At 47.8% G+C, this 1,117,448-nt stretch overlaps 15 protein-coding genes, 6 long non-coding RNA genes and 2 pseudogenes across 60 annotated transcripts; 8 read left to right on the top strand and 15 right to left on the bottom strand.

The window, feature by feature from the left end:
* The first annotated feature begins 120,272 nt into the window (after nucleotides 1–120,272).
* On the top strand, nucleotides 120,273–154,425 carry LOC113250192 (dual oxidase 1-like). The gene is given in 40 exon segments (XM_057313041.1): nucleotides 120,273–120,294; nucleotides 126,159–126,206; nucleotides 126,209–126,241; nucleotides 126,431–126,595; nucleotides 127,868–127,942; nucleotides 127,945–128,054; nucleotides 128,192–128,312; nucleotides 128,315–128,386; nucleotides 128,512–128,684; nucleotides 129,114–129,174; nucleotides 129,316–129,384; nucleotides 129,387–129,411; nucleotides 130,729–130,843; nucleotides 132,608–132,783; nucleotides 132,994–133,112; nucleotides 133,731–133,860; nucleotides 134,543–134,676; nucleotides 135,411–135,482; nucleotides 135,485–135,609; nucleotides 136,235–136,420; nucleotides 138,494–138,719; nucleotides 138,990–139,083; nucleotides 139,326–139,501; nucleotides 141,428–141,497; nucleotides 141,914–142,039; nucleotides 142,583–142,764; nucleotides 142,936–143,004; nucleotides 143,007–143,065; nucleotides 143,067–143,166; nucleotides 143,718–143,817; nucleotides 144,114–144,163; nucleotides 145,561–145,688; nucleotides 149,518–149,594; nucleotides 149,596–149,669; nucleotides 150,098–150,330; nucleotides 150,575–150,733; nucleotides 151,786–151,941; nucleotides 152,186–152,237; nucleotides 152,240–152,301; nucleotides 152,941–154,425. Coding segments are annotated over 40 exon segments (4,347 nt in total). The 3' UTR covers nucleotides 153,064–154,425.
* Nucleotides 154,426–155,070: 645 nt separating this feature from the next.
* On the bottom strand, nucleotides 155,071–179,185 carry LOC125281960 (SH2 domain-containing adapter protein F-like; annotated as a pseudogene).
* A 1,078-nt stretch (nucleotides 179,186–180,263) lies between these two features.
* Nucleotides 180,264–200,483, bottom strand: LOC130543844 (ral guanine nucleotide dissociation stimulator-like). Of its 2 annotated transcripts, XM_057312847.1 has the most exons (8): nucleotides 199,556–200,483; nucleotides 199,060–199,181; nucleotides 186,496–186,600; nucleotides 184,971–185,155; nucleotides 183,449–183,654; nucleotides 182,933–183,300; nucleotides 181,939–182,154; nucleotides 180,264–181,570 (listed from the first exon to the last, which is right to left on the bottom strand). In XM_057312847.1, the coding sequence occupies exons 4-8, from the start codon at nucleotides 185,120–185,122 to the stop codon at nucleotides 181,463–181,465; spliced, it is 1,050 nt and encodes a 349-aa protein (XP_057168830.1). In that variant the 5' UTR covers nucleotides 185,123–185,155; nucleotides 186,496–186,600; nucleotides 199,060–199,181; nucleotides 199,556–200,483; the 3' UTR covers nucleotides 180,264–181,462. The 2 variants fall into 2 exon arrangements, 1 of the variants encoding a protein (XP_057168830.1); XR_008959505.1 differs by lacking the exons at nucleotides 180,264–181,570; nucleotides 181,939–182,154; nucleotides 182,933–183,300; ... (1 more) ...; nucleotides 199,060–199,181; nucleotides 199,556–200,483 and having other exon boundaries at nucleotides 184,891–185,339; nucleotides 186,496–188,249.
* A 4,624-nt stretch (nucleotides 200,484–205,107) lies between these two features.
* Nucleotides 205,108–549,975, bottom strand: LOC125281957 (focal adhesion kinase 1-like). 2 transcript variants are annotated; one of them, XM_057312859.1, is made up of 6 exons: nucleotides 549,826–549,975; nucleotides 242,141–242,367; nucleotides 211,303–211,470; nucleotides 209,904–210,041; nucleotides 207,187–207,335; nucleotides 205,108–205,321 (listed from the first exon to the last, which is right to left on the bottom strand). In XM_057312859.1, coding segments are annotated over exons 1-6 (714 nt in total). In that variant the 5' UTR covers nucleotides 549,857–549,975; the 3' UTR covers nucleotides 205,108–205,320. The 2 variants fall into 2 exon arrangements, with proteins under 2 accessions (XP_057168842.1, XP_048071834.1); XM_048215877.2 differs by lacking the exons at nucleotides 205,108–205,321; nucleotides 207,187–207,335; nucleotides 209,904–210,041; nucleotides 211,303–211,470 and adding an exon at nucleotides 228,081–232,106.
* Nucleotides 276,874–301,444, bottom strand: LOC125281972 (uncharacterized). The gene is made up of 3 exons (XR_008959534.1): nucleotides 285,878–301,444; nucleotides 280,092–280,208; nucleotides 276,874–276,972 (listed from the first exon to the last, which is right to left on the bottom strand). It is a non-coding gene; the product is annotated as an uncharacterized LOC125281972 (long non-coding RNA).
* Nucleotides 385,127–792,435, top strand: LOC130543845 (uncharacterized). Of its 25 annotated transcripts, XR_008959509.1 has the most exons (13): nucleotides 385,137–385,273; nucleotides 389,904–390,001; nucleotides 436,554–436,698; nucleotides 451,585–451,857; nucleotides 458,332–458,406; nucleotides 460,077–460,444; nucleotides 461,218–461,433; nucleotides 461,811–461,914; nucleotides 463,090–463,164; nucleotides 464,697–464,810; nucleotides 465,010–465,837; nucleotides 467,415–467,485; nucleotides 469,653–490,081. XR_008959509.1 is itself a non-coding variant. In XM_057312848.1 (10 exons), exons 4-10 carry the CDS (start codon nucleotides 451,707–451,709, stop codon nucleotides 711,474–711,476), a joined length of 855 nt encoding a protein of 284 aa, XP_057168831.1. In that variant the 5' UTR covers nucleotides 385,131–385,273; nucleotides 389,904–390,001; nucleotides 436,554–436,698; nucleotides 451,585–451,706; the 3' UTR covers nucleotides 711,477–711,500. The 25 variants fall into 25 exon arrangements, 9 of the variants coding, with proteins under 9 accessions (XP_057168831.1, XP_057168832.1, XP_057168835.1 ...); XR_008959520.1 differs by adding an exon at nucleotides 386,891–387,006 and having other exon boundaries at nucleotides 385,133–385,273; nucleotides 451,585–458,406; nucleotides 465,010–467,485; XR_008959511.1 differs by lacking the exon at nucleotides 465,010–465,837.
* Nucleotides 495,695–521,778, bottom strand: LOC125281963 (ral guanine nucleotide dissociation stimulator-like). 2 transcript variants are annotated; one of them, XM_057312844.1, is made up of 18 exons: nucleotides 521,541–521,778; nucleotides 518,972–519,134; nucleotides 518,118–518,333; nucleotides 517,645–517,749; nucleotides 517,068–517,137; nucleotides 516,377–516,739; nucleotides 516,012–516,044; nucleotides 515,512–515,633; nucleotides 503,164–503,268; nucleotides 501,638–501,822; nucleotides 500,116–500,321; nucleotides 499,600–499,967; nucleotides 498,606–498,821; nucleotides 498,134–498,237; nucleotides 497,557–497,626; nucleotides 496,877–496,948; nucleotides 496,336–496,410; nucleotides 495,695–496,221 (listed from the first exon to the last, which is right to left on the bottom strand). In XM_057312844.1, exons 10-18 carry the CDS (start codon nucleotides 501,787–501,789, stop codon nucleotides 496,087–496,089), a joined length of 1,398 nt encoding a protein of 465 aa, XP_057168827.1. In that variant the 5' UTR covers nucleotides 501,790–501,822; nucleotides 503,164–503,268; nucleotides 515,512–515,633; nucleotides 516,012–516,044; nucleotides 516,377–516,739; nucleotides 517,068–517,137; nucleotides 517,645–517,749; nucleotides 518,118–518,333; nucleotides 518,972–519,134; nucleotides 521,541–521,778; the 3' UTR covers nucleotides 495,695–496,086. The 2 variants fall into 2 exon arrangements, 1 of the variants encoding a protein (XP_057168827.1); XR_007189029.2 differs by lacking the exons at nucleotides 495,695–496,221; nucleotides 496,336–496,410; nucleotides 496,877–496,948; ... (5 more) ...; nucleotides 501,638–501,822; nucleotides 503,164–503,268 and adding an exon at nucleotides 515,050–515,319.
* On the top strand, nucleotides 505,859–513,365 carry LOC130543858 (uncharacterized). Its single transcript, XR_008959541.1, has 2 exons — nucleotides 505,859–507,383; nucleotides 507,916–513,365. It is a non-coding gene; the product is annotated as an uncharacterized LOC130543858 (long non-coding RNA).
* Nucleotides 560,233–619,883, bottom strand: LOC125281973 (uncharacterized). The gene is made up of 4 exons (XR_007189058.2): nucleotides 619,737–619,883; nucleotides 603,566–603,695; nucleotides 594,550–594,647; nucleotides 560,233–560,249 (listed from the first exon to the last, which is right to left on the bottom strand). It is a non-coding gene; the product is annotated as an uncharacterized LOC125281973 (long non-coding RNA).
* LOC125281938 (DENN domain-containing protein 3-like) lies at nucleotides 690,476–692,259 on the top strand (annotated as a pseudogene).
* LOC130543854 (uncharacterized) lies at nucleotides 692,278–703,981 on the bottom strand. Its single transcript, XR_008959537.1, has 2 exons — nucleotides 703,474–703,981; nucleotides 692,278–695,820 (listed from the first exon to the last, which is right to left on the bottom strand). It is a non-coding gene; the product is annotated as an uncharacterized LOC130543854 (long non-coding RNA).
* LOC130543847 (DENN domain-containing protein 3-like) lies at nucleotides 700,998–703,105 on the top strand. Its single transcript, XM_057312863.1, has 2 exons — nucleotides 700,998–701,652; nucleotides 702,008–703,105. Exons 1-2 carry the CDS (start codon nucleotides 701,542–701,544, stop codon nucleotides 702,497–702,499), a joined length of 603 nt encoding a protein of 200 aa, XP_057168846.1. The 5' UTR covers nucleotides 700,998–701,541; the 3' UTR covers nucleotides 702,500–703,105.
* Nucleotides 712,637–715,800, bottom strand: LOC130543850 (ral guanine nucleotide dissociation stimulator-like). The gene is made up of 5 exons (XM_057312870.1): nucleotides 715,546–715,800; nucleotides 715,074–715,177; nucleotides 714,497–714,566; nucleotides 713,816–713,887; nucleotides 712,637–713,352 (listed from the first exon to the last, which is right to left on the bottom strand). The coding sequence occupies exons 1-5, from the start codon at nucleotides 715,597–715,599 to the stop codon at nucleotides 713,206–713,208; spliced, it is 447 nt and encodes a 148-aa protein (XP_057168853.1). The 5' UTR covers nucleotides 715,600–715,800; the 3' UTR covers nucleotides 712,637–713,205.
* On the bottom strand, nucleotides 716,685–720,269 carry LOC130543846 (uncharacterized). The gene is made up of 3 exons (XM_057312861.1): nucleotides 720,104–720,269; nucleotides 718,579–718,763; nucleotides 716,685–717,262 (listed from the first exon to the last, which is right to left on the bottom strand). The coding sequence occupies exons 2-3, from the start codon at nucleotides 718,728–718,730 to the stop codon at nucleotides 716,731–716,733; spliced, it is 684 nt and encodes a 227-aa protein (XP_057168844.1). The 5' UTR covers nucleotides 718,731–718,763; nucleotides 720,104–720,269; the 3' UTR covers nucleotides 716,685–716,730.
* LOC125281970 (uncharacterized) lies at nucleotides 727,261–748,992 on the top strand. The gene is made up of 3 exons (XR_008959535.1): nucleotides 727,261–740,757; nucleotides 742,865–742,998; nucleotides 748,880–748,992. It is a non-coding gene; the product is annotated as an uncharacterized LOC125281970 (long non-coding RNA).
* Nucleotides 792,436–795,466: 3,031 nt separating the features above from the next.
* Nucleotides 795,467–968,317, top strand: LOC125281937 (dual oxidase 1-like). The gene is given in 44 exon segments (XM_048215829.2): nucleotides 795,467–795,555; nucleotides 795,903–795,977; nucleotides 796,092–796,257; nucleotides 796,590–796,622; nucleotides 797,000–797,121; nucleotides 797,314–799,297; nucleotides 941,103–941,183; nucleotides 941,373–941,537; nucleotides 942,809–942,996; nucleotides 943,134–943,254; nucleotides 943,257–943,328; nucleotides 943,454–943,626; nucleotides 944,056–944,116; nucleotides 944,259–944,327; nucleotides 944,330–944,354; nucleotides 945,674–945,788; nucleotides 947,553–947,728; nucleotides 947,939–948,057; nucleotides 948,657–948,794; nucleotides 949,478–949,591; nucleotides 950,326–950,397; nucleotides 950,400–950,524; nucleotides 951,150–951,335; nucleotides 953,410–953,635; nucleotides 953,906–953,999; nucleotides 954,242–954,417; nucleotides 956,351–956,420; nucleotides 956,837–956,962; nucleotides 957,506–957,660; nucleotides 957,663–957,683; nucleotides 957,859–957,927; nucleotides 957,930–957,988; nucleotides 957,990–958,050; nucleotides 958,601–958,700; nucleotides 958,997–959,022; nucleotides 959,025–959,045; nucleotides 960,440–960,567; nucleotides 964,371–964,447; nucleotides 964,449–964,522; nucleotides 964,951–965,183; nucleotides 965,428–965,586; nucleotides 966,639–966,794; nucleotides 967,039–967,167; nucleotides 967,807–968,317. Coding segments are annotated over 39 exon segments (4,320 nt in total). The 5' UTR covers nucleotides 795,467–795,555; nucleotides 795,903–795,977; nucleotides 796,092–796,257; nucleotides 796,590–796,622; nucleotides 797,000–797,121; nucleotides 797,314–799,260; the 3' UTR covers nucleotides 967,930–968,317.
* Nucleotides 825,604–828,826, bottom strand: LOC130543848 (ral guanine nucleotide dissociation stimulator-like). Its single transcript, XM_057312868.1, has 5 exons — nucleotides 828,509–828,826; nucleotides 828,037–828,140; nucleotides 827,460–827,529; nucleotides 826,779–826,850; nucleotides 825,604–826,319 (listed from the first exon to the last, which is right to left on the bottom strand). The coding sequence occupies exons 1-5, from the start codon at nucleotides 828,560–828,562 to the stop codon at nucleotides 826,173–826,175; spliced, it is 447 nt and encodes a 148-aa protein (XP_057168851.1). The 5' UTR covers nucleotides 828,563–828,826; the 3' UTR covers nucleotides 825,604–826,172.
* On the bottom strand, nucleotides 832,096–846,453 carry LOC130543851 (ral guanine nucleotide dissociation stimulator-like 1). The gene is made up of 4 exons (XM_057312873.1): nucleotides 846,287–846,453; nucleotides 845,922–845,954; nucleotides 845,426–845,547; nucleotides 832,096–833,171 (listed from the first exon to the last, which is right to left on the bottom strand). The coding sequence occupies exons 1-4, from the start codon at nucleotides 846,404–846,406 to the stop codon at nucleotides 833,114–833,116; spliced, it is 333 nt and encodes a 110-aa protein (XP_057168856.1). The 5' UTR covers nucleotides 846,407–846,453; the 3' UTR covers nucleotides 832,096–833,113.
* On the top strand, nucleotides 835,800–843,241 carry LOC130543857 (uncharacterized). Its single transcript, XR_008959540.1, has 2 exons — nucleotides 835,800–837,285; nucleotides 837,808–843,241. It is a non-coding gene; the product is annotated as an uncharacterized LOC130543857 (long non-coding RNA).
* On the bottom strand, nucleotides 845,926–921,326 carry LOC125281969 (ral guanine nucleotide dissociation stimulator-like). 13 transcript variants are annotated; one of them, XM_057312865.1, is made up of 12 exons: nucleotides 921,013–921,310; nucleotides 915,746–915,824; nucleotides 902,518–902,566; nucleotides 867,991–868,217; nucleotides 856,412–857,978; nucleotides 853,337–853,485; nucleotides 851,454–851,701; nucleotides 848,881–849,043; nucleotides 848,027–848,242; nucleotides 847,555–847,658; nucleotides 846,978–847,047; nucleotides 845,926–846,649 (listed from the first exon to the last, which is right to left on the bottom strand). In XM_057312865.1, exons 8-12 carry the CDS (start codon nucleotides 848,971–848,973, stop codon nucleotides 846,560–846,562), a joined length of 573 nt encoding a protein of 190 aa, XP_057168848.1. In that variant the 5' UTR covers nucleotides 848,974–849,043; nucleotides 851,454–851,701; nucleotides 853,337–853,485; nucleotides 856,412–857,978; nucleotides 867,991–868,217; nucleotides 902,518–902,566; nucleotides 915,746–915,824; nucleotides 921,013–921,310; the 3' UTR covers nucleotides 845,926–846,559. The 13 variants fall into 13 exon arrangements, 3 of the variants coding, with proteins under 3 accessions (XP_057168848.1, XP_057168847.1, XP_057168849.1); XM_057312864.1 differs by lacking the exon at nucleotides 915,746–915,824; XR_008959525.1 differs by lacking the exons at nucleotides 845,926–846,649; nucleotides 846,978–847,047; nucleotides 847,555–847,658; nucleotides 848,027–848,242; nucleotides 848,881–849,043 and adding exons at nucleotides 871,634–871,761; nucleotides 871,911–874,211; nucleotides 879,434–880,513; nucleotides 892,415–895,088 and having other exon boundaries at nucleotides 851,477–851,701.
* Nucleotides 968,318–972,132: 3,815 nt separating the features above from the next.
* Nucleotides 972,133–994,994, bottom strand: LOC125281961 (SH2 domain-containing adapter protein F-like). The gene is given in 8 exon segments (XM_057312862.1): nucleotides 972,133–973,056; nucleotides 974,293–974,412; nucleotides 974,556–974,727; nucleotides 975,919–976,059; nucleotides 977,634–977,840; nucleotides 980,000–980,141; nucleotides 993,383–993,504; nucleotides 993,883–994,994. Coding segments are annotated over 6 exon segments (678 nt in total). The 5' UTR covers nucleotides 980,034–980,141; nucleotides 993,383–993,504; nucleotides 993,883–994,994; the 3' UTR covers nucleotides 972,133–973,052.
* Nucleotides 994,995–995,933: 939 nt separating this feature from the next.
* On the bottom strand, nucleotides 995,934–1,020,180 carry LOC125281981 (ral guanine nucleotide dissociation stimulator-like). Its single transcript, XM_057312846.1, has 13 exons — nucleotides 1,019,945–1,020,180; nucleotides 1,017,373–1,017,535; nucleotides 1,016,519–1,016,734; nucleotides 1,016,048–1,016,151; nucleotides 1,014,780–1,015,539; nucleotides 1,014,416–1,014,448; nucleotides 1,013,920–1,014,041; nucleotides 1,001,351–1,001,455; nucleotides 999,826–1,000,010; nucleotides 998,304–998,509; nucleotides 997,788–998,155; nucleotides 996,794–997,009; nucleotides 995,934–996,425 (listed from the first exon to the last, which is right to left on the bottom strand). Exons 9-13 carry the CDS (start codon nucleotides 999,975–999,977, stop codon nucleotides 996,318–996,320), a joined length of 1,050 nt encoding a protein of 349 aa, XP_057168829.1. The 5' UTR covers nucleotides 999,978–1,000,010; nucleotides 1,001,351–1,001,455; nucleotides 1,013,920–1,014,041; nucleotides 1,014,416–1,014,448; nucleotides 1,014,780–1,015,539; nucleotides 1,016,048–1,016,151; nucleotides 1,016,519–1,016,734; nucleotides 1,017,373–1,017,535; nucleotides 1,019,945–1,020,180; the 3' UTR covers nucleotides 995,934–996,317.
* A 15,470-nt stretch (nucleotides 1,020,181–1,035,650) lies between these two features.
* LOC125281947 (focal adhesion kinase 1-like) lies at nucleotides 1,035,651–1,115,979 on the bottom strand. The gene is made up of 6 exons (XM_057312871.1): nucleotides 1,114,986–1,115,979; nucleotides 1,100,832–1,100,963; nucleotides 1,095,041–1,095,157; nucleotides 1,091,825–1,091,922; nucleotides 1,057,061–1,057,287; nucleotides 1,035,651–1,047,026 (listed from the first exon to the last, which is right to left on the bottom strand). The coding sequence occupies exons 5-6, from the start codon at nucleotides 1,057,253–1,057,255 to the stop codon at nucleotides 1,046,856–1,046,858; spliced, it is 366 nt and encodes a 121-aa protein (XP_057168854.1). The 5' UTR covers nucleotides 1,057,256–1,057,287; nucleotides 1,091,825–1,091,922; nucleotides 1,095,041–1,095,157; nucleotides 1,100,832–1,100,963; nucleotides 1,114,986–1,115,979; the 3' UTR covers nucleotides 1,035,651–1,046,855.
* Between the last annotated feature and the right edge of the window lie 1,469 nt (nucleotides 1,115,980–1,117,448).

Here is a 1,117,448-nt window from a genome sequence, read left to right as displayed (position 1 = left end):
TGTCCCCCAAGTCACTGGATGGCATCTGCCCACTCCCACCACCACCCACCGCCACCCCCACCCCCGGAGAGGTCCAGTGCTCCCAAAGCTTCACTCCTTGGTCCGTACTTCCCACCGAGTTTCCTCTAGTGCCGCGTGAAGCAGAAGAACATCTCAGTAAGAAAATTTCAAGGCTTTTAAAATGAAAACTATTTTTCCTTTTGACTTCTAGATTCACACCAAGGAGGGAAGTCCCTTTGACCACGCTAAAACCAGAGGTCCAATTTCACACTAAAATAAATGGGTTTGGCTTCAGGAAGGGCAGGTTTGTGGGGTCCAACTTCACTTGGGGTATTCGAGTCCCTTGCTCAGAGGGCTCTTTAGGATCTTGTGTCTTGCTTTGCAGGAAGTGCACGTTCTCTGTGTTGTGCAAGGCCGCATAGCAATCCAGTAGCTAGAACCAGAACCTGAGGGACCTGACTCTCAGACTGGTATCCTTTTTAAAGCTAGGTGCCTGTAACCTGGAGCAAAGCTTTGAGATGGAAAATGGCCTGGAGATTCCTTACAAGAGATCTGTAGGATTATTTACTGGCATCTGGATCCTTTGATGCTCCAAATTTTGAGGGCATTAGAGCAAGTACTTAAGCTGGCTGTTTAAAATCATTTGCTTTCCATCCAATTGGGACAACACTTTCTCTCATTCCGGGGAACCTGTAACTTAGGGGGAAAGCCAGAGATTTACATAGCTTTTTATTCTCATAACTAGCATAATATATGGCCTCTAGAAGCACTCACTTAAAGTTTGTTAAATAAAATGGAGTAAAAGCTAAAATAGTCATATTTATCTCATCCAGGCAAGCAAAAACATATCTTCTAGTTGTTAGAGCCTCTCTATTTTTAGAGTTATCAAAATAGCATTGATAGAACTGGGATGTATTCATGCAAAGGAATATTATTCAGCTATTAAAAGGAATGGACTACTAATAAACCCAATAACATGGATGAATCTCAGATACAGATATGGAAGCCCCATACTCCAGATGATGCCAGCCTGGGTCCCCAGATGACATCTCAAAAAGGGCCACAAACCCTCCAAGACTGTTGCAAGAGAGAACTAGCCTTTTCTTTTAAGGCATTTTGAGTGCCTTTGTCACAGTACTTAGCCTGTACCTGGTTTCACATAGTACGTCACAGTATTCACTGCCCCATCCCCTTAGAAGGTACCTTTGATTGAAAAAAATAGGATGCACTTGCCTTAGGAATTCAAATTGTCTATCATACAGCAACCTGTTACTGTCATCGAACATTTATTGAGGACCTGCTATGTGCAAGGCATGAATCTAAAACTTGGAGATAAAAAGTTGTATAAGATGCAGTCTCCTGTCCTCCAAGGCTTTCAATCTAGTTGAGGGGCAGAACAACTAAATAAATGAAGAGATAAAGGAGAACATACAGTAAATATGTGACACTGTCAAAACTTGGTAGTATTAGAAACAGGTATCCGTGCATTAAAGTAATCTCATCCATTACACCTAGCTTTTACTTACAGATGAAAATGTAGAACTCCGGGGTGCCTGGGTGGCTCAGTCAGTTAAATGTCTGACTTTGGTTCAGGTCATGATCCCGGGGTCCTTGCTCAGCAGAGAGCCTGCTTCTCCCTCTGCCTCTGCCTTCCCCCTGCTTGTGCTCTCTCTCTCTCTATCAAATCAATCAATCAATCAATCAATCTTTTTTTAAAAATGTAGAAATCCAGGACGTCTCCAAAAAAACAAGAAACATAAATTATTACTTTGGTGCTTTTTCACCCATGTGTAATATTCCACATGAAACAAAAATAAATAAAAATACTTGTCATTTTTTGTTACTCTCAAAAATCATTCCTATTGGACTGTGAACTCCTTGAGGACATTATCATCTTTGTAATTAATGCTTTCCCCGTGGAGGTTCAGAGTGCCAAGCATCTTGCAGACACTTACATGCTTTTGAATAAATGTCCCACTTGCATCAATAAATAAAGATAATGAAATCAAGAGTTAAAAACTTGTGATGCAAATTAAAAAGTACCCCGAATTACCATTTGGATTAGTAAAATAAAGCAAAGCAAAACAAAACAAACCCCAGAGAGTCTGACGACACACTCTGGTAGCAAAGCTGTAGAAAACCATAGCTGGTGGAAGTGTAAAATAGCACAACTCCTATGGGAGAGAATTTGGCTAAAGGACATATTGTTTGCCCTTTGACACAGAAATCCTACTTCTAAGAATCAACTCTGAAGACATGCCCCCCACGAATATAAAACCACATGTTGAAGGTTATCCCTTCCACCACTCTTTATAATAGCCAATATATTGGGTTGAGTAGATATATCCATATCCTATTCCAAAGAACATGTGATTGTGACTATGTTTTAGAAAAAGGATATTTGCAGATATAATTAAGGATCTCAAGGTAAATCATCTTAGATTATCTGGGTGGCGCCTAAATCTAATGAGTGTCTTTATAAGACACAGAAGAGTAGAAGACACAGAGAAGACCATGTAAAAATGGAGGCAGAGATTGGAGTCATGTAGGCATAAGCCAAGTGATCCCTGGAGCCACCAGAAGCTAGAAGAAACAAGGAAGGATTCTCTCTGGAGGTTTTCCAGAGGGAGCCTGACCCTATCAACACCTTGATTTTGGACTTCTGAACTGAAGAACTGAGAAAATAAATTTCTGTTATTTTAAGCCACCTAGTGTGTGGTAATTTGTTGCACCAGCCCTAGAAAATGAATACCAACGGATGCTGGAGACAACCCGGTGTGATCGTCTAGCAAGATCAGAAGGACTGATATTGATTATAACACTTTGAATAAATAAAAATTCAGGAATCCATAATGATATTCAAAAGAATGCTTTCGATGTCCTAAGTGAGGGTTTCAAGTAGAAAACATAGCTTTCTTTGGCTATTTGATGATTTATCTTTTTTAAGAGTTTATTTATTTATTTGAAAGAGAGAGAGAGAACAGAGTGAGGGAGGAGGTAGAAGGGGAGGGTAAAGGGAGAGGGGGAGGGGGTGGGACAAAGGGAGAAGGAGAAGCAGACTCCCTGCTGAGCAGGGAGCCCCTTTGGGTCTCCATGGGGGGCTCCATCCAAGGACCCTGGGATCAGGACCTGAGCTGAAGGCAGACACTTACCAACTGAGCTACTCAGGTGCCCCTGGGTGGACTTTTTTAAAAAAGAAAAGAATGTAAGAGCCCTCAAGTGGCTCAGACCCTTTCTCAGTAACAAATGGGGAACCTGATCTGAACTGGTTATGTGTTTCAAGATTCTAACCAGGGAAGAGTACAGGACTTTAGAGCTTTATAATTTCCTCCATACATCACTTACGAGAAAAGCATCATGTTTTCTTGATGACAGCAAATTGAATTCAGGTGTTGAGGAAGACAGAGCCCAAGAAACCACGACAGAGTGAGGGAAATGAGAGACCAAGAGGTCCCAAAGAATAAAGAGAGACACTTATCAATTCCTGGTGTTGTCTGTAGTAGAATTTTAGAATGTTTTTTGTTTTTGTACATTATTTACATAAATTCAAACCAACACATATTTATTGAACAATTGATACAGCTAAATTGTGATGACCATAGTATTGTATTTCCCATTCTTTTCTATTTTACTGAAAATTAGTCTTTCAAGGGCCATGTGAGAACTGCAACTCCTACCATCATTGATGTTAAATACTTATCAAACAGTTCTACGATTCATCGTTGTTGGGCTTATGACCAGCACAGGGCTGGGGTCAGAATTCACATTATTTGTTGAATAAACAAACTCATTCATTTCATTTCTTCATTAATATCTCGGTCAGCATTACTAGGAAATGTAGTTTCGTACAATGTTTTCAATTTAACTAATGTGTTACGCATCCAAATTTTAAAATTCTACCCCTTCTTTCCTCAGAAATCTTCCTAAAATATAGACAGACATCTCTGTCTTCTTAAACAGCTTATTCATTGTTTATGAAACCATAATTTATCCCCCCAAAAAACACTGTAATCCCCTTCATCGCCTCCTCAATTGGCATTGCTACTAGACACAAAGGAGAAATGCCTGGTAGATCTTCTCCATCTAATTTTGACCACCTTTTGCTCCTAAATTCAGTCACTGCTATCAGAGACAATGTGTTTGCCTTTTTAACTTCCATATTAGAATCTTTCTATATGTTTAGACCTGCCAGCTCTTAGTTTCCAGATAACCTAAATGTTAATGTATTTTACTTTCAAACGGTGACTGGGCAGGATAAGGATTGAGACACAAAGAACAATGCTCAACTTAATCTAAAAACATTCAACTGTTCATGAGATAAGGGATAAGTAGGTTCTGCTACAATAAAAATCAGAATACTTTTTTTAAGTTTAAATTTGAGAGAGAGAGAGTGCAGGTGGGGGCACGGGCAGAGAGATAGAGAGACATCTCCAGCAGACTCCCTGCTGAGTGTGGAGCCCAACACACAGCTCCATCCCAGGACCCTGAGATCATGACCTGAGCCAAAATGAAGAGTCGGCCACTTAACTGACTAAGCCACCCAGGTGCCCCCAAATCAGCATACTTTTGAACATATGAAGGATTATTAAGGATAGCTGAACTTGTTTGGTCAAAGAAATAGCCCAAATACTTGTCAATTCTTTGAGCCAAAAACTAATGCTCTGCTGGGGATCTCCTCTTCTCACTGTAAGGATTAAGGTATTGCTCCTGATGGCCCTAAACGGCTGGAAAATTAAAACCAGTATCTGTGGTTCCTCAGCACTTAAGGACGTCTCAGATCAAAGGAAAATGGAGATTTATGTGATATCAAGGCCCTCGTGTAACCTGGAAAAATCAACTACAGTACACAGAGACCCACATTCCTGGGTTTCTGCAGCAGGAGAATTCCATTGATGGAATTAGGGTCACGTACAGCATAGGAGAGATTGGACAAAGTAGGAGGTGGTTTGTGAAAGTTATGAGTTTGCTATCGGTCAGGATGGCCTACGACAGGCTTCTGAAAACCAGGTAGGCAAGCCACCTATTCCATTGAGTCTGCTTTCACATTTATAGAAGTAGAAAATGGTGGTGTTCGTCCTGCTTACCTCAGCGGGTATTATAAAGCTCCACTGGGATAGTGTATGGTAAACCAAGTTGGAAACAAAGTGTGAAGAAGTATAAAATACAATATTTCAGGTAGGATTCCAACATGGGGAGGCATAAACGAGAAGAGAAACATTGAGCCAGCATGCAAATCAAATGTTTGGATGAGTAAATAAATGTGTGGTTGATATGATAAGCATATAGTAATGTGAGTCATTAAAATTTACGGATGATTTCAGAGGAAACTCGATATGTGAACGATGTCTTCTGAAAAACTGTAAAGGCTTCATTGACGAACTGGAATTTGGAGACCTACGGGAAGCAAAGAAGGCAGGATGAACGGATGAAAGGAATCAAGTTAGCTGCAATGGGGAAGACATTCCAAGGACTGTGTACAAAGCTAAGGATGATACGGTGGGAAGAATGAAAGGACAGGCTGAGGAAGAAAAGGCAACAAGATGTGCCAACTGTGAGGGACCAGATGCTTTTTATACTTTGTCTCATTTAAGCCTCACAAACCACGCTGTGCTGTAAACATCAGCTTCTCCAGTTGATGGAGGACAAAGCTGAGGCTCAGAGAGCTTTATTTGGCTCAAGGCTACTCAGTAGTATATGGAACTGAGATAAAACTTAATATTCTTTCTCCTGTGCCTTGGGTCCATATTTATAAAGTACGGGGAGGCCCCAAAGTCCCAGTGGAGGTGGGGGAGGAATCATGGGGTGAAATCGAGCAATAGATTGACAAAATTCTTCCTTCTCAATCATGGAACATTGCATCAAAAACTAAGGATATACTGTATAGTGACTAACATAACAATAAAAAAATTATAAAAAAGAAAAAAAGAAAAAAGAAAAAGCAATTCTTCCTTCTCTACAACCTTATTTTGGTTTTGAACGACCTAATTTTATTCAGATTACTTTAATATGCTCATGTCCTAAATCATAGAATTTATCTCTTTCCCTCTCTCTCTCTCTCTCTCTCTCTCCTTCTCCCTCCCTCTCCCAAAGAGAAGATAATTACCTTCAGGCTAAGCTGCCCTTTTTAAACGCATCAGAAATAACCTCTCAGCTATCCTCTTCTTCCCCACCCAAACCACCTCCTCTGGAGAGAAACGCATGACCAGTGCCAGAACTATCGCTCAACCGGAATTACAGGACAACCAACAATAGGAAATAATCTTGCAAGTACAATAGAGCGCAAAACACACATGAGAGCCTTGTCACACTCCTCTGTCAAAACTTCCGCTTACGAACATCTTCTTGTAACTGTGGTGTGATGCCATCGGCCAGTGTCTCATCAGGGCTTGAAATAGAGAACCCCCTGGTTCTCATTATAATTAATTGGCTGTGATAGAAACTTGAAACAAGTGGGCTCATGATATAATTCCAACACAGGCTGCGTTTGACGAAATCTTCCATGGGCTGCAGGAAATACCTCCGTGGGGAAGGATACACGTACCAGTCACACGAGGTAGACTGAAACTACCAGTGTTAGTTTCTACACCCATGGGTCAACTCTGGTTGCTGCACCCCTCTTCTAAAGAGAACTCAATTAAGAACTGGTTTCCAATCAAAATAACCATGAATCTTTAAAAAAGCACACAGCATAATTCACTTAGGACTTAAAACCAAGGTTTCAGGACACGATGGATCTCTCCGTGAGGTTTCTCCAGATCTGGTGTTTGGAGCCCTTGGTGAATATCATCGCTGACTGTTTCCATAGACCCTCAACTCCCTTGCCCTCTCCCTTACAGGGTTTCTCTTGGCAACACCATAACTCCAGTTAGGTCCAGTGTTCCATCTGCTTTGTGCTTGCACCCAGGTCACTGATTGTGGCTGGACAATGGCATAACCACACTAATTGGTCTACCTTTAAAGTCACAATTATGAACCTCCAGGGAGCGGCTCATGCCACTCAGAAGGCCAGCCTCTTGCCTCAGGCCGCTTACTCTCCCACTAAGAAAATGGAAGCAAGCAAGCAAACAAGAAGTACGCGTCTTCCCACCACTGTGTCTACCTGCTTACCTGCATCTGTGCCCGTAGACTCTGCCTTCCCTTCCATTACTATGAGTAAACCGTCCATGCCCCAGCTAAAGCCATTCCTTCCACCTATGTCACAGAGTCACAGACCCCAGGCCCTCTCACCTCTCGGGGAAGTGGCTCCAGCAATTTTCTCTTTTCTCTTCTATGTCATCCATTTCCCCCTCTTTACTGGATCATTCCCATCAACACACATACTGTTGCATCTCCCAGAGCCTGTCTCCTGACACTGCTTTCCTCTCCAGCTAGAGCCTCATGACTGAAACACACTTTTTCCAGAACTCCTTGAAAGAGTTATTGTGACTGGCTCACGTTACAATTCGATTCCCGTTCTTTCTTTAACCCACTTCATTTCAGCTCTGCCCTTGCCCCTTTTCAGTGTTTCCAGTGCCTTTTACATTGTTTTCCAGTGGTCCGTTTCGGGCCATCATCTTATTTTACCTACAGCAGCTTTTGACCCAAGTAGGAACTCGCTTCTCTTTGAAACTCTGCCCTCCCTCCGCGTTCCCGTTACTAGGACAGAGTAACAAATTATCTCAAACTTTAATCACTTACAACAATGAACACATTATTTTGCTCATAAATCTGCAAACTGGACAGGGCTTGGAGGGGACAGCTCATTTCTATCTCGCTCCGTGTCAGCTGGGGAGACTCAAGGGCCAGGGGCTGGAAGCCTCTGAGGTTCATTTACTCACAGGCCTGATGCCTGTGCTAAGAAGACTCACACACCTAGATGCTGGAAAACTTGGACTCCTCTGGCACTGGTCTCTGTCTCTGTCTCTGTCTGTGGTCTCCCTAGCATGGCAGCATCCACATCAGAGTAGCCACGTGTCTTAAATCCTCAGGTCTCACAAGGTACGCATTGCCAAAGAGCGAGAAGGCCAGGCAAAAGCTGTACTGCCTTTCCTTTCACCATCTAACCTTTCACTTTGGCCATAGTCACAGACCCCACCTGTCGTGGTGCCGTGTTAAGATCACATTGTAAAGGAAATAGTGCTGGGCCCATCTTGGCCAGACTTGGCTTCCAGGTACTACATCCTTCTGGGCTTTTCTCCTGTCTCAGTAGTAGCTGCCTCTTACTCTGCTTTACTGATTTCTCTTCACCTTCTCCACTCCTTGAACCTGGAGTCCCCAGAGCTTTGTCCTTGGACTTTTCTTTTATTCTCTTTTTTAGTGGTATCAGAGAGTCTCGTGGATGTACTTATCACCTATATTTAACGACTCAAATGTATATGTCTAGACTGGACCTCTTCCATGAACTGCCTACCCTATTTCTCTGCTCAGATGCCTAATAGGCATCTCAAAGTTAACACATCAAACCCGTGCTCCACTCATACATTTCCCCATGGAGTTGATGGCAACTCCATCCTGTTGGTTGGTCATGTTCAAACCCGATCTTCTGTCACACCCTTCACCAATTCATGAGCAAACTTTGGCTTTGCCTTCCAAAACACATCCAGGATCTGGCCACTTTTCTCATCTTACTTCTGTTGGCCTCATCCAAGCCACCTATGCTACTTCTTACAATCACTAACAGTCTTTGACATGATGCTAAAACTCTGTTTGTTGCTACTGTGCATTCTGCCGCAATTTCAACAGTCAAGTTGAGAACAGCTTGGAAAACATGACTGCGTGGTATATACATTTCAGAACTGTTCCAGTTGCCTTGAATTCCTTCTCCCATCCAGTCCCTAAGCCACCTCTGATGGCTTGTAGTGGGTGAACAACTGCATCTCTTATCTCATGTCTTGAGGCTGGCATGGCAAGACGCTAGACCAGGGTGCCCCAATCTTAGTCAAATGCTGTATACCATGTGAGCAAAACTGGGACATTCCATTGCAGGGACTTTTAACCCAATTCTGATCATGGACCCATTTAAGAATCTGGTAGAAGCCACAAACATCCTCCCCAAAAATGTATGCATGACATAGGAAAAGAACCTGAGGAGATCCATGGTGGAATTCTGCCATCCATTCCTGAACTGTTATGTCCAAAGCCCTTGGCTATGTTTCCACAAAGCCCATAAAGCAGGGGCCACTTATTGGGTCAATCATTTTCATTCTTTGACATCACTGTTACCCTATCTTCATGGCTAGGGTTGGGGATCAGGGGATAAGAACTGCCCCTAAATTAACAAGATCTCACTCTTCAGAAAAATAGTTTGTAACAGTGATTAGTAAACTAGCTCACTAGTTCTGTTTTAAGTTTTGAGTTATGAGGGGAAAAGCATCATGCTACGAAGAATGGCCCTGTTTTTGTGTCCTATTTTTAGGTATGCTACATCTGTTGTAATCTCAGGGACTGAGCAATTACTTGATTGGTCGATTATTTTTAAATATATGACAAAAGTAGAAGTTGAATTGTCTACACTAACACTTATCCAGTCATTCCTCTCTATTATTCCAGAGGATTCAAAAAGTGACCGTAGGAGTTAAGATGGCGGAGGAGTAGGGGTCCCCTTTTTCAGCCGGTCCCCTGAGTCAAGCTGCATAGGTACCATACCATCCTGAACACCCATGGAATCAGCTTGAGACACAGGAAGATACATCTGGATCTCTACAAATGAACATCTCCAGCGCTGAGTATTGAGGTACGAAGGTATGAGGTATGAAACCCGCACAGATATCGGAAGATAAATGGAAGGGGGAGGGAGCCACTGCATTCGGGCACCGGGAAGCAGTAGCCACCTGCACGGGGGAGCGGGCGGACTCGCGGACCGGCACCCGCGAGAGAGCAGACTGAGACCCCGAGCCAGGAACGCGCGCCACCAGACTGAAACGGAACTCCGGTGCGCTCACTGGAACCAGGCTGAGACCGGGAGCTCTGGGAGCGCGCGCGGGGCGGCTGGCAGCTGGCGGCGTTAGAAACACAAAGGACAGAGACGCGCCGGCCCTGGAAGTGAGGGGTGGGACACCGGGTGTGGGGCACACATCCCGGGACGCTGCAGGGTTGAGCAGCACCAACAGAAACAGAGTTAAAGTGGCCAGAACATCAGTGGAGAACGGTCCGCGATCCCTCTGTTCTGAGACAGAGGCTGAGATTCGGCCACTGCTGCTCTGACTCTCAGAAGAGGCACAGCAAACTGCCAGGGAAAGCCGCCAGGGAACAAAAGCCTGGAAATACCGGCTCAGAGAGTGCCCATCCCCATCCCCCCTCGCAGGGGACACGGAGACTCTACCCAAACAGGGTTGCCTGAGTATCGGCGCGGCAGGCCCCTCCCCCAGAAGGCAGGCTGAAAAATCAAGAAGCCCACATCCCTAAGGTCCCTAAAAAACAAGGGCGAACGGCCTGGGTCCCGGTCAGTAATTTGGGCTCTGTACATCCCCACAACCTCTCCTCATCAGAATGACGAGAAGGAGAAATCCCCCCAGCAAAGAAAAGACAATGAGTCTGTGGCCTCTGCCACAGAACTAATGGATATGGATATAACCAAATTATCAGAACTGGAATTCAGAGTAACAATGGTCAAGATGATGTGTAGACTTGAAAAAAGTATTAACGAAAATATTAATGAGAATATAGAATCTCTAAGGGCGGAAATGAGCGAATCTGGCAGAAATTAAACACACTATGAATCAAATGCAGACAAAACTAGATGCTCTGACGGCCATGGTGAATGAGGCAGAAGAACGAATCTGCGAATTGGAGGATGGGTTAGTAGAAGAGAAAGCTAAGACAAAAACTTGGATCAAAAAAATCCAATCTCAAGAATGTAGGTTACTGGAGATTACTGACTCAATGAAACGTTCCAATGTCAGAATCATCGGCATCCCTGAGGGGGTGGAGAAAAACAGAGGTCTAGAAGAGATATTTGAACAAATTGTAGCTGAAAACTTCCCTAATCTAGCGAGGGAAACAAACATTCGTGTCCAAGAGGCAGAGAGGACCCCTCCCAAGATCAACCACGACAAACCTACATCACGTCACGTCATAGTGCAATTCGCAAATATTAGTCCAAGGATACAGTATTGAAAGCGGCCAGGGCAAAGAAATTTCTCACGTACCAAGGCAAAGGCATCAGAATTACGTCAGACCTGTCTACACAGACCTGGAATGAGAGAAAGGGTTGGGGGGGCATTTTTAAAGCTCTTTCAGAGAAAAACATGCAGCCAAGGATCCTTATCCAGCAAGGCTGTCATTCAGAATTGATGGAGAGATAAAGACCTTCCAGAATCACCAGTCACTGACCAATTTCGTAACCACGAAACCAGCCCTACAGGAGATATTAAGGGGGGTTCTATAAAAGTAAAAAGGCCCCAAGAGTGATACAGAACAGAAAGTCACAATCTATAGAAACAAAGACTTTACTGGCAACATGGCATCATTAAAATCATATCTCTCAATAATCACTCTCAATGTGAATGGCCTAAATGCTCCCATAAAAAGACACAGGGTTGCAGATTGGATAAAAAGACATGACCCATCCATTTGCTGTCTACAAGAGACTCATTTTGAACCTAAAGATACATCCAGACTGAACGTAAAGGGATGGAATACCATCTTTCATGCCAATGGACCTCAAAAGAAAGCTGGGGTAGCAATTCTCATATCAGACAGATTGGTTTTTAAACTAAAGCTATAGTTAGAGATACAGAAGGGCACTATATTATTCTTAAGGGATGTATCCAACAAGTGGATATGACGATTATAAATATATATGCCCCCAACAGGGGAGCAGCAAGATACACAAGCCAACTCTTAACCAGAATAAAGAGACATATAGATAAAAATACTTTAATAGTAGGGGACCTCAACACTCCACTATCAGCAATAGACAGATCACCTAAGCAAAAAAGCAACAAAGAAACAAGAGCTTTGAATGCCATACTAGACGAGTTGGACCTCATAGATATATATAGAACACTATACCCCAGAACAAAAGAATACTCATTTTATTCGAATGCCGGTGGAACATTCTCCAGAATAGATCATGTGCTGGGTCACAAAACAGGTCTCAACCGATACCAAAAGACGGAAATTATTCCCGGCATATTCTCAGACCACAATGCTTTGAAATTGGAACTCAACCACAAGGAAAAATTTGGAAGAAACTCAAACACTTGGAGACTAAGAACCATCCTGCGCAAGAATGATTCAATAAACCAGGAAATCAAAAATCAATTTAAACAATTTATGGAGACCAACGAGAATGAAAACACAATGGTCCAAAACCTATGGGACACTGCAAAGGCAGTCCTAAGGGGAAAATACATAGCCATCCAAGCCTCACTCAAAAGAATAGAAAAATCTAAAATACAGTTTTATATTCTCACCTCAAGGAGCTGGAACATCAACAGAGGAACAGGCCTAACCCACGCACGAGAAAGCAGTGGATCAAGATTAGAGCAGAGATCAATGAATTAGAAACCAGGAGCACAGTAAAGCAGATCAACAGAACTAGAAGCTGGTTCTTTGAGAGAATCAATAAAATTGACAAACCATTGGCAAGACTTATCCAAAAGAATAGAGAAAGGACACAAATTAATAAAATTATGAATGAAAAGGGAGAGGTCACAACCAACACCAATGAGATAGGAAGGATTATTAGAAACTTTTATCAACAGTTTTATGCCAATAAATTAAGCAATCTGGAAGAGATGGAGGCCTTCCTGGAAACCTATAAACTACCAAGACTAAACAGGAAGAAATTGATTTTTTAAACAGGCTAATTAATTATGAAGAGATTGAAACAGTGATTAAAAACCTTACAAAAAACAGGGGCGCCTGGGTGGCACAGCGGTTAAGCGTCTGCCTTCTGCTCAGGGCGTGATCCCGGCATTATGGGATCGAGCCCCACATTGGGCTCCTCTGCTATGAGCCTGCTTCTTCCTCTCCCACTCCCCCTGCTTGTGTTCCCTCTCTCGCTGGCTGTCTCTATCTCTATTAAATAAATAAATAAAATCTTAAAAAAAAAAAAAACCTTACAAAAAACAAAACGCCAGGGCCTGATGGATTCCCTGGCGAATTCTACCAAACATTCAAAGAAGAAATAATACCTATTCTCCTAAAGCTATTTCAAAAAATAGAAACAGAAGGAAAGCTACCAAACTCATTCTATGAGGCCAGTATTACTTTGATCCCCAAAAAAGGCAAAGACCCCATCAAAAAGGAGAACTACAGACCAATTTCCCTGATGAATATGGACACCAAAATTCTCAACAAGATCCTTGCTAAAGGAATCCAACTGTACATTAAAAGGATTATCCATCATGACCAAGTGGGATTCATCTCTGGGATGCAAGGGTGGTTCAACATTCGCAAATCTATCAGTGTGATAGATTATATCAACAAGAAAAAAGCCAAGAAACATATGATCCTCTCAATAGTGCAGAAAATCATTTGACAAAATACAGCATCCTTTCCTGATTAAAACCCTTCAGAGTGTAGGGATAGAGGGTACATTCCTCAATCTCATAAAAACCATCTATGAAAAGCCTACAGCAAATATCATTCTCAATGGGGAAAAGCTGGAAGCCTTTCCCTTAAGATCAGGAACACGACAAGGATGCCCACTCTCACCACTATTATTCAACATAGTACTAGAAGTCCTTGCAACAGCAATCAGACAACAAAAAGGGATCAAAGGTATCCAAATCAGCAAAGAAGAAGTCAAAATGTCTCTCTTCACAGATGACATGATACTCTATATGGAAAACCCAAAAGAATCCACCTCCAAACTACTCGAAGTTATAGAACAATTCAGTAATGTGGCGGGATACAAAATCAATGCTCAGAAATCAGTTGCATTTCTATATACGAACAATGAGACTGAAGAAAGAGACATTAGGGAATCCATCCCATTTACGATAGCACCAAAAATCATATGTTACCTTGGAATTAACTTAACCAGAGACGTAAGGGATCTATATTCTAGAAACTACAAATCACTCTTGAAAGACATTGAAAAAGACACAAAAAGATGGAAAAATATTCCATGCTCATGGATGGGAAGAATTAACATAGTTATAATGTCCACGCTACCCAGAGCAATCTACACTTTCAATGCTATCCCGATCAAAATACCGATGACATTTTTCAAAGAACTGGAAGAAACAGCCCTTAAATTTGTGTGGAACCAGAAAAGGCCCCGAATTGCCAAGGAATTGTTGAAAAGGAAAAACAAAGCTGGGGGCATCACAATGCCGGATTTCAAGCTGTACTACAAAGCTATGATCACAAAGACAGCATGGTACCAGCACAAAAACAGACACATAGACCAATGGAACAGAATAGAGAGCCCAGAAATGGACCCTCACTCTTTGGGTAACTAACTTCTGACAAAGCAGGAAAGAACATCCAGTGGAAAAAAGACAGTCTCTTCAATAAATGGTGCTGGGAAAATTGGACAGCTACATGCAAAAGAATGAAACTTGACCACTCTCTCACACCATACACAAAGATAAACTCCAAATGGATGAAAGACCTCGATGTGAGACAGGAATCCATCAGAATCCTAGAGGAGAGCATAGGCAGCAACCTCTAGGACAGCAACCTTTTTCATGACACATCTCCAAAGGCAAGGGAAACAAAAGAAAAAATGAACTTGTGGGACTTCATCAAGATAAAAAGCTTCTGCACAGCCAAGGAAACAGTCAAAAAAACTAAGAGGCAGCCCACGGAATGGGAGAAGATATCTGCAAATGATACTACAGATAAAAGACTGGTATCCGAGATCTATAAAGAACTTCTCAAACTCAATATACGAGAAACAAATAAACAAATCATAAAATGGGCAGAAGATATGAACAGACGCTTTTCCAATGAAGACATACAAATGGCTAACAGACACATGGAAAAATGTTCAAAATCATTAGCCATCAAGGAAATTCAAATGAAAACCACACTAAGATACCATCTTACGCCAGTTAGAATGGCAAAAATTGACAAGGCAAGAAACAACAATTGCTGGAGAGGATGTGGAGAAAGGGGATTCCTCCTACATGGTTGGTGGGAATGCAAGTTGGTACAGGCACTTTGGAAAACAGTGTGGAGGTCCCCTAAAAAGTTAAAAATTGAGCTACCCTATGATCCAGCCATTGCACTACTGGGTGTTTACCCCAAAGATACAGACGTAATGAAGAGAAGGGCTATATTTACCCCAATGTTCATAGCAGCTTTGTCCACAATAGCTAAATCGTGGAAGGAGCTGAGATGCCCTTCAACAGATGACTGGATTAAGAAGTTGTGGTCCATATATACAATGGAATATTACTCAGCTATCAGAAAGAACGAGTTCTCAACATTTGCTGCAACATGGACGGCACTGGAGGAGATAATGCTAAGTGAAATAAGTCAAGCAGAGAAGGCAAATTATCATATGGTTTCTCTCATCTATAGAACATAGGAACTAGGAAGATCGGTAGGGGAAGAAAGGGATAAAGAAAGGGGAGTAATCAGAAGGGGGAAGGAAGCATGAGAGACTATGGACTCTGAGAAACAAACTGAGGGCTTCAGAGGGGAGGGGGGTGGGGGAATGGGATAGGCTGGTGATGGGTAGTAAGGAGGGCACGTATTGCATGGTGCACTGGGTGTTAATTGCAACTAATGAATCATCAAACTTTACATCAAAAACCAGGGATGCACTGTATGGTGACTAACATAATATAATAAAAAAACATTAAAAAAAATAAAGGGATGTGATGAAAACAGCAAAAAAAAAAAAAAAAAAAAAAAAGGAAAACTACCAAGCTCATTCTGTGAGGCCAATATTACCTTGATCCCCAAACCAGGCAAAGACCCCATCAAAAAGGAGAACTACAGACCGATTTCCCTGATGAACATGGACGCCAAAATTCTCAACAAGATCCTAGCTAATAGGATCCAACAGAACGTTAAAAGGATTATCCATCACGACCAAGTGGGATTCATCCTTGGGATGCAAGGGTGGTTCAACATTCACAAATCTATCAGTGTGATAGATCATATCAACAAGAAAAGAGTCAAGAACCATATGATCCTCTCAATAGATGCAGAAAAAGCATTTGACAAAATACAGCATCCAGGCACTTTGGAAAACAGTGTGGGATTGATGACAAGCCTGGGGTCATGGCTTTGTATGCCTGGCTCTCACCTCTCAGCTAGGCATGAAATGCGCCTCATCAGAAAGGGAGGAGGGTTTGCACAAGGACTGAGCCAGAGGGCTTTCCCAAAATGTTGTTGTGCGGGGGCGAGGCCCTGGTGAACCCATGCCTGCTGTAGCTGTGGGACTGCTGAGCGGGTGTGGTGGAACCAGCGGCTCCACGAGCCCGCTCTCAGGGCAGGCTGGAAACGGCCCTCGCCGCTCCTCGGAGCATCTACCTGGCACCCACGGCTCTGGGCACCTCTGCTGAATGTCCTGCAATCCCTCAGCTCCGCCTAGATCAAATGGAGCCTACCTGCCTGCCTCCAAACTCAGGTTCTACTCTGACTTCATGGATATTACCAGAAGCACCAACATGCTTGGAGGTTCAACAGCTGGACCACGTCTTTGGACTCTCCCTTTCCCCTGTCCCGTAACTCACCACATCCTGCTGATGGCTCCTATGTAACATGTCCCCACCTTTTCATTCCCACCGCCGCATGCCCAGGCCGGGCCCAATCCACACATCCCGCGATTCTAGCAGCTCCGTAGCTGGCCCTTCAAAGCCTGCCATGATCTAGCCCCAACCGGCGTCGTGAGCAACGGCCCACTCTCCCACTGTTCCCTCCCACGAGCCGCGCCCTCCTGACGGAATGGTCGGCTTTAAGCCAGCCTCATTCCTTTGCTCATGCCATTTCTGCCGCCTAGATTTCCATTTTCCCGTGCATTCAGCTCCCACCCAAACAATGAGTGCCTACTATGGGCCAAGGACCCTTCTAGGTGCTGGGAATCCAGTGATGATCAAAACAGAGTCCCTCTGCTCTGGGAGCTTACATTCTGTGGGGAATATGGAAAATAAAGCTTGGTAAAGGGACAAAGGATGGTGCAGGGTTGGTCAGGAAAGGCTCCTCTGGGGAAGTGACTTTGGATCTGAGACATGAATGAAATGAAAGTTAATTACATGAAAATTGGGGCACGAGCTTCAAAGTCTTCTTCCTCAGAGAGCAACATAAGCTCTTGAGAAACCAACCCCACCCCAATTCCAGGTCTTACTACCTGACATATTCACGCATCCCTGAGCATAGCCTGCCTCGAGTTGCTTTCTCCCTTTTTGTGCCTACTCAGATGCCGGGTTCTATGAGGGCGGGGGCTGGATACCCCTTCATAGAAGTCACAGGGTAGTGAGGGTCACCACAGGCAAGATCACCCAGCTGTGACAAAATAAAGGGGAAATCCTTTCATTCTGCCTCTAAAAGCTGCCTGCGGGGGGAAAAATCTCTTCCCTGTGACTTGAGGAACTGTTTTGTTGGTGTCATTCATTCATGGAGGAGCTTTTCCTAGCTGGAGGTGAGCAAGGCAGCGAGGGCCACTCTGATCTGAATCCATGAGCAAGCGATAAACTCCTCATGACCGAAGCAGAAAATGCCACCAACCGCTCTAAGATGGAAGGGCGTCTGTTGTCAAACTATCTGGAAACCACTGAGCTGAAGTCACAGAGAAATTGTTGTCCTGAGGATGCTTCTGACTTTAGGATCATGATTCCAAGATAAGTCAGTAAGAAACATTTTTCTGGTGAGGAGCAGTTAAAGATCCATGAAAAGGATACGGGAATGGGGGGCGCCTGGGTGGCTCAGTCATTAGCGTCTGCCTTCGGCCCAGGGTGTGATCCCAGGGTCCTGGGATCAAGCCCTGCATTGGGCTCCCTGCTCCGCTGGGAGCCTGCTTCTTCCTCTCCCACTCCCCCTGCTTGTGTTCCCTCTCTCACTAGCTGTCTCTCTCTCTGTCAAATAAATAAATAAAATATTAAAAAAAAAAAAGGATACTGGAATGTGTCTAGAGTTTATTGAATTGCGTCTTGCTTTGTAAATGTTTTTCAAGTGTATAGTGTTAATATTTAAAAGTGTGTATTCTTTTACTTCAGCGCATTTAGCTATTTTAATAAAACCATACTTTCATCACCTGTATTTTTGCTAAGACCTATTAGATGAGTGCATCCAATCACTGTGGATACACTGTGAGGAAGGTACAGTAGTGAGAGAACAGATACAGCCCCAGTCCCCAAGGCACTTGCCGTCTAGTGGAGAAGACAGATGTTGCGTAAATTAGAATCAATAATTCAATGATTACAAGGGAGCAAAACACTAGGATAAGCACAGGCTACTGGAGTGTATGAGGTGGTCAGAGCAAATTCCCTGAGGAAGGGACATTTCATCCGAGACAAAAGTTGGCTCGTGTCGTTGGTGAAGGAAGGTAGCCCAGAAGAATGTTCCAGGCAGAGGAAACCACGCGTCCCCCAGTTTGGTGGTGGGGAGGAGCACGGTGCGTGAAATCCAGGGGGCTGAGCTGCCAGAGAGGCAGGGACTGGCTGGGAGGGCAGCAGGAAGCAAAACCAAAGGAGGGCTTCGCAGGATTCTGGCTTTACCCTGCACCCCGTGGAAGGCCATTTCATTCAGACGTTGAGGAAGTGTACGAATCTCTACAAAAAATCGTGTAAGTCCCCTCGTCCAGAAAGAAAAATCTGAGATGAGAAATGAATCACCTTTTAAGAAGGAATCAGCTCTAATTAAAGGGAAACTGATGAAGATCACTTGGACCTAGCAGTCCTTTTATTTATCCAGGCATTATGCTGGAAATTGCTTTCCTTGGTGTGTAAGAGAAGCTGGAGGATAAAGATTATTTACAACCTAGGTAAAGAATCCATTTGCTTACAAATCAGATTGAGACAAGGTTCCCAGTAAACTGAACTAGATTATGCCCCACTTAAGTGACCAATTTCTCAGCTGCCGTCCTATAAAAAGAGATAAGGACTATCTTTCTGTCAGATTGTTTTGGCATGCCTGTTTTTGCCCATCACAACAGCTAACCTTTAATGTTTACATATAAACATCAAGAATTGTGAAACTTGTTTTTTTATTTTTTAAAGCGTTTATTTGGTAGAGAGCACAGGCAAGGGGAGTGGCAGGCAGAGGGAGAGGGAGAAGCACACTCTCTGCTGAGCAGGGAGCCCGATGCGGAGCTTGATCGCAGGATTCTGGGATCGTGACATGAGCTGAAGGCAGATGCCTAACCGGCTGAGCCACCCAGGTGGCCCTAAAACTTGTTTTAGATAATCATGGAAAGTCATAAACATGACTGGAGGTTGGAAATTTGTGGTTATTATTAGTTACTCCAGATGTACTTAAACATAAAATAAATTAAATTTTTTTTGTTCTACTTTTCTTTGCCTAAACCCCATTGTTGACGAACAACAGAAACCCTCCAGTTTGCAGTTCCTGGAGTTTGCAACAGTAGCTGTAAGTCCTTTTCTTCTTCTCTCTCTCTCTCTTTTTTTATTTTGTTAAAATAAAAATGGGAGCTTTGCGCATACTTCACTGTCCCCAGTCAACCCTATCCATGGCTGTCCCCAAACTCCAGCTTCCACATCACCCCTGCCTGGAATTCCCTTGTCACGTGCAGCTCCTGAACCTGGTATTTCATACCAAATGACTCAGGAGACTCTGCTACTTACTGGTAAGGAACCCATATAGCAAATTTAGGTCTTGCAATGATCAATAAACTTCTTGAAAGATTGTAACTGTAAATCCAGTTTGCCACCATTTGCTGATTTTTCTCCTTTATGTGGGGAACAATATCTACGGAAGGAACATGCTTGACTGAGAAGGTACAGTCAAATGATGTGCTCCATAAATCCAAGTGGCGCCTACCGAGCACTCTTAATAGAACCCGTGTTCTGTGCTGCCCCCTAATGGTTGAGGTGAGAGGGCCAATGAGCTACTCTCCTCTTGGCCAGCCCCTCAAAGATCAAAGGCACACACTGCCAGCGGCCCCCGTTATAGACATATTTGCGGCTAACACGAGGCTGCCTGGCTCACATGTGAATCGAACCTATTCACCTTGGCCCCCGCTCATGCCAAGCCAAATGGCGACAGACAATTTGGGATTGGGACAGTCCTGGTCAATCGGGTAGTATGATTAACACCGATGCCCAGATTTTCTAAGATAGGATCAGAAGGCAGAGGTCAGGTGGAGAAGAATACTTTTCATACTGCTGGGGAGAGGATGAAGCCAAAGTGAGTAACCTCTGGGTTACTTCTGAGTATAGTCCTTCTGGGCATTGTATCCAACGCTGTACCCATAAACCACCCACCAAAATGGAAAGCTTCTGGTGTTTGATCTGGGTGGACCATCCCATCGAATCATCGAAGCCAAGAACTTCCACGTTGAAAGAGTCTTCATGGATTCTGATAGTTCAGAATTTGCCCCACAGAGGAAGCCCCCAGGACTCCTACAACTAGCTGTGGCTGCCTTTGCCATTCTAAGCCGCCACCGTGCAGGGCAGCCGCTCCTCTCCAGACTGCCCTAATTAGCAGCGGGGCACTGGTTAGCAGCTGCTGCATGGTGAAACGCCCTCCCCCGCGTGGTGAGGGCCTATAAACCCTCCCCAAATACATCGTCCTGCAAAAGCAGTGCTCGCATGGCAGCAGATGTTGCTGACAACAGGCCTGACGATTTGCTCTGCTAGGATCTAAGACTCCGATCTCCCTCTGAGCCAGCCAGGGTGGCGCAATGCCCCCGGAGGCAACACCATCATCGCACAGGCTCATGGCGCCTCGCTGAGTACCTGGCACATAATAGGCACTCGATGCATGCTGGCTACCAGCAGAACGGATGTTCTGATAACAGTTACCAAGGCAGCACGGTAGTTGTCAAACCGTGGGAACACAGCCACAGCGGATGGTAAATAGCTGCTTCCCCAAGCCCCTGGCCACCCAGTATCCCCACCACCACCATCACCATCACCATCACATGGTGGCATGCTGGGCTTCCCTCAGGGCCCTTAGAACTCCCCAGCACCCAATCTGATTGGCCAGTGCCATAGATACCCGTCATTAACTTCATCATCGTGCCTAGCTGTTGTCCTCACTGCCCTCATTATTGTTTATGGACACGTATTCTCATTATCCAAACATTATACCCAGAAGTTCAGCCCTGCTTCCCCCTACCTCTCAGATTTCTCCTTCTCATTCTCTATAGCAGGTTCCTACCCTGTGCCTATCCCTAGAATGCTATTTTCTGGTTTGACACAATCCCCGAGTCATCACATCTGTGGCCATGATGTCCCTTGCATGGCGTGAGGGTTTGTCCATCCCCACCCTAGGGGATTTGTCAATTTAGCGAGGCTGAACATCTGTCCCCTGTACTTCCCTTCCCTGCATTGTTCTGGGGTAGCATAGGCCACAAAAGACACTTGATGCGAGAACTTGGAAGATGGAAGCAAAGCAGGGCACTGCTTTGTTTTACTCTCAGAAAGCCGCTGGCGGGCAGCAGGTGCTGGTGCCGCCTAGCCACTTGCCGTCCTCGCCCGTGTGAACAAAAGCCAAGCAGGCAGCTCCTCCAGCTCCCTCGGCTCCTGCTGGAAGCCCCCTCAGCGCTCCCTGCCAGCCCGGGTGCAGATGAGCTCTGCGATGAAGGGAAGCAGCGTTCCCGGCAGTGCAAACGTAAAGGCGGTGACAGCGATACGGGTTCTAGCCAGTCCCACAGGCTCCAGCTCATGCTTGCAGATCCCCTTTTGTCTTATATTCCCAGGTCCTGTCTGTCTGCCTTCCCTGACTGCCTGCCCTATGGACGCCAAAGAAACCGTTGACCCTGCTCCCACCTTGCATGTCAAATCCCTATGGCAAATCTATACCTGTACAGATCTGTAGGTAGGGAGATGATAAATCGTTGGAGAGAATGCAATCTCCTCGTGGTTCTGCTTTTCTGATTGAACTCTGATACAAACATCCTCTGGTCACCTGAGCCGCAAATCCAGTATCCCCCTGATTCCTGTCTCTCTGTCAGTCCCACATCTAAGCCTCCACCCATCGAACCCTTCTGCCTCCCAACATGTTTTGTTCTCCAAGTACTTGGATCTTTCTGTGGTTGTCGTTCTGTTCTGTGTTGGAATTTGACAACGGAGCTATGTTTTATAAACAGCAACTGGAATAGCATGGTAGAAAAAGCGGAAGGGAATTCATGAGTGACTACTGCCAAAAGGCTCAAGAAAGAGCTGTGAATAGCCTCAGTGCCGGTCAGCTTGCCTTTCCAGCCCCTCGTGGCTGTGCAAACATTAGACAACCACACAGGATCCCTGTGGGCACAGCCGCCGAAAGGGTGCCCACGTTTGTAGGTCAGAGCATTTCACTGCAGAGCATTTGTGGTAACCAGCGACAAGCAGTGCACTCGCTGGGGCCTTGGTAGCAGCTTAATTATTAAGAATGCCTGTTACAGAAAAGTGTCTGTATTTATTTATCATAAAGGTGACAGGAGTTGCTAAGCAAATTCATAATGCAAACAGCAGAAACATCAGCCGAGTGAAGAGCAAGGAGCTTAAGTACTAGCCTTTATGCTCAGATAATAAATATGCTCATTACACATCTTCCTACCTCTTTCATAATGTCCTGGCGTGGGTCCCTAACACGTCCTCCCTCGTCCCTTTCAGCATTTGTTCTGTGGGTGCTTGATGATAATGGAACTACATTTCTTTACAAATGTTCTGTTTCTCCAGACTATCATTCATCATCCATTAATTCACAAAACATTTATTAAGTGCCTGTTGTTTGCCTGGTGCTAGGAATATGACAGCTTATTAGTATAGGATTTGTATTCGTGGAGTTTCCATTCTAATGGAAGGAGATCATCTATCAAGAAGTAATGAAATAAATAATACCATTTCCTTCAGTGATAAGTGCCACCATACACACATGAAGTTGGGTAAGGGAGAACGAGTGTGCATGGGTGGTCAGAGGTCTCTTGGAGGAGGTAACAACATAAGCAGAGATGAGAACAATGGGGAGGAACCAGGCTTGTGACCCTGTGAGCAAGAGCTTCCCAGGAGGAGGGAATAGCAGCTTAAAGACCCCAAGACGGGAAGGGTTCTGGTGTGCATTCATGCTGTGGCGGATAATAATATAATAATAATAACAATAACAATAAGGAGGAGGGGGAAGAAGGAGTACTAAACTTTTCTTCCTTCAGATTCTGGAACACTCCAAGTTCTTTTCTGCCTCTGTACGTTCTGTTCTCTTATTGGATCACTCTTGTCCCTGCTCTTATCTGGGTGACTCCTCATTTTTCAGGCCTTGGTCCAAACATCCCTTCCTCGGAGAAGTGTTCCCCACCTGTCCAACCTAAGGCAGGTCTTCCTCTGTTTTTCTCTAAAAACACTGGCTTTTGCCTTTTCAGAGTGTAACTGTTTACATGTTGTATTAGGTCCTCCAGAGACACAGAGCCGATACGGTGTGTATACATATATCCATATCCATATCCACGGAGGGAGAGGGGGAGATTGATTCGTTATAGAAAGTGGTTCACAGGATTATGGAGGTTGAGAAGTCCCATGCTCTGTTCTCTGCAAACTAGAGAACCAGGAAAGCTGGTGGTATAATTCAGTCCAAGTCCAAAGCCCCAAGAATTGGGAGGAGAAGGGAAGATGGTTTAAGTGCCCATCCAGGTCCGAAGGCCTGAGAACCAGGAACACTGATGTCCAAGGTCAGCAGATTGATGTCCCAGCTCAAGTGAAGAGCAAATTCGCCCTTTCTCTGCCTTTTATTCTTTTCAGGCCCTTAGCAGATTGGACGATGCCCAGCCTCATTGGTGCGGACAATCTTCTTTACCCATTCTGTTGATTCAAATGCTAACCTCTTCTAGAAATGCCCGCACAGACACACTCAGAAATAATGTTTTACCAGCTGTCTGGACAACCTTTGGCCTGGTCAAGTTATAAAATTACCCATCACATATGTGTACTTATTTAACAAAGAGAAAGCATTCAGGGTAACTGCTGAGTGAATGAACCATGAATGGATCATGAAACAAGTTTTCTACAGAGCACCCAAACTGGGCAGGTTGAGAATTGGGAAAAGGGTGGGGTCATAATACAAAGGAAAGAAAGTTGGGGCACCTAGGTGGCTCAGTCGGTTAAGTGTCTGCCTTTGGCTCAGGACATGATCTGGGGATCGAGCCCCATATCCAACTTCCCACTCGGCAGGGAGTCTGCTTCTCTCTCTGCCCCTCCCCCTACTTGTGAGCACTCTCTCTCAAATAAATAAATAAAATCTTCAAAAAAAAAAAAGAAGAAAAGAAGAGAGAAACTTAGACCAAGAAGGATTTAAGGAGGAAAGGAGGAAGGTGGAAGGGAAGTCCGCTAAGAGAAGGCAAGCAGACGGGCTAGGTTAGGGAGGAAGTGGCCAAATCCAGGCCAGAACAGGACTGAAGAATGTCTGGGACCAAAACCATGGCTGCCCTGCAGGCCACGTGCCAGCAAAGCTTCAGCGCTCCTCAGAGGGACAGTGTCCTGCAGCCTGAGGGGCAGAGCCTGAGGGGCCCACCCGGGTTACCTGCTACCTACGTAGAATGGCCCTGCGCCTAACCATGTTCAGCAATGGGCAGGGTGCTCGCTTCCAGACTCAGTACCGCACGGACCCGCACACGAGTCCTCCCTACTCAAAGCACCCAGAGTCCCTCAATCATGCTTCGTGGGACAGTGGCCACACCAGCCACCCTCTCTGGTCACCTACCCCCACAACAGGTTCCAGTGTGTCAGCACTCCCTTTGCAAGGGTCTTGCCCACAATAGCACCGACTGTACCAGATGTGGCCGAAGCCCGAGGCGCTCGGACAACCGTGACATTTGGAATTGTGATGGCATGACCTTCGCAAGGCCTTTGAAGCTGACAACCCCGCCAGCTGGGAGAAGGCCTGGGATGGCTTTGAGCCCGCCTGCTTTGACAGACGAGGTGACAGCAGATGCTCTTGTATTTCACTGTGTGGCAAATGAATGCTAGGTGGGAGGAGAGGAAGATAGAACGTGGGAAAGGGCGCCAGCCTTCCTGGGCAGCCCCCGCAGATGGGGCCATACATAACGAGATAACGCAGCTCCAATTTCGGGGCCAGCTGCTCAGGCGTGACTTCTTTCTTAATAGAAAAAGAAGAAATTCTCCTTGAAATGAGAAATACAAATCAGACAAATGTGCCCAAGGAGAGCTTGAGGATTGAATGCCCCCACAGGGCTCTTCGGGGAGCCAGCAAGTTCGATTGAAAATGCCACTGCAGGTGGACAGATTCCAGATTCCTTGTTACCTGCTTAGATTGGATGCAAACCAGACCCTGAGCCTTCCGTGTGCCCCTTCCGTAGGCACGGGGTGCCTGCGTCTCTGATTGATGTCACTTCGGACAGCTTTCTCCTCGGAGCTATTATCTCCCCAATTTTCTTTTGCCAGAAAAATAACTAACGGGCTCTGGTACTCTCTGTCCCTAAGACATCTTTCTTTTAATGTATCCATAAAAGTATATCTTAAAAAGGAGTCCCTCAGTTTTCAGCATGTGGATAATTGCTTTGTTACAACTCACAACAGAGCACTTGTCATTTTGAAACAACCAGGACTCACGTGCTGCTTCCTCCCAAGATGAGCGTGGAGGCACTTGACTTATTGCTGCCATTAAATTGAAGTGTTCGCCTGATTATTTGGTGTTTCAGAATTCCTTATAAATCACCGCCTTATTTGGGTGATTACAACTTTAAAAGGCGCTTTATTTATAGGCGACAGCAGGGAGGAGGAGGGAGGAAGAGGGAGGGGCCAGGAGGTACAGGTGGCAAGAGGCTTGATGAAGATACAATTGGAAACATCTGTTTGATACATTGCCCCCTTCTCCTCACACTGCAGCCCAGGAATATGCCTATGCCTGGGAGATTTTCATTACCAGGAGCTTTGGCAAAGAAAGGGGGGAGGTGGAGGACAGGAAGCGGCGGGGGGGGGGGGGGGCGGTTTCCAGGGCTCTTTGCAGATTGGGATGTGCAATTTCATGTAGGATTCTGGTTTCCCCCTAGTTGGAGAGTAGAAGAGAGTGAAGTTGCAAAGTGAAGTCCATCCTATTGTGATGTATTGTGAGGCATGAGCAAGACATAGGGTCTAGGTCCATGTTCACGGAGGGAATGCGTGAGCTGGAGAGCTGGCTCCAGCTGGGCACAGCTGGATTCTGCAATGCAACAGAGTGGAAAATGACTTATTCGACCCCAGCCAGTCCATCAGTCAACTGCATTTATTGGCAGCAAAGGGAGGCGGACAAATGCAGCAGACACTTAGGAGGAATCCAGGAATGGTTAGACATGAAACCCGCCCTGGATAAACTTATAGTCTAACAAGGAGGACCAGAGTGACATGTAGATTGTCCCCATCAGGTTAAAAAGTCATATAAAATGTGTCACAGGGTGGTTATGCATACATGGCACTTGGTTCATAATACCTCTCCCAGCTAGAAGTCGGTGTCTAAAATTTCTTTCCCAGGGAACAAAGACCTCTACTCCGGCAGTGAGAGGTCAGGCTTGAGTTTCAAATGCCCCAGCAGAAGGACCCCGCCTGGTGACACATGTTCAGTGCTATATGTTTTTAAAGATTTTTCTTTATTTATTTGACAGAGAAAGAGAACACAAACAGGGGGAGTGGCAGGCAGAGGGAGAGGGAGAAGCAGGCAGATTGCAGTTCAATGTAATTTAGCAATAGCCCTTGGTGGGTCTAGAGAAATAGTAGATGGTGAGCTCCCTGCCATGGGAGGTATTAAAGGACAGTCCAGAGGCCACTGTTCAGAGGATTCTACCTCCGAGGGGAAGCGAAGCTAGATACAATTTAAGGCTCTTTGTCACTGTAAGATTATAGGACTCTGTGACTTGAATTCATATTGAAGTGTGAATGGTTAATAGGTTCTTTCCAGAAAGTATATTGTATTATATATTAATGGAACCATGTGTGCCCTAACATGAGAAATGGGTAATGACTACGGGCATCCATGTAACACTGACCCTGGTGTCCTAAACTGGAGAGGCAACCACATAGGAGGATCAAGAACAAATACATTGGCATCAGCCGGTGGTTGTAGGCTCTGGTTCTAGCACTTGCTAGCTGTATGGCCTTGGAAAATTACTTCAACTTTCTAGCCTTCATTTTTCTTATCGGCCCAGCGAGGATCCTAACAGTGTCACTTGGGTAGGGGTACTGTGCAGATTCGAGGACGTAACTTACGCAAAGTATTTAGCACAGTGCCCATCGCTTGCCAAGCACTCAGTCACTGTAAGGTATTAAGAGTAGCATTGCGTTTTCTTAATTTAAGATGCACAATTTTCTGTATCTTAATGTTCTGGAATCAGAACATGTCTTAGAATAGATATTCACATTGAATGTATTATTTCTCCCTCTCTCTCTCTCTCTACACACACACACACACACACACACACACACACACGCACACACAGCTATTTCTAAACACAAGGTGCACCTCACAAATGACAGCATCTCAGAATCAAGGTCTGCATCCTCCTTCATGCATTCTTTCCTGGCTCCCAGCCCGAACTCCTGCCAGGAGAATAACAGGAAGATCTGCTAAGCCAAGCACCCTGCTATACTTGTTTCTTCTAACATGTGTGCAGGGAGCCCATTCAGAATTTAGCAAACAATCCAGGCCGCCATGTACCCTGCTCTTTCTTCGGGCCTGGGTGCGCTTCCGTACTAGATGGTCACACGTACATCGTCTCATGTCATCCTCATGCCAACTGAGCGAAGGCCGCGTGATGATCCCCGTCCGGACGCTGAGGCATGGGGTGTCTAACATCTAGCTCCCAAACCACTCGGAAGTGGAGCGTCTGGCTTTTGAACCAACGCTATTTGACTGCGTTGCCGGGCTGTTGCCCAGAATGTTCTAAGAAAGGTGGGAGTTATATCTCGTCTTAACTTCCAGGGTTTTAATTCCCAGGCTAATACCTATATGTGGCTTTTACAAATAGTGATTCCCTGGGGACTGAGGAGAGGCTCGGGGCGAAAGGGAGTAATGCGGGCTCCCACGTCCCATCCCACACTGACCCTTCACATACCTCCTGAAGGCGTGTGTGGGTGTGTGCACGCTCCCCCTCGCACGCACACACACGTACTGACAGCCATCTGAGGGGAAGGCCTGGGTGCGGGGCGGGGGGGGGGTCCTCACTGGAGCAAGCATGGCTCCATCATTTACCACTTTAGCAAATGTGTCAGTCCAGGGACAGGTCCTCAGACTCAGGGGCCTAGAAATCAATTGTCAGTCCCCAGAGAAAGAGGACTCAGAAGGCCTGACTCAGACCAACACTCAGAGCAGCCTGACGTCTAACGCGGTGGTCAGTGTGTTAATGTGTGGTGAGCGGACTGTGTGGGGGCCAGTCTGGGCTCTGTGTCCCTGGAGACAGCCAGGTTGCCAGTGGGTGGCCCCGTGGGCAGAGAGTCAGGGTAGGCCAGATGCCTCCTCCAAGAGAGACGGCCTGCCAGAGGCTCAGACCCAGGTGCAGGCCCGGCTCCCTTTGCCCCCGTGGCTGCTTTTGGGGGTCTCCGGAGGCTGCCAGCTCCCCTCCTCCTGAGAGTCCACCTCTTCCCAGAGGTCACAGCTTCCCTGTCTGGCTGCCTGTCTGAAGTGTTGCTGCTGAGCTCTAGCTGACCCCTCCGCAGCCCCACACATCCCGGGCGCACCGCGCCTCCCCCCACAGGTGTGTGGAAGAGCGGATGGGGGACCCCTCCCCAGACCCACACATCCCCGGCGCACCGCTCCTACCCCCACAGGTGTGTGGAAGAGCGGATGGGGGACCCCTCCCGAGCCCCACACATCCCCGGGGCACCGCGCCTCCCCCCACAGGTGTGTGGAAGAGCGGATGGGGGACACCTTCCCAGCCCCACACATCCCGGGCGCACCGCGCCTCCCCCCACAGGTGTGTGGAAGAGCGGATGGGGGACCCCTCCCCAGCCCCACACATCCCCGGGGCACCGCGCCTCCCCCCACAGGTGTGTGGAAGAGCGGACGGGGGACCCCTCCCCAGCCCCACACATCCCGGGCGCACCGCGCCTCCCCCCACAGGTGTGTGGAAGAGCGGATGGGGGACCCCTCCCCAGCCCCACACATCCCCGGGGCACCGCGCCTCCCCCCACAGGTGTGTGGAAGAGCTGATGGGGGACCCTGCAGGGCTGAGCCTGTTCTGGGCTCCTGCTCCTTGGCTGGGTGAGGCCGGATGGCAAGCCCCGCCCCATCCCGTCCTCCAGAGCGACTCTCAGTAAGGCGCTGTGCTGTCCTCAGCCTGGAAGGAAGCTCTCTTGCCCCAGCCCAGAGGTGTATCCAGCAGATGAGCCCTGAGGAAGGAGCTCTCCAAGCTCAGGTCACAGCCCTCGGCAGCCCTTGTTCCAGAGGCTCCTTTCTCAACCCTCACCCTGTAGTCCACCCTGTTCCCGCCAGGTTTCCCAAACTTCCTTCAGGCCGGAGCCCACCCCGAGCCTGGACACCTACCAAGTTCCTGCAGCCACTCACCCTCAGGAGCGATTCTGGTCCCTGGGGCTCCCCGGGGCCCCGGTACTACCGCCTGTGCTCTCTCTGAGAATGGGATGTTCATCTGGGTGCTAATAGAGAAACACTAATAATACGAATAACAGCATCTATTATCACGTATGTAGATTACCATGTGCCAGGCACCCTGCTAAATGCTTTACATGCGTTAGAGTCTCATTCAGCCCTCCGGTGAACCCTGAGAGATTGCTGTGGGCCACAGTCAGTGGATGAGAAAACCGAGAAGCCCAGAGGAGATCTTCAGGGTCACACTAATATGCCACAGTTAGTATGTGGCATGGTCAGGACGTGAACCCAGATGTGTCTGACTCTGGAGCCGGTGGTTGCAAGCACCACTCCACCTTGCTGCCCTCCTGGTGTGCCACGTCTCGTGGCCCTGCCAAATATGCCGTCATGGAAGGAGCAGGGGGAGGCTTATCTCTTGCATAATTTAGCCGAAGGGTTAAGAAAAGAATAAACATAGCTCATGGGATAGGAGTAAGAGAGGGTGCTATTTAGATGGGGGATCAGAGTTTAACTCCATTAGTGCCATTAACTTCCACAGTGGAGTTTAACTCCATTAACCCCCACAGGTGTGTGGAAGAGCGGATGGGGGACCCCTCCCCAGCCCCACGCATCCTGGGCGCACCGGGACCAGAAAGCTCTTCTTAGTTCTGCATATATTGCTATGCAAAAGCAGTGTAAATTCTGTTTCAGCCAAATTACCACCCCCTAAAGATTCCAGTAGGAAAATTCTGGAACCCCCTACTCTGGTTCCTCCATCATTGTTGAGGGCTAAGACCATACCCAGATCAACCTGCCCACTCAGGCGGCCTCCTGGTCCAACGTCTGGCCTCCTTAGATCCGGCCTCCCAAGCCAGGACAGCTTTCCCCTGGCTGGGCCTTGTGCCCTGGCTAGCAGACTGCGCCAGGCACCCCTGCTCCCCAGCCCACGGTTCTGGGAGCGTCCGCACCCCAGGCTGCCCCGTGTACAGCCGTCCTCCTTACGCATGCGGAAGCGCTTCCTTCCCGTGGGTCATGGGCATGGCATCCAGAAAGAGGAGAATTGAAGTGAGAAAAAATAAGGCTATGATTTTAAGATTTGCTGGCATAATTCAAAGGAAGATTATGCTAAGTAGAAGGAAAAAAATATTTTCATCAAAGGAGCATCAGTAGAATTTTCCGCATCATTTAAACCTCTGTGATGATTTAAACCAGTGGATTTATTTTTAAAAATTAATAATAATAATAATAATAATAATAATATGACAACCATTCTAAAAGCGCACAGAACATGTTGAAGACAAGCCTGGGACGCTGCTAAAGATGTCTTCTGATGGGTGCTTCTCTTCCAACACTGACAGGGACCGATAATCATGGTTTCCTGAATAACCAGCATGGAAAGGGAAGAAGCTAGAAAATATTGTCCAAGGACTGTGGCCTGCACTCAAGGGAAATGGGGGGAGAGGTCATAGATGACAAGAGGGGGCACTTGGGTGGCTGTCGGTTAAGCGTCCACCTTTGGCTCAGATCATGTTCCCAGGGTCCTGGGATCGAGTCCCAGGTCGGCCTCCCTACTCAGTGGGGAGTCTGCTTCTCCCTCTGCCTCTCCCCCTGCTTGTGCTCTCTCTCACTCTCTCTCTCTCAAATAAATAAATAAAATCTTAAAAAGAAGAAGAGGACAAGAGGATGGCAGGTCTGTTCAACAAGATATATCTTAAGCACCCACTGTATGCCTATGCCAGGCCCTGCGCTAGACATTTATGATAAGACAACAGAAGACCTGGTCCCTGGCATCAGGCAGTTCCTGGTCTAGTGGAGGTCACGGGACCGTATGCCAGCTGCTACGGCCTGATGCACACCCAGGGCACCTGTGACACAGGCAGCAACTCTGGAGTTCAGTTTCCAGCCCCAACTCAGCTGGGAGAGTCGCTGAACCTCTTTGTGCCTCCTTTCCTCATACAGAAAATGAGGATAGACTAATGAGCTCAGGAGTGGAAGGGGCCCCGAAGAGTGCCAGCTGCATGCTGTATGTGCTGGCTGTTATCACTGTTGTGCTCCTAGGCAGGCCAGCCAGTCTGGCCCCCCGCCCTCACCCATGACCACCAGAGGCAAGGCTTGGGGAAGGTTTGGTGAGCTGTGCTATCAAGAATGGAGGAGTTGGCCAAGTGGAGGAGGTGGGAAGAAGAGAGAATAGAATGGGCAAAGCAGAGGCATTGAAGGGTATGTGGTGTGTGAGGCACTCTCGCACGGGGATGACGGGCAGTGAGATTTGGGGTGGGAAGGAGCAGCAACACAGCGGGGAGCTACAAAAGGGTCCGCTCCAGGGGGACCTTCTTGGTCATGCTAAGGAGCTTCAGTGTTTCCGTTTGTGTGTTGGAAACTGAAAAGCAGCATTGCTTGGGGAAAGGCTAGGAGTAGTAGGGGCAGCTGGTAGATATTTGATGGCTCTTCCTCGTAAGAAATGATGACACAAAGCAGGGTGGATCAGGAAAGGAAATCAACAAAGACAGGATTTCCAGTTTCAGCTGCTGGATTGGATACGTGCATTTTTATCTCTGTTCCCTTCTGAAACCCCATGAAAACAACAGTAAATTATTTTTTAAGTATAAATCCCCAAGACAAAGAGACTAGATAAAGAGTCAATAGCAAGAAGCTTTTGGAAGTCTGAAAGCAAACAGCTAGTTGGTGATTGATGAGCAAATCCAGTGAAACTGGATTCTGCCCAAGCAAGGAGCAAAATCAAAAAACACCCAATCTGCACCACGGGAGTCCCAGAGGCAGCGGCGCAAGTAGCACTGGGACCTCTGCGAGAGGCTCAGAGGGCACGACTGACTGCATGTCCATTTGCAGAGCAGTGAGACCCAGCCCCACGCTGAATGACCGCCCCTCCCCCGGAGCATCATCCCTAGCCCCTAGCCCTGCCCTGTCCGTATAAACACAGCGTGAGCCACATATATATAATTTTACATTTTCTAGCATCCTCATGTTAAAAAAGAGGAAAAAGAGGGGCACCTGAGTGGGTCCATCAGTTAAGTGTCTGACTGTTGATTTCAGCTCAGGTCAGTGATCTCAGGGTCTTGGGATCCAGCCCCACACTAGGCTCCACACTCAGGAGTCGGCTTGAGGTTCTCTCTCTCCCTCTGCCTTGGCCCCCACCTTGCTCGTTCTCTTTCAATAAACAAATAAACAAACAAAATCTTTTAAAAAGGGAAAAAGAAGCAGTTCAAATTAACCTTAATAATGTACTTTATTTAGGGGCGCCTACGTGGCTCAGGCAGTTAAGCGTCCGATGTGGTTTCAGCTCAGGTCATGATCTCAGGGCCCCGGGATCCAGCCCTGAGTCCGGCTCCACACTCAACAGAGAGTCTGCTTGAGATTCTCTTTCTCCTTTCCTTCTCCCTTTGCCCCTCCCCCAACTCATGCACACTCTCTCTCAAATAAATAAATAAATCTTTAAAAAAATAATGTACTTTATTTAACCCAATATATCCCAAATATTATCATTATTAAAAAATTATTGATGAGATCTTTTACATTTTTAATTTTCAAAATGTGGTGTGTATTTGACAAAACACACATCAATGTTTGTTTATTAATTTTAATTCCACTGTAGCTAACATACAGTGTTATATTAATGTCAGGTGTACAATATAGTGATTCAACACTTCCATATATTACTCTGTCCTCATCAGTCTTAATCCCCATCACCCATTTCACCCATCCCCCCTTCACCCCCACTGGTAACTCTATAGTTAAGGGTCTGTCTTTTGGTTTGTCTCTTTTTTCTTCCCTTTTATTTATTTTGTTTCTTAAATTCTACATGTGAATGAAATCATATGGTATTTGTCTTTCTCTGGCTTCTTTCTCTTAACATTATACTCTCGAGATCCATCCACATTGATGCAAATAGCAAGATTTCATTCTTTTCTGTGGCTGAATTATATATATAATATCTCACATGTATATCACATCTTTATCCAATACCTGGGCTGCTTCTGTAATTTGGCTATTGTAAATAATGCTGCAATAAACGTAAGGGTGCATATATCCCTTTGAATTCGTGTTTTCATATTCTTAGGGTGAACACTCACTAGTACAATTACTGGATCATAGGGTAATCCTATTTTTAATTATTTGGGGAAACTTCACACTGTTTTCCACAGTGGCTGCCCCAGTTTGCATTCCCACCAACAGTGCACAAGGGTTCCTTGGTCTCCACATCCTCACCAACACCTGTTTCTTGTGTTTTTTATTTTAGCCATTCTGACAGGTGTGAGGAGATAGCTCATTGTGGTTTGGATTTGTATTTCCCTGATGGGTGACATTGAGCATTTTTTCGTGTGTCTGTTGGCCATCTGTATATCTTGCTCGGAGAAATGTCTGTGCATGTCTTCTGCCCATTTTTAAATTGGATTATTTGTTTTTTGGGTGTTGAGTTTTATAAGTTCTTTATATTTTTTAACTATAACCCTGTATTGGATATATCACCTCTCCCATTCAGTAAGTTGTCTTTAAGTTTTGTTGATTGTTTCCTTTGCTGTGCAGAAGCTTTTTATTTTGATGTAGTTTCAACAGTTTATTTTTGCTTTTGTTTCCCTTGCCTCAGGAGACATATCTAGAAAAATATTCCTACGGCCGATGTTAGAGACATTACTGCCTGTGCTCCCTTCTAGGATTTTTATGGTTCTAGGTCCCAAATTTAGGTCCTTAATCCATGTTGGGTTTATGCTTGTGTGTGGTATAAGAAAGGGGTCCGGTTTCATTCTTCTGCATGTTGCTGCACAGTTTTTCCAACACCATTTGTTGAAGAGACTTCTTCCCTTTGCATATTCTTGCCTCCTTTGTTAAAGATTAACTGACCATATAATTGCAGGTTTATTTCCGGATTTTCTATTCTGTTCCGTTGATCTGTGTGTCGTTTTTGTGCCAGTACCACACTGTTTTGATCACTACAGCTTTGTAATAAAACTTGAAAGCTGGAATCGTGATACCTCCAGTTTCATTTTTGTTTTTCCAGATTGCTTTGGCTATTCAAGGTCTTTTGTAGTTCCATACAAATTTTAGGATCATTCGTTTTAGTTCTGTGAAAAATGCTATTGATATTTTGATAGGGATTGCATTCAATCTGTAGGTTGTTTTAGGTAGTAGAGATATTTTGACAATATTTGTTCTTCCAATACATGACCATGGAATGTCTTTTCATTTCTTTGTGTTGTCTTCAATTGCTTTCATCACTGTTTTCAGGGTACAGGTCTCTCACCTCTTTGGTTAAGTTTATTTGTAGGTATTTTATTATTTTCGTTGTAATTGTAAATGGGATTATTTTCTTAATTTCTCTTTCTGCTGCTTCATTATTAGTGTATAGAAATGCAATGGATTTCTGTACATGGATTTTGTATCCTGTGACCTTACTAAATTTATTTATCAGTTCTAGTAGTTTTTTTTTTTTTTGGTGGAATCTTTAGGGTTTTCTATGTATAGTATCATGTCATCTGCAAATAGTGAAAGTTTTACTTCTTCCTTATTGATTTGGATGCCTTTTATTTATTTTTGTTATCTGATTGCTGTGACTAGGACTTCAGTACTATGTTAAATAAAGGTGGTGAAATTGGGGGTGCCTGGGTGGCTCAGTCAGTTAAGTGTCTGCCTTCAGCTCAGGTTGTGATCCCAGAGTCCTGGGATCAAGCCTGCTTCTCCCTCTCCCTCTGCCCCTTCCCCCAGCTGTTGCTTGCTTCCTCGCTAGCTCTCTTTCTCAAATAAATAAATAAACTCTGTAAAAAAAAAAAAAAGTGGTGAGAGTGGACAGCCTTGTCTTGTTCCTGATTTTAGGGGGAAAATTCTCAGTTTTTCCCCATTGAGTATGATGTTTGCTGTGGGTTTTTCAAATAAGGCTTTTATTACATTGTGGTATGTTCCCTCTAAACCTACTTTGTTGAAGGTTTTTTTTTTTTTTTTATCATGAATGGATATTGTACTTTGTCAAATAACTTTTTCTGCTTCTATTGAAATGATCATATGGTTTTTACCCCTTCTCTTATTGATGTGATATATCACATTGATTTATTGGCGAATATTGAACTACCTTTGCCTACTGGGAATAAATCCCACTTGATCATGGTGAATGATTTTTTTAATATATGATTGGATTTGGTTTGCTAATATTTTGTTGAAGATTTTTGCATCTATTTCATTGAGATATTGGCCTGTAGTTCTCTTTTTTTTTGTGGTGTCTTTTTCTGGTTTTGGTATGAGGTTAATGCCAAATAAAAGACAGAGTCTTTTATTTTAGAGAGAGACAGAGGCGAACTTGAGCATGGAAGGGGCAGAGGAAGAGGGAGACAGAAAATCTCAAGCAGACTCCCTGCTAAGCATGGAGCTCAACATGGGGCTTGATCTCAGGACCCTGAGATCATTACCTGACCCAAAAATAAGAGACAGATGCTTAACCAACTGAGCCACCCAGGTGCCCTGGTATTAACTCTTCTTTAAGTGTTTGGTAGAATTTACTTATGAAGCCATCTGGTCCTGGACATTTATTTGTTGGGAAAGTTTTATTTACTAATTCAATTTCATTGCTGGTAATCACTCTGTTCAAATTTTCTATTTCTTCCTGCTTCTGATTTGGTAGATTATATGTTTCTAGGAATTCATCCATTTCTTCCAGGTTGTCCAATTTGTTGGCATATAATTTTTCATTAAATTCTCTTTGCATTTCTGTGGTATCGGTTGTTATTTCTCCTCTTTCATTTGTGATTTTGTTTATTTGTGTCCCCTCTCTCTCTCATTTTTTGAGTCTGGCTAAAAGTTTGTCAATTTTGTAGATCTTTTCGAAGGGAACAACTCCTGGTTTCATTGATCCTTTTTATTGTTTTCTTAGATTCTACGTCACTTATATCTGCCCTAATCTTTATGATTTCCTTCTTTTTGCTGGGTTTGGGTTTTGTTGTTCTTTTTCTAGCTCCTTTAGGTAAGGTTAGGTTGTTTATTTGAGATTTTTCTTGTTTCTGGAGGTAGCTGTATTGCTGTGAACTTCCCTCTTAGAGCCACTTTTGCTGCATCCCAAAGATTTGGGACCATTGTGTTTTCATTTTCATTTGTCTGAATGTAATTTTTTAATTTCTTTTTTGACTTTTTGGTTAGTCCATTCATTGTTTAGTACCATATTATTTAATCTCCATGTATTTGTGTTTTTTTCTAGATTTTTCTTATGGTTCATTTCTAGTTTCATAGAGTTGTGGTCAGAAAAGATGCATGGTATGACTTCAATCTTTTTGAATTTGTTGAGGCTTTGTTTTGTGGCCTAATATGTGATCCATTCTGGAGAACGTTCCATGTGCACTGGAAAAGAATGGGTATTCTGCTGTTTTAGGATGGAATGTTCTGAATGTATGTGTTAGATACAGCTGGCCCCGTGTATCATTCAAAACCACTGTTTCCTTGTTGATTTTCTCTTTGGATGATCAGTCCATTGATGTAATTGGGGTGTTAAAATCCACAATATTATTGTATTACCATCGATTAGTTCCTTTATGTTTCTTATTAACTATTTTATGTATTTGGGTGCTTCCATGTTGGGTGCATAAATATTTACAATTGTTGTATCTTCTTGTTGGATTGTCCCTTTTATTATTATATAGTGTCCTTCTAGATCTCTTGTGACAGTCTTTGTTTTAAAGTCCTTTTTGTCTGATATAAGCTTTGTTACCTCAGCTTTCTTTTGAAAGTTTGCATGACGTTTCTCTATCCTCTCACTTTCAATCTACATGTGTCTTTAGGTTTAAAACGAGTCTTTTATAGACAGCATATCGATGTGTCTTGTTTTTTTAATCCATTCTAATACCCTATGTCTTTTGATTAGAGTGTTTAGTCCATTTACATTCAAAATAATTATTGATAGATATGTATTTATTGACATTTTGATACTTGTTTGGTGGTGGTTTTGTAGTTCTTCTCTGTTTGTTTTCTTCTCTTCTCTCATGGCTTGTTAGCGTTCTTTCGTGATTTATTTGGATTCCTTTCTGTTTATTTTTTGCATACGGATTACTGGTTTTTGATTTTCGGTTGCCATTAGGTTTGTATATAACATCTTCTGCACACAGCAGTCCACATTAAGTTGATGGTCACTTAAGTTTGAACCCATTCTTTACTCTTCTCCCCCAACCCCACGTTTTAGGTATATAGTGTCATACTTTACATGCTTTTCTTTTGTGAGTACCTAGACTATTTTTACAGATGTACTTATTTTTACTGCTTTTGTCCTTCCTATTTTTCTTACTCTTACTTATAGTCCTTCTTTTCCACTCAAAGTGTCCCCTTTAACATTTCTTGTAGTGCTGGTTTAGTGGTCATGAAGTCCTTTAGCTTTTGTTTGTCTGGGAAATTCTTCTTCTCCTTCTATTCCAAATGATAGCCTGGATGGATAGAATATTCTCAGCTGCAGATTTTTCCTTTTCAGCATTTTGAATATATCATGCTATTGCCTTCTGGCCTGCAGAGTTTCTGCTGAGAAATCTGCTGATAGCCTTATGGGGGTTTCCCCCTGCATGTAACTATCTTCTTCTCTCTTGCTGCTTTTAAAATTCTCTCTTTTTCATTACGTTTTACTATTTTAATTACTGTGTGTCTTGGTGTGGACCTCCTTGGGTTGATTTTATTGGGGCATCTCTGTGCTTCCTGAATCTGGATATCTATTTCCTTCCCCATATTCAGGACCTTTTCAACTATTATTTCTTCAAATAAATTTTCTGCCTCCTTTTCTCTCTTCTTCTGGGACTCCCATAATACAAATGTTATTACACTTGATGGAGTCACTGAGTTCCCTAAGTCTATTCTCATTTTGTACAATTTCTTTTTCTTTCATCTGCTCAGCTTGATTACTTTCCGTTACTCTGTCCTCCAAGCTTTTACTAAATTATTCTTCTGCTTTCTCTAGCCTACTATTTATTCCATCTAGTGTATTTTTAATTTCATTTCTGTTCATCTCTGATTTTTTTTAATCTGTTTGTTAAGGACCTCCCTGATGTCCTCTGCTCTTTGCTCAAATCCAATGAGTATCTTTATTGTCATTACTTTAAATTCTCTATCAGGCATATTGCTTATATCTATTTCACTTAGGTCTCTCACTGTGATTTAGTCCTGTTTTTCATTTGGAACCTATACCTCTGTCTCCTCATTTTGTCTCTCTGTGTTTCTATGTGTTAGGAAGGTCAGCTACATCTCCTGCTCTTGAAAGTAATGGCTTTGTGAAGAAGAGGTCCTGTAGCACCTTGCAGTGCAGTGTCCCCTGTTGACTAGAACCTGATACTTCACGGGTATCTCCTATGTATGTTGCATGTGTCCTGCTGTTGTGTCTTGGCCATTTTTTCCTTCAGTCTAGTGGTCTGCAAAGGCTCTTTGCCTGTTGTGGGTAGTGTTGGATCCCTGTTCTGTTTGTGGACCAATTTCAACAAGGTATGTGCCAGTCTTCCATGGAAGGTGACCCGCCAGTGCCCTCAGACTGAGGCCCTGCAGAGCATGCAGATGGGAAGATGTGGTGTTGGCAAGGTTTGTGGGTGGTTTTCTCGGGGAGGGGACCTGCAGCACTGGGACTGAGGCAAGCATGACTGGGAAGAATGGGTCCACCATTCCAGATCTTGGTGTGAGCAAGTTAGGTAATGAGTGTCAGTGCAGCACAGGTTCCAACAGGTGTTTATGCTGGGGGTGGGGGAGGGAAATGCCACCTGCCTGTCTACCTGTAGAACCCTGCCCCTCTGGGACACACTCTGAGATGCCCTGGTTTTTCAAACTGCTGCTTCTACACTGTATCTCAGTGGGCTGTTTGTCATGCTTTGTCTTTAAGGGTGGGGGCTTGGCTTCCTCTCACCCTCCAGCTCTCCCAGAGCCAAACCTGCTGATTTTTAAAGTTCCAGGCTTTAAGTCCAGCTCGTTAAAATTCGGTGCCTCTGGTTTTCAAAGCCAAATGCTATGGGGATTCATCTTCCCTGTGTAGGCTCCTGGTGTGAGGGTCCGTTTCTCTCCCCTCTCCACACCCACAGCTCCTTCGCAAGGATGACTCTGGCCCATTTAGCTCCTCACCACATCTCCACCCTCCCTACCCTCTTCGATGTGGCTCTTTCTCTACCTTTAGTTGTGGAGTTTGTTCTGCCAATCTTTAGGTCATTTTCTGGGTTTCTGACACTGATGGGAGTGTTATCTAGTTGTATCCACAGGATGAGGTGAGCTTAGGGTACTCCTACTCCACCACCTTCCCCAGCACTCCAGCATACATTAGTTTGAACTAAATTTTCATTGAAAATACTTGATCTATGTTGAGATTGCATAAAATCTACAATTTAAAAAGCAGATCCACATACTTAAGTTGTTCCACAATATGTGAAAGTTTCCCAATACCAAATAGAGTATGCAGTTTGAAGAATAAATTAAAATTAAAAATTTCGTTCCTCAGTCACACTAGCCACATTTTAAGTGCTGATAGACCCATGTGGCTAGAAGCTACTGTATGGGACAGCACAGATCTAGGATCTCTGGGTTAAGAGACACCAAGTCCAATTGACACCAGGGGCACCATACTAAAAACAGACAAACTAGGAAAGTACTTATCTACATACTTCATGTTGAGACTTCCAGCCTTTCCTTCCAAATGGACTCTGTGATTGCTATTAATCTAGGCTCATATCCTCCAGGCAGGAAACTGGAAGATTCTTCTCCAGAAAATCTGACCATCCAAAAGGAAGACTCAAACCTATGCTGTAAACAGATCCAACTAAAGAGTGTAGCAAAATGACCCTAGATTGAGGCCACGGTTGGTGAGTCCCAGCCATGAACAGACAAAAGACAGACAGACCAGAATCCCCAAACATGTGAGGAACGTCCCCACCCTGGAGACAGACTAAAACAAATGGGAAAAAGTAATGTGAAAGACAGAGACTACACAGGAAAAGAAAATATCCAGATGCCTATTGATAATAACCCTAGAGAGGTATGTGAAGCTTTTAAATACACTAAATTAGAACAGGATACTATATAAAGCAGTATTCAGAAAACAAACAACAAATAAAGTTATTGGAAATTAACAGAAACCTGTGAGCAGAAATGAAGATTTAATACAAGAGCTAGAAGATAACAATTGAGTAAACCACCCAGAAAGTAGAACAAAACGATAAGGAGATGGAAAATGAGAGAAGAAGGTTAGAAAATCAGCAGATCATCTCAGAAGATCCAGTGTATGACAAATAGGAACTCTAGATCTAAAGAAGAGAAAATAGTGGGGAGGCAAACATTTAAACAATTTTTCCCCAATATCCTAGAACTAAAGGACTTGAGTTTCCATAATGAAAGGTCCCATTGAGACTCCAGCAACAAGGGATAGAAATAGTCACTTTAAAGCATAGAAGGGAAATTTCAGAACCCTGAGGCCAAACAAAATACCCTAAAAGCTTGCAGAGAGAGGGGAGAAAAGATTACAGATACTGGATCAAAATATGATTGACATGAGACTTCCAATCAGCAACTATGAAATCTAGAAGAAATGAAGCAATGCCATCAAAATACTGAGGGAAAATAATATTCAACTCAGAATTCTATACCTATTTAAAATATCAAATAAATGTGAAAGGAGAATACAAACATTTAGAGACTTACCAAGTTAAAAAAGAAAAATACTGAGCTGCCTGGGTGGCTCAGTTGGTAAAGCATCCGACTTTTGGTTTGGGCTCAGGTGGTGATCTCAGGGTCATGAAATTGAGCCCTATGTCAGGCTCTGCACTCAGCAGGGAGTCTGCTTGAGATTCTCTTCCTCTCCTTCTACGCCTCCCCCTACTCATGTGCGCTCTCTCTCTCTCTCTCTAAAATAAATAAATAAATAGAAAACACCTCCCATGAGCCCTTTCTCAGGAAGTTATAAAGGATGTGCTGCACCAGAATGAGGAAGCAGATGAGGACAGAACATGATGGGTCAGGAAACAGGGGACCTGACACAGTGAGGAACAAGGGGCTCCTAGGCTGCTGGTGAAGAATGATGGGCTGTGGTCTCTCTGCAGCAGGCATAGTGGTCAGCAGCCCAGCTCAGAGTTGATCAGAAGCTTCCCAAGCAACTCCTTCAAGATGTTGATAAACTCTATGTTGAATATACTGAGAGGAGATATAGACATCTGGGAGAGGGCTTAGGGGTTGAATTACTGATGAGTACAAAGAAAACTATGGAAAAATTGTAATGGAAGATAATTATAAATTCCATGGAGAACAAAGAGTTGTACAAGAAAAGACAAGTAATAACAGATGCAAATAAAATGTCTATAGTCATAATCACATAGATGCAGAATCTTGATCAAACTGCAGTGATTATATGAACATAAAGGGAGGCTGGGGGAGTTGCAGAAGTGTGTGGTGTGTATACACGAGGAGATAAGGGTGAAAAAACTAAACTCTCTGCCACCACAGAGGAGTCAACAGATGAGACTAACACCGAACCCCTGGACGTAGCAGTGTGAACATACAGTTTAGAGCTGGAGGTAGACACTAACGTAACCACCAAAGGAGAGGGGACTGGATGAGCTGGAGAAGGCTGGGGTGGGGAGTGCAGTATTTTTGTAAAGGACTTGTGGAAATACCTGACTCTTTAAACTACGGTCGCATTTTAACTTTATAAAAATGAAAACAAGAGAACTATTTAGACACTGTGATTGACAGCATTTTCTAGTTGTGGAGACACAAAGAGGCAAGAGCTCGGGCTGCCATAACAAAATACCATAGGCTAGGTGGCTTAAGCAATAGGAGTTTATTTTCCCAGTTCTGGAAACTGGGAGGCCAAGGTGAAGGCCCAGCAGGGTCAGTTCCTGATGATGGCTTTCTTCCTTCCTTGCAGATGGCCACCTTCTCGCTGTGTCCTCACATGTCCCCTTCCCATAAAGCCACAGTCCTATCGGATTAGCAGGCCCCCCATGAGCTCATTCAATCTTAATTACCATTCTGTCTCCAGACACAGTGGCATTGGGGGTTAAGGGCTTCAACATTTGAATTTTGCGGGGGGGAGGGGAATGAGGAGCCAAACCTAGATTCTATATGGTACAAATTCTATTTTCACCATAGCACACTGCCTTTTTCCCCTCTAAACTATAGAAATTTTTTTGAGCAATAGGGTAGAAGTAGAGGGTGGGTGGTAGTCATTCTTTAAGCTGGTTCCAGGCAGAAGGAACTCCTTCTAATGGCATTTCCATAATTAGAATGCATTTTTTCTGATAGTTATAATTTAGGCAATTGCAGTGACATTCAGCTGAAACCTGGCATGCAAAATGTTCATTTCTCTTAAAAGTTCACTTTTAATTGGCCTCAGTTCTTTCCAAGTCTGGAAGAAGTGCAGAATGTGTACTTATGACGTTTCCAATGTTAAAGTTGGTTTGACACAAGTACTCAGTCCCTGGAGTTTATTCTGAGTTCCCTGGTCAGAGACAGAGGACTGGGTAGAAGAGACAGACAAAGAGGAAAGGAGCGAGGGAGGAGAGGAGGGGCCTTGTCGGATAAAGGGAAGACAAATATTCGATAAACAAGATGGAGTAGGAGAATACCCTGCAAAGAGATTGCACTCCCTCACTCTACACAGATCTCCAGGGACACATGGCTGCAACCATGCTACCTCACTCTATCAGTTTGGACAGTTCTTCCTGGGTCTCTTACCATAATGAAAGTGGGTACCCTCAGAAGAAACTGGACTGTGTTTGAATAAGTGAGAAGAGAATTAAAATAAGACTTCTCTAGAATTCTCCATGCATTTCTGGGCTTAAGGAATTACCCAAATCCTGCAAAGTTCTAGAATTTGCATTAAACGAAGAGAAAAAACCCAGAGTAATGTGCCAGAATAATGTGGTGGGGAGAACAAAGGATGAAGTATAGCCAGAAGTTGTAGATTTAGGTCCCCACCCTACTCTGCTGCTTGATGTCTAAGTAAACTCCTTAAGCCTCCTGGCCAAAAAAAAAAAAAAAAAAAAAAAAGTTAAGTTACTAGTCCCAACAGTATTGTGAGGACTAAATGTAGCATTATTTCTTGCTTAGTTCAAACTACTGTTTCTTACTATAGCAGGCTAGATAGAGATTCTTACAAACCCTTACACTATGATAAAGTATGGTGATAAATAAGTTAGGAAGAAAGTAAAAAATCCTCAGAGGCCAAAAAGAGGCAAAGGTGGAAGCCTAAAAGAATGCTGAAACCAATGTTCGTTCAAGGGCATTTGGCAACCCCAGGTGATCTTGAGCTTCAATATTCATGGTCTTACAGCTCATAGGAAACAAGAGACAAGGGCTATGGCCCATCCGAAGTGGGGGGTCTAGCAGAAGAAACACCACCCCCTGCATAAAGCAAGGAACCTAAAGAGCTGTGTCCTCACAGGGTGAAGTAGAAATAAGAGCCCAGCCCTCACGAGCAGGGACAGTGAAGAAACGGACTCCCTCAGACCTTGGCTTTTAAGTGGAGAAGACAAAATTTTCTGAAAATTGCAGCTACAAATCAGGTCCTAATCCAGATCTGAAGCTCAAATTTTTACTACTTGGGATGTCCACAAAACCTCAAGCTGAGAACGAACCTTAAAGAGGTCCTTGCTTAATCGTGCCCCCAGGAGCTCATCAGAAACAAATCCTTTCTGAAGAAAATCATCTCCAACCCTGCCCTCAAATAATTCCCGTGGATAGAGTTCCAAGGAATATGCAGTTTTACTCAAAAACGAAACAAAACAAAACACACAGGGAAACATGACACCATGAGTAAACACCAGCAGAAACAATATCAGCCTCATCGCACTTAAACAAACTTCAGATATCAGAATTAACAGATGCAAAATATAAAATATGTTTGATATACTTATAAATAAAAAGGCTAAAATAACAGTGGGGAGAGCTATAAATACGAGCAAACAGATCTGAAAAAGAATCAAATATACCACCTATAAATAAAAAGTATAAATTGAAAAAGAAATCAATGAATGGGTATAACATTACTAGATACACCTATGGAGTTTTTGTCAACTTTCAGGCAAATCCCAAATGCAGCTTCGAAGTAAGATATACATAATAGATAGAGGTTACATATATAATATGCAGAGGTTAAACATATACATTAGTTAGAGAGACAGATAATATATGAAAGAGAGGTTAAGACACAAGGAGGCTAATGTGAGAAGGTGTAATTTCTAACCAGAGTTTCTGGAGGAGAGGAAAGAGTGAGGGGAGAAGCATTATTTGAAGGACTGATGGCTGGGACTTTTTCAAAACTGAAAGACATTAATCTTCAGATTCATCAAATTCCAAGCAGAATAATTAAAACAAAATCCACTCCTAGGCATATCTGCAAAACGCCACAGGCAAAGAAAGAACCTTTAAAATAATCAGAAAAAAAAAAAAGACAAACAAAAAACAATCAAGCCAACAGGTGACTCCTCAGTGAAAACCAAAAGACAGTAGAATGATATCGTCAGGCGCTGAGAAAAAAATAAATTGTACACCCAGCAAAAATGACTGTTAAGAATGGGGGTGAAGTTTTCAGACAAAAATTGAGACAGGTGTCATCAGAAGACCTTCACTGTGTCAGTTTTCAATTTATTGTCTCTCAGCTTTAGATTTGCCCTCTGCTCTGCAAAAGTGGGGATGAGCTGTTTAAATATTTTTCCTTTGCCAGCTGGCTTCACATTAGGCTTTGTCAGTGGAGGACACTGGAGGGATGTTGCAGGAGTTTTCCTTCTCGGTTCCAATTCCCCACCCCTCGGCCCAGCTTCTCCAGCTCCTGGTTCCTCCACAGCCTGGCACCTGGCAGCACCAGTGGCTTCCCCCAGAAATTCCCTCAGGTGGGGTATCGTAGTGGAGTGACTCTGGCAAGACAACACCTGATGAACAGCTTTCCTTGGCAACCTAGAGGACAGATTTCCAGCAAGTTCCATCAGTGCAGTCCCCCAGCAACTTAAACGGGCTGCCGCCCGTATCTGCTATTCCTGTATTCTTTAAAGTGCTCTTTGCTACTTATTAGCTAATCCTTTATTATTCCAGTCCCCATTATTGTTAATAATTCTTTACATTAAACTTTCCCTGCTCAAATTTGTGTGGTTTCTCTCTCCTGATGGGACACTGACATACTCACTAAAGGACATCCTTATTCGGAAGAACAGTGATCACAGAATGAAGGTCTGAGATACAATAAGGAATGATAACCAAAGAAAGTGGTAAATATGGGTAGATCTAAAAAACATACATTTATTTCCTCCTTTCATCTTCCTAAGCCTGGTACTTGTAAAGCAAATCTCCAAAAAATTCTCCCTTTGGTCCTCCCTTGCCAGCAGAGCCTGCATGGTGGTCTGATGCAAGCATGAGCTTTGGAGTCAGACCGACCTGGGTGTAAGTCACAGCTCGGCCACTTGCCAGCTTTGTGACCTCAGAGAAATTTCCTAATCTCATTAATCCATTTTCCCCATCTGAAAACTGTGATGACAATGACTAACTGTCTATTTGCCCTGAGACTTAGCTGAGATCACCTATATCCTATATGAAAATACCTGGAATATAGTAGTTCATCTGTTTCTTTTGAAGAAACCATTGTGAAAAGACACTTTCTTCCACAGACCCTTGAATCCCTCTCCTGGTCATACAGCTTTCTTTCCTCCAGAGGACCTCCATGCTCTTGAAAGGAATTTCCCCATGTTCTTTTCCTAATGGGTTTATTTCATTAGCTGATGTCTGTGCATAGCTCAGGAGAAGAAAAATGCTGAGCCAGCCCTTTCTACCACCTGGTTCTCTTCCCTACCTAATGGACTTCTAAATCTTTAAATCTGAAAATCTGAGCCCTGGGTATCTGGCCCTTATGCTGTAATTGATCCAGGAGAGACCAACTGTCCTAAGCCAAGGATGAAGTGGCAAGGCGAGGTAAATGCTTACACTCTCTAAGGATATTTGCTGTGCTGTGAGTTTTAAGTCAGCCCATCTTTGCTGGCACTGGCTGAGCCAAAACATTATGTAGTACACAGGACTGGTGGGGATGGACTGAGTCTGACATCGAGACTCTTCCCCCAACTCCACAGCACAATCTGAGTATCAGCCAACTCTGCTCACCCACCCACCATATGTTTGAGTCTGGCTGGTTTGAATACGTGCCCGCTAGACCCTGTACTACTCAGCCACTCAGCCACTCAGTCATTATGCCATTAGTGACACAAACTGCCTTCTGTGGGCAAAGCCCAGCCTGAGGACCTGGGCCAAACAAATGAAAAATTACACATGGCCTCTGTCCCTGGGAGCTCATCCAAATAAAAGCTAGTGAACTCACAGTGTCACAATCTTATGATGGCCTCAGAAGTTGTCTAGTGCCTCCTCCTTGCCAACCCAGGACTTTCAGCCTCTGATGGGATGTTTCCAGGGGGGGAAGTGTACATTCTTTAGGTAGGTCTCCTAGGAGAGAAGAGCTGAGCATGAAAAAATCGCTCTGAGCTTGCCCCTGAAAATCTCCTCCCATGTGTAAAAGAGTATATGATGCTAAACCCCAAAGTAAATACAGAAACCAGTATCTGAGCAACAGATATGAGGGGTGATTACAGTGGCCCATGACTGGCGACCGGAGGACAGTCTTCAGTGAGTTCTTCAGGACAGAAGTGACCATATACCTACCCATTTGAGTTGGGACCTTCCACTGATGTTTTATGAATCAAAAACTCTCTCCATAAAGAAAAGAATTTCCACTTCTGGGAAGATGGAACAAACACACTTTCCCCTATTCCTCCTGCTAAATACAAGTAAAGCCCTTGATATGATATTCAAAAGCAAACATAAGAAGCATCTGAAAGATGGACAGAGTAGGCAAATCAGCTAGAGACCATGGAAACAAGGAATGAGATGGTCATGAGCCTGGGTTTTATTTTTGCCTCATCTATCCTAGACGCATGGAGCTAAAGAAGCCAGTAAACTGAAAATGCCAAAGAGATACATGGGGGAAAAAAACAAAACTTGCTCTCTCTAGCCAAAGAATCAGAAAAGGAGCAGCCCAGGAAGACGGAGAACTTTTAGCCAATGACCTCTCTACTTCAGTCAGACATCACGTTAAAAAATCTGTGGCCCCATCCCCATCCATGCCAGCGAAGGTCAGGTGGGGAGTCTAGACATCCACTCTTGTGAGGTTGTAATAAGGCACCCTAACAGCCCAGTGAGAATGGTGTCAAAGAAGGACAAGCAGAGAGCTGAGACTCACCTCCCCACCAGACAGTAATGAGTCCGACCACCACCCTTCCTACAGCTGTAGAGACCACATGGGGATTCTGGACTTTGATCCGCACCTGACAGTAATGAGGCATCCTTCCACTCCTCCCTGAAATGGTGTCAGAGGAGGTCTAGTGGAAAGTCAGGACTTCCACCCCCTCCCAGCAATAGCAAGGCCACCCCCCCCAGGGTGTCCACAGAGACTGAGTGAGGAATCTACACTTCTGCTGCAACCTGGCAGTAAAGAGGCAGCAACCCTCCTCCCCATCAGAGCCATGTCAGAGAAAGCCAGGGCCTCATAATATAATGCAAAAATGTCCAGGTTTCAAGCAAACATCTCTTACCATATCAAGAACCAGAAAAATCTCAAACTGGATGAAAAAATACAATCAAAGATGCCAACCCCACATGGAAAGAAATGTTAGGATTATCTGACAAAGATCTTAAAGTAGCCATGCTTAAAAAAAAAAAAAAAGCTTCAGTGCACAATTACAAATATGCTTAAAACAAATGAAATGATTGAAAAGCCACAGCAAAGATATAGAAGATGGGGGAATCAAATGGAAATGTTAGAACTGAAAAATGCAATAAGCAAAATAAATAGTGCAGCAAATAGGCTCAACAGCAGAATGGAGAACACGGAGGGAAAGAAATCAGGGAACTGGGGGGGCGCCTGGGTGGCACAGCGGTTAAGCGTCTGCCTTCGGCTCAGGGCATGATCCCGGCGTTCTGGGATCGAGCCCCACATCAGGCTCTTCTGCTATGAGCCTGCTTCTTCCTCTCCCACTCCCCCTGCTTGTGTTCCCTCTCTCGCTGGCTGTCTCTATCTCTGTTGAATAAATAAATAAATAAATCTTAAAAAAAAAAAAGAAAGAAAGAAATCAGGGAACTGGAAGATAGAATATTAGAAATTACTCAGTCTGAAAAAGAGAAAGAAAATAGATTGGGGTGGGGGGAAAGCACAAAGTCTCAGAGACTTGTGAGACCATGACAAAACATCTAATATTCATATCCTTGGAGTCCCAGAGGGAGAAGAACAAGAGGACAGGTATAAAAAGAATTCAAAAAAATAATAGCTGAGAACTTCCTAAATTTGGCAAAAGACATAAGCCTGCCAATTCAAGAAGCTTGAAAGCCAAACAAGATAAACCCAAAGAAATTCCAAGCATATCATATCAAAATTCTAAAAACTAAAGACAAAAAAATTTTTTTTGAAAGTAAAAAAAGAGAAGTACCTTACTGGTATGAAAAAACAACAACAATTTTAAATGACAGCAAATTTCTCATTCTAACTGTGAGTGACCACGGAGAATTCTCCTACAGATTTAAAGAATAACATCAATTCTACACAATCTCTTCCAAGAAATAAAAGAGAAAGAATACTTCCCAATTCCTTTTGTGAAACTAAGATTACCCTCATACCAAAACCAGACAAAAACAGTACAAAAAAGAAAACTTCAGACCAATATCCCTCATTAATACAGACACAAAAATCCCTAACAAAATATTAGTAAATAGAATTCGGCAGTATATAAAAAGAACCATACACTGTGACCAAGTTTATTCTAGGGTTTGGAAGACTTGCTCAATATTCAAATATCAAGCACTATAATCTACCATATTAACAGGCAAAAGTTGAAAAGTCATATGATCATATCAATCGATATAGATAAAGCATTAAACAAAATTCAGTACCCATTCATGATTTTTAAAAAACAATTAAAAAAAAAACTTCCGGGAAAACAGAAACAGAGGGGAACTTCCTCAACTTGATAAACAGCATCCACAACAAACCTACAACTAACGTTACAATAGTGAAAGGCTGAACGTTTGCCCCCTAAGATTGGAAACAAGTCAAGGATGCCTATTCTCATTGCTCTTACTTAACAGAGGAACATGAAAGGCAGGGCTGGAAGTTCTAGTCAGCGCAATAAGGCAAGAGAGGAGAGGGGAGGGGAGGGGAGGGCAGGGGGAGGGAGGGGAGAGAAGGCCTACAGATCAGAAAGAAAGAAAACTGTCCCCATTTGCAGATCACACAATTGTCTACATAGAAAATCCCAAGGCATCGATGAAATAGCTCCTAGAACTAACAAGTAAGTTCAGCAAGATCATAGGATACGAGATGAACGTAAAAAGCTCATTGTGTTTCTATGTACTAGCAGTGAACACAGGAACACAGGAATTTAAAATCACTTGAAAAATGAAATATTTAGGTGTAAATCTAACAGAACAAAAGAGATACAGGACTTATATGCTGCAAACTACATGATGCTGATGAGAGAAACCAAAGAGGAATTAAATACATGGATTTTGTGGATTCAGAGACTCAACATAGCAACGATGTCAGTTCTCTCTGAATTGATACACAGGTCTAATGCAATTCTTCCCAAAATCCCAGAGAGATTTTTTTGTAGGTATAGACAAGATTATTCTGAAATTTACATGGGTAGGTAAAAGAACTAGGATAGTTAAAACAATTTTGAAAAAGAAGAATAAAGTGAAAGAAATCAGTGTATCCAATATCAAGACTTATTATCTACCTACACTAATCAAGACCCTGTGGTATTAGCAGAAGGATAGGCCCAGTGGGCAATGGAACAGAATAAAGAATCCAGAAATAGACCCACACAAAGATGCCCAGTTGATTTTTTACAAAGGTGCAAAATCAATTCAATGGAGGAAAGATTACTTTCTCAACAATTGCTCTCTGGAGCAACTAGAAACCGACAGATCCCCCCTCCCCCCGAAAAAAACAAAAGAACCTTGACTGAAATCTCATGTTCTACAAAAATGAACTCAAAATGGGTCATGCACATGAATGTAAAACAAAACTATCAAACTTCGGGGGGGAAAAACATAGGGGAAAATCTTGAGAACCCAGGGATAGATAATGAGTTCCTAAACTCAATGCCAAGTGCACAGTACACAAAAGGAAAGCCTGGTAAATTGGACTTCATCGAAATTAAAAACTTTTGCTCTGTGAAAATTCCTGATGGAAACACAAGCTACAGCCTGGGAGAAAATATTTTCCAAGCACTTATTCAACAAAGGACTAAATTCAGAATATATAAAGAACCCTCAAACCTCAACAGTAGAAAAACAAACAACCCAATTAGAAAACGGGCAAAGGAAATGAAGAGACATGTTACCAAAGAGAATATACAGATAGTAGATAAGCACATGAAAACATGTTCAATCAACGTCATTGCTCACTAGGGAAACGCGAATTAAAACTATAATAAGATATCACTGTACACCTATCAGAGCGGCTAAAATAAACAATAGTGACAATACCAAAAGCTGACAAGGGTGCAGAGGAACTAAACTGCTCACACTTTGCTGGTGGGGATGGAAAATGGTACAGCCGCTCCGGAAAACAGTTTGGTAGTTTCTTTATAAAGGGGCCCCTGGGTGGCTCAGTTGTTAAGCGTTATCATGACCTTCGGCTCAGGCCATGATCCCAGGGTCCTGGGATCAAGCCCCGCATCAGTCTCCCTGCTCAGTGGGGAGTCTGCTTCTCCCTCTCCCTCTGCCTGCCGCTCCCCCTGCTGTGCTCTCTCTCTCTCTCTCTGTCAAATAAATAAATAAATAAAATATTTTTAAAAAATTAAAAGTCACCGTTCAGCTACCATACAATCGAGCAGTTGCGGTCTTCTGCACTTAGCCTAGATGAATGAAGACTTTTATTCACTCAAAAACCTGGGCATGAGTACTTATAGCAGCTTTATTTCCAACACCCAAAAACTGAACACGATTTGGTTGTCCCTCAACGTGTGAAAGATTAAAAAATCTGCGGTACATCCATACCATGGACTACTGCTCAAGAAGAGAAAGGAATAAAACATTGATGCAACAACTGGAAGGTTTTCATAGAATGATGCTGAGTGAAAAAAACATCCCAAAAGGTTACATACTGATGATTCCATTTACATAACATCCTTGAGATGATGAGATTATAGAAATGGAGAACAGAGCAGTGTTTGGCATGGTTCCAGAGAGGATGGGGAAGGAGGGAAGCACTTGCGACTGTACTTTTCACAAATTCATGACCTGAGGGATCCTTGTGGTGGCAGAGGCCAATGTTCTGTATCTTGACCGTCCAGGTCACGATCTTGGTTTTGACATTGCCCTCAAGTGTTGAAGATGTTACCATTGGAGGGCAATGGGTAGAGGATCTCTGTATTATTTCTCGGCATATGAATCTATAGTTATCTCACAAAGTTTGCATTTTTTTAAAATACTCTCCCCACTTCCAGTACCGCCTTAATTTAGTCAATGCGCAGTTTTTTACACCAAGCTCAAAGCCAGACTGCTGGAAGCCAGAGCCAGACCTGCCCTCTCAGCATTTCCTCTCTGCTAACTGTGAAGTCAAGGGCAGCCTAATAGCACCAGGTCTATCAGGAAAGACTGACTCTTAAAAGACAGGATTCAGGGAAAGAAGCAAGCAAGACTGGGGTGGAGTTTGGAGCAGCAAGGTCCCCGTGTCCATCATCTTCCAGTGCCCACCAGAAGGTTACCAGGTCCTCAGTGGCATAAGACAATGCACCTCCCAGTCACGTGGTCTTGTCCCAGAAGTGAAGTATAAAGGGAGGCCTTGGTTCCTTGGGCCAGTTGTGTTTAGGATGTGCAGAGGGACAGAACGCCTGTGGATTATGCATTTCTTTGGTATCTAGCCAAGGCTGCGTGCCTGGCAATGTCCCTCCCCAAGGAGTAAATATTGTGGAGGTGATCTGGTTATACACAGCTATGGTCTAGTTCTCTTTCTCAATCCCTGAAGTTTTCTGACACTCTTTCATCACCAGGTTTTCTGAAGCACCTAACACCCCCCAGCCGTGCTTCCTGCCGGTATATTTCATCAGAAGTGAGCCTGAACCGGATCTTAACCTAAAGGTCAACAGGGTCAGGCTCTGCAGCTCATAAATGCGGGACATGACTCCTCAGAGAAAGTCTATCGGCCTTTGGCGCTATCTGGACCCAAGTCAGACCACCCCTGGATTGTTGTGGGAACTTTGCGGTATGATACCTTGAGTGGAAGGCTGACAGGCAGCTGTGTGTCCAGAAAGGGTGGAAACCAGAGAAATCTGAAAGAGTTGCAGCTACCTGAGCTGGAGAGAAGACTTGTTGTCATGGCTGCTGTCTTCAGAAATCCGATGGCTGTCGTGGAGAAAGGGAGATACGTTCTCTGTTACTCTCTGAGAGATGGCTGAAGAGAGAGAGACGTGCTGTTTTCTAGAGCTTCGCCAAGGGGGAATGACTTGCCCGGGGCCATAGCAAGCTCTTGGAGCCAATGGAGATTTAGGGGTGATGGTACTTTGAAAGGAATGTTGTGGGGCAAGAGCCTTAGTTTACTTAAAGACTGTCAGGAGAGGGGTTGACAGAATAAAGAACTGTGGATCCTCGCAGCACTAGTTCTGATGGCAAGAAGCCCGTTTGCAGAACAGACCTGTTAGGAGGTCAGGATCCATGTGGCATGTGGTGGTCTTTGCCCAGGGACCACGACAACCCCAAGTGGCCAGTCCTGGAGAACTGCTGAGGTCAGATCCCTGTGTTCTTCAGACCCAAGGACCATGTTGAAAACTCCTGGAAGAGGAGGAAATCTCACCTGAAGAGAGCCCAGGTTGCTCCCCCACAAGGACATAGCTACTGGATAGCAGTAAAGTGTCTCAGCCAAAAGACTTCTGTCATCCAAGTGCCATAGGGCAAGGCTTTCTGGAGCTCCACTCAGCATCAACAGAGCAGCTAAAGCCAGCTTGGCTAAGTCCAGCCTGAACCACACTGGCTTGAGCAGAAGCCACCTTGTAAACATACCTGCAGGACACATGGGCTGACCAGCCTGTCCAGCCTCCTACTGTCCAGCTGATCTTTATTTTAAAGCTGAAGTCAGAAAACTTGTTCTGGAATGGGCCTGATAGTAATTCTTTTAGACTTTGTGGGCCACATAGTCTCTGTTGTTGTAAATATTCAACTCTGACATGGTGGCATGAAAGCAGCCAGAGACAGCATGCAAATGAGTGAATGTGACTGTGATCCAATAAGACTTTATGTGTAAAAGCAGGTGATGGGCCAGATTTGGCTCATGGGTCATGGTTTGTCAACCCATGGCCATGTAAACTCATGACCCGACAGGCCGGAATCTCCCTGATTCTGAGTTACAGCCATCAAAAAAGCCCTTCTTCCCTATGCCTGGCCAGTCTCCCAACCTCTCCTAGGACTTTTGGGTCCCGCCTCCCCCAGGGCTGGCCAAGTCCAGAGAGCCTATCCTTGGCTATCTCATGTATCCTCATCCTTACCATGCCACTCGCTGCTTCTTGCTGTATTCTCCAGGACACCAAATGTCTGAAGCTCTCCTTTACTCATGCTAATGCCCCCCCCCCCCCGCCGGCCCACCACCACCCACTCCTCTTTACCAGCTGCTTCTTTAACCTCTCAGAAGCATCTGATCTTCTAGAATGCTTTCTCTGCACCACCTTCCATCACTCTGCACTCTGGACTGAGCCAGAGGCCCCTCCTTTCTACTCCCGCAATACTCCATAATTTCCACATTGTTTAAAAATTGTCTGTTGGTCTGACTCTCTAATTAGGTTGTGGATTCCTGGAGGGCAAGAATAGAGTTTTACTCATTTATATGTCCCTGGGACCCAGCCCTGACTCCGAGTAGGTACCCATTTACGGCTGAGAGAACAATCAGCTGGACGAATGAATCACCATGCACAGTGCTTTGCGGAGAGTCACCATGCTCTGCATACACATTTCCTCTCCTCGCATATTGCCCTGGAGCTTTGTGCAGTCGTTTCCCCACGTCTGACTCCCATTTCCATCCCCACCCCGTCTGCATGTCTAATGTTTTCACACTCGGTTCTCTCCTTGGAGGATAAAGTCTGCATGCTTCTTGCCTCTTCTTCTCTGAACTTCAGGAGACCCCCACCCCTCTGCCACCTCAGCCCCTTCTTGGAAGTGAGCATGTCTCTAGCAGAGATGAGTAGGGGCTTGACGCATTTGATTCCTGGCAATAAATAAGAACTTTCCAAGTCTAAGAGCATCCTTGCCATCAGAAGATACTCTGTTGGCTGGTAACTGGAGGAGCCTGTGGGTGTCAAGAGGTTGGCAGTGTAGAAAGAAGGAAAATGCAAGCCTAGATCCCAGCCAGAGAAGCACAGTGCTTGGGGTGAGGAAGATGCAAATGGGGAGTTATGGCCAGCAGGAAAGCTGAAGACCTTGCCTTCTCCAGCTCCTCCTCCCTGTCAGCCCTCAAGCCAAATTTCCTATACATTTGACCCTGGCCAGTCCTTAAGGTTTCCCTGAACCAGGATGGGGAGAAGGTTGGGAGTCTCCACTCCATTAGGGTGGGGGCCCAAAAGAACTCTGGACCTCCATATTCTCATAGACTCATTGACTTCCCCAAGCTCCTATCATGTTGACCTGAGCCCTGGCCTCCAGGATTATAGTATAGCTCCTGACTTGCATTTTCTCTGGGGCCCAAGACCCTCCTCCCACGCTCTCCCATTACCACCTGCCTGACACTAGATACTATGCCAGCACACAGCTGGGGCTCATTATATGTCCATTCTGACCCTCTCTGAGTCCCACCGCTTCTGCACATGCTACTGCCCCTCCTACTAGGTCCCTGCATGGTGATGCTGGCCCGTGCCAGGCTTAAGAACCCTACACCCCATGGACACTTCATTTGGGTACCTGGAAGCCAGCACAGGACCAGCCCAACAGCCCTGCCAAGCTCGAGGCCTAATCAGCCCTGAAAGCTCTCCTGCCCATAGTTCTGGTCCTGCTGTGGCCCCAGAGTCATCCCACTAAGCCATCACTCGTGCCAGCCAGGTACTCTGTGAGAGAAGAGGCAGGGAGGGAACATCCCACTTAAAGCATTTTTAGGGACCAGAACTGGCTCCTCTGGGGAAAGTGTCAGATCTTTGACTCTGAGACTACACCCCAGCAGCCCATCCCACCTGGTTCCAGGGCCTGAGGCCTCTCCTGATCAAGCCAGTAGAGAGGCTTGACCATTCTTGGCTCTACGAAGCCCTGAGGGCAGGTAGAAATCTAGGTCTGCAGGGCACCAGCCTGGATGGCTTGGGGACTCTAGCACTGGAAGGTTGTACACACGGAGCTGCATCCATCTCCCTGGGGCTGGGAGTAGTGTGGGCAGGTATCAGGGGAAAGAGAGTGAACAGAAAGCAAGACCCAGGGTGGACCTGGGTAGGAAGCTGCCCTTCCTACCTCCCTCAGACCCAGTCCCTCCTCTCAGCATAGGGCACTTAGGTTCCAAGCAATAATTCCCCGGGAAGGGGAAGGGGCGACCAGGGCCCAAGAGTTCAGGAACAGGGCAACCTTCCCTGAGTGTCAGGTTAGAAAGGAACACCAGCTAAGGATGGGGCCAAGGAGGAGTCACCAGATTCGAATGGCCCCCCTCACCGAGCAGGTTCCCAGGGCCTGGCCTTGGGCTGAGAGCCTTCTGGACCTGACCCTCACCCACCCCCACAACTCTTCATGGTGGGTACATTGTCCTTATTGTGCGGTTGAGGGGAGGGAGGTTCAGAGAGGGCAAATGGCCCAAAGTAACCCAAAAAGTAGCGGGGTCTGGATTCAACAGTGCTCTGCCTTCTCTCCGCAGTGTGACATGACCTCCCTGGGAGACACCTCCAAGAGGAAGACAGGGAAGACAGGAGGCAGGGCTAGTGGGAATGAGATAAGCTAATATCTGAGCAGTGTGGTGCTGGCAGGCTTCCCACAGAAACAGATGCCCAGGGTGTCCCGTGGGAGACCGGAGATAGAGAAATGCCAAGTCTCCAAGATAGCTTAGGCACCAGGGGCCAGTAAGTAGCCAGTCTGTGCACCAGGCACCCAATGAGCACTGTCACCCAACAGTAGTACTGGAGGCCAGATGATAGGGACCCCCACATGCCTGGAGGCATTCCATCCCTCTCCCATGAACCTTCTCCTCTAGAACGATGTTCTCCCTCCTCCCAGTGCTCTGTTTCCTGGAACATAATCCAGACACTGCACCAGCCTCCTTTTGGCAGGGTTTCATCAATTAATCTTTCATCCACATTGATCCCCTGAAAAATGACTTCCTCATTATCCATCTTGCAGAGTTTCCACTTGGCAGTCGGAATGGCAAAGCATCTGTCGAACTCCGATGTTCTCTGGTAGGGTGGGAGCCAGGGCTCTGGAGTCAAACAGACCGGAGTGGAGGCCCAGCTCTGCCACCCTCCAGCTACATGACCTTGGGTGAGTCATTTGGTCTCTCTGAACCTCAGTTTCCCCATTTGTAAAACAGGTTAAATGAATCCCCTTCGTGGGGTTATTGAGAAGACAAAATGACACAGTTCATCTGAGATTTTTATAAACTGCTGTACAAGTGTAAAGCCCATTTTCATTATGATTGTTTTTCACTGATTAACAAGCAGACTGAGGCTGACCTCCAACCTCCAAGCCTCAGAGAGGCAAACTTGAGTGCATAGATAGGCTTAAGGGGTGTCCCTCAACACTCCCCATCACTCCGCTGGCTAAAGAAGTCACAGCGTACCCTGTGAGGCCAAGGCCCAAATGTAGCGGAGGCTCGGAGTGAAAGCCAAGAAATGAGGACCCGTTTCAGCTGTAGAAATAAAGACATAGGGTGGTGCGTTCGGAAGCATATCTGTTGCCCCTCCTCAGACCAGCCTGGAGCCTGGGAAGGGTGCCATCTTAGAATTTTCCACCTGTGGTTTCCCACAAGGGGGGGGGCGCACAGAAACCACATGGAGCACTGGCTTCCTTTGCCCTCTGTCCACACACAAAGGAAAAGGGGTTGAAACTCCACAGCACATATGTCATTGTGAGCGCATGCCCTCTTTTCTGCTCCTTCTCCCCTCACGCCATAGTGACCAGGATGGACACAGGCTATGATGTCAGACACAGTGTCAAGTCTTGTCTCCAGCCCCTGCTCATCTCTCAGGACTTCAGACGCTTTTTGTAAAATGGGGATGATGATACCCATCTCGTCAGGCTTCTGTGAAGACTGTATGGAGACAGAAGTGCTAAACATTTCTTGCATCTCTTCCTCTTTCATGACCACCCCCCACAGTCAGGCCCAGGGTCCCCCTGCTCTCTAACCTCCTCCACCCCCCTTTCAAGGCAGGAGGGGATCAAATCAGATGCACTGAGACTGAAAATCCACCGCAACAATGTGTTTCCCTCCCAGAGGAATGTGCATCCAGTTTTCTCTATGCAGAGGGAAGAGACACAGTCCTTCTGTTATAGGATTTCAGGCAAAATGAGCAGATGGAAGGATTATTTTGGGGGTTATGAGTTCCTTGCCTCTGAGTCCTACCAGGACCATGGCTGGCTTTTGGGGAAAGTTGTTGCAAGGTACCTGGCAGTTGAATCGGAAAATATAACAAGATGTAGGCAGGCTCTTCTGTGGTCCTTCCCCTCCTTTATCCTCCTCGGGGGCCAGGTTCCCCCAGCTGAGAGATCAGAACTCATTCTCCCTGTGCAACTCCCCATGTGTAAGGCTACCTGTTGCTTTCTGACTGATCTACACATCTCGACCACTGATGGGGAGGTGGAAGACAGCTCATCCACAGGACTAGAAACAGCCCGATCAGAGAGAGTTAAAAAAGTGTTAGTGTCCATCTGAATGACTCTTTACTACAAATTTGCCACTGGGGCAAGAAGCAGTCTCAGTTAAAAACCCGGATTGTCCAGCTTCAGATCCTTAGCTCAACTGATCAGCTTAAGCTTGTTCTTCTGGAGGCCCCAGGTATCTCATCGCAAAAATAGAAGCAAGAATAATATATTATTAAAAGGATTCAATTAATAGAACCGAAGCCCTCAGAATAGTGCCTGGTGCGAAGTCTGTGCCATATGTGTTGGTAGCAGGGGTCCGTTGTTACTGTTGCTGTTGTGCTGTTGTGGTTGTGTCCTTGCTGTCAAGGTGGCCGACTGAAACAAATTGAACCTAAAGTTGCCCCGGGCCCCCAGCATCTGTTGTAACAAGCCCGCCCGGGGCTTCTGAGGCACATGAAAGTTTGAAACCACTGGGCTAGAGGGCTGAGCAGTAGTTCCCAGAAAAAGAAATATGGCACTAGAAACTGAATGAAAAAAAGTGCAACCTCACTCATTATGAGAGAAATACACATGAAAATTATATCGAGATATTATTTTTCCCCCAGGGCTGGCCAAGCGCAGAGAACCTATCCTTGGCTATCTCATGTATTCTCATACGTCACTGGTGGGAATGCAGGTTACATTTGGCAATATCTACAAAAGGATGCATTGATCCATCTTTTAAGCCAGAATCCCGTATCTCAGAGTCTATTCTAAAGGAACACCAGTAAAATATGAAGGGGAAAAAAATGAATGAATGAGGCTATTCACTGCAGCAGTATCTATAAGAGCAAAAGATTAGAACCCACTCAAACATCCAGAAGGGACTGGTTGAATAAACTAGGGTACATCTGTATGAGGGAGTACTAGGCACCTATGAAAAGGAATGAAAATCTCTACTTACTACTGTGGAGTGATCCAGAAGATAGCAGCTTAAGTGAAGAAAGCAAGGAGGAATAGTGTGTATATTAATATTTTGCTACTTATCTAAGGGACAAGAGAGAGAGAGTGTGTGCGTGGGTGTATACAGACATTTGCTTCTTATTTTAAAAACGAAACGCTATGCAAAGATATGTTAGCCTCTTTACACCCCGCCTTGTCTTTATAGCTCATGTTTCAGCTCCACGCGCCCTAGCTGCAGACACCGCCGTGCACAGCTGTAGACAACCACAGCCCTTGCCCCAGCTCTCCTGCACATCTCCAGCAGCGTCCTCGGAGATGTGTTGGCCACTGCTGACACTTTGGTTCATAAGCACATGTGGGAGCTCCAGGGAGTTAACACCCCCTGGGACACTCCTTGACCAAGAGAACAGGAGCGTGGATCTTCCCATCTTCTGTGTCTCAAGAAGAGAATTCTGAGGCACATTCTATGTGCTTCCTCAGAAGGTCCTCTGTGGCTTGAGCCCCTATTGCCCGTTGTAGTTCTCAGCTCAGTAACACAGTCTTAGATGGACTTGCTTCTCTGTTTTCCTCCTCATCTCTCATTACTGCCCCCTAGGGTCACCTCCAAAAATTAATTTCCTGCACATACTCATTGCCTCAGAGCTGCTTTGATGGAAGAGCAGGGGAGCGAGGGAACTAAGGCAAATAATAAACCATAAAATTTTTTGAAAATTATTACTTATAGGAACAGAAGAGAAGAAGTGGTCGAGAATAGTAGAACTAGATTTTATGAATACACCTTACAGTTTGGACTTGACTTTTGATATATTTAAATATATTCCCTAATTATAAAACAAAACTAAGCTCCAAAAAGTCATCCTTAAGGGGCACCTGGGTGGCTCCGTCGGTTAAGTGTCTGCCTTTGGCTCAGGTCATAATCGTGGGGTCCTGGGATCGAGCCCCACAGCAGGCTTCCTGCTCAGGGGGAGTCTGCTTCTCCCTCTCCTTCTGCCTCTGCCCCTCACTCCTGCTCTGTCTCGCTCATTCTCTCTCTCAAATAAACAAATAAAATCTTTTTAAAAAAGTCATCCTTAAAACTGAAAGTAAAACAAAACAAACAAATGTAAACGTGCATAACGTTGGAGGCATAAGCACACAGAGAACTATTCCAAGTGAGTTTAAGGCACATACACACATAATGTAACTGCACTTGCCTCATATAATCAACCCTAAACACAAAAGGAGTAGGAAAGTTATCTTCAACGGATTGTTGTTAACAATCTTAAATTGTTAGTGGCACGGTGGCTACTGCTCTTCTGAGACAGTTGCATGTATGGGATGGGACACAGCAGTAGGAATCATATTGTGTCATCGAGAGCCTGTATTTTTGACACGAATGAAAGGAGATACAGATATAAGATTGATGAGATTTTTTTAAGCCATAATGTTTCATTTCAGTTAGAAGTATCCATTAAAACACACCCCCACACACACCCACGCACCCCTCATTGTATATTTAATGTTTAAAACATATTTTCCAGCTCCATCCCACTATAAGGCCTAGAAACAATAATTAGAAACAGTGTTAATGAAAACCATAGGACTCAAATTGTGGCCAATTAAAACCATTTCCCACTTTGGGTGGAAAAAAAAAAAGGAAAGCTTCTTGGAGAAATGGCTGATTCCAGATTGGGACAAGATATGTACAAGCTGAGCCTGGAACATTTTGTCCCACCAGGAAAGAAAGAAGGTATCAATGACTGCTGGGCTTGTAGCAAAAGGTCTTGAGAGGCCCCCTGAATACGCTCCTCCCAGTCAGCCAAGGATGGGACGAGCTGAATACTAAGGAGGGCAAGCACCGCGGGGGAGGGAATAGAGCAAATATGTTTGCAAATTGGTAAAGGGCAAGAACCTAGTACTTTCCTGCCTCTTCCATATGACTGTACATCAGGAAAATTAAATAGTTTCTGAGGAGAAAATTCTCTCTGTGGAAGTATTCTAATTTTTTTAAGATTTTATTTTTAAGCGCTCTCTATACCCAATATGGGGCTCAAACCCACAACCCTGAGATCAAGAGTCTCATGCTCCCCCGACTGGCCAGCCAGGTGCCCTGAAAGTATTCTAATTTAATAAAGAAGAAATAATAGGGGCGCCTGGGTGGCTCAGTCAGTTAAGTGTCCACCTTCAGCTTAGGTCATGATCTCAGGGTCCTGGGATCAAGCCCCACATCCAGCTCCCTGCTTTGTGGGGAGCCCGCTTCTCCCTCTCCCCCTGCCTGCCACTCCCCGTGCTGTACTCTCTCTCTCTCTGTCAAATAAATTAAATATTAAAAAAAGAAGAAATAATTGAAGTAGAACATCACCATTTTGCAGCCATTACCGAATGAATGGAGCCAGTCAATGATTTTCCATAGTTGTAACATCACAGAGTAAGAGACGACCGGCTGACTTCGCTCCTGATGGTCTGCCTGAGAACAGCCCTGCCAAATTCAAACCTGCATCTAACCAGATCTCTAGACCAGCTACCAAGTTAGAGTAAAGACAAGACACAGAAGCGTGTGTTAAATGACACCAAGGGAAACAAGCAGCAAAATTCATACTGTGAGAAACTCTACAGGACAAAATGCTCAGCTTCTTCAATAAGTAAACCATAAGGAAAACAAAAGTAAGGGATCTGATAGATTCAAAGAGACTTAGAGACGTACCAGGCAATTGCAATGCATGGACTTTACGTGGATCCTGTTAGGGTTGGCGTACGTGTGAAAGATGGGTCTCTGCCGTGCTCCGTGCTCCAACGGAGATGAGACTCTCCCGTCACGGCGGATCAATGGAGACTTTTTGGAGGGACTTCCTGAAATGAGGGCCATGGCCGGTCTTCATGTTCCCTGCGCTTTACTGCACCATCCCTTCCCCCCCCCCCCCCCCCGCACCCTCCAGCCATCTCCCACTGTTCTTGGCATCCATGCTGAACGGTGTGTCCTACTGCCTCAGCTTGATTCCATCTTGTTCCTCATTCCCCTGCTTACAAACCTCGTGGCTCGTCCTCCTGTTTCCGACCTCATCTGTCTCTCCAGAGGCAACCCTTAATGCTACTCGCCTTCGAAGGCACCTGGAATCCCCGCCCCACCACCCCCATCCAGCTCTTCCCTCCAGCCATGCTGCCACACATGGCCTTGAGTAAATGGCATTCCGCTGGCCCCTCGGTCCCCAAATTTCATATAGCATTGCTCAGCTCACTGGGCCCAACAGTGCCACCTAAACAGTCCACACACCCTCCTGACTGTCCCCACCCACTTAAGCACAGCCGTCCTTCAGGGACTCGGAGGATGTCCAAGTGCGAGCTGTCCTGCTTTTGCCGATGGGTGTCGGTCATGGGCCTCCAAGTAAAGACCAGTCATAGATTCCGAGGAGTCTAACATAAAGGCTGCACGCCCTGCCCATCGGGGTGGACTCGCAGAGCCCTTGCCCTTTAGAAGCTGGGAAAGGGATGGACAATGGGTTGCCACTCACACATTTTCAGAGGGCTTGACAGCTCCAATAACTCCCGAGTTATCTTTCAATCCAGGTTAACTCTCTTGGTGGAGGTCAGAGCAACAGTACTGACCCTCTGACCCCTTGCAAGACTCAGGACGGAGGCTTTGAGGATGGGGAGGCAGAGTCCACTTCGGGGCACTAAGATCCAGCCCCAGAATGGGAAGCCCGTTTTAAGACTTGACAGGGCCTCTTTAGAGCTAAGCCAAAGGACAACCAGCCCTTGAAAATAAGCCGTTGTTAGGACTCTGTGCCTTGTACGTGTGTGTTCTCTTTCTCACTTCTGAGGAGTGAAAGGTGAAAAGGAGCTGAATAATTTATATGAGGAAATGTGAGCAGGCCACAAGGAAAATGAATAAAAATGAAAGCGTCCTTCTGGGAGAAAAACATACACATAAACAAAGGAACCGAAAAAGCAAGTCAGCTCTCAAAACCAGCTGTGGTTGTTAGAAAGTTTGCCCTTGCCCTGGGTTCACACTCTTCCTCTGCAGTTATACTCCTTTGCAAGACGTCTGTCTTCCCAGTGGGATATAGTCCTGACAATGCTGAAGACGGATTTCCGGCCCCCTTTTACTGATCAAGTCCTGAATCTCAAGGAGGCCCCCTGGCTTGCCTCTTGCCCCGCAGCTTCGAGGGAAAAAGCATGTGAACCCAAGTCTGTCTGGCTCCAAAGCTCTTGCTCTTTTTCACTCTTCGCTGCCTCCAGTCCAAGTGAGCGCACTTCATTTTCTCTTCCCATGAGAGCCCTTCGCATTTTCAAAAACAGCTTTGGCTCCCCTCCCTCTTTCTTCCTTGCTCCAGACCAGTGCTCTGCAGCCTGACAGCCCCAGTCTCTTCACACACCACGACAGGGGTTCAAATCTTCGCATCTTTCTTCCCTGAATTATGTTCCAGTTTGCCCCAATCCCCTTAAACACGTGAGGCCCGGACGTGGACGCCCGATTTTCAGATCTGGACTGACGGGCTGAGCACAGCAAAGCCTGCAGGATTTCTCTCTCGCTTTGGTGTGGAGTCTGGTAACGCAGCTTCCAACGGTCGGCAGCCCTGCCGACAGCCGGGCACAGAGCTGGCTTGTAATGATGCTGGGCTCCGTCCCCGGCCTCTGCGCAGCCAGCTCTGCTCCCCACACTCGAGCAGTGTGTTGTTCGGAACCTCCACTCGGGACTTTCCCCTTATAGGCTGCAGTTCCATTCAGCGGACGCCCACCGAGCTGGGCACGAGCGCCGGTTGCGGGGGGCCGCGTTAACAAGGGGCCGTTGATCCCCGCACTGTGTTTCCTGGCCCCGGCCTGGCCCCCCGCTCCTCTGGGCTCTCCCCCGCCCCCGTCGCCCCTCAGGACAGCCCGAAACCCGCCGCAGTCTTCTCCTGTCGGCCTTCCTCAAAAGCAGAGCCCCACCTCGCAGACTGCGGGCCTCTCGAGTGGTTTTCGAGTTGACCGTAGTTATGCCAAGCAGGGTATTCCTGGTAGTGAGCGAACGGCTGCCAAGAGCATTTCAAGAGATGATTTACTCCCTCTCTGAGGGCTGTTTACACCAGCGCTGTCTGTTCCCGTCAGAGCCTGTGCCTCCCATGAGAAACCTGTCACGATGTGGGATCTGAGGGGAGCCTGTTTGCCTGAAGGGAAAAAGCTGCATATATTGTTTCCACGCATGAATTAAATGCCACGTTTTCTCGCTTGTGCAGGATGCATGCCCCGGCCTCGAAATGGACAGGGACGAATAGGGGGCGTGAGCTGAGCCCGGCCTCGACCCAGCTCCAGTCAGAGGTTATCTCCACAGTTTGAGGGGCTGTTTCATGTTCCCCAGGCCCTCTGGCAAGCTGAGTGCCTGAGCTGAGTCACGATAGAGTGAACCCCATATGGCCAGGAGTGTAATTCTAGTCTGTTCCAATTTGTCAACACAAAGCTTGAGTGTTAGCTGACACGACTTCAGATTTGGTTTGGTATAAATGGTGACCACAAGGTACTGGGACGGCAGCTCTAAACTGGGAGCCAGAAAGCCGGAATCTGGGTTCAAACTCTGCCACTAACCCACTCTGTGACCTTAGGCAAGTTGTTTACGCTCTCTGGGCCTCAGTTTTGTCACCTGCCACAGGAAGAGGGTTAGCATACAGGCTCTCCAGTGGCACTTCAGATTGTGATGTTATATAGTATTATGGATTATACGCACGGCCATGGAGCCAGAGTGCCCGGTTCATACCCCAGCCCTGCCGTTCACTAGCCGTATGACCTTAGGTAAGTTACTTGAGTTCTTTAAACCTCGGTTTCCTCCTCTGTAAAATGGGAATAATACTAGTACATACCTCATAGGATTCTTATGAAGCTTAAATGAGCACATAATGTGCTTAGAACAGTGCCAGGCACACAGTAAATTCCCAGTAGTTGGTGGTGTTGTTCTTGTCGTTTTTATTGCTAATGACCAACCTGGGCCTAGTCTTCATGATCAATATTAAAATGAACTGCTTTTGAGACAGTCGATGGTACAGAGGCTTTGTGGCTCTGAAGGTTCCTCTGATGGAGGTTATCTGCAGTTTGAGGTCCCTCAGAGCAAGAATGGGGGAGCATCCATGGTCTCCAAGAAGCCCCAAAAGGGACAGGGGACCTCAATTCAGAGTGGGGCTTTTTGGTCCCAGGAGTTTGCTTGGTTACCCAAGACTGTTCTGCGGGCAGGGCCCAGGAGAGCTCTCTCTCTGGTGATTGTCCACCCCCAGGCTCCCCTGGGTGATCCAGCAGGGGTGAGGAAAGAGGCCAGGAGGCTCTGAGGTTTTACAGGGGTGCCTTCTGGGGTCCCCAATCTGTGCCAGAGGGACAGCGTCCGGGGGCACGGCCCATCCTGGCTTCCTGCCCCATCAGGCTCTCTGCAGGAAGGTGAGCCATCTCTTCGAAAAGGCCCTGGAAAAGGCCCACTGAGTCCCTGGTGGCAGCTGGTGAAGAGCCGTCAGGCTTCCCGCCAACTGAATTTTTAATACCAAGGAAAGAAACTAGAATTCCTGATGGCCTTTTCTGAGGCTTAGCCCTGTCCATCAGGGTGGTTCCAGGAGAAGGCTCAGATGGCGGAGGGCACAGTTCCTTGCTGTTGCTAATATACCTTGCACCTTAAATAGCCTGAGGCCAGCCATAACTGGCAGTGCTGTTCCCCGCCTCCCCCACGCTGAGATCTTGACTTGCTGAGTGCCGAGATCCATGCCGGAGCCTTATTGCGGGAGAGGCTGGTACTGGAGTGTGTGGCTTAGGGAGACCACAATGCCTTCCTTATTCTGAGGCTCAAATTGAATGGACCGGCTGCCCCAGTCACAGCCACAGACCCTTCACATGGAGGCCTGCCCCGGAAAATGCACTGCCTCGTTCACCCCATTTCCCTGTCCCATGCACCTGCCCATTTCCCTGTCCCCAACGCACCAGCCAAGGAAGAAGCCAGGAGGGTTGGACTAACTTGTCCTCCACGTGGAAGGAAATGTCAAGAGTGGGGAGTAAGTGTTCCCCTCAAGACCCACCTGCCTACTCTGCCAGTTCTTCCGAAGCCCTCCACACTCGGCTGCTGGGCCTTCCTTCGCGACTGTGGTCCGTGGTAGTGGCTTGTGCTCTGCTGAAGTGTGAGGTCTGCAAGGGCTGGAAGTGTCTCCTTCATCTGCGGGGGCTCAGGGCGTAGGCTGTGGGGCTCTGCCGTCTGCTAGCCGTGCAGCTTTGTACAAGTCCCTTAACCTCTGTCTACAGACCGCAAGTACCTTCTCTGTAAATGGTACAATAATAGTCACGTCTCACAACCTGCTCCCTGCTGAGAAGCCCTGGGTCCCATGTGGGGTGAGATTAAAACCAACCTTCTCACTGAGCTCGAGGGATGGGGCACTGGGGAGCTTCCTGTAGGAACGGCTGGACTGGCCTGCTTTCCTGACGTGTTTTCTTGACAGAGTCTGTGAAGTGGATTTCCATAACAGGAAAGCCAATAACACAGCACCAGAGTTCGAGCCCAGCCCGTCAAGCCGGCCCTGGACTAGCCCAGGCCTGAGGTCTTCTCAACTAGACCCAGCACCAACCCCCCTCAGCCCAAGCTCAGGCAGACTCCTGGTCTGAGGAGTGGGTTTGTACGTCTGGGCCCCACAAGCCAGAATCACTAAGTGATTAAACTCACCTTTTATTGTGGCCCTGAGGGTTATAAACAAGCAGGCCTGACATATGGGTCATTCCTGAGACTCCTGCTTCATTGCTTTTAAGGGCCCCTTGGTGGTAAAGAATTTCAAAGCTGCTAACTCCATAATATATTAAAGTGGAATAAATTCCTCTGAATGGTCCTCAGGTGAGAAGTGGTACTTAGCAAATGCCTCTTGGTTTTCTCTTGAAGGACCCAAGCTGACCTCTGGTGGTCTCCAGGACCAGCTAACGGCCAGCCTTGCCAGTACTCACTCTCCAGAGTCTTCCCTGGCTGAATCTGGCTCCCTCTCTCTCTCCGTGTGTCTCTATCTCTGTCTGTCTCTGTCTCTCTCTCCCCCTCCCTCCTTCCATCCTTCTCTCTCTCTCTCCCTGACCCCCACCTCAGTTTTGGTCTTTCTCCCTTTCTGTGTATCTCTGTGTATATGTGTCTTCCTCTCTGTCTCCCTCTCTTCTTCCCCATGAAACTCCCAATCCCTTAGAAATATGGGGGTAATAGGCTATTAGAATGAGACTCTTCTTCCCTTATTTTCAACTAAGGTACCACTATGTGAGAGAGCAAATAGGGAGATACCAAAATGCATGTAAAATAAGCCTCCCCAAATATGCCAATTTACTTAGAATAGAATCCCCAGAACTTATTCCATAACCTTGAGAACATGTTAGTTGGGTTCAGAATGAGGCTGTCCTCACTAACCTGTCCAGTTCCATTTCCATCACTCGCCTGTACTCCCTACGTTGTATTGACGCTGAGCGCTCACCTCTGTTCCCCAGCAGACGGGAGGCTTTCCAGCCTCTGTACCTTGGTTTACCCTGCCCTTTGTTCGTAGAACACCTTTTCCTATCTTGCTTTTCCTGTTTTCCCTTCAAAGCCAGCCGTAAATGGCTCTCCTTCCTAAAGCCATCTCTGGCCCCCAGAGATGAATGGTACCCTCCTCTGGGCTCCCACCTGGGCTTTTATCATGACTCTTGGCCCTTCCCACCTGGTGTCAGAGAATCGCGTGCAGGCCTGTCCCCACTGCAGCCTCCGCGCTCCCTAGGGCGTGGGCTCTCCGTCCCGTCTGCCAGGGCATGCCCACGTTGGTCAATGTTTGGTGAACGAGCTAGTGAGTGGATCCTATCGGCAGTGGTGCCTAGGAGCGTTTTCTTCGAGCATCAGTGAAGAAACAGAAAGAAGTGATTTTCTGAGTCCCTTAAGGGTAGGAGTGGAGTTAGAAGGAAAACTCCAAGCCAGTGCTCAGAGGAGCGTGACTCAGAGCCCCCTTCCTGCCTTGCAGACATCAAAGTCCCTCCCCGGCCCAAGACTGGGTAGCTGCCATGGGGCTGATGCCTGCCCGAAGGCCAGGACTGAGGGTTTGTCACAGGCTGCGCCTACATAACTCAGGCCTGCAGGACCACTGTCTACACTACAGCCTGCCTCTAAATAATCCAGACTGCATACTATGCTTTTGTGACTCCTGGCAGTAAACTCCATGTGTCTACAATCCAATTTCTGTGCCATCCCGTCTTCTCAACTTTTGTCTCTACCATGGGTCTGTACGTCCCATGTCTGCCCGCCTTCCCCGTCCGTGATGCGACCCCGAGCAGCTGACGTCTGCACAGCGGGCTGTGCTGTCACAAGGAGTTTCTCTGCACACACCACGTCTGGCTAAAGGATGGGTAACCAAACAGGAGAAGTTTTGTCTGTGACCCATTGTAAAAGGAACATCTTCCTACTCAGATTCAGATGCCAAGATGGTGATTGCAAAAGCCAGCTGAATTGTGCCCTCCAGAAATGATTCCTTTATCTCAAGACTTTATAAATATGCAAAGAAGGAAGGGAGGGAGGGAGCTGTATGAAACCTTACTGAGAAATAGCCTAAAAAAGAGATTCTCTATTTTCAAGGTAATCAGAGTCACTATATTTTACTTGTAAAATAAATCTTAAAATAAGGCATATTTATAGCTATGTTTCTTTTACTAAATAATCTATACTGTCCTTTTTACTCATTAATTAGCACTATATCAATGAAATTATAGTTAATATTGCACAAAGGTTGATGTTAGGTAAAGTGAATAAGATCAATCTTCTATGGCAAATATAGTTTACACCTGTAAGCAAGAAAACGAAACCAGAAACACAGTTTTCTACAAAAAAAAAAAACCATAACAAATATTCTTTAGTAGAATAAGCACATTCTAATAAGTGTGTGTTTCCTGTAACAAAATTTCAGACTCCCAAGCTTAAAAATCTTGGAAGTTAACAATAAAAATGTTTAATATTGAGGGAAAGCTCTTTGTCCATTTTAATAAACAGGTTTAGTGATTCAACTTTCTGATGACAAGATACAGAGTAAGAATAGATTTAATTTCAATTTTAGAGTACAAAGTATGTAAATAGTTGCTAAGCCAGGATTTCTCATCAGGGTTCCATTGCATTTGAGGTAAGAACATTGTCATTGTAGAGGATGTCCCATGCAGGTTGGCATTCGTGGGCCTGTCCGTTAAATGTCAAGGATACCCCACAGTCAGTGTGACACCAAAAACACTCCCACACATTTTCAAAGACACCCCAAACAAGTGGTACTGACTCCAATTGAGAATCACTGGTCTAAACCAATGATTCCAAACCTTTTTTCTCATTATCCCCCTAAGGAGTCCTTTTAGATCTCTTGTTCCCTAATAGCCCCAACTTCATGAAATTTTAATACCATAGGTAAACCGTATACGTATATATGTATATACACATGTTTATACACGTTACATACCATATCCTTTGGAGAGCCGCCATGTTGTATCTCGAGTTTTTGTCACCCACCCCCCAACCAACTGTCACCCCCTTGGAAGTGGTATCACTTCCGTTGAGAATCACTGGTGTAAACAAAGCCTAAGTGATTACCCAGGACCCTTTCTTCTCAACGCAGGAGAACTGATGGCTCCTTAAAGTTTCTCTCAAGGTTTTTGCTAAAAACCTATCTCTTCGGCTTTAACTTCACTTTTTTCATTGACCTTTTTACTGAGGTAATTGTAGAATCGCGTATAACTATAGAAATACGCTTTATACACTTCGCCCAGCTTTCTTCAGGGATGACAGAACTTTTTGGTCTGTTTTACAAAACTACAGCCTAATATTGCGACCAGTGTACTGACGTTGATACAATCCACCCATTTACCCTGATTTCACCAGTTTTGCTTGTACTCATTTGTGCACGTGTGTGCAAGTGTATGAAGCTGTGCACAGTTTTATCACCAGCTCATGTCCACCACCACAGGCAAGACATCGAACCGTTCCAGCAACACAAGGATCCCCCGTAGCTTTCTTATAACCACACCATCTGCCCCCCACATCTCCACCCTTCCCCCACTCTTTAACCTCTGGACACCACTACTCTGTGCCCCCCCCAAGTTCTAAAGTGTCCTCATTTCAGGAATGTTGTATAAACGAAACCATATAATATACAACCTTTGGGGTTGGCTTTTTTTGCTCAGCAAAATTCCTTGCAGATTCATTCAACTGGCTGCATGTATCAGTAGTCTGTTCTTTTTACTGCCGACTAGTATCCGTGTATGTACAAACCACAGTTTGTTTAACCGTTCATCTGTTGAAGGACATCTGGGCTGATTCCAGTTTGGGGCTGTGACAAATAAAGCTGCTGTAAATATCTGTGCACTGACTTTTGTGCGAACATAAGTCTCCATTTTCCAAGAATGCAATGGCTGAGTTGTTTGGTAGTTGCATTTTATTTTTTAAAAATTGTCAAACTGTTTCCAAGAGTGGCTGCACCATTATTTCAGCATTACATATCTTCCGCCTATTTTCTTTTTTTTAATTTAAATTCAATTAGTCAACATATAATACATCATTCGTTTTTGCTGTGATGTTCCATGAGTCATGAGCTGTGTGTAACACCCAGCGCTCATCACATCACGTGCCCTCCTTAATGCCCATCTTCTGCCTATTTTCTAATTGGATTGTTTGGGCTTTTTTACTGTTGAGTTGTGAGAGTTCTTTATTTACCATAGATAGTACTCCTTGGTCAGATATGTGGTTTGCGATTTTTCCCCCAGTCTATCATTTGTTTTTTCATCCTCCTCACATGGGATCTCACAGAGAAAAGGTTTCTAATTTCGGTAAGGTCTCATTTGTCCATTTTTGAATTGTGCTTTCGTTGTCAAGTCAACTCTACCTAGCCTTAGATCCCAAAGATTTTTCTCATGTTTTTTTCCATAAGTTTAAAGTGTTAGGTTTTACATGTAAGTCTATGACCCACCTTGAGGTAATTTTTGTATGAAGTGCAAGACTCAGGTCAATGTTCATTTTGGTTTTGCCTCCGGACATCCAGTTGCTCCGATACCGTTTGCTGACAGTGCGGCGGCGGCACAGGTGTGCGAGAGCGCCGGCTCCAGGGGCCCCGAGTGGAGCAGGTGCAGCCACTCACTGCCGAGGAAATCCAAAGGCAGAGAAACAAGTGGTGGTGAAACAAGAAAAGAATTTATTCCGTGAGGCCAACACCGGGAAGACATTGGACCAGCGTCTCAAAGACTGTCTCCAAAGTGCCGAAAATACTTCCAGGTTTAAATAAGGAAAATGTGGGACAAAGGTCAGTGGGTATAGGCAGGGGGGCAGTAAAGGTCAGGTGGATCATCGTCTTGGAGTCGGTCACGGAAGGGGTCTTGCCGGCTCAGGGCAGTCCCTACTGCTTGAAGGGGTAGTTTTGGTTCCCATGAGGGGATGCTTTGCCTGCAGCGTCTTTTGCCTGAGGTCAGAGGTAAGCTGGGAAGAACTTAATCAATTAGAAAGTACAGACTGAGGTCAAAATGGAGGTAGTTGAAGTCCTCCTTCAAAAACGCTATTTAACTTTAATTTTAATCTAGACTGAGTCAAGGATATTTAAGGTCTTATAATCATTTCGTACATATACACAAGGGTAAACAACGCAGACTTTGTTAACAGTCAAACAGGCATACATATTTAGTTAGTTTCTGACCATCTGAAATAGTGGTATTAAATCTTTTTTCAAAACAAAAAATATTTGCAACGTATGTCATAGTTGGAGGTCTGATATCCATAGTATTATAAGGAACTCTTAAAAACCGAGGAAACAGGGCCAAACACCTGATAGAAAAATGAGCAAAATTCAGGAACAATTTACCCAAAAAAGACATAAAATTTTCCTTAAACTTATGAGAAGTTGTTCAACTCATAAAAAGAGAAATGTAAATTAAAAATACACTGAAACACGATTTATCACCTAGCAAATTAGCAAAAATTTAAAAACTTGGCACCCCACTGTGTTGGCAAGGCTGGGGAGAAATAGGCACTCATACATTGCTGGTAGGAATGCAAAATGGTACAGCCTTATGGAGCAGGATTTGGCAGTATTCAACAAAACTACACACGCACTTACCTTTTGTTCCAGAAAGCCACTTCTAGGAATTTGCTCTGAAAATACACCTGCAACAACACAAAGTGACATATGCACATTTATTCATTGCAGCATTATTTGTAATTGCAAAATATTGAAAAGAACCTAAATGTTCATACATAAGAAGATGTTTAAGTAAATGCAATGATATCCACACAGTGTGGTATTTACTGTGCAGTGGTCAGAAAGAATAGGATGGTCTCCAATGAAGTGATATGGAATAACTTCCAGGACATGTTTCGTGTGTGAAAAAGCAGACTGCAAACGGGTATATACAGTATTCTACCTTTTGTGTGGGAAGAGGAAATAAGAAAATTACATGCATTTGCTTTCTTAATTGCAAAAGGAAATCAAGAAAAAATAAACCAGAAGCTAATGAGAATGTTACCCACAGGGGTGGGTGGGAACCAGGTGGATAAGGGAGTCACACTTCAGGGAGAGTAACTGTTGGGAGTTTGGGGTCATATTGATGTTTTAAATACTTTTTAAAAATTATGTCAAATGAATATGGATGTCAGTTTTAAAACGCTGAAATGGAATATAAACAGAAAAAAATGAACTTAACTATAATTTAAAAGAATAACATAATCATAATGAAGGGGAAAAAACAAGAGAACAAACCCAAGTGACTTCGGAGCACAGTGCTTAGACTATGCAGCTTCACTCTAAAGACAGAACTGTAAGTCATTCTACTTGTAGCCTTGGTTCTTGCAGTGGTGTGGGTTAGCAATTCTGAAACTACTTTCTGTGAAAACTAGGATTGAGCAAATGGATAAATAGATTGAAATGGTGGGAGCCAAGGTTCTCACTGTGAGAGACATCTGCTACAAATAGGAAATGCGAGAAGCTAGGGATGAACTTGGTGGTACAGGATTGGAATTAGGGTTATAGGGTGGATAGATAGGTGTGTTTGTGTGTGTGTGTGTGTGTGTGTGTGTGTGTGTTTTCTAGATCCGTAAGCTGAAGAGGCCTAGAAGCAATTATGCCAGTAGCAATGAACAACACAACTACCACCCGGATCTTCTTAATATTATTCCTTATAATAGTGTAAGGAATTGGGGTTCCTTGGAGAAATGGTGGATTCCAAGGCTGAAGCAAGAAGACCTAGAATGTCTTGTCACTGAAAGTAAAGAAGTGCTTAAAAAATTATAGGAACATATCAGAAAACAGCAAAGCCATCTCGAGGGGCTCCCACTGGCCAACTATGGGTCAACGTAGCATCAACACGAGCAGTGACAGCAGTGACTTACAGCCCATGAATAAGAGAGGGTCTACGAGTGGGTCTGACATAACTAAATACATGGATAAATAAATGAGAGTAAAGAAAAAAGCTTTCGTGTAGAATGATGCCGACTCACTAATGTAGAAGGAATGAGGACGTTAGGAAAATCACCACTTGGCACTCGTCATGCTAATAATAGACTGAAGAAAGAACTATCAACGGATGCTAAAGCGAGCGGGTGGCAGTTTGATAAGGAACAAGAGGTTTACCTAGTCTTACAGTATCTTTCTGCAGATTACTTAATTACAAAGGGGAAAATGAGAACTTACAGCAGAGAGACCTGGAGGATGCTGCCATCCTCTTGACCAAGGGATCGAGGGCACCATCACCAACAGTGGGGCAAAGCTACATCACACCCCTTCTAATACAGTGTTCTGAAAAGAATACAGCACCACTTCTGTGGTGTTTAAGCTAAGAATGCATGATCTGAATCCAACTTTGAGAAGTACTGGACCCCAACTGAGAGGCAATTCACCAAATAACAGAACTGTCCTCCAAAAGTGTCAAGGCCATGAAAGACAAAAGCTGACGAAAGATTCCAAATTAAAGGAGACTGGAGAGACATGACAACCAAATGCTATGTGTGAACCTGGATCAGATCCTGGACCAGGAACAAATCGCTATAAAGACATTTGGCAAAATTTGAATTTGGACTGTGGATTGGATGACAGAATTTTGTTGATGTTAAATTTCCCAGTTTTGATAATCATACTGTAGAACAAGTTACAAATTACAAAATGTGCTTGTCCTTATAAACACTGACATATTTAGGGATAAAGGGATATAATGCCTACTTACTTTCAAATGGTTCACATATGTTTATATTTAGAAGGTGAGAACAATGGGTGCCTGGGTGGCTCAGTCAGTTAGGCATCCGCCTTTGGCTCAGGTCATGATCTCAGGGTCCTGGGATTGAGCCCGAAGTCAGGCTCCTTCCTCTCCCTCTCTCTCTCTCTGCTCTCTCTCTGTTTCTCGTTCTCACTGTCTCTCAAATAAACAAATAAGATCTTTAAAAGAGACATCATGCAAATGGGGCTAAATGCTGAGTCTTAGTGAATCTGGTTGAAGGGTATAAGGGAGTCCGTTGTATTATTGCAATTTTCTGTACATTTAAGATTACATCAAAATTAAAAGTTACCAAAAAATCTTTTTCCACCAGCGGAATATTTTCTTAAATGAAATCCCACCTGGAAGCTCAATGTGTCCAACATATAAACTCAGAGTTACTCTGAATGAAATGGGGGTGGTGGGTCAGAGAGCCACACGCTCGGACACCCTTCCAGCCTCTGCAGCGACACGGGAAGGGTGTGACCAGAGAGGCTTGGCTGCTCACTGCCAGTCCCTGCCTCCGGAGCTGTCCTGCGGCAAAGGTGAGACCTCTGGCCTCTTCCTTGTCCACATCCTCTTCCTTGATCACCTCTGCTCTACACCTTCCCCTGACCTATGCTGTCCATGCTTCCTAGCCGTTTCCTAATATTTATGCAAATATGCCAATTGCCGAGAACTCTCGGTCTCTCTGTGTCCTATTGCCTCCTGTCCATGATTCTCAGAAATGTTCTTCCCCAAACTCACAGAGCTTCATAACTGTTATTCCCACTATTACATCCCGCTGCAGCTGCCCATAGCTATACCAAGGAGGAACTAACTCCCTGAGGGCATGAAAGTGCTGTGCTGGTCCCCTCTGGATCTCCTTGCCCCTGTAAGTTACCTCTGGCTGCTGGAGTGGAAGTCTCTGGCATTAGGCAAGGAAAAGATACCTGTATTAGTTTCATCTGGCTGTTGTCAAACCTGGTGGCTTTGAAAAAAAAAAAAAAACCCACAGATTTCTTCTTTTACAGTTCCGGCAGTGAGAGGTCCGCAATCAGTTTCACTTGACTAAAGTCAAGGTGTTGGCCATGCTGGTTCCTTTTGGAGGCTCTGAGAAGAGAATCCATTTCTTGTCTTTTTCAGGGGCTAGTGCCTGCCTGAATTCCTTGGCTTGTGGCTCCTTTCTCCATTTTCAAGGGGATCGCTCCAGTCTGTGTTTCCATCATCACTTCCCCTTCTCCTCTTCTATCTCATCTCTCTCTGCCTCTCTCCTATAAGGACATTTAGGGCTCACCCAAAGAATCCAGGATACTTTCCCCATCCCAGGAACCTTAACGTAACCACATCTGCAACGTCATTTTTGCCACGCACGGTAACTTTCACAGGTTCTAAGGATTAGGATGTGGACATCTTTGGGGTCCATTAGTCAGCCTACTACAGGTACCCAGATGGATTATTGTCCAGCAGCTTTCCCCTATTACCCAAATACCCCCATATTCATTGCTTTACTCCACTTAATCGTTCCCCCAAAGTGCCCTGATCAAGTTCAAAGCAGCTTTTTTGAAACAGACACTGCCTTACTTTGGCCGTTGTGCTCTGTTACGCCCCTGCCGACAGGTGAAGTTGCAGATCCTGTGTCTGAACGGCCTGCTGACACAAGCTTTTTATCAGCTGAGCTGATGCATTGTGCTGGTCTTGTGTACCCCTACTCCAGGATGGAAGCCTCTAAAAGCAACAGGAAGGGGTGGAGCAAGAAGAGCCTCGGCTAACTTTCCAAGGCTAGGCAGGGGTGGGCTGAGGTCTCTCCAGGAGCTCTCATCAGCAACAACCACACAAATAAATCAAAAAGCAACTGAGTCACAGTGCTCCTAGAGAATGAAAGGGGGAAAGAACATCGGTTCGTGTTTGGGCTGATTCTAAAATATGTGGGAATGAAAGCCTTTGGGGTGATGAATTTCCCTTTAATGCTGTCACATCTGTAGTCCTGGGGGTTTAACCTCTGATTTTTGGCTGTAAAACCAACATTATTTCTGCAAACTTGATGCTGCCAGGGAGATAGAGCTGAAGTGATAAAAATCTATTTAACAGATTTAGTGAAGCAAATACAAACTAATTAACAATTTTGCAATTGGGATTAAACACTAATTCTTTTAAGCCATAAAAACTGAGATGAACAAAAGGGAAAAATGTTTTCTCTCTGAATAACTCAAAGGAGCCATCTGTTTGTCATTGAGAAAATGGCCCAACTGATAGATTTTGAACAAATTTCGACATATTTTTATCTGGATTTGAATGCATTATGGACAGAAGAAAGAAGGCACATTACTTGCTGGCTAACATGTCAATCTGGGCTTCCCTGAAGCACCAGAAAACAAGCTATTTGTGTACTGACTCAAGCCATTTGTGTCCTCAGGGTCACCTCCCAGTGCAGGCAGAGGGAGACTTTGCAAATTAAGCAAAGCCTCAGGTATGAAATTGTGAAAATTGGGCTTGCCATCCTCCCATCTCTCCCCCGGACACTCTCAGCCTCAATGTGCAACCTAATTCTGGAACAGGGCTCTAGAACTAATCCTACCCTAATGAGGACTGGGTGATGGGGGTGAATTCTGTTTATTCTGGCCCCAAATTCAGTTGCTTTGGCATTGAATCAGTTTGACTGTTGATCCTACTCTGAGTGGCTCCTGAGAAGACCTCAGATCCGTTAGAAGCTACTTGAGGATGGAGAATTTGGTAGTCCTGGTGCCTCAGCCAAAGTCATGCATACATATCTATGAGCAATAACAATAGCAATAATAATAATAAATGACTATTGAGTGCCTATTGGAAGTCAGACACTGCTACCTCATTTAGTCCTCGCAACATTATGAAATAAATATTATTTTGATCCCTATTTTATAAAGAAGGAAACTAAGTCCTAGAAAGAGCAATTTGTCTAAGTAGTACAGCTCTCGAGCAGCAAGGCTGTTAAAACTCAGGCCTGTCTGATTCCAGAACCATCTCTAACCACCACATACACCCTGCTGTATGTGTGTCCATTCACATCCCACTTCATTCTAAAATATATTTGAGATGACTTCACAAATACAGAAGCAATACAACTGAATTCAGACCATTGAGTTTTAGGGAAAATAGGGTGGAAAGGTCAAATTGAAAGGTACACTGTCAGTTCAGATGAGGTTGGTAGAAGCACTTGGGGGGAACTTGAACCACTCCTCGATGTTTGGTGCTTAGACTCCTGGGGCAGCCAGGGCTGTGGATAGCTGGCTCCACAGAAAGAAGCAAGAGAAAGTCTGTCCTGGGCTTTGAAGGCTACGGATAGACTGACCAAAGACCATGGAGGGCAAGTTGCGGGTGAACCAAGCCTGTCCGTAAGACCTTGGGGACAGGCCCCATGGATCAAGCATTACACTGCCTCAGTTTCCCCCAAGTGGATTAGTATTTGGAGGCTGAAAACATGTTTCAGTAACAACTCAGAATGCTTTATTGGGTTTGGGGGTTAAGCACTGCCAGTCCCAGAGTAACCCATATTCTTTTTGTCCATCTTGAAAAAGGCAACCGAGCTCGTGGGCTCCTGGTCATTGTTTGACCGTTTCCTCCATCAGATTCTTCCTTACTCAGAACGGTCCTTTACAGCTGGAATCGATGCGATTCCCTTGGGCCCTCCGATGGCTGTTCTCTAAAATTCTCTAAAATAGCATGGAAATTTTTTCCAACGAGGGCTTCCAATCTGTGTTTCTGGACAACCAGATTCTGCTACATAAACCCCCGGTTCCTTGCCCAGCGCTAGGCAGGACGGCAAGCCCTCACCATCAGAGAGGTAGGTATGGCAACACAAAGCCAGAGGCAGAATGATAGGTGAGCACCAGGACTCAAATGAGTAGCTGAGCTGCCTCAGTCTCCCCGGGAAATCTGAGAACAGACCAGGGTTTTTTTTTTTTTTTTAAGATTTTATATATTTATTTGACAGACAGAGAGAGAGAGAGCACAAGCAGGGTGAGCAGCAGAGGGAGAGGGAGAAGCAGGTTTCCCACTGAGCAGGGAGCCTGACGTGGGACTCCATCCCAGGACCCTGAGATCATGACCTGAGCCAAAGGCAGACGCTTAACCTGCTGAGCTAACCAGGCACCCTGAGAATAGACCAGTTTTGAGGAGATGTAGACTAAAGCAGATAGAAGCTGATTTGGGCGCCCTGACAGCTTAAGCCCTGCTCCTTGCCTCCATTTCCTGTCCCACAGCACCGAGGCAGCCTGGCCAGCAGGCTTTTCACACCGATGTTTCTCGAACTAGTACCTTTGGATTGTTTTCTCTGGGTTCATAACGTTTGATATTGTTTTTTAGTTTCATGGCTTTGTTTTAATGAAAATCAATATAAAAATTATATTATAAAAATATAATATAAAGATATATACTATTATAATAATATAATATAAATAATATTATAACATATAATATAAATATTATAAAAATATAATCAATGTAAGTATCATATGGGTCAACTGGCTGACCAGCTCAAGTCACAGAATTTCTGTGTCCATGTGTAGTTTGAGTTTATGACAGCACAGGGGCCACATAGAACTGCTTTAACTGTCCCAGGCTGATGAAGAATGAACGGGAGGAACTTCAACACAAGTGATATGATCCTTGTCAGGTGAAGAACAGCGTCACTTGGAGAAACAAAGGTGGCATGATATTTAGAACAAAGGATATTTAGAATAGAGGCATTTTATTGGCTTTGAGGACCTGTGTCTATTTTATAAATTTATAAAAGTCTGTCTGAATGTGAATGTCTGCACAGCATGGTTTATATTTAAATTTATACATTTGTTTTGGTTTTAAGGAGCTTGTACTTCAGTGAATAGCTGCACATTTTAAGTTAGGATAATAAAATAACTTGTCAGCTTGTTCTCCCTTAAAAGGGGTCTATACGTCTTAAAGCTTGAAGCACGGTTACTTTCTGAACAGCACCTAATCAGTTTCTCTAATACAGTGGGGTTTATCCGGTACGAGCCAGGGCGTGTGGCTAATACTTTGAATTGATCGGACTAACTTCTTGACTTTCTTTACAGCTTCCTTTTTCATAATCCTTTTCCCCTGAAAAGTGCTGAAAGGGCCATCAGCTCTAGTGGGGCCGCTCCATCTGACCACGCTAACTGTTCTAAACAGGAACAGGAAGTTCTGGAAGGTCCTCAAGGACTAGCGTTTGGTCAGACAGACATTGCAGAAGCCCCACACCAGATCTGAGTAAGAGCCAGATTTAGCCAGGCAGCAGGACAGCCTTAGTGCTCACCCCCGTGGTTCCTTCATCTGCTCCCACCGCCATGACTGGAGACAGGACGAGCTCCAGAGACTGGAGGAAGGAGGACCGGAGGGCAGAGCCTGAAGCTGAAAATCCATTCACCGCAGCTGTGAACTGGTGAGGGCTGGGAAGCAGGAGCCAGACGAGTGAATTTACAGATCGATTGCGGACCACAGAGAAAACAAATGACTTTAGATATAATTGCAGACAATGAAGCACTAAAGCTGTTCCAACAGAGCATTGTATTACTTCTGCTTTGAGTTACACTGAAGAAGAGAAGGATCCATAAGAAGAAAGTGTTGAAATGGGGAGGATTTGCCCTTAAGTCCCATCCAGGGCCCTTTAAATGCGGCCAGCTTGTTCGAAGTCAGTGCCCGGCTCTGGGGAGGAGACAGCAGTACAGAGAGGGTGGCCGTCAAGGTCAACAACACATGCTCCGGGACACTGCCCAGGGCTGTCCCTGCTCATGCTGAAGCAAGTACTCACAAGTCCAAGCAAATAATGTGCCCGAGGGAGACAGACAAGGTCTAAGGCACAGACACATTTGGTTTGTATATTAAATGCACGTGAGTATTTTTTAATCCCGCAAAGAAATACACTTTCCAGCATTTTTCATTTTTGGTCTGCATTTCATTAGTGTTACTGAATACATGAGTACAGAGACATGCTTCTCTAGCGTAAAGAGAACCAAGTCGTAAAAGTGATGTAAAAGATAAACGGACACACAGTGTAAAGTCAGGAGACGATGGGGCATGGTGGGGACCGTGCCGACCCGGAGAGCACTCACTCTGCCTGAGGACGGCAGCCCTGCTCAGGCCCGCTGCAGCTACTCTGTGCTTCACTGCACCAGCGGTGGGAGTCTGCAAGGGGAACAGAGGATGATGGCTAAAGGGCCATCCGTCCTTCAGAGGTGGGCCAAGCACTGGCCAATTTAACCAGTTTGCTGCTGGGCCTTTTTTCTGTAACGCATTTATCAATTAACAACCTGTAACAGGTAATAGAGGTAGAGTCCGGGTACAGAACACCGTTACGTGTCCGGCCGTACATAATGAGGCCATTGCCACGTCCTGGCCAACAGCCCACGCTAACACAACTCTGCTGTTGTGGGTATAACAAATTCGATTAAATGAAAAGCCCAACATAATGGCAGCTATTAATACCTTCTAATAGTAATAGGTAGCATTAATCTTATGTAATAGAATCTGTCCGCTTAGCAGGCACTTCATCTGATAGCTCTTCCCCAGATCCTTGAAGAGTCCCCGCACCACACTGACCACGTGTGCAAACCCTCCAGTTTGTCAAGCTACTAAGGCGGGGACTGTAGGGCCAACAGTGCATGTGACAGCCCAGAAAAAGTTGCCCCAATCATTCTATAGGGCTCTCCTCATACCTAGAATCTCATCCTTCAGATCTCAGCTTAGATGCCACTTCCGTTAGGAAGCCTTCCCTGCTTTTCTCCTCCATCTCAATAACGAGAACTGAATGAAATGCCTTCCCCAGAATGGTTGGTTTGCTGATTATCTATCATCACCCTCTGTCGGCTCCTTTCAAGCAGGGTCCAAACATAGAAAGCATTCAAACAAATGAACAAACTATTAAGTGGATTATTACATGAATGGTGGGTAGATGTATGGGAGAGTGGATGGATGGATGGGTGGATGGATGGATGGATGGATGGATGGATGGATGGATGCCGTCTGCCTTTTTAGAGGCTGTGTGTAGGGGAAGGAGTGCTCTGCAACATGAAGTTTTAATAGAGATCTCGCCACAAGATGGCGCTCATAATTTTCTTAATTTATGGTTTCTATAGAAAATCTTCAAATTTCAAGCTGTCTTAAACATCACTACGTGTGTTTCACAGTTAATTCAGCTTATTTGCCATGCCATCCATGTTTCGTGTTCCATCACATTTCACACAATTAGAAACATGTTCTTTCCCACGGGACGTCAAGACACAACCCTACAGCGTTTTGTTTTGACATTGGGTGGGCAATTTTGGGGCTTGTCTCGATTGCCGCAGAGTGTGAGGAGCAATGTCCGTCCCCAGACAGTACTGGAGGCAAAGGCGTTCTTCCACCACTCCAACCGCAACAACAAGAGGCAACGGAAAAATGAAACCTTGGCTTGAAAGAGCCATTAACCTTTGGCTCCATGAGTTCTGACTTAATAAAATAATAACCCTTCCAGTGCACAGCACTTGACGCAGTACAAAGCAATTTCACATCGCAGTAACCGTTTTTGAGCGCCTGCAAACTATGGCAGCCACTTCAGATTTATTATCCCCTTTTAACCCTCATACCAACCCTGTGAGTTAGGTCTTCACACCTCCCATCTTACAGATAATGAAATGGAAGTTCGGAGCAGGGATGTCATTTGCCAGAATCACAGATGGTAAATGGCCAGAGCGAGAGTTGGGACCCAGGTTTGTCTTCAATTATTAATTTGCCTCCAATTATTCCCTAGGACATAAGCTATTTTGGTGTTGGGAAGAGGGTATGAGGTGGTAAGGAGGCAAGGAAAGTACCAGATACAAGTTCACGTGCCGTGCCTGTGCACGCACACCTCAGAGCCGCTCTACACGGAAGGCAGTAATTACTAGTCCCAAGTACCCAGAAGCAGGCCGGGCACCATGCCAACTGCTTTCTCACACATCATTTCATTTCATCTCCATCTCCTTCTGTGAGGAAGATATTATCCCCCTTTTACAGATAATGAAATTATAGTTCAGAGAGGCTAAATGGTTTATCCTATGTCGCAGAGGACCCAAGTGCCAGGGCTGAGATTCAAACCAGGTTCCACCTGACTTTACAGGTCTGGGGTACCATATGAGGTTGCCAAAGGCCACCTAAGTGGGGGTAACTTGGGAATTCTGGGCAGGATTCCCAGAGCTGCCGCTTTATCTGCCCTTACAGAACGGTCCATGTTCCCCCAAACATCCTCTGAGACTTTGCACATTCTGTTCCTCTGCCAGAAATGCTCTTCCCTACACAGTCTGCCAGGAAAACTCCTCCTCACGTTTGAGACCCAGCTCAAATGTCATTTTTTCTATGGTAACGCTTCTGATGGCCTCCTCATTAAATATACACACGTGTGTTCCTTCCATATCTATTGCCCTTCCTCTGAGTGCCACCACGCCCACACCAACCCCCCCCACAGGCACACACACATTCACCTTGGCTCCCTATAGAGTAACACATATCCCACTGCGTGGTGTCAAGAACTGATGGGTCTGAGATCTCGCCTACCTGCAAGCTAGCAGGTTGGCCTGACCCAGTTCCCCAGATGCCAGAGGAAGACACAGATTCATTCCATCTTCACTGTCTACCTCCAGCACCTTTTTTTAAAAAAGATTTTATTTATTTATTCGACAGTGATAGAGACAGCCAGTGAGAGAGGGAACACAAGTAGGGGGAGTGGGAGAGGAAGAAGCAGGCTCATAGCGGAGGAGCGTGATGTGGGGCTCGATCCCAGAACGCCAGGATCACGCCCTGAGCTGAAGGCAGACGCTTAACCGCTGTGCCACCCAGGCGCCCCTACCTCCAGCACCTTTAACAGGGACCTGCTCATCAATGATTGCTGAGGAACGGAAAGAATGAGTTCACAGGAAGATTCAAGACCCACATCTTTGATGGCAGGTTGCTGTGGAGACACAGATTATCAGTGTCTCTGTGTGGACATGAAGAAGGATGGGACAGGGACGGGAAGGACAGGAGCAGCACCAGTAGGTGGAGTCAGTGGAGGCGGGGAGCTTCATATCCATGGACCGGTTAGTGGGTCACGTGTCTATCTGTAAATTTGTAAGCATACAATACCCTGTTATTAGCTATGGGCTCTATTGCCGGATGGTAGATCTCTAATACTTATCCATCTTACAACACTGAAACTTACATCAATGAAACTTACATTACATTACCCTCGGCCTAACACCGCCCTGATTCCCCTACCCCCAGCCCCTGGCAGCCACCATTCTACTCTGCTTCTGAGGTTGACTATTTTAGAATCCCCGTATAAGTGGTATCCTGCAGTATTTATCCTTCTGTGTCTGCCTTAATTCTCTTAGCATAATGTCCTCAAGGTTCATCCATGTTGTCACATATGGCAGGATTTCCTTCTTTTTTAAGGCAGACTAACTTTCATGTCTTAGCTATTGAGGATAATGATGCAATGAACATGGGGTCTCTTCAAGATCCTGATTTCAAACCCTTTAGATATATACCCAGAGGTGAGATTGCTGGATCATAGGGTAGTTCTATTTTTATTTTTTTTGAGGAACCTCCATGTTTTCCGTGGTAGCTACACCAGTTTCCACCAAAAGTGTGCTAGGGTTTTCTTTTTTCCACAGCCTTGCCAATGCTTATTCTTTTTTTTTTTTGTAATAGTCTAACTAGTGTGAGGTGATATATTATCATGATTTTCATTTTCATGTTCCTGATGATGAGTGATATTGAGCACCTTTTCATGCTGGCCATTCGTATGTCTTCTTTGGAGAAATATCTATTCAGTTCCTTTGCCCATTCTTTAATTGGGTTATTTGGTTTTTGTGCTACTGAATTGTAAGAATTCCCTGTATATTTTGGATATTAACATTTTATGAGGTATGTAGTTTGCTAATATTTTCTCCCATTCCATAGGTTACCTTTTATTTTGTTGATTGTCTCCTTTGCTGTGCGTAAACTTTTTCATTTCATGTAGTCTCACTTACCTGTTTGGGCTTTTGTTGCCTGTGCTTTTGGAGTCATATCCAAAAAATCCTTGCCAAGCCCAATATAAAGAAGCTCTTCTCCTATGTATTTTTCTAGGAGTTTTATAGTTAAAGTACTTATATTTAAGTCTTTAATCATCTTGAATTAATTTTTGTGTATGGTGTAGGATAAGGCACCAATTTCATTCTTTTGCATATGGATATCCAGTTTTTCTAATACCTTTCCCCATTGTGTATCTTCGCAATTTTATCAAAGATCAGCTGACCATATATACATTGGTTTACTTCTTGGCTCTCTATTCTGTTCCTTTAATCTATATATGTGTTTTTATGGCAGTACTATACTGTTTTGATTACTGTAGTTTTGTAATGTATTTTGAAATCAGGAAGTATGATGTCTCCACTTTGTTCTTCTTGCTCACAATTGCTTTGGCTATTCAGGGTGGTTCAATGTGAAGTTTAGGGTTGTTTTTTCTATTTCTGTAAAAAATATCATTGGGATTTTGATAGAGATTGCATTGAATCTATAGATCACTTTGGGTATTATGGGCATTGTAACAATATTGTTTCCAATCCATGAACATGGGATGTCTTTCCATTTAGTTTTCTCCAATTTCCTTGATCAGTGTTTTACACAAGTCTTTCAATTCCTTGCTTAAATTTATTCAAAGTGTTTTATTCTTTTTGATGCTATTGTAACTGGGATTGTTTTCTTAATTCCCTTTTCAGATAATTCCTGTTGATGTATAGAAATGCAAATGATTTTGTGTGTTAATCTTATATCCTGCAACCTTATTGAATTCATTTATAGTTCTAACAGGTGTGTGTGTATCTGTGTGCACATACACACGTAGTCTTTAGAGTTTTCTACATATGGGGGGCATGTCATCTGCAGAGAAAATTTTACTTCTTTCTTTCTGAATTTAATGCCTTTTATTTCTTTTTCTTGTCTAATTTCTCTGGTTAGGACTTCCGGTACTATGTTAAATAGAAGTGATGAGAGGAAACATTCTTGCCTTGTTCCAGATCTTATTAGAAGAAATGCTTTTAGTTTTCCACCATCGGGTATGATATTAGCTGTGGGCTTTTTATATATGTCTACAGGCTGCTGAGGTCTGTGGGTGGGCTTATTCTCTCTTTCTCCCATAGGAAAACCCATGACTCAGGGAATCTCTTTCAAAACTGCACGGTGCCAAGTTAGGGGATTAAAGTGAAACTTTTCTTCTTACCCTTTTCAGTGTGTCTTTTCTCATTTCCATGCTCCACTGGGGTGCTGTAATGTCCCACCTGGATTCTGAAGCTCTCATAAAGGTATTTTCATCAATGGATGGTTGCTATATCAGTGTTTCTGTGGGAGGACAAGGGCTGAGACCACCTATTCCACCTGCTGATTCTGCTGATGTCACTCCTGATTGTTATTGTCTTTAAGCCACTGTTTGGCGTGGTTTTCCATGCTGCAAGAGATAACTGAAACAGGTTTGGGTTCCCAGTGAGATAGGTGCCATAATGAACTCAAGTACATGTCCCTAACAACTGCACAAGCTGCCTCTCCATTTAATCCCATGAAATGAAACTAATAAAACCAGACTGGTGATATGCCAGATTTCCAAGCCACAACAGCCTACCAAGGATGCCTGCGTGTTTCAGAATGTCTGCTCATGCTTCATCATTTCATTCATTCTGCTTTAGCTTGAGGGAGAGGTAGCTCGAGGTGGCAGCGCTTTCGGCTTTTTCAAAGTATACATACAAACGGGCTCAAGCGAAGCCTGGAAAGACCTCTAATGTCCACAGCCAAACCAAGATGAAGACAGATGAGGATGCGTTCTTCAGCCACTATACTTTGTGTGTGTTTTTTTAAAGATTTTATTTATTTATTTGACATAGAGAGAGACAGCCAGTGAGAGAGGGAACACAGGCAGGGAGAGTGGGAGAGGAAGAAGCAGGCTCCCATCAGAGGAGCCTGATGCAGGGCTTGATCCCAGAACGCCAGGATCGCGCCCTGAGCCGAAGGCAGACACTTAACGACTGCGCCACCCAGGTGCCCCCTCAGCCACTATACTTTGATTGGTGGTGAGGAGAGTCTGAAAAACAGAAGTGCTGTCAGTCAGGCCGTAGTGTTGCAGATTGGTGAGAAAGCTGCACCACGGAGGCCTTCTCTAAAGCCGTGCTTGGGAACAGAAGCATGCCCGAACATAGATTCTCTAGATCAGGGGTCAGCGAACTGGAGCATGTGAATCAAATCCCACTGGCCACCTGTTTCTATAAAGAAAGCTTTATTAGAACCCAGCCAACCCAGTCATTTGTGTATTGCTTGTGGCTGCTTTCAAGCTAAAACTGCAGGATGGAGGAGCTATGAGAGACTGTACTGACTGTAAAGCCAAAAATAACTACTTATCTTGCCCTTCACAGAAAATGTTTGCCTAATTCTGCTCTCAATAAGTGACATTGAGCTCTTTTTTATTTATTTTTTTTAAAGATTTTATGCATTTATTTGAGAGAAAGAGAGAGCATGAGCGGGGTGGAGGGGCAGAGGGAAGGGAAGAAGGCGGCTCCTCGCCTAGCAGAGAGCCCGACCTGGGGCTCAATCCCAGGACTTGGAGATCATGACCTGAGCCGAAGGCAGACGCTTAAGTGACTGAACCACCCGGGCGCCCCCCAGTTAGCTCTTTTTTATGTTCTAAATGTCTCTCTTATCATTCACACTTCCTATTGTTTTTAAAGCTTTGATCATGAGATATTTCAAACACACATAAAACCAGACTAAATAGTGAATAACTCACGTGCCTACCGCTGAGATTAAGCATATGGCAACATTTTGCCAGATTTGCTTCATCTTGACTTAAAAAATGGAAAAAAAATACAAATACAGCTGAAGTACCCTTCCTTTTCCCTTCCCCCAGCCCCAGAGGCTGTCAGCATCTTGAAGTCGGCCTGCTTCCTTCCTGTTCATATTTTTGTAGTTACTACAAACTTCTACAATCGGCTACAGGCTTGAATAATTTTTACATAAGTGCTATCATCATATTGTATGTATCTTTTGGTAACATTTTTCTGCTCAGCCTTATCTTTCTGGGATTAATAGATACGGATACATGTTTATCTAGTTCATCCATTTTAATTGTATTACGGCATTTCATTTTATGACTAAACCACAGTTTATATAACCCCCTTGTGTAACAATCTAATGAGGGACAATTTGGCTGTTTCCACCTTTTGTTACTTTCAACGGCGCTGTAATAAACAACTTTGTAGACATCTTCTTGCACACGAGCCTATGACTTTCTCTAGGGCATGTTCCTAGGAGTCGAATAGCCGCTCAGAGGGCATGAGTGTGATTAGTTATCTTCTGTTCACCCTTCCAGATACCACTCTTCACCCTTTCCATTCCTGCTCTGAATGCCAGCGAGCTGAATTATGTGGACTGATCAGCAGGCTCCTTGCCCTCTGCTTCCCACTGTGTTTGGCCAATGAAGGGAACCAACAGGAAATTGGAGAGGGGGAGGAAAGTGGGATCAGAGTATTTATTCCCCCAGATCGCTCTCTGCGGGATTGCAGCAGGCTGGCTGGGTCCCTCTAGTAAAGGTCACAGGTGCCTTCTCACAGCCCTCTGTCCCAGGTTCCAGTGACCCATGTTCCAGTGACTGTTCCCTCAGCTTTCCCCTACCGGCCTGAGGGTGGTAATGTCCACTAACCCAAGTTCCTGGGGCTTCACTGTTCCTTGTGCCTTTCCTGTACCTTGTCCATAAGTTTCTAAATAGTCCCATTATTTAATGCACCTCAAATTATCAAATCTGAGCGTGTCACCTGTCTCCGGCCAGCACACTGGCTGGTACAATATCTATGCTTATTGGGGTTTGGGGGATTTCTTCATATGTCAGTTGCCCGCTCCTGTTCTTTTCCTGATTTTCTGCCTTTTTCTTTTTCTCACTGATTGAAATGAGTCCTTTATATATACGGAATGCTATATCTCGTTGGACTGAAAAAAAATCTTCTCCCAGTCTAGGTTTTGTCATTGCATTTGACTTATGGTGTGGTTTTCAGTTTTCAGGTGATCAGAATTGTCAATCTCTTTCTGGCTTTGCTTTTTACAACTTACTTAAATTCTTTCCTAACCCACTGCCATAAACATATTCTCTTATATTTTCTTCTAAAAGTCTTCTAGTTTTGCTTTTTCTGTTTAGATCTTTAGCCTGTTTGGGATATATTTTTGCATTTGGTGAAAGGTGGGAATATAATTTTACTTTTCCATATAAATAACTAATTAGTTTATTATTAGTTTAAAAACTATTAGTTTTTTGTGAAATAGCTCAAAAGTGACAGCTTTCTCTCATTTTGTATTATCTGACTTAGTTTTAAAAGAATTCTCTAAATTTTGAAGATTTCCTAGAACCCTCCTGTAAAAAACCTATGCCTGGTAGCTTTTGAATGACATTATCAATTATTGTTCTGGTTCATTTAATAGTTACAGGTCTAGTCAAGTTTCCTGAATCTTGCGGAGTCATTTTTAGTACATTTTTCTAAGCAGCTGTCTGTTTCATCCAAGTTTGCAAACACGTGACATGGAGCAGCTCCGCCATGACAGCAGGATGACCTTGCACCTTTCCACACAGGCCACAGCGGCGAGGCTTCTCCACGGTCTGACTGTATCTTCACAGGACACCCTGTCATCTTCCCGAGGACACAGGGAGATAGGCGGTCATGTGGGGGAGCTGTCACAAGCCTATTTACCGTGCACCTCTCCACCTCACAGAACACTCCCTATTTCATGACAGGTTGCCATGAGACGACAAAGTTTTGCTAAGTGAGTGAAACTCAGACCTTCAGTCTCCAAATCCAGCTAGCTTCCCTCAGTCCCACACTTCCTCCTTGTCATCACGGAAAGGGCTAGAGCCCACCTTGACCGGCCCCACACCCAAGTGCTCCTGAATCCACGGCCCTCCCCCCAGGTCAGGGTCTAGTGAGGCTTTTGCCCTGGGCAGTAGGGACTATGGCCATATCCGCTGCTGTGCCCCTCTCTAGGCATGGTGTCCTCCCCGGGGCCGGGCTGCTCTCAGGTGTTCACAAAGCCGGAGTGATTGAAAGGGATTGGCTTTTTTTTTTTTTAAAGATTTTATCCATTCATTTGACAGAGAGAGAGACAGCCAGCGAGAGAGGGAACACAAGCAGGGGGAGTGGGAGAGGAAGAAGCAGGCTCACAGCGGAGGAGCCTGATGTGGGACTCGATCCCGGAACGCCGGGATCACGCCCTGAGCCGAAGGCAGGCGCCCAACCGCTGTGCCACCCAGGCGCCCCCAGGGATTGGCTTTTTGATTTGAGACGCCTCTGACACGGAACAGTGCTGACCGGGGAATCACAGCTCCCACAATGGTTCATACATCAGGACCTCTTTAATGGGGAATTATGGAAATGTGCGGCCTGGAGCTGTCTTAATTAAGATTGCAGTCTCTGAGTGGACTCGTCCCCTATCCTCCCCTCTTCCTTTCTCCTTGACACCTAGAGGCGGAATCCGGCTGCCTTTGACAAGGCTTTCCTTCTCCCAACATTGCTGCTGACAGGCTCGTTTGGGGAACAGTTGAGCTAGCTGGGAATGGTGGCCTTTCCGCCAGCATGAGCTCCCTCATGGGAAACCCAAATCGGTAAATAAGAAAGATCTCGGTGCCCTGTGCTGCTCTGGCTCTCAGGAAAGCCTGGGGCTGACACTGGAAATAGGTAGAAGATCGATAATCAGGTTGGATGTTCTTCCCAACACCCGCTCTCCCCACCCCCGTCCCAAAGCCAGTCTGTCCTGGAGATTATATTCCAACCAGAGAATAGAGGTGGACTCCCGCTACTCCCACCACCTGTTGGCTCCAGTCGCCAACCAGAGGGCAGGCAGGGCCCGAGCCTCCAAGGGGAGAAAGGACCAGCCATTCTCTCCCTGTGCACAAGGAGAGAGAGATCTCTCACAAAGAGAACTGGGCTCCAGGAAGGTCTGGCTTCCCAAGTCAAGATTCCAAACCCAGGCCAGAGCCACCAGCTCCCTTAGACTGGCCCTGGATTCTCCGTCACCATGCTCAGTCCGCTGGTCACGTCTTCACTCAGCACGTGTTCACTAATGTGTGTGAGGTCTTGACACTTAGTTCCAGGTCCTTCTTTCCCCCTCCCCCTCTCCACACACACACACACACACATACACGGACTTTTAAAGTTTACATAAGAGAATTTTCAAAGCAGCTTTTTCACGAGGTATGACTCATCTTTTAGTTTGTGGCTGTAGGTTTCTCTGGTCCCCAGCTTCTCCAGGGAATAATTTAAAAAGTGTAAACTAATATTTAAATCATTTGGGAGCTCACTGCATAAAAGCTCTAGGGGTGAGCTGCTTGTAATGATGTGGCCACTCCTTAAATCATCTGTGAGTAAAACCTCCTTAAACAGGACTCTGGGTAGAAATCTTACTTGAGTGAATAGAGCCATGAAACCGCACCAGGCAGGACAAGAGGGGGAATATTGTGTATCCACTTGTCCTTGACAGGTGCAGCTGCACTCACTGGTTCACAGGGGATTTCGGAAACCCTAATCCCAGAAAACAGATCCTTCGCACCTGAGGCCCTGGCCCTGCTTCTCCAACCTAGCCCTTTCCAACGGCTTCCTGTTTTCCAGATCAGTAATTCTTTGAGTGTGGTTCCTGGGCCAGCAGTATCAGCATCATTTGGAATACACAAGAAAGGCAAATTTGCAGCCTTACCCTAGGCCGGCTGAATCAGAAACCCTAAGGTAGGGCCCAGCAATCTCTGTTCTAACAAGCCCTCCCGGTGATTCTGATGCACACGGTTTGAGAACCAGTGCCCTAGATGGGGGTACCCTCTTAGTGAGATCTGCAGGGCGCTCCATGGAGACACCCCTGGCCCCGAGGAGCCGTTGTGTAAATTGGAAGTATAGCCTCCCCTGGGAGGACGTAGCTACAAGCAAGCACTTGCCAAGTGGAGCCAGGGCTGTATTTCAGCCCCTCGCCCTCTCAGTAGGGCGCGCTTATAAAGCCAGCAGCCTGCACAGCCATACCGGGCAGCCCTGCCCGCAGGACCAGACCCTCCAGCCTCCTCACCCCTACGCTCCAGCCGTTCTGAATATTTTACGATTCTCTGAACACATCACCATACTTGGTGCTTCCTTCACACCCGGGCCCAAGCCCTTCCCTCCAGCTGGAATGCCTTTCCCTGTCTTCCACCTAGAAAACTCTTACAACCTTTAAGAGCTGGCTTGGCCATCTGCTCTTCCAAGAACTGTTTGCTGACTGTGGGAGAGTGAGATCACACTCCTCCCGGCTCCCTTGTCACATTGTGCTCGCCTCTCACATTGTCCTTGCCTCACTGCGTTCTCACTGTTGCTCTCATTGTCTGTCCCCCGCACGGGCAGGAGGGATGTCTGACCCATCTCTGTGTCACAGCGTCAGGACAGTACCTGGCACATCCATGCAATGACAGAATACTAAGTGTCAGTTCTCTGCCAGGCTCTTGGCACTGGAGGAGCAGTGAAGGTCATGTCAGACAGACCAGCCTCATGCAGCTAATTCATAATTAAGTGAACGCTACAAAAGGAGGGAAGGAGGGGAGGGAGAAGCAAGGCCTTTGCCAAAATGGGGGGAGACAAATGCTTTTCTGAATGATTTAGAAGCTGCCTTAAAAGCAGGGTGACTTCTTCTAGCTCTGGGAGGAGGCATTCCTGTCCTCTCCAGACTCATTTGTGAAGTCAAAAAAACCAAGACCAGTCCCAAGCAGGGGAAAAAAAAAAATATCCCATGGTGGGGGGGAATCTGTCCTCCCACGGCGCATCGTTCAGCCCTAGCCATTGAAGAGCCATCTTGCCTTCCAGAACGTTCAGTGCCTCCCCATGGCAGCTGCAGCCAGGAGTATGAACAGGGAGAAGCCCAGATGAGGAGTCTTGATGCCTCTCCTCCTTAAATTAAGGCTCTAATCACTGCATCAGGACTCAAATCAGGTTGGCATGGCCCTCCTCAATTAGCCGCTTATCTAATTATAAGGCATGAATTGCAAGTTTCCGCTCTGCAATAATGGGGTTCCTTGTGGAAGCCGTTTGACTTCTGAACTGATTTCTACACCCAGTGAACAATGAAGGAATAAAATAGGAGCTCAGTTTACATGCAGAAAACATGAGTTTTCTCAAGGGAAAAGAATAGGTTTGAAGGAAGAAAGGGAGTGATGGGAAGAGGCACTTGCCGTCATCCAGAGGGAAAACGGTCTGGGGCAAGGCAGGGGGGATGGGGAAGTCACCCAGACAGACATATAGAGATGTTTGGAATATAGACCTTGCTGTGGGAAGAGAGAGCAAGAGGGGTCAGGAGGGAGATGAAGGGGTCTAGTCTGGATCTGAAGGCACTACAAGAAAAGCTAGAACAGACTTTCTGATAGACTCAATTAGCACACTCCGCAGCCTGAGCCCAGGTTGGTGCACACACGTACACACACCCCCCCACACACACACGTATCTGTGCATGTACGTGCACACACACACACACACACTGACAAGGACCCCTGCTCCACTTCCCTTTCTGGCATAATTGTGCTGTAAGAGACCGCCTTCTGGAAGGCTCAACAGAGCTAGGTCAAAGCCCCGTTCTGTAGCCCCAGCTTCTTCCATTTCTCCCTGTAATAACAAATTGTGACCCTTTGCTCCCTAATGCCAAAAAGCCTCTCCTGGGGCAAGAAAGCAGATAGTGTGGCCAACGGAAAGGAGGGAAAAGAAGCTCAGCCATGCTCCTGATCCAGTGTGCTAAGAAAAGCCACTGCCCACGTCCTTACTAGAATTCGGAGTGGACTCACATGGGAGTCGATGGGACAAACATGAATCAAAATTCACAAATATATGTAATATACACAGAGACACTCCAACCCACAAGACACACACACATACACAAGCACGGAGGCTTTCTTGCTCACAGAATCACACGCAAATACAGAGAAAACATCAACGTGCGCACGCAAGCATCATACAACAAACAGGCACGCTCTGAAATATGTTCATTCACTTACAACAGAGTTTTGAAATAATTACTCAGAAAATTAAAGCAAAAAATAATTTCATGTTAATTATCTGGATTTTTTAAAATAAAAGTGCATCATTCCATTGAATGTGCTGAACACTCTCCAGCTAGAAAATATCTTGTACAGGCATGGCACGTTTCACTCAGCAAAGGAAATTCACAAATGTTGTCTCCTTGACACCTCACAGGGCTTTTCTGTCGGCATGTTTCTCTGTCATTTGCAAATGCCTTTTGTGCTGGATGCTGGCTGTTAGTGCTCAGCACTATCCCAGAAAGACTACATTTCCCAGATCCCCATGCCAACAGAGTTCTGGTTTTGAGTCCACCAACAGGAGACATTCCCATGAGATTTGGAAGGTGGAAGAGAAGCAGAAGCCATTTCCGCTCCTTAGACATTGAGCAGCCAGGCGAGTGTTGGCAGGTGAAGGCGGGAGGTTTGGCTGGGGCTTCTGTACATCCATCTGCCTGTGAGTTACGCACGTCAGGGCTTCAGGTGGCAGAGATCATTGGTGGTGGGAGTTCTTGCAATTTCTATAACTGCCTGATTTTCTGAGACTATCAGCAGTTTTCTCAACCTTTGCTCTTCCAACCCTTTCAAATATTTTTTAAGCATCAAGTTCCGTGTATCAGCCCCTTCCTGCACGGAATACCTTAAGTAGTCTTCCGGATGACTACAAATGTGCATCTCCCACACACGTAGACATCATCTTTCCCCTGTCAGGTTCAACATGTCCTCGTGAACAATGAATTAAAAGGAATGCTTTTTTTGTAGTGCCATCAGATTTGTGTATTTGCGGATGCTCTCTGTATCCATTTCCTAGGGCTGCCCTAACAAAATACTGCAAACTAGGGGGCTTAGAACAACAGAAATATATTCTCCCACAGTTTTGGAGGCTAGAAGTCCAAATCAAGGTGTGCCCAGGACCATGCATCTTCTGAAATCGGTAAGGAAGAATCCTTTCTTGTCTCTTCCTAGTATCTGGTGGTTTGCTGGCAATCTTTGGTGCTCCTTGGCTTATAGAAAGCATCACTCCATTCCTCTGTCTTCACGTGGCATTCTCTCTGTGCCTCTTCACACCGTCTACCCTCTGTGGATGTCTGTCCATGTATCTAACTTTCTCTTTTTTATGAGAATGTTGATCAGATTGGATCAGGGTCCACCTTAATGACCTCATCTTAACTTTTTCATTGGAAGTTTAGGATCCACTTGTCCATTTCAGCAAAAAAAGAAAAAAAAACACAAAACAAAATGAAAAACAAACAAACTAGGATTTTTATAGGGACAGCAGTAAATTTGTAGATCAATCTTGAAGAGTATTGCCGTCTTAACAATATTTAGACTGCGAGTTCACATGCATGGGATGCCTTTCCATTTACTTATGTCTTCTTTAATTTCTTTCAAGTATGTTTTATGGTTTTCAGTGTACAATGAGCTTGTTTATTAGCTCTAGAGGGTGTGTGTGTGTGTGTGTGTGTGTGTGTGTGTGTGTGTTCCTTAGGATTTTCGATAGTGAAGATCATGTCGCTACACACAGAAATAGCCTTACTCTTTTCCTTTCTGATATGAAATACCATTTATTCCCTTTTTCTTGTGTAATCGAGCTGGCTAGAATCTCTAGTACAATGTTGAGTAGAAGTGGCAAGAGAAAATATCTTTGTCTTTTTTCTGACCTTAGGGGGAAAGATTCCAGCCTTTCATCAGTAAATAGGAGGCTAAATGTTGTTTTTTTATTAAACTGAGGAAGTTCCCAGAATGGATTTTTAATTTGTTTACAAAATGTATAAAATTCACACATCATTTTGTGTCTGGAAACTTTCTACATATGGGAAATCAGACATTGGCTGAAGAGCCCATGCACTCTAATCTTCTATCATTGAATTCTTTGGGAAACCCCAGGATTATAATGAGCCTACGGCCAAACAGCTCCCATTTCAAGGAAAGGGAATTTTCTCCAAGGTTGCCTGGCAGATTTGAAGGAAAAGGGCCTGGAGACTCTGACTCTCTGAGGAATTCTTCCCAGCTTCAGAATTCAATAGGCAAGTCCATGTTCCAGTGGCAAGTTCTGAAAAGACTGTCTTTTTTTCCAGAGGAACCCACAGTTATAAAAGGGCATCATTTATGAGTTTATCATGAAAGCATTTTGTGCTAAGTATGGAATCATGTTTCTTTAGGAGCCACAAGGAATAGGAATTTTGCCTAACATGGAGATAGATTTACATAAGACTGGAATTAAATGAGAAGTATAGTACCCATATCTTAGAGCTCAGGAAATCCCAGCTAAGAGGAAGCATGTGCTGAGTTTGGGTTCACTCATTTTGCCATCACATAGAATGCCAGTTGCAACAAGCCATCCTTGAATAGCCATATAAAAGAATTCAAGATGTCAAGAAGATATTATTTATGGACAGCACATGTGAAAGTGTGGTGTTCATACTACTGGTGGTAGGCAAAATAATTCTAGATGTCACAATACAAGAGTAAAACTCACCAAGAACAGCTGTTCAATGCTGGCTTGCTCAGCTGAGCAATTAGTCAGAAACTTCTTTGAGATGGCAGGTTGCTTCTCAGTCATCACTTACCCCATATTGACACTTGGCCATTGGTAATGTCAAATACTCTTGCCTTTGAGTGGCTAAATATTTGTTACTATTTCAATTCTTTTTAGGGTGTCTTCATCCGGCACCCAGGAGTAGGAGAAAACCTTGAGTTTAGTCACAATAGATGTGACTAACTTATTTATTTAAGGAAACATGAAGCAAAAACTGCATATTGATTCCCATTACAACATACTGTCCCACCCATAGCTTGAGCTGGTAAGCCCAGTAATTTACTGCACAGTGACAAAACCGCCAAAAACATTGGTTTATCTGCACTTCTGACAGTCAGAAATATGCTTAGTTCCAGGACCGCAGACTCTACCTGTCATCCTGCAAAAGTCTACAACTACTAAGTAAGAGAAGAGAGGGAATATATCTGTGGATTGTGTCAGTATTTCTGAAAATATGGTACTAACACTACTGATGGTGGGCCAGATAATTCTAGGGGGTCAGAAAGATCAACTTAAAACATTTTAATAGTTATATATTTATGCTAATGTGTATTTAACACATAAGTAGCACATAGAGTCTATGTTTCATGATTATTATAGCTTATGATAGAGCTAAAATAGGAAATTGGGTTTTTAAAGTAAGCCCATTAAAAAAAGTGTCAATGGGGCAAAAAAATCAAGAAAATTGTTAGTGAATGTCTCTGTCAGATGTCAACACAGTAGTAACTACAAAACAAAAAAAATTCACTGGCATACAACAATAAATAAGCACTCTCATGCTCTCGTGTGGTCAGATGGGGCAGTCCTCGACCATGTTTCTCACTGTATGGTGGGTCTACCTGGGGCACATTTTTCTCATTTCAAATATTAGAAGGTCCCAGAGGGATGAAAATGCATATATGTGAAAACACATGATGCCTTTTAAGGCCTAGCCCTGGAACTGGTACACTGTCACTTCTGCCCAGTTTCCACTGACCCAAGCAAGTCATGTGGCCATGACCAACATCAGTGGGATGGGGAAGAATGCTGTTCTCATGGAGGGTGGAGATGGAGGAGTGAACATTTGCTAAGCAATAATCTAACCTAACTTAACCACCGGAGTCAATGATTGAGGTGTTAGGGTATCTGAGTTAGTGAAATTCATCACCTTAATGAAGAAGGCATATATCAAATCCATACCCTCGTTAGTGTTGTTTTATTCTAGAAAGGTTACATGTTCTAAAAATTGTAAAATAATATTTTATCATAGAAAAAATTCAAAAAGAACAAAAATAGAAACAAGTAAATTGTACATCTCTCTTGATTCCAATTTTCTAATCCTATTCCCAGGAAGTAAATCCCTGTTAGTTGTTAGTGTTTTCTTCCAGACTCTTTTTAATGCTTATTGGTTTGTTGTTTCTCCAACAGATGTGAAGTCACACCATACATATAATTTCTAAGTTTTCTTTTTTTTCCTTAACAATACATTATGGATATTTTTCCATGGATGTACACAATATCAACGTCATTATTTTTAATGGCTGCACAGTATGCCATAGTATGAACAAAGCATGATATGTTAAACCACTTCTATGCTCACATTTAGGTTGTGTCCAATTTTTTGCTATCACAAACAATATCAAAGGAATGTATCTGTATGAAAATCTTTGTGTGCTTAGGAATTTCTGTATTAGTATTCTCAAGAAAGAGTTGCCATGTCAATGGGCATTTAAAACTTTGGTGGATAGCTTTGAGTTACACTTCCAAGTGGTTGTAACAATTGCCATTCCTTCCACCACATTATGATGATTCATAAAACATACTTGAGCTCTAACTGTAATTACATTTGGGAGTCTTCCAATATTAAGTGTATAATTGATTGTCTGAAACCAGAAATCTTTTCTACATACTTAATTCTGTAAGAAACAAAATTTGCCTGATGTTGAGAACATCTTTACAGTGACGATGCCTTCCCAGCTTATAACTGTTGTTTTTCTCAAAAGAATTTCTGACCCACTGGGATGTCAATAATGAAAAAGATGCGGAAAACCAATGCTGGCAAGGAGGAGGACCAAGGGAACTCTTGCAGACAAATGGTAGAAGCGAACATTGCTACAGCCATTTTAGAAAATTATTGGGTAGAATCTACTAAAATTGAACATCTGAGCCAACGATTCAGCTTCTAGATATATACTCAGCAGAATTTGGAACATATAGTCATGTAAAGACAACTACTAAAATGCTCACAGCAGCACTATTCATATTAACCCCCAACTTGGAACAGTACAAATGACAAGCACAAGTACAGAAATAAATAATTTGTGGTACAGTCATAGGATGGAGCATTATACAATAATGGGAGTAAACATCTATAAGTAAAAATACAGATAAATCTTGCAAACAGAATTTTGCATGACATAAGCCAGTTGCAAAGGAATCTGTCTTGTATGATTCCATTTATATGAGTGTCAAGGAGAAGTAAAACTATTATTATTTTTAAAGATTCAAAAAGAAAGATTTTATTTATTCATTTGGGAGGGAGAGAGAGAGTGGGCACAAGCAGTGGGGGAGAGGCAGAGAGAGGGAGAAGCAGGCTCCCTACTAAGCAGGATCCGATTGTGGGGCTCAATCTCAGGACCCTGAGATCATGACCTGAGCTGAAGGCAGACACTTCACCTACCGATCCACCCAGGTGCTCCAGAAGTAAAGTCATTTATTGCTGTTACAAGTCTGGGTAGTGGTTATCTTGGGTGTGGTGTGTGGCTGCAGTGACTGCAAGTCCCATGAGGAGGCTTCTAACTGTTCTGTTTCTTGACCTGGATGCTCACCTAGCGGTATGCCATTTGGGACATTTCACTGAGCTGTCCCAGGATAACTGGCGCACTTTTCCCTGTATATGCTGTATCTCAATACAAAGTTTATTAAAAAGGAGTATTTGGTGAGAAATCCCTGTCTCTGTTTTAAATACTTTTCTTAAAACTTCGATTGTATCTTTGGACTCTACTATTGTTGAATTAGCGGGGATGTAATGGCTCCGTCTACTCCTGCCCACCTGGCACACAATGGAACCAGCAAGAGTGAAGCAAGGCGCTAGGTGTGTGCTGGGCATGCCCCTTCTTGGTGCTGCAAGATTCCTTCAGGTTTGCCACAATCAGCACTGCCTGGTTGAATCCTTGCACTGACAGGCGGCTATCAGAGCCTGCACACCGAAGTGTGACCCGAGCTGCACTTGTATCAGAAGGTTGAGAAAACTTGGTTCCTGAGTGATGAACAAAAGTAGGGCTCAGACCAGAGGGTGTTTTCTTACGCACCCTGAATCGGGGGTTTGCAGACACTATGAAAACAGTAATCATAGTAATCAGTCTAGACTTCCTCATTCATGATTGCTCAACACCTCTATCTGACCCTGCTTGCTCACTCATTTCCCCGTGCACCCTGTCCTTGATTATTGACTTCATTGTTCGCCAGGCCAAGCAGAGTCAAGCAATCACTTTCATGTCCTAAAGGGGAGTTTCTGCAGAGCTATCTCTAAAGCTTGGCCGAAGCCTTCAGGCTTCTTTGTCACCCTCCAAGGTGACAAAGATCTGGAAACTCACTTCTTAAAATGGCTTTAAAAAAAACCCATTTTGCTTGGAATTGGGGGGGCTTTAATTTAATACAATAATAGCATCCATATCATAAGGGTTGGGATTTCATGAGTTTTGGAAAGATAAATACATTTATGAAATCAGGGCAACAATCAAAACATTTTCTTTATCCGCAAGGTGTCCTCAAACCACATTGCAGTTCACCCCTCCCTCCCCCCACCTCCACCTCATTGTCACTATAGACTCATTTGCATTTTCTAGAATAAACTTGCTTTTGAAGAAGTGGCTGTGGCAATGGGCCAAATCTAAAAATCTTTCACATGTTTGTGTACATACACACGTGCACACACCAACACATGACAAGCATACATGTGTGCACATGCACACACACACACACACATGCACACATACACCCCTTTCTAAGGAGAGTCTTTCTATAGGCTCACAGCAAGGTAAACAGCCTTATGTAGCTTGGGAGCATATCCTGTGACTTCTTGGCCACAGAATTGGAAGAAGGCAGGAAACCTGACCTTGTAGCCTGAAAGGAGGGTTGTTGGAGGGCTCTGCCCAACAGGAAGGGGCAGCAGCTACAGATAGGCAGAGGCTTTGGGTCAGCACAAGCCATGGTCTGCAGGTAGCGGGTAGGATGGTGGGTAGTGGCAGCAACTTCTAGCAAGCACCTAGCTCTGGAGGCTGGAAGTCCAAGACCAAGGCGTCCGCAGGGTTATCTCTTCTGAGGCCTCTTTCCTTGGCTTACATGTAGATGTTCTCTCTCTGTCTTTACATGAGCTTCCCTTTGGATGGGTCTAGGTCCTAATCTCCTCTACTAACAAGGACACCAGTCATATTGGATTAGGGCCCACCCTAATGACCTCCTTTTAACTTGATTACCTTTTTAAAAGCCCTATCTCCAAATTAGGTCACATTCTGAGGTACTAAGACTTCAACATATGAATTTGGGGGTAGGGGAAACAATTGAGTCCTTAACACGCCATAAAGGCCAGGGATGGGCCAACCCATCCTGTGGGCTGGGGCAGGGGTGGGGGAGGGGGTCAAGGGCCTTGTCGATGGAACTGAATCCTGGGATCAGACACTGGAGGAGATAATGCTAAGTGAAATAAGCCAAGCAGAGAAAGACAATTATCATATGGTTTCTCTCATCTATGGAACATAAGAACTAGGAAGATCGGTAGGAGAAGAAAGGGATAAAGAAAGGGGGGTAATCAGAAGGGGGAATGAAGCATGAGAGACTATGGACTCTGAGAAACAAACTGAGGGCTTCAGAGGGGAGGGGGGTGGGGGAATGGGATAGACCGGTGATGGGTAGTAAGGAGGGCAGGTATTGCCTGGTGCACTGGGTGTTATACGCAACTAATGAACCATCGAACTTTACATCAGAAACCAGGGATGTACTGTACAGTGACTAACATAATATAATAAAAAAATATTATTATTAAAAAGAAAAAAAAAGGAACCCCTTTTGGTTCCAAACACAAACCTTGAATTTCAGTGAGTTCTTCACTCCGCACGACAGTCTGTGAGTTCCCAAAAGATTCCTCTTACCCTTGCTCTTCATCTTTCCTTGGAGTGAACTGTCACTACTTGAGGCTAGCCCAACTAGGTAGCTTTTCCTGAAGCTAAAAGCACAGAGCACTGTGAGTGATCTCAAGTGTTGTCTGCTTCCAAATAGGTAGATCCAAGGAGAAGGGGTTAAGAAATGAACTCTCGGCTTAGCTGGGAGGGGAGAGAAGGAGCTAAACTCTCCCTTTTACTTCTCATAATGGCCTTTCTTTCTTTTTAATGTTCTGGCATCTAAGGTAACAATAAAATCAGGCAATTCCAGTTGTTATTACAAAGAGGGATTTATTATGCTCTTTTAAATCTGTGCTTATAAACTTCTCTTGGGCATACAAGCCAGAAGTACCCAATTATGTGTTTAATAAAAAGTCCTCTGGAGGGCAAGCAGAAACAGCAGGACGCAGGCTCTGGCTCCTGTGGGGTCACGGGTTGCAGTGCAGCTGATAGGGGAATTTGCCTGGCTCTACACTTTTCTAAATATAATCTTCTGCCAGGTTTTCTCAGCAGCATAGACTTGTTGCCCAAAGCTATGAGATAAAGGCAAGTTCTTAAAGGAAAAGGATTCATAAGCCATAGAATTTAGCAGTGAACTAGGGAAGTGTTCCTACCTACTTTGTCTGGGAGGGAAAAGTTCACTTGTCAGAGAGCATTTGGGGGCACCTAGCTGGCTCAGTCAGTAGAGCAGGTGACTCTTGATCTTGGGGTTGTGAGTTCAAGCCCCATGTTGGGTGTAGAGCTTGCAAAAAAATGAAAAGCATTTTTATTTAGACTTCATAAGTCAAACTGAACACACACAAAGATTTGGGGAAGTGGTATCGCCAAATGGTGACACTTTTGTGAGGAAAGAATGAAGGTCAAGGGTTAATTTTCCCTTAATTTGTTTATGCAGAGGCTGTAAACTTGTGGTCCCAGGGCCATGGCTCACCCACAGACAGGTTTTGTTTGCCTGTCCTGCTAAAATTAAAAATATGTGTATTGGAATAAGCTACCAAAATTTTTAAATTGAGAGATTTTATGCCAATATCTGCATTTCTAGCTTTCCTTCAGCAATTAGAAGACTTGGCAATGTCAGGTCCTAAGTGGTAATAACCATTTGAGCCAAGTGGTGGGCATAACCTGGAGACTGACCAAGATCCAGTCCTTGACCAAGTCCTAACCAGGCTCCTCTGAGCCTTCCTCTCTACTGGGCCTCAACCTTGGCCTATAAAGATTTGAAAAAACATGAATAGTTTCTAAAAGCTCAAGGCCACATCCCTAGGATGACAAAGCCCCCCTTAAAGTGCTTGCCTGAGAAAGCTCAAGGCTGCCAAAATAATTTCTTATTTGTTCCAACCAATACCTGAAGGGAGGGTCCCTGGATTCCAATCTCTGTGGGAGGGCAGGAGACTAACTTCCCTGTGTCCCTAACTTCCCTAAGTTTGCTAACTGAGCTGCATTTCTCATGGAACACCTTCCCTTGCCACTTTTTGTAATTTTTCACTTCCCTGACTCTACTGAGACCCCACTCACTGCCCCCCATTCCTTCATTCTCCCTTTAAAAGGCCCAGTCACCTCTGTACAAACCAAAGTTGTGTTCAGTTGACACTGCACGCTTTTCCCTACTGTCATAGTTAATACTGATTCAAATCCGTCCTTACCACTTTGACAGCTGTCTGGCTTTGTTTGTCTTTGACAAGATGTAATGCACCGTCCCCAGTTTACCCTGGTCCCCACCCTCCTCACTCCCTTCCTTGTGTAGAGGCTGAGTATAAGTTGGCAATTATCAACTCGCATGCTCTGCTATTTCATACAATAAAGTGGAAAGGAAAATAATTTTTATGCCCACACGTCTCTTCCAAAGAGGGAAAATGAGAGATACAGAAAGCCATGTGTCTCAAGAAGAATGGGAGAATGCACGATTCTTTTAGAAACAAAGGCCACGTCTACTTAATATTGAATACGTTGCTCTGGCTACTTTACTCCTAGACACTACCTGCCTGCTTCCTGAAGTCACCTGCCTTTGTATCCCAGAATCTAAAGTACCCACATCAAGCCATTGTTGAAGGCCTAAGTGGCTAGGCCATCTGGACACAGTAATGAAATTATAGGCTTAAAAGCTACCTGAGGTACCTCCCCAAGGCCTTCAGCTTCCACTTTAGATGATCCTCAGCTCTTGGGTTTCCATGTGAGACCAACCATCCTCAGCGTTCATAGCCTTATTTCTTATCCCCTCAAAGCTGAACCGCCAAGTGTGTTAAGAAGAAGCATTTTAGAGAACCTTGGTGTTGGGCAAGTGGGTGGTCCTGCAGAAAGGATTGGTTCATTTTCCCCCATGTGGCTGTATCCATGGGGTCGGCAGGTAGTGGAGGATTGATATTCTGGGACATAATGTCAAAGGTACTGAAGAGAACGAAGCATTAAGACTGTCAACATTAGTTACAAGGCAGCGTCAGCTTCTGGCTTCATGCAGCATGAGCTGTGCTGTACTTGCCTGCTTATTCTTATTAAAACTGCAATTCCAAGTAATATTTATTGTCTTGGGCTAAGGACCTGATGACTGCCTGAGCAGCTAAAAGGAGTTGGTTGTATTGGTGTCCAAGACTTTCTTGACAAAAGATACAAAACTATTAACATTTTTCGAACATGAAGTGGTCCAGGCATTTAAGCATAAGATAATAATTTACAAAGGAATGCTTTTATCCCTGGAGAGCAGTGTGCTGAGTTATGAGTGGGCTAATTTTTCCCCCTTTTTTTCCTGTTTGCAAGAATGTGTCTAAGAGTCTGTTGCCCTCCATCATTAAAAGAGAATGTTGTACAGTCATAAGAATTCCTGACAGGACCTTGACTGGCAGGAGTTGGTGGGTAAGGGCAGGGACCACCTGAAGCGACACCAGAGAGGAGGGAGATGAACCAGGTTTATAATTCCCTTAGGGCCCAGACTCTGTTTCCACATACTTCTGGACTCCTTGGGTACCAGACCAATGAAAGAGAGATATATAAATGACGAACACCAAGCCCCTCCTCAGTCGTGATTAGGTGTGGACTGGACCATGAATGTGGGGTGTTCTGGAAACAGTCAGAATCAAGCAGGTTCATTCCATCCGTCTTTCCAGGGAAGATGGGTGTATTTATTTAACTTTCTATTGTGAAGAATTTGAAACATACACAATAGTCAACAGAAGTATATAGAAGCCCATGTGCTGACCACCAGCCCTAACTTCCATGAACCCAAGGCTGCTTCTGTCTATCCATGCCCCATCCTATATTATTTTTGGTGCAAAATTTAAACATTGTGTGACTTCATTCATAAATATTTAAGTATATAACATAACCTCAATAATACCAATTTCAGATAAAAAAATTGACAGTAATTTCTTAATGTTACTATTTAAATTTCTGATTATCTCAAAAATGACATAATTTTTATCAGTTTGTTTGAATCAGAATTCAAATAAGATTCACACTATGGTTAGGTTGCAATTCTGTGTCTCTTAAATCTCTTCTGATCTGTAAGATTCCCCTCCATCTCTTTTTTAATTTATTTAATTTGTTGTATTGTATTGTGTCATATTGTATTGTATTTTAATTCCAGTATAGCTAATATATGGGGTTACATTAGCTTCAGGTGTACAATACAGTGATTCAACAATCCCATATGTTCCTCGGTGCTCATCAAGATAAGTGTACTCTTAATCCCCTTCATTGTTTCCCGCATCCCCACTTCCACCTCCCCTCTGGTAACCATCAGTTTGTTCTCTACAATTAAGAGTCTATTTTGTGGTTTGTCTCTCTCTTTTTCCCCCTTTGTTCATTTGTTTTCTTTCTTAAATTCCACATATGAGTAAAATCATATGGTATTTCTTTCTCTGACTGCCTTATTTCTGTAAGGATTATACACTCTAGATCTATCTATGTTATTGCAAATGGCAAGATTTCATTCTTTTAATGGCTAAATAGTAGTCCATATATATATCGAAAAAATATAACTTTACTACGTCTTCTTTATCCATTCATCTATTGATAGACATTTGGGCTGCTTCCAGAATTTGGCTATTGTAAATAACGCTGCAATAAACATAGAGGTGTGTATCCCTTCAAATTAGTATATTTGTATTCTTTCTTGTATTTGTATTAGTATATTTGTATTCTTGTAGTGTGATTACTGGATCATATGGTGGTTCTATTTTTAATTTTTTAAGGAATCTCCATACTACCTTCAACACTGCTGCACCAGTTTGCATTCCCACCAACATCATCTCCTTTGTTCTTGTTCCATATCTGTTGGAGAAACTGGAATTTATTTTTTAAGTTGCATTTTGAAGTAAAAGCAGAACACATAGATGAATAAGTCTTACCCCAGATCTCCCAGCCACTATAGCACTTTGCCTTGTCCTCTATTGTGTCCCCTACTGGGTCACATTAGAATAGTTTGTCATGCTATTTTTTCCACCACTCAGGTGCCCTGGGGCCAGCAACAGTCTCTTACCCATTTCTGGATCCCCAGAACTAGCACGTTGTCCAATAAGTGTTTTATTAAATACAGTAGAAAATTCCCATACGAATAGAAAGCCATGACCCACATGGAATCAGAATGGGTCTGGGAGGAAGATTTGTTTGTGTAGAGCCTGTGAGGAAGCGGTTCCCACCCAGCAATGTGGGGTGACCAGAGTGCGTCAGGGTCCCTGTGGCAGGGGGAGGACATGTGCGGGGAATTAGAAAACATTTCCACAGTGGCTCTGATACCTACCCCATGACAGATTGTGAGAATGGCCTCAATTCTTCACTCCTCCCTGTATCCAGGCCCTCTACCATGTGCCTTTTCTGTTGTCTCACTTCTAAGAGGTGAGCCTCTGTTCTCATCCTTTGATTTGGCTTTGGCCAAAGAACGTCAGCAGATATGATGCGTGCAGGGGTGTGAGACAACATTTTTCCATTTGCTCTTCCTGTCCTGCTCTTCTGCCTTCACCAATGAAAACACGCTGGAACTAGCCTGCTGGAGGATGAGGAGGGTGAAGCGAATCCAAATGCCCTAGTCACTCCAGCCAAATCCATGTCCATTCTGATCAGCCAACACCACTGCCTCCCAGACTTAGGAGTGGGTCTCACTAAGTCAGAATTGTCCAGCCTAGTCAAGTCTAAATCACTAAATGCTTCTTGTTGAAGGCACTAATTTTGTGATCACTTGTTCTGCAGCATTATCGTGGTGACAGGAAACTGGTACAGCTCCTCTCTCTCTTTCTCTCTCTCTCACACACACTTAAACATACATACAAACATATGCATGCATACATTCTCCAAACTGAGATCTCTGATTTCAATCTACAGAGAAAAGACTAAAAATGTTAATGATAAGCCATAAGGACATCAGGGTGATTAAATGGTGGTAGCATGGGTTATAATTCTTGTGAAAAAATTGTTCTGTAGTCCCCTTCTTGATACAAATGGGGGATTCTAAGGTTATAATGAATAAATTCTGAGGTTGGAGAGGGATAAGATTGCATGTATGTGAAATATTGTTAAATGATTCCTCTTGGGTGACTCTTCACTTTGTAGCCATAAAGAATGTATCACATAATCAGGTATTGGGCCTATCGTTTGTCTTCTTCAAAATTCTAGAAGTAACTAGGGGTGCCTGGGTGGCTCAGTGGGTTGGTTGTCTGACTCTTGATTTCGGCTCAGGTTATGATCTCAAGGTCATGAGATCGAGCCCCCATCAGGCTCTGATTTCAGCGGGGAGTGTGCTTCTCTCTCTCCCTCTTCCTCTGCCCCTCCCCCTGCTCTCTCTCTCTCTCTAATCAATCAATAAATAAATATTTTAAAAACATTCTAGAGGTAACTAGAATTAACTAGGAGAAGGCTGAGAGATAAGATTTTGCCTTCTTATGAAAATCGTTTTGCCTTATAATGATTGCGACAAATATCTTACCTCTCTTCTTAATCATCAGCGCAAGAGCAGCTAATAGATACAGAGTGCTTTCCTTGTGCCAGGCCCTGTGCTTGGCACGTCATGTGCGTCATTTCATGTAATACTCAACACAAACTTCTCAGGGAGGAACTAATGTTAACCCATTTTACAAATGAGGAAAGAGTCTCAGAAAGGTCAAGCAACATGTCCTAAGTTCATGTAGGTGGAAATGGCATACCTAAACTTGACATGTGTGACTCCATAGCCAGTGCTCTATATTATGTCACGTCCTGTCACATCATGTCATAAAACACTCCATTCCAATATATTACATGTAATTCCCTGAGAGAAGGGACCATGTCTCTACTCTCTGTGGTATGTATTTCATGTCTATCTCCCATGCACTATGCATTCTCCATGCTTGGTAAATAATCATTGAACTGAAAATGAAAAAACCTTAATTTGTGCTCCACCCCACCCTTGGCACCCTGTTCTTTCTCAGTCTAGCCAACTTTTTGGGTGCCTCCGACTACCTCTGATGTTCTCGTAGCTGCAGTGCATACCAAGAGCTTCCTGCCTCTGCCACCACAGCACCTTTTCCTTTTCTGCCCCAAGGCTTTCTCTAACGCTAATGGAAGCCCATATAATCTATAGCAAGTGCTGGAAGGGCAGGGAATATGGGGAAGTTCATTCTTCTAAGGGTACCCCTCCACCAAAGGGAGTAGGGGCTGGTAGGTAAACATCCCAACCCCTTATTCTTTGGTGGAACAACTCTGAAGCATGTCCTCAGGGGGACTGAGTCCAGTGGCCCATAGTAATGACTCATCTGAATGGGTCATCCCAATAACAGCCCAATGACACATCCTTTGTCACTATCCCTCGCTCCAGTTTTCTGGGACCACCTTCCAAATAGACTTTGGGAAGGCTCTGCTTTCAGGATTATCCAAACCAAGGCCCCCAGTCTTCTCCCCACAGTAAATGACACCACTCTTCTGGCACCTGGTTGTTCAAGACAAATACTACGTATGATCCTTGACTTTTTTCTTTCCACCTCATATCCAATCATACCCATTGGCAACTAACCTTCTCCCTCTCTCCATGCTTGACCCCATGCTGCCCCCACCCCTCGCTTGGATTTCTAACAATAGCCTCTTCACTTCCTGACTTCAGTTTCCAGAATGATCTTTTAAGATGTTATTCATGCCACAGTGCTCTCCCACTGAAAGCTTGTTGGTGGTAATAATAATCAGGGCATTTGTAAAGCATTTTCTAGGAGCTAGAATCTGTTCTGAGGCTGTCAAGTGTATTAAACTCATTTAAACCTTACAAAACCCCTGAGAGGTAGGGACCACTTTTATCATTTTGTGATTTAGAGGAAAATTGAATATATAGTTACATAGGAGTTAAACAATTTGTCACTCTCCTTAACACGTGGCCTGCTTTACACCTTCTAAGTATTCAGAGTTGATGGCAACTTTTTTATGTCGCTGCATTACCAGTGAAAATGATTTTGCTCTTTATGGTTTCTGTTTGATGCACTCTGAAGGGGAGAGAAAAACCACTTCAAATTTACCAATCTGAAGCAAATTAGGCAGCATCCCAGGGGGAAGATGCAAACTACGATAAGAGAATCTAACTGTATTGCAAATATGAAATAACTTCACTGAAGAGAGTCAGGGAGGGGGATCGAGGGGAAGGTGTTGCCCCAAGTAACTTTGGAAATGCACGGAGTCTATACTCCTAAAGGCAAAAGGAACCGCACCAAACCTTGTGCTCTATTTGATCAACTTATTTCTCATAGGGGAAGAGTTAACGAGTTTGATACTGTTATACCTGTATATGGAACAGAACAATTACGCTAATGGATGACGGTGATGGGAGCCAGTTTCTCATTGTTGGAGTGGGAATTTGCATGTGAGCAAGGGGAGGAAGCTGGAATGAGCCACGTGGTAATGGGATGGAGTTAGAGATATCAGTAAGAACTCATGTTTACCTCAAAGTAAGTACACATGGTAACAGATAGATATGTGTGTTTATACATGTATTTCTTTGCTCTGTCAGCTTGAGACAGCCTAGAAGCAATGACACCCTCATGGCAATGAACACGCCTAGTGCCCAGATCTTGGTTTTGAATACCACCGTCCAATGAAAGGAATCAGGGCTCCTTGGAGAAATCGCTTATTTTACAACTGGGGTGGGAAATAGACCAGATGAGCCTGGAGACTTATAGTGCTATAAAATAAAAAAGCACTAAAAAATGTAACACACACACTGATGGGGGTATGTCAAAAGACCACAGTAGCCAGCTGAAAGAGATCTCAATGGCCAAAGCTAGAACAATGTGAGCAAGAAAATAAATAAAATGGTATTAAATAAAGCAGGAGTAAAATAAAAAATAAATATCTATGAGCCCATACTGAGTATGAGCCCATACAAGTAAATGATGAATAATTAATGGGGCAGAAGAGACAAAAGTCCCAGGCAGAATTTCAAGTAGGTTATGTGGGTATTCCAGGCTCAACATGGTGGAGCACAACTCCCTACTCCTTAAGGATGGGCTGCACACAGTGACCTCCTTCCAAAGAGCACTGTGTGGAAAGGGGAAATAAAAGAGGAGCTTTACAGTGGAGAAACGTGACCAACACTACCTTAGCCGGGTGCTCAAAGGCAAAAGCAGCAGTCATATTCATGTCGATAGTGTGTGCCCTTGCTCTGAAGTGAGGAAGATGGCTCCGTGAGCTTCCTCCCGAAAACCCATCATCCCATTTTAATGGTGAGAAAAACAGCAGACAAATCTTCATAGAGGGACATCCTGCAATATACCTGGCCAGTAACTTCTCAAAACAGAAGACACGAATAGACACTTTTCCAAAGAAGACGTCCAGATGGCTAAGAGACACATGAAAAGATGCTCAACATCACTCAGCATCAGGGAAACACAAATCAAAACCGTGACGAGATACCACCTCCCACTGTCAGAATGGCTAAAATTAACAACACAGGAGACAACAGGTGTTGGCGAAGATGCAAAGAAAGGGGAACACTCTTGCCCCGTTAGTGGGAATGCGAACTGGTGCAGCAACTCTGGAGAACACTTTGGATGTTCCTCAAAAAGTTAAATATAGAACTACCCTATGATCCAGCAATTGCACTACTAGGTATTAACACAAAGGATACAAAAATACAGATTCAAAGGGGTACATGCTCCCCGATATTTATAGCTGCATTATTAACAATAGCCAAAACATGGAGAGAGCCCAAATGTCCATCGACTGGTGAACGGATAAAGAAGAGGTGCTGTATATATACACAATGGAATACTACTCAGCCATCAGAAAAATGAAATCTTGCCACTCACAATGGCATGGCTAGAGCTAGAGTATATTACGCTAAGTGAAATAAGTCAGTCAGAGAAAAACAAATACCATATGATCTCCGTGGAATTTAAGAAAGAAAACAGATGAACATATGGGAAGGGGCTAAAGGAAAAAAGGAGAGAGGGAAACAAGCCATAAGTGACTCTTAATGATGAGATCAAACTGACAGTTGATGGAGGGGGGTGGGGGGTGGATGGGCTAGACGGGTGATGGGTATTAAAGAGGGCATTTGTCATGATAAGCACTGGGTGTTGTATGTAAGTGAAAAATCACTGAAATCTACTCCAGAAACCAATATTGCACTGTAGGGTAACTAACAACATTAAATTAAAAAATAACTACCGAAGTCATCAAAAACGAAGGAAGTCTGAAAAACCGTCACAGTCAAGAGGAGCCCAAGAAGACATAATGATCAATGTAATGTGGTCTCCTGGATGGGATCTTGGGACAGAAAAGGGATATTAGGTTAAAAATCAAGGAAATCTGAATAAACTGTTTAATAAGAATGTCAACATTAGTTCATTAATTGTAGTAAATGTTCAATTCTAGTGGAAGACGTTGATAATAGGGGAATCTGTGGTCAGGGGGCTATATTTTTACTACCTTTGCAATTTTTCTGTATATCTAAAACTGTTCTAAAAACACAAAAAGCAAATAAACAAATACAAAAACAAGGAAAAATAAAAGAGAAAGTAAATCGAGTTATACCACAGGTGCTTACATAGTACTTCGTGGAGATTTGACAATTTCTGGCTAAGCTCACATAAACCACCCGGACAGATAACTTGGATTTCAGGGGGGACAGTATTTGGATCAGAGTTATCTGGTCCCACTATCAGCAATGATCAAATTCATCGTGGAAAAGCCAAATCTGAGCCGCGATTTGCAATGGGGAGACATCTTTGATCCATTTCCCACCCCTACAAGAAGCAAAGAAACAAGAGTTCTAAAATTTCTTTCTGGAAGCTTCTCTCTAGCGATGCAAGGAAAAAAATATTGAGAGGAAGAAAATAAGTCTGTAAGCAAGCTTCTGCAGTATGACTTAGGGGAAAAGCATTTTGAGGATAACCTCTGATTCACCTTAACTAAACCCTTCAGTGCTTGAGGAAGTCACTGATGGACTTTCTTTTTCACAACCCGAAGGCCTTATTGAGGCAAAGTTCATTACTGTAGATCTGGGAAATACATTGAATTTGCCTGCTGAAGCAAGTGGCTTCCACCCCTTTGGCTTATTTGCTCTCTATAGATATGACGCTGCTGGGAAGACTCTGATCCTTCTTTGTGTCTGCAAGACCCCTCTACTATCCCAGGCAGGGTTGCTGAAGCCTCAGTGTGGCAGACAGGGGAGCTCGGGAGAAGCTGAAGCATTAATACTACCCTGATTGTTTTCACTTTCACTTAAGTATAATTAACAAAGAAATTTCTAAGATACTTAAAATGTGCCTCGTGGTGATTTGATAGATGCATACATCCTACAAGGGTTGCCACCATCTAATTACATCCATCAATTCCCATATTTATCTTTTTGGGGGGGGGGGAGTTTAGAACATTTATGTTCTGCTCAATTAGCAAATTTCAATTAAATAATACAACGTGATCCACTGTAGTCACCATATGTTACATTGGCTCCTCAGACCTTGTTTATCTTATAGCTGAAAGTTCGTACCCTTTTACCAACCTTTCCCTACCTGCCCCACCCCCCACGCCTGGATGTTTTTGAGAAAAAAATGTCAGAGTTGCTTTTAAATAAACAGTTATATAAACTTGAAAGATAATTGGTTCTACTTTCGATTTGCCTTCTCCGCCTCAATCGTTGTCGATCTGGGTTTCAGTCTGGATCCGGTGTTGTCAGAGCTCCACCCACGCGTCCTCGGGCCCTTTGCATTTTCTGGCGCACCTGCTCTTGGGCTGGCTTCACCTTCCACAGCCGCCTCCTGAGCCTCTTCGGCAGGGCTGTTCCCAAACTGTGGGAACTCACTTTGCCTGCAGACAGAAAACACAAACGCCTGGGGATTTACTGCCCCTGGGGGCAGCCCTGACCTGTGACTCACTGGGGTTGGGGTGGGGTGGTCCAGGGGTGGAGACGGGGGCTGACCACCCTGACTGGTCAACTCCAAGTGTGCCCTTCACCAGGGCTGAGCCAAAGTGGCCCTCGGTGGGATTTTCTTGACATTTTACTGGTTTAGTCTTGCTCCCTTCTCTGGTCTACTACCCCAGTTGCAGTTTTGGCCCAAATATCCTGTGCTAACGAAGCCCTGTGTTCTATCACATAGAGCAGAGCTGCTCAGCTTTGGCACTGCCGACATGCTCATGGAGCATGCTCATTCGAGCCAGGTCGTTCTTTGTTGTGTGGGGCCGTCCTGTGCATTGTGGGATGTTCAGCAGTATCCCTTGCCTCCACCTGCCGGATGCCCTAGTATCGCCCCTCCCTCTCTCACTGTGATCCAAATGTTTCCAGACATCCACAAATATCCCCTGCTGGCAAAATCATCCCCCTGTGAGAGCCACTGGCATAGAGGTTGCTTTAGCCTGAATGTGTCGTCCCCCCCTCCACACCCATATGTTGAAACCTAACCCTCAGTTAGGAGGTGGGGCTTTGGGAGGTGATTAGGGCAGAGTCCTCATGAATGGGTTTACAGTTCTTACAAAAGAGGCCTGAGTGAGTTCCCTAGCCCTTTCCACCACCTGAGGGTACAACAGAAGTCAGAGACCCTGAAGATGCCCGCCCCCAACCATGCCAGACCCTGATCTCAGACTCCCAGCCTCCAGAGAAACAATCTCAGTCCAGCAGAGGTGCCAGAGGTGACGAGAGGTGAGGGTATAAAATAGAGGAGGGAGAATCAGCTCCAGCCTCCAGACCAGCAGCAGTTATGGGGATTATAGCTGATCTCACTGCCCTTCCCCTTCTGTTTTCCCAGGGGATGCCCAAAGCAGAATCCTGGACAAGCTTGTTCCCAGATGGCATGAATGTCTATTTCAGCAACTGGACTTGAGTCTCTTTCCCTGCTGCCAGAGGTCTTGATTGCTGATGGCTAACGGCTCAATCCCTCTCCAGGCGTTGCCTTGGCTGAAGGGAGCCACTTTACTCAAGGTTACACCCACCCCCTCCCTGAAGGCAGCCCATGTCCAGTGACTGGTCAGTAAAGGGGTACAAAGGTCTAGTCCTTTTGAAGATTTGGATCTTTAACCCTGGAACATTTTCATATTTTATCTATCTATGTATCTATCTATTTGTTTGTTTTCAGTATGTTCTTTTTATTTAAAAAATTGAATATAAAACCATAAGAGACTAGGGACTCCGGGAAACAAACTGTGGGTTACAGAAGGGAGGGGGTGGGGGGGATGGGGCAACCGGGTGGTGGGTATTAAGGAGGGCATGGGTTGTGATGAGCCCCGGGTGTTGTACATAACTAATGAATCATTGAACACTACATCAAAAACTAAGGATGTCACATGTGGTGGCTAACTGAACATATTTTAAAAATTTGAGTATAGGTGACACACAATGTCACATTAGTTTCAGGTGTGCACTGTAGTGATTCAACAAGTTTATACATGGTGCTAAGTTCACCACAGTGTGGCTGCCATCTGTCACCATACATCACTCTGACAGTATCATTGACGATATCTGTATGCTGTGTCTTTTTTTCCTGTGACTTGGTCATGCCATCACTGTAGCCTCTATGTCCTTCACCCATTTTGCCCAACCTCCCAAAGCCTTCCCCTCTGGCAATTATCAGTTTGTTCTCTGTGTTTGTAGGTCTGGTTTTGTTTTTTGTTTGTTTATTCATTTGTTGTTTCAGAGTCCCCGTATGAGTGAGATCATACGGCATTTGTCATACTCAGTCTGACTTACTCACTTAGCGTAAGACCCTCTAGGTCCAGCCATGTTGTCTCAAACTGTACAACCTCATCCTTTTTATGGTCGTGTAGTATTTGTGTGTGTGTGTGTGTGTGTGTGTGTGTGTGTGTGTGTGTGTGTGAGACATCTTCCTTACCCGTTCATCTATTGACGGACACAGGCTGCTTCCGAATCTTGGCTATTGTAAATAATGTTGCAGTAAACACAGGGTGTATATGTCTTTTCAAGTTAGTATTTCTGTGTTCTCTGGGTAAATACCTACTAGTGGAATTACTGGATCCTTTGGGAATTCTATTTTTAATTTTTTGAGGAAACTCCATACTGTTTTCTGCAGTGGCTGCACCGATGTACATTCCCACCAACGGTGCACGAGGATTCGATTTTCTCCATATCTTTACCAGCACTTTTTATTTCTTGTCTTTTTTATTTCAGACATTCTGACGGGTGTAACACGATGTCTCACTGTGATTTTCATTTGTGTTTCTCTGCTGATCAGTGATGTTGAGCATCCTCTCGTGTGTCTGCTGGGCATCTGGGTGTATGTCTTCTTTGGAAAAACATCGATTCAGGGCGTCTGCCTGTTTTTTTCCATTGGATTAGTGGTTTGTTTGTTTGTTTGTTTTTGGTGTTGAGTTGTAGAAGTTCTTCATATATTTTGGCCAGATTAGCCTATTAGCAGATATATCACTTGAAAATATCTTCTCTCATTCAGTAGGTTCTTTGTTTTGTTGGTGGTTCCCTCATTGTGCAAAAGCTTTTTATTTTGCTGTAGTCCCAACAGTTTATTTTTTATTTTTTTAATAATATTTTTTATTATATTATGTTAGTCACCATACAGTACATCCCTAGTTTTTGATGTAAAGTTCCATGACTCATTACTTGCATATAACACCCAGTGCACCATGCAATACGTGCCCTCCTTACTACCCATCACCAGCCTATCCCATTCCCCCACCCCCCTCCCCTCTGTAGCCCTCAGTTTCTTTCCCAGAGTCCACAGACTGTCATGGTTCATTCCCCCTTCTGTTTATCCCCCCCTTTTTTGCTTTTGTTTCTATTCCCATAGGAGATGTATCTAGAAAAAATGTTGCTATGGCTGATATGTTCTTCAATTTTTTTTTTCTCTCTTCCTGGGTTACTATTTTGGATGAAACTTCTGTGACTCTTATCTATGGACTCATATTTTCTAAGGCTTTGCCCTAGGATCTGGAAAACTTTTCTCCATTTATCTTCTACTTCATCTATTGAAATTTTTACTTCCATAATCATTTTTTAATTTCTAAAAACTCTTTCGTGTTTATCTGATTGTTCCTTTTACTCATAACACCCTATTCCTATTACATAGATGTATAATAAGTTTGTTCTCAAGTTCCTGTCTTTGTTTCTTTCAGAATCAGTTTTTTCTTTGTTTTGGTTTCTCTCTCTCTCTCACACACACACACACGCGCACACACACGTGCGCGCGCGCACACACACACACACACACACACAGCTGATTTGCTGTCTGTTTGCTGTCGAGACAGCTGGTCAGTATTACGTCCAGACGCTCTCCTGGGTGGAAAGTGCACCTGAGTGCTGTGACTGCTCATAGACAGACGTTGCTCCAGGATATTGTGAGGAACACTTTCCATTTGCCCTTCCTGCCACCCTGTCCCGATCCCTCCTGATCTCTGCCCTCCCAGTTGTGTTTGGCCAACGAGGCACGCTGGTAAGAGACGAGACCGAGAGAACAGAGTGTGGTCAGTGCGTTTACTTTCCTGTCTTCCTCCCCGCATGTTGTTTCGGGTTGTCTGTGCTCATCAGCAGAAGGTCTCAGATCTTTTCAAAATGACTCACCCTCCAGCTTTTGCTGACTGCTCCCTGCCCTCGTCTCTTCAACTGGGGGTTATGACAGCCCTGCTGCTTCTGGCCTTGGATCTAGCACCATCCCCTGTCTTCCCAGTACCCCCCCCCACTGACTTTCCTTATTAGGACTCACCTTACCTTGACCTCCCTAGAAGGCAGAGCCAGAGGCAACATGCTATTTTTATCAGAGAGTTCAATCCCAGAGCAGAGGAATAAGGAAATGGGGTTAAGGAGGGGGAGCTGGTACTAGGAGACAGGATGATGCCGGCTGCCACTGAGTACGCTGGTTGCTCAGTCCTAACAACAGGACTATGTTCTCAGATGGGGTGGAAGTAAGACAGGCTGTCCGGGGGAAGACGGGGGCAAAGGTTTGTCCACCAGCTCCCATCTCCCGTTTGCCAAAGAGCAGTAACTCCACAAGGTGCTCATGTACCAGCACTTTCAGGTGGCACGTGGCGGGCTCCAAGCATGGTCTCCTAGTGTCCCAACTCAGTCCGCTCATTAAGCCCCAGGGCGGAAGTAAAAGGTGTGCTGGGCAGGTGTGAGGCATGTGCTGGCTGATGGCACCAGTGTGGTGGTCCTAAATGTTTGACGACTGGCTCTCCATTTCCATGGTGTGAATTCTCACCACGGCTGATTTCAATATAGATGCGGAAAAACGGTGTCTTGTATGGTATGTTCACCATAACGGGTACAATAGGCATCATACAGATACAATAGAATATACTCCAGAGTATAAATAATAGTAAAATGTAGCAAAATAGGTAAAAAGTAATGAGTTTTGAGTATTCACTGCCTTTGTTTCTTATATAATTTATTTAGTTGTAAGTTTATATAACTTAATTTTTAAATAACGGCTGTTTTAATCCTCCCAAGCCAGTAAGGACTGGCTCCACAGACATTACTGAATTGCATCTGCAAAAAGGCAGTTGGAGCCTGTCAAGTGGCCACTGAAGCAGTGGCTGGACCAAGAAACAGTTGAGGCCCAGAGGACCTGAAGCAGTGTTAGAGGAGTCTGGTGCAGTCCCTTACAGCGAAGTCCACTGTGCATTATTCTAATTGGGGTGTCAGGACCTAATGACACAACTGAGTAGGTTTAGGCCAACTGGCAAGTTGCACACTCTGCAGAGGCCAGAATCGGAGGTTGTATTTGAAAAGCACCGACAACCACTCATGAGAACACACCCCTCCCAGTACCTGCAGATTTTTCAGAGAAGGGTCCCCAGATTTCGAGGGGGATTCTGCACATGGGAGATAGGGACTCTCAGGAGCAGTTGTGTAAACATTCCTCACTTCCACTGTGTCTGGCTCCATTCCTTACTCCCCACCTCCACCAGACCCGCCGGTTCACAGACCGAAGCCTCTGGAATCCCGACAACCAGTCCAGCCCCCATGTCCCAGCAGCAATCTCTTAGGGTAAAGTGGGCAGGGCTTCTTTCTCTCTGTGGGTCCACACATTTCCTGTGTTTGCTATTTCCAAGAAATGTGTTGAAATCTCTCAACCACCCGTCGCTAACTTTCTAGGTCTCTTTAATTTTATGGGTAAATTTATTTAATTTTTTTGCACTATGAACCTGTTACCTCATTTGGGTGTTAGGAAGCAGACGAGACAAACATAGACGGTAGATCGTTTGCTTTTAATGGAGAAAGGGCTTCCATGTGATTAAGTAAAGCACGTGAGTGCTTGATTTTCACGAGTGTGACTACGTATTTATATCGTTACTTATGAGGGAGAGAAAAGCAAGCAGACAAATTAGTAAACACCTTTGAATTCACAAATGGCCACCTGTTCTCAGAGGATCCACGATAAAAATCTCGGCTCAATGAAAACAGTCAGTGCACTTGAAATCTCCAACACGGACTTGATTTCTGACCTACGGCGGCTCAGCAAAGCTGACGTTCAAGCTTCCCGCCTGTTAAATAGGCTAATGGTGCTTCTGAACGTGGCACGAACTTCAATGACCGAGATTGTTCCCAAAGATTTATAAACTTACACCTAAGGCCCTAAATTAGGACCTAACAGATTAAAAAGAGGGATAAAAACAAAGAGAAAGAGAGGTAGAGAGAGACTGAATCCTGTTGTGAATAAAGAGGTTTTGTCAATCGGCCGGTAGAGATTATGAAGAATAAGAGCAAAATGACAAATCGGCCACAACTTCAAGCGACATCACTAAAAGTTTGCCTCATGTTTTCATCCGATTTTAAAATCTAACTTCATCATTGTATTAGTGAGGCACTTTAAGAAAAAAAAATTCAGGATGCCTGGGTGGCTCCATTGGTTAAGCGTCTGCCTTTGGCTCAGGGCTTGATCCCGGAGTCCTGGGATCGAGTCTCGCACCGGGCTCCTCGCTCAGAGGGGAGCCTGCTTCTCCCTCTGCATGCCACTCCCCCTGCTTGTGCTCGCGCGCTCTCTCTCTGACAAATAAATAAATGAAATCTTAAAAAATAATTCTTATTCAAGCGTAGTTACCATGTAGTGTCATATTAGTTTCAGGGGTACAATATCAACAGTTTACATTATTCAGCGCTCATCACAAGCGACCTCTTAATCTCCTTCACCTATGAATTATCCAACTGAATTCCTGCTTTTCCTTCATTTTTCGTAGGAAATAGAGGCTGTAGCCATTCACCTAGAGTGCTGATTCACCCATAGACTCATTTTCCTTTAAAGCAGCTTTTGTCTCTTTGAGAAGGGGTTTCCTTAGCAGGTGGGAGCTCAGACAGACTACGGTTAGCAGCTACAGCCTGACTTCTTGACCAGGGGCTCTGGGAGGAGTCGCTCCAATCATCACATTGTTTGTGAAAGAGCTTTCTCTTCCTGGTGACCGAGATAATATCTTCAAAGTATCACATCTTTAAAATAAAGGTCCACGTGCCCGGAAGGAAGCTGACAAGCCCACGCAGCTAAGCGCTCCATCACCGTGTCCAGGAATGGAGCAAGGGCGTGACCCGCCAGGTGCCCAGAGGCAGCTGAGGCCAGACCCCACCTCCCAGCCCTGAACAGGGCCTGTCCACCTGTCCTGATTCCTGGTGCATATACTCTGAAGATCATTAGAAAGCTTTTTAAAATCCACCAAATGAAAAACGTATCACTGCCCCCTTGTTTATCTGTTCTCGTATTAGAGCAAATGGAGAAAACAAGCCTGGGGACTTAAAAGTGCAATAAGCCGGATCCTGGCAACATACACAGAGGTGGGCGTGACTATTTCAGCACAGGCCGGAGTGAATAAACTATCCATGTTAACAGGAAAATTACAGGCTAACTTCCATGAAAACATTCGAGTTTAGGTTCTCTTACCAGTTCCTGGGTGGTTTTTAAGGCATTCATAACCACGTATGCTGTTGGGCTGAAACAAACATTTTTGAACCTTAAAAAGTGCCCTTTGTTTCTCCTATCGTTTCCAAATCTTAATAAACCATCAGTCTCCACTTTGTGGAAAGGGAACTCAAGCAGAGAAATGGAGTAGGTCTCCTAAAATTTTTTTCAAGCATAGTTCCAGGGCCTCATGGAAATGGGTTTATCAACCCTTGTCTGGGTTTCTGAGTTCAGACCACTGTCTACTCTCCTAATTAGTATGATTTCTTTCCTTGTAATGAGTCTGACACTTCCATTGCCCCATAAGTTGCTCAAGAAGACCTCAAGGATAATAGTAAGAGGTAGAACCAGAGAGTCTGCTGTCAGAGATCCTGCCCTAAATCGTGTTAAAAGGCTGGGTGGAAGGAGCAATCAGGCTTGATCGTAGACCATCTGGGAGGAAGTAGAAAGTCACCGGAAGTGGCAAGCTGGCAAATCTGGGCAGGAGTCCAAGATAATTGTCTGTTTGGTATTATCTTGAGGCAGGACTGAGAAATAAGTGACACAAAAGCTGGAAGGGAAGATGGGAGCCAAGTATGGAGACCCTTCAATGCCAACCGTATCCATTAGCAATTGGGTCAGCCACTGTGACAGAGATCCAAATTCTGTAGCTTCAGTATATTAGGTGGTAACTCTCTCATGGATAAGAAGTCAGGAGGTCGGCTCTCTAGAACTGGTATGACAGCTTCGGGAACTCAGGCTCCATCTACCTTTCTGATTCTCCACCCTTGAGGCTATCTGTTGGCAGTAGGCACCCCCACCATCTTGTCCATGTTGTAGGTCTGATCCTGAGAAGGAGAAGCAAAAGGATGATAGGCCATGCCTCTTCAGGTGAGTTAGCTCCCCTACGAGAGTTTTCTTAAGGAAGCCCCAGGGATTCCACATACAGCTCTGAGACCACCCCTGGCTGCAAGGGAGGCTGGTCAGTGCTCTTTTCTAACGGGGCATTTCTTCCTGGAATAAAATCAGTGTCCGAAGACATGAAGGAAGAATGGATGTTGGGTAGCAGTTTCGAGCTCACCAGCCTAAGGAGCGCAAACCATTTTCTTCGGCAATGGGAAGTTGTTGGAGGATTCTGAGGAGAGAGGAGAGGGGATTGGGTCAAGGAGATGAAATGGCAGGGGGTGTGGGGAGCAAGTGGAGAGGGGAGAGCAGAGGCGATGCTGTGTGGATGTGCACAGAGCGGAACGTGGACAAATACACTCCAACCACTCATTGTCACCTGGGAAACTGAGGCAGCTGGATGGCACTGCTTTAAGAAATGCCATCCCTGCAGCTCTTGAGGTAACAGGGCTGACTGTTCACTGAATGTCTTTAGCTAGAATATGAAGAGCCAAGTCAACTGCCATGAGATTGGCAGTTTTATCTATCAAGTTCGGTGTCATTTCTTCTTTAACACAAATGTATTCCTTCCATAAAGCTACCCTAGAACACTTTCTCTTCTGTCCTTTGCACTCATTTTGACAGTAATATAATGCCTTATAATTAAATCATATTGAAACCTTCTTCAATTTAAACTATGTACAAACAGACTCGGAAATTCTGTCATGCTTAGCACATCGGCACCAACTCATATGCAATTCGTAGTCACAATTGAACAGGTATTTAGATCAGTGAGATGTTGATGAGCTTTATGACTCAAAAAACAAAGCCCAGATACATGAAGTAAACACAGCAGTAATAAATAAAGAGGACAGGCTAACGCACACATGATTTACAATAAATCATAGACTCCATTGTTGGTCTGATGTGACATTTGAATACAGTTATTCTAATGTTTACAGGCTTATTTTAAGGTTTACTATCTGGATTTGGAATGTTGGGATTTCTGAGATGTTTCAGTGATTTATGGAGACAAAGGGATGGAGTATTTGAAGTCGGAATTGTTCTATACATGGCATGGTTTCCTGCCTTGGTTACCCACTCTGAGGATATCTGAAATTGTAAGGTTTATGTTTGAGCTACGATAATTTTCTTTCAAAAAGGGACACGTAACTGGTATGATGTAGTTCGTAGTCATCAACACTGAAATTCAAAGACTGGCGCAATATTAGAAACGGCCAGTTTTCATGGGGAGCCTGGGTGGCACAGCGGTTGGGCGTCTGCCTTCGGCTCAGGGCGTGATCCCGGCGTTATGGGATCAAGCCCCACATCAGGCTCCTCCGCTATGAGCCTGCTTCTTCCTCTCCCACTCCCCCTGCTTGTGTTCTCTCTCTCGCTGGCTGTGTCTGTCAAACAAATAAATTTTTTAAAAATCTTAAAAAAAAAAAAGAAACGGCCAGATTTCAGGTCACAAAACACTCTTGAGGACTTTCGGGGACTGATCTGTGTGAAAAAAGGCATCTCTGTGTTGGCTGTTTAGAGGTTAGCAAAAAATAAATCAACCCACAGGACACCTCATATCTGCCACTGACTCAGCCCCTCACCATAGGAAGACTTACATGTTTCCAATCCCACAAAGACATAACATCTTTTGTGTTTTAAAACCTAGGTTTCTTGTGAAAGGACATGATTCCACTTCCAAGTGCACATATAGAAGTAGAAAAGAATTCTTTTTTTTTTGTAAGATAGAACACAGATTAAATATTTATTGAATAATAACTTCTCAGCAAAAAGTTTTCATTTTCAGTAAACAACAAAATCACATGTTAATCCATACTTTTCCATACCATATTCTTTTTTCAGAATCACAAGCAACATTTAAATATAAACCGTCACATCTAAATTAAAGGCTCTTCTGAATCATTTTGGCCATAACAGCTCTGTACAGATTACATACTGCTCTCCTTAGAACCTACGTTCTTCATCTTTACTTTTCTTTTTTTTTAATTAATAATATTTTTTTCAAGATAAAAAGCTTCTGCACAGCCAAGGAAACAGTCAAAAACAAAAATAAAAAAAAAAAAAAACTAAGAGGCAGCTCACACAATGGGAGAAGGTATTTGCAAATGACACTCCAGATCAAAGACTAGTATCCAAGATCTACAAAGAACTTCTCAAACTCAATACACGGGAAACGAATAATCAAATCAAAAAATGGGCAGAAGATATGAACAGACACTTTTCCAATGAGGACATACAAATGGCTAACAGACACATGAAAAAATGTTCAACATCATTAGCCATCAGGGAAATTCAAATCAAAACCACATTGAGATACCACCTTACGCAGGTCAGAATGGCAAAAACTGACAAGGCAGGAAGCAAGAAATGTTGGAGAGGATGTGGAGAAAGGGGATCCCTCTTACACTGTTGGTGGCAATGCAAGTTGATACAGGCACTTTGGAAAACAGTGTGGAGGTCTCTTAAAAAGTTACAAATTGAGCTACCCTTTGATCCAGCAATTGCACTACTGCGTATTTACCCCAAAGATACAGACGGAGTGAAGAGAAGGGCCATATGGACCCCAATGTTCATAGCAGCATTGTCCACGATAGCTAAATTGTGGAAGGAGCCGAGATGCCCTACAACAGGTGACTGGATTAAGAAGAGGTGGTCCATATATACAATGGAATATTATTCAGCCATCAGAAAAAACGATTTCCTAACATTTGCAGCAACATGGACGGCGCTGGAGGAGATAATGCTAAGCGAAATAAGTCAAGCAGAGAAAGACAACTATCATATGGTTTCACTCATTTATGGAACGTAAGAAGTAGGAAGATCAGTAGGAGAAGAAGGGAAGAAGAAGGGGGGGGTAAACAGAAGGGGAAATGAACCACGAGAGACTATGGACTCTGGGAAGCAAACTGAGGGCTTCAGAGGGGAAGGGGGTGGGGGAATGGGATGGGCTGGTGATGGGTATTAAGGAGGGCACATATTGCATGGTGCACTGGTGTTATATGCAAGTGATGAATCGTGGAACTTTACATCAAAAACGAGGTATGTACCGTACGGTGACTAACAGAATAAAAAAATATTATTAATAGAAAAGAATTCTGTTCACTACTTCACCCAGTCGCATCCATCCTATGAGGAAGAGTCTTGGTTTAAGATGGGCACTCTGGCCTCTTTTTTAGTTGCTAATTACCAATTTTAGATGTTCCTCTTTGACAATGAATTTCTGGCACAATGTCTGTTTTCATTCAGAGAAACTCTGAGATTTACAAATTCCGCAATCTCTGCTGATCAGTTAATGATGTGGTAAACAGGGTTTCACAGCTAGACAGATGGAGACGGCTCTCCAGTGCCAGAAGCTGAGGAGGTCAGGATCTGGATGGCAGGGACTGCTCCAGGGGATTTATCGAAAACTATAAGACTCAAAACAGAAGATACTCATCCAAGCTCAAGAGTGATGGTTGTTCTTTCTGACAGAGATATAACCCAGTTTGCCTACAAAAACACTCACATTATTAAAAACAAAACTAGCAGAGGTCAGATGAATTTTTGGTGGCTAAACATCCAGGTCTCCTTCTCTGGCTTTGCTCTGCCCCTCACCCGTCACATTCACCCAATTCTATCATAGTGTATCTTGTTCATAAGGAATAGGGGGGCAAGTGATGGTGTCCTTTAGCTTCCTGTAATCTACTGACCCCTCCATTAAGCCACCCCAAATTAACAAACCACCCACGTGATATTGAGGTTCTTGCCATATTAAGGTAGCTCTATATAAGTCCCCTGATCCCCCTTTGAACCAGGTGGCCGCCCCTAAACCCTGCCTGTATGGAAATTTTTGCTCAGTCGCTGCTTAGAGGATTAAGTTTATCCTAAGCTGACAGAAGAGCCTTCTTTCTACATCACTACAAAGCTGGTGAATGAACCTACCTGAGGACCAGGCACCAGCCAGACATCTGGGCAGCAGTGAGTCTGCTCATCTTTGGAAACCCAGAGAGAGCCAACCAGCTCTAAGACTTGTATGATGGCCAGCATGAGAGCTGTTGTGTGGTGTGTAAGTGAGGATCCCTCCTTACCCTACCAAGGCACATAAAGTAAAGGGTTGCTTCCTGCCAGGAGTTTGCAGGAAGCAGAGCAATGACTCGGTTCAGCCACAGAGGCCTCCTGCCTCAGCATCCAGAGGGAGGGTTAAAAGTGGTTAATGTGGGGACATGGAATGGACTCCTTGCCAGCCCTGGCCTCCATCAGTGGCAGCAGGGAAACTGCCATCTTACGGGCAGGGCACTCTTTGGAGAACAGTTGGAGTAAAGAATCCATGGAGAAGCTGAAACAAATATGGCGGTATCTGTTCATTTGGTAAATCCTAACTGGACACTGATTTGACGCACACATCATGCTAGGTATGGAGGATACAGCTATGAGTGGAAACAGTTCCTGACCCTAGGTGGCAAGAGAAGAGAGGAAGCTGGACACTGTTGCCAACCAAGAACAGCAAATGTTGGGTGGGAACTCTTAGTGGGGCCCCTGAAGAAGATATCATGTGCCACATCCTCTCAGCCCACCTTGTGCTCACCCGCAGCTGGTGGGCAGTTTCTACGTACCCTGACAGTTTCCTACCTCCAGTACCTGCTTGCCTCTCCTTCCTTCTCCACCTGAGGGCTGGAAGACACTTACTGCCCCTAGTGCAACATTCAGCCAGTTGGTGGATAGATTCCCTGGCTTCCTCCCTGCTCAATAGGCAGTTCTGAGGTGTGCCCATACAGTCTTCGAGAGGCCACCAACAGGAGTGAGCCCCAGTTGCCCTCAGCAGTAACTCACTCCGTGACAAGTCCCATATTGATGTCCCTGCCTTACTTCCCCACTTCCTCCAGCTCGTCCTGGGCCACCTCCCAGTTAGCCACCTGGCTCAAATCCTTCCCTTAGGCTCTGCCTTTAGGGGTTAACCTGCCTCGGGCTAAGGATCTGAAATAGCACGTGGCACAGGGCACTTTTGAGTAAGTTGGAAGATGGAATCTGACTGGTCACCTGATCTGCTGACCAGAAGGACCTCCATTCCATCTCTGATTCTGAACCTTTCCCTCTTCCCTCACTGCCTGAGTTCTTCCCTCAACAACTGAGTGCTCCCTCCCAGATCCTAGTTTTTGGAAAGTATAATAGGGTCAATAAGAGGAATTACATGAGGAACATGATTCCTCAAAGGAGGAGGAGGCAAGGTTCTCCCTTGACCAGGAAGTCCCTGATCCCACCCCCAGAAACTGGAAAAGAGACCAGAATAGCAACAGGCGGCAGAGCCACAGCCCCAGGGCCCACACACTTGCCCTGGGGGGGGGGGCGGCTCTGCTCAGCAGGAGAGGGCCAAGCCCCTCTCCACACTGCCCGTACCCAGGGAGTGGTCACAGAATGACCTCTCCTTTCCTGAGTGGAAGAGTGGTTGGCTTTGGGGCAGTGGCTGGCTCTTGCTCCATATATCTTAGGGCTGGGACTGGTTTCTGTCCTGCCTTGTCCCTAGGGAGCTGAGGGGTGAGGGCACTAGAAGGCTCCTGCATGCCCTTCCACATCGCCACTGTTCTCCAGCTTTGTCTTGTTCTCTGAGGTTATTTGTCAGCACACACTGCCCCTGTCTCCACTGCTTCAGGGCTCCCTGCCATGTTTCCCCCACTGAGCAGCTAGAAGAATGAGCTCGAGTTTGGATATCACTTTGTCCTTGGTTCTCTCCCCCTGCCGCCTACCTTCCACACTGTGCTGGGTTTCCACCTTCTGCTGCTCCCCTTGCCAGGCTACCAAGACGCATATCCTGCAGGCTTGCCTGTCCTCTCATGCCTGGACTTGCCCAGCTGCCCCTTCCCTCTGTTCTCACACAGGAACTCAGAACCCCATTTCCCGGGAGGTGCAGCGATTTGATGGGTGGCACAAAACCTCATGGAGCACAGATGGGGCAGCAAAGGTAGGTGAGGGCCAAGTGGAAACAGGCCTAGGGGCAGGGTTACCCGAAGGGGCAAGGGCTGGCAGGTACCAGCGGAGGCTCATGCATTCTTAAGGTTTTAGGATCTGTGGTATGGATGGAAGCCTGGGAGAGGGGAGGTAAGGGAGCCCCACTGAGGATTTATCTTTGTTCCTACCCCTCCTACCCCAGGCTCTCGGCTCCAGCGCCTGGTTCCAGCCAGCTATGCAGATGGTGTGTACCAGCCCTTGGGAGAACCCCAGCTGCCCAACCCCAGAGACCTTAGCAACACTGCCATGAGGGGCCCTGCAGGGCAGGCCTCCCTGAGAAAGCGAACAGTGCTGGGAGTCTTCTTTGGTGAGGGCCTCAACCTCTGGGGGAGGGAGGCCAGTAGGGTCAGCTGGACACCTCTATGTCTGAGGGGGGAGTCAGGAAGTGAGGGAGAGAAGTGATGGTGGGTCTTAGAGATGGGGGTGAGAGATGAAGGGGCAGGCAAGGGGATGGGGTATTCTTACCCAAAACTGGATTTGCCTCTTGGTGGGTATTTAGCCAAAAGACACAAGAAAGCCAAGATTAGAGAGTTTTACTTGGAACAAGTAAGGGAAAACATGGAGGATATTTCCCAAAGCAGTCTGTTCCCGAATAACAAAACTGGGGAAGTTTTAAGCTAAGGGTCTGTATGGATTCACGAAGGCACTTGTGCAATGGAGAATTCAGCCTAGAATTTAGGCTAAAGGCATCATAGAATGACAGAGTCCAGGTCTTAATTGATGGAAGTCACAAGGGCCAGCAAGGGTTGGCATCAATTGTCTGCCTTTAATCGATCTGATATCTGAATATTCAAAGAAGTTTAGATCCTGCAAATATAACTCAAGAATGTGCTTTGAGCAAGTAGTCATAAATCACAAGATGTCTGGGGCCTAAAAGGATTTTTCTTAAGTCAAGAAAGCTATGTCTTGTATTTCTTTTTCTGGAGAAGGAAAAGTAGAGGGAGAAAGTCTGAGTGGGGGAGGCATAAATTTGCCCCACACTGAGCTGCCGATGGAACTACAGGTAGAGGCTGGAGCCTGACAATAATCTGGCAGGGGCTCTTGGTGGACCCTGTTTTCACTCATGGTCCCTGTGACTCCTGGGACAGTCTCAGGCCAGGGTTCTGATTTTGACAAGAGCGCTGGAGGCCGGGGTGTCAAAACGGGGGTGCTAGGGTGGGTGGTCTGACCCCAGTGACTGTGGGTTGTTGGCTCCCAACAGGAATGTTGGGCTCCTGCTGGCCACCCAAGGTGCCTACATTTGATTCCCAGTGTCCGGTGTTGCAGTGAGACTGGCAGTTTCTCTGGGCAGGCTGCTCCCAGCTGCATGTTGGAGCAGGTGTTCCCAGCCTGACTGCCCAGGCACACTCACCCGGCACCTCCCAGTTACCAAGGAGAGGACCAAACCGGCAACGAAAGCAGTTTGGACCAGGGTGTAACAAAGCACTGGGAAAGGTGGAGGAGGTCAAGACTTGGACTTGCCAAAAGTGGCTGAGTCATCTTTTGAAGCTTCAAAGGGAGTGGGGGAGTCCAGATACCTGATGCTGAAGGGAGAGTGGTCCTTAGCTGGTCCTTGCACGCCCTCCCCCGTTGTGGACAGGCTACCACGTGCTCTCGGACCTGGTGAGCGTGGAGACCCCGGGCTGCCCAGCCGAGTTTCTCAACATCTACATCCCGCCCGGGACCCGGTGTTCGACCCTGACCGGCGCGGGAACGTGGTCCTCCCCTTCCAGAGGAGCCGCTGGGACCCCGAGACCGGACAGAGCCCCAGTAATCCCCGGGACCTGGTGAGACGAGACGGGCGGGGTCCCGGGTTCTGGGCCCGGCCGGGCGGGGAGAGACTCCCACCCCCTCGCCCACCGACACCCGCCTCCGCTACCCGACCCCGGGCTCACCCCGGCTCACCCTCCTGGTGCCCCCGCAGACCAACGAGGTGACGGGCCGGCTGGACGGCAGCGCCATCTATGGCTCCTCGCCCTCGTGCAGCGACGCGCTGCGGAGCTTCTCCCGCGGGCAGCTGGCGTCGGGGCCCGACCCCGCCTTCCCCGCGACGCACAAAGCCCCCCGCTCGTGGGGACGGCGGCCGACCCCGCCACCGAACAGCGCGGCCCCGGGGGCTGAACGGCGGGGCGGCGGCGCGGGGCGGGCTGCGGCGGCCGGGGCGCGGGGCGGGCTGCGGACGGCAAAGTTGCGCTGCCCGCGGTCGCGCCGCCGCCCAGCTCCTCCCCTGCGGCCCCGCGTCGCGTCCAGCCTTCGCGGCGGAGCGAGGGAACCGCGACCCCTTCCTGCAGGCGCCGGGCCTGCTGTGGGGCCGCTACCACAACCTGTGCGCGCAGCGGCTGGCCCGCGAGCACCCGCAATGGGGGGACGAGGAGCTGTTCCAGCAGGCGCGCGAGAGGGTCACCGCCACCTACCAGGTCCGTCACTCGGCCTCTCTCCGTCCTCCCTCCCCTCCTTCCTCCCCCCTCCCCCAGGCTGCTGCGCGGGAGACTCCGCTGCCCCGCAGAGCCCTCCATCGTCGCACAAGCAGCCCCCGGAAACGCCCTTTTCCAGGAGGACACTGCTCCCCAGAACTGGAGCTAGCGGCTAGGAATGGACCCCGAAGATGAGGAGCAGGCGAAGGGCTATTATACACGAGACTGGGCTGTGGTTATTAGTCATTAGCCCACTCCCATCCCATGTTCCTAGTGGGGCACAGGCCTCCGCACCTGTCCTGTTGCAGTTGCCCCCCTCGTGACTGCCCCTGCCTGGCCCTCATCTCCCACCTAAGCCTTCCTTGGGCTCAGACCCCTCCCAGCGTGGCTGCTCCAGCCCTTGCCGCCCTTTTGCCCTCTCTTGACCCTCAGAACATCGTTCTGTATGAGTGGCTGCCCAGCTTCCTGCAGAAAACACCCCCCAAGTATGCAGGTGAGGGGATGGGGAAGGAGAATGGGAGAGCTAGCAGGAGTTTTTTGGGGCAGGGAGAAGGGCTGTGTGTGGGGGGGGGGAGGAGGCTGGGTGGTTTAAGGGCTAAGTGTTACTATCCTCCCTCTTCTCCCCTTCCCCCAGGACACAGCCCTTTCCTGGACCCCAGCATCTCCCCAGAGTTCCTGGCCGCTTCTGAGCAATTCTTCTCTACCAGGTGCCTCCTGGCGGCTACATGAGGTGAGGGCAAAGTGCAAAGGTTTGTGTATTGGCAGGAGTGGGGATGTCATTTGAGAAAAATCTGTCCTCAGGAGCCCTCAGGAAAGGATTTTCAGTCTGAAGTGTGCTAATTTCCCCAGGGAACAGTGAATTTGGAGGGGGAAGAACAATTGTTAAAAAAGACATCATTGTGATTTTTAAGCACTTTATGTCCACTTTCCCACAGCTGGTGTATATATTAACTCCCCAATTAAACACAGGCTAATCGAGGCTGAGGATGAGTCACGAAGCCCGCTGGTCTGAACCTTAGGTCTTGACACTGCACTGGGGGCATTTTTAGCTGTAAGCAGAGGAGCCAGGTCTTGCGGGGAATTATAATAAAAGAAGTGTGAGAGCTGAAGAAACATTTTGACTCCAAAATAATGAAAAGGGAATTTTAAACTAAAAAAAAATTTAATTAAATGTATATGGAACAAAACATGTCAGTTTATTTTTTACAATTGCATTATAATTTAAAAACAATTCATAGGTTAGGGGCACCTGGGTGGCTCAGGCAGGTAAGCAGCTGCCTTGGGCTCAGGTCATGATCCCAAGGTTCTAGGATTGAGCCCGCATCAGGCTCTCTGCTTAGCAGGGAGTCTGCTTCTCCCTGTCCCTCTCCCTCTGCCCCGTCCCCCTGCTCATACTCACACTCTCTCTGTCAAATAAATAAATAAAATATTTACGAAAAAATAATTCATAGGTTAGATTTTCTTACTCTGAAACAATTTTTGGATATGCCTAATAATAGCCAAGAAATCATAGCAATGGACTTATCCACAGATAAGTAATTTCGAAAGAACAATGAAAAATCCTTTAAAAATGTTTTAACTTACATATATATGTTATATATATATGTGTGTGTGTATATGTATATATATGTGTGTGTGTATATATATGTGTGTGTGTGTGTATATATATATATATACACATCTCTCTTCAGAGAGGTCCTGTGAGTTGCCCATGGTCACACAGCTGTTCACTAACAGAGCAAGGACCCAGACCTAGATGTTCTGGTGCCTTTGTCAATCATGCTGTCAAGTCTCCTAAAATAGAAGTAAAGTTTTAGATCCCTTGTGTGTTGTGGAGACCTGCTCTCAGCAGCAGGAGCTTCGGATGGGGACATCATTCACCCCGAGTGGGGAATCAACCTATGGAGGAGGAATGGCCTGCTGGTTTCAGAGGGAACATCAGCACTGGGTGGTTCCAGGGCATGGACTGTGGTGTGGGGAGAGCCTGTCTGCTCAACCTCCAACCCCGTCCTCTCTCCCCATTCCCAAAGCATCCAAATCTACGAAGAGCTGAAGATGTGGACGCGCTGCTGCTGGGCATGGCCTCCCAGATCGCTGAGCGAGAGGACCATGTCGTGGTGGAGGATGTGCTAGGTGACGCTGAGGCTGTCCCTGCAGGCTGGGTACTGCTGTCACCTGGGTGGGGATTCTGCTGGAGCTCCAGTGTCAGGCCAGGAGGAGTGAGCGGGGCTGGGAGCCTGCACTCTCTCACTGCTCAGACACCTGTTGACCATGGTTCCCTCTGTGTGATTCTGGCCCCCCTGGGGCTGGTTGGGGACTGGGTCCTGGGCTAGTGGAGCTGTGGTGGCCCGGTGCTCCTTCAGATTCTCTGCTATTTCATCCCCAGATTTCTGGCCAGGACCCCTGAAGTTTTCCCGTACAGACCACCCGGCTGGCTGCGTGCAGAGGGGCTGGGATCTGGGCCTGCCCTCTTATACCAAGGCCAGGGAAGCACTGGGTCTGCCTCCGATTACCAGATGGCAGGACATCAACCCTGCACTCTCCCAGAGCAACCACACCATAAGGAGGGGTTGGGACGCAGAGGGCAGGGTGGGAGGGCCAAGGCACATTGGCCCAAGACATGGAAGGAAGGCAGTGAGGCACAAACACTAGAGACAAGTCCCTGGTGAGAGGGATGGGACTCGCCCACATGGTTTTTCCCAATATCATCTACGAGGATGGAAGTTACCAGACCAGCAGGATTTGGCAGTAGACCTTGTGACTCTGCAGATCCAGCAAATGTTTGTTGAGCATGTCTTGCACGCCAGGCACTTAATAAGCATTATCTCGTTTACTCTTCCCAACAGCCATCTGAGCAGGTGTGGAAGGTCCTCAACCCAGGAACAAGCTGTACTTTTTTATACACTGACACTCGGGCTGCCTTTGGGGAGTCAACTGTTACTCCCTGAGCTGTCGCCTGGGCCACGTGGCATTGCCTGCCAGCCAACAGAGCAGTTCTGGTGGCCTTACCATCTTGGCATAGTGGCGTTTCTACGATTGCACGCTGGTTTTACTGCTTTCGTCCGTACTGTTTAGAAGATTGTTGGAAAGTGGAGAAGTGAAAGGCCGATGAAGAAGCAATATGCACGTGGGGCGTATAAACTTTATACAGTCAATAGAAAGGTAGGAATCACCAGGCGCACCAAAAGTAGCAAGTCTTTAGCTCCCCTGGGCCTCGCTGGAATTTAAGCTGAGCAAATGTTTGTTTACATTGCAGAGAAAAGAACTAAAGTCAAGGTCAGGTAGAAAATGCTGCTCATAGAAGGTTGAAGTCTGTCTCCAAAAGGCAGTGTCTATGCAGGGATTTGATTTATACAAACTTTTTTAGCTCTCAAGAATAGAAACCTTTTCGGGGCGCCTGGGTGGCTCAGTCGGTGAGTGTCTGCCTTCCGCTCAGGGCGTGATCCCAGAGTTCTGGGATCGAGCCCCACATCGGGCTCCTCCGCTGGGAGCCTGCTTCTTCCTCTCCCACTCCCCCTGCTTGTGTTCCCTCTCTCGCTGGCTGTCTCTCTCTCTGTCAAATGAATAAATAAAATCTTTAAAAAAAAAAAAAAGAACAGAAACCTTTTCTACACATCATTCTACCTTTCCAATTTTTGTAGTGATTTTGACCTTCAACTTTCATATCTTTTTGAGAACAAGCCACATAGGGAACTGGCTGCCTGTTTTATTCCAACTTTCTACAAGAGGCAGCTGAATCTGTGAGCGAGTTCCCATAAATGAGTTAACTTGTGTAAAGCACTCAGAGCGGTGCCAGGGGCATAATAAGTGAGGGATCGTCACTGTCATTTATTATTATCCTCCCTGGGGCTGATCCCTGCGAACTACCCTTGCCCCAGGGCGGGTGCCGGGTCCTTGCACTCACTCTTGTCCCTTCTTGGCCCCAGGTGCTGGAGTCCACAGCTGCCCTGTACAACCGGGACCTGTCCCGGCTGGAGCTGCTCCCTGGGGGGCTCCTGGAGAGCCATGTGGACCCCGGGCCCCTCTTTAGCGCTATTGTCCTCAACCAGTTTATGAGGCTGCGGGACGGCGACTGCTACTGGTTTGAGAACACCAGCAATGGGTAAGGCCTGCCTGGGTCCCTTCCTCAGACTTACCTTGGCCTGGGCCCCAGGCCCTCTGCGTGTAATGTCAGCAGCCCCACGGGCCCTTGAGTCCCAGCTGGCCTCCCCACTTCCTCAGCCCCTCTGGGTCTCTTTCCTCATCTGGGTCCTCGGGCCAGAACAGGCATCTCTCTCCCAATGCAGCAGCTCCCCGCCTCTCCCTCCTGCAGGCTGTTCTCTGAGGAAGAAATCGCAGAGATCAGAAACACTTCCCTACGGGATGTCCTAGTGGCTGTCACCAACTTGAACCCCAGTGCCCTGCAGCCCAGTGTCTTCTTCTGGCATACGGGTGAGTGGCCAGGGGGTGCTTGGAGGGGCCTGGAGTCGGGTGTCTCATCCCGCCTCAGCCATGGGCCTGGTTCAGGGGCGGCTCGGCAGTAGACTCCAAAGAGTCAGTGAGCCATGGTTCTGCCCTTGGGAACTTTGGTTCCGGGCACCACGGTGGCCGCATGTGGCTGTGTAGGTCCCCTTCCGCACAACCCCAGGAGGTACCCAAGTGGGGTCAAGACTAAGACTCAGAGAGACCTAGGGAGGAAGGCTCCCATCGGCTGGGCTGAGCCTGGGGTGGGTGGGATATCGGGAAGGCCCAGTGCAGTGAGGATATCCTCATTCCACAGCAGTGACGAGGGAAGGGCTGTGTGTGTGTGTGTGTGTGTGTGTGTGTGTGCGTGTGTGTGTGTGTGCGTGTACATATGTGCATGTGAGGGAGAGAGAGGTGAGGTTCGTTTCTGACCCCACTTGTTACCCCACTAGGCAAACACCACATTCCTGGTATTATGACAGGGGTAAGCAGCTCTCACCCATCTGCTACCCAGAGCCCCCCCACCCTACCCTTTCTGCCACCCTAACCTCCTCAGTGATTCTGGCCCAGCACCCCCCAGGACTCTAGCTTCCTCTACTTCCCCAGGAGACCCCTGCCTGCAGCCCAGACAGCTCAGCACCAAGGGCCTGCCAGCCTGTGCTCCCTCCATCATGCGGGACTATTTCGAAGGCAGTGGATTTGGCTCTGGGGTCACCATCGGGACTCTCTGCTGCTTCCCCCTTGGTAAAAGTGATACGCAGGGTGGTGTTGGGTGAAATGCGTAATCTAAGGGGTGGCAGTGGGGTGGTTTCATCTATGACAACTGACCATGTACAGTACTGTTTCTTTGGGCACATGACGGAACACATCAAAGCAGGAGGGGACATGAGCAGTGTCTGACCTGCAGATAAATCAGCTGCAAGGACATTTGCCTTCCTGTTCTCCTGGGGTCCCTCCAGGGCCCAGGTTGGTCAAGAGCCACAAGGAATCTATTTCACAGTTATTTGCAGGAGCCTGGGCCTGGGAAACCGTCCAAGGCAAACCCTGCTTGAGAACCAGTTGAGAACTAGCTGGGCAAAGGCTTGAGACTTCGCCTCTGGCATGGCTGTGTGTGAGCCCACCAGCTGCATGGCAGAGCGGGTCCGGTCTCTGGCACAAGCACTCTGGTCTAAGTCTCTGGCTGGGAAGGGACCCGAGTGGTGGAAGCAGCAGAGGCAGTGCTGGCATCTTAGATGATACCCTAAGCTCCCTCCCCACCCCCACCCGACCCCCACCCCAGCCCCCACCAGGGAGCTTCAAAATTTGAGCCAATTGAATGAGCCGACCTAGGAGGTGGGGAAAGGAGGGAGTTCTGCCAAGGAAAGGGGTCACTGATCTCACCAAACCCCCACCTTCCTCTGGCCATCCTCCTGCCTCTGCCCTCTCGTGAGCCTGCTGAGTGGCTGGATTGTTGCCCAGCTCCGAAGGAGAAATTTCAAGAGGCTCCAGGGCCGGGACCGCCAGAGTGTCACGTCTGAGAAGCTCGGGGCGGGGGGGGGGGGGCGCATGGAAGGTAGGCCTGGAGTTGGCCAGGGTGGTGCGGGGGAAGACATGACTCAGGGCTGCAGACCACCCCCACCTCAGCAGCCTAAGGAAAAGGCCCCCCTTTTCTAGGCCTCCAAGCAGGTCAGGGCAGGTGGAAAGAGCCATGGAGGCATCAGGTGGAAGTTGGACCTGGAGTTCTCCACCCTCCGTAGGTCTCCCCGTGGTCCCACATACAGGGCCTGTGATAGACTCACGGGGAGGAGTCACAGGGCCCTGACTACGTTTCACAGGCTTACTGTAACTCTCTAGAATCCCCAGCAACGGATGCTTTGTGGCATCTTACACTGGAATTTCAGGCAACAGAGAAGGAATTAATGAAGGTTCAGAGTCACACTGAAGGAGGATTGGAATCTTGATTCCACCACTTGGGCTTTTGGGCTTTAGGCAGATTTTTTAATCCCTCTAAACCTATTTTTTCTTATCTGTGAAACAGGAATAATAATAGCACTTACCTCATGAAGGTTTATGAAGATTAAATTAACTAGTTCCCGCCAAGTACTTGGTACAGTATTGGGCACACAGTAAACACTCAGGAAATGTTGGTTATTCTTCACGTGGGCTAAAGGCACAGCAGGACTGTTGGGGAAGGGACGACTCTCAGTACCCAAGAAGGGGCCAGGAGCTACGGAGGCCTTGACCTAACTCCAGCTCTAAGCCGGCCTCCTGCATCCTGGCCCCGGCTGACCAGCCCTGTCTCTCCAGCATTGGAATGGCAGGGCCACAAGGAGCCCTCTCGGCCTGTGCTCGTGCACCTGCAGCCCGGGCAGACGTGCGTGGTGACGGCAGGCTCTCTGTGCTCCGTGCCATCCAGCTGCGACCCCCGCAGCAGGTCAGCGTCATCCTGTCCGGCAACCGCGGACGCCGCGCCCTGCTGCTCAAGATCCCCAAGGAGTAGGACCTGGTGTGGCCCAGCGGGTCCCGTTCCTGGTCCACAGCCAGGGAGGCAGCCAGGTGGAGGGGAAGGAGCGCTGAATCAGGCAGGGTTTGTGGCTTCTAGTCCCTGGCTGTGGTAACTGAGAGAGGAACGTGAACACACTCATCCCGTTCTGGGCCTGTGGGGTGACGTGATCTGCACAGGGCCTTCTTCCTGCGTAGTCTTCCCCGCCCCTTTCTAGGGATGCCCCAGTGGGCCCTAGCTGGGAGTCCTTGGAAGAAGCCAGGCCCTCTTCTCTGCCCCCTGATTTTAGGATCTAGTGAATTGTTCGAGAGTGTGGAGGGGAACTGAATCAGAGGCTGATTTTCAGCTCTGACTGTCTGGCTTCCGGGCCCCTCCGTCGTCTGTCCTCCCTGCCTTCCTGACTCTTTTCTCCCATGTGAACAGAGAGGGAGGAATGGCTTTAGACGTGTGTCTCTGAATGCAGTTTCTGTGCCTATAAATGAGCCCGGAACTCCACCGAGCCCAGGACATAACAGTAAATCCCTTTTACGAGGGCGTTCTTTCCAGTGGCCCCTGACAAAACTCACGCAAAGCTCCTGGCCCCAGGAGTCCTCGACAAATGGTTGCCCTCCCTGTCGCCACTCCATAGGTGCTGCTGTTTAACCTGGAGGAAGAGCGGCAGGTGCTGGTGGAAGACCTTCGGGGGGCCCTGAAGGAGAGCGGGCTGAGGTTCCAGGAGTGGGAGCCGCGGGAGCAGGAGCTGATGAGGGCAGCCGTGGCCCGAGAGCAGAGGAGCCACCTCTTGGAGACCTTTTTCAGGCACCTTTTCTCCCAGGTGTGTAGGTAGGCTCAGGTCTGTCCCTGCATGTCTGCCTATGGCGGTGCCCTTACCTGCACACAGCCATGGGGTGACTCCAGGGACAGTCAGGAGCCCTGACACTAATAATCAGGTCTACTGCATTTTTGGCCCAATCCCCTGGCCTCTCTGTAAGGAGATGCTCTGACACCTACCTGAGCCACTCCAGGGAGGCCGCGTCAGGAGCTTATCTGTATGTGTCGCTCAGCTCTCTCCTCAGGGCTGTCCAGCCTCTCTGCCCTCACTTAACTCATCCTAGCCAAAAGGCCGCAGAAACTCAGGGTCAGTATGGGGCCAGCGAGAGCCCTTGGTGCCCCCTCCTTGGTGCAGTGCCGCTGCCAGAGGCCTCCTTGGGACATGAGCCCACCTTGCAGACTTCCAAGAACTACCGAGGAGATGTGGGGAAACAAGCCAGGAAGAGAAATGCGAGGACTTGCATGCACGTCTGGCACAGAAATAGAGCAGCCTGGGTCCAGAAGGGTGGAGAGGAGAAGCTTGGTAGAGATAAGATCCCTCCAGCCCAGGCCCCGCTCAAGGAGTTTGTCACCCCTCTGGGAAGAAGGCACAGACACAGAAAGGAAGGTAACCAGCACAGAATGATGAGTGTAAGACAGCCATGAGCTAAGCAATGTAGGAGTTCAGAAAAGGTGCTGAGTCTTCAGGCCGCTGGACGGTCGTGGTTCGGGTCAGATTTGACGGAGACTTAAAAAGAGGTGAAAAATTGTTGGCTCAGAGGAAAGGAGCAGGAGGGACTGCACAGAGGTGTCTAGTAGAAGGGCAAAAAAATTAATGTTTGAGGAGAAGAAACAGGGTTGGCTGACTGGGGAGAGGATTCATGAGGGAAGTGACCATTTAATGGTCATTTACGACGTGCCGGGCACATGGCTTTTGTCATCTACTCCCCAAGCCAGTTGAACTTGAGTATGCACTGGAATGGAGGGACCTCCTCCCCAGGTGGGGAGACTCATTGCCAGGGCCGAGGCGGGGCCGGGGCACCTCTACTCGGCTATGGGGACCCTTGTGCTGGGGGCGCAAGGGGGTGCTACCATGTCTTAGGGGTAGCTGCAGCCCTCTCCATCTGCACAGTGCTTCCAGGTTTCAAGACATTTTCCATACAGCGTCTCTTGTTGATTCTCACAATAGCCCTGTGAGATAAGTAGGGCACGTAAGAAAAATGAATGACAGACAACTGGTGCGACTCGCCTGAGGTCACACAGCGAGGGGGTGGCAGAGCTGGGACAGGAGCCCGATCTTCTGCCTCCAGCCCCAGGCTCTTTCCACTAAAGCTCCCTGTTTGGAGCAACGAGGTTTGCATCGTGAAACCGCAGCCAGGCTTGGACTGGGGCCCCCGGTTGACAGGCAGGCAGAACAGGTGCTGTGCCTGAGGCCTGTCTGCTTCCCTCACCCCCTGTTCTGATGCTGGGGCAGCCCCTGGGTGGGCTAAAGATAGCCCACCATGAGAATTCCCCCTTCCCAACCCCACTTTTTCTCAGCTCAGCTGAGGCTTTTTCTCAGTCAAAACTCCTTTGGGTCTAAGAGCAAGCTCGCACTGATAAAAGGTCAGTTGACTCTGAGGCTGTGCTGATGTCTCAGCAATTCCGAAGGGAGGACTGTGACCTGGCCTGGAAGGGGCTAGGAAAGGGACAGTTGCCAGCAAACAAAGCCACTTCTCTCTCTTAGCCTGCCTCGTTTTCTCCGTGTGTTTACTTCCCTCTGTCTGGGTCTCTGAGCACTTGGAAGAACGTGGCAGGCCACGCCTTCTGAGTTTTGTTGTGCTCAGGTCAAGACAGACCTGGGACCTCTTAGTCCCAATTCCAGATCATCTGCTTGGGTCAAGTGTGCATCCCTGGTGCAATCAGCTAACACAGAGGACTGGGGCTCTGTAGAACAAAAGGCCCCAGGGACCACCTGCAGGGCACGGGTAGGTGCTCAGGAGACAGGGTGCTGGGCAGACACCTGGAAAAGGTGGCTCCTACAAGCCTCAGCTGGACTTCAAATCAAGGAAACCCTGTCTCCTTCTCTCTCCCTCCCTCTGTTGCTGCCCGGGTGCAGGTGCTGGACATCGACCAGGCGGACACAGGGACCCTGCCCCTGGACTCATCGCAGAAGGTACGGGAGGCCCTGACTTGCGAGCTGAGCAGAGCTGAGTTTGCCGAGTCCCTGGGCCTCAAGCCCCAGGCCATGTTTGTGGAGTCCGTGTTCTCCCTGGCAGACAAAGATGGCAAGGTCTACCTGTCCTTCCGGGAGTTTCTGGACATCCTGGTGGTCTTCATGAAAGGTAGGGGAAAAGGAAGTGATCGTCCAGGTAGGAGAAGATGGAAGGGGCTAGAGATGAGGCTGGAGGATAGCTGACCTGTTGGAGAAGGGGAAGTGCCGGGGCCTGGTCTCCAGCCACGGCAGACATCTGGGAGCACCCAGGTAGAGATCAGGAAGCAGAGTGACCCCTTGTTGTGATCAGCAGTGGGTCAGACTCATGTGAGGCCCCTTCTGGTCAGCCTGGGGTTTAGGCAGGTAGGTTGGGGCTCTCACGGGGTCCTCCTCCTCCCAGGCTCTCCTGAGGAGAGGTCTCGCCTTATGTTCCGCATGTATGGCTTTGATGGGAATGGTCTCATTTCCGAGGACGAGTTCATCAGGATGCTGAGGTTGGTCCTGTGGGATGGCCGGAAGAGTGGGCCAGGACAGGGCCTGCTGGGGGAAAGAAGTGGGGGCATGAAGGTGGGAGCAGGAGGGTAAAGAGCAGGGGCCATATAGCCGAAGACTATTATAACTAGGAGGGGGCCCTTCCTTGTGGGCTCCGAAGGCCTGGTGGGATGGCCAGTAGGCCCTCCTGTCCAGGCCTCAAGCTTCTTTTCAGGGCCCGATGGTTTCCCTCCCCCAACCCCAGGTCCTTCATCGAGATCTCCAACAACTGCCTGTCCAAGGCGCAGCTGACGGAGGTGGTGGAGTCCACGTTCCGGGAGTCCGGCTTCCAGGATAGGGAGGAGCTGACGTGGGAGGACTTCCACTTCACGCTGCGGGACCAAGACAGCGAGCTGCGATTCACACAGCTCTGCGTCAAAGGTGGGGGGCCTGGCCTTGGGGCCGACTGACGTAGCCATTAGACAGCAGGCACAGTGCATCGGGCCCACCTCCTTTTAGGAGCCCACAGAAATGCTTTAATTTCTTTTAAAGTCAGAAGGATGAGTATAATAATAATAAATAGGTGATGATATATCCAGCCTGGATTATATCCTTCTATGTACCAACGTGATTATAAAAAATATTTATCTTTTATAAAGACACGTATATACTTTTTTTTTTTTAAGGGCGGAAGTGGTTTAGGAAGGTGACAGTGCCTAGGGCCCACAAAAGTCCTAATGCAGCTTTGCTCCCAGGGTGGGCAGGGTCAGGATGGGGTGGGGGACAGCAGACAGAACGCTGCTTCTTCCAGCTCTCTGTCGAAGATCCCTGTGCCACGTGCCCAGGACGGGGGTGGGATGGGGGGACAGTGTCTCCTTGTTACAGCCCTCTCCAGGCCATATTCACCTGAGCTAGGGTGTCTGCTGGCAGGGGGGCTCTGGTCTTGTTTGCCTTTATATCCCTTGGCTGAGCGCTTGGTTAATGTTGCTTGAGTGCACGGAGACCCACTTCTCTTGTCCTTCCCCCTACTTCCTGTCCCACCTGTGTCTCGGTGGGCGGAGGCTAGAGCCAGGGTGGGGAGGGGGCAGGTAGCAGGACTCTCTGTGGTCTACTCTGAGCTGTTACGGTGCCTTCACGGTTTCTCGCTGGGGCATGTGGAGACCAAACCCAGCCCCTCCCAGGATGACGAGAACTTGGGGGAGCTGAGCAGCCCAGATGTGGGAGAGGGGCGAGTTGGGCAGGACACCACTGCGGCTCTGGTGAGGGCTTCCATGTCCCAGGGCTGGAGGAGAACTACTGGAGTGCAGACCAGCACTCCTGGTTCTTCAGCCTCTCACTTTTCCCAGGCAGCCAGGGCAGTAGGCACCTGGGCCCGAGGGCTGAGCAGGGGCAGGTGTCCGGAGGTGAGCCCGGGCCAGAGTCCTGGGACCACTCAGCCCCTGGGGTGGAGGACCAGGCTGGGGGAGTGAGGATTATGCGGAAGGGTAGCTTTGAGTCCTGTTTTGTTTTGCTTTTAATTGTTGTTGTGCCTTGTTGTTTCCTTCAGATTTTACTATGAGACATTTCGAATGTTCCTACAGAAAAGGAACAAGAATAGCGCAGGAAGCAGCCCTTTCCCCGGTCACCTAGATCTCCCCGTTCACCTGCCTTTGGTTACCATGTTGCCACATTTGCTGCTGGTTGAAATCTGACGGATAAATATCCATACTTTGTTGTAAACATTCTGATTTCATGAAATTCACCTTAATCACTTGTGCCCCCTGGGCTGGAGACCAGGGTAGTCGTCAAGATTAGTTTAGCACTCGGAAGTGACCTGGACATTCCCGGGCTTCCTGTGAGAACATGGCTTTGCAGCTCAGTCCCGCCCTCCCCTGCAACGCTCGGGCCAGACAGAGAGGAACGGGTGGCTCAAGGGAGAGTACTTCCCCCAACATACTATTATGAACATTTTTAAACACAGGAAGGTGGAAAGAATTTCATGGTGATCCCATAAATGCGCCACCCAGAACTACATTTAATTCCCAGGAGGCTTTAAGCTGGAGGCTTTAGCAGGGTTTTTGTGGCAGAATGGTCTCAGCAGGCAGGTGGCACAGTTTCTGAACTCTACCCCACAAGCCTGATACCAGTCCCAGGAGTGGGCTGAAGGTGGACACACATCCAGGGACACTGTCTGGCCAACAAATTCAGGCCTTCTCCCTGCCCCCTCATGGCTGGGTCTAGCTCCCACTGGGGGAGCAGGCTGGGGCTGGGGCACCCAAAGGCAAGGGTGCTGGCCGAGGACCCTCTACAGTATGGACATGGGGTGAGTGCCAGGTCTTCCTGGGCTCTGGGCCCTGAGCTGTTCCCGACATCAGCTCTGTGTTACAGGGGTAGAGGTGCCTGAAGTCCTCAAGGACCTGTGCCGGCGAGCCTCCTACATCAGCCGGGAAAAGATCTGGTGAGCCCTGATCTGGGAATGTTGGAGGGAGGGCTGGGGTTGGGGGGGTTGCCTTTTCTCTCCCCAGGATGCCTGGGATCAGGGCCCTACCAGCCTATGTAGTGTCTTTATGCAAATTAGAAAAAAGGGCTCCTTGCTGTAGGCAGACACAGCCCTGTACCAGCAAGAGCAGAGAGCCTGCTAGACTTCGGCACCCACCTGCTGCCAGGGTCAGATGCCCTTGTGAAGGACACAGCTTGTATGTGTGTCCCCAGGATCTAACTCATTCTCTCTCCAGGTCTCTGTGGGAAGTCTGCTGGCCCCTGGCTGAGAGCTCTGACCCCTCCTCAGCAGAGTCGGTCTGAAGAGAGACCAGGGGCAGCGAGGATCCAGTGGCTCAGGTGGCCAGAATCCTCTCTCTTTCATTCCTGTCCTAGTCCCTCCCCCAGAGTGAGCGCTCGCTGTCCCCACAGCAACGCTGACGTGGAGCGGACAGCACAGAGACTGCAGTGCCCCACGGACACAGACCCCCCCCCGGAGATTCGACGGAGGTTTGGCAAGAAGTACGCCTGCTCCTCTCCTTGAGCTCATGCATCCCGTTAGTGTGCAGGGCTGCAGGCAGGATGAGCAGTTCACGCCCGAGCAGACCACAGTCTGACAAGGTGGCTGCTACACTGATAATCACCATGTCCCACCGATGAATGTTGTGACAGTGGTCAGAGCAAGGAGCTTCAGAGCTCAAAGAAGTGCTCACCTCTGCCTGGTAAGTCAAGGCAGGCTTCCTGGAGGGGGTGACTTCTGCACTTCCAGTAAAGGGTGAGAACAGAGTAGGGTGAGAATGGGGAGCTGCAGACTGGGAGGGGAGAGGGCTGTCTGAGTGTGAGTGGGACCTGGGCTAGAGGGAGTGCGTTCCCTGGGACGAACTGACCCAGTGAGCACTGCAAGGCTGTCCCTACTCTGGCGGCCTTGTCAGAGGAGTGTGGTAGGGCTTTTGGGGTCTGAACCCTGCTTGGCTTGAGCAACTTGGTGCCCTTTCTCTGCTCCTGGGAGGCGGGTTGCACTGGGAGGGGGGGTTCGTAGCCAGAGCCGAGACTTCCTGTCCCCAGGGTAGCATCATTCCAGCCCCTGCTGTTCACGGAGGCCCACGGGGAGAAGTTTCAGCGCAGTCGGCACCACCACACCTTGCAGCAGTTCCAGCGCTTCATCGAGAACTACCGCCGCCACGTCGGCTGCGTGGCTGTGTTCTGCGCCATCAGCGGGGGCCTTTCCTGGAGCAGGCCTGCTGTGAGTGTGGGCAGCCCCGGGGTCGGGGCTCCCGTGGGTGCATGGGGCCTGCTTGAACGGAGGCTGCAGAGGGGGCCTGCGTGAAGGGGTGGTGGCCAGGGCGGGCCCTTGACCCGCCTCAGCGGCGCTCTCTCTCTGCACTGCTCCCCTCTTACCCGCCTGGGCTCCCCGACAGACTATGCTTCTGGGGCTCACCGCATGGGCATCACGGACACCACCCGTGTGGGCATCATCCTGTCCCGGGGCCGGCCGCCAGCATCTCCTTCATGTTCTCCTGCGTCCTGCTCACCACGTGCCGCAGCCTGCATCACCTTCCTGCGAGAGACCTTCCTTAACCACCACGCGCCCTTCGACGCCGCCGTGGACTTCCATCGGCTCATTGCCTCTGCGGCCATCGTCCTCACAGGCAGGGCCCGGGAGTCCCAGGGCTTCTGTTCGTGTCCTCCTGCCCCTGCTGCCTGCCCCTCCTCTCTTTTGTGCTTGAGTGTGAGTCCTAGATGTCCTTCTCAGAAGGATGCAGCTGGCCCGCAGTGGTGTGAAGTGAGCCCAGGAGCCCCCCCACCCCGCCCCTGCCTGGTGCCTCTTCCCATGCTTTCAGGGCCACCTCCTCAGCCTCCAGCTGACAAGTTAGCAACAGCCCAGAACATGGGCACATCATGTGTGATCTCTCCCAGTTTTTATGTTGGAAAACATACTCTGTGAGAGAAACCCAAAGAATGAACTTCTAATGGTATAATTTCAGACTCCTGTGGCTGGGCTCGTGGATGGTATATATGGGGCTCAGCAGGGGTAGGGAGGGACAGGAGGATGGCTAGAGACCAGAAGTGCAGACCCCGAGGGTCCTTCTTCAGGCCCCCAAGTCTGGGTGGCTGGAGTCCCCAACCTTGGGCTGGATGGGTTGAGCACCCCCACCAGGCTGCCCCCTGGCTCACTCCCACCCTGTCTGGCCTTCCTTAGTCTTGCACAGTGCGGGCCATGCGGTAAATGGGTACCTGTTCTCCGTCAGCCCGCTCAGCGTCCTTTCCTGCCTCTTCCCTGGACTCTTCCGTGACGACGAGTGAGTGAGTGGGCTACTGTGTGCATGTGTGTGTGTGTGTGTGTGTGTGTGTGTGTGTGTGTGTGTGAGTCAATGTGGGGGGATCCTTTATGGATGGAAAGAAGCAAATTCTCTTGGCTCAGAGGAGAGTGTCACCTTCCAGGCAATGGGACAGACAATGACCAGCCGGAGCCCTGACCCCGAGTGGGCAGAAAGGGAGACTGGTGCCTGGGTTGAGGTGTTTCCTCTGGAGGATTCTTTCTGGAAGTCCCAGGCATCTCCTCTCAGCATCCTTGCTTGCTTTCCCTTCTCCACAGGTCTGAGTGTCCCCAGAAGTATTACTGGTGGTTCTTCCAGACTGTGCCAGGTGAGAGCCCTCCCTGCTCTGAATTTCTGGGTCTGGCTCTGAGCTCTGAGCTCCGGGTTCTATCTGCCATGAGGCTGCCCAGTAGCGCTCACTCAGGTCTCACGGTGGGCCAGGCTCTGCCCTCTGGTCCTGACAACTCTGCTGGGAAGTAGGAGCCTCTGCTCTCTAGTCCTTCTCTTGGGAGCTTGGCTGGGGTCCTGCCCCAACTCGGAACATCCTTCTTCCGTGGAATGAGAATGGACCCCCCTCTCCCCCTGCCCCAACCTACACACCTACCGTGACAGTGGCTTGGAGGAATGCCGTGTCCCAGCAGCACGGTGGAGGGATCAGGCTCGTCAAACTAGGCAGAGACCCCCACCCCTTGTAGTCCGTCTTGACCGGGGCTGTTGAGGGACGTATTCCTTACTCCCCATAATCACCCATTTTAGAGCTATTAGCTGTGAATCTGTTCAAAAGCTTTTTGAACCTATTTATATTTTCAGTCTGTTTCCTCCTTAGCATAGTACATTTTCTACGCTCCTCTCCGTGAAACACGGCATTTTTTTTAATCCTAAAACAACCTGCTCTGAACTTCAGAGTGCTTGCTAATTCTTGCGCACTGGGATTTAGTGGATAAGGCTGTGTTGAGGCCCTCCTCTCTGTTCAGGCCTTTACAGGCTTTGGTTAGAGCCCTTCTTAACCTCTGCTTTTCCAGACTACAGGGCTCTAATCTTCTTAATTTCTGCCTCCCTCCTCCTCGATCACTTGAGGGGCCGTTCTCTGGCCCCACACTCCCGTCCTGAACCTAGTACTGCTCTCTCGTGTACCCCAGGCCTGGGATCTCCTGTGAGAGGAGGGTCCTCCCGCCAACCCTGGGCTGAACCCAGGGGGCTCGGGTGGTCGCACTTCCTCACTAATGGCGCCACTGCTCATGCTGTGGGAGCCAAGTCGGGGGCTAGGGGGACGTAGACCGAGTCTTGACTCCGTGGGGGCAGGGCCTGCAATGTCCAAAGTCCGACCCAGGGGGCCCAGAGCAGGTGCCCCGCACGTTCAGTCCGTCAGCACCGGTGTAGACGAGGCCCACAGGGGGCGAGCCCTACAGAAGGCGCTAGGATCCCGTGCTGAACCAGCAGCCTGGTCCCTGTTCTTGTGGGCCTGACAGTCAGGGAAGTGACAGACAAAAAACGAATGACACCGGTCCTTGAAAAAGAACAATCGGGACAAGGTGTTGGAGGGATGAGCAGAGTCTGTTGAAATAAAAGGCACTTGTGATCAGTGGTGTGGGGAGAGAAGAACAGAGGAGAAGCCTGGGCTTCCATGGCCCCCACCCAGAGCAGTGAAGTGGAATGGGACCCTGACCCACGGCAGCCCCAGCACAGCCCCTCTCCTCCGCCCTTCACCCCGCGTTCATTTTGCAGGCCTCACGGGGGTGCTGCTGCTCCTGGTCCTGGCCATCGTGTATGTCTTCGCCTCCCACCACTTCCGGCGCCGCAGCTTCCGGGGCTTCTGGCTGACCCACCACCTCTACGTCCTGCTCTCCGGGCTGGTGAGGGCTGTCGGGGTCTTGGCAGGATGATCCCAGGGAGGCCATGAGGGCTGAGACATCCGTTCTCCGTCCCCTCAGTCATTTCAGGAATCCCCTCCACTTCTCACATCACAGCTGGAGAGGATAGTGTAGGCCTGTCAAGCAGATGGACCCCGGGCTGCAGCGCTTGGAAGATGGGTGCCCGGCATGGGGCTGGCAGTAGCAGCCCTATCAGGCTGGTCGCTTCCTTGCAGACACCCCCGCATCATTTCTGCCCAGCCGGTCATTCCCCAGTTCCGGTGGCTGGTGTGAGCTCCAGGGTTGACCGCCCACTTTCAAGGGAGCAGCACACTTTTTTTTTTTTTTAGAGAAGTCTATCTTAATTCTGTTCTGCCACTTTTGTTCTGATCCTGTTTCCTGGGGTGTCTGCACCCCACTCAGCAAAGTGCCACTTGTAGAGTCAACGAGCTTGCTCAAAACGTCCTCACTTGGACTGTTGATGAGATGGATTTTTAAGAGTCTACCTGTTCCCTTTCCTTCTCCTTAAGCTCCTGCCTCCCTTCCTTCACATTCCCTCCCTTCCCTCGTCCTCCTGTTCCCTTTACCTTCCCTGGGTTTGCCGTCAGGTGCGCCAGCTAGTTAGTTCCAGAGGGACTCTGATCTGTGCTTGGCCTGCCTTCCTCATGGATACAGGCGGTTCCCTAAAGAGCACCCGAGGGTCCTGCTGAGAAGCTAAACTAAGTCCCAAGGCCCCAGCGTCCCCACCAACGATACTTGCCCGTCAGCATTCAGAAGCGCAGAGCCCAGATGGTTGCCATCTGTCACCTGGCTCCAGGCAGAATTGCACACAGTCCTGAAACAGAGGGCGAGTCCATCATGGCCTGGGTCAAGCTGGCACCTGTGGGATGCCCTGCGTCCTCCAGGTGCAGTTCTGTCCTCAGTGATCAGACGGTCTGTTTCCATGTTGCTGAGGCTCAGCACTTCACGGTTCTGAAGAGGACTACCCGACCTCGGCTTAGGTCATTTCCTAGAACTGATGTTTGTTTCCAGAGAAATCTCTGTCTTCTTTGGAAGCTGAGGCTGATTTATCCCTCCCTACCCACCCCTGCTAGGGGGGAGCCCTAGCTCCCCGGTTACTGTTTCTGTTAGGGGTGGAGATGATGTTCTTGTTCCTGGTGAAAAAGCAGCTGAGCTCAATGGGAGACCCGGAAGAGTGGCCACACTGGCTCCCTGAGACCAAGACCCCTTCCTGACTTATCCCTGGGTTTGGGGGATCCCTGGGGTTCAGAGCCTCCCTTCCTGCCAGCAGGGAAGTCAGCAGCTCAGAAAGGTGCAGGACCCTCTGCTGGGCAACCCAGCCCTGGCCGCTAGGGACAGTCTCACCTGGGGGATATCAGGGCCAAAACACCCGCCTCCTCCCCATTTACCCTTGGTGTGTCCGCTTGACTTGGGGCAGAAAGAGAAGCGACAAGTAAAGGACCCAGTGTGGAGCCGGCCCTGCAGAAGGCTGTCCGGGCTCCCGACCCAGGCAGAAGCGGGCAGGGCGGGCACAGCGGAAGCTGAGCTGGCGGCAGCCCCCCAGCTCCTCAGCCAACCGTGGGTCTGCAGCAGTTCTGTGGTTTAAAAGTAGAGCCAACACCAAATGGGACGTATAAACAGAGCAGTATGAGGCCACCCAGACGTCGTTCTCAGCCTGGTTAGATGCTCAGAAAGCCTTGGGGTGGGGGTGGGCTCCATAATGAAAGAGGAACCTGGGGGGACCGGAGCCAGTTCAGAGAAGAGCCCAGAGAGGTTTAAGTTAGTCCTGTGGGCAAAGGAACATGAAGCTGGGGAAAGGCAGAGCGGACTGAGGAGCCAGAGTTCAGTGTAACAGTTATCTGTGGAAGGGTCTAGTACACAGTTGTTCGGTGCTACGTACTAGTTTGGGGGAGGAGGGGGAGACTCGAAGCTCTGCCCTGGAGAACTTAGGATTTGGGGTAGAGATAAGTGCCGTGCACTTGCCGTGATCAGAATGAGCAGACAATACAGGATTCATGCTGAGCTGAGGGCTGCAAACAGTGATTTCTAGCAGCTCGCTGAAGGGAGTTTCATTCGGGCCAAACTGGTTAGGGAAGACTTTGGGGAGAAGATGGGACTGGAGCCAAGACTTAAGGAGAGGTAAGCTAAGATCCGACAGGGCAGAGTGCAATCCGAAGAGCATTCCAGGTAGAAGAAAGGGCACGAGCACGGGTGCAGAGGTGGAAATGAGGATAGTGTATTCAGGGCGCAAAGGCCTGGCTGTGGATGGCCCCAGGGTATTAGGTGGTGGCAGGACCCGTGCGGCTGCGGGGGCGGCCGAGGGGCCATGCCACACGGGACAGCATAGACTGAGGAGCGCAGAGAGTGAGAAAATCAGGTTTGGGCAACATGCAGGATCAGGGCTGGGAGAAGGAACAGAGAGCCAGTGGAGGAGATGGAAAGCGAGTGGCCCCAGAGACGCAGCAGACGAGGCAAGGAGCAGGCGGTTGCTAGTGCCACAGACGGCCAGCCCTGGGAGCAAATGAAAGGAGACCTTCATGGGATGGGTGAGCCCCCAGTGAGCAGGTCCTGAGAAGAGGTGGAGGCAGGAGCCAGACTGACCAGACTTAGGAACAAGCAAATGGGAAGTATGGGGGCAAATCATGTCTGACCATGTTAGACCAGCTTGTTGGGGAAAGGACCAGAGCTAAACAAGTATTCAGTTATTTCATGGAAATACAATTCCATGGAAAACAATTACGTCAGTTATTTAATGGAAAAGGGGGCCTGGTTGTGTGTTTTTAGTCTCCAAAGGGAGAGGGTAAATTGGAGGAACTCCTTTTACTAACTCAGCAGTTATTGAGTGCCTGCTGTGTGCCAGGCGGCAACGGCTAAGAGCTGAGAGTACGGTGGCAAAAACAAAAGACACATACACACTCCGGTGGGGAGCATGTCAATGAATGAAGAAGCAACGTGAGTGTGGGGGATGACAAGTGCTGACGGGAAGTAACTGGGAGATATGCCAGAGGACCCAGGGAAGGCCTGAGGAGGGGGTGTTTCTGCTGAGCCCTGACAAATGAGATAGAGGGGGGCGCCTGGGGGGCTCAGTTGGCTAAGCCTCTGCCTTCGGCTCAGGTCATGGTCCACCCCTGGGTCCTGGGATCGAGCCCCACATCAGGCTCTCCGCTCAGCGGGGAGTCTGCTCTTCCCTCTCCCTCTGTTCCTCCCCATTGCTCACGCTCACGCTCTTGGTCTCTTTCAAATAAATTTTTAAAAAATGAGACAGAGGTAGCCAGGGCAAGAAGCAGGGAGGGGGCATTCCTGGGAGAGGGAGCAGTGGGTGCCCAGGGCCTGAAGCAGAAAGGACTTGCCGTGTTTGAAGAACAGGGAGGCGGAAACGCTGGCAGGCAGAGGCCAGAGCATCTCGAGGCCTTGTGGTATAATGGGAAGTCCACTAAGGCCGGTTACACTGCGACGGCGTGATAAAATGAACTTCAGAAAGTCGCAGTGGCTGCCTTGAAGACAATGGGTCACGGTGGGGCAACCCCCTAGAAGACGAGCTGGGAGGCTACTGCAGGAGACCAGGCGAGAGTCAAGGTGGCTGGTTCAGGATGGTGCCAGGAAGGCGCAAATAGTCTCACTCATCGTGGACGATCTGCAGGATGGGCTTGGGGTTGGGAGTGGTTAGATTTGGGGACCTGGAGGGAGCGTGGTACACGGAGAGGTGGGGACGGAGGGTGCCCGTGGGGGTGGGCTGGGGTGGGTGGAGGGTGCAAGGGGCTAAGGCCCGAGTCGGCCACAGACACTGTTGTGGGTGTGACTTGGTCTGAGCCGAATCCTTCACTCTATCCAGCTCATTGTCCACGGCAGCTTCGGCCTGCCCCAGCTGCCCCGTTTCCACATCTTCTTCCCGGTCCCGGCACTCATCTATGGGGGACAAGCTGGTGAGCCTGAGCCTGAAGAAGGTGGAGATCAGCGTGGAGAAGGCCGAGCTGCTGCCTTCAGGCACCAGGCCTGCAGGCTGTCAGGGACCAGCTGGGTAGTGCTGAGAAAGCCCACAGGGCAGGGGCAGAGCCTGGACCTTGCAATCCGCTGGTCTGGTCCAGTGGAGTTGGCAGGGGCCTTGAGGCGGCAGCGATGAGGGAGCTAGCAAGCAAAGCTCTTGGCCGGGGGACCCGAGCCTCTCTCACAACAGAGGGAGGAGGAGCCCGGGCCAGGTTGCTCCTTTCCCTGCTGACCACCAGCACCAGCGCTGCATTGCCCCTCCGCAGGGTGGACATGGCCAGAGGGGAGTAATGCCTTCTGATGGGGAGAGGCCTTGGCATATTCCAGAAGGAGAGCTGAGGCTGCGGGGGCGGGGGGGGGGATCTTTCTGGAGGCCACAGGGTTGCTGGGTCCTGGATAGCAGCCTCCTGCCCACTTCCTTTCCTCAGGAGTGACCCACCTGCAGCTCCAGCGGCCCCAAGGCTTTGAGTACAAGTCGGGACAGTGGGTGCGGATCGCCTGCTTGGCTCTGGGGACCACTGAGTACCACCCCTTCACGCTGACTTCTGCACCCGATGAGGACACGCTCAGCCTGCACATCCGGGCAGCAGGGCCCTGGACCACTCGGCTCAGGGAGATCTACTCACCTCCAACGGGAGGTGGCTGTGCCAGATACCCGAAGGTGACCAGACATAGACCGGATGAGCTACCCGCCCCCACATCCCCTTAGCAGGCCTTGGCCCCGCAGCCCCGGGCTGCCCACTGTGTTCCTCCCCTCCCATCCAGAGACTGGCCATTCCAGGTAATGCTGCGGCACCCCCTCTCTCCTCACTCCATAAACATACCTGCCTTCCCTGCCTCCCATTTCTAGCTTCAGAGCTATTGTGGTGGCGGAGCTTAACTCAGACCCACTCCTTCTCCTGCAGCTGTACCTTGATGGACCATTTGGAGAGGGCCACCAGGAATGGCATAAGTTTGAGGTCTCAGTGCTGGTGGGAGGGGGCGTTGGAGTCACCCCCTTTGCCTCCATCCTCAAAGACCTGGTCTTCAAATCATCAGTCAGCTGCCAAGTGTTCTGTAAGAAGGTGAGTGCCCTCTCCTCCTTCTGACCCCTGGCCCCTGCTCCCTATCACTGTGTCCGTCTCTGCCTGTCTCTCCTGCCTCTGTTCTTGGCCTGACCCCAGAGGGGTCTGATATCCTCGGACCCTAAAGAACAGAGTTGGAGAGGGGTAAAGAAACCCAGTCTGTCGTACAGAGGAGGCCAGCCCCTGCAGGGAGCCTTGTCAGGTTGGGAGAAGGAAGGGAACACTTGGGGTGGGGCAGTGAAACCGGCTCTGCTTTCAAGAGGAAGAAGAGGGGAGGTGCCGAGGCAGGGCTGGTGGGCTGGGTTAGTTGCAGGAACACAGCCCAGGCCCTCAGGCCCCCTCTATCCCGGGTCCCTTCACCCCAGCCCGGACCTGGTAGCAGGCCCCTGCTTGTCTCTCTGGGCCTGGCAGGTGAGTCGGGGGCACAGGAACGCAGCAGGCAGAGGCCAAGCCCACGTACTGTCGGCATTCAGAGGGTGACAGGCAGCTCCCCCGCTCCTCTGTCCATGCCGGCTCTGCCTCTGCTTCTTAACCCACACGGCCCCACTTCAGCCTCTTCAGAAGCGGGAGGTCGGTCCCTCTATGGCAGCTTCTATCCTCCGGCTCTCTCTTTGAGCCCATTCCCATCTGCCCCGGGCAGCCAGCTGGGTCTTCCCTCAGGCTGTTCTGTGACATGCCCCTTAGTGGAACCCTATCCCTCTGGGCTGGGGTTGGTTGGGAGCCCAGCAGCCTGTGGAGGGCCCGTTGCAGGGAGTGGAACGGCAGGCTCTGTGTGAAAAAGCCGCTTCCCACCCCATCGGACCTTCAGCTCACTTGACAAGTGTCCTTTTTCATCACCCCAGGTTATCACTCCCTTCTCTCTCTCCATGCCTGGGGTAACTCCATCTCCCGCCCAGAGCCTGGCCCTGGGGCCCCCCACAACACTCCATTCCCCAGAGTGTCTGGGGAGAGGCACAAGCTGACGGAGACCGGCAGAGTTCTATTGCTGTGGGGATCCCTGGGATATAGGGAGCCTGAGCTTAGCCAGGTCCTGAACTCCCCTGTGTCCCCAGATCTACTTCATCTGGGTGACGAGAACCCAGCGGCAGTTTGAGCGGATGGCTGACATCATCCGAGAGGTGGAGGAGAATGACCGTCAGGACCTGGTGTCCGTGCACACCTACGTCACCCAGCTGGCTGAGAAGTTTGACCTCAGGACCACCATGCTGGTGGGTCAGGGACGGCCAGGCGGGGCGACTAGGTGGGTCGATGGGTTGGCTGGGTGAGGCTCAGATGGCCAGGGCAGGTGGGCGGACAGCCAGGTTCAGACGGCAGGAGGCACAGAGATGGTAGTCCCGATTTTCAGCCTCCAGCTCCCTCCCCACCCCATTCTCTGTCTCCTGGGCTGCAGGCTGGCTTGGGCTAGGCACGGACCCTGACTGTCCTTGGCCTGACCTGCCACTGTGCCCCCAGTACCTCTGTGAGCGGCACTTCCAGAAGGTGCTGAACCGGAGTCTGTTCACATCATGCACTTTGGCCGCCCCCCCTTCGAGCCCTTCTTCAAGTCCCTGCAGGAGGTCCACCCGCAGGTCAGTCCACCCCATATCAAGGTTCTCCTGGCCTTTATCACCTGAGGTCTAAGCAAACCTCCCAACCCAGCTCCAGGAGGGAAGGAACTGCTGATAAGAACTCATCACCCAAGAGATAAGTGGGGAGAATGGAATGGAAAAACAGTAGCGGTCACTCTGAGGGGCTCAGGGGGGAAGCAGCAACAGGGACTCGCCACTTCTAAAGCCATGGTGCCTGTCCAGAAGGAACAGCTCAGTTCATCCTTATGATAAACTCAAAGCTATTCTTACCATGAATACTGAGCCGGCCTCACCCGAGACGCTGATCTTTACCAGGAACACTGGGCTAGCCACTGCTCTGGTAAATAATGGCCTAGCCCTCAATGACACAGTAAGCTAGCCTTTAACCTGAACGCTGATTAACCCAGCCCCTGTCAGAAACACTGATCCTTTACCCCAAATGCCTTGGAGAGGGGGGAGGGCGGACCCACACAAAGCAAGTCTACCAAAGCTGAGCTAGACGCACACACCGAGCCAGCCCTCACCACACAGGGTGTGAAGCGAACCTTTATCAGAAACATGGAAGGAGTCCCCACCAAGGACTCTTGCCTGTCTTTCCATGAACACTGAGCTAGGCTTCACGTTTCCTTCCCCTAACAGGTCCGGAAGATTGGGGTGTTTAGCTGTGGCCCCCCTGGCATGACCAAGAATGTGGAAAAGGGCTGTCAGCTCATCAACGAGCAGGACCGGACTCACTCCTCCGACCATTATGAGAACTTCTAGGCCTCCTGGCCAGGCCAGGAGCTCTTCCCATTGCCCAGCTGAGCAGAGGTTTGGGCCCACACCTCGCTCTATATTTCCTATTTCTGACTCTCTGCCTCCTTCCCATTCCTACCTCTCATCCCTGGTCCAGGTGGCCATGGTCAGTCACCCCATACGGGTTCAGAGACCCCCAAGTGCAGACTGTCTCAGCTTGGAGAAGCGGGGGGCACTGTCTAGGAAACGGAGCCTGGGAGGTAGGAGAGCTCTTGTTACTTTGGGGCAAAGTGACACCTCTTCTTCCAAACTAAGAAAAAGCCTCAAAAGACTGGAGCTGAAAAGCCGTGTGTATGTGCACTAGGGGGCTGTGGGCCTAAGGACGGAGTGGGAGCACAGATGCTGGCATCTTGGAACTCCTCCCCCAAAGCCTCCCCCTCCTCTAGGCTCCCCACTGTCAAAAGGGCTGGCAAATGCCTTGGGGTGGGCTAGAGGCTGGGCCCACAGAGAGAAATCTACAGGAACCCCCTCAGCATCCTAGCCTAACAGCACAACTGATTTCTCCCCAGTTTTTAAACATGTGCTGTAGTCAGAATCTGGCCCAATATCTATGTCGTGCTCCTCAGGCCTTGTCTCTTCTTCCCACTGCAATAGTCTCCTTTACAAACAAACCACTTTTCTGCCCTCTGGTTTTCTTTATTCTGCCCCAGGATGGGGGTGGGCGCTGGCAAAGGAAGCTACTAACCAGCCAACTCACCCAGGCTGCTGCAGACAGTGTTCTGAACCTGCCAGCATCTACCGAATAAAGGAACCAGCCCAAGGCCGAGGGCTTTAGCTGGAGACCCCTTTCCCAGCTCAGGGGCACCCTTCCTGACCCAGGCCTCTCAGGGTGGCTCGTGTGGGGCTTCTCAAGCCTGACCAGGAAGGGCAGAGAGAGAAGGGATGGGAGTTCTGGAGAAGGTGGGCAGGGCACAAAGTGCGGGTGTGCGTGGCAGGACAGAGCAGGAGCCAGAGTTGGCCTGGCTGGCTCCAGGACCTCTGAGCAACAGCAGTGGACCACCCGTGCCTCCATGGGTCTTCCAGGTAAAGAGATGAAAGCACAAGGAGACGGATGAGCACATCACCTGAACACTCAGCCTGTTTTCTCATCTGGAAAGTGACTCATACCCTCCAAGGTATAGGGCAACCCTCTGAGGGAATTTCTAAAGCAGGGCCCAATTTCAAGTGAGCCTCTCGATTGTCCTCACCGAATTCTTACATTTGTCAGGTCACATATCCTCGATTTCGATGAAATAGCCGGGGATTAGAAAATCCGAACTCCCATGATTGACACTGCTCAGGTTCTGTAAAGAGGCCCTGGGACTGCGCTCCCAGAGCAGCGGATGTTTGTTCAGCCCGGCGGGGAGCCCCGTGGGGGCAGGAGGGCGGGCCTGGAGTGGGTCGACGGCAGTTGGGACCTGCGGCGCAGGGGGTATGCCCAGGGGGCCGGGCGCACAGGCCTCGGCCGGTCCAGCCCTGGGTGCGGTGGGGCGTCTCCAGGGCCGGTCCGGTGTGGCCGGGCGCCCGCGACCCGCGGTTAGAGGCACGACCAGCAGGGGGCAGGCGCGGAGCGCCCCGCCAGGCTCGGCCGCGAGCCCGAAGCCCCGGCCGACGGGAAATCCCGGCCCAGACCTGCGGGCTGCACGTCTCCAGGGGGCGGACTCACGGTCGGGGGATGGGGGAGGCGCGGCAGGCCCCGCTTCCCCTGGGAAGAAAACGCGGTCGGTGCGCCAGCTTTCCCGCGTGTGCGGATGCGCGGCTTCCGCGTGGCAGGGCCGCCCGCCCCCCTCGCCTGGCGCGCTGCCTCTTCGTCTCTCGGCGGCTCCCCTCCTCCCAGACGCACGGCTGTTGGCAGGAAATTGGACGCGCTCGGGGGAGCGGCCGTCGTCGGCGCGGCGGGGAGGGGGCGCCGCGCGGCCGGTCGGCTCCGGGTGCCCCCAGCCCGGCGGGAGCGGAGGGGGATGTTTTGACATCTCGTCTAGGGAAGCAAAGTGCTTTTCACTGCTGGCTTGGGTCGCTCCAGAGCTGATTTATGAACAGAATCTGCGCTCGCTTCGCCGCTCCCTCCCCCGGCAGCCCGGGGGGGGGGGGGGCGGCGCTGGGGGCGCGGACGCGGCTGGGCCTGGCAGGACTGGGTTTATTTCTTGCATCTGGCCGGGAGCTGGGGCAGCCCGGGGACTGCGCAAGTTCCCTCCGGCCCGAGCCCTTCCCCTCCTCTCTCCACCCCCGAGGCCATCTCCGTCCTGGGGGGGGGGGGGGTGTCTGCCTTCCCCAATCCCCGCACCAGACTCTGAACAGAGCCCGCCGGTGGTTTAGGGGTGGAGGCGGAGAGATGGCCAGGGCGCCCCGCACTGACCCAGGGGGAAGGCTGCCGTGGGGAAGGGGATCCCTGCCTGTGCCCTGGGGGCGGAAGCGGCGGGGAGCTGCGGATCTTAAACTCCTCCAGAGACCAGCGGCTCTGAAGCCCCCTTCCTCCAGGGGCTATCCTCTCTCCCCAGGGATTCCTCTGTCCTCGCTCCAGACAACCTTTTACTCCGAGGCCCCAGAAGGCCTTCCCGTTTAGAATAAATTAAGGAATCTGCAGGTCCCACTCGATCTCTGGGAGAGGGGAAGAAAGACTTGACAGAACATGTCCCTGGGAAGGGCCAGCGCCCTCAGCCAGGGGATGGGCGCAGGCCTGGGTCCAGCTTTGTCACAGTGCCCGGGCCTCACATCTACAGAGTCCGAATGGCCACAGGATAGAGCAGGGACATGTGCTCGGCCCCCTTAATGGGCAGCTTGCGGCTGGTGTAGTGGTGCACGATTTCAGGGACGCTGCTGAAGGGTGGGCTGTTCTGGCCCAGCACGTACTTGTGTTCCTTGGTCCGGGACAGCTTCATGTGCATGAAGCCCTGACTGCTCCTGGGAAGAGGAGAGGAGACCCTGGTGAGTAGGGGCCCTCTCCAGTCCCCCTGCCCTCCCCCACGCCCGCAGCAAATGTGGCTGTTCTGAGCCAGCTGTGTGGGGAGGTGACTAGGGAAGGTGGAGGTCAGTCCAGAAAACAGAGAGGAGGCAGAGGGGATTTTGTGAGTAGGTAACCCTAGGCGTTGGCTTTGTGGTGAGGGCCCTGGGTGTGCCAAGAATGTGTGTGTAGTGAGTGTACAGGGCGTGTGCAGGTGGAAACTGGAGCGACCACCCTCCCTGCCCCAGACCCTGGGACCCGAGCACCGGTGCCCTCCAACCTGTGTGGCCAAAGCTGGTCTACCCTCTCCATCTCTGAGCTGTGGGGGATGACACCGGTGGGGGCTCCTAGTGACGCATGTGGAGACACAAACATCCTTGGCAGGACCGTGTGTGGACAGATGTGACAACCGAGCGAATCTTGGTTGAGGCTCTCTCTTGCAGAAACCAGGGGAGGGGGTGAGCTAGCTGCTCTGGAAGCCCACCCCAAATCCGGGGAGGCTCAACCGCCTTGTCCTGGGGATATCCCTTTACCCTCCTGCTAACTGGGCCTTGGGCCAAGCCCCCAGCTCCTCTGTCCCTGCAGCCTGGGATGCCATCACCGGTGAGGCTGTAACTCCATTCCCTCCCTCAGAGAGAAAGGCTCCACTGCCTCTCCCAGCTCCCTGACTCGATCCAGGAAATCCACATCAGTGCCTGGCCCTGCCCGCAAGACAAGGACCCTGCTGCTCAGAGCTCTGGCCGGCTCCCAGCTGTCCGGGCACCCTGTCTTAGAGAGAAAGCATGGGGGTGGGGCCCGAGCAAGAACAGTGTCTGCCCAAGCTACCAGGCCTGGTCCACAGCAAGGAGGAAGCAGTGTTTGGGGGAGCCCTGAAGCCTGAATACTTGTCTCTCGGGGCCAGAGCCTACCTGGGGACAAGTGCAGGGCTCAGAAACTAGTATGGGAGGTAGGACCGGTGAGGGGGGCCCTCATATGAGGTGAGGCTGACAAACCTCATTTCCCTCCCCTGCCTGCGTACAAAGAGGCTTCTGACGGGACCCATTTCACTGGGCCCACAAGTGAAGATGGAGAGTGGATGACTGAAGAGAGGAAAGGGATGACAGGAAAAAAACAGTCCTTTATCACCCACCCTTCCAATTCCTTCTCCCTGCCCCAGGATACTGTGCCCTAAAGCCTGCTGGGGGCCCCAGGCTGGGTGTATGTGTGTATGGGCGGGGGTGGGGGGATGGGGGGGCATCCTTCTTCTGTAGGCCCGAGATAATGGCTGAGGCTGACAGTGACCACGCAGGCCCTGGGGAAGGGAGCTAAGGGCCTGAGGAAAATGTGCAGTCCCTGGGGGTGGTAGAGAGGGGAGGCAGTGAGTAGTCCCCCTCCCCTGTCTGCCCTATGCCATGGCCCAGGCCCAAAGCTGTGGGCAGCAGCTTGGGCCTTGCTTTCCCTCTCCCTCTCACAGTTTGGAGAAAACCCCCTAACCACAATCCACTTGGGATAATCACCTCTCCCCAAAACTACATTATATCTTCTCCTTGAGGGACAGATCTGGCCAAAAAGGGCAATAAAGTGGCAACAAGCCTCCATCTGGATAACTGACCTCCTGGGATAAAGTCCCAAGCAGAGTCATTGCCCAACCCTCAGGAGTCTGGGTGGGACTAGCTGGGCGGTAGGGCCAGAGCTGACATGGCTTCTGGAGGAAGCTGTTTAATCACCAGTGAAAGCCCTTCCATTACAGAGAGCAGAGAAACCTTAATTGTATTTCAGAGAAGCCATTTATATGCAAGCGAGGCTCTGGTGGACAGCTGCTGGTGGGGCTGGATCAGCCTGGGCCGAAGCAGCACCCAGGCCTGCCTCCCCTTTTACTCCCCAGGATAAGGCTGAGCCCCGCCCTGCTCCTTTCACAGAGCCAGACCCTTGCCGTCTCAGCCTTGGACTGTTCCAGACTTGAGGACTGGTGGAGCGATGCAATGGAATAGTGCGGTTCTTGTAGTCCGACTGAACTGAACTGGGTCCAAATCCTGCTTTTGGCACTTTGTTACCTGGTGGCCTTGAGCAAGTCACATACCTCTTTGTATTTCTTTCTGTCTATAAGAAAGAGATTCATCTTCCAGGTCGGCAGTTGGTTTGGAGACGGTGTATACACGGCTCAGCACACAGTAGGTGCTCTGTGACTCTTAACTGTTAAAGCAACACACATTCCTAGGGTTATATCAGATTTTTGACAGATGAACTTTTCCTAAATGCTCCTTTGATTTTATGACAATTGCAGAGTATGAGAGCTGCAAGAAACCTAAGAGGTACCCATCAATGCATTTTGCAAAGGGAGAAACCAAGGCCCAGAGAGGTTCCATGATTTGCCTGGGGTCACAAAGCTAGTTTTATGAAACCCAAGAATAAAATTCAGGTTGTTTGACTCTAGACTGGCATTTTCCCATTATCTTTTAGTTGAAGTTCAATAATTATCCTCAAATGTCTGTTTAATAGTCCCACATTGCTGTATATTGCATTTGTTTGAAGTGGGGGTATACCTGTATTCTAATGCCCCTGAGAAATGTGGTAGGAGGTGGTACAGATGTCCCAGGAGTGATGGGGGCGATGCGAATGAACCCACCATCTGACAGGCTGCCATGTGGGGGGCAGGCTCTATCGGGCAGGACTCCTGGATACCGAGGGGAGGGCTGGCCATTCTGGTAGGAGGCCAGTACCTCTCTGTGTCTATCTACTCCCTAGGAGGAAGGCTGATGGGAAGGGAGCGCCCTGCCTCCCCCATCTTCCTGGATCCTTTAAAACTCAGTTATCAGCCACTAGCGCCCGGTCCTCCTGCCCACTTCTTCAGAGTGAACGATAGCTTTGTGTCCACTGCTCCACCCTCCTCCCAGGATCCAGCCTCCGCCTCCCCCTGCAGAGCCCCTCAGGCAAAGTTCCTATCTCCTTGCCGGTGCTTCAAGAACATCTGGACTGCCATTAGTAAAGATGAAGGTGATAATTTACTTAGCACTTAGCACCATGTTAAGTGCCTCCCATATATTATTTCATTGGATCCTTCCCTATAAGGTAGATATTATTATTCCCCTACTTTATAAGTAAGAAAACTGAGGCCCAGAGAGGTTCAGGGGGCCCCAGGGCACACAGCTGGTAAGTGACATAAACTTTGGAGCTGGACACTGTAGCTTGACTGTTTCCTCTAACGGACTCTGAGCTCCTTGAGGTCAGGGGAGGAGCCTCAGACTGCTCCAGGTCCCTAGGGCCCAGAGTCAGCAAAAGTTCCTGGGGATGGACTTCTCCCCAGCTTGGCTGGGCATGGGGGGAAGGTTGGAGTCTTCTCCTGTCCTGCTGGTTGTCTTCCCATGGATCCTCCTTGGTGCCATCCTCACAAGCCCATCCTGCCTACCGCAGGCCCACCCCGACTCACTTGAGGGACAGGGAGAAATCGTTCTTGCTGGTCTCGCTGTCGCACACCAGGTAGCTGGCCTCTTTGCACGTCCGGAGCACGTTCTCGGCATCTGTTCCACTGATGGCCCCGTGGTACCAGCTGAGGACAAGAGAGAGGAAGGGGGCATCTCTGCTGGGTCCCTCGCCGTCCTGGCCCACCCATTCTGGGTGTCCCCTGCAGGCAAGCCAGTGGCAGGAGGGGAAGGGAGGGGAGAGAGTCCCCAGCTGGACACAGACACTCACACCTGGTTTTCCAGAGGCAATGTTGGGTCTGTCCACTCCCCAAGGGGGCTGCTGGGCTCCACGTTTAGGGGCTTGGCTGACTTGGGGTTCCCTGCAGAGAGTCGGGGAGGTAGCCGCCCCTTCTCCTCCCGGCCAGGTGACAGGCAGCTCTTCTCAGATCCTTCAAACTGGGCTGTGGGGAATATACCAGTCATAGACTCTGAGGACCCTAGAGATAGAGCCCTATAGAATAACCAGGGCTCCACCATTTTCTGCCAAAAGGGGTCAAAGGAATGTTCTGGAAGGGTGGGACATGCTCCTGGGCTTGACTGGCTGTGGGGGTGGGGCGCAGCCCTCCTAGGCCACACCGCGCCTACCAGTCCCTACGCTGTGGGAGGAGAGGGGAGAGAAGCAACATGAGAAACCACTTAAACTTCTCCCTCTGGAGCAGCTGCCTGCCTTCCCCTGTTCCATTCCCCCTCCGGGAGGCTTCAGCGCCGATAATATCATTTCTTTCGCCTCCTCAGAGTTCATGACCGTTCTCCATATCACCCTGCCAAGCCATTCTGTCGAAGTGACTTATGCATTTGAGAACAATTATCCGATTCCCCTTGGTGCCATCCTGACAGGTTCATCCTGCCCCAAGCCGCCGCCGGCCCGCCCCTCCCCCGCCCCCAGGGTTGCTGCCCACAGGCTCCCCGCCCCCACCGGAGACACCCAGCTGAGGCGGCTCTGCCCTCCCAGACCAGGGCAGGCCCACCACTGAGCCAGCACGAGGGAGGAAGCCAGTGGGTCACATGAGCACAGGCACCCACGGACAGGCGATGGAGACCCTCCTTCATCCTGCATTTACAAAGTAGCCCTCACACTCAGGCACAAATGTACAAACAGGCATTCACAAGCACTTGGCTGCCCGTTCTGTACCAAACTGACAGAGATGAAGTGTTCGGTGCTTCCTTTCTCCTCATTTGGGCTTTTTCTCTCCTTGTAGCACTTTCAGGACCTTCCTGTCTCTCAGTCACCAGATGCAAGGACCAGACCCGTCCCTTGCCCGAAGGGGTCAGACACTTCCTATGCTAGCATCACCCCCACCTCAAGAGTTACTTGCATTGCCAAAGGATTGGGTCAGGCAAAATACTCACAAAGAAGTGAATGTAAAATAGTGGATTTCTGTGGCATGGTGGGCAAGATATTTAGAAAGAGACTCCTTTAGAAGACACCTTCCCCACACCTTTGGGAGGAAGGAGGAATGTGTATTTTGTCCCTTCTTTCTTCCTCCAGGTTCTCCAAACCCTACCCCACTTCAGCTCTGCCAACCCAAGCCCACAGGGCCTGAGGTGTGAGAGGACATGTCACCCTGGCCAGAAGCTCCCACAGGACCCACCGCTGCCGTCCTCCAGGCTGGGCTCAGGGAGGGGTGAGGCTGGACCGGAGATGTCCCTGTCCCCGTCAGGCAGGGAGCAGCTTCTGTCCAGCTGTCCCACCGGCAGAGGCCAAGGTAGGTCTTTGATGACCTTAATGTCAACTGGAGCCAGTAGCAGGAGGGAGAAGAGACACAAACAGGGACAGAGAGAGAGACAGAGAGAGGCAGAGGTTGAGACACCAAAACCCAGAGCCAGGACACAGAATAGCCTAGAAAGGAGGAGGGTCAGAGCAGAGGCAGGGACGGGTTCTGAGGGGGGAGCAGGACTCTCGGAGGGTTGGATGGAGCCACAGTGACCACACCAGGCTGCGTAGTCGAAGGGGGGAGGCACAGGTAGCAAATAGCCGGAGGCAGAGTCTTGCCCTGCCAGCCGTGTGGGTCCCCTTCACTTGAACCCTCATAAGCCTCCAGGGCCCAAAAGGACCAGGAAAGGAGGAAACGAGGGACAACGAGCTGCCCTCGCCTCCCAGCACCACACCCAGGTTCCCACAGCCTCCTGGCACCCTCAGACTTGCCGCCCTTCCTCCTTTTCCCCACGGCCTGGGAAGCCATGGGCAGTGAGACGGACAGCCCAGCTCCAGGCTGTCATGAATACTCCGATGTGGGGGCAGATGTTTTATTGAAATTTACCCCCCACGCCCTCAATCCCGAGCCCTGACAATTAAGAGAGGGATGCCACTGGCGGCTGCAGGGCTGCTAACGAGGTTTCCTAATGACGAGCATAGATTTCCCCATTAAGCAATCCAAACAGTATTGATTCTCCAAGGAGACTTCTGGAGATAACGGTCCCACTTAATGGTGCATGCTTTACCGGAAACAAATCAGAAGCCTGTGGTTTCCTAGTCTGGCTGCCAGGGAGGGGAGGACAGGGCAGAGAGCTGAGTCCGGCTCCAGGATGAGCCCCGTGCCCAAGGAGGGGTGGGGGGCCCTGGGAGTGGGGGTGAAGTCGAATGGTATTTACATCCTTTATGTTCTCACCGAATCAAGAACCCAGGAGCTAAAGCACTCTCCAGGCTCTCCAGGCTGCAGCAGCACCCACTCAGACCACCAACACACACCTTCCCAGGTGGGACTCCAGGCCTGGGATAGGCGCTGGGGTGCTTGGTACAGGAGAAACCTAACCCTCATTCAACAAAGGGCATTTCTCACAGCCTCCCTCTCCCCACCAGTTCCTGCTCCTCCGAATTCCCCCCCCGGGGCACAGGCGTCCCTGGTCTGGCACAGTCTGCTACTGGGAGACACAGCTCTGTGATTCAGGGCTGGGTTCTCGAAAGGTTATACACACAGCCGTTTTCCTTGTCTGGGGTGTTCAATGCCTTCTTTTGTTAAATGTAAGTATTTAACATATGTCACAAGTTTTATCATTTTGTTTGGAATTTCTTTATTTTAAAATAGGCCCTGTCTCCCAAAAGACGGAAGTGGCCTAAGCCTCTTGGCCTCTGAGAGGTGGTGATGCAGGGAGACCCTTCATCCTCCTGTGCCTGTTCCCTGACCCTGCACACAGTGCCGCGCCCACACTGCCCAATTCACCAATCTCTGTGATGCGCTCAACCGTGCTTCCCTGGAGCCCAGCTGCTGGGCCTCCCCCAACCCCTGGGGTCCACTCCTTCCCTTCCCCTGGGCCTGGAGAGCTGTTTAGAGGCCCCAGCAGGCCCACCCTCCCCAGCCAGGGGCTTACCTGTAAAGGCTTTGGAAATCTGTTCCTTCTTCCACTCCCAGGGCTGGTCATACTCCTCAGGGGGCCTCTCGCCATCCTCTGGCAGCCGGGACTCCCGGGGCTAGGGGGCCCCCTCACCCTCTGGGGTGGTCCCCTCCTCCTCTGGCTCATAGGGCGTGTCATATAGAGGCAGGGGCTGAGCTGCCGTCTCCTTGGAGCTCCGGATCTCTGCCAGGGCAAGGTGGCGGGGAGGTATGAGAGCATCCCTGGCTGCCCTCCTCAGCTCCTCTGGCAGCGCCCTCAGCAACACACCAAGCCTCCTTCAGAAGAGATGCCACTGGCTTTGGGGACCCAATGGCCGGACATCTGGGGTCCCTTGCCCTTAAAACACCTCTGGGGTTCCAAAAGCATGGGATCCAATGGAGGCCGGGGCAGAGAAGCACCAGAGTGAAAGACAGAAAGAGATCCTTAGGTGGCCAGCAAGGGCTTAGGAAATGAGGCTTACACGTTTTGGAAACGGAGGCAGGGTCCTCTCCTAATCCACCTCCTTTTGGCTACACAGCTCCAGTTCTTCCTTTGCATCCCAAGCAGTATCACTTGACAATCCGAAAATCCTTCTTCGTTGCCCAGATACTCCTGATCACTCCCTCCTTGAAACTGTCCCCTCTGACAAGTCATTTTCGTGGTTGTCCTCTCCCATCACCCTTGGACTCTTCCCCTGGCCCCTCTCGGTCTCTGTTCCCCAGAACCAGGTCTTAATTCGCCCACATCCTTGCCCAGTCTCATGGCACCCTATACACTTCCGGTTACCATCAAGATCTTTCACTTTAATGTTTCAAACTTGCCACTTTCCCCAGAAGTTCTTCTAGTCAGTTCTGTGATTCCCTTTTTGGGATCGTTGATCCCAGTGAAAATCGAATAAAAGCTATGGGGCTACTCCCCAGAAAAATGTGCAAATTTCCATATACAGTTCCAGGGCATTCATGGGCCTCCAAGGGGTACACACCCCTCTGATCTAAATAGGGCAGTCTCCCTCCCACTTTCTCCTTCTCCGTCCACTACACTGCTCTCGTCGGTCCTGGCCCCCGTTCAGCGTCTAAATTCCACCTGTTCACCACCAGTACCCGATGACTCTTACCCTCGTCACTCCACGTCTAGATTACTACTAGGGTGAACCTCCACTCTCCCAGCTCATGTTTCCACGAGCTCCGTGGAAGAACACTCCTGACCGCTCTCTGGCCCCCACCCCTCTCCCAAGGAGGGAGAGCAGCTTATCTGATCACCCGTAGATGCTCGCTCTCTTTCTCAGCTCTGCCTTCTGGCTCTTTCTTCTCCTGGCCCCCGTGAGAGGGCTTACAGCTGTGCCTCATGGCCCAAGCCCGAGTGGGCAAGTTTAACTCTGTGAAGTATTAAGCAGCCCATTGTGGGAGACATAGCTAAGTCATGTTCTCCAATCTATTTTATCAGTAATAAAACTGACATTCTTGTCTTCATCAGTCTGTTACCTTGATTTGACTTCTCAATGATCTCCAAGCTCAGGAGGGGAAGAAAGCCATGTTAATTATTGCTCCCTTAAAGCCTCAGCAATTTCCACAACTGCTAACTCATCTTTCTGATGCCCAGTTCTTCTGGTCTGTTCTGTACACCGCAGCCTCAATAATCCCCTTAAAATGCCATATTTATCCTGTTTCTGTCTTGTTTGAGAATTCATATTAGTTTCCCTCCTCTTCTGGAGCAAGTCCAAATGCCTCGTTCCAGCCTTTGAGGCCCTTCACTGCCCCTGTGGCCCCTCTCATCTTGGCTCCTCAGTATGCCCAACACTAAAACTACCCCTGAGCAAACCTTCCTTTCATCCTGCCTTGGACTGACTCACCCCTGTCCTCCTCTCGGATCACCCCCATTCACTCTTTCCCTGGATCCTCTCTTGACCTCTGCTCTGCTCCCCAAGACCAGGTCTTATTCGTTGCTGTCTGCCCCCGCTCCTTGACAGGCTTGCCCTTCTCAAGCCATGTGGTTCCAATTGCCATAAAGATGTTTCACTCTGACATCACATCATCTCAAGTTCACCACCTTCCCTAAAGTTAGTGATTCTCTTTTTGGGTTCCATGACTCCCGGTCCAACCACTGTCCTGCCCTTCCTGACTGTCCTCACTCTATCTGCCTGATCTTTGGTGGCCTTCTCTACCACCTCACATCTCAGGCACCACAGGCCATCGCTCCTTCTCCAAGACGACTCTCTTGAAGGCAGTGGCCAAGGACCCAAGGGGGTCCACGGTGGACCCATGGTCTCCAAGGACCCAGTAAAGGGATCATGGAACCACTCTTAGTCTTGTGGGTCCCAGAGCCTGTTGTGCAAATACCCAGGCTTCAGAGAGCAATCCCCTAGCCTGACTCCATCACGCACCAGCCATCATCTTTTGGGCCTCATAGGGCTCCATGTAGCCATCATTTTCAGGGACCTTCTCTGGGGCTCCTGAAGCTCCTGCTGGGCCTTCGCCAGTCTCCTGAACATCAAATGGGTCCGCGTAGTCTTCGAGGATTGCCAACTGTGGGAAGACAGTGAGGAGAGCAGGCTTCAGACATCTGAGAGACAGCTCTGCTTCTCCCCAGGTGCTTTGTCCATGGGAGTGAGTCCTGGAGAGAATGTCTTAGACCCAGAGCCCGAGGTATCCAAGGGCAGGCTCTGAGCTTGGATGGGGACAAGCTCTGGGTCTTCCTCTGCAGAGTCCCCTACTAGGCTGCCAGCAGAGTGGCAGATCTACCTTTTCTGTCACTTTTGTGCCTCTGGGCCATCCCGTAGGTTAAATGGCCAGGATGAAGCTCCGAGCATTAAGGCCTGCCTCAGTCCGGGTCTAGGCAGGGCAATAGAGGTGTTTAACACCAGATGGTTCAACAGAAGGAATTAATTCAGAGAGCCAGTTACAAAGGTGTTGGAGGAATTCAAAGAACAAGTAGGGAATAGCAGGCAGCTCAGAGATTAACTCGGTCCATGCCCACAAGTTCAATCCCAGATGCTGAACAAAGAAAAATTTGCGGACCAGCGAGAAAAGAAAAGCCAACTACTCACTTTATGGCACAGTTCTGCTGGTTTATCCTGAGAACATTCATCAGCATGTCATATGTGTATTATTATATTCATTTTAAGGAAACGGAGGCTCAGGGCAGGTAGGGAACAACGTGCCCAAGACCGTTCCACGGAAGTGGAGGAACCCAATTGGAACTTGTGTCCTTTGTGCAATATTATGCTGCCAACCTGCCCCCAGTGGGGATCTTGGCCGTTCTGGGAGAGAGACCACCTTAGGACAGCCCTGAAGAAAGCCAGGGTTTGGGCTCTGCTGAAATCCCCTGGTTCCTGGAGGACAAGAACAGGAAAGGCGTAGCCTTGACCCTCCACATCCCACACTGCCCCTTTCTCCCTCACAAGTGGTTCATGACCAACCCTCCGTCCCTGCTCCAGTCAAGGCAGAGCGAACTCTAAGCCACACGCCCTGAGGAAGAGCTCAAGGTGCTCAGGGCGGGGTGCAGCTGAGGACAATAGAGCTTTTCTCCAAGCTGGGCACAGGCTTCTCGAAGGGGGGAGGCTGAGGTGGAGACAGAGCCCAGCCCACCCAGGGCTGCCAGCACCTCGGGGGAAGCACCGCACACTGAGTTGACAGGCATTGACAGGAGGTGGCTCCAGGGCCTGTGGCATGAGGAGGGGTCACTCCTGCCTCTTCTCCATCCTTGGTGGAGGCTTTGGGTCTGGGCCAGATCAGGATTGTGGGAGCCAATTGAGCAGGGAGGCTATGGGGACTGATTGCCTGCCCACCACAGAGACTCCTCCTGCATGTTTTTTTTTTTTTTAAAGATTTTATTTATTTATTCGATAGAGATAGAGACAGCCAGCGAGAGAGGGAACACAAGCAGGGGGAGTGGGAGAGGAAGAAGCAGGCTCATAGCGGAGGAGCCTGACGTGGGGCTCGATCCCATAACGCCGGGATCACGCCCTGAGCCGAAGGCAGACGCTTAACCGCTATGCCACCCAGGAGCCCCTCCTGCATGTTTTTGGAGCCCCCCGCCGCCTGTGCTGGGCCTGGGAGGGGTCACAGGGATGGGGGGCACTGAGTCCCGGGAAGCTGCTCAGTGAGAAGTGCCTGGCCCAAGCCCCAGTCCCCCCAACTCTACAGAGCCCCCCCTCCCCCAGCCCTTCCCTGACCAAGCCAGTGCCCTTCCCACTGGAGTCCTGGGCTGGACTTGAGCTGTGACCCCTCCCAGGCCCAGCACGGGCCTCCCTGGGGCTAGCCCACGGTGCCTGTAGGCAACCAGGCAGCAGCTCTGTGGGCAGCTCAATGGCTCCTCTGTTCCATCCCTGACTCCACACCCTGCTCCAGGAAACCCTAGCCCCCCGCCCTAGGCGGGTCACCCAGAGGAGCCACCCACGGGGCCGGGAGTCCGGAGCAGAAGCAGAAACACCTGCTGGAAGGTTGGCAAGAAGGGCACCCACCCTGGGCACATAGGATCCCTGTCAGAGGCCAGGGCTGCCTTCCCAGTGGTTTCCAGGTCACGTGAGGAGGTGAAACTGCTCTGTGGGGGAAAGCTGCTTCTGCAGGCTTCTGACACCTTTGCTCTACCCTGACTTATTTTGTTGATGGGACCTTTACCTGACCGCTGTACTCACTGTGGTATACCACATCCGTCACAGGGCCTGGCACAGGGTAGGCGCTCAGTGCACATTTACTCGATGCTCCAAAGGTCTCCCTCTCCTCAGACTCTATCTTCTGGAGTGACACAGACTCTCAGATCCCCATTCGCCCCCACTCTGACCACTCTGACAGACCAGGAGCTGCTGTGGGAGCAGGCTGTCAGGAGAACCAACATTTGAATGGGGAGCAAAGCCTCTGGTTCAAGAGCAAAAAGGAAGAACTGGCAGGAAAGGCCCCTAAAACCAGAGCTAATATTTAGGCAAACCCTCTGGTAGACAGAATGCTACTGAAAGGCTGAAATACTTCCAAACTAGTAGGCAAGTAGCTGCTGCTCAGAGGTCCCCTTGTCCCCACACCTCCTGCCAACCAGATCCCCTCCCTCCTGCCGTCTAGCAGGCTCCAGACCAGGCTCTTGTGCCTGTTCCAATTGGGCAGTGCCCCTCCCAGAGCCGCTGTCCTGCTTGGCTCTCCTTCCTGCCTCAGCCTCTCCTGAGATAGCTGGCAGGCCCACCATCTGGCGTGACCTTCCGCTCTGCAGCTGGACCCTGCTAGGAGTTCCTGACCCCACCCATGGGGCTTGCCAGTCCAAGGGGAGCTAGGAGGGGGCACATGCCACAGGATTTGGGCTCTGCAAGGTCCCCAAAGTCTACCCCTCCCCCTTTCCTCCATGTCTTCAGTTGACATCTGGAAGCCTCTGGTTTTTCTCCTGTAGAATATCTCATAGGATTGGGAAGAGGACAGTGAGTGTAAAAGTCCTTAGTTTGGAGGCTAGAATGGAGTCAGTGCTCGATAGATGTTAGCCCTGCTGCTGATCTCTTCTATTCAGACACTAAAGCCCAGAGTTTAGGTGCTCGACAGGGTACACAGACGGCATCAGTAGAGACAAGACTGCGACCCAGGTCTCCTGACTCTCAGTGCCTTGCTGCAGATTTTCCAGACAACTTGGGAAATGTAGCATCTTCTCTCCTCTACTCGTAGATTTAAAATACACTTCAGCATGTTAAAGGCTCTGAGCAATCGTGTAGCAAAGAGAGCTGTCTAATTTTGTTTAACTCGGCATTTCTCCAAAGTATTTAACCGTGAAATCCTTTCTCTGCTGAAAGTCTGTCAGTTTTGGAAATGGTATACTATTTACCTTCCCCAAGATCAAGCTTTTTGCACCCTCTGTTCCCACTTCCTGCAACGCCCTTCCCAATTTTATCTGCCATGGAAACTCCTTCACATGAAACAAATTTGTTATCATCTTTTTCTAAGTACGAAGAAATGTCATGCTTGTAAGACATTTGAACATCACAGACACACAATGGACGTCAACAACCCTTTTAAGGTGTGTCTGGGGCCACCTCAGGCCTGGGTGGCTAGTGCTGGCCTTCAGGTTCAGGAAATGGTGAACTCAGCACGGGATGCACTCTTCATTCCTTCTCTGAGTCTCCTTCCCGTGCTCGGTGAACACTTCCCATCTCCTGTCTGCAGGGCTCCCCGAAGGTGCCACGGTCCCATGGCATGGTGTCGGCAGCCAGTCTGCCATCAGGCTACCTGGCTGTGAACCTCAGCTCTCCTACTGGCTAGCTGTGAAACCATGTGATCCAACACTCCTGTGCTTCAGTCTCCCTATATCACCTGGGGATAATAACAGAATCTTCCTCATAGGGTTGTCAGAAGCTACTGGGCTAAAACATATCGGCTGCTTCAAAATGGTACCAGGCACACGGTAGGTATTAGGTAATTGTCTGCCATTATATCATTAAAGATGAAAAGACCAAATTTCTGGGTCCTCCAGGAGCTCACAGTGACAGCCACAAAGCAAACTCCAAAAGAGTGAGGTACCTTGAGGTGCTGTGAAGCCCCGGGGCTGCGCCCCAGACTCTGGAGGAAACGCAGGCTCACTGCATGCAGGGACTGGGCTCCCCCTCTGCTCTCGCATGACTAGCGTCCCGCTGGTTCTGCGGGGAGGGCAAGCTGGAGGGGGCAACAGCTACCCTTCCAAGCCCCAGGCCCCAGCCAGCTGCTCCCACCCATGTTCCCCAGCGCCCTAGCCGTTCCCAGCTTCCAACAGGTGGAGTTCCAGGGCTGACTGAGGTGTCACTGAGTCACTGACCAAGCCAACAAGCTGCAAATGCCTTCCCGAAAGAGTGCCACAGCATGAGGAGGCAGCAGTGGGAGGAGTGGACGGGCCTGCCATAAAATCCCCTGGTAGCGCAGGCCTCAGCAGTAGCCCCCCAACCCCAGCAAAGCACCAATGGCAGCAAAGATGGCCAGCCCAGGCCCCAAAGGGTTAAGAGATCTAACCAGTCCGCAAAGGTCCGGGACCCTTCTCTTTTCCTCCCTCTGCCTCCCTCGGAGGACATGTGCAAAATAAACAGATCAGAACTCCAGACTCAGTGGAAGTTATAAGAAGAAAAAGCAAGAACAACAAACTCAAAAAAGGCAAGGACCAGGTCTTCTAGGTGGTGGGTCCCTTTGAGCACCCAGGCCAGTGTCACTTAATGCTATAGAAATCCTGGCACGATCCTGCAGCAGCAGCCCCTACTCGCCCTCCTGACCCTGAGGCAGAGATGTCTTGTTTGACTTCAGACACCCTCAACGTTTCCTTCCCTTTCCTCTTTCTACCTGTCTTTCACTTGTTTCCAAATTTGGGCCTGGAGGATCCAAGTCCACGTGGACGCCATGTATGAGGTGTATCTATTTTTTAAAATTCTTGATATTTTGGGCCCTGTGAACCCCTGTGAGAATCTGGGAGCTCTGAGTCTTTTCCCAGAAAAATGCTCATGCACCCAAATATTTGCACACAATTTCTGGAGCTTCATGAACCCCAGAAGCCTCTCCATGAGCTAAGAACAAGAGCCCTAGTTTCAGTGCATCCAGGGTGCCTGTCTTATTGTTCACATCATCTCTTTCTCTGCCTCTCTGTCACACACACACACACACACACACACACACACACACACACACATGCGCGCACACACATCTTGGCAGGATAGAGGCAAAGGACACACTGTGCAGATGGTCACAGGCAGCTCAAAGCTTCATCCAATTAGGGCCCCTTCCCCGTCCCTCTTTCCTAATTAGATCAGGTGTTTCCTGTTGAAGATCTGAGAAAAGGGAGCAAAGAAAGGAAGGCTCCGTTCTCTCACCCCTCTGCCCAAAGTGTGGCCTGGAGGCCAGACAGGGCCCAGCACCGTGAAGGAGTTCTTCCTATGGCCAGATGGCGAGGCCCTGCCTGCCTGGTTCAGGGTGTGGCTCCTGCTGCTCCCACACCTGCCCTGCCAGTCCTGCCCAGATGGCCACCCTTGCCCCCTTGCCAAATGCAGCAGTGGGTCTCAGGGAGGGCCAGTAGCCAGAGCCCTGCATGGGGAGGTCCTCTCAGGGCCCTGTCTAAATCCCCATTCTTTCCTGCCCGCCACATTCACTTTCCACAGGGCTCATTTCTCCTCAATCTTCTCATCACAGAAGTATTTCCACCCATTTCATCAAACCTCACGACCCAGGCCCTCTCACAGGGTTCTGACCCACCCACCAGCTACTGGGCTCCAGAAGAAGAAGAAGGAAAGTGGGCCAGCCTAAGGCACATCCTGGTCTACAGTCCCTATCTCACCTCAGGAAGTGACCCCACAGCAAAAAGCCAAGAAGACCCGCATGGCTGAGAGGAGAGGAACAGAGAATCAGGACAAAACACTGCACAGAAGAGAAACTCCAGCTCAGTGGGCCAGCTCACCACTCAGGCACAGCAACTTGGGTTTAGGATAAGGGGCTAAGGTACCTAGCCTGGACTCTTCCTAAGGGAAGACTCTGGGATCCCCCAAACTCTGCTCCTAAACGAGAGGAGCTGCTCTCAATGGTGGGAGGCTCCAGGTCAGGGCCCGCAGAGACCATGTCCCTGCCCCTGAGCCAGTCTGATGGCGTCCTGGATGCTTCTCATCACACCCACTGAAGAAACCACAGATTGTGTAGCTCCTGGGAGATCCTGCTGGATTTCATTCCTGTCCCTGCAGCTGACAAAGGAGTCAGACACCTCTTGGCCCCTAAGGTCTGAACAGCCCACAGATCACAGAGCTGACCCAGGCTGAGGCGTGGATGCCCTCGGTGAGAAGAGGCTGTGGATCACCCACGGCCGTGTGGGTGCAGCCCCTTCCTTGGGAGTCTCTGTGGGGAAATGTACAAAAGGGAGCTGTGGTTTAAGGGAGTCTCTGACCTTCCGGTCACCCTAGCAATGGACAGTCACCATTCAACGGACGTAGTTCACTCACCCCTTTCTGTGCTAAGCATGTCAGGCACTTGGGAAATACAGACATGAGGAGGACAATGGTCCTTGTCCTAGAGGAGCCCATGGCTTGGGGGGCAGCCTGTTAGGCCATTCCAAGACTGCAGAGAGGAAGGCCAGGGATAGCTCAGGCCCATGTGCCAATGGGCAGTGGTCAGGGAGAGGACACTAACTGGTCAATAGTAAGCACAAGGCCTAATAATGCTCCCTCTGCCTCACTGTCGCCACCGCCATCACATCACCCAACAGTGCTGAGTGGGCGGCCGGCGCCAGAGCGCCCACGTGGCCAGTGAAGGGGGGCCCAGCTTGGATGTTATCCCGCCCCCTCCCTTGGTAAAGCAACTTCGCGCAGGTCACAGTCTGACTAGTTTTACGCAGCAGCCCCACTGGGATGGTAGTAGAGACTTATAAACTGGAGACACGGAGAGTTTACACATCTCAAGTGCTTAAGGCATCCTAGCTTTTTCCTGCTGCCCATGGGATGGGTGCCTGTCAAGTCATGCCTCTGGGGTTCCCTTGGGGTCACCCACCCCAACATCGAGGCCTCAGAAAACACATCCCCTCACTTCCCTGAGACGTGAAGCACAGAAGCAGTCTTTTAGGCACTCTGTAGGGCCAAAAGTGTTTCAGAATTTAAATAGTTCAGACGTTGGAAGTGTAAAACTGTACATCTACCAAAAGTGACATATATATCACCCCTGGCAGGGTCTGAGGCCATAGCCCCTAAGCTGACAGTTTAAAATTCCTTCACCTCCATCTTGAACACAAGTTTGCCCCAACACTACAAAAACTTTGGTTCTCAGACCATATCAGATTTCAAATTGCAGGCACAGGATTATGGAGCTCTTCGAAGTCCCACCCACCCAAATCCTATCACCTCACGGCCCACTGCCTGCCCTTCCTCTGACTTCGGAAGGACTAATGGCGCTCAGTCTATAACAGAAAGTATAGCACCTGATAATACTCTGTCTTGCGTTGTTCTCATTGTTTTTCGTGCCTTCATTTCATTTTTTTATAATAATATTTTTTATTATGTTAGTCACCATACAGTACATCCCTGGTTTTTGATGCAAAGTTCGATGATTCATTAGTTGCGCATAACACCCAGTGCACCATGCAATACGTGCCCTTCTTACTACCCATCACCAGTCTATCCCATTCCCCCACCCCCCTCCCCTCTGTAGCCCTCAGTTTGTTTCTCAGAGTCCATAGTCTCTTATGCTTCATTCCCCCTTCTGATTACCCCCCTTTCTTTATCCCTTTCTTCTCCTACCGATCTTCCTAGTTCTTATGTTCCATAGATGAGTGATACCATGTGACAATTGTCTTTCTCTGCTTGACTTATTTCACTTAGCATTATCTCCTCCAGTGCCGTCCATGTTGCAGCAAATGTTGAGAAATCGTTCTTTCTGATAGCTGAGTAATATTCCATTGTATATATGGACCACCTCTTCTTAATGCAGTCATCTGTTGAAGGACATCTCGGCTCCTTCCACGATTTAGCTATCATGGACAATGCTGCTATGAACATTGGGGTCCATATGGCCCTTCTCCTCACTACGTCTGTATCTTTGGGGTAGATAACCAGTAGTGCAATGGCTGGATCATAGGGTAGCTCAATTTTTATGCCTTCATTTCAATTGTAAATTACTGTGAAAGCAGAAATCCTGTTTTGTGCAGCATGCTGCATTTGTTAGGACTCTCTTGGTTTTAGGAAAATGGATTCATTTCAACTTTTTGAAAATGGAAGTAGAGTTGATATACACTTTATGTTAGTTTCAGGTGTATAACATAGTGATTGGACGAGTCTATACATTATGCTATGCTCACAAGTGTAGCTACCATCTGTCACCATACGATGCTATCACAATACCATTGACTATATTCCCTATGCTGTACTTTTAATCCCTGTGACTTGTTCATCCCATAACTGGAAGCCTATACTCTCCTTCACTCGTTTTGCCCATCCCCCAACCCCCTCCCCTCTGGCAGCCACTGGTTTCTATTTATGGTTCTGTTTCTGCACTTTTGCTTGTTTGTTTTACTTGTTAGATTCCACATATAGGTGAAATTGTATTTGGCTTTTAAAAACTGAAGTTTTGGTCTCATAACTGAATAAGTGTAGGAATAGCCTCTGATTCAGGTCCAGCTGGATCCAGGGGCTCTATTATTCCATCAGGATTCCATCTTACTGTCCTTTCTGTGTCTCTCGGCACTACTTCTTTGTATCATTCTTGACCAGGCTTTCTCTATGTGGTCGCCCCTAGACACTGGAGGTTTACAACACCTAGCTGAGCCATCCCCAGGGAGAGACAGCTTCTGTGTCCTGATGCTTTCACAAAAAACTCCCATTGATCACTCCCATTGGCCAGCTTGGTCCTAAAGCAATCTCCATAGCCAAGAGTGATGGTGTTCTCCTTGACCAAACATGGATCCCTGTTTCCCCATGGAACAAGGGCTTTCAGGCATTGTTGGTAGAACGCAAAGTGGTACAGTCTCCAGGAAGGGGCAATTACATATGCATTTTCCCTTTTACCCAGAAATCCCACCTCTGGGAAGCTGAACCATCGATGCAGTGGCAAACAAATGAATATGTGTGCCCAAGGCTGTTCATCGCAGAGTTACTCACAATAACAAAAGATTAAAAATAATCAACTGTCCATGAACAGAGACTGATTTAATAAACTAAGGCACATCCATAATTGGAGCTGCTGAAAGAAACGAAGAATAATATGATGGTTAATTTGATGTGTCAACCTGATTAGGTTATGGGGCGCCCTGATATTTTGGTCAAACATTGCTCTGGCTGTGTCTGTGGAGGGTGTCTCTGAATGAGATTAACATTTAAATTGGCAGACAGTGAAGCAGATTGCCCTCTCCCGTGTGGGTGGGCCACATGCAATCAACTGAAGGCCAGAATAGAACAAAGAGGCCTTCCCTTTCCTGACTTAGAGAGAATCCCTCCGGCCTCATGGCCTTTAAACTGGAACATTGTTCCCCCCCCACCTTCAAACTGGAATGTTTGACATCAAGAGAGTGTAAGTAAATATTGGGGCTTTGTGTTTGCTGAGCGCCCTAATGTTGGTCACACAGATACTTTCAACACTACTTCCTGAAACAAATGAATGTGTTAATCAATTAACCCGGGTGTGAACGTTGATACTGGTGGGGCTAATTCAGCCTGGAAAGCAAGAAGATACTCATAGTGGTATCCATCTCTACAACAGATTGAAAGCGTGGCTGGTGATAGGCAGGGGAGGGGACAAGAGCCAAAATGGTGGTCCAACACAGTCTTGTGAGAGGGTGAAAATCTGAAAGGCAGAAAAATACACAGGCCTAGAAACATTTAGTCTGAGCCTGGGAGAGAATCAGTGGATCTGAAGCAGGGACTTGTCACAACCCTTGTTCATTTTTTGAGCACAGCAAGCTCAGAAGCCACCTTGTGCAAGTTTTAACACAATATCTTCTGATAAATTAGGCCATTTTGTGCTCTTCTACTGTTAAGCTTGCTTACATCCAACTGCTTAAATTCCTTCATAGACTTTCAAATCATGAGGCCGCAGGGATTACGTGAATGTTCTGCGGTATTCCATCATCCCGTGTAACAAAACGTTTCCTGATAAATCACTAAAAATATCTGCTGCTTCATTAAAAGCAGATTTCTATTTGGTGATGCATGCACGAGAGGATGGAGTGCTGGCTTCTGATGGGCATTCCATCCTGCTGCCCACAGGAAAGCGCTAACAGGTGCAGCCAATGCACTACTGGCACACCAGCAGCCTTAAATCCAGAAATCCAGCCCCCTTGGTCCCTGAAGGGGGTGGGAGGGGCTTTAGCTGATTATGCCACGAAGGAAAACAGGTCAGACTTCCTTCTGGTATCCTTTGAGTCCATTTGCATTTTGTGATTACCCACCAGGTAAATATCACCTACTTATAGTGGACTTAAAATAGTTAAATGGGAACCTAGCTGACAAGACTAGACCCAGCCTCCACGGCCAGCAACTCCTTTGCAGTAAAGCCTTGAGGGAGAAGCCTCAGAGTCAAAACCCTGATTAAGGAGGAAAGAGGCTCACGTTAACTCTCACCAGATGATTCTCAACCTCAACAAAGGTTCCATTCTTTGTCCCTTAGATGGGACAATCTGGAAGCACATCCCCAGTGGGACTGTGCCCCAGTTTCTCAGTGGTAGCCTCTTCATTAACACAGACACTGTATTGGCTGCCCCTCTACCTTCCTTTCCTTCTCCACTTCTCAACTTCCTGAAATGAGCTACTTATACTTAAGTGTTTTTCTCAGGGTCTGCTTCTCAGAGAACCAAATCAAAACAATCCTAGAGGTCTACAAGCCGTCTCTGGGCCCAGCAGCACATGAGAGGGATTCCAGAGGCTGCTGGAAGCCGTGTTAGTACAGCAATGCGGTTAGATGAACTGGAACCACAGAGACAGAAACAGCAGGCTAATGGTAATATGGGGGCTGGATTCTGTTGAACCACTTACAGAGAGACTGAGATTCCATATGACTGCAGGTGTGCAAGCGAGCCCGCCTGAGATCAGCTGAGCTTGCCTTCTATCAGCAGAACTGTAGACTTCCGAGCAATAACAAAGGGTGGTTATTTGGACGATAAGATTTGGGGTCATTTGTTATGCAGCAATAGTAACGCTACATGATGCTCGATTTTTTAAATTGAGCTATAACTGACAAAAGTGCATGTTTTTAAGGCATATAATGTGATAATCTGATATACAAGGAAAAAATTGCTCCTATGTGTTACCAAACAAGGAAGAAAAGTATGGAGGTGAGCACCATCGCTTCCAGTGAGGTGGAGGGTGGGCAGTGGAGGCCAGAGCTGACCTGCAGTTTTTAGGTGGAGGTGACATGATGTTTCCATGTCACTGTGGTGAGAGAGAATTGGAGGAAGGTCTGGCAGCAGAAGCAGCTACGAAAGTATCAGAGACTCTAGAATGAAACACACCAGCCTGGGAGTACTATCTACCCCCCAGGCCGTAACTTCTTGATTCTCAAAAATCCTCCATGATGCATAAAATGGGAGAAGATATTTGCAAAACATATATCTGAAGAAGACTTGCATCTAGAATATATAAACAATTCTTCTAACTCAATATTAAGAAAACCCAAGTTGGTTTTTTTTTAAGGGCAAAAGACCTGAACAGCCACTTTCCCAAAAAAGGTTTTAAAATGGCAACTATATGCATGAAAAGATGTGTAACATCATTAGTCATTAAGAAAATGAAAATGAGGGGCGCCTGGGTGGCTCAGTCATTAAGCATCTGCCTTCAGCTCAGGGTGTGGTCCCGGAGTCCTGGGATCGAGTCCCACATCAGGCTCCTCCGCTGCAGGCCTGCTTCTCCCTCTCACACTCCCCTTGCTTGTGTTCAATCTCTTACTATTGCTCTTTGTCAAATAAATTTAAAAAAACTTCAAAAAAAAAGGATATGACCCATTATCCTGGCAAGAGAGAACCCATCCCTGATCCACCAGATGCCAGCCAGGGAACAGTGGCTACCATGGATCGGACGCAGAGCCTGGGGCCTGGAGGGAACTGCTGCTTCAGAAGAACCACATAAGGAGATGCACGAAGGCTGGAAATCCTGGCTCCTAGGTCAGCATAGATACTCATGGAACCAGGCTCAGGTGTGTCCTTTAAGGTACCCCTCCCATCTTTTCCCATCACACATAGCAAGCAGGAAAGGGAATCCAGAGATCATTGACAAGAATCCCAGAAAGATTCCAAACTTGGTAAACGGCCAACGGGGAGACTGAGGCTGGAAAGTCCTGAATGCCCTGAGTCCATCTGCAAATTATCTTCCTCTGGCTTTGTCCCCTTCACACGCAGGATTTGATCTCCTTCCGTGTTTTTCCCCACTAGGTGCTGATGCAGTTCCAGAGATTGAACTACAATATGACAAGTTCCAAATACGGGGGCAATACAAAACCAAACACAAAACCAAAAAAGCATCTCAACGGAAGGAGCAGGACACAGTCTTCCTGGCCTTAGAGCGGAGAAAGGCAACCCTAGTCCTGGGGCAGGAAGGCGCTCTGGGGCGTACAAGTCTTAAAGACTCCCACTTTCAGTGGTTGTTGCTATTCCTGGGAAAGTCCCTGCAACCTCTAAATCTCAGGAGTTCTGAGGGGCTGTCTCTGCTGTTTGCCCAAATTCATTGACTGAAATGGACCCGTGCTCTGAGTAAGGGGGATTTGGGGGTGCCCTCCAGTGGCTAGGGAGAAGGGCTGGCACTTCTCCTTCCTCCCACATACAGTAGCTGATGACTCTGGAAGATTTCCTAGGTCAGGAACGAATATGAGAGTCTGTGCAAGTTTTCCATTACTGTAGGAAGTAAAAGACCCAAACCACACACCGGGCTCTAAAACAAAACAAGGGCTTTAATCTCCTAACATGCAAATCTATCACGGTACTATTTAAAATAACTAAATGGTGCCCCCTACATAAGGAAATAGATGGGGGGAAGGGGTGTGGAGTAAATGGGCGAAAGGATGCAGCTGCTGAGGAATCCCTGCAGGGCCACTGGACACTTGCTCAGCCCTGAGGTTGACTGCGGCCAGTTCTTCTTCTTGAGTGCTGCTGACCAGCTAGGACCGGGGCTCCAGCTGGCAGGACAGGGTGTAGCTAAGGACAGAGGGACACCTGTGAGTTGCCCAGGAGCTTCCATTCAAGAGTCCCTGCCAGTGTTTGCCCACAGCTGGAGTCTGGCGCCCCGGCAACAAGGCCTGAGGCTGCCCAGGGAAGGAGGATCCCAGGAGTGGCCAGCAGAAAGAGTCCACCCCGAACCTCACCGACCCAGCTCCTGATGGGCCTCACCTCTCAGCCTCGCTGAGCGGCTCCATAGCCTGGAACCAGGCCCAAAAAGGATCCTCGGGCTCTAGGGTGTAATTCTCGGCAGCCACCTGGAGCAGCATGATGTCTGTCATGACTTGATATTCCTGAGCAGAGAGAGAAGCACAGGATGTATAGGGAGCCTGGGAGGGGGGGCGGGGAGCTGCAGGGTCTGGTGAGGGTAGAGCATCGGGACCGGGCACCCATCCCAGGTCCTGGCACACATTGCCATCCTCCTCCCTGCAGATTCATCCGGTCTCCACCTGTTCTCAGAGGTGAGTATCAGTAGCCCCTCCTCCGGGAAGTCCTCCTGGATGCCATGCTCTGTCCCCATCTCCTAACGGGATGGGACTTGCACTGCTTTCTTCTCAAGGGATCCCAGGAAATGTGAGGTGGAGGGCATGGAGCCAAGCAATGTTCTTCCCAGGGACATCTCTGAGGCCCACTCCCTACCCTTCCCTGCGGGAAGCGCCACATATGCTCACCTTATTTCTTTTCTGGTGGTTGATCTCATTCCCCTGGAATGCAGACAAAGTCCATCAGAATGAGGCCCCTGGTTCTTAGGAGCACTTGATTCCCATCCCTTCTCATGCTGCACCATGGCCAGGACCCGTGAGGGGGCCGTGCATACACAGATAGTGGGCCTGGGATCTAGGCCAGGCTCTGGGGTCCAGAGAAAGGAGGACATGGGGCAGATGGACTGGCTACAGGTCGGGACCCTGCAGCACCACCCTCTCGGAAGACAGTAGGGGAGGCCGAAGCCTCAGGCAGGAAGGGGCTGCTGCGGCTACTGAGGTGCTTGCTGACGTGGAGGGTCCTGACTTCATTCTCCCCCCACGGGCAAACTCACCGGGGGAGGCTGAGGTCCACTCAGACAGACCTCATGCAGCTTTGCCTTCAGGAAGCTCTGCTGCTTCACCAGTCTTCGGCACCGGGAGCCGTGGCCTAACTGCAGCCTCACCTCGCTCATCCCTGAGATGGGCAACAGCCCCCAGGCTCACAGGGTAGCCGTGAGGCTGTCATGAGGAGAGGTTTGCCGAGTCCTGAGAGCTCAGGGCTCAGTACAGGGGCGTTCTGCTCCCAAACCTCCGGATTCTGGTCCCTCCCCCACAATCCTCAGGCTCACCCACCTCCAGATAGTCCTCCATGGCGGTATCTAACATCACCAGCTCGGTGAGAAAAGTGCCAAGGAAAGGCACGACACCCTGTGTCATGAGGGGGAGGGTTGGGATGAGTCCCTGCTCGCTGGTGTCCACAGGGACCCTCCACTGAAAATGCTCCAGCCTCCTAGCCCACCGCAGGGGCTCACGTGGAGCAGCCTAGGACCCTTAGCAGCCTCCCCCCCACGGGTTCCCTTTCCCCTCCCCCTCCCAGAACATCAGACTCCTCCTCATCACCTTCAGGGCCTGCTTTTCAAAAATGCCAGGGAATGGAGCACTAGGTCGGTCCCTCCCCACCCGCAAAACCCATTCTCTATGGACCACTCTGGGCCCTCCTCCTGGTCCTTTTGAAATAAGAATTGTAGAAGCTGTGGCCCCAGGAGCCGCAGCTGGAGTGGGAAGGACCCCCCCTTCCTGATCTTTCCTTTTTGGGAGGCTTCCAGCCCTCAGGGAGGAGCCCTCCTCCTCCTCTGACTTTGGAGGCCCTGGGCCTCAGGCACACTCACCTTCTTCTGCATCCTCTTCTGGGCTCCCCGGAGGGCCATCACCAGGGTGGCAAATCTATTGGATGGTCGCTCCTGCAGGGCCAAGGACAAGTTCCTTGAGACCATCATACCCTCAGGCCACTTGCCCCCACCATCTTGGACGTCAGAACCTAGACATCTGACCTAACTCATACTGATCCTGAGGCCCCATTATCCAGAAGCAGGCCGTGAGTGATTCCAGAACAATCTCATTCCAACATTCACTCCATGTGTGACCTTGAGCTTGCAGCCTGGCCTCCCCAAGCCTGTTTTCTCATCGGGAAACATGACAACTCCACCTATCTCCCATGGTCTCCTGAGGACTCAGGGTCCTATTACTCTCATCATTGTTGTGGCCCTCAACCCAGCCCAACCCCATCACTGAGCACAGGTCTGTCCTCTGGGCTCTCCAGGTTTGTAGAGGCCCCCACCTGGACCAGCTGTCAACACAGAGAGAGAGGGTGTGTAGGCTAGGGAGTCTGCTTGGACACCACCTGCTTGCCCCCTCGCCGCCAACGGCATCCGCACCTAGGCTGTCGCCACATTCATGCCAAAGGCTTCCCCTCCCCAAGGAATGCTTCAGACCATTCCCGACTTCATCCACTCAGGATCCTATTCCCTCCCACCCCTCGTCTCTTTCCAGACCTGCACCTTCCAGGCTACCTTGATGAGCAGGTTCCTGCCCTGTGCGCTGTCCTTGCTGCACAGCTTTTGAAAGATCCTCAATGGCTTCCTGAAGAGAGGCAAGGGAGGCACGATCAATCGACAAATAATGTGGCAGGGTTGAGTGCGAGTGCCTTTTCTTTGAGAACCCCAGAGTGTCAACCTGCCTGGTTGAGGGTTTCTTCTGGGATCCTCTGAGCACTAAGGTCTTTGTAGGACATGGGAGGGAGCTCTCATGTGGCTCGTCCTGGGCCTCCCTTCCCATATTCATTGAGAAACGCTGTTTGGGTCAATTTGGGGTTCAAATGGGCAGAGAGCTTAGTGGCTGTCAAGGAAACACGTGAAGAGATTTAATGCAGTTCAGCCCCGTGTGGGACATTTGGCAAAACTGATTTCTAAAGCGGGAGGCATGGTGGCCTCCTCACCAGGAAGGCTGAGAGACCTACCCACCAGCCCAGGTCCTGTGGTCGGGGTTTGCTGCCTCCCAGAAGGTCCAAGCTGCCTGAGGGGGAAGAGGACAAGCCTCTGGGAGCTCCCTCGTCCATCCTGGTCCCTCCATGGAGAGAGGCCTACTCACCTGGAAACCTTCCCCCACGTGTTCTCGAGGCGGTGAATGGAGACACTCTGTAGAGCCGAGAGGATGGCATGTAAGGACGAGTAGTTCCTCAGGGTTTGACAGGCCTGGGGAGGGAAGAGAATGGGATGTCACTTGGGGAGCCGGCACCTTATTGGCTCTCAAGCTTCAGTCCCCCTCAGGGGAAAGTGCTCCTGCTGGAGGAAGCCGCTGTCCAGGGACCTGCCGAAGGGCACACGTGAGGCCCAGAGGAGGAGGAAGATTTTACCTCACTCCAAGGAAGGAGCCAGGCAGAAACGGAGCATCCCAGCATGGGGCCATGCAAGGCAAGGTCAGCATGCCCCTGGACGGAAGAGCCTAGGGACTGCACAGTCCCTAGGGCAAAGACCAGGGCCTTCCACCCTGAGACCTGATCAAGGGAAGAGCAGTGCCCGAGACTCAGGAGAGCACCTCGGCTGGGCTTCCCGTTGCATACCTTGGCCACCTTGATCCAGTGCTCCACCACCATGGCCCTGTCCCGGGCTGTCATGCTCGGGTTGCCAAGGCAGGTGGTGATGACACACTTGGCCACACCATTGAACTGGGCGACAGTGGCCCGGACTGTGGGTGCCAGGTGCTCATTGCCAGGCTTGTTGCGCTTGGACCAGACGGAGCCCAGGCACTGATGGGGCAGCAGCTTCTTGAACAGCTCCTAGAGAACAGGCGGACCTTGGTTCACCCAGCCATTTCCCATGCAAGACTCATGTCCTACGTAGGGGTCACAGGTCAGAGCTGGACCTCAGGGAGCTGAGAATCTGGCCTGAGCCTGGTTCGAGACTGTGGATTTCATTCCATTGTTTTTCCCTGAGGGAACCCAGTACACAATGACCCAGGAGCAAACAGAGCAAGGGAAGGAAGGAGGGCATTGGCACCCTGATCATGCTCAGGAACTCCCAGCTCCAGGTGGCACTGCAAGGTGGTCCAACCCAAGGGGGCTTCTTCCCCTCCCCTCCAACTGGTCATCCCCCTGGTCCTTCCCCCCTTTCAGATGCACATTCTCACACGGGAGCTGCAACCACACGTTTTTCCGTCTGCCCTGTCCTCATGGACACATCAGATGCCTAATCAATGCTGAGGGTACTCATCCTCCAAGTCACATGAGTGGGTGACCCATGGACTTGACTGAACACAGGGAGCTGCCCTCCTCCACCCACGGGACCAGGGCCTGCCCATTGGTCTCTCCATTCTGGCTCATTTCTTCTCCCTAGTACCTCCGTATCAGTGCTTATCAGGGTCTCTCGCTACAGTCCGCAGCTGGACAGTGAAAGCTTGGGGCTAAGCGCCTTGATGGGTTGACAGGGTTGGGAAGTGGTGGAGCTGAGATTTGGTCCCAGACCATAGGAGTCCACATCAGGGAAAGGCAGGTGTGGGGCAGGTGAGAGCAGAAGGAAGGCGTGCCCCTGGCCCACCCTGAGAGCCCAGCTGCTCACCGCATCCATATACGTGAGCTGCTCTGCCACCAGCCTGGGAGGGAAGTCCAGGAGGTCGGGCTTCTCCTCACCCAGCTGGTTCTTTGGGGTGACCCAGCGGTGGCAGGAAGCCTCTGGGGCCGCGGTGGGCTCTGTGGCTGTTGCTTGAGTGAAACTTTCCAGCAAAAAGGGTGGTCCAGCTGACTGCTGCTCAGCACCCGGCACACATGCAGAAGATGGGAGCACGGGTTGCAGTTCTGGAACAGCTGACAGAGGGGAGGCTGGCTCTGACACCGCAGGTGACAGTTGACACAGAGCCGGGGTCGCCTCTAGCTCTATAGGAGGCCCTGTTCCTGGCTCTGCCGCTGGAAGGAGCCCTGGAGCTGGCACTGGGGCAGGAGACAGAGAAAGGTTCATCCACATCACTGACTTTCCGTATGCCTTTGCAAAACCAGGACAGACCCCATGGCCTTGAAAGGAATACCCAGCCCATGAACCACATCCCAGTTAGCCTTCCCAGCTTGCCATCCCCCTTACCCTCCACCTCTGCCTCAGTGAGCGCCAGAAGTTCCCGCTGCATCAGGAGAAGGGGGACATGGTTTGTCAGGTCCCAGGCATGCCACTTCAGAACCATGGCCCCATGCACATAGGCCACCTTGATCTCGACACGGTCACGGCCCAGGGACTGATAGATAGCCTGCAAATTCTGGTCAGGCCAGGTACCCAAGAAGGGAGACAGGGTGCTGGGGAGAGTCATATGTGGAGCAGAGTCAGAGGCCTGGCCTTGCATTGCACATGCTACTCCCACAGCACCGTTCTTTCTGTATGGGTCCCAGAGGATGGCCCCAGCCCCCTTCCAACCCCTCTCTAGCTGCCCTCGTAGTGGGAGGCCTGGTCCTCCAGAAAACCTGAATGAGTCTGGTTTTTCCACTTCTCCTCTCCTCTACCTGGCCATGGGCCTGATCTACTCTATCCTCCATGCACACCAGTATCAAGGCTCAGGTTGGAGGCAGATTTGTGAGTGGTCGGCTCAGCACACCCTCGGTTCTTGGCCCCTGTTGGGGTGGTCAGCGGGGAGGGGCAGGCAGAGCAAGTTGGGACCGTCAAAGGGATGGGTGTTTCAGGCACCCACTGAGCCCAGACTGTGCTCTGCCGACCAGAGGGCCCGGGACCCCGTCCACAGCCTTCTTTGACTCATTTGCTTCTTCACATGAAGCCCCCCAGATGAAGCCCACCCACTGGAAATCAAGAGATCGGTGAGATCCCTGGTTTGGCAAATCCCTCCCCAGCCACCACCCCTGTAGTCCCCCACCCTGCTCTGTGGAGGCAGCCAGCCCTGCTTCTGGACCCAAACCCCTGTCCCAGTTTTACTTGATCATTTCATCTGTCCTATGATCCAGCTCTCGGTGGATCCTTTCAAAGCTAGAGGAGGCTACGAAGATGTCACATCTAACAACCATTGGAGATGCGTGCTTAGGGTGTGCAGAGTGCCTATCTGACCCTCTGACTAGAACTGAGACCCAGACACTGTATCTCCTCTCTCCATTCACATTCCTAGGTGCTTAATATACATTCTTGAACGACTACTTCCCAGCCCGCACTTTCCAAATCCTGAGTGGCCCGTGGGCTGCTCTGCCTGCTCCCAGTGTGCCCCTGAGCTGCTCACACAAAGGACAACTACCAGAACCATCTAGATGGAATCTCAGAAGTCCTTTGCACATAGAGAAACTGCCTGCTTTGCATTTCCTTTCGTCAACCCAGAAGGGCCACCGGCCTGTGAGGGTTGCACTTGAGAGCTTCTTGACCGGAGAGAGAGAACTATTAAGCAAGAAGATGCCCAGCACGTCCAGGAGCCCTTTCTACAGAGCCAAGCACCAGAGTAGCCCGTGCCATGTTTCCTCCCATGATTTCCTACAGTAACTGTATGAGGTTCATCCTCTTAACCACCCCACTTTTCAGAAGAGGAAAGGGAAGGTCAGAGAGGGGTAGTGCCATTCCCGAGATGTACACCCAGTAGATGGGAGGCTCACCCTGTGCTGTGCATGGGGTGGGCACTCACCTATTGAACTGCTGGCCCAGGACCTGTGTGGCTGAAGTGAACATCTCGTACATGCAGAAGATCGTTGAGGTGGTTGAGATGCTCCCATCTGGGAAGGATGGCACCAGGGACTGTACGAAACGCTCCATTGTGCCTTCTCGGAGCCTCAGCATCGTCTGGGCCTCATCCAGGGACAGGGATGATTCCTTTTCCCACCAGGTAGAGAAGGGGGGTGTGGGGGGCAATGGAGTCAGCTTCAACACCACGAACCACCAGGATGATCAGGGTCTGGGGCTCAGACCAGAGAGTCCCATCCCTTCGGGAACTTGTGCAAGAAAAGGGACTTGAGGGCCCACCTAGAAAAGGCTCTAGGCTTGAAAGTACAATTGCCTTTAGGGGTGAAATGAGAAAGCATTGGTCACTTCAACACATCTTGTTAGCTGAGCCACCACAGCCTTTCTCTCTCTGAATAGGCTTTATTAAGAACTGTATGCCTTTGAGTCATCAGTCAACATCCCTACTGCAGACAGGAGAAAGCAGAGGCTTAGCATCTCCAACGCTGCTCAAGATCATAGACGTTGGGCCTGAGAACTGTCCAGAGCATGGAATGCATGGCATTTCCCTATGCTGCTGCGGCCTGGTCTGTTCCTAAGGTGGGGAGAAAGGTTCAGGGGAAATCCACCTTCCTCGGCAGGCCCCAGGGGAGCTGGTTGTTTCTAGTGTGGGTTCTGGCCTTGCCGTGATCATCTGTGGGTCCTGAGATTGGACATCAATCTGGACCTGTTCTCACCCCAGACCAGCATTGGATGTTGTTGTGGGCTGAGGCACCTGCTGCTTGTCAAGGGAGATGGAGTAGCTGAGCCTTTGGAGCAAGCAGCTCCTCAAAGATGGCCTGGATTGAACTCTGAAAAGACAGAGTCCACTACCTGGGCCAGGAGGCATCAGAGGCCTTGCACCCAATCCGTGCTTGAAAGGCTGATTCACGGTGGCAGACAACCTCCCATATGGAGGTCCAAAAAGACATATGAGGACACAGCTTGTGACCCGGGGGACATACAATGAGTCGATGTGCTCTGAGAGGTGATACGTTACAGAGGAACATATAGAATGGCTTCTTCCCACCGTTCCTTTTATGTTCAATCACCCTGTGTGGGGTGAGGATTCATAAGGCCTTGGACACGTTCTCCAAGGACAGTGGAGCTGGGTTCTACACAGGATGGCTAGGGTGAGTCAAGAAAATACTCAAAACAGTAGCAAAATGCAAAGACACTCATGGCTGCGGGAAAAGTCACACAAAACAGAATGAAACAGAATAACCCACGCCCCAAACTGCAAAAAACACGAACACTATTCTCTACCATTCCCACCTATGGGAAGAGTGTCTTCCTACTTTCTCCCACAGCTGGTGGTGGAGGTGTGGATACTGGGATGACTTTGTGGTTGGGCCTGTGGGGCACTCATGTGGAAACACCATGGGAGGGCCCCAGGTTTGTCCCCATATTTGTGTGGGGGCCCTGGGTGTGTGGAACCCTCCTCCCATTCTCACCTCAGAGCGGCACTGATCCTGGGTGGCCTGGTGCACCTGCCACTTGTCTAGGGCGTTGTAGTTGAAGTCCCAGACCAGCTCTTCGATGACCTCCTGGGTGCAGCTCTGAAAATGCAGTGCCCCATAGACATGGGGTCAAGAGACATTAGTGTCCTCCCAGGACATTGCCACAAGGGGCCACCCGCATTAGAAATCCTGTTCTCCAGTTGAGGCAAAGAGGGGCAGCTGAAAAGACATCGAGCAAGGAGGTAGCCGGATGAAACTCTAGAGCTCATGATTAACATCGAGGTAGTTGAGCTTGGTCCCCAGTGCTCAGCTTCTCATCCTGCCTGCTATAACCTGGGGTGTGAACATGAAAGATGGGCCAGGCTTCCAACACCTGGCAGCTTCCTTCTGCCCAGGAAGGGTGTGTCCCACATCCTCTGTCCCCTTCTCTACACATAGACAACCAGCCCCCCACCCCAACACACACACAGGGACACACATAATGAGGGGCAAGAGGTGTGGGCCTGCTGAGGTGGCATCACAGTTGTTGCCTGCTCTCCAGTGGGCTGCCCTGAGCTGCCTCGTGTTACCTGTTGGTGTCTCCTGCCACATGTCCAGAGGGCTCGGAAAAGCGGGCTGAGCCGACGTCTACAATTATTTGCAAGTCTCTCTCTCTGGGCTTGCCTGGGCCCAGAGACCCTGAAGGGAGGAAGGCAGCAAGAGAACATCCTGTTCTCTCGAACGTCTCCACCAAAGTGAGCTGGAGAGCAGGTTGTCTTTTGAATCTGGGTGCCCGGTTACCAGAGTTCTAAGTTCAGTTGGGGCCTATCACAGAGGAAGTGAGGTCACTCTTTCAAGATTCTAATCCCTGGGACCATGTGTTCAGTCAGACCTATCCAGAGCCCCTTCTTGGCAGTTGACTCCTTAGCTTTCTCCCCCATGTCATCTCCTTAACTGGACACAATGAGCCAAAAAGGCCATAGCCACCACTCTCTGGAAATGGAACTAGGGTCTGAAGCTTCAGGAGGCAGAGCTGAATTCAGACCTTACGTTCTGTGTTTCTTTGCGCACTTGTGTGTCCTATGTCATTGTGTCTCTCACGTAGTCCCCACTTTCCCAGCCTGCAGTGTGGGGATCAGGCTAGAATCTACTTCCTTGGCACATCCTCTGGTGTCTGTGGATAAGAGTATTTATTACATGTGTGGGGTGGTCCCCTGTGTATCTGAGGCACAATTTTCAAGATGGAAGAATTACAAGAAGGGGTGGGACTTGGCATGGAGTGCTGCTCAGAAGAGGCCTGGGTTCCAGCCCTGTAATACTGCAACTGTCACTTTCCCTCTTGGCCTCATTTTAAGGTGGGCACCATGATGGTCTGGAAAAGCAAGAAGATGCAGGCATTGTCATCCTCTGTAGTAAAACCATGCAATTGTTTCTCGTTATATGAAGAACGAGACCCCGTTACCTCGTTTGGGTCTATGAGGGGAGCGGCTTTCACCATGGCTCCTAGGGATCCTGACCTGTGGTATAGGCATCAGACTGTAACCGCTAAGTGGTCAGTGACTGGCTTTTGACCCACAGGACATATTCAACGTGATGAAGTACCATGCCTAGAGCTTCTCTACATGTCATGCAAAGAGTTTCTCACTCCCTAGTTACTTTCCATCATGTTCCACTACTCACTCCTTCCCTTTCCCTTCTTCTTCTCTCTCTGAAGCAGAACCAAGCACCGATGTTTTGAGCTGCCATCTACAGAGGCTCACAGGACAGAGAACGGAGGCAGTGCCAAGGCCAAAAGACACACAGGAACTCAGGTTCTGAGTCCAGATGGCATCCCGAGTCACGTGAGCCAACTTATGACAAAATCCTCTTCCAGTATGGCCCTGGTCACAGCCGCAGCCACTGACACACCTTGAGCCTGGGGAACCATGCTAATTTGGGCCCGCATTCTTCACCCACAAATACTGTTAGAAATTAAAGCGATGCACCTGCACATGCAGGGTATCAGGGCAATGCAGTCCCGGGGCAACTCTAGATAAGTAACAGTCTCCCAGGCCTCAGCATCTGTCCCTGCCTTCCTCCCTCCCCTCTGCTCTCCTCCTAGTGTCCCTGCAGCCACCCTGGCTGCCTTTTTCACTCCTCTGGCCAAACTGGCTTCTGTTATTGAGTGTCTGCAGCACAAGTCACTTCTTCCTGAAACGCTGCTCCCTGACGTGTGCAGGCCTAGCTCCCTTTGGTCAATCTGTTCTCAGCAACCTCAGCCTCAGTGAGGCCTTTCATATCTTTCCATGCAGTGACTCCCCAGCCTTCCTCCGTAGCACACTTCATTCCTAGTACAGAGCGCTTGCTCTTTTCTTTTACGTGCGTTCACTTTGGAGCTTTGGTCCATGTGTAGACTGGGAGCTCCTAAAGCAAAGGAGCCCTAGGTAATTTCAGCTCCGCGCACGGGCCCAGCAAGATACCTGGCATAGGGCAGTGCTCAGTGTGTAGTTACTCAATGAATAATTGAGAAGATCTTGGAGCCCACCTCCCCTCTTAAGCACCTAGACTGCAGAATGCTACTAAAACTTTCAAGCTGTTTCTGGGCAGGGGCGACAACCACAATGGCCTCTGCCTGACTCTTCCTGCTCCAGTTCCTCCAGCAGAACTCACCAGGTACCATGGACAAGGAAGCGCCCTGCACCCAGTTCTCCAGCTCTGGTGGCACAGCTCCACGCAGGCACACCAGCAAAAAAAGCCATGCCTTTTCTCGGGGGTCCTCAACGCAGTGCCTTTGCAGAGTCACAGAGCAAAGGAGCAGGATCTCTATTTTTCCCTTCTCTGTGGAATCTGAGACAAAGAAGAGAAAAGGAGGAAGACTAACTCAGAACAAGAAATCAGATAGAAGTAACCAGAAGCAGAGGGCGGAGGGGGTGCGGGAACTGAGTGAATGGTGAAAAGGTACAAATTCCAGTTTCAGATCAATAAGGAATAGGGATTTACAGTACACCCCAGGACTACAGTTCATTACTGCTCTATGGTGTATTTGAGAGGTGTGAAAAGAGCAAGTTCTGAGAGTTCTCATCACAAAGAAAAACCTCTCTTTCTTTTCTTTTTACTTCATTTTTGTATCTCTAGAGATGATGATGGCGGCGGACTAAATTTATTCTGGCGATCGTTTCACAGTATACGAAAGGAACATCATTACGCCAGGTATCTTAAACATACACAGTTCTGTATGTCAAATGTATCAAAACAACTGGAGCAAAAAAATATTTTAATATTCATAGAGAGCATCAGGAAATTGGACATGGTAAAAAGAACGTCACGTAAACAAAACTGAAAACAGCAGAACCGAAAGCCAGTAGGTTATCCTAGGGGTTAAAAACTTCAAGCCATTGGCATAGAAAGTTGATTCTGAAATTAAAAATCAGTGAATTAAAATTAAAGCAGATGAAATAGAATTTTAAAATGTTGTTCCATTTAACAATTTGTCAAAGAATAGAAAGTCTTAATAAGTGACCTCAGATAGTAACTTTTGAAAAAACTGTTCATGTTTTGGAAAATTCTGATTGTAAGCTTCCAAGTGGGCACAGAATGAGAACATTTTGTTTGATCAAAGTCGCCTCATGGAAAATGGCTGAAGCAAAATGTCTGAGATAGGACCTAAACAAAAGGATATAAATGGCTAGACGAAATTGTCCTGAGTTCGTTTCTCCGTATTTGCAGTTTACATTTATTTTCATGTCGTTAAGTCCATTAAGTTCATGGAGTACATTCTAAGGGTATTCCATGCATTAATATGTTTGAACAACCTCCCTGTAACCCAGCTTCACATCTCATTGTATCTTGTAAAACTCAAACTCTATACCATGAATCAGAAACTTCCGATGACCGCCTACTTCCAGCCCTTGGCAACACCATTCTACTGTCTTTGGCAATTTACTCTAGGTAGGTCCTAAGAGTGAAGTCAAAGTGTGTATTTTCATGAATACTCATCTACTTAGCATAATATCCTCAAGGTTCACCCATGTTGTGGCATATGTCAATGTCTTCTTCCACTTTGAAGAATCAATGCTATTCCAATATGTGTACATACAACATCTGTTCCTCCCTCGACAGATACTTGGATTGCTTTCATGGTTAAGCTATTATGAATAATGATGCCATGAAAATGTGTGTTCAGATATGTCTTCAAGACCATGCTGTCAATTAATTTGGGTATACACCCCAGAAGTGGAGTTACTGGAACACATAGTAAGTCTAATTTTAATTTTTTTTGAAACTACCATACTGATTTCACAACTATGCTGTTAAACATCCCTACCACACACATTGAATAAGGCTTCCATCTTCTCCACATCTTGGCCAACACTTGCTCTTTTTTTCCCTTCTGATTGCTTTTTTTTTTTTTTGGAAGAGTCATCTTAAAGGATGTAAAATGGTATCTCATTGCTTTTTATAATTTGCATTTCCCTTAACATTAGTGATGTATCTTTTCAAATTTCTTTTCACGTGCACATCTTTGAGGATATGCCTATTCCCAATTTGCACATTCACGCATTGCATTCATTTTGTTGTCTGTTGTTGAGTTCATGTGATCTCTATTCATTCTGGATATTGAGCCCCTGCCAGATAGACAGTTTGCAAATATGGTCTCTCATCTTGTGGATTGTGTTTTTACTTCATTGCTAATGTCTTTAACGTCACAAAGATTGTAAGTATTCTGAATGTCCTGTACGTGAATTTATTTTTCTTTTCTATCCTGTGCCTTGCAGGTCATATCCATTAAAGCATGGCCAAATCCTATTTTGTGAAGCTATGAAAATGAATATTATTGGGCTGCACTTCCGAGATGAAAAAGGTTCATTAGTGGAGTAAGAGAGCAGCATGAACTGGAGAAGCACTGGCATGATGATGGGGTCATGACGCTATGTGATCGCAAGAGGATAGGAATATGTATGATGGGCCAGCATGAGCTGTGTACTGGAAATGGGACCTTGTCCATTTTGTGCAGCACCTACGTGGATGATGGGAGCAGTGAGACATATGACTGGACGGATCCCCGAGCTCAGCCCTTCTTCCAAGTTAGACTTTCATTGCACTCTGATCCATTAACGTTTGAAGAGTTTCTTAATCAGATGAGGGACATAGTCTTACATGCTAGACGGTGATGAACATGGTGTGTGGGCGTGTCTGCAAGGAACTCCGTATCCCTCCCGTCTTGGTGAGCCACTGTCTGGAGTCAATGGCAAAGAAGGTTAGAGTACTAAATTACACTGGGGTCAAACCAAAGGGGAACAGTATGTCCCTCCTATGCTGAGCTGAAGTCAGGCAAGACCTTTATATGTTTGCTCTGTGTTCCCAGTTCATGGTCCCTAAGTTTTTTGTTTTTTTTTTAAGATTTTTATTTATTTATTTATTTGACAGAGACAGCCAGTGAGAGAGGGAACACAAGCAGGGGGAGTGGGAGAGGAAGAAGCAGGCTCCCAGCAGAGAAGCCTGATGTGGGGCTCGATCCCAGAACGCTGGGATCACGCCCTGAGCTGAAGGCAGACGTTTAACGACTGCGCCACCCAGGCGCCCCATGGTCCCTAAGTTCTGCATGTTCCTCTCTGGGAGAGAGGAGATGGACATGTTTGAGGGGGAGCTGGAGAGCTGTATCACCACCAGGAATGAGACCGAGAGCCGACTCCCAGTCATCGTGCAAGTGAAAAAATGGGATCAATGTCATCAAAGAGAAAACCATCAGCCAGCAGTATTCATGCCGCCTGTGAGGAAATCTTGTCGAGAGGCACTTGTAAGTGATGGAGGGTGCACACCTGTAGTAACTCTGTGGCAAGTACAGATGTTACCTGCTTGAGGTGACCCACCTTGAAGAAACAAAGTTTTTGCCACCCTGTCAAGGGTGCTCAGAATGGACTCGAAGGGCAAGAGGCCTGGAACTGAAAGCATGTTTGAAAGTCTCTTTAGGGCTGAAATGAAAAAGGCAGCATGCCCTGAAAACTGCCTCACCTTGAATAGGCTAGCTCCCTTCATTGCTTGTGGGAAGAAAAGAAATCATCCGGTATTTTTCGTATTGAAAACAAGAAAACACAGAACCTTGGATTTCCGTTATTTTTTTATTGAAATTCGATTAGCCGACATACAGTCCATCCTTATTTCAGATGTAGTGTTGAATAACTCATCAGTTGCATATACCACTCAGTGCTCATCACATCACGTGCCCTCCTTTATGCTCCTCACCCAGTTGCCCCATCCCCCCACCCAACTCCCCTCCAGCCACCCTCAGTTGTTCTCTGTGCTTAAGAGCCCCTCATGGTTTTGCTCCGTCTCTGATGGCTTCCCGGTCAGTTTTCCCTCCTTTCCCCTATGATTATCATCAGTTTTCACTCATATGTGGAACGTAAGAAACAGTGTAGAGGATCATAGTGGATTTTCTTTAAAAGGATGTTATTTTCTGTCTTTCCATGTTTGACCGCATTTCACTTTTCTTTAAAAATGACACGTTCAAATGATATGTCCATTGACCCTGGAGGGTTGGGCGTTCTTCACACTTCCTCAATGAGTTAGGACCCTGAACCAGGTGTCAGGAGAACCTCCTCTGTGTTATTGTTCCCCGGGTGCCCTTGTTGGGCTTCAGCTTCCTTATCTGTAACACGATGAGAGATACGAATGCTAAATATTTTCCGAAAGTTGTTCCCGCTCCAAACGTTCGATGGCTACCAAGAGTCGAATATTGCTTCATCCACGAGACAAAGGTTAGGAATCGTTATTTCAATTACTTCGTAAAGACACACAACCAAGTAGAATGAGAACACCAGAAGAGCATCGCTCCAATAGGACTCGAGTGAAACTCTGCTCCAACTGCCAGTAGCATAGGACGTTACCTTTTATGTGAACACAGAGGTGGGCCCTGGCCTTTCCATATAAACAGACTGTACTTTTGTCTTTGGACATTTTCATTTACCTTTCGTGTGGATTGACGTTCAGCCCGATGAGACCTCATGAGGAAACTCTGCGTATTCTAAGCTTAGATCTCATAGGACCGATTTTTCTTAAGTTTTGAAACTACACTATAATTGACAGACAGTGTTATATTCCTTTCAGGTGAACAGCAGGGACTCAATAGTTCTGTACATTACACAGTGCTCAGCACCATAAGTGTACTCTTAATCCCCATGACCTATTTCACCCATCCCCCCACCTGGCCATCCCCAGTCTGTGCTCTACATTTGAGACTGGTTTTTTGTTTGTTTTCTCTTTGTTCTTTCTTTTTGTCTCTTAAGTGCCACACAGGAGTCAAACCCATGTTAACATAACACACATCGACTTTAAAGCTTACCTCCATTTCATGGTCTGGATGAAATGTGCTGACTATACCACCACGTTGACTCCACAGTAGCTCCCAGGGATCCCCACCCGTGCTATATACCTCCCTGTCTATCCACTGCCTGGTTGTTAATAGGTTTCTGACCAAGAGAATATGACAAAACATTGTCACTTTCCTGTTACTCTCTTCTGTTCCCTTCCTTTCTTTCCTGTATCCCTGCACTGGGGAAGCAAGCACTGGTGTTTAGAACTGCCCTACATAGAGGCCCACAGAGGAAGGAACCTAGGGAGTGCCCAGGCTAATAGGCAGAAAAGAACTCAAATTCAGGATTTCGCTTAAACCCACTTTGTTGAGTCTGAGCTAAATCCTGACATTAGTCACATCAGTGACTTGGGAGCAAATCTTACCACAGTTAGGCCTCGGGTGAGGCGCAGACTGCATCACACAGAGACCTGGGGGCAGAAACACCCAGTCTCAACTGTGTGGAGATTCCAGGCCCCCCCGAATTGGGAGCTAGGAAATATCACGCTTCAGAAGTGCTAAGCTTTCTAGTAGTGTTCTCAGAGACAAACAGATAGCTAACTCAGGTAACCTGGCCCTCCCATCCACTGCCATCTCTTGTTCTCACCTCCCAGCCTCCACCAGCCACTCTGGCCACTTTCCGAATCTTCTCTGGTCAAACTAGTTTCTGTCTGAAAGATTTGGCCCCAGTGGTGCCCTCTCCCTGACACACTGTTCCCAGAGGTGTGCAGCTCTTGCTCCCTCTTGTCAATCTGCTACCAGCAGATGTCACCATGTGGAGCCTTCCAGACCCTCCTCTCCTGTGACTCCCTAGCCCTCCCTACTACACTGTGCTGGTAACTGGAGTATAATATCTGCTCTGTTCTTTCACACATCTTGCTTTCAAGGTGTTCTCCATCAGAACAGCAGAAACAACTTGGCCATTTGCAGACTGCACTGGGGCCCACCAACTCACCTGGCACAGGCTGAGTGCTCAGAGCATAGTTGCTGAAAGAAGAAATGGGAAGGTCTTGGGGCCCTGCCTTCCATCCATGTCACCATGTCCATTCCTGAGCCCGTTATGCTAGCACTGGGATGGGCAATGTGAGAGGCTAGAATGGATATCAAGTGGCCAGGATGTACTCGGCTGCTTAGTGCCTTTTCCAGGTTGAATGCACTTGGGTGGATGTCAATGTGTGATGCAAAGATCATCATACCTGGTGCCCACTCCCATGGGTCCACCTACATGTCTGTTCCCCACGACTAATTGTCATAAATCTTCTTCCTCCCAGTCCCTGACCAACGAGCCAAATCATCTACCACTGCCACGAGCCAATGTATATTCTTTCCTCAGGCTGCTTTTCTTTCCATACCACCTGAAAGAATTGAAAGAATTTTGAAATGCTCGAAAGAATTTCCCGTCGCTGCATTCTATCAAGACTACCCTGAACGGGGCTGTAGTATATCTGCAGCCACTTTCCATCCTGCAGCCACATCCAAGCCCATTCAGCCATGAACCAACCTCAGTCTTTTCCCTCCTCTGTCGCCTGGAGCAATATTGGGTCTTCTGCCCGTCCTCTCTGAAGCTCCTCTGGCCCGTTCATGGGGACTTGCGAGGGAGCCCGTGCACCACACACAGAGTGGCCCCTAGCACCTGCCTCTGCCCACGTGCCAGGGCTGACTCAGGAGCTCAGGCTCCCACCTTACCCCCTTTCAGCCTCGGCCATCCCTCTTGGAAGGACTTTGTGCTCTGCACACATCACAGAGATACAGGAGGGCACAGGAAAGAAAACCCACTGACCTAAAGAAGCTCCTAAACTATTGACCTCCTTCCATCCTGCCTCCATATGCCCTGGAAGAGAAGAAGAGGAGAGGCCTGCAGGTGTGGACAAAGCCCTGCCCTGGCTGTTTATCTTCCCGGCAATAAAAAGACCTCCTCGTTGCGGCCAAACTGTTGCTGAAAATTCTGTTTTCAGTGGTGAAACAGATAATTTTGGTCAAATGGCCTGCTGGCGCTGTTTGTCAGGGTGGTCCGTGGACAAGTGGCCTCAGCATCCGCAGAGGGCGTGTTGGAAATGCAGAGTCTCAGGTCGCTCCCAGTGTTACTGAATCAGAATCTGTATTTTCACGAGATCCCCAGGGGATCCGGGCCTAAGACGATGTCAAAAAAACCACTGTTGAATGTTCCCCAAAGAGAAAGCTAATCGGCACCTTGATATACCAAATGGGGAAGGCATGGTTGTTTCCTGGGCCTTTTTGGCAGTTTCTAGCATTCTAGAATTCCATAAAGGGTTGATTCCCCGGTGGACATGGTGGGAGTTGTTGTGCAGGAAAGGAAAGAACACCATACCTGCTGGGAAATTGAGCAAGGACGGAAGCTATGCATGGGCCCAACAGCAAGAGCTCCAACGCGCCAAGGCTGATCCCCTGCTCTAGAGCTCTCTGCTGTTCTTATGCTAGATCCCTTTGTGTCAGGTGATGGGATGGGAGATTGTTCTTGCTTTTGGAGCTGGCCTGTATTGCTGTAACTGGTCCTCTAAGATTCAATTTTGTTGTATCCCAAAGTTTTGGGACGCTTGTCTTGTCATTGTTCTTGGATTCCATGTAATTTTTTTTCCTATTTTGAATTCCTGGTTGACCCACTCATTTCTCGGGAGCGTGTTCTTTCACCTCCTTGTGTTCATGGTCTTTCCAGGTTTTTCTCTTGTGGTTGATTTCTAGTCCATACCATTGTGGTCAGAAAAGATGTATGCCATGACTTCCATCTTTTTGAATTAGTAGAGACTTGTTCGGTAGCCTAATATGTGATCTGCTCTGGAGGACGTTCCATGTGCAATCGAAAGGAATGAGTATGTGCTGTTGGAGGATGGAATGTTCTGCATGCGTCTGTTAAAACCAGTGCATCACCCAAAGCCACTGTTTCCTTGTTGATTTTCAGTTTGGATCATGTGTCCATTAATAGAAGGGGGGTGTTAGATCCCCTACTGTATTGTATTACAGTCAATTAGTTGCCTGCTTTTTGTTATTAACTGTTTTATGTATTTGGGTCCTCCTATGCTGGGTGTCTAAAAATTTAAAATTGTTCTATCTTCTTGTTGCATTGTCTCCATGATTGGGACACAGTGTCCTTCTTTGTGACCCACTACTCTTTTATTTTTTATATTCTGTTTTGTCTGATAGAAGTATTCGTACCCCTGCTTTGTTTTGGCAACCAGTTGCATGCGAGATGCTTCTCATCTGCTCACTTTCAATGTGCAGGGGACCCAGTAGGTCTGGGGGCTCAGGCTGAGTACCTAATTTCGGACAAGTCAGTGTAAGTGTGCAAACTGAGACTGAGTGTGTAAACTGTTGAATATTAGTGACAATGGAATATTACTCAGCCATCAAAAAGAACGATTTCTCAACATTTGCTGCAACATAGACGGGACTGGAGGAGATAATGCTAAGTCAAGTCAAACAGAGAAGGAAAATTATCATATGGTTTCACTCATTTATGGAACATACGAAGTAGGAAGATCAGTAGGAGAAGAAAGGGAAGAAGAAAGGGGGAGGTAAACAGAAGGGGTAATGAACCACAAGAGACTATGGACACTGGGAAACAAACTGAGGGCTTCAGAGAGGAGGGGAGTGGGGGATTGGGATAGGCTGGTGTTGGGTATTAAGGAGGGCACCTATTGCATGGTGCACTGGGTGTTAGACGCAAGTAATGAGTCATGGAACTTTACATCAAAAACTAGGGAAGTACTGTATGCTGACTAACATAATAAAGAAAAATTATTATAAAAGAAATAGAGATGATGGACTTCAGAAAACATGGACCTAAAAGTCATGACGGACAGCAAGGAGAGTGTGGGGTTTCTCTGGTCAAGGATATGGCCCCTTATCCTGGCAAGAAAGAGCCCGTCCCTGATCCATCAGATGCCAGCCAGGGAACAGTAGCTATTGTGCATCTGACCCAGAGCCTGGGGCCTGGAGGGAACTGCTGCTTCAGAAGAACCGCATAAGGAGATGCACGAAGGCTGGAAATCCTGGCTCCTAGGTCAGCATAGATACTCATGGAACCAGGCTCAGGTGTGCCCTTTAAGGTACCCCTCCCATCTTTTCCCAACACACAAAACAAGCAGGAAAGGGTATCCAGAGATCACTGACAAGAATCCCAGAAAGATTCCAACTTGGTAAACGGCCAACGGGGAGACTGAGGCTGGAAAGCCCTGCCTGCCCTGAGTCCATCTGCAAATTATCTTCCTCTGGCTTTGTCCCCTTCACACGCAGGATTTGATCTCCTTCCGTGTTTTTCCCCACTAGGTGCTGATGCAGTTCCAGAGATTGAACTACAATACAACAAGTTCCAAATACGGGGGCAATACAAAACCAAACACTAAACCAAAAAAGCATCTCAACGGAAGAAGCAGGACACAGTCTTCCTGGCCTTAGAGCGGAGAAAGGCAACCCCAGTCCTGGGGCAGGAAGGAGTTCTGGGGCGTACAAGTCTTAAAGACTCCCACTTTCAGTGGTTGTTGCTATTCCTGGGAAAGTCCCTGCAACCTCTAAATCTCAGGAGTTCTGAGGAGCTGTCTCTGCTGTTTACCCAAATTCACTGACTGAAATGGACGCGTGCTCTGAGTAAGGGGGATTTGGGGGTGCCCTCCAGTGGCTAGGGAGAAAGGCTGGCACTTCTCCTTCCTCCCACATACAGTAGCTGATGACTCTGGGAGATTTCCTAGGTCAGGAACGAATATGAGAGTCTGTGCAAGTTTTCCATTACTGCAGGAAGTAAAAGACCCAAACCACACACCTGTGCTCTAAAACAAAACAAGGGCTTTACTCTCCTAACATGCAAATCTATCACGGGACTGTTTAAAACAACTAAATGGTGCCCCCTACATAAGGAAATAGATGGGGGGAAGGGGTGTGGAGTAAATAGGGCGCAAGGACTGCCCATATGCAGCTGCTGAGGAATCCCTGCAGGGCCACTGGACACTTGCTCAGCCCTGAGGTTGACTGCGGCCAGTTCTTCTCCTTCTTGAGTGCTGCTGACCAGCTAGGACTGGGGCTCCAGCTGGCAGGACAGGGTGTAGCTAAGGACAGAGGGACACCTGTGAGTTGCCCAGGAGCTTCCATTCAAGAGTCCCTGCCAGTGTTTGCCCACAGCTGGAGTCTGGCGCCCCGGCAACAAGGCCTGAGGCTGCCCAGGGAAGGAGGATCCCAGGAGTGGCCAGCAGAAAGAGTCCACCCCGAACCTCACCGACCCAGCTCCTGATGGGCCTCACCTCTCAGCCTCGCTGAGCGGCTCCATAGCCTGGAACCAGGCCCAAAAAGGATCCTCGGGCTCTAGGGTGTAATTCTCGGCAGCCACCTGGAGCAGCATGATGTCCGTCATGACTTGATATTCCTGAGCAGAGAGAGAAGCACAGGATGTATAGGGAGCCTGGGGGGGCAGGGAGCTGCAGGGTCTGGTGAGGGTTGAGCAGCGGGACCGGGGACCCGTCCCCCGTCCTGGCACACATGGCCATCCTCCTCCCTGCAGATTCATCCGGTCTCCACCTGTTCTCAGAGGTGAGTATCAGTAGCCCCTCCTCCGGGAAGTCCTCCTGGATGCCATGCTCTGTCCCCATCTCCTAACGGGATGGGACTTGCACTGCTTTCTTCTCAAGGGATCCCAGGAAATGTGAGGTGGAGGGCATGGAGCCAAGCAATGTTCTTCCCAGGGACATCTCTGAGGCCCACTCCCTACCCTTCCCTGCGGGAAGCGCCACATATGCTCACCTTATTTCTTTTCTGGTGGTTGATCTCATTCCCCTGGAATGCAGACAAAGTCCATCAGAATGAGGCCCCTGGTTCTTAGGAGCACTTGATTCCCATCCCTTCTCATGCTGCACCATGGCCAGGACCCGTGAGGGGCTGTGCATACACAGATAGCGGGCCTGGGATCTAGGCCAGGCTCTGGGGTCCAGAGAAAGGAGGACATGGGGCAGATGGACTGGCTACAGGTCGGGACCCTGCAGCACCACCCTCTCAGAAGACAGTAGGGGAGGCCGAAGCCTCAGGCAGGAAGGGGCTGCTGCGGCTACGGAGGTGCTTGCTGACGTGGAGGGTCCTGACTTCATTCTCCCCCCACGAGCAAACTCACCGGGGGAGGCTGAGGTCCACTCAGACAGACCTCATGCAGCTTTGCCTTCAGGAAGCTCTGCTGCTTCACCAGTCTTCGGCACCGGGAGCCATGTCCTTACTGCAGTCTCGCCTCACTCATTGCTGAGATGGGCAAGAGACCCCGGCCTCACAGGCGCAGCTCTGAGGCTGTCATCAGGGTAGGTTTGCCGAGTCCTGAGAGCTCAGGGCTCATTACAGGGGTGCTCTATTCCCAAAGGTCCAGATTCTGGTCCATCCCCCACAATCTTCAGGCTCACCCACCTCCAGATAGACCTCCACTGCGGTATCCAACATCAGCAACTTGGTGAGGAAAGTGCCAAGGAAGGGCACGACACCCTGTGTCCTAAGGGGGAGAGTGGGATGAGTCACTGTTCTCTGTTGCCCACAAGGACCCTCCCCTGAAAAAGCTCCAGCCTCCTGGCCCACCCCAGGTGACCATGTGGAGCAGCTGTCGACACTAAGAGAGACGGTGTCAAGGCTAGGGAGTCTGCTTGGACACCACCTGCTTGCCCCCTCACCGCCAACAGCATCCTCACCTAGGCTGTCACCAAATTCATGCCAAAGGCTTCCCCTCCCCAAGGAATGCTTCAGACCATTCCCGACTTCATCCTCGCAGGACCCTGTTCCCTCCCACCCCTCCTCTCTTTCCAGACCTCCACCTTCCAGGCTACCTTGATGAGCAGGTTCCTGCCCTGTGCGGTGTCCTTGCTGCACAGCTTTTGAAAGATCCTCAATGGCTTCTTGAACAGAGGCAAGGGAGGCAGTATCAATGGACGAATAATGTGGCAGGGTTGAGTGAGAGTGCCTTTTCTTTGAGAACCCCAAAGTGTCAACCTGCCTGGTTGAGGGTTTCTTCTGGGATCCTCTGAGCACTAAGGTCTTTGTAGGACATGGGAGGGAGCTCTCATGTGGCTCGTCCTGGGCCTCCCTTCCCATATTCATTGAGAAACACTGTTTGGGTCAATTTGGGGTTCAAATGGGCAGAGAGCTTAGTGGCTGTCAAGGAAACACGTGAAGAGATTTAATGCAGCTCAGCCCCGTGTGGGACATTTGGCAAAACTGATTTCTAAAGCGGGAGGCATGGTGGCCTCTTCACCAGGAAGGCTGAGAGACGCACCCACCAGCCCAGGTCTTGTGGTCGGGGTTTGCCGCCTCCCAGAAGGTCCAAGCTGCCTGAGGGGGAAGAGGACAAGCCTCTGGGAGCTCCCTCATCCATCCTGGTCCCTCCATGGAGAGAGGCCTACTCACCTGGAAACCTTCCCCCACGTGTTCTCGAGGCGGTGAATGGAGACACTCTGTAGAGCCGAGAGGATGGCATGTAAGGACGAGTAGTTCCTCAGGGCTTGACAGGCCTGGGGAGGGAAGAGAATGGGCTGTCATGTGGGGAGCCAGCACCTGATTGGCTCTCAAGCTTCAGTCCCCCTCAGGGGAAGGCGCTCCTGCTGGAGGAAGCCGCTGTCCAGGGACCTGCCGAAGGGCACACGTGAGGCCCAGAGGAGGAGGAGGATTTTACCTCACTCCAAGGAAGGAGCCAGGCAGAAACGGAGCATCCAGGCATAGGGCCACGCAAGGGGAGGTCAGCATGCCCCTGGACCAAAGAGCCTAGGGACTGCACAGTCCTAGGGCAAAGACCAGGGCCTTCCACCCTGAGACCTGATCAAGGGAAGAGCAGTGCCCGAGACTCAGGAGAGCACCTCGGCTGGGCTTCCCATTGCATACCTTGGCCACCTTGATCCAGTGCTCCACCACCATGGCCCTATCCCGGGCTGTCATGCTTGGGTTGCCAAGGCAGGTGGTGATGACATACTTGGCCACACCGTTGAACTGGGCGACAGTGGCCCGGACTGTGGGTGCCAGGTGCTCACTGCCAGGCTTGTTGCGCTTGGACCAGATGGAGCCCAGGCACTAATGGGGCAGCAGCTTCTTGAACAGCTCCTAGAGAACAGGCGGACCTTGGTTCACCCAGCCATTTCCCATGCAAGACTTATGTCCTACGTAGGGGTCACAGGTCAGAGCTGGACCTCAGGGAGCTGAGAATCTGGCCTGAGCCTGGGTGGAGACCGTGGATTTCATTCCATTGTTTTTCACTGAGGGAACAGGGTAGAAGGACAACAGCCCCAGGCATGTAAAGCTCCACTTCCCAACAGAAGCAAGGCACTTCAATATCCCCCTCCAGTCCTGCAAACTATGTGCATTATTCTCTTTTTCTGTGTTGGAACAGCGCCACACTAAGATTCACGCTGCTCAACAACATGATGCAGCTGTGCGATTACTGAGAATCTATTTGTTTTAGGCTTCTAACAAAATATCTATTTTCTCTCTTTTGAACATATATCTCACTCAGTAGTGACAGCTCAAGTTCTTTTTCACAATGAATGATTCAGAAATAAGTATCAAAAACAGATTTGAAGAGAACAGAAGAGACAATTAAAAGATACGGAAACATCCTACTTAATAAAAGGCCATGTATTTATGTTCTGAGTCGAATTTTAAAGCTTTTAAAACATTTTATTCCTATAAATCCATCTTAGATAGCAACTGGACCTCACAGAAGCACTTAAATAAACGTTTACCAGTTGTATCCTGGCGAACAATATTTCTTGCTTTCTCAGCTCCTGGTGCCCCAGATGTGGTGGCGCTCCTCGATAGCACTGGCTCGGCCACATCCGGGTGGCTCCGCCAGCTGAGAGAACAGGATCTCCCCACGGTGGCTCCTTTCGGAGAATAGAACACAGCCTGATAAAGGATAAGAAAAGAAAAATAATCTAAAGGCTGACTTCCTTATCATTCATTGCATAGCCTGTGTTACTCAGCAGATTTCATAAATCCAACTGTATATAATCGGCAGCTTCTCTTGTTGCAAAATTAGGTATCACTTCTCTGCTTTCCTCTCCTAGAGCTCTGGTCAAGTATTTCAAATGAGTGGTCAAGGATCCAAGAGAAATACAGGAGATAAGAGACCAAGACAGAGATTTCTGCACAGGTAATGTGCTGGTGGCTGCCACCTATGGGTGGTTTTCACACCCAGGTTCCTGAGAGTATATTTTGTTTCCACAAATCCAGTGCTTAGAAGGCAAGTATTTTTATAATGAACATTTGAATTTATTTTTATTTTTAATTTAAAAAATTTTTTAAAAAAATATATTATGTTAGTCACCATACAGCACATCCCTGGTGTTTGATGCAAAGTTCGATGATTCATTAGTTGCGCATAACACCCAGTGCACCATGCAATACGTGCCCTCCTTACTACCCATCACCAGCCCATCCCATTCCCCCACTCCCCTCCCCTCTGTAGCCCTCAGTTTGTTTCTCAGAGTCCATAGTCTCTCATGCTTCATTCCCCCTTCTGATCACCCCCCTTTCTTTATCCCTTTCTTCCCCTACTGATCATCCTAGTTCTTATGTTCCATAGATGAGAGAAATCATATGATAATTGTCTTTCTCTGCTTGACTTATTTCACTTAGCATTATCTCCTCATAAGCAAGATGATAGATCAATCAGAAATATTTGCCAAAGGCATTAATTACATAATTGAATTCATTCTGTATCATTCCATAAACTGTTTTTCAGATTGTTTACCTTCCTATAAATAAATACAGCCACTCACAGACTGCAGCGAAGATATTATAAGAATCAGTCCCATTAATGACATGTTTATATGGTTAAGTAATCACCATAATTGGTTCACACCTCCCCACATCCACATCCTCTGTGGGCCTCTCCCACAATGACCCTGGGCTTCATCACATGACTTGCTTTGCTAGCAAAATGAGCAAGCAGAGATATGAAATGCGTTGGAAAATCTGGGCTTGCCCTGTTGCTGCTCCTGGAAACCTAAAACCTCACCAAAAAAGCCTGAGCTGGCCTGCTGGGCAATAAAAGGTATGTGGCCAAGTCCCCCCATCACTGCCCCAGCTGACAGCTGGCCAACCCTAGAGCTGCCTGGCTGATTATTTGACAGCCTAGCTGACTACAAACACAGAAGGGAATCCAGCAGAACTCCCAACTGTGTCCAACCCAAACTGCCAACTCATAAAATCATGATTTAAACAACTGGCTGTTCCTTTAAGTCACTATGTTTTGGGGTGATCTGTCACACAGGAAAAGCTGATACAGTCTATAATAAGGCTATTGTTGAGGCTATAGTCTACCCAAAGCAAGCAATGTATACTTTATGCATCTTGGGAGAAGAAACTCCTCCCAAGTTTTAGGACCAAGAAAAGCTATGTATCACCTAAGCTGTCGATGTTCCCCATTTGTAATCTGTGATCCTCTGCTGTAACCCTGTGAAGATCAGAGTCACATCTAAGCTTGCTCCCCTTCTCCCTCCCTAGCAAGAATAGGGGGCTCTCTGGCATGCATTCTGGCATCTTAACCACTCCGGCAACTCCGCTCCCTTTAAATTTGCCCCAGTGTCCTTACCCATTTTATCTATTGTATTATAGGTACTTCTATGAACTGCCTCAAAATCTTTACACAATAAATTGGAGTACAAGGGAATTAATCCCAAGACTGTGTCACAGCCTTAAAACAGTAATGAAGACAAATTGTTGTCCCCAGTAGAAACCACCATGGATGTTTTCCACCTTGATCTGACTCGAGGTCTCAAAACAACTTTTATCTAGAAACAAAAAAAGCCAAAATGACTCCCATCTGAAACACTCAGAATTTTTCTACCTTGCCTAAGCAGGCACTGGAATACGTCTTTCTAGTGTGGTGCCCGGAGCTGGACTTTCCCAGCTTCAATTTCTGGCTTTCCCACTTCTCAGCTAGGTACCTTGAGTGAGCCCATCACCATGGACTCTCTGTACTTCAGTTTCTGTCTGTGATACCTGGATAGTAACTCAGAAGTTACCAAGAGGGCGAAGAGAGAGAATACATACAAGCACGAGCCATTATTATTATTCCTGTTGCTACTACTGCTACTCCCCTTCATCTTCTTTCTTCCTCCACAGCCCCTTCATAAATTCATCATCCTTACTACGAGGACAGAGTGCTATGAAACACCATCCGACACCACCATTAAAAAGACACGGCCTGTATGGTTTATTCCAAAATTCCATGCATTAATTGCCTATATGTATAGACACACTCCGCCTCCATCTCAGACATCTGGTATTTCTCTGTAAGAGTAGAAGTACCTTTGTCTCGCTGCTTCTTTTCCTTTTGTTCACTTAGTTTGTCTAGAGGTAGGTTTGTCATCTCAACTCCGTAACAGTTCTCGCCAGCACTGCTGTCTAGGAGTCCATGACGTTGGCCCACTCGTTTATGAGTTCTTCCCATTCCGTGAGGGAGGACAGCACACCAAGGAAGTCATCCCAGAGCTCTTGAGAAATGTACACACACAGGTTTGCTCGGATCCACGCCACCATGAGTGTCTAAAACCAACAAGCCAACAAGAGAACTGAATCACCCTCATTTGGAAGAAGAATGAGTTTTAACAAAATATTTTAAATTACTAGGAATAAAATGAACTTTAAAATAAAAAGCACTTGATCTTGATTTTCTTTTAGCGTCTCAAAATTTATTTGATCAACTGTAATCAGGATCTGAGCTACGGAGAAATCAGCTATTATCATGAACAAAACTACTGGTTCAAAATCCCCTGGTGTCTGCAGCTAGTCCTGGCTGTAACTTGGGAGAAGACAAAACTCTCGGTATAACAACTATTCTACTTCTTTTTTTTTTTTTTTTTAAAGATTTTATTTATTTATTTGACAGAGAGACAGCCAGCGAGAGAGGGAACACAAGCAGGGGCAGTGGAAGAGGAAGAAGCAGGCTCCCATCAGAGGAGCCTGATGCGGGGCTTGATCCCTGAACACCGGGATCACGCCCTCAGCCGAAGGCAGATGCCCAACGACTGATCCGCCCAGGCGCCCCTGGAATTTACATCCTAAAATAATCATTTTGATTCCTGTGGTTTCTGTACCAGTGAACTTGCTACCTGATGGGATTCCTTTGGGCCCACCCTCCCTTCATGGGAGAAAGGAAAAGGCTGGACTCCACAGCCCTAGGGGCCCCTGCCAGGTCAGTCCTGCCTCATTTCTATGCTTTCCACCAGGTGCACACAGAGCTTTCCCTTTAGTGCTGACTCAAGGACATCCAGAAAAAGCATCCAGGGGACACCTGGGTGGCACAGCGGTTAGGCGTCTGCCTTCAGCTCAGGGCGTGATCCCAGCATTATGGGATCGAGCCCCGCATCGGGCTCCTCCATTGTGAGCCTGGCTTCTTCCTCTCCCACTCCCCCTGCTTGTGTTCCCTCTCTCGCTGGCTGTCTCTATCTGTGTTAAATAAATATATAAAACTAAAACTAAAAAAAAAAAAAAGAAAAGAAAAAGCATCCAGAACACAGGTGTGGTAACGGGGCCCCACTGAGGACTTCCAGGAGGGAAGTGGCCACCAGAGCTGGTTTGCAGCAGCCCTGAGCACTGAGCACAGAGGCCAAAGCCCACTGACAGCAGGGCTGACCCAGCCAGGCCGCCCCAGGGCAGCGATGGGTGGGAGGAACACGTAAAGGACGGGCTGGAGAGGCATTTTACAACTAGAACTGAGGGGCATGAAGAAAGAGGGTTACAGAGTGGCTCTGAGGTCTCTGTTGCTGACAACGTCTGAAAGCACCTCCTAAGCTGGAGTGATGCGCTCATCATGGGACGGGGGCGTGGGAAAAACCCACAGCACTGTGTACTTTCGGGGTATTATAAATACAGAGACACCAAACAAAAACAAAGGAGAAAAACGAAAACATTTCGCATAAGCACATTTTCATGACGCCACTATATGTTTGACGGTACTATTATTCGGTCATTCTGACAGTCTGTCATTTCAGATAATTGGTTTACCAAAGTGAATTCAAAGCTTCAAATTGGAAGCAATAAAAATCAGTTAACAGCATTTCAGAGCAATTAACAACCGCTCCTGGGCTTATGAAGAAGGATAGAAAACACCAGTTGCATTGCTTTTCCACAAAGCAGTCTGATGACAATTTAAAATGGAAAAATCTACTATTAAGTAATATGACTACTTTTCATTCAGTAACATTTTTAAAGCCAATAATAAAAATAAACTATCAAAGTGCTGGATACTTACCTTCTTCATAATTCACAGAAACTGTTACAGAAGATTGATTATCATCTTACTGTTCACTTTGTAAAGCCATCAGTAAGTGGAGGCTTTGACGTTCTAATTATTATGTTGAAAAACAGAAACATGTTTTACAGAATTAATGAATTTGAAATAAACTTACCATGTCTTTTTATTCATTGTAAGCTCCATTATCATGCGCCTACGAATAATCAAAACAGCTTTACAGGCATCAGCTTGTTCTCTTAAGAGCATGGGAACTTCAGGACATGGTTCCAACAAAAAGACGTTTGCTGCATTGGTCAAAAATACCTTGAAATCAACAAATTTTACAGTAAACATATAAATGTAACTAAACACATAAATCTGAACAAATTTTTCTTAAAGATAATGATATTAATTTCCCTCTACTAAACAATCACCTTGGAGTCATTTCAACTAAGGCAAGTGGTACCAACACATACTCAAGATTCTTTAAAATGCTCTTAGAATCACCTGACACACTTGAAAGACCTTTCCTAGAAAAAAATTATTAATACAAATTAATAGTGCAACTATAGAAAATTTATGAATCAGAAAACTTTCTGAAGACTTCTTTTTACATTACCTCAAAAGAAAAGGGGAAAACAGTAAGATAGGATCACTGCTTCTGGGTGAGAAATTTTGGGGTCGGGGACGGGGAGAGGAAGAGGAGCAGTGGTCAGACAGTGGCTGGAAAAAACCATCTGATTGCTGTGGAATCTCCCAGCACATGAACTTTGCAGGTAGGAAGCACGGCCAGCACCACCCAACACGGGCGCAGATCTCTAGTAGCTGTAGGGAGGCAGGAAACCGGCACGGCCACATGGTCAACAGTACAGAGCTTCCAGGTGCATATACCTTGACTAGGAGAACGATATTAGGCAGTAGGATATAAAACCTATGTGAATTCTTGAGATAAAAACAGATTTAAAAAAACTTAGATGACCAGCCAACAGCTCTACACTCTACCTCAGACCTTTGGGGTACAAGTTCACTGTCCATTCCTGTCAGGGATGTTTCAGTAGAAAATGGTGAGATGCACAGATGTGGCCTGTTACGTAGTCGTTAGTGACTGCTTAGGGGCACTACAGTAAAGTTACCACTGTGTTACTACTGACACAGACGACACCAGTGACCCTTCAGTTTAGGAGACTGAGTTGTCAGTCTGGTGATGAAGGTGGATGGGTACCATCTACCTAGATCCTATGCCTTCTTAAGTCTCCCTTGTGTTCAGCAGTACAAATTCAAAGGATCTGGGAACAAACAGAATTCTCTGGCTCACCTGGGAATGAAATCTATCAACACAACATCTTAAAATAGATGCACAAACGGACTGAAGAAATTAAAATAAACATGCTCAAAAGTCAAGTGGGTGAATTTAAATATTGACAGCCTCTAAGATTATCTTGTGCAAGATTAAAAAGGTGTCAGGGCCTACTTTTCTAGAAAGAATTACTAAATAAGCACTGTAATAATTGGTAACAGATGATAACAGCAATTGTGAAGACTTTCCTAGCTTTCAAGTGGGAAAAAGGAAAACAAAGAACTTTTTGACTAACCAACTCTAGCAGTGGTAGTATAATTTTAGTGGCCATTTTATTTTTTTACTACCCTGACTGAGATCAAGACCTGAGCTGAGAGATCAAGAGTCGGAGGCTTAACCGACTGAGCCACCCAGCTGCCCCTCGCGGCCATGTTTTTGGAAGACGTATGGCATAGACGATCTGCTGCAAGACAGATCTTTCACTCAAGGTATTTGGTTTCTTGATGTGAATTGGAAACTTTGCATACTCCCAAGTAAAAGTGAGGAGTCTTCATATATTATATTCTCCGCTCATTTTCTTTTTTAAAAAAGATCAAAATGCCAACTCCATGAATCTTTCTTACTACCATGTCAGTACTGGTTAAGGTAAAAATTAAAAAAAAATTAATACGTCCAAATTGTACCTCTCAACAGCAACTGGAGAAGAGTACTAGCTTATTCAACCTGTACTTGGCCACTTTTTCCTAATGAACCAAGGAAAGGACCAAAGATACTGGATACAAAGAGAACAAACACAGCTATTAGAATCCAAACTAAACATTTTTGAACACTGTTGTGCTACAATCAAGTGGAAAGTATTTTTTCTTGGTTTGGCCAAGTCGATGTAACTCATCCTTTCAGAAAGCAAATTAATACTCTCCTGAACCTAGGGAGATACTGGCAGTGGGATGGCTGAGGACGGCATATGGCAATCCACTTGGAGGACAAGGAATACCAAGGGACACAGGCTAGGGACTCCGGCATGCACTTCTCTGGTGAGGGCACAGATTTTCCTAACAACTGGCACCAGAGTTCTCTGAAGCTACTCAAGTAAAATCATCTTCATTTTGTTTCAAGTTGATTTCCAATTATTTGCTGATTTTCACTGAAAAATGAGAAGATTCAATAGTTACAGAGTATTAAACTGCTAATGAACCTGAAAGCAAAAAGGATACCATGACAAGGAATCCTACTGAGAGATGGATGACAAAAGCATGTCATTGAAAATTGGGCAACAGGCAAGCTATGCCTATGCTACCTCAGGTGGATATGGGGTAGAGGGTGGGCGCCAGGGAGCAGGGGAAAAAGAGGCATTCTGTGTTTTCACTTAGAGACCTAACAACCTTCCACGTAGATGGGGGCCAAGAGGTAATCAATCTCCCAATCTTTACAAACTGAAGATGAGCGGTCAGGAAGAAAACTCAGAATGAGAACTTAAGGGCTGTTTACTGACAGGTAGATACAAATATCCCCGTACTTTAATGATGCTATCACAATAAACAAAATGTTCAATGGACTCCAAGCGGAGGTCTTTATGTTTCCGGGCAGCCACGTACCTGCAGCATAGCCTGGGCCCCGGCTTTCCCGTTCTTATTTTCTTCTTGCGTCACACATCCTCTGCTCACTGCACTCGTGAAGGAGTATGTTCGTCCCCAACTGGAAGATCGCTTATGACGAGAACCGTCAGATGAGGTCTTTAGAAGATAAAAACCAGTTCACGGAGGGGGAAGAAGTACATGTTCACATATTTAATTCCTTACACTTACTAAAATTCATGAGAATAGAGGTTTTAGAAGGGCGAGTCTTTTTTCCATTTTGTTCACCACCTCCAGCACCTCAAACAGTGCCTAGTGTTTAGTATGTGCTGAAGAAATAAACACAGGTCCAGTGACTGAATGAGTCTCTAAAACAGATCTTTAAAATGTGTGATAAATTCCATTTGCTTATCTATTCGTTTTGACCTCATGACCAGTTATTAAAATGATTTCACCAATATTAAAAAATCAAAAATTATGGAATTAATACAGATATTTAAAAGTGATATGCCTTTGATTACAAATAGTCTTAAATGTTTGTTGTTAATTGCTACAACACCCACTTTTAGAAATAATTTCTCAGGGGCGCCTGGGTAGCACAGTGCTTAAGCGTCTGCCTTCGGCTCAGGGCGTGATCCCGGTGTTCCGGGATCGAGTCCCACATCGGGCTCCTTCGCTGGGAGCCTGCTTCTTCCTCTCCCACTCCCCTGCTATGTTCCCTCTCTCGCTGGCTGTCTCTCTGTCACATAAATAAATAAAAATCTTAAAAAAAATAATTTCTCAGACTAGTTTCAAAACAGCATGCCAGAAATAGAAATATGACAGATATTTTGTTTCAGGAAGAGATCCCACTGTGTCGTTTTAGGTTTATCCAGCCTCTAGCTTTACCTAACCAGGACGAAAAGTTCCATTCCAGCAGCACTCACTCTAAGGACAGCACCCAGCCCTGAAGTGAGGCTTCTTAAGAGAGGAGATAGCACTCATTATTGGGTTAGTCCTTTCGGCTGCTCTGGGCAGGCCACTGCACAAGACAAGACTGCCAAAACATTCTAAATTTAGTTTCTCAAATGCTATTTGTTTAAACATGTCAATACCAATACGGCAGTGACATTTTTAGTCTCATACGCAGACGTGTGAACATACGATGGTTCATAAAACAACTCTGCCGCCACAGTGAATGACGAAGCTGCCATGCACAGCCGGACCTAGCCTGAGGGGAAGGAGGTGACCAATGATCCTGAAGACAGCCCAGAAGCAGCCTCACTGAAGCAGGTCCTCACGGAACCCAGCAACTGGATAGCAGCAACTACGATAAAAGAGCCCCGCTGGCCTGTGCCCCACTGACTGGCACCCTCGCCCGATCGGGTAGACTTTGCTAAAATACGGGTACTCCCAACTGAAACAAGCGACAACGTATTACCTCTTTGCTGTCAGTCTCTGAAAATCCTAATTTTTCAGCATCTTGTAGGGCAGCTTCTTTTTTATCTGGTTCTTCCATGAACACAGGTTTGTCCTGGAGGATCCACTTTCTGTACACTGGAACTACCTTCCTTGTTACAGCGATGTCACAGGAAGGCAACAAAAACGCCTAAAATAAAAAGAGAAGACTCTCTTTAACTCCACACCTGCTCAGATCACTGTAACAGACACATAACAGACATTTCTAATCACCACCACCAAGTTCAGACTTTCCTCTGAAACATACGGAGCCAGATATTTTTGTGCACACCAAACTTGCTGAAGAAAAAAGGCATTTTCAATTGGGCCAGAAAATGTCATGCAATTTACAAATAACTTCTGTATTCTGAATATTTTTTTCACAAAAATAGCCAACATGCATGCCTACACAGATACTTTAAGTGGCTACATAAACCATAACAGTTATACAACCCAATGAATTAGAAATTGAGTATAAGACAACAGACAGACTACTGCAGCCAGCTGCAGCCAACTGTCACATCTCCGCTAACTCCATGTGCAGGGATGTCATGCTGATGACGGAAGGATTATTTACACCACAGAAGTTGGCTAATAACTGGAGCCGTTCTTTTTTCTTCCCCTTTGTCTTTCTCTTCCTTCCTTCTTTTTCGCCCCTCCCTTTCACCTTACCATCCCTTTCTGGGAGCCCACATTCACCAGCATACCAATGAGTCAAGACTGTACTCAGGTGTCTGTACTCACTGGTATGCTAGTGAATGCCGCTCGCAGAAAACACATGAAAGAGAGCCTCTGGCCAGCTGTAGCACTGTGCACATTGATGTGAACTTTCTTTTTTCCGATTTCTCACATTTATTTGAGAGAGAGAGAGAGAGAGAGCATGTGCCCAGCAGGGGAAGGGCAGAGGATGAGGGAGAGAGCAAGCAGACTCCAGCACTGAGCACAGAGCCTGACACGGGGCTCAATACCATGATGCTGAGATCACTGCCTGAGCCAAAACCAAGAGTCAGACTTTAGCCGACTGAGCCACACAGCACCCCATGAACTTTTGAACATTACAGACTCTCTTTACACATATGCATGTAAGACTTCTGATTTAATGTAAGATTCCAAACATATAAACAAAACGGTAAAGGAGAAATGTATTTGCCTTTTGAGTATTAGCTCTAAGGAATATTTCTGACTGAGGGGTAAACACAAAGGAGAGGAACTCAATACTACAGAAGTGTTTTCATTCCATAGATGAAAAATTAAGCTGAGGCTCAGAACACATGAGATATTTTCCCAAGGTTACAAAGTAAGTTAGCGATGATTCTAGGTCTTGAAATCTCAAGATTCAGAGATTTCATACTGTCCTTAATGTTTATGCTACAGGATCCAATGACAGGCAGACTTTAGTGTAACAAGGATTCATGCAATATATACATTTCCATCGATGTCACATCAAATTGCAGAATAGAGGAGTCTGTGTTATAACAAGAAGGTAACATATCAATGTAACAAATATTCTGACATGTATCTCAAGAAAGATCAATAAAGACAAAGAAGAGTATGACAAACTACAATGGTGTCCCACTCTAATGTTGTTCCAAATTGTATTACAAATATTTTCACACATATAATAAAGTAGAAATACTTTAAAGTGAATACCATGTACTGCCGCCTAGATTCTACCATTAGCATTTGCTAGATTTGCTTACCACATACCTATCAACCCACCCCTATTTATCCTTCTTTCAACCCATTTTATTTTTGATGCATTGCAAAGAAATCTGCAAACATCAGTACATTTCACCCCTAAACATTTCAACATGCATATCACTTCCTTAGAGTTCAAAATTTCTTTATGGTACTTTACATAAAATTTATAAATCAGGAAATGCACAAATGTTAAGTGGACCATGTGATGAGTTTGGACAAATGTAGACAATGAGGTAATCCAAATCCAAAATCAAAGGTATATCATGTTATCCTCCTCCTAAGAAGCAAAGAGAAATGTTCTCTGTAGGAAAATAAGGTCACAGTAAAACCCAAATGATTTGTACAAACTGTCTGGTTAATATGATATGTAGCATATTCATTAAAAATCAGAAATATGAGAAAAGAAGTCAACATTAACAACACCACAATAAAAACCAGACAATACTTTAAAGACATAGGAGATCAGGATAAAGAAAGTTTCAAAAAGAAATGGAAATGGAATTGAAAAATAAAATAACCAAAATGAAAAACTCAGTGGGTATGGATTGACAACAGAATGGACATGGCTGAAAACAGGATGAAAAAACCAAAGGAAACACCCAGAGTGAAGCACGGTGAGACGAAAGGACGGCCTACTCAGAAAGGAAGGCAAGAGAGAGAACACAATGAAGAGCTGCTCCTATACTTGGCTGCAGAGGCACAAGGAAAGAAGATTAGCAAAAGAGGGCAGAAATGATATTTGAGGAGAGAATGCCCGAGAATTTTGCCAAAATTGGTAAAAGATGTCAATCCACACACTCAAGAATCACAAACAAGCAGGGTAAATACAGAGTACCTTACAGTAAAAGTGCTGAAAACCAAGAACAATCAGAAAATCTTACAAGCTTCCAGAGGAAAAAAGAGACATTTCCTCCAAAGGAGCAACCACGTGACCTCACATGACTTCTCAAAGACAATGCAACAAATATTCAATGCGCAAAGAGAGAACAGATGCCTGGGTAGAATTCAATATCCAGAAAAACTGCACTTCCAAACCAAAAGCAAAATAGAGAAATTTTCAGATACAGAAATGAGAAAAACTTTTACCAGGAGATCTGACCTAAGGGAAATACTAAAAGTTATTCTTTAGGCAGAAGGAAAATAATTCTGGATCAGAGATTTAGGAAGAGATAAAAGTGCAATAAACAGGTAATTATTTGGATAACTCTAATTGGATAAAATATATATATGAATATATATATATATATAAGAATAAAACTGGGTAAAATAATAAATATGAAAGAGATAATATATGTGTACACATATAAATAATATATTCATAATATGGAATTCAAATACAGATGGTCCTCAACTTAGGACAGTTCAACTCAGAAGTTTTCAACGTTATGACAGTGCGAAAGTCACGCATAGTCAGTAGAAACTGTACTTTGAATTTTGATCTTTTCCTGGGCTAGGGATATGTAGTATGACACTCTCTTGTGGCGCTGGGCGGTGGCAGTGGCTACAGCTCTCAGTCAGCCCTGGGATCGCAAGTATAAACACCTGATACACTTACTACCGTTTTGTACCCATATAACCATTCTCTTTTTCACTTCTAGTATGGTATCCAATAAATTACATGAGATATTTAACACTTTATTATAAGTAAGGCTTTGTGTTAGATGAGTTAGTTTACGTCCATCAGCTCCTCTGTAAGCCTTCCTGTCTGTCTGCCAGGCTGCTCTCTGTTTATATCCTGCCTTACCCATCTCCTCTCTGCCAGGCTCTTATTTGCTTCTCTAGCTAGCCAGGCCAGCAGTCAAATAGACACACGTAGGAATACCTGGAATGATACTCTACAAACATCAACAGTGGTTGCTTAATGGCAGTATTTTGAGTGATTGGCTTGGGACTCTATTTGTCTAATGAACATTCACTTTTTAAAACATAAAGTTATTTTTTAAAACAAAACCAACACCAACAAAACAACACAATCGACAAATAACCTTTAGAGCAGTGCTTTGAACTTTTCAGACCCATAACCTAAGTAAGACATTTTACGGAAACATATATGCATTTGGATAATAAATGTTGTTTTAGAAGGTTTACAAAGAAATACTAATCCTTAGAATATGCAGTGTACTCTGAAATGTTTCAGTCCATCCTATTCTATTCTATTCCATTATTTTAAAACAATACTGGCCTTTTTTTTAAAGATTGTATTTATTCATCTGGGAGAGAGAGACAGAGCACAAGCAGGGGGAGAGAGAGAGGGAGAAGCAGACTCCTCGCTGAGCTGGGAGCCCAGTGTGGGGCTTGATCCCAGGACCTGGAGATCATGACCTGAGCCGAAGGCAGACGCTTAACCATCTGAGCCACCCAAGCGCCCCAAAAGACTGGCTTTTGATACGTTGACTTCATGACCTACAAATGGTCACAACAGGTAAGAAAAACACTGGTAAGAAGACAAGTTTCCAGCGGAGTGACCCCGAGACCAGAACTGCCCCACCTGAAGCTTCTACCACTCACTGCTAGCCTGCCTGCTGGGGGCAGCAGTAAACTGAGGCTGCCCTGAGCACCACTGAACCTCGTCTCCCCTCACTTACCATCTGTTTCCACTGTCTGCAACCTACCGAACCATCCAGGCCAAGGACACTTGCACAGTTAGCCCCTGCCACGAGCCTCTCTGCGCTCGGGGCCCCTTGTCAGCATTTATTTCGACACCACACCCATGGACATCTGACCTTCTTCCATCATGCACTGTTCTCTGGTGCATACACACACATCTTACCTCCCTCACTGAGAACATGAGCTTGCTGAATGCACATTTTAAACCTTAATGGCCTTTAGGCCTAAATATTAAATAGTCTCTGAACACTTTAAAATTGAAAACGAAATCACTAGGAAACAAGTCACATTTTGCCATCCTGAAAAGAACAATACAGAGAAAGACAATTATCATATGGTTTCACTCATTTATGGAACATAAGAAGCAGGAAGATCGGTAGGAGAAGAAAGGGAAGAAGAAAGGGGGGGTAAACAGAAGGCGATATGAACCACAAGAGACTATGGACTCTGGGAAACAAACGGAGGGCTTCAGAGGGGAGGGGGGTGGGGGAATGGGATAGACTGGTGATGGGTATTAAGGAGGGCACGTATTGCATGGTGCACTGGGTGTTATACGCAAGTAATGAGTCATGGAACTTTACATCAAAAACTAGGGATGTACTGTATGGTGACTAACATAATAGAATAAAAAAATATTATTAATTAAAAAAAAAAGAACAGACAAAAAAATCCCGCCCCCCCCCCAAAAAAGAACAATACATCATTGACCACAAGAGGGCAATAGAATGCAAATGTTAAAACCCATGCCCCTTCAAGAATCTCTACTTCGTATTTTCACATGCACAACCCTTACAGTTTAAATTTCACATATATGCTTTCAAATTAGATTTGATGAAGAATAATGAGAAGGTGTAAATAAAATGTTTTTTGCCTTCACGGCACAAAGATGTCTCAGAAGTTCGGTCATGAATACAAATGGCTAACAGACACATGAAAAAATGTTCAAAATCATTAGCCATCAGGGAAATTCAAATCAAAACCACACTGAGATACCACCTTACGCCAGTTGGAACGGCAAAAATAGACAAGGCAAGAGACAACAATTGTTGGAGAGGATGTGGAGAAAGGGGATCCCTCCTACATTGTTGGTGGGAATGCAAGTTGGTACAGCCACTCTGGAAAACAGTGTGGAGGTCCCTTAAAAAGTTAAAAATTGAGCTACCCTATGATCCAGCCATTGCACTACTGGGTATTTACCCCAAAGATACAGACGTAGTGAAGAGAAGGGCCATATGCACCCCAATGTTCATAGCAGCAATGTCCACAATAGCTAAATCGTGGAAGGAGCCGAGATGCCCTTCAACAGATGACTGGATTAAGAAGTTGTGGTCCATATATACAATGGAATATTACTCAGCTATCAGAAAGAACGAGTTCTCAACATTTGCTACAACATGGACAGCACTGGAGGAGATAATGCTAAGTGAAATAAGTCCAGCAGAGAAAGACAACTATCATATGATTTCTCTCATCTATGGAACATAAGAACTAGGATGATCGGTAGGGGAAGAAAGGGATAAAGAAAGGGGGGGTAATCAGAAGGGGGAATGAAACATGAGAGACTATGGACTATGAGAAACAAACTGAGGACTTCAGAGGGGAGGGGGGTGGGGGAATGGGATAGACCGGTGATGGGTAGTAAGGAGGGCACGTATTGCATGGTGCACTGGGTGTTATACACAACTAATGAATCATCGAGCCTTACATCGGAAACCGGGGATGTACTGTATGGTGACTAACATAATATAATAAAAAATCATTAAAAAAAAAAAAAAAAGAAGTTCGGTCATGAGAAGTCTGCAGTTACCTACTTGGCCCAAGCTACTTCAGAACTGAATTTAGATTGGAGTGAGGACTAAATGGAATGCAGAATTTAGAGCACCCTCTTGCCAGCGGTGCAATGTCAATAATGGATGCAGACAAAACTTTCCATATAATAAATTAACAGTTTACCCAATAAAGGTAAAACCACATCAGTTTAGCATTATCTCACGTGCAAAATTTACAAGCTTTGTCAATCATATCTAGTCTTACAGTAAGCACTGGCGTCCAAGAGCTTAAAACATTGCTACAGATCAGGGCCTGCAAAGTATGGCCTGTCATCCAAATCCAGCCTGCCAAGTGACTTTCCTAAATAAAGTTCCCCGGGAACGCAGCCACGCTTCTTCGTTATGTGCTGTCCATGTCTCCTTTCTCACTACAAAGACAGAGCTAAATAGCTGTAACAGAGTCCGTGTGATCAACAAAGCCTGAAATACTATGATCTAGTCCTTTACTCTATAAAGAATATGACCTCTATCCTCAATTATATGACCGTAATCACTTGAACTCAAATTAAATGGTTAGAAGTACCTTCCGTGGGTACAACAGGAACGCAACAGGGCAACGTTAATGGACAGACTCGGGTAGATTTTTAAGTCCTGGACTATTATGATAAAACAATGTTTTGGCAGCATGACATATACAGTATAGGCTAGAAAGGGATGACACAGCAGGTGCGGGGCTCCAGGGAGCATGCTGCTAACCACGGCCAAAGGAAAAGGAGGGAGCAGGAGTGCGAAAGCCCCCTGCATGGCTTGTCCAGGGATGGCTCACTGGAGGAGCTGGAGACGAGAAGCACGGGAGGGCTGAAATTAATACGCACACAAGGACACGAGCCCCGTTAAACAAGTGGTCAAGTCATGAGGAGAAGCTGATGTTAGGGAAGAAAATAAGCTCAGCTCTGGCCTCGTCATCATCAAGACACCACTAGAAAGTCAGACAAGGTCACCAGGGGGCATTTTAAAAGGCAAGTGTGCAAACAAGAAGCAAGGTCCAGACAAAAAGCTTGAGTGAGAGTCTCACGCCACATGGCTGCTGGCTCCGAGCCTGAAGGAAGCAAGTGTGGACTTACAACGAAGAGGCTCAAGCCCAGAACTTGGTCAATTCTTGGAATCTGGGGTCAAAGAAAACAGAGGCCAGGAAATGAGACAGAGAAGACACAGTCAGGGAGTGAGAATATTACACTAATATTTTCTTAAGTCCAACCTTTTTATTCACTAAAATACAAAATACGTGAACACCTCCAGATTGCTGTGGATTACACTGGGACTTTCATTGTTGGTTGATTTTTCCTTAATGACAGTCTCAGAAGTGAAAGGGTTCATCGCTATCTAGAAGTCTTGCCCCTCCTCGGAAAGCTCTTCATACTGCGCATGCACCGGTCACGTGTGTGCACAGGGCTCCTCCCCTTCTCCCCACGGACCACAGGTCTCTGCCATTCAGGGGCCTCACCTTCTGTGCGTGTGCCCAGACTCAACAGCTAGTCCCCATCACATGCACACACCCACAAAAGAGCCAGGCTCTGTCTCCCAGGGCACCGGTACCAAGATGCAGGTGGCCAGTGGCTCCAGCCCACACCACAGGTCGGCTGTCTTCTCCGCTGCACCGCGGGTTCTGTTTCCTCTGTCAGAGCTTCTCCACAGCAGCACAACTAACATTTGAGGCCTGATGTTCCCTGTCGTGGGCGAGTGCAGGCCCTGTCCTATGCCTGTAGGATAATCACTGGCTACTACCCACTAGAGGCCAGCAGCATTGCCCTCTCTCCAGTTGTGACGACCAAAAATGTCTCCGGACAATGCCCCTGGGGGGGCAGAGCCAGCCCCGGTTGTAGCTCAGGGCTGCTAATCGTTGCCCGGCCTCTGGTCTCTCTCTGCCATCTTCTTCCGCACTTGCACCTGCTTTCTTGTTTGTACTTCCCCTCCCTTTTCACTCACCACAGTGGCCACCACCAGGGTGCTGTACCAGCGTCATCCCTTGCTTTCCCCTTATTCCCCTCCCCAGCCAACTTTTTCCTCTTACGTCATAAAAACCTCAATCACACGTTCATGCCATGCGTGTTTGCAGGGAAAGTACAACCATCTGCAGAGCCTCCACAGAGCTCCCTCTGGCCCTTGGGACAACACCAGCCTGGGGCTCCTCTTTGCCATGTTCATTGGTTGATGAGTATTCAGCAAGAGCTTTCTTCCCACCTACCTCTGGGTTTCAAGTTTCTTACCGACACGTGAGGATATTTTTGGAATGATTTGCTCAGATATAGAATTTCCCCTCCACATGTAGGAATTTTACAAAAACAAAATCTTAAAGAATCATACACAAAATCACAACACTCCGCATGAGAAATTAAAAGCAGGATTAGAGGGATCATTATTCAGTCCAGTAATGTAGCCCAACTCATCAGTAGTATTTCTTGCAGGACTATGCGCAAAAGAACAAGAACAAGTCTCTTCAATTTCATGAACTTATCACACACACACACACACACACACACACACACACACACACCTGCGTTAGCAGACGTCAACTATCCGGGAGCTGAAGAAGCCACACCAATTCAAAGTCCCATCAGCCTGGGGTGTTCTGGATCCTCTCCACCCCCACCTCCACCTGGCATTTCTCTTTCACCGTGGTCACTGATATTTACGGCAGTAAGTGTAGAGAGGACTGGGAACACCCTCATTTGATGACTGGCCATTTTGGAAATCTCCTTTTGTGAAACACCTGTTTTTTCTAAAGAGTTGTCATTCCCCCTCCCCAACCCCCATCTGACCTGTAGGCATGCCTTACATATTCAGGGCACGAGGCCATTGTTAGACTCCTATCTTCTGCCACTCCAAGACCTGTCTTTCACTCTCTTGGTGGTATCTTGCAAAACTTATTTTAAAAATCTTTTTATTTTAATGTTCTCTTTTGAGGAAGAAAGTTCATAATTTTTATGCAGCCCTATTTATTCGTTTCCTTTTTAGGAAATTCTTTTAATGTTTTGTTTATAAAATATCTGCCTACCCAAACGTTATAAGAAGGTCTATTTTTTCTAAAGTTTTATTACTGACGTTTAAAAAAATGTAATAGGGGCGCCTGGGTGGCACAGCGGTTAAGCGTCTGCCTTCGGCTCAGGGCGTGATCCCAGTGTTATGGGATCGAGCCCCACATCAGGCTCCTCCACTATGAGCCTGCTTCTTCCTCTCCCACTCCCCCTGCTTGTGTTCCCTCTCTCGCTGGCTGTCTCTATCTCTGTTGAATAAATAAATAAAAAAATCTTAAAAAAAAAAAAAATGTAATAGTCTCACAAGGAAAACATGCAAACAAAGTAGTAAATACAATTCTTTTGGTTCAGTTAAGGGTGGAAAAAATGCAAGGTACACACAAGTTCTGCTAAGAGTCTTAAGTGTCCATCTTCATTAAAATACACAACTGCCGAACAATGAGTTTCCCTTCTACATCTACTCAGAGCGAGGTCAACAATTTACTGCAGATATTCTGCATGGGGCGGTCATTTGTGGAAGCACACCAGAGTTCATTTTGAACCGAGGACTTACCAGGCACTTCACATGCACTCTCTCCTAAGCCACGCAGCTGTCAGAGAACAGAGTGCAGTGAGCCACGCTTGGCAGGCCAGGAATCGGTGCTCTGCAAGCAGCAGCGGTCGGTCCCGAGCCACGCCTGGCAGGCCAGGAGACGGTGCTCTGCAAGCAGCAGCGGTCGGTCCCGAGCCACGCCTGGCAGGCCAGGAGACGGTGCTCTGCAAGCAGCAGCGGTCGGTCCCGAGCCACGCTTGGCAGGCCAGGAGACGGTGCTCTGCAAGCAGTAGCGGTCGGTCCTGAGGCTGCACGCTCAGGGTCAGACAGGACACAGGAGGCTTTCACTAGGAATGTCATCTCATTTAATGATAAGGAAACAGACTCTGGATCAAACACTGGGCAGCCTGGCTGCACACCCCTGCTGTGACCAGCCAGCACCCTGACGATGCTGACGATGGCCTCAACGGACACATCATGACTACTCAGGGCCTGACAGTGATGGTTATGAGGACGTGACCCACAGCCTCCTTGTAGTCAGCCATGGCCCTGACAGAAGCAGGAAGGACGTGGGCTCTGCACCGGGACCGCCTGGGCTGGGACTCTGGCTCCGTGGCCCATCCATGGTCTGCCATCACCTCTCTGCACCTTGGTGTCTTCGCAAGGTTGTCGGGAGCGCAGAACACCGAGCACACGCATCGGCACACAATAATCGCGGGCTCCACGGATTACTTATCACCCTAGTAGTCACTCCACAAATACTGACTCCAGCACCAACCCCATCCTAGGTACAGCTCCCGGGGTTGGGAAGACACCAGTAAACAGAGCAGGCAAAGTGCCGGCTCTCTAAAAGTTTATATACAATTTGTGGTGAAAGTCAGACAGCAAATACACAAACATCCGTGGGGTGGCAGTAAGCGTGACAAAGACAAATAAGCGAGTTAAGGGTGAATAACAAGTGATGAAGCATTATTCCACACAGGGTAGCTGGCAGAGGACACTCTGATTCAGTGACATCTGAATGAAGATCTGAGGGGAGGAAAGGAGTCGTTCAGTCATGTGCAGGGACAAGAGTTCTGACCTGTTGGAAGAGAATGGGTGACAGCCCTGAGGCTAGAGGATGTGTGGGAAGGCAAAGGCAGCTCGAGCCCAGAGCGCAAGCACTGACTAGGAGGGCTGCAGGGAGAGGTAGGATCAGGAAGTGGCAGATCACAGAGGGCCCTGCACGTCCTGACTACGGAGCTCGGAGCACTGGGAGCACAGCAGGGTCGTCACACGATGTACGTTTCTCAGACCAGGCAGGTGACAGTGTGTAGGACAGACAACAGGGCCCAGAGGAAGAAGCAGGAGGCCCGGAGGCGAGCACAGTACCCTGGCTGAGAAGTAATGAACCAGGTTAGTATCTCACCCTGTTTTCACTGATGGGAAAAACGCTTCAGGGCTTTAGGTAAGTGGCCCAAGGTCCCACAGGTAGGAAGAGGCAGACAGGGATTCCTCTGCAGCAAGTACATGCACAAATGCCGCGGAGCAGAATGAAACTAAGAGAAGGCCCCTGTGGCTCAAAAACAGAGGAAGAGAACTGACCTTACTCTTGTGCTGGCAGGCTAGCTCTTCAGATCGTGGGAAGGATTCTGGTCCCTGCTTCAATCGGTACAGTCTGGCTTGTCTGTCCCCCCACAGCCCTGCTGAACTGCCCAAGGTTGCCTGATCTAATCGCATTCCATCACCCTGGTTCAGTCCTTAAACCACAGCACCCAACCCCCACAGCCTACTCGCCCACGAGTGCTGACATCCCCACTCCCCTCTCGTCCATGAAACTTACCATTCTCCTTACCCTTCCGTTACCATTCTAAGAGCCTGGCTGCATCCTGAGACACATTTCCACTATTCTGCTGTCTGCCATTCCATGGATTTCTGCATAGCAGCTAAATATAACAGGCCCCAAATAAATCATCCTTTTGCTTCTTCTAAGAAATAACTTCCTATTAAGACCACTGACACTAACCTCCTCAATCTTACCACCAACAATGAGCACCAAGATATCCATAAGCTAATCAACTAATGGCGAGGTGGAGTAGGAAGTGTTTGGACAAAGAATCTGTTAACCTTGATACTGAGAAGGGTCAGCTAGCCAGTCTGTGTGTAGGAAATAAACAAACCACAATCTCCAGAAACAACACAGATATTGTTGTTTCTTGATGGGTCCTGCAAATAACGTGGTACTGGACAACTCTTTCTTACAACAGACTTCCATTTAAAAATCCTCAAAGAAGGATGGAGATAGAAATTCATCGTTAGGAAAAATTGCAGCAGTAATAGCTGTAAGAAAGAATCATCAATAGTACTGAGATTAATGGGTGAAAATCAATGAGAAACAGAATACCTGCATAGTCTCAATATATCCCCCAGCACGTACTTCTAATTACAAAAGAGAAAACAGTAACTTCACAGTGGAGAAACCTGGCCAGCACCTTAAACCAAATGATCCAAGTGCAAATCACCTGTAAAAAGGAGTCGCCTCATCATCACAGACTTCCCGATAAGCTGTGCTGTGACGGCTTCAACAGCCTGGCTGTCGTACTCTTGCCAACAACACACAACGTCAATATAACCATGAAAAAAACCCCAGACCAACCCCAATTGGCAGACACGGTACAAATAACCAGCCACTATTCTTCAGAAGTGTCAAGTTCATGAAGGACATAGACAGACTGAGGAACTGTCCCAGATTAGAGAAGACGTAAGGAGACCGTGAACAGCCACATAGTATCCTAGACCAGGAAAGGGATGGTAAGTGGGACACCTGTGGAAATCTGAGTAACATCTGTAGATCAGTTAATAGCACTGTATCCATGTTAAGTTCCTGGTTTCAATTACATACTATGTTTATGAAAGTTTCAACATTTTAGGGGAGCGAGGTGAAGAGTATGCAAGGCTTCTGTCAACTATTCTTCCAACTTTTGATACATATTGAGAATCAAAAGAAATTCGCAGACTGATTGTTCCATAACCGTGGTAACAACACCCGTAACACCCACCAGAACCGCTCTCCAGCCAGCCTCTCTGGAGCCAATCTGTGGCCGCAGACCCACCGGAAACGGACGGACACTGACCTATCTCCCTGCTGCTCGTATCTGGTGCAGAAGCATCCAGTACATGTTTAACACCAGCAAACTGAAAGTCCGTCCTCATTTTAAAGGCATCACTTCCAAACCTGTCAGAGCGCTCCTCTCTTTGTTGTCTTTCTGCTTTAAATCTCAGCAATGCAGGATTACAATGAAAGACTTACTTTTAAATGAAGGCATGAGCAGAGGCAGTGTCATTTCAAGGTAACACAGGAAACCATGAAGCATAAATGAAAGCTTCCTAAACTATCATTATTCATTTTCACTTGTCATCTTTGAAAAATGGCACCTTTCCTCTCTATAAAAGACTTTTTCTCCTGCCAAGGTCTGAAACCAGTGGTGTCCTTGCAGAGCGAGGGGCTGCTACACGGCAGGGACAGAGCAGTGCTAAGTAGGACCGTGTCTTGGTAACAATGAGGAGGGTACTCTGCACTTGCTCGGCAAAGCCCCACAACACTTTCTCAAAGGCCACACGAGCCATGTCTCAGACCTGGCCCTCGAAGCCCTGGATTCGACAATCAAAAGGACTGGACCATTTCCCCCAAAGCTCAGACAGTCTATTTATACCTGACTAAGCCAAACAGACCACTCTACACAGGTGACTCCAGATACCCAAATTTAATTACCAAAATTTGGTTCATTAGAAAGATCTAAGTGCTAAACTTCGAAGTTGAAATCTGTCTGGTGGAAATCTCTCAGAACTGCAGGACACTGTTTGCTGCAGTATCGATTAGGACGGTATTGTGACGTCCTGGGGTGTCTCCCTTATGGAGACTGGGGGGCAAGCTGCTCCTCCCAGAGAGGCTCTGGATGACTTCCCTCTGGTCCTTTACTTACATGAGCCACATTGTCTTACTTAACTGATGTGTTCCCAACAATATTCTTTTAGGTTTTTTTTTCTTCACTTTACAAAAGCTTATCATGCTGTATGTCATCTTCTGGGACTTACTTTTTTTTTTAATTAAGGTAAAATTCACATAACAAAACATTAGCCTTTTTATAAAGTGTACAGTTCAGTGGTACTTAGTGTACTCACAACACTTTCCTGGAAGACTCAATTCTGCCACGAAGTTACGTAGCTAAGATTCGTCCATACTGCTGCACATCCCTACTGTTCGTTCATTTTTACTTGCATGACGTTCTTGCAACTCTAGCCCGGAACAGACACCTAAGAGTCTCTCAAGGACAAAATCTGCAGTGGAAGTGCATAGAGTGGGCAACGCCCGATTTTCAAGCTGTTCACCAGATGGCTGTACCCATTTACCTTCTCACCAGCAGTGCAGGCAAGAGCCTGCTGGAGCCACCGCCTCTCCACTGTCAACAACTTACTTTTGGCCACGCGGAGAGTGGCAGACGGATCGTGCGGCCCAGATTCCCATCTCCCTAATGGGCGAATGAAGCCGACAGTGGCTGCCTATGACTACTGGCCAGACTTGTGTTCTCTTTATGACGATACCGTCGTGTTTCTGGCCCATTTAGTGAATTGTCTGCAATTTTCATATCAACCGGAAGAACTCTTGACACCGTCTTTTGTTCATTACATATGTGGCAAATATCACCTCTCACTTGCAACTTGCTTTTTGCACTTTTAAAAATATACCTTTTGATATACAGAAGTTCTTTATCTTAATAAAGTCAAATCTGCTTTCTTTCCTTTTATAGTGAACACTTTGGGGGTATTAAATCTTCCTACTGCAGGACCAGAGACACAGTCAACTCTATTTTCCATGAAACTTTGTCTCACTTGATCCATCTCAAGTGGGTGTCTGTGTATTACTTGAGGTAGGATCTAACTTTGTTGTTCTTCCCACAAGGAGAGCCATTTATCAAATCAGCCCTTTCATTTCCCCAGTGGTGAGTCATGATGCCTCTGTGAGGTCACACTGCCTGCTTCAGTTACAACCCACTGTGTGCTGCAAGCTAGCTCACAGAGGTGTTTGAAGAGCTGAGGACTCAGGAGAGCACGCTTCTATCTCAGGATTACTGGACCATATCAACAGAGCCTATAGCAGAGAGTCCAAAAAGAAAAAAAATCTATGTTCAAAAACCTCCCGAGAATGGAGATTGACATCCAATTATTCTGGTGAGTCCTTTGACTAAGACCTTACTTCTCAAAACTAAAGCCAGGCGTGCGGCTGCCCTCACAAAGCCACCCATGAACTGAGAAGATGCCTGCTAGCGAGGAGAAAACACTATCAATCGTTCATTTCTTGTCCGACCTGTCTTACACAGGAGTAGACAAGAAATAGGTGAGTACATGGACTCCACTCTCTACCCTCCACCAGTGGAAGCTGTAGGATGTCAAGGAAGCTGTTAATAAACCTCTCAGAACAGCAGGTTTCTCACAAGTAAAGTGGAAAAAGGTGAGTACCCACCCACTTGATAAAACTATCATAGTAAGAATTAATTTTGGTAAAGTAAGCCAAGTGCTTCGCACAACGCCCTCCACATAGTAAGCAACATGTGTTAGTGTGAAAACACTGCAACGGACACACACTAGTAATGAATACACGTTACTATTCCACCATACTGTGTTTCCTCTTACTTGACACTCTCACCACCACTAATTCACTTCTCACTTAAAAAGTTTTTACTGGGGGGCGCCTGGGTGGCACAGCGGTTAAAGTGTCTGCCTTCGGCTCAGGGCGTGATCCCGGCATTACGGGATCAAGCCCCACATCAGGCTCTTCCGCTATGAGCCTGCTTCTTCCTCTCCCACTCCCCCTGCTTGTGTTCCCTCTCTCGCTGGCTGTCTCTATCTCTGTCAAATAAATAAATAAAATCTTTAAAAAAAAAAAAAAGTTTTTACTGGGTGCCTACTACTTACCAGGCACAACTAGCTAGAAACGAGGCACAGATCAGACAGTAAGACCAAGGCCCTGTGGGAGAAAAGTCATCCAGTGGATCGGCAGTGGGCCCTACAGACAGAACGGTTGGAGAAGACCACAGGAAGAGGGGAGAGCAGAGCACTCGCCCTAAATGATGGGAGGTCTAAGCCATGCTGGAAACGGCAGGGGAGCACATTCACCAGAGTCCCAGCAGGTACAAAGACTCCAAGGAGCAATACACACTTGGCTTGTTCAAGAACCAGGAAGAGAGCCATGTGGCTAGGGTGGAGCAGGTGGAAAGTTCTCCAAGATAAAAGTCTGTCCCATTCACCAGGCAAGAAAGCTGGCGGCAGAGAAGATCCTGACCCAGTACTTTTGAAAAGGGAACACTGAAATGTCAGAGTGCAAGCCGCCGGAGTGCAGGAAGGGGAGTGAGAGCAAAAGGAGATGGGGCTGAGAGATGATCAGGACTCTCGAGTTGGCTCCACGGATGATGAGGAACTACTGGAAGCCTCTGCAGAAATGATTTACATATTTCCCTGGATGTGTATACTTTTAAAGACTTTTCAGCAAGTCCTATGAGCTCTACCTTAAAAAATCCTTGTATAACTGCTTTTCACTCCTTCTATTACTGCTCCCCCAAGCTACCAGCTTTTAGGATTTTTGTCTGGTTAGGCAAAAATTGGTTTATTGGTTTCCTGTAGGTCTATTGAATGAAAGTGTGATTTCGATGCCAAAGGCTGGTCTATAGAGACAAGAACGAGGAAAAAAGTTCACTGGAGCAGCCCCCAAATTTAAATGCTAAGCAGAAGACAGTGAATCGTCAGTAAAGTAGGAGGGTTGGGCACGCAAGAGGTGAAGCACAGAACATTGTTAGGTAAGAAATGACTGACAGCATCAGCTCCTAAAGGAAGGTGGACTGCAGTGCGAAGGGGAAGAGCCCATGGGAGGTATAGAAAAAGGCAGCAAGCCAGATCCTCAGCAAACTGGGAGTTTTACTTGGAACTATGAACTATTTAGGAATGTGTTTTCAAACTGATTAACACATTGCCATGTGCAGGCCTCTGTATTTCCATGTTAAAAAGGATACTGAAAATCATAATTTAAAAATTGTTTACTATTGTTTGTTTTCTTTTTAATTATTAGGAGAGCTAAGTTTTAATCTTTTATTACTATTTTTGCTTTATGTATTTTGAGAAATGTTTTTAGAAACTTACAAGTTTAATTGTTCCATCTATTTCTACTCTTCATAAATTCTTGTGAAATGAGCCTTTTATTACTATGTGGTTGTTCTCCATATCCCTAAGAATGTTTTTCTGTCTTGAAACTTTTAAAACAGGGTTTTAATAAAGCAATACCAATCCCCTCATCCCCCTGGTGAGTAGGTAGGAAAATTCTTCTGTCTATTCATCCATCCATCCCTCTCCTATCTATCCATCCACCCATCTCTCCAGCCAGCCAGCCATCTATCCTTCTATCCATCCATCCATCCATCCATCCATCCATCCATCCATCCCTGTATCTATCCATCCATCCATCTTTCTACCCATCCATCCACCATCCATCATCTCTATCCATCCATCCATCTTTCTATCCATCTATCTATCCATCCATCTCTTTGTATCTATCCATCCACCCATCTTTCTATCCATCTATCCACCCATCCACCCAACTTTCTATCCATCCATCTACCCAACACCCATCCATCCATCTCTCCAAACACCCATCCATCCATCTTTCTATCCATCCATCCTTCTATCCATCCATCCCCTTCTCTAACCACCCATCCACCCACCACCCATCCATCTTTCTATCCATCTACCCATCCACCCACCATCCACCCACCCATCCATCCATCTTTCCATCCATCTATCCATCTTTCTATCCATCCACCCACCCACCCATCCATTCATCCACCTGCGCACCATCCATCTATCTAAATAAAATTAAACAGAATAGAATGCCTCTGGATGAAAACCTTAGAATTCAGTGTTCTAGTGAGGCTGGGTATGGTTTTGTGAAGTACATATGTAGACCTATATGTACATAGTTCTGAGACACGTACATGTATATGTGTACCGCATCTTAAGGTAAAATATTTCTTCCTGTAAGTCACATAAAAATGTCTTCATCATCACTGTTTTAGATACCTGTCATAAAGAGCAGATAGCTGGACTCTATTTTTTAATCACACACTAACAATCTCTGACCAGTTACTGTTAGTCTGCTTGAGCTTATTTCCAAAGTCTAGTCTGTGACTCCTCTTTGTCCTGCTTTCCAGTCCCTTCCTTCTCTCCTTGCTGTGTGTCCCTAAAACTTACTCACCCACATATTACTTAGCTTATAAAATCTACTTCTAATGTTTCATGGCTGTCTTAATATACAATTTTTTTATTTTTTATTTTTTAATACATAATTTTAAAACGTGGTTGATAGCTTCAATTCTGACAGCCTCTCTTCTGACATGCATCCAGTATTTGGGTTCTACTTTTTTAATATAAAAAAATCAGTTCTTATCATTATTTGTTTTTAGAGCCAATGCTTACTTTGAACCACCCAATTTTTTCCCTAGTACTCCTTCTTGTATCTGAAAACCTCCTTCGGAAATCACTTTTCTTTCTCCTGAAATATGTTTGTAGGGTGGCAAACTCTCTGAGGAAAGTACCTCTGTCACCCTGCTCTTGAATGGCAACTGAATCTGACGAACAAATACAGGTCGCCAGTTACTTTTTCTCACCACTTGGAGAGAAATGTGGAGAATTGTGAATTTTTCCCTGGTTGCTTTTAGCATCATCTCTTTTTCTTTTGTACACTATTTGACTATAATCCACCAAAGTGTAGATTTATTTCATTAACCCTGTTTGGGATCTTACGTTAGTCCTATACCTGAGGACTTCTGGTATTTGCCACTTCTAGAAAATTCTCAGCTATTGCCATTATCTCTTTGGAGTATTTCTTTTTCCTCATTCTTTCTATTCTCTTTGAGAGCCCTGCCCAGAAATGGGTTGACCTTCTCATTCTTCATGCTACATAACGTGTTTTCATACCTACCACATGTTTATCTCTGTGGGCTATCTTTTGGGAAAATTTTCTCAGATCCACACTTCTGTTTACTAATTTTTCAGCTATATCTAATTTGCTGTTTTATCCATCCAGTGGTTTCTAGAACTTGTGTTTGGCCTTTTTTCAAATCTACTTGGTTCTTTTTAGAATACTCTCCTGTTTCTTACTGACACTTTACGTTCCGCCTCCTTTGGCATGCATGGACAGGCAGTATAAAGCCTAACCCTCCCAGAAGCACCTACAGGGCCCACCTGTGCCTCCAGCCTCTTGTCCACACACCTTCACTGGTGCAGACAGTGCACTGTCAGACCACTTCTTGGAGCTAAAACCGCAGCAGTCCTCCTGAGATGGGCACGTTCATTGAAAAAGCCTGCACTGTGAAGTCAGCTACATTCAAGTCAAAGCTGTGTCCCGAGCTCTGTCCGTAATTGGAACTTAAATCAAGTTTGTTGCTTGTTTCCTCCGTCTTCACCTTATAAGACTGGGGAGAGCTATGTGACATACATATTTTACAGGCTGCAAATGTACAAAGAGTGCACAGCTGGCCTGGCGCCTGGCTCCAGCCACGCCTCGGTGACGATACAGCAGTGGCGGTATCTTCACCACCTCCGTCAGCGTCAGGTTCAGCACTGCGTGTGGCAAAGTTCTACCTCGCCCAGTCTATGCTTGCCTTACTTTTGAGGGTTCAGGCTCCATGAAAAAGAGTAGTGCCCACTCACCTTTACTTGATATCAAGCAAAATAAGTTGGCTTAAAAGAACAGAAACAGAGCTTGTATATGCAGCGGTCTACACTCCGCATCTTACTGAGCACTAGGGCTACTGTCATAATGCACTGTGCCTCTGACTTGTCCATATAAATTAAGAAGGTAATAGAATTGTATGGAATAAAAATACCTGCAGGTATTTTTAACTAACTTCTAGGTATTCCTGGCTTTTAAACACTTATTTGATTGACTGGCAAAAGAGCTGGAGGTCAAATCTCTGCTAGCCATTGATGTAACCCAACCAAACTATATTATCACGGAATATCCTGTTAGCTTGTCAGTTCCAGCTGTTTGATAAAGCTGAAAATACAAGCATATTTCTCTGGTAAACTGTAACTAGGACAAGATCGCATTTGACTAGAGATTTATTAACCTTCACATGTTTGTTTTTCTTTTCGAATGTGTCTTCTAATCGATTTGGGTGCTGAACTGAAAGTGACCAACACTGAGTACCGTCCCCAATCCACAACCACCTTTGTCTCTGTGACTGTGTCTACAAAAACAAGGGTGCCTGCGCACGGGGCTCACCTCCTCTCACACTCTAGTGTTTTACACATATGGTTTCCGGCTAACGTGTTGCTCTGCTTAACAGTGGAAAAAATTATTATTTTTTGGAGAGAACCAGAGAAAGGACAATTGTAGAGAATCCTTTTAATTCACTTTCAGTCACAGCAGTCTCACTAAGGTCAGGACGAGTCACTACCTCATTTAATTGTAGCACGTGAATGTCAAGTACACACCCAGTCCTCTCAGGCGAGCCGGAGCGTACCGGGCTCGGCTCGCGAGCCATGCTGCCCGTTCATGAGATAATTAGATGTGGTCTCCTCAGGGCTCAGGAAGTCCTGCTGCACAAAAGAATGCTAACAGGCCAGATAGGAAAAGAATGAGGAATTGAGCTCTTCGAGCCGAGGCTGAAACAAAGGAGTCCTGACAAGAGAAGTGTGACTAGCCAAAGGCCATCACCACAGAACCCCTGAGAAGCTCAGGCAGTCCAGAGTCGGTGGTGCCACAAAGACAGACGGAACAGAAGTCTAGAAGAGATCACTGGTTAATCATTACCAGCCAATTGTATTTACACAGGAATCGTAATTACAATCAGTAAGAAAATTAAGCAAAGACGTTCATCCTCTTGTGTGTGATTTAATATGCAAACAAATCAAGTGTGAGTCACGCCAAAGTAGGTATGTAATCTTACTTCCACTCCTCTGGTGGGTGTGCAAGTTCATACTTCTCCCTCACATTGGAGACACCTATATCCAAATGGAGCCAGTGAACCTCCTCTGACCGCAGGTGACTGAGGCGAAATCCATAGCAGGCCACGTGCTTTACTTTGTGACTGTCCACTATCTTCTGAATGATGCCCTAAAACATACCCCCCACAAAAATGACTGTTATAAACAAACAGAAAAAAAACAACTGTATGCTAAAAATTAATGCAATGTGCATTTCTTTTAGTTAGTTAGCAGAAATCTTTGGTAAAAAGAGTATCAAGTTAAATAAATTACTTCATTTTTCTCAGGAATCTTTTTTCTCAAATAGTATTTTTATGAACAAGGAAGAGTTCTGAATAAAACACAAGAGGCTCTTCCCTTTTCATTAGTGATAACCGAGGCACGGAAACGTAACATGCATTTCTGCAGCTCTACCTCTGCGGCACCCCCAAAACCTGACCAAGCATTCCGGCCGCCCCCTGGAGGTCACGTGCTGAGAACTAGACCTAAGGAGGGGGTCCCACTTTCTGAACCCAGGACAGCATACTGGTTTAGACCAGGCTACAACTTCATGTCATTTCTTAAGAAACACAGTTAGAAACATACAATGAAGGCCACGCTTCTGATAGTATCGATGATGTAGGAGAAGTTACTGGAAGCTGGGCCTACCCAATCTACTATGAGCTCTCTGTCGCTTACAATGCAGCAATCTAAAATAGTCCCCAAACCTAATGCTCCTGACACACGTGCCCATGAGTTCAGAGTTGAAGGCGGCAGGGAAGGCTGCCTCGCAAAGATGAAGCTTATCCTGGGACGAGGGCAAGGAAGCCGTAACCCCGAGTCTTGACCTGTGCTCTCACGGTTGTGGAGGTCTCGTGCGTACAGGGATGTAAATGGGCAGCACATATGGAAGACTCACATGGGAATACAGCAGAGACCATCCGCTCCCTTACGTGAAGGTGTGCTCATGATAACCACTGCACTCTTCTCAACACTTCAGGCCATTCATAATTTTTAATGAGGCTGCTATTAACATGCAAATGACTGCTAAAGAAAATCACTGTTTTTTTAAATTAGCAATTAACTGAAAGCATCATATTACTTGTAATATAAGGCACATCTTAAAAAGTTCCTACGTATACTAAATATGTCTATATTAGGGCATGATGCTGTTGATAATAAGAATGTTCCTATCCCTACTCATGAGAAAAGATAAGTAACGTGTCCTATATATGCAAAACCTGTCAAGGACCCAGTGTGTCCACACTAAAGGCATCATCACCTGCCCGTGGTCAGCCTCCCCTTCAGACTACTGGATCCCAGGAGAAGGTTGTGTATCAAGCACGGGAGAGTGACATCATCGGGGAGAAAGCACGGACAAAGGACAGGCTGGAGGAGTCAAAGGCAGATGAGCTCTCTGTGGGACAGGAAGGATGTGTGCAGCCTACAGATGTCTGGGTGAAACTGAAGTAAGCATAAATGTCCTTCCTGGCTTTTGATTCAAGGCCCAGAATTTCTGTCAGGCCACCACGAAAGACGCTGCAGGTTGTGTCTACCCAAGGGCACCCAGCCACGGGGCAGCGGGAGCCGAAACCCAGCCCGCCCCCTAGTCTTCACCTCTTGTGCTCTGGGGCAGGGGATCTGCCTAGGGGGAAGAGACAGCCATTTCGAGTAATTCTTTCAGCGGCAACTTCTGCAGCTTCTCCTTGCCAACAACACAAATCCCTGAGCTGCACAGGACAGGCACTGGCACCGCTTTCGAATTCCCACGAAAGCGCTTTGTCTTCCTGTCCCAGCTCTACCAATTCACTACCGAGAGCACACCGACACCGGTGGCCCTCACTAAAGCTCGGGTTTTAGCACATCTCTTTACTCCACAGCAGCTCCCTGCTAGCACAGACTCCAGAGCTGCCTCTCTGCTGTTAGGGCCGAAGTTGATGTTCACATCTGTCCCCAACCCTCTGTCTCAGCAGGTCTATCCTTCGGGGACAAACGGTTTCTTACTGTTGATGTACCATCCACAGTCTGAGGGAAATCCCACCCTTTCTGGATGCCCTCCCTGATGACCCCTAGCAAAGGTTATCTTCATGACCTCTCAAGGAATGGGCACACAGATGCCTACCTGCAGAGAGGCAAGTGTACGGACGCTTAGTCCAGAGCTGCGGAGCCCAGGGGAAAGACAGGCTCCCAACCTGGAGTTTTATGGGATAGATACAGTTTTAGTCCATTCACTTGATCACGCGACCTGAAGACACCCAGTGTGACCTCAGGTTGGGTTCTGTTGAACAAAGAGTTCCCATCCTGCAGGACCTCCTCATTAAACAAGGTAGCAACTTTCACTTTCCACTAAAAAATTAAAAGCAATAAACACACAGACATTTCCCTTTATTTCACGTTTTGCTTTTTCTTTATGCTTCCATACTGTGTTCTGTCCTGTTTCTCTAGAACTCCTGAATATCTCACTGCTGACTCAGTTTGAATGGTGGCCAAGATTATGAATACACAAGGACTTCTATATTTGAAGCTCAGTACATACACTCAGTAACTTAAATAATTTTGAGAACCAAATAGTTGGTTCTGCATAACTGAAAAATAACTTTGAGGACTAGGTATTTAGTAAGGAATGCACACTCAAAAAAAAAAACCAAAAAACAAAAAACCCCAAACCCAACATTACTACCATATGGAAAAGTATGCATGTATTATTTCTGGAAGACGTACATTCAGAAAAAGATCTCTAGGGAGATAACAGGACAAGGCTTTATAATTTGCCACTAATGGCAGCTGAATTACATTTAAATTTCTCATCCTGGTTTGATGTCCCAGGACAATCCTACCCTACAGTATATAAACCTACACTTTGCTACTCTGAACTATCCCTTTACTCATCTGTATCATATCCCAGAATTTGGAAATATATAATTTTCCTGATTAATTTTCACATGAGATATTCGCAGGAAAAGAATTCTTCTTGAGGATGAAAAGACACTAGCCAGTGCGTACACGAGGCTTCCATCTTATCAGGAACAGAGCACGTGGCCTCAGAGCCATTCTACTACGGGGGGACAGTTATTGTCTTGTCAGCTTCCTTGCTCCGGGGGAGAAAGGGAAGTGGAGGTGCACGCAATTCTGCTATGAACGAGCTTCTAGCTGGCATCGTACACATGCAGCAGCACTGCTTAGAAACACGCACTGGGTCAAAAGCTACTTTAAAATGTGACGTTTTGGAAGTATGGCCACCAGGGAAACTATACCAATTATACTTGGCACACAATGTTAGAGACTGTCCTTCACCTCATGCCAATGCTGGGTAAAATTAATCTTAAAGTGTTTATCGATGTGACGGACCATAGAAGGGGGGGCATTTCATTATTATAATTTACATTTCCCTCATTATATACTAGTGAGATGACACTGTACTTTCATTTCTAAAAGTTCTTTTTATGATTCTGCTTGGTTCCACTTGGTCACTTATCTTTCAGACTATGCTCTAGAAAGAAATAATGACCTTTCCACGGGTAGAAAGAAATCCTGCAAACCATTCCTTCATGTTCATCCACTCTTGAATGTTCACTCACTCTTTTGGTCATTTGCATCTAGCCTACATCTGGTGGTAAGACAGCACCCTTAGCCTCCAAAGCCTTAATCTAGAAGGAGAGAGGTGAGCATGAACAGTCTGTGGGGAAGGTGGCAACAAGATAACAAGAGATACTTGCTGTGTCTAGCTGTCTTCTCACAGTGATTTGCAAGATGTCTTTATTCTGAGAGAGATCTAAAACCACACACTGTGTTGTGAACAGTGCTCGTGTCTCTACTTCCCCCCAGGAGTTACAAGTGCACTCATCACTACTGATCTGTTTGTTACAACATCCAGCCGTTATTTTTCTGCGTCTCTCTTTCAGATGCTCCTCACAGTAAGGAAACTGACAGCTGTTACTGTCCTCGGCTCCTCCTGTGCAGGTCTTTCTGTACCACAAAGAAGGCGTGGAGATCCACACCCTGCTCTCCAACATGAGTGCAGCCCTTCTGTCGGCTCAGCACTCACGCAGAAGTCGGCCCCAACTCGGCCAAGACAAAGCACGCCTGTGTCTATCTGCTCCCTACTGCTGCTGTAACCAATAACCACACACGGAGGGGCTTAAAAGAACACAAACGTATACTTCTCCGTTCTGGAAGATCCCAAATCTGAAATGGGTCTCACTGGGCTAAAATCCAGGTGTTGGAAGGGATGTGCTGCTTTCTGGAAGATCTCGGCTGGCTTTCTCCAGCTGCTAGAGGCCCCTCTGTGCGTCTGCACTGCAGCCAACCCTTCATCCGCAGTCCCCTCCCTCGGACCACAGCCAGAAAAGGTCTGCGGCTCCTCATCTCCCCCATCTCAAGGTCCTCTTCATCTCGGTAACATCTTCAAAGTCCCTTCTGCCATGGAAGGTCACATATACACAGGTTCTAGATTAGGATGTGGACGTCTTTAAGGGCCATTCTTCTCCCTACCACAATCGCCACCTCTAAGCATCTAGTGATAAGAGAATTCTTTCTCATGCTCTTACTGTCCCATATTCTTCTTAACACTGCTTTTGAGTCTGTTTTTTTCCTTAAGGATTTTCTTTCTAGTTTCTTCCTGGACGATACTCTCCCTCCATTAAAGGAATAATTTAACTAAAATCTCTGTAGTCCTTTCCTGCACCAAAGTTATCTGAAAAACCATAATCAGTGTTCGAGCTTTTAAATGCGCATTCACCCGATCCTCTATCAGACAGAAGAAGTTTACGTCTGAGACACACATAAGGCATCTGTGACACCACCTAGCAGTGAACACTGGAGACCACGGGACTACCACACACGGAGTTCCCCAGGCAGCCCTCTGGGCTGAACTCAGGGAAAACTGCCCGCTGGCTGCCTTCCCCTACAGCCACTAGCCATTCTTAGCACAGCACTGTTCACAGAGCTCCTAACTCCCACAAACTCAGAGAATCCCACATTGTTCACGTGTCTGCCCACTCTGGTCAGCAAGCCGATTTTAAATTGGTCAGAATGCTTCTCTCTACTGTTATTCTTCCTACTACCAGCTTGGTTACAATAGTTAGTCCTAATCCAACCAACTCCATTCACCTTTTAGCAAACTACAGGACTGAATTTCTTGTGTTCACTTCCTCTTGCAGGTTCAGGTAATTACATCACCTTCCTCTAGAGGCTCACGACGAGCACTGAAACCTCGCAGTGTACTACGTAGTCAGGAAAGGGCACTGGGCCTGTTAATAAACTTGAAGATAACTTTGAAGGTGACAAGAATATTGTCCAACAACTCAACTGCAACTTAATCTTTAGCAGCATTATATGGTATTTGCCCAGATTTGGTGTCTGGGTAGAAAATGGATTATTCTAGACCCTGTGATTTAAGGAAAATAGTAACAAGGTAGGAATGAAGGTCTAACAGAAGTTATCAGTAAGGACAGGTATGGTTTTCAATAGGTGTAATCTCTGATTATCAATTCAATTTCTTTTACGGTCATCAGTCTACTACTTTCTACTTCTGCAACCAATGTTCCTAATTTACATTTCTGTCAGAAGTACTCCATTTCATCTAGGATTCGTGTAGTTACTCCAATGGGGTTCTGTCAAGCACCAGTCTGTGTGCCTGCTAGGCCCTGCTGAAGATGCCGGGGACAATACCAGGAGGCAGAAAGGCCCCTGCTGTCACAGAGCTTACGGTCTAGGGAAGAAAGCAGAGAATAAAAGAGCAAACCAATCAAGAAACAAGACAATCTCAGCAAGGACCAATCATCATCCAAATGGGGTGACGGGCAATAGAAAAGGTGGCAGAGAGGGAGCTCTCCGGGGCTGGGAGGCCGAGGGAACGAGGGCAGTCACTGGAAATAAGAACAGGCCACAAAGAGCCAGATCCTGTAGGTCCTCGTAGGCTGCTGAAGGAATCTGGCTTTCCTCTGAGAGAAATGGGGAGTTGCTGGAGGTTTTGAGCAAATGACTGATTACAAGACTGGCATGTTAGAGAAACAGCGCAGGAAGCTGAAAGTCAAAGGGAGCGAGCTGGAGGAGAGAAGGTCATGGGGCGTGACAGGGAGAGGAGAGTCAGGGGCTTCTGAAGGACCTGAACGTTCACCCTACATGAGACAGGAAGCCACAGGAAGGTTCTGAGTTGAGGAGTGACACGCTCTGGCTTTCGTTTTCATAGGGTCACCTGGCTGCTGGGCTGTGAACAGACTCAGGGGTTCCAGGGGGACAGCGGGATGTCAGGAGACCATGTGGCTCGAAGAAGGTGTCGCAGTAGGGGTCAGATGAAGTGGGAGGATTCTAGGTGCATCTGGTGACCGTGTGGCAGGACCGTCTAACGTACTGGGTGTAGGACGTAAGCAAAGGAGGAGGAACAGATGATTCTAAGTGTCTGAAAGAAGGGAAGCCCTCAGACTGACACACAGTCCTTTCAGAGTCAGAAGCGTAGAGACGGAGGAGAGGGGCAGATGCAGCTGGGCGGCACACAGGTCCCAAGTTCAGAGGGAGACCAGTCAGAATGAGGGCAGGTGTGGAAAAGGCAGAGCTGGATTAAATGGTGGTCACAGCTTGAAGAGACCAAGAAGATGGAGGAGAGGTGCACGGGGGCTGCACGGAGACCACCGCACGGTGGTGACCTGTGGCCGCCTGCATCCCTACAGCACTTCTTTCTGGGTTCACGGATCTGTTCTGTCTCCTGTTTTCTTAAAGACAGCCTGTGGGATTAACGTTCTACACCCTTATTTCTCTAAAGACACCTTCATTCCCAGTCTTCATGATTGGTAGTCTGTCTGGAAGACTTCTGCGGTACAACTCACTTTCCTGAGCCCTGAGAAGATGCTGTTCCAGTGTTGTCCTGCATCCAGCATTGCTGATGAAAAGTTTGATGTAAATGTCATTCTGTTTCCCAAGTAGGGGATTCCTCTGGTAGAATCTGGAATTTTCTATACACCCTTATTATTCTGAAGTACCACTACAATGTTTCTAGATGACCATTCTTATTCAATATAGTCCGGCATGAGTTAACCCCAATCTGAGCTCTGGAGCTGCCTGGGCCTTGCTACTGACCCGGGGCCAACGCTATGGCTGAGGTAGGTGATGTCTGCCTCCGTGGGCTGCTGCTTATTTAGGGGCAGGATGCGCCAGTCTGCCAGCACTTGGCAGGAATCATGACCGGTGTTATGACTCGCACCTGATTTTGGTCCCATCTGGGCAGCCACACCAGCCAGGTTGAGGCAGATGACGTAGACAGAACGTGCTTACGTGCCCATCTCACAGAACCCCCCCCCCCCCCCCGAAGAAGGTGCTGGGCCTCCTCCTACACAGGTGGCCACGTGGGCCAGGGATGGCCTCCGAGTGTCCGAGGCCATGAGGCCTGCACCTGAGACACTGCTTTGTACGCTTTGCCTATAAATGGTGGAGTCCTAGGAATCCTTTCAACAACCATTTATTAAAATAAAGTAGCACATATCTGTAAAAGGAGTAAAATTACTAACTGCAGCATGAGAAATAAAACCTCTATAATGAATTACAACAAGAATCCAGATATTTTCTCAAGGCCTCCAAAGGTGCTGCTTCTTGAGTCAAGCAAATTACTTTCTACTGAGCACAACTGTCTAGCAGAAATGAAAATGCAAGCTGTACATGTTCCTTTAAAATTTCTAAAAATAAATAAATAAATAGAAATGGGTGAATTCCATTTTAATAACATTTTATTTCACCTACTATATGTCAAGAACATGATCTTTTCAACAGGCAATCAAAACAGGTTATTAATGAGATATTTTACCTTCTTTTTTCACACTAAGTCTTCAAAACCTTGTATTTTTACACTTACAAGACATCGGCTGAGACTGGCTACGCCCGAGTGTCCACCTGCTGCACACGGCGACCGGAGCAGGCAGTGCAGCAGGGTGGGGTCTGAATCGAATTATTCAGCTCCTTTGGGTTGTTTTCTAATATTCGGTTACTTTGGATAACAGTAAGCGATCTCTTTTCAGAAACTGGGCGGCCTGGCTTCCTCTTTGCTACCATTATTAAATGGTCTGTTGCTTTCTACCAAGTGCCTATGCTTCCACTCTGAACTCAGCCCCCCACCCCATTTCTGCCAGAGGTCACTGGGCCTCAAATGCTGCCACGTTCCTTCCACTGTACCCCTAACGATATATGCCGGTTCCTTTATCTGTAGTGTTCCTTGTGTGGTGCTTCTTGGGGAGAAAGACTGCATGGACATGTGCTTCAGTACTCTTCTGTTCAGTTGTGCAAATCCATTACTTTAGAATTAAACTACTGCATTTTCAAATGTTATAGCATTAAATGAATGTGAGTGATGAATAACGCCCACCTTCCATCACAGGAAAAGCTGTGGTGAACCAATGCCAACTCAGAGTTCTTTGCCTCAAGGTGAAAATCATCAACTGATGGGACTTATTTAATTTCAAACATTTATCAATTACTATGAAGTAAAACCACCTGGTTCTCAGGCACATGGATTTGCTCATACTGATCTTCATAAAAGTCCGACAAATATGTTCTCATAACTTAGGAATGTGAATCTGGTTTAAGTTCTTCTTCACAATATAAATGTTTTCATCTGGTAAGTTTGTAACATTGGCTAAAGGCTTGACATGTGCCCAGGGATCATTGGTTTTCTCCTTGATATGGATCCTCTTGTGTATAGTAAATTTGATACCAAAACACCTTTGTCGCGGAGCCTTTCCACGGTGCATTTTCAGTTATAATCAATCTTGAATGTTTGCTAAATGTCTTGTCAAATTCACATCTCTGAAAGGGCTCCCCTCCTGTACAAATACTCGGAAGTTTATTAAGGCTAATGCAGTGCTTTAAGAGACTTCCTCATTCACTGTAACTGAAATTCACAAAGACTAGAACATATACTAAGAGCCTTCCCGTAAGCTCTACATTTGCAAGGTTTCTCTCCAATATGAATCTTCCAGTTAACATTAAGGTAGAACACTGGCTGCTGGCCTTTCTACCAAGTGACTCTGTTTATAAAATTAAATATAAAATAAAACTATGGGAAAGCTAGAAAAAGCCATCAAGCTTCATAAAAAGTTGAAGCTTTTTAAAACAAGAGACTACTATATTTCAATTATACCGCAAGTAGATGTTAGTACATATTTAAACCCTGAATGAATTATTCACCTTTGAATAATCCATCTGAACAGTGAGTACTGCAATATTATAGAGGTAATGGAAATTACATAGAACTTCAATGTAATACTGTGCCCTTCAATCTAAATTCTGTCAATCCCTTTAATTTGCTTAAAAGTACTTAAGGCATATAAGTTTAAGAGCAGCAGATTAAATAGCTTCATTAGTATAAAAAGAAAGGGGGGAAAAAAGATGTATCTGTTCATCCTGGCATTGGACACTGTCCTCCTTAGAGATGAACACGGAGTAGGCAGAGGGAAGGAAGGAGCAGTTTCTCTGTAACACCTGGCCAAAGTAAACACCTGCTGAAAACTGGCGTCCTGAACTCAGTTGTCTGAAACCACACCGCTACCCTCTCATCCCCCACTCTCAGCAATCTTGGCCCACGAAGCGCCTCTCACCTCTCTTGGCCACGATGCTCACTGGCCGCCCACAGGCTACCACCTACACTCAACGTTACTCACACAGGCAACCTCGCCACCAGGATTGCCTTGGGAAGCACACTCTGCACTGCAACTAAGGCCATGGGTGTCTCCTCCCCACCACAGTAGACAGTAAGCTGTATGAGCAGGGACCCTTTATATCCCCAGAACCTTGACAAATGTCTGGTGTGTGGAACCAATCAGTTTTTGAAGAACCTATCCTATCTGGAGTCATGCAGATACCTTCAAAATTCACTTTATAGAAAATAATTTATTTCCTAAGTATTAGAGGTTGTTTTAATTGCTTTGTTCTCTTATGTCCTAAGAAGTTTAAAAAAAAAAAAAGGAGAGAAAAACATCAATAGCATTATATGAATAACATGATTCAGTTATTATTTTCCTAAGATATTTTACAATTAAAATTCTGTCAGTCACATATTAAGTGAATAAATAATATAAAGAAAAAGTTAACATCACTGTAATATGGCAATAAAAATTTTTATCTTTTTTGGTGTGTGCCATTAACCTAGGCCCATGTAACTTTAATGTCCATGAAGGGTCTCTCCCAGGAAAATGCACTTACCCTGACATCGGTAGCATCTCCATGCCTGATCATACTGGCCCAAGTGGCTGGCTCACTGCTGTTTTCAAAATAATGAAAGACCTTCAACACTCGCTCCATTGCCCCAGGGGAACGTTCCACTCCGGTACCCAGGTGAGTTTTGGTACTCGAATTTGGTGTGTGATTCAAGTTTGGGTCAAGGTAAGCAGCTGCCATTATTTTGCTAGATGCTATGTATCTGTCATACTCTAGAAGGGGGGAAAAAAGCTGTCAGTGTACCATATTTGAAATCTATTAAAATGTGGTTAAAATCTATTAAAACATGATATACTGATCCTTATATTAACAACACTGCTCTATGTTCTTCCCCTGTGGTCATGTCATATGCAGAAGGTGAGCATCGGGAGAGCAGAGACCTGACTGACCAAGATAATCGCTGTACTCTCCTGCACCCAGAGCACTACCGAATTCACAATAGCATAACAAATATTTGTTAAATTTTCTTAACAAATTAAAAGACCAGGAGTCCTATTTTAGCTCTGTCAAACATTCACCATGTTATCTATGAACAATGTCACCTCACCGTCCACCCTTTTAAAATCACAGCCTTTAAATCTGTGGGAAAACCTCCCAGGAAAGCCAAATATGTTAATTTTGCTGACTACTTCTGAAAACCTATACATGAGATGCAAGTTCTTTCTTCATACAATAAAAATGCAATGAGTGGTCATGACACATACTAGGCACTGGTGACAAAAACCCCAGAGTTAAAACCAAGTCCTCCCACTTATCCAGTCCCTCAGCAGGAGGAGAGTCAGACAAGTCACAACTGAAAATAAAACGAAACCAGAAAGCACAAACCAACCACTGTCTGGTCTGTCGGTGTGATAGGAAGACTTCCATTTGAATGTGGGGCAATAGCTTGGCGAACATGAACACTCCCACTGAGAAAAGTCAGGTTAAAAACCAGACCAACGGGGCGCCTGGGTGGCACAGCAGCTAAGCGTCTGCCTTCGGCTCAGGGCGTGATCCCGGCGTTGTGGGATGGAGCCTGACATCAGGCCCTTCTGCTATGAGCCTGCTTCTTCCTCTCCCACTCCCCCTGCTTGTGTTCCCTCTCTCGCTGGCTGTCTCTATCTCTGTCGAATAAATAAAAATCTTTAAAAAAAAAAACCAAAAAAACCAGACCAACGTTTGGAGTCCAAGATGTTGTGAGGCAACCAGGACAGCAGGGGACATAGGTGGAGACATGAAGAGACACTGAACAACAGCTGCCTCTTCCCAAAGGGCATTTGCCAATTCTGGGCCTTCAAGAGCCTGAAGATCCAAGAAAAAGCCACCAATGAGAGAGAAACCGGCTGAGCTTTTGGCAGTGAGAGACCAAGTTATGAGCATGGGGACCCTAGGACTCTGGTGAGCAGGACAGGGTGGAGAACTGAGCCACACACTCCGCTAGTTGTCCCTTTAAGATAGTTACCAATCCTGAAACCAAGCCCAAAGGGAGCCATTAGAAACTCAGTGAAGCTGAAGACAGGCAGAAGAGACTAGGAGTCCACCTGGGCCCAGCAGACAAAACGGGAACAGCATGACAGACAAACTCAATCTAACCAACAGAAAGCACTACACCCAAGCGCAATTCACCTCCGCAAGAGAAGTACCCACTAACTACGCACAGGAGGCAGTCACTAAAATTGACCACGTGGCGGGTGAAAGAGCAAGATTCAATAAATATCAAAGGACTAAAATTATTAAAAGTATATTCTGTCTCTAGCATTAAAGCTGGACAACAACAAAATAATTAAAAAATCACCAACTGTCTGGAAAAAAATCACCGTTTGGAAATTAAGCAACATATTTCAAGTAACCCATTAGCCAAAAAGAAACTCAAAGTATTCTCAATTCAACAATACAATTAAAAAGAAAGATCAATACTACATGCAGACAGAGCTGTGATTAGAATAAAATCTACGCTTTTATTATTTTTTTTAAAGACTTCATTTTTAAGTCATCTCTACACCCAGCCTGGGGCTTGAACTTACAACCCTGAGATCAAGTGTTGCACGTTCCACCTACTGAGTCAGCCTGGCGTCCCTAAGATCAATACTCTTAAATGCATGTATTAGAAATGAAGATTGGAAATTAATCATCTAAATATCCATATTTCGCAGTACAATTTGGAAGCTGAACAAAATCAAGGTTTGGTTTTTTTTTTTAACAAGAATAATGCAACTGATAGACCTCTAGCAAGACTAATCAAGGAAAAAAAAGATAAGGCGAAAACTAATGACAGCAAGAATGAAGCAGAACAGATAACAGAATGTTAATAATAGGAAGTAATGATAGAATATCAGATATTATTAAGAGAATATCATGACTATGTCAATGAACATAAAAGTTGAGATGCATACACAATTCTTTTTTAAAAGATTTTATTTATTTATTTAACAGAGAAAGAGAGAGCACAAAAGCTGGCAGAGGGGCAGAGGGAGAGGGAGAAGGAGGAGGAGGCTCCCCAGTGAGCAGGAAGCCTAGCTTGGGGCTTGATCTCAGGACCCTGGGATCAGGACCAAAGCCGAAGGCGGACACCTAACCGACGGAGCCACCCAGGTACCCTGAGATGGGGCATACACAATTCTTTGCAAAGTACAACTTAAGCCCAAGCCATTAGAAACTGCTGCTGTACGAAACCAAAACCATAAATATAAAGCCTATTTAAATAGACCTATTCCGTTAAAAATGGTCAATCTGCAATTAAAATTCTTCCCACAAAGGAATATCTGAATTCTTCCAATAATTTCAGGAAGAATAATATTAATCTTACAGAAATTCTTCCACTGAACAAATAGGGAACATTTCCCAACTTATCTTATGAAACCAGCAAAACACTGATACAAAACCAGTCAAGGACAATATGAGAAAGGGTACGAATCAATCTTTCTTATAAACACAGGTGCAAAAATCTTAAAAAAAAAAAAAAAAGATCAGCAAATGTCATCACGCAATATTTCATAATGTATCATGACCAAGAGGGACCCGTCAGAGGAAGGCAAGGGTGGTTAAACACTCAGACAGAGGTCTCTGTTTGCGGCAGTCTTCGTCACACTGTCAGAGCACGGGAGCCACCAAGACACCCTACAGCAGGTGAAAGGATAAAAAACACTGTGGTCTATCCAGGCAATGGAATATTTAGTGCTAAAAAGCAATGAGCTACCAAACCATGAAAAGACTTGGAGGAACCTTCAATGCGTATTACTAAGTGAGAGAAGCCGATCACACTATATGATTCCAAATACATGACATTCTAGGAATGGCAAACCCACAGAGACAGTAAAAATTTCAGTGGATGCAGAGTTTGGGGGGGGCAAGGATGAAAAAGTGGAGCAAAAAGGACTTTTCGGGCAGCAAAAAGATTATGTAGGACAGTATAATGAGGATACATGTCATTATATATCTGTGCAAACCCGCAGAACGTACACCACAAGAGTGACCCTACAGTAAACCGTGGACTTCGGCGATAACTGATGTGTCCATGTAGGTTCACCAGTTATAACAGATGTACCACTCTGCTGGGGGATGCTGATAATGGGGAAGTGTAGCAAAAAGCCTCGCTTGGGACTTCTCATTCCATAGTTGAGACCTGCTCAGGCATCAGAGCTCTGACACTCAGCACACTGCCCCAGGCAGCACTGCGGGGAGGGTGGGGGAGGGGGGTGCAGGGCAGGGCTTCCTAAAACGGAATGCTAATCTCGCTGCTGACTATCAGAGCCTCCGCTCTCCCTTGAACACAGGAGATAGACACCTTTTCTGCTCTTGAAAGAAGTAGGGCAGTCCCAAGTCAGGGTGTGAGGAAACAAGGTGCTGACAAACCTTGGAGTTCAAGCTGGGCCTCACCCCACAGTCTGATATAAATACTCCATAAAATAGCACAGATGCAAGAGAGGAAGCAAAATACTCCCAGAGTTCCCTAGATGATACTCACTATAACACACCAAGATCCCACCAAGACAGCAAACTGATTCTCCTTGAAATATGCCAGCCCTTTAATAAAACTTGAGATGTCTGCCAGAACATGAGAGAAGGAGCAAAGAATGCAAACTGATACAGCTCAATTTTAAAAACTTCAGACATAAACAAGTTTGGAGAGTTTTTAAGAAGTTGGTGATGACCCTAGTTACAGTAAATCCTTAAACTAGACTGCTGTAAAAACTTTCCTCTCCCAAATGTTGTTCTTTCATACAAGATTTGGGTTTCTCTTCTCATCAAGAGTCTAATCTGAATACACTAAATTTCCTATATTGATTTTACTTAACAAAGAGCTAACGTTACTTAAATATTTAATGTTATATCAATACGTGACGGCCTGTATTTTCCAAAAGTCGCTGTGAAAGTGCCTCCTGCTCCAGTGTGACTCTGCCTCTCTCTTCCACAGGTGGAGGCCACGTTCCTTCCCCTCACATCTGGGGGGGCTCCTGACTCACCTAAGAAACATCCCGCGCCAGGTATTAAGAGGCAAACTAGGTTCCCTTGGTTCTCTTGGGCTGCTCGCTCATGAAACCCAACCACATGCTACCCAGAAGCGCAAGAAGCCCGAGAACTGAGCTCCAAGAACCAAAGCCTGAGCTGAGCTGCCCGCTGACAGGCAGCATCGAGTTCCGAGGCCCGTGGCAGAGCCAGCCTCCGAGTGGGCCCTCTGGCTGCCCGCTGTGCCTCCTGAGCTCCCGCCACATGGAAACAGCTGTCCCTCTGGAGCCCTGTCCAGACAACAGATTGGAACAAAATAATTCTTGTCATTTTAAGCCACTAAGTGTTGGGATGACTTGTTATCAGCAAAGATAACTAATATCGCATGGATCCCAACTAAAGGAAGCACGGGTGGTTCTCGCTTTGCACAGGAGCGTGGGGCCTACGATGACTTGACAAAAGTGGTTTGAACAGCACTTGCCTTCTTCTTCCCCTCGCTCTATGACTAAAGACACAGAGTAAGTATCTTTCCAATGCCTTGGCAAACTGTCATGCTCCTTTCTAAGTTTTGGGTCAGCCTCCATCATCGTAGCCTCGTACATTGTCAAAAGCCACCTCCGAAACCGCCTCTGCTACGAACTTTCTTGCCACGTCTCCTCCTCCGGAACATCCTCTTTTTTGTCACAACTCTCTTCCTCACTTGTCAATAAGTTCACCTTTATTTGCAAAGCTCCTCTGACCACACAACTAGAAAGTCTGGCTCCACAGCAAAGTCAACATTCCTACAGTCAGCTATGTGCTTCTGTGACCGTCTCAGTCAGAACGCTGCACGGTGACCCGCACGGCGCAGGAAGCTTCTGCCGCACCGCACACCACACACTTACACTCTCCGTTACTTCCCGCCGCACTGCTGGGATTTCTGCGTCCGCATCACCTCCAGCTGTAGCACGCAGAGCCTGCCCAAACTCCACACACCGGCTTTAAGAGCTGAAATAACTGCTGGGTCCACTGGCCAGAGTAACGCAACTAAGTCCGCTGGTTCCTGGGGCGGCTTCATGCAAGCCGAGGGCTCGGCTGCTCCCGCTCCACGGTCACCAGCTTCACAGGACCTCGGCCCGTTCGATTTCACTTCCAGTGTTACCATTTCCTGCTTCAACGCTGCAACTCATCTTTGTTGTCCAATTCCCTCCTATGATGATCCATTTTTGTAAAATGTCACAAGGGTTTATCCCTGGCAAACAAGAAGGCACCACGACTACACATTTGCTGTCTGTGTATAAACTGAGTAACAGACACAGGGTGGCCAGTCAGCAGCAGACTGGGAAAGAGCTACCGTGACCGGCCGCTGGTCACACTTCACATCTGTTGTTTCTATAGTGATCTGCAGACCAAGTCTGTACTTGATGCAATTGCCCACAGGTGATACCTGTGTTAACTAAAACGGAACCATTCTGTTGAGGACGGGCATTATTTAAGCCACAGAAACTGATATTCGTACATACTGGAACCATGCAAAGCATGGACTGCCGGCATAACAATTCAACTAATATCTTCATTACACAGACTGTTTTTTGGATTTCGGATAATATGGCAAACTATGTAAATCATTTACTTTACTTGAGATATCACTATAAAAATTTTAATGCTATATATCTGATGAAAATATTCAACATTAGACTTTAATATCAACTATAAATTAATTTCTAAGACTGCTAACACCGAGACCTTGAAAGTAATTGGTGAATAATTTTTGGAGACTTAAAAAAATTCCTAAGGAAATGAGGAATGGCAAAATATAAAGAATACAACTGTGCTGAGTTACATACAGTCTTACTTAATTCAGCCAATTTAAACATATGTTATTTGTAAAACCCACATTAACAAAGTGTTGTTAAGATGAACATGTTTTAAATCTAAAGTTAATGTGACAAGTGTAGTTAAGTCATAGCAGTTAAGTCATCATAACCTACTTGTGTTTGTTTATGTATTTATGTTTTAAAGATTTTATTTATTTACGAATGTAGGTTATGGGAGATTACTGACTCAATGAAATGATCCAATGTCAGAATCATCGGCATCCCCGAGGGGGTGGAGAAAAACAGAGGTCTAGAAGAGATATTTGAACAAATTGTAGCTGAAAACTCCCCTAATCTAGCAAGGGAAACAAACATTCGTGTCCAAGAGACAGAGAGGACCCCTCTCAAGCTCAACCACGACAAACCTACGCCACGTCACGTCATAGTGCAAATCGCAAATATTAGATCCAAGGATACAGTATTGAAAGCGGCCAGAGCAAAGAAATTTCTCACGTACCAAGGCAAAGGCATCAGAATTACGTAAGACCTGTCTACACAGACCTGGAATGAGAGAAAGGGTTGGGGGGGGGGGCATTTTAAAAGCTCTTTCAGAGAAAAACATGCAGCCAAGAATCCTTTATCCAGCAAGGCTGTCATTCAGAATTGATGGAGAAATAAAGACATTTCAGAATCGCCAGTCATTAACCAATTTCGTAACCACGAAACCAGCCCTACAGGAGATATGAAGGGGGGTTCTATAAAGGTAAAAAGGCCCCAAGAGTGATACAGAACAGAAAGTCACAACCAATACAAACAAAGACTTTACTGGCAACATGGCATCATTAAAATTCTATCTCTCAGTTCTTAGTGCCAATGTAAATGGTTTAAATACTCCCATAAGACGCCACAGGGTTGCAGACTGGATAAAAAGAAATGACCCATCCATTTGCTGTCTACAAGAGACTCATTTCGAACCCAAAGATGCATTCAGACTGAGAGTAAGGGGATGGAGTTCACGCAAATGGACCTCAAAAGAAAGCTGGGGTAGCAATTCTCATATCAGATAGATTGGATTTTAAACTAGAGACTATAGTTAGAGATGCAGAAGGGCACTATATTGGGGCGCCTGGGTGGCACAGTGGTTAAGAGTCTGCCTTCGGTTCAGGGCGTGATCCCGGCGTTGTGGGATCGGAGCCCACATCAGGCTCCTCTGCTGTGAGCCTGCTTCTTCCTCTCCCACTCCCCCTGCTTGTGTTCCCTCTCTCACTGGCTGTCTCTATCTCTGTCAAATAAATAAATAAATAAACCTTAAAAAAAAAAAAAAAGAAGGGCACTATATTATTCTTAAAGGAAGTATTCAACAAATGGATATGACAATTATAAATATATATGCCCCCAACAGGGGAGCAGCAAGATACACAAGCCAACTCTTAACCAGAATAAAGAGACATATAGATAAAAATACATTAATAGTAGGGGACCTCAACACTCCACTATCAGAAATAGACAGAACACCCTGGCAAAAACTAAGCAAAGAATCAAAGGCTTTCAATGCCATACTCGACGAGTTGGACCTCATAGATATATATAGAACACTACACCCCAGAACCAAAGAATACTCATTCTATTCTAATGCCCATGGAACATTCTCAAGAATACACCATGTTCTGGGACACAAAACAGGTCTCAACCGATACCAAAAGATTGAAATTATCCCCTGCATATTCTCAGACCACAACGCTCTGAAATTGGAACTCAACCAGAGGAAAAATTTGGAAGAAACTCAAACACTTGGAGACTAAGAACCGTCCTGCTCAGGAATGACTCGATAAACTAGGAAATCAAAAATCAACTTAAACAATTTATGGAGACGAACGAGAATGAAAACACAACGGTCCAAAACCTATGGGATACTGCAAAGGCAGTCCTAAGGGGCAAATACACAGCCATCCAAGCCTCACTCAAAAGAATAGAAAAATCTAAAATGCAGCTTTTATATTCTCACCTCAAGAAGCTGGAACAGCAACAGAGGGACAGGCCTAATCCACTCACGAGGAAGCAGTTGACCAAAATTAGAGCAGAAATCAATCAATCAGAAACCAGAAGTACAGGAGAGCAGATCAACAGGACTAGAAGCTGGTTCTTTGAGAGAATCAATAAAATTGACAGACCACTGGCAAGACTTATCCAAAAGAAAAGAGAAAGAACCCAAATTATTAAAATTATGAATGAAAAAAGGAGAGGTCACGACCAACACCATTGAAATTGGAAGGATTATTAGAAATTTTTATCAACAGCTATATGCCAATAAACTAAGTAATCTGGAAGAGATGGAATCCTTCCTGGAAACCTATTAACTACCAAGATTGAAACAGGAAGAAATTGATTTCTTAAACAGGCCAATTAATTATGAAGAAATTGAGTCAGTGATAAACAACCTTCCAAATAACAAAACTCCAGGCCCGGATGGTTTTCCTGGGGAATTCTACCAACCATTCAAAGAAGAAATAATACCTATTCTCCTAAAGCTATTTCAAAAAATAGAAACAGAAGGAAAGCTACCAAACTCATTCTATGAGGCCAATATTACCTTGATCCCCAAACCAGGCAAAGACCCCCTCAAAACGGAGAATGACAGACCGATTTCCCTAATGAATATGGACGCCAAAATCCTCAACAAGATACTTACTAATAGAATCCAACAGTACATTAAAAGGATTCTCCATCATGATCAAGTGGGATTCATACCTGGGATGCAAGCGTGGTTCAATATTCGCAAATCAATCAGCGTGATACATCATATCAACAAGAAAAGACTCAGGAACCATATAATCCTCTCAATTGATGCCGAAAAAGCATTTGACAAAATACAGCATCCTTTCCTGATTAAAACCCTTCAGAGTGTAGGAATAGAGGGTACACTTCTCAATCTCATAAAAGCCATCTATGAAAAGCCTACAGCAAATATCATTCTCAATGGGGAAAAGCTGGAAGCCTTTCCCTTAAGATCAGGAACACGACAAAGATGCCCACTCTCGCCACTATTATTCAACATAGTACTAGAAGTCCTTGCAACAGCAATCAGACGACAAAAAGGGATCAAAGGTATCCAAATCGGCAAAGAAGAAGTCAAAATGTCTCTCTTCGCAGATGACATGATACTCTATATGGAAAACCCAAAAGAAGCCACTCCCAAACTATTAGAAGTTATAGAGCAATTCAGTAATGTGGCGGGATACAAAATCAATGCTCAGAAATCAGTTGCATTTCTATACACGAATAACGAGACCGAAGAAAGAGAAATGAGGGAATCCATCCCATTTACAATAGCACCAAAAACCATACGTTACCTTCAAATTAACTTAACCAGAGACGTAAAGGGCCTATATTCTAGAAACTATAAATTACTCTTGAAAGACATTGAGGAAGACAGAAAAAGATGGAAAAATATTCCATGCTCATGGATCGGAAGAATTAACATAGTTAAAATGTCCATGCTACCCAGAACAATCTACACTTTCACTGCTATCCCGATCAAAATACCGAGGACATTTTTCAAAGAACTGGAACAAATAGTCCTTAAATTTGTATAGAAACAGAAAAGGCCCCAAATCTCCAAGGAACTGTTGAAAAGGAAAAACAAAGCTGGGGGCATCACAATGCCGGATTTCGAGCTGTACTACAAAGCTGTGATCACAAAGACAGCATGGTACTGGCACAAAAACAGACACATAGACCAATGGAACAGAACAGAGAACCCAGAAATGGACCCTCGGCTCTTTGGGCAACTAATCTTTGATAAAGCAAGAAAAAACATCCGGTGGGAAAAAGACAGTCTCTTCAATAAATGGTGCTGGGAAAATTGGACAGCTACATGCAAAAGAATGAAACTTGACCACTCTCTCACACCATACACAAAAATAAACTCCAAATGGATGAAAGACCTCGATGTGAGACAGGAATCCATCAAAATTCTAGAGGGGAGCACAGGCAGCAACCTCTACGACATCGGCCAAAGCAACCTTTTTCATGACACATCCCCAAAGGCAAGAGAAACAAAAGATAAAATGAACTTATGGGACTTCATCAAGATAAAAAGCTTCTGCACAGCCAAGGAAACAGTCAAAAAAACTAAGAGGCAGCCCACAGAATGGGAGAATATATTTACAAGTGACACTACAGATAAAGGACTGGTATCCAAGATCTACAAAGAACTTCTCAAACTCAATACACGAGAAACAAATAAACAAATCAAAAAATGGGCAGAAGATATGAACAGACACTTTTCCAATGAAGACATACAAATGGCTAACAGACACATGAAAAAATGTTCAAAATCATTAGCCATCAGGGAAATTCAAATCAAAACCACACTGAGATACCACCTTACGCCAGTTAGAATGGCAAAAATTGACAAGGCAAGAGACAACAATTGTTGGAGAGGATGTGGAGAAAGGGGATCCCTCCTACATTGTTGGTGGGAATGCAAGTTGGTACAGCCACTCTGGAAAACAGTGTGGAGGTCCCTTAAAAAGTTAAAAATTGAGCTACCCTATGATCCAGCCATTGCACTACTGGGTGTTTACACCAAAGATACAGACGTAGTGAAGAGAAGGGCCATATGCACCCCAATGTTCATAGCAGCAATGTCCACAATAGCTAAATCGTGGAAGGAGCCGAGATGCCCTTCAACCGATGACTGGATTAAGAAGTTGTGGTCCATATATACAATGGAATATTACTCAGCTATCAGAAAGAACGAATTCTCAACATTTGCTGCAACATGGACGGCACTGGAGGAGATAATGCTAAGTGAAATAAGTCAAGCAGAGAAAGACAACTATCATATGATTTCTCTCATCTATGGAACATAAGAACTAGGATGATCAGTAGGGGAAGAAAGGGATAAAGGAAGGGGGGGGTAATCAGAAGGGGGAATGAAACATGAGAGACTATGGATATGAGAAACAAACTGAGGGCCTCAGAGGGGAGGGGGGTGGGGGAATGGGATAGACCGGTGATGGGTAGTAAGGAGGGCACGTATTGCATGGTGCACTGGGTGTTATACGCAACTAATGAATCATCGAGCCTTACATCGGAAACCAGGGATGTACTGTATGGTGACTAACATAATAAAATAAACAAATCATTAAAAAAAATAAAAATTTTATTTATTTGACAGAAAGAGAGAGAGAGCACAGCAGGGGGAGGAGGAGGGGGTAGGGGCACAGGGGACAGACAGAAGCAGACCCTGATGTGAGGCTCTATCCCAAAACCCGGAGACCATGACCTGAGCCGAAGGCAGACCAACTGAGCCACCCAGGTGCCCCCACTTGTATATATTTAAACTCAGAAACAGAGAGGTGGCCACTGGCCAACACTGTCATCTATAAAAGGAGGAAAACCTAGAAACAATCAGAAATAATCTTTTCCATGGATCCAATTAGCACACCTAAAACAAATATGAAAGAGATTCTATCTTGGGATCCAGATGGAAAACTGATCTTTTCCTTTCTGAATATTATAGTAACTTTCTACATTGGACATTTCTAACATTGCTAAACCCTTCTCATTTTTTGTACTTGACAAAAACCAAAACTATACAACTGCTTTGTCAATTTAGAATATTAAAAATAATTAAGGCATACCCTGTGCTGGATTTCCTAAATTTTTTTAAAGATGTATTTATTTATTTGAGAGAGGGAGGGAAGGGGAGGGAGGGAAACATGTGAGCAGGGTGGGGAGAGGGCAGAGGGAGAGAGAGGATCTCACACAGACTCCCTGCTGAGTGCAGAGCCCAACAAGAGGAGGGATGCAGGACTCATTGCCGGGCTCAATCCCATGACCCATGAGACCATGAACTTAGCGGAAACCAAGGGCTGGACATTCAACCATCTGAGCCACCCAGGTGCCCCTGGATTTCTAAACTTCTGATTGCTATGTTACGGAAGCCACCTCTGTGAGCTCGGGTGGCTGCACTGATGGCTCTAACAGGCATATGTCCTCCCATTTAAAGCCTGAAGCCTGTACTAACACCTGTGAAGGTAAAAGGAGAATCCCGGAGGCCCTACACACAACAAGCAGGTCTTATGTTTCTACTATTTCCGGTATCATGAAACAGTTGTCCAGTTCGATTTAATGAAGCCAGAAGGACTTCAATCAGATAACCCAACTGACCCTACCAAAACTCACAGATACTAGACATCTTTATCTTATGTTGGCTCAGTCTACTAACCAGTTCAGTGACCGTTCCAGTCCTCTCTGCCCTCCTACTATCTTTCCCTTTCCCTGTCTTTCCAAAACAAGCACATTAGCGGACAATCTGTCCAACTGTCTATTTGATTCTCTACCCCTACAACTTTCTAACAAGGACCTTAGAACTGAAGCTAGGAACACAAATGGTACTGTACTTCACCCCAAATCTAAGAATCACATTTCCTTTCACCTCCGATACCAGAATATTATTAACCCCAAGACACCTAAACTAGGCTCCAGGCGCCACTAACTAACCAACAATACTGGTATTTCCCTGAGCCCCAACGGAGCTCAGGGACTCTGAGGAATCAGGAGAACACGTGACCCCGAGGATCAACAGTCTGGGCCAGCAGCCTTCCTCAGAGAACTACACCGACACTAGTATGGCTCTATTTAAATTCTCTCAGGGTATCTGTATGCCCCACCGAGACCAATTTAATTACAGACTGACTGTTAAAAGCCAGGTATCACATGCAATAGATGTATATCCTCTCAAAACATAACCACCCAACTATTCTTTGTGGAATCAGGTGATCGCCCCCAGCATACCTGATCAAATGAACTCTGCAGTTCCTTGTATTTAGTAACGGTCGGAGGGTCTGAAAACCTGTAGTTCCCCGGTCTGTAGGAGGGTCTCTATGCTGGCTAGGAGCTCCCAGCCGAGAGCACGGGACCATGTTACCGGTAGCTACGGCCCACGGAACACGACACCAGCCCAAGCTCTAAGGGCTCACCTCACCAGCAAAAGTTCATCGGCTCACAGGCTTAGATGTTATAGTCATTCTCGACCATTCACTGGATAGCCAAGGCGGAACTGTACAACAGGTATACTGGGTCAATAATTTAGAAAAGGGGAAATAACTGACGGATACGAGGGGGAAAAAAAGTCCACTTTGTTATCCAAGACGGACCAACCTGATCCAAGAGACTTTTTCTCTCAGGCCTTAAGCGAACTAGAAAACCAGCCATAATGAAGGTTCCCCCAGTTTCTCGTGACTGTTGTGTTAGCATCTTCTTCTGTGTTAGGTAGCTAGATATTTAAATATTGTAACAAAGCCACTGTGCTGAGCTAAGATCCAATTAACGCTACAGTAACAAAAGGAACCGAAATGGATAAAAAGGTGGTCTGGAGAAACCATGATGAGGAAAATGGCCCAGAAGTGGCCTAACTAAAGAAGAAGGGCCTCCAAGAGGCCACTAGCCGAAGTCACCCAATAGAGGAACATGTCACGCACACTGCACTGTTTCTAGGAGCACCCGCAGGGAACTGAGGCTGCCTCCCAGATGCCATCCATGTGCTCCAAGCAAACTTCGATAAACTGCAGCCAATCAGCCAGAGGTCAGATCAAGACACAAATGTAAAGGTGCTGCTTAATAATTTCCATCTTCTCTATTCTAACAGAACAATAACATTTAGTGATATGAATGCTGAAACAAACTGGCCTATCCATACAACAGAGCAGAAGAGCATTCAGCCATAACAAGGACAAAGTCCTGGTACCACTACACCATGGATAAACCTTGACGTCATTGGGATAAGTCAAAGAAGCCAGACAAAAGGCCGTATGTTGTAGGATCCATTTATATGACAATCCCAGAAGAGGCAAATCCAAGGGGACAGAAAGCAGGTACGTGCTTGCCAGAGGCTGGAGGGAGGGAGATGAGGAGTGCCTGGCTATGGGTATTGGGTCTCTTTTTGGGGTGACGGAGCCGGACAGCGGCGATGGTCGCACAACCCCGTGTGTATACTTAAAACCACATGGAGAATTTCACGTCACATGTGAAATTCTGTTATGTGAAATTTATCTCCATTTTTAAAATTTATTTTTTTTAAGTATAGTTTTTCTATGGCTCCAAAATCTTAAACACCAACAATGCTAATAAGCGTGGCAAAGATGTGGAGCAAATAGAGCTTTTCTATGCTGGTAGCTGGGCTATAATCTGATACAGGCATGTCGGAAACGATCTCTGCTACAGCTGGAGAGCACTGGGACACACACTACAAGCAGCCACTTCACTCTTAGGTACATGCCGAAGAGACACCCAGGCGCAGGGCCACCAGAAGACGCATGCAGGGGGCGCCTGGGTAGCGCAGCGGTTAAGCATCTGCCTTCGGCTCAGGGCATGATCCCAGCGTTCTGCGTTCGAGCCCCACATCGGGCTCCTTCGCTAAGAGCCTGCTTCTTCCTCTCCCACTCCCCCTGCTTGTGTTCCCTCTCTCGCTGTCTCTGTCAAAAATAAATAAAATCTTTAAAAAAAAAAAAAAAAGACGACGACGACGCATGCAGTATTCATAGCTGCGCCATTCACATAGCTCAAAACTGGAAACAACCCAACCATCCATCAATAATAAAACAAACTGTGGTATATTCTTAAATGGAATACTATATAGCAATGAAAAATGAGGAAGTGCTACATGCAACAACTTGGATGAATTTCACGGACATTATGATAAATAGGCAAAACAGAGTCATGGTGACAGAAATCAAAATGTTGGTCACCTTCCCAGGGATATTGATTGAAAGGAACCATGAGGGAGGCTGCTGGGGCTGGTGACGTTGTAAACACTGATATGGAAGGTAGTAGTTAAACCTATACCAGGATACACAAGATGTATGCATTTTACAGTACACACACACACACACACACATTTATTTACAAAATGAGAACAAAAATTTTTCCCAGAAGACAAATGACCAAAAGCAACATGCCATGCCAAATGCACTGGCTAAAATCAACTGCCTGAGCCACAATTATCAACCTAACAAAGAAACGATTCACGTGGGCACATTTCATAAACGGCAACTGTTCTTGATTTTTACGTTTCTGCCTAGGCCTCTCTTCTAATTGTACATGAACATGTTATTGTGCAAAACAGGTAAAATGAATGATGCTTGCAAATACCAAATTACCATTCATTTACCATCTTCTATGAAAGGAGTTCTTTACACACGTACTGACATACATATGACAGAGATCTTTGAGAATCTGTTGAAAAATATGAACATTTTCAAGAGAAAATGCATATACATTAAAACACACAAAATTTTGTATATGATTGAAAAGTTCATGGATCCCCTAAAACTCAAACTTGGACCCCAGCTCTAAGACCAACAGTCCAATCAACGGAGGCAAATGTCTGCCACTGCCAACACTCATTACAAACAAAATTACTACTTCCTGGGTGACTCTACATGCAAGGAGGACATAGGTCATCTCGTTTAATTTCATTTCCACCTCAACTGCTAGAGGTGGGTGGTGCTTGCCTGGTTACAGCGACATAAAAGTCTAAGATGAAAGACGCTGCATGTTCCAAGGACATAAGTCTCCTCCATGGCCAGGTGGTGACAGTGTGACACTGGGGCTCTGAAGTCCTTTCAGTTAAGGTACACCATACATCTAAACACTAGGGAGCCCTTTCACCCCCACCTAACAATGTTCTCTGCCCCTGAAACCCTCGACCTGGGGGAAGCAGCCCACTTTCATCAGTATGCACACATGCGTGTGCACACACACAACTACTGTAGTCCCCACACTAGGAGTAAAAGAGTGTACCCTGATGGGTGCGGCACATCTTGTCACACCTATGGCAGGAAAGGCCAGAGAAATCTGGCACATCCTGGAACGGGGCTTCCTACTGCAGCTTCCCCGCGACTGACTGGCAATGGGAAGAAGAAGGCAGGAAGACATCTTTTTCCTTATCACTCAATCAATGGTAGCTAACGTGATGAAAAGAAATAGAGGAAGTATGGCCAGATGGAATGGGTGGACGGCCGGTGGGAGCCTGGATTGGTGTGTCTGTGTCACACGACAGGACCCCCAGGTTTCCTGGAAATCACAGCAGTAAGGGCTGTCCCCTTAAAGCCAGGCTGAGGAGGTCCATGCCTGGTTCCTAATTACTTCTACTGAGCACATCAATCAATGATACACATTCTCGAGCACATCTTTGTTACTAATTGCAAATCTCCCAGAGAAAAGAAACACAGCTAAAGTATTTTTCTATAATATTACTTTATAATTGAATTATATGTTTAAAAATGTAAAATAAAACAGAGTTAATGCAGGCGTTCAAAATCCATGCAGAAAACGTACATTAACTAATTCCTCCAGCACTGCAACATTTCTGAGCTTGTATCTATCATTGTGCATACTGCATCCAAACACTTTCCTTACAAAGAAACTATCTCAATACGAGGCCTTCGAAGAGCAGAAAAATCACGCTTGTAGCCGGGGGCAGGGTGCTCCTCCGGAACCTCTTCTCTACAGGCGTGAGCACTTGGCCTACACCGGCTTCAAGCACCCACGTTCTCCTCGCCATGTTCCACAGCCGTACTCCAGAGCAGTCTTCCCTAACAGGGCTCTCATGCTTCCCCCATTTCCTTGCTACCTCCTGTTCTTAGTAATGCTTCAAGCTTGGCTCCTGGATCCCCTGTGATGAGCCCTGCTAGGCAATGCGCCCTGTACTGGATCCCTGAGCCCTGGGAGGGTTACAGATGCTGAAGCGTCATGTCTGTTCCCCTGAAAGCACTTTCCAACTTGAAAGAGGTGTGACAACAGCGCCTAGCCCTCTGTGATGTCTAGAGACAGACAGGGAAAGCTCCTTGTTACCAGAGGAAACGAAGAAGCTGCAGCCAGTGGGCTAGGAGGTAAACCGAGAGGCTGAGAGACCAAGTCAAGGAAGGAGGTGCCAAACGCACGACCTGGTCAAAGGAAGAACCTCTCTCTGCACCCCAGTGCAGTGATGGGGGGAGGAAATGCCTGCTGAGAGGGAGTTCCACAGAGCTTATAAAGAAAGGAGGTGCAGGCAGGACACGCAAGGAACTCATGGCATTTTGCTGAAAAGGGAGAATGCAGACATGGGGACCCACCTGCAGAGAAGGCAGGGACTTCTGCTGGCCCTGTGCATGCCACATGAAAGCCACACAACAGATATACCAACTGGAAACAGGTCAGGTCAGGTTTTGCAGATGTTCACTGAATACATGACTAAAATCTCACCGTACTCGAACACAGTATATACTCAGCCTCTACTAAATAAGAAAAAACCTGGGGCGCCTGGCTGGCTCAATCTGTAGAGCATGAGACTCGAACTCAGGGTTGTGAGTTCAAGGCCCACATCGGGGGTAGTGTTTACTTAAAAAAAAAAAAAAAGGCAAAATTGAGTCTAGTATTACAAGATAAAAAACAAAAAGCCTTTTACTTAATATTGCCAATGTGCTAGCCACCTAAGCAGTTTTTTATATACATTACTCACTTAATGTAATCCCGATACAAATCCTAACAAGTACACATTAACCCTCCCAACACAGGAGAGAAAAACGAAGACATAAAAATGAGGGAGGAGCAGGGTCTGGATGGACCACCCTCCTCAATAAGCAGCTAGAAAACTGCACAGAACATGGGAAGCAGCTGCTTTTACCCCGACACACGCAGCACCTCACCATGACCTCTGAAGGAGGGGACAGATGGAGTGAGACCTGGCTCTCTGCCAGGGGGCAGTTTCTGGACAGCAGCACAGGGACGGTAACCCAAACAGAGCCTGATGAGCTCAAGAAGAACAGAGAGGCAGGACAACTAGAATTTGCCAGAAGTCGTGCAGACAAAAAGTTCCAAATTCTCCATGGAACTCCCCTTGAACATTTGGGTATTTGAATTCATTCGTTCATTAAAATAGTCCTGTCCAGTGGTTCACAAAGAAAAAATTAATGTTTTTAATGGGCTTGGATCATCATCTTAACATTTCAGTCTCTTAAAACTAACTCCAGAACTTAGTGTGAAAAATTAAGTTAGGAGGGGCTACGGTATCACGGTGCTGAGACAGAGGTCTGGGCTGGCTTCAAATCCAGCTCCACGGACATGCGGTTAACATGCCAACAGGACATTTAACCTAGTTGTGAACACCAGTGTGCTGACAGCAGGACAGCAGTGACTTCACAGGACTATCACACGGATTGAATATAAAAACATATACAAAGACAATGTGATCTAGAATGTGCTACATACACAACGAGGAAGCCAATGCCAATGATTCATTTGGTCATGAACACTTGTCCACCAGGCAGCAGGAACTGATGTGCTCGGTCTGAGGGTCTGATCTGCAACCCCACCCCACACGGCAGCTCCCAGGAGTAGCCTCATCTGGGGGCGCAGACAGTGAGCGGCTGCACGACTTGCCCCAGACCCTGCGACTCCCTGTGCTGGCTCACAGTCTGTCTTTCCCTTCCGCACTAGACACCCGCCAATCCGAGGACGGTCCACGGACTAGCAGCACAGGCATCCTATCATCAAGAGGCTGTAAGAGCCCTACCACAAACCTACTTAAGAAGAGTCTGTGCTTTAGAGACGCCTCGGGGGGGGCTCAGTTGGTGAAACATCTGCCTTTGGCTCAGGTCATGGTCCCGGGGTCCTGGGATCGAGCCTGGAGTCAGGTGCCCTGCTCGGCGGGCTGCTTCTGCCTCTCCCCTCTACTTGTGCTCTCGCTTGTGCGCTTACTCTCTCCAATAAATAAAATCTTAAAAAAAAAAAAAAAAAAGAATCTGTACTTCAACAAAACTACCATGAGATCCCTATGCAAGTTTTGTCTGGGAGCCACAACATTAGGTACCTGTATCAAAACAAAGAAACGTTCTAATTTTCTTTACTGTATTTATTTACTTCCCACCTACTCATTCATCCCCTCGCCCCAACCAAAACGTATTATAGTAGACTATAAGGTGCTTTCCTGGGCATCAGGGTATCAGGACAGACTGATACTAGGAAAGAGACAGACTGGTCATCAGGACAGAGCAGGACACAGGAAATAGCCCCTGCCCCTATGGCCCTTATAAGAAAGACCAGCACAGACAAGTACATGAAGAACATGGTGTTAGGGGTGATGCCGGGAAAACAGGTACCGCCCAGACATGGGGCATGGTCGAGTTCCTAGAATATGAGTTCCAAGCCGGGATCTTGAGAATGGGTACGTCTAAAGTTACACCCAACAAAAGACATGGCTGCAGGTGTATGTTAGTGATCCAGGGAGTCAATGCAAAGGTCAACACGGCTTTAATTCAAACAGCAGAGAAGCTAGACAAGGCCCAGCTCCAGAGGCAGGTGGGGAGCCTGAACGGTCTTAGGATTTGCACCTGGGCAGCAATTAAGCCCATACAGACCAATCTGAAAGCTTCTGTTATAATCCTGACAGCACTAACTATGGCCCAAGAAGTGGAAAGATTTGAGAGCTATAAAAAAATCAAGAGGACAGGGAGTGACTAGATTGCCCACATACAATTAAAGGAAAGTCAGCAACCATTTTTCTTGCTCAGGTAACTGAGTGGAAAAGTGATACCATTCCATGGAGATATAGAACACAAGAGGGGCAGAAACTGTCAGAGGAATGAGGATGAGCAAGAAACAGAAGAGTTACTTCGGTTTGGTATTTGTTACTGGGAACAATACAGCCCCACATGCCTGAACTCATGCGAATAGAGATGCTTCCTGCTTGGAGTCAAGGAGTGGGGAGCAGGGAGCTGGACTTCTGGAAGCTAACTCTGGGAAACGGAATAAGGCTTGGTGGACCCCATCTGCTCTCAGGCTGGGGGGTGAAGGGGGAGGCATCTGATATTCTGACTGGGGCACTTTGAAGTCTTTCAAAAAAACCCTATAATTTCACAGCTATAACAGAGTCTTTGTACTCCTAAGAAAGAGACGTAAATTTACCTTTGGGAAAATATTTCCATAGGTTCTTTCTTTGGCGAGCATTTTGCAAAAGCAAAACAGCATAATGACAAAGACTCCCAATGTGGAGTTAAACTGCTGTGCCTAATAAAAGAGCAATTTCCCTACTATACAAACACTGACCTGGACCTCATCATGGTAAAAGCTGCTCCTGAGACAGGAAGGTTTGCATCTAGACTCAGGGCTTCCAGAGGTTTCTGTAGGTAATTGTTGATGCAACATTACCATGCCAGGACTGTTCTAAAAACTTAAAAATGAAATAATTTAATCCTCATAATAACCTTATTTTGGGGGGCGCCTGGGTGGCTCAGTAAGTTAAGTGTCTGCCTTCGGCTCAGGTCATGATCCAGGGTTCTGGGATCAAGTCCCACATCGGCAAGGAGCCTGCTTCTCCCTCTGCCTGTCCCTCCCCCTGCTTGGGTTCTCTCTCTCTCTGACAAAATAAATAAAATCTTAAAAACAAAACAAAGCAAAAGACCTTCTTTTTCCCCACCTTCCACATGTGGGAACAGAGAGAAGTGACCCGCCCAAGGCCACATGCCTCCTACATGAGCCTCACAGCCAGGCAGTCTACCTCAAGACTGGGCTCTTGCTTGCCAAGCCCTGCTGCTGCTGGATTCCCATCCTCTCTTGAAAACACTGTCACTGGCGGGTCTCACTCCTGCGTGGCAACACACAGTGGAGTGGCAACAGGTATTCGCCCATCATGTTGTTACCACACACCCCTGTCCTGGGCCAAGGGTCAGCTGGATATGCTATTGCTACTGCCCGCTTTTCCATGGCCACAATGCTTCATGTAGTCATCCAGCCATGCCTGTCCCCCAGGGGCAAATGAATGTGCCACACCACCCTTAGATTAGTTAAGTTGAAAATACTTACTTTACCAAGTACTAGGCTAGGCACTGGAACAGATGTGTGGATATATATATATGACCCTACCCTGCAGAGCTCTCAGCCTAGTCAAGGGAGATACACACATGTGACTAATTACAACTGTAATAAATATTACTAAAAAATGGCAAGAGTAGGAAGAGTTGTAAAGGAAGAGACCTCACCCCTTCCACAGTTAGAACGTCACAGCTGCACAGGTGCCGCAAGGCCGCAAGGAGGCTGTCTTGCCACGGGAAGGGCGGAGGAGGAGAGGCCCAAGGGGTAGCCACGGGGCTTCAGTATCCAGGAACCTGCAATCTGGAAACCCTTACCCTTTGCTTCCAGAAAATGTCCTTGTATCAGATCTTTGATGATTTAATCCTTTTGTCTCTTTCTACAACTCTTATTATTTGGATGTTGGACCTTCTCAACTCATCCTACTTGCTTTCTTTTCTCCCTCATTTTTCTTTCCTACACATGTTCTGAGAGATATCTTCCACATTATTTCCCACTGCTCTTACTGAGTTTATGTCTACTTTGGTGCTTTCAATTTTCCTCTTCTTTGAATGCACTTTTTGAAAGAATTCTAGGGGTGCCTGGGTGACGCAGCTGGTTAAAGCATCTGACTCTTGGTTTTGGCTCAGGTCGTGATCTCAGGGCTGTCGGAGCGAGCCCTGCGTCAGGCTCTGCGCCCAGCAGCAGAGTCTGCTTGGGACTCTCTCCACCTCTCCCTTTGCCAACCCCCCAAAAATAAATAAATAAATCCTAAAAAGAAAAAAAAAAAGGATTCTGTTGGTCTTTCATGGATGCAGTTCTACTGACATTTAAATTTTTTATCTTCTTTTAGCTTCTTTCTGCTTGTGGTTTCCTCTTTGTTACTCAAAACTGTTTTCTCTCTCTGTTTTGGCTTCACATTTTGAAAGCAAAGGCTGTCTTTATTTTTTTTATCGAAATATAATTGGCATACAACAAATTAGTATTAGGTGTACATGTAATGATTTGACATTTGTATACAATATGAAATGATCACCATAACAAGTCTAGTTACCACTTGTCACCATAAAAAGTCACCCAAAAAAAGAACTTTTTTCTTGTGATGAGAGTTTTTAAGATTTACTCTCTCGGCATCTTTCAGGTATACACTACAATATTATCAACTACAGGGAGCATGCTGTACGTTATAGCCCCACAACTTATTGATAACTGGAATTCTGTACCTCTTGACCCCCTCACCCATTTCGCCCACCCCTCCAAGCCCCCCTTGAGCAACCACCGTTCTTTTCTCTGTATCTAGTTTTATTTGTTCGTTTGTTTTGGTTTTTTTGGTTCCACTCGTTACTGAGATCACAAGGTATTTGTCTTTCTCTGAAAGATTAGTCTTATTTCATGTAGCATAATGTCCTCACAATCCATCCCATGTTCTTGCAAATGGCAAGATTTCATTTTAATGGTGGAATAATACTCCACGGTATGTATTTATATGTGTGTGTACGAACGCACACACAATCTTCTCCACCTATTCACTCATTAATGGACACTTGGGTTGCTTCCATGTCTTGGCTATTGGAAATAATCCTGTAGTACACATATATCTGTTCAAATTAGTATTTTCACTTTCTTTGGATAAATACCTCATAGTGAAACAGCTGGATCATATGGTTAATTCTACTTTTAATTTCTTGAGGAACTTCCATACTGTCTCCACAGTGGCTGCACCAGTTTGTATTCCCACCAGCAGTGCATGAGGGCTCCTTTCTCTCCACATCCTCAGCAACACTTGTTATTCTCGTCTTCGTGATCACAGCCATTCTGACAGGTGTGAGGTGATACCTCACGGTCATTTTGATTCGCATTTCCCTGACGATGAATGATGCTGGGCATATTTTCACGTATCTGTTGGCCATCCGGATGTCCTCTTTGGAGAAATGTCTACTCAGATCCTCTGCCCATTTTTTTCAACACTTTTTTTTTTGGTATCGAGTTGTATGAGTTGCTTATATATTTTAAATATTAGTCCTTTATTAGATATATGATTTACAAATATTTTCTCCCATTCTTCAGGCTGCCCTTTTCTTGCCCTTTGGTTGATGGTTTCCTTTGCTGCACGGAAATTTTTAGTTTGGTGTTGTCCCACTTGTTTCTTCTTGCTGTGCTGCAGACGCTGTCTTTAAACACCTGGTTGTCGAGGAGCCCTGTACATGCGGGCGACCTGATGATCTCTGCGCTGAGCAGAGAATCAGCTGCTTGGCTAGAGACCCCAGAACGTTAGTCTGCCTTTTCTCTTGGACCAGTCCCCTTATAAAAGAACGTTTCCATCTCCTGCTAAGATCAGGTAAAAGACTCCTCACAGGATTCTGGGAGCCAAAGAGAAAGAAAGTGTGGCTAACTTCACTTAATCCCCAATTTTGAGTGCAAGAATGCAATTTCCAGGGGCGCCTGCGTGGCACAGCGTTAAGCGTCTGCCTTCGGCTCAGGGCGTGATCCCGGCGTTATGGGATCGAGCCCCACATCAGGCTCCTCTGCTATGAGCCTGCTTCTTCCTCTCCCGCTCCCCCTGCTTGTGTTCCCTCTCTCGCTGGCTGTCTCTATCTCTGTCAAATAAATAAATAAAATCTTAAAAAAAAAAAAGAATGCAATTTCCATAGTAACGCTGTTAACAACCTACGATGGGGAAAATAATGTACTACAATAGCATTTCAACTATTATGGCTTTGACGACTTTCAGTGGTTAGGCAGGCACATCCCTTGGATTATCAAGACTATTAAAGCATCTCTGCCTTGAGCCATCCATTTACTTTCTATGGGCAAGACACCCTAGAGATTATAGGACACCTAAAACTTCACCTAAATCACACAAATAAACCTTTAAAAGAATGAGCCCAATCTAGTCCCTGAGCCTATAACTGAAGAAGGCTGTGAATTCTACCGAAGAGACAAGTCTCAGTGACGGTTCCAGAGGCCGTGACTTCTGAGCAAGATCCCGACTGAGAAGCAGTGCGTGTTACTAATGTTAAAGACTATACCTGCCTCCCCCGCTCCCAACAAGTGACTCTTAAATTATTAGAGGCTCCTTGTCTGCAGAGCACAAGCAGTAACACCCACCATCCTAGAGGAGATAATGAAGGTAGAGTGCTTATTACCAAGATATATTAGAGACGATGTCAGCATCCAATCCGCGGCAGCAGTGCTTAGGAGGGATAACCTGAATTCTCTAGGCCGATGAAAGGGAAATGCTAAGATTGTTTTCAAAATGGAAAGCCTAAAAGGCCCCCCCCATTTAATTAATACTTCAAAAGTCCCATCATAGCCCTAAAAAGCATCTTTCCTGCCACACTTCAAAGCTTTATGAATCCTTGTCAAAAAAAGAAAACAACAGACTATCATTCCCACTATAATACTATCTGGTATGTTTGAAATCTGTAATTAAACCCAATGACCAAATGAAGCACAAGTGTTCCAAGAATTTTCCGCTAAACCTTGCCCTATAAAAAGACAATATGCATTTTTCTAAACTGAAAATATACCAGCAGTACACCATTCCATCATGATCTTACATAAAAGTTAAAACAAACAGAATACCTGACAGTCTGATATTATCTTCTCAATGATTCTGTCAACTTTACAATAGGTAAGATTTTCACAGTAGAAAAGTAAAGTTAGTATATGATATTCTGGAAGTATTTTGTTTCTCTTAAAAAAATTTGAAATGGTTAACAAAACAGACCTTGGGGGAAATACAACATACGGCCTCATCCTGCTTAACAAGGTCCTAAGTTTTTTCCTTGGTTTTTGTTTGTTTGCTTTTAATATAAGACAGACTACGTATATCTTTCAATACAACATTTTTCTGGCCAACATAAATATAAGGAAAGTTTATATTCACGTCCCCTAAACTCATTACATAACATTAAACAAGACTGTGTGAAAAAGTCTCAAGCTGCAATCCAAATAAAATCTGCAGGTCACTGAAACCACCTACAGTCTGAAAAGCAAGGTGTCCGAAAATCAGGGGAACCCTCCCTGTGGAAGTGACTGCTGCAGAGCTCTTTCTTCCGTCAACATCCTGACACCTCTCACAGCACCACACAGAGACATTACAGTATAAGCGATGGGGGTGTAAACACAGCTCTGGTCTGAAATGTTTCCACCTGCAGCATCAGCCACTGACGGAAGCTCATCAGATGTTCCCAGCAGCAGAGCCACACAGAAGGAAGCACTGGGCCTCTCTGGCACCCGCTCCAGTCCGACTCTGCAGGAGCCGCCCTTCATCCCCTGAATCCCTGCCCAGCGGCTCTCGGCCCCCTTCCTCAACATTCAAGCCTCAATTCTTCTCCTTGCTCCCTGGTTCTAGGAAATGGTTTCCTTTTCTGTTATAAGTTTTTGTCTGCATTTTTTTCTAACAAATTCCTTTAACGCTGTACCACTTTATTACACGTGTAATATTAGGGTATTTTTAAGCATTTAAAATCTCGTATCTCAGATTTTATATATACTCTTTTCCCTGGGCTTTAGGAACCTGGCTTAAGATACCGTGTTGATGCGTCTGATCTTCCCTTTCCAAACTGAGCACAATGCCAGACCTCCAGAGCTGCATCGCTGCGTGGGGGCTGCACACACGGTCCAATTCTGCTAGTCTGGACTGGAGCCTAACGTGTGAGATGCACAAATCCCGAGCGCAGAGCTCCACGGCTTTCTACATGAGCACACACATACATGCGTGTGTGCATCCCTATCCCTGGAATACAACTACACAAGACAACACATTCCTGTTGCTGCTTTACAGCCCTTTGTGACTAGTACCTCGCCACCAAATGGGACTAAGACTCCCAGTACTGCCACGAGAGATTAGTGTCCCTAACTTTACATACACTGGTCATGCAAACGGAAACGTAAGGGGACACCTCCCAGCTTGTTCTATGAGAATGGCGGTACTTGAAATGAGAGCACCACAAAAAGGTCACAAGAAAAAAAATGACAGATTGATACCCCCACGCAAATAGATACAGATTTCCTAAACAAAATATTGCCTATCGATCTAACAATATATAAAACGATAATACAACATGATCAAGTGGGATTTACCTCAGAAATGCAAGGCTGATTCAACAATCGAAACGTAATTCACCCATTATTTTATAAAACAGAAAATTTCTACAAGCAATTCAATACACACCGAAAAAGCACTTGACAAAATGCAACACCCTCTCACGATTTAAAAACAAAAACAAAAACACAACACCTCTCAGAAAACCAGGAGTTAAAAGGAAAATTTTTACATTCAGCGGAGGACCTCTACCAAAACAAAGACAAAACGAGGACTAAACCCTACTCGACACTGAGAACTTGCTCCCTGAGGCCAGCACATGACAAGAACACTGTAATGAAGGTGCCGGTCAAGGCGAGAGGGCAAGACAGAGAAATAAAAGACATAAAGATTGGACAGAAAAGGTTATTTTCAGATTACACGAGCATAGATTTCTTTGGATTTTCTACTTGCTCCAGTAAACCACCAGAACCAATAAGTGAATTTATATTAAGGCCACGAGATAAACGAACAAGATGAACCACTGCCACACATAAGCCAAGCGCTGCCCCTTACAACGGCGTTGGAACAGCACGAAGCCCTCCAAACTGAGACGTACCGCACACAACTGAGGGAGCTCACAGACCTCGCTACCTGGACAGGTTGACCAGAAGTCACACTATTGTTCACAGGCCAGTTCGCCCAAATCGATGCACAGATGTGACAGGGCCCCAGGTGAAACAGAAGGGAACCCGAAGTCTGTCAGCTCCGGAAGCTGCTGTCACTGGCAAAGCACCGCCCCCTGACCAAAGACTCCGCCGCAGACTGTGCGCAGAGGGCGACACGGACACACACTCCGGAGCGTCAGAGCACAGGAAAGAAGCCAACGGCACGCTGGTCTTCACGCTCAAAGGAAAAACTTACCACCACTGCTTGGTTTTCAACATCAAACTCCTATACAACATTTAGAATAGGACTCATTTTCTACAACTTTTCAGGAGAAAGGTATAGAAATGCCGACGTGTATCATCTGAAGAAGGTAAAAAAGATAATGTAGACGGGCATATAAACCTCCGCTCTGGGAGCTACAGTCAATCACACTACCATTTATACAAATATTACTCAAAGGCAAAACAAAACCACTCAGTGATAATTGTTTCAAAATGGATTTTTCTCTTTAACTGAAAACAGATAAAGTTATGAAATACAGAAAACTGTTAAATTTACAATAAATTCCTAATAGTTTGAACAATTACAGATGAATTTGAAAGGAAAGATTTGTGAAATCTGCTTTAAAAACTCAGTGTCACTAACCATTCAGGCACTACAAAGAAGTTTTTTTAATTTTCACAAAAACCTCCATGACCCTTCTCATCTGCCTCTAGTGATGTGAACCTCTGTCTCTGCAAGCAGACAAGGTGACTAAATCCATCAATCTACTCATCGGCTCACTACAGGAGTCTAGTAGTGTGAGGCCCTGGGGGTGCAGCATTAATCTGGAATGAGCAGTTCCTTGCCTGGTGGGGGGCGGTGCATTTCACTGCAGGACAGCAAACAGCGCAAACAAGTAGACCCCAGAGTGTGCCGGCTGGTGAGAAGGGCGAGCAGGAGCGGGCGCCGGGACAGATGGGGACAGTGGTGCCGGGAGGAGGGTGATCGGGGGGACGACACACTCTACGGGTTCATATAATTACTGCTCAACCAGGAGACTGGGGGCGGGGGCCATGACAGACGGACGGAAGCCTGCGATAAAGCATCAGCTGGTGCACACATTTCCTGGCGCGCGCTACGTGAAACGAAAGGTCCTACGTGAAACGAAAAGCTCTAAAACTGCACATGAAAAGAACACGGGGAAACCAGCGGCTTCTTCTCCAAACACAATGAGGAAAGTGAAACAATCTGAGAGACAAATTATAATACCCACCATATTATTTCTGTGCATGAGGAAGTTGATGTTAATAATATCCAAACTAGGGCTGAAAGGGGGCTCACTGTACTCTCTCGGTTAAGACCTCAGAAGCAAAGGTGAGCCCTTCACGGAGAACACGCTGGCCAGGCTGTGCTCCCGTCTCTGTCCAAGCACTGCCCTACTGCGGTGCTCCACCCTGCACCATGTGTTCAGTCCCCTAGCCCAGCCCGCCTCTTTGCAGCACCAGAAAGGCCTACTTAACACGAACTCCCCTCTTCTGCACACCTACCACATGCTGGGGGCGCAAGCACATTCCACTGACGCTTACCAACAATTCGGATTGACAAGGAAAGGAGCACACACTAGGAATCTAAGCTAGAATGGCTTGGTGGTTTCCAGGGTGTCCCCAGGTACAGGGGAAAGGCACTGGTGACCAGGCAGCGGGGGACAGAGGTAGACAAGGTGTGCAAAGCCAAATGGTGGGTGAGCCTCCCAGGAAAAGAGAGAACAGTGTCAAGTGGGTGGACAGGGATAAGACAAAAAGGCTGGAACCACACCTGGGGAGCACAGATCTTTAGGGGCAGGGTAAAGGCTTACAAGAGCCCCGCCCTCACCCCTTAGAGACAGTGGGCGGAGGAGCAAGCCTTCCCTACTCACCTCTCTCCACGAACCTTAACGCAGCCTCCAACTATAATCAGCAGGAAAGCCCATGTTTGCCTAAACACTCCACACACAAGTTCATTTCCCAGTGCCTTTGCCCCCAGAATTCCTACAGTATGGAAGACTCTCCCCACCGTCTCCACCGGCATGAAACAGCACCTCCTTTAGAAAAATGCCCCAGATTTCAACAATTCGGGATTATTTTCACTCAACAATCACTGAGTGCTGATAACATGTCAGATCACATGGATTCAAAAAGCAGTAACGTTAGAACCTGGCCCACGAGAACTGACAACCAAGGAAGTGAGACAAGCAAATAAAGAAAGTTGAATGAGTTACCAGCTAAGCCTGTGTGTGCAGAGCTGATGCACAAAGATGCCAAAGCCCAGCCCTGTGGTCCAAATGAGAGAGAGGGAGACAGGCAGACACACACACACACACACAGCCATGCCCTAGGGCAGAACCCTCAAAGTTTCCCCTTTAAAAAGAATGAATGTTCCAAGCAGAAAAGGAGAAACAAAAGCATAACGGGGGGGGGGGTGGCATGAAGAGGCACCAGCCGGCAGTGCTGAGGCTGGAGCCCTTCAGAGCCGAGCTGAGGGCGAGGCCCGTGCAGAGGAGGCAGTGTCTCACAACATCGCTGGCATCAGGGCAAGCGGGGGACAGACTGGAGCTCAGCATTCATTCTCACTGAGGGGCTACTGTGTGCCAGGCACCACGAGCTGTTCCCTCATGCTGGGCACTCATAAAACTTCATCACTCTTCTGGAAAGCATTTAACACCTTTTACTGTAAACGTATAGATGTCCAGATTATTTACATAAATACAATTATAAAATAAATTCACACGCTCACATATAAATGTATTTTTAATCTGTCTTCCCCACAAGTCAATTAGCAACTTAAGCTGTCAGACCGGATGGCCACGATCCCAGAGGAGTGGCAGAGGCCCACGGAGATTAATTCCCAGGGAAGCGATCAGGCCCTGGGAGCCCAACCGAGGCCCATCTGTTGAGAGAGCTAGAATGCGGTGTGTGCTGCTATAGGAAGAGACTCAACCACCAATCTACAACTCGCACCACTGCACGATGACTGGCTAGGCCGCCTCAGTGACGGGATATCCATAAAGATTTTTCCATGAACAAATACATGGAATCAACAGTTTAAGATGATCTCTTGGATTTAAGTGTCATGATATATTCTATGCTCAGGTTTTAAGAAAATATTAAAATTTATGACGGGGGACCCTGGCTGGCTCAGTCAGTAGAGTGTACGACTCTTGACCTCGGGGTTGTAAGTTTGAGCCCCACATTGGGTGTACAGATTACTTAAAAAATAAAATCTTTCAAAAAATAAAAAATTTATGACAGATGTTTAACGATCTGAATTTCACATTTTCCATGGAAATCTATTTAAAGGTCTTAAAGGAAGAGTCAGTAACTAAGTTAACATGTACCACCTAGCGAGGCGCCACAATACAGGCTTTGTAGGTTAACAAAAAGTAACCGATCTCGTCCCGCTCTGCTTTTTCTCACCTTCTCCACCTGGAATGCCTTTCCCCAACTACCGCGAGCCCCACTCACCATGCCCGGACCTGCTCTCTCAGGAGGACACCGTCCCCCTCCCTCTGAGCTCCCCATCACTGTCTTCCCCATCAGGATTCTCTACCTGGTCTCGCCTGCTCCTGCAGGATCTGCCCTACGCACCTCAACCCTGCTACCATGGGAGAGTAACCTGTCCAGCATGCAAGAAAACAGATGTCCCTGGGGGTGAAGACAGAAGGAATACACATGAGCAGATGGCAAATTTTATTAAGAGGCCTTACTGTCAGGGAGAGTGAGAACTCTTAAGAATATCAAGCAAACAGAAAAAAAAAAAAGTGGCAACTGTTAAGCTCAAGAAAACAGGAAAACAAAAAGTGGAACTAAAAGGGAATATAATCATGCTACATTCACCAGCTCAATAGTGAGCAACATTAACAAAGTCAAAACAATTCGCCAAATTATGGTTCTAAACAAAAATTGTGCTACAACTATGTGGGGAAAGATGGGAGTTCAAAATGTAACTTTTTCTAAAAGTGACGCATCGATGGCCCTGCCTCTACATAGATATTGCTGGGAACCGTGGACAGAAATGCTACAAGAAACAGATAAGCAGGATTCCAGGCAGCTCTGGGAGGCGGATGGTGGAGGCAGGACAGGAGCCCGCTGGGTTCTGCATGAACCATTCAACACTGTTTTACTTTTGAACACATGCACGTACCACCCTCTGATAGAAGTGAAATTTCTAAGTAAGAAAAAGAAACAGAATCTCTAACAGAAGCACTTCCAGCAGGACATAAGTGTTTTCCTACAATTTTACAACCACGCTACCCCCTTTCCCCTTCAACAGTGTCTCTCCACCCTCAGGACGCAGGGCAGCTGAGGACAGCGTGCATGGCCTGAGACCTGGCGTCAGCCTGCCGGCTCCGTACTCTTGAGAAAGCTACTGTAAGCTCTGAACCTGACCTTTCCCCGCCCGTGACATGAAGACACCACCACGGACCTCAGGGACCCGGCTGCGTTGCTCAGCACCCAGATGGTGAGTAAGTGTGAGGATGACCGTACACCCTGGACCTAAGTCACCCAGATGCAATCTGTCTCACTACCCTCTCCCCCTTCACACCACCGTCCAGGCGGGCTTTCATTCTGACCACGCCCCCACACTGCGCCGAGCACTTGCCAGAGTGTCCTCCAAGTCGCCAAACCCGAAGGCCAAACCTCAGTCCTCATCATGACCTTTCCTGACACTTCAGAGAGTTGATCACATCCTCCTCCTGGACACTTCTTCCCTTCTTCCCATGGTGCCAGTGCTTGTGGTCTTCTTCACACCTGCTCTGTGCCAAACACTGCTCATGTTCGTCCTTGAGCACTCGATGGCAGAGTGATCCGAGGCTCAGGCTTGCTTGTCTTCTCTGTGCTCACTCCCTCGGTGACCACAGACCGTCACTGCGTTTTCATGGCCACTTCCAGCTCAGACTTCTCTTCCAACCACCAAATGCCTATTTACAACTGCCTACATGACATCTCTACTTGGATCCCTAACAGAATCACAAACTTAAAACGCCTACAGTGAGCTCCCCATCTGCCCCTCTAAACCAAGTTCCACCCACAGCCTTCCCCCCATCTAGTTGCCCAGGCCAAGAGCCTTCTAGTCAACTCAACTCCTCCCCTTTGTCCTCACATGCCTTATCCAATCTGTCAGCAAATCCTACTGGTTCTACCTTTGAAATACATCCAAGGCCCAACTGCTTCTCACCACCTCCAGTTTTCCTGCTCCAATCCCAGCCTCCGCTGCCGCTCACCTGGTTCCCTGAACAGCGTGCCGACAATCTCCTGGTTGTCCTCTACTCTCCCCCACCCTCCAACCCCCACCACCAGTGTCTATTCCCAACACACTAGCCTTTCAAACCTCAGCCGAATCTCAGGGCTCAACACTGAGGGAGGGACAGCTGGCCTCCGGAGCCGACAGCCAGCACCGCCTTACCCTAGCGACTCTTTGTTTGGACAAACAGCCCCAGAACCTCACAGTTCAATCTATGTCGATTGTTCTCAGCTGCCCTGACGCTAAATAACCTATCTTCATTCACCAAATGGGGGGTTTCAGATGGGTCTCCGGGCAACCTTCTTTTCTGTCTACTGCCTCCCCACACCCCATTAACCCTGAAAATAATCTCCATACATATTTCAGCAATTCAACTCCTCCAAAACTTTGCTTTGCTTTCCTAGAATTCTGATTGTAAAACACCTCCATCCCAAGTTCTGCCTTAAGAATGCAACACCCCAAAACAAATCAAGAACCAAGAACCTGATCCATCCTGCAGGGGCTCAAGTGGACCAGGGCACTCAGGTACATCAAGGGCCCCGGATCTCAGAGGAACACCATTAAGTCGATGCTGTACAAAGCCAGGCTTACTCGTGTGGCCTCACCAGTTGTCCAGAATTGGGGGAAACAATTATAGAAACACTGGTTATAAGGTATTTTTCCTGGGTTTACATATTTTCAAACGGGGGGGAGGGGAGGGGAGGGCCAAACTAGAAGCAGCAGATTATATCTCGGTGTTCAAAGTTCCAGTGAGCCAAGAACGGGCTCTCAGTTCCCTGTCAGGCCTTCGTTCCACTGCACATCCCATTAAGAAGAAAAATTTTGTGTAACTTCTGCTAAATATGAAACTGTCTTGGGCTCTACCATGACGAACGATTTTTAATAGCTAATGCTGATGAAAAGTTATACTTGATATTCTCCCTCTTGTTTGGATCCACTAAGAAAAGAGAACTGATTTTGTGGCAAGCATTAAACACTACTTCATCCAGCATTTAGTGAAAACTACCCATGGGTCAAGCAGAAAACATGCAGAAACGAAATAACAAAATCTTTGCTCTTAAAGATGCAGAAACAGACTTGTACCCAATAAATATAGCCCACTGTTACAGGAAGAAACATTGAAATGTGCAGGGAGGGTGGGGAGGAGACAAGGGATGTAAACAGCTGGGCATGGCCTTCTCCAAAAGACAGCAGAGTCACACCTGGCACAGCACACAGAACAGGTGCCTCTCATAGCCAAGAAAGGGTAGAAGGAATCAGAAAAAAGGAGCAAGACTTCCAGGCCTTACTTGGAAACTGAAACTTCGTGACACAATTTCCCTTCCCTTCCCTAATACCTAATCCTGGCAGAAACAAAAGTGGGTTTGGGGGAGAAAGGAGAACAAAGGAGGAAAGTGAACTGACCCCCAGAAGGAAATGGAAAAACAATCCAGGGTCCTGCCCCTTGGACATCTAAGACAAACACACTTGCCAAAGTCAAATTCAACGTAATTATAATGATTCTGAATTCTGAATCCATGAAGTCTAAGTTTATGGGGCTTTTACACCAAAGCAATGTATTGCTAAAATCTTACCAATGCTAATACCACAAGACAGATTGATGAATCTTCTATCAACGATCTGTCCTCGATTTACCACTAGGCCTACCAGAAAGAGCAGTCTTTGGAAATAAGACAAACTGGAATAGAATCTCAATTCTATAACCTCCCAACTGTGGAGTGCAGCACAAGTGCCAAGGTTACAAATTAACAAATCACAAATAACCCAATCTCTGGAGCTTAGTTTTCCTCTCATTAAAGTGGGGGAACTGCCACCGAATAGCAATTGCTAACATTTGTGAATGCTGAGCACATTTCACATTTCTTATGGCATCTTCACCACAACCCTGGGAGAGCGGTCCCATCACCAGCACCCTTTGTCAGAGGAAAGAGCTAGGTTTAAGTAGTCAGTGAAGAGGGGCGCCTGGGTGGCACAGCGGTTAAGCGTCTGCCTTCGGCTCAGGGCGTGATCCCGGCGTTATGGGATCGAGCCCCACGTCAGGCTCCTCCGCTATGAGCCTGCTTCTTCCTCTCCCAGTCCCCCTGCTTGTGTTCCCTCTCTCCCTGGCTGTCTCTATCTCTGTCAAATAAATAAATAAGATCTTAAAAAAAAAAAAAAAGTAGTCAATGAAGAGTTCGCATGGAGAGAAAGCTAGGTTTCGGTAGTTAGAGAAGAGTTAGTAAGTAAGCAGCCAAGCCAACATCTGAATCCAGAGCCCATAAGAATAAAACACGAGTAAAAAGCACAGGCTCCAAAGCCAGACTGAGTCTGAATCCCAGCTTTGCTTTTTACTAACTTAGTAACCTTTAACCTCTGTTTCAGTTATGCAAATGTGAAACGGGCAAAGTGTAGCCTCATTCAGGGGATTACTGCCAGAGACTCACCTAGGAGCTGGATGGCCCAGTGCTGACCCTGTTGGGCCACTCTTCTAGGGCACATGCTGCTACTGTCACAACTATCAGGGACAGGACTGTCATCCTGCCTGCCTCTCTCCACACATAAAAGGCACTAAACAACTGATACTTCTTCCTTCACCTACTCTGCAAAATCAACTAGCTTTTATTTGTTTCTAGTATATGTCAAAGAAACCTTAAGACAGATGAAAGAAAAATCAAAACAAAAGGAAAAACCAAAACACAAATGTAGCAAGAGAATTATACTCACAGTTCTGAAGGCCACGATACCTCTGTGAAGAAATCAAACGTGGGTTTAAAGGAAATGCTCCCGGTTTCTCTTTCCTCTTTCCATAGTCCTCAGAGAACCTGACAAGGAGAGACAACATGCGCATTAAAACCCCCTTCCTTTCACTTCTTGAAGCTCTACTGAACTCACCCCTCAGCCAGTTCCATCACCTCCCACACAAGCCTACTGGGCAACGCCTGGGATGAGGGGTGAGAAGAGGGCACCATGTCCCTGTCTTCAAACCTATTTCTACTTAAGAAACACACAGGAAGGAGTGCCTGGGTGGCTCAGTCGTTAAGCGTGTGCCTTCGGCTCAGGGCGTGATCCCAGAGTCCTGGGATCGAGCCCCACATCAGGCTCCTACGCTGGGAGCCTGCTTCTTCCTCTCCCACTCCCCCTGCCTGTGTCTCCTCTCTCACTGGTATCTCTCTCTGTCAAATAAATAAATAAAATCTTAAAAAAAAAAAAAAAAGAAAAGAAATACATGTCAAGCAACTGGAAACTATTCAAACATATCAAAAATCATAAATTAACAGGGTGTGGTTGGCTAATAAGTGCATGATACAATGACAGAGTATAGACATCTGTTCCACTGCCTTCCATCAAAACTATACTAAAGAGATATTTTTTAAAAATGTTCTAAACAGGGGCGCCTGGGTGGCTCAGTCTGTTAAGCATCTGCCTTCAGCTCAGGTCATGATCCCAGGGTCCAGGGATGGAGCCCCAGGTCAGGCTCCCTGCTCAACAGGGAGTCTGCTACTCCCTCTCCCTCTGCCCCTCCCCGTTTGTGCTCTCTGCTCTCTCTCCTGTGCAAACACTCACTCCCTCAAATAAGTAAATAAATAAAATCTTTTTAAAAAATGTTTGAAACAGCACAGGGAGAACTGAAAGGACAAAAAAGCCAAGATTTTTGAAGTACTGAGGAAATCTTCTAACATGGAAGATTGAGACCCAAACAAAAAAGTAAAAAGAAGAAACCTGGAGGAGACAGAAACTATAACAGACTGAAGTAGAGTAAAGGAGGCAGCAGGCCCAAGAAAGCCAGGTCCTAATTCAGCAGTGGAACACACGGGAACCACTTCCACTTGCACAGCAGTGTCCTAGAAGACCAGAAGTGGCAGCAGCAGTGTAGACAGAACGGGGGTAAAAAAGGCATAGCCCCAAATACAGAGGAGCCGGGGAAGGCCATGGAAGCTGAAACCAGAACCTCAACCTCAAGCCAGGCACAACGTGATGCCCCCTCACTCTGAAAGAAGATGGGAGGGGGCATTCCCCGGAAAAGTAGAGGCGTCTATGGACTGAAGTCACCCTGCCCAGCTGCACTGAACAGAGCTGGACTTAATGACCGTATATACAGTGAACAGTGAATTCTCCAGCTCTCCTACAACAGACCACACACGCACACCGCTGGCTTCCAGATTCTGAAGTCAGAATTGTGCCGGAAAGAGACTGGAGAATATTTCTGGGGAATCTGATCAGCTCCAAAAGACAGATCTAAAGATACTAACCCTGGGGACCCCCAACACATGGCCCACCCAGAATACCCTGATGTAAAAGTCAAAGGGCCCCACCACGTCAGACAGGAGAAGGAAGGAAACAACCTAAAAGAAACAGAGACTATACAAACTATCAATAATATAGAGGTAAGACAACACTGCAATCAAGAAAGAAAAACAGGATGTTCTTCTAGAAAAATAGAAAAAGAGCCCTTGGAAATCTAAAGAACCTTTCTGAAATCAGAAATAATAAACTAAAGAAAAGGTTAAGTCAAACTGAAGTCATCTCCCTGAATAGAGAATAAAAAGACCCCCCCCCAAAAAAAAGGCAGAAAAGGAGGAGCAAAGGAAGGAAGAAGAAGAAGAAGAAAAAGGTATTAAGATAATTACAACCTTTGCCCAAGACAGCCAAGTTCTGGATAATAAGACTTCCAGAAAAACAAAATAAGGAAAAGCAAGGGAGAAAACCTCAGCACAGTAATGCCAAAGAGTATTCCCAGAACTGAAAACTCCCAGGTACCAGAATGAAGGGACCCGCTGAATATGCAGCACAGTGGATGAAAACCGACCACACAAGGTACACCATCACGATATTTCAAAAGACTTGGACAAATTGTAAAACTCCTACAAGCTTCTAAAGATGGGAGGGGGGAAAAGTTACATACGAAGGAAAATGAGAATAGCTTCTGAATTCTAAAACAGTAACATGAAAACAAGAAGGCAATGGAGCAATCTTTGAATTTATGAACAAAAATGAATTCCAATACAGAACTCTGTACCCAGCGAAACCATCAATCAAGTTTCAATCATGCATGGTCCCAAAAGGTTTGCCTCCTAAGCATCCTATGTCAGAAAGCCCCTGGAGAAAGTCTTCCACCAAAACACGAGCATCAACAAAAAATGAGCAAGGCGTGAGCTTCCATTAGAAGGGATAAGGGAATCCCCAGGACGACGATGAAGGGAGATTCCAGAATGGTGGCTGTGCACCAGGAGAGAGGGAAACAAGTCCAAGCCGGAGCAGTGTTGCTCAAGAGGAGGGAATGCTGAAGGCTGTCTTCAACTTGTCCAAAAACACTGTACTATCTTTTTAAAGTAATTAACGCCACCAAAAGGAAGAAGTCAGTGAAGAAAGACAAAGACAAGAGTTGCCACAAACATAAAATCCAACTCTGGACAAAAGCCAAACGATGAGAACAAAGGAACATCCAGGGACAACACAATAAAAGACCGAAGGAGCAAGCAGCTCGGAAAAGAACAGAACAGAGATCTCCAGGAAACTGTCTCCCAGAAATCAAATGTGAAGAAGAGATGAGTCTGTATGACCATGAAGAAAAATTACTAAGAGGCTACTGGATGGTATGGGGAAAATAGGTCTGGGGTAGGGGGTAAATTACAATAGGTATAAAAAGGGTTAAGAATGTGGGGGACTGATGGGGCACCTGGGTGGCACAGTGGTTAAGTGTCTGCCTTCAGCTCAGGGCGTGATCCCGGCGTTATGGGATCGAGCCCCACATCAGGCTCCTCCGCTGGGAGCCTGCTTCTTCCTCTCCCACTCCCCCTGCTTGTGTTCCCTCTCTCGCTGGCTGTCTCTATCTCTGTCGAATAAATAAATAAAATCTTTTAAAAAGAAAAAAAAGTGGGGGACTGAAGAAAGATAAGTACCCATCATAATGCCCTGGGCGCACCTCTATCACAGGACTTACCCACTGTACCATCATCACTGACTGACTTCTCTGTCTCCCTCCCTCGGCTGCAAAGACCTTTTGGAGAGGATCATTTCTCATCCAGTTATCACCCTGCAGAGTCCAGTACAACGCCTGCTACAAGAGTATACACAAAAGTAAAGGGTTTTTGTATTTTTTTGCATTTATTAGGGTACTATCTACTACATATACCTGCTATCCTCCGGAGAACTAGAATTCAAAGACATATGGACCTTGCTTGCCTTTAAATTTAAAGAGTTTCAACTTTTTTTCACACCTGAGAAAACAAATATTTCTCCTATATCCTCACTCTCCCCAAAAGATGAAAAGTTCACCAGGGGCTTACAGAACTTTAATAGTCCGGCTATCACTAATGGATATGGAACCCAAGACCTGATGACACTTGGTTGACATTGTACGCATTGTGTAATATGAAAAGAGTGCCGGCTTGGGTATCAGGACACCTGGTTTCTAGTACTTTAGAATTACTCCTTTTGAAGAAGAGGAAATCCCAACTCCTTGATATGACCTGTCGGTCCCTGAATGATCAAGCGCAGTCTGACTGTCATGCTATCTCCCGTGAATCCTACAAAGCAGCAACATTAAGCCATTTTCGGTGTACAGAACAACCTGTGCCCTCCTCGACACCTCCTCCACCTGGACCTTCTTCCCCGGGATGACCTGGACACATGTGCGGTGGGAGCCGTGCCCTTCCCCCAGGTGAGACACCTCTCTCCTGTCCCCCTCAGCACGCCTTCACATGACACCAGTATCTGTGGAGTCGCTGACAAATGCCATGCACGGCCCCAGGACACAAGGCAATAGACGAGAGAGACGCAGGACTCTCCGGTGGTGGAGCTTCCCGTGCAACAAACTAGAGCGGATGTTAAATCTGGCCTGTCAGTGTCTTCCTCCACCCAAGCAGCAAGATTCTGGGGACAACGACAGCCTAAGTTCCGCAGCCTCAGCACCGCCATCCCAGACAAATATTTAAAGCACTATTAAATAAAACCAAAGTGAAGGTCAAAAAGCCCCAGTGCCTGCAGCAGGTGAGTACCATTTGCTCTTTAAAAGCCCTCTTTTTCTACTGTCGTTGTTTGTTTGTTTGTTTATTGCCTCTTGTCTGTTAGGAGTATAAACCTGAAAATGTCATTCAGGGAAATCTTGCGAGTCCGCTGGAACTGGCTTTATTCTCCTTACTAACCGCAAACACAAGACAGCCCAGTTACTCCCCACGTCTGGTTTCTGTTCGCCACTCTATAACCAACAGCGCGCACTGGACCGAACACCTAAAACACACGATCAGAACACATGCACTTGATGCGTGAATGAACTAATGATGAATAAATGAGCGTATACACTGGCTTTGAGGGCCTTATAATTGCTCCTCACTTTAGTTTCTATTTTAAGGAGAATTCAAGCAGATAGCAACACCGCATTTATCAACACTGGACCTGCTGGATGTCTGCCATTGGAACTGCGGGCAGCTTAGGGCCACGTCCAGCATGGAACTACTAAAATACAAGCATAACAATTTGAACTAGTTCAACTAGGGCAGAAAACTAGGTATTTCCCCAATCCTATAATTAAAATGCTTAAATTCTTTTGCTCCAAAGAAAAATTAAACTTGGCTCATTATACAATGAAATAAATTGCCAGCTCCTTGAAGGTATTTGTAAGATGGACAATCTCTACGTTTCTGGCGTAAGTGGGGACATTTATACGTACACGGGGTCCTCAGGCTACTCTGAACTCTCTTCCCCCTAACATGCAAATGAGAATTTCCCACCAGTCACAACACACTCTGAATCTATGCTTCCTGAACAGGTAACATACTCCACACGATCACTTTGCTTCTAATGGTCTCGTTTCAGTGCACAGTCCAACCTGGACAGTCCCTGACACCCACCTCTCACTCACCCGGACAACAGTGACAACCTGCCATCTGCGGAGGGTGTGGTGTCATAGCAATCTCTCCCAAGTGCTTTACAAGCACCAGCTCTGGAATCCTCACAGCCCTAACTGATTACTACTCTTGTTCCATTTTGCATGTGAGAAAACAAAGTCCAAAAAAACTTAAGACATTTTCCAAGGTCACACAGCAGACAAGGGAGAGAGAGATCAGGCATTCAAACACCAGCTTACCTTAGAATCACGATGCTATTCTGGCTTCCCAAGTTACCCAGATATTATTACTGTTAAAACAATGGACATGATTTGGGCTTTCCAAAGCAAACATGACAGAAAGATTCTTTCTGAAGCTGAGTAACAGTCAACACGACACACTGCCATATTAGAAGATCTCTGGCTTGAATTAACCATGCAGGCTGAGCCCCTGGCAGGAAATGGTCCGCTTGATGCTAACTGCCAAATAAAGCCCCAAACCACTGTTTCTCAATGCACAACATTCTAACCATTTAAATTATCTGTGAAGGTCTCTAATGTCCAAAATATATAACCACTTCACACAGGTGTCCCTTCCTCTAAGCTCAGTGTACCAAAGGTTTCTGCACTCAGGCAAGCCGTAGTAACCTGTACTCTGAAGAACACAGGTCAGAAGAAACTTTCTGAAAAACCAAAAATGTATAAAGAATGCAAACATGATTATTAAAGTTATCTGGGCAAACAAAAGCTTCTTTACGCTTCAAAATAATTTTCTAGTCAAACACATTCTAATACTAGACAGTGGAGCAGCTCATAGGTCATAGGTCACTGCATCCCATTCATCTGTGTGCCAGCGCATGGTACAGGGTCTGCGGTCCAACCGGTAGTAAGCTACTGATGATGTGAATACATTAGGGAAATGAAGAGGCAATATTACTAATTGCTGAAAAACCGGTATTAGGAACAACAACAACAACAATAAATCGCCCGTTCTACATGCAGAGTACACGGTGAATACCAACTGCTTGCACTTCTTAGATACGCTGGTCAAACTCATCAGGGAATAAGATTAGCTTTTAAATCCCCACAACAGAAATAACTACATCACTGGGAACTGTATTTGCTGAACCTCAGGCTGATTCTTCTCTAACTAGCCATGTACTAAGAACTATGTTCTGTCACATTTGTCAAAGAGTTATGATAATCTCCACTTAACAGATAAGAAAACAGATTTAGAGCTTAAGGAACCTGGTCAACATGCAGGGAATAAGAATCGAATCTGAGGTTCAAAGCAAGACCTATCCAACACCCATCCTCTTAACCACCATTCTGTTCTACACTGTAAATAATATCCATAGAAAATTCCACTGCGCAAAGGCTCATTAAAAATACGAAAGAAACACTATTCTACTCAAATTAATTAATAGGCACAGTTAACATATTCAAGACAAGACAACGCTTCAATTGTACACAAATGAACGAATGGGCTACTAAGGTATACCTAAGGGTCATTCTGTCTACCTGAGAGAGGCACCAAAGGAAGGACCCATGAACCAAATGCGTGCAGTACTTAGCAGGAAATCTCCTGCAAGGCCTGGGAGTGGTAAGTGATCAAGAGACACAGTCGTGCGGGCATCACTGGCCTCGGTGGAACTGGAGATCACTACCTGGACAAATGGAAGCAGTTTGCAAAGCGAAGGGTCCCAGATCTAGGTAAGGAAGACGAAGCACATTCCCTCCTGCCTCTCCTAGAAAGAGCAACTAGGAAGGCTGGAAAGAGTAACTGCAGAAGCTCTCTGACCACTCTGAAAAGTAAACTGGAGCAGGGGGATTAGGAAGCAAGACTGGATTTAAACCACGACCAAAATCAGCAGATTTCAATACAATGGAAAGTCTCCTTGCATGATATCCTAAATGGGGAGGGCACACCCCAAACTTATTCAGCATAGGAAGAACCAGAAAAGCGTCAATTCCCGTGGGAGGAGAAAATCAACACAAGCCAATATCAAGAAGGGAACAAATATGACAATCAGCCCAGAGGGACTTTAAAACAACTACTGTACAAATAATTCCACAAACAAGCATACACACAACATACTCGATATCGCAAATTCTTCTTTTCCTTTTCTCTCTTAAACCCACTGGCTCTGGCCCCCACCACTCCACGAACTTCTCCCTCTAAGACTACCAACGACCTCTGCACTGCTCAATCCAATCATTAGAGCCCAGGGCTCGTCCTTTCGACAACTGACAAGAGCTGATCTCCCACTCATGTTCTCGTGATTTTCTTCTTACCCCACCGATGGCTCCCTCCTTCCAGAGTCGCCCAGGGCTCTGTCCTTTCTCCTCTCAGCTATGCTTACCTCCCAGGCAAGCTCATTCAAATGCTGCTTCTATGCTAACAAAGCTAAAACTTGTCCCTCCGGCTCAGCCCGACTGCCTGGCCTTGCGCTGGACTGACCGCTGTTCACTCTGCACCGCAGCCCCACCGCGGCCTGCTCCTGCGCATCACCGAGACGGCAGAGCTACTTCTCCCAAAACCCCTTCCTGCTACAGCTCAGGGCGGCGGGCAGTGAACGCTAATAAGAGGCAACGTGGGCAAAATGAAGAGAAACCTCATTCTCTTCAACTCTGCCAGCCCTCCCAGAGGTAGGGATGGATTCTAATTCCCCGTACGACTAATTGTCGAGAATGGCCCGGGTTTTCCTGACCAAACCCTGGCAGGTGTACTCTCTGCCGGGCCTGCTTGTAGGCTCCTTGGGGAAGTGGAGCATCACCGAAGAGAACTCAGTGAAACGTCCGACACCTCCAAGCCCAGGTGCTGACTGGCCCGCCCCCTCCACAAACCTTCCTACACACAGCCTTCTCCGTTCACGACAACGTCCGCCTTCCAGCTGCTGAGGCGAGAAACAACGGACGTCATCCCTGCCGCCTGTCTTCCTCCCACATTCCCCATCCAGTCTTGTCAGCAAGTAATGTTGGTTCTTCCCACAAAAGAGGCCCAGACGCTGTCCCCTCGCCATCATGCTCACCAACACCATCGTGACCGGAGCCACCATCCCTCACCGAAATGACTACAGCACTCCGGAACAGGCCTCCCCGCTCCCAGCCCTGCCACCCTAGCATACACGCTCACCACGGCAGACCGATTCCAAGCCTAGATCAGACGGCATCGCTTCTCTGCTCCAAACCCTAAATGGTCCCTCATCTTACATGGATGACAACAGAGAGTCAGTGAAGGAACGAGGCGAAGGACTGAGCCAACAGGTGTTCCCCACACTGCTAGGCTGTTTGTTCAAGGGGTCAATGGGACTGAAGAAGGGGCCTCTGAGGGCAGTCAGTGTGGAACTGCTGGTGAGAACACTTTTAAAGATATTAAGAAAACCCTGATTTAATACAACCTGGAGTAGAATCTGCTAAGACACATTATAACTGATGACAGTAAAAATATCTGCAGAGCAGAAAAAGGGTTAGCTGGAAAATTTACAATGATGAAAATATAAGTTGCTTAAAGCATTTAAACTATGGTTATTCAGTCTATCATTCATGAGCAGGAGCTTTCTGGAAAGTATTCGAACCCATCATGTGTTACTGAGCCAGTAGTACCAACGGCAACCTCATGAAATAGCCTGACTTGTCCTACCACACTGCAGTTCAATGGTTTGTGCAAGGCTCTGTTGTGACTTTTCAACCGCAGAGCCAAGACTGAAATCTACTTGAAAAAGACCCCCCCCTTTACTCATCACTATTACCAAACACTCAATTGCTTCGGAAATTAGCTTTTGCTCCTACATGTTAACATTTCTTCATGAGCTCAGCCTAAATTGACAAGGCACAGCAGCGCTCATATGAGGGACTTCGGGCAGTGAAGGCATTTCAGTGGCTGCAAGCATCTTACTCACAAGCAACGTCCGACGCGGCCACACGGCTCCCCCGCCGCCACAAGTTAGAGCAGCGCCTGCTGACTCACTCGGAGGAGCGTGCAACTCCTGACCTCAGGGTGGAGTTCACGCCCCACGCTGGGCATAGCGGCTAATTAAAAATGAAAAAAATTAAAAGTTAAAGAGAGAAGTGGATTTATGTCCCCACACAAACGTGTAGCAGATGTGTTTTGAGCTCAAACTACAGTTCCAGCGGCATTTCTCAAACCTCAATGCAAGTACAATGAAAATTCACGTATCTCAAACCCACTTCACCGAGCAACTGAGGCACTTCCATCAGACCATCCATCGGAGAGAGGAATCTGCGCTGTAATGACGTGCGGAAAGGCAAACATCAAAAAGAATCTAGTGGAATTCTATCGATGTCTGCCAAACGATGAATACACTAAACTGAAATGATATGCTCCCGAACTGGTATCAGTGTGCAAGAGCACCTACGAGTATGCAGACACTGTCAGAGATGACATCTGTAACCTTCCGTGACGATCAGCCCCGAGACTGAACATTTGTCATTGGTTGTGATGATATGGAACACTACCTGTGAGCTCCAATTACAAAACATGTTATCCAACCCTCCCCCGAAAAAAAATTCCATTCTTATTAGACCTGTATTAAAATATATATACATACTCAACTATTATTTGAAATTCTGTCAATAAAAATTTTATAGATATTAGTGTTCTCTCCTGTTATGTAAGTACTTACATAATATCCTTCATTTTGCCTCTTAGTCTGCAAAACCTAAAATATCTACCATCTGCCCCTTCACAAAGAAGCCTGCCGATCCGTTTCAGTCATCTTCCCCAGATCTTCTGACCACAGGTACAGCTAAGGCACATACCACATATCTTTAACTTCTCAGCTGTTTTTTTCTTTTTAACTTAAGTCTGTCATTTTACCTTTATTCCTTATAAATTTTACCTTGTTGATTTTAGCACTTCATTACAACCTGTCGAAGTATTTTCAAATCCTGATTCTAAAAATGAACGGTCTCCCAGCATTAACTCCTGTTCTTTACTCAAATTCTTGATGAAAACATTACGACAGGTGTCAAGTATGACACACTTCTGGAGACATCTTCACTTGGGTGCAGAAATTCTGGTATTTTAGTTTTGTGGCAAATTACACTACATGTGGTTGCAATGTATCTTCTACCTACAAGCAGTAATTTCTTTTCTTTTTTTTTGGAAGATTTTATTTATTTATGTGACAGAGAGAACACAGCAGGCGAGTGGGAGAGGAAGAAGCAGGCTCCCAGCGGAGGAGCCCGATGTGGGACTCGATCCCGGAACGCCGGGATCACACCCTGAGCCGGAGGCAGACGCTTAAGGACTGCGCTACCCAGGCGCCCCAAAAGCAGTAATTTCTTGAACTCCCTAGTAATGACAGGAATAACAATTTACTTTCTAGGCTGTATGCAGGAAAGGATTAAGCTTGCCCCAGGGAAGATTTGGCCATTGCCCAGCTCCTGGGAAGTCACCTCTGAGCCTTTGGAATCCCCTGCCTGATAAGGCGGTCTTTGTTTAGCTGGGGGCCTTCGGCCACACCAGACAGTCCATGCTAACAATTTGATTTCTGGTGGAGCCTTGCGCCACACACGACACCAGTTTGATCTCCAGAGGGACTGGAGACTAAACTCAGCCATGTAGGCAGTGCCTATGGGACAACCCCCAATACATATCCTGGACACCAAGGCTCAGGTGAGCTTCCCTGGTTGGCAGCATCGGTGCTGGGAGAAGTCAGCACACCTGCACTGCGAGAGGACAACTAGAAGCTCATGCTTGGTCTTCCCTGGACTTCGCCCGGTGTGCCTTTCCTTCACTGACTTCTGTCCGCATCCTTGCCCTGTAATAAACCATAACCATGAGGATAATGGCTTCTCGCAGTTCTCTAAGTCCTTCTAGTGAACCACGGAACCTGCAGGTAGTCTTGGGGGCCTCCCAAACTCTAGGTCCTGATGATTTACAACGTCCTTACAGCAACACTACAGCAGTGTTCTTTCAGCACGAGGAGATGCTAGTTTAAAATGCAGGTGACAGGGGCGCCTGGGTGGCACAGCGGTTAAGCGTCTGCCTTCTGCTCAGGGCGTGATCCCAGCATTATGGGATCAAGCCCCACATCAGGCTCCTCTGCTGGGAGTCTGCTACTTCCTCTCCCACTCCCCCTGCTTGTGTTCCCTCTCTCGCTGGCTGTCTCTGTCTCTGTCGAATAAATAAATAAAATCTTTAAAAAACAAATAAACTAAACTAAAATAAAAAATAAATAAAATGCAGGTGACAGGCGTCCACATCAGCAATGATCATCCAACATCTCTGTGGGATAACACCAGGCATTTGCATTAAAAAAAATTTTTTTTTTGAGAAAGAAAAAGCCAGATCACGAGGCGGTGGGGCAGGAAAGGAGACTCCACACTGAGCACAGAGCCTGACACAGGGCTGGATCTTATGACCCTGAGATCATGACCTAAGCCCAAAACAAGAGTAGGACGCTTAACTGACTAAGGCACCAGGCCCCCCTGCCTGCATCTCTCATATACTCTCCTTGGTGATTCTTACATACACTACTTTCAGGACCACTGACGTACCCAAAAGCTTCCTGAGGCAGTGACCGTCTTTTTTTTTTTTTTAATTTACTTACTTACTTACTCACTTATATAATCTCTACACACAACGTGGGGCTCAAACTCACAACCCCAAGATTAAGAACCACATGCTCCACCCACTGGGCCAGCTAGGCACCCCAGGACTGTCTTCTTTTTAATGAATCCCCATCAGGACAAGATGCTCAAGAGTCAAGAGTGACTCAGGACAATGCTCTAAATCTGGTAGAGAAGTGAGAACAACTGGCATTATTAGTCTTCTAAAACTTAGACTATATACACGTGTGAGATTTGTTTTGTCATTCCTCAAATATCCAAGACAATGTAGAAATAAATGACTGAATGCAAACCACAAGTTACTTGGATACAGTGTGAACAACGGATTCAACGGTGTCCATTTCTCACCCATTTTTCAATTACATCCATTTTTTTCAATCTCCTGACAGTTAATAGGAAACCTGAGTTTTAGAAGCTGTCTTCATACCCTTCTCATCTACTAAAAAGATCACCCGTGAGCTAAAGGTCAAGACAGCTGAGAGAATCTTGAGAGTTCTCCTCTGTCAGTATCAAGGAGCCATTTACCCAAGGAGCCTTACCCTGTTATTTCTTCCTCTCTACAGTGGGAGCCCCGGACCAGCTGATCCCTAAATTTAGATCAACCTCTAAAACCCTAGACTACCTAAAACAATAAAAATAAAGGAGGCAAACACCCAGTGGAAAAGTTTAGAATTTCCAATGAAATAGTTGAAAGGGCAGACTCAAAGACGAAAATCAAACATCAACTCTTCACCAACCAAATCATCAACCGTCACCCGACAAAAATTAATTCATATGTAGACAACTTGCATTTAAACTAAGTTACTCCTGCTACCTCTTTTATCAAGTCAATTCCTTAGGACACAACTAATGTATTTTTCCCAAAGCAGAAAGCAAAGCTTTTTTTTGCCATGACACAGCCAAGGAGACGCCAAACTTTTTACCTACACTGGAATCACAATTATCCCCAGCCTGAAATCTTAAGGGTGATATTTTAAACAGCCTAGGGGTTTTCACTTCTAACGTCTACACCATCACTGAATTCCATCATTTCTTAGATCTTTGCCATTCATGACACTTGGCCCTTAATGGAGGTCACAGTCCTGTCAACAGGAAAAGGGAAACTTTCTCAGACATAAACCCATTTCCAAACGCTCCCCTCTAAGCCTCAACTTCTATAGGGCAGCCATATATCACCAAAAACAGCAAATCTCTGCACGGACTGCTATAATCTAGAGTCTGTAATTCCTAAATTACATATAACGCTAATGTCAAACACGAACCAATCCAGTTTAGACTCCAGGACACCACATTCATCTGCCTGGTGCGAACATAAACCACCAGCTGCCCAGTTCCTCCTGCATCTGTTCACGGAAGAGCTAACTGTAACAGGACGAGTTAGGTACTGTCTTACAACTATTAACTATCAACGCACTTCTGAGCGGACAGAAAAACTACACTCCTTTTTGGAACTAACACAGCCAACTAAAAGTGACACTGGTCCATCTCTCAGAGCCATGGGACTGTTAAGATATTCCTAATAGTTTATAAACTTTAGCTTCATCTCATGTACAACAGCATGTTGAAACATCCATGCCAACGAGAGTCCCAAACTCTCCTGGCTGGCCTTCTATGTACAAAAACCGGGCCTTGTTTTGTCTCTCGGAGGCCAGGGGAGACATCTGCACTGCTGGCTGGTAGACCTCGGTTGGTACAGTTGGGCTCAGGTGACAGCTTCATGGGCCTGTGTTTTATGTAGCGGTCTGGGATGTATGACACTTAAAGTAACAGTCCTGTGATTTGGATGCTTAGCTTTCCCTTACAGCCTCACACCCGGGCAGAGTGTCAGACATCCACAGTCCAATAACAAGGAGTGCCCCCGCCTTGGGCTGGGCTCACTTTTGATAATGGGATGAAAGCCCAAGCATCCTACCCCAGGAAAACAGCTCATGTGCATACACACAATTCTGCGTACCGCTTCTGGGGTTCATGGACCTAGGAGACAGCATTTCCTCCTTAAGCAACAAACAGTCTGATCAGTAAGCACTTAAAAACAAAAAGATCTTCATGGACTTTTCACCAAGGGAGAAATCTGGGAGCCATCCTGGAATTGCTCTGGACACCCCCTCTCTCAGCCCTGGCTCTTCATTTCCCAGGTCAGAGCCTGGAGACTGGCTGAGAAACAGGCTTCAAATCACCCTCTCTCCAGTTCCTCAGTCACGCCCTTAATTAAGGCCTTCTTCACTTGTGTGTACAACGTAACTGTAGAATTAAAAGGACACAGGCTGTTAGATTGGACCATCTGAACTTTGCCCATCACTTTACTAGCTGGGCGACAGACACCGGGCAGCCATTCCCTTAATGACAAAGGCTTGGCTCCTCTCCCTTCTGAAGCGCATGACTGCAACAGCTCCTTGACCGACCCTTGTACTAGGTAACCACCCGCTTGTCATAGGAATCTGCTCCCGTCAGAATCAACCACACGCTGCTCTGATCTTGTCAATAGTATCAACCCTACCTCCTTCTCGACCCAACCCTTTCTGTACTCCTAAACACTAGTAAAAACATCCAGTCTCACAGACCCCAGCCTCTCCCGCCTCTGCACCGTTAGAGCGGGCATGTCCTCCACGAGGCCCTGCCTGCTTCCCACCTTCCACTCTCTTTCTACAGATCCCTGCAGACAGCCAGACCTGAAGAGGTCACGGCATCTGGTCCACAGCCAGTTTCTGTATGGTTTTGGGCTAATCAAGGTTTTTACCCTTTTAAAGGTTGTTTAAAAAAAAAAAAAGGCAGCTATGTGACAGGCCCTATGTGGCCTACAAAGCCTGAAATGTTTACTATCTGACCTTTAACAGAGAAAGTTTGCTGACCTCTGAGCGTGACCGTGACGGGGACATGCCCTCCAGGTCCTCAGAGCACTCTGCTCTGGCACTATCACTGTAGGCATCACACTGCACGCTGACTGCCTCACTCCCCTCCTGTCTGTGCCCCCGGGGGCTGACACTACACCAGGCACAAGACAGGGATTTAATACTGTTGACGCCTCAACAACTGGGTCCACGTATACACAGATTTTTTTTGATACATGCCGCATAGTAAATGTAGTTTCTCATAATTTTCTCAACATCCTCTTTTCTCTAACTTACCTTTTTATAATACAGTATATGATACACATACAAAATATGTGCTAACTGCCGATTCTCAACTATGGGGAAGGGTCCGGCGGCCCGCACTGTTCAGGGGTCAACTGTCCTGGCACTTTACATGTGTACACCATCCCACATAGTAACTGCACGCAGAGCTTCAAAGATCACAGATACTAGAGTTTATATAGACAGTATCAGAAGTCACGTGACTAAAGGCAACGCACCAGTATTTGTACCTCAACCTCCTGTTTCCTAGTTAAGATGCTCTTTCTACTAAAAAGACCTGCGTCTCTACACAAACTATGATACCTAGACATCTTTGATTACTAATACCTGAGACTTTAGCTAAGGGTAAAATTTAATTTTTGACTCGCTATTTAATTTTGATAATTTTTAAATTACTGCTACTTTTTGTAAATTAAAGAAGAAAGAAAGAAACAGACACCCTAAGGAAGCACTAGGCAGGTATTTGTAAATTAAATATCAGTACTTAGTGGTTTTCTACTCAGTGCACCACAGCCTCCCATGATCCCACCTATACCGGTCTGAGAACCCACACCACCTTAGAGACAGGCTCCATGATACGCCTGTCAAAGAGGCTCAATCCTCTGTCTAGCTGTTCCTGCTCTAGGCGGACTTTGGAAAAAGTCAAGAGTCCGGCCAGCACTGTGTAAGAGAACGCTCCATGACGATGAAAATGTCCCATCTCTGCACTGTCCGAGGTGGTAGCCACTAGCCACACCTGCATACTGAGCACCCAAACTGGGGCTAGTGTGACTGTCAAACAGAACTTTTCATTTTATTTAATTTTAATTTAAAGAGCCACACACAGCTAGCAACGACTACAGGAGACACAGATCCAAGTCTAGACTCCAAACACTGCAGTGAAATAAAACACACTTTTCCCTGTATCCTTAACTACAGGCTATGTTATCTGGCCCAATCATTCCCCTGAAAAAGACTAAAAAAGATGGACAGAATACTTTAAAATCTTAAAATCAACCAGAAACTGACAAGACAATAAGGAAAGAACAGGCCAAAATTAAAGTGAAATCAGGAACCCAAAGAGATGAACAAGCACAGAAACCACCTCTGCCCTGCAGTCATTTGCCAATTCTGAAAATTTTCAACTTTCATTTTTACAACCATTCAGGGAAAGAGGAGTAAGAATCAAAAGCTGGGTCCCTTAGGGTGTTTAACCAAAAACACTACCTCCAGAAGCAGGGCCCTAAAGGCTACAGAGCTCAAGATAAAAGAAACCAGAGGTGAGTCACCTCTCCAGTAAAATCACAGCACTGGGCGGTCCAAAATACCTCAAGCCTTAAACCTGCTTTAAACTGGTTGAAGCAAAAAAGAAAAAAAAAAAAAAAAAAAAGCTCTCAGAAGGAGCTATATCTTCATTCTATGCCTCAATAGACTCCTACAAATAATCAGAACTAAGTTAAGAATCCTACAAATAATATCCTACACCATAAATAAAAATGAATCACAGACCTAAATGTAAACCTGAAACTTTTCTAGAGGGGGATGGAGGGAAATAAAGGAGAAAACCTTTGTGACCTAGGATTAGGCAACAACTTCTTAACTACGACACTGAAAAAGCACAGTCCAGGGGTACCTGGGAGACTCAGTCAGTTAAGTGTCTGCCTTGGGCTCAGGTCATGATCTCAGGGTGCTGGGATTGAGTCCCAAAGGCAGCAGGCTCCCTGCTCAGCGGGGAGTCCGCTGCTCCCTCTCCCTCGGCCCCTCCCCCATCCCGCTCTCTCTCCCTACCTCGAATAAATAAATAAAATCTTTAAAAGAGAGAGAGAGAATGCAAAAACAAACCATAGCATGAGAGAAAAGCACAGCACACATCTGACAAAGACTTGTATCCAGAATATATAAAGAACCCACCAATAAGAAAAAAAATTTAATAGGCAAAAGATTTGAACACCAAAAGATACACAGGTGGCAAAACCACAAAGAAAAACCATTACACACCTATCGGAATGGCTGAAAAGCTAAAAGACTAACCATACCAAATGTTGCCCCAACGATCCAGCGTGACTGGAACTCTCACACAAAGCTGGGAGGAATGTGAAATGGTTCAGCCATTCCAGGACAGAGTTTGACACTTTCTCAAAAAGCCAACATAGGCCTACCACAGGATCCAGCCATTACAGTGCTAGACCCAGCCATTTCCAGGAAAAACAAAAGCCGATGGTCACATGAAGACTTGAGCAAAATTATTCAAAGGCTTTATTTGTAATAACTCAAACCAAGAAACGACTCTCCACACACTGATCACGTTCGACGTCATTCCAAGCAACAGCAGGAAGAAATTCCTTGCAAGTCAGCAAGGGATTCTAAAACAGATACAGATCTGCAAAGGGTCAAGGAGGGCCAAGGTATGCTTAAAAAGGAACCAAGTGGGAAGAGTTCCACAATAAGACCTGTTATAAAACTAAAATAATTGAAGCAACTTAAACTGGGCAGTACCAGTGGAATTCAAGAAAGTCCAAAACAGATGCACATACACACGGACCTTTCATTTCCAAGAAAAGGGGCACTGCAGAGCGCTGGGGGAAAGATGCTCTTTTCAATGAACGGTGTTCGGACAACTAGCCTGTCCACAGGTTAATGAAGCTGGATTCCTTCTTCAGATTATGCACCAAAACCAATTCTGAGAGAATTACAAAGTTAAAGGTTAAAAGCACAAGTATAAAAGCATTTAGAGAATAAATGAGGAACTAGTTCATGACCTCAGGGCAGGGAAAGACACAAAAAGCTTACAAAGGAAAAGACTGACAAATGGCACTAATTAAACTTAAGAACTTCTATTCATAAAAAAAAAAAAACACACAAAAACCACTGAGTCAGTGAAACTGCATATGACAAAGTGGGAAGAGACAGCAGCAAAATACATAACCAACAAAGAATGTGTGTTCTGAATATATATAGTCTACAAATCAATTTAAAAATAACCTAATAGAAAAATATGGGCACTTCGAAAAACAGTGCATCCGAATGGCCAGTAAATGTATAAAAAGATGTGCAACCTCACTGTAACCAGGAAAAGGCTATTTAAAACCACAAGGCAGCAACACAGCAGAAACCACCAGAAGGGGCGGGGCGGGGTGACTGACACAAGACCAGAGCAGGGCTGAAGCAGTCATTAGAGAGAAGACTGGGGGGCGGCTGGAGCCTCCCAGCACAGCGGGGAGCAACAGGAGACTCCCTCACTGAGAGGTGCTCCAGGCCAAGCGCTCTGATGTACATTTAGTGGGGTCACAGTCTATAACTGACTATAAACTAGAACTTTAACTTCACTTGACCAATGTAAGGAGAAAGAAACTGTTTCAGATCACTTTTTCCCACCAGCTCATTCCTTTTATTTTCTCCATCACAGGGCTACACCACTGACTCAGTCTGATGGGGGCCAGAAGAGGTACGTGGAAACATCCTTTGTACTTCGCGTCCACATTATGGTAACCTAAGTCCACCCGTCTGTCCCTAATTCTCTTCTCTACCTTAGTAACAACTTCATGTACTTCAAGATCACAAGGCCCCCTCAGCAGGAGCACAGAGTCTTCTTCAATCATTAAACCAATGACTGAGGGCCAACCCACTATAGGAGGAGGAGGAAGCTGTGAAGGACCCACAGATCCGTACAGGATAATACAGAGTCCCTGTCCCTGAGCTCACAATATTCTATTTGCCTTCAGGTGCGTCCAACTCTGCATAAGACATAGTAGAAAGTAAGCATATCACCAATTCCATCTTTGAACACTAACTTTTATCTAGCTCTGATCTTAGGGAAAAAATAAAGGACAAAGGCAAAACAATACATATTAAATTTAGATATGACTTTAATGCTAGGCATAGAATCAATTCACACAATACTGTTTTAGTAGTCACCCCAAGACTTGGAAATCATCCTGACTGTAATATAAGCAAGCCAATCTTTCAACACCAAAACAAAACCACCAGGGAACACGTGCCTTGAGCACCCACATATACACACTTTCCTGCTATCTGCCAAAAACCACAAGTCCAGGGGCCATACAAATTGCTATTTCAATGCAAAATCATTTATTTAAAATCCAAACCAAGATTCAAAAGAATTTAATGACCTCAGCATAAAACATTCAAAATCCCTAAACAAAATTAGTTGTGAGGTCTTCCCAAGACTCTAGAAAACCTGAAAAACATACTGAAAAAGAGTCCTGAAGTGAAGGCAATCTCACTAGCAAATCTAAGTGGTCAGAAGCCAAACACATGCCTCTGCCATTTACGACTGATTTTTTGCCTGCTACGACTTGCATTTCTCTTAAAACACTCTCAAGTAGTGGTTGACAGACATTAGCATGCAACAGAAGCTCCTGGACAGCATGTTCAAACAGACTGCGGGCCCCACCCCCCGAGTCTGATTCAGGAGGTCAGAGGTGGGGCACGAGCACAGGCATTTCTAACCCGGCCAAGTGATGGTGATGCAGTTGTACTTTGAGAACCACTGCAAACAACCAGTTTACTGGTTTACTGTGGTGTGCGCACGCATGTGTTTCCCTTCGCAATAAGCAAGACCAAGGGGAACTTGCTGAGGAAGAACAAACTCTTTTTTTTACCCAAATACTGACTTTTCTTGCCTGAGTGAAGGTAAGTGACCTGTTGCTCAAAACGTTTACTCTGAACAACAACGTAAAAGACTCTCTAAGCAGATCATCGGAAGGCCGGTGTGTCATGGAACTGGCATTACAGTGTTAGGAAGATGGATTTTTTTTTAAGATTTTATTTATTTATTTGACAGAGAGAGACAGCCAGCGAGAGAGGTAACACAAGCAGGGGAAGTGGGAGAGGAAGAAGCAGGCTGCCAGCGGAGCAGGGAGCCCGATGTGGGGCTCGATCCCAGGACCTTGGGATCATGCCCTGAGCCGAAGGCAGATGCTTCACAACTGAGCCACCCAGGCGCCCCTGGGAAGATGCATTTTTAAAAATGGTTTCAGGGCATAATGTAAAACCCTTGTAAAGTACATGATGAATCCAACTGATTAGTAAAAGATACATTAGAGCTTCTAGACCAGTCATCAAGGATCTTTTATAAATCCCAACTTCCTAGGTCTTCAGAATATAGAATGAGTCCTAACGAACACATGACCAATTCCTACAAAATTAATTTCTAGAAAAAAACATTTGAAAACCATAAAGGGACAGAGAAATGCCTTTTTCCCGCAGCTCAAGTTTCATGATATTTATAATCTAAAATAAAGCAGACAAAGATAGAAACAGATAATCCAAGTTCTCCCTGGTATCAAGTCCTACCTGGTTTGTAAGTAAGGTTCTTTACCAAGGCAAACAAAAAACAGTGGACTGCTGACTGATGCAGGAACAGTTCTCCAACAACGAATGAGCCTGGGTTCTTTCATTCAATAAATATTGTGTCAGACACTGGGGATGCCATAGTGTGTAAAACAAAGTTTCTGCCCTCGTGTTGCTTAAATTCTATAAAAAGACACACAATGCACTACAAATATGAAATGTATAAAACCACGTCAGCTCTTTCTTCAGTCCATCAAAGACAAACACATGGTGCTTTGGTCACAAGTAGACCCAACAAGCACCTACCATTCACAGCACAATCCAAAGCACCAGATGGCAGGACTTTTAAGATAGAAAATGGATGCAGAAAGGAGATCCTAGGCACAGACAGCCCATAGATACAACTTTTTAGGTTCTTCTGAGCCTTGGTTTTGGTCCACTGGCCCTAAATAAAGGAGGACAGAGTACGTCAAGTCTTAAAAGCACTATGGAAAATTCTAAATCGGCGAGAACGAGCACATTCACTTCAGAAACATTTATAGAGCAGCAATGTGTTAGAGATTATAAATTCTAGGATTTACTACAAGGGGATGAAACCTGCATGAGAAATTTACAATTTACTTTTCCCTCACATTACACCTTGCTTCCCACAAAACTATATTCATAAACACTGACACCCCCCCCAAAAAAAGTCACCAATGAAAAAACTCTGTAACAATGTAGAGGTTACTAAAGCACAACCTTGAACAAATAAGCGTCAATCACTGCACTATGCATTATATATTTGTATTTAACTGATTTTAAATTAACTTAAAACAAACAATTTTGGTATGTTCATTAAAATGTTTACCTACACCATGTTGGCCAGATCACAGCTTCATGATATGAAAGCGTCAGATTCAAACAGAAAATATAATTATTTCAACTCTCCCAGACACGGTACTTACACCTGCATGCTACTCACTCCCCCTTCGGAAGGCTGGGTTCAGATCTGTGAGACTACTGCTGCTCTAGTCCTGTCTGGTCCTAGAAGCTGCGCAGAGAGTTCAGCAGGCCCAGCCAACAAGGACCTACCCCTTGTGAGCCAAGAGGCCCACGGCAAGCTCCTCGAACTCCAAACTTCCAGTGTCTCCTCTGCAAAAATGAGGATAGCAATAGCACATTCAATGGTTCTCAGGAGGAATAAAGGAGAAAAAGCATGAAAGCAATCACCTCAGGTCTGGCACGTGTCATCTCCCAGATTTAATTCATCAGTAAAAAGGTAGTGACACCTACCAACAACACACAATACCCCACACGTAGCAGTAACATTACATCTCCTCCCCTATCAGTGGATAACATTCACATGTATGACTTTGGTCATTTTTCTTGTTCTGAAAAATGAGTTTACAGTAAATGCCAATGTATATCAATAAGATCTAGGCAGAATTTGTTTCGTTCAATACAAAGCTTGCAAGGAAAGACCTTCATGTCCTGACAAATAAGTAAACTCTGTGACGATGCTACTTGTTCCCTTCTCGGAGGCTTTCAACTGCTAAAAAGTGGCAATAGTGCCACCCAGCCAAAAACATCTATTTCATACTTTCCTCTAAAAACCACTTCATTAGTGTTTATGCAAATCAGACCATAATTAACGGCATTTGCTAAAAATCTCACCTATCCTGAAAGTTGAATTACATATGCCTATCTGAATTTTATTTCCATGATAGAGCCTAGCAAAAAAAAACAATACAACTGTTACAGACAGGAAGAGAGGGGGTTCTTCTGGTACTTTATAATCAGAAACACATTTATGTAGTTCTGAATGGTAAGATTTGGCACCATTCCTAGAAATTAATGCCACAAAGTGGTAGACAGCAATTTCATTTCTCCTACACTAGGTTGCCTTTTGGTAGTCATGAAATGGAAGAGAGAAAAAAAAAAAACCTTGCACAAATATTAGCAGAGAGAAAAAGCCATCAACGGTTTAAATAATCCACTACGAAACATGGTTTTCAGAAGAGACATAAAAAAACAACTACTTAAGGCAGGTGGCTGAGGCACTGAAACACAGGTACACCCAAACAGGAGCTGGAACCGCGCTCATCCTCTTCCACCGAGGATCCGTCTAAGGACAGAGATGCGACTTCAGATTTGAATGCTTACTGCACTCACAAACTTCCTGGAATTTACTACTATTCACTCAAATAAGGTCATTTACTTTGCCCAAGTTTTTAGAATTTGCATTTTAAATAATTTCTATAGGCATCAGTAAAAATTCCCAAAGACCCCCACAGCAATATTTTGCTAATTATTTAAGGGATTTTAGTAAGGACATACAGTAACAAAATAAGTTCTTAAGCTCGAGCTTTAAGACAAAATAAACTACTACAGAAACTAAACTTTACTGGTTTACAAGCCAAAAAAAACCCCTCATTTCACAAACGATAGAATTTTTAATTATATTGAAATTTAAAACAAGATTTTAGCCGAAAACTGTCTAAACTGAAAATGTTTACTTTCAAAAGTTAAAGACTTACATATTAAGACTTTGACTCTCATCTTTCCTGTGTTACCCTTGAGACAAGTATTTTCTCAAAATTAAGACACTTAAAAATACAGGAAAAAAGGTTTCCATAAAATCTTTAGAGATAGAGAAGTAGCAACTCAAAACTAACATCCAAAAAAGAAGAGTCATGTTCAAAATGACTCTTTACTACACGATAGAACATATACAGTACACAGAAGACACTATAATTTTTCCTGCGGGAACTAATCAGCATTTTTTTAAGGGGATAGCTTTAACAATACAATTGTTATTTAGACAATTTCTCAAACTTCCCAGCGAGAAAAGTTATGTGACTTGCTGAAGAACCCAATTTTAAGAATTGGGATGTCAAGTTCTCTAATTTCCAACAATGGGCATGGAGTGCTAGAGAAACGATGTTAGTGAGAAATGTTCTAATGATCTGCACTGTGGCTCCTAACTTCTGGTTTCACCGGACACTTCCACCCCATCGCACTCATGGAGCTTCACTCCTAATCACGACTCACCTTCAGCGGACCGCCGGCCTGAAAAGAGGCTGAAGTCCTCTCTCCTGTAGGGCTCTGCCCCAGGACTCTTGGCCCCAAACCTTAAACACTAAGTTCTGGATTCAATGTCTTTATTTATCCAAGGACTTGCTTCTTGATGCATCATAACCTCTGAACAATGCGTAGGTCCTTTTATTCAGTGTATATACTCAAGTCTTAGGTTGATTGTGGGATCCTTTAAAAGACAGCAATGGGTTTTAAACAATCTTTCCCCAGTTTTCATTATTAAATCAGAGTATATGATAATCACCGGAAAGATATTACTTAAAGAATGTGTAACATGGGATCTTGCTGCTTCGACAACATTTAGCACACAAATGTATTCAAGACACGAGTGGTAGGCTCATTCAGTGTTTCACCTCCAAGGACAGCCACAAAGAGAAAACAATGTACTCATAAAGACACCGGAACGCAAACTTTCTTCAGAAGTTTCATGTGTTTAAATATTGCAGGATGTTAAAAATTATCTCCAAAGCACAATGGCATGAAAAAATCACCTACATTGGATCTCAACAAAAATAAGGTGAATGCTAATTTGCAATGTATCTTTCCATCACTTCATCCACCTTTCAGGTTTTCAAGAGATGAGACAACTGACCAGAGTTCACACATTTCCAAGAGAAGACTGCTTCCATTATGAGTTTTACAAATAAAATATTAAGAGTGAGGCTCTGGTATTTCATTTCAAATAGTAATGGCCTATTTTTCCAACCACGAAAATGTTGACATTCTACCTAAGAATCCCAGCGTTGGTCGTCTTATGTACAGATCCCCAAATCCTTACACCGCCTTCAGCTTGAATGTATTTCAACCAGTTCCCATAATTACTACATTACTATTATCTTAGTCTCACTGCCAAAAACCCAGCTGCAGGCTAACCATGCAAGAATGAGACACTGTTGAAATGACTAAAAAAATTTTTTTACCCTTACTGCATTAAGCTAAATCCTGCAATTAAATAAAACCAAGTAACACACACACCCCTCCTCCTCCTCCTGAGAAAAGAAAGGAAAGGAGAGAGAAAGAAACAACAAGTCCTTCTTCCACCTAAGCCAGAAGCAGAGCTGGGGGCTGGGTTGGGAAGAGGTAAACTTGGAGGCACAATGAATCAACGAGGTCTCCAGGGCTTTCGCCCCAAAAACCACAGGGCCACAGCAAGTTGAGCGCCAGCTGCGGGGAAAGAGCTGGCCCGGATCCGGGTTCGAGGCTCGCCCTTCCCTGCCGCAGGGCCAGTGAGTCCCCATATCGGGTCAGGGCTCTTCTCCCCCCTCCAGGTCCCCAAGGATTTCCCTCTTCCTCCTCCTTTCTCTCTCCCCCCTTTTGTCTTTGAGGCAATTGGCCAGCTCCCAAGGAGGCCGGCTGGCCTCCCCAAGCCCCCGGCCTCCCTGTGCGCTCCGGCCTCGAGCCCCTCCGTCTCTCCGAGACCCCCGAATCCACCAACTTCCCCATCTTTCACGAACCCCCCCAGGCCTTCTCATGTCCCCCAAACCTCCCCGTTTACCCGAGCCCCGGCCTCCCCTCGTCCCCTGGCCTGCCGGAGCACGCCGACCTCCCCACAAGTCCGTCCTCCACCCATAGCCGTTCTCCCAGAACACGCCCCCTCGTCCCCCTTCCCTGGCCTCTCCTGTCCCCCCGGCGGCCTCCCCACATCCCCGTCCTCCCGGAAACCCCCAGTCCGTCCCACATCTCCCGACCCGCCCGCGCCCCGATCCTCCCCAGAGTGCCGCCCTCCCCGGGCCCCTCCCTCGTCCTCCCCACTTCTCCGGCCTCCCCACATCCTCGGCCTCCCAAGCGGCGCGCGGGAGGGGTCCGTCTCCGCCTCATCCGCGGCGCGGACCGGCTGGTTAGCCCCGCTCGGCCCTCCGCCCGCGGGCCGCGGCCCTGCCAACCCCCAGCACCAGGAGCCGGCCCACCCGCCCGCTTCCCGGCCCCCGCCCCCTCCCCGCACTCACATGTACCGCGCGGGGCGCCGGGAGGCGAGGGCAGACCACTGCGAGGCGGCGCCGCGAACCGACGGGCGGCGCTCCCTCCAACGCCTCACGCCGCGGGCGCACAGCGCTCCCGGCGGCGGCGGCGGCGGCGGTCCCGGCGGCGGCGGCGGCGGCGGCGGCGGCGGCGGCGGCGGCGGCGGCGGCGGCGGCGGCGGCGGCGGCGGCGGCGGCGGCGGCAGTAGCAGCAGCAGCAGCGGCGGGCTTGCGCCCTCTGGCCGTGCTGCGTAGGCGAGGGCCGCGCATGCGCGGCGACCGGCTGAGGAGCGCTTCACCGCCCCGGCGCGCGCCCGGCCGCGTCCCCGCGCCGAGCTTCCGCCCCCCCCACCCCACCCCCTCCGGAGGACCGGGCATGCGCCCGGTGGCCCGCGCATGCCCTGCACAACACGGGGCTCCGGTCCCGAGACCGCGCCGGACAGTCGCGCGGGGCATTCAGGACGGCAATGGACTGAGCGAGCCTGTGGTGGCCGGGTCTGGGGAAGCCTCGGCGGAGGCCGGGAGGCGCGGCCCGCCGAGCTGAGGTCCCGGAGGTCCCACTGGCGGCACTCTGGGCCGGCGGGGCTGGACCGACCTCGGGGAAGCCCTCCCACCCGCTGCCCTGCCCCCCACAGCCCGGACGCGGCCCCTTTGCAGGGCCTCCCTAGCCCGCCGCCCTGCAGCCCAGCCCCAGGGCCGGAACCCGCAGGGTCGCGCCCCCCAGTGGGCCGGGGCCTGGCCTGAGTCCTCGCGCGTGTCTTCGCCAGGCTTCCTGCCCACCCCGAGGAGTTAGGTGTCCCGGGACCCTCTGCACACAGGAGAATGAGGCTCACATCAGGGATGTGTTCCGTGGCATCACAGCTAATGCTGGGCTGTACTTAGATTGAATCCTGAAAGACGGCCTGAAAGAGGCTGTGGGAGGTGGCTGGAGGTAGACAGATGTGGGGCCTGCGTGCTGGTCCCTGGGCTGCAGAAAGAAGAGGAGGACCCCCGGGATCTGGGAGTCACCAGGCCTAGGGCAGCTGAGCAGACCCAGGACACCAAGTGGAAGGGGCAAAAATGCACTCGTCCAGGGGCTTCTTCAGGCATCCTTAGGAGCCTGGCGTTTGTTCTTTAGGCCGCAGGCAGCCTGGGGAGGGTTTCAAGCAGGAAGTAATATCTGATTTGTGTTCTTAAAAAAAAAAAAAATGGATAGGAAGGGGCAGGGCTACTTTCATCTTTATGGCGTCACTTTGATCCTCACCACAAGCCAGGAGGGTCCTGGGATGGATCCATGCATTGGTCTCCCTACTCAGAGGGGAGTCTGCTTCTCCCTCTCCCTCTGCCCCTCCCCCTGCTCTCTCTCTCAAATGAATAAATAAAATCTTTAAAAGAACAAAGGTAATAAATATCCCAAACTCATCATTTCCTGATGGCTTTACTACATACTGCCATCATCTACGCTCTCGTCTGTTGTATCTTTACAGCAGAAATCCACGGAAATGACGTGACGAGCCGCTGACATCTCTTCCTGACTGTTCAGTAAGGGCAGGCTGGGAGCTTGAAATCAGCCACGGTGGGAATATGCACCCCATGGAGACTGGCACACACCACAAATCAGCACCCCCCCCCCCCGCGGGAGCCTGTTATATTTACCAGCATTGCACGGTCTATGTGCTGCATGGTGAGATGACATACAGTCTGGAAACAATGAGACAGGGACATTTAAAACAAAGCTTCATTTTAGTCCAACGAAATGAAATGCGTTCTGAGCACCTGCGAATTCCGTGCCCACCTCTCGCTTCCTCCGCCGTTGACTCTCCGTGATGACAGCTGTGATTTGTGAGCACCTGGTAGATGCCAGGCGTATGAAGTTGTATTCTCTTATTATCACTTTCCGGTTCAGTGTGAATATTGTCCCATTTCATGAATGAGAAAACGGAGGCACAGAAGGGTTAAGACACTGCCCAGGATCAAACCTTTTGCACCCTGCCTCAGGGCCTCTTGTCTGGCTCCGTGTGTACCGTCCCCCTTTCTTGCCCGAAGCAATCCAGAATCTGCGACTATGTCATTGGACATGTCGTCACTTTAAGTTCCAATTGATCTTCATATCCACTTGTTCTGCGTTTTCTGAAATGTCATTTATTCTTTGGCTTGAGCGATTTTCCTTTCCATCTTCTCCACTCTCTGCGATTGCATTTAATGGCAACGTTGATAAAGCCCTTTTCTTTAGGGTGATCTTGCCAAAGCGAGGGGTACTTTATAACCTTCAGCAGATAATTAATGCGTGTGACAACCCACAGACATTGCACACACTTCAGCAGGAGGATTGGGAGGAGTTCACAAGCACCTGAGCTGGAAATAAATTACAGGGGAAAGGCCTGCACCCCCTCCCCCGGGAACCCACACTCCGAGGCTGGCACCTCCTCCTTCCCGCAGCATCCTTGTTAACAGTGTCGGCAGCCAGCGTGGTCACCGTAAGGGGGAAACCGAGGCAAGGAAGTGCCTCACCCAGGGCATCAGCAAATCAGCACCAGAGGTGTGTGGGACACAGGAGTTCTGGGCAGAACCCAGCCAAGAACGGGGATTACCTCATGCTAAATCCAGTGTTTGTTGAACGACTGAATGAAGGTCCCTATGTACTCCTTTCTCCCCATGAATATGTACAGCGTGTTACCTTTGACCCTCTGACTGTGGTTAAAGTGAAGAGAAAGAAAAGAAAAGAAAAGAGAAGAGAAGAGAAGAGAAGAGAAAAGAAAAGAAAGAGAGGTTTTTCTTTGTGATGAGAACTCTCAGAACTTGCTCTTCTCACACCTCTCAAATACACCATAGAGCAGTAATGAACTGTAGTCCTGGGGTGTACTGTAAATCCCTATTCCTTATTGATCTGAAACTGGAATTTGTACCTTTTCACCATTCACTCAATTCCCGCACCCCCTCCGCCCTCTGCTTCTGGTTACTTCAATCTGATCTCTTTTTCTGAGTTAGTCTTCCCCCTTTTCTCTTCTTTGTCTCAGATTCCACAGAGAAGGGAAAAATAGCTCTCTGTCTCTCTCTCTAGACAGGATCAATCTCTCTCTCTCTCTATGCTTCTCTACAGAAAGTCTTTGCCCTGTCTCCCTTATTTCACTTGGCATCATGCTTTCAAAGTCCGGTACTGTTAGCACACTTAGCGGGATATCCTTTTCTTCTGGCTGATTCCTATGCTATTCTCTAGGTACCACTTCTTTCCCTACTCAGCACTAAAGGGCACTGATGTTTTCCGTGTCCTGGCTATTGAAAATAATGCTTCTTGAACATGGAGGTGCAGGTAGTTCTCTTTTTAATTTTTGGAGGGACGTCCACAGTGTTCTGCATAGTGACAGTACCAATGTGCATTACCACCATGGTGCCCAAGGATTCCCTTTGCTCCACATCCTCACCAGCATTTGTTATCTCTCGACTTTTGGAGGGTCGCTCTTCCCGCCAATGTGATGTGATGTCTCATGATGCTCTTGGTTGCATTTTTCTGTGGGTTAGTCATGTTGAGGAGCGTTCACTGTGTCTGGGGCCCAGGGACACGTCTAGTCTGCATTAGACCTTTAGTTCCTCGTTTAGACACACAGGGGTGGGTGCAGAAGCACTCTTCTGGCTGAGGTGCGGGTGCTGGAATCGTAAAGAGGACACCATGGGAGTGGACAGAAAAGGAGGAAAGGGAGGGTTCTGAGGTCCTTTACTCTGCCCAGGGAGCCAAGAGATCCTGCTCCTTTGCTCTGTGACTCTGCAAAGGCACTGCGTTGAGGACCCCCGAGAAAAGGCATGGCTTTTTTTGCTGGTGTGCCTGCGTGGGGCTGTGCCACCAGAGCTGGAGAGCTGGATGCAGGGCGCTTCCTTGTCCATGGTACCTGGTGAGTTCTGCTGGAGGAACTGGAGCAGGAAGAGTCAGGCAGAGGCCATTGTGGTTGTCGCCCCTGCCCAGAAACAGCTTGAAAGTTTTAGTAGCATTCTGCAGTCTAGGTGCTTAAGAGGGGAGGTGGGCTCCAAGATCTTCTCAATTATTCATTGAGTAACTACACACTGAGCACTGCCCTATGCCAGGTATCTTGCTGGGCCCGTGCGCGGAGCTGAAATTACCTAGGGCTCCTTTGCTTTAGGAGCTCCCAGTCTACACATGGACCAAAGCTCCAAAGAGAACGCACGTGAAAGAAAAGAGCAAGCGCTCTGTACTAGGAATGAAGTGTGCTACGGAGGAAGGCTGGGGAGTCACTGCATGGAAAGATATGAAAGGCCTCACTGAGGCTGAGGTTGCTGAGAACAGATTGACCAAAGGGAGCTAGACCTGCACACGTCAGGGAGCAGCGTTTCAGGAAGAAGTGACTTGTGCTGCAGACACTCAATAACAGAAGCCAGTTTGGCCAGAGGAGTGAAAAAGGCAGCCAGGGTGGCTGCAGGGACACTAGGAGGAGAGCAGAGGGGAGGGAGGAAGGCAGGGACAGATGCTGAGGCCTGGGAGACTGTTACTTATCTAGAGTTGCCCCGGGACTGCATTGCCCTGATACCCTGCACGTGCAGGTGCATCGCTTTAATTTCTAACAGTATTTGTGGGTGAAGAATGCGGGCCCAAATTAGCATGGTTCCCCAGGCTCAAGGTGTGTCAGTGGCTGCGGCTGTGACCAGGGCCATACTGGAAGAGGATTTTGTCATAACTTGGCTCACGTGACTCGGGATGCCATCTGGACTCAGAACCTGAGTTCCTGTGTGTCTTTTGGCCTTGGCACTGCCTCCGTTCTCTGTCCTGTGAGCCTCTGTAGATGGCAGCTCAAAACATCGGTGCTTGGTTCTGCTTCAGAGAGAGAAGAAGAAGGGAAAGGGAAGGAGTGAGTAGTGGAACATGATGGAAAGTAACTAGGGAGTGAGAAACTCTTTGCATGACATGTAGAGAAGCTCTAGGCATGGTACTTCATCACGTTGAATATGTCCTGTGGGTCAAAAGCCAGTCACTGACCACTTAGCAGTTACAGTCTGATGCCTATACCACAGGTCAGGATCCCTGCGAGCCATGGTGAAAGCCGCTCCCCTCATAGACCCAAACGAGGTAACGGGGTCTCGTTCTTCATATAACGGGAAACAATTGCATGGTTTTACTATAGAGGATGACAATGCCTGCATCTTCTTGCTTTTCCAGGCCATCATGGTGCCCACCTTAAAATGAGGCCAAGAGGGAAAGTGACAGTTGCAGTATTACAGGGCTGGAACCCAGGCCTCTTCTGAGCAGCCCTCCATGCCAAGTCCCACCCCTTCTTGTAATTCTTCCATCTTGAAAATTGTGCCTCAGATACACAGGGGACCACCCCACACATGTAATAAATACTCTTATCCACAGACACCAGAGGATGTCCCAAGGAAGTAGATTCTAGCCTGATCCCCACACTGCAGGCTGGGAAAGTGGGGACTACGTGAGAGACGCAATGACATAGGACACACAAGTGCGCAAAGAAACATAGAACGTAAGGTCTGAATTCAGCTCTGCCTCCTGGAGCTTCGGACCCTAGTTCCATTTCCAGAGAGTGGTGGCTATGGCCTTTTTGGCTCATTGTGTCCAGTTAAGGAGATGACATGGGGGAGAAAGCTAAGGAGTCAACTGCCAAGAAGGGGCTCTGGATAGGTCTGACTGAACACATGGTCCCAGGGATTAGAATCTTGAAAGAGTGACCTCACTTCCTCTGTGATAGGCCCCAACTGAACTTAGAACTCTGGTAACCGGGCACCCAGATTCAAAAGACAACCTGCTCTCCAGCTCACTTGGGTGGAGACATTCGAGAGAGCAAGATGTTCTCTTGCTGCCTTCCTCCCTTCAGGGTCTCTGGGCCCAGGCAAGCCCAGAGAGAGAGACTTGCAAATAATTGTAGACGTCGGCTCAGCCCGCTTTTCCGAGCCCTCTGGACATGTGGCAGGAGACACCAACAGGTAACACGAGGCAGCTCAGGGCAGCCCACTGGAGAGCAGGCAACAACTGTGATGTCACCTCAGCAGGCCCACACCTCTTGCCCCTCATTATGTGTGTCCCTGTGTGTGTGTTGGGGTGGGGGGCTGGTTGTCTATGTGTAGAGAAGGGGACAGAGGATGTGGGACACACCCTTCCTGGGCAGAAGGAAGCTGCCAGGTGTTGGAAGCCTGGCCCATCTTTCATGTTCACGCCCCAGGTCATAGCAGGCAGGATGAGAAGCTGAGCACTGGGGACCAAGCTCAACTACCTTGATGTTAATCACGAGCTCTAGAGTTTCATCCGGCTACCTCCTTGCTCGATGTCTTTTCAGCTGCCCCTCTTTGCCTCAACTGGAGAACAGGATTTCTAATGCGGGTGGCCCCTTGTGGCAATGTCCCGGGAGGACACTAATGTCTCTTGACCCCATGTCTATGGGGCACTGCATTTTCAGAGCTGCACTCAGGAGGTCATCGAAGAGCTGGTCTGGGACTTCAACTACAACGCCCTAGACAAGTGGCAAGTGCACCAGGCCACCCAGGATCAGTGCCGCTCTGAGGTGAGAATGGGAAGAGGGTTCCACACGCCCAGGGCCCCCACACAAATGTGGGGACAAACCTGGGGCCCTCCCATGGTGTTTCCACATGAGTGCCCCGCAGGCCCAACCACAAAGTCATCCCAGTATCCACACCTCCACCACCAGCTGTGGGAGAAGGTAGGAAGACACTCTTCCCATAGGTGGGAATGGTAGAGAATAGTGTTCGTGTTTTTTGCAGTTTGGGGCGCGGGTTATTCTGTTTCATTCTGTTTTGTGTGACTTTTCCCGCAGCCATGAGTGTCTTTGCATTTTGCTACTGTTTTGAGTATTTTCTTGACTCACCCCAGCCATCCTGTGTAGAACCCAGCTCCACTGTCCTTGGAGAACGTGTCCAAGGCCTTATGAATCCTCACCCCACACAGGGTGATTGAACATAAAAGGAACGGTGGGATGAAGCCATTCTATATGTTCCTCTGTAACGTATCACCTCTCAGAACACATCGACTCATTGTATGTCCCCCGGGTCACAAGCTGTGTCCTCATATGTCTTTTTGGACCTCCGTATGGGAGGTTGTCTGCCGCCGTGAATCAGCCTTTCAAGCACGGATTGGGTGCAAGGCCTCTGATGCCTCCTGGCCCAGGTAGTGGACTCTGTCTTTTCAGAGTTCAATCCAGGCCATCTTTGAGGAGCTGCTTGCTCCAAAGGCTCAGCTACTCCATCTCCCTTGACAAGCAGCAGGTGCCTCGGCCCACAACAACATCCAATGCTGGTCTGGGGTGAGAACAGGTCCAGATTGATGTCCAATCTCAGGACCCACAGATGATCACGGCAAGGCCAGAACCCACACTAGAAACAACCAGCTCCCCTGGGGCCTGCCGAGGAAGGTGGATTTCCCCTGAACCTTTCTCCCCACCTGAGGAACAGACCAGGCCGCAGCAGCCTAGGGAAATGCCATGCATTCCATGCTCTGGACAGTTCTCAGGCCCAACGTCTATGATCTCGAGCAGCGTTGGAGATGCTAAGCCTCTGCTTTCTCCTGTCTGCAGTAGGGATGTTGACTGATGACTCAAAGGCATACAGTTCTTAATAAAGCCTATTCAGAGAGAGAAAGGCTGTGGTGGCTCAGCTAACAAGATGTGTTGAAGTGACCAATGCTTTCTCATTTCACCCCTAAAGGCAATTGTACTTTCAAGCCTAGAGCCTTTTTCTGGGTGGGCCCTCAAGTCCCTTTTCTTGCACAACTTCCTGAAGGGATGGGACTCTCTGGTCTGAGCACCAGACCCTGATCATCCTGGTGGTTCGTGGTGTTGAAGCTGACTCCATTGCCCCCCACACCCCCCTTCTCTACCTGGTGGGAAAAGGAATCATCCCTGTCCCTGGATGAGGCCCAGACGATGCTGAGGCTCCGAGAAGGCACAATGGAGCATTTCGTACAGTCCCTGGTGCCATCCTTCCCAGATGGGAGCATCTCAACCACCTCAACGATCTTCTGCATGTACGAGATGTTCACTTCAGCCACACAGGTCCTGGGCCAGCAGTTCAATAGGTGAGTGCCCACCCCATGCACAGCACAGGGTGAGCCTCCCATCTACTGGGTGTACATCTCGGGAATGGCACTACCCCTCTCTGACCTTCCCTTTCCTCTTCTGAAAACTGGGGTGGTTAAGAGGATGAACCTCATACAGGTACTGTAGGAAATCATGGGAGGAAACATGGCACGGTCTACTCTGGTGCTTGGCTCTGTAGAAAGGGCTCCTGGACGTGCTGGGCATCTTCTTGCTTAATAGTTCTCTCTCTCCGGTCAAGAAGCTCTCAAGTGCAACCCTCACAGGCCGGTGGCCCTTCTGGGTTGACGAAAGGAAATGCAAAGCAGGCAGTTTCTCTATGTGCAAAGGACTTCTGAGATTCCATCTAGATGGTTCTGGTAGTTGTCCTTTGTGTGAGCAGCTCAGGGGCACACTGGGAGCAGGCAGACCAGCCCACGGGCCACTCAGGATTTGGAAAGTGCGGGCTGGGAAGTAGTCGTTCAAGAATGTATATTAAGCACTAGGAATGTGAATGGAGAGAGGAGATACAGTGTCTGGGTCTCAGTTCTATTCAGAGGGTCAGATAGGCACTCTGCACACCCTAAGCATGCATGTCCAATGGTTGTTAGATGTGACATCTTCGTAGCCTCCTCTAGCTTTGAAAGGATCCACCTAGAGCTGGATCATAGGACAGATGAAATGATCAAGTAAAACTGGGACAGGGGTTTGGGTCCAGAAGCAGGGCTGGCTGCCTCCACAGAGCAGGGTGGGGGACTACAGGGGTGGTGGCTGGGGAGGGATTTGCCAAACCAGGGATCTCACCGATCTCTTGATTTCCAGTGGGTGGGCTTCATCTGGGGGGCTTCATGTGAAGAAGCAAATGAGTCAAAGAAGGCTGTGGAGGGGGTCCCGGGCCCTCTGGGCGGCAGAGCACAGTCTGGGCTCAGTGGGTGCCTGAAACACCCATCCCTTTGACGGTCCCAACTTGCTCTGCCTGCCCCTCCCTGCTGACCACCCCAACCGGGGCCAAGAACCGAGGGTGTGCTGAGCCGACCACTCACAAATCTGCCTCCAACCTGAGCCTTGATACTGGTGTGCATGGAGGATAGAGTAGACCAGGCCCATGGCCAGGTAGAGGAGAGGAGAAGTGGAAAAACCAGACTCATTCAGGTTTTCTGGAGGACCAGGCCTCCCACTACGAGGGCAGCTAGAGAGGGGTTGGAAGTGGGCTGGGGCCATCCTCTGGGACCCATACAGAAAGAACGGTGCTGTGGGAGTAGCATGTGCAATGCAAGGCCAGGCCTCTGACTCTGTTCCACATATGACTCTCCCCAGCACCCTGTCTCCCTTCTTGGGTACCTGGCCTGACCAGAATTTGCAGGCTATCTATCAGTCCCTGGGCCGTGACCGTGTCGAGATCAAGGTGGCCTATGTGCATGGGGCCATGGTTCTGAAGTGGCATGCCTGGGACCTGACAAACCATGTCCCCCTTCTCCTGATGCAGCGGGAACTTCTGGCGCTCACTGAGGCAGAGGTGGAGGGTAAGGGGGATGGCAAGCTGGGAAGGCTAACTGGGATGCGGTTCATGGGCTGGGTATTCCTTTCAAGGCCATGGGGTCTGTCCTGGTTTTGCAAAGGCATCCGGAAAGTCAGTGATGTGGATGAACCTTTCTCTGTCTCCTGCCCCAGTGCCAGCTCCAGGGCTCCTTCCAGCGGCAGAGCCAGGAACAGGGCCTCGTATAGAGCTAGAGGCGACCCCGGCTCTGTGTCAACTGTCACCTGCGGTGTCAGAGCCAGCCTCCCCTCCGTCAGCTGTTCCAGAACTGCAACCCGTGCTCCCATCTTCTGCATGTGTGCCGGGTGCTGAGCAGCAGTCAGCTGGACCACCCTTTTTGCTGGAAAGTTTCACTCAGGCAACAGCCACAGAGCCCACCGCGGCCCCAGAGGCTTCCTGCCACCGCTGTGTCACCCCAAAGAACCAGCTGGGTGAGGAGAAGCCCGACCTCCTGGACTTCCCTCCCAGGCTGGTGGCAGAGCAGCTCACGTATATGGATGCGGTGAGCAGCTGGGCTCTCAGGGTGGGCCAGGGGCAGGCCTTCCTTCTGCTCTCACCTGCCCCACACCTGCCTTTCCCTGATGTGGACTCCTATGGTCTGGGACCAAATCTCAGCTCCACCACTTCCCAACCCTGTCAACCCATCAAGGCTCTTAGCCCCAAGCTTTCCCTATCCAGCTGCGGACTGTAGCGAGAGACCATGATAAGCACTGATACGGAGGTACTAGGGAGAAGAAATGAGCCAGAATGGAGAGACCAATGGGCAGGCCCTGGTCCCGTGGGTGGAGGAGGGCAGCTCCCTGTGTTCAGTCAAGTCCATGGGTCACCCACTCATGTGCCTTGGAGGATGAGTACCCTCAGCATTGATTAGGCATCTGATGTGTCCATGAGGACAGGGCAGACGGAAGAATGTGTGGTTGCAGCTCCCATGTGAGAATGTGCATCTGAAAGGGGGGGAAGGACCAGGGGGATGACCAGTTGGAGGGGAGGGGAAGAAGCCCCCTTGGGTTGGACCACCTTGCAGTGCCACCTGGAGCTGGGAGTTCCTGAGCATGATCAGGGTGCCAATGCCCTCCTTCCTTCCCTTGCTCTGTTTGCTCCTGGGTCATTGTGTACTGGGTTCCCTCAGGGAAAACAATGGAATGAAATCCACGGTCTCGAACCAGGCTCAGGCCAGATTCTCAGCTCCCTGAGGTCCAGCTCTGACCTGTGACCCCCACGTAGGACATGAGTCTTGCATGGGAAATGGCTGGGTGAACCAAGGTCCGCCTGTTCTCTAGGAGCTGTTCAAGAAGCTGCTGCCCCATCAGTGCCTGGGCTCCGTCTGGTCCAAGCGCAACAAGCCTGGCAATGAGCACCTGGCACCCACAGTCCGGGCCACTGTCGCCCAGTTCAACGGTGTGGCCAAGTGTGTCATCACCACCTGCCTTGGCAACCCAAGCATGACAGCCCGGGACAGGGCCATGGTGGTGGAGCACTGGATCAAGGTGGCCAAGGTATGCAACGGGAAGCCCAGCCGAGGTGCTCTCCTGAGTCTCGGGCACTGCTCTTCCCTTGATCAGGTCTCAGGGTGGAAGGCCCTGGTCTTTGCCCTAGGGACTGTGCAGTCCCTAGGCTCTTCCGTCCAGGGGCATGCTGACCTCGCCTTGCATGGCCCCATGCTGGGATGCTCCGTTTCTGCCTGGCTCCTTCCTTGGAGTGAGGTAAAATCTTCCTCCTCCTCTGGGCCTCACGTGTGCCCTTCGGCAGGTCCCTGGACAGCGGCTTCCTCCAGCAGGAGCACTTTCCCCTGAGGGGGACTGAAGCTTGAGAGCCAATAAGGTGCTGGCTCCCCAAGTGACAGCCCATTCTCTTCCCTCCCCAGGCCTGTCAAACCCTGAGGAACTACTCGTCCTTACATGCCATCCTCTCGGCTCTGCAGAGTGTCTCCATTCACCGCCTCGAGAACACGTGGGGGAAGGTTTCCAGGTGAGTAGGCCTCTCTCCATGGAGGGACCAGGATGGACGAGGGAGCTCCCAGAGGCTTGTCCTCTTCACCGTCAGGCAGCTTGGACCTTCTGGGAGGCGGCAAACCCCGACCACAGGACCTGGGCTGGTGGGTGGGTCTCTCAGCCTCCCTGGTGAGGAGGCCACCATGCCTCCCACTTTAGAAATCAGTTTTGCCAAATGTCCCACACGTGGCTGAGCTGCATTAAATCTCTTCACGTGTTTCCTTGACAGCCACTAAGCTCTCTGCCCATTTGAACCCCAAATTGACCCAAACAGCGTTTCTCAATGAATATGGGAAGGGAGGCCCAGGACGAGCCACATGAGAGCTCCCTCCCATGTCCTACAAAGACCTTAGTGCTCAGAGGATCCCAGAAGAAACCCTCAACCAGGCAGGTTGACACTCTGGGGTTCTCAAAGAAAAGGCACTCGCACTCAACCCTGCCACATTATTCGTCCATTGATCCTGCCTCCCTTGCCTCTCTTCAGGAAGCCATTGAGGATCTTTCAAAAGCTGTGCAGCAAGGACACCGCACAGGGCAGGAACCTGCTCATCAAGGTAGCCTGGAAGGTGCAGGTCTGGAAAGAGAGGAGGGGTGGGAGGGAACAGGGTCCTGAGTGGATGTAGTCGGGAATGGTCTGAAGCATTCCTTGGGGAGGGGAAGCCTTTGTCATGAATGTGGCGACAGCCTAGGTGAGGATGCCGTTGGTGGCGAGGGGGCAAGCAGGTGGTGTCCAAGCAGACTCCCTAGCCTACACACCCTCTCACTCTCTGTCGACAGCTGGTCCAGGTGGGGGCCTCTACAAACCTGGAGAGCCCAGAGGACAGACCTGTGCTCAGTGATGGGGTTGGGCTGGGTTGAGGGCCACAACAATGATGAGAGTAATAGGACCCTGAGTCCTCAGGAGACCATGGGAGATAGGTGGAGTTGTCACGTTTCCCGATGAGAAAACAGGCTCGGGGAGGCCAGGCTGCAATGTCAAGTTCACACATGGAGTGAATGTTGGAATGAGATTGTTCTGGAATCACTCACGGCCTGCTTCTGGATAATGGGGCCTCAGGATCAGTATGAGTTAGGTCAGATGTCTAGGTTCTGACGTCCAAGATGGTGGGGGCAAGTGGCCTGAGGGTATGATGGTCTCAAGGAACTTGTCCTTGGTCCTGCAGGAACGACCGTCCAATAGATTTGCCACCCTGGTGATGGCCCTCCGGGGAGCCCAGAAGAGGATGCAGAAGAAGGTGAATGTGCCTGAGGCCCAGGGCCTCCAAAGTCAGAGGAGGAGGAGGGCTCCTCCCTGAGGGCTGGAAGCCTCCCAAAAAGGAAAGATCAGGAAGGGGGGGGCATCCTTCCCACTCCAGCTGCGGCTCCTGGGGCCACAGCTTCTACAATTCTTATTTCAAAAGAACCAGGAGGAGGGTCCAGAAAGGTCCATAGAGAATGGGTTTTGCGGGTGGAGAGGGACCGGCCTAGTGCTCCATTCCCTGGCATTTTTGAAAAGCAGGCCCTGAAGGTGATGAGGAGTCTGATGTTCTGGGGGGGAAGGGAAAGGGAACCCGTGGGGGGAGGCTGCTAAGGGTCCTAGGCTGCTCCACGTGAGCCCATGGGGTGGGCTAGGAGGCTGGAGCGTTTTCAGTGGAGGGTCCCTGTGGACACCAGCGAGCAGGGACTCATCCCAACCCTCCCCCTCATGACACAGGGTGTCGTGCCTTTCCTTGGCACTTTCCTCACCGAGCTGGTGATGTTAGATACCGCCATGGAGGACTATCTGGAGGTGGGTGAGCCTGAGGATTGTGGGGGAGGGACCAGAATCCGGAGGTTTGGGAGCAGAACGCCCCTGTACTGAGCCCTGAGCTCTCAGGACTCGGCAAACCTCCCCTCATGACAGCCTCACGGCTACCCTGTGAGCCTGGGGGCTGTTGCCCATCTCAGGGATGAGCGAGGTGAGGCTGCAGTTAGGCCACGGCTCCCGGTGCCGAAGACTGGTGAAGCAGCAGAGCTTCCTGAAGGCAAAGCTGCATGAGGTCTGTCTGAGTGGACCTCAGCCTCCCCCGGTGAGTTTGCCCGTGGGGGGAGAATGAAGTCAGGACCCTCCACGTCAGCAAGCACCTCAGTAGCCGCAGCAGCCCCTTCCTGCCTGAGGCTTCGGCCTCCCCTACTGTCTTCCGAGAGGGTGGTGCTGCAGGGTCCCGACCTGTAGCCAGTCCATCTGCCCCATGTCCTCCTTTCTCTGGACCCCAGAGCCTGGCCTAGATCCCAGGCCCACTATCTGTGTATGCACGGCCCCCTCATGGGTCCTGGCCATGGTGCAGCATGAGAAGGGATGGGAATCAAGTGCTCCTAAGAACCAGGGGCCTCATTCTGATGGACTTTGTCTGCTTTCCAGGGGAATGAGATCAACCACCAGAAAAGAAATAAGGTGAGCATATGTGGCGCTTCCCGCAGGGAAGGGTAGGGAGTGGGCCTCAGAGATGTCCCTGGGAAGAACATTGCTTGGCTCCATGCCCTCCACCTCACATTTCCTGGGATCCCTTGAGAAGAAAGCAGTGCAAGTCCCATCCCGTTAGGAGATGGGGACAGAGCATGGCATCCAGGAGAACTTCCCGGAGGAGGGGCTACTGATATTCACCTCTGAGAACAGGTGGAGACCAGATGAATCTCTAGGCAGGAGGGTGGCCATGTGTGCCAGGACCTGGGATAGGTCCCCGGTCCCGCTCCTCAACCGTCACCAGGTCCTGCAGCTCCCCCCCCACCCCAGGCTCCCTATGAATCCTGTGCTTCTCTGTCTGCTCAGGAATACCAAGTCATGACGGACATCATGCTGCTCCAGGTGGCTGCCGAGAATTACACCCTAGAGCCCGAGGATCCTTTTTGGGCCTGGTTCCAGGCTATGGAGCCGCTCAGCGAGGCTGAGAGGTGAGGCCCATCAGGAGCTGGGTCGGTGAGGTTCGGGGTGGACTCTTTCTGCTGGCCACTCCTGGGATCCTCCTTCCCTGGGCAGCCTCAGGCCTTGTTGCCGGGGCGCCGGACTCCAGCTGTGGGCAAACACTGGCAGGGACTCTTGAATGGAAGCTCCTGGGCAACTCACAGGTGTCCCTCTGTCCTTAGCTACACCCTGTCCTGCCAGCTGGAGCCCCGGTCCTAGCTGGTCAGCAGCACTCAAGAAGGAGAAGAACTGGCCGCAGTCAACCTCAGGGCTGTGCAAGTGTCCAGTGGCCCTGCAGGGATTCCTCAGCAGCTGCATCCTTGCGCCCATTTTCTCCACACCCCTTCCGCCCATCTATTTCCTTATGTAGGGGGCACCATTTAGTTGTTTTAAATAGTACCGTGATAGATTTGCATGTTAGGAGATTAAAGCCCTTGTTTTGTTTTAGAGCCCATGTGTGTGGTTTGGGTCTTTTACTTCCTGCAGTAATGGAAAACTTGCACAGACTCTCGTATTCGTTCCTGACCTAGGAAATCTTCCAGAGTCATCAGCTACTGTATGTGGGAGGAAGGAGAAGTGGCAACCCTTCTCCCTAGCCACTGGAGGGCACCCCAAAATCCCCCTTACTCAGAGCACGGGTCCATTTCAGTCAATGAATTTGGGCAAACAGCAGAGACAGCCCCTCAGAACTCCTGAGATTTAGAGGTTGCAGGGACTTTCCCAGGAATAGCAACAACCACTGAAAGTGGGAGTCTTTAAGACTTGTACGCCCCAGAACTCCTTCCTGCCCCAGGACTGGGGTTGCCTTTCTCCACTCTAAGGCCAGGAAGACTGTGTCCTGCTTCTTCCATTGAGATGCTTTTTTAGTTTTGTGTTTGGTTTTGGAACTTGTCGTATTGTAGTTCAATCTCTGGAACTGCATCAGCACCTAGTGGGGAAAAACACGGAAGGAGATCAAATCCTGCATGTGAAGGGGACAAAGGCAGAGGAAGATAATTTGCAGATGGACTCAGGGCAGGCAGGACTTTCCAGCCTCAGTCTCCCCGTTGGCCGTTTACCAAGTTTGGAATCTTTCTGGGATTCTTGTCAATGATCTCTGGATTCCCTTTCCTGCTTGTTTTGTGTGTTGGGAGAAGATGGGAGGGGTACCTTAAAGGGCACACCTGAGCCTGGTTCCATGAGCATCTATGCTGACCTAGGAGCCAGGATTTCCAGTCTTCGTGCATCTCCTTATGCAGTTCTTCTGAAGCAGCAGTTCCCTCCAGGCCCCAGGCTCTGCGTCCGATCCATGGTAGCCACTGTTCCCTGGCTGGCATCTGCTGGATCAGGGATGGGTTCTCTCTTGCCAGGATAATGGGAATTTTTTTTTAAATTTTTTTATTATGTTTTGTTATTCCCCATACAGTACATCATTAGTTTTTGATGTAGTGTTCCATGATTCATTGTTTGCGTATAACACCCAGTGCTCCATGCAATACGTGCCCTCCTTAATGCCCAGCACCCGGTTACCCCATCCCCCACCACCTCCCCTCCAGCAACCCTCAGATTGTTTCCTATGATTAAGAGCCTCTTATGGCCTGTCTCCCTCTCTCTCATCTTGTTGTATTTTTCCTCTCTTCCCCCATGATCCTCTGTTTTGTTTCTTTAATTCCACGTATGCATGAGATCATATAATTGTCTTTCTCTGATTAATTTATTTTGCTTAGCGTAATCCCTCCAGTTCCATCTACATCATTGCAAATGGCAAGATTTTATTGTTTTGATGGCTGAGTAGTATGCCATTATTCATATCACGTATATATATTCCATTCCATATATACCACATCTTTATCCATTCATCTGTCAATGGACATCTGGGCTCTTTCCATAGTTTGCTGGTGTGGACATTGCTGCTATAAACATTGGGATGCAGGTGCCCCTTCGGGTCACTATATTTGTATCTTTGGGATAAATACCTAGTAGTGCAATTGCTGGGTCATAGGGAAGTTCTGTTTTTAACTTTTTGAGGAACCTCCAAATTCTTCTCCAGAATTAGGTACCAGTTTCCATTCCCGCCAACAGGGCAAGAGGGTTCCCCTTTCTCCTCATCCTTGCCAACATCTGTCATTTCCTGACTTGTTAATGAGGTGGTATCTCATTATGATTTTGATTTGTATTTCCCAAGTGATATGGAACATTTTTTCATGTGTCTGTTGTCCATTTGTATGTTTTCTTTGGAGAATGTCTATCCGCGTCTTCTGCCCGTTTCTTGCTTGGATTATTTATTCTTTGGGTGTTGAATTTGATAAGTTCTTTATAGATTTTGGATATTAGCCCTTTATCTGATTAAGACATTTGCAAATCTCTTCTCCCACTCCGTCGGTTGTCTCTTGGTTTTGTCGACTGTTTCCTTTGCTGTGCAAAAGCTTTTCATCTTGATGAAGTCCCAATAGTTCATTTTTGCCCTTGTTTCCCTTGCTTTCTGTCACTTTAGGTTAATGTTGCATCCCCTGGAATTTTATATACACGGAAACAGGATGGACAGTATGTCCAGTATGGTTTGTTTTACTCACCCTAATACTTTTCAGATTCACCTTTGTTGTGTGCACCAATAGTTTGTTACTTTCCATTGTTGAGGAATATTCCATTATATGGATATACTAAAATTTGTTTATCCATTCACCGGTTGATGAAAATTTCAGTTTTGTCCAGTTTGCTTTTCTACATTAAGCTGCTATGAGCATTCATGTTCACATCTTTGTATGGACATACGCTTTCATTTCTCTGGGAATGGAATACCTAGATCGAATGGGAAACACATAACTTTTTAAAAAACTGCCAAATTATTTTCCCAAGTGGTTTTACACTTCTATCAGCAGACAGGGCACGGGATGGGGCCACTTTGCCATCACAAGCGGGAAACTGTGAGACTGGACCCTAGAGCTTCAGGTGGGGAAGCAGCCTCGAGAGATGGGCCTTAGCCAGCCTGACCCGAAGTTCGATGAGTGAGTGAGTCTAGTCCTTTTTTTTTTTTTAAGCTTTTATTTGTTTATTTGAGAGAGAAAGAGATAGAATGGGGAGAGGAAAGTGGAAGCTGGGAGAGAAAAAACAAAGCTGAGAAGATGGGAGAAGTGGGAAATCTCCAAGGGCAGTCTGCTCACCTTGCAGACACCGGAAAGTGGGCAGCCTTCTGTGCTGAGCACGACACAAAATCTGCAGAGAGAACACTGCTTTCGTGGGGATTTAATACTGATAATGACTTTTGTCCAGCCCACGATAGAAACAGGTCCAGGGGAGCCCCTGCAACTGCATTGTCTTTGCTAAACCAGGATGCACTGCCTGTTCACCCTGGAGAGAAGGTGAGGGAGCCTCCTCTGGACTCAGAACTGGTCCTCCCCTCCCCCGCCCTGCCTTGGGAGGCTGAGGAGCTCAGTAACTGAGAGCACAACTTTGGAACCACACGAGCTGGGTATGAATCCTTTCTCTGCCATTTACTTGCTGGGTAGACTTGAGCTGGGTAGTCATCACCTTCTGGCCTCAGTTTACCCATCTGGAAAATGCATTTAATAGCACTTATCTGATGAGTTGTGACAATGAAATGAGAGAACCAATGGTTTGGGGCAGAATTTCCCAGAAAATGTACATCTTTTCTTCTCTAGAGGCTGGTGCAGGTATGTGGGTGCTCTGGATGGAGGCTAACTTGAGCCCTAGCTGCAAGTTTTCCAGGCCAAACGGGCATTTCCGGTTAGGAAGATGGGAGTTTGTCCCCGTCCGGGACCTGCTGAGTGCTGTACAGGGAAAGGGTTTCCCCTCTGTGTGTTGGGGGGGGGGGCGGGTTGTGAGTAATGGGAAGTGGGTGTGTGGCCCAGACCTGAGAGCAGTATCCCTGGAGAGCCCCACGGGTGAGGTCCTGGGGTCACTGCTATAGGCGGCTTAGCCCCTAGGGCTGAGCCTCTGGACAGGGCCTGGAAGAGGTCCAGCTAGTGTGCCCTGTATCCCAGACACCTGGAACGCCATGGCGGGGCAAGGAGTGGGGAGATCTGTGTGAGCAGGTGAGCAGGAGTGGCTGGGGCACCCCTAGCTCCAGCTGAGGATGAAACCACACCTGGGGCAAATCGTTCACATGTCCCCTCAAAAGAGCTGCATCCACTGCAGGCACTACTGGGGGGCATGACCCTTCCCCCCACCCAGAGGAGTTAATAGTCCCACATTCCAACATCCCTACATTAAATTCCTGTGGGAAGTGAAATTTCAAACATATTGTAAAACGTCCATCAGCAGCCTAGTTCTGAAAGTCCAGAATGTTCCCTCCTGGGCAAGGAGCACATGGTGGTTGTGGCCCATCTTGCTTTTACGCTGGCCAGAGTTGAAGGAGGGAATCTGGCTTCTGGTCCCTCAAATTGTCCCTCCTTTGTTATGCTTCCCCTTTGAGCATCTTCCCTAGGGGTGCCCCCTGGCCCCTTCCCTTCTGCTCTTGCAGCCTCCCCCCTCCCCATTTCACTGATGAGGAAGTTTAGACTCAGAGAGGTAGAGCAGTCCCCTTAGGGCCACTGGGCTGTCACATGGGGGAGCTGGGGTTTGAACCAGATTGGTCGGACTCCTCTCTCTGTTCTTCTGCAGGGTGTCCCTCTTCCCTGACAGTCTCCTGGTTCTGACCACCTGAGGGTCAGCATCCCCGGAGGGCAGGTGGCACACCCATACCTCCCAGTGGCCCATCTTACTGGATCTTCGAGTGCCCCGGGCACCAGTTTCCTGGATCCCACTTTTTCTCATTCCAGTGTCTCTGTGTGGATCTGCAGGCTGGTCAGCGCCTTGATGTGGGCAATAATGTGGGCTTCGGTGTGTCCTTGGTGACACCAGCTTCTTACCGCCCACCCTCTTTACTGTGCACCCACCCCCAGTCTTAAAGTGTGCTTCTGTTTCCACTATGAGCAAGTCCCTCCTAGGGACAAGCCCTCATCAGACTAGGGAGGTGGGAGGGTGCTTTTCAAGGAGGAAGTGCTCCCAGGATGCAGCTGCTTTGCCAATACACAGGAAGCCCTTCCTGAATGCTTCCCACAAAAGGTCAGCGCTCAGCCTGTGTGGCGCAGTGCAGGAAGGGGAGAAGCCGCATGGTCTTGTGTGTTTTGTTTTTTTATGTGGGGTCTGAGCATAGCAGAGGCTGCACAGGGAGAGGGAGGAGTGCATGCTTTGCAGTGGGACAGACTGCAGCTTTGAGCTCCAGCCCTGCCACCTGTTCCATCGCTTGCATTTTTCCTTTGTCACGGTTTTCACAACAATAGAATGAAGATGATGTTAACATGCCCGTGCTGCAGGGCTGCTATGAGGTTTGGAGACTGTGGACACAGCATCTGACCCACAGAGCTGAGGAAAATCAGCTTTTATTAACACTGCACTCTGGGCAGTCCTTTGAATGATCGCCCCTCCATGATCAAGATGAACAGTAACCTGTACAGGAATGCTATTGCTACCCCATGATACTTATGGAGGGTATATTGTGCCAAGCACTCTGCCGAGTGTTTGACAGGAACAGTTCATTTTCTCCCCACAACAACCTAAGGTTATGGAGCTTCTCTGTAACCTCTATTAACAGATGAGCAAGGACGTTATGCCACCTGCTTAGTGTCTGACCCTGGGGAACAGTTGAACTTGAGCCTGGGTCAGCTTCACTGTCCATGGACTCCTGAACCTGAGCTCTTGGGCACCACAAAGTATGCTCAGGGGATGAGGAGGGTCTCGGCTGCACAACCTGCTGCTCATCTCCTCCGTCTACCTTTCGTCCTCTTTGTATCTGTTTGCATCACTTTTTGTCTTGCCCTTTCCTGATTTTCTGCTTTTATTAGGCAGAGGAATAATCAAAGCCGGCCTCCAGAACATCAGTTTTGAATGCATCATGATAAGGTTGAGGTCATCAAATGTGTCAGTTATCCATGGCTGTGTCACCACGCTAACATCTAGGGCTTAAAACCACAAGTATTTGATTTGCTCGTGATTCTCTGGTTGGCTGGTTGGGGCTGAGTGCATCTCCACAGTTGTGCTGGTCTGCCTGGGTCTCTGGTGGCCGCAGCTGGCTGACTACTTGGCTAGGGCTGGGTGGTCAAGCACAGCCTCACCCACGTGTCTGGCAGGTGGCAGCTTGTCAGCCAGGGAGGATCTGCACTCTTCTACGCGGCCTCCTCACCAGACCTGCTTGGACTTGTTTAGAATCAGGTGACAAGAAAGCCAGACCATCTCCTGCAGCTTCGGCTCAAAAGTCACACCACATCCCCTGTGACACATTTTCCTGGTCAAAGCAAGTTACAAGAGCCATCCGCATTCAAGGGGTGAATGACTGGATTCAATCTCCTGTGGGGAGCAGCGTCAACAAGTTGGTGGCCATTTTTAGTCTACCAAAGCGCCCCCACCGCCCTGCAAAGATCCCCTCACTATAATCCCCTTTGTCCCTCCACTCCCTTCCCTGACTCCCACTCCCTTCTTACACTTTAAATAACAGTTTCTTACTTCCCATCACCCAAAGCTGTACTCAGTTACTCCACAATATCTCATTATGTGCCAGGGACCCAGAAGTGAACAAAGTCCCTGCTTGAATGAATCTAACGTTCTGGGAGAGGGACACACAACCAAGAAATAAACAAGCACACAGTGTAGGGCTGTGGAGGACAACAGCTGCTTTGCAGAACAACAGAGCAGAGTCAGGGGGTGGGGGGTGGGGGTTCCTATTATACACAGAGTGGTCAGTTGGCATCTGATGAGGTGACACATAAGCCTCAAAGACATGAGGGAGTGACACGCTCCAGAGGGAGGAGAGTTCCAGGTGGAGCAAACTCTGGGGACCAAGGCCCTGGGGCTCACATTCAGAGACACACTTCCTTGCAAACTTGGATGGAGTTAAAAAAATTCTACAAATAACCATAACACATTTCATTAAAGAACAACAAAAACATATATAGTAAAACTCTTGCTACGCAAAATTGTTTTATTTTACCTGCTTCTGTTACAACTAGAGTCAAATGATACCTTCTGAGGACAGAACGGTGGGTTACCTTTTTGGGCTTCAGGAGTTCACCTTTGAAAAGGAGTGTGGCCCTAACCTGCCTCCTGGCTTGTGGTGAGGATCAAAGTGACACCATAAAGATGAAAGTTGCCCTGCCTCTGGTTTCATTTCCTACCGCAAGGTTGTCATTTTTTTTTTTTTTAAAGAACACAAATCAGATATTCCTTCCTGCTTGAAACCCTCCCCAGGCTCCCTGCGGCCTAAAGAACAAAGGCCAGGCTCCTAAGGATGCCTGAAGAAGCCCCTGGACGAGTGCATTTTTGCCCCTTCCACTCGGCGTCCTGGGTCTGCTCAGCTGCCCTAGGCCTGGTGACTCCCAGATCCCCGGGGTCCTCCTCTTCTGTCTCCAGCCCTGAGACCAGCACGCAGGCCCCACATCTGTCTACCTCCAGCCACCTCCCACAGCCTCTTTCAGGCCGTCTTCCAGGGTTCAATCTAAGTACAGCCCAGCATTAGCTGTGATGCCACGGAACACACCCCTGAGCCTCACTCTCGTGTGTGCAGAGGGGCCCGGGACACCTAACTCCTCGGGGTGGGCAGGAAGCCTGGCGAAGACACGCGCGAGGACTCGGGCCAGGCCCCGGCCCACTGCGGGGCGCGACTGCGCGGGTTCCGGCCCTGGGGCTGGGCTGCAGGGCGGCGGGCTAGGGAGGCCCTGCAAAGGGGCCGCGTCCGGGCTGTGGGGGGCAGGGCAGCGGGTGGGAGGGCTTCCCCGAGGTCGGTCCAGCCCCGCCGGCCCAGAGTGCCGCCAGTGGGAGCCCCGGGACCTCAGCTCGGCGGGCCGCCCCTCCCGGCCTCCGCCGAGGCTTCCCCAGACCCGGCCACCACATGCGCGCTCAGTCCCTTGCCGTCCTGAATTCCCGGCGCGACTGTCTGGCGCGGTCTCCGAAGCGGAGCCCCGTGGCGTGCAGGGCATGCGCGGGCCGCGGGGCGCATGCCCGGTCCTCCCAGCGGGGGGGCAAAGATCGGTGCAGGGACTCGGCCCGGCGCGCGCCTTGGCGGTGAAGCCCGGCTCAGCCGGTCGCCGCGCACGCGCGGCCCGCGCCGACGGACGCAGCACGGCCCCGAGGGTGCAAGCCCGCTGCCACCGCTGCCGCCGCCGGGCCGGGACGGCTGTGCGCCCGCGGCGTGAGGCGTGGGAGGGAGCACCGCCCGTCGGTTCGCGGCGCCGCCTCGCAGTGGTCTGCCCTCGCCTCCCGGCGCCCCGCGCGGTCCGAGTGAGTGTGGGGCTGGGGAGGGGGCCGGGACGCGGGCGGGCGGGCCGGCTCCTGGAGCTGGGGGTTGGCGGGGCCTAGCGGGGCCAACCAGCCGGTCCGCAGGGCGGATGTGGCGGAGACGGGCCCCTCCCGCGCGGGGCTCGGGAGGCCGAGGATGTGGGGAGGCCGGAGAAGTGGGGAGGACGAGGGAGGGGCCCGGGGAGGACGGCGCTGTGGGGAGGACCGGGGCGCGGGCCGGTCGGGAGATGTGGGGCGGACTGGCGGTCTCCGGGAGGACGGCGATGTGGGGAGGCCGGCGTGGGGACACGAGAGGCCAGGGAAGGGGGACGAGGGGGCGGGTTCTGGGAGAACGGGGATGGGTGGAGGACGGACTTGTGGGGAGGTCGGCGGCTCCGGCAGGCCAGGGGACGAGGGGAGGCTGAGGGCTCGGGTAAACGGGGAGGTTTGGGGGACATGAGAAGGCCTGGGGGGGTTCGTGAAAGATGGGGAGGTTGGTGGATTCGGGGGTCTCGGAGAGACGGAGGGGCTGGAGGCCGGAGCGTACAGGGAGGTTGGGAGCTTGGGGAGGCCAGCTGGCTTTCTTGGGAGCCAGCGGATTGCCTCAAAAACAAAAGCGGGGAGAGAGGAAGGAGGAGGAGGAGGGAAATCCATAGACGGGGCGTCTTCCAGTAGGATGGTCCACAGCATTACTGAACAACAGAAGCTTAACCAGAGAAACACAAGATCTGGACCGGGACACTGGCTGCTGGGGTCTGCCAAGCCCTTCCCCTGTGCTGGCGGGTGCGGGGTGGTCCCCACACAGAGCCCGGCCCAGGAGGACATGCCCACTTTAGAGCCAAGGAGGCTGAGGCTCAGTAAGGGCTGGCACCTCACTCAAGGCCACAAAACTAGAAAGCAGCCACGGCCAGGCCGGTTAGCAGGCTCCATCAGTGCGGACACCCACACTCTCCTCGCTGGAGCCCCGGGAATTTAAGGGGACTGGCACGTGACACGGGGTCCCGGCGCCCAGAACCCCCCAGCCTCGAAAACACCCGGAGGACTGCAGCAGGATGGTGCAGACGCGCAACAGCACCCCGCGTGCGTGGAGCCCAGAGCACGAGCCCCAGGGACAGGAGTGCCCACCCTCTCCCTGTGGCCAGGGCACGTGGCCCTCCCTGCAGGGCCCTTTGGAAGCCCCTCTCCGCCAGTCCCCACAGGGGTCACAAGGATCTGACATTCTACAGCAAATGGCCAAGGCCTAACCTTGCTGACTTCTTCAAAGTAGTCGAGGTGGCAGCCCATGAGGAAGGACGTCGGTGCCATGATGAAGTCTAGCATCTGGCGCGACAAGACGGGCACGAACGTGTGCTGCCACTGCAGGGGGTACAGGTAGGCCAGGAAGCACTCAGCGACCAGCGGTAGCAGCGCCCAGCTGGAGGAGAAGAACACCATCCGCTGCTCCATGAGGAGGCACGTTAGGATCTGGGGGAGATCAACGACACCGTGTACACACCACTGACCACGCGCCATGCACTGAACATGCGTGTGAATGCGCCACCAAAACCACGTGGAGCCTAGGTCTCACCCAGTTTCCCTGCTGTTTGCCAAAACGAAAGCCCCTTTAACCCCCAAAAGCACTGCTTGTAAATGGTGTGCACAGTCCTGAATGTCTGCTTGAAGCCAAAAAGCAACTATTCCCAGTGTGTTGTGGAACATTCGGAACATTCTGGAATGTTCTGGAACACACGTGCCCTGGAATCACCCTCCAGACGATGACAGCTTAGATGCCCCACCAAGCCAACCAGCACGGACGCCCCAGGTCCGGAGGGACGCTTACCTGCCGCACTTTCTCGGGCCTGAAGCACAGCAAGGGCAGGTGAAGGTCCAAGTCGATGACCGGGCTCTCAGGGTCCACGCGGGAGGGAAACACGATCTGTAGTGGCTTCATGTTAAATATCTGTGACGACCAAGTTCCGTAATTAGTTCAGAGAGCCGCTCCCAGCAGAGGCCGAAATGCACTGAGACTCTCCGTTCTGGCACCGAGGGTGTCTGACCTAGGATACGTGTTTGAAGACTCACGCTATCCCCGTATATGTCACAGAACCAAACAGTCCAGAGACACACAGAATTGCTGAGCAAGGCTCAGACGTGAATCAAGTACTGAATGTCTTTTTCGGCCAAACTTCCCTAAACTCTTTACTTCATTAGCAGACTGCCCATCGGCAAAGATAAACTGACACCTGGACATCTGTCCCGATCAGCACAGGTTCTAAGTCAAACACGATCGGGTTACTCTCAGAACACTTACTGCATATTACAAATTCTCTTAGTATTTTCAACGTAATTGTCAAAGCTCTTTAAAGACGTGCACTTTAAGAAATCGCTGAGAAAGACTTTATTTTTCTCAATGATGGTATCTCAAAATTACACTTTGATTCAAATTCAGTATCTGCAGAATGCCCCTTCTGTGTAAAAGGACGCGGTAGACGGAGGGGGACGGTAGGGGCCCCTCCACCGAGAAGCCTTCCAGCTCATTGGCAAGTTCGTTCCTGACCGTGGGTGTCAGCCTTTTGGGGGGCACCCAGGAGCGTCCCTGGAGCCCTGGGGACCAGCAGAACGGAGTGACCCAAGTGTGAGGAGCACCGGGCCACAAGCACAGAGAAGATTCGAATCTGAGCACAGAGAAGCTCCCGCCAGGAAAAGTGTGGAAGGGGACACACGGAGAGATGCGGAGCACTGGCTGGAGAACAAATGTTCGCCTTCCACACGTGCTCACACCTGCATCACCACGGCTCTGCGTGAACGCTTGTGCAAAGAACCTGAGGGCAGGAGAAGCCTTCTTTCTGCAAGGGCTCCCCGACGGCACCGTCTTGTCACCCACTGGCCCACAGAAGCAAGACACATCAGAATCAAGGCGGACGCGCTGTGTGGACAGTAACATCCTTTTTATTTAAAACAAAACACGGTAGAGCAGAGTTACATGCTCCCAGCGGTGATGAACTATGAATCATTGTAAAGTTTATATGAAAAATTCCCCTCAATATTTCAAAAAATAAACGTATCGACCAGCTCCCCAACTACAGGTAGAAACTAATACAAACACCAGTCATTCTACCAGGGACGCTGTTGGGCCCCCGGGATGCCAGCGACCTCACGTGCGTGAGACCCACACCCTCTGAGCTGGGCTCTGCTGTCCACCCCACCTCTCAGGTGAAGAGACTGAGGAGGGAGAGAGATTTCGGGGAAACACTTTCCAAAGTTCAGCTTTGACTGTAGCCCCACGCAGACAATAGGATCCACGCACAAAGCAACACAGGAAGTGAGTCCGGTAGAGTGAGACGGAAAAGGCGCATTTCGCATGCACACCCAGCGACTTGGCCGTGCTCTGAAAGCACGTAAAATCAGACCCGCTGGTGGGCGGAGAAGCGGCAGAGCGGGCCCAGGGACGCGGGTGTCTGCTGCTCTCGGGCCGGTGGTCCAGGCGCCGTCCGCGAAAGGGCACCGAGCCAGGCCTGGTGGAGGCTGGGCGCCACCGCCCCTGACGCAGACAGGAGATGCCCCACCCGGCGCCCACACGCTTGATTCACAGGAACCACAGCTCCTGACCACTAGCTACACAGCATCTCCATCAATGTTTGCTTGTAGTGGGTTCTGGAATTCCATGCTGAATCGGCTCCGGGGTTAGAGAAGAACCTTGGCCTTGCGTTTTTCCAAAACAAGGAACAGCCACAGTGGTTCAACACTCCCAAAGATGGGTCAGGGCCACGTATCAATGAGGACCCCAGAGCTGGTGAGGCCGCACGAGGGGGATCACAGCGGCTAGTCTGAGCCAGACTCGGCTCATTCGGACAAATGCGCAAGAACCAAGACGCAGGCCCTGCTCTGTGAACAGGACAGGCTAACGCCGAAACACGACCCATCCGTTCATTCATTCACTCGACAGCTGTGGGAGCAGCAGGCATGGTAACAGCGTCGCAAACACAGCTCTGAACGGGGCCTTTTCCTCATGCAGCTTAGAGGCCGATGGAGAAGATGGACATTGAACAAAACACACACATGTGCGGGCCCTAACTGCAGACCATGCTGGGCTCTGCAGGAAGGGAGCAGGGCACAGAGAGACGGGTGGGAGGTCACACAGAGGCCATCCCGAAGAACCTGACTTCCAGGAACAGCATATGCAAGGGCCTAGGGGCAGCACCTGCGAGGGACTGAGGGAAATCCAGTGTGGCTGGACAACAGTCACCAAGGGAGTGAGGACATGAGACAGAGCAGGACACTGATACAGGGGCTAGGGATGCAGGACTGCGGCAGCTACGCAGCGAGAAGCCATTGTGGGGTTTTACGCACAAGAGGAGAGTCCAATGGATAGATGTTAACAGTCCCTGCAGCCACTATGCAAAGGATGAACTGAATGAAGGGTCAAGAATGGACGTGGCCAGACCAATGGCTCCCCAAGTCACGCAGGTGGGACCCAGTGGCCCTGCGTGGGGTGGTGGCCGTGGCCAACTAGAGGCAAACGCCGGGAGCTGGCCGGTCAGGGATGAGCCATGGATGGAATGCAGGGGTGAAGAGAAGAGGCATCAAGAACGACCCCCAGGAAACTTTCTCACGGGGGTGGTAAAAGTCGGAGAACCAAATGTGAGCTCATCCAAGACTCCGAGGTACAGAAGATGGGTATGGGTGCGGTTCGTGCATTACTCATGCTCAAAGGCGGAACATAGTACATACGGTTATTAACCCTCAAACTGCCCTGAACTCGGCTTTGTTCACTGCTTAGCCGGTCCTCAGGGAACACTTGTTGAGTGATTAGAGCAAGAACAGAAACTTTGATGACTTCACTGAACCATAAAAAAATACCAATTATCCACATAATAAAGATGAGAGCCTTGCACAAAACAAGAACCCAATAAACGTCCCTACAAAGGTTTCTGGGAGCGGAACCAAGGTCCTGGGGCAACTTGCTCTGTCTCTGGGCCTGGAATGCATCTGGCAGGGTTCCCTCCCCCATCCCACACACTGTAGTGTGATATTAAAAATATACATTTTAAGTTCATGATCACATGTCTCCTGCGAAATAAAATTAATTTTTCAACTGTGAATAATAATCAATACGTAGAGAACTGAGATCTCTATGTCTAAGCTTCCAGAAAGGACTGAGTGAAGCAGAGTCGACATCTATGACCTTCTTCCAGACACTAATCTGGCAGGTGCTTGTTTGAGAACGAGGAAATGCCCGGTGGTTGCGTCAGTCTGGAAGATGCCAGGCCAGACAGGTGTCATCACAGCTCAGCCGTCTTGGCCCATTACTCGGCAAAGGGGGAACGTGGGCTGCCTTTCTGCAACTGTCCTTAGCCCGAAACCCTCACGTGGTGAAAGAGCCAACAACATCTCAGGACGAGCGTGCCAGGGAACCCAGACCCACGGAAACGCTTGGCCACTTATTCAACAACACGGTGGCACTGGGAAAAACCAAAAAATAGGAAGCCAGGTACTTTTCATTAATCACCCCGGACAGGAGAAAACATGAATCAGTTTAATACAATACCCAATATTCCAGACAAATAAACCAAATGAGCCGGTGTGTTAAGCACTAAGGGGGCCCATCACCAGCTCCACACCACGTATCACGGGCCGCCCGGCAAACGCATCTCTAGAAACAGCGTAATTAGATGATTCTGTAAGGAACCTGAGAAGCGTAATTTAAACACCCTGGAACGTAAGAAACAGTTTAAAACATTAAAACCATCGTCGACATAGGACTTTTACTATTCATAAAGAAAAGACAAAATTCCAGATTTAATGACCAAATGAAGCGGTCCAGGCGGCAGGCTAGGTGTCAAAGACAGTTTTGCAGCAAAATCTTTTATGTGATTGTCAACTTCAAAATCTTTACAGAGCTTCAGATGAGTCAATAAACTAAAATAAAAAAAAATCAAATCACAAAATAAGTATGAGTATCCAATTGTCATCTTAGCATTTCTTTTTTTATAATAATTTTTTATTATGTTAGTCACCATACAGTATATCCTTAGTTTTTGATGTAAAGTTCCATGATTCATTACTTGCGTGTAACACCCAGTGCTCCATGCAATACGTGCCCTCCTTACTACCCGTCACAATGGAATATTACTCAGCCATCAGAAAGAACGATTACACAACATTGCAGTGACATGAAGGGGACTGGAGGACATCTTAGCATTTCTAATCAGCGCTGACCTGTCTGCCAGTGCCGGCAGCCCCAGGGCCTTCCAGGCTGGGGGTGGGGGAGGTGGCGGGAGGACACTGACGACAACCCTAGGCCTCAGACAGCAAGGTGAGGCTGCCCAGGGTCAGGACCTGCCTGCACTGGGGCACAGGAGAGGTGGGGCGTGGGGGGATGGGGGCTGGTCATGTTCTGTTTCTTGCTGTGAGTGCTGGTTACACAGCTGGAATTCATGCAATTTTCTGTCTGGGTCATACTTCAGCAGCGAGTAAACATCTCAAAGGAAAGTGCTTGGCCACGTTTGTTTCCCAAATGCATTCTGACTTTTGAAGTACGGTTGGCCCTTGAACAATGTGAGGGGTTAAAGGTGCTCTCCCCCACGCAGTTGAAAACCTGCATAGAACTTCTCAACCCCCCAAAAAACTTAATTGCTGATAGCCCGCTGCTGACCTAAAGCCTTACCGACGACACGAACGATCGATTAACAGGTATTCTGCATGTAATATGCATTATATCCTGTATTCTTAGAATAAAGTAAGCTAGAAAAGAGGAAATGTTTTTAAGAAAATCCTGAGGAAGAGAAAATACATATACAGGACTGTACTGTATTTGTTGAAAAAAATCCAGGTGTATGTGGACGCGCACAGTTCAAACCGCGTTGTTCAAGGCACAGCGGCAAGTGACTGAAACGCGTGACGGACCAGCAGGTGCCTGGGGGCAGGCGGCTGGGAAGCGACCACAGGGTGTAAGGGAACTTTGGGGCGTGGTGAAAATGTTCTCTGTCTTAATGGCAGTGGTGGTGACATGGTGTCTACATTAGGCAAAATTCAGCCAACTGCCCTGGAAACCCCACCTCTGTGCCCTGGGGCGGTCCCCGGCCTCACTCGCCACAGCAGGGCCACAGCAGGGCCCACGCGTGTCCCGCAAGCCAAGCGCTTACGCTGTTACTTTAAGTAACAAATCATAAGTCCGCCTGGGGTCAGTCAGGGCGCCTAGGTGGCGCAGTCGGTTAAGCATCTGACTCTTGATTGGAGCTCAGGTCGCGATCTTAGGGTCATGAGATCAAGCCCGTGTCAGGCTCTGCACTCAGCATGGATCCTGCTTGGGATTCTCTCTCTCTCTCCCTCTGTCCCTCCTCCCTGCTCTCTCTCTCTCTAAAAATAATAAATGAATAAATCTTTAAAAATAATAATAGCTCTTCCTGAAGTTAGTGTCAGGAAATGGAGATAATTCAATATTCTTCCATATTTTAATTATTGTCAAAGAATAGTATCAAGTTAAAAAAAAAAAAAAACCAGACTCTCCATAATCTAATTCCCCAAATACAACTAAGCATTCTCTCCCAATTTCTGTCCACACAGAGGCCTAGTTTACACGCCACCATTATAGCAGAAAAACAGATTTTAAAAATCTATAAATCTGTATTTATAAACTGCCTTTTGCATTTCTGTCATCTGTTTTTCTGTTTTCTAGTTCGGGTCATTTAGCAACGACCATCAGGAGACAGAAAACTCGAGGAGCAGGGAAACTGAACACGTTTTTCGAGTTAAATGTTCCTTTGCATTAACGTCTAGCAGGATGGTATTTGTTGCCAGTCACACGTGAATGATCACGCGTACAAAGGCCGAGAAAGTGAAGCAGGTGCTGTCCTCCCCGCAGGCCCGAACCCGTTCCGTTCGAGAAAGGGTGGCATCACCACCCCCAATTCACAGAAGAGGAAACGAGATGGGTGCACAAGCCACCTACCCTCAGGTGCTGAAGATTACCAGTTAATTAATGAAAAGGAACCCTGTCCTAATTTATCATCCTATCACTGCCCACGCCCGGGCAGACATGCCCTACTGAGCACGCAGTCCCGGAGGGAGACCCGGCGAGCGCTCTGTTCTGTGTCGGGGGCAATAAAACGCGGGCTAGACCCAAACTATGGGCAAACACCAGCCACATTTTGAAAACTAAAACATTAAGGCGCTGGAACTTGAGCTCCGAAGGTGGTGAGTTTGGTCAGGAAGGATTCCTGCTCATCCCTCTGACCACAGTGTGAGAACCAAAATGATGGTCTTTCCAGAAGTCTGCGACTTGCCAGGGGTGGAGGGTGGCTATTACGACATTAAGGCAAACCTCCGTTGGCCGCCTCTGTCGTTAACCAAACCACTGAGAATTCCAAGACTAGAACTTGGTGAGAACGAAAACCAGGCGGCCAGGGCGCGTGTGGCCGGGGGACGGACCGTGTCCACACGCCACAATCATCCCCCGACGACAGGCGGCAAGTGCGCCCGACGCGATTCTCTCTAGAGTTTTCAAAACTTCTCTACGTCCTCAGGCTTTCTACTCAATATCATCAGCATTAAGGCACTTCAAGATTCCACCCCAAGAAAAGATAATTCGTTAACTGTCATGAACTTAACAGGACTGACAGCAGCGGCAGCCTGATTTTCTCAGATAACAGGAGAAGAGCTATTTCTGATGGACGTCTTTTTTAAAAAACCAAACAACATAAAATCCTCCATACTAATTTTACTTCCCACAGTTTGGTTTCATCTTCCCTTGTCTGGCAGACCTTCCCCACAGGCTACCGCCTCGGGAAGCCTCTGGGCCTTCACGGGAGCTCCTGTCACCAAACCAGAGCCCGCCCACCACCGCCAGCGCCAGGCGTGGCCTCGCAGACACGCGGGCACCGCACGGGCTCACCAGGACAGGCAGTCCTTGAGGGCGTTGTAGTAGGGGAGCTTGGAGACCACGCACACCGCGAACGGTCCGAAGCAGCCAGCCACGCCCGCGGTCGGCCAGGATGGCTCCCAGTGCGCCTTGCCGTTGTAGAAACACGACTCGTCCTGGAGAGAAAGCAACAGGCCCGTGTCACCCTCCGATCCAGCTGGTCCCAGCTTCTATCCTCAGCAGTGTGGGCCTCTGCAGACAGAAGCGAGAGGGCAGGGGCCCAGACAGCATCCTGCTCCCCCGCCACCCGGCTGGCGCCCCCTCCGGTGTCACCGCAAGTCCCAGTCAGCGTGGATGCCCCCCCTGTGTCACTGGGAGTCCCAGTCCTCGCAGATGCCCCCCTCCCCCAGTGTGTGATGTGCTGAGGTGGCAGAGACAATGACACGTCCCGACCCCAGATGGGAACACAGTGAGAACACAGTAAGACACAGAAGGGGCCATGGGCTCTGCTTACACAGGAAAAAAGCTCCAGCACTGGGCCATATGTGTGTGTGTCGGCGGGGGAGGGGGTGTTCTCAGCTGGAGAAAAGTACCGGCACCGAGATTCCAGAAGGCACAGACCACTGCAGAGCTTACGAGTGGCGCCTCACTGAGGGCCACAGTCTGGCCCCCGTGGAAGTTGTTTGGGGTTTTTCAGTAGGGATGGCGGACCGTGATAACAGCTCCACCTGGGGATGGTGTGAACGCGAGGGTCTTGCAAGACAGGGGGAGAGCCCGGCAAGCAGTGGGCACGCCATTCGTCTACCCACCAACATTGAACCAAGGCCCTCAAGTCAGTGTGCTGGGCCCCCAGGCAAGTCCCCTCACCTCCCTGTGCGACTGCCTGCTCCCTCAGCGGTAAAACGGGGATGATGCTGAGAGTTCCCAGCCCCGTTCGCTGTGGATTAAATGAACGACTGTGCAGGAGGGTCGTCGGCACCGGGCTGAGCACACGGGCAGCTGGCATATGAGGACCACAGTGCCGTCTGCACTCCGGGCGGGGCTGCGCGTGCAGTCCACGGAAAGACAGGAGAGCAGGACAGGGCGTGGCTGGTCACTGGGCACGAGGGGAGGTGGGGAGGCCAGCATGTAGGGCCCAGAGTCACCCTGAAACCACGCAGGCACTGAGAGGATGGGCGAGGGGTCACGCACACCCCAGCAGCCAGGTGTAGTGGGGGAGTCACAGGCAAAGCAGAGGCTGTGACCTTTTTAAAATGTATTTAAGGATAAGAGAAATAACATGTACTTCTCATGCGATCACTTCACAGACAGGCTCCCAAGCACCTTCCTGAATAATCCAGCCTCCCATCCTGTCTCTGCCGGAAGCGCTGGCCAGGGAGGGGCAGGAACTCGGCCCCCGGCTCGTCTCCCACCCCTACCTAACCCAGGCAAGCAGGCAGGCTGCCAACGCCGCAGGCCCAGCAGCCCGCACACACGGCCATGAGGGGTGGCCTCCCCGCGCTGCCCACTGCCCACCCTAGTCCAGGGGTCCAGGGGACGCCTAGTCCAGACACGGAGGTCGCGCACTCAGACATCAGCAGAATGCTGGACTCCCACAGGTTTCCGAGGCACATCCACAGGCGTGAAGGGACAGAGCCCATCGAGTTGAGCCTTATGCCGTGACACTTAGGGATAATTCTCCCAGCACACCTGGCCCAGCCTCTGACGGCAGAGTGGGGAGGAACAACCGGGCAGCCACCGCCCCCTCGGTGTGGGATTCCTGGACTTCCCCGGGGTAAAGCACTGCTGCTTCTGGAAACCCTCTGGACACAGGCCGTGGGTCACCCCGCCTCTTCAGGTGCACGGCGGCCCCTGCGACCTCCAGGGGCCGGCTGGCTCGCACTCGTGGCCCTGCCGGGCGGGGGAGGGCCAAGTCATGCTCTGGAGGCCCAAAGCCGTCACCCCGCATACAAGAACACAAATGTCCCTCCACGGACATGTGGGAAACAAGCTGTGGCTCACATACACTGGGCGGTAGGACTCGGCCGTAAGACAGAGGCGCTGCTGCCCCAACGTGGATGAACTCTGACCCCATCCACTGAGTGCACGAAGCCAGACACAGAAGCCACATGCAGCCTGAGTCCACTGACACCAGGTGTCCGAAGCAGGCAAACCCATGTGGGCAGAACGGGGGCCGGGGGCCGGGGGCGGGACTTCCGGGGTGATGAACGTCTTTTGCAACCAGACGCGGCAGGGGCTGCCCGCCAGCGGGAGTGTACTTAGTGCCGCTGACCCACACACGCTAACATGATTACAATCGTGGTGATTGCGGGAAGCGTGTTTCAGCAAAAATAAACACCAGCAGATTTCAGAGGGAATTCACGGCAGTCACGTACGTGCAGGGGTCGGGAGTACTGGGCAACCACGGCATACTTCTGTTCCCACAGACATCGGTCAGCACCAGGAAGTGCACACAGTCCTCCTTCGGTTCGGAGGCCACGTACACGCCCCCTGCGGGTAGAGAAAGAAGAGGAAATCTCGGCACGGCCCCGTGGCATCCACCTCCGAGGCTGGGCTCTCCGTGAGCCCACTTTGCGGCCTATAGAACCTGTCCTCGCCCTGCCAGCTGTGGCACTTGGGGGGTCGGGCCGCCAGCCAGCCGTGGCCCCCTCCGTCCCTCCGTGGGTGCCCATTTCTCAGCCACCCTCTGTGCTCTGCAGAATTTAGCGAAGGAACATAAGAACAACCGCAGACAAACCCTCTGGGGTGTGCCTGGGGGAGGCGACCGTTTCTGAGCATGGCAGGTGCAGGGGTTGTCCCAGCTGTCCCCGGGTTGTAATCCCTGAGACCGGGAGACAGCAGCCATTCCCGATGGAACCTCCCAGACAGGGAATGACGGACGGGAAGTCCCTAGTCTGAGTCTTCTACACCAGCCACTCAGCATTTCTCAAAGACCAGTGAAAAACATGAGGGCCACCCACTGCCGGGAACAGGCCAGGTGGGGAAAGCATGTGAGCCCGGGCTGCAGGCCCCGGGGTCCCCGGAAAACAGGGGCCAGGGAGCCCGGCGGAAGTGCACTCTGGGGGGAGATGCTGCAGGCTAACTGGACTCATCCTGACCCACCGGCCGGACCTCTGGAAGACGGGCCTGTCAATCAGAAGTGAAAATCCTTGGAAAGCACCTCTACCAACCGTGCTGGCGATCCCGACAGCCCTTCATCTGGGATTCGCTCTCCAAAACATGGGGGCTGCACTATTGGGCTGCACGTCCTTCAGCTCCCAAACCCCCAAGATTAAGAGAACTGAGACCTGCAGTTTGGCCTCGGGGCTGCCAGGGGTAACCAGCCCCCCGTCTGTCACCCTTTCTTGACTTGGTTTCTAGAAAGCACCGTGGGGGAGTTGGGAAAGCAGGGCGGGGGATACCTGGGAAGCAGAGCTGAGGCAGGCCAAGCAGGTCCACACCGTTGGGGACACTAATGTCTTCAGGAGGGAGGCCCTTCCAGGGCTCCGTTTTGGGCTTGTCCCTCTTCTTTCTGAAGGAGCGCCTTCTGGTCTTGCTCAGAGTCGCGGAGGGGGCGCCAGCCATCTGACTGTCATCCTTACTGACGAAAGGAGGCACAAAAACCGACAGGACCTCCAGATCGAGAGAAGAGGGGCTGCTGACCCCCTGCTTCAGGGACACCTAAAGGGAGTAATACGAGTAAGCCAACAGCGCTCACCCTTGCTCCGCTGTGCGCCTTCTGTCCAAGCACCCACTGTTGCTCTGTTCCCCTACGACCCGCCAGAGTGCCGGTTCCGCACCCACGTGTGTGTGTGGCCTCACCCACCAGTGGCCCAGGACAGGAAGGACGGCAAAGAAGCTGCTTTTAGGGACCCATCAGGCCATGCGTTCAGGCAAGTCACCCACAGCACAGGGTCTGGCTCTCCGGCTGCCCCTGGGCACACAGCCCGGCAGTTGCCAGCCCAGGACTGACAGGCAGACCTCAGTTCACATCCAGCTCTGCTTGGACTGCAGCAGCGAACGCCGCATCCCTGAGCTTCCCTCTCAAGGGGGCAAGGTCGCAGGTCAAAGGCTCAACCCCAGCCCCCACACCAGAGGCCCCAGTGCCCTCCCAGGTTGGGGGGGGCCGCATACTGTCCAGCCCAGTACAGATGGGGTGCCGGCGTCATGCCCCATGCCAGTGGTCCTGTTGCCACTGACCTGGGGACACGGACCGAGGGGTGAGAAGAAGGACTGCCAGCCTCAGAGAGAAGAGACACACCCTTCCTCCAGCAACCAAACGGTCACCCCAGGTCTACACAACAGGGTCATTCAGCCTGAACACTTTCGAACTTTAACTTGGTACCCGATTTTTACAAAACCTTTTGTCTTTTCAGTCTTCCCCCAGATAATATGAAGAGCACGGGCTCTGCCTCTGACCTCCGTTCTGTCTAGCTACGATGCCTGAGACGGGCCACTCCGCAGAGGCAGTTGCCGGGCTGCTCCCCGAGCTCCCAGAAGAGGTCAACAGGCCGTGACAGAGAAACGGGCAGGTCAGCTCCAAGCTAGTGGAGAAACAGAAGTCAAGGGCAGGATTCGCTGGGTGGCAAGCATGTGGGAAGGTGGGAGGATGCCGGGGTGGGGTGGGCTGCGCGGAATCAAAGATCTCTGAGGGACTCAGAGAGGGCATGAGGAAGGACATCGTTGTCACCAGGAGAAATGGAATTGTCACCGGCAGGGAAGGGACAGCCAGCATCACCGTTTCAGTAAGAATCGTGGAGCCAAAGGGGAACTCTTACCCTTGAGAGGATTCATACAAGGAACTCCCATCAGTAAATACACTCTCTAAACTCAAAAAGCTTATTTTTATTCTGTATAATTTAAATTCAGGCAATAATTTCTTTATATTTGGAAAAAAGTTTAGTACCAGTGGGAACAAAGACCAAACATGGGAAATCCATAGTACTGGATAATGTTTACATCTTTGTGTATCAGGCATGAAAGGAAACCACGTCTTGAGTTCTACAAAACCTTTCTAAAACTTTCCTTATCACCATCCAGCAGTTCGGACCTACTTAACTATGAAAGTATGCACGTCCGCTCCTTCCTCACGTCACACATCACATCGGTGAGCACTGGGCACAGGTGGTCACAGCGTGGAGCCGGCCCCTTGCCTGCAAACCCCCCTCTGCTCTTCCCCTCTGCCCTGACGCTCCTGGGTAGGGCCCCGGCAGACCCCTCCTTCCAGGCTGTGACCCCCCCAGGGCTGACTCCTTGCCCCTCCTCAAGTGCCCCGCCTGGCTGGCAGTCTCCACACTCACATGGTGTCCTCACCTAGGGACGGCTCCCAGAGTCCCACTGCCAGCTCAGACCTCTTGCCAGTCCCAGACCGCACCCAGCTGCCTCCAGACATACCTGGCGGGTCCCTTAAACTCACAGCTTCAAAAATTAAGCTCCTGCTGATTTCCCTAAAACCCAAGCTTCCGCCCATATGCTTGCCTGTGATAAAGACAGTGACCCTCGGGTCTTCGGAGCCACCAACCGCAGAAAGGTCTCTGAAAGCAGCCCCAGTGCCAGCCCAGCTGCGCACCTGCAGACCAAGCAGCCACCCACCCCGGGACTTAGAGCAGCTACAGACTCCACAAACTAATCCTTCAAGGGTTCTGCCATGAGAATGGCATCGCCTCCTCCCGCCCGGCCCAGGGCGCCCGACCCGCACTGTCCACTCTCACAAAGGGGGGGCACCTGGGTGGCTCAGTCGATGAAGTGTCTGCCTTCGGCTCAGGTCATGATCTCAGGGTCCTGGGATGGAGCCCCAGGTCCGGCTCCCTGCTCAGCGGGGAGCCTGCTTCTCCCTCTCCCTCTGTGCCTCTCCCCTCCCCGCTGTGTTCACTCTCTCTCAAATAAATAAATAAATAAATAAATAAATAAATAAATAAATAAAAATCTTAAAAAACAGAACACATGTGACCTCATCACCTGCCCCAACGGGCGGTGGCTCCTGCCACTGGCACCAGCTTTTTACCCCTGCAGACCCTTCGATGGGTCCAAACCAGCCTCACACACCATCTCTGTCCCTCCACCAGAATGAAAATGGAATCTGTTTCCATACATTACCGTTATTACCACGTATTCCATGTATGTGGCACACGTGTGCTACGTCACAGGGCAGGACGACGACCTGCATAGTACGCCTGAGCAGCAGGCCAGCCTGCTTCCAAAGCCAGGGTGCCCCCAAAGCCGTGCCCCGCTGAACCTCTCGGTCTCCAGACACAAGCGCCCATGGTCCAACGCTGTGCTTTTTCCCTGCTCTCCACTCCGCCGGACTCGTGCTCACCCCCTCCCCGCTCCTCCTCTTCACCAGGGATGCCCCCTCCACCCCCACTGGAGGGAGACTTTCCTCACCTGAGCCAGGACAAGGCGCCTCTTCTAGACCATCAAGCCCCTGGCTCCTCACCTTCTTCCACCACCTCCACCTCCCCTCCTCACCTCCTTCAGCACCTCCATCCATCACCTCCACCTCCCCTCCTCACCTCCTACAGGACCTCCTTCCATCACCTTCACCTCCCGTCCTCACCTCCTACAGCACCTCCTTCCATCACCTCCACCTCCCCTCCTCACCTCCTACAGCACCTCCTTCCACCTCCCCTGCACCTCCTCCCTCCTCACCTCCTAGAGCACCTCCTTCCGCCTCCCCCTGCCCTGGCTCAGCACCTAGAGCACTGATGCCCTCCACGTTGTACTCTATCACCTTCAGAGCTGTTGGTGGGCTGGGCCGGGAACTGTGTGGTCTCTCTGTGTCCCCACATTCAGCCAGCCGACGGCTCTCAGCGGAGGTTGCTCATCCATTCACATCCTCGCGCTCCGCGACCTCTTAGAGCGCAGCAGTCCGGATGCCGTAGGGAATGCGGTCACCATGCTAACGGCAGGAGACTACCTCTCGCCCCGCCATTTATCTAGTCCCTTAAAGTAAGATGGCCTAAATTCAGCCAACTTGGCATTTGGCCATACATCTCACATCTGTTTTTCCACCGAACGTATGTCCTTGCGTCTTTTCTGGTTGGATAAGCAATACAGTCTCATGTTAAAAGCTAACGACAATACAGGAAGAATAAAATACATAAGAATAGAAAGGAAAGGCCTTCCCCCTAATTCCACGAAAGGGTGGGTAATACTATGCACAGCGGAGATTACAGCCTTCACGTTTCTTATGTGCGTATATATCAATATGATTTGTCCCCCTACATACAATCATCTCCTTTTACTGGTTCCACTAGCTTTTTTCTCCACTTCAGCATATGGGGTGGCTGATTCCCTGTCACAGCTGTATGGTGCCACACGGGGACGACGCAGTAACAGCCCTACCGAGGGACAGCTGGCGTGCTCTCTTCTTCGTCACACGCACAACCTGAGCAAAGGCAGCGGTGAACAGTGTCTGCCATACATATGTGCACGTGTCCGACTGGGTCATCAGAGTAAGTTCCTGAACGCACAGTCCTGGATCCCAGAGCATTGCAACGGCCCCTCCCCTACGGGCGAGACAAGGTCTGTTCTCACAGCCTGGGGACAGTCACTCCTGCTCTTCTCTCGCCCACACTGATTTACTAACCCCTCCCCGGGAACAACCATTTCAGTCCAAAAAACCAGAGCTAATTAAAAAAAATGAGACACACACACCCTAATTGATAGCATCACAGATTGATTTCTTATTCCTTTTTTTTTTAAATTTTATTTATTCATTTGAAAGAGAGAGAGACAGCCCGCGAGAGAGGGAACACAGGCAGGGGGAGTGGGAGAGGAAGAAGCAGGCTCCCAGCGGAGGAGCCTGATGTGGGGCTCGATCCCAGAACGCCGGGATCACGCCCTGAGCCGAAGGCACACGCTTAATGACTGAGCCACCCAGGCACCCCCACAGATTTATTTCTGTTAGATTATAGAACGGCACTGATCTTCACACAGGATGGGCCATAATCTGTGAAATAAAGCAGAAAACAGATTTGTTTAGCACTCTAGAACTTGCTGTCCACCACCGTTAATAGCCACGTGGCTATTGAAATTGAAATTAAAATTCAATGAAGTGTAAAATCCAGTTCCTCAGTGGCACTAGCCATGCCTCAAGCACCTGGTAGCCATGTGTGGCTAGTGGCCGACACACGGATGGCACAGATGAGGAACACTGGCGTCATCACTCAGAAAGTTCTGGTGGACAGCGCTGCTCTAGAAACCGAAAGCTGGGACGCTCTCCACCAAGAACCGCTACAATGTTGCCTTCACACCAAGAATTACGCCAGTGAGCTACTCGAGGCACGGAGCTCTCGGCCCACTCGGAGGGTTAGTGGTGGATCCTTCCACACCCCACGCCTCGTCTCCACGGCAACCACGGAGTAGAGAGAGATGTAACCAAGCCAGAACCTCCCATGGGGTGGACGTATTCTCCAAGTCTTTGTCACTACCCTCACAAAACACCACCCATCTAAGAAATGAAATGGAAAGTTAGGACTCCTTACTACCCTACCAGGAAGTGGAATGTTTCTCATACCTCCAGGCTTGTTTTCATCTGTCACCCAGCAGGAATGCCTCAACGACAGAGAAATGGTGATTTTCAAAGTTATAAAAAAAGCCTCAGACGTTAGAAATAGAACTGCTATAACAGCAGAGTGGCCAAGTGAAGTCACATGTTTAGGTAACTGTAACGTCAACATCGGCCTTAAAGGAGGCTCAGCCCAGGAAGTTGGATCCGTCCCGAAAGGCTGCCTTTTTCCTACTCCAAATATTTGCGCTCCACCTCTTGCTGAACCCCTAACAGAATCAGCGTGTAGGATAAAAAGGGTAATAGCTAAAATGCAGAGTAGCAAACTGCCACTTGCCTGGGAAAGCCGTGGCCTGTTTGGGGCAGGAAAGCACCACCGTGCCATTCACCCTGCTCTCGAGACACGTCTCACCCTGGGGCAACCAACATGCATGCCGAAATCACCCAAGAAGCAACTGAAACCAGGTCATTTCCTATCAGAAGAAAAAGGAGGCAATGCCATTGGCAAATTAGAGGCAGGGAGATAACTCAGTCAATGAGGGTCAGAGGAGACAGAGGTCAAAAGGGGATGCAGACATCACCGGGATTTGGGGAGTAAGAAAGGAGGAGGGAAATGCAGAAACCATCGAAGTTGGCTCTGTATTAAGGGAGACAGGTCGCCTGGGTGGCTCAGTCAGTTAAGCATCTGCCTTCTGCTCAGGTCATGATCCCGGGGTTGTGGGTCCCTGCTCAGCGGGGAGTCTGCTTCTCCTTCTCCCTCTGCCCCTAGCCCCTCTCCTGCTCTATCTCTCTCTCCCTCACTCAAATGAATAAAATCTTAAAAAAAAAAAAAAGCTAAGGAGACTCCCAAGACATTAAGAGACATTTATCCAGTTAATTTGAGCAACATCTAGCTTCTCCTGATGACCTCGACCCTTTCCGCTGCACCCCTAAATACCCGGGTGCCTTCCTGTGCCTCTCACTGCTGTTGTCCAGAATGAGATGAGGACTTGCCCAGGTAACTGGGCGGTAGAGCCGGAATCTCGGAGTACTCTGGGCATCACCACTAACCAGAGAAAAATGCCACAGATAGGGTCATATGGACATCCTGGACCAAGAGAAAAAGAGGGCCACAAACCGATTCAAAAGAAAGCCTGGGTTACACAACCAAGAAAAAGCAGGGGCACAGTAAAGAAACACAGAGAATGAGAGTGTCCAAAACTGCTGCTTTCCGGGAAAAGGGTTTGTCACTCTGGCTGCTAGCACACAGAGAAAGAGAAAAGGGCCCCGCGGCGGGGGGGGGGGGGGGGGGGGGGGAGTAGGCAGCCTTTTCTGCAAGCGAGAAAAACAGGAAGGTTTCATCGCAAAATGACTAAATGCAGAACATTTGAAAGTGCCCCTTACATCTAAAACCCCAAACCTCACGATGCTGTGCCTGGCACAGCACCCACCACCGAGGAGACAGTAAGTCCGGGATAACGAATGAAATCCTTTCTTCCGCCACGTAACCCCAGGCGCCCCGGCGCACCCCCGCCTCCCCCCATCAGCCGCCTTCACCCTGCCCAGGTGTGCTTCCCGAAGACCGAGCGGCCGAAGGCGGAGCACCCGGAGGGGCGTCCTCCGAGCCCGCGCTCCTCTCCGGCGAGGGCTCCCCAGTCCGCAGACCCCCGCGACTCCTCCGCGGCCAGGACAGCCAAGGTCCCCGCACCGGGCGGGCTGCGGTGGAGGGGGGGGTCTGGCCGGAGCCCCGAGCACCGCCCCCACCCCGCAGACGCCCGGGATGCCGGGGCCAGACCAGCGCTCCGATCGTAGCCGCCGCCCGGCCGCGCCCCGCCTCCGTTTCCCCACCGGCCCCTACCTGCTCGGGGCCGCGGGGGCTGTCCCGGGAAGGCCCCAGCAGCGCGCCCGACTCCAGCAGCCCTGAGGGCAGCGTCAGGTGCTGCGGTGCGGCCTCCGCCATGGCTGCTTGGCGGCTGCGCCCCGCTGGGCGCACCCCACTCGGGCGCCTGGGGCCGCCGACCCCGACCCCAGCCTGGCGCCCCGCGCAGCGCCGCCTGCACAGCACCCAGGCGGCCCACAGCCAGCCGCCGGGTTCGCGCAATGAGCAGTCTGTGGAGCGGTACCTCCCCCGGGGAGGGGCGTCCTGGGGGCGGGGCCTCCATGGTGGCGTGGCCGGCTGCGGCGCGCGGGGTCCGGTGGGGGCGGGGCCTCTGTGGGGGCGGGGCCGGCGGAGCCCTAACTGGGCCTGGCGGGGCGGGGCCTCCCCGCGGCGGCGCCCCCAGAGGGGCGGGGTCTGGCAGGCGCGGCCGCGGGGCCCCGCGCCAGGTCGTCATTTCCTTACCGGCTCGCGGATCCTGGCGCGTGCGCCGTGTCTGTGCTCGCGCATTCCCTCCCATTGGCCCCGCCTCACCGGCAGCCCCCTTCCCGGGGAACGGAGGAAAGTGGGCGGAGTCCCCAGGTGGCAGGCGAGGGCGCCCAGCCCCCGGGGCGGAGGACATGAAAGTCACCTGCTCTGGCGAGCCCTGGGTCGGCTCTACAGGGCGAGGAGAGACCTAGGCCGGGCGTGATCCCGGCTCTCGCTGCCTCCTGGAAGCCCTCCTGTGCCCTGGACTGCGGAGTTGGTCGGGCGTGGACGCAGAAAAGGCTGACGGGGAAGGGGTAGAAAGATCCATTCCTGGTTAACCCGGTTAACCTTGCTGGCTCTGTCTAGTGAGAGGTTGAGCAACATTCGGCAGGAAACCCCGCGGGGTGGGCACCGCTGGAATGGATGGAGCCTGGGAGCACAGAGATGAGGAGGGTCTGAGAGGAGACAGGGCCCCTATCTGGCCAGCTCCAGACTGGCCTGTTCCGGGGGGGGGGGGGAGGGACCGTGGGCCTCCCCCAGCCACAGACTGGGGCCAGGAGGCTGGCTTTCGTGGCTGGTCCCAGTCCCAGCTCTGCCTGCCCGCCAACCTTGGCACATCCCTATCCCTCTCTGCAGGCCAGCATAAGCATCTATAAAACCGAGCGGGTAGGGCACTTCGGTGGCTCAGTGGGTTAAGTGTGTGCCTTGGGCTCAGGTCATGATCCTGGGGTCCTGGGATTGAGCCCCACATTGAGAGCTCTGCTCATAGGTGAGCCTGCTTCTCCCTCTACTGCTCCCCCTGCTTGTGCTCTCTCACTCTAGCTCTCTCAAATACATAAATAAATAAAATCTTTAAAAAAGAAAAAGCGGGAAATGATATGAAAGGAACTTTTCTAGTTCTAATAATCCATGATTCATTTTTTAAAAACCACAAATGTTTAATGATAATGTCAAACATCTGTCATCAGCCTAAGATGAAAAGGAACAAAGCAATGTCAGAATCACAAGGGGGATGGGTGGGCCTGGACCTGGGAGTGCAGTATTCCTCCAACCTTCCCAGCCTGGTGAGGCCCTCACTGCCCGCAGCCTGACTCATGGGTTCTGAGTTTCACTCACTAAGTCACCTATTTATTGGCTGTGGGTCACTGCTGGTTCTCACTTAGGTCTGGCATCCGCGATCTCATTGGTAGTTACCAATGAGCCAAGTAGTTACACTCACTGACTTCCAAAGCAGGACAGATTTTGCTCATACTTGTCTGGCTCTCTCCGTGGTGTTTTCGTTGTTGGTGGCCTCAGCACAGGGCAGAGTGGAGATACCCATGAACCCCCAGTGCCCAGGAAAGGCTCACTGATGCGGCTTGGAGGCATGAGCCACTCCAGGAAGGCAGCAAAGCCCTGGGCTCTAGGGACCTGGGCTGGAGCCTGGCTCTTGTGCGAGCTGTGGGACAGCCAAGCTCTTCACTGGCCCTAAGCCTCGGCGGCTTCCTGTTTGTTCAAATGCTGCTGGGTGTGGTCAGGACTCGGGGAGGTAAACACTTGGCGGCTGTCAAGAAGACCTAAGTGAGGCTCGGGCGAGAGCAGTGTCCCTTTTCCTCCAAGAGGTGCAAGGGTGGGTTTGAGGAAGGGAGCTCCGGGTAGCAACGGGTCCGGGCCTGGCTCCCGCCGTGCACGGGGCCTGCGAGGTTCTGCTTCTCTGGGCTTCACCCTTAACACCCGAGAAGGCCACAGGTCCTCCACAGGGCTCCTTCTTTACCCTGTGCTTTTCGGTGAGTCCCCAGTGCTCGTGCTGCAGACGCCTGCCCTGTCCTTGAGTGCTGATGGGATTGGACACAGAAGTGCAGATAACCAGCCACCAAAGGCACAGGTGGAAAAGCCACATAACGGCCATCTAGAGGCAGAAGATGCAGGCAAGGGAGAAGCGGGAGCACGCAGAGCCTGGCTAACGGGGCCACCTGCAAGGGCGTAACACCGCCCCACGCTGGAGCCAGGGAAGGGACAGGTCGGACTGGCTGCAGAGCTCGCTGTTACAGGGGCTCTTGCTGCGGGCACCCCCATCCCGAGGAGCAGCCTTGCTGCTCTGTCTCACTCTCAGGATTACTGTGAAGAGCAAAGGAGAAAATAGATATGAAAATTGTTTGTAAACCGTAAAGGACAGAGGCAAAATAGGGGGATGGGCACACCGTTGTGAGTAATGCTGAACAACACCAAACTGTCGACTTCGAAAAGGTTACTTTTACGCTATGGAGTTTCATCTCAATAAATTTTTTTTAATGGAGTTTATTTTTTTTAAAGGTTTATTACTTAGCGCGTGCAGTGTGGGGGAGGGGCAAAAAGAAGGAGAGAATCTCCAGCAGATTTCCGGTAGGGCTGGATCCCACAACCCCAAGACCCCCACCTGAGCCAAAACCAAGAGTCTGACGCCGACCGACTGCACCACCCAGGCATCCCTCTAACGGAGTTTAGGAGGACCCGGTCTCAAACTGTGGTATATAGCAGCACGCCTTGTGCGTTTTAGCAGTGGTTTAGGTGTTAAAATTCTTTTAAATATAGGGAATAGAGGGAAGCTTCATGACGTTGGATTTGGCAATGATTTCTTGCATATGACAGAAAAAACACAGCCAATGAAAGAGAGAGAAACTGACTTCATCAAAATTAAAACCTTTTTGTGCATCAAAGGATTCTATTAAGAGCATGAAAAGGCAATCCACCAAAGGGGACAAATATTTGCCTGTTCCCTTATCTGTAAAACAGGGATGACCCCCACCTCACCGGCTGTTGGAAAAATTGAACCTACCGGTGACTGTGGAAGAGCCTCGTGTAGAGAGCGGGGACATTTGAATATTTACAAGTCCGACCCAGGAGGCATATGGGCCTTTCGAAGTCTGGGCCCCCATGTTGCCAGCCCCACCCCTCCCTGAGCCTGTCCTGCACTACCCAGACTTGGTCAGGGCCCCCCCACCAAATGCATGGTGCTTTCCGCCTCCCTGCAGGGCTGCCCAGAACACACCTCGGCTGAGGGCTGCACCTGTGTTCTCCTACCTCCTCCCCCAGTGGGAGGGGCTATTTCCCTCCAAGCTACAACCCTGAACTCAGGGTTCCGGCCTCCTCATTCTCATACCCCTGCTGCAAATCCTGATTCCAATATGTGCTGTCTTTGACCTTGGGCAAGTGACTTTCTCTCTCTGGGCCTCGATTTCTTGTCTGTAAGATGGAATAGTACTACCTACTTTGCAGGGTTGTTCTGAGGGTCCAGCGTCACATACACCACAGTCGATGGTCAGGTGCGATCGGCATGACCTTCTGCTCTCATGGTTTATAGGAATCATCTACAGGGCCAGTCCTCTGACTTAATGGTAAGTGGACACTGGGTCATGTTGACATGTATAACCGTAAGCGTCCACACACGACAGAGCCGAAATGCCCACTGCAGCGTTCGGGTGCTCGTCACCATGTTCCAGCCGGTGTTTATTGTCCTCAAATCATTGCCCTTTTTACACCTCTGGCCGAGAGCTCCAGAGGTAATGTGAGTTTCTTCCATCAAGAGTTGAGGTGCCCCATTGCCCTTAAACCTGGTTGCAAATTATTTGACTCTTAACCTATGAAACTTTAATCCTTTGTGTATGTGTGACACGTGTTCATGAGAAAATACATTTAAGCAAAAAGAAAAAGCTCACACCACCCAGGATAAGCAGTTAAGTTTTTGATGTACGTCCATACACACACATGCTCCGCCCACACAGTTTGGGACTTAGTCCTACATTTGTGAGCTGATACTAAACAGACTGCTGTGTAATCTGTTGTGTTTTGCTTTACAGTCTAGAATGAATATACTTTCGCGCAGATGTGTGAAATCTTCCAGTTGAAAAACAGACCTGGAGAACAGGTCAAAATACAAAATCCAGTGCGATGCTGGTAACAAGGAAAGGACCTAACACGAAATTCCACCAGATGATTAAAAGTAAAACAAAGGTCAGGGGTACCCCAGAAACGCTAACAGAAAGAAATCAGGGGCCAGATTTTCACATGAGGCAAAGCAGGAACTCAAGGCCTAGAGCACACACGGTGAGGACAGCTGAAGGAGTGTCTTGGCCTACGAGGCACCAACACAAACTTGTTTCTGACTCTTCTTCTCTCTTCCCTAAGCCTTTCGGGCTCAGCTACTCCTCTGGTCCTTTCTCCAGGGTCCAAATGCCCCAGGGGCGTGTCCTCTTTCCACCCCTGGCCAGGCTGGGTCCGCCCTCCCCGGAGGTTTTCTGTGTGACCTCCTTCTGCTCCCAGGGCATAGCTTCCGGAGGACAGGCTGTCTTGGCCTTTGGCACTTCATCCGATGTTTGCCTATCGAGCATTCTTCTATTTCTTTGGAATAAATTAATCCTGCAGGGATCCAGAGCATTTTCCTCCCCCAGGGCCCAGGAGAACAAGTGTTCTGGAAGGATCGGGGCACTTCTTTCCTTCTCCAGCAACACGGAACTGCACTACAGCTAAAACAGTTAAATTATTTATTCCTCACAAAAGTCCTGAGCTGAGGGCTAGCTGGTTTTCCACGTGAAAATATAAGCCAGGCTTTGACTTTTCTTGGTAAAGTTTACATATCCATAAACAAAGAAAAACATGAGTCTGAATAAAGAGTTTTCTCCGGGGAACGAGAGGACCAGCACATCAGGAGAAAATGTTCGCTATGAAGAAGTCAGACGTGACCGCTCCCAGACCCAAGCTGTCCGAAGGCGCTCGCTGGGAAGCCGCTTCCCCTCCTGAGCCTTCGCGTGCTCAGTTCTATTGGGATGTTTACTGAGCACCTACTATACGTCTGGTCCTGTGATAATAGCTGGGCCCGCAAAGAATAAAATACAAGCCCTCCCCGGCCCTCCCCCCGGAGCTCCCTGGGCAGCAAGTGCATACCAGGGAAGAGAGGGGGGCAGAGGCGCTAAGGAATCAGAGCAGGGCTCCGGCGGGGGGCTCGGGCAAGAGGAGAAAGCCCTGAGACCAGCCAGGAAGGTGAAGAGGCATTTTCCAGGGAGAAAAGGCCTGGAGAGCACGGCAGGCAAGGCAGTGGGGACGGTGTGGCGTGTGCAGAGCCCCACAAGCAAGTCCTTGGGTCCCGCAGCTGAGGAGCTGGTGGGCAGGTCTGTCCTGCCGTTGGCTCTGCCCTGGCCCCGGAACAGGGTCCAGTGCATGGGCTCCAGCGCACATTGGGGAGGGATGAAGACAGCGGGAGAGGGGGCGGGGGCCAGGTTGGGAAGGCTCAGGCGCCATGCTTGGGAGGCTGGCATCTGTCCTGGGGATGGTGGCAAGAGGCTGAGGACTTGGCCCAGGAAGACATGGAGCCAGTGAGGTATTTGAGGAGACTGACCCAGGCTGCAGGGCAGAGGCCGGAAGTGGGATCTGAGCTCTACAGTCATCAGGCTGGTGAGCGAGGGGTCCGAGTGAGCAGTGGGTGCAGAGTGGGGAGGGCCCAGAGTGAGGAACCCTTGGGAGGCAGGATGGCAGGACAGGGACGGGGCTGGGGGGGAGGTGTGAGTCCAGGCTTCTCCTCTGTGGCCCCACAGATGACGGGCCCCCGTGCCACCTCCCCAGCGTGGACAACACCGTCCTCTAGAGGCCTGATGTTCTGCCCTCGTGCTGGTCCGTCCGCTCCCAGGGCAGGGACTGTGGCTGAGATGCCCGCTCCCTTGGAGCCCAGCACAGTGATCGCACAGGAAGATCTCTCTTGTCGGGACCAGGCGGGTGAGCGGGGCAGAGGAGCCTCAGAGGGACTGATGACCTTGACGGACTTGTGAGCATCTAAATGGGGCATCCTGGGGGCTGGGTGTGTGTGTGCATGTGTGTGCACGCGTGGTGAGCAACTCGTGTACTCCTGTGCCTCGGGCTGGGCCTCTTTCGTCCGCTCCCACGGTGCAGAAGGACAGGGATTGCGAGAGAGCCAGGGCGCAGCTCCAGCAGAGGGGACGCGGAACGGCTGCACAGCCGATGAAGCCCGAGCGCCCTCCGGAGAGATGGGGTCGCAGCAAAGCCACGGGGCCGCCACGCCTCAGGGGGGCCGCCTTGCCAAATGCCTCCGACCTGCCCAGACAGCCCACCCTAAGCAGCTAGAGCCCCGCTGTCGAAAGTAGTTTTCTCTTTCAAATATTCGTAAATGAGAGGAAGCCATGTGTTGGTAAATGCTTACCGCCTGTTCACTCGGAGACTGCGTAATCTCTGAGCTCAGCATCTCACAGGGTTTGCACGGGTCCAAAGGGCGGCCCTTCACCCTGGCGTCAGGTCCAACAAGCCCTCCGCCAGGCACCCCCGCGAGCGGTGGAGGGCCATGTGTCGGGCCGGGCCCTGTCGTCCTGCAGGGATCGAGGCCATGCCTGGGTCCAGCCAGGCCTCACGAGCACAGGGTCAATGCTCTATGTCGTCAGTGGTGAAATGAAGTGAGAGTACTTCCCTCCCCTAAAGAGCAACATTCGGTCTGCACAACAAACATTTATTGAGTGTCTAGTGTGTACGGGCCGCCGTTGTGCCTGGCTGTTCTGGGGCGTAGTGGGGTTGAAATCGGACCTGTCCCGACATGGACCCAGCCCGGCTCCAGCAGGCTAGGGGCCCCCAGGCAGGCTCTCTGTGCTCCGGGCACGTTACTTCCCGGGTCCCGGCTCTGCGTCGGGCACAGAGTAATAGGGGTTCAAGGAGTATTTGATGAAAAGAAGATCAAAGTCCCCCTGTCCACTGGTTAGGGTCCAGCTGGGCTGCAGGGTGCCTGCCCTTCAGCAGGGATTTTCCCCGGCCTAATACTGAGTAAAAGGATAAAGTCACAGGAGAACCCCCGCTATGGCATCATTTAACAAAGTCCAAGCGTGGACAGGACACACCTTGGTAAGAGTATGAGGCAGAGCGGGGTGCTGACGCTGAGTGCGGGCCGGGCGCAGTGGCCGTCTGAGGGTTCAGCGGGTGGGCCAGCGGTGCCCGTGTTACAATTAGACATATTCTTTTTTTTTTTAATGATTTTTTATTATATTATGTTAGTCACCATACAGTACATCCCCGGTTTCCGATGTAAGGCTCGATGATTCATTAGTTGCGTATAACACCCAGTGCACCATGCAATACGTGCCCTCCTTACTACCCATCACCAGCCCATCCCATTCCCCCACCCCCCTCCCCTCTGAAGCCCTCAGTTTGTTTCTCATAGTCCATAGTCTCTCATATTTCATTCCCCCTTCTGATTACCCCCCTTTCTTTATCCCTTTCTTCCCCTACCGATCATCCTAGTTCTTATGTTCCATAGATGAGAGAAATCATATGATAGTTGTCTTTCGCTGCTTGACTTATTTCACTTAGCATTATCTCCTCCAGTGCCGTCCATGTTGCAGCAAATGTTGAGAATTCGTTCTTTCTGATAGCTGAGTAATATTCCATTGTATATATGGACCACAACTTCTTAATCCAATCCTCTGTTGAAGGGCATCTCGGCTCCTTCCACGATTTAGCTATTGTGGACAATGCTGCTATGAACATTGGGGTGCATATGGCCCTTCTCTTCACTACGTCTGTATCTTTGGGGTAAACACCCAGTAGTGCAATGGCTGGATCATAGGGTAGCTCAATTTTTAACTTTTTAAGGGACCTCCACACTGTTTTCCAGAGTGGCTGTACCAACTTGCATTCCCACCAATAATGTAGGAGGGATCCCCTTTCTCCACATCCTCTCCAACAATTGTTGTCTCTTACCTTGTCAATTTTTGCCATTCTAACTGGCGTAAGGTGGTATCTCAGTGTGGTTTTGATTTGAATTTCTTTGATGGCTAATGATTTTGAACATTTTTTCATGTGTCTGTTAGCCATTTGTATGTTTTCATTGGAAAAGTGACAATTAGACATATTCTTTGTAAATAAAAAATACTTTGTATATATGAAGAAAGAGAAAGCCAACGGTCTCGTCTATTTCTGGAGCACCATTGTGTTTGAAACGATGCAGTTGCATGGAGGGTACTTCCCCACTTCAGACACCGTGCACCTGTCCCAGACGCCCCGAGACAGCGGGCAGGCTGAGAGAATGGGGACAAAAGGTGACTTCCACAGGAAACAGGGAAGCCAGCCCTGCCCAACGGGTCGTTGGCTGCCACTGTGGTCGGCTGCTGCCGGGTGCTCAGGCGGGAGGAGAGGACAGATGCGAGAACTATCTTAACCCATCCAGACCAGGAATTAAGACAAGTAAAAATAGACAGCTAACAGTAAATGGGGAGAAAAGAGGAAGTCAGGCGCTAACCTGCACTTGAGAGAGGCCCAAGGTGACTCAAGGTAATTTTCCTCTGCACCTGCTGTTCCTGTTGCCCTAGAACGCTCTTTCCCCTTCCCTCCCTGATAACTCTGACCTACCTTTCATTCGTTCAGATACCACCTCCTCCAGGAAGCCCCCTGAACCTGCCTCCCTGATTCCCAAGTTAGGGTGACCCTCTGCACCCCAACACACCCCTCAGTCCCTCGTCACGTCCCTCTGACCATGAGGCTCATGTCCTCTGTGCCTGTCCCTGGGCTTCCGACCTACTGGCCAGCCTCCCCCTCACTGGCTCCTGGCTCCGGAGCCTCGGTTCAGCCCCTCTCACACGGCACTTTTCAGAAGACAGGGTGCTGCCCTACATCCCGTCCGGTGCAAAGAGCATGGGCATTAGAGGCAGAATGACCCCTACAAGCCCACCCTCAACCCTTCACCAGCTGCAAGGGGGGAGAGCCAGGCAGACCCCACGAGGCTGGCATGAGTGATAGGTGGACCCTCAGGAAAAGTCAGACGCTCCTGCTCCACCCTGCCCTGGACTCACCCCTCCTTGGGACCGTCTGCAGTGCTACCCAGCCTGTCCGGGTTCGACGGAGGTGAGGGGCAGGCTGTGGTAATGACGGCAAAGTCTGCGGACTGCTCGCCCAATCGCTGCTCAGTGCCTGATGCATACACAGGCCTTCTCTTATCGATTGTCCCTGCAACGCGACGACAATGTGCCACCCCATCTGGTAGATCAGGACCGAGGCTCATCTTGTCAGCTGTTGACCCAGGAGCGAACGGTGGGCAGTGTGAGGATACGCACCTGGGTCAGTCTGCCCCCAAAGCCCAGGCCCCTGCCCGAGGCCGACCTGCTTCTCTGTGCGTGGTTGGAGCCTTCCCCGGCTGGACAGGCTCACCCCGTGGGCCCTTCGGCTCCTCTTCAGGGGGTTCTAGCATTCGCTTGGCAGTTAACAATAGCTCCCTCACTGGAATACTGTATTAGTAGGGATTTTCAGACCATTTGGCCAAAGTCGATCAAATCTATAGCTCCAGGACCGTGAGAGTTCAAGGCCATCACCTCACAGTGCTCTGTAAATCCACTGGGACCTGTCTCCGCACACACAGTGCATGTTGGCATAGACACTGGGGTGGCCTGGTGGCTTCCCTGTCTCCCCACGACCCAGGGCAGTGTTTTCAGCTGGGTCCTGAACGAAGCTCAGAGAGGACAGAACAGGGCCTCAGGAACCCAGAGCAGGGCCTCCAAGGCCAGACTGGAAATACCACCTTCCCAAAAGAGAGGGGATTCATTCTCTCAGGGCTCTTGAGGGAGCCTGTGGAGGCCAGTCCATGCAGGTCACACTCTCTCTCACCAGCCCAGGAGGGTGGTCCTTCTCCTACCCACAGAGAAGGCTCGGAAGTGCTGGGCTTGCCTGGGCCCCGGCCAGGAGCTGGGTCCCTTGGGCCAGCTCAGGTCAGAGTGGCAGTGGGGCTCTCTTGTCCCATCTCTGTCCCTCTTCACCTCCAAAGCCAAAGCCAGGCTGACCCCAGGGTCAGGGAGGGGCAGAGGCCTGGAGGCCCCCCTGCTGCCTAGCCCCAACCCTCCTTTCCAGGTGTGCACTTACACCTGTGTGTTTGCCTCTGCACGTGCACACCTGGGAGGAGGGAGACCGAGAGCTAGCTGGTGGACAGCTATCCCTGGGACCCGGGTCACCCCCTCCTCCGTTCACCCCGACCCAGAGACGTCCTTAGTCCTTATCAAGCACTGGAGCCCTTCCAAGGCCTACGCTCAGCTCAGCTCGGGGCTTTACAGAAGGAAGGTGCCCCTTCCACTTCCCCCCACGCATCTAGGAACATTCCTGCTAAGAGGGTGGAGGCCGCAGGCACTGAGCAGGGGCTCCATGGGAGAGACACCCCACCCTGCATGGGAGGACTGGGGACGCTGACATCAAATGGTCTGGAAGGGCCTGGCCGGGAGAGTCAGCCAAGGTGCATTTTGTTAAAAGCAACACAGGCTTTGGGTCCCAGGCATTTTCATTACCTGAAACACAGCCCTTGACCTGCGAGTGGGTTTAAGAGCTCGTTCCCGCTCCTACTGGGGATCAGACCCTGGAGAAGGAGACAGCTCCTCCCCCGCCAGACAGGGGGCTGCAGGCAGGATGGTGTCCACCTGCTCCCCTTTCAATCAGGGACTGGAAACCCAGGAGAGGGGGCACAGGAACCTAGGGGCATCTTGCACCTCGTCCCCCCACCCAGAACTTGCCCGCAGCCTTCACCTGCAGCATCCCACACTGACCCCCACCCCTCCTCTACTCCTCTCTAGCCGCATCCCCTCCTGGACTGGCCATTCTTGGTTCTGACCTGGGCCTCAATGCCCAGCCTCAGGTCAGCACCATGACCTGGGTTCCCTGGACAACGGAACCAGGTCTGCCCTCCGAGGCAGCCCCTGCATGTGGGGGCGTGGCACACCCTCAGGGCCCCTCCGTGTCCCTCACCCTAGCAACCAGATTGGGGACTGAGGAGGTCAGGGGCCAGGCCAGCCTCCTGCAATGACCTCTGGGCCCCAGGACTTGTCCTTGAGCATTCTCAGTACCACCCGGTGTCTCTCCTTCCTCCAAACCTGCCCCCACAGAGCCCCCCCCCCCGACGCCTGTCCAGCTGGCAGCCAGTCTTGGGCCTGTGGGAGCCACTCTGGATGCCACTCACCCGCCCCACCCCTGGACAAGCCCCAGCCTCTCACCCCACAGCTCTGTGCGTCAGCCCTGTGCCCCTGAGAAGCAGACCTCACATGGGACTGTATCAGGGGACAACTGTGAGATAATACAGGGAAGAAGCAGGAGCGCCCATCAGACCCTCGGCCGGAGGGAAAAGGGTCCCTCGGAATCCACATCCCCTGAGCCTCGGAACGTGACCTTACTCGGAAATAGCATCTTTGCAGATGTGAAGCCACGGTCGGACGAGGTCATCCTGGATTAGGGCAGGCCCTAAACCCGACCTGAGGACAGCTGCCCTTCTGTTTTTCGTGCACAGTGTTGGCCCGTATTTAATGAGTCTCTGAAAGGGGATCTAGAGACAGATTCCCCAATGCACCTACAATGGTGTTCACTGAGCGTCCACTGTGTGTGTCAGGGATGCAGAGACAAGTCAGCAGGTGCCCGCACCCCCAGACCTCCCCACAGTGCCAGGGCCCTGCTCCAGGCCACGCTCCAAGGCGGTGGGGAGGCAGGCCTCAGGCCCGGGTCTAGGGCCCCTGCTCTGCATGCTTGCCCCCAGGGGTGCTAGGAGGCTTGCTAAGCCTGGTGTCAGTCCTTCCTTCTCAGAGACAGCCATTCAGCCCGTGCCAGGCACAGAGAAGCACAGAGCTTGGAAGCAGCAGGGCGTGGCCCCCCCTGCACTGCTCCCCAGCTGAGTGACCGAGTGACCGTCTCGTGCCACTGCAGGGATCTAAGTCAAACGGGGCGACCCTCCCCAACGCCATGGCACCCTGCCCCAAACAGAAAGAGGACTCTGGATTCGTGGGTACTGTGGGGGTTTTCCTACAACCATTTGGAACCGGTTCTAATGAAATGCTTTTTAAAGAATCATAAATGGAAGTGCCGAGTCGACCCGTAATTCTGCTCTTTCCCTTACTGTGAAACCTTTCTTTAGTCAAAAGTGCATCGATGTAAAATAACCTCTCCTCCAACAGACCAAGTGCTGCCCTGATCTCTGCATCCGTCTTCCCAACCCCCAGACGGGTCAGGAGGCCGCCTCACCACTTCCCCGTGCTGGCGGCAGCCGGCTCCGGGGTCCAGTCTTCCCGAAAGCAGTTTGTTCTCACCCTGAGTTTTGCCAGCGTAGCACGAAGGCTAAGCACCTGCCCTCACCGCATCGGCGCCCTGGCTTAACTTCCTGGTTTATCTGTGTTTGACGTGTTGGACGAATGCTCAGCTGATGATTCTGTGGGAAAAAATCCACCCAGAGAAACACATGAAAGACACGTGCGGCGACGCTCTCAGATCCTTTACGCTTGCAAACCTTAGCAGAGCTCTTCCTAAAATCTCAGCATTTGCAGAGAGACCCGCAGGGTGACGATAGTGCCATCTGTCAAATCGTAGCGTTATCTACGGACTTTATTATCGGATCTTCACCACATTTCTTGAGATAAGAACGAGTATCCCATTTCACACCACAGAACGTTGGGGGCTAGAGCTGCCCAGCGTCTTGCAGCTGGTGATTATTGGAGCCGAGGGTTCCTGGATGCCTGCTCTCTTCGAGGGTCTCTGGTCAAGCCTCTCCCACTGACCCCCACCCCACAGCACGCTCTGGGCCAGGACTCCCGTTGGACCTACTTCAGAAAAGTCAGGCGTGGAGGCGTCCCGAGGCAGCTCTGGAGATGGGAGCCAGGGCCACGTGTCTGTCCATCCCCAGAGGCCCGGTGAGCCCTCGGGGCACAGCGGAGTGGAGCATCGATCCTTTGCCACCAAATCTGATCCCCATCACGCACCAGCACCTTAACTCAGGACATCTTTGTTATCCTGGACTTCCGGCACGTCCCCCACCTGCGTCCTAGCCAGGGCTACTGGTGGCCACAGGGCTGCCCTCCTTGTCCAGCCTGGCACTCAGGTCCCCAGCCTGGCCTGGTGGAGCCCCCTTTGCCCCCAGCTGGGGCCTTGGCTTGACCTTGACTGCCCTCCTCAGCGGACGCTATGGCCATAGGGAGCCCGCCAGGCCCCCTAATAGCAGTTGCCCTGCTGGACAGCTGCTTGCTGGCAGAGGGGTCCAGTCCTCACTGCTGCCTGCCATGGGACGTGGCCCTTGGTGCAGGCCGAGCTGAGCAGAAGGCTGGGGGGTGGCACCCAGAGTCTGGCAAGGCTGTCCAGCTGCTCTGCCCACGATCGGATTGTCCTATACCTCCCCGCCTAGGGTGCTCCATGGCTCCCTGGTGCCCTCAAGATGACCTGCAGCCCTCGGCGTGGCCCATGCAAGGCTGGCCTGTGCGGTCTCAACTCCTGCTCCCCACACACCCAACTGCCTCCCAACTAGAAGAGGCTCGGCAGCGTCTAATTCTCCAGGCCCTTCCAGACCCGTCCATGCCATTTTGCCTTCCCCACGTCCCCAGGCAGCAAGCCTCCTCCTTGGAAGTACCCTGGCTTACCCAGCAGGTGCACCCCGGCCCGTGTCCTATCTCACTTTGTAATTAGAAGGAGTGACTCTGAGAACAGGGTGCTAAGTCGGGGTCTAGGGATGGCAGGCACTCAGACACGGACGGAGCCAGATCACGGAGGCACCAAGGGGAGACAACTGCTGGCCCAGCAAACGGACGCAGAAGCAGTTCACCCAAAACAAGATGCTAAGTGAGGTCGCCAGCGTGTTGCCAGGCAGGGAGGGGCCCCCTGGAGTGGGCGGGGTGGGGGGGGCATATGAGCAGAAGCTGGGCTGCCTGCCGCCTGGCTTACCCAGGACTGTTCCTGCACTGAGAGCCCCACTCCCCAGGATCCCCTCCATCCAAAAGGTCCTCGTGGAGGCCCCTTCGTGGCTCAGAGGCAGGACCATCAGGCGAACAGGCTGGGGACCTTACCATGGGCCCTTGTTATTGACCAGGTCACTGAAAACTCCCAGTGAGCTCAGAGCTGGGTGCTCCCCACACAATTCTACACACCCTCCCAGACCCTGTACACGTGGGCCCCATCGGACAGTGAGAGCCCCACTGGGTGGGCTTCGGTGTGAGTCACGTGAGACAGCAGGTTTGGGCCTGGGTGGTGGTCTTACATGAACGAGTGAGTATGTGGCCTCCCCTTCTCTTTAAAGCTGCTTTGCAAATCAAGGACTGAGCCCAGGTCGCTCCTGCCTCGCCCCCGCCCCTCCCCTGACAGAAGCAGCCCTTAATCGGACCCTGTCCTTGCCCTGCCTCCCCTCTCGGGACAGCAGCCAGAGCCGCTCTGGGAAGCCTAAGGCAGCGCTCTGGCCCAGAACTCCCAGTGTTCCCAACATTGGTGTCATCGAAACCGCATCCAGCTGGTTAATTCTACACGTATCTATTTTTCACCATGAAGAAGAAAGGCCCTACCGGAAGTGTGGCGGGTGGCCTGGGATAAATTGTGGCAAAGCCAGGGTGGCTGATGCAGGGGAGCGAGGGGCGAGCAGCCAGGGGCGAGCAGCCAGGGCGGAGGTCACGGAGGACATGGGATGAGAGCCGTTCTGGGCTCAGAATCTCCAAAGCGTCATAGCCTGGAGCCAGCTGACCACAGGGAGCTGGCCTTGGCCACACGATGCCACGGAGCACCTTCCCAGCCCGGGCACCCAGAAAGGACATGGGGTACTCTTCTCTCTTCATGGCCCACTCCGTGGCCTGGGAGTAGGGCTCTAGCTCGCTGCTCCTGGGGGCTCCCTCTCAGGGCATCTGGGCTGCCGAAGGTGGTGACATGCAGCCCCTCCTCTCCCCCATGTCCCCTCTGCACTGCCTTCTGGCCTCCTCCATGTTCGCTTTGGCTTAGGGTCCAGTGTGAGCAGGGGCTTGCTTGCTTGCTTTCTTTCTTTCTTTCTCTCTCTCTCTCTCTCTTTCTTTCTTTCTTTCATTTTTTTTTAAAGATTTTATTTATTATTTGAGAGAGAGAATGAGAGAGAGAGAGCATGAATGGGGGCAGGGTCAGAGGGAGAAGCAGACTCCCTGCTGAGCAAGCCTGATGTAGGACTTGATCCCGGGACTCCAGGATCATGACCTGAGCTGAAGGCAGTCACTGAACCAACTGAGCCACCCAGGGGCCCCAGGGCCTTCCTTCTTTGCTTTTGGTGCCATCCTTGTGAAAAGAGGGTCATTTTAAAAAAATCTATTTTAGTTCTTTTTTTTCTGACATTCAGTTCCTTATATTTGGTTAACGATTACAGTTAATAGAGCTCCTTAACCATGAGGTTGAGGAGGGTGTGTAGGAGACTGTTGGTCTCCCAATATCCATTATCCCCTTCTCCCTTTCTAACAGAACTTTTATATTGCTGGAGATGGCAATGTGCCCAACTGAAAAATGACATTTCCCATCCTTTCTTCAAAATAGGAGTGAGGAGCCATTATGTGAGGCTTCTAGGAACGTTTAAATGCATGACCCTCTTCCTCATTCCTCCTTCCTGTTCCCCAGAGGTAGGATGTGATGGCTGGATCTCTAGCAGCCATTTTGTACCACAAGATGATAGGATGGCAGTGCAGAAAGATCGGAGGCACCTGGGTCTCTGGTGACTGTAGTTCCAGATTTTTCTAACATGAGAAAAAACAAACTTCTATCTTGCATAAACTGCCACTATTAGAGGTTTTCTGTCACTTGTTGCCTAGTCTTAATGGCTACAGAAGGTATAATCCTGATCTCCGTTGTACAGAAAGCAGCATCATGCACCCACTCTGGGCTGGTCCCCAAGCTGAGATCTGCACACACTCTGCCTCAGTAGTCCTCACTGTGGCTCTGTGAGGCAGCTGCCAGGGCCCCTGATATCGGGGAGGAGACTGAGACCAGAGAGAACAGAGGACTTGCCACGGCAGAACTGAAGTCCCCCTAATCGGGGTGTCCCTCCTGCTCCAGCCGAGACACCCCAGGGAGTAAACACGTGATGCCGGAGATGTGGGCTTCTGGACACACAGCGAGAAAGCGACTTGGGTAAGTCGAGTATCCTGAGCCCCAAACCACAGGATTGAGGCCTTGTCTGTTCATGGCGGCAACAAGTCATCTGTGCAGTGGTGGCTTGAACCCTTGGGGACTGAGTCTCCCCACCCTTGAAGGGGGCGGGATGGGTGGGGCTGCTGTCAGCCATGGAAACCCCTCCCGGCTCTGGGATTCTGGTGCTGTGCGCTCGAAGACTTCTGCCTGCTTTGTCTGTTTCTAACCCTCCCTGTCCCACAAAGGGGGCAGCCCCAGAGAAGCTCACTGAGCCCCTGCCCAGGCTGGGAGGGAAACTTTTCTGTGGTTCGAGAACCTTCTGAATCAGGCAGGAGCCCTGTGGAAGCGAAAGAGGAAGTGTCCTTGTGTCTACCTCCCTCTGGTGACATCATGCTTCCTTGCTTTGTGCAGAACCTACAGGTCTGCGGCCCGCCCGTCCCCTGGGAGCACCTCACGCAGTTGCTGTTCCGGAAGGGCACATACACAGCCCTGGGCCGGCTCTCCTGGAAACAGGAAATGCTGGTGTGGGGCTGGAGATCCGTTCAGAGGGTTTTCTGGTCTCCTTAGGGGAGGACGGCTCCTTGAGGTCAGTCAGGTCCTGTTCACCAGCACATCCCACGGGGGTGGCCCTCAGTGCAGGGGAGGAGGCCAGCTGGAGGGTCCTGCAGGTGAGTCTGGCAGGCCTCGGAGGGCCCAGGAACCACAGACGGGACAGGTTCCAGCCCCAGCTTTGCATGTAGGAGCCAGGTGACCCCGGGCAAGTTGCTTGCATCTAGTAACAGCGCTTCTCCCCAGGAAGGTGGAAACCGGATGACCCCAAGGGCCCCGTGTGGATCCCGGCACCGCCGGCCAGCTACGCAGCCCTGGGCAGGTCAAGACCTTGATCTCTTCATCTGTCAAATGCAGCTCGAAGCAGTTCAGGCCAGAAAGAAAACTGGGCAGCACGGACTTGAAAGGCCCCCCACAACGGAGCAGGCTCTCGCTGAGCCCACCATGATCACATACGCCTCCACTCTGTGCACGCAGCAGGCACCAGTGAATGAGCGTGCCGGACAACTGTGTGCGATTACACAGTGGTGGAGAAGCAGGCGCCGGGTCAGACACGCACACACTCACCGACCACCCCCCTCTGTGTCCGCTGAGTGCCTACTATGTGCCAGGCCGTGGCAGGGGCTGAAGGTGCCACCACCCACGAGAAGGGCATAGTGTCCTCTCTTGGATCTTACACTCCAGCAGGCGGGGGACATAAAACAAATACAACAATGAAAGCCTTTCAGTCTGTATCAGAAGCCAGGATGCGGGAGAAGAGACCGAGGGAGCTGGAATCTAATGATGAGAGAGGCAGACTGGGGCAGAGCCCCCAACGGGCCCACATGTCATGTCCGGTGTGGCTGGAGAGTGTGCTGAGCGGGAAGAATGGGACAGGAGAGGAGGCAGTGACGAGGCAGGGCCAGATGAGCCAAGGTCTTCCTAGTCAGGGTGGGGAGGCTGAGTTTATTCTAAGTGCACTTGGCAGAAATAGGTGGTTTTCAACCAGGGGAGGGACGTCGGTCTGACATGGCCTCTGCCACTTACTAGCTCTGCACCAGGCTCTCCTTACCCTGTCTGTGCCTCAGTTTCCCCTTCTGTAGAATGGCACCCACACTGCCAACAACTTCAGATGGTTTTGGCTATTCGTGCCTTTACACGGTACCTAGCACGGAGGACGTGCTCAGTAACTGTCAGTGTGGTGGTTTTTAAAACAATGACTGCAAAATCTTGGGCACTCATCCCGCTGAGAGCAGGGCTGTGTGTCCTGTCCCCTCGAGTCTCCGGTTTGGTGAGCGCTCTAGCACTGTGCAGCCGAGGTCACGCAGCACGGCCTCCCGAGGCTGGGTCACGAAAGCCCTTGGACCGTCTGTCTGGTTTCCTCGGACAACTCGTCTCCAGATGTTTCCCCTTGGGATGCTCAGACGTGGCCGCCACGTGGTGAGGAAGCAAGGCCCCACGGTGAGGCCGCACGGCGGGCTCCCGCGGCCTGTCCCAGCTGAGCCCCGTCACCCTGGCATGGGAGTGAAGAAGCCTGCAGGTGGCTGCAGCCTCCAGCTGCTGAATGAGCTCCGTCACAGCTGGGGCCCTGGGTGTCATGGAGCAGAGACAAGCTGTTCCCCTGAGCCCCGTCCAAACTCATGCCCCCAGAATCCGTGAGCCCAGCAGCACAGTGACGAGTTCTGAGGGCTGGGACACAGCCACAGAGGATGGGGAGAGTCCGCCCCTGATGTGACATCAGCCACGCCCGCCTGGCCCACGTTGTCCTCACTCCTCAGGACATCTGCCTGTCTTGTCTTCTCTAGCCCTCACTGTGGTCTCTAACCATAGATAATCTAAACTTGTGGTTTGAGAACTTGTTTTTTAAAGATTTAATTAATTAATTAATTTGTTTGAGAGAGAGAGAGAGCTCGCAAGAGAGCACGGATCGGGGGCGGGGCGGAGGGAGAGGGACAAGCAGACTCTCCGCTGAGCAGGGAGCCCGACTCGGGCCTCGATCCCACGACCCTGAGATCACGACCTGAGCCGAAACCACGAGTTAGACGCTTAACCGACTGAGCCACCCAGGCGCCCCAAGAACTTGTTTTTAAAATGGCAGGATTCTTGGCTTCAAATGAAATCTCAGGCAAATCCAAGTGGAACTGGGGTGGTGAGGCCTGAGTGACCCTCCCCCGCCGCCGCCCCCCACCCCCTGGCACGGCGGCCCCTGGGCGGTCTGGGCACTCGGGGCCCCGGGAGCGCAGTCCTCCCTGGTGTGGACAGGAGGGTCTCTCTGTCTGTCCGGAACTAGAACGTGATCAGCAACAGGGGGCGTTACCGCAGCGGCAGCCGCCTTGCTGGCCGACGGCTCGCTGCACACGTCACACCCAGCCTCTGGTTTGCAGTCTGTCCTCGACACCCCAGGACACAGAGTGGCCATGTCACCCGCCCCTCCAGTCCTCTGCCCCTGCAAGGAATTGGCCTCAGGGGGCTTTACGGAATTCCATGAAGGGGTATAGAGAGAAGTCAGCCCAGGGCGAAGCGTGCGGGAGCTGCTCAGAAATGACCGACCAGGGGACGTTCGTACGACATCATAGGTGCTTCACAATGATTCAGGGGTCTCAGCTTCCTCGGGAATCAGAACACCTGAGTGCTGCTCTGGCGGCTCCATCCCCCTGGTGTGCCTCAGTTTCCCCACCAGTGAAATGAGGGGCCTGAGCTCAGTGCCCGAAGAGCCCATATGGCACCAGGCTATGGCTCCGGGCCGCACAGACTGGACTTGTTGGGGTCAGGGACGCTGTCCCTGCGGGCCCCTGCTCGGCCACAGCCTGGCACTTCTCTCTCCGGCTCCGGGTTCTTCTTAGGCTGGCGAGGGTGGAAGCATGTGTTCTAGCACCAGGGGGTGTCTGTGACCATCCTGCCTCCTGACTCTGGCCACAGCTGGAGTCATGGGGCCCCCAGCCATGACTCCCGGCAGGCCTGCAGGAGTTCGGGTGGGAAACAGACTCCCATGGGGCCTGGACCAGCAGCCACTCTGGTCTCTCACAGGCCCAAAATCCAAAGAAAGGAGAGGAGGACCTACAAGCAGACACACCCAAAAGTTCTGGGTTTCTTGTTCATTTCTTCTTTGCTTATGCTTCTCTAAACCAGTGATTCTCAACTGGGGAATTCTGTCCCCAGGGGGCATTTGGTAATACCTGGAAACATTTAATGTCCCAACTGGGGGAGGAGGGGTTGCTGGTGTCTCGTGGATAGAGACCGGGGTGCTGCTGAAATCCTGCAATGCATAGGGCAGCCCGACAACAAAGAATTCTCCACCCCAAATTTCAACAGTGTCAAGGTTGAGAAGCCCTGGTCTAAACCAAATCCCATCCACTCTCCAAGCTTCACCTCCTCCAGGAAGCCATCCTTGGTCTGCTGTCCCTGATTATTCCTACTGGCCTTTAATCAGGTTTTCCAGCAATAGTAACCAGCCTCCCCCACGAGGGGAACAGCGTCTACCACCTTAAAAATCACCTTTCTTTGTTCACGTTTGTATCGTAAGATAAAACATCTACAGAGAAACACACATAACCTATGTACAACTTAGTGAAGTGTCATCAACGGGATCCCTTTTAACTGCCGTCCAGGCCAGGAAAGGAAACTGTCGCCCCGCCTCAGCTGCTCGACGGGCCACGTGACGTCATAGCCTTACCTGCCCTGAAGCAAACGCCGCCCCGTACAGAAATGGCTTTCCTGCAGGCTCTGTCTCCCCTTGTCATCTCCCATTGCCATCGCTAGACAAGGTGGTTCAACTGCGCCCTTTGGAAATACTAGAGTCTTTCCTTTTCGTTGCCAGTGTGGAAGTAATGAACTGACCTGCTTTCACCCCATGCAGGTGACCAGTCAGGGTCTTTGTTTACTCAGCCTGGACACATGGATGTGGACGTAGTTGAAAGTCTCAATCAGTTGCAAGTACGATGCTTTTTCCAGCTGAACTTGACCATCTTTGGCCAGTGGACACGTCTGCAAGTTTGGACCCAGAGATCTTTCAATATGACCCTGGTCTGTGGCGGCTTTCTTGCTCTCTGGTGTGTCCAGATGCTCCAGGCTCATCTTGTCTATTTCCTGCTGCAAACCCCGAATCAGCCATTTCTCCAAAAAGCCTTGGTTTATTTCTGTAAGAAACTGCATTTCAAGAGCACAGTGTGGACCCAGGGACGCTCATTTATACTGAGTTAGTCCTTTTTTTTAAAAAAGGCTTTTTTGGGGACACCTGGGTGGCGCAGTCGTTAAGCGTCTGCCTTCGGCTGAGGGCGTGATCCTGGCGTTCTGGGATCGAGCCCCACATTGGGCTTCTCCACTAGGAGCCTGCTTCTTCTTCTCCCACTCCCCCTGCTTGTATTCCCTCTCTCGCTGGCTGTCTCTCTCTGTCAAATAAATAAATAAAATCTTAAAAATAATAATAATGAAAATTTTAAAAATTAGAAGCTTTTTTGGTGGACAGAGCTAGGAAATATACCAATATTTCTTTTAACTATAAAGTGCTTCATGAGTTCAAACTGATACTTCCAACTCAAACTCCAGGCCTCCAGCATTTTGACTTAAAGTCTGTCGCACACCTGCTACCCCTTTCCTTGCACGTTTAGAATTCAGGCTCAAAGAACCTGATAATCACATCACAGTATCTCATAATTACTCATTTGCTCTCTCCCTCATCCCACACTCCACCGGCTTGGAGTAACAATACCAGTGTTACTACCACAGGGATGATTCCTGAGACAACCCACCGTCTCGCAGGCTCTCCCCAGTCTCACTCTGGTTTCTATGTCTCTCCTGTGCCTATGCCGTTGGTAGGATCTGCGATCCTGTGCGATCCTGTGCAATCCTAGATCCTCACAGACGTCTCTTAGCTTTGGTCCTAGAGCCAATCTTCCTTCCAGACTTTCCCTGGTTGCTCATTCTCCAGATGGTTTTTTGGGACCCTCAGACCCTGGCGGGAGCAGTCCCTGACTCCCCGCAGCCCGTGCCCGCTCACCTCTCCTGCCGGAAGGTCTGGTTTGCTGGAGGCTCGGTACTGGGCTCACATTTACTTTGCTGGGTATCTTACACATGCTTCTCCACTTTCCTCTGGCAGGAAGCATTGCCATTGGAAAGTCTGAAAACAATCGAATTTTCATCCCTGTAAGTCCCTCACTCTTTTTACCTAAATTCCTGAGGGATTTTCCTCCTTTTTCTTTAAAGGATTTTACTAGAATGTGTTTATATTCTCAAATACACGGTGTGCTCTTGATACGTAGTTCCAGCTCCAATTTCAGGGAAGTTGTCTGGAATTTCAGTGTTAGCGTTTGTCCATTCCTCGTCCGTGACCGCCTCGTGCAGGGGCTCCTGCTACCTCTATGTTGGATCTTCTTTGCCAACGGACCTCTGGTAGGCGAGGGTCAGCTTTCTCTGGAATGCTTTTTACCTGCGCCTTTGTTTCTTTTTGGATTTTAAGAGCGTTCCTCCTAGTCACTGTTTTGTTTCTCGCAAGGCTTTATCTACCGTGCTCTTTCTATTTTAGTCTTTATTTCCACAGTTGTTTATTCCTTTGTTTTGAATCTTTCCTGAATTTTGGTGCCTCCTATCCTGGGTTTTCTATCTCCGGTCTACACTGCTCTTTTCCTGGCTTTTACTGTGTCCTTAACATCTGTCAGCTCACCTTGGAATGAAGAGCAGGTTACTTTTCTCCTTTTTCATTTCACGTGGATCATTTTTGGTCCTGAAAACGGTAGGTCACAACTTTGGTCTGGTTTGTGGTGTGTCTTTCTGGACTGCTTTCCTTGTCTACCTGGGGTATTATTCTGCCTTTTATTCTCTCTTTTTACATAAGAACATCATTATGGAATTTTAATCTCAGTGCTTTTCTGTTGCTCACATTTGGGTGAGATTAGTTGGTTTCTGAGCTTTTAGGTGCTATGGTCTGGGACTGCTTCTCTAACTCTCTGAGCCTGCGTCTGCCTGCATCGGGCAAGACACATGGCTCGGTGTCTCACATTCGGGGCTCCCTGGTCATTCTGAGGGTTCACGAGGCTCGGCCCCCACACCTCCTGCAGCCCTTGTGCTCACCTGCTTTGGGACAGTGAGACTCCTGCAGCCAGCGGCTGTCCTCTGAGGCTGTGCACGCTGCTGGCAGGGTCCTGGGGCCGCTTGAGGGCTGTCCTGTTGTCAGGCCGCCCAGCTGCATCCTTCTTTTCCACCCATATGGATGTAGGGTCCTTTGGGGGCCAAGCCCCTACTCTGAGGCCCATCCTCTGACGGGTGGAGTGACGGAACTCCAGATGGGTTTAGGGAAACTGAGATCAGAGGGACCTGAGCTCCCTTTTCTGGGGAGAACCTGAACACTGTCAGCTTATCTCCACTTACTTCTATTTTGGGGGTCATGGGGACATCTTTATCTGAGTCTTGTCATAAATGCTGTTCTTTGATTTTGCTCTCCAATTGTTCTTTTTTTTTTTTTTTTAACATGGGGATTCGGGGGTATTTACAGCTAGGCTGCCCTCCAAACTGCCATCACCTGGAGGCTTCACAAGCCCTTCCATTCCTATGCCTGTTCCATTTGCTCCTCCCGGTAACCCGGAGCAGCATGCCATGTGACCGGCCCCGAGGGGGAAGCAACCTGGCCAAGGGCCCTCACCTGACCTGTGGCCAGCTGGGATTTGTCTCGGGAGATGACATCGTGGGCCGTGACAGCACCTGGCACCGCACCTGACAGCTAGCGAGCCACCCGGCATCCCTCACTTGCTGAGCACCTACCATGTGCCACACCCCGCGTGAGGATGGGGGTGGGGAGGGCAACTCACCACTGGGCAGCCCAGACTGTGGCCCCCACCACCTGCTGATTCTCCACCCAGACACCTCGCCGACCAGCCACTGCCCCTAGCGGGACCTCACCGCTGCTCCCTGGACGACAGAATATTGTGTGGTCTCTACCTTCACCCCATACCCGTTCAGTGTCCATACAGCCAGAGCCCTCTGGGGCTCCCTGCTCCCGAAGGACCCGGACCAGCCCCCTGGTGGGGCGTTCTGGACCATCTTGGCCTTCCTCATGTCTGTCTCTCTGGCCACATCTGAGCAGGGCTGTGTGCGGGCTGATACTCATGAGCTGCTAACCGCTCAGGGTTTCCCCTAGACTTCCTGCCACCTGCAGCACTTCCCGGATCTGGCCGCGGCCTGGAGGAGAGTTCCAAGCTCCCGGCCCGGGGAAGGGCTGACGGAGCAGTTCACAGAGAACGAGAGAGCCGGCTGCAGGCCGCCGCGCACCTCCGCGCTCCACGCTCCGCAGAAACACATGGGTGAGAGGCACCTGCCTGCCCCCGGCCCGGCCTGCCTCCCACAGTGCAGGCCAGCCAGCTTCCGTCCCCGGCTGAGTCCCCTGTGACAGTGAGGTGGGGATGAGGAAACCCCGGAGAATGCGGGGAAACTGAGGACAGAGGGGATTGGAGCCCTGGCCTGCACCTTCACACTGGGCTGAGGCAGCCTCACGGACATCTCTGCACCTCAGAGTGTGACAGAGTGTGGGTCCCCATGGGCGCGGCAGTGGGCGCCCCACAGAGGCCTTGCTGTTGAGCACAGAGCACGCGGCCATTCTCTGCGTAGACCAACACCCAAAGGTGACAGAAATGGGGCCACTTCAGCCACGTCAGGGCAGGTAGGTGAGGACTCAGAGGGTCAGAGACCCCACATCCAGGCCCCCACCCCCGGGAGCCCAGGACAGAGGGGCAGCGCTAGGGGACCAAGAATATGCCCACAGCTGGGAGCCAGCTGGCCACAAACCCATGTGGCACTGAGCCCGCCCCAGAGCCACGTGCCACATTTGGCACATGGTAGGAGCTGATCAGTGTTTGCAAAGCTGGAAATCCCACGAACACAAACAGAAGGGTACTCTGTCTCACAGATGAAGAAGCTGAGGGACTTGCACGGGTGACCCAGCAAGACTGGCAAAGCTAGGGTCTGACCTGGGGTTCTCTGAGCCCAGAGCCCTGGCTCCCAGCTGGTCCACATGTGGCAACATGGTCTGGACAGGCCACAGGGGCCCTGAGGCCAAGAGAAAGTGCCAGGTGCTGCCAGGGAGGGTACCTGTCCGGCCGGGGAGTCCCAGGCCCTTGCTGCGGTGGAATTGAGGCCTGGGTGAGTGCGGCCTGGCTCGGCAACCCAGAGTTTTCGGGAGGGAAGGACACCGCCTGCCCCCTGCAGCACTACAGGCCTTCCCTCCTGCCCAGCCCCTCCACATGCCGAGCTGTGCTGGGAAGAGGAAGAGCGTCTCAAACCAGTTCCCCAGGGTCTGGCCTGGCCCTGGGCCCCAGCTGTCCACCCTCCTGAGTCAGCTCTGACTTCCTGATGGACAGGAGCTGGGCCGGGGGCTACCTGGGCCCCGCGCCCTCTACATCCGAGCCCTGGCAGGCTGCCCGGGGCTGCGCCCGCATCCTCGAGCATGGACTGCATGCGCGCTGCGTGGCGGGTGCCAGTCTGGGTGGGGTGGGTGCAGCCAGAGCAAAGCTGAGGGGCCGCCTGGGAGTCAGAGGCCACGGGGCTCCGCGCGGAGACGCGTTATTGTCTGCGGAGGAGAGTCTCAGGTGCCGGACAGGACGGTATCTTCCCAGGGCCCCCCAGCCAGCACACCGCTGCCCTGGACTACGTGCTTGTGTCACCCCAAATTCGTGGTGACACCCTAACCCGCACTGGGGCAGTATTAGGAGGTGGGGCGTTAGGAGATGGTTAGGTCGTGAGGGCGGAGCCGGCCTCGCTCCACCATGTGGGGGCACAGTGAGAAGACTGAACCAGGAGGAGCCCCCCAGGAGCTCCCCCCAGCCGGCTCCCTGCTCTCAGGCCCCTGCCTCCAGACTGAGGATAAGTGTCTGTGGTGCCCGTTACAGTAGCCCGAGCTGACCGAGCGGGGGCCGAGCCCGGCTGTGAGTCCAGGAAACCTGAACCCCAAGTTCATGACAAACACGTGAAATAAATAGTATGTTAGGTGAGGATACATGCAGGCAGCAAAGTAAAGCAGCAGGGCTGGAGTGTGTGTGTGTGTGTGCGTGCTTGTTCCCATCTCCGTGTATAGATGTGCGTATCGCTGCGTGTGTGCATGTACACACACGTGTCTGCCTGTGTGTGTGCACATCTGTACCTGAGTGTGCAGCACGTGTGTCACTGTGCATATGTGCACGCACGCGTCTGCATGAGTGTGTCTGTGTGCATGCATGTGTGTGCACGTCTGTATCTAGGTGTGCAGGCACGTGTGTCACTGTGCATATGTGCACACACGCGTCTGCATGAGTGTGTGCGTGTGCGTACCCGGGCATGCTGGGGGAGGTGGGCCGGTCTTCTCATGGCTGGAACCTGCCCTGCGGTGGAAGCTCCCACTTGACCTTGCTTGTTCCTGGGGTCTGTCCCAGGCACGTGGGGCAGCTCTGTCTCCTGTCTTTACTCCCTCTCTGCACCCGGGCCTGGCTGGGGGCTGACCCACGCAGACCTCGCCCGCTCTCCATCAGCCTGGGGCTGGAGGGGGGGCAGCTCGGCCCCGGCAGCGAGGGAAGTGGTGAGGACGAGGCCAGCAGCACTGAGCCTCCGTGGAGCACCTGCTGCCCGCTGGGCACCGTGCCGGGGCCTTAGTGGCATCGCCCTGAACCCTCCCGAACCGGGAAACCTCATCATGCCCACGTGAGGGCTGAGGATTCCAAGGCCAGCAGAAGTAGCATTTCATGCCCAGGGTCCCAGAGAACAGGCTCCCCACACCGGAGTCCCCTGCCACCAGACCTGGAGGTGGCTCGCCCAAGGGCATACGGGCCTGGAAGCCAGTCTCCTTTCTGCTGCAGCCCAGGCAGATGGGCCCAGAGATGGAGCATTCATTCATTCATCCATCATTCATTCTCCATGACAAGGTGGCCAGCGGTGCACCGTGAGCCCCGAGGACTGGCTAACCCAGAGGCAGGAGACACGCTCCGCTCCAGCTCTGCTTCTGCATCCGAGAAGTGAGGGTCCTAACACCTCCCTCATGGCGAGATCAGGGCTGGCGTCCTGCCAAGTGCACAGGCTGCCTCCTGAGATGCCCCTCCCCTCCTGCCCTCAGTGTCGCAGGGGAGCTCTGGTCTGAGGGGCCAGCAGTCTGCCCCGTGGGAGGACGAGGGGCTCCTCCAGAGCGAGCCCAGCCGCGAGAGTGTGCCCCACAGGAGGGCACGGCGGGGAAGACCCCAGGGTGGGGAGCCAGGGCCCCGTCACCTCCACGCCGCAGACTCACCCCAGCAGCTGGGCCATCGCTCCGGCGACACAGGGTTGCACCTGGAAGGGCTTGGCAGGGAAATCTGTGATGTGGAATGCCCTGCATACCCGTCTAAATGGCACGTGTGGGAGCGGCCTGGAGGCACACTGTTTGAGATACCGCGGTGTAGACAGCCACGCCATGACACGCTTTGTTTTCTTTAAAGACTGATTTATTAGGGCTCCTGGGTGGCTCAGTCAGTTAAACATTCAACTCCTGATTTTGGCTCAGGCTCTGATCCCAGGGTCATGAGAGGGAGCCCTGTGTTAGGCTCAGCAGGGAGTCTGCTTGGGATTCTCCCTCTCTCCCTCTTCCACGGCCCCTCCCCCATAAAATAAATAAATAAATCTTTAAAAATAAATAAATAAATAATTTTAAAAAGAGAAGATATTCTTCTATTTTAAAAAAGATTTTGATTTATCTGTTTGAGAGAGAGAGAGTGTGAGAGCGCCCGGCAAGGGGAGGGGCAGAGGGAGGGAGAGAATCTCGAGCAGACTCCCTGCTCAGCGACGGGCCCGAGGCGATGCTCCATCCCACGACCCTGAGGTCATGAGACCTGAGAGGAAACCAAGAGTCAGGTGCTCCGCAGACTGAGCTGCCCGGCGCCCCAGCCGTGACATGCTGGGGGCGGGGCACAGATGAGAGGTACTGAGGTACTGAGGCGGCCCTCTCTGTAAATGCACGTCTCTGTTTGGTTCATTTTTGTACCCTGGGCACATAGTAGGTGCTCAGTAAATCTCTGCTCAATGAACAGATCAACAAAGGACGGGCGCTGCTGAATGGTCGTGGGATGACAGGTGGTTTTTCTTTCTTTTTGCCTATTTTTACATTTTTTTGGCAATAATTACATAGAATTTTTAATGTGAGAAAAAAAGAACCGCAGAGATTTCAAAACCTCGTCACTGCACATCTGGTGTGGCCACAAGGAAGTGAAGGGGCTTTGGGGCAACAGCAGCTCTGTGAGGCCCCAAGGGTCACAACGGCCAACGTGACATCTGCATGTGGCTGAGACGCACAGAGGGTCTGGAAGGAACCAAGCCATGGGAGCTGGGGGGCTTTTCTTCCCTCGCTCATGCCCCCTGCTTATCACACTGCTGGGGTAATGGGTCTATTCCAGGAAGGGACACAGGACTGCGGGGCACGAGGGACACGGCTCCAGAGCCTCTCACTTCACTCCAGGGGCCTCGGTTTTCCCACCCGTGAAATGGGCTGACGACAGAGCCCTCGGCCAGTGTGAGAAGTGACTGCTGCCGTCCCAGGGCTTGGCCCCCACCGTGTCATCAGGCGCGCTTCATTTCCTTCCCTTTTCCTGCCCTGCTGTTCCCAGGGTTAAGCAAGACGTTGCCCATACACGTTACTGCCGGTGGCAGAGGCGCGGGAGAAGGGCCCATTCCCGCATCACTGAGGCTGGCCCGGGGAGAAGGAGGACAGGAGGGTCCTGGGCAAGGAGCGGGGCTGAGCCCACAGCCCAGGGCTGGGTCTCAGCTCGGCCACTCAGCAGTGGGCACAGCACCCCTCTGTGAAGGGGGCACGGCGGGGCCCACCTGTCAGGGCTCTTGAGATGGCTCGCTCTTCCGGTGGGTACCCCCCCCCCCGTGCCCAGAAGACCCTCTGTCCCCACCCTCCTGTGCAACCCTGGCTCAGCCGCCAGCCTGTCTCTGCCGCCCGCCCTTCTCCTGCATCCACTCTCCAGCAGGCCCGGGGCTGGCCTGGAGCACAGCTGGGCCTTTGCTCTTCTCCCTCAAAGCCCAAACTCAAGGAGCTTGACTCACGGTACTGACTGGTCTGCTTCCTTGTGGTTTGGGAGGAAAGGAACATGTGAGACACAACATCGGAGCCTTGGGGCCCATCTCTCTGCTCAACGACCCTGTGCCGGTCCCGCTGCTCGTGGCCCCGCGTAAGCGCTGGTGGGCCCACTGTGTGTGGGACTTCGGTGGGACCGCAGGGAGCACTGGGGAAGCCCAAGGAGCCACGGCCCGCTTCCGTGGAGGATCAGGGAATGTGCACCTGCCCAGTGCCACAGAAACTGTGCGGTTTGTGCGGGGTCATTTGCCAGGATGTGTTCCACAGCAGGGTGGGGGCGGGGCCTGCAGGTCCCTGGATCGAACCAGTCCTGATGCCAACCCACATCTCCTATGCCCCACCCCACGCCAGCCACACTGGGGTGGGTGAACAGCTCCGGGCAGGCGCCCACTCAGGGTGTCACCTGCCGGCCCCTCGCCTGGGCCCGGGATACATCCCACCTGCGTCCTCCCCAAGGCTTCTCCCCAGGTGGGAGGCCCTTGGGGGCAGCTCCACGCTTGAGCAGTCATGCCCGTGCAGCCACCCCTAACCACTCAGCCAGGGGAGAAGCCAGTGGGTAAATGCTGCCCCAAAGACAGTTCTGAGATCCCTCCACAGGCTCCCCGGGAGCTGACACAGGATGGACCCCGGGTGCCCCGGCCGAGCCCAACATGACACCTGCGCCTCAGTTCCTCCTCTGACCCTGCTCCCTGAGGTCAGACTGCGGGCTCTGCAGAGTGGCCACCCCTGAACCGGTTACTCCTGGCTCCTGGGTTCAGAGCCACCCTTCTGATCCACTTGCAATCAGAAGGAAGGAGGACGGCAGTCTCCTGTTCAGAGCAGGGGCACGAGGGGGGCCTCCTGCCGGACAGCGGCTCAGGGACGGCTTTCTCAGAACGGGGGGACCCTGGAAGGAAAAGGCCACCAAACGTGTGTGCCAGCCGGCTCTGCTGGGGAACAGAGTCCCCCACAGTGAACACCCATCCTCCCTCCGAGGGCCTGGGATCCGGGACTGAGCCGCCGGCTGCTTCTGCCCCAGGTCTCTCACCTGGAGTCTGGACCGGGCTGACGTGCCCTCGGCCACGCTGTCGCACTCACGTGGCTGTCCTCCCCACGCGGGCCTCTCCACACGCGCCCGAGCGTCCCCACGGCCCGGCGCGCCTCCCCTGCAGCAGCGGTCCGGGGCCAAGACGGAGGCCACGCCGCTGGCTTCCGCCGCCCCCATGGGTCACATGGGTCAGCCCGCCCCCGATGGGAGGCCACTTCACGATGTGAGTCCCAGGGAGCGGGCTCACTGGAGGTCAGCGTGGAGGCTGGCTGCCCCTGCATAAGAGTAAAAGCTCTGTGACCCGGGTGTCTGAACCGAACCAGCTGATTTGGACACAATGTTACATTTCCCCGTATAAACACCAGAACTAAGTCCCTGCGAGCTCCTTCCTTCGCCCCCTGATCTGCTGCTTCTCGGTTGACACGTCTGGGCAAGGACGGAGAGCATCTAGGACTGGCCTGGTGTTCGCTGGGCCCATGAGAGGGTCCCTCGGTCCCCCCAAAGCCCCCGGTCTCCAGGCCCTGGGCTGGGGGAGGCTGAGCAAAGAGGCGTGACGTTCAGGCACATGGTCAGTAAGAGGTGGGGTGGGGATTTGGACTAGGCTGGCCAGAGCCCAGCCATACGCTGCCCAGGGGAGGGGACAATCTGCAAATAGGGTTGACCCTGGGTCCCACCCCAAGTGTTCGTGTGCCATAGGGCCCCATGCCCCAGCCTCCCACCACCAAGCCCTTTTGGGGCCCTTCCCGCCCCCCCCCCCCCCCGGCCACTGGCTCATGAGCTCCTGTGCCTTGCAGCTTGGCTCTGCCCCACATGCTGTGACCTCGTTTGTCCTTCCCAGACACTGCAGCCCAGCCCAGGCCATTTGGCCTGACCCAGTCAGTCCCCTCCAGGGGATGGAGTCTGGAGACTGCCTTTGGCCCCACTAGGGCCAGAGACCCACGGTCTGGAAGCCCTCAGCACTGCTCCCAGCAGGTCCTATCTATTCCGTGTGCACCTACTGTGTGTCAGATGCTGCGCTGGGCCCTGTGACAAGCGACGCCTCGTGCCTGCTCTCAGGGAAGTTACGGGCAGCAGAGGGGACAGGCAGAAAACCAGCGAATGCCTGGATACATTGGGCTCCTTGTTATAAGTGCCTCCTGGCTGGTCACTGGATTCTGTAAGGGGGCTGCGGGGGCGGGGGTGGGGGAGGGGCTTTCCAAGGAGGTGACATTCAGGCTGAGATAGGAAGAACACCAAGGAGTCGCTGAGGCACATAGCAAGGGGAACAGAGCTCTAGCGAGGAGACAGCAGTGCAAAGGCCCTGAGGTTGGAACACTTGGCACAGTGGAGGGACTGGGAGAGGCCAACCAGGTAGGCACCCCCGCCCCGACCTCGCCTCTCTGACCCCAGCCTGTGTAGGAAAAGAGAGATAATAAACCTAGTCCTGGGAACTGAGGATGACGAGGGTGGAACGTCTGTGTGCTCCGTGACTAGCGCTAGTATTAACGACAGTGCAGGGGCACCCAGGAGGCTCAGTCAGTTAAGCGTCTGCCTTTGGCTCAGGTCATGATCTCAGCGTCCTGGGATCCAGCCCCACATGGGGCTCTCTGCTCAGCGGGGAGCCTGCTTCTCCCTCTGCCTGCTGCTCTCCCTGTTTGTGCTCTCTCCCTCTCTCCCTCTGACAAATAAATAAATAAAATCTTAAACAAAACAAAACAGTGTAGACAGGCAGTGGGGTGGCAGGGGCAGCGCGGTCCTGGAAGGAGGGGCCGAGATGGGGTCTTGCAGCTGACCCTTCCCTGCCTGTGACTTGGGGCCGGGTTCCACGGTCAGATGAAGTTGTATGCTCAGGAACAATGCCCCCGGGGGCCAAGCATCTATTTTGTGCGATCCAGACACAGCCCCCGTGTGCCAGGAAAGTGGGGCTCAGAGGTGGGTGCGGGAGTGGGCCCTGGGTCTGGGCTTCCACAGGCCGTCCTCACCCAGGCCACCCCATCCCTGCACAGGAGCAAAAGAGAGTGTCTCAGGGACCCGGAAGCTGTCCCACCAACCACAGGACAGCTGTGGGCCTAGAGGCTGAACAGCAGACATGGATGGTGGGGGAGCTGTTGTCACATCATCCCTGAAAGGTAAGCCTGGACCAGGGGAGGGCCATCTGTGCAGGAGGAGCTGTGTGTGGGGAGGGTGGGGACACCTGCTTAGAAGCTGGGGTGCTCCCCTCCTCCCTAAATGAACTAGGCCCAGAAAGGGTCTGGAGGACAGAAGCTGGACCCTTGAGGCCCCACTGTGTGCTGGGCTGTGTCTCTGCCCAGCTCCATGCTCAGCTCCATGCTCAGCTCCATTGGGCTTCCATCCTGCTTCTGTCCTGGCCTCCTTCTGGTTTCCAGAGCTTCCAGGAAAGGGCAGGAGGAGGGAAGTGGTGGGATGGGCCGGGAACTGCCTGTTCTCTGAGTTCCACTGGGACAACCCAGAAACTGGGGCAGGGAGGCCCAGACAGAAAGGAAAAAGAGGGGAGGGGAAGGGAGGGGAGGGAAAGCAGGGGAGAAGGAGAGGAGGAAGGGAGGGGAGAGTGGGAGGGGAGAGGAGAGGAGAGGGGGAGCAAAAGGGAGGGAGAGGGAGGGGGGAGAGGGGAGAGAAGGCCAGGAGAAGGGGAGGAGAGGGAGGAGAAAGAGGGGTGGAAGGGAGAGGAGAGGAGCCCAGAGAGGGGGAAGGGAGACCTGGCATCCTGGAAGATGCTGTTTGCACACTCGCTAGGGGGAGTGTCTGGCGTGAATGGCGGCCAGGAGGGGTCAGTGTGGGTGTGTGGAGCAGAGCATGTGAGCAGGAGTGTGTAAGAATAAGTGTGTGCTTGTGAGTGAGAGCAAGCGAGGGTCTGTGTGAGTGTGTGTGCAGGTGTGAGGGGTGCTGTGGTGACAGCCAACAGACCCAGGAGGCCCAGGGACCAGGAAGGCCCCCCCCACCCTGTGCAGGACTTTCCCAAGGCTCTGCCCTCAGCCCAGGAGCTGGGCCCCCCACTCCTGCGTCATCCCCATTCCCCTGGGACAGAGAGGGCCTGTCCCACCTTGGAGGGGACACCCCCACGGGCCCAATGCTGAAGTCACCCCCTGCAGCCCCCTGCAGAGCATCACCCGTTTCACTGACGAGGGCGACTGAGGCCCTGGCAGGGTGCGGCTGAGACGGGAGGTTCACCCCATCGCCCACCTCCTGCCCGGTGGCAGTGAGGGAGCCACGGGCCCAGGGCAGCCCAGGAAGGCCCAGGGTCGCTGGGCAGGACTTTCTGCAGGCACTGGGTCCTAGGAGGAGCCTGGAGGGATAGCAGGACCCTCGGCCATGGCAGGCAAACACAGGGACATGACCTTGTCCTGCATGCATGCACGTGTGTGTGTGTAAGTGTGGCTGGGGGGGAGAGTGGGGAACAGGGACCCTCATCTCCTGGCTCAGTCCCATCTTCCTTTTGCTGGTTCTCCCCCAGCACTGACCCACCATCCCCTGAAACCCCGCCCCACCCTACCCTCTGGGATCCCTGTGGGAGTGCTCCTCCCCAGGACCTTGGCTTCACCCCTGCCAGCTCCCCCACCCCGGCTGCCCAACAGGTTGGAGGGGGTTGAAGTGTCCCCCCAAAATTCATGATCCCCCAGAACCTCGGAATGTGGCCTTATTCGGGAAAAGCATGTTTGCAGATGGCATTAGTTAACACGAGGTCATGTGGGAGCAGGGCGGTCCCTACTTCTAGGGACTGGTGTCCTTGTAGGAGGAAGGGGGACTCACAGAGACACGGGAGGAGGCCACATGGAGACTGAGGCAGAGACGGAGGGGTGCGGCCACAAGCCAGGGAGGCCTGGGGGCCCCAAAGCTGGACGAAGCAGGAAGCATGCTCCCCCAGAGCCTCACAGGGACCCGCCTCGGGGACACCTTGACTTCAGAGCCTCCAGACCCTGGGAGGGTATTTCCTGTTTTCTAAGCCACTTGGTGGTCATTTGTGGTGCAGCCCCAGGACCCAGACACAGGGCTGCCCCCTCCTTCCCTGTCGCCTCCTCACTTCCACGGAGTTCTGGAAAGAGCAAAGCCCCAGTACCTCGGCAGAGGAGGGTTTGTGCAGTGGGGCGGCCCCAGACCCCCACTCAGACCCCCAGCTACAGGTGGCCGCCACCACCCCGGCTTCCCACTCGTGGCGCAGCCCCGGTGTCCCCTGGGTGCTCCAGGGCAGAGACTGAGGCTGGGGAGGGCCACGAGCTCCGGGAGAGGTGCAGGCCACCTCTGATGGGCCACTGGGCTGCAGGACTCCCCGATGGCCTTGCATAACGGAAAGGGACCACGGAATGCTTACGGGCTCCCTCCCTTACCGCACAGACTTGCCCCACAATCCTGCCTGGGCATCTGCTCCCTGGGGGGCCCTGTTCAGTGCTGCCAACACTGCATCGCTCTCCCCACACTGCAGACGCCAAAACCGAGGCTAGAGCAGAGCGGCCTCTCCTGGCCTGCACCCCAGCCTACCCCCTCCGCTAAGCAGCTCTGGGGCAGGCAGTTCCCCCCAGCTGTGGGCCTGGTTGCCATGGCTTCGGAGGAGAAGAAAGAGGAGAGGATTCCTGAGCTGCATCCAGAAAGACAGGCTCGCCCCCCCCCCCGCCCCTCCTTCCTCACTCCCTTTCTCTGACGTCAAAGTGGCCCTTTGTGTAGCCAGAGGCCCGTGCCACTTCCTCCCCGACGGCCATGGCCGGGAGCAAAGGAGGTCAGAGAGCCCAAGGGGCCAGGAAATGAGTCAGGGGACCCCAGCCTGGCCAAGACTTCCTAGAGTGAGGGCTCCAGACCCTCCTTCCCACAGGGAAGGGCCTCCAGCAGCTCTCCTACTAGCCGCTGCTCTCTTGCCTCTGTGCCTTCGGCTATGCAGTTCCCTCCATGTGGGCAGCCCTTCCTCACCCCTCACGTCCAGCCCCACTGGGAAACGTCCCCCTGCATTCTGCACCTGCCTCCATCCCTGCGTCTTCATGGGGCTCTGAGGTCTCCTTTCCACCCGGTGTTCCCAGGGCCGGGATAGGCTGCTGCTCAGTAAATGAGTAGATGTTGCTTCATTGTTGCAATGTCCCCTTCCAGATGAAGAAGGGAAGGAAGGAGGGAGCTGATGAGATGTCAGTCCCCCTGGTTATCCTCCCCCATTCGCACTGGACCCAGCACGTGGGTCCGGCTGTCCTCGTGCTTCCCAGCACAGATCTCCACCCTTTGTGGTCTGTCAGCTTCCTGGCCTATGAGAGTCTCCTTCCTGGGGGAGTGGGTGCTCTCTCCACACCACAGAAGAGTGGGTGCTCAGAGAATGTGTGGGAAGGAAGGAAGGAGGGAAGGAGGGAGGGAGAGAGAGAGGGAGGGAGAGAGGGAGAGAAGGAGGGAGGAAGGAGAGAAGGAAGGAAGGAAGGAAGGAAGGAAGGAAGGAAGGAAGGAAGGGAGGGAGGGAGGGAGGAAGGAAGGAAGAGAGGGAGGGAGGGAGGGAGGGAGGGTAGGAGGGAGGAAGGAAGGAAGGGAGGGAGGGAAAGAAGGAAGAGAGGGAGGAAGGGAGGGAGGAAGGAAGGAAGGAAGGAAGGAAAGGAGGGAGGGAGGGAGGAAGAGAGGGAGGAAGGGAGGGAGGGTAGGAGGGAGGAAGGAAGGAAGGGAGGGAGGGAGGGAGGGAGGGAGGGAGGAAGGAAGAGAGGGGGGAAGGGAGGGCTGGAAGGAGAAGGAGGAAGGAAGGGAGGCAGGCGGGCGGGAGGAAGGGACCCCAGGTTCTGGTCGGGTTCAGGAGTCTCACCCAACCCGTCCAGGACCAGGAGCTCCGGCAGCCCTGACTCTGAGCCAGCCTCAGGGTAAGCAGGAGGTGGCAGGAAGGATGAACATTCGTCCAGGTCTCGGCAGCCCCCACAACGACGCGGGCAGCTAGGTTGAGGGGCTAGAGATGAGGGCACAGGGTCAGGGGGCACGGCTGCCGGCCGCAGGCAGACTGACCGGCACCAGCCACCAGGAGCAGGTTATGCTCAGAAGCCCTCACCTGGGGGGCTGGCTGACAGCAGGCGGGCACGCGGCGGAGGGCCCCGAGCGGTCCCCTTGAGGGCGAGTCCTGCACGCTGGGCTCCAGGCCCAAGGTGGGGAGAAACCAGTCCAACTTTCCACTGAAAATAAATACCCCAGCAGGCCTCTGTGGGTAGGGAGGAGGGCTGGCTGTGTGAATGGCTTGCTTTGCACACTTCCATGATTATCTGAATTTTTACCAAGAGCATAGATTATATACATATTTGTTGAAGAAAAGAAAATAAATATCTGATGACCCCAAGGCCTCTGCCTTCCCTGGAAACTTCTACACTGCTGGGCAGTTGTGACAAAGCCCCAGAAGATCTGTCTTCCCTGGCCCTCAACCCACCTGGGGAACATGTCCTATGGGCTAGACCCCTCACCCAAAGGTGGCCATGCATTTTTTATCAATTTGCTTCTTCATTCCTTCACTACTCTGTGTCAGGCCCATGTCCCCTGAAAGCTGCCAGTCTAACAGGGAGACAGGTACGAGGACCACATACCCACCATGCCACCGAAGAATGTGGTGTAGAAGTATAGCTGTGGGAGTAGTCAAGGAGGGCTTCACAGAGGAGGTGACCTTTGAATGGGGCCTTGAAGAGCGAGTAAGAGTTTGTCAGAAGGAAAGCGGGTAGGGGAAGGACGTTCCAGGCAGCAAGGAGAGTGTGAGCTCCAATGTGGATGTGATCGAGGTGCCAGGAGGAGTCTGGGGCAAAAGGGACACGAGTGTGGGGCAGGGTGGTTAGCAAGAGATCAGGCTGGATGGGTGTGGAAACCAAAATCACAAAATGCCTAGATGCCGGGCAAGGGGCTTGCAGATTTTCCTTTGGGCCAATGACTGTGAACTTGCTCACCAAGGACACAGCTTTGGGTTTTGGGTTATTTATTTTTTTTTCTAAGATTTATTTATTTATTTGTCGGAGGGAAAGAGAGCACAAGCAGGGGGAGCAGCAGGCAGAGGCAGAGGGAGAGGCAGGCTCCCTGTGGAGCAAGGAGCCTGCTGTGGGACTCGATCCCAGGACTTTGGGATCGTGACCTGAGCCGAAGGCAGACGTTTAGCCGGCTGGGCCACCCAGGCGCCCCTGGGCTCTGGATTCTGACCCACAGGCCACGGTGGGAAGTTCCCAGCTGGTTCTGACCAACTCCCGGGGTTGGTGTCCACTGCTGTAGCTGGGGTCATTGCAAATGTGAGAGTGACAGGATCCGGCTAAAGGCTTGGGAGGACAGTGATCTGCCTGAGGCCCCAGGGATAAGGGGCAGAGCCGGCCTCCAACCCAGGTCACTCTGACCCCAAGACCACCCCTGCTGTCTGTCAGCGTGGGCTGGGGCCTCGTGCTCCCTTTGCTCATGTGCTCAGGGGCTTCCAGGGTCTGGCCCTGCTGCGCTCAGGGACACAAAGGTACCAAGTCATGTTTCAGGCGCTTTGTCTCCAGAAGGGAGCATGAAGCTGTCCTCCGAGCTCCCACTCCCAGCCCCTTCCAGGGGCAGCTCCTGACTTCCTTTCCCTCTCCACACAGCATGGGGTGTCCTCGGAGGCTACCCTGAAAGAGCAGACTTTGGCATGAGACAGACCCGAGTTCACGTCCAGGCTGTACCTGGAGGGGACAGGAGGGTCTCAGGCAAGCACGTGCTCCTCCAAGCTTAGCGTCCTCACCTGTAAGCAGGGGTGGAGGGTGGGGAGAGAAAGCATCCCTCAGGGGATGGGGGAAGAGCTTCAGCACAAGGACCTGGGCGCGGGGCCAGGTGCGGAGCCGAGCCTGAGCAAAGCTCACTCCCTTCCCGCTGCCTGCAGGTGCGCCCGGGCTCCACACCTGCCTCACCCTATTTGGAGCAGGATCATGGGGGAGTTTCCACGCGGAAGGGCTGTGTCTGCTGCCAGTTAGGGTGCAAGGGAATTACACGCAGGTTGCAGACGTGTTCTCTGATGACTTCATGAGCGAGGCATGCTTGGGCAGAAAGGTCTCTATTCTCTGAGGCCGGGGACTGTAAAGCTGCAAGACTCTGAGGACTGACCCTGAGCAGTGGTGTTCAGTCCCCTTGGGTGCTGAATACGTTTTGCCAGCAACGCCTTGTGTGGGTGCCCAGTCTATACAACGGATAAAAACTGGGCCGCTCTGCTTGAAGAGGGGGTGTTGAAGGCGGTCCTGGGGAAAGGTCCAGGGTCCCATTTTCCCTGTAGCCCTGGATCCTGGGGAGATGGGGTTGGAGCTGCTCCTGGCTGTGGATCGGGGTAGCTGGGGAGCAGAGCACTGTGGACAGAGTCCAGCAGCCGATATTTACCAGCTGGTATGAAAGGACTTCTGTATCCTCAAAACCGCATGCTGGTGCCAGTGTGGCTGGGCCAGGGAGCTCATGTTTCACAGCAAGAAGTCAGTCTCTACAACAACAATGATCATATGTCTTTGTGAAAAATCATAATGATGTCAACCTTTTAATGTCCCCACGGTCTCTTCTTTTAAACTTGAAGGGATGTTTTATTGAAAACCTCTCTTGTCTAGAAGAACTATTCATATGAATCCAGCAATTCCATTAGCTTCCCTTTCTTTTTCCTTTGTTAAATTCAAGTACAATTACATAAATATAGTACCAATATATGATTCTTCTGGTTTTGTAAGTCTTTCTACCTATCTGTTCCTCACCCATCCTTCTGTTTGTGTATTTGCATGTAAGTCCCCCGAAATGATGTTCACCTAATGCCAGTGGTTATTTCTGGCAGGTGGGACCGGGGCTGGGTTCTCAATTCCATCTTGGGGATTTTGGGCATGTTGTGAATTCTTTGTTATGAGCAGGTAGCACTTTTATTTTGTTTTAATGGTTTTTTTTCTTAAAAAGTAAGATGGAAAGAAAGCATTAAGATCATTAACCAGAATTCATTCTGGAAACTGAGTACTGAGTACTAAAGCCAGTGATGACTGCTATTTTTCTTTTTAATTTCTAAAATCAAGGGAAAACTATTTTACTTTTAAAATGAGGGGGAAAGGACATTGTGGAGATCGTGAATCAAAAGCGGCTGGCAATGATCTATTCATCGACAAATATTTATTGAACAACTTAATGCCAGGGTCCCGTGTTTCCCGTTCTCTTATAACTTCAGGTTTTCAGTCCCCGCATTCTGTAAAACCTTTTCTATCACACAGTCCCTGTAATTCTTATAGGCTGCCACTAGGTGGCAGTATGCACACCCGTATTCTGGGTGGCGCTGTGCTGAGCTGCTCAAGTCAGGTAAGATTTCAGTTCAAGACACCTATTACTGCTTTGTAAGTTCTCATTGGCAGAATTATGTCATATATATCGATATGCATATATCGATATATACCTATATAGCTACATCTGTGTCTATATCTATATCTAAAATCTGCAGTATCTATATACAAATACAGATATATTTTAGGATTGGGAACATTACAATTAAGGGTGCTCGACTACTTGTCTTCCTCGAATAAACACTCCAGACACAAGTCAAACAAGAGACTAAAGCAAACAAACACGATACTTCTGCACACGAGACAGGGTGGCCTAGAGGCCAAGCACCCCAGCTTTGGAAGCCAACAGATAGGAGTCCAAATCCTGGATTCATCCATCATTTGCTTCATCACCTTAGTCAAATTACTTGAGATCCTTTGGCCTCAGTGTCCCTGTTTCAGTGCTGGGGATCTAATGGAGTCTGAATCACGGGGTTGTTCTGAGAGTTAAGTGAAATGGGGTAGGGAAAGAAATGAGGATCTAGCTGTTAGTATTCCTGCAGTCATTTCCACCTAGAAAACTCCTACTCATACCTGAAGACCCAGCTCAAAGGTCTTCTCCTCAGTGAAGCCCCTGCTAACTTTCTCGCAGGGAGTGAGACACTCCAGAGGGAGGAGAGTTCCAGGTGGAGCAAACTCTGGGGACCAAGGCCCTGGGGCTCACATTCAGAGACACACTTCCTTGGAAACTTGGATGGAGTCAAAAAAATTCTACAAATAACCGTAACACATTTCATTAAAGAACAACAAAAACATATATAGTAAAACTCTTGCTAAACAAAATTGTTTTATTTTACCTGCTTCTGTTACAACTAGAGTCAAATGATACCTTCTGAGGACAGAACGGTGGGTTACCTTTTTGGGCTTCAGGAGTTCACCTTTGAAAAGGAGTGTAGCCCTAACCTGCCTCCTGGCTTGTGGTGAGGATCAAAGTGACACCATAAAGATGAAAGTTGCCCTGCCTCTGGTTTCATTTCCTACCGCAAGGTTGTCTTTTTTTTTTTTTTAAAGAACACAAATCAGATATTACTTCCTGCTTGAAACCCTCCCCAGGCTGCCTGCGGCCTAAAGAACAAAGGCCAGGCTCCTAAGGATGCCTGAAGAAGCCCCTGGACGAGTGCATTTTTGCCCCTTCCACTCGGTGTCCTGGGTCTGCTCAGCTGCCCTCGGCTGGTGACTCCCAGATCCCCGGGGTCCTCCTCTTCTGTCTCCAGCCCCGAGACCAGCGCGCAGGCCCCACATCTGTCTACCTCCAGCCGCCTCCCACAGCCTCTTTCAGGCCGTCTTCCAGGTTCCAATCTAAGTACAGCCCAGCTGATGCCACGGAACACACCCCTGAGCCTCACTCTCCTGTGTGCAGAGGGGCCCGGGACACCTAACTCCTCAGGGTGGGCAGGAAGTCTGGCGAAGACACGCGTGAGGACGCGGGCCAGGCCCCGGCCCACTGCGGGGCGCGACTGCGCGGGTTCCGGCCCTGGGGCTGGGCTGCAGGGCGGCGGGCTAGGGCGGCCCTGCAAAGGGGCCGCGTCCGGGCTGTGCGGGGCAGGGCAGCGGGTGGGAGGGCTTCCCCGAGATCGGTCCAACCCCGCCGGCCCAGAGTGCCGCTGGTGGGAGCCCCGGGACCTCAGTTCGGCGGGCCGCCCCTCCCGGCCCCCGCCGAGGCTTCCCCGGACTCGGCCACCACACGCGCGCTCAGTCCCTCGCAGTCCTCAATGCCCGGCGCGACTGTCCGGCGCGGTCTCGGGAGCGTAGCCCTGTGGCTTGCTGGGCATGCGCGGAGCGCCGGGCGCATGCCCGGTCCTGGGGAGGGGGGGGAGGGCGGAAGCTCGGCGCGGGGACGCGGCCGGGCGCGCGCCGTGGCGGTGAAGCCCGCCTCAGCCGGTCGCCGCGCATGCGCGACCTGCGCCGACGCAGCACGCCCTGAGGGCGCTATCCCGCCGCCGCCGCCGCCAGCCCGCCGCCGCCGCCAGCCCGCCGCCGCCGCCAGCCCGCCGCCGCCGCCGCCTCCGCCGCCAGTCCGCCGCCGCCGCCGCCGCCGCCGCAGGGACCGCTGTGCGCCCGCGGCGTGAGGCGTGGGAGGGAGCACCGCCTGTCGGTTCGCGGCGCCGCCTCGGAGTGGTCTGCCCTCGCCTCCCGGCGCCCCGCGCGGTTCGAGTGAGTGCGGGCCTGGGGAGGGGGCCGGGACGCGGGCGGGCGGGCGGGCGGGCCGGCTCCTGGAGCTGGGGGTTGGCAGGGCCTAGCGGGGCCAACCAGCCGGTCCGCGCGGCGGATATGGCGGAGACGGGCCCCTCCCGCGCGGGGCTCGGGAGGCCGAGGATGTGGGGAGGCCGGAGAAGTGGGGAGGACGAGGGAGGGGCCCCGGGAGGACGCCGCTGTGGGGAGGACCGGGGCGCGGGCGGGTCGGGAGATGTGGGGCGGACTGGGGGGTCTCCGGGAGGACGGGGGGGACACGAGAGGCCAGGGAAGGGGGAGGAGGGGGCGGGTTCTGGGAGAACGGCGCTGGGTGGAGGACGGACTTGTGGGGAGGTCGGTGGGCTCTGGCAGGCCTGGGGACGAGGGGAGGCCGGGGGCTCGGGTAAACGGGGAGGTTTGGGGGACATGAGAAGGCCTGGGGGTGTTCGTGAAAGATGGGGAGGTTGGTGGATTCGGGGGTCTCGGAGAGACGGAGGGGCTCGAGGCCGGAGCGCACAGGGAGGCCGGGGGCTTGGGGAGGCCAGCAGGCTTCCTTGGGAGCCGGCCAATTGCCTCAAAAACAAAAGGGGGGAGAGAGGAAGGAGGAGGAAGAGGGAAATCCTTGGGGACCTGGAGGGGGGGCGGGGGAATAGCCCTGACCCTATATGGGGACTCACTGGCCCTCAGGGAAGGGCGGGCTTCGCACCCGGGTCCGCGCGGGCTCCTTCCCCGCAGCTGGCGCGCAACTTGCTGTGGCCCTGTGGTTTTCGGGGCGAAAGCCCTGGAGACCTCGTTGATTCATTGTGCCTCCAAGTTTACCTCTTCCCAACCCAGCCCCCAGCTCTGCTTCTGGCTTAGGTGGAAGAAGGACTTGCTGTTTCTTTCTCTCTCCTTTCCTTTCTTTCCTCAGGAGGAGGAGTGAGTGTGTGTGTGTGTGTGTGTGTGTGTGTGTTACTTGGTTTTATTTAATTGGAGGATTTAGCTTAATGCACTAAGGGTAAAAAGAAATTTTTTTTAAGTCATTTCAACAGTGTCTCATTCTTGCATAGTTAGCCTGCAGCTGGGTTTTTGGCAGTGAGACTAAGATAATAGTAATGTAGTAATTGTGGGAACTGGTTGAAATACATTCAAGCTGAAGGCGGTGTAAGGATTTGGGGATCTGTACTTAAGACGACCAACGCTGGGATTCTTAGGTAGAATGTTGGGATTTTCTCTTCTTCAAAAGGAGTAATTCTAAAGTACTAGAAAGCAGGTGTCCTGATACCCAAGCCGGCACTCTTTTCATATTACGCAATGCGTACAATGTCAAGCAAGTGTCATCAGGTCTTGGGTTCCATATCCATTAGTGATAGCCAGACTATTAAAGTTCTGTAAGCCCCTGGTGAACTTTTCATCTTTTGGGGAGAATGAGGATATAGGAGAAATATTTGTTTTCTCAGGTGTGAAAAAAAGTTGTAACTCTTTAAAGGCAAGCAAGGCCCATATGTCCTTGAATTTTAGTTCTCCGGAAGGATAGCAGGTATGTGTAGTAGATACTCAGTAACCAAATAAATGCAAAAAAATAAAAAAAAACCTTTGCTTTTGTGTATACCCTTGTAGCAGGCGTTGTACTGGACTCTGCAGGGTGATAACTGGATGAGAAATGATCCTCTCCAAAGGTCTTTGCAGCCGAGGGAGGGAGACAGAGAAGTCAGTCAGTGATGATGGTACAGTGGGTAAGTCCTGTGATAGAGGTGTGCCCAGGGCATTATGACGGGTACTCATCTTTCTTCAGTCCCCCACATTCTTAACCCTTTTTATACCTATTGTTATTTCCCCTCTACCCCAGACCTATTTTCCCCATACCTTCCAGTAGCCTCTTAGTAATTTTTCTTCATGGTCATACAGACTCATCTCTTCTTCACATTTGATTTCTGGCTTACAGTTTCCTGGAGATCTCCGTTCTCTTCTTTTCTGAGCTGCTTGCTCCTTCGGTCTTTTATTGTGTTGTCCCTGGATGTTCCTTTGTTCTCATCGTTTGGCTTTTGTCCAGAGTTGGATTTTATGTTTGTGGCAACTCTTGTCTTTGTCTTTCTTCACTGACTTCTTCCTTTTGGTGGCGTTAATTACTTTAAAAAGATAGTACAGTGTTTTTGGACAAGTTGAAGACAGCCTTCAGCATTCCCTCCTCTTGAGCAACACTGCTCCGGCTTGGACTTGTTTCCCTCTCTCCTGGTGCACAGCCACCATTCTGGAATCTCCCTTCATCGTCGTCCTGGGGATTCCCTTATCCCTTCTAATGGAAGCTCATGCCTTGCTCATTTTTTGTTGATGCTCGTGTTTTGGTGGAAGACTTTCTCCAGGGGCTTTCTGACATAGGATGCTTAGGAGGCAAACCTTTTGGGACCATGCATGATTGAAACTTGATTGATGGTTTCGCTGGGTATAGAGTTCTGTATTGGAATTCATTTTTGTTCATAAATTCAAAGATTGCTCCATTGCCTTCTTGTTTTCATGTTACTGTTTTAGAATTCAGAAGCTATTCTCATTTTTCCTTCGTACTAAACTTTTACCCCCCTCCCATCTTTAGAAGCTTGTAGGAGTTTTACAATTTGTCCAAGTCTTTTGAAATATCGTGATGGTGTACCTTGTGTGGTCGGTTTTCATCCACTGTGCTGCATATTCAGCGGGTCCCTTCATTCTGGTAACTGGGAGTTTTCAGTTCTGGGAATACTCTTTGGCGTTACTGTGCTGAGGTTTTCTCTCTTGCTTTTCCTTATTTTGTTTTTCTGGAAGTCTTATTATCCGGAACTTGGCTGTCCTGGGCAAAGGTTGTAATTATCTTAATACCTTTTTCTTCTTCTTCTTCTTCCTTCCTTTGCTCCTCCTTTTCTGCCTTTTTTTTGGGGGGGGTCTTTTTATTCTCTGTTCAGAGAGGTGACTTCAGTTTGACTTAACCTTTTCTTTAGTTTATTATTTCTGATTTCAGAAAGGTTCTTTAGATTTCCAAGGGCTCTTTTTCTATTTTTCTAGGAGAACATCCTGTTTTTCTTTATTGATTGCAGTGTTGTCTTACCTCTATATTATTGATAGTTTGTATAGTCTCTGTTTCTTTTAGGTTGTTTCCTTCCTTTTCCTGTCTGACGTGGTGGGGCCCTTTGACTTTTACATCAGGGTATTCTGGGTGGGCCATGTGTTGAGGGTCCCCAGGGTTAGTATCTTTAGATCTGTCTTTTGGAGCTGATCAGATTCCCCAGAAATATTCTCCAGTCTCTTTCCGGCACAATTCTGACTTCAGAATCTGGAAGCCAGCGGTGTGCGTGTGTGGTCTGTTGTAGGAGAGCTGGAGAATTCACTGTTCACTGTATATACGGTCATTAAGTCCAGCTCTGTTCAGTGCAGCTGGGCAGGGTGACTTCAGTCCATAGACGCCTCTACTTTTCCGGGGAATGCCCCCTCCCATCTTCTTTCAGAGTGAGGGGGCGTCACGTTGTGCCTGGCGTTGAGGTTCTGGTTTCAGCTTCCATGGCCTTCCCCGGCTCCTCTGTATTTGAGGCTATGCCTTCTTTACCCCCGTTCTGTCTACACTGCTGCTGCCACTTCTGGTCTTCTAGGACACTGCTGTGCAAGTGGAAGTGGTTCCCGTGTGTTCCACTGCTGAATTAGGACCTGGCTTTCTTGGGCCTGCTGCCTCCTTTACTCTACTTCAGTCTGTTATAGTTTCTGTCTCCTCCAGGTTTCTTCTTTTTACTTTTTTGTTTGGGTCTCAATCTTCCATGTTAGAAGATTTCCTCAGTACTTCAAAAATCTTGGCTTTTTTCTCCTTTCAGTTCTCCCTGTGCTGTTTCAAACATTTTTTAAAAAGATTTTATTTATTTACTTATTTGAGGGAGTGAGTGTGTGCACACGGGAGAGAGCAGAGAGCACAAACGGGGAGGGGCAGAGGGAGAGGGAGAAGCAGACTCCCTGTTGAGCAGGGAGCCTGACCTGGGGCTCCATCCCTGGACCCTGGGATCATGACCTGAGCTGAAGGCAGATGCTTAACAGACTGAGCCACCCTGGCACCCCTGTTTAGAACATTTTTAAAAAATATCTCTGTAGTATAGTTTTGATGGAAGGCAGTGGAACAGATGTCTATACTCTGTCATTGTATCGTGCACTTATTAGCCAACCACACCCTGTTAATTTATGATTTTTGATATGTTTGAATAGTTTCCAGTTGCTTCACATGTATTTCTTTTTTTTTTTTTTTTTTTAAGATTTTATTTATTTATTTGACAGAGAGAGACAGCCAGTGAGAGAGGAAACACAGGCAGGGGGAGTGGGAGAGGAAAAAGCAGGCTCCCAGCATAGGAGCCTGATGTGGGGCTCGATCCCAGGACTCTGGGATCACGCCCTGAGCCGAGGGCACACGCTTAACGACTGAGCCACCCAGGTGCTCCTTCCTGTGTGTTTCTTAAGTAGAAATAGGTTTGAAGACAGGGACGTGGTGCCCTCTTCTCACCCCTCATCCCAGGCGTTGCCCAGTAGGCTTGCGTGGGAGGTGATGGAACTGGCTGAGGGGTGAGTTCAGTAGAGCTTCAAGAAGTGAAAGGAAGGGGGTTTTAATGCGCATGTTGTCTCTCCTTGTCAGGTTCTCTGAGGACTATGGAAAGAGGAAAGAGAAACCGGGAGCATTTCCTTTAAACCCACGTTTGATTTCTTCACAGAGTTACCGTGGCCTTCAGAACTGTGAGTATAATTCTCTTGCTACATTTGTGTTTTGGTTTTTCCTTTTGTTTTGATTTTTCTTTCATCTGTCTTAAGGTTTCTTTGACATATACTAGAAACAAATAAAAGGTAGTTGATTTTGCAGAGTAGGTGAGGGAAGAAATATTAGTTGTTTAGTGCCTTTTATGTGTGGAGAGAGGCAGGCAGGATGACAGTCCTGTCCCTGATAGTTGTGACAGTAGCAGCATGTGCCCTAGAAGAGTGGCCCAACAGGGTCAGCACTGGGCCATCCAGCTCCTAGGTGAGTCTCTGGCAGTAATCCCCTGAATGAGGCTACCCTTTGCCCCTGTTTCACATTTGCATAACTGAAACAGAGGTTAAAGGTTACTAAGTTAGTAAAAAGCAAAGCTGGGATTCAGACTCAGTATGGCTTTGGAGCCTGTGCTTTTTACTTGTGTTTTATTCTTATGGGCTCTGGATTCAGATGTTGGCTTGGCTGCTTACTTACTAACTTCACTAACTACCGAAACCTAGTTTTCTCTCCATGCGAACTCTTCACTGACTACTTAAACCTAGCCCTTTCCTCTGACAAAGGGTGCTCTCCCAGGGTTGTGGTGAAGATGCCATAAGAAATGTGAAATGTGCTCAGCATTCACAAATGTTAGCAATTGCTATTTGGTGGCAGTTCCCCCACTTTAATGAGAGGAAAACTAAGCCCCAGAGATTGGGTTATTTGTGATTTGTTAATTTGTAACCTTGGCACTTGTGCTGCACTCCACAGTTGGGAGGTTATAGAATTGAGATTCTATTCCAGTTTGTCTTATTTCCAAAGACTGCTCTTTCTGGTAGGCCTAGTGGTAAATCGAGGACAGATCGTTGATAGAAGATTCATCAATCTGTCTTGTGGTATTAGCATTGGTAAGATTTTCGCAATACATTGCTTTGGTGTAAAAGCCCCATAAACTTAGACTTCATGGATTCAGAATTCAGAATCATTTATAATTACGTTGAATTTGACTTTGGCATTGTGTTTGTCTTAGGTGTCCAAGGGGCAGGACCCTGGATTGTTTTTCCATTTCCTTCTGGGGGTCAGTTCACTTTCCTCCTTTGTTCTCTTTTCTCCCCCAAACCCACTTTTGTTTCTGCCAGGATTAGGTATTAGGGAAGGGAAGGAAAATTGTGTCACGAAGTTTCAGTTTCCAAGTAAGGCCTGGAAGTCTTGCTCCTTTTCTCTGATTCCTTCTACCCTTTCTTGGCTATGAGAGGCACCTGTTCTGTGTGCTGTGCCAGGTGTGACTCTGCTGTCTTTTGGAGAAGGCCATGCCCAGCTGTTTACATCCCTTGTCTCCTCCCCAGCCTCCCTGCACATTTCGATGTTTCTTCCTGTAACAGTGGGCTATATTTATTGGGTACAAGTCTGTTTCTGCATCTTTAAGGGCAAAGATTTTGTTATTTCGTTTCTGCATGTTTTCTGCTTGACCCATGGGTAGTTTTCACTAAAGGCTGGATGAAGTAGTGTTTAATGCTTGCCACAAAATAAGTTCTCTTTTCTTAGTGGATCCAAACAAGAGGGAGAATATCAAGTATAACTTTTCATCAGCATTAGCTATTAAAAATCGTTCGTCATGTAGAGCCCAAGACAGTTTCATATTTAGCAGAAATTACACAAAATTTTTCTTCTTAATGTGATGTGCAGCGGAACGAAGGCCTGACAGGGAACTGAGAGCCCCGTTCTTGGCTCACTGGAACTTTGAGCACCGGGATATAATCTGCTGCTTCTAGTTTGGCGCTCCCCTCCCCTCCACCCCTGTTTGAAAATATGTAAACCCAGGAAAATAACCTTATAACCAGTGTTTCTATAATTGTTTCCCCCAATTCTGGACAACTGGTGAGGCCACACGAGTAAGCCTGGCTTTGTACAGCATCGACTTAATGGTGTTCCTCTGAGATCCGGGGCCCTTGATGTACCTGAGGGCCCTGGTCCACTTGAGCCCCTGCAGGATGGATCAGGTTCTTGGTTCTTGATTTGTTTTGGGGTGTTGCATTCTTAAGGCAGAACTTGGGATGGAGGTGTTTTACAATCAGAATTCTAGGAAAGCAAAGTAACGTTTTGGAGGAGTTGAATTGCTGGGATATGTATGGAGATTATTTTCAGGGTTAATGGGGTGTGGGGAGGCAGTAGACAGAAAGGAAGGTTGCCCGGAGACCCATCTGAAGCCCCCCCATTTGATGAATAAAGATAGGTTATTTAGCGTCAGGGCAGCTAAGAACAATTGACATAGATTGAACTGTGAGGTTCTGGGGCTGTTTGTCGAAACAAAGAGTTGCTAGGGTAAGGCGGTGCTGGCTGTCGGCTCCGGAGGGCAGCTGTCCCTCCCTCAGTGTTGAGCCCTGAGATTCGGCTGAGGTTTGAAAGGCTAGTGTGTTGGGAATAGACACTGGTGGTGGGGGTTGGAGGGTGGGGGAGAGTAGAGGACAACCAGGAGGTTATCGGCACGCTGTTCAGGGAACCAGGTGAGCAGCAGCGGAGGCTGGGATTGGAGCAGGAAAACTGGAGGTGGTGAGAAGCAGTTGGGCCTTGGATGTATTTCAAAGGTAGAAGCAGTAGGATTTGCTGACAGATTGGATAAGGGGTGTGAGGACAAAGGGAGGAGTTGAGTTGACTAGAAGGCTCTTGGCCTGGGCAACTAGATGGGGGGAAGGCTGTGGGTGGAACTTGGTTTAGAGGGCCAGATGGGGAGCTCACTGTAGGCATTTTAAGTTTGTGATTCTGTTAGGGATCCAAGTAGAGATGTCATGTAGGCAGTTGTAAATAGGCATTTGGAGCTTGGAAGAGAAGTCTGAGCTGGAAGTGGCCATGAAAACGCAGTGACGGTCTGTGGTCACCGAGGGAGTGAGCACAGAGAAGACAAGCAAGCCTGAGCCTCGGGTCACTCTGCCATCGAGTGCTCAAGGACGAACATGAGCAGTGTTTGGCACAGAGCAGGTGTGAAGAAGACCACAAGCACTGGCACCATGGGAAGAAGGGAAGAAGTGTCCAGGAGGAGGATGTGATCAACTCTCTGAAGTGTCAGGAAAGGTCATGATGAGGACTGAGGTTTGGCCTTCGGGTTTGGCGACTTGGAGGACACTCTGGCAAGTGCTCGGCGCAGTGTGGGGGCGTGGTCAGAATGAAAGCCCGCCTGGACGGTGGTGTGAAGGGGGAGAGGGTAGTGAGACAGATTGCATCTGGGTGACTTAGGTCCAGGGTGTACGGTCATCCTCACACTTACTCACCGTCTGGGTGCTGAGCAACGCAGCCGGGTCCCTGAGGTCCGTGGTGGTGTCTTCATGTCACGGGCGGGGAAAGGTCAGGTTCAGAGCTTACAGTAGCTTTCTCAAGAGTACGGAGCCGGCAGGCTGATGCCAGGTCTCAGGCCATGCACGCTGTCCTCAGCTGCCCTGTGTCCTGAGGGTGGAGAGACACTGTTGAAGGGGGAAGGGGGTAGTGTGGTTGAAAAGTTGTAGGAAAACGCTTATGTCCTGCTGGAAGTGCTTCTGTTAGAGAATCTGTTTCTTTTTCTTACTTAGAAATTTCACTTCTATCAGAGGGTGGTAGGTGCATGTGTTCAAAAGTAAAACAGTGTTGAATGGTTCATGCAGAACCCAGCGGGCTCCTGTCCTGCCTCCACCATCCGCCTCCCAGAGCTGCCTGGAATCCTGCTTATCTGTTTCTTGTAGCATTTCTGTCCACGGTTCCCAGCAATATCTATGTAGAGGCAGGGCCATCGATGCGTCACTTTTAGAAAAAGTTACATTTTGAACTCCCATCTTCCCCCACATAGTTGTAGCACAATTTTTGTTTAGAACCATAATTTGGCGAACTGTTTTGACTTTGTTAATGTTGCTCACTATTGAGCTGGTGAATGTAGCATGATTATATTCCCTTTTAGTTCCACTTTTTGTTTTCCTGTTTTCTTGAGCTTAACAGTTGCCACTTTTTTTTTTTTTTTCTGTTTGCTTGATATTCTTAAGAGTTCTCACTCTCCCTGACAGTAAGGCCTCTTAATAAAATTTGCCATCTGCTCATGTGTATTCCTTCTGTCTTCACCCCCAGGGACATCTGTTTTCTTGCATGCTGGACAGGTTACTCTCCCATGGTAGCAGGGTTGAGGTGCGTAGGGCAGATCCTGCAGGAGCAGGCGAGACCGGGTAGAGAATCCTGATGGGGAAGACAGTGATGGGGAGATCAGAGGGAGGGGGACGGTGTCCTCCTGAGGGAGCAGGTCCGGGCATGGTGAGTGGGGCTCGTGGTAGTTGGGGAAAGGAATTCCAGGTGGAGAAGGTGAGAAAAAGCAGAGCGGGACGAGATCGGTTACTTTTTGTTAACCTACAAAGCCTGTATTGTGGCGCCTCGCTAGGTGGTACATGTTAACTTAGTTACTGACTCTTCCTTTAAGACCTTTAAATAGATTTCCATGGAAAATGTGACATTCAGATCGTTAAACATCTGTCATAAATTTTTTATTTTTTGAAAGATTTTATCTTTTAAGTAATCTGTACACCCAGTGTGGGGCTCAAACTTACAACCCCGAGGTCAGGAGTCGTACACTCTACTGACTGAGCCAGCCAGGGGCCCCCGTCATAAATTTTAATATTTTCTTAAAACCTGCGCATAGGATATATCAAGACACTTAAATCCAAGAGATCATCTTAAACTGTTGATTCCATGTATTCGTTCATGGCAAAATCTTTATGGACTATCCCGTCACTGAGGCGGCCCAGCCAGTCATCGTGCAGGCGTGACCAGTGCAGCCCCCCGCTGCGGTCGTCAGGCGGGAGCAGGATGAGCGACCACAGGACGTTTCAGAGGCTGCTCTGTGTCTAGCTGGATGCGCAGGATGGTGTGCAGGGAGGCCGCGGTGTCGCAGAGGCGGGCAAGCGCAGCCCTGTCTCCGTGGCTCAGTTAGGGAGGCCCGTCGCGAACTCGGGAACGAGTTGGTGCAGAACCAAGAGTGAGTGGATTGGCTTCTTTTGAAAAGAAGCATCGCGCAGTTTGAAATGCTGAGGCAGGATTATAGGAAATAAAGTCCGTAAGTGCCTTTCAGGACTGCCAACTCCAGGGCACCTTTTACGTAAATGTGCTGCACCTTTTATGTGGGTGCCTGGCTATTCTCATGGACGGTCAGGAGCCTGTGTTTAGTTCAGTGGGTCCGCCGTGTCCAAATGTTACCTGCTTCCTGAAGCTTCTGCTTTATGCTCCAGGCTTTGCGCAGGACACCCTTTATCTTGCCAATAGTAGTTACGTTTGTGATTCAGGAATTCTACGTGAGGGAAGTCGTCAGAATTGTGATACCTGCCGTTTATGTGTGTCATTCATCGTGTGTTTTGAGTTGTGTGTAGTGTTTATAATAACAAGGTAGTGATTACTGCCCCCACGCTGCAGAGGAGAGCCCGGAGCCAGATACCAGTCAGCCCGAGGCTCCACGTGGTGGTGGCAGGCTCTCCTGTTCCTTTACATGAAAGCTTAGCCCTTGCTCTGAAGTGCACGTGGTGCTCCTGTGTGCGGGCTCTGCCTGTGATAGAGAGGGGGAGGGCTGCCGCCCACTGAGCGGTCTGCAGACCCTCAGTATTGTCACGTGCCAGCCGTGCTTCCGCCACGTCGGGATGCGTTGTCACTAGTGTTGCCAACCATTGCACGTGGTTCCCCGTCATTGGTGTTTCTGCTCATACTGAAGAAAGATTATGGATTCATCCCATACTTGTAAAAATGGGAAAATACGTCTGTTTCTGACCCTAGTAGTAGGCAGGCAGCTTTTCCTGTGATTCTTACACTCTGACTAAGGGGGAGAGAGGATGTTTCTTTCTTTCTACCTGCTTTGGCATATCGTTGCTATCTGCCAGGGGGGAGGGGCAAGTGGGGCGTTGGGAGTGGCGATGGCAAGGAAACATGTTAGATTTGTGTCTCCTGCTCATGAATTCTAAGTGCTTTAACAAAATAGACAAACTTTCCATCATTTCTTCTTTGATAAACTGTCTATTAAAAGGATAGGTGTCTCAGCAAAAAATTCAACTGGAAAAATGGTGAGAAGCTTTGAGTAGATACTTCATCCATTTCCTGTAGATAACAACATGCACACAAAAAGACTCTCCCCATCATCCCTCATTAGGGAAGTGCCCGTGACAGCCGCAGTGGGTAGCGCTGCAGTCCTGTGAGAATGCCTCCCATTCCCACAAAACAAAGCAGCAGAAGGGGACAGTGCCCAGGTGCAGGGCTGTGGGACAGCTAGAACTACAACGTGCTTTGCTGGTGGGGATGCAAAGGGTTATAACCACTTTGAAAAAGTAGTGTGGCAGTTTCTTATAAACTTGAATATATACTTCTCATACGATCCAGCAGTCCTACATGAAGGCCTTTACCCAAGAGACATGCAAATTTATCTCTACACAAAGGCCTGCATATGATTGCTTATAGCAGCTTTATTCCTATTTACCGAAGATGGAGAACAACTCGGAGGTCCGTCAGGTGGGAAATGCGTGAACAGGTTGCGGTGCACCTGTGCGGTGGGGCAGTCCTTGTACAGCAACACAGAGGTACTGACTGCTGACATCCTCAGCAAAACAGGAGCGCGTCCAGAGCGTTCTGTTACGGGCAAACACAGAGCTCTGTACAACTGTGGTTCCCCCCTGATAACATTCGGATAAAGGCAAAACTATGGGAACAGATTGGATCAGTGGTTGCCGGGGGCTGAGGCTAGGGGAGGAGAGGACTGAGTACAGGAGGGCGTGAGGGTGCTTCGTGGGTGATGGAAGTAGGCCATGTCTGCCCTGTGATGGTGGTCATACACTGACTGTGTCAGTCAGAACCCAGCGAACAGTGTTTTACTGTATGTAAATTTTACCTCAATAAGCCAAACCCAAAAAAAGGTGGATGACTTATGTATATACACACGTAGGTATTACACACACACACAGGCACACACATTTATACCCACGCTTGAGCTCCCTTTTTCTTTCCAGTGGATTAAATTTAATTTTTCTGGATTAGGTATCCTGAAAGTTTAAATGAAATAGATTGTAGCACAGACACTTTGTGAAAACAGAGGATCTTGGAGTCTTTGGTTGATTTTTACATTCTTATTCACGACCTGAAGGCTTTATAATGTGGTTTGTTTTTGTATAACATGGTTATGTAGTATGGATGTCACGTAATTAGCATAAATAAAAGATGTTTTATCAGTTAAATTATTTTAAGATTCCTTCCATGTTGTTCAGGCTCTTGTAGCTGTGGAGAAAAATAGTTTTACTAGCTTTAAAAATTAATAAATGTTTTCTTTGATTCATGACAAACTTAATTATACAGTCTTCAGCTCTGTCTTTAATCAGCTGTAATTGTAGGGTATGATTATATTTCAAACCGCTAGACCTAAGAATGTACACAGAAAATAATACAAGTTAGCTTCACCAAACGTAAGGCTTCATTGTAGTTGCGAGTCAGGTCTCTTCACAGTATGTAAGAGGGTCGCTTGTTATTAGTATGTGGTGCTTTGCGATGCCCTGCAGAGCAGTTGTTCAGCATTTTTTCCTAATAAACCCTTCTTAGCAAAGCCACAACAGTGGGCAGGGAGGGGGATTAGAGTGGAAAGTTGTGTATTTACTTTTCATTTAAAAATCAAAATCTGACTATAGACAATAAGAAGGCCATTCATTTAAATGATGAGGTCTTCATTATTTTGCGATCAGAGGATATTGCCGTGTGTGGTTATAATGGAATCTGATACAGTAAGATGCAGTGTAAGAGGCCCTTCCTGAGCTGCTTTATGTTTGCTTATCCCGTGCGCTGCTCTGGGGGCTGGGGGCTGGCTTCACTGTCTCTGGTAACCTTGTCCTCTGAATGGTCATCACGTAGTCAATATGCACTAACGGCCTCCGTGACCGTTGTGTTTGGGAACAGAAGGAGTAGGCTGTTCTGCCTTGCGTTTGTTCTCGTCTGACTGTCCCTGTGTTTTGCTGTGGGAATCTGTGCGCTGACTGGTTTTGAGGGTTTGGCCCCTGCTGGGATGCTTCTTACAACTGGCGACCTTTCCAGCTGCTGTCCGCCAGGTGGCTGTCCTGCTGCAGTTGTCACCGTGCCGCCGCAGGGGCGCTGTGTGGGTCCCAGTGTGAGTGGTGTGTGCCGCTGGACAGCCCGCCCACGTGGGGGGATGTCTGCGAACAGCTTACAGTGTGACTCGCTGTTCCACTGAGAAGTTGTATTTGTAGAATAGAAGAAAAACGGATGTGGAGCATGAAGTTTGAAAAGTGTTTAACCGTGTTTGTTTTCTCTTGTGGTTCAAAAGGGTACTTAACGGGTCATCTTAAACAAAATGTACTAAAAGATATTAAACTCCTTTGGGGTTTTTCTGGATGACTCAGGATCCTCAGTACGAACACCTGTCATTTTCAGCGTGTGGTGGCCCCGCTTCTGCTATTTTCCTCAATATCAGGCTGTGTGGCGGGCAGCCTCTGAACGCCCTTCTACCACCCTTTCTAATTTGCTACTCCTTGTTTTTGTTGTTGTTGTTGTTTGTTTGGTTTTAAAATGAAGCCTTGTGTGTTTTTCTGGAAAAGTTGTAAGTAGTATAGGCAACTTCCAAATACCCTTTCACCTAGATTGACCAGTTGTTAACATTTTGTGACATTTGCCTGCATGGCCCCCTCCCCCCACCTCTGGATATAGAAGTACACGTGGCACATTTATTTTCACACACTGGAAGAGAGTAAGTTGCACACTTCACGCCCTTTACTCTTAGGTACTTCAGGAAGTATTTACCAAGAACAAGGACTTTTGGGGCGCCTGGGTGGCTCAGCCATTAAGCGTCTGCCTTCGGCTCAGGTGATGATCCCAGGGTCTAGGGATCGAGCCCTGCATCGGGCTCTCTGCTCTGCTGGGAGCCTGCTTCTCCCCTCACACTCCCCCTGCTTGTGTTCTCTCTCTCGCTCTCTCTGTCAAATAAATAAATAAAATCTTAAAAAAAAAAGAACAAGGACTTTTTACATAGCCCAAAATAATCAGTATAGTTATCAAATTGGCAAATTTAACATGGGCCACTCTGTAGTTTACAGTCCATATTCACAGTTGCTCTGTTAATTACAGTAGTTTTCCCCCATACAGGACCCAGTCTAGAATTACATGTGGTATTTATTGATGTTTCTATGGTCTTTTTAGTCTGGATATGTTTCTCAGCCTTTCTCCATCATGGAGACTGTTCTAATTGTTTTGTAGGTCTTTCTTCCGTTTGGGTTCCTGTGATGTTTTCTCATGATTAAACTCAGATTACGCATTTTGGGGGCCAGGCTATCAGAGAAGTGGTGCTGTGCTTTTCTCAGGGCATCATATCATTTCTCATATCCATTATTCGTCTCAGGATGGCACATGATGCCGGCTTGTTCTGTTATTGGTGAGGTTAACATCTAGGAATTTGTGGGGCTGCAGATTCTTGGACCCTACTCCTGACCTGCTAAGTCAGAAACTTAGGGCTTGAGCCTATGTTTTTAACAAGCCCAAAAAATGATTTTGATGTATTCTAAAATTTGAGAATTACTGATCTCAGGTGATCAAGTTAGGGCGGCATCTGCCTAGTGTCTGCTCTCTAAAATTAGCGTTTATCCTTTGTAATGAATGAGGAAATCTGTAGGGAAATATTTGAGGCTCTGTGACCTTTTGAGCTTTTAAACTGATCGTTTGGCGCCCCCACGGATGATTCTTGCTTGAACTAGTTATTACTAGGTAGTCGTGCAGTGGGGACGCTGTTCTTCTCACCTGTCAGCTGGCATTCTCCCTTAAGGAGAGTTTCCCCTCCTTTGTTGACTCACTCAGTTGTTCACCCAGTAGTACTTCACGGATTCTTGTTTGATTCAGGGGCTTATAGTCCTTAACTCTCATTCATTTTGATGCTGGAATGCCCCCTGATTTGGTTTTCCAAATCATCTCCTGTGTTGTTTTGACACGTCCCCATTCTTTTCTGAGCACGACCTTCCTTTTGGCACAGTAAGATACTCCCAGCATTTCCTGTAGTTTCTCTGCCCCTGTGGTGCAATCAGCTATTTCTCCAAGATTCCCTGGTTCCTTTTGGTGGGAGATGGAATTTAGAGGCCGGGATCTGAGTGGGAGGTGTGCTCCTTTGCTGCCAGCTATTACTGCTTCCCAGCGCTTCCTGTGTGTGTGCACGTGCTTGTGCAGCTCTGCTCCAGATGCAAACATCTTGTTGTGTTCGTAGGAGCCGACCAGTCTCCGATCAGTTTCATTGGCTTCCAGTTGATGCATTTTCTTCCCTTCTCTTCTCTTTCTTTCGCAGTCTCACATGCACCTTTCTACTTCGATGGTTAGTCAAAGGTTGGAGTAGAATGTATTCTCAGATTTGGGGGTTTATCTTGGGGTTCCCCTGCTTCCAGCATCCCTCCTTTACATATCAGTTGGTCCTCCAGCCCCCATTTCTTTCTTCTGAGACCTCACACCAGTAAGACTTTTGCTTTCTGCCAGTAGAGCTCGCCCTGGGTTGGGAAGCACGTTTAGTCAGAGGAGCAGCAAACTGGCAGATGTCCTGGGGTAACTCCATTGTTCAGGGGAGAGCCTTCAACTCTGGTGTGTGCTTCTGGGCTTCCTGGGTTGTCCTGCCTATGCGCATTTCACTGTCTGCCAGGGATTTGGGCAGTGTATTTATATTCAGCCTTGGAGCTCAGCATTTTGCAGCCCTCTTGTTTCCAAAATTTCCCCCTTAAATTTATAGCCAGTGTGCTGCGCATTAAGGTGGTACGGTAGGGCTGCAGTCCTGCCCTCCCAGAGTTGGGGCTCACAGTATTGCCAGGCAGGAAAGTGACAAACACTCCCTGGTTTGTACCAGATGCAGGGACAGTTCTGACAGTAACTTCTTCTCAAGTGCTTGCCTGCCTTTGGTCATTTTCCAGTTCCTTCAGATGGTTGGTTTTAGTGATTTTGTCTGATTTTTATAATGATCTATGGAAGAAATTGCTCCATTGTCTTCATGTAACCATTACGGAAGGCTCACTCTCCCTTTTGTCTTATTCTTTTCCTCTGAAATCTAGCTTCATCTTTATTTTTGTACCCAACGTTTCATTATGGTAATTTTCAAACAAATGGCAAAGTTGTAAAAATTTATGGTTAACATCCATAGACTTCTCAATCCCCTGGATTTTACCTATCATGTGTTATTATTCTTGCTTTCTCACGTAAATAACCAATTATCCATTTCTCCATATAGTAATCCATTTTATTTTTTAGGCTGTATTTCAAAGTGCGGATATCAGTATACCTCACCCTATGTGTTTCAGCGTGCATATTGTTTACTAGATAGAGTTCATTGTTTGTTTAGCGTATTTTTCTTTCAGTGTAAAATTTCTATACCAGCTGCACATAAGTCAAGTATACATTCACTGAACTGTGGCAAACGCATCCACCTTTGCAACCCAAACACTTATTGAGACATAGACCATTATCATTTCCCCCAAAGGTTCCTTCGTGTCCTTAGTATTCACAGTCCCTGCCGCAACCCCTGCTGCCATTCTCACCCTGACCCCTGACAACTGCTGCGTTCGCCCCCTCAGTTCAGTTCTGCCTGCCCAGGGGTTTCCTGTCAACAGAATCATACCGTGTACATGGTGTACGAGGCTTGTTTTAGCATAGTGTTGCTGAGCTTATCCATGTTGTTAGTGTATCTGTAATTCATTCCTTTTTAAATTATTATTTTTGGGGGGAGGGCAGAGGGAGAGAGAGAATTTTTTTTTTTTAAAGATTTTATTTATCCATTTGACAGAGAGAGAGGAGAGGGAGTGCACAGGCAGGGGGAGCAGCAGAGGCAGAGAGAGAAGGCTCCCTGCTGAGCAGGGAGCCCAACTCAGGACTCGATCCCAGGACCCTGGGATCATGACCTGAGCTGAAGACAGACGCTTAACCGACTGAGCCACTCAGGGGCCCCGGAGAGAGAGAACCTTAAGCAGGCTCCACACTCAGTATGAGGCCGTGTGGGGTTCGATCCCATGACCCTGGGATCACAACCTGAGCCGAAACTAAGAGTTGGATGCTCAACCAACTGGGCCACCCAGGCTCCCCCTTGTCCTTTTAATCACAGAGTTGTGTTACGTTGTATGAGTCTGTCATATCTTGTTTATCCGTTCCTTTCTTGATAAACAGTTTTATTTTTGAAAGAAACTTTTGCTGGATGTGTAGAATTCTAGGTTGATGGTTTTTTTCTTTCAGCATGCTAAACATACTGTCATTATCTTCTCATCTTTGTGCAGATTTCTGAAACTCATTTTCTACAACTTTTCCATCTCTGATACTCTACCTTGCAAATTTGAGCCACTCAGCTTCCCAAAACTTGGAAGTTTTCTCACCTTAACTCCCTGAGGCTGCTGCGCCGTGCTTGGATTCCCTTCCTGTGCCCTGCGCCACGGTGGTTCCCAGCTGAACAGAGAGGGGACGGTGGGGCTCACAGGCCTGTGCCGCTCACTGTCTCCAGATCTGAAAAAAATAGTTTCATGGATTTTTACCGTTTTTCTATTTGTTTACCATGGCGGGGTGGGGGTGGGGGGCATCGTTTTCCGTACCAGTTACTCCTGCACGTCTGAAGTGGATGTCCCTAAGTCAATGCTTTTTAATGGAAAGCAGTTCGTATGCTCTATTTCTAAATTTCCTGGAAAATATTGTGAAAGAAATTTACTTGTTTTAATTTTTTTTTAAAGATTTTATTTATTTATTTGACACAAGAGAGAGACAGCCAATGAGAGAGGGAACACAAGCAGGGGGGCGTGGGAGAGGAAGAAGCAGGTCCCCAGTGGAGCAGGGAGCCCAATGCGGGGCTCGATCCCAGGACCCTCAGATCAAGCCCTGGGCTGAAGGCAGACGCATAACGACTGAGCCACCCAGGTGCCCCTACTCGTTTTAATGTTGATTTAGCTACCGATTTTACGATCTAGAAAATCTCAGGTTGGTTTCCATTTTGACAGAGGGGAACCTGTATTTTGGGCAGACTTTCATTTTAGTTATTTTGTTATTAAACTGGCTTAGGGTAATTGGTTTATTCTGCATCGTATTTAATGGAAAGTAGCATTTCTTGCCTGCCTTAGCAAATGCTGTCCGGTTTGTCATGAACATAACAGTTAATCCCAACTCCAGGAAAAGCCTGTTTGTTCCGGTCTCTTGCCCACCCTGTTGGTGCAGTGTTAGTGTCTCTGAGCCGCAAGGATAGCTGGGCCTGGTAACACGTGAGCATGAATAGGAGGAAACGTGCGAGGATCTAGTCACTCATTCTGCACGTAGCTGAGCTCCTGCAGTGACCCAGGCCCCGTACAGAGGTACTGTTCCTTTTTTCCTCTGATCTTTCAGATGATTGGTTGGAGATTGGGAATTGTTTCTGGCTTTTCTCCTAGTTTTTGATATAAATTTTAGTACCTAAGTCTATGCCTTTAAAAAATACCTTTGTTAATTTGTGAAATTGAGATTATCATTAATAGTTAATGCTAAAACTGTGAGTATTAATCAAAATAATTTTTTATGATATAAATCTTTTATGAAACGACATACCATAAAATGAGTGTGTACGTACCTCGTCGTTTTTACCTACTAGCGATGGCTGCTTTGAAATAGAAAGCCCAGTAGAGTAATGGTGTTTGGGTGTGCGACATAAGTTAGGACCTACTCGAGAATGAGGGACTGACGGTGATTTCTGGGCCCCATGGCTAGACTAGTACTTGAAACTTAATGGGGAAGGATTTGGGCACCTGGAAATGATAATTTTGTTCTGGACCTGCAGTGTTGTTGGAGACCTACCTGTTGCATATTTGTGGAAACTGTTGATCCTACATTTATCATCTTTTGGTGGACCTAGGGCAGATGAGACTTGGTCAGCCCTCAAGCTGAACTTTCTTTACCTGGGAAAACTTTAATCACTCTTGTGTGCGCTTCATTTTGTCATAAATCCTGATATAAATTTCTTGAATGAAAAATTCTTCATTAGTGAGTATATAAGATTTTTAAAATTAATAACTATTGGTCCTCTTGAATTTGACTTTTAATCTTAAATATTTAGATTTATGAAAGATTAGAATATACTTATTAGGCAACGAAGGTCATTTTCTGTTATGGCGTAGACATCTGAAAGATCGTTCGGACAGTTGAAGAAAATATATCCTCCTTTCTGTTTGCCCTCACCCCCTACCTTTTTCCCCCACCTTACTTTTATTTAAGTAAGAAGATGTGAAAGGGAAAGATGGCAGTGTATACCTTTTTATGCAAAAAAAAAAAAAAAAAAAAGGTGGAGCTAGTTGATGAGTGGATTTTATCAGGAGGGGAGGATAAAAAGCCTGGCCGGGTGTTTGCATGGCATTTACACAGTGATCCTGATGGCTGATTTCATATTAGGACCTATTGTGGCTGCTGCCACGAATCAGCCCCCATGGGGCCGCAGACTTGTTTCCTTTGCTGCTGTTTGTGGGCTTGGTGACTGGTGCCTTCTGTCTGCAGCCTGTGACCTTGTGTAAGGGGGTGGGGATGGGGCTGCGATAGGTGCACACAAGGGAGAGAGCGTGCTGTCGTCTCCCGGAACTGTGAGCCTGAGCCTGGGCTCAGCTGAGCGGGAGGTTGTTAAGAATGAGAGTGTAGGGGCGCCTGTGTGGCTCAGTTGTTAAGCGTCTGCCTTCCGCTCAGGGCGTGATCCCGGGGTCCTGGGATCGAGCCCCACATCAGGCTCCTCCGCTGGGAGCCTGCTTCTTCCTCTCCCACTCCCCCTGCCTGTGTTCCCTCTCTCGGGGGCTGTCTCTCTCTCTGTCAAATAAATAAATAAAATCTCTAAAAAAAAAGAGAGAGAATGAGAGTGTACACAGTGTAGTTTTCCACTGTATAGAAAGATCTCGTTGTATGAGGTATGGATTGTAGCTTTGAGGTCATGTGCAAACAGCTGGCAATGTTCTGTGTAAGTTTCAGGCCTAGGAATATGTAGTTCTGTTTTACATTAAACCCTGCAGGTATTGATGCTGTGATTTTTGTGTTCTCTTACTCTTGTTAGATTAATTCACATTTCTGTTATTTACTTAAAGACGGTATTTGATTTCCGTAGAAAGCTTGGGAAATATGCGTTAGGAAATTCCTATACTCAGAGGTGGTTCTTAGGGGGGAATTCAGGATGCCAATGAAAGGAGTATGCCTTAAGCCACCTGTGATTCTGTCCAGACTTTATATGTACTTAGAGCAAAAAACAAACTTACTTTCTCTCATAAATAATTTAAATGCACTTTATGTAGACAAAGTCATTCAAAGCTTTATTTTTAGCACAGTGAGGTGTAGAAATACTTAAAACCATAGCAGAACTAAATTATAGTTTCCCTGGGAAGTAAATATAAAAGCATGCAATCATGATTATAAGAAGGAAATTTAAATACTTTTAACATATTTTTCCAGTTCCTTGGTCCTTCTCTCCCCAGTCATTCAATGGGAAGTAACGTAGATTTTTTTTAAAATATTCAAATTATACATACATATATGTATATCTGTGTATACGTGTGTGTATTCAAATTAAACATACATATATGTATATATGTATACATATATGTATATGTGCATATGCATGTATTGTGTGTATATATGTACATGTGTGTGTGTACACACACATGTTTTAAGTAACTCTTGTATTATAGGAGATCCACTGTTTCCCCTTAGGATCAGATTTTGAATGTGTTCAGTTGTTGCTGTTAATTATCTTTCCATTGTTTATGATGTTTAGTTTTCCTGCTTTTAGTGACCACTCTTATTATCTATAAGATGCATGGAAAGACTGCATCCCAGAAGAGCAGTAGTCAGTATTATAATGGTTTTATTTAATTAACTGAAAAAGGTTTTTTTCCTAAAATAATATCTTTCTAGGAAGTTAAAAAAATGTTCTCCAGAATACCTTCTATCTTAATGGATTGAAGGCTGCAGGTACAGGTAATTTTTTAGATTTCAACCTTTTATGGGGCTTAAGTTGAAAATGTTGTATAGTGTTTCAGCTTATAATTTTGCCTACTTTTCAAATGTAGTACACTAAAGGGCATGACTGTGGGACTGGTAAGTTTTGAGTTGCTTTTTTACATTTGCTCTTGGAAGTGTGCAGAGGCCTTATAAGGAGTTTCAGTTTGGGAATTAGGAACAGACAGACTGTCCTTGAGGTAGGTCAGGATCTGATCTTCCTCTCAGGTCAATTAAGGTCCCTCAGTGGGACAAGCGGAGGCAGGAAGGTGCCCACAGTTCGTGTCCCAGGTGAAATGGATTGCCAGCCGGTTGCTCCTTTTGTCTTGGTTGGGGTGTCTTTTCCAGCACGGCTCCCGACCCGCTCCCCAGTCTTACCTGTTAGCCACTTGTAGACTTTGTGATGCTCTGTGCATTTAGCTATAAATGTTGCTTCATCTGTACGTGTTTTTCTTCTGTTGACCTCCTCAGGGGTTTTAGATTTATAAAAAGTAAAATGCCCGTTGCGTCTTCTGGTTTGGCCACTGTTGATTGTATTAGTTAAAAAAAGATTTGAATTGAGAAAGGTTTGACCTACTCTGAGAGGATAAAGACATACTGAGAATTAAGATTACATAGATTGTCAGCACATTAAAAAAAAGTACTTCCCTTTTGTTGGTTTCAAATAACAGAGTGAATCTGAGATAGGGCTTCAGAAGCCGGTTTAGAACTGGATCTTGGCTTCAGATCCCTGAATCCCTCGTAGTCCGCCCAGGATGAGATAACCCTGTATGAGCAGGGAGGTAACTTCCTTATGGGAGGACGTGTCCAGTCAGGGGTCCCTGCAGCCAGAGAGTCATGGATACATCCGAGTCTCCGTATTGTTTATACTGAGAATCCGTCAGGATAAGTTATGATGAGACCTACCTGCTCACTTCTGCACCAGGGGAGCTGCACCTTTGGTGAATTGTAATCTTGATTCTGGATCCCTTCTCAAGACATTCGTGTGAACATTTTTTCCCAGAGTAGCCTGTGCTATAATGTGTGTAATAGAGCAGTTTCCTGGAGCATTGCACGGGTGGGAAATGTTGCTTCTTTCTCCATTTTGGTTCTCTCAGTTGTGGATGGCTTGCCTGGCAGACATGCAGAAAACATCTGTATACTGCTGAAGTTGTTCTGCCCCCACACTTTCCTTTAAAACTCTCTGGATTCTGATTGGCTCTACACGTTAAACATACTGACTTCTGATTACGGGCTTAGGGTGTGTGTGACAACGTTGTATTTACAGTGCTGCTTCATCTTTAACTCAGTTGGGTGTTAGAAAAATAAATGTGTGTGGTAGGTGTTCCCTCAGTTCTTTTAAAAGACTTTTTGTGGAAATTTTGGAAAAATTGGATAATGAACCCTTTTTCAACCTTCTGCCCTTGTTTGTCCTATTTCTTCTCTCCCAGACTTTTGTTTCCTGGGGTATTTTATTACTTTTAAAATTTTTTTTATTTTTTAAAATATTTATTTGAGAGAGAGAACACAAGTAGGGGGGAGTGGCAGGCAGAGGGAGAGGGAGAAGCAGGCTCCCCACAGAGCAGAGAGCCCCATGCGGGGCTGGATCCCAGGACCCTGGGATCATGACCTGAGCTGAAGGCAGACGTTGAACTGACTGAGCCACCCAGGCACCCCAGATTGACTCCTTTCAATATGATTTATTGCCCAGTTTGAGGTATACTATGTGTGTCAGAACATGCCATCTAAAACATACCTGTCTATATGCAGAAAGTCAAACATAATATAATCATTATGTAAGATAGTGTTGTTCCCCAAGTACTACCATTAATAACAAAGTTCTAGCATTTTTTTCAAATGTTTAAGAATTAAAATATACCAGGATAATTAAGAATAATGTTTGGCTCTTTATTTAATTCAGCCTGAGGATAAACCTGAAAGATTAGGGGCCTTAAGATATTTTTCTTTTTTTTCTTTTCTTTTTTTTTTTTTAAGGATTTTATTTATTTGTCAGAGAGAGTGTGTGCGTGCGTGCTTGAAGGGGGAGTGGCAGGCAGAGGGAGAGCAGGCTCTGTGATGAGCAAGGAGCCCAATGAGGGACTCGATCCCAGGACCCTGAGACCATGACCGGAGCCAAAGGCAGACACTTAACTGACTGAGCCACCCAGGTGCCCCTGTTTCGCTGGAGTATTTTAGAGCTAATCCCAGACATTGTATAAAGTTTCACCCATGAAAGTTCATTGTATGTCCCTAACAGATAAAATATATAACCATAATACCTTTACCATGCCTCACATAGTTAAAAGTAATTTAAAATCTTTTCTCTCAGGGCACCTGGGTGGCTAAGTCGGTTGTGTGTCCAACTCTTGATCTCAGCTTAGCTCTTGATCTCAGGGTTGTGGGTTTGGGCCCTGTGATGGGCTCCACACTAGGTGTGGAGCCTACTTAAATTAAAAAAAGAAAGGAAGAAAGAAGGAAAGAAAAAAGTAATAAAATCTTTTCTCTAATAAAACTCGGTAATGTTTAATTTTCAAATTTCCCCATTTTTTAAAAAAGTCTTTGACCTGTCAGTTGGCATATCTCTAACATTTCCCACTCCTGCCTTGCACCCTTTCCGTTTTATTTTTAAATAACAGCTTTTGTTGATGCTCTGGAAGAAACTGTCATTTATCCTATAGAATCTCCCACATTCTGAATTTGGCTGATTGTATTATGTGATGTCATTTAATTCATAAAGTTTAAAACTGGTTGCTAGAAGTCCAGCTAGAATGAGCTTCAACTCTGGGGGTAAGAATACTTGCTGTTGGCTTCACCTCTTAGGGACGGTGACATTAATCATTTGTTCAGATGGTGGTGTGATCCTTCCACCTTGTGGCTTTTGTGGGTGTTGATGGTGGCTGCCTGGGTACTTTGTATCAGAATTGCAGACACGGTGACGATCTGATTCTGCCTTCTGTATTTGTTTGCTGGAGCCCGTGCAGAAAAGGTGGGATAAATGGATAATTCTTGTATTTACTAGCTTCAGAATGAGTTTGTTCTCTACAAGTGAAAATTATTTTTAGTCTCATAAATGCATAGATGTTAAAATGACCTATATATGTGTATGTGTACACACATACGTAGATGTTAATTTACTGCATTCTTTCTGATGGTCAGATTGCCCTTCAGAGGTATCTTCTGTGTCATATGCAGACAATGAATCATTGCCACTAGATCAAAAACTAATGACGTACTGTATGGTGACTAACGTAACATAAAAAAAAAAAAAAGATATCTTCTGTGTCCTTTGGAAATGGCTCCAGTAATGTTTTTATAGTTTTCTTGTTTATGGGCACTATAAAATAGTTTCAGACTCAGTTTGTACCCTTATTGCCGCAGACCTGAAACCAGCCATCTCTCTAAGGAGCCTTGATTCCTTGTCACGTTTTAGTGGGAAATGGTGTTCAGGGACTAGAATCTGGATACTGTGATAGGTAATGCTGGAATCTTATTTCTTCTGGGCTTTTTTAGGGTATAGAGATAGGAAGTGTGTATTTTTCAGAAAGAAAAAAAGTCATGAGTTTATCTCGATACTTCCAACTTAAATTTAAGATTACAGTGGGGTGCCTGGGTGGCTCAGTCAGTTGGGCACCTGCCTTCTGCTTGGGGTCATGGTCCCAGGGTCCTGGGATCTGCCCTGCGTCGGGCTCCCTGCTCAGCGGGGAGTCTGCTTCTCCCTCACCCTCTGCTGCTCCCCCTGCTCGTGCTCTCTCTCTCTCTCTCGCTCTCAAATAAATAAAATCTAAAGTAAAAAAATTATAAGATTAAAATGGTTTACTTCTTTGATTTTATGTTTGTATGTCATTTCTCTTTTGCTTAAAATCTTGGTTCTTAACACTAACACGTTTGTGTCATTGCTTCATCATTCATGTCTGTGAAACTTGCGTGTCATTTCAGAATAACAGTGCCAGTGTTGTCACTAACAAGACCTCTGAACGTGTTTGAACGTGGTTTCTCTGTTTCATCTTGGTTTCAGTGATGCTATTACTAAAAGCAGTGTTAGACTTCATTATAGCTCTTGTACGCCATAGGGTGTAGCGCACTGGGATGTACGGTCAGATTACAGCTCCGCGCTGAAGTTACACCACGCTTTGAAAGTTAGGCTTATTTCTTTCGTTTTTGAAGGTTAAGGAGCAGTGGGAACTCTCAGACACAACTGATGGGAGTATCGTTTTGTACGTCCACTTTGGACAGTAGTTTGGTGGCACTTACTACAGTGGAACATGCACACTGGCCTCGTGGTTCCGTTCCAGGTGGACACACAGCAGAGATGCGTGCACGCGTGTACCAAGAAACAAGTGATTTGTGCTAGTCCCAGACTGGAACGGAGAGAGAACTGGGGTACATTCATATGATGACGTGCTCTCCAGCAGTGACTGTGAAGCTCCAGGACACAGCGTGGGTGCTTTTCACAGCATACTTTGTAAAGAATGGCTAAGCCCCAAAGGATACATACTGTGTGATTTTCTTGTAAAATAAAAAAAAAAGGATGTTTTTGAATCTCCATGTTCTAATGTACACGCGTGCATATTTCTCAGTGTAGCTCATCTTGACCGCTTTATTTCACGCTGCAGCCTGCATTCCCCTGCGCGCACACTTCCTGTCCCTCCGACCCTGCTGAACTTAGTAATTTTTAAAATAACACCACTTGACAATATACCGTATAATTTAGTTATTTATGATTTTATTGTTGTCTGTCTCGCCTAATAGAATGTAAACTTCATGTGGGCAGAAAAAATTGTGTGTGTGTGAGAGAGAGAGAGAGAGAGAGAGAGAGACAGAGAGAGAGAGAGCTACAGAGTCGGTGGTAGCTGGTTGACGCCATATTGGTAGCTTGAAACCGAACAGGGTGGGTGTATTTATACCACAGAAATCAGCACACACCACAGAGCGGGGCTGCCCCCACTGACTCCGCACAGAGCCAGTTGTTACACACTCACCAGGGCGTCCTGGTGCACATCTCTGTCTTTGCACACACACTGAGGTAGGGATTCATGGTATCGGAACAGTGCCCGGCATGCAGGAGGTGCTCACTAAATTCTGAAGTGAATTTTATTATTGAAGAAATGTTGAGGTGCAAATGGCAGAAACTTACACTAGCTAAAGTGAAAAAAGGGAATATATCATTTTATGTAACTTGGAGTGTATTTAACGAATAAGTTACCGGTTGGTATCTGGAAATAAGTCTCTAGAAAGTCAAATGAGAAAAAGAAGTACCAGTAAATCCTAAAGGAACTGTAACTACCGTGGAAAATAAATAAGAAGTCTAATAGTTCTTTGATGTAGCCTTGTTTAAAATTACAAGAAGTTAAACATCAACTCCCAGTCCGCCCAGCCCCACCAGCCGCACACCCGCTGGTAGTTGCTGCATCCGTCTTTCTCCCCAGCCCTCGGCAGCCGACCACTGAGCTCTCTGACCCACAGATGTGCCTGTTGTGCACATTTCATGTGATCGGAATCCCGCATCCCGTGCTCTTCCGTGTCCAGCATCTCACTTAGGCTTCCATCCACGTGGGAGCACGTGTGGGCACCGTTGCTTTTTGTCGTGAGTGACGTGCAGCCGTGAAGACGCTGCGTTTGCCTCTGGGTGTCCGGCCCGCCGGAGCGTGCGAGCTGCCCTGGCCTCTGGCGGCAGTCGTGTGCGCGGAGCCCGGGTTCCACTCGTTCCCCAAGTCGACAGATACGTGGCAGAGGTGGACGCAGCTGCGGAGGCCCAGCCCAGCTTCTCGGCTCTTGACCCTCTGAAGCTCTCGCGGCCTCTCTTGTCCCCACTGCCTCAGCAGCTCTCTGAACGGTGTATTTTATGTGCTTTTCACCATTTTCTACTGCCAGCTGTTGCATCCGTCTTGGATTCAGAAATCTCACGTCTCTTTTTTTCATTTTACCTGTTAGAGACTAATTTTTTGATTTAAAAGAAGGAGGAAGGAGGAATGTTTTAATAAGTCAGCCATTTACAAATGTCCTTTTGTGTCAGTCTGGCCCTGATGAGGTTCAGCGTGGCTTGCGGAGTGGAGGCGTTGCTGCTGTCAGTCAGGCCCTTTGGATCGAAGTAAGAAGGAAAGAACTACGATTTCTGCCATGTCAGGGGACATGGGAATATCCACAATCAAGCATTGATTTTGCTAACAGATTTTTAGGACTTACCTCCTTTATTTAAATTCAGACATTTATAAGTCATCGAGTTTTCTGGTCTAATGTAAAAAATTCATTATAACTGTTTCAAGTAAGATAAGGCTCTGACAGTTGAGTTACTGTAGTTCTGGTCCTTGAAAAAGAAACGTTAAGTACCTTTTTTGTCCTCAGAAGAGAACTTTAAAAATTGAGTGATTGTATTTAAGATGCATTGGGCAGAAATGTTTCTAGTTTTACAGACCCCTTAGGTGATAAGGCCTGGACGTGGGGAGCCTTGGAGTTGAGGTGGACGGAGCCACTGGGAGAGAGTGAAATATGGGGAGGACCAGGATTTTGGGGAGGCATTGGTGGAGCCAGTGAAAACCTCGGTAGTCAAGATAAGTAATAGCTTGATGCAGCGTTTACAAAAAAAAAAACAAAAAAAAACCTTAATGCAAAAAAATCCATGGTGAACAAGATACTAAAATTTTAAATAAAGATAAGAGCAGTATTTTTCATTTTTCCTTTAGCCTTATGTGTTAGCTAATGTGCAGCATTGCTCCTTATTCTGTCTTTATTTCTACTTAGAGTTTAATTTGCTCTTATTTTTCTTACTTCTTTAGACAGTTGATGTTTTTACCTTTTAAATAGAAGCACTTGAAGTTTGAAATGTCCCTCTAAATACTCTCAGCTGTGTCCCAAAGATTTTGATGTTCTAGTTTTATTATCACTGTGTTCTGAACATTTTCTGATTTCTTTTTTGATTTGTTATTTGATGGGCGTGTTACTTAGAAAGGATTGCTTTCTTGGGAAATAGTGGGGACTTCACTAGGTACTGTATCTTTAAAATAGTTAGTTTTTATGTTCACTTATTATTTTGAACAGAAATATAGATGGCACAATATTCAAATGGGCAGGCAGGGAACCCTAACCCTCCCCCTCTTTAACCCGATTTCTGCTGAATTCTGTCTGGAAGAGTCACTGTTCATAATTGTGTAAATGTCTGTGGGTGATCTGTGCATATAACAGGAAGCACATATGTGCATGTATTTTTCCTTTACAATGAAATACCACAGTCTACATACTCCTCTATACCTTTTTTATTATTTGAAATATATATCTTGGGGTTCCTGGTGGCTCAGTCCTTTGAGCGTCTGACTCTAGATTTTGGCTCAGGTCATGATCTTAAGGTCGTGCGATCGAGCCTTGTGTAGGGCTCTGCTCTGGGCAAAGAGCGTGCTTGGGATTCTCTCTCTCCCTCTGCCCCCAACCCCTAGCTTGCATGTGCTCTCGCTTGCTCTCAAAAAAATTTTTATATAGACAGGTATATATCTTGAAAATGTATGCATTTTAGGACTGGGAGTTACAGTTTTCTTTTATACTATGTGGACTTTTTTCATTGATGAGTGTTTTCCAGTGTCAGTGAAGAATTTTCAGTGAGTATCTTTTTCCAAACTTTATTTACTCATTTCTTTTCTATTGACATGTAGGCTGTTCCTAGTTTTTTAGTTTTGTGAATGAACCTATGATTCATTTAAGCCTCAAACTGCCTTAAACCTTAAAGGGGATTACTGGAGGTTTCTTGGACCAGTCTGATGGAAGCTGGATCTGTGGGTGCAGTGACTTACGTGCTTGTCTTCTTGTGGGCTCTGAACTCCTTAGGGGCCAGACCTCTGTCCGTATTGTCTTCCAATCCCTGATGCTTAACTCGTTGCACCAACACAGAAGATGTGGAACAGTGCCCTAGGCACGCAGCACTCTCAAAGCCCTTGATGCTTGTAATACTTAATTCTCATAACAATTGTTTATAACTTTATTTAACTGATGAGAAAACCAAGTTCTAGAGAACAGTTTTTTAAGAAAGTGCCCAGAGTCCTATATCTAGTATGTTGCCACGTGGGGATTCAGGGAGTACTTACCAATAAGCTGAATGGACAACACTGGACTTTCAGGTTGAAGGTGGTGGAAAGATGAATGAGTTTGAGCTTTGGGGTCGTTGATTTTACAAGGTCCGATCTTAACTCCAAGTCCTTTACCTCTGTCAGCCTCAGCTCCCTCTTTCTTGAAAATAATGTTGTTAACCTTGAAAATAAAACTGCCAGTCATTTTACCAGCGAAAATGGGTTTATTTGGGAACAGCAAAGAATTGCAAAGGCAGGCAAGCAAGCAGGGAGGCAGCACAAAGGAGAGGACTGCTCTTTTATAGAGGAAAGGTGGGGAGTTGGGAGGGAGGAGGAACCTTCCTCCCGCTGGGTTAGTCAAGTGGTATCCGCCTGCAAGGTGCACCTCTCCTTGTTGGGCCTGCAGTGGGGGAGGAGTGGGGCGGTGAGAGCTACCCCTGCTGGCCTCCAGACTCCATCCTAAGTGGGGCCTCCTGTTATTAATCTTCACGACGTATTGGTAATGACCTCAGAGTTTATTAAGGAGTTAACTTTTCCTCGTAGTATTGGACTAGTGTCCTGTCTTTACTCAAGGACCGGTGGTTGTCATTCCCTTTTGCTGCTTCTTGCGCTTTGGGCAAGTTCCTAGCGTCTCAAGGCTTTTTTCCCTCATCTACAAAAGTAGACATAATTATATTCGCCAGCTTGTTGTAAAATAAGCAAGAGACACTCCATTAAAGTGGTTTTAGCATTCTTTGAATTTTTATTGTGGTAAACAAAAAACAAACAACATAATTTATCCTCTTAACCATTTTTGTACAGTCGTGTTACATATATTTACATTGTTGGGAACCAGATGGCTGGCACTTTTTATCTTGCACACTGAAGCTCTGTCCCCATTGTTTTCTGAGGTGATAGCACCCTGGGTCACACCATTTTATATTCCCACCCATGGTGCACAAGGGTTCCGGCTTCTCAGTGTCCTGGCTAACGCTTGTTATTTCCTATTTCCATTTAAAAAAAAAAAAAAGAAGAAGTAATCATCCTGATAGGTGTGAGGTTATTTTTAACATTTTTTAATGATAAAAAGTTTTAGGGAGAATTGGAAAAATGACTTTAAATTTCTTGCTAAATCGGAATAGTATCTGTTGATACCAGTGTGAGAAAACCAAAAGCATAGAGGAGGGCCTTTGAGCAAGAGGACCCATGACTGTGTATCTGTGTTTGGGAAGAAAAGTCGCCTTCTTCAGGGCTCTCCTTAGGATACAGCTGGGGGAGGACTGGACCCCTACGATGCTGCTGATCCTTCCTGAAAATGGGCAGTGTAGGTGGTAGAAGGGACCTGCTCGCCAGCAGGGCCCCCTGCCACCCACGGGCCTTCCCGTGTGGCTGTGTGGGTGTCACCGCACAGCCGATATCCCGCAAGCCACCACTGTTTTCTCAGCCGCAGTCCCAACAGGGCACTCTGCTGTTTGCTCGGTCAGGTGAGCGATCACACTGGGGGTAAACTGGATTTCCCGGGTAAAATAAGAATCTACGGCGACAAAATGATAAAGTAAGTTGGCTGTATATTGATGTTCACTAAAACAGGAGTTGCAAAGTTTATTCGAATGGTGTTAACATTCAAATAAATAATGGCTTGTTTTTCAGTGTTTGTTACTTGGTCAGTATACGCCAAGAAACCCCACTCTGTTTTATAACACGTACAGTTAGGGTGACAATTTTGGTCAGTTTCTGGCCCCGTGCTGTGTTATGCCTCTACTAGTATATTTGAAAAACTCAAGTGGCGTCTTCTTTGAGATTTCAGGAGCCTTTTTTGGTGGCAAATAACCTCCCAGCAGTTTCTAAACCTAGAATTAGCTTTCATCTCCTCTTTGGCAGAACACATGAGAAATGGCCATTAGTGTCTGTGAAAATACTCTAGTTGAGTATTGTCTAAATTGATAAGAAGTTGAGAATTTTCTGCCTCTTGCGGTTGCAGTTGCCCTTCTATTTTATGTATCTTATTTTGCTTAATTCATTGCTACGTATATTTCCTGGTGATTGTGGTGCATCTCCCCGGTCCCCGCTCCATGTCCAGCATGTACTGTGTTGGCTTGTATCCGCAGTCGGGGGATCGCGGACTCGGGAGGACTGTCATGGGAGCCGCAGAATTTAGTGAGTTGGAGTGCTGCATGGGGATGAGAGCAGCCTGTCTGTCTCATATTCTTTCTGTGATTCAGTCATCCTTTGTAAGCCGAGGGAGGCCTGTTTCCTGGTTCTCTGGAAGCCTTTGCAGCCTCCGGAGGTGGTGTCGTTACCGGTGGTGGCTTGAGTGTGTGCTCTTGGCAGGTGTCCCAGTGCTGGGGCCAGCTCTGCCGCCGACCAGTTAGCTGTGACGTCAGGCACGTTGCTTCATTTCTCGGTTCCTCGGTGTGTCCGCCTGTCAGGTGTGCCTTGTGAACTTGCTGGTTGTTGGAATTATTGATTGAGAAAATAGGTGAAGTCCTGCAGTGGGTTAGCGAAGGAGCACACGCTGGAGGCTGACTGCCCGAGCGCGATGTCCAGCTCAGCTCCGCAGGAGGTCTGTGACCTCAGACAAGTTACCTAGCACCCCATGCTTCTGTTTGTCATCTCTTACACGGGGGTAGTAGAACCTACCTCATCAAGTTGGTTATTAATACCTGAGTCCATATGTTTAAAGTATCTAGGATAGGGCTTGGCACAGAGTAAGCATTAACTTGGCATCCCCATTGTATCATTATCATTATCTTTTCTTTGTCATTAGTGTTGCTGTTATGCTATTTGCTGACTGCCACGTAGTCCCTACTCACGTGATAGGTATTGTCATTGTCCTTGTGGAAGTTCAGGATGGCGAAACGAGTCTTTCCTTGTCTCACAGATGGAACTGGAGTTCCTTTGTATCTTCCAGTTGCAAATTTAGTGCCTTCCTCAACTTCCCCAGAGTTCCTTCAGAGGAACAGAAGGGAGGAGGTATAGTAATTGTTAGAAACTCTGCAAGAACGGCGAATAACACCGTCACCTTTTGGAGTATGTTGTATTTTGATACCTATTATCTGTTTGTCTTCGGAATATGCTTATATCCATTCTTATGACTAAATTTCTTTAGTCCTTATCAAGTCTTAATTTTTGTTGATAGATTAAAATTTTCAGAAAAGTTACTTCTGTTTTGTGGTGGAAACAGGCACAAAGACATAGGAATGATAACTCTGTGAATCGTAATAGAATTAAGTTTAGGATAGCACACCCAGCTTTTGGAAGTCAGGGTGTGTTGTAGTGATCAGCTGCTAATTGGAGCTATCGTAGTCTAATAGTGTTGGTTTTACTTAGATCTAGAACTCTTGATTAAAGCAAACATAAAAGAAGTAAGAGAGGTAAATTTTGAATTCTGTATGTGTAATATGAATTCCAGTTTTCTTTCACATTCCTCCTGTTAGCTGACTTGGAAGCATTGACTAGGGCTTTCCTCTTCCCAGAAGTACTGCCCTCAAGTATTAAGGCCAGCAAATAAAAGCATACAACTGTATGAGAAATGTGCGAGTCAGACTTGGATTTGTGTGATGTGCTTTTGGTGATATTTATAAGCAGCTTTTTTTTTTTTTTTTTAAGATTTTATTTATTTGAGGGAGAGAGAGAAAGTAAGCACAAGTTGGGGGCAGGGGCAGAGGGAGAGGGAGAAGCAGGCTCCCCTGACATGGGACTCTATCCCAGGACCCTGAGATCATGACCTGAGCTGAAGGCAGATGCTTAACTGACTGAGCCACCTAGGCGCCCCTCCTCCACCTTTTAAAAGATTTTATTTATTTGCGGGAGAGAAGCAGCTTTTTCCTTAGTCGTTCTTTCCGGTGACTTTCTCACCTAAGACCAGGTTTCTGTAGGGAAGCTGTAGTGGACAGTACTGCACAGTGTATGAAGGGCTTTGGATTCCCTTTTCTCTCCCTGATCTTGCTCATCACCTTGTTTGCTGGCCTTCTAATGATTTCTGTCTAATCTTGCACAGTATTGTCACTTTTGTCATCCTGAAATTTGAAGTGGAGGTTCTCATGGGAGTACCAGAATACTACAGTTGTGTGATTTATTTTTTATGTGGGATGGGGAGAGGTGGTCTGCATGGTCTTCCTAGATTTTGTGTCAGTTTTTCTTTTCCAATTTTTATATTCTTGAAAAAGCAACATTTTCATATGGTTTACTTCTACTTATTCGGTGAATACTTACCAAGCACCTGAGCTGAGTGGGGTCTCAGAGGTAAAGCAGTGCCCAAGACTGAGGCAGGCCATGCTGCCACTGAGCTTAGTGCCAAGTCCTGACATCTAGAACGTCTAGATGCTTTTTTTGTGACCACGGCCTCTAAAAGAGAAGAGAAATTCCCTCTGTTCTCTCCTTGTTGCCTGTAGGTGACTGATGGATGTGTGGGATGTGGCCTGTATCTCTTCCTGGTCACTTCGGTAAGAAGTCCTGGAAGACAGTATGTGCAGAACAGATCAGATTCTTTCCTATCGTGGAGATGGGGTTGTAGTGAGGGCAGCTGGACAGCAAACGAACGTACTGTGTCAGTCAGTCCCATGGTATTTGAGAAGGTGTAAGTGCCGTGGGAAATGAAGCAGGGTAAGGGCATGGGGCAGGCAGTATAAAGGTGGGCACGGGCCTGGTGTGGGCAGAGGACAGCAGGGAGGTCAGTGTGCAGTGTGTGGAAGGCCACGAAACAGGAGCCAGGCCGTGGCGAGACAGAGGGTGTAGGTGCGAGGGGAGCCACCTGTACAGGGCCTTGCGGACCATGCTGAGTATGTAGTTTGCACTGCTTCTGGCAGAATTGGGGAGCTGTCGGTGAGTTTTAGCGCAGTGAAATGGTGTGACGGGCGTCACGCAGGGAACTGGTTGGGAACAGAGTATAGGGCCTGTAGCAGGCAGTGGTGGCACATGAGGCCTGTAGCCGCGGCCTGGTGGCACATGGCAACAGCTGGGCTGGTGGTGGCAGCAGACGTAGGGGCATGTGCACGGTCCAGATTGGGGTCCAAGCAAATCGTAGTCTCTTTCTTGTAAGTTTTAATGAGTTTACCTGTGAGGGAGGACTTCCCAGAGTTGCTTTTAACTATACTGATACGATAAAGAGTTTTTTAAAGAAACTAGAACCTTTTAAGGAATGATGGCCTTTATGTTAGTGCGTGAGTTTCTTATTCGGAGCGCATAAAGGGACTGCTCACCTTTTTCACTTAGGCCACCATTAATGTAGGCCTTTCCCGTTCTTTTCAAGACCTCACCGGCTCGAGAATCTAAGAGCCTCATTGGTCTTTCCTGTTTATCGAGAAGCAAACAGGAGTGGTGCTGTCCCAGAGTGACGTGTCCTCGTGTAATTTCTCAGCCCTTTGGCCGTAGGCCCGCGCCCCACTGCCTGAACCACACTCTCCTCTTCGCTGCACGCGGGGAACGAGCTGCTGTGTGTCGGGAGTGACGTGCGGCGGTTTTCTCTGTGAGAGCGCCCAGCGCCCTAGCTTCTCCTCGGTGTGGCGGAGCCCCGTCCTCTCCTGCCCGCCCGCTCTTCTCAGTGGCCCGAGTGCTTCTCGGCTCTTCCGGGCTGCTGCTTCCGGCGGGGCTCTGCTTGGTGGCCTGGAGGGGTCTTGGCCTCTTTCGTCTTGTCATCTTTTGTATCCTCAGAACTCTGCACATTAGGAGGTGATATTTGGATATTGAGATAAATATAAATTAGCTCGAGGGGTGGGAGAGAAAGCTGCCGCCCACTGGTTACTTTGCAGTCAGAGAGTTGGCTTCTCCTCTCTGTCACCTAAAGAGCTCCCACGTCTGTCCTCTCGTCACCTCCTCTACTGCTGTGGAGGCTCCAGCCGCCGTGCCACTTGCTTGCACCAAGCCCTCTCTCTCCCGTGCAGGTGGTGCCGTGGCATTCATTCAGTCTGGCTCAGAAACCTTTTCTGGGTGTGTGCGTACAGGAAGACCTCTGGCTTCTTGGATGACAGGTGGGCTCTGCGAAGCCATGTCTCTTCCTAGCTAAACGACTCCATCTTTAACTCCTCTTTCAAAGATGTGACAGCACTGGGGCGCCTTCGGCTCAGGGCGTGATCCTGGCGTTACGGTATCGAGCCCCACATCAGGCTCCTCTGCTATGAGCCTGCTTCTTCCTCTCCCACTCCCCCTGCTTGTGTTCCCCCTCTCGCTGGCTGTCTCTATCTCTGTCAGATAAATAAATAAAATCTTAAAAAAAAAAAAAAAAAGATGTGACAGCACCGATGTTCCTCAGAAGACGTGAAAATTGGGTGTGTAAAATATCGTTGGCAACTAGTAAAGGTAGCTTCTGTTTTTTAAAGTCTAGAGTCGTAAGTTCCAAGAGAGACTCCGAGTTTGCCTTTGTGGTTGGCATGTCTGTTACTTGATGGTTCAGATTAAACCCGAAGCCATTCTCAGGGGCCTGGGTCAGATACCAGACTTGCTCCTGTGGCGTGCTTGGATTCCTCCTATGATGAGAGTAGGCCTTTGTGTCCCGAGTGTCCTCAGTAATGGTGATCTTTCTGCTTGTTTCTTCTGTTTCTTTCCTAGCTTGCTTGCCTGTGTTTTTCTGGAGCCCCTTTTCTTCCCAGTGTTGCCTGGGGTCAGAGTTCCTTCTGGTGAATGATATGTTTTCACTGGGGGCATCTAAGAGGTTATTTGAGCTCTGACTGCTATTAGGAGGCTGAATGTAACGCCTGGAGACAAAGCCATCATCGAGAGTAGTATGTCAGAAATGAAACTAGCTGTCCTGGGGCATCACTGGACACAGATAGGCCTCTTGTTCCCCTAGCCTTTTTCAGCTCTTGTTTTCACAAGTTAGTGAATTCATAAAACCCTGGTTGTGGTCACAGTTAAGCAGAGGACTCGATTTTTTCTTCGTTAATGGGATTTGCTACGGACAGAATTACCCGCGTAGTAGGAGAGCTGAACTGTCTGTCTTGAATGTGTATCACGTGTGCTCAGACAACAGGCTGTAGGAGCCCAGTTTCTTACTGTCTTACTGCCAGAGTGGAGTGTGTTTAAATAGCTACATTTTAGAGATGACCCAGACTATCTCTGTTTGAATGGAAAAAGTGTAAGTAGCTTTACATTTTTTTGAAAAAAACTTACTCGTACAGATTGTTAGAGTGTTTTTCTGTCTTCCTTCTTCAGTATGAGTTTCGTACTCACTCATGTTTTGAAATTAAGAAATTGGGCATCTTGTATTCCTCAATATTCCCTAAGCTAGTTTTAAAAGAATCTCGCAACTTCAAATTCTTGTTCCTGTGTGTTTTCTAAATACTTTTATAAATTTGCAGACTTAAAACTATCGATCTGAAAAAACCTTTACCTTGGAAATATCTGGGTTCCTATAGACATAGTTTCTACAGATTTGTTTTTAATGTTGATCAAGATGTTTTCCCCTGCATTATTCATTTTTCATCAAGACAATTACCTTAAGTCTTAAGGTCAGAATTAGGCTGGAAAAAGGCCAAAGGCATGAGTTTGAAAACAAAAATAGTCGGAGGAGCCATCTACAGACATGATCTGGGTCAGACTTGATTTGCAGCTTACTCAATTTTAGAATCGCCTGTTGGTTTTGTGAGCAGAGGTCTGCCAGATGAATTGAGCAGAAGGGTGGGATTAGCATATTAATCGGGTGCTGGCTACTGGCCTTCTTTTTCTCCTCCCTCTTTCCCCTCCCTCCCTCTCTCCTTCCCTGAATGAATCTAGGAACACAGGCCCCTGGGGTCACATTACTGGCTGGTTTCCTTCTGCTCTGGAGCTTAATCTAGCCAGGATGGTCTGTGTTTCAGATCGCAGAAGCAGAAGATTCTGTAACTGAGAGGCATTCTTCAGGCTGCCGGAAAATATTACAGAAGGAGCACCTCCCAAATTTTGCTTCAAGCTCTGAGAAAAGGAGCACACAGGGGAAGCTTAGTGTGGCTGTGGATGGAAGCGAACGCTGTGGGAGCGATGAAAGGGGACTTGGTGCGCGGACGCCTGGTCTGATCTTGAGGCCTGAGTTTATGTTGCTGGAACTGGCGGGCCAAGAGGCCCTGAGACCAGCAGGTGCCGTCTGTATGGGGAAGAGCGGCTGTAGTCCCATTTCCGATGTGTTGGGCTAAAGGTATAGGTAACTTAAAAATCTGTTTGGTTTAAATTTTATTCAGATTCATGCTTTTGCATTAAAAAGGTGGATAAGAGTTTTTCAGACCTTATTTCAAATAGATTTACAACGAAATTTAAGGAAAAATGGAAATTGATGTACTACAGGTTTGCAGCTCTTGGCATAAAACCAACTAGATAGCTTTTAGAAGTAAATAAAAATATTTTTATCAAAGTGCATTTTAAGTAAGTTATCTTTTCTATTCTGTGTCTCTTATAGTTTTATGTTTTATTTCGTGTGTTTTAATTAAGGCACCCATATCCGTTCTGTGATGTGGAAGTCGAGGCTAATTTTAACTTCAATAGGATTGGAGGGAAAAAGTGATGTGGTTTTTCTTTTTTCAAAAGTTGGTTCTCTTTACTCACTGTAAAGATTGTGTATTTAATTTGAAATTCCATATTATCGTAAGGTGGTCTTATCACTAAGGGTCAGTAATACTTGGATAAACATTTTCCAGTTTAATGTTTTTAGGGTTTTTATTTGTATAAAAATATAAAATACAGCATTTTCATTGTAACATTCAAGACAGTATTTGGGAAGCATGTTTAGAAGTTAAAAATGCCGTGTAATCCATGTATGAATAAGACCAAATAATTTATCTGCTTCTCTTAAAGTATTAGTGAATATTATTCCCGGGGGATGAAGTCCGTAATAAAGAATTTAATACGGATACTGGTATTTTAAAGAGTATATTCAAGTATCACGTTAACCTACTCAGGAAAGACTTTTACAAGGAAGAAACCTGCGCTGGGTGAAGACCTGAAGTATTATAGTAGACCTTCAGGCTGATTCGGTTCAGTGTTTAGCTTGGAACTTTCAGAGCCGCCAGGATGTGGGGGTGCTCGCGCCCGCCAGACCACGGTTTAGATCGCTGTCAGATCGCGTCTCATTTACCAAGTTGTCGGCATCATCTAGTAATTCTTGTCTAGGCTTTTTAACATTTCCCCTTCCTTCCTTTCTTTCTCTTCCCTTCCTTTCCTTCCCTTCCTTTCCTTCTTTTCCTTCCTTCCCTTCCTTTCCTTCTTTTCCTTCCTTTCTTTGCTTTCTTTCTTGCTTTTTAGGTAATCTCTACACCCATCGTGGGGCTTGAACTCACTAACCCCAAGATCAGGAGAGTCGCCGACTGAGCCAGCGCCACTTTTAAACATTTCTAAAACATGTGACGCCAGACCTCAGATGTCAGACCAAAGAAAACGCCTGTCACTTTATTACCTAATTAGGTATTTAGAGTAAAGATTTTGCTGAGTTAAATTCAAATTGTTGAATTTTAAAGGGCTTTGGGTATGGAAACTTCTGAAAACTGTAATTTCTCACCTGAGGACTGCACAGTATAATTGAGCATGACCAGTAACGAGTGCTCAGAGGCAGAGAGCTCTTTACTATTCTTGTTGAAGATTTTGGTCTCTCCCAGACTTGTTGGGACCCGTATGCACAATGCTGCCTCCGTGGTGTGACAGTCCTCTGTTAGCCCTGATCCTTAGCAATAAGGCTCTGATTTCACTAAGTCTAGGCTAGATTCATGTCTATGAATCCAGTAGCAATGGATATTAAATAGTTGGCTACTGGGTTTTTAAGAAATTCAAGGTGACTTTAGAAATATGAGCTTCAGAAGGAAAGAGAGACTGAGGTGCTTTTGCTCATCCCAAAGCAATTGATAGAAGCAGCTTATTTCCCAGTATGTTTACTGACTGGCAGAGCTCGTGAGGAGAGGCGTTTTTCACTGAGACGTCATTTCGATAGCGGTCAGGGTTGGGTAGGAGAGCAGAACCACGTGTATGAAAGAGGGGAAGAGGTAGGGACAGCATCAGGCTTAGATCATTGCATTTGCAGGCTGGAGCAGGCCGTCACCTCTGACGCATGGTCTTGTTTCTGGATTGTGCAAGAGGAGTTTTCTGACAACACTAAGGAGGTTGTCACCCTGTCCCCTTCTCAGGGCTGAGTACACCATCTCCCCAGGGGCACGCAGTGCTTATTGCTGTATTGGGATCAAGTGCCATTTAAAAAGTCCAGTCTCATTAAGTGTATGAGTTTCATGAGTCATTGAGTTTTATGGCTTCACAGGTAGGTGAAGCTGGTTACTCCCACCTAGTGAGATGGCCTTTGTCAGGAGCTGGGGAATTACAAAACAACTAACGTGTATATAATGCCGAAAGCACTCTTGACAAGCTGATTTTATCCCCACGGGAGTCCTACGCTGTAGGAACCATTGGTGGCCCTATTTCTGAGATTGAAATTGAGGCAGAGAGTGCTTAAAAAAAACTTGTCCAAGGCCCTATAGCTTCTAGACTTTAGCCAGGCAGTCTGCTCTGGACGTTTTTGCCCCCAACCTTTGCTATTGCCTTTCAGCTAAATAGGGAGAAATAATTGTCAACAAGAGGTTTTAGCTGGACAAAGGAGAGGGAGAGGGTAGCTTTTGGTGTGGTTTATAGATTATTTTCTGGATAAAATGTAAAAATAATAGGAACGGTTTATTGGCTCTTGCTTGGTGGTAAAGGAGAATGAGAAATTAAAGATTTCTTTAAAAATTCAGGAGTGGGGGAGCCTGGGTGACTAACTCTACTAAGCGTCTGCCTTGGATTCAGGTCATGCTCTCAGGGTCCTGGGATCCAGCCCTGCATCAGGCTCCCTGCTCAGTGGGGAGCCTGGTACTCTCTCTCCCTCCTCCTCTCCCCCAGCTTGTGTTCTTTCTCTCTCTCAAGTAAATTAAAAAAAAAAAAAAAAAAAATTCAGGAATGACCCCAGCTCTGTAAAGGTATCTGCTGGTTGTTTCTGTGTGGTTAGTTTGAATGTACTTCTCTGGGGTTCGTGATGATAGTAAGGCAGTGTGCTGGTGTGTCTGTGCCCAATGCTGAAAGTCACCACCCCAGAGGCAGTTTGAGGCCTGAGCTCTGTTGTTCAGCACCTGTCCCCCGTCTCTACTGCTCACCACGAGTGCTATTTGAGGGAACTGCAGTGAGCTCCTTCCCGGGGAAATTGGCAGTTTGACGTTCAGTGCCACTCACTCCCATCATTTCTCACCTGACTACTTAGCTTCCCACTCTTTTGCATTCCCAGGGTGATGCTTAGTTTTTTCTGGTTTTGATTTATTCGCCCTTGTCTCTGAGGCCTTTGTGTGGTTCAGATTTGAGTTGGGAGGCCAGATAGGAGTTCTGCCCACATCTCTGACTGACTGTGTTACCTTGGGCAGGTCACGGGAGATCTAGAACCCGTGGTTTCTTTATCTTCATTGCACCTGCGCCATGTACCTCACAGGGTTATGGGTGAGGGCCAAAAAAAAAAAAAAAGAAATTCCTGAAAGTGTCTTTTGAAGTATAAATGTATAGCATTATTAATGTTCCCAACCTCCCCAAGTTTCTTTGTCTACTCCCTGCTTTGATGCCATGCATAAGCTTTGGTCATGGTACCTTTTGCATTACTTGTTTACCTCTGTACCCTCAAAGGCCCTGTGTCTTACTGTCTTTGAATTTCCTAGCACTTGGCTCAAGGCACGTTGGAATGGGTACTGGCTCAGTAATGTTCAAATGAATGAGTAAAGAATGTCTGTCTAAGGGATGTTTCTGGTCATAGTTGTTTTTGTCGTTGTTCATCGTTTTTTCTGAATGAAGACTTCCTCCTTGTCTCTATGCTTCTTGAAGTTAGCCTTGTTAAAAATCTGCCCTTTCTTACTTTCTTGTGTTCCCTTTTGCAGGATGTTAAATTCCAGTATCTGTGGCCTCCTTCTTCAAGGGCTAGGCTTACTTTTAAATATTCATCTGATGAGTCTTGCTTTTAAACAGTCAGATAAACAATCAGATAAATCAGTTCTTCCAGCTATTGACTTAGAGATAGAAAATATTTAATATTTATTGTTTGTGTATTCATTTAACAAATACGCCTTGAGTACCTTTTGGGTACCAAGCTCTGTTCCTGGGGCTAGGAACAGAGCAGTGAACAAATTGGATGAGATTCCTGGCCTTATGCAGCCTCCGGTCTAGTGGCGTGTCAGTCAGTGAAGAAGGAAATGAATACATAAGAGAATTTCAACGAATCTTAAGAGCTGTAGGAGGGAATCACGTGAAGAGGGCTTCTAGACCAGTGAGCAGTCGTCATATTTATAAATAAAACTGAATATGTTACCGATGTCGTGCTCTTAGTTTCCCTTTGTATCAGGTTACCTGAAAGGTATCTAATGGTGTTGATGGTGAGTACTTGAAGCTCTAGCCCATCCATGCCTCATCCACAAGAAAGATACAGAATGGCTGAGGAGGAAGGTGGCTATTCCCTGGACTTTTGGTTTCATGAGAGCACCTCAGTCTGTATGAGTGCTCCTCAACCTTGACTAGAACCCTCTTTGTTCAGGTAGCTCTTTTTGAGTATCTCTGATGGACCAAGGGGGACCCAGGAAAGATAAGGGAGTCATCGATCACCCAGTAACTTCGCTGTGCCATCTTGCTGTGTGTCAGTGCACCCACATCCTCAGTGCCAGGGAAACTGCTTGCTTATGGCATTGTGTGTCCACATTCGTTCTCCACATTGTTTACAATGTGCTCTGGATTATAAAGAAACAGTACAAATAAAATATGCCCAAGCCAACACCAGAGTATTTCATTAAGTACATAAGGACTTCCTAAAAAAATTTACTTTTACATGAGTAATTAAAGAGGAATAGACTTCTTCTGACAAAAATTTTTAACAGAAACTGGTAATAGTGACTTCCCCCCACCAAGAAAGAAACTAGGAGGGTAGGGCACAGAATTTGGGATCACAAATTAGCAAATGGTACAAATATAGCAAATAACAGGAAAATCATTCTCTTCCTGGACTAAGGCCTGTTAGGCCACCTCCTAAGTAAATATGTCTTTAACCTGTTCACTTTCTACTTAGTCCAGGTCACCTCTGCTGTCACCTGCATGGCCAGCATGCCTCCCTCTCCTCTTGATCCCCTTGTCTACTGTCCACGCAGCAACTAGGGTGATCTTTTAAAACACAACCATGCCACCAGCAGCCTCACGTGCTTGAAATTCACACCTGGTGTCACCCTTTGCCTGTTTGCTAAGCTTCGGCCATACTGCCCTTCTTTAACTATCACTGTCCTGAGCACCCCACCCTCCTTCAAAGCTCAGGGCCTTTGCATATGCTGCCCCCTCCACCTAGGACGCTGTCTGCCTCACTGAAGCAGGCTTCTCCTTTAGATCTCAGCTGAAATGTTTCTTCCTTGGAGAGAACTTCCCTGATTCCTCAATCCAAGTCTATCTTTAATTAATTATTCTCTCTCGCAGAACTCTGTTGTTTTCCTTCATGGCATGTATTCCAATTTGGTGTATCTGTATTTATTATCTGTCTTCTGCATTAGATTGTGAGGGCTATGGGGGCAGACGTCTTTACTGTGTTGTTTACAGCTGAAATACCAGAGCCACTTATTAGCACGTAATCATTTAGTACATATTTGTTACATGAATTAATGAATGAACAAACTGCTTGGGAACTTGAGTTCAGGACTTTATATCTGCCTTACGCATACTGTAAACCTGCTATGGTTCCGTTCCTCACTCCATTGGTGAAGATTTTGCTGTATCTCTCCTTAAACATCGCAGTTGGAAAATGCTCCCATTATTCATGTGCTCCACAGATCTTACCAGCATGTTACTGATTTCTATGCCCAAGTAACTGATAAAAACACTGTACCTAACAAAGCCAAAAATGAAACATCAGGTCACAGACGGATGTCTCTCTAGGTTGAGAGCTGAATATCTCACTTCTGATCCTGGAGTTGATACTCCTTTGTGTCTTACTCTTCGCCAAATCAAGAGAACCTATGAAGTTTGTCACACAGCCAAATTGTCCACTGTGCCACCACCACGCTCAGCTCTCGATGTTCTCTAAACCTAGAGCCCTCTCACACACCGCACCGTGGCCTTCTGTAGCACGGATTCTCGGGGAGCTCCACTCAAGCTGCTGGAAATCACTGCTGCTCCTGTTAAGTGTACATATCTCCTGTTATCCCTTTACTGCGCTAAGGTAGCTAGTAGTGAAAATGAGCAGGGGAAACTATAGGTTTCACTTTGTTAGGATTTTTATTTGCTCCTGTCTCATCTCTTTTAGATTCACTCTAATATCTTGCAAGTCGTATCATTCAAATAAATATTTACTGAGCATCTGCTGTGGACCATGCACTATTTGAATCCCCATAGATTTAGGGCGATCAACACAAACCCCCTCAGTCCTGTATAGCTACAGTATGATCAGGCGCACAGAGAATTAAAAAAAATCATATCTAAAAACTGATGGAACATTATCTGATTTCAGTATCCTATTTCTTAAGTTGCTTTAAAATACCAATCTCATTAGGGTGCCTGGGTGGCTCAGTTGGCTGGGTGTCTGGTTCAGGTCATGATCTTGAGGTCCTGGGATTGAGCCCCATGTCAGATTCCCTGCTCAGCAGGGAGCCTACTTCTCCCTCTCCCTTTGCTCTTTGCCCCTGCTCGCGCTCTCTCTCTCTCAAATAAATAAAAAATCTTAAAAAAAAAATCAATCTCATCAAAACTTACACATCAGACTGGTTTTGTTCATATAAAGCTTTCATCTCCTCCAAAACTTGCCTGAGTCCATCCTCCTAGAACATACAAAATGATATTGATACACGTCCATTAATTCCACCAAGTCTGTAGCAATGTCTGATCTACTCTATGTTTATCTTTGATTCATATATCTTATCAAAAAGCAGTACCTGTGGGAATGCCTAGAACAAGTGTTGGTGAGGATGAGGAGAAAGTGGAACCCTCATACATTGTAGGGAGGAATATAAAATGGTGCAGCCCTATGAGAAACAGTCTCATGGTTCCTCAAAACGTTTAACATAGAATTACCATATTATCCAGCAATCCCACTTGTAGGTATACTCAAAAGACTTGAAAACATATGTTCATTCAAAAACTGTGTATAAATGTTCAGAGCAGCATTCTTTATGGCAACCCCGAAGTAAAAACACCCAAACATCCATCAACTGATGAACTAATAAACCAAATATGGCATATCCGTTCAATGGAATATTATTGGGGCATAAAAAGGAATGTAGTCCTGCATGCGTCAACATGGATGACCTTTGGAAACATTATTCTAAGTGAAATAAGCCAGACACAAAAGGATAACTATTGTGTGATTCCACTTACCCGAAATATCTAAAATAGGCAAATTCGTGAAGACAGAAAGTAGATTAGATGTTACCAGGGGCGGGGGGAAGAGGGAAATGGGGAGCTATTGCTTAATGGTTACAGAGTTTCTGTTTCAGTTGATGAAAAAGTTTTGGACAGAGGAGTGATGGCCGCACAATGATGTGAATGTAATTGAGGGCACTGAAGTGCACACTTAAAATTGGCTAGACTGGCAGCTTTTATGTTATATTTTACCACAATAAAAAATAGAGGAAACAAGCAATAAAAGGAATGAATTACTGACAACGTAAGCAATCAACATACTGATGAAGGATATTCTCAAATACACTGTACTCAGCAAAAGAAGTCCGATACAAAGGAGTACATACTGTACGATCCCTACTGGCCCTTCCCAGAAAAAGTATGCAACTCCTGGCACCCTGAATCCAGACACCTCCCCGCAAAAAAAGACAACTATAATCTGTAGTCGCGGAGAGTACATCAGGGATTGCCTACGGCTACAGAGAGTAGGTAGCTACAAAAGGGGAAAAGGGAACCCTTGGGGTGACAGAATCCTTGACTGCGGCGCTAGTTATAAGGATGTATAAATTCATAAAAAACTAAAAAAATCTGCTAAATTTGTATTTTGTTGTATATAAATTATATCTCAATAAAATTAACCAAAAAACCCCACCACTCCTTTAGAAGCAATAAAGCATGACAAAAGTATGTAAATAACTTTAACGAAAACAGATCTTAAAAAATTACTACAAGGGTAGTAGTGATACCTAGTCCTGGGATCAAGTCCCCCATCGGGCTTCTTGCTCAGCGGGGTGTCAGTTTCCCCCTCTCCCCCTGCCCCTCCCCTGCTTCTGCGTATGCTCTCTCTCTCAAATAAATAAATAAAATCTTAAAAAAAGTCACTACAAAAAATGAACACTTTGGTTTGCAACAACAGAAGGACCAAAGGTGTTTCTCTACTATCCACCTTGGGGCAAATTTTTAAAAAAATTTCCTTTCGAAGGATAAAAATATTAAAATTCTGAAGTTCATAGATATTACACAGTAGGTCTGTCAGCAATCCAAAGATAAGTGACCCAACTACTTTTAGGGCCAACATACATGTAGCAAAAACATTTTGGCGCTATTGGTATAACTACAAAATCAAGAACTTAACCCTCTTCAAACATAAGAAAATACGTAATTCCCAATGAAAAACGTAAGCATGTTTTCTATCTTCCCTTTCATCAAGTAGTTAAACAGAGATCATGGAAAAGTCTGATTTATTAGAATTCAGTTAAATATTCCTATTATCAGCAAATACTATTTTAAGGAATAGCTGAAACTCCTGTATGATTCATAGATCTGCAGGTATACAAAAGACATGTGTGAAATAATTTTTATAAAAATACACACATGGGGGCACCTGGGTGGCTCAGGCGGTGAAGTGTCTGCCTTCAGCTCAGGTCAATCCCGGAGTCCCAGGATTGAGTCCCACACTGGGCTCCCTGCTCAGTGGGGAGTCTGTTTCTCCCTCACCCTCTGCCCCTCCTCCCTACTTGTGTTTTCTTTCTCAAATGAATAAAATCCTAAAAATAAAAACACACACACACACACATATGCTGGGGCCCCTGGGTGTCTCAGTTGGTTAAGTGTCTGCCTTTGGCTCAGGTCATGATATTAGGGTCCTGGGATCAAGCCCCATGTTGGGCTCCCAATTCAGTGGGAGTCTGCTTCTCTCTCTCCCTCTCCCTCTGCCCCTACCCTCTGCTCGTGTTCTCTATCAAATGAATAAAATCTTTTAAAAAAATTAAAAAAAGAAAATACACACATGCTTTCAGATTTAGATTTATCTATAGTAAAAATTGTACTGTTTTGTGTTCCCACCTCAGGCTGGGAGCCCAAGATAATTTTTCTAAAACCTCACTTAAACTATTAGCAGTTCTGCATATAGAAAGTGGACAATTATTTCAGTTTGCTGAATACAGCACCTAACCTTGAGGGCGTGGAATGAACAAGGCAGAGTCCCTCCTCTAGACCCAGTGACTATCATCTTCCTGGGAACAGTGATTCTTGAAAGGTCCTGTGGGTCATGGGCCTATCAGCCCTCACATCAATCAGATAGATTGGCCTGTCCCCGCTTGGCTGTGTCAGAGACTGGCCAACCTCCTCAGGCCGAGTCTTCCAGGCCGCTGAGTCACCTGAGCAGACGGGTTTGTTAGTGGAAGGTGCCTGTGCGGCAAAAAGCTGCAAAAGGTGCTCTGCCAAACTAAAACCTAGAAAAAGGAGTGATTTTATAACTTTTAAGTTTGCCTCTGAACCCCCCAAAAGTGGTAACTTAAGATTTGAGTGAAACAGAGAGCTGCATGGACTGAAGGTCTGAAGAGCCAGTCGTAAGGCCGGGGCGGCCAGCTCCTGCTGGACGAGTCTGTGTCTCTTTGGGCTTGTCTCCTCATGTGTTACATAACCTCCAAAGTGCCTGGTTGTCTGAGTGCAGCATGGGGTCGTATTTTAGAGCCTGCGTGCCTTGGCATTCTGGCATCTCTGCTGCCCGTCCCACCACTGTCTCCTAACTTTTTAAATGAAGTAACTGTTCTGAAAGAACAACAGACAGGAAATCTAGGAAATCTGTGTTCAAGGTGAGGCTTTGCTCCAATATGCTGTAAGTTCAGACAAGTCCCTGAACTTGATCTATAATTTCTTTTGGCTCAGTCTCATTTGCAAAATGACCTAACTATTCGACCAGGCACTCTCTAATGTTCAAAACAAAACTCACCTTTCCCCAAACACTCTTCCTCCTGATCTCTGATGCTGTATCTGAGAGAGAATCCCCTCAAGATCCTCTGTGATTCCTCCTTCATTCATTACCCATCCCATCTCCACCCCTGTTCTAACAGTTACAAGTCCTGTTTGCCTCATCTCTGAAACCCAGACACTGATTTCTGGGCCCAGCGACCAGACACAGTTTGGACCATACGCAGCTCTCACAGTAGGTCTGTCAAAGAGCGATCATAAGCACCCCTGCCACTGTTCTTTCTTATCTCCAATCTATTCCATGTAGTGCTGCCATCACCACCCTCAAAACGTAAAAAACTGTCCTGTCACTTCCCTGTCTAAAATCCTTTACCAACTTCCAAATGCCTTATACATGAATACACAACTCTCCTAGGCCTAGAACCCACCTTTGTAGCCTCTGCACACACATCAGTCCCCCCTTCCTATGTGACCATGAGTCTCTGCACGGCTGTATCCTTCAGCTGCATTGCCTATCTTCCTTCTCAGAGTGGGGACCTCATCCTTCCAGGCGTGGCCCCAACGCCCCCTCCTCTACCCCAGCTCCTACCAGCATTTCTCCTTATGCTCCTGTGTACACCTCTCTAGTGTCCTCACACTGCATTCTAATACTCACATTTCGTGCCCAGCAGAACATGCCCGGTATCCACGCAATGGCTGCCCTGTGTTAGGGAAAGTAGTCAAGGATGGAATTTAAAGTGCAAGTTTGAAACCAGACTGCCATGGTTTAAATCCTAGTTTCACTTCCCACTGGCTATGGCCAAGATACTTAATCTCCCCAAGCCTCTGGATACATGGCTGGAAGAAATGGTTTAAATCTCAAAGTGTTCTTATAAGAACAACGGGTAACATAGGCCACGTGCTTAGCACCCTTTTGAGGTAGTAAGAGAAAAATAAGAATAATGGTAATAAGTAGTAGTGAGTAAGGGACAGGCAGGGCTAGGTAGGGAGAGAGAGGTAGGGGGCTACGGGATCAAGCTCATACAAATCTCAAAAATTCAGAGATATAAGGAAACCAGAGCTAAGGGAACAAACCAGACCATCCTGTCCCAGGTGTGGGAGCTGGGGTCTTATTATGACAGCTACGTGTGACCAACAAAGAATTACAGGACGCTAAAAAGGAAGCAAGCCACTGACGATGTTATCACTAGTCCTTACTCAAGGGTGCTATCAACAGAGAAGTAAAAAAGATTTAAGTTCCCTGGTTAGCTTTCTATAAAAGACCAACCCTAAAAGCCCACAAGGGTAAACCTGTCAGGACCCCTCCCCCTCCTGAGAGCTTCTTCTGTTTCATCACTTACTGAACCTCTATCGGTTTACTCTCCTTTGTCTGAGAGATTCAGTCTTCGACTAGGTGAGACAAGAACCTCGCTGGTCTCCCACTTCAATAGCAGCGGCAGTGGTAGACAGAAAATTAATAGCGAAGACTGACGTCGCTGCTACTTGTATGTCAGGCATTGTCCAGAGAAGCTGACATATATATATACCACTCCTAGGGCCCTCGCGACAGGAAGAGTTGAGTACTATTATTATACTCTTTCCCATTTCTGCAGAAGAAACGGACAGCACAGAGAGTCTGAGTAACTGCCCCGAGGTCACAAGTAGGCTCCATGCCCAAAATGGGGCTTGAACTCAGGACCCTAAGATCAAGAGTTGCAGGTTCTGACCACTAAGCCAGTCAGGCACCCCAACCACTGAACAGATAACTTATCCAAGGTTACTCAGCTTCTAAAGTGGCAGACTTTGTATGTAAGCTTTCAACCCCACAGAAGCTCCTTTGATTTTAGAAGAGTTATTTTAAAACATTTGGAAAATAGCTCTAATGGTGAAGTCTACAAAGGGGGGAAAATACCCAGATTCACACGAATTCACACAGCCATAATTTACCTATATGATTATGGAAATTTTCATAACCATATAGAATCAAAGGTGGAAATTACTGCTATAGAAACAGTTTGTTTTACTTGGTTACCTTTTAAAAAGCAACATTTCTAAAAAGAAAATACGACTGCATTCTAGCTAACCCCAGAAACTATGTTCCTCTTTTGCAAATAAAGATACAATAGCTGTGTAATCTGAATTGAGTGACATTTCCTTTTCAGCTCTACAGTCAGGGATAATTTAGCTAAGTTTTATTAAATACACAGATCTATAGTGGACTGTGCTACAGAACTGTATTCCAAAAATCACCAGTATCCACAACCTTCCTCATATACCTTTTTAATTTCAGAATCTCGGCCTGAGCTTCATTTCCTTACCTGTACAATGGGGCCAACAGTACACACTTCTAAGGGGCTGTGGTGATTGATTACTCTTTAAGCAAATATTCATGAAGTGCTCACTCTATGCTGCATATTGTTCTAGACACTGAAAATAAAGTAGTGAACAAAGTACTTGTTCTCAAGTCTATGTTCCAGCGTGGGATACAGATATACTGATGATAAATATATTAGTGAAAAGTGCTAAGGAGAATAAGCCAAGGCAGGTCAATAGAGTGATGATGAGAGGACCTGAGGGTTTTGTTGGTGTTCAGAGAAGGCACAGACCTGCAGTGTGGAGCGAGTAAGGCATGTGGAAACGGGGCCATAGGTTGGGTAGAGAATTACGGGCAGCAGGAATGTAAGTACAAAGGCCCCAAGGAGGGGAATGGGTGGCTCACACACGTGCCACCCACACCTCTCCTTGGGGTCCCCGCATCAGCAAGGAGGCAGTGACACTGGAGCAGAGTAAGGGAGGGAGACCCTGGTGGCTGACATCAGAGTGAGGACTGGAGGCCATGTCAGGTAGGACCCTTGTAAGCCCTCTCACAAGTTTTCTGTTTTATTTTCAGTGAGATGGGAAACCATACAGGTGTTTTGAGCAAACAAGTGACAGGATTGGAGCTACGTCTTTAAAAAGAACTTTCCGACGGCTGAGTTAAGTAGACAAAAGTTGGCAATGGTGGAGGCAGGAGACCACTTATGCTATTAAAATAATCCAGGTGAGAGAAGATGGCAGCTTGGGCCAGGGTGTGGATGGAGGCGGTGGTGAGAAGTGGTTGTGTCCTGGATAGATTTTGAAAGGAGTGCTAATACAGACATAAGAAGAGAGGATTCAAGGATGATCCCAGGGTTTTGACCTACGGAAATGTCAATATAAGGTTGCCGTTCCTGAGGTGAGGAAGGTTACACGTGGAGTTGGGGGAGGGAAAAGAGTTGGGAGCTCAGTTTTGAACATAGGAACTTTAGGTGCCTACAGGATATTAGAGTGGATGAGTAGACCATTAGATAGAGGAGCCTGGGGTTCAAGGAAAGGGTATGGACTAGAGATACAAATGTGGGTGTCACCAGTGTAGCATGGTATTTAAAGACCATACAGAAAGTCAATGTGGAATATCAGGAGCAAGAATTTCCTGTCCCCTTCTAGGTCCGTCAAGCTGTACTAAGAATCAAATTGATATGAGACAGATTAACAGGAGAAAATCAAATTTAGTTTCCTACATACAGGGAATCCACACTGACATGGAAATTCCAAAGATAGGCAAAATAAGGTGTGTGTGTATGTATCCATCCTGAACTAAAGAGAATCAGGTGGGGGTCTGGGACTTTGAAGGGAAAGAATGCAAGTCACAGGGCAAGAAGAGCGAATGTTTGGTAATTAGATGCTTGCCTTGCCATATAGATGGGTCACTTGGCTAAGACTTATTTCTGGTAATAACCATTATTAAATTGGGGAAAGACCCCAATTTAGATTCTTCTATTAGTCAAGGAAGGGGCAAAAAGTTTCTTTCATAGGGAGGAAGTCCATAGGGTCTTGATTGCCTTTAGGTCAAAATAATCTTCAAGCCAAAGTGGCCCACCTTGGAGCAGCCTGGCCCTTGGCCCCTACAGGACCAAGAGTTGAGGACTGTACGGGTAAGGCCCAATGCCAGCCAGACTCAATAACCCTCACATTTCTCTCTTCTCAACAGCCCTCCCTTCCTTGCTTTTTTTTTTTTTTTTTTTCAATTAAAGAGGATTTTGTGAGTGATAGGGTCAGTTTTTTTTTTTTTTTTAACTTCGGTTTCTGGATTCCTAATCTCCAGTATGTGCATAACAGTTTAAAGAATTCACCATTTAAATTTTAAAATTGTATTTGAAGCTATCCACACAAATATGAATGCCAGTTGTGATATTTTTTATAACACTGTCAATGAAATTCTTTTGCAATTTAGAACTATCATTACAAAGCTAATAGAAGGAGCTATGAAATTTCTAAAGGCATTTCTAATTGATCTTAAATTTATCAATTGCCAATCGTTTTCAACTTACAGAAATGTTGAAATTTTGAATGTTGAAAGTTCACTTTGTGATAAGTAAGCCAATCTCTCGGTTGTAGATCCTTTCCAAGAAATATTAAAGAATGCCAAAGCTGTAACACTAAATTTGTGAAACAGCTCTTTTCTTTGTAAGATGAATTGAATTAGTTCTTATCTTGGGTTCCACAAGTGTAAATTTATCTTTGAAACAGATTTTTTCCTTTTTTATTTTTTTTAAAGATTCTTCAGTGATCTGCACACCCGACCTAGGACTGGCACCTACAAAGCCAGATCAAGAGTCCTGTGCTCCACCAGCCAGGCGCACCTCCACCAGCGACTACTAACTGCTTTACACAACTCTAAAGTCATATACAGATTTTAAGAAGTAAGTTGTTTAATGAGTTCAGTTTTCATAAATTCAGCCCAATATTTTAAAATTAAATTATCTATATGCTTGTGTTAAAAAAAAAAAAGTACCTGAGAGCGTATTTTTTAAATTAAAATCTTGTGGAAAATAGTTATGAATCATGAGAATGGTGATTTGTTACCGTTTGCTCTTTGTTTTCATAAGCCATTACAGAAACCTTTCCGAGGGGTTCATTCATACTGGCTTCCCAGCATTAGGGAAAAATCACAATCTGGGGCGGGAGAGGTGGGAGCCCGCTTTCCTCTGCGGCTCGGGCTCGCTGGGTGCTTTCCGGCCGGCGTCCTCCCACGTTCGGGCCACTGATTTGGGGCAGGACCGGCTGCGTTGGCTCCTGGCGCTGAGCACCCAGGCAAAGGCGGCCCTCTCACCCGCGGCGACCGAGCTCAGACCTCTCAAGGGCACCACCGGTCGCTCGCCCAAAGGCGACTGTGACTCCCCGCAAGGCTTCTCCCGCCCTTCTCCAAAATGGGGGCAGGTCGGCGCCGGGGACGCTGGGCGCGCTCCCGCGGAAGCATGGAGGGGGCGGGGCCGGTGGGAGCCCGGCGCTGATTGGCAGGCGCGGCCGACCTGATCCCAGGCGCGGGTCGGTAGAGTCGGGCGCCGCGGCCTGGGGCTGGGATGTGAGGGGCTGCGGGCTCCGGGCGGCAGCTGCTCCTGCGAGTCGCGGCGACTGCAGCGCGGGCGGGCGGGCGAGGTCAGCGGACGCCGTCGGCGGCTGGCCCTGTCGGCCGCGGGATGAGGAAGCGGACGGAGCCCGTCGCCTTGGAGCATGAGCGCTGCACCGCCTCGGGCTCGTCCTCGTCGGGCTCGGCCGCCGCGGCGCTGGACGCCGACTGCCGCCTGAAGCAGAACCTGCGCCTGGCGGGCAAGGGGCCGGCAGAGCCGCGCTGCGCCGCGGACGCGGGCATGAAGCGGGCGCTGGGCAGGGGAGGCAGGGCGCAGGGGCGGGGCCCCCTACCTGGCCCGCAGGCAGCTCTTAAGCCCCCCGCCCCTCCGTACGTTTCTTGCCTGCAGGAGCGCCCCACGTCTACCCTGCATTCTCACGTGTCCTCTTTCCCTCGCCTGGCCCGCCAGTGAGGCCCGCGGGCATCCTTTCCCCAGATAGCTGCTTGCCGGAGGGCCCCCGACTGTCCCCTTCCCTCCCCTGGTGCCCTTTTCTGGCCCTCCGCGGAGCCCAGCCCCGTGCCCTTACCCTCCCCAGGTGAGCCAGTGGTACCCCGTCCTCGACCGGCTGGACCAGCGTCTTTCCCAGGGGCTGGGAGCAGGGGGCAATCACGACCCCACGTTGTAGAGTAGAGGAGGGCGTGGGGGGCGTCCCTTTTGAGGCTCCTGGACGCCTCTCACGTAAGAGGTGGGACGTGGAAGGGCAGGCTCCAGAGCCAGAGAGCATTGGGATTCTTGGCCTCAGATCTGCATAGAACTCAAAACTGAGCGCCCCTCTTGCTGGGCTGGCCTGTGCGGAAGCTTACCTTTTCCCGGTTTCTCACTTTGGTAATTTTTTCTCGGGTAACTAGTTGTCAGAAGTGGCATTCTCTGCTGGACCTTTGGGGGAAGGTTCAGTGGTGTGATGTGGCCAGGGGTACACCGCATCGTCAGCTGTTGGAGGGAAACCTGTCGTTGCTTGTGCAGATGGCTAATGGTGCTTGAAATTGGATTACACTGAGTTGTCTCCTTAGGAATCTCTGTAGAATCTGGAAGTCTTAGTTTTTTTTGCGTTGTCTGAATAGGAGATGAATGCATCCAGGTAAAGCTGATTTCAGAATTAAGATAGTGTATTTCACAGGGACAGATCTCTCCATATGCTGGCTTTGTAATTAATCTGGCTGTTCACAGAACATATCATTCATGGCAAGTTTGAAGTCTGGGTGTTTCACGGTTTTGAACAGGTTAGTATGTAATGTTCTCAGGTGTTGTTGCAGAGTCGTTTCTTTTGGGGTCAACTGGAACGCCCTTAATTGACACTGGCCACTTCAGTGTCAAATATTTATTAAAATAGCCTCTAAAAATATCAATATCATTGCCTAAAAGATCATGAAATTGAAATTGAAAATATTTGGATAAATAATATTTATCCAAATAAATAAATATTTATCCAAATAGGCACTTCAACATTTCAACCTCATTGCTTAAAAGGTTATGAAATTAAACTATAGTCTTCTCTAAGTCAGTGGTTCGCATTCTTGCCAGAAGGGCAGGGACTGACAGTATTTTTTTTTTCTATAAAATTATCTAGTAACTGGTCAATATCTTTTGTGAAACTAATTCTAGCTTGAATGTACTTTTGTAAACAGGTTTGGCATTACACCTAGATAAGTTTGGGAATTCTTCCTTTGAAGAAATGAAATTATTAGGCACAATAGTGTTTGGGGAAACAGTGCTGGCCCGAAAGATGTATTGTATTTCAAAGATACGTTTATTTTCATTTTTGTATCAGGACAAAGAAAGACATTCAAGAGGTGCTCATATCCTTTGGAGGAACGAAAGACTGTTAGGGAATAAAAAGAAAAGCAGAGGGCAGGAAAGCCAAATGTATGTGTTACTCCGTGGTTTCCTTCCCTATTTCTTGGAATGTTCTCCTGGTCATTCTTCTCCTTTGTTTTCTTCTTCACCCAGGTCTCTGCCCAACTGTCACGTCCTCAGAGAGGCCCATCCAAAATAGACTTCTTGCCACTCCCAACACCCTTATTCTGTTTGCTTTTTTCATCACACTTATCTCCCTTGACCTTGCAATTGTCCGTGTACTTAATTGGCTTTATTGGTTCTCTCCTCCCCTACAATAATGGAACCCTATGAGAGCAGGGGCCTTGTTTCCTCCACTTTTCTGTCTCTAGTGTATGGCCATAGTAGGTGGCGGAAAATACTTATTGAATTAGTATCTCTAGCATAAATTCCTAAGAAGTGAAATTGCTGGGCCACGGAGTGTGTGTTTATAATTTTGAAAGGTGAGGCCAAGGAGTCCTCCAAAGTACTGATGGATACTTTTTCCCCGGCAGGTCAGTTACTTCCTTTCCCCCAAATACTGAATATCACCAAATATTTGGATCTTTTCTCTATTTGATTGATGAAAATGACATCTGATTTGTAGCTTTAATTTGCATTTCTAATTGTTAGGTGGCAATTTTTGTGTGTTTTTATAAGCCTATTGTGTACCTTTGAGTCTCTCAGTACGTGCCTTTGTTTGGGTCCTATTGTGCACATTTTCAAATACACAAAAGTAGGGAAGAGAATATAATGAACCTGGATGTATCCATCACGTCTTTTTAAACAGTTTGCCATGCGTTGCCAATCTTGAATCATTTGTCCCTCTTCCCTCCATTTCTTTGTAGGGTGGGGGACTAGAATGTTTTAAAACAAATGATTTTATTCGTAACTACTTCAGAGTATAACTTGGGAACTGGAACAAATAGAGACTTTTGAAATATATATAACCTCATTGCTATATTTATCAAAACTTTTTTATATTTATCAAAATTAACAATTTATTGCCTAGTACTAATTTAATGTAATATCCAATCTACATACACATTTCTCCAGTTGTCTCAGAAATGTCTTTAAAAGGTTTGTGTAAAAATCCTGTACATTTCTTAAATTTATTCCTAGTTGATCTTTTTTGTTGTTGAAAATAGGACCCTTTCTTATATTACATATTTTTATTATTGTACTTTACTAATTTTTATTTTATTTATTTATTAGAGAGAGAGGAGCACAAGTAGAGGGAGTGGTAGGCAGAGGGGGAGGAAGAAGCAGGCTTCCTGCCGAGCAGGGAGCCCCATGCGATGTGGGGCTTGATCCTAGGATCCTGGGATCATGACCTAAGCCCAAGGCAGATGCTTAGCCGACTGAGCCACCCAGGTGCCCCTGTACTTACTGATTTTTCAAGCAGGAACTTATGTCATCATATTGTTTCTAGTAGTTTTTGCAGTTGGTTCTCTTGGATTTTCAGGTATAATATCATATCAGTTACAAATAATAAGAATTTCATTCCATGTTTTTTACTTTTTATGTCTCTTGTTTCTCTTTTTTGGTTGCTTTGTATTTCCAGGACAAGATCAAATACTAAGTCAGAATGATAGTGGGTACGTTGTCTTGTTCCTTACTTCACTGAGAATGCTTTTAGTGTTTCTGCCACAGTAGTTATTTTACTAAGGGCTGTGTTGTTGCTCTTTGTTTTTTTAATCAAAAATGGTTGTTGAATTTTATTAAATACTGTTTTAGCATCTGTGAAATTATACAGATGTTCTTCCTTGACCTGTTCATATGAATAATAGTAACAGATTTTGTGTTATTGAATCATGGTCATATTATTGAATCATCAGTGAAAACTCTGTTAGTGTGTAGCCAGATTCTAGTAATATTTTACTGAGTCATTTTACATTGTGATTTGTGAAACCAGTTTGTAATTTTGTTTTTAATGTAATCTTTATCAAGTTGTTTTAGTGCTTTCCTTAGCTTTATTAAAAGCTTTCTCTGCTTTAGCCAGTTTAAATACTCTTGAAATGATCTGTTTCCTTAAATTTGGTGGAATTCCCCAGTAAAACTACCTAAGCTTGGTGCTTTTGGGGCGCCTGGGTGGCTCAGTTCTTAAACCTCTGCCTTCGGCTCAGGGCGTGATCCCAGCGTTCTGGGATCAAGCCCCACATCAGGCTTCTCCGCTAGGAGCCTGCTTCTTCCTCTCCCACTCCCCCTGCTTGTGTTCCCTCTCTTGCTGGCTGTCTCTCTATGTCAAATTAATAAATAAAATCTTTAAAAAAAAAAAAAAAGCTTAGTGCTTTTTTAGATTTGCTATCATTTTCTGGTTTAGTTTTGGTGATTTATACATTCATAGAAAATCATCTGTTTTCTCCAGCTTTTTCCTCTGTATCTGGGGCTGTTATCCCTGTCCTGTTCCCTGATTTTGTGTGCTTACGTTTTTTTCCTTTTTCCCCCTTTCATTTATTTATTTATTTATTTTTTAATAAAGAATTTTCTTTTTTTCTTTTTTTTTTCTTTTCTATTATATTATGTTAGTCACCATACAGTACATCCCTGGTTTCTGACGTAAAGTTTGATGATTCATTAGTTGCGTATAACACCCAGTGCACCATGCAATACGTGCCCTCCTTACTACCCATCACCAGTCTATCCCATTCCCCCAACCCCCTCCCCTCTGAAGCCCTCATTTGTTTCTCAGAGTCCATAGTCTCTCATGCTTCATTCCCCCTTCTGATTACCCCCCCTTTCTTTATCCCTTTCTTCCCCTACCGATCTTCCTAGTTCTTATGTTCCATAGATGAGAGAAATCATATGATAATTGTCTTTCTCTGCTTGACTTATTTCACTTAGCATTATCTCCTCCAGTGCCGTCCATGTTGCAGCAAACGTTGAGAATTCATTCTTTCTGATAGCTGAGTAATATTCCATTGTATATATGGACCACAACTTCTTAATCCAGTCATCTGTTGAAGGGCATCTCGGCTCCTTCCACAATTTAGCTATTGTGGACAATGCTGCTATGAACATTGGGGTGCATATGGCCCTTCTCTTCACTATGTCTGTATCTTTGGGGTAAATACCCAGTAGTGCAATGGCTGGATCATAGGGTTGCTCAATTTTTAACTTTTTAAGGGACCTTCACACTGTTTTCCAGAGTGGCTATACCAATTGCATTCCCACCAACAATGTAGGAGGGAACCCCTTTCTCTACATCCTCTTCAACCTTTGGTGTTTCTTTCCTTGTCCGTTTTTGCCATTCTAACTGGCACAAGGTGGTATCTCAGTGTGGTTTTGATTGGAATTTCCGTGATGGCTAATGATTTTGAACATTTTTTCATGTGTCTGTTAGCCATTTGTATGTCTTCATTGGAAAAGTGTTCATATCTTCTGCCCATTTTAGGATTTGTTTATTTTTTTCTCGTGTATTGAGTTTGAGAAGTTCTTTGTAGATTTTGGATACTAGTCTTTTATCTGTAGTGTCATTTGCAAATATCTTCTCCCATTCCGTGGGCTGCCTCTTAGTTTTTTTGACTGTTTCCTTGGCTGTGCAGAAGGTTTTGATGTTGATGAAGTCCCACAAGTTCATTTTATTTTTTGTTTCTCTTGCCTTTGGAGATGTGTCATGAAAAAAGTTGCTGTGGCCGATGTCGTAGAGGTTGCTGCCTGTGCTCTCCTCTAGGATTTTGATGGATTCCTGTCTCACATCGAGGTCTTTTATCCATTTGGAGTTTATCTTTGTGTATGGTGTGAGAGAGTGGTCAAGGTTCATTCTTCTGCATGTAGCTGTCCAATTTTTCCCAGCACCATTTATTGAAGAGACTGTCTTTTTTTCCACTGGATGTTTTTTCCTGCTTTGTCAAAGATTATTTGCCCAAAGAGCCGAGGGTCCATTTCTGGGTTCTCTATTCAGTTCCATTGGTCTATGTGTCTTTTTTTGTGCCAATACCATGCTGTCTTTGTGATCACAGCTTTGTAGTACAGCTTGAAATCAGGCAACGTGATGCCCCCAGCTTTGTTTTCCTTTTCAAGAATTCCTTGGCGATTCGGGGCCTTTTCTGGTTCCATACAAATTTAAGGGCTGTTTGTTCCAGTTCTTTGAAAAATGTCATTGGTATTTTGATTGGGATAGCATGGAATGTGTAGATTGCTCTAGGTAGCATAGATATTTTAACGATGTTAATTCTTCCGATCCATGAGCATGGAATATTTTTCCATCTTTTTGTGTCTTCTTCAATGTCTTTCAAGAGCGATTTGTAGTTTCTAGAATATAGATCCTTTACATCTCTGGTTCAGTTAATTCCGAGATAATGTATGATTTTTCATGCTATTGTAAATGGAATGGATTCCCTAATTTCTCTTTCTTCAGTCTCATTGTTCTTGTATAGAAATGCAACTGATTTCTGAGCATTGATTTTGTATCCCGCCACATTACTGAATTTCTCTATAAGTTCTAGTAGTTTGGGGGTGGAGTCTTTTGGGTTTTCCATATAGAGTATCATGTCATCTGCGAAGAGAGACAGTTTGACATCTTCTTTGCCGATTTGGAGACCTTTTATCCCTTTTTGTTGTCTGATTGCTGCTGCAAGGACTTTTAGTACTAAGTTGAAGAATAATAGTGAGAGTGGGCATCCTTGTCGTGTTCCTGACCTAAGGGAAAGGCTTCCAGCTTTTCCCCATTGAGAATGATATTCACTGTAGGCTTTTCATAGAATATGAAATTGAGGAATGTACCCTCTATTCCTACAGTCCGAAGGGTTTTAATCAGGAAAGGATGTTGTATTTTGTCAAATGCTTTTTCTGCATCAATTGAGAGGCTCATATGGTTCTTGACTCTTTTCTTGCTGATATGATCTATCACACTGATCGATTTGCGAATGTTGAACCACGCTTGCATCCCAGGGATGAATCCCACTTGGTCTTGATGGATAATCCTTTTAATGAACTGTTGCCTCCTATTAGCTAGGTAGGATCTTGTTGAGAATTTTGGCGTCCAAATTCATCAGGGATATCGGTCTGTAATTCTCCTTTTTGATGGGGTCTTTGCCTGGTTGGGGGATCAAGGTAATTCTGGCCTCATAGAATGACTTTGGTAGTTTTCCTTCTATTTCTATATTTTGAAACAGCTTCAGGAGAATAGGTATTATTTCTTATTTGAATGTTTGGTAGAATTCCCTGGGGATCCGTCAGGCCCTGGACTCATGTTTTTGGGGAGGTTTTTGATCACTGCCTCAATCTCTTCATAATTAATCGGTCTGTTTAAGTAACCAGTTTCTTCCTGTTTCAGTCTTGGTTGTTTATAGGTTTCCAGGAAGGCATCCATTTCTCCCAGGTTGTTTAATTTATTGGCATAAAGCTGTTGATAAAAAGTTTCTAATGATCCTTCCTATTTCATTGGTGTAGGTTGTGATCTCTCCCTTTTCATTCATAATTTTATTAATTTGGGTCCTTTCTCTATTCTTTTGAATAAGTCTGGCCAGCGGCTTGTCGATCTTGTTGATTCAAAGAACCAGCTTCTAGTTCTGTTGATCTGCTCTGCTGTGCTCCTGGTTTCTAATTCATTGATCTCTGCTCTAATCTTGATCACCTGCCTTCTTGTGCGTGGGTTAGACCTGTTCCAGTTCCAGCTTCTTGAGGTGTGAATATAAAAACTGCATTTTAGATTTTTCTATTCTTTTGAGTGAGGCTTGGATGGCTGTGTATTTCCCCCTTAGGACCACCTTTGCAGTGTCCCATAGGTTTTGGACCGATATGTTTTCATTGTCGTTGGTCTCCATAAATTGCTTAAATTGATTTTTAATTTCCTGGTTTACCCAATCATTCCTGAGCAGGATGCTTCTTAGTTTCCAAGTGTTTGAGTTTCTTCCAAATTTTTCCTTGTGATTGAGTTCCATTCTCAAAGCATTGCGGTGTGAGAATATGCAGGGAATAATCTCAGTCTTTTGGTATCGGTTGAGACCTGTTTTGTGACCCAGTATGTGATCTATTCTGGAGAACGTTCCCTGTGCATTCGAAAAGAATGAGTATTCTGTTGTTCTGGGGTGTAGTGTTCTGTATATATCTATGAGGTCCATCTGGTCCATCTGGTCCGTTCAAAGTTCTTGGTTCTTTGTTGATTTTCTGCTTAGGTGATCTGTCTATTGCTGAGAGAGGAGTGTTGAGGTTCCCTACTATTAACGTATTATTATCTATATCTTCCCTACTATTAACGTATTATTATCTATATGTCTCTTTATTCTGGTTAAGAGTTGGCTTGTGTATCTAGCTGCTTCCCTGTTGGGAGCATAGATATTTATAATTGTCATATCCACTTGTTGGATACATCCTTTAAGAATAATATAGTGTCCTTCTGTATCTCTACCTACCGTCTTTAGTTTAAAATCTAATCTGTCAAGGTACAACACCCAGTGATGACAAAAATACTCAACAAAGTAAGATTAGAGGGAACGTACCCCAAAATAATAACAGTAACCATATATCTAAAACACACAGCTAACGTCATACTCAATGGTGAAAAACCAAAAGTTTTGCTTCTAAGATCAGAAAGAAGACAAGGATGTGCACTCCCAGCACTTTTGTTTAATATAGTACTGCAAGTCCTGACCTCAGCAGTCAGACCAGGAAAAGAAAGAAAAGGCATCTAAATTGGTAAGGGAGAAGTAAAACTGTCACTATTCGTGTATAGCACGATAGCACGATACTATATCTAGAAAACTCTAAGGACCCTACCAAAAAAAAAAAGTCACTAGAACTCATAAGTTCAGTAAAATTACAAGATGCAAAGTTAATACACAGATCTGTTCCATCTCTATGCACTACGAATGAAATAGCAGAAAGAGAAATTGAGAAAGAAATCCCATTTACAACTGCACCAACGATTAAACACACACACACACACACACACACACACACACACACACACACACACTTGGGAATAAATTTAATGAAAGAGGCTTTAAGACCGGGACTCTGAAAACTATAAATACACTGATTTAAAGTCATGACACACACACAGAAAGTAAAGACATTCGATGTTTGTCAATTGGAAGAATTAATATTCTTAAAATGTCCATACTATCTAATCCACAGATTTAAGGCAATCCCTATCAAACACCAACAGCATTTTCCACCGAACCAGAACAGACCTAGAATCTGTATGGAATCGCAAAAAATCCTAAATATCCTGGAACATGGCTGGAAGTATCACAATTCCAAACTTTAATTTACGGTACAAACATGTAGTAATCAAAACAGTATGGTACTGGCACAAAAATAGACACACAGAGCGATAGGACAGAATAGGAAGCTCAGAAATAATTCCACAACTATATGGTCAATTAATCTTCAACAAAGGCCACAAAAGTATACAGTGGGGAAAATAAAGCCGCTTCAGCAGATGATCTTGGGGAAACTGGACAGCAACGTGCAGAAGAATGAAACTGGACCACTTTTTTTCCACCATAGACAAAAATTAACTCAAAAAGCTTAAGGACCTAAATATGAGACCTGAAACCATAAAAATTTTAGAAGAGAGCACAGATAATTTCTCTGACATCAGCTGTAACAACACTTTTCTAGATATGTGTATATGATCCTTTTAGTGTATTACTGAATTTGGTTTGCTAATATTTTGTTGAGGATTTTTGTAAGTGTATATTAGGAATATTGGCCTGTAATGTTTTTCTTGCAGAATCCTTGTCTGGATCAGGTATCAGAAGAATTCCAGTTTTATAAAATGAGTTTGGAAGAATTCCCTCCTCCTTTATTTTTTGGAAGAATTTGAGTATTAATTCCTTTTTGAATATTTTGTAGAATTCACCTGTGAAACCATCTAGTCCTGGAGTTTTGTTTTTTGGAGGTTTTCAATTACTGATTCAACCTGCTTACTAATAATCTGTTCAGATTTTCCATTTCATCAGGATTCAGTCTTAGCAAGTTGTATGTTTCTGGGAGTTTTATCAATTTCCCTTAGATTGTCCAATTTTTTGTATATAATTGTTCAGAGTAGTTTCTTATGATCTTTGGCATTTCTCTGGTATCACTCTTTCATTTTTTATATGAGTTCTGTCTCTCCCTCTCTCTCTCTCCTTGTTTTTGGGGGTGGGGGAAATCTAGGTAAAGGCTTGTCAATTTTATTTTCAGAGAATCAGTTCTTAGTTTCGTTGGTATACTCCATTATCCTTTTAGTCCCGCTTCATTTTTCCCTGCTCTAATCTTTGTTATTTCTTTCCTTCTAATAACTTTGGCCTGATGTGTTCTCTTTCCAGTGCCTTAAGGGGTAAAGTTAGGTTGTTTGTTTGAGACTCATCTAGTTTCTTGAGGTTTCATTTATTACTAGGCATATGTGGTGTTTTAAATCCATTTATGAAACAGAAATGAACACTACATTCAGTCATAAATTAAAACAAAACCTAAATATCTTTTGGGGCGCCTGGGTGGCACAGCGGTTGAGCATCTGCCTTCGGCTCAGGGCGTGATCCCGGCGTTATGGGATCGAGCCCCACATCAGGCTCTTCTGCTATGAGCCTGCTTCTTTCTCTCCCACTCCCCCTGCTTGTGTTCCCTCTCTCGCTGGCTGTCTCTATCTCTGTCGAATAAATAAAATAAAATCTTTAAAAAAAAAAAAAACCTAAATATCTTTAGAGTTCAGTAATTCATCTGTTGTGTATAACACTCAGTGCTCATCACAAAACCCAAATATATCATGAGGTTTCATGTGTCCTCACACTTTTCTTTAAGCTTCTAAAGCATATTGTAGAATTTTTTATAAATTGTAAATTTTCCGTATGAGATATGTGAGTTTGCCTGTATTTTTTTAATCCGTTGCTTTTATTGAGTTTATGGAGATGACTATGACTAATTATCCACCCTTGTCTTTGTGCAAACAATGAAAACAATTAAAGCAGTGTTTCTCAAACTTTGGTGTGCATTAGAATTGCCTGGAAGACTTGTTGATGCCAAAGGTAAATCCCACTGGATTCTGATTCAATAGTTCTCTCGAGGGCTAGAGTATTTGCATTTCTGACAAATGTGTAGGTAATGCTGCTGGCTTTGGGGCCATCTTTTTGAGAACTGTGGAATTTGTCGAGCCTCTGGGACCTTAACTATCATCTAATAATTTTTTTTTATTTTTCATACACATCATAAATATACTTTATATTATAGGCAGCTTGTGTTGAAAACATAGTGCGTTAGTACTGTTAGAATCAGAAAGGCAGTTTCTATCTAACTGAATTCTGACTACGACAAGTAAAGGGTATGGAGTCACAGGGTCAGAAGAGTTAGTGAATAAAGGATATTTGGCTGTGTTCCTGGAATATAGATGCTCCTTCCAAGTGTTCTGTATTATGGTAGCAATTGAAAACAGCAATGTGGGAGCTCTGTGACCTTGGGCTCAAACCGTTTGGATTAAGCTTGGGATTCCTAATATTTCAATGAGGTTGAACTAGAGGACAGCAACTTTCAGCTACAACATGCAGCAGTGTTAACTACAGTGATTGTGTAGCACATGACATTCTCAGGACTTACAGCTGTGGTTTGTACCTTTGATCCCCTTCATTCAGTTTTCCCTCCCGTCACCCCGTGCCTCTGGTAACCATAAATCTGATCTCTTTTTCTATTTGTTTTTCTATTTGTTTTATGTTTTAGGGTCCACATATAAGTGAGATCATCTAGTATTTGTCTTTCTCTGCTGACTTATTTAGTATAATGTCCTCAAGGACCATCCGTGCGGTCTCAAATGACAGGATTTCATTATTTTTATGGCTGAATAGTATTCCATTGGATATACAGACTACATTTTCTTTATCCATTACTCTGTTGATAGATACAGGTTGTTTCCATATCTTGGCTATTGTAAATAATGCTGCTATGAACATGGGGTGGCAATACCTCTTCAACAGGCTAACTTCTTTTTTTTCAACATGTTAATCTCATTTTGTTCAGCTATGTAACCAGAAGTGGAATTGCGGGATCCTTTGGTTATTTTATTTTTAATATTTGAAGAAAGTTCATAGGTTTTTCCATACTGGCTATGCCAATTTACATTCCCACCAACAGTGCACAGGAGTTCCCTTTTTTCTACATCTTCATCAACATTTGTTATCTTTTGTCATTTTGATAATAATTATTCTAACAAGAATGATATCTCGTTGTGGTTTTGATTTGTATCTTCGTAAAGATTAGATGTTGAACACCTTTTTTTTTTTTTTTAAGATTTTATTTATTTATCTCACAGAGATACAGACAGCCAGCGAGAGAGGGAACACAAGCAGGGGGAGTGGGAGAGGAAGAAGCAGGCTCATAGCAGAGGAGCCTGATGTGGGGCTCGATCCCATAACGCCGGGATCACGCCCTGAGCCGAAGGCAGACGCTTAACCACTGTGCCACCCAGGCGCCCCTGAACACCTTTTTTATGTGCTGGTTGTCCATTTGTCTTCTCTGGAGAAATGTCTATTTAGGTCCTTGGTCCTTTCTTTAGTTGGTTTCTTTTTTCTTTTCTTTATTTTTTTACTTTCTTTCTTTCTTTCTTTCTTTTTTTTACATACAACTGAGTTGTATGAGTTATGTATATATTTTAGGTATTAATTTCTCTTCAGATACATGATTTGCAAATATTTTCCCATTCCATATGTTGCATTTTCATTTTGTTGATTATTTCTTTCACTGTGAGGCTCTTGAGTGTAGTACCACTTTTTTTTTTTTTTATTTTGTTGCTCGTGCTTTTGGTGTTATTTTTAAAATATACTTACCAAGACCAATGTCAAGTAGTTTATTCTCTATGTTTTCTTGTAGGAATTTTATGATTTCAGGTCTTCCCTGTAAGTCTTTTATCTATTTTGAGTAAATTTTTGTGGATGATGTAAGATAGGGGTCCAGTTTTGTTCTTTGACATGTGAATATCCACTTCTCCCAGCATCATTTACTGAAGAAGCTGTTTTATTTTTCTCCATTGAGAATGCCTCCCTTCTCAAAAACCGTATGTGTCTGGGTTTATTTCTGGGCTCTCTCTTGTGTTCATTAGTCTATGTGTTTGTTTTTATGCCACTACCATAAGATTTTGATTTACTATAGCTTTATAATACAGTTGAAATCAGGCAGTGTGATGCCTCCAGCTTTATTCTTCTTTCTAGAGATTGTTTCGGTTATCCAAAGTCTTTCATTGTTTCATTCAAATTTTAGGATTTTTTTTTCTTACTGCAAAAAAAGTCATTGGAATCTTGATAGGAAATTCATTGAGTCTATTGGTGGCTTGGGTAATTAACATTATTTCTTGCAATTCATAAACATGCAATACCATTCAATTCATTGGTGGGTTTCTTTTTTTGTATCTGTCATCAATGTCTTGTTTTCCGTGAAGAGACCTTTCACCTCCATGCTCAAGTTTATTTCTAAGTATTTTGTTGTTTTTCTCCCTAACATAAATGTTCTTTGTATCTTTTCCCTTATATCTTTTTCAGATAGTTTGTTGTTGGTGTATAGGAATGCTACTGCTAGGTGTACATTTATTTTCTATCCTACAACTTTACTGAATTCATTGATTAGACCTAACAGGGTTGTTTTTATAGTCTTTAGGATTTCTATATGTCACCTGCAAATAGAGACAGTTTTAACTTCTCCCTTCCCAATTTTTATGCCTATGATTTCTTTGTCTTGTCTGATGGTTCTGCTAGGACTTCGAGTACTGTATTGAATAGGAGTGTTGAGAGTGGGCACCCTTGTCTTGTTCCCCATCTTACATGACAAATTTTCAGTCTTTCACCAATGAGTGTGATGTTTGCCGTAGCTGTGGGTTTGCCGTATGTGGCCTTTATTGTGTTGAGGTACGTTTCTTCACGATCCAATTTGTTGAGGGTTTTTATCATGAATGCATGTTGTACTTTGTCAAATGCATGTCAAATGCTTTTTCTGTATCTATTGAGATATTCATATGATTTTTATCTTTCATTCTGTTAATGTGATGTGTCACACAGTGATTGATTTGCATATGTTGAACCATCCTTGCACCCCCTGGACAAATCCCAGTTGATCGTGGTATATGGTCCTTTAAGATGCTGCTGAATTCAGTCTGTTAATACTTAAAGAGAATTTTTTCATCTATATTCATCGGGGACACCAGTATATAATTTTCTTTTCTTGTAGTCTTTTTATTTGGTTTTGGTATCATGGTGATACTGGCCTCTTAAAATGTGTTTGTGTGTATTCCTCTTATGTTGATATTTTTGGAAGAGTTTAAGTAGTATAGGTGTTAATTCTTCCCTTATGGCAGGTCTAGTAGTGAGGAACTCATTTAGCTTTTCTTTGTTTGGAAAAGTCTTTATCTCTCCTTTATTTCTGAAGGACAGCTTTTCCAAATAAAGCATTCTTGGCTGACAGGTTTTTTTCCAAGTGGAGATGTTTTGACCTGGAAGTTTCATTGAAGAAAGGTGACCGTGATCTTGCTGCCCTAGGCCAGAGTTTTCTGCACAGCCGTATTTCCTCTGACCCTCTAAGGAGGCATGGAAATCTGCCAGGGAACAAAGCCACACAGACAACCTCCTCACGTTAAACCCAACCCCCTGACAAGGGGTGGTGAAAGGCCAACCAGGCAGAGCAGCCTGAACAGCCAAGCAGCAGGCCCCTCCCCCAGAAGACAGACCGGAAGAACAGGTAAGTGACACGCTTATTTCCTACAGGACTGCAAAACTCCACAACATGGGTGAACTTTTACATTAAGTGCATTCATAAAAATGCAAGCTTTGACTCCACTTTTGGGACCTACCCAAAGTAGATTCATAAAGACAGAAAGTAGAATGGTGTTGCCAAGGGCTGGAATGAGGCAGTAATGGTAAGTTTCTGATTCATGGTGTAGAGTTTTAGTTTCACAAGATGAAATGAGATGTGAAGTTGGGTTAGACGGAGGTTGTAGAAAGGGTATTAATGCATTTAATACATTTAAAATGTATTCCATGAACTTAATGTACTTAATGAAATATAAACCTATAAATGGTAGATTTGTAGACGGTAGATGGTAGATTTTTGATTATGTGTATTGTATGTCAATAAAAATATTTTTTCTTTAAAAACTGCAAATACAGAGAAATGAACACAGGACAATTTAGTCTTGCCATTTTGGTGCTGCTATTTTGTCTCACCCATTTTCCTGGAGACAACTTTGATCCAACAAAATGTTCTCATTCTGTGCCCACTTAAAAGCTTAAAATCAGAATTTTCCAAAACATGAAAATTTTTTCAAAACGGTATTTTCAGAGTTAATTTAATAAGACATTTTATTCCTTGATCAATTTTTTAAAATGTAGCACAATTTAAAATTCTATTTTATCTACTTTAACTTTAATTCACTGATTTTAAAAATCAGAATCAATTTTTTATGCAAATGGCTTGGATTTTTTATCCATATCATAGTCTACTGACTGTGGGTTCTGCTGTTTTACATTTTGCTTATGTGTCATTATTTTTACCAAGTCAACTTTCCTGATGCCCATTATGAATATTAAAATATTTTTTGCCCAGTTTTATTGATATAATTGATCACTGTATATAATTGACACACTGTGTATGTGTAAGCTATTATGTGATAAGAACTCTCAGAATTTACTCTCTTAACACCTCTCAAACCATAGAGCGGTATCAACTGCAGTCATCATGTTGTACTGTAAATCCCTGTTATTTATCTTAAAACTGGAAGTTTGTACCTTTTCACCATTCACTCAATCCCTGCCCCCACCCTCCCCTCTGTTTCTTGTTACTTTAATCTGATCTGTTCTTCTGAATTAGTTTTCCGCCTTTTCTTTTCTTTGTTTTAGATTCCACATAAAAGGGGAAAATGTCTATGTATCTATCATCTATATAGTATCTATCTCCCTATATATATCTATACCTACACATATGTAGTGTTTGCCTTTCTCTGTCTCACTTGTTTCACTTGGCATAATGCCTCTAAGTCCAAAACTGTTATCACACTTAGCAGGATTTCCTTTTCTTATGGCTGATTAATATTCCATTATGTAGGTAACACTTCTTTATCCATTCACCACTAATGGGCACTGATGTTTTCCTTGTCTCAGCTATGGTAAATAAAGCTTCTTGCACATGGAAGTGCAGGTATTTCTTAGACATATTCCTTTGTTTTCTATGGAATGTTCCCAGACGTGGAGCTGCTGCACATACCGTGGTTCTGTGTTCAGTGTGTTGAGGACGCTCCATACTGTTTTGCACAGTGCCGGCGCCAGTGCGCATAGGCTCCTTTGCTCCACATCCTCACCAGCATTTGTTGTCTCTTGTCGTTGTTATGACAGCTGCTCCAATTGATGTGATAGGTCATTGCGCTTTGGGCTTGCGCATACCTGCTTATCATTTGTTTATGTTCTCTGGGAAAGTGCCAGAGCACTGAACACTGTCTCTGGGGTCCAGGGGCAAGACCAGTCTCCATTAGACCTTCAGGGTCCTCATTTGGACATACAAGGGTGGGTGCAGAATCACTCTTCTGGCTGAGGTGAGGGTGCTGGAATAGTAAAGAGGACACCATGGGAGTGGACAGAAAAAGGAGAAAAGGGAGGTTTCTGTGGTCCCTTATTCTGCTCTTGGAGCCTGGAGATCCTGCTCCTTTGCCACTCTGACTCTGGAAAGCCACTGCCTTGAGGACACCCAGATAAAAGCATCCCTTTCTTTGGTGGTGTGCCTGCCTGGGGCTGTACCACTAGAGACAGAGAACGTGATGCAGGGTGCTTCCTTGTCCATGGTGCCTCATCAGTTCTGCTGGAGATACTGGAGAAGGAAGAGTCAGGCAGAGGCCATTGTGGTTGTCCCCTTGCCCAGAAACAGCTCGAAACTTTTAGTTGCGCTTCTCCCTACAGTCTAGCTTGTTAAAAGGGGAGGTGGGCTCCAAGATCTTCTCAGTTATTCATTCAGTAACTATACACTAAGCACTCCCCTATGCCAGGTACCTTGGTGGACCCATGAGGAGAGCTGAAAATACCAAGAGCTCCCTGCTTTTAGGGGCTCACAGTCTAGAGATGGACAAAGCACAAACCAAAGACGTGAAAGAAAAGAGCAAGTGCTATATACGACGACTGAAGTATGTAATGAAGGAAGGCTGGGAAGTCATTGGATAGGAAAATATGAAAGGCCTCACTGAGGGTGACATTGCTGAAAACAGATTGACAAAAGGGAGCTAGACCTGCACAAGTCTGTGTGCGGTGTGTCAGAAAGAAGGGACCGCTGTTGCAGACACTCACTAACAGAGCTGGTTTGGCCAGAGGAGGTGAAAAAGGCAGCCCCCGTGGCTGGAGGGACACTAGGAGGAGAGCAGAGGGGAGGGAGGAAGGCAGGGAGAGGTGCTGAGGCCTGGGAGACTGTTACTTATCTATTGTTCCTATGTTACTGCCTTGCCCCAGTAGCCTGAATCTTAAAATGTATATATTTAATTTCTCACAGTTTTTGTGGGTGAGGAGTCCAGGCACAAATAAGCATAGTTCCCCAGGCTCAAGGTGTGGCAGAGGCTGCAGCAGTGACTGAGGCTAGACTGGCAGAGGATTTTCTCCCAAGTTGGCTCACATGATTCGGGAAGCTGTTTGGACTCAGAATCTGAGTTCCTGTGTGTCTTCTGGCCTTGGCACAGGCCAAGTTCTCTGCCATGTGTGCTTCTACACATGGCAGCTCAAAATATCTGTGCTCGATTTTTGGTTCAGAGATCAAGAAGAAAAAGGGAAAGGGAGTGAGACGCAGAACACAAGAAAAGTAACTAGGAAGTTAGAAACTCTTTGCAATTGAAACTTAGACATCACATTTCATCGCATTGGCTGCATCCTATTGGTCAGAAGCCAGTAACTAACCACCTAATGGGTAGAGAGTGATGCCTATACCACAAGTCTGGATCGGTGGGAGCCACTGTGAAGGCTGTTCCGCTCATAGACAAAAATGAGGCAACTGGGGCGCCTGGGTAGCGCAGTCCTTAAGCGTCTGTCTTCGGCTCAGGGCGTGATCCTGGCGTTATGGGATCGAGCCCCACATCAGGCTCCTCCGCTAAGAGCCTGCTTCTTCCTCTCCCACTCCCCCTGCTTGTGTTCCCTCTCTCGCTGGCCGTCTCTCTCTGTCAAATAAATAAATAAAATCTTTTTTAAAAATTTTAAAAAAATGAGGAACTGGGTCTCATTCTAAATATAATGGGAAACAATTGAACAGTTTAACTACAGAGGACAGCAATATCTGCTTCTTCGTTCATTTCCACCCCATCATAGTGCCCACATTTACACAAGGCCAAGTGGGAAAGTGTTCCAATATTACATTGTTGGAACCCAGGCCTCTGTTGAGCGGCCCTCCATGCCAAGTCCCACCCCTTCTTGTAATTCTTCCATCCTGAAAATTGTGCTTCAGATACACAGGGGACCACCCCACCCATGTTACATTATCCACATACACCTGATGATGTCCCAAGAAGTGGATTCTAGCCTGATCCCCACTAAGCAGCTTGGGAAAGTGGGGAATATGTGAGAGACACAATGATTTAGGACTCAGAACTGGGAAAACAAAGAAAAAAGGTCTGAATTCAGTTCTGTCTCCTGAAACCTCAGACCCTGGTTACATTTCCAGAGAGTGGTGGCTATGGCATTTTTGGCTCATAGTGTACAGTTAAGGAGATGACATGGGGGAGAAAAGTAAACAGTTCGTTGCCAAGAGACGGCAGAGGCCAAGGTACTGGAATCTTGAAGAAGCGACCTCACTTCCTTGGTGATAGGCCCCAATTGAACTTAGAACTCTGGTAACCAGGCACATCCATTCAAAGAAAGCCTGCTTTCCAGCTCACTTGACTCGAGACGTTCAAGAGAACAAGATGTTCTGTTGCTGTATTCCTACTTTCAGGGGCTTTGGCCCAGAAAGTCCAGAGAGAAAGACTTTCACATCATTGTAGTCGTCGTCTCAGCCCGCTTTTCCGAGCCCTCTGGACATGTGGCAGGAGACACCAACAGGTAACACAGGGCAGCTCAGAGCAGCCCACTGGAGAGCAGGCAACAACAGTGATCCTACTTCAGCAGGCCCACACCTCTTGCCCCTCACTAAGTGTGTGTGTGTATGTGTATGTGTGTGTAGAGGAGGGGGCAGAGGAAGGATGCCCTTCCTGGGCAGAAGCAAGCTGCCAGGTGTTGGAACCTGGCCCATCTTTCATGTTCACACCCCAGGTCATAGCAGGCAGGATGAGAAGCTGAGTGCTGGGGACCAAGCTCAACCACCTGTATGTTAATCATGAGCCCTAGGGTTTCATCTGGCTTCCTCTTTGTTGGATGTCTTTTCTGCTACTTCTCTTAGCCTTAACTGGAGAACACGATTTCTAATGGGGGTGGCCCCTTGTGGCAATGTCCCGTGAGGCCACTAATGTCTCTTGGCCCCATATATATGGGGCACTGCATTTTCGGAGCTGCACCCAGGAGATCATTGATGAGCTGGTCTGTGACTTTAACTATTCCAACTCCCTAGACAAGTGTCAGGTGCACCAGACCACCCAGGATCAGTGCTGCCTGAGGTGAGAATGGGAAGAGGGTTCTCCACACCCAGGGCCCCCACACAAATATGGGGACAGACCTAGGGCCCTCCTATAATGTTTCCACATGAGTGTCCCTCAGGCCCAACCACAAAGTAATCCCAACATCTACACCTCCACCACCAGCTATGGGATAAGGTAGGAAGACTCTTCACATATATGGGAATGGTAGAGAATATAATTAATGTTTTTTTGCAGTTTAGGGGCGTAGGTTATTTTGTTTTGTTGTGTTTTATCTTACTTTTCCCGAAGCCATGAGTGTCTTTGTACTGTTTTTATTATTTTCCCTACTCACCCAGGTATCCTGTGTAGAACCCAGCTCCACTGTCCTTGGAGAACTTGTCTAAGGCCTTATAAATCCTCACACTAAATAGGGTGATTGAACATAAAAGGAATGGTGGGATGAAGTCATTCTATATGTTTCTCTATAACGCGTCATTTCTCAGAGTACATCAAATCATTGTAGGTCCACCAGGTCACAAGCTGTGTCCTTATATGTCTTTTTGGACCTCCGTAAAGGAGGTCGTCAGCCACAGTAATTCAGCCTTTCAAGGCTGGTGGAACTTGACATGATTCAATTCTGTTGCCATTTCAGCAATGCTGCAAGGAACACTTAAGTGTCTTAACAAACTTTTTTTAGCTGCTAGATCTGCCAGAACATAGAACCACAGATTGGGTGGAAGGCCTCTGATGCCTCCTGGCCCAGGTAGCTGGCTCTATCTTTTCAGAGTTCCACCCAGGACATCTTTGATGAGCTGCTCCAAGGGTTCAGCTACTTCATCTCCTTTGACAAGCAGCAGGTGCATCAGGCCACCAACAACATCCAGTGCTGGTCTGGGGTGAGAATGGGTCCAAATTCATGTCCTATCTCAGGACCCACAGATGATCAGGGCAAGGCCAGAACCCACACTAGAAACAATTGGCTCCCCTGTGGCCTGCCAAGGAGGGTGGTTTCCCCTGAACCTTTCTCCCCATGTCAGGAACAGACCAGGCCTCATCAGCATGGGAGGAATGCCATGCATTCCATGCTCTGGACAGTTCTCAGGCCGAACGTCTATGATCTCAAGCAGCGTTGGAGATGCTAAGCTTCTGCTTTCTCCTGTCTGCAGTAGGGATGTTTACCGATGACTTAAAGGCATAGAGTTCTTAATAAAGGCTATTAAAAGAGAGAAATGCTATTGTTGCTCAACTAACAAAATGGGTTAAAGGGAACAATGGTTTATCATTTCACCCCTAAAGCCAATTGCACCTTTAAGCCTAGAGCCCTTTTCTGGGCGGGCCTTCAAGTCCCTTTTCTTGCACAAGTTCCCGAAGTGTTGGGAGTCTCTGGTCTGAACGCCAGACCCTGATCTTCCTGGTGGTTCATGGAGTTGAAGCTGAGTACACTGCGCTCCCCCCCCCCCCCTGTCTTTCTGGTGGGGAAAAAGAATTAATCCTGTCCCTGGACGAGGCCTGCACGATGCTGATGCTCAGAGAAGGCACAGTGGAGCATTTCGTACGCTCCCTGGTACCATTCTTCCCAGATATAAACATATCAAATATCACAATTTTCTGCATAATACCATGTGTTCACTTCACCCCAACAGGTCCTGGGCCAGCAGTTCAACAGGTGAATGCCCACCCCAGGCACAGCACAGGAGTGAGACTCCCACCTACTAGCTGTATGTCTTGGGAATGTCACTGTACCTCTCTGAGCTTCACTTTCCTCTTCTGAAAAATGGGGTGGTAAGAGGCTGAATCTCATAGGGTTACTGTAGGAAATCATGGGAGAAAACACGGCACGGGCTTATCTGGGGCCTGGCTCTGTAGAAAAGGCTGCTGAACATGCTGGGCATCTTCATGTTTAGTAGTTCTCGCTCTCCAGTGAAGAAGCTCTCAACCTCAACCCTCACAGGCCTGTGGCCCTTCTGGGTTTACAAAAGCAAATGGAAAGCTCATAGTTTTCCTGTTTGCAAAGGACTTCTGAGATTCCATCTAGTTGGTCCTGGCACTGGTCCTTTATGTGACCAGATTAGGGAGTCACTGGGGGCAGGCAGAGCCGCCCAAGGTCCACTCAGTATTTGGAAAGTACTGGTTAGGAGTCATTCATTCAATAATATGTATTAGGCATGTAGTAATGCAGGCACTTTCCAGTCACTAAGATAACTCAGTCGACAAAGTAGATACAATGTCTGGGTCTCAATTTTAGTCAGAGGGTCAGATAGTCACTCTACACATCATAAGCACCCATGTCCATAGTTCATTAGATGTGACATCTTCATGGCCTACTCTAGGTGTGAATAGATCCACCCGTGTTTGTACCATTATGATGGACTATAACAAGTAAAAACACGGTCTTTGGGTCCAGAAGGAAAGACTGCTGCCTCCACAGAGCAGGGTGGGAGATACAGGGGTTGTGGCTGGGGAGGGACTTTCAGAGCCATAGATCTCACAGATCTCTTGGTTTCCATGGGAGGGCTGAATTTGGGGGGCTTCCTGAAGAAGCAAATGAGTCAAAAAGAGCTATGGATGGGCCTTCAAGCCCTCTGGGAAGCAGAGCACAATCTGGGCTGAGCTGGTGCCTAAAACATCCACCCCTTTGATGGTCTCATCTTGCTCTGCCTGCCCCTTTCCGTATCCACCTCTGCTGACCACAACTGGGGCCAATAATAGAAGCTGTGGTGAGCAGACCACTCACAAATCTGCCTCAAACTTAAGCCCTGATACTGGTCTGCATGGAAGACGGAGTAGACTAGACCTATGGCCGTGAAGAGTGTAAGTGGAAAAACCACTCATTCAGGTTTTCTGGATGAGCAAACCACTGCAAAGACAGCTACAGAGGGGTTGGAAGTGGCCTGGGGCCATCTTCTGGGACCCACACAGAAAGAACGGTGCTGTGGGAGTAGCATGTGGAATGAAAGGCCAGGCCTCTGACTGTGCTCCAGATATGACTTGAGGTAAAGCGGGGGGGGGGGGCTCTGTACATCTGAAGTGCCATGACTGGGACCTGAAAAACCATGCCCCCATTCTCCTGCTGCAGCGGGAACTTCTGGAGCCTGTAGAGGCAGAGGGTAACGGAGATTGCAGTTTGGGAAGGCTATCTGGAATGGGGCTCATGGATTGGAAATTCATTGGATATATTTTTTTAATATTTTCTTATTATGTTATGTTAGTCGCCATACAGTACATCCCAAGTTTTTGATGTAAAGTTCCATGATTCATTACTTGCGTATAACACCCAGTGCACCATGCAATACGTGCCCTCCTTAAGGCCATGGTATATGTCCTGTTTTTGGAAAGGCACATGGAAAGTCAGTTATGTGGATGAACCTTTCTCTTTAACCTGCTCCAGTGCCAGCTCCAGGGCTCCTTCCAGTTGCAGAGCCAGAAAAAGGGCCTTCTATGGAGCTAGAGGCAACCCCAGCTCTGCATCGACCATCACCTGCAGTGTCAGAGCCAGCCTCCCCTCCATCAGCTGTTGCAGAACTGGAACACATGCTCCCATCATCTCCATGTGTGCCGGGTGCTGAGCTGCAGTCAGCTGGACCATCAGCTTTCCCAGGAATTTTCACTCCAGCTCTGACAATAGACATAGAGCCCACTGTGACCCCAGATGGTTCCTGCTGTGTCACCCCAAAGAACCAGCTGGGTGAGGAGAAGCCTGACCTCCTGGACTTCCCTTCCAGGCTTGTGACAGAGCAACTCACATATATGGATACGGTGAGCAGTTAGGCTCTCAGGGTGGGGCAGGGACAAGCGTTTCTTCTGCTGTAGGCTGCCTCACACCTGCCTTTCCCTGATGTGGACTCCTATGGTCTGGCACCAAATCTCAGCTCCACCACTTCCCAACCCTGTCAACCCATCAAGGTGCTTAGCCCCAAGCTTTCACTGTCCAGCTGCGGACTGTAGCGAGAGACCCTGATAAGCACTGATACGGAGGTACTAGGGAGAAGAAATGAGCCAGAATGGAGAGACCAATGGGCAGGCCCTGGTCCCGTGGGTGGAGGAGGGCAGCCCTCTGTGTTCAGTCAAGTCCATGGGTCGCCCACCCACTTGTTTTGGAGGCTGAGTACCCTCATCAATTACTAGGTATCTGATGTGTACTTAAGTGCAGGGCAGATAGATAAACCTGTGGTTGTAGCTATCATGTGAGAATGTGTATCTGAGAGGGGAGTAGAACCAGAGGGATGAATAGTTGGAGGGGAAGAGTCCCCCTTGGGAGGAGCCACCTTGAACAGCAGCGTGGAGCTTGGAGTTTGTGAGGATGATCAGGATGCAAATGCCCTCCTTCCTTCCCTCGTCTCTATTTGCTCCTGGGCCATCCTGTCCTGGGCCCCTCAGTGAAAAAGAATGGAGTGACATCCAGGGACTCCAACCAGGCTCAGGCCACATTCTCAGCTTTCTGAGCTCTAGCTCTGACCTGTGACCCCTATCTAGGACACTACTCTTGCATGTGAAATAGCTGGGTGAACAAACCTCCCCCTGTTCTCTAGGAGCTGTTCAAGAAGCTGCTGCCCCATCAGTGCCTGGGCTCCATCTGGTCCAAGCGCAATAAGCCTGGCAGTGAGCACCTGGCACCCACAGTCCGGGCCACTGTCGCCCAGTTCAACGGTGTGGCCAAGTGTGTCATCACTACCTGCCTTGGCAACCCAAGCATGACAGCCCGGGACAGGGCCATGGTGGTGGAGCACTGGATCAAGGTGGCCAAGGTATGCAACGGGAAGCCCAGCTGAGGTGATCTCCTGCGTCTCGGGCACTGCTCTTCCCTTGATCAGGTCTCAGGGTGGAAGGCCCTGGTCTTTGCCCTAGGGACTGTGCAGTCCCTAGGCTCTTCCTTCCAGAGGCTGACTGTGACTTGCATGGCCCAATGTTGGGATGCTCTGTTCCTCCTTGACTTCTTCCTTGGAGTGAGGTAAAATCCTTTGTCTCTCAGCATTGGGACTCTTTGGGCCTTATATGTGCCCTTCGGCAGGTCCCTGGACATCTGCTTCATCCAGGAGGAGTGATTTAAACTGAGGGTGACTGAAGCTCTAGAGAAAATCAGCCTCCACTACCCACGTGACGGCTCATTCTCTTCCCTCCCCAGGCCTGTCAAATCCTGCAGAACTACTACTCCCTGAATGCCATCGTCTCGGCTCTGCAGACTGTCTCAATATACCACCCCAAGAAGACATGGGAGAACGTTTCCAGGTGAGACGGTCTCTCTGCATGGACGGACCAGGATGGATGAGGGATCTCCCAGAGGCCTGTCCTCTTCCCCCTCAGCCAGCTTGGACCTCCTGGGAAGCAGCAATCCCTGACTACAGGACCTGGGCTGGCAGGCGGGTCTCTCAGCCTCCCTGGAGAATAGGCCACCATGTCTCCTGCTTTAGAAATCAGTTTTCCTAAATGTTCCCCCACAAGGCTGAGCTGAATAAATATTTTCATGTGTTTACAACCACTAAACTCTGCCCAATTGAAACCAAAATTGACCAAAACAGAGCTGCTCAATTAATATGGGAATGGAGTCATAGGATGACCTACATCAGAGCTCTCTCCCATGTCCTACAAAGACCTTAGTGCTCAGAGGAACCCAGAGAAAACTGTTATCCAGGCAATTTGACACTTTGGGGTTCTCAAATAAAAGGGACTTGCACTCAATCCTGCCACATTAGTCCTCCAATCGTCCTGCCTCCTTTCCCTCTATTCAGGAAGTGCTTTCAAAACTTTAAAAAGCTGGGCACTGAAGACAACCCACAGAGCAGGAAACTAGTCATCAAGGTAGCATGGAAGGTGCAGGTCTGGAAAGAGAAGAAGGGTGTGAGGGAACAGGGTCCTGCATGGATGAAATAGGGAATGGCCTGAAGCATTCCTTGGAGAGGGGAAGCCTTTGGCATGAATGTGGTGACAGGCTGGGGTGAAGATTCCATTGGGGGTGGAACAACCAGGTGCTGCTCAACCAGATTCGCTAGCCTAGACACCCTGTCTCTCTATGTTAACAGCTAGTCCAGATGGACACCTGTACAAACCTTGAAAGCCCAGAGGACAGGGCTCTGCTCAGTGAAGGGGTTGGGATGGGTTGAGGGCCACAACAATAATGATAGTAATACGATACTGAGTCCTCAGGAGACGATGGGAGGTAGGTAGAATTCTCACTTTTCCTGATGAGAAGACAGGCTCAGGGAGGCCAGGCTGCAAGCTCAGGGTCACACATGGAGAATGTTGGAGCTGAGATTTTTCTAGAATCACTCATGGCATGCTTAAGGATAATGTTTATCAGTTATCAGCGGACTTAAGTCAGATGTCTAGGGTCTGAATTAAAAGATGGTGGGGGCAAGTGGACTGAGGGTGTTACGGTCTCAAGGATCTTGTCCTTGGCCCTACAGGAGCAACCATCTAATAAATCTGCCACCCTGGTGATGGCCCTCCAGAGAGCCCAGAAGAAGAGGCCGCAGAAGAAGGTGAGTGTGCCTGAGGCCCAGGGCCTCCAAAGTCAGAGGAGAGGGGCTTCTCCCTGAGGGCTGGAAGCCTCCAAATCAGTACAGTTGGGACTTCAACTCCAGCTCCACTTCCTGTTGCTTCTAAAATTCTTGTTTCAAAGTGACCAGCAGGAGGGTCTAGAAAGCTGGATCCAGAATGTGTTTCGGAATGGGGAGGAGCCCAGGACTATATACCCTGTGATTTTCTAAAAGCAGGCCCTGGAGGTGATTAGAAAGAGTATGATGTACTTGGAGGGTGAGGGGAAAGGGAATTGAGGGGAGACTGCTAAGGGTCCTAGGCTGCTCCATGTGGGAAACTGGGGTGGGCCAGGAGGCTGCAGCATTTTCAGGGGAGGGTCCCCATGGGCATCAGAGAGCAGGGACTCATCCCAACCCTACCGCTCATGACACAGGGTGTTGTCCCCTAACTTGGCACTTTCCTCACTGAATTGGTGATGCTGGATATTGCAATGGAGGACTATCTGGAGGTGGGTGAGCCTGAGGATTGTGGGGGAGGGACCAGAATCCGGAGGTTTGGGAGCAGAGCGCCCCTGTACTGAGCCCTGAGCTCTCAGGACTCGGCAAACCTCCCCTCATGACAGCCTCACAGTTGCCCTTGTGAGCTGGGGTCTCTTGCCCATCTCAGTGATAAGTGAAGGGACGCTGCACTTAGGACACGGCTCCCGGTGCCGAAGACTGGTGAAGCAGCAGAGCTTCCTGAAGGCAAAGCTGCGTGAAGTCTGTCTGACTGGACCTCAGCCTCCCCTGGTGAGGTTGCCCGTGGGGGGAGAATGAAGTCAGGACCCTCCACATCAGCAAGCACCTCAGTAGCCGCAGCAGCCCCTTCCTGCCTGAGGCTTCGGCCTCCCCTACTGTCTTCCGAGAGGGTAGTGCTACAGGGTCCCGATCTGTAGCCAGTCCATCTGCCCCGTGTCCTTTCTCTGGACCCCAGAGCCTTGCCTAGATCCCAGTCCCATTATCAGTGTTTGCAGAGCCCACAAATGTGTCTTGGCCTTAGCGCAGCATTAGAAGGTGTGGGTGTAAGGTGCTAGTAATAACCAGGGGGCTCCTTCTGATGGACTTTGGCTCTCTGCTTTCCAAAGATGTGAGATCAACCACCAGAAAAAGAATAAGGTTGTGTGTCACTTCCTGTAGGAAAGGGTAGGGAGTAGGCCTCAGAGATGTCCCTGGGAAGAACATTGCTTGGCTCCATCCCCTCCGTCTCACGTTTACTGGGATAGTTTGATAATAAAGAAGTGGAAGACCCATCTAGTTAGTAAGTGGGGATAGAGGAATGCCATCAAGGATAGCTTCCCGTAGGAAAGCTTTATACTCACCTCTGAGAACAGGTTGGGATTGGATGAATCTGCAGGCAGGAGGGTGGCCATGTGTGCCAGGACCCGGGACAGTTCCCCTCTCCCATTGCTCAACCCTCACCAGGCCCTGCAGCTACCCCCCCCCCCCCCCCCCCGCCCCAGGCTCCCTATACATCCTGTGCTTCTCTCTCTGCTCAGGAATACCAAGTCATGACGGACATCATGCTGCTCCAGGTGGCTGCCAAGAATTACACCCTAGAGCCCGAGGATCCTTTTTGGGCCTGGTTCCAGGCTATGGAGTCTCTCAGTGAGGTGAGAGGTGAGGCCCATCAGGAGCTGGGTCGGTGAGGTTCGGGGTGGACTCTTTCTGCTGGCCACTCCTGGGATCCTCCTTCCCTGGGCAGCCTCAGGCCTTGTTGCCGGGGCGCCTGACTCCAGCTGTGGGCAAGCACTGGCAGGGACTCTTAAATGGAAGCTCCTGGGCAACTCACAGGTGTCCCTCTGTCCTTAGCTACACCCTGTCCTGCCAGCTGGAGTCCCGGTCCTAGCTGGTCAGTAGCACTCAAGAAGGAGAAGAACTGGCCGCAGTCAACCTCAGGGCTGAGCAAGTGTCCAGTGGCCCTGCAGGGATTCCTCAGCAGCTGGGGATTTGCGGTGCATCCGCCCCATGTGCTCCACATCCCTTCCTCCCATCTATTTAGTTATTTGACGGGGGGCAATATTTATTCTCTTAAATAGTAAGTGGTAAATTCAAATGTTATTATATTAAAGCCCTTTTTTCTTTTAGAGCCCGAGAGTGTGGTTTGTTCTTTTACTTCCTACAGTAACGTAGAAGATATAGACTCTCATATTCATTCCTGAACTAAGGAATCTTAAAGCGTCATCAGCTATTGTATGTGGGAGGAAGGAGAAGAGCCAGTCCTCCTCCCTAGCTACTGGAGGGTACCCCCAAATCCCCTTTACTCAGAGGACAGGTTCATTTCAGTACAATAAATTTGGGCAAACAGCAAAGGCAGCCCCTCAGAACTCCTGAGATTTAGAGGTTGAAGGTACTTCCACAGAAATAGCAACAACCACTGAAAGTGGGAGTCTTTAAGAGTCACACTCCCCAGAACTGCTTCCTGTCCAGGACAGGAGCCGCTTTTTTCCACTATAAAGGAAGGTGGACTATTTCCTGCTTCCTTTGTTGACGTGGTGTTCTTGTTTTGTTTTTGTTTTGACCCAGTATCGAGAACTTGTAGTTTTCTAGTTCAATCTCTGGAATTGCACCAGCACTAAGTGGGGAAAAACATGTAAAGAGATCAAATCCTGCATGTGGAAGGGACAAAGCCAGAGGAAGGTAATTTGCAAATAGTCTGAGGGCAGGCAGGACTTGCCATCCTCAGTCTCCCTCTAAGGGCTCCAGGTTCACCATTTACTGAGACTGGAATCCTTCTGGGATCCTTGTCAATGATCTCTGGATTCCTATTCCTGCTTGTTTTGTGTATGGGAAAAAGACGGGAGGTGTACTTTAAGGCCACAGCTAAGCCTGGTTTATTCACATCTATGCTGACCTATGAGCTAGGATTTTCAGCATTCCTGCATTTCCTTACGCAGTTCTTTTTAAGGCAGAAATTCCCTCAAGGCCCCCGCATCTTGGTCAGATACATGGTAGCCACTTTTCCCTGGCTCGGACCTGATGGATCAGGGACTGGTTCTCTTGTGACAGGATAATTGTCCATATCCTTGACCAGAAAAACCCCTCTCTCCTTGCAGGTCAAGGTGATTTTAAGTCCATGTTGTTCTGAAGTCCATGGTCTCAAACATTCACCAGTTTACACATCCGGTCTCAGTTCACACGCTTACACTGGCTTGTCCGAAATTGCTAACTGAGGTTGACTCCTTAGATCCTGGAGACCCTGAGATAGCTCTGCTCTTTTCAGCAGTCTTGTGCTTAGATTATGTCATGGGGTGTATGAACTTCTCCAGTCAGGAGCTTTGAAAGATGATGAATGAGAGGGGAGGATTCAGGGGGTTTCATCAAGGAAATGCCACCAAAGAGATGACCAGAGTAATCAAATGGCAATAAATACAGTCTTATCAATAATTACTTTTTTTAATGTTTTTTTTTTTTTTATTATGTTAGTCACCATACAGTACATCCCTGGTTTCTGATGTAAAGTCTGATGACTCATTAGTTGCGTATAACACCCAGTGCACCATGCAATACGTGCCCTCCTTTTACCCATCACCGGTCTATCCCATTCCCCCAACCCCCTCCCCTCTGAAGCCCTCAACTTGTTTCTCAGAGTCCATAGTCTCTCATGCTTCATTCCCCCTTCTGTTTACCCCCTTTCTTTATCCCTTTCTTCTCCTACCAATCTTCCTAGTTCTTATGTTCCATAGATGAGAGAAACCATATGATAATTGTCTTTCTCTGCTTGACTTATTTCCCTTAGCATTATCTCCTTCAGTGCTGTCCATGTTGCAGCAAATGTTGAGAAATCATTCTTTTTGATAGCTGAGTAGTATTCCATTGTATATATGGACATCTGCTTAATCCAGTCATCTGTTGAAGGGCATCTCGGCTCCTTCCACGATTTAGCTATTGTGGACATTGCTGCTATGAACATTGGGGTGCATGTGGCCCTTCTCTTCATTATGTCTGTATCTTTGAGTGTTTACCCTGTTTAGATGGATTATTTCACATAAATTAGATTCCACTTAGCTAGAAAGCCAAAAGCTCTGTTTTTCACTCCCTTCCTGCTCCTCTCTTTTGCCTTCATTCATACACCAAGGAGGATGGGACATCAGCAGCTCACCTTGCCTCTTAATCACATCCATACCCTCTTGCCCCATGTCCACATCAATCAGAGCTCCCTGAGTAATTTCTGAGCAGCACCATCGGTGTCCTGACAGTTACTCCATGTCCCCCAGACCCCCTGGAGTGCCCATTGGAGGACCTTTCCAGTGACAAGGCAGAGAAAGGGGTCCCATCTCTCCCCCAGGTAAGCTTGACTTCGTCCAAAATAGAAACCTTGCTTCATTTCTTTGTTTTGGGGCCCCTGACTCAACCACTGGTTCCCATCAGGTTTCTTAGAGAGAACAAAAGACTTGTACCAGCAGTGTTTAGGATGATGCCATCCTCATAGTGTTTTGCATTTTTTTAATTGCAGATGAATTCAACAGGAAATAAAAGCATTCCATTTTTTTATAATCACTCATTGAGAAATAATCTACGTGATGAAAAAGGTGGGGCTTTCTTGTCTGCTTTGGTCTGGAGAGCCACCCTGATTCTGGGTTCTTGCTAGGAATGAAGGTTGAGTGTGTAGTGGGAGAAACCAACTGTCCAGTAAAGAACTATGACCATGTTCTACAGGCCCCAGAACAACTAGGTCATTTAGGTTGTGTGGTTTATGTGTGAGGGCTAAGGGGTGTCTATGTGGTGTCAATGTAAATGTGATTGTATTGAGTATGTGTGTGTTTCCTCAGGAGGTATTTCCCATTTACACAGAACAATGCAATGTCAACTTTGCAAAATAATCTCCTCACCACTGAACACTTCACATACAATCCCGAATTCCTCCATCACCACAACTGTGCCTGGAAGTTTGTTGAATGTTCCCTTCCTCAGATGGAGATAGAGCAGAAAAGACTGTCCCAGGTCTTGACCTCCTAAGGAGGAAAGTCAAAGTGTGGACCTAGGCCTGTATCCCCGTTGCTGATGCTCTGTGCTACTGATCTGCACTTATCACTCAGCTACGGGATCGTTAGTCACAGAGCAGGGGGGTTTCAGCATCCGTGTACACTCCCAAAGTACTGAAGTGTACACATGTCCCAAACACTGACCACGTTATAAGGTGGCCTCAATGGTCACATAACCCAGAACAACTATAGATGGATTTAACAGCCAGCTCTGGCATAGTCATTAGAGTGAAACTCACATAGAAAGTCCACATGCTCCTGGTCAGTCCACTGATTCTGAGAGCTAAGAGGCCCCATGTAGGACAGTGCAGGCCAACAGCTGTCATAGCTGAGGTCATTGCTTGTACATGGCCCAGAGCAGTTAAGAATCAGGACGATAATTTAATGTAATTTATGACATCACCATACCATGAGAAATGCTCAAATCCTGTAAGTCCATACCCAAGGTACAGTGGCAAATAGGAATTTAAAGTAAAACTTGGCTTTTAGCTTGGTGCCCATCACCCTTGTTGCAAATCTCCTAAACAGCTGGGTTAGGGAGTGTCAGTGTTCACTCCATGCCTCCTTTACTTTCCCCATTGTGCAATCTTGGCACCCTTGTCACAGATCATTTATCTATGTACGTGTGAGTTTATTTGGGGGCTCTCTGCTCTGTTCCACTGGTCTATCGGCCTGTTTTTATACTAGTACCATTCTGTTTGATTACCGTAGCTTTGTAATATGCTTTAAAGTCAGGAAGTGTGGGGACTCCATCTTTGTTCTTCATTCTCAAGATTGTTTTGGTTATTAGGGGTCCTTTGTGGTTCCATAAATATTTTAGGGTTTGTTTGTTTGTTTCTATGCAGTGACATTGGGATTTCTGTAGGTCGCTTCCTCTAGGACCTGGTGGTTGACCTTACTGTTTAGTGTCCCAGAGTCTTAAGTTGTGCCTGTCATGTGTGCATGAGCCCAGAAATGCCTATACATGAATGATCAGATCAGGCCAGCAAACTACAACCAAGAAACAACCAGCGGAGGGCAAGTGACCTCTTTTTCATCTTTGGATTCTAGAACTGTGCTCTCCAGGGTGCTAGCCTCTAGCCACATGTGTCTGCTTATAATTAATTTTACACCAACATTCAGCGAATTAAAATAACACCACATTGCTCACTCACACTAGCTACATTTCAAATGTGCGCATACTAATTTGAATCTCAGGTGGTAAGTTTGGAGGTAAGAGCTGCAATGTGCCTGTAGAACTGAGAGTGTGAAAGCTGATTCATTCAGCATCTCTGTCTCATTCGAAGGTTTGTAACTGTGATCAATTCTTGTTGAAGGGCTCTGACTCCACCAAGTATAGAGAACTTCTGAGAACCCACAGGAAATATCAGGTTGATGCCGTATGACCCACACAGCCTCAACTAGAGGAGGAGGAAAGGGTGAGCCCCTCTAATTGATGTGTTTCTATATATCATATTTGTGTTTCTATAGATTTTCTTGTGGAGAGCATTCAAGATTCCAGTAGTGAGGAGGATGACTCTCCAGGTAGGGAACAACACTCAGGTAGGAAGCAATGCAAGAGGGTTCCGGGTACAGTTGGGTTGCACCTGCTGCTCTGGAGACTGAGGAAGGTGGATAGGAAAGCAGAAGGGGTAGGGAAATATATGTACAAGTCTAATTTGTTCATTTCATATTTTAATGACATATTAGTAAGAGGAATGGAGTCCATAGGCATCAGGTGTGCTGTGTTTGCAATCATTTTTGCTTTCCTATTTAAAAATTCTTTCCCATGGGGGCGCCTGGGTGGCACAGCGGTTAAGCGTCTGCCTTCGGCTCAGGGCGTGATCCCGGCGTTATGGGATCGAGCCCCACATCAGGCTGCTCTGCTATGAGCCTGCTTCTTCCTCTCCCACTCCCCCTGCTTGTGTTCCCTCTCTCGCTGGCTGTCTCTATCTCTGTCGAATAAATAAATAAAATCTTTAAAAAAAAAAAAATTCTTTCCCCTGAAACCTGTACTTCCTTCTCTTTCCCACTGCCAGATGTCAAAGCTTAGGTTCTGTTTCATTAGCACCTCTTGGGATTTTGGTATCTTTCTTGTTATTAACCTTGATGGATGTAATCCTGTGCGACCCAACAGACACTTGAATCTGGATACAAAGTTCTAGCATGAGCCAGGAGGTAGATGAGAGGTCAACTCTCTCCCTTTTAACGTACAGGACTAGTAACATTATGTTCCTGTCCTGTTTGCTCCTCCTTAAAGGCCACTTCCATAGCTAGGTGAGTTGAAGAATCGTTCCTCTGAAATTATGCATATGCTCCAATGTCCTTTAGCTCATCCCAGCCTCCATACCTCACCCAAGTCTGAACTGTGAATGTGCTTCCGTCTGAAAGAGGCCCATGTGCAGCTGCCCTGGAGACCCTCCATGGCCGGCAGGGATTCTAGAGGACTGTATGAGGAGCTGCTGGGCCTATTTCACACACCAGCTTTTACAGCCCTGCTGACCTGGTCACCTGGCATTGACCACAGGACACGACCTCTCTCTGGGCAGCAGGGCAGGGAGTCAGTGCTCCTCTCAGAACCCACTGCCTCAGCCACACATTGGCCCTGCCCCCCACACCTTGGTCATGCCTACCCCAGGCCTGCCCAAAGCCCACCCTCCCAGTCCTTCCAAGGTTCAGGGCAAACTGTGGCAGGTACTGTGTGTTTATGTGATCGCATCAGCTGTAGAGCCCCTGTTGCCCCACGTATAGACTAAGGGAATTTAGACAAGTTAGCTTACTTCTGATTTCATGTTCATGCTCTCTAGGGGGCTAGGAAACCTATGGGATTTTTTGAGAACGATCTTCAAGTAACTGCAATTACCCCAGGCCCAGGACAGGTAGTATGTGGAACTCATTGCCATTCTGTCCCATAGGGCCCAACAAAACCCCAGTCCCATTACAGGTGCCCCCTGGGTTTGGATGGATTGGTTAATTGATCAATTGATTGATGAGGGAGGGTGGCAGTGTACCCATGATCATTCCTCCGGTGTCCCCATATTTTAAAATAACATGGCTGGTAGAGGCTGACACGGAGAAGGACGATGAACACTAAATAGTGGAGAGAAGTGGAAGGGGAGTACTGAGTCATGAGTACTGAGGAAGGCAACATCACACACAGAAATGCATGCGGATAGTGACTGCCTTCTTGTAAGGACAAGATGACACAGGAGTTCATTCATGGTCACAGTTATGAAATTTGAAGGCTGGAAAAAATATGTTGCAGATCACAGAGACCCATTCCCTCATTGCAGAGGTGAAGACAGAGTCATCCCCAGGTCGGCCTTTATCCTGCCAGGAGCAGTGGGTCCAAGTTCTCACCCCAACCCTGACTGTCCCCGTCCTTTCCCAAGGCTTCCTCCTCCCCACTCCTACAATTATCCATGCACAGGATTACATGCAGGGAGCAAAACTGTGCATGCAATTTATTTCCTCTTTCCTCTCTTTTCACTTTGTTTTTGCTATCTATAAGCTCCTCTTTGTAGCTCTTCCCCCATTCCCTCTTTATAATTCTCATCCTGTAGTATGTGGTCTCATACAGGCACTTAAGGTCCTTGGATCAATGTCTATAAAACCTCCTGCAGCCTACCTCATTCACATTCTTAGTGTTGCTCTGGCCCCTTACGCTGGGTCTGTACCACGGACTCCTGCTGCGCAGCCCTGAATGGCCCCAGCCAGGAGCTGGGCTGGGAGTCGGAAGGGTCCCTGCTGGAGGGGCCCCGGGAATTCTGGATCTGCTCTCAGCATCCTCCACTTAATGGTTACCTGCCCTGGGCGGCTCTGGTTATGCCTGATTCTTGTCTTCCTTTCAGCTGTGAACAAATTTTTTTGTAATGGACTCAAAAGAAGGAAAAGACAAAGCAAATTGGGGCAAAGAAGAACAGGAAGAGGAAATGTGAGTGCAGGGCACTTGGGATGAAAATGGTAAAGCAAACGAGTGCACATGTTCTCCGTTGCTTCCCTAACTTCCTTGTTGGCACCGCAGGAAAACCAACCAAACACTGGGGTGACCGCTGATGCATGCGGCCACAAAAGCGGAGACAGGGTGGTGGTAATAGTACATACAGGCAACATAACTACCTTCCAAGGACGCTGCCACACTCTTTCTGAGCTAATTATGTGTAATCGTTGTGCCTAGACTATACATGGAGTAGATGATTTTATTCATGTAACCTAATAAGTTAGATATTATTCTTAAGTCCTTCTATAGGAGGCTGCCAGGGTCCTGGAGATGCTCTGTGTGTCACATTGGTGTTGGCAACAGATGCATTTATATTACAGGAAACCATAAAGCTAGACATTTAAGATTCGGGGACTTTACAATATGTAAAGTAAACATCAATTAAAAAACAAACGTAAAACTATTTTTTTCTACAAAACAAACTCAGGCACAGATCGTTTCCTCTGATTTCTACAAAGTGTTTTAGAAGTGATGCCACTCTCCGACATCCTCTTCCAGAGAACATATGCAGAGGGAACACACCTACACTGCTTTCATCAGATCAGGAGAATTTGGATGCCACCTAGCAATAGACATCACAGTAAAGGGAAATCACAGGTTAACTCTTCTGAATGTAGATGTCAAGATCCAAAACCAAACATCAGCGGTCTATAAATCCACAGAGTTTTTATAAAGGAATGAAACTGGGATTTCATGGAGTGATTTCCATTGGTTGATGTGAACAGGATTACTGGGTGTTTGGGTGCTGCCTGGGACAGTGGTGAGAAGGGACAATGCCATTGGGTTGGTGGAATGAACATTTGGTGGCAGAGGGAAGAAACTCTCTCCCTGCAACTGCAAGGTCTAGAGAAGGGTGAGGAGTCTACAGAGACTTCAGAGTTTGGGGAGCGGGAAGTGCACACTCAGAGTGTAGGCTCTGCCTGCTCAGGCTATTGCTCAGATCAGTGGTCAGAAGAGAGTGGAGGACATGTCAGCTTCATCTATTAAACCAGCAAAGCACCAGTCCATCAGGTCACTTTCCTCATTAGCTAGTGGTTCATCCAGGGTTGGTTCTTGAAGGCCAAGCTGATTCATTAGAGAGGAGTTATATGTGCAAGTTGGCTTGGAAAATCCTGGGCTCTGGGCCACATAGGAGTCAAGCAGAGCACTGGTCACACCGTCGGTCTGCCTTGAGGCAGCTGATGTGTGATGATGTGGGAGGAGGAGGGATTTTCCCCCTGACCTGTTAAAGGGACTTCCTTTCAGGAAAATATCATAGCTTTTGGGTCAGAGATTGAAATGTTTGGGTGGAGGCATGTGCCCTTCTCTTGGCTCCAGCACCTTCTATGTCCTGGCAGCAACTTTGGGGCAGGAAAATTTGGGGAATGGAGGGAGGGTAGCCCTTGGTTCAGAAGTCCAGCACATGATCTGGAGGACTCAGGGAAGGCGGTGGGGGTTGTTCAGGGATCTCTGTCCCCAAGGAAACAACTACTTTCCTATCTCAGATCTGTCATCAGCCTTGTGACTCCAGGCGTCATTTAAAATCTCTACAATTTAGAGCCATGAATCACAAAACAGGGGTCACAGCACCTACCCTGCATAACCCATGAGGATGATGGGGGATGACAGGAAATGATGACAGATACTCTCCATGAGCTGTAAAGCATCATGCCCATGTGAGGGCTGAAATGTCACCTTGCACCCTCCCCTGCCCTGTATCCGTTCGAGTTTCCTCTCCGGAGGCAGCCACTCCTGTATTCCTTGCTTATTCTTGCAGACAGTTAATGCTGGAACACTTACACAGCACTTACGCAGCACCGGTCATTTTCTCCAGGTGATGTCTGGACTGTCTTATATTAAGCTTCGTAAGGGAATACTAGTAAATAGGCCTCATGCCGCAGAACAGGGAACCAGGGACAAAGGGGTTAAGTAACTTTCCCAGGTACATGTGTCTTCTAGCATGAGTTGATACCAGCCACCAGACACCAGCTCTCATGCTCTCTCTCTCTCTCCGTCCCTGTGCTGTGCTGCCTTTCTACATTGTCTCATCCTCATAAAATCACAGCCCCATCACAGATCATAATACCCCTCTTTGCTCATAGAACAGAAGTGCAGCATAGGAATGAATGAATGTGCTCCCAGGGTCTTCTCTCAGCTGCATATCAACAGTTCTATTTTCAGTATGTTTTCTAGGATTGTGGCTCAGGTTATAAAAAGAAAAATCATAAGGGATTCAAACACGGGATTCACAATATAACTATTTGTGTTTAAGAAGATCTGCTGGCTGTCCACTGTTCTGCTGGCTGTGCCCACAGTGGTTCAGCCACATTGAAATGGGCATCTGACCAAACAACATGGTAGGGCCACAAATATCACCCCCACTAACTACTCCATTGAAGGTGGCATGGGAGTAAAATCAGTAATTAGATTCAAGAAGAAGGACTGTAGTTTGTACAAAAGACACTGGATGTTGGAAAGGAAGGAGTGAGCAGGGAAGGTGCATACTCAAGGGCCAGTGTGGCTACTTCCTGCTCTCAGCCATGCCTTCCGTAGTGGCTGCTCTGAGGGTGGGTCAGATAGTCAGGGAGACACTGGAGGTGTGTAGATTTCATCCACTAAGCCACAAAAGTCCAGCCTGGCAGACCCCTCTCCTAGTTAATGAACTGCTCATCATCCAAGTTTGGTCAGTTGAAGACGAAGCTAGTTCTTTGGGCAACTGTCACGTGGGCAGTTGGTTTAGAATGTCCTGGGTTCTGAGCCAGTTGGGAGGCAAGCAGACTACTGGTCATTCAGGGTGATCACCTGACCACCAGGGAGTCTCACTGAAAGGCAGCAGATAGAATCAAGTGCTGGGGGCAAGTGAGGGGAGATGGAGACATGCTCAGATCCCCCCACTCCATCAGGGGTTGTTCTTCATTTGGAGGAAAGACAATGTATTTTGAGTCAGGGATTGAAACACAGAGCCAGGAGTTGGGTCAGGATTTGAGCCATCCTCTTGGTGCAGGCACCTCCTTGACATACCAGGTGTCTGCCTGCAGAAACCTTGGGGCAAGAGGATATGAGCAAGGGAGTGAGGAAAGGGCTCAATTCAGGTGTCCAGGACCTGATCTCGTATTCAGGTGATCAGGGATCTCTATCTCCAGGGAACCGTCTGTATCCCCTGACTCAGAACCATCATTCAGTTGCAGTTGAGCTGCAACTCTGAGAAAGTCACTTAATCTCTAAATTTCAGTACCTGCACCATGAAATATGGATCTCAGCCCCTACTCCTCCCACCCTGTGAGCATCACAAGAAATGACTTTTCACTATTGGAAGTTGAATATTGAAGCCTCCAATTGTTGAGGGGTCTGTTTCTCTTCATTTTTGTCAGTTTGTTTTATATATTTTGGAGTTCTCTTGTAAAACGTTTATAATCTCGAAGGATGGGCCCTTTTGTCATTATAAAATGTCCTTTTTTTTTCTAGAAGAAAAATATCATAAAAGTTTGTCTTATATTATCAAAGCCAGTCTCGTTCTCTTTTGGTTACTACTTGCTTAGCATTTATTTTCCTTTTATTTTCAACCTCTCTGTCTTAGACTTAAAGCGTGACTCCCTCATAGGCAGCAAATAGAGATTATAGGGTTTTTTTAAACCCATTCTGCCAATATCTGCCTCTGAATTGGAGTATATAATCCATGAATATTTAATTACTAATCAGCTAGCATTGGTATCTGTTTTTTGTTTTGGTTTGGTTTTTTGGCTGTATATGTCATCTCTTTTCTAATAGTCCTCCATTACCGGTTTTTTATGTTATGTTCTAGCGTACCGAATACATTTCCATGGTGCTTCTTTTGCTATATATTCTGGGTTATGTTCTTAGTAGCTTCCCTCAGATTATAATTAACACCTTAAATTATAACATTCTAATTGGATTAATACCAGATTAATTTCCATGGCATATAGAAACTACCTTCATGTAGATTCAATGCACACCCTCCCCTTATTGCCATGGTCATACAAATTATATCTTTATACACTGTGTGCTCGTCAGCATGTTTATAATATTGACTTCAGGTGGTGCCTTTTAAATCAGGAGAAAATAATACATTGTTTACAATTATACACATCTTACATACTTTTATATTTTTTATTTAAATTCATTAGCCAACATATACATACTTATATATTTACACTTTCTTGTATATTAACCTATGCAACTCTTTATTTCTTCATGTAGAATTAAGTTACTCTGTTGTCTTTTCATTTCTGCTTGAAGGGCCCTTAGTATTTCTTTGTAGGCCTTGTGAAAGCAGTGGGTTCTCTCAAATGCTATCTGGGAATGTCTCAACGTCTCCTTTATTACTGAAAGACATCTGCTAGATGCAGAGCTCTTGGCTGACAGTTTCTGTCTGTTGGCACTTTTCATGTCATCCCACTGCCTTCTGGCCTCTGGTTTCTGATGAAAATTAGCCATAAAATTGAGGAGCCTTTGTGAATGATTAGTTGCTTTCCTGATTTTCTCTTTGTCTTTGGCCTTGAACAATTTTATTATGAGGTGGGTTTATCCTGCTTGGACTTTTTTGAACTTCTTGAATATTTTTATTAATGTTTCTCATGAAATTTGGTGAGATTTTGGCTATTGTTACTTCACATATCTTCACTGTCCCTCTCTTTTATTTATTTTATCTTTTACTTATTTTATATTTCATTCCCTGTCTTTTCTTTTTCTGGGGACTTTTCTTTGTGCATATGTTGGCATGCTTATTGTATTATACAGGTCCGCGAGGCTCTGCTATTTTTTTCTCCCATCCATATTTTTTAACTCACTGTTCATCAGACTGGATCTCTATTAATCTATCTTCAAATTTTTGTCTTTTTCCTGCTCAAATCTGTTGTTCAGCTTTGTTGTGGCTTTGTGTCTCCCCAAATTATACATTAAAGTTGTACCCCACAGTACCTGTGAAAGTATCCTTATTTGGAAATAAGGTCTTTGCAGATATAATCAAGATAAGGTTACACTGGATTAGAGTGTGCCCTGATTGAATGGCTGCTGTCCTTATAAGAGCAGGGAGGTTTGGACACACAGACACAGAGGGGAGAAAGCCACCATGTGATGACAGAGGCAGGGTTTAGAGTGATGCAGATGCAATCCAAGGAAAGCCATGAATTTCCAGAAACTACCAAAAGATAGCAAGGGGCAAGGAAAGATAGTTCTCTAGCTCTTTCAATAGGAAACAGAGCCTAAGTTATAGCTTGACTTCAGATTTCCAGCCTTCAGACGTGTGAAAGAGTAAATTTCTATTGTTTTAGCCCATGTAGAGTGTAGTAATTTCTTACAGCGGTCCTAGGAAGTGAATACAAGCCCCTTTAGTGACATTTTCAGTTGTTACTATACTTTTCAACTCCAGAATATCTGTTTCTCTTTTATAATTCACATCTTTTTTATTGTTATTCTCTACTTGGAGAGATATAAGTCTCATACTATGTTTTAGTTCTTTAAATATCATTTCCCTTAATTCTTTACATATACTTAAAAGAGCTGATACAAAGTATCTGTCTCGTAAGTCCAGTGTCTGGACTTTGCTTAGGGACAGTGTGTATTCATTGCTTTTTTCTCCTTGTATATCAGCTTATGTGTGGGGGACAGCCCAAGAGCACCTCCAACATCCGTCCCTCTAGAAAGACTAACTGAACTCAGTATATAGCCATCCTGATAGCTGTGATTTATTACAGTGAAAGCACACTAAGCAAAATAAGCAAAGGGAAAGGTGCATGGGAGGTTCAGAGAAAACCAGCCACAAGCTTTCAAGAGAACTGCTCCAGTGGCATCACAAAGGTACACTTCATTCCTCCAGCAATAAAGTGTGAAACATCTTCCAGGAAAGCTCATTAGAGACTTTGTACTCAGAGGTTTTTAGTGGGAACTGGTCATTTAGGCACCCTCTGCCTCGCACATACCTGAATTTCAGAGTTCTATCAGCAAAGATATGTGCTGCATAAACCGCAGGGTTTGCACCAACAGTCTAGGCACAGCAAGCCACACTTACCAGAGAATGGTGGGGACCCTCTTGATTCCAAGTTCCCAGACTTCAGACAGGGTCAGTCTGACAAGCAGGCCTGTCATAGGAAAGCACACTTGGCCCTGGTATGCCAACTTTTTTCTGCACAGTCAGACTTCTGGTTTCCCTGCAGGTATCTTGTTACTGGGGAGGGGGACTGTAAATTGGTTATTTAAAATAATATCATATGACAACTCTAGAAATCGGATTCTCACTCTTCCCTAGGATTTGTTGGCTTTGCTATTTTTTGTCATTGCTTTCTCATTAGTGACTTTAATGAACTAATTCTCCAAAGTCTGTATTCTTTGTCACGTGTGACCACTGTAGTCCCTGCTCAGCTCTATGGCGGTCAGCTATTGGCCGGAGAGAGATCTCACGAACAGCCTAGAACTAAGTCATTCAGTCTTTGTCGAAGGGCTTCGTGAGCATGTTGAATCGTATCTTCAAAATTCAGCTGGTAGCTGAAAACCTTCATTGTTGCTTGTGCAGAACATCCAGGTCAGGCAGGGGGAGAGCTAAGGGCCTTCTAGGGTCTCTCCTGGGTATGCTTACAGTGTTCTAGATTCGTAAGAATAAGTCAGAACTTTTCAGATCCCCTCATGGAAATCTCATTTTTTGGTGGTCCTTGTAAGCTTTCTATTACTCTATTGTTTGCTCCAACTAATATCTATCACTTTAACCAACCAACCACAAGTTAAGCAACTGCCTATAATTTCTTTTTTGACAATTATGCTGGGAAAAGGCTTTTTGTTCTGGGCAAGCTCCAAGTGAGATTAAACACAAACAGTCAAACAAGTAGGGTCTTGCAGACATCCCTCAGACCCATTAGTGGTAATTCTCTAGAAATGAGGTTTTGAGGGAGCTCCGGACCCATTCTGTTCTCTCCAGTGGCTGCCGCATTGCTGTCTTTCACTGTGAACATGGGCTTTAGTTTTCTGAACTACTCTGCAGCCACAGGGCAGGGGATGGGACTAGGCCATGTTAAAACAGCACAAAACTCATGGTTCTGACTGAGACTCACCTGTTTTTTTTCCTCCCTCTTCCACCAGTATCAACATTCCCTCTACTGCTGCAAGTTTGAGTTTATTTCCAGAGTTCTTAAGATGTTGGTGGCAATTTTTGCCAGTTTCCTCATTGATTTTTTTTTGAGGAGAGAATTTTTGGAGGTCTTTAAGCTGCCATTTGCACTAAAGTCACTCACCACATCATACTCATACTCAAGCCACAGTCCATGACTGATTATCCTCAGGTGTTTGCAGGAATCACAGTTCAACGTAAACTGTGTCTCAGAGAGACTCCTCATGCAGTTGTGTGCACACTGTTAGGTCACAGACATGAAACTCAACTTCAAAATAGAGCGTCACTTTAAAAGGAATTAAATTTTAAAAAAATAAAAGAATTTTCTTAAACTCGTATACTGAATAATATGACGTGGCACCTCTGGATAATAGTGACCAACCAGATCCTCAGGTTGAATTTAGGTCATTAAACAGGGCTTTGTTGTTATATTCTTCCTCCAACTTAAAAAAAACTAAAGCTTATCATATGCACAATTTTGTAATGGTAGAGTTTGGATATTTAATATATGTATGATTTCTTGAACTTGTAAATTTACTTAATTCATCTTCACAGTCATAGAGAAAGTTATTTGGGAATAAAATCAATTATCTTTGGTCATGTATATTTTACTTATCTTGATAAGGCTTGTACTATATAGAAAGAAAACATGAAGATATACAGAGATTCCAAGATATGGTGTAAAACTGCCTATCATTCTAAATCCACACTGTATCTTTAAAATATATGTACAGGCACCGGGGGGGCTCAGTCGTTAAGCGTCTGCCTTCAGCTCAGGTCATTATCCCAGGGGCCTGGGATCGAGCCCCGCATCGGGCTCCCTGCTTGGCGGGAGGCCTGCTTCTTCCTCTCCCACTCCTCCTGCTTGTGTTCCCTCTCTCGCTGTCTCTCTCTCTGTCAAATAAATAAAATCTTTAAAAAAAAATTAAAAAAATACATGTAAAATTGCTCCAAATTGCCCAAGGCCTCGCTAGAGCAGTCAAGAGGAAGTAGCTGATTTTCATCATCCTGTTTGCCTGGAGACCACTCCAGACACGTACATCACACTGACGTGTGTGCAGCAGACGGTTTGGGAAGGACTCGGCTTCTCGCTGGGCCTCATGTCACAGTGGAAGTCTGAGCCTCACGACAGCATTACTGTGGCTTTGAGTTGACCGCACTGAGCTGTGTCTAGGCAGCATGCGGTTTGCTTGGTTGGTTACGAGTTGTCTGTTGACTGCGAAACAGCTCCAGTCACATTGACCTCCCATCGCCTCGTCCTCAAACTTTCCTCATCGCCTCCTGATTCCATCCATACGATGTTCTTTCTGCAGGCATCACCTCCTCCTCCACTGCCCACTCCAGCCACTACCCAGGCTGCACCCCAAGTTACCCTGAATGCATTCCTCAGATAGGGGTTCAGTCAGCCCCTCTTCCAGAGAACCTCCCAAAATCTCCCTGACTAGAGCTGTGCCCAGGTCATCTTTTTCAGGGATCTCCTATTAGTTGAACTTTTTATTGTGTGGTTATTTTATGTATATCTTCCCAAGAATAATTAGGATCCATGGAGGGAGAGAATGTGAAGTTCTTACCAGTAATCCTGCACTTACCTCCTTGCACCTGGTGAACGGGACAGAGATTCTCCAGAGACAGTGCAGTGAGGACAACACGTTGCAGTGGGGAGGGTGCAGGATCTGAATCTGCATGGTCTGCACCATGCCTCGCTCTGCCATTCACACCACATGACACACAGCAGGATCAAAAAACATTTCTAGGAGACGTCTCCTCATGTCGAAAACAGGACTAACAGTCATTCCTCAAGGGGGCATTTGTGAGGAGAGAGAAAAGTTGTATTCATGTAAGATCTTGGGATGTATCTGTCATGCTACCCTTCACTAAATGTTGGTTGGTGGCCTACTGACAGCCTAGTCTCACATTACTGGGTCATGTCCTCTGAGCAAATCATGATCACTCAGAGAGGCATGCGCCTCTCTGCAGCTCTGAGATCCTTGTCTTGTCACAGCTGTCTCTCTCCATTGTCACAGTCAACCCCAGTCATCCTATGTTATGGGCATTATTTTCTCAGTTCTTTCTTTTGTGTCTGACATTTTGTCTTTTTCCCTGCCACTTTTTCTTAAAACATGGGTGGCTACAGCTGGATGTCTCTCCTGGAGTCTAGAGGATGTAGGATACATAGTAGCACTGCGGTGTCACTGCCCTCCCGGCCAGGTTGACCACGGTCTCTCAGGGTTTTTCCAAAGACCCACCCTCAGGGGTCTTCCACATGTCCTAAGCAGTCAATGCATTTGTTCATTTAGTCCAAACTTGTAAAATAAGTTTGGTCACCTCTGCATGCAGCCTACCTGCAAAGGAGTTAAGTGACTTGTCCAAATTGAGGCAAAAAAGCATGGTTAATCCTATAGTCACGGAAGACATGGGATGAGTCATCAAGACAATTTCCTAGAGAAAAGAACTCACACATGAATCCTTAGAGGTCACTTCTTACATCGATCTATTCAATGAACACATCATTCTAAATATACTCAGTTTTCCGTTGAATAGGACTTTTCACAACTAACTGAAGCAGCATGCATCACCAGAATACCAGAGGAAGCTAAGTGCGGGGGCTTCAGAGGGTCACAGTTTTGAGGACAGCATTCATCCTGTGCCAAAGTCCAATGACGCACTGCGAGCCCAGTGCGAGACACAGCACCTCTCTGTCCAGGAGACCCCGACACTGAGATTCCCGAGACGGTGTAGACTGTGCCCAGGGCCCTGAAATGGAAAGAGACACAGGGATGGTGAGTCTGAGGTCATATGATGTCTATAAGAAGGAAGTGGCAGGGCCTCCCCTGATCCACTGTCAACAAATCACCTGAGCAGAGAGTGAGAGGAGTGGGGAGGAAAGAGGACGAGGCTGTGATGGAAAGACCCTTCGAGTTCTGCTTCCCGCGGGGCCCAAAGTTGATTTTACCTACTGGCCCCACTCAAAGGGAGGACAGGGAAGTCATGCAGATCCTTCCCCTCCCCTTGATGGCCTCCCACAGCTGATGTACCCCAGGGGTTTGTGGCAAGGCAGGCCCACAACTCCTCCTGCTGTGTTAGGGCCAGATGTACATACAGAAGGGGACCTTGGAGAGTGAGTTGCATGCCCATCCACCTGTCCACTATCCCCTCCTCCCAGAGTGGGGTCTCTTCACTGCCCAGGAGCCTCCTCTTAAGACTGCAGCCTCTTCCACAGCCTTGTACTCAGTGAAGTGACCTCCACAGCTTCTTCCTCCATTGTAGATCACTGTAGAGGGGGATCCAGAGGGAACCCAACCTCAGAGAGAACTTGTTCCAGATTCAGAACAGCAGAAGGGGCCCCTGGGTAGCGCAGTCGTTAAGCGTCTGCCTTCGGCTCAGGGCGTGATCCCGGCGTTCCGGGATCGAGTCCCACATTGGGCTCCTCTGCTGGGAGCCTGCTTCTTCCTCTCCCACTCCCCCTGCTTGTGTTCCCTCTCTCACTGCCTATCTCTCTGTCAAATAAATAAATAAAATCTTAAAAAAAAAAAAAAAAAAAAAAGAACAGCAGAAGGACCAAAGACCATGACAGATCAGCCAAGACCAACCCACTTTCCACTGTGGCAGTCAGGGGGATCCCCTTCACCTCATCCTGTGTTGCTCTCTCTCCATCATTCCTGATTGGGGGACAAAATAGGGAAGGCCTCAAGGAGAGGGAGAGAGCGCTAAGCACATCTTGTGGGTGCTCCACTCTGAGGAATGGGAGGGACCACCCAGCCCTCTTTGGCACACGCCAGTTAACCTCTGCCTGATACTGGACCCAAGGGTTGATTGGGTCTGTTGTTTGGGTGTACACATATGGTATCAGGAAATTGGAGGGAAGCAGAACTTTCAAGGGAAGAAGAGGGACTCTGCATTTTTTTCCCAGAGCAAAGCTGGTTCCAGTCACTAACATAATAATCCACACCAATACTTCCAGTGCAGGACTGAGTGATCTGACCAAAAGCTCCAGAAATTGTGGACAGCTGGGTCAGCAAACCATACCCAGGATCTTAGAAATGGGGGTGCATCAACCACACAGTATCAGAGAACCAGAGGAGAAAGGACGGCCCCCATTACACTACTCCAGAACTCAGCAGCAGCCACTTGCCCACAAAATGACAGCAATAACTCTGGACAGTGAGAAGGTACAGACAGCCAACAGGTTTTTATCTCACTTCCCTGTGGGCCTTGAGGACAATGTAGGCATCAAGCTGCTGTCCCACACTAAGCAGTAATAATCAGCCTCTTTTCCAGGCTGAAGCCCAGAGATCAAGAAGCCTGGCTGCCTGACCTGGAGCCCAGGAAGCTCTTCTGAGAGGCAATTGCAAATCTGGGGGTCAGGAGTTTGGCAACAAAGCCCAGGTGTTGCTGAAGCTGAGCTGCTCCCCTAGTGCACGTGTTGGTGGCCATCTCTCCTTGGCCCTTGGACACTGAGGGTGGCTGAGTCAACCCCACCTGGACCACAGACCCTGGCATGGGGGAGGGACAAGTAGAACAGTGAGTTGGGTGAATGAGGGAGTGGACCAGAGCTGAATGAGGGGCCCCCCACAAATCTTCCACCCAGAAAAGTTCAGCTCTCATCTGTGCAGAAAGTGAGGAGCACAATGAGAGGGGCACAGGTCGTGTATAGATGCTCAAGAGCTCTGCTCCCTGAGATTCCAGAAAGGGGCAACCCTAAGTCCCTCTTATTCTCTCCCTAGGCACCATGGGGAGATGGGCTCCTGCATTCATATATGTCCCTGCTCCTTGACACTCAGCCCTGGGTACCATCTCTAGCAGAATGATGCCCCCCACAAATGTCCATGTTCTAATCCTTGGAATCTGCCCGCATGTTGCCTTACATGGGGAAGGGGAATTAAAGTTGCAGATGGAATTAGGTTGCCAATCAGCTCACATTAAAATCAGGAGATGATCCTGGATTATCCAAGTGGTCACAAGGTCATTAAAAGTGGAAGTGCAGCAGAAGAGTCCACTAGGATGTGGGGCAGTCAGTCAGCTATTGCTGGCATTAGAGGTGGAAGGGGCAACTAAGCAGGGAGTGTAGACAACCTCTAGAAGCTAGAAAAAGCCAGGAACCAGATTCTCTCCCAGCGCCTCCAAAAAGGAACACCCTACAGACGTATTTATTTTAGTCCAGTGAGGCCCATATGAGACTCTAACCTGCAGAAGTGTAAGACACTATATTTATGAGGTTTGAAGGCAATACATTTGTGGTAATTGGTTACAGCAATGGGAAACTGATACAGTAATTCCCAAGTCAATGGACTGAAGAAGAAGAATCTTGATCATTTCAGCAGATACAGAAAAAGCACTTAGGACAATTCAACATACATTCAAGATTTTAAAAACTCTCAGCAAAATAAGAATTAAGAAAGACTTTGTCAACTTGATGAAGGACACTTACAGTTTATAGTTAACATAATAGTGATGGAAGATAAAATTATTTCCTCTGAATTCAACACGACACAGGAGTTGGTGACTATCATAACAAATACTAGGGTCATCTACTGATTTCATTTCCTTTGGATGTATCCCTAGATATGTGATTACTGGATCATATGGTGGTTCTATTTGCAATTATCTGAGGAAACTCAGTACTGTTTTCCATAATGGCTGTACCATTTTACATTCTCACTAACAGTATATGAATGTTCAAATTTCCATTTTCTTACCAACATATATATAAACCATCCTAACAGGTGACATGATATTGTCCTTTGATTTGGATTTCTCTGATGATTAATGATGCTGAGCTGCTTTTCATATGTCTGTCAGCCATTTGTATTTCTTCATTGGAAAAATGTCTATTGAAATATTTAGCCCATTTTTATGTTGGGTGAAACACTTTCTTAAAAGATTCATTTATTTTGAGAGAGCGAGAGAAAGCACAAGAGGAGGGAGGGTCAGAGGGAGAAGCAGACTCTGCTGAGCAGGGAGCCTGATGTGGGACTTGATTCCAAGACTCCGGGATCATCACCTGAGCAGAAAGCAGATGCTTAACCAACTGAGTTATTCAGGCGCCCCTGGATTAAACACTTTTATTTTAATGATTAGTAGCAGTTTCTTATATATTTTGGATATTAGCCTCTTTTTTATTTTTTAAAGATTTTATTTTTTAGAGAGAGAGTGAGCAAGTAGTAGGTGGGGCAGAGGACAAGGTAGAGAATCTCAAGCAGAATCCAAAATGAGTATGGAGCCCAAAGCAGGGCTTGAACTCATAACCCTGAGATCATGCCCTAAGCTGAAATCAAGAGTTGGATGCTTAATCAGCTGAGCCACCCAGGGCCCCTAGTCTCTTTTCTGATACAAGGTTTGCAATTGGATTCTCCCATTCTATAGACTGCCTTTTCATTCTGTTGATTGTTAAAGAGACTATCCTTTCCTCATTGTGTACTCTTGGCACCCTCATCAAAGATCATTTATCCATGTATGTGTGAATTTATTTGGGGGCTCTCTCTTCTGTTCCATTGCTCTATCTACCTGCTTTTTTTAAAAAAAAATTAATGTATAGTATATGTTTCAGAGGTGAAGTTTAGTGATTCATCAGTTGCATATAATACCCAGTGCTCATTACATCACGTGCCCTCCTTAATGCCCATCACCCAGTTACCCCATCCGCCCATCCAACTCCCCTTCCGCAACCCTCAGGTTGTTTCCCAGAGTCAAGAGTCTCATAAGGTTTGTCTTTCTCTGATTTCTTACCCTTCAGTTTGCAAAGAGCAATGGACAGATGATCTAAGCAGAAGATCAACAATCAACAAGATCTCACTCTTTGCATCAAAAAACAAGGGCTTTGGATGACACACTGGACCAGATGGACTTTAGAGATATATTCAGAGCACTTCATCCTAAAGGAGCAGAATGCACATTCTTCTCAAGTGCACATGGAACATTCTCCAGAATAGATCACATACTGGGTCACAAATCAGGTCTCAACAGGTACCAAAAGACTGGGATGGTTCCCTACATATTTTCAGACCACAATAATGTAAAACTTTTTTTTTTTTTTAAGATTTTATTTATTTATTCGACAGAGACAGAGACAGCCAGCGAGAGAGGGAACACAAGCAGGGGGAGTGGGAGAGGAAGAAGCAGGCTCATAGTGGAGGAGCCTGATGTGGGGCTCGATCCCATAACGCCGGGATCACGTCCTGAGCCGAAGGCAGACGCTTAACAGCTGTGCCACCCAGGTGTCCCCACAATGCTGTAAAACTTAAAGTCAACCATAAGAAAAAATTTGGAAGACCACAAATACATGGAGCTTAAAGAACATCTTTTTTTTTTTAAGATTTTATTTATTTATTCGACAGAGACAGAGACAGCCAGCGAGAGAGGGAACACAACCAGGGGGAGTGGGAGAGGAAGAAGCAGGCTCATAGCGGAGGAGCCTGATGTGGGGCTCGATCCCATAACGCCGGGATCACGCCCTGAGCCGAAGGCAGATGCTTAACCGCTGTGCCACCCAGGCGCCCCAGCTTAAAGAACATCTTACTGAAGAATGAAGGCGCCAAGCAGAAAATTAAAGAATTAAAAAAAAAAATGGAAGCAAATGAAAATGAAAACACGACAGTTCAGAACCTTTGGAATGCAGCAAAGGTAGTCCTAAGAGGGAAGTATATAGCAATACCAATCTTTCTCAAGAAACAAGAAAATTCTCAAATACACATCCTAACCTTACTCCTAAAGGAGATGGGGAAAAAACCCAGCAAATAAAGCCTAAAGCCAGCAGGAGAAGAGAAATAACAAAGATTAGAACAGAAATCAATGATATAGAAATCAAAAGAACAGTAGAACAGATCAACAAAACTAGGAGCTCATGCTTTGAAAGAATAAGATTGATAAACCCTAGCCAGACTTATCCAAAAGAAAAGAGAAAGGACTCAAAATCACAAATGAAAGAGGAGAGATCACAACCAACACTGAAGAAATACAAACAATTATAAGAACATATTATGAGCAATTATGTGCCAACAAACTTGGCAATCTGGAAGAAATGGATGCATTCCCAGAAACATATAAACTACCAAAACTGAAACAGGAAGAAATAGAAAACCTGAACAGACCCATAATCAGCAAAGAAATTGAAGCAGTAATTAAGAATCTCCCAACAAACAAGAGTCCAGGACCAAATGGCCTACCAGCGGAAACCAAACATATAAAGAAGCATTAATAACTTATTCTCCTGAAGCTGTTTCAAAAAATAGAAATGGAAGGAAAACTTCCAAACTCTTCTATGAGGCCAGCACTACATTGATCCCCAAACCAAAGACCCCACCAAAAAGGAGAATTACAGACCAATATTCCTGATGAACATCGATGCAAAAATTCTCACCAAGATACTAGCTAATAGGATCCAACAGTACATTAAAAGGATAATTCACTGTGACCATTTAGGATTTGTTCCTGGGCTGCAAGGATGGTTCAACATCTGCAAATCAATCAATGTGATACACCACATTAATAAAAGAAAGGTCAAGAACCATACGATCCTCTCAATTGATGCAGAAAAAGCATTTAAGAAAATACAAAATCTTTTCTTGATAAAAACTCTCTGCTGTGTAGGGATAGAGGGAACATGCCTCAGCATCATAAAAGCCACATATGAAAAACCCATGGCAAATATCATCCTCAATGGTGAAAATCTGAGAGCTTTTCCCGTAAGGTCAGGAACATGACAAGGCTGTCCACTCTCACTGCTGTTGTTCCACATAGTACTGGAAGTCCTCGCCTCAGCAATCAGACAACAGAAAGAAAAGACATCCAAACTGGCAAAGAAGAAGTCAAACAAGGTACTCTATGGAGAAAGTCCCAAAGACTCCACCCAAAAATTGCTAGGACTCATACAGGAATTCAGCAAAGTGGCAGGATATGAAATCAGTGCACAGAAGTCAGTTGCATTTTGATACACTAAGAATGAGGCAGATGAAAGAGAAGGCATCGATCCCATTTACAGTTGCCCAAAAAACCCATTAAATTACCTAGGAATAAACAGAACCAAAGAGGTAAATGGTCTGTACTCTGAAAATTATAGAACCTTATGAAAGAAATCGAGGAAGACACAAAGAAATGGAAAAACATTCCATGCTCATGGATTGGAAGAACAAATATTGTTAAAATGTCTATGTTACCCAAAGCAATCTACACATTCAACACAATCCCTATCAAAATACCATCAGCATTTTCCATAGACCCAGAGCAAACAATCCTAAAACTTGTATGGAACCAGAAAAGACCCCAAATAGCAAAAGTAATATTGCAAAAGAAATCCAAAGCTGGAGGCATCATGATTCCAGACTTCAAGCTATATTACAAAGCTGTAATCATCAAGACAGTATGGTACCGGCACAAAAACAGACACATAGATCAATGGAACAGAACAGAGAATCCAGAAGTGGACCCTCGACTCTATGGTCAATTTATCTTCCACAAAGCAGGACTGAATACCCAATGGAAAAAAGACGCTCTCTTCAACAAATGGTGTTGGGAAAATTGGACAGCTACATGCAAAAGAATGAAACTTGACCACTCTCTCACACCATACACAAAGATAAACTCCAAATGGATGAAAGACCTAAGTGTGAGACAGGAATCCATCAGAATCCTAGAGGAGAGCATAGGCAGCAACCTCTAGGACAGCAACCTTTTTCATGACACATCTCCAAAGGCAAGGGAAACAAAAGAAAAAATGAACTTGTGGGACTTCATCAAGATAAAAAGCTTCTGCACAGCCAAGGAAACAGTCAAAAAAACTAAGAGGCAGCCCACGGAATGGGAGAAGATATCTGCAAATGTCTTAATCAGATAAAGGGCTAATATCCAAAATCTATAAAGAACTTCTCAAATTCAACACCCAAAGAATAAATAATCCAAGCAAGAAATGAGCAGAAGACACGAATAGACATTCTCCAAAGAAAACATACAAATGGACAACAGACACATGAAAAATGTTAAATATCACTTGGGAAATACAAATCAAAATCATAATGAGATACCACCTCATTAACAAGTCAGGAAATGACAGATGTTGGCAAGGATGAGGAGAAAGGGGAACCCTCTTGCCCTGTTGGCGGGAATGGAAACTGGTACCTAATTCTGGAGAAGAATTTGGAGGTTCCTCAAAAAGTTAAAAACAGAACTTCCCTATGACCCAGCAATTGCACTACTAGGTATTTATCCCAAAGATACAAATATAGTGACCCGAAGGGGCACCTGCATCCCAATGTTTATAGCAGCAATGTCCACACCAGCCAAACTATGGAAAGAGCCCAGATGTCCATTGACAGATGAATGGATAAAGAAGATGTGGTATATATGGAATGGAATGTATATACGTGGTATGTATAATGGAATACTACTCAGCCATCAAAACAATGAAATCTTGCCATTTGCAATGATGTAGATGGAACTGGTGGGATTACGCTAAGCAAAATAAATTAATCAGAGAAAGACAATTATCATATGATCTCATGCATACGTGGAATTAAAGAAACAAAATAGAGGATCATGGGGAAGAGAGGAAAAATACAACAAGATGAGAGAGAGGGAGACAGGCCATAAGAGGCTCTTAATCATAGGAAACAAACTGAGGGTTGCTGGAGGGGAGGTGGTGGGGGATGGGGTAACCGGGTGCTGGGCATTAAGGAGGGCACGTGATGTAATGAGCACTGTGTATTATATGAGACTGATGAATCACTGGCCTCTACCTCTGAAACAAATAATACACTATATGTTAATTAATTGGATTTAAATAAAAAAATAAAGAGCACCCTTGCATAAAAATAAACAGACAGACAGAAAGTAGACCAGTGATTACCTGGTGACGGGACGGTTGGGGGAGGGAAGGATTGTAAGGGCATCAGGGAATTTTTTGAGAATGATGACTATGTTCATTATCATGGGTATATACATGTGTCAGAACTCATCAAATTGGGTTTGTTTAAAAAAGTCTTCCCCTATGGACTCTGGGAAACAAACTGAGGGTTTCAGAGGGGAGGGGGGTGGGGGATTGGGCTAGGCCGGGGCTGGGTATTAAGGAGGGCACGTATTGCATGGAGCACTGGGTGTTATAGGCAAACAATGAATCATGGAACACTACATCAAAAACTAATGATGTACTGTATGGGGAATAACATAACATAATAAAAAATTTTTAAAAAATTTTCCCCTAGAGCTGATAAGGGGGTGTGGTACCTGGCCCATTTGGTACTCCTATTCTGGAAAATTCTACTCCTTACCTGGCATTCTTAGAGAGGTATTCCACCAAGGCTTCCAAATTGTCTTTCTGTAAAAATATTTTTTCATTATTTATTGATTTAAGAGAGAGAGCGCGAGCACGAGCAGGGCCAGAGGGAGAGGGAAAAGCAGACTCTGCTGAGCAGGGAGCCTGATGTGCAACTTGACTCCAGGCACCTGGGATCATGATCTGAGCTGAAGGCAGACGCTTAACTGACTGAGCCACCCAGGGGCCCCCAAATTATCTTTTGTAAACAGAATGGAATGGAGTAAGTATGTACTTTGATCTGCCTTCTGCTGTAGGCCTGCCAACTCCGGAACCTAGAGTCAACCTCTGTCCCCAGCAGACGAGGAAAATGAAAGGCAATGGGCTGCTCCAAGGTCACTTTCAGGTCATGGCCAACCCAGTGGTTTGTCCTCCCACATGCCAACTGTGGGCCTGTGCTCAGGTCACTGGGACACCTGGCTTCCTAAACCCTTCATAGATGTCCATTGTTTTTCTGGTACGTGTTTTCCCTGTGAGGCTGGATTGAGACCATTTTCTCTGTCGTTCAGAGTTTATAAGGACGCTCTTGGAAACCGGTCTCAGTTTCAGGGCAATGGTATTCCATCCTTCCATTGTATCCCCAGGTCACAACTCTTTCGTCCTCCTGAGCCGCTTTGGTCATTGGTGCCTTTATCCCAACTCTTTACGTGGCCAGCCTCACCCCTCTGGAGACCTCATGAACCCAGACTCTGCACAGGCAGTCTGAGGATCAGGCTGACATACCTGTGCTTGGCCGGGGTAATAAATGCCTTCATTATCCCGGACCACCCAGCTAATATTTTATCTTCAATATGAATGCCTCACTCCACAAAGGCCCTGTTGTTCTCACCCTTAGGCTGTGGCAAAGCCTGACCATAATCTCCCTGTTCCTAAAGGACTCACAGGGCTCAGGTTCAAACTTTTGTGAGCACTTGCAAAATCCTTTGGGAAATCAGTGTAGTTTATAGCAGTGTCTTATGCCACACCTCTCAGGCTCATCTGCCCCACTTAGTGGATTTCCAAGTGAGCCCGTGCACCACACACAGAGTGGCCCCTAGCACCTGCCTCTGCCCACGTGTCAGGGCTGACTCAGGAGCTCAGGCTCCTACCTTACCTCCTTTCAGCCTCGGCCACCCCTCTTGAAAGGACTATGTGCTCTGCACACATCGCAGAGATACGGGAGGGCACAGGAAGGAAACCCACTGAACTAAAGAAGCTCATAAACTATTGACCTCCTTCCATCCTGCCTCCATATACCCCGGAAGAGAAGAGCAGGAGAGGCCTGCCGATGTGGACAAAGACCTGCCCTGGCTGTTTATCTTCCTGACAATAAAAAGGCCTCCTCATTGTAGCCAAACTGTTGCTGAAAATTCTGTTTTCACTGGTGAAACAGATAACTTTTGTCGAATGGCCCGCTGGCTCCTTGTTCTCAGTGTGGTCCGTGGACAAGCAGCCTCGGCATCTGCTGGGAGTATGTTGGAAATGCAGAGTCTCAGGTCCCTCCCAGTGTTACTGAATCAGAATCTGTATTTTCATGAGATCCTCAGGGGATCCGGGCCTAAGATGATGTCTCAAAAAACCACTGTTGAATGTTCCCCAAAGAGAAAGCAAATCAGCACCTTGGTATACCAAATGGGGAAGGCATGGTTGTTTCCTGGGCCTTTTTGGCAGTTTCTAGCATTCTAGAATTCCATAAAGGGTTGATTCTCCAGTGGCCCTGATGGGAATTTTTCTGGAAGAAGGGAAAGAACACCATCCTTGCCGGGAAATTGAGCAAGGACGGAAGCTATGCATGGGCCCAACAGCAAGAGCTCCAACGCGCCAAGGCTGATCCCCTGCTCTAGAGCTCTCTGCTGTTCTTATGCTAGATCCCTTTGTGTCAGGTGATGGGATGGGAGATTGTTCTTGCTTCTGTATTGCTGTAACCCGTCCTCTAAGATTCACTTTTGTTGTATCCCAAAGTTTTGGGACCCATGTCTTATCGTTGTTCTTTACTTCCATTTAATTTTTACTTCATCTTAGAATTCCTGCTTGAATCACTAATCGTTTGGGAGAATGTTCTTTGACCTCCATGTATTCATGGTCTTCCCTGGTGTTTTCTTGTGGTTGATTTCTAGTCCATAGCATTGTGGTCAGAAAAGATGCATGCTATGATTTCCATCTTTTTAATTAGTGGAGACTTGTTCTGTGGCCTAATAGTGATCTGTTCTGGAGGACGTTTCATGTGCACGCAAACGGAATGAGTGTTCTGCTGTTTTAGGACGGGATGCTCTGCATGCGTCTGTTAAAAGCAGTGCATCACCCAAAGCCACTGTTTCCTTGTTGATTTTCATTTTGGATCAAGTCCACATTAATAGAAGTGGGGTGTTAGAACCCCTACTGTATTGCATTACAGTCAATTAGTTGCCTGCTGTTTTTTATTAACTATTTTTTTTTTTTAGATTTTATTTATTCGACAGAGATAGAGACAGCCAGTGAGAGAGGGAACACAAGCAGGGGGAGTGGGAAGGAAGAAGCAGGCTCATAGCGGAAGAGCCTGATGTGGGGCTCGATCCCATAACGGCGGGATCACGCCCTGAGCCGAAGGCAGACGCTTAACCGCTGTGGCACCCAGGCACCGCTTATTAACTATTTTATAAAAGTATTTGAGTCCTCCTATGATGGGTGTCTAAATATTTAAAATTGTTCTATCTTCTTGTTGCATTGTCTCCATGATTATGACACAGTGTCCTTCTTTGTGTCTTACTACTCTTTTTTTTTTTTTCATTCTGTTTTGTCTGATAGAAGTATTCCTACCTCTGCTTTGTTTTGGCAACCACGTGCATGCTAGATGCTTCTCATCTCCTCACTTTCAATGTGCAGGGGACTCAGTAGGTCTGGGGGCTCAAGCTGAGTACCCAATTTTGGACAAATTGGTGTAAGAGTGGAAACTGAGACTAAGTGTGTAAACTAGAGAATGTTTGAGACATGGACTTCAGAACAACATGGACCTAAAAGTCCCCTTGACCACCAAGGAGAGGGTGGGTTTCTCTGGTCAAGGATATGGGCCATGGGGCACCATCGTGGCTCTGCCTTTAAGTTTCTGCCTTCGACTCAGGTCATGATCACAGGGTCCTGGAATGCAGGACTGCATCAGACTCCCTGCTCCAACAGAAACCTGCTTCTCCCTCTCACACTCCCCTGCTTCTGTTCAATCTCTTACTATCGCTCTCTGTCCAATAAGTTTTAAAAAACTTAAAAAAAAAAAAAACGATATGACCCATTATCCTGGCAAGAGAGAACCCATCCCTGATCCACCAGATGCCAGCCAGGGAACAGTGGCTACCATGGATCGGACACAGAGCCTGGGGCCTGGAGGGAACTGCTGCTTCAGAAGAACTGCATAAGGAGATGCACGAAGGCTGGATATCCTGGCTCCTAGGTCAGCATAGATGTTCATGGAACCAGGCTCAGGTGTGCCCTTTAAGGTACCCCTCCCATCTTTTCCCAACACACAAAGCAAGCAGGAAAGGGAATCCAGAGATCACTGACAAGAATCCCAGAAAGATTACAAACTTGGTAAACGGCCAACGGGGAGACTGAGGCTGGAAAGTCCTGCCTGCCCTGAGTCCATCTGCAAATTATCTTCCTCTGGCTTTGTCCCCTTCACACGCAGGATTTGATCTCCTTCCGTGTTTTTCCCCACTAGGTGCTGATGCAGTTCCAGAGATTGAACTACAATACGACAAGTTCCAAATACGGGGGCAATACAAAACCAAACACAAAACCAAAAAAGCATCTCAACGGAAGAAGCAGGACACAGTCTTCCTGGCCTTAGAGCGGAGAAAGGCAACCCCAGTCCTGGGGCAGGAAGGAGTTCTGGGGCATACAAGTCTTAAAGACTCCCACTTTCAGTGGTTGTTGCTATTCCTGGGAAAGTCCCTGCAACCTCTAAATCTCAGGAGTTCTGAGGGGCTGTCTCTGCTGTTTGCCCAAATTCATTGACTGAAATGGACCCGTGCTCTGAGTAAGGGGGATTTGGGGGTGCCCTCCAGTGGCTAGGGAGAAGGGCTGGCACTTCTCCTTCCTCCCACGTACAGTAGCTGATGACTCTGGGGGATTTCCTAGGTCAGGAACGAATATGAGAGTCTGTGCAAGTTTTCCATTACTGCAGGAAGTAAAAGACCCAAACCACACACCTGGGCTCTAAAACAAAACAAGGGCTTTAATCTCCTAACATGCAAATCTATCACGGTACTATTTAAAACAACTAAATGGTGCCCCCTACATAAGGAAATAGATGGGGGGAAGGGGTGTGGAGACAATGGGCACAAGGATGCAGCTGCTGAGGAATCCCTGCAGGGCCACTGGACACTTGCTCAGTCCTGAGGTTGACTGCGGCCAGTTCTTCTCCTTCTTGAGTGCTGCTGACCAGCTAGGACCGGGGCTCCAGCTGGCAGGACAGGGTGTAGCTAAGGACAGAGGGACACCTGTGAGTTGCCCAGGAGCTTCCATTCAAGAGTCCCTGCCAGTGTTTGCCCACAGCTGGAGTCTGGCGCCCCGGCAACAAGGCCTGAGGCTGCCCAGGGAAGGAGGATCCCAGGAGTGGCCAGCAGAAAGAGTCCACCCCGAACCTCACCGACCCAGCTCCTGATGGGCCTCACCTCTCAGCCTCGCTGAGCGGCTCCATAGCCTGGAACCAGGCCCAAAAAGGATCCTCGGGCTCTAGGGTGTAATTCTCGGCAGCCACCTGGAGCAGCATGATGTCCGTAATGACTTGGTATTCCTGAGCAGAGAGAGAAGCACAGGATGCATAGGGAGCCTGGGGGGGGGGGGGGGGGGGGCGGGGAGCTGCAGGGTCTGGTGAGGGTTGAGCACCGGGACCGGGCACCCATCCCAGGTCCTGGCACACATGGCCATCCTCCTCCCTGCAGATTCATCCGGTCTCCACCTGTTCTCAGAGATGAGTATCAGTAGCCCCTCCTCCGGGAATTCCTCCTGGATGCCATGCTCTGTCCCCATCTCCTAACGGGATGGGACTTGCACTGCTTTCTTCTCAAGGGATCCCAGGAAATGTGAGGTGGAGGGGATGGAGCCAAGCAATGTTCTTCCCAGGGACATCTCTGAAGCCCACTCCCTACCCTTCCCTGCGGGAAGCGCCACATATGCTCACCTTATTTCTTTTGTGGTGGTTGATCTCATTCTCCTGGAATGCAGACAAAGTCCATCAGAATGAGGCCCCTGGTTCTTAGGAGCACTTGATTCCCATCCCTTCTCATGATGCACCATGGCCAGGACCCGTGAGGGGGCCGTGCATACACAGATAGTGGGCCTGGGATCTAGGCCAGGCTCTGGGGTCCAGAGAAAGGAGGACATGGGGCAGATGGACTGGCTACAGGTCGGGACCCTGCAGCACCACCCTCTCGGAAGACAGTAGGGGAGGCCGAAGCCTCAGGCAGGAAGGGGCTGCTGCGGCTACTGAGGTGCTTGCTGACGTGGAGGGTCCTGACTTCATTCTCCCCCCACGGGCAAACTCACCGGGGGAGGCTGAGGTCCACTCAGACAGACCTCATGCAGCTTTGCCTTCAGGAAGCTCTGCTGCTTCACCAGTCTTCGGCACCGGGAGCTGTGGCCTAACTGCAGCCTCACCTCGCTCATCCCTGAGATGGGCAACAGCCCCCAGGCTCACAGGGTAGCCGTGAGGCTGTCATGACGGGAGGTTTGCCGAGTCCTGAGAGCTCAGGGCTCAGTACAGGGGTGTTCTGCTCCCAAACCTCCGGATTCTGGTCCCTCCCCCACAATCCTCAGGCTCACCCACCTCCAGATAGTCCTCCATGGCGGTATCTAACATCACCAGCTCGGTGAGGAAAGTGCCAAGGAAAGGCACGACACCCTGTGTCATGAGGGGGAGGGTTGGGATGAGTCCCTGCTCTCTGGTGTCCACAGGGACCCTCCACTGAAAATGCTCCAGCCTCCTAGCCCACCCCAGGGGCTCACGTGGAGCAGCCTAGGACCCTTAGCAGCCTCCCCCCCACGGGTTCCCTTTCCCCTCCCCCCCCCCCCCCAGAACATCAGACTCCTCCTCATCACCTTCAGGGCCTGCTTTTCAAAAATGCCAGGGAATGGAGCACTAGGTCGGTCCCTCCCCACCCGCAAAACCCATTCTCTATGGACCACTCTGGACCCTCCTCCTGGTCCTTTTGAAATAAGAATTGTAGAAGCTGTGGCCCCAGAAGCCGCAGCTGGAGTGGGAAGGCCCCCCCCTTCCTGATCTTTCCTTTTTGGGAGGCTTCCAGCCCTCAGGGAGGAGCCCTCCTCCTCCTCTGACTTTGGAGGCCCTGGGCCTCAGGCACACTCACCTTCTTCTGCATCCTCTTCTGGGCTCCCCGGAGGGCCATCACCAGGGTGGCAAATCTATTGGATGGTCGCTCCTGCAGGGCCAAGGACAAGTTCCTTGAGACCATCATACCCTCAGGCCACTTGCCCCCACCATCTTGGACTTCAGAACCTAGACATCTGACCTAACTCATACTGATCCTGAGGCCCCATTATCCAGAAGCAGGCCGTGAGTGATTCCAGAACAACTCACTCCAACGTTCACTCCATGTGTGACCTTGAGCTTGCAGCCTGGCCTCCCCGAGCCTGTTTTCTCATCGGGAAACGTGACAACTCCACCTATCTCCCATGGTCTCCTGAGGACTCAGGGTCCTATTACTCTCATCATTGTTGTGGCCCTCAACCCAGCCCAACCCCATCACTGAGCACAGGTCTGTCCTCTGGGCTCTCCAGGTTTGTAAAGGCCCCCACCTGGACCAGCTGTCGACACAGAGAGAGAGGGTGTCTAGGCTAGGGAGTCTGCTTGGACACCACCTGCTTGCCCCCTCGCCGCCAACGGCATCCTCACCTAGGCTGTCGCCACATTCATGACAAAGGCTTCCCCTCCCCAAGGAATGCTTCAGACCATTCCCGACTTCATCCACTCAGGACCCTGTTCCCTCCCACCCCTCCTCTCTTTCCAGACCTGCACCTTCCAGGCTACCTTGATGAGCAGGTTCCTGCCCTGTGCGGTGTCCTTGCTGCACAGCTTTTGAAAGATCCTCAATGGCTTCCTGAAGAGAGGCAAGGGAGGCACGATCAATGGACGAATAATGTGGCAGGGTTGAGTGCGAGTGCCTTTTCTTTGAGAACCCCAGAGTGTCAACCTGCCTGGTTGAGGGTTTCTTCTGGGATCCTCTGAGCACTAAGGTCTTTGTAGGACATGGGAGGGAGCTCTCATGTGGCTCGTCCTGGGCCTCCCTTCCCATATTCATTGAGAAACGCTGTTTGGGTCAATTTGGGGTTCAAATGGGCAGAGAACTTAGTGGCTGTCAAGGAAACACGTGAAGAGATTTAATGCAGCTCAGCCCCGTGTGGGACATTTGGCAAAACTGATTTCTAAAGCGGGAGGCATGGTGACCTCCTCACCAGGGAGGCTGAGAGACGCACCCACCAGCCCAGGTCCTGTGGTCGGGGTTTGCCGCCTCCCAGAAGGTCCAAGCTGCCTGAGGGGGAAGAGGACAAGCCTCTGGGAGCTCCCTCGTCCATCCTGGTCCCTCCATGGAGAGAGGCCTACTCACCTGGAAACCTTCCCCCACGTGTTCTCGAGGCGGTGAATGGAGACACTCTGCAGAGCCGAGAGGATGGCACGTAAGGACGAGTAGTTCCTCAGGGTTTGACAGGCCTGGGGAGGGAAGAGAATGGGCTGTCACTTGGGGAGCCGGCACCTGATTGGCTCTCAAGCTTCAGTCCCCCTCAGGGGAAAGTGCTCCTGCTGGAGGAAGCCGCTGTCCAGGGACCTGCCGAAGGGCACACGTGAGGCCCAGAGGAAGAGGAAGATTTTACCTCACTCCAAGGAAGGAGCCAGGCAGAAACGGAGCATCCCAGCATGGGGCCATGCAAGGCGAGGTCAGCATGCCCCTGGACGGAAGAGCCTAGGGACTGCACAGTCCCTAGGGCAAAGACCAGGGCCTTCCACCCTGAGACCTGATCAAGGGAAGAGCAGTGCCCGAGACTCAGGAGAGCACCTCGGCTGGGCTTCCCGTTGCATACCTTGGCCACCTTGATCCAGTGCTCCACCACCATGGCCCTGTCCCGGGCTGTCATGCTTGGGTTGCCAAGGCAGGTGGTGATGACACACTTGGCCACACCGTTGAACTGGGCGACAGTGGCCCAGACTGTGGGTGCCAGGTGCTCATTGCCAGGCTTGTTGCGCTTGGACCAGACGGAGCCCAGGCACTGATGGGGCAGCAGCTTCTTGAACAGCTCCTAGAGAACAGGCGGACCTTGGTTCACCCAGCCATTTCCCATGCAAGACGCATGTCCTACGTAGGGGTCACAGGTCAGAGCTGGACCTCAGGGAGCTGAGAATCTGGCCTGAGCCTGGTTGGAGACCGTGGATTTCATTCCATTGTTTTTCCCTGAGGGAACCCAGTACACAATGACCCAGGAGCAAACAGAGCAAGGGAAGGAAGGAGGGCATTGGCACCCTGATCATGCTCAGGAACTCCCAGCTCCTGGTGGCACTGCAAGGTGGTCCAACCCAAGGGGGCTTCTTCCCCTCCCCTCCAACTGGCCATCCCCCTGGTCCTTCCCCCCTTTCAGATGCACATTCTCACACGGGAGCTGCAACCACACGTTCTTCCGTCTGCCCTGTCCTCATGGACACATCAGATGCCTAATCAATGCTGAGGGTACTCATCCTCCAAGGCACATGAGTGGGTGACCCATGGACTTGACTGAACACAGGGAGCTGCCCTCCTCCACCCACGGGACCAGGGCCTGCCCATTGGTCTCTCCATTCTGGCTCATTTCTTCTCCCTAGTACCTCCGTATCAGTGCTTATCATGGTCTCTCGCTACAGTCCGCAGCTGGATAGGGAAAGCTTGGGGCTAAGCGCCTTGATGGGTTGACAGGGTTGGGAAGTGGTGGAGCTGAGATTTGGTCCCAGACCATAGGAGTCCACATCAGGGAAAGGCAGGTGTGGGGCAGGTGAGAGCAGAAGGAAGGCCTGCCCCGGGCCCACCCTGAGAGCCCAGCTGCTCACCGCATCCATATACGTGAGCTGCTCTGCCACCAGCCTGGGAGGGAAGTCCAGGAGGTCGGGCTTCTCCTCACCCAGCTGGTTCTTTGGGGTGACACAGCAGTGGCAGGAAGCCTCTGGGGCCGCGGTGGGCTCTGTGGCTGTTGCCTGAGTGAAACTTTCTAGCAAAAAGGGTGGTCCAGCTGACTGCTGCTCAGCACCCGGCACACATGCAGAAGATGGGAGCTCGGGTTGCAGTTCTGGAACAGCTGACGGAGGGGAGGCAGGCTCTGACACCGCAGGTGACAGTTGACACAGAGCCGGGGTCGCCTCTAGCTCTATAGGAGGCCCTGTTCCTGGCTCTGCCGCTGGAAGGAGCCCTGGAGCTGGCACTGGGGCAGGAGACAGAGAAAGGTTCATCCACATCACTGACTTTCCGGATGCCTTTGCAAAACCAGGACAGACCCCATGGCCTTGAAAGGAATACCCAGCCCATGAACCGCATCCCAGTTAGCCTTCCCAGCTTGCCATCCCCCTTACCCTCCACCTCTGCCTCAGTGAGTGCCAGAAGTTCCCGCTGCATCAGGAGAAGGGGGACATGGTTTGTCACGTCCCAGGCATGCCACTTCAGAACCATGGCCCCATGTACATAGGCCACCTTGATCTCGACACGGTCACAGCCCAGGGACTGATAGATAGCCTGCAAATTCTGGTCAGGCCAGGTACCCAAGACGGGAGACAGGGTGCTGGGGAGAGTCATATGTGGAGCAGAGTCAGAGGCCTGGCCTTGCATTGCACATGCTACTCCCACAGCACCGTTCTTTCTGTATGGGTCCCAGAGGATGGCCCCAGCCCCCTTCCAACCCCTCTCTAGCTGCCCTCGTATTGGGAGGCCTGGTCCTCCAGAAAACCTGAATGAGTCTGGTTTTTCCACTTCTCCTCTCCTCTACCTGGCCATGGGCCTGGTCTATTCTATCCTCCATGCACACCAGTATCAAGGCTCAGGTTGGAGGCAGATTTGTGAGTGGTCGGCTCAGCACACCCTCGGTTCTTGGCCCCGGTTGGGGTGGTCAGCAGGGAGGGGCAGGCAGAGCAAGTTGGGACCGTCAAAGGGATGGGTGTTTCAGGCACCCACTGAGCCCAGACTGTGCTCTGCCGCCCAGAGGGCCCGGGACCCCCTCCACAGCCTTCTTTGACTCATTTGCTTCTTCACATGAAGCCCCCCAGATGAAGCCCACCCACTGGAAATCAAGAGATCAGTGAGATCCCTGGTTCGGCAAATCCCTCCCCAGCCACCACCCCTGTAGTCCCCCACCCTGCTCTGTGGAGGCAGCCAGCCCTGCTTCTGGACCCAAACCCCTGTCCCAGTTTTACTTGATCATTTCATCTGTCCTATGATCCAGCTCTTGGTGGATCCTTTCAAAGCTAGAGGAGGCTACGAAGATATCACATCTAACAACCATTGGACATGCATGCTTAGGGTGTGCAGAGTGCCTATCTGACCCTCTGACTAGAACTGAGACCCAGACACTGTATCTCCTCTCTCCATTCACATTCCTAGGTGCTTAATATACATTCTTGAATGACTACTTCCCAGCCCGCACTTTCCAAATCCTGAGTGGCCCGTGGGCTGGTCTGCCTGCTCCCAGTGTGCCCCTGAGCTGCTCACACAAAGGACAACTACCAGAACCATCTAGATGGAATCTCAGAAGTCCTTTGCACATGGGGAAACTGCCTGCTTTGCATTTCCTTTCGTCAACCCAGAAGGGCCACCGGCCTGTGAGGGTTGCACTTGAGAGCTTCTTGACCGGAGAGAGAGAACTATTAAGCAAGAAGATGCCCAGCACGTCCAGGAGCCCTTTCTACAGAGCCAAGCACCAGAGTAGCCCGTGCCATGTTTCCTCCCATGATTTCCTACAGTAACTGTATGAGGTTCATCCTCTTAACCACCCCAGTTTTCAGAAGAGGAAAGGGAAGGTCAGAGAGGGGTAGGGCCATTCCCGAGATGTACACCCAGTAGATGGGAGGCTCACCCTGTGCTGTGCACGGGGTGGGCACTCACCGATTGAACTGCTGGCCCAGGACCTGTGTGGCTGAAGTGAACATCTCGTACATGCAGAAGATCGTTGAGGTGGTTGAGATGCTCCCATCTGGGAAGGATGGCACCAGGGACTGTACGAAACGCTCCATTGTGCCTTCTCGGAGCCTCAGCATCGTCTGGGCCTCATCCAGGGACAGGGATGATTCCTTTTCCCACCAGGTAGAGAAGGGGGGTGTGGGGGGCAATGGAGTCAGCTTCAACACCACGAACCACCAGGATGATCAGGGTCTGGTGCTCAGACCAGAGAGTCCCATCCCTTCGGGAACTTGTGCAAGAAAAGGGACTTGAGGGCCCACCCAGAAAAAGGCTCTAGGCTTGAAAGTACAATTGCCTTTAGGGGTGAAATGAGAAAGCATTGGTCACTTCAACACATCTTGTTAGCTGAGCCACCACAGCCTTTCTCTCTCTGAATAGGCTTTATTAAGAACTGTATGCCTTTGAGTCATCAGTCAACATCCCTACTGCAGACAGGAGAAAGCAGAGGCTTAGCATCTCCAACGCTGCTCGAGATCATAGACGTTGGGCCTGAGAACTGTCCAGAGCATGGAATGCATGGCATTTCCCTAGGCTGCTGCGGCCTGCTCTGTTCCTAAGGTGGGGAGAAAGGTTCAGGGGAAATCCACCTTCCTCGGCAGGCCCCAGGGGAGCCGGTTGTTTCTAGTGTGGGTTCTGGCCTTGCCGTGATCATCTGTGGGTCCTGAGATTGGACATCAATCTGGACCTGTTCTCACCCCAGACCAGCATTGGATGCTGTTGTGGGCCGAGGCACCTGCTGCTTGTCAAGGGAGATGGAGTAGCTGAGCCCTTGGAGCAAGCAGCTCCTCAAAGATTGCCTGGATTGAACTCTGAAAAGACAGAGTCCACTACCTGGGCCAGGAGGCATCAGAGGCCTTGCACCCAATCCGTGCTTGAAAGGCTGAATCACGGTGGCAGACAACCTCCCATACGGAGGTCCAAAAAGACATATGAGGACACAGCTTGTGACCCGGGGGACATACAATGAGTCGATGTGTTCTGAGAGGTGATACGTTACAGAGGAACATATAGAATGGCTCCATCCCACCGTTCCTTTTATGTTCAATCACCCTGTGTGGGGTGAGGATTCATAAGGCCTTGGACACGTTCTCCAAGGACAGTGGAGCTGGGTTCTACACAGGATGGCTGGGGTGAGTCAAGAAAATACTCAAAACAGTAGCAAAATGCAAAGACACTCATGGCTGTGGGAAAAGTCACACAAAACAGAATGAAACAGAATAACCCACGCCCCAAACTGCAAAAAACATGAACACTATTCTCTACCATTCCCACCTATGTGAAGAGTGTCTTCCTACCTTCTCCCACAGCTGGTGGTGGAGGTGTGGATACTGGGATGACTTTGTGGTTGGGCCTGTGGGGCACTCATATAGAAACACCATGGGAGGGCCCCAGGTTTGTCCCCATATTTGTGTGGGGGCCCTGGGTGCGTGGAACCCTCCTCCCATTCTCACCTCAGAGTGACACTGATCCTGGGTGGCCTGGTGTACCTGCCACTTGTCTAGGGCGTTGTAGTTGAAGTCCCAGACCAGCTCTTCGATGACCTCCTGGGTGCAGCTCTGAAAATGCAGTGCCCCATACACATGGGGTCAAGAGACATTAGTGTCCTCCCGGGACATTGCCACAAGGGGCCACCCGCATTAGAAATCCTGCTCTCCAGTTGAGGCAAAGAGGGGCAGCTGAAAAGACATCGAGCAAGGACGTAGCCGGATGAAACTCTAGAGCTCGTGATTAACATCGAGGTAGTTGAGCTTGGTCCCCAGTGCTCAGCTTCTCATCCCGCCTGCTATGACCTGGGGTGTGAACATGAAAGATGGGCCAGGCTTCCAACACCTGGCAGCTTCCTTCTGCCCAGGAAGGGTGTGTCCCACATCCTCTGTCCCCTTCTCTACACATAGACAACCAGCCCCCCACCCCAACACACACACAGGGACACACATAATGAGGGGCAAGAGGTGTGGGCCTGCTGAGGTGACATCACAGTTGTTGCCTGCTCTCCAGTGGGCTGCCCTGAGCTGCCTCGTGTTACCTGTTGGTGTCTCCTGCCACATGTCCAGAGGGCTCGGAAAAGCGGGCTGAGCCGACGTCTACAATTATTTGAAAGTCTCTCTCTCTGGGCTTGCCTGGGCCCAGAGACCCTGAAGGGAGGAAGGCAGCAAGAGAACATCCTGTTCTCTCGAACGTCTCCACTCAAGTGAGCTGGAGAGCAGGTTGTCTTTTGAATCTGGGTGCCCGGTTACCAGAGTTCTAAGTTCAGTTGGGGCCTATCACAGAGGAAGTGAGGTCACTCTTTCAAGATTCTAATCCCTGGGACCATGTGTTCAGTCAGACCTATCCAGAGCCCCTTCTTGGAAGTTGACTCCTTAGCTTTCTCCCCCATGTCATCTCCTGAACTGGACACAATGAGCCAAAAAGGCCATAGCCACCACTCTCTGGAAATGGAACTAGGGTCCGAAGCTTCAGGAGGCAGAGCTGAATTCAGACCTTACGTTCTGTGTTTCTTTGCGCACTTGTGTGTCCTATGTCATTGTGTCTCTCGCGTAGTCCCCACTTTCCCAGCCTGCAGTGTGGGGATCAGGCTAGAATCTACTTCCTTGGGACATCCTCTGGTGTCTGTGGATAAGAGTATTTATTACATGTGTGGGGTGATCCCCTGTGTATCTGAGGCACAATTTTCAAGATGGAAGAATTACAAGAAGGGGTGGGACTTGGCATGGAGGGCCACTCAGAAGAGGCCTGGGTTCCAGCCATGTAATACTGCAACTGTCACTTTCCCTCTTGGCCTCATTTTAAGGTGGGCACCATGATGGTCTGGAAAAGCAAGAAGATGCAGGCATTGTCATCCTCTGTAGTAAAACCATGCAATTGTTTCCCGTTATATGAAGAACGAGACCCCGTTACCTCGTTTGGGTCTATGAGGGGAGCGGCTTTCACCATGGCTCCCAGGGATCCTGACCTGTGGTATAGGCATCAGACTGTAACCGCTAAGTGGTCAGTGACTGGCTTTTGACCCACAGGACATATTCAACGTGATGAAGTACCATGCCTAGAGCTTCTCTACATGCCATGCAAAGAGTTTCTCACTCCCTAGTTACTTTCCATCATGTTCCACTACTCACTCCTTCCCTTTCCCTTCTTCTTCTCTCTCTCTGAAGCAGAACCAAGCACCGATGTTTTGAGCTGCCATCTACAGAGGCTCACAGGATAGAGAACGGAGGCAGTGCCAAGGCCAAAAGACACACAGGAACTCAGCTTCTGAGTCCAGATGGCATCACAAGTCACGTGAGCCAACTTATGACAAAATCCTCTTCCAGTATGGCCCTGGTCACAGCCGCAGCCACTGACACACCTTGAGCCTTGGGAACCATGCTAATTTGGGCCCGCATTCTTCACCCACAAATACTGTTAGAAATTAAAGCGATGCACCTGCACATGCAGGGTATCAGGGCAATGCAGTCCTGGGGCAACTCTAGATAAGTAACAGTCTCCCAGGCCTCAGCATCTGTCCCTGCCTTCCTCCCTCCCCTCTGCTCTCCTCCTAGTGTCCCTGCAGCCACCTTGGCTGCCTTTTTCACTCCTCTGGCCAAACTGGCTTCTGTTATTGAGTGTCTGCAGCACAAGTCACTTCTTCCTGAAACGCTGCTCCCTGACGTGTGCAGGTCTAGCTCCCTTTGGTCAATCTGTTCTCAGCAACCTCAGCCTCAGTGAGGCCTTTCATATCTTTCCATGCAATGACTCCCCAGCCTTCCTCCGTAGCACACTTCATTCCTAGTACAGAGCGCTTGCTCTTTTCTTTCACGTGCGTTCTCTTTGGAGCTTTGGTCCATGTGTAGACTGGGAGCTCCTAAAGCAAAGGAGCCCTAGGTAATTTCATCTCCACGCACGGGCCCAGCAAGATACCTGGCATAGGGCAGTGCTCAGTGTGTAGTTACTGAATGAATAATTGAGAAGATCTTGGAGCCCACCTCCCCTCTTAAGCACCTAGACTGCAGAATGCTACTAAAACTTTCAAGCTGTTTCTGGGCAGGGGCGACAACCACAATGGCCTCTGCCTGACTCTTCCTGTTCCAGTTCCTCCAGCAGAACTCACCAGGTACCATGGACAAGGAAGCGCCCTGCACCCAGTTCTCCAGCTCTGGTGGCACAGCCCCACGCAGGCACACCAGCAAAAAAAGCCATGCCTTTTCTCGGGGGTCCTCAACGCAGTGCCTTTGCAGAGTCACAGAGCAAAGGAGCAGGATCTCTATTTTTCCCTTCACTGTGGAATCTGAGACAAAGAAGAGAAAAGGAGGAAGACTAACTCAGAACAAGAGATCAGATAGAAGTAACCGGAAGCAGAGGGCGGAGGGGGTGCAGGAATTGAGTGAATGGTGAAAAGGTACAAATTCCAGTTTCAGATCAATAAGGAATAGGGATTTACAGTACACCCCAGGACTACAGTTCATTACTGCTCTATGGTGTATTTGAGAAGTGTGAAAAGAGCAAGTTCTGAGAGTTCTCATCACAAAGAAAAACCTCTCTTTCTTTTCTTTTTACTTCATTTTTGTATCTCTAGAGATGATGATGGCGGCGGACTAAATTTATTCTGGCGATCGTTTCACAGTATACGAAAGGAACATCATTACGCCAGGTATCTTCAACATACACAGTTCTGTATGTCAAATGTATCAAAACAACTGGAGCAAAAAAATATTTTAATATTCATAGAGAGCATCAGGAAATTGGACATGGTAAAAAGAACGTCACGTAAACAAAACTGAAAACAGCAGAACCGAAAGCCAGTAGGTTATCCTAGGGGTTAAAAACTTCAAGCCATTGGCATAGAAAGTCGATTCTGAAATTAAAAATCAGTGAATTAAAATTAAAGCAGATGAAATAGAATTTTAAAATTTTGTTCCATTTAACAATTTGTCAAAGAATAGAAAGTCTTAATAAGTGACCTCAGATAGTAACTTTTGAAAAAACTGTTCATGTTTTGGAAAATTCTGATTGTAAGCTTCCAAGTGGGCACAGAATGAGAACATTTTGTTTGATCAAAGTCGCCTCATGGAAAATGGCTGAAGCAAAATGTCTGAGATGGGACCTAAACAAAAGGATATAAATGGCTAGACGAAATTGTCCTGAGTTCGTTTCTCCGTATTTGCAGTTTACATTTATTTTCATGTCGTTAAGTCCATTAAGTTCATGGAGTACATTCTAAGTGTGTTCCATGCATTAATATGTTTGAACAACCTCCCTGTAACCCAGCTTCACATCTCATTGTATCTTGTAAAATTCAAACTCTATACCATGAATCAGAAACTTCCGATGACCGCCTACTTCCAGCCCTTGGCAACACCATTCTACTGTCTTTGGCAATTTACTCTAGGTAGGTCCTAAGAGTGAAGTCAAAGTGTGTATTTTCATGAATACTCATCTACTTAGCATAATATCCTCAAGGTTCACCCATGTTGTGGCAAATGTCAATGTCTTCTTCCACTTTGAAGAATGAATGCTATTCCAATATGTGTACATACAACATCTGTTCCTCCCTCGACAGATACTTGGATTGCTTTCATGGTATAGCTATTATGAATAATGATGCCATGAAAATGTGTGTTCAGATATGTCTTCAAGACCATGCTGTCAATTAATTTGGGTATACACCCCAGAAGTGGAGTTACTGGAACACATAGTAAGTCTAATTTTAATTTTTTTTGAAACTACCATACTGATTTCACAACTATGCTGTTAAACATTCCTACCACACACACTGAATAAGGCTTCCATCTTCTCCACATCTTGGCCAACACTTGCTCTTTTTTTCCCTTCTGATTGCTTTTTTTTTTTTTTTTTTTTTTTTTGGAAGAGTCATCTTAAAGGATGTAAAATGGTATCTCATTGCTTTTTATAATTTGCATTTCCCTTAACATTAGTGATGTATCTTTTCAAATTTCTTTTCACGTGCACATCTTTGAGGATATGCCTATTCCCAATTTGCACATTCACGCATTGCATTCATTTTGTTGTCTGTTGTTGAGTTCATGTGATCTCTATTCATTCTGGATATTGAGCCCCTGCCAGATAGACAGTTTGCCAATATGGTCTCCCATCTTGTGGATTGTGTTTTTACTTCATTGCTAATGTCTTTAACGTCACAAAGATTGTAAGTATTCTGAATGTCCTGTACGTGAATTTATTTTTCTTTTCTATCCTGTGCCTTGCAGGTCATATCCATTAAAGCATGGCCAAATCCTATTTTGTGAAGCTATGAAAATGAATATTATTGGACTGCACTTCCGAGATGAAAAAGGTTCATTAGTGGAGTAAGAGAGCAGCATGAACTGGAGAAGCACGGGCATGATGATGGGGTCATGACGCTATGTGATCGCAAGAGGATAGGAATATGTATGATGGGCCAGCATGAGCTGTGTACTGGAAATGGGACCTTGTCCATTTTGTGCAGCACCTACGTGGATGATGGGAGCAGTGAGACATATGACTGGACGGATCCCCGAGCTCAGCCCTTCTTCCAAGTTAGACTTTCATTGCACTCTGATCCATTAACGTTTGAAGAGTTTCTTAATCAGATGAGGGACATAGTCTTACATGCTAGAAGGTGATGAACGTGGTGTGTGGGCGTGTCTGCAAGGAACTCCGTATCCCTCCCGTCTTGGTGAGCCACTGTCTGGAGTCCATGGCAAAGAAGGTTAGAGTACTAAATTACACTGGGGTCAAACCAAAGGGGAACAGTATGTCCCTCCTATGCTGAGCTGAAGTCAGGCAAGACCTTTATATGTTTGCTCTGTGTTCCCAGTTCATGGTCCCTAAGTTCTGCAGGTTCCTCTCTGGGAGAGAGGAGATGGACATGTTTGAGGGGGAGCTGGAGAGCTGTATCACCACCAGGAATGAGACCGAGAGCCGACTCCCAGTCATCGTGCAAGTGAAAAAATGGGATCAATGTCATCAAAGAGAAAACCATCAGCCACCAGTATTCATGCCGCCTGTGAGGAAATCTTGTCGAGAGGCACTTGTAAGTGATGGAGGGTGCACACCTGTAGTAACTCTGTGGCAAGTACAGATGTTACCTGCTTGAGGTGACCCACCTTGAAGAGACAAAGTTTTTGCCACCCTGTCAAGGGTGCTCGGAATGGACTCGAAGGGCAAGAGGCCTGGAACTGAAAGCATGTTTGAAAGTCTCTTTAGGGCTGAAATGAAAAAGGCAGCATGCCCTGAAAACTGCCTCACCTTGAATAGGCTAGCTCCCTTCATTGCTTGTGGGAAGAAAAGAAATCATCCGGTATTTTTCGTATTGAAAACAAGAAAACACAGAACCTTGGATTTCCGTTGTTTTTTTATTGAAATTCGATTAGCCGACATACAGTCCATCCTTATTTCAGATGTAGTGTTGAATAACTCATCAGTTGCATATACCACTCAGTGCTCATCACATCACGTGCCCTCCTTTATGCTCCTCACCCAATTGCCCCATCCCCCCACCCAGCTCCCCTCCAGCCACCCTCAGTTGTTCTCTGTGCTTAAGAGCCCCTCATGGTTTTGCTCCGTCTCTGATGGCTTCCCGGTCAGTTTTCCCTCCTTTCCCCTATGATTATCATCAGTTTTCACTCATATGTGGAACGTAAGAAACAGTGTAGAGGATCATAGTGGATTTTCTTTAAAAGGATGTTATTTTCTGTCTTTCCATGTTTGACTGCATTTCACTTTTCTTTAAAAATGACACGTTCAAATGATATGTCCATTGACCCTGGAGGGTTGGGCGTTCTTCACACTTCCTCAATGAGTTAGGACCCTGAACCAGGTGTCAGGAGAACCTCCTCTGTGTTATTGTTCCCCGGGTGCCCTTGTTGGGCTTCAGCTTCCTTATCTGTAATACGATGAGAGATACGAATGCTAAATATTTTCCGAAAGTTGTTCCCGCTACAAACGTTCGATGGCTACCGATAGTCGAATATTGCTTCATCCACGAGACAAAGGTTAGGAATCGTTATTTCAATTACTTCGTGAAGACACACAACCAAGTAGAATGAGAACACCAGAGGAGCATCGCTCCAATAGGACTCGAGTGAAACTCTGCTCCAACTGCCAGTAGCATAGGACGTTACCTTTTACGTGAACACAGAGGTGGGCCCTGGCCTTTCCATAGAAACAGACTGTCCTTTTGTCTTTGGACATTTTCATTTACCTTTCATGTGGATTGACGTTCAGCCCGATGAGACCTCATGAGGAAACTCTGCGTATTCTAAGCTTAGATCTCATAGGACCGATTTTTCTTAAGTTTTGAAACTACACTATAATTGAAAGACAGTGTTATATTCCTTTCAGGTGAACAGCAGGGACTCAATAGTTCTGTACATTACACAGTGCTCAGCACCATAAGTGTACTCTTAATCCCCATGACCTATTTCACCCATCCCCCCACCTGGCCATCCCCAGTCTGTGCTCTACATTTGAGACTGGTTTTTTGTTTGTTTTCTCTTTGTTCTTTCTTTTTGTCTCTTAAGTGCCACACAGGAGTCAAACCCATGTTAACATAACACACATCGACTTTAAAGCTTACCTCCGTTTCATGGTCTGGATGAAATGTGGTGACTATACCACCACGTTGACTCCACAGTGGCTCCCAGGGATCCCCACCCGTGCTATATACCTCCCTGTCTATCCACTGCCTGGTTGCTAATAGGTTTCTGACCAAGAGAATATGACAGAACATTGTCACTTTCCTGTTACTCTCTTCTGTTCCCTTCCTTTCTTTCCTGTATCCCTGCACTGGGGAAGCAAGCACTGGTGTTTAGAACTGCCCTACATAAAGGCCCACAGAGGAAGGAACCTAGGGAGTGCCCAGGCTAATAGGCAGAAAAGAACTCAAATTCAGGATTTCGCTTAAACCCACTTTGTTGAGTCTGAGCTAAATCCTGACATTAGTCACATCAGTGACTTGGGAGCAAATCTTACCACAGTTGGGCCTCGGGTGAGGCGCAGATTGCATCACACAGAGACCTGGGGGCAGAAACACCCAGTCTCAACTGTGCAGAGATTCCAGGCCCCCCCGAATTGGGAGCTAGGAAATATCACGCTTCAGAAGTGCTAAGCTTTCTAGTAGTGTTCTCAGAGACAAACAGATAGCTAACTCAGGTAACCTGGCCCTCCCATCCACTGCCATCTCTTGTTCTCACCTCCCAGCCTCCACCAGCCACTCTGGCCACTTTCCGAATCTTCTTTCGTCAAACTAGTTTCTGTCTGAGAGATTTGGCCCCAGCGGTGCCCTCTCCCTGACACACTGTTCCCAGAGGTGTGCAGCTCTTGCTCCCTCTTGTCAATCTGCTACCAGCAGATGTCACCATGTGGAGGCCTTCCAGACCCTCCTCTCCTGTGACTCCCTAGCCCTCCCTACTACACTGTGCTGGTAACTGGAGTATAATATCTGCTCTGTTCTTTCACACGTCTTGCTTTCAAGGTGTTCTCCATCAGAACAGCAGAAACAACTTGGCCATTTGCAGACTGCACTGGGGCCCACCAACTCACCTGGCACAGGCTGAGTGCTCAGAGCATAGTTGCTGAAAGAAGAAATGGGAAGGTCTTGGGGCCCTGCCTTCCATCCTTGTCACCATGTCCATTCCTGAGCCCGTTATGCTAGCACTGGGATGGGCAATGTGAGAGGCTAGAATGGATATCAAGTGGCCAAGATGTACTCGGCTGCTTAGTGCCTTTTCCAGGTTGAATGCGCTTGGGCGGATGTCAATGTGTGATGCAAAGATCATCATACCTGGTGCCCACTCCCATGGGTCCACCTACATGTCTGTTCCCCAGGACTAATTGTCATAAATCTTCTTCCTCCCAGTCCCTGACCAACGAGCCAAATCATCTACCACTGCCACGAGCCAATGTATATTCTTTCCTCAGGCTGCTTTTCTTTCCATACCACCTGAAAGAATTGAAAGAATTTTGAAATGCTTGAAAGAATTTCCCGTCGCTGCATTCTATCAAGACTACCCTGAACGGGGCTGTAGTATATCTGCAGCCACTTTCCATCCTGCAGCCACATCCAAGCCCATTCAGCCATGAACCAACCTGTCTTTTCCCTCCTCTGTCGCATGGAGCAATATTGGGTCTTCTGCTCGTCCTCTCTGAAGCTCCTCTGGCCCGTTCATGGGGACTTGCGAGGGAGCCCGTGCACCACACACAGAGTGGCCCCTAGCACCTGCCTCTGCCCACGTGCCAGGGCTGACTCAGGAGCTCAGGCTCCCACCTTACCCCCTTTCAGCCTCGGCCATCCCTCTTGGAAGGACTTTGTGCTCTGCACACATTGCAGAGATACAGGAGGGCACAGGAAAGAAAACCCACTGACCTAAAGAAGCTCCTAAACTATTGACCTCCTTCCATCCTGCCTCCATATTCCCTGGAAGAGAAGAAGAGGAGAGGCCTGCAGGTGTGGACAAAGCCCTGCCCTGGCTGTTTATCTTCCCGGCAATAAAAAGGCCTCCTCGCTGCGGCCAAACTGTTGCTGAAAATTCTGTTTTCAGTGGTGAAACAGATAACTTTGGTCAAATGGCCTGCTGGCGCCGTTTGTCAGGGTGGTCCGTGGACAAGTGGCCTCAGCATCCGCGGAGAGCGTGTTGGAAATGCAGAGTCTCAGGTCCCTCCCAGTGTTACTGAATCAGAATCTGTATTTTCACGAGATCCCCAGGGGATCCAGGCCTAAGACGATGTCTCAAAAACCACTGTTGAATGTTCCCCAAAGAGAAAGCTAATCGGCACCTTGATATACCAAATGGGGAAGGCACGGTTGTTTCCTGGGCCTTTTTGGCAGTTTCTAGCATTCTAGAATTCCATAAAGGGTTGATTCCCCAGTGGACATGGTGGGAGTTGTTGTGCAGGAAAGGAAAGAACACCATACCTGCTGGGAAATGGAGCAAGGACGGAAGCTATGCATGGGCCCAACAGCAAGAGCTCCAACGCGCCAAGGCTGATCCCCTGCTCTAGAGCTCTCTGCTGTTCTTATGCTAGATCCCTTTGTGTCAGGTGATGGGATGGGAGATTGTTCTTGCTTTTGGAGCTGGCCTGTCTTGCTGTAACCGGTCCTCTAAGATTCACTTTTGTTGTATCCCAAAGTTTTGGGACGCTTGTCTTGTCATTGTTTTTGGATTCCATGTAATTTTTTTTCCTATTTTGAATTCCTGGTTGACCCACTCATTTCTCGGGAGCGTGTTCTTTCACCTCCTTGTGTTCATGGTCTTTCCAGGTTTTTCTCTTGTGGTTGATTTCTAGTCCATACCATTGTGGTCAGAAAAGATGTATGCCATGACTTCCATCTTTTTGAATTAGTAGAGACTTGTTCGGTAGCCTAATATGTGATCTGCTCTGGAGGACGTTCCATGTGCAATCGAAAGGAATGAGTATGTGCTGTTGGAGGATGGAATGTTCTGCATGCGTCTGTTAAAACCAGTGCATCACCCAAAGCCACTGTTTCCTTGTTGATTTTCAGTTTGGATCATGTGTCCATTAATAGAAGGGGGGTGTTAGATCCCCTACTGTATTGTATTACAGTCAATTAGTTGCCTGCTTTTTGTTATTAACTGTTTTATGTATTTGGGTCCTCCTATGCTGGGTGTCTAAAAATTTAAAATTGTTCTATCTTCTTGTTGCATTGTCTCCATGATTGGGACACAGTGTCCTTCTTTGTGAGTCACTACTCTTTTTTTTTTTATATTCTGTTTTGTCTGATAGAAGTATTCATACCCCTGCTTTGTTTTGGCAACCAGTTGCATGCGAGATGCTTCTCATCTGCTCACTTTCAATGTGCAGGGGACCCAGTAGGTCTGGGGGCTCAGGCTGAGTACCTAATTTCGGACAAGTCAGTGTAAGTGTGCAAACTGAGACTGAGTGTGTAAACTGTTGAATATTAGTGACAATGGAATATTACTCAGCCATCAAAAAGAACGATTTCTCAACATTTGCTGCAACATAGACGGGACTGGAGGAGATAATGCTAAGTCAAGTCAAACAGAGAAGGAAAATTATCATATGGTTTCACTCATTTATGGAACATAAGAAGTAGGAAGATCAGTAGGAGAAGAAAGGGAAGAAGAAAGGGGGGGTAAACAGAAGGGGGAATGAACCACAAGAGACTATGGACACTGGGAAACAAACTGAGGGCTTCAGAGAGGAGGGGAGTGGGGGATTGGGATAGGCTGGTGTTGGGTATTAAGGAGGGCACCTATTGCATGGTACACTGGGTGTTAGACGCAAGTAATGAGTCATGGAACTTTACATCAAAAACTAGGGAAGTACTGTATGCTGACTAACATAATAAAAAAAAATATTATAAAAGAAATAGAGATGATGGACTTCAGAAAACATGGACCTAAAAGTCACGACGGACAGCAAGGAGAGTGTGGGGTTTCTCTGGTCAAGGATATGGCCCATTATCCTGGCAAGAAAGAGCCCATCCCTGATCCATCAGATGCCAGCCAGGGAACAGTAGCTATTGTGCATCTGACGCAGAGCCTGGGGCCTGGAGGGAACTGCTGCTTCAGAAGAACCGCATAAGGAGATGCACGAAGGCTGGAAATCCTGGCTCCTAGGTCAGCATAGATGTTCATGGAACCAGGCTCAGGTGTGCCCTTTAAGGTACCCCTCCCATCTTTTCCCAACACACAAAACAAGCAGGAAAGGGAATCCAGAGATCACTGACAAGAATCCCAGAAAGATTACAAACTTGGTAAATGGCCAACGGGGAGACTGAGGCTGGAAAGTCCTGCCTGCCCTGAGTCCATCTGCAAATTATCTTCCTCTGGCTTTGTCCCCTTCACACGCAGGATTTGATCTCCTTCCGTGTTTTTCCCCACTAGGTGCTGATGCAGTTCCAGAGATTGAACTACAATACGACAAGTTCCAAATACAGGGGAAATACAAAACCAAACACAAAACCAAAAAAGCATCTCAACGGAAGAAGCAGGACACAGTCTTCCTGGCCTTAGAGCGGAGAAAGGCAACCCCAGTCCTGGGGCAGGAAGGAGTTCTGGGGCGTACAAGTCTTAAAGACTCCCACTTTCAGTGGTTGTTGCTATTCCTGGGAAAGTCCCTGCAACCTCTAAATCTCAGGAGTTCTGAGGGGCTGTCTCTGCTGTTTGCCCAAATTCATTGACTGAAATGGACCCGTGCTCTGAGTAAGGGGGATTTGGGGGTGCCCTCCAGTGGCTAGGGAGAAGGGCTGGCACTTCTCCTTCCTCCCACATACAGTAGCTGATGACTCTGGAAGATTTCCTAGGTCAGGAACGAATATGAGAGTCTGTGCAAGTTTTCCATTACTGTAGGAAATAAAAGACCCAAACCACACACATGGGCTCTAAAACAAAAAAAGGGCTTTAATCTCCTAACATGCAAATCTATCACGGTACTATTTAAAACAACTAAATGGTGCCCCTACATAAGGAAATAGATGGGGGGAAGGGGTGTGGAGAAAATGGGCACAAGGATGCAGCTGCTGAGGAATCCCTGCAGGGCCACTGGACACTTGCTCAGCCCTGAGGTTGACTGCGGCCAGTTCTTCTCCTTCTTGAGTGCTGCTGACCAGCTAGGACCGGGGCTCCAGCTGGCAGGACAGGGTGTAGCTAAGGACAGAGGGACACCTGTGAGTTGCCCAGGAGCTTCCATTCAAGAGTCCCTGCCAGTGTTTGCCCACAGCTGGAGTCTGGCGCCCCGGCAACAAGGCCTGAGGCTGCCCAGGGAAGGAGGATCCCAGGAGTGGCCAGCAGAAAGAGTCCACCCCGAACCTCACCGACCCAGCTCCTGATGGGCCTCACCTCTCAGCCTCGCTGAGCGGCTCCATAGCCTGGAACCAGGCCCAAAAAGGATCCTCGGGCTCTAGGGTGTAATTCTCGGCAGCCACCTGGAGCAGCATGATGTCCGTAATGACTTGGTATTCCTGAACAGACAGAGAAGCACAGGATGTATAGGGAGCCTGGGGGGGGGGGGGGGCGGGGAGCTGCAGGGTCTGGTGAGGGTTGAGCACCGGGACCGGGCACCCATCCCAGGTCCTGGCACACATGGCCATCCTCCTCCCTGCAGATTCATCCGGTCTCCACCTGTTCTCAGAGGTATCAGTAGCCCCTCCTCCGGGAAGTTCTCCTGGATGCCATGCTCTGTCCCCATCTCCTAACGGGATGGGACTTGCACTGCTTTCTTCTCAAGGGGTCCCAGGAAATGTGAGGTGGAGGGCATGGAGCCAAGCAATGTTCTTCCCAGGGACATCTCTGAGGCCCACTCCCTACCCTTCCCTGCGGGAAGCGCCACATATGCTCACCTTATTTCTTTTATGGTGGTTGATCTCATTCCCCTGGAAAGCAGACAAAGTCCATCAGAATGAGGCCCCTGGTTCTTAGGAGCACTTGATTCCCATCCCTTCTCATGCTGCACCATGGCCAGGACCCGTGAGGGGGCCGTGCATACACAGATAGCGGGCCTGGGATCTAGGCCAGGCTCTGGGGTCCAGAGAAAGGAGGACATGGGGCAGATGGACTGGCTACAGGTCGGGACCCTGTAGCACCACCCTCTCGGAAGACAGTAGGGGAGGCCGAAGCCTCAGGCAGGAAGGGGCTGCTGCGGCTACTGAGGTGCTTGCTGACGTGGAGGGTCCTGACTTCATTCTCCCCCCACGGGCAAACTCACCGGGGGAGGCTGAGGTCCACTCAGACAGACCTCATGCAGCTTTGCCTTCAGGAAGCTCTGCTGCTTCACCAGTCTTGGGCACCGGGAGCCATGTCCTAACTGCAGTCTCGCCTCACTCATCGCTGAGATGGGCAAGAGACCCCGGCCTCACAGACGCAGCTCTGAGGCTGTCATGAGGGTAGTTTAGCCGAGTCCTGAGAGCTCAGGGCTCATTACAGGGGTGCTCTATTCCCAAAGGTCCAGATTCTGGTCCATCCCCCACAATCTTCAGGCTCACCCACCTCCAGATAGACCTCCAGTGCGGTTTCCAACATCAGCAACTTGGTGAGGAAAGTGCCAAGGAAGGGCACGACACCCTGTGTCCTAAGGGGGAGAGTGGGATGAGTCACTGTTCTCTGTTGCCTACAAGGACCCTCCCCTGAAAAAGCTCCAGCCTCCTGGCCCACCCCAGGTGACCACGTGGAGCAGCTGTCGACACTAAGAGAGAGGGTGTCAAGGCTAGGGAGTCTGCTTGGACACCACCTGCTTGCCCCCTCACCGCCAAAGGCATCCTCACCTAGGCTGTCGCCACATTCATGACAAAGGCTTCCCCTCCCCAAGGAATGCTTCAGACCATTCCCGACTTCATCCTCGCAGGACCCTGTTCCCTCCCACCCCTCCTCTCTTTCCAGACCTGCACCTTCCAGGCTACCTTGATGAGCAGGTTCCTGCCCTGTGCGGTGTCCTTGCTGCACAGCTTTTGAAAGATCCTCAATGGCTTCCTGAAGAGAGGCAAGGGAGGCAGGATCAATGGACGAATAATGTGGCAGGGTTGAGTGCGAGTGCCTTTTCTTTGAGAACCCCAAAGTGTCAACCTGCCTGGTTGAGGGTTTCTTCTGGGATCCTCTGAGCACTAAGGTCTTTGTAGGACATGGGAGGGAGCTCTCATGTGGCTCGTCCTGGGCCTCCCTTCCCATATTCATTGAGAAACGCTGTTTGGGTCAATTTGGGGTTCAAATGGGCAGAGAGCTTAGTGGCTGTCAAGGAAACACGTGAAGAGATTTAATGCAGCTCAGCCCCGTGTGGGACATTTGGCAAAACTGATTTCTAAAGTGGGAGGCATGGTGGCCTCTTCACCAGGAAGGCTGAGAGACGCACCCACCAGCCCAGGTCTTGTGGTCGGGGTTTGCCGCCTCCCAGAAGGTCCAAGCTGCCTGAGGGGGAAGAGGACAAGCCTCTGGGAGCTCCCTCCTCCATCCTGGTCCCTCCATGGAGAGAGGCCTACTCACCTGGAAACCTTCCCCCCACGTGTTCTCGAGGCGGTGAATGGAGACACTCTGCAGAGCCGAGAGGATGGCACGTAAGGACGAGTAGTTCCTCAGGGTTTGACAGGCCTGGGGAGGGAAGAGAATGGGCTGTCATGTGGGGAGCCGGCACCTTATTGGCTCTCAAGCTTCAGTCCCCCTCAGGGGAAAGCGCTCCTGCTGGAGGAAGCCGCTGTCCAGGGACCTGCCGAAGGGCACACGTGAGGCCAAGAGGAGGAGGAAGATTTTACCTCACTCCAAGGAAGGAGCCAGGCAGAAACGGAGCATCCCAGCATAGGGCCACGCAAGGCGAGGTCAGCATATCCCTGGACGGAAGAGCCTAGGGACTGCACAGTCCCTAGGGCAAAGACCAGGGCCTTCCACTCTGAGACCTGATCAAGGGAAGAGCAGTGCCCGAGACTCAGGAGAGCACCTCGGCTGGGCTTCCCGTTGCATACCTTGGCCACCTTGATCCAGTGCTCCACCACTATGGCCCTGTCCCGGGCTGTCATGCTTGGGTTGCCAAGGCAGGTGGTGATGACACACTTGGCCACACAGTTGAACTGGGTGACAGTGGCCCGGACCGTGGGTGCCAGGTGCTCACTGCCAGGCTTGTTGCGCTTGGACCAGACGGAGCCCAGGCACTAATGGGGCAGCAGCTTCTTGAACAGCTCCTAGAGAACAGGGGGACCTTGGTTCACCCAGCCATTTCCCATGCAAGACGCATGTCCTACGTAGGGGTCACAGGTCAGAGCTGGACCTCAGGGAGCTGAGAATCTGGCCTGAGCCTGGGTGGAGACCGTGGATTTCATTCCATTGTTTTTCACTGAGGGAACAGGGTAGAAGGACAACAGCCCCAGGCATGTAAAGCTCCACTTCCCAACAGAAGCAAGGCACTTCAATATCCCCCTCCAGTCCTGCAAACTATGTGCATTATTCTCTTTTTCTGTGTTGGAACAGTGCCACACTAAGATTCACGCTGCTCAACAACATGATGCAGCTGTGCGATTACTGAGAATCTATTTGTTTTAGGCTTCTAACAAAATATCTATTTTCTCTCTTTTGCACATATATCTCACTCAGTAGTGACAGCTCAAGTTCTTTTTCACAATGAATGATTCAGAAATAAGTATCAAAAACAGATTTGAAGAGAACAGAAGAGACAATTAAAAGATACGGAAACATCCTACTTAATAAAAGGCCATGTATTTATGTTCTGAGTCGAATTTTAAAGCTTTTAAAACATTTTATTCCTATAAATCCATCTTAGATAGCAACTGGACCTCACAGAAGCACTTAAATAAACGTTTACCAGTTGTATCCTGGCGAACAATATTTCTTGCTTTCTCAGCTCCTGGTGCCCCAGATGTGGTGGCGCTCCTCGATCGCACTGGCTCGGCCACATCCGGGTGGCTCCGCCAGCTGAGAGAACAGGATCTCCCCACGGTGGCTCCTTTCGGAGAATAGAACACAGCCTGATAAAGGATAAGACAAGAAAAATAATCTAAAGGCTGACTTCCTTATCATTCATTGCACAGCCTGTGTTACTCAGCAGATTTCATAAATCCAACTGTATATAATCGGCAGCTTCTCTTGTTGCAAAATTAGGTATCACTTCTCTGCTTTCCTCTCCTAGAGCTCTGGTCAAGTATTTCAAATGAGTGGTCAAGGATCCAAGAGAAATACAGGAGATAAGAGACCGAGACAGAGATTTCTGCACAGGTAATGTGCTGGTGGCTGCCACCTATGGGTCGTTTTCACACCCAGGTTCCTGAGAGTATATTTTGTTTCCACAAATCCAGTGCTTAGAAGGCAAGTATTTTTATAATGAACATTTGAATTCATTTTTATTTTTAATTAAAAAAATTTTTTTAAAAATATGTTAGTCACCATACAGCACATCCCTGGTTTTTGATGCAAAGTTCGATGATTCATTAGTTGCGCATAACACCCAGTGCACCATGCAATACGTGCCCTCCTTACTACCCATCACCAGCCCATCCCATTCCCCCACCCCCCTCCCCTCTGTAGCCCTCAGTTTGTTTCTCAGAGTTCATAGTCTCTCATGCTTCATTCCCCCTTCTGATCACCCCCCTTTCTTTATCCCTTTCTTCCCCTACCGATTTTCCTAGTTCTTATGTTCCATAGATGAGAGAAACCATATGACAATTGTCTTTCTCTGCTTGACTTATTTCACTTAGCATTATCTCCTCATAAGCAAGATGATAGATCAATCGGAAATATTTGCCAAAGGCATTAATTACATAATTGAATTCATTCTGTATCATTCCATAAACAGTGTTTTTCAGATTGTTTACCTTCCTATAAATAAATACAGCCACTCACAGACTGCAGCGAAGATATTATAAGAATCAGTCCCATTAATGACATGTTTATATGGTTAAGTAATCACCATAATTGGTTCACACCTCCCCACATCCACATCCTCTGTGGGCCTCTCCCACAATGACCCTGGGCTTCATCACATGACTTGCTTTGCTAGCAAAATGAGCAAGCAGAGATTTGAAATGCGTTGGAAAATCTGGGCTTGCCCTGTTGCTGCTCCTGGAAACCTAAAACCTCACCAAAAAAGCCTGAGCTGGCCTGCTGGGCAATAAAAGGTATGTGGCCAAGTCCCCCCATCACTGCCCCAGCTGACAGCTGGCCAACCCTAGAGCTGCCTGGCTGATTATTTGACAGCCTAGCTGACTACAAACACAGGAGGGAATCCAGCAGAACTGCCCAACTGTGTCCAACCCAAACTGCCAACTCATAAAATCATGATTTAAACAACTGGCTGTTCCTTTAAGTCACTATGTTTTGGGGTGATCTGTCACACAGGAAAAGCTGATACAGTCTATAATAAGGCTATTGTTGAGGCTATAGTCTACCCAAAGCAAGCAATGTATACTTTATGCATCTTGGGAGAAGAAACTCCTCCCAAGTTTTAGGACCAAGAAAAGCTATGTATCACCTAAGCTGTCGATGTTCCCCATTTGGAATCTGTGATCCTCTGCTGTAACCCTGTGAAGATCAGAGTCACATCTAAGCTTGCTCCCCTTCTCCCTCCCTAGCAAGCATACAGGGCTCTCTGGCATGCATTCTGGCATCTTAACCACTCCGGCAACTCCGCTCCCTTTAAATTTGCCCCAGTGTCCTTACCCATTTTATCTATTGTATTATAGGTACTTCTATGAACTGCCTCAAAATCTTTACACAATAAATTGGAGTACAAGGGAATTAATCCCAAGACTGTGTCACAGCCTTAAAACAGTAATGAAGACAAATTGTTGTCCCCAGTAGAAACCACCATGGATGTTTTCCACCTTGATCTGACTCGAGGTCTCAAAACAACTTTTATCTAGAAACAAAAAAAGCCAAAATGACTCCCATCTGAAACACTCAGAATTTTTCTACCTTGCCTAAGCAGGCACTGGAATACGTCTTTCTAGTGTGGTGCCCGGAGCTGGACTTGCCCAGCTTCGATTTCTGGCTTTCCCACTTCTCAGCTAGGTACCTTGAGTGAGCCCATCACCATGGACTCTCTGTACTTCAGTTTCTGTCTGTGATACCTGGATAGTAACTCAGAAGTTACCAAGAGGGCGAAGAGAGAGAATACATACAAGCACGAGCCATTATTATTATTCCTGTTGCTACTACTGCTACTCCCCTTCATCTTCTTTCTTCCTCCACAGCCCCTTCATAAATTCATCATCCTTACTACGAGGACAGAGTGCTATGAAACACCATCCGACACCACCATTAAAAAGACACGGCCTGTATGGTTTATTCCAAAATTCCATGCATTAATTGCCTATATGTATAGACACACTCCGCCTCCATCTCAGACATCTGGTATTTCTCTGTAAGAGTAGAAGTACCTTTGTCTCGCTGCTTCTTTTCCTTTTGTTCACTTAGTTTGTCTAGAGGTAGGTTTGTCATCTCAACTCCGTAAGCAGTTCTCGCCAGCACTGCTGTCTAGGAGTCCATGACGTTGGCCCACTCGTTTATGAGTTCTTCCCATTCCGTGAGGGAGGACAGCACACCAAGGAAGTCATCCCAGAGCTCTTGAGAAATGTACACACACAGGTTTGCTCGGATCCACGCCACCATGAGTGTCTAAAACCAACAAGCCAACAAGAGAACTGAATCACCCTCATTTGGAAGAAGAATGAGTTTTAACAAAATATTTTAAATTACTAGGAATAAAATGAACTTTAAAATAAAAAGCACTTGATCTTGATTTTCTTTTAGCGTCTCAAAATTTATTTGATCAACTGTAATCAGGATCTGAGCTACGGAGAAATCAGCTATTATCATGAACAAAACTACTGGTTCAAAATCCTCTGGTGTCTGCAGCTAGTCCTGGCTGTAACTTGGGAGAAGACAAAACTCTCGGTATAACAACTATTCTACTTCTTTTTTTTTTTTTTTTTAAAGATTTTATTTATTTATTTGACAGAGAGAGAGACAGCCAGCGAGAGAGGGAACACAAGCAGGGGGAGTGGAAGAGGAAGAAGCAGGCTCCCATCAGAGGAGCCTGATGCGGGGCTTGATCCCTGAACACCGGGATCACGCCCTGAGCCGAAGGCAGATGCCCAACGATTGATCCGCCCAGGCGCCCCTGGAATTTACATCCTAAAATAATCATTTTGATTCCTGTGGTTTCTGTACCAGTGAACTTGCTACCTGATGGGATTCCTTTGGGCCCACCCTCCCTTCATGGGAGAAAGGAAAAGGCTGGACTCCACAGCCCTAGGGGCCCCTGCCAGGTCAGTCCTGCCTCATTTCTATGCTTTCCACCAGGTGCACACAGAGCTTTCCCTTTAGTGCTGACTCAAGGACATCCAGAAAAAGCATCCAGGGGACACCTGGGTGGCACAGCGGTTAGGCGTCTGCCTTCAGCTCAGGGCGTGATCCCAGCATTATGGGATCGAGCCCCGCATCGGGCTCCTCCACTGTGAGCCTGCTTCTTCCTCTCCCACTCCCCCTGCTTGTGTTCCCTCTCTCGCTGGCTGTCTCTATCTGTGTTAAATAAATATATAAAACTAAAACTAAAAAAAAAAAAAGAAAAGAAAAAGCATCCAGAACACAGGTGTGGTAACGGGGCCCCACTGAGGACTTCCAGGAGGGAAGTGGCCACCAGAGCTGGTTTGCAGCAGCCCTGAGCACTGAGCACAGAGGCCAAAGCCCACTGACAGCAGGGCTGACCCAGCCAGGCCGCCCCAGGGCAGCGATGGGTGGGAGGAACACGTAAAGGACGGGCTGGAGAGGCATTTTACAACTAGAACTGAGGGGCATGAAGAAAGAGGGTTACAGAGTGGCTCTGAGGTCTCTGTTGCTGACAACGTCTGAAAGCACCTCCTAAGCTGGAGTGATGCGCTCATCATGGGACGGGGGCGTGGGAAAAACCCACAGCACTGTGTACTTTCGGGGTATTATAAATACAGAGACACCAAACAAAAACAAAGGAGAAAAACGAAAACATTTCGCATAAGCACATTTTCATGACGCCACTATATGTTTGACGGTACTATTATTCGGTCATTCTGACAGTCTGTCATTTCAGATAATTGGTTTACCAAAGTGAATTCAAAGCTTCAAATTGGAAGCAATAAAAATCAGTTAACAGCATTTCAGAGCAATTAACAACCGCTCCTGGGCTTATGAAGAAGGATAGAAAACACCAGTTGCATTGCTTTTCCACAAAGCAGTCTGATGACAATTTAAAATGGAAAAATCTACTATTAAGTAATATGACTACTTTTCATTCAGTAACATTTTTAAAGCCAATAATAAAAATAAACTATCAAAGTGCTGGATACTTACCTTCTTCATAATTCACAGAAACTGTTACAGAAGATTGATTATCATCTTACTGTTCACTTTGTAAAGCCATCAGTAGGTGGAGGCTTTGACGTTCTAATTATTATGTTGAAAAACAGAAACATGTTTTACAGAATTAATGAATTTGAAATAAACTTACCATGTCTTTTTATTCATTGTAAGCTCCATTATCATGCGCCTACGAATAATCAAAACAGCTTTACAGGCATCAGCTTGTTCTCTTAAGAGCATGGGAACTTCAGGACATGGTTCCAACAAAAAGACGTTTGCTGCATTGGTCAAAAATACCTTGAAATCAACAAATTTTACAGTAAACATATAAATGGAACTAAACACATAAATCTGAACAAATTTTTCTTAAAGATAATGATATTAATTTCCCTCTACTAAACAATCACCTTGGAGTCATTTCAACTAAGGCAAGTGGTACCAACACATACTCAAGATTGTTTAAAATGCTTCTCTTAGAATCACCTGACACACTTGAAAGACCTTTCCTAGAAAAAAATTATTAATACAAATTAATAGTGCAACTATAGAAAATTTATGAATCAGAAAACTTTCTGAAGACTTCTTTTTACATTACCTCAAAAGAAAAGGGGAAAACAGTAAGATAGGATCACTGCTTCTGGGTGAGAAATTTTGGGGTCGGGGACGGGGAGAGGAAGAGGAGCAGTGGTCAGACAGTGGCTGGGAAAAACCATCTGATTGCTGTGGAATCTCCCAGCACATGAACTTTGCAGGTAGGAAGCACGGCCAGCACCACCCAACACGGGCGCAGATCTCTAGTAGCTGTAGGGAGGCAGGAAACCGGCAAGGCCACATGGTCAACAGTACAGAGCTTCCAGGTGCATATACCTTGACTAGGAGAACGATATTAGGCAGTAGGATATAAAACCTATGTGAATTCTTGAGATAAAAACAGATTTAAAAAAACTTAGATGACCAGCCAACAGCTCTACACTCTACCTCAGACCTTTGGGGTACAAGTTCACTGTCCATTCCTGTCAGGGGTGTTTCAGTAGAAAATGGTGAGATGCACAGATGTGGCCTGTTACGTAGTCGTAAGTGACTGCTTAGGGGCACTACAGTAAAGTTACCACTGTGTTACTACTGACACAGACGACTCCAGTGACCCTTCAGTTTAGGAGACTGAGTTGTCAGTCTGGTGATGAAGGTGGATGGGTACCATCTACCTAGATCCTATGCCTTCTTAAGTCTCCCTTGTGTTCAGCAGTACAAATTCAAAGGATCTGGGAACAAACAGAATTCTCTGGCTCACCTGGGAATGAAATCTATCAACACAACATCTTAAAATAGATGCACAAACGGACTGAAGAAATTAAAATAAACATGCTCAAAAGTCAAGTGGGTGAATTTAAATATTGACAGCCTCTAAGATTATCTTGTGCAAGATTAAAAAGGTGTCAGGGCCTACTTTTCTAGAAAGAATTACTAAATAAGCACTGTAATAATTGGTAACAGATGATAACAGCAATTGTGAAGACTTTCCTAGCTTTCAAGTGGGAAAAAGGAAAACAAAGAACTTTTTGACTAACCAACTCTAGCAGTGGTAGTATAATTTTAGTGGCCATTTTATTTTTTTACTACCCTGACTGAGATCAAGACCTGAGCTGAGAGATCAAGAGTCGGAGGCTTAACCGACTGAGCCACCCAGCTGCCCCTCGGGGCCATGTTTTTGGAAGACGTATGGCATAGACGATCTGCTGCAAGACAGATCTTTCACTCAAGGTATTTGGTTTCTTGATGTGAATTGGAAACTTTGCATACTCCCAAGTAAAAGTGAGGAGTCTTCATATATTATATTCTCCGCTCATTTTCTTTTTTAAAAAAGATCAAAATGCCAACTCCATGAATCTTTCTTACTACCATGTCAGTACTGGTTAAGGTAAAAATTAAAAAAAAAATTAATACGTCCAAATTGTACCTCTCAACAGCAACTGGAGAAGAGTACTAGCTTATTCAACCTGTACTTGGCCACTTTTTCCTAATGAACCAAGGAAAGGACCAAAGATACTGGATACAAAGAGAACAAACACAGCTATTAGAATCCAAACTAAACATTTTTGAACACTGTTGTGCTACAATCAAGTGGAAAGTATTTTTTCTTGGTTTGGCCAAGTCGATGTAACTCATCCTTTCAGAAAACAAATTAACACTCTCCTGAACCTAGGGAGATACTGGCAGTGGGATGGCTGAGGATGGCATATGGCAATCCACTTGGAGGACAAGGAATACCAAGGGACACAGGCTAGGGACTCCGGCATGCACTTCTCTGGTGAGGGCACAGATTTTCCTAACAACTGGCACCAGAGTTCTTTGAAGCTACTCAAGTAAAATCATCTTCATTTTGTTTCAAGTTGATTTCCAATTATTTGCTGATTTTCACTGAAAAATGAGAAGATTCAATAGTTACAGAGTATTAAACTGCTAATGAACCTGAAAGCAAAAAGGATACCATGACAAGGAATCCTACTGAGAGATGGATGACAAAAGCATGTCACTGAAAATTGGGCAACAGGCAAGCTATGCCTATGCTACCTCAGGTGGATATGGGGTAGAGGGTGGGCGCCAGGGAGCAGGGGAAAAAGAGGCATTCTGTGTTTTCACTTAGAGACCTAACAACCTTCCACGTAGATGGGGGCCAAGAGGTAATCAATCTCCCAATCCCCATTTTTGAGGTAAAATCCTGAGGTCTGGGAAGATTAAGAGATCAGCCAAAGTTGTTCTTTCCAATGTTCCCAAATGGCACTGGTTCTATTTAAATATTCATACAGATAAAGATTTAAAAAGTAGAGCATTTATCATCAAACAGGCAATTTTTAAGAAGAATATTCTTTATGGGATTATAGAATCACCATGCTTGTCTTGCAAATTAGAGTCCAGATGATGGACTAACTCCCCATATGTGTTCAGGACATGCTTTTTAAGATTTGGATCTCAGTCATTTCACATTCACTGCGTAATAATCCCTCTCAAAAACCTGCAACCGGCTCATAGGTCTCCTTCGACTAGAAAAGAATCTTTACAAACTGAAGATGAGCGGTCAGGAAGAAAACTCAGAATGAGAACTTAAGGGCTGTTTACTGACAGGTAGATACAAATATCCCCGTACTTTAATGATGCTATCACAATAAACAAAATGTTCAAATGGACTCCAAGCGGAGGTCTTTATGTTTCCGGCCAGCCACGTACCTGCACCATAGCCTGGGCCCCGGCTTTCCCGTTCTTATTTTCTTCTTGCGTCACACATCCTCTGCTCACTGCACTCGTGAAGGAGTATGTTCGTCCCCAACTGGAAGATCGCTTATGACGAGAACCGTCAGATGAGGTCTTTAGAAGATAAAAACCAGTTCACGGAGAGGGAAGAAGTACATGTTCACATATTTAATTCCTTACACTCACCAAAGTTCATGAGAATAGAGGTTTTAGAAGGGCGAGTCTTTTTTCCATTTTGTTCACCACCTCCAGCACCTCAAACAGTGCCTAGTGTTTAGTATGTGCTGAAGAAATAAACGCAGGTCCAGTAACTGAATGAGTCTCTAAAACAGACCTTTAAAATGTGTGATAAATTCCATTTGCTTATCTATTCATTTTGACCTCATGACCAGTTATTAAAATGATTTCACCAATATTAAAAAATCAAAAATTATGGAATTAATACAGATATTTAAAAGTGATATGCCTTTGATTACAAATAGTCTTAAATGTTTGTTGTTAATTGCTGCAACACCCACTTTTAGAAATAATTTCTCAGGGGCGCCTGGGTAGCACAGTGCTTAAGCGTCTGCCTTTGGTTCAGGGCGTGATCCCGGTGTTCCGGGATCGAGTCCCACATCGGGCTCCTCCGCTGGGAGCCTGCTTCTTCCTCTCCCACTCCCCTGCTATGTTCCCTCTCTCGCTGGCTGTCTCTCTGTCACATAAATAAATAAAAATCTTAAAAAAAATAATTTCTCAGACTAGTTTCAAAACAGCATGCCAGAAATAGAAATATGACAGATATTTTGTTTCAGGAAGAGATCCCACTGTGTCGTTTTAGTTTTATCCAGCCTCTAGCTTTACCTAACCAGGACGAAAAGTTCCATTCCAGCAGCACTCACTCTGAGGACAGCACCCAGCCCTGAAGTGAGGCTTCTTAAGAGAGGAGATAGCACTCATTATTGGGTTAGTCCTTTCGGCTGCTCTGGGCAGGCCACTGCACAAGACAAGACTGCCAAAACATTCTAAATTTAGTTTCTCAAATGCTATTTGTTTAAACATGTCAATACCAATACGGCAGTGACATTTTTAGTCTCATACGCAGACGTGTGAACATACGATGGTTCATAAAACAAGTCTGCCGCCACAGTGAATGAAAGCTGCCATGCACAGCCGGACCTAGCCTGAGGGGAAGGAGGTGACCAATGATCCTGAAGACAGCCCAGAAGCAGCCTCACTGAAGCAGGTCCTCACGGAACTCAGCAACTGGAGAGCAGCAACTACGATAAAAGAGCCCCGCTGGCCTGTGCCCCACTGACTGGCACCCTCGCCCGATCGGGTAGACTTTGCTAAAATACGTGTACTCCCAACTGAAACAAGCGACAACGTATTACCTCTTCGCTGTCAGTCTCTGAAAATCCTAATTTTTCAGCATCTTCTAGGGCAGCTTCTTTTTTATCTGGTTCTTCCATGAACACAGGTTTGTCCTGGAGGATCCACTTTCTGTACACTGGAACTACCTTCCTTGTTACAGCGATGTCACAGGAAGGCAACAAAAACGCCTAAAATAAAAAGAGAAGACTTCCTTTAACTCCACACCTGCTCAGATCACTGTAACAGACGCATAACAGACATTTCTAATCACCACCACCAAGTTCAGACTTTCCTCTGAAACAGACGGAGCCAGATATTTTTGTGCACACCCAACTTGCTGAAGAAAAAAGGCATTTTCAATTGGGCCAGAAAATGTCATGCAATTTACAAATAACTTCTGTATTCTGAATATTTTTTTCACAAAAATAGCCAACATGCACGCCTACACAGATACTTTAAGTGGCTATATAAACCATAACAGTTATACAACCCAATGAATTAGAAATTGAGTATAAGACAACAGACAGACTACTGCAGCCAGCTGCAGCCAACTGTCACTCCTCCGCCTAACTCCATGTGCAGGGATGTCGTGCTGGTGACGGAAGGATTATTTACACCACAGAAGTTGGCAAATGCTAATAATTGGAGCCTTTCTTTTTTCTTCCCCTTTGTCTTTCTCTTCCTTCCTTCTTTTTTGCCCCTCCCTTCCACCTTACCATCCCTTTCTGGGAGCCCACATTCACCAGCATACCAATGAGTCAAGACTGTACTCAGGTGTTCTGTACTCGCTGGTATGCTAGTGAATGCGGCTCGCAGAAAACACATGAAAGAGAGCCTCTGGCCAGCTGTAGCACTGTGCACATTGATGTGAACTTTCTTTTTTCCGATTTCTCACATTTATTTGAGAGAGAGAGAGAGAGAGAGAGAGAGCATGTGCCCAGCAGGGGAAGGGCAGAGGATGAGGGAGAGAGCAAGCAGACTCCAGCACTGAGCACAAAGCCTGACACGGGGCTCAATACCATGATGCTGAGATCACTGCCTGAGCCAAAACCAAGAGTCAGACTTTAGCCGACTGAGCCACACAGCACCCCATGAACTTTTGAACATTACAGACTCTCTTTACACATATGCATGTAAGACTTCTGATTTAATGTAAGAGTCCAAACATATAAACAAAACGGTAAAGGAGAAATGTATTTGCCTTTTGAGTATTAGCTCTAAGGAATATTTCTGACTGAGGGGTAAACACAAAGGAGAGGAACTCAATACTACAGAAGTGTTTTCATTCCATAGATGAAAAATTAAGCTGAGGCTCAGAACACATGAGATATTTTCCCAAGGTTACAAAGTAAGTTAGCGATGATTCTAGGTCTTGAAATCTCAAGATTCAGAGATTTCATACTGTCCTTAATGTTCACGCTACAGGATCCAATGACAGGGAGACTTTAGTGTAACAAGGATTCATGCAATATATATATTTCCATTGATGTCACATCAAATTCCAGAATAGAGGAGTCTGTGTTATAACAAGAAGGTAACATATCAATGTGACAAATATTCTGACTTGTATCTCAAGAACAATCAACAAAGACAAAGAAGAATATGACAAAGTACAATGTTGTCCCAGTCTAATGTTGTTCCAAATTGTATTACAAATATTTTCACACATACAATAAAGTAGAAATACTTTAAAGTGAATACCATGTACTGCCGCCTAGATTCTACCATTAGCATTTGCTAGATTTGCTTACCACATACCTATCAACCCACCCCTATTTATCCTTCTTTCAACCCATTTTATTTTTGATGCATTGCAAAGAAATCTGCAAACATCAGTACATTTCACCCCTAAACATTTCAACATGCATATCACTTCCTTACAGTTCAAAATTTCTTTATGGTACTTTACATAAAATTTCTAAATCAGGAAATGCACAAATGTTAAGTGAACCATGTGATGAGTTTGGACAAATGTAGACAATGAGGTAATCCAAATCCAAAATCAAAGGTATATCATGTTATCCTCCTCCTAAGAAGCAAAGAGAAATGTTCTCTAAGGTCACAGTAAAACCCAAATGATTTGTACAAACTGTCTGGTTAATATGATATGTAGCATATTCATTAAAAATCAGAAATATGAGAAAAGAAGTCAACATTAACAACACCACAATAAAAACCAGACAATACTTTAAAGACATAGGAGATCAGGATAAAGAAAGTTTCAAAAAGAAATGGAAATGGAATTGAAAAATAAAATAACCAAAATGAAAAACTCAGTGGGTATGGATTGACAACAGAATGGACATGGCTGAAAACAGGATGAAAAAAACAAAGGAAACACCCAGAGTGAAGCACGGTGAGACGAAAGGACGGCCTACTCAGAAAGGAAGGCAAGAGAGAGAACACAATGAAAAGCTGCTCCTATACTTGGCTGCAGAGGCACAAGGAAAGAAGATTAGCAAAAGAGGGCAGAAATGATATTTGAGGAGAGAATGCCCGAGAATTTTGCCAAAATTGGTAAAAGATGTCAATCCACAGACTCAAGAATCACAAACAAGCAGGGTAAATACAGAGTACCTTACAGTAAAAGTGCTGAAAACCAAGAACAATCAGAAAATCTTACAAGCTTCCAGAGGAAAAAAGAGACATTTCCTCCAAAGGAGCAACCACGTGACCTCACATGACTTCTCAAAGACAATGCAACAAATACTCAATGTGCAAAGAGAGAACAGATGCCCGGGTAGAATTCAATATCCAGAAAAACTGCACTTCCAAACCAAAAGCAAAATAGAGAAATTTTCAGATACAGAAATGAGAAAAACTTTTACCAGGAGATCTGACCTAAGGGAAATACTAAAAGTTATTCTTTAGGCAGAAGGAAAATAATTCTGGATCAGAGATTTAGGAAGAGATGAAAGTGCAATAAACAGGTAATTATTTGGATAACTCTAATTGGATAAAATATATATATATGAATATATATATATAAAAGAATAAAACCGGGTAAAATAATAAATATGAAAGAGATAATATATGTGTATACATATAAATAATATATTCATAATATGGAATTCCAATACAGATGGTCCTCAACTTAGGACAGTTCAACTCAGAAGTTTTCAACGTTATGACAGTGCGAAAGTCACGCATATTCAGTAGAAACTGTACTTTGAATTTTGATCTTTTCCTGGGCTAGGGATATGTAGTATGACACTCTCTTGTGGCGCTGGGCGGTGGCAGTGGCTACAGCTCTCAGTCAGCCCTGGGATCGCAAGGATAAACACCTGATACACTTACTACCGTTTTGTACCCATACAACCATTCTCTTTTTCACTTCTAGTATGGTATCCAATAAATTCCATGAGATATTTAACACTTTATTATAAGCTAGGCTTTGTGTTAGATGAGATCGCCCAACTTGTAGGCTAAAGTAAATGTTCTGAGCATGCTCAGGGTCGGTGAGGCTTAGCTATGATGTTCGGTAGGGTAGGTGTATTAAATGCATTTCTGACTTACTCTATTTTCAACTTCTGATGGCTTTATCGGGACAGAACTGCATTGTGAGTTGAGGCAAATCTGTACATAGCAGGGGCATATGAACTGAGAAGGAATAAATGGAACTGGAGTGCATACTTACAGGGTAAAAGTTGAAATTAATGCTAGATTTTAAGTTAGGGATGCAAACAATAAAATATTACAAATGAGTGTAAAAACACTAAGCTTGAAGAGAAAAACGGGATGCTAAAAACAACCAGCCTGAGAGAATTCAATACAATCAGCAATACAATTAGAGAGCAGAAAGTAAGATAGTGAACTTATACACCATTACAGTAGTTGTTATGTCAACTGTAAAGGGAATAATGCTCCAATCAAAAGATAGAAATTATAAGGTTCGATTTTAATAACTATTAAAAGACCATATGCCATTTATAAGGGGACGCCAAAAACATCCGGATGTAGAGAGGTTGAAAGTAAAAAGAGAGAGATACACCATGCAAACACTAACCAAAAGAAAACTGGTAGAGCTATATTAAGAATAGGCAAGACTGACTTTGAGGCCAAAAAGGAAAAAAAAAGTATTAATAAAGAGAAAAAATTCTTCCTGATGAAAGAATCAGTTCAAAGGAACATATGACATTTGTGAATCCATACTGAAACTAATAATTTTGCCTCAAATATATATATGTGTGTGTGTGTGTGTGTGTATAGCAAATACTGATAGACTTTGAAAAAAAATAGACCAATCCACAGTTATAGTAGGATATTCTCAGTAACTTGCAGAACAGCAGATCAAAAAAATAAGGATAGAGAAGAATGGAACACACGCTTCCTACCTTCTCACCGTATTCTCCATGTCTCGACCTCTCGTATTTTTCATCTTTGTCTCTCTGGGGGACAGTTGGGATAATTTCTTCAGGTCTGTCATTCTGTTTATTCAGTCCTCAGCTGTACCTAACCTGCTATTAAACTCACCCACTAAGGTTTTCCTTTACTATTTCAATTATTACTTTTTTTTTTTCATCTCTAGGAGTTCTGTTTCCTTATTATTCAAATCTGCTTAGTCGTTTGTTATAATTTCTTGTTTCCTGGAAACATTTCCAAGTTGTCTTTTATTACTTTAAACATGTTGAAGGTATTCATACTGAAAATTCTAGAAAAGTTTTGACTTGAAAATTCCTAATTGGAAGAAAGGGTGATCTGAAATTATTATACCCAGTTAAACTGTTTTTCATGTGGAAAAGCAAAAGGGAAACATTCCTCATCACAAAAGAACTCAGGGACTAGAGCCTCAAGACACCTTCTTGAAAACACCCACTCAATGACAAAAAAGGCCATCCAAGAAGTGCATCAAAGCAAGCATGTTAGGACTCAGGACACCAGGAGGAGAGTGTAGCTAAATTCAGAACCAAGACTGAACAACTCTGCACATCAGAATTCCAAAACTGACTGCAAATAATAGTAAATTCAGGCTCACAATTGATAATATAATGAAATAAGTGGATGGGAACAGGAGGCTGAAGAAAATACCAGGCTGATAATTTCTTCAGATTTCTTAAGAAATCAATAAGTGCTATCTAAAATTACACCATGGGGATAAAAACTGATGCCACCACCTTAATGTGATTTTAATCTTCTCATTATAGATAAATATTTTGGTAATTAATATTTCTTGTGTTAAAGGAAATGTTTATTTGAATTTCTACAATTCTGTTTCTCTTTATTTTTTCTGCTGTCAAATTCAAATAAAATAAAATTCAGAGCTCTTCATTAAAAACGCACAAAAGCATCATTAAGAATTAAGATTCCATTGTCATAAAGTTACCTGTCAATCCTTCACCCCCACCCCGGTGCCTCCACATACCCTCCCATTGTCTCTGCCTTTACCTCAGTCAGCCTCTGTCTGGTTTTACCTTCACCCATCCATGGCTGGCTGCCTGCGTGTCCATCTTTTTTTTTTTTTTTAAGATTTTATTTATTTATTTGACAGAGAGAGACAGCCAGTGAGAGAGGGAACACAAGCAGGGGGAGTGGGAGAGGAAGAAGCAGGCTCATAGCAGAGGAGCCTGATGTGGGGCTCGATCCCATAATGTCGGGATCACGCCCTGAGCTGAAGGCAGACGCTTAACCGCTGTGCCACCCAGGCGCCCCTGTCCATCTTTAACTGCCTGCCAAATTCTCTGTCTGCCTGTCTGTCTGCACCTACGCACCTGTCCATCTACACCTCCCTGCTCACTTCCACCTCTGCCAGCTGGCCTGTCTACACCTACCTGTCTCATCTTCTATGCCTGCCTGCCAGTTTGTTTACGTCCATCAGCTCCTCTGTAAGCCTTCCTGTCTGTCTGCCAGGCTGCTCTCTGTTTATATCCTGCCTTACCCATCTCCTCTCTGCCAGGCTCTTATTTGCTTCTCTAGCTAGCCAGGCCAGCAGTCAAATAGACACACGTAGGAATACCTGGAATGATACTCTACAAACATCAACAGGGGTTGCTTAATGGCAGTATTTTGAGTGATTGGCTTGGGACTCTATTTGTCTAATGAATATTCACTTTTTTAAAAATAAAGTTATTTTTTAAAACAAAACCAACACCAACAAAACAACATAATCGACAAATAACCTTTAGAGCAGTGCTTTGAACTTTTCAGACCCATAACCTAAGTAAGACATTTTACAGAAGCATATATGCATTTGGATAATAAATGTTGTTTTAGAAGGTTTACAAAGAAATACTAATCCTTAGAATATGCAGGGTACTCTGAAATGTTTCAGTCCATCCTATTTATTCTCTTCTATTCCATTATTTTAAAACAATACTGGCCTTTTTTTTAAAGATTGTATTTATTCATCTGGGAGAGAGAGACAGAGCACAAGCAGGGGGAGAGAGAGAGGGAGAAGCAGACTCCTCGCTGAGCTGGGAGCCCAGTGTGGGGCTTGATCCCAGGACCTGGAGATCATGACCTGAGCCGAAGGCAGACGCTTACCCATCTGAGCCACCCAAGCACCCCAAAAGACTGGCTTTTGATAAGTTGACTTCATGACCTACAAATGGTCACAACAGGTAAGAAAAACACTGGTAAGAAGACAAGTTTCCAGCGGAGTGACCCCGAGACCAGAACTGCCCCACCTGAAGCTTCTACCACTCACTGTTAGCCTGCCTGCTGGGGGCAGCAGTAAACTGAGGCTGCCCTGAGCACCACTGAACCTCGTCTCCCCTCATTTACCATCTATTTCCACTGCCTGCAACCTACCGAACCATCCAGGCCAAGGAGACTTGCACAGTTAGCCCCTGCCACGAGCCTCTCTGCGCTCGGGGCCCCTTGTCAGCATTTATTTCGACACCACACCCATGGACATCTGACCTTCCTCCATCATGCACTGTTCTCTGGTGCATACACACACATCTTACCTCCTTCACTGAGAACACGAGCTTCCTGAATGTACATTTTAAACTTTAATGGCCTTTAGGCCTAAATATTAAATAGTCAATGAACACTTTAAAATTGAAAACGAAATCACTAGGAAACAAGTCACATTTTGCCATCCTGAAAAGAACAATACAGAGAAAGACAATTATCATATGGTTTCACTCATTTATGGAACATAAGAAGCAGGAAGATCGGTAGGAGAAGAAAGGGAAGAAGAAAGGGGGCGTAAACAGAAGGCGGAATGAACCACAAGAGACTATGGACTCTGGGAAACAAATGGAGGGCTTCAGAGGGGAGGGGGGGTGGGGGAATGGGATAGACTGGTGATGGGTATTAAGGAGGGCACGTATTGCATGGTGCACTGGGTGTTATACGCAAGTAATGAATCATGGAACTTTACATAAAAAACTAGGGATGTACTGTATGGTGACTAACATAATAGAATAAAAAAATATTATTAATTAAAAAAAAAAGAACAGACAAAAAAATCCCGCCCCCCCAAAAAGAACAATACATCGTTGACCACAAGAGGGCAATAGAATGCAAATGTTAAAACCCATGCCCCTTCAAGAATCTCTACTTCGTATTTTCACATGCACAAGCCTTACAGTTTAAATTTCACATATATGCTTTCAAATTAGATTTGATGAAGAATAATGAGAAGGTGTAAATAAAATGTTTTTTGGCTTCACGGCACAAAGATGTCTCAGAAGTTCGGTCATAAGTAGTCTGCAGTTACCTACTTGGCCCAAGCTACTTCTGAACTGAATTTAGATTGGAGTGAGGACTAAATGGAATGCAGAATTTAGAGCACCCTCTGCCAGCGGTGCAATGTCAATAATGGATGCAGACAAAACTTTCCATATAGTAAATTAACAGTTTACACAATAAAGGTAAAACCACATCAGTTTAGCATTATCTCGTGTGCAAAACTTACAAGCTTTGTCAATCATATCTAGTCTTACAGTAAGCACTGGCGTCCAAGAGCTTAAAACATTGCTACAGATCAGGGCCTGCAAAGTATGGCCTGTCATCGAAATCCAGCTTGCCAAGTGACTTTCCTAAATAAAGTTCCCCGGGAACGCAGCCACGCTTCTTCGTTATGTGCTGTCCATGTCTCCTTTCTCACTACAAAGACAGAGCTAAATAGCTGTAACAGAGTCCGTGTGATCAACAAAGCCTGAAATACTATGATCTAGTCCTTTACTCTATAAAGAATATGACCTCTATCCTCAATTATATGACCGTGATCACTTGAACTCAAATTAAATGGTTAGAAGTACCTTCCGTGGGTACAACAGAATGCAACAGGGCAACGTTAATGGACAGACTAGGGTAGATTTTTAAGTCCTGGACTATTATGATAAAACAATGTTTTGGCAGCATGACATATACAGTATAGGCTAGAAAGGGATGACACAGCAGGTGTGGGGCTCCAGGGAGCATGCTGCTAACCACGGCCAAAGGAAAAGGAAGGAGCAGGAGTGCGAAAGCCCCCTGCATGGCTTGTCCAGGGATGGCTCAGTGGAGGAGCTGGAGACGAGCAGCATGGGAGGGCTGAAATTAATACGCACACAAGGACACGAGCCCCGTTAAAGAAGTGGTCAAGTCATGAGGAGAAGCTGATGTTAGGGAAGAAAATAAGCTCAGCTCTGGCCTCATCATCATTAAGACAGCACTAGAATGTCAGTCAACGTCACCAGGGGGCATTTTAAAAGGCAAGTGTGCAAACAAGAAGCAAGGTCCAGACAAAAAGCTTGAGTGAGAGTCTCATGCCACATGGCTGCTGGCTCCGAGCCCGAAGGAGGCAAGTGTGGACTTACAGCAGAAGAGGCTCAAGCCCAGAACTTGGTCAATTCTTGGAATCTGGGGTCAAAGAAAACAGAGGCCAGGAAATGAGACAGAGAAGACACAGTCAGGGAGTGAGAATATTACGAACCTTTGTATTCACTAAAATACAAAATACGTGAAAACCTCCAGATTGCTGTGGATTACACTGGGACTTTCATTGTTGGTTGATTTTTCCTTAATGACAGTCTCAGAAGTGAAAGGGTTCATCGCTATCTAGAAGTCTTGCCCCTCCTCGGAAAGCTCTTCATACTGCACATGCACCGGTCACGTGTGTGCACAGGGCTCCTCCCCTTCTCCCCACGGACCACAGGTCTCTGCCATTCAGGGGCCTCACCTTCAATGCGTGTGCCCAGACTCAACAGCTAGTCACCATCACATGCACACACCCACAAAAGAGCCAGGCTGTGTCTCCCAGGGCACCGGTACCAAGATGCAGGTGGCCAGTGGCTCCAGCCCACACCACAGGTCTGCTGTCTTCTCCGCTGCACCGCGGGTTCTGTTTCCTCTGTCAGAGCTTCTCCACAGCAGCACGACTAACATTTGAGGCCTGATGTTCCCTGTCGTGGGCGAGTGCAGGCCCTGTCCTATGCCTGTAGAATAATCACTGGCTACTACCCACTAGAGGCCAGCAGCATTGCCCTCCCTCCAGTTGTGATGACCAAAAATGTCTCTGGACAATGCCCCTGGGGGGGCAGAGCCAGCCCCGGTTGTAGCTCAGGGCTGCTAATCGTTGCCCGGCCTCTGGTCTCTCTCTGCCATCTTCTTCCGCACTTGCACCTGCTTTCTTGTTTGTACTTCCCCTCCCTTTTCACTCACCACAGTGGCCACCACCAGGGTGCTGTACCAGCGTCATCCCTTGCTTTCCCCTTATTCCCCTCCCCAGCCAACTTTTTCCTCTTACGTCATAAAAACCTCAATCACACGTTCATGCCATGCGTGTTTGCAGGGAAAGTACAACCATCTGCAGAGCCTCCACAGAGCTCCCTCTGGCCCTTGGGACAACACCGGCCTGGGGCTCCTCTTTGCCATGTTCATTGGTTGATGAGTATTCAGCAAGAGCTTTCTTCCCACCTACCTCTGGGTTTCAAGTTCCTTTCCGACACGTGAGGGTATTTTTGGAATGATTTGCTCAGATATAGAATTTCCCCTCCACATGTAGGAATTTTACAAAAACAAAATCTTAAAGAATCATACACAAAATCACAACACTCCGCATGAGAAATTAAAAGCAGGATTAGAGGGATCATTATTCAGTCCAGTAATGTAGCCCAACTCATCAGTAGTATTTCTTGCAGGACTATGCGCAAAAGAACAAGAACAAGTCTCCTCAATTTCATGAACTTATCTCACACACACACACACACACACACACACACACACACACACACACACACACCTGCGTTAGCAGATGTCACCTATCCGGAAGCTGAAGAAGCCACACCAATTCAAAGTCCCATCAGCCTGGGGTGTTCTGGATCCTCTCCACCCCCACCTCCACCCAGCATTTCTCTTTCACCGTGGTCACTGATATTTACGGCAGTAAGTGTAGAGAGGACTGGGAACACCCTCATTTGATGACTGGCCATTTTGGAAATCTCCTTTTGTGAAACACCTGTTTTTTCTAAAGAGTTGTCATTCCCCCTCCCCAACCCCCATCTGACCTGTAGGCATGCCTTACATATTCAGGGCACGAGGCCATTGTTAGACTCCTATCTTCTGCCACTCCAAGACCTGTCTTTCACTCTCTTGGTGGTATCTTGCAAAACTTATTTTAAAAATCTTTTTATTTTAATGTTATCTTTTGAGGAAGAAAGTTCATAATTTTTATGCAGCCCTATTTATTCGTTTCCTTTTTAGGAAATTCTTTTAATGTTTTGTTTATAAAATATTTGCCTACCCAAACGTTATAAGAAGATCTATTTTTTCTAAAGTTTTATTACTGACGTTTAAAAAAATGTAATAGTCTCACAAGGAAAACATGCAAACAAAGTAGTAAATACAATTCTTTTGGTTCAGTTAAGGGTGGAAAAAATGCAAGGTACACACAAGTTCTGCTAAGAGTCTTAAGTGTCCATCTTCATTAAAATACACAACTGCTGAACAACGAGTTTCCCTTCTACATCTACTCAGAGCGAGGTCAACAATTTACTGCAGATATTCTGCGTGGGGCGGTCATTTGTGGAAGCACACCAGAGTTCGTTTTGAACCGAGGACTTACCAGGCACTTCACATGCACTCTCTCCTAAGCCATGCAGCTGTCAGAGAACAGAGTGCAGTGAGCCACGCTTGGCAGGCCAGGAATCGGTGCTCTGCAAGCAGCAGCGGTCGGTCCCGAGCCACGCCTGGCAGGCCAGGAGACGGTGCTCTGCAAGCAGCAGCGGTTGGTCCCGAGCCACGCCTGGCAGGCCAGGAGACGGTGCTCTGCAAGCAGCAGCGGTCGGTCCCGAGCCACGCCTGGCAGGCCAGGAGACGGTGCTCTGCAAGCAGCAGCGGTTGGTCCCGAGCCACGCTTGGCAGGCCAGGAATCGGTGCTCTGCAAGCAGCAGCGGTCGGTCCCGAGCCACGCCTGGCAGGCCAGGAGACGGTGCTCTGCAAGCAGCAGCGGTCGGTCCTGAGGCTGCACGCTCAGGGTCAGTCAGGACACAGGAGGCTTTCACTAGGAATGTCATCTCATTTAATGATAAGGAAACAGACTCTGGATCAAACACTGGGCAGCCTGGCTGCACATCCCTGCTGTGACCAGCCAGCACCCTGACGATGCTGACGATGGCCTCAACGGACACATCATGACTACTCAGGGCCTGACAGTGATGGTTATGAGGACGTGACCCACAGCCTCCTTGTAGTCAGCCATGGCCCTGACAGAAGCAGGAAGGACGTGGGCTCTGCACCGGGACCGCCTGGGCTGGGACTCTGGCTCCGTGGCCCATCCATGGTCTGCCATCACCTCTCTGCACCTTGGTGTCTTCGCAAGGTTGTCGGGAGCGCAGAACACCGAGCACACGCACCGGCACACAATAATCGCGGGCTCCACGGATTACTTATCACCCTAGTCATTACTCCACAAATACTGACTCCAGCACCAACCCCATCCTAGGTACAGCTCCCGGGGTTGGGAAGACCCAGTGAACAGAACAGGCAAAGTGCCGGCTCTCTAAAAGTTTATATACAATTTGTGGTGAAAGTCAGACAGCAAATACACAAACATCCGTGGGGTGGCAGTAAGCGTGACAAAGACAAATAAGCGAGTTAAGGGTGAATAACAAGTGATGAAGCATTATTCCACACAGGGTAGCTGGCAGAGGACACTCTGATTCAGTGACATCTGAATGAAGATCTGAGGGGAGGAAAGGAGTCGTTCAGTCATGTGCAGGGACAAGAGTTCTGACCTGTTGGAAGAGAATGGGTGACAGCCCTGAGGCTAGAGGATGTGTGGGAAGGCAAAGGCAGCTCGAGCCCAGAGCGCAAGCACTGAGTAGGAGGGCTGCAGGGAGAGGTAGGATCAGGAAGTGGCAGATCACAGAGGGCCCTGCACGTCCTGACTACGGAGCTCGGAGCACTGGGAGCACAGCAGGGTCGTCACAGGATGTACGTTTCTCAGACCAGGCAGGTGACAGTGTGTAGGACAGACAACAGGGCCCAGAGGAAGAAGCAGGAGGCCCGGAGGCGAGCACAGTACCCTGGCTGAGAAGTAATGAACCAGGTTAGTATCTCACCCTGTTTTCACTGATGGGAAAGACGCTTCAGGGCTTTAGGTAAGTGGCCCAAGGTCCCACAGGTAGGAAGAGGCAGACAGGGATTCCTCTGCAGCAAGTACATGCACAAATGCCGCGGAGCAGAATGAAACTAAGAGAAGGCCCCTGTGGCTCAAAAACAGAGGAAGAGAACTGACCTTACGCTTGTGCTGGCAGGCCAGCTCTTCAGATCGTGGGAAGGATTCTGGTCCCTGCTTCAATCGGTACAGTCTGGCTTGTCTGTCCCCCCACAGCCCTGCTGAACTGCCCAAGGTTGCCTGATCTAATCGCATTCCATCACCCTGGTTCAGTCCTTAAACCACAGCACCCAACCCCCACAGCCTACTCGTCCACGAGTGCTGACATCCCCACTCCCCTCTCGTCCATGAAACTTACCATTCTCCTTACCCTTCCGTTACTATTCTAAGAGCCTGGCTGCATCCTGAGACACATTTCCACTATTCTGCTGTCTGCCATTCCATGGATTTCTGCATAGCAGCTAAATATAACAGGCCCCAAATACATCGTCCTTTTGCTTCTTCTAAGAAATAACTTCCTATTAAGGCCACTGACACTAACCTCCTCAGTCTTACCACCAACAATGAGCACCAAGATATCCATAAGCTAATCAACTAATGGCGAGGTGGAGTAGGAAGTGTTTGGACAAAGAATCTGTTAACCTTGATACTGAGAAGGGTCAGCTAGCCAGTCTGTGTGTAGTGAAATAAACAAACCACCATTTCCAGAAACAACACAGATATTGTTGTTTCTTGATGGGTCCTGCAAATAATGTGGTATTGGACAACTCTTTCTTACAACAGACTTCCATTTAAAAATCCTCAAAGAAGGATAGAGATAGAAATTCATCATTAGGCAAAAATTACAGCAGTAATAGCTGTAAGAATCATCAATAGTACTGAGATTAATGGGTGAAAATCAATGAGAAACAGAATACCTGCATAGTCTCAATATATCCCCCAGCACGTACTTCTAATTACAAAAGAGAAAACAGTAACTTCACGGTGGAGAAACCTGGCCAGCACCTTAAACCAAGTGATCCAAGTGCAAATCACCTGTAAAAAGGAGTCGCCTCATCATCACAGACTTCCCGATAAGCTGTGCTGTGACGGCTTCAACAGCCTGGCTGTCGTACTCTTGCCAACAACACGCAACGTCAATATAACCATGAAAAAAACCCCAGACCAACCCCAATTGGCAGACACGGTACAAATAACCAGTCACGATTCTTCAGAAGTGTCAAGTTCATGAAGGACATAGACAGACTGAGAAACTGTCCCAGATTAGAGAAGACTTAAGGAGACCGTGAACAGCCACACGGTATCCTAGACCAGGAAAGGGATGGTAAGTGGGACACCTGTGGAAATCTGAGTAACATCTGTAGATCAGTTAATAGCACTGTATCCATGTTAAGTTCCTGGTTTCAATTACGTACTATGTTTATGAAAGTTTCAACATTTTAGGGGAGCGAGGTGAAGAGTATGCAAGGCTTCTGTCAACTATTCTTCCAACTTTTGATACATATTGAGAATCAAAAGAAATTCGCAGACTGATTGTTCCATAACCGTGGTAACAACACCCATAACACCCACCAGAACCGCTCTCCAACCAGCCTCTCTGGAGCCAATCTGTGGCCGCAGACCCACCGGACACGGACGGACACTGACCTATCTCCCTGGTGCTCGTATCTGGTGCAGAAGCATCCAGTACATGTTTAACACCAGCAAACTGAAAGTCCATCCTCGTTTTAAAGGTATCACTTCCAAACCCGTCAGAGCGCTCCTCTCTTTGTTGTCTTTCTGCTTTAAATCTCAGCAATGCAGGATTACAATGAAAGACTTACTTTTAAATGAAGGCATGAGCAGAGGCAGTGTCATTTCAAGGTAACACAGGAAACCATGAAGCATAAATGAAAGCTTCCTAAACTATCATTATTCATTTTCACTTGTCATCTTTGAAAAATGGCACCTTTCCTCTATAAAAGACTTTTTCTCCTGCCGAGGTCTGAAACCAGTGGTGTCCTTGCAGAGCGAGGGGCTGCTACACGGCAGGGACAGAGCAGTGCTAAGCAGGACCGTGTCTTGGTAACAATGAGGAGGGTACTCTGCACTTGCTCGGCAAAGCCCCACAACACTTTCTCAAAGGCCACACGAGCCATGTCTCAGACCTGGCCCTTGAAGCCCTGGATTCGACATCAAAAGGACTGGACCATTTCCCCCAAAGCTCAGACAGTCTATTTATACCTGACTAAGCCAAACAGACCACTCTACACAGGTGACTCCAGATACCCAAATTTAATTACCAAAATTTGGTTCATTAGAAAGATCTAAGTGCTAAACTTCGAAGTTGAAATCTGTCTGGTGGAAATCTCTCAAAACTGCAGGACACTGTTTGCTGCAGTATCGATTAGGACGGTATTGTGACGTCCTGGGGTGTCTCCCTTATGGAGACTTGGGGGGCAAGCTGCTCCTCCCAGAGAGGCTCTGGATGACTTCCCTCTGGTCCTTTACTTACATGAGCCACATTGTCTTACTTAACTGATGTGTTCCCAACAATATTCTTTTAGGGTTTTTTTTCTTCACTTTATAAAAGCTTATCATGCTGTATGTCATCTTCTGGGACTTACTTTTTTTTAAATTAAGGTAAAATTCACATAACAAAAAATTAGCCTTTTCATAAAGTGTACAGTTCAGTGGTACTTAGTGTACTCACAACACTTTCCTGGAAGACTCAATTCTGCCACGAAGTTACGTAGCTAAGATTCGTCCATACTGCTGCACATCCCTACTGTTCGTCCATTTTCACTTGCATGACGTTCTTGCAACTCTAGCCCGGAACAGACACCTAAGAGTCTCTCAAGGACAAAATCTGCAGTGGAAGTGCATAGAGTGGGCAACGCCCGATTTTCAAGCTGTTCACCAGATGGCTGTACCCATTTACCTTCTCACCAGCAGTGCAGGCAAGAGCCTGCTGGAGCCACCGCCTCTCCACTGTCAACAACTTACTTTTGGCCACGCGGAGAGTGGCAGACGGATCGTGCGGCCCAGATGCCCATCTCCCTAATGGGCGAATGAAGCCGACAGTGGCTGCCTATGATTACTGGCCAGACTTGTGTTCTCTTTATGACGATACCGTCGTGTTTCTGGCCCATTTAGTGAATTGTCTGCAATTTTCATATCAACCGGAAGAACTCTTGACACCGTCTTTTGTTCATTACATATGTTACAAATATCACCTCTCACTTGCAACTTGCTTTTTGCACTTTTAAAAATATACCTTTTGATATACAGAAGTTCTTTATCTTAATAAAGTCAAATCTGCTTTCTTTCCATTGATAGTGAACACTTTGGGGGTATTAAATCTTCCTACTGCAGGACCAGAGACACAGTCAACTCTACTTTCCATTAACCTTTTTTCTCACTTGATCCATCTCACATGGGTGTCTGTGTATTATTTGAGGTAGGATCTAACTTTGTTGTTCTTCCCACAAGGAGAGCCGTTCATCAAATCAGCCCTTTCGTTTCCCCAGTGGCGAGTCATGATGCCTCTGTGAGGTCACACTGCCTGCCTCAGTTACAACCCACTGTGTTCTGCAAGCTAGCTCACAGAGGTGTTTGAAGAGCTGAGGACTCAGGAGAGCACGCTTCTATCTCAGGATTACTGGACCATATCAACAGAGCCTATAGCAGAGAGTCCAAAAAAAAAAAAAAAAAAAAAAATCTATGTTCAAAAACCTCCCGAGAATGGAGATTGACATCCAATTATTCTGGTGAGTCCTTTGACTAAGACCTTACTTCTCAAAACTAAAGCCAGGCGTGCGGCTGCCCTCACAAAGCCACCCATGAACTGAGAAGACGCCTGCTAGCGAGGAGAAAACACTATCAATCGTTCATTTCTTGTCCGTACCTGTTTTACACAGGAGTAGACAAGAAACAGCTGAGTACATGGACTCCACTCTCTACCCTCCACCAGTGGAAGCTGTAGGATGTCAAAGAAGCTGTTAATAAACCTCTCAGAACAGCAGGTTTCTCACAAGTAAAGTGGAAAAAGGTGAGTACCCACCCACTTGATAAAACTATCATAATAAGAATTAATTTTGGTAAAGTAAGCCAAGTGCTTCGCACAACGCCCTCCACATAGTAAGCAACATGTATTAGTGTGAAAACACTGCAACGGACACACACTAGTAAAGAATACACGTTACTATTCCACCATACTGTGTTTCCTCTTACTTGACACTCTCATCACCACTAATTCACTTCTCACTTAAAAAGTTTTTACTGGGTGCCTACTACTTACCAGGCACAACTAGCTAGAAATGAGGCACAGATCAGACAGTAAGACCAAGGCCCTGTGGGAGAAAAGTCATCCAGTGGATCGGCAGTGGGCCCTACAGACAGAACGGTTGGAGAAGACCACAGGAAGAGGGGAGAGCAGAGCACTCGCCCTAAATGATGGGAGGTCCAAGCCATGCTGGAAACAGCAGGGGAGCACATTCACCAGAGTCCCAGCAGGTACAAAGACTCCAAGGAGCAATACACACTTGGCTTGTTCAAGAACCAGGAAGAGAGCCATGTGGCTAGGGTGGAGCAGGTGGAAAGTTCTCCAAGATAAAAGTCTGTCCCATTCACCAGGCAAGAAAGCTGGCGGCAGAGAAGATCCTGACCCAGTACTTTTGAAAAGGGAACACTGAAATGTCAGAGTGCAAGCCGCCGGAGTGCAGGAAGGGGAGTGAGAGCAAAAGGAGATGGGGCTGAGAGATGATCAAGACTCTCGAGTTGGCTCCACGGATGATGAGGAACTACTGGAAGCCTCTGCAGAAATGATTTACATATTTCCCTGGATGTGTATACTTTTAAAGACTTTTCAGCAAGTCCTATGAGCTCTACCTTAAAAAATCCTTGTATAACTGCTTTTCACTCCTTCTATTACTGCTTCCGCAAGCTACCAGCTTTTAGGATTTTTGTCTGGTTAGGCAAAAACTGGTTTATTGGTTTCCTGTAGGTCTATTGAATGAAAGTGTGATTTCGATGCCAAACGCAGGTCTACAGAGAAAAGAACGAGGAAAAAAGGTCACTGGAGCAGCCCCCAAATTTAAATGCTAAGCAGAAGACAGTGAATGGTCAGTAAAGTAGGAGGGTTGGGCACACAAGAGGTGAAGCACAGAACACTGTTAGGTAAGAAATGACTGACAGCATCAGCTCCTACAGGAAGGTGGACTGGAGGGCGAAGGGGAGGAGCCCATGGGAGGAATAGAACAAGGCAGCAAGCCAGACCCTCAGCAAACTGGGAGTTTTACTTGGAACCATGAACTATTTAGGAATGTGTTTTCAAACTGATTAACACATTGCCATGTGCAGGCCTCTGTATTTCCATGTTAAAAAGGATAGTGAAAATCATAATTTAAAAATTGTTTACTATTGTTTGTTTTCTTTTTAATTATTAGGAGAGCTAAGTTTTAATCTTTTATTACTATTTTTGCTTTATGTATTTTGAGAAATGTCTTTAGAAACTTACAAGTTTAATAGTTCCATCTATTTCTACTCTTCATAAATTCTTGTGAAATGAGCCTTTTATTACTATGTGGTTGTTCTCCATATCCCTAAGAATGTTTTTCTGTCTTGAAACTTTTAAAACAGGATATTAATAAAGCAATACCAATCCCCTCATCCCCCTGGTGAGTAGGTAGGAAAATTCTTCTATTCATCCATCCATCCTTCTCCTATCTATCCATCCACCCATCTCTCCATCCATCCATCCATCCATCCATCCATCCATCCATCCATCCTTCTCTGTATCTATCCATCCACCCAACTTTCTATCCATCCATCTACCCAACACCCATCCATCCATCTCTCCAAACACCCATCCATCTATCTTTCTATCCATCCATCCTTCTATCCATCTATCTATCCATCCATCCCCTTCTCTAACTACCCATCCACCCACTACCCATCCATCTTTCTATCCATCTACCCATCCACCCACCATCCACCCACCCATCCATCCATCTTTCCATCCATCCATCCATCCATCCATCCATCCATCCATCCATCCTTCTATCCATGCATCCACCCACCCACCCATCCATCCATCCACCTGCCCACCATCCATCTATCTAAATAAAATTAAACAGAATAGAATGCCTCTGGATGAAAACCTTAGAATTCAGTGTTCTAGTGAGGCTGGGTATGGTTTTGTGAAGTACATATGTAGACCTATATGTACATAGTTCTGAGACACGCACATGTGTATGTGTACCGCATCTTAAGGTAAAATATTTCTTCCTGTAAGTCACATAAAAATGTCTTCAACATCACTGTTTTAGATACCTGTCATAAAGAGCAGATAGCTGGACTCTATTTTTTAATCACACACTAACAATCTCTGACCAGTTACTGTTAGTCTGCTTGAGCTTATTTCCAAAGTCTAGTCTGTGACTCCTCTTTGTCCTGCTTTCCAGTCCCTTCCTTCTCTCCTTGCTGTGGGTCCCTAACACCTACTCACCCACATATTATTTAGCTTCTAAAATCTACTTCTAATGTTTCATGGCTGTCTTAATATACAATCTTTTTATTTTTTATTTTTTTAATACATAATTTTAAAACGTGGTTGAGAGCTACAATTCTGACAGCCTCTCTTCTGACATGCATCCACTATTTGGGTTCTACTTTTTTAATATAAAAAAATCAGTTCTTATCATTATTTGTTTTTAGAGCCAATGCTTACTTTGAACCACCCAAATTTTTCCCTAGTACTCCTTCCTGTATCTGAAAACCTCCTTCGGAAATCACTTTTCTTTCTCCTGAAATATGTTTGTAGGGTGGCAAACTCTCTGAGGAAAGTACCTCTGTCACCCTGCTCTTGAATGGCAACTGAATCTGACGAACAAATACAGGTCGCCAGTTACTTTTTCTCACCACTTGGAGAGAAATGTGGAGAACTGTGAATTTTTCCCTGGTTGCTTTTAGCATCATCTCTTTTTCTTTTGTACACTATTTGACTAAAATCCACCAAAGTGTAGATTTATTTCATTAACCCTGTTTGGGATCTTACGTTAGTCCTATACCTGAGGACTTCTGGTATTTGCCACTTCTAGAAAATTCTCAGCTATTGCCATTATCTCTTTGGGGTATTTCTTTTTCCTCTTTCTTTCTATTCTCTTTGAGAGCCCTGCCCAGAAATGGGTTGACCTTCTCATTCTTCATGCTACATAACGTGCTTTCATACCTACCACATGTTTATCTCTGTGGGCTATCTTTTGGGAAAATTTTCTCAGATCCACACTTCTGTTTACTAATTTTTCAGCTATATCTAATTTGCTGTTTTATCCATCCAGTGGTTTCTAGAACTTGTGTTTGGTCTTTTTTCAAATCTACTTGGTTCTTTTTAGAATAGTCTCCTGTTTCTTACTGACACTTTAAGTTCCGCCTCCTTTGGCATGCATGGACAGGCAGTATAAAGCCTAACCCTCCCAGAAGCACCTACAGGGCCCACCTGTGCCTCCAGCCTCTTGTCCACACACCTTCACTGGTGCAGACAGTGCACTGTCAGACCACTTCTTGGAGCTAAAACTGCAGCAGTCCTCCTGAGATGGGCACGTTCATTGAAAAAGCCTGCACCGTGAAGTCAGCTACATTCAAGTCAAGCTGTGTCCCGAGCTCTGTCCGTAATTGGAACTTAAATCAAGTTTGTTGCTTGTTTCCTCCGTCTTCACCTTATAAGACTGGGGAGAGCTATGTGACATACATATTTTACAGGCTGCAAATGTACAAAGAGTGCACAGCTGGCCTGGCGCCTGGCTCCAGCCACGACTCGGTGACGATACAGCAGTGGCGGCATCTTCACACCTCTGTCAGCGTCAGGTTCAGCACTGCGTGTGGCAAAGTTCTACCTCGCCCAGTCTATGCTTGCCTTTCTTTTGAGGGTTCAGGCTCCATGAAAAAGAGTAGTGCCCACTCACCTTTACTTGATATCAAGCAAAATAAATTGGCTTAAAAGAACAGAAACAGAGCTTGTATATGCAGAGGTCTACACTCCGCATCTTACTGAGCACTAGGGCTACCGTCATAATGCACTGTGCCTCTGACTTGTCCATATAAATTAAGAAGGAAATAGAATTGTATGGAATAAAAAAACCTACAGGTATTTTTAACTAACTTCTAGGTATTCCTGGCTTTTAAACACTTATTTGATTGACTGGCAAAAGAGCTGGAGGTCAAATCTCTGCTAGCCATTGATGTAACCCAACCAAACTATATTATCACGGAATATCCTGTTAGCTTGTCAGTTCCAGCTGTTTGATAAAGCTGAAAATACAAGCATATTTCTCTGGTAAACTGTAACTAGGACAAGATCGCATTTGACTAGAGATTTATTAACCTTCACATGTTTGTTTTTCTTTTCGAATGTGTCTTCTAATCGATTTGGGTGCTGAACTGAAAGTGACCAACACTGAGTACCGTCCCCAATCCACAACCACCTTTGTCTCTGTGACTGTGTCTACAAAAACGAGGGTGCCTGCGCACGGGGCTCACCTCCTCTCACACTCTAGTGTTTTACACATATGGTTTCCGGCTAACGTGTTGCTCTGCTTAACAGTGGAAAAAATTATTATTTTTTGGAGAGAACCAGAGAAAGGACAATTGTAGAGAATCCTTTTAATTCACTTTCAGTCACAGCAGTCTCACTAAGGTCAGGACGAGTCACTACCTCATTTAATTGTAGCACGTGAATGTCAAGTACACACCCAGTCCTCTCAGGCGAGCCGGAGCGTACCGGGCTCGCGAGCCGTGCTGCCCGTTCATGAGATAATTAGATGTGGTCTCCTCAGGGCTCAGGAAGTCCTGCTGCACAAAAGAATGCTAACAGGACAGAAAGGAAAAGAATGAGGAATTGAGCTCTTCGAGCGGAGGCTGAAACAAAGGAGTCCTGACAAGAGAAGTGTGACTAGCCAAAGGCCATCACCACAGAACCCCTGAGAAGCTCAGGCAGTCCAGAGTCGGTGGTGCCACAAAGACAGACGGAACAGAAGTCTAGAAGAGATCACTGGTTAATCATTACCAGCCAATTTTATTTACACAGGAGTCGTAATTACAATCAGTAAGAAAATTAAGCAAAGACGTTCATCCTCTTGTGTGTGATTTAATATGCAAACAAATCAAGTGTGAGTCACGCCAAAGTAGGTATGTAATCTTACTTCCACTCCTCTGGTGGGTGTGCAAGTTCATACTTCTCCCTCACATTGGAGACACCCATATCCAAATGGAGCCAGTGAACCTCCTCTGACCGCAGGTGACTGAGGCGAAATCCATAGCAGGCCACGTGCTTTACTTTGTGACTGTCCACTATCTTCTGAATGATCCCCTAAAACATACCCCCCACAAAAATGACTGTTATAAACAAACAGAAAAAAAACAACTGTATGCTAAAAATTAATGCAATGTGCATTTCTTTTAGTTAGTTAGCAGAAATCTTTGGTAAAAAGAGTATCAAGTTAAATAAATTACTTCATTTTTCTCAGGAATCTTTTTTCTCAAATAGTATTTTTATGAACAAGGAAGAGTTCTGAATAAAACACAAGAGGCTCTTCCCTTTTCATTAGTGATAACCGAGGCACGGAAACGTAACATGCATTTCTGCAGCTCTACCTCTGCGGCACCCCCAAAACCTGACCAAGCATTCCGGCCGCCCCCTGGAGGTCACGTGCTGAGAACTAGACCTAAGGAGGGGGTCCCACTTTCTGAACCCAGGACAGCATACTGGTTTAGACCAGGCTACAACTTCATGTCATTTCTTAAGAAACACAGTTAGAAACATACAATGAAGGCCACGCTTCTGATAGTATCCATGATGTAGGAGAAGTTACTGGAAGCTAGGCCTACCCAATCTACTATGAGCTCTCTGTCGCTTACAATGCAGCAATCTAAAATAGTCCCCAAACCTAATGCTCCTGACACACGTGCCCATGAGTTCAGAGTTGAAGGCGGCAGGGAAGGCTGCCTCGCAAAGATGAAGCTTATCCTGGGACGAGGGCAAGGAAGCCGTAACCCCGAGTCTTGACCTGTGCTCTCACGGTTGTGGAGGTCTCGTGCGTACAGGGATGTAAATGGGCAGCACATATGGAAGACTCACAGGGGAATACAGCAGAGACCATCCGCTCCCTTACGTGAAGGTGTGCTCATGATAACCACTGCACTCTTCTCAACACTTCAGGCCATTCATAATTTTTAATGAGGCTGCTATTAACATGCAAATGACTGCTAAAGAAAATCACTGTTTTTTTAAATTAGCAATTAACTGAAAGCATCATATTACTTGTAATATAAGGCACATCTTAAAAAGTTCCTACGTATACTAAATATGTCTATATTAGGGCATGATGCTGTTGATAATAAGAATGTTCCTATCCCTACTCATGAGAAAAGATAAGTAACGTGTCCTATATATGCAAAACCTGTCAAGGACCCAGTGTGTCCACACTAAAGGCATCATCACCTGCCCGTGGTCAGCCTCCCCTTCAGACTACTGGATCCCAGGAGAAGGTTGTGTATCAAGCACGGGAGAGTGACATCATCGGGGAGAAAGCACGGACAAAGGACAGGCTGGAGGAGTCAAAGGCAGATGAGCTCTCTGTGGGACAGGAAGGATGTGTGCAGCCTACAGATGTCTGGGTGAAACTGAAGTAAGCATAAATGTCCTTCCTGGCTTTTGATTCAAGGCCCAGAATTTCTGTCAGGCCACCACGAAAGACGCTGCAGGTTGTGTCTACCCAAGGGCACCCAGCCACGGGGCAGCGGGAGCCGAAACCCAGCCCGCCCCCTAGTCTTCACCTCTTGTGCTCTGGGGCAGGGGATCTGCCTAGGGGGAAGAGACAGCCATTTCGAGTAATTCTTTCAGCGGCAACTTCTGCAGCTTCTCCTTGCCAACAACACAAATCCCTGAGCTGCACAGGACAGGCACTGGCACCGCTTTCAAATTCCCACGAAAGCGCTTTGTCTTCCTGTCCCAGCTCTGCCAATTCACTACCGAGAGCACACCGACACCGGTGGCCCTCACTAAAGCTCGGGTTTTAGCACATCTCTTTACTCCACAGCAGCTCCCTGCTAGCACAGACTCCAGAGCTGCCTCTCTGCTGTTAGGGCCGAAGTCTATGTTCACATCTGTCCCCAACCCTCTGTCTCAGCAGGTCTATCCTTCGGGGACAAACAGTTTCTTACTGTTGATGTACCATCCACAGTCTGAGGGAAATCCCACCCTTTCTGGATGCCCTCCCTGATGACCCCTAGCAAAGGTTATCTTCATGACCTCTCAAGGAATGGGCACACAGATGCCTACCTGCAGAGAGGCAAGTGTACGGACGCTTAGTCCAGAGCTGTGGAGCCCAGGGGAAAGGCAGGCTCCCAATCTGGAGTTTTATGGGATAGATACAGTTTTAGTCCATTCACTTGATCACGCCACCTGAAGACACCCAGTGTGACCTCAGGTTGGGTTCTGTTGAACAAAGAGTTCCCATCCTGCAGGACCTCCTCATTAAACAAGGTAGCAACTTTCACTTTCCACTAAAAAATTAAAAGCAATAAACACACAGACATTTCCCTTTATTTCACGTTTTGCTTTTTCTTTATGCTTCCATACTGTGTTCTGTCCTGTTTCTCTAGAACTCCTGAATATCTCACTGCTGACTCAGTTTGAATGGTGGCCAAGATTATGAATACACAAGGACTTCTATATTTGAAGCTCAGTACATACACTCAGTAACTTAAATAATTTTGAGAACCAAATAGTTGGTTCTGCATAACTGAAAAATAACTTTGAGGACTAGGTATTTAGTAAGGAATGCATACTCAAAAAAAAAAAAAAAAAAACCCAAACCCAACAGTACTACCATATGGAAAAGTATGCATGTATTATTTCTGGAAGACGTACATTCAGAAAAAGATCTCTAGGGAGATAACAGGACAAGGCTTTATAATTTGCCACTAATGGCAGCTGAATTACATTTAAATTTCTCATCCTGGTTTGATGTCCCAGGACAATCCTACCCTACAGTATATAAACCTACACTTTGCTACTCTGAACTATCCCTTTACTCATCTGTATCATATCCCAGAATTTGGAAATATATAATTTTCCTGATTTTCACATGAGATATTCGCAGGAAAAGAATTCTTCTTGAGGATGAAAAGACACTAGCCAGTGTGTACACGAGGCTCCCATCTCATCAGGAACAGAGCACGTGGCCTCAGAGCCATTCTACTACGGGGGGACAGTTATTGTCTTGTCAGCTTCCTTGCTCCGGGGGAGAAAGGGAAGTGGAGGTGCACGCAATGCTGCTATGAACGAGCTTCTAGCTGGCATCGTACACATGCAGCAGCACTGCTTAGAAACAGACGCACTGGGTCAAAAGCTACTTTAAAATGTGACGTTTTGGAAGTATGGCCACCAGGGAAACTATACCAATTATACTTGGCACACAATGTTAGAGACTGTCCTTCACCTCATGCCAATGCTGGGTAAAATTAATCTTAAAGTGTTTATCGATGTGACGGACCATAGAAGGGGGGGCATTTCATTATTATAATTTACATTTCCCTCATTATATACTAGTGAGATGACACTGTACTTTCATTTCTAAAAGTTCTTTTTATGATTCTGCTTGGTTCCACTTGGTCACTTATCTTTCAGACTATGCTCTAGAAAGAAATAATGACCTTTCCACTGGTAGAAAGAAATCCTGCAAACCATTCCTTCATGTTCATCCACTCTTGAATGTTCACTCACTCTTTTGGTCATTTGCATCTAGCCTACATCTGGTGGTAAGACAGCACCCTTAGCCTCCAAAGCCTTAATCTAGAAGGAGAGAGGTGAGCATGAACAGTCTGTGGGGAAGGTGGCAACAAGATAACAAGAGATACTTGCTGTGTCTAGCTGTCTTCTCACAGTGATTTGCAAGATGTCTTTATTCTGAGAGAGATCTAAAACCACACACTGTGTTGTGAACAGTGCTCGTGTCTCTACTTCCCCCCAGGAGTTACAAGTGCACTCATCACTACTGATCTGTTTGTTACAACATCCAGCCGTTATTTTTCTGCGTCTCTCTTTCAGATGCTCCTCACAGTAAGGAAACCGACAGCTGTTACTGTCCTCGGCTCCTCCTGTGCAGGTCTTTCTGTACCACAAAGAAGGCGTGGAGATCCACACCCTGCTCTCCAACATGAGCGCAGCCCTTCTGTCGGCTCAGCACTCACGCAGAAGTCGGCCCCAACTCGGCCAAGACAAAGCACGCCTGTGTCTATCTGCTCCCTACTGCTGCTGTAACCAATAACCACACACGGAGGGGCTTAAAAGAACACAAACGTATACTTCTCCGTTCTGGAAGATCCCAAATCTGAAATGGGTCTCACTGGGCTAAAATCCAGGTGTTGGAAGGGATGTGCTGCTTTCTGGAAGCTCTCGGCCGGCCTTCTCCAGCTGCTAGAGGCCCCTCTGTGCGTCTGCACTGCAGCCAACCCTTCATCCGCAGTCCCCTCCCTCGGACCACAGCCAGTAAAGGTCTGCGGCTCCTCATCTCCCCCATCTCAAGGTCATCTTCATCTCGGTAACATCTTCAAAGTCCCTTCTGCCATGGAAGGTCACATATACACAGGTTCTAGATTAGGATGTGGACCTCTTTAAGGGCCATTCTTCTCTCTACCACAATCGCCATCTCTAAGCATCTAGTGATAAGAGAATTCTTTCTCATGCTCTTACTGTCTCATATTCTTCTTAACACTGCTTTTGAGTCTGTTTTTTTCCTTAAGGATTTTCTTTCTAGTTTCTTCCTGGATGATACTCTCCCTCCATTAAAGGAATAATTTAACTAAAATCTCTGTAGTCCTTTCCTGCACCAAAGTTATCTGAAAAACCATAATCAGTGTTCGAGCTTTTAAATGCACATTCACCCGATCCTCTATCAGACAGAAAAAGTTTACGTTTGAGACACACATAAGGCATCTGTGACACCACCTAGCAGTGAACACTAGAGACCACGGGACTACCACACACTGAGTTCCCCAGGCAGCCCTCTGGGCTGAACTCAGGGAAAACTGCCTGCTGGCTGCCTTCCCCTACGGCCACTAGCCATTCTTAGCACAGCACTGTTCACAGAGCTCCTAACTCCCACAAACTCAGAGAATCCCACACTGTTCACGTGTCTGCCCACTCTGGTCAGCAAGCCGATTTTAAATTGATCAGAATGCTTCTCTCTACTGTTATTCTTCCTACTACCAGCTTGGTTACAATAGTTAGTCCTAATCCAACCAACTCCATTCACCTTTTAGCAAACTACAGGACTGAATTTCTTGTGTTCACTTCCTCTTGCAGGTTCAGGTAATTACATCACCTTCCTCTAGAGGCTCACGACGAGCACTGAAACCTCGCAGTGTACTACGTAGTCAGGAAAGGGCACTGGGCCTGTTAATAAACTTGAAGATAACTTTGAAGGTGACAAGAATATTGTCCAACAACTCAACTGCAACTTAATCTTTAGCAGCATTATATGGTACTTGCCCAGATTTGGTGTCTGGGTATAAAATGGATTATTCTAGACCCTGTGATTTAAGGAAAATAGTAACAAGGTAGGAATGAAGGTCTGACAGAAGTTATCAGTAAGGACAGGTATGGTTTTCAATAGGTGTAATCTCTGATTATCAATTCAATTTCTTTTACGGTCATCAGTCTACTACTTTCTACTTCTGCAACCAATGTTCCTAATTTACATTTCTATCAGAAGTACTCCATTTCATCTAGGATTCGTGTAGTTACTCCAATGGGGCTCTGTCAAGCACCAGTCTGTGTGCCTGCTAGGCCCTGCTGAAGATGCCGGGGACAATACCAGGAGGCAGAAAGGCCCCTGCTGTCACAGAGCTTACGGTCTACGGGAAGAAAGCAGAGAATAAAAGAGCAAACAAATCAAGAAACAAGACAATCTCAGCAAGGACAAATCATCATCAAAATGGGGTGATGGGCAATAGAAAAGGTGGCAGAGAGGGAGCTCTCTGGGGCTGAGAGGCCGAGGGAACGAGGGCAGTCACTGGAAATAAGAACAGGCCACAAAGAGCCAGATCCTGTAGGTCCTCGTAGGCTGCTGAAGGAATCTGGCTTTCCTCTGAGAGAAATGGGGAGTTGCTGGAGGTTTTGAGCAAATGACTGATTACAAGACTGGCATGTTAGAGAAACGGCGCAGGAAGCTGAAAGTCAAAGGGAGCGAGCTGGAGGAGAGAAGGTCATGGGGCGCGACAGGGAGAGGAGAGTCAGGGGCTTCTGAAGGACCTGAACGTTCACCCTACATGAGACAGGAAGCCACAGGAAGGTTCTGAGTTGAGGAGTGACACGCTCTGGCTTTCATTTTCATAGGGTCACCTGGCTGCTGGGCTGTGAACAGACTCAGGGGTTCCAGGGGGACAGCGGGATGTCAGGAGACCATGTGGCTCGAAGAAGGTGTCGCAGTAGGGGTCAGATGAAGTGGGTGGATTCTAGGTGCATCTGGGGACCGTGTGGCAGGACCGGCTAACGTACTGGGTGTAGGGCGTAAGCAAAGGAGGAGCAACAGATGATTCTAAGTGTCTGAAAGAAGGGAAGCCCTCAGACTGACACACAGTCCTTTCAGAGTCAGAAGCGTAGAGATGGAGGAGAGGGGCAGATGCAGCTGGGCGGCACACAGGTCCCAAGTTCAGAGGGAGACCAGTCAGAATGAGGGCAGGTGTGGAAAAGGCAGAGCTGGATTAAATGGTGGTCACAGCTTGAAGAGACCAAGAAGATGGAGGAGAGGTGCACGGGGGCTGCACGGAGACCACAGCACGGTGGTGACCTGTGGCCGCCTGCATCCCTACAGCACTTCTTTCTGGGTTCACGGATCTGTTCTATTATGTCTCCTGTTTTCTTAAAGACAGCCTGTGGGATTAACGTTCTACACCCTTATTTCTCTAAAGACACCTTCATTCCCAGTCTTCATGATTGGTAGTCTGTCTGGAAGACTTCTGCGGTACAACTCACTTTCCTGAGCCCTGAGAAGATGCTGTTCCAGTGTTGTCCTGCATCCAGCATTGCTGATGAAAAGTTTGATGTAAATGTCATTCTGTTTCCCAAGTAGGGGATTCCTCTGGTAGAATCTGGAATTTTCTATACACCCTTATTATTCTGAAGTACCACTACAATGTTTCTAGATGACCATTCTTATTCAATATAGTCCGGCATGAGTTAACCCCAATCTGAGCTCTGGAGCTGCCTGGGCCTTGCTACTGACCCGGGGCCAACGCTATGGCCGAGGTAGGTGATGTCTGCCCCCATGGGCTGCTGCTTATTTAGGGGCAGGATGCGCCAGTCTGCCAGCACTTGGCAGGAATCATGACCGGCGTTATGACTCGCACCTGATTTTGGTCGCATCTGGGCAGCCACACCAGCCAGGTTGAGGCAGATGACGTAGACAGAACGTGCTTACGTGCCCATCTCACAGAAACCCCCCCCCCCCCGAAGAAGGTGCTGGGCCTCCTCCTACACAGGTGGCCACGTGGGCCAGGGATGGCCTCCGAGTGTCCGAGGCCATGAGGCCTGCACCTGAGACACTGCTTTGTACGCTTTGCCTATAAATGGTGGAGTCCTAGGAATCCTTTCAACAACCATTTAAATTAATTAAAATAAAGTAGCACATATCTGTAAAAGGAGTAAAATTACTAACTGCAGCATGAGAAATAAAACCTCTATAATGAATTACAACAAGAATCCAGATATTTTCTCAACGCCTCCAAAGGTGCTGGTTCTTGAGTCAAGCAAATTACTTTCTACTGAGCACAACTGTCTAGCAGAAATGAAAATGCAAGCTGTACATGTTCCTTTAAAATTTCTAAAAATAAATAAATAGAAATGGGTGAATTCCATTTTAATAACATATTCCATTTAACCTACTATATGTCAAGAACATGATCTTTTCAACAGGCAATCAAAACAGGTTATTAATAAGATATTTTACCTTCTTTTTTCACACTAAGTCTTCAAAACCTTGTATTTTTACACTTACAAGACATCGGCTAAGACTGGCTACGCCCGGGTGTCCACCTGCTGCACACAGTGCCCAGAGCAGGCAGTGCAGCAGGGTGGGGTCTGAATCGAATTATTCAGCTCCTTTGGGTTGTTTTCTAATATTCGGTTACTTTGGATAACAGTAAGCTATCTCTTTTCAGAAACTGGGTGGCCTGGCTTCCTCTTTGCTACCATTATTAAATGGTCTGTTGCTTTCTACCAAGTGCCTATGCTTCCAATCTGAACTCAGCCCCGCACCCATTTCTGCCGGAGGTCACTGGGCCTCAAACGCAGCCACGTTCCTTCCACTGTACCCCTAATGATATATGCCGGTTCCTTTATCTGTAGTGTTCCTTGTGTGGTGCTTCTTGGGGAGAAAGACTGCATGGACATGTGCTTCAGTACTATTCTGTTCAGTTGTGCAAATCCATTACTTTAGAATTAAACTACTGCATTTTCAAATGTTATAGCATTAAATGAACATGAGTGATGAATAACGCCCACCTTCCATCACAGGAAAAGCTGTGGTGAACCAATGCCAACTCAGAGTTCTTTGCCTCAAGGTGAAATCATCAACTGATGGGACCTATTTAATTTCAAACATTTATCAATTACTATGAAGTAAAACCACCTGGTTCTCAGTCACATGGATTTGCTCATATTGATCTTCATAAAGGTCCGACGAATATGTTCTCATAACTTAGGAATGTGAATCTGGTTTAAGTTCTTCTTCACAATATAAACGTTTTCATCTGGTAAGTTTGTAACATTGGCTAAAGGCTTGACATGTGCCCAGGGATCATTGGTTTTCTCCTTGATATGGATCCTCTTGTGTATAGTAAATTTGATACCAAAACACCTTTGTCGTGGAGCCTTTCCACGGTGCATTTTCAGTTATAATCAATCTTGAATGTTTGCTAAATGTCTTGTCAAATTCACATCTCTGAAAGGGCTCCCCTCCTGTACAAATACTCGGAAGTTTATTAAGGCTGATGCAGTGCTTTAAGAGACTTCCTCATTCACTGTAACTGAAATTCACAAAGACTAGAACATATACTAAGAGCCTTCCCATAAGCTCTACATTTGCAAGGTTTCTCTCCAATATGAATCTTCCAATTAACATTAAGGTAGAACACTGGCTGCTGGCCTTTCTACCAAGTGACTCTGTTTATAAAATTAAATATAAAATAAAACTATGGGAAAGCTAGAAAAAGCCATCAAGCTTCATAAAAAGTTGAAGCTTTTTAAAACAAGAGACTACTATATTTCAATTATACCGCAAGTAGATGTTAGTACATATTTAAACCCTGAATGAATTATTCACCTTTGAATAATCCATCTGAACAGTGAGTACTGCAATATTATAGAGGTAATGGAAATTACATAGAACTTCAATGTAATACTGTGCCCTTCAATCTAAATTCTGTCAATCCCTTTAATTTGCTTAAAAGTACTTAAGGCATATAAGTTTAAGAGCAGCAGATTAAATAGCTTCATTAGTATAAAAAGAAAGGGGGGAAAAAAGATGTATCTGTTCATCCTGGCATTGGACACTGTCCTCCTTAGAGATGAACACGGAGTAGGCAGAGGGAAGGAAGGAGCAGTTTCTCTGTAACACCTGGCCAAAGTAAACACCTGCTGAAAACTGGCGTCCTGAACTCAGTTGTCTGAAACCACACCGCTACCCTCTCATCCCCCACTCTCAGCAATCTTGGCCCACGAAGCGCCTCTCACCTCTCTTGGCCACGATGCTCACTGGCCGCCCACAGGCTACCACCTACACTCAACGTTACTCACACAGGCAACCTCGCCACCAGGATTGCCTTGGGAAGCACACTCTGCACTGCAACTAAGGCCATGGGTGTCTCCTCCCCACCACAGTAGACAGTAAGCTGTATGAGCAGGGACCCTTTATATCCCCAGAACCTTGACAAATGTCTGGTGTGTGGAACCAATCAGTTTTTGAAGAACCTATCCTATCTGGAGTCATGCAGATACCTTCAAAATTCACTTTATAGAAAATAATTTATTTCCTAAGTATTAGAGGTTGTTTTAATTGCTTTGTTCTCTTATGTCCTAAAATGTTAAAAAAAAAAAAAAAGAGAGAAAAACATCAATAGCATTATATGAATAACATGATTCAGTTATTATTTTCCTAAGATATGTTACAATTAAAATTCTGTCAGTCACATATTAAGTGAATAAATAATATAAAGAAAAAGTTAACATCACTGTAATATGGGAATAAAAATTTTTATCTTTTTTGGTGTGTGCCATTAACCTAGGCCCATGTAACTTTAATGTCCATGAAGGGTCTCTCCCAGGAAAATGCACTTACCCTGACATCGGTAGCATCTCCATGCCTGATCATACTGGCCCAAGCAGCTGGCTCACTGCTGTTTTCAAAATAATGAAAGACCTTCAACACTCGCTCCATTGCCCCAGGGGAACATTCCACTCCGGTACCCAGGTGAGTTGTGGTACTCGAATTTGGTGTGTGATTCAAGTTTGGGTCAAGGTAAGCAGCTGCCATTATTTTGCTAGATGCTATGTATCTGTCATACTCTAGAAGGGGGAAAAAAAAGCTGTCAGTGTACCATATTTGAAATCTATTAAAATGTGGTTAAAATCTATTAAAACATGATATACTGATCCTTATATTAACAACACTGCTCTATGTTCTTCCCCTATGGTCATGTCATATGCAGAAGGTGAGCATCGGGAGAGCAGAGACCTGACTGACCAAGATAATCGCTGTACTCTCCTGCACCCAGAGCACTACCGAATTCACAATAGCATAACAAATATTTGTTAAATTTTCTTAACAAATTAAAAGACCAGGAGTCCTATTTTAGCTCTGTCAAACATTCACCATGTTATCTATGAACAATGTCACCTCACCGTCCACCCTTTTAAAATCACAGCCTTTAAATCTGTGGGAAAACCTCCCAGGAAAGCCAAATATGTTAATTTTGCTGACTACTTCTGAAAACCTATACATGAGATGCAAGTTCTTTCTTCATACAATAAAAATGCAATGAGTGGTCATGACACATACGAGGCACTGGTGACAAAAACCCCAGAGTTAAAACCAAGTCCTCCCACTTATCCAGTCCCTCAGCAGGAGAGTCAGACAAGTCACAACTGAAAATAAAACGAAACCAGAAAGCACAAACCAACCACTGTCTGGTCTGTCGGTGTGATAGGAAGACTTCCATTTGAATGTGGGGCAATAGCTTGGCCAACATGAACACTCCCACTGAGAAAAGTCAGGTTAAAAACCAGACCAACGGGGCGCCTGGGTGGCACAGCGGCTAAGCGTCTGCCTTCGGCTCAGGGCGTGATCCCGGCGTTGTGGGATCGAGCCTGACATCAGGCTCTTCTGCTATGAGCCTGCTTCTTCCTCTCCCACTCCCCCTGCTTGTGTTCCCTCTCTCGCTGGCTGTCTCTGTCTCTGTCGAATAAATATATAATATTAAAAAAAAGAGAAAAAAAAAAAACCAGACCAACGTTTGAAGTCCAAGATATTGTGAGGCAACCAGGACAGCAGGGGACATAGGTGGAGACATGAAGAGACACTGAACAACAGCTGCCTCTTCCCAAAGGGCATTTGCCAATTCTGGGCCTTCAAGAGCCTGAAGATCCAAGAAAAAGCCACCAATGAGAGAGAAACCAGCTGAGCTTTTGGCAGTGAGAGACCAAGTTATGAGCATGGGGACCCTAGGACTCTGGTGAGCAGGACAGGCTGGAGAACTGAGCCACACACTCCGCTAGTTGTCCCTTTAAGATAGTTACCAATCCTGAAACCAAGCCCAACGGGAGCCATTAGAAGCTCAGTGAAGCTGAAGACAGGCAGAAGAGACTAGGAGTCCACCTGGGCCCAGCAGACAAAACGGGAACAGCATGACAGACAAACTCAACCTAACCAACAGAAAGCACTACACCCAAGCGCAATTCACCTCCGCAAGAGAAGTACCCACTAACTACGCACAGGAGGCAGTCACTAAAACTGACCACGTGGCGGGTGAAAGAGCAAGATTCAATAAATATCAAAGGACTAAAATTATTAAAAGTATATTCTGTCTCTAGCATTAAAGCTGGACAACAACAAAATAATTAAAAAATCACCAACTGTCTGGAAAAAAATCACCGTTTGGAAATTAAGCAACATATTTCAAGTAACCCATTAGCCAAAAAGAAACTCAAAGTATTCTCAATTCAACAATACAATTAAAAAGAAAGATCAATACTACATGCAGACAGAGCTGTCATTAGAATAAAATCTACGCTTTTATTATTTTTTTTAAAGACTTCATTTTTAAGTCATCTCTACACCCAGCCTGGGGCTTGAACTTACAACCCTGAGATCAAGTGTTGCACGTTCCACCTACTGAGTCAGCCTGGCGTCCCTAAGATCAATACTCTTAAATGCATGTATTAGAAATGAAGATTGGAAATTAATCATCTAAATATCCATATTTCACAGTACAATTTGGAAGTTGAACAAAATCAAGGTTTGGTTTTTTTTTTTTTTTTTTAACAAGAATAATGCAACTGATAAACCTCTAGCAAGACTAATCAAGGAAAAAAAAGATAAGGCGAAAACTAATGACAGCAAGAATGAAGCAGAACAGATAACAGAATGTTAATAATAGGAAGTAATGATAGAATATCAGATATTATTAAGAATATCATGAACTATGTCAATGAACATAAAAGTTGAGATGCATACACAATTCTTTTTTAAAAGATTTTATTTATTTATTTAACAGAGAAAGAGCACAAAAGCTGGCAGAGGGGCAGAGGGAGAGGGAGAAGGAGGAGGAGGCACCCCAGTGAGCAGGAAGCCTAGCTTGGGGCTTGATCTCAGGACCCTGGGATCATGACCAAAGCCGAAGGCGGACACCTAACCGACGGAGCCACCCAGGTACCCTGAGATGGGGCATACACAATTCTTTACAAAGTACAACTTAAGCCCAAGCCATTAGAAACTGCTGCTGTACGAAACCAAAACCATAAATATAAAGCCCATTTAAATAGACCTATTCCGTTAAAAATGGTCAATCTGCAATTAAAATTCTTCCCACAAAGGAATATCTGAATTCTTCCAATAATTTAAGGAAGGATAATATTAATCTTACAGAAATTCTTCCACTGAACAAAAAGGGAACATTTCCCAACTTATCTTATGAAACCAGCAAAACACTGACACAAAACCAGTCAAGGACAATATGAGAAAGGGTACGAATCAATCTTTCTTACAAACACAGGTGCAATAATCTTTAAAAAAAAAAAAAAAGATCAGCAAATGTCATCACGCAATATTTCATAATGTATCATGACCAAGAGGGACCCGTCAGAGGAAGGCAAGGGTGGATAAACACTCAGACAGAGGTCTCTGTTTGCAGCAGTCTTCGTCACACTGTCAGAGCACGGGAGCCACCAAGACACCCTACAGCAGGTGAAAGGAAAAAAAACACTGTGGTCTATCCAGGCAATGGAATATTTAGTGCTAAAAAGCAATGAGCTACCAAACCATGAAAAGACTTGGAGGAAACTTCAATGCGTATTACTAAGTGAGAGAAGCCGATCACATTATATGATTCCAAATATATGACATTCTAGGAATGGCAAACCCACAGAGACAGTAAAAATTTCAGTGGATGCAGAGTTTGGGGGGGGGCAAGGATGAAAAAGTGGAGCAAAAAGGACTTTTCAGGCAGCAAAAAGATTATGTAGGACAGTATAATGAGGATACATGTCATTATATATCTGTGCAAACCCGCAGAACGTACACCACAAGAGTGACCCTACAGTAAACCGTGGACTTCGGCGATAACTGATGGGTCCATGTAGGTTCACCAGTTATAACAGATGTACCACTCTGCTGGGGGATGCTGATAATGGGGAAGTGTAGCAAAAAGCCTCGCTTGGGACTTCTCATTCCATAGTTGAGACCTGCTCAGGCATCAGAGCTCTGACACTCAGCACACTGCCCCAGGCAGCACTGCGGGGAGGGTGGGGGAGGGGGGTGCAGGGCAGGGCTTCCTAAAACGGAATGCTAATCTCGCTGCTGACTATCGGAGCCTCCGCTCTCCCTTGAACACAGAAGATAGACACCTTTTCTGCTCTTGAAAGAAGTAGGGCAGTCCCAAGTCAGGGTGTGAGGAAACAAGGTGCTGACAAAACTTGGAGTTCAAGCTGGGCCTCACCCCACAGTCTGATATAAATACTCCATAAAATAGCACAGATGCAAGAGAGGAAGCAAAAAACTCCCAGAGTTCCCTAGCTGATATTCACTATAACACCCCAAGATCCCACCAAGACAGCAAACTGATTCTCCTTGAAATATGCCAGCCCTTTAATAAAACTTGAGATGTCTGCCAGAACATGAGAGAAGGAGCAAAGAATGCAAACTGTTACAGCTCAATTTTAAAAACTTCAGACATAAACAAGTTTGGAGAGTTTTTAAGAAGTTGGTGATGACCCTAGTTACAGGAAATCCTTAAACAAACTAGACTGCTGTAAAAACCTTCCTCTCCCAAATGTTGTTCTTTCACACAAGATTCGGGTTTCTCTTCTCATCAAGAGTCTAATCTGAATACACTAAATTTCCTATATTGATTTTACTTAACAAAGAGCTAACGTTACTTAAATATTTAATGTTATATCAATACGTGACCGCCTGTATTTTCCAAAAGTCGCTGTGAAAGTGCCTCCTGCTCCAGTGTGACTCTGCCTCTCTCTTCCACAGGTGGAGGCCACGTTCCTTCCCCTCACATCTGGGGGGGCTCCTGACGCACCTAAGAAACATCCCGCGCCAGGTATTAAGAGGCAAACTAGGTTCCCTTGGTTCTCTTGGGCTGCTCGCTCATGAAACCCAACCACATGCTACCCAGAAGCGCAAGAAGCCCGAGAACTGAGCTCCAAGAACCAAAGCCTGAGCTGAGCTGCCCGCTGACAGGCAGCATCGAGTTCCGAGGCCCGTGGCAGAGCCAGCCTCCGAGTGGGCCCTCTGGCTGCCCGCTGTGCCTCCTGAGCTCCCGCCACATGGAAACAGCTGTCCCTGCGGAGCCCTGTCCAGACAACAGATTGGAACAAAATAATTCTTGTCATTTTAAGCCACTAAGTGTTGGGATGACTTGTTATCAGCAAAGATAACTAATATCGCATGGATCCCAACTAAAGGAAGCACGGGTGGTTCTCGCTTTGCACAGGAGTGTGGGGCCTACGATGACTTGACAAAAGTGGTTTGAACAGCACTTGCCTTCTTCTTCCCCTCGCTCTATGACTAAAGACACGGAGTAAGTATCTTTCCAATGCCTTGGCAAACTGTCATGCTCCTTTCTAAGTTTTGGGTCAGCCTCCATCATTATAGCCTCGTACATTCAGTGTCGTAAGCCACCTCCGAAAGCGCCTCTGCTGCGAACTTTCTTGCCACGTCTCCTCCTCCGGAACATCCTCTTTTTTGTCACAACTCTCTTCCTCACTTGTCAATAAGTTCACCTTTATTTGCAAAGCTCCTCTGACCACACAACTAGAAAGTCTGGCTCCACAGCAAAGTCAACATTCCTACAGTCAGCTATCTGCTTCTGTGACCGTCTCAGTCAGAACGCTGCACGGTGACCCGCACGGCGCAGGAAGCTTCTGCCGCACCGCACACCACACACTTACACTCTCCGTTACTTCCCGCCGCACTGCTGGGATTTCTGCGTCCGCATCACCTCCAGCTGTAGCACGCAGAGCCTGCCCAAACTCCACACACCGGCTTTAAGAGCTGAAATAACTGCTGGGTCCACTGGCCAGAGTAACGCAACTAAGTCCGCTGGTTCCTGGGGCGGCTTCATGCAAGCCGAGGGCTCGGCTGCTCCCGCTCCACGGTCACCAGCTTCACAGGACCTCGGCCCGGTCAATTTCACTTCCAGTGTTACCATTTCCTGCTTCAACGCTGCAACTCATCTTTGTTGTCCAATTCCCTCCTGTGATGATCCATTTTTGTAAAATGTCACAGGGGTTTATCCCTGGCAAACAAGAAGGCACCACGACTACACATTTGCTGTCTGTGTATAAACTGAGTAACAGACGCAGGGTGGCCAGTCAGCAGCAGACTGGGAAAGAGCTACCGTGACCGGCTGCTGGTCACACTTCACATCTGTTGCTTCTGTAGTGATCTGCAGACCGAGTCTGTACTTGATGCAATTGCCCACAGGTGATACATGTGTTAACTAAAACGGAACCATTCTGTTGAGGACGGGCATTATTTAAGCCACAGAAATTGATATTCGTACATACTGGAACCATGCAAAGCATGGACTGCCGGCATAACAATTCAACGAATATCTTCATTACACAGACTGTTTTTTGGATTTCGGATAATATGGCAAACTATGTAAATCATTTACTTTACTTGAGATATCACTATAAAAATTTTAATGCTATATATCTGATGAAAATATTCAACATTAGACTTTAATATCAACTATAAATTAATTTCTAAGACTGCTAACACCGAGACCTTGAAAGTAATTGGTGAATAATTTCTGGAGACTTAAAAAAATTCCTAAGGAAATGAGGAATGGCAAAATATAAAGAATACAACTGTGCTGAGTTACATACAGTCTTACTTAATTCAGCCAATTTAAACATGTTATTTGTAAAACCCACATTAACAAAGTGTTGTTAAGATGAACATGTTTTAAATCTAAAGTTAATGTGACAAGTGTAGTTAAGTCATAGCAGTTAAGTCATCATAACCTACTTGTGTTTGTTTATGTATTTATGTTTTAAAGATTTTATTTATTTACGAATGTACGTTATGGGAGATTACTGACTCAATGAAATGATCCAATGTCAGAATCATCAGCATCCCCGAGGGGGTGGAGAAAAACAGAGGTCTAGAAGAGATATTTGAACAAACTGTAGCTGAAAACTCCCCTAATCTAGCAAGGGAAACAAACATTCGTGTCCAAGAGGCAGAGAGGACCCCTCTCAAGCTCAACCACGACAAACCTACGCCACGTCACGTCATAGTGCATTTCGCAAATATTAGATCCAAGGATACAGTATTGAAAGCGGCCAGGGCAAAGAAATTTCTCACGTACCAAGGCAAAGGCATCAGAATTACGTCAGACCTGTCTACACAGACCTGGAATGAGAAAAAGGGTTGGGGGGGCATTTTTAAAGCTCTTTCAGAGAAAAACATGCAGCCAAGAATCCTTTATCCAGCAAGGCTGTCATTCAGAATTGATGGAGAAATAAAGACATTTCAGAATCGCCAGTCATTAACCAATTTCGTAACCACGAAACCAGCCCTACAGGAGATATTAAGGGGGGTTCTATAAAGGTAAAAAGGCCCCAAGAGTGATACAGAACAGAAAGTCACAGCCAATACAAACAAAGACTTTACTGGCAACATGGCATCATTAAAATCATATCTCTCAGTTCTTAGAGCCAATCAAATGGTTTAAACACTCCCATAAAACACCACAGGGTTGCAGATTGGATAAAAAGAAATGACCCATCCATTTGCTGTCTACAAGAGACTCATTTGAAACCCAAAGATGCATTCAGACTGAGAGTAAGGGGATGGAGTACCATCTTTCACGCAAATGGACCTCAAAAGAAAGCTGGGGTAGCAATTCTCATATCAGATAGACTGGATTTTAAACGAGAGACTATAGTTAGAGATGCAGAAGGGCACTATATTATTCTTAAAGGAAGTATTCAACAAGTGGATATGACAATTATAAATATATATGCCCCCAACAGGGGAGCAGCAAGATACACAAGCCAACTCTTAACCAGAATAAAGAGACATACAGATAAAAATACATTAATAGTAGGGGACCTCAACACTCCACTATCAGAAATAGAACACCCCGGCAAAAACTAAGCAAAGAATCAAAGGCTTTGAATGCCATACTCGACGAGTTGGACCTCATAGATATACATAGAACACTACACCCCAGAACCAAAGAATACTCATTCTATTCTAATGCCCATGGAACATTCTCAAGAATACACCATGTTCTGGGACACAAAACAGGTCTCAACCGATACCAAAAGATTGAAATTATCCCCTGCATATTCTCAGACCACAACGCTCTGATTGGAACTCAACCAGAGGAAAAATTTGGAAGAAACTCAAACACTTGGAGACTAAGAACCGTCCTGCTCAGGAATGACTCGATAAACCAGGAAATCAAAAATCAACTTAAACAATTTATGGAGACGAACGAGAATGAAAACACAATGGTCCAAAACCTATGGGATACTGCAAAGGCAGTCCTAAGGGGAAAATACATAGCCATCCAAGCCTCACTCAAAAGAATAGAAAAATCTAAAATGCAGCTTTTATATTCTCACCTCAAGAAGCTGGAACAGCAACAGAGGGACAGGCCTAATCCACTCACGAGGAAGCAGTTGACCAAAATTAGAGCAGAAATCAATCAATCAGAAACCAGAAGTACAGGAGAGCAGATCAACAGGACTAGAAGCTGGTTCTTTGAGAGAATCAATAAAATTGACAGACCACTGGCAAGACTTATCCAAAAGAAAAGAGAAAGAACCCAAATTATTAAAATTATGAATGAAAAAAGGAGAGGTCACGACCAACACCATTGAAATTGGAAGGATTATTAGAAATTTTTATCAACAGCTATATGCCAATAAACTAAGTAATCTGGAAGAGATGGAATCCTTCCTGGAAACCTATTAACTACCAAGATTGAAACAGGAAGAAATTGATTTCTTAAACAGGCCAATTAATTATGAAGAAATTGAGTCAGTGATAAACAACCTTCCAAAGAACAAAACTCCAGGCCCGGATGGTTTTCCTGGGGAATTCTACCAAACCATTCAAAGAAGAAATAATACCTATTCTCCTAAAGCTATTTCAAAAAATAGAAACAGAAGGAAAGCTACCAAACTCATTCTATGAGGCCAATATTACCTTGATCCCCAAACCAGGCAAAGACCCCCTCAAAACGGAGAATGACAGACCGATTTCCCTAATGAATATGGACGCCAAAATCCTCAACAAGATACTTACTAATAGAATCCAACAGTACATTAAAAGGATTCTCCATCATGATCAAGTGGGATTCATACCTGGGATGCAAGCGTGGTTCAATATTCGCAAATCAATCAGCGTGATACATCATATCAACAAGAAAAGACTCAGGAACCATATGATCCTCTCAATTGATGCCGAAAAAGCATTTGACAAAATACAGCATCCTTTCCTGATTAAAACCCTTCAGAGTGTAGGAATAGAGGGTACACTTCTCAATCTCATAAAAGCCATCTATGAAAAGCCTACAGCAAATATCATTCTCAATGGGGAAAAGCTGGAAGCCTTTCCCTTAAGATCAGGAACACGACAAAGATGCCCACTCTCGCCACTATTATTCAACATAGTACTAGAAGTCCTTGCAACAGCAATCAGACGACAAAAAGGGATCAAAGGTATCCAAATCGGCAAAGAAGAAGTCAAAATGTCTCTCTTCGCAGATGACATGATACTCTATATGGAAAACCCAAAAGAAGCCACTCCCAAACTATTAGAAGTTATAGAGCAATTCAGTAATGTGGCGGGATACAAAATCAATGCTCAGAAATCAGTTGCATTTCTATACACGAATAACGAGACCGAAGAAAGAGAAATGAGGGAATCCATCCCATTTACAATAGCACCAAAAACCATACGTTACCTTCAAATTAACTTAACCAGAGACGTAAAGGGCCTATATTCTAGAAACTATAAATTACTCTTGAAAGACATTGAGGAAGACAGAAAAAGATGGAAAAATATTCCATGCTCATGGATCGGAAGAATTAACATAGTTAAAATGTCCATGCTACCCAGAACAATCTACACTTTCACTGCTATCCCGATCAAAATACCGAGGACATTTTTCAAAGAACTGGAACAAATAGTCCTTAAATTTGTATAGAAACAGAAAAGGCCCCAAATCTCCAAGGAACTGTTGAAAAGGAAAAACAAAGCTGGGGGCATCACAATGCCGGATTTCGAGCTGTACTACAAAGCTGTGATCACAAAGACAGCATGGTACTGGCACAAAAACAGACACATAGACCAATGGAACAGAACAGAGAACCCAGAAATGGACCCTCGGCTCTTTGGGCAACTAATCTTTGATAAAGCAAGAAAAAACATCCGGTGGGAAAAAGACAGTCTCTTCAATAAATGGTGCTGGGAAAATTGGACAGCTACATGCAAAAGAATGAAACTTGACCACTCTCTCACACCATACACAAAAATAAACTCCAAATGGATGAAAGACCTCGATGTGAGACAGGAATCCATCAAAATTCTAGAGGGGAGCACAGGCAGCAACCTCTACGACATCGGCCAAAGCAACCTTTTTCATGACACATCCCCAAAGGCAAGAGAAACAAAAGATAAAATGAACTTATGGGACTTCATCAAGATAAAAAGCTTCTGCACAGCCAAGGAAACAGTCAAAAAAACTAAGAGGCAGCCCACAGAATGGGAGAATATATTTACAAGTGACACTACAGATAAAGGACTGGTATCCAAGATCTACAAAGAACTTCTCAAACTCAATACACGAGAAACAAATAAACAAATCAAAAAATGGGCAGAAGATATGAATAGACACTTTTCCAATGAAGACATACAAATGGCTAACAGACACATGAAAAAATGTTCAAAATCATTAGCCATCAGGGAAATTCAAATCAAAACCACACTGAGATACCACCTTACGCCAGTTAGAATGGCAAAAATAGACAAGGCAAGAGACAACAATTGCTGGAGAGGATGTGGAGAAAGGGGATCCCTCCTACATTGTTGGTGGGAATGCAAGTTGGTACAGCCACTCTGGAAAACAGTGTGGAGGTCCCTTAAAAAGTTAAAAATTGAGCTACCCTATGATCCAGCCATTGCACTACTGGGTGTTTACCCCAAAGATACAGACGTAGTGAAGAGAAGGGCCATATGCACCCCAATGTTCATAGCAGCAATGTCCACAATAGCTAAATCGTGGAAGGAGCCGAGATGCCCTTCAACAGATGACTGGATTAAGAAGTTGTGGTCCATATATACAATGGAATATTACTCAGCTATCAGAAAGAACGAATTCTCAACATTTGCTGCAACATGGACGGCACTGGAGGAGATAATGCTAACTGAAATAAGTCAAGCAGCGAAAGACAACTATCATATGATTTCTCTCATCTATGGAACATAAGAACTAGGATGATCAGTAGGGGAAGAAAGGGATAAAGAAAGGGGGGGTAATCAGAAGGGGGAATGAAACATGAGAGACTATGGACTATGAGAAACAAACTGAGGGCCTCAGAGGGGAGGGGGGTGGGGGAATGGGATAGACCGGTGATGGGTAGTAAGGAGGGCACGTATTGCATGGTGCACTGGGTGTTATACGCAACTAATGAATCATCGAGCCTTACATCGGAAACCGGGGATGTACTGTATGGTGACTAACATAATATAATAAAAAATCATTAAAAAAAAATAAAGATTTTATTGATTTGACAGAAAGAAAGAGAGAGCACAGCAGGGGGAGGAGGAGGGGGTAGGGGCACAGGGGACAGACAGAAGCAGACCCTGATGTGAGGCTCTATCCCAAAACCCGGAGACCATGACCTGAGCTGAAGGCAGACCAACTGAGCCACCCAGGTGCCCCCACTTGCATATATTTAAACTCAGAAACAGAGAGGTGGCCACTGGCCAACACTGTCATCTATAAAAGGAGGAAAACTTAGAAACAATCAGAAATAACCTTTTCCATGGATCCAATTAGCTAAACACCTAAAACAAATATGAAAGAGATTCTATCTTGGGATCCAGATGGAAAACTGATCTTTTCCTTTCGGAATATTATAGTAACTTTCTACATTGGACATTTCTAACGTTGCTAAGCCCTTCTCATTTTTTGTACTTGACAAAAACCAAAACTATACAACTGCTTTGTCAATTTAGAATATTAAAAATAATTAAGGCATACCCTGTGCTGGATTTCCTAATTTTTTTTAAAGATGTATTCATTTATTTGAGAGAGGGAGGGAAGGGGAGGGAGGGAAACATGTGAGCAGGGTGGGGAGAGGGCAGAGGGAGAGAGAGGATCTCACACAGACTCCCTGCTGAGCGCAGAGCCCAACATGAGGAGGGATGCAGGACTCATTGCCGGGCTCAATCCCATGACCCGTGAGACCATGAACTTAGCGGAAACCAAGGGCTGGACATGCAACCATCTGAGCCACCCAGGTGCCCCTGGATTTCTAAACTTCTGATTGCTATGTTACGGAAGCCACCTCTGTGTGCTCGGGTGGCTGCACTGATGGCTCTAACAGGCGTATGTCCTCCCATTTAAAGCCTGAAGCCTGTACTAACACCTGTGAAGGTAAAAGGAGAATCCTGGAGGCCCTACACACAACAAGCAGGTCTTATGTTTCTACTATTTCCGGTATCATGAAACAGTTGTCCAGTTCGATTTAATGAAGCCAGAAGGACTTCAATCAGATAACCCAACTGACCCTACCAAAACTCACAGATACTAGACATCTTTATCTTATGTTGGTTCAGTCTACTAACCTGTTCAGTGACCGTTCCAGTCCTCTCTGCCCTCCTACTATCTTTCCCTTTCCCTGTCTTTCCAAAACAAGCACATTAGCGGACAATCTGTCCAACTGTCTATTTGATTCTCTATCCCTACAACTTTCTAACAAGGACCTTAGAACTGAAGCTAGGAACACAAATGGTACTGTACTTCACCCAAATCTAAGAATCACATTTCCTTTCACCTCCGATACCAGAATATTATTAACCCCAAGACACCTAAACTAGGCTCCAGGCGCCACTAACTAACCAACAATACTGGTTATTTCCCTGAGCCCCAACGGAGCTCAGGGACTCTGAGGAATCGGGAGAACACGTGACCCCGAGGATCAACAGTCTGGGCCAGCAGCCTTCCTCAGAGAACTACACCGACACTAGTATGGCTCTATTTAAATTCTCTCAGGGTATCTGTATGCCCCACCGAGACCAATTTAATTACAGACTGACTGTTAAAAGCCAGGTATCACATGCAATAGATGTATATCCTCTCAAAACATAACCACCCAACTATTCTTTGTGGAATCAGGTGATCGCCCCCAGCGTACCTGATCAAATGAACTCTGCAGTTCCTTGTATTTAGTAACGGTCGGAGGGTCTGAAAACCTGTAGTTCCCCGGTCTGTAGGAGGGTCTCTACGCCGGCTAGGAGCTCCCAGCCGAGAGCACGGGACCATGTTACCGGTAGCTACGGCCCACGGAACACGACACCAGCCCAAGCTCTAAGGGCTCACCTCACCAGCAAAAGTTCATCGGCTCACAGGCTTAGATGTTATAGTCATTCTCGACCATTCACTGGATAGCCAAGGCGGAACTGTACAACAGGTATACTGGGTCAATAATTTAGAAAAGGGGAAATAACTGACGGATTCGAGGGGAAAAAAAAGTCCACTTTGTTATCCAAGACGGACCAACCTGATCCAAGAGACTTTTTCTCTCAGGCCTTAAGCGAACTAGAAAACCAGCCATAATGAAGGTTCCCCCAGTTTCTCGTGACTGTTGTGTTAGCATCTTCTTCTGTGTTAGGTAGCTAGATATTTAAATATTGTAACAAAGCCACTGTGCTGAGCTAAGATCCAATTAACGCTACAGTAACAAAAGGAACCGAAATGGATAAAAAGGTGGTCTGGAGAAACCATGATGAGGAAAATGGCCCAGAAGTGGCCTAAAGAAGAAGGGCCTCCAAGAGGCCACTAGCCGAAGAAGTCACCCAATAGAGGAACGTGTCACGCACACTGCACTGTTTCTAGGAGCACCCGCAGGGAACTGAGGCTGCCTCCCAGACGCCATCCATGTGCTCCAAGCAAACTTCGATAAACTGCAGCCAATCAGCCAGAGGTCAGATCAAGACACAAATGTAAAGGTGCTGCTTAATAATTTCCATCTTCTCTATTCTAACAGAACAATAACATTTAGTGATATGAATGCTGAAACAAACTGGCCTACCCATACAACAGAGCAAAGAAGAGCATTCAGCCATAACAAGGACAAAGTCCTGGTACCACTACACCATGGATAAACCTTGACGTCATTGGGGTAAGTCAAAGAAGCCAGACAAAAAGCCGTATGTTGCAGGATCCATGTATATGACAATCCCAGAAGAGGCAAATCCAAGGGGACAGAAAGCAGGTACGTGCTTGCCAGAGGCTGGAGGGAGGGAGATGGGGAGTGCCTGGCTATCGGTATTGGGTCTCTTTTTGGGGTGACGGAGCCGGACAGCGGCGATGGTCGCACAACCCTGTGTGTACACTTAAAACCACATGGAGAATTTCATGTCACATGTGAAATTCTGTTATGTGAAATTTATCTCCATTTTTAAAATTTATTTTTTAAGTATAGTTTTTCTATGGCTCCAAAATCTTAAACACCAACAATGCTAATAAGCGTGGCAAAGATGTGGAGCAAATAGAGCTTTTCTATGCTGGTAGCTGGGCTATAATCTGATACAGGCCTGTCGGAAACGATCTCTGCTACAGCTGGAGAGCACCGGGACACACACTACAAGCAGCCACTTCACTCTTAGGTACATGCCGAAGAGACACCCAGGCGCAGGGCCACCAGAAGACGCATGCAGGGGGCGCCTGGGTAGCGCAGCGTTTAAGCATCTGCCTTCGGCTCAGGGCATGATCCCAGCGTTCTGGGTTCGAGCCCCACATCGGGCTCCTTAGCTAAGAGCCTGCTTCTTCCTCTCCCACTCCCCCTGCTTGTGTTCCCTCTCTCGCTGTCTCTGTCAAAAATTAAAAAAATCTTTAAAAAAAAAAAAAAAGAAGACGCATGCAGTATTCATAGCGGCGCCATTCACATAGCTCAAAACTGGAAACAACCCAACCATCCATCAATAATAAAACAAACTGTGGTATATTCTTAAATGGAATACTATATAGCAATGAAAAATGAGGAAGTGCTACATGCAACAACTTGGATGAATTTCGCGGACATTATGATAAATAGGCAAAACAGAGTCATGGTGACAGAAATCAAAATGTTGGTCACCTTCCCAGGGATATTGATTGAAAGGAAACATGAGGGAGGCTGCTGGGGCTGGTGACGTTGTAAACACTGATATGGAAGGTAGTAGTTAAACCTACACCAGGATACACAAGACGTATGCATTTTACAGTACACACACACACACACACGCACACATTTATTTACAAAATGAGAACAAAAATTTTTCCCAGAAGACAAATGACCAAAAGCAACATGCCATGCCAAATGCACTGGCTAAAATCAACTGCCTGAGCCACAGTTATCAACCTAGCAAAGAAATGATTCACGTGGGCACATTTCATAAACGGCAACTGTTCTTGATTTTTACGTTTCTGCCTAGGCCTCTCTTCTAATTGTACATGAACATGTTATTGTGCAAAACAGGTAAAATGAATGATGCTTGCAAATACCAAATTACCATTCATTTACCATCTTCTATGAAAGTTCTTTACACACGTACTGACATACATATGACAGAGATCTTTGAGAATCTGTTGAAAAATATGAACATTTTCAAGAGAAAATGCATATACATTAAAACACAAAATTTTGTATATGATTGAAAAGTTCATGGATCCCCTAAAACTCAAACTTGGACCCCAGCTCTAAGACCAACAGTCCAATCAACGGAGGCAAATGTCTGCCACTGCCAACACTCATTACAAACAAAATTACTACTTCCTGGGTGACTCTACATGCAAGGAGGACATAGGTCATCTCGGTTAATTTCATTTCCACCTCAACTGCTAGAGGTGGGTGGTGCTTGCCTGGTTACAGCGACATAAAAGTCTAAGATGAAAGACACTGCATGTTCCAAGGACATAAGTCTCCTCCATGGCCAGGTGGTGACAGTGTGACACTGGGGCTCTGAAGTCCTTTCAGTTAAGGTACACCATACATCTAAACACTAGGGAGCCCTTTCACCCCCACCTAACAATGTTCTCTGCCCCTGAAACCCTCGACCTGGGGGAAGCAGCCCACTTTCATCACTATGCACACATGCGCGTGCACACACACAACTACTGTAGGCCCCACACTAGGAGTAAAAGAGTGTACCCTGATGGGTGCGGCACATCTTGTCACACCTATGGCAGGAAAGGCCAGAGAAATCTGGCACATCCTGGAACGGGGCTTCCTACTGCAGCTTCCCCGCGACTGACTGGCAATGGGAAGAAGAAGGCAGGAAGACATCTTTTTCCTTATCACTCAATCAATGGTAGCTAACGTGATGAAAACAAATAGAGAAAGTATGGCCAGATAGAATGGGTGGACGGCCGGTGGGAGGCTGGATTGGTGTGTCTGTGTCACACGACAGGACCCCCAGGTTTCCTGGAAATCACAGCAGTAAGGGCTGTGCCCTTAAAGCCAGGCTGAGGAGGTCCATGCCTGGTTCCTAATTACTTCTACTGAGCACATCAATCAATGATACACATTCTCGAGCACATCTTTGTTACTAATTGCAAATCTCCCAGAGGAAAGAAACACAGCTAAAGTATTTTTCTATAATATTACTTGATAATTGAATTATATGTTTAAAAATGTAAAATAAAACAGAGTTAATGCAGGCGTTCAAAATCCATGCAGAAAACGTACATAACTAATTCCTCCAGCACTGCAACATTTCTGAGCTTGTATCTATCATTGTGCACACTGCATCCAAACACTTTCCTTACAAAGAAACTATCTCAATACGAGGCCTTCGAAGAGCAGAAAAATCACGCTTGTAGCCGGGGGCAGGGTGCTCCTCCGGAACCTCTTCTCTACAGGCGTGAGCACTTGGCCTACACCGGCTTCAAGCACCCACGTTCTCCTCGCCATGTTCCACAGCCGTACTCCAGAGCAGTCTTCCCTAACAGGGCTCTCATGCTTCCCCCATTTCCTTGCTACCTCCTGTTCTTAGTTATGCTTCAAGCTTGGCTCCTGGATCCCCTGTGATGAGCCCTGCTAGGCAATGCGCCCTGTACTGGATCCCTGAGCCCTGGGAGGGTTACAGATGCTGAAGCGTCATGTCTGTTCCCCTGAAAGCACTTTCCAACTTGAAAGAGGTGTGACAACAGCGCCTAGCCCTCTGTGATGTCTAGAGACAGACAGGGAAAGCTCCTTGTTACCAGAGGAAACGAAGAAGCTGCAGCCAGTGGGCTAGGAGGTAAACCGAGAGGCTGAGAGACCAAGTCAAGGAAGGAGGCGCCAAACGCACGACCTGGTCAAAGGAAGAACCTCTCTCTGCACCCCAGTGCAGTGATGGGGGGAGGAAATGCCTGCTGAGAGGGAGTTCCACAGAGCTTATAAAGAAAGGAGGTGCAGGCAGGACACGCAAGGAACTCATGGCATTTTGCTGAAAAGGGAGAATGCAGACATGGGGACCCACCTGCAGAGAAGGCAGGGACTTCTGCTGGCCCTGTGCATGGCACATGAAAGCCACACAACAGATATACCAACTGGAAACAGGTCAGGTCAGGTTTTGCAGATGTTCACTGAATACATGACTAAAATCTCACCGTACTCGAACACAGTATATACTCAGCCTCTACTAAATAAGAAAAAACTTGGGGCGCCTGGCTGGCTCAATCTGTAGAGCATGAGACTCGATCTCAGGGTTGTGAGTTCAAGGCCCACATCAGGGGTAGCGTTTACTTAAAAAAAAAAAAAAAAAGGCAAAATTGAGTCTAGTATTATAAGGTAAAAAACAAAAAGCCTTTTACTGAATATTGCCAATGTGCTAGCCACCTAAGCAGTTTTTTATATACATTACTCACTTAATGTAATCCCGATACAAATCCTAACAAGTACACATTAACCCTCCCAACACAGGAGAGAAAAATGAAGACATAAAAATGAGGGAGGAGCAGGGTCTGGATGGACCACCCTCCTCAATAAGCAGCTAGAAAACTGCACAGAACATGGGAAGCAGCTGCTTTTACCCCGACACACGCAGCACCTCACCATGACCTCTGAAGGAGGGGACAGATGGAGTGAGACCTGGCTCTCTGCCAGGGGGCAGTTTCTGGACAGCAGCGCAGGGAGGGTAACCCAAACAGAGCCTGATGAGCTCAAGAAGAACAGAGAGGCAGGACAACTAGAATTTGCCAGAACTCGTGCGGAGAAAAAGTTCCAAATTCTCCATGGAACTCCCCTTGAACATTTGGGTATTTGAATTCATTCGTTCATTAAAATAGTCCTGTCCAGTGGTTCACAAAGAAAAAATTAATGTTTTTAATGGGCTTGGATCATCATCTTAACATTTCAGTCTCTTAAAACTAACTCCAGAACTTAGTGTGAAAAATTAAGTTAGGAGGGGCTACGGTATCACGGTGCTGAGACAGAGGTCTGGGCTGGCTTCAAATCCAGCTCCACGAACATGCGGTTAACATGCCAACAGGACATTTAACCTAGTTGTGAACACCAGTGTGCTGACAGCAGGACAGCAGTGACTTCACAGGACTATCACACGGATTGAATATAAAAACATATACAAAGACAATGTGATCTAGAATGTGCTACATACACAACGAGGAAGCCAATGCCAATGATTCATTTGGTCATGAACACTTGTCCACCAGGCAGCAGGAACTGATGTGCTCAGTCTGAGGGTCTGATCCGCAACCCCACCCCACACGGCAGCTCCCAGGAGTAGCCTCATCTGGGGGCGCAGACAGTGAGCGGCTGCACGACTTGCCCCAGACCCTGCGACTCCCTGTGCTGGCTCACAGTCTACACCCGCCAATCCGAGGACGGTCCGCGGACTAGCAGCACAGGCATCCTATCATCAAGAGGCTGTAAGAGCCCTACCACAAACCTACTTAAGAAGAGTCTGTGCTTTAGAGACGCCTGGGGGGGGGCTCAGTTGGTGAAACATCTGCCTTTGGCTCAGGTCATGGTCCCGGGGTCCTGGGATCGAGCCTGGAGTCAGGTGCCCTGCTCGGCGGGCTGCTTCTGCCTCTCCCCTCTACTCGTGCTCTCGCTTGTGCGCTTACTCTCTCCAATAAATAAAATCTTAAAAAAAAAAAAAAAAAAAGAATCTGTACTTCAACAAAACTACCATGAGATCCCTATGCAAGTTTTGTCTGGGAGCCACAACATTAGGTACCTGTATCAAAACAAAGAAACGTTCTAATTTTCTTTACTGTATTTATTTACTTCCCACCTACTCATTCATCCCCTCGCCCCAACCAAAACGTATTATAGTAGACTATAAGGTGCTTTCCTGGGCATCAGGGTATCAGGACAGACTGATACTAGGAAAGAGACAGACTGGTCATCAGGACAGAGCAGGACACAGGAAATAGCCCCTGCCCCTATGGCCCTTATAAGAAAGACCAGCACAGACAAGTACATGAAGAACATGGTGTTAGGGGTGATGCCGGGAAAACAGGTACCGCCCAGACATGGGGCATGGTCGAGTTCCTAGAATATGAGTTCCAAGCCGGGATCTTGAGAATGGGTACGTCTAAAGTTACACCCAACAAAAGACATGGCTACAGGTGTACGTTAGTGATCCAGGGAGTCAATGCAAAGGTCAACACGGCTTTAATTCAAACAGCAGACAAGCTAGACAGGCCCAGCTCCAGAGGCAGGTGGGGAGCCTGAACGGTCTTAGGATATGCACCTGGGCAGCAATTAAGCCCATACAGACCAATCTGAAAGCTTCTGTTATAATCCTGACAGCACTAACTATGGCCCAAGAAGTGGAAAGATTTGAGAGCTATAAAAAAATCAAGAGGACAGGGAGTGACTAGATTGCCCACATACAATTAAAGGAAAGTCAGCAACCATTTTTCTTGCTCAGGTAACTGAGTGGGAAAGTGATACCATTCCATGGAGATATAGAACACAAGAGGGGCAGAAACTGTCAGAGGAATGAGGATGAGCAAGAAACAGAAGAGTTACTTCGGTTTGGTATTTGTTACTGGGAACAATACAGCCCCACATGCCTGAACTCATGCGAATAGAGATGCTTCCTGCTTGGAGTCAAGGAGTGGGGAGCAGGGAGCTGGACTTCTGGAAGCTTACTCTGGGAAAGGGAATAAGGCTTGGTGGACCCCATCTGCTCTCAGGCTGGGGGGTGAAGGGGGAGGCATCTGATATTCTGACTGGGGCTCTTTGAAGTCTTCCAAAAAAACCCTATAATTTCACAGCTATAACAGAGTCTTTGTACTCCTAAGAAAGAGACGTAAATTTACCTTTGGGAAAATATTTCCATAGGTTCTTTCTTTGGCGAGCATTTTGCAAAAGCAAAACAGCATAATGACAAAGACTCCCAATGTGGAGTTAAACTGCTGTGCCTAATAAAAGAGCAATTTCCCTACTATACAAACACTGACCTGGACCTCATCATGGTAAAAGCTGCTCCTGAGACAGGAAGGTTTGCACCTAGACTCAGGGCTTCCAGAGGTTTCTGTAGGTAATTGTTGATGCAACATTACCATGCCAGGACTGTTCTAAGAACTTAAAAATGAAATAATTTAATCCTCATAATAACCTTATTTTGGGGGGCGCCTGGGTGGCTCAGTAAGTTAAGTGTCCGCCTTCGGCTCAGGTCATGATCCAGGGTTCTGGGATCAAGTCCCACATCGGCAAGGAGCCTGCTTCTCCCTCTGCCTGTCCCTCCCCCTGCTTGGGTTCTCTCTCTCTCTGACAAAATAAATAAATAAAATCTTAAAAACAAAACAAAGCAAAAGACCTTCTTTTTCCCCCACTTTCCACATGTGGGAACAGAGAGAAGTGACCCGCCCAAGGCCACATGCCTCCTACATGAGCCTCACAGCCAGGCAGTCTACCTCAAGACTGGGCTCTTGCTTGCCAAGCCCTGCTGCTGCTGGATTCCCATCCTCTCTTGAAAACACTGTCACTGGCGGGTCTCACTCCTGCGTGGCAACATACAGTAGAGTGGCAACAGGTATTCGCCCATCATGTTGTTACCACACACCCCTGTCCTGGGCCAAGGGTCAGCTGGATATGGTATTGCTACTGCCCGCTTTTCCATGGCCACAATGCTTCATGTTGTCATCCAGCCATGCCTGTCTCCCAGGGGCAAATGAATGTGCCACACCACCCTTAGATTAGTTAAGTTGAAAATACTTACTTTACCAAATACTAGGCTAGGCACTGGAACAGATGTGTGGATATATATATATATGACCCTACCCTGCAGAGCTCTCAGCCTAGTCAAGGGAGATACACACATGTAACTAATTACAACTGTAATAAATACTACTAAAAAATGGCAAGAGTAGGAAGAGTTGTAAAGGAAGAGACCTCACCCCTTCCACAGTTAGAGCGTCACAGCTGCACAGGTGCCGCAAGGCCGCAAGGAGGCTGTCTTGCCACGGGAAGGGCGGAGGAGGAGAGGCCCAAGGGGTAGCCACGGGGCTTCAGTATCCAGGAACCTGCAATCTGGAAACCCTTACCCTTTGCTTCCAGAAAATGTCCTTGTATCAGATCTTTGATGATTTAATCCTTTTGTCTCTTTCTACAACTCTTATTATTTGGATGTTGGACCTTCTCAACTCATCATCCTACTTGCTTTCTTTTCTCCCTCATTTTTCTTTCCTACACATGTTCTGAGAGATATCTTCCACATTATTTCCCACTGCTCTTACTGAGTTTATGTCTACTTTGATGCTTTCAATTTTCCTCTTCTTTGAATGCACTTTTTGAAAGAATTCTAGGGGTGCCTGGGTGACGCAGCTGGTTAAAGCATCTGACTCTTGGTTTTGGCTCAGGTCGTGATCTCAGGGCTGTCGGAGCGAGCCCTGCGTCAGGCTCTGTGCCCAGCAGCAGAGTCTGCTTGGGACTCTCTCCACCTCTCCCTTTGCCAACCCCCCAAAAATAAATAAATAAATCCTAAAAAGAAAAAAAAGGATTCTGTTGGTCTTTCATGGATGCAGTTCTACTGACATTTAAATTTTTTATCTTCTTTTAGCTTCTTTCTGCTTGTGGTTTCCTCTTTGTTACTCAAAACTGTTTTCTCTCTCTGTTTTGGCTTCACATTTTGAAAGCAAAGGCTGTCTTTATTTTTTTTATCGAAATATAATTGGCATACAACATATTAGTATTAGGTGTACATGTAATGATTCGACATTTGTATACAATATGAAATGATCACCATAACAAGTCTAGTTACCACTTGTCACCATAAAAAGTCACCCAAAAAAAGAACTTTTTTCTTGTGATGAGAGTTTTTAGCACTTACTCTCTCGGCATCTTTCAGGTATACACTACAATATTATCAACTACAGGGAGCATGCTGTACGTTATAGCCCCACAACTTATTGATAACTGGAATTCTGTACCTCTTGACCCCCTCACCCATTTCGCCCACCCCTCCAAGCCCCCCTTGAGCAACCACCGTTCTTTTCTCTGTATCTAGTTTTATTTGTTCGTTTGTTTTGGTTTTTTTGGTTCCACTCGTTACTGAGATCACAAGGTATTTGTCTTTCTCTGAAAGATTAGTCTTATTTCATGTAGCATAATGTCCTCACAATCCATCCCATGTTCTTGCAAATGGCAAGATTTCATTTTAATGGTGGAATAATACTCCACGGTATGTATTTATATGTGTGTGTACGAACGCACACACAATCTTCTCCACCTATTCACTCATTAATGGACACTTGGGTTGCTTCCATGTCTTGGCTATTGGAAATAATCCTGTAGTACACATATATCTGTTCAAATTAGTATTTTCACTTTCTTTGGATAAATACCTCATAGTGAAACAGCTGGATCATATGGTTAATTCTACTTTTAATTTCTTGAGGAACTTCCATACTGTCTCCACAGTGGCTGCACCAGTTTGTATTCCCACCAGCAGTGCATGAGGGCTCCTTCCTCTCCACATCCTCAGCAACACTTGTTATTCTCGTCTTCGTGATCACAGCCATTCTGACAGGTGTGAGGTGATACCTCACGGTCGTTTTGATTCGCATTTCCCTTACGATGAATGATGCTGGGCATATTTTCACGTATCTGTTGGCCATCCGGATGTCCTCTTTGGAGAAATGTCTACTCAGATCCTCTGCCCATTTTTTTCAACACTTTTTTTTTTTGGTATCGAGTTGTATGAGTTGCTTATATATTTTAAATATTAGTCCTTTATTAGATATATGATTTACAAGTATTTTCTCCCATTCTTCAGGCTGCCCTTGTCTTGCCCTTTGGTTGATGGTTTCCTTTGCTGCACAGAAAATTTTAGTTTGGTGTTGTCCCACTTATTTCTTCTTGCTGTGCTGCAGAGGCTGTCTTTAAACACCTGGTTGTCGAGGAGCCCTGTACATGCGGGCGACCTGATGATCTCTGCACTGAGCAGAGAATCAGCTGCTTGGCTAGAGACCCCAGAACGTTAGTCTGCCTTTTCTCTTGGACCAGTCTCCTTATAAAAGAACGTTTCCATCTCCTGCTAGGATCAGGTAAAAGACTCCTCACAGGATTCTGGGAGCCAAGGAGAAAGAAAGCGTGGCTAACTTCACTTAATCCCCAATTCTGAGTGCAAGAATTCAATTTCCAGGGGCGCCTGCGTGGCACAGAGTTAAGTTAAGCGTCTGCCTTCGGCTCAGGGCGTGATCCCGGCGTTATGGGATCGAGCCCCACATCAGGCTCCTCTGCTATGAGCCTGCTTCTTCCTCTCCCGCTCCCCCTGCTTGTGTTCCCTCTCTCGCTGGCTGTCTCTATCTCTGTCGAATAAATAAATAAAATCTTAAAAAAAAAAAAAAAGAATGCAATTTCCATAGTAAAACTGTTAACAACCTACAATGGGGAAAATAATGTACTACAATAGCATTTCAACTATTATGGCTTTGACGACTTTCAGTGGTTAGGTAGGCACATCCCTTAGATTATCAAGACTATTAAAGCATCTCTGCCTTGAGCCACCCATTTACTTTCTATGGGCAAGACACCCTAGAGATTATAGGACACCTAAAACTTCACCTAAATCACACAAATAAACCTTTAAAAGAATGAGCCCAATCTAGTCCCTGAGCCTATAACTGAAGAAGGCTGTGAATTCTACCGAAGAGACAAGTCTCAGTGACGGTTCCACAGGCCGTGACTTCCGAGCAAGATCCCGACTGAGAAGCAGTGCGTGTTACTAATGTTAAAGACTATACCTGCCTCCCCCGCTCCCAACAAGTGACTCTTAAATTATTAGAGGCTCCTTGTCTGCAGAGCACAAGCAGTAACACCCACCATCCTAGAGGAGATAATGAAGGTAGAGTGCTTATTACCAAGATATATTAGAGACAATGTCAGCATCCAATCCGTGGCAGCAGTGCTTAGGAGGGATAACCTGAATTCTCTAGGCCGATGAAAGGGAAATGCTAAGATTGTTTTCAAAATGGAAAGCCTAAAAGGCCCCCCCCATTTAATTAATACTTCAAAAGTCCCATCATAGCCCTAAAAAGCATCTTTCCTGCCACACTTCAAAGCTTTATGAATCCTTGTCAAAAAAAGAAAACAACAGACTATCATTCCCACTATAATACTATCTGGTATGTTTGAAATCTGTAATTAAACCCAATGAACAAATGAAGCACAAGTGTTCCAAGAATTTTCCGCTAAACCTTGCCCTATAAAAAGACAATATGCATTTTTCTAAACTGAAAATATACCAGCAGTACACCATTCCATCATGATCTTACATAAAAGTTAAAACAAACAGAATACCCGACAGTCTGATATTATCTTCTCAATGATTCTGTCAACTTTACAACAGGTAAGATTTTCACAGTAGAAAAGTAAAGTTAGTATATGATATTCTGGAAGTATTTTGTTTCTCTTAAAAAAATTTAAAACGGTTAACAAAACAGACCTTGGGGGAAATACAACATACGGCCTCATCCTGCTTAACAAGGTCCTAAGTTTTTTCCTTGGTTTTTGTTTGTTTGCTTTTAATATAAGACAGACTATGTATATCTTTCAATACAACATTTTTCTGGCCAACATAAATATAAGGAAACTTTATATTCACATCCCCTAAACTCATTACATAACATTAAACAAGACTGTGTGAAAAAGTCTCAAGCTGCAATCCAAATAAAATCTGCAGGTCACTGAAACCACCTACAGTCTGAAAAGCAAGGTGTCCGAAAATCAGGCGAACCCTCCCTGTGGAAGTGACTGCTGCAGAGCTCTTTCTTCCGTCAACATCCTGACACCTCTCACAGCACCGCACAGAGACATTACAGTATAAGCGATGGGGGTGTAAACACAGCTCCGGTCTGAAATGTTTCCACCTGCGGCATCAGCCACTGACGGAAGCTCATCAGATGTTCCCAGCAGCAGAGCCACACAGAAGGAAGCACTGGGCCTCTCTGGCACCCGCTCCAGTCCGACTCTGCAGGAGCCGCCCTTCATCCCCTGAATCCCTGCCCAGCGGCTCTCGGCCCCCTTCCCCAACATTCAAGCCTCAATTCTTCTCCTTGCTCCCTGGTTCTAGGAAACGGTTTCCTTTTCTGTTATAAGTTTTGGTTTGCATTTTTTTCTAACAAATTCCTTTAACGCTGTACCACTTTATTACACGTGTAATATTAGGGTATTTTTAAGCATTTAAAATCTCGTATCTCAGATTTTATATATACTCTTTTCCCCGGGCTTTAGGAACCTGGCTTAAGATACCGTGTTGATGCGTCTGATCTTCCCTTTCCAAACTGAGCACAATGCCAGACCTCCAGAGCTGCATCGCTGCGTGGGGGCTGCACACACGGTCCAATTCTGCTAGTCCGGACTGGAGCCTAACGTGTGAGATGCACAAATCCCGAGCGCAGAGCTCCACGGCTTTCTACATGAGCACACACATACATGCGTGTGTGCATCCCCATCCCTGGAATACAACTACACAAGACATAACACATTCCTGTTGCTGCTTTACAGCCCTTTGTGACTAGTACCTCGCCACCAAATGGGACTAAGACTCCCAGTACTGCCACGAGAGATTAGTGTCCCTAACTTTACATACACTGGTCATGCAAACGGAAACGTAAGGGGACACGTCCCAGCTTGTTCTATGAGAATGGCGGTACTTGAAATGAGAGCACCACAAAAAGGTCACAAGAAAAAAAATGACAGATTGATACCCCCACGCAAATAGATACAGATTTCCTAAACAAAATATTGCCTATCGATCTAACAATATATAAAACGATAATACAACATGATCAAGTGGGATTTACCTCAGAAATGCAAGGCTGATTCAACAATCGAAACGTAATTCACCCATTATTTTATAAAACAGAAAATTTCTACAAGCAATTCAATACACACCGAAAAAGCACTTGACAAAATGCAACACCCTCTCACGATTTAAAAACAAAAACAAAAACACAACACCTCTCAGAAAACCAGGAGTTAAAAGGAAAATTTTTACATTCAACGGAGGACCTCTACCAAAACAAAGACAAAACGAGAACTGAACCCTACTCGACACTGAGAACTTGCTCCCTGAGGCCAGCACATGACAAGAACACTGTAATGAAGGTGCTGGTCAAGGCGAGAGGGCAAGACAGAGAAATAAAAGACATAAAGATTGGACAGAAAAGGTTATTTTCAGATTACACGAGCATAGATTTCTTTGGATTTTCTACTTGCTCCAGTAAACCACCAGAACCAATAAGTGAATTTATATTAAGGCCACGAGATAAACGAACAAGATGAACCACTGCCACACATAAGCCAAGCGCTGCCCCTTACAACAGCGTTGGAACAGCACGAAGCCCTCCAAACTGAGACGTACCGCACACAACTGAGGGAGCTCACAGACCTCGCTACCTGGACAGGTTGACCAGAAGTCACACTATTGTTCACAGGCCAGTTCGCCCAAATCGATGCACAGATGTGACAGGGCCCCAGGTGAAACAGAAGGGAACCCGAAGCCTGTCAGCTCCGGAAGCTGCTGTCACTGGCAAGGCACCGGCCCCTGACCAAAGACTCCGCCGCAGACTGTGTGCAGAGGGCGACACGGACACACACACCGGAGCATCAGAGCACAGGAAAGAAGCCAACGGCACGCTGGTCTTCAGGCTCAAAGGAAAAACTTACCACCACTGCTTGGTTTTCAACATCAAACTCCTATAAAACATTTAGAATAGGACTCATTTTCTACAACTTTTCAGGAAGAAAGGTATAGAAATGCCGACGTGTATCATCTGAAGAAGGTAAAGAAGATAATGTAGACGGGCATATAAACCTCCGCTCTGGGAGCTACAGTCAATCACACTATCATTTATACAAATATTACTCAAAGGCAAAACAAAACCACTCAGTGATAATTGTTTCAAAATGGATTTTTCTCTTTAACTGAAAACAGATAAAGTTATGAAATACAGAAAACTGTTAAATTTACAATAAATTCCTAATAGTTTGAACAATTACAGATGAATTTGAAAGGAAAGATTTGTGAAAACTGCTTTAAAAACTCAGTGTCACTAACCATTCAGGCACTACAAAGAAGTTTTTTAATTTTCACAAAAACCTCCATGACCCTTCTCATCTGCCTCTAGTGATGTGAACCTCTGTCTCTGCAAGCAGACAAGGTGACTAAATCCATCAATCTACTCATCGGCTCACTACAGGAGTCTAGTAGTGTGAGGCCCTGGGGGTGCAGCATTAATCTGGAATGAGCAGTTCCTTGCCTGGTGGGGGGCGGTGCATTTCACTGCAGGACAGCAAACAGTGCAAACAAGTAGACCCCAGAGTGTGCCGGCTGGTGAGAAGGGCGAGCAGGAGCGGGCGCCGGGACAGATGGGGACAGTGGTGCCGGGAGGAGGGTGATCGGGGGGACGACACACTCTACGGGTTCATATAATTACTGCTCAACCAGGAGACTGGGGGCGGGGGCCATGACAGACGGACGGAAGCCTGCGATAAAGCATCAGCTGGTGCACACATTTCCTGGCGCGCGCTACGTGAAACGAAAGGTCCTACGTGAAACGAAAAGCTCTAAAACTGCACATGAAAAGAACACGGGGAAACCAGCAGCTTCTTCTCCAAACACAATGAGGAAAGTGAAACAATCTGAGAGACAAATTATAATACCCACCATATTATTTCTGTGCATGAGGAAGTTGATGTTAATAATATCCAAACTAGGGCTGAAAGGGGGCTCACTGTACTCTCTCGGTTAAGACCTCAGAAGCAAAGGTGAGCCCTTCACGGAGAACACGCTGGCCAGGCTGTGCTCCCGTCTCTGTCCAAGCACTGCCCTACTGCGGTGCTCCACCCTGCACCATGTGTTCAGTCCCCTAGCCCAGCCCGCCTCTTTGCAGCACCAGAAAGGCCTACTTAACATGAACTCCCCTCTTCTGCACACCTACCACATGCTGGGGGCGCAAGCACATTTCACTGACGCTTACCAACAATTCGGACTGACAAGGAAAGGAGCACACACTAGGAATCTAAGCTAGAATGGCTTGGTGGTTTCCAGGGTGTCCCCAGGTACAGGGGAAAGGCACTGGTGACCAGGCAGCGGGGGACAGAGGTAGATAAGGTGTGCAAAGCCAAATGGTGGGTGAGCCTCCCAGGAAAAGAGAGGACAGTGTCAAGTGGGTGGACAGGGATAAGACAAAAAGGCTGGAACCACACCTGGGGAGCACAGATCTTTAGGGGCAGGGTAAAGGCTTACAAGAGCCCCGCCCTCACCCCTTAGAGACAGTAGGCAGAGGAGCAAGTCTTTCCTACTCACCTCTCTCCACGAACCTTAACGCAGCCTCCAACTATAATCAGCAGGAAAGCCCATGTCTGCCTAAACACTCCACACACAAGTTCATTTCCCAGTGCCTTTGCCCCCAGAATTCCTACATAAGTATGGAAGTCTCTCCCCACCGTCTCTACCGGCACGAAACAGCACCTCCTTTAGAAAAATGCCCCAGATTTCAACTATTCGGGATTTTTTTCACTCAACAAGCACTGAGTGCTGATAACATGTCAGACCACATGGATTCAAAAAGCAGTAACGTTAGAACCTGGCCCACGAGAACTGACAACCAAGGAAGTGAGACAAGCAAATAAAGAAAGTTGAATGAGTTACCAGCTAAGCCTGTGTGTGCACAGCTGATGCACAAAGATGCCAAAGCCCAGCCCTGTGGTCCAAATGAGAGAGAGGGAGACAGGCAGACACACACACACACACACACACACACACAGCCATGCCCTAGGGCAGAACCCTCAAAGTTTCCCCTTTAAAAAGAATGAATGTTCCAAGCAGAAAAGCAGGAGAAACAAAAGCATAACGGGACGGGGGGGGGGGGGGGGGTGTGGCATGAAGAGGCACCAGCCGGCAGTGCTGAGGCTGGAGCCCATCAGAGCCGAGCTGAGGGCGAGGCCCGTGCAGAGGAGGCAGTGTCTCACAACATCGCTGGCATCAGGGCAAGCGGGGGACAGACTGGAGCTCAGCATTCATTCTCACTGAGGGGCTACTGTGTGCCAGGCACCACGAGCTGTTTCCTCATAAAACTTCATCACTCTTCTGGAAAGCATTTAACACCTTTTACTGTAAACGTATAGATGTCCAGATTATTTACATAAATACAATTATAAAATAAATTCACACGCTCACATATAAATGTATTTTTAATCTGTCTTCCCCACAAGTCAATTAGCAACTTAAGCTGTCAGACCGGATGGCCACAATCCCAGAGGAGTGGCAGAGGCCCACGGAGATTAATTCCCAGGGAAGCGAACAGGCCCTGGGAGCCCAACCGAGGCCCATCTGTTGAGAGAGCTAGAATGCGGTGTGTGCTGCTATAGGAAGAGACTCAACCACCAATCTACAAAGGCACTCCTGCACGATGACTGGCTGGGCCGCCTCAGTGACGGGATATCCATAAAGATTTTTCCATGAACAAATACATGGAATCAACAGTTTAAGATGATCTCTTGGATTTAAGTGTCATGATATATTCTATGCTCAGGTTTTAAGAAAATATTAAAATTTATGACGGGGGACCCTGGCTGGCTCAGTCAGTAGAGTGTACGACTCTTGACCTCGGGGTTGTAAGTTTGAGCCCCACACTGGGTGTACAGATTACTTAAAAAATAAAATCTTTCAAAAAATAAAAAATTTAGGACAAATGTTTAACGATCTGAATGTCACATTTTCCATGGAAATCTATTTAAAGGTCTTAAAGGAAGAGTCAGTAACTAAGTTAACATGTACCACCTAGCGAGACGCCACAATACAGGCTTTGTAGGTTAACAAAAAGTAACCGATCTCGTCCCGCTCTGCTTTTTCTCACCATCTCCACCTGGAATGCCTTTCCCCAACTACCGCGAGCCCCACTCACCATGCCCGGACCTGCTCCCTCAGGAGGACACCATCCTCCTCCCTCTGAGCTCCCCATCACTGTCTTCCCCATCAGGATTCTCTACCTGGTCTCGCCTGCTCCTGCAGAATCTGCCCTACGCACCTCAACCCTACTACCATGGGAGAGTAACCTGTCCAGCATGCAAGAAAACAGATGTCCCTGGGGGTGAAGACAGAAGGAATACACATGAGCAGATGGCAAATTTTATTAAGAGGCCTTACTGTCAGGGAGAGTGAGAACTCTTAAGAATATCAAGCAAACAGGAAAAAAAAAAAAAAGTGGCAACTGTTAAGCTCAAGAAAACAGGAAAACAAAAAGTTGAACTAAAAGGGAATATAATCATGCTACATTCACCAGCTCAATAGTGAGCAACATTAACAAAGTCAAAACAATTCGCCAAATTATGGCTCTAAACAAAAATTGTGCTACAACTATGTGGGGGAAGATGGGAGTTCAAAATGTAACTTTGTCTAAAAGTGACGCATCGATGGCCCTGCCTCTACATAGATATTGCTGGGAACCGTGGACAGAAATGCTAAAAGAAACAGATAAGCAGGATTCCAGGCAGCTCTGGGAGGCGGATGGTGGAGGCAGGACAGGAGCCCGCTGGGTTCTGCATGAATCATTCAACACTGTTTTACTTTTGAACACATGCACGTACCACCCTCTGATAGAAGTGAAATTTCTAAGTAAGAAAAAGAAAGAATCCTTAACAGAAGCACTTCCAGCAGGACATAAGTGTTTTCCTACAACTTTTCAACCACGCTACCCCTTGCCCCTTCAACAGTGTCTCTCCACCCTCAGGACGCAGGGCAGCTGAGGACAGCGTGCATGGCCTGAGACCTGGCGTCAGCCTGCCTGCTCCGTACTCTTGAGAAAGCTACTGTAAGCTCTGAACCTGACCTTTCCCCGCCCGGGACATGAAAACACCACCACGGACCTCAGGGACCCGGCTGCGTTACTCAGCACCCAGACGGTGAGTAAGTGTGAGGATGACCGTACACCCTGGACCTAAGTCACCCAGATGCAATCTGTCTCGCTACCCTCTCCCCCTTCACACCACCGTCCAGGCGGGCTTTCATTCTGACCATGCCCCCACACTGCGCCGAGCACTTGCCAGAGTGTCCTCCAAGTCGCCAAACCCGAAGGCCAAACCTCAGTCCTCATCATGACCTTTCCTGACACTTCAGAGAGTTGATCACATCCTCCTCCTGGACACTTCTTCCCTTCTTCCCATGGTGCCAGTGCTTGTGGTCTTCTTCACACCTGCTCTGTGCCAAACACTGCTCATGTTCGTCCTTGAGCACTCGATGGCAGAGTGACCCGAGGCTCAGGCTTGCTTGTCTTCTCTGTGCTCACTCCCTCGGTGACCACAGACCGTCACTGCGTTTTCATGGCCACTTCCAGCTCAGACTTCTCTTCCAAGCTCCAAATGCCTATTTACAACTGCCTACATGACATCTCTACTTGGATCCCTAACAGAATCACAAACGTAAAATGCCTACAGTGAGCTCCCCATCTGCCCCTCTAAACCAAGTTCCACCCACAGCCGTCCCCCCATCTAGTTGCCCAGGCCAAGAGCCTTCTAGTCAACTCAACTCCTCCCTTTGTCCTCACACCCCTTATCCAATCTGTCAGCAAATCCTACTGGTTCTACCTTTGAAATACATCCAAGGCCCAACTGCTTCTCACCACCTCCAGTTTTCCTGCTCCAATCCCAGCCTCCGCTGCCGCTCACCTGGTTCCCTGAACAGCGTGCCGACAATCTCCTGGTTGTCCTCTACTCTCCCCCACCCTCCAACCCCCACCACCAGTGTCTATTCCCAACACACTAGCCTTGCAAACCTCAGCCGAATCTCAGGGCTCAACACTGAGGGAGGGACAGCTGCCCTCCGGAGCCGACAGTCAGCACCGCCTTACCCTAGCGACTCTTTGTTTGGACAAACAGCCCCAGAACCTCACAGTTCAATCTATGTCGATTGTTCTCAGCTGCCCTGACGCTAAATAACCTATCTTTATTCACCAAATGGGGGGTTTCAGATGGGTCTCCGGGCAACCTTCCTTTCTGTCTACTGCCTCCCCACACCCCATTAACCCTGAAAATAATCTCCATACATATTTCAGCAATTCAACTCCTCCAAAACTTTGCTTTGCTTTCCTAGAATTCTGATTGTAAAACACCTCCATCCCAAGTTCTGCCTTAAGAATGCAACACCCCAAAACAAATCAAGAACCAAGAACCTGATCCATCCTGCAGGGGCTCAAGTGGACCAGGGCACTCAGGTACATCAAGGGACCCGGATCTCAGAGGAACACCATTAAGTCGATGCTGTACAAAGCCAGGCTTACTCGTGTGACCTCACCAGTTGTCCAGAATTGGGGGAAACAATTATAGAAACACTGGTTATAAGGTATTTTTCCTGGGTTTACATATTTTCAAACGGGGGGGAGGGGAGGGGAGGGCCAAACTAGAAGCAGCAGATTATATCTCGGTGCTCAAAGTTCCAGTGAGCCAAGAACGGGCTCTCAGTTCCCTGTCAGGCATTCGTTCCGCTGCACATCACATTAAGAAGAAAAATTTTGTGTAACTTCTGCTAAATATGAAACTGTCTTGGGCTCTACCATGACGAATGATTTTTAATAGCTAATGCTGATGAAAAGTTATACTTGATATTCTCCCTCTTGTTTGGATCCACTAAGAAAAGAGAACTTATTTTGTGGCAAGCATTAAACACTACTTCATCCAGCATTTAGTGAAAACTACCCATGGGTCAAGCAGAAAACATGCAGAAACGAAATAACAAAATCTTTGCCCTTAAAGATGCAGAAACAGACTTGTACCCAATAAATATAGCCCACTGGTACAGGAAGAAACATCGAAATGTGCAGGGAGGGTGGGGAGGAGACAAGGGATGTAAACAGCTGGGCATGGCCTTCTCCAAAAGACAGCAGAGTCACACCTGGCACAGCACACAGAACAGGTGCCTCTCGTAGCCAAGAAAGGGTAGAAGGAATCAGAAAAAAGGAGCAAGACTTCCAGGCCTTACTTGGAAACTGAAACTTCGTGACACAATTTTCCTTCCCTTCCCTAATACCTAATCCTGGCAGAAACAAAAGTGGGTTTGGGGGAGAAAGGAGAACAAAGGAGGAAGGTGAACTGACCCCCAGAAGGAAATGGAAAAACAATCCAGGGTCCTGCCCCTTGGACATCTAAGACAAACACACTTGCCAAAGTCAAATTCAACGTAATTATAATGATTTTGAATTCTGAATCCATGAAGTCTAAGTTTATGGGGCTTTTACACCAAAGCAATGTATTGCTAAAATCTTACCAATGCTAATACCACAAGACAGATTGATGAATCTTCTATCAACGATCTGTCCTCGATTTACCACTAGGCCTACCAGAAAGAGCAGTCTTTGGAAATAAGACAAACTGGAATAGAATCTCAATTCTATAACCTCCCAACTGTGGAGTGCAGCACAAGTGCCAAGGTTACAAATTAACAAATCACAAATAACCCAATCTCTGGAGCTTAGTTTTCCTCTCATTAAAGTGGGGGAACTGCCACCGAATAGCAATTGCTAACATTTGTGAATGCTGAGCACATTTCACATTTCTTATGGCATCTTCACCACAACCCTAGGAGAGCGGTCCCATCACCAGCACCCTTTGTCAGAGGAAAGAGCTAGGTTTAAGTAGTCAGTGAAGAGGGGCGCCTGGGTGGCACAGCGGTTAAGCGTCTGCCTTCGGCTCAGGGCGTGATCCCGGCGTTATGGGATCGAGCCCCACGTCAGGCTCCTCCGCTATGAGCCTGCTTCTTCCTCTCCCAGTCCCCCTGCTTGTGTTCCCTCTCTCCCTGGCTGTCTCTATCTCTGTCAAATAAATAAATAAGATCTTAAAAAAAAAAAAAAAAGTAGTCAGTGAAGAGTTCGCATGGAGAGAAAGCTAGGTTTCAGTAGAGAAGAGTTAGTAAGTAAGCAGCCAAGCCAACATCTGAATCCAGAGCCCAGAAGAATAAAACACGAGTAAAAAGCACACGCTCCGAAGCCAGACTGAGTCTGAATCCCAGCTTTGCTTTTTACTAACTTAGTAACCTTTAACCTCTGTTTCAGTTATGCAAATGTGAAACAGGGGCAAAGGGTAGCCTCATTCAGGGGATTACTGCCAGAGACTCACCTAGGAGCTGGATGGCCCAGTGCTGACCCTGTTGGGCCACTCTTCTAGGGCACATGCTGCTACTGTCACAACTATCAGGGACAGGACTGTCATCCTGCCTGCCTCTCTCCACACATAAAAGGCACTAAACAACTAATATTTCTTCCCTCACCTACTCTGCAAAATCAACTACCTTTTATTTGTTTCTAGTATACGTCAAAGAAACCTTAAGACAGATGAAAGAAAAATCAAAACAAAAGGAAAAACCAAAACACAAATGTAGCAAGAGAATTATACTCACAGTTCTGAAGGCCACGGTAACTCTGTGAAGAAATCAAACGTGGGTTTAAAGGAAATGCTCCCGGTTTCTCTTTCCTCTTTCCATAGTCCTCAGAGAACCTGAGAAGGAGAGACAACATGCGCATTAAAACCCCCTTCCTTTCACTTCTTGAAGCTCTACTGAACTCACCCCTCAGCCAGTTCCATCACCTCCCACGCAAGCCTACTGGGCAACGCCTGGGATGAGGGGTGAGAAGAGGGCACCACGTCCCTGTCTTCAAACCTATTTCTACTTAAGAAACACACAGGAAGGAGCGCCTGGGCGGCTCAGTCGTTAAGCGTGTGCCTTCGGCTCAGGGCGTGATCCCAGAGTCCTGGGATCGAGCCCCACCTCAGGCTCCTACGCTGGGAGCCTGCTTTTTCCTCTCCCACTCCCCCTGCCTGTGTCTCCTCTCTCACTGGTATCTCTCTCTGTCAAATAAATAAATAAAATCTTAAAAAAAAAAAAAAAAGAAAAGAAATACATGTGAAGCAACTGGAAACTATTCAAACATATCAAAAATCATAAATTAACAGGGTGTGGTTGGCTAATAAGTGCACGATACAATGACAGAGTATAGACATCTGTTCCACTGCCTTCCATCAAAACTATACTAAAGAGATATTTTTTTAAAATGTTCTAAACAGGGGCGCCTGGGTGGCTCAGTCTGTTAAGCATCTGCCTTCAGCTCAGGTCATGATCCCAGGGTCCAGGGATGGAGCCCCAGGTCAGGCTCCCTGCTCAACAGGGAGTCTGCTTCTCCCTCTCCCTCTGCCCCTCCCCGTTTGTGCTCTCTGCTCTCTCTCCTGTGCATACACTCGCTCCCTCAAATAAGTAAATAAATAAAATCTTTTTTAAAAATGTTTGAAACAGCACAGGGAGAACTGAAAGGAGAAAAAAGCCAAGATTTTTGAAGTACTGAGGAAATCTTCTAACATGGAAGATTGAGACCCAAACAAAAAAGTAAAAAGAAGAAACCTGGAGGAGACAGAAACTATAACAGACTGAAGTAGAGTAAATGAGGCAGCAGGCCCAAGAAAGCCAGGTCCTAATTCAGCAGTGGAACACACGGGAACCACTTCCACTTGCACAGCAGTGTCCTAGAAGAACAGAAGTGGCAGCAGCAGCGTAGACAGAACGGGGGTAAAGAAGGCATAGCCCCAAATACAGAGGAGCCGGGGAAGGCCATGGAAGCTGAAACCAGAACCTCAACCTCAAGCCAGGCACAACGTGATGCCCCCTCACTCTGAAAGAAGATGGGAGGGGGCATTCCCCGGAAAAGTAGAGGCGTCTATGGACTGAAGTCACCCTGCCCAGCTGCACTGAACAGACCTGGACTTAATGACCGTATATACAGTGAACAGTGAATTCTCCAGCTCTCCTACAACAGACCACACACGCACACCGCTGGCTTCCAGATTCTGAAGTCAGAATTGTGCCGGAAAGAGACTGGAGAATATTTCTGGGGAATCTGATCAGCTCCAAAAGACAGATCTAAAGATACTAACCCTGGGGACCCCCAACATATGGCCCACCCAGAATACCCTGATGTAAAAGTCAAAGGGCCCCACCACGTCAGACAGGAGAAGGAAGGAAACAACCTAAAAGAAACAGAGACTATACAAACTATCAATAATATAGAGGTAAGACAACACTGTAATCAATAAAGAAAAACAGGATGTTCTTCTAGAAAAATAGAAAAAGAGCTCTTGGAAATCTAAAGAACCTTTCTGAAATCAGAAATAATAAACTAAAGAAAAGGTTAAGTCAAACTGAAGTCATCTCCCTGAATAGAGAATAAAAAGACACCCCCCCCCCAAAAAAAAAGGCAGAAAAGGAGGAGCAAAGGAAGGAAGAAGAAGAAGAAGAAAAAGGTATTAAGATAATTACAACCTTTGCCCAGGACAGCCAAGTTCCGGATAATAAGACTTCCAGAAAAACAAAATAAGGAAAAGCAAGAGAGAAAACCTCAGCACAGTAATGCCAAAGAGTATTCCCAGAACTGAAAACTCCCAGTTGCCAGAATGAACGGACCTGCTGAATATGCAGCACAGTGGATGAAAACCGACCACACAAGGTACACCATCACGACATTTCAAAAGACTTGGACAAATTGTAAAACTCCTACAAGCTTCTAAAGATGGGAGGGGGGAAAAGTTACATACGAAGGAAAAATGAGAATAGCTTCTGAATTCTAAAACAGTAACATGAAAACAAGAAGGCAATGGAGCAATCTTTGAATTTATGAACAAAAATGAATTCCAATACAGAACTCTATACCCAGCGAAACCATCAATCAAGTTTCAATCATGCATGGTCCCAAAAGGTTTGCCTCCTAAGCATCCTATGTCAGAAAGCCCCTGGAGAAAGTCTTCCACCAAAACACGAGCATCAACAAAAAATGAGCAAGGCATGAGCTTCCATTAGAAGGGATAAGGGAATCCCCAGGACGACGATGAAGGGAGATTCCAGAATGGTGGCTGTGCACCAGGAGAGAGGGAAACAAGTCCAAGCCGGAGCAGTGTTGCTCAAGAGGAGGGCATGCTGAAGGCTGTCTTCAACTTGTCCAAAAACACTGTACTATCTTTTTAAAGTAATTAACGCCACCAAAAGGAAGAAGTCAGTGAAGAAAGACAAAGACAAGAGTTGCCACAAACATAAAATCCAACTGTGGACAAAAGCCAAACGATGAGAACAAAGGAACATCCAGGGACAACACAATAAAAGACCGAAGGAGCAAGCAGCTCAGAAAAGAACAGAACAGAGATCTCCAGGAAAATGTCTGCCAGAAATCAAATGTGAAGAAGAGATGAGTCTGTATGACCATGAAGAAAAATTACTAAGAGGCTACTGGAAGGTATGGGGAAAATAGGTCTGGGGTAGGGGGTAAATTACAATAGGTATAAAAAGGGTTAAGAATGTGGGGGACTGATGGGGCACCTGGGTGGCACAGTGGTTAAGTGTCTGCCTTCAGCTCAGGGCGTGATCCCGGCATTATGGGATCGAGCCCCACATCAGGCTCCTCCGCTGCCTGCTTCTTCCTCTCCCACTTCCCCTGCTTGTGTTCCCTCTCTCGCTGGCTGTCTCTATCTCTGTCGAATAAATAAATAAAATCTTTAAAAAAAAAAAAAAAAGTGGGGGACTGAAGAAAGATAAGTACCCATCATAATGGTCTGGGCGTACCTCTATCTCAGGACTCACCCACTGTACCATCATCACTGACTGACTTCTCTGTCTCCCTCCCTCGGCTGCAAAGACCTTTTGGAGAGGATCATTTCTCATCCAGTTATCACCCTGCAGAGTCCAGTACAACGCCTGCTACAAGAGTATACACAAAAGCAAAGGGTTTTTGTATTTTTTTGCATTTATTCGGGTACTGAGTATCTACTACACATACCTGCTATCCTTCCGGAGAACTAGAATTCAAAGACATATGGACCTTGCTTGCCTTTAAATTTAAAGAGTTTCAACTTTTTTTCACACCTGAGAAAACAAATATTTCTCCTATATCCTCACTCTCCCCAAAAGATGAAAAGTTCACCAGGGGCTTACAGAACTTTAATAGTCCGGCTATCACTAATGGATATGGAACCCAAGACCTGATGACACTTGCTTGACATTGTATGCATTGTGTAATATGAAAAGAGTGCCGGCTTGGGTATCAGGACACCTGGTTTCTAGTACTTTAGAATTACTCCTTTTGAAGAAGAGGAAATCCCAACTCCTTGATATGACCTGTCGGTCCCTGAATGATCAAGCCCAGTCTGACTGTCATGCTATCTCCCGTGAATCCTACAAAGCAGCAACATTAAGCCATTTTCGGTGTACAGAACAACCTGTGCCCTCCTCGACACCTCCTCCACCTGGACCTTCTTCCCCGGGCTAACCTGGACGCATGTGCGGTGGGAGCCTTGCCCTTCCCCCAGGTGAGACACCTCTCTCCTGTCCCCCTCAGCACGCCTTCACATGACACCAGTATCTGTGGAGTGGGTGACAAATGCCATGCACGGCCCCAGGCCCCAGGACACAAGGCAATAGACGAGAGAGACGCAGGACTCTGCGGTGGTGGAGCTTCCTGTGCAACAAACTAGAGCGGATGTTAAATCTGGCCTGTCAGTGTCTTCCTCCACCCAAACAGCAAGATTCTGGGGACAACGACAGCCTAAGTTCCACAGCCTCAGCACCGCCATCCCAAATATTTAAAGCACTATTAAATAAAACCAAAGTGAAGGTCAAAAAGCCCCAGTGCCTGCAGCAGGTGAGTACCATTTGCTCTTTAAAAGCCCTCTTTTTCTACTGTCGTTGTTTGTTTGTTTGTTTATTGCCTCTTGTCTGTTAGGAGTATAAACCTGAAAATGTCATTCAGGGAAATCTTGCGAGTCCGCTGGAACTGGCTTTATTCTCCTTACTAACCGCAAACACAAGACAGCCCAGTTACTCCCCACGTCTGGTTTCTGTTCGCCACTCTATAACCAACAGCGCGCACTGGACCGAACACCTAAAACACACGATCAGAACACATGCACTTGATGCGTGAATGACCTAATGATGAATACATGAGCGTATACACTGGCTTTGAGGGCCTTATAATTGCTCCTCACTCTAGTTTCTATTTTAAGGAGAATTCAAGCAGATAGCAACACCGCATTTATCAACACTGGACCTGCTGGATGTCTACCATTTGAACTGCGGGCAGCTTAGGGCCACGTCCAGCATGGAACTACTAAAATACAAGCATAACAATTTGAACTAGTTCAACTAGGGCAGAAAACTAGGTATTTCCCCAATCCTATAATTAAAATGCTTAAATTCTTTTGCTCCAGACAAAGAAAAATTAAACTTGGCTCATTATACAATGAAATAAATTGCCAGCTCCTTGAAGGTATTTGTAAGATGGACAATCTCTACGTTTCTGGCATAAGTGGGGACATTTATACGTACACGGGGTCCTCAGGCTACTCTGAACTCTCTTCCCCCTAACATGCAAATGAGAATTTCCCACCAGTCACAACACACTCTGAATCTATGCTTCCTGAACAGGTAACATACTCCACACGATCACTTTGCTTCTAATCGTCTCGTTTCAGTGCACAGTCCAACCTGGACAGTCCCTGATACCCACCTCTCACTCACCCGGACAACAGTGACAACCTGCCATCTGCGGAGGGTGTGGTGTCATAGCAGTCTCTCCCAAGTGCTTTACAAGCACCAGCTCTGGAATCCTCACAGCCCTAACTGATTACTACTCTTGTTCCATTTTGCATGTGAGAAAACAAAGTCCAAAAAAACTTAAGACATTTTCCAAGGTCACACAGCAGACAAGGGAGAGAGAGATCAGGCACTCAAACACCAGCTTACCTTAGAATCACGATGCTATTCTGGCTTCCCAAGTTACCCAGATATTATTACTGTGAAAACAATGGACATGATTTGGGCTTTCCAAAGCAAACATGACAGAAGGATTCTTTCTGAAGCTGAGTAACAGTCAACACGACACACTGCCATATTAGAAGATCTCTGGCTTGAATTAACCATGCAGGCTGAGCCCCTGGCAGGAAATGGTCCGCTTGATGCTAACTGCCAAATAAAGCCCCAAACCACTGTTTCTCAATGCACAACATTCTAACCATTTAAATTATCTGTGAAGGTCTCTAATGTCCAAAATATATAACCACTTCACACAGGTGTCCCTTCCTCTAAGCTCAGTGTACCAAAGGTTTCTGCACTCAGGCAAGCCGTAGTAACCTGTACTCTGAAGAACACAGGTCAGAAGAAACTTTCTGAAAAACCAAAAATATATAAAGAATGTAAACATGATTATGAAAGTTATCTGGGCAAACAAAAGCTTCTTTACGCTTCAAAATCATTTTCTAGTCAAACACATTCTAATACTAGACAGTGGAGCAGCTCATAGGTCATAGGTCACCGCATCCCATTCATCTGTGTGCCAGCGCATGGAACAGGGTCTGCGGTCCAACCGGTAGTAAGCTACTGATGATGTGAATACATTAGGGAAATGAAGAGGCAATATTACTAATGGCTGAAAAACCGGTATTAGGAACAACAACAACAACAACAATAAATCGCCTGTTCTACATGCAGAGTACACGGTGAATACCAGCTGCTTGCACATCTTAGATACGCTGGTCAAACTCATCAGGGAATAAGATTAGCTTTTAAATCCCCACAACAGAAATAACTACATCACTGGGAACTGTATTTGCTGAACCTCAGGCTGATTCTTCCCTAACTAGCCATGTACTAAGAACTATGTTCTGTCACATTTGTCAAAGAGTTATGATAATCTCCACTTAACAGATAAGAAAACAGATTTAGAGCTTAAGGAACCTGGTCAACATGCAGGGAATAAGAATCGAATCTGAGGTTCAAAGCAAGACCTATCCAACACCCATCCTCTTAACCACCATTCTGTTCTACACTGTAAATAATATCCATAGAAAATTCCACTGCGCAAAGGCTCATTAAAAATACGAAAGAAACACTATTCTACTCAAATTAATTAATAGGCACAGTCTTGTCAAGACAAGACAACACTTCAATTGTACACATATGAACGAATGGGCTACTAAGGTATACCTAAGGGTCATTCTGTCTACCTGAGAGAGGCACCAAAGTAAGGACCCATGAACCAAATGCATGCAGTACTTAGCAGGAAATCTCCTGCAAGGCCTGGGAGTGGTAAGTGATCAAGAGACACAGTCGTGCGGGCATCACTGGCCTCGGTGGAACTGGAGATCACTACCTGGGCAAATGGAAGCAGTTTGCAAAGCGAACGGTCCCAGATCTAGGTAAGGAAGACGAAGCACATTCCCTCCTGCCTCTCCTAGAAAGAGCAACTAGGAAGGCTGGAAAGAGTAACTGCAGAAGCTCTCTGACCACTCTGAAAAGTAAAGTGGAGCAGGGGGATTAGGAAGCAAGACTGGATTTAAACCACGACCAAAATCAGCAGATTTCAATACAATGGAAAGTCTCCTTGCACGATATCCTAAATGGGGAGGGCACACCCCAAACTTATTCAGCATAGGAAGAACCAGAAAAGCGTCAATTCCCGTGGGAGGAGAAAATCAACACAAGCCAATATCAAGAAGGAAACAAATATGACAATCAGCCCAGAGGGACTTTAAAACAACTACTGTACAAATAATTCCACAAACAAGCATACACACAACATACTCGATATCGCAAATTCTTCTTTTCCTTTTCTCTCTTAAACCCACTGGCTCTGGCCCCCACCACTCCACGAACTTCTCCCTCTAAGACTACCGACGACCTCTGCACTGCTCAATCCAATCATTAGAGCCCAGGGCTCGTCCTTTCGACAACTGACAAGAGCTGATCTCCCACTCATGTTCTCGTGATTTTCTTCTTACCCCACCGATGGCTCCCTCCTTCCAGAGTCGCCCAGGGCTCTGTCCTTTCTCCTCTCAGCTATGCTTACCTCCCAGGCAAGCTCATTCAAATGCTGCTTCTATGCTAACAAAGCTAAAACTTGTCCCTCCAGCTCAGCCCGACTGCCTGGCCTTGCGCTGGACTGACCGCTGTTCACTCTGCACCGCAGCCCCACCGCGGCCTGCTCCTGCGCATCACCGAGACGGCAGAGCTACTTCTCCCAAAACCCCTTCCCGCTACAGCTCAGGGCGGCGGGCAGGGAACGCTAATAAGAGGCAACGTGGGCAAAATGAAGAGAAACATCATTCTCTTCAACTCTGCCAGCCCTCCCAGCGGTAGGGATGGATTCTAATTCCCCGTACGACTAATTGTCGAGAATGGCCCGGGTTTTCCTGACCAAACCCTGGCAGGTGTACTCTCTGCCGGGCCTGCTTGTAGGCCCCTTGGGGAAGTGGAGCATCACCGAAGAGAACTCAGTGAAACGTCCCACACCTCCAAGCCCAGGTGCTGACTGGCCCGCCCCCTCCACAAACCTTCCTACACACAGCCTTCTCCGTTCACGACAACGTCCGCCTTCCAGCTGCTGAGGCGAGAAACAACGGACGTCATCCCTGCCGCCTGTCTTCCTCCCACATTCCCCATCCAGTCTTGTCAGCAAGTAATGTTGGTTCTTCCCACAAAAGAGGCCCAGACGCTGTCCCCTCGCCATCATGCTCACCAACACCATCGTGACCGGAGCCACCATCCCTCACCGAAATGACTACAGCACTCCGGAACAGGCCTCCCCGCTCCCAGCCCTGCCACCCTAGCATACACGCTCACCACGGCAGACCGATTCCAAGCCTAGATCAGACGGCATCACTTCTCTGCTCCAAACCCTAAATGGTCCCTCATCTTACATGGATGACAACAGAGAGTCAGTGAAGGAATGAGGCGAAGGACTGAGCCAACAGGTGTTCCCCACACTGCTAGGCTGTTTGTTCAAGGGGTCAATGGGACTGAAGAAGGGGCCTCTGAGGGCAGTCAGTGTGGAACTGCTGGTGAGAACACTTTTAAAGATATTAAGAAAACCCTGATTTAATACAACCTGGAGTAGAATCTGCTAAGACACATTATAACTGATGACAGTAAAAATATCTGCAGAGCAGAAAAAGGGTTAGCTGGAAAATTTACAATGATGAAAATATAAGTTGCTTAAAGCATTTAAACTATGGTTATTCAGTCTATCATTCATGAGCAGGAGCTTTCTGGAAAGTATTCGAACCCATCATGTGTTACTGAGCCAGTAGTACCAACGGCAACCTCATGAAATAGCCTGACTTGTCCTACCACACTGCAGTTCAATGGTTTGTGCAAGGCTCTGTTGTGACTTTTCAACCGCAGAGCCAAGACTGAAATCTACTTGAAAAAGACCCCCCCCTTTACTCATCACTATTACCAAACACTCAATTGCTTCGGAAATTAGCTTTTGCTCCTACATGTTAACATTTCTTCATGAGCTCAGCCTAAATTGACAAGGCACAGCAGCGCTCATATGAGGGACTTCGGGCAGTGAAGGCATTTCAGTGGCTGCAAGCATCTTACTCACAAGCAACGTCCGACGCGGCCACACGGCTCCCCCGCCGCCACAAGTTAGAGCAGCGCCTGCTGACTCACTCGGAGGAGCGTGCAACTCCTGACCTCAGGGTGGAGTTCACGCCCCACGCTGGGCATAGCGGCTAATTAAAAATGAAAAAAATTAAAAGTTAAAGAGAGAAGTGGATTTATGTCCCCACACAAACGTGTAGCAGATGTGTTTTGAGCTCAAACTACAGTTCCAGCGGCATTTCTCAAACCTCAATGCAAGTACAATGAAAATTCACGTATCTCAAACCCACTTCACCGAGCAACTGAGGCACTTCCATCAGACCATCCATCGGAGAGAGGAATCTGCGCTGTAATGACGTGCGGAAAGGCAAACATCAAAAAGAATCTAGTGGAATTCTATCGATGTCTGCCAAACGATGAATACACTAAACTGAAATGATATGCTCCCGAACTGGTATCAGTGTGCAAGAGCACCTACGAGTATGCAGACACTGTCAGAGATGACATCTGTAACCTTCCGTGACGATCAGCCCCGAGACTGAACATTTGTCATTGGTTGTGATGATACGGAACACTACCTGTGAGCTCCAATTACAAAACATGTTATCCAACCCTCCCCCGAAAAAAAATTCCATTCTTATTAGACCTGTATTAAAATATATATACATACTCAACTATTATTTGAAATTCTGTCAATAAAAATTTTATAGATATTAGTGTTCTCTCCTGTTATGTAAGTACTTACATAATATCCTTCATTTTGCCTCTTAGTCTGCAAAACCTAAAATATCTACCATCTGCCCCTTCACAAAGAAGCCTGCCGATCCGTTTCAGTCATCTTCCCCAGATCTTCTGACCACAGGTACAGCTAAGGCACATACCACATATCTTTAACTTCTCAGCTGTTTTTTTCTTTTTAACTTAAGTCTGTCATTTTACCTTTATTCCTTATAAATTTTACCTTGTTGATTTTAGCACTTCATTACAACCTGTCGAAGTATTTTCAAATCCTGATTCTAAAAATGAACGGTCTCCCAGCATTAACTCCTGTTCTTTACTCAAATTCTTGATGAAAACATTACGACAGGTGTCAAGTATGACACACTTCTGGAGACATCTTCACTTGGGTGCAGAAATTCTGGTATTTTAGTTTTGTGGCAAATTACACTACATGTGGTTGCAATGTATCTTCTACCTACAAGCAGTAATTTCTTTTCTTTTTTTTTGGAAGATTTTATTTATTTATGTGACAGAGAGAACACAGCAGGCGAGTGGGAGAGGAAGAAGCAGGCTCCCAGCGGAGGAGCCCGATGTGGGACTCGATCCCGGAACGCCGGGATCACACCCTGAGCCGGAGGCAGACGCTTAAGGACTGCGCTACCCAGGCGCCCCAAAAGCAGTAATTTCTTGAACTCCCTAGTAATGACAGGAATAACAATTTACTTTCTAGGCTGTATGCAGGAAAGGATTAAGCTTGCCCCAGGGAAGATTTGGCCATTGCCCAGCTCCTGGGAAGTCACCTCTGAGCCTTTGGAATCCCCTGCCTGATAAGGCGGTCTTTGTTTAGCTGGGGGCCTTCGGCCACACCAGACAGTCCATGCTAACAATTTGATTTCTGGTGGAGCCTTGCGCCACACACGACACCAGTTTGATCTCCAGAGGGACTGGAGACTAAACTCAGCCATGTAGGCAGTGCCTATGGGACAACCCCCAATACATATCCTGGACACCAAGGCTCAGGTGAGCTTCCCTGGTTGGCAGCATCGGTGCTGGGAGAAGTCAGCACACCTGCACTGCGAGAGGACAACTAGAAGCTCATGCTTGGTCTTCCCTGGACTTCGCCCGGTGTGCCTTTCCTTCACTGACTTCTGTCCGCATCCTTGCCCTGTAATAAACCATAACCATGAGGATAATGGCTTCTCGCAGTTCTCTAAGTCCTTCTAGTGAACCACGGAACCTGCAGGTAGTCTTGGGGGCCTCCCAAACTCTAGGTCCTGATGATTTACAACGTCCTTACAGCAACACTTGTTCTTTCAGCACGAGGAGATGCTAGTTTAAAATGCAGGTGACAGGGGCGCCTGGGTGGCACAGCGGTTAAGCGTCTGCCTTCTGCTCAGGGCGTGATCCCGGCATTATGGGATCAAGCCCCACATCAGGCTCCTCCGCTGGGAGTCTGCTACTTCCTCTCCCACTCCCCCTGCTTGTGTTCCCTCTCTCACTGGCTGTCTCTGTCTCTGTCGAATAAATAAATAAAAACTTTAAAAAACAAATAAAATAAAATAAAATAAAAAATAAATAAAATGCAGGTGACAGGCTTCCACATCAGCAATGATCATCCAACATCTCTGTGGGATAATACCAGGCATTTGCATTAAAAAAAATTTTTTTTTTGAGAAAGAAAAAGCCAGATCACGAGGCGGTGGGGCAGGAAAGGAGACTCCACACTGAGCACAGAGCCTGACACAGGGCTGGATCTTATGACCCTGAGATCATGACCTAAGCCCAAAACAAGAGTAGGACGCTTAACTGACTAAGGCACCAGGCCCCCCCTGCCTGCATCTCTCATATACTCTCCTTGGTGATTCTTACATACACTACTTTCAGGACCACTGACGTACCCAAAAACTTCCTGAGGCAGTGACCGTCTTTTTTTTTTTTTTAATTTACTTACTTAGTCACTTATATAATCTCTACACACAACGTGGGGCTCAAACTCACAACCCCAAGATTAAGAACCACATGCTCCACCCACTGGGCCAGCTAGGCACCCCAGGACTGTCTTCTTTTTAATGAATCCCCATCAGGACAAGATGCTCAAGAGTCAAGAGTGACTCAGGACAATGCTCTAAATCTGGTAGAGAAGTGAGAACAACTGGCATTATTAGTCTTCTAAAACTTAGACTATATACACGTGTGAGATTTGTTTTGTCATTCCTCAAATATCCAAGACAATGTAGAAATAAATGACTGAATGCAAACCACAAGTTACTTGGATACAGTGTGAACAACGGATTCAACGGTGTCCATTTCTCACCCATTTTTCAATTACATCCATTTTTTTCAATCTCCTGACAGTTAACAGGAAACCTGAGTTTTAGAAGCTGTCTTCATACCCTTCTCATCTACTAAAAAGATCACCCATGAGCTAAAGGTCAAGACAGCTGAGAGAATCTTGAGAGTTCTCCTCTGTCAGTATCAAGGAGCCATTTACCCAAGGAGCCTTACCCTGTTATTTCTTCATCTCTAAAGTGGGAGCCCCGGACCAGTTGATCCCTAAATTTAGATCAACCTCTAAAATCCTAGACTACCTAAAACAATAAAAATAAAGGAGGCAAACACCCAGTGGAAAAGTTTAGAATTTCCAATGAAATAGTTGAAAGGGCAGACTCAAAGACGAAAATCAAACATCAACTCTTCACCAACCAAATCATCAACCGTCACCCGACAAAAATTAATTCATATGTAGACAACTTGCATTTAAACTAAGTTACTCCTGCTACCTCTTTTATCAAGTCAATTCCTTAGGACACAAATAATGTATTTTTCCCAAAGCAAAAAGCAAAGCTTTTTTTTGCCATGACACAGCCAAGGAGACGCCAAACTTTTTACCTACACTGGAATCACAATTATCCCCAGCCTGAAATCTTAAGGGTGATATTTTAAACAGCCTAGGGGTTTTCACTTCTAACGTCTACACCATCACTGAATTCCATCATTTCTTAGATCTTTGCCATTCATGACACTTGGCCCTTAATGGAGGTCACAGTCCTGTCAACAGGAAAAGGGAAACTTTCTCAGACATAAACCCATTTCCAAACGCTCCCCTCTAAGCCTCAACTTCTATAGGGCAGCCATATATCACCAAAAACAGCAAATCTCTGCACGGACTGCTATAATCTAGAGTCTGTAATTCCTAAATTACATATAACGCTAATGTCAAACACGAACCAATCCAGTTTAGACTCCAGGACACCACATTCATCTGCCTGGTGCGAACATAAACCACCAGCTGCCCAGTTCCTCCTGCATCTGTTCACGGAAGAGCTAACTGTAACAGGACGAGTTAGGTACTGTCTTACAACTATTAACTATCAACGCACTTCTGAGCGGACAGAAAAACTACACTCCTTTTTGGAACTAACACAGCCAACTAAAAGTGACACTGGTCCATCTCTCAGAGCCATGGGACTGTTAAGATATTCCTAATAGTTTATAAACTTTAGCTTCATCTCATGTACAACAGCATGTTGAAACATCCATGCCAACGAGAGTCCCAAACTCTCCTGGCTGGCCTTCTATGTACAAAAACCGGGCCTTGTTTTGTCTCTCGGAGGCCAGGGGAGACATCTGCACTGCTGGCTGGTAGACCTCGGTTGGTACAGTTGGGCTCAGGTGACAGCTTCATGGGCCTGTGTTTTATGTAGCGGTCTGGGATGTATGACACTTACAGTAACAGTCCTGTGATTTGGATGCTTAGCTTTCCCTTACAGCCTCACACCCGGGCAGAGTGTCAGACATCCACAGTCCAATAACAAGGAGTGCCCCCGCCTTGGGCTGGGCTCACTTTTGATAATGGGACGAAAGCCCAAGCATCCTACCCCAGGAAAACAGCTCATGTGCATACACACAATTCTGCGTACCGCTTCTGGGGTTCATGGACCTAGGAGACAGCATTTCCTCCTTAAGCAACAAACAGTCTGATCAGTAAGCACTTAAAAACAAAAAGATCTTCATGGACTTTTCACCAAGGGAGAAATCTGGGAGCCATCCTGGAATTGCTCTGGACACCCCCTCTCTCAGCCCTGGCTCTTCATTTCCCAGGTCAGAGCCTGGAGACTGGCTGAGAAACAGGCTTCAAATCACCCTCTCTCCAGTTCCTCAGTCACGCCCTTAATTAAGGCCTTCTTCACTTGTGTGTACAACGTAATTGTAGAATTAAAAGGACACAGGCTGTTAGATTGGACCATCTGAACTTTGCCCATCACTTTACTAGCTGGGCGACAGACACCGGGCAGCCATTCCCTTAATGACAAAGGCTTGGCTCCTCTCCCTTCTGAAGCGCATGACTGCAACAGCTCCTTGACCGACCCTTGTACTAGTTAACCACCCGCTTGCCATAGGAATCTGCTCCCGTCAGAATCAACCACACGCTGCTCTGATCTTGTCAATAGTATCAACCCTACCTCCTTCTCGACCCAACCCTTTCTGTACTCCTAAACACTAGTAAAAACATCCAGTCTCACAGACCCCAGCCTCTCCCGCCTCTGCACCGTTAGAGCGGGCATGTCCTCCACGAGGCCCTGCCTGCTTCCCACCTTCCACTCTCTTTCTACAGATCCCTGCAGACAGCCAGACCTGCAGAGGTCACGGCATCTGGTCCACAGCCAGTTTCTGTATGGTTCTGGGCTAATCAAGGTTTTTACCCTTTCAAGGTTGTTTAAAAAAAAAAAAGGCAGCTATGTGACAGGCCCTATGTGGCCTACAAAGCCTGAAATGTTTACTATCTAACCTTTAACAGAGAAAGTTTGCTGACCTCTGAGCGTGACCGTGACTGGGGACATGCCCTCCAGGTCCTCAGAGCACTCTGCTCTGGCACTATCACTGCAGGCATCACACTGCACGCTGACTGCCTCACTCCCCTCCTGTCTGTGCCCCCGGGGGCTGACACTACACCAGGCACAAGACAGGTATTTAATACTGTTCACTCCTGAACAACTGGGTCCACGTATACACAGATTTTTTTTGATACATGCCACATAGTAAATGTAGTTTCTCATAATTTTCTCAACATCCTCTTTTCTCTAACTTACCTTTTTATAATACAGTATATGATACACATACAAAATATGTGCTAACTGCCGATTCTCAACTATGGGGAAGGGTCCGGCGGCCCGCAATGTTCAGGGGTCAACTGTCCTGGCACTTTACATGTGTACACCATCCCACATAGTAACTGCACGCAGAGCTTCAAAGATCACAGATACTAGAGTTTATATAGACAGTATCAGAAGTCACGTGACTAAAGGCAACGCACCAGTATTTGTACCTCAACCTTCTGTTTCCTAGTTAAGATGGTCTTTCTACTAAAAAGACCTGCCTCTCTACACAAACTACGATACCTAGACATCTTTGATTACTAATACCTGAGACTTTAGCTAAGGGTAAAATTTAATTTTTGACTCGCTATTTAATTTTGATAATTTTCAAATTACTGCTACTTTTTGTAAATTAAAGAAAAAAGAAAGAAACAGACACCCTAACGAAACACTAGGCAGGTATTTGTAAATTAAATATCAGTACTTAGTGGTTTTCTACTCAGTGCACCACAGCCTCCCATGATCCCACCTATACCGGTCTGAGAACCCACACCACCTTAGAGACAGGCTCCATGATACGCCTGTCAAAGAGGCTCAATCCTCTGTCTAGCTGTGCCTGCTCTAGGCAGACTTCGGAAAAAGTCAAGAGTCCGGCCAGCACTGTGTAAGAGAACGCTCCATGACGATGAAAATGTCCCATCTCTGCACTGTCCGAGGTGGTAGCCACTAGCCACACCTGCATACTGAGCACCCAAACTGGGGCTAGTGTCACTGTCAAACAGAACTTTTCATTTTATTTAATTTTAATTTAAATAGCCACACACGGCTAGCAACGACTACAGGAGACACAGATCCAAGTCTAGACTCCAAACACTGAAGTGAAATAAAACACAATTTTCCCTGTATCCTTAACTACAGGCTATGTTATCTGGCCCAATCATTCCCCTGAAAAAGACTAAAAAAGATGGACAGAATACTTTAAAGTCTTAAAATCAACCAGAAACTGACAAGACAATAAGGAAAGAACAGACCAAAATTAAAGTGAAATCAGGAACCCAAAGAGATGAACAAGCACAGAAACCACCTCTGCCCTGCAGTCATTTGCCAATTCTGAAAATTTTCAACTTTCATTTTTACAACCATGCAGGGAAAGAGGAGTAAGAATCAAAAGCTGGGTCCCTTAGGGTGTTTAACCAAAAACACTCCCTCCAGAAGCAGGGCCCTAAAGGCTACAGAGCTCAAGATAAAAGAAACCAGAGGTGAATCACTTCTCCAGTAAAATCACAGCACTGGGCGGTCCAAAATACCTCAAGCCTTAAACCTGCTTTAAACTGGTTGAAGCAAAAAAGAAAAAAAAAAAAAAAAAAAAGCTCTCAGAAGGAGCTATATCTTCATTCTATGCCTCAATAGACTCCTACAAATAATCAGAACTAAGTTAAGAATCCTACAAATAATATTCTACACCATAAATAAAAATGAATCACAGACCTAAATGTAAACCTGAAACTTTTCTAGAGGGGGATGGAGGGAAATAAAGGAGAAAACCTTTGTGACCTAGGATTAGGCAACAACTTCTTAACTACGACACTGAAAAAGCACAGTCCAGGGGTACCTGGGAGACTCAGTCAGTTAAGTGTCTCCCTTGGGCTCAGGTCATGATCTCAGGGTGCTGGGATTGAGTCCAGCAGGCAGCAGGCTCCCTGCTCAGCGGGGAGTCCGCTGCTCCCTCTCCCTCGGCCCCTCCCCCCATCCCGCTCTCTCTCCCTACCTCGAATAAATAAATAAAATCTTTAAAAGAGAGAGAGAGAATGCAAAAACAAACCATAGCATGAGAAAAAAGCACAGCACACATCTGACAAAACTTGTATCCAGAATATATAAAGAACCCACCAATAAGAAAAAAAATTTAATAGGCAAAAGATTTGAACACCAAAAGATACACAGGTGGCAAAACCACAAAGAAAAACCATTACACACCTATCGGAATGGCTGAAAAGCTAAAAGACTAACCATACCAAATGTTGCCCCAACGATCCAGCGTGACTGGAACTCTCACACAAAGCTGGGAGGAATGTGAAATGGTTCAGCCATTCCAGGACAGAGTTTGACACTTTCTCAAAAAGCCAACATAGGCCTACCACAGGATCCAGCCATTACAGTGCTAGACCCAACCATTTCCAGGAAAAACAAAAGCCGATGGTCACATGAAGACTTGAGCAAAATTATTCAAAGGCTTTATTTGTAATAACTCAAACCAAGAAACGACTCTCCACACACTGATCACGTTCGACGTCATCCCAAGCAACAGCAGGAAGAAATTCCTTGCAAGTCAGCAAGGGATTCTAAAACAGATACAGATCTGCAAAGGGTCAAGGAGGGCCAAGGTATGCTTAAAAAGGAACCAAGTGGGAAGAGTTCCACAATAAGACCTGTTATAAAACTAAAATAATTGAAGCAACTTAAACTGGGCAGTACCAGTGGAATTCAAGAAAGTCCAAAACAGATGCACATACACACGGACCTTTCATTTCCAAGAAAAGGGGCACTGCAGAGCGCTGGGGGAAAGATGCTCTTTTCAATGAACGGTGTTCGGACAACTAGCCTGTCCACAGGTTAATGAAGCTGGATTCCTTCTTCAGATTATGCACCAAAACCAATTCTGAGAGAATTACAAAGTTAAAGGTTAAAAGCAAAAGTATAAAAGCATTTAGAGAATAAATGAGGAACTAGTTCATGACCTCAGGGCAGGGAAAGACACAAAAAGCTTACAAAGGAAAAGACTGACAAATGGCACTAATTAAACTTAAGAACTTCTATTCATAAAAAAAAAAAAAACACACAAAAACCACTGAGTCAGTGAAACTGCATATGACAAAGTGGGAAGAGACAGCAGCAAAATACATAACCAACAAAGAATGTGTGTTCTGAATATATATAGTCTACAAATCAATTTAAAAATAACCTAATAGAAAAATATGGGCACTTCGAAAAACAGTGCATCCGAATGGCCAGTAAATGTATAAAAAGATGTGCAACCTCATTGTAACCAGGAAAAGGCTATTTAAAACCACAAGGCAGCAACACAGCAGAAACCACCAGAAGGGGCGGGGCGGGGCGACTGACACAAGACCAGAGCAGGGCTGAAGCAGTCATTAGAGAGAAGACTGGGGGGCGGCTGGAGCCTCCCAGCACAGCGGGGAGCAACAGGAGACTCCCTCACTGAGAGGTGCTCCAGGCCAGGCGCTCTGATGTACATTTAGTGGGGTCACAGTCTATAACTGACTATAAACTAGAACTTTAACTTCACTTGACCAATGTAAGGAGAAAGAAACTGTTTCAGATCACTTTTTCCCACCAGCTCATTCCTTTTATTTTCTCCATCACAGGGCTACACCACTGACTCAGTCTGATGGGGGCCAGAAGAGGTACGTGGAAACATCCTTTGTACTTCGCGTCAACATTATGGTAACCTAAGTCCAACCGTCTGTCCCTAATTCTCTTCTCTACCTTAGTAACAACTTCATGTACTTCAAGGTCACAAGGCCCCCTCAGCAGGAGCACAGACTCTTCTTCAATCATTAAACCAATGACTGAGGGCCAACCCACTATAGGAGGAGGAGGAAGCTGTGAAGGACCCACAGATACGTACAGGATAATACAGAGTCCCTGTCCCTGAGCTCACAATATTCTATTTGCCTTCAGGTGTGTCCAACTCTGCATAAGACATAGCAGAAAGTAAGCATATCACCAATTCCAACTTTGAACACTAACTTTTATCTAGCTCTGATCTTAGGGAAAAAATAAAGGACAAAGGCAAAACAATACATATTAAATTTAGATATGACTTTAATGCTAGGCATAGAATCAATTCACACAATACCGTTTTAGTAGTCACCCCAAGACTTGGAAATCATCCTGACTCTAGTATAAGCAAGCCAATCTCTCAACACCAAAACAAAACCACCAGGGAACACGTGCCTTGAGCACCCACATATACACACTTTCCTGCTATCTGCCAAAAACCACAAGTCCAGGGGCCATACAAATTGCTATTTCAATGCAAAACCATTTATTTAAAATCCAAACCAAGATTCAAAAGAATTTAATGACCTCAGCATAAAACATTCAAAATCCCTAAACAAAATTAGTTGTGAGGTCTTCCCAAGACTCTAGAAAACCTGAAAAACATACTGAAAAAGAGTCCTGAAGTGAAGGCAATCTCACTAGCAAATCTAAGTGGTCAGAAGCCAAACACATGCCTCTGCCATTTACGACTGATTTTTTGCCTGCTACGACTTGCATTTCTCTTAAAACACTCTCAAGTAGTGGTTGACAGACATTAGCATGCAACAGAAGCTCCTGGACAGCATGTTCAAACAGACTGCGGGCCCCACCCCCCGAGTCTGATTCAGGAGGTCAGAGGTGGGGCACGAGCACAGGCATTTCTAACCCGGCCAAGTGATGGTGATGCAGTTGTACTTTGAGAACCACTGCAAACAACCAGTTTACTGGTTTACTGTGGTGTGCGCACGCACGTGTTTCCCTTCGCAATAAGCAAGACCAAGGGGAACTTGCTGAGGAAGAACAAACTCTTTTTTTTACCCAAATACTGACTTTTCTTGCCTGAGTGAAGGTAAGTGACCTGTTGCTCAAAACGTTTACTCTGAACAACAACGTAAAAGACTCTCTAAGCAGATCATCGGAAGGCCGGTGTGTCATGGAACTGGCATTACAGTGTTAGGAAGATGGATTTTTTTTTAAAGATTTTATTTATTTATTTGACAGAGAGAGACAGCCAGCGAGAGAGGTAACACAAGCAGGGGAAGTGGGAGAGGAAGAAGCAGGCTGCCAGCAGAGCAGGGAGCCCGATGTGGGGCTCGATCCCAGGACCTTGGGATCATGCCCTGAGCCGAAGGCAGATGCTTCACAACTGAGCCACCCAGGCGCCCCTGGGAAGATGCATTTTTAAAAATGGTTTCAGGGCATAATGTAAAACCCTTGTAAAGTACATGATGAATCCAACTGATTAGTAAAAGATACATTAGAGCTTCTAGACCAGTCATCAAGGATCTTTTATAAGTCCCAACTTCCTAGGTCTTCAGAATATAGAATGAGTCCTAACGAACACATGACCAATTCCTACAAAATTAATTTCTAGAAAAAAACATTTGAAAACTATAAAGGGACAGAGAAATGCGTTTTTCCCGCAGCTCAAGTTTCATGATATTTGTAATCTAAAATAAAGCAGACAAAGATAGAAACAGATAATCCAAGTTCTCCCTGGTATCAAGTCCTACCTGGTTTGTAAGTAAGGTTCTTTACCAAGGCAAACAAAAAACAGTGGACTGCTGACTGACGCAGGAACAGTTCTCCAACAACGAATGAGCCTGGGTTCTTTCATTCAATAAATATTGTGTCAGACACTGGGGATGCCATAGTGTGTAAAACAAAGTTTCTGCCCTCGTGTTGCTTAAATTCTATAAAAAGACACACAATGCACTACAAATATGGAATGTATAAAACCACGTCAGCTCTTTCTTCAGTCCATCAAAGACAAACACATGGTGCTTTGGTCACAAGTAGACCCAACAAACACCTACCATTCACAGCACAATCCAAAGCACCAGATGGCAGGACTTTTAAGATAGAAAATGGAGGCAGAAAGGAGATCCTAGGCACAGACAGCCCATAGATACAACTTTTTAGGTTCTTCTGAGCCTTGGTTTTGGTCCACTGGCCCTAAATAAAGGAGGACAGAGTACGTCAAGTCTTAAAAGCACTATGGAAAATTCTAAATCGGCGAGAATGAGCACATTCACTTCAGAAACATTTATACAGCAGCAATGTGTTAGAGATTATAAATTCTAGGATTTACTACAAGGGGATGAAACCTGCATGAGAAATTTACAATTTACTTTTCCCTCACATTACACCTTGCTTCCCACAAAACTATATTCATAAACACTGACACCCCCCCCCAAAAAAAAGTCACCAATGAAAAAACTCTGTAACAATGTAGAGGTTGTGTAAAGCACAACCTTGAACAAATAAGAAGCGTCAATCACTGCACTATGCATTATATATTTGTATTTAACTGATTTTAAATTAACTTAAAATAATTAAACAATTTTGGTATGTTCATTAAAATGTTTACCTACACCATGTTGGCCAGATCACAGCTTCATGATATGAAAGCGTCAGATTCAAACAGAAAATATAATTATTTCAACTCTCCCAGACACGGTACTTACACCTGCATGCTACTCACTCCCCCTTCGGAAGGCTGGGTTCAGATCTGTGAGACTACTGCTGCTCTAGTCCTGTCTGGTCCTAGAAGCTGCACAGAGAGTTCAGCAGGCCCAGCCAACAAGGACCTACCCCTTGTGGGCCAAGAAGCCCACGGCAAGCTCCTCGAACTCCAAACTTCCAGTGTCTCCTCTGCAAAAATGAGGATAGCAATAGCACAATCAATGGTTCTCAGGAGGAATAAAGCAGAAAAAGCATGAAAGCAATCACTTCAGGTCTGGCACGTGTCATCTCCCAGATTTAATTCATCGGTAAAAAGGTAGTGACACCTACCAACAACACACAATACCCCACACGTAGCAGTAACATTACATCTCCTCCCCTATCAGTGGATAACATTCACATGTATGACTTTGGTCATTTTTCTTGTTCTGAAAAATGAGTTTACAGTAAATGCCAATGTATATCAATAAGATCTAGGCAGAATTCGTTTCATTCAATACAAAGCTTGCAAGAAAAGACCTTCATGTCCTGACAAATAAGTAAACTCTGTGATGATGCTACTTGTTCCCTTCTCGGAGGCTTTCATCTGCTAAAAAGTGGCAATAGTGCCACCCAGCCAAAAACATCTATTTCATACTTTCCTCTAAAAACCATTTCATTAGTGTTTATGCAAATCAGACCATAATTAACAGCATTTGCTAAAAATCTCACCTATCCTGAAAGTTGAATTACATATGCCTATCTGAATTTTATTTCCATGATAGAGCCTAGCAAAAAAAAAAAAAAACAATACAATTGTTATAGACAGGAAGAGAGGAGGTTCGTCTGGTACTTTATAATCAGAAACACATTTATGTAGTTCTGAATGGAAAGATTTGGCACCATTCCTAGAAATTAATGCCACAAAGTGGTAGACAGCAATTTCATTTCTCCTACACTAGGTTGCCTTTTGGTAGTCATGAAATGGAAGAGAGAAAAAAAAAACCTTGCACAAATGTTAGCAGAGAGAAAAAGCCATCAACGGTCAAATAATCCACTACGAAACATGGTTTTCAGAAGAGACATAAAAAAACAACTACTTAAGGCAGCTGGCTGAGGCACTGAAACACAGGTACACCCAAACAGGAGCTGGAACCGCGCTCATCCTCTTCCACCGAGGATCCTTCTAAGGACAGAGATGCGACTTCAGATTTGAATGCTTACTGCACTCACAAACTTCCTGGAATTTACTACTATTCACTCAAATAAGGTCATTTACTTTGCCCAAGTTTTCAGAATTTGCATTTTAAATAATTTCTATAGGCATCAGTAAAAATTCCCAAAGACCCCCACAGCAATATTTTGCTAATTATTTAAGGGATTTTAGAAGGAGATACAGTAATGAAATAAGTTCTTAAGCTCGAGCTTTAAGACAAAATAAACTACTACAGAAACTAAACTTTACTGGTTTACAAGCCAAAAAAAACCCCCTCATTTCACAAATGATAGAACTTTTAATTATATTGAAATTTAAAACAAGATTTTAGCTGAAAACTGTCTAAACTGAAAATGTTTACTTTCAAAAGTTAAAGACTTACATATTAAGACTTTGACTCTCATCTTTCCTGTGTTACCCTTGAGACAAGTATTTTCTCAAAATTAAGACACTTAAAAATACAGGAAAAAAGGTTTCCATAAAATCTTTAGAGATAGAGAAGTAGCAACTCAAAACTAACATCCAAAAAAGAAGAGTCATGTTCAAAATGACTCTTTACTACACGATAGAACATATACAGTACACAGAAGACACTATAATTTTTCCTGCGGGAACTAATCAGCATTTTTTTAAGGGGATATCTTTAACAATACAATTGTTATTTAGACAATTTCTCAAACTTCCCAGCGAGAAAAGTTATGTGACTTGCTGAAGAACCCAATTTTAAGAATTGGGATGTCAAGTTCTCTAATTTCCAACAATGGGCATGGAGTGCTAGAGAAACGATGTTACTGAGAAATGTTCTAATGATCCTCACTGCGGCTCCTAACTTCTGGTTTCACCGGACACTTCCACCCCATCGCACTCATGGAGCTTCACTCCTAATCACGACTCACCTTCAGCGGACCGCCGGCCTGAAAAGAGGCTGAAGTCCTCTCTCCTGTAGGGCTCTGCCCCAGGACTCTTGGCCCCAAACCTTAAACACTAAGTTCTGGATTCAATGTCTTTATTTATCCAAGGACTTGCTTCTTGATGCATCATAACCTCTGAACAATGCGTAGGTCCTTTTATTCAGTGTATATACTCAAGTCTTAGGTTGATTGTGGGACCCTTTAAAAGACAGCAATGGGTTTTAAACCATCTTTCCCCAGTTTTCATTATTAAATCGGAGTATATGATAATCACCGGAAAGATATTACTTAAAGAATGTGTAACATGGGATCTTGCTGCTTCGACAACATTTAGCACACAAATGTATTCAAGACACAAGTGGTAGGCTCATTCAGTGTTTCACCTCCAAGGACAGCCACAAAGAGAAAACAATGTACTCATAAAGACACCGGAACGCAAACTTTCTTCAGAAGTTTCATGTGTTTAAATATTGCAGGATGTTAAAAATTATCTCCAAAGCACAATGGCATGAAAAAATTACCTACATTGGATCTCAACAAAAATAAGGTGAATGCTAATTTGCAATGTATCTTTCCATCACTTCAACCTTTCAGGTTTTCAGAGATGAGACAACTGACCAGAGTTCACACATTTCCAAGAGAAGACTGCTTCCATTATGAGTTTTACAAATAAAATATTAAGGGTGAGGATCTGGTATTTCATTTCAAATAGTAATGGCCTATTTTTCCAACCTGGAAAATGTTGACATTCTATCTAAGAATCCCAGCGTTGGTCGTCTTATGTACAGATCCCCAAATCCTTACACCGCCTTCAGCCTGAACGTATTTCAACCAGTTCCCACAATTACTACATTACTATTATCTTAGTCTCACTGCCAAAAACCCAGCTGCAGGCTAACTATGCAAGAATGAGACACTGTTGAAATGACTAAAAAAAAATTTCTTTTTACCCTTAGTGCATTAAGCTAAATCCTGCAATTAAATAAAACCAAGTAACACACACACACACACACACACACACACCCCTCCTCCTCCTCCTGAGAAAAGAAAGGAAACGAGAGAGAAAGAAACAGCAAGTCCTTCTTCCACCTAAGTCAGAAGCAGAGCTGGGGGCTGGGCTGGGAAGAGGGGTAAACTTGGAGGCACAATGAATAAAGGAGGTCTCCGGGGCTTTCGCCCCGAAAACCACAGGGCCACAGCAAGTTGAGCGCCAGCTGCGGGGAAGGAGCCGCCCGGATCCGGGTTCGAGGCCCACCCTTCCCTGCCTGAGGGCCAGTGAGTCCCCATATCGGGTCCGGGCTATTCCTCCGCCCCACCTCCAGGTCCCCAAGAATTTCCTTCTTCCTCCTCCTTCCTCTCTCCCCCCTTTTGTCTTTGAGGCAATCGGCCGGCTCCCAAGGAGGCCGGCTGGCCTCCCCAAGCCCCCGGCCTCCCTGTGCGCTCCGGCCTCAAGCCCCTCCGTCTCTGCGAGACCCCCGAATCCACCAACCTCCCCATCTTTCACGAACACCCCCAGGCCTTCTCACGTCCCCCAAACCTCCCCGTTTACCCGAGCCCCCGGGCTCCCCTCGTCCCCTGGCCTGCCGGAGCACGCCGACCTCCCCACAAGTCCGTCCTCCACCCATCGCCGTTCTCCCAGAACCCGTCCCCTCGTCCCCCTTCCCTGGCCTCTCCTGTCCCCCCGCCGACCTCCCCACATCTCCGTCCTCCCGGAGACCCCCAGTCCGCCCCACATCTCCCGACACGCCCGCGCCCCGATCCTCCCCACAGCGCCGTCCTCCCCGGGCCCCTCCCTCGTCCTCCCCACTTCTCCGGCCTCCCCACATCCTCGGCCTCCCCAGCGGCGCGCGGCAGGGGTCCGTCTCCGCCGCATCCGCCGCGCGGACCGGCTGGTTGGCCCCGCTCGGCCCTCCGCCCGCGGGCCGCGGCCCTGCCAACCCGCAGCTCCAGGAGCCGGCCCACCCGCCCGCATCCCGGCCCCCGCCCCGTTCCCGCACTCACTCGGACCGCGCGGGACACCAGGAGGCGAGGGCAGACCACTGCGAGGCGGCGCCGCGAATCGACGGGCGGCGCTCCCTCCAACGCCTCACGCCGCAGGCGCACAGCGGTCCCGGCCCGGCGGCGGCGGCGGCAGCGGCGGGGTTGCGCTCTCGGGTCGTGCTGCGTCGCCGCGGGCCGCGCATGCGCGGCGACCGGCTGAGGAGCGCTTCCCCGCCACGGCGCGCGCCCGGCCGCGTCCCCGCGCCGAGCTTCCGCCCCCCCCCCCCCCCCCCCCCCCCCCCCGCCGGGAGGACCCGGCATGCGCTTGGCGGCCCGCGCTTGCCTTGCAAGCCCTGGGGCTCCGCTCCGGAGACCGCGCCGGACAGTCGCGCCTCTCATTCAGGACGGCAAGGGACTGAGCGCGCATGTGGTGGCCGGGTCTGGGGGAGCCTCGGCGGAGGCCGGGAGGGGCGGACCGCCGAACTGAGGTCCCTGGGGTCCCACTGGTGGCACTCTGCGCTGGCGGGGCTGGACCGACCTCGGGGAAGCCCTCCCACCCGCTGCCCTTCCCCCACAGCCCGGACGTGGCCCTTTTGCAGGGCCTCCCTAGCCCTCCGCCCTGCAGGGCAGCCCCAGCCTCGGAACCCGCAGGGTCGCGCCCCGCAGTGGGCTGGGGCCTGGCCCGAGTCCTCGCGCGTGTCTTCGCCAGGCTTCCTGCCCACCCCGAGGAGTTAGGTGTCCTGGGCCCCTCTGCACACAGGAGAGTGAGGCTCAGGGATGTGTTCCGTGGCATCACAGCTAATGCTGGGCTGTACTTAGATTGGATCCTGGAAAACGGCCTGAAAGAGGCTGTGGGAGGTGGCTGGAGGTAGACAGATGTGGGGCCTGCGTGCTGGTCCCTGGGCTGCAGAAAGAAGAGGAGGACCCCGGGGATCTGGGAGTCACCAGGCCAAGGGCAGCTGAGCAGACCCAGGACACCAAGTGGAAGGGGCAAAAATGCACTTGTCCAGGGGCTTCTTCAGGCATCCTTAGGAGCCTGGCCTTTGTTGTTTAGGCCGCAGGCAGCCTGGGGAGGGTTTCAAGCAGGAAGTAATATCTGATTTGTGTTCTTTAAAAAAAAAAAATGACAACCTTGCGGTAGGAAATGAAACCAGAGGCAGGGCTACTTTCATCTTTATGGTGTCACTTTGATCCTCACCACAAGCCAGGAGGGTCCTGGGATGGATCCCTGCATTGGTCTCCCTACTCAGAGGGGAGTCAGCTTCTCCCTCTCCCTCTGCCCCTCCCCCTGCTCTCTCTCTCTCTCAAATGAATAAATAAAATCTTTAAAAGAACAAAGGTAATAAATATCCCAAACTCATCATTTCCTGATGGCTTTACTACATACTGCCATCATCTATGCTCTCGTCTGTTGTATCTTTACAGCAGAAATCCACGGAAATGACATGACGAGCCGCCGACGTCTCTTCCTGACTGTGTTCAGTGAGGGCAGGCTGGCAGCTTGAAATCAGCCACGGTGGGAATATGCACCCCATGGAGACTGGCACACGCCACAAATCAGCCCCCCCCCCCCCCCGCGGGAGCCTGTTATATTTACCAGCATTGCACGGTCTATGTGCTGCATGGTGAGATGACATACAGTCTGGAAACAATGAGACAGGGACATTTAAAACAAAGCTTCATTTTAGTCCAACGAAATGAAATGCGTTCTGAGCACCTGCGAATTCCATGCCCACCTCTCGCTTCCTCCACCGTTGGCTCTCCGTGATGACAGCTGTGATTTGTGAGCACCTGGTAGATGCCAGGCGTATGAAGTTGTATTCTCTTATTATCACTTTCCGGTTCAGTGTGAATATTGTCCCATTTCATGAATGAGAAAACGGAGGCACAGAAGGGTTAAGACACTGCCCAGGATCAAACCTTTTGCACCCTGCCCCAGGGCCTCTTGTATGGCTCCGTGTGTACCGTCCCCCTTTCTTGCCCGAAGCAACCCAGAATCCGCGACTATGTCATTGGTCGTGTCGTCACTTTAAGTTCCAATTAGTCTTCATATCCACTTGTTCTGCGTTTTCTGAAATGTCATTTATTCTTTGGCTTGAGCGATTTTCCTTTCCATCTTCTCCACTCTCTGCGATTGCATTTAATGGCGACGTTGATAAAGCTCTTTTCTTTAAAGTGATCTAGCCAAAGCGAGGGGTACTTTATAACCTTCAACAGATAATTAATGCGTGTGACAACCCACAGACATTGCACACACTTCAGCAGGAGGATTGGGAGGAGTTCACAAGCACCGGAGCTGGAAATAAATTACAGGGGAAAGGCCTGCACCCCCTCCCTCGGGAACCCACACTCCGAGGTTGGCATCTCCTCCTTCCCGCAGCATCCTTGTTAACAGTGTCGGCAGCCAGCGTGGTCACCGTAAGGGGGAAACCGAGGCAAGGAAGTGCCTCACCCAGGGCATCAGCAAATCAGCACCAGAGGTGTGTGGGACACAGGAGTTCTGGGCAGAACCCAGCCAAGAACGGGGATTACCTCATGCTAAATCCAGTGTTTGTTGAACGACTGAATGAAGGTTTCCCTATGTACTCCTTTCTCCCCGTGATTATGTACAGCGTGTTGCCTTTGACCCTCTGGCTGTGGTTTTGTATTTCTTGACTTGCCTGCATGGTAAACTCCTTAGGGTAAGGAACAGAGTGGCCTAAGCTCCCTAAAATTGAGTTCCTTCGTGTTTACAACGGGGATCATGCGGCCGTTACAAGGAATAAGCAGCATCTGCCTAGGAAAGAGCGGGCGTCTTGTTCACAGCGCATCTCCTGCACGGATGCTCATCTGATAGGGGCCCTGGGTCTGATGCAGGAGGGCACGAGTGCCGCGGTCACCGCCCCCAATACGGACCTGTAGTTTGTAGCTCATCTCGTGTGTCGGGGAGAGTGACCAGGACTCTCTGCTCGTTCCACAAACGGGCTTTGAGGACACATATCTACACAGAGAGCCTTGGGCCTAAATTGGCAGCCCAGAGCCGCCTCCACGGGCAACAAAGGAGCTCTGGGCTCTGCTTGGTTGGTAATTACCATCTCCACCTGGAAAAAACCCTGGTGACTCAGCCGGGTGGAAATGCCACCTATGCCTCAGGGACAGGAAAAGAGCTGGGACCTCGGCCAGCCCCAAAGGGAGGCAGCGGTCTGGCTCCCGGTGAAAGTCAACGTGGCTTCTCACTCGCCTCTCAGGAAAGACCACACAGCTGGGGACCCAGAGCTGCCTCTTCTGTCACGTCGCCCTGCTCAGCCTGGCGCCCCTGCTCTGTGGAAGGACAGAGGACTTAGGTGAGCTCCCGGGTGGCCCCTTGAGCTCTGAAGTCCTGCGAATTCACAAGAGGCTGACATTTAGCCTGTGGCAGGCTATCGGCGGTCCCCACCGGAGCTCTCCGGGGCCAGGACGAAGCCTGGCTCTCACACGAATTGCAAAGCCAGCAGCGAGGCTCAACAAACACATCGCTGTGCCGGCTTTAAAACAACGCTTTAGGAAACCCCCACCTCCAGCAGACGGCCGTGCGGCAGCAGGCAGATCTCGAGGACACACAACCAACCCGCCAGCTCCTCGGTGTCGCGAACCAACTGAGGTTGGTGCAGATCAGAGCAGGGCCCCAGGCGCACCTGCGAGGGGCAGGCCTGCAGACACAGACCTGACAGGGCATCAAACAAAGGGCGCTGAGCTAGGATGGTGGCGGACCAACGTGTCCGAGAGTGACAGGTTTCGGGGAAAGACTTCCATGTCAACCCGGCCAGGACCGCGTGTACTTGTCACCCTGGGATCCACCCCCTTCCAGGCAAGTGGGCGGCCTGCATTTAAATATGTGGATATGTTTGTATCTCTGGGCAGAACATAGCATTTGGGAGCGGGCGGGATGTGTCATCCTGTGTTTCTTTTCTATCCACGGGGATGCCAAGTCGGGGACTCTGGTTCAGATGAACACACTTGTTTGCCTTAAAGGGTCAGGAGGCAGAAAGTGTGACTTAGAACGGCCCCATGCAGCTCTGTGGGTGATGTGTTCTGGGTCGTCCTTGAGGCCTGACACATGGGAGCAGCTTCTGCATCCAGCTGTCTCCTTCCAATTGATACATCAAGCTGCAGGTGTTCATTGAGTACCTACCATGTGCTCGATGCTAGGCCACGTACCGTGGAAGGGCAGAGAAGGTACCAGCTGTGCCACAGGCCCATGTAGACCACAGGGTCACCTGCTGGGGAGAGGAAGGGCCCATGCCCATCTCCTCTCCCCTCCAGGCAATGTCCCTGCTGTCCCTTCACACCTTCATTTTTCCACAGTCACCCTGTGCTGATGACCCCCAAACCTGGACCTTGGGCCGGGCCTCTGCCCAGACTCCAGACTGGGGTCCAACAGGCACATTGAGCTCACAGTTCCCCCAGATGGAAGCCCCCCATTCCTAGCAGGCTGTCCTTGCTCCTGGAGCCTGGGCCTCCTCATAGCCCCCTCCCCAAGTCCTCCTTCTGCCTGTCCCCTCTACCCACCCCGTTACCAGTTCCTGTTGCTTTCCCAGGCCAAATGTTCTCTAATCCATCCTGTTATTTCCATCCCCACCTGGACCCCCAGGGCCGCCCCAGTTCCTGGCCTGCGCAGGCCTGGGTCATTGTGTCTTCCCTGGACTGTGGAGGCTAATCTATATCCATCCAGTACATTCGTTTTGTGCTAAAGTCAGCCAGAGTCCATTTGGATTGCTTGTGCCCAATGAGCCAGAACTGCTCCCCCCCTCCCCTGCCCTCGTGCAGAGCCAGCCCTGCTATGTGGAGTGCTCTCTCTAAGCTGGGCAAGGCACCGTGTCACCTGTCAGTTTTGGGGGTCCTACTCTTGGCCCCTGCTCTTCCTCTGACACCCTCAAAATAGTGACAGTCACACTGTGTCCAGATCTCAGAGGCAGAAGGCTGCTGGGACTCTGGGCCTGGTGGGCTCAGTGGTGGGGACTGTCTCTCTCAGCTCCTGGCTGCTTCTCGCAGGGGCACAGTGGCAGGGCCTCGTGAGGACACCCCTGCCCAGCCTGGACTCCCCCATCCCTGGGCCCCGCACCTAAGACAGAAACCGGCCAATAAACACCATCATCTGAACCCGTTATGCCTGCCTCCTTGACCAAGCGTCAACACCGAAGCGTGTTCCCTTCCGCAGGAAAGGGACAGCTAACAAATTGTGCCAACTCTCCCGAGAGCCATAGCTGACCAGCATGTCCCAGTGGCTCCCGTGGAACCACAGCTGCCATGGTGAAGGGGAGAGAGCCCATGCCTCCGAGTGCGAAATAGCTGGGCTTACATCTTGGCTTGGTGGCTTCCTAGCCATGGGACCTCTGGACAAGTCACCTAATGTGTTGAGATTTTCTTTTTTCATTTACGTTTTACTTATTTAAGTCATCTCTACCCTCAAGGTGGGGCTTGAACTCACGACCCCGAGATCAAGAGTGCACACTCTTGACTGAGCCAGCCAGGCGCCCCACCTAAAGTTTTTGAGTCCCAGTTGTTCTGTCTGAAAAAGTAGGGATGGTGATACTTCGTTGTCAGACTGTTGTGAGCAGGGAAGAACCGAACACGTGCCAGATGTGCATGCGGTAACAGATGCTCTCTCATCGACCCCCTGCCCTCTCCCCCAGTGTTTGAAGGAAGGGGCAGGACAGCCCCGGCCTCTCTGCACCTCTCCTGTCTGCTTGGGGTGTGGGGAACGGGGGCCTGACCAGCAGGGGCCTGACCAGGCTTGGTTCCACTGGTCCTTCCCTCACTGCCCTGCCCTCCGGTCACAGCCTCACGACACAGGGAGCCTATAGGACAGGGCTGGCCAGCCTGCAGCGGAGAAGTTCCGTTCCAATTGGGGCGCACAGTTGTGGCTGTGAGTCAGGCCTCAAGTTCAGTCTCCCCCTTAATAAAGCCACTATTTGCATCTCCAGCGTCTCTCTCATTGGCCTAGAACTCAGGAGGGAAGAGGGAATTTATTTCCTTAGCAAATATTTGAATAGCGCTCTCGTGCCAGGCCTGATTCTAAGAACTTCGCCGATCTCAACCCATTTAAACCTCAGAGCAGCCTTGGAGGTCGCGAGTCCCGTGACCCCCTTTTGACAGATGACCCTGAACTCCAGAGAGGTAGCGGCCCAATCGGCCTGCAGCTGACTGAGAGCCGGGGGAAGGTTTGAGCTCAGGCGGCCCAGCGCCCAGAGCCCCGCTCTACATGTTGGCCATGTCCGGAGCCTCTGCCAGCGCGTCGCGTCCTGTAATGCTCCTTCAATCCGCAGAGCACCGCAGCCTGTAAAATGTATTAGGCTGGGAGTCCTATGTTAAGACAGAGCATTGGCTGGGAGGAAATAGATAAGGAATTTGGGCTTCCCGGAGCTCTGGATCCCGCAGACCCTCCCCTCCCGCGGACCAGGGCCACTGAGCCCTAGCTGGGTGAGGCCTAGGAGGGATCAGAGGAGCATGCAGGGGTGGCTTCCTTCTGGTCTGCGCGCCTGCAAGCAGAAGTTACTAACTGGATACCAAAACACACCAGCCACGGCGCACATATCTACTAAACGTGGAAAACATCCCGAAAGAGGAGAGGGGGAGAAGGTCGCTTCAGACCAAGGATAGGCAGGCAGTGCAAGCCAGTGGGCCCAGGACCGCGGCGGCCTTGAAGGAAGCCTCGTGCAGAGGTCCTAATGCCCAGGAAGCAGATGAGAGGTGCAGAAGCTCAGGCTCCTTCTCTTTTGAATGATTAATGTAAATTTAGTGAGGGTGCATATGGCAGGGGGAAATAGCAGCAGGAAGGCTGTGCACCCAGCGGGGGCGGGAGGGGGAGTGGGTGCCGGTGGGGGCTCAGCACTGCTGGTCTGCAGCTTCGGGGGCAGCCCAGCTCCACCGCTCCCCAGCCAGTGGCCCGGACCTCCAATCCCCAATGTCTCCCTCTGGGGTGAAGGGCCTGCCGGCATGAGAAGGAGCTCCCATCAGGAGTGGCGGTCGTGGCAGTCACAAGCTGTTCCTCGGGGGGGCACTGGGTGCAGCCCAGAGGAGCTGGCCTGTGGGGGGCAAGGAGTCTGGTCAGCCTGGGGCAGGACAGGAGAAATATTTCCCGTCAGGGTCACAGACTCCCTGGAGTTCTCCTGCGACCAGCGTGGGCACCCAGAATGTGCTGGACAACCCCCACAGAGACTGCCGTGTGCACCTCTGGAGCATGGACCCTGGCCTGCGGCGGCCAGCCTGGTGGGCGGATGGATGGGAAGGGCCATGGTCACAGGAGGCAAGCAGTGAAGGCCCGGCCCACCCTGTCTGGGCAGGGGACTGGCTGGAGGGCTGGCTTCCTGGGTGTGTGACCAGTCCAGTCACACAGCGCCCTGTGCTCAGAAGGGGACTTATGATTGGGGTTCGACACCCTGCTGTCACCATCTGGAAATTCTTTTTTCTTTTTCTTTTTTTCTTTTTTTTTTTTTTTTGAGATGGAGAGACAGAGAGAGAGAGAGCATGCACTCAGAGGGAGAGGGAAAGAAATCTCAAGCAGACTCCGCACCCAGGGCAGGGCCTGACTTGGCTTGATCCCATGACCCTAAGATCACGACCTGAGCCGAAATCAAGAGTCTGATGCTTTATCAACTGAGTCACCCAGACACCACTTGAAATTATTCTCTCTCTTTTTTTTAAGATTTTATTTTATTTATTCATTTGACACAGTGCGAGAGAGCACGAGCAGGCAGAGCGGCAGGCAGAAGGAGAGGGAGAAGCAGGTTCCCCACTGAGTAGAGAGCCCGATGGGGGGCTCGAGCCCAGGACCCTGGGATCATGGCCTGAGCTGAAGACGCTTAACCGACTGAGCCACTCAGGTGCCCCAACCCCTTGAAATTCTTCTTAATTGTATCTTTGAGTTTTGTAAGTGAGGTCCAGGGACAATGCAGCAGACTGGGTGGGGGGCTTGGAGCCTTGGCCCCACCCCTGGTCACCTCCCGGCCTCCTTGCCTCCTAGGGTCCTGAGTCCTGTCCAGCCTCACCCCTCCTGCACCCACCCCAGGGCTGCCGCCTTCCACCCCTGGCAAGCGGGGCATAGTCGTGGCTGCCCCCACCCTTGGCTGGTAGTCCCACAGCACCCTCTCTGATCCAAGCACCAAACATGTCCCCGAGCTGTCTAATCCTTTGGAGGTTGTTCTCCACGATGGTTGGGGTGATGGCCCGCAGGAAAGGGAGGTAGACTTCCTGCCTCTGGCTGGAGCGCCACGTTTTCATTTTGTACTGGGCTCACAAATTATATAGCGGCCTGCGTGGCTGGGGCAACAGAGAGAAGCCATGAGCTTAGAAGTTCCAGCAAGAGGGGCACCTACTGGCTCAGTTGGCAGTGCATGTGACTCTTGATCTCAGGGTCGTGAGTTCAAGCCCCACGTTGGGTGTGGAGATTACTTATAAAACAAAACAAAACAAAACAAAAAAACAAAAATGTTCCAGCAAGAGGGGATGTCTCCCTAGGGCCCCCTTGCTTCCCGTCAGGGCAACAGCCTGGCTTGGAGACCACAGGCTCACCCCACAAGACTCTCAGCCTCTGCTTGGAACCCACATCCCCTGATCTCCACGTGCAGAAGGACATTTTCTACAGGACGTGGTGACAGTCGAATCGTCCAGCAAGAGCAGGGCTGGGTCAGACTGGGCAAGTCGCTCCAGGCTAGAGAGGCAGCAGTTGCTAAGATTCCTAAACTTGGAACCGTCTGGATGTTAGGGAATCCAGGCGGTGTGCAGGCCCAGAATCGAGGCTTGGCAACAGGGAAAAACCACCGAGCGTCAGGAGGAAGACAGGCCAGACTGCGTGGCCGTGCATAAGAGCCACAGAAGCGTGAATTTTATCTTTCTGGCCAGTTCTCAAACTGTGTCGGACGGCCAGTGGTAGAGGCCAAAGTGGTTTTATTGGAGCAGACATTTCCTGGAAGTGTCCTCTCTGCTCCTTACAATGGATGTGAACGGTGCTGCATAAGAGAATCACTTTATAAAAATATCGCGGAAGGCATCCATGGACGGGGGCAGTGGTGCTGCCACGCCAGGGGAAAATCTTCCTTTCCTCCAGGAAATCGTCCTCCCAGGGCCGGTCCGGGGGGAGGAGCCCGGGGGAGGTTGAGGGAGGGTGGCCCAGGATGGATCGCTCGGTTAAGAACTGAGAGACCCGTGCAGTCATGAACACATGTTTTAAAAAATGTAGGTAGATGTGCAAAGACGTGCAAGATACAGTCCCCTCTGGTGAGTCTCCTGCCCCAGCAAAGGAATGATCCCACATCGGCTACCGGGATGGGTTTTCTATGGCTGCGGGAACAAACCACAGCCTGTAGGGCTTCAATACAACACAAACTTCTTTTCTTACAGGCCTGGCCGCCGGCAGTCCGATGTGGATCCCATGAGCTCAAGTCAGGCTGTCGGCAGAGCTGGTTCCTTCTGGAGGCTCAGGGAACACTGCTTCTTTGGCTTTTCAGCTTCTAGACATGCCTTCTTGGCCTCTGGCCCCACTTCAGAGGGACCCTGTAATTACACTGAGACGACTAGACAATCGAGGAGATCGGCCCCTCTCTGGGTCCTTAACTAAGTCACACCTACAAAATCCCTTTTGCCACATTAGGTCACGCATTCACAGGGCCCAGGGATTAGGATGTGGACATATCTGGGGGAGGGGGAGCCATTATTCTTCCACCACACTCACAGTTACAAAAAGTCGAAGCATCACAGTGGGACAAGGGGATTTAGAGGTCCCAATACGGAGAAGTGACATTCGACTCGGCGATCTGGGAGGACCCCATTGAGGAGGTGGCGTTTGAGCTGAGACAGCAGGTAGGGAGCACAGCAGGCCGAAAACAAGACCACAAGCAAAGGTGCTGGGGTGGGGGGGTAAGGGGTGTTGGCTGGAGCGTCAGGCAAGTAGAGGGGGTGGACAGGCACATGGTCATGGTGCCTAAAAACCCTTCCCTTCCAGGGAAACTGTCACAGGTGACCCTCAAAGCCTCATGGCCTTGACCTTGCCAGAGCCCCAGCCAGGGAGAGCTGGGCAGGGTGGGCAGCTCATTCCGGAGGAAGCCCGCGGACCTGCCATGCAGATGACCCAGCTGCACCGGAAAGCTGCCCAAGCCAGGGCGTTTGGCCAGCTGACCTGTGTCAGGAATTTGGACAGGGAGACATGGAGAGAGTCCTGGAGTTGCTGGTGGTGGCAGGAGTTCAAGGACACTCAGGAAGAAGCCCTGCGGCCAGAGGGGCTGCCAGGGCCCGAGGGAGCTCGAATCCTGAGGAAGTAGGAGGGAGCCATGAGTAGGCAGAAGGTATAGAAAATCTAGTTGTGAGTGAGCCAGAGCTCCGAGCTGGCCGGTGGCGGCAGGAGCCCTGCGAGGAGGCAGGAGACACAGTGCCCAAGAGGCGGCGGGTGGATGAAGGCCGGCATCCCGTGAGGGGAGGCCACTCCGGACCAGCCAGGCCCCAAGGCTCTCCATGGTTCCTGGCCTCCCCCGACTCTCCCGGCTTCCCTGCGTCCCATCCTGGCTGCAGTCCCTGGGGCGGTCAGAGTAAGACCCTGGTCCTGGGGCTGGAGGACACTGTGAACAGAGCTGCGGAGGGAGAGCAGGCCAGGAGGGAGGGCAGCGGAAGTCCCAGCCCCGCTCTCTCAGACAAGTCCCTCCCCTCCTGTGTCCCGAAGCCCGTGCAGTCTCTTTGCCCAGCCCTGTGGCCCCAGAGCCTCCCCCATCCCTGGGAACTGCGAGTGGTGACCCCAGAGTCCAGCCACGCGGGAGCCCAGCTGTCCACCATTCCTGCTTCACGGGAGGCCAGTGAGTTCTGTCCGGGGACCTCTGGGGAAGCTTCGGGGCTGTCTTCAGTGGGTACTTACCACCATCCCCCGTTCACAGCGTGGGACGTCGGGCCAGGTGACTTTCCCACGGTCACACGGCAGGGAATACATCTCTCTCCACCAGATGTGCTCTGAAACCCCACCATGATTTCAGAATACACCAGCTCACCAGTTCATTTATCCAGTGGTACTGGTGCCTGCGATGACCTACTCAGGGAGACACGCTCACGCTACACGCGCACGGCTGGAGCTTAAGACAGATCCTTCCAGACACTACAGAACAGGGCCCTGTGCTGGCGAGGGGCTCTTCCGGGGAAAGGTAGGGGCCAGGAAAGGCCTCTGAAAAGACAGCTTTTGCAAAATAAGTCAATCGGAGAAAGACAGTGATCATCTGATCTCACTCATATGTGGAATTTAAGAAACGAAACAGAGGATCATAAGAGAAGGGAGGGAAAAATAAAATCGGATGAAGCGGGGAGGAAGACAAATTGTAAGAGGCTCTTAATCACAGGAAACAAACTGAGGGTTGCTGGGGGCGTGGATGGGGTCACTGGGTGATGGGCATGAAGGAGGGCACGTGATGGAATGAGCACTGGGCCTTATATAAGACTGATGAATCACCGACCTCTACCTCTGAAACTAATAATCCATTATGTTAATTAATCGGATTTAAATACAAATGAAAAAATTAAGAAGAAAAGAAAAGGTAGTTTTGGGGCAAAAACCCGAATGATGAGAATGAGCCAGCCGTGTGAAACTCTGTGAATACAGCGATGCCAGCAGGTCATGAACTCTGTATTTGTTTATTTATTAAAGGCACAGCGTTAAATCAGCAGCATTTAAAGTGCATTTACGGTGACTTTGGGGCAGTTGTAGGAAGTCACCTGAGCAGGTGCGCAGGGGTGGCTCACAGTCTAATGCAGTCTAATGCACAGGACCGAAGTTACTGCCGTGCGTGGGCTGCTGGCCGGCTGCCGCCCTGGCCCGTGTGCTCTGCTCTTCTTCCCCGCCCTTCGAGGCCGACCTCCTCTGACCAGATGGAATCTTTAGGTTTCCCAGAGCAGGTGAAGGCAGAGGGGAAGCGGAGAAGCAGGGATGTGTGGGGGAGGCTGAGCACAGGTGGTGTGGCAGCTCCCGAGGAGGAGGACACATCGATGAACTGTGTCAACTTTCTGGTATGTGACAAATAGAGTGAAAGGACTTGAAGAGATGGACATTGCCCTCGAATGCTGGACCGTGCTTTTCTGGCTATGACACAACACTGGGAAGGGATGGCGTGGGTCCCAGCTTCGTGGATGTTGCATTTATAGGTCTAACCTACTGTCTGTGGCCTTGGGAGGGAGTTTGGATTCTATTTGAACGGTGACTGGAGGCCACTGAAGAGGTCCTTGAGTGGGGGTGTGATGCAATGTCATTTATGTTTTTAAAATATCACCTGGACTGCTGTCTGGGGAGCGGGCTGCCGGGCAGGCGCAGGCTTGAGCCCGCAGAAGGCCGGGTGCCAGGACCTCCATCTGACTCCCCGGTCCTCTGGCCTGTGCTGCTGAGGTCCCAGCATGCCTTGCAGCCACCCCTGCCCAAGGGCGCACTGTGCCTCCGTCCACGTGTCCCGGTTTGGAGACAGCGAGGCCTCTTCCCTCTCCCCCAGCCTCCATCAGCACAAGGTGCCAGAGCCAGATTGAGTCCCTCCCATGCCCCACAGCCTCCCTGATTCTCTGCACACAGTCTTCCCCCCACCCCACTCCGAGGCTCTGGAGGAGTGTTCAGAAGCTGACGAGATGTAAGCCTCTTGCGTGCGCACACGAACGCCATGGCAACGGCAACGGCAGGACAGCAGCAGAGGAAGGCAGCCTGGAATTCGCCAACCCAGAGAGCCAACCATCTGCGAGGCCAATGCCTCCAAATGTCACCTTTTCTAAGTGCTCATCTCAGCCCCGCTTTGCACAGAGCAGAGGCGACAGTGAAGCGGCATGAGAATCAACAGCGAGTGCACGTGAAACCCTGTCATGTGTGTATGTTCCTGCTCCAGTGTGACCGCGGAAAGGAAGCCAGAGGGACCGGTCTGAGCTAGCGGGCAAGGTAGACGTGGGGCTGGGAAATTTAGGTCATTCGTGAGCGGAGGGATTCTCCATCCACCTCCATGCCCATCAGGCTTCTAGAAGTCCCCTGTCCGCAGAGGTAAAAGTCTCTACGTTTGGATCAAAGGCCCCAATCAATCTGACCTCTGGAGCTTGGGTTTTCACAGACTTGCCTGTCATCCTAATGGCAGTGACAGTGATGGCTTTCCCACGGAGTATGTGACATCTGCTAGGACTGTGCTGAGCCCTTCGTGCATGTTGGCTCACCCACTCGGCAACAAGCTTCACAGGAGGCACTCTGCTCACCTTCTGTATGAGGGTGAGGGAAGATGCTGAGAGGCGGTGAAGTGCCCATGGTCGCCCGGCTGCTGGGATAAGGAAGAGGAACTGAAACGCAGAGGTCCCGCTCCAGAGCATGACCTCTCAACCTCCACGGAGGGGTCAAGGCAGCCTGACTGATGCACTAGTCCAAGCGCTGGCTCTCTCATGTGGCTTCTGAGGAGCTCTCGCACCAGGTGCTATGGACAGTGTCCAGCTGTCTTGGAGGGTTGAAGTCCGGGCTAGCGGACCACAGGGCTGAAACACACAGTGTTACAGGCTACAGCAAGCAGACTGTGCGTGCGAGCCCGCAGGGACACGGTGATGGCATAATTCACAGCAGCAGCGTGCTGCTCCAACGCTGGTCACCAGCTCCTTGTGCCCACCTGCCCTTTCACACACGGCTCTGTCAGAGCCCTTGGTCCAGGCCCGGATGTAGGACCCCCTCCCCACCCCCACCTTGCCCCATGCAGGAGCCTCACCCTTTGCCTTTCTTCAAGCCTGAGTCTTGCCACCAGCTGCCAGAGTGAGAGGAGACGAGGGTGGGAGGAAGGTGCAGGCTCTGGGGACCAGTCTGCATGGTCTGTGAAATGGGCGAGAGATGGTCAGAGAGGCAGCCACTTTCCCGCGCGTGGCCTCTGAAGCACTGTGACTCCATCCACTGGGAATGTGACCCCAGAGTAAGAAAGACCCAAATGTGCGAAGCATTTCAGAGGACCAATCCACAGTAACTGGAAACCGATTGAACATGGAGTTTTGGAGCAGGGGATTGAGAATGACCCTGAGGTTGGAGCCCAAAGGCCTGGAAGCATCCAGATATCCCACCTGGGCCACCCCACCCTCCCTGGAAGGTGGCCGGGAGAGAGTGGAGCCAGAAGAGAGTCCAGTGGGGACCACATGTGGGAAACAAGACTGGATCAGGCAGCCAGCCAGAGCCCCTAATTGGGGTCCGGTGGCCAAAAGCCCGAGGCAGGCTGCCTATTCCACCTGCTGCCTGCACCGACCTGGGCTTTGAGAGGACGCTGGGAGCAAGGGAAAGCTCTTCTCAGGACAGTGGGGGGAGGGGCTGCCCTAAAAGGGGCAGGGGCAGGGGCAGGATGGAGGTTGTTAGAAGAAGCAGTGACAGGGAGAGGAAGAGCCGTTTGGGGAACAAGTGAAACTGGCTGAGAACGTATAGTTAGTGGTGGTGGAGGGGACTGAGCCAGGGGCCCTATGTGGGGGCCAGGAGCTCAGGGGAGACGTCAGGCTGGGCGGCGCAGCTGGGTCAGGGATGATAACAGGTGCTCTTGCTCCCTTGTAAGGACACAGCTTGGCGTCCTGCCCTGCCCCTTCAGGCAGCTTCCTTGTCCCGGCACCATGTCCCCAAGACATGCTCAGGGCTACCTGGCAGGTCTGGGGCCCCTTCCTGCCTCCCCACCTGACCCCAAGCTCCCAGAGGCCTTAGGCTATGCCCAGTTCATCTCCGGAAGCTCAGTTTCCCGCCAGGCCATCCAGCCGCAGCACGTGTGGGTCAGAACGTCCTCCAGACCCAGGGGCTTGTCAACTCCTCTCTGCTTCCTGTCACCCAGCCCCACACCGTTGTCTCAAACAACAGAAACTTATTTTTCACAGTTCTGGAGGCTAGAAAATCCAAAATCAGGGTTGGCTCTTCCTGGCTCACAGACAGCCACCTTCCCACGGTGTCCTCGTATGGGAGGGGAGAGATCTCTGGTGTCTCTTCCTCTCCTTGGAAGGACATCTGTTTCTACAGGGTCAGAGCTTGACCCTGACGACCTCCTTAAGGGCTCTGTCTCCAATGTAGTCACACGGAAGTTTAGGGCTTCAACATATGAATTTGGAGGGGGACACAATGTCGTCCATGTCATCCATCTAATGGTGGCAAGTCCCGTTGTTTGAATGGGGCCCCCCAGAAGGATTTGTTGAAGCCCTGACCCCAGAGACCTTATTTGGAAAGAGTGTCTGTAGACGTAGTCAGGTTACTTCATGTGGGTGACGCTCACCTAAGAGGGCTGGTGTGCCCGTAAGAAGGGGAAGGGGACACAGACACGGGGGAGAGCTCCAGGGGACATCGGGGCAGAGGCTGGAGGGACGCCGAGGGGCACCGAGTAGCCCCGCCACAGCCCGAAGCCAGAAGAGGCAAAGAAGGGCCCGGCCCAGCCACACCTCACCTCACACCTGCGGCCTCCCAGACTGTGAGACGACATGTTTCCGCAGTTTGAAGCCACCAAGCTCGTGGCACATTGTGATGGCAGCTGTGGGAAGCAGACACATCCCTGCCCTCCGCCCCCCCCCCCGCCCGGGACAGCCCCTCCGTCTTTCTTTTCATCTAGAAGCCCTGCAGGCCAGGCAGACTGCCACCTGTGGGTGCCCACGTGACCCGGGCTGGCGCACCCCTTTGCCCGTGCTGTTCCTCTGCCTAAGCTGCCTTCCCCTTGTCCGTCGGCAAACTCCTACTCATCCTTACGGTCCAGATCAGAGGTCTGGGGCTGTGATGGTTTCCGAGTATAGATCTCCCTCAGGTTGACTCTCACACGTCATTCCTTGAACACTGTGCTGAAAGCGACAGAAGGGCTGTGTGCGTGCGGAATGGTTGCCGGAGCATCGGACCCTCGGGATTGCGGACTGGGAGCCAGGACCACGGCCACCACCCAGCCTCACCAGGGAGGATCGGGGGGAGTATCATACCACCTATCCCCAGCCCCAGAAAAGATTAAAATACAAAATTCCAAGTATGGTTTCTGCCAAATGTATACAGCATTCACACCATCATACACTTGAACCATCGTAAGTTGAGCCATTGTAAGTCAGGACTGTCTGCAGGGTCAGCCGTTGCCTCCACAGCTTCTTCCAGCCCGTCCCTTTCCTCACGGTCCTCATGCTGCCGCCGGGTTCCTGGCTTCCCATTTCCCATGTATCCTGTTCCCCCTCCTCTAAGCATGAGCACTGAGAGCCAAGAGTACAGCGCCTGGCCGAGACCCGGTGATGCCGGTTGGATGAAGGTATGGAGAGCTGGCTGGCCGGCTGGCTGGCCAGTGGGCAGAAAACCAGGGCCGCTTCAACGCGACCGGCTCTGTGGGAGCCGTGTGCCAAGTGCTCTGCCCTGGCCTTAGCGTGCAGCCAGCCAGGCTTCGTGGGACCCTGATTTTTTTTTTTTTACAATTTGGGGAGGGGCCCCCTTTAAGAAAAAGAATTCAAAAACAGGTGCAGGGCGTTGAAAGTGGCCTGTGTGAGGGAGGGCACCCTGAAGCTTCACTGACCTCAGGGCTGCTCACTTGGCTGGAAAAAGCGAAGCTGTGGCTTGAGTGCAAAGGGGCAGGGACGCCCGGGTCGCAGGCACTTCTGCGCATTTCCCCACTTCCTCCCTGCTCTGACCGCAGACCGCAGACCGCACTTTCCCACTTTCGCAGAGATTGCTTCTCCTTGAGACAGCAGGTCGAAGGAGGCGGCCCAGGAAAGCCTGGGTCCCCTCGGCCCCCCGCTGGCCGGGGCTAGTGGGGACTTCAGCGTCTGTGCTTTCCAAACCCAGTCCCCCGGCCGCCCGGGGTTCCCTGGGATCTCCCCAGAGGCAGCGACACACGCAGGGAGGGAAGCTGCGCGTGGAGTCAAGGAGCAGCTCGGTCCCACCCTGCTGGTCTCGACAGAGGAGAGGGCCTCGCTCTCCCATGCAGAATCCCTTTCCAAAGCTGCCTGAGGGACACATGACCCCCGCTGGGCGGCCTGAGACCGCAGGAGTGTCCTCTCCTGCAGCCCCGGAAGCCAGACGTCCAAAGCCAAGGTGTGGGCAGGGTTTCCTCCCGAGGCTCTGGGGGAGGATCTTTGCAGCAGCTTCCAGCTTCTGGGAGCTCCTGGCGGTCCTTGGCATTGTGCAACCGTCACCTCTGTCCACCTCCAGAACTCTCCTCTCCCCAAACGACACTCTGTCCCTGTTACACACGGACCCCCTGTCCCAGCCCCTGGCTCCTCCGTCCACTCCGTGTCTCTGCGAACTCAGTGACACCAGGGCCCTCACAGGACTTTTGAGATGGGCTGATCTCACTGACAAGTGTCCCTGAGGCACATCCATGTTTTAACAGGTGTCAGGCTGTCCTTCCTTTTCAGGGCTGAGTAATATTCTACTGTGTGCGTGTGCCACACTGTCACCTTCCTCTGTGCCCAGACACTGGGGTCACTTCTGCCTTCTGGCCACTGTGAATAGTGCTGCTGTGAACACGGGCAGAAAATATCCCTTGCAGACTCTGCTTTCCGTTCTTTTCAGGAAATACCCAGAAGTGGAATTGTTGGATGAGAGGGAGACGCCGAGACAGAGACGAGGATGGAGAGAAATGTCTATATAGAGAGGGAAGCCGACATAGCGAGTCACAGAGAGAGACACAGAGACAGGCAGACAGACACACACACACACACACAAAGAGCCCAGTCTGTACACACGGCAGCCACTCCGGTGGTGTCGGCTCAAGGACCGGCAGTCTACATATGGACCGTTGCCGCCAGTGTGGACAGGGGCTGGCACCCCGGTTGCCCACTTGGAGCCAGCCTGAGCCAGGCCTGGTTTTCAAGCTCCTGCTGGGCCCCAGGCACAGAGATAGACACACAGATACTGAGACAGAGACTGATGGGGAGACAGGGAGAGAGAAACAGGGAGAGACAGGCAGACTGCCCCTCAGCTGAGACAGGCTGAGAGGGATGGAAGGGTCCCTCTGCTTGCTCTAGGCTGCAGGCAGTGGGCCAGCACGTCCTTCTCCAGAGCCCGTGTAGCCAGCCTGGCCTGGAAGGTTCTTTGATTTCCAGCTCCCCCATTTGTTAAGCTATAGAAAGGCCTCCCCTGTGCCTCAGGGGAGGGAAGCAGGGTTCCAAAGGCTAATATAGAATGTGATGACACCATGTTTGGCCCAAAGAAAACAACCCAGAGAAGCCGGGCTGGTTCTCAAATCAGCACCATGTCATCAAGCATGAACTATCTTGTGGTTAAGGTTGGTTTGGGTGGCTTCCAAGGGAAGTTCAAGTTGCTTTGGCTTAGGAGACACACTCATGCCTCTGTGTGTGTGGGTGCCTATGGGTGTATGTGTGTGGTGTGCGGTGTGTGTACTGTGTGTGTATGTATGGTGTGTGTGCGAGGTATATGGTGTGTGAGATGGTGTGAAGTGTGTGGTGTGTATGCTGTGTGTATGAGATGTGTGGTCTGTGAGGTGTATGCTGTGTGTGGTGTGTGTGGTGTGTGTGTTCTGTGAAGCATGTGTGGAGTGTGAGGTGTGTCGTGTTTGTGAAGTGTCTGTGTGGCATGTGTGGTGTGTGCTGTACGTGTAAAGTGTGTGTGTGAGGTGTGTGTGGTATGAGGCAGACGTGTGTGGTGTGTGTGAGGTGTGTGTGAGGCATGTGTGAGGTGTGTGTGAGGTATACATGTGTAGAGCATGTGGTGTGTCTGACGTGTGTGTGAGAGGCATGCATGTGTGAAGTGTGTGTAGTATGTGGGAGGTGTGTGTGGTATGTGTGTGACATGTCTGTGAGGCTTATGTGAAGTGTGTGAGGCATGTTTAAGGTGTACATGTGTGGAGCGTGTGGTGTGTGTGTGAGGTGCATGGAGTGTGTGGTGTGTGTGAGGTGCATGGAGTGTGTGAGGTGCATGGAGTATGTGAGCTGTGTGTGAGGCATATGTGCTGTGAGGTGTACGTGTGTGGAGTGTGTGGCATGTGTCTGAGGTGTGTTAGGTGTGTGGAGCGTGTGGGCTGTGTGTGAGGTGTGTGGCATGTGTGAGGTGTGTGGTATGTGTGAGGTGCATGGAGTGTGTGAGGTGTGTGTGAGGTGTGTGGTATGTGTGAGGTGTGTGGTATGTGTGAGGTGCATGGAGTGTGTGAGGTGTGTGTGAGGTGTGTGGTATGTGTGAGGTGTGTGGTATGTGTGAGGTGCATGGAGTGTGTGAGGTGTGTGTGAGGCGTGTGTAAGTTGTGTGGTGTGAGTTGTACATGTGTGGAGTGTGTGGTCTGTGTGTGGAGCATGTGGTGTTGTGAGGTGTGTGGCATGTGTGAGGTGCATGTGTGAGGTGCATGGAGTGTGTGAGGTGTGTGTGAGCTGTGTGTGAGGTGTGTGTGGTGTGAGTTGTACGTGTGTGGAGTGTGTGGTGTGTGTGTGAGGTGTGTGGTATGTGTGAGGTGTGTGGTATGTGTGAGGTGCATGGAGTGTGTGGTGTGTGTGAGGCATGTGTGGTGTGAGGTGTACGCGTGTGGAGTGTGTGGTGTGTGTGAGGTGCATGGAGTGTGTGAGGTGTATGGAGTGTGTGAGGTGTGTGTGAGGTGTGTGTGGTGAGGCATACATGTGTGGAGCATGTGGGGTGTGTGTGAGGTGTGTGGTATGTGTGAGGTGCATGGAGTGTGTGAGGCGTGTGTGGTGTGAGGCATACGTGTGTGGAGCGTGTGGGGTGTGTGTGAGGTGTGTGGTATGTGTGAGGTGTATGGAGTGTGTGAGGTGTGTGTGAGGTGTGTGTGGTGAGGCATACATGTGTGGAGCATGTGGGGTGTGTGTGAGGTGTGTGGTATGTGTGAGGTGCATGGAGTGTGTGATGCCTGTGTGGTGTGAGGCATACGTGTGTGGAGGGTGTGGGGTGTGTGTCAGGTGTGTGGTATGTGTGAGGTGCATGGAGTGTGTGGGGTGTGTGAGGTGCATGGAGTGTGTGGGGTGTGTGTGATGCCTGTGTGGTGTGAGGCGTACATGTGTGGTACGTGTGGGGTGTGTGTGAGGTGTGTGGTATGTGTGAGGTGTTTGGAGTGTGTGGGGTGCGTGTGAGGCGCGTGTGAGGCATACGTGTGTGAAGTGTGTGGCATGTGTGCGCTGCCGTGGGTCCGCAGGAACAACAAGCCTCCAATGGCACAGGCCTCACCAGACACGGATGTGCAGACATGGACAGTCCCGTGTGGCCAGCAGTGCTTTTCTGCATCCACATCTTTTCCAGACCGAAGACCTCGCATGCATGTCGCCCCCCAGATGGGCCTTCTTGTGGTTTTGTAGCTGGAGGACCAGCAGCTGAAAGAGGGGAGCTGACGGCGCAGCGCTAGGACACAGTCCTGGGGACCTGGAGGCAAGCTCCGGTCCGAGTGCTCTGCTCTTTCTTGCGCGTGGGGCAGAAGCATCACGCCCGGCACTCGGCTCAGAAAGAAGTAGGCGTCCTTGCGAGTGTAAGCCAGGCCCGAACCCCAGGAGGTGTGTATTCCGCTGTGTGCCTGATTCTCTGGGAGGCCAGCGTTAACTGGGATGAGGAAAGAGCCAATCCTGTGTGAGAACACAACGCCCTGGACTGCATCTGCCAGGGGAATCCAGGAGGGCGTGCTGGAGGAGGTGTCCCACGGACTGCTCTTTGTGCCAATTAGGATTTCTGTCACTAGGTGTACCAGGTCACTATGTGAACCACAGTGGCTTAACCAGAAGGGGGTTTCTAATGGCCTGAGAAGCCTGGAGGAGCTAGCCCTGGGCTGGAGCAGCCACCTGGAAGGTGGTCACAACAGAGGCTCCTTCTAGCTCCCTGCTTTAGCATCCTTAGAGGGCGGCTCCATCACTAGGCTTTGGGTTTGCAGGCCAGGAAAGAAGAAAGGGAGCGTGAAAGTCAGAAAGCAAAAGGTTAGCAGAGTCAGCACTTCCCACTGGGAACCTGGCAGGGTCCTGGGGCACCAGGGCTGTCTGAGTAGGGCAGAGCAGAAGGAGGGTGTGGGGGGGTCCTGAGTGGGCTGTATTCCCCAGTCAGCAGGGGGATGAGGGGTGGGAGGTGGAGCGGGCAGCCGGATGGAGGGAGCAGGTGGGGGCGCAGGGTGGCCCACTGGAAACAGGAGGTGGTTCACTGTGGTGAGAGGGATGAGCGTTCCTGCCTGTGTGCGTGCATGGATGCGTGTGCACCCATGTGACTGCGTTCGTGCGCCAACATACAAGTGAGAGCGTGTGCACACGCTGCCGTGAAGGACTGGGGATGATAACCGGTGGTGAGGACCCAGCTGGGCTGGAGAAGCTGTAAGTGCAGATTGATTGCATTTTGAGTGCCACTGACCACGGCAGGGGAATGACTCCGTGGGCCACAGGGGCAGCGCGGCAGAGACTGGATGAGAGGAACGGGAGCCTAGCAGCCAAGACACTGGTGGGGGGGCACCTTGGAAGGGGCAGTTCAGAACCACACACGAAATGCCCATACTGTTCTCATAAATGAGGCGCCAGTGGGAGGACCTAGAAGCCTCTCCTGCAGGTGCGCTGGGGGCCAAGTAAGCTGGAGGCCAGGCAGGCTCGCGGTGAAGCTGCCTGCTTCCACTTCCAGCTCTACCACTCCGTACGCATCCAGGAGGGACTCCTCTGTGTCTTGCTCTCCTTATGTGAAAAGCATGGTCAATGATGGTCTGAGCAGATGCGGGCAGCCGAATGGGTGCGAGGGTGTGGGTGGTGATGGGGCCACTGACCCCAGCCTGGAGCTCAGGGGAGACCTCCTGATAAGGTGATGTCTGCACAGAGGGAAGGACACACAGTTTCTGCCTCTGGTGTCTCACAGTCTGTCCCGTCAGGGACACAGGCATGTGTCACCTTGTGTTGCCCACTTCTGCTTTCAACTTCGAAGGAGCAGCTTGTATCAAAACAACTCTTCTGCAGAAATCAGTGACGAGGGCCAGAAACAATACAAAATAAAACCAATCTGAGAGCTTTGTGGAGGATTGAAGGTCACGTAGAATTGGGGTGCCCCAGTCTTAGCTAGGGAGGAACACACGGAAGCAAGTGGGACCTTCCACGTTCCCCTCTGGCATAGGGGTGATAGTCATGCTGTGACACACAGAGGCTGGACATGAAGCACCTGCAGCTTTTGCAGCCTCGCAGTGACTGGGGCGTGAGGCTACCAAAGCAGCGGAGGCTGGAAGAATGCTAAGAAAAGCAAACCAGAGGCAGGGGCACCTGGCATTCTGGGCAGCAGCTATGGCTCTCAAAATCTTTGCTGAATCTGGAGTGGCTCAGAGGTGAGAGGTCGGGAAGCCAACAAAAAGTGGCTGCTAAGAGGCCAAGGTGATAAGCTGTACTGTTAGCAGTCTCAAGAGGCTGGGGGAGAAGAAAATTGGAGTTCAGAGCCATTCAAGAATGATGGACTTCGTAAACACCCCCAGTTTTCAGCTAAGACCCCTGTAGGGTATGCTCTAGATGAAGCGAAATCAGAGAAACCAGTCCTCTCAAAGCCTGAATCCAGTCTTACTTTCTCTCAAGTTCTGAGTGGTACCAAGGGACCTTGCTCTATTCTTACTGCCAGTGGGAGAAAATCAAACCCTCTCTGGAGGAAAGTAAAATCCTCCAGAGCCTCTGTGCTTTTTCAAACACAGAGTCCGGCATTTAATGCAAAAATGACTAGACATATCATCAGACATATTTATTCAAATGTCATTAGAAGAGCCAATGAAAGAAAACCAAAACCAAAGCCAAACCAAACCCAAATGACATACTCAGGCAATAGAAACAAACCCACGGTTGATGCAAATATTAGATTTGAAAATGTAATGAAAATGTTGACATATAGATATCAAGATGGAGAATTTCAAAAAATGTGAGCTTATACAAAAGTAGAAGCTATAGGACCAAAACATATAATAACTAAAACTAACAATCCCATAGATGGGTTAATAGCAGGCTAGTTACAGCAAAGAGAATTAGTGAGCTAGAATTTAGGTTTGTAGGAAATGTTCAGACAGAAGCATGGGAAAAGAGATAGAATAGGAAAACACAGAAAAGAACATTGGAGAGATATGAGGCATGGTGGAAAAATTTAATAGTCCTTGAAGGAAAGCAGAGGATAAGCCAGGAGCACAGCCTGAGATATAATTGTTGAGCATTTTCAACTTGACAAAAGACATCAAGCCACAGAGTCGAAAAATTCTAAGAATCCCAATCAAGAGGAATAAAAAGAAGATCACACCTGGGCACATCATTGCCAAGCCAGCAAAAAACAAAGTCAAAGAGAGAGTCTTAAAAGTGGCCAGTGAAAAAGACACAATTACTTTAAATGGAGTGAGGGCAGAACAAAGATGGCCTGTCAAAGGACATGATGGAAGTCAGAGACAATATTCAAAGAGTGGAAGGAAAATGATGGAGAGCCTCTAATTTTGTGGTAAGCTAAATATACTTCAAAAATGAACTTGAAATAAAGATGTTTTCTGTCAGTAGTCACCAGATGACCCACGCTAAAAGAAACACTGGAGGTAGTTCATCAGATAGGAGAAAAATTATTCTAGATGAAGGTAGTAATGTAGGAATAAAGAGTGCTAGAATAAGCAAACAAGTAAATACAACTAAATAAATATTAACAGTTTAAAATAATAGTAATTTTTATGGGGTTTAAAACACATGTAGAATAAAAAGTAGTACAAAAGTCAGGATGGGGTTTATGGAGTTAAAATATAAGGTCCTTCTATTGCTTAGGAAGTGACAAGTGAAAAAAATTACAGTAAACTCTAAATAGTCAAGGATACATGTTGTAATTCCTAGAGTAACTATTTAAAGATAAATGATTGAACGCATAATTAACACCCTATAAGAAGAAAAAGGAAATAGGCTATTTGAATAATCAAGTCAAAAGGCAAGACAGGAGAGAGAACAAAGAACAGATGGGGCAAATAGAAAATAAACAGTAATATGGTAAATTTAAACTCAAAGAGATTAGTAATTGCACTAAATGTAAATGGACTAAATACTCCAATGAAGAGACAATGATTGCCAGATTGGATTGAAAACAACATAACAACAACAATCCAACTATATGCTACTTTTTAAGAGATGCATTGTAAATTTAAAAACACAAGAAGATTGAAAGTCAAAGGATGGGGAAAAATTTGGCTTTCAAATGAACACAAAAGAAAGGAAAAAAGGAAGGAAAGAAGGTGGTGCAGTTAAACTAATATCAGATAGAAATCTGAGCAGCCATCATTATGTTATCAATGTCAGCCTTCAGAGTTAAAAAGGGACATTTCAAAATAATAAAAAGGTCATTCCAAAAGTAAGATATGAAATCCTAAGTTTGCACTCACCTGATAACGTAGCCTCAAAAGACATAAAGCAAAATTTGACAATCTAATGGATTAAGGACTATGGTATAGGACAAAGGAGTCAGCAACTAATGGCTGCTAGAAAGTTAGCAGGGGCTTCACTGAGGAGGAGACCTTTGAGCTGGGTCTTCAGGTATGAGTAGGAGTTTTCTAGGTGGAAATGACTGCAGGAATACTAACAGCTAGATCCTCATTTCTTTCCCTACCCCATTTCACTTAACTCTCAGAACAACCCCGTGATTCAGACTCCATTAGATCCCCAGCACTGAAACAAGGACACTGAGGCCAAAGGATCTCAAGTAATTTGACTAAGGTGATGAAGCAAATGATGGATGAATCCAGGATTTGGACTCCTATCTGTTGGCTTCCAAAGCTGGGGTGCTTGGCCTCTAGGCCACCCTGTCTCGTGTGCAGAAGTATCGTGTTTGTTTGCTTTAGTCTCTTGTTTGACTTGTGTCTGGAGTGTTGATTTGAGGAAGACCAGTAGTCGAGCACCCTTAATTGTAATGTTCCCAATCCTAAAATATATCTGTATTTGTATATAGATACTGCAGATTTTAGATATAGATATAGACACAGATGTAGCTATATAGGTATATATCGATATATGCATATCGATATATATGACATAATTCTGCCAATGAGAACTTACAAAGCAGTAATAGGTGTCTTGAACTGAAATCTTACCTGAGGAGCAGCTCAGCACAGCGCCACCCAGAATACGGGTGTGCATACTGCCACCTAGTGGCAGCCTATAAGAATTACAGGGACCGTGTGATAGAAAAGGTTTTACAGAATGCGGGGACTGAAAACCTGAAGTTATAAGAGAACGGGAAACACGGGACCCTGGCATTAAGTTGTTCAATAAATATTTGTCGATGAATAGATCATTGCCAGCCGCTTTTGATTCACGATCTCCACAATGTCCTTTCCCCCTCATTTTAAAAGTAAAATAGTTTTCCCTTGATTTTAGAAATTAAAAAGAAAAATAGCAGTCATCACTGGCTTTAGTACTCAGTACTCAGTTTCCAGAATGAATTCTGGTTAATGATCTTAATGCTTTCTTTCCATCTTACTTTTTAAGAAAAAAAACCATTAAAACAAAATAAAAGTGCTACCTGCTCATAACAAAGAATTCACAACATGCCCAAAATCCCCAAGATGGAATTGAGAACCCAGCCCCGGTCCCACCTGCCAGAAATAACCACTGGCATTAGGTGAACATCATTTCGGGGGACTTACATGCAAATACACAAACAGAAGGATGGGTGAGGAACAGATAGGTAGAAAGACTTACAAAACCAGAAGAATCATATATTGGTACTATATTTATGTAATTGTACTTGAATTTAACAAAGGAAAAAGAAAGGGAAGCTAATGGAATTGCTGGATTCATATGAATAGTTCTTCTAGACAAGAGAGGTTTTCAATAAAACATCCCTTCAAGTTTAAGAGAAGAGACCGTGGGGACATTAAAAGGTTGACATCATTATGATTTTTCACAAAGACATATGATCATTGTTGTTGTAGAGACTGACTTCTTGCTGTGAAACATGAGCTCCCTGGCCCAGCCACACTGGCACCAGCATGCGGTTTTGAGGATACAGAAGTCCTTTCATACCAGCTGGTAAATATCGGCTGCTGGACTCTGTCCACAGTGCTCTGCTCCCCAGCTACCCCGATCCACAGCCAGGAGCAGCTCCAACCCCATCTCCCCAGGATCCAGGGCTACAGGGAAAATGGGACCCTGGACCTTTCCCCAGGACCGCCTTCCACACCCCCTCTTCAAGCAGAGCGGCCCAGTTTTTATCCGTTGTATAGACTGGGCACCCACACAAGGCGTTGCTGGCAAAACGTATTCAGCACCCAAGGGGACTGAACACCACTGCTCAGGGTCAGTCCTCAGAGTCTTGCAGCTTTACAGTCCCCGGCCTCAGAGAATAGAGACCTTTCTGCCCAAGCATGCCTCGCTCATGAAGTCATCAGAGAACACGTCTGCAACCTGAGTGTAATTCCCTTGCACCCTAGCTGGCAGCAGACACAGCCCTTCCGCGTGGAAACTCCCCCATGATCCTGCTCCAAATAGGTAGGGTGAGGCAGGTGTGGAGCCCGGGCGCACCTGCAGGCAGCGGGAAGGGAGTGAGCTTTGCTCAGGCTCGGCTCCGCACCTGGCCCCGCGCCCAGGTCCTTGTGCTGAAGCTCTTCCCCCATCCCCTGAGGGATGCTTTCTCTCCCCACCCTCCACCCCTGCTTACAGGTGAGGACGCTAAGCTTGGAGGAGCACGTGCTTGCCTGAGACCCTCCTGTCCCCTCCAGGTACAGCCTGGACGTGAACTCGGGTCTGTCTCATGCCAAAGTCTGCTCTTTCAGGGTAGCCTCCGAGGACACCCCATGCTGTGTGGAGAGGGAAGGGAAGTCAGGAGCTGCCCCTGGAAGGGGCTGGGAGTGGGAGCTCGGAGGACAGCTTCATGCTCCCTTCTGGAGACAAAGCGCCTGAAACATGACTTGGTACCTTTGTGTCCCTGAGCGCAGCAGGGCCAGACCCTGGAAGCCCCTGAGCACATGAGCAAAGGGAGCACGAGGCCCCAGCCCACGCTGACAGACAGCAGGGGTGGTCTTGGGGTCAGAGTGACCTGGGCTGGAGGCCGGCTCTGCCCCTTATCCCTGGGGCCTCAGGCAGATCACTGTCCTCCCAAGCCTTTAGCCGGATCCTGTCACTCTCACATTTGCAATGACCCCAGCTACAGCAGTGGACACCAACCCCGGGAGTTGGTCAGAACCAGCTGGGAACTTCCAACCGTGGCCTGTGGGTCAGAATCCAGAGCCCAGGGGCGCCTGGGTGGCCCAGCCGGCTAAACGTCTGCCTTCGGCTCAGGTCACGATCCCAAAGTCCTGGGATCGAGTCCCACATCAGGCTCCTTGTTCCACAGGGAGCCTGCCTCTCCCTCTCCCTCTGCCTGCTGCTCCCCCTGCTTGTGCTCTCTTTCTCTCCGACAAATAAATAAAATCTTAAAAAAAAAAAAAAAAAAAAAAACCCAAAGCTGTGTCCTTGGTGAGCAAGTTCACAGTCATTGGCCCAAAGGAAAATCTGCAAGCCCCTTGCCCAGCATCTAGGCATTTTGTGATTTTGGTTTCCACACCCATCCAGCCTGATCTCTTGCTAAGCACCCTGCCCCACACTCGTGTCCCTTTTGCCCCAGACTCCTCCTGGCACCTCGGTCACATCCACATTGGAGCTCACACTCTCCTTGCTGCCTGGAACGTCCTTCCCCTACCCGCTTTCCTTCTGACAAACTCTTACTCGCTCTTCAAGGCCCCATTCAAAGGTCACCTCCTCTGTGAAGCCCTCCTTGACTACTCCCACAGCTATACTTCTACACCACATTCTTCGGTGGTATGGTGGGTATGTGGTCCTCGTACCTGTCTCCCTGTTAGACTGGCAGCTTTCAGGGGACATGGGCCTGACACAGAGTAGTGAAGGAATGAAGAAGCAAAATGATAAAAAAATGCATGGCCACCTTTGGGTGAGGGGTCTAGCCCATAGGACATGTTCCCAAGGTGGGTTGAGGGCCTGTGGAAGACAGATCTTCTGGGGCTTTGTCACAACTGCCCAGCAGTGTAGAAGTTTCCAGGGAAGGCAGAGGCCTTGGGGTCATCAGATATTTATTTTCTTTTCTTCAACAAATATGTATATAATCTATGCTCTTGGTAAAAATTCAGATAATCATGGAAGCAAGCCATTCACACAGCCAGCCCTCCTCCCTACCCACAGAGGGCTGCTGGGGTATTTATTTTCAGTGGAAAGTTGGACTGGTTTCTCCCCACCTTGGGCCTGGAGCCCAGCATGCAGGACTCGCCCTCAAGGGGACCGCTCGGGGCCCTCCGCCGCGTGCCCGCCTGCTGTCAGCCAGCCCCCCAGGTGAGGGCTTCTGAGCATAACCTGCTCCTGGTGGCTGGTGCTGGTCAGTCTGCCTGCGGCCGGCAGCCGTGCCCCCTGACGCTGTGCCCTCATCTCTAGCCCCTCAACCTAGCTGCCCATGTCATTGTGGGGGCTGCTGAGACCTGGACGAATGTTCATCCTTCCTGCCACCTCCTGCTTACCCTGAGGCTGGCTCAGAGGCAGGGCTGCCGGAGCTCCTGGTCCTGGATGGGTTGGGTGAGACTCCTGAACCCGACCAGAACCTGGGGTCCCTTCCTCCCGCCCGCCTCCCTCCCTTCCTTCCTCCTTCTCCTTCCAGCCCTCCCTTCCTCCCTCTCTTCCTTCCTCCCTCCCTCCCTCCCTCCCTTCCTTCCTCCCTCCCTCCCTCCCTTCCTTCCTTCCTCCCTCCTACCCTCCCTCCCTTCTTCCCTCTCTTCCTTCTTTCCCTCCCTTCCTCCCTCTCTTCCTCCCTCCTACCCTCCTTCCCTTCCTCACTCTCTTCCTCCCTCCTACCCTCCCTCCCTTCCTCACTCTCTTCCTCCCTCCTACCCTCCTTCCCTTCCTCACTCTCTTCCTCCCTCCTACCCTCCTTCCCTTCCTCACTCTCTTCCTCCCTCCTACCCTCCCTCCCTTCCTCCCTCCCTCCTTCCCTTCCTTCCTCCCTCCCTCCCTCCCTTCCTTCCTTCCTTCCTTCCTTCCTTCCTTCCTTCTCTCCTTCCTCCCTCCTTCTCTCCCTCTCTCCCTCCCTCTCTCTCTCCCTCCCTCCTTCCCTCCTTCCTTCCTTCCCACACATTCTCTGAGCACCCACTCTTCTGTGGTGTGGAGAGAGCACCCACTCCCCCAGGAAGGAGACTCTCATAGGCCAGGAAGCTGACAGACCACAAAGGGTGGAGATCTGTGCTGGGAAGCACGAGGACAGCCGGACCCACGTGCTGGGTCCAGTGCAAATGGGGGAGGATAACCAGGGGGACTGACATCTCATCAGCTCCCTCCTTCCTTCCCTTCTTCATCTGGAAGGGGACATTGCAGCAATGAAGCAACATCTACTCATTTACTGAGCAGCAGCCTATCCCGGCCCTGGGGACACCGGGTGGAAAGGAGACCTCAGAGCCCCATGAAGACGCAGGGGGTGGAGGCAGGTGCAGAATGCAGGGGGAGGTTTCCCAGTGGGGCTGGACGTGAAGGGTGAGGAAGGGCTGCCCACATGGAGGGAACTGCATAGCCGAAGGCACAGAGGCAAGAGAGCAGCGGCTGGTAGGGGAGCTGCTGGCGGCCCTTCCCTGTGGGAAGGAGGGTCTGGAGCCCTCACTCTAGGAAGTCTTGGCCAGGCTGGGGTCCCCTGACTCATTTCCTGGCCCCTTGGGCTCTCTGACCTTCTTTGCTCCCGGCCGTGGCCCTCGGGGAGGAAGTGGCACGGGCCTCTGGCTGCGCAAAGGGCCACTTTGACATCAGAGAAAGGGAGTGAGGAAGGAGGGGGGGGGCGAGCCTGTCTTTCTGGATGCAGCTCAGGAATCCTCTCCTCTTTCTTCTCCTCCGAAGCCATGGCAACCAGGCCCACAGCTGGGGGGAGCTGCCTGCCCCAGAGCTGCTTAGCGGAGGGGGTAGGCTGGGGTGCAGGCCAGGAGAGGCCGCTCTGCTCTAGCCTCGGTTTTGGCGTCTGCAGTGTGGGGAGAGCGATGCAGCGTTGGCAGCACTGAACAGGGCCCCCCAGGGAGCAGATGCCCAGGCAGGATTGTGGGGCAAGTCTGTGCGGTAAGGGAGGGAGCCCCTAAGCATTCCGTGGTCCCTTTCCGTTATGCAAGGCCATCAGGGAGTCCTGCAGCCCAGTGGCCCATCAGAGGTGGCCTGCACCTCTCCCGGAGCTGGTGGCCCTCCCCAGCCTCAGTCTCTGCCCTGGAGCACCCAGGGGACACCGGGGCTGCGCCACGAGTGGGGAGCCGGGGTGGTGGCGGCCACCTGTAGCTGGGGGTCTGAGTGGGGGTCTGGGGCCGCCCCACTGCACAAACCCTCCTCTGCCGAGGTACTGGGGCTTTGCTCTTTCCAGAACTCGGTGGAAGTGAGGAGGCGACAGGGAAGGAGGGGGCAGCCCTGTGTCTGGGTCCTGGGGCTGCACCACAAATGACCACCAAGTGGCTTAGAAAACAGGAAATACCCTCCCAGAGTCTGGAGGCTCTGAAGTCAAGGTGTCCCCGAGGCGGGTCCCTGTGAGGCTCTGGGGGAGCATGCTTCCTGCTTCGTCCAGCTTTGGGGCCCCCAGGCCTCCCTGGCTTGTGGCCGCACCCCTCCGTCTCTGCCTCAGTCTCCATGTGGCCTCCTCCCATGTCTCTGTGAGTCCCCCTCCCTCCTACAAGGACACCAGTCCCTAGAAGTAGTGACCGCCCTGCTCCCACATGACCTCGTGTTAACTAATGCCATCTGCAAACACGCTTTTCCCGAATAAGGCCACATTCCGAGGTTATGGGGGATCATGAATTTTGGGGGGACACTTCAACCCCCTACAACCTGTTGGGCAGCCGGGGTGGGGGAGCTGGCAGGGGTGAAGCCAAGGTCCTGGGGAGGAGCACTCCCACGGGGATCCCAGAGGGTAGGGTGGGGCGGGGTTTCAGGGGATGGTGGGTCAGTGCTGGGGGAGAACCAGCAAAAGGAAGATGGGACTGAGCCAGGAGATGAGGGTCCCTGTTCCCCACTCTCCCCCCCAGCCACACTTACACACACACACGTGCATGCATGCAGGACAAGGTCATGTCCCTGTGCTTGCCTGCCGTGGCCGAGGGTCCTGCTATCCCTCCAGGCTCCTCCTAGGACCCAGTGCCTGCAGAAAGTCCTGCCCAGCGACCCTGGGCCTTCCTGGGCTTGCCGAGGCCCGAGGCCCGTGGCTCCCTCACTGCCACCGGGCAGGAGGTGGGCGATGGGGTGAACCTCCTCTCAGCCGCACCCTGCCAGGGCCTCAGTCGCCCTCCTCAGTGAAACGGGGTGATGCTCTGCAGGGGGCTGCTGGGGGTGACTTCAGCATTGGGCCCGTGGGGGTGTCCCCTCCAAGGTGGGACAGGCCCTCTCTGTCCCAGGGGAATGGGGATGAGGCAGGAGTGGGGGGCCCAGCTCCTGGGCTGAGGGCAGAGCCTTGGGAAAGTCCTGCACAGGGTGGGGGGGGCCTTCCTGGTCCCTGGGCCTCCTGGGCTCTGTTGGCTGTCACCACAGCACCCCTCACACCTGCACACACACTCACACAGACCCTCGCTTGCTCTCACTCACAAGCACACACTTATTCTTACACACTCCTGCTCACATGCTCTGCTCCACACACCCACACTGACCCCTCCTGGCCGCCATTCACGCCAGACACTCCCCCTAGTGAGTGTGCAAACAGCATCTTCCAGGATGCCAGGTCTCCCTTCCCCCTCTCTGGGCTCCTCTCCTCTCCCTTCCACCCCTCTTTCTCCTCCCTCTCCTCCCCTTCTCCTTGCCTTCTCTCCCCTCTCCCCCCTCCCTCTCCCTCCCTTTTGCTCCCCTTCTCCTCTCCTCTCCTCTCCCACTCTCCCCTCCCTTCCTCCTCTCCTTCTCCCCTGCTTTCCCTCCCCTCCCTTCCCCTCCCCTCTTTTTCCTTTCTGTCTGGGCCTCCCTGCCCCAGTTTCTGGGTTGTCCCAGTGGAACTCAGAAAACAGGCAGTTCCAGGCCCATCCCACCACTTCCCTCCTCCTGCCCTTTCCTGGAAGCTTTGGAAACCAGAAGGAGGCCAGGACAGAGCAGGATGGAAGCCCAATGGAGCTGAGCATGGAGCTGAGCAGGGAGCTGGGCAGAGACACAGCCCAGCACACAGTGGGGCCTCAAGGGTCCAGCTTCTGTCCTCCAGACCCTTTCTGGGCCTAGTTCATTTAGGGAGGAGGGGAGCACCCCAGCTTCTAAGCAGGTGTCCCCACCCTCCCCACACGCAGCTCCTCCTGCACAGATGGCCCTCCCCTGGTCCAGGCTTACCTTTCAGGGATGATGTGACAACAGCTCCCCCCACCATCCATGTCTGCTGTTCAGCCTCTAGGCCCACAGCTGTCCTGTGGTTGGTGGGACAGCTTCCGGGTCCCTGAGACACTCTCTTTTGCTCCTGTGCAGGGATGGGGTGGCCTGGGTGAGGACGGCCTGTGGAAGCCCAGACCCAGGGCCCACTCCCGCACCCACCTCTGAGCCCCACTTTCCTGGCACACGGGGGCTGTGTCTGGATCGCACAAAATAGATGCTTGGCCCCCGGGGGCATTGTTCCTGAGCATACAACTTCATCTGACCGTGGAACCCGGCCCCAAGTCACAGGCAGGGAAGGGTCAGCTGCAAGACCCCATCTCGGCCCCTCCTTCCAGGACCGCGCTGCCCCTGCCACCCCACTGCCTGTCTACACTGTTTTGTTTTGTTTAAGATTTTATTTATTTATTTGTCAGAGGGAGAGAGGGAGAGAGCACAAACTGGGAGAGCAGCAGGCAGAGGGAGAAGCAGGCTCCCCGCTGAGCAGAGAGCCCCATGTGGGGCTGGATCCCAGGACGCTGAGATCATGACCTGAGCCAAAGGCAGGCGCTTAACTGACTGAGCCCCCCAGGTGCCCCTGCACTGTTGTTAACACTAGCGCTAGTCACCGAGCACACAGACGTTCCACCCTCGTCATCCTCAGTTCCCAGGACTAGGTTTATTATCTCTCTTTTCCTACACAGGCTGGGGTCAGAGAGGCGAGGTCGGGGTGGGGGTGCCAACCTGGTTGGCCTCTCCCAGTCCCTCCACTGTGCCAAGTGTTCCAACCTCAGGGCCTTTGCACTGCTGTCTCCTCGCTTGAGCTCTGTTCCCCTTGCTATGTGCCTCAGCGACTCCTTGGTGTTCTTCCTATCTCAGCCTGAATGTCACCTCCTTGGAAAGCCCCTCCCCCACCCCCGCCCCCACAGCCCCCTTACAGAATCCAGTGACCAGCCAGGAGGCACTTATAACAAGGAGCCCAATGTATCCAGGCATTCGCTGGTTTTCTGCCTGTCTCCTCTGCTGCCCGTAACTTCCCTGAGAGCAGGCACGAGGCGTCGCTTGTCACAGGGCCCAGCGCAGCATCTGACACACAGTAGGTGCACACGGAATAGATAGGACCTGCTGGGAACAGTGCTGAGGGCTTCCAGACCGTGGGTCTCTGGCCCTAGTGGGGCCAAAGGCTGTCTCCAGACTCCATCCCCTGGAGGGGACTGACTGGGTCAGGCCAAATGGCCTGGGCTGGGCTGGAGTGTCTGGGAAGGACAAAGCAGGTCACAGCATGTGGGGCAGAGCCAAGCTGCAAGGCCCAGGAGCTCATGAGCCAGTGGCCGGGAGGGGGTGGGGTGGGGTGGGGGAGCGGGAAGGGCCCCAAAAGGGCTTGGTGGTCGGCGGCTGGGGCATGGGGCCCTATGGCACACGAACACTTGGGGTGGGACCCAGGGTCAACCCTATTTGCAGATTGTCCCCTCCCCTGGGCAGCTTATGGCTGGGCTCTGGCCAGCCTAGTCCAAATCCCCACCCCACCCCTTACTGACCGTGTGCCTGAACGTCACGCCTCTTTGCTCAGCCTCCCGCAGCCCAGGGCCTGGAGACCGGGGGCTTTGGGGGGACCGAGGGACCCTCTCATGGGCCCAGCGAACACCAGACCAGTCCTAGATGCTCTCCGTCCTTGCCCAGACGTGTCAACCGAGAAGCAGCAGACCAGGGGGCGAAGGAAGGACCTCGCGGGGACTTAGTTCTGGTGTTTATACGGGGAAATGTAACATTGTGTCCAAATCAGCTGGTTCGGTTCAGACACCCGGGTCACAGAGCTTTTACTCTTATGCGGGGGCAGCCAGCCTCCACGCTGACCTCCAGTGAGCCCGCTCCCTGGGACTCACATCATGAAGTGGCCTCCCGTCGGGGGCGGGCTGACCCATGTGACCCATGGGGGCGGCAGAAGCCAGCGGCGTGGCCTCCGTCTTGGCCCCGGACCGCTGCTGCGGGGGAGGCGCACCGGGCCGTGGGGACGCTTGGGCGCGTGTGGAGAGGCCCGCATGGGGAGGACAGCCACGTGAGTGCGACAGCGTGGCCGAGGGCACGTCAGCCCGGTCCAGGCTGCAGGTGAGAGACCTGGGGCAGAAGCAGCCGGCGGCTCAGTCCCGGACCCTGGGCCCTCGGAGGGAGGATGGGTGTTCACTGTGGGGGACTCTGTTCCCCAGCAGAGCCGGCTGGCACACACGTTTGGTGGCCTTTTCCTTCCAGGGTCCCCCCGTTCTGAGAAAGCCGTCCCTGAGCCGCTGTCCGGCAGGAGGCCCCCCTCGTGCCCCTGCTCTGAACAGGAGACTGCCGTCCTCCTTCCTTCTGATTGCAAGTGGATCAGAAGGGTGGCTCTGAACCCAGGAGCCACGAGTAACCGGTTCAGGGGTGGCCACTCTGCAGAGCCCACAGTCTGACCTCAGGGAGCAGGGTCAGAGGAGGAACTGAGGCGCAGGTGTCATGTTGGGCTCAGCCGGGGCACCCGGGGTCCATCCTGTGTCAGCTCCCGGGGAGCCTGTGGAGGGATCTCAGAACTGTCTTTGGGGCAGCATTTACCCACTGGCTTCTCCCCTGGCTGAGTGGTTAGGGGTGGCTGCACGGGCATGACTGCTCGAGTGTGGAGCTGCCACCTGGGGAGAAGCCTTGGGGAGGACGCAGGTGGGATGTATCCCAGGCCCAGGCGAGGGGCCGGCAGGTGACACCCTGAGTGGGCGCCTGCCCGGAGCTGTTCACCCAGTGTGGCTGGCGTGGGGTGGGGCATAGGAGATGTGGGCTGGCATCAGGACTGGTTCGATCCAGGGACCTGCAGGCCCCGCCCCCACCCTGCTGTGGAACACATCCTGGCAAATGACCCCGCACAAACCGCACAGTTTCTGTGGCACTGGGCAGGTGCACATTCCCTGATCCTCCACGGAAGCGGGCCGTGGCTCCTTGGGCTTCCCCAGTGCTCCCTGCGGTCCCACCGAAGTCCCACACACAGTGGGCCCACCAGCGCTTACGCGGGGCCACGAGCAGCGGGACCGGCACAGGGTCGTTGAGCAGAGAGTTGGGCCCCAAGGCTCCGATGTTGTGTCTCACATGTTCCTTTCCTCCCAAACCACAAGGAAGCAGACCAGTCAGTACCGTGAGTCAAGCTCCTTGAGTTTGGGCTTTGAGGGAGAAGAGCAAAGGCCCAGCTGTGCTCCAGGCCAGCCCCGGGCCTGCTGGAGAGTGGATGCAGGAGAAGGGCGGGCAGCAGAGACAGGCTGGCGGCTGAGCCAGGGTTGCACAGGAGGGTGGGGACAGAGGGTCTTCTGGGCATGGGAGGGGGTACCCACCGAAAGAGCGAGCCATCTCAAGAGCCCTGACAGGTGGGCCCCGCCGTGCCCCCTTCACAGAGGGGTGCAGTGCCCACTGCTGAGTGGCCGAGCTGAGACCCAGCCCTGGGCTGTGGGCCCAGCTCCGCTCCTTGCCCAGGACCCTCCTGTCCTCCTGCTCCCCGGGCCAGCCTCAGTGATGCGGGAATGGGCCCTTCTCCCGCGCCTCTGCCACCGGCAGTAACGTGTATGGGCAACGTCTTGCTTAACCCTGGGAACAGCAGGGCAGGAAAAGGGAAGGAAATGAAGAGCGCCTGATGACACGGCGGGGGCCAAGCCCTGGGACGGCAGCAGTCACTTCTCACACTGGCCGAGGGCTCTGTCGTCAGCCCATTTCACGGGTGGGAAAACCGAGGCCCCTGGAGTGAAGTGAGAGGCTCTGGAGCCGTGTCCCTCGTGCCCCACAGTCCTGTGTCCCTTCCTGGAATAGACCCGTTACCCCAGCAGTGTGATAAGCAGGGGGCATGAGCAAGGGAAGAAAAGCCCCCCAGCTCCCATGGCTTGGTTCCTTCCAGACCCTCTGTGCGTCTCAGCCACATGCAGATGTCATGTTGGCCATTGTGACCCTTGGGGCCTCACAGAGCTGCTGTTGCCCCAAAGCCCCTTCACTTCCTTGTGGCCACACCAGATGTGCAGTGACGAGGTTTTGAAATCTCTGCGGTTCTTTTTTTCTCACATTAAAAATTCTATGTAATTATTGCCAAAAAAATGTAAAAATAGGCAAAAAGAAAGAAAAACCACCTGTCATCCCACGACCATTCAGCAGCGCCCGTCCTTTGTTGATCTGTTCATTGAGCAGAGATTTACTGAGCACCTACTATGTGCCCAGGGTACAAAAATGAACCAAACAGAGACGTGCATTTACAGAGAGGGCCGCCTCAGTACCTCAGTACCTCTCATCTGTGCCCCGCCCCCAGCATGTCACGGCTGGGGCGCCGGGCAGCTCAGTCTGCGGAGCAACTGACTTTTGGTTTCCTCTCAGGTCTCATGACCTCAGGGTCCTGGGATGGAGCATCGCCTCGGGCCCCTCGCTGAGCAGGGAGTCTGCTCGAGATTCTCTCCCTCCCTCTGCCCCTCCCCTTGCCGGGCGCTCTCACACTCTCTCTCAAACAGATAAATCAAAATCTTTTTTAAAATAGAAGAATATCTTCTCTTTCTTAAATTATTTATTTATTTATTTTTAAAGATTTATTTATTTATTTTATGGGGGAGGGGCCGTGGAAGAGGGAGAGAGGGAGAATCCCAAGCAGACTCCCTGCTGAGCCTAACACAGGGCTCCCTCTCATGACCCTGGGATCAGAGCCTGAGCCAAAATCAGGAGTTGAATGTTTAACTGACTGAGCCACCCAGGAGCCCTAATAAATCAGTCTTTAAAGAAAACAAAGCGTGTCATGGCGTGGCTGTCTACACCGCGGTATCTCAAACAGCGTGCCTCCAGGCCGCTCCCACACGTGCCATTTAGACGGGTATGGAGGGCATTCCACATCACAGATTTCCCTGCCAAGCCCTTCCAGGTGCAACCCTGTGTCGCCGGAGCGATGGCCCAGCTGCTGGGGTGAGTCTGCGGCGTGGAGGTGACGGGGTCCTGGCTCCCCACCCTGGGTCTTCCCCGCCGTGCCCTCCTGTGGGGCACACTCTCGCGGCTGGGCTCGCTCTGGAGGAGCCCCTCGTCCTCCCACGGGGCAGACTGCTGGCCCCTCAGACCAGAGCTCCCCTGCGACACTGAGGGCAGGAGGGGAGGGGCATCTCAGGAGGCAGCCTGTGCACTTGGCAGGACGCCAGCCCTGATCTCACCACGAGGGAGGTGTTAGGACCCTCACTTCTCGGACGCAGAAGCAGAGCTGGAGTGGAGCGTGTCTCCTGCCTCTGGGTTAGCCACTCCTCGGGGCTCACGGTGCACCGCTGGCCACCTTGTCATGGAGAATGAATGATGGATGAATGAATGAATGCTCCATCTCTGGGCCCATCTGCCTGGGCTGCAGCAGAAAGGAGACTGGCTTCCAGGCCCGTATGCCCTTGGGCGAGCCACCTCCAGGTCTGGTGGCAGGGGACTCCGGTGTGGGGAGCCTGTTCTCTGGGACCCTGGGCATGAAATGCTACTTCTGCTGGCCTTGGAATCCTCAGCCCTCACGTGGGCATGATGAGGTTTCCCGGTTCGGGAGGGTTCAGGGCGATGCCGCTAAGGCCCCGGCACGGTGCCCAGCGGGCAGCAGGTGCTCCACGGAGGCTCAGTGCTGCTGGCCTCGTCCTCACCACTTCCCTCGCTGCCGGGGCCAAGCTGCCCCCCCTCCAGCCCCAGGCTGATGGAGAGCGGGCGAGGTCTGCGTGGGTCAGCCCCCAGCCAGGCCCGGGTGCAGAGAGGGAGTAAAGACAGGAGACAGAGCTGCCCCACGTGCCTGGGACAGACCCCAGGAACAAGCAAGGTCAAGTGGGAGCTTCCACCGCAGGGCAGGTTCCAGCCATGAGAAGACCGGCCCACCTCCCCCAGCATGCCCGGGTACGCACACGCACACACTCATGCAGACGCGTGTGTGCACATATGCACAGTGACACACGTGCCTGCACACCTAGATACAGACGTGCACACACATGCATGCACACAGACACACTCATGCAGACGCGTGCGTGCACATATGCACAGTGACACACGTGCTGCACACTCAGGTACAGATGTGCACACACACAGGCAGACACGTGTGTGTACACGCACCACGCAGCGATACGCACATCTATACACGGAGATGGGAACAAGCACGCACACACACACACACACTCCAGCCCTGCTGCTTTACTTTGCTGCCTGCATGTATCCTCACCTAACATACTATTTATTTCACGTGTTTGTCATGAACTTGGGGTTCAGGTTTCCTGGACTCACAGCCGGGCTCGGCCCCCGCTCGGTCAGCTCGGGCTACTGTAACGGGCACCACAGACACTTATCCTCAGTCTGGAGGCAGGGGCCTGAGAGCAGGGAGCCGGCTGGGGGGAGCTCCTGGGGGGCTCCTCCTGGTTCAGTCTTCTCACTGTGCCCCCACACGGTGGAGCGAGGCCGGCTCCGCCCTCACGACCTAACCATCTCCTAACGCCCCACCTCCTAATACTGCCCCAGTGCGGGTTAGGGTGTCACCACGAATTTGGGGTGACACAAGCACGTAGTCCAGGGCAGCGGTGTGCTGGCTGGGGGGCCCTGGGAAGCTGCCATCCTCTCCGGCACCTGAGACTCTCCTCCGCAGACAATAACGCGTCTCCGCGCGGAGCCCCGTGGCCTCTGACTCCCAGGCGGCCCCTCAGCTTTGCTCTGGCTGCACCCACCCCACCCAGACTGGCACCCGCCACGCAGCGCGCATGCAGTCCACGCTCGAGGATGCGGGCGCAGCCCCGGGCAGCCTGCCAGGGCTCGGATGTAGAGGGCACGGGACCCAGGTAGCCCCCGGCCCGGCTCCTGTCCATCAGGAAGTCAGAGCTGACTCAGGAGGGTGGACAGCTGGGGCCCAGGGCCAGGCCAGACCCTGGGGAACTGGTTTGAGACGCTCTTCCTCTTCCCAGCACACTCGGCATGTGGAGGGGCTGGGCAGGAGGGAAGGCCTGTAGTGCTGCAGGGGGCGGGCGGTGTCCTTCCCTCCCGAAAACTCTGGGTTGCCGAGCCAGGCCGCGCTCACCCAGGCCTCAATTCCACCGCAGCAAGGACCTGGGACTCCCCGGCCGGACAGGTGCCCTCCCTGGCATCACCTGGCACTTTCTCTTGGCCTCAGGGCCCCTGTGGCCTGTCCAGACCATGTTGCCACAGGTGGACCAGCTGGGAGCCAGGGCTCCAGGCTCAGAGAACCCCAGGTCAGACCCTAGCTTTGCCACAGTCTTGCTGGGTCACCCGTGCAAGTCCCTCAGCTTCTTGATCTGTGAGACAGAGTACCCTTCTGTTTGTGTTCGTGGGATTTCCAGCTTTGCAAACACTGATCAGCTCCTACCATGCGCCAAATGTGGCACGTGGCTCTGAGGCGGGCTCAGTGCCACATGGGTTTGTGGCCAGCTGGCTCCCAGCTGTGGGTATATTCTTGGTCCCCTAGCGCTGCCCCTCTGTCCTGGGCTCCCGGGGGCGGGGGCCTGGATGTGGGGTCTCTGACCCTCTGAGTCCTCACCTACCTGCCCTGACGTGGCTGAAGTGGCCCCATTTCTGTCACCTTTGGGTGTTGGTCTACGCAGAGAATGGCCGCGTGCTCTGTGCTCAACAGCAAGGCCTCTGTGGGGCGCCCACTGCCGGGCCCATGGGGACCCACACTCTGTCACACTCTGAGGTGCAGAGATGTCCGTGAGGCTGCCTCAGCCCAGTGTGAAGGTGCAGGCCAGGGCTCCAGTCCCCTCTGTCCTCAGTTTCCCCGCATTCTCCGGGGTTTCCTCATCCCCACCTCACTGTCACAGGGGACTCAGCCGGGGACGGAAGCTGGCTGGCCTCCACTGTGGGAGGCAGGTCGGGCCGGGGGCAGGCAGGTGCCTCTCACCCATGTGTTTCTGCGGAGCGTGGAGCGCGGAGGTGCGCGGCGGCCTGCAGCCGGCTCTCTCGTTCTCTGTGAACTGCTCCGTCAGCCCTTCCCCGGGCCGGGAGCTTGGAACTCTCCTCCAGGCCGCGGCCAGATCCGGGAAGTGCTGCAGGTGGCAGGAAGTCTAGGGGAAACCCTGAGCGGTTAGCAGCTCATGAGTATCAGCCCGCACACAGCCCTGCTCGGATGTGGCCAGAGAGACAGACATGAGGAAGGCCAAGATGGTCCAGAACGCCCCACCAGGGGGCTGGTCCGGGTCCTTCGGGAGCAGGGAGCCCCAGAGGGCTCTGGCTGTATGGACACTGAACGGGTATGGGGTGAAGGTAGAGACCACACAATATTCTGTCGTCCAGGGAGCAGCGGTGAGGTCCCGCTAGGGGCAGTGGCTGGTCGGCGAGGTGTCTGGGTGGAGAATCAGCAGGTGGTGGGGGCCACAGTCTGGGCTGCCCAGAGGTGAGTTGCCCTCCCCACCCCCATCCTCACGTGGGGTGTGGCACATGGTAGGTGCTCAGCAAGTGAGGGATGCCGGGTGGCTCGCTAGCTGTCAGGTGCGGTGCCAGGTGCTGTCACGGCCCACGATGTCATCTCCCGAGACAAATCCCAGCTGGCCACAGGTCAGGTGAGGGCCCTTGGCCAGGTTGCTTCCCCCTCGGGGCCGGTCACATGGCATGCTGCTCCAGGTTACCGGGAGGAGTAAATGGAACAGGCATAGGAATGGAAGGGCTTGTGAAGGCTCCAGGTGATGGCAGTTTGGAGGGCAGCCTAGCTGTAAATACCCCCGAATCCCCATGTTAAAAAAAAAAAAAAAAAAGAACAATTGGAGAGCAAAATCAAAGAACAGCATTTATGACAAGACTCAGATAAAGATGTCCCCATGACCCCCAAAATAGAAGTAGGTGGAGATAAGCTGACAGTGTTCAGGTTCTCCCCAGAAAAGGGAGCTCAGGTCCCTCTGATCTCAGTTTTCCTAAACCCATCTGGAGTTCCGTCACTCCACCCGTCAGAGGATGGGCCTCAGAGTAGGGGCTTGGCCCCCAAAGGACCCTACATCCATATGGGTGGAAAAGAAGGACGCAGCTGGGCGGCCTGACAACAGGACAGCCCTCAAGCGGCCCCAGGACCCCGCCAGCAGCGTGCACAGCCTCAGAGGACAGCCGCTGGCTGCAGGAGTCTCACTGTCCCAAAGCAGGTGAGCACAAGGGCTGCAGGAGGTGTGGGGACCGAGCCTCGTGAACCCTCAGAATGACCAGGGAGCCCCGAATGTGAGACACCGAGCCATGTGTCTTGCCCGATGCAGGCAGATGCAGGCTCAGAGAGTTAGAGAAGCAGTCCCAGACCATAGCACCTAAAAGCTCAGAAACCAACTAATCTCACCCAAATGTGAGCAACAGAAAAGCACTGAGATTAAAATTCCATAATGATGTTCTTATGTAAAAAGAGAGAATAAAAGGCAGAATAATACCCCAGGTAGACAAGGAAAGCAGTCCAGAAAGACACACCACAAACCAGACCAAAGTTGTGACCTACCGTTTTCAGGACCAAAAATGATCCACGTGAAATGAAAAAGGAGAAAAGTAACCTGCTCTTCATTCCAAGGTGAGCTGACAGATGTTAAGGACACAGTAAAAGCCAGGAAAAGAGCAGTGTAGACCGGAGATAGAAAACCCAGGATAGGAGGCACCAAAATTCAGGAAAGATTCAAAACAAAGGAATAAACAACTGTGGAAATAAAGACTAAAATAGAAAGAGCACGGTAGATAAAGCCTTGCGAGAAACAAAACAGTGACTAGGAGGAACGCTCTTAAAATCCAAAAAGAAACAAAGGCGCAGGTAAAAAGCATTCCAGAGAAAGCTGACCCTCGCCTACCAGAGGTCCGTTGGCAAAGAAGACCCAACATAGAGGTAGCAGGAGCCCCTGCACGAGGCGGTCACGGACGAGGAATGGACAAACGCTAGCACTGCAATTCCAGACAACTTCCCTGAAATCGGAGCTGGAACTACGTATCAAGAGCACACCGTGTATTTGAGAATATAAACACATTCTAGTAAAATCCTTTAAAGAAAAAGGAGGAAAATCCCTCAGGAATTTAGGTAAAAAGAGTGAGGGACTTACAGGGATGAAAATTCGATTGTTTTCAGACTTTCCAATGGCAATGCTTCCTGCCAGAGGAAAGTGGAGAAGCATGTGTAAGATACCCAGCAAAGTAAATGTGAGCCCAGTACAGAGCCTCCAGCAAACCAGACCTTCAGGCAGGAGAGGTGTGCGGGCACGGGCTGCGGGGAGTCAGGGACTGCTCCCGCCAGGGTCTGAGGGTCCCAAAAAACCATCTGGAGAATGAGCAACCAGGGAAAGTCTGGAAGGAAGATTGGCTCTAGGACCAAAGCTAAGAGACGTCTGTGAGGATCTAGGATTGCACAGGATCGCACAGGATCGCACAGGATCGCGGATCCTACCAACGGCATAGGCACAGGAGAGACATAGAAACCAGAGTGAGACTGGGGAGAGCCTGCGAGACGGTGGGTTGTCTCAGGAATCATCCCTGTGGTAGTAACACTGGTATTGTTACTCCAAGCCGGTGGAGTGTGGGATGAGGGAGAGAGCAAATGAGTAATTATGAGATACTGTGATGTGATTATCAGGTTCTTTGAGCCTGAATTCTAAACGTGCAAGGAAAGGGGTAGCAGGTGTGCGACAGACTTTAAGTCAAAATGCTGGAGGCCTGGAGTTTGAGTTGGAAGTATCAGTTTGAACTCATGAAGCACTTTATAGTTAAAAGAAATATTGGTATATTTCCTAGCTCTGTCCACCAAAAAAGCTTCTAATTTTTAAAATTTTCATTATTATTATTTTTAAGATTTTATTTATTTATTTGACAGAGAGAGACAGCCAGTGAGAGAGGGAACACAAGCAGGGGGAGTGGGAGAAGAAGAAGCAGGCTCCTAGTGGAGAAGCCCGATGTGGGGCTCGATCCCAGAACGCCAGGATCACGCCCTCAGCCGAAGGCAGACGCTTAACGACTGCGCCACCCAGGCATCCCCAAAAAAGCCTTTTTTTAAAAAAAAGGACTAACTCAGTATAAATGAGCGTCCCTGGAGTCCACACTGTGCTCTTGAAATGCAGTTTCTTACAGAAATAAACCAAGGCTTTTTGGAGAAATGGCTGATTCCGGGTTTGCAGCAGGAAATAGACAAGATGAGCCTGGAGCATCTGGACACACCAGAGAGCAAGAAAGCCGCCACAGACCAGGGTCATATTGAAAGATCTCTGGGTCCAAACTTGCAGACGTGTCCACTGGCCAAAGATGGTCAAGTTCAGCTGGAAAAAGCATCGTACTTGCAACTGATTGAGACTTTCAACTACGTCCACATCCATGTGTCCAGGCTGAGTAAACAAAGACCCTGACTGGTCACCTGCATGGGGTGAAAGCAGGTCAGTTCATTACTCCCACACTGGCAACGAAAAGGAAAGACTCTAGTATTTCCAAAGGGCGCAGTTGAACCACCTTGTCTAGCGACGGCAATGGGAGATGACAAGGGGAGACAGAGCCTGCAGGAAAGCCATTTCTGTACGGGGCGGCGTTTGCTTCAGGGCAGGTAAGGCTATGACGTCACGTGGCCCGTCGAGCAGCTGAGGCGGGGTGACAGTTTCCTTTCCTGGCCTGGACGGCAGTTAAAAGGGATCCCGTTGATGACACTTCACTAAGTTGTACATAGGTTATGTGTGTTTCTCTGTAGATGTTTTATCTTACTACAAACGTGAACAAAGAAAGGTGATTTTTAAGGTGGTAGACGCTGTTCCCCTCGTGGGGGAGGCTGGTTACTATTGCTGGAAAACCTGATTAAAGGCCAGTAGGAATAATCAGGGACAGCAGACCAAGGATGGCTTCCTGGAGGAGGTGAAGCTTGGAGAGTGGATGGGATTTGGTTTAGACCAGGGCTTCTCAACCTTGACACTGTTGAAATTTGGGGTGGAGAATTCTTTGTTGTCGGGCTGCCCTATGCATTGCAGGATTTCAGCAGCACCCCAGTCTCTATCCACGAGACACCAGCAACCCCTCCTCCCCCGGTTGGGACATTAAATGTTTCCAGGTATTACCAAATGCCCCCTGGGGACAGAATTCCCCAGTTGAGAATCACTGGTTTAGAGAAGCATAAGCAAAGAAGAAATGAACAAGAAACCCAGAACTTTTGGGTGTGTCTGCTTGTAGGTCCTCCTCTCCTTTCTTTGGATTTTGGGCCTGTGAGAGACCAGAGTGGCTGCTGGTCCAGGCCCCATGGGAGTCTGTTTCCCACCCGAACTCCTGCAGGCCTGCCGGGAGTCATGGCTGGGGGCCCCATGACTCCAGCTGTGGCCAGAGTCAGGAGGCAGGATGGTCACAGACACCCCCTGGTGCTAGAACACGTGCTTCCACCCTCGCCAGCCTAAGAAGAACCCGGAGCCGGAGAGAGAAGTGCCAGGCTGTGGCCGAGCATGGGCCCGCAGGGACAGCGTCCCTGACCCCAACAAGTCCAGTCTGTGCGGCCCGGAGCCATAGCCTGGTGCCATATGGGCTCTTCGGGCACTGAGCTCAGGCCCCTCATTTCACTGGTGGGGAAACTGAGGCACACCAGGGGGACGGAGCCGCCAGAGCAGCACTCAGGTGTTCTGATTCCCGAGGAAGCTGAGACCCCTGAATCATTGTGAAGCACCTATGATGTACGAACGTCCCCTGGTCGGTCATTTCTGAGCAGCTCCCGCACGCTTCGCCCTGGGCTGACTTCTCTCTATACCCCTTCATGGAATTCCGTAAAGCCCCCTGAGGCCAATTCCTTGCAGGGGCAGAGGACTGGAGGGGCGGGTGACATGGCCACTCTGTGTCCTGGGGCGTCGAGGACAGACTGCGAACCAGAGGCTGGGTGTGACGTGTGCAGCGAGCCGTCGGCCAGCAAGGCGGCTGCCGCTGCGGTAACGCCCCCTGTTGCTGATCACGTTCTAGTTCCGGACAGACAGAGAGACCCTCCTGTCCACACCAGGGAGGACTGCGCTCCCGGGGCCCCGAGTGCCCAGACCGCCCAGGGGCCGCCGTGCCAGGGGGTGGGGGGCGGCGGCGGGGGAGGGTCACTCAGGCCTCACCACCCCAGTTCCACTTGGATTTGCCTGAGATTTCATTTGAAGCCAAGAATCCTGCCATTTTAAAAACAAGTTCTTGGGGCACCTGGGTGGCTCAGTCGGTTAAGCGTCTAACTCGTGGTTTCGGCTCAGGTCGTGATCTCAGGGTCGTGGGATCGAGGCCCGAGTCGGGCTCCCTGCTCAGCGGAGAGTCTGCTTGTCCCTCTCCCTCTGCCCCGCCCCCGATCCGTGCTCTCTTGCGAGCTCTCTCTCTCTCTCAAACAAATTAATTAATTAATTAAATCTTTAAAAAACAAGTTCTCAAACCACAAGTTTAGATTATCTATGGTTAGAGACCACAGTGAGGGCTAGAGAAGACAAGACAGGCAGATGTCCTGAGGAGTGAGGACAACGCGGGCCAGGCGGGCGTGGCTGATGTCACGTCAGGGGCGGACTCTCCCCATCCTCTGTGGCTGTGTCCCAGCCCTCAGAACTCGTCACTGTGCTGCTGGGCTCACGGATTCTGGGGGCATGAGTTTGGACGGGGCTCAGGGGAACAGCTTGTCTCTGCTCCATGACACCCAGGGCCCCAGCTGTGACGGAGCTCATTCAGCAGCTGGAGGCTGCAGCCACCTGCAGGCTTCTTCACTCCCATGCCAGGGTGACGGGGCTCAGCTGGGACAGGCCGCGGGAGCCCGCCGTGCGGCCTCACCGTGGGGCCTTGCTTCCTCACCACGTGGCGGCCATGTCTGAGCATCCCAAGGGGAAATATCTGGAAACGAGTTGTCCGAGGAAACCAGACAGACGGTCCAAGGGCTTTCGTGACCCAGCCTCGGGAGGCCGTGCTGCGTGACCTCGGCTGCACGGTGTTAGAGCACTCACCAAACCGTAGACTCGAGGGGCCAGGACACACAGCCCTGCTCTCAGCGGGATGAGTGCCCAAGATTTTGCAGTCATTGTTTTAAAAACCACCACACTGACAGTTACTGAGCACGTCCTCCGTGCTAGGTACCGTGTAAAGGCACGAACAGCCCAAACCATCTGAAGTTGTTGGCAGTGTGGGTGCCATTCTACAGAAGGGGAAACTGAGGCACAGACAGGGTAAGGAGAGCCTGGTGCAGAGCTAGTAAGTGGCAGAGGCCATGTCAGACCGACGTCCCTCCCCTGGTTGAAAACCACCTATTTCTGCCAAGTGCACTTAGAATAAACTCAGCCTCCCCACCCTGACTAGGAAGACCTTGGCTCATCTGGCCCTGCCTCGTCACTGCCTCCTCTCCTGTCCCATTCTTCCCGCTCAGCACACTCTCCAGCCACACCGGACATGACATGTGGGCCTGTTGGGGGCTCTGCCCCAGTCTGCCTCTCTCATCATTAGATTCCAGCTCCCTCGGTCTCTTCTCCCACATCCTGGCTTCTGATACAGACTGAAAGGCTTTCATTGTTGTATTTGTTTTATGTCCCCCACCTGCTGGAGTGTAAGATCCAAGAGAGGACACTATGCCCTTCTCGTGGGTGGTGGCACCTTCAGCCCCTGCCACGGCCTGGCACATAGTAGGCACTCAGTGGACACAGTGGGGGGTGGTCGGTGAGTGTGTGCGTGTCTGACCCGGTGCCTGCTTCTCCACCACTGTGTAATCGCACACAGTTGTCCGGCACGCTCATTCACTGGTGCCTGCTGTGTGCACAGAGTGGAGGCGTATGTGATCATGGTGGGCTCAGCGAGAGCCTGCTCCGTTGTGGGGGGCCTTTCAAGTCCGTGCTGCCCAGTTTTCTCTCTGGCCTGAACTGCTTCGAGCTGCATTTGACAGATGAAGAGATCAAGGCCTTGACCTGCCCAGGGCTGCGTAGCTGGCCGGCGGTGCCGGGATCCACACGGGGCCCTTGGGGTCATCCGGTTTCCACCTTCCTGGGGAGAAGCGCGGTTACTAGATGCAAGTGACTTGCCCGGGGTCACCTGGCTCCTACATGCAAAGCTGGGGCTGGAACCTGTCCCGTCTGTGGTTCCTGGGCCCTCCGAGGCCTGCCAGACTCACCTGCAGGACCCTCCAGCTGGCCTCCTCCCCTGCACTGAGGGCCACCCCCGTGGGATGTGCTGGTGAACAGGACCTGACTGACCTCAAGGAGCCGTCCTCCCCTAAGGAGACCAGAAAACCCTCTGAACGGATCTCCAGCCCCACACCAGCATTTCCTGTTTCCAGGAGAGCCGGCCCAGGGCTGTGTATGTGCCCTTCCGGAACAGCAACTGAGTGAGGTGCTCCCAGGGGACGGGCGGGCCGCCGACCTGTAGGTTCTGCACAAAGCAAGGAAGCATGATGTCACCAGAGGGAGGTAGACACAAGGACACTTCCTCTTTCGCTTCCACAGGGCTCCTGCCTGATTCAGAAGGTTCTCGAACCACAGAAAAGTTTCCCTCCCAGCCTGGGCAGGGGCTCAGTGAGCTTCTCTGGGGCTGCCCCCTTTGTGGGACAGGGAGGGTTAGAAACAGACAAAGCAGGCAGAAGTCTTCGAGCGCACAGCACCAGAATCCCAGAGCCGGGAGGGGTTTCCATGGCTGACAGCAGCCCCACCCATCCCGCCCCCTTCAAGTGTGGGGAGACTCAGTCCCCAAGGGTTCAAGCCACCGCTGCACAGATGACTTGTTACCGCCATGAACAGACAAGGCCTCAATCCTGTGGTTTGGGGCTCAGGATACTCGACTTACCCAAGTCGCTTTCTCGCTGTGTGTCCAGAAGCCCACATCTCCGGCATCACGTGTTTACTCCCTGGGGTGTCTTGGCTGGAGCAGGAGGGACACCCCGATTAGGGGGACTTCAGTTCTGCCGTGGCAAGTCCTCTGTTCTCTCTGGTCTCAGTCTCCTCCCCGATATCAGGGGCCCTGGCAGCTGCCTCACAGAGCCACAGTGAGGACTACTGAGGCAGAGTGTGTGCAGATCTCAGCTTGGGGACCAGCCCAGAGTGGGTGCATGATGCTGCTTTCTGTACAACGGAGATCAGGATTATACCTTCTGTAGCCATTAAGACTAGGCAACAAGTGACAGAAAACCTCTAATAGTGGCAGTTTATGCAAGATAAAAGTTTGTTTTTTCTCATGTTAGAAAAATCTGGAACTACAGTCGCCAGAGACCCAGGTGCCTCCGATCTTTCTGCACTGCCATCCTATCATCTTGTGGTACAAAATGGCTGCTAGAGATCCAGCCATCACATCCTACCTCTGGGGAACAGGAAGGAGGAATGAGGAAGAGGGTCATGCACTTAAACTTTCCTAGAAGCCTCACATAATGGCTCCTCACTCCTATTTTGAAGAAAGGATGGGAAATGTCATTTTTCAGTTGGGCACATTGCCATCCCCAGCAATATAAAAGTTCTGTTAGAAAGGGAGAAGGGGATAATGGATATTGGGAGACCAACAGTCTCCTACACACCCTCCTCAACCTCATGGTTAAGGAGCTCTATTAACTGTAATCGTTAATCAAATACAAGGAACTGAATGTCAGAAAAAAAAGAACTAAAATAGATTTTTTTAAAATGACCCTCTTTTCACAAGGATGGCACCAAAAGCAAAGAAGGAAGGCCCTGGGACCCCTGGGTGGCTCAGTTGGTTCAGTGACTGCCTTCAGCTCAGGTCATGATCCTAGAGTCCTGGGGTCAAGTCCTACATCGGGCTTGCTCAGCAGGGAGTCTGCTTCTCCCTCTGACCCTGCCCCCATTCATGCTCTCTCTCTCTCATTCTCTCTCTCAAATAATAAATAAAATCTTTAAAAAAAAATGAAAGAAAGAGAGAGAGAGAGAGAGAGAGAGAGAAAGAAAGAAAGAAAGAAAGAAAGAAAGAAAGAAAGAAAGAAAGCCCCTGCTCACACTGGACCCTAAGCCAAAGCGAACATGGAGGAGGCCAGAAGGCAGTGCAGAGGGGACATGGGGAAGAGGAGGGGCTGCATGTCACCACCTTCGGCAGCCCAGATGCCCTGAGAGGGAGCCCCCAGGAGCAGCGAGCTAGAGCCCTACTCCCAGGCCACGGAGTGGGCCATGAAGAGAGAAGAGTACCCCATGTCCTTTCTGGGTGCCCGGGCTGGGAAGGCGCTCCGTGGCATCGTGTGGCCAAGGCCAGCTCCCTGTGGTCAGCTGGCTCCAGGCTGTGACGCTTTGGAGGTTCTGAGCCCAGAACGGCTCTCATCCCATGTCCTCCGTGACCTCTGCCCTGGCTGCTCGCCCCTGGCTGCTCGCCCCTCGCTCCCCTGCATCAGCCACCCTGGCTTTGCCACAATTTATCCCAGGCCACCCGCCGCACTTCCGGTAGGGCCTTTCTTCTTCATGGTGAAAAATAGATACATGTAGAATTAACCAGCTGGATGCGGTTTCGATGACACCAATGTTGGGAACACTGGGAGTTCTGGGCCAGAGCGCTGCCTTAGGCTTCCCAGAGCGGCTCTGGCTGCTGTCCTGAGAGGGGAGGCAGGGCAAGGACAGGGTCCGATTAAGGGCTGCTTCTGTCAGGGGAGGGGCGGGGGCGAGGCAGGAGCGACCTGGGCTCAGTCCTTGATTTGCAAAGCAGCTTTAAAAAGAAGGGGAGGCCCCATACTCACTCGTTCATGTAAGACCACCACCCAGGCCCAAACCTGCTGTCTCACGTGACTCACACCGAAGCCCACCCAGTGGGGCTCTCACTGTCCGATGGGGCCCACGTGTACAGGGTCTGGGAGGGTGTGTAGAATTGGGTGGGGAGCACCCAGCTCTGAGCTCACTGGGAGTTTTCAGTGACCTGGTCAATAACAAGGGCCCATGGCAAGGTCCCCAGCCTGTTCGCCTGATGGTCCTGCCTCTGAGCCACGAAGGGGCCTCCACGAGGACCTTTTGGATGGAGGGGATCCTGGGGAGTGGGGCTCTCAGTGCAGGAACAGTCCTGGGTAAGCCAGGCGGCAGGCAGCCCAGCTTCTGCTCACATGCCCCCCCCACCCCGCCCACTCCAGGGGGCCCCTCCCTGCCTGGCAACACGCTGGCGACCTCACTTAGCATCTTGTTTTGGGTGAACTGCTTCTGCGTCCGTTTGCTGGGCCAGCAGTTAAGCTGTCTCCCCTTGGTGCCTCCGTGATCTGGCTCCGTCCGTGTCTGAGTGCCTGCCATCCCTAGACCCCGACTTAGCACCCTGTTCTCAGAGTCACTCCTTCTAATTACAAAGTGAGATAGGACACGAGCCGGGGTGCACCTGCTGGGTAAGCCAGGGCACTTCCAAGGAGGAGGCTTGCTGCCTGGGGACGTGGGGAAGGCAAAATGGCATGGACGGGTCTGGAAGGGCCTGGAGAATTAGACGCTGCCGAGCCTCTTCTAGTTGGGAGGCAGTTGGGTGTGTGGGGAGCAGGAGTTGAGACCGCACAGGCCAGCCTTGCATGGGCCACGCCGAGGGCTGCAGGTCATCTTGAGGGCACCAGGGAGCCATGGAGCACCCTAGGCGGGGAGGTATAGGACAATCCGATCGTGGGCAGAGCAGCTGGACAGCCTTGCCAGACTCTGGGTGCCACCCCCCAGCCTTCTGCTCAGCTCGGCCTGCACCAAGGGCCACGTCCCATGGCAGGCAGCAGTGAGGACTGGACCCCTCTGCCAGCAAGCAGCTGTCCAGCAGGGCAACTGCTATTAGGGGGCCTGGCGGGCTCCCTATGGCCATAGCGTCCGCTGAGGAGGGCAGTCAAGGTCAAGCCAAGGCCCCAGCTGGGGGCAAAGGGGGCTCCACCAGGCCAGGCTGGGGACCTGAGTGCCAGGCTGGACAAGGAGGGCAGCCCTGTGGCCACCAGTAGCCCTGGCTAGGACACAGGTGGGGGACGTGCCGGAAGTCCAGGATAACAAAGATGCCCTGAGTTAAGGTGCTGGTGCGTGATGGGGATCAGATTTGGTGGCAAAGGATCGATGCTCCACTCCGCTGTGCCCCGAGGGCTCACCGGGCCTCTGGGGATGGACAGACACGTGGGCCTGGCTCCCATCTCCAGAGCTGCCTCGGGACGCCTCCACGCCTGACTTTTCTGAAGTAGGTCTAACGGGAGTCCTGGCCCAGAGCATGCTGTGGGGTGGGGGTCAGTGGGAGAGGCTTGACCAGAGACCCTCGAAGAGAGCAGGCATCCAGGAACCCTCGGCTCCAATAATCACCAGCTGCAAGACGCTGGGCAGCTCTAGCCCCCGACGTTCTGTGGTGTGAAATGGGATACTCGTTCTTATCTCAAGAAATGTGGTGAAGATCCGATAATAAAGTCCGTAGATAACGCTACGATTTGACAGATGGCACTATCGTCACCCTGCGGGTCTCTCTGCAAATGCCGAGATTTTAGGAAGAGCTCTGCTAAGGTTTGCAAGCGTAAAGGATCTGAGAGCGTCGCGGCACGTGTCTTTCATGTGTTTCTCTGGGTGGATTTTTTCCCACAGAATCATCAGCTGAGCATTCGTCCAACACGTCAAACACAGATAAACCAGGAAGTTAAGCCAGGGCGCCGATGCGGTGAGGGCAGGTGCTTAGCCTTCGTGCTACGCTGGCAAAACTCAGGGTGAGAACAAACTGCTTTCGGGAAGACTGGACCCCGGAGCCGGCTGCCGCCAGCACGGGGAAGTGGTGAGGCGGCCTCCTGACCCGTCTGGGGGTTGGGAAGACGGATGCAGAGATCAGGGCAGCACTTGGTCTGTTGGAGGAGAGGTTATTTTACATCGATGCACTTTTGACTAAAGAAAGGTTTCACAGTAAGGGAAAGAGCAGAATTACGGGTCGACTCGGCACTTCCATTTATGATTCTTTAAAAAGCATTTCATTAGAACCGGTTCCAAATGGTTGTAGGAAAACCCCCACAGTACCCACGAATCCAGAGTCCTCTTTCTGTTTGGGGCAGGGTGCCATGGCGTTGGGGAGGGTCGCCCCTTTGACTTAGATCAGTGGCACGAGACGGTCACTCGGTCACTCAGCTGGGGAGCAGTGCAGGGGGGCCACGCCCTGCTGCTTCCAAGCTCTGTGCTTCTCTGTGCCTGGCACGGGCTGAATGGCTGTCTCTGAGAAGGAAGGACTGACACCAGGCTTAGCAAGCCTCCTAGCACCCCTGGGGGCAAGCATGCAGAGCAGGGGCCCTAGACCCGGGCCTGAGGCCTGCCTCCCCACCGCCTTGGAGCATGGCCTGGAGCAGGGCCCTGGCACTGTGGGGAGGTCTGGGGGTGCGGGCACCTGCTGACTTGTCTCTGCATCCCTGACACACACAGTGGACGCTCAGTGAACACCATTGTAGGTGCATTGGGGAATCTGTCTCTAGATCCCCTTTCAGAGACTCATTAAATACGGGCCAACACTGTGCACAAAAAACAGAAGGGCAGCTGTCCTCAGGTCGGGTTTAGGGCCTGCCTTAATCCAGGATGACCTCGTCCGAACGTGCTTCACATCTGCAAAGATGCTATTTCCGAATAAGGTCACGTTCCGAGGCTCAGGGGATGTGGATTCCGAGGGACCCTTTTCCCTCCGGCCGAGGGTCTGATGGGCGCTCCTGCTTCTTCCCTGTATTATCTCACAGTTGTCCCCTGATACAGTCCCATGTGAGGTCTGCTTCTCAGGGGCACAGGGCTGACACACAGAGCTGTGGGGCGAGAGGCTGGGGCTTGTCCAGGGGTGGGGCGGGTGAGTGGCATCCAGAGTGGCTCCCACAGGCCCAAGACTGGCTGCCAGCTCGACAGGCGTCGGGGGGGGGGGCTCTGTGGGGGCAGGTTTGGAGGAAGGAGAGACACCGGGTGGTACTGAGAATGCTCAAGGACAAGTCCTGGGGCCCAGAGGTCATTGCAGGAGGCTGGCCTGGCCCCTGACCTCCTCAGTCCCCAATCTGGTTGCTAGGGTGAGGGACACAGAGGGGCCCTGAGGGTGTGCCACGCCCCCACATGCAGGGGCTGCCTCGGAGGGCAGACCTGGTTCCGTTGTCCAGGGAACCCAGGTCATGGTGCTGACCTGAGGCTGGGCATTGAGGCCCAGGTCAGAACCAAGAATGGCCAGTCCAGGAGGGGATGCGGCTAGAGAGGAGTAGAGGAGGGGTGGGGGTCAGTGTGGGATGCTGCAGGTGAAGGCTGCGGGCAAGTTCTGGGTGGGGGGGCGAGGTGCAAGATGCCCCTAGGTTCCTGTGCCCCCTCTCCTGGGTTTCCAGTCCCTGATTGAAAGGGGAGCAGGTGGACACCATCCTGCCTGCAGCCCCCTGTCTGGCGGGGGAGGAGCTGTCTCCTTCTCCAGGGTCTGATCCCCAGTAGGAGTGGGAACGAGCTCTTAAACCCACTCGCAGGTCAAGGGCTGTGTTTCAGGTAATGAAAATGCCTGGGACCCAAAGCCTGTGTTGCTTTTAACAAAATGCACCTTGGCTGACTCTCCCGGCCAGGCCCTTCCAGACCATTTGATGTCAGCGTCCCCAGTCCTCCCATGCAGGGTGGGGTGTCTCTCCCCTGGAGCCCCTGCTCAGTGCCTGCGGCCTCCACCCTCTTAGCAGGAATGTTCCTAGATGCGTGGGGGGAAGTGGAAGGGGCACCTTCCTTCCGTAAAGCCCTGAGCTGAGCTGAGCGTAGGCCTTGGAAGGGCTCCAGTGCTTGATAAGGACTAAGGACGTCTCTGGGTCAGGGGTGAACGGAGGAGGGGGTGACCCGGGTCCCAGGGATAGCTGTCCACCAGCTAGCTCTCGGTCTCCCTCCTCCCAGGTGTGCACGTGCAGAGGCAAGCACACAGGTGTAAGTGCACACCTGGAAAGGAGGGTTGGGGCTAGGCAGCAGGGGGGCCTCCAGGCCTCTGCCCCTCCCTGACCCTGGGGTCAGCCTGGCTTTGGCTTTGGAGGTGAAGAGGGACAGAGATGGGACAAGAGAGCCCCACTGCCACTCTGACCTGAGCTGGCCCAAGGGACCCAGCTCCTGGCCGGGGCCCAGGCAAGCCCAGCACTTCTGAGCCTTCTCTGTGGGTAGGAGAAGGACCACCCTCCTGGGCTGGTGAGAGAGTGTGACCTGCATGGACTGGCCTCCACAGGCTCCCTCAAGAGCCCTGAGAGAATGAATCCCCTCTCTTTTGGGAAGGTGGTATTTCCAGTCTGGCCTTGGAGGCCCTGCTCTGGGTTCCTGAGGCCCTGTTCTGTCCTCTCTGAGCTTCGTTCAGGACCCAGCTGAAAACACTGCCCTGGGTCGTGGGGAGACAGGGAAGCCACCAGGCCACCCCAGTGTCTATGCCAACATGCACTGTGTGTGCGGAGACAGGTCCCAGTGGATTTACAGAGCACTGTGAGGTGATGGCCTTGAACTCTCACGGTCCTGGAGCTATAGATTTGATCGACTTTGGCCAAATGGTCTGAAAATCCCTTCTAATACAGTATTCCAGTGAGGGAGCTATTGTTAACTGCCAAGCGAATGCTAGAACCCCCTGAAGAGGAGCCGAAGGGCCCACGGGGTGAGCCTGTCCAGCCGGGGAAGGCTCCAACCACGCACAGAGAAGCAGGTCGGCCTCGGGCAGGGGCCTGGGCTTTGGGGGCAGACTGACCCAGGTGCGTATCCTCACACTGCCCACCGTTCGCTCCTGGGTCAACAGCTAACCAGATGAGCCTTGGTCCTGATCTACCAGATGGGGTGGCACATTGTCGTCGCGTTGCAGGGACAATCGATAAGAGAAGGCCTGTGTATGCATCAGGCACTGAGCAGCGATTGGGCGAGCAGTCCGCAGACTTTGCCGTCATTACCACGGCCTGCCCCTCACCTCCGTCGAACCCGGACAGGCTGGGTAGCACTGCAGACGGTCCCAAGGAGGGGTGAGTCCAGGGCAGGGTGGAGCAGGAGCGTCTGACTTTTCCTGAGGGTCCACCTATCACTCATGCCAGCCTCGTGGGGTCTGCCTGGCTCTCCCCCCTTGCAGCTGGTGAAGGGTTGAGGGTGGGCTTGTAGGGGTCATTCTGCCTCTAATGCCCATGCTCTTTGCACCGGACGGGATGTAGGGCAGCACCCTGTCTTCTGAAAAGTGCCGTGTGAGAGGGGCTGAACCGAGGCTCCGGAGCCAGGAGCCAGTGAGGGGGAGGCTGGCCAGTAGGTCGGAAGCCCAGGGGCAGGCACAGAGGACATGAGCCTCATGGTCAGAGGGACGTGACGAGGGACTGAGGGGTGTGTTGGGGTGCAGAGGGTCGCCCTAACTTGGGAATCAGGGAGGCAGGTTCAGGGGGCTTCCTGGAGGAGGTGGTATCTGAACGAATGAAAGGTAGGTCAGAGTTATCAGGGAGGGAAGGGGAAAGAGCGTTCTAGGGCAACAGGAACAGCAGGTGCAGAGGAAAATTACCTTGAGTCACCTTGGGCCTCTCTCAAGTGCAGGTTAGCGCCTGACTTCCTCTTTTCTCCCCATTTACTGTTAGCTGTCTATTTTTACTTGTCTTAATTCCTGGTCTGGATGGGTTAAGATAGTTCTCGCATCTGTCCTCTCCTCCCGCCTGAGCACCCGGCAGCAGCCGACCACAGTGGCAGCCAACGACCCGTTGGGCAGGGCTGGCTTCCCTGTTTCCTGTGGAAGTCACCTTTTGTCCCCATTCTCTCAGCCTGCTCGCTGTCTCGGGGCGTCTGGGACAGGTGCACGGTGTCTGAAGTGGGGAAGTACCCTCCATGCAACTGCATCGTTTCAAACACAATGGTGCTCCAGAAATAGACGAGACCGTTGGCTTTCTCTTTCTTCATATATACAAAGTATTTTTTATTTACAAAGAATATGTCTAATTGTCACTTTTCCAATGAAAACATACAAATGGCTAACAGACACATGAAAAAATGTTCAAAATAATTAGCCATCAAAGAAATTCAAATCAAAACCACACTGAGATACCACCTTACGCCAGTTAGAATGGCAAAAATTGACAAGGCAAGAGACAACAATTGTTGGAGAGGATGTGGAGAAAGGGGTTCCCTCCTACATTGTTGGTGGGAATGCAAGTTGGTACAGTCACTCTGGAAAACAGTGTGGAGGTCCCTTAAAAAGTTAAAAATTGAGCTACCCTATGATCCAGCCATTGCACTACTGGGTGTTTACCCCAAAGATACAGACGTAGTGAAGAGAAGGGCCATATGCACCCCAATGTTCATAGCAGCATTGTCCACAATAGCTAAATCGTGGAAGGAGCCGAGATGCCCTTCAACAGAAGACTGGATTAAGAAGTTGTGGTCCATAAATACAATGGAATATTACTCAGCTATCAGAAAGAACGAATTCTCAACATTTGCTGCAACATGGACGGCACTGGAGGAGATAATGCTAAGTGAAATAAGTCAAGCAGAGAAAGACAACTATCATATGATTTCTCTCATCTATGGAACATAAGAACTAGGATGATCAGTAGGGGAAGAAAGGGATAAAGAAAGGGGGGTGATCAGAAGGGGGAATGAAGCATGAGAGACTATGGACTATGAGAAACAAACTGAGGGCCTCAGAGGGGAGGGGGGTGGGGGAATGGGATGGGCTGGTGATGGGTAGTAAGGAGGGCACATATTGCATGGTGCACTGGGTGTTATACGCAACTAATGAATCATCGAGCCTTACATCGGAAACCGGGGATGTACTGTATGGTGACTAACATAATATAATAAAAAATCATTAAAAAAAAAAAAGAATATGTCTAATTGTAACACGGGCACCGCTGGCCCACCCGCTGAACCCTCAGACGGCCACTGCGCCCGGCCCGCACTCAGCGTCAGCACCCCGCTCTGCCTCATACTCTTACCAAGGTGTGTCCTGTCCACGCTTGGACTTTGTTAAATGGTGCCATAGCGGGTGTTCTCCTGTGACTTTATCCTTTTACTCAGTATTAGGCCGGGGAAAATCCCTGCTGAATGGCAGGCACCCTGCAGCCCAGCTGGACCCTAACCAGTGGACAGGGGGACTTTGATCTTCTTTTCATCAAATACTCCTTGAACCCCTATTACTCTGTGCCCGACGCAGAGCCGGGACCCGGGAACTAACGTGCCCGGAGCACAGAGAACCTGCCTGGGGGCCCCTAGCCTGCTGGAGCCGGGCTGGGTCCATGTCGGGACAGGTCCGATTTCAACCCCACCACGCCCCAGAACAGCCAGGCACAACGGCGGCCCGCACACAGTAGACGCTCAATAAATGTTTGTTGTGCAGACCGAATGTTGCTCTTTAGGGGAGGGAAGTACTCTCACTTCATTTCACCACTGACGACATAGAGCATTGACCCTGTGCTCGTGAGGCCTGGCTGGACCCAGGCATGGCCTCGATCCCTGCAGGACGACAGGGCCCGGCCCGACACATGGCCCTCCACCGCTCGCGGGGGTGCCTGGCGGAGGGCTTGTTGGACCTGACGCCAGGGTGAAGGGCCGCCCTTTGGACCCGTGCAAACCCTGTGAGATGCTGAGCTCAGAGATTACGCAGTCTCCGAGTGAACCGGCGGTAAGCATTTACCAACACATGGCTTCCTCTCATTTACGAATATTTGAAAGAGAAAACTACTTTCGACAGCGGGGCTCTAGCTGCTTAGGGTGGGCTGTCTGGGCAGGTCGGAGGCATTTGGCAAGGCGGCCCCCCTGAGGCGTGGCGGCCCCGTGGCTTTGCCGCGATCCCATCTCTCCGGAGGGCGCTCGGGCTTCATCGGCTGTGCAGCCGTTCCGCGTCCCCTCTGCTGGAGCTGCGCCCTGGCTCTCTCGCAATCCCTGTCCTTCTGCACCGTGGGAGCGGACGAAAGAGGCCCAGCCCGAGGCACAGGAGTACACGAGTTGCTCACCACGCGTGCACACACATGCACACACACACCCAGCCCCCAGGATGCCCCATTTAGATGCTCACAAGTCCGTCAAGGTCATCAGTCCCTCTGAGGCTCCTCTGCCCCACTCACCCGCCTGGTCCCGACAAGAGAGATCTTCCTGTGCGATCACTGTGCTGGGCTCCAAGGGAGTGGGCATCTCAGCCACAGTCCCTGCCCTGGGAGTGGACGGACCAGCACGAGGGCAGAACATCAGGCCTCTAGAGGATGGTGTTGTCCACGCTGGGGAGGTGGCACGGGGGCCCGTCATCTGTGGGGCCACAGAGGAGAAGCCTGGACTCACACCTCCCCCCCAGCCCCGTCCCTGTCCTGCCATCCTGCCTCCCAAGGGTTCCTCACTCTGGGCCCTCCCCACTCTGCTCACTCGGACCCCTCGCTCACCAGCCTGATGACTGTAGAGCTCAGATCCCACTTCCGGCCTCTGCCCTGCAGCCTGGGTCAGTCTCCTCAAATACCTCACTGGCTCCATGTCTTCCTGGGCCAAGTCCTCAGCCTCTTGCCACCATCCCCAGGACAGATGCCAGCCTCCCAAGCATGGCGCCTGAGCCTTCCCAACCTGGCCCCCGCCCCCTCTCCCGCTGTCTTCATCCCTCTCCAATGTGCGCTGGAGCCCATGCACTGGACCCTGTTCCGGGGCCAGGGCAGAGCCAATGGCAGGACAGACCTGCCCACCAGCTCCTCAGCTGCGGGACCCAAGGACTTGCTTGTGGGGCTCTGCACACGCCACACCGTCCCCACTGCCTTGCCTGCCGTGCTCTCCAGGCCTTTTCTCCCTGGAAAATGCCTCTTCACCTTCCTGGCTGGTCTCAGGGCTTTCTCCTCTTGCCCGAGCCCCCCGCCGGAGCCCTGCTCTGATTCCTTAGCGCCTCTGCCCCCCTCTCTTCCCTGGGTATGCACTTGCTGCCCAGGGAGCTCCGGGGGGAGGGCCGGGGAGGGCTTGTATTTTATTCTTTGCGGGCCCAGCTATTATCACAGGACCAGACATATAGTAGGTGCTCAGTAAACATCCCAATAGAACCGAGCACGCGAAGGCTCAGGAGGGGAAGCGGCTTCCCAGCGAGCGCCTTCGGACAGCTTGGGTCTGGGAGCGGTCACGTCTGACTTCTTCATAGCCAACATTTTCTCCTGATGTGCTGGTCCTCTCGTTCCCCGGAGAAAACTCTTTATTCAGACTCATGTTTTTCTTTGTTTATGGATATGTAAACTTTACCAAGAAAAGTCAAAGCCTGGCTTATATTTTCACGTGGAAAACCAGCTAGCCCTCAGCTCAGGACTTTTGTGAGGAATAAATAATTTAACTGTTTTAGCTGTAGTGCAGTTCCGTGTTGCTGGAGAAGGAAAGAAGTGCCCCGGATCCTTCCAGAACACTTGTTCTCCTGGGCCCTGGGGGAGGAAAATGCTCTGGATCCCTGCAGGATTAATTTATTCCAAAGAAATAGAAGAATGCTCGGTAGGCGAACATCGGATGAAGTGCCAAAGGCCAAGACAGCCTGTCCTCCGGAAGCTATGCCCTGGGAGCAGAAGGAGGTCACACAGAAAACCTCCGGGGAGGGCGGACCCAGCCTGGCCACGGGTGGAAAGAGGACACGCCCCTGGGGCATTTGGACCCTGGAGAAAGGACAAGAGGAGTAGCTGAGCCTGAAAGGCTTAGGGAAGAGAGAAGAAGAGTCAGAAACAAGTTTGTGTTGGTGCCTCGTAGGCCAAGACACTCCCTCAGCTGTCCTCACCGTGTGTGCTCTAGGCCTTGAGTTCCTGCTTTGCCTCATGTGAAAATCTGGCCCCTGATTTCTTTCTGTTAGCGTTTCTGGGGTACCCCTGACCTTTGTTTTACTTTTAATCTTCTGGTGGAATTTCGTGTTAGGTCCTTTCCTTGTTACCAGCATCGCACTGGATTTTGTATTTTGACCTGTTCTCCAGGTCTGTTTTTCAACTGGAAGATTTCACACATCTGCGCGAAAGTATATTCATTCTAGACTGTAAAGCAAAACACAACAGATTACACAGCAGTCTGTTTAGTATCAGCTCACAAATGTAGGACTAAATCCCAAACTGTGTGGGCGGAGCATGTGTGTGTATGGACGTACATCAAAAACTTAACTGCTTATCCTGGGTGGTGTGAGCTTTTTCTTTTTGCTTAAATGTATTTTCTCATGAACACGTGTCACACACACACAAAGGATTAAAGTTTCATAGGTTAAGAGTCAAATAATTTGCAACCAGGTTTAAGGGCAATGGGGCACCTCAACTCTTGATGGAAGAAACTCACATTACCTCTGGAGCTCTCGGCCAGAGGTGTAAAAAGGGCAATGATTTGAGGACAATAAACACCGGCTGGAACATGGTGACGAGCACCCGAACGCTGCAGTGGGCATTTCTGCTCTGTCGTGTGTGGACGCTTACGGTTATACATGTCAACATGACCCAGCGTCCACTTACCATTAAGTCAGAGGACTGGCCCTGTAGATGATTCCTATAAACCATGAGAGCAGAAGGTCATGCTGATCGCACCTGACCATCGACCGTGGTGTATGTGACGCTGGACCCTCAGAACAACCCTGCAAAGTAGGTAGTACTATTCCATCTTACAGACAAGAAACCGAGGCCCAGAGAGAGAAAGTCACTTGCCCAAGGTCAAAGACAGCACATATTGGAATCAGGATTTGCAGCAGGGGTATGAGAATGAGGAGGCCGGAACCCTGAGTTCAGGGTTGTAGCTTGGAGGGAAATAGCCCCTCCCACTGGGGGAGGAGGTAGGAGAACACAGGTGCAGCCCTCGGCCGAGGTGTGCTCTGGGCAGCCCTGCAGGGAGACGGAAAGCACCATGCATTTGGTGGGGGGGCCCTGACCAAGTCTGGGTAGTGCAGGACAGGCTCAGGGAGGGGTGGGGCTGGCAACATGGGGGCCCAGACTTCGAAAGGCCCATATGCCTCCCGGGTCGGACTTGTAAATATTCAAATGTCCCCGCTCTCTGCACGAGGCTCTTCCACAGTCACCGGTAGGTTCAATTTTTCCAACAGCCGGTGAGGTGGGGGTCATCCCTGTTTTACAGATAAGGGAACAGGCAAATATTTGTCCCATTCGGTGGATTGCCTTTTCATGCTCTTAATAGAATCCTTTGATGCACAAAAAGGTTTTAATTTTGATGAAGTCAGTTTCTCTCTCTTTCATTGGCTGTGTTTTTCTGTCATATGCAAGAAATCATTGCCAAATCCAACGTCATGAAGCTTCCCTCTATTCCCTATATTTAAAAGAATTTTAACACCTAAACCACTGCTAAAACGCACAAGGCGTGCTGCTATATACCACAGTTTGAGACCGGGTCCTCCTAAACTCCGTTAGAGGGATGCCTGGGTGGTGCAGTCGGTCGGGCGTCAGACTCTTGGTTTTGGCTCAGGTGGGGGTCTTGGGGTTGTGGGATCCAGCCCTACCGGAAATCTGCTGGAGATGCTCTCCTTCTTTTTGCCCCTCCCCCACACTGCACGCGCTAAGTAATAAACCTTTAAAAAAAATAAACTCCATTAAAAAAAATTTATTGAGATGAAACTCCATAGCGTAAAAGTAACCTTTTCGAAGTCGACAGTTCGGTGTTGTTCAGCATTACTCACAACGGTGTGCCCATCCCCCTATTTTTGCCTCTGTCCTTTACGGTTTACAAACAATTTTCATATCTATTTTCTCCTTTGCTCTTCACAGTAATCCTGAGAGTGAGACAGAGCAGCAAGGCTGCTCCTCGGGATGGGGGTGCCCGCAGCAAGAGCCCCTGTAACAGCGAGCTCTGCAGCCAGTCCGACCTGTCCCTTCCCTGGCTCCAGCGTGGGGCGGTGTTACGCCCTTGCAGGTGGCCCCGTTAGCCAGGCTCTGCGTGCTCCCGCTTCTCCCTTGCCTGCATCTTCTGCCTCTAGATGGCCGTCATGTGGCTTTTCCACCTGTGCCTTTGGTGGCTGGTTATCTGCACTTCTGTGTCCAATCCCATCAGCACTCAAGGACAGGGCAGGCGTCTGCAGCACGAGCACTGGGGACTCACCGAAAAGCACAGGGTAAAGAAGGAGCCCTGTGGAGGACCTGTGGCCTTCTCGGGTGTTAAGGGTGAAGCCCAGAGAAGCAGAACCTCGCAGGCCCCGTGCACGGCGGGAGCCAGGCCCGGACCCGTTCACACCAGAAGCTCCCTTCCTCAAACCCACCCTTGCACCTCTTGGAGGAAAAGGGACACTGCTCTCGCCCGAGCCTCACTTAGGTCTTCTTGACAGCCGCCAAGTGTTTACCTCCCCGAGTCCTGACCACACCCAGCAGCATTTGAACAAACAGGAAGCCGCCGAGGCTTAGGGCCAGTGAAGAGCTTGGCTGTCCCACAGCTCGCACAAGAGCCAGGCTCCAGCCCAGGTCCCTAGAGCCCAGGGCTTTGCTGCCTTCCTGGAGTGGCTCATGCCTCCAAGCCGCATCAGTGAGCCTTTCCTGGGCACTGGGGGTTCATGGGTATCTCCACTCTGCCCTGTGCTGAGGCCACCAACAACGAAAACACCACGGAGAGAGCCAGACTACCAATGAGATCGCGGATGCCAGACCTAAGTGAGAACCAGCAGTGACCCACAGCCAATAAATAGGTGACTTAGTGAGTGAAACTCGGAACCCATGAGTCAGGCTGCGGGCAGTGAGGGCCTCACCAGGCTGGGAAGGTTGGAGGAATACTGCACTCCCAGGTCCAGGCCCACCCATCCCCCTTGTGATTCTGACATTGCTTTGTTCCTTTTCATCTTAGGCTGATGACAGATGTTTGACATTATTATTAAACATTTGTGGTTTTTATTTTATTTTATTTTTTTATTTTTTATTTTTTAAAGATTTTATTTATTTATGTGACAGAGAGACAGCCAGCGAGAGAGGGAACACAGCAGGGGGAGTGGGAGAGGAAGAAGCAGGCTCATAGCGGAGGAGCCCGATGTGGGACTCGATCCCACAATGCCGGGATCACGCCCTGAGCCGAAGGCAGACGCTTTAACGACTGCGCTACCCAGGCGCCCCAAACATTTGTGGTTTTTAAAAAATGAATCATGGATTATTAGAACTAGAAAAGTTCCTTTCATATCATTTCCCGCTTTTTCTTTTTTAAAGATTTTATTTATTTATGTATTTGAGAGAGCTAGAGTGAGAGAGCACAAGCAGGGGGAGCAGTAGAGGGAGAAGCAGGCTCACCTATGAGCAGAGCTCTCAATGTGGGGCTCAATCCCAGGACCCCAGGATCATGACCTGAGCCCAAGGCACACACTTAACCCACTGAGCCACCGAAGTGCCCTACCCGCTCGGTTTTATAGATGCTTATGCTGGCCTGCAGAGAGGGATAGGGATGTGCCAAGGTTGGCGGGCAGGCAGAGCTGGGACTGGGATCAGCCACGAAAGCCAGCCTCCTGGCCCCAGTCTGTGGCTGGGGGAGGCCCACGGTCCCTCCCCCCCCCCCGGAACAGGCCAGTCTGGAGCTGGCCAGATAGGGGCCCTGTCTCCTCTCAGACCCTCCTCATCTCTGTGCTCCCAGGCTCCATCCATTCCAGCGGTGCCCACCCCGCGGGGTTTCCTGCCCAATGTTGCTCAGCCTCTCACTAGACAGAGCCAGCAAGGTTAACCGGGTTAACCAGGAATGGATCTTTCTACCCCTTCCCCGCCAGCCTTTTCTGCGTCCACGCCCGACCAACTCCGCAGTCCAGGGCACAGGAGGGCTTCCAGGAGGCAGCGAGAGCCGGGGTCGTGCCAGGCCTAGGTCTCTCCTCGCCCTGTAGAGCCGACCCAGGGCTCGCCAGAGCAGGTGACTTTCACGCCCTGGGCCCCGGGGGCTGGGCGCCCTCGCCTGCCACCTGGGGACTCCGCCCACTTTCCTCCGTTCCCCGGGAAGGGGGCTGCCGGTGAGGCGGGGCCAATGGGAGGGAATGCGCGCGCACAGACACGGCGCACGCGCCAGGATCCGCGAGCCGGTAAGGAAATGACGACCTGGCGCGGGGCCCCGCGGCCGCGCCTGCCAGACCCCGCCCCTCTGGGGGCGCCGCCGCGGGGAGGCCCCGCCCCGCCAGGCCCAGTTAGGGCTCCGCCGGCCCCGCCCCCACAGAGGCCCCGCCCCCACCGGACCCCGCGCGCCGCAGCCGGCCACGCCCCCATGGAGGCCCCGCCCCCAGGAGGCCCCTCCCCGGGGGAGGTACCGCTCCACAGACTGCTCATTGCGCGAACCCGGCGCCTGGCTGTGGGCCGCCTGGGTGCTGTGCAGGCGGCGCTGCGCGGGGCGCGGGGCTGGGGTCGGGGTCGGCGGCCCCAGGCGCCCGAGTGGGGTGCGCCCAGCGGGCCGCAGCAGCCAAGCAGCTATGGCGGAGGCCGCACCGCAGCACCTGACGCTGCCCTCAGGGCTGCTGGAGTCGTGCGCGCTGCTGGGGCCCTCCCGGGACAGCCTCCGCGGCCCCGAGCAGGTAGGGGCAGGTGGCGAAACGGAGGCGGGGCGCGGCCGGGCGGCGGCTACGATCGGAGCGCGGGTCTGGCCCCAGCATCCTGGGCGTCTGCGGGGTGGGGGCGGTGCTCGGGGCTCCGGCCAGACCCCCCCTCCACCGCATCCCGCCCGGTGCGGGGACCTTGGCTGTCCTGGCCGCGGAGGAGTCGCGGGGGTCTGCGGACTGGGGAGCCCTCGCCGGAGAGGAGCGCGGGCTCGGAGGACGCCCCTCCAGGTGCTCCGCCTTCGGCCGCTCGGTCTTCGGGAAGCACACCTGGGCAGGGTGAAGGCGGCTGATGGGGGGAAGCGGGGGTGCGCCGGGGCGCCTGGGGTTACGTGGGGGAAGAAAGGATTTCATTCATTATCCCGGACTTACTGTCTCCTCCATGGTGGGTGCTGTGCCAGGCACAGCATCGTGAGGTTTGGGGTTTTAGATGTAAGGGGCACTTTCAAATGTTCTGCATTTAGTCATTTTGCGATGAAACCTTCCTGTTTTTCTCGCTTGCAGAAAAGGCTGCCTACTCCCTGCCCCCCCCCCCCCCCCCCCGCCCGGGGCCCTTTTCTCTTTCTCTGTGTGCTAGCAGCCAGAGTGACAAACCCTTTTCCCGGAAAGCAGCAGTTTTGGACACTCTCATTCTCTGTGTTTCTTTACTGTGCCCCTGCTTTTTCTTGGTTGTGTAACCCAGGCTTTCTTTTGAATCGGTTTGTGGCCCTCTTTTTCTCTTGGTCCAGGATGTCCATATGACCCTATCTGTGGCATTTTTCTCTGGTTAGTGGTGATGCCCAGAGTACTCCGAGATTCCGGCTCTACCGCCCAGTTACCTGGGCAAGTCCTCATCTCATTCTGGACAACAGCAGTGAGAGGCACAGGAAGGCACCCGAGTATTTAGGGGTGCAGCGGAAAGGGTCGAGGTCATCAGGAGAAGCTAGATGTTGCTCAAATTAACTGGATAAATGTCTCTTAATGTCTTGGTATTCTCCTTAGCTTTTTTTTTTTTTTTTTAAGATTTTATTCATTTGAGTGAGGGAGAGAGAGATAGAGCAGGAGAGGGGCTAGGGGCAGAGGGAGAAGGAGAAGCAGACTCCCCGCTGAGCAGGGACCCACAACCCCGGGATCATGACCTGAGCAGAAGGCAGATGCTTAACTGAGCCACCCAGGCGACCAGTCTCCCTTAATACAGAGCCAACTTCGATGGTTTCTGCATTTCCCTCCTCCTTTCTTACTCCCCAAATCCCGGTGATGTCTGCATCCCCTTTTGACCTCTGTCTCCTCTGACCCTCATCGACTGGGTTATCTCCCTGCCTCTAATTTGCCAATGGCATTGCCTCCTTTTTCTTCTGATAGGAAATGACCTGGTTTCAGTTGCTTCTTGGGTGATTTCGGCATGCATGTTGGTTGCCCCAGGGTGAGACGTGTCTCGAGAGCAGGGTGAATGGCACGGTGGTGCTTTCCTGCCCCAAACAGGCCACGGCTTTCCCAGGCAAGTAGCAGTTTGCTACTCTGCATTTTAGCTATTACCCTTTTTATCCTACACGCTGATTCTGTTAGGGGTTCAGCAAGAGGTGGAGCGCAAATATTTGGAGTAGGAAAAAGGCAGCCTTTCGGGACGGATCCAGCTTCCTGGGCTGAGCCTCCTTTAAGGCCGATGTTGACGTTACAGTTACCTAAACATGTGACTTCACTTGGCCACTCTGCTGTTATAGCAGTTCTATTTCTAACGTCTGAGGCTTTTTTTATAACTCTGAAAATCACCATTTCTCTGTCGTTGAGGCATTCCTGCTCGGTGACAGATGAAAACAAGCCTGGAGGTATGAGAAACATTCCACTTCCTGGTAGGGTAGTAAGGAGTCCTAACTTCCCATTTCATTTCTTAGATGGGTGGTGTTTTGTGAGGGTAGTGACAAAGACTTGGAGAATACGTCCACCCCATGGGAGGTTCTGGCTTGGTTACATCTCTCTCTACTCCGTGGTTGCCGTGGAGACGAGGCGTGGGGTGTGGAAGGATCCACCACTAACCCTCCGAGTGGGCCGAGAGCTCCGTGCCTCGAGTAGCTCACTGGCGTAATTCTTGGTGTGAAGGCAACATTGTAGCGGTTCTTGGTGGAGAGTGTCCCAGCTTTCGGTTTCTAGAGCAGCGCTGTCCACCAGAACTTTCTGAGTGATGACGCCCGTGTTCCTCATCTGTGCCATCCGTGTGTCGGCCACTAGCCACACATGGCTACCAGGTGCTTGAGGCATGGCTAGTGCCACTGAGGAACTGGATTTTACACTTCATTGAATTTTAATTTCAATTTCAATAGCCACGTGGCTATTAACGGTGGTGGACAGCAAGTTCTAGAGTGCTAAACAAATCTGTTTTCTGCTTTATTTCACAGATTATGGCCCATCCTGTGTGAAGATCAGTGCCGTTCTATAATCTAACAGAAATAAATCTGTGGGGGTGCCTGGGTGGCTCAGTCATTAAGCGTGTGCCTTCGGCTCAGGGCGTGATCCCGGCGTTCTGGGATCGAGCCCCACATCAGGCTCCTCCGCTGGGAGCCTGCTTCTTCCTCTCCCACTCCCCCTGCCTGTGTTCCCTCTCTCGCGGGCTGTCTCACTCTCTTTCAAATGAATAAATAAAATTAAAAAAAAAAAGGAATAAGAAATAAATCTGTGATGCTATCAGTTAGGGTGTGTGTGTCTCACTTTTTAATTAGCTCTGGTTTTTTGGACTGAAATGGTTGTTCCCGGGGAGGGGTTAGTAAATCAGTGTGGGCGAGAGAAGAGCAGGAGTGACTGTCCCCAGGCTGTGAGAACAGACCTTGTCTCGCCCCTAGGGGAGGGGCCGTTGCAATGCTCTGGGATCCAGGACTGTGCGTTCAGGAACTTACTCTGATGACCCAGTCGGACACGTGCACATATGTATGGCAGACACTGTTCACCGCTGCCTTTGCTCAGGTTGTGCGTGTGACGAAGAAGAGAGCACGCCAGCTGTCCCTCGGTAGGGCTGTTACTGCGTCGTCCCCGTGTGGCACCATACAGCTGTGACAGGGAATCAGCCACCCCATATGCTGAAGTGGAGAAAAAAGCTAGCGGAACCAGTAAAAGGAGATGATTGTATGTAGGGGGACAAATCATATTGATATATACGCACATAAGAAACGGGAAGGCTGTAATCTCCGCTGTGCATAGTATTACCCACCCTTTCGTGGAATTAGGGGGAAGGCCTTTCCTTTCTGTTCTTATGTATTTTATTCTTCCTGTATTGTCGTTAGCTTTTAACATGAGACTGTATTGCTTATCCAACCAGAAAAGACGCAAGGACATACGTTCAGTGGAAAAACAGATGTGAGATGTATGGCCAAATGCCAAGTTGGCTGAATTTAGGCCATCTTACTTTAAGGGACTAGATAAATGGCGGGGCGAGAGGTAGTCTCCTGCCGTTAGCATGATGACCGCATTCCCTGCGGCATCCGGACTGCTGCGCTCTAAGAGGTCGCGGAGCGCGAGGATGTGAATGGATGAGCAACCTCCGCTGAGAGCCGTCGGCTGGCTGAATGTGGGGACACAGAGAGACCACACAGTCCCCGGCCCAGCCCACCAACAGCTCTGAAGGTGATAGAGTACAACGTGGAGGGCATCAGTGCTCTAGGTGCTGAGCCAGGGCAGGGGGAGGCGGAAGGAGGTGCTGTAGGAGGTGAGGAGGGAGGAGGTGCAGGGGAGGTGGAAGGAGGTGCTGTAGGAGGTGAGGAGGGAGGAGGTGCAGGGGAGGTGGAAGGAGGTGCTGTAGGAGGTGAGGAGGGGAGGTGGAGGTGATGGAAGGAGGTGCTGTAGGAGGTGAGGAGGGAGGAGGTGAAGGGGAGGTGGAAGGAGGTGCTGAAGGAGGTGAGAAGGGGAGGTGGAGGTGGTGGAACGAGGTCCTGTAGGAGGTGAGGAGGGAGGAGGTGCAGGAGAGGTGGAAGGAGGTGCTGTAGGTGGTGAGGAGGGGAGGTGGAGGTGATGGAAGGAGGTGCTGTAGGAGGTGAGGAGGGGAGGTGGAGGTGATGGAAGGAGATGCTGTAGGAGGTGAGGACGGGAGGTGAAGGTGATGGAAGGAGGTCCTGTAGGAGGTGAGGAGGGGAGGTGGAGGTGGTGGAAGAAGGTGAGGAGCCAGGGGCTTGATGGTCTAGAAGAGGCGCCTTGTCCTGGCTGCAGGTGAGGAAAGTCTCCCTCCAGTGGGGGTGGAGGGGGCATCCCTGGTGAAGAGGAGGAGCGGGGAGGGGGTGAGCACGAGTCCGGCGGAGTGGAGAGCAGGGAAAAAGCACAGCGTTGGACCATGGGCGCTTGTTTCTGGAGACCGAGAGGTTCAGCGGGGCACGGCTTTGGGGGCACCCTGGCTTTGGAAGCAGGCTGGCCTGCTGCTCAGGCGTACTATGCAGGTCGTCGTCCTGCCCTGTGACGTAGCACACATGTGCCACATACATGGAATACGTGGTAATAACGGTAATGTATGGAAACAGATTCCATTTTCATTCTGGTGGAGGGACAGAGATGGTGTGTGAGGCTGGTTTGGACCCATCGAAGGGTCTGCAGGGGTAAAAAGCTGGTGCCAGTGGCAGGAGCCACCGCCCGTTGGGGCAGGTGATGAGGTCACATGTGTTCTGTTTTTTAAGATTTTTATTTATTTATTTATTTATTTATTTATTTATTTATTTATTTGAGAGAGAGTGAACACAGCGGGGAGGGGAGAGGCACAGAGGGAGAGGGAGAAGCAGGCTCCCCGCTGAGCAGGGAGCCGGACCTGGGGCTCCATCCCAGGACCCTGAGATCATGACCTGAGCCGAAGGCAGACACTTCACCGACTGAGCCACCCAGGTGCCCCCCCTTTGTGAGAGTGGACAGTGCGGGTCGGGCGCCCTGGGCCGGGCGGGAGGAGGCAATGCCATTCTCATGGCAGAACCCTTGAAGGATTAGTTTGTGGAGTCTGTAGCTGCTCTAAGTCCCGGGGTGGGTGGCTGCTTGGTCTGCAGGTGCGCAGCTGGGCTGGCACTGGGGCTGCTTTCAGAGACCTTTCTGCGGTTGGTGGCTCCGAAGACCCGAGGGTCACTGTCTTTATCACAGGCAAGCATATGGGCGGAAGCTTGGGTTTTAGGGAAATCAGCAGGAGCTTAGTTTTTGAAGCTGTGAGTTTAAGGGACTCGCCAGGTATGTCTGGAGGCAGCTGGGTGCGGTCTGGGACTGGCAAGAGGTCTGAGCTGGCAGTGGGACTCTGGGCACCGTCCCTAGGTGAGGACACCATGTGAGTGTGGAGACTGCCAGCCAGGCGGGGCACTTGAGGAGGGGCAAGGAGTCAGCCCTGGGGGGGTCACAGCCTGGAAGGAGGGGTCTGCCGGGGCCCTACCCAGGAGCGTCAGGGCAGAGGGGAAGAGCAGAGGGGGGTTTGCAGGCAAGGGGCCGGCTCCACGCTGTGCTCACCGATGTGATGTTTGACGTGAGGAAGGAGCGGACGTGCATACTTTCATAGTTAAGTAGGTCCGAACTGCTGGATGGTGATAAGGAAAGTTTTAGAAAGGTTTTGTAGAACTCAAGACGTGGTTTCCTTTCATGCCTGATACACAAAGATGTAAACATTATCCAGTACTATGGATTTCCCATGTTTGGTCTTTGTTCCCACTGGTACTAAACTTTTTTTCCAAATATAAAGAAATTATTGCCTGAATTTAAATTATACAGAATAAAAATAAGCTTTTTGAGTTTAGAGAGTGTATTTACTGATGGGAGTTCCTTGTATGAATCCTCTCAAGGGTAAGAGTTCCCCTTTGGCTCCACGATTCTTACTGAAACGGTGATGCTGGCTGTCCCTTCCCTGCCGGTGACAATTCCATTTCTCCTGGTGACAACGATGTCCTTCCTCATGCCCTCTCTGAGTCCCTCAGAGATCTTTGATTCCGCGCAGCCCACCCCACCCCGGCGTCCTCCCACCTTCCCACATGCTTGCCACCCAGCGAATCCTGCCCTTGACTTCTGTTTCTCCACTAGCTTGGAGCTGACCTGCCCGTTTCTCTGTCACGGCCTGTTGACCTCTTCTGGGAGCTCGGGGAGCAGCCCGGCAACTGCCTCTGCGGAGTGGCCCGTCTCAGGCATCGTAGCTAGACAGAACGGAGGTCGGAGGCAGAGCCCGTGCTCTTCATATTATCTGGGGGAAGACTGAAAAGACAAAAGGTTTTGTAAAAATCGGGTACCAAGTTAAAGTTCGAAAGTGTTCAGGCTGAATGACCCTGTTGTGTAGACCTGGGGTGACCGTTTGGTTGCTGGAGGAAGGGTGTGTCTCTTCTCTCTGAGGCCGGCAGTCCTTCTTCTCACCCCTCGGTCCGTGTCCCCAGGTCAGTGGCAACAGGACCACTGGCATGGGGCATGACGCCGGCACCCCATCTGTACTGGGCTGGACAGTATGCGGCCCCCCCCAACCTGGGAGGGCACTGGGGCCTCTAGTGTGGGGGCTGGGGTTGAGCCTTTGACCTGCGACCTTGCCCCCTTGAGAGGGAAGCTCAGGGATGCGGCGTTCACTGCTGCAGTCCAAGCAGAGCTGGATGTGAACTGAGGTCTGCCTGTCAGTCCTGGGCTGGCAACTGCCGGGCTGTGTGCCCAGGGGCAGCCGGAGAGCCAGACCCTGTGCTGTGGGTGACTTGCCTGAACGCATGGCCTGATGGGTCCCTAAAAGCAGCTTCTGTGCCGTCCTTCCTGTCCTGGGCCACTGGTGGGTGAGGCCACACACACACACGTGGGTGCGGAACCGGCACTCTGGCGGGTCGAAGGGGAACAGAGCGACAGTGGGTGCTTGGACAGAAGGCGCACAGCGGAGCAAGGGTGAGCGCTGTTGGCTTACTCGTATTACTCCCTTTAGGTGTCCCTGAAGCAGGGGGTCAGCAGCCCCTCTTCTCTCGATCCGGAGGTCCTGTCAGTTTTTGTGCCTCCTTTTGTCAGTAAGGATGACAGTCAGACGGCTGGCGCCCCCTCTGCGACTCTGAGCAAGACCAGAAGGCGCTCCTTCAGAAAGAAGAGGGACAAGCCCAAAACGGAGCCCTGGAAGGGCCTCCCTCCTGAAGACATTAGTGTCCCCAACGGTGTGGACCTGCTTGGCCTGCCTCAGCTCTGCTTCCCAGGTATCCCCCGCCCTGCTTTCCCAACTCCCCCATGGTGCTTTCTAGAAACCAAGTCAAGAAAGGGTGACAGACGGGGGGCTGGTTACCCCTGGCAGCCCCGAGGCCAAACTGCAGGTCTCAGTTCTCTTAATCTTGGGGGTTTGGGAGCTGAAGGACGTGCAGCCCAATAGTGCAGCCCCCGTGTTTTGGAGAGCGAATCCCAGACGAAGGGCTGTCGGGATCGCCAGCACGGTTGGTAGAGGTGCTTTCCAAGGATTTTCACTTCTGATTGACAGGCCCGTCTTCCAGAGGTCCGGCCGGTGGGTCAGGATGAGTCCAGTTAGCCTGCAGCATCTCCCCCCAGAGTGCACTTCCGTCCGGGCTCCCTGGCCCCTTTTTTTCCGGGGACCCCGGGGCCTGCAGCCCGGGCTCACATGCTTTCCCCACCTGGCCTGTTCCCGGCAGTGGGTGGCCCTCATGTTTTCCACTGGTCTTTGAGAAACGCTGAGTGGCTGGTGTAGAAGACTCAGACTAGGGACTTCCCGTCTGTCATTCCCCGTCTGGGAGGTTCCATCGGGAATGGCTGCTGTCTCCCGGTCTCAGGGATTACAACCCGGGGACAGCTGGGACAACCCCTGCACCTGCCATGCTCAGAAACGGTCGCCTCCCCCAGGCACACCCCAGAGGGTTTGTCTGCGGTTGTTCTTATGTTCCTTCGCTAAATTCTGCAGAGCACAGAGGGTGGCTGAGAAATGGGCACCCACGGAGGGACGGAGGGGGCCACGGCTGGCTGGCGGCCCGACCCCCCAAGTGCCACAGCTGGCAGGGCGAGGACAGGTTCTGTAGGCCGCAAAGTGGGCTCACGGAGAGCCCAGCCTCGGAGGTGGATGCCACGGGGCCGTGCCGAGATTTCCTCTCCTTTCTCTACCCGCAGGGGGCGTGTACGTGGCCTCCGAACCGAAGGAGGACTGTGTGCACTTCCTGGTGCTGACCGATGTCTGTGGGAACAGAAGTATGCCGTGGTTGCCCAGTACTCCCGACCCCTGCACGTACGTGACCGCCGTGAATTCCCTCTGAAATCTGCTGGTGTTTATTTTTGCTGAAACACGCTTCCCGCAATCACCACGATTGTAATCATGTTAGCGTGTGCGGGTCAGTGGCACTAAGTACACTCCCGCTGGCGGGCAGCCCCTGCCGCGTCTGGTTGCAAAAGACGTTCATCACCCCGGAAGTCCCGCCCCCGGCCCCCGGCCCCCGTTCTGCCCACATGGGTTTGCCTGCTTCGGACACCTGGTGTCAGTGGACTCAGGCTGCATGTGGCTTCTGTGTCTGGCTTCGTGCACTCAGTGGATGGGGTCAGAGTTCATCCACGTTGGGGCAGCAGCGCCTCTGTCTTACGGCCGAGTCCTACCGCCCAGTGTATGTGAGCCACAGCTTGTTTCCCACATGTCCGTGGAGGGACATTTGTGTTCTTGTATGCGGGGTGACGGCTTTGGGCCTCCAGAGCATGACTTGGCCCTCCCCCGCCCGGCAGGGCCACGAGTGCGAGCCAGCCGGCCCCTGGAGGTCGCAGGGGCCGCCGTGCACCTGAAGAGGCGGGGTGACCCACGGCCTGTGTCCAGAGGGTTTCCAGAAGCAGCAGTGCTTTACCCCGGGGAAGTCCAGGAATCCCACACCGAGGGGGCGGTGGCTGCCCGGTTGTTCCTCCCCACTCTGCCGTCAGAGGCTGGGCCAGGTGTGCTGGGAGAATTATCCCTAAGTGTCACGGCATAAGGCTCAACTCGATGGGCTCTGTCCCTTCACGCCTGTGGATGTGCCTCGGAAACCTGTGGGAGTCCAGCATTCTGCTGATGTCTGAGTGCGCGACCTCCGTGTCTGGACTAGGCGTCCCCTGGACCCCTGGACTAGGGTGGGCAGTGGGCAGCGCGGGGAGGCCACCCCTCATGGCCGTGTGTGCGGGCTGCTGGGCCTGCGGCGTTGGCAGCCTGCCTGCTTGCCTGGGTTAGGTAGGGGTGGGAGACGAGCCGGGGGCCGAGTTCCTGCCCCTCCCTGGCCAGCGCTTCCGGCAGAGACAGGATGGGAGGCTGGATTATTCAGGAAGGTGCTTGGGAGCCTGTCTGTGAAGTGATCGCTATGAGAAGTACATGTTATTTCTCTTATCCTTAAATACATTTTAAAAAGGTCACAGCCTCTGCTTTGCCTGTGACTCCCCCACTACACCTGGCTGCTGGGGTGTGCGTGACCCCTCGCCCATCCTCTCAGTGCCTGCGTGGTTTCGGGGTGACTCTGGGCCCTACATGCTGGCCTCCCCACCTCCCCTCGTGCCCAGTGACCATCCACGCCCTGTCCTGCGCTCCTGTCTTTCCGTGGACTGCACGCGCAGCCCTGCCCGGAGTGCAGACGGCACTGTGGTCCTCATATGCCAGCTGCCCGTGTGCTCAGCCCGGTGCCGACGACCCTCCTGCACAGTCGTTCATTTAATCCACAGCGAAGGGGGCTGGGAACTCTCAGCATCATCCCCGTTTTACCGCTGAGGGAGCAGGCAGTCGCACAGGGAGGTGAGGGGACTTGCCTGGGGGCCCAGCACACTGACTTGAGGGCCTTGGTTCAATGTTGGTGGGTAGACGAATGGCGTGCCCACTGCTTGCCGGGCTCTCCCCCTGTCTTGCAAGACCCTCGCGTTCACACCATCCCCAGGTGGAGCTGTTATCACGGTCCGCCGTCCCTACTGAAAAACCCCAAACAACCCTCCACGGGGGCCAGACTGTGGCCCTCAGTGATGCGCCACTCGTAAGCTCTGCAGTGGTCTGTGCCTTCTGGAATCTCGGTGCCGGTACTTTTCTCCAGCTGAGAACCCCCCCTCTCCCCCACCGACACACACACATATGGCCCAGTGCTGGAGGTTTTTTCCTGTGTAAGCAGAGCCCATGGCCCCTTCTGTGTCTTACTGTGTTCTCACTGTGTTCCAATCTGGGGTCGGGACGTGTCATTGTCTCTGCCACCTCAGCACATCACACACTGGGGGAGGGGGGCATCTGCGAGGACTGGGACTCCCAGTGACACAGGGGGGGCATCCACGCTGACTGGGACTTGCGGTGACACCGGAGGGGGCGCCAGCCGGGTGGCGGGGGAGCAGGATGCTGTCTGGGCCCCTGCCCTCTCGCTTCTGTCTGCAGAGGCCCACACTGCTGAGGATAGAAGCTGGGACCAGCTGGATCGGAGGGTGACACGGGCCTGTTGCTTTCTCTCCAGGACGAGTCGTGTTTCTACAACGGCAAGGCGCACTGGGAGCCATCCTGGCCGACCGCGGGCGTGGCTGGCTGCTTCGGACCGTTCTCGGTGTGCGTGGTCTCCAAGCTCCCCTACTACAACGCCCTCAAGGACTGCCTGTCCTGGTGAGCCCGTGCGGTGCCCGCGTGTCTGCGAGGCCACGCCTGGCGCTGGCGGTGGTGGGAGGGCTCTGGTTTGGTGACGGGAGCTCCCGTGAAGGCCCAGAGGCTTCCCGAGGCGGTAGCCTGTGGGGAAGGTCTGCCAGACAAGGGAAGATGAAACCAAACTGTGGGAAGTAAAATTAGTATGGAGGATTTTATGTTGTTTGGTTTTTTAAAAAAGACGTCCATCAGAAATAGCTCTCCTCCTGTTATCTGAGAAAATCAGGCTGCCGCTGCTGTCAGTCCTGTTAAGTTCATGACAGTTAACGAATTATCTTTTCTTGGGGTGGAATCTTGAAGTGCCTTAATGCTGATGATATTGAGTAGAAAGCCTGAGGACGTAGAGAAGTTTTGAAAACTCTAGAGAGAATCGCGTCGGGCGCACTTGCCGCCTGTCGTCGGGGGATGATTGTGGCGTGTGGACACGGTCCATCCCCCGGCCACACGCGCCCTGGCCGCCTGGTTTTCGTTCTCACCAAGTTCTAGTCTTGGAATTCTCAGTGGTTTGGTTAACGACAGAGGCGGCCAACGGAGGTTTGCCTTAATGCTGTAATACCCACCCTCCACCCCTGGCAAGTCGCAGACTTCTGGAAAGACCATCATTTTGGTTCTCACACTGTGGTCAGAGGGATGAGCAGGAATCCTTCCTGACCAAACTCACCACCTTCGGAGCTCAAGTTCCAGCACCTTAATGTTTTAGTTTTCAAAATGTGGCTGGTGTTTGCCCATAGTTTGGGTCTAGCCCGTGTTTTATTGCCCCCGACACAGAACAGAGCGCTCGCCGGGTCTCCCTCCGGGACTGCGTGCTCAGTAGGGCATGTCTGCCCGGGCGTGGGCAGTGATAGGATGATAAATTAGGACAGGGTCCCTTTTCGTTAATTAACTGGTAATCTTCAGCACCTGAGGGTAGGTGGCTTGTGCACCCATCTCGTTTCCTCTTCTGTGAATAGGGGGTGGTGATGCCACCCTTTCTCGAACGGAACGGGTTCGGGCCTGCGGGGAGGACAGCACCTGCTTCACTTTCTCGGCCTTTGTACGCGTGATCATTCACGTGTGACTGGCAACAAATACCATCCTGCTAGACGTTAATGCGAAGGAACATTTAACTCGAAAAACGTGTTCAGTTTCCCTGCTCCTCGAGTTTTCTGTCTCCTGATGGTCGTTGCTAAATGACCCGAACTAGAAAACAGAAAAACAGATGACAGAAATGCAAAAGGCAGTTTATAAATACAGATTTATAGATTTTTAAAATCTGTTTTTCTGCTATAACGGTGGCGTGTAAACTAGGCCTCTGTGTGGACAGAAATTGGGAGAGAATGCTTAGTTGTATTTGGGGAATTAGATTATGGAGAGTCTGGTTTTTTTTTTTTTTAACTCGATACTATTCTTTGACAATAATTAAAATATGGAAGAATATTGAATTATCTCCATTTCCTGACACTAACTTCAGGAAGAGCTATTATTATTTTTAAAGATTTATTCATTTATTATTTTTAGAGAGAGAGAGAGCAGGGAGGAGGGACAGAGGGAGAGAGAGAGAGAATCCCAAGCAGGATCCATGCTGAGTGCAGAGCCTGACACGGGCTTGATCTCATGACCCTAAGATCGCGACCTGAGCTCCAATCAAGAGTCAGATGCTTAACCGACTGCGCCACCTAGGCGCCCTGACTGACCCCAGGCGGACTTATGATTTGTTACTTAAAGTAACAGCGTAAGCGCTTGGCTTGCGGGACACGCGTGGGCCCTGCTGTGGCCCTGCTGTGGCGAGTGAGGCCGGGGACCGCCCCAGGGCACAGAGGTGGGGTTTCCAGGGCAGTTGGCTGAATTTTGCCTAATGTAGACACCATGTCACCACCACTGCCATTAAGACAGAGAACATTTTCACCACGCCCCAAAGTTCCCTTACACCCTGTGGTCGCTTCCCAGCTGCCTGCCCCCAGGCACCTGCTGGTCCGTCATGCGTTTCAGTCACTTGCCGCTGTGCCTTGAACAACGCGGTTTGAACTATGCGCGTCCACGTACACCTGGATTTTTTTCAACAAATACAGTACAGTCCTATATATGTATTTTCTCTTCCTCAGGATTTTCTTAAAAACATTTCCTCTTTTCTAGCTTACTTTATTCTAAGAATACAGGATATAATGCATATTACATGCAGAATACCTGTTAATCGATCGTTCGTGTCGTCGGTAAGGCTTTAGGTCAGCAGCGGGCTATCAGCAATTAAGTTTTTTGGGGGTTGAGAAGTTCTATGCAGGTTTTCAACTGCGTGGGGGAGAGCACCTTTAACCCCTCACATTGTTCAAGGGCCAACCGTACTTCAAAAGTCAGAATGCATTTGGGAAACAAACGTGGCCAAGCACTTTCCTTTGAGATGTTTACTCGCTGCTGAAGTATGACCCAGACAGAAAATTGCATGAATTCCAGCTGTGTAACCAGCACCCACAGCAAGAAACAGAACATGACCAGCCCCCATCCCCCCCACGCCCCACCTCTCCTGTGCCCCAGTGCAGGCAGGTCCTGACCCTGGGCAGCCTCACCTTGCTGTCTGAGGCCTAGGGTTGTCGTCAGTGTCCTCCCGCCACCTCCCCCGCCCCCAGCCTGGAAGGCCCTGGGGCTGCCGGCACTGGCAGACAGGTCAGCGCTGATTAGAAATGCTAAGATGTCCTCCAGTCCCCTTCATGTCACTGCAATGTTGTGTAATCGTTCTTTCTGATGGCTGAGTAATATTCCATTGTGACGGGTAGTAAGGAGGGCACGTATTGCATGGAGCACTGGGTGTTACACGCAAGTAATGAATCATGGAACTTTACATCAAAAACTAAGGATATACTGTATGGTGACTAACATAATAAAAATTATTATAAAAAAAGAAATGCTAAGATGACAATTGGATACTCATACTTATTTTGTGATTTGATTTTTTTTTATTTTAGTTTATTGACTCATCTAAAGCTCTGTAAAGATTTTGAAGTTGACAATCACATAAAAGATTTTGCTGCAAAACTGTCTTTGACACCTAGCCCGCCGCCTGGACCGCTTCATTTGGTCATTAAATCTGGAATTTTGTCTTTTCTTTATGAATAGTAAAAGTCCTATGTCGACGATGGTTTTAATGTTTTAAACTGTTTCTTACGTTCCAGGGTGTTTAAATTACGCTTCTCAGGTTCCTTACAGAATCATCTAATTACGCTGTTTCTAGAGATGCGTTTGCCGGGCGGCCCGTGATACATGGTGTGGAGCTGGTGATGGGCCCCTTTAGTGCTTAACACACCGGCTCATTTGGTTTATTTGTCTGGAATATTGGGTATTGTATTAAACTGATTCATGTTTTCTCCTGTCCGGGGTGATTAATGAAAAGTACCTGGCTTCCTATTTTTTGGTTTTTCCCAGTGCCACCGTGTTGTTGAATAAGTGGCCAAGCGTTTCCGTGGGTCTGGGTTCCCTGGCACGCTCGTCCTGAGATGTTGTTGGCTCTTTCACCACGTGAGGGTTTCGGGCTAAGGACAGTTGCAGAAAGGCAGCCCACGTTCCCCCTTTGCCGAGTAATGGGCCAAGACGGCTGAGCTGTGATGACACCTGTCTGGCCTGGCATCTTCCAGACTGACGCAACCACCGGGCATTTCCTCGTTCTCAAACAAGCACCTGCCAGATTAGTGTCTGGAAGAAGGTCATAGATGTCGACTCTGCTTCACTCAGTCCTTTCTGGAAGCTTAGACATAGAGATCTCGGTTCTCTACGTATTGATTATTATTCACAGTTGAAAAATTAATTTTATTTCGCAGGAGACATGTGATCATGAACTTAAAATGTATATTTTTAATATCACACTACAGTGTGTGGGATGGGGGAGGGAACCCTGCCAGATGCATTCCAGGCCCAGAGACAGAGCAAGTTGCCCCAGGACCTTGGTTCCGCTCCCAGAAACCTTTGTAGGGACGTTTATTGGGTTCTTGTTTTGTGCAAGGCTCTCATCTTTATCATGTGGATAATTGGTATTTTTTTATGGTTCAGTGAAGTCATCAAAGTTTCTGTTCTTGCTCTAATCACTCAACAAGTGTTCCCTGAGGACCGGCTAAGCAGTGAACAAAGCCGAGTTCAGGGCAGTTTGAGGGTTAACCGTATGTACTATGTTCCGCCTTTGAGCATGAGTAATGCACGAACCGCACCCATACCCATCTTCTGTACCTCGGAGTCTTGGATGAATTCATATTTGGTTCTCCGACTTTTACCACCCCCGTGAGAAAGTTTCCTGGGGGTCGTTCTTGATGCCTCTTCTCTTCACCCCTGCATTCCATCCATGGCTCATCCCTGACCGGCCAGCTCCCGGCGTTTGCCTCTAGTTGGCCACGGCCACCACCCCACGCAGGGCCACTGGGTCCCACCTGTGTGACTTGGGGAGCCATTGGTCTGGTCACGTCCATTCTTGACCCTTCATTCAGTTCATCCTTTGCATAGTGGCTGCAGGGACTGTTAACATCTATCCATTGGACTCTCCTCTTGTGCGTAAAAGCCCACAATGGCTTCTCGCTGCGTAGCTGCCGCAGTCCTGCATCCCTAGCCCCTGTATCAGTGTCCTGCTCTGTCTCATGTCCTCACTCCCTTGCTGACTGTTGTCCAGCCACACTGGATTTCCCTCAGTCCCTCGCAGGTGCTGCCCCCAGGCCCTTGCATATGCTGTTCCTGGAAGTCAGGTTCTTCGGGATGGCCTCTGTGTGACCTCCCACCCGTCTCTCTGTGCCCTGCTCCCTTCCTGCAGAGCCCAGCATGGTCTGCAGTTAGGGCCCGCACACGTGTGTGTTTTGTTCAATGTCCATCTTCTCCATCGGCCTCCAAGCTGCATGAGGAAAAGGCCCCGTTCAGAGCTGTGTTTGCGACGCTGTTACCATGCCTGCTGCTCCCACAGCTGTCGAGTGAATGAATGAACGGATGGGTCGTGTTTCGGTGTTAGCCTGTCCTGTTCACAGAGCAGGGCCTGCGTCTTGGTTCTTGCGCATTTGTCCGAATGAGCCGAGTCTGGCTCAGACTAGCCGCTGTGATCCCCCTCGTGCGGCCTCACCAGCTCTGGGGTCCTCATTGATACGTGGCCCTGACCCATCTTTGGGAGTGTTGAACCACTGTGGCTGTTCCTTGTTTTGGAAAAACGCAAGGCCAAGATTCTTCTCTAACCCCGGAGCCGATTCAGCATGGAATTCCAGAACCCACTACAAGCAAACATTGATGGAGAGGCTGTGTAGCTAGTGGTCAGGAGCTGTGGTTCCTGTGAATCAAGCGTGTGGGCGCCGGGTGGGGCATCTCCTGTCTGCGTCAGGGGCGGTGGCGCCCAGCCTCCACCAGGCCTGGCTCGGTGCCCTTTCGCGGACGGCGCCTGGACCACCAGCCCGAGAGCAGCAGACACCCGCGTCCCTGGGCCCGCTCTGCCGCTTCTCTGCCCACCAGCGGGTCTGATTTTACGTGCTTTCAGAGCATGGCCAAGTCGCTGGGTGTGCACGCGAAATGCGCCTTTTCCGTCTCACTCTACCGGACTCACTTCCTGTGTTGCTTTGTGTGTGGATCCTATTGTCTGCGTGGGGCTACAGTCAAAGCTGAACTTTGGAAAGTGTTTCCCCGAAATCTCTCTCCCTCCTCAGTCTCTTCACCTGAGAGGTGGGGTGGACAGCAGAGCCCAGCTCAGAGGGTGTGGATCTCACGCACGTGAGGTCGCTGGCATCCCGGGGGCCCAACAGCGTCCCTGGTAGAATGACTGGTGTTTGTATTAGTTTCTACCTGTAGTTGGGAAGCTGGTCGATACGTTTATTTTTTGAAATATTGAGGGGAATTTTTCATATAAACTTTACAATGATTCATAGTTCATCACCGCTGGGAGCATGTAACTCTGCTCTACCGTGTTTTGTTTTAAATAAAAAGGATGTTACTGTCCACACAGCGCGTCCGCCTTGATTCTGATGTGTCTTGCTTCTGTGGGCCAGTGGGTGACAAGACGGTGCCGTCGGGGGGCCCTTGCAGAAAGAAGGCTTCTCCTGCCCTCAGGTTCTTTGCACGAGCGTTCACGCAGAGCCGTGGTGATGCAGGTGTGAGCACGTGTGGAACGCGAACATTTGTTCTCCAGCCAGTGCTCCGCATCTCTCCGTGTGTCCTCCTTCCACACTTTTCCTGGCGGGAGCTTCTCTGTGCTCAGATTCGAATCTTCTCTGTGCTTGTGGCCCGGTGCTCCTCACACTTGGGTCACTCTGTTCTGCTGGTCCCCAGGGCTCCAGGGACACTCCTGGGTGCCCCCCAAAAGGCTGACACCCACGGTCAGGAACGAACTTGCCAATGAGCTGGAAGGCTTCTCGGTGGAGGGGCCCCTACCGTCCCCCTCCGTCTACCGCGTCCTTTTACACAGAAGGGGCATTCTGCAGATACTGAATTTGAATCAAAGTGTAATTTTGAGATACCATCATTGAGAAAAATAAAGTCTTTCTCAGCGATTTCTTAAAGTGCATGTCTTTAAAGAGCTTTGACAATTACGTTGAAAATACTAAGAGAATTTGTAATATGCAGTAAGTGTTCTGAGATTAACCCGATCGTGTTTGACTTAGAACCTGTGCTGATCGGGACAGATGTCCAGGTGTCAGTTTATCTTTGCCGATGGGCAGTCTGCTAATGAAGTAAAGAGTTTAGGGAAGTTTGGCCGAAAAAGACATTCAGCACTTGATTCACGTCTGAGCCTTGCTCAGCAATTCTGTGTCTCTGGACTGTTTGGTTCTGTGACATATATGGGGATAGCGTGAGTCTTCAAACACGTATCCTAGGTCAGACACCCTCGGTGCCAGAACGGAGAGTCTCAGTGCATTTCGGCCTCTGCTGGGAGCGGCTCTCTGAGCTAATTACGGAACTTGGTCGTCACAGATATTTAACATGAAGCCACTACAGATCGTGTTTCCTTCCCGCGTGGACCCTGAGAGCCCGGTCATCGACTTGGACCTTCACCTGCCTTTGCTGTGCTTCAGGCCCGAGAAAGTGCGGCAGGTAAGCGTCCCTCCGGACCTGGGGCGTCCGTGCTGGTTGGCTTGGTGGGGCATCTAAGCTGTCATCGTCTGGAGGGTGATTCCAGGGCACGTGTGTTCCAGAACATTCCAGAATGTTCCGAATGTTCCACAACGCACTGGGAATAGTTGCTTTTTGGCTTCAAGCAGACATTCAGGACTGTGCACACCATTTACAAGCAGTGCTTTTGGGGGTTAAAGGGGCTTTCGTTTTGGCAAACAGCAGGGAAACCGGGTGAGACCTAGGCTCCACGTGGTTTTGGTGGCGCATTCACACGCATGTTCAGTGCATGGCGCGTGGTCAGAGGTGTGTACACGGTGTCGTTGATCTCCCCCAGATCCTAACGTGCCTCCTCATGGAGCAGCGGATGGTGTTCTTCTCCTCCAGCTGGGCGCTGCTACCGCTGGTCGCCGAGTGCTTCCTGGCCTACCTGCACCCCCTGCAGTGGCAGCACACGTTCGTGCCCGTCTTGTCGCGCCAGATGCTAGACTTCGTCATGGCACCGACGTCCTTCCTCATGGGCTGCCACCTCGACTACTTTGAAGAAGTCAGCAAGGTTAGGCCTTGGCCATTTGCTGTAGAATGTCAGATCCTTGTGACCCCTGCGGGGACTGGCGGAGAGGGGCTTCCAAAGGGCCCTGCAGGGAGGGCCACGTGCCCTGGCCACAGGGAGAGGGTGGGCACTCCTGTCCCTGGGGCTCGTGCTCTGGGCTCCACGCACGCGGGGTGCTGTCGCGGGTCTGCACCATCCTCCTGCAGTCCTCCGGGTCTTTTCGAGGCTGGGGGGTTCTGGGCGCTGGGACCCCGTGTCACGTGCCAGTCCCCTTAAATTCCCGGGGCTCCAGCGAGGAGAGTGTGGGTGTCGGCACTGATGGAGCCTGCTAACCGGCCTGGCCGTGGCTGCTTTCTAGTTTTGTGGCCTTGAGTGAGGTGCCAGCCCTTACTGAGCCTCAGCCTCCTTGGCTCTAAAGTGGGCATGTCCTCCTGGGCCGGGCTCTGTGTGGGGACCACCCCCACCCGCCAGCACAGGGGAAGGGCTTGGCAGACCCCAGCAGCCAGTGTCCCGGTCCAGATCTTGTGTTTCTCTGGTTAAGCTTCTGTTGTTCGTTCAGTAATGCTGTGGACCATCCTACTGGAAGACGCCCCGTCTATGGAATTCCCTCCTCCTCCTCCTTCCTCTCTCCCCCCTTTTGTTTTTGAGGCAATCCGCTGGCTCCCAAGAAGGCCAGCTGGCCTCCCCAAGCCCCCAACCTCCCTGTACGCTCCGGCCTCGAGCCCCTCCGTCTCACCGAGACCCCCCGAATCCACCAACCTCCCCATCTTTCACGAACCCCCCCAGGCCTTCTCATGTCCCCCAAACCTCCCCGTTTACCCGAGCCCTCGGCCTCCCCTTGTCCCCTGGCCTGCCGGAGCCCGCCGACCTCCCCACAAGTCCGTCCTCCACCCATCCCCGTTCTCCCAGAACCCGCCCCCTCGTCCCCCTTCCCTGGCCTCTCTTGTCCCCCCGCCGGCCTCCCCACATCGCCGTCCTCCCGGAGACCCCCAGTCCGCCCCACATCTCCCGACCGGCCCGCGCCGCGGTCCTCCCCACAGCGCCGTCCTCCCCGGGCCCCTCCCTCGTCCTCCCCACTTCTTCGGCCTCCCCACATCCTCGGCCTCCCGAGCCCCGCGCGGGAGGCGTCCGTCTCCGCCGCATCCGCCCTGCGGACCGGCTCCTTGGCCCCGCTAGGCCCTGCCAACCCCCAGCTCCAGGAGCCGGCCCGCCCGCCCGCGTCCCGGCCCCCTCCCCAGCCCCGCACTCACTCGGACCGCGCGGGGCGCCGGGAGGCGAGGGCAGACCACTGCGAGGCGGCGCCGCGAACCGACGGGCGGCGCTCCCTCCCACGCCTCACGCCGCAGGCGCACAGCGGTCCCGGCCCGGCGGCGGCAGCGGTGGCAGCGGGCTTGCACCCTCGGGGCCGTGCTGCGTCCGTCGGCGCGGGCCGCGCGTGCGCGGCGACCGGCTGAGCCGGGCTTCACCGCCAAGGCGCGCGCCGGGCCGAGTCCCCGCACCGATCTTTGCCCCCCCGCTGGGAGGACCGGGCATGCGCCCCGCGGCCCGCGCATGCCCTGCACGCCACGGGGCTCCGCTCCCGAGACCGCGCCAGACAGTCGCGCCCGGAATTCAGGACGGCAAGGGACTCAGCGCGCATGTGGTGGCCGGGTCCAGGGAAGCCTCGGCGGAGGCCGGGAGGGGCGGCCCGCCGAGCTGAGGTCCCGGGGCTCCCACCGGCGGCACTCTGGGCCGGCGGGGCTGGACCGACGTCGGGGAAGCCCTCCCACCCGCTGCCCTGCCCCCCACAGCCCGGACGCGGCCCCTTCGCGGGGCCGCCCTAGCCCGCCGCCCTGCAGCCCAGCCCCAGGGCCGGAACCCGCGCAGTCGAGCCCTGCAGTGGGCCGGGGCCTGGCCCGAGTCCTCGCGCGTGTCTTCGCCAGGCTTCCTGCCCACCCCGAGGAGTTAGGTGTCCCGGGCCCCTCTGCACACAGGAGAGTGAGGCTCAGGGGTGTGTTCCGTGGCATCACAGCTAATGCTGGGCTGTACTTAGATTGAATCCTGGAAGACGGCCTGAAAGAGGCTGTGGGAGGCGGCTGGAGGTAGACAGATGTGGGGCCTGCGCGCTGGTCTCAGGGCTGGAGACAGAAGAGGAGGACCCCGGGGATCTGGGAGTCACCAGGCCTAGGGCAGCTGAGCAGACCCAGGACACGAGTGGAAGGGGCAAAAATGCACTCGTCCAGGGGCTTCTTCAGGCATCCTTAGGAGCCTGGCCTTTGTTCTTTAGGCCGCAGGGAGCCTGGGGAGGGTTTCAAGCAGGAAGTAATATCTGATTTGTGTTCTTTAAAAAAAAAAAAAAGACAACCTTGCGGTAGGAAATGAAACCAGAGGCAGGGCAACTTTCATCTTTATGGTGTCACTTTGATCCTCACCACAAGCCAGGAGGCAGGTTAGGGCCACACTCCTTTTCAAAGGTGAACTCCTGAAGCCCAAAAAGGTAACCCACCGTTCTGTCCTCAGAAGGTATCATTTGACTCTAGTTGTAACAGAAGCAGGTAAAATAAAACAATTTTGCGTAGCAAGAGTTTTACTATATATGTTTTTGTTGTTCTTTAATGAAATGTGTTACGGTTATTTGTAGAATTTTTTTAACTCCATCCAAGTTTGCAAGGAAGTGTGTCTCTGAATGTGAGCCCCAGGGCCTTGGTCCCCAGAGTTTGCTCCACCTGGAACTCTCCTCCCTCTGGAGTGTGTCACTCCCTCATGTCTTTGAGGCTTATGTGTCACCTCATCAGATGCCAACCGACCACCCTGTGTATAATAGGAACCCCCACCCCCCCACCCCCTGACTCTGCTCTGTTGTTCTGCAAAGCAGCTGTTGTCCTCCACAGCCCTACACTGTGTACTTGTTTATTTCTTGGTTGTGTGTCCCTCTCCCAGAACGTTAGATTCATTCAAGCGGGGACTTTGTTCACTTCTGGGTCCCTGGCACATAATGAGATATTGTGGAGTAACTGAGTACAGCTTTGGGTGATGGGAAGTAAGAAACTGTTATTTAAAGTATAAGAAGGGAGTGGGAGTCAGGGAAGGGAGTGGAGGGACAAAGGGGATTATTGTGAGGAGATCTTTGCAGGGCGGTGGGGGCGCTTTGGTAGACTAAAAATGGCCACCAACTTGTTGACGCTGCTCCCCACAGGAGATTGAATCCAGTCATTCACCCCTTGAATGCGGATGGCTCTTGTAACTTGCTTTGACCAGGAAAATGTGTCACAGGGGATGTGGTGTGACTTTTGAGCCGAAGCTGCAGGAGATGGTCTGGCTTTCTTGTCACCTGATTCTAAACAAGTCCAAGCAGGTCTGGTGAGGAGGCCGCGTAGAAGAGCGCAGATCCTCCTTGGCTGACAAGCTGCCACCTGCCAGACACGTGGATGAGGCTGTGCTTGACCACCCAGCCCTAGCCAAGTAGTCAGCCAGCTGCGGCCACCAGAGACCCAGGCAGACCAGCACAACTGTGGAGATGCACTCAGCCCCAACCAGCCAACCAGAGAATCACGAGCAAATCAAATACTTGTGGTTTTAAGCCCTAGATGTTAGCGTGGTGACACAGCCATGGATAACTGGTACATTTGATTACCTCAACCTTATCATGATGCATTCAAAACTGATGTTCTGGAGGCCGGCTTTGATTATTCCTCTGCCTAATAAAAGCAGAAAATCAGGAAAGGGCAAGACAAAAAGTGATGCAAACAGATACAAAGAGGACGAAAGTTAGACGGAGGAGATGAGCAGCAGGTTGTGCAGCCGAGACCCTCCTCATCCCCTGAGCATACTTTGTGGTGCCCAAGAGCTCAGGTTCAGGAGTCCATGGACAGTGAAGCAGACCCAGGCTCCAGTTCAACTGTTCCCCAGGGTCAGACACTGAGCAGGTGGCATAACGTCCTTGCTCATCTGTTAATAGAGGTTACAGAGAAGCTCCATAACCTTAGGTTGTTGTGGGGAGAAAATGAACTGTTCCTGTCAAACACTCGGCAGAGTGCTTGGCACAATATACCCTCCATAAGTATCATGGGTTAGCAATAGCATTCCTGTACAGGTTACTGTTCATCTTGATCATGGAGGGGCGATCATTCAAAGGACCGCCCAGAGTGCAGTGTTAATAAAAGCTGATTTTCCTCAGCTCTGTGGGTCAGATGCTGTGTCCACAGTCTCCAAACCTCATAGCAGCCCTGCAGCACGGGCATGTTAACATCATCTTCATTCTATTGTTGTGAAAACCGAGACAAAGGAAAAATGCAAGCGATGGAACAGGTGGCAGGGCTGGAGCTCAAAGCTGCAGTCTGTCCCACTGCAAAGCATGCACTCCTCCCTCTCCCTGTGCAGCCTCTGCTATGCTCAGACCCCACATAAAAAAACAAAACACACAAGACCATGCGGCTTCTCCCCTTCCTGCACTGCGCCACACAGGCTGAGCTCTGACCTTTTGTGGGAAGCATTCAGGAAGGGCTTCCTGTGTATTGGCAAAGCAGCTGCATCCTGGGATCACTTCCTCCTTGAAAAGCACCCTCCCACCTCCCTAGTCTGATGAGGGCTTGTCCCTAGGAGGGACTTGCTCATAGTGGAAACAGAAGCACACTTTAAGACTGGGGGTGGGTGCACAGTAAAGAGGGTGGGCGGTAAGAAGCTGGTGTCACCAAGGACACACCGAAGCCCACATTATTGCCCACATCAAGGCGCTGACCAGCCTGCAGATCCACACAGAGAAACTGGAATGAGAAAAAGTGGGATCCAGGAAACTGGTGCCCGGGGCACTCGAAGATCCAGTAAGATGGGCCACTGGGAGGTATGGGTGTGCCACCTGCCCTCCGGGGATGCTGGCCCTCAGGTGGTCAGAACCAGGAGACTGTCAGGGAAGAGGGACACCCTGCAGAAGAACAGAGAGAGGAGTCCGACCAATCTGGTTCAACCCCCAGCTCCCCCACGTGACAGCCCAGTGGCCCTAAGGGGACTGCTCTACCTCTCTGAGTCTAAACTTCCTCATCAGTGAAATGGGGAGGGGGGAGGCTGCAAGAGCAGAAGGGAAGGGGCCAGGGGGCACCCCTAGGGAAGATGCTCAAAGGGGAAGCATAACAAAGGAGGGACAATTTGAGGGACCAGAAGCCAGATTCCCTCCTTCAACTCTGGCCAGCGTAAAAGCAAGATGGGCCACAACCACCATGTGCACCTTGCCCAGGAGGGAACATTCTGGACTTTCAGAACTAGGCTGCTGATGGACGTTTTACAATATGTTTGAAATTTCACTTCCCACAGGAATTTAATGTAGGGATGTTGGAATGTGGGACTATTAACTCCTCTGGGTGGGGGGAAGGGTCATGCCCCCCAGTAGTGCCTGCAGTGGATGCAGCTCTTTTGAGGGGACATGTGAACGATTTGCCCCAGGTGTGGTTTCATCCTCAGCTGGAGCTAGGAGTGCCCCAGCCACTCCTGCTCACCTGCTCACACAGATCTCCCCACTCCTTGCCCCGCCATGGCGTTCCAGGTCCCTGGGATACAGGGCACACTAGCTGGACCTCTTCCAGGCCCTGTCCAGAGGCTCAGCCCTAGGGGCTAAGCCGCCTATAGCAGTGACCCCAGGACCTCACCCGTGGGGCTCTCCAGGGATACTGCTCTCAGGTCTGGGCCACACACCCATTTCCCATTACTCACAACCCGCCCCCCCCCCCCCAACACACAGAGGGGAAACCCTTTCCCTGTACAGCACTCAGCAGGTCCCGGACGGGGACAACCTCCTATCTTCCTAACCGGAAATGCCCGTTTGGCCTGGAAAACTTGCAGCTAGGGCTCAAGTTAGCCTCCATCCAGAGCACCCACATACCTGCACCAGCCTCTAGAGAAGAAAAGATGTACATTTTCTGGGAAATTCTGCCCCAAACCATTGGTTCTCTCATTTCATTGTCACAACTCATCAGATAAGTGCTATTAAATGCATTTTCCAGATGGGTAAACTGAGGCCAGAAGGTGATGACTACCCAGCTCAAGTCTACCCAGCAAGTAAATGGCAGAGAAAGGATTCATACCCAGCTCGTGTGGTTCCAAAGTTGTGCTCTCAGTTACTGAGCTCCTCAGCCTCCCAAGGCAGGGCGGGGGAGGGGAGGACCAGTTCTGAGTCCAGAGGAGGCTCCCTCACCTTCTCTCCAGGGTGAACAGGCAGTGCATCCTGGTTTAGCAAAGACAATGCAGTTGCAGGGGCTCCCCTGGACCTGTTTCTATCGTGGGCTGGACAAAAGTCATTATCAGTATTAAATCCCCACGAAAGCAGTGTTCTCTCTGCAGATTTTGTGTCGTGCTCAGCACAGAAGGCTGCCCGCTTTCCGGTGTCTGCAAGGTGAGCAGACTGCCCTTGGAGATTTCCCACTTCTCCCATCTTCTCAGCTTTGTTTTTTCTCTCCCAGCTTCCACTTTCCTCTCCCCATTCTATCTCTTTCTCTCTCAAATAAACAAATAAAAGCTTAAAAAAAAAAAAAGGACTAGACTCACTCACTCATCGAACTTCGGGTCAGGCTGGCTAAGGCCCATCTCTCGAGGCTGCTCCCCCACCTGAAGCTCTAGGGTCCAGTCTCACAGTTTCCCGCTTGTGATGGCAAAGTGGCCCCATCCCGTGCTGTCTGCTGATAGAAGTGTAAAACCACTTGGGAAAATAATTTGGCAGTTTTTTAAAAAGTTATGTGTTTCCCATTCGATCTAGGTATTCCATTCCCAGAGAAATGAAAGCGTATGTCCATACAAAGATGTGAACATGAATGCTCATAGCAGCTTAATGTAGAAAAGCAAACTGGACAAAACTGAAATTTTCATCAACCGGTGAATGGATAAACAAATTTTAGTATATCCATATAATGGAATATTCCTCAACAATGGAAAGTAACAAACTATTGGTGCACACAACAAAGGTGAATCTGAAAAGTATGAGGGTGAGTAAAACAAACCATACTGGACATACTGTCCATCCTGTTTCCGTGTATATAAAATTCCAGGGGATGCAACATTAACCTAAAGTGACAGAAAGCAAGGGAAACAAGGGCAAAAATGAACTATTGGGACTTCATCAAGATGAAAAGCTTTTGCACAGCAAAGGAAACAGTCGACAAAACCAAGAGACAACCGACGGAGTGGGAGAAGATATTTGCAAATGTCTTAATCAGATAAAGGGCTAATATCCAAAATCTATAAAGAACTTATCAAATTCAACACCCAAAGAATAAATAATCCAAGCAAGAAATGGGCAGAAGACACGAATAGACATTCTCCAAAGAAAACATACAAATGGACAACAGACACATGAAAAATGTTAAATATCACTTGGGAAATACAAATCAAAATCATAATGAGATACCACCTCATTAACAAGTCAGGAAATGACAGATGTTGACAAGGATGAGGAGAAAGGGGAACCCTCTTGCCCTGTTGGCGGGAGTGGAAACTGGTACCTAATTCTGGAGAAGAATTTGGAGGTTCCTCAAAAAGTTAAAAACAGAACTTCCCTATGACCCAGCAATTGCACTACTAGGTATTTATCCCAAAGATACAAATATAGTGACCCGAAGGGGCACCTGCATCCCAATGTTTATAGCAGCAATGTCCACACCAGCCAAACTATGGAAAGAGCCCAGATGTCCATTGACAGATGAATGGATAAAGAAGATGTGGTATATATGGAATGGAATATATATACGTGGTGTGTATAATGGAATACTACTCAGCCATCAAAAAATGAAATCTTGCCATTTGCAATGATGTAGATGGAACTGGAGGGATTACGCTAAGCAAAATAAATTAATCAGAGAAAGACAATTATCATATGATCTCATGCATACGTGGAATTAAAGAAACAAAACAGAGGATCATGGGGAAGAGAGGAAAAATACAACAAGATGAGAGAGAGGGAGACAGGCCATAAGAGGCTCTTAATCATAGGAAACAAACTGAGGGTTGCTGGAGGGGAGGTGGTGGGGGATGGGGTGGTGGGCATTAAGGAGGGCACGTGATGTAATGAGCACTGTGTATTATATGAGACTGATGAATCACTGGCCTCTACCTCTGAAACAAATAATACATTATATGTTAATTAATTGGATTTAAATAAAAAAATAAAGAGCACCCTTGCATAAAAATAAACCAACCAACAGACAGACAGACAGACAGAAAGTAGACCAGTGATTACCTGGTGACGGGATGGTTGGGGGAGGGAAGGATTGTAAGGGCATCAGGGAATTTTTTGAGAATGATGACTATGTTCATTATCATGGGTATATACATGTGTCAAAACTCATCAAATTGGGTTTGTTTAAAAAAGTCTTCCCCTATGGACTCTGGGAAACAAACTGAGGGTTTCAGAGGGGAGGGGGTTGGGGATTGGGCTAGGCCGGTGCTGGGTATTAAGGAGGGCACGTATTGCATGGAGCACTGGGTGTTATAGGCAAACAATGAATCATGGAACACTACATCAAAAACTAATGATGTACTGTATGGGGAATAACAAAACATAATAAAAAAATTAAAAAAAAAATTCCCATTATCCTGGCAAGAGAGAACCCATCCCTGATCCATCAGATGCCAGCCAGGGAACAGTAGCTATTGTGCATCTGACCCAGAGCCTGGGGCCTGGAGGGAACTGCTGCTTCAGAAGAACCGCATAAGGAGATGCACGAAGGCTGGAAATCTTGGCTCCTACGTCAGCATAGATGTTCATGGAACCAGGCTCAGGTGTGCCCTTTAAGGTACCCCTCCCATCTTCTCCCAACACACAAAACAAGCAGGAAAGGGAATCCAGAGATCATTGACAAGAATCCCAGAAAGATTCCAAACTTGGTAAACAGCCAACGGGGAGACTGAGGCTGGAAAGTCCTGCCTGCCCTGAGTCCATCTGCAAATTATCTTCCTCTGGCTTTGTCCCCTTCACATGCAGGATTTGATCTCCTTCCGTGTTTTTCCCCACTAGGTGCTGATGCAGTTCCAGAGATTGAACTACAATACGACAAGTTCCAAAACCAAACACAAAACTAAAAAAGCATCTCAATGGAAGAAGCAGGACACAGTCTTCCTGGCCTTAGAGTGGAGAAAGGCAACCCCAGACCTGGGGCAGGAAGGAGGTCTGGGGCAGAGAAGTCTTAAAGACTCCCACTTTCAGTGGTTGTTGCTATTCCTGGGAAAGTCCCTGCAACCTCTAAATCTCAGGAGTTCTGAGGGGCTGTCTCTGCTGTTTGCCCAAATTCATTGACTGAAATGGACCCGTGCTCTGAGTAAGGGGGATTTTGGGGTGCCCTCCAGTGGCTAGGGAGAAGGGTTGCCACTTCTCCTTCCTCCCACATACAGTAGCTGATGACTCTGGAAGATTTCCTAGGTCAGGAACGAATATGAGAGTCTGTGCAAGTTTTCCATTACTGCAGGAAGTAAAAGACCCAAACCACACACATGGGCTCTAAAACAAAACAAGGGCTTTAATCTCCTAACATGCAAATCTATCACGGTACTATTTAAAACAACTAAATGGTGCCCCCTACATAAGGAAATAGATGGGGGGAAGGGGTGTGGAGAAAATGGGCGCAAGGATGCAGCTGCTGAGGAATCCCTGCAGGGCCACTGGACACTTGCTCAGCCCTGAGGTTGACTGCGGCCAGTTCTTCTCCTTCTTGAGTGCTGCTGACCAGCTAGGACCGGGGCTCCAGCTGGCAGGACAGGGTGTAGCTAAGGACAGAGGGACACCTGTGAGTTGCCCAGGAGCTTCCATTCAAGAGTCCCTGCCAGTGTTTGCCCACAGCTGGAGTCTGGCGCCCCGGCAACAAGGCCTGAGGCTGCCCAGGGAAGGAGGATCCCAGGAGTGGCCAGCAGAAAGAGTCCACCCCGAACCTCACCGACTCAGCTCCTGATGGGCCTCACCTCTCAGCCTCGCTGAGCGGCTCCATAGCCTGGAACCAGGCCCAAAAAGGATCCTCGGGCTCTAGGGTGTAATTCTCGGCAGCCACCTGGAGCAGCATGATGTCCGTCATGACTTGGTATTCCTGAGCAGACAGAGAAGCACAGGATGCATAGGGAGCCTGGGGTGGGGGGGGAGCTGCAGGGTCTGGTGACGGTTGAGGAGCGGGACTGGGGACCTATCCCAGGTCCTGGCACAAATGGCCACCCTCCTGCTTGCAGATTCATCTGGTCTCCACCTGTTCTCAGAGGTGAATATCAGTAGCCCCTCCTCCGGGAAGTTCTCCTGGATGCCATGCTCTGTCCCCATCTCCTAACGGGATGAGACTTGCACTGCTTTCTTCTCAAGGGATCCCAGGAAATGTGAGGTGGAGGGGATGGAGCCAAGCAATGTTCTTCCCAGGGACATCTCTGAGGCCCACTCCCTACCCTTCCCTGCGGGAAGCGCCACATATGCTCACCTTATTTCTTTTTTGGTGGTTGATCTCATTCCCCTGGAATGCAGACAAAGTCCATCAGAATGAGGCCCCTGGTTCTTAGGAGCACTTGATTCCCATCCCTTCTCATGCTGCACCATGGCCAGGACCCATGAGGGGGCCGTGCATACACAGATAGTGGGCCTGGGATCTAGGCCAGGCTCTGGGGTCCAGAGAAAGGAGGACATGGGGCAGATGGACTGGCTACAGGTCGGGACCCTGCAGCACCACCCTCTCGGAAGACAGTAGGGGAGGCCGAAGCCTCAGGCAGGAAGGGGCTGCTGCGGCTACTGAGGTGCTTGCTGACGTGGAGGGTCCTGACTTCATTCTCCCCCCACGGGCAAACTCACCGGGGGAGGCTGAGGTCCACTCAGACAGACCTCACGCAGCTTTGCCTTCAGGAAGCTCTGCTGCTTCACCAGTCTTCGGCACCGGGAGCCGTGGCCTAACTGCAGCCTCACCTCGCTCATCCCTGAGATGGGCAACAGCCCCCAGGCTCACAGGGTAGCCGTGAGGCTGTCATGACGGGAGGTTTGCCGAGTTCTGAGAGCTCAGGGCTCAGTACAGGGGCGTTCTGCTCCCAAACCTCCGGATTCTGGTCCCTCCCCCACAATCCTCAGGCTCACCCACCTCCAGATAGTCCTCCATGGCGGTATCTAACATCACCAGCTCGGTGAGGAAAGTGCCAAGGAAAGGCACGACACCCTGTGTCATGAGGGGGAGGGTTGGGATGAGTCCCTGCTCGCTGGTGTCCACAGGGACCCTCCACTGAAAACGCTCCAGCCTCCTAGCCCACCCCATGGGCTCACGTGGAGCAGCCTAGGACCCTTAGCAGCCTCCCCCCACGGGTTCCCTTTCCCCTCCCCCTCCCAGAACATCAGACTCCTCCTCATCACCTTCAGGGCCTGCTTTTCAAAAATGCCAGGGAATGGAGCACTAGGCCGGTCCCTCTCCACCCGCAAAACCCATTCTCTATGGACCTTTCTGGACCCTCCTCCTGGTTCTTTGGAAATAAGAATTGTAGAAGCTGTGGCCCCAGGAGCCGCAGCTGGAGTGGGAAGGACGCCCCCCCCTTCCTGATCTTTCCTTTTTGGGAGGCTTCCAGCCCTCAGGGAGGAGCCCTCCTCCTCCTCTGACTTTGGAGGCCCTGGGCCTCAGGCACATTCACCTTCTTCTGCATCCTCTTCTGGGCTCCCCGGAGGGCCATCACCAGGGTGGCAAATCTGTTGGACGGTCGTTCCTGCAGGGCCAAGGACAAGTTCCTTGAGACCATCATACCCTCAGGCCACTTGCCCCCACCATCTTGGACATCAGAACCTAGACATCTGACCTAACTCATACTGATCCTGAGGCCCCATTATCCAGAAGCAGGCCGTGAGTGATTCCAGAACAATCTCACTCCAACGTTCACTCCATGTGTGAACTTGACCTTGCAGCCTGGCATCCCCGAGCCTGTTTTCTCATTGGGAAACGTGACAACTCCACCTATCTCCCATGGTCTCTGGAGGACTCAGGGTCCTATTACTCTCATCATTGTTGTGGCCCTCAACCCAGCCCAACCCCATCACTGAGCACAGGTCTGTCCTCTGGGCTCTCCAGGTTTGTAGAGGCCCCCACCTGGACCAGCTGTCGACACAGAGAGAGAGGGTGTCTAGGCTAGGGAGTCTGCTTGGACACCACCTGCTTGCCCCCTCGCCACCAACGGCATCCTCACCTAGGCTGTCGCCACATTCATGCCAAAGGCTTCCCCTCCCCAAGGAATGCTTCAGACCATTCCCGACTTCATCCACTCAGGACCCTGTTCCCTCCCACCCCTCCTCTCTTTCCAGACCTGCACCATCCAGGCTACCTTGATGAGCAGGTTCCTGCCCTGTGCGGTGTCCTTGCTGCACAGCTTTTGAAAGATCCTCAATGGCTTCCTGAAGAGAGGCAAGGGAGGCAGGATCAATGGACGAATAATGTGGCAGGGTTGAGTGCGAGTGCCTTTTCTTTGAGAACCCCAGAGTGTCAACCTGCCTGGTTGAGGGTTTCTTCTGGGATCCTCTGAGCACTAAGGTCTTTGTAGGACATGGGAGGGAGCTCTCATGTGGCTCGTCCTGGGCCTCCCTTCCCATATTCATTGAGAAACGCTGTTTGGGTCAATTTGGGGTTCAAATGGGCAGAGAGCTTAGTGGCTGTCAAGGAAACACGTGAAGAGATTTAATGCAGCTCAGCCCCATGTGAGACATTTGGCAAAACTGATTTCTAAAGCGGGAGGCATGGTGACCTCCTCACCAGGAAGGCTGAGAGACCCACCCACCATCCCAGGTCCTGTGGTCGGGGTTTGCCGCCTCCCAGAAGGTCCAAGCTGCCTGAGGGGGAAGAGGACAAGCCTCTGGGAGCTCCCTCGTCCATCCTGGTCCCTCCATGGAGAGAGGCCTACTCACCTGGAAACCTTCCCCCACGTGTTCTCGAGGCGGTGAATGGAGACACTCTGCAGAGCCGAGAGGATGGCACGTAAGGACGAGTAGTTCCTCAGGGTTTGACAGGCCTGGGGAGGGAAGAGAATGGGCTGTCACGTGGGGAGCCGGCACCTGATTGGCTCTCAAGCTTCAGTCCCCCTCAGGGGAAAGCGCTCCTGCTGGAGGAAGCCGCTGTCCAGGGACCTGCCGAAGGGCACACGTGAGGCCCAGAGGAGGAGGAAGATTTTACCTCACTCCAAGGAAGGAGCCAGGCAGAAACGGAGCATCCCAGCATGGGGCCATGCAAGGCGAGGTCAGCATGCCCCTGGACGGAAGAGCCTAGGGACTGCACAGTCCCTAGGGCAAAGACCAGGGCCTTCCACCCTGAGACCTGATCAAGGGAAGAGCAGTGCCCGAGACTCAGGAGAGCACCTCGGCTGGGCTTCCCGTTGCATACCTTGGCCACCTTGATCCAGTGCTCCACCACCATGGCCCTGTCCCGGGCTGTCATGCTTGGGTTGCCAAGGCAGGTGGTGATGACACACTTGGCCACACCGTTGAACTGGGCGACAGTGGCCCGGACTGTGGGTGCCAGGTGCTCATTGCCAGGCTTGTTGCGCTTGGACCAGACGGAGCCCAGGCACTGATGGGGCAGCAGCTTCTTGAACAGCTCCTAGAGAACAGGCGGACCTTGGTTCACCCAGCAATTTCCCATGCAAGACTCATGTCCTACGTAGGGGTCACAGGTCAGAGCTGGACCTCAGGGAGCTGAGAATCTGGCCTGAGCCTGGGTGGAGACCGTGGATTTCATTCCACTGTTTTTCCCTGAGGGAACCCAGTACACAATGACCCAGGAGCAAACAGAGCAAGGGAAGGAAGGAGGGCATTGGCACCCTGATCATGCTCAGGAACTCCCAGCTCCAGGTGGCACTGCAAGGTGGTCCAACCCAAGGGGGCTTCTTCCCCTCCCCTCCAACTGGTCATCCCCCTGGTCCTTCCCCCCCTTTCAGATGCACATTCTCACACGGGAGCTGCAACCACACGTTCTTCCGTCTGCCCTGTCCTCATGGACACATCAGATGCCTAATCAATGCTGAGGGTACTCATCCTCCAAGGCACATGAGTGGGTGACCCATGGACTTGACTGAACACAGGGAGCTGCCCTCCTCCACCCACGGGACCAGGGCCTGCCCATTGGTCTCTCCATTCTGGCTCATTTCTTCTCCCTAGTACCTCCGTATCAGTGCTTATCAGGGTCTCTCGCTACAGTCCGCAGCTGGATAGTGAAAGCTTGGGGCTAAGAGCCTTGATGGGTTGACAGGGTTGGGAAGTGGTGGAGCTGAGATTTGGTCCCAGACCATAGGAGTCCACATCAGGGAAAGGCAGGTGTGGGGCAGGTGAGAGCAGAAGGAAGGCCTGCCCCTGGCCCACCCTGAGAGCCCAGCTGCTCACCGCATCCATATACGTGAGCTGCTCTGCCACCAGCCTGGGAGGGAAGTCCAGGAGGTCGGGCTTCTCCTCACCCAGGTGGTTCTTTGGGGTGACACAGCCGTGGCAGGAAGCCTCTGGGGCCGCGGTGGGCTCTGTCGCTGTTGCCTGAGTGAAACTTTCTAGCAAAAAGGGTGGTCCAGCTGACTGCTGCTCAGCACCCGGCACACATGCAGAAGATGGGAGCACGGGTTGCAGTTCTGGAACAGCTGACGGAGGGGAGGCTGGCTCTGACACCGCAGGTGACAGTTGACACAGAGCCGGGGTCGCCTCTAGCTCTATAGGAGGCCCTGTTCCTGGCTCTGCCGCTGGAAGGAGCCCTGGAGCTGGCACTGGGGCAGGAGACAGAGAAAGGTTCATCCACATCACTGACTTTCCGGATGCCTTTGCAAAACCAGGACAGACCCCATGGCCTTGAAAGGAATACCCAGCCCATGAACCGCATCCCAGTTAGCCTTCCCAGCTTGCCATCCCCCTTACCCTCCACCTCTGCCTCAGTGAGCGCCAGAAGTTCCCGCTGCATCAGGAGAAGGGGGACATGGTTTGTCAGGTCCCAGGCATGCCACTTCAGAACCATGGCCCCATGCACATAGGCCACCTTGATCTCGACACGGTCACGGCCCAGGGACTGATAGATAGCCTGCAAATTCTGGTCAGGCCAGGTACCCAAGAAGGGAGACAGGGTGCTGGGGAGAGTCATATGTGGAACAGAGTCAGAGGCCTGGCCTTGCATTGCACATGCTACTCCCACAGCACCGTTCTTTCTGTATGGGTCCCAGAGGATGGCCCCAGCCCACTTCCAGCCCCTCTCTAGCTGCCCTCGTAGTGGAAGGCCTGGTTCTCCAGAAAACCTGAATGAGTCTGGTTTGTCCACTTCACCCCTCCTCTACCTGGCCATGGGCCTGATCTACTCTATCCTCCATGCACACCAGTATCAAGGCTCAGGTTGGAGGCAGATTTGTGAGTGGTCGGCTCAGCACACCCTCGGTTCTTGGCCCCGGTTGGGGTGGTCAGCAGGGAGGGGCAGGCAGAGCAAGTTGGGGCCGTCAAAGGGATGGGTGTTTCAGGCACCCACTGAGCCCAGACTGTGCTCTGCCGCCCAGAGGGCCCGGGACCCCCTCCACAGCCTTCTTTGACTCATTTGCTTCTTCACATGAAGCCCCCCAGATGAAGCCCACCCACTGGAAATCAAGAGATCGGTGAGATCCCTGGTTCGGCAAATCCCTCCCCAGCCACCACCCCTGTAGTCCCCCACACTGCTCTGTGGAGGCAGCCAGCCCTGCTTCTGGACCCAAACCCCTGTCCCAGTTTTACTTGATCATTTCATCTGTCCTATGATCCAGCTCTCGGTGGATCCTTTCAAAGCTAGAGGAGGCTACGAAGATGTCACATCTAACAACCATTGGACATGCATGCTTTGGGTGTGCAGAGCGCCTATCTGACCCTCTGACTAGAACTGAGACCCAGACACTGTATCTCCTCTCTCCATTCACATTCCTAGGTGCTTAATATACATTCTTGAATGACTACTTCCCAGCCCGCACTTTCCAAATCCGGAGTGGCCCGTGGGCTGGTCTGCCTGCTCCCAGTGTGCCCCTGAGCTGCTCACACAAAGGACAACTACCAGAACCATCTAGATGGAATCTCAGAAGTCCTTTGCACATAGAGAAACTGCCTGCTTTGCATTTCCTTTCGTCAACCCAGAAGGGCCACCGGCCTGTGAGGGTTGCACTTGAGAGCTTCTTGACCGGAGAGAGAGAACTATTAAGCAAGAAGATGCCCAGCACGTCCAGGAGCCCTTTCTACACAGCCAAGCACCAGAGTAGCCCGTGCCATGTTTCCTCCCATGATTTCCTACAGTAACTGTATGAGGTTCATCCTCTTAACCACCCCACTTTTCAGAAGAGGAAAGGGAAGGTCAGAGAGGGGTAGTGCCATTCCCAAGATGTACACCCAGTAGATGGGAGGCTCACCCTGTGCTGTGCATGGGGTGGGCACTCACCGATTGAACTGCTGGCCCAGGACCTGTGTGGCTGAAGTGAACATCTCATACATGCAGAAGATCGTTGAGGTGGTTGAGATGCTCCCATCTGGGAAGGATGGCACCAGGGACTGTACGAAACGCTCCATTGTGCCTTCTCGGAGCCTCAGCATCGTCTGGGCCTCATCCAGGGACAGGGATGATTCCTTTTCCCACCAGGTAGAGAAGGGGGGTGTGGGGGGCAATGGAGTCAGCTTCAACACCATGAACCACCAGGATGATCAGGGTCTGGTGCTCAGACCAGAGAGTCCCATCCCTTCGGGAATTTGTGCAAGAAAAGGGACTTGAGGGCCCACCCAGAAAAAGGCTCTAGGCTTGAAAGTACAATTGCCTTTAGGGGTAAAATGAGAAAGCATTGGTCACTTCAACACATCTTGTTAGCTGAGCCACCACAGCCTTTCTCTCTCTGAATAGGCTTTATTAAGAACTGTATGCCTTTGAGTCATCAGTCAACATCCCTACTGCAGACAGGAGAAAGCACAGGTTAGCATCTCCAACGCTGCTCGAGATCATAGACGTTGGGCCTGAGAACTGTCCAGAGCATGGAATGCATGGCATTTCCCTATGCTGCTGCGGCCTGGTCTGTTCCTCAGGTGGGGAGAAAGGTTCAGGGGAAATCCACCTTCCTCGGCAGGCCCCAGGGGAGCCGGTTGTTTCTAGTGTGGGTTCTGGCCTTGCCGTGATCATCTGTGGGTCCTGAGATTGGACATCAATCTGGACCTGTTCTCACCCCAGACCAGCATTGGATGCTGTTGTGGGCCGAGGCACCTGCTGCTTGTCAAGGGAGATGGAGTAGCTGAGCCTTTGGAGCAAGCAGCTCCTCAAAGATGGCCTGGATTGAACTCTGAAAAGACAGAGTCCACTACCTGGGCCAGGAGGCATCAGAGGCCTTGCACCCAATCCGTGCTTGAAAGGCTGATTCACGGCGGCAGACAACCTCCCATACGGAGGTCCAAAAAGACATATGAGGACACAGCTTGTGACCCGGGGGACATACAATGAGTCGATGTGCTCTGAGAGGTGATACGTTACAGAGGAACATATAGAATGGCTTCATCCCACCGTTCCTTTTATGTTCAATCACCCTGTGTGGGGTGAGGATTCATAAGGCCTTGGACACGTTCTCCAAGGACAGTGGAGCTGGGTTCTACACAGGATGGCTGGGGTGAGTCAAGAAAATACTCAAAACAGTAGCAAAATGCAAAGACACTCATGGCTGTGGGAAAAGTCACACAAAACAGAATGAAACAGAATAACCCACGCCCCAAACTGCAAAAAACATGAACACTATTCTCTACCATTCCCACCTATGGGAAGAGTGTCTTCCTACCTTCTCCCACAGCTGGTGGTGGAGGTGTGGATACTGGGATGACTTTGTGGTTGGGCCTGCGGGGCACTCATGTGGAAACACCATGGGAGGGTCCCAGGTTTGTCCCCACATTTGTGTGGGGGCCCTGGGCGTGTGGAACCCTCTTCCCATTCTCACCTCAGAGCGGCACTGATCCTGGGTGGCCTGGTGCACCTGCCACTTGTCTAGGGCGTTGTAGTTGAAGTCCCAGACCAGCTCTTCGATGACCTCCTGGGTGCAGCTCTGAAAATGCAGTGCCCCATAGACATGGGGTCAAGAGACATTAGTGTCCTCCCGGGACATTGCCACAGGGGCCACCCGCATTAGAAATCCTGTTCTCCAGTTGAGGCAAAGAGGGGCAGCTGAAAAGACATCGAGCAAGGAGGTAGCCGGATGAAACTCTAGAGCTCGTGATTAACATCGAGGTAGTTGAGCTTGGTCCCCAGTGCTCAGCTTCTCATCCTGCCTGCTATGACCTGGGGTGTGAACATGAAAGATGGGCCAGGCTTCCAACACCTGGCAGCTTCCTTCTGCCCAGGAAGGGTGTGTCCCACATCCTCTGTCCCCTTCTCTACACATAGACAACCAGCCCCCCACCCCAACACACACACAGGGACACACATAATGAGGGGCAAGAGGTGTGGGCCTGCTGAGGTGACATCACAGTTGTTGCCTGCTCTCCAGTGGGCTGCCCTGAGCTGCCTCGTGTTACCTGTTGGTGTCTCCTGCCACATGTCCAGAGGGCTCGGAAAAGCGGGCTGAGCCGACGTCTACAATTATTTGAAAGTCTCTCTCTCTGGGCTTGCCTGGGCCCAGAGACCCTGAAGGGAGGAACACAGCAAGAGAACATCTTGCTCTCTCGAACGTCTCCACCCAAGTGAGCTGGAGAGCAGGTTGTCTTTTGAATCTGGGTGCCCGGTTACCAGAGTTCTAAGTTCAGTTGGGGCCTATCACAGAGGAAGTGAGGTCACTCTTTCAAGATTCTAATCCCTGGGACCATGTGTTCAGTCAGACCTATCCAGAGCCCCTTCTTGGCAGTTGACTCCTTAGCTTTCTCCCCCATGTCATCTCCTGAACTGGACACAATGAGCCAAAAAGGCCATAGCCACCACTCTCTGGAAATGGAACTAGGGTCCGAAGCTTCAGGAGGCAGAGCTGAATTCAGACCTTACGTTCTGTGTTTCTTTGCGTACTTGTGTGTCCTATGTCATTGTGTCTCTCACGTAGTCCCCACTTTCCCAGCCTGCAGTGTGGGGATCAGGCTAGAATCTACTTCCTTGGGACATCCTCTGGTGTCTGTGGATAAGAGTATTTATTACATGTGTGGGGTGGTCCCCTGTGTATCTGAGGCACAATTTTCAAGATGGAAGAATTACAAGAAGGGGTGGGACTTGGCATGGAGGGCCGCTCAGAAGAGGCCTGGGTTCCAGCCGTGTAATACTGCAACTGTCACTTTCCCTCTTGGCCTCATTTTAAGGTGGGCACCATGATGGCCTGGAAAAGCAAGAAGATGCAGGCATTGTCATCCTCTATAGTAAAACCATGCAATTGTTTCCCGTTATATGAAGAACGAGACCCCGTTACCTCGTTTGGGTCTATGAGGGGAGTGGCTTTCAACATGGCTCCTAGGGATCCTGACCTGTGGTATAGGCATCAGACTGTAACCGCTAAGTGGTCAGTGACTGGCTTTTGACCCACAGGACATATTCAACGTGATGAAGTACCATGCCTAGAGCTTCTCTACATGTCATGCAAAGAGTTTCTCACTCCCTAGTTACTTTCCATCATGTTCCACTACTCACTCCTTCCCTTTCCCTTCTTCTTCTCTCTCTGAACCAGAACCAAGCACCGATGTTTTGAGCTGCCCCTACAGAGGCTCACAGGATAGAGAACGGAGGCAGTGCCAAGGCCAAAAGACACACAGGAACTCAGCTTCTGAGTCCAGATGGCATCCCGAGTCACGTGAGCCAACTTATGACAAAATCCTCTTCCAGTATGGCCCTGGTCACAGCCGCAGCCACTGACACACCTTGAGCCTGGGGAACCATGCTAATTTGGGCCCGCATTCTTCACCCACAAATACTGTTAGAAATTAAAGCGATGCACCTGCACATGCAGGGTATCAGGGCAATGCAGTCCCGGGGCAACTCTAGATAAGTAACAGTCTCCCAGGCCTCAGCATCTGTCCCTGCCTTCCTCCCTCCCCTCTGCTCTCCTGCTAGTGTCCCTGCAGCCACCCTGGCTGCCTTTTTCACTCCTCTGGCCAAACTGGCTTCTGTTATTGAGTGTCTGCAGCACAAGTCACTTCTTCCTGAAACGGTGCTCCCTGACGTGTGCAGGTGTAGCTCCCTTTGGTCAATCTGTTCTCAGCAACCTCAGCCTCAGTGAGGCCTTTCATATCTTTCCATGCAGTGACTCCCCAGCCTTCCTCTGTAGCACACTTTATTCCTACTACAGAGCGCTTGCTCTTTTCTTTCACGTGCGTTCTCTTTGGAGCTTTGGTCCATGTGTAGACTGGGAGCTCCTAAAGCAAAGGAGCCCTAGGTAATTTCAGCTCCGCGCACGGGCCCAGCAAGATACCTGGCATAGGGCAGTGCTCGGTGTGTAGTTACTGAATGAATAATTGAGAAGATCTTGGAGCCCACCTCCCCTCTTAAGCACCTAGACTGCAGAATGCTACTAAAACTTTCAAGCTGTTTCTGGGCAGGGGCAACAACCACAATGGCCTCTGCCTGACTCTTCCTGCTCCAGTTCCTCCAGCAGAACTCACCAGGTACCATGGACAAGGAAGCGCCCTGCATCCAGTTCTCCAGCTCTGGTGGCACAGCTCCACGCAGGCACACCAGCAAAAAAAGCCATGCCTTTTCTCGGGGGTCCTCAACACAGTGCCTTTGCAGAGTCACAGAGCAAAGGAGCAGGATTTCCAGGCTCCCTGGGCAGAGTAAAGGACCTCAGAACCCTCCCTTTCCTCCTTTTCTGTCCACTCCCATGGTGTCCTCTTTACGATTCCAGCACCCGCACCTCAGCCAGAAGAGTGCTGCTGCACCCACCCCTGTGTGTCTAAATGAGGAACTGAAGGTCTAATGCACACTAGACTTGTCCCTGGGCCCCAGACACAGTGAACGCTCCTCAACATGACTAACCCACAGAAAAATGCAACCAAGAGCATCATGAGGCATCACATCACATCGTTGGGAATAGCGACCCTCCAAAAGTCGAGAGATAACAAATGCTGGTGAGGAGGTGGAGCAAAGGGAATCCTTGGGCACCATTGGTGGGAATGCACATTGGTACTGTCACTATGCAGAACACTGTGGACGTCCCTCCAAAAATTAAAAAGAGAACTACCGGATGATCCAGCAGTTCCACCTCTGGGAACATACCCATAGAAAATGAAGGAATATGTCCAAGCAACACCTGCACCTCCATGTTCAAGAAGCATTATTTTCAATAGCCAGGACACGGAAAACATCAGTGCCCTTTAGTGCTGAGTAGGGAAAGAAGTGGTACCTAGAGAATAGCATAGGAATCAGCCAGAAGAAAAGGACATCCCGCTAAGTGTGCTAACAGTACCGGACTTTGAAAGCATGCTGCCAAGTGAAATAAGGGAGACAGGGCAAAGACTTTCTGTAGAGAAGCATAGAGAGAGAGAGAGAGATCGGTCCTGTCTAGAGAGAGAGACAGAGAGCTATTTTCCCCTTCTCTGTGGAATCTGAGACAAAGAAGAGAAAAGGAGGAAGACTAACTCAGAAAAAGAGATCAGAACGAAGTAACCAGAAGCAGAGGGCGGAGGGGGTGCGGGAATTGAGTGAATGGTGAAAAGGTACAAATTCCAGTTTCAGATCAATAAGGAATACGGATTTACAGTACACCCCAGGACTACAGTTCATTACTGCTCTATGGTGTATTTGAGAGGTGTGAAAAGAGCAAGTTCTGAGAGTTCTCATCACAAAGAAAAACCTGTCTTTCTTTTCTTTTTTCTTTTCTTTTCTTTTCTTTTCTTTTCTTTTCTTTTCTTTTCTTTTTTTTTCTTTTTTCTCTTCACTTTAACCACAGCCAGAGGGTCAAAGGTAACACACTGTACATATTCACGGGGAGAAAGGAGTACATAGGGAAACCTTCATTCAGTCGTTCAACAAACAGTGGATTTAGCATGAGGTAATCCCCGTTCTTGGCTGGGTTCTGCCCAGAACTCCTGTGTCCCACACACCTCTGGTGCTGATTTGCTGATTCCCTGAGTGAGGCACTTCCTTGCCTCGGTTTCCCCCTTACGGTGACCACGCTGGCTGCCGACACTGTTAACAAGGATGCTGCGGGAAGGAGGAGGTGCCAGCCTCGGAGTGTGGGTTCCCGGGGGAGGGGGTGCAGGCCTTTCCCCTGTAATTTATTTCCAGCTCAGGTGCTTGTGAACTCCTCCCAATCCTCCTGCTGAAGTGTGTGCAATGTCTGTGGGTTGTCACACGCATTAATTATCTGCTGAAGGTTATAAAGTACCCCTCGCTTTGGCAAGATCACCCTAAAGAAAAGGGCTTTATCAACGTCGCCATTAAATGCAATCGCAGAGAGTGGAGAAGATGGAAAGGAAAATCGCTCAAGCCAAAGAATAAATGACATTTCAGAAAACGCAGAACAAGTGGATATGAAGATCAATTGGAACTTAAAGTGACGACACGACCAATGACATAGTCGCGGATTCTGGGTTGCTTCGGGCAAGAAAGGGGGACGGTACACACGGAGCCAGACAAGAGGCCCTGAGGCAGGGAGCAAAAGGTTTGATCCTGGGCAGTGTCTTAACCCTTCTGTGCCTCCTTTTTCTCATTCATGAAATGGGACAATATTCACACTGAACCGGAAAGTGATAATAAGAGAATACAACTTCATACGCCTGGCATCTACCAGGTGCTCACAAATCACAGCTGTCATCACGGAGAGTCAAGGGCGGAGGAAGCGAGAGGTGGGCACGGAATTCGCAGGTGCTCAGAACGCATTTCATTTCGTTGGACTAAAATGAAGCTTTGTTTTAAATGTCCCTGTCTCATTGTTTCCAGACTGTATGTCATCTCACCATGCAGCACATAGACCGTGCAATGCTGGTAAATATAACAGGCTCCCGCGGGGGGGGGGGGGTGCTGATTTGTGGCGTGTGCCAGTCTCCATGGGGTGCATATTCCCACCGTGGCTGATTTCAAGCTCCCAGCCTGCCCTTACTGAACAGTCAGGAAGAGATGTCAGCGGCTCGTCACGTCATTTCCGTGGATTTCTGCTGTAAAGATACAACAGACGAGAGCGTAGATGATGGCAGTATGTAGTAAAGCCATCAGGAAATGATGAGTTTGGGATATTTATTACCTTTGTTCTTTTAAAGATTTTATTTATTCATTAGAGAGAGAGAGCAGGGGGAGGGGCAGAGGGAGAGGGAGAAGCAGACTCCCCTCTGAGTAGGGAGACCAATGCATGGATCCATCCCAGGACCCTCCTGGCTTGTGGTGAGGATCAAAGTGACGCCATAAAGATGAAAGTAGCCCTGCCTCTGGTTTCATTTCCTATCGCAAGGTTTTCTTTTTCTTTTTTTTTTTAAGAACACAAATCAGATATTACTTCCTGCTTGAAACCCTCCCCAGGCTGCCTGCGGCCTAAAGAACAAACGCCAGGCTCCTAAGGATGCCTGAAGAAGACCCTGGACAAGTGCATTTTTGCCCCTTCCACTTGGTGTCCTGGGTCTGCTCAGCTGCCCTAGGCCTGGTGACTCCCAGATCCCCGGGGTCCTCCTCTTCTTTCTGCAGCCCAGGGACCAGCACGCAGGCCCCACATCTGTCTACCTCCAGCCGCCTCCCACAGCCTCTTTCAGGCCGTCTTCCAGGATTCAATCTAAGTACAGCCCAGCATTAGCTGTGATGTCACGGAACACATCCCTGAGCCTCACTCTCCTGTGTGCAGAAGGGCCCGGGACACCTAACTCCTCGGGGTGGGCAGGAAGCCTGGCGAAGACACGCGCGAGGACTCGGGCCAGGCCCCGGCCCACTGGGGGGCGCGACCCTGCGGGTTCCGGCCCTGGGGCTGGGCTGCAGGGCGGCGGGCTAGGGCGGCCCTGCAAAGGACCCGCGTCCAGGCTGTGGGGGGCAGGGCAGCGGGTGGGAGGGCTTCCCCGAGGTCGGTCCAGCCCCTCCGGCCCAGAGTGCCGCCAGTGGGACCTCCGGGACTCCCAGCCTCCGCCGAAGCTTCCCCAGACCCGGCCACCACAGGCGCGCTCAGTCCATTGCCGTCCTGAATGCCCCGCGCGACTGTCCGGCGCGGTCTCGGGAGCGGAGCCCCGTGGCGTGCAGGGCATGCGCGGGCCGCCAGGCGCATGCCCGGTCCTCCGGGGGGGCGGTGGGGGGGTGGGGGGGCGGAAGCTCGGCGCGGGGACGCGACCGGGCGCGCGCCGTGGCAGTGAAGCGCTCCTCAGCCGGTCGCCGCGCATGCGCGGCCGTCGCCTACGCAGCATATCCAGAGGGCGCGAGCCCGCCGCCGCCGCCGCCGCCGCCGGCGGCGGGACCGCTGTGCGCCCGCGGCGTGAGGCGTTGGAGGGAGCGCCGCCCGTCGGTTCGCGGCGCCGCCTCGCAGTGGTCTGCCCTCGCCTCCCGGCGCCCCGCGCGGTCCATGTGAGTGCGGGGAGGGGGCGGGGGCCGGGAAGCGGGCGGGTGGGCCGGCTCCTGGTGCTGGGGGTTGGCAGGGCCGCGGCCTGTGGGCGGAGGGCCGAGCGGGGCTAACCAGCCGGTCCGCGCGGCGGATGCGGCGGAGACGGACGCCTCCCGCGCGCCGCTTGGGAGGCCGAGGATGTGGGGAGACCGGAGAAGTGGGGAGGACGAGGGAGGGGCCCGGGGAGGGCGGCAGTCTGGGGAGGATCGGGGCGCGGGCGGGTCGGGAGATGTGGGACGGACTGGGGGTTTCCGGGAGGACGGGGATGTGGGGAGGCCGGCGTGGGGACACGAGAGGCCAGGGAAGGGGGACGAGGGGGCGGGTTCTGGGAGAAAGGCTGTGGGTGGAGGACGGACTTGTGGGGAGGTCGGCGGGCTCCGGCAGGCCAGGGGAGGAGGGGAGGCCGGGGGCTCGGGTAAACGGGGAGGTTTGGGGGACATGAGAAGGCCTGGGGGTGTTCGTGAAAGATGGGGAGGTTGGTGGATTCGGGGGTCTAGGAGAGACAGAGGGGCTCGAGGCCGGAGCGCACAGGGAGGCCGGGGGCTTGGGGAGGCCAGCCGGCCTCCTTGGGAGCTGGCCAATTGCCTCAAAGACAAAAGGGGGGAGAGAGGAAGGAGGAGGAAGAGGGAAATCCTTGGGGACCTGGAGGGGGGAGAAGAGCCCTGACCCTATATGGGGACTCACTGGCCCTCCGGCAGGGAAGGGCGAGCCTCGAACCCGGATCCGGGCCAGCTCCTTCCCCGCAGCTGGCGCTCAACTTGCTGTGGTCCTGTGGTTTTTGAGGCGAAAGCCCTGGAGACCTCGTTGATTCATTGTGCCTCCAAGTTTACCTCTTCCCAACCCAGCCCCCAGCTCTGCTTCTGGCTTAGGTGGAAGAAGGACTTGTTGTTTCTTTTTCTCTCCTTTCCTTTCTTTTCTCAGGAGGAGGAGGAGGGGTGTGTGTGTGTGTGTGTGTGTGTGTGTGTGTTACTTGGTTTTATTTAATTGCAGGATTTAGCTTAATGCAGTAAGGGTAAAAAAATTGTTTTTTAGTCATTTCAACAGTGTCTCATTCTTGCATAGTTAGCCTGCAGCTGGGTTTTTGGCAGTGAGACTAAGATAATAGTAATGTAGTAATTGTGGGAACTGGTTGAAATACGTTCAAGCTGAAGGCAGTGTAAGGATTTGGGGATCTATACTTAAGACGACCAACGCTGGGATTCTTAGATAGAATGTCAACATTTTCGTGGTTGGAAAAATAGGCCATTACTATTTGAAATGAAATACCAGAGCCTCACCCTTAATATTTTATTTGTAAAACGGATAATGGAAACAGTCTTCTCTTGGAAATGTGTGAACTCTGGTCAGTTGTCTCATCTCTGAAAACCTGAAAGGTGGATGAAGTGATGGAAAGATACATTGCAAATTAGCATTCACCTTATTTTTGTTGAGATCCAATGTAGGTCATTTTTTCATGCCATTGTACTTTGGAGATAATTTTTAACATCCTGCTATATTTAAACACATGAAACTTTTGAAGAAAGTTTGCGTTCCAGTGTCTTTATGAGTACGTTGTTTTCTCTTTGTGGCTGTCCTTGGAGGTGAAACACTGAATGAGCCTACCCCTCGTGTCTTGAATACGTTTGTGTGCTAAATGTTGTCGAAGCAGCAAGATCCCATGTTATACATTCTTTAAGTAATATCTTTCCGGTGATTATCATATACTCCGATTTAATAATGAAAACTGGGGAAAGATGGTTTAAAACCCATTGCTGTCTTTTAAAGGATCCCACAATCAACCTAAGACTTGAGTATATACACTGAATAAAAGGACCTACGCATTGTTCAGAGGTGATGATGCATCAAGAGGCAAGTCCTTGGATAAATAAAGACATTGAATCCAAAACTTAGTGTTTAAGGTTTGGGGCCAAGAGTCCTGGGGCAGAGCCCTACAGGAGAGAGGACTTCAGCCTCTTTTCAGGCCGGCGGTCCGCTGAAGGTGAGTCGTGATTAGGAGTGAAGCTCCATGAGTGCGATGGGGTGGAAGTGTCCGGTGAAACCAGAAGTTAGGAGCCGCAGTGAGGATCATTAGAACATTTCTCACTAACATCGTTTCTCTAGCACTCCATGCCCATTGTTGGAAATTAGAGAACTTGACATCCCAATTCTTAAAATTGGGTTCTTCAGCAAGTAACATAACTTTTCTCGCTGGGAAGTTTGAGAAATTGTCTAAATAACAATTGTATTGTTGAAGCTATCCCCTTAAAAAAATGCTGATTAGTTCCCGCAGGAAAAATTATAGTGTCTTCTGTGTACTGTGTATGTTCTCTCGTGTAGTAAAGAGTCATTTTGAACATGACTCTTCTTTTTTGGATGTTAGTTTTGAGTTGCTACTTCTCTATCTCTAAAGATTTTATGGAAACCTTTTTTCCTGTATTTTTAAGTGTCTTAATTTTGAGAAAATACTTGTCTCAAGGGTAACACAGGAAAGATGAGAGTCAAAGTCTTAATATGTAAGTCTTTAACTTTTGAAAGTAAACATTTTCAGTTTAGACAGTTTTCAGCTAAAATCTTGTTTTAAATTTCAATATAATTAAAAGTTCTATCATTTGTGAAATGAGGGGGTTTTTTTGGCTTGTAAACCAGTAAAGTTTAGTTTCTGTAGTAGTTTATTTTGTCTTAAAGCTCAAGCTTAAGAACTTATTTCATTACTATATGTCCTTACTAAAATCCCTTAAATAATTAGCAAAATATTGCTGTGGGGGTCTTTGGGAATTTTTACTGATGCCTATAGAAATTATTTAAAATGCAAATTCTGAAAACTTGGGCAAAGTAAATGACCTTATTTGAGTGAATAGTAGTAAATTCCAGGAAGTTTGTGAGTGCAGTAAGCATTCAAATCTGAAGTCGCATCTCTGTCCTTAGAAGGATCCTCGGTGGAAAAGGATGAAAGCGGTTCCAGCTCCTGTTTGGGTGTACCTGTGTTTCAGTGCCTCAGCCAGCTGCCTTAAGTAGTTGTTTTTTTATGTCTCTTCTGAAAACCATGTTTCGTAGTGGATTATTTAAACCGTTGATGGCTTTTTCTCTCTGCTAATATTTGTGCAAGGTTTTTTTTTTTTTTCTCTTCCATTTCATGACTACCAAAAGGCAACCTAGTGTAGGAGAAATGAAATTGCTGTCTACCACTTTGTGGCATTAATTTCTAGGAATGGTGCCAAATCTTACCATTCAGAACTACATAAATGTGTTTCTGATTATAAAGTACCAGAAGAACCCCCTCTCTTCCTGTCTGTAACAGTTGTATTGTTTTTTTTTGCTAGGCTCTATCATGGAAATAAAATTCGGATAGGCATATGTAATTCAACTTTCAGGATAGGTGAGATTTTTAGCAAATGCCGTTAATTATGGTCTTATTTGCATAAATACTAATGAAATGGTTTTTAGAGGAAAGTATGAAATAGGTGTTTTTGGCTGGGTGGCACTATTGCCACTTTTTAGCAGTTGAAAGCCTCCGAGAAGGGAACAAGTAGCATCATCACAGAGTTTACTTATTTGTCAGGACATGAAGGTCTTTCCTTGCAAGCTTTGTATTGAATGAAACGAATTCTGCCTAGATCTTATTGATATACATTGGCATTTACTGTAAACTCATTTTTCAGAACAAGGAAAATGACCAAAGTCATACATGTGAATGTTATCCACTGATAGGGGAGGAGATGTAATGTTACTGCTACGTGTGGGGTATTGTGTGTTGTTGGTAGGTGTCACTACCTTTTTACCGATGAATTAAATCTGGGAGATGACATGTGCCAGACCTGAAGTGATTGCTTTCATGCTTTTTCTGCTTTATTCCTCCTGAGAACCATTAATTGTGGTATTGCTATCCTCATTTTTGCAGAGGAGACACTGGAAGTTTGGAGTTCGAGGAGCTTGCCGTGGGCTTCTTGGCCCACAAGGGGTAGGTCCTTGTTGGCTGGGCCTGCTGAACTCTCTGTGCAGCTTCTAGGACCAGACAGGACTAGAGCAGCAGTAGTCTCACAGATCTGAACCCAGCCTTCCGAAGGGGGAGTGAGTAGCATGCAGGTGTAAGTACCGTGTCTGGGAGAGTTGAAATAATTATATTTTCTGTTTGAATCTGACGCTTTCATATCATGAAGCTGTGATCTGGCCAACATGGTGTAGGTAAACATTTTAATGAACATACCAAAATTGTTTAATTATTTTAAGTTAATTTAAAATCAGTTAAATACAAATATATAATGCATAGTGCAGTGATTGACGCTTCTTATTTGTTCAAGGTTGTGCTTTACACAACCTCTACATTGTTACAGAGTTTTTTCATTGGTGACTTTTTTTTGGGGGGGGGGTGTCAGTGTTTATGAATATAGTTTTGTGGGAAGCAAGGTGTAATGTGAGGGAAAAGTAAATTGTAAATTTCTCATGCAGGTTTCATCCCCTTGTAGTAAATCCTAGAATTTATAATCTCTAACACATTGCTGCTCTATAAATGTTTCTGAAGTGAATGTGCTCATTCTCGCCGATTTAGAATTTTCCATAGTGCTTTTAAGACTTGACGTACTCTGTCCTCCTTTATTTAGGGCCAGTGGACCAAAACCAAGGCTCAGAAGAACCTAAAAAGTTTTATCTATGGGCTGTCTGTGCCTAGGATCTCCTTTCTGCCTCCATTTTCTATCTTAAAAGTCCTGCCATCTGGTGCTTTGGATTGTGCTGTGAATGGTAGGTGTTTGTTGGGTCTACTTGTGACCAGAGCATCATGTGTTTGTCTTTGATGGACTGAAGAAAGAGCTGAAGTGGTTTTATACATTCCATATTTGTAGTGCATTGTGTGTCTTTTTATAGAATTTAAGCAACACGAGGGCAGAAACTTTGTTTTACACACTATGGCATCCCCAGTGTCTGACACAATATTTATTGAATGAAAGAACCCAGGCTCATTCGTTGTTGGAGAACTGTTCCTGCGTCAGTCAGCAGTCCACTGTTTTTTGTTTGCCTTGGTAAAGAACCTTACTTAGAAACCAGGTAGGACTTGATACCAGGGAGAACTTGGATTATCTTTTTCTGTCTTTGTCTGCTTTATTTTAGATTACAAATATCATGAAACTTGAGCTGCGGGAAAAAGGCATTTCTCTGTCCCTTTATAGTTTTCAAATGTTTTTTTCTAGAAATTAATTTTGTAGGAATTGGTCATGTATTCGTTAGGACTCATTCTATATTCTGAAGACCTAGGAAGTTGGGATTTATAAAAGATCCTTGATGACTGGTCTAGAAGCTCTAATGTATCTTCTACTAATCAGTTGGATTCATCATGTACTTTACAAGGGTTTTACATTATGCCCTGAAACCATTTTTAAAAATGCATCTTCCCAGGGGCGCCTGGGTGGCTCAGTTGTGAAGCATCTGCCTTCGGCTCAGGGCATGGTCCCAAGGTCCTGGGATCGAGCCCCACATCGGGCTCCCTGCTCTGCTGGCAGCCTGCTTCTTCCTCTCCCACTTCCCCTGCTTGTGTTACCTCTCTCGCTGGCTGTCTCTCTCTGTCAAATAAATAAATAAAATCTTAAAAAAAAAAATCCATCTTCCTAACACTGTAATGCCAGTTCCATGACACACCGGCCTTCCGATGATCTGCTTAGAGAGTCTTTTACGTTGTTGTTCAGAGTAAACGTTTTGAGCAACAGGTCACTTACCTTCACTCAGGCAAGAAAAGTTAGTATTTGCGTAAAAAAAAGAGTTTGTTCTTCCTCAGCAAGTTCCCCTTGGTCTTGCTTATTGCGAAGGGAAACACGTGCGTGCGCACACCACAGTAAACCAGTAAACTGGTTGTTTGCAGTGGTTCTCAAAGTACAACTGCATCACCATCACTTGGCCGGGTTAGAAATGCCTGTGCTCGTGCCCCACCTCTGACCTCCTGAATCAGACTCGGGGGGTGGGGCCCGCAGTCTGTTTGAACATGCTGTCCAGGAGCTTCTGTTGCATGCTAATGTCTGTCAACCACTACTTGAGAGTGTTTTAAGAGAAATGCAAGTCGTAGCAGGCAAAAAATCAGTCGTAAATGGCAGAGGCATGTGTTTGGCTTCTGACCACTTAGATTTGCTAGTGAGATTGCCTTCACTTCAGGACTCTTTTTCAGTATGTTTTTCAGGTTTTCTAGAGTCTTGGGAAGACCTCACAACTAATTTTGTTTAGGGATTTTGAATGTTTTATGCTGAGGTCATTAAATTCTTTTGAATCTTGGTTTGGATTTTAAATAAATGATTTTGCATTGAAATAGCAATTTGTATGGCCTCTGGACTTGTGGTTTTTGGCAGATAGCAGGAAAGTGTGTATATGTGGGTGCTCAAGGCACGTGTTCCCTGGTGGTTTTGTTTTGGTGTTGAGAGATTGGCTTGCTTATACTAGAGTCAGGATGATTTCCAAGTCTTGGGGTGACTACTAAAACAGTATTGTGTGAATTGATTCTATGCCTAGCATTAAAGTCATACCTAAATTTAATATGTATTGTTTTGCCTTTGTCCTTTATTTTTTCCCTAAGATCAGAGCTAGATAAAAGTTAGTGTTCAAAGATGGAATTGGTGATATGCTTACTTTCTGCTATGTCTTATGCAGAGTTGGACGCACCTGTAGGCAAATAGAATATTGTGAGCTCAGGGACAGGGACTCTGTATTATCCTGTACGTATCTGTGGGTCCTTCACAGCTTCCTCCTCCTCCTATAGTGGGTTGGCCCTCAGTCATTGGTTTAATGATTGAAGAAGAGTCTGTGCTCCTGCTGAGGGGGCCTTGTGATCTTGAAGTACATGAAGTTGTTACTAAGGTAGAGAAGAGAATTAGGGACAGACGGGTGGACTTAGGTTACCATAATGTGGACGCGAAGTACAAAGGATGTTTCCACGTCCTCTTCTGGCCCCCATCAGACTGAGTCAGTGGTGTAGCCCTGTGATGGAGAAAATAAAAGGAATGAGCTGGTGGGAAAAAGTGATCTGAAACAGTTTCTTTCTCCTTACATTGGTCAAGTGAAGTTAAAGTTCTAGTTTATAGTCACTTATAGACTGTGACCCCACTAAATGTACATTAGAGCGCCTGGCCTGGAGCACCTCTCAGTGAGGGACTCTCCTGTTGCTCCCCGCTGTGCTGGGAGGCTCCAGCCGCCCCCCAGTCTTCTCTCTAATGACTGCTTCAGCCCTGCTCTGGTCTTGTGTCAGTCGCCCCGCCCAGCCCCTTCTGGTGGTTTCTGCTGTGTTGCTGCCTTGTGGTTTTCAATAGCCTTTTCCTGGTTACAGTGAGGTTGCACATCTTTTTATACATTTACTGGCCATTCGGATGCACTGTTTTTCGAAGTGCCCATATTTTTCTATTAGGTTATTTTTAAATTGATTTGTAGACTATATATATTCAGAACACACATTCTTTGTTGGTTATGTATTTTGCTGCTGTCTCTTCCCACTTTGTCATATGCAGTTTCACTGACTCAGTGGTTTTTTTGTGTTTTTTTTTTTTTTATGAATAGAAGTTCTTAAGTTTAATTAGTGCCATTTGTCAGTCTTTTCCTTTGTAAGCTTTTTGTGTCTTTCCCTGCCCTGAGGTCATGAACTAGTTCCTCATTTATTCTCTAAATGCTTTTATACTTTTGCTTTTAACCTTTAACTTTGTAATTCTCTCAGAATTGGTTTTGGTGCATAATCTGAAGAAGGAATCCAGCTTCATTAACCTTTGGACATGCTAGTTGTCCGAACACCGTTCATTGAAAAGAGCATCTTTCCCCCAGCGCTCTGCAGTGCCCCTTTTCTTGGAAATGAAAGGTCCGTGTGTATGTGCATCTGTTTTGGACTTTCTTGAATTCCACTGGTACTGCCCAGTTTAAGTTGCTTCAATTATTTTAGTTTTATAACAGGTCTTATTGTGGAACTCTTCCCACTTGGTTCCTTTTTAAGCATACCTTGGCCCTCCTTGACCCTTTGCAGATCTGTATCTGTTTTAGAATCCCTTGCTGACTTCCAAGGAATTTCTTCCTGCTGTTGCTTGGGATGACATCGAACGTGATCAGTGTGTGGAGAGTCGTTTCTTGTTTTGAGTTATTACAAATAAAGCCTTTGAATAATTTTGCTCAAGTCTTCATGTGACCATCGGCTTTTGTTTTTCCTGGAAATGGTTGGGTCTAGCAGTGTAATGGCTGGATCCTGTGGTAGGCCTATGTTGGCTTTTTGAGAAAGCGTCAAACTCTGTCCTGGAATGGCTGAACCATTTCACATTCCTCCCAGCTTTGTGTGAGTTCCAGTCACGCTGGATCGTTGGGGCAACATTTGGTATGGTTAGTCTTTTAGCTTTTCAGCCATTCCGATAGGTGTGTAATAGTTTTTCTTTGTGGTTTTGCCACCTGTGTATCTTTTGGTGTTCAAATCTTTTGCCTATTAAATTTTTTTTCTTATTGGTGGGTTCTTTATATATTCTGGATACAAGTCTTTGTCAGATGTGTGCTGTGCTTTTCTCTCATGCTATGGTTTGTTTTTGCATTCGCTCTCTCTTTTTCAAAGATTTTATTTATTTATTTGAGGTAGGGAGAGAGAGCAGGATGGGGGAGGGGCCAAGGGAGAGGGAGCAGCGGACTCCCCGCTGAGCAGGGAGCCTGCTGCCTTTGGGACTCAATCCCAGCACCCTGAGATCATGACCTGAGCCCAAGGCAGACACTTAACTGACTGAGTCTCCCAGGTACCCCTGGACTTTGCTTTTTCAGTGTCGTAGTTAAGAAGTTGTTGCCTAATCCTAGGTCACAAAGGTTTTCTCCTTTATTTCCCTCCATCCCCCTCTAGAAAAGTTTCAGGTTTACATTTAGGTCTGTGATTCATTTTTATTTATGGTGTAGAATATTATTTGTAGGATTCTTAACTTAGTTCTGATTATTTGTAGGAGTCTATTGAGGCATAGAATGAAGATATAGCTCCTTCCAGAGAGCTTTTTTTTTTTTTTTCTTTTTTGCTTCAACCAGTTTAAAGCAGGTTTAAGGCTTGAGGTATTTTGGACCGCCCAGTGCTGTGATTTTACTGGAGAGGTGATTCACCTCTGGTTTCTTTTATCTTGAGCTCTGTAGCCTTTAGGGCCCTGCTTCTGGAGGTAGTGTTTTTGGTTAAACACCCTAAGGGACCCAGCTTTTGATTCTTACTCCTCTTTCCCTGAATGGTTGTAAAAATGAAAGTTGAAAATTTTCAGAATTGGCAAATGACTGCAGGGCAGAGGTGGTTTCTGTGCTTGTTCATCTCTTTGGGTTCCTGATTTCACTTTAATTTTGGCCTGTTCTTTCCTTATTGTCTTGTCAGTTTCTGGTTGATTTTAAGATTTTAAAGTATTCTGTCCATCTTTTTAGTCTTTTTCAGGGGAATGATTGGGCCAGATAACATAGCCTGTAGTTAAGGATACAGGGAAAATTGTGTTTTATTTCACTGCAGTGTTTGGAGTCTAGACTTGGATCTGTGTCTCCTGTAGTCGTTGCTAGCCATGTGTGGCTATTTAAATTAAAATTAAATAAAATGAAAAGTTCTGTTTGACAGTCACACTAGCCCCAGTTTGGGTGCTCAGTATGCAGGTGTGGCTAGTGGCTACCACCTCGGACAGTGCAGAGATGGGACATTTTCATCGTCATGGAGCGTTCTCTTACACAGTGCTGGCCGGACTTTTGACTTTTTCCAAAGTCCGCCTAGAGCAGGAACAGCTAGACAGAGGATTGAGCCTCTTTGACAGGCGTATCATGGAGCCTGTCTCTAAGGTGGTGTGGGTTCTCAGACCGGTATAGGTGGGATCATGGGAGGCTGTGGTGCACTGAGTAGAAAACCACTAAGTACTGATATTTAATTTACAAATACCTGCCTAGTGCTTCCTTAGGGTGTCTGTTTCTTTCTTTTTTCTTTAATTTACAAAAAGTAGCAGTAATTTAAAAATTATCAAAATTAAATAGCGAGTCAAAAATTAAATTTTACCCTTAGCTAAAGTCTCAGGTATTAGTAATCAAAGATGTCTAGGTATCATAGTTTGTGTAGAGACGCAGGTCTTTTTAGTAGAAAGAGCATCTTAACTATGAAACAGGAGGTTGAGGTACAAATACTGGTGCGTTGCCTTTAGTCACGTGACTTCTGATACTGTCTATATAAACTCTAGTATCTGTGATCTTTGAAGCTCTGCGTGCAGTTACTATGTGGGATGGTGTACACATGTAAAGTGCCAGGACAGTTGACCCCTGAACAGTGCGGGCCGCCGGACCCTTCCCCATAGTTGAGAATCGGCAGTTAGCACATATTTTGTATGTGTATCATATACTGTATTATAAAAAGGTAAGTTAGAGAAAAGAGGATGTTGAGAAAATTATGAGAAACTACATTTACTATGCGGCATGTATCAAAAAAAATCTGTGTATACGTGGACCCAGTTGTTGAGGCGTCAACAGTATTAAATACCTGTCTTGTGCCTGGTGTAGTGTCAGCCCCCGGGGGCACAGACAGGAGGGGAGTGAGGCAGTCAGTGTGCAGTGTGATGCCTGCAGTGATAGTGCCAGAGCAGAGTGCTCTGAGGACCTGGAGGGCATGTCCCCGTCACGGTCACGCTCAGAGGTCAGCAAACTTTCTCTGTTAAAGGTCGATAGTAAACATTTCAGGCTTTGTAGGCCACATAGGGCCTGTCACGTAGCTGCCTTTTTTTTTTTTTTTAAACAACCTTTAAAAGGGTAAAAACCTTGATTAGCCCAGAACCATACAGAAACTGGCTGTGGACCAGATGCCGTGACCTCTGCAGGTCTGGCTGTCTGCAGGGATCTGTAGAAAGAGAGTGGAAGGTGGGAAGCAGGCAGGGCCTCGTGGAGGACATGCCCGCTCTAACGGTGCAGAGGCGGGAGAGGCTGGGGTCTGTGAGACTGGATGTTTTTACTAGTGTTTAGGAGTACAGAAAGGGTTGGGTCGAGAAGGAGGTAGGGTTGATACTATTGACAAGATCAGAGCAGCGTGTGGTTGATTCTGACGGGAGCAGATTCCTATGGCAAGCGGGTGGTTAACTAGTACAAGGGTCGGTCAAGGAGCTGTTGCAGTCATGCGCTTCAGAAGGGAGAGGAGCCAGCCTTTGTCATTAAGGGAATGGCTGCCCGGTGTCTGTCGCCCAGCTAGTAAAGTGATGGGCAAAGTTCAGATGGTCCAATCTAACAGCCTGTGTCCTTTTAATTCTACAATTACGTTGTACACACAAGTGAAGAAGGCCTTAATTAAGGGCGTGACTGAGGAACTGGAGAGAGGGTGATTTGAAGCCTGTTTCTCAGCCAGTCTCCAGGCTCTGACCTGGGAAATGAAGAGCCAGGGCTGAGAGAGGGGGTGTCCAGAGCAATTCCAGGATGGCTCCCAGATTTCTCCCTTGGTGAAAAGTCCATGAAGATCTTTTTGTTTTTAAGTGCTTACTGATCAGACTGTTTGTTGCTTAAGGAGGAAATGCTGTCTCCTAGGTCCATGAACCCCAGAAGCGGTACGCAGAATTGTGTGTATGCACATGAGCTGTTTTCCTGGGGTAGGATGCTTGGGCTTTCATCCCATTATCAAAAGTGAGCCCAGCCCAAGGCGGGGGCACTCCTTGTTATTGGACTGTGGATGTCTGACACTCTGCCCGGGTGTGAGGCTGTAAGGGAAAGCTAAGCATCCAAATCACAGGACTGTTACTGTAAGTGTCATACATCCCAGACCGCTACATAAAACACAGGCCCATGAAGCTGTCACCTGAGCCCAACTGTACCAACCGAGGTCTACCAGCCAGCAGTGCAGATGTCTCCCCTGGCCTCCGAGAGACAAAACAAGGCCCGGTTTTTGTACATAGAAGGCCAGCCAGGAGAGTTTGGGACTCTCGTTGGCATGGATGTTTCAACATGCTGTTGTACATGAGATGAAGCTAAAGTTTATAAACTATTAGGAATATCTTAACAGTCCCATGGCTATAAGAGATGGACCAGTGTCACTTTTAGTTAGCTGTGTTAGTTCCAAAAAGGAGTGTAGTTTTTCTGTCCACTCAGAAGTGCGTTGATAGTTAATAGTTGTAAGACAGTACCTAACTCGTCCTGTTACAGTTAGCTCTTCCGTGAACAGATGCAGGAGGAACTGGGCAGCTGGTGGTTTATGTTCGCACCAGGCAGATGAATGTGGTATCCTGGAGTCTAAACTGGATTGGTTCGTGTTTGACATTAGCGTTATATGTAATTTAGGAATTACAGACTCTAGATTATAGCAATCCGTGCAGAGATTTGCTGTTTTTGGTGATATATGGCTGCCCTATAGAAGTTGAGTCTTACAGGGGAGCGTTTGGAAATGGGTTTATGTCTGAGAAAGTTTCCCTTTTCCTGTTGACAGGACTGTGACCTCCATTAAGGGCCAAGTGTCATGAATGGCAAAGATCTAAGAAATGATGGAATTCAGTGATGGTGTAGACGTTAGAAGTGAAAAACCCTAGACTGTTTAAAATATCACCCTTAAGATTTCAGGCTGGGGATAATTGTGATTCCAGTGTAGGTAAAAAGTTTGGCGTTTCCTTGGCTGTGTCATGGCAAAAAAAAGCTTTGCTTTCTGCTTTGGGAAAAATACATTAGTTGTGTCCTAAGGAATTGACTTGATAAAAGAGGTAGCAGGAGTAACTTAGTTTAAATGCAAGTTGTCTACATATGAATGAATTTTTGTCGGGTGACGGTTGATGATTTGGTTGGTGAAGAGTTGATGTTTGATTTTCGTCTTTGAGTCTGCCCTTTCAACTATTTCATTGGAAATTCTAAACTTTTCCACTGGGTGTTTGCCTCCTTTATTTTTATTTTTTTAGGTAGTCTAGGATTTTAGAGGTTGATCTAAATTTAGGGATCAACTGGTCCGGGGCTCCCACTTTAGAGATGAAGAAATAACAGGGTAAGGCTCCTTGGGTAAATGGCTCCTTGATATTGACAGAGGAGAACTCTCAAGATTATCTCAGCTGTCTTGACCTTTAACTCACGGGTGATCTTTTTAGTAGATGAGAAGGGTATGAAGACAGCTTCTAAAACTCAGGTTTCCTATTAACTGTCAGGAGATTGAAAAAAATGGATGTAATTGAAAAATGGGTGAGAAATGGACACCGTTGAATCCGTTGTTCACACTGTATCCAAGTAACTTGTGGTTTGCATTCAGTCATTTATTTCTACATTGTCTTGGATATTTGAGGAATGACAAAACAAATCTCACACGTGTATATAGTCTAAGTTTTAGAAGACTAATAATGCCAGTTGTTCTCACTTCTCTACCAGATTTAGAGCGTTGTCCTGAGTCACTCTTGACTCTTGAGCATCTTGTCCTGATGGGGATTCATTAAAAAGAAGACAGTCCTGGGGTGCCTAGCTGGCCCAGTGGGTGGAGCATGTGGTTCTTAATCTTGGGGTTGTGAGTTTGAGCCCCACGTTGTGTGTAGAGATTACATAAGTGAGTAAGTAAGCAAGTAAATTAAAAAAAAAAAAAAAAGACGGTCACTGCCTCAGGAAGCTTTTGGGTACGTCAGTGGTCCTGAAAGTAGTGTATGTAAGAATCACCAAGGAGAGTATATGAGAGATGCAGGCAGGGGGGCCTGGTGCCTTAGTCAGTTAAGCGTCCTACTCTTGTTTTGGGCTTAGGTCATGATCTCAGGGTCATAAGATCCAGCCCTGTGTCAGGCTCTGTGCTCAGTGTGGAGTCTCCTTTCCTGCCCCACCGCCTCGTGATCTGGCTTTTTCTTTCTCAAAAAAAAAATTTTTTTTTTAATGCAAATGCCTGGTATTATCCCACAGAGATGTTGGATGATCATTGCTGATGTGGAAGCCTGTCACCTCCATTTTATTTATTTTTTATTTTATTTTATTTGTTTTTTAAAGAATTTATTTATTCGACAGAGACAGAGACAGCCAGCAAGAGAGGGAACACAAGCAGGGGGAGTGGGAGAGGAAGTAGCAGACTCCCAGCGGAGGAGCCTGATGTGGGGCTTGATCCCATAATGCCGGGATCACGCCCTGAGCAGAAGGCAGACACTTAACCGCTGTGCCACCCAGGCGCCCCTGTCACCTGCATTTTAAACTAGCATCTCCTCGTGCTGAAAGAACACTGCTGTAGTGTTGCTGTAAGTACGTTGTAAATCATCAGGACCTAGAGTTTGGGAGGCCCCCAAGACTACCTGCAGGTTCCGTGGTTCACTAGAAGGACTTAGAGAACTGCGAGAAGCCATTATCCTCATGGTTATGGTTTATTACAGGGCAAGGATGTGGACAGAAGTCAGTGAAGGAAAGGCACACCGGGCAAAGTCCAGGGAAGACCAAGCATGAGCTTCTAGTTGTCCTCTCGCAGTGCAGGTGTGCTGACTTCTCCCAGCACCGATGCTGCCAACCAGGGAAGCTCACCTGAGCCTTGGTGTCCAGGATATGTATTGGGGGTTGTCCCATAGGCACTGCCTGCATGGCTGAGTTTAGTCTCCAGTCCCTCTGGAGATCAAACTGGTGTCGTGTGTGGCGCAAGGCTCCACCAGAAATCAAATTGTTAGCATGGACTGTCTGGTGTGGCCGAAGGCCCCCAGCTAAACAAAGACCGCCTTATCAGGCAGGGGATTCCAAAGGCTCAGAGGTGACTTCCCAGGAGCTGGGCAATGGCCAAATCTTCCCTGGGGCAAGCTTAATCCTTTCCTGCATACAGCCTAGAAAGTAAATTGTTATTCCTGTCATTACTAGGGAGTTCAAGAAATTACTGCTTTTGGGGCGCCTGGGTAGCGCAGTCCTTAAGCGTCTGCCTCCGGCTCAGGGTGTGATCCCGGCGTTCCGGGATCGAGTCCCACATCGGGCTCCTCCGCTGGGAGCCTGCTTCTTCCTCTCCCACTCGCCTGCTGTGTTGTCTCTGTCACATAAATAAATAAAATCTTCAAAAAAAAAAAAAGAAAGAAATTACTGCTCGTAGGTAGAAGATACATTGCAACCACATGTAGTGTAATTTGCCACAAAACTAAAATACCAGAATTTCTGCACCCAAGTGAAGATGTCTCAAGAAGTGTGTCATACTTGACACCTGTCGTCATGTTTTCATCAAGAATTTGAGTAAAGATCAGGAGTTAATGCTGGGAGACCGTTCATTTTTAGAATCAGGATTTGAAAATACTTCGACAGGTTGTAATGAAGTGCTAAAATCAACAAGGTAAAATTTATAAGGAATAAAGGTAAAATGAGAGACTTAAGTTAAAAAGAAAAAAACAGCTGAGAAGTTAAAGATATGTGGTGTGTGCCTTAGCTGTACCTGTGGTCAGAAGATCTGGGGAAGATGACTGAAACGGATCGGCAGGCTTCTTTGTGAAGGGGCAGATGGTAGATATTTTAGGTTTTGCAGACTAAGAGGCAAAATGAAGGATATTATGTAAGTACTTACATAACAGGAGAGAACACTAATATATAAAATTTTTATTGACAGAATTTCAAATAATAGTTGAGTATGTATATATATATTATAATACAGGTCTAATAAGAATGGAATTTTTTTGGGGGGAGGGTTGGATAACATGTTTTGTAATTGGAGCTCACAGGTAGTGTTCCGTATCATCACAACCAATGACAAATGTTCAGTCTCGGGGCTGATCTGCACGGAAGGTTACAGATGTCATCTCTGACAGTGTCTGCATACTCGTAGGTGCTCTTGCGCACTGATACTAGTTCGGAAGCATATCATTTCAGTTTAGTGTATTCATCGTTTGGCAGACATCGATAGAATTCCACTAGATTCTTTTTTTTTTTTTTTTTTTTTAAGATTTTATTTATTTATTTATTCGACAGAGATAGAGACAGCCAGCGAGAGAGGGAACACAAGCAGGGGGAGTGGGAGAGGAAGAAGCAGGCTCCTAGCGGAGGAGCCTGATGTGGGGCTCGATCCCACAACGCTGGGATCACGCCCTGAGCTGAAGGCAGGCGCTTAACCGCTGTGCCACCCAGGCGCCCCCCACTAGATTCTTTTTGATGTTTGCCTTTCCGCACGTCATTACAGCGCAGATTCCTCTCTCCGATGGATGGTCTGATGGAAGTGCCTCAGTTGCTCGGTGAAGTGGGTTTGAGATACGTGAATTTTCATTGTACTTGCATTGAGGTTTGAGAAATGCCGCTGGAACTGTAGTTTGAGCTCAAAACACATCTGCTACACGTTTGTGTGGGGACACAAATCCACTTCTCTCTTTAACTTTTAATTTTTTTCATTTTTAGTTAGCCTCTATGCCCAGCGTGGGGCGTGAACTCCACCCTGAGGTCAGGAGTTGCACGCTCCTCCGAGTGAGTCAGCAGGCGCTGCTCTAACTTGTGGCGGCGGGGGAGCCGTGTGGCCGCGTCGGACGTTGCTTGTGAGTAAGATGCTTGCAGCCACTGAAATGCCTTCACTTCCCGAAGTCCCTCATACGAGCGCTGCTGTGCCTTGTCAATTTAGGCCGAGCTCATGAAGAAATGTTAACATGTAGGAGCAAAAGCTAATTTCCGAAGCAATTCAGTGTTTGGTAATAGTGATGAGTAAAGGGGGGGGTCTTTTTCAAATAGATTTCAGTCTTGGCTCTGTGGTTGAAAAGTCACAACAGAGCCTTGCACAAACCATTGAACTGCAGTGTGGTAGGACAAGTCAGGCTATTTCATGAGGTTGCTGTTGGTGCTACTGGCTCAGTAACACATGATGGGTTCGAATACTTTCCACAAAGCTCCTGCTCATGAATGATAGACTGAATAACCATAGTTTAAATGCTTTAAGCAACTTATATTTTCATCATTGTAAATTTTCCAGCTAATCCTTTTCCTGCTCTGCAGATATTTTTACTGTCATCAGTTATAATGCGTCTTAGCAGATTCTACTCCAGGTTGTAGTAAATCAGGGTTTTCTTAATATCTTTAAAAGTGTTCTCACCAGCAGTTCCACACTGACTGCCCTCAGAGGCCCCTTCTTCAGTCCCATTGACCCCTTGAACAAACAGCCTAGCAGTGTGGGGAACACCTGTTGGCTCAGTCCTTCGCCTCGTTCCTTCACTGACTCTCTGTTGTCATCCATGTAAGATGAGGGACCATTTAGGGTTTGGAGCAGAGAAGCGATGCCGTCTGATCTAGGCTTGGAATCGGTCTGCCGTGGTGAGCGTGTATGCTAGGGTGGCAGGGCTGGGAGCGGGGAGGCCTGTTCCGGAGTGCTGTAGTCATTTCGGTGAGGGATGGTGGCTCCGGCCACGATGGTGTTGGTGAGCATGATGGCGAGGGGACAGCGTCTGGGCCTCTTTTGTGGGAAGAACCAACATTACTTGCTGACAAGACTGGATGGGGAATGTGGGAGGAAGACAGGCGGCAGGGATGACGTCCGTTGTTTCTCGCCTCAGCAGCTGGAAGGCGGACGTTGTCGTGAACGGAGAAGGCTGTGTGTAGGAAGGTTTGTGGAGGGGGCGGGCCAGTCAGCACCTGGGCTTGGAGGTGTCGGACGTTTCACTGAGTTCTCTTCGGTGATGCTCCACTTCCCCAAGGGGCCTACAAGCAGGCCCGGCAGAGAGTACACCTGCCAGGGTTTGGTCAGGAGAACCCGGGCCATTCTCGACAATTAGTTGTACAGGGAATTAGAATCCATCCCTACCGCTGGGAGGGCTGGCAGAGTTGAAGAGAATGATGTTTCTCTTCATTTTGCCCACGTTGCCTCTTATTAGCGTTCACTGCCTGCCGCCCTGAGCTGTAGCAGGAAGGGGTTTTGGGAGAAGTAGCTCTGCCGTCTCGGTGATGCGCAGGAGCAGGCCGCGGTGGGGCTGCGGTGCAGAGTGAACAGCGGTCAGTCCAGCGCAAGGCCAGGCAGTCGGGCTGAGCCGGAGGGACAAGTTTTAGCTTTGTTAGCATAGAAGCAGCATTTGAATGAGCTTGCCTGGGAGGTAAGCATAGCTGAGAGGAGAAAGGACACAGCCCTGGGCGACTCTGGAAGGAGGGAGCCATCGGTGGGGTAAGAAGAAAATCACGAGAACATGAGTGGGAGATCAGCTCTTGTCAGTTGTCGAAAGGACGAGCCCTGGGCTCTAATGATTGGATTGAGCAGTGCAGAGGTCGTCGGTAGTCTTAGAGGGAGAAGTTCGTGGAGTGGTGGGGGCCAGAGCCAGTGGGTTTAAGAGAGAAAAGGAAAAGAAGAATTTGCGATATCGAGTATGTTGTGTGTATGCTTGTTTGTGGAATTATTTGTACAGTAGTTGTTTTAAAGTCCCTCTGGGCTGATTGTCATATTTGTTCCCTTCTTGATATTGGCTTGTGTTGATTTTCTCCTCCCACGGGAATTGACGCTTTTCTGGTTCTTCCTATGCTGAATAAGTTTGGGGTGTGCCGTCCCCATTTAGGATATCATGCAAGGAGACTTTCCATTGTATTGAAATCTGCTGATTTTGGTCGTGGTTTAAATCCAGTCTTGCTTCCTAATCCCCCTGCTCCAGTTTACTTTTCAGAGTGGTCAGAGAGCTTCTGCAGTTACTCTTTCCAGCCTTCCTAGTTGCTCTTTCTAGGAGAGGCAGGAGGGAATGTGCTTCGTCTTCCTTACCTAGATCTGGGACCCTTCGCTTTGCAAACTGCTTCCATTTGTCCAGGTAGTGATCTCCAGTTCCACCGAGGCCAGTGATGCCCGCACGACTGTGTCTCTTGATCACTTACCACTCCCAGGCCTTGCAGGAGGTTTCCTGCTAAGTACTGCACGCATTTGGGTCATGGGTCCTTCCTTTGGTGCCTCTCTCAGGTAGACAGAATGACCCTTAGGTATACCTTAGTAGCCCATTCGTTCATTTGTGTACAATTGAAGTGTTGTCTTGTCTTGAGTATGTTAACTGTGCCTATTAATTAATTTGAGTAGAATAGTGTTTCTTTCGTATTTTTAATGAGCCTTTGCGCAGTGGAATTTTCTATGGATATTATTTACAGTGTAGAACAGATGGTGGTTAAGAGGATGGGTGTTGGATAGGTCTTGCTTTGAACCTCAGATTCGATTCTTATTCCCTGCATGTTGACCAGGTTCCTTAAGCTCTAAATCTGTTTTCTTACCTGTTAAGTGGAGATTATCATAACTCTTTGACAAATGTGACAGAACATAGTTCTTAGTACATGGCTAGTTAGGGAAGGATCAGCCTGAGGTTCAGCAAATACAGTTCCCAGTGATGTAGTTATTTCTGTTGTGGGGATTTAAAAGCTAATCTTATTCCCTGATGAGTTTGACCAGCGTATCTAAGAAGTGCAAGCAGTTGGTATTCACCGTGTACTCTGCATGTAGAACGGACGATTTATTGTTGTTGTTGTTCCTAATGCCGGTTTTTCAGCAATTAGTAATATTGCCTCTTCATTTCCCTAATGTATTCACATCATCAGTAGCTTACTACCGGTTGGACCGCAGACCCTGTTCCATGCGTTGGCACACAGATGAATGGGATGCAGTGACCTATGACCTATGAGCTGCTCCACTGTCTAGTATTAGAATGTGTTTGACTAGAAAATTATTTTGAAGCGTAAAGAAGCTTTTGTTTGCCCAGATAACTTTAATAATCATGTTCGCATTCTTTTTTTTTTTTTTTTTTAAAGATTTTATTTATTTATGTGACAGAGAGACAGCCAGCGAGAGAGGGAACACAGCAGGGGGAGTGGGAGAGGAAGAAGCAGGCTCATAGCGGAAGAGCCTGATGTGGGACTCGATCCCGGATCGCCAGGATCACGCCCTGAGCTGAAGGCAGACGATTTAACGACTGTGCTACCCAGGCGCCCCAATCATGTTTGCATTCTTTATACATTTTTGGTTTTTCAGAAAGTTTCTTCTGACCTGTGTTCTTCAGTACAGGTTACTACGGCTTGCCTGAGTGCAGAAACCTTTGGTACACTGAGCTTAGAGGAAGGGACACCTGTGTGAAGTGGTTATATATTTTGGACATTAGAGACCTTCACAGATAATTTAAATGGTTAGAATGTTGTGCATTGAGAAACAGTGGTTTTGGGCTTTATTTGGCAGTTAGCATCAAGCGGACCATTTCCTGCCAGGGGCTCAGCCTGCATGGTTAATTCAAGCCAGAGATCTTCTAATATGGCAGTGTGTCATGTTGACTGTTACTCAGCTTCAGAAAGAATCTTTCTGTCATGTTTGCTTTGGAAAGCCCAAATCATGTCCGTTGTTTTAACAGTAATAATATCTGGGTAACTTGGGAAGCCAGAATAGCATCATGATTCTAAGGTAAGCTGGTGTTTGAATGCCTAATCTCTCTCTCCCTTGTCTGCTGTGTGACCTTGGAAAATGTCTTAAGTTTTTTTGGACTTTGTTTTCTCACATGCAAAATGGAACGAGAGTAGTAATCAGTTAGGGCTGTGAGGATTCCAGAGCTGGTGCTTGTAAAGCACTTGGGAGAGACTGCTATGACATCACACCCTCCGCAGATGGCAGGTTGTCACTGTTGTCCGGGTGAGTGAGAGGCGGGTGTCAGGGACTGTCCAGGTTGGACTGTGCACTGAAACGAGACCATTAGAAGCAAAGTGATCGTGTGGAGTATGTTACCTGTTCAGGAAGCATAGATTCAGAGTGTGTTGTGACTGGTGGGAAATTCTCATTTGCATGTTAGGGGGAAGAGAGTTCAGAGTAGCCTGAGGACCCCGTGTACGTATAAATGTCCCCACTTATGCCAGAAATGTAGAGAGTGTCCATCTTACAAATACCTTCAAGGAGCTGGCAATTTATTTCATTGTATAATGAGCCAAGTTTAATTTTTCTTTGTCTGGAGCAAAATAATTTAAGCATTTTAATTATAGGATTGGGGAAATACCTAGTTTTCTGTCCTAGTTGAACTAGTTCAAATTGTTATGCTTGTATTTTAGTAGTTCCATGCTGGACGTGGCCCTAAGCTGCCCGCGGTTCAAATGGCAGACATCCAGCAGGTCCAGTGTTGATAAATGCGGTGTTGCTATCTGCTTGAATTCTCCTTAAAATAGAAACTAGAGTGAGGAGCAATTATAAGGCCCTCAAAGCCAGTGTATACGCTCATTTATTCATCATTAGGTCATTCACGCATCAAGTGCATGTGTTCTGATCGTGTGTTTTAGGTGTTCGGTCCAGTGCGCGCTGTTGGTTATAGAGTGGCGAACAGAAACCAGACGTGGGGAGTAACTGGGCTGTCTTGTGTTTGCGGTTAGTAAGGAGAATAAAGCCAGTTCCAGCGGACTCGCAAGATTTCCCTGAATGACATTTTCAGGTTTATACTCCTAACAGACAAGAGGCAATAAACGAACAAACAAACAACGACAGTAGAGAAAGAGGGCTTTTAAAGAGCAAATGTTACCTGCTGCAGGCACTGGGGCTTTTTGACCTTCACTTTGGTTTTATTTAATAGTGCTTTAAATATTTGTCTGGGATGGCGGTGCTGAGGCTGCGGAACTTAGGCTGTCGTTGTCCCCAGAATCTTGCTGTTTGGGTGGAGGAAGACACTGACAGGCCCGATTTAACATCCGCTCTAGTTTGTTGCACAGGAAGCTCCACCACCGGAGAGTCCTGCGTCTCTCTCGTCTGTTGCCTTGTGTCCTGGGGCCGTGCATGGCATTTGTCAGCCACTCCACAGATACTGGTGTCATGTGAAGGCGTGCTGAGGGGGACAGGAGAGAGGTGTCTCACCTGGGGGAAGGGCACGGCTCCCACCGCACATGCGTCCAGGTCATCCCGGGGAAGAAGGTCCAGGTGGAGGAGGTGTCGAGGAGGGCACAGGTTGTTCTGTACACCGAAAATGGGTTAATGTTGCTGCTTTGTAGGATTCACGGGAGATAGCATGACAGTCAGACTGCGCTTGATCATTCAGGGACCGACAGGTCATATCAAGGAGTTGGGATTTCCTCTTCTTCAAAAGGAGTAATTCTAAAGTACTAGAAACCAGGTGTCCTGATACCCAAGCCGGCACTCTTTTCATATTACACAATGCGTACAATGTCAAGCAAGTGTCATCAGGTCTTGGGTTCCATATCCATTAGTGATAGCCGGACTATTAAAGTTCTGTAAGCCCCTGGTGAACTTTTCATCTTTTGGGGAGAGTGAGGATATAGGAGAAATATTTGTTTTCTCAGGTGTGAAAAAAAGTTGAAACTCTTTAAAGGCAAGCAAGGTCCATATGTCTTTGAATTCTAGTTCTCCGGAAGGATAGCAGGTATGTGTAGTAGATACTCAGTACCCAAATAAATGCAAAAAAATACAAAAACCCTTTGCTTTTGTGTATACTCTTGTAGCAGGCGTTGTACTGGACTCTGCAGGGTGATAACTGGATGAGAAATGATCCTCTCCAAAAGGTCTTTACAGCCGAGGAGGGGAGACAGAGAAGTCAGTCAGTGATGATGGTACAGTGGGTAAGTCCTGTGATAGAGGTGCGCCCAGGGCATTATGACGGGTACTCATCTTTCTTCAGTCCCCCACATTCTTTTTTTTTTTTTTTTAAAGATTTTATTTATTTATTCGACAGAGATAGAGACAGCCAGCGAGAGAGGGAACACAAGCAGGGGGAGTGGGAGAGGAAGAAGCAGGCTCCCAGCGGAGGAGCCTGATGTGGGGCTCGATCCCATAATGCCGGGATCACGCCCTGAGCTGAAGGCAGACACTTAACCACTGTGCCACCCAGGTGCCCCATCAGTCCCCCACATTCTTAACCCTTTTTATACCTATTGTAATTTACCCCCTACCCCAGACCTATTTTCCCCATACCTTCCAGTAGCCTCTTAGTAATTTTTCTTCATGGTCATACAGACTCATCTCTTCTTCACATTTGATTTCTGGCAGACAATTTCCTGGAGATCTCCGTTCTCTTCTTTTCTGAGCTGCTTGCTCCTTCGGTCTTTTATTGTGTTGTCCCTGGATGTTCCTTTGTTCTCATCGTTTGGCTTTTGTCCAGAGTTGGATTTTATGTTTGTGGCAACTCTTGTCTTTGTCTTTCTTCACTGACTTCTTCCTTTTGGTGGCGTTAATTACTTTAAAAAGATAGTACAGTGTTTTTGGACAAGTTGAAGACAGCCTTCAGCATTCCCTCCTCTTGAGCAACACTGCTCCGGCTTGGACTTGTTTCCCTCTCTCCTGGTGCACAGCCACCATTCTGGAATCTCCCTTCATCGTCGTCCTGGGGATTCCCTTATCCCTTCTAATGGAAGCTCACGCCTTGCTCATTTTTTGTTGATGCTCGTGTTTTGGTGGAAGACTTTCTCCAGGGGCTTTCTGACATAGGATGCTTAGGAGGCAAACCTTTTGGGACCATGCATGATTGAAACTTGATTGATGGTTTCGCTGGGTATAGAGTTCTGTATTGGAATTCATTTTTGTTCATAAATTCAAAGATTGCTCCATTGCCTTCTTGTTTTCATGTTACTGTTTTAGAATTCAGAAGCTATTCTCATTTTTCCTTCGTATGTAACTTGTTTCCCCTCCCATCTTTAGAAGCTTGTAGGAGTTTTACAATTTGTCCAAGTCTTTTGAAATATCGTGATGGTGTACCTTGTGTGGGTCGGTTTTCATCCACGGTGCTGCATATTCAGCGGGTCCCTTCATTCTGGTAACTGGGAGTTTTCAGTTCTGGGAATACTCTTTGGCATTACTGTGCTGAGGTTTTCTCTCTTGCTTTTCCTTATTTTGTTTTTCTGGAAGTCTTATTATCTGGAACTTGGCTGTCCTGGGCAAAGGTTGTAATTATCTTAATACCTTTTTCTTCTTCTTCTTCTTCCTTCCTTTGCTCCTCCTTTTCTGCCTTTTTTTGGGGGGGGGGCTTTTTTATTCTCTGTTCAGGGAGAACAGAGAGAAACTTTTCTTTAGTTTATTATTTCTGATTTCAGAAAGGTTCTTTAGATTTCCAAGGGCTCTTTTTCTATTTTTCTAGAAGAACATCCTGTTTTTCTTTATTGATTGCAGTGTTGTCTTATCTCTATATTATTGATAGTTTGTATAGTCTCTGTTTCTTTTAGGTTGTTTCCTTCCTTCTCCTGTCTGACGTGGTGGGGCCCTTTGACTTTTACATCAGGGTATTCTGGGTGGGCCATGTGTTGGGGGTCCCCAGGGTTAGTATCTTTAGATCTGTCTTTTGGAGCTGATCAGATTCCCCAGAAATATTCTCCAGTCCCTTTCCGGCACAATTCTGACTTCAGAATCTGGAAGCCAGCGGTGTGCGTGTGTGGTCTGTTGTAGGAGAGCTGGAGAATTCACTGTTCACTGTATATACGGTCATTAAGTCCAGGTCTGTTCAGTGCAGCTGGGCAGGGTGACTTCAGTCCATAGATGCCTCTACTTTTCTGGGGAATGCCCCCTCCCATCTTCTTTCAGAGTGAGGGGGCGTCACGTTGTGCCTGGTGTTGAGGTTCTGGTTTCAGCTTCCATGGCCTTCCCCGGCTCCTCTGTATTTGGGGCTATGCCTTCTTTACCCCCGTTCTGTCTACACTGCTGCTGCCACTTCTGGTCTTCTAGGACACTGCTGTGCAAGTGGAAGTGGTTCCCGTGTGTTCCACTGCTGAATTGGGACCTGGCTTTCTTGGGCCTGCTGCCTCATTTACTCTACTTCAGTCTTTTATAGTTTCTGTCTCCTCCAGGTTTCTTCTTTTTACTTTTTTGTTTGGGTCTCAATCTTCCATGTTAGAAGATTTCCTCAGTACTTCAAAAATCTTGGCTTTTTTCTCCTTTCAGTTCTCCCTGTGCTGTTTCAAACATTTTTTAAAAAGATTTTATTTATTTACTTATTTGAGAGAGTGAGTGTATGCACAGGAGAGAGAGCAGAGAGCACAAACGGGGAGGGGCAGAGTGAGAGGGAGAAGCAGACTCCCTGTTGAGCAGGGAGCCTGACCTGGGACTCCATCCCTGGACCCTGGGATCATGACCTGAGCTGAAGGCAGATGCTTAACAGACTGAGCCACCCTGGCGCCCCTGTTTAGAACATTTTTAAAAAATATCTCTTTAGTATAGTTTTGATGGAAGGCAGTGGAATAGATGTCTATACTCTGTCATTGTATCGTGCACTTATTAGCCAACCACACCGTTAATTTATGATTTTTGATACGTTTGAATAGTTTCCAGTTGCTTCACATGTATTTCTTTTCTTTTCTTTTTTTTTTAAGATTTTATTTATTTATTTGACAGAGAGAGATACCAGTGAGAGAGGAGACACAGGCAGGGGGAGTGGGAGAGGAAGAAGCAGGCTCCCAGCGTAGGAGCCTGAAGTGGGGCTCGATCCCAGGACTGTGGGATCATGCCCTGAGCCGAAGGCACACGCTTAACGACTGAGCCACCCAGGCGCTCCTTCCTGTGTGTTTCTTAAGTAGAAATAGGTTTGAAGACAGGGACGTGGTGCCCTCTTCTCACCCCTCATCCCAGGCGTTGCCCAGTAGGCTTGTGTGGGAGGTGATGGAACTGGCTGAGGGGTGAGTTCAGTAGAGCTTCAAGAAGTGAAAGGAAGGGGGTTTTAATGCGCATGTTGTCTCTCCTTGTCAGGTTCTCTGAGGACTATGGAAAGAGGAAAGAGAAACCGGGAGCATTTCCTTTAAACCCACGTTTGATTTCTTCACAGAGTTATCGTGGCCTTCAGAACTGTGAGTATAATTCTCTTGCTACATTTGTGTTTTGGTTTTTCCTTTTGTTTTGATTTTTCTTTCATCTGTCTTAAGGTTTCTTTGACATATACTAGAAACAAAGAAAAGCTAGTTGATTTTGCAGAGTAGGTGAGGGAAGAAATATTAGTTGTTTAGTGCCTTTTATGTGTGGAGAGAGGCAGGCAGGATGACAGTCCTGTCCCTGATAGTTGTGACAGTAGCAGCATGTGCCCTAGAAGAGTGCCCCAACAGGGTCAGCACTGGGCCATCCAGCTCCTAGGTGAGTCTCTGGCAGTAATCCCCTGAATGAGGCTACCCTTTGCCCCTGTTTCACATTTGCATAACTGAAACAGAGGTTAAAGGTTACTAAGTTAGTAAACAGCAAAGCTGGGATTCAGACTCAGTCTGGCTTTGGAGCCTGTGCTTTTTACTCGTGTTTTATTCTTACGGGCTCTGGATTCAGATGTTGGCTTGGCTGCTTACTTACTAACTTCACTAACTACCGAAACCTAGCTCTCTCTCCATGCCAACTCTTCACTGACTACTTAAACCTAGCCCTTTCCTCTGACAAAGGGTGCTCTCCCAGGGTTGTGGTGAAGATGCCATAAGAAATGTGAAATGTGCTCAGCATTCACAAATGTTAGCAATTGCTATTCGGTGGCAGTTCCCCCACTTTAATGAGAGGAAAACTAAGCCCCAGAGATTGGGTTATTTGTGATTTGTTAATTTGTAACCTTGGCACTTGTGCTGCACTCCACAGTTGGGAGGTTATAGAGTTGAGATTCTATTCCAGTTTGTCTTATTTCCAAAGACTGCTCTTTCTGGTAGGCCTAGTGGTAAATCGAGGACAGATCGTTGATAGAAGATTCATCAATCTGTCTTGTGGTATTAGCATTGGTAAGATTTTAGCAATACATTGCTTTGGTGTAAAAGCCCCATAAACTTAGACTTCATGGATTCAGAATTCAGAATCATTTATAATTACGTTGAATTTGACTTTGGCAAGTGTCTTTGTCTTAGATGTCCAAGGGGCAGGACCCTGGATTGTTTTTCCATTTCCTTCTGGGGGTCAGTTCACTTTCCTCCTTTGTTCTCCTTTCTCCTCCAAACCCACTTTTGTTTCTGCCAGGATTAGGTATTAGGGAAGGGAAGGAAAATTGTGTCACGAAGTTTCAGCTTCCAAGTAAGGCGTGGAAGTCTTGCTCCTTTTCTCTGATTCCTTCTACCCTTTCTTGGCTACGAGAGGCACCTGTTCTGTGTGCTGTGCCAGGTGTGACTCTGCTGTCTTTTGGAGAAGGCCATGCCCAGCTGTTTACATCCCTTGTCTCCTCCCCGCCCTCCCTGCACATTTCGATGTTTCTTCCTGTACCAGTGGGCTATATTTATTGGGTACAAGTCTGTTTCTACACCTTTAAGGGCAAAGATTTTGTTATTTCGTTTCTGCATGTTTTCTGCTTGACCCATGGGTAGTTTTCACTAAATGCTGGATGAAGTAGTGTTTAATGCTTGCCACAAAATAAGTTCTCTTTTCTTAGTGGATCCAAACAAGAGGGAGAATATCAAGTATAACTTTTCATCAGCATTAGCTATTAAAAATCGTTCGTCATGGTAGAGCCCAAGACAGTTTCATATTTAGCAGAAGTTACACAAAATTTTTCTTCTTAATGTGATGTGCAGCGGAACAAAGGCCTGACAGGGAACTGAGAGCCCGTTCTTGGCTCACTGGAACTTTGAGCACCGGGATATAATCTGCTGCTTCTAGTTTGGCCCTCCCCTCCCCTTCCCCCCTGTTTGAAAATACGTAAACCCAGGAAAATAACCTTATGACCAGTGTTTCTATAATTGTTTCCCCCAATTCTGGACAACTGGTGAGGCCACACGAGTAAGCCTGGCTTTGTACAGCATCGACTTAATGGTGTTCCTCTGAGATCCGGGTTCCTTGATGTACCTGAGGGCCCTGGTCCACTTGAGCCCCAGCAGGACAGATCAGGGTCTTGGTTCTTGATTTGTTTTGGGCTGTTGCATTCTTAAGGCAGAACTTGGGATGGAGGTGTTTTACAATCAGAATTCTAGGAAAGCAAAGCAAAGTTTTGGAGGAGTTGAATTGCTGAAATATGTATGGAGATTATTTTCAGAGTTAATGGGGTGTGGGGAGGCAGTAGACAGAAAGGAAGGTTGCCCGGAGACCCATCTGAAAACCCCCATTTGGAGAATAAAGATGGCTTATTTAGCGTCAGGGCAGCTGAGAACAATCGACAGAGATTGGGCTGTGAGATTCTGGGGCTGTTTGTCCAAACAAAGAGTCGCTAGGGTAAGGCGGTGCTGGCTGTCGGCTCCGGAGGGCAGCTGTCCCTCCCTCAGTGTTGAGCCCTGAGATTCGGCTGAGGTGTGAAAGGCTAGTGTGTTGGGAATAGACACTGGTGGTGGGGGTTGGAGGGTGGGGGAGAGTAGAGGACAACCAGGAGATTGTCGGCACGCTGTTCAGGGAACCAGGTGAGCGGCAGCGGAGGCTGGGATTGGAGCAGGAAAACTGGAGGTGGTGAGAAGCAGTTGGGCCTTGGATGTATTTCAAAGGCAGAACCAGTAGGATTTGCTGACAGATTGGATAAGGGGTGTGAGGACAAAGGGAGGAGTTGAGTTGACTAGAAGGCTCTTGGCCTGGGCAACTAGATGGGGGGAAGGCTGTGGGTGGAACTTGGTTTAGAGGGCCAGATGGGGAGCTCACTGTAGGCATTTTAAGTTTGTGATTCTGTTAGGGATCCAAGTAGAGATGTCATGTAGGCAGTTGTAAATAGGCATTTGGAGCTTGGAAGAGAAGTCTGAGCTGGAAGTGGCCATGAAAACGCAGTGACGGTCTGTGGTCACCGAGGGAGTGAGCACAGAGAAGACAAGCAAGCCTGAGCCTCGGGTCACTCTGCCATCAAGTGCTCAAGGACGAACATGAGCAGTGTTTGGCACAGAGCAGGTGTGAAGAAGACCACAAGCACTGGCACCATGGGAAGAAGGGAAGAAGTGTCCAGGAGGAGGATGTGATCAACTCTCTAAAGTGTCAGGAAAGGTCATGATGAGGACTGAGGTTTGGCCTTCGGGTTTGGCGACTTGGAGGACACTCTGGCAAGTACTCGGCACAGTGTGGGGGCGTGGTCAGAATGAAAGCCCGCCTGGACGGTGGTGTGAAGGGGGAGAGGGTAGCGAGACAGATTGCATCTCGGTGACTTAGGTCCAGGGTGTACGGTCATCCTCACACTTACTCACCATCTGGGTGCAGAGCAACGCAGCCGGGTCCCTGAGGTCCGTGGTGGTGTCTTCATGTCACGGGCGGGGAAAGGTCAGGTTCAGAGCTTACAGTAGCTTTCTCAAGAGTACGGAGCCGGCAGGCTGACGCCAGGTCTCAGGCCATGCACGCTGTCCTCAGCTGCCCTGCGTCCTGAGGGTGGAGAGACACTGTTGAAGGGGGGAAGGGGTAGCGTGGTTGAAAAGTTGTAGGAAAACACTTATGTCCTGCTGGAAGTGCTTCTGTTTAGGATTCTGTTTCTTTTTCTTACTTAGAAATTTCACTTCTATCAGAGGGTGGTACGTGCATGTGTTCAAAAGTAAAACAGTGTTGAATGGTTCACGCAGAACCCAGCGGGCTCCTGTCCTGCCTCCACCATCCGCCTCCCAGAGCTGCCTGGAATCCTGCTTATCTGTTTCTTGTAGCATTTCTGTCCACGGTTCCCAGCAATATCTATGTAGAGGCAGGGCCATCGATGCGTCACTTTTAGACAAAGTTACATTTTGAACTCCCATCTCCCCCCACATAGTTGTAGCACAATTTTTGTTTAGAACCATAATTTGGCGAATTGTTTTGACTTTGTTAATGTTGCTCACTATTGAGCTGGTTAATGTAGCATGATTATATTCCCTTTTAGTTCCACTTTTTGTTTTCCTGTTTTCTTGAGCTTAACAGTTGCCACTTTTTTTTTTTTTTTTCCTGTTTGCTTGATATTCTTAAGAGTTCTCACTCTCCCTGACAGTAAGGCCTCTTAATAAAATTTGCCATCTGCTCATGTGTATTCCTTCTGTCTTCACCCCCAGGGACATCTGTTTTCTTGCATGCTGGACAGGTTACTCTCCCATGGTAGCAGGGTTGAGGTGCGTAGGGCAGATCCTGCAGGAGCAGGCGAGACCAGGTAGAGAATCGTGATGGGGAAGACAGTGATGGGGAGCTCAGAGGGAGGGGGACGGTGTCCTCCTGAGGGAGCAGGTCCGGGCATGGTGAGTGGGGCTCGCGGTAGTTGGGGAAAGGCATTCCAGGTGGAGAAGGTGAGAAAAAGCAGAGCGGGACGAGATCGGTTACTTTTTGTTAACCTACAAAGCCTGTATTGTGGCGTCTCGCTAGGTGGTACATGTTAACTTAGTTACTGACTCTTCCTTTAAGACCTTTAAATAGATTTCCATGGAAAATGTGACATTCAGATCGTTAAACATCTGTCGTAAATTTTTTATTTTTTGAAAGATTTTATCTTTTAAGTAATCTGTACACCCAGTGTGGGGCTCAAACTTACAACCCCGAGGTCAAGAGTCGTACACTCTACTGACTGAGCCAGCCAGGGGCCCCTGTCATAAATTTTAATATTTTCTTAAAACTTTCACATAGGATATATCAAGACACTTAAATCCAAGAGATCATCTTAAACTGTTGATTCCATGTATTTGTTCATGGAAACATCTTTATGGACTATCCCGTCACTGAGGCGGCCCAGCCAGTCATCGTGCAGGAGTGACCAGTGCAGCCCCCCGCTGCGGTCGTCAGGCGGGAGCAGGATGAGCGACCACAGGACGTTTCAGAGGCTGCTCTGTGTCTAGCTGGATGCGCAGGATGGTGTGCAGGGAGGCCGCGGTGTCGCGGAGGCGGGCAAACGCAGCCCTGTCTCCGTGGCCCAGTTAGGGAGGCCCGTCGCGAACTCGGGAACGAGTTGGTGCAGAACCAAGAGTGAGTGGATTGGCTTCTTTTGAAAAGAAGCATCGCGCAGTTTGAAATGCTGAGGCAGGATTATAGGAAATAAAGTCCGTAAGTGCCTTTCAGGACTGCCAACTCCAGGGCACCTTTTACGTAAATGTGCTGCACCTTTTATGTGGGTGCCTGGCTATTCTCATGGACGGTCAGGAGCCTGTGTTTAGTTCAGTGGGTCCGCCGTGTCCAAATGTTACCTGCTTCCTGAAGCTTCTGCTTTATGCTCCAGGCTTTGCGCAGGACACCCTTTATCTTGCCAATAGTAGTTACGTTTGTGATTCAGGAATTCTACGTGAGGGAAGTCGTCAGAATTGTGATACCTGCCGTTTATGTGTGTCATTCATCGTGTGTTTTGAGTTGTGTGTAGTGTTTATAATAACAAGGTAGTGATTACTGCCCCCACGCTGCAGAGGAGAGCCCGGAGCCAGATACCAGTCAGCCCGAGGCTCCACGTGGTGGTGGCCGGCTCTCCTGTTCCTTGACATGAAAGCTTAGCCCTTGCTCTGAAGTGCACGTGGTGCTCCTGTGTGCGGGCTCTGCCTGTGATAGAGAGGGGGAGGGCTGCCGCCCACCGAGCGGTCTGCAGACCCTCAGTATTGTCACGTGCCAGCCGTGCTTCCGCCACGTCGGAATGCGTTGTCACTAGTGTTGCCAACCATTGCACGTGGTTCCCCGTCATTGGTGTTTCTGCTCATACTGAAGAAAGATTATGGATTCATCCCATACTTGTAAAAATGGGAAAATACGTCTGTTTCTGACCCTAGTAGTAGGCAGGCAGCTTTTCCTGTGCTTCTTACAGTCTGACTAAGGGGGAGAGAGGATGTTTCTTTCTTTCTACCTGCTTTGGCATATCGTTGCTATCTGCCGGGGGGAGGGGCAAGTGGGGCGTTGGGAGTGGCGATGGCAAGGAAACATGTTAGATTTGTGTCTCCTGCTCATGAATTCTAAGTGCTTTAACAAAATAGACAAACTTTCCATCATTTCTTCTTTGATAAACTGTCTATTAAAAAGGATAGGTGTCTCAGCAAAAAATTCAACTGAAAAAATGGCGAGAAGCTTTGAGTAGCTACTTCATCCATTTCCTGTAGATAACAACATGCACACAAAAAGACACTCCCCGTCATCCCTCATTAGGGAAGTGCCCGTGACAGCCGCAGTGGGTACCGCTGCAGTCCTGTGAGAATGCCTCCCATTCCCACAAAACAAGGCAGCAGAAGGGGACAGTGCCCAGGTGCAGGGCTGTGGGACAGCTAGAACCACATCGCGCTTTGCTGGTGGGGATGCAAAGGGTTATAACCACTTTGAAAAAGTAGTTTGGCAGTTTGTTATAAACTTGAATATATACTTTTCATACGATCCAGCAGTCCTACATGGAGGCCTTTACCCAAGAGACATGCAAATTTATCTCTACACAAAGGCCTGCATATGATTGCTTATAGCAGCTTTATTCCTTTTTACCGAAGATGGAGAACAACTCGGAGGTCCGTCAGGTGGGAAATGCGTGAAGAGGTTGCGGTGCACCTGTGCGGTGGGGCAGTCCTTGTACAGCAACACAGAGGTACTGACTGCTGACATCCTCAGCAAAACAGGAGCGCGTCCAGAGCGTTCTGTTACGGGCAAACACAGAGCTCTGTACAACTGTGGTTCCCCCCTGATAACATTCGGATAAAGGCAAAACTATGGGAACAGATTGGATCAGTGGTTGCCGGGGGCTGAGGCTAGGGGAGGAGAGGACCGGGTACAGGAGGGCGTGAGGGTGCTTCGTGGGTGATGGAAGTAGGCCATGTCTGCCCTGTGATGGTGGTCATACACTGACTGTGTCAGTCAGAACCCAGCGAACAGTGTTTTACTGTATGTAAATTTTACCTCAATAAGCCAAACCCAAAAAAAGGTGGATGACTTTTGTATATACACACGTAGGTATTACACACACACACAGGCACACACATTTATACCCATGCTTGAGCTCCCTTTTTCTTTCCAGTGGATTAAATTTAATTTTTCTGGATTAGGTATCCTGAAAGTTTAAATGAAATAGATTGTAGCACAGACACTTTGTGAAAACATAGGATCTTGGAGTCTTTGGTTGATTTTTACATTCTTATTCACGACCTGAAGGCTTTATAATGTGGTTTGTTTTTGTATAACATGGTTATGTAGTGTGGATGTCATGTAATTAGCATAAATAAAAGATGTTTTATCAGTTAAATTATTTTAAGATTCCTTCCATGTTCAAGCTCTTGTAGCTGTGGAGAAAAATAGTTTTACTAGCTTTAAAAATTAATAAAAAATGTTTTCTTTGATTCATGACAAACTTATACAGTCTTCAGCTCTGTCTTTAATCAGCTGTAACTGTAGGGTATGATTATATTTCAAACCGCTAGACCTAAGAATGTACACAGAAAATAATACAAGTTAGCTTCACTAAACCTAAGGCTTCATTGTAGTTGCGAGTCAGGTCTCTTCACAGTATGTAAGAGGGTCGCTTGTTATTAGTATGTGGTGCTTTGCGATGCCCTGCAGAGCAGTTGTTCAGCATTTTTTCCTAATAAACCCTTCTTAGCAAAGCCACAACAGTGGGCAGGGAGGGGGATTAGAGTGGAAAGTTGTGTATTTACTTTTCATTTAAAAATCAAAATCTGACTATAGACAATAAGAAGGCCATTCATTTAAATGATGAGGTCTTCGTTATTTTGCGATCAGAGGATATTGCCGTGTGTGGTTATAATGGAATCTGATACAGTAAGATGCAGTGTAAGAGGCCCTTCCTGAGCTGCTTTATGTTTGCTTATCCCGTGCGCTGCTCTGGGGGCTGGGGGCTGGCTTCACTGTCTCTGGTAACCTTGTCCTCTGAATGGTCATCACGTAGTCAATATGCGCTAACGGCCTCCGTGACCGTCGTGTGTGGGAACAGAAGGAGTAGGCTGTTCTGCCTTGCGTTTGTTCTCGTCTGACTGTCCCTGTGTTTTGCTGTGGGAATCTGTGCGCTGCCTGGTTTTGAGGGTTTGGCCCCTGCTGGGATGCTTCTTACAACTGGCGACCTTTCCAGCTGCTGTCCGCCAGGTGGCTGTCCTGCTGCAGTTGTCACCGTGCCGCCGCAGGGGCGCTGTGTGGGTCCCAGTGTGAGTGGTGTGTGCCGCTGGACAGTCCGCCCGCGTGGAGGGATGTCTGCGAACAGCTTACAGTGTGACTCGCTGTTCCACTGAGAAGTTGTATTTGTAGAATAGAAGAAAAACGGATGTGGAGCATGAAGTTTGAAAAGTGTGTTTGTTTTCTTCTGTGGTTCAAAAGGGTACTTAACGGGTCATCTTAAACAAAATGTACTAAAAGATATTAAACTCCTTTGGGGCTTTTCTGGATGACTCAGGATCCTCAGTACGAACACCTGTCATTTTCAGCGTGTGGTGGCCCCGCTTCTGCCATTTTCCTCAATATCAGGCTGTGTGGCAGGCAGCCTCTGAACGCCCTTCCACCACCCTTTCTAATTTGCTACTCCTTGTTTTTGTTGTTGTTTGTTTTGTTTTAAAATGAAGCCTTGTGTGTTTTTATGGAAAAGTTGTAAGTAGTATAGGCAACTTCCAAATACCCTTCACCTAGATTGACCAGTTGTTAATATTTTGTGACATTGCCTGCATGGCCCCCTCCCCCCACCTCTGGATATAGAAGTACATGTGGCACATTTATTTTCACACACTGGAAGAGAGTAAGTTGCACACTTCACGCCCTTTACTCTTAGGTACTTCAGTAAGTATTTACCAAGAACAAGGACTTTTGGGGCGCCTGGGTGGCTCAGCCATTAAGCGTGTGCCTTCGGCTCAGGTGATGATCCCAGGGTCTAGGGATCGAGCCCTGCATCGGGCTCTCTGCTCTGCTGGGAGCCTGCTTCTCCCCTCACACTCCCCCTGCTTGTGTTCTCTCTCTCGCTGTCTCTCTCTGTCAAATAAATAAATAAAATCTTAAAAAAAAAAAAAAAAACAAGGATTTTTTACATAGCCCAAAATAATCAGTATAGTTATCAAATTGGCAAATTTAACATGGGCCATTCTGTAGTTTACAGTCCATATTCACAGTTGCTCTGTTAATTACAGTAGTTTTCCCCCCATACAGGACCCAGTCTAGAATTACATGTAGTATTTATTGATGTTTCTATGGTCTTTTTAGTCTGGATATGTTTCTCAGCCTTTCTCCATCATGGAGACTGTTCTAATTGTTTTGTAGGTCTTTGTTCCGTTTGGGTTCCTGTGATGTTTTCTCATGATTAAACTCAGATTACGCATTTTGGGGGCCAGGCTATCAGAGAAGTGGTGCTGTGCCTTTCTCAGGGCATCGTATCATTTCTCATATCCATTATTCGTCTCAGGATGGTACATGTTCTGTTATTGGTGAGGTTAACATCTAGGAATTTGTGGGGCTGCAGATTCTTGGACCCTACTCCTGACCTGCTGAGTCAGAAACTTAGGGCTTGAGTCTATGTTTTTAACAAGCCCAAAAAATGATTTTGATGTATTCTAAAATTTGAGAATTACTGATCTCAGGTGATCAAGTTAGGGCGGCATCTGCCTAGTGTCTGCTCTCTAAAATTAGCGTTTATCCTTTGTAATGAATGAGGAAATCTGTAGGGAAATATTTGAGGCTCTGTGACCTTTTGAGCTTTTAAACTGATCGTTTGGCGCCCCCACGGATGATTCTTGCTTGAACTAGTTATTACTAGGTAGTCGTGCAGTGGGGACGCTGTTCTTCTCACCTGTCAGCTGGCATTCTCCCTTAAGGAGAGTTTCCCCTCCTTTGTTGACTCACTCAGTTGTTCACCCAGTAGTACTTCACGGATTCTTGTTTGATTCAGGGGCTTATAGTCCTTAACTCTCATTCATTTTGATGCTGGAATGCCCCCTGATTTGGTTTTCCAAATCATCTCCTGTGTTGTTTTGACACGTCCCCATTCTTTTCTGAGCACGACCTTCCTTTTGGCACAGTAAGATACTCCCAGCATTTCCTGTAGTTTCTCTGCCCCTGTGGTGCAATCAGCTATTTCTCCAAGATTCCCTGGTTCCTTTTGGTGGGAGATGGAATTTAGAGGCCGGGATCTGAGTGGGAGGTGTGCTCCTTTGCTGCCAGGTATTACTGCTTCCCAGCGCTTCCTGTGTGTGTGCAGGTGCTTGTGCAGCTCTGCTCCAGATGCAAACATCTTGTTGTGTTCGTAGGAGCCGACGAGTGTCCGATCAGTTTCATTGGCTTCCAGTTGATGCATTTTCTTCCCTTCTCTTCTCTTTCGCAGTCTCACATGCACCTTTCTACTTCGATGGTTAGTCAAAGGTTGGAGTAGAATGTATTCTCAGATTTGGGGGTTTATCTTGGGGTTCCCCTGCTTCCAGCATCCCTCCTTTACATATCAGTTGGTCCTCCAGCCCCCATTTCTTTCTTCTGAGACCTCACGCCAGTAAGACTTTTGCTTTCTGCCACTAGAGCTCGCCCTGGGTTGGGAAGCACGTTTAGTCAGAGGAGCAGCAAACTGGCAGATGTCCTGGGGTAACTCCATTGTTCAGGGGAGAGCCTTCACCTCTGGTGTGTGCCTCTGGGCTTCCTGGGTTGTCCTGCCTATGCACATTTCACTGTCTGCCAGGGATTTGGGCAGTGTATTTATATTCAGCCTTGGAGCTCAGCATTTTGCAGCCCTCTTGTTTCCAAAATTTCCCCCTTAAATTTATAGCCAGTGTGCTGCGCATTAAGGTGGTACGGTAGGGCTGCAGTCCTGCCCTCCCAGAGTTGGGGCTCACAGTATTGCCAGGCAGGAAAGTGACAAACACTCCCTGGTTTGTACCAGATGCAGGGACAGTTCTGACAGTAACTTCTTCTCAAGTGCTTGCCTGCCTTTGGTCATTTTCCAGTTCCTTCAGATGGTTGGTTTTAGTGATTTTGTCTGATTTTTATAATGATCTATGGAAGAAATTGCTCCATTGTCTTCATGTAACCATTTCGGAAGGCTCACTCTCCCTTTTGTCTTATTATTCTTTTCTTCTGAAATCTAGCTTCATCTTTATTTTTGTACCCAACGTTTCATTATGGTAATTTTCAAACAAATGGCAAAGTTGTAAAAATTTATGGTTAACATCCATAGACTCCTCCACCCCCTGGATTTTACCTATCATGTGTTATTATTCTTGCTTTCTCACGTAAATAACCAATTATCCATTTCTCCATATAGTAATCCATTTTATTTTTTAGGCTGTATTTCAAAGTGCAGATATCAGTATACCTCACCCTATGTGTTTCAGCGTGCATATTGTTTACTAGATAGAGTTCATTGTTTGTTTAGCGTATTTTTCTTTCAGTGTAAAATTTCTATACCAGCTGCACATAACTCAAGTATACATTCACTGAACTGTGGCAAATGCATCCACCTTTGCAACCCAAACACATTGAGACATAGACCATTATCATTTCCTCCAAAGGTTCCTTCATGTCCTTAGTATTCAGTCCCTGCTGCAGCCCCTGCTGCCATTCTCAACCTGACCCCTGACAACTGCTGTGTTCGCCCCCTCAGTTCAGTTCTGCCTGCCCAGGGGTTTCCTGTCAACAGAATCATACTGTGTACATGGTGTATGAGACTTCGCCCGCCCTTCTCCAAAATGGGGGCAGGTCGGCGCCGGGGACGCTGGGCGCGCTCCCGGCGGAACCATGGAGGGGGCGGGGCCGGTGGGAGCCCGGCGCTGATTGGCAGGCGCGGCCGACCTGATCCCAGGCGCGGGTCCGTAGAGCCGGGCGCCGAGGCCTGGGGCTGGGATGTGAGGGGCTGCGGGCTCCGGGCAGCAGCTGCTCCTGCGAGTCGCGGCGACTGCAGCGCGGGCGGGCGGGCGAGGTCAGCGGACGCCGTCGGCGGCTGGCCCTGTCGGCCGCGGGATGAGGAAGCGGACGGAGCCCGTCGCCTTGGAGCATGAGCGCTGCGCCGCCTCGGGCTCGTCCTCGTCCGGCTCAGCCGCCGCGGCGCTGGACGCCGACTGCCGTCTGAAGCCGAACCTGCGGTGGCGAGCAAGGGGCCGGCAGAGCCGCGCTGCGCCGCGGACGCGGGCATGAAGCGGGCGCTGGGCAGGGGAGGCAGGGCGCAGGGGCGGGGCCCCCTACCTGGCCCGGAGGCAGCCCTTAAGCCCCCCGCCCCTCCATAAGTTTCTTGCCTGCAGGAGCGCCCCACGTCTACCCTGCATTCTCTCGTGCCCTCTTCCAGTTCTCCTCCATCCTTCTTCCTCACCTGGCCCGCTGGTGCCGCCCGTGGGCATCCTTTCCCCAGATAGCTGCCTGCGGGAGGGCCCCCGACTGTCCCCTTCCCTCCCCTGGTGCCCTTTTCTGGCCCTCCGCGGCGCCCAGCCCCGTGCCCTTACCCTTCCCAGGTGAGCCAGTGGTACCCCGTCCTCGACCGGCTGGACCAGCGTCTTTCCCAGGGGCTGGGAGCAGGGGGCAATCACGACCCCACGTTGGAGAGTAGAGGAGGGCGTGGGGGGCGTCCCTTTTGAGGCTCCTGGACGCCTCTCACGTAAGAGGTGGGACGTGGAAAGACGCCAGAGCCAGAGAGCGTTGGGATTCTTGGCCTCAGATCTGCATAGAACTCAAAACTGAGCGCCCCTCTTGCTGGGCTGGCGTGTGCGGAAGCTTACCTTTTCCCGGTTTCTCACTTTGGTAATTTTTTCTCCGTTAACTAGTTGTCAGAAGTGGCATTCTCTGCTGGACCTTTGGGGGAAGGTTCAGTGGTGTGATGTGGCCAGGGGTACACCGCATGGTCAGCTGTTGGAGGGAAACCTGTCTTGCTTGTGCAGATGGCTAATGGTGCTTGAAATTGGATTACACTGAGTTGTCTCCTTAGGAATCTCTGTAGAATCTGGAAGTCTTAGTTTTTTTGCGTTCTCTGAATAGGAGATGAATGCATCCAGGTAAAGCTGATTTCAGAATTAAGACAGTGTATTTCACAGGGACAGATCTCTCCATATGCTAGCTTCGTAATTAATCTGGCTGTTCACAGAACGTATCATTCATGGCAAGTTTGAAGTCTGGGTGTTTCACGGTTTTGAACAGGTTAGTATGTAATGTTCTCAGGTGTTGTTGCAGAGTCGTTTCTTTTGGGGTCAACTGGAATGCCCTTAATTGACACTGGCCACTTCAGTGTCAAATATTTATTAAAATAGTCTCTAAAAATATCAGTATCATTGTCTAAAAGATCATGAAATTGAAAATGAATATTTGGATAAATAGAAATATTTATCAAATAAATAGAAACATTTATCCAAATAGACACTTCAACATTTCAACCTCATTGCTTAAAATTAAACTATAGTCTTCTCTAAGTCAGTGGTTCACATTCTTGCCAGAAGGGCAGGGAGTGACAGTATTTTTTTTTTTCCTATAAAATTATCTAGTAACTGGTCAATATCTTTTGTGAAACTAATTCTAGCTTGAATGTACTTTTGTAAACAGGTTTGGCATTACACCTAGATAAGTTTGGGAATTCTTCCTTTGAAGAAATGAAATTATTAGGCACAATAGTGTTTGGGGAAACAGTGCTGGCCTGGCACCTTCCTCGAAAGATGTATTGTATTTCAAAGATACGTTTATTTTCATTTTTGTATCAGGACAAAGAAAGACATTCAAGAGGTGCTCATATCCTTTGGAGGAACGAAAGACTGTTAGGGAATAAAAAGAGAAGCAGAGGGCAGGAAAGCCAAATGTATGTGTTACTCCGTGGTTTCCTTCCCTATTTCTTGGAATGTTCTCCTGGTCATTCTTCTCCTTTGTTTTCTTCTTCACCCAGGTCTCTGCCCAACTGTCACGTCCTCAGAGAGGCCCATCCAAAATAGACTTCTTGCCACTCCCAACACCCTTATTCTGTTTGCTTTTTTCATCACACTTATCTCCCTTGACCTCGCAAGTGTCCGTGTACTTAATTGGCTTTATTGGTTCTCTCCTCCCCTACAATAATGGAACCCTATGAGAGCAGGGGCCTTGTTTCCTCCACTTTTCTGTCTCTAGTGTATGGCCATAGTAGGTGGCAGAAAATACTTATTGAATTAGTATCTCTAGCATAAATTCCTAAGAAGTGAAATTGCTGGGCCACGGAGTGTGTGTTTATAATTTTGAAAGGTGAGGCCAAGGAGTCCTCCAAAGTACTGATGGATACTTTTCCCCAGCAGGTCAGTTACTTCCTTTCCCCCAAATACTGAATATCACCAAATATTTGGATCTTTTTTCTATTTGATTGATGAAAATGACATCTGATTTGTAGCTTTAATTTGCATTTCTAATTGCTGGTGGCAATTTTTGTGTGTTTTTATAAGCCTATTGTGTACCTTTGAGTCTCTCAGTACGTGCCTTTGTTTGGGTCCTATTGTGCACATTTTCAAATACACAAAAGTAGGGAAGAGAATATCATGAACCTGGATGTATCCATCACGTCTTTTTAAACAGTTTGCCATGTGTTGCCAATCTTGAATCATTTGTCCCTCTTCCCTCCATTTCTTTGTAGGGTGGGGGGCTAGAATGTTTTAAAACAAATGATTTTATTCGTAACTACTTCAGAGTATAACTTCGGAACTGGAACAAATAGAGACTTTTGAAATATATATAACCTCATTGCTATATTTATCAAAACTTTTTTATATTTATCAAAATTAACAATTTATTGCCTAGTACTAATTTAATGTAATATCCAATCTACATACACATTTCTCCAGTTGTCTCAGAAATGTCTTTAAAAGGTTTGTGTAAAAATCCTGTACATTTCTTAAATTTATTCCTAGTTGATCTTTTTTGTTGTTGAAAATAGGACCCTTTCTTATATTACATATTTTTATTATTGTACTTTACTAATTTTTATTTTATTTATTTATTAGAGAGGAGCACAAGTAGGGGGAGTGGTAGGCAGAGGGGGAGGAAGAAGCAGGCTTCTTGCTGAGCAGGGAGCCCCATGCAATGTGGGGCTTGATCCTAGGATCCTGGGATCATGACCTAAGCCCAAGGCAGATGCTTAGCCGACTGAGCCACCCAGGTGCCCCTGTACTTACTGATTTTTCAAGCAGTAACTTATGTCATCATATTGTTTCTAGTAGTTTTTGCAGTTGGTTCTCTTGGATTTTCAGGTATAATATATCAGTTACAAATAATAAGAATTTCATTCCATGTTTTTTACTTTTTATGTCTCTTGTTTCTCTTTTTTGGTTGCTTTGTATTTCCAGGACGAGATCAAATACTAAGTCAGAATGATAGTGGGTACGTTGTCTTGTTCCTTCACTGAGAATGCTTTTAGTGTTTCTGCCACACTAGTTATTTTACTAAGGGCTGTGTTGTTGCTCTTTGTTTTTTTAATCAAAAATGGTTGTTGAATTTTATTAAATACTGTTTTAGCATCTGTGAAATTATACAGATGTTCTTCCTTGACCTGTTTATATGAATAATAGTAACAGATTTTATATTATTGAATCATCGTCCTATTATTGAATCATCAGTGAAAACTCTGTTAGTGTGTAGCCAGATTCTAGTAATATTTTACTTAGTCATTTTACATTGTGATTTGTGAAACCAGTTTGTAATTTTGTTTTTAATGTAATCTTTATCAAGTTGTTTTAGTGTTTTCCTTAGCTTTATTAAAAGCTTTCTCTGCTTTAGCCAGTTTAAATACTCTTGAAACGATCTGTTTCCTTAAATTTGGTGGAATTCCCCAGTAAAACTACCTAAGCTTGGTGCTTTTGGGGCGCCTGGGTGACTCAGTTCTTAAACCTCTGCCTTCAGCTCAGGGCGTGATCCCAGCGTTCTGGGATCAAGCCCCACATCAGGCTCCTCTGCTAGGAGCCTGCTTCTTCCTCTCCCACTCCCCCTGCTTGTGTTCCCTCTCTTGCTGGCTGTCTCTCTATGTCAAATTAATAAATAAAATCTTAAAAAAAAAAAGCTTAGTGCTTTTTTAGATTTGCTATCATTTTCTGGTTTAGTTTTGGTGATTTATACATTCATAGAAAATCATCTGTTTTATCCAGCTTTTTCCTCTGTATCTGGGGCTGTTATCCCTGTCCTGTTCCCTGATTTTGTGTGCTTACGTTTTTTTCCTTTCTCCCCCTTTCTTTCTTTTATTTATTTATTTATTTATTTATTTATTTATTTATTTATTTTTAATAAAGAATTTTCTCTTTTTTTCTTATTTTTCTTTTCTATTATATTATGTTAGTCACCATACAGTACATCCCTGGTTTCTGATGTAAAGTTTGATGATTCATTAGTTGCATATAACACCCAGTGCACCATGCAATACGTGCCCTCCTTACTACCCATCACCAGCCCATCCCATTCCCCCACCCCCCTCCCCTCTGAGGCCCTCAGTTTGTTTCTCAGAGTCCATAGTCTCTCATGCTTCATTCCCCCCTCTGATTACCCCCCTTTCTTTATCCCTTTCTTCCCCTACCGATCTTCCTAGTTCTTATGTTCCATAGATGAGAGAAATCATATGATAATTGTCTTTCTCTGCTTGACTTATTTCACTTAGCATTATCTCCTCCAGTGCCGTCCATGTTGCAGCAAACGTTGAGAATTCGTTCTTTCTGATAGCTGAGTAATATTCCATTGTATATATGGACCACAACTTCTTAATCCAGTCATCTGTTGAAGGGCATCTCGGTTCCTTCCACAATTTAGCTATTGTGGACAATGCTGCTGTGAACATTGGGGTGCATATGGCCCTCCTCTTCACTACGTCTGTATCTTTGGGGTAAATACCCAGTAGTGCAATGGCTGGATCATAGGGTTGCTCAATTTTTAACTTTCTAAGGGACCTCCACACTGTTTTCCAGAGTGGCTATACCAACTTGCATTCCCACCAACAATGTAGGAGGGAACCCCTTTCTCTACATCCTCTTCAACATTTGGTGTTTCCTTTCTTGTCCGTTTTTGCCATTCTAATTGGCACAAGGTGGTATCTCAGTGTGGTTTTGATTGGAATTTCCGTGATGGCTAATGATTTTGAACATTTTTTCATGTGTCTGTTAGCCATTTGTATGTCTTAATTGGAAAAGTGTTCATATCTTCTGCCCATTTTAGGATTTGTTTATTTTTTTCTCGTGTATTGAGTTTGAGAAGTTCTTTGTAGATTTTGGATACTACTCTTTTATCTGTAGTGTCATTTGCAAATATCTTCTCCCGTTCCGTGGGCTGCCTCTTAGTTTTTTTGACTGTTTCCTTGGCTGTGCAGAAGGTTTTGATGTTGATGAAGTCCCACAAGTTCATTTTATCTTTTGTTTCTCTTGCCTTTGGAGATGCGTCATGAAAAAAGTTGCTGTGGCCGATGTCGTAGAGGTTGCTGCCTATGCTCTCCTCTAGGATTTTGATGGATTCCTGTCTCACATCAAGGTCTTTTATCCATTTGGAGTTTATCTTTGTGTATGGTGTGAGAGAGTGGTCAAGTTTCATTCTTCTGCATGTAGCTGTCCAATTTTTCCCAGCACCATTTATTGAAGAGACTGTCTTTTTTTACACTGGATGTTTTTTCCTGCTTTGTCAAAGATTAGTTGCCCAAAGAGCCGAGGGTCCATTTCTGGGTTCTCTATTCTGTTCCATTGGTCTATGTGTCTTTTTTTGTGCCAATACCATGCTGTCTGTGTGATCACAGCTTTGTAGTACAGCTTGAAATCAGGCAACGTGATGCCCCCAGCTTTGTTTTCCTTTTCAAGAATTCCTTGGCGATTCGGGGCCTTTTCTGGTTCCATACAAATTTAAGGGCTGTTTGTTCCAGTTCTTTGAAAAAAGTCATTGGTATTTTGATTGGGATAGCATGGAATGTGTAGATTGCTCTAGGTAGCATAGATATTTTAATGATGTTAATTCTTCCGTTCCATGAGCATGGAATATTTTTCCATCTTTTTGTGTCTTCTTCAATGTCTTTCAAGAGCGATTTGTAGTTTCTAGAATATAGATCCTTTACATCTCTGGTTCAGTCAATTCCGAGATAATGTATGATTTTTCGTGCTATTGTAAATGGAATGGATTCCCTAATTTCTCTTTCTTCAGTCTCATTGTTCTTGTATAGAAATGCAACTGATTTCTGAGCATTGATTTTGTATCCTGCCACATTACTGAATTGCTCTATAAGTTCTAGTAGTTTGGGGGTGGAGTCTTTTGGGTTTTCCATATAGAGTATCATGTCATCTGCGAAGAGAGACAGTTTGACATCTTCTTTGCCGATTTGGAGACCTTTTATCCCTTTTTGTTGTCTGATTGCTGCTGCAAGGACTTTTAGTACTAAGTTGAAGAATAATAGTGAGAGTGGGCATCCTTGTCATGTTCCTGACCTAAGGGAAAGGCTTCCAGCTTTTCCCCATTGAGAATGATATTCACTGTAGGCTTTTCATAGAATATGAAATTGAGGAATGTACCCTCTATTCCCACAGTCCGAAGGGTTATAATCAGGAAAGGATGTTGTATTTTGTCAAATGCTTTTTCTGCATCAATTGAGAGGCTCATATGGTTCTTGACTCTTTTCTTGCTGATATGATCTATCACACTGATCGATTTGTGAATGTTGAACCACGCTTGCATCCCAGGGATGAATCCCACTTGGTCTTGATGGATAATCCTTTTAATGAACTGTTGCATCCTATTAGCTAGGTAGGATGTTGTTGAGAATTTTGGCGTCCAAATTCATCAGGGATATCGGTCTGTAATTCTCCTTTTTGATGGGGTCTTTGCCTGGTTGGGGGATCAAGGTAATTCTGGCCTCATAGAATGACTTTGGTAGTTTTCCTTCTATTTCTATATTTTGAAACAGCTTCAGGAGAATAGGTATTATTTCTTCTTTGAATGTTTGGTAGAATTCCCTGGGGGATCCGTCAGGCCCTGGACTCATGTTTTTGGGGAGGTTTTTGATCACTGCCTCAATCTCTTCATAATTAATCGGTCTGTTTAAGTAACCAATTTCTTCCTGTTTCAGTCTTGGTCGTTTATAGGTTTCCAGGAAGGCATCCATTTCTCCCAGGTTGTTTAATTTATTGGCATAAAGCTGTTGATAAAAAGTTTCTAATGATCCTTACTATTTCATTGGTGTAGGTTGTGATCTCTCCCTTTTCATTCATAATTTTATTAATTTGGGTCCTTTCTCTATTCTTTTGAATAAGTCTGGCCAGTGGCTTATCGATCTTGTTGATTCTTTCAAAGAACCAGCTTCTAGTTCTGTTGATCTGCTCTGCTGTGCTCCTGGTTTCTAATTCATTGATCTCTGCTCTAATCTTGATCACCTGCCTTCTTGTGCGTGGGTTAGACCTGTTCCAGTTCCAGCTTCTTGAGGTGTGAATATAAAAACTGCATTTTAGATTTTTCTATTCTTTTGAGTGAGGCTTGGATGGCTATGTATTTTCTCCTTAGGACCACCTTTGCAGTGTCCCATAGGTTTTGGACCGATGTGTTTTCATTGTCGTTGGTCTCCATACATTGCTTAAATTGATTTTTAATTTCCTGGTTTACCCAGTCATTCCTGAGCAGGATGCTTCTTAGTTTCCAAGTGTTTGAGTTTCTTCCAAATTTTTCCTTGTGATTGAGTTCCATTCTCAAAGCATTGCGGTGTGAGAATATGCAGGGAATAATCTCAGTCTTTTGGTATCGGTTGAGACCTGTTTTGTGACCCAGTATGTGATCTATTCTGGAGAACGTTCCCTGTGCATTCGAAAAGAATGAGTATTCTGTTGTTCTGGGGTGTAGTGTTCTGTATATATCTATGAGGTCCATCTGGTCCAGTATGTCATTCAAAGTTCTTGGTTCTTTGTTGATTTTCTGCTTAGGTGATCTGTCTATTGCTGAGAGAGGAGTGTTGAGGTTCCCTACTATTAACGTATTATTATCTATATGTCTCTTTATTCTGGTTAAGAGTTGGCTTGTGTATCTAGCTGCTTCCCTGTTGGGAGCATAGATATTTATAATTGTCATATCCAGGTGTTGGATACATCCTTTAAGAATAATATAGTGTCCTTCTGTATCTCTAACTATCGTCTTTAGTTTAAAATCTAATCTGTCTGATATGACAGTTGCTACCCCAGCTTTCTTTTGAGGTCCATTGGCATGAAAAATGGTTTTCCGTCCCTTCACTTTCAGTCTGGATGTATCTTTAGGTTCAAGATGAGTCTCTTGTAGACAGTAAATGGATGGGTCATGTCTTTTTATCCAATCTGCAGCCCTGTGGCATTTATCGGAACATTTAGGCCATTCACATTGAGAGTGATTCTTAGAGGTATGATTTTAATGAGTTCATGTTGCCTGCGAAGTATTCGTTTCTATAGATTGTAAATTTCTGTTCTGTATCACTCTTGCGGCCTTTTTACTTTTATAGAACACCCCCCCCCCCCTTAATATCTCATGTAGGGCTGGCTTGGTGGTTACGAATTCGGTAAGTTTCTGCCAATCCTGGAAGGTCCTTATCTCTCCATCAATTCTGAATGACAGCCTTGCTGGATAAAGGATCCTTGGCTGTATGTTCTTTTCGGATAGAGCTTTGAAAATACCCTGCCAACCCTTCCTAGCTTGCCAGGTCTCTGTAGACAGGTCTGACGTTATTCTGATATTTTCCCCTCTGTACGTAAGAATTTTCTTCCCCCTGGCCGCTTTCAATACTGTATCCTTGGATCTAATATTTGTGAAATGCACTATGACGTGACGTGGTGTAGCTCTGTTGTCATTGACCTTGGGAGGGGTCCCCTCTGCCTCTTGGACATGAATGCTTGTTTCCTTTGCCAGATTAGGGAAGTTCTCAGCTACAATTTGTTCAAATATCTCTTCTAGACCTCTGTCTTTCTCCACCCCCTAGGGGATGCCGATGATTCTGACATTGGAACATTTCACTGTGTTAGTAACCTCCCGTATTCTCCACTCTTGAGATTGGATTTTTTTGCGCCAAGTTTCTGTTTTAACTTTCTCTTCTACCATCCCATCCTCTAATTCACTAATTCATTCTTCTGCCTCATTTACCCTGGCCATCAGGGCGTCTAGTTTAGACTGCAGTTAATTCATAGTATTTTTAATTTCTGCCAGATTCGCTCTCATTTCCACCCTTAGCGATTCTATATTCTTGTTAATATTTTCATTAATATTTTTTTCAAGCCTACGCATCATCTTGACCACTGTTACTCTGAACTCCATCTCTGACAATTTATTTATATCCATATCCATCATTTCTGTGGCAGAGGCCACAGTCTCTGTCTTCTTTCATTGCCAAGGGTTTCTCTTCCTCGTCATTCTGATGAGGAGAGGTTGCGGGGATGCACAGAGCCCAAATTATTAACCAGAACCCAGGTAGTGTGCACTTGTTTTATAGCGACCTTAAGGATGTGGGCTTCTTGATTTTTCAGCCTGCCTTCTGGGGGAGGGGCCTGCCGCGCTGATACTCAGGCAACCCTGTTTGGGTAGAGTCGCCCTGTCCCCTGCAAGGGATCCCCCCTTGGGGATGGGCACGATGTGAGCTGGTATTTCCGGGCTTTTGTTCTCTGGCGGCTTTCCCTGGCGGTTTTCTGTGACTCTTCTGAGAGTCAGAGCAGCAGTGGCCGTATCCTGGCCTCTGTCTCAGAACAGAGAGATCACAGTCTGCTCTCCACGGAGCTCTCTTGGCCACTTTAACTCTGTTTCCGGTGCTGCTGCCAAAACCCCTGCAGCATCCCGGGTTGTGTGCCCCACAGCCGCTCTCCCAGCCCTCACTTCCAGGGCTGGCACGTCTCTGTCCTTTGTGCTTCTAACACTGCCAGCTGCCCCCTGTTTCCATGCACGCTCCCAAGCTCCCTGTTTCAGTGTTGTTCACGCGCTTTCTGGAGCGCCGGTTTTCAGTCTGGTCACACGCGCTCCTGAACTCCCAGGATCAGTCCAGTTGCAGTGAGCACTCCAGAGTGCCGATTTTCAGTGTGGTTGCACGCACGCTCCCAAACTCTCGGTTTCCAGTCTAGTTGGAGTGTGCGCTCTAGAGCTCCGGTTTTCAGTCTGGTTGCACACGCGTTCCCAGGTCTCAGTCTGCTCTCTCGCGGGTGCTGGTCCACGAGTCTGGCCAACTCCCCAATGCAGGTGGCTACTGCTTCCCAGTGCCCAAGCGTGGCGGCTCCCTCCCCCTTCCGTTTATCTTCCGTTATCTGTGTGCAGATTCATGGCTCCCCACTTCGTACGTCAATACTCAGCACTGGAGATGTTCATTTGTAGAGATCCAGATGTATCTTCCTGTATCTCAGGCTGATTTCGTGGGTGTTCAGGCTGGTCTGGTAGATATCCAGCTCGACTCAGGGGACCAGCTGAGAAAGGGGTCCCCTACTCCTCCGCCATCTTTTCTCCTTCCCCAGAAGAAAGGTTTATCCTAATAACATATAAACTTCCCAAGCTAAGTCGGGAATAGAAAATTGAACAAGCTACTAGCAGTGAAATGAACCAGTAATCAAAAAACTCCCACAAAACCAATGTCTTGGATCAGATGGCTTCACAGGTGAGTTCTACCGAATTCAAATAGGAGTTAATACCTACTCACCTCAAACTATTCTGAAAAATGGAAGAAGGGAAGTTTCCAAATTCGTTCTACAAAGCCAGCATTACCATGATACCAAAAGCAGATAAAGACACTACCAAAAAAGGGGGGAAAAAACCAACAGGCCAATATCTCTGAGGAACACAGATACAAAAACTGTCTACAAAATATTAGCAAACCAAATCTGATACATTAAAAAATTATTTACCACAATTAAGTAGGATTTTTCCAGCAATGCAAAGGTGTTCGATATTCACAAATCAATCAACATGATACATCACATTAACAAGAGTAAAGGATATAAACCATATGATCATTTCAAAAAAAAAAAAAAGCATTTGACAAGGTACAGCACCCAGTGATGACAAAAATGCTCAACAAAGTAAGATTAGAGGGAACGTACCCCAAAATAATAACAGTAACCATATATCTAAAACACACAGCTAACGTCATACTCAGTGGTGAAAAACTAAAAGTTTTGCTTCTAAGATCAGAAAGAAGACAAGGATGTGCACTCCCAGCACTTTTGTTTAATATAGTACTGCAAGTCCTGACCTCAGCAGTCAGACCAGGAAAAGAAAGAAAAGGCATCTAAATTGGTAAGGGAGAAGTAAAACTGTCACTATTCGTGTATAGCACGATAGCACGATACTATATCTAGAAAACTCTAAGGACCCTATCAAAAAAAAAAGTCACTAGAACTCATAAATTCAGTAAAATTACAAGATGCAAAATTAATACACAGATCTGTTCCATCTCTACGCACTAAGAATGAAATAGCAGAAAGAGAAATTGAGAAAGTAATCCCATTTACAACTGCACCAACGATTAAACACACACACACACACACACACACACACACACACACACACTTGGGAATAAATTTAATGAAAGAGGCTTTAAGACCGGGACTCTGAAAACTATAAATACACTGATTTAAAGTCATGACACACACACAGAAAGTAAAGACATTCGATGTTTGTCGATTGGAAGAATTAATATTCCTAAAATGTCCATACTATCTAATCCACAGATTTAAGGCAATCCCTATCAAACACCAACAGCATTTTCCACTGAACCAGAACAGACCTAGAATTTGTATGGAGTCGCAAAAAATCCTAAATATCCTGGAACATGGCTGGAAGTATCACAATTCCAAACTTTAATTTACGGTACAAACATGTAGTAATCAAAACAGTATGGTACTGGCACAAAAATAGACACACAGAGCGATAGGACAGAATAGGAAGCTCAGAAATAATTCCACAACTATATGGTCAATTAATCTTCAACAAAGGCCACAAAAGTATACAGTGGGGAAAATAAAGCCGCTTCAGCAGATGATCTTGGGGAAACTGGACAGCAACGTGCAGAAGAATGAAACTGGACCACTTTTTTTCCACCATAGACAAAAATTAACTCAAAAAGCTTAAGGACCTAAATATGAGACCTGAAACCATAAAAATTTTAGAAGAGAGCACAGATAATTTCTCTGACATCAGCTGTAACAACACTTTTCTAGATATGTGTATATGATCCTTTTAGTGTATTACTGAATTTGGTTTGCTAATATTTTGTTGAGGATTTTTGTAAGTGTATATTAGGAATATTGGCCTGTAATGTTTTTCTTGCAGAATCCTTGTCTGGATCAGGTATCAGAAGAATTCCAGTTTTATAAAATGAGTTTGGAAGAATTCCCTCCTCCTTTATTTTTTGGAAGAATTTGAGTATTAATTCCTTTTTGAATATTTTGTAGAATTCACCTGTGAAACCATCTAGTCCTGGAGTTTTGTTTTTTGGAGGTTTTCAATTACTGATTCAACCTGCTTACTAATAATCTGTTCAGATTTTCCATTTCATCAGGATTCAGTCTTAGCAAGTTGTATGTTTCTGGGAGTTTTATCAATTTCCCTTAGATTGTCCAATTTTTTGTATATAATTGTTCAGAGTAGTTTCTTATGATCTTTGGCATTTCTCTGGTATCACTCTTTCATTTTTTATATGAGTTCTGTCTCTCCCTCTCTCTCTCTCCTTGTTTTTGGGGGTGGGGGAAATCTAGGTAAAGGCTTGTCAATTTTATTTTCAGAGAATCAGTTCTTAGTTTCGTTGGTATACTCCATTATCCTTTTAGTCCCGCTTCATTTTTCCCTGCTCTAATCTTTGTTATTTCTTTCCTTCTAATAACTTTGGCCTGATGTGTTCTCTTTCCAGTGCCTTAAGGGGTAAAGTTAGGTTGTTTGTTTGAGACTCATCTAGTTTCTTGAGGTTTCATTTATTACTAGGCATATGTGGTTTTTTAAATCCATTTATGAAACAGAAATGAACACTACATTCAGTCATAAATTAAAACAAAACCTAAATATCTTTTGGGGCGCCTGGGTGGCACAGCGGTTAAGCATCTGCCTTCGGCTCAGGGCGTGATCCCGGCGTTATGGGATCGAGCCCCACATCAGGCTCTTCTGCTATGAGCCTGCTTCTTTCTCTCCCACTCCCCCTGCTTGTGTTCCCTCTCTCGCTGGCTGTCTCTATCTCTGTCGAATAAATAAAATAAAATCTTTAAAAAAAAAAAAAACCTAAATATCTTTAGAGTTCAGTAATTCATCTGTTGTGTATAACACTCAGTGCTCATCACAAAACCCAAATATATCATGAGGTTTCATGTGTCCTCACACTTTTCTTTAAGCTTCTAAAGCATATTGTAGAATTTTTTATAAATTGTAAATTTTCCGTATGAGATATGTGAGTTTGCCTGTATTTTTTTAATCCGTTGCTTTTATTGAGTTTATGGAGATGACTATGACTAATTATCCACCCTTGTCTTTGTGCAAACAATGAAAACAATTAAAGCAGTGTTTCTCAAACTTTGGTGTGCATTAGAATTGCCTGGAAGACTTGTTGATGCCAAAGGTAAATCCCACTGGATTCTGATTCAATAGTTCTCTCGAGGGCTAGAGTATTTGCATTTCTGACAAATGTGTAGGTAATGCTGCTGGCTTTGGGGCCATATTTTTGAGAACTGTGGAATTTGTCGAGCCTCTGGGACCTTAACTATCATCTAATAATTTTTTTTATTTTTCATACACATCATAAATATACTTTAAACTATATTATAGGCAGCTTGTGTTGAAAACATAGTGCGTTAGTACTGTTAGAATCAGAAAGGCAGTTTCTATCTAACTGAATTCTGACTACGACAAGTAAAGGGTATGGAGTCACAGGGTCAGAAGAGTTAGTGAATAAAGGATATTTGGCTGTGTTCCTGGAATATAGATGCTCCTTCCAAGTGTTCTGTATTATGGTAGCAATTGAAAACAGCAATGTGGGAGCTCTGTGACCTTGGGCTCAAACCGTTCGGATTAAGCTTGGGATTCCTAATATTTCAATGAGGTTGAACTAGAGGACAGCAACTTTCAGCTACAACATGCAGCAGTGTTAACTACAGTGATTGTGTAGCACATGACATTCTCAGGACTTACAGCTGTGGTTTGTACCTTTGATCCCCTTCATTCAGTTTTCCCTCCCGTCACCCCGTGCCTCTGGTAACCATAAATCTGATCTCTTTTTCTATTTGTTTTTCTATTTGTTTTATGTTTTAGGGTCCACATATAAGTGAGATCATCTAGTATTTGTCTTTCTCTGCTGACTTATTTAGTATAATGTCCTCAAGGACCATCCGTGCGGTCTCAAATGACAGGATTTCCTTATTTTTATGGCTGAATAGTATTCCATTGGATATACAGACTACATTTTCTTTATCCATTACTCTGTTGATAGATACAGGTTGTTTCCATATCTTGGCTATTGTAAATAATGCTGCTATGAACATGGGGTGGCAATACTTCTTCAACAGGCTAACTTCTTTTTTTTCAACATGTTAATCTCATTTTGTTCAGCTATGTAACCAGAAGTGGAATTGCGGGATCCTTTGGTTATTTTATTTTTAATATTTGAAGAAAGTTCATAGTTCTTTCCATACTGGCTATGCCAATTTACATTCCCACCAACAGTGCACAGGAGTTCCCTTTTTTCTACATGTACTTCATCAACATTTGTTATCTTTTGTCATTTTGATAATAATTATTCTAACAAGAATGATATCTCGTTGTGGTTTTTGTGGTTTTGATTTGTGTCTTCGTAAAGATTAGATGTTGAACACCTTTTTTTTTTTTTTTTAAGATTTTATTTATTTATCTGACAGAGATACAGACAGCCAGCGAGAGAGGGAACACAAGCAGGGGGAGTGGGAGAGGAAGAAGCAGGCTCATAGCGGAGGAGCCTGATGTGGGGCTCGATCCCATAACGCCGGGATCACGCCCTGAGCCGAAGGCAGACGCTTAACCGCTATGCCACCCAGGCGCCCCTGAACACCTTTTTTATGTGCTGGTTGTCCATTTGTCTTCTCTGGAGAAATGTCTATTTAGGTCCTTGGTCCTTTCTTTAGTTGGTTTCTTTTTTCTTTTCTTTATTTTTTTACTTTCTTTCTTTCTTTCTTTCTTTCTTTTTTTTACATACAACTGAGTTGTATGAGTTATGTATATATTTTAGGTATTAATTTCTCTTCAGATACATGATTTGCAAATATTTTCCCATTCCATATGTTGCATTTTCATTTTGTTGATTATTTCTTTCACTGTGAGGCTCTTGAGTGTAGTACCACTTTTTTTTTTTTTTTTATTTTGTTGCTCGTGCTTTTGGTGTTATTTTTAAAATATACTTACCAAGACCAATGTCAAGTAGTTTATTCTCTATGTTTTCTTGTAGGAATTTTATGATTTCAGGTCTTCCCTGTAAGTCTTTTATCTATTTTGAGTAAATTTTTGTGGATGATGTAAGATAGGGGTCCAGTTTTGTTCTTTGACATGTGAATATCCACTTCTCCCAGCATCATTTACTGAAGAAGCTGTTTTATTTTTCTCCATTGAGAATGCCTCCCTTCTCAAAAACCGTATGTGTCTGGGTTTATTTCTGGGCTCTCTCTTGTGTTCATTAGTCTATGTGTCTGTTTTTATGCCACTACCATAAGATTTTGATTTACTATAGCTTTATAATACAGTTGAAATCAGGCAGTGTGATGCCTCCAGCTTTATTCTTCTTTCTAGAGATTGTTTCGGTTATCCAAAGTCTTTCATTGTTTCATTCAAATTTTAGGATTTTTTTTTTTTCTTACTGCAAAAAAGTCATTGGAATCTTGATAGGAAATTCATTGAGTCTATTGGTGGCTTGGGTAATTAACATTATTTCTTGCAATTCATAAACATGCAATACCATTCAATTCATTGGTGGGTTTCTTTTTTTGTATCTGTCATCAATGTCTTGTTTTCCGTGAAGAGATCTTTCACCTCCATGCTCAAGTTTATTTCTAAGTATTTTGTTGTTTTTCTCCCTAACATAAATGTTCTTTGTATCTTTTCCCTTATATCTTTTTCAGGTAGTTTGTTGTTGGTGTATAGGAATGCTACTGCTAGGTGTACATTTATTTTCTATCCTACAACTTTACTGAATTCATTGATTAGACCTAACAGGGTTGTTTTTATAGTCTTTAGGATTTCTATATGTCACCTGCAAATAGAGACAGTTTTAACTTCTCCCTTCCCAATTTTTATGCCTATGATTTCTTTGTCTTGTCTGATGGTTCTGCTAGGACTTCGAGTACTGTATTGAATAGGAGTGTTGAGAGTGGGCACCCTTGTCTTGTTCCCCATCTTACATGACAAATTTTCAGTCTTTCACCAATGAGTGTGATGTTTGCCGTAGCTGTGGGTTTGCCGTATGTGGCCTTTATTGTGTTGAGGTACGTTTCTTCACGATCCAATTTGTTGAGGGTTTTTATCATGAATGCATGTTGTACTTTGTCAAATGCATGTCAAATGCTTTTTCTGTATCTATTGAGATATTCATATGATTTTTATCTTTCATTCTGTTAATGTGATGTGTCACACAGTGATTGATTTGCATATGTTGAACCATCCTTGCACCCCCTGGACAAATCCCAGTTGATCGTGGTATATGGTCCTTTAAGATGCTGCTGAATTCAGTCTGTTAATACTTAAAGAGAATTTTTTCATCTATATTCATCGGGGACACCAGTATATAATTTTCTTTTCTTGTAGTCTTTTTATTTGGTTTTGGTATCATGGTGATACTGGCCTCTTAAAATGTGTTTGTGTGTATTCCTCTTATGTTGATATTTTTGGAAGAGTTTAAGTAGTATAGGTGTTAATTCTTCCCTTACGGCAGGTCTAGTAGTGAGGAACTCATTTAGCTTTTCTTTGTTTGGAAAAGTCTTTATCTCTCCTTTATTTCTGAAGGACAGCTTTTCCAAATAAAGCATTCTTGGCTGACAGGTTTTTTTCCAAGTGGAGATGTTTTGACCTGGAAGTTTCATTGAAGAAAGGTGACCGTGATCTTGCTGCCCTAGGCCAGAGTTTTCTGCACAGCCGTATTTCCTCTGACCCTCTAAGGAGGCATGGAAATCTGCCAGGGAACAAAGCCACACAGACAACCTCCTCATGTTAAACCCAACCCCCTGACAAGGGGTGGTGAAAGGCCAACCAGGCAGAGCAGCCTGAACAGCCAAGCAGCAGGCCCCTCCCCCAGAAGACAGACCGGAAGAACAGGTAAGTGACACGCTTATTTCCTACAGGACTGCAAAACTCCAGCGCCAGGGGAAACTAATATATTGAGGTCCAGGTGTTCCCTCAAGACTCATTTATACTTCAAGCTAAAATTTTACATTTATTTAATTTTTTTTACCTTGTTACCATCTCACATACTCTTATTTCCCAATTTATGATTTGAAGTGGGTTTTTATATTTTCATATCTACCTTTTATACTTTTTATACCTCATACCAATCCTTTTCACACTACTCCATTTTGTTATGTATGTGAAATGTATATGATATATGTTATATATATGTTTTATATATAAGTTCCAGATTGTTTGCAATTTTGGGACATGGTGTCTTCTAAGACAGAGACCAAAAATCAATCAGGAACAGACAGATCACCCCGCCTTGTCCACCCTGAGTGCTTATAGTCTCTCTGCCCCACTGTAATGACTGTTTTGGATAATCGTGACTTTGTTTGGGTATCTGTGGTAGCTTCCGACCACTTGGAGTATTTTCTAGAGGGCGTCTTCCTTGGTTTGTGGTTGATATTTTGGACTCTGTGTATTCGCTCAACCATCCCTCAATAGAATGACTAGAAGGAGAACTCTCAACAAAGAAAAGAACCGGAGACCATGTCCTCTGCCACAGAACTAATTTTAAGGATATAAGCATGATGTCAGAGGTAGCGTTCAGGATGGCAATCGTAAAATCAATAGCTAGGGTAGGAAAAAGCATTAATGACAATATATAATATATGAGGGCAGAAATGAGATCTAATCAGGCTGAACTTAAAAATGCTATGCATGCGATGCAGGCTGAATTGGACGCTCTGACAGCCAGGGTCAGTGAGGCAGCAAAGATAATAAGTGATCTAGAAGATGGGCTGATGGAAAGGAAGGAAATTGAAGAAAATAGAGAAAAACAACCCACAACACATGAAGAGAGACTTAGAGAATTTAATGGTACATTGGAAAGAACCAATATCAGGATCATTAGGACAAAGAAGGCGGGCTGGAAGGTATATTTGATCAAATCATGGCTGAGAACTTCCCAAATCTGGGGAAAGAAGCATGCATTCACGTCCAAGAGGCAGAGAGGACTCCTCCTCAAATCAATAAAAATAGTTCAACACCACGACATATAATAGTGAAGCTTGCAAATCCTAAAACCAAGGAAGCTATGCAGAGAGTAGCTAGAGGGAAGGGATTTCTTACATACGGAGGGAGGAACATCAGAATAACATCAGACCTGTCCACAGAAACCTGGCAGGCGAGAAAGGGCAGGGTAATAAATGAGAAGAAAATGGAGCCGAGTACCTTATTTAGCAATGCTATCATTCAGAATGGAAGGAGAGATAAAGAGTTTCCAGGATAGACAAACTGAAAGAACATATGACCACCAAGCCATCCCTACAAGAAATAATAAGGGGGATACTGCAGGCGAACAGATCCCGAGGGTAACAGACCAGAAAGTAACAGAGACAATCTACAGAAACAGGGATTTTAAATACAATGGCACTAAATTCATAGCTTTCAATACATATTCTGAATGTAAATGCTCTGAATGTTCCAATAAGAAGACAAACAGTACAAGATTGGATTTTAAAAGTAAGACCTATCCGTATGTTGTCTACAATAGACTCGGTTTGAACCTAAAGCCCCTCCAGATTGAAAGTGAAAGGATGAAGAACAATTTACCACACTAATGCACCTCAAAAGAAAGCTGGGGTAGCAATCTTCATATCAAACAGATTAGATTTTAAACTAACGGCTGTAGTAAGAGATGTAGGGGGACACCGTATCATACTTAAAGGGCCTATCCAGCAAGAAGACTTAAAAATTATAAATTTCTATGCTTCCAGTGTGGGAGCAGTCAATTATATAAACCAATTAATAACCAAAGTAAAAAAACTTATCTATAAAATACGTTAATGGTGGGAGACTTCACCACTTCACTCACAACAATGGACAGATCATCTAAGCAGAAGATCAAAATAGAAACAACTTAAAAGGCATTATCACTGAGGTTAAAACACAATCCACAAGACGGGAGACCGTAGTGCAAACCATGTGTCTGAAAGGGGCTCAATATCCGGAATATACAGAGAACACATAAACTCAGCAACAAAAACCAAACCAAATGTAATGTGTCAATGTGCAAAAAAATGTGAATACACATCCTCAAAGACACGCACATGAAAAGGAATTTGAAAAGATACTTGACTCACTAATTTTTAGGGAAATCCACATTTTATTTTATTTACTTATTTTAAAAAATATTTATTTGACAGAGAGAGACAGCGAGAGAGGGAACACAAGCAAGGGGAGTGTGAGAGGGAGAAGCAGGCTTCCCACTGAGCAGGGAGCCTGATGCGGGGCTTGATCCCAGGACCCTGGGATCATGACCTGAGCCAAAGGCAGATGCTTAATGGCTAAGCCACCCAGATGCCTCAGAAATCCACATTTAAAAAAGCAGTGAAATAGCATTTTTCATCAAGATGACTCTTCCACACACACACACACACAAAGAATTAGAAGAAAAGAACAAGTGTTGGCAAAGATATGGAGAAATTGAAACCTTGTTCATTGTGTGTGGTAGGAATATTTGAGCATAGTTGTGAAATCAGTATGGTAGTTCTTAAAAAAAATTAAAATTAGACTTACCCTGTGTTCCAGTAATTCTGCTTTTGGGGTATATACCCAAATTAATTGACACCATGGTCTTGAAGATCTGTCTGAACATACATTTTCATGCCATCATTAGTCATAATAACTAAACCGTGAAAACAATCCACTATCTGTCCAAGGAGAAACAGATGTTGTTTATACACACGATGGAATAAGAATGAATAATATCTCAGAAGAGGAAGAAAACACTGACATATGCCACAACATGGGTGAACTTTTACATTAAGTGCATTCATAAAAATGCAAGCTTTGACTCCACTTTTGGGACCTACCCAAAGTAGATTCATAAAGACAGAAAGTAGAATGGTGTTGCCAAGGGCTGGAATGAGGCAGTAATGGTAAGTTTCTGATTCATGGTGTAGAGTTTTAGTTTCACAAGATGAAATGAGATGTGAAGTTGGGTTAGACGGAGGTTGTAGAAAGGGTATTAATGCATTTAATACATTTAAAATGTATTCCATGAACTTAATGTACTTAATGAAATATAAACCTATAAATGGTAGATTTGTAGACGGTAGATGGTAGATTTTTGATTATGTGTATTGTATGTCAATAAAAATATTTTTTCTTTAAAAACTGCAAATACAGAGAAATGAACACAGGACAATTTAGTCTTGCCATTTTGGTGCTGCTATTTTGTCTCACCCATTTTCCTGGAGACAACTTTGATCCAACAAAATGTTCTCATTCTGTGCCCACTTAAAAGCTTAAAATCAGAATTTTCCAAAACATGAAAATTTTTTCAAAACGGTATTTTCAGAGTTAATTTAATAAGACATTTTATTCCTTGATCAATTTTTAAAAATGTAGCACAATTTAAAATTCTATTTTATCTACTTTAACTTTAATTCACTGATTTTAAAAATCAGAATCAATTTTTTATGCAAATGGCTTGGATTTTTTATCCATATCATAGTCTACTGACTGTGGGTTCTGCTGTTTTACATTTTGCTTATGTGTCATTATTTTTACCAAGTCAACTTTCCTGATGCCCATTATGAATATTAAAATATTTTTTGCCCAGTTTTATTGATATAATTGATCACTGTATATAATTGACACACTGTGTATGTGTAAGGTATTATGTGATAAGAACTCTCAGAATTTACTCTCTTAACACCTCTCAAACCATAGAGCGGTATCAACTGCAGTCATCATGTTGTACTGTAAATCCCTGTTATTTATCTTAAAACTGGAAGTTTGTACCTTTTCACCATTCACTCAATCCCTGCCCCCACCCTCCCCTCTGTTTCTTGTTACTTTAATCTGATCTGTTCTTCTGAATTAGTTTTCCGCCTTTTCTTTTCTTTGTTTTAGATTCCACATAAAAGGGGAAAATGTCTATGTATCTATCATCTATATAGTATCTATCTCCCTATATATATCTATACCTACACATATATAGTGTTTGCCTTTCTGTGTCTCACTTGTTTCACTTGGCATAATGCCTCTAAGTCCAAAACTGTTATCACACTTAGCAGGATTTCCTTTTCTTATGGCTGATTAATATTCCATTATGTAGGTAACACTTCTTTATCCATTCACCACTAATGGGCACTGATGTTTTCCTTGTCTCAGCTATGGTAAATAAAGCTTCTTGCACATGGAAGTGCAGGTATTTCTTAGACATATTCCTTTGTTTTCTATGGAATGTTCCCAGACGTGGAGCTGCTGCACATACCGTGGTTCTGTGTTCAGTGTGTTGAGGACGCTCCATACTGTTTTGCACAGTGCCGGCGCCAGTGCGCATAGGCTCCTTTGCTCCACATCCTCACCAGCATTTGTTGTCTCTTGTCGTTGTTATGACAGCTGCTCCAATTGATGTGATAGGTCATTGCGCTTTGGGCTTGCGCATACCTGCTTATCATTTGTTTATGTTCTCTGGGAAAGTGCCAGAGCACTGAACACTGTCTCTGGGGTCCAGGGGCAAGACCAGTCTCCATTAGACCTTCAGGGTCCTCGTTTGGACATACAAGGGTGGGTGCAGAATCACTCTTCTGGCTGAGGTGAGGGTGCTGGAATAGTAAAGAGGACACCATGGGAGTGGCCAGAAAAAGGAGGAAAGGGAGGTTTCTGTGGTCCCTTATTCTGCTCTTGGAGCCTGGAGATCCTGCTCCTTTGCCACTCTGACTCTGGAAAGCCACTGCCTTGAGGACACCCAGATAAAAGCACCCCTTTCTTTGGTGCTGTGCCTGCCTGGGGCTGTACCACTAGAGACAGAGAACGTGATGCAGGGTGCTTCCTTGTCCGTGGTGCCTCATCAGTTCTGCTGGAGATACTGGAGAAGGAAGAGTCAGGCAGAGGCCATTGTGGTTGTCCCCTTGCCCAGAAACAGCTCGAAACTTTTAGTTGCGCTTCTCCCTACAGTCTAGCTTGTTAAAAGGGGAGGTGGGCTCCAAGATCTTCTCAGTTATTCATTCAGTAACTATACCCTAAGCACTCCCCTATGCCAGGTACCTTGGTGGACCCATGAGGAGAGCTGAAAATACCAAGAGCTCCCTGCTTTTAGGGGCTCACGGTCTAGAGATGGACAAAGCACAAACCAAAGACGTGAAAGAAAAGAGCAAGTGCTATATACGACGACTGAAGTGTGTAATGAAGGAAGGCTGGGAAGTCATTGGATAGGAAAATATGAAAGGCCTCACTGAGGGTGACATTGCTGAAAACAGATTGACAAAAGGGAGCTAGACCTGCACAAGTCTGTGTGCAGTGTGTCAGAAAGAAGGGACCGCTGTTGCAGACACTCACTAACAGAGCTGGTTTGGCCAGAGGAGGTGAAAAAGGCAGCCCCCGTGGCTGGAGGGACACTAGGAGGAGAGCAGAGGGGAGGGAGGAAGGCAGGGAGAGGTGCTGAGGCCTGGGAGACTGTTACTTATCTATTGTTCCTATGTTACTGCCTTGCCCCAGTATCCTGAATCTTAAAATGTATATATTTAATTTCTCACAGTTTTTGTGGGTGAGGAGTCCAGGCACAAATAAGCATAGTTCCCCAGGCTCAAGGTGTGTCAGAGGCTGTAGCAGTGACTGAGGCTAGACTGGCAGAGGATTTTCTCCCAAGTTGGCTCACATGATTCGGGAAGCTGTTTGGACTCAGAATCTGAGTTCCTTTGTGTCTTCTGGCCTTGGCACAGGCCAGGTTCTCTGCCATGTGTGCTTCTACACAGGGCAGTTCAAAATATCTGTGCTCGATTTTTGGTTCAGAGATCAAGAAGAAAAAGGGAAAGGGAGTGAGACGCAGACCACAAGAAAAGTAACTAGGAAGTTAGAAACTCTTTGCAGTTGAAACTTAGACATCACATTTCATCACATTGGCTGCATCCTATTGGTCAGAAGCCAGTAACTAACCACCTAATGGGTAGAGAGTGATGCCTATACCACAAGTCTGGATCGGTGGGAGCCACTGTGAAGGCTGCGCCCCTCATAGACAAAAATGAGGCAACTGGGGCGCCTGGGTAGCGCAGTCCTTAAGCGTCTGTCTTCGGCTCAGGGCGTGATCCTGGCGTTATGGGATCGAGCCCCACATCAGGCTCCTCCGCTAGGAGCCTGCTTCTTCCTCTCCCACTCCCCCTGCTTGTGTTCCCTCTCTCGCTGGCCGTCTCTCTCTGTCAAATAAATAAATAAAATCTTTTTTAAAAATTTTAAAAAAATGAGGCAACTGGGTCTCATTCTAAATATAATGGGAAACAATTGAACAGTTTAACTACAGAGGACAGCAATATCTGCTTCTTCGTTCATTTCCACCCCATCATAGTGCCCACATTTACACAAGGCCAAGTGGGAAAGTGTTCCAATATTACATTGTTGGAACCCAGGCCTCTGTTGAGCGGCCCTCCATGCCAAGTCCCACCCCTTCTTGTAATTCTTCCATCCTGAAAATTGTGCTTCAGATACACAGGGGACCACCCCACCCATGTTACATTATCCACATACACCTGATGATGTCTCTAAGAAGTGGATTTTAGCCTGATCCCCACTAAGCAGCTTGGGAAAGTGGGGAATATGTGAGAGACACAATGATTTAGGACTCAGAACTGGGAAAACAAAGAAAAAAGGTCTGAATTCAGCTCTGTCTCCTGAAACCTCAGACCCTGGTTACATTTCCAGAGAGTGGTGGCTATGGCATTTTTGGCTCATAGTGTACAGTTAAGGAGATGACATGGGGGAGAAAAGTAAACAGTTCATTGCCAAGAGACGGCAGAGGCCAAGGTACTGGAATCTTGAAGAAGCGACCTCACTTCCTTGGTGATAGGCCCCAATTGAACTTAGAACTCTGGTAACCAGGCACATCCATTCAAAGAAAGCCTGCTTTCCAGCTCACTTGACTCGAGACGTTCAAGAGAACAAGATGTTCTGTTGCTGTATTCCTACTTTCAGGGGCTTTGGCCCAGAAAGTCCAGAGAGAAAGACTTTCACATCATTGTAGTCGTCGTCTCACCCCGCTTTTCCGAGCCCTCTGGACATGTGGCAGGAGACACCAACAGGTAACACAGGGCAGCTCAGAGCAGCCCACTGGAGAGCAGGCAACAACAGTGATCCTACTTCAGCAGGCCCACACCTCTTGCCCCTCACTAAGTGTGTGTGTGTATGTGTATGTGTGTGTAGAGGAGGGGGCAGAGGAAGGATGCCCTTCCTGGGCAGAAGCAAGCTGCCAGGTGTTGGAACCTGGCCCATCTTTCATGTTCACACCCCAGGTCATAGCAGGCAGGATGAGAAGCTGAGTGCTGGGGACCAAGCTCAACCACCTGTATGTTAATCATGAGCCCTAGGGTTTCATCTGGCTTCCTCTTTGTTGGATGTCTTTTCTGCTGCTTCTCTTAGCCTTAACTGGAGAACACGATTTCTAATGGGGCTGGCCCCTTGTGGCAATGTCCCGTGAGGCCACTAATGTCTCTTGGCCCCATATATATGGGGCACTGCATTTTCGGAGCTGCACCCAGGAGATCATTGATGAGCTGGTCTGTGACTTTAACTATTCCAACTCCCTAGACAAGTGTCAGGTGCACCAGACCACCCAGGATCAGTGCTGCCTGAGGTGAGAATGGGAAGAGGGTTCTCCACACCCAGGGCCCCCACACAAATATGGGGACAGACCTAGGGCCCTCCTATAGTGTTTCCACATGAGTGTCCCTCAGGCCCAACCACAAAGTAATCCCAACATCTACACCTCCACCACCAGCTATGGGATAAGGTAGGAAGACTCTTCACATATATGGGAATGGTGGAGAATATAATTAATGTTTTTTTTGCAGTTTAGGGGCGTAGGTTATTTTGTTTTGTTGTGTTTTATTTTACTTTTCCCGAAGCCATGAGTGTCTTTGTACTGTTTTTATTATTTTCCCTACTCACCCAGGTATCCTGTGTAGAACCCAGCTCCACTGTCCTTGGAGAACTTGTCTAAGGCCTTATAAATCCTCACACTAAATAGGGTGATTGAACATAAAAGGAATGGTGGGATGAAGTCATTCTATATGTTTCTCTATAACGCGTCATTTCTCAGAGTACATCAAATCATTGTAGGTCCACCAGGTCACAAGCTGTGTCCTTATATGTCTTTTTGGACCTCCGTAAAGGAGGTCGTCAGCCACAGTAATTCAGCCTTTCAAGGCTGGTGGAACTTGACATGATTCAATTCTGTTGCCATTTCAGCAATGCTGCAAGGAACACTTAAGTGTCTTAACAAACATTTTTAGCTGCTAGATCTGCCAGAACATAGAACCACAGATTGGGTGGAAGGCCTCTGATGCCTCCTGGCCCAGGTAGCTGGCTCTATCTTTTCAGAGTTCACCCAGGACATCTTTGATGAGCTGCTCCAAGGGTTCAGCTACTTCATCTCCTTTGACAAGCAGCAGGTGCATCAGGCCACCAACAACATCCAGTGCTGGTCTGGGGTGAGAATGGGTCCAAATTCATGTCCTTTCTCAGGACCCACAGATGATCAGGGCAAGGCCAGAACCCACACTAGAAACAATTGGCTGCCCTGTGGCCTGCCAAGGAGGGTGGTTTCCCCTGAACCTTTCTCCCCATGTCAGGAACAGACCAGGCCTCATCAGCATGGGAGGAATGCCATGCATTCCATGCTCTGGACAGTTCTCAGGCCCAACGTCTATGATCTCAAGCAGCGTTGGAGATGCTAAGCTTCTGCTTTCTCCTGTCTGCAGTAGGGATGTTTACCGATGACTTAAAGGCATAGAGTTCTTAATAAAGGCTATTAAAAGAGAGAAATGCTATTGTTGCTCAACTAACAAAATGGGTTAAAGGGAACAATGGTTTATCATTTCACCCCTAAAGCCAATTGCACCTTTAAGCCTAGAGCCCTTTTCTGGGCGGGCCTTCAAGTCCCTTTTCTTGCACAAGTTCCCGAAGCGTTGGGAGTCTCTGGTCTGAACGCCAGACCCTGATCTTCCTGGTGGTTCATGGAGTTGAAGCTGAGTACACTGCGCTCCCCCCCCTGCCCCGTCTTTCTGGTGGGGAAAAAGAAGTAATCCTGTCCCTGGACGAGGCCTGCACGATGCTGATGCTCAGAGAAGGCACAGTGGAGCATTTCGTACGCTCCCTGGTACCATTCTTCCCAGATATAAACATATCAAATATCACAATTTTCTGCATAATACCATGTGTTCACTTCACCCCAACAGGTCCTGGGCCAGCAGTTCAACAGGTGAATGCCCACCCCAGGCACAGCACAGGAGTGAGACTCCCACCTACTAGCTGTATGTCTTGGGAATGTCACTGTACCTCTCTGAGCTTCACTTTCCTCTTCTGAAAAATGGGGTGGTAAGAGGCTGAATCTCATAGGGTTACTGTAGGAAATCATGGGAGAAAACACGGCACGGGCTTATCTGGGGCCTGGCTCTGTAGAAAAGGCTGCTGAACATGCTGGGCATCTTCATGTTTAGTAGTTCTCGCTCTCCAGTGAAGAAGCTCTCAACCTCAACCCTCACAGGCCTGTGGCCCTTCTGGGTTTACAAAAGCAAATGGAAAGCTCATAGTTTTCCTGTTTGCAAAGGACTTCTGAGATTCCATCTAGTTGGTCCTGGCACTGGTCCTTTATGTGACCAGATTAGGGAGTCACTGGGGGCAGGCAGAGCCGCCCAAGGTCCACTCAGTATTTGGAAAGTACTGGTTAGGAGTCATTCATTCAATAATATGTATTAGGCATGTAGTAATGCAGGCACTTTCCAGTCACTAAGATAACTCAGTCGACAAAGTAGATACAATGTCTGGGTCTCAATTTTAGTCAGAGGGTCAGATAGTCACTCTACACATCATAAGCACCCATGTCCATAGTTCATTAGATGTGACATCTTCATGGCCTACTCTAGGTGTGACTAGATCCACCCGTGTTTGTACCATTATGATGGACTATAACAAGTAAAAACACGGTCTTTCGGTCCAGAAGGAAAGACTGCTGCCTCCACAAAGCAGGGTGGGAGATACAGGGGTTGTGGCTGGGGAGGGACTTTCAGAGCCATAGATCTCACAGATCTCTTGGTTTCCATGGGAGGGCTGAATTTGGGGGGCTTCCTGAAGAAGCAAATGAGTCAAAAAGAGCTATGGATGGGCCTTCAAGCCCTCTGGGAAGCAGAGCACAATCTGGGCTGAGTTGGTGCCTAAAACATCCACCCCTTTGGTGGTCTCATCTTGCTCTGCCTGCTCCTTTCCGTATCCACCTCTGCTGACCACAACTGGGGCCAATAATAGAAGCTGTGGTGAGCAGACCACTCACAAATCTGCCTCAAACTTAAGCCCTGATACTGGTCTGCATGGAAGACAGAGTAGACTAGACCTATGGCCGTGAAGAGTGTAAGTGGAAAAACCACTCATTCAGGTTTTCTGGATGAGCAAACCACTGCAAAGACAGCTACAGAGGGGTTGGAAGTGGCCTGGGGCCATCTTCTGGGACCCACACAGAAAGAACGGTGCTGTGGGAGTAGCACGTGCAATGAAAGGCCAGGCCTCTGACTGTGCTCCACATATGACTTGAGGTAAAGCGGGGGGGGGGGGCTCTGTACATCTGAAGTGCCATGACTGGGACCTGAGAAACCATGCCCCCATTCTCCTGCTGCAGCGGGAACTTCTGGAGCCTGTAGAGGCAGAGGGTAAATGAGATTGCAGTTTGGGAAGGCTATCTGGAATGGGGCTCATGGATTGGAAATTCATTGGATATATTTTTTTAATATTTTCTTATTATGTTATGTTAGTCGCCATACAGTACATCCCAAGTTTTTGATGTAAAGTTCCATGATTCATTACTTGCGTATAACACCCAGTGCACCATGCAATACGTGCCCTCCTTAAGGCCATGGTATATGTCCTGTTTTTGGAAAGGCACATGGAAAGTCAGTGATGTGGATGAACCTTTCTCTTTAACCTGCTCCAGTGCCAGCTCCAGGGCTCCTTCCAGTTGCAGAGCCAGAAAAAGGGCCTTCTGTGGAGCTAGAGGCAACCCCAGCTCTGCATCGACCATCACCTGCAGTGTCAGAGCCAGCCTCCCCTCCATCAGCTGTTGCAGAACTGGAACACATGCTCCCATCATCTCCATGTGTGCCGGGTGCTGAGCTGCAGTCAGCTGGACCATCAGCTTTCCCAGGAATTTTCACTCCAGCTCTGACAATAGACATAGAGCCCACTGTGACCCCAGATGGTTCCTGCTGTGTCACCCCAAAGAACCAGCTGGGTGAGGAGAAGCCTGACCTCCTGGACTTCCCTTCCAGGCTTGTGACAGAGCAACTCACATATATGGATACGGTGAGCAGTTAGGCTCTCAGGGTGGGGCAGGGACAAGCGTTTCTTCTGCTCTCGGCTGCCTTACACCTGCCTTTCCCTGATGTGGACTCCTATGGTCTGGGACCAAATCTCAGCTCCACCACTTCCCAACCCTGTCAACCCGTCAAGGCGCTTAGCCCCAAGCTTTCACTGTCCAGCTGCGGACTGTAGCGAGAGACCCTGATAAGCACTGATACGGAGGTACTAGGGAGAAGAAATGAGCCAGAATGGAGAGACCAATGGGCAGGCCCTGGTCCCGTGGGTGGAGGAGGGCAGCTCCCTGTGTTCAGTCAAGTCCATGGGTCGCCCACCCACTTGTTTTGGAGGCTGAGTACCCTTAGCAATTACTAGGTATCTGATGTGTACTTAAGTGCAGGGCAGATAGATAAACCTGTGGTTGTAGCTATCATGTGAGAATGTGCATCTGAGAGGGGAGTAGAACCAGAGGGATGAATAGTTGGAGGGGAAGAGTCCCCCTTGGGAGGAGCCACCTTGAACAGCAGCGTGGAGCTTGGAGTTTGTGAGGATGATCAGGATGCAAATGCCCTGCTTCCTTCCCTCATCTCTATTTGCTCCTGGGCCATCCTGTCCTGGGCCCCTCAGTGAAAAAGAATGGAGTGACATCCAGGGACTCCAACCAGGCTCAGGCCACATTCTCAGCTTTCTGAGCTCTAGCTCTGACCTGTGACCCCTATCTAAGACACTAGTCTTGCATGTGAAATAGCTGGGTGAACAAACCTCCCCCTGTTCTCTAGGAGCTGTTCAAGAAGCTGCTGCCCCATCAGTGCCTGGACTCCGTCTGGTCCAAGCGCAATAAGCCTGGCAATGAGCACCTGGCACCCACAGTCCAGGCCACTGTCGCCCAGTTCAACGGTGTGGCCAAGTGTGTCATCACCACCTGCCTTGGCAACCCAAGCATGACAGCCCGGGACAGGGCCATGGTGGTGGAGCACTGGATCAAGGTGGCCAAGGTATGCAACGGGAAGCCCAGCCGAGGTGCTCTCCTGAGTCTCGGGCACTGCTCTTCCCTTGATCAGGTCTCAGGGTGGAAGGCCCTGGTCTTTGCCCTAGGGACTGTGCAGTCCCTAGGCTCTTCCTTCCAGAGGCTGACTGTGACTTGCATGGCCCAATGTTGGGATGCTCTGTTCCTCCTTGACTTCTTCCTTGGACTGAGGTAAAATCCTTTGTCTCTCAGCATTGGGACTCTTTGGGCCTTATGTGTGCCCTTCGGCAGGTCCCTGGACATCTGCTTCATCCAGGAGGAGTGATTTAAACTGAGGGTGACTGAAGCTCTAGAGAAAATCAGCCTCCACTACCCACGTGACAGCTCATTCTCTTCCCTCCCCAGGCCTGTCAAATCCTGCAGAACTACTACTCCCTGAATGCCATCGTCTCGGCTCTGCAGACTGTCTCAATATACCACCTCAAGAAGACATGGGAGAAAGTTTCCAGGTGAGACGGTCTCTCTGCATGGATGGACCAGGATGGATGAGGGGTCTCCCAGAGGCCTGTCCTCTTCCCCCTCAGCCAGCTTGGACCTCCTCGGAAGCAGCAATCCCTGACTACAGGACCTGGGCTGGCAGGCGGGTCTCTCAGCCTCTCTGGAGAATAGGCCACCATGTCTCCTGCTTTAGAAATCAGTTTTCCTAAATGTTCCCCCACAAGGCTGAGCTGAATAAATATTTTCATGTGTTTACTTTACAACCACTAAACTCTGCCCAATTGAAACCAAAATTGACCAAAACAGAGCTGCTCAATTAATATGGGAATGGAGTCATAGGATGACCTACATCAGAGCTCTCTCCCATGTCCTACAAAGACCTTAGTGCTCAGAGGAACCCAGAGAAAACTGTTATCCAGGCAATTTGACACTTTGGGGTTCTCAAATAAAAGGGACTTGCACTCAACCCTGCCACATTATTCCTCCAATCGTCCTGCCTCCTTTCCCTCTATTCAGGAAGTGCTTTCAAAACTTTAAAAAGCTGGGCACTGAAGACAACCCACAGAGCAGGAAACTAGTCATCAAGGTAGCATGGAAGGTGCAGGTCTGGAAAGAGAAGAAGGGTGTGAGGGAACAGGGTCCTGCATGGATGAAATAGGGAATGGCCTGAAGCATTCCTTGGAGAGGGGAAGCCTTTGGCATGAATGTGGTGACAGGTTGGGGTGAAGATTCCGTTGGGGGTGGAACAACCAGGTGCTGCTCAACCAGATTCCCTAGCCTAGACACCCTGTCTCTCTGTGTCAACAGCTAGTCCAGATGGACACCTGTACAAACCTTGAAAGCCCAGAGGACAGGGCTCTGCTCAGTGAAGGGGTTGGGATGGGTTGAGGGCCACAACAATAATGATAGTAATACGATACTGAGTCCTCAGGAGACGATGGGAGGTAGGTAGAATTCTCACTTTTCCTGATGAGAAAACAGGCTCAGGGAGGCCAGGCTTCAAGCTCAGGGTCACACATAGAGTGAATGTTGGAGCTGAGATTTTTCTAGAATCATCACATGGCATGCTTAAGGATAATGTTTATCAGTTATCAGCTGACTTAAGTCAGATATCTAGGGTCTGAATTAAAAGATGGTGGGGGCAAGTGGACTGAGGGTATTACGGTCTCAAGGATCTTGTCCTTGGCCCTACAGGAGCAACCATCTAATAAATCTGCCACCCTGGTGATGGCCCTCCGGAGAGCCTAGAAGAAGAGGCTGCAGAAGAACGTGAGTGTGCCTGAGGCCCAGGGCCTCCAAAGTCAGAGGAGAGGGGCTTCTCCCTGAGGGCTGGAAGCCTCCAAATCAGTACAGGTGGGACTTCCACTCCAGCTCCACTTCCTGTTGCTTCTAAAATTCTTGTTTCAAAGTGACCAGCAGGAGGGTCTAGAAAGCTGGATCCAGAATGGGTTTCGGGATGGGGAGGAGCCCAGGACTATATACACTGTGATTTTCTAAAAGCAGGCCCTGGAGGTGATTAGGAAGAGTATGATGTACTTGGAGGGTGAGGGGAAAGGGAATTGAGGGGAGACTGCTAAGGGTCCTAGGCTGCTCCATGTGGGAAACTGGGGTGGGCCAGGAGGCTGCAGCATTTTCAGGGGAGGGTCCCTGTGGGCACCAGAGAGCAGGGACTCATCCCAACCCTACTGCTCATGACACAGGGTGTTGTCCCCTAACTTGGCACTTTCCTCACTGAACTGGTGATGCTGGATATTGCAATGGAGGACTATCTGGAGGTGGGTGAGCCTGAGGATTGTGGGGGAGGGACCAGAATCCGGAGGTTTGGGAGCAGAATGCCCCTGTACTGAGCCCTGAGCTCTCAGGACTCGGCAAACCTCCCGTCATGACAGCCTCACGGCTACCCTGTGAGCCTGGGGGCTGTTGCCCATCTCAGGGATGAGCGAGGTGAGGCTGCAGTTAGGCCACGGCTCCCGGTGCCGAAGACTGGTGAAGCAGCAGAGCTTCCTGAAGGCAAAGCTGCGTGAGGTCTGTCTGAGTGGACCTCAGCCTCCCCCGGTGAGTTTGCCCGTGGGGGGAGAATGAAGTCAGGACCCTCCACGTCAGCAAGCACCTCAGTAGCCGCAGCAGCCCCTTCCTGCCTGAGGCTTCGGCCTCCCCTACTGTCTTCCGAGAGGGTGGTGCTGCAGGGTCCCGACCTGTAGCCAGTCCATCTGCCCCATGTCCTCCTTTCTCTGGACCCCAGAGCCTGGCCTACATCCCAGGCCCGCTATCTGTGTATGCACGGCCCCCTCACGGGTCCTGGCCATGGTGCAGCATGAGAAGGGATGGGAATCAAGTGCTCCTAAGAACCAGGGGCCTCATTCTGATGGACTTTGTCTGCTTTCCAGGGGAATGAGATCAACCACCACAAAAGAAATAAGGTGAGCATATGTGGCGCTTCCCGCAGGGAAGGGTAGGGAGTGGGCCTCAGAGATGTCCCTGGGAAGAACATTGCTTGGCTCCATGCCCTCCACCTCACATTTCCTGGGATCCCTTGAGAAGAAAGCAGTGCAAGACCCATCCCATTAGGAGATGGGGACAGACACATGGCATCCAGGAGAACTTCCCGGAGGAGAGGCTACTGATATTCACCTCTGAGAACAGGTGGAGACCGGATGAACCTCTAGGCTGGAGGGTGGCCATGTGTGCCAGGACCTGGGATGGGTCCCCGGTCCTGCTGCTCAACCCTCACCAGACCCTGCAGCTCCCCCCCCCCCCCCAGGCTCCCTATACATCCTGTGCTTCTCTCTCTGCTCAGGAATACCAAGTCATGACGGACATCGTGCTGCTCCAGGTGGCTGCCAAGAATTACACCCTAGAGCCCAAGGATTCTTTTCGGGCCTGGTTCCAGGCTATGGAGTCGTTCAGCGAGGCTGAGAGGTGAGGCCCATCAGGATCTGGGTCGGTGAGGTTCGGGGTAGACTCTTTCTGCTGGCCACTCCTGGGATCCTCCTTCCCTGGGCAGCCTCAGGCCTTGTTGCCGGGGCGCCAGACTCCAGCTGTGGGCAAACACTGGCAGGGACTCTTGAATGGAAGCTCCTGGGCAACTCACAGGTGTCCCTCTGTCCTTAGCTACACCCTGTCCTGCCAGCTGGAGCCCTGGTCGTAGCTGGTCAGCAGCACTCAAGAAGGAGAAGAACTGGCCGCAGTCAACCTCAGGGCTGAGCAAGTGTCCAGTGGCCCTGCAGGGATTCCTCAGCAGCTGGGGATTTGCGGTGCATGTGCCCCATGTGTTCCACACCCCTTCCTCCCATCTATTTAGTTATTTGACGGGGGGCAATATTTATTCTCTTAAATAGTAAGTGGTAAATTCAAATATTATTATATTAAAGCCTTTTTTTCTTTTAGAGCCCAAGAGTGTGGTTTGTTCTTTTACTTCCTACAGTAACGTAAAAGATATAGACTCTCATATTCATTCCTGAACTAAGGAATCTTAAAGCGTCATCAGCTATTGTATGTGGGAGGAAGGAGAAGAGCCAGTCCTCCTCCCTAGCTACTCATACAATCCCGAATTCCTCCATCACCACAACTGTGCCTGGAAGTTTGTTGAATGTTCCCTTCCTCGGAGATAGAGCAGAAAAGACTGTCCCAGGTCTTGACCTCCTGAGTAGGAAAGTCAAAAGTGTGGACCTAGGCCTGTATCCCCATTGCTGATGCTCTGTGCTACTGATCTGCACTTATCACTCAGCTACGGAATCATTAGTCACAGGGCAGGGGGGTTTCACCATCCGTGTACACTCCCAAAGTATTGAAGTGTACACATTTCCCAAACACTGACCACATTATAAGGTGGCCTCAGTGGTCACATAACCCAGAACAACTATAAATGGATTTAACAGCCAGCTCTGGCATAGTCATTAGAGTGAAACTCACATAGAAAGTCCACATGCTCCTGGTCAGTCCACTGATTCTGAGAGCTAAGAGGCCCCATGTAGGACAGTGCAGGCCAACAGCTGTCATAGCTGAGGTCATTGCTTGTACATGGCCCAGAGCAGTTAAGAATCAGGAAGATAATTTAATGTAATTTATGACATCACCATACCATGAGAAATGCTCAAATCCTGTAAGTCCATACCCAAGATACAGTGGCAAATAGGAATTTAAAGTAAAACTTGGCTTTTAGCTTGGTGCCCATCACCCTTGTTGCAAATCTCCTAAACAGCTGGGTTAGGGAGTGTCAGTGTTCACTCCGTGCCTCCTTTACTTTCCCCATTGTGCAATCTTGGCACCCTTGTCACAGATCATTTATCTATGTACGTGTGAGTTTATTTGGGGGCTCTCTGCTCTGTTCCACTGGTCTATCGGCCTGTTTTTATGCTAGTACCATTCTGTTGGATTACCGTAGCTTTGTAATATGCTTTAAAGTCAGGAAGTGTGGGGACTCCATCTTTGTTCTTCATTCTCAAGATTGTTTTGGTTATTAGGGGTCCTTTGTGGTTCCATATATATTTTAGGGTTTGTTTGTTTGTTTGTTTCTATGCAGTGACATTGGGATTTCTGTAGGTCGCTTCCTCTAGGACCTGGTGGTTGACCTTACTGTTTAGTGTCCCAGAGTCTTAAGTTGTGCCTGTCATGTGTGCACGAGCCCAGAAGTGCCTATACATGAATGATCAGATCAGGCCAGCAAACTACAACCAAGAAACAACCAGCGGAGGGCAAGTGACCTCTTTTTCATCTTTGGATTCTAGAACTGTGCTCTCCAGGGTGCTAGCCTCTAGCCACATGTGTCTGCTTATAATTAATTTTACACCAACATTCAGCGAATTAAAATAACACCACATTGCTCAGTCACACTAGCCACATTTCAAATGTGCGCATACTAATTTGAATCTCAGGTGGTAAGTTTGGAGGTAAGAGCTGCAATGTGCCTGTAGAACTGAGAGTGTGAAAGCTGATTCATTCAGCATCTCTGTCTCATTCGAAGGTTTGTAACTGTGATCAATTCTTGTTGAAGGGCTCTGACTCCACCAAGTATAGAGAACTTCTGAGAACCCACAGGAAATATCAGGTTGATGCCGTATGACCCACACAACCTCAACTAGAGGAGGAGGAAAGGGTGAGCCCCTCTAATTGATGTGTTTCTATATATCATATTTGTGTTTCTATAGATTTTCTTGTGGAGAGCATTCAAGATTCCAGTAGTGAGGAGGATGACTCTCCAGGTAGGGAACAACACTCAGGTAGGAAGCAATGCAAGAGGGTTCCGGGTACAGTTGGGTTGCACCTGCTGCTCTGGAGACTGAGGAAGGTGGATAGGAAAGCAGAAAGGGTAGGGAAATATATGTACAAGTCTAATTTGTTCATTTCATATTTTAATGACATATTAGAGGAATGGAGTCCATAAGCATCAGGTGTGCTGTGTTTGCAATCATTTTTGCTTTCCTATTTAAAAATTCTTTCCCATGGGGGCGCCTGGGTGGCACAGCGGTTAAGCGTCTGCCTTCAGCTCAGGGCGTGATCCCGGCGTTATGGGATCGAGCCCCACACCAGGCTGCTCCGCTATGAGCCTGCTTCTTCCTCTCCCACTCCCCCTGCTTGTGTTCCCTCTCTCGCTGGCTGTCTCTATGTCTGTCGAATAAATAAATAAAATCTTTAAAAAAAAAAAAAATTCTTTCCCCTGAAACCTGTACTTCCTTCTCTTTCCCACTGCCAGATGTCAAAGCTTAGGTTCTGTTTCATTAGCACCTCTTGGGATTTTGGTATCTTTCTTGTTATTAACCTTGATGGATGTAATCTGGTGCGACCCAACAGACACTTGAATCTGGATACAAAGTTCTAGCATGAGCCAGGAGGTAGATGAGAGGTCAACTCTCTCCCTTTTAACGTATAGGACTAGTAACATTATGTTCCTGTCCTGTTTGCTCCTCCTTAAAGGCCACTTCCATAGCTAGGTGAGTTGAAGAATCTTTCCTCTGAAATTATGCATATGCTCCAATGTGCTTTAGCTCATCCCAGCCTCCATACCTCACCCAAGTGTGAACTGTGAATGTGCTTCCATCTGAAAGAGGCCCATGTGCAGCTGCCCTGGAGACCCTCCATGGCCGGCAGGGATTCTAGAGGACTGTATGAGGAGCTCCTGGGCCCATTTCACACACCAGCTTTTACAGCCCTGCTGACCCGGTGACCTGGCATTGACCACAGGACACGACCTCTCTCTGGGCAGCAGGGCAGGGAGTCAGTGCTCCTCTCAGAACCCACTGCCTCAGCCACACATTGGCCCTGCCCCCCACACCTTGGTCATGCCTACCCCAGGCCTGCCCAAAGCCCACCCTCCCAGTCCTTCCAAGGTTCAGGGCAAACTCCGGCAGGTAGTGTGTGTTTGTGTGATCGCATCAGCTGTAGAGCCCCTGTTGCCCCACGTATAGACTAAGGGAATTTAGACAAGTTAGCTTACTTCTGATTTCATGTTCATGCTCTCAAGGGGGCTAGGAAACCTATGGGATTTTTTGAGAACGATCTTCAAGTAACTGCAATTACCCCAGGCCCAGGACAGGTAGTATGTGGAACTCATTGCCATTCTGTCCCATAGGGCCCAACAAAACCCCAGTCCCATTACAGGTGCCCCCTGGGTTTGGATGGATTGGTTAATTGATCAATTGATTGATGAGGGAGGGTGGCAGTGTACCCATGATCATTCCTCCGGTGTCCCCATATTTTAAAATAACATGGCTGGTAGAGGCTGACACGGAGAAGGACGATGAACACTAAATAGTGGAGAGAAGTGGAAGGGGAGTACTGAGTCATGAGTACTGAGGAAGGCAACATCACACACAGAAATGCATGCAGATGGTGACTGCCTTCTTGTAAGGACAAGATGACACAGGAGTTCATTCATGGTCACAGTTATGAAATTTGAAGGCGGGAAAAAATATGTTGCAGATCACAGAGACCCATTCCCTCATTGCAGAGGTGAAGACAGAGTCATCCCCAGGTCGGCCTTTATCCTGCCAGGAGCAGTGGGTCCAAGTTCTCACCCCAACCCTGACTGTCCCCGTCCTTTCCCAAGGCTTCCTCCTCCCCACTCCTACAATTATCCATGCACAGGATTACATGCAGGGAGCAAAACTGTGCATGCAGTTTATTTCCTCTTTCATCTCTTTTCACTTTGTTTTTGCTATCTATAAGCTCCTCTTTGTAGCTCTTCCCCCATTCCCTCTTTATAATTCTCATCCTGTAGTATGTGGTCTCATACAGGCACTTAAGGTCCTTGGATCAATGTCTATAAAACCTCCTGCAGCCTACCTCATTCACATTCTTAGTGTTGCTCTGGCCCCTTACGCTGGGTCTGTACCACGGACTCCTGCTGCGCAGCCCTGAATGGCCCCAGCCAGGAGCTGGGCTGGGAGTCGGAAGGGTCCCTGCTGGAGGGGCCCCGGGAATTCTGGATCTGCTCTCAGCATCCTCCACTTAATGGTTACCTGCCCTGGGTGGCTCTGGTTATGCCTGATTCTTGTCTTCCTTTCAGCTGTGAACAAATTTTTTTGTAATGGACTCAAAAGAAGGAAAAGACAAAGCAAATTGGGGCAAAGAAGAACAGGAAGAGGAAATGTGAGTGCAGGGCACTTGGGATGAAAATGGTAAAGCAAACGAGTGCACATGTTCTCCGTTGCTTCCGTAACTTCCTTGTTGGCACCGCAGGAAAACCAACCAAACACTGGGGTGACCGCTAATGTATGCGGCCACAAAAGCGGAGACAGGGTGGTGGTAATAGTAGATACAGGCAACATAACTACCTTCCAAGGACGCTGCCACACTCTTTCTGAGCTAATTATGTGTAATCGTTGTGCCTAGACTATACATGGAGTAGATGATTTTATTCATGTAACCTAATAAGTTAGATATTATTCTTAACTCCTTCTATAGGAGGCTGCCAGGGTCCTGGAGATGCTCTGTGTGTCAAATTGGTGTTGGCAACAGATGCATTTATATTACAGGAAACCATAAAGCTAGACATTTAAGATTCGCGGGCTTTACAATATGTAAAGTAAACATCAATTAAAAAACAAATGTAAAACTATTTTTTCCTACAAAACAAACTCAGGCACAGATCGTTTCCTCTGATTTCTACAAAGTGTTTTAGAAGTGATGCCACTCTCCGACATCCTCTTCCAGAGAACATATGCAGAGGGAACACACCTACACTGCTTTCATCAGATCAGGAGAATTTGGATGCCACCTAGCAATAGACATCACAGTAAAGGGAAATCACAGGTTAACTCTTCTGAACGTAGATGTCAAGATCCAAAACCAAACATCAACGCTCTATAAATCCACAGAATTTTTATAAAGGATTGAAACTGGGATTTCATGGAGTGATTTCCATTGGTTGATGTGAACAGGATTACTGGGTGTTTGGGTGCTGCCTGGGACAGTGGTGAGAAGGGACAATGCCATTGGGTTGGTGGAATGAACATTTGGTGGCAGAGGGAAGAAACTCTCTCCCTGCAACTGCAAGGTCTAGAGAAGGGTGAGGAGTCTACAGAGACTTCAGAGTTTGGGGAGCGGGAAGTGCACACTCAGAGTGTAGGCTCTGCCTGCTCAGGCTATTGCTCAGATCAGTGGTCAGAAGAGAGTGGAGGACATGTCAGCTTCATCTATTAAACCAGCAAAGCACCAGTCCATCAGGTCACTTTCCTCATTAGCTAGTGGTTCATCCAGGGTTGGTTCTTGAAGGCCAAGCTGATTCATTAGAGAGGAATTATATGTGCAAGTTGGCTTGGAAAATCCTGGGCTCTGGGCCACATAGGAGTCAAGCAGCCCACTGGTCACACCGTCGGTCTGCCTTGAGGCAGCTGATGTGTGATGATGTGGGAGGAGGAGGGATTTTCCCCCGACCTGTTAAGGGACTTCCTTTCAGGAAAATATCATAGCTTTTGGGTCAGAGATTGAAACGTTTGGGTGGAGGCATGTGCCCTTCTCTTGGCTCCAGCACCTTCTATGTCCTGACAGCAACTTTGGGGCAGGAAAATTTGGGGAATGGAGGGAGGGTAGCCCTTGGTTCAGAAGTCCAGCACATGATCTGGAGGACTCAGGGGAGGCGGTAGGGGTTGTTCAGGGATCTCTGTCCCCAAGGAAACAACTACTTTCCTATCTCAGATCTGTCATCAGCCTTGTGACTCCAGGCGTCATTTAGAATCTCTACAATTTAGAGCCATGAATCACAAAACAGGGGTCACAGCACCTACCCTGCATAACCCATGAGGATGATGGGGGATGACAGGAAATGATGACAGATACTCTCCATGAGCTGTAAAGCATCATGCCCATGTGAGGGCTGAAATGTCACCTTGCACCCTCCCCTGCCCTGTATCTGTTCGAGTTTCCTCTCCGGAGGCAGCCACTCCTGTATTCCTTGCTTATTCTTGCAGACAGTTAATGCTGGAACACTTACACAGCACTTACGCAGCACCGGTCATTTTCTCCAGGTGCTGTCTGGACTGTCTTATATTAAGCTTCATAAGGGAATACTAGTAAATAGGCCTCATGCCGCAGAACAGGGAACCAGGGACAAAGGGGTTAAGTAACTTTCCCAGGTACATGTGTCTTCTAGCATGAGTTGATACCAGCCACCAGACACCAGCTCTCATGCTCCCTCTCTCTCTCTCCGTCCCTGTGCTGTGCTGCCTTTCTACATTGTCTCATCCTCATGAAATCACAGCCCCATCACAGATCATAATACCCCTCTTTGCTCATAGAACAGAAGTGCAGCATAGGAATGAATGAATGTGCTCCCAGGGTCTTCTCTCAGCTGCATATCAACAGTTCTATTTTCAGTATGTTTTCTAGGATTGTGGCTCAGGTTATAAAAAGAGAAAGATCATAAGGGATTCAAACACAGGATTCACAATATAACTATTTGTGTTTAAGAAGATCTGCTGGCTGTCCACTCTTCTGCTGGCTGTGCCCACAGTGGTTCAGCCACATTGAAATGGGCATCTGACCAAACAACATGGTAGGGCCACAAATATCACCCCCACTAACTACTCCATTGAAGATGGCATGGGAGTAAAATCAGTAATTAGATTCAAGAAGAAGGACTGTGGTTTGTACAAAAGACACTGGATGTTGGAAAGGAAGGAGTGAGCAGGGAAGGTGCATACTCAAGGGCCAGTGTGGCTACTTCCTGCTCTCAGCCATGCCTTCCGTAGTGGCTGCTCTGAGGGTGGGTCAGATAGTCAGGGAGACACTGGAGGTGTGTAGATTTCATCCACTAAGCCACAAAAGTCCAGCCTGGCAGACCCCTCTCCTAGTTAATGAACTGCTCATCATCCAAGTTTGGTCAGTTGAAGACGAAGCTAGTTCTTTGGGCAACTGTCACGTGGGCAGTTGGTTTAGAATGTCCTGGGTTCTGAGCCAGTTGGGAGGCAAGCAGACTACTGGTCATTCAGGGTGATCACCTGACCACCAGGGAGTCTCACTGAAAGGCAGCAGATAGAATCAAGTGCTGGGGGCAAGTGAGGGGAGATGGAGACATGCTCAGATCCCCCCACTCCATCAGGGGTTGTTCTTCATTTGGAGGAAAGACAATGTATTTTGAGTCAGGGATTGAAACACAGAGCCAGGAGTTGGGTCAGGATTTGAGCCATCCTCTTGGTGCAGGCACCTCCTTGACATACCAGGTGTCTGCCTGCAGAAACCTTGGGGCAAGAGGATATGAGCAAGGGAGTGAGGAAAGGGCTCAATTCAGGTGTCCAGGACCTGATCTCGTATTCAGGTGATCAGGGATCTCTATCTCCAGGGAACCGTCTGTATCCCCTGACTCAGAACCATCATTCAGTTGCAGTTGAGCTGCAACTCTGAGAAAGTCACTTAATCTCTAAATTTCAGTACCTGCACCATGAAATATGGATCTCAGCCCCTACTCCTCCCACCCTGTGAGCATCACAAGAAATGACTTTTCACTATTGGAAGTTGAATATTGAAGTCTCCAATTGTTATTGTTGAGGGGTCTGTTTCTCTTCATTTTTGTCAGTTTGTTTTATGTATTTTGGAGTTTTCTTGTAAAACGTTCATAATCTCGAAGGATGGGCCCTTTTGTCATTATAAAATGTCCTTTTTTTTTCTAGAAGAAAAATGTCATAAAAGTTTGTCTTATATTATCAAAGCCAGTCTCGTTCTCTTTTGGTTACTACTTGCTTAGCATTTATTTTCCTTTTATTTTCAACCTCTCTGTCTTAGACTTAAAGCGTGACTCCCTCATAGGCAGCAAATGGAGATTATAGGGTTTTTTTTAAATCCATTCTGCCAATATCTGCCTCTGAATTGGAGTATATAATCCATGAATATTTAATTACTAATCAGCTAGCATTGGTATCTGTTTTTTGTTTTGGTTTGGTTTTTTGGCTGTATATGTCATCTCTTTTCTAATAGTCCTCCATTACCGGTTTTTTATGTTATGTTCTAGCGTACCGAATACATTTCCATGGTGCTTCTTTTGCTATATATTCTGGGTTATGTTCTTAGTAGCTTCCCTCAGATTATAATTAACACCTTAAATTATAACATTCTAATTGGATTAATACCAGATTAATTTCCATGGCATATAGAAACTACCTTCATGTAGATTCAATGCACACCCTCCCCTTATTGCCATGGTCATACAAATTATATCTTTATACACTGTGTGCTCGTCAGCATGTTTATAATATTGACTTCAGGTGGTGCCTTTTAAATCAGGAGAAAATAATACATTGTTTACAATTATACGCATCTTACATACTTTTATATTTTTTATTTAAATTCATTAGCCAACATATACATACTTATATATTTACACTTTCTTGTATATTAACCTATGCAGCTCTTTATTTCTTCATGTAGATTTAAGTTACTCTGTTGTCTTTTCATTTCAGCTTGAAGGACCCTTAGTATTTCTTTGTAGGCCTTGTGAAAGCAGTGGGTTCTCTCAGATGCTATCTGGGAATGTCTCAACGTCTCCTTTATTACTGAAAGACATCTGCTAGATGCAGAGCTCTTGGCTGACAGTTCCTGTCTTTTGGCACTTTTCATGTCATCCCACTGCCTTCTGGCCTCTGGTTTCTGATGAAAATTAGCCATAAAATTGAGGAGCCTTTGTAAATGATTAGTTGCTTTCATGATTTTCTCTTTGTCTTTGGCCTTGAACAATTTTATTATGAGGTGGGTTTATCCTGCTTGGACTTTTTTGAACTTCTTGAATATTTTTATTAATGTTTCTCATGAAATTTGGTGAGATTTTGGCTATTGTTACTTCACATATTTTCACTGTCCCTCTCTTTTATTTATTTTATCTTTTACTTATTTTATATTTCATTCCCTGTCTTTTATTTTTCTGGGGACTTTTCTTTGTGCATATGTTGGCATGCTTATTGTATTATACAGGTCCGCGAGGCTCTGCTATTTTTTTCTCCCATCCATATTTTTTAACTCACTGTTCATCAGACTGGATCTCTATTAATCTATCTTCAAATTTTTGTCTTTTTCCTGCTCAAATCTGTTGTTCAGCTTTGTTGTGGCTTTGTGTCTCCCCAAATTATACATTAAAGTTGTACCCCACAGTACCTGTGAAAGTATCCTTATTTGGAAATAAGGTCTTTGCAGATATAATCAAGATAAGGTTACACTGGGGGCGCCTGGGTGGCACAGCGGTTAAAGCGTCTGCTTTCGGCTCAGGGCGTGATCCCGGCGTTACGGGATCGAGCCCCACATCGGGCTCCTCCGCTATGAGCTTGCTTCTTCCTCTCCCACTCCCCCTGCTTGTGTTCCCTCTCTCGCTGGCTGTCTCTATCTCTGTCAAATAAATAAATAAAATCTTTAAAAAAAAAAAAAAAAAGATAAGGTTACACTGGATTAGAGTGTGCCCTGATTGAATGGCTGCTGTCCTTATAAGAGCAGGGAGGTTTGGACACACAGACACAGAGGGGAGAAAGCCACCATGTGATGACAGAGGCAGGGTTTAGAGTGATGCAGATGCAATCCAAGGAAAGCCATGAATTTCCAGAAACTACCAAAAGATAGCAAGGGGCAAGGAAAGATAGTTCTCTAGCTCTTTCAATAGGAAACAGAGCCTAAGTTATAGCTTGACTTCAGATTTCCAGCCTTCAGATGTGTGAAAGAGTAAATTTCTATTGTTTTAGCCCATGTAGAGTGTAGTAATTTCTTACAGCGGTCCTAGGAAGTGAATACAAGCCCCTTTAGTGACATTTTCAGTTGTTACTATACTTTTCAACTCCAGAATATCTGTTTCTCTTTTATAATTCACATCTTTTTTATTGTTATTCTCTACTTGGAGAGATATAAGTCTCATACTATGTTTTAGTTCTTTAAATATCATTTCCCTTAATTCTTTACATATACTTAAAAGAGCTGATACAAAGTATCTGTCTCGTAAGTCCAGTGTCTGGACTTTGCTTAGGGACAGTGTGTATTCATTGCTTTTTTCTCCTTGTATATCAGCTTATGTGTGGGGGACAGCCCAAGAGCACCTCCAACATCCGTCCCTCTAGAAAGACTAACTGAACTCAGTATATAGCCATCCTGATAGTTGTGATTTATTACAGTGAAAGCACACTAAGCAAAATAAGCAAAGGGAAAGGTGCATGGGAGGTTCAGAGAAAACCAGCCACAAGCTTTCAAGAGAACTGCTCCAGTGGCATCACAAAGGTACACTTCATTCCTCCAGCAATAAAGTGTGAAACATCTTCCAGGAAAGCTCATTAGAGACTTTGTACTCAGAGGTTTTTAGTGGGAACTGGTCATTTAGGCACCCTCTGCCTCGCACATACCTGAATTTCAGAGTTCTATCAGCAAAGATATGTGCTGCATAAACCACAGGGTTTGCACCAACAGTCTAGGCACAGCAAGCCACACTTACCAGAGAATGGTGGGGACCCTCTTGATTCCAAGTTCCCAGACTTCAGACAGGGTCAGTCTGACAAGCAGGCCTGTCATAGGAAAGCACACTTGGCCCTGGTATGCCAACTTTTTTCTGCACAGTCAGACTTCTGGTTTCCCTGCAGGTATCTTGTTACTGGGGAGGGGGACTGTAAATTGGTTATTTAAAATAATATCATATGACAACTCTAGAAATCGGATTCTCACTCTTCCCTAGGATTTGTTGGCTTTGCTATTTTTTGTCATTGCTTTCTCATTAGTGACTTTAATGAACTAATTCTCCAAAGTCTGTATTCTTTGTCACGTGTGACCACTGTAGTCCCTGCTCAGCTCTATGGCGGTCAGCTATTGGCCGGAGAGAGATCTCACGAACAGCCTAGAACTAAGTCATTCAGTCTTTGTCGAAGGGCTTCGTGAGCATGTTGAATCGTATCTTCAAAACTCAGCTGGTAGCTGAAAACCTTCATTGTTGCTTGTGCAGAACATCCAGGTCAGGCAGGGGGAGAGCTAAGGGCCTTCTAGGGTCTCTCCTGGGTATGCTTACAGTGTTCTAGATTCGTAAGAATAAGTCAGAACTTTTCAGATCCCCTCATGGAAATCTCATTTTTTGGTGGTCCTTGTAAGCTTTCTATTACTCTATTGTTTGCTCCAACTAATATCTATCACTTTAACCAACCAACCACAAGTTAAGCAACTGCCTATAATTTCTTTTTTGACAATTATGCTGGGAAAAGGCTTTTTGTTCTGGGCAAGCTCCAAGTGAGATTAAACACAAACAGTCAAACAAGTAGGGTCTTGCAGACATCCCTCAGACCCATTAGTGGTAATTCTCTAGAAATGAGGTTTTGAGGGAGCTCCGGACCCATTCTGTTCTCTCCAGTGGCTCCCGCATTGCTGTCTTTCACTGTGAACATGGGCTTTAGTTTTCTGAACTACTCTGCAGCCACAGGGCAGGGGATGGGACTAGGCCATGTTAAAACAGCACAAAACTCATGGTTCTGACTGAGACTCACCTGTTTTTTTTCCTCCCTCTTCCACCAGTATCAACATTCCCTCTACTGCTGCAAGTTTGAGTTTATTTCCAGAGTTCTTAAGATGTTGGTGGCAATTTTTGCCAGTTTCCTCATTGATTTTTTTTTGAGGAGAGAATTTTTGGAGGTCTTTAAGCTGCCATTTGCACTAAAGTCACTCACCACATCATACTCATACTCAAGCCACAGTCCATGACTGATTATCCTCAGGTGTTTGCAGGAATCACAGTTCAACGTAAACTGTGTCTCAGAGAGACTCCTCATGCAGTTGTGTGCACACTGTTAGGTCACAGACATGAAACTCAGCTTCAAAATAGAGTGTCACTTTAAAAGGAATTAAATTTTAAAAAAATAAAAGAATTTTCTTAAAATCGTATACTGAATAATATGACGTGGCACCTCTGGATAATAGTGACCAACCAGATCCTCAGGTTGAATTTAGGTCATTAAACAGGGCTTTGTTGTTATATTCTTCCTCCAACTTAAAAAAAACTAAAGCTTATCATATGCACAATTTTGTAATGGTAGAGTTTGGATATTTAATATATGTATGATTTCTTGAACTTGTAAATTTACTTAATTCATCTTCACAGTCATAGAGAAAGTTATTTGGGAATAAAATCAATTATCTTTGGTCATGTATATTTTACTTATCTTGATAAGGCTTGTACTATATAGAAAGAAAACATGAAGATATACAGAGATTCCAAGATATGGTGTAAAACTGCCTATCATTCTAAATCCACACTGTATCTTTAAAATATATGTACAGGCACCGGGGGGGGCTCAGTCGTTAAGCGTCTGCCTTCGGCTCAGGTCATTATCCCAGGGGCCTGGGATCGAGCCCCGCATCGGGCTCCCTGCTTGGCGGGAGGCCTGCTTCTTCCTCTCCCACTCCTCCTGCTTGTGTTCCCTCTCTCGCTGTCTCTCTCTCTGTCAAATAAATAAAATCTTTAAAAAAAAATTAAAAAAATACATGTAAAATTGCTCCAAATTGCCCAAGGCCTCGCTAGAGCAGTCAAGAGGAAGTAGCTGATTTTCATCATCCTGTTTGCCTGGAGACCACTCCAGACACGTACATCACACTGACGTGTGTGCAGCAGACGGGTTGGGAAGGACTCGGCTTCTCGCTGGGCCTCATGTCACAGTGGAAGTCTGAGCCTCACGACAGCATTACTGTGGCTTTGAGTTGACCGCACTGAGCTGTGTCTAGGCAGCATGCGGTTTGCTTGGTTGGTTACGAGTTGTCTGTTGACTGCGAAACAGCTCCAGTCACATTGACCTCCCATCGCCTCGTCCTCAAACTTTCCTCATCGCCTCCTGATTCCATCCATACGATGTTCTTTCTGCAGGCATCACCTCCTCCTCCACTGCCCACTCCAGCCACTACCCAGGCTGCACCCCAAGTTACCCTGAATGCATTCCTCAGATAGGGGTTCAGTCAGCCCCTCTTCCAGAGAACCTCCCAAAATCTCCCTGACTAGAGCTGTGCCCAGGTCATCTTTTTCAGGGATCTCCTATTAGTTGAACTTTTTATTGTGTGGTTATTTTATGTATATCTTCCCAAGAATAATTAGGATCCATGGAGGGAGAGAATGTGAAGTTCTTACCAGTAATCCTGCACTTACCTCCTTGCACCTGGTGAACGGGACAGAGATTCTCCAGAGACAGTGCAGTGAGGACAACACGTTGCAGTGGGGAGGGTGCAGGATCTGAATCTGCATGGTCTGCACCATGCCTCGCTCTGCCATTCACACCACATGACACACAGCAGGATCAAAAAACATTTCTAGGAGATGTCTCCTCATGTCGAAAACAGGACTAACAGTCATTCCTCAAGGGGGCATTTGTGAGGAGAGAGAAAAGTTGTATTCATGTAAGATCTTGGGATGTATCTGTCATGCTACCCTTCACTAAATGTTGGTTGGTGGCCTACTGACAGCCTAGTCTCACATTACTGGGTCATGTCCTCTGAGCAAATCATGATCACTCAGAGAGGCATGCGCCTCTCTGCAGCTCTGAGATCCTTGTCTTGTCACAGCTGTCTCTCTCCATTGTCACAGTCAACCCCAGTCATCCTATGTTATGGGCATTATTTTCTCAGTTCTTTCTTTTGTGTCTGACATTTTGTCTTTTTCCCTGCCACTTTTTCTTAAAACATGGGTGGCTACAGCTGGATGTCTCTCCTGGAGTCTAGAGGATGTAGGATACATAGTAGCACTGCGGTGTCACTGCCCTCCCGGCCAGGTTGACCACGGTCTCTCAGGGTTTTTCCAAAGACCCACCCTCAGGGGTCTTCCACATGTCCTAAGCAGTCAATGCATTTGTTCATTTAGTCCAAACTTGTAAAATAAGTTTGGTCACCTCTGCATGCAGCCTACCTGCAAAGGAGTTAAGTGACTTGTCCAAATTGAGGCAAAAAAGCATGGTTAATCCTATAGTCACGGAAGACATGGGATGAGTCATCAAGACAATTTCCTAGAGAAAAGAACTCACACATGAATCCTTAGAGGTCACTTCTTACATCGATCTATTCAATGAACACATCATTCTAAATATACTCAGTTTTCCGTTGAATAGGACTTTTCACAACTAACTGAAGCAGCATGCATCACCAGAATACCAGAGGAAGCTAAGTGCGGGGGCTTCAGAGGGTCACAGTTTTGAGGACAGCATTCATCCTGTGCCAAAGTCCAATGACGCACTGCGAGCCCAGTGCGAGACACAGCACCTCTCTGTCCAGGAGACCCCGACACTGAGATTCCCGAGACGGTGTAGACTGTGCCCAGGGCCCTGAAATGGAAAGAGACACAGGGATGGTGAGTCTGAGGTCATATGATGTCTATAAGAAGGAAGTGGCAGGGCCTCCCCTGATCCACTGTCAACAAATCACCTGAGCAGAGAGTGAGAGGAGTGGGGAGGAAAGAGGACGAGGCTGTGATGGAAAGACCCTTCGAGTTCTGCTTCCCGCGGGGCCCAAAGTTGATTTTACCTACTGGCCCCACTCAAAGGGAGGACAGGGAAGTCATGCAGATCCTTCCCCTCCCCTTGATGGCCTCCCACAGCTGATGTACCCCAGGGGTTTGTGGCAAGGCAGGCCCACAACTCCTCCTGCTGTGTTAGGGCCAGATGTACATACAGAAGGGGACCTTGGAGAGAGAGTTGCATGCCCATCCACCTGTCCACTATCCCCTCCTCCCAGAGTGGGGTCTCTTCACTGCCCAGGAGCCTCCTCTTAAGACTGCAGCCTCTTCCACAGCCTTGCACTCAGTGAAGTGACCTCCACAGCTTCTTCCTCCATTGTAGATCACTGTAGAGGGGGATCCAGAGGGAACCCAACCTGAGAGAGAACTTGTTCCAGATTCAGAACAGCAGAAGGGGCCCCTGGGTAGCGCAGTCGTTAAGCGTCTGCCTTCGGCTCAGGGCGTGATCCCGGCGTTCCGGGATCGAGTCCCACATTGGGCTCCTCTGCTGGGAGCCTGCTTCTTCCTCTCCCACTCCCCCTGCTTGTGTTCCCTCTCTCACTGCCTATCTCTCTGTCAAATAAATAAATAAAATCTTAAAAAAAAAAAAAAAAAGAACAGCAGAAGGACCAAAGTCCATGACAGATCAGCCAAGACCAACCCACTTTCCACTGTGGCAGTCAGGGGGATCCCCTTCACCTCATCCTGTGTTGCTCTCTCTCCATCATTCCTGATTGGGGGACAAAATAGGGAAGGCCTCAAGGAGAGGGAGAGAGCGCTAAGCACATCTTGTGGGTGCTCCACTCTGAGGAATGGGAGGGACCACCCAGCCCTCTTTGGCACACGCCAGTTAACCTCTGCCTGATACTGGACCCAAGGGTTGATTGGGTCTGTTGTTTGGGTGTACACATATGGTATCAGGAAATTGGAGGGAAGCAGAACTTTCAAGGGAAGAAGAGGGACTCTGCATTTTTTTCCCAGAGCAAAGCTGGTTCCAGTCACTAACATAATAATCCACACCAATACTTCCAGTGCAGGACTGAGTGATCTGACCAAAAGCTCCAGAAATTGTGGACAGCTGGGTCAGCAAACCATACCCAGGATCTTAGAAATGGGGGTGCATCAACCACACAGTATCAGAGAACCAGAGGAGAAAGGACGGCCCCCATTACACTACTCCAGAACTCAGCAGCAGCCACTTGCCCACAAAATGACAGCAATAACTCTGGACAGTGAGAAGGTACAGACAGCCAACAGGTTTTTATCTCACTTCCCTGTGGGCCTTGAGGACAATGTAGGCATCAAGCTGCTGTCCCACACTAAGCAGTAATAATCAGCCTCTTTTCCAGGCTGAAGCCCAGAGATCAAGAAGCCTGGCTGCCTGACCTGGAGCCCAGGAAGCTCTTCTGAGAGGCAATTGCAAATCTGGGGGTCAGGAGTTTGGCAACAAAGCCCAGGTGTTGCTGAAGCTGAGCTGCTCCCCTAGTGCACGTGTTGGTGGCCATCTCTCCTTGGCCCTTGGACACTGAGGGTGGCTGAGTCAACCCCACCTGGACCACAGACCCTGGCATGGGGGAGGGACAAGTAGAACAGTGAGTTGGGTGAATGAGGGAGTGGACCAGAGCTGAATGAGGGGCCCCCCACAAATCTTCCACCCAGAAAAGTTCAGCTCTCATCTGTGCAGAAAGTGAGGAGCACAATGAGAGGGGCACAGGTCGTGTATAGATGCTCAAGAGCTCTGCTCCCTGAGATTCCAGAAAGGGGCAACCCTAAGTCCCTCTTATTCTCTCCCTAGGCACCATGGGGAGATGGGCTCCTGCATTCATATATGTCCCTGCTCCTTGACACTCAGCCCTGGGTACCATCTCTAGCAGAATGATGCCCCCCACAAATGTCCATGTTCTAATCCTTGGAATCTGCCCGCATGTTGCCTTACATGGGGAAGGGGAATTAAAGTTGCAGATGGAATTAGGTTGCCAATCAGCTCACATTAAAATCAGGAGATGATCCTGGATTATCCAAGTGGTCACAAGGTCATTAAAAGTGGAAGTGCAGCAGAAGAGTCCACTAGGATGTGGGGCAGTCAGTCAGCTATTGCTGGCATTAGAGGTGGAAGGGGCAACTAAGCAGGGAGTGTAGACAACCTCTAGAAGCTAGAAAAAGCCAGGAACCAGATTCTCTCCCAGCGCCTCCAAAAAGGAACACCCTACAGACGTATTTATTTTAGTCCAGTGAGGCCCATATGAGACTCTAACCTGCAGAAGTGTAAGACACTATATTTATGAGGTTTGAAGGCAATACATTTGTGGTAATTGGTTACAGCAATGGGAAACTGATACAGTAATTCCCAAGTCAATGGACTGAAGAAGAAGAATCTTGATCATTTCAGCAGATACAGAAAAAGCACTTAGGACAATTCAACATACATTCAAGATTTTAAAAACTCTCAGCAAAATAAGAATTAAGAAAGACTTTGTCAACTTGATGAAGGACACTTACAGTTTATAGTTAACATAATAGTGATGGAAGATAAAATTATTTCCTCTGAATTCAACACGACACAGGAGTTGGTGACTATCATAACAAATACTAGGGTCATCTACTGATTTCATTTCCTTTGGATGTATCCCTAGATATGTGATTACTGGATCATATGGTGGTTCTATTTGCAATTATCTGAGGAAACTCAGTACTGTTTTCCATAATGGCTGTACCATTTTACATTCTCACTAACAGTATATGAATGTTCAAATTTCCATTTTCTTACCAACATATATATAAACCATCCTAACAGGTGACATGATATTGTCCTTTGATTTGGATTTCTCTGATGATTAATGATGCTGAGCTGCTTTTCATATGTCTGTCAGCCATTTGTATTTCTTCATTGGAAAAATGTCTATTGAAATATTTAGCCCATTTTTATGTTGGGTGAAACACTTTCTTAAAAGATTCATTTATTTTGAGAGAGCGAGAGAAAGCACAAGAGGAGGGAGGGTCAGAGGGAGAAGCAGACTCTGCTGAGCAGGGAGCCTGATGTGGGACTTGATTCCAAGACTCCGGGATCATCACCTGAGCAGAAAGCAGATGCTTAACCAACTGAGTTATTCAGGCGCCCCTGGATTAAACACTTTTATTTTAATGATTAGTAGCAGTTTCTTATATATTTTGGATATTAGCCTCTTTTTTATTTTTTAAAGATTTTATTTTTTAGAGAGAGAGTGAGCAAGTAGTAGGTGGGGCAGAGGACAAGGTAGAGAATCTCAAGCAGAATCCAAAATGAGTATGGAGCCCAAAGCAGGGCTTGAACTCATAACCCTGAGATCATGCCCTAAGCTGAAATCAAGAGTTGGATGCTTAATCAGCTGAGCCACCCAGGGCCCCTAGTCTCTTTTCTGATACAAGGTTTGCAATTGGATTCTCCCATTCTATAGACTGCCTTTTCATTCTGTTGATTGTTAAAGAGACTATCCTTTCCTCATTGTGTACTCTTGGCACCCTCATCAAAGATCATTTATCCATGTATGTGTGAATTTATTTGGGGGCTCTCTCTTCTGTTCCATTGCTCTATCTACCTGCTTTTTTTTTTAAAAAAATTAATGTATAGTATATGTTTCAGAGGTGAAGTTTAGTGATTCATCAGTTGCATATAATACCCAGTGCTCATTACATCACGTGCCCTCCTTAATGCCCATCACCCAGTTACCCCATCCACCCATCCAACTCCCCTTCCGCAACCCTCAGGTTGTTTCCCAGAGTCAAGAGTCTCATAAGGTTTGTCTTTCTCTGATTTCTTACCCTTCAGTTTGCAAAGAGCAATGGACAGATGATCTAAGCAGAAGATCAACAATCAACAAGATCTCACTCTTTGCATCAAAAAACAAGGGCTTTGGATGACACACTGGACCAGATGGACTTTAGAGATATATTCAGAGCACTTCATCCTAAAGGAGCAGAATGCACATTCTTCTCAAGTGCACATGGAACATTCTCCAGAATAGATCACATACTGGGTCACAAATCAGGTCTCAACAGGTACCAAAAGACTGGGATGGTTCCCTACATATTTTCAGACCACAATAATGTAAAACTTTTTTTTTTTTTAAGATTTTATTTATTTATTCGACAGAGACAGAGACAGCCAGCGAGAGAGGGAACACAAGCAGGGGGAGTGGGAGAGGAAGAAGCAGGCTCATAGTGGAGGAGCCTGATGTGGGGCTCGATCCCATAACGCCGGGATCACGTCCTGAGCCGAAGGCAGACGCTTAACAGCTGTGCCACCCAGGTGTCCCCACAATGCTGTAAAACTTAAAGTCAACCATAAGAAAAAATTTGGAAGACCACAAATACATGGAGCTTAAAGAACATCTTTTTTTTTTTTAAGATTTTATTTATTTATTCGACAGAGACAGAGACAGCCAGCGAGAGAGGGAACACAACCTGGGGGAGTGGGAGAGGAAGAAGCAGGCTCATAGCGGAGGAGCCTGATGTGGGGCTCGATCCCATAACGCCGGGATCACGCCCTGAGCCGAAGGCAGATGCTTAACCGCTGTGCCACCCAGGCGCCCCAGCTTAAAGAACATCTTACTGAAGAATGAATGCGCCAAGCAGAAAATTAAAGAATTAAAAAAAAAAATGGAAGCAAATGAAAATGAAAACACGACAGTTCAGAACCTTTGGAATGCAGCAAAGGTAGTCCTAAGAGGGAAGTATATAGCAATACCGATCTTTCTCAAGAAACAAGAAAATTCTCAAATACACATCCTAACCTTACTCCTAAAGGAGATGGGGAAAAAACCCAGCAAATAAAGCCTAAAGCCAGCAGGAGAAGAGAAATAACAAAGATTAGAACAGAAATCAATGATATAGAAATCAAAAGAACAGTAGAACAGATCAACAAAACTAGGAGCTCATGCTTTGAAAGAATAAGATTGATAAACCCTAGCCAGACTTATCCAAAAGAAAAGAGAAAGGACTCAAAATCACAAACGAAAGAGGAGAGATCACAACCAACACTGAAGAAATACAAACAATTATAAGAACATATTATGAGCAATTATGTGCCAACAAACTTGGCAATCTGGAAGAAATGGATGCATTCCCAGAAACATATAAACTACCAAAACTGAAACAGGAAGAACTAGAAAACCTGAACAGACCCATAATCAGCAAAGAAATTGAAGCAGTAATTAAGAATCTCCCAACAAACAAGAGTCCAGGACCAGATGGCCTACCAGCGGAAACCAAACATATAAAGAAGCATTAATAACTTATTCTCCTGAAGCTGTTTCAAAAAATAGAAATGGAAGGAAAACTTCCAAACTCTTTCTATGAGGCCAGCACTACATTGATCCCCAAACCAAAGACCCCACCAAAAAGGAGAATTACAGACCAATATTCCTGATGAACATCGATGCAAAAATTCTCACCAAGATACTAGCTAATAGGATCCAACAGTACATTAAAAGGATAATTCACCGTGACCATTTAGGATTTGTTCCTGGGCTGCAAGGATGGTTCAACATCTGCAAATCAATCAATGTGATACACCACATTAATAAAAGAAAGGTCAAGAACCATACGATCCTCTCAATTGATGCAGAAAAAGCATTTAAGAAAATACAAAATCTTTTCTTGATAAAAACTCTCTGCTGTGTAGGGATAGAGGGAACATGCCTCAGCATCATAAAAGCCACATATGAAAAACCCATGGCAAATATCATCCTCAATGGTGAAAATCTGAGAGCTTTTCCCGTAAGGTCAGGAACATGACAAGGCTGTCCACTCTCACTGCTGTTGTTCCACATAGTACTGGAAGTCCTCGCCTCAGCAATCAGACAACAGAAAGAAAAGACATCCAAACTGGCAAAGAAGAAGTCAAACAAGGTACTCTATGGAGAAAGTCCCAAAGACTCCACCCAAAAATTGCTAGGACTCATACAGGAATTCAGCAAAGTGGCAGGATATGAAATCAGTGCACAGAAGTCAGTTGCATTTTGATACACTAAGAATGAGGCAGATGAAAGAGAAGGCATCGATCCCATTTACAGTTGCCCAAAAAACCCATTAAATTACCTAGGAATAAACAGAACCAAAGAGGTAAATGGTCTGTACTCTGAAAATTATAGAACCTTATGAAAGAAATCGAGGAAGACACAAAGAAATGGAAAAACATTCCATGCTCATGGATTGGAAGAACAAATATTGTTAAAATGTCTATGTTACCCAAAGCAATCTACACATTCAACACAATCCCTATCAAAATACCATCAGCATTTTCCATAGACCCAGAGCAAACAATCCTAAAACTTGTATGGAACCAGAAAAGACCCCAATAGCAAAAGTAATATTGCAAAAGAAATCCAAAGCTGGAGGCATCATGATTCCAGACTTCAAGCTATATTACAAAGCTGTAATCATCAAGACAGTATGGTACCGGCACAAAAACAGACACATAGATCAATGGAACAGAACAGAGAATCCAGAAGTGGACCCTCGACTCTATGGTCAATTTATCTTCCACAAAGCAGGACTGAATACCCAATGGAAAAAAGACGCTCTCTTCAACAAATGGTGTTGGGAAAATTGGACAGCTACATGCAAAAGAATGAAACTTGACCACTCTCTCACACCATACACAAAGATAAACTCCAAATGGATGAAAGACCTAAATGTGAGACAGGAATCCATCAGAATCCTAGAGGAGAGCATAGGCAGCAACCTCTAGGACAGCAACCTTTTTCATGACACATCTCCAAAGGCAAGGGAAACAAAAGAAAAAATGAACTTGTGGGACTTCATCAAGATAAAAAGCTTCTGCACAGCCAAGGAAACAGTCAAAAAAACTAAGAGGCAGCCCACGGAATGGGAGAAGATATCTGCAAATGTCTTAATCAGATAAAGGGCTAATATCCAAAATCTATAAAGAACTTATCAAAGTCAACACCCAAAGAATAAATAATCCAAGCAAGAAATGGGCAGAAGACACGAATAGACATTCTCCAAAGAAAACATACAAATGGACAACAGACACATGAAAAAATGTTCCATATCACTTGGGAAATACAAATCAAAATCATAATGAGATACCACCTCATTAACAAGTCAGGAAATGACAGATGTTGGCAAGGATGAGGAGAAAGGGGAACCCTCTTGCCCTGTTGGCGGGAGTGGAAACTGGTACCTAATTCTGGAGAAGAATTTGGAGGTTCCTCAAAAAGTTAAAAACAGAACTTCCCTATGACCCAGCAATTGCACTACTAGGTATTTATCCCAAAGATACAAATATAGTGACCCGAAGGGGCACCTGCATCCCAATGTTTATAGCAGCAATGTCCACACCAGCCAAACTATGGAAAGAGCCCAGATGTCCATTGACAGATGAATGGATAAAGAAGATGTGGTATATATGGAATGGAATGTATATACGTGGTATGTATAATGGAATACTACTCAGCCATCAAAACAATGAAATCTTGCCATTTGCAATGATGTAGATGGAACTGGTGGGATTACGCTAAGCAAAATAAATCAGAGAAAGACAATTATCATATGATCTCATGCATACGTGGAATTAAAGAAACAAAATAGAGGATCATGGGGAAGAGAGGAAAAATACAACAAGATGAGAGAGAGGGAGACAGGCCATAAGAGGCTCTTAATCATAGGAAACAAACTGAGGGTTGCTGGAGGGGAGGTGGTGGGGGATGGGGTAACCGGGTGCTGGGCATTAAGGAGGGCACGTGATGTAATGAGCACTGTGTATTATATGAGACTGATGAATCACTGGCCTCTACCTCTGAAACAAATAATACATTATATGTTAATTAATTGGATTTAAATAAAAAAATAAAGAGCACCCTTGCATAAAAATAAACAGACAGACAGAAAGTAGACCAGTGATTACCTGGTGACGGGACGGTTGGGGGAGGGAAGGATTGTAAGGGCATCAGGGAATTTTTTGAGAATGATGACTATGTTCATTATCATGGGTATATACATGTGTCAAAACTCATCAAATTGTGTTTGTTTAAAAACGTCTTCCCCTATGGACTCTGGGAAACAAACTGAGGGTTTCAGAGGGGAGGGAGTGGGGGATTGGGCTAGGCCGGGGCTGGGTATTAAGGAGGGCACGTATTGCATGGAGCACTGGGTGTTATAGGCAAACAATGAATCATGGAACACTACATCAAAAACTAATGATGTACTGTATGGGGAATAACATAACATAATAAAAAAATTTAAAAAAATTTTCCCCTAGAGCTGATAAGGGGGTGTGGTACCTGGCCCATTTGGTACTCCTATTCTGGAAAATTCTACTCCTTAACTGGCATTCTTAGAGAAGTATTCCACCAAGGCTTCCAAATTGTCTTTCTGTAAAAATATTTTTTCATTATTTATTGATTTAAGAGAGAGAGCGCGAGCACGAGCAGGGCCAGAGGGAGAGGGAAAAGCAGACTCTGCTGAGCAGGGAGCCTGACGTGCAACTTGACTCCAGGCACCTGGGATCATGATCTGAGCTGAAGGCAGACGCTTAACTGACTGAGCCACCCAGGGGCCCCCAAATTATCTTTTGTAAACAGAATGGAATGGAGTAAGTATGTACTTTGATCTGCCTTCTGCTGTAGGCCTGCCAACTCCGGAACCTAGAGTCAACCTCTGTCCCCAGCAGACGAGGAAAATGAAAGGCAATGGGCTGCTCCAAGGTCACTTTCAGGTCATGGCCAACCCAGTGGTTTGTCCTCCCACATGCCAACTGTGGGCCTGTGCTCAGGTCACTGGGACACCTGGCTTCCTAAACCCTTCATAGATGTCCATTGTTTTTCTGGTACGTGTTTTCCCTGTGAGGCTGGATTGAGACCATTTTCTCTGTCGTTCAGAGTTTATAAGGACGCTCTTGGAAACCGGTCTCAGTTTCAGGGCAATGGTATTCCATCCTTCCATTGTATCCCCAGGTCACAACTCTTTCGTCCTCCTGAGCCGCTTTGGTCATTGGTGCCTTTATCCCAACTCTTTACGTGTCCAGCCTCACCCCTCTGGAGACCTCATGAACCCAGACTCTGCACAGGCAGTCTGAGGATCAGGCTGACATACCTGTGCTTGGCCGGGGTAATAAATGCCTTCATTATCCCGGACCACCCAGCTAATATTTTATCTTCAATATGAATGCCTCACTCCACAAAGGCCCTGTTGTTCTCACCCTTAGGCTGTGGCAAAGCCTGACCATAATCTCCCTGTTCCTAAAGGACTCACAGGGCTCAGGTTCAAACTTTTGTGAGCACTTGCAAAATCCTTTGGGAAATCAGTGTAGTTTATAGCAGTGTCTTATGCCACACCTCTCAGGCTCATCTGCCCCACTTAGCGGATTTCCAAGTGAGCCCGTGCACCACACACAGAGTGGCCCCTAGCGCCTGCCTCTGCCCACGTGTCAGGGCTGACTCAGGAGCTCAGGCTCCCACCTTACCCCCTTTCAGCCTCGGCCACCCCTCTTGAAAGGACTATGTGCTCTGCACACATCGCAGAGATACGGGAGGGCACAGGAAGGAAACCCACTGAACTAAAGAAGCTCATAAACTATTGACCTCCTTCCATCCTGCCTCCATATACCCCGGAAGAGAAGAGCAGGAGAGGCCTGCCGATGTGGACAAAGACCTGCCCTGGCTGTTTATCTTCCTGACAATAAAAAGGCCTCCTCATTGTAGCCAAACTGTTGCTGAAAATTCTGTTTTCACTGGTGAAACAGATAACTTTTGTCGAATGGCCCGCTGGCTCCTTGTTCTCAGTGTGGTCCGTGGACAAGCAGCCTCGGCATCTGCTGGGAGTATGTTGGAAATGCAGAGTCTCAGGTCCCTCCCAGTGTTACTGAATCAGAATCTGTATTTTCATGAGATCCTCAGGGGATCCGGGCCTAAGATGATGTCTCAAAAAACCACTGTTGAATGTTCCCCAAAGAGAAAGCTAATCAGCACCTTGGTATACCAAATGGGGAAGGCATGGTTGTTTCCTGGGCCTTTTTGGCAGTTTCTAGCATTCTAGAATTCCATAAAGGGTTGATTCTCCAGTGGCCCTGATGGGAATTTTTCTGGAAGAAGGGAAAGAACACCATCCTTGCCGGGAAATTGAGCAAGGACAGAAGCTATGCATGGGCCCAACAGCAAGAGCTCCAACGCGCCAAGGCTGATCCCCTGCTCTAGAGCTCTCTGCTGTTCTTATGCTAGATCCCTTTGTGTCAGGTGATGGGATGGGAGATTGTTCTTGCTTCTGTATTGCTGTAACCCGTCCTCTAAGATTCACTTTTGTTGTATCCCAAAGTTTTGGGACCCATGTCTTATCGTTGTTCTTTACTTCCATTTAATTTTTACTTCATCTTAGAATTCCTGCTTGAATCACTAATCGTTTGGGAGAATGTTCTTTGACCTCCATGTATTCATGGTCTTCCCTGGTGTTTTCTTGTGGTTGATTTCTAGTCCATAGCATTGTGGTCAGAAAAGATGCATGCTATGATTTCCATCTTTTTAATTAGTGGAGACTTGTTCTGTGGCCTAATAGTGATCTGTTCTGGAGGACGTTTCATGTGCACGCAAACGGAATGAGTGTTCTGCTGTTTTAGGACGGGATGCTCTGCATGCGTCTGTTAAAAGCAGTGCATCACCCAAAGCCACTGTTTCCTTGTTGATTTTCATTTTGGATCAAGTCCACATTAATAGAAGTGGGGTGTTAGAACCCCTACTGTATTGCATTACAGTCAATTAGTTGCCTGCTGTTTTTTATTAACTATTTTTTTTTTTTTAGATTTTATTTATTCGACAGAGATAGAGACAGCCAGTGAGAGAGGGAACACAAGCAGGGGGAGTGGGAAGGAAGAAGCAGGCTCATAGCGGAAGAGCCTGATGTGGGGCTCGATCCCATAACGGCGGGATCACGCCCTGAGCCGAAGGCAGACGCTTAACCGCTGTGGCACCCAGGCACCACTTATTAACTATTTTATAAAAGTATTTGAGTCCTCCTATGATGGGTGTCTAAATATTTAAAATTGTTCTATCTTCTTGTTGCATTGTCTCCATGATTATGACACAGTGTCCTTCTTTGTGTCTTACTACTCTTTTTTTTTTTTTTCATTCTGTTTTGTCTGATAGAAGTATTCCTACCTCTGCTTTGTTTTGGCAACCACGTGCATGCTAGATGCTTCTCATCTCCTCACTTTCAATGTGCAGGGGACTCAGTAGGTCTGGGGGCTCAAGCTGAGTACCCAATTTTGGACAAATTGGTGTAAGAGTGGAAACTGAGACTAAGTGTGTAAACTAGAGAATGTTTGAGACATGGACTTCAGAACAACATGGACCTAAAAGTCCCCTTGACCACCAAGGAGAGGGTGGGTTTCTCTGGTCAAGGATATGGGCCATGGGGCACCATCGTGGCTCTGCCTTTAAGTTTCTGCCTTCGACTCAGGTCATGATCACAGGGTCCTGGAATGCAGGACTGCATCAGACTCCCTGCTCCAACAGAAACCTGCTTCTCCCTCTCACACTCCCCTGCTTCTGTTCAATCTCTTACTATCGCTCTCTGTCCAATAAGTTTTAAAAAACTTAAAAAAAAAAAACGATATGACCCATTATCCTGGCAAGAGAGAACCCATCCCTGATCCACCAGATGCCAGCCAGGGAACAGTGGCTACCATGGATCGGACACAGAGCCTGGGGCCTGGAGGGAACTGCTGCTTCAGAAGAACTGCATAAGGAGATGCACGAAGGCTGGAAATCCTGGCTCCTAGGTCAGCATAGATGTTCATGGAACCAGGCTCAGGTGTGCCCTTTAAGGTACCCCTCCCATCTTTTCCCAACACACAAAACAAGCAGGAAAGGGAATCCAGAGATCACTGACAAGAATCCCAGAAAGATTACAAACTTGGTAAACGGCCAACGGGGAGACTGAGGCTGGAAAGTCCTGCCTGCCCTGAGTCCATCTGCAAATTATCTTCCTCTGGCTTTGTCCCCTTCACACGCAGGATTTGATCTCCTTCCGTGTTTTTCCCCACTAGGTGCTGATGCAGTTCCAGAGATTGAACTACAATACGACAAGTTCCAAATACGGGGGCAATACAAAACCAAACACAAAACCAAAAAAGCATCTCAACGGAAGAAGCAGGACACAGTCTTCCTGGCCTTAGAGCGGAGAAAGGCAACCCCAGTCCTGGGGCAGGAAGGAGTTCTGGGGCGTACAAGTCTTAAGGACTCCCACTTTCAGTGGTTGTTGCTATTCCTGGGAAAGTCCCTGCAACCTCTAAATCTCAGGAGTTCTGAGGGGCTGTCTCTGCTGTTTGCTCAAATTCATTGACTGAAATGGACCCATGCTCTGAGTAAGGGGGATTTGGGGGTGCCCTCCAGTGGCTAGGGAGAAGGGCTGGCACTTCTCCTTCCTCCCACGTACAGTAGCTGATGACTCTGGGGGATTTCCTAGGTCAGGAACGAATATGAGAGTCTGTGCAAGTTTTCCATTACTGCAGGAAGTAAAAGACCCAAACCACACACATGGGCTCTAAAACAAAACAAGGGCTTTAATCTCCTAACATGCAAATCTATCACGGTACTATTTAAAACAACTAAATGGTGCCCCCTACATAAGGAAATAGATGGGGGGAAGGGGTGTGGAGACAATGGGCACAAGGATGCAGCTGCTGAGGAATCCCTGCAGGGCCACTGGACACTTGCTCAGCCCTGAGGTTGACTGCGGCCAGTTCTTCTCCTTCTTGAGTGCTGCTGACCAGCTAGGACCGGGGCTCCAGCTGGCAGGACAGGGTGTAGCTAAGGACAGAGGGACACCTGTGAGTTGCCCAGGAGCTTCCATTCAAGAGTCCCTGCCAGTGTTTGCCCACAGCTGGAGTCTGGCGCCCCGGCAACAAGGCCTGAGGCTGCCCAGGGAAGGAGGATCCCAGGAGTGGCCAGCAGAAAGAGTCCACCCTGAACCTCACCGACCCAGCTCCTGATGGGCCTCACCTCTCAGCCTCGCTGAGCGGCTCCATAGCCTGGAACCAGGCCCAAAAAGGATCCTCGGGCTCTAGGGTGTAATTCTCGGCAGCCACCTGGAGCAGCATGATGTCCGTCATGACTTGATATTCCTGAGCAGAGAGAGAAGCACAGGATGTATAGGGAGCCTGGGGGGGGGGGCGGGGAGCTGCAGGGTCTGGTGAGGGTTGAGCACCGGGACGGGGCACCCATCCCAGGTCCTGGCACACATGGCCATCCTCCTCCCTGCAGATTCATCCGGTCTCCACCTGTTCTCAGAGATGAGTATCAGTAGCCCCTCCTCCGGGAAGTCCTCCTGGATGCCATGCTCTGTCCCCATCTCCTAACGGGATGGGACTTGCACTGCTTTCTTCTCAAGGGATCCCAGGAAATGTGAGGTGGAGGGGATGGAGCCAAGCAATGTTCTTCCCAGGGACATCTCTGAGGCCCACTCCCTACCCTTCCCTGCGGGAAGCGCCACATATGCTCACCTTATTTCTTTTTTGGTGGTTGATCTCATTCCCCTGGAATGCAGACAAAGTCCATCAGAATGAGGCCCCTGGTTCTTAGGAGCACTTGATTCCCATCCCTTCTCATGCTGCACCATGGCCAGGACCCATGAGGGGGCCGTGCATACACAGATAGTGGGCCTGGGATCTAGGCCAGGCTCTGGGGTCCAGAGAAAGGAGGACATGGGGCAGATGGACTGGCTACAGGTCGGGACCCTGCAGCACCACCCTCTCAGAAGACAGTAGGGGAGGCCGAAGCCTCAGGCAGGAAGGGGCTGCTGCGGCTACTGAGGTGCTTGCTGACGTGGAGGGTCCTGAGTTCATTCTCCCCCCACGGGCAAACTCACCGGGGGAGGCTGAGGTCCACTCAGACAGACCTCACGCAGCTTTGCCTTCAGGAAGCTCTGCTGCTTCACCAGTCTTCGGCACCGGGAGCCGTGGCCTAACTGCAGCCTCACCTCGCTCATCCCTGAGATGGGCAACAGCCCCCAGGCTCACAGGGTAGCCGTGAGGCTGTCATGACGGGAGGTTTGCCGAGTCCTGAGAGCTCAGGGCTCAGTACAGGGGCGTTCTGCTCCCAAACCTCCGGATTCTGGTCCCTCCCCCACAATCCTCAGGCTCACCCACCTCCAGATAGTCCTCCATGGCGGTATCTAACATCACCAGCTCGGTGAGGAAAGTGCCAAGGAAAGGCACGACACCCTGTGTCATGAGGGGGAGGGTTGGGATGAGTCCCTGCTCTCTGGTGTCCACAGGGACCCTCCACTGAAAATGCTCCAGCCTCCTAGCCCACCCCAGGGGCTCACGTGGAGCAGCCTAGGACCCTTAGCAGCCTCCCCCCACGGGTTCCCTTTCCCCTCCCCCCCCAGAACATCAGACTCCTCCTCATCACCTTCAGGGCCTGCTTTTCAAAAATGCCAGGGAATGGAGCACTAGGTCGGTCCCTCCCCACCCGCAAAACCCATTCTCTATGGACCACTCTGGACCCTCCTCCTGGTCCTTTTGAAATAAGAATTGTAGAAGCTGTGGCCCCAGAAGCCGCAGCTGGAGTGGGAAGGCCCCCCCCTTCCTGATCTTTCCTTTTTGGGAGGCTTCCAGCCCTCAGGGAGGAGCCCTCCTCCTCCTCTGACTTTGGAGGCCCTGGGCCTCAGGCACACTCACCTTCTTCTGCATCCTCTTCTGGGCTCCCCGGAGGGCCATCACCATGGTGGCAAATCTATTGGATGGTCGCTCCTGCAGGGCCAAGGACAAGTTCCTTGAGACCATCATACCCTCAGGCCACTTGCCCCCACCATCTTGGACTTCAGAACCTAGACATCTGACCTAACTCATACTGATCCTGAGGCCCCATTATCCAGAAGCAGGCCGTGAGTGATTCCAGAACAATCTCACTCCAACGTTCACTCCATGTGTGACCTTGAGCTTGCAGCCTGGCCTCCCCGAGCCTGTTTTCTCATCGGGAAACGTGACAACTCCACCTATCTCCCATGGTCTCCTGAGGACTCAGGGTCCTATTACTCTCATCATTGTTGTGGCCCTCAACCCAGCCCAACCCCATCACTGAGCACAGGTCTGTCCTCTGGGCTCTCCAGGTTTGTAAAGGCCCCCACCTGGACCAGCTGTCGACACAGAGAGAGAGGGTGTCTAGGCTAGGGAGTCTGCTTGGACACCACCTGCTTGCCCCCTCGCCGCCAACGGCATCCTCACCTAGGCTGTTGCCACATTCATGCCAAAGGCTTCCCCTCCCCAAGGAATGCTTCAGACCATTCCCGACTTCATCCACTCAGGACCCTGTTCCCTCCCACCCCTCCTCTCTTTCCAGACCTGCACCTTCCAGGCTACCTTGATGAGCAGGTTCCTGCACTGTGCGGTGTCCTTGCTGCACAGCTTTTGAAAGATCCTCAATGGCTTCCTGAAGAGAGGCAAGGGAGGCAGGATCAATGGACGAATAATGTGGCAGGGTTGAGTGCGAGTGCCTTTTCTTTGAGAACCCCAGAGTGTCAACCTGCCTGGTTGAGGGTTTCTTCTGGGATCCTCTGAGCACTAAGGTCTTTGTAGGACATGGGAGGGAGCTCTCATGTGGCTCGTCCTGGGCCTCCCTTCCCATATTCATTGAGAAACACTGTTTGGGTCAATTTGGGGTTCAAATGGGCAGAGAACTTAGTGGCTGTCAAGGAAACACGTGAAGAGATTTAATGCAGCTCAGCCCCGTGTGGGACATTTGGCAAAACTGATTTCTAAAGCGGGAGGCATGGTGACCTCCTCACCAGGGAGGCTGAGAGACGCACCCACCAGCCCAGGTCCTGTGGTCGGGGTTTGCCGCCTCCCAGAAGGTCCAAGCTGCCTGAGGGGGAAGAGGACAAGCCTCTGGGAGCTCCCTCGTCCATCCTGGTCCCTCCATGGAGAGAGGCCTACTCACCTGGAAACCTTCCCCCACGTGTTCTCGAGGCGGTGAATGGAGACACTCTGCAGAGCCGAGAGGATGGCACGTAAGGACGAGTAGTTCCTCAGGGTTTGACAGGCCTGGGGAGGGAAGAGAATGGGCTGTCACTTGGGGAGCCGGCACCTGATTGGCTCTCAAGCTTCAGTCCCCCTCAGGGGAAAGTGCTCCTGCTGGAGGAAGCCGCTGTCCAGGGACCTGCCGAAGGGCACACGTGAGGCCCAGAGGAGGAGGAAGATTTTACCTCACTCCAAGGAAGGAGCCAGGCAGAAACGGAGCATCCCAGCATGGGGCCATGCAAGGCGAGGTCAGCATGCCCCTGGACGGAAGAGCCTAGGGACTGCACAGTCCCTAGGGCAAAGACCAGGGCCTTCCACCCTGAGACCTGATCAAGGGAAGAGCAGTGCCCGAGACTCAGGAGAGCACCTCGGCTGGGCTTCCCGTTGCATACCTTGGCCACCTTGATCCAGTGCTCCACCACCATGGCCCTGTCCCGGGCTGTCATGCTTGGGTTGCCAAGGCAGGTGGTGATGACACACTTGGCCACACCGTTGAACTGGGCGACAGTGGCCCGGACTGTGGGTGCCAGGTGCTCATTGCCAGGCTTGTTGCGCTTGGACCAGACGGAGCCCAGGCACTGATGGGGCAGCAGCTTCTTGAACAGCTCCTAGAGAACAGGCGGACCTTGGTTCACCCAGCAATTTCCCATGCAAGACTCATGTCCTACGTAGGGGTCACAGGTCAGAGCTGGACCTCAGGGAGCTGAGAATCTGGCCTGAGCCTGGTTGGAGACCGTGGATTTCATTCCACTGTTTTTCCCTGAGGGAACCCAGTACACAATGACCCAGGAGCAAACAGAGCAAGGGAAGGAAGGAGGGCATTGGCACCCTGATCATGCTCAGGAACTCCCAGCTCCAGGTGGCACTGCAAGGTGGTCCAACCCAAGGGGGCTTCTTCCCCTCCCCTCCAACTGGCCATCCCCCTGGTCCTTCCCCCCTTTCAGATGCACATTCTCACACGGGAGCTGCAACCACACGTTTTTCCATCTGCCCTGTCCTCATGGACACATCAGATGCCTAATCAACGCTGAGGGTACTCATCCTCCAAGGCACATGAGTGGGTGACCCATGGACTTGACTGAACACAGGGAGCTGCCCTCCTCCACCCACGGGACCAGGGCCTGCCCATTGGTCTCTCCATTCTGGCTCATTTCTTCTCCCTAGTACCTCCGTATCAGTGCTTATCAGGGTCTCTCGCTACAGTCCGCAGCTGGACAGTGAAAGCTTGGGGCTAAGCACCTTGATGGGTTGACAGGGTTGGGAAGTGGTGGAGCTGAGATTTGGTCCCAGACCATAGGAGTCCACATCAGGGAAAGGCAGGTGTGGGGCAGGTGAGAGCAGAAGGAAGGCCTGCCCCTGGCCCACCCTGAGAGCCCAGCTGCTCACCGCATCCATATACGTGAGCTGCTCTGCCACCAGCCTGGGAGGGAAGTCCAGGAGGTCGGGCTTCTCCTCACCCAGCTGGTTCTTTGGGGTGACACAGCGGTGGCAGGAAGCCTCTGGGGCCGCGGTGGGCTCTGTGGCTGTTGCCTGAGTGAAACTTTCTAGCAAAAAGGGTGGTCCAGCTGACTGCTGCTCAGCACCCGGCACACATGCAGAAGATGGGAGCACGGGTTGCAGTTCTGGAACAGCTGACGGAGGGGAGGCTGGCTCTGACACCGCAGGTGACAGTTGACACAGAGCCGGGGTCGCCTCTAGCTCTATAGGAGGCCCTGTTCCTGGCTCTGCCGCTGGAAGGAGCCCTGGAGCTGGCACTGGGGCAGGAGACAGAGAAAGGTTCATCCACATCACTGACTTTCCGGATGCCTTTGCAAAACCAGGACAGACCCCATGGCCTTGAAAGGAATACCCAGCCCATGAACCGCATCCCAGTTAGCCTTCCCAGCTTGCCATCCCCCTTACCCTCCACCTCTGCCTCAGTGAGCGCCAGAAGTTCCCGCTGCATCAGGAGAAGGGGGACATGGTTTGTCAGGTCCCAGGCATGCCACTTCAGAACCATGGCCCCATGCACATAGGCCACCTTGATCTCGACACGGTCACAGCCCAGGGACTGATAGATAGCCTGCAAATTCTGGTCAGGCCAGGTACCCAAGATGGGACACAGGGTGCTGGGGAGAGTCATATGTGGAGCAGAGTCAGAGGCCTGGCCTTGCATTGCACATGCTACTCCCACAGCACCGTTCTTTCTGTATGGGTCCCAGAGGATGGCCCCAGCCCCCTTCCAACCCCTCTCTAGCTGCCCTCGTATTGGGAGGCCTGGTCCTCCTGAAAACCTGAATGAGTCTGGTTTTTCCACTTCTCCTCTCCTCTACCTGGCCATGGGCCTGGTCTATTCTATCCTCCATGCACACCAGTATCAAGGCTCAGGTTGGAGGCAGATTTGTGAGTGGTCGGCTCAGCACACCCTCGGTTCTTGGCCCCGGTTGGGGTGGTCAGCAGGGAGGGGCAGGCAGAGCAAGTTGGGGCCGTCAAAGGGATGGGTGTTTCAGGCACCCACTGAGCCCAGACTGTGCTCTGCCGCCCAGAGGGCCCGGGACCCCCTCCACAGCCTTCTTTGACTCATTTGCTTCTTCACATGAAGCCCCCCAGATGAAGCCCACCCACTGGAAATCAAGAGATCGGTGAGATCCCTGGTTCGGCAAATCCCTCCCCAGCCACCACCCCTGTAGTCCCCCACCCTGCTCTGTGGAGGCAGCCAGCCCTGCTTCTGGACCCAAACCCCTGTCCCAGTTTTACTTGATCATTTCATCTGTCCTGTGATCCAGCTCTTGGTGGATCCTTTCAAAGCTAGAGGAGGCTACGAAGATATCACATCTAACAACCATTGGACATGCATGCTTAGGGTGTGCAGAGTGCCTATCTGACCCTCTGACTAGAACTGAGACCCAGACACTGTATCTCCTCTGTCCATTCACATTCCTAGGTGCTTAATATACATTCTTGAATGACTACTTCCCAGCCCGCACTTTCCAAATCCTGAGTGGCCCGTGGGCTGGTCTGCCTGCTCCCAGTGTGCCCCTGAGCTGCTCACACAAAGGACAACTACCAGAACCATCTAGATGGAATCTCAGAAGTCCTTTGCACATGGGGAAACTGCCTGCTTTGCATTTCCTTTCGTCAACCCAGAAGGGCCACCGGCCTGTGAGGGTTGCACTTGAGAGCTTCTTGACCGGAGAGAGAGAACTATTAAGCAAGAAGATGCCCAGCACGTCCAGGAGCCCTTTCTACAGAGCCAAGCACCAGAGTAGCCCGTGCCATGTTTCCTCCCATGATTTCCTACAGTAACTGTATGAGGTTCATCCTCTTAACCACCCCAGTTTTCAGAAGAGGAAAGGGAAGGTCAGAGAGGGGTAGTGCCATTCCCGAGATGTACACCCAGTAGATGGGAGGCTCACCCTGTGCTGTGCATGGGGTGGGCACTCACCGATTGAACTGCTGGCCCAGGACCTGTGTGGCTGAAGTGAACATCTCGTACATGCAGAAGATCGTTGAGGTGGTTGAGATGCTCCCATCTGGGAAGGATGGCACCAGGGACTGTACGAAACGCTCCATTGTGCCTTCTCGGAGCCTCAGCATCGTCTGGGCCTCATCCAGGGACAGGGATGATTCCTTTTCCCACCAGGTAGAGAAGGGGGGTGTGGGGGGCAATGGAGTCAGCTTCAACACCATGAACCACCAGGATGATCAGGGTCTGGTGCTCAGACCAGAGAGTCCCATCCCTTCGGGAACTTGTGCAAGAAAAGGGACTTGAGGGCCCACCCAGAAAAAGGCTCTAGGCTTGAAAGTACAATTGCCTTTAGGGGTGAAATGAGAAAGCATTCGTCACTTCAACACATCTTGTTAGCTGAGCCACCACAGCCTTTCTCTCTCTGAATAGGCTTTATTAAGAACTGTATGCCTTTGAGTCATCAGTCAACATCCCTACTGCAGACAGGAGAAAGCAGAGGCTTAGCATCTCCAACGCTGCTAGAGATCATAGACGTTGGGCCTGAGAACTGTCCAGAGCATGGAATGCATGGCATTTCCCTAGGCTGCTGCGGCCTGGTCTGTTCCTCAGGTGGGGAGAAAGGTTCAGGGGAAATCCACCTTCCTCGGCAGGCCCCATGGGAGCCGGTTGTTTCTAGTGTGGGTTCTGGCCTTGCCGTGATCATCTGTGGGTCCTGAGATTGGACATCAATCTGGACCTGTTCTCACCCCAGACCAGCATTGGATGCTGTTGTGGGCCGAGGCACCTGCTGCTTGTCAAGGGAGATGGAGTAGCTGAGCCCTTGGAGCAAGCAGCTCCTCAAAGATGGCCTGGATTGAACTCTGAAAAGACAGAGTCCACTACCTGGGCCAGGAGGCATCAGAGGCCTTGCACCCAATCCGTGCTTGAAAGGCTGAATCACGGTGGCAGACAACCTCCCATACGGAGGTCCAAAAAGACATATGAGGACACAGCTTGTGACCCGGGGGACATACAATGAGTCGATGTGTTCTGAGAGGTGATACGTTACAGAGGAACATATAGAATGGCTTCATCCCACCGTTCCTTTTATGTTCAATCACCCTGTGTGGGGTGAGGATTCATAAGGCCTTGGACACGTTCTCCAAGGACAGTGGAGCTGGGTTCTACACAGGATGGCTGGGGTGAGTCAAGAAAATACTCAAAACAGTAGCAAAATGCAAAGACACTCATGGCTGTGGGAAAAGTCACACAAAACAGAATGAAACAGAATAACCCACGCCCCAAACTGCAAAAAACATGAACACTATTCTCTACCATTCCCACCTATGTGAAGAGTGTCTTCCTACCTTCTCCCACAGCTGGTGGTGGAGGTGTGGATACTGGGATGACTTTGTGGTTGGGCCTGCGGGGCACTCATATAGAAACACCATGGGAGGGCCCCAGGTTTGTCCCCATATTTGTGTGGGGGCCCTGGGTGCGTGGAACCCTCTTCCCATTCTCACCTCAGAGCGGCACTGATCCTGGGTGGCCTGGTGCACCTGCCACTTGTCTAGGGCGTTGTAGTTGAAGTCCCAGACCAGCTCTTCGATGACCTCCTGGGTGCAGCTCTGAAAATGCAGTGCCCCATAGACATGGGGTCAAGAGACATTAGTGTCCTCCCGGGACATTGCCACAAGGGGCCACCCGCATTAGAAATCCTGCTCTCCAGTTGAGGCAAAGAGGGGCAGCTGAAAAGACATCGAGCAAGGACGTAGCCGGATGAAACTCTAGAGCTCGTGATTAACATCGAGGTAGTTGAGCTTGGTCCCCAGTGCTCAGCTTCTCATCCCGCCTGCTATGACCTGGGGTGTGAACATGAAAGATGGGCCAGGCTTCCAACACCTGGCAGCTTCCTTCTGCCCAGGAAGGGTGTGTCCCACATCCTCTGTCCCCTTCTCTACACATAGACAACCAGCCCCCCACCCCAACACACACACAGGGACACACATAATGAGGGGCAAGAGGTGTGGGCCTGCTGAGGTGACATCACAGTTGTTGCCTGCTCTCCAGTGGGCTGCCCTGAGCTGCCTCGTGTTACCTGTTGGTGTCTCCTGCCACATGTCCAGAGGGCTCGGAAAAGCGGGCTGAGCCGACGTCTACAATTATTTGAAAGTCTCTCTCTCTGGGCTTGCCTGGGCCCAGAGACCCTGAAGGGAGGAACACAGCAAGAGAACATCTTGCTCTCTCGAATGTCTCCACTCAAGTGAGCTGGAGAGCAGGTTGTCTTTTGAATCTGGGTGCCCGGTTACCAGAGTTCTAAGTTCAGTTGGGGCCTATCACAGAGGAAGTGAGGTCACTCTTTCAAGATTCTAATCCCTGGGACCATGTGTTCAGTCAGACCTATCCAGAGCCCCTTCTTGGCAGTTGACTCCTTAGCTTTCTCCCCCATGTCATCTCCTTAACTGGACACAATGAGCCAAAAAGGCCATAGCCACCACTCTCTGGAAATGGAACTAGTGTCTGAAGCTTCAGGAGGCAGAGCTGAATTCAGACCTTACGTTCTGTGTTTCTTTGCGCACTTGTGTGTCCTATGTCATTGTGTCTCTCACGTAGTCCCCACTTTCCCAGCCTGCAGTGTGGGGATCAGGCTAGAATCTACTTCCTTGGGACATCCTCGGGTGTCTGTGGATAAGAGTATTTATTACATGTGTGGGGTGGTCCCCTGTGTATCTGAGGCACAATTTTCAAGATGGAAGAATTACAAGAAGGGGTGGGACTTGGCATGGAGGGCCGCTCAGAAGAGGCCTGGGTTCCAGCCGTGTAATACTGCAACTGTCACTTTCCCTCTTGGCCTCATTTTAAGGTGGGCACCATGATGGCCTGGAAAAGCAAGAAGATGCAGGCATTGTCATCCTCTGTAGTAAAACCATGCAATTGTTTCCCGTTATATGAAGAACGAGACCCCGTTACCTCGTTTGGGTCTATGAGGGGAGTGGCTTTCACCATGGCTCCCAGGGATCCTGACCTGTGGTATAGGCATCAGACTGTAACTGCTAAGTGGTCAGTGACTGGCTTTTGACCCACAGGACATATTCAACGTGATCAAGTACCATGCCTAGAGCTTCTCTACATGTCATGCAAAGAGTTTCTCACTCCCTAGTTACTTTCCATCATGTTCCACTACTCACTCCTTCCCTTTCCCTTCTTCTTCTCTCTCTCTGAACCAGAACCAAGCACTGATGTTTTCAGCTGCCATCTACAGAGGCTCACAGGATAGAGAACGGAGGCAGTGCCAAGGCCAAAAGACACACAGGAACTCAGCTTCTGAGTCCAGATGGCATCCCGAGTCACGTGAGCCAACTTATGACAAAATCCTCTTCCAGTATGGCCCTGGTCACAGCCGCAGCCACTGACACACCTTGAGCCTGGGGAACCATGCTAATTTGGGCCCGCATTCTTCACCCACAAATACTGTTAGAAATTAAAGCGATGCACCTGCACATGCAGGGTATCAGGGCAATGCAGTCCCGGGGCAACTCTAGATAAGTAACAGTCTCCCAGGCCTCAGCATCTGTCCCTGCCTTCCTCCCTCCCCTCTGCTCTCCTGCTAGTGTCCCTGCAGCCACCCTGGCTGCCTTTTTCACTCCTCTGGCCAAACTGGCTTCTGTTATTGAGTGTCTGCAGCACAAGTCACTTCTTCCTGAAACGCTGCTCCCTGACGTGTGCAGGCCTAGCTCCCTTTGGTCAATCTGTTCTCAGCAACCTCAGCTTCAGTGAGGCCTTTCATATCTTTCCATGCAATGACTCCCCAGCCTTCCTCCGTAGTACACTTCATTCCTACTACAGAGCGCTTGCTCTTTTCTTTCACGTGCGTTCTCTTTGGAGCTTTGGTCCATGTGTAGACTGGGAGCTCCTAAAGCAAAGGAGCCCTAGGTAATTTCAGCTCCGCGCACGGGCCCAGCAAGATACCTGGCATAGGGCAGTGCTCAGTGTGTAGTTACTCAATGAACAATTGAGAAGATCTTGGAGCCCACCTCCCCTCTTAAGCACCTAGACTGCAGAATGCTACTAAAACTTTCAAGCTGTTTCTGGGCAGGGGCGACAACCACAATGGCCTCTGCCTGACTCTTCCTGCTCCAGTTCCTCCAGCAGAACTCACCAGGTACCATGGACAAGGAAGCGCCCTGCACCCAGTTCTCCAGCTCTGGTGGCACAGCCCCATGCAGGCACACCAGCAAAGAAAGCCATGCCTTTTCTCGGGGGTCCTCAACGCAGTGCCTTTGCAGAGTCACAGAGCAAAGGAGCAGGATCTCTATTTTTCCCTTCTCTGTGGAATCTGAGACAAAGAAGAGAAAAGGAGGAAGACTAACTCAGAAAAAGAGATCAGATTGAAGTAACCAGAAGCAGAGGGCAGAGGGGGTACAGGAATTGAGTGAATGGCAAAAGGTACAAATTCCAGTTTCAGATCAATAAGGAATAGGGATTTACAGTACACCCCAGGACTACAGTTCATTACTGCTCTATGGTGTATTGGAGAGGTGTGAAAAGAGCAAGTTCTGAGAGTTCTCATCACAAAGAAAAACCTCTCTTTCTTTTCTTTTAACTTCATTTTTGTATCTCTAGAGATGATGATGGCGGCGGACTAAATTTATTCTGGCGATCGTTTCACAGTATACGAAAGGAACATCATTACGCCAGGTATCTTCAACATACACAGTTCTGTATGTCAAATGTATCAAAACAACTGGAGCAAAAAAATATTTTAATATTCATAGAGAGCATCAGGAAATTGGACGTGGTAAAAAGAATGTCACGTAAACAAAACTGAAAACAGCAGAACCGAAAGCCAGTAGGTTATCCTAGGGGTTAAAATCTTCAAGCCATTGGCATAGAAAGTCGATTCTGAAATTGAAAATCAGTGAATTAAAATTAAAGCAGATGAAATAGAATTTTAAAATGTTGTTCCATTTAACAATTTGTCAAAGAATAGAAAGTCTTAATAAGTGACCTCAGATAGTAACTTTTGAAAAAACTGTTCATGTTTTGGAAAATTCTGATTGTAAGCTTCCAAGTGGGCACAGAATGAGAACATTTTGTTTGATCAAAGTCGCCTCATGGAAAATGGCTGAAGCAAAATGTCTGAGATAGGACCTAAACGAAAGGATATAAATGGCTAGACGAAATTGTCCCGAGTTCGTTTCTCCGTATTTGCAGTTTACATTTATTTTCATGTCGTTAAGTCCATTAAGTTCATGGAGTACATTCTAAGTGTGTTCCATGCATTAATATGTTTGAACAACCTCCCTGTAACCCAGCTTCACATCTCATTGTATCTTGTAAAACTCAAACTCTATACCATGAATCAGAAACTTCCAATGACCGCCTACTTCCAGCCCTTGGCAACACCATTCTACTGTCTTTGGCAATTTACTCTAGGTAGGTCCTAAGAGTGAAGTCAAAGTGTGTCTTTTCATGAATACTCATCTACTTAGCATAATATCCTCCAGGTTCACCCATGTTGTGGCATATGTCAATGTCTTCTTCCACTTTGAAGAATGAATGCTATTCCAATATGTGTACATACAACATCTGTTCCTCCCTCGACAGATACTTGGATTGCTTTCATGGTTTAGCTATTATGAATAATGATGCCATGAAAATGTGTGTTCAGATATGTCTTCAAGACCATGCTGTCAATTAATTTGGGTATACACCCCAGAAGTGGAGTTACTGGAACACATTGTAAGTCTAATTTTCATTTTTTTGAAACTACCATACTGATTTCACAACTATGCTGTTAAACATTCCTACCACACACATTGAATAAGGCTTCCATCTTCTCCACATCTTGGCCAACACTTGCTCTTTTTTTCCCTTCTGATTGCTTTTTTTTTTTTTTTTGGAAGAGTCATCTTAAAGGATGTAAAATGGTATCTCGTTGCTTTTTATAATTTGCATTTCCCTTAACAATAGTGATGTATCTTTTCAAATTTCTTTTCACGTGCACATCTTTGAGGATATGCCTATTCCCAATTTGCACATTCACGCATTGCATTCATTTTGTTGTCTGTTGTTGAGTTCGTGTGATCTCTATTCATTCTGGATATTGAGCCCCTGCCAGATAGACAGTTTGCAAATATGGTCTCCCATCATGTGGATTGTGTTTTTACTTCATTGCTAATGTCTTTAAAGTCACAAAGATTGTAAGTATTCTGAATGTCCTGTACGTGAATTTATTTTTCTTTTATATCCTGTGCCTTGCAGGTCATATGCATTAAAGCACGGCCAAATCCTATTTTGTGAAGCTATGAAAATGAATATTATTGGGCTGCACTTCCGAGATGAAAAAGGTTCATTAGTGGAGTAAGAGAGCAGCATGAACTGGAGAAGCACTGGCATGATGATGGGGTCATGACTCTATGTGATCGCAAGAGGATAGGAATATGTATGATGGGCCAGCATGAGCTGTGTACTGGAAATGGGACCTTGTCCATTTTGTGCAGCACCTATGTGGATGATGGGAGCAGTGAGACATATGACTGGACGGATCCCCGAGCTCAGCCCTTCTTCCAAGTTAGACTTTCATTGCACTCTGATCCATTAACGTTTGAAGAGTTTCTTAATCAGATGAGGGACATAGTCTTACATGCTAGAAGGTGATGAACGTGGTGTGTGGGCGTGTCTGCAAGGAACTCCGTATCCCTCCCATCTTGGTGAGCCACTGTCTGGAGTCCATGGCAAAGAAGGTTAGAGTACTAAATTACACTGGGGTCAAACCAAAGGGGAACAGTGTGTCCCTCCTATGCTGAGCTGAAGTCAGGCAAGACCTTTATATGTTTGCTCTGTGTTCCCAGTTCATGGTCCCTAAGTTCTGCATGTTCCTCTCTGGGAGAGAGGAGATGGACATGTTTGAGGGGGAGCTGGAGAGCTGTATCACCACCAGGAATGAGACCGAGAGCCGACTCCCAGTCATCGTGCAAGTGAAAAAATGGGATCAATGTCATCAAAGAGAAAACCATCAGCCACCAGTATTCATGCCGCCTGTGAGGAAATCTTGTCGAGAGGCACTTGTAAGTGATGGAGGGTGCACACCTGTAGTAACTCTGTGGCAAGTACAGATGTTACCTGCTTGAGGTGACCCACCTTGAAGAAACAAAGTTTTTGCCACCCTGTCAAGGGTGCTCGGAATGGACTCGAAGGGCAAGAGGCCTGGAACTGAAAGCATGTTTGAAAGTCTCTTTAGGGTTGAAATGAAAAAGGCAGCATGCCCTGAAAACTGCCTCACCTTGAATAGGCTAGCTCCCTTCATTGCTTGTGGGAAGAAAAGAAATCATCCGGTATTTTTCGTATTGAAAACAAGAAAACACAGAACCTTGGATTTCCGTTATTTTTTTATTGAAATTCGATTAGCCGACATACAGTCCATCCTTATTTCAGATGTAGTGTTGAATAACTCATCAGTTGCATATACCACTCAGTGCTCATCACATCACGTGCCCTCCTTTATGCTCCTCACCCAGTTGCCCCATCCCCCCACCCAGCTCCCCTCCAGCCACCCTCAGTTGTTCTCTGTGCTTAAGAGCCCCTCATGGTTTTGCTCCGTCTCTGATGGCTTCCCGGTCAGTTTTCCCTCCTTTCCCCTATGATTATCATCAGTTTTCACTCATATGTGGAACGTAAGAAACAGTGTAGAGGATCATAGTGGATTTTCTTTAAAAGGATGTTATTTTCTGTCTTTCTATGTTTGACCGCATTTCACTTTTCTTTAAAAATGACACGTTCAAATGATATGTCCATTGACCCTGGAGGGTTGGGCGTTCTTCACACTTCCTCAATGAGTTAGGACCCTGAACCAGGTGTCAGGAGAACCTCCTCTGTGTTATTGTTCCCCGGGTGCCCTTGTTGGGCTTCAGCTTCCTTATCTGTAATACGATGAGAGATACGAATGCTAAATATTTTCCGAAAGTTGTTCCCGCTCCAAACGTTCAATGGCTACCCATAGTCGAATATTGCTTCATCCACGAGACAAAGGTTAGGAATCGTTATTTCAATTACTTCATGAAGACACACAACCAAGTAGAATGAGAACACCAGAGGAGCATCGCTCCAATAGGACTTGAGTGAAACTCTGCTCCAACTGCCAGTAGCATAGGACGTTACCTTTTACGTGAACACAGAGGTGGGCCCTGGCCTTTCCATAGAAACAGACTGTCCTTTTGTCTTTGGACATTTTCATTTACCTTTCGTGTGGATTGACGTTCAGCCCGATGAGACCTCATGAGGAAACTCTGCGTATTCTAAGCTTAGATCTCATAGGACCGATTTTTCTTAAGGTTTGAAAGTACACTATAGTTGACAGTGTTATATTCCTTTCAGGTGAACAGCAGGGACTCAATAGTTCTGTACATTACTCAGTGCTCAGCACCATAAGTGTACTCTTAATCCCCATGACCTATTTCACCCATCCCCCCACCTGGCCATCCCTAGTCTGTGCTCTACATTTGAGACTGGTTTTTTGTTTGTTTTCTCTTTGTTCTTTCTTTTTGTCTCTTAAGTGCCACACAGGAGTCAAACCCATGTTAACATAACACACATCGACTTTAAAGCTTACCTCCGTTTCATGGTCTGGATGAAATGTGCTGACTATACCACCACGTTGACTCCACAGTGGCTCCCAGGGATCCCCACCCGTGCTATATACCTCCCTGTCTATCCACTGCCTGGTTGCTAATAGGTTTCTGACCAAGAGAATATGACAGAACATTGTCACTTTCCTGTTACTCTCTTCTGTTCCCTTCCTTTCTTTCCTGTATCCCTGCACTGGGGAAGCAAGCACTGGTGTTTAGAACTGCCCTACATAAAGGCCCACAGAGGAAGGAACCTAGGGAGTGCCCAGGCTAATAGGCAGAAAAGAACTCAAATTCAGGATTTCGCTTAAACCCACTTTGTTGAGTCTGAGCTAAATCCTGACATTAGTCACATCAGTGACTTGGGAGCAAATCTTACCATAGTTGGGCCTCGGGTGAGGCGCAGATTGCATCACACAGAGACCTGGGGGCAGAAACACCCAGTCTCAACTGTGCGGAGATTCCAGGCCCCCCCGAATTGGGAGCAAGGAAATATCACGCTTCAGAAGTGCTAAGCTTTCTAGTAGTGTTCTCAGAGACAAACAGATAGCTAACTCAGTCGACCAGGCTTCGGCACCTGGCCCTCCCATCCACTGCCATCTCTTGTTCTCACCTCCCAGCCTCCACCAGCCACTCTGGCCACTTTCCGAATCTTCTCTGGTCAAACTAGTTTCTGTCTGAGAGATTTGGCCCCAGCGGTGCCCTCTCCCTGACACACTGTTCCCAGAGGTGTGCAGCTCTTGCTCCCTCTTGTCAATCTGCTACCAGCAGATGTCACCATGTGGAGGCCTTCCAGACCCTCCTCTCCTGTGACTCCCTAGCCCTCCCTACTACACTGTGCTGGTAACTGGAGTATAATACCTGCTCTGTTCTTTCACACATCTTGCTTTCAAGGTGTTCTCCATCAGAACAGCAGAAACAACTTGGCCATTTGCAGACTGCACTGGGGCGCACCAACTCACCTGGCACAGGCTGAGCGCTCAGAGCATAGTTGCTGAAAGAAGAAATGGGAAGGTCTTGGGGCCCTGCCTTCCATCCTTGTCACCATGTCCATTCCTGAGCCCGTTATGCTAGCACTGGGATGGGCAATGTGAGAGGCTAGAATGGATATCAAGTGGCCAAGATGTACTCGGCTGCTTAGTGCCTTTTCCAGGTTGAATGCGCTTGGGCGGATGTCAATGTGTGATGCAAAGATCATCATACCTGGTGCCCACTCCCATGGGTCCACCTACATGTCTGTTCCCCACGACTAATTGTCATAAATCTTCTTCCTCCCAGTCCCTGACCAACGAGCCAAATCATCTACCACTGCCACGAGCCAATGTATATTCTTTCCTCAGGCTGCTTTTCTTTCCATACCACCTGAAAGAATTGAAAGAATTTTGAAATGCTCGAAAGAATTTCCCGTCGCTGCATTCTATCAAGACTACCCTGAACGGGGCTGTAGTATATCTGCAGCCACTTTCCATCCTGCAGCCACATCCAAGCCCATTCAGCCATGAACCAACCTCAGTCTTTTCCCTCCTCTGTCGCCTGGAGCAATATTGGGTCTTCTGCCCGTCCTCTCTGAAGCTCCTCTGGCCCGTTCATGGGGACTTGCGAGTGAGCCCGTGCACCACACACAGAGTGGCCCCTAGCGCCTGCCTCTGCCCACGTGCCAGGGCTGACTCAGGAGCTCAGGCTCCCACCTAACCCCCTTTCAGCCTCGGCCATCCCTCTTGGAAGGACTTTGTGCTCTGCACACATCGCAGAGATACAGGAGGGCACAGGAAAGAAAACCCACTGACCTAAAGAAGCTCCTAAACTATTGACCTCCTTCCATCCTGCCTCCATATGCCCTGGAAGAGAAGAGGAGGAGAGGCCTGCAGGTGTGGACAAAGCCCTGCCCTGGCTGTTTATCTTCCTGACAATAAAAAGGCCTCCTCGTTGCGGCCAAACTGTTGCTGAAAATTCTGTTTTCAGTGGTGAAACAGATAACTTTGGTCAAATGGCCTGCTGGCGCCGTTTGTCAGGGTGGTCCGTGGACAAGTGGCCTCAGCATCCGCAGAGGGCATGTTGGAAATGCAGAGTCTCAGGTCCCTCCCAGTGTTACTGAATCAGAATCTGTATTTTCACGAGATCCCCAGGGGATCCAGGCCTAAGACAATGTCTCAAAAACCACTGTTGAATGTTCCCCAAAGAGAAAGCTAATCGGCACCTTGATATACCAAATGGGGAAGGCACGGTTGTTTCCTGGGCCTTTTTGGCAGTTTCTAGCATTCTAGAATTCCATAAAGGGTTGATTCCCCAGTGGACATGGTGGGAGTTGTTGTGCAGGAAAGGAAAGAACACCATACCTGCTGGGAAATTGAGCAAGGACGGAAGCTATGCATGGGCCCAACAGCAAGAGCTCCAACGCACCAAGGCTGATCCCCTGCTCTAGAGCTCTCTGCTGTTCTTATGCTAGATCCCTTTGTGTCAGGTGATGGGATGGGAGATTGTTCTTGCTTTTGGAGCTGGCCTGTATTGCTGTAACCGGTCCTCTAAGATTCACTTTTGTTGTATCCCAAAGTTTTGGGACGCTTGTCTTGTCATTGTTCTTGGATTCCATGTAATTTTTTTTCCTATTTTGAATTCCTGGTTGACCCACTCATTTCTCGGGAGCGTGTTCTTTCACCTCCTTGTGTTCATGGTCTTTCCAGGTTTTTCTCTTGTGGTTGATTTCTAGTCCATACCATTGTGGTCAGAAAAGATGTATGCCATGACTTCCATCTTTTTGAATTAGTAGAGACTTGTTCGGTAGCCTAATATGTGATCTGCTCTGGAGGACGTTCCATGTGCAATCGAAAGGAATGAGTATGTGCTGTTGGAGGATGGAATGTTCTGCATGCGTCTGTTAAAACCAGTGCATCACCCAAAGCCACTGTTTCCTTGTTGATTTTCAGTTTGGATCATGTGTCCATTAATAGAAGGGGGGTGTTAGATCCCCTACTGTATTGTATTACAGTCAATTAGTTGCCTGCTTTTTGTTATTAACTGTTTTACGTATTTGGGTCCTCCTATGATGGGTGTCTAAAAATTTAAAATTGTTCTATCTTCTTGTTGCATTGTCTCCATGATTGGGACACAGTGTCCTTCTTTGTGACTCACTACTCTCTTTTTTTTTTTTTATATTCTGTTTTGTCTGATAGAAGTATTCGTACCCCTGCTTTGTTTTGGCAACCAGTTGCATGCGAGATGCTTCTCATCTGCTCACTTTCAATGCGCAGGGGACCCAGTAGGTCTGGGGGCTCAGGCTGAGTACCTAATTTCGGACAAGTCAGTGTAAGTGTGCAAACTGAGACTGAGTGTGTAAACTGTTGAATATTAGTGACAATGGAATATTACTCAGCCATCAAAAAGAACGATTTCTCAACATTTGCTGCAACATAGACGGGACTGGAGGAGATAATGCTAAGTCAAGTCAAACAGAGAAGGAAAATTATCATATGGTTTCACTCATTTATGGAACATAAGAAGTAGGAAGATCAGTAGGAGAAGAAAGGGAAGAAGGGGGGGTAAACAGAAGGGGGAATGAACCACAAGAGACTATGGACACTGGGAAACAAACTGAGGGCTTCAGAGAGGAGGGGAGTGGGGGATTGGGATAGGCTGGTGTTGGGTATTAAGGAGGGCACCTATTGCATGGTGCACTGGGTGTTAGACGCAAGTAATGAGTCATGGAACTTTACATCAAAAACTAGGGAAGTACTGTATGCTGACTAACATAATAAAAAAAATTATTATAAAAGAAATAGAGATGATGGACTTCAGAAAACATGGACCTAAAAGTCATGACAGACAGCAAGGAGAGTGTGGGGTTTCTCTGGTCAAGGATATGGCCCATTATCCTGGCAAGAAAGAGCCCGTCCCTGATCCATCAGATGCCAGCCAGGGAACAGTAGCTATTGTGCATCTGACCCAGAGCCTGGGGCCTGGAGGGAACTGCTGCTTCAGAAGAACTGCATAAGGAGATGCACGAAGGCTGGAAATCCTGGCTCCTAGGTCAGCATAGATGTTCATGGAACCAGGCTCAGGTGTGCCCTTTAAAGTACCCCTCCCATCTTTTCCCAACACACAAAACAAGCAGGAAAGGGAATCCAGAGATCATTGACAAGAATCCCAGAAAGATTCCAAACTTGGTAAACGGCCAACGGGGAGACTGAGGCTGGAAAGTCGTGCCTGCCCTGAGTCCATCTGCAAATTATCTTCCTCTGGCTTTGTCCCCTTCACATGCAGGATTTGATCTCCTTCCGTGTTTTTCCCCACTAGGTGCTGATGCAGTTCCAGAGATTGAACTACAATACGACAAGTTCCAAATACGGGGGCAATACAAAACCAAACACTAAACCAAAAAAGCATCTCAACGGAAGAAGCAGGACACAGTCTTCCTGGCCTTAGAGCGGAGAAAGGCAACCCCAGTCCTGGGGCAGGAAGGAGTTCTGGGGCGTACAAGTCTTAAAGACTCCCACTTTCAGTGGTTGTTGCTATTCCTGGGAAAGTCCCTGCAACCTCTAAATCTCAGGAGTTCTGAGGGGCTGTCTCTGCCGTTTGCCCAAATTCATTGAATGAAATGGACCCGTGCTCTGAGTAAGGGGGATTTCGGGGTGCCCTCCAGTGGCTAGGGAGAAAGGCTGGCACTTCTCCTTCCTCCCACATACAGTAGCTGATGACTCTGGAAGATTTCCTAGGTCAGGAACGAATATGAGAGTCTGTGCAAGTTTTCCATTACTGCAGGAAGTAAAAGACCCAAACCACACACCTGGGCTCTAAAACAAAACAAGGGCTTTAATCTCCTAACATGCAAATCTATCACGGTACTATTTAAAACAACTAAATGGTGCCCCCTACATAAGGAAATAGATGGGGGGAAGGGGTGTGGAGTAAATAAGGCGCAAGGACTGCCCATATGCAGCTGCTGAGGAATCCCTGGAGGGCCACTGGACACTTGCACAGCCCTGAGGTTGACTGCGGCCAGTTCTTCTCCTTCTTGAGTGCTGCTGACCAGCTAGGACCGGGGCTCCAGCTGGCAGGACAGGGTGTAGCTAAGGACAGAGGGACACCTGTGAGTTGCCCAGGAGCTTCCATTCAAGAGTCTCTGCCAGTGTTTGCCCACAGCTGGAGTCTGGCACCCCGGCAACAAGGCCAGAGGCTGCCCAGGGAAGGAGGATCCCAGGAGTGGCCAGCAGAAAGAGTCCACCCCGAACCTCACCGACCCAGCTCCTGATGGGCCTCACCTCTCAGCCTCGCTGAGCGGCTCCATAGCCTGGAACCAGGCCCAAAAAGGATCCTCGGGCTCTAGGGTGTAATTCTCGGCAGCCACCTGGAGCAGCATGATGTCCGTCATGACTTGGTATTCCTGAGCAGAGAGAGAAGCACAGGATGTATAGGGAGCCTGGGGGGGCGGGGAGCTGCAGGGTCTGGTGAGGGTTGAGCACCGGGACGGGGCACCCATCCCAGGTCCTGGCACACATGGCCATCCTCCTCCCTGCAGATTCATCCGGTCTCCACCTGTTCTCAGAGGTGAGTATCAGTAGCCCCTCCTCCAGGAAGTCCTCCTGGATGCCATGCTCTGTCCCCATCTCCTAACGGGATGGGACTTGCACTGCTTTCTTCTCAAGGGGTCCCAGGAAATGTGAGGTGGAGGGGATGGAGCCAAGCAATGTTCTTCCCAGGGACATCTCTGAGGCCCACTCCCTACCCTTCCCTGCGGGAAGCGCCACATATGCTCACCTTATTTCTTTTTTGGTGGTTGATCTCATTCCCCTGGAATGCAGACAAAGTCCATCAGAATGAGGCCCCTGGTTCTTAGGAGCACTTGATTCCCATCCCTTCTCATGCTGCACCATGGCCAGGACCCATGAGGGGGCCGTGCATACACAGATAGTGGGCCTGGGATCTAGGCCAGGCTCTGGGGTCCAGAGAAAGGAGGACATGGGCCAGATGGACTGGCTACAGGTCGGGACCCTGCAGCACCACCCTCTCGGAAGACAGTAGGGGAGGCCGAAGCCTCAGGCAGGAAGGGGCTGCTGCGGCTACGGAGGTGCTTGCTGACGTGGAGGGTCCTGACTTCATTCTCCCCCCACGGGCAAACTCACCAGGGGAAGCTGAGGTCCACTCAGACAGACCTCATGCAGCTTTGCCTTCAGGAAGCTCTGCTGCTTCACCAGTCTTCGGCACCGGGAGCCATGTCCTAACTGCAGTCTCGCCTCACTCATCGCTGAGTTGGGCAAGAGACTCCGACCTCACAGGCGCAGCTCTGAGGCTGTCATCAGGGTAGGTTTGCCGAGTCCTGAGAGCTCAGGGCTCATTACAGGGGTGCTCTATTCCCACAGGTCCAGATTCTGGTCCATCCCCCACAATCTTCAGGCTCACCCACCTCCAGATAGACCTCCACTGCGGTATCCAACATCAGCAACTTGGTGAGGAAAGTGCCAAGGAAGGGCACGACACCCTGTGTCCTAAGGGGGAGAGTGGGATGAGTCACTGTTCTCTGTTGCCCACAAGGACCCTCCCCTGAAAAAGCTCCAGCCTCCTGGCCCATCCCAGGTGACCGCGTGGAGCAGCTCTCGACACTAAGAGAGAGGGTGTCAAGGCTAGGGAGTCTGCTTGGACACCACCTGCTTGCCCCCTCACTGCCAACGGCATCCTCACCTAGGCTGTCACCACATTCATGCCAAAGGCTTCCCCTCCCCAAGGAATGCTTCAGACCATTCCCGACTTCATCCTCGCAGGACCCTGTTCCCTCCCACCCCTCCTCTCTTTCCAGGCTTGCACCTTCCAGGCTACCTTGATGAGTAGGTTCCTGCCCTGTGCGGTGTCCTTGCTGCACAGCTTTTGAAAGATCCTCAATGGCTTCCTGAAGAGAGGCAAGGGAGGCACGATCAATGGACGAATAATGTGGCAGGGTTGAGTGCGAGTGCCTTTTCTTTGAGAACCCCAAAGTGTCAACCTGCCTGGTTGAGGGTTTCTTCTGGGATCCTCTGAGCACTAAGGTCTTTGTAGGACATGGGAGGGAGCTCTCATGTGGCTCGTCCTGGGCCTCCCTTCCCATATTCATTGAGAAACACTGTTTGGGTCAATTTGGGGTTCAAATGGGCAGAGAGCTTAGTGGCTGTCAAGGAAACACGTGAAGAGATTTAATGCAGCTCAGCCCCGTGTGGGACATTTGGCAAAACTGATTTCTAAAGCGGGAGGCATGGTGGCCTCTTCACCAGGAAGGCTGAGAGACGCACCCACCAGCCCAGGTCCTGTGGTCGGGGTTTGCCGCCTCCCAGAAGGTCCAAGCTGCCTGAGGGGGAAGAGGACAAGCCTCTGGGAGCTCCCTCATCCATCCTGGTCCCTCCATGGAGAGAGGCCTACTCACCTGGAAACCTTCCCCCACGTGTTCTCGAGGCGGTGAATGGAGACACTCTGCAGAGCCGAGAGGATGGCATGTAAGGAGGAGTAGTTCCTCAGGGTTTGACAGGCCTGGGGAGGGAAGAGAATGGGCTGTCATGTGAGGAGCCAGCACCTGATTGGCTCTCAAGTTTCAGTCCCCCTCAGGGGAAGGCGCTCCTGCTGGAGGAAACCGCTGTCCAGGGACCTGCCGGAGGGCACACGTGAGGCCCAGAGGAGGAGGAGGATTTTACCTCACTCCAAGGAAGGAGCCAGGCAGAAACGGAGCATCCCAGCATAGGGCCACACAAGGCGAGGTCAGCATGCCCCCGGACCAAAGAGCCTAGGGACTGCACAGTCCCTAGGGCAAAGACCAGGGCCTTCCACTCTGAGACCTGATCAAGGGAAGAGCAGTGCCCGAGACTCAGGAGAGCACCTCGGCTGGGCTTCCCGTTGCATACCTTGGCCACCTTGATCCAGTGCTCCACCACCATGGCCCTGTCCCGGGCTGTCATGCTTGGGTTGCCAAGGCAGGTGGTGATGACACACTTGGCCACACCGTTGAACTGGGTGACAGTGGCCCGGACTGTGGGTGCCAGGTGCTCACTGCCAGGCTTGTTGTGCTTGGACCAGACGGAGCCCAGGCACTGATGGGGCAGCAGCTTCTTGAACAGCTCCTAGAGAACAGGGGGACCTTGGTTCACCCAGCCATTTCCCATGCAAGACTTATGTCCTACGTAGGGGTCACAGGTCAGAGCTGGACCTCAGGGAGCGGAGAATCTGGCCTGAGCCTGGTTGGAGACCGTGGATTTCATTCCATTGTTTTTCACTGAGGGAACAGGGTAGAAGGACAACAGCCCCAGGCATGTAAAGCTCCACTTCCCAACAGAAGCAAGGCACTTCAATATACCCCTCCAGTCCTGCAAACTATGTGCATTATTCTCTTTTTCTGTGTTGGAACAGCGCCACACTAAGATTCACGCTGCTCAACAACATGATGCAGCTGTGCGATTACTGAGAATCTATTTGTTTTAGGCTTCTAACAAAATATCTATTTTCTCTCTTTTGCACATATATCTCACTCAGTAGTGACAGCTCAAGTTCTTTTTCACAATGAATGATTCAGAAATAAGTATCAAAAACAGATTTGAAGAGAACAGAAGAGACAATTAAAAGATACGGAAACATCCTACTTAATAAAAGGCCATGTATTTATGTTCTGAGTCGAATTTTAAAGCTTTTAAAACATTTTATTCCTATAAATCCATCTTAGATAGCAACTGGACCTCACAGAAGCACTTAAATAAACGTTTACCAGTTGTATCCTGGCGAACAATATTTCTTGCTTTCTCAGCTCCCGGTGCCCCAGATGTGGTGGCGCTCCTTGATCGCACTGGCTCGGCCACATCCGGGTGGCTCCGCCAGCTGAGAGAACAGGATCTCCCCACGGTGGCTCCTTTCGGAGAATAGAACACAGCCTGATAAAGGATAAGACAAGAAAAATAATCTAAAGGCTGACTTCCTTATCATTCATTGCACAGCCTGTGTTACTCAGCAGATTTCATAAATCCAACTGTATATAATCGGCAGCTTCTCTTGTTGCAAAATTAGGTATCACTTCTCTGCTTTCCTCTCCTAGAGCTCTGGTCAAGTATTTCAAATGAGTGGTCAAGGGTCCAAGAGAAATACAGGAGATAAGAGACCGAGACAGAGATTTCTGCACAGGTAATGTGCTGGTGGCTGCCACCTATGGGTCGTTTTCACACCCAGGTTCCTGAGAGTATATTTTGTTTCCACAAATCCAGTGCTTAGAAGGCAAGTATTTTTATAATGAACATTTGAATTCATTTTTATTTTTAATTTAAAAAAAATTTTTTAAAAATATATTATGTTAGTCACCATACAGCACATCCCTGGTTTTTGATGCAAAGTTCGATGATTCATTAGTTGCGCATAACACCCAGTGCACCATGCAATACATGCCCTCCTTACTACCCATCACCAGCCCATCCCATTCCCCCACCCCCCTCCCCTCTGTAGCCCTCAGTTTGTTTCTCAGAGTTCATAGTCTCTCATGCTTCATTCCCCCTTCTGATCACCCCCCTTTCTTTATCCCTTTCTTCCCCTACCGATTTTCCTAGTTCTTATGTTCCATAGATGAGAGAAACCATATGATAATTGTCTTTCTCTGCTTGACTTATTTCACTTAGCATTATCTCCTCATGAGCAAGATGATAGATCAATCGGAAATATTTGCCAAAGGCATTAATTACATAATTGAATTCATTCTGTATCATTCCATAAACTGTTTTTCAGATTGTTTACCTTCCTATAAATAAATACAGCCACTCACAGACTGCAGCGAAGATATTATAAGAATCAGTCCCATTAATGACATGTTTATATGGTTAAGTAATCACCATAATTGGTTCACACCTCCCCACATCCACATCCTCTGTGGGCCTCTCCCACAATGACCCTGGGCTTCATCACATGACTTGCTTTGCTAGCAAAATGAGCAAGCAGAGATTTGAAATGCGTTGGAAAATCTGGGCTTGCCCTGTTGCTGCTCCTGGAAACCTAAAACCTCACCAAAAAAGCCTGAGCTGGCCTGCTGGGCAATAAAAGGTATGTGGCCAAGTCCCCCCATCACTGCCCCAGCTGACAGCTGGCCAACCCTAGGGCTGCCTGGCTGATTATTTGACAGCCTAGCTGACTACAAACACAGGAGGGAATCCAGCAGAACTGCCCAACTGTGTCCAACCCAAACTGCCAACTCATAAAATCATGATTTAAACAACTGGCTGTTCCTTTAAGTCACTATGTTTTGGGGTGATCTGTCACACAGGAAAAGCTGATACAGTCTATAATAAGGCTATTGTTGAGGCTATAGTCTACCCAAAGCAAGCAATGTATACTTTATGCATCTTGGGAGAAGAAACTCCTCCCAAGTTTTAGGACCAAGAAAAGCTATGTATCACCTAAGCTGTCAATGTTCCCCATTTGTAATCTGTGATCCTCTGCTGTAACCCTGTGAAGATCAGAGTCACATCTAAGCTTGCTCCCCTTCTCCCTCCCTAGCAAGCACACGGGGCTCTCTGGCATGCATTCTGGCATCTTAACCACTCCGGCAACTCCGCTCCCTTTAAATTTGCCCCAGTGTCCTTACCCATTTTATCTATTGTATTATAGGTACTTCTATGAACTGCCTCAAAATCTTTACACAATAAATTGGAGTACAAGGGAATTAATCCCAAGACTGTGTCACAGCCTTAAAACAGTAATGAAGACAAACTGTTGTCCCCAGTAGAAACCACCACTGATGTTTTCCACCTTGATCTGACTCGAGGTCTCAAAACAACTTTTATCTAGAAACAAAAAAAGCCAAAATGACTCCCATCTGAAACACTCAGAATTTTTCTACCTTGCCTAAGCAGGCACTGGAATACGTCTTTCTAGTGTGGTGCCTGGAGCTGGACTTGCCCAGCTTCGATTTCTGGCTTTCCCACTTCTCAGCTAGGTACCTTGAGTGAGCCCATCACCATGGACTCTCTGTACTTCAGTTTCTGTCTGTGATACCTGGATAGTAACTCAGAAGTTACCAAGAGGGTGAAGAGAGAGAATACATACAAGCACGAGCCATTATTATTATTCCTGTTGCTACTACTGCTACTCCCCTTCATCTTCTTTCTTCCTCCACAGCCCCTTCATAAATTCATCATCCTTACTACGAGGACAGAGTGCTATGAAACACCATCCAACACCACCATTAAAAAGACACGGCCTGTATGGTTTATTCCAAAATTCCATGCATTAATTGCCTATATGTATAGACACACTCCGCCTCCATCTCAGACATCTGGTATTCCTCTGTAAGAGTAGAAGTACCTTTGTCTCGCTGCTTCTTTTCCTTTTGTTCACTTAGTTTGTCTAGAGGTAGGTTTGTCATCTCAACTCCGTAAGCAGTTCTCGCCAGCACTGCTGTCTAGGAGTCCATGACGTTGGCCCACTCGTTTATGAGTTCTTCCCATTCCATGAGGGAGGACAGCACACCGAGGAAGTCATCCCAGAGCTCTCGAGAAATGTACACACACAGGTTTGCTCGGATCCACGCCACCATGAGCGTCTAAAACCAACTAGCCAACAAGAGAACTGAATCACCCTCATTTGGAAGAAGAATGAGTTTTAACAAAATATTTTAAATTACTAGGAATAAAATGAACTTTAAAATAAAAAGCACTTGATCTTGATTTTCTTTTAGCGTCTCAAAATTTATTTGATCAACTGTAACCAGGATCTGAGCTATGGAGAAATCAGCTATTATCATGAACAAAGCTACTGGTTCAAAATCCTCTGGTGTCTGCAGCTAGTCCTGGCTGTAACTTGGGAGAAGACAAAACTCTCGGTACAACAACTATTCTACTTCTTTTTTTTTTTTTAAGATTTTATTTATGTATTTGACAGAGAGAGAGAGAGACAGCCAGCGAGAGAGGGAACACAAGCAGGGGGAGTGGAAGAGGAAGAAGCAGGCTCCCATCAGAGATGCCTGATGCGGGGCTTGATCCCTGAACACCGGGATCACGCCCTGAGCTGAAGGCAGATGCCCAACGACTGATCCACCCAGGCACCCCTGGAATTTACATCCTAAAATAATCATTTTGATTCCTGTGGTTTCTGTACCAGTGAACTTGCTACCTGATGGGATTCCTTTGGGCCCACCCTCCCTTCATGGGAGAAAGGAAAAGGCTGGACTCCACAGCCCTAGGGGCCCCTGCCAGGTCAGTCCTGCCTCATTTCTATGCTTTCCACCAGGTGCACACAGAGCTTTCCCTTTAGTGCTGACTCAAGGACATCGAGAAAAAGCATCCAGAACACAGGTGTGGTAACGGGGCCCCACTGAGGACTTCCAGGAGGGAAGCGGCCACCAGAGCTGGTCTGCAGCAGCCCTGAGCACTGAGCACAGAGGCCAAAGCCCACTGACAGCAGGGCTGACCCAGCCAGGCCGCCCCAGGGCAGCGATGGGTGGGAGGAACACGTAAAGGACAGGCTGGAGAGGCATTTTACAACCAGAACTGAGGGGCATGAAGAAAGAGGGTTACAGAGTGGCTCTGAGGTCTCCGTTGCTGAGAATGTCTGAAAGCACCTCCTAAGCTGGAGTGATGCGCTCATCATGGGACGGGGGCATGGGAAAAACCCACAGCACTGTGTACTTTCAGGGGTATTATAAACACAGAGACACCAAACAAAAACAAAGGAGAAAAATGAAAACATTTCGCATAAGCACATTTTCATGGCGCCACTATATGTTTGACGGTACTATTATTCGGTCATTCTGACAGTCTGTCATTTCAGATAATTGGTTTTCCAAAGTGAATTTAAAGCTTCAAATTGGAAGCAATAAAAATCAGTTAACAGCATTTCAGAGCAATTAACAACCTCTCCTGGGCTTATGAAGAATGATAGAAAACACCAGTTACATTGCTTTTCCACAAAGCAGTCTGATGACAATTTAAAATGGAAAAATCTACTATTAAGTAATATGACTACTTTTCATTCAGTAACATTTTTAAAGCCAATAATAAAAATAAACTATCAAAGTGCTAGATACTTACCTTCTTCATAATTCACAGAAACTGTTACAGAAGATTGATTATCATCTTACTGTTCACTTTGTAAAGCCATCAGTAAGTGGAGGCTTTGATGTTCTAATTATTATGTTGAAAAAGAGAAACATCTGTTTTACAGTATTAATGAATTTGAAATAAACTTACCATGTCTTTTTATTCATTGTAAGCTCCATTATCATGCGCCTACAAATAATCAAAACAGCTTTACAGGCATCAGCTGGTTCTCTTAAGAGCATGGGAAGTTCAGGACATGGTTCCAACAAAAAGACGTTTGTTGCATTTATCAAAAATACCTTGAAATCAACAAATTTTACATTAAACATATAAATGTAACTAAACACATAAATCTGAACAAATTTTTCTTAAAGATAATGATATTAATTTCCCTCTACTAAACAATCACCTTTGAGTTATTTCAACTAAGGCAAGTGGTACCAACACATACTCAAGATTTTTTAAAATGCTTCTCTTAGAATCACCTGACACACTTGAAAGACCTTTCCTAGAAAAAAAATTATTAATACAAATTAATAGTGCAACTTTAGAAAATTTATGAATCAGAAAAGTTTCTGAAGACTTCTTTTTACATTACCTCAAAAGAAAAGGGGAAAACAGTAAGATAGGATCACTGCTTCTGGGTGAGAAATTTTGGGGTCGGGGACGGGGAGAGGAAGAGGAGCAGTGGTCAGACAGTGGCTGGGAAAAACCATCTGATTGCTGTGGAATCTCCCAGCACATGAACTTTGCAGGTAGGAAGCACGGCCAGCACCACCCAACACGGCGCAGATCTCTAGTAGCTGTAGGGAGGCAGGAAACCGGCACGGCCACATGGTCAACAGTACATAGCTTCCAGGTGCATATACCTTGACTAGGAGAACGATATTAGGCAGTAGGATATAAAACCTAAGTGAATTCTTGAGATAAAATCAGATTTAAAAAAACTTAGATGACCAGCCAACAGCTCTACACTCTACCTCAGACCTTTGGGGTACAAGTTCACTGTCCATTCCTGTCAGGGGTGTTTCAGTAGAAAATGGTGAGACGCACAGATGTGGCCTATTACGTAGTCGTAAGTGACTGCTTAGGGGCACTACAGTAAAGTTAACACTGTGTTACTACTGACACAGACGACACCAGTGACCCTTCAGTTTAGGAGACTGAGTTGTCAGTCTGGTAATGAAGGTGGATGGGTACCATCTACCTAGATCCTATGCCTTCTTAAGTCTCCCTTGTGTTCAGCAGTACAAATTCAAAGGATCTGGGAACAAACAGAATTCTCTGGCTCACCTGGGAATGAAATCTATCAACACAACATCTTAAAATAGATGCACAAACGGACCGAAGAAATTAAAATAAACATGCTCAAAAGTCAAGTGGATGAATTTAAATATTGACAGCCTCTAAGATTATCTTGTGCAAGATTAAAAAGGTGTCAGGGCCTACTTTTCTAGAAAGAATTACTAAATAAGCACTGTAATAATTGGTAACAGATGATAACAGCAATTGTGAAGACTTTCCTAGATTTCAAGTGGGAAAAAGGAAAACAAAGAACTTTTTGACTAACCAACTATAGCAGTGGTAGTATAATTTTAGTGGCCACTTTATTTTTTTACTACTCTGACTGAGATCAAGACCTGAGCTGAGAGATCAAGAGTCGGAGGCTTAACCGACTGAGCCACCCAGCTGCCCCTCGCGGCCATGTTTTTGGAAGACATATGGCATAGACGATCTGCTGCAAGACAGATCTTTCACTCAAGGTATTTTGTTTCTTGATGTGAATTGGAAACTTTGCATACTCCCAAGTAAAAGTGAGGAGTCTTCATATATTATATTCTCCGCTCATTTTCTTTTTTAAAAAAGATCAAAATGCCAACTCCATGAATCTTTCTTACTACCATGTCAGTACTGGTTAAGGTAAAAATTAAAAAAAAATTAATACGTCCAAATTGTACCTCTCAACAGCAACTGGAGAAGAGTACTAGCTTATTCAACCTGTACTTGGCCACTTTTTCCTAATGAACCAAGGAAAGGACCAAAGATACTGGATACAAAGAGAACAAACACAGCTATTAGAATCCAAACTAAACATTTTTTAACACTGTTGTGCTACAATCAAGTGGAAAATATTTTTTCTTGGTTTGGCCAAGTTGATGTAACTCATCCTTTCAGAAAACAAATTAACACTCTCCTGAACCTAGGGAGATACTGGCAGTGGGATGGCTGAGGATGGCATATGGCAATCCACTTGGAGGACAAGGAATACCAAGGGACACAGGCTAGGGACTCCGGCATGCACTTCTCTGCTGAGGGCACAGATTTTCCTAACAACTGGCACCGGAGTTCTTTGAAGCTACTCAAGTAAAATCATCTTCATTTTGTTTCAAGTTGATTTCAAATTATTTGCTGATTTTCACTGAAAAATGAGAAGATTCAATAGTTACGGAGTATTAAACTGCTAATGAACCTGAAAGCAAAAAGGATACCATGACAAGGAATCCTACTGAGAGATGGATGACAAAAGCATGTCATTGAAAATTGGGCAACAGGCAAGCTATGCCTATGCTACCTCAGGTGGATATGGGGTAGAAGGTGGGCGCCAGGGAGCAGGGGAAAAAGAGGCATTCTGTGTTTTCACTTAGAGACCTAACAACCTTCCACCTAGATGGGAGCCAAGAGGTAATCAATCTCCCAATCCCCATTTTTGAGGTAAAATCCTGAGGTCTGGGAAGATTAAGTGATCAGCCAAAGTTGTTCTTTCCAATGTTCCCAAATGGCACTGGTTCTATTTAAATACTCATACAGATAAAGATTTAAAAAGTAGAGCATTTATCATCAAACAGGCAATTTTTAAGAAGAATATTCTTTATGGGATTATAGAATCACCATGCTTGTCTTGCAAATTAGAGTCCAGATGACGGACTAACTCCCCATATGTGTTCAGGACATGATTTTTAAGATTTAGATCTCAGTCATTTCACATTCACTGCGTAATAATCCCTCTCAAAAACTGCAACCAGCTCATAGGTCTCCTTCGACTAGAAAAGAATCTTTACAAACTGAAGATGAGCGGTCAGGAAGAAAACTCAGAATGAGAACTTAAGAGCTGTTTACTGACAGGTAGATACAAATATCCCCGTACTTTAATGATGCTATCACAATAAACAAAATGTTCAAATGGACTCCAACCGGAGGTCTTTATGTTTCCGGGCAGCCACGTACCTGCAGCATAGCCTGGGCCCTGGCTTTCCCGTTCTTATTTTCTTCTTGCGTCACACATCCTCTGCTCACTGCACTCGTGAAGGAGTATGTTCGTCCCCAACTGGAAGATCGCTTATGACGAGAACCGTCAGATGAGGTCTTTAGAAGATAAAAACCAGTTAACGGAGGGGGAAGAAGTACATGTTCACATATTTAATTCCTTACACTCACCAAAATTCATGAGAATAGAGGTTTTAGAAGGGCGAGTCTTTTTTCCATTTTGTTCACCACCTCCAGCACCTCAAACAGTGCCTAGTGTTTAGTATGTGCTGAAGAAATAAACGCAGGTCCAGTGACTGAATGAGTCTCTAAAACAGACCTTTAAAATGTGTGATAAATTCCATTTGCTTATCTATTCATTTTGACCTCATGACCAGTTATTAAAATGATTTCACCAATATTAAAAAATCAAAAATTATGGAATTAATACAGATATTTAAAAGTGATATGCCTTTGATTACAAATAGTCTTAAATGTTTGTTGTTAATTGCTGCAACACCCACTTTTAGAAATAATTTCTCAGGGGCGCCTGGGTAGCACAGTGCTTAAGCGTCTGCCTTCGGTTCAGGGCGTGATCCCGGTGTTCCGGGATCGAGTCCCACATCGGGCTCCTTCGCTGGGAGCCTGCTTCTTCTTCTCACACTCCCCTGCTATGTTCCCTCTCTCGCTGGCTGTCTCTCTGTCACATAAATAAATAAAAATCTTAAAAAAAATAATTTCTCAGACTAGTTTCAAAACAGCATGCCAGAAATAGAAATATGACAGATATTTTGTTTCAGGAAGAGATCCCACTGTGTCGTTTTAGGTTTATCCAGCCTCTAGCTTTACCTAACCAGGACGAAAAGTTCCATTCCAGCAGCACTCACTCTGAGGACAGCACCCAGCCCTGAAGTGAGGCTTCTTAAGAGAAGAGATAGCACTCATTATTGGGTTAGTCCTTTCGGCTGCTCTGGGCAGGCCACTGCACAAGACAAGACTGCCAAAACATTCTAAATTTAGTTTCTCAAATGCTATTTGTTTAAACATGTCAATACCAATACTGCAGTGACATTTTTAGTCTCACACGCAGACGTGTGAACATACAATGGTTCATAAAACAAGTCTGCCGCCACAGTGAATGACAAAGCTGCCATGCACAGCCGGACCTAGCCTGAGGGGAAGGAGGTGACCAATGATCCTGAAGACAGCCCAGAAGCAGCCTCACTGAAGCAGGTCCTCACGGAACTCAGCAACTGGAGAGAAGCAACTACGATAAAAGAGCCCCGCCGGCCTGTGCCCCACTGACTGGCACCCTCGCCCGATCGGGTAGACTTTGCTAAAATACGGGTACTCCCAGCTGAAACAAGCGACAACGTATTACCTCTTTGCTGTCAGTCTCTGAAAATCCTAATTTTTCAGCATCTTCTAGGGCAGCTTCTTTTTTATCTGGTTCTTCCATGAACACAGGTTTGTCCTGGAGAATCCACTTTCTGTACACTGGAACTACCTTCCTTGTTACAGCGATGTCACAGGAAGGCAACAAAAATGCCTAAAATAAAAAGAGAAGACTCCCTTTAACTCCACACCTGCTCAGATCACTGTAACAGACGCATAACAGACATTTCTAATCACCACCACCAAGTTCAGACTTTCCTCTGAAACATACGGAGCCAGATATTTTTGTGCACACCAAACTTGCTGAAGAGAAAAGGCATTTTCAATTGGGCCAGAAAATGTCATGCAATTTAAAAATAACTTCTGTATTCTGAATATTTTTTTCACAAAAATAGCCAACATGCACGCCTACACAGATACTTTAAGTGGCTATATAAACCATAACAGTTATACAACCCAATGAATTAGAAATTGAGTATAAGACAACAGACAGACTACTGCAGCCAGCTGCAGCCAACTGTCACTCCTCCGCCTAACTCCATGTGCAGGGATGTCATGCTGGTGACAGAAGGATTATTTACACCACAGAAGTTGGCAAATGCTAATAATTGGAGCCTTTCTTTTTTCTTCCCCTTTGTCTTTCTCTTCCTTCCTTCTTTTTCGCCCCTCCCTTCCACCTTACCATCCCTTTCTGGGAGCCCACATTCACCAGCATACCAATGAGTCAAGACTGTACTCAGGTGTCTGTACTCACTGGTATGCTAGTGAATGCGGCTCGCAGAAAACACATGAAAGAGAGCCTCTGGCCAGCTGTAGCACTGTGCACATTGATGTGAACTTTCTTTTTTCCGATTTCTCACATTTATTTGAGAGAGAGAGAGAGAGAGAGAGAGAGAGAGAGCATGTGCCCAGCAGGGGAAGGGCAGAGGATGAGGGAGAGAGCAAGCAGACTCCAGCACTGAGCACAGAGCCTGACATGGGGCTCAATACCATGATGCTGAGATCACTGCCTGAGCCAAAACCAAGAGTCAGACTTTAGCTGACTGAGCCACAGAGCACCCCATGAACTTTTGAACATTACAGACTCTCTTTACACATATGCATGTAAGACTTCTGATTTAATGTAAGATTCCAAACATATAAACAAAACGGTAAAGGAGAAATGTATTTGCCTTTTGAGTATTAGCTCTAAGGAATATTTCTGACTGAGGGGTAAACACAAAGAGAGGAACTCAATACTACAGAAGTGTTTTCATTCCATAGATGAAAAATTAAGCTGAGGCTCAGAACACATGAGATATTTTCCCAAGGTTACAAAGTAAGTTAGCGATGATTCTAGGTCTTGAAATCTCAAGATTCAGAGATTTCATACTGTCCTTAATGTTCACGCTACAGGATCCAATGACAGGCAGACTTTAGTGTAACAAGGATTCATGCAATATATATATTTCCATTGATGTCATATCAAATTCCAGAATAGAGGAGTCTGTGTTATAACAAGAAGGTAACATATCAATGTAACAAATATTCTGACTTGTATCTCAAGAACAATCAACAAAGACAAAGAAGAATATGACAAAGTACAATGTTGTCCCAGTCTAATGTTGTTCCAAATTGTATTACAAATATTTTCACACATACAATAAAGTAGAAATACTTTAAAGTGAATACCATGTACTGCCGCCTAGATTCTACCATTAGCATTTGCTAGATTTTCTTACCACATACCTATCAACCCACCCCTATTTATCCTTCTTTCAACCCATTTTATTTTTGATGCATTGCAAAGAAATCTGCAAACATCAGTACATTTCACCCCTAAACATTTCAACATGCATATCACTTCCTTACAGTTCAAAATTTCTTTATGGTACTTTACATAAAATTTATAAATCAGGAAATGCACAAATGTTAAGTGAACCATGTGATGAGTTTGGACAAATGTAGACAATGAGGTAATCCAAATCCAAAATCAAAGGTATATCATGTTATCCTCCTCGTAAGAAGCAAAGAGAAACGTTCTCTGTAGGAAAATAAGGTCACAGTAAAACCCAAATGATTTGTACAAACTGTCTGGTTAATATGATACGTAGCATATTCATTAAAAATCAGAAATATGAGAAAAGAAGTCAACATTAACAACACCACAATAAAAACCAGACAATACTTTAAAGACATAGGAGATCAGGATAAAGAAAGTTTCAAAAAGAAATGGAAATGGAATTGAAAAATAAAATAACCAAAATGAAAAACTCAGTGGGTATGGATTGACAACAGAATGGACATAGCTGAAAACAGGATGAAAAAACCAAAGGAAACACCCAGAGTGAAGCACGGTGAGACGAAAGGACGGCCTACTCAGAAAGGAAGGCAAGAGAGAGAACACAATGAAAAGCTGCTCCTATACTTGGCTGCAGAGGCACAAGGAAAGAAGATTAGCAAAAGAGGGCAGATATGATATTTGAGGAGAGAATGCCCGAGAATTTTGCCAAAATTGGTAAAAGATGTCAATCCACAGACTCAAGAATCACAAACAAGCAGGGTAAATACAGAGTACCTTACAGTAAAAGTGCTGAAAACCAAGAACAATCAGAAAATCTTACAAGCTTCCAGAGGAAAAAAGAGACATTTCCTCCAAAGGAGCTACCACGTGACCTCACATGACTTCTCAAAGACAATGCAACAAATATTCAATGTGCAAAGAGAGAACAGCTGCCCGGGTAGAATTCAATATCCAGAAAAACTGCACTTCAAAACCAAAAGCAAAATAGAGAAATTTTCAGATACAGAAATGAGAAAAACTTTTACCAGGAGATCTGACCTAAGGGAAATACTAAAAGTTATTCTTTAGGCAGAAGGAAAATAATTCTGGATCAGAGATTTAGGAAGAGATGAAAGTGCAATAAACAGGTAATTATTTGGATAACTCTAATTGGATAAAATATATATATATGAATATATATATATAAAAGAATAAAACTGGGTAAAATAATAAATATGAAAGAGATAATATATGTGTATACATATAAATAATATATTCATAATATGGAATTCAAATACAGATGGTCCTCAACTTAGGACAGTTCAACTCAGAAGTTTTCAACGTTATGACAGTGCGAAAGTCACGCATATTCAGTAGAAACTGTACTTTGAATTTTGATCTTTTCCTGGGTTAGGGATATGTAGTATGACACTCTCTTGTGGCGCTGGGCGGTGGCAGTGGCTACAGCTCTCAGTCAGCCCTGGGATCGCAAGGATAAACACCTGATACACTTACTACCATTTTGTACCCATATAACCATTCTCTTTTTCACTTCTAGTATGGTATCCAATAAATTCCATGAGATATTTAACACTTTATTATAAGCTAGGCTTTGTGTTAGATGAGATCGCCCAACTTGTAGGCTAAAGTAAATGTTCTGAGCATGCTCAGGGTCGGTGAGGCTTAGCTATGATGTTCGGTAGGGTAGGTGTATTAAATGCATTTCTGACTTACTCTATTTTCAACTTCTGATGGCTTTATCGGGACAGAACTGCATTGTGAGTTGAGGCAAATCTGTACATAGCAGGGGCATATGAACTGAGAAGGAATAAATGGAACTGGAGTGCATACTTACAGGGTAAAAGTTGAAATTAATGCTAGATTTTAAGTTAGGGATGCAAACAATAAAATATTACAAATGAGTGTAAAAACACTAAGCTTGAAGAGAAAAACGGGATGCTAAAAACAACCAGCCTGAGAGAATTCAATACAATCAGCAATACAATTAGAGAGCAGAAAGTAAGATAGTGAACTTATACACCATTACAGTAGTTGTTATGTCAACTGTAAAGGGAATAATGCTCCAATCAAAAGATAGAAATTATAAGGTTCGATTTTAATAACTATTAAAAGACCATATGCCATTTATAAGGGGACGCCAAAAACATCCGGATGTAGAGAGGTTGAAAGTAAAAAGAGAGAGATACACCATGCAAACACTAACCAAAAGAAAACTGGTAGAGCTATATTAAGAATAGGCAAGACTGACTTTGAGGCCCAAAAGGAAAAAAAAAGTATTAATAAAGAGAAAAAATTCTTCCTGATGAAAGAAACAGTTCAAAGGAACATATGACATTTGTGAATCCATACTGAAACTAATAATTTTGCCTCAAATATATATATATATATATATATGTGTGTGTGTGTGTGTGTGTGTATAGCAAATACTGATAGACTTTGAAAAAAAATAGACCAATCCACAGTTATAGTAGGATATTCTCAGTAACTTGCAGAACAGCAGATCAAAAAAATAAGGATAGAGAAGAATGGAACACACGCTTCCTACCTTCTCACCGTATTCTCCATGTCTCGACCTCTCGTATTTTTCATCTTTGTCTCTCTGGGGGACAGTTGGGATAATTTCTTCAGGTCTGTCATTCTGTTTATTCAGTCCTCAGCTGTACCTAACCTGCTATTAAACTCACCCACTAAGGTTTTCCTTTACTATTTCAATTATTACTTTTTTTTTTTTCATCTCTAGGAGTTCTGTTTCCTTATTATTCAAATCTGCTTAGTCGTTTGTTATAATTTCTTGTTTCCTGGAAACATTTCCAAGTTGTCTTTTATTACTTTAAACATGTTGAAGGTATTCATACTGAAAATTCTAGGAAAGTTTTGACTTGAAAATTCCTAATTGGAAGAAAGGGTGATCTGAAATTATTATACCCAGTTAAACTGTTTTTCATGTGGAAAAGCAAAAGGGAAACATTCCTCATCACAAACGAACTCAGGGACTAGAGCCTCAAGACACCTTCTTGAAAACACCCACTCAATGACAAAACAAGGCCATCCAAGAAGTGCATCAAAGCAAGCATGTTAGGACTCAGGACACCAGGAGGAGAGTGTAGCTAAATTCAGAACCAAGACTGAACAACTCTGCACATCAGAATTCCAAAACTGACTGCAAATAATAGTAAATTCAGGCTCACAATTGATAATATAATGAAATAAGTGGATGGGAACAGGAGGCTGAAGAAAATACCAGGCTGATAATTTCTTCAGATTTCTTAAGAAATCAATAAGTGCTATCTAAAATTACACCACGGGGATAAAAACTGATGCCACCACCTTAATGTGATTTTAATCTTCTCATTATAGATAAATATTTTGGTAATTAATATTTCTTGTGTTAAAGGAAATGTTTATTTGAATTTCTACAATTCTGTTTCTCTTTATTTTTTCTGCTGTCAAATTCAAATAAAATAAAATTCAGAGCTCTTCATTAAAAACGCACAAAAGCATCATTAAGAATTAAGATTCCATTGTCATAAAGTTACCTGTCAATCCTTCACCCCCACCCCGGTGCCTCCACATACCCTCCCATTGTCTCTGCCTTTACCTCAGTCAACCTCTGTCTGGTTTTACCTTCACCCATCCATGGCTGGCTGCCTGCGTGTCCATCTTTTTTTTTTTTAAAGATTTTATTTATTTATTTGACAGAGAGAGACAGCCAGTGAGAGAGGGAACACAAGCAGGGGGAGTGGGAGAGGAAGAAGCAGGCTCATAGCAGAGGAGCCTGATGTGGGGCTCGATCCCATAATGTCGGGATCACGCCCTGAGCTGAAGGCAGACGCTTAACCGCTGTGCCACCCAGGCGCCCCTGTCCATCTTTAACTGCCTGCCAAATTCTCTGTCTGCCTGTCTGTCTGCACCTACGCACCTGTCCATCTACACCTCCCTGCTCACTTCCACCTCTGCCAGCTGGCCTGTCTACACCTACCTGTCTCATCTTCTATGCCTGCCTGCCAGTTTGTTTATGTCCATCAGCTCCTCTGTAAGCCTTCCTGTCTGTCTGCCAGGCTGCTCTCTGTTTATATCCTGCCTTACCCATCTCCTCTCTGCCAGGCTCTTATTTGCTTCTCTAGCTAGCCAGGCCAGCAGTCAAATAGACACATGCAGGAATACCTGGAATGATACTCTACAAACATCAACAGGGGTTGCTTAATGGCAGTATTTTGAGTGATTGGCTTGGGACTCTATTTGTCTAATGAATATTCACTTTTTTAAAAATAAAGTTATTTTTTAAAACAAAACCAACACCAACAAAACAACATAATCGACAAATAACCTTTAGAGCAGTGCTTTGAACTTTTCAGACCCATTACCTAAGTAAGACATTTTACAGAAGCATATATGCATTTGGATAATAAATGTTGTTTTAGAAGGTTTACAAAGAAATACTAATCCTTAGAATATGCAGGGTACTCTGAAATGTTTCAGTCCATCCTATTCTCTTCTATTCCATTATTTTAAAACAATACTGGCCTTTTTTTTAAAGATTGTATTTATTCATCTGGGAGAGAGAGACAGAGCACAAGCAGGGGGAGAGAGAGAGAGGGAGAAGCAGACTCCTCGCTGAGCTGGGAGCCCAGTGTGGGGCTTGATCCCAGGACCTGGAGATCATGACCTGAGCTGAAGGCAGACGCTTACCCATCTGAGCCACCCAAACGCCCCAAAAGACTGGCTTTTGATAAGTGATTTCATGACCTACAAATGGTCACAACAGGTAAGAAAAACACTGGTAAGAAGACAAGTTTCCAGCGGAGTGACCCCGAGACCAGAACTGCCCCACCTGAAGCTTCTACCACTCACTGTTAGCCTGCCTGCTGGGGGCAGCAGTAAACTGAGGCTGCCCTGAGCACCACTGAACCTCATCTCCCCTCATTTACCATCTATTTCCACTGCCTGCAACCTACCGAACCATCCAGGCCAAGGAGACTTGCACAGTTAGCCCCTGTCACGAGCCTCTCTGCGCTCGGGGCCCCTTGTCAGCATTTATTTCGACACCACACCCATGGACATCTGACCTTCTTCCATCATGCACTGTTCTCTGGTGCATACACACACATCTTACCTCCTTCACTGAGAACACGAGCTTCCTGAATGTACATTTTAAACTTTAATGGCCTTTAGGCCTAAATATTAAATAGTCAATGAACACTTTAAAATTGAAAACGAAATCACTAGGAAACAAGTCACATTTTGCCATCCTGAAAAGAACAATACAGAGAAAGACAATTATCATATGGTTTCACTCATTTATGGAACATAAGAAGCAGGAAGATCCGTAGGAGAAGAAAGGGAAGGTAAACAGAAGAGGGAATGAAACATGAGAGACTATGGACTCTGGGAAACAAACTGAGGACTTCAAAGGGGAGGGGGATGGGGGAATGGGATAGGTTGGTAATGGGTATTAAGGAGGGCACGTATTGCATAGTGCACTGGGTGTTATACGCAAGTAATGAATCATGGAACTTTACATCAAAAACTAGGGATGTACTGTATGGTGACTAACATAATAGAATAAAAAAAATATTATTAATTAAAAAAAAAAAGAACAGACAAAAAAATCCCGCCCCCCCAAAAAAGAATAATACATCATTGACCTCAAGAGGGCAATAGAATGCAATGTTAAAACCCACGCCCCTTCAAGAATCTCTACTTAGTATTTTCACATGCACAACCCTTACATTTTAAATTTCACATACATGCTTTCAAATTAGATTTGATGAAGAATAATGAGAAGGTGTAAATAAAATGTTTTTTGGCTTCACGGCACAAAGATGTCTCAGAAGTTCGGTCATAAGTAGTCTGCAGTTACCTACTTGGCCCAAGCTACTTCTGAACTGAATTTAGATTGGAGTGAGGACTAAATGGCATGCAGAATTTAGAGCACCCTCTGCCAGCGGTGCAATGTCAATAATGGATGCAGACAAAACTTTCCATATAGTAAATTAACAGTTTACACAATAAAGGTAAAACCACATCAGTTTAGCATTATCTCGTGTGCAAAATTTACAAGCTTTGTCAATCATATCTAGTCTTATAGTAAGCACTGGCATCCAAGAGCTTAAAACATTGCTACAGATCAGGGCCTGCAAAGTATGGCCTGTCATCCAAATCCAGCCTGCCAAGTGACTTTCCTATATAAAGTTCCCCGGGAACGCAGCCACGCTTCTTCGTTATGTGTTGTCCATGTCTCCTTTCTCACTACAAAGACAGAGCTAAATAGCTGTAACAGAGTCCGTGTGATCAACAAAGCCTGAAATACTATGATCTAGTCCTTTACTCTATAAAGAATATGACCTCTATCCTAAATTATATGACCTTGCTGACTTCAACTCAAATTAAATGGTTACCAAGTACCTTCCGTGGGTACAACAGGAACGCAACAGGGCAACGTTAATGGACAGACTAGGGTAGATTTTTAAGTCCTGGACTATTATGATAAAACAATGTTTTGTCAGCATGACATATACAGTATAGGCTAGAAAGGGATGACACAGCAGGTGCGGGGCTCCAGGGAGCATGCTGCTAACCACGGCCAAAGGAAAAGGAGGGAGCAGGAGTGAGAAAGCCCCCTGCATGGCTTGTCCAGGGATGGCTCACTGGAGGAGCTGGAGACGAGAAGCACGGGAGGGCTGAAATTAATACGCACACAAGAACACAAGCCCTGTTAAACAAGTGGTCAAGTCATGAGGAGAAGCTGATGTTAGGGAAGAAAATAAGCTCAGCTCTGGCCTCGTCATCATTAAGACACCACTAGAATGTCAGACAAGGTCACCAGGGGGCATTTTAAAAGGCAAGTGTGCAAACAAGAAGCAAGGTCCAGACAAAAAGCTTGAGTGAGAGTCTCACGCCAAATGGCTGCTGGCTCCGAGCCCGAAGGAGGCAAGCGTGGAGTTACAGCAGAAGAGGCTCAAGCCCAGAACTTGGTCAATTCTTGGAATCTGGGGTCAAAGAAAACAGGGGCAAAGAAATGAGACAGAGAAGACACAGTCAGGGAGTGAGAATATTACACTAATATTTTCTTAAGTCCAACCTTTTTATTCACTAAAATACAAAATACGTGAACACCTCCAGATTGCTGTGGATTACACTGGGACTTTCATTGTTGGTTGATTTTTCCTTAATGACAGTCTCAGAAGTGAAAGGGTTCATCGCTATCTAGAAGTCTTGCCCCTCCTCGGAAAGCTCTTCATACTGCACATGCACCGGTCACGTGTGTGCACAGGGCTCCTCCCCTTCTCCCCACGGACCACAGGTCTCTGCCATTCAGGGGCCTCACCTTCTGTGCGTGTGCCCAGACTCAACAGCTAGTCCCCATCACATGCACACACCCACAAAAGAGCCAGGCTCTGTCTCCCAGGGCACCGGTACCAAGATGCAGGTGGCCAGTGGCTCCAGCCCACACCACAGGTCTGCTGTTTTCTCCGCTGCACCACGGGTTCTGTTTCCTCTGTCAGAGTTTCTCCACAGCAGCACGACTAACATTTGAGGCCTGATGTTTCCTGTCGTGGGCTAGTGCAGGCCCTGTCCTATGCCTGTAGGATAATCACTGGCTACTACCCACTAGATGCCAGCAGCATTGCCCTCTCTCCAGTTGTGATGACCAAAAATGTCTCTGGACAATGCCCCTGGGGGGGCAGAGCCAGCCCCGGTTGTAGCTCAGGGCTGCTAATCGTTGCCTGGCCTCTGGTCTCTCTCTGCCATCTTCTTCCGCACTTGCACCTGCTTTCTTGTTTGTACTTCCCCTCCCTTTTCACTCACCACAGTGGCCACCACCAGGGTGCTGTACCAGCGTCATCCCTTGCTTTCCCCTTATTCCCCTCCCCACCCAACTTTTTCCTCTTACGTCATAAATACTTCAATCACACGTTCATGCCATGCGTGTTTGCAGGGAAAGTACAACCATCTGCAGAGCCTCCACAGAGCTCCCTCTGGCCCTTGGGACAACACCAGCCTGGGGCTCCTCTTTGCCATGTTCATTGGTTGATGAGTATTCGGCAAGAGCTTTCTTCCCACCTACCTCTGGGTTTCAAGTTTCTTACCGACACGTGAGGGTATTTTTGGAATGATTTGCTCAGATATAGAATTTCCCCTCCACATGTAGGAATTTTACAAAAACAAAATCTTAAAGAATCATACACAAAATCACAACACTCCACATGACAAATTAAAAGCAGGATTAGAGGGATCATTATTCAGTCCAGTAATGTAGCCCAACTCATCAGTAGTATTTCTTGCAGGACTATGCGCAAAAGAACAAGAACAAGTCTCTTCAATTTCATGAACTTATCACACACACACACACACACACACACACACGCAGACACACACTAACCTGATGAAAGACTTCATTCACAAAGGTGACATAACCTCGCGTTGACAAGAGAATCCGCTGCACCATTTCATACACGGGGCGGTGCTCTTCCTCAATGCTACAATGGCTGGAGTTGCTGAGTCTTCGGTCAGACAAGGTGCTGCTGTTGGAATGGTTTTTCTCCGGCTCTACAGGCCGCCGCCATCCAGCTCTGCCACCATCTCTTGCCCCACGCCACCACCAACGGTCTGGAAGAAAGCCATTACCACTTCTTTGTCTTTTTTTTAATAATAATATTTTTTATTATATTATGTTAGTCACCATACAGTACATCCCTAGTTTTTGATGCAAAGTTCCATGACACATTACTTGCGTAAAACACCCAGTGTACCATGCAATACGTGCCTCCTTAATGCCCATCACCAGCCTATCCCATTCCCCTCCTCCCCAAGCCCTCGGTTTGTTTCCCAGAGTCCATAGTCTCTCATGGTTCATTCCTTTTGTTTATCCCCCTTTCTTTTTCCCTTTCTTCTCCTACCAATCTTCCTACTTCTTATGTTCCACAAATGAGTGAAACCATATGACAATTATCTCTCTCTGCTTGACTTATTTCACTTAGCATTATCTCTTTCAGTCCCGTCCATGTTGCTGCAAAATTTATGTAATCATTCTTTTTGATAGCTGAGTAATATTCCATTGTATATATGGACCACATCTTCTTAATCTGTTGAAGGGCATTTGGCTCCTTCTATGATTTAGCTATTGTGGACAATGCTGCTATGAACATTGGGGTGCATATGGCCCTTCTCTTCACTATGTCTGTATCTTTGGGGTAAATACCCAGTAGTGAAATGGCTGGATCAAAGGGTAGCTCAATTTTTAACTTTTTATGGGACCTCCACACTGTTTTCCAAAGTGCCTGTACCAACTTGCATTTGCACCAACAATGTAGGAGGGATCCCCTTTCTCCACATCCTCTCCAACATTTGTGGTTTCCTCCCTTGTCAATTTTTGCCATTCTAACTGGCATAAGGTGGTATCCCAGTGTGGTTTTGATTTAAATTTCCCTGATGGCTAATGATGTTGAACCTTTTTTCATGTGTCTGTTAGCCATTTGTATGTCCTCATTGGAAAAGTGTCTCTTCATATCTTCTGCCCATTTTTTGATTTGTTTGTTTCTTGCGTATTGAGTTTGAGAAGTTCTTTGTAGATCTTGGATACCAGTCTTTGATCTGTAGTGTCATTTGCAAATATCTTCTCCCATTCCGTGGGCTGCCTCTTAGTTTTTTTTTTTTTTAAGATTTTATTTATTTATTCGACAGAGATAGAGACAGCCAGTGAGAGAGGTAATACAAGCAGGGGGAGTGGGAGAGGAAGAAGCAGGCTCACAGCAGAAGAGCCTGATGTGGGGCTCGATCCCATAACGCCGGGATCACGCCCTGAGCCGAAGGTAGACGCTTAACCGCTGTGCCACCCAGGCGCCCCTGCCTCTTAGTTTTTTTGACTGTTTCCTTGGCTGTGCAGATTCACTTTTTCTAACTGCTCATTCCATGAAATACAATTTCAGGAAACCCACAGCCCATGAATCATTATTGAATGGTGCACTGAGACTTAATAAAAGTATAACTAAGTGTTATCATACAAATAAATACAAATATCATACACAAAACTGAACCATCTCAAACTTTCTTTTTCATTCCCAAATGGGCTTTGATGGGTTTTAACGTCAATTAATATGCTGATAGAACTGCTAAAAAATGGTCACTGCTGAAATTTTAAAATCACCACTCTGCTTTCTCTAATGTATGTTGAAGTACTTTTATCTCATACAAAAATGAATTACTAAGGACTAAAGAATACTTCACAGAACACATTTTCAGCTGAAGTGATGCACCAAGAATGTACAGTTTGTTCAGGTTTATGCTGTTGCTGTCAAAAGTATATGGGATGTAAGAGCCACTGTCCTTCCGTTCTCCCATGAATATTTGTTATACCAGATTCTCCAAGTGCTAAGAAAACTTAGTCTAGAAGATGCACTAATTCATCTCCTCCCTGGTGAAAAATTAAAGGTATTAGTAGATCCCGAAGCAAATTCACTTTGGGAAAACACACACACACACACACACACACACCCTCAAACAGACCTTCAATACAATAATAAGGGCAAAAGTATAAACTCCATTTGGAAACAGCACTTAAAATATTGTTTTGAAGGGCTTTTACAAGAACAGTATATTCTTTGAAAAGAGATTTCGGATCAACTGTTTCACTAATATTCACTTTACATAGGCAAAATTATATTAAATTTCAAATTCCAAACAAAAACTTTCAGGAGACAAATGAAATTATATGTGCTTTTATTCCTGCAACTCTGTCTCCAGAATCTTATTCAATTGTTTAAATTGCTGCTTTTTCTCATGTACAATGCAAATGAAGAGAGAAACACAGGAGACACATGTGAGATGAGGCGGGAAACACAGCTGCGAGGCACAAACAGGAGTACAGGAGGCAGCTGATTAGCTGAATAATGACCCCCCCCCCAAAGATGTCCATGCCCTAATCCCCAGAACCTTTGAGTATCTTACCTTACCCGGCAAATGGGATTTAGAAGGTGTGATTAAATTCAGGTGTGAGAGGGAGCGATTATCCTGGATCATCTGGGTGGCCCCAATGTAATCATGAGTATCCATAAGGAGACAGGAGGATCAGACACAAGGCCATGGGAAGATGGAAACAGAGGGAGAAAAGGTGATATGATGAAGGGCCATAAGCCAGGGAATGCAGGAAGCCTCTAGAAGCTGGACAAGGCAAGAAAATGGATTCTCCTCGAGAGCCTCCAGAAGGCAGAGCCGCACACCTGCCAACACCTTGATTTTACCACACCGAGACTGATTTTGAACTTCTGACTTCCAGAGCTGCAAGGTCATAAAATGCATTGTTTCAAGCCACTGAAAGTTTGTCATTTGCTGCAATGGCACTAGAAGACTACTATAACAACTCACTGTGAGGCCTACTGAGAGTCTATACGATGGCGGTGACCATTTCTAGGTACGGCCATCTGCAGCGTGTGGCAGTGCTGGGCTGGACAGTTGTCTGCCAGAATCCACTCCCCCTCCTTAATGGAACCCCAGGGCTCTGTGTGCTTCCTCCCCTGCAGCCCAGGTGACTCACAGGAAGCTGGCCCCATCCACAGGACCAGGGAACGGTTCTGTTTCGTGGGCCATTCACATAGCCAGCTTCGAATCAGTCAGCGCCTTGTTACTGTGCCAGGAGAGACAAGTAAACTAGGTTGTCCCACTCAGACAAAAGGTAAGAGCTTTACAGAAATATCTGGGTTGTCTCTGAACACGAACAAGGAAGGCAGTGCCCCTGATGCTGGCCGCCGTCTTACAATCAGCAGGGAGTGGAAGCCAACCCTGCCAGAGGGAAAGGGCAGAGTAGGGAAAACTGTACAGAATCATGGAGAGAGTGTGAATAACCCACATTCTCTGCCAGCCCTGCCATGAGCTGCTTCTATAGGAGATTAAAATACTTCTTTTTTACCTTTAAGACACTTTGAGTTATGGAGTCTTCTTCTGTTAGGATGATACAACCATCCAAACTCATTCGGGGGTCAGACCGTTAGGACACTAAGAAAGCCAGATAATAAAAGTAGATGACTCACAAGTGTGAATGACCAACGAAGGAAAAAAACTGGAACCTTGAATCCGTGGTTAATCTGCTATTCTTGCTACTTTTCATCATCCAAATGTATTCTTCAAGAACGAGAAACTTATTTTCAGTGATGGTTTTCTGAAATTTTGAAACCAGGTAGGAAAAAGTCACAGCCTTTAAACAGACTACTTTGAATTGACTTAACAATCACACAAGATATAATGTAAAATTTATCAAAGAATGGGACTGTGTTTCTTATCTATGATTTCATACAAATTTTTGCCTACCTGATGGGTGAATAAAGGTCTCTCAGCATGGTCCAGAACTAATGGTGTTCCCTGGCTCAGTGAAATTCAGGGTCGTTTCTATTTTCTCTTCCGTGAACTTCTCTTTCATCTCCTTTTGTCTGTTTTTCAATCGGCTGTTTGTCTTCTCATCGGTTTGTAGGCACTCTCTATATATCAGAGGCATGAACTCTTTTAACAGCTCTGATGTTACAGATGCTTTTCACCGTCTGTTGACCGAGTGTGGCTTTACTGTACCTTTTGACATGCAAACTTTTTCAAGTTTGTAAAGTAAAGTGGGACCTCATTTTTTCTGTGGCTTGCGGGTCTTATCTCTACCTAAGGTGGTCTACCACTTCCCAAATGTATATATTCCCCTAGATTGTCTACTAAATTCTTTATTATTTTTTTAATACTTAGACCTTAAATCAATTTAGGACTTAAATCAATCCGACATCTGCTTATGTATGTGATATGAAGCAAGGTTCTGAGACAGAGAGAGAAAGACAGACAGACTGACAGTTCTTTCAGCTCTGAGGGTTATAGATTAGATTCAAAATTCAATGCTACTCTGTCTCATTTTCTAGAAGGAACTTATGGTTTCTGTCTGGAACTCTGATAATTTTTCTCTTAATTCCTTAAAGTCAAATAGGTTTATGTCTGTTTAGGTTTGTGTCTGTTTAGCTAATTCTCCCTGGGACTCGAAGGCCTTGTTAGTCTAAGGCATGACTTTTTTTCAGCTCAAGTAAATTTTGCATTAGTTCAATGATCACTTCTGATTTTTTCTCCTTTTGTCCTCCTGATACTTGTAAGGTAGGTCTGGACCTCTCCTCAGATCTTATTTATTCATTTCTGATTTCCATTTCTTTGAATTTTTCCTCAGTGTTGTCAGATATTCCTTTGGAAAATCAATTTTGTTCTCAGCAGTGATCGTTACTGTTTACAGTTTACCTATTAAAATTTTAAACTAATGAATTTAAAGTTTTTAATTTTATTTTAAAGATTTTATTGATTTGAGAGAGGGAGAGAGAGAGAGAAAGCACCAGCAGGGGGAGAGGCAGAGGGAGAAACAGACTCCCCGCTGAGCAGAGTGCCCTATGCGGGGCTTGACTCCAGGACCCCGGGATCATGACCTGAACCGAAAGCAGACGCTTAACCGATTGAGCCACCCCGGCGCCCCAAATCTTTCTCTTAAAATCTTCAGTAAGTCTTTTGTTGCTCTTACTGCAATTATATCCCCCTCAGACTTCTTTGAAACGAAGTTTCTCCAGTTCTTCAGTCAGTTCTTATCAAAGCGGTGCTTCTCTGTGAAGATGCTCATTGTCACTCGGGTGTGTGTCACTCTTCCGGCTCAGGCCTAGTCACGCTTCTGGGAACTCCAGGGCATCAGCAAACTTGCTCTAAGTGGACGACACTTTGTGCATAAAACCGTGTCCCTGCCATGAAGCAGCTGCTCTCGAACCTCCTCAAGTGGTTCTGCTCTACCCAGTGCAAAGTCCCTAAGCAACTCAGTCTGCTGGGAAAGCCCCATTTGTCTGTGACCGAGGACCGCAAGAGAGGGAAGATACACCACGGGCCCCACACAGAAAGAGGTCTTCACTGAAGGCCTTGGAGGGAGACAGCCTTTTCTTGCAGGGATTCCATCATGGCATCCTGAAATCCTGAGATGCTCTTCCACTCCTTCCCCTGAGATCCCAAGAGGGCACTTGGCAGTCTCGCGGTCCTTCCCATGGCCCACCTCCATGATTCCCGAGGGCCTTCCTGGTGCTGGGGATTGGTGAAGGCAACCTGATCTTATGCTCTGAGGTCACCGGTACTTGATCAAAGGAGGGAAAATAAGAGGGGGCCAGGAGGCTGCACACCACAGCCACCTCCTCAAAATGTCTCCCTGGCCCCCAAGATCGCCTTGTCATGGCAATGTCAACAGAGCACTGCAAGTGCTACCTCAGAGCTCCCTCTGACACCTCAGCAATACAGAGAGAGCCCACCAATAAAACCAATCCCCATAACCAACATTCTTTAAGAACCAAAAACCCTAATAATCAATTACTTTGGTACGTGTTAGCATATTTTTACCTACGTAAAAGATAAGATGAATGGCATACCTGCATGATTTTGGGCAGTACATCAACTCCATTTTTAGTGTTTTGTGTTGTAGTTAGATACTTTTTTTGAAAAAGAAAGTTACAATCTATTTAATAAAAACAACGCGAGCTGCCATGTATGGAATTTTTGTACTGTAAATGTTTTCATCGTCTCGCGTTGTAGTAATGTACACTGGCTTTGGTCTCAAATGGGGGATGTCTGGAAGAAAAAAGAACACATGACTAGGTTCGTGAGTGTAACCCCCACGAATGGTTCAGTTTCTTACTGAGCACATATGTATTTGGTTGTATGAATAGCAACTAAAATTAAAGAACCAGAAATTATAAAAGATGACATCTTTTGGTAGACTTGTTTCTGATTCTGCCTTGGCTACTGTTACTGTTTGCTTGTTACAGCAATGGCATAGAGCTATGGAAGTACCAAGCTAATGACTCTTTGTAACAAATTTGAGACATGACATATTATAATAGTAAAAATATTTTCACATACCTTATAACTAATTTAATCTCATTTTATGACTGAAATAAATCTAAAAGCATGTATAGACATTTTTCATCATTTTAGGTATTTTATTATTTTTTAAATCATTTTAGGTATTTTAACATCCAATATTACACTAATCAAATCCACAGGACTTAAGTTTTATATCCTTTTCCCTTTAGATGAATCCAAAGAATAGAATCAGTATAAACTACTTTATGTCTGAAAGAATTCACCTTTGAGATATCGAACACCACCACTTCCAAAGAATTAATAAGAAGTCCCTTTATCATTCTTTCTATTTCATAATCCATACAAAAAAATTACACGGTATTGGATTTGTCCAACTCTCTTACTAACTTTTATACAACTGGAGGTACCTGCATGAGGAAGACAAGTTCTCAACGAATCACTTTTAATTTCAGCATATTAAAGTATGCTATATGTTCCACAGTGAATACAGACTATTTTATAAAACCAGAAACAAGTTCTGAAAAAAATACCCACATATAGACAGCTAATAAATACATATCTCAGTACCTGGAAAGGTTAGTACTTCTACGTCTTCCAAAATGCATCAAGCTTCTGCTGTTTTCCCCTGATCCAAGCGTGCACATGTGTGTGTATGTATATAAACACCCACAGACAACTGAATTAGTAGTCCACATTCCCCAGATGGATTAATGTCTTTTGTGACCTTCTCCCCTCCAACATTGTTCCTGATTATTCATTTTAACTAATTTTTGCCTGCTTTAACTGGGAGAGGAAAATTTGCCTCCCCACCCCGGCATCAATCTAAGGGATACTTGTGTCCTGTGAGCCTTCATTTCTCATAGAAGAAAAACTTTAGCAGTGAAATTAGAAATTTCCTTATGTTTCCTTCCTTTCCGGGGCTTACTCTCCCTAGGTTGCCCAGCTGCCCAAACATCGGCCCCTCCGTAAGAAGCTGTAAGTAGCACCTGCTGGATGAAAGATCCAAGATAAAAGAAAGGCCTACTATGGGCAGCTGCGTGGCCCAGGCTGGCCTGCCTCGCCACTGAGCAAGGTCTGGGGTCACCATACCCCACCACCTGGAAGAGAAGACTTAAGGAAACTTTATTTTAACATTCAAAGATTTGAAATATAATTACGCCAAAAAAAATCATGACACGTGTTGAACTCTTTCTGAGTACAGGAGCCACAGTTCCCCTTTACTACTATGAGCTCAGCTACAAATAGGTAGTTTGTACAAACAGGTAAAATCGTTTATTAGGAACCCTTAAACTTCTTATAATAAAGTGACCGTTAAATATAAGAATAAAATGACTATCTTACTTAAAAATAAACAAAGGTCACTTTGTTTTGTCCCTGTGGACATCCTCTACACATGGCCCAATCAGTACTTCCCAAGTACAGGTTTGTGGATGTTTGTTTAACTTAGCAAATGATGGAAATAAATGAGGAAGATAATACTTTCGAAACAATGTAAAAAGAAATTTAAAACCAGTATCTTGATTCTCCTTATTCTTCCACTCCAAGCTGCAGCCTTTGGATAATATGTGGGAAAGAACATACGTACATTTACATTTCAACTTAATGTCTACTAAACTGAAATGCTGTTATCTTATTAAAATTCCTATCCTAAATAAAAAAACAAGCGTGACAAATTATGGTGACAAATAATCTTGACAATCATGTAATGAAATCATATCTTTTTTTTTAAAGATTTTATTTATTTATTCGACAGAGATAGAGACAGCCAGCGAGAGAGGGAACACAAGCAGGGGGAGTGGGAGAGGAAGAAGCAGGCTCATAGCGGAGGAGCCTGACGTGGGGCTCGATCCCATAACACCGGGATCACGCCCTGAGCCGAAGGCAGACGCTTAACCGCTGTGCCACCCAGGCGCGCCTGAAATCATATCTTAAAACTCAAATGATGACAAGAATGAATACCTTAAAACAAAGTAGTTAACTATGTTAAAGACATTTTTACTGAGAATTAAAAAAAAATCACCCAAAGATATCATGTTTTTAAACTTGCTCTACTCATCACGCCTGTATTTTTTTCCACCTCTCTATAATGATTTAACATTCTTTCTGCCCTTAAAATATTTAGTCAGATGTAATCTCTATTTTTTTTAACTCAAAAAGGGCCATTTATAGTAAACAGGAATTAAGGAAATAATCCCTCACAAGAATTTCACACAATGTTACATGGGTACATGAAAAATCATTATCATCAGAAGGCAAAGCTACAGAAACTTGAAAAGTGCATTGTCTTTATTAAAAGGAATCCACAGGCTAAGATAAGCCAGGCCTGCCAGTCCAGCTACACCTGTCCCAGGTTCTTTTTTTTGTTTCTTTTCTTTTTTTTTTTTTAGATTACTTACTTATTTATTTGACAGAGAGACAGGCAGAGAGAGAGGGAACACAAGCAGGGGAGTGGGAGAGGAAGAGGCAGGCTCCCAGTGGAGGAGGCTGATATGGGACTTGATCCCAGGACTCTGGGATCACGCCCTGAGCTGAAGGCAGATGCTTAACGACTGAGCCACCCAGGTGCCCCTGTCACAGGTTCCTAATACTGGTTAGCACACAGAGTACTCTAAAGCAGAGCTTCCCAACCTCCTTCATGCTGTAGCCCACTTAGAAAGTGGAAACAACTGTGCAACATCTAAGGTCAAAGGATGAGGGGCTTTGGCTGCCCCTGGGCCAGAGGGGCTCCATGTCAGCAACCTGGCAGCAGTTCTCTGGGGTGAGCCAAGAGAGAAACTCTGCTCTGAGGACTCAGTAGAGAGAAGGGAGGGAAGAAGTGTGGGATGGACATGCACATACAAGTCTGCACACTATTCAGGGGGTTCACAGTCTACATAAAAATCCTCACCCTCTATCACTGGCATCCTTCCTCCAGTGGGATTCTGGGGATTATGTCATATCTAAGGTTGCACAGTTCATTAGTGACACATCTAGAATGAGACCCAAGTGCCCCAACACATTCAATTTCTCGATACTCCCTGCCAATCTCCGCGGACAGATGGAATACTCTACCACTTCTGAACAGGTGGAGTCTGAAATGCAGGTGCAATGGGCCAGTAGGGCCAAAATACAAAGCTTCTAGAGGACAAGAGAATACTCCAGTCTGCTCTCGGGATTTTGGAGTCCTTGTGTTTCTGGTGCTGGATAAAGGAAATGGGAGAGGAGAGCAGACAAAATTACCCAACAGGAAAGAGTAGTCAGAAAGGGAGGCAAGGACTGAATCTTGAGGGACATCAGAGAGAAACAGACCCCTAAAGAAAACTGGCAAGAAGAAAGGGAGGAGGAAAGAAGGAAGAAAACATTAGGGGAAGAGAGAGATCATGAAGCAGGGGCAGTCATTGTCAGATCACCTGAAATACTAAAGTGTCCTTCCTCTGGACTTGACCACTAGACTTGACTCCCCTTCTCAGCAGTGACAGGGAAGGGGCAGGTAGAACTGAGTCTTAGGAGAGGAAGTGGACTGAGCAAAGATTATAACATCAACAAACTTGCTTGTGGAGGACACAGAGACTGGACAGAGTTCCCAGGAAGAACTCAGAGACAGGAGAAGTGTTGGCTGAGAGAAAAGAATTCAGTAGTTTGTTTTTGAACCATATCAGAAATGTAGACTAGAGGAAGGGATCACCTACTGAAATCATGAACTAATGATCATAACTCCATATTCAGTTGGTAAACATCAGAGAAAGGAACATGTGACATCAAGTTGGTCTGGGCTGTTGGCACAAAGAGATATGCTTTCGCCCCATCTTCCGGCCTGCCCTGCCTATTCCTGATATGCCCATTCAGCTTCTAGGCCTGCCTCCTCCCCGATCCCGCCTTGCTAGCATAGGATTAGGGGTCAGGAAGAAGAAAAGAGGCAAGAGTAGATGAATATACTATGAGGGAATACAAAATATATATGGGTCTCTGCCCCACTTCCTGGAATAGGGCCCCTAAAACCCTTGTAATTTCCTAAGTGATAAGTGCACGAGGAGCTCTTTTGTTTTAATAACACAACTCGTAGAGGTCTCGTGGGCTCCCAGATGGCTCCTGAGTGAGAGGGCTGGTCACCAGAAAGACCACGCCATGATTAGAACTTCGAATTTTCAGCACCCCCATCCCGACCCCTCCATTCCTCCAGAGAGGGGAGAGGGGCTGGAAGTGGACCATGTCTATGTGAGGAAGCCTCCATAAAAATCCCAGTAGCAGGGGTTTCAGGGAGCTTTCAGTTGAGTGAACATATCCACGTACCGGGAGGGTGACAGCTCCACAAGGACAGACATTCCTGTGCTTGGGACCCTCCCAGACTGTACCCCTTGTGTCTGCATTTGGCTATTCATCTGTATCCTTTATCATATCCTTTAATAAGCTGGTCAACGAAAACAAATGTTTCCCACAGTTCCCTGAGCCACTCTAGCAAATCAGTCAAAGCTGAGGAGGAGTTGTGGGAACCTCTGATTTGTAGTCAAGTTGTTCAGAAGCTGTGGGTAACCTGGGGCCCTCCTGAATGTGATGGAACAGTCTCATGGGACTGAGCCCTTAACCCGTGGGATCTGACGCCATCTCAAGACAGACAGCGTCAAAGCTGAGTTAAACTACAGGACATCCAGCTGGTGTTGCAGAGTTGTCTGGTGAGGGGAAAACCCAAACACTTACTCACCGTAAGTGCTAGAAGCAAAGTGCTCTCTGTGAATGTGGTAATACTACGAAAGTGATGGAGAACTGAATTATTTTTCTTTACATACGCACTCACACAAGATAGTATGTATGCCAGGTCTTTGCTGATGTGAACTGACACATATTCTATTTCTAGCAAAGTATCACAAAGAATCACCTCAAGGAAAAAGCAAAGATACAAAATATGGATAAGCAGGAAGAAAAGAAGCAATGTCTTCTCTTTCCCATCAAGAGTAAGACCCTTACTGAATTATCCATGATTCTGCTCTTACGTGAATAACCATATATTTCGACAGTATCTGAAGAAAAAAGCATGTTTGGTCCTCAGGGATCTTTTCCGCTCATATGGCTGGCAGGAGAGGAGTGATTTCTTCTGGATATATCTCTGCTGCAGAGTGGGGAAAAAAGGAGAGCTCTTTCACCAAAGTTAAAAGGACTTTTTAAAAATGGCCTCTATGAAAATACATCTGCTGCTCCGTTGGAACCTGCTCACACTGTACTCCAGGCCACTGTGCATGAAGGGCTTCGAAATACGATACAAATGTCCATGACGCCCCCTCTCCCTCTCTTTCAAATTCTGCTTTGGTCAGCTTAAGATCAAGTACCTGTCATTGGGCAGTCAAGTGATATGCATTAATAAATCAGTGGCCCTAACTGCCAAGTTTCTTGAAAACTCACAGGACTCAAATGGCTGCCATTAATACTCCCAGGAGGCCACTACTGTCCTTCCATGAATGCTGCATGAAAATACAGAGCTGGCCAAAAAGAGCCTGGATGAGCAGATGAATGTCCACTCATGAAACAATCATCATGAGGACAATAAACAGTAGTTCAGGATGGTGGATGTAAATCTCATTAACAGCCACGAAAACACTCCAGACGCACCACGTGTCTCTACTTCATGCTATTGCCAACATCTGTCCCCTCCCTTCCATTCCTGTTTCCACCACTTCAGTAAATTTCTCCTGTCATCATTTCATATAAAATAGGCTCTGATTCTTCCAATTCTAATGTCCGTAAGACTTTCCTGTGAATATGAGCAGGGAGTAGTAATTCCTCCTTTGAACCCATCTATGAAATAAAGATTTCTATTCAGGATAATGGCAAACCGAAGAATTCCTCAATGTAACTTCAAGAGTCATTGCAACCTGTGAGGTCTGCTAATGCTCCTCACCATGAGCCACACTAGGGTTAGGACTGATGAGTGTCTCCAGCATACAGGGCCCTTGGGATGACATGATCGCTGCGAAACCAGGCACGAGGCAAGCACAAATCAGCACCTGCTCTTCTGCACAGTGTGTCTGAAGTGCTTGAAGCCACAGAAGAAACAGCCTGATTCCTTCACATCTTATCTAAAAACAAAATTAAAGGTGACAAAATTAAACACTTACATGTTTATGCAGAGATGCACTGTAACGCAGAATCAGTCCTGAGAAAGAAAAACTAGAAGTTAAAGTTACTGTTAAATTCCTGCACCAAGTTCTTAGTGACAAGGAAGCAGGCGTGCTGCAAGAAGCACAAGGATTAAGAGCTTGGGGTCTGGAGCCACAGTGCCCGGGCTTGAATTCAGGCTCTGCTGCTTGCTGGCTGAGCTGTGGCCAGTGGAGAACCACTGAACTTCCTTACGCGTTAGTCTCCCCCTCTGTGAAATAGGGATGATAACCGAATTTACCACAAAGCACTCGTACAGGGTTAAGTGAGTTACAACAGTGCCTGTGTCATCAACAGTCAGTTATCCTCAAAAACAATGCAAAGATAATTTTCCTCCAAATTTACACTGTGCTTTGAATAGGGTTTATGTCATATCACTGCAACATTCACATGTATAATGCAGTGTCCTTGAAAAATCTTAGAGCTAAATAAAACCTTGAAGACCTGGTTCAATGGGACAGGGCAGCTGTCCATTTCCCTGCCTCATGTCCCTACTCTGCTCTCTCCAACAGCTTCCCTGGGCTCTGAATGACCAGTATGACTTGGTGGAATGCATCAGTACAGGCATATGGGCCCTTTATTCTCCTCTACACTTACTTTCAGCTCCATCCCATTCTTAAAATTTATAAACACAGGTAAGAACTTCCGTTTCTGGATTTCTAAATGGCTGAAAGGATAACACCAATAAAAGAGATGAAATAAGCAAAAAAGATGAAAAACATGTCAGATGAAGCTGAAAGATGCAGTGAGCTCCAAATGTAGGCAGGTGAGGGACTGGCTGATCTCTCAACTACACCAGGGTGGTGCAGATTCCTCAAGAGGAAGTGTTTAAGCCAAACATGAGACTCTGCAGGAAAGCCAAAAGAAAAGGGGGAGGGGAGGGGAGGAGCCCAAGGGAGTGGGAGGGGAGGAGGGGAGGAGGAGGGGAGGGGAGGGGAGGGAAAAAGGGGGGGGGGAAGAAAAGGAAAAGGAAAAGGAAAAGGAAAAGGAAAAAAGCAGGCTTGGCTGGCTCCCCATAGAAGTCAAATACACTGAGACAGACACCCTGTGTGGAGACAGTTCTACCCCATCAACAGTGGATTCCAGGACACACTCAGACATGCCCATGGACAGGCCACTGCTGTGCACAAGACTTGAGGACCACTCACACCCGTCCCCCTTCCCCAAGCAGGCAAAATAAATGGTGACATTGCTGAATACAAGAGATAAAAAAATGACACGGCTCTATGTATCTCTAACCAAATCATATTAAATTTAACAGGAGGAAAGTTTCTACAAAATTCTATTACGTTGCCAACTTTTTATGTTAACTGTATTTGAGTTAACAAAATGTAAATAAGGCCAATAATAAACATGAGGTCACAACCTGATAAGTTTTAACTAGAAGACTATTAATTGAAATAGGAGGGATAAAATATGGAATCTATTGTGAAGCTAAGAATAGTTCACCTCCCTTTTTCAGCATGTAAGAAATAGTTCACATCAAACTTAAGTGGCTGTGAGTGTTTAAATAAGTATAAAACAAAAAATATTCGAACTTATCAAAGGTACACACAGAACTACAAGGGAATAACCTCCCATAAAATACGTATCTCTGGCTGGCTTCTTTTGCCACTTACATTTTAGGGTCATCTTATCTAGCATCGAATAGTATATATCATTATAAAAGGTATGTTCGTTTTAAAATAAGCCAATGTTAACCTAAAGTACAAGACTGATGTGCTGCAAAGAGGTAAATATTCAACAGGAAGGCTCTGCTGCTCTTTTCCCCAACAAGAGTTATCAAAACCAGCAAAAATTATTCAGAGACAACTATAATTTTAACAAGATTACTGGGGTGAACAGAATCCAACACATGAACGCTGAAGCTCGGAGAGGAACTCCAACCCCGTCCCTTTCCTGATGATAACAGTGGAGCAGTTAGCGCCTTGCCAATGGTTCCTTGACTATACACAGCAAAATCAAAATGCGAACTCCGAATTCCAAACCCTGAATCCCAAGCCCTGTTCTCTGAATAATATTTAAAATGTCTATCACAGTAAGTTATGAGATAAGAACAAAAGCTCTAACAATATTTGCCATATAATTTTCAATTTAAAATAAAAAGTAAGTTGAGTGGTTTTTAAAGATCTTTTTTCCCTCAAAATGGCCCTCTTTTGTCACTTTGTGGCACTCATAAATTTAAGAGTGATGCAAAATGCCATTTCACATTCACCTAAAATAAATACTTTTAATAGAATTTCCAGCGCGTAGAAGCTTCTTTAAAGTTGAGCCTCAAAAACCGAGTTAGAAATAAAGTACATAAACTTATACCATACACACAAAAAAACTCAAAATGGATTAAGATATATTTTAAAAGATCAGTTTTAGAAAGAAAATATGTACTTGTGACAAGATACAATTTTTAAAAAATAAAAGAAAGATGACCTTCAGAAAAAAGCAATGTCATAGGAGAGAGAGATCTTTAAGATGAAAGTACTTTAAGTATGAACCTCTTCAAAACTCTTAAAAGAGTCAAAATGATTCGTATTAAAGTAACATACATGCTCGCCATGGATTATGTGTAAATATCTCATCATGCGTAAAATAAATGATTTTTTTAAATTTCTAAAGTTAAAAATAAAACTGCTGCTCACAGAACATTTTTACGAGAACATTCTGTAAATATTCAAAACCGCACGTTTCTTTCCTTGTGGTGACAATCACATTTATGGGTTCAGTCCTCTAACGGAACTCTGGTCACTGTCAAGGAGAAGGAATCAAAGTTTACTCAGAACTACACCAGTCAAGTGCAAAACCTTTGGTGCTGCATCCCACTTCAACGACAAAAGTCTCTCTTATGAGGATGGAATCATATTACCTATCATCCTATAAATGTGTTCACGTCTTAGTATGGAGATGGCTTGGCAACCCAACTAAATATCAGATGTAGGCTCTAAACGGGATCTTAACCTTCAAGAAGGAAGTAATTTTTAAAAATGAAAATATATTAGAAGTTAGGGAAGAGAACATGTCCTCCCAAATTTTTCTGGGAAAAAAGAACTATTAAGATCTCCTGATGAGAAGGTTTATGCAATAATTAAAACTTGGACATCAAACCATATTTTCCCCACCAATGTATTTTAAAGAGATGTTCCAACAAGAAACAGAACCAGTCTCGACAAATTGCTACAGATCATCTTTATGTGGATAGATACATGCATGTTAGTTAAATGCATACAATTTTCTAACTGTTGTGCCATTTATAATACTGAGGCTTAGTGGAAACTCACCATTGTTATGACCAGAGTACAGCACTAAATTACCAATGCTTTGTGAATGAGTGAGGGAAGTTAAAGTGCCCTCCTCCCTCTACTTCTCCAGTCACCAAACCATCTCCAGTAATTTTTGGTCTAGAGCCAGCACTTACTGGGCTAAGCTCTCTCACAGCTACAGTTCAAGTGCCTGTGCTCATGGGACTGTTTTACCCCATACCTCTCCTTAACCTGGGGCCATGTGCATCCATTCTTTGTCAAAGTCCACTGTGCCTTAGTTTAATACTGGCTCCAGTATGCCCATGAGGACCTCATGTGGTTGGCACTGTCAACAGACACTCCACTCAAGAGATTTGAGATAAATTCTGCACACACAGCTCTCTTTCCGGACATCTGGCAAATCCATCATCTTGCAACACATTCTTGGAAACACTTTCTCCTGGTCATTGTGCATGAGCACTGGGGCTCGTCAGCCCTTTCTCTTCTTTGACTAGGTCCACAGTTTCAACTTTTACATTTGGCCTACCCACAGCTGCCTATATCCACTCATTTCTCTTTTTTTTTTAATGAAATTTTATTATATTATGTTCATCACCATACAGTACATCCCCGCTTTCCAATGCAAAGTTCGATGATTCATTAGTTGCGTATAACACCCAGTGCACCATGCAATACGTGCCCTCCTTACTACCCATCACCGGTCTATCCCATTCCCCCACCCCCCTCCCCTCTGAGACCCTCAGTTTTTTTCTCATAGTCCATAGTCTCTCATGTTTCATTACCCCTTCTGATTACCCCCCCTTTCTTTATCCACTCATTTCTACACGGAGAGAAAAAAAAAAACTTATAGAAAAGACAGCCTTTACAAAGAGACATACAGACTGTCTGATCCATATCTGCCAATAGTCCCTGACTTTTTTTGAAATTCACCTGATAATTTGTTAGAGCAGCAATAGAAAATGAATACATACATATTTGATGTAGCCCATCTTGTTGTATTCAGAAACTCCTGTATGTGTGAAGCAGTACAGGTTGGCAGTTACAAGCCAGAGTCAGAAGTCAGACTGCTAGGGTTGAACTGATTCTATGAACTTCTAACTTCTATTGGCTAACTTTGATTGTATTTTATAAATATTCTTTGAATGTGAGTCTTATTGCTTTTCAGGAGGGCTGGGTCTAGGACAAGAAGAGTGAGGGGTCTGCACAAGATTTAAGGGGACACCAAAACTCAGTAATCAAAGTAAGTAATATTTTAATACAATACTTTCTAAAAATCAAAATTAATGCAAAAAAATCCATGATGAACACTATTAAAGTTGAAATAAGTACCAGTGTTCAGCTAAGCCATACCGGAGCTTAAGGTAAAAGGAAAAATGTGTACCACTATAGATATGTTTTGATGTATTTTTAATGGTTCATTTTTTCCAGAACATTTAAACATTGAAAAAACAAAATCTCAATACTGAACAATCAAAAAAGATTAAAACTCATCATTAGCTTAAATATTTTGTTTATAACACAGAATGCATTATAATTTTACTTTCCTGGCTTTAATGGAACAAATTCAGCAACATTTTCAAATCTTCGCTTAGCTTACTTTTAGTTCTGAGAATTGCAATGCTTGACAATTTCTCTTGACAAAGTAACAATCTTTTAGATATCTTTTTAAGGCCACTAGTTCACAAAGATAGTTTTAATAATTTTAGCATTAGAAAATGGATTCTTATTTGGTTTTAATTTTTAAAAAATTCTCTCTGTATCATGCCTCAAGCCAATTTATAAGCAAAGACAGTATACCACACCAGGAAAAGTACAAGAACACAGAGAAACCCCCTTTGGGGTGCTGGCGTACAAGGTGTGCTGAAAGTTGCCAGTTGAGCAGGAACACAGAACTTTCTGGCACTACAGTATCTACAATAAGCACTCGGGAGCGGCAGTCCACTGGAGGAATCTGAAATTAATCTCAAAAGGAATCAAGGACCTAAATGTGAATCATACTAACTATAGCATTTCTACAAGAAAACATAGAAGGTCTTTGTGATCTTGGCTTAGGCAAAGATTCCTTAGACGGGACACCAAAGACACGATCCACAATAGAAAAACTGATAAACTGGACTTTATAAAAATTTTTAAAAGTTTACTCTTTGAAGGACACAACTAAGGGAATGAAAAGACAGGTCAGAGATGGGGAGAAAAGATTTCCAAGCCACATATTTGACAAAGTACTTAAATCTGGACTATATAAGGAACTTCCAAAATTCAATAGTAAGAACACAAACAACTCAATTAAACAAAATGTTCAACTGATGAATGGATAAAGGAGATGTGGTTCGTATCTACGATGGAATATTCCTCAGCCATCAGAAAGGATGAATATCCACCATTTGCATCGACATGCATGGAACTAGAGAGGATTATGCTAAGTGAGATAAGTCAAGCAGAGAAAGACAATTATCATATGGTTTCACTCATATGTGGGACATGAGGAATAGCTCAGAGGACCACAAGGGAAGGGAGGGAAAACTGAATGGGAAGAAATTAGAGAGGGACGCAAACCATGAGAGACTCTGGACTCTGGGAACCAAACTGAGGGTTACAGAAGGGAGGGGGTGGGGGAGGGGTAAACAGGTGAAGGGTATTAAGGAGGGCGCCTGTGGTGATGAGCACTGGGTGGTATACGCAACTAACGAATCGCCAAACACTACACCAAAAACTAATGATGGCTAATTGAACCTGATAAAAATTGATAAATGTTTTCATAAAAAAAAGTCCCATCAATTCAAACATACACACTGCCAAAGACATACAGTTGGCAAATACCACATGAAAGATGCTCAAGATCATTAGTCATTAGAGAAATGCAAATTAAAACCACAATAAGATACCACTACCACTAAAATAAAAAGACTGATCACACTAAGTGTCAATGAGAATGTAAAATAACTACAAGAACTACAAGAACTCTCATGCTGCTGGTGAGAATATCAGCCACTATGGGAAGAGTCTGGCAGTTAAACATATGACTCGATATGATTCAGCCATTCCATTCGCAAGAGTCAGGAAAGCACATGTATACATAAAGACTTGTACACAAATGTTGCAGTGGCTTTGTTTATATTCAAATACTAGAAGCAGCCCAAATGCCTATCAACAAGTGACTGGATACACAAACTATGGTGTATCTATACAATGGAATACTGTACTACTCAGAAATGAACTATTAATATATGCACCAACACAGAAGAATCTCGAAATAATTATGTTGACTAAAAGAAGCCAAACAAAGAAGAGTACACACTGCACGATTCTATTTCTGTAAGATTCTAGAAAATCAAATTAATCTATAACAACAAAAAGTAGATCAGTGGTGACCTGGAGACTGGGCAGGGAGGTGGGAAAAGGGCATGAGAAAATCACTGAGAATGATGGCTATGTTCATTCTCTTGATTGTCATAATGATTTCACATTCTCTTGATGGTCAAGATGTTATGTATAAACCTATGTCAAAACTTCTCAAAATTAACATTATCTACACATAATAGTTTATTGTATGTCAATTATACTCCCCCAAAAGAACTGCTTTTTTAAAAAGGAAAAAACAGAGGAGGTGGCCGGCAAGTAACTAAATGAAAGATCAGAAGGACAGAGGTTGTGCTCAGATACAGGTCTGCATGATGACAAGGGGGCAGAAGATAAAGTCGAAACCATGGAGGGTGAGCGGTCGGGGAGCTGATGGGTAACTTGGCATGAAGGCAAAGGACTCGGAGACAGCAAAGTCATTAAAAAAAAAAAAGGCAAGTAAGCAGAAGATCAGAAGACATGGCGGCAACGAGGAAGGACAAGTTCTAGTCAAGGGAGAAGTTTCTACAGAGGGGGTGGTGGATGAGGTCTGGAATGGGCTTTGGAGAAAAGAAAGACCACGATCTCACCCCCACAGACCTGAGGGAGACAAAGAAGCCTGAGAGAAAAGCCAGGGTTCAAAGAGCCGAGGAGGTGAAACCAAGAGGCTGAGGCTCTAGGGCTGTGGCTTAACCCAGTAAGAGGATTTCCAGAGGACTGAGTACAAAGTGGGAAGGAGGGCAAGAAATGCAGGGTAATGATGATGAAAGCACCCCAGAGATGACCCTGGGAAGACACCAAGTGGGTCAAAGGGGCACTAGGCTCAGCCATCACCTGGTAGACACAAAGGCATGCAGGGTCCCCGTAGTTCAGCCTGGCCGAGATGCATCTCTGGGGGAGTCCTAGTGTCAAGTGCACAGAAGACCCTGTTTCCTCAGGAAGAGGGGGCTGTGGTGTGTCCTGACTATGAGGGACCCAGGGAGGGCTGTCGGGCTCAGGCTCCCCAGCAGTAGTTAGAGCTCAGTGAGCTGTAGAAACTTTGAGAAAGAAGGCTGCTCAGAGCACTGTCAGGCCACTGGGTAGCCCCAGACATAACACGAGGGATACTCTTACAAAGTCATCAACAAATCTGCAGTGTATTATGCATTGGTTTTTATATTATGTATCAGAAGAACCTGGCTGAGCAAACTAGATGAATAACGACTCCTATAAAAAACACATATGAGGCACTCTGTGAACCTTCCATTTGAGCCCACTCCTTTAAACTCAAGGGCTACTTATTTTGAAGATTTTTGATAGAAAACATCTCTAGTACAAAACAAATCCTTCCACCCACAGCAAACATTTACCGCATACAGGCATAGCACTGTACGCCGAACGGGACAGGAAATGTGCTTCCTAGAGACTCATGAGCAGTAAACCCTCTTAAAGCAAACCCACAGAACTTGAATCCTGTACTGATGACGCATGGGCACATGAAAGGGGGCCAGAGCCTGTCCCTGCACCAAATATTCTTGGTTTACTGATGTGCCATTCTTTATCATCTCCTCACATCCTATCAGCTCTCATTATTACAGAGATAAGGCTTCAAGTGCCCACCCTTGTCCACCATGACGTATTGGCCTAAAATTGACTTTAGGAAAATCTTCCCATTCATCATTAGTCATGGGAACGTACAAACAGTTGAGTAGGAGGTTGGCAGACATCACGGTTGGTGAGTGTTCTGTCAGTCACCTCCCTTATCTTCCTACCCTCTAAACCTCACTTGAAGCAGTATCTCTAGATGCCTGGAATAATGAACGGTGTTCATTTCACATGACAACACTGAGAGTCCAAACAGGCTTCCTCATTCAATGGCTTATATATAGCAAGGAGCCAGCCTTTACATCCTTACGCATAGAGAAATGTATAGACTACTTTCTCCCTCTAAAAACAGTTTAGAGAGAAACAGAACCTCTCTCTTTGCTACTGACAAAACAAGATGGCAGGATAAGAAACTGACTTCAAATGGACTTCACACTGTGGCACTTGATGCTTCAAATTAACTTCTTCTTTCTCTGTATAAACCTGGCTATCTGATAGGTCTGAGAACTTTGAAGACTTGAAGAATATAGGAGTTGCTCTTATTTTAGGTTTCTATACTTAGGGACATTATTTGTAGTGTGTGACAGGAAGCATACCAAATCAGTGGTGTGTGAACCCAGCTTCAAGGTTCTAACTCAGTATTCCAGAGTACCTTGGCCACTACCAGCCATGGTAACATTTAATTAAGTAGTTTATACAGGAGTGGTCTTCAGATTAGGTAAGAAATATTAGATATCTAGAATATAAGAGATCTAAAATGAGGGATACTAGGTATGTAGAGTGTCTGGAATAGACTAGTGAAAAGCTTCCTGTCCTAGCCCCAAGAGGTTTCGAGGAAGTCCAGAAGATACCGATGCTATGGAAATATTGAACGCACATTCCTTCCTTTTGAAATCTGGTGTTTCCTTATAGTCTCAGTTTTTATAACTAACTTGGTCAAGACCTTGAGTGACAAAATGGTAGCCATTTTAACAAATCCAAATAAACTGAGAAGAATGCAAGAGAATGAGGTCAAGAAAACGTGTAGAACTGCTCATCCACAATCGCTTATCAGCAATTTCAAAATCCAAGAAGCTATGAAAACAAAAGCTTTTTGTGTGTAATTCACTAGTGGACAGGACCTGATCTGCATCTGAACTCATGTGGTGGCAACACCTGACTAACCTGAGGTTATTTTGGATGTAGTTATCCCACTGATGCCAAATAGTCATATCTTAGGCTACAGAAATAAGAATTCTCTTGGTTACAGGGTGCTGTCCAGTCCCCTGGGCTGTTACATATAGACATCAACATTGTGTTAATGTTTCTTGAATGTCAATAGACCACAGTGCAATTCTAAAATCTGAAAAATTCTGATTCCAAAGTACACACAGCCTGAAGATCATAATAAAAGATCTGGAGACCTAACCACCAACTTCTACCCAGTTTGATAAATCATGCAAAAATACATTTATCTGAAAAGAGCCTGTTTGATTCAAGTATTAAGCATATAAGCATCAAAATAAGGTTGATTTTATATGCAAATGCTCATACTTTAACATTCTTTTTTTTTTTTTTTTTTAGATTTTCTTTATTTATTTGACAGAGAGACAGCCAGCCAGAGAGGGAACACAAGCAGGGGGAGTGGGAGAAGAAGAAGGAGGCCCTCAGCAGGGAGCCTGATGTGGGGCTCGATCCCAGGACCCTGGGATCACACCCTGAGCCGAAGGCAGACATTTCACGACTGAGCCATCCAGGCGCCCCTTATACGTCAACATTCTAAAACATGACTCATCCTGACCGTGTCACACAGACAGCTTATTCTATACACTAGATAAACTCGCTTATTCTACACACTAAACTAGATAAACAGCACCTGTTCTTATGCTGGCTCAGGAGACTAGTACTCTGCAATCCCAACCCAAGAGTCACTGTTCTCAGTCAGACACTATTAAACTGGGTAAAAAGCTAACTGTACCTGCAATCTTAACCAGTCCATGTAGTCATAGTAGCCAGAATTAAGGTAATCCGATAGACCACCTCCTAGATACATAAAGTTTCACAACACAAAGAGCAAATGAGTTTCTACACCCATTCCCAGTAAGTTTATTCAGGCTGAGGGGGGCTATTAAGCTTCAGACATTTTAAAGTACTCTCTGTAGAAAATGAGTAGGGTTTTCATACATACGATATAAACAGAATGAACGGATTATATCTAGCACAAATAAAAAGGTCTGCATGCAGTTATTTCTCATTTTCGTCTATTTCTCCCACACCATGGAGTGTTACAAATCCCTACGATTCCCCTTCAGATTGTACTTACCATTTCATTTTTAAATTTTTACTTTAAATACACAATGTTGAAGTAGCAATTAACAGAAATGCTATTGATAACGCTAAAATTTAAAGGGAAACTTTCTTTGTGTATTTGAAAGATTTAAAGACCAAGGCATCTACCCTCAAGTAATGATATCATCATTCAGTTAAGTAGATGTATTTATTATATATATTTCACTAAACAGTTCAGTTTCTATCAGGGTCAGTTATATTTTTCAAATAAATAGTACTAAATTAAATTTGGGGTTCTGAATTTTGAAATACCCACTGAATGTGCCATGTTCTTTCATGTCCCATGTCTTTCACAGATCGATCTCCCATCTAGGAAACCCTTTCCACACTCATATTTCAAGGCTCAGGTAGAGATTACCTCTCTTGAAGCCTTCCTCAAGTCCTCTGAATAGAACTGTTCGACTTTCTTCATTGCTACCATTACACTTTTCGTAGTGACAATCATACTGTAATTATTTTTTTTTCTCACCTATCCCCCACCCCGGCAATCAGCTTATACAATACAAGCATGGTGAGATATTCTTTGCTTCTGCCCCAGGACTTTGTTTCTCCCTCAAGAGGTATTTGAATGAATGAATGAATGAATGATCAGAGAGTTAACATCCCATTATAAGGTTATGTTCTCCCAAATATGATCATCTGGCAAGGAGGAAAAAGGGAGGAACTGTCAGTCTTCAAAGGCGGAAAGACCAAACCAGACACTCTCTAAACAAAAAGGAGGAGTCACAGTCAGTAGCACAAGTTACACCAGTTGTGCCATGAATATTAAATCGAGAGGCAACATTGTTCGATGTCAAGAGCTGCAGAGAAAGGGCAGACGTGGTAACATGGCTATATTTCAAGTTCCCTCCCGCTGCCACACCCTAAAGCATTCAAACAGAGTAACTCTGCATCGATGATAAAATCTTGAAGAACAAGATATTTTTGTAAGAAAAAAATGAACAATTACTTGAAAATACTCTGGATCAACTGTTTCTCAAACAATTTTGTGCACAAGAGTCCCCTGGAGCTCTTGTTAAAAACACAGCCTATGATTTGGTAGGTCTGGCATGGGCCTGACATTCTGCATTTTCTAGCTCTCAGGTGAGGCTGATGCTGCTGGTCTATGAAGCGTCCTTTTTAAGGAGCACCTGTGGCAAGATAGATATTCTGTTTTCCTCCAACGTCCAGGTTGGACTTGTCTTACTTTTAACCAGCAAACCCTTCTTACCATCCCTTGTTATAACCCAATCTTGATGGTGCTAATTATAGAAAACATTTTGAAAATTCGACTGGAAGAAATCTATATCACTTTAAAAATCTTTAAATTGTTCTTACCTATACTCTGGTAATGCCATCGAAAGAAAATTCGTTCAGGTAGAAATTGCAGTATTTTGTATAAAACAAATTTAAAAATTGTTAAGATATAAAGAGAAAATAAACTACACATTTCATGACAGTGCTGTATGTGTGTGTGTGTGTGTGTGTGTGTGTGTATTTCAGAAAAGAAAAAAAAAACTATTTCTAATAACATAAGTAGTGCACTTCACCCTGTAGCCCATGGGACAGTGTCTTTTACTTGCCCCAAGCAACCTTCCTTCCCTGAGTGCCTTAAAAGCATCACTGTTCCACATTTAATTCCTCCTAAAAGAAAACAAGAAAAAGAAGGGGAAAAAAACCCTCGAAGGATCATTTTATCTTAATTGAATCATAGCCATTGCTTAAATTCATATTAAAATAATAATTTCTCAAATGCCAGATTTCCCCAGGTTTCTGCTTTTTCACCTTCCACTTCCCCATTCCATTATCATCATTATTAGTCTCTGGACAAGGACCAGAGTCGGAAGAAAGATGAACAACAAGGAGGATAAGATCATGAGCACACGGATGAACAACGAAATGAAATTGCTGCCAAGAATTTCTTGAAATTAATAGCTAAAAATAAGGTTAGGATTGCAGTTAGGAATTCTACCCCCTTCACCCCACACATTGGAAGATACGATAAAGAACGAATATATGATGTACGAGAGTATTTGGCTAATAATAGCAACTTTTTCAAAAAAAAAAAGACAAACCCCAAGTACGTTTTTTTTTTTCTTTTTTTCCCCACTCTAAAATTAGTTTTGATCAAGTTACTCTTGGGTCATAAGATTCTTTGTACTTTATCTGCACCTACCTTTTTAAGAAGTGTAGAAATCCAAAAACTGGTCAAAATATATTTCTTGGTATTGATAACACATGACTATTTTACCATGAAAAATCCTCATTCTAGGTTTATCTAGGCTAATACTCTACCATTTTGAAAGATGAAGGTAAAAAACGTATATCCCGCTCTCCTGAATAAGTATATTTCCAGGCAGCTAAGAACCTGCCTCCTCCATTTGAGCCAGCCCGAGGTTTTGCTTTGTTTTCATTTTCTTGTCTTAACTTCCCCCTGGGTCAGTGACATATACCTGTATTACTTCCTTTGTTCTATTTGGCAACAGTGAACAGGTAAGAACATCCACTGAGAAAAGGCATGATAGGTCCACTTCCAACAGAAGCGAGGGACTTTAAAAGGCAGACTCCTTGCTCCGCCTGGATGTTTCTCCACCCACAGCCCAGTGCTGATGGCCTCGCCTCACCATCCCTCTCGCTGCAAGCACCACCTCCCCACAGAGGCCTCTCTGGGCCTTCTTTCTGGGCACCACCTCACCCCTGCTCTGATGCTTTCTCTACCACCTGTTCTGTCATCTTCCTAGCCCTAACCCCTAGCTGAAGTGATGTGCACGTTTGCCCATTTGAAGGCGGTATTCCCTCCCCCAGAGTAGAGGACCCACAAGAACAAGAACGCCTCTGTCTTTTCTCGGAAGTGTCCCCAGCACCAAGAGCACGGTTGGCACATAGCATGTGCTCAAATAAATACTCAGCAGAAGAATTATGCGTGCTTTTTACTTGCAGAACTGTTTTGAGATTTACAAGTACCCTAATCTTTGCTTTGGTCCTCTGTTCACGTTAACATACAATGTACCTGGGTCTTTCCTTACATGTCATTGACTTAACGGTATTTACATTAAAATACATTAAAATGTGTGGGCATTTCTTAAACCCTAAACTTAGTAAAGAAAACCCAAACAACAACAACAAAAAAGCTGTATAATTTAAAAGAACTAATTTTTCAATATTTGACAAACATGATAAAATATAAATGCATTCAGTTATGGCCTTTCTTATAAATTCTTCATAGCACGCATCGACACAGATGAAAATGCTATATAAACTACACTGAAGACTATTTCCGATTATATATATTAAAAGCAGTATGTGGCTGATCACGTGCTGACAATCACTCACAGGAGCTCTCTCCTACATTTCCACTTCAGACTCTCTCTAGAACATGTGGGCTCGGCATCTCATAAGCTCATAACTCTAAAGGGTATCTTATATCTTGTTTTACTACATGTTAATGCGGACATACACTCAAACACACTTATATACACACAATGGGCACATGTATATCATATCCCATTTAGTGAAAAATACCTACACACTTGATACCAAGCTTGGTATTTGAAATGCAGGAATAAAATAAATATTCATAAACTATTTAGTTCTTCCTCTTAAGGGTTTCGTGATTAATGGGCGAGAGAGATGATACAGAAAATATCATTCAGGAAAAAAAAAAAAGGCTGACAGAAATTTCTCTGAGCTGCTGCAGAGGGGAGGGGGGGAGCACCTCATCTCAGCAGAAGCTTCACGGAATGGTACCAGGAAAAAAGGACACTTGAGCTGAGACTTACAGAACTAATTAAATTAGCCTCGTGGAGAACAGGCACAAAAGGAAGAGCATGTGTGAAGGCCAACAGGCAAAGACAGCCTGGGACCTGAAAGGAACAGCAGCAGCAAGAGAGCCCACTTGGCTGGCAGGTAGGTGAGGAGGGGAGAAGGGCCTGGAGAGGCAGGTGACGCTATGATCTCATGGAGCACTGTGCATTCACTGAGCGGGTTCCAGCTGGACGGGAATTGAAGATGGCTGAGAAGAAAGGCAGAGATATCAATGAAGAGGCAACAGCAGCATTTCAGAGGAGGAATGAAGTGGCCTGGACAGAGGTCAGCAAGATAAAGAGGAGAAGCATATAATAGTGATATGTAGTAGGTAAAACTGTCAAGGCGGTGGTCAGAGTACTTGTGGTGAATGGAGGACTCAAGAATAACTCCCCAGCGGCTCAGCAAATGGCAATACTTCTATCTAAGATATCAAATCTAGAAGGAATCCCAGCACGTCAAGTTTGGTTCTGGACATCCTGGAAATGGAGGTGTCAATGGACTTCTTCAAGGAAATGTTCTAGACAATTAGATATACGGGCCTGGAGGGCAGAAGCAGGATTTGGATGGTAACAGGATATAGGTAGCAGCGGAACATGTGTGTGCATAAGATCCCTCTGAGAGAGCTTAAAAAGAGATGAAAGGAAACCCTGGAGATATCAGTGCACTCAAGTTCTCCAAAGACAATAAGGATGAAGAAGGAAGGGGCGCCTGGGTGGCTCAGTCGGTTAAGCATCTGCCTTCGGCTCAGCTCATAATCACAGGGTCCTGGGATCGAGCGCACCATCGGGCTCCCTACTCAGTGGGGAGTCTGCTTCTCCCTCTCCCTCTGCTGCTACCCCTGCGTGTGCTCGCCCTCTCTCTCAAATAAATAAATAAAATCTTCTTCTTCTTTTTTTTTTTTTTAAAGAATGAAGAAGGAAGAGCAGAAGCTGGAGACAAGTATGCACAGGTCAAAGAAGAAATTTTGAATTTCCCAGGTGTTTGCACGTTTATTTGTCTCAGAGATTAAAAATACTCAGTACTATTTATATATAAATACTTAGAAAAAGTTAAACGACGCTGGAAAATATAAGAAAACTGATGTAAATGAAATATAAGAAAAGTGACTTCAGTATTAAATCAAGTGAACTCAGCATTATCTGCTGCCTGAAGAACCCATAACCTTTGTCAGTCAGACATCAACCACCAGGCAGGATCGATCAATCTATAAATTGTGCAGAGACAAATAAATGGCTTTTTGGGGGGAAAAATCAAGTGGTCTTCACCTTGCAATATACACCAACATGTGTATTAGATGAGTAATACACAAAAGGAAGTAAAGGTAAAAACCAGGTTCTGTTGTAAGTGCCATTATGGTAAAAGGGAATCAGAAGAAGTAAAAATAAGTACGTTCTCTATGGAATATCTTAATAAGAACCCATGCAAGCACTGTCCTAGCAACAGAATGTACAGCTCAACATGCCCATGAGCTGCAGACAAGGACACAGACAGGAGTATAGGACCGAGAGAGCTGTCTACAGATTGTGGGAAAACATCACAAGCAAAGAGAAAATCAATGACTCTGGACCTGAGAATAAGGACCAGAGTCTCAGCAGTCAGGCTGCTGCTGACCACATGAGCAACTCTAGCACCCAGAAAAAGCACGGCCTGGAGATGGCCTAGGAGGTTTCCAGACTGAAGAGAGGCCTCCGTTCACATCTAAGTTTTATGGTTCTAACTCATACTTCCCTTCACTGAAAAATTTATTACACAGGCTAGTTCGGTATGTTTGATAACAGATGAATAATGATCATTGCAGGCTGAGTTCTCTGAGGATAGACACTGCGGTGGAATTAGGAGTGCCCTGGTTTACTGTAAAGGAACATCTGTGGAAGGGAAATGAGGAAGTAGGAGTGGCCAGGGAGCCTCAGACCACCACACAGAGCTAAAAGTCTCTGCCAGCTTAGCAGAAGCACCACAGCAAAGATGATGCATTAGAGGGGTCTGGTGTGCCTGAAAACGGCTAGGTCCTTGTACCACCACCTTGCTCAGTCAATGGCTGGGGATGAGAAGAGGTGATTGTGGCTGGAGAGCTGAAGGCACTGACAGCCTCGGGCTGCCAGCTAACCCTGCTCCTTGCAGCTCCGTAGCAAATTCTTTCTTGAAGGGCGATGTGAGCAGCACATCTCTCTGCCACAATAATCTTCCAATGATTAATTAGAATATTTTCATCATAATAAGAGGTTGAAGTACTAAGAGCAGTGCACCCGACTCCAGGGACACCATCTCTGCTGACATTGTTTCTTGTCAATGGGCTGCTGCCTCATGTTGACTGAAGCCTAAGCCCGTTGAGTCCTTCCAGGCCTTCTTCTGCTTCCTACTTTGTAGTTCACTCTTCCTGAGTGAATGGCACGGCAGTGACTCAGTATCCTACTTTCTCATGCATTCTCCACCAAGGGCACTGGGCACCCCAGCTGCAGTCCGGGATATTCTTTTGATCCCATCCAGCCACTTGAAATTAAAACAGCGTATAGAAGATGCTGAGAGAATTACTCTACGGATTCAGGATAGATTTGATATTGGACTAGATGAATGCTTGGCAGCATGCCCACTGTTCTTCAGACCTTTACTTTAGTCAGGAAACCAATCTGGCACTGAATCATGCTTTTCAGCTTTCCAAAATACTTATCTGTCTCCTTGATTTGGGTTTATTTTCTTAATGTGCAATAGAGAAAAATGTCTTTTTAATACAAGGAAAACAAAAGAACATAGCAAGATGACGTGTATCTACACACCCGCATACTGTCAGTCGCCACTAGTAGTCTGCAACTTGCTCTGAGGTCAGGCCTATCATCATCACCGCTTCTAGATAAAAGTTTTCTTATTTATAAAATGGATGGACTTTAAAGACACTCAAAAATAAACTCAATGAGGTTTGAATATGAAACACCATGTCCGTAGTCTGAGCTACTAAGAACATTCCCAAATGGACAGAACAAATGGATATGACAACTCAAAGGTTGAAACGTCATCCATGCTGATGCTTCTTTGTGTACCCAAATATTGCAAGGACCATTTTTTATGCATTAAAGTCTCTGAAGGCAATAAAAATAAAGCCCCACATGACCACCTGTGTCTAACTGCTAAGCCTGTCCCTCAGAAAGTCCCAGATGAAGCCTACCTTGCTGAAGCAAATACATCGTGCCATTTCTACTGCAGCCGATATTCTAAGCTACACTACTGGGAATGCCACATAAAGCTATTGACATCTTGTTTGTAGTTTCTCTGGAGAGTAAAATAAAAAAAATTTTCAAGAAAGCCACACAGTGTGAATAAATATTACTTTTCCAAAAAACACATGGCTCTGTTGAATGCTCAGTGCTCAGCTGCATCTATATGGTAATCCATTGTAGCTAACACCTGAAATCGAAATTAGGTATTACTACTGATCAGCACATCAGGGAATCTGTCATTCTTTTAACTGATTATCCATAGTTCTTTTCTCTTCAGAACCTACTGCATGACCACAAATAATGTGAAATGTAAGCTGGAGTTTATACAAGATGCTATAGTGTACTTTAAAATTGCTGATCTTCATTGAATTTGTGTGGGAAACATTTTTTCCCCAAATTATTACCAGATGATTGCAACATATCGCAGTCGATTCACACTTGATTTCAATTCCACTTAGAAAGGTAGGACGATGACGAATGAGGACAAGATTACATCCTAACTCATGTGAGGTCATCTACCAAAACAATGGCCAGCTAAACTTGTTATGTCCAGAAGTAGGGAGCATGGGGTACAACTCTCCCTGAAACTAGCCAAATGACATAGGGTACAAGGTAAAGGAAGTGCTGACAAGGGAAAAGATAGGGAGTTTGGTTTACAAGAACATTAAGTCTTAGTTACTTGACCTTTGGAGTAATAAAAGGTCAGAAAACTTCTGGCAACTGGGCAGTTGGGTTTAAAGGAAACACGATGAGTACCCGAGCCACAAGGACAGTGTGGTTTCAGACAGACTCACAGCAGAAGGAGGCTGGAAGCGCGGATGCTTCCAGGTAGACCTACAGAGAGGGCAACTTGTTCTTCAGCTGTCATGGGCCTAGCCACGCATCTCCTACTAACAATGACTCGACCCTCTGGTGTGGACAAAATATCTGCATTGAACTCTGGGAGTCAACGCTTATTTGAGAACTTAAATTTAAGAGAAAGGAGCTAAAATAAGGAACTGCATAATGTGAAATATAAGATGACTATGTTTTTAGCGAAAAAGGTAGTGCTTTTCTTCATATATGGCAATCCCTTCCAGAACAGTACAGTACCCATCTAATGACTAGCCATGCTGTTACTGAGCAAGGAAAGCACAGCTCCACCTTGTTACATCCTCTTCAGTCTTTAAGACCAAGAAGGGTCCACTTCAACCAAACCTCTCACCACACCCCTCACCAGCATGCTTGCTAGCTAGATGGACACAGGGCCCACCCCACTGCTAGGTGCTACGTTTCTTGAGAGAAGGGACCCTCTATTAGCCATCTTGTATCCCCAAATCCAAGGACAGTACCTGGCACCTCATGTTTCCTAATAAGAACTTCATGCACAATGAGAGGAATGAGTGGGAAATGAAAAAGAGGAAGACAACAGGAATTCTAATTTTAGTTCACGTGTATAGGCAGACATAAGGAAATGTCCCAGTTTAGGGAAGGTGCTCACACTCTACAATGGTGGAAACACAGAACCTGACAAGTAGGTACTTGATAAAGAACTGAGCGTGGAATTGTGCTTCCAAACATTACAGTAAACCGTAATGCTTGATTTAGATCATCACTTAAGAGGCAATACTTTCGGGGCGCCTGGGTGGCACAGCGGTTAAGCGTCTGCCTTCGGCTCAGGGCGTGATCCCGGCATTATGGGATCGAGCCCCACATCAGGCTCCTCCACTATGAGCCTGCTTCTTCCTCTCCCATTCCCCCTGCTTGTGTTCCCTCTCTCGTTGGCTGTCTCTATCTCTGTCAAATAAATAAATAAAATCTTTAAAAAAAAAAAAACAAAGAGGCAATACTTTCCTCGTTTAAGGTAAAAATGAATGAATGAAAACACTTCAAAAAGAGAGACTAAAATACAGGACAAAGACACCTAAAGGAAAAACGTAATATAATAAAAATGGAGGGACCTCTAATTTCTCCCTCCTATATTTTAGAAACCAACCAATATTAAAATGTTGAAAAACACATTAAGCAATTAAAACCCAGAAAGGGTAAAGGATCCCATCTACAACCAAAACACTTAGGGAAATCACTGCTTAAAGCACAGATGAAATTGCAAGGAGTCAGGAGGGGGAGGGATGGTGCCCCTCCCATGAAAGCAGAACATATCCAGAATATGCAGCAAAGGAGGAGACCGTCCTGGAGAAAAATGGAGATTCCTCCTTCTGAAAGAGGTTTGCTGAATGTCCACAATAGCTAAATCGTGGAAGGAGCGGAGATGCCCTGCAACAGATGACTGGATTAAGAAGTTGTGGTCCATATATACAATGGAATATTACTCAGCAATCAGAAAGAATGAGTTCTCAACATTTGCTACAACATGGACGGCACTGCAGGAGATAATGCTTAGTGAAATAAGTCAAGCAGAGAAAGACAACTATCATATGATTTCTCTCATCTATGGAACATAAGAACTAGGATGATCAGTAGGGGAAGAAAGGGATAAAGAAAGGGGGGGTAATCAGAAGGGGGAATGAAACATGAGAGACTATGGACTATGAGAAACAAACTGAGGGCCTCAGAGGGGAGGGGGGTGGGGGAATGGGATAGACCGGTGATGGGTAGTAAGGAGGGCACGTATTGCATGGTGCACTGGGTGTTAATTGCAACAAATGAATCATCGAACTTTACATCAAAAACCAGGAATGTACTGTATGGTAACTAATATAATATAATAAAAAATATGATTATAAAAAAAACCCCAAAACAGAACACTTTAAATCAGAAGCAGGATGACTGTCTTTTTTGTGTCTATTTACCCACATACTGGAGGGCCGGGCCAGCAGTGTTAAGACAAGAAAACGGACTCACTGGCAAGCTTGTCATTATTCACAGACAATGACTGTCCACCAAGAAAACACACAAACAAAAAATCTGCAGACAATATGCTGGAATTAAAGAAATCATACATATTCACTTAATCCAGCAGTGGGAATGGAATGAATGAACTTGAGCTAAATTCACAAACAGAATTAAATCTCAGAAATACCGTTGAATGTGAACAGCAAGCCACAGATGATTATGCACCACGTGAGACCATTTTTATTATACTCAAAACCAAACAAAGCTGCACAATGCATTGTTTAGGGATACGAACACTTGTGGTAAAAAACCATTTTTAAAAAAGAAGGGTAACGGCATAATGCAGAGGAGTGGCTGCCTTCAGAGCAGAAAAAGAACACGATCAAGGAGAAGCACCCAAGTAGCTTCTACTTCTTAAAATGAGGGAGGGGGGGACGGTGTCAAGAGAAGGGGCTTTAGAACTATGCCTCATAACTTGCATATATGTTATAGACTCTTTAGTAAATGTTCAACTGCTACATAAACCAGACAATTTAAATTAATGGGACAGTTCAAACAAATGATGGATACATATTTAAGTGACAGGCTTAATTAAAGCTCCTGGTAAAGACAGCTCCTCTGTACAAATTTCATTCACAGCAGGGTTACCACAGGAAACACAATAACCACCATAACATAAACAGTGAATCAATGTCTCTTACTCTGGGGAAGGAGTACAGCCCTTTAAGGAGAGAAAGGGGAACCACAGTCACTGAGGGCCAGCCAGGAGCCAAGTACTGGGCAGGAGGTCTTCAGATCTGTTTTATTCCACAAACCCAAAAAGCCCCTGGAGAGCTTTCTCCCCTGGCCTCTCCCTCCAGCCAGCTCTGCAACAAACATACATTAGGCCTTCCTTTTATCGTCATAAAGTTGATCGCACACCAGCCTAAGCACATGTCTCTTCAAACCATGAATAATTTCTAGATAACCAACAATTAACTTGCAGAACCTACAATTTAGTTCTAGTGCAGCTCTCAAGGTATCAGTAATCTGGCCGCTTGTCTAATACATGTGGACAAGAGAGACTGTAAGCTTAATAGACCAAGAACCACACCCAAACACACTGTTCCAACTTTGAAAAGAATATGTGCTCACACACGGACACACAGACACATATGAAGATTGCAATCTCACTAGTAGTCAGGAACAACATATTAAAAACAGTGGGTTTTCAACATGTCAGTTTGCATATATACACACACAAAAAATCATCGCCAGTGTTGCTTAGGGAAATTTACATACAACTTCCATAAAAGTTTCCATATAAATTTATATGACCTTTTCAAAAACAATTTGGTCATATCAGTAGTTTAATGTGGATACATTTCCATCTAAGAACTTCACATCTCGGTAACCATACAGAAAAAATTCTCCCACATGTTTGCAAAAAAATTAAAAATCACAAGAATATTCTTTGCAGCACTGTTTTTAAAAGTGGAAGGAAATACATGTCCATCATTTTTTATGTCCTCAAGTAAAATTAAAGAGCTAAAGTACCACATTTTCAACAAGAATCTCAAAAGCTAAATGAATTTAACAAAAACTTACCTCAAAAAGAGGATGGAGTCCAGCTCCTCCCTTTCTGACTTCTTATTCCCTAGAATGTATAAAAAAAAATTAGTTATCATGACAATGTGTACATTTTAAGATATTAAAAATTATGTTATCTTGGGGGCGCCTGGGTGGCACAGCGGTTAGGCGTCTGCCTTCGGCTCAGGGCGTGATCCCGGCATTCTGGGATCGAGCCCCACATCGGGCTCTTCCACTATGAGCCTGCTTCTTCCTCTCCCACTCCCCCTGCTTGTGTTCCCTCTCTCGCTGGCTGTCTCTATCTCTGTCGAATAAATAAATAAAATCTTTAAAAAAAAATTATGTTATCTTGAAAACACTGAAGCTTGAACACACACTCATTTATTCAAAAACTACCAGGAGGTAGCGTGGAACCCCTGTCGGGAATGTAGATAAACACCCAAGCCACAGCACCTGAGTCCACACCTAGCAGAGCCATTCTTCGCTAGCTGTTTAACCACAGCCTCCACGTTTCCCAAATCACTGTCAACCCGTGGAATGCAATTTATTTGTTTCTCAATTACTTATGAGCTCAAATTATGAAGGAATGCACAGCAGATGCAAAGAAAGAGTTCTAGCTTTTTTGATGTGAAGAGGCACAGAGCAGTCATAACTATGAAAAGCCACGCATGTCTTCAGGTCACGTGCACTGTCCTTTCGATAGTGACAATAAGAGAAAATACAAAACCTACAGCAGCCAGTTACATTTATTGTCCAGTCTCTCTGCCGGGGGCCCTGCGCTAAGAGCTTGCCATTCAGCATCTAACTTGGGAAGTGGTAACCTTTTCTGCAAAGGGCCAGGGAGTGTATGTTTTAGGAGTGTATATTACAAGAGTAATCATTTAACGCTGCCACGATGGTGCAAAAGCAGCCATGGGTAACATAAATGCACTGGTATGGCTGTGTCCAACAACTTATTTGTCAAAACAAGCAGCCAGTTCTAAGTTGTGGACCCCTGATCTAACGGAATGCCCACAGCTCTAGGAAGTAAGGTAAGATGGCATTCGTTCATTGAACAAATACTAAAGAATGTCTCTGTGTCAGAGATTCTTCCAGGCCCTGAGGATACAGGCGTGATACAAAACAAAAAAACCATGCCCTGAGGAAGCTTATATTCTGGCAGTAGGAGGCATTCAGTAAATGAGAAAACCAAGAGGAAAGGCTAATGGGGAATGCCCAAACAGGCAGTATTCAGTTCTGACCAGGGAAGTACACCTTGCTGATAAGATGACATCCGAGCAAAGATCTGCAACAGGTAAGGAAGAGAAACACATGGACATTTGAGGGTAAAGAAATAAGCCATATGGACATTTGGGAGAAATTTGTTCTGGGCAGAGGGATTGGACAGTGCAAACTCCTTATGGCTGAGCAAGTCTGGCATGGTCAGGAAACAGCGAGAAGGCCCTTGAGTCTACAGCGAAGGGGGAGAATTGCTGCAGGTGAGGTTAGAAAGCGGGTAGGGTAAAGGCTGGCAGGTAGGTGGGGCTTGAGGCCATCGTAATGAGTTCCACAACTGGGAAGCTATTTGAGGGTGCAGAGTCATATTTTTAAAGAATCACTCCAGCTGCTCTTCTGAAGAGACTCTGGCAGGGATTGGGGGGGGGGGTGTAGGTCACAAGTGTGGAAAGGGGAAGACCATTTCTGAGAATAACTGCAATAATCTGCGTGAGGATAATGGGAGCACCAGCAATACCAGCACAGGCAGTGAGAAGAGGCCAATGACTCTGGATATATTTGCAGGTAGAACCAATAAACTCGGGTTTTGGCCTAAATAACGGAAGGCTGACGTTATCATAAGATGATTTCATGATTCACAGCAAACATTTTCCTTCTTTCTGTTGCTTTGGTATATTTTCTTCCTGGTATTCCAATCAAAACACAAATTGTATTAAAAGCAAGAAACTTTAAAATCTCAATCCTAGTTTTATTGGTTCTTCATGATGATTCTTCGTAGTAGACTGCAAGAATGCAGAGTTTTCATCTCCTAGCAAGAGATGTCTATTTCTCTATTTGCATCAGAGAGGCACGGAACTTGTTCTGGTCAATGGGACGTTAACAAACGTGAAGCAAGCACGAATTTGAAAAACCTTATGCACCAGCTAAGCTTGGAACCCTATGGCCAACATCGAAAGGAGCTCAAGATAGCCTGCAAGCATGGAGTGCCCTGGTCAACAGCGTGCCAACCACAAGACACGTAAACGAGGCCATCTACCACCAGCCGATGTGAGAGGCATGTGCAAGCCTAAACCAGAAGAACTGCCCAAGAAACCCAGAAAATTGTAAGCAAAATGACTGGTTGTTTTATTACGGCACTTAGCTTTGGGATGGTTTGTAATGCAATCCGTTATGCAGCACAAACTAACTGACACACTCTTGAACAACTACATTTTTTTCTAAAAGGACAGAAAGAGCAAAAGGGGAAAGGAGGGACAGAGGAGCTTTCAAATGGGGTTTTTTGGTTTAAGGCTTTTTTTTAAAAAAGGGATTCTAATACCTTTCTTTGCTATTTTGATTACCCATAATATCACACTTTTTTCCTCCACACACCTGTGAAAAAAAGTTAAGTGGAGCAAAACTAGGAAACAGGATAAAAGTCAGATTGTTTCCTATTTGAATTTTCTACCAATTTGGAAAAAAATTAAGCTCAAGATTTACGTCAATTTATAACTCACAGGGGAAAAAACTGAGCAATTCATTGAAAAACAAAAAACAAAACCCCTTGTTGGCATCCTTGGGCACGGGCCCGTATTTGACTTGATGACCGTCTAGAAGCTGGAGCATTCTGTCAGACTCTGAGCCATCTGGTCTGTGTCCGAGACCACCACAGTGCCTCGCACCACGTTCTTTCCCCTCCATGCCTGACGTCTGCCTTAGGTTCTGCAGAAGCAGTCAGGACACCCATACATTCCTCTCTGCATCCTCTTCTGTATACCTGACCCTACATCAGCCCACATACCCCACCATCGTGCACCATCAGTTATCTCCCTTTAGTCAGCCTGCAAACAGTAAATGCAGCCTGTAAAACCCTCCCCTGACCACGCTACGCCCTGAGTTACAGTCCCCTGTCTTCACCATCAAACTTTCTAAAAGGGTATTCTTGTGTGTAGCCTCCAGTCTCACCCCCACTCACTCCATCTCTCTGCTGGCTTAGGATCCCCCCACTCACCTAGATTCTCCTTGATGCACTACCACTTCCTAATCCAGCTGCCCCACAACTTTTGCATTCGTAAACGTTGCCGACATTTCATTCCTTGAAATTCGCTCTTCTCTGGCTTTCTGTGACAAACTGCTTTCCTGGCATCGAAGCCCCTTCCCAGCTCCACACACTACTCCTTTATCTTTCCTCTTTATCTGCCCAATAAAAGAAGCAGTTACCCCAAATCCTTAACTGTCACTCTATGAAGAACACATCCCTTGGCAACAGCATGATTGCACCTCTCTTCTCCCACGCTCCCATTCCTACATTTTTACTGCCCAGCCAGAACCCACATCTGGGGTGTCCCACGGGCACCACAACTCAGACTGCCCAAAACTGCACTCATCCTCCTACCTCCCGAACCTGGCTCCCCTCCAGAGTTCCCACAACTGTTGTGGCAGTTTATGAACCAGACTCAACATTCTGAAAGCCTATGTGCATCCCTATGCCCACGGCAGCATTACTTAAAGCTGAGATATGGAAGCAGCCCAAGTGTCCATCAACAGAAGAAGAAGTGGTACATACGTACGAGGGTATATTACTCCACACCATAAAAAAGTACGAGATCTTGATATTTATAACAGCATGGAAGTACCTAGAGGGTATTATGCTAAGCGAAATAAGTCAGAGAAAGTCAAGTGCCATATGATTTCACTCACATGTGTAATCTAAAAAAAACAAAACAAGTGAATAAGCAAGCAAACAAAAAGCAGAATCAAACATATAAATACAGAGAACGAACTGATGGTTGTAAGAAGGAAGGGGGTAGAGGGATGGGTGAAATGGGGATGGGGAGTGTAGTACAGGCTTCCAGTTATGGAGTGAACGAGTCACGGGGATGAAAGGCACAGCATATTGAATACAGTCAGTGCTACTGTAATAGTGCTGTACGGTGACAGATGGCAGCTACGCTTGTGATGAGCCAATCACTATGTTGTACATCGGAAACTAACGTGATACTGTGTGTCAACTCTACTCAAGTAAAAGAAAGATTTTTTTATAAATAAGACTGAGGTAGAAATAAGTGTGCTAACATGTAAGGATTTCCAAAATAGACTACATAAAACAAATAAGAAGGTGATGACGGCAGCTAATATTTACTGAGCACATATTATGTGCCATACTCTGTCCTGAAATCCCAGGATACGTGTTAACCTGTTTGAGGCTGACAGGAGAAAGCTGAGTCAGAGAGAGGTGAAGTCACTTGACCAAGGAGCAACAGCTGGGAGAACAGCGCCAGGAGCCAAACCCAGTCTAGCTCCCCAGGCTACACTATCCTGTCACCTAAATACAGAGCAGATTGTGCAGTGTGACATTATTGGCTTGATTTTTCAAGGAATATTTTACACAGGTATATAAGAGATAAAAATCACATCTCTTCAAGTTACACTGAGCCAGAGATCAAGACTCCCTCAGGTCTTTCCATTAAGAAACACAATATAAAGTACAAATGGGGGGGCGCCTGGGTGGCACAGCGGTTAAGCGCCTGCCTTCGGCTCAGGGCGTGATCCCGGCGTTCTGGGATCGAGCCCCACATCAGGCTCCTCTGCTATGAGCCTGCTTCTTCCTCTCCCACTCCCCCTGCTTGTGTTCCCTCTCTCGCTAGCTGTCTCTATCTCTGTCAAATAAATAAATAAAATCTTTAAAAAAAAAAAAAGTACAAATGGGGCCCTAATTTGGTCGGTTCCTGAAATTGAGCCAACCACTGGCTTCTCTTTGCAATCATGATATAGATAAATTAATATTACCCTGACCAATCAACATTTTCCTGTGCTCATTCTTTTCTGGCAACTGGCAGATCTATCTCCATGTTTTGTCAAAATCAGGGGTACTTTTTTTTTTTTTTAAGACAAAGAGAAACTGTGTGCACACCGGGGGGGGGGGGGGGCGAGAGTAGGAGCAGAGGGAGACTGAGAGAGAGAATCTTATGCAGGGGCCCAGCACAGAGCCCATGCAGGGCTCAATCTCACAATCCTGAGATCATGACCTGAGCTGAAATCAAGAGTCAGACGCTTAACCAACTGAGCCACCCAGCCATCCCAGGGGTACTCTCTAATATATCTGCTTCTTGCCTCTTCCTGAAATTTGGGGTAACACAGCAAGTCCACCTCCATACTGTTACAAGCTTGGGCTGCTGTGTGGGTCCCGCTACATGGCCCCACAGCAGTCTAGCTTTCCTGTCCCACGGGCTGAGGTGTTCCCAGCCTGTCTTCTCATCACTGCTTGCTGCCACAATAAGGACAGACACGGGCCACATGTGCCCACCTTCTGCAAAACCTGCTTCTGCCACGGCTTCCACAGCTACTCATTTCGCTTCTCCAGCACCACTTCTTTCTCTTACCTCTTCCCTTTTCTGTCCCCAGTCACTGCTCAGTATTGGGGCAAAGGATCACACTTTTTATAAAGTAAGTCAAAAGAAAAGAAAGGCTTTACAAAGAAAGGTCCTGAGTTCAACTCAGGTCACTCTCTTGCTTGTCCTCCCCTGGGCTCCCCATCTCACCTTAGTTAGAGGAAAATCCCAAATCCTCAATGAGACCTACAAGCCCCACCTGGTCCTACCCTTTCCTCCCCCACCCACAACTCCTCCAACTCTACTGACTTCCATTAGATTCTCAAGCCTATTTATGACTCAGAGCCTTTGCACTTACTGTTCCCTCTGTTTGGAACACTACTCCCATAAATAACCACCAAGCTATTCCCTGCTTAACCCGATCTTGACTCTAACCCCTTTTCAGAGAGGCCTTCCCTGACCCTGCTGCCTAGACCAGCGTACACACACCCCTATCAAGCTTCATTTTTCTATAATCATTACCTGAAATTATACATTTACTTGTTATTTATTGTCCATCTGCCCGAATGAATGAAAAGCTCATTAAACTGCAGATTTATTTGGCACACAGCAAACCCTCAGTATCTACCTGTGGGATGACTTTAAAAACAATGTATACTAACACAGACAGAATTCAAAGAGTGGCAAATCCATTTATTACAAGGAAAACCCTTACTCCCCTCAAATTAGATAAATCCTCAAATATAACTCCCACAGTCTTAAGTAGAACTTATAAAACGTCATGTAAAGTTTTCTCAATGCCCGAGGATTATCAACACAAAAGTCAATGCCCTTGTGATATATACATGGGCATGAGCAGAGATACGAGCAGTACTATTTTGTGTGGGAATGTATCAGAATGCCTTTCCAGAACCACTTTCTCAGGAATATACGAGCCAGAATGAGATTCCGTTTCTAGGAACGGGGCAAATGATATCCAGGCTGGCCAAGCAGAGTACCCCATCTCCCACGGGAATGGGCCCATGACCCAAGTAAAGCCAATCAGCATGGTCTCAGGACCTGGGGCCCTAGAGGAGCCACACTCTTCTCAAGAGTCACTAGCTTTCAGGGACCATCTCTCCTGCACCTGGAAGAGTCAGCCTGAGAACGAAGGAAAACCACAGAAAGGAAACAAATGGACATAGAACCAAGAGTGGAAGGAGTATTTTTCACCAAGAGGGAGGTCAAAAAAGAGAGTGGAGGTGAGAATGGGTGAGTGTCCTGGACTCCACTTACATCCCTATCAACAGTCATATGTACTTAAAGCTAAATGTTCCCCTACAGTAGTTGTGTGTATCATTAAATCTCCCCCTTTTAAGTTAGTTTGAGTTTCTGCCACTTGCAACCAAGAGTCCTCACTCATATAAATATGCTCAACATATACAGGTGACCCTTGAACAATGCAAGGATTGGGGCTGTCTACTCCCTGCATGCAACTTTTGACTCCCCCAAAACTTAACTCATAACAGCCTACTGTTGACCAGAAGCCTCACCAATAACATAAACAATTAACACATATTTCGTATGTATGTAATATGCACATGATATGCTGTATTCTTACAATAAAGTAAGCTAGAGAAAAGAAAAGGTTATTAAGAAAATCATAAGGAAGATAAAATACATTTACAGTCCTGTACTGTTATTATATATATAAAAAAATCCACATAGAAGTAGACCCATGCAGTTCAAACCCGTTGTTCAAGGGTCTATTGTACTATCACCCTGGTGGAGCAGAATGATTTTTAGGAGGAAAAAAAAAAAACCTCAGCTGGTTAAACACACACACACAGCTGCTTGCCAGGGGCTGGAGGGAGGAGGGAATGAGCGACTGCTTAATGGGTACAGGGTTTTCTGTTGGAGTGATAAAACTGCTCTGGAACTAGACAGAGGTGTGGTGATTACACAGCACTGCAAATGTTCTAAATGCCACTGAATTGTTCACTTGAAAATGATTAATTTTATAGTATGTGAAATTTACCTCAATAAACAAAATTTTAAACGTGAAAACAATGCTGCAATGCATTTCTTAATCGCCTTTAAGTAAACCTATCATCATTTCCTACGAAAGGAAATTAGGTCAAATGATATGTACATTTTTTAAGACCATTGGCACATACCAACAAATTACTTTCCAGAGAGATCATACCAAATCAGAATCCTATCAAAGGTGTATTGGAAAGCAAATACGGATAACCGGGAGGAATCATTAAGGGAAGAAACAGCAACTTTGCTAAAATCATCGGTAGATGCTTTTTTATTTGTAAGTTTATATATCCTAGATAACTGAAGTGACATTTAAAACATTGGTTCTTGTCATTTCTTCATTTGTGACATATATATGTATACTTTAAACATCTGTTCTAATTTCTCCTATTAATATGTAGGAGCTCTCTATGTACTGAGGTTATAACTACATCCTCTCCTATAAATTTCAAATATTTTTCCAGTTCATTATTTACTTACTTCGGTTAAAATGATGTCTGTTTCTGTACATATTTATTTAAGGAGCAGGAACAGAGGAATGGAACCATTCTTTCCAAAACAAATAGCTGCAACCTGACACACACACACACACACACACACACACACACACACACACGAGGTGATATTTTACTTCTACCCCGAAGTTCAGCACAAGTTCTACTACATCAGCCGAACTAACCCAAACACATCCTTATCTCATCAGATATGAAGTCCATGGAAAATAGAGGTCTACACTGTTTGCTCTAGAAATATGACCAGACATAAATAAAACACGTTAATCCCTTTAAAAAGTTGTAACGAAGCAACATAGGTCATCTGTTCCCCTCTCTTCCATGCTGTCTTAAAAATACTAAAAAAGATCTCATTGAATTTTTAGTAGTTATAACCTGTCCTTTTGGGGGGATAGTGACTTACTTTTGGTTTCTGTGTATTTAAAATTTTACAATAGTGTCTCTGCAATTTTGTTTCCATGAAAGAAGCCTCACCCAAGGCTATCCTTACCCACAGCCCTCTGGTCCATCTGCCCCTCTCCCCGGACCTCTTTTTCCAACCTCTTCTCCGTTTTGTCCACACAAATAGTCCTTTCTTACAGCTGTTCCCCTTGGGATCAGAGGGTGGGTCTGATAATGAGTGCACGTACACAAGGGAGAAGGTTAGGGGGCTCCTTCAAGAGGCCTTAATTCTCGGTCTCAAATCATTACTTTAATGATGGGAACATCTGGCTTGTGAAAACAATCTTTGGCGCGGGAAGGCTTTTAGAAATTTTTCAAAACATCAGGTGGCTGCTACTCCCCCACAGACTTACATCCGTCTATTTGGAAATCACATTTTGGGTTTGTTTGCTTTTTTAATAGTTATTTATTCTAGACTTGGATTGCAAGTTCTGGCATCACCAACACTGTGTATAGCCCCTGGCACCTATTCTGTCTGGATAAAAAATAACTGCTAAATGAACTAGGGAACTCTGGAGCCAGCTGCCTGGGTTCAAGTCCTGACTCTGTCACTTACCAGCTGCATAACCTTGAACAAGATTCTTATCCTCTCTGTGTCTCATCTGTAAAATGAGGATAATAATATTACCGATCCCATTTGGGAGGATTACATGAGTTAATCCATGTAAAAGTATTTCTGGCAGTGTTTGGCACCTGGAGAGTGCTGATTAAATGCTAATTACTACGATTACAAATAAGGAAGTATGTTACCAAAAGGAATCAAGATGAACAAGAAGCCCTTCATGTTCTCAGTGTATTTATCAACTAGTAGGTGATATCCTGCAGACACAAAGCCAAAGGCCATCAACGCCAAACGCAAAGTTCCAAATGCTGTGGGAATTCTGAGGAAATAGCACTTCAGGGCGGAGGGATAGATCGAGTTTATGTGGAAGATGGAGTGTGCTCGTGCTGTCTCCCGGAAGGGTTTTAGACGGTAGGATGGGCAACACCTTCTGGGAAAGGGACGGTGTGTCACTTTGGGCTCCCGGAGAAGTAGACACCAAGACAGGATTACACATGTAGGAGACTGACTGGGGGAACTGTCTGTGAAGGGAAAGGGGAGAGACCTGAGAAGGCAGGGAGAGGATTCAACCACAGTGCAGGTCTGACCCCCGGCGAAGGGGAGGGGGATGGAAGGAGGGTTGGGGAGGAAGAGTCTCAGACTCCAACTCAGTCCTGAGAAGGTCTTGACCACACCCATGCGGAGTCCTCAAGCCAAAGTCACCCTTCAGAGGCATGTGGCTCTTGCATGAGTGGACCACATTAGTACTCCTGCTTGCTCAGTAAGTGCAAGTAACCCGAGAGAAGCCTAGCTTTGGCTAAACTTTGCTGGTGAATCAGAGAGCAGCAGCTGGAGCTATTAGTCAGTCATGATCCCCACAGCAGAGACCTGAGTGGCACATTCTCATGGCTCCCACGCTTGGGCACAGGCAATGTCACTAGTACCTATGTGTCCTTCAAACCATGGTTGAAGTTCAGTGAATATGTGCCATCACTTAAAATCAAACACAAGACAACATCAAAGGGCTCCTTATCTTTTAAGCTAAACCATGGTTGCAATAGCAAAATTACGTATTTACTGTTAAAAATTACAACTACTTTTAAAATATCTCTCAGATGTGGTTTCAGTTTCTAAAAAAATATAAAAGACATAAAAATGGTTATGAAATATCTCTTTTGTAAAAATCACAGTTAAAAACTTGAAATGGGCATTCAGAACTAAGTCAGAAACAAAGCCTGACTAAGAATCTAAAAGGTAAGTCCTTTCTGAACTGGTAGCTTAAGGCAGCATATTGATCCAATGAGAATATTAGAAAACATTTTGCAAAAGCACATCTTACGTGAGGTTAAACCGCATTCACGGCAAAAATGGAGAAGATCAAAATTACCCCTAACCACTAGAGCCACACCCAGTAGGACAGACGGTCACACAGTTGAGAGACACGAAAGAAAGAGGACCACTGAGAACACAGCACTTCCCTGGGCCCACCTGCTGCACTCTGGGACACATGGTCACTGAGTGGAAGGCCAGACAACATGTGCACTACCTGAACTGTCCTCGTTTTATATACATACATTCCCCGGCTTCTGGCCCAGTACTGAATGCATAAGTTAAATGCATTTATGAGATTGCTCCCCCAAAGAACAACAATAATAAGTCTTACAGATTACAGTATTTCCTTTATTTTAAGGGGATGCATGGCACAGGAGAGGGAACAAGACATCCTCAGTTCCTATCACCTCACCAGCAAGAAAACTGGCTCAGCAGTTGGTTGACTCTACCTCTTACCTTCACAGAGAAAACACAAGCCATGGTGTGAGAGCTCCCTCCACATCTAGGACCCCATTCTTAATTCCTCCAAGTGGCCTTAGAGGAAGCAGTGTCCCTCTTGTCAAGCCTGATCTCCCGTCCCACACTCTTGATCCCACTGAAGACCCCACCTTTCTCCATTTGTATTCCCTTTCTCTGCACTGTTTCTTCAATTTTGCTCTTTTATTAGTTCCTTCTTCTACGTATATCTACACGGAAATTTGCTCAGCTCTTAAAAAATATGAGAAGCATATCCACACATATGCACCCACCCACCCATCCTTGATCTGGGATTTCCCCCCTCTCTTTCAGGCATATTAATCTGTATTCTTTCCATCCCATGACCCAGAAATAGGACTCAAGCTAACTAAAGCAAAAACAGGGTGTTACTGGCACCTGCCGACCGAGAAGCTCAGGGGTGGAGATGGCACAGACATGGGGAACCTCTCAGCTCACACAGTCCAGTGCGCTCGTCTCACCCTCCATCCCTCTGTCCCACTTCCCTCTGATTATGAATTCGATTTGCAGTAGGTTCCCTCTACTCTGGGGAAAGATGAACGCTGGCAGCCCGTGCTACACCCTCAGGGTTTGCAATCCAAAAGGACGGAAGCTCGGACTTTCCCGGGACCCATGTTTCAAAATCAGGGAGTCTGACACTCTCGGGCCACTCACCAAGGGGACACGTCAGATTTGGCTCCTATTCTCTACCTACATCTTCCCGGTTCCCAACATCTACACACATCACAGGATAAAAGCCATTGTACACGTAACTCCATGGTGGCCACACCATTACCTTCACACAAGTTCCTCTCTCTGCAGTCCTTTCATCCCCGACTTGTCCACTGGGAAAACCCCGTATTCGTCATTCCAAACCCACCTCAGACCTCATCTCCCTCAGGAAGAAGCACTGGCGACTCTCCAAGAGGCCTCTCTGCTGTGCCTCCTCTGCACCGCGTGTGTGGCCACCTCTACGGTTTCACCCGCTCCACCGAGGCACTAACACCTTCATGGGAAATGTAGTTGCTTCTGTGTCTACCTCTCCTATTAAACCAGAGGTCCCGGGCTTCTGCCTTATTCATCTCTGAACATACAGCCCTCCTGAGCAAACAGACAGACAGACACACACACGCACTCACTCATACACTCTTGAAAAAAATGTCTGTGGAACTGAAACTTTTTTTTTTTTAAGATTTTATTTATTTATTCGACAGAGATAGAGACAGCCAGAGAGAGAGGGAACACAAGCAGGGGGAGTGGGAGAGAAAGAAGCAGGCTCATAGCAGAGGAGCCTGATGTGGGGCTCGATCCCATAACGCCGAGATCACGCCCTGAGCCAAAGGGAGACGCTTAACCGCTGGGCCACTCAGGCGCCCCGGAACTGAAACTTTTTAAAATCCAAAGACAGCATAGCTGTCTACCACATTTATAGATTATTAATTTTACAGTACAATAACATATTCCTCCTTTAAAGCATAATTTAAAAACTTAAATTGAATCAATTTGCTATTTTGAGAGTCCATTTTTTAAATAAACAATTCTCTACGGTTTTATCTATGGAAAGATCAGTACTCTAAACAGCCAGTAAAAGTATTTATGCCCAACTGCAAGTAAAGCACTTACAAACAAAATAAAAATACAAATTACAAAAGTTTACATCAAAATATTCTGGGCCGATCAATTAGCTGTTTTCCCAGAATAAAAGGAGCAAGTCAACCATTTTCAGTTGTCCCAAACAAACCATCTGAGCTCGACTGGACTTTTATCCTAGGTTCACCCTTCTCTCTTCAGAACTCCAGACATCCCCGAGCCCTCGAGGCAGGGATTGGTGTATGTGTGATACACATATCTGTGTCCAAAGTCCATCTTACATCTTAGAAGCTACAGATATAAAACGTCAGTAATTGATGAAAAATTAGCAAAGGGAGCCTTATGGCAAAATGACTTTGCTTCAAACAAGGCTGAATGAGAGAGACAAAATAAGACTGGCTGAGGAGCCCGAAATGACACCTCGGGCTCTGCTCTGGTTGTACAAGGTCCTTTGGCACTAACGTCCATGCAAATATTTTACCACCTGCTAGGCCCGCCAAGGAAGGGCACAGAGAGGCCAATGAACAGCAAAACACAAAAGGAGTCTTTTTATCTTCTGCCATGCTGAAATCGGATATAGCCTCAAGTCTCCCTAGAAGAATCTAGTAAGACAGACCAGGAAGAGAGCAGCACAAGTCAAAGCAACATTTTTGGGAGACATGCAAAAACTCTAGGGCTTTTGTTTACATATTAACATTCACTGTGGTGGGTAAATATATTTTCTGATATATAAATATACTTTTGAGTCAAATAACTAGCAGAGGCATAACATGGGCTTTATAATCAGGAATCCCAGCTCTGCCACTTACCGACTGGGTGCTCACAGACAAGTAGTTACGCTCGCTGGGCCTCAGTTTCTCATCTACAGGTTGAGGGTAGGAACACGACCTGCATCAGAGGTTGTGGGAAGATTTGATGGAACCATGATGACAATAAACAACCATACCACAGCTTTCTATCCTTTTATTAAGTTCCACACCCCATGTCCAACAACCTCCTAGACGTGTCCACTTGGATCTTGCCCTTTTCTCAAACTCAACACCCCGAACACCAAATTCACCTTCCCCTATCATTAGCCAGGATCTCCTCCTAACTCCTCTGGCCCTCTCCCTGACACTCCCGTTCTCCAAAATGCCTACCGCCAATTATCAAATTACACGAATGTGTTTATTGCCACTCGGACTACAGTGGAAACGGTCGTCTCAATCCTTGCTGCTGGCAGGCTCATTGGGAGCAACACTTAGGAAAGAGCACAGTGAATCAAGTCAGAAACACGTTCAAACCCAGCCATTTGACTTCAATGGAATCTGTCCTAAGGAAATAACACAAAATATAGAAAAAGCTGCTTCCCAAGATGTTTTGAGTGGTATTATTCATATCAGAGAAAAAAGTACAAAAGAAAGAGAGAAAGGAAGGAAACAATTTAACAATCCAGGAAAGGGTAAGCTAACTTACGGTACACAATTTCAACAAATGTTTGTAGTTAATAAAAATGAGAGGGGAAAAAAATGAGAGGAACATGCTAATAATAAAATAAGTTTAAATGGCAACATTTAAAATTGTAATTGAACTTGTCCCTACCTAAAGCAACAGATGCTTTAAAGGAAATATACCAAAATGTTCCATTTTACTCTGTCAATATAGAGAGAGTATTTGTGAGAAACTGTTCTCTCTTCTGTGTCTCCAAATATTTGGCCCAAGCCCGATGTCACTTGATTTGCCTGGACCATGGCCTCTTACCCCAGATCTCTTCTCCTTCAGACTGATCACTCCTCGCCTGGCTTCTACAAACCTCTTTCATTATTTCACTTAGGCAACCACGAGCTCCTGCTGCATTGGTCCTTTGAAATCGCACCCCCCCCTCCATTCATGGAGCACCTTAGTTCAGACCTTCGTCATTCGTCTCTTCCCTTGCTGCCAGCAGTGTCACCTGTCCCGTCACCCCCCAATCCAATTTCCTGGCCTTGCTAACAGGCAGGCAGCTCTCAAATCTTATCATTTGACCTACTAAGAGTTCTTCAAGCGGGCCCTCTCACCTGCAAGGTAAGATACAAGCTTCCAACTCAGACAAACGAGACCTTTTCTGATCTGGCCCCCAAACTGCCTCAGCTTCTGCCCGTCCGGCCACCACTCCTCTCCCCCCACCAAGATCCCCCAGTCCAACTCATTCTCCTGCCCCTACCCCTGGCCTACATAGCACTCTAGTCACGCATCTGACACTGTGAACACCCTCAGGGCAAGAATTCTCGCACCGCATCTCATGACCAACATCACCTTGTGACTCCCTCACTGGATTGGAGGAGGAGCAGCCTGGTGTTCCTCACCTTTCTACATCGTTGCCACGTGTATTTCCACTACCAGCTCCCATCTCCCCTTGCCTGAACTGTCTTCCTGCTGCCCCTCCCAAATTCTAACTTTGCTCTGTCCAGTGTGCAGCCACTAGCCATATATAGATACTGAGCTCTTAAAAAGCAGCTAGTTTGAAATGAGACGTGCTATAAGTGTACAATACACACTGGATTTCAAAGACTTGGCATGAAAAACAGAACGTAAAATATATTAATATCCTGTATTGATTACCTGTTAATATGATACAGATTAGATCTGCAGGATTAAATAAAATGTATTATTAAAATTAATTTCACCGGTTTCTTTTTACTTTTTTAAATAAAAGCCACACATGTGGCTCAGTAGTCTAGCCATCCTTCAGGGACCAGCACGAGTAAAACTCCTTCAAGACGCCCTTCTGTTTGTGCCATTCTTAATGATCTTTTTTGACCCCTTGAAACCCTATAATGGAGTCCAACATATAAGCCACTATCCAATTACATACCATACTATATGCTTACTATTACATCAATTCTTCTTGCTACATCAATACCATTTCTATATGGGGATTTGTAGTGGGTACCCAACTTTTAATTAAGCATGTAATCTTTGCTGGAGCAAGATAGCAATGCACAGAATTTTTTTTTTTTGGTTTCTGGTTTGTTTTATTTACTCATTTACTCTTCCATTGATGATTTCAACCATGCAGGGAGAAATGGAAGTCTGGGGACCTAATAGCTCTTTGTTCTACCTGCAATTAACACAATACATATAGGCCATTTAGTCCGTAGCTTGGCCCCCTGTAAGGTCTGTCTGCGCCTCAGTCTCCCTCCTTGTCAAATAAAGTTTATAATTTCAGGCCAATCTACAATATGTAGCCAGATTAAAGTAGCTAAGCAAGTTCTAAATGGAGCCATTACCATGACTGTGTGTCTCTCAGCCAATTGTCTTAAACACAGACTAATTTCCATAGAGAGAGAACAAATTCATAGCAATTATCAAAATATAAAGGGTGGTGTGGGAAAGTACCTATCAAAATACTTGTCCTAGCCTATTAATGATGGGATGCAAGTAATGGCAGAGGAAACTTTACATGCCTGCTGAAAGCTGAAGTAGTTCATACATCATACTTGGAATAACCTTTACAAGGTAGACATTACCAGACCCATTTGACAGAGTAAAGAAACTGAGGTTCAAAGACAGGCTAAGTAACCAGCCAAAGTGATGCAGCCACAGGCTGCAAATCCAGATCAATGATATCATCTTTGTATGTAAAAAAGAACATCTTTATTATCGCTTGAAGACGAAACAGGTGAAAAGCAAGAGTATTACATAAATATGCAAATAAAAATACAACAATAATGTCCATTCATTTCCTTCAAATAGTTTTCTTGATCTTAGCTAATTCCTGTCTTTCAGATCAGGAGGCCATTTTTTCTAAGTAGACTTTTAAGTAGCAAATAAATAGTGTATATTACGTGTCAGGAACTAGGACCTTAACGGACTGTTTTTCTTTAAAGTCTTTACACCACAGTTGTTAGCGTAAGTTTACATTAGACATGACTAGAATTCCTCGACACGTTGATAAAAACGTAGTCCCTACGGATAAAGATTGCAAAAATAAAGTACACTGGGTCATTCCACAAACAAATGTCATCTACAAAAAACAACCTAATATCAAAGAACCTCTCTATGGTACAAAACTGAAGTCATAATGAGCTCAACGAAATGAAAAAAGAAAGTTCCTCAAAATAAGATACTGCACCTTAAAGTGAAACACAATTACAGAGCCTTGAAAACGAACTATTTTCTCAGAATGGTAACAATGTAACAATCTCTGAGAAGCCAAACTGATCTAGGTTTAATTGATTCTGCCTTTACAAAATGGAGCGAACTTAATCCTGCAGACCGAGAACAAAAGTTCTAATTCTCTAGCACAGAAAAAGTCCCAGAGCATCAAATGCTTTAAAATACTGTTCAACTTTCCTTTATCAAAAATGTCCCTGCAGTAGGTGTTAATCAGTCACTACTAAGAACTCTGCACAACGCAACCTGTGTGTGCATGAGATTTTACTACAGGGAGGAGACACTTCAGTTTACCAAGGACACCACGCTTCACTTTCAAAAGTCTTGAAAACTAAAACTAATCCCTCTTAACAGTAAGTAATTAATTTACATTTCATTCCAAACTGAACAAGATAGTGTAACTCTCAAGGAATCCCAGACTGTGAATAACTTGGCAAAACCAGGTGGGTGTGTGTGTGTGTGTGTGTGTGTGTTTCCTCAGAGATACTTTGCAGGGTATAAATAGAAATAATTGGCAACTTTCAATCTCATGAGCAAGATCTTTATTTAAAATTCTCACATATAAAATGAATTCTTTTATGTCATATTTCTTCAAGTGACAGACACATTAAGACTATGTGTCCTAAATCGGGTGCTTTTTCCTCATTTTAAGAATAAAAAAGACATCTAGAGAAACAAGGTGTCCTTTTCTCAGCCCCTCAAAACACTACAGACAGCACAGGTGTTTGGTCCTTCACAAAAGTTAAGGCTAAGTAGGTAAGAAAATAGAAAACAACACACAGCCCAGCAAGGCAGAGATCACATGCAGCAGGTGACAGGAAGCCTCGTGGACACTTCACAGCCACAAGGATGAGCTTCATCTCAGGTCAACAGCGGGCCCCCCTGGGCTCCACAGAACCTCCACCCCACAGTCCATAAAAACGAAAGAAGGCAAATAACTATCACTGCCATCCTGGCAATAAAGCAGCAGCCGCCTCCTTGAACCCAGGAAAGCCACCCCTTCCTCCGACAGGAGGAGCCCACGTCACACCAAGGACACGAAGAAACCCAAGCAGCCAGACCCAAAATAAAAATAAAAATAAAAAGAGGAGCATAGGAAGAGAGATGACAGCTAAATTAAATTTATCCTGGGAGCGCTCCGAGGCTCAGTGTATTTGAAGACTCCGACTCAAAAGTAAAAATAAAATTTAAGGGCAGGGGGCCCACAAAAGAGATGACAGTTCAATTAAGTCTGTGCTGGGAACACTTGGAGACTCAGTCACTTAGGGCGTCAGAGTCAAAAATTAAAGTTAAAAAACGAGAGGGGAGGTGACAGTTCAGTGTGTGTGTGTGCGTGTGTGTGCGTGTGTGTGTGTGTGTGTGTAGCACCAGGAGTGCAGGATTTGGTGGGGAGGGGAGAGAGTCAAGGCTCGGCCGGCCTCGAGCGCGTGTGTGTGTGTGTGTGTGTGTGTGTGTAGCACCTGGAGTGCAGGATTTGGTGGGGAGGGGAGAGAGTCAAGGCTCGGCCGGCCTCGAGAGTGAGTGTGTGTGTGTGTGTGTGTGTGTGTGTGTGTGTGTAGCACCAGGAGTGCAGTATTTGGTGGGGAGGGGAGAGAGTCAAGGCTCGGCCGGCCTCGAGAGTGAGTGTGTGTGTGTGTGTGTGTGTGTGTGTGTGTGTGTAGCACCTGGAGTGCAGGATTTGGTGGGGAGGGGAGAGAGTCAAGGCTCGGCCGGCCTCGAGGTGACCGGCGCGAATCCGGGGTAAGTTTACACTCTGGGCGACAGGGCAGAGCCCCAGGGCCAGAGTGCCCACTGTCGGGGAACAATGCTGGGCCGGGAAAGTAGGGTCTCACGCCACCCCCACCGCACCCCACCCCCATGCCGTCCACATCCCAGGCCCGACCCTCGTCGGCCCACATCCGGGCAGGTGCCCCCGAGCCCGGCGCCCCACAGCGCTCCTCACCCAGCAGCGCCCGCAGGTGCTTCTAGCGCGTCAGCACGTCCTTCTTGGGGTCCAGCACCTTCTGGGGGAACTTCACATCTCCGTGGCTCCTTCAGGAGAACATCCCGCTGTGGGGAACCCGGCCCCGCCGGCGGTGCAGGAGGCGCCTGCCCCGCGGGAATCACTACATGCGGTCTGGGTCGGCGCGTGTCCCACGGGCCATTCGCCATTCTCCGCGGGGCAGCCGCCACAGCCTCTGCAACCGCCGCCACAGCCGCTGCAACCGCCGCCGCCGCTTCAACTGTGTCTCCACGAAGGAGGGGCGGGCCCAGTACGGCAAAGGGCGGGGCAGGAAGGCGGTGTCGGCGCGGAATCGACAGCCCCGCCCCGCGGGAGGTGCCGGCTGGCCCTTCGGGTGCGGCGCACGAGCATGCGATTTAGTTCCGCCTCCCGAGGGCGCTCTTGGAGCGCCGAGTTGGCACCGCGAATCAGAGGCTGGGACCATGAACACTCTGTACTACAAGTCCCAGGATGCGCTGCGACAGAGCCCTCCAATCAGGTTGGCGAGTCTTAGGCACGATGGGAGTCAATGGGCTGGGTCTGAACACGTACTTCCTCCTCACCCCACTGTGTGCCGCAAGGCCCTTAGGGAAATGTAGTTCTCCAGGGAGCAAGGCGCGGTGACTTACCTTTCCAGTGTCCCCCAAGCCACTGTATGGCATCTGCCCACTCCCCCCACCACCCACCACCACCCCCACCCCTGAAGAGGTCCAGTGCTCCCAAAGCTTCACTCCTTGGGCCATACTTCCCACCGAGTTTCCTCTAGTGCCACGTGAAGCAGAACATCTCAGTAAGAAAATTTCAAGGCTTTTAAAATGAAAACATTTTTTCCTTTTGACTTCTAGATTCACACCAAGGAGGGAGGTCCCTTTGACCACGCTAAAACCAGAGGTCCAATTTCACCCTAAAATAAATGGGTTTGGCGTCAGGAAGGGCATCCCTAGACGCTGGGTGAGGAGTCCAGCCAGTCCCCTTGGTTTGTGGGGTCCAACTTCACTTGGGGTATTAGGTTCCCTTGCTCAGAGGGCTCTTCAGGATCTTGTGTCTTGCTTTGCAGGAAGTGCACGTTCTCTGTGTTATGCAAGGCCGCATAGCAATCCATTAGCTAGAACCAGAACCTAAGGGACCTGACTTTCAGACTGGTATGTTTTTTAAGGCTAGGTGCCTGTAACCTGGAGCAAAACTTTGAGATGGAAAATGGCCTGGAGATTCCTTACAAGAGATCTGTAGGATTATTTACTGGCATCCGGATCCTTTGCTGCTCCAAATTTTGACAGCATTGGAGCAAGTACTTAAGCTGGCTGTTCTGCCACCACAGCACCTTTTCCTTTTCTGCCCCAAGGCTTTCTCTAACGCTAATGGAAGCCCATATAATCTATAGCAAGTGCTGGAAGGGCAGGGAATATGGGGAAGTTCATTCTTCTAAGGGTACCCCTCCACCAAAGGGACTAGGGCCTGTAGGTAAACATCCCAACCCCTTATCCTTTGATGGAACAACTCTGAAGCATGTCCTCAGGAGGAGTGAGTCCAGTGGCCCATAGTAATGACTCATCCGAATGGGTCATCCCAATAACGGCCCAATGACACATCCTTTGTCACTATCCCTCACTCCAGTTTTCTGTGACCACCTTCCAAATAGACTTTGGGAAGGCTCTGCTTTCGGGATTATCCAAACCAAGGCCCTCAGTCTTCTCCCCACGGTAAATGACACCACTCTTCTGGCACCTGGTTGTTCAAGACAAATACTACATATGATCCTTGACTTTTTTCTTTCCACCTCATATCCAATCATACCCATTGGCAACTAACCTTCTCCCTCTCTCCATGCTTGACCCCATGCTGCCCCCACCCCTCGCTTGGATTTCTAACAATAGCCTCTTCACTTCCTGACTTCAGTTTCCAGAATGATCTTTTAAGATGTTACTCATGCCACAGTGTTCTCCCACTGAAAGCTTGTTGGTGGTAATAATAATCAGGGCATTTGTGAAGCATTTTCTAGGAGCTAGAATCTGTTCTGAGGCTGTCAAGTGTATTAAACTCATTTAAACCTTACAAAACCCCTGAGAGGTAGGGACCACTTTTATCATTTTGTGATTTAGAGGAAAATTGAATATATAGTTACATAGGAGTTAAACAATTTGTCACTCTCCGTAACACGTGGCCTGCTTTACACCTTCTAAGTATTCAGAGTTGATGGCAACTTTTTTATGTCGCTGGATTACCAGTGAAAATGATTTTGCTGTTTATGGTTTCTGTTTGATGCACTCTGAAGGGGAGAGAAAAACCACTTCAAATTTACCAATCTGAAGCAAATTAGGCAGAATCCCAGGGGGAAGATGCAAACTACAATAAGAGAATCTAACTGTATTGCAAATATGAAATAACTTCACTGAAGAGAGTCAGGGAGGTGGATCGAGGGGAAGGTGTTGCCCCAAGTAACTTTGGAAATGCACGGAGTCTATGCTCCTAAAGGCAAAAGGAGCCGCACCAAACCTTGTGCTCTATTTGATCAACTTATTTCTCATAGGGGAAGAGTTAACGAGTTTGATGCTGTTATACCTGTATATGGAACAGAACAATTACTCTGATGGATGGTGATGATGGGAGCCAGTTTCTCATTGTTGGAGTGGGAATTTGCATTTGAGCAAGGGGAGGAAGCTGGAATGAGCCACGTGGTAATGGGTTGGAGTTAGAGATATCAGTAAGAACTCATGTTTAACTCAATGTAAGTACACATGGTTACAGATAGATATGTGTGTTTATACATGTATTTCTTTGCTCTGTCACCTTGAGACAGCCTAGAAGCAATGACACCCTCATGGCAATGAACACGCCTAGTGCCCAGATCTTGGTTTCTAATACCACCATCCAATGAAAGGAATCAGGGCTCCTTGGAGAAGTCGCTTATTTTACAACTAGGGTGGGAAATATACCAGATGGCCTGGAGACTTATAGTGCTATAAAATAAAAAAGCACTAAAAAGTATAACACACACGCTGATGGGGGTATGTCAAAAGACCACAGTAGCCAGCTGAAAGAGATCTCAATGGCCAAAGCTAGAACAATGTGAGCAAGAAAATAAATAAAATGGTATTAAATAAAGCAGGAGTAAAATAAAAAATAAATATCTATGAGCCCATACTGAGTATGAGCCCATACAAGTAAATGATGAATAATTAATGGGGCAGAAGAGACAAAAGTCCCAGGCAGAATTTCAAGTAGGTTATGTGGGTAGTCCAGGCTCAACATGGTGGAGCACAACTCCCTACTCCTTAAGGCTGGGCTGCACACAGTGACCTCCTTCCAAAGAGCACTGTGTGGAAAGGGGAAATAAAAGAGGAGCTTTACAGTGGAGAAACCTGACCAACACTACCTTAGCCGGGTGCTCAAAGGCAAAATCAGCAGTCATATTCATGTCGATAGTGTGTGCCCTTGCTCTGAAGTGAGGAAGATGGCTCCGTGAGCTTCCTCCTGAAAACCCATCATCCCATTTTAATGGTGAGAAAAACAGCAGACAAATCCTCATAGAGGGACATCCTGCAATATAGCTGGCCAGTAACTTCTCAAAACAGAAGACACGGATAGACACTTTTCCAAAGAAGACGTCCAGATGGCTAAGAGACACATGAAAAGATGCTCAACATCACTCAGCCTCAGGGAAACACAAATCAAAACCGTGATGAGATACCACCTCCCACTGTCAGAATGGCTAAAATTAACAACACAGGAGACAACAGGTGTTGGCGAAGATGCAAAGAAAGGGGAACACTCTTGCCCTGTTAGTGGGAATGCAAACTGATACAGCAACTCTGGAGAACACTTTGGATGTTCCTCAAAAAGTTAAATATAGAACTACCCTATGATCCAGCAATTGCACTACTAGATATTAACACAAAGGATACAAAAATACAGATTCAAAGGGGTACGTGCTCCCCGATATTTATAGCTGCATTATTAACAATAGCCAAACCATGGAGAGAGCCCAAATGTCCATCGACTGGTGAACGGATAAAGAAGAGGTGGTGTATATATACACAATGGAATACTACTCAGCCATCAGAAAAATGAAATCTTGCCATTCACAATGGCATGGCTAGAGCTAGAGTATATTACGCTAAGTGAAATAAGTCAGTCAGAGGAAAACAAATACGTATGATCTCCGTGGAATTTAAGAAAACAGATGAACATATGGGAAGGGGCTAAAGGAAAAAAGGAGAGAGGGAAACAAGCCATAAGTGACTCTTAATGATGAGATCAAACTGACAGTTGATGGAGGGGGGTGGGGGGTGGATGGGCTAGACGGGTGATGGGTATTAAAGAGGGCATTTGTCATGATAAGCACTGGGTGTTGTATGTAAGTGAAAAATCACTGAAATCTACTCCAGAAACCAATATTGCACTGTAGGGTAACTAACAACACTAAATTAAAAAATAACTACCGAAGTCATCAAAAACGAAGGAAGTCTGAAAAACCGTCACAGTCAAGAGGAGCCCAAGAAGACATAGTGATCAAGTGTAATGTGGTCTCCTGGATGGGATCTTGGGACAGAAAAGGGATATTAGGTTAAAAATCAAGGAAATCTGAATAAACTATAAACTGTTTAATAAGAATGTCAACATTAGTTCATTAATTGTAGCAAATGTTCAATTCTAGTGGAAGACGTTGATAATAGGGGAATCTGTGGTCAGGGGGCTATATTTTTACTACCTTTGCAATTTTTCTGTATATCTAAAACTGTTCTAAAAAAACAAAAAGCAAATAAACAAATACAAAAACAAGGAAAAATAAAAGAGAAAGTAAATCGAGTTATACCACAGGTGCTTACATAGTACTTCGTGGAGATTTGACAATTTCTGGCTAAGCTCACATAAACCACCCAGACAGATAACTTGGATTTCAGGGGGGACAGTATTTGGATCAGAGTTATCTGGTCCCACTATCAGCAATGATCAAATTCATCGTGGAAAAGCCAAATCTGAGCCGCGATTTGCAATGGGGAGACATCTTTGATCCATTTCCCACCCCTACAAGAAGCAAAGAAACAAGAGTTCTAAAATTTCTTTCTGGAAGCTTCTCTCTAGCGATGCAAGGAAAAAAATATTGAGAGGAAGAAAAATAAGTCTGTAAGCAAGCTTCTGCAGTATGACTTAGGGGAAAAGCATTTTGAGGATAACTTCTGATTCACCTTAACTAAACCCTTCAGTGCTTGAGGAAGTCACTGATGGACTTTCTTTTTCACAACCCGAAGGCCTTATTGAGGCAAAGTTCATTACTGTAGATTTGGGAAATACATTGAATTTGCCTGCTGAAGCAAGTGGCTTCCCACCCCTTTGGCTTATTTGCTCTCTATAGATATGACGCTGCTGGGAAGACTCTGATCCTTCTTTGTGTCTGCAAGACCCCTCTACTATCCCAGGCAGGGTTGCTGAAGCCTCAGTGTGGCAGACAGGGGAGCTCGGGAGAAGCTGAAGCATTAATACTACCCTGATTGTTTTCACTTTTACTTAAGTATAATTAACAAAGAAATTTCTAAGATACTTAAAATGTGCCTCGTGGTGATTTGATAGATGAATACCTCCTACAAGGGTTGCCACCATCTAATTACATCCATCAATTCCCATATTTATCTTTTTTTGGGGGGGAGTTTAGAACATTTATGTTCTGCTCCCTTAGCAATTTTCAATTAAATAATACAACGTGATCCACTGTAGTCACCATATGTTACATTGGCTCCTCAGACCTTGTTTATCTTATAGCTGAAAGTTCGTACCCTTTTACCAACCTTTCCCTACCTGCCCCACCCCCCACGCCTGGATGTTTTTGAGAAAAAAATGTCAGAGTTACTTTTAAATAAACAGTTATACAAACTTGAAAGATAATTGGTTCTACTTTCGATTTGCCTTCTCCGCCTCAATCGTTGTCGATCTGGGTTTCAGTCTGGATCCGGTGTTGTCAGAGCTCCACCCACGCGTCCTCGGGCCCTTTGCATTTTCAGGCGCACCTGCTCTTGGGCTGGCTTCACCTTCCACAGCCGCCTCCTGAGCCTCTTCGGCAGGGCTGTTCCCAAACTGTGGGAACTCACTTTGCCTGCAGACAGAAAACACAAACGCCTGGGGATTTACTGCCCCTGGGGGCAGCCCTGACCTGTGACTCACTGTGTTGGGGGGGGGTGGTCCAGGGGTGGAGACGGGGGCTGGCCACCCTGCCTGGTCAACTCCAAGTGTGCCCTTCACCAGGGCTGAGCCAAAGTGGCCCTCGGTGGGATTTTCTTGACATTTTACTGGTTTAGTCTTGCTCCCTTCTCTGGTCTACTACCCCAGTTGCAGTTTTGGCCCAAATATCCTGTGCTAACGAAGCCCTGTGTTCTATCACATAGAGCAGAGCTGCTCAGCTTTGGCACTGCCGACATGCTCATGGAGCATGCTCATTCGAGCCAGGTCGTTCTTTGTTGTGTGGGGCCGTCCTGTGCATTGTGGGATGTTCAGCAGTATCCCTTGCCTCCACCTGCCGGATGCCCTAGTATCGCCCCTCCCTCTCTCACTGTGATCCAAATGTTTGCAGACATCCACAAATATCCCCTGCTGGCAAAATCATCCCCCTGTGAGAGCCACTGGCATAGAGGTTGCTTTAGCCTGAATGTGTCGTCCCCCCTCCATACCCATATGTTGAAACCTAACCCTCAGTTAGGAGGTGGGGCCTTTGGGAGGTGATTAGGGCAGAGTCCTTATGAATGGGATTACAGTTCTTACAAAAGAGGCCTGAGTGAGTTCCCTTGCCCTTTCCACCACCTGAGGGTACAACAGAAGTCAGAGACCCTGAAGATGCCCGCCCCCAACCATGCCAGACCCTGATCTCAGACTCCCAGCCTCCAGAGAAAAATCTCAGTCCAGCAGACGTGCCAGAGGTGACGAGAGGTGAGGGTATAAAATAGAGGAGGGAGAATCAGCTCCAGCCTCCAGACCAGCAGCAGTTATGGGGATTATAGCTGATCTCACTGCCCTTCCCCTTCTGTTTTCCCAGGGGATGCCCAAAGCAGAATCCTGGACAAGCTTGTTCCCAGATGGGATGAATGTCTATTTCAGCAACTGGACTTGAGTCTCTTTCCCTGCTGCCAGAGGTCTTGATTGCTGATGGCTAACGGCTAAATCCCTCTCCAGGCGTTGCCTTGGCTGAAGGGAGCCACTTTACTCAAGGTTACACCCACCCCCTCCCTGAAGGCAGCCCATGTCCAGTGACTGGTCAATAAAGGGGTACAAAGGTCTAGTCCTTTTGAAGATTTGGATCTTTAACCCTGGAACATTTTCATATTTTATCTCTCTATCTATGTATCTATCTGTTTTCAGTATGTTCTTTTTATTTAAAAAATTGAGTATAAAACCATAAGAGACTAGGGACTCCGGGAAACGAACTGTGGGTTACAGAAGGGAGGGGGTGGGGGGGATGGGGCAACCGGGTGGTGGGTATTAAGGAGGGCATGGGTTGTGATGAGCCCCGGGTGTTGTACATAACTAATGAATCATTGAACACTACATCAAAAACTAAGGATGTCACATGTGGTGGCTAACTGAACATATTTTAAAAAATTGAGTATAGGTGACACACAATGTCACATTAGTTTCAGGTGTACACTGTAGTGATTCAACAAGATTATACATGGTGCTAAGTTCACCACAGTGTGGCTGCCATCTGTCACCATACATCACTCTGACAGTATCATTGATGAGATCTGTATGCTGTGTCTTTTTTTCCTGTGACTTGGTCATGCCATCACTGTAGCCTCTATGTCCTTCACCCATTTTGCCCAACCTCCCAAAGCCTTCCCCTCTGGCAATTATCAGTTTGTTCTCTGTGTTTGTAGGTCTGGTTTTGTTTTTTGTTTGTTTATTCATTTGTTGTTTCAGAGTCCCCGTATGAGTGAGATCATACGGCATTTGTCATACTCAGTCTGACTTACTCACTTAGCGTAATACCCTCTAGGTCCAGCCATGTTGTCTCAAACTGTACAACCTCATCCTTTTTATGGTCGTGTAGTATTTGTGTGTGTGTGTGTGTGTGTGTGTGTGTGTGTGTGTGTGTGAGACATCTTCCTTACCCGTTCATCTATTGACGGACACAGGCTGCTTCCGAATCTTGGCTATTGTAAATAATGTTGCAGTAAACACAGGGTGTATATGTCTTTTCAAGTTAGTATTTCTGTGTTCTCTGGGTAAATACCTACTAGTGGAATTACTGGATCCTTTGGGAATTCTATTTTTAATTTTTTTGAGGAAACTCCATACTGTTTTCCACAGTGGCTGCACCGATGTACATTCCCACCAACGGTGCACGAGGATTCGATTTTCTCCATATCTTTACCAGCACTTTTTATTTCTTGTCTTTTTTATTTCAGACATTCTGACGGGTGTAACATGATGTCTCACTGTGATTTTCATTTGTGTTTCTCTGCTGATCAGTGATGTTGAGCATCCTCTCGTGTGTCTGCTGGGCATCTGGGTGTATGTCTTCTTTGGAAAAACATCGATTCAGGGCGTCTGCCTGTTTTTTTCCATTGGATTAGTGGTTTGTTTGTTTGTTTGTTTGTTTTTGGTGTTGAGTTGTAGAAGTTCTTCATATATTTTGGCCAGATTAGCCTATTAGCAGATATATCACTTGAAAATATCTTCTCTCATTCAGTAGGTTCTTTGTTTTGTTGGTGGTTCCCTCATTGTGCAAAAGCTTTTTATTTTGCTGTAGTCCCAACAGTTTATTTTTTATTTTTTTAATAATATTTTTTATTATATTATGTTAGTCACCATACAGTACATCCCTAGTTTTTGATGTAAAGTTCCATGACTCATTACTTGCATATAACACCCAGTGCACCATGCAATACGTGCCCTCCTTACTACCCATCACCAGCCTATCCCATTCCCCCCCTCCCCAAGCCCTCAGTTTCTTTCCCAGAGTCCATAGACTGTCATGGTTCATTCCCCCTTCTGTTTATCCCCCCCTTTTTTTGCTTTTGTTTCTATTGCCATAGGAGATGTATCTAGAAAAAATGTTGCTATGGCTGATATGTTCTTCAATTTTTTTTTTCTCTCTTCCTGGGTTACTATTTTGGATGAAACTTCTGTGACTCTTATCTATGGACTCATATTTTCTTTTCTTTTTTTTTTTTTTTTAAAGATTTTATTTATTTATTCGACAGAGATAGAGGCAGCCAGCGAGAGAGGGAACACAAGCAGGGGGAGTGGGAGAGGAAGAAGCAGGCTCATAGCGGAGGAGCCTGATGTGGGGCTCGATCCCACAACGCCGGGATCACGCCCTGAGCTGAAGGCAGGCGCTTAACCGCTGTGCCACCCAGGCGCCCCTGGACTCATATTTTCTAAGGCTTTGCCCTAGGATCTGGAAAACTTTTCTCCATTTATCTTCTACTTCATCTATTGAAATTTTTACTTCCATAATCATTTTTTAATTTCTAAAAACTCTTTCGTGTTTATCTGATTGTTCCTTTTACTCATAACACCCTATTCCTATTACATAGATGTATAATAAGTTTGTTCTCAAGTTCCTGTCTTTGTTTCTTTCAGAATCAGTTTTTTTTTTGTTTTGGTTTCTCTCTCTCTCTCTCTCTCTCTCTCACACACACACACACACACGCACACACACACACAGCTGATTTGCTGTTTGCTGTCGAGACAGCTGGTCAATATTACGTCCAGACGCTCTCCTGGGTGGAAAGTGCACCTGAGTGCTGTGACTGCTCATAGACAGACGTTGCTCCAGGATATTGTGAGGAACACTTTCCATTTGCCCTTCCTGCCACCCTGTCCCGATCCCTCCTGATCTCTGCCCTCCCAGTTGTGTTTGGTCAACGAGGCACGCTGGTAAGAGACGAGACCGAGAGAACAGAGTGTGGTCTGTGCGTTTACTTTCCTGTCTTCCTCCCCGCATGTTGTTTCGGGTTGTCTGTGCTCATCAGCAGAAGGTCTCAGATCTTTTCAAAATGACTCACCCTCCAGCTTTTGTTGACTGCTCCCTGCCCTCGTCTCTTCAACTGGGGGTTATGACAGCCCTGCTGCTTCTGGCCTTGGATCTAGCACCATCCCCTGTCTTCCCAGTACCCCCCCCACTGACTTTCCTTATTAGGACTCACCTTACCTTGACCTCCCTAGAAGGCAGAGCCAGAGGCAACATGCTATTTTTATCAGAGAGTTCAATCCCAGAGCAGAGGAATAAGGAAATGGGGTTAAGGAGGGGGAGCTGGTACTAGGAGACAGGATGATGCCGGCTGCCACTGAGTACGCTGGTTGCTCAGTCCTAACAACAGGACTATGTTCTCAGATGGGGTGGAAGTAAGACAGGCTGTCCGGGGGAAGACGGGGGCAAAGGTTTGTCCACCAGCTCCCATCTCCCGTTTGCCAAAGAGCAGTAACTCCACAAGGTGTTCATGTACCAGCACTTTCAGGTGGCACGTGGCGGGCTCCAAGCATGGTCTCCTAGTGTCCCAACTCAGTCCGCTCATTAAGCCCCAGGGCGGAAGTAAAAGGTGTGCTGGGCAGGTATGAGGCATGTGCTGGCTGATGGCACCAGTGCGGTGGTCCTAAATGTTTGACAACTGGCTCTCCATTTCCATGGCGTGAATTCTCACCACGGCTGATTTCAATATAGATGCGGAAAAACGGTGTCTTGTATGGTATGTTCACCATAACGGGTACAATAGGCATCATACAGATACAATAGAATATACTCCAGAGTATAAATAATAGTAAAATGTAGCGAAATAGGTAAAAAGTAATGAGTTTTGAATATTCACTGCCTTTGCTTCTTATATAATTTATTTAGTTGTAAGTTTATATAACTTAATTTTTAAATAACGGCTGTTTTAATCCTCCCAAGCCAGTAAGGACTGGCTCCACAGACGTTACTGAATTGCATCTGCAAAAAGGCAGTTGGAGCCTGTCAAGTGGCCACTGAAGCAGTGGCTGGACCAAGAAACAGTTGAGGCCCAGAGGACCTGAAGCAGTGTTAGAGGAGTCTGGTGCAGTCCCTTACAGCGAAGCCCACTGTGCATTATTCTAATTGGGGTGTCAGGACTAATGACACAACTGAGTAGGTTTAGGCCAACTGGCAAGTTGCACACTCTGCAGAGGCCAGAATCGGAGGTTGTATTTGAAAAGCACCGACAACCACTCATGAGAACACACCCCTCCCAGTACCTGCAGATTTTTCAGAGAAGGGTCCCCAGATTTCGAGGGGGATTCTGCACATGGGAGATAGGGACTCTCAGGAGCAGTTGTGTAAACATTCCTCACTTCCACTGTGTCTGGCTCCATTCCTTACTCCCCACCTCCACCAGACCCGCTGGTTCACAGACCGAAGCCTCTGGAATCCCGACAACCAGTCCAGCCCCCATGTCCCAGCAGCAATCTCTTAGGGTAAAGTGGGCAGCGGCTTCTTTCTCTCTGTGGGTCCACACATTTCCTGTGTTTGCCATTTTCAAGAAATGTGTTGAAATCTCTCAACTACCCGTCGCTAACTTTCTAGGTCTCTTTAATTTTATGGGTAAAGTTATTTAATTTTTTTGCGCTATGAACCTGTTACCTCATTTGGGTGTTAGGAAGCAGACAAGACAAACATAGACGGTAGATCGTTTGCTTTTAGTGGAGAAAGGGCTTCCATGTGATTAAGTAAAGCACGTGAGTGCTTGATTTTCACGAGTGTGACTACGTATTTATATCGTTACTTATGAGGGAGAGAAAAGCAAGCAGACAAATTAGTAAACACCTTTGAATTCACAAATGGCCACCTGTTCTCAGAGGATCCACGATAAAAATCTCGGCTCAATGAAAACAGTCAGTGCACTTGAAATCTCCAACACGGACTTGATTTCTGACCTACGGCGGCTCAGCAAACCTGACGTTCAAGCTTCCCGCCTGTTAAATAGGCTAATGGTGCTTCTGAACGTGGCACGAACTTCAATGACCGAGATCGTTCCCAAAGATTTATAAACTTACACCTAAAGCCCTAAATTAGGACCTAACAGATTAAAAAGAGGGATAAAAACAAAGAGAAAGAGAGGTAGAGAGAGACTGAATCCTGTTGTGAATAAAGAGGTTTTGTCAATCGGCCGGTAGAGATTATGAAGAATAAGAGCAAAATGACAAATCGGCCACAACTTCAAGCGACATCACTAAAAGTTTGCCTCATGTTTTCATCCGATTTTAAAATCTAACCTCATCATTGTGTTAGTGAGGCACTTTAAGAAAAAAAATTTCAGGATGCCTGGGTGGCTCCATTGGTTAAGCTCAGGGCTTGATCCCGGAGTCCTGGGATCGAGTCTCGCACCGGGCTCCTCGCTCAGAGGGGAGCCTGCTTCTCCCTCTGCATGCCACTCCCCCTGCTTGTGCTCGTGCTCTCTCTCTCTGACAAATAAATAAATGAAATCTTAAAAAATAATTCTTATTCAAGTGCAGTTACCATGTAGTGTCATATTAGTTTCAGGGGTACAATATCAACAGTTTACATTATTCAGCACTCATCACAAGTGACCTCTTAATCTCCTTCACCTATGAATTATCCAACTGAATTCCTGTTTTTCCTTCATTTTTCGTAGGAAATAGAGGCTGTAGCCATTCACCTAGAGTGCTGATTCACCCATAGCCTCATTTTCCTTTAAAGCAGCTTTTGTCTCTTTGAGAAGGGGTTTTCTTAGCAGGTGGGAGCTCAGACAGACTACGGTTAGCAGCTACAGCCTGACTTCTTGACCAGGGGCTCTGGGAGGAGTCGTTCCAATCATCACATTGTTTGTGAAAGAGCTTTCTCTTCCTGGTGACCGAGATAATATCTTCAAAGTATCACATCTTTAAAATAAAGGTCCACGTGCCCGGAAGGAAGCTGACAAGCCCACGCAGCTAAGCGCTCCATCACCGTGTCCAGGAATGAAGCAAGGGCGTGACCCGCCAGGTGCCCAGAGGGAGCTGAGGCCAGACCCCACCTCCCAGCCCTGAACAGGGCCTGTCCACCTGTCCTGATTCCTGGTGCATATACTCTGAAGATCATTAGAAAGCTTTTTAAAATCCACCAAATGAAAAACGTATCACTGCCCCCTTGTTTATCTGTTCTCGTATTAGAGCAAATGGAGAAAACAAGCCTGGGGACTTAAAAGTGCAATAAGCCGGATCCTGGCAACATACACAGAGGTGGGCGTGACTATTTCAGCACAGGCCGGAGTGAATAAACTATCCATGTTAACAGGAAAATTACAGGCTAACTTCCATGAAAGCATTTGAGTTTAGGTTCTCTTACCAGTTCCTGGATGGTTTTTAAGGCATTCATAACCACGTATGCTGTTGGGCTGAAACAAACATTTTTGAACCTTAAAAAGTGCCCTTTGTTTCTCCTATCGTTTCCAAATCTTAATAAACCATCAGTCTCCACTTTGTGGAAAGGGAACTCAAGCAGAGAAATGGAGTATGTCTCCTAAAATTTTTTTCAAGCATAGTTCCAGGGCCTCATGGAAATGGGTTTATCAACCCTTGTCTGGGTTTCTGAGTTCAGACCACTGTCTACTCTCCTAATTAGTATGATTTCTTTCCTTGTAATGAGTCTGACACTTCCATTGCCCCATAAGTTGCTCAAGAAGACCTCAAGGATAATAGTAAGAGGTAGAACCAGAGAGTCTGCTGTCAGAGATCCTGCCCTAAATCGTGTAAAAAGGCTGGGTGGAAGGAGCAATCAGGCTTGATCGTAGACCATCTGGGAGGAAGTAGAAAGTCACCGGAAGTGGCATGCTGGCAAACCTGGACAGGAGTCCAAGATAATTGTCTGTTTGGTATTATCTTGAGGCAGGACTGAGAAATAAGTGACACAAAAGCTGGAAGGGAAGATGGGAGCCAAGTATGGAGACCCTTCAATGCCAACCGTATCCATTAGCAATTGGGTCAGCCACTGTGACAGAGATCCAAATTCTGTAGCTTCAGTATATTAGGTGGTAACTCTCTCATGGATAAGAAGTCAGGAGGTCGGCTCTCTAGAACTGGTATGACAGCTTCGGGAACCCAGGCTCCATCTACCTTTCTGATTCTCCACCCTTGAGGCTATCTGTTGGCAGTAGGCGCCCCCACCATCTTGTCCATGTTGTAGGTCTGATCCTGAGAAGGAGAAGCAAAAGGATGATAGGCCATGCCTCTTCAGGTGAGTTAGCTCCCCTACGAGAGTTTTCTTAAGGAAGCCCCAGGGATTCCACATACAGCTCTGAGACCACCCCTGGCTGCAAGGGTGGCTGGTCAGTGCTCTTTTCTAACGGGGCATTTCTTCCTGGAATAAAATCAGTGTCCGAAGACATGAAGGAAGAATGGATGTTGGGTAGCAGTTTCAAGCTCACCAGCCTAAGGAGCGCAAACCATTTTCTTCGGCAATGGGAAGTTGTTGGAGGATTCTGAGGAGAGAGGAGAGGGGATTGGGTCAAGGAGATGAAATGGCAGGGGGTGTGGGGAGCAAGTGGAGAGGGGAGAGCAGAGGCGATGCTGTGTGGATGTGCACAGAGCGGAACGTGGACAAATACACTCCAACCACTCATTGTCACCTGGGAAACTGAGGCAGCTGGATGGCACTGCTTTAAGAAATGCCATCCCTGCAGCTCTTGAGGTAACAGGGCTGACTGTTCACTGAATGTCTTTAGCTAGAATATGAAGAGCCAAGTCAACTGCCATGAGATTGGCAGTTTTATCTATCAAGTTCGGTGTCATTTCTTCTTTAACACAAATGTATTCCTTCCATAAAGCTACCCTAGAACACTTTCTCTTCTGTCCTTTGCACTCATTTTGACACTAATATAATGCCTTATAATTAAATCATATTGAAACCTTCTTCAATTTAAACTATGTACAAACAGACTCGGAAATTCTGTCATGCTTAGCACATCGGCACCAACTCATATGCAATTCGTAGTCACAATTGAACAGGTATTTAGATCAGTGAGATGTTGATGAGCTTTATGACTCAAAAAACAAAGCCCAGATACATGAAGTAAACACAGCAGTAATAAATAAAGAGGACAGGCTAACGCACACATGATTTACAATAAATCATAGACTCCATTGTTGGTCTGATGTGACATTTGAATACAGTTATTCTAATGTTTACAGGCTTATTTTAAGGTTTACTATCTGGATTTGGAATGTTGGGATTTCTGAGATGTTTCAGTGATTTATGGAGACAAAGGGATGGAGTATTTGAAGTCGGAATTGTTCTATACATGGCATGGTTTCCTGCCTTGGTTACCCACTCTGAGGATATCTGAAATTGTAAGGTTTATGTTTGAGCTACGATAATTTTCTTTCAAAAAGGGACACGTAACTGGTATGATGTAGTTCGTAGTCATCAACACTGAAATTCAAAGACTGGCGCAATATTAGAAACGGCCAGTTTTCATGGGGAGCCTGGGTGGCACAGCGGTTGGGCGTCTGCCTTTGGCTCAGGGCGTGATCCCGGCGTTATGGGATCAAGCCCCACATCAGGCTCCTCCGCTATGAGCCTGCTTCTTCCTCTCCCACTCCCCCTGCTTGTGTTCTCTCTCTCGCTGGCTGTGTCTGTCAAACAAATAAATTTTTTAAAAATCTTAAAAAAAAAAAGAAACGGCCAGATTTCAGGTCACAAAACACTCTTGAGGACTTTCGGGGACTGATCTGTGTGAAAAAAGGCATCTCTGTGTTGGCTGTTTAGAGGTTAGCAAAAAATAAATCAACCCACAGGACACCTCATATCTGCCACTGACTCAGCCCCTCACCATAGGAAGACTTACATGTTTCCAATCCCACAAAGACATAACATCTTTTGTGTTTTAAAACCTAGGTTTCTTGTGAAAGGACATGATTCCACTTCCAAGTGCACATATAGAAGTAGAAAAGAATTCTTTTTTTTTGTAAGATAAAACACAGATTAAATATTTATTGAATAATAACTTCTCAGCAAAAAGTTTTCGTTTTCAGTAAACAACAAAATCACATGTTAATCCATACTTTTCCATACCATATTCTTTTTTCAGAATCACAAGCAACATTTAAATATAAACCGTCACATCTAAATTAAAGGCTCTTCTGAATCATTTTGGCCATAACAGCTCTGTACAGATTACATACTGCTCTCCTTAGAACCTACGTTCTTCATCTTTACTTTTCTTTTTTTTTAATTAATAATATTTTTTTCAAGATAAAAAGCTTCTGCACAGCCAAGGAAACAGTCAAAAACAAAAATAAAAAAAAAAAAAAACTAAGAGGCAGCTCACACAATGGGAGAAGGTATTTGCAAATGACACTCCAGATCAAAGACTAGTATCCAAGATCTACAAAGAACTTCTCAAACTCAATACACGGGAAACGAATAATCAAATCAAAAAATGGGCAGAAGATATGAACAGACACTTTTCCAATGAGGACATACAAATGGCTAACAGACACATGAAAAAATGTTCAACATCATTAGCCATCAGGGAAATTCAAATCAAAACCACATTGAGATACCACCTTACGCAGGTCAGAATGGCAAAAACTGACAAGGCAGGAAGCAAGAAATGTTGGAGAGGATGTGGAGAAAGGGGATCCCTCTTACACTGTTGGTGGCAATGCAAGTTGATACAGGCACTTTGGAAAACAGTGTGGAGGTCTCTTAAAAAGTTACAAATTGAGCTACCCTTTGATCCAGCAATTGCACTACTGCGTATTTACCCCAAAGATACAGACGGAGTGAAGAGAAGGGCCATATGGACCCCAATGTTCATAGCAGCATTGTCCACGATAGCTAAATTGTGGAAGGAGCCGAGATGCCCTACAACAGGTGACTGGATTAAGAAGAGGTGGTCCATATATACAATGGAATATTATTCAGCCATCAGAAAAAACGATTTCCTAACATTTGCAGCAACATGGACGGCGCTGGAGGAGATAATGCTAAGCGAAATAAGTCAAGCAGAGAAAGACAATTATCATATGGTTTCACTCATTTATGGAACGTAAGAAGTAGGAAGATCAGTAGGAGAAGAAGGGAAGAAGAAGGGGGGGGGTAAACAGAAGGGGAAATGAACCACGAGAGACTATGGACTCTGGGAAGCAAACTGAGGGCTTCAGAGGGGAAGGGGGTAGGGGAATGGGATGGGCTGGTGATGGGTATTAAGGAGGGCACATATTGCATGGTGCACTGGTGTTATATGCAAGTGATGAATCATGGAACTTTACATCAAAAACGAGGTATGTACCGTACGGTGACTAACAGAATAAAAAAATATTATTAATAGAAAAGAATTCTGTTCACTACTTCACCCAGTCGCATCCATCCTATGAGGAAGAGTCTTGGTTTAAGATGGGCACTCTGGCCTCTTTTTTAGTTGCTAATTACCAATTTTAGATGTTCCTCTTTGACAATGAATTTCTGGCACAATGTCTGTTTTCATTCAGAGAAACTCTGAGATTTACAAATCCCGCAATCTCTGCTGATCAGTTAATGATGTGGTAAACAGGGTTTCACAGCTAGACAGATGGAGGCGGCTCTCCAGTGCCAGAAGCTGAGGAGGTCAGGATCTGGATGGCAGGGACTGCTCCAGGGGATTTATCGAAAACTATAAGACTCAAAACAGAAGATACTCATCCAAGCTCGAGAGTGATGGTTGTTCTTTCTGACAGAGATATAACCCAGTTTGCCTACAAAAACACTCACATTATTAAAAACAAAACTAGTAGAGGTCAGATGAATTTTTGGTGGCTAAACATCCAGGTCTCCTTCTCTGGCTTTGCTCTGCCCCTCACCCGTCACATTCACCCAATTCTATCATAGTGTATCTTGTTCATAAGGACTAGGGGGCCAAGTGATGACGTCCTTTAGCTTCCTGTAATCTACTGACCCTGCCATTAAGCCACCCCAAATTAACAAACCACCCACGTGATATTGAGGTTCTTGCCGTATTAAGGTAGCTCTATATAAGTCCCCTGATCCCCCTTTGAACCAGGTGGCCGCCCCTAAACCCTGCCTGTATGGAAATTTTTGCTCAGTCGCTGCTTAGAGGATTAAGTTTATCCTAAGCTGACAGAAGAGCCTTCTTTCTACATCACTACAAAGCTGGTGAATGAACCTACCTGAGGACCAGGCACCAGCCAGACATCTGGGCAGCAGTGAGTCTGCTCATCTTTGGAAACCCAGAGAGAGCCAACCAGCTCTAAGACTTGTATGACGGCAAGCATGAGAGCTGTCGTGTGGTGTGTAAGTGAGGATCCCTCCTTACCCTACCAAGGCACATAAAGTAAAGGGTTGCTTCCTGCCAGGAGTTTGCAGGAAGCAGAGCAATGACTCGGTTCAGCCACAGAGGCCTCCTGCCTCAGCATTCAGAGCGAGGGTTAAAAGTGGTTAATGTGGAGACATGGAATGGATTCCTTGCCAGCCCTGGCCTCCGTCAGTGGCAGCAGGGAAACTGCCATCTTACGGGCAGGGCACTCTTTGGAGAACAGTTGGAGTAAAGAATCCATGGAGAAGCTGAAACAAATATGGTGGTATCTGTTCATTTGGTAAATCCTAACTGGACACTGATTTGACGCACACATCATGCTAGGTATGGAGGATACAGCTACGAGTGGAAACAGTTCCTGACCCTAGGGGACTTCTAGGTGGCAAGAGAAGAGAGGAAGCTGGACACTGTTGCCAACCAAGAACAGCAAATGTTGGGTGGGAACTCTTAGTGGGGTCCCTGAAGAAGATATCATGTGCCACATCCTCTCAGCCCACCTTGTGCTCACCCGCAGCTGGCGGGCAGTTTCTACGTACCCTGACAGTTTCCTACCTCCAGTACCTGCTTGCCTCTCCTTCCTTCTCCACCTGAGGGCTGGAAGACACTTACTGCCCCTAGTGCAACATTCAGCCAGTTGGTGGATAGATTCCCTGGCTTCCTCCCTGCTCAATAGGCAGTTCTGAGGTGTGCCCATACAGTCTTCGAGAGGCCACCAACAGGAGTGAGCCCCAGTTGCCCTCAGCAGTAACTCACTCCGTGACAAGTCCCATATTGATGTCCCTGCCTTACTTCCCCACTTCCTCCAGCTCGTCCTGGGCCACCTCCCAGTTAGCCACCTGGCTCAAATCCTTCCCTCAGGCTCTGCCTTTAGGGGTTAACCTGCCTCGGGCTAAGGATCTGAAATAGCACGTGGCACAGGGCACTTTTGAGTAAGTTGGAAGATGGAATCTGACTGGTCACCTGATCTGCTGACCAGAAGGACCTCCATTCCATCTCTGATTCTGAACCTTTCCCTCTTCCCTCACTGCCTGAGTTCTTCCCTCAACAACTGAGTGCTCCCTCCCAGATCCTAGTTTTTGGAAAGTATAATAGGGTCAATAAGAGGAATTACATGAGGAACATGATTCCTCAAAGGAGGAGGAGGCAAGGTTCTCCCTTGACCAGGAAGTCCCTGATCCCACCCCCAGAAACTGGAAAAGAGACCAGAATAGCAACAGGCGGCAGAGCCACAGCCCCAGGGCCCACACACTTGCCCTGGGTGGGGGGGGCGGCTCTGCTCAGCAGGAGAGGGCCAAGCCCCTCTCCACACTGCCCGTACCCAGGGAGTGGTCACAGAATGACCTCTCCTTTCCTGAGTGGAAGAGTGGTTGGCTTTGGGGCAGTGGCTGGCTCTTGCTCCATATATCTTAGGGCTGGGACTGGTTTCTGTCCTGCCTTGTCCCTAGGGAGCTGAGGGGTGAGGGCACTAGAAGGCTCCTGCATGCCCTTCCACATCGCCACTGTTCTCCAGCTTTGTCTTGTTCTCTGAGGTTTTTTGTCAGCACACACTGCCCCTGTCTCCACTGCTTCAGGGCTCCCTGCCATGTTTCCCCCACTGAGCAGCTAGAAGAATGAGCTCGAGTTTGGATATCACTTTGTCCTTGGTTCTCTCCCCCTGCCGCCTACCTTCCACACTGTGCTGGGTTTCCACCTTCTGCTGCTCCCCTTGCCAGGCTACCAAGACGCATATCCTGCAGGCTTGCCTGTCCTCTCATGCCTGCACTTGCCCAGCTGCCCCTTCCCTCTGTTCTCACACAGGAACTCAGAACCCCATTTCCCGGGAGGTGCAGCGATTTGATGGGTGGCACAACCTCATGGAGCACAGATGGGGCAGCAAAGGTAGGTGAGGGCCAAGTGGAAACAGGCCTAGGGGCAGGGTTACCCGAAGGGGCAAGGGCTGGCAGGTACCAGCGGAGGCTCATGCATTCTTAAGGTTTTAGGATCTGTGGTATGGATGGAAGCCTGGGAGAGGGGAGGTAAGGGAGCCCCACTGAGGATTTATCTTTGTTCCTACCCCTCCTACCCCAGGCTCTCGGCTCCAGCGCCTGGTTCCAGCCAGCTATGCAGATGGTGTGTACCAGCCCTTGGGAGAACCCCAGCTGCCCAACCCCAGAGACCTTACCAACACTGCCATGAGGGGCCCTGCAGGGCAGGCCTCCCTGAGAAAGCGAACAGTGCTGGGAGTCTTCTTTGGTGAGGGCCTCAACCTCTGGGGGAGGGAGGCCAGTAGGGTCAGCTGGACACCTCTATGTCTGAGGGGGGAGTCAGGAAGTGAGGGAGAGAAGTGATGGTGGGTCTTAGAGATGGGGGTGAGAGATGAAGGGGCAGGCAAGGGGATGGGGTATTCTTACCCAAAACTGGATTTGCCTCTTGGTGGGTATTTAGCCAAAAGACACAAGAAAGCCAAGATTAGAGAGTTTTACTTGGAACAAGTAAGGGAAAACATGGAGGATATTTCCCAAAGCAGTCTGTTCCCGAATAACAAAACTGGGGAAGTTTTAAGCTAAGGGTCTGTATGGATTCACGAAGGCACTTGTGCAATGGAGAATTCAGCCTAGAATTTAGGCTAAAGGCATCATAGAATGACAGAGTCCAGGTCTTAATTGATGGAAGTCACAAGGGCCAGCAAGGGTTGGCGTCAATTGTCTGCCTTTAATCGATCTGATATCTGAATATTCAAAGAAGTTTAGATCCTGCAAATATAACTCAAGAATGTGCTTTGAGCGAGTAGTCATAAATCACAAGATGTCTGGGGCCTAAAAGGATTTTTCTTAAGTCAAGAAAGCTATGTCTTGTATTTCTTTTTCTGGAGAAGGAAAAGTAGAGGGAGAAAGTCTGAGTGGGGGAGGCATAAATTTGCCCCACACTGAGCTGCCGATGGAACTACAGGTAGAGGCTGGAGCCTGACAATAATCTGGCAGGGGCTCTTGGTGGACCCTGTTTTCACTCATGGTCCCTGTGACTCCTGGGACAGTCTCAGGCCAGGGTTCTGATTTTGACAAGAGCGCTGGAGGCCGGGGTGTCAAAACGGGGGTGCTAGGGTGGGTGGTCTGACCCCAGTGACTGTGGGTTGTTGGCTCCCAACAGGAATGTTGGGCTCCTGCTGGCCACCCAAGGTGCCTACATTTGATCCCAGTGTGCGGTGTTGCAGTGAGACTGGCAGGTTCTCTGGGCAGGCTGCTCCCAGCTGCATGTTGGAGCAGGTGTTCCCAGCCTGACTGCCCAGGCACACTCACCCGGCACCTCCCAGTTACCAAGGAGAGGACCAAACCAGCAACGAAAGCAGTTTGGACCAGGGTGTAACAAAGCACTGGGAAAGGTGGAGGAGGTCAAGACTTGGACTTGCCAAAAGTGGCTGAGTCATCTTTTGAAGCTTCAAAGGGAGTGGGGGAGTCCAGATACCTGATGCTGAAGGGAGAGTGGTCCTTAGCTGGTCCTTGCACGCCCTCCCCCGTTGTGGACAGGCTACCACGTGCTCTCGGACCTGGTGAGCGTGGAGACCCCGGGCTGCCCAGCCGAGTTTCTCAACATCCACATCCCGCCCGGGGACCCGGTGTTCGACCCTGACCGGCGCGGGAACGTGGTCCTCCCCTTCCAGAGGAGCCGCTGGGACCCCGAGACCGGACAGAGCCCCAGTAATCCCCGGGACCTGGTGAGACGAGACGGGCGGGGTCCCGGGTTCTGGGCCGGGCCGGGCGGGGAGAGACTCCCACCCCCTCGCCCACCGACACCCGCCTCCGCTACCCGACCCCGGGCTCACCCCGGCTCACCCTCCTGGTGCCCCCGCAGACCAACGAGGTGACGGGCCGGCTGGACGGCAGCGCCATCTATGGCTCCTCGCCCTCGTGCAGCGACGCGCTGCGGAGCTTCTCCCGCGGGCAGCTGGCGTCGGGGCCCGACCCCGCCTTCCCCGCGACGCACAAAGCCCCCCGCTCATGGGGACGGCGGCCGACCCCGCCACCGAACAGCGCGGCCCCGGGGGCTGAACGGCGGGGCGGCGGCGCGGGGCGGGCTGCGGCGGCCGGGGCGCGGGGCGGGCTGCGGACGGCAAAGTTGCGCTGCCCGCGGTCGCGCCGCCGCCCAGCTCCTCCCCTGCGGCCCCGCGTCGCGTCCAGCCTTCGCGGCGGAGCGAGGGAACCGCGACCCCTTCCTGCAGGCGCCGGGCCTGCTGTGGGGCCGCTACCACAACCTGTGCGCGCAGCGGCTGGCCCGCGAGCACCCGCAATGGGGGGACGAGGAGCTGTTCCAGCAGGCGCGCGAGAGGGTCACCGCCACCTACCAGGTCCGTCACTCGGCCTCTCTCCGTCCTCCCTCCCCTCCTTCCTCCCCCCTCCCCCAGGCTGCTGCGCGGGAGACTCCGCTGCCCCGCAGAGCCCTCCATCGTCGCACAAGCAGCCCCCGGAAACGCCCTTTTCCAGGAGGACACTGCTCCCCAGAACTGGAGCTAGCGGCTAGGAATGGACCCCGAAGATGAGGAGCAGGCGAAGGGCTATTATACACGAGACTGGGCTGTGGTTATTAGTCATTAGCCCACTCCCATCCCATGTTCCTAGTGGGGCACAGGCCTCCGCACCTGTCCTGTTGCAGTTGCCCCCCTCGTGACTGCCCCTGCCTGGCCCTCATCTCCCACCTAAGCCTTCCTTGGGCTCAGACCCCTCCCAGCGTGGCTGCTCCAGCCCTTGCCTCCCTTTTGCCCTCTCTTGACCCTCAGAACATCGTTCTGTATGAGTGGCTGCCCAGCTTCCTGCAGAAAACACCCCCCAAGTATGCAGGTGAGGGGATGGGGAAGGAGAATGGGAGAGCTAGCAGGAGTTTTTTGGGGCAGGGAGAAGGGCTGTGTGTGTGTGGGGGGGGGGAGGCTGGGTGGTTTAAGGGCTAAGTGTTACTATCCTCCCTCTTCTCCCCTTCCCCCAGGACACAGCCCTTTCCTGGACCCCAGCATCTCCCCAGAGTTCCTGGCCGCTTCTGAGCAATTCTTCTCTACCAGGTGCCTCCTGGCGGCTACATGAGGTGAGGGCAAAGTGCAAAGGTTTGTGTATTGGCAGGAGTGGGGATGTCATTTGAGAAAAATCTGTCCTCAGGAGCCCTCAGGAAAGGATTTTCAGTCTGAAGTGTGCTAATTTCCCCAGGGAACAGTGAATTTGGAGGGGGAAGAACAATTGTTAAAAAAGACATCATTGTGATTTTTAAGCACTTTATGTCCACTTTCCCACAGCTGGTGTATATATTAACTCCCCAATTAAACACAGGCTAATCGAGGCTGAGGATGAGTCACGAAGCCCGCTGGTCTGAACCTTAGGTCTTGACACTGCACTGGGGGCATTTTTAGCTGTAAGCAGAGGAGCCAGGTCTTGCGGGGAATTATAATAAAAGAAGTGTGAGAGCTGAAGAAACATTTTGACTCCAAAATAATGAAAAGGGAATTTTAAACTAAAAAAAAATTTAATTAAATGTATATGGAACAAAACATGTCAGTTTATTTTTTACAATTGCATTATAATTTAAAAACAATTCATAGGTTAGGGGCGCCTGGGTGGCTCAGGCAGGTAAGCAGCTGCCTTGGGCTCAGGTCATGATCCCAAGGTTCTAGGATTGAGCCCGCATCAGGCTCTCTGCTTAGCAGGGAGTCTGCTTCTCCCTGTCCCTCTCCCTCTGCCCCGTCCCCCTGCTCATACTCACACTCTCTCTGTCAAATAAATAAATAAAATATTTACGAAAAAACAATTCATAGGTTAGATTTTCTTACTCTGAAACAATTTTTGGATATGCCTAATAATAGCCAAGAAATCATAGCAATGGACTTATCCACAGATAAGTAATTTCGAAAGAACAATGAAAAATCCTTTAAAAATGTTTTAACTTACATATATATGTTCTATATATATGTGTGTGTGTATATGTATATATATGTGTGTGTGTATATATATGTGTGTGTGTGTGTATATATATATATATATACACATCTCTCTTCAGAGAGGTCCTGTGAGTTGCCCATGGTCACACAGCTGTTCACTAACAGAGCAAGGACCAAGACCTAGATGTTCTGGTGCCTTTGTCAATCATGCTGTCAAGTCTCCTAAAATAGAAGTAAAGTTTTAGATGCCTTGTGTGTTGTGGAGACCTGCTCTCAGCAGCAGGAGCTTCGGATGGGGACATCATTCACCCCGAGTGGGGAATCAACCTATGGAGGAGGAATGGCCTGCTGGTTTCAGAGGGAACATCAGCACTGGGTGGTTCCAGGGCATGGACTGTGGTGTGGGGAGAGCCTGTCTGCTCAACCTCCAACCCCGTCCTCTCTCCCCATTCCCAAAGCATCCAAATCTACGAAGAGCTGAAGATGTGGACGCGCTGCTGCTGGGCATGGCCTCCCAGATCGCTGAGCGAGAGGACCATGTCGTGGTGGAGGATGTGCTAGGTGACGCTGAGGCTGTCCCTGCAGGCTGGGTACTGCTGTCACCTGGGTGGGGATTCTGCTGGAGCTCCAGTGTCAGGCCAGGAGGAGTGAGCGGGGCTGGGAGCCTGCACTCTCTCACTGCTCAGACACCTGTTGACCATGGTTCCCTCTGTGTGATTCTGGCCCCCCTGGGGCTGGTTGGGGACTGGGTCCTGGGCTAGTGGAGCTGTGGTGGCCCGGTGCTCCTTCAGATTCTCTGCTATTTCATCCCCAGATTTCTGGCCAGGACCCCTGAAGTTTTCCCGTACAGACCACCCGGCTGGCTGCGTGCAGAGGGGCTGGGATCTGGGCCTGCCCTCTTATACCAAGGCCAGGGAAGCACTGGGTCTGCCTCCGATTACCAGATGGCAGGACATCAACCCTGCACTCTCCCAGAGCAACCACACCATAAGGAGGGGTTGGGACACAGAGGGCAGGGTGGGAGGGCCAAGGCACATTGGCCCAAGACATGGAAGGAAGGCAGTGAGGCACAAACACTAGAGACAAGTCCCTGGTGAGAGGGATGGGACTCGCCCACATGGTTTTTCCCAATATCATATACCAGGATGGAAGTTACCAGACCAGCAGGATTTGGCAGTAGACCTTGTGACTCTGCAGATCCAGCAAATGTTTGTTGAGCATGTCTTGCACGCCAGGCACTTAATAAGCATTATCTCGTTTACTCTTCCCAACAGCCATCTGAGCAGGTGTGGAAGGTCCTCAACCCAGGAACAAGCTGTACTTTTTTATACACTGACACTCGGGCTGCCTTTGGGGAGTCAACTGTTACTCCCTGAGCTGTCGCCTGGGCCACGTGGCATTGCCTGCCAGTCAACAGAGCAGTTTTGGTGGCCTTACCATCTTGGCATAGTGGCGTTTCTACGATTGCACGCTGGTTTTACTGCTTTCGTCCTTCCTGTTTAGAAGATTGTTGGAAAGTGGAGAAGTGAAAGGCCGATGAAGAGGCAATATGCACGTGGGGCGTATAAACTTTATACAGTCAATAGAAAGGTAGGAATCACCAGGCGCACCAAAAGTAGCAAGTCTTTAGCTCCCCTGGGCCTCGCTGGAATTTAAGCTGAGCAAATGTTTGTTTACATTGCAGAGAAAAGAACTAAAGTCAAGGTCAGGTAGAAAATGCTGCTCATAGAAGGTTGAAGTCTGTCTCCAAAAGGCAGTGTCTATGCAGGGATTTGATTTATACAAACTTTTTTAGCTCTCAAGAATAGAAACCTTTTCGGGGCGCCTGGGTGGCTCAGTCGTTGAGTGTCTGCCTTTGGCTCAGGGCGTGATCCCAGAGTTCTGGGATCGAGCCCCACATCAGGCTCCTCCGCTGGGAGCCTGCTTCTTCCTCTCCCACTCCCCCTGCTTGTGTTCCCTCTCTCGCTGGCTGTCTCTATCTCTGTCAAATGAATAAATAAAATCTTAAAAAAAAAAAAAAAGAACAGAAACCTTTTCTACACATCATTCTACCTTTCCAATTTTTGTAGTGATTTTGACCCTCAACTTTCATATCTTTTTGAGAACAAGCCACATAGGGAACTGGCTGCCTGTTTTATTCCAACTTTCTACAAGAGGCAGCTGAATCTGTGAGCGAGTTCCCATAAATGAGTTAACTTGTGTAAAGCACTCAGAGCGGTGCCAGGGGCATAATAAGTGAGGGATCGTCACTGTCATTTATTATTATCCTCCCTGGGGCTGATCCCTGCGAACTACCCTTGCCCCAGGGCGGGTGCCGGGTCCTTGCACTCACTCTTGTCCCTTCTTGGCCCCAGGTGCTGGAGTCCACAGCTGCCCTGTACAACCGGGACCTGTCCCGGCTGGAGCTGCTCCCTGGGGGGCTCCTGGAGAGCCATGTGGACCCCGGGCCCCTCTTTAGCGCTATTGTCCTCAACCAGTTTGTGAGGCTGCGGGACGGCAACCGCTACTGGTTTGAGAACACCAGGAATGGGTAAGGCCTGCCTGGGTCCCTTCCTCAGACTTACCTTGGCCTGGGCCCCAGGCCCTCTGCGTGTAATGTCAGCAGCCCCACGGGCCCTTGAGTCCCAGCTGGCCTCCCCACTTCCTCAGCCCCTCTGGGTCTCTTTCCTCATCTGGGTCCTCGGGCCAGAACAGGCATCTCTCTCCCAATGCAGCAGCTCCCCGCCTCTCCCTCCTGCAGGCTGTTCTCTGAAGAAGAAATCGCAGAGATCAGAAACACTTCCCTACGGGATGTCCTAGTGGCTGTCACCAACTTGAACCCCAGTGCCCTGCAGCCCAGTGTCTTCTTCTGGCATACGGGTGAGTGGCCAGGGGGTGCTTGGAGGGGCCTGGAGTCGGGTGTCTCATCCCGCCTCAGCCATGGGCCTGGTTCAGGGGCGGCTCGGCAGTAGACTCCAAAGAGTCAGCGAGCCATGGTTCTGCCCTTGGGAACTTTGGTTCCGGGCACCACGGTGGCCGCATGTGGCTGTGTAGGTCCCCTTCCGCGCAACCCCAGGAGGTACCCAAGTGAGGGCAAGACTGAGACTCAGAGAGACCTAGGGAGGAAGGCTCCCATCGGCCGGGCTGAGCCTGGGGTGGGTGGGATATCGGGAAGGCCCAGTGCAGTGAGGATATCCTCATTGCACAGCAGTGACGAGGGAAGGGCTGTGTGTGTGTGTGTGTGCGTGTGTGTGTGCGTGTACATATGTGCATGTGAGGGAGAGAGAGGTGAGGTTCGTTTCTGACCCCACTTGTTACCCCACTAGGCAAACACCACATTCCTGGTATAATGACAGGGGTAAGCAGCTCTCACCCATCTGCTACCCAGAGGCCCCCCACCCTACCCTTTCTGCCACCCTAACCTCCTCAGTGATTCTGGCCCAGCACCCCCAGGACTCTAGCTTCCTCTACTTCCCCAGGAGACCCCTGCCCGCAGCCCAGACAGCTCAGCACCAAGGGCCTGCCAGCCTGTGCTCCCTCCATCATGTGGGACTATTTCGAAGGCAGTGGATTTGGCTCTGGGGTCACCATCGGGACTCTCTGCTGCTTCCCCCTTGGTAAAAGTGATGAGCAGGGTGGTGTTGGGTGAAATGCGTAATCTAAGGGGTGGCAGTGGGGTGGTTTCATCTATGACAACTGACCACGTAGAGTACTGTTTCTTTGGGCACATGAAGGAACACATCAAAGCAGGAGGGGACATGAGCAGTGTCTGACCTGCAGATAAATCAGCTGCAAAGAAATTTGCCTTCCTGTTCTCCTGGGGTCCCTCCAGGGCCCAGGTTGGTCAAGAGCCACAAGGAATCTATTTCACAGTTATTTGAAGGAGCCTGGGCCTGGGAAACTGTCCAAGGCAAACCCTGCTTGAGAACCAGTTGAGAACTAGCTGGGCAAAGGCTTGAGACTTCGCCTCTGGCATGGCTGTGTGTGAGCCCACCAGCTGCATGGCAGAGCGGGTCCGGTCTCTGGCACAAGCACTCTGGTCTAAGTCTCTGGCTGGGAAGGGACCCGAGTGGTGGAAGCAGCAGAGGCGGTGCTGGCATCTTAGATGATACCCTAAGCTCCCTCCCCACCCCCACCCGACCCCCACCCCAGCCCCCACCAGGGAGCTTCAAAATTTGAGCCAATTGAATGAGCCGACCTAGGAGGTGGGCAAAGGAGGGAGTTCTGCCAAGGAAAGGGGTCACTGATCTCACCAGACCCCCACCTTCCTCTGGCCATCCTCCTGCCTCTGCCCTCTCAGTGAGCCTGCTGAGTGCCTGGATTGTTGCCCAGCTCCGAAGGAGAAATTTCAAGAGGCTCCAGGGCCAGGACCGCCAGAGTGTCATGTCTGAGAAGCTCGTGGGGGGCATGGAAGGTAGGCCTGGAGCTGGCCAGGGTGGTGCGGGGGAGGACATGACTCAGGGCTGCAGACCACCCCCACCTCAGCAGCCTAAGGAAAAGGCCCCCCTTTTCTAGGCCTCCAAGCAGGTCAGGGCAGGTGGAAAGAGCCATGGAGGCATCAGGTGGAAGTTGGACCTGGAGTTCTCCACCCTCCGTAGGTCTCCCCGTGGTCCCACATACAGGGCCTGTGATAGACTCACGGGGAGGAGTCACAGGGCCCTGACTACGTTTCACAGGCTTACTGTAACTCTCTAGAATCCCCAGCAACGGATGCTTTGTGGCATCTTACACTGGAATTTCAGGCAACAGAGAAGGAATTAATGAAGGTTCAGAGTCACACTGAAGGAGGATTGGAATCTTCATTCCACCACTTGGGCTTTTGGGCCTTAGGCAGATTTTTTAATCCCTCTAAACCTATTTTTTCTTATCTGTGAAACAGGAATAATAATAGCACTTACCTCATAAAGGTTTATGAAGATTAAATTAACTAGTTCCCGCCAAGTACTTGGTACAGTATTGGGCACACAGTAAACACTCAGGAAATGTTGGTTATTCTTCACGTGGGCTAAAGGCACAGCAGGGCTGTTGGGGAAGGGACGACCCTCAGTACCCAAGAAGGGGCCAGGAGCTACGGAGGCCTTGACCTAACTCCAGCTCTAAGCCGGCCTCCTGCATCCTGTCCCCGGCTGACCAGCCCTGTCTCTCCAGCATTGGAATGGCAGGGCCACAAGGAGCCCTCTCGGCCTGTGCTCGTGCACCTGCAGCCCGGGCAGACGTGCGTGGTGACGGCAGGCTCTCTGTGCTCCGCGCCCTCCAGCTGCGACCCCCGCAGCAGGTCAGCGTCATCCTGTCCGGCAACCGCGGACGCTGCGCCCTGCTGCTCAGGATCCCCAAGGAGTAGGACCTGGTGTGGCCCAGCGGGTCCCGTTCCTGGTCCGCAGCCTGGGAGGCAGCCAGGTGGAGGGGAAGGAGCGCTGAATCAGGCAGGGTTTGTGGCTTCTAGTCCCTGGCTGTGGTAACTGAGAGAGGAACGTGAACACACTCATCCCGTTCTGGGCCTGTGGGGTGACGTGATCTGCACAGGGCCTTCTTCCTGCGCAGTCTTCCCCGCCCCTTTCTAGGGATGCCCCAGTGGACCCTAGCTGGGAGTCCTTGGAAGAAGCCAGGCCCTCTTCTCTGCCCCCTGATTTTAGGATCTAGTGAATTGTTCGAGAGTGTGGAGGGGAACTGAATCAGAGGCTGATTTTCAGCTCTGACTGTCTGGCTTCCGGGCCCCTCCGTCGTCTGCCCTCCCTGCCTTCCTGACTCTTTTCTCCCATGTGAACAGAGAGGGAGGAATGGCTTTAGACGTGTGTCTCTGAATGCAGTTTCTGTGCCTATAAATGAGCCCGGAACTCCACCGAGCCCAGGACATAACAGTAAATCCCTTTTACGAGGGCGTTCTTTCCAGTGGCCCCTGACAAAACTCACGCAAAGCTCCTGGCCCCAGGAGTCCTCGACAAATGGTTGCCCTCCCTGTCGCCACTCCGTAGGTGCTGCTGTTTAACCTGGAGGAAGAGCGGCAGGTGCTGGTGGAAGACCTTCGGGGGGCCCTGAAGGAGAGCGGGCTGAGGTTCCAGGAGTGGGAGCCGCGGGAGCAGGAGCTGATGAGGGCAGCCGTGGCCCGAGAGCAGAGGAGCCACCTCTTGGAGACCTTTTTCAGGCACCTTTTCTCCCAGGTGTGTAGGTAGGCTCAGGTCTGTCCCTGCATGTCTGCCTATGGCGGTGCCCTTACCTGCACACAGCCATGGGGTGACTCCAGGGACAGTCAGGAGCCCTGACACTAATAATCAGGTCTACTGCATTTTTGGCCCAATCCCCTGGCCTCTCTGTAAGGAGATGCTCTGACACCTACCTGAGCCACTCCAGGGAGCCCGCGTCAGGAGGTTATCTGTATGTGTCACTCAGCTCTCTCCTCAGGGCTGTCCAGCCTCTCTGCCCTCACTTAACTCATCCTAGCCAAAAGGCCACAGAAACTCAGGGTCAGTATGGGGCCAGCGAGAGCCCTTGGTGCCCCCCCCCTTGGTGCAGTGCCGCTGCCAGAGGCCTCCTTGGGACATGAGCCCACCTTGCAGACTTCCAAGAACTACCGAGGAGATGTGGGGAAACAAGCCAGGAAGAGAAATGCAAGGACTTGCATGCACGTCTGGCACAGAAATAGAGCAGCCTGGGTCCAGAAGGGTGGAGAGGAGAAGCTTGGTAGAGATAAGATCCCTCCAGCCCAGGCCCCGCTCAAGGAGTTTGTCACCCCTCTGGGAAGAAGGCACAGACACAGAAAGGAAGGTAACCAGCATAGAATGATGAGTGTAAGACAGCCAGGAGCTAAGCAATGTAGGAGTTCAGAAAAGGTGCTGCGTCTTCAGGCTGGTGGACGGTCGTGGTTCGGGTCAGATTTGACGGAGACTTAAAAAGAGGTGAAAAATTGTTGGCTCAGAGGAAAGGAGCAGGAGGGACTGCACAGAGGTGTCTAGTAGAAGGGCAAAAAAATTAATGTTTGAGGAGAAGAAACAGGGTTGGCTGACTGGGGAGAGGATTCATGAGGGAAGTGACCATTTAATGGTCATTTACGACGTGCCGGGCACATGGCTTTTGTCATCTACTCCCCAAGCCAGTTGAACTTGAGTATGCACTGGAATGGAGGGACCTCCTCCCCAGGTGGGGAGACTCATTGCCAAGGCCGAGGCGGGGCCGGGGCACCTCTACTCGGCTATGGGGACCCTTGTGCTGGGGGCGCAAGGGGGTGCTACCATGTCTTAGGGGTAGCTGCAGCCCTCTCCGTCTGCACAGTGCTTCCAGGTTTCAAGACATTTTCCATACAGCGTCTCTTGTTGATTCTCACAATAGCCCTGTGAGATAAGTAGGGCACGTAAGAAAAATGAATGACAGACAACTGGTGCGACTCGCCTGAGGTCACACAGCGAGGGGGTGGCAGAGCTGGGACAGGAGCCCGATCTTCTGCCTCCAGCCCCAGGCTCTTTCCACTAAAGCTCCCTGTTTGGAGCAATGAGGTTTGCGTCGTGAAACCGCAGCCAGGCTTGGACTGGGGCCCCCGGTTGACAGGCAGGCAGAACAGGTGCTGTGCCTGAGGCCTGTCTGCTTCCCTCACCCCCTGTTCTGATGCTGGGGCAGCCCCTGGGTGGGCTAAAGATAACCCACCATGAGAATTCCCTTTTCCCAGCCCTACTTTTTCTCAGCTCAGCTGAGGCTTTTTCTCAGTCAAAACTCCTTTGGGTCTAAGAGCAAGCTCGCACTGATAAAAGGTCAGTTGACTCTGAGGCTGTGCTGATGTCTCAGGAATTCCGAAGGGAGGACTGTGACCTGGCCTGGAAGGGGCTAGGAAAGGGACAGTTGCCAGCAAACAAAGCCACTTCTCTCTCTTAGCCTGCCTCGTTTTCTCCGTGTGTTTACTTCCCTCTGTCTGGGTCTCTGAGCACTTGGAAGAACGTGGCAGGCCACGACTTCTGAGTTTTGTTGTGCTCAGGTCAAGACAGACCTGGGACCTCTTAGTCCCAATTCCAGATCATCTGCTTGGGTCAAGTGTGCATCCCTGGTGCAATCAGCTAACACAGAGGACTGGGGCTCTGTAGAACAAAAAGCCCCAGGGACCACCTGCAGGGCACGGGCAGGTGCTCAGGAGACAGGGTGCTGGGCAGACACCTGGAAAAGGTGGCTCCTACAAGCCTCAGCTGGACTTCAAATCAAGGAAACCCTGTCTCCTTCTCTCTCCCTCCCTCTGTTGCTGCCCGGGTGCAGGTGCTGGACATCGACCAGGCGGACGCAGGGACCCTGCCCCTGGACTCATCGCAGAAGGTACGGGAGGCCCTGACTTGCGAGCTGAGCAGAGCTGAGTTTGCCGAGTCCCTGGGCCTCAAGCCCCAGGCCATGTTTGTGGAGTCCATGTTCTCCCTGGTGGACAAAGATGGCAAGGTCTACCTGTCCTTCTGGGAGTTTCTGGACATCCTGGTGGTCTTCATGAAAGGTAGGGGAAAAGGAAGTGATCGTCCAGGTAGGAGAAGATGGAAGGGGCTAGAGATGAGGCTGGAGGGTAGCTGACCTGTTGGAGAAGGGGAAGTGCCGGGGCCTGGTCTCCAGCCACGGCAGACATCTGGGAGCACCCAGGTAGAGATCAGGAAGCAGAGTGACCCCTTGCTGTGATCAGCAGTGGGTCAGACTCATGTGAGGCCCCTTCTGGTCAGCCTGGGGTTTAGGCAGGTAGGTTGGGGCTCTCACGGGGTCCTCCTCCTCCCAGGCTCTCCTGAGGAGAGGTCTCGCCTTATGTTCCGCATGTATGGCTTTGATGGGAATGGTCTCATTTCCGAGGACGAGTTCATCAGGATGCTGAGGTTGGTCCTGTGGGATGGCCGGAAGAGTGGGCCAGGACAGGGCCTGCTGTGGGAAAGAAGTGGGGGCATGAAGGTGGAAGCAGGAGGGTAAAGAGCAGGGGCCATATAGCCGAAGACTATTATAACTAGGAGGGGGCCCTTCCTTGTGGGCTCCGAAGGCCTGGTGGGATGGCCAGTAGGCCCTCCTGTCCAGGCCTCAAGCTTCTTTTCAGGGCCCGATGGTTTCCCTCCCCCAACCCCAGGTCCTTCATCGAGATCTCCAACAACTGCCTGTCCAAGGCGCAGCTGACGGAGGTGGTGGAGTCCACGTTCCGGGAGTCCGGCTTCCAGGATAGGGAGGAGCTGACGTGGGAGGACTTCCACTTCACGCTGCGGGACCATGACAGCGAGCTGCGATTCACACAGCTCTGCGTCAAAGGTGGGGGGCCTGGCCTTGGGGCCGACTGACGTAGCCATTAGACATAGCAGGCACAGTGCATCGGGCCCACCTGCTTTTAGGAGCCCACAGAAATGCTTTAATTTCTTTTAAAGTCAGAAGGATGAGTATAATAATAATAAATAGGTGATAATATATCCAGCCTGGATTATATCCTTCTATGTACCAACGTGATTGTAAAAAATATTTATCTTTTATAAAGACATGTATATACTTTTTTTTTTTTTAAGGGCGGAAGTGGTTTAGGAAGGTGACAGTGCCTAGGGCCCACAAAAGTCCTAATGCAGCTTTGCTCCCAGGGTGGGCAGGGTCAGGATGGGGTGGGGGACAGCAGACAGAACTCTGCTTCTTCCAGCTCTCTGTCGAAGATCCCTGTGCCAGGTGCCCAGGACGGGGGTGGGGTGGGGGGGACAGTGTCTCCTTGTTACAGCCCTCTCCAGGCCATATTCACCTGAGCTAGGGTGTCTGCTGGCAGGGGGGGCTCTGGTCTTGTTTGCCTTTATATCCCTTGGCTGAGCGCTTGGTTAATGTTGCTTGAGTGCACGGAGACCCACTTTTCTTGTCCTTCCCCCTACTTCCTGTCCCACCTGTGTCTCAGGTGGGTGGAGGCTAGAGCCAGGGTGGGGAGGGGGCAGGTAGCAGGACTCTCTGTGGTCTACTCTGAGCTGTTACGGTGCCTTCACAGTTTCTCGCTGGGGCATGTGGAGACCAAACCCAGCCCCTCCCAGGATGACGAGAACTTGGGGGAGCTGAGCAGCCCAGATGTGGGAGAGGGGCGAGTTGGGCAGGACACCACTGCGGCTCTGGTGAGGGCTTCCATGTCCCAGGGCTGGAGGAGAACTACTGGAGTGCAGACCAGCACTCCTGGTTCTTCAGCCTCTCACTTTTCCCAGGCAGCCAGGGCAGTAGGCACCTGGGCCCGAGGGCTGAGCAGGGGCAGGTGTCCGGAGGTGAGCCCGGGCCAGAGTCCTGGGACCACTCAGCCCCTGGGGTGGAGGACCAGGCTGGGGGAGTGAGGATTATGCGGAAGGGTAGCTTTGAGTCCTGTTTTGTTTTGCTTTTAATTGTTGTTGTGCCTTGTTGTTTCGTTCAGATTTTACTATGAGACATTTCGAATGTTCCTACAGAAAAGGAACAAGAATAGCGCAGGAAGCAGCCCTTTCCCCGGTCACCTAGATCTCCCCGTTCACCTGCCTTTGGTTACCATGTTGCCGCATTTGCTGCTGGTTGAAATCTGACGGATAAATATCCATACTTTGTTGTAAACATTCCGATTGCATGAAATTCACCTTAATCACTTGTGCCCCCTGGGCTGGAGACCAGGGTAGTCGTCAAGATTAGTTTAGCACTCGGAAGTGACCTGGACATTCCCGGGCTTCCTGTGAGAACATGGCTTTGCAGCTCAGTCCCGCCCTCCCCTGCAACGCTCGGGCCAGACAGAGAGGAACGGGTGGCTCAAGGGAGAGTACTTCCCCCCAACATACTATTATGAACATTTTTAAACACAGGAAGGTGGAAAGAATTTCATGGTGATCCCATAAATGCGCCACCCAGAACTACATTTAATTCCCAGGAGGCTTTAAGCTGGAGGGTTTAGCAGGGTTTTTGTGGCAGAATGGTCTCAGCAGGCAGGTGGCACAGTTTCTGAACTCTACCCCACAAGCCTGATACCAGTCCCAGGAGTGGGCTGAAGGTGGACACACATCCAGGGACACTGTCTGGCCAACAAATTCAGGCCTTCTCCCTGCCCCCTCATGGCTGGGTCTAGCTCCCACTGGGGGAGCAGGCTGGGGCTGGGGCACCCAAAGGCAAGGGTGCTGGCCGAGGACCCTCTACAGTATGGACATGGGGTGAGTGCCAGGTCTTCCTGGGCTCTGGGCCCTGAGCTGTTCCCGACATCAGCTCTGTGTTACAGGGGTAGAGGTGCCTGAAGTCCTCAAGGACCTGTGCCGGCGAGCCTCCTACATCAGCCGGGAAAAGATCTGGTGAGCCCTGATCTGGGAATGTTGGAGGGAGGGCTGGGGTTGGGGGGGTTGCCTTTTCTCTCCCCAGAATGCCTGGGATCAGGGCCCTACCAGCCTATGTAGTGTCTTTATGCAAATTAGAAAAAAGGGCTCCTTGCTGTAGGCAGACACAGCCCTGTACCAGCAAGAGCAGAGAGCCTGCTGGACTTCGGCACCCACCTGCTGCCAGGGTCAGATGCCCTTGTGAAGGACACAGCTTGTATGTGTGTCCCCAGGATCTAACTCATTCTCTCTCCAGGTCTCTGTGGGAAGTCTGCTGGCCCCTGGCTGAGAGCTCTGACCCCTCCTCAGCAGAGTCGGTCTGAAGAGAGACCAGGGGCAGCGAGGATCCAGTGGCTCAGGTGGCCAGAATCCTCTCTCTTTCATTCCTGTCCTAGTCCCTCCCCCAGAGTGAGCGCTCGCTGTCCCCACAGCAACGCTGACGTGGAGTGGACAGCACAGAGACTGCAGTGCCCCACGGACACAGACCCCCCCCCGAAGATTCGACGGAGGTTTGGCAAGAAGTACGCCTGCTCCTCTCCTTGAGCTCATGCATCCCGTTAGCGTGCAGGGCTGCGGGCAGGATGAGCAGTTCACGCCCAAGCAGACCACAGTCTGACAAGGTGGCTGCTACACTGATAATCACCATGTCCCACCGATGAATGTTGTGACAGTGGTCAGAGCAAGGAGCTTCGGAGCTCAAGGAAGTGCTCACCTCTGCCTGGTAAGTCAAGGCAGGCTTCCTGGAGGGGGTGACTTCTGCGCTTCCAGTAAAGGGTGAGAACAGAGCAGGGTGAGAATGGGGAGCTGCAGACTGGGAGGGGAGAGGGCTGTCTGAGTGTGAGTGGGACCTGGGCTAGAGGGAGTGCGTTCCCTGGGATGAACTGACGCAGTGAGCACAGCAAGGCTGTCCCTACTCTGGCGGCCTTGTCAGAGGAGTGTGGTAGGGCTTTTGGGGTCTGAACCCTGCTTGGCTTGAGCAACTTGGTGCCCTTTCTCTGCTCCTGGGAGGCGGGTTGCACTGGGAGGGGGGGTTCGTAGCCAGAGACGAGACTTCCTGTCCCCAGGGTAGCATCATTCCAGCCCCTGCTGTTCACAGAGGCCCACGGGGAGAAGTTTCAGCGCAGTCGGCACCACCAGACCTTGCAGCAGTTCCAGCGCTTCATCGAGAACTACCGCCGCCACGTCGGCTGCGTGGCTGTGTTCTGCGCCATCAGTGGGGGCCTTTCCTGGAGCGGGCCTGCTGTGAGTGTGGGCAGCCCCGGGGTCGGGGCTCCCGTGGGTGCATGGGGCCTGCTTGAATGGAGGCTGCAGAGGGGGCCTGCGTGAAGGGGTGGCGGCCAGGGCGGGCCCTTGACCCGCCTCAGCGGCGCTCTCTCTCTGCACTGCTCCCCTCTTACCCGCCTGGGCACCCCGACAGACTATGCTTCTGGGGCTCACCGCATGGGCATCACGGACACCACCCGTGTGGGCATCATCCTGTCCCGGGGCCGGCCGCCAGCATCTCCTTCATGTTCTCCTGCGTCCTGCTCACCACGTGCCGCAGCCTGCATCACCTTCCTGCGAGAGACCTTCCATCGGCTCATTGCCTCCGTGGCCATCGTCCTCACAGGCAGGGCCCGGGAGTCCCAGGGCTTCTGTTCGTGTCCTCCTGCCCCTGCTGCCTGCCCCTCCTCTCTTTTGTGCTTGAGTGTGAGTCCTAGATGTCCTTCTCAGAAGGATGCAGCTGGCCCGCAGTGGTGTGAAGTGAGCCCAGGAGCCCCCCACCCCGCCCCTGCCTGGTGCCTCTTCCCATGCTTTCAGGGCCACCTCCTCAGCCTCCAGCTGACAAGTTAGCAACAGCCCAGAACATGGGCACATCATGTGTGATCTCTCCCAGTTTTTATGTTGGAAAACATACTCTGTGAGAGAAACCCAAAGAATGAACTTCTAATGGTATAATTTCAGACTCCTGTGGCTGGGCTCGTGGATGGTACATATGGGGCTCAGCAGGGGTGGGGAGGGACAGGAGGATGGCTAGAGACCAGAAGTGCAGACCCCGAGGGTCCTTCTTCAGGCCCCCAAGGCTGGGTGGCTGGAGTCCCCAACCTTGGGCTGGATGGGTTGAGCACCCCCACCAGGCTGCCCCCTGGCTCACTCCCACCCTGTCTGGCCTTCCTTAGTCTTGCACAGTGCGGGCCATGCGGTAAATGGGTACCTGTTCTCCGTCAGCCCGCTCAGCGTCCTTTCCTGCCTCTTCCCTGGACTCTTCCATGACGACGGGTGAGTGAGTGGGCTACTGTGTGCATGTGTGTGTGTGTGTGTGTGTGTGTGTGTGTGTGTGTGTGTGAGTCAATGTGGGGGGATCCTTTATGGATGGAAAGAAGCAAATTCTCTTGGCTCAGAGGAGAGTGTCACCTTCCAGGCAATGGGACAGACAATGACCAGCTGGAGCCCTGACCCCGAGTGGGCAGAAAGGGAGACTGGTGCCTGGGTTGAGGTGTTTCCTCTGGAGGATTCTTTCTGGAAGTCCCAGGCATCTCCTCTCAGCATCCTTGCTTGCTTTCCCTTCTCCACAGGTCTGAGTGTCCCCAGAAGTATTACTGGTGTTCCTCCAGACTGTGCCAGGTGAGAGCCCTCCCTGCTCTGAATTTCTGGGTCTGGCTCTGAGCTCTGAGCTCCGGGTTCTGTCTGAAATGAGGCTGCCCAGTAGCACTCACTCAGGTCTCACGGTGGGCCAGGCTCTGCCCTCTGGTCCTGACAACTCTGCTGGGAAGTAGGAGCCTCTGCTCTCTAGTCCTTCTCTTGGGAGCTTGGCTGGGGTCCTGCCCCAACTCGGAACATCCTTCTTCCATGGAATGAGAATGGACCCCTTCTCCCCCTGCCCCAACCTACACACCTACCGTGACAGTGGCTTGGAGGAATGCCGTGTCCCAGCAGCACGGTGGAGGGACCAGGCTCGTCAAACTAGGCAGAGACCCCCACCCCTTGTAGTCCGTCTTGACCGGGGCTGTTGAGGGACGTATTCCTTACTCCCCATAATCACCCATTTTAGAGCTATTAGCTGTGAATCTGTTCAAAAGCTTTTTGAACCTATTTATATTTTCAGTCTGTTTCCTCCTTAGCATAGTACATTTTCTACGCTCCTCTCCGTGAAACACGGCATTTTTTTTAATCCTAAAACAACCTGCTCTGAACTTCAAAGTGCTTGCTAATTCTTGCGCACTGGGATTTAGTGGATAGGCTGTGTTGAGGCCCTCCTCTCTGTTCAGGCCTTTACAGGCTTTGGTTAGAGCCCTTCTTAACCTCTGCTTTTCCAGACTGCAGGGCTCTAATCTTCTTAATTTCTGCCTCCCTCCTCCTCGATCACTTGAGGGGCCGTTCTCTGGCCCCACACTCCCGTCCTGAACCTAGTACTGCTCTCTCGTGTACCCCAGGCCTGGGATCTCCTGTGAGAGGAGGGTCCTCCCGCCAACCCTGGGCTGAACCCAGGGGGCTCGGGTGGTCGTACTTCCTCACTAATGGCGCCACTGCTCATGCTGTGGGAGCCAAGTCGGGGGCTAGGGGGACGTAGACTGAGTCTTGACTCCGTGGGGGCAGGGCCTGCAATGTCCAAAGTCCGACCCAGGGGGCCCAGAGCAGGTGCCCCGCACGTTCAGTCCATCAGCACCGGTGTAGACGAGGCCCACAGGGGGCGAGCCCTACAGAAGGCGCTAGGATCCCGTGCTGAACCAGCAGCCTGGTCCCTGTTCTTGTGGGCCTGACAGTCGGGGAAGTGACAGACAAAAAACGAATGACACCGGTCCTTGAAAAAGAACAATCGGGACAAGGTGTTGGAGGGATGAGCAGAGTCTGTTGAAATAAAAGGCACTTGTGATCAGTGGTGTGGGGAGAGAAGAACAGAGGAGAAGCCTGGGCTTCCATGGCCCCACCCAGAGCAGTGAAGTGGAATGGGACCCTGACCCACGGCAGCCCCAGCACAGCCCCGCTCCTCCGCCCCTCACCCCGCGTTCATTTTGCAGGCCTCACGGGGGTGCTGCTGCTCCTGGTCCTGGCCATCACGTATGTCTTCGCCTCCCACCACTTCCGGCGCCGCAGCTTCCGGGGCTTCTGGCTGACCCACCACCTCTACGTCCTGCTCTCCGGGCTGGTGAGGGCTGTCGGGGTCTTGGCAGGATGATCCCAGGGAGGCCATGAGGGCTGAGACATCCGTTCTCCGTCCCCTCAGTCATTTCAGGAATCCCCTCCACTTCTCACATCACAGCTGGAGAGGATAGTGTAGGCCTGTCAAGCAGATGGACCCCGGGCTGCAGCGCTTGGAAGATGGGTGCCCGGCATGGGGCTGGCAGTAGCAGCCCTATCAGGCTGGTCGCTTCCTTGCAGACACCCCCGCATCATTTCTGCCCAGCCGGTCATTCCCCAGTTCCGGTGGCTGGTGTGAGCTCCAGGGTTGACCGCCCACTTTCAAGGGAGCAACACACTTTTTTTTTTTTTTAGAGAAGTCTATCTTAATTCTGTTCTGCCACTTTTGTTCTGATCCTGTTTCCTGGGGTGTCTGCACCCCACTCAGCAAAGTGCCACTTGTAGAGTCAACGAGCTTGCTCAAAACGTCTTCACTTGGACTGTTGATGAGATGGATTTTTAAGAGTCTACCTGTTCCCTTTCCTTCTCCTTAAGCTCCTGCCTCCCTTCCCTCACATTCCCTCCCTCCCTCGTCCTCCTGTTCCCTTTACCTTCCCTGGGTTTGCCGTCAGGTGCGCCAGCTAGTTAGTTCCAGAGGGACTCTGATCTGTGCTTGGCCTGCCTTCCTCATGGATACAGGCGGTTCCCTAAAGAGCACCCGAGGGTCCTGCTGAGAAGCTAAACTAAGTCCCAAGGCCCCAGCGTCCCCACCAACGATACTTGCCCGTCAGCCTTCAGAAGCGCAGAGCCCAGATGGTTGCCATCTGTCACCTGGCTCCAGGCAGAACTGCACACAGTCCTGAAACAGAGGGCGAGTCCATCATGGCCTGGGTCAAGCTGGGATGCCCTGCGTCCTCCAGGTGCAGTTCTGTCCTCAGTGATCAGACGGTCTGTTTCCATGTTGCTGAGGCTCAGCACTTCACGGTTCTGAAGATGACTACCCGGCCTCGGCTTAGGTCGTTTCCTAGAACTGATGTTTGTTTCCAGAGAAATCTCTGTCTTCTTTGGAAGCTGAGGCTGATTTATCCCTACCTACCCACCCCTGCTAGGGTGGAGCGCTAGCTCCCCGGTTACTGTTTCTGTTAGGGGTGGAGATGATGTTCTTGTTCCTGGTGAAAAAGCAGCTGAGCTCAATGGGAGACCCGGAAGAGTGGCCACACTGGCTCCCTGAGACCAAGACCCCTTTCTGACTTATCCCTGGGTTTGGGGGATCCCTGGGGTTCAGAGCCTCCCTTCCTGCCAGCAGGGAGGTCAGCAGCTCAGAAAGGTGCAGGACCCTCTGCTGGGCAACCCAACCCTGGCCGCTAGGGATAGTCTCACCTGGGGGATATCAGGGCCAAAACACCCGCCTCCTTCCCATTTACCCTTGGTGTGTCCACTTGACTTGGGGCAGAAAGAGAAGTGACAAGTAAAGGACCCAGTGTGGAGCCGGCCCTGCAGAAGACTGTCCGGGCTCCCGACCCAGACAGAAGCGGGCAGGGCGGGCACAGCGGAAGCTGAGCTGGCGGCAGCCCCCCAGCTCCTCAGCCAACCGTGGGTCTGCAGCAGTTCTGTGGTTTAAAAGTAGAGCCAACACCAAATGGGACGTATAAACAGAGCAGTATGAGGCCACCCAGACGTCGTTCTCAGCCTGGTTAGATGCTCAGAAAGCCTTGGGGGTGGGGGTGGGCTCCATAATGAAAGAGGAACCTGGGGGGACCGGAGCCAGTTCAGAGAAGAGCCCAGAGAGGTTTAAGTTAGTCCTGTGGGCAAAGGAACACGAAGCTGGGGAAAGGCAGAGCGGACTGAGGAGCCAGAGTTCAGTTTAACAGTTATCTGTGGAAGGGTCTAGTACACAGTTGTTCGGTGCTACGTACTAGTTTGGGGGAGGAGGGGGAGACTCAAAGCTCTGCCCTGGAGAACTTAGGATTTGGGGTGGAGATAAGTGCCGTGCACTTGCCTTGATCAGAATGAGCAGACAATACAGGATTCATGCTGAGCTGAGGGCTGCAAACAGTGATTTCTAGCAGCTCGCTGAAGGGAGTTTCATTCGGGCCAAACTGGTTAGGGAAGACTTTGGGGAGAAGATGGGATTGGAGCCAAGAGTTAAGGAGAGGTAAGCTAAGATCCGACAGGGCAGAGTGCAATCCAAAGAGCATTCCAGGTAGAAGAAAGGGCACGAGCACGGGTGCAGAGGTGGAAATGAGGATAGTGTATTCAGGGCGCAAAGGCCTGGCTGTGGGTGGCCCCAGGGTATTAGGTGGTGGCAGGACCCGTGCGGCTGTGGGGGCAGCCGAGGGGCCATGCCACACGGGACAGCATAGACTGAGGAGCGCAGAGAGTGAGAAAATCAGGATCAGGGCTGGGAGAAGGAACAGAGAGCCAGTGGAGGAGATGGAAAGCGAGTGGCCCCAGAGACGCAGCAGACGAGGCAAGGAGCAGGCGGTTGCTAGTGCCACAGACGGCCAGCCCTGGGAGCAAATGAAAGGAGACCTTCATGGGATGGGTGAGCCCCCAGTGAGCAGGTCCTGAGAAGAGGTGGAGGCAGGAGCCAGACTGACCAGACTTAGGAACAAGCAAATGGGAAGTATGGGGGCAAATCATGTCTGACCATGTTAGACCAGCTTGTTGGGGAAAGGACCAGAGCTAAACAAGTATTCAGTTATTTCATGGAAATACAATTCCATGGAAAACAATTACGTCAGTTATTTAATGGAAAAGGGGGCCTGGTTATGTGTTTTTAGTCTCCAAAGGGAGAGGGTAAATTGGAGGAACTCCTTTTACTAACTCAGCAGTTATTGAGTGCCTGCTGTGTGCCAGGCGGCAACGGCTAAGAGCTGAGAGTACGGTGGCAAAAACAAAAGACACACACACACTCCGGTGGGGAGCATGTCAATGAATGAAGAAGCAACGTGAGTGTGGGGGATGACAAGTGCTGACGGGAAGTAACTGGGAGATATGCCAGAGGACCCAGGGAAGGCCTGAGGAGGGGGTGTTTCTGCTGAGCCCTGACAAATGAGATAGAGGGGGGCGCCTGGGGGGCTCAGTTGGCTAAGCCTCTGCCTTCGGCTCAGGTCATGATCCACCCCTGGGTCCTGGGATCGAGCCCCACATCAGGCTCTCCGCTCAGCGGGGAGTCTGCTCTTCCCTCTCCCTCTGTTCCTCCCCATTGCTCACGCTCACGCTCTTGGTCTCTTTCAAATAAATTTTTAAAAAATGAGACAGAGGTAGCCAGGGCAAGAAGCAGGGAGGGGGCATTCCTGGGAGAGGGAACAGTGGGTGCCCAGGGCCTGAAGCAGAAAGGACTTGCCGTGTTTGAAGAACAGGGAGGCGGAAACGCTGGCAGGCAGAGGCCAGAGCATCTCGAGGCCTTGTGGTATAATGGGAAGTCCACTAAGGCCGGTTACACTGCGACGGCGTGATAAAATGAACTTCAGAAAGTCGCAGTGGCTGCCTTGAAGACAATGGGTCACGGTGGGGCAACCCCCTAGAAGACGAGCTGGGAGGCTACTGCAGGAGACCAGGCGAGAGTCAAGGTGGCTGGTTCAGGATGGTGCCAGGAAGGCGCAAATAGTCTCACTCATCGTGGACGATCTGCAGGATGGGCTTGGGGTTGGGAGTGGTTAGATTTGGGGACCTGGAGGGAGCGTGGTACACGGAGAGGTGGGGACGGAGGGTGCCCGTGGGGGTGGGCTGGGGTGGGTGGAGGGTGCAAGGGGCTAAGGCCCGAGTCGGTCACAGACACTGTTGTGGGTGTGACTTGGTCTGAGCCGAATTCTTCACTCTATCCAGCTCATTGTCCACGGCAGCTTCGGCCTGACCCAGCTGCCCCATTTCCACATCTTCTTCCTGGTCCCGGCACTCATCTATGGGGGACAAGCTGGTGAGCCTGAGCCGGAAGAAGGTGGAGATCAGCGTGGAGAAGGCCGAGCTGCTGCCTTCAGGCACCAGGCCTGCAGGCTGTCAGGGACCAGCTGGGTAGTGCTGAGAAAGCCCACAGGGCAGGGGCAGAGCCTGGACCTTGCAATCCGCTGGTCTGGCCCAGTGGAGTTGGCAGGGGCCTTGAGGCGGCAGCGATGAGGGAGCTAGCAAGCAAAGCTCTTGGCCTGGGGACCCGAGCCTCTCTCACAACAGAGGGAGGCGGAGCCCGGGCCAGGTTGCTCCTTTCCCTGCTGACCACCAGCACCAGCGCTGCATTGCCCCTCCGCAGGGTGGACATGGCCAGAGGGGAGTAATGCCTTCTGATGGGGAGAGGCCTTGGCATATTCCAGAAGGAGAGCTGAGGCTGCGGGGGGGGGGGGGGGGATCTTTCTGGAGGCCACAGGGTTGCTGGGTCCTGGATAGCAGCCTCCTGCCCACTTCCTTTCCTCAGGAGTGACCCACCTGCAGCTCCAGCGGCCCCAAGGCTTTGAGTACAAGTCGGGACAGTGGGTGCGGATCGCCTGCTTGGCTCTGGGGACCACTGAGTACCACCCCTTCACGCTGACTTCTGCACCCGATGAGGACACGCTCAGCCTGCACATCCGGGCAGCAGGGCCCTGGACCACTCGGCTCAGGGAGATCTACTCACCTGCAACGGGAGGTGGCTGTGCCAGATACCCGAAGGTGACCAGACACAGACCGGATGAGCTACCCGCCCCCACATCCCCTTAGCAGGCCTTGGCCCCGCAGCCCCGGGCTGCCCACTGTGTTCCTCCCCTCCCATCCAGAGACTGGCCATTCCAGGTAATGCCGCGGCACCCCCTCTCTCCTCACTCCATAAACATACCTGCCTTCCCTGCCTCCCATTTCTAGCTTCAGAGCTATTGTGGTGGCGGAGCTTAACTCAGACCCACTCCTTCTCCTGCAGCTGTACCTTGATGGACCATTTGGAGAGGGCCACCAGGAATGGCATAAGTTTGAGGTCTCAGTGCTGGTGAGAGGGGGCGTTGGAGTCACCCCCTTTGCCTCCATCCTCAAAGACCTGGTCTTCAAATCATCAGTCAGCTGCCAAGTGTTCTGTAAGAAGGTGAGTGCCCTCTCCTCCTGCTGACCCCTGGTCCCTGCTCCCTATCACTGTGTCCGTCTCTGCCTGTCTCTCCTGCCTCTGTTCTTGGCCTGACCCCAGAGGGGTCTGATATCCTCGGACCCTAAAGAACAGAGTTGGAGAGGGGTAAAGAAACCCACTCTGTCGTACAGAGGAGGCCAGCCCCTGCAGGGAGCCTTGTCAGGTTGGGAGAAGGAAGGGAACACTTGGGGTGGGGCAGTGAAACCGGCTCTGCTTTCAAGAGGAAGAAGAGGGGAGGTGGCGAGGCAGGGCTGGTGGGCTGGGTTAGTTGCAGGAACACAGCCCAGGCCCTCAGGCCCCCTCTATCCCGGGTCCCTTCACCCCAGCCCGGACCTGGTAGCAGGCCCCTGCTTGTCTCTCTGGGCCTGGCAGGTGAGTCGGGGGCACAGGAACGCAGCAGGCAGAGGCCAAGCCCACGTACTGTCGGCATTCAGAGGGTGACAGGCAGCTCCCCCGCTCCTCTGTCCATGCCGGCTCTGCCTCTGCTTCTTAACCCACACGGCCCCACTTCAGCCTCTTCAGAAGCGGGAGGTCGGTCCCTCTATGGCAGCTTCTATCCTCCGGCTCTCTCTTTGAGCCCATTCCCATCTGCCCCGGGTAGCCAGCTGGGTCTTCCCTCAGGCTGTTCTGTGACATGCCCCTTAGTGGAACCCTATCCCTCTGGGCTGGGGTTGGTTGGGAGCCTAGCAGCCTGTGGAGGGCCCGTTGCAGGGAGTGGACCGGCAGGCTCCGTGTGAAAAAGCCGCTTCCCACCCCATCGGACCTTCAGCTCACTTGACAAGTGTCCTTTTTCATCACCCCAGGTTATCACTCCCTTCTCTCTCTCCATGCCTGGGGTAACTCCATCTCCCGCCCAGAGCCTGGCCCTGGGGCCCCCCGCAACACTCCATTCCCCAGAGTGTCTGGGGAGAGGCACAAGCTGACGGAGACCGGCAGAGTTCTATTGCTGTGGGGATCCCGGGGATATAGGGAGCCTGAGCTTAGCCAGGTCCTGAACTCCCCTGTGTCCCCAGATCTACTTCATCTGGGTGACGAGAACCCAGCGGCAGTTTGAGCGGATGGCTGACGTCATCCGAGAGGTGGAGGAGAATGACCGTCAGGACCTGGTGTCCGTGCACACCTACGTCACCCAGCTGGCTGAGAAGTTTGACCTCAGGACCACCATGCTGGTGGGTCAGGGACGGCCAGGCGGGGCGACTCGGTGGGTCGATGGGTTGGCTGGGTGAGGCTCAGATGGCCAGGGCAGGTGGGCGGACAGCCAGGTTCAGACGGCAGGAGGCACAGAGATGGTAGTCCCGATTTTCAGCCTCCAGCTCCCTCCCCACCCCATTCTCTGTCTCCTGGGCTGCAGGCTGGCTTGGGCTAGGCACGGACCCTGACTGTCCTTGGCCTGACCTGCCTCTGTGCCCCCAGTACATCTGTGAGCGGCACTTCCAGAAGGTGCTGAACCAGAGTCTGTTCACGGGCCTGCGCTCCATCATGCACTTTGGCCGCCCCCCCTTCGAGCCCTTCTTCAAGTCCCTGCAGGAGGTCCACCCGCAGGTCAGTCCACCCCATATCAAGGTTCTCCTGGCCTTTATCACCTGAGGTCTAAGCAAACCTCCCAGCCCAGCTCCAGGAGGGAAGGAACTGCTGATAAGAACTCATCACCCAAGAGGTAAGTGGGGCGAATGGAATGGAAAAACAGTAGCGGTCACTCTGAGGGGCTCAGGGGGGAAGCAGCAACAGGGACTCGCCACTTCTAAAGCCATGGTGCCTGTCCAGAAGGAACAGCTCACTTCATCCTTATGATAAACTCAAAGCTATTCTTACCATGAATACTGAGCCGGCCTCACCCGAGACGCTGATCTTTACCGTGAACACTGGGCTAGCCACTGCTCTGGTAAATAATGGCCTAGCCCTCAATGACACAGTAAGCTAGCCTTTAACCTGAACGCTGATTAACCCAGCCCCTGTCAGAAACACTGATCCTTTACCCCAAATGCCTTGGAGAGGGGGGAGCGTGGACCCACACAAAGCAAGTCTACCAAAGCTGAGCTAGATGCACACACCGAGCCAGCCCTCACCACACAGGGTGTGAAGCGAACCTTTATCAGAAACATGGAAGGAGTCCCCACCAAGGACTCTTGCCTGTCTTTCCATGAACACTGAGCTAGGCTTCACGTTTCCTTCCCCTAACAGGTCCGGAAGATTGGGGTGTTTAGCTGTGGCCCCCCTGGCATGACCAAGAATGTGGAAAAGGGCTGTCAGCTCATCAACAAGCAGGACCGGACTCACTTCTCCGACCATTATGAGAACTTCTAGGCCTCCTGGCCAGGAGCTCTTCCCATTGCCCAGCTGAGCAGAGGTTTGGGCCCACGCCTCGCTCTATATTTCCTATTTCTGACTCTCTCTGCCTCCTCCCCATTCCTACCTCTCATCCCTGGTCCAGGTGGCCATGGTCAGTCACCCCATACGGGTTCAGAGACCCCCAAGTGCAGACTGTCTCAGCTTGGAGAAGCGGGGGGCACTGTCTAGGAAACGGAGCCTGGGAGGTAGGAGAGCTATTGTTACTTTGGGGCAAAGTGACACCTCTTCTTCCAAACTAAGAAAAAGCCTCAAAAGACTGGAGCTGACAAGCCATGTGTATGTGCACTAGGGGGCTGTGGGCCTAAGGACGGAGTGGGAGCACAGATGCTGGCATCTTGGAACTCCTCCCGCATAGCCTCCCCCTCCTCTAGGCTCCCCACTGTCAAAAGGGCTGGCAAATGCCTTGGGGTGGGCTAGAGGCTGGGCCCACAGAGAGAAATCTACAGGAACCCCCTCAGCATCCTAGCCTAACAGCACAACTGATTTCTCCCCAGTTTTTAAACATGTGCTGTAGTCAGAATCTGGCCCAATATCTACGTCGTGCTCCTCAGGCCTTGTCTCTTCTTCCCACTGCAATAGTCTCCTTTACAAACAAACCACTTTTCTGCCCTCTGGTTTTCTTTATTCTGCCCCAGGATGGGGGTGGGCGCTGGCAAAGGAAGCTACTAACCAGCCAACTCACCCAGGCTGCTGCAGACAGTGTTCTGAACCTGCCAGCATCTACCGAATAAAGGAACCAGCCCAAGGCCGAGGGCTTTAGCTGGAGACCCCTTTCCCAGCTCAGGGGCACCCTTCCTGACCCAGGCCTCTCAGGGTGGCTCGTGTGGGGCTTCTCAAGCCTGACCAGGAAGGGCAGAGAGAGAAGGGATGGGAGTTCTGGAGAAGGCGGGCAGGGCACAAAGTGCGGGTGTGCGTGGCAGGACAGAGCAGGAGCCAGAGTTGGCCTGGCTGGCTCCAGGACCTCTGAGCAACAGCAGTGGACCACCCGTGCCTCCATGGGTCTTCCAGGTAAAGAGATGAAAGCACAAGGAGACGGATGAGCACATCACCTGAACACTCAGCCTGTTTTCTCATCTGGAAAGTGACTCATACCCTCCAAGGTATAGGGCAACCCTCTAAGGGAATTTCTAAAGCAGGGCCCAATTTCAAGTGAGCCTCTCGATTGTCCTCACCGAATTCTTACATTTGTCAGGTCACATATCCTCGATTTCGATGAAATAGCCAGGGATTAGAAAATCCGAACTCCCATGATTGACACTGCTCAGGTTCTGTAAAGAGGCCCTGGGACTGCGCTCCCAGAGCAGCGCATGTTTGTTCAGCCCCGCGGGGAGCCCCGTGGGGGCAGGAGGGCGGGCCTGGAGTGGGTCAACAGCAGTTGGGACCGGCGGCGCAGGGGGTATGCCCGGGGGCCGGGCGCACAGGCCTCGGCCGGTCCAGCCCTGGGTGCGGCTGGGGCGTCTCCAGGGCCGGTCCGGTGTGGCCGGGCGCCCGCGACCCGCGGTTAGAGGCACGACCAGCAGGGGGCAGGCGCGGAGCGCCCCGCCAGGCTCGGCCGCGAGCCCGAAGCCCCGGCCGACGGGAGATCCGGGCCCAGACCTGCGGGCTGCACGTCTCCAGGGGGCGGACTCACGGTCGGGGGATGGGGGAGGCGCGGCAGGCCCCGCTTCCCCTGGGAAGAAACCGCGGTCGGCGCGCCAGCTTTCCCGCGGGTGCGGGTGCGCGGCTTCCGCGTGGCAGGGCCGCCCGCCCCCCTCGCCTGGCGCGCTGCCTCTTCGTCTCTCGGCGGCTCCCCTCCTCGCAGACGCACGGCTGTTGGCAGGAAATTGGACGCTCTCGGGGGAGCGGCCCTCGTCGGCGCGGCGGGGAGGGGGCGCCGCGCGGCCGGTCGGCTCCGGGTGCTCCCAGCCCGGCGGGAGCGGAGGGGGATGTTTTGACATCTCGTCTAGGGAAGGAGCTGGATGCTTCCAAAGTGCTTTTCACAGCTGGCTTGGGTCGCTCCAGAGCTGATTTATGTATGAACAGAATCTGCGCTCGCTTCACCGCTCCCTCCCCCGGCAGCCCGGGGGGGGGGGGGGGGTTCCTAGGCCTGGCAGGACTGGGTTTATTTCTTGCATCTGGCCGGGAGCGGGGGCAGCCCGGGGACTGCGCAAGTTCCCTCCGGCCCGAGCCCTTCCCCTCGTCTCCCCACCCCCGAGGCCATCTCCGTCCGGGGCGGGGGGGGGGGGGGGGAGGGTCTGCCTTCCCCAATCCCCTCACCAGACTCTGAACGGAGCCCGCCGGTGGTTTAGGGGTGGAGGCGGAGAGATGGCCAGGGCGCCCCGCATTGACCCAGGGGGAAGGAGGCGGTGGGGAAGGGGGTCCCCGCCTGTGCCCTGGGGGCGGAAGAGGCGGGGAGCTGCGGATCTTAAACTCCTCCGGAGACCAGCGGCTCTGAAGCCCCCTTCCTCCAGGGGCTATCCTCTCTCCCCAGGGATTCCTCTGTCCTCCGCTCCAGACAACCTTTTACTCCGAGGCCCCAGAAGGCCTTCCCGTTTAGAATAAATTAAGGAATCTGCAGGTCCCACTCGATCTCTGGGAGAGGGGAAGAAAGACTTGACAGAACATGTCCCTGGGAAGGTCCAGCGCCCTCAGCCAGGGGATGGGCGCAGGCCTGGGTCCAGCTTTGTCACAGTGCCCGGGCCTCACATCTAGAGTCTGAATGGCCACAGGGTAGAGCAGGGACATGTGCTCGGCCCCCTTAATGGGCAGCTTGCGGCTGGCATAGTGGTGCACGATTTCAGGGATGCTGCTGAAGGGTGGGCTGTTCTGGCCCAGCACGTACTTGTGTTCCTTGGTCCAGGACAGCTTCATGTGCATGAAGCCCTGACTGCTCCTGGGAAGAGGAGAGGAGACCCTGGTGAGTAGGGGCCCTCTCCAGTCCCCCTGCCCTCCCCCACGCCCGCAGCAAATGTGGCTGTTCTGAGCCAGCTGTGTGGGGAGGTGACTAGGGAAGGTGGAGGTCAGTCCAGAAAACAGAGAGGAGGCAGAGGGGATTTTGTGAGTAGGTAACTGTAGGCGTTGGCTTTGTGGTGAGGGCCCTGGGTGTGCCAAGAATGTGTGTGTAGTGAGTGTACAGGGCGTGTGCAGGTGGAAACTGGAGCGACCACCCTCCCTGCCCCAGACCCTGGGACCCGAGCACCGGTGCCCTCCAACCTGTGTGGCCAAAGCTGGTCTACCCTCTCCATCTCTGAGCTGTGGGGGACGACACCGGTGGGGGTTCCTAGTGACGCATGTGGAGACACAAACATCCTTGGCAGGACCGTGTGTGGACAGATGTGACAACCGAGCGAATCTTGGTTGAGGCTCTCTCTTGCAGAAACCAGGGGAGGGGGTGAGCTAGCTGCTCTGGAAGCCCACCCCAAATCCGGGGAGGCTCAACCGCCTTGTCCTGGGGATATCCCTTTACCCTCCTGCTAACTGGGCCTTGGGCCAAGCCCCCAGCTCCTCTGTCCCTGCAGCCTGGGATGCCATCACCGGTGAGGCTGTAACTCCATTCCCTCCCTCAGAGAGAAAGGCTCCACTGCCTCTCCCAGCTCCCTGACACGATCCAGGAAATCCACATCAGTGCCTGGCCCTGCCCTCAAGACAAGGACCCTGCTGCTCAGAGCTCTGGCCGGCTCCCAGCTGTCCGGGCACCCTGTCTTAGAGAGAAAGCATGGGGGTGGGGCCCGAGCAAGAACAGTGTCTGCCCAAGCTACCAGGCCTGGTCCACAGCAAGGAGGAAGCAGTGTTTGGGGGAGCCCTGAAGCCTGAATACTTGTCTCTCGGGGCCAGAGCCTACCTGGGGACAAGTGCAGGGCTCAGAAACTTGTATGGGAGGTAGGACCGGTGAGGGGGGCCCTCATATGAGGTGAGGCTGACAAACCTCATTTCCCTCCCCTGCCTGCGTACAAAGAGGCCTCTGACGGGACCCATTTCACTGGGCCCACAAGTGAAGATGGAGAGTGGATGACTGAAGAGAGGAAAGGGATGACAGGAAAAAGCAGTCCTTTATCACCCACCCTTCCAATTCCTTCTCCCTGCCCCAGGATACTGTGCCCTAAAGCCTGCTGGGGGCCCCAGGCTGGGTGTATGTGTGTATGGGCGGGGGTGGGGGGGTGGGGGGGCATCCTTCTTCTGTAGGCCCGAGATAATGGCTGAGGCTGACAGTGACCACACAGGCCCTGGGGAAGGGAGCTAAGGGCCTGAGGAAAATGTGCAGTCCCTGGGGGTGGTAGAGAGGGGAGGCAGTGAGTAGTCCCCCTCCCCTGTCTGCCCTATGCCATGGCCCAGGCCCAAAGCTGTGGGCAGCAGCTTGGGCCTTGCTTTCCCTCTCCCTCTCACAGTTTGGAGAAAACCCCTAACCACAATCCACTTGGGATAATCACCTCTCCCCAAAACTACATTATATCTTCTCCTTGAGGGACAGATCTGGCCAAAAAGGGCAATAAAGTGGCAACAAGCCTCCATCTGGATAACTGACCTCCTGGGATAAAGTCCCAAGCAGAGTCATTGCCCAACCCTCAGGAGTCTGGGTGGGACTAGCTGGGCGGTAGGGCCAGAGCTGACATGGCTTCTGGAGGAAGCTGTTTAATCACCAGTGAAAGCCCTTCCATTACAGAGAGCAGAGAAACCTTAATTGTATTTCAGAGAAGCCATTTATATGCAAGCGAGGCTCTGGCGGACAGCTGCTGGTGGGGCTGGATCAGCCTGGGCGGAAGCAGCATCCAGGCCTGCCTCCCCTTTTACTCCCCAGGATAAGGCTGAGCCCCGCCCTGCTCCTTTCACAGAGCCAGACCCTTGCCGTCTCAGCCTTGGACTGTTCCAGACTTGAGGACTGGTGGAGCGATGCAATGGAATAGTGCGGTTCTTGTAGTCCGACTGAACTGAACTGGGTCCAAATCCTGCTTTTGGCACTTTGTTACCTGGTGGCCTTGAGCAAGTCACATACCTCTTTGTATTTCTTTCTGTCTATAAGAAAGAGATTCATCTTCCAGGTTGGCAGTTGGTTTGGAGACGGTGAATACACGGCTCAGCACACAGTAGGTGCTCTGTGACTCTTAACTGTTAAAGCAACACACATTCCTAGGGTTATATCAGATTTTTGACAGATGAACTTTTCCTAAATGCTCCTTTGATTTTATGACAGTTGCAGAGTATGAGAGCTGCAAGAAACCTAAGAGGTACCCATCAATGCATTTTGCAAAGGGAGAAACCACGGCCCAGAGAGGTTCCATGATTTGCCTGGGGTCACAAAGCTAGTTTTATGAAGCCCAAGAATAAAATTCAGGTTGTTTGACTCTAGACTGGCATTTTCCCATTATCTTTTAGTTGAAGTTCAATAATTATCCTCAAATGTATCTGTTTAATAGTCCCACATTGCTGTATATTGCATTTGTTTGAAGTGGGGGTATACCTGTATTCTAATGCCCCTGAGAAATGTGGTAGGAGGTGGTACAGATGTCCCAGGAGTGACGGGGGCGACGCGAATGAACCCACCATCTGACAGGCTGCCATGTGGGGGGCAGGCTCTATCGGGCAGGACTCCTGGATACCGAGGGGAGGGCTGGCCATTCTGGTAGGAGGCCAGTGCTGCTCTGTGTCTATCTACTCCCTAGGAGGAAGGCTGATGGGAAGGGAGCGCCCTGCCTCCCCCATCTTCCTGGATCCTTTAAAACTCAGTTATCAGCCACTAGCGCCCAGTCCTCCTGCCCACTTCTTCAGAGTGAACGATAGCTTTGTGTCCACTGCTCCACCCTCCTCCCAGGATCCAGCCTCCGCCTCCCCCTGCAGAGCCCCTCAGGCAAAGTTCCTATCTCCTTGCCGGTGCTTCAAGAACATCTGGACTGCCATTAGTAAAGATGAAGGTGATAATTTATTTAGCACTTAGCACCATGTTAAGTGCCTCCCATATATTATTTCATTGGATCCTTCCCTATAAGGTAGATATTATTATTCCCCTACTTTATAAGTAAGAAAACTGAGGCCCAGAGAGGTTCAGGGGGCCCCAGGACGCACAGCTGGTAAGTGACATAAACTTTGGAGCTGGACACTGTAGCTTGACTGTTTCCTCTAACGGACTCTGAGCTCCTTGAGGTCAGGGGAGGAGCCTCAGACTGCTCCAGGTCCCTAGGGCCCAGAGTCAGCAAAAGTTCCTGGGGATGGACTTCTCCCCAGCTTGGCTGGGCATGGGGGGAAGGTTGGAGTCTTCTCCTGTCCTGCTGGTTGTCTTCCCATGGATCCTCCTTGGTGCCATCCTCACAAGCCCATCCTGCCTACCGCAGGCCCACCCCGACTCACTTGAGGGACAGGGAGAAATCGTTCTTGCTGGCCTCGCTGTCGCACACCAGGTAGCTGGCCTCTTTGCACGTCCGGAGCACGTTCTCGGCATCTGTTCCACTGATGGCCCCGTGGTACCAGCTGAGGACAAGAGAGAGGAAGGGGGCATCTCTGCTGGGTCCCTCGCCGTCCTGGCCCACCCATTCTGGGTGTCCCCTGCAGGCAAGCCAGTGGCAGGAGGGGAAGGGAGGGGAGAGAGTCCCCAGCTGGACACAGACACTCACACCTGGTTTTCCAGAGGCAATGTTGGGTCTGTCCACTCCCCAAGGGGGCTGCTGGGCTCCACGTTTAGGGGCTTGGCTGACTTGGGGTTCCCTGCAGAGAGTCGGGGAGGTAGCCGCCCCTTCTCCTCCCGGCCAGGTGACAGGCAGCTCTTCTCAGATCCTTCAAACTGGGCTGTGGGGAATATACCAGTCATAGACTCTGAGGACCCTAGAGATAGAGCCCTATAGAATAACCAGGACTCCACCATTTTCTGCCAAAAGGGGTCAAAGGAATGTTCTGGAAGGGTGGGACATGCTCCTGGGCTTGACTGGCTGTGGGGGTGGGGCGCAGCCCTCCTAGGCCACACCGCACCTACCAGTCCCTACGCTGTGGGAGGAGAGGGGAGAGAAGCAACATGAGAAACCACTTAAACTTCTCCCTCTGGAGCAGCTGCCTGCCTTCCCCTGTTCCATTCCCCCTCCGGGTGGCTTCAGCGCCGATAATATCGTTTCTTTCTCCTCCTCAGAGTTCATGACCGTTCTCCATATCACCCTGCCAAGCCATTCTGTCGAAGTGACTTATGCATTTGAGAACAATTATCCGATTCCCCTTGGTGCCATCCTGACAGGTTCATCCTGCCCCAAGCCGCCGCCGGCCCGCCCCTCCCCCGCCGCCAGGGTTGCTGCCCACAGGCTCCCCGCCCCCACCGGAGACACCCAGCTGAGGCGGCTCTGCCCTCCCAGACCAGGGCAGGCCCACCACTGAGCCAGCACGAGGGAGGAAGCCAGTGGGTCACATGAGCACAGGCACCCACGGACAGGCGATGGAGACCCTCCTTCATCCTGCATTTACAAAGTACCCCTCACACTCAGGCACAAATGTACAAACAGGGGTTCACAAGCACTTGGCTGCCCGTTCTGTACCAAACTGACAGAGATGAAGTGTTCGGTGCTTCCTTTCTCCTCATTTGGGCTTTTTCTCTCCTTGTAGCGCTTTCAGGACCTTCCTGTCTCTCAGTCACCAGATGCAAGGACCAGACCCGTCCCTTGCCCGAAGGGGTCAGACACTTCCTATGCTAGCATCACCCCCACCTCAAGAGTTACTTGCATTGCCAAAGGATTGGGTCAGGCAAAATACTCACAAAGAAGTGAATGTAAAATAGTGGATTTCTGTGGCATGGTGGGCAAGATATTTAGAAAGGGACTCCTTTAGAAGACACCTTCCCCACACCTTTGGGAGGAAGGAGGAATGTGTATTTTGTCCCTTCTTTCTTCCTCCAGGTTCTCCAAACCCTACCCCACTTCAGCTCTGCCAACCCAAGCCCACAGGGCCTGAGGCGTGAGAGGACATGTCACCCTGGCCAGAAGCTCCCACAGGACCCACCGCTGCCGTCCTCCAGGCTGGGCTCAGGGAGGGGTGAGGCTGGACCGGAGATGTCCCTGTCCCTGTCAGGCAGGGAGCAGCTTCTGTCCAGCTGTCCCACCGGCAGAGGCCAAGGTAGGTCTTTGATGACCTTAATGTCAACTGGAGCCAGTAGCAGCAGGGAGAAGAGACACAGACAGGGACAGAGAGAGAGACAGAGAGAGGCAGAGGTTGAGACACCAAAACCCAGAGCCAGGACACAGAATAGCCTAGAAAGGAGGAGGGTAAGAGCAGAGGCAGGGACGGGTTCTGAGGGGGGAGCAGGACTCTCGGAGGGTTGGATGGAGCCACAGTGACCACACCAGGCTGCGTAGTCGAAGGGGGGAGGCACAGGTAGCAAAGAGCCGGAGGCAGAGTCTTGCCCTGCCAGCCGTGTGGGTCCCCTTCACTTGAACCCTCATAAGCCTCCAGGGCCCAAAAGGACCAGGAAAGGAGGAAACGAGGGACAACGAGCTGCCCTCGCCTCCCAGCACCACACCCAGGTTCCCACAGCCTCCTGGCACCCTCAGACTTGCCGCCCTTCCTCCTTTTCCCCACGGCCTGGGAAGCCATGGGCAGTGAGACGGACAGCCCAGCTCCAGGCTGTCATGAATACTCCGATGTGGGGGCAGATGTTTTATTGAAATTTACCCCCCACGCCCTCAATCCCGAGCCCTGACGATTAAGAGAGGGATGCCACTGGCGGCTGCAGGGCTGCTAACGAGGTTTCCTAATGACGAGCATAGATTTCCCCATTAAGCAATCCAAACAGTATTGATTCTCCAAGGAGACTTCTGGAGATAAACGGTCCCACTCAATGGTGCATGCTTTACCGGAAACAAATCAGAAGCCTGTGGTTTCCTACTCGCTGCCAGGGAGGGGAGGACAGGGCAGAGAGCTGAGTCCGGCTCCAGGATGAGCCCCGTGCCCAAGGAGGGGTGGGGGGCCCTGGGAGTGGGGGTGAAGTCGAATGGCATTTACATCCTTTATGTTCTCACCGAATCAAGAACCCAGGAGCTAAAGCACTCTCCAGGCTCTCCAGGCTGCAGCAGCACCCACTCAGACCACCAACACACACCTTCCCAGGTGGGACTCCAGGCCTGGGATAGGCGCTGGGGTGCTTGGTACAGGAGAAACCTAACCCTCATTCAACAAAGGGCATTTCTCACAGCCTCCCTCTCCCCACCAGTTCCTGCTCCTCCGAATTCCCCCCCGGGGCACAGGCGTCCCTGGTCTGGCACAGTCTGCTACTGGGAGACACAGCTCTCTGATTCAGGGCTGGGTTCTCGAAAGGTTATACACACAGCCGTTTTCCTTGTCTGGGGTGTTCAATGCCTTCTTTTGTTAAATGTAAGTATTTAACATATGTCACAAGTTTTATCATTTTGTTTGGAATTTCTTTATTTTAAAATAGGCCCTGTCTCCCAAAAGACGGAAGTGGCCTAAGCCTCTTGGCCTCTGAGAGGTGGTGATGCAGGGAGACCCTTCATCCTCCTGTGCCCATTCCCTGACCCCGCACACAGTGCCGCGCCCACACTGCCCAATTCACCAATCTCTGTGATGCGCTCAACCGTGCTTCCCTGGAGCCCAGCTGCTGGGCCTCCCCCAACCCCTGGGGTCCACTCCTTCCCTGCCCCTGGGCCTGGAGAGCTGTTTAGAGGCCCCAGCAGGCCCACCCTCCCCAGCCAGGGGCTTACCTGTAAAGGCTTTGGAAATCTGCTCCTTCTTCCACTCCCAGGGCTGGTCATACTCCTCAGGGGGCCTCTCGCCATCCTCTGGCAGCCGGGACTCCCGGGGCTAGGGGGCCCCCTCACCCTCTGGGGTGGTCCCCTCCTCCTCTGGCTCATAGGGCGTGTCATATAGAGGCAGGGGCTGAGCTGCCGTCTCCTTGGAGCTCCGGATCTCTGCCAGGGCAAGGTGGCGGGGAGGTGTGAGAGCATCCCTGGCTGCCCTCCTCAGCTCCTCTGGCAGCGCCCTCAGCAACACACCAAGCCTCCTTCAGAAGAGATGCCACTGGCTTTGGGGGCCCAATGGCCGGACATCTGGTGTCCCTTGCCCTTAAAACACCTCTGGGGTTCCAAAAGCATGGGATCCAATGGAGGCCAGGGCAGAGAAGCACCAGAGTGAAAGACAGAAAGAGATCCTTAGGTGGCCAGCAAGGGCTTAGGAAATGAGGCTTACACGTTTTGGAAACGGAGGCAGGGTCCTCTCCTAATCCACCTCCTTTTGGCTACACAGCTCCAGTTCTTCCTTTGCATCCCAAGCTGTATCATTTGACAATCCGAAAATCCTTCTTCGTTGCCCAGATACTCCTGATCACTCCCTCCTTGAAACTGTCCCCTCTGACAAGTCATTTTCGTGGTTGTCCTCTCCCATCACCCTTGGACTCTTCCCCTGGCCCCTCTCGGTCTCTGTTCCCCAGAACCAGGTCTTAATTCGCCCACATCCTTGCCCAGTCTCCTGGCACCCTATACACTTCCGGTTACCTTCAAGATCTTTCACTTTAATGTTTCAAACTTGCCACTTTCCCCAGAAGTTCTTCTAGTCAGTTCTGTGATTCCCTTTTTGGGATCGTTGACCGCAGTGAAAATCTAATAAAAGCTATGGGGCTACTCCCCAGAAAAATGTGCAAATTTCCATATACAATTCCAGGGCATTCATGGGCCTCCAAGGGGTACACACCCCTCTGATCTAAATAGGGCAGTCTCCCTCCCACTTTCTCCTTCTCCGTCCACTACACTGCTCTCGTCGGTCCTGGCCCCCGTTCAGCGTCTAAATTCCACCTGTTCACCACCAGTACCCGATGACTCTTACCCTCGTCTCTCCACGTCTAGATTACTACTAGGGTGAACCTCCACTCTCCCGGCTCATGTTTCCACGAGCTCCGTGGAAGAACACTCCTGACCGCTCTCTGGCCCCCACCCCTCTCCCAAGGAGGGAGAGCAGCTTATCTGATCACCCGTAGATGCTCGCTCTCTTTCTCAGCTCTGCCTTCTGGCTCTTTCTTCTCCTGGCCCCCATGAGAGGGCTTACAGCTGTGCCTCATGGCCCAAGCCCGAGTGGGCAAGTTTAACTCTGTGAAGTATTAAGCAGCCCATTGTGGGAGACACAGCTAAGTCATGTTCTCCAATCTATTTTATCAGTAATAAAACTGACATTCTTGTCTTCATCAGTCTGTTACCTTGATTTGACTTCTCAATGATCTCCAAGCTCAGGAGGGGAAGAAAGCCATGTTAATTATTGCTCCCTTAAAGCCTCAGCAGTTTCCACAACTGCTAACTCATCTTTCTGATGCCCAGTTCTTCTGGTCTGTTCTGTACACCGCAGCCTCAATAATCCCCTTAAAATGCCATATTGTTTGAGAATTCATATTAGTTTCCCTCCTCTTCTGGAGCAAGTCCAAATGCCTCGTTCCAGCCTTTGAGGCCCTTCACTGCCCCTGTGGCCCCTCTCATCTTGGCTCCTCAGTATGCCCAACACTAAAACTACCCCTGAGCAAACCTTCCTTTCATCCTGCCTTGGACTGACTCACCCCTGTCCTCCTCTCGGATCACCCCCATTCACTCTTTCCCTGGATCCTCTCTTGACCTCTGCTCTGCTCCCCAAGACCAGGTCTTATTCGTTGCTGTCTGCCCCCGCTCCTTGACAGGCTTGCCCTTCTCAAGCCATGTGGTTCCAATTGCCATAAAGATGTTTCACTCTGACATCACATCATCTCAAGTTCACCACCTTCCCTAAAGTTAGTGATTCTCTTTTTGGGTTCCATGACTCCCGGTCCAACCACTGTCCTGCCCTTCCTGACTGTCCTCACTCTATCTGCCTGACCTTTGGTGGCCTTCTCTACCACCTCACATCTCAGGCACCACAGGTCATCGCTCCTTCTCCAAGACGACTCTCTTGAAGGCAGTGGCCAAGGACCCAAGGGGGTCCACGGTGGACCCATGGTCTCCAAGGACCCAGTAAAGGGATCATGGAACCACTCTTAGTCTTGTGGGTCCCAGAGCCTGTTGTGCAAATACCCAGGCTTCAGAGAGCAATCCCCTAGCCTGACTCCATCACGCACCAGCCATCATCTTTTGGGCCTCATAGGGCTCCATGTAGCCATCATTTTCAGGGACCTTCTCTGGGGCTCCTGAAGCTCCTGCTGGGCCTTCGCCAGTCTCCTGAACATCAAATGGGTCCGCGTAGTCTTCGAGGATTGCCAACTGTGGGAAGACAGTGAGGAGAGCAGGCTTCAGACATCTGAGAGACAGCTCTGCTTCTCCCCAGGTGCTTTGTCCATGGGAGCGAGTCCTGGAGAGAATGTCTTAGACCCAGAGCCCGAGGTATCCAAGGGCAGGCTCTGAGCTTGGATGGGGACAAGCTCTGGGTCTTCCTCTGCAGAGTCCCCTACTAGACTGCCAGCAGAGTGGCAGATCTACCTTTTCTGTCACTTTTGTGCCTCTGGGCCATCCCATAGGTTAAATGGCCAGGATGAAGCTCCGAGCATTAAGGCCTGCCTCAGTCCGGGTCTAGGCAGGGCAATAGAGGTGTTTAACACCAGATGGTTCAACAGAAGGAATTAATTCAGAGAGCCAGTTACAAAGGTGTTGGAGGAATTCAAAGAACAAGTAGGGAATAGCAGGCAGCTCAGAGATTAACTCGGTCCATGCCCACAAGTTCAATCCCAGATGCTGAACAAAGAAAAATTTGCGGACCAGCGAGAAAAGAAAAGCCAACTACTCACTTTATGGCACAGTTCTGCTGGTTTATCCTGAGAACATTCATCAGCATGTCATATGTGTATTATTATATTCATTTTAAGGAAACGGAGGCTCAGGGCAGGTAGGGAACAACGTGCCCAAGACCGTTCCACGTAAGTGGAGGAACCCAATTGGAACTTGTGTCCTTTGTGCAATATTATGCTGCCAACCTGCCCCCAGTGGGGATCTTGGCCGTTCTGGGAGAGAGACCACCTTAGGACAGCCCTGAAGAAAGCCAGGGTTTGGGCTCTGCTGAAATCCCCTGGTTCCTGGAGGACAAGAACAGGAAAGGCGTAGCCTTGACCCTCCACATCCCACACTGCCCCTTTCTCCCTCACAAGTGGTTCATGACTAACCCTCCGTCCCTGCTCCAATCAAGGCAGAGCGAACTCTAAGCCACACGCCCTGAGGAAGAGCTCAAGGTGCTCAGGGCGGGGTGCAGCTGAGGACAATAGAGCTTTTCTCCAAGCTGGGCACAGGCTTCTCGAAGGGGGGAGGCTGAGGTGGAGACAGAGCCCAGCCCACCCAGGGCTGCCAGCACCTCGGGGGAAGCACCGCACACTGAGTTGACAGGCATTGACAGGAGGTGGCTCTGGGGCCTGCGGCATGAGGAGGGGTCACTCCTGCCTCTTCTCCATCCTTGGTGGAGGCTTTGGGTCTGGGCCAGATCAGGATTGTGGGAGCCAATTGAGCAGGGAGGCTATGGGGACTGATTGCCTGCCCACCACAGAGACTCCTCCTGCATGTTTTTTTTTTTTTAAAGATTTTATTTATTTATTCGATAGAGATAGAGACAGTCAGCGAGAGAGGGAACACAAGCAGGGGGAGTGGGAGAGGAAGAAGCAGGCTCATAGCGGAGGAGCCTGACGTGGGGCTCGATCCCATAACGCCGGGATCACGCCCTGAGCCGAAGGCAGACGCTTAACCGCTATGCCACCCAGGAGCCCCTCCTGCATGTTTTTTGAGCCCCCCGCCGCCTGTGCTGGGCCTGGGAGGGGTCACAGGGATGGGGGGCACTGAGTCCCGGGAAGCTGCTCAGTGAGAAGTGCCTGGCCCAAGCCCCAGTCCCCCCAACTCTACAGAGCCCCCCCTCCCCCAGCCCTTCCCTGACCAAGCCAGTGCCCTTCCCACTGGAGTCCTGGGCTGGACTTGAGCTGTGACCCCTCCCAGGCCCAGCACGGGCCTCCCTGGGGCTAGCCCACGGTGCCTGTAGGCAACCAGGCAGCAGCTCTGTGGGCAGCTCAATGGCTCCTCTGTTCCATCCCTGACTCCACACCCTGCTCCAGGAAACCCTAGCCCCCCGCCCTAGGCGGGTCACCCAGAGGAGCCACCCACGGGGCCGGGAGTCCGGAGCAGAAGCAGAAACACCTGCTGGAAGGTTGGCAAGAAGGGCACCCACCCTGGGCACATAGGATCCCTGTCAGAGGCCAGGGCTGCCTTCCCAGTGGTTTCCAGGTCACGTGAGGAGGTGAAACTGCTCTGTGGGGGAAAGCTGCTTCTGCAGGCTTCTGACACCTTTGCTCTACCCTGACTTATTTTGTTGATGGGACCTTTACCTGACCGCTGTACTCACTGTGGTATACCACATCCGTCACAGGGCCTGGCACAGGGTAGGCGCTCAGTGCACATTTACTCGATGCTCCAAAGGTCTCCCTCTCCTCAGACTCTATCTTCTGGAGTGACACAGACTCTCAGATCCCCATTCGCCCCCACTCTGACCACTCTGACAGACCAGGAGCTGCTGTGGGAGCAGGCTGTCAGGAGAACCAACATTTGAATGGGCAGCAAAGCCTCTGGTTCAAGAGCAAAAAGGAAGAACTGGCAGGAAAGGCCCCTAAAACCAGAGCTAATATTTAGGCAAACCCTCTGGTAGACAGAATGCTACTGAAAGGCTGAAATACTTCCAAACTAGTAGGCAAGTAGCTGCTGCTCAGAGGTCCCCTTGTCCCCACACCTCCTGCCAACCAGATCCCCTCCCTCCTGCTGTCTAGCAGGCTCCAGACCAGGCTCTTGTGCCTGTTCCAATTGGGCAGTGCCCCTCCCAGAGCCGCTGTCCTGCTTGGCTCTCCTTCCTGCCTCAGCCTCTCCTGAGATAGCTGGCAGGCCCACCATCTGGCGTGACCTTCCGCTCTGCAGCTGGACCCTGCTAGGAGTTCCTGACCCCACCCATGGGGCTTGCCAGTCCAAGGGGAGCTAGGAGGGGGCACATGCCACAGGATTTGGGCTCTGCAAGGTCCCCAAAGTCTACCCCTCCCCCTTTCCTCCATGTCTTCAGTTGACATCTGGAAGCCTCTGGTTTTTCTCCTGTAGAATATCTCATAGGATTGGGAAGAGGACAGTGAGTGTAAAAGTCCTTAGTTTGGAGGCTAGAATGGAGTCAGTGCTCGATAGATGTTAGCCCTGCTGCTGATCTCTTCTATTCAGACACTAAAGCCCAGAGTTTAGGTGCTCGACAGGGTACACAGACGGCATCAGTAGAGACAAGACTGCGACCCAGGTCTCCTGACTCTCAGTGCCTTGCTGCAGATTTTCCAGACAACTTGGGAAATGTAGCATCTTCTCTCCTCTACTCGTAGATTTAAAATACACTTCAGCATGTTAAAGGCTCTGAGCAATCGTGTAGCAAAGAGAGCTGTCTAATTTTGTTTAACTCGGCATTTCTCCAAAGTATTTAACCGTGAAATCCTTTCTCTGCTGAAAGTCTGTCAGTTTTGGAAATGGTATACTATTTACCTTCCCCAAGATCAAGCTTTTTGCACCCTCTGTTCCCACTTCCTGCAACGCCCTTCCCAATTTTATCTGCCATGGAAACTCCTTCACATGAAACAAATTTGTTATCATCTTTTTCTAAGTACGAAGAAATGTCATGCTTGTAAGACATTTGAACATCACAGACACACAATGGACGTCAACAACCCTTTTAAGGTGTGTCTGGGGCCACCTCAGGCCTGGGTGGCTAGTGCTGGCCTTCAGGTTCAGGAAATGGTGAACTCAGCACGGGATGCACTCTTCATTCCTTCTCTGAGTCTCCTTCCCGTGCTCGGTGAACACTTCCCATCTCCTGTCTGCAGGGCTCCCCGAAGATGCCACGGTCCCATGGCATGGTGTCGGCAGCCAGTCTGCCATCAGGCTACCTGGCTGTGAACCTCAGCTCTCCTACTGGCTAGCTGTGAAACCATGTGATCCAACACTCCTGTGCTTCAGTCTCCCTATATCACCTGGGGATAATAACAGAATCTTCCTCATAGGGTTGTCAGAAGCTACTGGGCTAAAACATATCGGCTGCTTCAAAATGGTACCAGGCACACGGTAGGTATTAGGTAATTGTCTGCCATTATATCATTAAAGATGAAAAGACCAAATTTCTGGGTCCTCCAGGAGCTCACAGTGACAGCCACAAAGCAAACTCCAAAAGAGTGAGGTACCTTGAGGTGCTGTGAAGCCCCGGGGCTGCGCCCCAGACTCTGGAGGAAACGCAGGCTCACTGCATGCAGGGACTGGGCTCCCCCTCTGCTCTCGCATGACTAGCGTCCCGCTGGTTCTGCGGGGAGGGCAAGCTGGAGGGGGCAACAGCTACCCTTCCAAGCCCCAGGCCCCAGCCAGCTGCTCCCACCCATGTTCCCCAGCGCCCTAGCCGTTCCCAGCTTCCAACAGGTGGAGTTCCAGGGCTGACTGAGGTGTCACTGAGTCACTGACCAAGCCAACAAGCTGCAAATGCCTTCCCGAAAGAGTGCCACAGCATGAGGAGGCAGCAGTGGGAGGAGTGGACGGGCCTGCCATAAAATCCCCTGGTAGCGCAGGCCTCAGCAGTAGCCCCCCAACCCCAGCAAGGCACCAATGGCAGCAAAGATGGCCAGCCCAGGCCCCAAAGGGGTAAGAGATCTAACCAGTCCGCAAAGGTCCGGGACCCTTCTCTTTTCCTCCCTCTGCCTCCCTCGGAGGACATGTGCAAAATAAACAGATCAGAACTCCAGACTCAGTGGAAGTTATAAGAAGAAAAAGCAAGAACAAACAAACTCAAAAAAGGCAAGGACCAGGTCTTCTAGGTGGTGGGTCCCTTTGAGCACCCAGGCCAGTGTCACTTAATGCTATAGAAATCCTGGCACGATCCTGCAGCAGCAGCCCCTACTCGCCCTCCTGACCCTGAGGCAGAGATGTCTTGTTTGACTTCAGACACCCTCAACGTTTCCTTCCCTTTCCTCTTTCTACCTGTCTTTCACTTGTTTCCAAATTTGGGCCTGGAGGATCCAAGTCCACGTGGACGCCATGTATGAGGTGTATCTATTTTTTAAAATTCTTGATATTTTGGGCCCTGTGAACCCCTGTGAGAATCTGGGAGCTCTGAGCCTTTTCCCAGAAAAATGCTCATGCACCCAAATATTTGCACACAATTTCTGGAGCTTCATGAACCCCAGAAGCCTCTCCATGAGCTAAGAACAAGAGCCCTAGTTTCAGTGCGTCCAGGGTGCCTGTCTTATTGTTCACATCATCTCTTTCTCTGCCTCTCTGTCACACACACACACACACACACACACACACACACACACACACACACATGCGCGCACACACATCTTGGCAGGATAGAGGCAAAGGACACACTGTGCAGATGGTCACAGGCAGCTCAAAGCTTCATCCAATTAGGGCCCCTTCCCCGTCCCTCTTTCCTAATTAGATCAGGTGTTTCCTGTTGAAGATCTGAGAAAAGGGAGCAAAGAAAGGAAGGCTCCGTTCTCTCACCCCTCTGCCCAAAGTGTGGCCTGGAGGCCAGACAGGGCCCAGCACCGTGAAGGAGTTCTTCCTATGGCCAGATGGCGAGGCCCTGCCTGCCTGGTTCAGGGTGTGGCTCCTGCTGCTCCCACACCTGCCCTGCCAGTCCTGCCCAGATGGCCACCCTTGCCCCCTTGCCAAATGCAGCAGTGGGTCTCAGGGAGGGCCAGTAGCCAGAGCCCTGCATGGGGAGGTCCTCTCAGGGCCCTGTCTAAATCCCCATTCTTTCCTGCCCGCCACATTCACTTTCCACAGGGCTCATTTCTCCTCAATCTTCTCATCACAGAAGTATTTCCACCCATTTCATCAAACCTCACGACCCAGGCCCTCTCACAGGGTTCTGACCCACCCACCAGCTACTGGGCTCCAGAAGAAGAAGAAGGAAAGTGGGCCAGCCTAAGGCACATCCTGGTCTACAGTCCCTATCTCACCTCAGGAAGTGACCCCACAGCAAAAAGCCAAGAAGACCCGCATGGCTGAGAGGAGAGGAACAGAGAATCAGGACAAAACACTGCACAGAAGAGAAACTCCAGCTCAGTGGGCCAGCTCACCACTCAGGCACAGCAACTTGGGTTTAGGATAAGGGGCTAAGGTACCTAGCCTGGACTCTTCCTAAGGGAAGACTCTGGGATCCCCCAAACTCTGCTCCTAAACGAGAGGAGCTGCTCTCAATGGTGGGAGGCTCCAGGTCAGGGCCCGCAGAGACCATGTCCCTGCCCCTGAGCCAGTCTGATGGCGTCCTGGATGCTTCTCATCACACCCACTGAAGAAACCACAGATTGTGTAGCTCCTGGGAGATCCTGCTGGATTTCATTCCTGTCCCTGCAGCTGACAAAGGAGTCAGACACCTCTTGGCCCCTAAGGTCTGAACAGCCCACAGATCACAGAGCTGACCCAGGCTGAGGCGTGGATGCCCTCGGTGAGAAGAGGCTGTGGATCACCCACGGCCGTGTGGGTGCAGCCCCTTCCTTGGGAGTCTCTGTGGGGAAATGTACAAAAGGGAGCTGTGGTTAAGGGAGTCTCTGACCTTCGGGTCACCCTAGCAATGGACAGTCACCATTCAACGGATGTAGTTCACTCACCCCTTTCTGTGCTAAGCATGTCAGGCACTTGGGAAATACAGACATGAGGAGGACAATGGTCCTTGTCCTAGAGGAGCCCATGGCTTGGGGGGCAGCCTGTTAGGCCATTCCAAGACTGCAGAGAGGAAGGCCAGGGATAGCTCAGGCCCATGTGCCAATGGGCAGTGGTCAGGGAGAGGACACTAACTGGTCAATAGTAAGCACAAGGCCTAATAATGCTCCCTCTGCCTCACTGTCGCCACCACCATCACATCACCCAACAGTGCTGAATGGGTGGCCGGCGCCAGAGCGCCCACGTGGCCAGTGAAGGGGGGCCCAGCTTGGATGTTATCCCGCCTCCTCCCTTGATAAAGCAACTTCGTGCAGGTCACAGTCTGACTAGTTTTACGCAGCAGCCCCACTGGGATGGTAGTAGAGACTTATAAACTGGAGACACGGAGAGTTTACACATCTCAAGTGCTTAAGGCATCCTATCTTTTTCCTGCTGCCCATGGGATGGGTGCCTTTCAAGTCATGCCTCTGGGGTTCCCTTGGGGTCACCCACCCCAACATCGAGGCCTCAGAAAACACATCCCCTCACTTCCCTGAGACGTGAAGCACAGAAGCAGTCTTTTAGGCACTCTGTAGGGCCAAAAGTGTTTCAGAATTTAAATAGTTCAGACGTTGGAAGTGTAAAACTGTACATCTACCAAAAGTGACATATCTATCACCCCTGGCAGGGTCTGAGGCCATAGCCCCTAAGCTGACAGTTTAAAATTCCTTCACCTCCACCTTGAACACAAGTTTGCCCCAACACTACAAAAACTTTGGTTCTCAGACCATATCAGATTTCAAATTGCAGGCACAGGATTATGGAGCTCTTCGAAGTCCCACCCACCCAAATCCTATCACCTCACGGCCCACTGCCTGCCCTTCCTCTGACTTCGGAAGGACTAATGGCGCTCAGTCTATAACAGAAAGTATAGCACCTGATAATACTCTGTCTTGCGTTGTTCTCATTGTTTTTCGTGCCTTCATTTCATTTTTTTATAATAATATTTTTTATTATGTTAGTCACCATACAGTACATCCCTGGTTTTTGATGCAAAGTTCGATGATTCATTAGTTGCGCATAACACCCAGTGCACCATGCAATACGTGCCCTTCTTACTACCCATCACCAGTCTATCCCATTCCCCCACCCCCCTCCCCTCTGTAGCCCTCAGTTTGTTTCTCAGAGTCCATAGTCTCTTATGCTTCATTCCCCCTTCTGATTACCCCCCTTTCTTTATCCCTTTCTTCTCCTACCGATCTTCCTAGTTCTTATGTTCCATAGATGAGTGATACCATGTGACAATTGTCTTTCTCTGCTTGACTTATTTCACTTAGCATTATCTCCTCCAGTGCCGTCCATGTTGCAGCAAATGTTGAGAAATCGTTCCTTCTGATAGCTGAGTAATATTCCATTGTATATATGGACCACCTCTTCTTAATGCAGTCATCTGTTGAAGGACATCTCGGCTCCTTCCACGATTTAGCTATCATGGACAATGCTGCTATGAACATTGGGGTCCATATGGCCCTTCTCCTCACTACGTCTGTATCTTTGGGGTAGATAACCAGTAGTGCAATGGCTGGATCATAGGGTAGCTCAATTTTTATGCCTTCATTTCAATTGTAAATTACTGTGAAAGCAGAAATCCTGTTTTGTGCAGCATGCTGCATTTGTTAGGACTCTCTTGGTTTTAGGAAAATGGATTCATTTCAACTTTTTGAAAATGGAAGTAGAGTTGATATACACTTTATGTTAGTTTCAGGTGTATAACATAGTGATTGGACGAGTCTATACATTATGCTATGCTCACAAGTGTAGCTACCATCTGTCACCATACGATGCTATCACAATACCATTGACTATATTCCCTATGCTGTACTTTTAATCCCTGTGACTTGTTCATCCCATAACTGGAAGCCTATACTCTCCTTCACTCGTTTTGCCCATCCCCCAACCCCCTCCCCTCTGGCAGCCACTGGTTTCTATTTATGGTTCTGTTTCTGCACTTTTGCTTGTTTGTTTTACTTGTTAGATTCCACATATAGGTGAAATTGTATTTGGCTTTTAAAAACTGAAGTTTTGGTCTCATAACTGAATAAGTGTAGGAATAGCCTCTGATTCAGGTCCAGCTGGATCCAGGGGCTCTATTATTCCATCAGGATTCCATCTTACTGTCCTTTCTGTGTCTCTCGGCACTACTTCTTTGTATCATTCTTGACCAGGCTTTCTCTATGTGGTCGCCCCTAGACACTGGAGGTTTACAACACCTAGCTGAGCCATCCCCAGGGAGAGACAGCTTCTGTGTCCTGATGCTTTCACAAAAAACTCCCATTGATCACTCCCATTGGCCAGCTTGGTCCTAAAGCAATCTCCATAGCCAAGAGTGATGGTGTTCTCCTTGACCAAACATGGATCCCTGTTTCCCCATGGAACAAGGGCTTTCAGGCATTGTTGGTAGAACGCAAAGTGGTACAGTCTCCAGGAAGGGGCAATTACATATGCATTTTCCCTTTTACCCAGAAATCCCACCTCTGGGAAGCTGAACCATCGATGCAGTGGCAAACAAATGAATATGTGTGCCCAAGGCTGTTCATCGCAGAGTTACTCACAATAACAAAAGATTAAAAATAATCAACTGTCCATGAACAGAGACTGATTTAATAAACTAAGGCACATCCATAATTGGAGCTGCTGAAAGAAACGAAGAATAATATGATGGTTAATTTGATGTGTCAACCTGATTAGGTTATGGGGCGCCCTGATATTTTGGTCAAACATTGCTCTGGCTGTGTCTGTGGAGGGTGTCTCTGAATGAGATTAACATTTAAATTGGCAGACAGTGAAGCAGATTGCCCTCTCCCATGTGGGTGGGCCACATGCAATCAACTGAAGGCCAGAATAGAACAAAGAGGCCTTCCCTTTCCTGACTTAGAGAGAATCCCTCCGGCCTCATGGCCTTTAAACTGGAACATTGTTCCCCCCCCACCTTCAAACTGGAATGTTTGACATCAAGAGAGTGTAAGTAAATATTGGGGCTTTGTGTTTGCTGAGCGCCCTAATGTTGGTCACACAGATACTTTCAACACTACTTCCTGAAACAAATGAATGTGTTAATCAATTAACCCGGGTGTGAACGTTGATACTGGTGGGGCTAATTCAGCCTGGAAAGCAAGAAGATACTCATAGTGGTATCCATCTCTACAACAGATTGAAAGCGTGGCTGGTGATAGGCAGGGGAGGGGACAAGAGCCAAAATGGTGGTCCAACACAGTCTTGTGAGAGGGTGAAAATCTGAAAGGCAGAAAAATACACAGGCCTAGAAACATTTAGTCTGAGCCTGGGAGAGAATCAGTGGATCTGAAGCAGGGACTTGTCACAACCCTTGTTCATTTTTTGAGCACAGCAAGCTCAGAAGCCACCTTGTGCAAGTTTTAACACAATATCTTCTGATAAATTAGGCCATTTTGTGCTCTTCCTACTGTTAAGCTTGCTTACATCCAACTGCTTAAATTCCTTCATAGACTTTCAAATCATGAGGCCGCAGGGATTACGTGAATGTTCTGCGGTATTCCATCATCCCGTGTAACAAAACGTTTCCTGATAAATCACTAAAAATATCTGCTGCTTCATTAAAAGCAGATTTCTATTTGGTGATGCATGCACGAGAGGATGGAGTGCTGGCTTCTGATGGGCATTCCATCCTGCTGCCCACAGGAAAGCGCTAACAGGTGCAGCCAATGCACTACTGGCACACCAGCAGCCTTAAATCCAGAAATCCAGCCCCCTTGGTCCCTGAAGGGGGTGGGAGGGGCTTTAGCTGATTATGCCACGAAGGAAAACAGGTCAGACTTCCTTCTGGTATCCTTTGAGTCCATTTGCATTTTGTGATTACCCACCAGGTAAATATCACCTACTTATAGTGGACTTAAAATAGTTAAATGGGAACCTAGCTGACAAGACTAGACCCAGCCTCCACGGCCAGCAACTCCTTTGCAGTAAAGCCTTGAGGGAGAAGCCTCAGAGTCAAAACCCTGATTAAGGAGGAAAGAGGCTCACGTTAACTCTCACCAGATGATTCTCAACCTCAACAAAGGTTCCATTCTTTGTCCCTTAGATGGGACAATCTGGAAGCACATCCCCAGTGGGACTGTGCCCCAGTTTCTCAGTGGTAGCCTCTTCATTAACACAGACACTGTATTGGCTGCCCCTCTACCTTCCTTTCCTTCTCCACTTCTCAACTTCCTGAAATGAGCTACTTATACTTAAGTGTTTTTCTCAGGGTCTGCTTCTCAGAGAACCAAATCAAAACAATCCTAGAGGTCTACAAGCCGTCTCTGGGCCCAGCAGCACATGAGAGGGATTCCAGAGGCTGCTGGAAGCCGTGTTAGTACAGCAATGCGGTTAGATGAACTGGAACCACAGAGACAGAAACAGCAGGCTAATGGTAATATGGGGGCTGGATTCTGTTGAACCACTTACAGAGAGACTGAGATTCCATATGACTGCAGGTGTGCAAGCGAGCCCGCCTGAGATCAGCTGAGCTTGCCTTCTATCAGCAGAACTGTAGACTTCCGAGCAATAACAAAGGGTGGTTATTTGGACGATAAGATTTGGGGTCATTTGTTATGCAGCAATAGTAACGCTACATGATGCTCGATTTTTTAAATTGAGCTATAACTGACAAAAGTGCATGTTTTTAAGGCATATAATGTGATAATCTGATATACAAGGAAAAAATTGCTCCTATGTGTTACCAAACAAGGAAGAAAAGTATGGAGGTGAGCACCATCGCTTCCAGTGAGGTGGAGGGTGGGCAGTGGAGGCCAGAGCTGACCTGCAGTTTTTAGGTGGAGGTGACATGATGTTTCCATGTCACTGTGGTGAGAGAGAATTGGAGGAAGGTCTGGCAGCAGAAGCAGCTACGAAAGTATCAGAGACTCTAGAATGAAACACATCAGCCTGGGAGTACTATCTACCCCCCAGGCCGTAACTTCTTGATTCTCAAAAATCCTCCATGATGCATAAAATGGGAGAAGATATTTGCAAAACATATATCTGAAGAAGACTTGCATCTAGAATATATAAACAATTCTTCTAACTCAATATTAAGAAAACCCAAGTTGGTTTTTTTTTAAGGGCAAAAGACCTGAACAGCCACTTTCCCAAAAAAGGTTTTAAAATGGCAACTATATGCATGAAAAGATGTGTAACATCATTAGTCATTAAGAAAATGAAAATGAGGGGCGCCTGGGTGGCTCAGTCATTAAGCATCTGCCTTCAGCTCAGGGTGTGGTCCCGGAGTCCTGGGATCGAGTCCCACATCAGGCTCCTCCGCTGCAGGCCTGCTTCTCCCTCTCACACTCCCCTTGCTTGTGTTCAATCTCTTACTATTGCTCTTTGTCAAATAAATTAAAAAAAACTTCAAAAAAAAAGGATATGACCCATTATCCTGGCAAGAGAGAACCCATCCCTGATCCACCAGATGCCAGCCAGGGAACAGTGGCTACCATGGATCGGACGCAGAGCCTGGGGCCTGGAGGGAACTGCTGCTTCAGAAGAACCGCATAAGGAGATGCACGAAGGCTGGAAATCCTGGCTCCTAGGTCAGCATAGATACTCATGGAACCAGGCTCAGGTGTGTCCTTTAAGGTACCCCTCCCATCTTTTCCCATCACACATAGCAAGCAGGAAAGGGAATCCAGAGATCATTGACAAGAATCCCAGAAAGATTCCAAACTTGGTAAACGGCCAACGGGGAGACTGAGGCTGGAAAGTCCTGAATGCCCTGAGTCCATCTGCAAATTATCTTCCTCTGGCTTTGTCCCCTTCACACGCAGGATTTGATCTCCTTCCGTGTTTTTCCCCACTAGGTGCTGATGCAGTTCCAGAGATTGAACTACAATATGACAAGTTCCAAATACGGGGGCAATACAAAACCAAACACAAAACCAAAAAAGCATCTCAACGGAAGGAGCAGGACACAGTCTTCCTGGCCTTAGAGCGGAGAAAGGCAACCCCAGTCCTGGGGCAGGAAGGCGCTCTGGGGCGTACAAGTCTTAAAGACTCCCACTTTCAGTGGTTGTTGCTATTCCTGGGAAAGTCCCTGCAACCTCTAAATCTCAGGAGTTCTGAGGGGCTGTCTCTGCTGTTTGCCCAAATTCATTGACTGAAATGGACGCGTGCTCTGAGTAAGGGGGATTTGGGGGTGCCCTCCAGTGGCTAGGGAGAAGGGCTGGCACTTCTCCTTCCTCCCACATACAGTAGCTGATGACTCTGGAAGATTTCCTAGGTCAGGAACGAATATGAGAGTCTGTGCAAGTTTTCCATTACTGTAGGAAGTAAAAGACCCAAACCACACACCGGGCTCTAAAACAAAACAAGGGCTTTAATCTCCTAACATGCAAATCTATCACGGTACTATTTAAAACAACTAAATGGTGCCCCCTACATAAGGAAATAGATGGGGGGAAGGGGTGTGGAGTAAATGGGCGCAAGGATGCAGCTGCTGAGGAATCCCTGCAGGGCCACTGGACACTTGCTCAGCCCTGAGGTTGACTGCGGCCAGTTCTTCTTCTTGAGTGCTGCTGACCAGCTAGGACCGGGGCTCCAGCTGGCAGGACAGGGTGTAGCTAAGGACAGAGGGACACCTGTGAGTTGCCCAGGAGCTTCCATTCAAGAGTCCCTGCCAGTGTTTGCCCACAGCTGGAGTCTGGCGCCCCGGCAACAAGGCCTGAGGCTGCCCAGGGAAGGAGGATCCCAGGAGTGGCCAGCAGAAAGAGTCCACCCCGAACCTCACCGACCCAGCTCCTGATGGGCCTCACCTCTCAGCCTCGCTGAGCGGCTCCATAGCCTGGAACCAGGCCCAAAAAGGATCCTCGGGCTCTAGGGTGTAATTCTCGGCAGCCACCTGGAGCAGCATGATGTCTGTCATGACTTGATATTCCTGAGCAGAGAGAGAAGCACAGGATGTATAGGGAGCCTGGGAGGGGGGGCGGGGAGCTGCAGGGTCTGGTGAGGGTAGAGCATCGGGACCGGGCACCCATCCCAGGTCCTGGCACACATTGCCATCCTCCTCCCTGCAGATTCATCTGGTCTCCACCTGTTCTCAGAGGTGAGTATCAGTAGCCCCTCCTCCGGGAAGTCCTCCTGGATGCCATGCTCTGTCCCCATCTCCTAACGGGATGGGACTTGCACTGCTTTCTTCTCAAGGGATCCCAGGAAATGTGAGGTGGAGGGGATGGAGCCAAGCAATGTTCTTCCCAGGGACATCTCTGAGGCCCACTCCCTACCCTTCCCTGCGGGAAGCGCCACATATGCTCACCTTATTTCTTTTCTGGTGGTTGATCTCATTCCCCTGGAATGCAGACAAAGTCCATCAGAATGAGGCCCCTGGTTCTTAGGAGCACTTGATTCCCATCCCTTCTCATGCTGCACCATGGCCAGGACCCGTGAGGGGGCCGTGCATACACAGATAGTGGGCCTGGGATCTAGGCCAGGCTCTGGGGTCCAGAGAAAGGAGGACATGGGGCAGATGGACTGGCTACAGGTCGGGACCCTGCAGCACCACCCTCTCGGAAGACAGTAGGGGAGGCCGAAGCCTCAGGCAGGAAGGGGCTGCTGCGGCTACTGAGGTGCTTGCTGACGTGGAGGGTCCTGACTTCATTCTCCCCCCACGGGCAAACTCACCGGGGGAGGCTGAGGTCCACTCAGACAGACCTCATGCAGCTTTGCCTTCAGGAAGCTCTGCTGCTTCACCAGTCTTCGGCACCGGGAGCCGTGGCCTAACTGCAGCCTCACCTCGCTCATCCCTGAGATGGGCAACAGCCCCCAGGCTCACAGGGTAGCCGTGAGGCTGTCATGAGGAGAGGTTTGCCGAGTCCTGAGAGCTCAGGGCTCAGTACAGGGGCGTTCTGCTCCCAAACCTCCGGATTCTGGTCCCTCCCCCACAATCCTCAGGCTCACCCACCTCCAGATAGTCCTCCATGGCGGTATCTAACATCACCAGCTCGGTGAGAAAAGTGCCAAGGAAAGGCACGACACCCTGTGTCATGAGGGGGAGGGTTGGGATGAGTCCCTGCTCGCTGGTGTCCACAGGGACCCTCCACTGAAAATGCTCCAGCCTCCTAGCCCACCGCAGGGGCTCACGTGGAGCAGCCTAGGACCCTTAGCAGCCTCCCCCCCACGGGTTCCCTTTCCCCTCCCCCTCCCAGAACATCAGACTCCTCCTCATCACCTTCAGGGCCTGCTTTTCAAAAATGCCAGGGAATGGAGCACTAGGTCGGTCCCTCCCCACCCGCAAAACCCATTCTCTATGGACCACTCTGGGCCCTCCTCCTGGTCCTTTTGAAATAAGAATTGTAGAAGCTGTGGCCCCAGGAGCCGCAGCTGGAGTGGGAAGGACCCCCCCTTCCTGATCTTTCCTTTTTGGGAGGCTTCCAGCCCTCAGGGAGGAGCCCTCCTCCTCCTCTGACTTTGGAGGCCCTGGGCCTCAGGCACACTCACCTTCTTCTGCATCCTCTTCTGGGCTCCCCGGAGGGCCATCACCAGGGTGGCAAATCTATTGGATGGTCGCTCCTGCAGGGCCAAGGACAAGTTCCTTGAGACCATCATACCCTCAGGCCACTTGCCCCCACCATCTTGGACGTCAGAACCTAGACATCTGACCTAACTCATACTGATCCTGAGGCCCCATTATCCAGAAGCAGGCCGTGAGTGATTCCAGAACAATCTCATTCCAACATTCACTCCATGTGTGACCTTGAGCTTGCAGCCTGGCCTCCCCAAGCCTGTTTTCTCATCGGGAAACATGACAACTCCACCTATCTCCCATGGTCTCCTGAGGACTCAGGGTCCTATTACTCTCATCATTGTTGTGGCCCTCAACCCAGCCCAACCCCATCACTGAGCACAGGTCTGTCCTCTGGGCTCTCCAGGTTTGTAGAGGCCCCCACCTGGACCAGCTGTCAACACAGAGAGAGAGGGTGTGTAGGCTAGGGAGTCTGCTTGGACACCACCTGCTTGCCCCCTCGCCGCCAACGGCATCCGCACCTAGGCTGTCGCCACATTCATGCCAAAGGCTTCCCCTCCCCAAGGAATGCTTCAGACCATTCCCGACTTCATCCACTCAGGATCCTATTCCCTCCCACCCCTCGTCTCTTTCCAGACCTGCACCTTCCAGGCTACCTTGATGAGCAGGTTCCTGCCCTGTGCGCTGTCCTTGCTGCACAGCTTTTGAAAGATCCTCAATGGCTTCCTGAAGAGAGGCAAGGGAGGCAGGATCAATCGACAAATAATGTGGCAGGGTTGAGTGCGAGTGCCTTTTCTTTGAGAACCCCAGAGTGTCAACCTGCCTGGTTGAGGGTTTCTTCTGGGATCCTCTGAGCACTAAGGTCTTTGTAGGACATGGGAGGGAGCTCTCATGTGGCTCGTCCTGGGCCTCCCTTCCCATATTCATTGAGAAACGCTGTTTGGGTCAATTTGGGGTTCAAATGGGCAGAGAGCTTAGTGGCTGTCAAGGAAACACGTGAAGAGATTTAATGCAGTTCAGCCCCGTGTGGGACATTTGGCAAAACTGATTTCTAAAGCGGGAGGCATGGTGGCCTCCTCACCAGGAAGGCTGAGAGACCTACCCACCAGCCCAGGTCCTGTGGTCGGGGTTTGCCGCCTCCCAGAAGGTCCAAGCTGCCTGAGGGGGAAGAGGACAAGCCTCAGGGAGCTCCCTCGTCCATCCTGGTCCCTCCATGGACAGAGGCCTACTCACCTGGAAACCTTCCCCCACGTGTTCTCGAGGCGGTGAATGGAGACACTCTGTAGAGCCGAGAGGATGGCATGTAAGGACGAGTAGTTCCTCAGGGTTTGACAGGCCTGGGGAGGGAAGAGAATGGGATGTCACTTGGGGAGCCGGCACCTTATTGGCTCTCAAGCTTCAGTCCCCCTCAGGGGAAAGTGCTCCTGCTGGAGGAAGCCGCTGTCCAGGGACCTGCCGAAGGGCACACGTGAGGCCCAGAGGAGGAGGAAGATTTTACCTCACTCCAAGGAAGGAGCCAGGCAGAAACGGAGCATCCCAGCATGGGGCCATGCAAGGCAAGGTCAGCATGCCCCTGGACGGAAGAGCCTAGGGACTGCACAGTCCCTAGGGCAAAGACCAGGGCCTTCCACCCTGAGACCTGATCAAGGGAAGAGCAGTGCCCGAGACTCAGGAGAGCACCTCGGCTGGGCTTCCCGTTGCATACCTTGGCCACCTTGATCCAGTGCTCCACCACCATGGCCCTGTCCCGGGCTGTCATGCTTGGGTTGCCAAGGCAGGTGGTGATGACACACTTGGCCACACCATTGAACTGGGCGACAGTGGCCCGGACTGTGGGTGCCAGGTGCTCATTGCCAGGCTTGTTGCGCTTGGACCAGACGGAGCCCAGGCACTGATGGGGCAGCAGCTTCTTGAACAGCTCCTAGAGAACAGGCGGACCTTGGTTCACCCAGCCATTTCCCATGCAAGACTCATGTCCTACGTAGGGGTCACAGGTCAGAGCTGGACCTCAGGGAGCTGAGAATCTGGCCTGAGCCTGGTTCGAGACTGTGGATTTCATTCCATTGTTTTTCCCTGAGGGAACCCAGTACACAATGACCCAGGAGCAAACAGAGCAAGGGAAGGAAGGAGGGCATTGGCACCCTGATCATGCTCAGGAACTCCCAGCTCCAGGTGGCACTGCAAGGTGGTCCAACCCAAGGGGGCTTCTTCCCCTCCCCTCCAACTGGTCATCCCCCTGGTCCTTCCCCCCTTTCAGATGCACATTCTCACACGGGAGCTGCAACCACACGTTTTTCCGTCTGCCCTGTCCTCATGGACACATCAGATGCCTAATCAATGCTGAGGGTACTCATCCTCCAAGTCACATGAGTGGGTGACCCATGGACTTGACTGAACACAGGGAGCTGCCCTCCTCCACCCACGGGACCAGGGCCTGCCCATTGGTCTCTCCATTCTGGCTCATTTCTTCTCCCTAGTACCTCCGTATCAGTGCTTATCAGGGTCTCTCGCTACAGTCCGCAGCTGGACAGTGAAAGCTTGGGGCTAAGCGCCTTGATGGGTTGACAGGGTTGGGAAGTGGTGGAGCTGAGATTTGGTCCCAGACCATAGGAGTCCACATCAGGGAAAGGCAGGTGTGGGGCAGGTGAGAGCAGAAGGAAGGCGTGCCCCTGGCCCACCCTGAGAGCCCAGCTGCTCACCGCATCCATATACGTGAGCTGCTCTGCCACCAGCCTGGGAGGGAAGTCCAGGAGGTCGGGCTTCTCCTCACCCAGCTGGTTCTTTGGGGTGACCCAGCGGTGGCAGGAAGCCTCTGGGGCCGCGGTGGGCTCTGTGGCTGTTGCTTGAGTGAAACTTTCCAGCAAAAAGGGTGGTCCAGCTGACTGCTGCTCAGCACCCGGCACACATGCAGAAGATGGGAGCACGGGTTGCAGTTCTGGAACAGCTGACAGAGGGGAGGCTGGCTCTGACACCGCAGGTGACAGTTGACACAGAGCCGGGGTCGCCTCTAGCTCTATAGGAGGCCCTGTTCCTGGCTCTGCCGCTGGAAGGAGCCCTGGAGCTGGCACTGGGGCAGGAGACAGAGAAAGGTTCATCCACATCACTGACTTTCCGGATGCCTTTGCAAAACCAGGACAGACCCCATGGCCTTGAAAGGAATACCCAGCCCATGAACCACATCCCAGTTAGCCTTCCCAGCTTGCCATCCCCCTTACCCTCCACCTCTGCCTCAGTGAGCGCCAGAAGTTCCCGCTGCATCAGGAGAAGGGGGACATGGTTTGTCAGGTCCCAGGCATGCCACTTCAGAACCATGGCCCCATGCACATAGGCCACCTTGATCTCGACACGGTCACGGCCCAGGGACTGATAGATAGCCTGCAAATTCTGGTCAGGCCAGGTACCCAAGAAGGGAGACAGGGTGCTGGGGAGAGTCATATGTGGAGCAGAGTCAGAGGCCTGGCCTTGCATTGCACATGCTACTCCCACAGCACCGTTCTTTCTGTATGGGTCCCAGAGGATGGCCCCAGCCCCCTTCCAACCCCTCTCTAGCTGCCCTCGTAGTGGGAGGCCTGGTCCTCCAGAAAACCTGAATGAGTCTGGTTTTTCCACTTCTCCTCTCCTCTACCTGGCCATGGGCCTGATCTACTCTATCCTCCATGCACACCAGTATCAAGGCTCAGGTTGGAGGCAGATTTGTGAGTGGTCGGCTCAGCACACCCTCGGTTCTTGGCCCCTGTTGGGGTGGTCAGCGGGGAGGGGCAGGCAGAGCAAGTTGGGACCGTCAAAGGGATGGGTGTTTCAGGCACCCACTGAGCCCAGACTGTGCTCTGCCGACCAGAGGGCCCGGGACCCCGTCCACAGCCTTCTTTGACTCATTTGCTTCTTCACATGAAGCCCCCCAGATGAAGCCCACCCACTGGAAATCAAGAGATCGGTGAGATCCCTGGTTTGGCAAATCCCTCCCCAGCCACCACCCCTGTAGTCCCCCACCCTGCTCTGTGGAGGCAGCCAGCCCTGCTTCTGGACCCAAACCCCTGTCCCAGTTTTACTTGATCATTTCATCTGTCCTATGATCCAGCTCTCGGTGGATCCTTTCAAAGCTAGAGGAGGCTACGAAGATGTCACATCTAACAACCATTGGAGATGCGTGCTTAGGGTGTGCAGAGTGCCTATCTGACCCTCTGACTAGAACTGAGACCCAGACACTGTATCTCCTCTCTCCATTCACATTCCTAGGTGCTTAATATACATTCTTGAACGACTACTTCCCAGCCCGCACTTTCCAAATCCTGAGTGGCCCGTGGGCTGGTCTGCCTGCTCCCAGTGTGCCCCTGAGCTGCTCACACAAAGGACAACTACCAGAACCATCTAGATGGAATCTCAGAAGTCCTTTGCACATGGGGAAACTGCCTGCTTTGCATTTCCTTTCGTCAACCCAGAAGGGCCACCGGCCTGTGAGGGTTGCACTTGAGAGCTTCTTGACCGGAGAGAGAGAACTATTAAGCAAGAAGATGCCCAGCACGTCCAGGAGCCCTTTCTACAGAGCCAAGCACCAGAGTAGCCCGTGCCATGTTTCCTCCCATGATTTCCTACAGTAACTGTATGAGGTTCATCCTCTTAACCACCCCACTTTTCAGAAGAGGAAAGGGAAGGTCAGAGAGGGGTAGTGCCATTCCCGAGATGTACACCCAGTAGATAGGAGGCTCACCCTGTGCTGTGCATGGGGTGGGCACTCACCTATTGAACTGCTGGCCCAGGACCTGTGTGGCTGAAGTGAACATCTCGTACATGCAGAAGATCGTTGAGGTGGTTGAGATGCTCCCATCTGGGAAGGATGGCACCAGGGACTGTACAAAACGCTCCATTGTGCCTTCTCGGAGCCTCAGCATCGTCTGGGCCTCATCCAGGGACAGGGATGATTCCTTTTCCCACCAGGTAGAGAAGGGGGGTGTGGGGGGCAATGGAGTCAGCTTCAACACCACGAACCACCAGGATGATCAGGGTCTGGGGCTCAGACCAGAGAGTCCCATCCCTTCGGGAACTTGTGCAAGAAAAGGGACTTGAGGGCCCACCTAGAAAAGGCTCTAGGCTTGAAAGTACAATTGCCTTTAGGGGTGAAATGAGAAAGCATTGGTCACTTCAACACATCTTGTTAGCTGAGCCACCACAGCCTTTCTCTCTCTGAATAGGCTTTATTAAGAACTGTATGCCTTTGAGTCATCAGTCAACATCCCTACTGCAGACAGGAGAAAGCAGAGGCTTAGCATCTCCAACGCTGCTCAAGATCATAGACGTTGGGCCTGAGAACTGTCCAGAGCATGGAATGCATGGCATTTCCCTATGCTGCTGCGGCCTGGTCTGTTCCTAAGGTGGGGAGAAAGGTTCAGGGGAAATCCACCTTCCTCGGCAGGCCCCAGGGGAGCTGGTTGTTTCTAGTGTGGGTTCTGGCCTTGCCGTGATCATCTGTGGGTCCTGAGATTGGACATCAATCTGGACCTGTTCTCACCCCAGACCAGCATTGGATGTTGTTGTGGGCCGAGGCACCTGCTGCTTGTCAAGGGAGATGGAGTAGCTGAGCCTTTGGAGCAAGCAGCTCCTCAAAGATGGCCTGGATTGAACTCTGAAAAGACAGAGTCCACTACCTGGGCCAGGAGGCATCAGAGGCCTTCCACCCAATCCGTGCTTGAAAGGCTGATTCACGGTGGCAGACAACCTCCCATATGGAGGTCCAAAAAGACACATGAGGACACAGCTTGTGACCCGGGGGACATACAATGAGTCGATGTGCTCTGAGAGGTGATACGTTACAGAGGAACATATAGAATGGCTTCTTCCCACCGTTCCTTTTATGTTCAATCACCCTGTGTGGGGTGAGGATTCATAAGGCCTTGGACACGTTCTCCAAGGACAGTGGAGCTGGGTTCTACACAGGATGGCTGGGGTGAGTCAAGAAAATACTCAAAACAGTAGCAAAATGCAAAGACACTCATGGCTGCGGGAAAAGTCACACAAAACAGAATGAAACAGAATAACCCACGCCCCAAACTGCAAAAAACACGAACACTATTCTCTACCATTCCCACCTATGGGAAGAGTGTCTTCCTACTTTCTCCCACAGCTGGTGGTGGAGGTGTGGATACTGTGATGACTTTGTGGTTGGGCCTGTGGGGCACTCATGTGGAAACACCATGGGAGGGCCCCAGGTTTGTCCCCATATTTGTGTGGGGGCCCTGGGTGTGTGGAACCCTCTTCCCATTCTCACCTCAGAGCGGCACTGATCCTGGGTGGCCTGGTGCACCTGCCACTTGTCTAGGGCGTTGTAGTTGAAGTCCCAGACCAGCTCTTCGATGACCTCCTGGGTGCAGCTCTGAAAATGCAGTGCCCCATAGACATGGGGTCAAGAGACATTAGTGTCCTCCCAGGACATTGCCACAAGGGGCCACCCGCATTAGAAATCCTGTTCTCCAGTTGAGGCAAAGAGGGGCAGCTGAAAAGACATCGAGCAAGGAGGTAGCCGGATGAAACTCTAGAGCTCATGATTAACATCGAGGTAGTTGAGCTTGGTCCCCAGTGCTCAGCTTCTCATCCTGCCTGCTATGACCTGGGGTGTGAACATGAAAGATGGGCCAGGCTTCCAACACCTGGCTGCTTCCTTCTGCCCAGGAAGGGTGTGTCCCACATCCTCTGTCCCCTTCTCTACACATAGACAACCAGCCCCCCACCCCAACACACACACAGGGACACACATAATGAGGGGCAAGAGGTGTGGGCCTGCTGAGGTGGCATCACAGTTGTTGCCTGCTCTCCAGTGGGCTGCCCTGAGCTGCCTCGTGTTACCTGTTGGTGTCTCCTGCCACATGTCCAGAGGGCTCGGAAAAGCGGGCTGAGCCGACGTCTACAATTATTTGCAAGTCTCTCTCTCTGGGCTTGCCTGGGCCCAGAGACCCTGAAGGGAGGAAGGCAGCAAGAGAACATCCTGTTCTCTCGAACGTCTCCACTCAAGTGAGCTGGAGAGCAGGTTGTCTTTTGAATCTGGGTGCCCGGTTACCAGAGTTCTAAGTTCAGTTGGGGCCTATCACAGAGGAAGTGAGGTCACTCTTTCAAGATTCTAATCCCTGGGACCATGTGTTCAGTCAGACCTATCCAGAGCCCCTTCTTGGCAGTTGACTCCTTAGCTTTCTCCCCCATGTCATCTCCTTAACTGGACACAATGAGCCAAAAAGGCCATAGCCACCACTCTCTGGAAATGGAACTAGGGTCTGAAGCTTCAGGAGGCAGAGCTGAATTCAGACCTTACGTTCTGTGTTTCTTTGCGCACTTGTGTGTCCTATGTCATTGTGTCTCTCACGTAGTCCCCACTTTCCCAGCCTGCAGTGTGGGGATCAGGCTAGAATCTACTTCCTTGGGACATCCTCTGGTGTCTGTGGATAAGAGTATTTATTACATGTGTGGGGTGGTCCCCTGTGTATCTGAGGCACAATTTTCAAGATGGAAGAATTACAAGAAGGGGTGGGACTTGGCATGGAGTGCTGCTCAGAAGAGGCCTGGGTTCCAGCCCTGTAATACTGCAACTGTCACTTTCCCTCTTGGCCTCATTTTAAGGTGGGCACCATGATGGTCTGGAAAAGCAAGAAGATGCAGGCATTGTCATCCTCTGTAGTAAAACCATGCAATTGTTTCTCGTTATATGAAGAACGAGACCCCGTTACCTCGTTTGGGTCTATGAGGGGAGCGGCTTTCACCATGGCTCCTAGGGATCCTGACCTGTGGTATAGGCATCAGACTGTAACCGCTAAGTGGTCAGTGACTGGCTTTTGACCCACAGGACATATTCAACGTGATGAAGTACCATGCCTAGAGCTTCTCTACATGTCATGCAAAGAGTTTCTCACTCCCTAGTTACTTTCCATCATGTTCCACTACTCACTCCTTCCCTTTCCCTTCTTCTTCTCTCTCTCTGAACCTGAACCAAGCACCGATGTTTTGAGCTGCCATCTACAGAGGCTCACAGGACAGAGAACGGAGGCAGTGCCAAGGCCAAAAGACACACAGGAACTCAGGTTCTGAGTCCAGATGGCATCCCGAGTCACGTGAGCCAACTTATGACAAAATCCTCTTCCAGTATGGCCCTGGTCACAGCCGCAGCCACTGACACACCTTGAGCCTGGGGAACCATGCTAATTTGGGCCCGCATTCTTCACCCACAAATACTGTTAGAAATTAAAGCGATGCACCTGCACATGCAGGGTATCAGGGCAATGCAGTCCCGGGGCAACTCTAGATAAGTAACAGTCTCCCAGGCCTCAGCATCTGTCCCTGCCTTCCTCCCTCCCCTCTGCTCTCCTCCTAGTGTCCCTGCAGCCACCCTGGCTGCCTTTTTCACTCCTCTGGCCAAACTGGCTTCTGTTATTGAGTGTCTGCAGCACAAGTCACTTCTTCCTGAAACGCTGCTCCCTGACGTGTGCAGGCCTAGCTCCCTTTGGTCAATCTGTTCTCAGCAACCTCAGCCTCAGTGAGGCCTTTCATATCTTTCCATGCAGTGACTCCCCAGCCTTCCTCCGTAGCACACTTCATTCCTAGTACAGAGCGCTTGCTCTTTTCTTTTACGTGCGTTCACTTTGGAGCTTTGGTCCATGTGTAGACTGGGAGCTCCTAAAGCAAAGGAGCCCTAGGTAATTTCAGCTCCGCGCACGGGCCCAGCAAGATACCTGGCATAGGGCAGTGCTCAGTGTGTAGTTACTCAATGAATAATTGAGAAGATCTTGGAGCCCACCTCCCCTCTTAAGCACCTAGACTGCAGAATGCTACTAAAACTTTCAAGCTGTTTCTGGGCAGGGGCGACAACCACAATGGCCTCTGCCTGACTCTTCCTGCTCCAGTTCCTCCAGCAGAACTCACCAGGTACCATGGACAAGGAAGCGCCCTGCACCCAGTTCTCCAGCTCTGGTGGCACAGCTCCACGCAGGCACACCAGCAAAAAAAGCCATGCCTTTTCTCGGGGGTCCTCAACGCAGTGCCTTTGCAGAGTCACAGAGCAAAGGAGCAGGATCTCTATTTTTCCCTTCTCTGTGGAATCTGAGACAAAGAAGAGAAAAGGAGGAAGACTAACTCAGAACAAGAAATCAGATAGAAGTAACCAGAAGCAGAGGGCGGAGGGGGTGCGGGAACTGAGTGAATGGTGAAAAGGTACAAATTCCAGTTTCAGATCAATAAGGAATAGGGATTTACAGTACACCCCAGGACTACAGTTCATTACTGCTCTATGGTGTATTTGAGAGGTGTGAAAAGAGCAAGTTCTGAGAGTTCTCATCACAAAGAAAAACCTCTCTTTCTTTTCTTTTTACTTCATTTTTGTATCTCTAGAGATGATGATGGCGGCGGACTAAATTTATTCTGGCGATCGTTTCACAGTATACGAAAGGAACATCATTACGCCAGGTATCTTAAACATACACAGTTCTGTATGTCAAATGTATCAAAACAACTGGAGCAAAAAAATATTTTAATATTCATAGAGAGCATCAGGAAATTGGACATGGTAAAAAGAACGTCACGTAAACAAAACTGAAAACAGCAGAACCGAAAGCCAGTAGGTTATCCTAGGGGTTAAAAACTTCAAGCCATTGGCATAGAAAGTTGATTCTGAAATTAAAAATCAGTGAATTAAAATTAAAGCAGATGAAATAGAATTTTAAAATTTTGTTCCATTTAACAATTTGTCAAAGAATAGAAAGTCTTAATAAGTGACCTCAGATAGTAACTTTTGAAAAAACTGTTCATGTTTTGGAAAATTCTGATTGTAAGCTTCCAAGTGGGCACAGAATGAGAACATTTTGTTTGATCAAAGTCGCCTCATGGAAAATGGCTGAAGCAAAATGTCTGAGATAGGACCTAAACAAAAGGATATAAATGGCTAGACGAAATTGTCCTGAGTTCGTTTCTCCGTATTTGCAGTTTACATTTATTTTCATGTCGTTAAGTCCATTAAGTTCATGGAGTACATTCTAAGGGTATTCCATGCATTAATATGTTTGAACAACCTCCCTGTAACCCAGCTTCACATCTCATTGTATCTTGTAAAACTCAAACTCTATACCATGAATCAGAAACTTCCGATGACCGCCTACTTCCAGCCCTTGGCAACACCATTCTACTGTCTTTGGCAATTTACTCTAGGTAGGTCCTAAGAGTGAAGTCAAAGTGTGTATTTTCATGAATACTCATCTACTTAGCATAATATCCTCAAGGTTCACCCATGTTGTGGCATATGTCAATGTCTTCTTCCACTTTGAAGAATCAATGCTATTCCAATATGTGTACATACAACATCTGTTCCTCCCTCGACAGATACTTGGATTGCTTTCATGGTTAAGCTATTATGAATAATGATGCCATGAAAATGTGTGTTCAGATATGTCTTCAAGACCATGCTGTCAATTAATTTGGGTATACACCCCAGAAGTGGAGTTACTGGAACACATAGTAAGTCTAATTTTAATTTTTTTTGAAACTACCATACTGATTTCACAACTATGCTGTTAAACATCCCTACCACACACATTGAATAAGGCTTCCATCTTCTCCACATCTTGGCCAACACTTGCTCTTTTTTTCCCTTCTGATTGCTTTTTTTTTTTTTTTTTGGAAGAGTCATCTTAAAGGATGTAAAATGGTATCTCATTGCTTTTTATAATTTGCATTTCCCTTAACATTAGTGATGTATCTTTTCAAATTTCTTTTCACGTGCACATCTTTGAGGATATGCCTATTCCCAATTTGCACATTCACGCATTGCATTCATTTTGTTGTCTGTTGTTGAGTTCATGTGATCTCTATTCATTCTGGATATTGAGCCCCTGCCAGATAGACAGTTTGCAAATATGGTCTCCCATCTTGTGGATTGTGTTTTTACTTCATTGCTAATGTCTTTAACGTCACAAAGATTGTAAGTATTCTGAATGTCCTGTACGTGAATTTATTTTTCTTTTCTATCCTGTGCCTTGCAGGTCATATCCATTAAAGCATGGCCAAATCCTATTTTGTGAAGCTATGAAAATGAATATTATTGGGCTGCACTTCCGAGATGAAAAAGGTTCATTAGTGGAGTAAGAGAGCAGCATGAACTGGAGAAGCACTGGCATGATGATGGGGTCATGACGCTATGTGATCGCAAGAGGATAGGAATATGTATGATGGGCCAGCATGAGCTGTGTACTGGAAATGGGACCTTGTCCATTTTGTGCAGCACCTACGTGGATGATGGGAGCAGTGAGACATATGACTGGACGGATCCCCGAGCTCAGCCCTTCTTCCAAGTTAGACTTTCATTGCACTCTGATCCATTAACGTTTGAAGAGTTTCTTAATCAGATGAGGGACATAGTCTTACATGCTAGACGGTGATGAACATGGTGTGTGGGCGTGTCTGCAAGGAACTCCGTATCCCTCCCGTCTTGGTGAGCCACTGTCTGGAGTCAATGGCAAAGAAGGTTAGAGTACTAAATTACACTGGGGTCAAACCAAAGGGGAACAGTATGTCCCTCCTATGCTGAGCTGAAGTCAGGCAAGACCTTTATATGTTTGCTCTGTGTTCCCAGTTCATGGTCCCTAAGTTTTTTTTTTTTTTTAAGATTTTTATTTATTTATTTATTTGACAGAGACAGCCAGTGAGAGAGGGAACACAAGCAGGGGGAGTGGGAGAGGAAGAAGCAGGCTCCCAGCAGAGAAGCCTGATGTGGGGCTCGATCCCAGAACGCTGGGATCACGCCCTGAGCTGAAGGCAGACGTTTAACGACTGCGCCACCCAGGCGCCCCATGGTCCCTAAGTTCTGCATGTTCCTCTCTGGGAGAGAGGAGATGGACATGTTTGAGGGGGAGCTGGAGAGCTGTATCACCACCAGGAATGAGACCGAGAGCCGACTCCCAGTCATCGTGCAAGTGAAAAAATGGGATCAATGTCATCAAAGAGAAAACCATCAGCCAGCAGTATTCATGCCGCCTGTGAGGAAATCTTGTCGAGAGGCACTTGTAAGTGATGGAGGGTGCACACCTGTAGTAACTCTGTGGCAAGTACAGATGTTACCTGCTTGAGGTGACCCACCTTGAAGAAACAAAGTTTTTGCCACCCTGTCAAGGGTGCTCAGAATGGACTCGAAGGGCAAGAGGCCTGGAACTGAAAGCATGTTTGAAAGTCTCTTTAGGGCTGAAATGAAAAAGGCAGCATGCCCTGAAAACTGCCTCACCTTGAATAGGCTAGCTCCCTTCATTGCTTGTGGGAAGAAAAGAAATCATCCGGTATTTTTCGTATTGAAAACAAGAAAACACAGAACCTTGGATTTCCGTTATTTTTTTATTGAAATTCGATTAGCCGACATACAGTCCATCCTTATTTCAGATGTAGTGTTGAATAACTCATCAGTTGCATATACCACTCAGTGCTCATCACATCACGTGCCCTCCTTTATGCTCCTCACCCAGTTGCCCCATCCCCCCACCCAACTCCCCTCCAGCCACCCTCAGTTGTTCTCTGTGCTTAAGAGCCCCTCATGGTTTTGCTCCGTCTCTGATGGCTTCCCGGTCAGTTTTCCCTCCTTTCCCCTATGATTATCATCAGTTTTCACTCATATGTGGAACGTAAGAAACAGTGTAGAGGATCATAGTGGATTTTCTTTAAAAGGATGTTATTTTCTGTCTTTCCATGTTTGACCGCATTTCACTTTTCTTTAAAAATGACACGTTCAAATGATATGTCCATTGACCCTGGAGGGTTGGGCGTTCTTCACACTTCCTCAATGAGTTAGGACCCTGAACCAGGTGTCAGGAGAACCTCCTCTGTGTTATTGTTCCCCGGGTGCCCTTGTTGGGCTTCAGCTTCCTTATCTGTAACACGATGAGAGATACGAATGCTAAATATTTTCCGAAAGTTGTTCCCGCTCCAAACGTTCGATGGCTACCAAGAGTCGAATATTGCTTCATCCACGAGACAAAGGTTAGGAATCGTTATTTCAATTACTTCGTAAAGACACACAACCAAGTAGAATGAGAACACCAGAGGAGCATCGCTCCAATAGGACTCGAGTGAAACTCTGCTCCAACTGCCAGTAGCATAGGACGTTACCTTTTATGTGAACACAGAGGTGGGCCCTGGCCTTTCCATATAAACAGACTGTACTTTTGTCTTTGGACATTTTCATTTACCTTTCGTGTGGATTGACGTTCAGCCCGATGAGACCTCATGAGGAAACTCTGCGTATTCTAAGCTTAGATCTCATAGGACCGATTTTTCTTAAGTTTTGAAACTACACTATAATTGACAGACAGTGTTATATTCCTTTCAGGTGAACAGCAGGGACTCAATAGTTCTGTACATTACACAGTGCTCAGCACCATAAGTGTACTCTTAATCCCCATGACCTATTTCACCCATCCCCCCACCTGGCCATCCCCAGTCTGTGCTCTACATTTGAGACTGGTTTTTTGTTTGTTTTCTCTTTGTTCTTTCTTTTTGTCTCTTAAGTGCCACACAGGAGTCAAACCCATGTTAACATAACACACATCGACTTTAAAGCGTACCTCCATTTCATGGTCTGGATGAAATGTGCTGACTATACCACCACGTTGACTCCACAGTGGCTCCCAGGGATCCCCACCCGTGCTATATACCTCCCTGTCTATCCACTGCCTGGTTGCTAATAGGTTTCTGACCAAGAGAATATGACAAAACATTGTCACTTTCCTGTTACTCTCTTCTGTTCCCTTCCTTTCTTTCCTGTATCCCTGCACTGGGGAAGCAAGCACTGGTGTTTAGAGCTGCCCTACATAGAGGCCCACAGAGGAAGGAACCTAGGGAGTGCCCAGGCTAATAGGCAGAAAAGAACTCAAATTCAGGATTTCGCTTAAACCCACTTTGTTGAGTCTGAGCTAAATCCTGACATTAGTCACATCAGTGACTTGGGAGCAAATCTTACCACAGTTGGGCCTCGGGTGAGGCGCAGACTGCATCACACAGAGACCTGGGGGCAGAAACACCCAGTCTCAACTGTGTGGAGATTCCAGGCCCCCCCGAATTGGGAGCTAGGAAATATCACGCTTCAGAAGTGCTAAGCTTTCTAGTAGTGTTCTCAGAGACAAACAGATAGCTAACTCAGGTAACCTGGCCCTCCCATCCACTGCCATCTCTTGTTCTCACCTCCCAGCCTCCACCAGCCACTCTGGCCACTTTCCGAATCTTCTCTGGTCAAACTAGTTTCTGTCTGAGAGATTTGGCCCCAGTGGTGCCCTCTCCCTGACACACTGTTCCCAGAGGTGTGCAGCTCTTGCTCCCTCTTGTCAATCTGCTACCAGCAGATGTCACCATGTGGAGGCCTTCCAGACCCTCCTCTCCTGTGACTCCCTAGCCCTCCCTACTACACTGTGCTGGTAACTGGAGTATAATATCTGCTCTGTTCTTTCACTCATCTTGCTTTCAAGGTGTTCTCCATCAGAACAGCAGAAACAACTTGGCCATTTGCAGACTGCACTGGGGCCCACCAACTCACCTGGCACAGGCTGAGTGCTCAGAGCATAGTTGCTGAAAGAAGAAATGGGAAGGTCTTGGGGCCCTGCCTTCCATCCATGTCACCATGTCCATTCCTGAGCCCGTTATGCTAGCACTGGGATGGGCAATGTGAGAGGCTAGAATGGATATCAAGTGGCCAGGATGTACTCGGCTGCTTAGTGCCTTTTCCAGGTTGAATGCACTTGGGTGGATGTCAATGTGTGATGCAAAGATCATCATACCTGGTGCCCACTCCCATGGGTCCACCTACATGTCTGTTCCCCACGACTAATTGTCATAAATCTTCTTCCTCCCAGTCCCTGACCAACGAGCCAAATCATCTACCACTGCCACGAGCCAATGTATATTCTTTCCTCAGGCTGCTTTTCTTTCCATACCACCTGAAAGAATTGAAAGAATTTTGAAATGCTCGAAAGAATTTCCCGTCGCTGCATTCTATCAAGACTACCCTGAACGGGGCTGTAGTATATCTGCAGCCACTTTCCATCCTGCAGCCACATCCAAGCCCATTCAGCCATGAACCAACCTCAGTCTTTTCCCTCCTCTGTCGCCTGGAGCAATATTGGGTCTTCTGCCCGTCCTCTCTGAAGCTCCTCTGGCCCGTTCATGGGGACTTGCGAGGGAGCCCGTGCACCACACACAGAGTGGCCCCTAGCACCTGCCTCTGCCCACGTGCCAGGGCTGACTCAGGAGCTCAGGCTCCCACCTTACCCCCTTTCAGCCTCGGCCATCCCTCTTGGAAGGACTTTGTGCTCTGCACACATCACAGAGATACAGGAGGGCACAGGAAAGAAAACCCACTGACCTAAAGAAGCTCCTAAACTATTGACCTCCTTCCATCCTGCCTCCATATGCCCTGGAAGAGAAGAAGAGGAGAGGCCTGCAGGTGTGGACAAAGCCCTGCCCTGGCTGTTTATCTTCCCGGCAATAAAAAGACCTCCTCGTTGCGGCCAAACTGTTGCTGAAAATTCTGTTTTCAGTGGTGAAACAGATAATTTTGGTCAAATGGCCTGCTGGCGCTGTTTGTCAGGGTGGTCCGTGGACAAGTGGCCTCAGCATCCGCAGAGGGCGTGTTGGAAATGCAGAGTCTCAGGTCGCTCCCAGTGTTACTGAATCAGAATCTGTATTTTCACGAGATCCCCAGGGGATCCGGGCCTAAGACGATGTCTCAAAAAACCACTGTTGAATGTTCCCCAAAGAGAAAGCTAATCGGCACCTTGATATACCAAATGGGGAAGGCATGGTTGTTTCCTGGGCCTTTTTGGCAGTTTCTAGCATTCTAGAATTCCATAAAGGGTTGATTCCCCGGTGGACATGGTGGGAGTTGTTGTGCAGGAAAGGAAAGAACACCATACCTGCTGGGAAATTGAGCAAGGACGGAAGCTATGCATGGGCCCAACAGCAAGAGCTCCAACGCGCCAAGGCTGATCCCCTGCTCTAGAGCTCTCTGCTGTTCTTATGCTAGATCCCTTTGTGTCAGGTGATGGGATGGGAGATTGTTCTTGCTTTTGGAGCTGGCCTGTATTGCTGTAACTGGTCCTCTAAGATTCACTTTTGTTGTATCCCAAAGTTTTGGGACGCTTGTCTTGTCATTGTTCTTGGATTCCATGTAATTTTTTTTCCTATTTTGAATTCCTGGTTGACCCACTCATTTCTCGGGAGCGTGTTCTTTCACCTCCTTGTGTTCATGGTCTTTCCAGGTTTTTCTCTTGTGGTTGATTTCTAGTCCATACCATTGTGGTCAGAAAAGATGTATGCCATGACTTCCATCTTTTTGAATTAGTAGAGACTTGTTCGGTAGCCTAATATGTGATCTGCTCTGGAGGACGTTCCATGTGCAATCGAAAGGAATGAGTATGTGCTGTTGGAGGATGGAATGTTCTGCATGCGTCTGTTAAAACCAGTGCATCACCCAAAGCCACTGTTTCCTTGTTGATTTTCAGTTTGGATCATGTGTCCATTAATAGAAGGGGGGTGTTAGATCCCCTACTGTATTGTATTACAGTCAATTAGTTGCCTGCTTTTTGTTATTAACTGTTTTATGTATTTGGGTCCTCCTATGCTGGGTGTCTAAAAATTTAAAATTGTTCTATCTTCTTGTTGCATTGTCTCCATGATTGGGACACAGTGTCCTTCTTTGTGACCCACTACTCTTTTATTTTTTATATTCTGTTTTGTCTGATAGAAGTATTCGTACCCCTGCTTTGTTTTGGCAACCAGTTGCATGCGAGATGCTTCTCATCTGCTCACTTTCAATGTGCAGGGGACCCAGTAGGTCTGGGGGCTCAGGCTGAGTACCTAATTTCGGACAAGTCAGTGTAAGTGTGCAAACTGAGACTGAGTGTGTAAACTGTTGAATATTAGTGACAATGGAATATTACTCAGCCATCAAAAAGAACGATTTCTCAACATTTGCTGCAACATAGACGGGACTGGAGGAGATAATGCTAAGTCAAGTCAAACAGAGAAGGAAAATTATCATATGGTTTCACTCATTTATGGAACATACGAAGTAGGAAGATCAGTAGGAGAAGAAAGGGAAGAAGAAAGGGGGAGGTAAACAGAAGGGGGAATGAACCACAAGAGACTATGGACACTGGGAAACAAACTGAGGGCTTCAGAGAGGAGGGGAGTGGGGGATTGGGATAGGCTGGTGTTGGGTATTAAGGAGGGCACCTATTGCATGGTGCACTGGGTGTTAGACGCAAGTAATGAGTCATGGAACTTTACATCAAAAACTAGGGAAGTACTGTATGCTGACTAACATAATAAAAAAAAATTATTATAAAAGAAATAGAGATGATGGACTTCAGAAAACATGGACCTAAAAGTCATGACGGACAGCAAGGAGAGTGTGGGGTTTCTCTGGTCAAGGATATGGCCCCTTATCCTGGCAAGAAAGAGCCCGTCCCTGATCCATCAGATGCCAGCCAGGGAACAGTAGCTATTGTGCATCTGACCCAGAGCCTGGGGCCTGGAGGGAACTGCTGCTTCAGAAGAACCGCATAAGGAGATGCACGAAGGCTGGAAATCCTGGCTCCTAGGTCAGCATAGATGTTCATGGAACCAGGCTCAGGTGTGCCCTTTAAGGTACCCCTCCCATCTTTTCCCAACACACAAAACAAGCAGGAAAGGGTATCCAGAGATCACTGACAAGAATCCCAGAAAGATTCCAACTTGGTAAACGGCCAACGGGGAGACTGAGGCTGGAAAGCCCTGCCTGCCCTGAGTCCATCTGCAAATTATCTTCCTCTGGCTTTGTCCCCTTCACACGCAGGATTTGATCTCCTTCCGTGTTTTTCCCCACTAGGTGCTGATGCAGTTCCAGAGATTGAACTACAATACAACAAGTTCCAAATACGGGGGCAATACAAAACCAAACACTAAACCAAAAAAGCATCTCAACGGAAGAAGCAGGACACAGTCTTCCTGGCCTTAGAGCGGAGAAAGGCAACCCCAGTCCTGGGGCAGGAAGGAGTTCTGGGGCGTACAAGTCTTAAAGACTCCCACTTTCAGTGGTTGTTGCTATTCCTGGGAAAGTCCCTGCAACCTCTAAATCTCAGGAGTTCTGAGGAGCTGTCTCTGCTGTTTACCCAAATTCACTGACTGAAATGGACGCGTGCTCTGAGTAAGGGGGATTTGGGGGTGCCCTCCAGTGGCTAGGGAGAAAGGCTGGCACTTCTCCTTCCTCCCACATACAGTAGCTGATGACTCTGGGAGATTTCCTAGGTCAGGAACGAATATGAGAGTCTGTGCAAGTTTTCCATTACTGCAGGAAGTAAAAGACCCAAACCACACACCTGTGCTCTAAAACAAAACAAGGGCTTTACTCTCCTAACATGCAAATCTATCACGGGACTGTTTAAAACAACTAAATGGTGCCCCCTACATAAGGAAATAGATGGGGGGAAGGGGTGTGGAGTAAATAGGGCGCAAGGACTGCCCATATGCAGCTGCTGAGGAATCCCTGCAGGGCCACTGGACACTTGCTCAGCCCTGAGGTTGACTGCGGCCAGTTCTTCTCCTTCTTGAGTGCTGCTGACCAGCTAGGACCGGGGCTCCAGCTGGCAGGACAGGGTGTAGCTAAGGACAGAGGGACACCTGTGAGTTGCCCAGGAGCTTCCATTCAAGAGTCCCTGCCAGTGTTTGCCCACAGCTGGAGTCTGGCGCCCCGGCAACAAGGCCTGAGGCTGCCCAGGGAAGGAGGATCCCAGGAGTGGCCAGCAGAAAGAGTCCACCCCGAACCTCACCGACCCAGCTCCTGATGGGCCTCACCTCTCAGTCTCGCTGAGCGGCTCCATAGCCTGGAACCAGGCCCAAAAAGGATCCTCGGGCTCTAGGGTGTAATTCTCGGCAGCCACCTGGAGCAGCATGATGTCCGTCATGACTTGATATTCCTGAGCAGAGAGAGAAGCACAGGATGTATAGGGAGCCTGGGGGGGCAGGGAGCTGCAGGGTCTGGTGAGGGTTGAGCAGCGGGACCGGGGACCCGTCCCCCGTCCTGGCACACATGGCCATCCTCCTCCCTGCAGATTCATCCGGTCTCCACCTGTTCTCAGAGATGAGTATCAGTAGCCCCTCCTCCAGGAAGTCCTCCTGGATGCCATGCTCTGTCCCCATCTCCTAACGGGATGGGACTTGCACTGCTTTCTTCTCAAGGGATCCCAGGAAATGTGAGGTGGAGGGCATGGAGCCAAGCAATGTTCTTCCCAGGGACATCTCTGAGGCCCACTCCCTACCCTTCCCTGCGGGAAGCGCCACATATGCTCACCTTATTTCTTTTGTGGTGGTTGATCTCATTCCCCTGGAATGCAGACAAAGTCCATCAGAATGAGGCCCCTGGTTCTTAGGAGCACTTGATTCCCATCCCTTCTCATGCTGCACCATGGCCAGGACCCGTGAGGGGCTGTGCATACACAGATAGCGGGCCTGGGATCTAGGCCAGGCTCTGGGGTCCAGAGAAAGGAGGACATGGGGCAGATGGACTGGCTACAGGTCGGGACCCAGCAGCACCACCCTCTCAGAAGACAGTAGGGGAGGCCGAAGCCTCAGGCAGGAAGGGGCTGCTGCGGCTACGGAGGTGCTTGCTGACGTGGAGGGTCCTGACTTCATTCTCTCCCCACGAGCAAACTCACCGGGGGAGGCTGAGGTCCACTCAGACAGACCTCATGCAGCTTTGCCTTCAGGAAGCTCTGCTGCTTCACCAGTCTTCAGCACCGGGAGCCATGTCCTTACTGCAGTCTCGCCTCACTCATTGCTGAGATGGGCAAGAGACCCCGGCCTCACAGGCGCAGCTCTGAGGCTGTCATCAGGGTAGGTTTGCCGAGTCCTGAGAGCTCAGGGCTCATTACAGGGGTGCTCTATTCCCAAAGGTCCAGATTCTGGTCCATCCCCCACAATCTTCAGGCTCACCCACCTCCAGATAGACCTCCACTGCGGTATCCAACATCAGCAACTTGGTGAGGGAAGTGCCAAGGAAGGGCACGACACCCTGTGTCCTAAGGGGGAGAGTGGGATGAGTCACTGTTCTCTGTTGCCCACAAGGACCCTCCCCTGAAAAAGCTCCAGCCTCCTGGCCCACCCCAGGTGACCATGTGGAGCAGCTGTCGACACTAAGAGAGACGGTGTCAAGGCTAGGGAGTCTGCTTGGACACCACCTGCTTGCCCCCTCACCGCCAACAGCATCCTCACCTAGGCTGTCACCACATTCATGCCAAAGGCTTCCCCTCCCCAAGGAATGCTTCAGACCATTCCCGACTTCATCCTCGCAGGACCCTGTTCCCTCCCACCCCTCCTCTCTTTCCAGACCTCCACCTTCCAGGCTACCTTGATGAGCAGGTTCCTGCCCTGTGCGGTGTCCTTGCTGCACAGCTTTTGAAAGATCCTCAATGGCTTCTTGAACAGAGGCAAGGGAGGCAGGATCAATGGACGAATAATGTGGCAGGGTTGAGTGCGAGTGCCTTTTCTTTGAGAACCCCAAAGTGTCAACCTGCCTGGTTGAGGGTTTCTTCTGGGATCCTCTGAGCACTAAGGTCTTTGTAGGACATGGGAGGGAGCTCTCATGTGGCTCGTCCTGGGCCTCCCTTCCCATATTCATTGAGAAACACTGTTTGGGTCAATTTGGGGTTCAAATGGGCAGAGAGCTTAGTGGCTGTCAAGGAAACACGTGAAGAGATTTAATGCAGCTCAGCCCCGTGTGGGACATTTGGCAAAACTGATTTCTAAAGCGGGAGGCATGGTGGCCTCTTCACCAGGAAGGCTGAGAGACGCACCCACCAGCCCAGGTCTTGTGGTCGGGGTTTGCCGCCTCCCAGAAGGTCCAAGCTGCCTGAGGGGGAAGAGGACAAGCCTCTGGGAGCTCCCTCGTCCATCCTGGTCCCTCCATGGAGAGAGGCCTACTCACCTGGAAACCTTCCCCCACGTGTTCTCGAGGCGGTGAATGGAGACACTCTGCAGAGCCGAGAGGATGGCATGTAAGGACGAGTTGTTCCTCAGGGCTTGACAGGCCTGGGGAGGGAAGAGAATGGGCTGTCATGTGGGGAGCCAGCACCTGATTGGCTCTCAAGCTTCAGTCCCCCTCAGGGGAAGGCGCTCCTGCTGGAGGAAGCCGCTGTCCAGGGACCTGCCGAAGGGCACACGTGAGGCCCAGAGGAGGAGGAGGATTTTACCTCACTCCAAGGAAGGAGCCAGGCAGAAACGGAGCATCCCAGCATAGGGCCACGCAAGGGGAGGTCAGCATGCCCCTGGACCAAAGAGCCTAGGGACTGCACAGTCCTAGGGCAAAGACCAGGGCCTTCCACCCTGAGACCTGATCAAGGGAAGAGCAGTGCCCGAGACTCAGGAGAGCACCTCGGCTGGGCTTCCCATTGCATACCTTGGCCACCTTGATCCAGTGCTCCACCACCATGGCCCTATCCCGGGCTGTCATGCTTGGGTTGCCAAGGCAGGTGGTGATGACATACTTGGCCACACCGTTGAACTGGGCGACAGTGGCCCGGACTGTGGGTGCCAGGTGCTCACTGCCAGGCTTGTTGCGCTTGGACCAGATGGAGCCCAGGCACTAATGGGGCAGCAGCTTCTTGAACAGCTCCTAGAGAACAGGCGGACCTTGGTTCACCCAGTCATTTCCCATGCAAGACTTATGTCCTACGTAGGGGTCACAGGTCAGAGCTGGACCTCAGGGAGCTGAGAATCTGGCCTGAGCCTGGGTGGAGACCGTGGATTTCATTCCATTGTTTTTCACTGAGGGAACAGGGTAGAAGGACAACAGCCCCAGGCATGTAAAGCTCCACTTCCCAACAGAAGCAAGGCACTTCAATATCCCCCTCCAGTCCTGCAAACTATGTGCATTATTCTCTTTTTCTGTGTTGGAACAGCGCCACACTAAGATTCACGCTGCTCAACAACATGATGCAGCTGTGCGATTACTGAGAATCTATTTGTTTTAGGCTTCTAACAAAATATCTATTTTCTCTCTTTTGAACATATATCTCACTCAGTAGTGACAGCTCAAGTTCTTTTTCACAATGAATGATTCAGAAATAAGTATCAAAAACAGATTTGAAGAGAACAGAAGAGACAATTAAAAGATACGGAAACATCCTACTTAATAAAAGGCCATGTATTTATGTTCTGAGTCGAATTTTAAAGCTTTTAAAACATTTTATTCCTATAAATCCATCTTAGATAGCAACTGGACCTCACAGAAGCACTTAAATAAACGTTTACCAGTTGTATCCTGGCGAACAATATTTCTTGCTTTCTCAGCTCCTGGTGCCCCAGATGTGGTGGCGCTCCTCGATAGCACTGGCTCGGCCACATCCGGGTGGCTCCGCCAGCTGAGAGAACAGGATCTCCCCACGGTGGCTCCTTTCGGAGAATAGAACACAGCCTGATAAAGGATAAGAAAAGAAAAATAATCTAAAGGCTGACTTCCTTATCATTCATTGCATAGCCTGTGTTACTCAGCAGATTTCATAAATCCAACTGTATATAATCGGCAGCTTCTCTTGTTGCAAAATTAGGTATCACTTCTCTGCTTTCCTCTCCTAGAGCTCTGGTCAAGTATTTCAAATGAGTGGTCAAGGATCCAAGAGAAATACAGGAGATAAGAGACCAAGACAGAGATTTCTGCACAGGTAATGTGCTGGTGGCTGCCACCTATGGGTGGTTTTCACACCCAGGTTCCTGAGAGTATATTTTGTTTCCACAAATCCAGTGCTTAGAAGGCAAGTATTTTTATAATGAACATTTGAATTTATTTTTATTTTTACTTTAAAAAATTTTTTAAAAAAATATATTATGTTAGTCACCATACAGCACATCCCTGGTGTTTGATGCAAAGTTCGATGATTCATTAGTTGCGCATAACACCCAGTGCACCATGCAATACGTGCCCTCCTTACTACCCATCACCAGCCCATCCCATTCCCCCACTCCCCTCCCCTCTGTAGCCCTCAGTTTGTTTCTCAGAGTCCATAGTCTCTCATGCTTCATTCCCCCTTCTGATCACCCCCCTTTCTTTATCCCTTTCTTCCCCTACTGATCATCCTAGTTCTTATGTTCCATAGATGAGAGAAATCATATGATAATTGTCTTTCTCTGCTTGACTTATTTCACTTAGCATTATCTCCTCATGAGCAAGATGATAGATCAATCAGAAATATTTGCCAAAGGCATTAATTACATAATTGAATTCATTCTGTATCATTCCATAAACTGTTTTTCAGATTGTTTACCTTCCTATAAATAAATACAGCCACTCACAGACTGCAGCGAAGATATTATAAGAATCAGTCCCATTAATGACATGTTTATATGGTTAAGTAATCACCATAATTGGTTCACACCTCCCCACATCCACATCCTCTGTGGGCCTCTCCCACAATGACCCTGGGCTTCATCACATGACTTGCTTTGCTAGCAAAATGAGCAAGCAGAGATTTGAAATGCGTTGGAAAATCTGGGCTTGCCCTGTTGCTGCTCCTGGAAACCTAAAACCTCACCAAAAAAGCCTGAGCTGGCCTGCTGGGCAATAAAAGGTATGTGGCCAAGTCCCCCCATCACTGCCCCAGCTGACAGCTGGCCAACCCTAGAGCTGCCTGGCTGATTATTTGACAGCCTAGCTGACTACAAACACAGAAGGGAATCCAGCAGAACTCCCAACTGTGTCCAACCCAAACTGCCAACTCATAAAATCATGATTTAAACAACTGGCTGTTCCTTTAAGTCACTATGTTTTGGGGTGATCTGTCACACAGGAAAAGCTGATACAGTCTATAATAAGGCTATTGTTGAGGCTATAGTCTACCCAAAGCAAGCAATGTATACTTTATGCATCTTGGGAGAAGAAACTCCTCCCAAGTTTTAGGACCAAGAAAAGCTATGTATCACCTAAGCTGTCGATGTTCCCCATTTGTAATCTGTGATCCTCTGCTGTAACCCTGTGAAGATCAGAGTCACATCTAAGCTTGCTCCCCTTCTCCCTCCCTAGCAAGAATAGGGGGCTCTCTGGCATGCATTCTGGCATCTTAACCACTCCGGCAACTCCGCTCCCTTTAAATTTGCCCCAGTGTCCTTACCCATTTTATCTATTGTATTATAGGTACTTCTATGAACTGCCTCAAAATCTTTACACAATAAATTGGAGTACAAGGGAATTAATCCCAAGACTGTGTCACAGCCTTAAAACAGTAATGAAGACAAATTGTTGTCCCCAGTAGAAACCACCATGGATGTTTTCCACCTTGATCTGACTCGAGGTCTCAAAACAACTTTTATCTAGAAACAAAAAAAGCCAAAATGACTCCCATCTGAAACACTCAGAATTTTTCTACCTTGCCTAAGCAGGCACTGGAATACGTCTTTCTAGTGTGGTGCCCGGAGCTGGACTTTCCCAGCTTCAATTTCTGGCTTTCCCACTTCTCAGCTAGGTACCTTGAGTGAGCCCATCACCATGGACTCTCTGTACTTCAGTTTCTGTCTGTGATACCTGGATAGTAACTCAGAAGTTACCAAGAGGGCGAAGAGAGAGAATACATACAAGCACGAGCCATTATTATTATTCCTGTTGCTACTACTGCTACTCCCCTTCATCTTCTTTCTTCCTCCACAGCCCCTTCATAAATTCATCATCCTTACTACGAGGACAGAGTGCTATGAAACACCATCCGACACCACCATTAAAAAGACACGGCCTGTATGGTTTATTCCAAAATTCCATGCATTAATTGCCTATATGTATAGACACACTCCGCCTCCATCTCAGACATCTGGTATTTCTCTGTAAGAGTAGAAGTACCTTTGTCTCGCTGCTTCTTTTCCTTTTGTTCACTTAGTTTGTCTAGAGGTAGGTTTGTCATCTCAACTCCGTAACAGTTCTCGCCAGCACTGCTGTCTAGGAGTCCATGACGTTGGCCCACTCGTTTATGAGTTCTTCCCATTCCGTGAGGGAGGACAGCACACCAAGGAAGTCATCCCAGAGCTCTTGAGAAATGTACACACACAGGTTTGCTCGGATCCACGCCACCATGAGTGTCTAAAACCAACAAGCCAACAAGAGAACTGAATCACCCTCATTTGGAAGAAGAATGAGTTTTAACAAAATATTTTAAATTACTAGGAATAAAATGAACTTTAAAATAAAAAGCACTTGATCTTGATTTTCTTTTAGCGTCTCAAAATTTATTTGATCAACTGTAATCAGGATCTGAGCTACGGAGAAATCAGCTATTATCATGAACAAAACTACTGGTTCAAAATCCCCTGGTGTCTGCAGCTAGTCCTGGCTGTAACTTGGGAGAAGACAAAACTCTCGGTATAACAACTATTCTACTTCTTTTTTTTTTTTTTTTAAAGATTTTATTTATTTATTTGACAGAGAGAGAGACAGCCAGCGAGAGAGGGAACACAAGCAGGGGGAGTGGAAGAGGAAGAAGCAGGCTCCCATCAGAGGAGCCTGATGCGGGGCTTGATCCCTGAACACCGGGATCACGCCCTGAGCCGAAGGCAGATGCCCAACGACTGATCCGCCCAGGCGCCCCTGGAATTTACATCCTAAAATAATCATTTTGATTCCTGTGGTTTCTGTACCAGTGAACTTGCTACCTGATGGGATTCCTTTGGGCCCACCCTCCCTTCATGGGAGAAAGGAAAAGGCTGGACTCCACAGCCCTAGGGGCCCCTGCCAGGTCAGTCCTGCCTCATTTCTATGCTTTCCACCAGGTGCACACAGAGCTTTCCCTTTAGTGCTGACTCAAGGACATCCAGAAAAAGCATCCAGGGGACACCTGGGTGGCACAGCGGTTAGGCGTCTGCCTTCAGCTCAGGGCGTGATCCCGACATTATGGGATCGAGCCCCACATCAGGCTCCTCTGCTATGAGCCTGCTTCTTCCTCTCCCACTCCCCCTGCTTGTGTTCCCTCTCTCGCTGGCTGTCTCTATCTGTGTTAAATAAATATATAAAACTAAAACTAAAAAAAAAAAAAAAAGAAAAGAAAAAGCATCCAGAACACAGGTGTGGTAACGGGGCCCCACTGAGGACTTCCAGGAGGGAAGTGGCCACCAGAGCTGGTTTGCAGCAGCCCTGAGCACTGAGCACAGAGGCCAAAGCCCACTGACAGCAGGGCTGACCCAGCCAGGCCGCCCCAGGGCAGCGATGGGTGGGAGGAACACGTAAAGGACGGGCTGGAGAGGCATTTTACAACTAGAACTGAGGGGCATGAAGAAAGAGGGTTACAGAGTGGCTCTGAGGTCTCTGTTGCTGACAACGTCTGAAAGCACCTCCTAAGCTGGAGTGATGCGCTCATCATGGGACGGGGGCGTGGGAAAAACCCACAGCACTGTGTACTTTCGGGGTATTATAAATACAGAGACACCAAACAAAAACAAAGGAGAAAAACGAAAACATTTCGCATAAGCACATTTTCATGACGCCACTATATGTTTGACGGTACTATTATTCGGTCATTCTGACAGTCTGTCATTTCAGATAATTGGTTTACCAAAGTGAATTCAAAGCTTCAAATTGGAAGCAATAAAAATCAGTTAACAGCATTTCAGAGCAATTAACAACCGCTCCTGGGCTTATGAAGAAGGATAGAAAACACCAGTTGCATTGCTTTTCCACAAAGCAGTCTGATGACAATTTAAAATGGAAAAATCTACTATTAAGTAATATGACTACTTTTCATTCAGTAACATTTTTAAAGCCAATAATAAAAATAAACTATCAAAGTGCTGGATACTTACCTTCTTCATAATTCACAGAAACTGTTACAGAAGATTGATTATCATCTTACTGTTCACTTTGTAAAGCCATCAGTAAGTGGAGGCTTTGACGTTCTAATTATTATGTTGAAAAACAGAAACATGTTTTACAGAATTAATGAATTTGAAATAAACTTACCATGTCTTTTTATTCATTGTAAGCTCCATTATCATGCGCCTACGAATAATCAAAACAGCTTTACAGGCATCAGCTTGTTCTCTTAAGAGCATGGGAACTTCAGGACATGGTTCCAACAAAAAGACGTTTGCTGCATTGGTCAAAAATACCTTGAAATCAACAAATTTTACAGTAAACATATAAATGTAACTAAACACATAAATCTGAACAAATTTTTCTTAAAGATAATGATATTAATTTCCCTCTACTAAACAATCACCTTGGAGTCATTTCAACTAAGGCAAGTGGTACCAACACATACTCAAGATTCTTTAAAATGCTTCTCTTAGAATCACCTGACACACTTGAAAGACCTTTCCTAGAAAAAAATTATTAATACAAATTAATAGTGCAACTATAGAAAATTTATGAATCAGAAAACTTTCTGAAGACTTCTTTTTACATTACCTCAAAAGAAAAGGGGAAAACAGTAAGATAGGATCACTGCTTCTGGGTGAGAAATTTTGGGGTCGGGGACGGGGAGAGGAAGAGGAGCAGTGGTCAGACAGTGGCTGGGAAAAACCATCTGATTGCTGTGGAATCTCCCAGCACATGAACTTTGCAGGTAGGAAGCACGGCCAGCACCACCCAACACGGGCGCAGATCTCTAGTAGCTGTAGGGAGGCAGGAAACCGGCACGGCCACATGGTCAACAGTACAGAGCTTCCAGGTGCATATACCTTGACTAGGAGAACGATATTAGGCAGTAGGATATAAAACCTATGTGAATTCTTGAGATAAAAACAGATTTAAAAAAACTTAGATGACCAGCCAACAGCTCTACACTCTACCTCAGACCTTTGGGGTACAAGTTCACTGTCCATTCCTGTCAGGGATGTTTCAGTAGAAAATGGTGAGACGCACAGATGTGGCCTGTTACGTAGTCGTTAGTGACTGCTTAGGGGCACTACAGTAAAGTTACCACTGTGTTACTACTGACACAGACGACACCAGTGACCCTTCAGTTTAGGAGACTGAGTTGTCAGTCTGGTGATGAAGGTGGATGGGTACCATCTACCTAGATCCTATGCCTTCTTAAGTCTCCCTTGTGTTCAGCAGTACAAATTCAAAGGATCTGGGAACAAACAGAATTCTCTGGCTCACCTGGGAATGAAATCTATCAACACAACATCTTAAAATAGATGCACAAACGGACTGAAGAAATTAAAATAAACATGCTCAAAAGTCAAGTGGGTGAATTTAAATATTGACAGCCTCTAAGATTATCTTGTGCAAGATTAAAAAGGTGTCAGGGCCTACTTTTCTAGAAAGAATTACTAAATAAGCACTGTAATAATTGGTAACAGATGATAACAGCAATTGTGAAGACTTTCCTAGCTTTCAAGTGGGAAAAAGGAAAACAAAGAACTTTTTGACTAACCAACTCTAGCAGTGGTAGTATAATTTTAGTGGCCATTTTATTTTTTTACTACCCTGACTGAGATCAAGACCTGAGCTGAGAGATCAAGAGTCGGAGGCTTAACCGACTGAGCCACCCAGCTGCCCCTCGCGGCCATGTTTTTGGAAGACGTATGGCATAGACGATCTGCTGCAAGACAGATCTTTCACTCAAGGTATTTGGTTTCTTGATGTGAATTGGAAACTTTGCATACTCCCAAGTAAAAGTGAGGAGTCTTCATATATTATATTCTCCGCTCATTTTCTTTTTTAAAAAAGATCAAAATGCCAACTCCATGAATCTTTCTTACTACCATGTCAGTACTGGTTAAGGTAAAAATTAAAAAAAAATTAATACGTCCAAATTGTACCTCTCAACAGCAACTGGAGAAGAGTACTAGCTTATTCAACCTGTACTTGGCCACTTTTTCCTAATGAACCAAGGAAAGGACCAAAGATACTGGATACAAAGAGAACAAACACAGCTATTAGAATCCAAACTAAACATTTTTGAACACTGTTGTGCTACAATCAAGTGGAAAGTATTTTTTCTTGGTTTGGCCAAGTCGATGTAACTCATCCTTTCAGAAAGCAAATTAATACTCTCCTGAACCTAGGGAGATACTGGCAGTGGGATGGCTGAGGACGGCATATGGCAATCCACTTGGAGGACAAGGAATACCAAGGGACACAGGCTAGGGACTCCGGCATGCACTTCTCTGGTGAGGGCACAGATTTTCCTAACAACTGGCACCAGAGTTCTCTGAAGCTACTCAAGTAAAATCATCTTCATTTTGTTTCAAGTTGATTTCCAATTATTTGCTGATTTTCACTGAAAAATGAGAAGATTCAATAGTTACAGAGTATTAAACTGCTAATGAACCTGAAAGCAAAAAGGATACCATGACAAGGAATCCTACTGAGAGATGGATGACAAAAGCATGTCATTGAAAATTGGGCAACAGGCAAGCTATGCCTATGCTACCTCAGGTGGATATGGGGTAGAGGGTGGGCGCCAGGGAGCAGGGGAAAAAGAGGCATTCTGTGTTTTCACTTAGAGACCTAACAACCTTCCACGTAGATGGGGGCCAAGAGGTAATCAATCTCCCAATCCCCATTTTTGAGGTAAAATCCTGAGGTCTGGGAAGATTAAGTGATCAGCCAAAGTTGTTCTTTCCAATGTTCCCAAATGGCACTGGTTCTATTTAAATATTCATACAGATAAAGATTTAAAAAGTAGAGCATTTATCATCAAACAGGCAATTTTTAAGAAGAATATTCTTTATGGGATTATAGAATCACCATGCTTGTCTTGCAAATTAGAGTCCAGATGACGGACTAACTCCCCATATGTGTTCAGGACATGCTTTTTAAGATTTGGATCTCAGTCATTTCACATTCACTGCGTAATAATCCCTCTCAAAAACCTGCAACCGGCTCATAGGTCTCCTTCGACTAGAAAAGAATCTTTACAAACTGAAGATGAGCGGTCAGGAAGAAAACTCAGAATGAGAACTTAAGGGCTGTTTACTGACAGGTAGATACAAATATCCCCGTACTTTAATGATGCTATCACAATAAACAAAATGTTCAATGGACTCCAAGCGGAGGTCTTTATGTTTCCGGCCAGCCACGTACCTGCAGCATAGCCTGGGCCCCGGCTTTCCCGTTCTTATTTTCTTCTTGCGTCACACATCCTCTGCTCACTGCACTCGTGAAGGAGTATGTTCGTCCCCAACTGGAAGATCGCTTATGACGAGAACCGTCAGATGAGGTCTTTAGAAGATAAAAACCAGTTCACGGAGGGGGAAGAAGTACATGTTCACATATTTAATTCCTTACACTTACTAAAATTCATGAGAATAGAGGTTTTAGAAGGGCGAGTCTTTTTTCCATTTTGTTCACCACCTCCAGCACCTCAAACAGTGCCTAGTGTTTAGTATGTGCTGAAGAAATAAACACAGGTCCAGTGACTGAATGAGTCTCTAAAACAGATCTTTAAAATGTGTGATAAATTCCATTTGCTTATCTATTCGTTTTGACCTCATGACCAGTTATTAAAATGATTTCACCAATATTAAAAAATCAAAAATTATGGAATTAATACAGATATTTAAAAGTGATATGCCTTTGATTACAAATAGTCTTAAATGTTTGTTGTTAATTGCTACAACACCCACTTTTAGAAATAATTTCTCAGGGGCGCCTGGGTAGCACAGTGCTTAAGCGTCTGCCTTCGGCTCAGGGCGTGATCCCGGTGTTCCGGGATCGAGTCCCACATCGGGCTCCTTCGCTGGGAGCCTGCTTCTTCCTCTCCCACTCCCCTGCTATGTTCCCTCTCTCGCTGGCTGTCTCTCTGTCACATAAATAAATAAAAATCTTAAAAAAAATAATTTCTCAGACTAGTTTCAAAACAGCATGCCAGAAATAGAAATATGACAGATATTTTGTTTCAGGAAGAGATCCCACTGTGTCGTTTTAGGTTTATCCAGCCTCTAGCTTTACCTAACCAGGACGAAAAGTTCCATTCCAGCAGCACTCACTCTAAGGACAGCACCCAGCCCTGAAGTGAGGCTTCTTAAGAGAGGAGATAGCACTCATTATTGGGTTAGTCCTTTCGGCTGCTCTGGGCAGGCCACTGCACAAGACAAGACTGCCAAAACATTCTAAATTTAGTTTCTCAAATGCTATTTGTTTAAACATGTCAATACCAATACGGCAGTGACATTTTTAGTCTCATACGCAGACGTGTGAACATACGATGGTTCATAAAACAACTCTGCCGCCACAGTGAATGACGAAGCTGCCATGCACAGCCGGACCTAACCTGAGGGGAAGGAGGTGACCAATGATCCTGAAGACAGCCCAGAAGCAGCCTCACTGAAGCAGGTCCTCACGGAACCCAGCAACTGGATAGCAGCAACTACGATAAAAGAGCCCCGCTGGCCTGTGCCCCACTGACTGGCACCCTCGCCCGATCGGGTAGACTTTGCTAAAATACGGGTACTCCCAACTGAAACAAGCGACAACGTATTACCTCTTTGCTGTCAGTCTCTGAAAATCCTAATTTTTCAGCATCTTGTAGGGCAGCTTCTTTTTTATCTGGTTCTTCCATGAACACAGGTTTGTCCTGGAGGATCCACTTTCTGTACACTGGAACTACCTTCCTTGTTACAGCGATGTCACAGGAAGGCAACAAAAACGCCTAAAATAAAAAGAGAAGACTCTCTTTAACTCCACACCTGCTCAGATCACTGTAACAGACACATAACAGACATTTCTAATCACCACCACCAAGTTCAGACTTTCCTCTGAAACATACGGAGCCAGATATTTTTGTGCACACCAAACTTGCTGAAGAAAAAAGGCATTTTCAATTGGGCCAGAAAATGTCATGCAATTTACAAATAACTTCTGTATTCTGAGTATTTTTTTCACAAAAATAGCCAACATGCATGCCTACACAGATACTTTAAGTGGCTACATAAACCATAACAGTTATACAACCCAATGAATTAGAAATTGAGTATAAGACAACAGACAGACTACTGCAGCCAGCTGCAGCCAACTGTCACATCTCCGCTAACTCCATGTGCAGGGATGTCATGCTGATGACGGAAGGATTATTTACACCACAGAAGTTGGCTAATAACTGGAGCCGTTCTTTTTTCTTCCCCTTTGTCTTTCTCTTCCTTCCTTCTTTTTCGCCCCTCCCTTTCACCTTACCATCCCTTTCTGGGAGCCCACATTCACCAGCATACCAATGAGTCAAGACTGTACTCAGGTGTCTGTACTCACTGGTATGCTAGTGAATGCCGCTCGCAGAAAACACATGAAAGAGAGCCTCTGGCCAGCTGTAGCACTGTGCACATTGATGTGAACTTTCTTTTTTCCGATTTCTCACATTTATTTGAGAGAGAGAGAGAGAGAGCATGTGCCCAGCAGGGGAAGGGCAGAGGATGAGGGAGAGAGCAAGCAGACTCCAGCACTGAGCACAGAGCCTGACACGGGGCTCAATACCATGATGCTGAGATCACTGCCTGAGCCAAAACCAAGAGTCAGACTTTAGCCGACTGAGCCACACAGCACCCCATGAACTTTTGAACATTACAGACTCTCTTTACACATATGCATGTAAGACTTCTGATTTAATGTAAGAGTCCAAACATATAAACAAAACGGTAAAGGAGAAATGTATTTGCCTTTTGAGTATTAGCTCTAAGGAATATTTCTGACTGAGGGGTAAACACAAAGGAGAGGAACTCAATACTACAGAAGTGTTTTCATTCCATAGATGAAAAATTAAGCTGAGGCTCAGAACACATGAGATATTTTCCCAAGGTTACAAAGTAAGTTAGCGATGATTCTAGGTCTTGAAATCTCAAGATTCAGAGATTTCATACTGTCCTTAATGTTTATGCTACAGGATCCAATGACAGGCAGACTTTAGTGTAACAAGGATTCATGCAATATATACATTTCCATCGATGTCACATCAAATTGCAGAATAGAGGAGTCTGTGTTATAACAAGAAGGTAACATATCAATGTAACAAATATTCTGACATGTATCTCAAGAAAGATCAATAAAGACAAAGAAGAGTATGACAAACTACAATGGTGTCCCACTCTAATGTTGTTCCAAATTGTATTACAAATATTTTCACACATATAATAAAGTAGAAATACTTTAAAGTGAATACCATGTACTGCCGCCTAGATTCTACCATTAGCATTTGCTAGATTTGCTTACCACATACCTATCAACCCACCCCTATTTATCCTTCTTTCAACCCATTTTATTTTTGATGCATTGCAAAGAAATCTGCAAACATCAGTACATTTCACCCCTAAACATTTCAACATGCATATCACTTCCTTAGAGTTCAAAATTTCTTTATGGTACTTTACATAAAATTTATAAATCAGGAAATGCACAAATGTTAAGTGGACCATGTGATGAGTTTGGACAAATGTAGACAATGAGGTAATCCAAATCCAAAATCAAAGGTATATCATGTTATCCTCCTCCTAAGAAGCAAAGAGAAATGTTCTCTGTAGGAAAATAAGGTCACAGTAAAACCCAAATGATTTGTACAAACTGTCTGGTTAATATGATATGTAGCATATTCATTAAAAATCAGAAATATGAGAAAAGAAGTCAACATTAACAACACCACAATAAAAACCAGACAATACTTTAAAGACATAGGAGATCAGGATAAAGAAAGTTTCAAAAAGAAATGGAAATGGAATTGAAAAATAAAATAACCAAAATGAAAAACTCAGTGGGTATGGATTGACAACAGAATGGACATGGCTGAAAACAGGATGAAAAAACCAAAGGAAACACCCAGAGTGAAGCACGGTGAGACGAAAGGACGGCCTACTCAGAAAGGAAGGCAAGAGAGAGAACACAATGAAGAGCTGCTCCTATACTTGGCTGCAGAGGCACAAGGAAAGAAGATTAGCAAAAGAGGGCAGAAATGATATTTGAGGAGAGAATGCCCGAGAATTTTGCCAAAATTGGTAAAAGATGTCAATCCACACACTCAAGAATCACAAACAAGCAGGGTAAATACAGAGTACCTTACAGTAAAAGTGCTGAAAACCAAGAACAATCAGAAAATCTTACAAGCTTCCAGAGGAAAAAAGAGACATTTCCTCCAAAGGAGCAACCACGTGACCTCACATGACTTCTCAAAGACAATGCAACAAATATTCAATGCGCAAAGAGAGAACAGATGCCTGGGTAGAATTCAATATCCAGAAAAACTGCACTTCCAAACCAAAAGCAAAATAGAGAAATTTTCAGATACAGAAATGAGAAAAACTTTTACCAGGAGATCTGACCTAAGGGAAATACTAAAAGTTATTCTTTAGGCAGAAGGAAAATAATTCTGGATCAGAGATTTAGGAAGAGATAAAAGTGCAATAAACAGGTAATTATTTGGATAACTCTAATTGGATAAAATATATATATGAATATATATATATATATAAGAATAAAACTGGGTAAAATAATAAATATGAAAGAGATAATATATGTGTATACATATAAATAATATATTCATAATATGGAATTCAAATACAGATGGTCCTCAACTTAGGACAGTTCAACTCAGAAGTTTTCAACGTTATGACAGTGCGAAAGTCACGCATAGTCAGTAGAAACTGTACTTTGAATTTTGATCTTTTCCTGGGCTAGGGATATGTAGTATGACACTCTCTTGTGGCGCTGGGCGGTGGCAGTGGCTACAGCTCTCAGTCAGCCCTGGGATCGCAAGGATAAACACCTGATACACTTACTACTGTTTTGTACCCATATAACCATTCTCTTTTTCACTTCTAGTATGGTATCCAATAAATTACATGAGATATTTAACACTTTATTATAAGCTAGGCTTTGTGTTAGATGAGTTAGTTTACGTCCATCAGCTCCTCTGTAAGCCTTCCTGTCTGTCTGCCAGGCTGCTCTCTGTTTATATCCTGCCTTACTCATCTCCTCTCTGCCAGGCTCTTATTTGCTTCTCTAGCTAGCCAGGCCAGCAGTCAAATAGACACACGTAGGAATACCTGGAATGATACTCTACAAACATCAACAGTGGTTGCTTAATGGCAGTATTTTGAGTGATTGGCTTGGGACTCTATTTGTCTAATGAACATTCACTTTTTAAAACATAAAGTTATTTTTTAAAACAAAACCAACACCAACAAAACAACACAATCGACAAATAACCTTTAGAGCAGTGCTTTGAACTTTTCAGACCCATAACCTAAGTAAGACATTTTACGGAAACATATATGCATTTGGATAATAAATGTTGTTTTAGAAGGTTTACAAAGAAATACTAATCCTTAGAATATGCAGTGTACTCTGAAATGTTTCAGTCCATCCTATTCTATTCTATTCCATTATTTTAAAACAATACTGGCCTTTTTTTTTAAAGATTGTATTTATTCATCTGGGAGAGAGAGACAGAGCACAAGCAGGGGGAGAGAGAGAGGGAGAAGCAGACTCCTCGCTGAGCTGGGAGCCCAGTGTGGGGCTTGATCCCAGGACCTGGAGATCATGACCTGAGCCGAAGGCAGACGCTTAACCATCTGAGCCACCCAAGCGCCCCAAAAGACTGGCTTTTGATACGTTGACTTCATGACCTACAAATGGTCACAACAGGTAAGAAAAACACTGGTAAGAAGACAAGTTTCCAGCGGAGTGACCCCGAGACCAGAACTGCCCCACCTGAAGCTTCTACCACTCACTGCTAGCCTGCCTGCTGGGGGCAGCAGTAAACTGAGGCTGCCCTGAGCACCACTGAACCTCGTCTCCCCTCACTTACCATCTGTTTCCACTGTCTGCAACCTACCGAACCATCCAGGCCAAGGACACTTGCACAGTTAGCCCCTGCCACGAGCCTCTCTGCGCTCGGGGCCCCTTGTCAGCATTTATTTCGACACCACACCCATGGACATCTGACCTTCTTCCATCATGCACTGTTCTCTGGTGCATACACACACATCTTACCTCCCTCACTGAGAACATGAGCTTGCTGAATGCACATTTTAAACCTTAATGGCCTTTAGGCCTAAATATTAAATAGTCTCTGAACACTTTAAAATTGAAAACGAAATCACTAGGAAACAAGTCACATTTTGCCATCCTGAAAAGAACAATAAAGAGAAAGACAATTATCATATGGTTTCACTCATTTATGGAACATAAGAAGCAGGAAGATCGGTAGGAGAAGAAAGGGAAGAAGAAAGGGGGGGTAAATAGAAGGCGATATGAACCACAAGAGACTATGGACTCTGGGAAACAAACGGAGGGCTTCAGAGGGGAGGGGGGTGGGGGAATGGGATAGACTGGTGATGGGTATTAAGGAGGGCACGTATTGCATGGTGCACTGGGTGTTATACGCAAGTAATGAGTCATGGAACTTTACATCAAAAACTAGGGATGTACTGTATGGTGACTAACATAATAGAATAAAAAATATTATTAATTAAAAAAAAAAGAACAGACAAAAAAATCCCGCCCCCCCCAAAAAAAGAACAATACATCATTGACCACAAGAGGGCAATAGAATGCAAATGTTAAAACCCATGCCCCTTCAAGAATCTCTACTTCGTATTTTCACATGCACAACCCTTACAGTTTAAATTTCACATATATGCTTTCAAATTAGATTTGATGAAGAATAATGAGAAGGTGTAAATAAAATGTTTTTTGCCTTCACGGCACAAAGATGTCTCAGAAGTTCGGTCATGAATACAAATGGCTAACAGACACATGAAAAAATGTTCAAAATCATTAGCCATCAGGGAAATTCAAATCAAAACCACACTGAGATACCACCTTACGCCAGTTGGAATGGCAAAAATAGACAAGGCAAGAAACAACAATTGTTGGAGAGGATGTGGAGAAAGGGGATCCCTCCTACATTGTTGGTGGGAATGCAAGTTGGTACAGCCACTCTGGAAAACAGTGTGGAGGTCCCTGAAAAAGTTAAAAATTGAGCTACCCTATGATCCAGCCATTGCACTACTGGGTATTTACCCCAAAGATACAGACGTAGTGAAGAGAAGGGCCATATGCACCCCAATGTTCATAGCAGCAATGTCCACAATAGCTAAATCGTGGAAGGAGCCGAGATGCCCTTCAACAGATGACTGGATTAAGAAGTTGTGGTCCATATATACAATGGAATATTACTCAGCTATCAGAAAGAACGAGTTCTCAACATTTGCTACAACATGGACAGCACTGGAGGAGATAATGCTAAGTGAAATAAGTCCAGCAGAGAAAGACAACTATCATATGATTTCTCTCATCTATGGAACATAAGAACTAGGATGATCGGTAGGGGAAGAAAGGGATAAAGAAAGGGGGGGTAATCAGAAGGGGGAATGAAACATGAGAGACTATGGACTATGAGAAACAAACTGAGGACTTCAGAGGGGAGGGGGGTGGGGGAATGGGATAGACCGGTGATGGGTAGTAAGGAGGGCACGTATTGCATGGTGCACTGGGTGTTATACACAACTAATGAATCATCGAGCCTTACATCGGAAACCGGGGATGTACTGTATGGTGACTAACATAATATAATAAAAAATCATTAAAAAAAAAAAAAAAAAAGTTCGGTCATGAGAAGTCTGCAGTTACCTACTTGGCCCAAGCTACTTCAGAACTGAATTTAGATTGGAGTGAGGACTAAATGGAATGCAGAATTTAGAGCACCCTCTTGCCAGCGGTGCAATGTCAATAATGGATGCAGACAAAACTTTCCATATAATAAATTAACAGTTTACCCAATAAAGGTAAAACCACATCAGTTTAGCATTATCTCACGTGCAAAATTTACAAGCTTTGTCAATCATATCTAGTCTTACAGTAAGCACTGGCGTCCAAGAGCTTAAAACATTGCTACAGATCAGGGCCTGCAAAGTATGGCCTGTCATCCAAATCCAGCCTGCCAAGTGACTTTCCTAAATAAAGTTCCCCGGGAACGCAGCCACGCTTCTTCGTTATGTGCTGTCCATGTCTCCTTTCTCACTACAAAGACAGAGCTAAATAGCTGTAACAGAGTCCGTGTGATCAACAAAGCCTGAAATACTATGATCTAGTCCTTTACTCTATAAAGAATATGACCTCTATCCTCAATTATATGACCGTAATCACTTGAACTCAAATTAAATGGTTAGAAGTACCTTCCGTGGGTACAACAGGAACGCAACAGGGCAACGTTAACGGACAGACTCGGGTAGATTTTTAAGTCCTGGACTATTATGATAAAACAATGTTTTGTCAGCATGACATATACAGTATAGGCTAGAAAGGGATGACACAGCAGGTGCGGGGCTCCAGGGAGCATGCTGCTAACCACGGCCAAAGGAAAAGGAGGGAGCAGGAGTGCGAAAGCCCCCTGCATGGCTTGTCCAGGGATGGCTCACTGGAGGAGCTGGAGACGAGAAGCACGGGAGGGCTGAAATTAATACGCACACAAGGACACGAGCCCCGTTAAACAAGTGGTCAAGTCATGAGGAGAAGCTGATGTTAGGGAAGAAAATAAGCTCAGCTCTGGCCTCGTCATCATCAAGACACCACTAGAAAGTCAGACAAGGTCACCAGGGGGCATTTTAAAAGGCAAGTGTGCAAACAAGAAGCAAGGTCCAGACAAAAAGCTTGAGTGAGAGTCTCACGCCACATGGCTGCTGGCTCCGAGCCTGAAGGAAGCAAGTGTGGACTTACAACGAAGAGGCTCAAGCCCAGAACTTGGTCAATTCTTGGAATCTGGGGTCAAAGAAAACAGAGGCCAGGAAATGAGACAGAGAAGACACAGTCAGGGAGTGAGAATATTACACTAATATTTTCTTAAGTCCAACCTTTTTATTCACTAAAATACAAAATACGTGAACACCTCCAGATTGCTGTGGATTACACTGGGACTTTCATTGTTGGTTGATTTTTCCTTAATGACAGTCTCAGAAGTGAAAGGGTTCATCGCTATCTAGAAGTCTTGCCCCTCCTCGGAAAGCTCTTCATACTGCGCATGCACCGGTCACGTGTGTGCACAGGGCTCCTCCCCTTCTCCCCACGGACCACAGGTCTCTGCCATTCAGGGGCCTCACCTTCTGTGCGTGTGCCCAGACTCAACAGCTAGTCCCCATCACATGCACACACCCACAAAAGAGCCAGGCTCTGTCTCCCAGGGCACCGGTACCAAGATGCAGGTGGCCAGTGGCTCCAGCCCACACCACAGGTCTGCTGTCTTCTCCGCTGCACCGCGGGTTCTGTTTCCTCTGTCAGAGCTTCTCCACAGCAGCACAACTAACATTTGAGGCCTGATGTTCCCTGTCGTGGGCGAGTGCAGGCCCTGTCCTATGCCTGTAGGATAATCACTGGCTACTACCCACTAGAGGCCAACAGCATTGCCCTCTCTCCAGTTGTGATGACCAAAAATGTCTCCGGACAATGCCCCTGGGGGGGCAGAGCCAGCCCCGGTTGTAGCTCAGGGCTGCTAATCGTTGCCCGGCCTCTGGTCTCTCTCTGCCATCTTCTTCCGCACTTGCACCTGCTTTCTTGTTTGTACTTCCCCTCCCTTTTCACTCACCACAGTGGCCACCACCAGGGTGCTGTACCAGCGTCATCCCTTGCTTTCCCCTTATTCCCCTCCCCACCCAACTTTTTCCTCTTACGTCATAAAAACCTCAATCACACGTTCATGCCATGTGTGTTTGCAGGGAAAGTACAACCATCTGCAGAGCCTCCACAGAGCTCCCTCTGGCCCTTGGGACAACACCGGCCTGGGGCTCCTCTTTGCCATGTTCATTGGTTGATGAGTATTCAGCAAGAGCTTTCTTCCCACCTACCTCTGGGTTTCAAGTTTCTTACCGACACGTGAGGATATTTTTGGAATGATTTGCTCAGATATAGAATTTCCCCTCCACATGTAGGAATTTTACAAAAACAAAATCTTAAAGAATCATACACAAAATCACAACACTCCGCATGAGAAATTAAAAGCAGGATTAGAGGGATCATTATTCAGTCCAGTAATGTAGCCCAACTCATCAGTAGTATTTCTTGCAGGACTATGCGCAAAAGAACAAGAACAAGTCTCTTCAATTTCATGAACTTATCACACACACACACACACACACACACACACACACACACACACACACCTGCGTTAGCAGACGTCAACTATCCGGGAGCTGAAGAAGCCACACCAATTCAAAGTCCCATCAGCCTGGGGTGTTCTGGATCCTCTCCACCCCCACCTCCACCCAGCATTTCTCTTTCACCGTGGTCACTGATATTTACGGCAGTAAGTGTAGAGAGGACTGGGAACACCCTCATTTGATGACTGGCCATTTTGGAAATCTCCTTTTGTGAAACACCTGTTTTTTCTAAAGAGTTGTCATTCCCCCTCCCCAACCCCCATCTGACCTGTAGGCATGCCTTACATATTCAGGGCACGAGGCCATTGTTAGACTCCTATCTTCTGCCACTCCAAGACCTGTCTTTCACTCTCTTGGTGGTATCTTGCAAAACTTATTTTAAAAATCTTTTTATTTTAATGTTCTCTTTTGAGGAAGAAAGTTCATAATTTTTATGCAGCCCTATTTATTCGTTTCCTTTTTAGGAAATTCTTTTAATGTTTTGTTTATAAAATATCTGCCTACCCAAACGTTATAAGAAGATCTATTTTTTCTAAAGTTTTATTACTGACGTTTAAAAAAATGTAATAGGGGCGCCTGGGTGGCACAGCGGTTAAGCGTCTGCCTTCGGCTCAGGGCGTGATCCCAGTGTTATGGGATCGAGCCCCACATCAGGCTCCTCCACTATGAGCCTGCTTCTTCCTCTCCCACTCCCCCTGCTTGTGTTCCCTCTCTCGCTGGCTGTCTCTATCTCTGTTGAATAAATAAATAAAAAAATCTTAAAAAAAAAAAATGTAATAGTCTCACAAGGAAAACATGCAAACAAAGTAGTAAATACAATTCTTTTGGTTCAGTTAAGGGTGGAAAAAATGCAAGGTACACACAAGTTCTGCTAAGAGTCTTAAGTGTCCATCTTCATTAAAATACACAACTGCCGAACAATGAGTTTCCCTTCTACATCTACTCAGAGCGAGGTCAACAATTTACTGCAGATATTCTGCATGGGGCGGTCATTTGTGGAAGCACACCAGAGTTCATTTTGAACCGAGGACTTACCAGGCACTTCACATGCACTCTCTCCTAAGCCACGCAGCTGTCAGAGAACAGAGTGCAGTGAGCCACGCTTGGCAGGCCAGGAATCGGTGCTCTGCAAGCAGCAGCGGTCGGTCCCGAGCCACGCCTGGCAGGCCAGGAGACGGTGCTCTGCAAGCAGCAGCGGTTGGTCCCGAGCCACGCCTGGCAGGCCAGGAGACGGTGCTCTGCAAGCAGCAGCGGTTGGTCCCGAGCCACGCCTGGCAGGCCAGGAGACGGTGCTCTGCAAGCAGCAGCGGTCGGTCCCGAGCCACGCTTGGCAGGCCAGGAGACGGTGCTCTGCAAGCAGTAGCGGTCGGTCCTGAGGCTGCACGCTCAGGGTCAGACAGGACACAGGAGGCTTTCACTAGGAATGTCATCTCATTTAATGATAAGGAAACAGACTCTGGATCAAACACTGGGCAGCCTGGCTGCACATCCCTGCTGTGACCAGCCAGCACCCTGATGATGCTGACGATGGCCTCAACGGACACATCATGACTACTCAGGGCCTGACAGTGATGGTTATGAGGACGTGACCCACAGCCTCCTTGTAGTCAGCCATGGGCCTGACAGAAGCAGGAAGGATGTGGGCTCTGCACCGGGACCGCCTGGGCTGGGACTCTGGCTCCGTGGCCCATCCACGGTCTGCCATCGCCTCTCTGCACCTTGGTGTCTTGGCAAGGTTGTCGGGAGCGCAGAACACCGAGCACACGCACCGGCACACAATAATCGCGGGCTCCACGGATTACTTATCACCCTAGTCATTACTCCACAAATACTGACTCCAGCACCAACCCCATCCTAGGTACAGCTCCCGGGGTTGGGAAGACCCAGTGAACAGAACAGGCAAAGTGCCGGCTCTCTAAAAGTTTATATACAATTTGTGGTGAAAGTCAGACAGCAAATACACAAACATCCGTGGGGTGGCAGTAAGCGTGACAAAGACAAATAAGCGAGTTAAGGGTGAATAACAAGTGATGAAGCATTATTCCACACAGGGTAGCTGGCAGAGGACACTCTGATTCAGTGACATCTGAATGAAGATCTGAGGGGAGGAAAGGAGTCGTTCAGTCATGTGCAGGGACAAGAGTTCTGACCTGTTGGAAGAGAATGGGTGACAGCCCTGAGGCTAGAGGATGTGTGGGAAGGCAAAGGCAGCTCGAGCCCAGAGCGCAAGCACTGAGTAGGAGGGCTGCAGGGAGAGGTAGGATCGGGAAGTGGCAGATCACAGAGGGCCCTGCACGTCCTGACTACGGAGCTCGGAGCACTGGGAGCACAGCAGGGTCGTCACAGGATGTACGTTTCTCAGACCAGGCAGGTGACAGTGTGTAGGACAGACAACAGGGCCCAGAGGAAGAAGCAGGAGGCCCGGAGGCGAGCACAGTACCCTGGCTGAGAAGTAATGAACCAGGTTAGTATCTCACCCTGTTTTCACTGATGGGAAAGACGCTTCAGGGCTTTAGGTAAGTGGCCCAAGGTCCCACAGGTAGGAAGAGGCAGACAGGGATTCCTCTGCAGCAAGTACATGCACAAATGCCGCGGAGCAGAATGAAACTAAGAGAAGGCCCCTGTGGCTCAAAAACAGAGGAAGAGAACTGACCTTACGCTTGTGCTGGCAGGCCAGCTCTTCAGATCGTGGGAAGGATTCTGGTCCCTGCTTCAATCGGTACAGTCTGGCTTGTCTGTCCCCCCACAGCCCTGCTGAACTGCCCAAGGTTGCCTGATCTAATCGCATTCCATCACCCTGGTTCAGTCCTTAAACCACAGCACCCAACCCCCACAGCCTACTCGTCCACGAGTGCTGACATCCCCACTCCCCTCTCGTCCATGAAACTTACCATTCTCCTTACCCTTCCGTTACTATTCTAAGAGCCTGGCTGCATCCTGAGACACATTTCCACTATTCTGCTGTCTGCCATTCCATGGATTTCTGCATAGCAGCTAAATATAACAGGCCCCAAATACATCGTCCTTTTGCTTCTTCTAAGAAATAACTTCCTATTAAGGCCACTGACACTAACCTCCTCAGTCTTACCACCAACAATGAGCACCAAGATATCCATAAGCTAATCAACTAATGGCGAGGTGGAGTAGGAAGTGTTTGGACAAAGAATCTGTTAACCTTGATACTGAGAAGGGTCAGCTAGCCAGTCTGTGTGTAGTGAAATAAACAAACCACCATTTCCAGAAACAACACAGATATTGTTGTTTCTTGATGGGTCCTGCAAATAATGTGGTATTGGACAACTCTTTCTTACAACAGACTTCCATTTAAAAATCCTCAAAGAAGGATAGAGATAGAAATTCATCATTAGGCAAAAATTACAGCAGTAATAGCTGTAAGAATCATCAATAGTACTGAGATTAATGGGTGAAAATCAATGAGAAACAGAATACCTGCATAGTCTCAATATATCCCCCAGCACGTACTTCTAATTACAAAAGAGAAAACAGTAACTTCACGGTGGAGAAACCTGGCCAGCACCTTAAACCAAGTGATCCAAGTGCAAATCACCTGTAAAAAGGAGTCGCCTCATCATCACAGACTTCCCGATAAGCTGTGCTGTGACGGCTTCAACAGCCTGGCTGTCGTACTCTTGCCAACAACACGCAACGTCAATATAACCATGAAAAAAACCCCAGACCAACCCCAATTGGCAGACACGGTACAAATAACCAGTCACGATTCTTCAGAAGTGTCAAGTTCATGAAGGACATAGACAGACTGAGGAACTGTCCCAGATTAGAGAAGACTTAAGGAGACCGTGAACAGCCACACGGTATCCTAGACCAGGAAAGGGATGGTAAGTGGGACACCTGTGGAAATCTGAGTAACATCTGTAGATCAGTTAATAGCACTGTATCCATGTTAAGTTCCTGGTTTCAATTACGTACTATGTTTATGAAAGTTTCAACATTTTAGGGGAGCGAGGTGAAGAGTATGCAAGGCTTCTGTCAACTATTCTTCCAACTTTTGATACATATTGAGAATCAAAAGAAATTCGCAGACTGATTGTTCCATAACCGTGGTAACAACACCCATAACACCCACCAGAACCGCTCTCCAACCAGCCTCTCTGGAGCCAATCTGTGGCCGCAGACCCACTGGACACGGACGGACACTGACCTATCTCCCTGGTGCTCGTATCTGGTGCAGAAGCATCCAGTACATGTTTAACACCAGCAAACTGAAAGTCCATCCTCGTTTTAAAGGTATCACTTCCAAACCCGTCAGAGCGCTCCTCTCTTTGTTGTCTTTCTGCTTTAAATCTCAGCAATGCAGGATTACAATGAAAGACTTACTTTTAAATGAAGGCATGAGCAGAGGCAGTGTCATTTCAAGGTAACACAGGAAACCATGAAGCATAAATGAAAGCTTCCTAAACTATCATTATTCATTTTCACTTGTCATCTTTGAAAAATGGCACCTTTCCTCTATAAAAGACTTTTTCTCCTGCCGAGGTCTGAAACCAGTGGTGTCCTTGCAGAGCGAGGGGCTGCTACACGGCAGGGACAGAGCAGCGCTAAGCAGGACCGTGTCTTGGTAACAATGAGGAGGGTACTCTGCACTTGCTCGGCAAAGCCCCACAACACTTTCTCAAAGGCCACACGAGCCATGTCTCAGACCTGGCCCTCGAAGCCCTGGATTCGACATCAAAAGGACTGGACCATTTCCCCCAAAGCTCAGACAGTCTATTTATACCTGACTAAGCCAAACAGACCACTCTACACAGGTGACTCCAGATACCCAAATTTAATTACCAAAATTTGGTTCATTAGAAAGATCTAAGTGCTAAACTTCGAAGTTGAAATCTGTCTGGTGGAAATCTCTCAAAACTGCAGGACACTGTTTGCTGCAGTATCGATTAGGACGGTATTGTGACGTCCTGGGGTGTCTCCCTTATGGAGACTTGGGGGGCAAGCTGCTCCTCCCAGAGAGGCTCTGGATGACTTCCCTCTGGTCCTTTACTTACATGAGCCACATTGTCTTACTTAACTGATGTGTTCCCAACAATATTCTTTTAGGGTTTTTTTCTTCACTTTATAAAAGCTTATCATGCTGTATGTCATCTTCTGGGACTTACTTTTTTTTAAATTAAGGTAAAATTCACATAACAAAAAATTAGCCTTTTTATAAAGTGTACAGTTCAGTGGTACTTAGTGTACTCACAACACTTTCCTGGAAGACTCAATTCTGCCACGAAGTTACGTAGCTAAGATTCGTCCATACTGCTGCACATCCCTACTGTTCGTCCATTTTCACTTGCATGACGTTCTTGCAACTCTAGCCCGGAACAGACACCTAAGAGTCTCTCAAGGACAAAATCTGCAGTGGAAGTGCATAGAGTGGGCAACGCCCGATTTTCAAGCTGTTCACCAGATGGCTGTACCCATTTACCTTCTCACCAGCAGTGCAGGCAAGAGCCTGCTGGAGCCACCGCCTCTCCACTGTCAACAACTTACTTTTGGCCACGCGGAGAGTGGCAGACGGATCGTGCGGCCCAGATGCCCATCTCCCTAATGGGCGAATGAAGCCGACAGTGGCTGCCTATGATTACTGGCCAGACTTGTGTTCTCTTTATGACGATACCGTCGTGTTTCTGGCCCATTTAGTGAATTGTCTGCAATTTTCATATCAACCGGAAGAACTCTTGACACCGTCTTTTGTTCATTACATATGTTACAAATATCACCTCTCACTTGCAACTTGCTTTTTGCACTTTTAAAAATATACCTTTTGATATACAGAAGTTCTTTATCTTAATAAAGTCAAATCTGCTTTCTTTCCATTGATAGTGAACACTTTGGGGGTATTAAATCTTCCTACTGCAGGACCAGAGACACAGTCAACTCTACTTTCCATTAACCTTTTTTCTCACTTGATCCATCTCACATGGGTGTCTGTGTATTATTTGAGGTAGGATCTAACTTTGTTGTTCTTCCCACAAGGAGAGCCGTTCATCAAATCAGCCCTTTCGTTTCCCCAGTGGCGAGTCATGATGCCTCTGTGAGGTCACACTGCCTGCCTCAGTTACAACCCACTGTGTTCTGCAAGCTAGCTCACAGAGGTGTTTGAAGAGCTGAGGACTCAGGAGAGCACGCTTCTATCTCAGGATTACTGGACCATATCAACAGAGCCTATAGCAGAGAGTCCAAAAAAAAAAAAAAAAAAAAAATCTATGTTCAAAAACCTCCCGAGAATGGAGATTGACATCCAATTATTCTGGTGAGTCCTTTGACTAAGACCTTACTTCTCAAAACTAAAGCCAGGCGTGCGGCTGCCCTCACAAAGCCACCCATGAACTGAGAAGACGCCTGCTAGCGAGGAGAAAACACTATCAATCGTTCATTTCTTGTCCGTACCTGTTTTACACAGGAGTAGACAAGAAACAGCTGAGTACATGGACTCCACTCTCTACCCTCCACCAGTGGAAGCTGTAGGATGTCAAAGAAGCTGTTAATAAACCTCTCAGAACAGCAGGTTTCTCACAAGTAAAGTGGAAAAAGGTGAGTACCCACCCACTTGATAAAACTATCATAATAAGAATTAATTTTGGTAAAGTAAGCCAAGTGCTTCGCACAACGCCCTCCACATAGTAAGCAACATGTATTAGTGTGAAAACACTGCAACGGACACACACTAGTAAAGAATACACGTTACTATTCCACCATACTGTGTTTCCTCTTACTTGACACTCTCATCACCACTAATTCACTTCTCACTTAAAAAGTTTTTACTGGGTGCCTACTACTTACCAGGCACAACTAGCTAGAAATGAGGCACAGATCAGACAGTAAGACCAAGGCCCTGTGGGAGAAAAGTCATCCAGTGGATCGGCAGTGGGCCCTACAGACAGAACGGTTGGAGAAGACCACAGGAAGAGGGGAGAGCAGAGCACTCGCCCTAAATGATGGGAGGTCCAAGCCATGCTGGAAACAGCAGGGGAGCACATTCACCAGAGTCCCAGCAGGTACAAAGACTCCAAGGAGCAATACACACTTGGCTTGTTCAAGAACCAGTAAGAGAGCCATGTGGCTAGGGTGGAGCAGGTGGAAAGTTCTCCAAGATAAAAGTCTGTCCCATTCACCAGGCAAGAAAGCTGGCGGCAGAGAAGATCCTGACCCAGTACTTTTGAAAAGGGAACACTGAAATGTCAGAGTGCAAGCCGCCGGAGTGCAGGAAGGGGAGTGAGAGCAAAAGGAGATGGGGTTGAGAGATGATCAAGACTCTCGAGTTGGCTCCACGGATGATGAGGAACTACTGGAAGCCTCTGCAGAAATGATTTACATATTTCCCTGGATGTGTATACTTTTAAAGACTTTTCAGCAAGTCCTATGAGCTCTACCTTAAAAAATCCTTGTATAACTGCTTTTCACTCCTTCTATTACTGCTTCCGCAAGCTACCAGCTTTTAGGATTTTTGTCTGGTTAGGCAAAAACTGGTTTATTGGTTTCCTGTAGGTCTATTGAATGAAAGTGTGATTTCGATGCCAAACGCAGGTCTACAGAGAAAAGAACGAGGAAAAAAGGTCACTGGAGCAGCCCCCAAATTTAAATGCTAAGCAGAAGACAGTGAATGGTCAGTAAAGTAGGAGGGTTGGGCACACAAGAGGTGAAGCACAGAACACTGTTAGGTAAGAAATGACTGACAGCATCAGCTCCTACAGGAAGGTGGACTGGAGGGCGAAGGGGAGGAGCCCATGGGAGGAATAGAACAAGGCAGCAAGCCAGACCCTCAGCAAACTGGGAGTTTTACTTGGAACCATGAACTATTTAGGAATGTGTTTTCAAACTGATTAACACATTGCCATGTGCAGGCCTCTGTATTTCCATGTTAAAAAGGATAGTGAAAATCATAATTTAAAAATTGTTTACTATTGTTTGTTTTCTTTTTAATTATTAGGAGAGCTAAGTTTTAATCTTTTATTACTATTTTTGCTTTATGTATTTTGAGAAATGTCTTTAGAAACTTACAAGTTTAATAGTTCCATCTATTTCTACTCTTCATAAATTCTTGTGAAATGAGCCTTTTATTACTATGTGGTTGTTCTCCATATCCCTAAGAATGTTTTTCTGTCTTGAAACTTTTAAAACAGGATATTAATAAAGCAATACCAATCCCCTCATCCCCCTGGTGAGTAGGTAGGAAAATTCTTCTATTCATCCATCCATCCTTCTCCTATCTATCCATCCACCCATCTCTCCATCCATCCATCCATCCATCCATCCTTCTCTGTATCTATCCATCCACCCAACTTTCTATCCATCCATCTACCCAACACCCATCCATCCATCTCTCCAAACACCCATCCATCTATCTTTCTATCCATCCATCCTTCTATCCATCTATCTATCCATCCATCCCCTTCTCTAACTACCCATCCACCCACTACCCATCCATCTTTCTATCCATCTACCCATCCACCCACCATCCACCCACCCATCCATCCATCTTTCCATCCATCCATCCATCCATCCATCCATCCATCCATCCTTCTATCCATGCATCCACCCACCCACCCATCCATCCATCCACCTGCCCACCATCCATCTATCTAAATAAAATTAAACAGAATAGAATGCCTCTGGATGAAAACCTTAGAATTCAGTGTTCTAGTGAGGCTGGGTATGGTTTTGTGAAGTACATATGTAGACCTATATGTACATAGTTCTGAGACACGCACATGTGTATGTGTACCGCATCTTAAGGTAAAATATTTCTTCCTGTAAGTCACATAAAAATGTCTTCAACATCACTGTTTTAGATACCTGTCATAAAGAGCAGATAGCTGGACTCTATTTTTTAATCACACACTAACAATCTCTGACCAGTTACTGTTAGTCTGCTTGAGCTTATTTCCAAAGTCTAGTCTGTGACTCCTCTTTGTCCTGCTTTCCAGTCCCTTCCTTCTCTCCTTGCTGTGGGTCCCTAACACCTACTCACCCACATATTATTTAGCTTATAAAATCTACTTCTAATGTTTCATGGCTGTCTTAATATACAATCTTTTTATTTTTTATTTTTTTAATACATAATTTTAAAACGTGGTTGAGAGCTACAATTCTGACTACCTCTCTTCTGACATGCATCCACTATTTGGGTTCTACTTTTTTAATATAAAAAAATCAGTTCTTATCATTATTTGTTTTTAGAGCCAATGCTTACTTTGAACCACCCAATTTTTTCCCTAGTACTCCTTCCTGTATCTGAAAACCACTTCGGAAATCACTTTTCTTTCTCCTGAAATATGTTTGTAGGGTGGCAAACTCTCTGAGGAAAGTACCTCTGTCACCCTGCTCTTGAATGGCAACTGAATCTGACGAACAAATACAGGTCGCCAGTTACTTTTTCTCACCACTTGGAGAGAAATGTGGAGAATTGTGAATTTTTCCCTGGTTGCTTTTAGCATCATCTCTTTTTCTTTTGTACACTATTTGACTATAATCCACCAAAGTGTAGATTTATTTCATTAACCCTGTTTGGGATCTTACGTTAGTCCTATACCTGAGGACTTCTGGTATTTGCCACTTCTAGAAAATTCTCAGCTATTGCCATTATCTCTTTGGAGTATTTCTTTTTCCTCTTTCTTTCTATTCTCTTTGAGAGCCCTGCCCAGAAATGGGTTGACCTTCTCATTCTTCATGCTACATAACGTGCTTTCATACCTACCACATGTTTATCTCTGTGGGCTATCTTTTGGGAAAATTTTCTCAGATCCACACTTCTGTTTACTAATTTTTCAGCTATATCTAATTTGCTGTTTTATCCATCCAGTGGTTTCTAGAACTTGTGTTTGGTCTTTTTTCAAATCTACTTGGTTCTTTTTAGAATAGTCTCCTGTTTCTTACTGACACTTTAAGTTCCGCCTCCTTTGGCATGCATGGACAGGCAGTATAAAGCCTAACCCTCCCAGAAGCACCTACAGGGCCTACCTGTGCCTCCAGCCTCTTGTCCACACACCTTCACTGGTGCAGACAGCGCACTGTCAGACCACTTCTTGGAGCTAAAACCGCAGCAGTCCTCCTGAGATGGGCACGTTCATTGAAAAAGCCTGCACCGTGAAGTCAGCTACATTCAAGTCAAGCTGTGTCCCGAGCTCTGTCCGTAATTGGAACTTAAATCAAGTTTGTTGCTTGTTTCCTCCGTCTTCACCTTATAAGACTGGGGAGAGCTATGTGACATACATATTTTACAGGCTGCAAATGTACAAAGAGTGCACAGCTGGCCTGGCGCCTGGCTCCAGCCACGACTCGGTGACGATACAGCAGTGGCGGCATCTTCACACCTCTGTCAGCGTCAGGTTCAGCACTGCGTGTGGCAAAGTTCTACCTCGCCCAGTCTATGCTTGCCTTTCTTTTGAGGGTTCAGGCTCCATGAAAAAGAGTAGTGCCCACTCACCTTTACTTGATATCAAGCAAAATAAATTGGCTTAAAAGAACAGAAACAGAGCTTGTATATGCAGAGGTCTACACTCCGCATCTTACTGAGCACTAGGGCTACCGTCATAATGCACTGTGCCTCTGACTTGTCCATATAAATTAAGAAGGAAATAGAATTGTATGGAATAAAAAAACCTACAGGTATTTTTAACTAACTTCTAGGTATTCCTGGCTTTTAAACACTTATTTCATTGACTGGCAAAAGAGCTGGAGGTCAAATCTCTGCTAGCCATTGATGTAACCCAACCAAACTATATTATCACGGAATATCCTGTTAGCTTGTCAGTTCCAGCTGTTTGATAAAGCTGAAAATACAAGCATATTTCTCTGGTAAACTGTAACTAGGACAAGATCGCATTTGACTAGAGATTTATTAACCTCACATGTTTGTTTTTCTTTCCAAATGTGTCTTCTAATCGATTTGGGTGCTGAACTGAAAGTGACCAACACTGAGTACCATCCCCAATCCACAACCACCTTTGTCTCTGTGACTGTGTCTACAAAAATGAGGGTGCCTGCGCACGGGGCTCACCTCCTCTCACACTCTAGTGTTTTACACATATGGTTTCCGACTAACGTGTTGCTCTGCTTAACAGTGGAAAAAATTATTATTTTTTGGAGAGAACCAGAGAAAGGACAATTGTAGAGAATCCTTTTAATTCACTTTCAGTCACAGCAGTCTCACTAAGGTCAGGACGAGTCACTACCTCATTTAATTGTAGCACGTGAATGTCAAGTACACACCCAGTCCTCTCAGGCGAGCCGGAGCGTACCGGGCTCGCGAGCCGTGCTGCCCGTTCATGAGATAATTAGACGTGGTCTCCTCAGGGCTCAGGAAGTCCTGCTGCACAAAAGAATGCTAACAGGACAGAAAGGAAAAGAATGAGGAATTGAGCTCTTCGAGCCGAGGCTGAAACAAAGGAGTCCTGACAAGAGAAGTGTGACTAGCCAAAGGCCATCACCACAGAACCCCTGAGAAACTCAGGCAGTCCAGAGTCGGTGGTGCCACAAAGACAGACGGAACAGAAGTCTAGAAGAGATCACTGGTTAATCATTACCAGCCAATTTTATTTATACAGGAGTCGTAATTACAATCAGTAAGAAAATTAAGGAAAGACGTTCATCCTCTTGTGTGTGATTTAATATGCAAACAAATCAAGTGTGAGTCACGCCAAAGTAGGTATGTAATCTTACTTCCACTCCTCTGGTGGGTGTGCAAGTTCATACTTCTCCCTCACATTGGAGACACCCATATCCAAATGGAGCCAGTGAACCTCCTCTGACCGCAGGTGACTGAGGCGAAATCCATAGCAGGCCACGTGCTTTACTTTGTGACTGTCCACTATCTTCTGAATGATCCCCTAAAACATACCCCCCACAAAAATGACTGTTATAAACAAACAGAAAAAAAACAACTGTATGCTAAAAATTAATGCAATGTGCATTTCTTTTAGTTAGCAGAAATCTTTGGTAAAAAGAGTATCAAGTTAAATAAATTACTTCATTTTTCTCAGGAATCTTTTTTCTCAAATAGTATTTTTATGAACAAGGAAAAGTTCTGAAAAAAACACAAGAGGCTCTTCCCTTTTCATTAGTGATAACCGAGGCACGGAAACGTAACATGCATTTCTGCAGCTCTACCTCTGCGGCACCCCCAAAACCTGACCAAGCGTTCTGGCCGCCCCTGGAGGTCACGTGCTGAGAACTAGACCTAAGGAGGGGGTCCCACTTTCTGAACCCAGGACAGCATACTGGTTTAGACCAGGCTGCAACTTCATGTCATTTCTTAAGAAACACAGTTAGAAACATACAATGAAGGCCACGCTTCTGATAGTATCGATGATGTAGGAGAAGTTACTGGAAGCTGGGCCTACCCAATCTACTATGAGCTCTCTGTCGCTTACAATGCAGCAATCTAAAATAGTCCCCAAACCTAATGCTCCTGACACACGTGCCCATGAGTTCAGAGTTGAAGGCGGCAGGGAAGGCTGCCTCGCAAAGATGAAGCTTATCCTGGGACGAGGGCAAGGAAGCCGTAACCCCGAGTCTTGACCTGTGCTCTCACGGTTGTGGAGGTCTCGTGCGTACAGGGACGTAAATGGGCAGCACATATGGAAGACTCACATGGGAATACAGCAGAGACCATCCGCTCCCTTACGTGAAGGTGTGCTCATGATAACCACTGCACTCTTCTCAACACTTCAGGCCATTCATAATTTTTAATGAGGCTGCTATTAACATGCAAATGACTGCTAAAGAAAATCACTGTTTTTTTAAATGAGCAATTAACTGAAAGCATCATATTACTTGTAATATAAGGCACATCTTAAAAAGTTCCTACGTATACTAAATATGTCTATATTAGGGCATGATGCTGTTGATAATAAGAATGTTCCTATCCCTACTCATGAGAAAAGAGAAGTAACGTGTCCTATATATGCAAAACCTGTCAAGGACCCAGTGTGTCCACACTAAAGGCATCATCACCTGCCCATGCTCAGCCTCCCCTTCAGACTACTGGATCCCAGGAGAAGGTTGTGTATCAAGCACGGGAGAGTGACATCATCGGGGAGAAAGCACGGACAAAGGACAGGCTGGAGGCGTCAAAGGCAGATGAGCTCTCTGTGGGACAGGAAGGATGTGTGCAGCCTACAGATGTCTGGGTGAAACTGAAGTAAGCATAAATGTCCTTCCTGGCTTTTGATTCAAGGCCCAGAATCTCTGTCAGGCCACCACGAAAGACGCTGCAGGTTGTGTCTACCCAAGGGCACCCAGCCACGGGGCAGCGGGAGCCGAAACCCAGCCCGCCCCCTAGTCTTCACCTCTTGTGCTCTGGGGCAGGGGATCTGCCTAGGGGGAAGAGATAGCCATTTCGAGTAATTCTTTCAGCGGCAACTTCTGCAGCTTCTCCTTGCCAACAACACAAATCCCTGAGCTGCACAGGACAGGCACTGGCGCCGCTTTCGAATTCCCACGAAAGCGCTTTGTCTTCCTGTCCCAGCTCTGCCAATTCACTACCGAGAGCACACCGACACCGGTGGCCCTCACTAAAGCTCGGGTTTTAGCACATCTCTTTACTCCACAGCAGCTCCCTGCTAGCACAGATTCCAGAGCTGCCTCTCTACTGTTAGGGCCGAAGTTTATGTTCACATCCGTCCCCAACCCTCTGTCTCACCAGGTCTATCCTTCGGGGACAAACGGTTTCTTACTGTTGATGTACCATCCACAGTCTGAGAGAAATCCTACCCTTTCTGGATGCCCTCCCTGATGACCCCTAGCAAAGGTTATCTTCATGACCTCTCAAGGAATGGGCACACAGATGCCTACCTGCAGAGAGGCAAGTGTACGGACGCTTAGTCCAGAGCTGTGGAGCCCAGGGGAAAGACAGGCTCCCAACCTGGAGTTTTATGGGATAGATACAGTTTTAGTCCATTCACTTGATCACGCGACCTGAAGACACCCAGTGTGACCTCAGGTTGGGTTCTGTTGAACAAAGAGTTCCCATCCTACAGAACCTCCTCATTAAACAAGGTAGCAACTTTCACTTTCCACTAAAAAATTAAAAGCAATAAACACACAGACATTTCCCTTTATTTCACGTTTTGCTTTTTCTTTATGCTTCCATACTGTGTTCTGTCCTATTTCTCTAGAACTCCTGAATATCTCACTGCTGACTCAGTTTGAATGGTGGCCAAGATTATGAATACACAAGGACTTCTATATTTGAAGCTCAGTACATACACTCAGTAACTTAAATAATTTTGAGAACCAAATATTTGGTTCTGCATAACTGAAAAATAACTTTGAGGACTAGGTATTTAGTAAGGAATGCACACTCAAAAAAAAAAAAAAAAAACCCCAAACCCAACATTACCACCATATGGAAAAGTATGCATGTATTATTTCTGGAAGACGTACATTCAGAAAAAGATCTCTAGGGAGATAACAGGACAAGGCTTTATAATTTGCCACTAATGGCAGCTGAATTACATTTAAATTTCTCATCCTGGTTTGATGTCCCAGGACAATCCTACCCTACAGTATATAAACCTACACTTTGCTACTCTGAACTATCCCTTTACTCATCTGTATCATATCCCAGAATTTGGAAATATATAATTTTCCTGATTAATTTTCACATGAGATATTCGCAGGAAAAGAATTCTTCTTGAGGATGAAAAGACACTAGCCAGTGTGTACACGAGGCTTCCATCTCATCAGGAACAGAGCACGTAGCCTCAGAGCCATTCTACTACGGGGGGACAGTTATTGTCTTGTCAGCTTCCTTGCTCCGGGGGAGAAAGGGAAGTGGAGGTGCACGCAATTCTGCTATGAACGAGCTTCTAGCTGGCATCGTACACATGCAGCAGCACTGCTTAGAAACAGACGCACTGGGTCAAAAGCTACTTTAAAATGTGACGTTTTGGAAGTATGGCCACCAGGGAAACTATACCAATTATACTTGGCACACAATGTTAGAGACTGTCCTTCACCTCATGCCAATGCTGGGTAAAATTAATCTTAAAGTGTTTATCGATGTGACGGACCATAGAAGGGGGGGCATTTCATTATTATAATTTACATTTCCCTCATTATATACTAGTGAGATGACACTGTACTTTCATTTCTAAAAGTTCTTTTTATGATTCTGCTTGGTTCCACTTGGTCACTTATCTTTCAGACTATGCTCTAGAAAGAAATAATGACCTTTCCACTGGTAGAAAGAAATCCTGCAAACCATTCCTTCATGTTCATCCACTCTTGAATGTTCACTCACTCTTTTGGTCATTTGCATCTAGCCTACATCTGGTGGTAAGACAGCACCCTTAGCCTCCAAAGCCTTAATCTAGAAGGAGAGAGGTGAGCATGAACAGTCTGTGGGGAAGGTGGCAACAAGATAACAAGAGATACTTGCTGTGTCTAGCTGTCTTCTCACAGTGATTTGCAAGATGTCTTTATTCTGAGAGAGATCTAAAACCACACACTGTGTTGTGAACAGTGCTCGTGTCTCTACTTCCCCCCAGGAGTTACAAGTGCACTCATCACTACTGATCTGTTTGTTACAACGTCCGGCCGTTATTTTTCTGCGTCTCTCTTTCAGATGCTCCTCACAGTAAGGAAACCGACAGCTGTTACTGTCCTCGGCTCCTCCTGTGCAGGTCTTTCTGTACCACAAAGAAGGCGTGGAGATCCACACCCTGCTCTCCAACATGAGCGCAGCCCTTCTGTCGGCTCAGCACTCACGCAGAAGTCGGCCCCAACTCGGCCAAGACAAAGCACGCCTGTGTCTATCTGCTCCCTACTGCTGCTGTAACCAATAACCACACACGGAGGGGCTTAAAAGAACACAAACGTATACTTCTCCGTTCTGGAAGATCCCAAATCTGAAATGGGTCTCACTGGGCTAAAATCCAGGTGTTGGAAGGGATGTGCTGCTTTCTGGAAGCTCTCGGCCGGCCTTCTCCAGCTGCTAGAGGCCCCTCTGTGCGTCTGCACTGCAGCCAACCCTTCATCCGCAGTCCCCTCCCTCGGACCACAGCCAGAAAAGGTCTGCGGCTCCTCATCTCCCCCATCTCAAGGTCCTCTTCATCTCGGTAACATCTTCAAAGTCCCTTCTGCCATGGAAGGTCACATATACACAGGTTCTAGATTAGGATGTGGACTCTTTAAGGGCCATTCTTCTCTCTACCACAATCGCCATCTCTAAGCATCTAGTGATAAGAGAATTCTTTCTCATGCTCTTACTGTCTCATATTCTTCTTAACACTGCTTTTGAGTCTGTTTTTTTCCTTAAGGATTTTCTTTCTAGTTTCTTCCTGGATGATACTCTCCCTCCATTAAAGGAATAATTTAACTAAAATCTCTGTAGTCCTTTCCTGCACCAAAGTTATCTGAAAAACCATAATCAGTGTTCGAGCTTTTAAATGCACATTCACCCGATCCTCTATCAGACAGAAAAAGTTTACGTTTGAGACACACATAAGGCATCTGTGACACCACCTAGCAGTGAACACTGGAGACCACGGGACTACCACACACTGAGTTCCCCAGGCAGCCCTCTGGGCTGAACTCAGGGAAAACTGCCTGCTGGCTGCCTTCCCCTACGGCCACTAGCCATTCTTAGCACAGCACTGTTCACAGAGCTCCTAACTCCCACAAACTCAGAGAATCCCACACTGTTCACGTGTCTGCCCACTCTGGTCAGCAAGCCGATTTTAAATTGATCAGAATGCTTCTCTCTACTGTTATTCTTCCTACTACCAGCTTGGTTACAATAGTTAGTCCTAATCCAACCAACTCCATTCACCTTTTAGCAAACTACAGGACTGAATTTCTTGTGTTCACTTCCTCTTGCAGGTTCAGGTAATTACATCACCTTCCTCTAGAGGCTCACGACGAGCACTGAAACCTCGCAGTGTACTACGTAGTCAGGAAAGGGCACTGGGCCTGTTAATAAACTTGAAGATAACTTTGAAGGTGACAAGAATATTGTCCAACAACTCAACTGCAACTTAATCTTTAGCAGCATTATATGGTACTTGCCCAGATTTGGTGTCTGGGTATAAAATGGATTATTCTAGACCCTGTGATTTAAGGAAAATAGTAACAAGGTAGGAATGAAGGTCTGACAGAAGTTATCAGTAAGGACAGGTATGGTTTTCAATAGGTGTAATCTCTGATTATCAATTCAATTTCTTTTACGGTCATCAGTCTACTACTTTCTACTTCTGCAACCAATGTTCCTAATTTACATTTCTATCAGAAGTACTCCATTTCATCTAGGATTCGTGTAGTTACTCCAATGGGGCTCTGTCAAGCACCAGTCTGTGTGCCTGCTAGGCCCTGCTGAAGATGCCGGGGACAATACCAGGAGGCAGAAAGGCCCCTGCTGTCACAGAGCTTACGGTCTAGGGGAAGAAAGCAGAGAATAAAAGAGCAAACAAATCAAGAAACAAGACAATCTCAGCAAGGACAAATCATCATCAAAATGGGGTGATGGGCAATAGAAAAGGTGGCAGAGAGGGAGCTCTCTGGGGCTGAGAGGCCGAGGGAACGAGGGCAGTCACTGGAAATAAGAACAGGCCACAAAGAGCCAGATCCTGTAGGTCCTCGTAGGCTGCTGAAGGAATCTGGCTTTCCTCTGAGAGAAATGGGGAGTTGCTGGAGGTTTTGAGCAAATGACTGATTACAAGACTGGCATGTTAGAGAAACGGCGCAGGAAGCTGAAAGTCAAAGGGAGCGAGCTGGAGGAGAGAAGGTCATGGGGCGCGACAGGGAGAGGAGAGTCAGGGGCTTCTGAAGGACCTGAACGTTCACCCTACATGAGACAGGAAGCCACAGGAAGGTTCTGAGTTGAGGAGTGACACGCTCTGGCTTTCATTTTCATAGGGTCACCTGGCTGCTGGGCTGTGAACAGACTCAGGGGTTCCAGGGGGACAGCGGGATGTCAGGAGACCATGTGGCTCGAAGAAGGTGTCGCAGTAGGGGTCAGATGAAGTGGGTGGATTCTAGGTGCATCTGGGGACCGTGTGGCAGGACCGGCTAACGTACTGGGTGTAGGGCGTAAGCAAAGGAGGAGCAACAGATGATTCTAAGTGTCTGAAAGAAGGGAAGCCCTCAGACTGACACACAGTCCTTTCAGAGTCAGAAGCGTAGAGACGGAGGAGAGGGGCAGATGCAGCTGGGCGGCACACAGGTCCCAAGTTCAGAGGGAGACCAGTCAGAATGAGGGCAGGTGTGGAAAAGGCAGAGCTGGATTAAACGGTGGTCACAGCTTGAAGAGACCAAGAAGATGGAGGAGAGGTGCACGGGGGCTGCACGGAGACCACAGCACGGTGGTGACCTGTGGCCGCCTGCATCCCTACAGCACTTCTTTCTGGGTTCACGGATCTGTTCTATTATGTCTCCTGTTTTCTTAAAGACAGCCTGTGGGATTAACGTTCTACACCCTTATTTCTCTAAAGACACCTTCATTCCCAGTCTTCATGATTGGTAGTCTGTCTGGAAGACTTCTGCGGTACAACTCACTTTCCTGAGCCCTGAGAAGATGCTGTTCCAGTGTTGTCCTGCATCCAGCATTGCTGATGAAAAGTTTGATGTAAATGTCATTCTGTTTCCCAAGTAGGGGATTCCTCTGGTAGAATCTGGAATTTTCTATACACCCTTATTATTCTGAAGTACCACTACAATGTTTCTAGATGACCATTCTTATTCAATATAGTCCGGCATGAGTTAACCCCAATCTGAGCTCTGGAGCTGCCTGGGCCTTGCTACTGACCCGGGGCCAACGCTATGGCCGAGGTAGGTGATGTCTGCCCCCATGGGCTGCTGCTTATTTAGGGGCAGGATGCGCCAGTCTGCCAGCACTTGGCAGGAATCATGACCGGCGTTATGACTCGCACCTGATTTTGGTCGCATCTGGGCAGCCACACCAGCCAGGTTGAGGCAGATGACGTAGACAGAACGTGCTTACGTGCCCATCTCACAGAAACCCCCCCCCCCCGAAGAAGGTGCTGGGCCTCCTCCTACACAGGTGGCCACGTGGGCCAGGGATGGCCTCCGAGTGTCCGAGGCCATGAGGCCTGCACCTGAGACACTGCTTTGTACGCTTTGCCTATAAATGCTGTAGTCCTAGGAATCCTTTCAACAACCATTTAAATTAATTAAAATAAAGTAGCACATATCTGTAAAAGGAGTAAAATTACTAACTGCAGCATGAGAAATAAAACCTCTATAATGAATTACAACAAGAATCCAGATATTTTCTCAACGCCTCCAAAGGTGCTGGTTCTTGAGTCAAGCAAATTACTTTCTACTGAGCACAACTGTCTAGCAGAAATGAAAATGCAAGCTGTACATGTTCCTTTAAAATTTCTAAAAATAAATAAATAGAAATGGGTGAATTCCATTTTAATAACATATTCCATTTAACCTACTATATGTCAAGAACATGATCTTTTCAACAGGCAATCAAAACAGGTTATTAATAAGATATTTTACCTTCTTTTTTCACACTAAGTCTTCAAAACCTTGTATTTTTACACTTAAAAGACATCGGCTGAGACTGGCTACGCCCGGGTGTCCACCTGCTGCACACGGTGCCCAGAGCAGGCAGTGCAGCAGGGTGGGGTCTGAACCGAATTATTCAGCTCCTTTGGGTTGTTTTCTAATATTCGGTTACTTTGGATAACAGTAAGCTATCTCTTTTCAGAAACTGGGTGGCCTGGCTTCCTCTTTGCTACCATTATTAAATGGTCTGTTGCTTTCTACCAAGTGCCTATGCTTCCAATCTGAACTCAGCCCCGCACCCATTTCTGCCGGAGGTCACTGGGCCTCAAATGCTGCCACGTTCCTTCCACTGTACCCCTAATGATATATGCCGGTTCCTTTATCTGTAGTGTTCCTTGTGTGGTGCTTCTTGGGGAGAAAGACTGCATGGACATGTGCTTCAGTACTATTCTGTTCAGTTGTGCAAATCCATTACTTTAGAATTAAACTACTGCATTTTCAAATGTTATAGCATTAAATGAACATGAGTGATGAATAACGCCCACCTTCCATCACAGGAAAAGCTGTGGTGAACCAATGCCAACTCAGAGTTCTTTGCCTCAAGGTGAAATCATCAACTGATGGGACCTATTTAATTTCAAACATTTATCAATTACTATGAAGTAAAACCACCTGGTTCTCAGTCACATGGATTTGCTCATATTGATCTTCATAAAGGTCCGACGAATATGTTCTCATAACTTAGGAATGTGAATCTAGTTTAAGTTCTTCTTCACAATATAAACGTTTTCATCTGGTAAGTTTGTAACATTGGCTAAAGGCTTGACATGTGCCCAGGGATCATTGGTTTTCTCCTTGATATGGATCCTCTTGTGTATAGTAAATTTGATACCAAAACACCTTTGTCGTGGAGCCTTTCCACGGTGCATTTTCAGTTATAATCAATCTTGAATGTTTGCTAAATGTCTTGTCAAATTCACATCTCTGAAAGGGCTCCCCTCCTGTACAAATACTCGGAAGTTTATTAAGGCTGATGCAGTGCTTTAAGAGACTTCCTCATTCACTGTAACTGAAATTCACAAAGACTAGAACATATACTAAGAGCCTTCCCATAAGCTCTACATTTGCAAGGTTTCTCTCCAATATGAATCTTCCAATTAACATTAAGGTAGAACACTGGCTGCTGGCCTTTCTACCAAGTGACTCTGTTTATAAAGTTAAATATAAAATAAAACTATGGGAAAGCTAGAAAAAGCTATCGAGCTTCATAAAAAGTTGAAGCTTTTTAAAACAAGAGACTACTATATTTCAATTATACCACAAGTAGATGTTAGTACATATTTAAACCCTGAATGAATTATTCACCTTTGAATAATTAATCCACCTGAACAGTGAGTACTGCAATATTATAGAGGTAATGGAAATTACATAGAACTTCAATGTAATACTGTGCCCTTCAATCTAAATTCTGTCAATCCCTTTAATTTGCTTAAAAGTACTTAAGGCATATAAGTTTAAGAGCAGCAGATTAAATAGCTTCATTAGTATAAAAAGAAAGGGGGGAAAAAAGATGTATCTGTTCATCCTGGCATTGGACACTGTCCTCCTTAGAGATGAACACGGAGTAGGCAGAGGGAAGGAAGGAGCAGTTTCTCTGTAACACCTGGCCAAAGTAAACACCTGCTGAAAACTGGCGTCCTGAACTCAGTTGTCTGAAACCACACTGCTACCCTCTCACCCCCCACTCTCAGCAATCTTGGCCCACGAAGCGCCTCTCACCTCTCTTGGCCACGATGCTCACTGGCCGCCCACAGGCTACCACCCACACTCAACATTACTCACACAGGCAACCTCGCCACCAGGATTGCCTTGGGAAGCACACTCTGCACTGCAACTAAGGCCATGGGTGTCTCCTCCCCACCACAGTAGACAGTAAGCTGTATAAGCAGGGACCCTTTATATCCCCAGAACCTTGACAAATGTCTGGTGTGTGGAACCAATCAGTTTTTGAAGAACCTATCCTATCTGGAGTCATGCAGATACCTTCAAAATTCACTTTATAGAAAATAATTTATTTCCTAAGTATTAGAGGTTGTTTTAATTGCTTTGTTCTCTTATGTCCTAAAATGTTAAAAAAAAAAAAAAAAGAGAGAGAAAAACATCAATAGCATTATATGAATAACATGATTCAGTTATTATTTTCCTAAGATATTTTACAATTAAAATTCTGTCAGTCACATATTAAGTGAATAAATAATATAAAGAAAAAGTTAACATCACTGTAATATGGGAATAAAAATTTTTATCTTTTTTGGTGTGTGCCATTAACCTAGGCCCATGTAACTTTAATGTCCATGAAGGGTCTCTCCCAGGAAAATGCACTTACCCTGACATCGGTAGCATCTCCATGCCTGATCATACTGGCCCAAGCAGCTGGCTCACTGCTGTTTTCAAAATAATGAAAGACCTTCAACACTCGCTCCATTGCCCCAGGGGAACATTCCACTCTGGTACCCAGGTGAGTTGTGGTACTCGAATTTGGTGTGTGATTCAAGTTTGGGTCAAGGTAAGCAGCTGCCATTATTTTGCTAGATGCTATGTATCTGTCATACTCTAGAAGGGGGAAAAAAAAGCTGTCAGTGTACCATATTTGAAATCTATTAAAATGTGGTTAAAATCTATTAAAACATGATATACTGATCCTTATATTAACAACACTGCTCTATGTTCTTCCCCTATGGTCATGTCATATGCAGAAGGTGAGCATCGGGAGAGCAGAGACCTGACTGACCAAGATAATCGCTGTACTCTCCTGCACCCAGAGCACTACCGAATTCACAATAGCATAACAAATATTTGTTAAATTTTCTTAACAAATTAAAAGACCAGGAGTCCTATTTTAGCTCTGTCAAACATTCACCATGTTATCTATGAACAATGTCACCTCACCGTCCACCCTTTTAAAATCACAGCCTTTAAATCTGTGGAAAACCTCACAGGAAAGCCAAATATGTTAATTTTGCTGACTACTTCTGAAAACCTATACATGAGATGCAAGTTCTTTCTTCATACAATAAAAATGCAATGAGTGGTCATGACACATACGAGGCACTGGTGACAAAAACCCCAGAGTTAAAACCAAGTCCTCCCACTTATCCAGTCCCTCAGCAGGAGAGTCAGACAAGTCACAACTGAAAATAAAACGAAACCAGAAAGCACAAACCAACCACTGTCTGGTCTGTCGGTGTGATAGGAAGACTTCCATTTGAATGTGGGGCAATAGCTTGGCCAACATGAACACTCCCACTGAGAAAAGTCAGGTTAAAAACCAGACCAACGGGGCGCCTGGGTGGCACAGCGGCTAAGCGTCTGCCTTCGGCTCAGGGCGTGATCCCGGCGTTGTGGGATCGAGCCTGACATCAGGCTCTTCTGCTATGAGCCTGCTTCTTCCTCTCCCACTCCCCCTGCTTGTGTTCCCTCTCTCGCTGGCTGTCTCTGTCTCTGTCGAATAAATATATAATATCTTTAAAAAAAAGAAAAAAAAAAAAAAACCAGACCAACGTTTGGAGTCCAAGATATTGTGAGGCAACCAGGACAGCAGGGGACATAGGTGGAGACATGAAGAGACACTGAACAACAGCTGCCTCTTCCCAAAGGGCATTTGCCAATTCTGGGCCTTCAAGAGCCTGAAGATCCAAGAAAAAGCCACCAATGAGAGAGAAACCAGCTGAGCTTTTGGCAGTGAGAGACCAAGTTATGAGCATGGGGACCCTAGGACTCTGGTGAGCAGGACAGGCTGGAGAACTGAGCCACACACTCCGCTAGTTGTCCCTTTAAGATAGTTACCAATCCTGAAACCAAGCCCAACGGGAGCCATTAGAAGCTCAGTGAAGCTGAAGACAGGCAGAAGAGACTAGGAGTCCACCTGGGCCCAGCAGACAAAACGGGAACAGCATGACAGACAAACTCAACCTAACCAACAGAAAGCACTACACCCAAGCGCAATTCACCTCCGCAAGAGAAGTACCCACTAACTACGCACAGGAGGCAGTCACTAAAACTGACCACGTGGCGGGTGAAAGAGCAAGATTCAATAAATATCAAAGGACTAAAATTATTAAAAGTATATTCTGTCTCTAGCATTAAAGCTGGACAACAACAAAATAATTAAAAAATCACCAACTGTCTGGAAAAAAATCACCGTTTGGAAATTAAGCAACATATTTCAAGTAACCCATTAGCCAAAAAGAAACTCAAAGTATTCTCAATTCAACAATACAATTAAAAAGAAAGATCAATACTACATGCAGACAGAGCTGTCATTAGAATAAAATCTACGCTTTTATTATTTTTTTTAAAGACTTCATTTTTAAGTCATCTCTACACCCAGCCTGGGGCTTGAACTTACAACCCTGAGATCAAGTGTTGCACGTTCCACCTACTGAGTCAGCCTGGTGTCCCTAAGATCAATACTCTTAAATGCATGTATTAGAAATGAAGATTGGAAATTAATCATCTAAATATCCATATTTCACAGTACAATTTGGAAGTTGAACAAAATCAAGGTTTGGTTTTTTTTTTAACAAGAATAATGCAACTGATAAACCTCTAGCAAGACTAATCAAGGAAAAAAAAGATAAGGCGAAAACTAATGACAGCAAGAATGAAGCAGAACAGATAACAGAATGTTAATAATAGGAAGTAATGATAGAATATCAGATATTATTAAGAATATCATGAACTATGTCAATGAACATAAAAGTTGAGATGCATACACAATTCTTTTTTAAAAGATTTTATTTATTTATTTAACAGAGAAAGAGCACAAAAGCTGGCAGAGGGGCAGAGGGAGAGGGAGAAGGAGGAGGAGGCACCCCAGTGAGCAGGAAGCCTAGCTTGGGGCTTGATCTCAGGACCCTGGGATCATGACCAAAGCCGAAGGCAGACACCTAACCGACGGAGCCACCCAGGTACCCTGAGATGGGGCATACACAATTCTTTACAAAGTACAACTTAAGCCCAAGCCATTAGAAACTGCTGCTGTACGAAACCAAAACCATAAATATAAAGCCCATTTAAATAGACCTATTCCGTTAAAAATGGTCAATCTGCAATTAAAATTCTTCCCACAAAGGAATATCTGAATTCTTCCAATAATTTAAGGAAGGATAATATTAATCTTACAGAAATTCTTCCACTGAACAAAAAGGGAACATTTCCCAACTTATCTTATGAAACCAGCAAAACACTGACACAAAACCAGTCAAGGACAATATGAGAAAGGGTACGAATCAATCTTTCTTACAAACACAGGTGCAATAATCTTTAAAAAAAAAAAAAAAGATCAGCAAATGTCATCACGCAATATTTCATAATGTATCATGACCAAGAGGGACCCGTCAGAGGAAGGCAAGGGTGGATAAACACTCAGACAGAGGTCTCTGTTTGCAGCAGTCTTCGTCACACTGTCAGAGCACGGGAGCCACCAAGACACCCTACAGCAGGTGAAAGGATAAAAAACACTGTGGTCTATCCAGGCAATGGAATATTTAGTGCTAAAAAGCAATGAGCTACCAAACCATGAAAAGACTTGGAGGAAACTTCAATGCGTATTACTAAGTGAGAGAAGCCGATCACACTATATGATTCCAAATATATGACATTCTAGGAATGGCAAACCCACAGAGACAGTAAAAATTTCAGTGGATGCAGAGTTTGGGGGGGGGCAAGGATGAAAAAGTGGAACAAAAAGGACTTTTCAGGCAGCAAAAAGATTATGTAGGACAGTATAATGAGGATACATGTCATTATATATCTGTGCAAACCCGCAGAACGTACACCACAAGAGTGACCCCGACAGTAAACCGTGGACTTCGGCGATAACTGATGGGTCCATGTAGGTTCACCAGTTATAACAGATGTACCACTCTGCTGGGGGATGCTGATAATGGGGAAGTGTAGCAAAAAGCCTCGCTTGGGACTTCTCATTCCATAGTTGAGACCTGCTCAGGCATCAGAGCTCTGACACTCAGCACACTGCCCCAGGCAGCACTGCGGGGAGGGTGGGGGAGGGGGGTGCAGGGCAGGGCTTCCTAAAACGGAATGCTAATCTCGCTGCTGACTATCGGAGCCTCCGCTCTCCCTTGAACACAGAAGATAGACACCTTTTCTGCTCTTGAAAGAAGTAGGGCAGTCCCAAGTCAGGGTGTGAGGAAACAAGGTGCTGACAAAACTTGGAGTTCAAGCTGGGCCTCACCCCACAGTCTGATATAAATACTCCATAAAATAGCACAGATGCAAGAGAGGAAGCAAAAAACTCCCAGAGTTCCCTAGCTGATATTCACTATAACACCCCAAGATCCCACCAAGACAGCAAACTGATTCTCCTTGAAATATGCCAGCCCTTTAATAAAACTTGAGATGTCTGCCAGAACATGAGAGAAGGAGCAAAGAATGCAAACTGTTACAGCTCAATTTTAAAAACTTCAGACATAAACAAGTTTGGAGAGTTTTTAAGAAGTTGGTGATGACCCTAGTTACAGGAAATCCTTAAACAAACTAGACTGCTGTAAAAACCTTCCTCTCCCAAATGTTGTTCTTTCACACAAGATTCGGGTTTCTCTTCTCATCAAGAGTCTAATCTGAATACACTAAATTTCCTATATTGATTTTACTTAACAAAGAGCTAACGTTACTTAAATATTTAATGTTATATCAATACGTGACCGCCTGTATTTTCCAAAAGTCGCCGTGAAAGTGCCTCCTGCTCCAGTGTGACTCTGCCTCTCTCTTCCACAGGTGGAGGCCACGTTCCTTCCCCTCACATCTGGGGGGGCTCCTGACGCACCTAAGAAACATCCCGCGCCAGGTATTAAGAGGCAAACTAGGTTCCCTTGGTTCTCTTGGGCTGCTCGCTCATGAAACCCAATCACATGCTACCCAGAAGCGCAAGAAGCCCGAGAACTGAGCTCCAAGAACCAAAGCCTGAGCTGAGCTGCCCGCTGACAGGCAGCATCGAGTTCCGAGGCCCGTGGCAGAGCCAGCCTCCGAGTGGGCCCTCTGGCTGCCCGCTGTGCCTCCTGAGCTCCCGCCACATGGAAACAGCTGTCCCTGCGGAGCCCTGTCCAGACAACAGATTGGAACAAAATAATTCTTGTCATTTTAAGCCACTAAGTGTTGGGATGACTTGTTATCAGCAAAGATAACTAATATCGCATGGATCCCAACTAAAGGAAGCACGGGTGGTTCTCGCTTTGCACAGGAGTGTGGGGCCTACGATGACTTGACAAAAGTGGTTTGAACAGCACTTGCCTTCTTCTTCCCCTCGCTCTATGACTAAAGACACGGAGTAAGTATCTTTCCAATGCCTTGGCAAACTGTCATACTCCTAAGTTTTGGGTCAGCCTCCATCACTGTAGCCTCGTACATTCAGTGTCGTAAGCCACCTCCTAAACCGCCTCTGCTACGAACTTTCTTGCCACGTCTCCTCCTCCGGAACATCCTCTTTTTTGTCACAACTCTCTTCCTCACTTGTCAATAAGTTCACCTTTATTTGCAAAGCTCCTCTGACCACACAACTAGAAAGTCTGGCTCCACAGCAAAGTCAACATTCCTACAGTCAGCTATGTGCTTCTGTGACCGTCTCAGTCAGAACGCTGCACGGTGATCCGCACGGCGCAGGAAGCTTCTGCCGCACCGCACACCACACACTTACACTCTCCGTTACTTCCCGCCGCACTGCTGGGATTTCTGCGTCCGCATCACCTCCAGCTGTAGCACGCAGAGCCTGCCCAAACTCCACACACCGGCTTTAAGAGCTGAAATAACTGCTGGGTCCACTGGCCAGAGTAACGCAACTAAGTCCGCTGGTTCCTAAGGCGGCTTCATGCAAGCCGAGGGCTCGGCTGCTCCCGCTCCACGGTCACCAGCTTCACAGGACCTTGGCCCGTTCGATTTCACTTCCAGTGTGACCATTTCCTGCTTCAACACTGCAACTCATCTTTGTTGTCCAATTCCCTCCTGTGATGATCCATTTTTGTAAAATGTCACAGGGGTTTATCCCTGGCAAACAAGAAGGCACCACGACTACACATTTGCTGTCTGTGTATAAACTGAGTAACAGATGCAGGGTGGCCAGTCAGCAGCAGACTGGGAAAGAGCTACCGTGACCGGCCGCTGGTCACACTTCACATCTGTTGCTTCTGTAGTGATCTGCAGACCGAGTCTGTACTTGATGCAATTGCCCACAGGTGATAACCTGTGTTAACTAAAACGGAACCATTCTGTTGAGGACGGGCATTATTTAAGCCACAGAAATTGATATTCGTACATGCTGGAACCATGCAAAGCATGGACTGCCGGCATAACAATTCAACTAATATCTTCATTACACAGACTGTTTTTTGGATTTCGGATAATATGGCAAACTATGTAAATCATTTACTTTACTTGAGATATCACTATAAAAATTTTAATGCTATATATCTCATGAAAATATTCAACATTAGTCTTTAATATCAACTATAAATTAATTTCTAAGACTGCTAACACCGAGACCTTGAAAGTAATTGGTGAATAATTTCTGGAGACTTAAAAAAATTCCTAAGGAAATGAGGAATGGCAAAATATAAAGAATACAACTGTGCTGAGTTACATACAGTCTTACTTAATTCAGCCAATTTAAACATGTTATTTGTAAAACCCACATTAACAAAGTGTTGTTAAGATGAACATGTTTTAAATCTAAAGTTAATGTGACAAGTGTAGTTAAGTCATAGCAGTTAAGTCATCATAACCTACTTGTGTTTGTTTATGTATTTATGTTTTAAAGATTTTATTTATTTACGAATGTACGTTATGGGAGATTACTGACTCAATGAAATGATCCAATGTCAGAATCATCAGCATCCCCGAGGGGGTGGAGAAAAACAGAGGTCTAGAAGAGATATTTGAACAAACTGTAGCTGAAAACTCCCCTAATCTAGCAAGGGAAACAAACATTCGTGTCCAAGAGGCAGAGAGGACCCCTCTCAAGCTCAACCACGACAAACCTACGCCACGTCACGTCATAGTGCATTTCGCAAATATTAGATCCAAGGATACAGTATTGAAAGCGGCCAGGGCAAAGAAATTTCTCACGTACCAAGGCAAAGGCATCAGAATTACGTCAGACCTGTCTACACAGACCTGGAATGAGAGAAAGGGTTGGGGGGGCATTTTTAAAGCTCTTTCAGAGAAAAACATGCAGCCAAGGATCCTTTATCCAGCAAGGCTGTCATTCAGAATTGATGGAGAAATAAAGACATTTCAGAATCGCCAGTCATTAACCAATTTCGTAACCACGAAACCAGCCCTACAGGAGATATTAAGGGGGGTTCTATAAAGGTAAAAAGGCCCCAAGAGTGATACAGAACAGAAAGTCACAGCCAATACAAACAAAGACTTTACTGGCAACATGGCATCATTAAAATCATATCTCTCAGTTCTTAGAGCCAATCAAATGGTTTAAACACTCCCATAAAACACCACAGGGTTGCAGATTGGATAAAAAGAAATGACCCATCCATTTGCTGTCTACAAGAGACTCATTTGAAACCCAAAGATGCATTCAGACTGAGAGTAAGGGGATGGAGTACCATCTTTCACGCAAATGGACCTCAAAAGAAAGCTGGGGTAGCAATTCTCATATCAGATAGACTGGATTTTAAACGAGAGACTATAGTTAGAGATGCAGAAGGGCACTATATTATTCTTAAAGGAAGTATTCAACAAGTGGATATGACAATTATAAATATATATGCCCCCAACAGGGCAGCAGCAAGATACACAAGCCAACTCTTAACCAGAATAAAGAGACATACAGATAAAAATACATTAATAGTAGGGGACCTCAACACTCCACTATCAGAAATAGAACACCCCGGCAAAAACTAAGCAAAGAATCAAAGGCTTTGAATGCCATACTCGACGAGTTGGACCTCATAGATATACATAGAACACTACACCCCAGAACCAAAGAATACTCATTCTATTCTAATGCCCATGGAACATTCTCAAGAATACACCATGTTCTGGGACACAAAACAGGTCTCAACCGATACCAAAAGATTGAAATTATCCCCTGCATATTCTCAGACCACAACGCTCTGATTGGAACTCAACCAGAGGAAAAATTTGGAAGAAACTCAAACACTTGGAGACTAAGAACCGTCCTGCTCAGGAATGACTCGATAAACCAGGAAATCAAAAATCAACTTAAACAATTTATGGAGACGAACGAGAATGAAAACACAATGGTCCAAAACCTATGGGATACTGCAAAGGCAGTCCTAAGGGGAAAATACATAGCCATCCAAGCCTCACTCAAAAGAATAGAAAAATCTAAAATGCAGCTTTTATATTCTCACCTCAAGAAGCTGGAACAGCAACAGAGGGACAGGCCTAATCCACTCACGAGGAAGCAGTTGACCAAAATTAGAGCAGAAATCAATCAATCAGAAACCAGAAGTACAGGAGAGCAGATCAACAGGACTAGAAGCTGGTTCTTTGAGAGAATCAATAAAATTGACAGACCACTGGCAAGACTTATCCAAAAGAAAAGAGAAAGAACCCAAATTATTAAAATTATGAATGAAAAAAGGAGAGGTCACGACCAACACCATTGAAATTGGAAGGATTATTAGAAATTTTTATCAACAGCTATATGCCAATAAACTAAGTAATCTGGAAGAGATGGAATCCTTCCTGGAAACCTATTAACTACCAAGATTGAAACAGGAAGAAATTGATTTCTTAAACAGGCCAATTAATTATGAAGAAATTGAGTCAGTGATAAACAACCTTCCAAAGAACAAAACTCCAGGCCCGGATGGTTTTCCTGGGGAATTCTACCAAACCATTCAAAGAAGAAATAATACCTATTCTCCTAAAGCTATTTCAAAAAATAGAAACAGAAGGAAAGCTACCAAACTCATTCTATGAGGCCAATATTACCTTGATCCCCAAACCAGGCAAAGACCCCCTCAAAACGGAGAATGACAGACCGATTTCCCTAATGAATATGGACGCCAAAATCCTCAACAAGATACTTACTAATAGAATCCAACAGTACATTAAAAGGATTCTCCATCATGATCAAGTGGGATTCATACCTGGGATGCAAGCGTGGTTCAATATTCGCAAATCAATCAGCGTGATACATCATATCAACAAGAAAAGACTCAGGAACCATATGATCCTCTCAATTGATGCCGAAAAAGCATTTGACAAAATACAGCATCCTTTCCTGATTAAAACCCTTCAGAGTGTAGGAATAGAGGGTACACTTCTCAATCTCATAAAAGCCATCTATGAAAAGCCTACAGCAAATATCATTCTCAATGGGGAAAAGCTGGAAGCCTTTCCCTTAAGATCAGGAACACGACAAAGATGCCCACTCTCGCCACTATTATTCAACATAGTACTAGAAGTCCTTGCAACAGCAATCAGACGACAAAAAGGGATCAAAGGTATCCAAATCGGCAAAGAAGAAGTCAAAATGTCTCTCTTCGCAGATGACATGATACTCTATATGGAAAACCCAAAAGAAGCCACTCCCAAACTATTAGAAGTTATAGAGCAATTCAGTAATGTGGCGGGATACAAAATCAATGCTCAGAAATCAGTTGCATTTCTATACACGAATAACGAGACCGAAGAAAGAGAAATGAGGGAATCCATCCCATTTACAATAGCACCAAAAACCATACGTTACCTTCGAATTAACTTAACCAGAGACGTAAAGGGCCTATATTCTAGAAACTATAAATTACTCTTGAAAGACATTGAGGAAGACAGAAAAAGATGGAAAAATATTCCATGCTCATGGATCGGAAGAATTAACATAGTTAAAATGTCCATGCTACCCAGAACAATCTACACTTTCACTGCTATCCCGATCAAAATACCGAGGACATTTTTCAAAGAACTGGAACAAATAGTCCTTAAATTTGTATAGAAACAGAAAAGGCCCCAAATCTCCAAGGAACTGTTGAAAAGGAAAAACAAAGCTGGGGGCATCACAATGCCGGATTTCGAGCTGTACTACAAAGCTGTGATCACAAAGACAGCATGGTACTGGCACAAAAACAGACACATAGACCAATGGAACAGAACAGAGAACCCAGAAATGGACCCTCGGCTCTTTGGGCAACTAATCTTTGATAAAGCAAGAAAAAACATCCGGTGGGAAAAAGACAGTCTCTTCAATAAATGGTGCTGGGAAAATTGGACAGCTACATGCAAAAGAATGAAACTTGACCACTCTCTCACACCATACACAAAAATAAACTCCAAATGGATGAAAGACCTCGATGTGAGACAGGAATCCATCAAAATTCTAGAGGGGAGCACAGGCAGCAACCTCTACGACATCGGCCAAAGCAACCTTTTTCATGACACATCCCCAAAGGCAAGAGAAACAAAAGATAAAATGAACTTATGGGACTTCATCAAGATAAAAAGCTTCTGCACAGCCAAGGAAACAGTCAAAAAAACTAAGAGGCAGCCCACAGAATGGGAGAATATATTTACAAGTGACACTACAGATAAAGGACTGGTATCCAAGATCTACAAAGAACTTCTCAAACTCAATACACGAGAAACAAATAAACAAATCAAAAAATGGGCAGAAGATATGAATAGACACTTTTCCAATGAAGACATACAAATGGCTAACAGACACATGAAAAAATGTTCAAAATCATTAGCCATCAGGCGCCTGGGTGGCACAGCGGTTAAGCGTCTGCCTTTGGCTCAGGGCGTGATCCCGGTGTTGTGGGATCGAGCCCCACATCAGGCTCCTCTGCTATGAGCCTGCTTCTTTCTCTCCCACTCCCCCGCTTGTGTTCCCTCTCTCGCTGGCTGTCTCTATCTCTGTCGAATAAATAAATAAAATCTTTAAAAAAAAAAAAAAATCATTAGCCATCAGGGAAATTCAAATCAAAACCACACTGAGATACCACCTTACGCCAGTTAGAATGGTAAAAATAGACAAGGCAAGAGACAACAATTGCTGGAGAGGATGTGGAGAAAGGGGATCCCTCCTACATTGTTGGTGGGAATGCAAGTTGGTACAGCCACTCTGGAAAACAGTGTGGAGGTCCCTGAAAAAGTTAAAAATTGAGCTACCCTATGATCCAGCCATTGCACTACTGGGTATTTACCCCAAAGATACAGACGTAGTGAAGAGAAGGGCCATATGCACCCCAATGTTCATAGCAGCAATGTCCACAATAGCTAAATCGTGGAAGGAGCCGAGATGCCCTTCAACAGATGACTGGATTAAGAAGTTGTGGTCCATATATACAATGGAATATTACTCAGCTATCAGAAAGAACGAATTCTCAACATTTGCTGCAACATGGACGGCACTGGAGGAGATAATGCTAACTGAAATAAGTCAAGCAGCGAAAGACAACTATCATATGATTTCTCTCATCTATGGAACATAAGAACTAGGATGATCAGTAGGGGAAGAAAGGGATAAAGAAAGGGGGGGTAATCAGAAGGGGGAATGAAACATGAGAGACTATGGACTATGAGAAACAAACTGAGGGCCTCAGAGGGGAGGGGGGTGGGGGAATGGGATAGACCGGTGATGGGTAGTAAGGAGGGCACGTATTGCATGGTGCACTGGGTGTTATACGCAACTAATGAATCATCGAGCCTTACATCGGAAACCGGGGATGTACTGTATGGTGACTAACATAATATAATAAAAAATCATTAAAAAAAAAGAAAGATTTTATTGATTTGACAGAAAGAAAGAGAGAGCACAGCAGGGGGAGGAGGAGGGGGTAGGGGCACAGGGGACAGACAGAAGCAGACCCTGATGTGAGGCTCTATCCCAAAACCCGGAGACCATGACCTGAGCTGAAGGCAGACCAACTGAGCCACCCAGGTGCCCCCACTTGTATATATTTAAACTCAGAAACAGAGAGGTGGCCACTGGCCAACACTGTCATCTATAAAAGGAGGAAAACTTAGAAACAATCAGAAATAACCTTTTCCATGGATCCAATTAGCTAAACACCTAAAACAAATATGAAAGAGATTCTATCTTGGGATCCAGATGGAAAACTGATCTTTTCCTTTCTGAATATTATAGTAACTTTCTACATTGGACATTTCTAACATTGCTAAGCCCTTCTCATTTTTTGTACTTGACAAAAACCAAAACTATACAACTGCTTTGTCAATTTAGAATATTAAAAATAATTAAGGCATACCCTGTGCTGGATTTCCTAATTTTTTTTAAAGATGTATTCATTTATTTGAGAGAGGGAGGGAAGGGGAGGGAGGGAAACATGTGAGCAGGGTGGGGAGAGGGCAGAGGGAGAGAGAGGATCTCACACAGACTCCCTGCTGAGCGCAGAGCCCAACATGAGGAGGGATGCAGGACTCATTGCCGGGCTCAATCCCATGACCCATGAGACCATGAACTTAGCGGAAACCAAGGGCTGGACATGCAACCATCTGAGCCACCCAGGTGCCCCTGGATTTCTAAACTTCTGATTGCTATGTTACGGAAGCCACCTCTGTGTGCTCGGGTGGCTGCACTGATGGCTCTAACAGGCATATGTCCTCCCATTTAAAGCCTGAAGCCTGTACTAACACCTGTGAAGGTAAAAGGAGAATCCTGGAGGCCCTACACACAACAAGCAGGTCTTATGTTTCTACTATTTCCGGTATCATGAAACAGTTGTCCAGTTCGATTTAATGAAGCCAGAAGGACTTCAATCAGATAACCCAACTGACCCTACCAAAACTCACAGATACTAGACATCTTTATCTTACGTTGGTTCAGTCTACTAACCTGTTCAGTGACCGTTCCAGTCCTCTCTGCCCTCCTACTATCTTTCCCTTTCCCTGTCTTTCCAAAACAAGCACATTAGCGGACAATCTGTCCAACTGTCTATTTGATTCTCTATCCTTACAACTTTCTAACAAGGACCTTAGAACTGAAGCTAGGAACACAAATGGTACTGTACTTCACCCCAAATCTAAGAATCACATTTCCTTTCACCTCCGATACCAGAATATTATTAACCCCAAGACACCTAAACTAGGCTCCAGGCGCCACTAACTAACCAACAATACTGGTATTTCCCTGAGCCCCAACGGAGCTTAGGGACTCTGAGGAATCGGGAGAACACGTGACCCCGAGGATCAACAGTCTGGGCCAGCAGCCTTCCTCAGAGAACTACACCGACACTAGTATGGCTCTATTTAAATTCTCTCAGGGTATCTGTATGCCCCACCGAGACCAATTTAATTACAGACTGACTGTTAAAAGCCAGGTATCACATGCAATAGATGTATATTCTCTCAAAACATAACCACCCAACTATTCTTTGTGGAATCAGGTGATCGCCCCCAGCGTACCTGATCAAATGAACTCTGCAGTTCCTTGTATTTAGTAACGGTCGGAGGGTCTGAAAACCTGTAGTTCCCCGGTCTGTAGGAGGGTCTCTACGCCGGCTAGGAGCTCCCAGCCGAGAGCACGGGACCATGTTACCGGTAGCTACGGCCCACGGAACACGACACCAGCCCAAGCTCTAAGGGCTCACCTCACCAGCAAAAGTTCATCGGCTCACAGGCTTAGATGTTATAGTCATTCTCGACCATTCACTGGATAGCCAAGGCGGAACTGTACAACAGGTATACTGGGTCAATAATTTAGAAAAGGGGAAATAACTGATGGATTCGAGGGGGAAAAAAAGTCCACTTTGTTATCCAAGACGGACCAACCTGATCCAAGAGACTTTTTCTCTCAGGCCTTAAGCGAACTAGAAAACCAGCCATAATGAAGGTTCCCCCAGTTTCTCGTGACTGTTGTGTTAGCATCTTCTTCTGTGTTAGGTAGCTAGATATTTAAATATTGTAACAAAGCCACTGTGCTGAGCTAAGATCCAATTAACGCTACAGTAACAAAAGGAACCGAAATGGATAAAAAGGTGGTCTGGAGAAACCATGATGAGGAAAATGGCCCAGAAGTGGCCTAACTAAAGAAGTTACTCCAAGAGGCCACTAGCCGAAGTCACCCAATAGAGGAACATGTCACGCACACTGCACTGTTTCTAGGAGCACCCGCAGGGAACTGAGGCTGCCTCTCAGACGCCATCCATGTGCTCCAAGCAAACTTCGATAAACTGCAGCCAATCAGCCAGAGGTCAGATCAAGACACAAATGTAAAGGTGCTGCTTAATAATTTCCATCTTCTCTATTCTAACAGAACAATAACATTTAGTGATATGAATGCTGAAACAAACTGGCCTATCCATACAACAGAGCAGAAGAGCATTCAGCCATAACAAGGACAAAGTCCTGGTACCACTACACCATGGATAAACCTTGACGTCATTGGGGTAAGTCAAAGAAGCCAGACAAAAGGCCGTAGGTTGCAGGAGCCATGTAGATGACAATCCCAGAAGAGGCAAATCCAAGGGGACAGAAAGCAGGTACGTGCTTGCCAGAGGCTGGAGGGAGGGAGATGGGGAGTGCCTGGCTATGGGTATTGGGTCTCTTTTTGGGGTGACGGAGCCAGACAGCGGCGATGTTCGCACAACCCTGTGTGTACACTTAAAACCACATGGAGAATTTCATGTCACATGTGAAATTCTGTTATGTGAAATTTATCTCCATTTTTAAAATTTATTTTTTAAGTATAGTTTTTCTATGGCTCCAAAATCTTAAACACCAACAATGCTAATAAGCGTGGCAAAGATGTGGAGCAAATAGAGCTTTTCTATGCTGGTAGCTGGGCTATAATCTGATACAGGCATGTCGGAAACGATCTCTGCTACAGGTGGAGAGCACCGGGACACACACTACAAGCAGCCACTTCACTCTTAGGTACATGCCGAAGAGAGACCCAGGCGCAGGGCCACCAGAAGACGCATGCAGGGGGCGCCTGGGGAGCGCAGCGGTTAAGCATCTGCCTTCGGCTCAGGGCATGATCCCAGCGTTCTGGGTTTGAGCCCCACATCGGGCTCCTTCGCTAAGAGCCTGCTTCTTCCTCTCCCACTCCCCCTGCTTGTGTTCCCTCTCTCGCTGTCTCTCTCTGTCAAAAATTTTAAAAAATCTTAAAAAAAAAAAAAAAAGAAGACGCATGCAGTATTCATAGCGGCACCATTCACATAGCTCAAAACTGGAAACAACCCAACCATCCATCAATAATAAAACAAACTGTGGTATATTCTTAAATGGAATACTATATAGCAATGAAAAATGAGGAAGTGCTACATGCAACAACTTGGATGAATTTCACGGACATTATGATAAATAGGCAAAACAAAGTCATGGTGACAGAAATCAAAATGTTGGTCACCTTCCCAGGGATATTGATTGAAAGGAACCATGAGGGAGGCTGCTGGGGCTGGCGACGTTGTAAACACTGATATGGAAGGTAGTAGTTAAACCTACACCAGGATACACAAGACGTATGCATTTTACAGTACACACACACACACACACACGCACACATTTATTTACAAAATGAGAACAAAAATTTTCCCAGAAGACAAATGACCAAAAGCAACATGCCATGCCAAATGCACTGGCTAAAATCAACTGCCTGAGCCACAATTATCAACCTAGCAAAGAAACGATTCACGTGGGCACATTTCATAAACGGCAACTGTTCTTGATTTTTACGTTTCTGCCTAGGCCTCTCTTCTAATTGTACATGAACATGTTATTGTGCAAAACAGGTAAAATGAATGATGCTTGCAAATACCAAATTACCATTCATTTACCATCTTCTATGAAAGGAGTTCTTTACACACATACTGACATACATATGACAGAGATCTTTGAGAATCTGTTGAAAAATATGAACATTTTCAAGAGAAAATGCATATACATTAAAACACAAAATTTTGTATATGATTGAAAAGTTCATGGATCCCCTAAAACTCAAACTTGGACCCCAGCTCTAAGACCAACAGTCCAATCAACGGAGGCAAATGTCTGCCACTGCCAACACTCATTACAAACAAAATTACTACTTTCTGGGTGACTCTACATGCAAGGAGGACATAGGTCATCTCGGTTAATTTCATTTCCACCTCAACTGCTAGAGGTGGGTGGTGCTTGCCTGGTTACAGCGACATAAAAGTCTAAGATGAAAGACGCTGCATGTTCCAAGGACATAAGTCTCCTCCATGGCCAGGTGGTGACAGTGTGACACTGGGGCTCTGAAGTCCTTTCAGTTAAGGTACACCATACATCTAAACACTAGGGAGCCCTTTCACCCCCACCTAACAATGTTCTCTGCCCCTGAAACCCTCGACCTGGGGGAAGCAGCCCACTTTCATCAGTATGCACACATGCGCGTGCACACACACAACTACTGTAGTCCCCACACTAGGAGTAAAAGAGTGTACCCTGATGGGTGCGGCACATCTTGTCACACCTATGGCAGGAAAGGCCAGAGAAATCTGGCACATCCTGGAACGGGGCTTCCTACTGCAGCTTCCCCGCGACTGACTGGCAATGGGAAGAAGAAGGCAGGAAGACATCTTTTTCCTTATCACTCAATCAATGGTAGCTAACGTGATGAAAAGAAATAGAGGAAGTATGGCCAGATGGAATGGGTGGACGGCCGGTGGGAGCCTGGATTGGTGTGTCTGTGTCACACGACAGGACCCCCAGGTTTCCTGGAAATCACAGCAGTAAGGGCTGTCCCCTTAAAGCCAGGCTGAGGAGGTCCATGCCTGGTTCCTAATTACTTCTACTGAGCACATCAATCAATGATACACATTCTCGAGCACATCTTTGTTACTAATTGCAAATCTCCCAGAGGAAAGAAACACAGCTAAAGTATTTTTCTATAATATTACTTGATCATTGAATTATATGTTTAAAAATGTAAAATAAAAGAGTTAATGCAGGCGTTCAAAATCCATGCAGAAAACGTACATAACTAATTCCTCCAGCACTGCAACATTTCTGAGCTTGTATCTATCATTGTGCACACTGCATCCAAACACTTTCCTTACAAAGAAACTATCTCAATACGAGGCCTTCGAAGAGCAGAAAAATCACGCTTGTAGCCGGGGGGCAGGGTGCTCCTCCGGAACCTCTTCTCTACAGGCGTGAGCACTTGGGCTACACCGGCTTCAAGCACCCACGTTCTCCTCGCCATGTTCCACAGCCGTACTCCAGAGCAGTCTTCCCTAACAGGGCTCTCATGCTTCCCCCACTTCCTTGCTACCTCCTGTTCTTAGTAATGCTTCAAGCTTGGCTCCTGGATCCCCTGTGATGAGCCCTGCTAGGCAATGCGCCCTGTACTGGATCCCTGAGCCCTGGGAGGGTTACAGATGCTGAAGCGTCATGTCTGTTCCCCTGAAAGCACTTTCCAACTTGAAAGAGGTGTGACAACAGCGCCTAGCCCTCTGTGATGTCTAGAGACAGACAGGGAAAGCTCCTTGTTACCAGAGGAAACGAAGAAGCTGCAGCCAGTGGGCTAGGAGGTAAACCGAGAGGCTGAGAGACCAAGTCAAGGAAGGAGGTGCCAAACGCACGACCTGGTCAAAGGAAGAACCTCTCTCTGCACCCCAGTGCAGTGATGGGGGGAGGAAATGCCTGCTGAGAGGGAGTTCCACAGAGCTTATAAAGAAAGGAGGTGCAGGCAGGACATGCAAGGAACTCATGGCATTTTGCTGAAAAGGGAGAATGCAGACATGGGGACCCACCTGCAGAGAAGGCAGGGACTTCTGCTGGCCCTGTGCATGGCACATGAAAGCCACACAACAGATATACCAACTGGAAACAGGTCAGGTCAGGTTTTGCAGATGTTCACTGAATACATGACTAAAATCTCACTGTACTCGAACACAGTATATACTCAGCCTCTACTAAATAAGAAAAAACTTGGGGCGCCTGGCTGGCTCAATCTGTAGAGCATGAGACTCGATCTCAGGGTTGTGAGTTCAAGGCCCACATCAGGGGTAGCGTTTACTTAAAAAAAAAAAAAAAAAAAGGCAAAATTGAGTCTAGTATTATAAGGTAAAAAACAAAAAGCCTTTTACTGAATATTGCCAATGTGCTAGCCACCTAAGCAGTTTTTTATATACATTACTCACTTAATGTAATCCCGATACAAATCCTAACAAGTACACATTAACCCTCCCAACACAGGAGAGAAAAATGAAGACATAAAAATGAGGGAGGAGCAGGGTCTGGATGGACCACCCTCCTCAATAAGCAGCTAGAAAACTGCACAGAACATGGGAAGCAGCTGCTTTTACCCCGACACACGCAGCACCTCACCATGACCTCTGAAGGAGGGGACAGATGGAGTGAGACCTGGCTCTCTGCCAGGGGGCAGTTTCTGGACAGCAGCGCAGGGAGGGTAACCCAAACAGAGCCTGATGAGCTCAAGAAGAACAGAGAGGCAGGACAACTAGAATTTGCCAGAACTCGTGCGGAGAAAAAGTTCCAAATTCTCCATGGAACTCCCCTTGAACATTTGGGTATTTGAATTCATTCGTTCATTAAAATAGTCCTGTCCAGTGGTTTACAAAGAAAAAATTAATGTTTTTAATGGGCTTGGATCATCATCTTAACATTTCAGTCTCTTAAAACTAACTCCAGAACTTAGTGTGAAAAATTAAGTTAGGAGGGGCTACGGTATCACGGTGCTGAGACAGAGGTCTGGGCTGGCTTCAAATCCAGCTCCACGAACATGCGGTTAACATGCCAACAGGACATTTAACCTAGTTGTGAACACCAGTGTGCTGACAGCAGGACAGCAGTGACTTCACAGGACTATCACACGGATTGAATATAAAAACATATACAAAGACAATGTGATCTAGAATGTGCTACATACACAACGAGGAAGCCAATGCCAATGATTCATTTGGTCATGAACACTTGTCCACCAGGCAGCAGGAACTGATGTGCTCAGTCTGAGGGTCTGATCCGCAACCCCACCCCACACGGCAGCTCCCAGGAGTAGCCTCATCTGGGGGCGCAGACAGTGAGCGGCTGCACGACTTGCCCCAGACCCTGCGACTCCCTGTGCTGGCTCACAGTCTGTCTTTCCCTTCCGCACTAGACACCCGCCAATTCGAGGACGGTCCACGGACTAGCAGCACAGGCATCCTATCATCAAGAGGCTGTAAGAGCCCTACCACAAACCTACTTAAGAAGAGTCTGTGCTTTAGAGACGCCTGGGGGGGGGGGGGCTCAGTTGGTGAAACATCTGCCTTTGGCTCAGGTCATGGTCCCGGGGTCCTGGGATCGAGCCTGGAGTCAGGTGCCCTGCTCGGCGGGCTGCTTCTGCCTCTCCCCTCTACTCGTGCTCTCGCTTGTGCGCTTACTCTCTCCAATAAATAAAATCTTAAAAAAAAAAAAAAAAAAAAGAATCTGTACTTCAACAAAACTACCATGAGATCCCTATGCAAGTTTTGTCTGGGAGCCACAACATTAGGTACCTGTATCAAAACAAAGAAACGTTCTAATTTTCTTTACTGTATTTATTTACTTCCCACCTACTCATTCATCCCCTCGCCCCAACCAAAACGTATTATAGTAGACTATAAGGTGCTTTCCTGGGCATCAGGGTATCAGGACAGACTGATACTAGGAAAGAGACAGACTGGTCATCAGGACAGAGCAGGACACAGGAAATAGCCCCTGCCCCTATGGCCCTTATAAGAAAGACCAGCACAGACAAGTACATGAAGAACATGGTGTTAGGGGTGATGCCGGGAAAACAGGTACCGCCCAGACATGGGGCATGGTCGAGTTCCTAGAATATGAGTTCCAAGCCGGGATCTTGAGAATGGGTACGTCTAAAGTTACACCCAACAAAAGACATGGCTACAGGTGTACGTTAGTGATCCAGGGAGTCAATGCAAAGGTCAACACGGCTTTAATTCAAACAGCAGAGAAGCTAGACAGGCCCAGCTCCAGAGGCAGGTGGGGAGCCTGAACGGTCTTAGGATATGCACCTGGGCAATTAAGCCCATACAGACCAATCTGAAAGCTTCTGTTATAATCCTGACAGCACAAACTATGGCCCAAGAAGTGGAAAGATTTGAGAGCTATAAAAAAATCAAGAGGACAGGGAGTGACTAGATTGCCCACATACAATTAAAGGAAAGTCAGCAACCATTTTTCTTGCTCAGGTAACTGAGTGGAAAAGTGATACCATTCCATGGAGATATAGAACACAAGAGGGGCAGAAACTGTCAGAGAAATGAGGATGAGCAATAAACAGAAGAGTTACTTCGGTTTGGTATTTGTTACTGGGAACAATACAGCCCCACATGCCTGAACTCATGCGAATGGAGATGCTTCCTGCCTGGAGTCAAGGAGTGGGGAGCAGGGAGCTGGACTTCTGGAAGCTTACTCTGGGAAAGGGAATAAGGCTTGGTGGACCCCATCTGCTCTCAGGCTGGGGGGTGAAGGGGGAGGCATCTGATATTCTGACTGGGGCTCTTTGAAGTCTTCCAAAAAAACCCTATAATTTCACAGCTATAACAGAGTCTTTGTACTCCTAAGAAAGAGACGTAAATTTACCTTTGGGAAAATATTTCCATAGGTTCTTTCTTTGGCGAGCATTTTGCAAAAGCAAAACAGCATAATGACAAAGACTCCCAATGTGGAGTTAAACTGCTGTGCCTAATAAAAGAGCAATTTCCCTACTATACAAACACTGACCTGGACCTCATCATGGTAAAAACTGCTCCTGAGACAGGAAGGTTTGCATCTAGACTCAGGGCTTCCAGAGGTTTCTGTAGGTAATTGTTGATGCAACATTACCATGCCAAGACTGTTCTAAGAACTTAAAAATGAAATAATTTAATCCTCATAATAACCTTATTTTGGGGGGCGCCTGGGTGGCTCAGTAAGTTAAGTGTCCGCCTTCGGCTCAGGTCATGATCCAGGGTTCTGGGATCAAGTCCCACATCGGCAAGGAGCCTGCTTCTCCCTCTGCCTGTCCCTCCCCCTGCTTGGGTTCTCTCTCTCTCTGACAAAATAAATAAATAAAATCTTAAAAACAAAACAAAGCAAAAGACCTTCTTTTTCCCCACTTTCCACATGTGGGAACAGAGAGAAGTGACCCGCCCAAGGCCACATGCCTCCTACATAAGCCTCACAGCCAGGCAGTCTACCTCAAGACTGGGCTCTTGCTTGCCAAGCCCTGCTGCTGCTGGATTCCCATCCTCTCTTGAAAACACTGTCACTGGCGGGTCTCACTCCTGCATGGCAACACACAGTGGAGTGGCAACAGGTATTCGCCCATCATGTTGTTACCACACACCCCTGTCCTGGGCCAAGGGTCAGCTGGATATGGTATTGCTACTGCCCGCTTTTCCATGGCCACAATGCTTCATGTAGTCATCCAGCCATGCCTGTCCCCCAGGGGCAAATGAATGTGCCACACCACCCTTAGATTAGTTAAGTTGAAAATACTTACTTTACCAAATACTAGGCTAGGCACTGGAACAGATGTGTGGATATATATATATGACCCTACCCTGCAGAGCTCTCAGCCTAGTCAAGGGAGATACACACATGTGACTAATTACAACTGTAATAAATACTACTAAAAAATGGCAAGAGTAGGAAGAGTTGTAAAGGAAGAGACCTCACCCCTTCCACAGTTAGAACGTCACAGCTGCACAGGTGCCGCAAGGCCGCAAGGAGGCTGTCTTGCCACGGGAAGGGCGGAGGAGGAGAGGCCCAAGGGGTAGCCACGGGGCTTCAGTATCCAGGAACCTGCAATCTGGAAACCCTTACCCTTTGCTTCCAGAAAATGTCCTTGTATCAGATCTTTGATGATTTAATCCTTTTGTCTCTTTCTACAACTCTTATTATTTGGATGTTGGACCTTCTCAACTCATCATCCTACTTGCTTTCTTTTCTCCCTCATTTTTCTTTCCTACACATGTTCTGAGAGATATCTTCCACATTATTTCCCACTGCTCTTACTGAGTTTATGTCTACTTTGATGCTTTCAATTTTCCTCTTCTTTGAATGCACTTTTTGAAAGAATTCTAGGGGTGCCTGGGTGACGCAGCTGGTTAAAGCATCTGACTCTTGGTTTTGGCTCAGGTCGTGATCTCAGGGCTGTCGGAGCGAGCCCTGCGTCAGGCTCTGCGCCCAGCAGCAGAGTCTGCTTGGGACTCTCTCCACCTCTCCCTTTGCCAACCCCCCAAAAATAAATAAATAAATCTTAAAAAGAAAAAAAAAAGGATTCTGTTGGTCTTTCATGGATGCAGTTCTACTGACATTTAAATTTTTTATCTTCTTTTAGCTTCTTTCTGCTTGTGGTTTCCTCTTTGTTACTCAAAACTGTTTTCTCTCTCTGTTTTGGCCTCACATTTTGAAAGCAAAGGCTGTCTTTATTTTTTTTATCGAAATATAATTGGCATACAACATATTAGTATTAGGTGTACATGTAATGATTCGACATTTGTATACAATATGAAATGATCACCATAACAAGTCTAGTTACCACTTGTCACCATAAAAAGTCACCCAAAAAAAGAACTTTTTTCTTGTGATGAGAGTTTTTAAGATTTACTCTCTCGGCATGTTTCAGGTATACACTACAATATTATCAACTACAGGGAGCATGCTGTACGTTATAGCCCCACAACTTATTGATAACTGGAATTCTGTACCTCTTGACCCCCTCACCCATTTCGCCCACCCCTCCAAGCCCCCCTTGAGCAACCACCGTTCTTTTCTCTGTATCTAGTTTTATTTGTTCGTTTGTTTTGGGTTTTTTGGTTCCACTCGTTACTGAGATCACAAGGTATTTGTCTTTCTCTGAAAGATTAGTCTTATTTCATGTAGCATAATGTCCTCACAATCCATCCCATGTTCTTGCAAATGGCAAGATTTCATTTTAATGGTGGAATAATACTCCACGGTATGTATTTATATGTGTGTGTACGAACGCACACACAATCTTCTCCACCTATTCACTCATTAATGGACACTTGGGTTGCTTCCATGTCTTGGCTATTGGAAATAATCCTGTAGTACACATATATCTGTTCAAATTAGTATTTTCACTTTCTTTGGATAAATACCTCATAGTGAAACAGCTGGATCATATGGTTAATTCTACTTTTAATTTCTTGAGGAACTTCCATACTGTCTCCACAGTGGCTGCACCAGTTTGTATTCCCACCAGCAGTGCATGAGGGCTCCTTTCTCTCCACATCCTCAGCAACACTTGTTATTCTCGTCTTCGTGATCACAGCCATTCTGACAGGTGTGAGGTGATACCTCACGGTCGTTTTGATTCGCATTTCCCTGACGATGAATGATGCTGGGCATATTTTCACGTATCTGTTGGCCATCCGGATGTCCTCTTTGGAGAAATGTCTACTCAGATCCTCTGCCAATTTTTTTCAACACTTTTTTTTTTGGTATCGAGTTGTATGAGTTGCTTATATATTTTAAATATTAGTCCTTTATTAGATATATGATTTACAAATATTTTCTCCCATTCTTCAGGCTGCCCTTTTCTTGCCCTTTGGTTGATGGTTTCCTTTGCTGCACAGAAATTTTTAGTTTGGTGTTGTCCCACTTGTTTCTTCTTGCTGTGCTGCAGAGGCTGTCTTTAAACACCTGCTTGTCGAGGAGCCCTGTACATGCGGGCGACCTGATGATCTCTGCACTGAGCAGAGAATCAGCTGCTTGGCTAGAGGCCCCAGAACGTTAGTCTGCCTTTTCTCTTGGACCAGTCTCCTTATAAAAGAACGTTTCCATCTCCTGCTAGGATCAGGTAAAAGACTCCTCACAGGATTCTGGGAGCCAAAGAGAAAGAAAGCATGGATAACTTCACTTAATCCCCAATTCTGAGTGCAAGAATGCAATTTCCAGGGGCGCCTGCGTGGCACAGAGTTAAGTTAAGCGTCTGCCTTCGGCTCAGGGCGTGATCCCGGCATTATGGGATCGAGCCCCACATCAGGCTCCTCTGCTATGAGCCTGCTTCTTCCTCTCCCGCTCCCCCTGCTTGTGTTCCTTCTCTTGCTGGCTGTCTCTATCTCTGTCAAATAAATAAATAAAATCTTAAAAAAAAAAAAGAATGCAATTTCCACAGTAAAACTGTTAACAACCTACGATGGGGAAAATAATGTACTACAATAGCATTTCAACTATTATGGCTTTGACGACTTTCAGTGGTTAGGCAGGCACATCCCTTAGATTATCAAGACTATTAAAGCATCTCTGCCTTGAGCCATCCATTTACTTTCTATGGGCAAGACACCCTAGAGATTATAGGACACCTAAAACTTCACCTAAATCACACAAATAAACCTTTAAAAGAATGAGCCCAATCTAGTCCCTGAGCCTATAACTGAAGAAGGCTGTGAATTCTACCGAAGAGACAAGTCTCAGTGACGGTTCCACAGGCCGTGACGTCCGACAAGATCCCGACTGAGAAGCAGTGCGTGTTACTAATGTTAAAGACTATACCTGCCTCCCCCACTCCCAACAAGTGACTCTTAAATTATTAGAGGCTCCTTGTCTGCAGAGCACAAGCAGTAACACCCACCATCCTAGAGGAGATAATGAAGGTAGAGTGCTTATTACCAAGATATATTAGAGACAATGTTCAGCAACCAATCCGTGGCAGCAGTGCTTAGGAGGGATAACCTGAATTCTCTAGGCCGATGAAAGGGAAATGCTAAGATTGTTTTCAAAATGGAAAGCCTAAAAGGCCCCCCCCATTTAATTAATACTTCAAAAGTCCCATCATAGCCCTAAAAAGCATCTTTCCTGCTACACTTCAAAGCTTGATGAATTCTTGTCAAAAAAAGAAAACAACAGACTATCATTCCCACTATGATACTACCTGGTATGTTTGAAATCTGTAATTAAACCCAATGACCAAATGAAGCACAAGTGTTCCATAGAATTTTCCGCTAAACCTTGCCCTATAAAAAGATAATATGCATTTTTCTAAACTGAAAATATACCAGCAGTACACCATTCCATCATGATCTTACATAAAAGTTAAAACAAACAGAATACCCGACAGTCTGATATTATCTTCTCAATGATTCTGTCAACTTTACAACAGGTAAGATTTTCACAGTAGAAAAGTAAAGTTAGTACATGATATTCTGGCAGTATTTTGTTTCTCTTAAAAAAATTTAAAACGGTTAACAAAACAGACCTTGGGGGAAATACAACATACGGCCTCATCCTGCTTAACAAGGTCCTAAGTTTTTTCCTTGGTTTTTGTTTGTTTGTTTTTAATATAAGACAGACTATGTATATCTTTTAATACAACATTTTTCTGGCCAACATAAATATAAGGAAAGTTTATATTCACGTCCCCTAAACTCATTACATAACATTAAACAAGACTGTGTGAAAAAGTCTCAAGCTGCAATCCAAATAAAATCTGCAGGTCACTGAAACCACCTACAGTCTGAAAAGCAAGGTGTCCGAAAATCAGGGGAACCCTCCCTGTGGAAGTGACTGCTGCAGAGCTCTTTCTTCCGGCAACATCCTGACACCTCTCACAGCACCGCACAGAGACATTACAGTATAAGCGATGGGGGTGTAAACACAGCTCCGGTCTGAAATGTTTCCACCTGCGGCATCAGCCACTGACGGAAGCTCATCAGATGTTCCCAGCAGCAGAGCCACACAGAAGGAAGCACTGGGCCTCTCTGGCACCCGCTCCAGTCCGACTCTGCAGGAGCCGCCCTTCATCCCCTGAATCTCTGCCCAGCAGCTCTCGGCCCCCTTCCTCAACATTCAGCCTCAATTCTTCTCCTTGCTCCCTGGTTCTAGGAAACGGTTTCCTTTTCTGTTATAAGTTTTTGTCTGCATTTTTTTCTAACAAATTCCTTTAACGCTGTACCACTTTATTACACGTGTAATATTAGGGTATTTTTAAGCATTTAAAATCTCGTATCTCAGATTTTATATATACTCTTTTCCCTGGGCTTTAGGAACCTGGCTTAAGATACCGTGTTGATGCGTCTGATCTTCCCTTTCCAAACTGAGCACAATGCCAGACCTCCAGAGCTGCATCGCTGCGTGGGGGCTGCACACACGGTCCAATTCTGCTAGTCCGGACTGGAGCCTAACGTGTGAGATGCACAAATCCCGAGCGCAGAGCTCCACGGCTTTCTACATGAGCACACACATACATGCGTGTGTGCATCCCTATCCCTGGAATACAACTACACAAGACATAACACATTCCTGTTGCTGCTTTACAGCCCTTTGTGACTAGTACCTCGCCACCAAATGGGACTAAGACTCCCAGTACTGCCACGAGAGATTAGTGTCCCTAACTTTACATACACTGGTCATGCAAACGGAAACGTAAGGGGACACCTCCCAGCTTGTTCTATGAGAATGGCGGTACTTGAAATGAGAGCACCACAAAAAGGTCACAAGAAAAAAAATGACAGATTGATACCCCCACGCAAATAGATACAGATTTCCTAAACAAAATATTGCCTATCGATCTAACAATATATAAAAGGATAATACAACATGATCAAGTGGGATTTACCTCAGAAATGCAAGGCTGATTCAACAATCGAAACGTAATTCACCCATTATTTTATAAAACAGAAAATTTCTACAAGCAATTCAATACACACCGAAAAAGCACTTGACAAAATGCAACACCCTCTCACGATTTAAAAACAAAAACAAAAACACAACACCTCTCAGAAAACCAGGAGTTAAAAGGAAAATTTTTACATTCAGCGGAGGACCTCTACCAAAACAAAGACAAAACGAGGACTAAACCCTACTCGACACTGAGAACTTGCTCCCTGAGGCCAGCACATGACAAGAACACTGTAATGAAGGTGCTGGTCAAGGCGAGAGAGCAAGACAGAGAAATAAAAGACATAAAGATTGGAGAGAAAAGGTTATTTTCAGATTACACGAGCATAGATTTCTTTGGATTTTCTACTTGCTCCAGTAAACCACCAGAACCAATAAGTGAATTTATATTAAGGCCACGAGATAAACGAACAAGGTGAACCACTGCCACACTTAAGCCAAGCGCTGCCCCTTACAACGGCGTTGGAACAGCACGAAGCCCCCCAAACTGAGACGTACCGCACACAACTGAGGGAGCTCACAGACCTCGCTACCTGGACAGGTTGACCAGAAGTCACACTATTGTTCACAGGCCAGTTCGCCCAAATCGATGCACAGATGTGACAGGGCCCCAGGTGAAACAGAAGGGAACCCGAAGTCTGTCAGCTCCGGAAGCTGCTGTCACTGGCAAGGCACCGCCCCCTGACCAAAGACTCCGCCGCAGACTGTGCGCAGAGGGCGACACGGACACACACTCCGGAGCGTCAGAGCACAGGAAAGAAGCCAACGGCACGCTGGTCTTCACGCTCAAAGGAAAAACTTACCACCACTGCTTGGTTTTCAACATCAAACTCCTATAAAACATTTAGAATAGGACTCATTTTCTACAACTTTTCAGGAAGAAAGGTATAGAAATGCCGACGTGTATCATCTGAAGAAGGTAAAGAAGATAATGTAGACGGGCATATAAACCTCCGCTCTGGGAGCTACAGTCAATCACACTACCATTAATACAAATATTACTCAAAGGCAAAACAAAACCACTCAGTGATAATTGTTTCAAAATGGATTTTTCTCTTTAACTGAAAACAGATAAAGTTATGAAATACAGAAAACTGTTAAATTTACAATAAATTCCTAATAGTTTGAACAATTACAGATGAATTTGAAAGGAAAGATTTGTGAAAATTGCTTTAAAAACTCAGTGTCACTAACCATTCAGGCACTACAAAGTTTTTTAATTTTCACAAAAACCTCCATGACCCTTCTCATCTGCCTCTAGTGATCTGAACCTCTGTCTCTGCAAGCAGACAAGGTGACTAAATCCATCAATCTACTCATCGGCTCACTACAGGAGTCTAGCAGTGTGAGGCCCTGGGGGTGCAGCATTAATCTGGAATGAGCAGTTCCTTGCCTGGTGGGGGGCGGTGCATTTCACTGCAGGACAGCAAACAGTGCAAACAAGTAGACCCCAGAGTGTGCCGGCTGGTGAGAAGGGCGAGCAGGAGCGGGCGCCGGGACAGATGGGGACAGTGGTGCCGGGAGGAGGGTGATCGGGGGGACGACACACTCTACGGGTTCATATAATTACTGCTCAACCAGGAGACTGGGGGCGGGGGCCATGACAGACGGACGGAAGCCTGCGATAAAGCATCAGCTGGTGCACACATTTCCTGGCGCGCGCTACGTGAAACGAAAGGTCCTACGTGAAACGAAAAGCTCTAAAACTGCACATGAAAAGAACACGGGGAAACCAGCGGCTTCTTCTCCAAACACAATGAGGAAAGTGAAACAATCTGAGAGACAAATTATAATACCCACCATATTATTTCTGTGCATGAGGAAGTTGATGTTAATAATATCCAAACTAGGGCTGAAAGGGGGCTCACTGTACTCTCTCGGTTAAGACCTCAGAAGCAAAGGTGAGCCCTTCACGGAGAACACGCTGGCCAGGCTGTGCTCCCGTCTCTGTCCAAGCACTGCCCTACTGCGGTGCTCCACCCTGCACCATGTGTTCAGTCCCCTAGCCCAGCCCGCCTCTTTGCAGCACCAGAAAGGCCTACTTAACACGAACTCCCCTCTTCTGTACACCTACCACACGCTGGGGGCACAAGCACATTTCACTGACGCTTACCAACAATTCGGATTGACAAGGAAAGGAGCACACACTAGGAATCTAAGCTAGAATGGCTTGGTGGTTTCCAGGGTGTCCCCAGGTACAGGGGAAAGGCACTGGTGACCAGGCAGCGGGGGACAGAGGTAGACAAGGTGTGCAAAGCCAAATGGTGGGTGAGCCTCCCAGGAAAAGAGAGAACAGTGTCAAGTGGGTGGACAGGGATAAGACAAAAAGGCTGGAACCACACCTGGGGAGCACAGATCTTTAGGGGCAGGGTAAAGGCTTACAAGAGCCCCGCCCTCACCCCTTAGAGACAGTGGGCGGAGGAGCAAGCCTTCCCTACTCACCTCTCTCCACGAACCTTAACGCAGCCTCCAACTATAATCAGCAGGAAAGCCCATGTTTGCCTAAACACTCCACACACAAGTTCATTTCCCAGTGCCTTTGCCCCCAGAATTCCTACAGTATGGAAGTCTCTCCCCACCGTCTCTACCGGCATGAAACAGCACCTCCTTTAGAAAAATGCCCCAGATTTCAACAATTCGGGATTTTTTTCACTCAACAATCACTGAGTGCTGATAACATGTCAGACCACATGGATTCAAAAAGCAGTAACGTTAGAACCTGGCCCACGAGAACTGACAACCAAGGAAGTGAGACAAGCAAATAAAGAAAGTTGAATGAGTTACCAGCTAAGCCTGTGTGTGCAGAGCTGATGCACAAAGATGCCAAAGCCCAGCCCTGTGGTCCAAATGAGAGAGAGGGAGACAGGCAGACACACACACACACACACACACACACACACACAGCCATGCCCTAGGGCAGAACCCTCAAAGTTTCCCCTTTAAAAAGAATGAATGTTCCAAGCAGAAAAGCAGGAGAAACAAAAGCATAACGGGGGGGGGGGGGGGTGGCATGAAGAGGCACCAGCCGGCAGTGCTGAGGCTGGAGCCCATCAGAGCCGAGCTGAGGGCGAGGCCCGTGCAGAGGAGGCAGTGTCTCACAACATCGCTGGCATCAGGGCAAGCGGGGGACAGACTGGAGCTCAGCATTCATTCTCACTGAGGGGCTACTGAGTGCCAGGCACCACGAGCTGTTGCCTCATGCTGGGCACTCATAAAACCTCATCACTCTTCTGGAAAGCATTTAACACCTTTTACTGTAAACGTATAGATGTCCAGATTATTTACATAAATACAATTATAAAATAAATTCACACGCTCACATATAGATGTATTTTTAATCTGTCTTCCCCACAAGTCAATTAGCAACTTAAGCTGTCAGACCGGATGGCCACAATCCCAGAGGAGTGGCAGAGGCCCACGGAGATTAATTCCCAGGGAAGCGATCAGGCCCTGGGAGCCCAACCGAGGCCCATCTGTTGAGAGAGCTAGAATGCGGTGTGTGCTGCTATAGGAAGAGACTCAACCACCAATCTACAAAGGCACTCCTGCACGATGACTGGCTGGGCCGCCTCAGTGACGGGATAGTCCATAAAGATGTTTCCATGAACAAATACATGGAATCAACAGTTTAAGATGATCTCTTGGATTTAAGTGTCATGATATATTCTTTGCTCAGGTTTTAAGAAAATATTAAAATTTATGACGGGGGACCCTGGCTGGCTCAGTCAGTAGAGTGTACGACTCTTGACCTCGGGGTTGTAAGTTTGAGCCCCACACTGGGTGTACAGATTACTTAAAAAATAAAATCTTTCAAAAAATAAAAAATTTATGACAGATGTTTAACGATCTGAATGTCACATTTTCCATGGAAATCTATTTAAAGGTCTTAAAGGAAGAGTCAGTAACTAAGTTAACATGTACCACCTAGCGAGACGCCACAATACAGGCTTTGTAGGTTAACAAAAAGTAACCGATCTCGTCCCGCTCTGCTTTTTCTCACTATCTCCACCCAGAATGCCTTTCCCCAACTACCGCGAGCCCCACTCACCATGCCCGGACCTGCTCCCTCAGGAGGACACCGTCCCCCTCCCTCTGAGCTCCCCATCACTGTCTTCCCCATCAGGATTCTCTACCCGGTCTCGCCTGCTCCTGCAGGATCTGCCCTACGCACCTCAACCCTGCTACCATGGGAGAGTAACCTGTCCAGCATGCAAGAAAACAGATGTCCCTGGGGGTGAAGACAGAAGGAATACACATGAGCAGATGGCAAATTTTATTAAGAGGCCCTACTGTCAGGGAGAGTGAGAACTCTTAAGAATATCAAGCAAACAGAAAAAAAAAAAAAAGTGGCAACTGTTAAGCTCAAGAAAACAGGAAAACAAAAAGTTGAACTAAAAGGGAATATAATCATGCTACATTCACCAGCTCAATAGTGAGCAACATTAACAAAGTCAAAACAATTCAACAAATTATGGCTCTAAACAAAAATTGTGCTACAACTATGTGGGGGAAGATGGGAGTTCAAAATGTAACTTTGTCTAAAAGTGACGCATCGATGGCCCTGCCTCTACATAGATATTGCTGGGAACCGTGGACAGAAATGCTACAAGAAACAGATAAGCAGGGTTCCAGGCAGCTCTGGGAGGCGGATGGTGGAGGCAGGACAGGAGCCCGCTGGGTTCTGCATGAACCATTCAACACTGTTTTACTTTTGAACACATGCACGTACCACCCTCTGATAGAAGTGAAATTTCTAAGTAAGAAAAAGAAACAGAATCTCTAACAGAAGCACTTCCAGCAGGACATAAGCGTTTTCCTACAACTTTTCAACCACGCTACCCCTTTCCCCCTTCAACAGTGTCTCTCCACCCTCAGGACGCAGGGCAGCTGAGGACAGCGTGCATGGCCTGAGACCTGGCGTCAGCCTGCCGGCTCCGTACTCTTGAGAAAGCTACTGTAAGCTCTGAACCTGACCTTTCCCCGCCCGGGACATGAAAACACCACCACGGACCTCAGGGACCCGGCTGCGTTGCTCAGCACCCAGATGGTGAGTAAGTGTGAGGATGACCGTACACCCTGGACCTAAGTCACCCAGATGCAATCTGTCTCACTACCCTCTCCCCCTTCACACCACCGTCCAGGCGGGCTTTCATTCTGACCACGCCCCCACACTGCGCCGAGCACTTGCCAGAGTGTCCTCCAAGTCGCCAAACCCAAAGGCCAAACCTCAGTCCTCATCATGACCTTTCCTGACACTTCAGAGAGTTGATCACATCCTCCTCCTGGACACTTCTTCCCTTCTTCCCATGGTGCCAGTGCTTGTGGTCTTCTTCACACCTGCTCTGTGCCAAACACTGCTCATGCTCGTCCTTGAGCACTCGATGGCAGAGTGATCCGAGGCTCAGGCTTGCTTGTCTTCTCTGTGCTCACTCCCTCGGTGACCACAGACCGTCACTGCGTTTTCATGGCCACTTCCAGCTCAGACTTCTCTTCCAACCACCAAATGCCTATTTACAACTGCCTACATGACATCTCTACTTGGATCCCTAACAGAATCACAAACTTAAAACGCCTACAGTGAGCTCCCCATCTGCCCCTCTAAACCAAGTTCCACCCACAGCCTTCCCCCCATCTAGTTGCCCAGGCCAAGAGCCTTCTAGTCAACTCAACTCCTCCCCTTTGTCCTCACATGCCTTATCCAATCTGTCAGCAAATCCTACTGGTTCTACCTTTGAAATACATCCAAGGCCCAACTGCTTCTCACCACCTCCAGTTTTCCTGCTCCAATCCCAGCCTCCGCTGCTGCTCACCTGGTTCCCTGAACAGCGTGCCGACAATCTCCTGGTTGTCCTCTACTCTCCCCCACCCTCCAACCCCCACCACCAGTGTCTATTCCCAACACACTAGCCTTTCAAACCTCAGCCGAATCTCAGGGCTCAACACTGAGGGAGGGACAGCTGGCCTCCGGAGCCGACAGCCAGCACCGCCTTACCCTAGCGACTCTTTGTTTGGACAAACAGCCCCAGAACCTCACAGTTCAATCTATGTCGATTGTTCTCAGCTGCCCTGACGCTAAATAACCTATCTTTATTCACCAAATGGGGGGTTTCAGATGGGTCTCCGGGCAACCTTCTTTTCTGTCTACTGCCTCCCCACACCCCATTAACCCTGAAAATAATCTCCATACATATTTCAGCAATTCAACTCCTCCAAAACTTTGCTTTGCTTTCCTAGAATTCTGATTGTAAAACACCTCCATCCCAAGTTCTGCCTTAAGAATGCAACACCCCAAAACAAATCAAGAACCAAGAACCTGATCCATCCTGCAGGGGCTCAAGTGGACCAGGGCACTCAGGTACATCAAGGGCCCCGGATCTCAGAGGAACACCATTAAGTCGATGCTGTACAAAGCCAGGCTTACTCGTGTGGCCTCACCAGTTGTCCAGAATTGGGGGAAACAATTATAGAAACACTGGTTATAAGGTATTTTTCCTGGGTTTACATATTTTCAAACGGGGGGGAGGGGAGGGGAGGGCCAAACTAGAAGCAGCAGATTATATCTCGGTGTTCAAAGTTCCAGTGAGCCAAGAACGGGCTCTCAGTTCCCTGTCAGGCCTTCGTTCCACTGCACATCCCATTAAGAAGAAAAATTTTGTGTAACTTCTGCTAAATATGAAACTGTCTTGGGCTCTACCATGACGAACGATTTTTAATAGCTAATGCTGATGAAAAGTTATACTTGATATTCTCCCTCTTGTTTGGATCCACTAAGAAAAGAGAACTGATTTTGTGGCAAGCATTAAACACTACTTCATCCAGCATTTAGTGAAAACTACCCATGGGTCAAGCAGAAAACATGCAGAAACGAAATAACAAAATCTTTGCTCTTAAAGATGCAGAAACAGACTTGTACCCAATAAATATAGCCCACTGTTACAGGAAGAAACATTGAAATGTGCAGGGAGGGTGGGGAGGAGACAAGGGATGTAAACAGCTGGGCATGGCCTTCTCCAAAAGACAGCAGAGTCACACCTGGCACAGCACACAGAACAGGTGCCTCTCATAGCCAAGAAAGGGTAGAAGGAATCAGAAAAAAGGAGCAAGACTTCCAGGCCTTACTTGGAAACTGAAACTTCGTGACACAATTTCCCTTCCCTTCCCTAATACCTAATCCTGGCAGAAACAAAAGTGGGTTTGGGGGAGAAAGGAGAACAAAGGAGGAAAGTGAACTGACCCCCAGAAGGAAATGGAAAAACAATCCAGGGTCCTGCCCCTTGGACATCTAAGACAAACACACTTGCCAAAGTCAAATTCAATGTAATTATAATGATTCTGAATTCTGAATCCATGAAGTCTAAGTTTATGGGGCTTTTACACCAAAGCAATGTATTGCTAAAATCTTACCAATGCTAATACCACAAGACAGATTGATGAATCTTCTATCAACGATCTGTCCTCGATTTACCACTAGGCCTACCAGAAAGAGCAGTCTTTGGAAATAAGACAAACTGGAATAGAATCTCAATTCTATAACCTCCCAACTGTGGAGTGCAGCACAAGTGCCAAGGTTACAAATTAACAAATCACAAATAACCCAATCTCTGGAGCTTAGTTTTCCTCTCATTAAAGTGGGGGAACTGCCACCGAATAGCAATTGCTAACATTTGTGAATGCTGAGCACATTTCACATTTCTTATGGCATCTTCACCACAACCCTGGGAGAGCGGTCCCATCACCAGCACCCTTTGTCAGAGGAAAGAGCTAGGTTTAAGTAGTCAGTGAAGAGGGGCGCCTGGGTGGCACAGCGGTTAAGCGTCTGCCTTCGGCTCAGGGCGTGATCCCGGCGTTATGGGATCGAGCCCCACGTCAGGCTCCTCCGCTATGAGCCTGCTTCTTCCTCTCCCAGTCCCCCTGCTTGTGTTCCCTCTCTCCCTGGCTGTCTCTATCTCTGTCAAATAAATAAATAAGATCTTAAAAAAAAAAAAAAAGTAGTCAATGAAGAGTTCGCATGGAGAGAAAGCTAGGTTTCGGTAGTTAGAGAAGAGTTAGTAAGTAAGCAGCCAAGCCAACATCTGAATCCAGAGCCCATAAGAATAAAACACGAGTAAAAAGCACAGGCTCCAAAGCCAGACTGAGTCTGAATCCCAGCTTTGCTTTTTACTAACTTAGTAACCTTTAACCTCTGTTTCAGTTATGCAAATGTGAAACGGGCAAAGTGTAGCCTCATTCAGGGGATTACTGCCAGAGACTCACCTAGGAGCTGGATGGCCCAGTGCTGACCCTGTTGGGCCACTCTTCTAGGGCACATGCTGCTACTGTCACAACTATCAGGGACAGGACTGTCATCCTGCCTGCCTCTCTCCACACATAAAAGGCACTAAACAACTGATACTTCTTCCCTCACCTACTCTGCAAAATCAACTAGCTTTTATTTGTTTCTAGTATATGTCAAAGAAACCTTAAGACAGATGAAAGAAAAATCAAAACAAAAGGAAAAACCAAAACACAAATGTAGCAAGAGAATTATACTCACAGTTCTGAAGGCCACGATACCTCTGTGAAGAAATCAAACGTGGGTTTAAAGGAAATGCTCCCGGTTTCTCTTTCCTCTTTCCATAGTCCTCAGAGAACCTGACAAGGAGAGACAACATGCGCATTAAAACCCCCTTCCTTTCACTTCTTGAAGCTCTACTGAACTCACCCCTCAGCCAGTTCCATCACCTCCCACACAAGCCTACTGGGCAACGCCTGGGATGAGGGGTGAGAAGAGGGCACCATGTCCCTGTCTTCAAACCTATTTCTACTTAAGAAACACACAGGAAGGAGTGCCTGGGTGGCTCAGTCGTTAAGCGTGTGCCTTCGGCTCAGGGCGTGATCCCAGAGTCCTGGGATCGAGCCCCACATCAGGCTCCTACGCTGGGAGCCTGCTTCTTCCTCTCCCACTCCCCCTGCCTGTGTCTCCTCTCTCACTGGTATCTCTCTCTGTCAAATAAATAAATAAAATCTTAAAAAAAAAAAAAAAAGAAAAGAAATACATGTCAAGCAACTGGAAACTATTCAAACATATCAAAAATCATAAATTAACAGGGTGTGGTTGGCTAATAAGTGCATGATACAATGACAGAGTATAGACATCTGTTCCACTGCCTTCCATCAAAACTATACTAAAGAGATATTTTTTAAAAATGTTCTAAACAGGGGCGCCTGGGTGGCTCAGTCTGTTAAGCATCTGCCTTCAGCTCAGGTCATGATCCCAGGGTCCAGGGATGGAGCCCCAGGTCAGGCTCCCTGCTCAACAGGGAGTCTGCTACTCCCTCTCCCTCTGCCCCTCCCCGTTTGTGCTCTCTGCTCTCTCTCCTGTGCAAACACTCACTCCCTCAAATAAGTAAATAAATAAAATCTTTTTAAAAAATGTTTGAAACAGCACAGGGAGAACTGAAAGGAGAAAAAAGCCAAGATTTTTGAAGTACTGAGGAAATCTTCTAACATGGAAGATTGAGACCCAAACAAAAAAGTAAAAAGAAGAAACCTGGAGGAGACAGAAACTATAACAGACTGAAGTAGAGTAAAGGAGGCAGCAGGCCCAAGAAAGCCAGGTCCTAATTCAGCAGTGGAACACACGGGAACCACTTCCACTTGCACAGCAGTGTCCTAGAAGACCAGAAGTGGCAGCAGCAGTGTAGACAGAACGGGGGTAAAAAAGGCATAGCCCCAAATACAGAGGAGCCGGGGAAGGCCATGGAAGCTGAAACCAGAACCTCAACCTCAAGCCAGGCACAACGTGATGCCCCCTCACTCTGAAAGAAGATGGGAGGGGGCATTCCCCGGAAAAGTAGAGGCGTCTATGGACTGAAGTCACCCTGCCCAGCTGCACTGAACAGAGCTGGACTTAATGACCGTATATACAGTGAACAGTGAATTCTCCAGCTCTCCTACAACAGACCACACACGCACACCGCTGGCTTCCAGATTCTGAAGTCAGAATTGTGCCGGAAAGAGACTGGAGAATATTTCTGGGGAATCTGATCAGCTCCAAAAGACAGATCTAAAGATACTAACCCTGGGGACCCCCAACACATGGCCCACCCAGAATACCCTGATGTAAAAGTCAAAGGGCCCCACCACGTCAGACAGGAGAAGGAAGGAAACAACCTAAAAGAAACAGAGACTATACAAACTATCAATAATATAGAGGTAAGACAACACTGCAATCAAGAAAGAAAAACAGGATGTTCTTCTAGAAAAATAGAAAAAGAGCCCTTGGAAATCTAAAGAACCTTTCTGAAATCAGAAATAATAAACTAAAGAAAAGGTTAAGTCAAACTGAAGTCATCTCCCTGAATAGAGAATAAAAAGACCCCCCCCAAAAAAAAGGCAGAAAAGGAGGAGCAAAGGAAGGAAGAAGAAGAAGAAGAAAAAGGTATTAAGATAATTACAACCTTTGCCCAGGACAGCCAAGTTCTGGATAATAAGACTTCCAGAAAAACAAAATAAGGAAAAGCAAGGGAGAAAACCTCAGCACAGTAATGCCAAAGAGTATTCCCAGAACTGAAAACTCCCAGGTACCAGAATGAAGGGACCCGCTGAATATGCAGCACAGTGGATGAAAACCGACCACACAAGGTACACCATCACGATATTTCAAAAGACTTGGACAAATTGTAAAACTCCTACAAGCTTCTAAAGATGGGAGGGGGGAAAAGTTACATACGAAGGAAAATGAGAATAGCTTCTGAATTCTAAAACAGTAACATGAAAACAAGAAGGCAATGGAGCAATCTTTGAATTTATGAACAAAAATGAATTCCAATACAGAACTCTGTACCCAGCGAAACCATCAATCAAGTTTCAATCATGCATGGTCCCAAAAGGTTTGCCTCCTAAGCATCCTATGTCAGAAAGCCCCTGGAGAAAGTCTTCCACCAAAACACGAGCATCAACAAAAAATGAGCAAGGAGTGAGCTTCCATTAGAAGGGATAAGGGAATCCCCAGGACGACGATGAAGGGAGATTCCAGAATGGTGGCTGTGCACCAGGAGAGAGGGAAACAAGTCCAAGCCGGAGCAGTGTTGCTCAAGAGGAGGGAATGCTGAAGGCTGTCTTCAACTTGTCCAAAAACACTGTACTATCTTTTTAAAGTAATTAACGCCACCAAAAGGAAGAAGTCAGTGAAGAAAGACAAAGACAAGAGTTGCCACAAACATAAAATCCAACTCTGGACAAAAGCCAAACGATGAGAACAAAGGAACATCCAGGGACAACACAATAAAAGACCGAAGGAGCAAGCAGCTCGGAAAAGAACAGAACAGAGATCTCCAGGAAACTGTCTCCCAGAAATCAAATGTGAAGAAGAGATGAGTCTGTATGACCATGAAGAAAAATTACTAAGAGGCTACTGGATGGTATGGGGAAAATAGGTCTGGGGTAGGGGGTAAATTACAATAGGTATAAAAAGGGTTAAGAATGTGGGGGACTGATGGGGCACCTGGGTGGCACAGTGGTTAAGTGTCTGCCTTCAGCTCAGGGCGTGATCCCGGCGTTATGGGATCGAGCCCCACATCAGGCTCCTCCGCTGGGAGCCTGCTTCTTCCTCTCCCACTCCCCCTGCTTGTGTTCCCTCTCTCGCTGGCTGTCTCTATCTCTGTCGAATAAATAAATAAAATCTTTAAAAAAGAAAAAAAAGTGGGGGACTGAAGAAAGATAAGTACCCGTCATAATGCCCTGGGCGCACCTCTATCACAGGACTTACCCACTGTACCATCATCACTGACTGACTTCTCTGTCTCCCTCCCTCGGCTGCAAAGACCTTTTGGAGAGGATCATTTCTCATCCAGTTATCACCCTGCAGAGTCCAGTACAACGCCTGCTACAAGAGTATACACAAAAGTAAAGGGTTTTTGTATTTTTTTGCATTTATTAGGGTACTGAGTATCTACTACATATACCTGCTATCCTTCCGGAGAACTAGAATTCAAAGACATATGGACCTTGCTTGCCTTTAAATTTAAAGAGTTTCAACTTTTTTTCACACCTGAGAAAACAAATATTTCTCCTATATCCTCACTCTCCCCAAAAGATGAAAAGTTCACCAGGGGCTTACAGAACTTTAATAGTCCGGCTATCACTAATGGATATGGAACCCAAGACCTGATGACACTTGGTTGACATTGTACGCATTGTGTAATATGAAAAGAGTGCCGGCTTGGGTATCAGGACACCTGGTTTCTAGTACTTTAGAATTACTCCTTTTGAAGAAGAGGAAATCCCAACTCCTTGATATGACCTGTCGGTCCCTGAATGATCAAGCCCAGTCTGACTGTCATGCTATCTCCCGTGAATCCTACAAAGCAGCAACATTAAGCCATTTTCGGTGTACAGAACAACCTGTGCCCTCCTCGACACCTCCTCCACCTGGACCTTCTTCCCCGGGATGACCTGGACGCATGTGCGGTGGGAGCCGTGCCCTTCCCCCAGGTGAGACACCTCTCTCCTGTCCCCCTCAGCACGCCTTCACATGACACCAGTATCTGTGGAGTCGCTGACAAATGCCATGCACGGCCCCAGGACACAAGGCAATAGACGAGAGAGACGCAGGACTCTCCGGTGGTGGAGCTTCCCGTGCAACAAACTAGAGCGGATGTTAAATCTGGCCTGTCAGTGTCTTCCTCCACCCAAGCAGCAAGATTCTGGGGACAACGACAGCCTAAGTTCCGCAGCCTCAGCACCGCCATCCCAGACAAATATTTAAAGCACTATTAAATAAAACCAAAGTGAAGGTCAAAAAGCCCCAGTGCCTGCAGCAGGTGAGTACCATTTGCTCTTTAAAAGCCCTCTTTTTCTACTGTCGTTGTTTGTTTGTTTGTTTATTGCCTCTTGTCTGTTAGGAGTATAAACCTGAAAATGTCATTCAGGGAAATCTTGCGAGTCCGCTGGAACTGGCTTTATTCTCCTTACTAACCGCAAACACAAGACAGCCCAGTTACTCCCCACGTCTGGTTTCTGTTCGCCACTCTATAACCAACAGCGCGCACTGGACCGAACACCTAAAACACACGATCAGAACACATGCACTTGATGCGTGAATGAACTAATGATGAATAAATGAGCGTATACACTGGCTTTGAGGGCCTTATAATTGCTCCTCACTTTAGTTTCTATTTTAAGGAGAATTCAAGCAGATAGCAACACCGCATTTATCAACACTGGACCTGCTGGATGTCTGCCATTGGAACTGCGGGCAGCTTAGGGCCACGTCCAGCATGGAACTACTAAAATACAAGCATAACAATTTGAACTAGTTCAACTAGGGCAGAAAACTAGGTATTTCCCCAATCCTATAATTAAAATGCTTAAATTCTTTTGCTCCAAAGAAAAATTAAACTTGGCTCATTATACAATGAAATAAATTGCCAGCTCCTTGAAGGTATTTGTAAGATGGACAATCTCTACGTTTCTGGCGTAAGTGGGGACATTTATACGTACACGGGGTCCTCAGGCTACTCTGAACTCTCTTCCCCCTAACATGCAAATGAGAATTTCCCACCAGTCACAACACACTCTGAATCTATGCTTCCTGAACAGGTAACATACTCCACACGATCACTTTGCTTCTAATGGTCTCGTTTCAGTGCACAGTCCAACCTGGACAGTCCCTGACACCCACCTCTCACTCACCCGGACAACAGTGACAACCTGCCATCTGCGGAGGGTGTGGTGTCATAGCAATCTCTCCCAAGTGCTTTACAAGCACCAGCTCTGGAATCCTCACAGCCCTAACTGATTACTACTCTTGTTCCATTTTGCATGTGAGAAAACAAAGTCCAAAAAAACTTAAGACATTTTCCAAGGTCACACAGCAGACAAGGGAGAGAGAGATCAGGCATTCAAACACCAGCTTACCTTAGAATCATGATGCTATTCTGGCTTCCCAAGTTACCCAGATATTATTACTGCTAAAACAATGGACATGATTTGGGCTTTCCAAAGCAAACATGACAGAAAGATTCTTTCTGAAGCTGAGTAACAGTCAACATGACACACTGCCATATTAGAAGATCTCTGGCTTGAATTAACCACGCAGGCTGAGCCCCTGGCAGGAAATGGTCCGCTTGATGCTAACTGCCAAATAAAGCCCAAAACCACTGTTTCTCAATGCACAACATTCTAACCATTTAAATTATCTGTGAAGGTCTCTAATGTCCAAAATATATAACCACTTCACACAGGTGTCCCTTCCTCTAAGCTCAGTGCACCAAAGGTTTCTGCACTCAGGCAAGCCGTAGTAACCTGTACTCTGAAGAACACAGGTCAGAAGAAACTTTCTGAAAAACCAAAAATGTATAAAGAATGCAAACATGATTATTAAAGTTATCTGGGCAAACAAAAGCTTCTTTACGCTTCAAAATAATTTTCTAGTCAAACACATTCTAATACTAGACAGTGGAGCAGCTCATAGGTCATAGGTCACTGCATCCCATTCATCTGTGTGCCAGCGCATGGTACAGGGTCTGCGGTCCAACCGGTAGTAAGCTACTGATGATGTGAATACATTAGGGAAATGAAGAGGCAATATTACTAATTGCTGAAAAACCGGTATTAGGAACAACAACAACAACAATAAATCGCCCGTTCTACATGCAGAGTACACGGTGAATACCAACTGCTTGCACTTCTTAGATACGCTGGTCAAACTCATCAGGGAATAAGATTAGCTTTTAAATCCCCACAACAGAAATAACTACATCACTGGGAACTGTATTTGCTGAACCTCAGGCTGATTCTTCTCTAACTAGCCATGTACTAAGAACTATGTTCTGTCACATTTGTCAAAGAGTTATGATAATCTCCACTTAACAGATAAGAAAACAGATTTAGAGCTTAAGGAACCTGGTCAACATGCAGGGAATAAGAATCGAATCTGAGGTTCAAAGCAAGACCTATCCAACACCCATCCTCTTAACCACCATTCTGTTCTACACTGTAAATAATATCCATAGAAAATTCCACTGCGCAAAGGCTCATTAAAAATACGAAAGAAACACTATTCTACTCAAATTAATTAATAGGCACAGTTAACATATTCAAGACAAGACAACGCTTCAATTGTACACAAATGAACGAATGGGCTACTAAGGTATACCTAAGGGTCATTCTGTCTACCTGAGAGAGGCACCAAAGGAAGGACCCATGAACCAAATGCGTGCAGTACTTAGCAGGAAATCTCCTGCAAGGCCTGGGAGTGGTAAGTGATCAAGAGACACAGTCGTGCGGGCATCACTGGCCTCGGTGGAACTGGAGATCACTACCTGGACAAATGGAAGCAGTTTGCAAAGCGAAGGGTCCCAGATCTAGGTAAGGAAGACGAAGCACATTCCCTCCTGCCTCTCCTAGAAAGAGCAACTAGGAAGGCTGGAAAGAGTAACTGCAGAAGCTCTCTGACCACTCTGAAAAGTAAACTGGAGCAGGGGGATTAGGAAGCAAGACTGGATTTAAACCACGACCAAAATCAGCAGATTTCAATACAATGGAAAGTCTCCTTGCATGATATCCTAAATGGGGAGGGCACACCCCAAACTTATTCAGCATAGGAAGAACCAGAAAAGCGTCAATTCCCGTGGGAGGAGAAAATCAACACAAGCCAATATCAAGAAGGGAACAAATATGACAATCAGCCCAGAGGGACTTTAAAACAACTACTGTACAAATAATTCCACAAACAAGCATACACACAACATACTCGATATCGCAAATTCTTCTTTTCCTTTTCTCTCTTAAACCCACTGGCTCTGGCCCCCACCACTCCACGAACTTCTCCCTCTAAGACTACCAACGACCTCTGCACTGCTCAATCCAATCATTAGAGCCCAGGGCTCGTCCTTTCGACAACTGACAAGAGCTGATCTCCCACTCATGTTCTCGTGATTTTCTTCTTACCCCACCGATGGCTCCCTCCTTCCAGAGTCGCCCAGGGCTCTGTCCTTTCTCCTCTCAGCTATGCTTACCTCCCAGGCAAGCTCATTCAAATGCTGCTTCTATGCTAACAAAGCTAAAACTTGTCCCTCCGGCTCAGCCCGACTGCCTGGCCTTGCGCTGGACTGACCGCTGTTCACTCTGCACCGCAGCCCCACCGCGGCCTGCTCCTGCGCATCACCGAGACGGCAGAGCTACTTCTCCCAAAACCCCTTCCTGCTACAGCTCAGGGCGGCGGGCAGTGAACGCTAATAAGAGGCAACGTGGGCAAAATGAAGAGAAACATCATTCTCTTCAACTCTGCCAGCCCTCCCAGAGGTAGGGATGGATTCTAATTCCCCGTACGACTAATTGTCGAGAATGGCCCGGGTTTTCCTGACCAAACCCTGGCAGGTGTACTCTCTGCCGGGCCTGCTTGTAGGCTCCTTGGGGAAGTGGAGCATCACCGAAGAGAACTCAGTGAAACGTCCGACACCTCCAAGCCCAGGTGCTGACTGGCCCGCCCCCTCCACAAACCTTCCTACACACAGCCTTCTCCGTTCACGACAACGTCCGCCTTCCAGCTGCTGAGGCGAGAAACAACGGACGTCATCCCTGCCGCCTGTCTTCCTCCCACATTCCCCATCCAGTCTTGTCAGCAAGTAATGTTGGTTCTTCCCACAAAAGAGGCCCAGACGCTGTCCCCTCGCCATCATGCTCACCAACACCATCGTGACCGGAGCCACCATCCCTCACCGAAATGACTACAGCACTCCGGAACAGGCCTCCCCGCTCCCAGCCCTGCCACCCTAGCATACACGCTCACCACGGCAGACCGATTCCAAGCCTAGATCAGACGGCATCGCTTCTCTGCTCCAAACCCTAAATGGTCCCTCATCTTACATGGATGACAACAGAGAGTCAGTGAAGGAACGAGGCGAAGGACTGAGCCAACAGGTGTTCCCCACACTGCTAGGCTGTTTGTTCAAGGGGTCAATGGGACTGAAGAAGGGGCCTCTGAGGGCAGTCAGTGTGGAACTGCTGGTGAGAACACTTTTAAAGATATTAAGAAAACCCTGATTTAATACAACCTGGAGTAGAATCTGCTAAGACACATTATAACTGATGACAGTAAAAATATCTGCAGAGCAGAAAAAGGGTTAGCTGGAAAATTTACAATGATGAAAATATAAGTTGCTTAAAGCATTTAAACTATGGTTATTCAGTCTATCATTCATGAGCAGGAGCTTTCTGGAAAGTATTCGAACCCATCATGTGTTACTGAGCCAGTAGTACCAACGGCAACCTCATGAAATAGCCTGACTTGTCCTACCACACTGCAGTTCAATGGTTTGTGCAAGGCTCTGTTGTGACTTTTCAACCGCAGAGCCAAGACTGAAATCTACTTGAAAAAGACCCCCCCCTTTACTCATCACTATTACCAAACACTCAATTGCTTCGGAAATTAGCTTTTGCTCCTACATGTTAACATTTCTTCATGAGCTCAGCCTAAATTGACAAGGCACAGCAGCGCTCATATGAGGGACTTCGGGCAGTGAAGGCATTTCAGTGGCTGCAAGCATCTTACTCACAAGCAACGTCCGACGCGGCCACACGGCTCCCCCGCCGCCACAAGTTAGAGCAGCGCCTGCTGACTCACTCGGAGGAGCGTGCAACTCCTGACCTCAGGGTGGAGTTCACGCCCCCCACGCTGGGCATAGCGGCTAATTAAAAATGAAAAAAATTAAAAGTTAAAGAGAGAAGTGGATTTATGTCCCCACACAAACGTGTAGCAGATGTGTTTTGAGCTCAAACTACAGTTCCAGCGGCATTTCTCAAACCTCAATGCAAGTACAATGAAAATTCACGTATCTCAAACCCACTTCACCGAGCAACTGAGGCACTTCCATCAGACCATCCATCGGAGACAGGAATCTGCGCTGTAATGACGTGCGGAAAGGCAAACATCAAAAAGAATCTAGTGGAATTCTATCGATGTCTGCCAAACGATGAATACACTAAACTGAAATGATATGCTCCCGAACTGGTATCAGTGTGCAAGAGCACCTACGAGTATGCAGACACTGTCAGAGATGACATCTGTAACCTTCCGTGACGATCAGCCCCGAGACTGAACATTTGTCATTGGTTGTGATGATACGGAACACTACCTGTGAGCTCCAATTACAAAACATGTTATCCAACCCTCCCCCGAAAAAAAATTCCATTCTTATTAGACCTGTATTAAAATATATATACATACTCAACTATTATTTGAAATTCTGTCAATAAAAATTTTATAGATATTAGTGTTCTTTCCTGTTATGTAAGTACTTACATAATATCCTTCATTTTGCCTCTTAGTCTGCAAAACCTAAAATATCTACCATCTGCCCCTTCACAAAGAAGCCTGCCGATCCGTTTCAGTCATCTTCCCCAGATCTTCTGACCACAGGTACAGCTAAGGCACATACCACATATCTTTAACTTCTCAGCTGTTTTTTTCTTTTTAACTTAAGTCTGTCATTTTACCTTTATTCCTTATAAATTTTACCTTGTTGATTTTAGCACTTCATTACAACCTGTCGAAGTATTTTCAAATCCTGATTCTAAAAATGAACGGTCTCCCAGCATTAACTCCTGTTCTTTACTCAAATTCTTGATGAAAACATTACGACAGGTGTCAAGTATGACACACTTCTGGAGACATCTTCACTTGGGTGCAGAAATTCTGGTATTTTAGTTTTGTGGCAAATTACACTACATGTGGTTGCAAAGTATCTTCTACCTACAAGCAGTAATTTCTTTTCTTTTTTTTTGGAAGATTTTATTTATTTATGTGACAGAGAGAACACAGCAGGCGAGTGGGAGAGGAAGAAGCAGGCTCCCAGCGGAGGAGCCCGATGTGGGACTCGATCCCGGAACGCCGGGATCACACCCTGAGCCGGAGGCAGACGCTTAAGGACTGCGCTACCCAGGCGCCCCAAAAGCAGTAATTTCTTGAACTCCCTAGTAATGACAGGAATAACAATTTACTTTCTAGGCTGTATGCAGGAAAGGATTAAGCTTGCCCCAGGGAAGATTTGGCCATTGCCCAGCTCCTGGGAAGTCACCTCTGAGCCTTTGGAATCCCCTGCCTGATAAGGCGGTCTTTGTTTAGCTGGGGGCCTTCGGCCACACCAGACAGTCCATGCTAACAATTTGATTTCTGGTGGAGCCTTGCGCCACACACGACACCAGTTTGATCTCCAGAGGGACTGGAGACTAAACTCAGCCATGTAGGCAGTGCCTATGGGACAACCCCCAATACATATCCTGGACACCAAGGCTCAGGTGAGCTTCCCTGGTTGGCAGCATCGGTGCTGGGAGAAGTCAGCACACCTGCACTGCGAGAGGACAACTAGAAGCTCATGCTTGGTCTTCCCTGGACTTCGCCCGGTGTGCCTTTCCTTCACTGACTTCTGTCCGCATCCTTGCCCTGTAATAAACCATAACCATGAGGATAATGGCTTCTCGCAGTTCTCTAAGTCCTTCTAGTGAACCACGGAACCTGCAGGTAGTCTTGGAGGCCTCCCAAACTCTAGGTCCTGATGATTTACAACGTCCTTACAGCAACACTACAGCAGTGTTCTTTCAGCACGAGGAGATGCTAGTTTAAAATGCAGGTGACAGGGGCGCCTGGGTGGCACAGCGGTTAAGCGTCTGCCTTCTGCTCAGGGCGTGATCCCAGCATTATGGGATCAAGCCCCACATCAGGCTCCTCTGCTGGGAGTCTGCTACTTCCTCTCCCACTCCCCCTGCTTGTGTTCCCTCTCTCGCTGGCTGTCTCTGTCTCTGTCGAATAAATAAATAAAATCTTTAAAAAACAAATAAACTAAAATAAAATAAAAAATAAATAAAATGCAGGTGACAGGCGTCCACATCAGCAATGATCATCCAACATCTCTGTGGGATAACACCAGGCATTTGCATTAAAAAAAATTTTTTTTTTGAGAAAGAAAAAGCCAGATCACGAGGCGGTGGGGCAGGAAAGGAGACTCCACACTGAGCACAGAGCCTGACACAGGGCTGGATCTTATGACCCTGAGATCATGACCTAAGCCCAAAACAAGAGTAGGACGCTTAACTGACTAAGGCACCAGGCCCCCCTGCCTGCATCTCTCATATACTCTCCTTGGTGGTTCTTACATACACTACTTTCAGGACCACTGACGTACCCAAAAGCTTCCTGAGGCAGTGACCGTCTTTTTTTTTTTTTTAATTTACTTACTTACTTACTCACTTATATAATCTCTACACACAACGTGGGGCTCAAACTCACAACCCCAAGATTAAGAACCACATGCTCCACCCACTGGGCCAGCTAGGCACCCCAGGACTGTCTTCTTTTTAATGAATCCCCATCAGGACAAGATGCTCAAGAGTCAAGAGTGACTCAGGACAATGCTCTAAATCTGGTAGAGAAGTGAGAACAACTGGCATTATTAGTCTTCTAAAACTTAGACTATATACACGTGTGAGATTTGTTTTGTCATTCCTCAAATATCCAAGACAATGTAGAAATAAATGACTGAATGCAAACCACAAGTTACTTGGATACAGTGTGAACAACGGATTCAACGGTGTCCATTTCTCACCCATTTTTCAATTACATCCATTTTTTTCAATCTCCTGACAGTTAATAGGAAACCTGAGTTTTAGAAGCTGTCTTCATACCCTTCTCATCTACTAAAAAGATCACCCGTGAGCTAAAGGTCAAGACAGCTGAGAGAATCTTGAGAGTTCTCCTCTGTCAGTATCAAGGAGCCATTTACCCAAGGAGCCTTACCCTGTTATTTCTTCCTCTCTACAGTGGGAGCCCCGGACCAGCTGATCCCTAAATTTAGATCAACCTCTAAAACCCTAGACTACCTAAAACAATAAAAATAAAGGAGGCAAACACCCAGTGGAAAAGTTTAGAATTTCCAATGAAATAGTTGAAAGGGCAGACTCAAAGACGAAAATCAAACATCAACTCTTCACCAACCAAATCATCAACCGTCACCCGACAAAAATTAATTCATATGTAGACAACTTGCATTTAAACTAAGTTACTCCTGCTACCTCTTTTATCAAGTCAATTCCTTAGGACACAACTAATGTATTTTTCCCAAAGCAGAAAGCAAAGCTTTTTTTTGCCATGACACAGCCAAGGAGACGCCAAACTTTTTACCTACACTGGAATCACAATTATCCCCAGCCTGAAATCTTAAGGGTGATATTTTAAACAGCCTAGGGGTTTTCACTTCTAACGTCTACACCATCACTGAATTCCATCATTTCTTAGATCTTTGCCATTCATGACACTTGGCCCTTAATGGAGGTCACAGTCCTGTCAACAGGAAAAGGGAAACTTTCTCAGACATAAACCCATTTCCAAACGCTCCCCTCTAAGCCTCAACTTCTATAGGGCAGCCATATATCACCAAAAACAGCAAATCTCTGCACGGACTGCTATAATCTAGAGTCTGTAATTCCTAAATTACATATAACGCTAATGTCAAACACGAACCAATCCAGTTTAGACTCCAGGACACCACATTCATCTGCCTGGTGCGAACATAAACCACCAGCTGCCCAGTTCCTCCTGCATCTGTTCACGGAAGAGCTAACTGTAACAGGACGAGTTAGGTACTGTCTTACAACTATTAACTATCAACGCACTTCTGAGCGGACAGAAAAACTACACTCCTTTTTGGAACTAACACAGCCAACTAAAAGTGACACTGGTCCATCTCTCAGAGCCATGGGACTGTTAAGATATTCCTAATAGTTTATAAACTTTAGCTTCATCTCATGTACAACAGCATGTTGAAACATCCATGCCAACGAGAGTCCCAAACTCTCCTGGCTGGCCTTCTATGTACAAAAACCGGGCCTTGTTTTGTCTCTCGGAGGCCAGGGGAGACATCTGCACTGCTGGCTGGTAGACCTCGGTTGGTACAGTTGGGCTCAGGTGACAGCTTCATGTGCCTGTGTTTTATGTAGCGGTCTGGGATGTATGACACTTAAAGTAACAGTCCTGTGATTTGGATGCTTAGCTTTCCCTTACAGCCTCACACCCGGGCAGAGTGTCAGACATCCACAGTCCAATAACAAGGAGTGCCCCCGCCTTGGGCTGGGCTCACTTTTGATAATGGGATGAAAGCCCAAGCATCCTACCCCAGGAAAACAGCTCATGTGCATACACACAATTCTGCGTACCGCTTCTGGGGTTCATGGACCTAGGAGACAGCATTTCCTCCTTAAGCAACAAACAGTCTGATCAGTAAGCACTTAAAAACAAAAAGATCTTCATGGACTTTTCACCAAGGGAGAAATCTGGGAGCCATCCTGGAATTGCTCTGGACACCCCCTCTCTCAGCCCTGGCTCTTCATTTCCCAGGTCAGAGCCTGGAGACTGGCTGAGAAACAGGCTTCAAATCACCCTCTCTCCAGTTCCTCAGTCACGCCCTTAATTAAGGCCTTCTTCACTTGTGTGTACAACGTAATTGTAGAATTAAAAGGACACAGGCTGTTAGATTGGACCATCTGAACTTTGCCCATCACTTTACTAGCTGGGCGACAGACACCGGGCAGCCATTCCCTTAATGACAAAGGCTTGGCTCCTCTCCCTTCTGAAGCGCATGACTGCAACAGCTCCTTGACCGACCTTGTACTAGTTAACCACCCGCTTGTCATAGGAATCTGCTCCCGTCAGAATCAACCACACGCTGCTCTGATCTTGTCAATAGTATCAACCCTACCTCCTTCTCGACCCAACCCTTTCTGTACTCCTAAACACGAGTAAAAACATCCAGTCTCACAGACCCCAGCCTCTCCCGCCTCTGCACCTTTAGAGCGGGCATGTCCTCCACGAGGCCCTGCCTGCTTCCCACCTTCCACTCTCTTTCTACAGATCCCTGCAGACAGCCAGACCTGCAGAGGTCACGGCATCTGGTCCACAGCCAGTTTCTGTATGGTTCTGGGCTAATCAAGGTTTTTACCCTTTTAAAGGTTGTTTAAAAAAAAAAAAAGGCAGCTATGTGACAGGCCCTATGTGGCCTACAAAGCCTGAAATGTTTACTATCTGACCTTTAACAGAGAAAGTTTGCTGACCTCTGAGCGTGACCGTGACGGGGACATGCCCTCCAGGTCCTCAGAGCACTCTGCTCTGGCACTATCACTGTAGGCATCACACTGCACGCTGACTGCCTCACTCCCCTCCTGTCTGTGCCCCCGGGGGCTGACACTACACCAGGCACAAGACAGGGATTTAATACTGTTGACGCCTCAACAACTGGGTCCACGTATACACAGATTTTTTTTGATACATGCCGCATAGTAAATGTAGTTTCTCATAATTTTCTCAACATCCTCTTTTCTCTAACTTACCTTTTTATAATACAGTATATGATACACATACAAAATATGTGCTAACTGCCGATTCTCAACTATGGGGAAGGGTCCGGCGGCCCGCACTGTTCAGGGGTCAACTGTCCTGGCACTTTACATGTGTACACCATCCCACATAGTAACTGCACGCAGAGCTTCAAAGATCACAGATACTAGAGTTTATATAGACAGTATCAGAAGTCACGTGACTAAAGGCAACGCACCAGTATTTGTACCTCAACCTCCTGTTTCCTAGTTAAGATGCTCTTTCTACTAAAAAGACCTGCGTCTCTACACAAACTATGATACCTAGACATCTTTGATTACTAATACCTGAGACTTTAGCTAAGGGTAAAATTTAATTTTTGACTCGCTATTTAATTTTGATAATTTTTAAATTACTGCTACTTTTTGTAAATTAAAGAAGAAAGAAAGAAACAGACACCCTAAGGAAGCACTAGGCAGGTATTTGTAAATTAAATATCAGTACTTAGTGGTTTTCTACTCAGTGCACCACAGCCTCCCATGATCCCACCTATACCGGTCTGAGAACCCACACCACCTTAGAGACAGGCTCCATGATACGCCTGTCAAAGAGGCTCAATCCTCTGTCTAGCTGTTCCTGCTCTAGGCGGACTTTGGAAAAAGTCAAGAGTCCGGCCAGCACTGTGTAAGAGAACGCTCCATGACGATGAAAATGTCCCATCTCTGCACTGTCCGAGGTGGTAGCCACTAGCCACACCTGCATACTGAGCACCCAAACTGGGGCTAGTGTGACTGTCAAAGAGAACTTTTCATTTTATTTAATTTTAATTTAAAGAGCCACACACAGCTAGCAACGACTACAGGAGACACAGATCCAAGTCTAGACTCCAAACACTGCAGTGAAATAAAACACACTTTTCCCTGTATCCTTAACTACAGGCTATGTTATCTGGCCCAATCATTCCCCTGAAAAAGACTAAAAAAGATGGACAGAATACTTTAAAATCTTAAAATCAACCAGAAACTGACAAGACAATAAGGAAAGAACAGGCCAAAATTAAAGTGAAATCAGGAACCCAAAGAGATGAACAAGCACAGAAACCACCTCTGCCCTGCAGTCATTTGCCAATTCTGAAAATTTTCAACTTTCATTTTTACAACCATTCAGGGAAAGAGGAGTAAGAATCAAAAGCTGGGTCCCTTAGGGTGTTTAACCAAAAACACTACCTCCAGAAGCAGGGCCCTAAAGGCTACAGAGCTCAAGATAAAAGAAACCAGAGGTGAGTCACCTCTCCAGTAAAATCACAGCACTGGGCGGTCCAAAATACCTCAAGCCTTAAACCTGCTTTAAACTGGTTGAAGCAAAAAAGAAAAAAAAAAAAAAAAAAAGCTCTCAGAAGGAGCTATATCTTCATTCTATGCCTCAATAGACTCCTACAAATAATCAGAACTAAGTTAAGAATCCTACAAATAATATCCTACACCATAAATAAAAATGAATCACAGACCTAAATGTAAACCTGAAACTTTTCTAGAGGGGGATGGAGGGAAATAAAGGAGAAAACCTTTGTGACCTAGGATTAGGCAACAACTTCTTAACTACGACACTGAAAAACCACAGTCCAGGGGTACCTGGGAGACTCAGTCAGTTAAGTGTCTGCCTTGGGCTCAGGTCATGATCTCAGGGTGCTGGGATTGAGTCCCAAAGGCAGCAGGCTCCCTGCTCAGCGGGGAGTCCGCTGCTCCCTCTCCCTCGGCCCCTCCCCCATCCCGCTCTCTCTCCCTACCTCGAATAAATAAATAAAATCTTTAAAAGAGAGAGAGAGAATGCAAAAACAAACCATAGCATGAGAGAAAAGCACAGCACACATCTGACAAAGACTTGTATCCAGAATATATAAAGAACCCACCAATAAGAAAAAAAATTTAATAGGCAAAAGATTTGAACACCAAAAGATACACAGGTGGCAAAACCACAAAGAAAAACCATTACACACCTATCGGAATGGCTGAAAAGCTAAAAGACTAACCATACCAAATGTTGCCCCAACGATCCAGCGTGACTGGAACTCTCACACAAAGCTGGGAGGAATGTGAAATGGTTCAGCCATTCCAGGACAGAGTTTGACACTTTCTCAAAAAGCCAACATAGGCCTACCACAGGATCCAGCCATTACAGTGCTAGACCCAACCATTTCCAGGAAAAACAAAAGCCGATGGTCACATGAAGACTTGAGCAAAATTATTCAAAGGCTTTATTTGTAATAACTCAAACCAAGAAACGACTCTCCACACACTGATCACGTTCGACGTCATTCCAAGCAACAGCAGGAAGAAATTCCTTGCAAGTCAGCAAGGGATTCTAAAACAGATACAGATCTGCAAAGGGTCAAGGAGGGCCAAGGTATGCTTAAAAAGGAACCAAGTGGGAAGAGTTCCACAATAAGACCTGTTATAAAACTAAAATAATTGAAGCAACTTAAACTGGGCAGTACCAGTGGAATTCAAGAAAGTCCAAAACAGATGCACATACACACGGACCTTTCATTTCCAAGAAAAGGGGCACTGCAGAGCGCTGGGGGAAAGATGCTCTTTTCAATGAACGGTGTTCGGACAACTAGCCTGTCCACAGGTTAATGAAGCTGGATTCCTTCTTCAGATTATGCACCAAAACCAATTCTGAGAGAATTACAAAGTTAAAGGTTAAAAGCACAAGTATAAAAGCATTTAGAGAATAAATGAGGAACTAGTTCATGACCTCAGGGCAGGGAAAGACACAAAAAGCTTACAAAGGAAAAGACTGACAAATGGCACTAATTAAACTTAAGAACTTCTATTCATAAAAAAAAAAAAAACACACAAAAACCACTGAGTCAGTGAAACTGCATATGACAAAGTGGGAAGAGACAGCAGCAAAATACATAACCAACAAAGAATGTGTGTTCTGAATATATATAGTCTACAAATCAATTTAAAAATAACCTAATAGAAAAATATGGGCACTTCGAAAAACAGTGCATCCGAATGGCCAGTAAATGTATAAAAAGATGTGCAACCTCACTGTAACCAGGAAAAGGCTATTTAAAACCACAAGGCAGCAACACAGCAGAAACCACCAGAAGGGGCGGGGCGGGGCGACTGACACAAGACCAGAGCAGGGCTGAAGCAGTCATTAGAGAGAAGACTGGGGGGCGGCTGGAGCCTCCCAGCACAGCGGGGAGCAACAGGAGACTCCCTCACTGAGAGGTGCTCCAGGCCAAGCGCTCTGATGTACATTTAGTGGGGTCACAGTCTATAACTGACTATAAACTAGAACTTTAACTTCACTTGACCAATGTAAGGAGAAAGAAACTGTTTCAGATCACTTTTTCCCACCAGCTCATTCCTTTTATTTTCTCCATCACAGGGCTACACCACTGACTCAGTCTGATGGGGGCCAGAAGAGGTACGTGGAAACATCCTTTGTACTTCGCGTCCACATTATGGTAACCTAAGTCCACCCGTCTGTCCCTAATTCTCTTCTCTACCTTAGTAACAACTTCATGTACTTCAAGATCACAAGGCCCCCTCAGCAGGAGCACAGAGTCTTCTTCAATCATTAAACCAATGACTGAGGGCCAACCCACTATAGGAGGAGGAGGAAGCTGTGAAGGACCCACAGATCCGTACAGGATAATACAGAGTCCCTGTCCCTGAGCTCACAATATTCTATTTGCCTTCAGGTGCGTCCAACTCTGCATAAGACATAGTAGAAAGTAAGCATATCACCAATTCCATCTTTGAACACTAACTTTTATCTAGCTCTGATCTTAGGGAAAAAATAAAGGACAAAGGCAAAACAATACATATTAAATTTAGATATGACTTTAATGCTAGGCATAGAATCAATTCACACAATACTGTTTTAGTAGTCACCCCAAGACTTGGAAATCATCCTGACTCTAATATAAGCAAGCCAATCTTTCAACACCAAAACAAAACCACCAGGGAACACGTGCCTTGAGCACCCACATATACACACTTTCCTGCTATCTGCCAAAAACCACAAGTCCAGGGGCCATACAAATTGCTATTTCAATGCAAAATCATTTATTTAAAATCCAAACCAAGATTCAAAAGAATTTAATGACCTCAGCATAAAACATTCAAAATCCCTAAACAAAATTAGTTGTGAGGTCTTCCCAAGACTCTAGAAAACCTGAAAAACATACTGAAAAAGAGTCCTGAAGTGAAGGCAATCTCACTAGCAAATCTAAGTGGTCAGAAGCCAAACACATGCCTCTGCCATTTACGACTGATTTTTTGCCTGCTACGACTTGCATTTCTCTTAAAACACTCTCAAGTAGTGGTTGACAGACATTAGCATGCAACAGAAGCTCCTGGACAGCATGTTCAAACAGACTGCGGGCCCCACCCCCCGAGTCTGATTCAGGAGGTCAGAGGTGGGGCACGAGCACAGGCATTTCTAACCCGGCCAAGTGATGGTGATGCAGTTGTACTTTGAGAACCACTGCAAACAACCAGTTTACTGGTTTACTGTGGTGTGCGCACGCACGTGTTTCCCTTCGCAATAAGCAAGACCAAGGGGAACTTGCTGAGGAAGAACAAACTCTTTTTTTTACCCAAATACTGACTTTTCTTGCCTGAGTGAAGGTAAGTGACCTGTTGCTCAAAACGTTTACTCTGAACAACAACGTAAAAGACTCTCTAAGCAGATCATCGGAAGGCCGGTGTGTCATGGAACTGGCATTACAGTGTTAGGAAGATGGATTTTTTTTTTAAGATTTTATTTATTTATTTGACAGAGAGAGACAGCCAGCGAGAGAGGTAACACAAGCAGGGGAAGTGGGAGAGGAAGAAGCAGGCTGCCAGCGGAGCAGGGAGCCCGATGTGGGGCTCGATCCCAGGACCTTGGGATCATGCCCTGAGCCGAAGGCAGATGCTTCACAACTGAGCCACCCAGGCGCCCCTGGGAAGATGCATTTTTAAAAATGGTTTCAGGGCATAATGTAAAACCCTTGTAAAGTACATGATGAATCCAACTGATTAGTAAAAGATACATTAGAGCTTCTAGACCAGTCATCAAGGATCTTTTATAAATCCCAACTTCCTAGGTCTTCAGAATATAGAATGAGTCCTAACGAACACATGACCAATTCCTACAAAATTAATTTCTAGAAAAAAACATTTGAAAACCATAAAGGGACAGAGAAATGCCTTTTTCCCGCAGCTCAAGTTTCATGATATTTATAATCTAAAATAAAGCAGACAAAGATAGAAACAGATAATCCAAGTTCTCCCTGGTATCAAGTCCTACCTGGTTTGTAAGTAAGGTTCTTTACCAAGGCAAACAAAAAACAGTGGACTGCTGACTGACACAGGAACAGTTCTCCAACAACGAATGAGCCTGGGTTCTTTCATTCAATAAATATGGTGTCAGACACTGGGGATGCCATAGTGTGTAAAACAAAGTTTCTGCCCTCGTGTTGCTTAAATTCTATAAAAAGACACACAATGCACTACAAATATGGAATGTATAAAACCACGTCAGCTCTTTCTTCAGTCCATCAAAGACAAACACATGGTGCTTTGGTCACAAGTAGACCCAACAAGCACCTACCGTTCACAGCACAATCCAAAGCACCAGATGGCAGGACTTTTAAGATAGAAAATGGAGGCAGAAAGGAGATCCTAGGCACAGACAGCCCATAGATACAACTTTTTAGGTTCTTCTGAGCCTTGGTTTTGGTCCACTGGCCCTAAATAAAGGAGGACAGAGTACGTCAAGTCTTAAAAGCACGATGGAAAATTCTAAATCGGCGAGAACGAGCACATTCACTTCAGAAACATTTATAGAGCAGCAATGTGTTAGAGATTATAAATTCTAGGATTTACTACAAGGGGATGAAACCTGCATGAGAAATTTACAATTTACTTTTCCCTCACATTACACCTTGCTTCCCACAAAACTATATTCATAAACACTGACACCCCCCCCAAAAAAAGTCACCAATGAAAAAACTCTGTAACAATGTAGAGGTTACTAAAGCACAACCTTGAACAAATAAGCGTCAATCACTGCACTATGCATTATATATTTGTATTTAACTGATTTTAAATTAACTTAAAACAAACAATTTTGGTATGTTCATTAAAATGTTTACCTACACCATGTTGGCCAGATCACAGCTTCATGATATGAAAGCGTCAGATTCAAACAGAAAATATAATTATTTCAACTCTCCCAGACACGGTACTTACACCTGCATGCTACTCACTCCCCCTTCGGAAGGCTGGGTTCAGATCTGTGAGACTACTGCTGCTCTAGTCCTGTCTGGTCCTAGAAGCTGCACAGAGAGTTCAGCAGGCCCAGCCAACAAGGACCTACCCCTTGTGGGCCAAGAGGCCCACGGCAAGCTCCTCGAACTCCAAACTTCCAGTGTCTCCTCTGCAAAAATGAGGATAGCAATAGCACATTCAATGGTTCTCAGGAGGAATAAAGGAGAAAAAGCATGAAAGCAATCACCTCAGGTCTGGCACGTGTCATCTCCCAGATTTAATTCATCGGTAAAAAGGTAGTGACACCTACCAACAACACACAATACCCCACACGTAGCAGTAACATTACATCTCCTCCCCTATCAGTGGATAACATTCACATGTATGACTTTGGTCATTTTTCTTGTTCTGAAAAATGAGTTTACAGTAAATGCCAATGTATATCAATAAGATCTAGGCAGAATTTGTTTCGTTCAATACAAAGCTTGCAAGGAAAGACCTTCATGTCCTGACAAATAAGTAAACTCTGTGACGATGCTACTTGTTCCCTTCTGGGAGGCTTTCAACTGCTAAAAAGTGGCAATAGTGCCACCCAGCCAAAAACATCTATTTCATACTTTCCTCTAAAAACCACTTCATTAGTGTTTATGCAAATCAGACCATAATTAACGGCATTTGCTAAAAATCTCACCTATCCTGAAAGTTGAATTACATATGCCTATCTGAATTTTATTTCCATGATAGAGCCTAGCAAAAAAAAACAATACAACTGTTACAGACAGGAAGAGAGGGGGTTCTTCTGGTACTTTATAATCAGAAACACATTTATGTAGTTCTGAATGGTAAGATTTGGCACCATTCCTAGAAATTAATGCCACAAAGTGGTAGACAGCAATTTCATTTCTCCTACACTAGGTTGCCTTTTGGTAGTCATGAAATGGAAGAGAGAAAAAAAAAAAAACCTTGCACAAATATTAGCAGAGAGAAAAAGCCATCAACGGTTTAAATAATCCACTACGAAACATGGTTTTCAGAAGAGACATAAAAAAACAACTACTTAAGGCAGCTGGCTGAGGCACTGAAACACAGGTACACCCAAACAGGAGCTGGAACCGCGCTCATCCTCTTCCACCGAGGATCCGTCTAAGGACAGAGATGCGACTTCAGATTTGAATGCTTACTGCACTCACAAACTTCCTGGAATTTACTACTATTCACTCAAATAAGGTCATTTACTTTGCCCAAGTTTTTAGAATTTGCATTTTAAATAATTTCTATAGGCATCAGTAAAAATTCCCAAAGACCCCCACAGCAATATTTTGCTAATTATTTAAGGGATTTTAGTAAGGACATACAGTAACGAAATAAGTTCTTAAGCTCGAGCTTTAAGACAAAATAAACTACTACAGAAACTAAACTTTACTGGTTTACAAGCCAAAAAAAACCCCTCATTTCACAAACGATAGAATTTTTAATTATATTGAAATTTAAAACAAGATTTTAGCCGAAAACTGTCTAAACTGAAAATGTTTACTTTCAAAAGTTAAAGACTTACATATTAAGACTTTGACTCTCATCTTTCCTGTGTTACCCTTGAGACAAGTATTTTCTCAAAATTAAGACACTTAAAAATACAGGAAAAAAGGTTTCCATAAAATCTTTAGAGATAGAGAAGTAGCAACTCAAAACTAACATCCAAAAAAGAAGAGTCATGTTCAAAATGACTCTTTACTACACGATAGAACATATACAGTACACAGAAGACACTATAATTTTTCCTGCGGGAACTAATCAGCATTTTTTTAAGGGGATAGCTTTAACAATACAATTGTTATTTAGACAATTTCTCAAACTTCCCAGCGAGAAAAGTTATGTGACTTGCTGAAGAACCCAATTTTAAGAATTGGGATGTCAAGTTCTCTAATTTCCAACAATGGGCATGGAGTGCTAGAGAAACGATGTTAGTGAGAAATGTTCTAATGATCTGCACTGTGGCTCCTAACTTCTGGTTTCACCGGACACTTCCACCCCATCGCACTCATGGAGCTTCACTCCTAATCACGACTCACCTTCAGCGGACCGCCGGCCTGAAAAGAGGCTGAAGTCCTCTCTCCTGTAGGGCTCTGCCCCAGGACTCTTGGCCCCAAACCTTAAACACTAAGTTCTGGATTCAATGTCTTTATTTATCCAAGGACTTGCTTCTTGATGCATCATAACCTCTGAACAATGCGTAGGTCCTTTTATTCAGTGTATATACTCAAGTCTTAGGTTGATTGTGGGATCCTTTAAAAGACAGCAATGGGTTTTAAACAATCTTTCCCCAGTTTTCATTATTAAATCAGAGTATATGATAATCACCGGAAAGATATTACTTAAAGAATGTGTAACATGGGATCTTGCTGCTTCGACAACATTTAGCACACAAATGTATTCAAGACATGAGTGGTAGGCTCATTCAGTGTTTCACCTCCAAGGACAGCCACAAAGAGAAAACAATGTACTCATAAAGACACCGGAACGCAAACTTTCTTCAGAAGTTTCATGTGTTTAAATATTGCAGGATGTTAAAAATTATCTCCAAAGCACAATGGCATGAAAAAATCACCTACATTGGATCTCAACAAAAATAAGGTGAATGCTAATTTGCAATGTATCTTTCCATCACTTCATCCACCTTTCAGGTTTTCAAGAGATGAGACAACTGACCAGAGTTCACACATTTCCAAGAGAAGACTGCTTCCATTATGAGTTTTACAAATAAAATATTAAGAGTGAGGCTCTGGTATTTCATTTCAAATAGTAATGGCCTATTTTTCCAACCACGAAAATGTTGACATTCTACCTAAGAATCCCAGCGTTGGTCGTCTTATGTACAGATCCCCAAATCCTTACACCGCCTTCAGCTTGAATGTATTTCAACCAGTTCCCATAATTACTACATTACTATTATCTTAGTCTCACTGCCAAAAACCCAGCTGCAGGCTAACCATGCAAGAATGAGACACTGTTGAAATGACTAAAAAAATTTTTTTACCCTTACTGCATTAAGCTAAATCCTGCAATTAAATAAAACCAAGTAACACACACACACACACACACACACACACACACACACACCCCTCCTCCTCCTCCTGAGAAAAGAAAGGAAAGGAGAGAGAAAGAAACAACAAGTCCTTCTTCCACCTAAGCCAGAAGCAGAGCTGGGGGCTGGGTTGGGAAGAGGTAAACTTGGAGGCACAATGAATCAACGAGGTCTCCAGGCCTTTCGCCCCAAAAACCACAGGGCCACAGCAAGTTGAGCGCCAGCTGCGGGGAAAGAGCTGGCCCGGATCCGGGTTCGAGGCTCGCCCTTCCCTGCCGCAGGGCCAGTGAGTCCCCATATCGGGTCAGGGCTCTTCTCCCCCCTCCAGGTCCCCAAGGATTTCCCTCTTCCTCCTCCTTTCTCTCTCCCCCCTTTTGTCTTTGAGGCAATTGGCCAGCTCCCAAGGAGGCCGGCTGGCCTCCCCAAGCCCCCGGCCTCCCTGTGCGCTCCGGCCTCCAGCCCCTCCGTCTCTCCGAGACCCCCGAATCCACCAACTTCCCCATCTTTCACGAACCCCCCCAGGCCTTCTCATGTCCCCCAAACCTCCCCGTTTACCCGAGCCCCCGGCCTCCCCTCGTCCCCTGGCCTGCCGGAGCACGCCGACCTCCCCACAAGTCCGTCCTCCACCCATAGCCGTTCTCCCAGAACACGCCCCCTCGTCCCCCTTCCCTGGCCTCTCCTGTCCCCCCCGCGGCCTCCCCACATCCCCGTCCTCCCGGAAACCCCCAGTCCGTCCCACATCTCCCGACCCGCCCGCGCCCCGATCCTCCCCAGAGTGCCGCCCTCCCCGGGCCCCTCCCTCGTCCTCCCCACTTCTCCGGCCTCCCCACATCCTCGGCCTCCCAAGCGGCGCGCGGGAGGGGTCCGTCTCCGCCTCATCCGCGGCGCGGACCGGCTGGTTAGCCCCGCTCGGCCCTCCGCCCGCGGGCCGCGGCCCTGCCAACCCCCAGCACCAGGAGCCGGCCCACCCGCCCGCTTCCCGGCCCCCGCCCCCTCCCCGCACTCACATGTACCGCGCGGGGCGCCGGGAGGCGAGGGCAGACCACTGCGAGGCGGCGCCGCGAACCGACGAGCGGCGCTCCCTCCAACGCCTCACGCCGCGGGCGCACAGCGCTCTCGGCGGCGGCGGCGGTCCCGGCGGCGGCGGCGGTCGCGGCGGCGGCGGAGGCGGCGGCGGCGCCGGCGGCGGCGGCGGCAGTAGCAGCAGCAGCAGCGGCGGGCTTGCGCCCTCTGGCCGTGCTGCGTAGGCGAGGGCCGCGCATGCGCGGCGACCGGCTGAGGAGCGCTTCACCGCCCCGGCGCGCGCCCGGCCGCGTCCCCGCGCCGAGCTTCCGCCCCCCCCACCCCCCCCTCCGGAGGACCGGGCGTGCGCCCGGTGGCCAGCGCATGCCCTGCACAACACGGGGCTCCGGTCCCGAGACCGCGCCGGACAGTCGCGCGGGGCATTCAG

The sequence above is a fragment of the Ursus arctos genome, unplaced genomic scaffold (genome assembly GCF_023065955.2).
Source record: "Ursus arctos isolate Adak ecotype North America unplaced genomic scaffold, UrsArc2.0 scaffold_16, whole genome shotgun sequence".
Classification (NCBI taxonomy): Eukaryota; Metazoa; Chordata; class Mammalia; order Carnivora; family Ursidae; genus Ursus; species Ursus arctos.
The sequence above is the reverse complement of the archived record's forward strand: the minus strand, read 5'-3'. Positions and strand labels throughout refer to the sequence as shown.

Bases quoted from the DNA above. Each gene is read 5' to 3' on its own strand.
- LOC130543844 (XM_057312847.1), bottom strand. From the start codon at position 185,122: ATGCTGAGGCTCCGAGAAGGCACAATGGAGCGTTTCGTACAGTCCCTG. The intron at 183,655-184,970 runs GTGAGTGCCCAC...GACTCTCCCCAG, and splicing joins CTGGGCCAGCAGTTCAATAG to CACCCTGTCTCCCTTCTTGG. The intron at 181,571-181,938 runs GTATGCAACGGG...TTCCCTCCCCAG, and splicing joins ACTGGATCAAGGTGGCCAAG to GCCTGTCAAACCCTGAGGAA.
- LOC130543845 (XM_057312848.1), top strand. From the start codon at position 451,707: ATGGAAATCTGCCAGGGAACAAAGCCACACAGACAACCTCCTCACGTT. The intron at 467,486-469,652 runs GTAAGCTTGACT...GTGTTTCTATAG, and splicing joins GGGTCCCATCTCTCCCCCAG to ATTTTCTTGTGGAGAGCATT. The intron at 469,707-711,197 runs GTAGGGAACAAC...TTTCCCCACTAG, and splicing joins TGAGGAGGATGACTCTCCAG to GTGCTGATGCAGTTCCAGAG.
- LOC125281963 (XM_057312844.1), bottom strand. From the start codon at position 501,789: ATGCTGAGGCTCCGAGAAGGCACAATGGAGCGTTTCGTACAGTCCCTG. The intron at 500,322-501,637 runs GTGAGTGCCCAC...GACTCTCCCCAG, and splicing joins CTGGGCCAGCAGTTCAATCG to CACCCTGTCTCCCGTCTTGG. The intron at 496,949-497,556 runs GTAGCCTGGAAG...TTGGCCCTGCAG, and splicing joins GCAGGAACCTGCTCATCAAG to GAGCGACCATCCAATAGATT.
- LOC125281957 (XM_057312859.1), bottom strand. From the start codon at position 549,856: ATGAACTTGCACACCCACCAGAGGAGTGGAA. The intron at 242,368-549,825 runs GTAAGATTACAT...CCCCCCTTCTAG, and splicing joins CACCCACCAGAGGAGTGGAA to AGTATGACAGATACATAGCA. The intron at 207,336-209,903 runs GTACGTGGCTGC...GTTGATTTCAAG, and splicing joins GGGCCCAGGCTATGCTGCAG to GTATTTTTGACCAATGCAGC.
- LOC130543847 (XM_057312863.1), top strand. From the start codon at position 701,542: ATGAAGCCACTACAGATCGTGTTTCCTTCCCGCGTGGACCCTGAGAGC. The intron at 701,653-702,007 runs GTAAGCGTCCCT...GATCTCCCCCAG, and splicing joins GGCCCGAGAAAGTGCGGCAG to ATCCTAACGTGCCTCCTCAT.
- LOC130543850 (XM_057312870.1), bottom strand. From the start codon at position 715,599: ATGACAGCCCGGGACAGGGCCATGGTGGTGGAGCACTGGATCAAGGTG. The intron at 713,888-714,496 runs GTAGCCTGGATG...TTGGCCCTGCAG, and splicing joins GCAGGAACCTGCTCATCAAG to GAACGACCGTCCAACAGATT. The intron at 713,353-713,815 runs GTGAATGTGCCT...CTCATGACACAG, and splicing joins AGAAGAGGATGCAGAAGAAG to GGTGTCGTGCCTTTCCTTGG.
- LOC130543846 (XM_057312861.1), bottom strand. From the start codon at position 718,730: ATGCTGAGGCTCCGAGAAGGCACAATGGAGCGTTTCGTACAGTCCCTG. The intron at 717,263-718,578 runs GTGAGTGCCCAC...GACTCTCCCCAG, and splicing joins CTGGGCCAGCAGTTCAATCG to CACCCTGTCTCCCTTCTTGG.
- LOC130543848 (XM_057312868.1), bottom strand. From the start codon at position 828,562: ATGACAGCCCGGGACAGGGCCATGGTGGTGGAGCACTGGATCAAGGTG. The intron at 827,530-828,036 runs GTGAGTAGGCCT...GCCTCTCTTCAG, and splicing joins ACGTGGGGGAAGGTTTCCAG to GAAGCCATTGAGGATCTTTC. The intron at 826,851-827,459 runs GTAGCCTGGAAG...TTGGCCCTGCAG, and splicing joins GCAGGAACCTGCTCATCAAG to GAGCGACCATCCAATAGATT.
- LOC130543851 (XM_057312873.1), bottom strand. From the start codon at position 846,406: ATGAGTGAGGCGAGACTGCAGTTAGGACATGGCTCCCGGTGCCGAAGA. The intron at 845,955-846,286 runs GTGAGTTTGCCC...TCTGCATTCCAG, and splicing joins GTGGACCTCAGCTTCCCCTG to GGGAATGAGATCAACCACCA. The intron at 833,172-845,425 runs GTGAGGCCCATC...CTGCATTTTCAG, and splicing joins CCGCTCAGCGAGGCTGAGAG to AGCTGCACCCAGGAGGTCAT.
- LOC125281969 (XM_057312865.1), bottom strand. From the start codon at position 848,973: ATGTGGCCGAGCCAGTGCGATCAAGGAGCGCCACCACATCTGGGGCAC. The intron at 848,243-848,880 runs GTAAACGTTTAT...CCTGTTCTCTAG, and splicing joins TGTTCGCCAGGATACAACTG to GAGCTGTTCAAGAAGCTGCT. The intron at 847,048-847,554 runs GTGAGTAGGCCT...GCCTCTCTTCAG, and splicing joins ACGTGGGGGAAGGTTTCCAG to GAAGCCATTGAGGATCTTTC.
- LOC125281981 (XM_057312846.1), bottom strand. From the start codon at position 999,977: ATGCTGAGGCTCCGAGAAGGCACAATGGAGCGTTTTGTACAGTCCCTG. The intron at 997,010-997,787 runs GTGAGCAGCTGG...CCTGTTCTCTAG, and splicing joins AGCTCACGTATATGGATGCG to GAGCTGTTCAAGAAGCTGCT. The intron at 996,426-996,793 runs GTATGCAACGGG...TTCCCTCCCCAG, and splicing joins ACTGGATCAAGGTGGCCAAG to GCCTGTCAAACCCTGAGGAA.
- LOC125281947 (XM_057312871.1), bottom strand. From the start codon at position 1,057,255: ATGGCAGCTGCTTACCTTGACCCAAACTTGAATCACACACCAAATTCG. The intron at 1,047,027-1,057,060 runs GTAAGTGCATTT...GGTATGTTTTAG, and splicing joins GAGATGCTACCGATGTCAGG to GGGATCATTCAGAAGATAGT.